The 1,153,433-nt window shown below is 35.1% G+C and overlaps 1 protein-coding gene and 1 pseudogene across 7 annotated transcripts; both read left to right on the top strand.

Moving 5' to 3' along the window:
• The first annotated feature begins 328,750 nt into the window (after positions 1 to 328,750).
• Positions 328,751 to 1,033,733, top strand: PCDH11X (protocadherin 11 X-linked). 7 transcript variants are annotated; one of them, XM_060137157.1, is made up of 7 exons: positions 328,751 to 329,327; positions 364,108 to 366,600; positions 637,045 to 637,125; positions 693,993 to 694,022; positions 824,302 to 824,500; positions 903,062 to 903,085; positions 1,033,051 to 1,033,733. In XM_060137157.1, exons 1-7 carry the CDS (start codon positions 328,788 to 328,790, stop codon positions 1,033,731 to 1,033,733), a joined length of 4,050 nt encoding a protein of 1,349 aa, XP_059993140.1. In that variant the 5' UTR covers positions 328,751 to 328,787. The 7 variants fall into 7 exon arrangements, with proteins under 7 accessions (XP_059993140.1, XP_059993135.1, XP_059993134.1 ...); XM_060137152.1 differs by lacking the exon at positions 693,993 to 694,022 and having other exon boundaries at positions 328,788 to 329,327; XM_060137151.1 differs by lacking the exon at positions 903,062 to 903,085 and having other exon boundaries at positions 328,788 to 329,327.
• Positions 346,102 to 349,148, top strand: LOC132513964 (retinoic acid receptor beta-like; annotated as a pseudogene).
• Positions 1,033,734 to 1,153,433: the final 119,700 nt, after the last annotated feature.

Below are 1,153,433 nucleotides of genomic sequence, written 5' to 3'. Positions count from 1 at the left end.
GTTCTGTTCTATGAGAATGTGGAAGAAAAATGCTTAGTTCATGGTAGAAGAGGTTATAGTTGTGTGCCTTACATACATTTAAAAAAATACAAACTTACTATTTCTTTTGCATATGACAATGCTGTTTTATATCTGAAGCTTAAAAAGAAAAGATATTATGTTAGATCAAACTTCAGCTATTTTCTGTACTCCTGGGTTTAACGGGGGAAAGCACTTTTTCTCCTCCTGTCATGCTTATTTTGTTGAATCCTACACATGCATGGAACCTGATTTTTAGCTTCTTTCTAAGAACGCTACATTGTGTGTGGAAACAGTTTGGAGGAAATTTCCATAGAGATTAAAAAAAATACTAACCATGCATTTTGTTCTCATAGAAATTGTGTGAGTAACCATATCTTACACTGGTGATATAATATTTGAGTTACTGCTATAACTAACAAGGTTTCAAAAATATTCCATTATGGAGAGGAATGTCATCTAAATTGTAAGATGCTGTATTTCGCTATAACAATAACATAACATGGCAATATCAATAATTTCCTACTGTTCAGAAATCAACTCACAAATATGTGATTCTGGGACTTAGAAAAAACAGAAGTGAGTTCATATTTCAGAAATTAATTAATTCACTGTTTTCCCAGATTACTCAAAGTAGAAAAAAAATTAGAAGGCAGATATTTATTTTTTGCTTTATTTTTCATATGTATTGGTAAAAAATAAGATAAATGAGAGTATTGTTAAATATATTAATTCAGTTATAAGTCACTATACTTTTCAAAGTTCTGTGTCCTAATCATCCTTAGATTATATAGAAAAGAACCTCTAACCTTTCATTAAAATAAAACATTAATAATGACACAAATCATAGTTGAAAGAAATCTTAGAGATAAATCACATGTATTCCCTAAAAAGCAGAAACAATTTTCTTTTATCAACTAAAGGGGGTCAAAGTTTACATTAAGATAGACATGGAATCTCCAAAAGTGTGTAATACCCCAAGTATTGTATGACTTCTTATTTAATACTTAACATTCTTCTTGTAAATAAAATTTTACATGTATGACATGATGGAAAATATGCATTGAATTGCATTTGTATTCAGGTTGTATATAAATGAAGACACAATATTTTAGGCTGTTGGTTAGTAATCTTTTACATCTCTGCTTTACCCAGCTGCCTCTCTTTCTCCTCTCTAACAGAATTATAGAACTGAAAGTTACAAGGGACCTAAGGGGTCAGCTAACCAACTTGTCTTGAGGAGTAGTAATCACTCCAACTACCCTTGACATGTGGTTTTCCAACCTTTTCTTGAATAAGTTCAGGAATGAGGTGGAAAGGGCTAATGGCCATAGAAACCAAGAATTTTTTTCACATGAATTATTTCATAAAACTAATTTATGTGGTGAAAACAATATAAAAATATTGTTCCTTGTAATTATAACTTTGCACATTTAGAAAGGTCAGAAAGCACATAATCTTCTAGATGAGTTTTATAAACATTCAAATATCTCATCAAAGATGGGCTAACTATACACTTCTAAACTAAAATCAAGGTAAATGATATGAAATTCAAAGAGTGTCATATTATGTTTAAGCAGCATATTACTTTATACTTTTAGCCTTGTGGTTACTATTCTATCTAGTTAACTGCAATACTTATCTCACAAGTAACCTAAATGTGCACTAATTTGAATATGTGTAAAGAAGCACTGTTTATAATTAAGGACAAAATAGTAGTTTCATATTTCAGTGAAAATTATCAAAATATGTTATTTGTCATGACATAAAGATGGCCTAGGAAGAGAGAATAATAGGTAGACTAAGAGACATGTAGAATTAAGGAACAAAAGAGGATGGAAGGAAGAGAAACTTTATAATGAGTATATGACACCATGTCACTGACACCTAGTCACATTATCAAAATTACCCGTATTTATAGTGACCATATGTCCCATTTTGCCTGGAACAGTCTTGGTTTATGCCTGTTATTCTGGAGGCATCCTCCTTTCACTCCTGAAAGTATCTTTGTTTAGATAATAAATTATATGGTCACCCTACCTAGATTAATTTAAGGAATTAATTCAGTTGTGTTAGAGGTAATTTATTTAAAACATTCATTCTCCTAAATGGGCATATTTAATAATGGTAATTTTTTTCATTTTAAAATAAACTTTATTGAGGAATAATGTATATACAACAAAAAACATCCATTTTAAGTGCACAGTTCAGTGGGTTTTGAAAAATATATACACCCTTGTAAACACAATTCCAAACCAGTTATGTAATATTTCTATCACACAAAAAGTTCTCTTGTGCCACTTGGTAGTTAATTTCCACCATCAGTCCCAGGAAAACAGTACTTTCTGTCATTATAGGTTAGATATGCCATATCTAGAGTTTCACATGAATGGAATCATACTCTATACTCTCCTTTGTATCTGGTTTCTTTTGTTCATCATAGTGTTTTAGAGATCCACGCATGTTGTAGTATGTATCAGTAGTTCTTTTCTTTTTCTTGCAAAGTAGCATTACATTATATGGATGTGTTACGATTTCTTTAACAATCCACACATTGAAGGAACCTGGGCTGTTTCCAGTTTTGGGCTATTATGAATAAAACTAGTATGAACATTCATGTACAACTCTTTGTGTGGACATATGCTTTCCTTTCTTTTGGATGAAAACCTAGGAGGAAAATAGCCAGATCATACAGTAAGTGTACCTTTAATTTTATAAGAAACTATCAAATTGTTTTCCAGAGTGGTTGTATGATTTCACAATGCTGCTAGCAATATATGAGAGTTTTAGTTGGTCCACATCCTTGCTAACACTTGGCATGGTCACTTTAATTTCAGCCATTCTAGTGAGTGTGTAGCGATGGTTTTCCTTTGCATTTCCCTGACTAATGGAGTTGAATATCTTCTAACATATATTATTTTTTGAAGTGTCTGTTCAAACCTTTTTAAAATTTGCTTAACAGTATTTCAACTATGATTGGAGAAGTGATTAGAAAACATAGCATGCATTAGGGTCCTTGATAGTCGTACTGTAACTTCAACACATCAAAAATAGGTTAAAATAAAGTAAGTATAAAATATGAGTTTATAAAAATATAAAAACAAGCTAGATTTTCTTTTCTTTTCTTTTTTCACTCAGCAGGTATTTATTGGGGCACTTCTGGGCCTTGATGGAGATACATTCTAGTTACAGTACCTTTTAGAACATAATTTTTACATCCTCCTTTCCTTTTCTGACAAGTTTAGGTACAAGTGAGCAGAGAAGCGCTTCAGAGCCAAGTGGGAGATGACCAGGAACCTGGAGTAAAATAAATAGAAGCCTAGGTCAGGGGAAAACTTGTTTGAATGGGACAATAAGAGAACAGGGAAACTTGCTTGAATGGGATGATAAGAGAACAAGGAAAACCCCAAAAGATGGCATGGGTGGCAGTAAGCTGGGGAGGAGCCTGGATTGCCTTCAACATACAAGCTAGATTTTCAAAAGCTATAAACTCATCTTTAACGATGGAAAGAATGACTATACACAAAGTGACTGAAGTGATCTCAGTATTACTCCAGCTTTTTCAGAACAGTTCCATAGACTGTGCTTAGCACAGTGCCTTGTACCCAGTAAGTGCTCAATAAATATCTGTGTGTTTGTGAAGGGTCTTGTATCATATTTAGATTACTGTATTTAATTTGGGGGAATGCATTAATTAAGAAAAATATGCGGTACTTCCTTGGAGGTGCAGTGGATAAGAATCCGCCTGCCAATGCAGGGGACATGGGTTCGATCCCTGGTCTGGGAAGATCTCACATATCACAGAGCAACTAAGCCCATGTGCCGCAACTACTGAGCCTGCACTCTAGAGTCCACGTGCCACAACTACTGAGCCCATGTGCTGCAACTACTGAAGCCCGTGTGCCTAGAGCCCACGCTCTGCAACAAGAAAAGCCATCACAAAGAGAAGCCTGTGCACCACAACGAAGAGCAGCCCCCCACTCGCTGCAACTAGAGAAAGCCTGCGTGCAGCAGTGAAGACCCAACGCAGCCAAAAATAAATAAAATTAAATCTTTAAAAAAAAAGGGGAAGAAAAATATGCTTTCTATTTTTTACACAATTTTTTTCCTCTTGAAAGCACACATTTCCACTACTGAAAATCTGCTTATTAAGTTAACTAAGTGTCCAGACACTTTTCCAATTTCATCTCATTTAAGTTGATTCACTTCTCACTTATAATACTTAGTTGGTTCAGCTCATATTTGAAATTTATAAACTCTGCTCTGTCAGATAACCTAGAAAAAAATTATCGTTGAGTGCAAAATATTCTTAGGATTAAAAATGAGCTTGTATATGCTGAATATCATGTTCTTTTTTATATTTCTACTCACTTTAGATTATATATATTCCAAATTTATTTCTATAAAATATTAGATTGTGGGGAATTACATGAATTTTAATCATACACCCAAATTATAAGGAATTAAATATAACATTTCTTATTATATTCACAGAGTCACAAGTAATATATCAGCACTACCAAAACTCAAGAAAACACTTTGTCCAATTCCATTCAATTAATAAAAGATGAATATGTAAAATTGGAAAACAAAGTTAAACCTTGTGAATTTAGACCATTTTCCATGCAATCTGTATCTGTATCTATTTCTACTGTATATATCTACAGTGAAAGCACAGTTGTGTGTTCTGCATATATACATATATGAAGTGAAACATACAGTTAGTATGTATGAATTGGAAAAATACTTGTTTTTTGTCACTTTATGAACACTATTCCCAGACCACTGCTTTCTTCCTATTCTCTTCCTAGGGCCCTCAATACAAAAAGGCATCCTTCACTACAAAATTCTATCTGATATAACAATAGCTAAAGTGTCCTACTGAATAGAGCAATTCTTATTCGTTTACTTTAAAACATCTAATTAAGATGAAATTATAAATACAATCTAATTACTACTGGAGCAGGATTATCCAATACACTCAGTATTTTGTAAAGGAGAAAGCTGTAATTAATATGCAGTAAATCGATGTCCTAAAAATGAGAACCAAGAATTGCTGAGGTTTTCATATTACACCTTCAGCTTTTCAAGGTTCCCTCTCTAGAACATCATTAAGGAAGTATATTCTTATTTTCCTTAATCCTAATTGATCTTATCTTTTCCTCTCCTGATTAGGTATAGAAATGATGTGGGCCTTGTTTGAATTAGCTAATCCACCATGGAGAGCAATAACAAAGAAGCCCCAAAAGTCCAGATACAGTGGTGTGTGGAAGAGTAGGCTGCATTTGGATTTGTTACCTAATGACAACTGATGTTCCATGCATAATTTCTACTATGGATCAGACATGTCCAATTATAGAGGATAGAAAGTTTTCCCATAGCTTCTATTTGGCACAAATATAGTTTATGAACTAAAGCAACTCTGTGCTTACACATTACCCATGTAATAGAATTCATTTTAACATTTTTAAAGTATCTATTATGTATAAGGTTTTCAGTTGGATCTAAGGGTAAGAAAAGATGAAGATGTAATGTTTGCCCTCAAAGTATTTTTAATCCAATAAAATCAATAAAATTGATATGTCACATACTACACATATATGTTTTCATATATATATATATTCATATGGCATAGAAGCACCAGTGAGGTAAGATTATTACCTGTGCCTGGAGAGCTCCAGAAAGGCAGAGCTATGCTGTGAAGAATGGGTCAAATTTTGAGTAATAGGCATTTCAAACAGAGAGAACAGTGTGAACAAAGGCATAGAAGTGGAAAGTAGAGATTCGAGTTTGTCTGAACCATGAACTAGGTTATAAAGCAACAGGAGTAGAATCAGGAATGTTAATTTTTAATTTTGTTGATGTCTTATTAATCATTTATTTATTTTATGTGTCATGCTTTCTGAGTCATATATAAATACAAGTTTACCTAACACAAGCCAAGGTAACAAATATATTCTCTTAGGTTTTATATTTTATGTTTTATAGATTAAAATTTTCCATTTTGGCCTATGATCCATTTTGTATATGGTTTGAGAAATTTATGAATTAAGGTTCTTTTTATCTTTCTTCTTCTCTCCTCCTCCTCCTTTTTCTCCTCCTCCTCTTCTTCTTCTTCCCTTCTTGACATATGTCTGTCCAATTCTTCCAGCACAGATTATTTATTTATTTATTTATTTGGCTGAGCTGGGTCTTAGTTGTGGCATGTGGCATCTTCATTCTTGCATGTGGGATCTTTGCTGCAGCATGCAAGACCTTTTTTTTTTAGTTGCAGCATGTGGGATCTTTAGTTGTGGCATGCAGGATCTTTAGTTGTGGCATGCAGGCTCTTTAGTTGTGGCATGTAGGACCTAGTTCCCTGACCAAGGATCGAACCTGGCCCCTGCATTGGGAGCATGGAGTCTTAGCCACTGGAGCACCAGGGAAGTCCCAACACCATTATTGAAAAGACTATTCTTTCTCTATTTTCTCCTTAGAATCCTCCTTACAGTTTTGTTAAAAATCAATTGACTATATATGTGTGAGGCTATTTCTGAAATCCCTTATGCATTCCATTGATCTACTTATCTTTTTTCCAATACCACATTGGCTTCCATATTGAAGCTTTATACTAAGTCTTGAAATTAAGTCATCTCAGTCCTCTATTTTTTTTCAAAATCATTTTGTTCACCCTTATTCTTAAACCTCAGTGATCATTCTCTCTTCTCAGCAAATATCTCATGATACAGTGTGTGGAGATCATGCTTTCTCAAGTTCTACAGCTCCTGACAGCTTTTCTTTTACTTGATGAGTCAAAAAAAAAACAACAGATTTTTTTAGGGTCCTGCAGGACATGTTGTAGACTCAGAAGAAAGTAACAAGAGGATTCAAGTCAATTAGAAAATATGTGCCATGATAAGATAAAAGTCCTCAATGATGCTTATTGCAGGAGGGAAAAGCTAATTCAATTAAAAGAAAATATTATCTTACACTTAATTTTTCTGGTTTTGTAAAAATAATACAAAAGTTCATTTATGTGAACTGTATGATTAAGGCCTAATTACCATGAAGCATGACAATAATATGTGCATTATTGAGTAAATGTTAGACTTACTTTGCTATGTTTTATTTCAGTATAACAGGAAATTGCAAAGATGTTTAGCAAGTCTTCATAGATTTCTGGATGACAGAGCACAATTGTTGCTAATGTGACAAATTGTATATGCAACTCCTTTTTTTTAATTGGGAATTTTTCTATGGGAGAAAAAAATTAAAAATAAAGTTTAAAAAAAACAGACTGAGAAAAATACTGCAACTCAAATCACAAGTGGCAAAGGCTAACTTCCTTAACATATAAAATGCTCTTTCAATTCAAAAAGAAAGAAAACTCATGATAAAAGTGCACAAATCAGATTAACAAATAGTACACAGAAAAAGAACTGCCAATGACACTTAAAAAAACAGAAAAAAATGCTAAATATCACTTATATGTGACATAAAATATAAACTACAATGAGCTATCAGATTTCAACTATAAAACTGTCAAATATCAACAACTTTGGTAACATATTGTGCTAGCAAGGATGACTCAGATACTCTATTTCATAGTCATACACATGTGCAAAATGATTCATATACAGAAAAAATATTCATTGTAAAGTCTTTTTTAACAGAAAAAAATGGAAACAAGTTTCTGTTGACTGAATATCAGTTAAATGCATTCTGATATGCATGCACATACATACACATGCATTTGTTTGTAAATGCATAGATTATGTCTGGAAGTGTGTACACACAAAAATCCGGTTAGAATGATTGCCTCCTGAGCATGGAACTTAGAGAAGGAAGATTTATTTTTCACTATATATTCTTTTGTATGTTTTTATGTACTACCACTTTTTAGATAAAGACGCAAACTTAACACATTCATTTTTCCCAAGTCAACTTCTAAGTTAAATTCTAGCTCTTATTCTTTCCTATTTTCCCCCCTTCCATCTCCTTTCCTTCCAGAAAAATCAGTCCTAAAGCTATTCAGTAAGCCAAAGCAAGGTAGGTAATCATGCTGGAGGATATGTAAGCAGCAGTGGCCCAAATTAGGGTGTCAGAGTTGGGTGAGAAGAACATCTCCATAAGAGTCCTGCATACAAAGTATGTTTAAAGTCATATCCAACTGAAATAAGAAAAGCATCTTAGTTTGGGCTGCTATAACAAAGTACCATATACCGGATGGCTTATGAATGGCAGAAATTTCTCTCTCACAGTTCTGGAGGCTGGAAGTCCAAGATCAGGGTGCCAGCATGGTCGAATTATGGTGAGGATCCTCTTCCTGGGTGCAGACTGCTGACTTCTTTTTGTAGCCTCACATGAGAGAGCAGAAAGGGGAAGCAACCTCCTTCATGACTCTTATAAGGGCACTAATCCTATTCATGAGGGTTCCATCTTCATAACTAAGGAGGGCATATGCAGGGAAGTGGTCTGGCACTGGGTGTCATAGCCCAGGCAGGGTGAGGGAGGCTTCCATGAGAGGAGAAGCCTGGTTTGAGTTTAGGGTCCAAGCAAGGTGAGAAGGACATCTACATAAGAGGGCTGCACAGGGGAGGGGAATGGGGACAAAGTCAAGAGATTAGTTATATACAGAAGGGGTTGATCAAATAAGTAAATATATTAAACATAACAGAAGCCAGGTTTTTCACTGTCAGAAAAAAGGAAATAAAATATGGAAAGGGATAAAACTAGGATAAAACCCGATAGTGTAGATTGAAATTGAAGATATTGATATGAGCTCATGGTTTAAAAAGTATAGAGATAGATATGCAAATAAATATATAACTAAAGTTTTGTTTGTGTTTGCATACACACACATATACATACCCTAGCCTTGGCTCAGCAACATCTCAATACCAATGAACACATGTAGTACTCAGATCCTGATTGCAAATACCATTTTGCACTAAAAGGGACCAGAGCTGCTTGAAGAAATGAGTGATTCTGGGGCTGGTCAAGGAGAATATAAGATTTTGATAGTTGTACTGTGGTTATGTTGAATAAAGTCCTCGTTTGTAGGAAATATACATTAAACTAGTATTAGGGGTTGATGGATATCATGTTGGTAATCTATTCTCAAGTAGTTCAGAAAAAAAAAAAAAGATTCCCTGAAGTGTACTTGTAACTTTTTCTATAAATTTGTGATTGTTTCAAAGGTTACATTTTTTTTAAACTTTAAAAAAGAAATTGTATAAAATCAAGTTTTATTTTATCACTGGTATATTGAACGTCTGTCACATTTCTTTCTATTTTATTATTTGCTTCCTTTCCTTAGTTTTGCATACTACATGTGCAGTTGAAGAAATACTCTGGAGGGTCTACTTTTTCAAACTTATTCTTTTTTTTTGAAAACATCACCAAAGAGATCTTTTATACATGGAATTCATCAATAAGTTGGAAATGCTCAATTCTGCTGGCATTTAATGGTGTTCCAACATATTAATGTTTTCAGTGATTTCTCTCTAGTTCAGGATTACAGAACAAAATTCCTGAAAGCACACATGTGCGTGTGCATAGGCATGCACGCACGCACACACACACACACACACGCACAGAATAATAAAAACAGTATAAAGAATATATTCATGGTTGTGGTAAGCCCAAGTTTGAAACTACCGTTAGCTCTGACCATAAATTTATTCTATCACATTAATTCAATAGGTTTATAATAAGTATCTCCATAATTTTCAAATCCTTTCATTTTTTTTCAGGTGACTTGGAACATAATGGAAATGTTTCTTATGTGGTAACATGGTGAAAATTAAAACATTAGCTGGTTTCTGAACATTATGAGATTTGTGAAAGAAACAAATTAAGTCTGGTTAATTTCAGTAGCTGGATACACTCCAAACCTAATCAACATTTTCTTCCCGCTATTAGAAAAAACACCTGTAAGCCTCCTGCATCTGGAAACATAGCACTGTCATTCTCATTCATGTTCATAACATGCAGGCTAGAGCCATTTTTAAAGATTAACTTACTATTATATTGTGGAGCATTTATACAGAATTTTGAGAACCTTTAATAGAAATATTTGAAGAGAAAATATTTAATATGTTTAAAGACAAAAACAAAAAATGCAGGAATCAGTGTGTAGAGGATACGGTCTGTGAATGTGTGAAACAAAGGTAAGGAAAAAAGAATCAACATGCTTTACTTTTTAAAAATTGGAAAAATTAAATTATCATTATAAACAAAAGTGTAGCCAATAACTACTATGGAAGATTGAAATTTGTTTTTATAAGAATCCTTCTCCCCTACATGAGCTAAATAGAAAACCTTTTCACTTTCAAGAGAGTACTTAGATTCAGAGTTCTGTTAAAAGTAGTATTCTTGGCTATTTTCAAATGACTTTACTACTTTTATTAGGATAATGCAAACTTAATACTATGATGATTGGAGAGTTAAAATTGAAAGAATATATCAACTGTTGCTGAAGATTCATTTATTTATTAACTATTCAATGCCCAGAATCTACTTTCCTTAGGGAAATAAATTTTGTGATTCCCTTTACTGTGTCAAGCCCTGTGATTGGAACTTTACATATAATATCTGCTTCAATCTTCACAATAACCCTATGAGAGAGGAATTGTTATTTCCATGTTGCATGCGTGAAGATTAGAGGCTAAGTAATTCACAGTCCAACAGGAAAGCTGAATTCTATGACTGGCTCATACCTAAGATTATACTCTTTTAATTAAGTTTCATGTACAAATATAATGCAGTTAAAATGAAAGGTATTTGGTTCGAATAAAAAACTCCTTATGGAAGAGTGATTTAGTATAACTCACCATTTGTAGCAGTTACAAAATTGTAAAATTTTGTCAAAGAACTACATAGTGAGGCTCTAAGTTAGAGTATTAAACAAAAACGAAACATCTGTTCTTCAAATTTTCTTCTTGAATGACAACTCCCAAGCTCCTAGCACTGAATCTGCTGCACGGAAAGCACTCAATACCTACTCTCTCCTTCTCTATCTTGTGTGTGTGTGTGTGTGTGTTTTAAAACAAATTAGACTATAAATTTAAATAATATCCTGTGTCCAGTAAGCCATAAAACTTCTCTCTGGGCAATAACAAATTCATTCTAATCCACTACTTTCCACAGATCTTAATTTTATAGTCTTACCCTATTCTCTTTGTTCTCAAGATTCTCAGATCTGACATGTGAAATGGATTATGAAGTAACCCAAGACTAGATAAATGATAAAGTGTAAAAGTGTAAGAAGACAAAAGGAAAACTATAATAACCTCATGGTTTCATATTTCAGAGAGGGAGGATTATTATGTATTTTTCAAGAGAGAAAATTCTACAAAACATCATTATTAAAAAGCTATACAAGTTTCAAAATCTTTAAATGATTACATAATCTGTGACTTAGTAAATAAATGTAGGTAACCTTTAATCAAGAGTGCCCTGAGCTTAAATTCCTCCAAGCTTCCTCACTGCTCAACTTTGTGCACTTAATATTGTAAAAGAGGATTGTCCTTTTTACACTTATCATATCAAATCAATCTTATTGTCATGTCAAATTCAAAACATTTCCATTTTTCAAAGTAACCATCAAATGAGAAAAATGTCATAGACATACTGTACCGGACATCTGCTGCTTTGTCTGCCCAGTATTCCTCTCCCTTTCCTTTGGAAGCTGCATCTTCGTTATTGCATACAGGCTAGATGGAACCACCAGTGTGCTTCATCCTACCTGGCCCAGGGATAGGCAAGCAACCTAACCAAGCCCATCATATTCTCTTTGTCTTTTTGAAATTGAATTCAAAGTGGAGGAATAAAAAATGAGGGAATAGGAGCTATTTATCTACAAACTGAATCCCTGGAAATGTTCTGATTCCAGGCTTTCTGCGAACAGTTACTTATTTCTTTATATCTGTGACCCATATCATTTCCTACCAGTTAAGTCTCTATTTGTTCAAGAAAATCAGAGTTCATGTCTGTTCATTAGACTCATAGATCCCTACAGCTGATACACATAATTAATTAAAACATCTACAAGGCATCTGACAATGATAATCATCAACTATTTATAGGCAAGACTGATAAACATGGGCTTCATTTATAAATAACAATAGCTAACATGTATTGGGAGCTCAACTGTTTGCCACTATATTTGCTATGCATGTATTTCATTGCTTCATTTAATTCTCACTTCTCTAAGAGACAGGTATTATACTTGGTGCAATTTTACAGATGAGGAAACTGAGGTATAAAAAGGACCAATTACTTGCACATGTTCATATAAGTGGTAAGTGATACATCCAGGACTTGACTTGAACCCTGAAAGTCTGACTTTAGCACCTATGTACATTACCATGACACAATAACTGCTTGACATTAGCTACTGCTGGTAAAATAACTCTACCCAAAGATGAATAGATCCACTCCAGACTAGAGGGATATTTCTAGAACTAGGTTATCAGTCTTATAGAATATGTGTATCATTAACTTGAATGAAGACATGCAACTCATTATTATTAAATCTGGGTATGACACAAAGCCTGGAGAAATAGCTAATGACATTGGGTGACATATTTTAAAAGGAATACTGCACCCACATAGGGCTCAATAAATGTTCACTTCTTTCTTCCCTTTCAGAGATGCTGTGAGGCATTCATTCAATGAAGAATTGTACCTCATGACCCTTAGGCCTTATGATCCTCTCCGACTTTATAGTTCTATTTTCTTTGCATAAAGTAGATTCCTGAATTTTGTATAATTTGAATCTTCTTTGGCATATTTTATTTTCATTTGTCTTGGGATACTTCCAAAATTCTCTTTTGATTTTCTCTTTGATCCAATGGTTTTGGTGGCTCAAGAGTGTGTTGTTTAGTTTATACATATTTGTAAATTTCCCCATTTCCTTACTGTTATTAATTTCTAGTTTTATTACATTGTGGTCGAAAAAGATACTTGTGATGATTTCAATATCCTTTAACTTGTTAAGACTTTTTTTTCCACATAACATACGATCTATCTTGGGGAATGTTTCTTGAGGACTTGAGAAGAATTTATATAATTCTGCTGTTGGGTGGAAAGTATTGTTATGTGCCTGTTAGGTCCATTTAGTCTATAGTATTGTACAGTTCTGTTGTTCCCTTATTGATTTGCTGTCTGGAGATCCTATCCATTATAGAGTGTGTGGGATATTGAAGTCTCTTGTTATTATTATATTGCTATTTCTTCCTTCAGATTTTTCAATGTTTAGGTACTTTGATGTTGAGTTTATATATATTTATAATTGTTAGATCTTCCTGTTGAACTGACCCTTTTGTCATTATTTAAGACCTTCTTTACCTCTTGTAAGTATAGTGACCCCTGTTCTCTTTTGATTACCATTTGCATGGATATCTTTTTCCATCCTTTCATTTTCATCTGATATTTGCCTTTAAATATAGAGAATCTTTTATATGCAGAATATTGGTGGATTTTTTTAATCTATTCAGCCATTCTATGTGGTTTTCTTGGTTGTTTGTTTGTTTTTTGTTTTGTTTGTTTTTTGCGGTACGCCAGCCTCTCACTGTTGCGGCCTCTCCCGTTGCGGAGCACAGGCTCCGGACGCGCAGGCTCAGCGGCCATGGCTCACGGGCCCAGCCGCTCCGCGGCATGTGGGATCCTCCCAGACTGGGGCACAAACCCGTGTCCCCTGCATTGGCAGGCGGACTCTCAACCACTGCGCCACCAGGGAAGCCCATTCTATGTGTTTTAATTGGGAGAATTAATTAATTTATGCTTAAAGTAATTATTGATAGGTAAGGACTTTCTTCTGTATTTTGTTAACTGTTTTCTAACTGTTCTGTCAATCTTTTGTTTCTAACTTCCTTTCTTGCTGTCATCCTTTGTGATTTAATGATTTTTTTTTGCAGTGGTATTATGTGATTTCTTTCTCTTTGCCTTTTGTATATCTGCTTGAGGTTTCTTTTTTTTTTTTCTTGCGGTTACCATGAGGCTTATATAAAAATCTTATAGTTATAACAGTGTATATTAAGATGATAACAATTTTACTTCTTCTCCTACATTTTATGCTATTGGCATTATAATTTAGATCTTTTTATGTTGTGTACATTAACAAATTATTGTATATGTAGTTATTATTAATACTTTGGACTTTTAACTTTTATACTTGACTTAAAGGTGATTTATGCACCACCATTACAGTATTAAAATATTCTGAATTTGACTGTATGCTTATGTTTACCAGTGAGTTTTATACTTTCATATGCTTTCATGTTACTAATTAGCATTCTTACATTTAACTTGAAAAAACTCTTGAGCAAGGGAGCTCTAGTGGTGATGAACTCCCTCAGGTTTTGTTTGTTTGGGAAAGTCTTTATTTCTCCTTCATTTCTGAAGAACAGCTTTGTTGGGTATAGTATTCTTGCCTGGCAGGATCTTTTCTTTCAGCACGTTGAATACATCATCCCACTCTCTCCTGGCCTTCAAGATTTTTGCTGAGAAATTCACTGAAAGCCTTATGGAGGTTCCCTTATATGTGATGAGTCACTTTTTGTCTTAACTGCTTTCAAACTTCTCCCTTTGTCTTTAACTTTTGATAATTTGATTATAATATGCCTCATAGTTTTCTTTGGGTTGATCCCGTTTGGGTACTTTTTACCTTCATGAATCTGGATATCTATATCCTTCCCAAGATTTGAGAAGTTTTCAGCCACTATTTCTTTAAAAAACTTTCTGACCCTTTCTCTCCTTCTTCTCCTTCTGAGAGTCCCATAATGTTTATATTGATTCTCTTGCTAGAATCCCATAAATCCTGTAGGCTTTCTTCACTCTTTGTCAAGTTTTCTTTTTTCTCCCCTGATTGGGTAAGTTCAAATGATCTCTCTTTGAGTTTGCAAATTCTTTCTTCTGCTTGATTAAATCTGCTGTTGAAATTTTCTATTTCATTTATTGTATTCTTCAGCTCCAGAATTTCTGTTTGGTTCTTTATTATTATGATTTCTATATCTTTTTTGATCTTCATATTTTGTTCATGCATTGTTTTCCTTATTTCATTTTTTTGTCTATCTGTGTTTTCTTGTAGCTGATTGAGCTACCTTAAAACAATTATTTTGAATTCTTTGTCAAGCAACTCATGGATCTCCAATTCTCTGGGATCCATTACTGGATTATTATTAGTTTCTTTTGATGGTGCTGTGTTTGCCTGATTTTTTGTGATCTGTGTCACCTCAGGTTGATGTCTATGCATATGAAATAGCAAATTCCTTTTCATATCTTTGACAGGTAAAGACTTTCTGCTGCTAAGTCTCTGGACACATGGAATTGCTTTCAGGATTGCCATAAAGTGTGGCTGCGGCCAGGTGACATGTCTGCTGTCAGCTCTGCAGTTGGATACATGACTTGCAGGTCTGTTACCTGGGCAGCAGGTGACTGTAGTGCCAGGTCCCAGTGGACAAGACTGTTTCTGGGATCACAGTCTAACAGTGCTGGAGCTCTATCATGGGACCATTTCTGGGTTCACAGTTGAGTCCACAGGTGATGGACCTGTTTCTAGGGGCCCAGATGTGTGTGGCTTCCACTAGTTCCCTGAATGGGCTCTCAGCAAGTCCCTGGGTGGGTCCCTGAATACGTAGGACTGATTTTGGAGCGCCATAGAGTGGGACTGGAACTGGGTCACAAGGCCTGTTATTGGAGGGCATGGTTGGATGTGTCCCTTGCCAGGTCTCTGGGCATGCAGGACTGACTCCTGATCATAGCACATCAGAGCTGGAGCTGGTTCACAGGGCTGCTTCAAAATCTGCAGTCAGGTCTGTGGTAGGTGGGCCTGTTACAGAGGGCACAGATGCATGTGGCTCCTCCAAGGTCCATTGGTGGACAGGATTGGTGGCACGACTGTAGCCAAGGAGGGCTGCAACCCAGTTTTTAGTGTGATGGAGTTGCTTTCAGTCTGCAGCTGAGACCACATTTGGCAAATCTTGCCACTGAAGTGTAGGACGGCCTTCTCAGAGTGGCTCTCCTCAGTCTTGGATTTTACCAGGAATGTGTAATCTCTTGCCTAGATCTGAAAACTCCCACAAAGGCACTTTTGTCCATGGATGGTTACCAGATCATTGCTTCCATGGGGGAATGCAAGCTAGGGACCTCCTATTCCAGCATTTTTTGGTATTACTATCTAGGTATAATTTTTTAAAAATAGGTAGGTCCTTCTGGTTTCAAGACTCAAAATTAGGTTTAAAATAAAACTTACCTGATTTTCAATATGTCTCCTGGATCATTGTCCTTTCTACTTTGACTTTAGACTTTCTGGTATCTAAATCAAGAATAGGCAAACTATGGCCCAGGGGCCAAAACTGGTCTGCCACTTGTTTTTGTAAATAAAAGATTATTGTAACACAGCACACTCTTCTGTTACCGTAGCACAGTTAAGTAGCTGTGACAGAGATTACATGGTTCACACAGCCTAAAATATTTACTATCTGGCTATTTACAGAAAAAACTTTGCTTACCCTTGGTATAATAATCAAAAAATGATTTCTAAAATGATCAGCCTTGGACAAATGGCTGAGGTAGATAAAATATAATATGATAATCTTATACTACCAGAAATTAAAGAATTGCTTAAAAAAAGAATGGGGCCTGTCAAAAGGACAAAAGGAACCAACTTGAGAGAGTTCCTAATGGCCAAAGCTGAAGAGTTTTGAGCAGCAAAATAAAGGTAGTGTTGGACGGTAAATCAAAGAATAAAGTAAATATACATGAGTCCATAATAACATAAATAAATAATTGAATAACTAAATAATTAGGGGAGAAAGGACAAAACTTCCTCTTCAAAGAATACCAGTTAATAAATGTGGAAGGAATGAAAAAAATAGAAAATAACAATTAACACACCAGAGTAATAATTGCTGCAGGTTAGATCCACAGAGGGATACTAAAATTAGTGGGTGAAAATTTAAGAAGAAATTGCTGCAGGTTAGATCCACAGAGGGATACTAAAAGGAATGAAAAAAATAGAAAATAACAATTAAAACACCAGAGGAGTAATAATTGCTGCAGGTTAGATCCACAGAGGGATACTAAAATTAGTGGGTGAAAATTTAAGAAGAAATTTGCATATTTGCATAGCCTTGAAAAATTTTCCCCTGAATTTTTAATAATTATTGTGGTAGATTTTAACATAAGCCCACACTCCTTTGATACTCTTTTTTCAAAATGGAGCTTAATTCCCCTCTTCTTGTGTATGGGCTGTACTTGGTGACTCATTCTAAAGAGTGAAGTATGGGATGAAAAAAAATAGTTACTTTAATAATATATCAGTAACTTGGAAGTTACCACCTTAACCAAGTGTTCAAAGTCAACATCAACAGTAATGTCTTGTTGATACCATGTAACATCTCCTATAATGCTATGAGAAAGGTGCTTTATCTCCGTCATATTCTTCCTGAAGATCTATAACTTTGGTCTCATATGAAAAAAACATCAGACTAACACAAACTGAGGAATGCTTTACAAATAACTAACCAGTGATCTTCAAATGTGTCAAGATCATGAAAAACAAGGTAAGATTGAGGAACTGTCAAAGATTAAAGGAGAACAAGGAGAAATAATGACTAAATGCAATGTAGTAACTTGGATTGGATCCTGGAAAGGAAAATAAAAATTAGCAGAAACACTGGTGAATATAAATAAATTCTGGAGTTTAGTGAATAATAATAATGTAACAAGGTCAATTTCTTAGTTTTGAAAAATGTATCATGGTAATTTAAGATATTAACGCTATAGGAAGCTGGATGAAGGGTATGTGGGAACTCCGTATTTTCTTTGTAATTCATCTATATATCTAAAATAATTTCAAAATAAAAAGTTTAGAATCCAAAACAAAAATGAACCCTCTTACACTGTTGGTGGGAATGTAAATTGGTGCAGCCACTATGGAAAACAGTAAGGAGGTTTCTCATAAAATTAACCAAATAAAGTTGCCATATGATCCAACAGTCCCACTGCTGGGCATATACCCAGACAAAAGAATAATTCAAAAAGATACATGCACCCCCATGTTCACTGCAGCACTATTTACAATAACCAAGACATGGAAACAACCCAAATGTCCATCGACAGATGAATGGATAAAGAAGATGTGGTATATATATATATATATATATATATATATATATATATATATATATATATATATAAAATGTAATATTACTCAGCTGTTAAAAAGGTTGAAATAGTGCCATTTGTAGCAACATAGATAGATCTAGAGATTACCATACTAAGTGAAGTAAGTCACAAAGGGAAAGACAAACACCATATAATATCACTTATAGGTAGAATCTGAAATATGCCACAAATGAACTTATCTATGAAACAGAAACAGACTCACAGACATAGAGAGCAGACTTGTGGTTGCCAAGGGGGAGGGGGTGTGAAGAAGGGAAGGACTGGGAGTTTGGGATTAGCAGATGCAAACTATTATATATAGGATGGATAAACAACAAGGTCTTACTGTGTAGCACAGGGAACTATATCCAGTATCCTGTGATAAACCATAATGGAAAAGAATATGAAAAGCAATATATATATATATATATATATATATATATAACTGAGTCACTTTGCTGTACAGCAGAAATTAATACATTTTAAATTAACTATACTTCAATAAAATTTTTAAAAAGTTATCTGCCATGAAGTTTTAATACACATCCATAAAAGCTGTAATGCCTCTTTCCTCTTACTCAATTTTCACACTAATGTACTGCAAGTGAGACAAAAGAGGATGACTTAGAAAAATAAAATTAGCATCATATGTCTTTTTACATACTTGACACTAGGCCATATTGGAGACTAATGTAATGATAACATTAACATGAAAGTCAAAATATACAAAAATCATTTTCTTAGTACCCTCTCTTTTACGTGATAGTAAAAAATACTTTATTAGGCCATGTGGTTAGCTCTCTTACATATTTTATTTTATAGCAAATTCATCATAACCTTACACTGTACCCAGTATTATCCAGGGTATTTTTCCAAAGTCTTGTTCATGTAAGTTTAGGGAATGCTCTATTAAAAATATTAAACTGGATTCTTTACCATAGGACTTTGTAGAAGTTTAATATATTAGTGTACTTTATGAATCTTATACAACATATACAGTATAAAGTGTCCCAAATGTCTTTGAACATAGGTCAGTTTTGCATTGAACATCTCATGGGATTTATGTAGGAAAAACCAACATAGCCTTTCCTTTAAATGTCACAGTTATAACCTTATTGCCTTATAGTAATATTAGCTCCCATTCTATTTTAACATGGTTTTAAGTTTTAGTATATGCCAGTGCCTATACTAAGTGTTTTGTTTGTTTGTTTTGTGGTACGCGGGCCTCTCACTGTTGTGGTCTCTCCCGTTGCAGAGCACAGGCTCCAGATGTGCAGGCTCAGTGGCCACGGCTCACGGGCCCAGCCGCTCTGCGGCATGTGGGATCCTCCCAGACCGGGGCACAAACCCGTGTCCCCTGCATCGGCAGGCGGACTCTCAACCACTGCGCCACCAGGGAAGCCCAATACTGTTTTATATACTTTATACAATTTAATCTTCAAAACAACCCTGTGAAATAATTGTTCAAATAAGAAAATGTATTTGCCCAAAGGTAGTCAAAATGCTATTAAGGGGCTATGATCTATGATGGAAATAAACCCTTGCCCATCTGACTACAAATCCAATGTCTTTAATCACTAAGCCACAGTGCCTCCATGAACTAATGTGGTGCTTTCCTGAATAAGACAGACTAATTATGTATTTGTTTAGGGAGTGTAATACTCTTTAGGAGTTTCCACGGAGCCACGTTCTATCACCTCCTAAATTACCCCTTGACAGAGCACCTCTAGAAATCTTTCTCTTAGATTTGTAGACTATTATCTAGAACACAAACAGTAACTAAATAAAGTGAAGCTGAGTATAGAAATAGTTCTTACACATTTGTTTATCTGAAGTCAACAGAGCAGTTGATGAACTAGAGAAGTCTGTTATAAATTCTCAAGCGAGTGTTATTGATGATTAATTTAGTATAAGTTTAAAACCCTCATATTTCTGTGAATCAAATACAAGTGTGCTTACAATTTTTCCAAGCATGAGAAATTCGGAACACTAGAAAACTGAAGCCTCTAATATATGAAATATACCCTAATTTATTGAAAGCTACACAAAGTCGACAAACATCAAAGTAGAGAAATAATCTAGTTTTTGGTCAATTTGTTCAATTTTTGTCAATTTGTAACACCAGCAGTTAGAATAGCACCTGGTAATATTAAGTACTTAAGATTGTTGAGTGAATGAATGAACGCATGATAGAAGTAATCTGAAAAATTCCTAATTAAAATATTTCATCTCAAATCCCTCAGGCCCAAACACATTCTAAATAAGTAATCTTTGTTGGTTGGTTTCTATTTTGTTTTTGTTGGGAGTGAAGGATGTAGATAAGAACATTCCTTCCCCTCACTCAGAATTATAGAACTGAAAACAATCTTGAAGATCATTTTTCTAAGCATCTCACCTTAAAAAAGTAAAGCCCAGATCTGTAAAGAGGTAAAGTGACATCCTGGAGATTATACAGGGAATCATCATTTCTCCTAATAATCTTTGATTTAACATTCTTCCCACCTTCAAATGTTAAACTAAATGCCTATTTGTCCTTTCAAACCACTGCATGCATATTTTTATCTCTGCACTATCTTTTACTAAATTTATTTAATTGAGTCCATTTACTTGATTATAATCACTTTGAAAGAAGAGATTTTTTTGATTCAAGTTTGCATTCACACACACACAAACACACACAAACACACCTTGTGCTTGGTAAATCTCAAAAAAAAGTGTTTATTACCTGAACAAAATTATTAAGTGAAAGAATAGGGCTAGACCTAGGCTTTATGAATATGTGTTGGGAAAAAGCAGTCTCATATGCACAGAATTCTGATCCCCACTTGGTTTCATAAGAATAGGCCTTGGCCTGGGAACACTTCCTTACTAAGAGATAAGTTATCACAGCTTGTGCTAGACTTGTCACCTTGTGTGAGAATATCTTTCCCTGTTTCATACTCAAGTATACTCCTTTGTTAGGCTTAAGTGTGTGCACTATATGTCACCTGGCCAATCCTACTGCTATATCTGTCCCATTTTGGGAGGGGACAGGGTCCTTCCGCTGCAGCACAAGATGGATGCACACAAGCCAATTGCCCTATGCCTACTGCTGAGAGGGACTCGCTGGTCATGAGAGACTATGTCCACTACTGAAGTTGATCTTCTTCTGCTTCTTCTCTATGTGAGTAAAGCATTTTTCCTCCCAATGCTTGGCTGTGTTGTTTTCCTTGGTGACTCTGATATCAAGACACAGTTGGAAGAAGTGCTCAGACTTCTACTCCTGATAATAGGCAATAGATGCTACTTGTTTGACAATATGGCTCTTTCCACAACATTATTTTGCCACTTCTCTAATTCCATTTTTACATCTATTTGAAAATAAAACTACATAACCTATGTGGAAATTGGTTTTTCTACTGAAATAGTTCTGTTTGCCTCAGCTTCTTCAAGATGCTGTAAGATATTCCAAAGTAAAATATAGAAACTAAGAGAAACCCTTTGAAGAAAAATGGGTTTTTAAAAATCCCAAGGTCAAGGTAAGGATATGAAATGTCCAAAATACTGAAATATAGAGACAGAAAGATGAGTGGTTGCTTAGGACTTGGGAGGGGAGGAGATGAGGAGTGACTACTAATGGGTTTCAGGTTTCTTTGGGGGATGAGGAAAATATCCTAAAATCAGTTTATGATGATGGTCACAAAACTCTAAAAACCACTGAATTGTACACTTTAAACAGGTCAGCTTCAATATAACTTAAAAAATACCTCCCCTCAATGAAAGGAAATTGTCCACAGGAAAACAGGTTGTTAGCAAAGCTGAAATCTCTTGAAGTCCCATGATTTAAAATTTACACTTAATATGCTTTATATCAGAAAGGTGCCATATTACCCATTCTGTACTTTTAAGCATGTATACAGAAGCAATGAAAAATAATCTCGTAGAGCATAATCAGATATGGGTCCAATTCCAGTTTTAACACTTAATTGCTGTGTGACTGAGTTGCATAACCACCTTGAGCCTCCATTCCTTCATGTGGGACTATTAACAGTGCCTAATCCACAAGGCTGTTATAAACATTAAATACGATATCACATTGGTCACTTTTATTTTACAGTATTTCCAATTCCAGACTCTAGTCTCTAATTCTACCCACATGATCATTTTTGTTCTTCATTTCTGCTTATGGAAAATTCACATATTCCAACTCTGGACTTTAACCTCTAGTCCCACAAGCATTCTCATTTTTGTTCATCTCTCCTTTATGTGGTAAAGTTACACACAAATACCTTCACTCTGCTACATCCTACATGCATTAGGAATGAAAGCTCTCAAGGTGAACTTATGTATTTGAATCCCATATCTAACACTATTAGCTGTGTGACTTTTGGTAGGTCTGTTGCCTCAGTTTCTTCATCTGTAAAGCAGAGATAAAATAATATTAACATCATAGGGTTATATATTTTTGTATATATAATGCTGAGGATAGTACCTGGTAAATAGCAAGTTCATAATAAATGTTGATATTAACAATATTTAAGAGTCTATTACTTTTTATAAAAATCTTCAACTCATGGATCCATAAACATTCTGGTGTAGCTTGTATTTTCCACTAAAGACTTATTCACCCTTTTCACTAGCCTACTTCATTCTACACTTTATCCTTATGTACACTATATAGCCCTTTGTGTACTATAGCACCCTTTCCTTCTCATACTTACTTCTTTATCCTGACTTAATCAGTTGGCCTTGACAAAGTCCCATCCTCATACTCTGTGTTCATTCAGTAACTGACTCATGGAAAATCAGGGGATTACCTCTGAGGTCACTGACATTATTTGTTCTAGAGTAATTCATAAATTATGCCTATTAAGTTTCTTGGACACAAAGGTACAGAGTAGGTGACGGGGATTCTCTAGAATATATCCAGAGTAAGTAATATGATCTCCATAATACCTAAGTATTCTTTATTTTTAACAGAAAATAATTCAGAAATACCTGTGTCATATTTGCAGTTAACCTCCCAAGGAACTAATAATTGAGAAACTTTAAAAAGTCTATTATTTTTCTTTGAAAAATAGAATGGGTATTTCTAAGTTTTCACAGATTGTTATAGAAAGTTCTGTGTTGCAGTAAAATTAAGGCAATATTTTGGTTAAGTATTATAGTAAATGATAGCTGTTCAGAGAAATTCAGTTCCTAATTTTTTGTTACTGGCAGTCATATTAGTGCCCTGGACAAGTTATGAAAGGCTTACTAACATTACTGGCTATAATAAGCCAGCACTTCCATCTTATTAATGTGGCTTTTTTCCCCCAACATGTAAAACTTTTGAAACAGAATTGGTGTATTATGTAGATTCTTTACTATTCATGACCTGATATATAGATTAAGTAGTAAAGTAGTGTTTGCCTTTGGAAAGTATGAATATTGTGTTAAGGTCCTATAGGTTTTTCTTTTCCTTATTCAGCCTCACTTGTTCCTGACTTTTAGTAGTCCAGTATGCATCATTGTCACTTTTACATTAGTGCTGCTACCATGAGCATTTATGCTAATTTAGTATATGTGCCAAAGTTATTACTGTTAGCTTCTGAACTGAGAATTAAACCTCATAAAGTCAGCTAACTGTATAGAATATTTCAGTATATCTCTGTCGATGAATTGTAAAGTCTATAGCCCCCTTAATGATTAACTCAAGAAATAGATCTTTTCATTTACATAATAGATGAACATGTGCCCCTACAGTCCTGTTGAGAACCTCAGTTGAAATGTACAATACTTTTCATAAGCAGTTGTTACCATGTCCTCTAGTTGTTGCTATCTGATAAAATCTTCTAGCATATGTTTGATATTTAGATATGTGTCAGTAGCTACACACCATGGAGATATCAAATGCTGCTTTCTTTTGTAAAAATCAGAGACAATAAAAGATTTGGAATGTGAGAGATACATATCTGTAGCTGTAGATACTTTTTTGCTATTTTTTCATTTCTTTGATGTGTGTTATGTGATTTTTGCAGTGGTTACATACATGCAATAAATAGTTATTTCCCTTGTTCTTAAAATGAAATTTAATATTAAATTTGATATCATATTTTGATAATACATTTGATAATGTATATTGATATTACCTCCATTTAAGCTATTTAATGCACGTCTTAAGGATTTACCTGTATCTTATTTGTACATATTTCCATTTTAAAAGAAACAACAACAAGCAAACAAACATGCTCCTAAGTAGCTTAAGCTTAAATTGTTTGGCAGTAAGGAATGACTGAGGAGTAATTATGTATTCTGAGGGTGAATTATTTCTACTTGTTGAGACAATTACATTGGACCTGTAATTTCAGCATGCATTGTTTTTCTTTAAACTTTTGCCAATAGAAATAATTTTGTGCTGTTTTTTTTTCAGTTGTACAACTTCAACTTTTAATACAATTCAAATAAAGATTAAGTGAATGAAGAAATGATTTCAAAGAAAAATCTCCAGAATACTTCACTAAGCAAGACAAGCCATTCTCTAGGGATAACAATATGCTTTAATGAAACATAATATTTTACACAGGTTAAAATTTTGTTTAACAATAAGTATACATATCTTTAAAACATCAAATATTCCTTTATATTCTTACCTAAATGTCCTCAGTGGATACCTTCCATGGTTTCTTTGATGGGCATCATTAGATTTCGAGATAGAAAAGTTTCCTCTGGCACTATTCTGCTACGATGGTAGACTCGCTAAACTTGTTTTTAAAAGGGCAAAAAGTTCTTTAAAAAAACCCTGCATCCCTCTTTTCTTCCCAGTGAATAGATTTTATACTGACCTTCATACTTTGCTTAAGAATTTCAATATGCCAGCTACATCCCTTTAAGGGATCACTTCCTATTCATAACACTCAGAGTAACTGCACCAACCTATTATTTGAGGAAAGCTGGGAAATCAATCCTTTTTTCCTGTGAAGGAAGACCCAAGGTTTATTATAAGCATGCTACTATCTTGAATTACACTGGATCCTAAACTGGGGTTTACAAAGGGAACGAGACAATGAAAAGTAAGCTAACAACAACTGCTGTTAATGTTTTTAGAAGTGCTGAATGTTTTAAAATAGCAATAGTCTGTTGACAACATCCTTATCTGCAGAGATTTCCATCAGTATGGCATGAATATAATTGCTATCATCATATGGAAAGCTGCACAGTCACTGGAATTTGTTAGAATGAAGATCTGTGCACTGTTCCCAAGTGTTCTTTGTCATCTGAATTTATTTCTACAACTGGGAATAGTGGAACTACCAAATAATGTCACACCTCTCCCGAATTTAGATGGCCCTCACAGTTATATCATATTTAAAAAGTCAAATATAAAAGAATTTGATCTCCAGATTATTTTTAAGTAGTAAATTTAACAATTTTCTTTCATTTTTCAAGAGTTCTAATTCAAGTGAATGTATTTTTTCCAGTTTTATTGAGATATAATTGACATACAGCACTGTATAATTTTAAGGTGTACGATGTAATGATTTAATTTACATATATTATGAAGTGATTGCCACAAAAAGTTTAGTTAACATCCACCATCTCACATAGATACAAAAAAGAAAAAAAAATGTTTTTTTCCTTGTGATGAGAACTCTTAGGATCTACTCTTTTAACAACTTTCAAATATACCATACAGCAGAGTTAACCATACTCATTACATTGTACATTATATCCCTAGTACTTGTGTACCAAAAAATTAATCAATAGTCAATCTGAGAGAGAAATGGAAAATTTTATTCAAGCCAACCTGAGGATTATAACCTGGGAGACAGTCTTTCAGAAAGCTCTAAGGACTGTTCCAAAGAGGTAACGTGGGAGGCCAGTATATATGTGATTTTAGAGAAGGGATACATGCAATTAAGCACACATCTTAGTAGAAGGTTACTGCTATTAGCAAGGAACGGATATCTTAGTTAATGGTCTTAGTGCTTTTCTAAGTATAGAAAGATGAAAGAAACTGAGTTCATAAAATTTACTCCTGAAAATATCTAACTATCTGAAGGCCTGTTCTGCCAGTTTTCCCAGAGCACAAAATGCCTCATCCTGATCTTCACCCTGAATTCCTTTTAGGGTGTATTGTAGGTCAGGAACTGGAGTGGCTAATGACTTGATTCTTGTAGAACTGGATGGTGGACAAAATTATTTGTTTTACAATCTCCTCCCTTTCAGTCTTAAATTTGACCAAGGTTTGAGAGGCATTTTTTGATCAGTATTTCCCATGGCCCTAAGAATGCTCATTCCCAGGCCAAACGAGGATTTTTGCTGATGGGCACTCAATATGCTTTTACTGGACTAGACCCTGTTAACAGTAGCCAAAAGCCTCTGGATCGCCTATTTTATTAGTCTGTCATGGTCCACAAAACTGTTCCCTCTTGTTCCTTCTTCTCATATCTAGAGTTACACTATTACAATCATTGGTCTTATAGAACTATATATTAGGTCAGTCGTTTCAAGTCAGCTAATCATCATTAATTTTATCTGAGTCTCAGTCACCACTTGGTAATGCAAGAAACAATAATCTTGTAAAATAGGCAGAACAAGTAACATAGCCAGTAACATTAACAAGGTCATAAGTAAGTATTTAAGCTAAGAACTTCCATTAGGTGTGGCCCAGTATCTCCCCAGGTCATCTGACTAGTCTGTTCTGCACCAATAGCTATCTGTAAGGGAAATGATCTACTGGCATTGTACATAAAGTTCACCAAAGATGTCTGCACATACAAGGTGAGTGGTGGGTCATCATGACCCCTTACAGGATTGAGAAAGGAATGTTATCTTGTAAGGAGTTACATGGCTGGTGTCAGAAGATGAAAAATTGATCTTTATGGTTGAGCAGGTATTTCTGCTACTGGGGAGGCCGCATTAACACATAATGCAGAGGCATAATGTGCACTTAGAGGGGAGGAAGGAGGCCCAAATGGGCAAAGAAAAAAATATGTTTAAATTTTTCTTGTCTTCCCTCAAAATATGAATTCTTCATTTCATCATAATTATTTATAACTGTAAGTTTGTATCTTTTGACTATCCTCATCGAACTCCCCCTCCCCCCACTTCTGGTAACCACAAATCTAATCTCTTTTACTATGAGGGTTTTTTTTAAAAAAAATTATTCCACATAAGTGAGATCATACAGTATTTGTCTTTCTCTGTCCAAATTATTTCTCTTAACAAAATGCCCTCAAGGTCCATCCATCCATGTTGTCACTAATGGCAGAATTTCCTTCTTTTGTGGTTGAATAATATTCCAGTGTATAAATGTACCACATCTTTTTAATTCATATATCCGTCAATGGCCGCTTAACTTTTCCCATATCTTGGCCTTTGTAAATAATGCTGCTATGAATATGGCAGTGCAGATATCTTTTCAACATACTGTTTTCATTTTCTTTGGATATATTTCCAGATGTAGAACTGCTGGATCATATGGCAGTTCTATTTTTAATTTTTTGAGGGCTCTCCATATTGTTTTCCATACTGGCTGCACTAATTTACATTCACACCAACATTATATAAGGGTTCCCCTTTCTCCACATCCTTGCCAGCATTTGTTATCTCTTATTTTTTGATGATAGCCATTCTAACACATGTGAGGTGCAATCTCATTGTGGTTTTGACTTGCATTTCCCTGGTGATTAGTGACGTTAAGCACATTTTCATGTACTTTTTGACCATTTGTATATTTTCTTTGGTAAAATGTCTATTCAGGTCCTTTGCCCATTTTGGAATGGATTATTTGGGCGGGGTTGGCATTGAGTTGTATGGTTTTATCCATTTTTGGATATTAATCCCTTACCAGATATATGGTTTGCAAATATTTTCCCATTCTATAGGTTGTCTTTTCATTTTGTTGATTGTTTCTTTTGTGCTGTCATGTTTTTAAACTCATCTCTAGAGAAACTGGCTCAGTAGTGGCAGAAAAATATGAAACATATTAAATCTGGTTGAAAATATTAACAGAATTCTGAGAATGAAGTAAGTTTTAAGTTGAAGACAAAAGGAAAATGAATGCTTATATCTATTCAAATAGAGAATATGGCACACTTTGGATGATACCATGTGCCAGATATAGTGCCATGGGTTTTATGGATATAATACCATTTAATATATATAAAGACATATAGTATCCCTATTTCAGAAGTGAGGAATCTCAACCTCTGATACTTAAAGTGATTTCTCCAAGTTTATGCTGTTAACAAATGGTAAAGTGTTTAAATGTAGTTTGATTCCTGATGCCTTCTCTTATCCACAATACTACACTGCCTCACAGATGTAGGAAGACTTTCATTTGTTTAATACTAAGAAAGGAAGTCAGGCAAATGAAGGAACAAACTGTGTTTAACAAGTATGCTGCCTCTAGACATGATGACCAACATGTCGGCTTGCATTCCCGTGAACAACTGCCCCAAAATAATGATTGTTTGCCAGGAACGCTTTTTCCACTAGGGCGTCAGTTATGTGAGAAGTTGAATTTTTTAAAAAAGAATTGAATTAATATAACCAATATTTACTTAATCAATTTAAAATACTTCCTTTTTTCTCGAAAATATACTTTCCACTTTCATTAGACTTGATTTAAAATACTGAAAAACTAAGTAGAAAAAAGCACTCCCTGAACAAAATTGGGGGAATTACTTCATGAAAAAAATTCAAGGACACGCTATTTTTCTCTGTGTACTAGGTGATGTGTTTATCCTTCGCGGCACTGCACAAACCCCAACATTTCTATAAATGGCTCCTCGAGCCTCCTAGAGAGTGTTTGTCAATCTTTCCTTTTATCTGAAAGCAATTTCTTCATGCTTTCCATAACAATTCACACACTGCCCTGAAATTATATTTTCATGTTTACCTTACTACTGTGTATTTTACAGTGCCGGAATTGGGTGTGTATTCATCTCCCTATCTCTACTACTAAATACAATTCCCAATGCATAGGAAGTGCTTAACTATGGCTTAATGAAAAGATGGAAAGTACTCTTGCTGAATTCAGAGGCAGCTCTTCACTATGGTATTTAAATCTGAAAATAATTAAGCTCGGCTAAAATACTATATTTGGACTCCAAGAAAATGGAGTTGCTTTCAAATAAATGGTTATAAATGCATTCACAATAATGCACATTTTTATAAAAATTAAGACATTATACATGGCCAAGATATTGCCAAGTAAAATATACGATTAATTTCTTCAATTCCCACACCCTCTGATGAATATATACACAGTAAGATTATCTAGGAAATTTTTGCATACCGCATTCACATTCAAATACATACCAAAATTTAGCTAGAGTTTGGTAAAAAGAAAATGTCAAAAGGGAGAGCATTTTGATATGGTTTACTTTTTAAAGTTCTGGATATGATACAACACAAGTTCTGTCTAGGTATCTGAGAAGTACCTTAAAACACTGACAATCTGTTTGTTTCATCATTGAATGGTTCTTCTAGACAAGTCCTGGGTTTCCCAAGGATTATGCACACAGTTGCCTTTGCTGTTATTATTTTACGGCAACTTGTCTTAAAGTATTTTGGTTTATAGCTATTTTGTGGTACACCACTAAAGTGCAACAATCTCCACATACACGGTCTAATGGCAATTTATTTTTTATCTAGTAGCAATTTTTGATAAAAATGCTAGGTAATGACAGTGCTAGCTTGACAATGAATGAATGAGAGAAACACTGCTCTACACTTGACTATTTTATCTGCATGTTTTTCTTATAGACTATGGAACAAACCAACTGTTAGCAACAACAAAGTTCCTAACCTATAGTTAGAATAAATTCCAGTTTTATTATTCATAAACATCTTAGCAACTCTTCCAAATGTATTGTTTCCATAATGTGGGGATGAATAAATTATTTATAATCATCTTTGGAAATAAAATCCGTATCTAGGTATTCTTTCAAAATGTCTCCTCAAAGCAAATTGCACTTTTAGGTATTTTTTCCTACCTATGTCCTTCCTATAAAAAGCTCCTAAGTCAATCTCTATAAAAAGCTCCTAAGTCAATCTCACAGTAATTAATTTGTAACACAGAACACCAGTGTTCCAATAGAGGGCACTATTCTAAATAGGAGATTATTGTATAAGCACAAAACTAATGATAGTTAAATTGCTGGAAATTAATTATTTCTTATGGGACACTATATTGATCAGTATTGAGATCTAATTATGTGAAAATTTTATTTTTTTTCCAAAAAGGAATTTATTAAAATAAAATTAGTGATCAGATACCAACTTGATGATTTTGCCAGACTGTTGACATGGGATTAGAATTCCAGGAAAGGATCCAGTGTTTGCTTATTTGCTTATTTTTGCTTATTGCTTATTTCACAATAAGAGTTTTAAATAATTTACATTTTGAGCTTTCTTATGATACTAATAATGCTAATAATTAAATGCCTTTCAAAACATAATTTCACTAATAGCTAATGAAACTCATAGGACTATCTTGTAAATATATATTAGAACAGCTTCAAAAACTGTCACCATATGGTTTTAGCATAAGACATAGCACAAATTTGACAGACTAATGCATTTCCTTTCTCAGCCTTCGAACTACCGTCTGGAATTATTCATGGGCATAACCACTTTAGAGCTCATTTTGGTTTCTTAAATATGACCTTTTATTCTGAAATGAGTTTAGTTCTATTAAAAAATGGATTAACGTAAAATGGAATACATATATATTCTTTAATAGCCATAAGGAGGGAAAAAAATTTTATTGCTTGAGACCTTTAAAGGAAGCAGAAAAAGAGGGGGTTGAAAACAAAGTGAATAGGAAATAAAGTCTTCATATCTAAGATTTACAAGGTAATCCTTTTCCAAAAATGTATCCATTTATGTTTTCAAAAAGATGTCATTACTTTAATATTCAGTAACTTTGCAATTAATATTGACTCTGTCATAATGACTATTGCATATATCTGCTTTTTCATAAGTATTCAACTTTGACAACCTGCTGTGTTTTTCTGGTCTTCTAATTAATGAGCTTTTCTCACCTTGTGATTATCTAATTTTCACTTAATTGCTTTATAGTAATAAAGTTCATCTTACATTCTTCTCCCATAAGGATTAGATTTTTTTAATGCAACAAATCATCTTCTAGAGCTGAAAATGATGCATTTTATTAGGATGGTTTCTCTTCCTCTGAGATTTAGAAGACTACAATTTCAACTGAAGGTTGGAGAGGTTATTATAAGTCTCCTATATTCAGTTATTCATCACTTATTGAATGTCATAAATAAACTTTCATTGGAAAATAATATTTTCCTGGAAAAAGAAAGCAATAGAAAACAATATTAAACCAAATCTATTTCCTTGTTATAAAACTATTGATGTGAGATCTCTTTCATGCTCAGTTTTTCACTCAACATATTCTACAATTTATTTTACTACTTCCACATCTCATTAACAAGTGCTCAAACACATTCTGGACTATTTATTACAAAGTACAATAACTAAACACATTTTTAAATGAATATTTTTCTTATTATGTCCAACTTTTGCTTTAATAAGAGTTTTTACATTAATGGCATATTTTCAATCAGGACAAAACTTCTTTTATTTGTGATACCAAATACATTACTAGAAGAATAATTTGGATATTAAGCATAAAGCTGTGGCAACCATGTAAATTAATACACATATTTTAATATGGTCACCATTTAGAATGAGAAAAATTATTTAGCCCTAATTTTTGTATCATGACTTTACTGTATCTAAAAACAAAAAAGTAGTGTGGCCTTTTAGGTAAGGACTCTACATATAAGGTTTTACCCTTAAGAGGTCTAGCTCAACTCTTGTTATCAGAATAAAGAAAGTTTGGTTCAGTCACATAAATGCTTCAAGAGAAACTGCTAATCTTTATTTTTCTTACAGATCACTTTAGAATATTGAAAATTCTCAATTTGTGATCTTTGTGTATTTAATATTAGTTCACCTGGTTTAAGATACAAATATGAGGATGATCAATAATCACTCAGCTATGTAATAACTGATACTTTCCTGTCAACACTTGAGGTGAAATGAAAACTTAAGTACTGTATAATCTGAGCCTCCAAATTTGTGGATTCTCTAATGTATACATCCACCTAAACTTTGAGTAAAATTTCCCTTCAAATATGATTCGCTAATTCTCATTAGTGCTTAATGCCTTTAAACAATACTTAGCACAGTTGTTTTTGATACTCAGTATTTAGTAGTTATTAATGAGAAAGACCAATGAGACGTCAAGATGGGTAGACTTTAGATTTTGTATAATAAATATTGCCATTTAGGTTTGAGAGGTTATTTTTTAAAATAAGAATAGCAACTCAATTATTTACTGTCTTTTGTGTAGTTACAAACTTAACTATAATCAGTAGCTATGAGATTTTAATATAAAATGACAGAACGTTTCATGTTTGTGTTGTAAAATCTCTACTTCTGATATAATCTCCATTAGCCCTGAACACAGTTGTTACTGCAGCTTCATTTGGCTAGAAAATTGCCAACAAGAGCCCCTCTAATGAATAATGCAGTTGCAAAACACCGTAAGCATCCTAGTCTGATTAGTTTCATGAAAGGGATGATGAGTTATCTCATGAATAGTGTATTATTATGAAAAACAGGGAGACATTGTTGCTATGGTGTTTTCTTGGTGCTAAAACAAGGTATAATGAATTAGAGGACTAGGCAAGTAATATTTGTTCTGACAGGACCAAATTATGGTCATGCAGTGACAATATGAAACCACCACCATCTCAGATGGTAAAAGAAGGTTCAAGGGACGAGGGGAAGATGGAAGAAGAGTAAGATGCAGAGATCACCTTCCTCCCAACAGATACACCAAAAATACATCTACATGTGGAACAACTCCTACAGAACACCTACTGAATGCTGGCAGAAGACCTCAGACCTCCCAAAAGGCAAGAAACTCCCCACGTACCTGAGTAGAGCAAAAGAAAAAAGAATAAACAGAGACAAAAGGATAGGGACAGGACCTGCACCAGTGGGAGGGAGCTGTGAAGGAAGAAATGTTTCCACACATTAGGAAGCCCCTTCGCGGGCAGAAACTGTGGGTGGCAGAGGGGGGGAACTTCGGTGCCACAGGGGACAGCGCAGCAACAGGGGTGCGGAGGGCAAAGCGGGGAGATTCCCACACAGAGGATAGGTGCCAGCCGGCACTCACCAGCCCGAGAGGCTTGTCTGCTCACCCGCTGGGGCGGGCAGGGCTGCAAGCTGAGGCTCAGGCTTTGGTCGGAGCGCAGGGAGAGTACTGGGGTTGGCGGCGTGAACAGAGCCTGAAGGGGTTAGTGCACCACGGCTAGCCGGGAGGGAGTCCCGGAAAAGGTCTGGAACTGCCAAAGACGCAAGAGACTTTTTCTTCCCTCTGTTTCCTGGTGCAGGAGGAGAAGGGATTAAGAGCGCTGCTTAAAGGAGCTCCAGAGACGGGCATGAGCCGCGGCTAAAAGCACAGCCCACAGAAACGGGCGGGAGACGCTAAGGCTGCTGCTGCCGCCACCAAAAAGCCTGTGTGCGAGCACAGGTCACTATCCACACCTCCTTTCCGGGGAGGCTGTGCAGCCCGACACTGCCAGGTTCCCGGAGTCCAGGGACAACTTCCCCAGGAGAATGCACCGCGAGCCTCAGGCTGGTGCAGCGTCACACGAGCTTATGCTGCCGCAGGCTTGCCCTGCACTCCGTGCCCCTTGCTCCCCGTGGCCTGAGTGAGCCAGAGCCCCCGAGTCAGCGGCTCCTTTAACCCCGTCCTGTCTGAGCGGAAAAACAGACACACTCCAGCGACCTACACGCAGAGGCGGGGCCAAATCCAAAGCTGAGCCCCTGGGAGTTGTGAGAACAAAGAAGAGAAAGGGAAATCTCTCCCAGCAGCCTCAGAAGCAGCAGATTAAAGCTCCACAATCAACTTGATGTACCCTACATCTGTGGAATACATGAATAGACAACGAATCATCCCAAACTGAGGAGGTGGACTTTGAGAGCAAGATTTAGGATTTTTTTCCCCTTTTCCTCTTTTTGTGAGTGTGTATGTGCATGCTTCTGTGTGAGCTTTTGTCTGTATAGCTTTGCTTCCACCATTTGTCCCAGGGTTTATCCGTCCGTTTTTTTGTTTTTTTTTTTTAGTTTTTTTATAATAATTATTTTTTATTTTAATAACTTTATTTTATTTTACTTTATCATCCTTTCTATCCTTCCTTCTATCCTTTAGACAACGAATCATCCCAAATTGAGGAGGTGGACTTTGAGAGCAAGATTTATGATTTTTTCCACTTTTCCTCCTTTTGTGTGTGTGTATGTATATGCTTCTGTATGAGATTTTGTCTTTATAGCTTTGCTTCCACCATTCGTCCTAAGGTTCTATCTTTCCGTTTTTTTAAATTATTTTTTCTTACTAATTATTTTTTTAATTTAATAAATTTATTATATTTTACTTTATTTGATTTTACTTTATCTTCTTTCTTTCTTTTTTCTTTCCTTCCCTCCCTCCTTCCTTCCTTCCTCCCTCCATCCCTGCCTCCCTCTGTCCCTCCCTTCTTTCATTCTTTCTTTCCTTCTTTCCTTCTTTTCTTCTTTCCTTCTTCCTTCCTTCCTTCCTTCCTTCCTTCCTTCCTTCCTTCCTTCCTTTCTTTCTTTCTTTCTTTCTTTCTTTCTTTCTTTCTTTCTTTCTTTCGTTATTGCTTTCTTTCTTTCTTCCAACTTCTACTAATTCTTTCTCTCTACTTTTTCTCCCTTTTAATCTGAGCTGAGTGGATGAAAGTCTCTTGGTGCTGCAGCCAGGAGTCAGTGCTGTGCCTCTGAGGTGGGAGAGCCAACTTCAGGACACTGGCCAACAAGAGACCTCCCAGCTCCACATAATATCAAACAGCAAAAATCTCCCAGAGATCTCCATCTCAACGCCAGCACCAAGCTTCACTCAATGACCAGCAAACTGAAGTGCTGGACACCCTATGCCAAACAACTAGCAAAACAGGAACACAACACCACCCATTAGCAGAAAGGCTGCCTAAAATCATAATAAGTCCACAGACACCCCAAAACACACCACCAGACGTGGATCTGCCCACCAGACAGACAAGATCCAGCCTCATAAACAAAAACACAGGCACTAGTCCCCTCCACCAGGAAGCATACACAAACCACTGAACCGAACTTACCACTGGGGACAGACACCAAAAACAACGGGAACTACAAACCTGCAGTCTGCAAAAAGGAGACCCCTAAAACAGTAAGATAAGCAAAATGAGAAGACAGAAAATCACACAACAGTTGAAGGAGCAAGATAAAAACCCAGCAGACTTAACAAATGAAGAGGAAATAGGCAGTCTACCTGAAAAAGAATTCAGAATAATGATAGTAAAGATATCCAAAATCTTGGAAATAGAATCGACAAAATGCAAGAAACATTTAACAAGGACCTAGAAGAAATAAAGATGGAACAAACAATGATGAACAACACAATAAATGAAATGAAAAATACTCTAGATGGGATCAATAGCAGAATAACTCAGGCAGAAGAACGGATATGTGACCTGGAAGATAAAATAATGGAAATAACTACTGCAGAGCAGAATAAAGAAAAAAGAATGAAAAGAACTGAGGACAGTCTCAGAGACCTCTGGGACAGCATTAAATGCACCAACATTCGAATTTTAGGAATTCCCAAAGAAGAAGAGAAAAAGAAAGGGAATGAGAAAATATTTGAAGAGATTATAGTTGAAAATTTTCCTAATATGGGAAAAACAATAGTTAATCAAGTCCAGTAAGCACAGAGAGTCCCATATAGGATAAATCCAGAGAGAAATACGACAAGACACATATTAATCAAACTGTCAAAGATTAAATACAAAGAAAGCATACTAAAAGCAGCAAGGGAAAAACAACAAATAACACACAAGGGAATCCCCATAAGGTTAACAGCTGATTTTTCTGTAGAAACTCTGTAAGCCATAAGGGAGTGGCAGGACATACTTAAAGTGATGAAGGAGAAAAACCTGCAACGAAGATTACTCTACCCAGCAAGGATCTCATTCAGATTTGTTGGAGAAATTAAAACTTTTACCGACAAGCAAAAGCTGAGAGAGTTCAGCACCACCAAACCAGCTTTACAACAAATGCTAAAGGAACTTCTCTAGGCAAGAAACAGAAGAGAAGGAAAAGACCTACAATAACAAACCCAAAACAATTAAGAAAATGGGAGTAGGAACATACACATCGACAATTACCTTAAATATAAACGGGCTAAATGCTCCCACCAAAGGACACAGATTGGCTGAATGGATACAAAAAGAAGACCCATATAAATGATGTCTACCAGAGACCCACTTCAGACGTAGAGACACATACAGATTGAAAGTAAGGGGATGGAAAAAGATATTCCATGCAAATGGAAACCAAAAGAAAGCTGGAGTAGCAATTCTCGTATCAGACAAAATACATTTTAAAATAAGGACTATTAGAAGAGACAAAGAAGGACACTACATAATGATCAAGGGATCGATCCAAGAAGAAGATATAACAATTGTAAATATTTATACACCCAAAATAGGGTCACCTCAATACATAAGGCAAAAACTAACAGCCATAAATGGGGAAATCGGCAGTAACACAATCACAGTAGGGGACTTTAACACCACACTTTCACAAATGGACAGATTATCTGAAATGAAAATAAATAAGGAAACACAAGCTTTAAATGATACATTAAACAAGATGGACTTAATTGATATTTATAGGACACTCCATTCAAAAATACACATTTTTCTCAAGTGCTCATGGAACATTCTCCAGGATAGATCATATCTTACATAACAAATCAAGCCATGGTAAATTTAAGAAAATTGAAATTGTATCAAGTGTCTTTTCCAACCACAACGCTATGAGACTAGATATCAATTACAGGAAAAGATCTGTAAAAAATACAAACATATGGAGGCTAAACAATACACTACTTAATAATGAAGTGATCAATGAAGAAATCAAAGAGGAAATCAAAAAATACCTAAAAATAAATGACAATGGAGACACGATGACCCAAAACCTATGGGATACAGCAAAAGCACTTCTAAAACGGAAGTTTAAAGCAATACAAGCCCACCTTAAGAAACAGAAAACACCTCGAATAAACAACCTAACCTTGCACCTAAAGCAATTAGAGAAAGAAGAACAAAAAACACCCAAAGTTAGCAGAAGGAAAGAAATCATAAAAATCAGATCAGAAATAAATGTAAAAGAAATGAAGCAAACGATAGCAAATATCAATAAAACTAAAAGCTGGTTCTTTGAGAATATAAACAAGACTGATAAACCATTAGCCAGACTCATCAAGAAAAAAGGGAGAAGACTCAAATCAATAGAATTAAATGAAAAAGGAGAAATAACAACTTACACTGCAGAAATACAAAAGATCATGAGAGATTACTACAAGCAATATTATGCCAATAAACTGGACAACCTGGAAGAAATGGAAAAATTCTTAGAAATGCACAATGTGCCAAGGCTGAATCAGGAAGAAATAGAAAATATGAACAGACCAATCAGAAGCACTGAAATTGAAACTATGATTAAAAATCTTCCAACAAACGAAAGCCCAGGACCAGATGGCCACACAGGAGAATTCTGTCAAACATTTATAGAATATCTAACACCTATCCTTCTCAAACTCTTCCAAAACATAGCAGAGTGAGGAACACTCCCAAATTCATCCTAGGAGGCCACCATCACCTTGATATGAAAACCAGACAAGGATGTCACAAAGAAAGAAAAGTACAAGCCAATATCACTGATGAACATAGATGCACAATTCTTCAACACAATACTAGCACACAGAATCCAACAGCACATTAAAAGGATCATACACCATGAACAGGTGGGGTTTATTCCAGGAATGTAAGCATTCTTCAATATACACAAATCAATCAATATGATAAACCATATTAACAAATTGAAGGAGAAAAAACATATGATCATCTCAATAAATGCAGAGAAAGCTTTTGACAAAATTCAACACCCATTTATGACAAAAATCTTGCAGAAAGTAGGCATAGAGGGAACTTTCCTCAACATAATAAAGGCCATATATGACAAATCCACAGCCAACATCATCTTCAATGGTGAAAAACTGAAAGCATTTCCACTAAGATCAGGAAAAAGACAAGGTTGTCCACTCTCACCACTCTTATTCAACATAGTTTTGGAAATATTATCCACAGCAATCAGAGAAGAAAAGGAAAAGGAATCCAAATAGGAAAGGAAGAAGTAAAGCTGTCACTGTTTGCAGATGACATGATACTATACAAAGAGAATCCTTAAGTTGCTACCAGAAAACTACTAGAGCTAATCAATGAATTTGGTAAAGTTGCAGGATACAAAGTTAATGCACAGAAATTTCTGGCATTCCTATACACTAATGATGAAAAACCTGAAAGTGAAATCAAGAAAACACTCCCACTTACCATTGCAACAAGAAGAATAAAATATCTAGGAATAAACCTACCTAAGGAGACAAAAAGACCTGTATGCACAAAATTATAAGACACTGATGAAAGAAATTAAAGATGATACAAATAGATGCAGAGATATACCATGTTCTTGGATTGGAAGAATCAACATTGTGAAAATGACTCTACTACCCAAAGCAATCTACAGATTCAATGCAATTCCTATCAAACTACCACTGGCATTTCTCACAGAACTAGAACAAAAAAAATCACAATTTGTATGGAAACACAAAATACCCCGAATAGCGAAAGCAGTCTTGAGAATGAAAAGCGGAGCTAGAGAATTCAGGCTCCCTGACTTCAGACTGTAGTACAAAGCTACAGTAATCAAGACAGTATGGTACTGGCACAAAAACAGAAATATAGACCAATGGAACAGTATAGAAATCCCAGAGATAAACCCATGCACATATGGATACCTTATCTTTGATAAAGGAGTCAGGAATGTACAGTGGAGAAAGGACAGCCTCTTCAATAAGTGGTGCTGGGAAAACTGGACAGGTACATGTTAAAGTATGAGATTAGATCACTCCCTAACACCATACACAAAAATAAGCTCAAAATGGATTAAAGACCTAAATGTAAGGCCAGAAACTATCAAACTCTTAGAGGAAAACATAGGCAGAACACTCTATGACATAAATCAAAGCAAGATCCTTTTTGACCTACCTCCTAGAGAAATGGAAATAAAAACAAATATAAACAAATGGGACCTAATGAAACTTCAAAGCTTTTGCACAGCAAAGGAAACCATAAACAAGACCAAAAGACAACCCTCAGAATGGGAGAAAATATTTGCTAATGAAGCAACTGACAAAGGATTAATTTCCAAAATTTACAAGCAGTTCACGCAGCTCAATAACAACAAAATAAACAACCCAATCCAAAAATGGGCAGAAGACCTAAGTAGACATTTCTCCAAAGAAGATATACAGACTGCCAACAAACACATGAAAGAATGCTCAACATCATTAATCATTAGAGAAATGCAAAGCAAAACTACAATGAGATATCATCTCACACCAGTCAGAATGGCCATCATCAAAAAATCTACAAACAATAAATGCTGGAGAGGGTGTGGAAAAAAGGGAACACTCTTGCACTGCTGGTGGGAATGTGAATTGGTACAGCCACTATGGAGAACAGTATGGAAGTTCCTTAAAAATCTACAAATAGAGCTACCATATGACCCAGCAATCCCACTACTGGGCATATGCCCTAAGAAAAGCATAATTCAAAAAGAGTCATGTACCAAAATCTTCATTGAAGCTCTGTTTACAATAGCCTGGAGATCGAAACAACCTACGTGTCCATCATCGGATGAATGGATAAAGAAGACGTGGCACATATATACAATGGAATATTACTCAGCCAGAAAAAGAAATGAAATTGATCTATTTGTAATGAAGTGGATAGACCTAGAGTCTGCCACACAGAATGAAGTAAGTCAGAAAAAGAAAGACAAATACCATTTGCTAACACATATATATGGAATTTAAGAAAAAAATGTCATAAAGAACCTTGTGGTAAGACAGGAATAAAGACACAGACCTAGTAGAGAACGGACTTGAGGATATGGGGAGGGAGAACGGTGAGCTGTGACAAAGTGATAGAGAGGCATGGACATATATACACTACCAAATGTAAGGTAGATAGCTAGTGGGAAGCAGCCACATAGCACAGGGAGATCAGCTCAGTGCTTTGTGACCATTTGGAGGGGTGGGATAGGGAGGGTGGTTGGGAGGGAGATGCAAGAGGGAAGAGATATGGGAACATATGTATACGTATAACTGATTCACTTTGTTATAAAGCAGAAACTAACACACCATTGTAAAGCAATTTTCCCCCAATAAAGATGTTAAAAAAAAAGAAGGTTCACAATGTGAAAGAAATTTGGCTAAATCATAAATTTCAGAAAATGTTTCACGTGTCAAACTATTTGAAAGAAAGTGGATTTTTAAAAGGCATTACATTTCTACTAGTTCAATAGCAACATATCTGTATAAGGAGAAATTACATTTTGTCACTGTTCAATAATGTTCAATGTCAGAGGTGTTTGAGTTTTTTCACCAAGATGAGAACTTGTCTTTTTCCTAAAAAATCTAAAATTGCTATTGGAGGTGGTTGTAGCAGTGTGAACTCTTCCCTGAAGACTAAAGTTCATGACTCAATAGTGAAGTCTCTGAGGAGAGAATTGAAGCAGAAAGACAGATAAAGAAGGACATTTATTGGAGAGAAAGTGACGTATACAAAGATATGAGGATGAGAAAAATTAAGATATTCATGATAAAGTAGTTAGGTATGGCAAGGGAAGTGTTCCGTGAGGAAATTGCTTTTATATGGGACTGGGATGGCAGCCAATGCCAGATCACACCAGGCCTCACATGCTAAGCTAAGGAGCTCATTGAATAATTTTTAGTAGTACTAACATTGCCTGATATATATTTTTTAAATCACTAAAGTAGCAGAGTGAAAAACTGATTGAAGGGAATCAATACTGGAGATAAAACATTGGTTAGGCATGTTTCACCATGATCTAGGTAAGAGTAGTTATACTAAGGCAATGTCAGTGAAGAAGGAAATCACAGGACAGATTGTGAAAATGTTTAAATGAAGAATTTATCAATTATGTTGAACAAATAATGAGAGAGATGAAAGAAAGAAAAGAGGCTAGGAAACTACCAGATATCTATCCTGAGTAGTAGTAACTGTAAAATCTGGAGGGACGATGGTAAATTTGATTTAGTAACCATTATATGGAAATGCAAGTGGGACATGCCAGTGGATATACTGCAAATAAAAGTGTGATCTCACGGGGCTTCCCTGGTGGTGCAGTGGTTGAGAGTCTGCCTGCCAATGCAGGGGACACGGGTTTGTGCCCCAGTCCGGGAGAATCTCACATGTCACGGAGCGGCTGGGACAGTGAGCCATGGCCCCTGAGCTTGTGCGTCCGTAGCCTGTGCTCCACAACGGGAAAGGCCACAACAGTGAGAGGCCCGCGTACCGCAAAAAAAAAAAAAAAAAAAAAGTCATCTCAGGAGAAACTTCAGGAGAGAAATCACCTTAAGAGTCATTTGCCTTTAGATTCTCGTTGAATTCATGGCTGCAGATGAGATTACATGGTGCTATGCTGGTGTCATAGCTGTTGTGAATGGAGAGAAAAAATAACCCTCTTTTTTAAAAAAGACAGTGACAGGAGTATCTGTTGCCATTTAGGAGGAAATTTGCTTATGTTTTGATTACTTCTTATACTTTTTGTTCTATATTATGCTATAATTTTTATTCTTTTGTAATACTGTATAATATAGTACATGTCTTCTTTCACTAAACAAACATTCAATATGAAATACTGATTTGATTTTGACTCTTGCCTAGTCTGATGATGGAATGTTGCTAGTCCATTTTCATAGAGGCATTTACATAATCTCTGACTAGTCCCTTTCCTCAAAACATAGAAAAATAATAGATTTTCACTTAGGAATAATTTTCTAAATTGTGAACGTTGTATAATGTGGAATTGGCTTTCAAATAATCCAGTGAGAAAGAAAGTGGCATGTAGTGTTATAGATGAAACTAGATTTGCGGTGAGTTGACAAGCTTTGAAACTGGATGATGAATACATTAGAGTTCGTTAGTCTCTTCTATTTTTATATATGTTTGAAGCTTTCCATAATAAAAAGTTTAAAATATTATAAGTAATCCTGCACATATAAAATGCACCGTAAACATTAACTAAAATGAAAATTGTGGAAAATTAATATTAACCATTGATCAGCAGTTACTAAATAAAAGAGGTTCCTAAGGGATGATGGTTAAAAGTAGTCTCCCATAACAGGAAAATACCCAGAAGAAACACACAGGGTGACGGCCATGAAGAGGAGCCCAAAGTCCCCACTCATGAGGGACTCAGGTCGATCCTACTGAGACATGAACTTTCATGGGAACCTCTCCACAGAGAGGCTTCACACGCACGTGAAGGTACCTGCATGAGTTTACTCTTTGCAGCTTTGCCAGCATCGGAGAAAGCGAAAACTCTACCTGAATGTGTGTTGATAACGTGGAGCCCCTTACAGAACTGGCTGCACCAGTACGGTCTGACATGGAAAGGCGAATAACACACAAGAGTAGGTTTTTAAATACACTTACGCGGTTTTAAAAGTATGTAAACACAACAAGAAAGTAACTTCTCTGTGTCTCCAAGGAGCCCATGTTTTGTTTTTGTTTTTCTAAGTATAGAATGGTGTTTAGAAACCACGTACTAATATATAATAAATGGATTTGTTAAAATGAGGGAAAAAAAGTAGTATCCCATAAGGAAAAAAAGAATACAGCATCTAAGTGCTCATGAATTTTATATAGGCTAATTTTACACACATTGTCATGATTCGAAGTCAGATCTTTGATACATTCAAATCAATTTGCCAGAACAATGCATAAAATGATTAAAACTGTAAGTTGAATCTGGATGGACTTGGTTTTCATATCGTGATTATTTTACCTATTTAGTTTCTGCTGTGATAACCATATCAAACCTAATAGTACCAAACCCCATGGTATGCTTTTAAAAAATAAATTAAAAAGCAAGGCTTATTTTACTATAAACTAGAAATATATTTCAACAACTTTATTCATTTTAACCTTAATTATATTTGTATCTTTAAAACTTTTGAGCTCATAACTATTGCATTTTTTATTTCTTTTTTAGTTGTAGAAAAGGTAAATTAACAATCTTCCATCCTGTGACTAAAATATTCAAGAATAAACTTTTCAAATGAAAGAGATAATTATTTATTAATTATTATGGATAGTTAGTTCATGAAATGTGTTCTTCTGATGGATGAAGGCACCCTCTGCCATCCCACATGCCTAATATCTATTTAGATAAAGTAAACTATAAAATAGCACAAGTGAAGCAAACTCTGCAATCATCACTTGACTCAGCTGGGAACATTATAAGTAATTAGAATTTTTAAATAATTAGCTATGACATTTGTTTTATAAACAGTAGTATATTATGATAAAATAAGGTATCTAAAGGATTCTATAGTTGTTTTCTCAAAGGGTCATCTAAGAACACTTTGCAATAGTATGTAGTGAGCTTGTTAAAAATGCTATTTCCGCCTCACTGCAGTAGACCTGCTGGAACAGAATTTCTGTAGTCAGTACTCAAGAATATGCATTTTAGTACAGTGCTCATAGTGATTTTTATGCTCACTAAATATTTAAAGTCACTGTGCTAGAGGCTAAGATGATGTAAAAGAAATTCTATTTAAAACAGCTATTCAGTGAAGGTTCTTTAAATTTCTACAGCAATCTCCACTCTATAATGGATAAAGCAAGGTTAGAGAATTCTATTCACTTTCTCAGGCCATACTAAATGTTTGACACAGGCAATTTGGAGCATGCCTAGAAAAAGAATAGTTGGCTCATAACTGGTGATCGATATGTATTTGTTGAAATAATGAATATAATGTAAACAGACATTTTTTTTTCAGTTTTGTCCTTTGATATCAGCACAAGATGTTATCTTCAGTAATGGAGAAATAGTCATTTACTAAACATCTACCATGTAGAGCACTATGTGGAGGGTTCTAGAAATATGACCAACTGAGCTACTCCCAAACTGAAATGCTAGAAAAAAATATTTTCTTGTGTAGTAGGTTGTTTCAGATTTCTGTAAATACATTTCACTTTAATGCATCTAGTCTATGATTTTTCCCTTAAAAACAGGTTGATAAAACTGCATAAACATTATCATTAATATATAATGTTAGATAAAAAATATTTTGTTGTAGTACTTAGCTGGAAAAATGGAGCAAATGGGAGAAAGGAAGGTAATAAAATGGATGCTTTTGAGTCATAAAAAAACAATTCTCCCAATGTGACAGATTCTAATGTAAGTTCACCAAACTCATTACTTTCTTCTTGGCACACATCTACATTTCTCAGCCTTCCTGGCTTAATTTAAGTGTGATCTTGTGTCTGATTTCTGGGTAATAGAATGGGGGTGGCAGTGTTGGTCACTACTTCCAAAGCTATCCAATAAAAACCTCCCACTGTGATCAGCCATGTTGTTTTCTGCAGTGACTTTAGAAGTTATGTGTTGAAGACAGAGGAGCCACAAGATGGAAGGAGTCCGAATCCTGAATCACCACTTAGATGAAAGCTGTCAGCTAATCTGAAACCTATGTTTTTCACTTTACATAGATGTTAAGCCACTTATATTTGGGGATTTGTCTGTTACCATAGCTACCAAATCTTATTTAACAGAAATTAGTTCTTTGAAATGGCAAGCTGCCACAACAGAACCTAAAATTTCATTACTTTAACAGTCAGACAGTGAGCAGTAAGGTAACTGATTTGGAGGTTGAAAAGATGAAGACCCATGATACACGGTGGCAAAACATCTTTTTAAAAAATTGTTGCTTGCTATAACTTGGAAGGCAAACCATATGCTCACTGAGCCTATAACTCTAAAGAGTAAGAGTTGGAGTCAGAATCATACTGTGCCTTGTTTTTATTTGCTGTTTTTAGAAAGTATTAAAAGAGATAAGCTTAGAAAGGAATTGGCCAGTTTGCAAGCAAAAATAACCTGTGCATTTCAAGATCTTCAAAAAGCAGTACTATGGAAGCTCTTTCCACACCATGAAGGTTTACTAGAAAACTGCCTATCAATCCAAGAAAGTCAAAAGGAAGTTAGTTTTAAACTAAATCATTGAAATTTAGAGACATGTATTATGACCAGTAGTGAATTCCAAAGAAATAGAAAATTTAGCCCTTTAACTTAGGAAAGTTAAAATCCAGTTGAAGAGAAAAAATAAAATAAAAGCAAGTTTTGAAAGTAATTACAAACAAATCTAACTCAATCTAGATAATTATACATTTCATTAGATGGGGGTCCTGTAAATGATGGTTAGTGATGAACAGATTATTAGATTCTGTGATCTCAACTGTAGTAAGAAACAAAACCCAACAAATCAATAAGCACAATACTAGTATAAGGTTGTTTTTTCTTTTCTTTTTTAACATCTTTATTGGAGTATAATTGCTTTACAATGGTGTGTTAGTTTCTGCTGTATAACAAAGTGAATCAGATATATATATATATATATATATATATCCCCATATCTCCCCCCTCTTGCATCTCCCTCCCACCCTCCTTATCCCATCCCTCTAGGTGGACACAAAGCACCAAGCTGATCTCCCTGTGCTATGTGGCTGCCTCCCACTAGCTATCCATTTTACATTTGGTAGTGTATATATGTCCATGCCACTCTCTCCCTTCGTCCCAGCTTACCCTGCCCCCTCCCTGCATCCTCAAGTCCATTCTCTATGTCTGTATAAGTTTGATACTACATACTGAGAGATGCAGAGTAAAGAGCATCTAAAAGAAGAGATAAATTTATCCTAGATTTGGATTTTAAGCCAAGTGTTTAAGAAGGTGATGTGAATGATTGGTAAAAAAGAAAGGTATTGGGACTTCAGTAGTGGTCCAGTGGCTAACACTGCACTCCCAATGCAGAGGGCGTGGGTTCGATCCCTGGTCAAGGAACCAGCTCCAACATGCTGCAGCTAAGAGTTCGCATGCCACAACTAAAGATACTGCATGCTGCAATGATGATCCCACGTGCCACAACTAAGACCCGACACAGACAAATAAATAAATAAATATTTTTAAATAAATATATATATATTTTAAAAAAGAAAGATATCAGAGGAATATTTCATCTTTATAATTGTATAAAAGTTTAAAATATGTGATATCTTAATGGAGTCAAGTAGGGACATGCAAACCCATTTGCCTAATATTAGTGCCTTGTCCTAGTGACAAGTAATGGAAAAATAGTTAATATCTGCAACCATACTAACATTCTAACATTGGTTTGCAGTGGGAGGGAGTTGTGAATTGGGAATGTAGATATGTACTTATAGCCTGAAACTCTAGAATTCCATTCAAAGATACTTTAAAATCATATTGGACCATACACTATTATGGAAAAGAAACGAAGATGGGTTAATTATATTGAAATAATATTCAATTCTGTCCTTTCCTCTTCCATCCCACTGCCTTTGCATTAGTGACACAGATCTAGTAGACAGTGTTGACAGCTTCCTAAACCAGTTTTACTGCCTGCCCACACAGCCCTCCAACCCTTACCTCCCACCCCACCCCATGCATCTACCCTGCTCATTGACATCAAGGAAATCTTTCTCAAATGCCTATTTGGGTTATCTGCTTTAAATTACTCACTTGTAGCACCCTATCACCTATAGGATAAATTATAAAACACTTAGAGTGGTATGCAAAGTCACTTAGAGAGACAGACAAGACCCTGACTAATTTTTCATCTCCTCTTACACCACTTTTCTCATGAATTCTGTACTGAACCATTAACTGCTGCCTGACACCATAATCTTTTTTATATCTCTGTGCCTTCATGTACACCATTCTCCCTTTCCAGAATGAACCATCCACCAACTGTCTTTTGTTTGGGGGCTTAAGCATTGTCTTCTATATGGAGGTTACCCAGGTACTGCCTTCACTCAAGCATATATACATATCCCATATTTTGGGATACAAAAAATACAAAAGGCTCTGAGCCCTTTGTAAATTGACTTTATCACACTGTATTTCAATTTTCTACATGTTTATCTCCTATTAGACTTTAAGAGTTTTGAAGGCAATGACCATATTTGACTCATCTTCATTGTAGAGTGTTCAACACAGAGTAGGTGCACATTAAATTATGGCAAAATACATTTCTGATTATTAATGTAACACAAATAAATAGGAAACAACATAAATGAACAAGGGCTCAAGGCCGAGTCTGTTTTCTCTCTTTCATACTAGTTATCTAGGAAAGGAGTAGAATTCAAATCTTGGGAACATGGCTGTGATTAGTTAACAAAAGCATGGAGGGAACAGTGTAGCCCATTATGACACAGAAATGTATGCCCTACAATTAAACCATTCATTATTTTGAAATTTGACCTTTAGTAGCTTCAAAATGTAAACCACTAGTTTACATTTTATCAAAAACTTAAAAGGTGAAGAAAAATAATTTGTAAAATAGATGAGTTAAATTAGACCAGGAATGACCCAGTTTCCTCCACTCTTTAAAAACATTCACTGTCTTTGCATATGTTTTTTATGGTTTTCCTCCATATTAATCAAATAGTAGGATATAGGGGATTTCCAGGGAACAGACTGCCTAAGCACTAAATACCATTCACATGCTACTCACCTTTTGATTCCAGAGAATAAAAGGTGTCCTGTTGAACAGTCTTGTGTGAATGAGAATAAGGTCTTGAATAAATTGCTCACAAAATCCATGCTAAACTAATCCCCCAGTGGCTCCCAGTGGTCACATATGTCTTTTACACAAATCCCTGCAATGTTTCACTGACCACGTGGGCCTCCCACACCTCAGAAAATGGGTCAGTGGAGTCATTTGCCTATTTTTTTTTAAGAAAATGAAAAACACTTTCTGAATTTAGGCTAAGTATCATGTAATCTCTGTCATGCACATAAATGTGGTAATTATTGCAGCTGGGCCTATAGGTCACTTCTTATTAGAAAAGCTTCATTAACTTACAAGATTTCTAAAAACTCAATACATTTAGTTTGTTCATGCTGCCACATTCTTATTAGTAATCATCCACTATTGAACCTCCCAAAAAGAAACACATCAAATGTTTTTTTTCAGTTATTTAAAATAATGATAATATTTGTACATTTTAAGACATTGAGATGCAACAATCTTACACATTCTAAGCCTTTAGTAGCACATTTCATAAGTGCAAGTAACAATCAAATATATTGGTAATTAGGAGAACAGTTGTTAGTCTGTTCAATCTCAGTTATTTTACTACTTTTCATTGTAAATAAATATGTACATATTAAAGTCAGAACAAGCTACTACTTCAGAAAATAAGAAGAAATAAAAGATTTCTTGAAATGCTATTTCAATTTTATCATTAAGGTGTTCTTGATGTTAATGTTTTAAATTATCATGCATTTCCTGATCTATTCACTTTCTATATATTTGCTACCTGAGCCAGAAATGACATTTAATATTACCTTTATTGTACTTAGTCTTTTTATTATCAATTTGCCTGATCTCCATTCAAGGAAGAACAAAAGAAGGGGAGGTTTAAATGGCAGAATAAGCATTTTAAAGTTGAGTCATACTTCCTAATAGTAAATAAAACAAAGAAGATAACATCAAAGAAATGGCTAGAAGTGGAAACATTAAGAGTTTTTGCTTCCACTTTGCTACTAACCAGTTCTGCGACCATAGGCGTACAATCAAATCTCTATTCCTCAGTAGTCTCATCAGTAAAAATGGCATGTTTGGCTTCTCATTTCCCTGAGTTGATGGCTAGTCTATGGGGTTAATACTTTGTATTAGGCCAAAGGAAAAAGGTTAAGGATGGATAAGGTAAGAATGTGTACCTCATAATTTTAAGTCATTATTTATATATTATATATTATTATTATTTTAAATCAAAACACATATAAAATGATCAGAGAAACGAGCATGAGAGAACAGAGGATGAAAGAGCAAAAAGTATACATGAATTAACCATCGAATTTTGCACAAAGATCAATGTTATCGATTTAATGTGCATATCTACTTTTTTGGGAAGCTCTCCTCCTTGGTCTCTACTGTTGCCTCAGGGTATTATAAGATAGTTGAGAATGTTTGTAAAGATGTAGTTAGTATTATAAGCAAGGACTGTGGATGGCTTAATACATAATCAAGAAAGGAACCTATAGGATTATAAAGACATGCACTGATCCTAAACATCTTGAATATATATATATATATATATATATATATATATAATTACGTTCCTCCAGTAACTAAGTGCTTCAGTTACCCACGGAGGTGGTGGTTCTTGACAGCAACACAAATGTGAGGAGAGTTAAAATATTTTGGAAAAGAATTACAAGAGCATCAACACATATGTAAAGTGATATGCAGTCTTTTACTGTCTTTAAAAGAAATTATATTATGGTTTTAATAAAATAATTTCTGGAAACAGAGGTAATTTTCAGTTCTAGGATTCTGTATTATTATCTTGGAGTTAAACAATGTCTTTCCCAAAAGGGATTAGGTTACTTGTCTCTACATTTCTAAAAGTCTTGAGAAAGCATTTTTTAAAAGACCCTCACAAACTTCAATGCCCACAGGGAGAAAAAATACACGGATTTGGGCCACTTTCTTATTCCTTGTTCTTCATAAATATGTGTTGTAGCTGAGCAAGAAACCCTATTATACCTGAGTCAGTTAGCAGTCACACAATTATTTGTCCAATTATTTTCAATTTTATATTTATGAACATTTGCTTCCTCAGTGGTCTCCACTTTGCTTTATCTAAAATTTAGAAAAAGAAGAAAAAAAGATGTTTTTATGCTTTTCTAATAATTAAAAAAAACTTTCCTAAATACATATTGTGGATGAGAAAGTAATCCAAGTTACTACTTCATCCAGTACTCTAACAAGATCCAAACATTTATAGGCAATTTGTTCTGTTAAAAGTAGAATAAAAAAGAATACTACAGGTTGCCATTGTAATCTAGATTATTCAAAAATACTTATATATAACTAAATCAGATATCAGGCCTCACTTTAGTAAATGAAATGTTTCCATCGTTAGACAACATCCTAGATGCAGGCTTTTAAACAATAGAGTGAAATTTCTGCAGTAATTGGTAGTTTATAAAGTTAGAAACACAATACTACAGTTACTAAAATGTTATCCAACATCCTTGTTGTGTTAAAATCTTTCTCTAATAGATTTCTGGGAAGCACACAAGATAAAAAAAGAAAATGTGGCAAAATAATATCTGGTTTGCATTTAAGTGAATTATAGTGGGTTTAATTTCATTATAGCACTCTAACGAGTCATATTTTACACGACTCAACATAAATTTTGTGGTTTTCAAAAGATGTTGGTTTACAAGGGTTCAAAGCAAAGACAGATAGCAATTTTTGTTCTGCAGAGGATACATTCACAAACTAGCTTAGTTGCAGCAAGTTTTAGTGTTTAAAATAAATAAAACAATTACATTTTTAACTCTGACAGTCACAGCGTATCTATGATCATGCCACTTTGTTTTCATAGCCAAATAAATAAAATTCAACCTACGGGTGTGGTAAGATATAATTATGAAATAACTGGCAATTTTATAATACTTGAAGGCACCTATGAACAAGAATAACATAAATGAGATAAGATATCCCAATTTTTTTAAACAGTTGATAATATTCCTATAGTAAAGAGTTTTCTACTCAATATCCCATTTTTCCAAAAGTTTTTAGCCACTGATAAAGTAAAGAGTAATTGTTTGGAGCTTATGTATACCAGAATTTTGTCCTGAAATATTTTTATGAGAAAATGGGATAAATAAAAGTATTCAACATACACCAAAATACTGTCTGATATATAATTTAGGATTCTCTATTACAAAATACATTGTTTATGTTAAAGTTCCCACATCAACAGAAAATATCATTTCAACCAACACAACCATGTTTACAGGGCAGAACAGAAAGAAACATAACCTTATGGAATTTAAATCAGCGGGCTATTCAGTACATTTAAGGTATACAAAAAGAATCATTTATTCTCATGCCATTAAGCTTTCGGTAGGGGAAGCATTTAACAAGAAATTAAATGAAGCGGATCACGAGGTCTGTACAGTCTGATAAGTCATTTATAAAGAGAAAATATATTATCACATGGGTGACAGCAATCAACACAGGAGCTGTGCAGAATTTAAACCGACACATGTGTGCCAGCACATCTGAAAAAGGAAAAACTTGCAACATCATAAAATTCTATGTGTTCAGAATGCAACTCAGACTTATGCCTGTTTCTGGTAAACTAAGCAAGCTTCCAACACAAGGGTTTACTGCCAATGCAAGGTTAACACAACACAAATTTTGCCACATATATATTCTTCATGATCTACACTGAGGACATAATAGAGTCTGAATTACTAGGGCAAGCAGTAAATTAAAATTGTGATAGAAACTGTGTGCTTGTTTTTCAACCTAAGATTATGCTCAAAATATAAAGTGATCATGCAGAGAGGAAACAACTTCTAAACAATAGATATTTTCATTCTATGCACTACTCCAAAGATCCATACCCTAATAGAAATCAAAACCAAAATTGTTACTCCAGACCCTCACTTTCCCCAAGTCTCCTACCATGAGTAATAAACCCCAAGATTTATTATCATCGTTATATTTAAGCCCAGGGTATTCTGTGTCCTTCCATACAGATTTGCTGTTTATAGCAAAATAACATTTTTATTCCTATAGTATATGGTAACAATGAAAGATTCTGTCTCCTCTATAGAAAGAACTTCTAGAATATTCTATTTCTGATTTTAAAGATGAAACAGTCCAGAGAAACTATAGATAATCTATTTGTTAATTTAGCATTCAATGAGACTAAACAAGAACATTACAGGAATAAATTATTCCAAGTATTCCTTCACAAGAAATCTGTCACCAAGTCTGGGCCCTTTTTACTATATACTAGAGATACCTTGAAAAATAGTGACAGTGTTAAAGTTTACCAGAGTCCTATGCTCCTGGAAAACAGATAAAAGTTCCCCCAAACTTTTGTGTTCTAGAAAATGGCTTATCACACAGTCCTACCCTTCCCTATTATGACTTAGATAAGACTGGCAGATAAATTCCTTGGTTATCTGTGACAAGGCCAGATACAGATACTTCAAATTACCATTCTTTCTTTCAAATGATTGACTGAATTGTTTGTCCCTACTGACAAATTTGTACAAAACATCCATTAATTTGACTTGACCAAACTTTAGCCAGGCTTCTCTCCTCCCTTAAAGCACCTGAACTTTGACCCACCCTCATCCAGAGCCAACCTCAAAGTGTGGAACAGCCATCTCCTCCTTGACAGTTCCTCCCAAAAATAAGCTAAACTTGGGAAAAACATTGCCTGAAGAGCTATATCAACAAGCCACCTGCTTATTCCTTTCCCTCATACCGAGTTTATTCTAGCCTTGTTTACTTCTCCCAATGAAAGAATAAACCGGACAGCTGCTGTGTGTTGCCCCCAAGGCTGGAACTACACTGTACTCCACCTCCTCTGGGGTCAGAGATGACTCCCACTCCCAAAACCATGCCCATGCCCCAGGCCCCAGCTCAACAGCCACTCAGTATGCACCCCCAACTCACAAACCAGTGCAACCACTGCAGTAAATGCACATGTTCCCCAGATCCCACCACTTCTGCCGCATATGTGCCTGTATATCTTTCAGCCACAAATTATTTTCACAGGGAAAAGGAGAGCAGGAAGATCACAGTAGGCTTCACCACTGAGGATACTGACAACACTTACCACCTACAGACTTGGCTGATGAGGACCCCTGCAATCTTTGACAACACAGACCTCAGTTGACAGAGCTTGAGGGAGACTATGCCACTGTGCTAGACCAGCAACTGTGTTCCCACTGAGCTGGAGCTGCCAGAACTAACCCAGATGACAGTCTCACACCCATCCCTAGGTGTAGGACTTTCCTCACTGAAGCCATTCCATAAAGTCTGGAACAGGTGACTGCTCCCTCAAATATAGAGACATCCAGGCAAAGACTACAAAAAACACACACACAAAAATAACAAGAAAACCATGACACCTTCAAAGGAACAAAATATTTTCTAGTAACTGATCCCAAGAAATGAAGATCTACAAATTGTCTGAAAAATAATTCAAAATAATTGTTTTAAAGAAGCTCCACAAGCTACAAGAGAACACGATAGACAACTCAACAAAATAAGGAAAATAATACATGAACAAAATGAGAAGTTCAACAAAGAGGTAGAAATCATAAAAATTAAAAAAAGAAGAAGAAGAACAAAAAAAATTCTGCAGTTTTAGAATACAACAAATGAAATGAAAAATGCAATAGAAAGCTTCAACATCTAAGTCAATCAAGCAGAGGAAAGAATTTATGAACTCAAAGACAAGATATTTGAACTTACCCAGTCAGAGGAGAAAAAACAATGGAAGAGTGAAGAAAGCCTATGGAATTTATGGTATATTATCAAAAGAATCAATATACACATTATGGGAGTCTCAGAAGGAGAAGTAGAGAAAGGGACAGAAAGCTTATTTAAAGAAATAGTGGCTGAAAACTTCCCAAATCTGGAGAGGAATATGGACATTCACATTCGTGAAGGTCAAAAGTCTCCAAACATGATCAACCCAAAGAAGACTACACCAGACACATTATAACCAAATGTCAAAAGTCAAGGACAGGGCTTCTCTGGTGGCGCAGTGGTTGAGAGTCCGCCTGCCAATGCAGGGGCTGCGGGTTCATGTCCCGGTCCGGGACGATCGCACGTCCGGAGCCTGTGCTCCGCAACGGAAGAGGCCGCAACAGTGAGAGGCCCGCATACGGCAAAAAAAAAAAAAAAAAAAAAAAGTCAAGGACAAAGAGAGAATTTTGAAAGCAGTAAGAGAAAAGTAACTCTCACAAACAAGGGAACAGCCCCCCACCATCACCACCATAAATTTATCAAAGGTATCTCAGCAGAAACCTTGCAGGCCAGGAGAGAGTGCGATGATATATTTAAAGTACTGAAAGAGAAAAACAAAACAAAACAAAACAAAAAACCTGCCAACCAAGAATACTACATCTGGCAAAATTATTCTCTAAAAAAAGGATTAAAGATTTAAACATAAGCCCTGAAACTGAAAAAAAATACTAGAAAACTAGGGTAAAAGCTTCTTGAAGTTGGTTTGTGAAATTATTTATTGGATATGACCCCAAAAGCACAGGAAAATAAAGTGAAAATAGACAAAGAGGATTGCTTCAAATTAAAAAGCTTTTGTACAGCAAAAGAAGTGATCTACAGAGTGAAAAGACAACACAGCATGGGAGAAAATATTTGCAAACCATATATCTGATAAGAGGTTAATATCCAAAATACATAAGGAACTCAAACAACTGAATTGAAAAAAATAAATAAGATGATTGAAAAATGGGCAAAGGACCTGAATAGAAATTTTCCAAAAGAAGACATCCAAATGGCCAACAGGTATATGAAAAAGTGCTCAACTTCACTAATTATCAGGGAAACGCAAATCAAAACCACAGTGAGGGCTTCCCTGGTGGCACAGTGGTTGAGAGTCCGCCTGCCGATGCAGGGGACATGGGTTCATGCCCCGGTCTGGGAAGGTCCCACATGCCGTGGAGCGGCTGGGCCCATGAGCCATGGCCGCTGAGCCTGCGCGTCCGGAGCCTGTGCTCCGCAATGGGAGAGGCCACAACAGTGAGAGGCCCGCGTACAGCAAAAACAAAACAAAACAAAACAAAACAAACAAACAAAAACACAGTGATATATCACATCACACCTCTTAGAATGGCTATTATCAGAAAGATGAAACATAACAAATGTTGGTAAGGATGTGAAGAAGAGGGGACCAGTGTACACTATTGCTGGGAATGGAAACTGGTTCAGCCATTATGGAAAACAGTATGAAGATTCCTCAAAAAATTAAAAATAGTACTACCTTATGATCCAGCAATCCCACTTCAGGGTATATATCTAAAGGAAATGAAATCGGTATATTGTAGAGATATCTGTACTCCTATGTTCATTTCAGCATTTAAAAAAAAACAGCCAAGATATGGAAATAGTCTAAATGTCTGTCAATCCGTGAACAGATAAATAAAATGTGTTATGTATACAGAATGGAATATTATTCAGCTTTAAAAAAATAAGGAAATCCTCTTTGCAACAACATGGATAAGCCTGGTGGGACATTATACTAAATGAAGACAGATGCAGAAATACAAGTACTGCAATATCTCACTTATATATGCAAACTAAAATAGTCAAGTGCAGAAAGACATGCACTGGATAGTTTCATTATATGTGCAATCTAAAATAAAGTCACAGAAACAGAGTACAATGGTGCTTACTAGGGACTGGAGGGAGAGTTACATGGTGATATGTTGGTCAAAGAGTACTAAGTTTCAGTTATTCAAGATGAATAAGTACTAGAGATCTAATGTACAATAATGTGACCATAGTAAATAATACTTTCTTGTATACTTGACATTTACTGAGAAGGTATATCTTAAGTGTTCTGACCACAAAAAATGTGGTGACTACCTGAAGAGATGGATATAGTAATTAGCTTGAATATGGTGATAATATCACAATGTATATGTATATCAAATCATCAATTGTATACCTTAAATATATATAATTCTTAATTGTCAAATACACCTCAATAAAATACTAACAACTAAATTTTAAAAGGGAACAACCTTTGTGCCTGACCATTGAGGGACTTGATGCTTGCAAACCCTTTTCACCCAATTGCAATAATCTCTCTCCCATTTATGAAATAGTCTTTTCAAATAAAATACCTCCTTACCTAAGCCTGGATTTGTTTTTTATTTGGCGATAGCCAGACATTCCTCTAAGCAACCCCCTTTCATTGATTGCCATTATAGGCATCTGCTGATGAGCAAAAACTTCAGTCAACCTTGCAATAATAGCCCATGTGTGTAATCACTTTGTCAAGCTATAATATTTCTCCTTAAACAGTCTATCTGGAAAAAAATTGGTTCTTCTGTCAGTTTGCTGTGAGGAGAAACAGCTTATAAATAAGGACTTGGATCAGCTCACATGTGTATGGCAAAAAGATGTCCAATAATAGTAAAATTTTCACGGCAGAAGGACTAGATGATACCAAACAAAAAGAAAAATTATGTTTTCCAGGTGAGAAAATTATACTTGACTGTATACTTTTTGTTTGTGGCTTGCTTTTTCTATCTGATAAAATTCTTACATTTCTGCTTTAATACTGTCTTTTTTTTTCCCAAAAGGAGGTCTTCAGTTTTTTTTAACATCTTTATTGGAGTATAATTGCTTTAAAATGGTGTGTTAGTTTCTGCTTTATATCAAAGTGAATCAGTTATACATATATCCGCATAACTCCTCCGTCTTCTGTCTCCCTTCCACCCTCCCTATCCAACACCACTAGGTGGTCACAAAGCACTGAACTGACATCCCTGTGCTATGTGGCTGCTTCACACTAGCTATCTTTTTTACATTTGGTAGTGTATACATGTCAATGCCACACTCTCACTTCGTCCCAGCTTACCCTTCCCATTCACTGTGTCCTCAAGCCCATTCTCTACCTCTGCATCTTTATTCCTGTCTTGTCCCTAGGTTCTGCAAGACCATATTTTTTACATGCCATATATATGTGTTAGCATGTGGTATTTGTTTTTCTCTTTCTGACTTATTTCACTCTGTATGACAGACTCTAGGTCCATCCACCTCACTACAAATAACTCAATTTCATTTCTTTTTATGGTTGAGTAATATTCCATTCTATATTTGTGCCATATCTTCTTTATCCATTCATCTGTTGATGGACACTTAGGTTGTTTCCATGTCCTCGCTATTGTAAAAAGAACTGCAATGAACATTTTGGTACACGACTCTTTTTGAGTTATGGTTTTCTCAGGGTATATGCCCAGTAGTGGGATTGCTGGTTGTATGGTAGCTCTATTTTTAGTTTTTGAAGGAACCTCCATACTGTTCTCCATAGTGGCTGTATCAATTTACATTCCCAACAACAGTGCAAGAGTGTTCCCTTTTCTCCACACCCTCTCCAGCCTTTATTGTTTCTAAATTTTTTGATAATGGCCATTCTGACCGGTGTGAGATGATATCTCATTGTAGTTTTGAATTGCTTTTTTCTAATGATTAGTGATGCTGAGCATCCTGTCATGTGTTTGTTAGCAATCTGTATATATTCTTTGCAGACATGTCTATTTAGGTCTTCTGACCATTTTTGGATTGCGTTATTTGTTTTTTTTTTATATTGTGCTGCATGTGCTGCTTGTATATTTTGGAGATTAGTCCTTTGTTAGTTACTTCATTTGCAAATATTTTCTCCCATTCTGAGGGTTGTCTTTTCTTCATATTTATGTGTTCCTTTGCTGTGCAAAAGCTTTTAAGTTTCATTAGGTCCCATTTGTTTATGTTTGTTTTTATTTCTATTTCTATAGGAGGTGGGTGAAAAAGGATCTTGCTGTGATTTATGTCATAGAGTGTTCTGCCTATGTTTTCCTCTAAGAGTTTTATAGTGTCTGGCCTTGCATTTGTGTCTTTAATCCATTTTGAGATTATTTTTGTGTATGGTGTTAGGGAGTGTTCTAATTTCATTGTTTTACATGTAGCTGTCCAGTTTTCCCAGCACCACTTATTGAAGAGGCTGTCTTTTCTCCATTGTATATTCTTGCCTCCTTTGTCAAACATAAGGTGACCGTATGTGTGTGGGTTTAATTCTGGGCTTTCTATTCTGTTCTATTGATCTATATTTCTGTTTTTGTGCCAGTACCATACTTTCTTGATTACTGTAGCCTTGTAGTATAGTCTGAAGTCCAGGAGCCTGATTTCTCCAGCTCCATTTTTCTTTCTCAAGATCGCTTTGGCTATTTGGGGTATTTTATGTTTCCATACACATTGCAAAATTTTTGTTCTGTGAAGAATGCCATTGGTAGCTTGATAGGGATTGTATTGAATCTGTAGATTGCTTCAGGTAGTACAGTCATTTTCACAATGTTGATTCTTCCAAGCTTAGAATATGGTATATTTCTCTATCTGTTTGTATCATCTTTAATTTCTTTCATCAGTGTCTTATAGTCTTCTGCATACAGGTCTTTTATCTCCCTCAATAAGTTTATTCCTAGGTATTTTATTCTTTGTTGCAATGGTAAATGGAAGTGTTTCCTTAATTTCTCTTTCATATTTTTCATTGTTAGTGTATAAGAATGCAAGAGATTTCTGTGCATTAATTTTGTATCCTGCTACTTTACCAAATTCATTGATTAGCTCTAGTAGTTTTCTGGTAACATTTTTAGGATTCTCTATGTATAGTGTAATCTCAACTGGAAACAGTGACGGTTTTACTTCTTCTTTTCTGATTTGCATTCTTTTTCTTTTTCTTCTCTGATTGCTGTGGCTAAAACTTCCCAACTTTGTTGAACAATAGTGGTGAGAGTGGACAACTTTGCCTTGTTCCGGATCTTAGAGGAAATGATTTCAGTTTTTCACCATTGAGAATGATGTTGGCTGTGGGTTTGTCATATATGGCCTTTATTATGTTGAGGTAAGTTCCCTCTATGCTTGCTTTCTGGAGGGTTTTTACCATAAATGGGTGTTGAATTTAGTTGAAAGCTTCTTCTGCGTCTATTGAGATGATCATATGGTTTTTTTCCTTCAACTTGTTAATATGGCTTATCACATTGATTGATTTGCATATATTGAAGAATCCTTGCATTCCTGGGATAAACCCCACTTGATCATGGTGTATGATCCTTTTAATGTGCTGTTGGATTCTGTTTCCTAGTATTTTGTTGAGGATTTTTGCCTCTATGTACATCAGTGATATTGGCTTCTAGTTTTCTTTGTGACAACTTTGTCTGGTTTTGGTATGAGGGTTATGGTAGCCTCATAGAATGAGTTTGGGAGTGTTCTTCCATCTGCTATATTATGGAAGATTTTGAGAAGGATAAGTGTTAGCTCTTCTCTAAATATTTGATAGAATTCACCTGTAAAGCCATCTGGTCCTGGGCTTTTGTTTGTTGGAAGATTTTTAGTCACAGTCACAGTTTCAGTGCTTGTGATTGGTCTGTTTATATTTTCTATTTCTTCCTGCTTCAGTCTCAGAAGGTTGTGTTTTTCTAAGAATTTGTCCATTTCTTCCAGTTTCTCCATTATATTGGCCTATAGCTTTTTGTAGTAATCTCTCATGATTCTTTTTATTTCTGCAGTGTCACTTGTTACTTCTCCTTTTTCATTTCTAATTCTATTGATTTGAGCCTTCTCCCGGTTTTTCTTGATTTGTTTGGCTAATGGTTTAACAATTTTGTTTATTTTCTCAAAGAACCAGCTTTTAGTTTTATTGATCTTTGCTATCATTTCCTTCATTTCCTTTTCATTGTTTTCTGATCTGATCTTTGATTTATTTCCTTCTGCTAAGTTTGGTGTATTTTTGTTCTTCTTTCTCTAATTGCTTTAGGTGTAAGGTTAGGTTGTTTATTTGAGATGTTTCTTGTTTCTTGAGGTAGGACTGTATTGCTATAAACTTCCCTCTTAGAACTGCTTTTGCTGCATTCCATAGGTTTTGTGTTGTCGTGTTTTCATTGTCATTTGTTTCTAGGTATTTTTTGATGTCCTATTTGATTTCTTCAGTGATCTCTTGGTTATTCAGCAGTGTATTGTTTAGCCTCCATGTGTTTATATTTTTTACAGATGTTTTCCTGTAATTGATATCTACTTTTATAGTGTTGTGGTTGGAACAGATACTTGATATAATTTGAATTTTCTTAAATTTACCAAGGCTTGATTTATGACCCAAGATATGATCTATCCTGGATAATGTTCCATGAGCTCTTGGGAAGAAAGTGTATTCTGTTGTTTTTGGATGGAATGTCTTATAAATATCAATTAAGTCCATCTTGTTTAATGTATCACTTAAAGCTTGTGTTTCCTTAATTATTTTCATTTTGGATGCTCTGTCAATTGGTGAAAGTGGGGTGTTAAAGTCCCCTACTATGATTGTGTTACTGTCAATTTCCCCTTTTATGGCTGTTAGCATTTGCCTTATATATTGGGGTGCTCCTATGTTGGGTTCATAAATATTTACAATTGTTATATCTTCTTCCTGAATTGATCCATTGATCATTATGTTGTGTCCTTCTTTCTCTCTTGTAATAGTCTTTATTTAAAAGTCTATTTTGTGTGATATGAGAAGTGCTACTCCAGCTTTCTTTTGATTTCCATTTGCATGGAATATCTTTTTCCCTCCCCTCACTTTCAGTCTGTATGTGTCCCTAAGTCTGAAGTGAGTCTCTTGTAGACAGCATATATACTGGTCTTGTTTTTGTATACATTCAGCCAGTCTATGCCTTTTGGTTGCAGCATTTAATCCATTTACATTTGAGGTAGTTATCGATATGTATGTTCCTGTTACCACTTTCTTAATTGTTTTGGGTTTGTAATTGTAGGTCTTTTCCTTCTCTTGTGATTCCTTCCTAGAGAAGTTCCTTTTGCATTTGTTGTAATGCTAGTTTTGTGGTGCTGAATTCTCTTAGCTTTTGCTTGTCTGTAAAGTTTTTAATTTCTCTGTCAAATCTGAATGAGATCCTTGCTGGACAGAGTAATCTTGATTGTAGGTTTTTCCCTTTCATCAGTCTGTATATGTCCTGTCACACCCTTCTTGTTTGCAAGGTTTCTGCTGAAATATCATCTGTTATCCTTATGGGGATTCCATCAGATGTTATTGTTGTTTTCCCTTGCTGCTTTTAATGTTTTTTTTCCTTGTAGTTAATTTTTATAGTTTGATTAATATGTGTCTTGGCATGTTTTTCCTTGAATTTATCCTGTATGGGACTCTGTGCTTCCTGTGCTTGATTGATTATTTCCTTTCCCGTATTAGGAAAGTTTCCAACTATAATCTCTTCAATTGTTTTCTCTGTCTCTTTCTTTTCCTCTTCTTTTTCTGGAACCCCTGTAATTCGAATGTCAGTGCATTTAATGTTCTCCCAGAGGTCTCTGAGACTGTCTTCAATTATTTTCATTCCTCTTTCTTTATACTGCTGTGTGGTAGTTATTTCCACTATTTTATTGTCCAGGTCACTTATCCATTCTTCTGCCTCAGTTATTCTGCTATTGATTCCTTCTAGAGAACTTTTAATTTCATTTATTATGCTGTTCATCATTGTTTGTTTGTTCTTTAGTTCTTCTAGTTCCTTGTTAAACATTTCTTGTATTTTCTCCATTCTATTTCCAAAATTCTGGATCATCTTTACTATCTTTATTCTGAACTGTTTTTCAGGTAGACTGCTTATTTCCTCTTCATTTGTTTCATCTGGTGGGTTTTTACCTTGCTCCTTCACCTGCTGTGTGCTTCTCTGTCTTCCCATTTTGCATAACTTACTGTGTTTGGGGTCTACTTTTTGCAGGCTGCCAGTTCCCATTGTTTTTGGTGTCTGCCCCCAGTGGCTAAGTTTGGTGCAGTGGCTTATGTGGGTTTCCTCGTGGAGGGGACTGGTGTCTGCGTTCCGGTTGATGAGGCTGGATCTTGTCTTTCTGGTGGGCAGGACCACATGTGGTGGTGTGTTTTAGGTTGACTGTGAACTTATTATGATTTTTGGCAGCCTCTCTGCAAATGGGTGGGGTTGTGTTCCTGTCTTGCTAGTTGTTTGGCATATGGTGTCCAGCACTGTAGCTTGCTGGTCATTGAGTAGAGCTGGGTCTTAGTGTTGAGATGGAGAACTCTGGGAGAGATTTGCCATTCGATATTACATGGAAACGGGAGGTCTCTGGTGGACCAACGTCCTGAACTCAGCTCTCCTGCTGCAGTTGCACAGGTCTGACACCCCGCCAAAGCACCAAGACCCTGTTAGCCACACGGCTCTGAAGAAAAGGGAGAAAAATGAAAGCAAGAAAGAATAAAATAAAATAAAGTTGTTAAAATAAAAAATAATATTAAAATTTAAAAAATTAAAAAGGAATAAAAACAAGGAAAAAGGAAGAAAGAAAGAAAGGAGCCACCAAACCAAAACACAAATCCTCCAATGATAACAAGCGCTAACAACTATACTAAAAACAACAACAACAAAAAATGCAGACAGACAGTACCCTAGGACAAATGGTAAAAGCAAAGCTATATAGACAGAATCATACAAAGAAGCATATACATAACTCTCACAAAAAGATAAAAAGGGAAAATATATATATATATATAAAGAAGAGAGCAACCAAATCAATAAACAAATCTACCAATGATAATAAACTCTAAATACTAAACTATGATAAACATAAAACAAGAAACAAATTAGATGCAGAAAGCAAACCCCAAGTCTACAGTTGCTCCCAACGTCCACTGCCTGAATTTTGGGATGATTCATTGTCTATTCAAGTATTCCAGAGATGCAGGGTACGTAAAGTTGATTGTGGAGATTTAATCCACTGCTCCTGTGTCTGCTGGGGGAAATTTCCTTTTCTCTCCTTTTTTTGCACAGCTCCTGGGGTTCAGGTTTGGATTTGGCCCCGCCTCTGCATGTAGGTCTCCTGAGAACATCTGTCCTTCTCTCAGATATGACAGGGTTAAAGTAGCAGCTGATTAGGGGACTCTGGAGCACTCTGGCTGGGGGCAAGGAGGGGTATGGAAATCAGGGTGAGCCTGAGGTGGCAGAGGCCGTTGTGATAGGCGTGCCGTGTGTTGTCCTGGGGAAGTTGTCCCTGGATCATGGGACCCTGGCAGTGACGGGCTAAACAGGCTCCTGGGCGGTGAAATGTGGATAGTGACCTGTTCTTGCCCAGAGGATTCTTGGTGGCTACAGCAGCAGCCTTAGCGTTTCATGTCTGTCTCTGGTGTCCGCACTGATAGCCGAGGCTTGTGCCCATCTCTGGAGCTTGTTTAGGTAGTTCTCTGAATCCCCTCTCCTTGCGTACCCTGAAACAATTGTCTCTTGCCTCTTAGGCAGTTCCAGACTTTTTCCAGGACTCCCTCTTGGCTAGCTGTGGTGCACTAGTCCCTTTCAGGCTGTGTTCACACAGCCAGCCCCAGTCCTCTGCCTGGGATTTGACCTCCAAAGCCTGAGCCTCAGCTCCCAGCCCCCAGCCACCCCGGTAGCTGAGCAGACAAGTCTCTCAGGCTGGTGAGTGCTGGTCAGCAGGAATCCTCTGTGCAGGAATCTCTCTGCTTTGCCCTCTGCACCCCTATTGTTGTGCTCTCCTCCATGGCTCTGAAGCTTCCCCACACCCACCCCCACCTCCACCAGTGAAGGGGCTTCCTAGTGTGTGGAGACTTTTCCTCCTTCACAGCTCCCTCTCCGAGGTGCAGGTTCCTTCCCTATTTTGTCTCTGTGTTTTCTTCTTTCTTTTGCCCTAACTAGGTACATGGGGAGAGTTTCTTGACTTTGGGGAGGTCTGAGGTCTTCTGCCAGCATTCATTTGGTGTTCTGTAGGAGTTGTTCCACGTGTAGATGTATTTCTGATGTATCTGTGTGGAGGGAGGTGATCTCCATGTCTTACTCCTCTGCCATCTTGAAGGTCTCTCCAATACTGTCTATCTTATGAAGGAATATTCCTATGAAAAAATTGACTCCTTGAACAAAAATACTGTGATCACTTTAATGATGTAATTCTTGCTAGTCTAGTAATTCATTCATTGGAAAATTATCAGTAGTTTAGAAGTATTGATTACTTTATTGTTACAGTGCTCATCAAGCTTATAAAATTGTTTCACTATTCCCAAAATACCTCTCAATGTTTTCTTCATCATCAGTGATTAAAATTACTAGGCTAGAATTGTGGAAATGAACCCTATAGAGGAAAATGATAGCTTGCAATTTTCATCTTCTGAGAATATTGCTGTAATTCACATAGAAAAATAAGCTGTGGCCTACAACCAATGATGAAAGAGAAACCATTGCAAAGGTTTTTTTGATAATTCTTTCAGTTGCCCCAGAGAAAACTACCTTACAAGTTCACTTGTTTTCACTTTGACAGGGCCAAAAAGAGAGAAATAATTTATTAGTGATCACTAAATGTTTAAGATTCCTTAGTAGAGTTAAGACAAACAGGTGGAGGATGTGGCAGTGCTGTCGTACATCAGAAGGGCCAATGAACAAATCAAATTTAAAGTGAACCTAGACTTCTGGCTTTGCCCTGACATATAAAGACCTAGGAAATCATCTCTTTTGTCTGTAAAGCAAGAAAAAGATAAACAAACAGAAAATCAACAACTTTTCTCAGACCAGTTAGCAAACTGAGGTTGCAGAGCAAACTGCCTTTCTGAAATATGGAGAAAAAAAGGTCAATGGGAAAGATAAAGTGTCCAAGCATTTGTTCATCTAGAACAGAAACTTCTAGAGGTCATATTTGGGAACCACTTACTTGCCTAGTAATTGTGATGAATTGTTGGAGGCTGATTGTTGGACTAGCAGAGAGTGAGAAATTCCTGGGGGATCCCAAACACAACAGGTACCCCATCCCCGACCCCAGCACTTTCCTAATCATTTCCCTTCAGAAACCTTACTAGGTTCTCACAGTATGGATCAGAGGAGGATTCCCCTCAGGGCCCTGGCAGGCTGTGAGTGAGAGTACCCATTATAGAACCTCACTAGGTCATTCTCCATAACAAAAGCCTACTCTCTAGAGAAAGATATTCATAGAGGACAGTACTAAAACATTTTCCCACATGGAGGAAGGAAATTCCTCACTATTCCAGTACTAACTCTCTACTGCAATGCAGAGAGAAAAAAAGAATGAAAAAAATATATGAGAAAAAGAAAAATCACAAAACAGAACATCTAAGAACTGTGGGCCAATATCAAAGGTATAACATGTGTCTTACATGCACCCCAATGTTCATCACAGCACTATTTACAATAACCAGGACATGGAAGCAACCTAAATATCCATCAACAGAGGAATGGATAAAGAAGATGTGACCCATATATACAATGGAATATTACTCAGCCATAGAAAGGAATGAAATTGGGTCATTTGTAGAGATGTGGATGGACCTAGAGACTGTCCTACAGAGTGAAGTAAGTCAGAAAGAGAAAAACAAATATCATATATTAACACATATATGTGGAATTTAGAAAAATATTATAGATGATCTTATTTGCAAAGCAGAAACAGAGACACTGACGTAGAGAACAAATGTATGAATACCAAGGGGGAAATGTGGGAGGTGGGGTGGGATGAATTGGGAGATTGGAATTGATGTATATACACTATTGATACTATGTATAAAATAGATAACTAATGAGAACCTGCTGTATAGCACAGGGAACTCTACTCAGTGCTCATTGGTGACCTAAATGGGAAGGAAATCCAAAAAGTAGGGGACATATGTATACGTACAGCTGATCCACTTTGCTGTACAGTAGAAACTAACACAACATTGTAAAGCAATTATACTCCAATAAAAGTTAATAAAAACAAACAAATAAACAACAACAACAACAAAACATGTGTGTAAACTGTACCAGAATAAGAAAGAGAGAACTGGGCAGAAGAAATATTTGGAGTCAAATAAATCTAATTGATTTTTGTAAAGGCCTAGCCATTTCTTCCATCCATTCATTCATTGTTTTATCAATTAATTTTTTAAAAACTTTTTATGGTAACTACTATGTGTAGACACTGGTGATATAAGAGTGAAGAAGACAGACACTGATTTTAGAAACAATGCTAAAACAAAATATTTTATAAAGTAGAGAAAAGAAGTTCAAGATGTGGATTATGTACCATGAAGGAAACAAACAAGGCAATAAAACAGAGAACAAGATTTGAGGAAAATATTTTATTTTGAGCAATTAGAAAAGGCCTCTCTGAAGATGTAACATTTAAGCTGAGACTTGAAGGATGAGATGGAGTGAGCTGGACGGAGCATGGAAGAATGAAATATGATAATTCTAAGTGTTCATTGGTCTAAATATGCTAGGGGTTATTTTTTTCACAAGGTACAATCCAAATCCTATATTAGAGTGTTTTCTGTATTTTTGAGTCACTTGTCTTTTTGAAAATATGATGGAATTTCTAGACACTCAAAAGAAAAATGCATATATAGAGATGCCTATAAGTTTGCTGATAATTTCTGGTACTAATCCAGATGCAGTATCCCAGGTCACCAGTTGTTATGGACTGAATAACTTTTTACCCACCAAATTCTTATGTTGAGACTCTAACCCCACAGTGTGATGGTATTTGGAGATGGGGCCTTTGGAAAGTAATCAGTGTTAGGTGATGGTGAGGCCTTAGTCCTCTGGGATTAGTACCCTTATGAGAAGAGACACCATAGAGCTCTGTGTCTCTGTGTGTGTACGTATGTGCACCACCTGAATTAACAACAAGAAGGCAGCCATAGACAAGCCAGGATGAAGGACCTCACTAGAAACTGAATTGGCCAGCACCTTGATCTTGGACTTCCCATCCTCTAGAACTGTGAGAAAACAAACTTTTGTTGTTTAAGCCACTCAATCTGTGGTATTTTTGTTATGGCAGCCCAAACTAACTACTAAAACACAAGTCAAGCTTTCTAGCACAAGAAATCTTAGGGAGAAAGATAGAATGCATTCTATGTACAACCTGTCATCTCAAAACTGAGGACTAGTACATAGACTTTCAAAAATTATCTGTATTTCTATGACTATTATTTTGATGTAGCTATTTAGGAACCATCTAAAATCACCCTTCCAGGTAAGAAATTTGGAGCATATGTTTTTAAAAGGCTCATTTCAGAATCTAAACTATTTTTTAAATGCATGTTTGTTTGCTTGTTTTTCTCATTCCACAAGTAGGCAATATATCATCTCTCTTACCCTCATTCTCACTGACTAAATTTTATTCTCATTAAATAAAGAGTATTTAAACCATAATAATGAATGCCTACTTATTTTGCCTTCCTTTCTATCTTGAATTTTCAGGATTTCCTGCCTTTTCCAATACTATTTATTCTGCCTAGACTGTACTTCCATCCATTCTCTACTTGAAGGATCCTACATACCGTTCAAGGTTCATCGAATGCCAACTTCTGTGTGAAATCTTCCCTAGATCTGCCTACTCAGAATTCAGCTAACTTTCTTTACGTTCTCACAATATTTTGCCTATTCCTCTGCTGTAGTACCTACATTAGGCTTCAGTTTATAGTAATTTGAGTTTCCTTCACTAAACTTTGAACATCTTGTCTTTATTTTTTTCAATCCCCAATGGATACAATAATGCATTGCAATGAAGTAAGTGATTAATAAATGTTTGATGAATGAACATACATATGGATTCATATGGATGAATGAAGGAATAAACTACATATAAACTAGTGAAAACAGTAAATGATCATGTTTTTCTATGTTTCAGTAATTCTTGTTAGAATTCCCTCAATTGTCAGGTTATTAGGTTTACAATCAATGAGACAATACTCTCAATTAACTAGTAACTCAAAATTAACTTCTTAGTTTTCATATGTTAGGTACAGCTGGATGTTTTAATGAGCCTGTTTCATATGATTTTATTTTGGACAAAAAGTAAAGAGTGCTGATTATCTTCAGGGTCATGTTCAAACATAATTTCTAGTAGCCTCCCTCCTGCTTAAAGACATTTTTTCTAAAAAATTCTCAAACATTTGCCTACTCTCACTGTCTTGGCCATAAATATTATAAATGGAACAAAATTGGATAATTAAAACTAATTAAAATCTGTAAAGCAGAAATGAAAGGTTATATCTTTAAGTGAATTTAGTGACTGAAAATGACACAATTAGCTAATGACATTTTCTAATTGCTCTGTTTGGTAGATATAGTAAGTCAGAAAAAAGTGTATTCTTTTTTTTACAGCCTTGATACTATTCTCAGAACACTATATATAGAACGGGTTAAATATCTCTCATTTAGTCTGTTTTAACCTCATAGCTTAAATATAAATCAGTCAAGGAGGATCTACCAGGTAATTCTGTGATGTAAACAAAGTTCTACTGGGCATTAGAGTGAGACTACCAGCTCATTTTACTTAGTCTCTGAATAATTAACAGCATGTAATGATTTGCTATGGATATGACTCTGGGCATCATTGAACACAAATATACTTAACAGATTATGTGCCATATGGTTTTGCCTTCTTCCACCATGAATAATTTCCACATGATTCATCAAAAGTCATAGAAGGAGTTCATATTTACTCAATGCTCATTAAATGAGTAATATGCAACCTTATAACTATAGCCAGCTTTCCAGCAGTCATCTTCAAAAAAACAACAGAAATGCATATCCATCATTTTGCATATATTTTATTAGCTATAATGTGTTTGGCGACATAACTATTTTTTAAGGAATATATTAGCTTGTAATAAATTATCTGTAAATGGTGGTAGTTACAGTGTAATTAGGCAGAGCCCTATCATTGTTCTGCCTAATAAAGTCTTAAGTACCATTTACCAATATTTATTAAAAGTTTAAATGAAATCTCCTTTTGAATGAAAGGCTGTTGAGTGGGCTGGAGCAATAATAAAAACAAAGCAAAAACTCCACTTGACAATCTGCATAGACTGAAAATCAAATAATAAAACCATCCACATATCAACTAAAATATGAAAATCATTTGAAAATTATTTCAACATAAAAACATGAAAATGATTTTCAAAAGATAACCTAGAAAGTGGAAAGTAGCCCTTTAAAATGGAAAGTTTTACACAAACAAAAAAACTTCTTGCTATGCTGTCTAATATAGACTCCCTTAAATTTTCTAAAGGAAATTCCATGAGAAACAGTGGTAATGCAGCATAGGTCTTGCCATTTTTTTTACAGAGACCAGATTAATTCTCATTCCTAAAAGAACTAAAAAATCAGAAAAAAATTACATGAAACAATGGCTCTCAAGACATTGGACATCAGGCAACAAAATACTTATTCCTTAGAGATAGTAAACAAATGAGTTAAGCCCAACTAATGCTGAGCAGATGCCTGGAGAGAGTTTCCAGGCCATGGTATAGGGAGAAGGAACCCAGGTGAAGCCTGGTGATCTCCCTGAGTCAGGGAGTTAGAACTGAGAATTTGAAGATATCAAGGCTATTGGAATTCACAGGACAGAGTATTCAAGAGGAGAGAGCTATACAGAAAGTGAACTCTGGAGATCTGCGGAGAGTTTCCCTCACGTGTTCATTTGGGCATCACATTGTTTTCTCTTTTTGATATATTTATATTGTTTTTGAGTGTGTATCTTTGTACACTTTTCATAGTGGTTGCTTTGGGTATTACAATATAAATATATAACAATCTACTGATATCAACATTTTACTACTTTGATTAAAGTATGGAAATCTCACTTCATTTAGGTTTCTTTACCTTCCCCACTTTTAAATATCATTGACTTGATTTAGAAAACTTATGAGAAAAGCAATAATCCATTTATATATCCATATTTCCACTCTTTCCTTTGTTCTTCCTTCCTGATGTTCCAAGATTTTTTTTAATATAATTTCCTTTCTGTTTGATAAATTTCATGTAGTCTTTAAGAATAGGTATCCTAAAGACAAATTCTTTTAGTTTTCCTTAATCTGATAATGTTTTTATTTCCCCTTCATTAGCAAAGTATAGTTTCACTGGATATAAGATTCAGGGTTGATAGTTCTTTTCTTTCAGCACCTCGAGGCTGTTGTGACACTACTTCTTGTCTCAATGATTTATTGATGAGAGATCCAGTATCATTAGGATTGGTATTCTCCTATCAGTAATGTATCAGTTTTTTCTGGATGCTTTCAAGATTATTAATTTTTTTTGTCTTTAGTTTTATTTCATTTTCAGAAGTCTAATTATTGTATGTGGATTTCTTTGAGTTTATCCTATTAAAGTTCACTCATCTTCTTGAATCTGTAAGTTACTGTTTTTCAGCATTAATGTTTTAATCCATTATTTCTATTTTTTTTTCAGCCCTTGCTTCTCCCCTCTTTGGGGACTCCAATGATGTAAATGTTGGATCTTTTGTTATTGCCCCATAGGACACTGATGCTCTGCTCTGTTTTGTCCTTTTTCTTTTCTTTTTTTTTTCAGTTTACTTTCTCTCTGCTGTTCAGAATAGTGGCCCTGCAAAAAAGATAGCACTTCCCTTGGCTGCTTATTGTTGGCAGGTCTCCCAATCAATCCCCTCCTTGCTGGTGGTGCCAGCCTCACCTTGTCTTGTGTTGCTGGATAGAAGAATGAGCCTATCTAGTCTGTCTTCTATTACTAGGTCTGGGGCTGAGAAATCCTGGGGTTCCAAACCAATACACCGTCATCTCACCACCTTTTCAGTTTTTTGATTGCCTCTTGTACATGCCCAGGGTTTATATTAGGACTTAGTGGAAGGGAAACAAGAAATAATGGGTCTACCTGTATGATCAGGCCACCCAAGATAGCTGTTTGTTTCTCTGCACATCCACTGCTCAAACAGTCCCTCCAGTCCCTGCTTCACCTACACCCCACTCACATGACTGACCTTTCCCATTAACTGTACAGCCTAATCAGTAAATACCTACATTCTGGCCATGCCCCCACCCCCACCCCAGCTAGTGATTGTTTTAATCTTTAGATCATAATGGCTCCCCTTTGATGGTTTAACAAAGAGAAGACCTCCACCCCATAAAGGCACTTAGCCTGTGGGGCCATGAGGGCCGAGCCTCTTTGCTGGTCTCCCTGGTAATCTATGGGCCTATCTGACATCAATTCCCCCTATAACCTGTCTCCTATTCCCCCATGGAATGAAGACTGCTGCTGAGTCCTCCCTACTCTTTGCCCTTCATGGTGGGGTGTTGCTCCAGGACCCTTGTGCTCCAGACATGTAAGATCTCCTATCTACTAAACTATTGATGTCTCTGTTCTTGACTTTGGGCGCTTTCTTTGGTGTTGAAGCTGGGAAAGTACAGGGATTGCAGGCCTGCGGGGTGCAGCCCAACACTACTTCATCTTTTCAGACTGGAAGTTGGTATCATATTATTTTGATTGGCATTTACTTTATTACAGTTAAGATTATACATTTGCTCATATTTTTTTTCTCATTTGTACCTCTTTCTCTGTGAATTGTTTGCTCACTATATGTTAGGTATCATTCATGTGAGCTTGTTTCCCTATCATAGCCACTTATCATACGGTTTTATAATTGGCAAATTATTTCTTTGAATTTAATACTAATGCTATTGCTGGCAGAAATCTTGTCTATTTTCATTTTGAGGTTAAACCTAGATCCTAGACTAGTTTTTGGCTATAATATGCACTCACTAAATATTTTGTCAATGAGTAAATGAAAGAATGGTAATTTGTTCTTGATTTAACCACTACAGTGTGAAAACATTCTTTACCACACTACTCGGCACACTGCAGTATGGTAGTAGGAATTATTTTACCACAAATTATGCCAACAAAATGGAAAGCAATTTTCCTACCAGAAATAAAAGCAAAGCTTGTATTTTGCCTCATTCTATGACCATTACAATAAAACATATGATAAAACATTGCCTATTTATGTAATATCCATGATGTTTAGGAGCAAGTTGAAGAGCAAGAAATCCCGTTCTGTGAAAGGCTAAGGTCATTAGCACCTAGATTGAGTCCCAGATTGACAGCATATGAAACAGCTGATCTACTCACCATTGAATCTGGTGGAAAATATTTTAAAAACACACACAACCATTTAAAGCTTCTGGAAATGGTCTTAAGGGCAAACAGAAAATGAACACATATCTATTCAAGAAAATCTAAGAAAAGTTGGGGAAAAGATGAGAGTCTGTGGAATTCATACAACTACTCCCTTCCTCCCCACTCCCAGCTAAGTGAGGCAGAGACTTCACATCAGACTGTTGCAGCCAAGAGCAAAAGGCTATCTCTCTTCGAGCTCTCAGCCCAGACCTTTCTTCCCAGGAGAAGAATGTCAGCTTTTCTCATCCTGACCCCAGCTGCTGGTTGCTGACACACAAGTAAGGTCAGTCAAAAGGTAGGGGGCTCCCTTCCTCTACTGGTGAAATGGAACCTTGGGCATGGCATGCTGAAAATTCCAGACCCCAGATAGCTCTCCCGTAACTGGTGAGGCAGTGGTTTCACACTAGTAGAGGCAAACCAAGAGCATCTCAGGCTACTACTCCTTTCTCCACTGAGTACTTAGCTCCAAGGGTGGGGGGGGTCACTCAGAGAAAAGGTTGATACTGTCCCCACTACCAACTCCAAAACCCTGGTTGAGAGATTTTTGCCTAGGGAGAGAAGCAGGCTATAAAACAGATAGTTCCTAATCTCTTCTCTAAGGAACTAACCTCATTTGTAACAGAGGTTGGAGAAGTTTAAAGTTAAAGGTGCTCTCAAGCACAGTAGAAGTTGTAATGAAAAGCAACTGGGAAGAGATTTATGGATCTAATGAATGTAAAGCCTAGACTGTAGGCCTGCAAGACATAACAGAGGAATAAGATGATTGAGAGGAACACTCCTGGGATGAGAACAAGTAGCAGACTTTGACCTCAGAAAATAACCATGCAGGGGGCCACTACATGATTAGATTAGTCTGTAGAGGACTTTATGCCTCAGGGCCTTATTGAAAAGAAAAGAGCAATTGACCAGCAATTAATGCAGTGTAACAGCTGTGTGTGGTTAGAGAAAGCTTAGAAGAGAGCCCTATTAGTATCACTGCCATCACAGGCTGACTGTGACTATGCCCAAAGCTGTATCTTCCTGAGAAGCAATTTCAAAGACAACACTGTGGGTGTGTAGGTGGCATGGAGGGGGTGAGCAAGAGACTTGGCTAAAATAATCCAAAAATAGTCCAGTTAGTCACTAAATAAATAAACAAGCAAATAACAATAGTAAGCTCAGGGGCAGAGAGGAACACCAATAACCAGAGAAAGATTTCAAAGTACCACTGTAAATATGTTCACAGAACTAAAGGAAAGCATTGTTAAAGAAATAAAAGAAGACATGATAACAATGTTGCATCAAATAGAGAACATCAATAAAAAAGTAGAAAATTATCAAAAATAACCAAGTGGAAATTCTGGAGTAGAAAAGTACAATAAATAATAACTCAGTGAATAGAAAATCAGCAAAGGAGAAATAGGGTAGCAAAAAAAAAAAATCATGGGACACATAGAAAACCAAAAGTAAAATGGCAGATGTAACTCCAATTTTATTAATAACAACATTAAATGTGAATAGATTAAACAATCCAATAAAAAAGGAGAGATTGTAAGACATAAAAAATTATGAACTAAATATACAGGAGACACTTTATATTCAGAGTTATAAATAGACTGAAAGTAAAAAGATAGTACAAGATATGCAAATAGCAAATGCAAGAAAGCTGGAGTAGATATATTAATAACAGACAAAAAAAGACTTTAAAACACCAAATTTTATTAGAGATATATGACATTTTATAATGATAAAAGAGTTAATGCATCAAAAGATATACAGTTATAAATATATATGTACTTGTGAAATAAAATTCATATTTTATGGCAAGACAAAAATTTAAACATAAAAATTTATCTCTGCCCTTTGGCCTCCTTTCTCCTTCCTACTGTGCATTGTGTATCTGCATTATTCATCAACCAGAACTCCCCCATCAGCAGAAATACTTGCTCAACCTTAAAGAGCAACATTCTCCTAACAGCAACAAGACAACTCCTTAAAAGATAAAATTCCTACTTGATCTTGTAAGGGGTCAAGAGGACACTTAGATCTGGGTTGTCTAAACTGTCAAAATACATCATTTTATGTCCAGCTCTCTGTCTCAAAAAACTTATATAACTGTGTCTTGACTTCTAATGAGTAGAACAGTACTCAGAGCTTTCTGAGATGCTGTTCCCAGGGTATAGTCCTCAAATTTGGCTCGGATAAAATTTTCCACTTCTTGCATAGATTGTTGATTAATTTTCATTGACATACCAAATAATAGAGTTCCAAAAAGTGTAAACAAATATGGATAAAAATGAAGGTGAAAATTATAATTTAATAATAAGAGTTGGAGACATCTATATTCTATTTCCAATAATAAATAGAACAACTAGACAGAAGATCAACAAGGAAATAGAGGACTTGAACAACATTATAAATCAACCAGACTTAACAGACATCTATAGAACACTCTACTCAACAAGAGAACAAACATTTATCTCTATGTTTTCTTCTAAGAGTTTTACATTTTTGCTCTTACATTTAGGGTTTGATTCATTTTGAGCTTTTTTTTTTAATGGTAGAAGGTAAGGGTCCAACTTCATATAACCACTATCTTGTAATAACTCAATGGAATATAAACTGTAAAAATACTGAATCACTATGCTGTACACTTGAAGCTAATATAATATCGTAAGTCAATTATACTTCAATTAAAATGAACAAACTTAATAGAACTAGATCAATATATTTTCAATATTAAGTATAATCCCACAACATCTTTGGAATGTTGTTACTATAAATAAATTTATTAGGACTAAATATATTAAAATGTTCTCTGATCTTTCCTTTTTGCTTACCCTTTTTCAGCAAAAAGTCATAATTGTTTTATGCTAATCAAAGAATTATAAAAATTATTATCCAGTCATCAAGCCCTCCTGATTCGTTTTTCAAAGTATCTTTCATTTTCATGTTTTGTTTCATTGTTATTCCACTAGTATTAATTTACATGAGACCTCCCATCATTACATTTTCTTAGCAGCTTCCCAACTATTCTTTCTGCATCCTAACTTCTTTCCACTCTACTTCTTATAATTTCTCCTATAGAACACCAGCATAAAATAAAATGTTATTATGCCACATGCACTAAAATCATGTAAACTCTCTACTCTCACATTCTAGGTCCTCCATAATTTTTCCCAACTTACCCTCTGCTTGAACCTTCCCCTTCTTCATATCTCAAAATGTCTTCATCATTCCCTTTCTCCAAATCAAATCATACCACACTTCAAGGGTATATATACTGTACATTTCTTAGATAAAACTTTGAAAATGGGACACACCCATTTGTCAGTGCAGTGGTACAAAGATGTTGGAGTTTATCAGAACTGAGCTGAAAAGAAAAAAGGGTGACATAAAAGGACATGGGTTTCAGAGTCAAGGAGACATGGACACTTACACTTACTTAGCTGTTTGACTTCAAGGTACCTTATCTAATCTCTCAAAGTCTGAGTTTCAGAAACTGTAAAATTGGGATCAAATACATCCACTATGGAGAACAGTATGGAGGTTCCTTAAAAAACTACAAATAGAACTACCATAAGACCCAGCAATCCCACTACTGGGCATACACCCTGAGAAAATCATAATTCAAAAAGAGTCATGTACCAAAATGTTCATTGCAGCTCTATTTACCAGGAGATGGAAACAACCTAAGTGTCCATCATTGGATAAATGGATAAAGAAGATGTGGCACATATATACAATGGAATATTACTCAGCCATAAAAAGAAGTGAAATTGAGTCATTTGTAGTGAGGTGGATGGACCTAGAGTCTGTCATACAGAGTGATGTAAGTCAGAAAGAGAAAAACAAATACCGTATGCTAACACATATATATGGAATTTAAGAAAAAAAAAAGGTCATGAAGAATCTAGGGGTAAGGCGGGAATAAAGACACAGACCTACTAGAGAATGGTCTTGAGGATATGGGGAGGGGAAAGGGTAAGCTGTGACAAAGTGAGAGAGTGGCATGGACATATGCACACTACCAAATATAAAATAGATAGCTAGTGGGAAGCAGCCGCATAGCACAGGGAGATCAGCTCGGTGCTTTGTGACCACCAAGAGGGGTGGAATAGGGAGGGTGGGAGGGAGGGAGATGCAAGACGGAAGAGATATGGGAACATATGTATATGTATAACTGATTCACTTTGTTATAAAGCAGAAACTAACACACCATTGTAAGGCAATTATCCTCCAATAAAGATGTTAAAAAAAATTGGGATCAAAACAATACCTATTTTGCCTGAAATTTGTGAGGATTGAATGAAATAATATGGGTAAATGCACCTTGCCGTATAATAGCCATCTAGTAAATGTCAGTTACTGCTGATATTATTGTTAGCATTAGGACTAATAAAAGGGGTTTAACAGGACTTCAGCTAAGAATAGATGGTGGAAATTTTATAACGTAGATGCTAGGACCAGAGCTCTTGACAATAGAGGAACCAGAGAAAGACTAGAAAGACTAGTGTCTTTCTAGGACAGGAAGGACAGAAACAAAACAAAATGGATGTGTGCATACATTCAGTGTGAATTTCGTACTTCTGAGGTATCTGCTTCAGGTCAGTCTGGTATGCTTTGAGGTTTAGGCTCAGAATCTAAAAACTAGGCTGCACATTATGCTTCTTCTTGTCTTACTTCAGGGAATTCTTCCTTTTTAGATGATTGTGATGAAAACCAAAAAGTATAACTGACTAGGTATTGACAGTCTTGTGAATTAGTAATGGTTTGCACTGTTATTTGACTTGCCATGCTCTACCAAGGCAACTAAATTCAAACTCCTTGAGCACATGAGCAATGTCCTCCTAGTACCTGCATGACTTACTATCTCATTTGATTGTGGCATTTGCTCCATAAACAACTTATCTAAAGTTATCCCTTGCCTCGTTTTCTTTTCTTGAAAGCATTTGTAACTAATATTATTGTGATTAAGTTTTTGTTTATAATAATTTATGTCCCCTCTCCCCAATAGTTCAGATTTCTTACTCTTTATGCTTGATGATACCTTTGAGAATGCTAAATGCATTTTATTTTAACATACTAATTTTGTTGTGATATAAACGCATAATAAAATATAGAGAAAACACATTTTTACATGAATCCTTCAATCCATCTAGTTTTCTCTCACAGTAATTATTTAAGCTCTGTAAAATACTATGCTTAATTTTAAATAAAAATTATTGATTTGGTAATTAATTGATTGAATAAATGATTTAGAGATGCAATTTCACATTCTCCTCTTTTCAAATTCCTCCATCTACCAGCCTGTATTAGAGAATATGAGGAAGCTGGTTCTTTACACTACTTTTGAATCACATTTCTTTTCATATATACATATTTCCCTTAATTTATTTTTCAGTAATAAAGACATAAAGCTTTACAATTGAGCGACTGCTACCTGAATGCATTTGAACTTTTTTTACTCCAAAAAGCCTGTATTAAAGCACTGTTATTCTTGGACTTCCTATTTTATAAAGATATTTTCAAAATAACATTTTTGAAAATGCATGGCACCTTATACTAGCTTTCACTGAGATTCTCAGGATGGTATCTTCAAGTAGCTTGGAGCAATCATTCCAGGTAGCAGTTTTAAAACCATGCACAAAAATTGTTTCTAATGCTAATTTTTCCCCCTTTGGAAAAACTAGATTTTCCTCCCTGACTCTGTCGGCCATGGTTTCGGAGAACATATACTATTATTTAAGTTCCGTAATGGAGAGGATTGGCAATGGCTGACAAACATAAAGGAATATGACCTTCAGACTTCGCATGATACTAATTTTCTATTACCACCAGTCAATTTTCAACTATAACTCTGTGTGGTAAACTCAGTGGTGTCACCCTTCCCTCCTCTCAGTTAACTATCATCATAGATTAAAGATAGGGAATGGCAACTGGGAGATCATATGGATGACAAACTGGATTGTAATCACCAACTTTGCCATTTTAATAAAGAATTTTTAAGACCTACTTTACGTGTAAGTCCCAGTCAACTGTAAACGCCGTGCGTATGTCTGTCTTGCACACTATTGTATCCTTGGCCCCTGAAATATTTCCCAGCATACAGTAGATTTTATGTATTCATCTGCTGAATGAAAGAATCCATATTAGCCAACCCTCAATTTTTTCATCCTTTGGCAAACCCTGAAAATACAAGCAAGGACTTGCTAAGATTCTTTAAGTAAAGAGTTAGTGGATTTGAAAACAGTTCGAAGAACAGTTCCATATCTGAGGAAAGAACTAGAAAAATAGGGAAAACAAAGCATGTTTAAAAACTTGCAATTATTCAGCCTGGAGATAAAAAAAGAGAGGTAGCATAATATTGATCATGATGACCAAATGAAAAATTATAACCAGAAGAAAATGGTAAGCTGTTCTTACTTCCAATGAAGATAGAAAAAGAGTTTAAGATTCCAGTTATAGCATGAAATCTAAACTGGTTAGCATTCTCTCTGAAATTTATACATCTCTAGTGTTTTTGAAAACAGATTAGTTTCTTTCAGTCATTTCGATTTCAAGTGTGGTCCTGAGGTGGGGGAAGACTAGATGTTTTCTTAATTAAAGTCACTCCTGTGTGAATGAGTATGTGTTTGTGTTTGTTTTTATAAATTAACGATTGCAAAGAGCCTGTTGAAATCACTATATTCCATATCATTTGGTCAGACCCCAAACTATATTATTTTGCAGAGTGGCTTTCACCCAACACTTCTTACTTTCTCACAAGAATAAGCTCCTGTGCCTGATTTAAGCAAATATAGTTTGCAATTTGTAGATAATTGGATAATTTTGAGACTGTCCAGCATATACAATTGAAGTTGATTGAAGTAGTAAAAAATAGGTTCTCTGATTATACTTCAAATCTGTTCAAGCCAGAGGAGTCAACCGTGTTATAAAGACTATTTTACTTAACAATTTGATGAATTACTTGCTTAATAATTGCCTAAATGAATAATTTTATTTAAATCAATGAAATATTTTCCTTTTGTAGCTCAGAAATATAACATTTGAAGTAGATCCAATGGTAGTGAAACTTGCTTCACTTAATAAGACAGTGTCAATAATCCTATTAATGGTTCTAGTGGTTTTCTAAACAGATTGAACTGTATGGTGACTTAGTTACTTTAAATATGTAAATGAATGTCTTTTGATACAAATCAAATACATCTCTTGTGAGGGTCTGTGTGAGAGATAGGTTACCTGAGCAGGAAACTGTCCTGAGAAGAGAAACACATAATTTCCATATTTGTTATTTGAGTAATCACTAGTATTCTTGTTTGTTTTAATTTATCTTCTCTTTCATGGAAATGCACAGAAAGACAAAAGACACTGTCAATTTTAGAGAAATGATTTGTTGGATATATCACATGCACATACATATATTTTTGTTTATTTATTTCTTTAAGTATGGTCAAGTTAAAAAAACCAAACCAAAAAAACCTAAGAATTTCAGAAAATCAAAGAATATATGTGAGACTAAGTATCTAAGTGACCTGACCATTCCCATCCCACTGACACTTTTAAAATAGGGGGTTGATCTAGCATTGACATACAAACATGTTTCCAGCAAATTCTTGTAACACTTTAACAATGGGTAATTTTTATAACTAATAAGTACTGTTTTAGATCTAGTCAATATCTTAGCTAGAAAAGCTACAGATGCTCAAGGGCTTTCTTCTATAATATGAAAAAGTTATATAATGTCATTAATTATGTTTAATTTAACTTCACAATTATAGAACTTTTATTGATGACTTTTTAAAAATGCATTTGTTAATTCATCTTTTCATCCTGAACACTATACTGATCACTGTTCATAAATCTCAGTTTACAGAATTACAATTATAATCAGAACTATAGTAAAAAGAATGTTACACACAGTATTATAACATAGCTTCCTGAGCAGGCAGGACAAGAAGGTGAATTATGAAATAGAGAAGTGAAGAAATAGCACTTTTTGGAATGAAAGTGTAATAAAAGCCAATTGACTGAGTGGCTAATGATAGAATTAAAGTTAAATATTCTGGCTCTGGGCATAGTTCCCATAATATGAACATTAGCACTCTACAAATGTTCATTTACAAGTTTTTAAGTCCAACCCACTCATAGCAATCATGATCGGGATCCATTTACTATTAAGTAACCTATTCTTGGCTCTGGTGACAGTGGAGCTTTCATTCTTAACATTCTCTGATGGTTATATTTGAGAAAGTAGCTTGTATTAGTACTGGGTATATTCTTATCATTTATTACATGTTATTCACACATAACATGTGTGATAGCACCAACATTCTATGCAGAAGCCCATGTATATTATGTGCTCTGAATTTCTAAAAAAATAATGACAAAAATGCAACTCTAAAATTCACAACTAGTACAAAAGAAGGCAGAGGAATTCGAACTCTTTCATACCTCTTTCCATTTCTATGCTGTCTAATGTTGTTAAAACAATGAACTATTTTCATTTTTTAGCTCAGAATATAAAAATTTAAGTAGTTCTATTGGTAGTGAAATTGGCCTCAGCTCAAGTTACTAGTGTCTAATAGAACTTTGGTGCAAACTAAAACAAGCTAGATGTTCATATGATTTCTTTTCACATAATTATTATTTGAGCCATGAGACATGTCAATTTTAGGATAATGGGTGCTGCATTGGGAAAGTTGTTTGTAGGCTGAATAATTTTCCTAATCTTAATTGTTGTCTCCCAACATCAACAAAGTGAACACTTCCTGACTTCTTTATATGCTTAGAAAAAGAAATGCCAAATCAATAAATAAATCCACCACTAGATCTGAAATCTTCTTTGCACCAATCCCAGAAAAACTGCATTTAAGTACAAAATTTATTTCAGCGTCTTTCACTCTGAAAAATGTTATTACTCAGGAGGAAGAAATAGTGTTAGCTCTATGAAGAGAATTGCTGTGCTATATTTGCATACTTCATAACAATGATAAGAAAGAAATGCCTATGTTATATACTTTTGACAGTTTGACAGTTTCACTGTTCAGACTTGACATTCGACATTTAAAAGGCAAGTAATTGAAACTGCTATTACCCTGCCAAAGAGAGTTCATGAGTTATGGATTTTCATAGATTTTAGAGAGATGACATTTTCATAAACTTCAATATCAGTCTGTTTAAAATGGTAAGACGAATAATGTACTTGCTATTCCTCCCAGTAAATGTGTTACAACCCTCCCTTAAAGTGCTTAGAGTATTCATATTAGTTTCCTACTTGTGACATATATGTCTTGATCAACTGTACAAAGACCTCACTAACATTTAACATGAGAATACATAAGTGCTTTATTTACACTGTGATGTAACTTTATCAACCTTCCTGTGAAATGTATAGAAAATATTTATACATAATTTTTAAAACATGAATTTACATGTATGAATTCAATATATGTGCATGCACTAAATGCATAAGCAAATTTTTATCTTTCATTTTGCTTAGTCAGTATGTCAGTATGTTAAAATTTCATATGATCAAAAACATGATTTGGTTATATTTTACCATAGTATTTTATTAACAAATAGCATATTCTTGGGAAGATGAATCCTACATTTTTGAAGCAGAAGCCCAAGGAATAAGTCAGGAGTAAATTTGGAGGACATGGCCTCAATACTACCCAAAATATTTGATCTTTTGTTCAGTAAAAAATATAAAATTCATTCTTGGAAAATGATCCTTAAATATCTTGAATCAATCTCAATTTGTATTGTATTCTCAATAGTTTTTCCTCTAGACTTGACCTACAACAGCGTAATGAGTAAGTGGCAATGCTGTAAGAAAAAATGGGACATATTATTATTTAGCTAACATTTTTTTTAATGGCATAGGGGTTTCTACGCCATCTATTATAAACAAAGAAACTTTGGATCTTCTACTTCCCTCCTTTACCAAGTTATCAAACAGAACTTCCAGTAAAATTTAGAAGACAATTTTCACTGTAATTTTCCCATTATAATTGTTGCTGAAAGTCTAGTTTGCTTTTATTACTGCTAACGCTGTTTATAACCAATCAGTATATTAAAATAACTTTACTTTAGTGATGTTTGTGCCTATTTGCATTGATTTACTATAAACTTAGTGTTTAAGCTATTTTTACGAAAAAATTTGTTACTTTTGCAGATTATGTTGAGAATATATGCATTTTTAACTACACATTTATTTTTAAAGAAAATAGTTTTCACAGATATGATATTTGTTATGAGATTAAAAACAATATTCTATAACTCATACTATCTGTGGCTAGTTGACTAGTGGATTGTTTCATGAAAAAGAAACATTTATTGATTTTATTTTTTGGAAAATGATTTTATGTGGCCAATAGAAGCAATTTGGTATGGCAAAATACAAGACAGGAAAACAACAAAGGACAGAAAGGAGAAAGTCAGAATGTTAGAGAAGAAAGAAGGGTAAAGAAGAGAGAAAAGGAGAAAACTGAAACGTGCTGGCTTAAGAACACTATTAGAAAAAATATCTTCTTAATCAGATTTAAAGATGTCAGCTTAAAACAACTTGAAACATTCATAAATACTATAACTATACATTGGCAATACACAGTATATTAAATACTCTTCTGCTGACAACCAATCAAGATGCTATTTTCTTATTTTATAAACTACTATATGGTACAACCACAAAAACTTTAAGATTATAATAATTTATTACAAGCAACAAAAGCTAAAATCAACAAGTGGGAGTACATTAAACTAAAAAGTATTTTCACAGAAAAAGAAACAATCAAAAAGGAGTGATGTCACTATCAATGTTGCATAAGACATTCCTCCTTGTTATCTCTCTTTCTAAACAATGAATTTGGGCTTCCCTGGTGGCACAGTGGTTGAGAGTCCACCTACTGATGCAGGGGACATGGGTTCGTGTCCCAGTCCGGGAAGATCCCACATGCCGCAGAGCAGCTAGGCCCATGAGCCATGGCCACTGAGCCTGCGCGTCCGGAGCCTGTGCTCCGCAACGGGAGAGGCCACAACAGTGACAGGCCTGCGTACCAGAAAAAAATAAATAAATAAATAAACAATGAATTTGAACAATGAATTGTTTCTAAACAATGAAGCCATCCACAGACAAAAACACCTTTGTAGGGTTATGCAATCTAGCACCATAAGTCAAGGAACCCAGGAGGAGTCTCTCCCACCTGTGCATCCAGTAACTAGGCAGACAGACATCACTATAGGTTGCAGAAACAGAAGAGCCAGCAAACCTCCCCAAACCCTTCTTGACATGATCAGGGAAAAACCTGGTGAGTACTGACATGGGCAGGTAATCATGCAGGAGAGAAAATTTACAGAAGGCCAGCCTCCCTTAAGGAAGAGTCCAGAATGCTATTGAAGTAAAAGTGATGAATAAATAAATGAGTTTGGTAGCAGCAGAGGTGATGGTAAGAGAAACTTTCCCAGTACCACCCCCTTTCCTAAGGAAACACTGCATGGTGTTGATCTATCCGGTAGCAGTGACTTCTCCCATGCAAGAAAAGGACAGCAGTGAGTGAGTGCCTGGCTACCCCAGCGGTGTGGGATATGACTGGAGAAACCCATTTCTCTTCAGTAGAACTCAGACTACTTTGGCAGGACCTGCATGAGTTGGAGGGGGAAGGAGATTGGGAAAGAGGCAAATAATTTTTTTTTCAAAGGGCATTAAAGGGATTGTGTGCAGCAGGAAGTCCACCCACAAGCTTCTGGGAGTACCACACCTGAGGAATCTCCCTACCAGGTCCAGAGGCACTTCCAATGCCCAGAGTGTTAAACCCACACCTCTTACTCTGCTGCCAGCTCGTTGTGCATATTTCCACGTGTTGTAGTGAGAGAGCTCCAGTAGACAGGGAGCATGCTCAGAAAACAGGCCAAGGTCTAGGGGCAAAGGAGAAACCACAAACTTGAGCTATACTGCCAACTTCTGGAAAGAAAAAGAAGTTTCCTGTAGCCAGCCTGGTGGGTTGTAAGAATGAGAAAAGAATGAGCTTAAGAATTCTGCCACAAGAGGGAGCAAGAAGAGTGGAGCAGGCGTACCCATACAAAGAGAAAACCCCAAATAATAACACCTTTGAACAAAATACCCCATCTGAGGTGATCTGCAGAGTCCAGTTCCTTGGGGTTGCTGGCCTGAGATACAAATTTTCTTGCTGGCTGTTGGCTGGCAGTAAATCTCAGCTCCTAAAGGCCACCTCGGGGCCAAGCCATCCTTCATGTCCTTATTTCCCTCACCTCCCATATCCAATGCTTCCCCTGTGGCTCCACCTTCAGAGTAGACCCAGAATCTGACACTCCTCACCCTCCGCCACCTTAACCCCAGTCAGCTCCTGCATATCCCACCAGGACTATTGCAGTAGCCTTCTTGCTGGCCTCCCTGCTCCCTGTCCTACAGCCCATTCTCCACTTGGAAATCTGGGAAGGGGGTTGTTAAAATACAAGCCCAATCCTGTCCCACCTCTGCTCAGAACCCTCCCATGAGTTCTCAAAGTAAAAGCCAATGTCCTCACCATGACCTACAGGGCCAGACACCATACAGCCCTGTTATGCACTGAACTCACCTCCTAAGCCTCTCCACCTCACTCACTCTGATCCCAACACATTGGCCTCCACGCTGTTCTTCAGACACATCACCCCCCAGTTCCCTCTACCTAGAATACTCTTCCCTGCAGACACCCACAAGGCTCCCCTCACTTCCTTCTGGCCTCTGCTGAAATGTCACCTGGTGAAGCCTGCCCTCAACACCCTATTTAAAAGCACAATTCTCATGTCTAATAAAGTTACACATACATTTCCTACTAGACCCAGCAATTACATTCCCAAGTATTTACCCAAGAGAAATGAAAATATATGTGCACACAAAGAGTTGTACATGAATATCCATAGCAGGTTTATTCGTAATAGCCCAAAAATGGAAACAACCCAGATGACCGTCAATAGGTTGGATGAATAAACAAAACATGGACAACCATACCATGGGATGCTCACTGATCAGAAGGAACTAACATGCAACTGCATGGATGAATGTGTTACGCTGAGTGAAAGAAGACAGATTTCACTTGTGTGAACACCAGAAAAGACAAATCCAATCCACAGTGAAGGAAGACTGACCGGCAGCTTTCTAGATGGGAAGTGGGGTGGGAGTTGGGGATTGACTGCAAAGGTGCATGTGGGAACTTTACAGGATGGATGGAAATGTCTATAACTTGTCTGGAGTGGTGGATGCTGAGCACAAAAGCACTAAATTTTGTGATCTAGCTGGCAAAAAAATTCAAAGTAGCTGTTTTGAAGAAACTCAACAAGCTACAAGAAAAGTAACAAAGAATTTAACAAAATTCCAAAAAATACACGATAAAAATAAGATTTTTAAAAAGAGATAGAAATTATAAAAAAGAATCAAACAGTATTTCTGGAGTTGAAGAATTCAATAAGTGAAATGAAAAATGCAGTAGAGAACATCTGCAGTAAAGGTGAGCAAATGGAAGATAGAATAAGTGAATCAGAGGATAGGAATTTTGAAATGACACTGTTAGAAGAGAACAAAGAAAAAAAATGAAAAGAGCAAAGAGAGTCGACATGATCTATGGGATTCCTTTCAAAGAACAAATATAAAAATAATCTGGATTTCAGATGTGGAATAGAGGGAGAAGGGAACAGAAAATTTAGTTGAAAAAATAATAGCAAAGAACTTTCCAAACCTGGAGAGAGAATTGGATATCCAATTTAACAAAGCTAGCAGATAACCTGATCATCTCAATGCAAAAACATCTTCTCCAAGATATAGATAACAAAACAGTCAAAAAATCAAGGATAAAGAAAGAATTCTTAAAACAGGGGGAAAATTGTAGTCTACAAAGGAATTCCCATTAGGCTAACAGCAGATTTCTCACTAGAGACTTTACAGGCCAGGAGAGAGTAGAATGACATATTCAAAGTATTGGGGGAAAAAATCCCAGCTAATAATACTCTCAACAAAGTTACCCTTCAGATGTGAAGGAGAAATACTTTCCTGGATAAACAAAATAAATACTTTCCTAGATAAACAAAAGCTGAAGAAATTCACCATAAGTAGACTTGCCTTGCAAGAAATGTTGAAAGAAGTTCTTCAAGCTGAAATAACAAGTTAATTAGTGACATAAAAAACACAAAAGTATGCAACAAACTAGTGAAGATAAATATATACTCAGACTTAGAAAAACTCTGCATATGTAATAGGAAGATGTGTTAACCACTTACCATAATATGAAGGTCAGAGGAAAAGAGTATTAAAAATAATTATAGCTATTATCATGTGGTAACAAATACACAATACGAAAACAGGTACTTGATGACATCAAAATATAAATGGGGAGAGTAAAAGGGTGAAATATTTGTTGATCATCAAAGTTAACTTGGTATCACTTTAAAATTAACTGTTTTATCTATTGGGTTGGCCAAAAAGTTTGTTCAGGTTTTTCTATAAGATGTAATGGATAAACCCTAATGAACTTTTTGGCTAACCCAAAACTTGATGTCTTATGTAAAGCTCATATTAACCACAAAGCAAAAACCTAGGGCAGATGCAGAAAAGATAAAGAAAGGGGAAATAGACCATACCACAAGGAAAAATCACCAATTTACAAAGGTAGGCAGAAACAGAAGAAGAAAGAAACAATTGAAATACAAAATAACCAGAAATCAGTTAATAAGGTGGCATTAATAAGTCCTCACATATCAATAGTAACTCTAAATGTAAATGGATTGAATTAACCAATCAAAAGATAAAGTAGCTGGATGGCTAAAGAAAAAAGAAGACACAACAACATACTACCTACAAAAGACTCATTTCAGCTTTAAAGACACACATAGGTTCAAAGTGAAGGGATGGAAAAAGTATCCCATGCAAGTGGAAACCAAAAGAAAGTGGGGGTAGTTATACTTATTTAAGCCAAAAATGGTAACAAGAGACAAAGAAGGTCACTATATAATGATAAAAGAGTCAAATCATGAAGAAGATATAACAACTATAAATATATATGCATCCAACTGAAATATTTTAAGCAAATATTAACAGATCTGAAGGGAGAAATAGACAACACATGATAAGAGTAGAGGACTTCAATACCCCACTTTCAGCAATGGGCAGATCATCCAGAGAGAAAATCAACAAGGAAATGATAGACTTGAACCACACATTAGACCAAATGGACCTAACAGATATTTATAGAATGTTCCATCCAACAGAAGCAGAATACACGTTCTTCTCAAGTGCACACACAATATTTTCCATATGATAAGGCACAAAATATATCTTAGCAAATTTAAGATTATAATTATATCAAGTATCTTTTCAGACCACAGTAGTATGTAACTAGAAATCAACAACAAGAGGACAGCTGGAAAATCTAAAAATATGTGGAAATTAAACAACACACTCCTGAACAACCAATGGATCAATGAAGAAATCAAATGCAAAATCAAGAAATATCTTGAAACAAATGAAAACTGGAAACACAACACATCAAGTTCTATTAGAGACTGCAAAAGCAGTTTTGAGAGCAAAGAATAAATGCCTATATTAAGAAAATAGAAAGATCTCAAATAAGCAGCCTAACTTTACACTTCAAGGAACTAGGAAGAAAATAAACTAAACCCAAAGTTAGCAGAAGGAAAGAACAAAGATTAGAGAAGAAATAAAAGAAATAGAGACCAGCAAAACAATTGAAAATATCAACAAAACTAAAACTTGGTTTTTAGGTAAGGTAAACAAAATTCACAAAACTTTAGCTATACTAACTAAAAAAAGAGAGAGAAGACACAAATAAATAAAATTAGAAATGAAAGAGAAGACTTTACAACTGATACCACAGAAATGCATAGAATCATAAGAGACCCCTCTAAAAAAATGTGCCAAGAAGTTAGAAAACCTAGAAGAGATGGATAAATTACTAGAAGCTTACAAGCCACCAAGACTGAATCAGGAAGAAAGAGATAACGTGAATGGACCAATAACAAGGAGATTGAATCAGTAGTCAAAATCCTCCTAACATAAAAAAGCCCAAGACCAGATGGCTTCACTGGTGAATTCTACCAAACATTTAAAGAAAAGTTAATACAAATTCTTCCCAAACTCTTCCAAAAAACTGAAGAGAAGGGCACTCCCAAACTCATTTTATAAGGCCAGCACTATCGTGATCACAAAGTCAGATAAGGACACTACAAAAAAAGAATATTATAGACCAATATCATTGATGAATATAGATGCAAAAATTCTCAACAAAATATTAGGAAACCAAATTCAACAATATATTGAAAGGATTATACATTGTGACCAATTTGGACTTATCTCTGGGATGCAAGTACGGTTCAACATACACAAACTAATAAATGTGACACAATATTAATATAAATGGAAGGTAACTGAATAGATGTGGAAAATATTTGATAAAATGCATTCTCCTTTCATGATTAAGAACCCTCAACAAATTGGGTATAGAAGGAACATAACTCAACATAAGAAAGGCCAAATGTGATGAACCCACAGCTAATAGTACACTCAACAGCAGAGAACTGAAAGCTATTCATACAAGATCAGGAACAAAACAGAGCTCCCCACTCTCACCACTCTTATTCAGCATAGTACTGGACATCCTAGCTAGAGCAATTAGGCAAGGTAAAGAAATAAAAGTCATCCAAATTAGAAAATAAAAAGTAAAATTGTAATTATTTTCAAATTTTATGATTTTATATAGAGAAAAATCCTAAATTCTCCACCAAAAACTGTTGGAAATAATCAACAAATTCAGTAAAGTTGCAGGATATAAAATCAATATACAGAAATCAATTGCATTTCCATGTACTAACAATGAAACATTTGAAAGAGAAATTAAAAAAAAAAACTATCCCATTCAAAATAACAACAAAAACAATAAAATACTTAGGAAAAAATTTGTCAAGGAAGTGAAAGATCTGTACAATGAAAACTGTAAGACCTTGAAGAAATAAATTGAATAAGACACAAACAAATGAAAAGTTATCCATATTCATGGATCAGAAGATTTAATATTGTTAAAACATCCATACTACCCAAAGCCATCTATAGATTCAATGCAATCCTTATCAAAATTCCAAAGACATTTTTCACAGAAATAGGAAAAAAAATATCCTAAACTTTGCCTGGAACCACAAAAGACCACAAATAGCCAAAGCAATCATGAGAAAGAACAAAGTCAGAGGCATCACATTCTTGATTGCAAACTATACTATAAAGCTATAGTAATTAAGACAGCATGGTACTGGCATAAAAAAAGACACATAGACCAATGGAACAGAATCCAGAGGCCAGAAATAAACCCATGTGTATGTGGTCAACTAATACTTGACAAGGAAGCCAGGAACACTCCATGGGGTAAGAGTAGTCTCTTCATAAAATGGTGTTGGGAAAACTGGACAACCACATGCAGAAAAATGAAATTGGGCCCCTATCTGATACAGCTCACAAAAATTAACTTGAAATGACTAAAAACATAAACATAAGTCCTGATACCATAAAACTCCTAGAAGGAAGCATAGGGAAGAAACTCCTTGACATTGGACTGGGCAATGATTTTTTTGGATATGACAAAAGCACAAGCAACAAAAGCAAAAATAAACAAGTGGAATATAAAATAGCTGAACTCATAGAAACAGTTAGTAGAATGATGTTTACCAAGGGCTGAGGGGTTGTGGAATTGGGGAGATGTCGGTCAAATGGTACAAACTTGCAGTTAGAAGATGAATAAATTCTGGAGATCTAATGCACAACATTGTGATTATAGTTAACAATGCCTTACTATACACTTGAAAGTTTCTTAAAGACTAGATCTTAAATGTTCTCACCACAAGAAGAAATGACAGTTATGTGATGTAATGGAGGTGTTGGTTAATGCTGCACCATATTGCCATATATAAGTACATCAAATCAACTCTTGTACACCTTAAATTTACACAATGTTATACATCAATTACATCTCAATTTTTAAAAGAATTTAATAATCTAAAACTGAAGAACTAGATCTGACAAGTATAGATTTAGAGTACATTACTTTTTTCATTCTTTCAGTATTTTGCTGAATTTATTATGTAAGCAGTTTCTGATATTTTGAAAGAGTAAATAAGTCCATGAAGGCTACAGACTGTGCCTGGGATTATATATAACTACAAAATTGAAAGCAAAATTCCCATTAGAATAAGGCAGTCTTGCCCTCTGACTATCAAATAGGGACCCCATGCCCCCGCCCGTCCCAATTTTACCAGCAAAATTTCATCTTAAATAAAATACTTTGGAAAAATTATCTAACAATTTCAGTGAGGCATTTTGTTTCTATATACTTCTTTCTTCTTTTAATAGAAAGCAAGTAGAATTTACTCATTGTGCACCTAGATCTAAATGTTTGTTAATTTCTATTTCAAATTTTACATAGATTTAGAACACTTGTTCCAGCAAGTGGGAAAAAAACTTTCTAGCTTTCATTTAAAGTATTTCTTTTCACTTATTGTATTTTGTGTGTGTCACAAACTATCAACTTAAAAGACAATATCATGAATTCTTTTTCAATCATTCTTGATTATACTTCCCTTTGCTTGTCTGTGCACTTTTTCAAATTAGTTTTTCTAATTCACTTTCTGAAATGTGCTCTTGTCACTTAACTTCAGCTCTTTATATATTTGCTTTATCAGTGGGAAAATTCTTTCTGGAAATCGACCAACCTATACATTGAAACTTGTTTTCTTAGACATATTACAAACAACTAGCATCAGCTACTATCCCTTATCAATCTTCCAAGTTAATATAACTACAGTTTAGAATGAAGTAAATCACAAGTTGTTAAAGTAAAATTTATTTTATCAAATCAAAATCGGATTCTTTCACAAAACTGACCATCATATATTCTCCTTCATTCAGTGCAGTACTATATTTAGCAAACTAGTTTTCTTTCTGCAGGTTAGTGATTCTGTTATGACAAGGTTTATATGGTTATTCATTTGTTTTCTTTCTGCCTGTGTATGTGTGTGTGCACTATGACTGTTATTTTCCACAAAATTTCAATTTCAGCACTAATTTAGAAATATTTAAATCTTTGGCTTAAATTTGGCTTAGTCTAAGTGCCCATACCAAAATATGAAAAGTACCAAGTGACATCATTATCGTGGGGAGAGGAGAGACAAACAGAGAGAAAGAGAGTTAGAGAGAGAGAGACAGAGACAGAGGGAGAGAGACAGAAGAGAGAAATAATGAGAGAGAAACAGAGAAAGAGAGCATGCAAGAGAGCACACAAGCCTTTTCCTTCTAAAGATATCCCTAATGTACTTTGAAACAGGGACAGAAGTTGAATGTGGCACTCAGTTGTTGCTTTTGCCACAATCATCAGTATGGTAAGAAATATTTATAGAATGGAATGTCAATTTTAAAAATAGCTATGTAATTATCACTGATGATAGAGCAAACATTGTGAAGACTTTAGTGATTAAGAAATTACAAATTCATAATGTTTTATTCACACCCTTTAGTTGTATAATCAGAAAATAATTAAAGAATATAATATTGTAAAGAAATTCTGGACCACTAGTTATAAAAATGTAATGCTTCATACTTTAAAATATAAAATTATTTTATTCTTCTATCTTAGAACTTCATTCAATGATGCAGATATCCAACATTGACCAAATACTGACTTTAGTACTTGGCCACTTGGAGTTCAGCCAAAATGTGTATTCAGTACACCCCTGTTAGGTACTGTAAAAACATTTTCAAGAGTGGTACACCTTATTTGATTATCAACTTCACCAAATTTTTAGTCTGTGCCATAGACTAAAGTGCCAAGTTTCCTCCTACAAAGTTTCGACTTAAAATTTTCCACTTAAAAAAATTTATGTGTGAGAACCTTGTTTCATAAGGCTAAAACCTGATTCCATCTGAGTCCCACCTTGCTTTCAGATGGCAACTACCATTATTGCCAAGTCCTGAAGAGCAAGATCAAAGGTTATTCTGACTTTGAAGATTGAAGGATGTGAATTAACACTGATCCCTATGAATCTCAGAAAAGGCAAATGTCAGTTCATCTCATTTTAATTCAGCCCCAGTTTTCTGCTTCTAGGTGTCTATGAGCATGGACTGTGCAGGTGAAAGAATGTGGGCTGGAATTTCAGCTCTGGGAGTAACAGTGGTGTGACCTTGGGCAAGTGATGATTAAATGACATAGGGCATATGTAAAGAGAGGGAAGCTCTCAGAAAATGGCAGGTATTATAATTTCCCCATAACTAAGTCATCTGCAGGTCAGGATCTGGAGCAGGCTGAGATCTCACTATTTTCAGAAGAACCTAAAAGCATCTTGATTCCTTTGACTATCATTTTGAGAGGTAATATAAACTACTCAGTCACTGATTTTTCCAATTTAAATATTACACAAATTATTTGACTTCCTCATTCTCTATCACTAAACCTCCTTTTAGTCTCTCTTTTTCTAAACATGATGAATAGATTCTAAAAAATCTTTGAGGGATAGAAATGCAATGTTTCCAATCAGAAGCATAGGGAAATTAAAGATGCTCTTGTGCATCCTAGGTTATAGATATTTACTGATGAATAAATACATAGTGAATGAATGGAGGTTCCAATTTGTTGTATCTATTATGCTATTTGTCCCTTTATCTTTCAATTGATAGCTTTATATTTAAAAAGTCACATATATTATTTTACTGATTCTCACAATGTCCAGTAAAAAGAGAGAACAAGTATTGCTATTTTCAATTTATTAAAACAGAAAGTGAGTCTCAGCAGTATTAAGTGGCTTACCCAAGATAAGATAAAGAACAGGGCTTGACCTCAGGTCTTTTAACACTTGAATCAGGATCCTCTCCACTATACTGCTAGGCTTCTCACATGGCCCTATGGTTAAAGGAGACTGAGAAACATCTTCCCAGGGAGTTTCTGTAGCCCCATATATTCCCCAAATATGTGCTTCTTCACTGTTAAAACAAACAACATTGGAGCACATCAGCTTCTATGCCAAAACAAAATCTGAGCTAGAATTTCAAGTTGTAGACTGTGGATTGGGGATGACTTTGTAAATTACTACTTCTCCACGTATCACAGGTAATGCACAGAAAGTTATCTATAACATCACACACCTGAACCATAGTGGGAATTAAAGCTCAACCTGCTCTAATGAAGGCATTACCCAGGACAAATTTTCACCTGGTAGAGATTTTCAAAACTGATATCAACTCTAACTAGACAAGGATATCCAGTTGCCTTACTACCAGAGTTCTTAACTGGGGTCTATCTCTGCCCTAGGAACCCACAGGCAAGTATTAAGAGGGCCCCCACAGACACTTGAAAGGATATGCAAAAATATATGTCTCTGTATCTCTAATTTTTCTAGAGATGCAGACCATAGCTTTCATCAGATTCTCAGAATGCTCCCCAAAGTTTACAGTCCCACAAGAGGACTTCAGAATAGTAGAAATTAGACATTGTTATTACTATTAATTTTAAAATGTTGTTTCTATTTATACTGCAAATTATTATACTGCATCACTTTTTTAAAAAAGCTAGACGATTTCACCAAATCTTACCAAATATATTTGGGATTCCTTTGGGACACTCTACAGCAGCTTTTATATGGGTATATATATATATATATATATATATATATATATATATATATATTTATTTATTTATTTCATATACATACATATATAATTTCCCATTTTTTTAACATCTTTATTGGGGTATAATTGCTTTACAATGGTGTGTTAGTTTCTGCTTTATAACAGTGAATCAGTCATACATAAACATATGTTCCCATATGTCTTCCCTGTTGCGTCTCCCTCCCTCCCACCCTCCCCATCCCACCCCTCCAGGCTGTCACAAAGCACCGAGCCAATATCCCTGTGCCATGCGGCTGCTTCCCACTAGCTATCTACTTTACTGCGTTTGTTAGTGTGTATATGCCCATGACTCTCTCTCGCTCTGTCACAGCTCACCCTTCCCCCTCCCCATAACCTCAAGTCCGTTCTCTAAGAGTTCTGTGTCTTTATTCCTGCTTTACCCCTAGGTTCTTCATGACATTTTTTTCTTAAATTCCATATATATGTGTTAGCATACGGTATTTGTCTTTTTCTTTCTGACTTACTTCACTCTGTATGACAGACTCTAGGTCTATCCACCTCATTACAAATAGCTCAATTTCGTTTCTTTTTATGGCTGAGTAATATTCCATTGTATATATGTGCCACATCTTCTTTATCCATTCATCCGATGACGGGCACTTAGGTTGTTTCCATCTCCAGGCTATTGTAAATAGAGCTGCAATGAACATTTTGGTACATGACTCTTTTTGAATTTTGGTTTTCTCAGGGTATATGTCCAGTAGTGGGATTGCTGGGTCATATGGTAGTTCTATTTGTAGTTTTTTAAGGAACGTCCATACTGTTCTCCATAGTGGCTGTACCAATTCACATTCCCACCAGCAGTGCAAGAGTGTTCCCTTTTCTCCACACCCTCTCCAGCATTTATTGTTTCTAGATTTTTTGATGATGGCCATTCTGACTGGTGTGAGATGATATCTTATTGTAGTTTTGATTTGCATTTCTCTAATGATTAATGATGTTGAGCATTCTTTCATGTGTTTGTTGGCAGTCTGTCTATCTTCTTTGGAGAAATGTCTATTTAGGTCTTCTGCCCATTTTTGGATTGGGTTGTTTGTTTTCTTGTTATTGAGCTGCATGAGCTGCTTGTAAATTTTGGAGATTAATCCTTTGTCGGTTGCTTCATTTGCAAATATTTTCTCCCATTCTGAGGGTTGTTTTTTGGTCTTGTTTATGGTTTCCTTTGCTGTGCAAAAGCTTTGAAGTTTCATTAGGTCCCATTTGTTTATTTTTGTTTTTATTCCCATTACTCTAGGAGGTGGGTCAGAAAGGATCTTGCTTTGATTTATGTCATAGAGTGTTCTGCCTATGTTTTCCTCTAAGAGTTTGATAGTTTCTGGCCTTACATTTAGGTCTTTAATCCATTTTGAGCTTATTTTTGTGTATGATGTTAGGGAGTGATCTAATCTCATACTTTTACATGTACCTGTCCAGTTTTCCCAGTACCACTTATTGAAGAGGCTGTCCTTTCTCCATTGTACATTACTGCCACCTTTATCAAAGATAAGGTGTCCATATGTGCATGGGTTTATCTCTGGGCTTTCTATCGTGTTCCATTGATCTATCTTTCTGTTTTTGTGCCAGTACCATACCGTCTTGATGACTGTAGCTTTGTAGTATAGTCTGAAGTCAGGGAGCCTGATTCCTCCAGTTCCTTCTTTCGTTCTCAAGATTGCTTTGGCTATTCGGAGTCTTTTGTGTTTCCATACAAATTGTGAAATTTTTTGTTCTAGTTCTGTGAAAAATGCCAGTGGTAGTTTGATAGGGATTGCATTGAATCTATAGATTGCTTTGGGTAGTAGAGTCATTTTCACAATGTTGATTCTTCCAATCCAAGAACATGGTATATCTCTCCATCTATTTATATCATCTTTAATTTCTTTCATCAGTGTCTTATAATTTTCTGCATACAGGTCTTTTGTCTCCTTAGGTAGGTTTATTCCTAGATATTTTATTCTTTTTGTTGCAATGGTAAATGGGAGTGTTTTCTTGATTTCACTTTCAGATTTTTCATCATTAGTATATAGGAATGCCAGAGATTTCTGTGCATTAATTTTGTATCCTGCCACTTTACCAAATTCATTGATTAGCTCTAGTAGTTTTCTGGTAGCCTCTTTAGGGTTCTCTATGTATAGGATCATGTCATCTGCAAACAGTGACAGCTTTACTTCTTCTTTTCCAATTTGGATTCCTTTTATTTCCTTTTCTTCTCTGATTGCTGTGGCTAAAACTTCCAAAACAATGTTGAATAATAGTGGTGAGAGTGGGCAACCTTGTCTTGTTCCTGATCTTAGTGGAAAGGCTTTCAGTTTTTCACCATTGAGGATGATGTTTGCTGTGGGCTTGTCATATATGGCCTTTATTATGTTGAGGAAAGTTCCCTCTATGCCTACTTTCTGCAGGGTTTTTATCTTAAATGGGTGTTGAATTTTGTCAAAAGCTTTCTCTGCATCTATTGAGATGATCATATGGTTTTTCTCCTTCAATTTGTTAATATGGTTTATCACATTGATAGATTTGAGTATATTGAAGAATCCTTGCATTCCTGGAATAAACCCCACTTGATCATGGTGTATGATCCTTTTAATGTGCTGTTGGATTCTGTTTGCTAGTATTTTGTTGAGGATTTTTGCATCTATGTTCATCAGTGATATTGGCCTGTAGTTTTCTTTCTTTGTGACATCCTTGTCTGGTTTTGGTATCAAGGTGATGGTGGCCTCGTAGAAGGAGTTAGGGAGTGGTCCTCCCTCTGCTATATTTTGGAAGAGTTTGAGAAGGATAGGTGTTAGCTCTTCTCTAAATGTTTGATAGAATTCGCCTGTGAAGCCATCTGGTCTGGGCTTTTCTTTGTTGGAAGATTTTTAATCACAGTTTCAATTTCAGTGCTTGTAATTGGTCTGTTCATATTTTCTATTTCTTCCTGATTCAGTCTTGGCAGGTTGTGCATTTCTAAGTATTTGTCCATTTCTTCCAGATTGTCCATTTTATTGGCATAGAGTTGCTTGTAGTAATCTCTCATGATCTCTTTTATCTCTGCAGTGTCAGTTGTTACCTCTCCTTTTTCATTTCTAATTCTATTGATTTGAGTCTTCTCCCTTTTTTTCTTGATGAGTCTGGCTAGTGGTTTATCTATTTTGTTTATCTTCTCAAAGAACCAGCTTTTAGTTTTATTGATCTTTGCTATTGTTTCCTTCATTTCTTTTTCATTTATTTCTGATCTGATTTTTATGATTTCTTTCCTTCTGCTAGCTTTGGGGTTTTTTTGTTCTTCTTTCTCTAATTGCTTGAGGTGCAAGGTTAGGTTGTTTATTCGAGATGTTTCCTGCTTCTTAAGGTGGGCTTGTATTGCTATAAATATAATTTCCCATTTTAAACTCAATATCATAAATATCAGTTTTATTTTATAAAACTATAAATGATTTTATTTTCATGTGTTTATTCCATTAGTGCTAAAAAATTAGGAAATTTGCCACATTTTTATTATAATTCCCTTACTGCCCATATTTATATTCTTATGGTTACAACTGAAAAGTGAAAATGAATGATTATTTCTTTCATTTATCTGAAAAATACATTTCCACTTAAACTGCTCTTCCCCAGTTGGCTTGTACAATCTGTGAAATCATCATTAAAAATAAGTCAGTATGTTCATGCATCACCTTCCTCAATGAAATATAAAATAATCAGCATTCAAGACTTCAGTCACTTCTCTTACTGTGTACCACTGTCTTCACAATTCATCATCATTCAAAAATATGTTACTGTGTCTAATGGAAGTAAAAGAAACCAATTCTTGCCTGGAGGAATCCACAACACAAGAGAAGACTTAATTATTTCAATATTTTACAATACTGTGCTCCAGCATTCAGAATCATTTCTTAGCTTGCTGACCTAGTAGCCTGGTTTCCTCTTGTTTTAAGACAAGACAATACTCACATGGAGGCCAAATGGTTTTGAGATTTATTCCAAGGCTCATTCTGACCAGGCTTCTTGGCCAGACATCTCACTCCACTATGTAATTTAGCGTGACCTAAGTTGATGGTCAAAACCCTGCTGCCACCAGGCACACAGACCACCTGAATTTGATTTAATAATATCCATGAGGACATGAGCTTTACATTTCTTACAGAAGCAATAAGTTCCCCAACCTGTTTTTCTCTGATCATTTGGAAATATGTCTTTTACCTTTGAACATAAGTTAAGAAATATTTCCAATACTGAAAACAGGAAGAAAAAAACACCTAATGCAGTTTTTTAATAGATTTTTTCCTCCAGCATGCAGACTTATGAATAAAAGGAGTAATTATCTTTCCAAACACTTCATTCCACCTTTAACTTACACAGCACCTAATTGCCATGGTCTCTAAGTTTCGTAGAGAAAGAAGTAAATATCATCATCAAAAAGGGCCCATGCCTATCACAGAACTGCCAATTGTATTGTACTCCAAGATAGGAAAATATGACTGTACCAAGCATATAGATAGCCTACAGACTGAACAAAAATATAAACTAGCCAGATAATTTGACATATATATTATCTATCAATATATCTATCAATATTTAACTTCAATAGATGCATTCCAGGAATTAAGGCATAGATACATTCCAGGTATTAGGGAATAGTGACTACTTTGAAGGATTCAAAGAGAAACTAGAATACCAAGAGCTGCCAAAAATATCAAGGAGGCTCTACAATGGTTTGTTAATTACAGTCTTTATATTCATAATATTTTTAACTTACATGACAGTTTCATAGGTACAATGACTGGACATGGGATCAGGGATCATGTCAGATTAAAATGATCATGTCAGATTAAAATGACTGGAAGGAACACACTTTGAGGAGAAAAAAAGAAGAGAAAAGATTGATTGTCAAGACTGTTGTAGAAAGAAATGTTTAAACATACGAAGAGATGACTTTAGCACTGATGCAGAATGCGATCATCTTTCCTAAGTAGAAAGACTGGATCAAGGATTCTTAATAGTTCAAAGGAAACTTGCAGAATCCCTACATTTATATCTGTTGTCCAAAGCTTCTTACTGCTTTGCTAAATTGAAAACTAAAAGCCCTCTTTGGTTTTGGCTTTTGAATCCTGAGGGGTCATCTCATATATTTTTTCTACTTTTAAAGATAAGAAAAATGAAGGTTAGTATGTTTAAATTACTTTCCCATTTCCACAAAGATGAATGAGAATGAGAAATGGGATTTAAACACAAGACTCCTTACTTCTGGCCCTGGGCTTGGGTCATGAATCAAGAAAACTCAATTCTGACATTAACTAGCCTTATTGCTCCTGGTTAAGTTACTTCCCTCCTTTGAAGGGAGGGAAGCATAAAATGGGGGTGAAGGCAGTTTAAAAGAGTCATTAATTCAGCCAACACATGTTAATTGCATGCCTATTATGTATAAGGCAATTTGGGAGCATTGGAGTTATAGCATTGAACAAGAGATACATTGTCTATAACTCCAGGAAGCTTAGATTCTAGTGGAGAGAAAAGGCAAACAGACAGAAAAATGAATAAATAAACAGACAGGTATACAAAATATATTGCTGAATAATAAGTACTATGCCAATAATTAAAATGTGTGCAAAGGGCTTGAATGGGTGGCTACTTTAGATTGGGTGGTCTGGGAAGGCCTCTCTGAGGAAGTGACATTTAAAAATGGCAACCATTTATATACAGCTTCTATGTGTCCTAATATTAACAATGTAATCTCCCAAACAATTGCATGTGGTATATACTATTGCAGAAATTTTATAGGAGAAGAAACTAAAATGCATAGAATTGAACTGACCCCTCCCCAAGGTCATAGAGCTAAGTGAGAATTACAACAGAGTTTTGAACCCAGGCTGCACAGCACCCAGTCAATGCTCTGTTGCTTTTTCTAAATTGAAATATAATTGACAGATAACATTGTGTAAGTTTAACGTGTACAACATGTTGATTTGATACACTTATATACTGCAAATGATTACTACCATAGCATTAGCTAATACCTCTACCATATAATTATATTTATTTTTTTGTGGTGGGAACAATTAGGATCTAGTCTCTTAGCAACTTTGATGTTTATAATACAGTATTGTTGACTATAATTTCGATCAAGTTGACATCTAATAGCAAGAAGCATCCAGCGACATAAAGATCAGAGGAAAGAACATACCAGGAAGAGGAAACAGCTTGTGCATAAGACCTGGGGCAGAAAAGAATTTAGTGGGTTTAAGGAGCAGAAGGAAAGCCAGTAGGAACGGAGAAAATTTAGTAAGGAAGAAAGTAATAAGATATGCTTGGAGAGATAAACAGAGTCCGAAATATGTTGAATTAAATACTTCACATTTGAATGGCTTTTTACTGTTTAGAAAGCATTCTCATATAGATTATCTCATGTATTAACCACATCATTCTTATGAGTGGTTAATGCTTGAACATTAGGAAATGTTTCTCTTCATGCATGCTTGAACATTAGGAAATGCATGCTTTGAGACGTGCAATGATTCATACTAGCTCCTAAAACCAACAGTGGAGGGTCTGGGACTCAAAGCCAATTCTACCTGACTTTGGGTGTAGTAATTGATTTATAAACAAAATACTGCTTCCGCAGTATTATATTTGACAGTGACAAAAGTTCTTTTCTAATTTAAAACTTTTTGGAAATCATTAAGGAAACAAAGAAGCTGGAGATAAAAGGAAAGGGTAGTTAGTTATTCTTAAACTTAGTTATTCTTGTGGCAAATTTAAGTCTGTTTCACCAAACGTCACTATGCAGAGATTACTCTGAAACATCTCTTTTAACCTATCACTTCTGTCTAATTTGCTTCCTTTTTTTTTTTTTTTTTACTATCCCCTCTCCCTTACAACTCAGTATTAAATACAGGGGAAATATGAACACTTTCATGATTACAGTTTATGACTGGAAAAAGGGAATGTTTCCAAGATGCTGAATGTCTAAGATTCTAGGCAAAAGCCAATGCAGGAAAAAAAATGGCAATTTTACCAGTAAATTAAGAACTTATTATGGGAAGACAGTACTAAAATGGGGATTTGAGCCAGGAAAAACCCTTTCCACTCTAAATTATTTTTTTATTTTTAATATCTTTATTAGAGTATAATTGCTTTACATAGGTGTGTTAGTTTCTGCTGTATAACAAAGTGAATCAGCTATACGTATACATATATCCCCATATCCCCTCCCTCTTGCGTCTCCCTCCGACCCTCCCTATCCCACCCCTCTAGGTGGTCGCAAAGCACCAACCTGACTTTCCTGTGCTATGCGGCTGCTTCCCACAGCTATCTATTTTATATTTGGAAGCGTATATATGTCCACGCCACTCTCTCACTCTGTCCCAGCATAGCCTTCCACCTCTCTGTGTATTCAAGTCCATTCTCTGTGTCTGCATATTTATTCCTGTCCTGGCCCTACATTCTTCAGAACATTTTGTTTTTTTAGGTTCCATATATATGTGTTAGCATATGGTATTGTTTTACTCTTTCTGAATTACTTCAGTCTGTATGACAGTCTCTAGGTCCATCCACCTCACTACAAATAACTCAATTTTGGTTTTTTAATGGCTGAGTATTATTCCATTACATATATGTGCCACATCTTCTTTATCCTTTCATCTGTCAATGGACACTTAGGTTGATTCCATGATCTGTCTATTGTAAATAGAGCTGAAATGAATATTGTGGTACATGACTCTTTTCGAATTCTGGTTTTCTCAGGGTATATGCCCAATAGTGGGAATGCTGGGTCGTATGGTAGTTCTATTTTTAGTTTTTTAAGGAAATTGTAAACTGTTCTCCATAGTGGCTGTATCAATTTACATTCCCACCAACAGTGCAAGAGGGTTCCCTTTCCTCCACACCCTCTATAGCATTTATTGTTTGTAAATATTTTGATGATGGCCATTCTGAATGGTGTGAGGTGATACCTCATTGTAGTTTTCATTTGCATTTCTCTAAAGATTGGTGATGTTGAACATCTTTTCATGTGCTAGTTGGAAATCTGTATATCTTCTTTGGGGAAATCTCTATTTAGATCTTCTGCCCATTTTTGGATTGGGTTGCTTGTTTTTTGATATTGAGTTGCATGAGCTGCTTGTATATTTTGAAGCTTAATCCTTTGTCGGTTGCTTCAGTTGCAAATGTTTTCTCCAGTTCTGAGGGTTCTCTTTTCGTCTTGATTATGGTTTCCTTTTCTGTGCAAAAGCTTTCAAGTTTCATTAGGTCCCATTTGTTTATTTTTGTTTTCATTTCCATTTATCTAGGAGGTGGGTCAAAAGAATCTTGCTGTGATTTATGTCATAGAGTGTTCTGCCTATATTTTCCTCTAAGAGTTTTATAGTGTCTGGCCTTACATTTAGGTCTTTAATCCGTTTTGAGTTCATTTTGTGTATGGTGTTAGGGAGTGTTCTAATTTCATTCTTTTACATGTAGCTGTCCAGTTTTCCGAGCCCCACTTATTGAAGAGGCTGCCTTTTCTCCATTGTACATTCTTGCCTCCTTTATCAAATATAAGGTGACCATATGTGCATGGGTTTATCTCTGGGCTTTCTATCGTGTTCCATTGATCTATATTTCTGTTTTTGTACCAGTACCATACTGTCTTGATTACTGTAGCCTTGTAGTATAGTCTGAAGTCAGGGAGCCTGATTCCTCCTGCCCAGTTTTCCTTTCTCAAGATTGCTTTGTCTCTTTTGGGTTTTTTATGTTTACATAAAAATTGTGAAAAATTTTTTTCTAGTTCTGTGAAGTATGCCATTGTAATTTGATAGGATTTGCATTGAATCTGTAGATTGCTTTGGGCAGTATAGTTATTTTCACAATGTTGATTCTTCCAATCCAAGAACATGGTATATCTCTCCATCTGTTTGTATCATCTTTAATTTCTTTCATCAGTGTCATATAGTTTTCTGCATACCGATCTTTTGTCTCCTTAGGTAGGTTTATTCCCAGGTATTTTATTCCTTTTGTTACAATGGTAAATGGAAGTGTTTCCTTAATTTCTCTTTCAGATTTTTCATCATTAGTGTATAGGAATGCAAGAGACTTCTGTGCATTAATTTTGTATCCTGCTACTTTCTCAAATTTATTGATTAACTCTAGTAGTTTTCTGGTAGCATCTTTAGGATCCACTATGTATAGGACCATGTCTACAGCAAACAGGGACAGCTTTACTTCTTCTTTTCCAAATTGGATTCCTTTTATTTCTTTTTCTTCTCTTATTGCTGTGGCTAAAACTTCCAAAACTATGTTGAATAATAGTGGTGAGACTGGGCAACATTTTCTTGTTCCTGATCTTACTGGAAATGTTTTCAGTTTTTCACCATTGAGAACGACATTGGCTGTGGGTTTGTCATATATGGCCTTTATTATGCTGAGGTAATTTCCCTCTATGCCTACTTTCTGCTGGGTTTTTATCATAAATGGTGTTGAATTTTGTTGAAAGCTTTTTCTGCAGCTATTGTGTTGATCATATGGTTTTTCTCCTTCTATTTGTTAATATGGTTTATGACATTGATTGATTTGCATATATTGAAGAAATTTTATATTCCTGGGATAAACCCCATTTGATCAAGTGTATGATCCTTTTAAAGTGCTGTTGGATTCTATTTGCTAATATTCTGTTGAGGATTTTTGCATCTATGTTCATCAGTGAAATTGGCCTGTAGTTTCCTTTCTTGTGAATTATTTGTCTGGTTTTGGTATCAGCATGATGGTGGCCTTGGAGAAAGAGTTTGGGAGTTTTTCTCCCTCTGATATATTTTGGAAGAGTTTGAGAAAGTCAGTGTTATCTCTTCTCTAAATGTTTGATAGAATTATGCTGTGAAGCCATCTGGTCCTGGGCTTTTGTTTGTGGGAAGATTTTAATCACAGTTTCAATTTATGTGCTTGTGATTGTTCTGTTTATATTTTCTGTTTATTCTTGGTTCAATCTCAGAAGATTGAACCAAGAATTTCTAAGAATTTGTCCATTTCTTCCAGGTTGTCCATTTTATTGGCATAGAGTTGCTTGTAGTAATCTCTCATGATCCTTTGTATTTCTGCAGTGTCAGTTGTTACTTCTCCTTTTTCATTTCCAATTCTATTGATTAGAGCCTTCTCCCTTTTTTTCTTGATGACTCTGGCTAATGGTTTATCAATTTTGTCTATCTTCTCACAGAACCAGCTTTTAGTTTATTGATCTTTGCTATTGTTTCCTTCATTTGTTTTTCATTTATTTCTGATCTGATTTTTATGATTTTTTTCCTTCTGCTAACTTTGGGTTTTTTTTGTTCTTCTTTCTCTAATTGCTTTAGGTGTACAGTTAGGTTGTTTATTTGAGATGTTTCTTGTTTCTTGAGGTAGGATTGTATTGCTATAAACTTCCCTCTTAGAACTACTTTTGCTGCATCCCATAGATTTTGGGCTGTCGTGTTTCCATTGTCATTTGTTTCTAGGTATTTTTTGATATCCTCTTTGATTTCTTCAGTGATCTCTTGGTTATTTAGTAGCATATTGTTTAGCCCCCATGTGTTTGTATTTTTAATAGTTTTTCCTTGTAATTGATATCTAGTCTCATAGCTTTGTAGTCAGAAAAAGATACTTGATATGATTCCAATTTTCTTAAATATGCCAAGGCTTGATTTGTGACCCAAATATGATCTATCCTGGAGAATATTTCATGAGCACTTTAGAAGAAATTGTATTCTGTTGTTTTTGGATGGAATGTCCTATAAATAACAATTTAATCCATCTTCTTTAATGTATTGTTTAAAGCTTGTTTTTCCTTATTTACTTTCATTTTGGATGTTGTGTCCATCGGTGAAAGTGGGGTGTTAAAGTCCCCTACTATGATTGTGTTACTGTTGATTTCCCCTTTTTTGGCTGTCAGCATTTGCCTTATATATTGTGGTGCTCCTATGCTGGGTGCATAAATATTTACAATTTGCATGTCTTCTTTTTGGATTGATCCCTTGATCATCGCGTAGTGTCATTTGTCTTTTGTGATAGTCTTTAAAGTCTATTTTTTTCTGATATGAGAATTGCTACTCCAGCTTTCTTTTGATTTCTATTTGCATGGAGCATCTTTTTCCATCCCCTCACTTTCAGTCTGTATATGTCCCTAGGTTTGAAATTGGTCTCTTGAAGACAGCATATAAATGGGTCTTGTTTTTCATATCCTTTCAGCCAGTCTATGTCTTTTAGTTGGAGTATTTAATTCATTTACATTTAAGGTAGCTATCAATATGTATGTTACTTTTACCAGTTTCTTAATTGTCTTGTGTTTGCTATTGTAGGTCTTTCCTTTTCTTGTGTTTCCTGCCCAGAGAAGTTCCTTTAGCATTTGTTGTAAAGCTGGTTTTGTGGTGTTGAATTCTCTTAGCTTTTGCTTGTCTGTAACAGTTTTATTTTCTCAGTCGAATCTGAATGAAGTCCTTGCTTGGTACGGTAATCTCAGTTGTAAGTTTTTCCCTTTCTTCACTTTGAATATGTCCTGCCACTCCTTTTTGGCTTGCAGAGTTTCTGCTGAAAGATCATCTGTTAACCTTATTGGGATTCCCTTATATGTTATTTGTTGCTTTTCCCTTGCTGCTTTTAATATTTTTTATTTGTATTTAATTTTTGATAGTTTAATTAATATGTGTCTTGGCATGTTTCTCCTTGTATTTTTCCTGTATGGGACTCTCTGTGCTTCCTGGACTTGATTGACTATTTCCTTTCCCATATTAGGGAAGTTTCATACTATAATGTCTTCAAATATTTTCTCAGTCCCTTTGTTTTTCTCTTCTTCTTCTGGAACCCTTATAATTCAAATGTTGGTGCATTTAATGTTGTCCCAGAGGTCTCTGAGACTGTCCTCAATTCTTTTCACTCTTTTTTCCTTTATTCTTCTCTGTGGTAGTTATTTCCACTATTTTATATTCTAGGTAACATATCCATTCTTCTCCCTCAGTTATTCTGCTTTTGATTCTTTGTAGAGAATTTTTAATTTCATTTATTGTGTTGTTCATCATTGTTTGTTTGCTTTTTAGTTCTTCTAGGTCCTTGTTAGACGTTTCTTGTATTTTCTCCATTCTATTTCCAGGATTTTGGTTCATTTTTACTATCATTACTCTGATTTATTTTTTAGGTAGACTGCCTAGTTCCTCTTCATTTGTTTGGTCTGGTGGATTTCTATCTTGCTCCTTCATCTGCTGTGTATTTCTCTGTCTTCTCATTTTGCTTAACTTACTGTGTTTGGGGTATCCTTTTCACAGACTCCATGTTCATAGTTCCCGTTGTTTTTGGTGTCTGTCTCCAGTGGGTAAGGTTGGTTCAGTGGGTTGTGTATGCTTACTGGTGGAGGGGACTGGTGCCTGTGTTCTGGCGGATAAGGCTGTCTCTTGTGTTTCTGGTGGACAGGACCATGTCCAGTGGTGTGTTTTGTGGTGTCTGGGAACTTATGATTTTATGCAGTCTCTCTGCTAATGGGTGGGGTTGTGTTTCTGTCTTGATAGTGTTTTGGCTTAGCGTGTCCAGCACTGGAGCTTGCTGGTTGTTGAGTGGAGCTGGGTCTTAGCGGTGAGATTGAGATCGCTGGGAGAGTTCTCACCAAATGATATTATGTGGCACCAGAAGTTTTCTGGTGAACCAATGTCCTGAACTCAAGTCTCCCACCTCAGGGGCTCAGGCCTGAGTCCCGGCCAGAGCACCAAGACCCTGACAGCCACACAATTCAGAAGAAAAGGGAGGGAAAAAAAAGGAAAGAAGAAGAGGAAAAAAATAGTTATTAAAATAAAAAATATAAATAAACATTATTAAAGTAAAAGAAATAAAAAGGTATTGAAAAAAGAGAGCAACCAAACCAATAAACAAAGCCAATAATGATAACAAGCATTAAAATCTATACTATAAACAAACAAACAAAAATGGACAGAACCCTAGGAGAAATGGTAAAACACACCTATACGACAAAATCACACAAAGAAGCATACATATACACACTCTGAAAAAGAGAAAAAGGGAAAAATATGTATGTGTATATATATATATATATATATATATATATATATATAAAATAAAGGAAGAGAGCAACCAAATCAGTAAACAAATCTACCAATGATAATAAGCTCTAAATATTAAGCTGAGATAAACATAACACCAGAAACAAATTAGATGCAGAAAGCAAACCCCAAGTTTACAGTTTTCCCAATGCCCACTGCCTCAATCTTCGGATGATTCATTGTGTGTTCGGTTATTCCAGAGATGCAGAGTACATCAAGTTGATTGTGGAGATTTAATCCGCTGCTCCTGGGGCTGCTAGGAGAAATTTCCCTTTCTTTTCTTTGTTCGCACAGCTCCTGGGGTTCAGCTTTGGATTTGGCTCCATCTCTGCATTTATGTCACCTGAGGGCATTTGTTCTTAACTCAGAAAGGACAGGGTTAAAGTAGCAGCTGATTAGGGGGCTCTGGCTTACTCAGGCCAGGGAGGAGGGAGCGGTACAGAATGTGGGGTGAGCCTCCGGTGGCAGATGCCAGCGTGACGTTACAACAGCCTGAGGGGTGCCATTTGTTCTCCTGGGGAAGTTGTCCCTGGAGCACGGGACCCTGGCAGTGGTGGGTTGCACAGGTTCCCAGGAGGGATGGTGTAGATAGTGACCTGTGCTTGCACACAGGCTTCTTGGTGGCGGCAGCAGCAGCCTTAGCATTTCATGCATGTCTCTGGTGTCCGCACTGATAACCGAGGCTCGCGCCCATCTCTGGAGCTAATTTAGGAGGTGCTCTGAATCCCCTCTCCTCGTGCACCCCAAAGTAATGGTCTCTTGCCTCTTAGTTCCAGACTTTTTCCCGGACTCCCTCCCGGCTAGCCGTGGTGCACTAACCCCTTCAGGCTGTGTTCACGCCACCAGTCCTCTCCCTGTGCTCCGACCGAAGCCCGAGCCTCAGCTCCTAGCCCCACCTGCCCCGGCGGGTTAGCAGACAAGCCTCTCGGGCTGGTGAGTGTTGGTCAGCACCGATCCTCTGTGCGGGAATCTCTCCGCTTTGCCCTCCGCACCCCTGTTGCTGCACTCTCCTCCGCCGCTCTGCAGCTCCCCCCCTCCGCCACCCACAGTCTCCGCCCGTGAAGGGGCTTCCTAGTGTGTGGAAAACTTTCCTCCTTCACAGCTCCCTCCCACTGGTGCAGGGAGTTTCTTGCCTTTTGGGAAGTGTGAGATCTTCTGCCAGTGTTCAGGAGGTTTTCTGTAGGAGTTGTTCCCCATGTAGATATATTTTTGATGTATTTGTGGGGAGGAAGGTGATCTCTATATCTTACTCCTCCGCCATCTTGAAGGTTCCCCCTCAATTCTTATTATTCTAATTCATATTAGTCTAATTGTTAGATGGCTAGGACCAAACAATGTAGAATAGAAGAAAGGTTGATTATATGCTTTGTAATATATAAATCTACATATCACAGCTAATTTTAGTTTATTCACAACTACGTCTTTTCATCTTCTTCATGATTGAATATTGAGGGAGAGAAAGTAAGTTGCCTCAAATCTCCTAAAGTCCAGCTCTTACAGAGTACTTTAGAGAGCTAACAAATGGCAATGAAATCCTTTCTGACATATCATTTATGAACAGAGAACTGAGAAAAACAGCATAGGTCAGCAGAAAGAGCACTATCTGAGGAATCAGATGTGAATGTTTTTCTGCAAAAGTACCAGGAGACCTTGGGCAAGTTAAACACAAAGAAGCAAAACAGAAATATGATCATGGACAACTGAGAAGGCAGGAAGCAGCAAGAAGGTTAGGGTTAAAACAAACCACCCATGTTTATTAGCATTGTCATTTATCCCTTGAGAAAACAATGAAGCTTATGCCATTTGTCACTATTTCCCCATATTTTTGTTTTAAGGCCTTTCTAGAATTTGGTGTGATACATCTAAAGGCACTTTATACAGATAACAATTTGGAGATTCCCCTAGGCTATTGAAAAGCAGGAGCTAGGATAGGCACCAATGCCGGCAGCAATTTTCATAAGATTCATGTAACTTTTCTATTGAACACAAATATGTTGACAAGAAGAAAAAAAAATCCTTCAACATTGTAAACTAAACCATATTTTACTTCTTTCAAATATTCCCAAAGCTTCCTTTATTACTAGTACTTAAGAAACTTGTACTGTGTTAACTCTTGTTTGCCAAAGAATGTATGAAAACATGAGGATACTTGTAACAAGCTTTCTCAAGATAGTGTAACTTGTAATAGAGCAATTGGTAACTGTGACTTGTTAATGCCAAAGGACTTTTTTTCAAACTGCAAAATCAAATCCAGTTTGGAAAAGACAGCAACACATTTCTGTTCTACAAATGAAGAGAATCGATTAATATATGAGACCAACGTTCTTTTTCTTCTTCACCAAAATCTTTGAGCTAATAAAATCTAATTTTAGTAAGGTGTTAATGTGTTAATATGTTATCTCTCCCTTCAGTAATTGCATTTGAAAATTTCTCCTTTGGTATAATGAGATTCTGTCATTCCCTAGAAGGAAAAGGGCATGTATTTCTCCAAAACCCCCCAAACAAGTATATCAATCATGCATGGATGAAAATCCTATATATTAGAAAATCATCATTTAAAAAAAAGTAAAAATACAACTCACAAGTGAGTCTACTAGAGTTTTTATATTTTCTGTGTACTTGGTATATTTTAACTGCCACATAGTAACAAGGCTAACCTTAGAGGCAGCCAGAAACAAGAAAATAATTACATGGTTTGATTTGAGCATTACCAAATATTTCACCACCCAAGCTTCACTCCTGACTAAAAAATTCTGACACCTTAAGGCTCTTGCTTTAGGCTGTCAGTTACCTGAGTCTATATATGAGATAAATTTAGAGAACTATAGAGCACTACTAGTGACACAGTAGAAAGTGTTAATTTAGCAAATTAACCCAAAAGTATACATTGCCAATTTAGGAGAAATGTAGCTGTAGGTTGGTAAATTTTGGAGAAATGGTGGGGAAGTACAGGAAAACCAAAACAATTAAGACACTGCCTAGACTGGATTTGGTGGAGAGTGAAATTTTGTGACTAATAAACTCTTTCATTAGTTTGCTTTTCATAAAGGGAATCATTATAAGTGGTGTGTTCATTGTAACAATTTCTAGCAATGCAGCAAGGTGTAAAAGAAAGAATATTCAACATCATTAATCATTAGAGAAATGCAAATCAAAACTACAATGAGATATCATCTCACACCAGTCAGAATGGCCATCATCAAGAAATCTAGAAATAACAAAGGCTGGAGAGGGTGTGGAGAAAAGAGAACACTCTTGCACTGCTGGTGGGAATGTGAATTGGTACAGCCACTATGGAGAACAGTATGGACGTTCCTTAAAAAACTACAAATAGAACTACCATATGACCCAGCAATCCCACTACTGGGCATATACCCTGAGGAAACCATAATTCTAAAAGAGTCATGTACCAAAATGTTCATTGCAGCTCTATTTACAATAGCCAAGAGATGGAAACAACCTAAGTGTCCATCATCAGATGAATGGATAAAGAAGATGTGGCACATATATACAATGGAATATTACTCAGCCATAAAAAGAAATAAAATTGAGCTATTTTTAATGAGATGGATAGACCTAGAGTCTGTCATACAGAGTGAAGTAAGTCAGAAAGAGAAAGACAAATACTGTATGCTAACCCATATATATGGAATTTAAGAAAAATAATGTCATGAAGAACCTAAGGGTAAGACAGGAATAAAGACACAGACCTACTAGAGAATGGACTTGAGGATATGGGGAGCAGGAAGGGTAAGCTGTGACAAAGCGAGAGAGAGGCATGGACATATATACACTACCAAATGTAAGGTAGATAGCTAGTGGGAAGCAGCCACATAGCACAGGGAGATCAGCTTGGTGCTTTGTGACCGCCTGGAGGGGTGGGTTAGGGAGGATGGGAGGGAGGGAGATGCAAGAGGGAAGAGATATGGGAATATATGTATATGTATAACTGATTCACTTTGTTATAAAGCAGAAACTAACACACCATTGTAAAGCAATTATACTGCAATAAAGATGTAAAAAAAAAAAAGAATGAAATCCTCAAGGCCATATTCCCTCTCCTAATTCTAACCCCAAGAGGTAACTGCCATTTTATATAGTTTGGATTTCGTATAGTATTTCAGCTGGTAGACTTTTGAATTTATCTACAAACACAGAATCTTGTTAAGAAAAGTCTCCTGCATTTACACAACTGCCTATTGACCATTCTACCTATAAAATTAGCACTGTGTGTTACCTTTATCCTTTAATCACAGGTAGGAAACCCTAAAACATGAAAGTCAGTAAAATGCTAAAATCTGGTATTCATCATATTCTTTTACATAGGCAGAGAATACAGAGCAATCTGCAGCTTCATTGAAGAACAAAGTATTCTGTGTCTAAAACGTGTTGGGTGCTCAATTAAACAGGGGCATAAACATGACTTGTGTGTATCTCTGTTATCTTCAATGTTGGTAATTAAACTACTTTAGAAATATCCTGATTATTAAACATTGACCTCCGATTTAATAAAACCATCCAGGCAAGTATTACAGTAAAATAACTAAGAGGATGACTATAGCAATAGCTTTTTAGGGCAGCTGGGAAGAGATCACATGAAAATGGAGCAAAAACTCTGTGAGTCAATGAGAGATACAGATATGGAAGATAAAACAATACTTCATTAGCAATGCATAATTATAATTTTGGTTGCCTGTAGAACCAGCTCTCAACATATTAAGCAATCATATGCAATTTAACTGAATTTTGTATTGCATGCCTCCTTTAATCTTTATTGGATAATTTACTGATTGCTTGTATTGCAGCACCCAAAGAAATGCCTGAGTTTTAAATTAAAATGTTGCAAAAGTTCACACTAGTTTCTAACAGGCTAGGAGTATATATAAAGAAACAATAGTCAGTTTAGAGAAAGTAGAATTAATTGTGCTATTTTGATTTTTAAGGTACAAGATAGTTTCATTTTATTAAACTTTACTGGAGACAGTGTCTCTTTTATTTTTGATACCTAATGAATTATGAACATAGTCTTAATTTTATATGTTGCATGAAATATTGAAAGACATAAAATAAAACATTTTTTAGCTTTCTGACAATATACATGTCATAAGACAAACTTCTCCATAGTCTTAATTATTTATAGTCCCAAAATAACCACAAAAAATTTGTGTTGGTGGGGGAAGTGATTACAGTGTCTCATGTGGCTATTAAATTCCTCTCTCTTGTTTTCCTGAGAGGCACCTAATGTAAAATGGCACACATTTCCCATCATTTCAAATGTAATGGAGACTCTTGGTCATGTTTAAGTAAAATAATCATCCCTAAACAATTTAAAAATGAACACTTGATACACCTATCCGGTGACTTAAAAATAAATGAAAATCTAATTACCACTAACATACAACAAATTCCCTCTGTATAAATCTGGACTCTTATTCCCTCTTATAAATCTGGACTCTTAATGGCAATTATTATTAGCATATATATGGCATGTCAATTTCACTTTAATTCAATGACTTCGCTGTTTCATCCCATTATGTACAAGTAAGGCTTCTGACCCTAAGGATGATAAAAGTAATTAAATAGAGAGCACACAGATACTGAAATGCATGTATGAGGTTCTAGCTGTCTTTTTATTCTCATCTACTACTCTAAGTTTCTTTTTGATATTTATTTTTAGTTCTGTATTAGAGTAATTCCACATGTTATCATTTCATCATATAAAAGGCTAAGACATTATGAAGTCCTATAATATCTGAAGGAAAGAGGAAAAATGGAACATTTGTAACTCAAAGTTTGAAGTCAAACAAAATTACTATTTTAGAAAAATAGAAATGTAATACAACACATTTACTGAAGCCTTTGAGGCAAACAACTTATTGAAAATGGAAATTTCATCTAGCAAGCCATACTTTATCAAGGATGTAAAGTATTGTTCTAAAGAATATATATATTATCTAGGATTTAGAAATGCCTCATATTTCTGTCTCCAAATTAATTATCTTTATAATTCAGAAAAATTGGCCACAATTCAGTGTTCCAGTAATTGCTTTAACTGATTATCTGGACATTAATAAGTAAGCTGATGTTAAGTAAATACTGTGATATATTTTCATGTATAGCTTAATCTTAATTGTCTCTGCTAGCCCAAGGGAGGAAGGTGAGGTTAGACATGATCTGAAGCCTCTGGCCGATCCACTACACAAGCTCTTCTATTACCTTCATAGGAAAAAAAAAAAACATATGAAATTGAAATATGTTTGACAACACTGAATTTTATCTGCTATCTCACAGAAGTGCTAATAAAATGACCAGAAGTAGAATATATTAAAATTAATATAATTAATTATATGAATCTGTAGACTAGATAAATCACCACTAGATTAATCTTAACTTATGGCATGATTCATTTCACACTTCTTATATATATTCCCATTTGTGTTTACCCTTGAGAAACAGTTCTCAGAAGATGTACTGCAAGAGGAGAATGGAAATCAAACTTGGAAATATTGTGTTTGAAAAAAAGACTAAGGTCATATTTTGCATGTCTATTTTAGTTGGGAAGAGTAGGAGGCAGTTGGGAAGTTCTCCAAAGGAATATATGTAAACTTTTTGGAATGAACATTCTGGCAGATAGATTACCAGTTAGTCAATACATTCATGTTATACGGAATGGCTTTTAGTGACATTACTGAGAAAGTCAGTGTCCTCCTCCACAAGGATGGTGTCTTTTATTCTTTAGTACAGAAAGTAACTACCAATTGAAATACTCAATAATTTGCTTTCTATTCTAAAATATTTAAAGAACAGTCAAACTATGTTTAGAGGTTAAGAAAGTTCATTTCCTCAAGTTATTTTTCCATGAGTGTATTCAAGTGGAAAATTTTATTTTAAAAATTGTAAATATGTTTTGGCTCAGGTTGCAGTGAAACAGTTTGCTTCTCTAGTAAAAATAAAGATACACACACATACATTACAAGTTCTTTATGAACATGTTTTAGGAGTAAACGATTTTGCTCTCACTTTGAATTAAAAAATAAGTATCCTTTCTTTTAGCATGTTAGAATCATGTTGGACAAATAGATCATTAAGAGGTTTTATACTAGAAAAATTTTTAAATTAATAATTTTAGTTATCTGTTTTAGAGGGCACTTGGCTTATCACATCACATAAATCTATATTTAGAATTGTACTTCTCATAATTTGTCTTTTAGCTTGTCATGTCCAGTGCTCAATTTTAAACCTTTCTATTTTTTTCAGAAGCATTTACCTCCATTTGATTTTAGCTGAAATAAAGAGGATTTCTATATATAGCATTACAGTATATTTAATAACCAGAAATACAAAATATTACAACTGAAAAATTATAGTTTATAAGAGCAAATACACTAATATTTTTAAGGGAGGTACTTACTGAATAACCAAAATCCAATGAGAAATTTGGTCCCCAAGTCTCCAAATGATATGACGGCATTACATTTTTTTAAAGAATTCCAAAGTACATTAAATATCAGAGCAAACAAGTTGTTTACTTAAATTCATACCTGCTCCAGAACTTTCCTGGTGGTGCAGTGGTTGAGAATCCACCTGCCAATGCAGGGGACACGAGTCCAATTCCTGGGCCGGGAAGATCCCACAATGCCATAGAGCAACTAAGCCCGTGTGCACAACTACTGAGCCCACGCACCTCAACTACTGAAGCCTGCACGCCTAGAGTCTGTGCTCCACAACAAGAGAAGCCACCACTGAGAAGCACGTGCACCTCAACAAAGAGTAGCCCTGGCTCTCCATAGCTAGAGAAAGCCTGTATGCAGCAATAAAGACTCAACCCAGCCAAAGAAAGAAAAATTATGCCTGCTCTGGTAGACATTTTTAATTTCAGATATAATAGATTTTGTTATTTTTCTCAAATATCTTTGCCTTATTCTAGAAACCTATCTTTTCACTGTACAAAAATAAATCCCTTCAGCTGGTGGAGAAAGCAAAGAATATTATAATCCTTCCTAAAGCAGCTTGCAAACTTCAGGTTTTAATTATTATATCATCATAGTCCAGTCATAGCTCTGAGGACAAGTTCAATGGATATTGGACAAGTTTAATAACTTAAAAAAAAAGCACAATGTGATAGTTGTGAGTTAAGTTTTATTTGGGGGCAAAATGAGGACTATAGCCCGGGAGACAGAATCTCAGATAGCTCTGAGAAACGGCTCCAAAGAGGTGGGGGTGGGGTCAGTATATATGTGATTTTGGTGAAGGGGGAATACATGCAATCAATCACATATTTTTTGGAGAAGGTTACTGCTAGTCTCGTGAAGGTTACTGCTAGTCACGAGGAGCAGACGTTACCATGAAGGATTTTAGTGCTTTTCTAGATATGAGAAGATAAAAGAATTGGGCTCATAAAATTGTCTCCTGAAAATATCTAACTATCTGAAGACCTGCTCTGCCAGTTTTTCCAGAGCACAGAGTGCCTCACTTCTTCTCTCCACCCTGAGCTCTTTTCAGGGGGTGTTGAAAGTCAACAGCTGCAGCAGTACATGATTTAATCCTCATAGAGGTAAATGGCAAGTGCCAATTTGTAGTTGACAGCTACTAAGCAGAGATGGGATTCCTAGCTTAGTTCTTAAACACAAATTGGAACAAAATCAGCAGATTCATTCTTGAACTCCAAAAATTATAAGGAAAAACCAGAATGTTGCAATTAAATTCAAATCTACAAATGCCGCCAGCTATAAGGCAACTCAAAGGAAAGCAAAATGAGTATCCCACAGAATTCATATATTTTGAATATTAACAATAAGTCTGCTTGTGTTTCCCATAGTAATCTTGATATATAAAGCTGGAGAGTTCCATTTAATTTGTTTAAAAGGATTTGTATCCATTGAAAATATATGCAAAAATGTCTTATCAACTGAGTTTTTATTATGTGGCTTTGAAGGGTCTATCTTCAAAATCATTTCCTATTTATCAAATAAGTTTCACAGAGTTATTCAAATATCACAGACTTTAGTTAATATTAATGAGCCAATGTTAATTTCTTAGTTTTGACAAATGTACCATGGTGATGTAAGAAGTTAACAATGAGGGAAACTAGTTAAGGGAGGTACAGGAAACTATTATTTTTGTACTTTTCTATGAGTCTAAAATTATTCCAAAATAAACTAGTTATATAAAACTTATTCTTACAGACCTAAATATAAAATGCAAAACTATAAAACTCCTAAAAGATAACATAGGAGAAAATCTTAACCACCTTGTGTCAGGCAATGACTTTTGAGATACAACACCAAAATAATGATCCACAAAAGAAATCATTGATAAGATAGACTTTATTAAAATTAAAAACCTCTTCTCTGCAAGAGAAAATAGAAAGAGAAGACAACTCACAGACTGGGAGATAATATTTGCAAAAGACGCATCTGATAAAGAGCTGTTATGTAAAATATATAAAGAACACTTAAAGCACAACAATAAGAAAACAAACAACTCAATTAAAAAATGATCCATAGACCTTAAAAGACACCTCACCAAAGAAGATATAAAAATGGCTAATGGGCTTCCCTGGTGGCACAGTGGTTGAGGATCTGCCTGCAGATACAGGGGACACAGGTTCGAGCCCTGGTCTGGGAGGATCCCACATGCCGCAGAGCAACTAGGCCCATGAGCCACAACTACTGAGCCTGTGAGTCTGGAGCCTGTGCTCCACAACAAGAGAGCCCGCAATAGTGAGAGGCCCATGCACCGCAATGAAGAGTGGCCCCCGCTTGCCACAACTAGAGAAAGCCCTTGCACAGAAACGAAGACCCAACACAGCAAAAATAAATAAATACAATTTTCTTTAAAATGGCTAATAAGCATATGAAAAGATGCTTCACATCACATGTCATCAGAGAAATGCAAATTAAAGCAATGTGATATAATTACACACTTCTTAGAATGGCCAAAATCTGGAGCACTGACAATACCAAATGTTGGCAAGGATGTAGAGCAACAGGAACTCATATTTATTGCTGGTGGGAATGCAAAATGGTACAGACACTTTGGAAGACAGTTTGGCAGTTTCTTATAAAACTAAACATACTCCTACCATAAGATCCAGCAATTATGCTCCCTGGTATTTACTCAGAGGAGTTGAAAACTTATTTCAACACAAAAACCTACACATGGATGTCTATGGCAGCTTTATTCCTAATTTCCAAACTTGCAAACAACCAAGATATACTTCAGTGGGTGAATGGAAAAATAAACTGTGGTACATCTAGACAATGGAATATTACTCAGCACTAACTAGAAACGAGCGATCAAGCTATGCAAAGACATGGAAAACCCTTAAATGTTTATTACTAAGTGAAAGAAGCCCATCTGAAAAGGCTACATACTGCATAATTCCAACTATATAGCATTCTGGAAAAGGCAAAACTATGGAAACAGTAAAAAGACCAGTGTTTACCAAGGATGGTAGGGAAGGTTGGATGATCATGTAGAGCACAGAAGATTTTTAGAACAGTGAAGATATTCTATATGATACTATAATGATGGATACATGTCATTATACCTTTGTCCAAACCTTTAGGATGTACAACAGCAAGAGTGAACACTAAGGTAAACTATGAACTTTTGATGACTATGTTGCATCAATGTGGGTGGGCTCATCAATTGTAATAAACATACCTCTCTGGTGAGGGATGTTAATAATGGGGGAGGCTATGCATGGGGCAAGAATATAGGGGAGATTTCTGTGCCTTCCTCTCAATTTTTCTGGGAACCTAAAACTGCTCTAAAAATATAAAGTTTCATATTAACTGAATGTTTGTATGCTCTCTAAATGCATATGTTGAAATCCCAACCCTGAAAGGTGATAGTATTAGTTGGTGGATCCTTTGGGAGGTGATTAGATCATGAGGGTGGAGTCTCCACAAATGGGACTAATACTCTTATGAAAGAGATCCCTCAGAACTCCCTAGCCTCTTCCACATGGGAGGACAAAGTCAGAGGGCATGAGCTATGAATCAGGAAGAGGGCCCTCATCAGATAACTTAACCATGCTGGTGCCTTGATCCTGGACTTTCCAGCCTCCAGAACTGTGAGAAATACATTTCTATTGTTTACAAACTATCCAATCTGTGGTATTTTGTTATAGTAGCTCAAACAGTCTAAAACAGCCTTATAACACAACAACCACGCTTATAAATGAAAAACCCCATTTCCCCAAATAATGGGAACCCTTCTGTGATAAGAAAGTCCCTAATAATGTATTAATGTGACATTCTTTGGAAAATCAACAGTATATGGAAATCATCTAAGCTGTCCATGTTGGGAAAAGAGAGGCAAAATAGGGAGGAATAGCCAAATGTACAAAGGAAACCCAAAATACAAGAAGCCCACACAGATAATAGGTATTTGTTCTCAGAGGTGCAGTCCAAAAACAAATAAACAATGAGTGTTTTGTTTTGTTTTGTTTTGTTTTGTTTTGTTTTTAAACCCGTGTCCCCTGCATCGGCAGGCGGACTCTCAACCACTGCGCCACCAGGGAAGCCCAGCAGTAGTATTTTTTTTTTATAAATTTATTTATTTATTTTTATTTTTGGCTGTGTTGGGTCTTCGTTTCTGTGCGAGGGCTTTCTCTAGTTGCGGCGAGCGGGGGCCACTCTTCATCGCGGTGCGCAGGCCTCTCACTGTCGCGGCCTTCTCTTGTTGCAGAGCACAGGCTCCAGTCGCGCAGGCTCAGTAGCTGTGGCGCACGGGCTTAGTTGCTCCGCGGCATGTGGGATCTTCCCAGACCAGGGCTCGAACCCGTGTCCCCTGCATCGGCAGGCGGATTCTCAACCACTGCGCCACCAGGGAAGCCCTGAGTGTTTAGCATAAATGCAAAAAGTAAAATCCTGCAAATAATATTGGCCTTGATAAAAACCGTGCTTCTTACTCTCATTAATCCATCTTGAGATTTATTTTAAACATTTTATTTTATACTGAAGTATAGCCAATTAACAAAGTTGTGATAGTTTCAGGTGCACAGCAAAGTGACTCAGCCATACATATGCATGTATCCATTCTCCCCCAAACTCCTCTCACATCCAGGCTGGCACATAACATTGAGCCGAGTTCCCTGTGCTATACAGTTGGTCCTTGTTGGTTATCCATTTTAAATATAACAGTGTGTACATGTCGATCCCAAATTCCCTAACTGTCCCCTCCACCTGGTAACCATAAGTTCGTTCTCTAAGTCTGTGAGTCTGTTTCTGTTTTTTTTTTTTTTTTTTTTTTTTTTGTGGTACGCGGGCCTCTCACTGTTGTGGCCTCTCCCGTTGCAGAGTACAGGCTCCGGACGCGCAGGCTCAGCGACCATGGCTCACGGGCCTAGCCGCTCTGCGGCATGTGGGATCTTCCCAGACCGGGGCCCGAACCCGTGTCCCCTGCATCGGCAGGCGGACTCAACCACTGCGCCACCAGGGAAGCCCTGTTTCTGTTTTTTAAATAAGTTCATTTGTATCATTTCTGTTTAGATTCCGCATATAAGGAATATCATACGCTGTTTCTCTTTCTCTGCCTGATTTACTTTACTCAGTATGACAATCTCTAGGTCCATCCATGTTGCTGAAAATGACATTATTTCACTCTTTTTAATGGCTAATATTCCATTGTATATATGTACCACATCTTCTTTATCCATTCCTCTGTCGATGGACATTTAGGTTGCTTCCATGTCTTGGCTATTGTAAACAGTGTTGCAATGAGCATTGGGGTGCATGAATCTTTTTGAATTATGTTTTTCTCTGGATATATGCCCAGAAGTGAAAATGCAGAGTCATATGGTAGCTCTATTTTTTAGTGCTTTAAGGAACCTCCATACCGTTCTCCATAGTGGATGTACCCATTTACATTCCCATCAACAGTGCAAGAGGGTTCCCTTTTCTCCACACCCTCTCCAGCATTTATTGTTTGTAGACTTTTTGATGGTGGCCATTTTGACTGGTGTGAGGTGATACCTCATTGTAGTTTTGATTTGCATTTCTCTAATAATTAGCGATGTTGAACATCTTTTCATGTGCCTCTTGGCCATCTGTATGTCTTCTTTGGAGAAATGTCTAATTAGGTCTTCTGTACATTTTTTGATTGGGTGATTTTTTTTTTCATCCTGGAGTAGAACTGTATTTTTGTGTTTAGATGTTGCCTCAATAGCTGACTAATTCATTTATAAAAGTAAATATCTTTGACATAATTCTAGCTAAGTTTACCTTAGTCACAATTTAGAAAAATGTACAGCATTTTTATCCTGCCAGGAATCTCAGTTTTCAATTAGTGATTCTACAGATATTTCAGAGTAAAAATCATTCTTAATAATTTTGATTAATTAGCCATAAAATCATTTATTCAAAAGATATTTATTGAATACCTACTATGTGTCAGACTCTGTTATAGGTGTTGGGGATCTAGCAGTCAGTAAAAGAGAATGAAACAAAAACACTGCCCTCAGTGGAGCTTACAATCTATTCACATGGTTCCTAAAAAGTAATGAGAAAATATACCAAGGAAATGGTTTCACTAAAATTGAATCAGGTTCATACCTTCAAGCTCTTTTACAGAAAAAACCTAATAAGTAATAGCCTGTTATTTTTCGATGTTAAGGGACAAATTATTGTAGCACTGCAGTAAAAGACACTTGGGAGTAGCTTGCCTATGCCATGCAATGACACTATCTGACGAGATAGTTATCACTGTAAAAGTCCCCCTTTCATCAACTGAGCTCTGATAAAGGAAGGCTCTAAAAAGTTCAGTCTTTGAGATCGCCCTATGTACTTATCAATAATGCATGGAGTTCTATTTGTTATTCATGCTTAACTTGAAATTGTTCTAATTAACCCTTGAGGGTAGATTATCAGATCCAGGAGTGTTTTGAATGTTGGGATAAATTAGTTCCCTTTCTTCAGTAGCTCATTCAACTGTGTATTTTGACATCCTTCTCTCTAATGTTATACTTAATATTAATTTGTCCACTTTCTTTTTCTTGCATATACATTTTTCAGTTCAATCGTACATGAGTGTATATGGTAAACCATAGTAATCACAGTGCATAGCATATTAATACTTTCAATTCAGTTTAAAACAACTAGAAAAGAAAGAGAAAAAAATCCCCAAATCCATTCAAAGCTCACATTCTCTACATCCTCCAAATGAGGAGACTTCAACCCCAAGCTTACTTTCATTTCCCAGAGAGTTATTTTAGGTACCATAAGACTTATTCTTTCTGTCTTTGACATTCCAGTACTGAAAGCATGAAAGATTTTGCTTTTCTTCTGGTTATTGTTCCCAATCACCACTCTAAACCACCCTCCTAAAAGAGTTATAAAATAAACAAATTTTTAAAAGCATACAGGTCCACATCTCGATATAGAGGAATAAGTTCAAGTCCTTCATCAAGCTTATTAGTTTTGGGATCTTGGGTTAGTCACTTAACTACCAGTTCTTTAACATCTTGGTGGGTCCAATTAATAAAAGCACAGAGAGAAGAAATATAGGTTATTGTAGATATTAATGCTTTCAATTGGCAAATTTTAAGAGAAATAACATTAAACAAAATGACTTATAGAGAAAATATGTGCTCTACTGTCATTCAGAAACAATAAACTGCACACTCACAAAACTACAGAAAGGTACTGCTAACATCCACAGACCACTCAGTTATAAATTCCTTTTACAATGACTTTTCTTTCTTTGATTTTGTACAAGTAAATAACAGAATATAGATTTTCCATCCATGAATGTTGCAAAGTAATGCTGGCTTTTCAAACACACAGCTTTAATTATAGAGAGTAATCAGTAACTGAGTTAATGCAGATTTTTAATACTACATGTATAATTATTTAAGATAGCATGCACATTTACATTAAAAGTGCAAAACAAAACCAAAAAAAAAGAGTGTAATTAGGAAAATAAACAGATCTTCACTAGAGAGGTTTCTCCTTTCTTGCACAACTTTGAATCCTCAAAACCCTAAGGCTGTTTGGTCAATATTTATACTAGTGAGTAGAATAATCATTTATCATTTAGTTCATTGAGCTACCCTTGGGCATTTTCACTCATGAAAAGGGAGTACTGTAGGGTTTTTTTTTTCATCTTGTTGCTATGAATTTTGGATGCTACTTTATAGTGCTATTTCTTAAGTATTAAATTGTTTTAAAAACTCAGCTGGGCTTTCGCAAACAACTTGTCAGTTCTTCAAAAAATTAAGCATAGAATTACAGTATGACCAAGCAATTTGACTCCTAAGTATATATCCACAAGAACTGAAGATATAAGTTAACATAAAAACTTGTACTTGGATATTCATAGCAGCATTATTCATAATAATAAAAATACTGGATAAAACTGAACATCCATCAACTGATGAATGGATAAAAATATATGGAATATCCATGTAATGGAATATCAATAATGTTAAAAAGTAATGAACTACTGATACATGCTATAACATGAATGAACCTTGAAAACATTATACTAAGTGAGAGAATCCAGGCACAAAAATGTCTCATATTGTTTGCTGTTGTTTATATGAAATGTCCAGAATAGGCAAAGCTACAGAGAAAGAAAGTAGATTTGTGGTTGCCAGGGGCTGAGGGGAGGAGGGAATGGAAAGTGATTGCTATGAAAATGTTCTGGAATTTGATAGTGGTGATGGATGCACAACTTTGTGAATATACTATAAAACTACTTAAAATTGTACACTTTAAAGAAGTGAACTTTGTATTATGTAAGTTATATATCAATATAAAAATATGATGTCATTAAAAAATGCAACGTAAAAAAACTTATTTGGTTCCCCTATTTACCGGTCGTGTGGATTTAGGCAAATTACTAAGCCTCTCTGAGCTTCGATTTTCGTCATCTGCATAAGAGGGATAAATAATATCAAATATGCAAGAGATGCAGTAAATACTTATAAGTGGTGCTATTATTATTATCATTGTCATTATTACTATCATTTTCAAATCAAGGATTAGAAAGGGGCTCAGAAATCTTCAACTCCCTCAGTTGACTAATGAAATGTCTCATCTTCCTGCCCTGTGTTCTTTCTTCTTATGCTGCATATGTGTGTGTGTGTGTGTGTGTGTGTGTGTGTGTGTGTGTGTGTGTGTGTGTATAAATTACTGCAAATCAATAAAAAACAGAGGTATATGTATACACACATGCATTATACACATACATATACTAATATACATATGTTAAATAATATCTAAATAATGCTTTGTATCATATTTGTAGTTTTATTTTCTCAATAAACTGGCTATCATTGCTATGGAGTATCTTCCAGCGACACTGTATTCATATTTGAAAGGCTATACTCCTTAAAATACAAACAAACAAGTCTAAGTATGCAGATTATGGGATTTCTTTGGGTGTTGATCAAGATGTAGTCCACTTTGGGCTACACTGATTTACCCTTAACTTACTGAAATAAGAACCAGTAGGTATAATTTTGTCTACATTTAAACATAGAGACAAACCATCTAACCATTTAAGTCAGGGAAGTGGTTTTATTTTTCTAGTCACTAAATTTCTAAAGATGTTACTATCTTAGGGTTTATATGACAACATATTAAAATTATATAGCCATTTATACTTAGGGCAAGATCGTTCTACCTATGTTTAGGTTTCCCTAACCACTTGAAAAATTCTATAATTTCTAGAACACTTGCTTGAAACTAAGCACATTTCATATATGATAATATATTTTGTATATAGCAATTATTATTATTATTTAGAGTCATTACATTCATTGAGTATAGTGCCCATGAACTTAATTGCATACAACTTTGCTAAGAACTTTAAATGAGATAATGTACATAAGGTACTTAGCAAAGATGCAAATACCATATTGTTCTTTTATGATACCTTATATTTGTATTTGTATACAATGCTTTACAGTTTTAAAAAGAGATTTCATATATATGATCTTAATTAGTGGTACAAAATCAGCATGAGAATAATGAATAGTGCTGCATATATATTCATTTCAAGCATTTGATATTCAAACACATTACTTTTGTCAAAAATAGCTAATGATATATATTCAGTACTTTTCTCTCCTTTTCACAGATGGAAAGATTGAGATATACAGAACTTAGATGACTCAAATATGGATGATCAGAGTAGAGTGAATTGGATATGAAGGTTTTCTCTAGAATTTTCTTGCTGAAAGGTATAGTTAACTGAAAGCAACATGAAATTAATTATTGGCCCTTCAAAAGGAAAAGACAAAAGGACATCGGACATTGAAAAAAGGACATGGTGCTGATATGTACGGAATACTCACAGGTAAAATACACTGTGACATTGTTCTTTATACTCAGCATTTCTCAGATTCACAGATAAGAAGTATATCAGTTTAATGATGGATAAAAGGCACTAATACCCAGAGATTCATCTCATTAGATTTCCAGCCCATATCCCTTTGAGAATCACTATGGTGTAGAGACAAGAATATTGTGTTCTGGAGAGGGGTGGATCTTGAGTAGTTGAGAACTCTAACCAAAGTATATGGTTTGTGGGGGGGGAGTGGCAAAGAAATCAATGATATAAATAGCTTGGACTAGACTAATAGGCTTAGTATGTTAAACTAATTAATTAGGTTTTATACTGAAGAGAGGGATGTGATATTCTATGGGATGTTTATAGGTGTTTCGATCAAAGAAAGAGGATTCTGTGGTCCAATATATTTGGAAAATGCTGGATTAAGTGATCCAACATTTCCCAGAGCCTTGATTATGCCTACATGTATTGTCAATTGCCATTCAACGTGTTCTAATACACAACTGGTGTTCTCAAACACAACACTAGTACACTCATTTGCACATGAGGGCAAAGACCAGCATTTTGCTCTGAGTGTCTGGCACATATTAAGTGCTCAATAAATATTTGTTACATGAATGAGTAAATGATTGAATAGTTGAATGATCAGTAAATATTACATAACAATTTGTTGAACTTAATTTTGAGAAAGAGGAACAGGCTTAAGAAACTGATTGGATATAAAGGGTGAGAGGGAGAGAGAAGTCAATAACAAGAAAGAGACTAATTCCCAGAATTTGAGGTATGAGAAGAGGGCAGCCCATCTATCAGTGTGCCTCATTGCATCTTGGTCTCCTGCTCCCCAAAATATCTGCTATAGCTCATCAACTTTACTCCCTCTATCCTCTCCTCAATCTTCTGTCTTCCATGTATATTTTCCAATTTTCCCTGTGAATTTTCCCAGCCTTGGAAGATAATTAACATGAGATTTTTCCTCTCAGTTGTCCCATAGTTATGGGCAAGCTCCATCAGTAGTGGTTTACTGGAGTTTCCTGATCTCTTCTGAATTGAAGAACATATTTCTGACCCAATGTTCCTCAATGACACAGGAAAGCTAGCGGAAACCCTCTGATATTTGTTCTTCTAGACAGTCCTACAGTTTTTGTACGTTTAGTTCCCTGTGTAAATCTCTTTCTGCTTGAAATACCTAGAACAATTTATTTTTTTCCTCACTTTTTTGGATGAAGAAACTGAGGCTCAGAGAATTTAATTAACTTGTCCAAAGTTATACAGACATAATAACAGCTACAGTAATAACAGTTTTAACCTGAATTTTAAAAGACATGCACCTGAAATCCAAATAGAAAAGTAATTGACCTTCCATCTTGGATTCCATGGACCACTATTATAATTACTCTCTTACCTACATCTTGAAATACCTTGACCTTCTATGCCTCTAACATACTCATATAGCTAAATCCAACTGTATTCCTTCTCTGTACCAAGCTTGATGAGCTAAATACAAAAGAGGAAAATATCCAATCATGCTGATCGCTTTTACTTTAAATTTATGAGCACAAAGCTCAAGCAGCTTCTTAGTGCAGTCTGGCAATCATACTCGATTCGCTTGTCAATTAACTTTCTCAACTCTCTGAGGTGACTGTATTTCACCTTCTTATTTCTCCTCAAACATCTAACACCTCTTCCCTCTTCTTATTCTTGGTTAAAGTCCTTGCTTCTTGTTCACTGCATAGTACTAACAGAAGTGATTTTCCTCATATTCCCTGTATTGACCATCCTATCTTCCCCTAGACCCATATATTCTGCCTTGTCCCTGTCATAAGTGAAGGTCTCTACTTGTTCACTGAATCTTACCCTCTCCTTCCCAAAAACTTCATGCCTACAATCATCCCCTTTCAACGAACAAACATAGTATAACATTTCCCATTAAAAAAAAAGCCCTCTGTTGGGAAAGACAATCATTTCAGCTTGTCAGCCTTTTCATGGTCACATAAGAGCAGCCTGGGGCCTAAAACATTTCCTTGCGAAGAGATAAAGAGCCCTCACAGACTGTGCTGGGCACATCTTATTGTTTGGGAATTTCTTTCTCTGTTCAGGGCTTGATGTATACTTATTTGTTCTGCTTAAGTATGCATCATGTGGCACTTGGCCAACCCCACTGCTATATCTGTTCCCAGTGCGGAGGGAACAGGGTCTTTCTATTGCAGCACAATGCAGGATGTACGTGGGTATACCGCCCATGTTGGCTGTGGAATGGTTCTGCTGGCCATGAGGGACCAATGCATTGCAAGGGGCTGGATCTTGTGCACTCTCTCCTCTTGCTCTAAGTTAATACGTACCACTTGAGACTGGTGTGCATGTTGTCTGTTCTCAGTGACCTCGATTCATGCATTGATCTCTTTCTTGGTTGGCACTATGTTATAGTCTAAATAACATAACCTTTTAACCTTGGCTGCACTCCTGTTAAACTCTATCTTGTGGCACAGCCTAATCACCCAATGAACAGTGAAACACCCTCCCATGGTTCTAGGATGCAGAGTCAAAATCTTTATTGCAAGTAATCTCTCCATAAAATTAACTGCTCTACACACATGTCTCTACTTCACTTGAGAAGTTGCTGTTTCAAAGAGACCTTAAGATCAGTTACTAGAGGAAATGACAAAATGAGCAAGAATGCAGTGACATACTCAATATAATTACAAAGTTTGAACATATTCAATAGTCTAATGAACACTAAAATCTAAAAGTTCAAATACTGAAGGCTTATTATATGACAGATAACAAACATTTGACATAAAATATTTTCATTAATCCTCATATTAATCTTATAAGTAAGGCTTTTTGATTGATCCAATTTTATAGATGATGAAAACAACGCACATCAAATACTACTTACATGCCCAAGATCCCACAGCTATTAAGTGGTGGACCTGGGATTTGAACCAAAGCAATGTGACTCCAGAGTTTTTGCTCTTTAACCATTACTCTATACTGTGAATGCATAAAAACTTTTCCTTACCACCACTCATTGTTCTTGCTGAGCTTGCAATTCAAGCAGATTGAGCTGAGCCAAATATAACTCACATCTGCTATCCAGTAAGTTCTTGATATCACAAGCTAAATTAGGAGCTTCTTCCACAATTAAGATCTAAGACAAACTTTATTAACTGACCAAGTAAGATGCCAATTAAGGACCACGCGATTGAAAGCCTAGAGAATACTCAGAAGTGCTGACAGCAGATGTGAGAGCAAGTAGGTACTTAAAAGTTAATAGCATTCTTTTTTGCTCTGTGTTCAAAATAAGAATTTAGTGACACAGGTTCAAGTGATAAGATTCTACGACTTTCTCACAAAATAGTCTTCAAAGTATTGTTTAAATAATTCAGATGCAAAGATATTAGAGCTGAGTTCTTAGATTCAAAATGGCTAATTTTTATCAATTAGGATACCTTTCAATCAGGATGGCCTGTCATCATTGGGACCTCACTAAGTTTTTTATGAATCAACTTTCTGTTTTCTTAGATAACTTTAGGGAAACAAACACCATCACAGATCATCAAGGAAATGAACCTAATTTGAGGTAAATATTCTACATAAAAGCAAATGTAAATTACTTGAAAATTATACTGGTGGTAGAGGTAGAGATTGTTGTTTTCGTAAATCAGCTGTACTTTAGAACATTTGGGTATGTAGGAGCTTTAGATATGCATTTGGTATGTAAATTTAAAAATTAATTATTGATTCAAAAATGAAACACATTTTAATTCACATGAATATTGTGAAGTAGCTTATAACTCGAAATGGCTATCAAAGGTGGCCTGTTAACAGAAACTGTTAACTTTTGAAGTACATGAAGTTTATTTATAAAAGCCCTCTTTGGGTGGTATGAAGTCAAAAGCACATCTTTTCTTTCCTCTCTATGTAATTTAAAATATACAGAGCAGTTTTTATATTATCACAAAGTATTCTATTATTTCTCTGCAATCAAAAAGGTCTTTCCAACAAAGTACTTTTTTTTGTGATTACCCTTTTATAGAAAGATTATTTTGCACTGCAGTACAAAACCTAGTTATGTACAATACATTGCTCTCATCCTGTTTGAACAATAGTTTGGAGACTTCTAACGACTCAGGTGTTGTATGCAAATGTACCAGTATTTAGCAGCAGCGCTCCATAATGTCAGCATGGTCTAGGTCTTCAATATACCTTACTTTATACAGAGTTTTCAGGAACACTGTTTGAGGATCAATTCTGTTTTTGTTCCTCTCGAGAGATTTCACACATAATGACGTCATGGTTTTATGCCTAGAACTAGATTCTTTTTCATTAAAATCATATTATCTAGATAATAGAGTATAATTACTAAATGAGTTTTAGACAAAATGGGTGTTTTTGAAAAGTTAGGAGAAATGATTTCACATCTACTTATTTATTTCATAGAGGAAAAAAATGGAGTGGTAGAAGTGTTTGCATTTGCACATTGTATTTGGTTCTATCCATAAAGAGGAATTTGAATATTCAACACAGGTCTTGAAATATATAATAAACACACCTTTCAAAGCTTTGCCATGATCAAATATTCTGAAACAGAACATAGAATTTGAGTTTCATAAGACGAACATCACACCATGGTGCACAGTAAGTTCAACAAAAGTGTCCTTCTGAGATCCCTAGAGATATTTTATTTTAAACTCCAAACTCTTAGTCACAGAGTATATAATTTATGCCATAATCACACATTTTTTGGATATATTAATGTAAATATATAAAGATATTTGGAAAAAAGAATACAGAAGAAGAAAATCACATTGTTGAATTAAAAAATATGTTCACATTTATAAGCTGCAAGTTTTATCTTCCATTGGCATAAAGGATTATCAATCCATTGCTTCAAAAGCAGCTCTAGGTATCAGAGTTATCAAAAAATTTTGATCAAAAATCGTCTGCAGGGACTTCCCTGGTGGCGCAGTGGTTAAGAATCTGCCTACTATTGCAGGGGACACAGGTTCGAACCCTGGTCCGGGAAGATCTCACATACCACAGAACAAATAAGCTGTGCACCACAACTACTGAGCCTGCACTCTAGAGCCTGTGAGCTACAACTACTGAAGCCCGCGCACCTAGAGCCCATGCTACACAACAAAGAGAAGCCACTGCAATGAGAAGCCCGTGCACCACAACGAAGAGTAGCCAGCATTCGCTGCAACTAGAGAAAGCCCACATGCAACAACGAAGACCCAACAGAGCCAAAAATAAATAAATAAATTTATTAAACAAAAATCCTGTGCAACTATGTATCCTTTGATGAACATCAGCAAAATGTCAGTTATTCAAGGTGAATATGTACTAATGTAAAGCTTGGAGAATATAGTTAACAAAACTGTATTGTATACTTGAAATTTGCTGAGAAGGTAGATCTTATATTAAGTCTTTTATTCATCCCACACACATACACATACACTAACACAAACGAAAACTGTAAACATGTAGAGTTTATGGATATATTAATTAGCTTGATTGTGGTGATCATTCACAATGTATACATAACAAAACACCAAGTTGTACATGTTAAATATATACATAGTTCATGTGTCAATTATACCTCAATAAAGCTGTTAAAAAATCTCATGAGAGAAAAGGAACATGCTGTCTGGACCCTCTATGATACCTAAGAGGTGAATGTACAACAGGATAGCAATAACTCTTTGGCGATTTATTACTTTTTCAATAGGGATATATTGCATCAACTAAGAGAACCAATGTCAAAAATTGTTAAGAGAACACGCAAAATGGGAGAAAATATTTGTAAACAAAGCAATTGACAAGGGATTAATCTCCAAAATATACAAACAGCTCATGCAGCTTAATATCAAAAGAACAACCCAATCAAACAATGGGGGAAAATCTAAATAGACATTTCTCCAAAGAAGACATACAGATGGTCAAAAAGTACATGAAAAGATGCTCAACATCATTAATTATCAGAGAAATGTAAATCAAAACTACAATGAGGTATTACCTCACACTGGCCAGAATGCCATCATCAAAAAATCCACAAATAAATGCTGGAGATGGTGTGGAGAAACGGGAACCCTCTTACACTGTTGGTGGGAATGTAAGTTGGTACAGCCACCATGGAGAACAGTATGGAGGTTCCTTAAAAACTAAAAATAGAGCTACCATATGATCCATCAATCCCACTCCTAGGCATATATCTGGAGAAAACTGTAATTCAAAAAGGTACATGAACCACAATGTTCACTGCAGCACTATTTACAGTAGCCAGGACATGGAAACAACTGAAATGTCCATCAACAGAGGAATGGAAAAAGAAGATTTGGTACATATATGCAATGGAATATTACTGATCCATAAAAAGAAACAAAATTGTGTCATTTGCAGAGATGTGGATGGATGTAGAGGTGGTCATACAGAGTGAAGTAAGTCAGAAAGAGAAAAACAAATATTGTATATTAACGCATACCTGTGGAATCTAGAAAAATGTTATAGATGATCTTATTTGCAAAGCAGAAATAGAGATACAGACAGAGAACAAACGTATGGATACCAAGGGGGAAAGGGGGCATAGGATGAATTGGGAAACTGGGATTGACATATATACACTACTATGTATAAAATGGAGAAAGACAAGTATTGTATAATAGCTCAAATGGTACAGATGCACTTATCTGTAAAGCATAAATAGAGTCACAGATGTAGAAAACAAACTTATGGTTACTAAGGGTGAAAAGGGGGAGGTGGGAAAAATTGGGAGATTGAGATTGACATATATATACTATTATGTGTAAAATAGATAACTAATGAGAACCTACTATATAACACAGGGAACTCAGTGTTCTGTGGTGACCTAAATGGGAAGGAAATCCAAAAAAGAAGGGATATAAATATATGTATGGCTGATTCATTTTGCTGTACAGCAGAAACTGACACAGCAGTGTAAAGAACTATACTTCCAATAAAAAACAAAACAAAAAAACAACTAAAAATAGAGCTACATGTAATCCTGGAATCCCACTCCTGGGCATATATCTAGAGAAAACCATGGTTCAAAAGGATACATGCACCCCAATGTTCATTGCAGCACTATTTATAATAGCCAAGACATGGAAGCAACAAAAGTGTCCATCATCAGAGGACTAGATGAAGAAGATGTGGCATATATATATGTGTGTGTGTGTGTGTGTGTGTGTGTGTGTGTGTGCATGTGTGTGTGTGTGTGTGTGTGTATATATATATATAATGGAATATTACTCAACCATAAAAAAGAATGAAATATTGCCACTTGTAGCGACATGGAATGACCTAGAGAATATCATACTGAGTGAAGTCATTCAGACAGAGAAAGACATATATTATATGAAATCACATATGTGAAATCTAAAAAATAATGCAAATGAATCTATCTACAAAACAGAAACAGACTCACATACATAGAAAACAAACTTATGATTACCAAAGGGTAGAGGTATGGGGATGCTAAATAAGGAGTATGGGATTAACAGATACAAACTACTACACACAAAATAGATAAGCAACAAGGATTCACTATATAACATAAGAACTATGGGTTGGCCCAAATTAACTTTTAGGCCAACCCAATGTATTCAATATCTTGTAATAACCTATAATGGGAAATAACCTGAAAAAAATATATTTAACTGAATCACTTTGCTGTACACCTGAAACTAACACAATATTGTAAATCAACTATACTTCAATTAAAAATATATTCTGGAGTTTTGTTTTATTCTTTGTTTTCTAGGTTGAAGGCATTTTTTTGCAAATAAGGATTAAATATACCTTAGTATTGAGAACTATATTGAATACAATTCTAGTCATTATAATTAAAGCTGTTAAATTAACTTTACCTGTTAATTAGAAAATGGTTAATATAGTTAAAACTTATATGAAACATGTTCAAATTATATTCTTTTGATGTTTAATTGTATTACTAGTATTAGTAATACTAGTATACTAATATGTATTACTAGTTTTCCTTGAATTTAATATTATCAAACAGGACCAGGATGTAATCTATGTTGGAAGCATCACTGCATGAACTTCCTCAATGTCTCTCTTCTTGATTTCAAAATTTATCTATATTTATACCAAACATACATTTTTCTTCCTGTTTCAGAGAAAACATTTGGTCTTTTTCTTTCTAAGGCCCTAGATTTCTTCTTCGTCTTCTTTTTAAAATTTTTACATTTACATTACATTCTTTTTCATCTCTCTCACCGCAGTCTTTTCCTTCATTTGTTTTCAATCTCCCACTTGACACCAAATCTCTTCCCTTCATTATAAAAACAAATTCAAGATGTTCCCACTCACAGAAAAAAAAAGTCCCTAAATCCTGATAGCTCTCAAGCTGCAATGTCTTTTTCAATTCCTTCATTTCAAAATTCTTAAAATAATAATCTATACTTCCATAACCTCATTACCCACATCATTCTGTAAATCCTTCACATGCCCTTCTAAAGTGTACTATGTCACTCAAAGTTCACCAGCTAAAAAACCCAATAGCTTTTCTTAGTTTTTAAGGAACCTCCATACTGTTCTCCATAGTGGGTGTATCAATTTACATTCCCACCAACAGTGCAAGAGGGTTCCCTTTCCTCCACACCTTCTCCAGCATTCATCATTTATAGATTTTTGAAGATGACCACTCTGACTGGTGTGAGGTGATAGCTCACTGTAGTTCTGATTTGCATTTCTCTAATGATTTTGAGCATTCTTTCATGTGTTTGTTGGCAATGTATATATCTTCTGTGGAGAAATGTCTATTCAGGTCTTCTGCTCATTGCGACCCAGGAATCCCAACACTGAGCATATATCCTGAAAAAACCATAATTCAAAAACAGTCATGTACCATAATGGTCGTTGAAGCTCTATTTACAATAGCCAGGATATGGAAGCAACCTAAGTGTCCATCAACACTTTCTATCCTGTTCCATTGATCTATATTTCTGTTTTTGTGCCAGTAAGTCAGCATAGAGGGAACTTACCTCAACATAATAAAGGCCATATATGACAAACCCACAGCCAACACTGTTCTCAGTGGTGAAAACCTGGAACCATTTCCACTAAGATCAGGAACAAAACAAGGTTGCCCAATCTCACCACTATTATTCAACATATTTTTGGAAGTTTTAGCCACAGCAATCAGAGAAGAAAAAGAAATAAAAGGAATCCAAATTAGAAAAGAAGAAGTAAAGCTGCCACTGTTTGCAGATGATATGATACTATACATAGAGAATCCTAAAGAAGCTACCAGAAAACTACTAGAACTAATCAACGAATTTGGTAAAGTAGCAGGATACAAAATTAATGCACAGAAATCTCTTTCATTCCTATACACTAATGATGAAAAATCTGAAAGAGAAATTAAGGAAAGACTCCCATTTACCATTGCAAAAAAAAGAATAAAATACCTAGGAATAAACCTACCTAAGGAGACAAAAGACCTGTATGCAGAAAACTATAAGACACCAAAGAAAGAAATTAAAAATGCTACAAACAGATGGAGAGATATACCATGTTCTTGGATTGGAAGAATCAATATTGTGAAAATGACTCTACTACCCAAAACAATCTACAAATTCAATGCAATCCCTATCAAACTACCACTGGCATTTTTCACAGAACTAGAACAAAAAAATTCACAATTTGCATGGAAACACAAAAAACCCCGAATAGCCAAAGCAATCTTGAGAAAGAAAAATGGAGCTGGAGGAATCAGGCTCCCTGACTTCAGACTATACTACAAAACAACAGTAATCAAGACAGTATGGTACTGGCACAAAAACAGAATGATAGATCAATGGAACAGGATAGAAAGCCCAGAGATAAACCCACACACATATGGTAACCTTATCTTTCATAAAGGAGGCAAGAATATACAATGGAGAAAAGAAAGCATCATCAATAAATGGTGCTGGGAAACTGGACAGCTACATGTAAAAGAATGAAATTAAAACACTCCCAACACCATATACAAAGAAAATCTCAAAATGCATTAAAGACCTAAATGTAAGTCCAGACACTATAAAACTCTTAGAGGAACGCGTAGGCAGAGCACTCTATGATATAAATCACAGCAAGATCCTTTTTGACCCACCTGCTAGAGGAATGGAAATAAAAGCAAAAATAAGCAAATGAGACCTAATGAAACTTAAAACATTTTGCACAGTAAAGGAACCCTTAAACAAGACAAAAAGACAACCATCAGAATGGGAGAAAATATTTGCAAATGAAGCAACTGACAAAGGATTAATCTCCAAAATTTACAAGCAGCTCATGCAACTCAATATCAAAAACACAAACTACCCAATCCAAAAATGGGCAAATGACCTAAATAGACATTTCTCCAAAAAAGATATACAGACTGCTAACTAGCACATGAAAGGATGTTCAGCATCACTAATCATTAGAGAAATGTAAATAAAAACTACAATGAGTTATCACCTCACACCGGTCAGAATGGCCATCATCAAAAACTTCTACAAATGATAAATGCTGGAGATGGTGTGGAGAAAAGGGTACCCTCTTGCACTGTTGGTGAGAATGTAAATTGATAGAGCCTCTATGGAGAACAGTATGGAGGTTCCTTAAAAAAACTAAAAATAGAATTACCATATGACCCAGCAATCCCATTACTTGGCATATACCCTGAGAAAACCATAATTCTAAAAGAGACATGTACCACAATGTTCATTGCAGCTCTATTTACAATAGCCAGGACATGGAAGCAACCTCAGTGTCCATCAAGAGATGAATGAATAAAGAAGATGTGGCACATATATACAATGGAATATTAGCCATAAAAAGAAAAGAAATTGAGTTATTTGTTGTGAGGTGGATAGACCTAGAGACTGTCATACAGAGTGAAGTAAATCAGAAAGAGAAAAACCAATACAGTAAGCTAACACATATATATGGAACCCAAAAAACAAACAAAAAAATGGTTCCAAAGAACCTAGGGGCAGGACAGGAATAAAGACTCAGATGTACTGATGTAGCAAATGGACTTGAGGACATGGGGAGGGGGAAGGGTAAGCTGGGACAAAGTGAGAGAGTGGCATGTACATATATTCACTACCAAATGTAAAATAGATAGCTAATGGGAAACAGTCACATAGCACAGGGAGATCAGCTCGGTGCTTTGTGTCTACCTAGAGGGGTGGGTTATTGAGGGTGGGAGGGAGACCCAAGAGGGAGGGGATATGGGCATATATATATACGTATAGCTGATTCACTTTGTTATACAGCAGAAACTAACACAGCATTGTAAAGAAATTATACTCCAATAAAGGTGTTTAAAAAAAAACAGTACCTTATTTGTAATACTTCATGATGTTGAGACAAGAGGAATAGACATATAAAATTTCATTTATAAAGATCTAAACCTAGAATCTTCCATTCTTATTCCTTGTGGTAAACAGAAAAATATTTACTTTATCTTTAAATGGAAAAAAAAGGACAAGACTGATAATATTAAGAATGAATGTTTCTTTGACTGGAGGCAGTATAAAAGGGAAGAATATTTACACATGGGAATTAAAGGACATTTGTTTCTGTTACACTTCTGTAGGATGATAAGCCAATATGTAATAAGTTTAATCATATATTTTGACATATTTGAGTGAGATATTTATATATGGGATATCAAAATAAAAATAATTTATACATACTCAATTTCTACAACTTACCCACAATTTATGCTGTATTAAATATTCTAAAGACAATATTTGCCTTATTATTTAGTTCTTACTGAGGCTTAAAATTCTTTTTTCATTCAATACACAGTTTTGAAGAACAACTATGTCCTAGGGACTCTGCTAGGCATTCAGGGTATACATAAAAATAAGACACCCTTTCCCAATTTAGAAATTTCACAATATAGTAGGAGAGATGTACGTAAACACTTTATCATAATCCTATTAGATAACTATTATATTAGAAATATTTGTCAAGTGCTATAGGAATTGACTGAAAATTCACCCATGTATTACAAAATTCAAAGACACTGAAGAGAAGCACTTCACATGAATGCACTTCAAATACATATCATAGCTCTGGTCATGACAATTACTCAATTTAATGTTACTCTCACATCTTAATCTTCCCTTCAAGGAAGGGAAGGAACACATGTGCAAATCAAAACAAAATGTAGTGCTCATTTAAAATATCAAATTGACTCTATTTCTGCCTTGCAAACTTGTTCACCTGTACCATGTAGAGAACAAGCGTATGGACACCATTGGGGAAAGCTGGGGTGTGGTGGTGTTGGTGGGATGAACTGGGAGATTGGGATTGACATATATACACTAACATGTATAAAATAGATAACTAATAAGAACCTGCTGTATAAAAAAATAAAATAAAAAATAAAATATCAAATTGAAATACATTTTGGCTATTTTCCACCAGTAGACTTATTTGATGCTCATGTTCTTTCAAGAAACAGCAGCCAAAATATAGTCAAACATATGAGAGATTTATTAGGGTAAATTCCTGGAGGGAGGGAAAGAACCTGGAGAGGTTGGGAATGCTGTCAGGCCATGATGTAGGTTTGACTCTCCTGAAGAAGAGTGGGAAGGATAGAAGATTGTATAAAAATTTTGTAGACTGAGGTGCACATTCTAAGAATGTTCATCATTGCCAATTCAGAGTACTCAAGCCAAAGTCAATCTGCAGAGCAGTTGCCCCTATGAGGAGTCTCAGTTCTCTGAGGTACCCGTCTACCTTAGTAAACCTGCTCATCGACTGACAGCAGTTCATGGGTAATGTGGCTTCAGAGCACAGTACTTGGGGCTTTGAGTCAATCATATCCTGCAGTTGGAAATCTGTGAGGTGTATTTTCTTATTTGTCACAATCCGTTTCATGCAACTAATTAAAATGTATACAGAAGCAAAGTAATAGTTACTTAAGGAAGAAACACCCTTACTTTCCCATTTTATACTATTAATACCCTTCTTTGATATAGAGGTTGTTTAGTGATATGTTGCATTTTTTGTCTGTTGTTTGTGTTATCAGAAACATCAGTGTCTTTCACTTTTGTATATTTTGTCCTGAATGCAAATAAGGATTACTAAACCATCTCTAACATTTTGTAGTTCCATTAATTCTTTTTTACTTTTAGGTGGCAAATTTTGAACATACACAAAAGTTATAGAGTAGATAAAATCAGAAATTAATTATTTAGAAAACAAAACTAAAACATATCATTATAAAACATTTATTTTAAACAATGAAAAAATTTTGTAGTAAAGACTAAGCAATTGTTTTTAGAATTGACATCAAAACAATGTTCCATAACAGGAAAAAAATTATAAATAAGACTTCATAAAAATGAAAATTTTTTGACCTGATAAATGTAAGTGACAAACTATGAGAAAATAATAGCAAACCACAAATTTGATAAAGGACTGCTTTCTATAATTTGTAAAGAACTCCTACAGTTCAACTAAAAAGATGTCCAATTACAAAATGAGCAAAAGACAAGAGGAGACATTTAGCCAGAGAAGATACAGAGATGGCAAATAAACATATGTAAAGATATTTAATGTTATTAGCCATCAATGAAAGGCAAATTAAGGTCACAATGGGATATCAATACACATCTATGATAATGGTAAAAATAAAATATAGTGTCAGTAACAAATTCTGGAAATGATATAGATAAATGGGATCACCTTACATGACTAATGGGAAGATCAAATGTCTCAGATGGCAGATAGAAACTGGCATACTCTACTCTAAATGCTTGAGCATCACAGAGAACAAAAGTATTGAGGGGCATATTGCTGTTTCAGAGAACCTATGGCACAGCAGAGAAAACCAGAAAGAGCAAGAGATTATGAGCTTCTGAAAAAAGGAACCATCAAATCTCTCTAACTAGGAGCTTACATGCACAAGTCCCAGAGAAGATAAATCTATAGAAAAGGTTTGAGAGGCCCCCAGAATCAAGAGCCAAGCTGATTGATGAAGGTCTTTCCCTATAGAAAGCCAATACATAAAGACTGGGAAAGTTTTGTTGTTTTGTTTTGGTTTGTTTTTTTAATGTGTGGATACCAACACAAAGTGACAAGGAAAATGAAGAAACAGGGGAAAATGGTCCAATCAAAGGAACAAAATAAATGTCCAGAAACCAACCCCCTCCCCCCAAAAAACCCAGAAGTATATGAATTACCAGGCAAAGAATTCAAAATAGCCATCAAAAAGATGCTCAATGAGCTCTGGAAAATGATGCATGTACAAAATGAGAATTTCAACAAAGAGATAGAAAATATTAAAAAGAAGCAAATAGCTAAATAGAAATGAGCTAGCAAGCCATGAAAAGACATGGAAGAACCTTAAAGGTATATTACTAAGAGAAAGAAGCCAATCTGAAATGGCTACATACTATATTATTCCAACTATATAATATTCTAGAAAAGGTAAATCTATGGAGACAGTAAAAATATCAGTGTTTACTAAGGAGTGTGTGTGTGGGAGAAGTGATGAACAGGCAGGGCACAGAGAATTTTTAGGGCTGTGAAAATACTATAAATGATATTATAATGACACATATATGTCAGTATACATTCGTCCAAACTACAGAATGTACAAAACCAAGAGTGAACCATAATGTAAACTATGGACTTTGGGTGATTATGATATGTCAATGTAGGTTAATCAACTTTAACAAATGTACTATTCTGCTGGGTGTGGATTATTTACAGGGGTTGTTATGCATGTGTGGGGGCTGGGGGGTGCTTATGCATGTGTGGGGGAAGAGGGCACATGGGAAATATTTGTACCTTCCTCTAAATTTTTCTGTGAATCCTAAATTGCTCTAAAAAATTCCAAAGCCTTAATTAAAAAAAAAAAAGAACTAAATAGAAATTTTGGAGTGGAAGAACACAACATCTGAACTGAAAAATTCACTAGAGGGGTTCAACAGCAAATTTCATCAAGCAAAAGAAAGAATCAGCAAACTCAAAGACAGATCATTTGAAATAATACACTCAGAAAAGCAAAAAGAAAAAAGATGGAAAAAGAGTTTAAAAAATCTAAGGGACTTAGGGAATGTCATTTAATGATGCATTATGGGATTCCCACCAGGAGAAAGAAACAGGAAAGGGATGGAAATATTATCTAAAGAAATAATGTCTGAAAACCTCCCTAATGTGAGGAAGGAGCTGAGCAACTAGATTCAATAAACTTAATGAGCCCCCAAAGTATGAAATCCACATGGAGAAAATTACAATCAAATTGTGAAGAGTCAAATATAAAAAGAATTTTGAAAGCAGCCAGAGAAAAGTGACTTGTCACACAGAAATAATCCTCCCATAAGACCATCAGTGGATTTTTCCACTAGAAACCTTGAAGTCTGGAATGGAGTGCTACATTCAAGCTGCTGAAAAAAAAGATACCCACAAAGAATAACATACCCAGTAATTGTTCTTTGAAAATGAAGGAGAGATAAAGACTTTCCCAAACAAAAGCTAAGGTCATCATCGTTGGATATGCCTTACAACAAATGTTAAGGGAATTCTTCAAGTTGAAAGAAAATGACACTAAAACTCAACTTGGAAGAATATAAAAGTGTAAAGCTCACTGGTAAAGGCAAATATACAGACAACTACAGAATACTCTAATAATATAACAATGGTGTGTAAATCACTTTTAATTCAGGTATAGAAGTTAAAAGACAAAAGTATAAAAAATCAATGGCTATAACAATATGTTAATGGATACACAATATAAAAAGTTGTAATTCAAGACATCAATGACAAAGTGAGGGAAGGGAGAAGGAAAAGTGTATAGTATTTGTATTATCAGCTTAAAAGTGATTGTTGTAAATAAAAGATATTTTATGTAAGCACATGGTAACCACAAAAAAGTACCCATAAAAGATAAACAAAGGAATCAAAGCAGATCATTTTTAAAAAATCAACAAAATGCAAACAAAGAGAGCAAGAGAGGAAAGAAGACCAAAAGACAAAAAGCTACAAGACAGAAAGAAAACACTAATAAAATTTCAATAGTACATCCTTCCCTACAGATAATTTACTTTAGGTGTAAATGAACTACATTCCCCAATCAAAAGACATAGAGTGGCTTAATGGATTATAAAACAATGACAACAGCAAAAACAACAAGGTCCTACTATATTTTGTCTACAGGGAACTCACGTTAGATTTAAGGATTCATGCAGGCTGAAAGTGAAAGGATAGAAAATGATATTCCTTGGAAATGGTAAGCAAAAGAAAACATGGGTGACCCTACTTACACTAGACAAAATAGTTTTTAAATCAGTAACTCTCACAAGAGACCAAGAATGACATTATACAATGATAAAAGTGTCAACTCATCAGGAAGATATAACAATTCTAAATATATATATATATGTAAGCAAATTCAAAGTACCTAATTATGTGAAGCAAGCATTGACAGAACTAAAGGGAGAATTAAACAGAAACAATGATACTTGGGTATTTCAATACCTCACTTTTAATAATGGATAAAACATTGAGACAGAAGATCAACAAGGAAACAGAGAACTTGAGCAACACTATAGACAAAATGGATCCAACAGACATATACAGAATATTCCACACAACTACAGCAAAATACACATTCTTTTTATACGTATATAGAAATTCTCCAGGATGGATCACATGTTAGATTACAAAACAGGTCTTAAAAAATTTACAAAGACTGAAATTGTACCAACTATTTTTCAGACCAGAAAGGAATGAAATTAATAATTAATAGCAGAAGGAAAACTGCAAAATTCACAAATATGTAGAAATTAAACAAAACACTCCTGAATAACCAGTGAATCAAATAAGAAATCAAAGGGGGAATTAGAATATATCTTGAGGGAAACTAAAATGAAAGCATAACATATCAAAACTTACAGGAAGCACAAAAGAAGTACTAAGAGAGAAATTTATCATGATAAATGTCTATATTAAAAAGAAAGAATTATTTCAGATAAAGAATCTAAATAATAACTCAAGGGACTAGAAAAAATAAAAATGAACTGAGCCCAAATATATCAGAAGGAAGGAAATAGTTAAGACTAGAGTAGAAATAAACAAAATAGAGAATAGAAAACAATAGAAAAAAATCAATGTAACTGAGTTGGATTTCTGACAATATCAGTAAAATTGACAAAAAATTAGATAGGCTAAGAAAACAGGGGAGAAGAACCAAATTTAAGAAATCAGAAATGAAAGAGGAGCCATTCCAAATGATGTCAGAAATAAAAATAATCATAAGAGATTATTGTGAACAACTAAACATCAAAAAATTGGATAATCTAAGAAGAATGAATAAATTCCTCAAAACATGCAGGCTATCAAGACTGAATAATGAAGAAAGAGAAAATCTGAACAGAACCATAACTAGTAAAGAGATTGAACCAGTAATCAAAAGCCTTTTAATGATGAAAAGCCCAGGACCAGATGATTTCGCTGGTGAATTCTATCAAATGTTTAAAGGATAATAAATAGCAATAATTTCAAAACTCTTCCAAAAATTGAAGAGAAGGTAATACATCCAAACTCATTTTGTGAGGCCAGCATTACCCTGATAACAAAATCAAAGACACTACAAGAAAAGAAACCTATACATCAATATTCCTGATGAACATAGACGCAAACATTCTCAACAAAATACAAGCAAACCAAATTCAACAGCATATTAAAAAGATCAATCATCAAGAATAACTGGGATAAGTTCTTGTAATGCAAGGATGTTTCAACACATGAAAATAAGTTGGTGAGATTTACCACATTAACAGAACAAAGTTTTAAAATCATGTGATTATGTCAACAGATACCAAAGAAAGTTGACAAAATTTAATAACCTTTCATGATAAAAAGACTCAACAAAATCACAGCAAGATCCTTTTTGACCCACCTCCTAGAGAAATGGAAATAAAATAAAAAATAAACAAATGGGACCTAATGAAACTTCAAAGCTTTTGCACATCAAACGAAATCATAAACAAGACCAAAAGACAACACTCAGAATGGGAGAAAATATTTGCAAATGAAGCAACTGATAAAGGATTAATCTCCAAAATTTATAAGCAGCTCATGCAGCTCAATAACAAAAACCAAACAACACAATCCAAAAATGGGCAGAATACCTAAGTAGACATTTCTCCAAAGAAGATATACAGATTGCCAACAAACACATGAAAGGATGCTCAACATCACTAATCATTAGAGAAATGCAAATCAAAACTACAATGAGGTATCACCTCACACCAGTCAGAATGGCCATCATCAAAAAATCTACAAACAATAAACGTTGGAGAGGGTGTGGAGAAAAGGGAACCCTCTTGCACTGTTGGTGGGAATGTAAATTGATATAGCCACTATGGAGAACAGTATGGAGGTTCCTTAAAAAACTAGAAAAAGAACTACCATACAACCCAGCAATCTCACTACTGGGCATATACCCTGAGAAAACCATAATTCAAAAAGAGTCATGTACCAAAATGTTCATTGCACCTCTATTTACAATAGCCAGGACATGGAAGCAACCTAAGTGTCCATCGACAGATGAATGGATAAAGAAGATGTGGCACATATATACAATGGAATATTACTCAGCCATAAAACGAAATGAAATTGAGTTATTTGTAGTGAGGTGGATGGACCTAGAGTCTGTCATACAGAGTGAGGTAAGTCAGAAAGAGAAAAACAAATGCCATATGCTAATACATATATATGGAATCTAAAAAGAAAAAATTGTCATAAAGAACCTAGGGGCAAGATGGGAATAAAGACACAGACCTACTAGAGAACGGACTTGAGGACACGGAGAGGGGGAAGGGTAAGCGGCGACAAAGTGAGAGAGTGGTAGTGTATATATGGACATATATACACTACCAAATGTAAAATGGATAGCTAGTGGGAAGCAGCTGCCTATCACAGGGGGATCAGCTTGGTGATTTGTGACCAGCTAGAAGGGTGGGATAGAGAGGGTGGGAGGGAGGGAGATGTAAGAGGGAAGAGATATGGGGATATGTGTATATGTATAACTAATTCACTTTGTTACCAAGTAGAAACTAACACACCATTGCAAAGCAATTATATTCCAATAAAAATGTTAAAAAAAATCATGTAGCTTCTGAAAAAAAAATCTACAAACAATAAATGCTGGAGAGGGTGTGGAGGAAAGAGTAACCTCTTGCACTGTGGTGGAAGTGTAACTTGATATAGCCACTATGGACAACAGTATGGAGGCTCCTTAAAAAACTAAAAATAGAACTACCACAGAACCCAGCAATCCCACTACTGGGCATATACCCTGAGAAAACCAGAATTCAAAAAGAGTCATGTACCCCAATATTCATTGCAGCTCTATTTACAATAGCCAGGACATGGAAGCAACCTAAGTGTCCATCGACAGATGAATGGATAAAAAAGATGTGGCACATATATACAATGGAATATTACTCAGCCATAAAAAGAAACAAAATTGAGTTATTTGTACTGAGGTGGATGGAACTAGAGTCTGTCATACAGAGTGAAGTAAGTCAGAAAGAGAAAAACAAATACCATATGCTAACACATATATATGGAATCTAAAAAAAAAAAGCTTCTAAAGAACCTAGGGGTAAGACAGGAATAAAGACACAGACCTACTAGAGAATGGACTTGAGGATATGCGGATGAGGAAGTGTAAGCTTTGACAAAGTGAGAGAGAGGCATGGACATATATACACTACCAAACGTAAGGTAGATAGCTAGTGGGAAGCAGCCACATAGCACAGGGAGATCAGCTCTGTGCTTTGTGACCATCTAGAGGGGTGGAATAGGGAAAGTGGGAGGAAGACACATGAGGGAGGGGATATGGGGATATATCTATACGTATAGCTGATTCACTTTGTTATACAGAATAAATTAACACAACATTGTAAAGCAGTTATACTCCAATAAAGTTGTTAAAAAAAAAAAGACTCAGCCAGTTAGGAACTGTAGGAAATTGCCTCAGCATCATAAAAGCCATATAGGAAAAAAACCATAGATAACCTTATACTCAACATGGAAAAAATGAAAGTTTTTCCTCTAAGAACAGGAAATAGGCACGGATGCCCACTCTCCCCATTTATTTTCAACATAGTATTGGAAGCCCTAACCACAGCAATTAGGCAAGGAAAAGGAATGAAATGTAACCAAATCTGAAAGAAAGAAGAAAAGTACCTCTGCTCACAGCTGATATGACCTATATGTGGCAAAAACTAAATACTCCACCAAAAAAATATTAGCACCAATAAACAAATTCAGGAAAGTTGCTAGATACAAAATCAACTTTAAAAAATCATTTGCATTTCTATACACTAATAACAAACAATCTAAGAGGAAATTAAGAGAACAAGCCAGTTTACAACAGCAACAAAAAGAATAAAATACTTTGGAATAAACTTAACCAAGGCAGACGAGGGGAAGATGACGGAAGAGTAAGACGCGGAGATCACCTTCCTCCCCACAGATACACCAGAAATATATCTACACGTGGAACAACTTCTAGAGAACACCTACTGAACGCTGGCAGAAGACCTCAGACCTCCCAAAAGGCAAGAAATTCCCCACGTACCTAGAGAGGGCAAAAGAAAAAAGAATAAACAGAGACAAAAGGATAGGGACGGGACCTGCACCAGTGGGAGGGAGCTGAGAAGGAGGAAAGGTTTCCACACACTAGGAAGACCCTTTGCAGGCGGAGACAGCGGGTGGCAGAGGGGGAAAGCTTCAGAGCCTTGGAGGAGAGCACAGCAACAGGGGTGCGGGGGGCAAAGTGGGGAGATTCCCGCACAGCGGATCGGTGCTGACCAGCACTCACCAGTCCGAGAGGTTTATCTACTCACCCGCCGGGGCAGGCAGGGTTGGGAGCCGAGGCTCGGGCTTTGCTCGGAGCACAGGGAGAGGACTGGGGTTGGTGGCGTGGGGTTAGTGCACCACGGCTAGCCGGGAGGGAGTCCGGGGAAAAGTCTGGACCTGCCAAAGAGGCAAGAGACTTTTTCTTCCCTCTTTGTTTCCTGGTGTGTGAGGAGAGGGGATTAAGAGTGCTGCTTAAAGCAGCTCCAGAGACAGGCGCGAGCCGTGGCTAAAAGCACGGACCCCAGAGATGGGCATGAGATGCTAAGGCTGCTGCTGCTGCCACCAAGAAGCCTGTGTGCGAGCACAGGTCACTATCCACACCCCCTTTCCAGGGAGGCTGTGCAGCTCGCCACTGCCAGGGTTCCGGGATCCAGGGACAACTTGCCTGGGAGAACGCACGGTGCGCCTCAGACTGGTGCAACGTCATGCCTGCCTCTGTCGCTGCAGACTCGCCCCGCACTCCGTGCCCCTCCCTCCCCACCAGCCTGAGTGAGCCAGATTTCCTGAAGCAGCTGAACCTTTAACCCCGTCCTCTCTGAGCGAAGAACAGATCCCCTCCAGCGACCTACACACAGAGTCGGGGCCAAATCCAGAGCTGAGCCCTGGGAGCTGTGAGAACAAAGAAGAGAAAGGGAAATCTCTCCCAGCAGCCTCAGAAGCAGCGGATTAAAGCTCCACAATCAACATTATGTACCCTGCAACTGTGGAATACATGAATAGACAACGAATCATCCCAAATTGAGGAGGTGGACTTTGAGAGCAAGATTTAGGATTTTTTCCCTTTTCCTCTTTTTGTGAGTGTGTATGCTTCTTTGTGAGATTTTGTCTGTATAGCTTTGCTTCCACCATTTGTCCTAATGTTCTATCCATCTTTTTCTTTTTTTAATTTCTTTTCCTAATATTTTTTTTATTTTACTAAATTTATTATATTTTATCTTACTTTATTTTATTTTACTTTATCTTCTATCTTTCTTTCTTTTTTCCTTCCTTCCCTCCTTCCTTCCTTCCTCCCTCCCTCCCTCCGTTCTTTCTTTCTTTCCTTCTTTCTTTCTTTCTTTCTTCCTTTATTTCATTCTTTCGTTCTTTCTTTCTTCTTCTACTAATTCTTTCTTTCTAATTTTTCTACCTTTTATTCTGAGACGTGTGGATGAAAGGCTCTTGGTGCTGCAGCCAGGAGTCAGTGCTGCGCCTCTGAGGTGGGAGAGCCAACTTCAGGACACTGGTCCAGAAGAAACCTCCCAACTCCACATAATCTCAAATGGCGAAAATCTCCCAGAGATATCCATCTCAACACCAGCACCCAGCTTCACTCACAGACCAGCAAGCTACAGTGCTGGACACCCTATGCCAAACAAGTAGCAAAACAGGAACACAACCCCACCCATTAGCAGACAGGCTGCCTAAAATCATAAAAAGTCCACAGACACCCCAAAACACAGCACCAGACATGGATCTGCCCACCAGAAAGACAAGATCCAGCCTCATCCACCAGAACACAGGCATTAGTCCCCTCCACCAGGAAGCCTACACAACCCACTGAACCAACCTTAGCCACTGAGGACAAACACCAAAACCAACGGGAACTACGAACCAGCAGCCTGCAAAAAGGAGACCCCAAACACAGTACGATAAGCAAAATGAGAAGACAGAAATACACACAGCAGATGAAGGATCAAGATAAAAACCCACCAGACCTAACAAATGAAGAGAAAATAGGCAAAAGAAAAAGAATTCAGAATAATTATAGTAAAGATGATCCAAAATCTTGGAAATAGAATAGACAAAATGCAAGAAACATTTAACAAGAACCTAGAAGAAATAAAGATGAAACAAACAACAATGAACAACACAATAAATGAAATTGAAAATCTTCTAGATCGGATCAATAGCAGAATAGCTGAGGCAGAACAATAGATAAGTGACCTGGAAGATAAAATAGTGGAAATAACTATTGCAGAGAAGAATAAAGAAAAAATAATGAAAAGAATTGAGGACAGTCTCAGAGACCTCTAGGACAACATTAAACACACTAACATTCGAATTATAGGGGTTCCAGAAGAAGAAGATAAAAAGAAAGGGACTGAGAAAATGTTTGAAGAGATTATAGTTGAAAACTTCCCTAATATGGGAAAGGAAATAGTTAATCAAGTCCAGGAAGCACAGAGAGTCCCATACAGGATAAATCCAAGGAGAAATATGCCAAGCCACATATTAATCAAACTGTCAAAAATTAAATACAAAGAAAGCATATTAAAAGCAGCAAGGGAAAGACAATATATAACACACAAGGGAATCCCCATAAGGTTAACAGCTGATCTTTCAGCAGTAACCCTGCAAGCCATAAGGGAGTGGCAGGACATACTTAAAGTGATGAAGGAGAAAAGCCTGCAACCAAGATTACTCTACCCAGCAAGGATCTCATTCAGATTTGGTGGAGAAATTAAAACATTTACAGACAAGCAAAAGCTGAGAGAGTTCAGCACCACCAAAGCAGCTTTACAACAAATGCTAAAGGAACTTCTCTAGGCAAGAAACAGAAGAGAAGGAAAAGACCTACAATAACAAACCCAAAACAATTAAGAAAATGGGAGTAGGAACATACACATCGATAATTACCTTAAATATAAATGGGCTAAATGCTCCCACCAAAGGACACAGATTGGCTGAATGGATACAAAAAGAAGACCCATATATATGCTGTCTACAAGCGACCCACTTCAGACCCAGAGAAACATAGACTGAAAGTAAGGGGATGGAAAAAGATATTCCATGAAAATGGAAACCAAAAGAAAGCTGGAGTAGAAATTCCCATATCAGACAAAATAGCCTTTAAAATATAGGCTATTAGAAGAAATAAAGAAGGACACTACATAATGCTCAAGTGATCAATACAAAAAGAAGATATAACAATTGTAAATATTTATGCACCCAACATAGGAGCACCTCAATACATAAGGCAAATACTAACAGCCATAAAAGGGGAAACTGACAGTAACACATTCATAGTAGGGGACTTTAACTCTCCACTTTCACCAATGGACAGATCATCCAAAATGAAAATAAATAAGGAAACACAAGCTTTAAATGATACATGAAACAAGATGGACTTAATTGATATTTATAGCTTATTCCACACAAAAACAACAGAATACACATTTTTCTTAAGTGTTCATGGAACATTCTCCAGGATAGATCATATCTTGGGTCACAAATCAAGCCTTGGTAAATTTAAGAACTTTGAAATTGTATCAAGTATCTTTTACGACCACAACGCTATGAAACTAGATATCAGTTACAGGAAAAGTTCTGTAAATAATACAAACACATGGAGGCTAAACAATAAACTACCTAATAACAAAGTGACCACTGAAGAAACCAAAGAGGAAATAAAAAAATACCAAGAAACAAATGACAAGGGAGACACGACGACCCAAACTTATGGGATGCAGCAAAAGCAGTTCTAAGTTTATAGCAATACAATCCTACCTTAAGAAACAGGAAACATCTCGAATAAACAATCTAACTTCGCACCTGAAGCAACTAGAGAGAGAAGAACAAAAAAACCCCCAAAGTTAGCAGAAGGAAAGAAAACATAAAGATAAGATCAGAAATGAAGGAAACAATAGCAAATATCAATAAAACTAAAAGTTGGTTCTTTGAGAAGATAAAAAAAATTGATAAACCATTAGCCAGACTCATCAAGAAAAAAAGGGAGAAGACTCAAATCAATAGAATTAGAAATGAAAAAGGAGAAGTAACAACTGACACTGCAGAAATACGAAAGATCATGAGATATTACTACAAGCAACACTATGCCAATAAAATGGACAACCTGGAAGAAATGGACAAATTCTTAGAAAGGCACAACCTAACAAGACTGAATCAGGAAGAAATAGAATATATGAACAGACCAATCACAAGCACTGAAATTGAAACTGTGATTAAAAATCTTCCAACAAAAAAAGCCCAGGACAAGATGGCTTCACAGGCGAATTCTATCAAACATTTAGAGAAGAGCTAACACCTATCCTTCTCAAACTCTTCCAAAATATAGCAGAGGGAGGAACACTCCCAAACTCATTCTACGAGGCCACAATCACCCTGACACCAAAACCAGACAAGGATGTCACAAAGAAAGAAAACTACAGGCCAATATCACTGATGAACATAGATGCAAAAATCCTCAAAACAATACTAGCACACAGAATCCAACAGCACATTAAAAGGATCATACCCCTTGATCAAGTGGGGTTTATTCCAGGAATGCAAGGATTCTTCAATATATACAAATCAATCAATGTGATATTAACAAATTGATGGAGAAAAACCATATGATCATCTCAATAGATGCAGGGAAAGCTTTCAACAAAATTCAACACCCATTTATGATAAAAACCCAGCAGAAAGTAGGCATAGAGGGAAATTTCCTCAACATAATAAAGGCCATATATGACAAACCCACAGCCAACATCATTCTCAATGGTGAAAAACTGAAAGCCTTTCCACTAAGATCAGGAACAAGACAAGGTTGCCTACTCTCACCACTCTTATTCAACATAGTTTTGGAAGTTTTAACCACAGCAATCAGAGAAGAAAAGGAAATAAATGGAATCCAAATCAGAAAAGAAGAAGCAAAGCTGTCACTGTTTGCAGATGACATGATACTATACATAGAGAATCGTAAAGATGCTACCAGAAAATTACTAGAGCTAATCAATGAATTTGTTCAAGTAACTGGATACAAAATTAATGCACGGAAATCTCTGGCATTCCTATACACTAATGATGAAAAATCTGAAAGTGAAATCAGGAAAACACTCGCATTTACCACTGCAACAAAAAGAATAAAATATCTAGGAATAAACCTACTTAAGGGGACAAAAGACCTGTATACAGAAAATTATAAGACACTAATGAAAGAAATTTAAGATGATACAAATAGATGGAGAGATATACCATCATCTTGGATTGGAAGAATCAATATTGTGAATATGACTCTACTATCCAAAGCAATCTATAGATTCAATGCAATCCCTATCAAACTACCACTGGCATTTTTCACAGAACAAGAACAAAAAATTTCGCAATTTGTGTGGAAACAGAAAAGACCCTGAATAGCCAAAGCAATCTTGAGAAAGAAAAATGGAGCTGGAGGAATCAGGCTCCCTGACTTCAGACTGTAGTACAAAGCTACAGTAATCAAGACAGTATGGTACTGGCACAAAAACAGAAAGATAGGTCAATGGAACAGGATAGAAAGCCCAGAGATAAACCCATGCACATATGGTCACCTTATCTTTGATAAAGGAGACAGGAATGTAGAGTGGAGAAAGGACAGCCTCTTCAATAAATGGTGCTGGGAAAACTGGACAGGTACATGTAAAAGTATGAGATTAGATCACTCCCTAACACCATACACAAAAATAAGCTCAAAATGGATTAAAGACGTAAATGTAAGGTCAGAAATGATCGAACTCTTGGAGGAAAATATAGGCAGAACACCCTATGACATAAATCACAGCAAGATCCTTTTTGACCCACGTGCTAGAGAAATGGAAATAAAAACAAAAATAAACAAATAGGATCTAATGAAACTTCAAAGCTTTTGCACAGCAAAGGAAACCATAAACAAGACCAAAAGACAACACTCAGAGTGAGAGAAAATATTTGCAAATGAAGCAACTGACAAAGGATTAATCTCCAAAATTTATATGCAGTTCATGCAGCTCAATAACAAAAAAAAAACAACCCAATCCAAAAATGGGCAGAATACCTAAATAGAAATTTCTCCAAAGAAGATATACCGACTGCCAAAAAACAATGAAAGAACGCTCAACATCATTAATCATTAGAGAAATGCAAATCAAAGCTACAATGAGGTATCATCTCACACCAGACAGAATGGCCATCATCAAAATATCTAGAAACAATAACTGCTGGAGACGGTGTGGAGAAAATGGAACATTCTTGCACTTCTGGTGGGAATGTGAATTGGTACTGCCTCTATGGAGAACAGTATGGACGTTCCTTAAAAAACTACAAATAGAACTACCATACGACCCAGCAATCCCACTACTGGGCATATACCCTGAGAAAACCATAATTCAAAAAGAGTCATGTACCAAAATGTTCATTGCAGCTCTATTTACAATAGCCCAGAGATGGAAACAACCTAAGTGTCCATCATCAGATGAATGGATAAAGAAGATGTGGCACATATAATCAATGGAATATTACTCAGCCATAAAACGAAATGATATTGAGTTATTTGTAGTGAGGTGGATAGACCTAGAGTCTGTAATACAGAGTGAAGTAAGTCAGAAAGAGAAAGGCAAATACTGTGTGCTAACACATATATATGGAATTTAAGAAAAAAAAATGTCATGAAGAACCTGGGGGTAAGACAGGAATAAAGACACAGACCTAGTAGAGAATGGACTTGAGGATATGGGGAGGGCAAAGGGTAAGCTGTGACAAAGAGAGAGAGAGGCATGGACATATATACACTACCAAACTTAAGGTAGATAGCTAGTGGGAAGCAGCCACATAGCACAGGGAGATCAGCTCGGTGCTTTGTGACCGCCTGGATGGGTGGGATAAGTTGTGTGGGAGGGAGGGAGACGCAAGAGGGAAGAGATATGGGAACATATGTATATGTATAACTGATTCACTTTGTTATAAAGCAGAAACTAACACACCATTGTAAAGCAATTATACTCCAATAAAGATGCTAAAGAAAAAAAAAAAAACTTAACCAAGGCAGGTAAAGATCTGTATATTGAAGGCTACAAAACATTAATGAAAGGAGTGAAATAAAACAGAAATAAATGGAAAAACATACCTTGTTCATGGATCAGCATATTTAATATTGTTAAAATGTCCATACTACCCAAGCAATCTACAGATTCAATGCAATCTGCACCAAAATTTCAATGTCATTTTTTTCAGAAATATAAAAAGCAATTCTGAAATTCATATAGAATCAGAAAAGACCCAAAATAGACAAAACCATCTTGAGAAAGAATAACAAAGCTGGAGGCATTGCACATTCCCATTTCAAAATATCTTATGAGGCAATAGTAATTAAAACACTATGATACTGGCATAATACCAGACACATAGATCAATGGAACAGAATCAAGAACCCAGAAATAAACTCACACAAATTCTTTCAACTACTTTTTGACAAAGATTCCAAGAACATTCAATAAAGAAAGGATAATCTCTCCAATAAATGATGTTGTGATAACTGGATGTCCATGTGTAAAAGAATGAAATTGAAAAAAAAAAGAATGAAATTGGATGCTTATCTTATAACAGACACAAAAATGAAGTCAAAGTGGAACAAGACTAAAATGTAAGGCTTGAAACCATAAAGTTCCCAGGAGAAAGCAGAGAGGAAAACCTTCTTTATATTGGTCTTGGCAGTGATTTCTTGGATGTGATGCCAAAAGCACAGGCAACAAAAGCCTACATAGGTAAGTGGGGTTACATCAAACAAAAAAGTTTATGCATGGCAAAAGACAGAATTAATAAAATGAAAAGGCAATTTGTACAATGGGGAAAATATTTGCAAACCATATATCTGATGAAGGGTTAAAATCCACAATATATAAGGGACTCTTAGAACTCAATGGCAAAAATCAAATAACATCATTAAAAAATGGGAAAAGTGTGTGAATAGACAATTCTCTAAAGAACACATTCAAATGGTCAACTCATACATGAAAAGGTGCTTAACATCACTATTCTTCAGGGAAATGCAAATCAAAACCACAATGAGACATCACCTCACACTTGTTAGGTTGGCTATTTTGTTTTAAAAGATTTTTTTGATGAGGATAATTTTTAAAGTCTTTATTGAATTTGTTACTATATAGCTTCTGTTTTAATTTTTGGTTTTTTGGCCACGAGGCATGTGGGATCTTGTCTCCCCAAAGAGAGATAGAACCCACACCCCCTGCATTGGAGGCAAAGCCTTAACAACTGGACCGCCAGGGAAGTCCCAGGTTGGCTATTATTTAAAAAACAAAATATATCAACTGTTGGAGGATGTTGAGAAAAGACAACCCTTGTATAATGTTGGTGGGAATGTAAATTAGTGCAGCCACTATGGAAAGCAATATGGAGAGTCCCGAAAAAATTAAAACTGCCATATGACCTAATAATCCTCCTTCTGGGTATATATCCAAAAGATCTTGAAGAGGCATCTGAACTCTCATTTTCACTGCATTATCCACACTAGGTAAAACATGGATGCAACCTAAATGTCCATCAATGAATGAACGGATATAGAAGACAATATATGTGTGTGTATACACACACATACCCAAAGGCATATTATTCAGCCTTCCTGCCGTTTGTAATAACATGGATGAACCTGGAGGATATTATCCTAAATGAAATAAGCCAGACACAGAACATGATATCGCTTATATGAGGAATCTAAAATAGTTAAACTCATAGAAGCAGATTGTAGAATAGGGGCTGGAGGAAAGGGGAAATGGGAAGTTGCTGTTCAATGTATATAAAATTTCAGTCATGCAAGATGAAAAAGTTTTAAAGGTATGTTGTATAACACTGTGCTTATAGTTTAAAATACTGTAATGGGTATGCAGTATCTAGCTATACTATTTCTTACAGTTGCTTGTGAATCTTCAATTATCTCAAAATAAAAATATTAAGTTAAAAAGTCATAAGCTATTAAATTAGTAGTTTAGTAAAGATCAGGTTGTAAATGGACCGAAAGAGAGAAAAAAAAAGATATAATGAGTGGAGTTGAGCAGGATATACTAAATGATAAGGAGATTATGGTCTGAAAGGGGTAAGTCTAAGTACAGGAAATAAAAGCTGAAAGAATATGATGCCATGTGATCTTGTTTGTTGGTGATTGTTGTGTTTTGGGGACAGGTGCTTTCCAAGATAGTATGTGTAAGAGTTGACCAGCTGAAGTAAAATAATTGTGAGGTTGAGGAGATGAATGAGCTATCAACATGGATGTTAAATTGTCTGAATATGATAACAAATGAGAGAATAGAGATGAAGGACACAATAAAATTCTGGTGCGATTTTTCACTCAACAGAAATGAATTTATGCATGTATTCTATTCTATTTAATGCAATACTATTTTTATTTTTTTAAGCGTATACATTATTTTAGTTTGTTTTTTGGTAGTCAAAACAAGCAACATGGCAAGACACAGCTGATTTTCAAAATCTACATTTATGACATTTGGTTTATAGTGCATTCCTTGGAGGTATATTCTTAGCAGTTTGCAAACTAATCAAAGGACTGCAGTAATACATGGCCTTTTTCAAAATTTGGATTCTAGTTAACTAAGAATATTTGAGAACATGGGTCAAACATAATTGTAGAAAAAAATATTTTTGATTTAGTGAAGCATTTATATATACATATATGTTTATATATACATATATATTTAAAATCACCCTTTACTCAGTATTCCTTAAACTAGAAAACACCCAACCAATTAGAAGAGGAGCAAATAATGATGAGGATTCTTTTCTTTTTCTTTTTCATTTTTTTTAACAATGTGGATTATAAGAGCTATCTATCTGTTTATTGATTTCTCGGCACATTTTAGTGGGTCATAATTTGAAAGACACTTCACTGCTCTTTACATTAGTCTCACCTTAGGGAAGTCATAGGCATCTGCTTGCATGTTACTGCTTTGAAGCAAAAAGGAAAAACAGAATTAGCCAATTGTAAGAAGTATCTTGGACAATTAAAATAGAAAACCAGAATGAATTATTTGTCAAGCTACTTAATGAGTAACAAAACACTTCCTTTAATTAACTTATGCATTCTTTCAACAAATGTTGTTGAATATTTACTATGCTATAGGTACAATAGTATACCAAACAGACAAAAAAATATTTTACTTTCATATAGCTTACACTCTAATACAGGAAAGTTCATTCATAAAGATTTTAAATAATGACACAGTATACCACTGAATTTATGTAGATATTTTAGGCAGTATGAAATATGGTAGTTAAAAAAAAGCGGTGTGTACTTTGAAGCAAACAGAGAAAACTCTGTGAAAGAAGTGAGATTTACCTGGGCCTTTAAAGGAATATTGAATCATTTTTTTCTGGGTATAGTTTTTAGTTAATATGCTGGAAATAAATTCATAAATGGTTTCACTGTGCTTTCCAAGATTATTAACAGATAGTGCACAATGAAATAATCTAATCTAAAAGTTCACTAAGGTGTGTGAAAAAATGCAATTTTTTGCTAATTGTCATTCTGGCTGTACTGTGACCTCTTCAAAAGTAAAGGTCTCCTCTAATTCATATATGCATTCCCCCCAGCCCCCACTGGCACATATTAGGCACTCAGATATTTGTTAAATTAAGTTTATTTTCTTCCTTGTTCAGAGAAATTTTTCCAATCTAAGGCTAAGACTTTTTGATAGAAAAAAACTGAATCATTTCCCATGTTCTTTCTTCTTTAAAGAATTGCCTAACTCAGAGTCCAGATCATTTATTTTCCTTATTTTAGTTAAATGTCAAATGTATAGATGAAATACTTGAATCATTTCATGACTCTGAATTTCTTGTTCAATAATCTTCACATTTCACTCTAAGATACTAACCAAACATCAGGAGAATAAAAAGACCCGGCACTATAGGTACTCATGGAGCAAGAACAGAACCATAACACTAGGTCCTCTTTGAGGAAGGCAGTAAACTCTCACTTGAGATTTATTCTTTTTCTAACTGTGCTGAATGCCCTCTAGCCACTATTTCACAACTCTCAATTTAATCAAACTTTAACTTCCATCATCTGGGAAATTTCAGAATGTGTTCTGCAATGGGTTTGGGGAGCTAAGAAGCACAGAAATTATCCTCATCACCATTACCAAAGAATTGTGAAATCATAGCAACAGAATGCACTGCAAGAAGTTATCTAGATCTCTAGACAACTCTGTGCCTCCTAGTTTTTCACTCCTTGCAGAATCAATCAACACCTACCCACGATTTTCATAACAGATGTCTAGGCGACCTGGGACTTGAGCTACTCAAAAGTCACTAACATTTTGTAAGGAGTTACTTACTAAAGCAAAGCTTGCTAATAGGAAGAGTTATCAAAATCCACAGTCAAGATAGGTCAAAATTGCAAGCTCTCTGTTGCCTGCAGATACTTCCCTGTAACATTGTTGTAAGAGAGATTGTTAGCGTTGTGCTAAATAAATTATATATGAGCGTCACAACATTTTTCTATAACACACACACAAACACACACCCCTCCCCTTGGTTTTTACCACTCTACTAGGAATAAATATATATTCTCTGTTATGGTGGGAGAAAATACCTTTCATGTAAGAATCCTTTACCTGCTAATTAAGAATCAAGTCATTCCTTGAATGTTTCCAAGTATAAAAATATACAGTTTTATCTGGCCATGTTAGCAGATTGATAAAGCAGAAGCAGAATCCTTTGCTGCAAAGTAACAGATTCATCTGATTTGTGCTAAAGGAGTAAGTTGAATTTCACCAGTATATGAAGAATAGTTTATACCTTACTCTGTGTAGAAACAATGAGAGCAAGTCTTGATGTCTAATTGAATCATATTTAATCTTAGCCAATTTTATCTGAGGGACTTGAGGTCTAATTACCTAGATCCTTGATCTGTATGTAAACTATAAATTATAAAACCTATCTATAATGGATACTGAGTGCACAGTTCATGGCACATAGGCATTGAATAAAAAAATTGCTATTCATTTTATGTTCATTATCATCACAGTAGGCAAAAAAATGTTATGACAAACTTTATTTTTATTTTTTTGTGTATGTGATAATTTTAAAAAGTGGCCGTTACTCCCTTTTCTAGCTCTTATCTCTTTCTCACACTCATTAGTTCTAACCCCAAAGCTAACAGAGTCATTTTGATTAATCATAAAAACATTGCTTTAAGAGTCCCTTACTATTAGTTGAAATAAAAATATCAAAGCATACAACTTTCCAATCTGAGAATTTGAGTTATAAAATCAAGTGATTTAAATTGATACAGACAAAAGAAAACTTCTTAAGCTGCTAAAACTGTGGAGGAGTTGAACCTTGGCCTTAGTTTTGGAAATCAAACAATTGGAAACTTTTCAGTAGGTTTGACTTTTGTATGATCAACTAGATGCTTTTAGAAGAAAAAAATATATTTTTCTATTTGCTTCATTTTATGATCCAAATACATGCTCATGAAGTAGATGTGTTCTACATAGTAATAGGTCATAGAGGCATTGATCAGAGTGCAGGAAATAGGAAAAAATAGAGCATCTAACTGCATATTTATATACCCAAGGTAAATGAGAACTTGATTATGAGAATGGGGGGAACATGATATCATTTTAGACTTTACAAATCTCTTTGATTTAATTTTGTATGAGTCACTGTATTTTATCCTTGACAGATAATAACCCAATCACATCTCTTTTATTATCCTGGGAGGCCTCAGGATTTGGGATATTAAAAATAGAGAAAGTATAAAAAACCTGGTAAGTAGATGCAAACCCCCTAATGGTTTAGCTTGTCATTTTTTTTCTCTTTCCTGTCTGAGACACAGAGATGCAACTATATGCATTATCAAAAAATTAAATCAAAAATTAAAACATCGGGGAGTCTGAATGTCTGCTTCCAGTGACACAACACTTAGTCAATATCGTTTGGTTTTGCTTAGGGAGCATGTGTTTCCCTGCACTTTGTAACCATCTCTGTGTCAAATTACATCTAAAATAGAAAGAGACCATATGAAAGGAATGTTTGGTAAAGTGAGCAATGCATCTTGGAACCTCCTTCTCAAGTTCCATTTAATCTGATCATCAATAAAATATACACTATGCATCTTTATTCTTAATCATCACTCATTCTCCTCCTCCACCTCTACATCCAATTGATCTTTTACTATACTTTTTAAAGGAAACACAGCTGTTATGATTGAGGAAGGTAAAAAGATTTTCAGTTACATTGAAAATAACAGGACTTCCCTGTTGGCACAGTGGTTAAGAATCCGCCTGCCAATGTAGGGGACACAGGCTCCATCCCTGGTCCGGAAAGATCTCACATGCCGTGGACAACTAAGTCCTTGTGCTCTAGAGCCCATGTGCCGCAAATACTGAGCTCACGTGCCGCAACTACTGAGCCCGAGTGCCACAACTACTGAAGCCCGCATGCCTAGAGCCCGTGCTCTGTGACAAGAGAAGCCACCTCAATGAGAAGTCTGCACACCACAATGAAGAGTAGCCCCCACTCTCCACAACTAGAGAAAACCTGCACACAGAAAGAAAGAACTCAGCCAAAAGTAAATAAATAAATTTATTTTTTAAAAAGAAAATAACATATAAATGCAGAAAGTTTAAATGATTCTTAAAACAGGATTTATGATTTCAATTGGGAAAGAAATAACAGTAACAATGTCAAGGTGACAACTGAGTAAAAATTTTTTAACCTAAGGGGTGCTTGAACAACATGAAAAGATATTCAAACAAAAAGTTCAATCTCCATCCGACTTGTGATTTTTAGTGGAGCAAACCACTAATCCCCAAGTAAAGTAGAGGCACTGCTGAGCATTTGGAAATGTATTGGCTGTCTCATTTATATATGTGCTTCCATTAGCATCATTCCACGATGTTTTCATAAAAAAGAGGAAGAGAAATATTGTCATGACCTTTGCACCCAAAATACATATTTCTGAGGATCAGTCTGACCAGAATAGTGAAATAGTGAATGACTTTCACTACCCTGTTTTAAAATGTATACAATACATATATGAACTGCACTTGAATTCCTGTTCAATCATTAAAATCTGACATCAAGAGGTAGAATCTTTCCCCTTAGTTCAGGAGTTCTTTCTGGATAACTGACCTGCCGTACAGATTTCCAGTGATTAACCAATGAAAGAGGAAAAGAGATGTCACAACTATTTATCTCTGTTATCAAAGAAGAAAGACAAATTCTCCTCTATTTTACTTCAGCTGAATAAATTTTATTTTGGTATTTTCCTCCCTCCTTCCACTCATATTTTCCTTGCTTCCTTCCTTCCTTCCTTGCTTCCTTCCTGCCTTCAGCACTTATTGAGTACCTCCTTGATATCAAGCATTGTGACAGGAGAAGGAAGAATAAGGAATGGGGAGCCAAAATGAGCACAGTGTTTCATGTAGCTGACCATCTTGTTAGGGGAAATGACATTAATAAAATTATCACACCAATAAATATAAAATTAGAGCTGTGAAAACTGGTATGAAGGAGAGCAAGGTAGTGTTGTGGGAACATATAATAGGAATTTAACCTAGTCAGAAAGCCCAGGGAAGGTTTCCTCAAGGAAATTTTACTGGAGTCCAGAAACAAAGGAGAAGTACAAGTTAAATAGGTAAAGAAGAGAAGGGATATTCAGAAGAGTGCAAACCCAGTGAAGGAGAGAACCTGACTTAGAGGGGTCAGGGTGAAGGAAGCCATGAAGTACAGTACTTAACTATAAAGAACAGCTGGTGGAATATATACAGAGTTAGGGGAAATATACTGAAGTGAAAACAGAGTCTAAAATAGATGTGAAACACAACACAGTGATTTAAAAATCAGTTTTATAAAATCAATCTTAGTAATTATTTGTGCAAATATTTTAACATTTGCATTTCATTGTTATTGAACCATTTCTGTGATTATGCATGATTATTCAATAAATACTGTCTAGACAGTATGAGCCATCTGTTTAAAATTAAAGGTTGGATAGATATTCCTAACTTATCAACTAAATGTTTCATTTTCATACATACACATTCACACAAATACACACACACCATACACATTCATATGTCGATTTAGGAGATGAGTAACAGGTTTTATAATTATTTCCATGGTATTACTTGTTAATTAATTATCTATCCAATATCCCTTGCTCTTGTGCTATTTCTATTCCAACTTTCCAATTAAAACAATGTTAAAGAATGTGTAAGTAAACAAATATTTATTGGCAGCTTAAACTTGTCCTAATTAGCATGAAGAAATACAGTTGTTATAGCTTTTGAATAAAATGGTAAATTAATTTGAGCTAAAAACATATGATAGATCCTTGGAGTGGTAGGCATGTAAAACGTAAAACCTTAAATGCAAATTTATAATTTGATTCCAGTCTCACTTTGCAACTTTCTTATTGAGTGCTTGGAAGAACAGCTTCTAGAAGCCTCTGAGGACTCTGTTCCCTCCAAGGGTTGATATAAGAGAGGACTGCAGAATGTGATGGTTTCCCTTACTGTGCTCTACATGGTTCTTTTCTTTGCATCCCTCTGGGCTTGAGAGTCACAGCTTAAATCTTTCATGTTATTAGACAGTGACTTGAACATGAAATAATCATCTGTCTAAGGGTTTATAATCATATTTAACAATGACTGAATTCAATCACAACTAACCACAAAATCTTTTTTATATTGGGATGTCTTAATGCTCAGCTTCATTTTTAGATTTGATTTATAAATACAGAAGTGTATTTTACCCCTTTCATTGATTTATTATTTTCTGATAGCCCCATGTTCATGTTGTAGATGGTTTCATGTAAAAGCGCCAGTGGATGGGTATTAATTCTTATTAGATTTTGGATTTACCACATTTCAAAGGAAATGATATGTTGATCAAAGCAGAAACAAAGTCGCCTTTTAATCCCTAGCATAATAACTAAAAGTATCCTTCACCTTGAAACACTAAGTTCTGAATCACATCCAAAGGAAAATAAATTATAGACTAAAAACTTCTACAAATAAGATTCAAAATATTTTCCCAGATAAATTATTAAATTGAAAGCTCGCTGGAATAGATGGCTGTCAGACATTTAAGAAGGAGAAAAGGAAATCTAACCATAGAAAGGAAATGTTTAACCAAGGTCTAATTTGCAAGACTAGAAGAGAAAGCCTTAATGCTACAGAAACAACAAGCCAAAAGGTTCTCAGTCAAAATCTATTCCAATTCACAAAATATGTTTTAATCAAGGCCGTTGGCTTGAAGTTTAAATATTACTCTAAATCTTCCAGGTTTTTATAGCCATAGATAGGCTATATTCTCCACTACATGAACTTGTCTTTTTATTTTAATATCAATCTTTTAGTTTATGGCTCCCAAGATAAAGAAAAATTTGGACTCTTGAAATGAGGGAAATAATGAGAAAATTATAGTTTGGATAATATTCTTTAAATACAGCTGATTATGAATTGGTGGGACTGGGTGATTATCTTGCCAGACACATTATTTTGATAGTGTAAACACTACATAGATCATATGTCTGTAAACAATTTAGTTTTTAAATTGTTATTATTCTTATTCTTTTAATGTAATTTAATGATATTATTTTGTTGGCTTACATACCAATATAATGCATTGTCTGTTTTACGTTTTTTGCTTAAAAGTACATAATGTATATATTTTGCTGCTGTCAAATGTTTTGATGTGCAAAGCTCCAACTCCAGAGGAGAGAGTGTATCTATAGAGAAACACAATTATTAAATTTGGAATGATTATTTTCATTTTCTCTTTTTTTTTTAGTAGGGAGAAATTCAGGCAGGCTATTTGCTGTCTACATATATATAGATGCTATTTTGAAGTGTTTGTATTGTATAACAGATTAGGAAACTGATGCTCCCATATCAAGAAATTAATATCCATGGTGAAAATTCCAAAAGTCATTTAAACTTGTGTGTAAATATGATATTCTTTTTTTTTGGTGTTTTTAATACTTCAAAGAACATGGAAATGTGATCTAAACACTCAAATCAGGGAGAACTAGAGAACTAAAGAGTAAATTCTCCAAGAAAGTAATACTTCTAGTTATCTCTCATTGTGTTGTACCAGAGTTAAACATTTATCTGTTTTCTATATTAAACCATAAGCTCCTTGAGGATAAGAGTCATATCATATTCACCTTTGAACCTAGAAACTCATGGTAGTAAATTAGTTAACATCAAAATTTAACTTCACAACCCATCCCAGTCTGCTCCTTAGTTTGACAGGAAACATTGACATAAGTCCAGCCAATCCTTCTTGTTTTCTTTTTGCTTATTCTCTCTCCATTAAAATTTCCCATAAACAGAGAAAGGGCAAGAATTAATTACATATTTTGGTTCAAATATCAGCTGAGCCAATATGAAAAAAATAACTGCAAATACTCCTTTTCAACTCCTGTTGAGGAGCAGTCTCAGGCAGAATAAGATATTTGACACAACTAACTACTCTTTTTTTTGTCTTAAGCTGTCTCTTGTGTTAGGCTTCCTTGATAACACATTGCCCTGGCTCTTTTCCTGTGTTTTACCATTTGAGGAGTGGCTTCTGTCCTTGACTGCTTGCCTTTTTTTTTTCCATTTAATGCAAGTGTTCTTTAGGGTTTTATCTTCAGTCCTTTTATCTTACTATCCCTGGATAAATTCATTCACTATTAGTGCTTCAATTACCATCAATATGCTAACAACTCAAAAATCTTAATCCTTCCTCCTCCCAGATCTTGCCGCTGAGATTAAGATGAACAAAACCAACTTCAATGGGACATTTTCACTTGGATGTCCTACAGGTTTCTCAAGGTTAAAATAACCAAAATTAATTTCATCATCATAAATTCCTTCCCCAGACCTGTGTTTTCCTGTATCTCATATCCTGATTAATGTCTCACTATGTCAAGTCAGAAACTTAGGAATCATTTCCAATATCTACTTCAACCTCCTCATACCCAACTGATTCAACATCCTTCACATTGTATATGTCTTTTCTTCTCCATCCTCAGCACCTGAGGTCAGGGCTTCATATTCTTTTGTGTAGATAAGTGAAATAATTTCCTAACTGGTTTTCCCAGATCCAATTTTGCACCTATCCAATGATTTTTATTTGTCCATCAAAGTAATCTATATATAATGTCCATCTGACAATGTCATTTTCCAGCTTAAAATTTTTCAAAAACTCCCTCCATGACACTTCTCCTGACCTAAGCTTGTGGTAGAAATAACCATTCTTGTCCTTGGAATATCCACTATCATTTTACTATTAAAAAAAAAAGAATTATTGTTGTTGGTACATCTCTCTCCTCCACTGGACTGTAATAACTTTATGTTTAGAGACCCTGCCTTGTTTTTCGATTTTGTATCTCCCAGAGAACAGTACTTGTCAAAGCAGTTACTCAATAAATGTTTGACAATAATGTAAATGAAAGAAACAAAAACATAGTGATACCAAAATATGCATTAAAAACAATGGATGCAGGCTTAAGCACACTATTTGCTCATATCTTAAAGATCTGCTAATATATGCAAAAATAAGCTGTATGCTATTTTGAAAAACAACTTAAAATGTACTATATGGTATAAAAGAGCACAGGCTACTATACACACTGGCCAGCTAGAAGGTGAACACCAGTAATGGCTATAGCTGATATGAAAACTGGTATTGTACTTTAATTTCTAATAGGCAGAAATTTTTGCTGACTCCATTTTATACCTTAACTTTTGTTTCCACTTGTTGACATGAGTTGGGGACGTTTCAATCAGAGAATTATTTTATATTCTCAGATTTCTCTAGATTGGAAACCAATGTAAATAGAAAATTCAAACATTTATGTGAGGAAATTAATTCAGTATAAACAAGCTAATATAAAACCAACAAGTAAGCCGGTTATTTTACGTAGAATAAATCATGCTAAATTGACTATTTTCTATTTTTCATCCCCCATAAATTCGATGCTGATTATGGGGAACCTGAGGACACATACTGTATTAGTAAGAAGTAGGAATAAGAAACTGAAGATTGTTTTAGAAAATGAAATCAGAACACACTAACCTGATCAGATCTTCACAATCAAACTGAGAGGATATTGCTCTTCCTCTAGGTGTAAATTCCACTTTCATTTCAGTTATGACCTAAGTTGAAACATGCATTTGGCTTAAAATGATAATACTACTCTCAACGTATTCCCCTTGCTTTGAGAAAATACTTGGGAGGAAGTCTAAGAAAATAATTATTAGTTATACTTGCTTATTAGCTTATGATAATTAGTGGTATTCTTAGAAATCTATTTTAAATGTAAACTTTAACATGCTCTCAGATTATCCCAAATGAAATATTAAATTGCTACTATAATTCCAAGGTTTTTCCTTATAGCTTTCTGAAGTGAACATGTATTTAGCCAATATGTTGTCACTTAAAGACTTTCATTAAACTAGGATGTTTTGAAGGTCATAAGACACTCTATTAGTTATAATTATATTTGTATGTTATCCATCCATGATTTATAATTATTAGAATGATGCCAGCATGTTCTAGAATGTTTTTAAAAGAGGTCACTTTTATTTCCTGTATTTCATATCCTAGCTTGCATTGTTTCTTACTTTTGGAGGCATGGCTGCATGTAATAAGAGCATGGAGGTTTTTTTTCTTAAGCCTAAACTTTAGTGGGCACCAGATAGTGCTTGGGGAGAGAAGAAAGATGGGATGCAGGAAGAAAAAACTGGAGGGAGGAAGTTTGTTTAATGATATGCCACTGGAATATTACAATGTAGTTGTGCAGTTGGAAGTAAGAATGTATATGATTTGGAATTCTGTAGTGAGTTCAGGTAGAAACTTTGGAGTTATAGGCATAGAAGTGAAGTGTAGACATGGGCATATCTGTGGTTATCCAGGAAGAGGCTAAGGAGTCAAAAGAGCAGGAGGTAAGGCTGGGTCTCTGAACATCATCAATATTTTAGGGATGTACGTGCAGAATTACTTGAAAAGACAGTAAGATTTTTTTAAAGCCAGAGAAGTAGAGGAAAACCAGGAGAAAAGGGTGTCAGAGAAGCTGAGGAAGGACAGTCTCAAGAAGGAGACAGTGGCCCAAAAGTCTCGAACATCAAAGAAATATGAAATAAGAAAAAGAAAGTGACTGATGCCTTTGAGAATACTGAGCCCTTTGGTAAATTAGGAAGACTTCTTTCAAAGGAATGGTAGGGTTTTTTGGGAATCCAGATGGTTGTATGTAGGGGACAATGGGCAGCAACTAAGTAGAGGCAGTAAATATAGACTGCTCTTGTGATGACTGTTAGTTATAATGAAACAGCTTGATGGTTAGAGAGATTTATGTTATTGACAACGGATATAAAGAAGGTATCTGATGGAACAAGTTCCTCAGAGAAGCAAAAGGGGAGAAATTAGCCATGTGGGGAAGAAAAGAACCCCTCTTCCATTTGAATTATGAGTAAGAAAGAAAAGAATACATGGATATGAAGAAACATAGGAGGCAGGAAGGTAGAAGGTTGTAGGAAGTTTTGCCTTGTGGCTTCAAATTCCTCAGCGCAGTGAGAGGCCGTCTTCTGTTGAGACTTAAAGGAGAAGGTGGAATGATAGATTTGAGGGAAAAAAACATAAGTCTGGAATAGACAATGGGGAGCACTGGAAAGGAGTCTGAGGGTTTATCTATCTTTTTGGTGGCAGAATTACTGAAAAGTGTTGTGTACCAATCTAAACTTGGAGACTATAAATTCATTGTAACTTCCACATAAATAGTTATATGTCACTCCTTCAAGATCCAAATCAAATTCCTCTGACTTAAGTAAGCAGAGTTTATCAGTCCTCTTACACTAAACCTAAAAATATATCTCTATAATTTCACATAGAACAATATATTATGAGTATAGGTTATTTGTGTTGCATGCTGCTCCCCAATCAGATAGTGAGGTCCTTGAAAGTATGGCTGTATTTTGGATTTCAGTATATTAAATATCAGTAAATGTTTGTTGAATGAGTAAATGAGTAATCATTAATCTTTCTGGGGCAGTGCATACGCAAATGTGTATTTACAGTATAATCATTAATAGTGCTCTCAAAATCCCCTCCCTGCAGTTGCTCCAGCCCAAGTACTCTGATTACATAGCTTGGCTCTGTCAAAATGTGCCCAGTGTAATCTGGAGAAGAATATAATTTTGTTAGACAGTATAGTAGATTAACTAATCTGAGATGTTTAAATTCCTGATTTAGAAACTCAGAAAAGAACCACGTATTATAAAACAAGAGATTACAGTACACAGGTAATTCTCTATATAATATTAAAATTATAATCTCTCCTTTTCATATTTTATCTTAAGGGGATTAATTTGCTATTGTACATCCTACTGGTCAATCTATTGAAGTTCATAACCAAAAACAATGAATGATTAATTTAAGTGGCTTGTACGCAGCAAGTGTGATGCACAGGACTGCAGCACAGTCCATGTGATTTCACTTATTAACTAGAATGCTAGCAGTCTGTTGGGAAAATAAGGCTTTTTTTTTTTTTTTTTTTTTTTTGGCGGTACGCGGGCCTCTCACTGCTGTGGCCTCTCCCGTTGCAGAGCACAGGCTCCGGACACGCAGGCCCAGCGGCCATGGCTCACGGACCCAGCCGCTCCGCGGCATGTGGGATCCTCCCAGACCGGGGCACGAACCCGTGTCCCCTGCATCGGCAGGCGGACTCTCAACCACTGTGCCACCAGGGAAGCCCAAAACATGTTTTAATAATGTGTTGTATAATAAAGTTTCACCATGAAAAACATTTTAACCCAAATTAGGTCATTTATTTCTTTTAATAGCAGCTTAAATCTACTCATTCACATTGTGCAGACAATAGTTACTCCTTTCTCACAATCATTTTGCAGTCTTTTTTAGCATATGTGACTGATAGAGGGTGAATCGATTTTCAAGGATGAATTAGCATGCTTTTTCTGTAAAGATCTGGGTGATAATAGAAGGGTTATTTTAAAAATCACAGTGACATTTCCCATGTTAGCAATGATACCTATTATTTTTTATGCTAAGGGATTCTTTAGCAGCCTCATGATTAAAAAGCTAGCTTTTTGTTCAAAGGGGTTGTAAATTAATAATTTACTGTACTTACCAGTCCTTTTCAGCTGATGATATACTGCTAAATAAATATTTCATATAAATTCTACACTGAAAGTTATAAGAATAAAAGGCATTGATCCTGTATCAGATCTCATGGGCTTCTGTTAATTTTAAGGACATCCCCCATCTTGTCTACTCACCCCCCAATATACACACACTTTCCTGGAAGTTCCATTTAGAATATGAATAATCCTCAATTTTCAAACTTACAAGAGAGCATATTCTTACTGCTGTATTATATGACAGGAAAGGAAGAACTTCTATACTTTGATATTTAGCTTCCTGTAATAGTGTACCCTATCAAAGAGCATTGAAATGTTATTTATGCTCTGGGTTTCAAATATATTTTCGCTTATGAGGTTATCTTCCCTTTGAAAAAATCCAGTTTGCTCTCCAATGGAAAATGAAAATCATGTTTGAAAATATACATCATGTTGGTTTTAGGAAGGTAAAAAGGAAGTTTCAGTTAGAAACAAAAGAGGGGGAGGTGGCTTATGCAAAACTTTTTGTAAGAATATCGCACATATTTAACTGTGAGCAAGCTTCAAGGTCCATACACTATAAGTGTAACAGAGAGTTGTTTTCCTTTATATGACTATCCACCGTTTATTCATTCATTTACAAGTATTTATGAGCACCTACTATGTGCATGACATTGTCATAAGCACTGGGGAAAGAGGAGTGAACAAATAGAAAAGAGCTCCCTCATGGAGCTCACATACTTGTGAGGGAGGACAGAATATAAACAAAATAAATAAGTAAATTATATATCATGTTAGAAGGGATAATTGTTAAGAGAAAAATGAAGCAGGAAAGAGGAATGGGTGGGATTTGTAATTTTATATAGGATGGTCAGAGAAAAGCTAACTGAGATGGCAATATCTGAGCAATGATCTAGAGACAATGGATTGAAACATATGGATATCTGGGAAAAGATAATTCCTACCAGAAGGAAAAGCAAATACAACAGTTCTGAGCTTGACTGTGGAGAAATAATGAGGGAGACAATATTGATGGAGTGGAAAGAGCAAAGGAGAAGGTGAAGTCAGAGAAGTAAGGGATTTGGATTGTGTAGAGCTTTGTAAGACATTGGCTTTAACCCTTACTGAGATAGGAAGACACTGGAGGATTTTAAGCAGAGGATGCTATGGTTTGGTTGTTTGTGTCTCCCTGAAACTCACATGTTTGGAATCCTTATGCCCAATGTGTGGGTACTAGAAGGTTGGGACTTTGTGAGGTGATTAAGTCATGAGAGTGGAGCCCTCATGAATGGAATTTGTGCCCTTAAAAAATGGATCTCAGAGTTCCCTAGCCCCTTCCACCATGTAAGGATACAATCTTGAAGAGCACCCTTACTTGACCATGCTGGCATCCTGATATCGAACTTTCAGCCTCCAGAACTGTAAAAAATTTCTGTTGTTTATAAGCTACACAGTCTGTGGAATTTTGTTACAGCAACCCAAACAGACTAAGACAGAGGGGTAACATGATTTGATATGCCCCAAATGATAAAAGCAAAAGCTGGAAAAACTTACTAGTTGAAGTATATTTCTTATGTTTCCCATCCTCAGTGTTATCTCTCTGTCTTTTCAGTAAAATTGAAATCTCTGTTCATATCCCTGTTGGGATGGTCATTATTTTTTTTTCTTCCCACTGCTTCTCTGTAATTGTATTTTATGTTGTATGTGAGCAGCATAGACAAATTAAATACAAATGCATAATAACACACTATTAAAATTATGAATTCAAATTTTATAATGATGAGCAAAAGGCTCATATTGCTATGATGCTCATTATTGTGTGGTCACAGGCTTTTGTAGAATTCAACCTTGTATAGAATGTAATTCAATTTCTCTTCAAACTTTATCATCAGCAGTGTGGATAAGTGATGCCATAAGGCATAAAGAACTTTTTTCTTATTGCCAGAAGTTTTAAAATTTTCCCATTTTAGAAGGTGAAGAAAAAGGAAAGATTTCTGCCAGTTCTGAGTTATTTTTAAATGTAAGTGTTTTAATGTAAGCTCTATGATTAACACCAAATTAAGGTAAATTGTGTGGGAAGTTTACCTTTGCTGATGTCACAAAGATTTTCTTCAGGATTTGGTTAATGGGATAGTACTGTGTTTGGGCTGCACTATGACAGCTACTTTTAAAGATTTTTTTTAAATAAACTGTTAAATTTTTCAAGAACCATCAGAAGAGTAAAAAAAAATACTGAAAGACTTGAAGATGTAACATGGGATTATCTTTCACTTTTGTTTTTCCTTATTATATCAATATTCAGAATAGTTACATTGTATAGAGCCTTATAGGACTTTGGCTTTTACGCATATTGAGATGGGAAGGCATTGAAGGATTTCAAGCAGTGGAGTAATGTGTATACATATTAAATGTGTATATCAGGGTTGAATTGAAAAAAAATTTAAAAAGAGAGAAAGATCCAGGCACTACTGTATGCTTATATGTCAGATAAATAGCTAAAACTACAACAGTAGATGGAAAGAAATTTCAATAAGGCATGTTTTGACAAGAATGGGGACTCTGATATGAGTAGAAAGACCTAAAAGAAAGAAGAAAAAGAAAGGAATCCACTTAAGGATGAATTAAGTCCTGAATACAAAATTTTAAGACTTATTTTCCTGAGGCAATACTTTTATTAATCTAGTCTCTGGTTTAAAAAGAAAATCCAGTGTGCCAAAACTGATACTCTTCTGTTAAAGCAGATGTCTACCACAAACTTATTACTTTAATTTAAATCCACAGAAAAGAAGGAATGCATGCTGCAAATTAAATGATGCTACAAATATAATCTCATGTTTCATTCTTACATTTGGCAATCAGAGTTGGGTAGACAGAGGTGGACAGGTAAACTGTTAAGTCAATTAAGTCACCAGCTCTTATCAACTTCCTTGTTCTATCTAGCCAGGTCATTTTCTTCATGGACTTTGCCAACTACTGTTCCCAGGTCTCACTGTGCATGGCTGACAACTCATTATCAAAACTCCTTCAATATACTACTAGGATTCTTGTTTTTTGAATTTTTAAGAAAGAGACTCAATACAACTCAGTATCAACAAAGCAATCTGATTTAAAAATGGAATTCACCTATTTTCATGGGCACATCAAAATTACAACTATTTACAGAATAACCATCAATGAAAAAGACTGGAACCTATCAGGAAATATCTTCTACGATTAAGATATAAAGAAGGAACCACAATGAGACAGGTAGGAGGGGCAGAGATGTGATATAGTCAAGTCCCATACCCATGAGTAGGTGGTCCACAAATGAGAGAATAATTACAATTGTAAAGGTTCTCCACAAGGAGTGGGGGTCTGAGCTCTACATCATGCTCCCCAGCCCAGTGGTCCTGAGCCAGGAAGATGAGCCCCTAAAATGTTTGGCTTTGAAGGCCAGCAGGGCTTACATTTGGGAGACTCAGAGGACTGTGGGAAATAGAGAATCCATTCTTAAAGGATGCACACAAAAGTTCACGGGCTCTGGGACCTTGGACAGAAACTAATTTGAAAGGAGCCTTGGTCAGACCTACCTGTTGAACTTAGAGAGTCTCCCAGAAATGCAGGAGGAAACTGGAGCTCACCCTAGGAACATAGATATTGGCAGCAACCATTTTGGGGAGCTTTTTCTACCATGTGGACACTGGTGTTGGTGAGCACCATTTTGGAATCCTCCCTCTACCTTATTAGCCCCAAGACCCATCCCTGCATCGGCATAACAGCTTTTAAGCACAAGTATTGGGATGCCTCAGGCCAAGCAAATAACTGGGCTGAGACACAGCCCCATCAACCAGCAGAGAGCCTGATTTAAGACCTTCATGAGCCCACAGCTGCCCCTGGATACAGCCATGCCCATCAGAGAGCCCAGGAGCTGGCCCCACACACCAGTGTATAGGCACTAGAGCTAAGACTCCCCAGGGCCCTGCAACCAGACCCCAGGACATGGCTCTGCCTACCAGTGGGCTGACATTAGCTCCAGGACCTGGCTTCAACCACAAGTGAGCCAGAACTGCCTTGAGGCCCTCCAGGGTTATGCAGCCAGTTGCCTCATGACCTGGCTCCACCAACCAACAGACAGCAGTCACTGCACAAGGCAGGGCCTAGCAATCAACTGGGCCAGGTGCCAAATAAGTCTACCAAACAACCCACAGTAGTAGCATAACAAAACACATGGATGCACACAGCCCACAGAGGTGTTAAGCCTAGAGCATATAGCTCTGGTGATGAGATGGGAGTCCACTACTGGGATGCATAGGAGGTCTCCAACTTCTCCAAGGTTGGGAAACGTAACTAACTTACCAGATACATAGAAATAAAAACAGCAAGTTAGGCAAAAAGAGGTGACAGAGGAACATGTTCCAAACAAATGAATAAGATAAAACCCTAGAAGAAGAATTAAGTGAAGTGGAGATAACCAATCTACCTGAGAAAGAGTTCAGGGTAATGAAAATAAAGATGATCAAAGAACTCAGGAGAATGGATGCACAGAGCAAGAAGTTAGAAGTATTTAACAAAGAGTTAGAAAATATTAAGAACAACCAAAGATGAAGAATACAATAACTGAAATGAAAAATACACTAGAAGGAATCAACAGTAAGCTAAATGATAAAGAGGAACAAATCAGTGAGCTGGAAGATAGAGTAGTGAAAATCACTGAAGCTGAACAGAAAAAAGGAAAAAGAATGAAAAGAAATAAGGACAGTTTAAGAGATCTCTGAGACAACATCAAACATGCTAAGATTCATATTATAGAGGACCCAGAAGGAGAAGCAAGAGAGAGGGGCAAAGAACATATTTGAAGACATAATAGCTGAAAACTTCCCTAATCTAGGAAAGGAAACAGAAATCCAAGTCTAGGAATCACAGAGAGTCCCAAAAAAGATCGAACCAAAGAGGAATACACCAAGACACACTGTAATTAAAATGGCAAAAATTAAAGATAAAGAGAGAATATTAAAAGCATCAAGGGAAAATCAACAGGTTACATACAAGGGAACTCCCATAAAGCTATCAGCTGATTTTTCAGTAGAAATTCTGCAGGCCAGAAGAGAGTAGCATAATATAGGTAAAGTGTTGAAAAGGAATAACCTACAACTAAGAATAATCTAACTGGCAAGGCTCTTATTCAAAATTGATAGAGAGATCAAAAGTATTACAGATAAGCAAAAGCAAAAAGAGCAAAACACCAACAAACCAGCTTGACAAGAAATGTGAAAGGTACTTACCTATGCTAAAAAGAAAAAGCCACAACTAGAAACATAAAAATTAGGAAAGGAAAAATCTCATCCAGTAGAGGCAAATATACAGTAAATGTAGAAAATCAACCACATACAAAGCTGGTAGGAAGGTTAAAAGACAAAAGTAGTAAAATCATCTAAATCCAGAATAAGCAGTTAAGGGATTCACAAAATAATTAGACGAAAATAGGATGTCAAAATGAGTAACTGTGAGGGGAGGAGAGTACAAATGCAAGGTTGTTAAAATGCACTTGAAATTAAGAGATCAACAACATAAAACAATCATATATATATATATATATATATATATATAGAGAGAGAGAGAGAGAGAGAGAGAGAGAGAGAGAAAGATTTCTATATATAAAACTCATGGTAACCACAAACCAAAAATCTATAATAGATACACACACAAAAATGAGAAAGGAATCCAAATGTAACACAAAAGATAATCAAATGACAAGAGAACAAACAAAGAGAAAAGGAACCAAAAAACTACAAAAATAACCTCCCCAAAACTAATAAAATGGCAATAAGAACATATATAACAATAATTACTTTAAATGAAAATGAACTAAATTCTCTAATCAAAGGACATAAACCAGCTGATGAGATACAAAAACAAGGCTCATGTATATGCTACCTACAAAGGACTCAATTCAGATTGATAGATATATTCCACACAAATGGAAATCAAAGGAAAGCTGGGATAGCAATACTTATATCAGACAATACCAATTTTAAGACAAAGACTGTTACAAGAGACAAAGAAGGACATTACATAATGATCAAGGGATAAATCCAAGGAGAAACCATAACAATTGTAAATATATATGCACCCAACATAGAAGCACCTAAATGCATAAAGCAGATATTAACAGACATAAAGGGAAAAATTGACAGCAACACAATAATAGTAGGGAACTTTAACACCCTGCTTACATCAATGGACAGATCATCTAAACAGAAAGTCAATAAGGAAATATTGGCCTTAAATGACACATTAGACCAGATGGACTCAATAGATATACAAAAAAGGGTCAAATCATCAGGAAGATATAACAATTCAAGTACACGTGGAAAATTTTCCAGAATAGATCACACTGTAGGCCATAAAACAAACCTTGGTAAATTTAAGAAAATTGAAATCATCTCAAGCAACTATTCTGACCACAATGCTATGAGACTAGAAATCAACTAGAAGGAAAAAAACAGCAAAAAATAGCCCCCACAAACACGTGGAGGCTAAAAATGTATGCTACTAAACAACCAGTGGATCACTGAAGAAATCAAAGAGGAAATTTAAAAATACCTGAGGAGAAATGAAAACTAAAACACAAAAATCCAAAATCTGTGTGATGCAGCAAAAGCAGTTTTAAGAGGGAAGTTTATAGGGATATCTCATGAAACAAGAAAAATCTCAAATAAACAACCTAACCTTATGCCTAAAGTAACTAGAAAAAGAAGAACAAACAAGACCCAGTGTTAGTATAAGGAAAGAAATCCTAGTGATCACAGCAGAAATAAATGAAGTAGAAAGTAAAGAAAAAAAATCAATGAAACTAAGAACTGGTTCTTTGGAAAGATAAAATCAATAAGCCTTTAGCCAGAGTCATCAAGAAAAAGAGATAGAGGACCCAAATCAATAAAACCAGAAATTAAAAAGGAGAAATTACAGACACAACAGAAATACAAAAGAGAATAAGAGATTACTACAAACAACTATATGCCAATAAAATGGACAACCTAGAAAAAATAGACAAATTCCTAGAATTGTAAAATCTCCCAAGACTGAACCAGGAAGAAATAGAAAATATGAACAGGTGAATTATCAGTAATAAAATTGAATCAGTAATTTAAAAAGAAAACTCCCAACAATCAAAAGTCCAGGACCCAATGCCTTCATAGTGAATTCTACCAAACAATGAGGAGTTAATACCTATCCTGAAACTATACCAAAAAATTATAGAGGAAAGATTACTTTGGAACACCTTCTATGAGACCAGGATCACCCTGACAACAAAATCAGAAAAAGATACCACAGAAAAAGAAAATTACTGGCCACTGTCACTGGTGACCATGGATGCAAAAACCTTCAAGAAAATATTAGCAACTGAATCCAACAATACATTAAAAAGGTCATACACCATGATCAAGTGGGATTTATCCCATTGATGCAAGGTTGGTTCAATATCCACAAATCAATGTGATGTATCACATTAACAAATTGAAGAATAAAAAACATATGATCATCTCAATGGATGCAGAAAAAGCTTTTAACAAAATTCAACATTGATTTATGACTAAAAAGAACTCTCCAGAATATGGGTATAGAGTGAACATACCTCAATGTAATAAAGGCCATATATGATAAACCCACAGGTAACATCATACTCTATGGTGAAAAGCTGAAAGCACCACCTTTAAGATAAGAAAAAAGACAAGGATGCCCATTCTCTTCACTTGCACTCAGCATAGTATTGGAACCTACAGATTCAATGCAATCCCTATCAAAATGCCAATGGCATTTTCCACAGAAATAGAACAAATAATTTTAAAATTTGTATGGAAACACAAAAGACCTGGATTAGCCAAAACAATCTTGAGAAAGAAGGACAGAACTGGAGGAATCATGCACCCTGCCTTCAAACTATACTACAAAGCTACAGTAATTGAAAAAGCATGGCACTGGCACAAAACAGACACATAGATCAATGGAACGGAATAGTGAGCTTGGAAGTAAACCCACACACCTATGGTCAATTAACCTATGACAAAAGAGGCAAGAATATACAATGGAGAAAAGACAGTTTCTTCAAAAAGTGGTGCTGGGAAAACTAGACAGCTACATGTAAAAGGATGAAAATAAAACATTTTCTCAAACCATATTCAAAAATAAACTCAAAATGGATTAAAGACCTAAATGTAAGATTGGAAACCATAAAACTAGTAAAGAACACAGACAGAACACTCCGTGACATAAACCTTAGCAATATTTTTTGGGATATGTTTCCTGAGGACACCTAATTAAACTTAACAGTTTTGCACAGCAAAGGAAACCACTGACAAAACGAAAAGACAACCTACTGAATGGGAGAAAATATTTGTAAATAATATGACTGACCAGGAGTTGATATCCAATATACATAAAAAATTCATACATGTCAATATCAAAAAACAAACAAACAACCCTTTGAAAGATGCACTGAAGACCTGAATAGACATTTTTCCAAATAAGACATACAGATAGCCAACAGGCATATGAAAAGATGCTCAACATTGCTAATCATCAGAGAAATGCAAATCAAAACCACAATGAGATAACACCTCACACCTGTCAGAGTGGAGATCATAAAAAAGACAACAAATAATTGGGTATATACCTGAAGAAAATGAAAACATCAGAAAGATACATCCACCCCAATGTTCATAGCAATATTATTTACAATAGCCAAATATGTAAGCAGCCGAAGTGTCCACCAACAGATGAATGGATAAAAAAGATGTGTTTTTGTGTGTGTGTGTGTGTGTGTATATATATATATATATATATATATATATATATATATATATGAATGCTACTCTGCCATAAAAATAGAATGAAATTTTGCCATTTGCCCCAAGATGAATGGACTTGGATGGTATTTTTGCTTAGTGAAATAATCAGATGAGAAAATGCAAGCACTGTATATAATCACTTATATGCTGTATCTAAAAAATAAAACATACTAGTGAATATATCAAAAGATAAAAAGACTCCCAGATATAGAAAACAAAGTAGTGGCTACCAGTGGGGAGAGGGAAGAGGCAGGGGCAAGATAGGGGTAAATGATTAAGTGGTACAAACTACTATGTATAAAATAAATAAGCTACAATGATTTATTGTACAGCACAGGGAATATAGGTAATAAAATAACTATAAATGTAGTATAATCTTTAAAAATTGTGAATTGTACACCTGAAATTTTTATAATATTGTAAATCAACTATACCTCAATTTTTTAAAAAATGTGCAGACGTCCTGAATAGGTAGTTTTCCAAAGAAGACATACAGATCACTAACAGGCATGTGAAATGATATTCAATATCACTAACCATGAGGGAAATGCAAAGAAAAAACACAGTGAAGTATCACCTCAAAACTGACAGAATGGCTATCAACAAAAAATAAGAAATAATAAATGTTGACGAGGATGTGGAGAAAATGGAGCCTTCATACACTGTTGATGGGGATGTAACTTGGTACAGTCCAAGAGGCTTGTCTGCTCACCCCCTGGGATGGGTGGGGGCTGGGAGCTGAGGCTCAGGCTTTGGAGGACAGATCCCAGAGGGAGGACTGGGGATGGATGTGTGAACACAGCCTGAAGGGGGCTAGTGTGTCACAGCTAGCAGGGAGGGAGTCTGGGAAAATGTCTGGAACTGCCTAAAAGGCAAGAGACCATTATTTTGGGGTGCCCAAGAAGAGGAGATTCAGAGCACTGCCTAAACGAGTTTCAGAGATGGGCGTGAACCACAGCTATCAGCGTGGACAACAGAAGTGAGCATGAAACACTAAGGCTGTTGCTGCAGCCACCAAGAAGCCGGTTTGTAAGCACAGGTCACTATCCACACCTCACCTCCATGAGCCTGTGCAGCCTGCCACTGCCAGGGTCCTGTGATACAGGGACAAATTCTCTGGAGAAAACATGGCGGGCCTCAGGCTGTTGCAAGTCACACCAGCCTCTGCCACCACAGGCTCATCCCTCATTCCATACCCCTCCCTCACCCCAGCCTAAGTGAGCCACAGCAACCTAATCAGCCACTACTTTACCCCCTCCTCTCCAGGTGGGGAACAGACACCTTCAGGCGACCTACACACAGAGGCAGGGCCAGATCCAAACCTGAATCCCAAGAGCCGTGCGAACAAAGAAGAGAAAGAGAAATTTCCCCCAGCAGCCTCAGGAGCAGCGGAATAAATCTCCACAATCAAAGTGATGTACCCTGCATCTGTGGAATATGTGAATACACAACAAATCGTCCCAAAATTGAAGCGGTGGACTTTGGGAGGAACTATAGACTTGGGGTTTGCTTTCTACAACTAATTTGTTTCTGGTTTTATGTTTATATTAGTTTAGTATTTAGAGCTTATAATCATTGGTAGATTTCTTTACTGATTTGGTCGCTCTCATCATTATATATATATATATATATATATATATTTCATTTTTCTCTTTGTTAGTATGTACATGCATGCTTCTTTCTATGATTTTGTCTGTAGAGCTTTGCTTTACCATTTGTCCTAGGGTTCCAGCTGTCCATTTTATTTTTAATTTTTATTGTTTTTAGTATAGTTTTTAGCACTTGTTATAATTGGTGGATTTGCTTTCTGGTTTGGTTGCTCTCTTCTTTCTTTCTCTTTCTTTCTTTTAATTACTTTTTTTTTTTTTTGCAGTACGCGGGCGTCTCACTGTTGTGGCTTCTCCCATTGTGGAGCACAGGCTCCGGATGCACAGGCTCAGCAGCCATGGCTCACGTGCCTAGCTGCTCCGTGGCATGTGGGATCTTCCCAGACTGGGACATGAACCCGTATCTCCTGCATCAGCAGGCAGACTCTCAACCACTGCACCATCAGGGAAGCCCTAATTACCTTTTTATTTTTAATAATTTTTATCTATGTTAATAACTTTATTATATTTATTTTTTCTTTCTGTCTATCTTATTTTTTCTCCCTTTTCTTCTGAGCCATGTGGTTGACAGTCTCTTGGTGCTCTGACCAGTGTCAGGCCTGAGCCTCTGAGGAGGGAGAGCCGTGTTCAGGACATTGGTCCAACAGAGACCTCCTGGCACCATGTAATATCAAATGACAAAAGCTCTCCCAGAGATCTCCATCTCATCATTAAGACCCAGCTCCACTCAATGACCAGCAAGCTAAAAGGCTGGACACCCGATGCCAAACAACTAGCAAGACAGGAACACAACCCCACCCATTAGAAGAGAGGCTGTGCAAAATCATAGTAAGTTCACAGACACCACAAAACACACCATTGGACATGGTAGTGCTGACAAGAAAGACAAGATCCAGCCTCATCCACCAGAACACAGGCACAAGTTCCCTCCACCAGTAAGCCTACACAACCCACTGAACCAACCTTACCCACTGGAGACAGACACCAAAAACAACGGGAACTACGAACTTGCAGCCTGTGAAAAGGATACCCCAAACACAGTAAGTTAAGCAAAATGAGAAGACAGAGAAATACACAGCAGATGAAGGAGTAAGATAAAAAGCCACCAGACCAAACAAATGAAGAGGAAATAGGCAGTCTACCTGAAAAGGAATTCAGAGTAATGATAGTAAATATGATCCAAAATCTTGGAAATAGAATGGAGAAAATACAAGAAATATTTAACAAGGACCTAGAAGAACTAAAGAGCAAACAAAAACTGATGAACAATACAATAAATGAAATTAAAAATTCTCTAGAAGGAATCAATAGCAGAATAACTGAAGCAGAATAACAGATAAGTGACCTAGAACATAAAGTAGTGGAAATAACTACCACAGAGCAGGATAAAGAAAAAACAATGAAAACCATTGGGGAGAGTCACAGAGAACACTGGGACAATAATAAATGCACCAAAATTCGACTTATGGGGGTCCCAGGAGAAGAAGAGAAAAAGTAAGGGATTGAGAAAATATTTGAAGAGAATATAGTTGAAAACTTCCCTAATATGAGAAAGGAAATATTCACCAATTCCAGGAAGCACAGAGAGTCCCATTCAGGATAAATCCAAAGAGAAACACGTCAAGACACATATTAAGCAAACTGTCAAAAATTAAATACAGAGAAAAAATATTGAGAGTAGCAAGGGAAAAACAACAAATAACATACAAGGGAATCCCTATAAGGTTAACAGCTGATCTTTCAGCAGAAATTCTGCAAGCCAGAAGGGAGTGGCAGGACATATTTAAAGTGAAGAAAGGGGAAAACCGACAACCAAGATTACTCTACACAGCAAGGATCTCATTCAGATTTGATGGAAAAATTAAAACCTTTAGAGACATGCAAAAGCTAAGAGAGTTCAGCACCACCAAACCAGCTCTATAACAAATGCTAAAGGAACTTCTCTAGGCAGGAAACACAAGAGAAGGAAAAGACCTACAAAAACAAACCCAAAACAATTCAGAAAATGGTAATAGGAACATATATATCGATAACTAACTTAAATGTAAATGGATTAAATGCTCCCACCAAAAGACATAGACTGGCTGAATGGATACAAAAACAAGACCCATATATATGCTGTCTACAAGAGACCCACTTCAGACCTAGGGACACATACAGACTGAAGGTGAGGGGATGGAAAAAGATATTCCATGCAAATGGAAATCAAAATCAAGTTAGAGTAGCAATTCTCATATCAGACAAAATAGATGTTAAAACAAAGACTATTACAGGAGAAAAAGAAGGACACTACTAAATCAACAAGGGATCAATCCAAGAAGAAGAAATATTTATGCTTCCAACATAGGAGCACCTCAATATCTAAGGCAAATGCTAACAGCCATAAACTGTTAAATCACAGTAACACAAAAAGAGTAGGGAATATTAACACCTCACTTTCACCAATGGACAGATAATCCAAATTGCAAATAAATAAGGAAACCCAAGCTTTAAATGATACATTAAACAGGAGGGACTTAATTGATATTTATAGGACATTCAGACAAAAACAACAGATTACACTTTCTCTCAAGTGCTCATGGAACATTCTCCAGGATAGATCATATTTTGGGTCACAAATCAAGCCTTGGTAAATTTAAGAAAATTGAAATTGCATCAAGTATCTTTTCTGACCACAATGTTATGAGACTAGATATCAATTACAAGAAACAGTCTGTGAAAACTACAAACAGATGGAGGCTAAACAATACATTACTAGATAACCATGATATCACTGAAGAAATCAAAGAGAGAGTCAAAAAATACCTAGAAACAAATGACAATGAAAACACAATGACCCAAAACCTGTGGGATGCAGCAAAAGCAGTTCAAAGAGGGAAGTTTATAGCAATACAATCTACCTCAAGAAACAAGAAACATCTCAAATAAACAATCTCAACTTACACCTAAAGCAATTAGAGAAAGAAGAACAAAAAAAGCCATAGTTAGCAGAAGGAAAGAAATCATAAAGATCAGATCAGAAATAAATGAAAAAGAAATGAAGGAAATGATAGTAAAGATCAATAAAACTAAAAGATGGTTATTTGAGAAGGTAAACAAAATTGATAAACCATTAGCCAGACTCACCAGGAAAAAAAGGGAGAGGACTCAAAACAATAGAATTAGAAATGAAAAAGAAGTAACAACTGACACTGCCGAAATACAAAGGATCATGAAAGCAACTATATGCCAATAAAATGGACAACCTGGAAGAAATGGACACATTCCTTTGAAAAGCACAACATTCTGAGACTGAACCAGGAAGAAAGAGAAAATATAAACAGACGAATAACTAGCACTGAAATTGAAACTGTGATTAAAAATCTTCCAACGTACAAAAACCAAGGACCGGATGCCTTCACAGGTGAATTTTATCAAACATTTAGAGAATAGCCAACACCTATGCTTCTCAAAGTCTTCCAAAATATAGTAGAGGGAGAAACACTACCAAACTCATTCTATGAGGCCACCAACACCCTGATACCAAAACCAAAGATGTCAGAAAGAAAGAAAACTACAGGCCAATATCACTGATGAACATAGATGCAAAAATCCTCAATAAAATACTAGCAAACAGAATCCAACAGCACATTAAAAGGGTCATACACCACGATCAAGTGGGGTATATCCCAGGAATGCAAGGATTCTTCAATATATGCAAATCTATCAATGTGATACACCATATTAACAAATTGAAGGAGAAAACCCATATGATCACCTCAATAGATGCAGAAAAAGCTTTTGACAAAATTCAACACCCATTTATGATAAAAACCCTGCAGAAAGTAGGCATAGAGGGAATTTACCTCAACATAATAAAGGCCATATATGACAAACCCACAGGCAACATCGTTCTCAGTGGTGAAAAATTGAAACCATTTCTGCTAAGATCAGGAACAAGACAAGGTTCCCCACTCTCAGCACTCTTATACAATATAGTTTGGAAGTTTTAGCCACAAAAAATCAGAGAAGAAAAAGACATACAAGGAATCCAAATCGGAAAAGAAGAAATAAAACTGTTACTGTGTACAGTTGACATGATATTATACATAGAGTGTCTTAAAGATGTTACCAGAAAAATACAAGAGCTAATCAATGCATTTAGTAGAGTAGCAGGATACAAAATTACTGCACAGAAATCTCTTGCAATCCTATACACTAATGATGAAAAATCTGAAAGAGAAATTAAAGAAACACTTCCATTTACCCTTGCAGCAAAAAGAATAAAATACCTAGGAATAAACCTACCTAAAGAGACAAAAGACCTGTATGCAGAAAACTATAAGACACTGATGAAAGAAATTAAAGACGATACAAACATATGGAGAGATATACCATGTTCTTGGATTGGAAGAATCAACATTGTGAAAATGACTATACTACCCAAAGCAATCTACAGATTCAATGCAATTCCTATCAAACTACCAATGGCATATATCATAGAACTAGAACAAAACATTTCACAATTTGTATGCAAGCAACAAAGACCATGAATAGCCAAAGCAATCTTAGGAAAGCAAAACTGAGCAGGAGGAATCAGGCTCCCTGTCTTCAGACTATACTACAAAGCTACAGTAATCAAGACAATATGGTACTGGCACAAAAACAGAAATACAGATCAATAGAACAGGATAGAAAGCCCAGAGATAAACCCATGCACATATGGTCACTTTGTCTTTGATAAAGGAGGCAAGAATATATGATGGTGAAAAGGCAACCTCTTCAATAAGTGGTGCTGGGAAAACTGGACAGCTACATGTAAAAGAATGAAATTAGAACAATCTCTAACACCATACACAAAAATAAACTCAAAATGGATTAAAGACCTAAATGTAAGGTCAGACACTATCAAACTCTTAGAGCAAAACATAGGCAGAACACTCTATGACATAAATCACAGCAAGATACTTTTTGACCCACCTCCTAGAGAAATGGAAATAAAAACAAATGGGACCTAATGAAACTTAAAAGCTTTTGCACAGCAAAGGAATCCATAAACAAGATGAAAAGACAACCCTCAGAATGGGAGAAAATATTTGCAAATGAAGCAACTGACAAAGGATTAATCTCCAAGATTTACAAGCAGCTCATGTAGCTCAATAACAAAAAAACAAACAACCCAATCCAAAAATGGGCAGACGACCTAAATAGACATTTCTCCAAAGAAGATATACAGATTGCCAACAAACACATGAAAGAATGCTCAACATCATTAATCATTAGAGAAATGCAAATCAAAACTACAATGAGATCTCATCTCACACCGGTCAGAATGGCCATCATCAAAAAATCTACAAACAATAAATGCTGGAGAGGGTGTGGAGAAAAGGGAACACTCTTGCACTGTTGGTGGGAATGTAAATTGATACAGTCACTATGGTGAACAGTATGGAGGTTCCTTAAAAAACTAAAATCAGAACTACCATACGACCCAGCAATCCCACTACTGGGCATATACCCTGAGAAAACCATAATTCAAAAAGAGTCATGTACCAAAATGTTCATTGCACCTCTATTTACAATAGCCAGGACGTGGAAACAACCTAAGTTTCCATCAACAGATGAATGGATAAATAAGATGTGGCACATATATACAATGGAATATTACTCAGCCATAAAAGGAAATGAAATTGAGTTATTTGTAGTGAGGTGGATGGACCTAGAGTCTGTCATACAGAGTGAAGTAAGTCAGAAAGAGAAAAACAAAACTGCTGACACATATATATGGAATCTAAGAAAAAAAAATAAGGTCATGGAGAACCTAGGGGTACGATGGAAATAAAAACACAGACCTACTAGAGAATGGACTTGAGGATATGGGGAGGGGGAAGGGTAAGCTGTGATGAAGTGAGAGAGTGACATGGACATATATACACTACCAAACGTAAAATAGATAGCTAGTGGGAAGCAGCCGCATAGCACAGGGAGATCAGCTCAGTGCTTTGTGACCACCTAGAGGGGTGGGATAGGGAGGGTGGGAGGGAGATGCGAGAGAGAAGAGATATGGGAACATATGCATATGTATAACTGATTCACTTTGTTATAAAGCAGAAACTAGCACACCATTGTAAAGCAATAAAGATGTTAAAAAAAAGAATTAAAAAAAGAAGATGTGACACATATGTACAATGGAATACTACTCAGCCACAAAAAGAAACAAAATTGAGTTATATGTAATGAGGTTGACGGACCTAGTGACTGTCATACAGAGTGAAGTAAGTCAGAAAGAGAAAAACAAATAACGTATGCTAACACATTTATATGGAATCTAAAAAAAAAAACAAGTTTCTTAAGAACCTAGGGACAGGACAGAAATAAAGATGCAGATGAAGAGAATGGACTTGAGGACATGGGAGGGGGAGGGGTAAGCTGGGATGAAGTGAGAGTGTGGCATGACATATATGTACTACCAAATGTAAAACAGGTAGCTGGTGAGAAGCAGCAACCCAGTACAGGGAGATTAGCTCAGTGCTTTGTGACCACCTAGAGGGGTGGGATAGAGAGGGTGGGAGGGAGTCACAAGAGGGAGGAGATATGGGCATATATTTATATGCATAGCTGATCCACTGTGTTATACAGCAGAAACTATCACACCACTGTAAAGCAATTATAAGCCAGTAAAGTTGTTAAAAAAATAAAATAAAAAGAAAGTTCCAATAAAAAAATAGCTCAATTAAAAAATGAAAGAGATCCCTAAAAATGAATCAATAATGGTAGAGTTTCAGAATATTTGAGAAGCTATGAGGTAGAATTTTTACGGCCAGAAGGTTGTTAACTGTGCATCCAAATTCACACAGAACCAGTTCAGTGTGATGTGTATGAACTTATGCTTTAGAGTCAAACAGATGTGTATTTGAATCCAGGCTCCATCAAGTACTTTATGACCTTCAATTTATTTAACCTCTGTTTTACTCAACAGTATAACTGGGATGGCAATAGGTTGTGTCTATAGGCTTTCAATTGGTATTAAAAGTAAATGTATATAAATCCCAGGCACATGTCGTATTAGTTGTTATTATTAACCTTATGATTAGTTTTTCACCAGAAATTTCAATTCTACCAGCTTCTATACTGTATATTTTCTACTACCCAGGACCTACTTATAAAGTGCTTTGTGATCTTGAAGTGTTTCAAACAGCACCTGGAACACTGCAAGTGTTAAGTACTATTTAAGTGTCTGCAAAATAAATAAATAAAATAAGCTGTCTTGTATAGGAAAGAGTTGAAGTTTAGGGGGTATCCCTGGACCAATTTTTCTCTTCTATTATTATAGTAGAATATTGAGCTTATTGCCAAAGGGCTTTGAAGAAGGTAAGGGATCAGATCTTTACTCTACTCTGATTTGTTTCCCTGCTTCAAACCTTTGTCCTGAACTACTTGATCTTATATTACTATTGAAAAATCTTTCAGGGGTGCAGTCATTTTAGGAAAAATGAGTATAGAGGGCTAGAACAAGTTAAGAGACTGAGCTATTTGAGAACAGCAACCATGTTGATTTCTCCTTTTATGCCTAGGGCTGAGGCTTCGCTTGATAAATGAATTATCACCACAATGAATGAACGAATAAATAAGTGAATGAATGAATGAAATAGGAAAAGGACTCAGTTTTGAACAGATAAGAATATTGTAGCAAGTTTATTGATAATGGAACTTTTCACAAATGAATTATTACATGCTCTATTGCTCAAAGCAGCTTCATTCTACTGGATCTTTTTTTTTTAAGTAAATAGAAACAGTATGAATATAACTGATTTCTAAACTACGAGGTATAAAATTAATGTTACAAAGATGTAATGTACAGCACAGGGAATATAGTCAATATTTTGTAACTTTATATGGAGTATAATCTATAAAAAGATCGAATTGCTATGTTGTACACCTGAAACTAATATATAAGTCAACTATACCTCAAAGAGATAATGGATTTTCCTATTTATAATGTCTTTAATTTAATTAATATGCTAATGATGATTGTAAGAAAGCTGCTGCATCATCTCTTTATATTGACACTACTCAAATCAAAAAGATAGTTTGTATTTGATCGATAATATTAGGATATGTCATAGAGTCTAAAGAACTTCCTGCTATACTGTATATCTTATTTTTATTTTTCCCCAATGCCTAACAGAGTCCCTAGCACATAGTTGTTTAAAAAAATGTTTATTGAATAAAAATATTAAATTATAATAAGACCTAAATATCAAAATAAAATAGCCTTAAGAATATCCAATAAATTATAGGCTATGGGTCAGTTATTTGTCTTTTGAAATACACTATGTAAATATCTCATTCAAAGGTGTTAAAAGGTATAATTAAACATATTAACATATTGGCTTATTATGCTACAGAATTGTAAGAGAAAACACATTCCTTTAATTACAGTGTTTAAATATTATTCTTTTTTTAACACTGCTCCCATTCAAGGCAACATTCATCATTAAAAATAATAATTTTTGTCAATTTTATTTTTCCTCTCTTTTAACATAAAAACAGGAAATATTTTGCTATTTCCTACCAGGAATAATAATAGAAGGATCTAGGTTTAAGTAATATTCTCCATCTCTCATTTATCTTTATAATTCACATTTCACAAGTGTACTTCTCTTGTATTAACACTTTGAAGGGCTTCAAAGAAGGTACCCCTTCCAACTAGAAATTAGTGGAGAACACTGTCCTATACTCTGATTCATGATATTATGAATTTCCTTGAAAAAAGTCACCATTTATATGTATATGTATAACTGATTCACTTTGCTGTACAGTAGAAACTAACACAACATTTTAAAGCAACTATACTCCAATAAAAAGTTTTAAAAAGTCACCATTTTTTGGTGGGCTAGCATTTCAAATGGTGTACTTTTCTTTTTTTTTTCCTTTTTTAATAGTAAGCATTTGTCTTTATACTACAAATTGTTCAAAACAGTGTCTTCTCTCATATTATAGTGCTTTCCCACTAGGTAGAACCAGAAGTTATAGTCCCACACCCTAAGGGTGGCTGACTTATTTCAAAAGCTCCACTAGAGCTTCCCTGGTGGCACAGTGGTTGAGAGTCCGCCTGCTGATTCAGGGGACATGGGTTCGTGCCCCGGTCCGGAAAGATCCCACATGCCACGGAGCAGCTGGCCCCATGAGCCATGGCCGCTGAGCCTGCGCGTCCGGAGCCTGTGCTCCGCAACGGGAGAGGCCACAACAGTGAGAGGCCCGTGTACCGAAAAAAACAAAACAAAACAAAACAAAACAAAACAAAACTCCACTAAAAGAAAGCTTTCAAATTTGTTTCATGCTGTCTGCTGGAAATGACAAGAAAGGGAATAGTTTGAGCCTAATGTTCAAATCAGTCACTCAGCTTTTCACATATCTCTTGTGGATGATGCTGTTCATTTTATTTGATAAATTATACAATGCCAAAAAGCAAGAGAACATCTCAAAGTACTTTTCTCTTACGGGAGACTAGCTGATAAAGTATGACATAACTTTAATATTGTGCCTTCTTCCAAGGTAAAGATTTCTACAGTAGTTTTCATATAAAGCATCCTTGAGCTGTCACGCTTAGTCAATTATGGGGCAACTTCTAATGGTGATAGAAACAAACTTCGTAGTAGTAATATAGTGGCAGCAGCAGCAAATAAATAGGGTATGAAGAAAGTAAAATGGAAAGAATGATATATGCTTCTTGAAGGAGTTTAAACTTATTGCCTATACTTGGACTCAGATATTTGTTGCTTGATTAACTGGGTAAATGGCTTGCTCTCATGGACTTTGTAAAAACATGATAAATGCTGACTTAAGTGTTTGAAATTGCATCATAAGCTACATTAAATTTTAAAATACTAAAGGATGGTAGTAGTATCAGAAATTACTGCCTTTCACCTTTTTAAAATTTGTATTTTATCTTATTTTTAAATTGTATTTATTTATTTTTGTTAAAGGTTGATCTTATAGCTAATTAGCTAATTTTGGCAAGGAAGATAGAGTGTTGGGTCCTGAATCTTAGCTCTGATTTTCCAGGTTAAGGCATGTAGTATTTCATATAAATACCAGTATAGAATAACTGCACTCCAGCTACTTATTAGGGAAGATCATCTTGAGCTCTATCGTTCAATATTATAAAACAACTTTAGGTGAGAAATATATACATTATTTAGGTAGTATTGTCTGAAGACTATGCTGTCCATTCATTCCTCAAGATGTGGTCAGTTCTGCCATAACATTTTTTTGAAGACATGAATTTGTTCCAACACAATTGGTATATTAAGGAACAATTTGAGCATTGAGAGAATTTCACATTTGATTATAGTCCAAAAGTCATTAGGTGAACACAGAAAACTGTGCTCAGTGTAAAAATACATAGGCACACGTCTCATAAATCGATCAGCTACTTTAGTTCACCACATATATCATCCTACAATATTTTGTTTTGGCACTCTTTTGAAATTGTGAGCATCTTTATATTTTAAAATATCAACTTCCACAGCATGGATAAGTGTCTTAGTTCAAAAACACCAAGCAGTGCATGAAAAGGAAAATTTTAAGTATTGAGGAGAAGTTTGAAATTATAAAGTGTTTAGAAAGAAAATAACTGAAAGAACACGTGATGTCTTCCAAGCAACAGTGAGAAAGGAATCCACTTTGTCACCCGTCAGTGACTAAGTGCAAAAACAAAAGAAATGTCTATGCTGTGTTGTATAATAGAAAATATATTTGGTGTCTGTCCAAGATTCCTGGCACAGGGCTCCTAAAACCCTTGGGATTTACTGAGTAATAGTAGTGTATTTTGTTATTCATAATGAGCTCTTCTTGATCACAGCTGAGTTTATGTTAGTGAAGTGACTTAGAATGAGGTCCTTAGATAGTCTCAAGATGGTTCAGGTCACCAGAAAGACCAAGTGATTTGAGAGTTGGAACTTTCAGCCCCAGTCCTTGACTTTGGGGTACAGGGAGGACTGGAGATCGTGCTCTATAAGAACTCTTGAACAATTAGATTCAAGAAGCTTCTAGGTTGATGAACAAATCAAAGTTTTAAAAGGGTAGTGCACTCAAAGAGGGCATGGAAGCTGCACTTCACACAGCCCCAAACCTTCCTAAGCATTTTTCCATTTAGCAGTTCCTGAGTTGTATCCTTTATAATAAACCAGTAAAGTGTGTTCCTGAGTTCTGGGAGCTATTCTAACAAATTGTCAAACCTGAGGATGAGGTCATGGGAACCCCTACTTATAGCAGGTCAGTCAGAAGTCTGGCTGGTCCCTACGACTTATCACTGGCACCAGAGGTGGAGAAAGTCTTGTGGGATCTGATTCTAACTCTAGGTAGTGTCAGAATTGAATTGAATTGTTGGACCCCCAGTTAGTGTTGGAGAATCAGAGAATTGGTTGTCGGTATGGAAAAAAAACTCATACAGGCTGGAAAAACTTCAAGTACTGCTATAGAGTCAGGAACAACAAGGCCTAAAGAAACTGAGAAAGTGAAAAATATTATCAAGTGTATAATAGACCAAAAAACACAACAACTGGGAATAAATTTTCTCACAAAGAGAACAGACTATCTATACACAACGGCCTTAAATAGAAATCATCAAATCCTGCAGATGTGACGTCTTTTAATCTTAGTGGTGGCAACCTTATGGTTTGAAGCATATCTACAATTCTCAAAGCCTTTAGCTGTCAGACAAAGCCATGAGTGCAGATGAGAAATCTACAAAATAATTTCCAGCAGTGATACATAAGTTAATCTATACAGTAGACCAAATTTTCAATTTTGGATAAATGAGTATTATAAACTCATGCCTTAAAGAGCTACAGGAAGGGTTTGAAGAACATTTAAATGCCGAGCAACATGGTCAGGATGTAAGACTGGAAAAGATTTTTAGCTGTGGTGTTTGGCAACAATTCCAAACTCAGTAAAATGAGTCATACCCATCAAAATCTGATGCTACAACTTTCCATGTGATTTCAGATAATCCCTCCATGCAACCTCACAATGACTCACAAGCTGCAACTCTTCTGAAACCCATTTCCACAAGAAAACTTCAGATCTTTTTCAAGGTAAGGTGCCATATTTATTGTAGCATTTATGTATTTTATATTTTAACCATTTAACCTATGTAAAACTGTGCTACCATATTTATTAAGTTCCTATTATTTGTTTGTTTTTTTAAATGTGTTATTAACAAAGTGTTTCAATGTTGTGCCCCCAACCCAATTTTTTGCCATGAGCCCTGTGATTTATACTGTGCAATTTTGAAAAATGTGAGTTTTAGGGTACAATAAGTCCTGTGATACCAGAACTGACTATACTTTAAAATCTATCCCTAGAGGAAGCCAGATAACCAGAGAGCTGTGTGATGGAGCCAAACCATTTTGATTTCTCAAATAATGGCTTTCTCAAAATGGCTCTTTGGCCATTGGTAATCAACTACATTATAAGAAACTATCCTCTGAAACTCATCGTTCTATTTACTGTGAGAATGTTGGTGGGTATGGTGTTCACTACATTACACAGTATTCTCTTTATGGTGACCCACAAAAGGAATTTCACTCTGGCCTCAGGCCCAGGAAGAATTATGCTTCTCTTGAAAAACTAGTTTGCTTTTATTTTTATGTATACTGAGACTTTCAAGGGAGTGTCTTAATAGAACTCAATGAATACTCTTAAATGAATGTGTGTCTTTTAAACTAACTGTGTTTCCTTCTCCACTTTGGCTGTTAAAATACAGAGAGTCAAATTTGTGAATGTTTTCTAGCAAGTGTACAGGACTTCATAGCACATATTTTGTTACTGCATTGTATCTTTTCTATCCTATTTTCCTTTAGTACAGATGTTATTACTCCACTATTTTTAAATTTTATTTTATCTTGTATCTACATTTAAGATAATCTAACTCTTTCTTAAACAAGCTGAAGTATACTAAAATGGAGTAGTAATAATAATAATAAGTACTAGCACTAAGGTATGACTCTGTTCTCTGAAAAACAAAGGACAATTTACATAAAGTTTCAAAACATAAAACAATACTAAAATGGATAGACATATGAAAAAGCATATAGAGTAGAATGTCAAGGGTAAAATCTAGAAAGTGTGTATGCAAGTATTGATTATATAATTCATTCAGATTTGCTGAATGTTTGAAATATTTCATAAAAATTTTGGAAAAAATATAAAATTATTTAGTAATGCATATATGTGTATTAAAAGGATAAATATTGTTTATTGATGTGAACTGTTAATTCAGCATAGGAGTTACTTCATGTTGGTAGGTAGAGAGGAAATATATTCAGTAAGAGGCTTACAGAGAGGGTGCTTCCAGTAGTTTTGTACATTTTTATTTTTTAAGCTGGGCAGTGGACTAGAGGAAAATCTTGATGGAAAAGGGGAACTGAATAGAAACAAAGTCATAATTTGGAATATATGGAAGGGAGTGCAAAGGGCATTCCCCAATAGGGATATTTACCCATGGAAACAGTATGAATTTTTTCCAAGACTACATGTCTTAGCTATAGTAAGGTACCACTATATGCATGTGTGGACATCATTTTGATGTGTTAAAGGCAATTCCTCTGGTCTCAGTCTTAGATGAAAGGACCTAGTAAGCCACAGAGGGAGTTAATAAAAGAATCTACCTCTTTCCTATTATGTTTTTCAAATGTTCAACTTATATTACAATGGGGTGATTTGCAGGAAGAAAAACATTGCTTTTGGCCCATCCTCAAAACCAAAATCATCATTAAAATATTCTGAGCTGAGCTCATAATAAAGGTTTCTCACTTGTATATTTCAACTATAACTAATCATTGGCTTAAACTTTACTTGAAAATTTGTGTAATTGCTGACAGTCTAAATAAGTAGCACTCTGACTAATGAACAAGTTACAAGTCTATTAAGAAATCCTATTTTCATAGATTCTGCAGATGCAGCAGCAGAAATCTGCTAGAGGAGACTAATGCTAACAATCCTTCTGAGGTATTTCTGAACTGACATTTTATTGGATTACAGTTGCACAAATTGTGTCAAGTTCACTAGGATTAAGCCACAGGAGAGAACAGTTTATTTATTTATTTTGTTCCTAAGTGATTCCTGAGAAGGAGAATAAAATCCTAAACCAGAGTAAATATAGGCTTTTCAGATCATGTATGTAACAACTGGAAATCATGAGTATTTTCTCTCCCTACTCTCCCACACACAGAAAATACATAGTTTCAAGTAACTATGCCCAGTAACTTGAAAAGGGGATAAATTTAAATATTTTTCATATAAATAATGTAGTCTAATGTGACTAAGAGTGCAAACATAAAAAAGAAAGAGTGATTGGTCTGAAACCTTTAATAATAGCCCCTATTTCAAAGTCCTTGGCCAGCAATTTAAATACACATGACAAGCATTCTAATCACTATGCTACCAATTTCTTTTTTTTTTTTTTTTTTTTCTTTTTTGCGGTACATGGGCCTCTCACTGATGTGGCCTCCTCTGCCGCAGAGCACAGGCTCTGGACACGCAGGCTCGGCGGCCATGGCTCACGGGCCCAGCCGCTCCGCGGCATGTGGGATCCTCCCAGACCGGGGCACGAACCCGCGTCCCCTGCATTGCCAATTTCTTTTAAAGTTAAAAATTCCTCACTGTACTTTATAGCATATTTTACTATGTGTACTTAGGAACTAGACAAGACTGGCTAAACTGATTTTTTCTCTGACCTTTACTACTGTAGAATCAAAACAATTTAGTCCATTTTTAACTCATTTGAGAACACTGTAAACATTATTCAAGAGGCTTAGTCCTGGTCTCAACCATGACCTTCGAAGCTGATAGGGAACAACCACAAAAAAAGCCAGTTTTAGCCATTTAAAAGAAAGAGAAAAACATGTCTCTCATCCTCTTGAAACAGAAAGGGATACTTCCATACATTTAAATTTTTTACTATTTTGAGGCAAAATTATTTTGCTCTGCTGAGATAACCCAATCTCAGACCAAGTTATTGAATAAAACAAAAGCCTAAGCTTCTGAAATACACTTTGGGTAATGTAATTGACATAAATTACTTAAAAATACGTATGGCAAAAAAGGGCTAAAGATTAATTAATAAATCATTAGAAATATTTGACCATATCTAATCTACAGATGAACAACACTAAATTATGGAACAGTGTTTCATTTTTAACTGGTATTATAATTGTTAAGGTCAATCAGTGTCTTAAAATGAATTTCCTATTACTTATAACTGGAAACTAGAAAATCACCCTGCACCATTATCAAAGTACAAGTATTTAAATTGAAGACATTCATATATTAAGCCATTAAACTTTTATCCCCTGAAAACACACAAGCTGTGGTAGGCAGAATAATGGCCTCCCTAGTATGTCCACATCCAAACAATGGAACCTGGGAATGTTTCCTTACATGGCAAAAGGGATTTTGCAATGTGATCTTAATAGGAGAACATTATCCTGAATTATCTGAGTGAGCTCAATATAATCACAAGGGTCTCTAAGGAGCCAGGACAGTCAGAAATAGAGACAGGGATGCTATTACGGAAGCAGAGGTCAGATTGATGTGGGACCACATGCGAGAAATGTAGGTGGCCTCCAGAAACTGGAAAAGTCAAGGAAATTGATTCTCCCCTATGTTCTCCAGAAGGAATACAGCCCTACCAACACCTTGGTTTCATCTTAGTGAAACTTTCTTTCTGTCTTATTATCTCTAGAACTGTAAGATAATAAATACATTTGTGTTGTTTAAGGCAGTAAGTTTGTGGTAATTTGTTACAGCAGAATAGAAAATTAATACATGAGCACAGATATTTACCACAAAATGTTTTTTACTTTGGAGTTATGATGTCACAGACAGTATTTATGTGGAAAAAATAAAACCTCAGTAGCAATAACTGACATGCCTCAAAACTGCATAATCAATGATAATGATTATGAAAATAATAATTAATAAAAATATTGGATAGTCATTTAATGGTTTTCTATATGCACACATAAACTCAATTCATTCACACCTAGTCATACATGGGACATATGTGATAAACAAAATCAACATCCCAATTTATGGATGATCCAAGAAACAGATCCCATGAATGTATCCTTGTCCCACCACACAACTCCCAATGCCCCCCCACCACAGTTAAATGTTTTCAATTTGAAACCATTAGTGCCTTTAGAAACCTTAAACAAACAAACAAAACAACAAAAATATGTATATATATGGGGGAGCACTCTGTTCTATATAAATTGAAATAAAAAGAATATTAACATCAAGATTAAGAGAGGGAAGCCCAACACATTTCTGGATTTATCCCATGATGACTATTTCAGTATTTTAGATAAAATACTAAATATCCATTTTCTAAAACTAAAGCAAACAAAGTAACAACTACAACAATAAGCAACAACAACATGTGCCCCGTGCTTTTATGGACAACATTGTTCTCTGAAGTATTGAATATAACATTCAGTATCTTGAAGTCTCTAAAAATCAAATTGATTACATTTGTAAAATAAAGATAAGATATAGTTATCAACATGAGTTAGCTAATAGAATTGAACTGGGTATCCCCCTAAATTCCCACTGAAAGTGTAATACATCTTTGATGCATTTGAATGAAATTATATTCAGTACAAGATCTACATTTTAAAATTCAATCCAAAGATTTGAATTGCTGAGATTAATACAAGAGTGAATAATTTAAATCAGGATTTTACCCCAATGTTTTAGAGTTAATCAATATCTACACAAATGTGACAAAGCGATACATCACAAGCATATAATGAAACCTGAGATTTTTTTCCATTAATGATAATGACTTAACATTTGTTGAATTTTTACTCAGTGTCAGGCACTGGAGTAAGCAATGTAATGCATTATTTTATTTAATGAAGATACAATTACTGTCCACACTTTACCAATGAGGAAACTAAGAAACAGTAAGGACAAGAGGCAGTATTCTAGCCTAGGTCTACCTTATGCCCAAGTTTTTGTTCTTAACCACCTTGATGTAATACATCCTGCACTATTTCTGGTAGGTTTGGGTGACCCATTTAAAATTTTATCTATTTTCACAGTTATCAGTAACATACTGTAGTAAGTTTCTTGACCATAGAGTTATATTCCAGAAATATAATACATCTAAAGGAAACTAAGGACAAGTTATTTGTCTGATAAGAGCTGGAACCAGAGCGTGAAACCTGGCCTTTCTCTTATGCTCTTAAGCATTCTGCTCTATTGTCTCAATTCAGTTTACCTAGTACTTACTATGGACAAACATTTGTGATCTTAGCTCTGGTGGTTCCAGGATACAGAAAAAAAGAATTGCATACTGCCCCTATTCTTAAGAAGGTTATGAGTTGATATATTCCTCATAATTTCCCTGGGAAAGGCCTATGAGCCTATATCATGTATTTCTTGTTTGTTTTTTTTTTTACACCATGATAAATTCAGTATTTGCTCTCCTTTACTTCCAGAAAGATATTTTACTTTTTTAAAAATTATGCTTCTAGGATGCTATTTGGCAGTTGCCAACATAACAAAATTTAGGTCACTTTATTTTTAAACATCTTTATTGGAGTATAATTGCTTTACAATGGTGTGTTAGTTTCTGCTTTATAACAAAGTGAATCAGCTATACATATATATCATATATCCCCATATCTCCTCCCTCTTGTGCCTCCCTCCCACCCTCCATATACCACACCTCTAGGTGGACACAAAGCACTGAGCTGCTCTCCCTATTCTATGTGGCTGCTTCCCACTGGTGATCTTTTTACATTTGGTAGTATATATATGTCCATGCCACTCTCTCACTCTGGCCCAGCTTACCCTTCCCCCTACCCATGTCCTCAAGTCCATTCTCTATGTCTGCCTCTTTATTCCTGTCCTGCCCTTAGGTTCTTCAGAACCATTTTTTTTCTTTAGATTCCATATGTATGTGTTAGCATATGGTATTTGTTTTTCTCTTTCTGACTTACTTCACTCTGTCTGACAGTCTCTAGGTCCATCCACCTCACTAAAAATAACTCAATTTCATTTCTTTTTCTGGCTGAGTAATATTCCAATGTATATTTGTGCCACATCTTCTTTATCCATTCATCTGTTGATGGACACTTAGGTTGCTTCCATGCCCTGACTATTGTAAATGAGCTACGATGAACATTGTGATACATGACTCTTTTTGAATTATGGTGTTCTTGGGATATATGCCCAGTAGTGGGATTGCTGGGTCGTATGGTAGCTCTATTTTTAGTTTTTTTAAGGACCATCCATACTGTTCTCCATAGTGGCTGTATCAATTTACATTCCCAACAACAGTGAAAGAGGGTTCCCTTTTCTCCACACCCTCTCCAACATTTAGTGTTTGTAGATTGTTTGATGATGGCCATTCTGACAGGTGTGTGGTGATACCTCATTGTACATTTGATTTACATTTCTCTAATGATTAGTGACGGTGAGCATACTTTCATGTGTTTGTTGGCAATCTGTATACCTTCTTTGGAGAAGTATCTATTTATGTCTTCTGGCAATTTTTGGATTGGGTTGTTTGGGTTTTTTTGATATTGAACTGCATGATCTGTTTGTAAATTTTGGAGATTAATCCTTTGTCAGTTGCTTCATTTGCAAGTATTTTCTCCCATTCTAAAGATTGTCTTTCGTCTGGCTTAAGGTTTCCTTTGCTGTGCAAAAGCTTTTAAGTTTCACTAGATCCCATTTATTTATTTTTGGTTTTATTTCCATTTCTATAGGAGATGGGACAAAAAGAATCTTTCTGTGATTTATGTCATAGAATGCTCTGCCTATATTTTCCTCTAAGAGTTTTATAGTGTCTGGCCTTACATTAGTTTTTTAATCGATTTTGAGTTTATTTTTGTGGATGGTGTTAGGGATTGTTCTAATTTCATTCTTTTATACGTAGCTGTAGAGTTTTCCCAGCACCACTTATTGAAGAGGGTGTCTTTTCTCCATTGTATATTATTGCCTCCTTTGTCAAACATAAGGTGACCACATGTGCGTGGGTTTATCTCTGGGCTTTTCATCCTGCTCCATTGATCTATATTTCTGTTTTTGTGCCAGTACCATACTGTCTTGATTACTGTAGCTTTGTAATACATTCTGAAGTCTTGGAGCATGATTCCTCCAGCTCCGTTTTTCTTTCTCAAGATTGCTTTGGCTATTCTGGGTCTTTGGTGTTTCCATACAAATTGTGAAATTTTCTCTTCAAGTTCTGTGATAAATGCCATCAGTAGTTTGATAGGGTTTGCATGGAAACTGTAGCTTGCTTTGGGTAGTATAGTAATTTTCACAATGTTACTTCTTCCAATCCAGGAACATGGTATGTCTCTCCATCTGTTTGTATCAACTTTAATTTCTTTCATTGGTGTCTTACAGTTTTGTGCCTACAGATCTTTTGTCTCCTTAGATAGGTTTATTCCTAGGTATTTTATTCTTTTTGTTGCAAGGGAAAATGGGAGTGTTTCTTTAATTTCTCTTTCAGTATTTTCATCATTAGTGTATAGGAGTGCAAGAGATGTCTGTGCATTAATTTTGTACCCTGCTACTCTACCAAATTCATTGATTTGCTCTAGTACTTTTCTGGTAGCATCTTTAGGAGTCTCTATGTATAGTATCATGTCATCTGCAAACAGTGACAGTTTTATTGCTTCATTTCTGATTTGGATTCCTTGTATTTCTTTTTCTTCTCTGATTGCTGTGGCTAAAACTTCCAAAACTATGTTGAATAATAGTGGTGAGAGTGGGAAACCTTGTCTTGTTCCTCATCTTAGTGGCAATGGTTTCAGTTTCACCATTGTGAATGATGTCGGCTATGGGTTTGTCATATATGGCTTTTATTATGTTGAGGTAAGTTCCCTCTATGCCTACTTTCTGGGTTTTTTTTTTATAATAATTGGGTGTTGAATTTTGTCAAAACTTTTTCTGCATCTATTGAGATGATCATATGGTTTTACTCCTTCAATTTGTTAATATGGTTTATCACAGTGATTGATTTGCATATATTAAAGAAACCTTTCATTCCTGGGATAAACCCCACTTGATCATGGTGTATTGTACTTTTAATGTGTTGTTGGATTCTGTGGGCTAGTATATTGTTGAGGATTTTTGCATCTATCTTCATCAGTGATATTGGCCTGTAGTTGTCTTTCTTTGTGACATCTTTGGTTTTGTTATCAGGTTGATGGTGGCCTCATAGAATGAGTTTGGGAGTGTTCCTCCCTCTGCTATATTTTGGAAGAGTTTGAGAAAGATAGTTGTTAGCTCTTCTCTTACTGTTAGAATCCGCCTGTGAAGCCATCTGGTCCTGGAGTTTTGTTTGTTGGAAGGTTTTTAATCACAGTCTCAATTTCAGTGCTTGTGATTGGTCTGTTTATAATTTCTGTTTCTTCCTGGTCCATTCTCAGAAGCTGTATTTTTCTAAGAATGTGTCCATTTCTTCCAGGTTGTCCATTTTATTGGCATATATTTGCTTGTAGTAATCTCTCGTGATCCTTTGTATTTCTGCAGTGTCAGTTGTTACTTCTCATTATTCATTTCTAATTCTGTTTGAGTCTTCTCCCTTTTTTTTCTTGATAAGTCTGGCTAATGGTTTATCAATTTTGTTTATCTTCTCAAAGAACCAGCTTTTAGTTTTACTGATCTTTGCTATTGTTTCCTTCATTTCTTTTTCATCTACTTCTGATCTGATCTTTATGATTTCTTTCCTTCTGATAACTATGGCTTTTTTTGTTCTTCTTTCTCTAATTGCTTTAGGTGTAAGGTGAGATTGTTTATTTGAGATGTTTCTTGTTTCTTGAGGTGGGGTTATATTGCTATAAACTTCCCTCTTAGAACTGCTTTTGCTGCATATGATAGGTTTTGGGTCATTGTGTTTTCATTGTCATTTGTTTCTAGGTATTTTTTTTGATTTCCTCTTTGATTTCTTCAGTGATCTCTTGGTTATTTAGTAGTGTATTGTTTAGCCTCTATGTGTTTGTATTTTTTACAGAATTTTTCCTGTAATTGATATCTAGTTTCATAGTGTTGTGGTCTGAAAAGTTACTTCATACGATTTCAATTTTCTTAAATTTACCAAGGCTTGATATGATCTATCCTGGAGAATGTTCCATGAGCACTTGAGAAGAAAGTGTATTCTCTTGTTTTTGGATGCAATGTCCTATAAATATTAATTAAGTCCATCTTGTTTAACATATCATATGAAGCTTGTGTTTCCTTATTTATTTTCATTTTGCATGATCTTCCATTGGTGAAAGTGGGGTGTTAAAGTCCTCTACTATGACTGTGTTACTGTTGATTTTCCCTTTTATGGCTGTTCACATTTGCCTTATGTATTAAGGTGCTCCTATGTTTGGTGCATTAATATTAACATTTGTTATGTCTTCTTCTTGGATTGATCCCTTGATGATTATGTAGTGTCCTTCTTTGTCTCTTGTAGTAGTCTTTATTTTAAAGTTTATTTTGTCTGATTTGAGAATTGCTACTCCAGCTTTCTTTTGGTTTCCATTTGCATGGAATATCTTTTTCCATCCTCTCACTTTCAGTCTGTATGTGTCCCTAGGTCTGAAGTGTGTCTCTTGTAGACAGCGTATGTATGGGTGTTGTTTTTGTATCCATTCAGCCAGTCTATTTCTTTTGATTGGAGCATTTAATCCATTTACATTTAAGGTGATTATTGATATGTATGTTCCTATTACCATTTTCTTAATTCTTTTGGGTTTGTTATTGTAGGTCTTTTTCTTTTTCTTGTGTTTCTGGTGTAGAGAAGTTCCTTTAGCATTTGTTGTAAAGCTGGTTTTGTGGTACTGAATTCTCTTAGCTTTTGCTTGTCTGTAAAGATTTAATATCTCTGTTTCATCTGAATGAGATCCTTGCTGGGTAGAGCAATCCTGGTTGTAGGTTTTTCCTTTAATCACTTTAAATATGTCCTACCACTCCCTTCTGGCTTGCAGAGTTTCTGCTGAAGTATCAGCTGTTAACCTTATGGGGATTCCTTTGTATGTTATTTGTCGCTTTTTTCTTGCTGTGTTTGATATTTTTTCTTTGTATTTAATTTTTGATAGTTTAATTAATATGTATCTTGGCATGTTTCTCCTTGGATTTATCCTGTGTGGGACTCTCTGTGTTTCCTGGACTTGATTGAGTATTTCCTTACCCACATTAGGGAATTTTTCAACTCTAATCTCTTCGAATATTTTCTCAATCTCTTTTTTCTCTCTCTTCTTCTTCTGAGACTCCTGTAATCAAATGTTTGTGCATTTAATGTTGTCCCAGAGGTTTCTGAGACTGTCCTCAATTCTTTTCATTTTTTTTTCTTTATTCTGCCCTGCAGTAGTTATTTCCACTATTTTATCTTCCAGGTCAATTATCCATTCTTCTGCCTCAGTTATTCTGCTATTGAATTCTTCTAGAGATTTTTTTCATTTCATTTATTGTGTTGTTCATCATTGTTTGTTTGCTCTTTAGTTCTTCTAGGTCCTTGTTAAACGTTTCTTGTATTTTCTCCATTCTATTTTAAAGATTTTGGATCATCTTTACTATCATTACTCTGAATTCCTTTTCAGGTAGACTGCCTACTTCCTCTTCATTTGTTTGGTCTGGTGGGTTGTTACCTTGCTCCTTCATCTGCTATGTATTTCTTTGTTTCATCATTTTGCTTAACTGTGTTTGGTGTCTCCTTTTCATAGACTGAAGGTTCGTATTTCCCATTGTTTTTGACGTCTGCCCCCAGTGGGTAAGGTTGGTTCAGTGTGTTTTGTAGGCTTCCTAGTGGAGGGACTGGTGTCTGTGTTCAGGTGGATGAGGCTGGATCTTGTCTTTTTGGTAGGCAGTACTGTGTCCAGTGATGTGTTTTGGCGTGTCTGTGACCTTGTTTTGATTTTAGGCAGCCTCTCTGCTAATGGGTGGGTTTGTGTTCCTCTCTTCTAGTTGCTTGGCATAGTGTGTCCAGCACTGTAGCTTGCTGGTCATTGACTGGAGCTGGGTCTTAGCATTGAGACTGAGATCTCTAGGAGAGCTTTTGCCATTTGATATTACATGGGCCTGGAAGGTCTCTGGTGGACCAATGTCCTGAACTCAGCTCTCCCACCTCAGAGGCTCAGGCTTGACACCAGCCAGAGCACTAAGACCCTGTCAACCACACAGCTCAGAAGAAAAGGGGGAAAAAATGAAAGAAAGTAAGAAAGAAAAAATAATAAAATAAAATAAATTTATTAAAATAGATAAATGTTATTAAAAATAAAAAAATAATTAAAATAAAGAAAGAGAGAAAGATAGAAGAGAGCAACCAAACCAAATAAAAAATCCACCAATGATAACAACCGGTAAGTACTAAACTAAATAAATACAAAAAAATGACAGTTCAAACTGCAGGCCAAATGGCAAAAACAAAGGTATACAGACAAAATCACACAAAGATGCATACACATACACACTCACAAAAAGAGAAAAAGGAAAAATATATATATTTATATATTAAAAAATGGAAGAGAGCAACCAAATCAATAAACAAATATTCCAATGATAATAAGCTCTAAATATTAAACTAAGATAAACATAAAACCAGAAACAAATTAGATGCAAAAACAAACTCCAATTCTACAGTTGCTCCCAAAGTCCACCACCTCAATTTTGGGATGATTCCTTTTCTATTCAGGTATTCCACGGATGCAGGGTACATCAAGTTGCTTGTGGAGATTTAATCTGCTGCTCCTGAGGCTGCTTTTGGGAAGTCTGAGGTCTTCTTCCAGCCTTCAGTAGGTGTTCTGTAGGAGTTGTTCCACGTGTAGATGTATTTCTGGTGTATTTGTGGGGAGGAAGGTGATCTCCACGTCTTACTCCTCCACCGTCTTGAAGCCGCCCCAGCAGGTGCATGTGGAACGGGCTTCTCCTCAGCCTGGCACAGTGGCTGGGCCAGGTGAATGGGCTCTGTGAGCCCTGCCCCTTAGTTACTTTTTAGTGCACATGTTGCATTGAAAACCTCATGTTTCCATAATTTAATATCTTGCCTTCCATTAATCCCCTTCTCCAGTAAGAGAAATTTTCTCACTTAACCTTCATTTCTTAGATCACTGCAGTCTTGTTTATGCTCTTGCCATTCCAATTAAACTGCTCTACAATTGTCAGTAGTAGCCTAATTGCCAAATATAGTGGACAATTTCATTTTCATTTCCCTTAACCTCATCGCAGAATGTAATGCTCTGACCATATTCTAATTCTTTAATATCTCTTATTTTAACTTTAGAGGCAGTTTTCTCTCTGTATTCTCTTCTTAAATCTAAATACATCTTTTAAAGTTGCTTTATCATGGTTTCCCAAAATGAGGTCCATGAATACCTAGGATTCATGGATCTAGTTTCCGGGGCCCATGAGGTTTCTTCCCTACTAAATCATAAAATATATTAGGATATCTGCTATGTATTCTTATTCTTTTAATTCCAATATCTAATACAAAGTCTGCAACAGAGTCTGGTGCTCAACAAATATTTATCAGTTGTATGAATGTCACATAAAGTGATATTATACATTGATAAAAATGAAAACTCCATTATATGTATGCAAATCCTCCAAAACCTTGTAGGTGGGTTTGGAGAATAGAATAAAATCTCAAAGATCCAAATTAAAAACTCAGTGAGCAGTTTTCATGGTAGAATATATAGATTGGACTATTTCATTTAGAAAATATCAAAAACTATTTTTAGAACTGTGGTAGACACCAAAAATACAAATATTCAAACATATACCCAAACAGTTTACAATGTAGCTATTGAGGATAGATTAAGTGGTGAAACAATAAGAAAAAAAATATGATAGGGCTTCCCTGGTGGCACAGTCATTGAGAGTTCACCTGCCGATGCAGGGGACATGAGTTCATGCCCCGGTCCAGGAAGATCCCATATGCCGCGGAGCAGCTGGGCCCGTGAGCCATGAGCCATGGCCGCTGAGCCTGTGCGTCCGGAGCCTGTGCTCTGCAGTGGGAGAGGTCACAACAGTGAGAGGCCCATGTACCACAAAAAAAAAAAAATATATATATATATATATATGAGATAATACAAACTGTATGGTGAACTATGTGGTGTAGTCTGAAAATATTGTAATAATACTTCAAATAAAAGGTAGATATTTAAAAATTGAAGCAGTTAAGGAAGACTCCCTGAACTTGCAATGGAAAGCAGTGCATAAAAAGTCAGAATTAGAAAGAGAATTACCAGGGATAGGAATAACATGAGCAAAGTTGCAGAGACAAGAATGGGCAGAGATATTCCTGGAAACAATAGGAACTGGTGTAGCTAGAATGAAGATTGTATATTGTGAATGGGAGAAGTGTTCATCATACCAGCTGATCTCCTGGCTCACCCAGTTTGACCCTTGTCTTCACTGTATTTTATGGCCCATTATGTCAGTCATCTCTTTATACAGACACGAATGTAATTACCTGAGTGTAATCATTCCTATCAGAAGTTGTCACAGTATTTTGCAACTTTCCAATTTTTTTTTTACTTAATTGCTATCATAAGAAATGAAATAAATAACCAAAACAATTCTTCTGTCTGCCAGTGTTAAATAAGAGGTGATATGCTGTTTAAGTATTGGAATGATCCCTGGTATATTTAATAAATTTTCTGTTATTCACAGAAATTCTAAAGCTTGTTTTCTGACTGCCAGTGAATACACTGCCAATTCTTTTAATGATATGTATTAAATGATTAAAGGCATAGTTATTGTTTTCTATAAAGCAGAGTTCATAACCTCTTACCCTGGGAAGAAAATCTGTACTTGACTTTGGTGTTAACAGGACAAGCAGCAAATATGTTTCACTCTTTAATGATGTTTTATGCTTGGATTGTAAAGCAAATATTAATTTGAAACATTGTAAAATTTTCACTTAGTAGATGGGAGGAATTTTATACTTAATTTCAAAGCACAAGGACATTAGAATCACAGAGGTCTGAGGCCAGATTAAATGAAGCCAGAGAATATTGTTCAGAAAATATTTTTAATAATTATTGTTTAACTGACTGAGGAATTTGGAATCAAAGGCATAATGTTGCATTTACTTATCATTTTGCATAGGGAATAATTTTGGAAGTAGAGAGGTCTTGGAGGCTCAGAGTAAATTTTCTAAAGTAACAAAAGATGTACACTTATCATTCTGTCCACTCCTTTATAATTCACAATTATTCACAATTTAGGAAAATATAAAGAAGATGAAATGACAGGAGGAAGAGGGAAAAAGCACTATCAAAGTAGAAAAAGGAAACTAAGCCTAAGACAATCTAATTTCAGTGTACCATATCTGAAATAAATTTGGCACATTAAAAGAGGAAACCAGTATTTAAACTTTAATGTATCCATATGGCTAAGAAAGCTTCAATAACGTTGTGTTGGGCAACCCAATTTTTAAAAGAAAAAAATCAGAAGGGAGTCAGAAATTTTACAGTATTTATAAACTCAATGGCTGTTACTTCTGAAAAGACACAGGGAGTTTAGTTATTTGGGTATTTGTTTGATGCCATTTAAAGGGTAGCCATTATTCAACAATACCTTGATTCAATTATAGTTAATGTTTTAGATTTCCTAAACCTCTGAATAGCAGTTTTACTTGAAATTGATTCCATAGTTATTTACTAAAAAGGGAAACTGTGGAGCAGACATAATTAAGGTGCCTCAAAATGGAATTTACATCAGCTATTGGCTGATACACTTAAAACTTTATAGTAATATTATAATTTTTTACTATTCAAGTTTATAAATGAGACAGAAAGAAACTTTTCTATTCTTTCAGATAGCAGGACCTCACAGGGGCTACTTTACTGATCAAATTAGTGAATTATTTATCCAAATGATAATTAGGACTGAGCATTTTGTAACTCTAAGGATATATGCTTATTACTTCAAGCAGAAGCAGTGATTAATTTGCTGATGGCACAGATAATTTTATATTTTAATTTTTCTCAATTTAATATATAAATTTATACTATTTTGTTTGATTTTAATAAAATAAAATATTAAACACATGATCAGTTTGAGGTGACCCTGGAGCAATGAATTACTATAATTTCACTTTATTTTTCCTTTCATTTTACTCCCTGTTGGAACTTTCAATAAAACCTTTACAAATAAATCGGTATTATACTTCATTAGCACTCTTGTAAAGTCTTGGTAGTAAATCAGGCTGGTTGAAACTACGAGCTACACAGGGGGTTTCTGTTACCTATGGATATGACTTATTCACAAAAAAAGTGTCACCAAGAGAATGACAAATGGAGGGATATTGAGGAAAAGAGGACTATAGTTGGAACCTCTTGCTGACTTCATGGGAATTCTCTATATCTGATACATTCTTGTTTTAAGGCTGTCAGATGAATAGTCAAATCAGTGGAAATTAAATAAGGGCATGGTGTGGGGTTTCCTAAGTACAGTAAAGCCAAAGAACACAGAAAAAGTTGTGGTAGAGTATATGAGAATTAAGTAAGGGAAACAAGGTAAATAGTCTTCATTTGACAGCCTTCTTTCAACAATGTGTGTAAACACGTGCGTGCACACCCACACGTGTTTCCCTTCTTATCTATAATCGTTCTTATATTCAATGTTATGACTGTATTAGAATCAACTTCAGTTATACGTTATCAACTGTTTATTTTATTATAAATCATTTCAAAATAGATTCACTTATCATAATCTAACATCTTGGAAATACATAGCAATATTATTTCCAATAATTATGAAAAACAATTTAAAAACTGGCTATTGCAATGGATGAAGTTGCAGAAAATAATACAACAGCTTGTTAAACTTTTGGACATATGACATATTGTACATACATCAGCCAATTATCTAGGTAACTTCAGTAAACTCTGGTCATTCAGATGAAATAATATTTAAGATTACATAAAAGTTTTAATTTCAATCCTATTTCTTATCATATTATGCTTACCAAGCCTCAGTTTCCTCATCTTTAAAGTAGAGCTACTAAAATTTCTATATTCCATAGGATAGTTATGAATATCTAATAAAACAGAATAATATGTGTTGGCGTATTTTTCAAAAAATAATATCTTACATGAATGTTAGTACTTCTATTAACCCAGTGGCTCTAATTAACCAGGGTTTCTGATTAATGCAGTGGCATATAAATCAGATGACCCTCAAAATGTTCAAGGACTGAGTTTAAGTGATCACATTTATGCTTTACTAGAACACAGTCATCTCAGGAAAGAGCATTATAACAATCCAAAGCTATCACTTAATATGCAAAAAGAAAAAAAATCTCTAGCAATCTAAATGTATCCACTGTATAGAAAAACATGACATGTATGATCTAGGCCTAGTGTTAAGGGCATAATAGAGAAGTAAGTACATGCGAAGAAGTAAAACAAATTTTTGATTTTTATTTTTGACTCTGTAATTACATTTGTGAGATTGAGTCTAAGTCAACCCAGCCACAGACCCTTTCCTTCTATCTCTTCTTTAACTCTCCTAGACATTTCTCCTTCTGTATCTTCAAGCCTGGAGAAGAGTTAGGGCTGTAATTTATGGAAAGAACAAGAATAAAGTAAAACCATTTCAGCTTCACTTTCCCACATCAATTGATTTCAGCATGTATTGCATTCCCATCAAATGCAAAAACATGAACTTCTTTTTGTAATCGATTTCCCTGGTTTAGAGGTAATCATGATTACTCAATTTTTTGAAAATTCTTTACTTAGCCTACAGAAATGCATTATTTTTTCAAATTATTTGTGCTGTATATAAAACAAAAATTACTAATGAAAATTGATCTTGATTGGCAGACCCCACAGTTAGATGTTTTAAAACAAAATGGAAATTGAGACACAAGAGAGAAAAGCTGAAATTAAAATCTAAGCAATGTCAGGAAATACATTGTTAATGAAGTAAAGTTCCCTAATGGTGTTTTTTCATCAAGAATAATTTTCCTGTTTTACATGAAACATAGGCTGTGTTTGCTAAAATCATGTCATGATAAATAAGTTAGTGGTAATAATTCTGAATATCTGCAAAAAGGAAAATAAAACTTCAATAACTACGGAGTATTCTACATATTAAATCAATGGCCCAAGTGTGAATTTTAAAATAAATACAGGGAATAATGTATTGCATTTTTAATTTATGTAATTATCATATATACATAAATTAAGGTGTTTATGTATTTCATACACATTTAGTGAAAATCATGGTTAAACATGTTTATAGCTGTAAATAATACATTGAGTTGTTTTATGTATTTTATGCAATAAAAAATTTTAAACTAAAAATTACAAATTACTGAATGCTTTAAAAACCGAGTGGATGGACTTCCCTGGTGGCACAGTGGTTAAGAATCCACCGGCCAATGCAGGGAACACGGGGTTGAGCCCTGGTCTGGGAAGATCCCACGTGCTGCAGAGCAACGAAGCCCATGCACCACAACTACTGAGCCTGAGCTCTAGAGCGCACAAGCCACAACTACTGGACTTTCATGCCACAACTACTGAAGCCCACGCACTTAGAGCCCATGTCCCGCAACAAAGAGAAGCCACAGCAATGAGGAGCCCGTGCACCACAACTAAAAATTAGCCCCCGCTTGCCACAGCTGGAGAAAGCCTACGTGCAGCAGTGAAGACACACTATAGCCAAAAATAAATAAATTAATTAATTAAATAAATGTAAAAATAAATAAATAACCGAGTGGATGACAGAGGACTTAAAATTGTGTTATTGGCTATCAATGTGTATATTCGACTTGAAATTATTAAAGTAAATCTATTTCTATCAGTTGAAAAAATAAACCTTTTCTTCTCTGATGATAAATACAATGCAAAATGGATTTACAAAGAAAATATTTTACGATTATGAATATATTCTTTGTGATTAAAATAAATTCTAAACACATGGGAAAGAAGAACTGGCTGTAATAGAAACAAGAAAACTGAAGAGAAACCATACTAGAGAATACTTATTCACCAAAAAGATGACGTTTTAAGAGCCAAAATCAGCCTCAGTATAATAAATGACAAATGCCACCAGTCCAAGAATCAGGCATAACTATTGTAAAGGATAGTGCCAAAACTAATCATACATAGGAAATTGAAGCTTACAATCTATTACAATCTTTTGACACAATCAGTTATGAGGTTCGAAATATCTGCTCCTCAGTATAAAGGTAAGTTGGATAGCCTCTCATCTAGCCTACAGTCTAAAATATAAATGGTCTTCTTATACACAAGTAAAAGATATAAGATTATTTAAAATAAGTAACGTGCTATTCAACTAAAGAGAATGACCACCTCTTTGAAAAAGTAACCTCTTGTCTCAATACCCATAGACATCTATAAATAATATCTTTAGGTAGTTTATATTATTTAAGAATTTTCTAAAGTAAGGAAAGTATAGGAGGAATCTAGTGTCTCTAGTTGTTAGAATGAATAAAGAAATCTGTCAAGTCCATAAGATATATGGAAATTCAGTCTTCAACACTGAAAATTCATTTCATATATGTTTTAAGTAGCCTTTCAAAAGCAAGCTGCAAGTCAAAAAATGGCATCCTGAAATAGCTACTTATACTACTGGCAGACACACAGATGCACATGCACACACACAATGTAAAGTGAGAGACTTTTTTAAAAGACACTCAAGTATGATAATTTTCTAAAATCAAACAGTAATGATAATAGATAATACTTATAGCACATTTAATATATGTCAAGTATATTTAATCATTTCACATGTACTAATTCACTTAATTCTCACAACAAAACTATGAAATTGGTACTATTATCATGCCCTATATTAACTGAGAAAAAGCATGCAAAAAAAGTGGGACAGGATTCAAACTGGCAATCTGTTTCTTCATGCCATTTTCTTAAAAGCTATAATACTTTAAGTAAAAAAAAATATTTGGGCAAAAATTCAATAACTGAAACATTTTTTCAATGTTTATAATAAATATCTATAGGAATCACCCTGGGTAAATTATTATAACTATACTCTAAGCATAACTAAAATAATGACTTAATAGATTCAGGTAAATCATTAATCAAGATAATTATTTTCTAAATTTCCAAATCAAGTTAATCTCTAAACTGGCCCCATTTTCTGAAAATAGCAAAAGCATAAAGATTCTCTTTTTCTTAATAGAAAGACGTTTAAATTAAAGGCAACAATGTGGTTCATATGTCACTGAAGACATTTGAAGCTATTTCTTTTTTTTTTTTTTTGAGAATTCAGAAGCATATTTCAATGTTGGCAGAAATACAAAAACCCCATAGTTTGATGCTAAATTTATTTCAAATAACAAATATGCCCCAGTCACACAAGCAAATAATTTATAAGATGACGCCATTTTAAAAGACACTAATTGTTTATTTTCCCCCTAGGTAGGGTCAGCCAAAATGCAATAGATTGAGGACACTGAATAATCATCTTAATATAGATCCAATCCAAGGCCAAAAAGGGTAAAAGAGTGTGAAGTGTATTCTACACTATACATAAGAATTCCCCAAATCTGTAATACTGGTTGAGCTTTAGTAATAATCGATCAGTTAAATGTTCAACCAGAAGTTAATACTGAATTAGTAATATTAATTACACTAGAATATATTCATCAAGCTCTTTTTTTAAAAAAAATTATTTATCTTTGGCTGCATTGGGTCTTCGTTGCTGCACACGGGCTTTCTGTAGGTGCAGTGATTGGGGGCTACTCTTCATTGTGGTGCACGGGCTTCTCATTGCGGTTGCTTCTCTTGTTGCAGAGCATGGGCTCTAGGCATGTGAGCTTTAGTAGTTGTGCCACACAGGCTCAGTAGTTGTGGCAGATGAGCTCTGGAGTGCAGGCTCAGTAGTTGTGGTGCACGGGCTTCACTGCACCACGGCATGTGGGATCTTCCCGGACCAGGGCTGAAACCCGTATCCCCTGCATTGGCAGGCGGATTCTTAAACACTGCACCACCAGGGAAGACCCTCAACAAGCTCTTTTTTTCCTTAACATCTTTCTTGGAGTATAATTGCTTTACAATGGTGTGTAAGTTTCTGCTTTACAACAAAAAGAATCAGTGATATATATATATATATATATATATATATATATATATACACACATATGTTCCCATATTTCTTTACTCTTGCATCTCCTTCCCTCCCACCCTCCCTATCCCACCCCTCCAGGCGGTCACAAACCACCGAGCTGATCTCCCTGTGCTATGCGGCTGCTTCCCACTAGCTATCTACCTTAAGTTTGGTAGTGTATATATGTCCATGCTTCTCTCTCGCTTTGTCACAGCTTACCCTTCCCCCTCTCCATATCCTCAAGTCCATTCTCTAGTAAGACTGTGTCTTTATTCCTGTCTTACCCCTAGGTTCTTCATGACATTTTTTTCTTAAATTCCATATATATGTGTTAGCATACGGTATTTGTCTTTCTCTTTCTGACTTACTTCACTCTGTATGACAAACTCTAGGTCTATCCACCTCATTACAAATAGCTCAATTTTGTTTCCTTTTATGACTGAGTAATATTCCATTGTATATATGTGCCACATCTTCTTTATCCATTCATCCAATGATGGACACTTAGGTTGTTTCCATCTCCTGGCTATTGTAAATAGAGCTGCAATGAACATTTTGGTACATGACTCTTTTTGAATCATGGTGTTCTCAGGGTATATGCCCAGTAGTGGGATTGCTGAGTCATATGGTAGTTCTATTTGTAGTTTTTTAAGGAACCTCCATACTGTTCTCCATAGTGGCTGCATCAATTTACATTCCCACCAACAGAGCAAGAGGGTTCCCTTTTCTCCACACCCACTCCAGCATTTATTGTTTGTAGATTTTTTGATGATTGTCATTCTGTCTGGTGTGAGATGATATCTCATTGCAGTTTTGATTTGCATTTCTCTAATGATTAGTGATGTTGAGCAATCTTTATTGTGTTTGTTGGCAGTCTGTACATCTTCTTTAGAGAAATGTCTATTTAGATCTTGTGCTCATTTTTGGATTGGGTTGTTTGTTTTTTAATTATTAAGCTGCATGAGCTGCTTATAAATTATGGAGATTAATCCTTTGACAGTTGCTTCATTTGCAAATATTTTCTCCTATTCTTAGGGTTGCTTTTTGGTCTTGTTTATGGTTTCCTTTGCTGTTCAAAAGCTTTGAAGTTACATTAGGTGCCATTTGTTTATTTTTTATTTTATTTCCATTTCTCTAGGAGGTGGATCACAAAGGATCTTGCTGTGATTTATGTCATAGAGTGTCCTGCCTATATTTTCCTCTAAGAGTGTGATAGTTTCTGGCCTTACATTAAGGTCTTTAATCCATTTTGAGCTTATTTTGTGTATGGTTTTACAGAGTGATCTAATCTCATAATTTTACATGCAGCTGTCCAGTTTTCCCAGCACCACTTATTGAAGAGGCTGTCCTTTCTCCACTCTACATTCCTGTCTCCTTTATCAAAGATAAGGTGACCATATGTGCATGGGTTTATCTCTGGGCTTTCTATCCTGTTCCATTGACCTATCTTTCTATTTTTGTGCCAGTACCATACTGTCTTGATTACTGTAGCTTTGTAGTATAGTCCAAAGTCAGGGAGCCTGATTCCTCCAGCTCCATTTTTCATTCTCAAGATTGCTTTGGCTATTCGGGGTCTTTATTGCTTGCATACAAATTGTGAAATTTTTTGTTCTAGTTCTGTGAAAAATGCCAGTGGTAGTTTCATAGGAATTGCATTGAATCTGTAGATTGCTTTGGGTAGTAGGGTCATTTTCACAATGTTGATTCTTCCAATCCAAGGACATGGTATATCTCTCCATCTATTTGTATCATCTTTAATTTCTTTCATCATTGTCTTATAATTTTCTGCATACAGGTCTTTTGTCTCCTTAGGTAGGTTTATTCCTAGATATTTTATTCTTTTTGCTGCAATGGTAAATGGGAGTATTTTCTTGATTTTAGTTTCAGATTTTTCATCGTTAGTGTACAGAAATGCCAGAGATTTCTGTGCATTAGTTTTGTATCCTGCTACTTTACCAAATTCATTGATTAGCTCTAGTAGTTTTCTGGTAGCTTCTTTAGGATCCTCTATGTATAGTATCATGTCATCTGCAAACAGTGACAGCTTTACTTCTTCTTTTCTGATTTGGATTCCTTTTATTTCCATTTTTTCTCTGATTGCTGTGGCTAAAACTTCCAAAATTATGTTGAATAAGAATGGTGAGAGTGGGCAACCTTGTCTTGTTCCTGATCTTAGTGGAAAGGCTTTCAGGTTTTCTACATTGAGGATGATTTTGGCTGTGGGATTGTCATATATGACCTTTATTATGTTGAGGAAAGTTCCCTCTATGCCTACTTTCTGCAGGGTTTTTATCATAAAACGGTGTTGGATTATGTCGAAAGCTTTCTCTGCATCTATTGAGATGATCATATGGTTTTTCTCCTTCAATTTGTTAATATGGTGTATTCCGTTAATTGATTTGCATGCATTGAACAATCCTTGCATTACTGGAATAAACCCCACTTGATCATGGTGTATGATCCGTTTAATCTGCTGTTGGATTCTGTTTGCTATAATTTTGTTGAGGATTTTTTCATCTATGTTCATCAGTGATATTGGTCTGCAGTTTTCTTTCTTTGTGACATCCTTGTCTGGTTTTGGTATCAGGGTGATGGTGGCCTTGTAGAATGAGTTTGGCAGTGTTCCTCCCTCTGCTATATTTTGGAAGAGTTTGAGAAGGAGAGGTGTTAGTTCTTCTCTTAATGATTGATAGAATTTGCCTGTGAAGCCATGTGGTCCTCGGCTTTTGCTTGTTGGAAGATTTTTAGTCACAGTTTCAATTTCAGTGCTTGTGTTTGGTCTGTTCATATTTTCTATTTCTTCCTGATTCAGTCTTGGCAGGTTGTGCATTTCTAAGAATTTGTCCATTTCTTCCAGGTTTTCCATTTTATTGGCATAGAGTTGCTTGTAGTAATCTCTCATGATCTTTTTTATTTCTGCAGTATCAGTTGTTCCTTCCCCTTTTTCATTTCTAATTCTATTAATTTGAGTCTTCTCCCATTTTTTCTTGATGAATCTGGCTAATGGTTTATCAACTTTGTTTATCTTCTCAAAGAACCAGCTTTTAGATTTATTGTTCTTTTCTATTGTTTCCTTCATTTCTTTTTCATTTATTTCTGATCTCATTTTTATGATTTCTTTCCTTCTGCTAACTTTGGGGTTTTTTTGTTCTTCTTTCTCTAATTGCTTTAGGTGCAAGGTTAGGTTGCTTATTCGAGATGTTTCCTGTTTCTTAAGGTAGGATTGTATTGCTATAGACCTCCCTCATAGAACTGTTTTTGCTGCATCCCATAGATTTTGGGGTCATCGTGTCTCCATTGTCATTTGTTATTAGGTATTGTTTGAGTTCCTCTTTGATTTCTTCAGTGATCACTTCATTATTAAGTAGTGTATTGTTTAGCCTCCATTTGTTTGTATTTTTTACAGATCTTTTTCTGTAATTGATATCTAGTCTCATGGCATTGTGGTTGGAAAAGATACTTGACACAATTTCAATTTTCTTAAATTTACCAAGGCTTGATTTGTGACCCAAGACATGATCTATCCTGGAGAATGTTCCATGAGCAGTTGAGAAAAATGTGTATTCTGTTGTTTTTGGATGGAGTGTCCTATAAATATCAATTAAGTCCATCTTGTTTAATGTATCATTTAAATCTTGTGTTTCCGTATTTATTTTCATTTTTGATGATCTGTCTATTGGTGAAAGTGGGGTGTTAAAAACCCATACTATGGATGTGTTACTGTCAATTTCCCCTTTATGGCTGTTAGTCTTTGCCTTATGTATTGAGGTGCTCCTATGTTGGGTGCATAAATACTTACAACTGTTATATCTTTTTTCTTGGATTGATCCCTTGATCATTATGTACTGTCCTTCTTTGTCTCTTCTTATAGTCTTTATTTTAAAGTCTATTTTGTCTGATATGAGAATCGCTACTCCAGCTTTCTTTTGGTTTCCATTTGCGTGAAATATGTTTTGCCATCCCCTTACTTTCAGTCTGTATGTGTCTGTAGGTCTAAAGTGGGTCTCTTGTAGACAGCAAATATATGAGTCTTGTTTGTGTATCCATTCAGCCAATCTGTGTCTTTTGGTGGGAGCATTTAGTCCATTTACATTTAAGGTAATTATCGATATGTATGTTCCTATTCCCATTTTCTAGATTGTTTTGGGTTGGTTTTTATAGGTCTTTTCCTTGTCTTGTGTTTCTTGCCTAGAGAAGTTCCTTTAGCAGTTGTTGTAGAACTGGTTTGATGATGCTGAACTCTCTCAGCTTTTGTTTGTCTGTAAATCTTTTAATTTCTCCATCAAATCTGAATGAGATCCTTGCTGGGTAGAGTAATCTTGGTTGCAGGATTTTCTTCTTCCTCACTTTAAATGTGTTCTGCCAGTCCCTTCTGGCTTGCAGAGTTTCTGCTGAAAGATCATCTGTTAACCTTATGGGGATTCCATTGTGTGTTATTTGTTGTTTTTCCCTTGCTGATTTTAATATGTTTTCTTTGTATTTAATTTTTGACAGTTTGATTAATATGTGTCTTGGTGTGTTTCTCCTTGGATTTATCCTGTATGGGACTTTCTGTGCTTCCTGGAGTTGATTAACTATTTCCTTTCCCATATTAGGGAAGTTTTCAACTATAATCTCTTCAAATATTTTCTCAGTCCCTTTCTTTTTCTCTTCTTCTTCTGAAAACCCTATAATTCGAATGTTGGTGCATTTAATGTTGTCCCAGAGGTCTGTGAGACTGTCCTCAGTTCTTTTCATTCTTTTTTCTTTATTCTGCACTGCAGTAGTTATTTCCACTATTTTATCTTCCAAGTCACTTATCCGTTCTTCTGCCTCAGTTACTCTGCTATTGATCCCATGTAGAGTATTTTTAATTTCATTTATTGTGTTGTTCATCATTGTTTGTTTCATCTTTAGTTCTTCTAGGTCCTTGTTAAATGTTTCTTGCATTTTGTCTATTCTATTTCCTAGATTTTGGATCATCTTTACTATCATTATTCTGAATTCTTTTTCAGGTAGACTGCCTATTTCCTCTTCATTTGTTAGGTCTGGTGGGTTTTTATCTTGATCCTTCATCTGCTGTCTGTTTCTCTGTCTTCTCATTTTGCTTATCGTGCTGTGTTTGGGGTCTCCTTTTTGCAGGCTGCTGGTTCATAGTTCCCGTTGGTTTTGGTGTCTGTCCCCAGTGGCTAAAGTTGTTTTAGTGGTTTGTGTGGGCTTCCTGGTGGAGGGGACTAGTGCCTGTGTTCTGGTGAATGAGGCTGGATCTTGTCCTTCTGGTGGGCAGGTCCATGTCTGGTGGTGTGTTTTGGGGTGTCTGTAGACTTATTATGATTTTAGGCAGCCTCTCTGCTAATGGGTGGGGTTGTGTTCCTGTCTTGCTAGTTGTTTGGCATAGGGTGTCCAGCACTGTAGCTTGCTCGTCATTGAGTGAAGCTGAGTGCTGGTGTTGAGATGGAGATCTCTGGGAGATTTTGGCTGTTTGATATTATGTGGAGCTTGGAGGTCTCTTGTTGAGCAGTGTCCTGAACTTGGCTCTTCCACCTCAGAGTCACCGCACTGACTCTTGGATGCAGCACTATGAGCCTTTCATCTACACGGCTCAGAATAAAAGAGAGATAAAGTAGAAAGAAAGAATGCAATAAAGAAGAAAGAAAGAAAGAAAGAATGAAAGAAAGAAGGAAGGATGGAAGGAAGGAAGGAAGGAAGGAAGAAAGGAAGGAGGAAAGGAAGGAAGGAAGGAAGGAAGAAAGGAATAAAGGAAGGATGAAAGGAGGAAGGAAGGAGGAAGGAAGAAGTAAGGAAAGAGAGAAAATAAAATAAAATAAAATAAAGTTATTAAAACAAAAATAATTATTAAGAAAAAAATTTCTTTAAAAAGAAAAAAATGGACAGGAAGAATGCTAGGACAAAAGTTAAAAGCAAAGCTATACAGACATAATCACACACAGAAGCATACACATACACACTCACAAAGACAAAAAGGGGAAAGAAATATATATATATATCGCTGCACCCAAAGTCCGCCTCCTCAATTTGGGATGATTCGTTGTCTATTCATGTATTCCACAGATGCAGGGTACATCAAGTTGATTGTGGAGATTTAATCCGCTGCTCCTGAGGCTGCTGGGAGAGACTTCCCTGTCTCTTCTTTGTTCGCACAGCTCCCGGGGCTCAGCTTTGGATTTGGCCCCGCCTCTGCGAGTAGGTCTCCGGAGGGCATCTGTTCTTCGCTCAGACAGGACGGGGTTAAAGGAGAAGCTGACTCTGGGGCTCTGGCTCACTCAGGCCAGGGGGAGGGAGGGGTGTGGATGCAGGGCGAGCCTGGGGCAGCAGAGGCCGGCAGGTCGTTGCACCAGCCTGAGGTGCCCTGTGCGTTCTCCTGGGGAAATTGTCCCTGGATCCCGGGACCCTGGCAGTGGCGGGCTGCACAGGCTCCCCGGAAGGGAGGTGTGGATAGTGACCTGTGCTCGCACACAGGCTTCTTGGTGGTGGTAGCAGCAGCCTTAACGTCTCCTGCCCGTCTCTGGGGTCCGCGCTGTTAGCCGTGGCTTGCGCCCAACTCTGGAGCTCCTTTAAGCAGTGCTCTTAATCCTCTCTCCTCGTGCACCAGGAAACAAAGAGGGAAGAAAAAGTCTCTTACCTCTTAGGCAGGTCCAGACTTTTTCCCAGACTCCCTCCCATTAGCCGTGGCGCACTAACCCCTTCAGGCTGTGTTCACGCCACCAGTCCTCTCGCTGCACTCCGACCAAAGCCTGAGCCTCAGCTCCCAGCCCCCGCCCGCCCCAGTGGGTGAGCAGACAAGCATCTCTGGGTGGTGAGTGCCAGTCGGCACGGATCCTCTGTGCGGGAATCTCTCCTCTTTGCCCTCTTCACCCCTGTTACTGTGCTCTCCTCCGCGGCTCTGAAGCTTCCCCCCTCCACTCCCTGCAGTCTCTGCCCACGAAGGGGCTTCCTAGTGTGTGGAAACCTTTCCTCCTTCACAGCTCCCTCCCACTGGTGCAGGTCCCATCCCTATTCCTTTGTCTCTGTTTATTCTTTTTTTCTTTTGCCCTACCCATGTACGTGGAGAGTTTCTTGCCCTTTGGAGGTCTGAGGTCTTCTGCCAGCATTCAGTAGGTGTTCTGTAGGAGTTGTTCCACATGTAGATGTATTTCTGGTGTATTTGTGGGGAGGAAGGTGATCTCCGTGTCTTACTCTTCCGCCATCTTCCCGATTCCCCCCAAGACATTGATTCTTGCTCTCATAGTGCTTCTAGCCTTAGCATAATGAAAACCTAAAATGGCTCCCCCTGTTTTTGAGTCAATTTCAAACTCCACAATTTTGTATTTAAGGTACTTTAAGATATGGCTCCAAACTATTTTTATATATATCTCTTTCAATACTATGTAACATAAACTGTCTAATATAGGCAGAGACATCTCCACATTCTCCTTCACATATGAAATTTCCATTCTCAAATATACACCATTTCTTAAGGCATTTTCTCCATGTGAATTTTCTTCATTGTCTTCTCCTTGATTGCAAAGCACTACTTATCACTCTTTCAATAATAGATCAAATCTCTGCCCTGCCACAAAAATTTCCCTAAGTCCTCCAGCTAATGTCTTTCTTCTCTGAACTGCTTGGAACTTAAAATTAACACCAGTGTTTCCAATTCTCAGCTGTAAGGGGCATGAAGGAACATCGAGAGTATATCGTAGCATACTTAAGACCAAATTATGACTATAGCCCTTCTATCTAAGTTAAAAGAGAAATTCTCAAAAGATTGCACCCCATAGAAATATATGCAAGCTATTGGAGATGTTCTAGTTCTTAGGTTGCAAGATGTGTTAATGGCTGTTCATTTAATCATGATTGTATATATAACATATAATAATGTATAAATATATATTACTTTTTTTTTTTTGCGGTACGTGGGCCTCTCACCACTGCGGCCTCTCCCTCTGCGGAACACAGGCTCTGGACGCACAGGCTCAGCAGCCATGGCTCACGGGCCCAGTGGCTCCGCGGCATGTGGGATCCTCCCGGACCGGGGCACAAACCCGCGTCCCCTGCATTGGCAGGCGGACTCTCAACCACTACGCCACCAGGGAAGCCCTATATTACTTTTATGTAGCAAATATTTCTTTTAAAGTGTAATAACATGGCATTATGAAAGAGAAAGAAGATAATAATGAATCTATTCCCTTTTTTCACTCCTTTTTTTTGTTTGTTTTGTTTTGTTTTTTGTTTTTTTGTGGTACACGGGCCTCTCACTGTTGTGGCCTCTCCCATTGCAAAGCACAGGCTCCGGAGGCGCAGGCTCAGCGGCCATGGCTCACGGGCCTAGCTGCTCCATGGCATGTGGGATCTTCCTGGACTGGGGCACGAACCTGTGTCCCCTTCATTGGCAGGCAGACTCTCAATCACTGCACCAACAGAGAAGCCCCACTCCTTTTTTAAAAACCAAATAATAACCTGAAATATCAGGTGCTATATTGGAGGAGCAGAATCCAAAGTGGACCCTGGGTCTTACTGCCCTCCATGTGCATAAAACCTGAGATTGTAAATGTAAGGATGTTCACTCTTGATGATCAGATTATTTGCCACAGTTGACTTTAAGATAGGGAGATTATCAAGGTAACCCTGACTTAATCACATGAGCCCTTTTTTTTTTAATTTAAATTAATTTTTAAAATTTAATTTAAATTTAATATATTTATTTTTTGGCTGTGCCACGTGGCTTACGGGATCTTAGCTCACCAACCACGGATTGAACCAGGGATCGAATCCAGGCCCTCAGTAGTGAAAGCAGAGTCTTAACCAATGTACTGCCAGGGAATTCCCACATGAGCCCTTTAAAAGCAGATAATTTTCTCTGGGTTTTTCTTCCCTAACAGAGGAAGAAGTCAGAAATTTGAAACATGAGGATTCAACATGCTGTTCCTGGAGGTGATGGACCTGAGAAGGAATATGAGTGGCTTATTTAGCTGAGAACTGCCCACAGTGGACAGCTGGGAAAGAAAATAGGGACCTCTGTCTATAACCAAAAGGAACTGCATTCTTCCAACAACCTGAATGAGCTTGAAAGCAGGTTTCTCTAGTGTTTCCAGGTGAGGACTGAGCCTGACCAACACCTTGATTTTAGCCTGAGCAGAGAACCCAGACCTGCTGTGCCAGATTTTATGGAAAACAGTATGGAGGTTCCTTATAAAACTAAAAATAGAACTACCATAGGACCAAGCAATCTCACTACTTGGCATATACCCTGAGAAAACCATAATTCAAAAAGAGACATGCACCATAATGTTCATTGCAGCTCTATTTACAATATCCAGGATATGGAAGCAACCTAAATGTCCATCGACAGATGAATGGATAAAGAAGTTGTGGCACATATATACAATGGAATATTACTCAGCCATGAAAAGAAAAGAAATTGAGTTTTTTGTAGTGAGTTGGATGGACCTAGAGTCTGTCATACAGAGTGAAGTAAGTCAGAAAGAGAAAAAACAAATACAACATGCTAATGTGTATATATGGAATCTAAAAATTTTTTAAAATTGTACTGATGAACCTAGTTGCAGGGCAGGAATAAAGAGGTAGACATAGAGAATGGACTTGATGACATGGGGTGGGAGGGCAAAGCTGGGGTGAAGTGAGAGTAGCATCAACATATATGCACTACCAAATGTAAAATAGTTGGCTGGTGGGAAGCAGCCTCATAGCACAGGGAGATCAGCTCGGTGCTTTGTGACCACCTAGAGGGGTGAGATAGGGAGGGTGGGAGGGAGGCTTAAGGAGGAGGGGATATGGGGACATGTGTATGCATATGGCTGATTCACTTTGTTGTGCAACAGAAACTAACAAGGTATCATGAAGCAGTTATACTCCAATAAAGATATATTTAAAAAATGAATGTTGTTTTAAGTTTGTTGTAATTTGTTATGCAGCAATAGAAAACTAATACACAATCTTTTGCAGGAGAAAAACAAATCTGGAAATATGGGTTAAAGTTTTCTAATGTTTGAAAAGCTAAGATCTGAAGAAAAACTTTTCTACTTAAATCATGTCTTGCTTTTAAAATATTGTCTTCTGCACTGACACATTGGTTTATATGATGTCTGAAATACTCTATTGTAACTTCCACTCCTAAAAACTCTTTTTTTCAAATATATCTTTTATAGACTATATCAAATATAGTCTTTTCAAATATATCTGACTTTTGAATACATGCTGAAAATTCTGATTATTCACTTATAAATGCTGCAGGATAGGAAAAATAAAGTAATGGACATTAGCAACACCATACATATGATGTAAGGATACCTCAAAGCACTGAAATATTGTTCATTCATTAGGGCTCATTCCACAGTTCATTCATTGTTATCAGTAAAATTGTATCTCACCAAAAGATATGTTGAAGCCCTAAACTCCAGTACCTCAAAATGTGAGCGAATTTGGAAATAGAGTTATTGCAGTGTAACTATCTAAGTTAAGATGAGTCATATTGGAGTAGGATGGACCCTTAGTCTAACGTGACTGGTGTCCTTGTGAGAAGAAAAGAGACAGATTCAGAAAGAAGATGCCACAGGAAGATGGAGGCAGAGATTAGTTTTATGTGGCCACAAGCCAAGGAACACTGGGGCCACCAGAATCTGGAATAGGCAAGGAAGGATCCTCCCCTAGAGGCTTCGGAGGAGCATGGCCCTGCCAAGACATTAGTTTTAGACTTCTAGCCTCCATAACTCTGTTATGTTGTTATGTGCTATGGCTTTAAACCACTCAGTTTGCAGTACTTTGTTACAGAAGCACTAGGAAACTAATACGGATTCTTTTACTGGTAAGTGGGATGCTGCTATGACAAACACCTAAAAATGTGGAGATGGCTTTGGAATTGGGTAATGAGTAGACACTAGAAGAATTCTGAAGCATTTGATAGCAAAACCTTCATTGCCTTTGAGAGATTGTTGACAGAAAAATGGACATTACAGACAATTCTGGTGAGGTCTCAGAAAGGAGAGCTGTAAAGAAATCTTTGATTGTCTTAGGGAATTATATAGTGTATATAAAAGTTATGTATATATAACTAAATATAGATAGTATATAATAATATATATAATTTAATATAGACATGTAATTTTATATAGATCATCTTGTTGCTGGAAATATGAATGTTAAAAGTGCTTCTGTTGAGGTCTTAGATAGAAATGAGGAACCTATTGTTGGACACTAGAGGAAAGGTAATCCTTGTTATAAAGGAGCAGAGAACTTGTCTGAATTATGTTCTACTACTGGGTCCAAAGTAGAACTTGTAAGCAATGAACTTTTGATATTTAGCCAAAAGAACTTCCAAGCAAAATATGGAAGCTGAAACCTGGTTTCTCCTTTGTACTTATAGTAAAATATGGGAGGAAAGAGATAAATTGAGGAAGGAATTGATAGCAAAAAGGAACCAGCTTTTGATGATTTGGAAAATTCTCAGCCCATCCAGATAGTGTGCTCTGGAAACAAGACCAAGATTGTGGCTGGATAAACATTTACAAAAGAGTTTAGGCAGTGAACTTATGTTACTTATAGAGCCAATCACCCATCTCAGCAACAGCCAGGAAAAGAAATAGAGTTTTCCAAAAGGATTTGTGGAGAACTTTGTGTCTAATGGGGTGGATCCCCATGATATCCACTGAAGACCAACACATTTTTGAGGATTTTATACTGGCAGAAAAACTGCCAGTCTGAACTGAAATGGACAGAGACAGGATGAATTGAAGGAAGAATGGCTCCAAGGTCAGAGCCATGGATTCAGAGCCTGGGGCTAATGGGACTTAATTAGCCCAAGAGTGTGGGACACCCCTGCCCCAAGCAGGCCCAGGTGACTGAGCATCAAGTCATTGACAATATTTCTCAGGAATTGAAATCTAATGAAATTTGTCCTGTTGGGCTTTGGACTTGCTTGGGACCCACAACCTCTTTTTTCTTTCAAGGTCTCCCTTGGGCAATAGGAATGTCTATCCTATGCCTGTCCTACCACTATATTTTGGAAGCAGATGACTTACTTTCTGGTTTTACAGGCCCGCAGATAGGAATTTTGCTCCAGAAAGAACCATATTCAGTCTCATTCATACCTTACTTAGACGATTTATAAGGTAAAATTTGGAACTTTTTAAGTTGATTATATTTAGATGAGATTTTGGACTTCGAGTTGTTGCTAGGATGGGTTACAATTTTGAGGGACTTGGGGATGGGGTAAATACATCTTGCACTTGGGAAGGATATGAATTTTAGGGGCACACAGCGTGAGCTGTTGTGGGTTGAATTGTGTCCCTCCCAAAAGATATATTGAAGTCTTCATCCGTAGTACCTCAGAATGTGAATTTATTTGAAAATTAGAGTCATTGAGAATTTTATTCGTTAAGGCAAAATGAGGTCATTCTTGAGTAGAATAGGTCCCTAATCCAGTATGACTGGATTATGGACCTACTGGTGTCCTTGTAAGAAGAGGAGAGACAGACACAAAAAGCCATGTGATGATAGAAACAGATTATATTTACACTTCCACAAGCCACAAAACACTCGGGGTTACCAGAAGCTGGAATAGGCAAGGAAAGATCTCCCCTGAGAGGCTTTGTTGGCCCTGCCAACACCTTGATTTTAGACTTCTACCCTCCAGAACCATAAGAAAATAAATTGATGTCATTTTAAGACATTAGTTTGTGGTACTCTGTTATGGCAGCACTAGGAAGCTAATACATCATTATGTAAATAATATGTAAATACAATATGCAAATTTTGATAAAGATTTGACAATTGTTGTCATGTATAGAATCCAAACCTTGTGAAATCTTTTACTTACATCTTTTACTTACCATCTTTTACTTACATCTTTTACTTACATCACCCTTTGAAATCTACAGCAGTTCGATGCTTAGATTATCTTGAAGGAAAAGAAAGCAACGTCATAATGTAATCTATTGCCATTTCACATGTAATAAAACAAGACGTGATGTTATTGAATTATTTCTTTCCATAGCTGAGTTCAATAAGGATTTTCAGATCTTTGTTATTTGAGGTAAGTAAAGTGAAAACATCTGCTGAGATGACATAGATTAGTTTATGATGCCTTTAACATTTCATTTCTTATTACTGTTGATCTATAGGATGAAATTTCTGGCTGTTACCGTATATTATAATCTTGCATCACATTTTTAAAATTCAGGATCCAATTTTAACCAAATACATACTGACTTCGAACAAAAATAAAGGTGTAATTTATTATCTTCTCATAGTCTTTCCAAAAAGGTATATAATGAAACATCTCAAAATCAAACTCCAAAATAATTAATGTTAGATGTTGACTGAAATATTGAAGTTAGGCTTTTATTAATTCATTTATTGGATAAGTTATATTTAGGAGTAGAAACTTTTAAAATCTGAGACCTTATCAAAGTTGTCCATTATTCTTGGTTGCCAAATAACTTTGCTCAATATAGATTATAAGTAGATGATAGATAGATAGATAGATAAGTGACAGAGAAAGACAGACTTCATTTAGAATGTTTTGCTAAATAATTTTATTTTCCTGTGGAAGTAAAAGGGAATACATTAAAGGTAATTACTCTATCATTAATACAACCAGGGATATAATAATCTGTATATCTGAAAAGCTAGTCACTTGTCTCCCCCATTGGTCAGCCATTATGCATCATAATACTAGGAAGATAACCAGAAACCTTAGTTCTTCAAGAGATTTGGGATGTTGGGGGAGGGAGGCAAAAAGTTGGAAGGAAAATACTATTTGAGATAATTCTTACTATAGGCCAAACTACATAAATGAATTAGCCATTATTATATATCTCCTTAAGTGATCTTGATAATAATAAATTATATGAGGTATGTGTTATTAATCATCATCTTTGGCTTAAAAAATAATTAACCTGCTCAAGATTATTCCATTATTATGTAGCAGAGTTAGCATTTAAAGCCTGGTCTGCATGCCACAAAAATCTATAACTTTTCAGCTATATTTGATATTCCCTGATAAGAGACAACTTAGTACCTATGTACTTTGACATAAGAAATAGCTTCTAGGCAAACTTCAGTCCCCAAATATAGCACTATATACTGTGACATACTGATACCTCCTAAGTGAACTTGAGTTCTAAATAAAGCTCTGAAACTGCTTAAAAGAGTCAATCAAACCAAATTTTAGGAAAACAATGACTTAATTCTTTGCAGTTTCAAAGGGCATAGAAATATCATGATCCAGGATCATGGGATCGAAAGTGACATAAAATAAAATAATGATTTATATGGGGCATCTCCCAGGGCTGAGCACAGTTTGTCCTGATCCAAATTATTATACTTAGTAAACTAGTCTCAGCTTCCACACGACTTGACTTTAATAAGCTTACAGATGTGAACTAGATGGTCCTGTCAAGTCTGATGCTGTTTGGTGTTCAAGTATCTTTCAAATTTAGGGATCATCAAATTCTTTTCCATATATTGTGTTCCTTCAGAAAACCTGATTTAGGCAATATTTATTATTTAAAACCTATTCAAATTAGAAAATTCTTAGTCTCTAGAACCTTGAGACTCATTTTATAACATTATATAACATGAGTTTCTGCTCTATGGCAATACCTTTAATAGCAATACATCTCCAGGTTACTTCATAGTTAAAAGAACTATGAATTTACTCTTACCTATAGAAGAAATAGTTGGCTTTCAAATATTTATTCCATTTTTACATTTGTGGAATTGTGTATGATTATATCTTTAATGTCTCTCTGCTACCCAGAAAGTACACATCACAGCTAAAGAAGTGCCAAAAACAAATACTTTCTGATTGCTGAAAACAATCTTTGTCATACTATTAATAAAAATAACCATTTTTAGATAAATATATTATAAAAACACCAAGAACATATTTGCTTACCAGAGGACAAAGAAAGCCTGAATCATATTTCACAAATAATATTTAAGTCTAATATTTAACAAATTTTAAAGAGTTTGCATTTATTGTAACATTGTTAAATAAAAATATAAAGGTCTAAAATTCCTTAAAAACCTTACGTTTTGCTTGCCTTATATATGTCCTTTTTTATGTCTATAGAATATGATATATCTACTTATTCTCATATTTTAATTTATTTTTTGTTTTAGATATTCAATTTATGTGGGCTTTTGTTTCATATCTTCCATTTATGACTAGCTGCAACAAAAGTGACCCTGTAAATGAGATAAAATATCACAGGTGTGTGCATCTTCGTAAGATATATTTAATAAATATGTAAATCAATCAATTTATCTCTCTCCTCAGGCAGAAAAGGTGTATGAATTCATAAGCATTACTTTAAATTCTACTGAGTGCACCAAAAGTATTTCCAGGAAGTACTGGAGAGAAAGTTGACATTTTATGTTTGTCATATGGACATGCAATATTGGCATCATTATATACAGTTACTCATTACAAATTCAGAAGCTGCAAGAAAGATCTGAAATCCAGCATTATTTACTATTTCCAGCCAAGTTTCATAAAGCAGAGGTTGAGGGAATGCAATGAAATTCAGAATTATAATATGCCATTCTATTCTAGTCTGACAATTGAGGTAAACATGCTACATGAACTCTCTTCATCTGATTTCTACAGGCAGAATGATATTTGTCTAACCTGATACAACTGGCAGCCTTTCACACTTTGCATCATGTAAAGTATGAAAACATGAGTAATTGTTTGTGAAATTTCCAAGGAAACAAAACTAAATAAGTAGAAAATATAGATGAAATTTTTTTGACTTTGTCTATAAGGTAAGAGTGAAGTGAAAACCTGAGAGAAATATATACAAATAAGTAAATATTTTTAACCAAATTCCATGAGTATTTCAAACAATGATATTGATATGGCACAGATTATCCAGGTATCCAGATGTTTTTCTCAAGTCTTTGTTTTTTTACTTTCTTGGGTAAACATAGTACACATTTTACACAAGAGTTTGTGTATTCTAAAAAGCCTCTCGATTATGTAACTTTGATTTTTGCATAAAGTTTCCAGTAATTTAAATAATATATAAGTACTTATAAAATTAAGCCAAGCAAGCAAACAAACAAACAAACAAAACTCTCATACTGGAAATTTGCTGAGAGGAGATTTCAGGCACTCTTAATACACAAAAAATGGTAAGTGTGTGAAAAGATAAATATGTTAATTAACTTTACTGCAGTAATCAATTCACTATGTAAATCAAAAAACCATGTTGTCCTTAAATATATGCAGTTGTTTATTTAAAAAATAAGATAAAATAAGACACATATATAGAAAAAGAAAGAGAGCAAAGACTTTAAAAAAAGGAAGCCTGGTGAAGAATATTCCAGGCAGAATAAACACCATCAATTAAGAGATGGAGCTATGAAAGGATGTCATAATGTTTGAAAAGTCAAATACCAATTTCAAAGTACGAGCTCTAAGTCAAAAAGCCGCAGGTCTAAGATCAGGCTGTGCCACTGCCAATAAGACTTGGAAAATTCATTTAGCCTAAGTTTTATAAGCATTTACCTCTCTTGTCTACAAAATGGAAATTACATTAGTAATTAACTTTTGTGAGTATTTGAACCCAGAGAGACTGTTTCAAAAGCCTGAGCTCTAACCTCCACACATATGGCCTCTCCCTAGATTATAGAGACTCTGAATTCAATTGTTTAATTAAATATCTCTGTTTACCTAATATTGTCAATTACTATCGTGCTTTGCTAAAGTCAAAGATAAAGCTCCTGCTATAACTGTTCTTCTAAGTTTGCTGTTAGAATAATGCATGTGATCATTTATCCTATTTATTCCATTGTCACTCATGTTTTAGCAAGGAAGAAGCAACCATCACCCCACATTTCCTCTTCTTGGAAGTAATACTTGAATTCCTCACACGTGCTTGTTCTCATGACTCTTCCTTATTATCTTGCAAATTCACAACAATCTCAGACTATAAGGTTCCATTAATTAATTTCAAATCTCTGCACCAGAAGAACACTAGTAGCTGTTGCTCAAAGTGCATTAGTGATTTTGTCAATGTACTTAAAAATAAGTATATGAACAAACAAAACAGATGAAATATCTTGAAATAGTGAAAGTCAGCTAATCTTACATACTGCTAGAAATCCATTTGTCAGTAGTTGCCTACAATTCAAAATATGTGAAGAAATAAAATTTTAAAACCTCTCTTGCTATAATTGTATAAATAAATATTTGTTAATGTGGAAAAATAAGGTATTCACCAGGAAACAAAATATCCAGAAAATATCTTATTATATAATGTGATCAAAGAGAAGCAGGGTGGGGGGGCAATAGAAATAATTACAGTCTTATAAAGACTGAAGAAATGTTCACTTGTTAAAGAACTTTGTGAAAACAGTAAGGGATATTGTCTTACTGGTTGATTTCATCTAGAAGAACCTGGAGATAAAGTAGAAATGATTGAAACCTTTTACAAAATCTGACCATGTTTAACCTAGTGTTTGGAACAGCTATGGAAGGGCATGATAAGGATTGATTGCGGGGTGTTAGAGAAATAGAGTGAAGAATGACTACAAGTTTTGGCATGAACAGCCGGAAACATGGAGTTGCCGCACAGGAGATGAAGAAAACTTGGGGAGAAGCAGGTTTGGGGAGGAAATTCAAGAGTTGAAATTGATGGCAAAATAAAAAAGGTTATCAAATGCATAATTTAAGAGAATGTGTCAAAGAAACTGGTGATCACAGGAGGCAAGAAATGGTTCTGAGAGTCAAGGAAAACAAATTAACTTTATTTTTAATTGAGTTATAAGATTAGTAGATCAGAACAATTTTCAAGATGATTTATTACCTTAACTAAAGCAAAAAATGAGACAACTGAAAAAAAAGTGACCTAGATAACAGGGTTAGGGAGATTTCTAACTTGGTAGACAACTGGTCTTAAAATCATATTATTTAATGGGTCGTTGACAAAATTGGAGGAAGCTTTCCAGTGGTCTGCCATAAGCTTTTGTACTTGGTTCAGTCTTGTTCAATATAAATAATATAATTTACAGATGACAAAACAGAGAGATATGGTAAATGTATAGATGGCAGAATTGAGATTTTTTTACATACTCAATAAAAAAATACTCAAACAAAATAGCAGACTATGAAGCCCCAAGCTCTCGTTCTCCCATTGATACATGAAAAAACAGCAAAGAACTGGCTAAAAGAACATGTAGAAGCTTTGGGAAACAAATGTGTCAGCAACCAAGCAAATGCCCAATCAAGAAAAACAGCATTCAAAGCAATAGGAAAATTCATAGCACTTTTGCTCTTCCTTACTCTATCCCCTCTCTGATGCAACCTGATCTTGGTTTGGCAAAAGTTCCAGCCCAGTTCTCAATTCCCTACCTTAAACTGGAGGGAGTAGATCAGACCTTATTTGCAATGGTCTAATCTGTCTGGGGGCTGCCTGAAAGACTGGCCTCTGTTTGGCCTAACTCAGAGTTCAGGTGGAAAGAAGTAACATAACTCAGATCTCAGGCTGGGAAGTAGCAGAAAACAGTGGACACCACTCATAAAAGCAGTAGGGAAGGGACTTCCCTGGTGGTCCAGTGGTTAAGACTCCATGCTTCCACTGCAGTGGGCATGGTTTGGGCAGAGGTTCAAACCCTGGTCGGGGAACTAAGATCTCACACGCTGTGTGATGTAGCAAAAAAAAAAAAAAAAAGCAAAGCAGTAGGGAAACTACAGGTCTGCAGATGCCTGGGCCAAGAGATTATAGAAAGAGTACAATAGACAATCAAAGGCCTTGAGGAGAAGTTGCGATGAACCTCTTCAGGAAATTAAGACGTTTAAAAGAACCTATGCATTCAGGGGAAATGAAAAAGCTACACAAAAGCCCAAAAAAGGAGCATGGTCAAAAAAGATCAGGATACACTTTACGCTTTCACCTTGGGCTAATACCAAGCCTTGTAACCAATGTCCAACTAATTAGTAAAGAACTTAACCAGCAAATAGCCAATCTGCAAAGACAGGGAGAAATGGCTGTTTTTTTCAAGAGCCCAATTATAAATAACAACAACAAAAATCTAAAGGCATAAAAAAAAACGGAACACATGGCCCATTGGAAAAAAAAAACAAAACCACAAAGTAGCAAAAAGCATCTCTGAAGAAACCCAGGCATCAGAATTACTAAACAAAGACTTTAAAACAAATGTTTTGAATATTCTCAAAGAGCTAAAGGAAAGCATGGAAAAAGAAGTAAAGAAAATCAGGAAAATGATATATGAACAAAATAAGATATCAGCAAAGAGATTGAAATTATAAGAACCAAACAAATTCTGGAGATGAGAAATATAAAAACTCAACTGAAAAATTCTCTAGAGTGTTTCAACAACAGACTTGAGCAGGCAGAAGAAATAATCAGCAAACTTGAATACAGGACATTTGAAATTTTACTCTGAATAGCAGAAAGAAAAAAAAAATGAAGTGAACAGGGCTCCCCTGGTGGTGCAGTGGTTGGGAGTCCGTCTGCCGATGCAGGGGATACAGGTTCGTGCCCTGGTCGGGGAAGATCCCACACACTGTGGAGCGGCTGGGCCTGTGAGCTATGGCCGCTGAGCCTGCGCATCTGGAGCCTGTGTCCCGCAATGGGAGAGGCCACGACAGTGAGAGGCCCGTATACCACAAAAAAAAAAAAAAAAAAAAAAAAAGAAGTGAACAAAGCCCAAGGGACTTACTGGAGACAAATGTATGCTTAGGGAGTCCTAGAAAGAAAAAAAAAAAAAGAAGTGAACAGAGCCCAAGGGACTTACTGGAGACAAATGTGTGCTTAGGGAGTCCTAGAAAGAAAAAAAAGAGAGAAAGGGACAGAGAGACTACCTGAAGAAATAATAGTCCAAAATCCCCCAAATCTGAGGAAAGCATAGTTAGAAATCACAAGGGAAATTAGAAAATAACTTGAGATAAATGAAAACAAAAACACAGTTCACCAAAACTTATGAGATACAGTAAAAGCAGTGCTACAAGGGGAATTTATATTTGTAAATGCTTAAATTTAAAAAGAAGAAAAATCAGAAATCAGCAACTGAAGTTTATATCTTAAGGAATAAGATTTTAAAAACAAACCATAGCCAAAGCTCACATAAGGAAGGAAATAGCAATCATAAGAGAAAAGATAATTAAAATAGAGAATACTAAACAATACAGAAAATCTATGAAACAAAAAGTTGGATTATTGAAAAGTTCACCAAAATTGGTAAACTTTTAGCTAGATTGCCTAAGAAAAAAAGAGAGATGAGAAATTACTAAAATCAGAAAGTTGAGACTATTTACAGTTTTACAGAAATAAAAATACATTATAACATATTACTTTGAACATTTGTACACCAACCAATTAGATAACCTAGATGATATGGACAAATTCTTAGAAACATACCAGCTACCAAGACTGAATCACAAAGAAATCGAAATTTTGAATAGACCTAAATTAGTAAGGAGATTGAATCAGTAATCAAAAAACATCCAACAAAGAAAAGCCTTGGATCAGATTGCTTCAAAGGTAAAATCTACCAAACATTTAAGGAAGAACTAACAACAATCTTTCTCAAACTCTTCCAACAAACTGAAGAGGAAAAAACACTTCCTAAGTCAGTCTATTGGGGCCAACATTACCTTCAATGAAAGCCAGACAAAGACAATGTTGAAAAGCCTAAAGATTCCACACACACACACACAAGAACACTGTTAGAACTAATAAACAAATTTGGCAAACTGATATGAAATCAACACACAAAAAATCAGTTGTGTGTATATGCACTAACAATGAATAATCCAAAGAGGAAATTTTAAAAGCAATTCCATTTACAATAGCGTCAAAAGTTAAGATGCTTATGAATGAACTTAACTAAGGAAGTAAAAGACTTGTACACTGGAAACTACAAAACACAGTTGAAAGAAATTAAAGAAGACACAAATAAATGGAAAGAAATCTCATGTTCACAGATTTGAAGACTTAACGATAAAATGTCAATTGTACTCAATGTGATGTATAGATTCAATGCAATCTCTATTAAAATACCAGTGATATTTTTTCAGATATATAGAAATCCATCATAAAGTTTATATGGAATCTCAAGGGACCCCAAATAGTCAAAACAAGCTTGAAAAATAAAATAAAAATGAAGGTTTTCACACGCCCTGATTTCAAAATATACTACAAAGCCATGGTTATCAAAACAGTGTGGTAGTGGCATAATGACAGATATATAGACAAATGGAATAGAATAGAAACCCAGAAATAAACCCTCACATAAATGGTCAAATGATTTTTGACAAAGTGTGCTGAGAACATGCAATGGGGAAAGGATAGTTTCTTTAACAAATGGTGTTGGAATATGTGATAAGACTGATCTCCAGAATTTATAAAGAACTCCTACAACTTGACAACAAAAAAATCCCAAAACAACCTGCTTAAAAAATAGGCAAATGACTTGAATAGACATTTCTCCAAAGGAGCTATCTAAATGGCCAATAAGCACATAAATACAAGATGCTCAACATCAATAGTCATCAGGGAAATGCAAATCCAAACCACAATGAGATACCATTTCATACATATTAAAATGTCTATTGAGGAGCCCAACTCCTGGTTAAAAACCAATGTGTGATTTTTCAGGCCTGACCATAGGCAATTACAATTACCTGACAGGTCTCCTGGTGGGGTGGGGGTGGGGAAGCTGGCCTCTCCACACCAGACTTGGGGCACAACCAGTGCATTGCAATCTCTGAAGAGTGTTACAGACAAGGTTTCAGTCTCCTCTAGGTAGTCATGTTCTTCACATATTTACATTCTTAGCCCTGGTGCCATCCCAGTTCTCTTCATCTGAGGACTTCCTCCGAGGTCCCCTTCAGGCACCTCTGCCAAGACCTCCTTATGGAGGAAGAGGGGGGAAAACTTGAAGTCACTTTTATCTACTCTGACTCAGTACTCAGTATTAGTCGACTGTTAGCCCTCCCCCTGACCTACCCCCAACCCCAGAGTCCATAAAACTGTTGGAGTCTTTTGTTTGGGGTTCTCTCAACAGTGAGAAGACCCCATGTCTGCAATGATACACCCGTGCACTGTTCTATGGGGGAACAAGGGAAGATGACACTTTTCCTGGTTTTAGTGCCTTGCTTATACTATCACGGTAAGTGATTAAAGGCTTTACTCTTTCATTTTTGGCTTGTTGCTTTAATGGGTTACTGTGACATCTAACAGCTCAGCACTCGCTCACTCTCTCTCTCTCTCTCCCAGCTCAGCATAGCTCCTGACACCTATCATAAAACAAGAAAGGAAGGAAGGGAGGAAAGAAGGAAGGAACAGAGGGAGGGAGGGAGAGAGAGAAAGAGAGAGAGAGAGAGAGAAAGAAACAAATAAAGATTATAAGTGTTGACAAGTATATAGAGAAACTGGAACCCTTTTGCACTGCAGGTGGAAATGTAAAATGGTGCAGGTACTATGGAAAATGGTATGAAAATTCCTAAACATATTAAACATAAAATTATATGACCCAATAATTCCACTTCTGGGTATATACCCCAAAAAAGTGAAAGCATAGTACAGTACTCATGTTTATATAGTATAGTATCATTATTCACAATAGCCAAAAAGTAGAAAAAACCCTGGTGTCCATCAACATTTAAATGGATATGCAAATATGGTATATACATACAATGAATTATTATTAAACCTTAAAAACAAATGAAATTTTGACATGTTACCACATGAATGAATCTTGAAGACATTATGCTAAGTGAAATAAGCCAGTCAGGAAAGACAGGTATTGTACCATTCGTGTTATATGAATTTCCCAGAATTGTCAAATTCATATAGACAAAAAGTAGAATAGTAGTAACAAGGGGGTGAGGGTGAGGGAAATAGAGAGCTATTATTTAATTGGCACAGAATTTCAGTTGTGGTGATAAAAGTGTTCTGGAGATAGTGGTGATGGTTGTACAACAGTGTGAATATAATTAATGCCACTAAACTGTACACTTAAAAATGGTTAAAATGGTAAACGTATGCCATGTATATTTATTTTGTCACAATAAAAAATAATATATGGGAAAAAAGAATACAATACTTAGGGATAAACTTAACCATGTGGATGAAAGAATTGTACACTGAAAACAACAAAATATCGCTGAAGGAAATTAAACAACATATAAATAAATGTAAAAGCATCCTGTGTTCATGTATGTTTTACCACAATAAAAAATACTCAATATAATGAAAGACTTAAATTAATAAGGTTAAACTGATCAGGATACAGTAATATATGGTATGGTAAAAAGACAACACCAAAATCTCACTGGCTTAAAAACAGTAGTTTGTTTTCCCCTCATATTACATACCCTACATGTCCACTGCATAGATTCGGGAGGGCTGCTCTGCTCCACAGGGTCCTCACACAGGGACACAGTTTGACTGAGTCTCCACTATCTGGATGGTTGCCATTTACTTTAACTGACACTGGGAGTTATGAGGGAGACCAAGACACACATTTTAAGATATCTGCTTGGAAGTAATACTTGTAAGTTCTGCTCACATTTTATTGCCTGCTCAAAGCAACTCTAATGGCTACACCTATTTTCAAAGGGGAAGGGAAGTCCAATCTTCAATTATACCTTGAAAGAGAGAAGAATGATAAATATTAGTGAGTAATTAATAATGTCTTCCACAAAAATAAAATGGAATTATCCTCACATTTGCTGTAGTTGTAATTATTGTTGTTATTACAGCATTTACTCTGTATAGTGCTTTAAGCATTTCATACAAATAATCTCCCTTGAACCTAAGAATAACTCATTACTCTCACTGTACTTACAAAAACACTGCAGGTAATAAAAGTTAAAATGTTTGTTCAAAGCTACAATAGGGGGTTTCCCTGGTGGTACAGTGGCTGAGAGTCTGCCTGCCAATGCAGGGGACACGGGTTCGTGCCCCGGTCTGGGAAGATCCCACATGCTGCGGAGCGGCTGGGCCTGTGAGCCATGGCCGCTGAGCCTGTGCCTCCGGAGCCTGTGCTCTGCAATGGGAGAGGCCACAACAGTGAGAGGCCCGCATACCGCAAAAAAAAACAAAAACAAAAACAAAACAAACAAAAAAAAAAACTACAATAGGAATGATAATAAAGGACCTTGTCAAGAATACTGGCAGGGAGAACAAGGGAGATATTAAGAAACTAAGGGGCATGTCAGAAGTTTTCACATCATGCCACATAAGTAGCCATTCATTCATAAAGATGGGCCATATGGTCCAAATCAAGAGAGAATACAATGGGCTGTTCATTTCTGGTGGGATGAGGTAGACTGATTCTGGAAGCATGGAAAATGTTCTGAAAGTGCAGCTAGGGAGAAAAGCACACTCTTTCTACTAATTATATACTACCTTCCACATGTTAATTTTGAGTAAATGCCACTAGTGACTGAAAATTGTTTTGAAAAGGCTTACGGAACCAAAAATTCAGTTAAGATGAGTATACAGTTAAGGTTGGTATATCTCAGGGCAACAAATTTATGGTTACCAAAGGAGAAAGGTGGGGAGGGATAAATTAGGAGTTTGGGATTAAAATATACACATTACTATATGTAAAATAGGTAACCATTAAGGACCTACTGTATAGCACAGGAAACTATACTTAATATCTTGTGAAAACCTATAATGGGAAAGAATCTAAAAAAGAATATATATATATATTGGGTTGGCCAAAAGTTCGTTTGATTAGTGAATACGTTGGTCAATAAAGTTCTTAGTGAAAATGAAAAATTTGTCTTTTTACTTAAAGCAGATGAACCCAGTATATACATATGTACACACACAGATATATATATATATATATATATATAAACTGAATCACTTTGCTGTACAAGTAACGTGAACACAACATTGTAAATCAACTATATTTCAATGGAAATTTAAAAAAACCTAGGTACAATAAAAGTATTATACTTAATGTTCATAATTCTACAAGTTTTTTTTTTAAATTAAAAGCCTTTATAAGACCTGATTTTAGTAACCGTATATAAACTTATTATTTGTATTTTATATAAAATATAAATTCATGGACAAGGGTCAGTAAGATAATGGTAATGAAATCAAATTGTTTTAAATATCCTAGATAAAATAATCTTTCATTTTTACTTCAGCATAGCTAACAAATCCAGACACAACTATTTTCAGTAGGCTTTTTTCCTGTATGATTTTTCTATACCTCCACTTCCTGCATAGCTTTTACATGGCTCCCACAGCAATGCTTTCCACACGGATATGAAGTGTTGAAATTATTTCTTCTTTTTACAAAACTCAAATATATCATTCTACTGCACAGCTTACCACAGACACTTCATTCCCTTAAAAGTCTATATTCCTGACTGTGTACTATAATCACATAACTCAGGTAAAGAAGAAATATTTTTGTATTTGGACACCTATATTTTTATATACCTACATTAACATCAAAATCTGTGTTATGATGTAGGACATGGGAAGTAAAGCATTAGAGGGATTTTAGCTTTGTTCAACGAATATATTGAGAATTTACAATGTGCAACTTACTATGAAACTCCCTCTTCCCACCTCTTCTCCCAATAAAAAAAAAGTTTAGTTGTCCCAAGCAGGAAATGAGATTGAGTAGGATAATGAAAGCATACTCACTGATCTTTGTGATCACAGCACTTATCTATGATGTTGCTTCCAAGGTAGGGGGTCAATCTTTGTGAAAGCTTTGGATCAGCATCACAGCTTTAGCCAAGGTTGAAATAAAGAAATAGTATATGGGATCTGGTCTTTTATCTCAATCCATGTAAATAATTATTTCAACTTTTTCTTTCTTAATAACTGAAAGGAATTTATTTCTGTATTCAAACTATGTATATGTTTTACTAATACAGAGATTAATAGAATCATAAGGCTGGATAACACATTCCAGAGGCTCTAATTTGGTAGAGTCATAATAAGAATTAAGTTAATTTAGGATAAGACAGAGGAAAAAAAACCTGAAACCTTAATTCTACAAATAAAATGAAAATCAATTTTTAAAATCTATGAATAGATAGCGTAGAATCATGTACTATATATTGTAATACATTTCCAGATATTTAATTGAGTACATGTCAAAAATTTTTGGTGCTTGGCAGTAAACACACACACAAACACACACACACACAAACACACACACACACACACAAACACACACACATTCATACACAGATATTATTACAAAAACTAGGTTCTTTCAAACAATGATTGAACCCAGACTAGCACAATTCATGCCAAAGAAATACAAATTGCAAAATTCATAAAACAGTTAAAATGTTCAAATACTTACACATATGCTTTAGAAGTTATAATTATTTTATCCTTTATTCCCTGAAATAATTCAACAGATAAATTCAAATCATGGTTAATTAAGGCAATGTTATATACTTGAAAGATATATTGATTTAAAAATTGTTCAGTGCTATTTTTCTTATTCATACCTTGACACCTCTTGTACATTACCCCAGAGGATAAATATGATCAGAGTGATTGTAAATTTCCTTGAAATTTTCACCTAGGGAAGAATGATCCAGAAAGCCAAATAGAAGGACTAAAGTAAAGCCAGACAGAGAAAAATTTTTTCCCCTTGATCCCTTATATTTGTTCAGAAATACATAACAACATGAACAGAATCCTAGTTATAGGTAAAAATGAAGGCATCTCTTGAAAAATGCTTGAGATGGCTGGGACTAGTTCCAATTTTATTCCCTTCCCCTTTCACAAAATAGATATTCTACTGACCATATATTTTTTCTTTTTTCTCCATCAGTGAGCAAATGGCATAGACACCTGATTTCACCAGAAAATTCATGCAATTGGTGGGGAAATAAAATATATTGTTCTCTCAATGCAAATCAGAACTACAATGAGATATCATTGCACACTGGTCAGAATGGCCATCATCAAAAATCTACAAACAATAAATGGCGGAGAGGGTATGGAGAAAAGGGAACCCTCTTGTACTGTTGGTGGGAATGTAAATTGATACAGCCTCTGTGGAGAACAGTATGAAGGTTCCTTAAAAAACTAAAAATAGAACTACCATAGGACCCAGCAATCCAACTACTGTGCATATACCCTGAGAAAACCATAATTCAAAAAGAGTCATGTACCACAATGTTCATTGCAGCTCTATTTACAATAGCCAGGAAGCTACCTAAGTGTCCATCCACAGATGAATGGGTAAAGAAGATGTGGCACATACATACAATGGAATATTAGCCATAAAAAGAAACGAAATGGAGTTATTTGTAGTGAGGTGGGTGGACCTAGAGTCTGTCATACAGAGTGACGCAAGTCAGAAAGAGAAAAACAAATACCGTATGCTAACACATATATATGGAATCTAAGAAAAAAAAAAGGTCATGAACAACCTAGGGGCAAGACGGGAATAAAGACACAGACCTACTAGAGAATGGACTTGAGGATATGGGGAGGGGGAAGGATAAGCTGTGACAAAGCGAGAGAGTGGCTACCAAACGTAAAATAGATAGCTAGTGGGAAGCAGCCGCATAGCACAGGGAGATCAGCTTGGTGCTCTGTGACCACCTAGAGGGGTGGGATAGGAAGGGTGGGAGGGAGGGAGACGCAAGAGGGAAGAGATATGGGAACATTTGTATATGTATAACTGATTCACTTTGTTATAAAGTAGAAACTAACACACCATCGTAAAGCAATTATACTCCAATAAAGATGTTAAAAAATAAATAAAATTTTAAAAATTAATAAAATATATTCTTCTCTCACACTGGAATAAAGAACACTTAGTAGAATTTAAAATAATGATAATGCTTATTGTACTTGACATTGGAATTAGGATTAATATCTGCAGAACATTTTACAATCACAAAGCACGTTAATATATATTATCTTATTTGGCTTCTCAGCAAAACTGTGAGGAAATAAATGTTATTCCCAATTTACAAATAAGTTTCAGAATTCCTGCCTCTTATGCCTGAACCTTTTTTTCAAACAGCAATTTGGTTTACTATATGATGGTTACCAAAAGAGAACAGTTGCAATGCTGCATATTCAACATTAAAATATATATTTCTACTGAATCTATTAAATATCTAAATGCTGCTGTTATTTTTGATAGCATCTTCCATCTAAAACAGTGACTAATTGGTAACTTCTAATAGGAACTGAGTTACCCTCTAGAGCAAGAACTTCAAATAAACAGCTCTTCATGTACACTATTTTCTCAAACCTTTCTTTAAAGTCAAAGTACCTTGCAAAGAATTTTCCACAAAAGCTCTACTATTTTAACAATTAAATGTCTTCTATGTGTCTGCAATAGAAAAACATTGGATACACCCGCTTTGGAGGAATAAGAGCTCCTTTCTCCAGGATGAAGGTGGTAACTGATGAAGGGACATTTGAGAACTCCAAAGCTTGTTCACCTCTTATTTTACATTCATCTCATAAAATTGTGGCAGCTTTCCTAGTGTTACTATCTAGTTTAGTAGTCAAGGACTATGTTTAACAATAAATCATTTTCAAGCCCTTTTTGATATCTCTTCCTTTGCCTGGGCTACAGAATCCTGAAAAAGCAAAAGTAGAATAAACCTCTCTGGGAAGGTGTCACATTGTACAGTTGCAGTATATCTAACATACAGACATGCAGGTTACAATAATTCGCCTCAGTGTAACAATTTTAAATGTGCCCTAGTTTAGTGCACTCATCATTTCCTTTACCAAAAAGCAGTTAGAGATAGAGAGATGGAATATGATATTTAAGGATATCCCATACTTTTAATTTTAAGTCTTTGTATAAAACCAAAAGCAATTTTAATATAAAATACTTCCTGTTTCATCATCCTCTAATTTTCACTACCAAAAAAAAAATGTGTCACGATCACTTTGAACATAGTCCCATCCTGGATGTGATGGGGTTTGCAAGAGCCTCTGTACAGACAGTTACGACCCACACAGAACTTCCAGTGACTGTACAAATGCACTCACATACTTTTACTAAGAGGAAAGAGAATAAAGGTGACTGTTATTAATAATATTTCTTATGAAGGTTACAAACAGAATGATCACTAATTGTTGGTCACGTACTTTATTCTCATTCTTTTATGGTCAAGTTAATTTTCTTTCAAGTAAGGAGTTAAAATTGTAAAGATTTGTGAAAGATACTTGAATTTAACTATTTTTATATTATTAGCATCTGACTGGTACTATATCCTCACATTTAAATAAAACTTTTTTTAACTGAAAAGCAGCTTCTCTAAGTAGTGAAGTTGTATGTATAATGAGAGGATCAGAGATAAAGATGACAAAAAGAATCTGCATTAATTTTAAGTGATCATTTCTCATTGATGAGTAATCCTCCATGTAAAAATGGCAGGAATCGGGCTTCCCTGGTGGCGCAGTGGTTGAGAGTCCGCCTGCCGATGCAGGGGACACGGGTTCGTGCCCCGGTCCGGGAGGATCCCACATGCCGCGGAGCAGCTGGGCCCGTGAGCCGTGGCCGCTGAGCCTGCGCGTCCGGAGCCTGTGCTCCGCAACGGGAGAGGCCACAACAGTGAGAGGCCCGCATACATTAAAAAAAAAAAAAAATGGCAGGAATCTCTCTACTGTAATAAAAGGTGCAATAGCCTAATAAAAGGTGCAAAATTCTCAATTTTTAAGCACTCTGGCCTTAATGTGACAAAAAGATATTATATTAAAATGAAAGTATTAATTACCCAATATTTTGCAACAGGCAGATCCTTGCCATGTAGAGTAACACTGTGAAACCATGGAATGGGTGTCAAAAACATTTTGAAATGGCTGATTATTAAACAAAGTTCTGGACTACCCTAGTGCTACTCAAAGTCCCCAGGGCCTCTTTGATTTATATAGTGACCTAGTATGTGTACCTCAAACCTGAGATGGAGTGGTTGCTAGAGCAAAGCCCCCTCTACAGCCTCATTCTGCTTATATCTATTGATACTTCCCCAGTACTGGAACAACAATGACTGCAAAACGAGCATTTCTGCTATAAGCAATATGTGCACTATTAAGTGAACTTCACCGTCTGCAAAAGCACTCACTGAAAAGAAAAGGTTCTGTGGGGAAAAATATGTTTGAGCAGTCCACTCAAACTCTATGTAAGTTGTGGGAAGCAAACAATGTTTTAAAAATCCTAATAAAATAATAGCACTGATTACAAAAAGATACATTAAACTAATAAATGAAGAGCTAAAACAGTAAATGTAAGATTTTATCTTAAAAGAAAAATGTAATGATAACTTGATGGAAAAGTTGTGAGGGGAGTTGGAGTTCTTGAAACAAGACTAAAATGCACAAAAAATGTGGAAAATGCATGCAATAAGCACTCCCAAGACAGGGCAGATGGACATACTGAGCTTAGAGGAAGATGATATCAAGAATGGACATTGGGTGAAGTACAATATGTTTCTGTGATTTACTGTGTTAGGCTGTGTTAGTCTGCTTTAGTTAAGCTGTTGTTACATGGTGGCACAGACCATTAACAACCTAGGAAAAATCATGAAACAGTGGAATGGGAGTCCATGCAAAAATAGCCATAAATGTGGCTATATGACATGCTTTGACAGATAAAATGTGTTGATGCTTTACTTTCTATCCTGCTCCTTCCCTGTTACAGTAATTGGAGAAACATATCTTGATGTAGAGTTGCCATAAGCAATCTGGAATGCCAAGTCAACACACAAATGCTTCATGGAGTTTCCTGAACCCACAGGGGAACAGGTGTGAGCAAAGCATAAACTTTTGTTTGTCTTAAGCTACTGAGATCAAGATTTGTTCTTTACCACAGCATTTCCTAATAATGCAAGGAATTAGAGGAAATTTTGAAAATGTTTCCTAAAAGAGGCAGTGATTAACATTTTCAAGAAAAGCCTTTTTCCTCACAATGAGAGTGTTCTATCTTAGATTTTCCACCTGTTTGTAACTTACTGCACCTAGATATGTTGGTTAGCCACAGAACTCAGAGTCCACGGTAATGTAGACTTTGTGGTATCACACGAAAAGAGACAATTTCTTCTCCTCTGGAATATTACCTCTGCAAGGTCTTCAAGGAAATGTCACATACACAAATATAGTGACTGGAATAACACCCTAACTCTTGTGTCTTCCATCATTTTCCCTTCCATAGGAGTAGTAGTGTCTTTCACAAATGACTGTACTTGCTCTCAGGACATCTCAACTAGTTCCTATTGCCTTCATTGCTCTCCTCAAGTCTGGGTGAAGCTCCTATATCAGCAGCTTTTTAAAATGTGCTCCATCTGAGGACCTGCCTGTAATTTGTGGTGTCAGACCTCAAAATTGTATGTTAACTAGAAGGGGTTTCAAACTACTGATGATATCAAAGATATTATTTATTTTGAATGTTCTAGTAAATGCCTAAGTTTTCTCTTTGCTATATAGTCACAGTTGGTAGACTAGTACAGTTTGTTTAATATTACTCAAAGGATGAAGGAGCTGACAGCAATCAACGCTATGTATTCAATAAGGGAAGGAAATTGGATTAGACAAATTTAGCAACATATTGCTTCATTTTACAAAAAGGCCTAATTTCCAAGTGCAATGGTTAACATCTGCTATGCCAACCCCCAACTAATTCAGTATGAAAATGGTTGCCTGAAACATTTTCCTCAAAGCAAAAGACCTCTCCAACTAATTCAAAAAGTTTAATTTTTGTTCTGAATTCACTGTAACAAAAATTTATCAAAAGGTTACTATGTGCTAAGCACTATGTTAGACCTCGTGAACACAAGTTAAATAAGACATTGTTCCTGGCTTTCAAGAAGTACAGTCTAATTGTCTTTTCTGAGTCCCTTAGAACCATTTTCCTTCAAAATAATCTCTCTAGCCACTATCTTACCTGAGTTTGCTCTCCTCCTCTTCTATCTGTGCATGTTTCTATATTGAAGATAAATCTTTCATGGTCAACAGGAGCCTTGAACTGATGTACCCAAGATTTGAAGTCACCGGCATTTCATTCACTGCAGGTTTGATGACTTGGAGCCCTTTATTCCCTCCAGGAAGATTCAGTGAGTGTTAAAAAGAGGAAGTATTCTGTCCTTTTATATCAAATCCTCTGAGAAAGATTAGGCTTATTATTATCCCAACTATAAAAAGAAGACAGGAAATGTGCGGTCATGGTCACAAAGGAAGCCAGTGGCAGAGATCAGGATTAATCTCCGTCATTTCTGCTCCCTAATTAACTAAGATCAGAATGATCTTATTATTCTGCCATGTGCATTCACACTTTTGAGTATTATTTGAAATTCATAACAGCAAGAAACTGATTTTTGCTTAATGTTAACAGAAAATTTGTCCTTTTAAAAATCTTCCATTCCTATAATAAGTTTACCCTGTCAAATAGTTATCTATTAAAATATTATACAAAGTTTATTCGTGATGTAAATGTAATGAATTAGTACCTAAGAATAGGGTCAAATTGATAATTTACAAATATATGCATCTTAAGATAAGTAAATAACATGAGGAATTGTTAACACTTTACTCTCAATAGTGTATATTTAGAAAGAAATAAGTATTTGCATGTCAGAATTGAAGCAGCAACATCTATTTCAGAATCATTCTCTTTTTTCCTGCTACCAGATGGATCCTACTGTTCATGTTTGAATCTGGGACATTTTAAAAGCCTATCTCCCCTTTCTATCTGACTGAGATCTTTCTGAGTGGGAAGACAAATCTATATCAAGAACAGTAAGGAATCTTATTTTCTGTCTTTCAAAACACTCTGGGGTAGGTGAAAAAAGCAGCAGTTAGGTAGAAATAAATTAGTTCAGGAGACTGAATATTTTTATTACGAATCCTTAAATACAAAAAGGAGAGTTCATGCTTCTTTTTATAATATATGGAACACATGGAAGTCTTTTTCCCATATATTTTCATCTGCCCTGTGCATGCCACTATACTTGTAGGTAAATGTTTACCAGTGAAGTGTCTCACTATATAAGGCTTTGCCCTCCTGAAGAAAAAAATAGCAAAGATAGATACTAATGGAAAAAATGGAATTTTTAAAAATTGGGGGTAGGAATGAAAATACCAGGTTAAATATATTATGCTTTCATTGATACTCAAGCAACTTTTAAGCTTACTAGAGTTTTAGAACTGCTGTTTCCCTAGTGACAATGAGTTGAAGAAGAAAAATCCCTTGTAAGACTCCGTGCTCCCAACGCAGGGGGCCTGGGTTCAATCCTTGGCCAGGGAACTAGATCCCGCATGCTGCAACTAAAGATCCAGCACACCACAGCAAGAATCCCGTGTGCCATAACTAAAGACCTGGTGCAGCCAAACAAATGTAAGAAAAAACACAAAGACTCAAAGACATAACCTTTAATCATGGCTGAATGATGTCCTAGTCATTTAGGTTTTGAAGGAACATCTTTTTCTAAGTGTAAAACATAATGTCCATCATTTCTCAAGTGAGTGTATTATTGTTGCTCAGAATACTTGACTTATTTTCTGCAGGGTACTGTAAGTCACTACTTTAAGTTCAACTCTCAAGATCCTTTCCCATTACATATTAATAATTGAACTTACAAGGAAAACAAAGAAAGGGTCATTTACTTTTAGTCTTTATCTTGATTCTGTTAGCATTACATTCTTGGTGAGAGGAAAAACTGATTCACTGGTTTGATTCACTTCTATGATATCTTAGACTGAGACAGAGAGAAAGAGAGATAGAGAGACAGATGGGGGGCAGCAGGGGAGGGGGAGAGAGAGAGAGGATAAGGACAAGATGAATGCACCATAAAATGCAGAATAATGAGAAGACAATTGTCCCTGTGCATCTGCTGTCCTAATACTATTTGGCAGTCTGCTTCATTTTAAATCCTAATTATATGAATGAAATGTGTTGTAAATTGTATGCATTTGTTGCCAAATGACTAGAAATTTGCTCATTAAGTGTCAGGTAGAAGAAAACACTTTCTCAGGTTCAGGAAGAAGCAATGCTGTGCAGTCAGTGGAAAGAAACATTCAAACAATTATGCACCCTACTGCTCCAAGTCATATTAAAACACTATGTAAACTAATGAAATACTAACACAATGCTTTATAAATGGCAAATGGGCTAAATGAACAACTAACCTTCCAAGTTAAAAAAAAATACCGTATCATCGAATTGTTCTGTGAGAGTTAAAATGTCACATCTGTTTTTATTCATAGTATGTATAATCAGAATTTTGTATATGAATAATATGCTCTGGATAAACAAATACATGATAAATGTCTCATTTTTATGGGGCATCTTTCACAAATAACTGAAAAAACTACAAGGGAAAGTTTGGAGCACTTGTAAAAACCTTTATACTTGAATTTTTGACACCAAGTATCTGTAATTTTCTTTTGGTTTGCAAACATGGCCATGAACCAGCATATAAAGTTTAAAGCTATAGACTTTATAATTTTACAGTTTTGGTTTCTAGTTTTTATTATAAATCTATCAACTAAATCCTCCTTGCTACTCAAAGTGTGTTCCACAAAACAGTAGCATAGGCATCACCTGTGAAGTTAATAGGAATGCAGAATTTCAGGTCCTATCCCAGATGTACAGAATAATAATCAATATTTTAACAAGGTCCCCTGATGATTATGTGCCCACAAAAGCTGAAAGAGCACAGGGCTAGAGCAGTAAGTTTGGTGTGATAGAAGAAACAATGAACCTGGTTTAAAGCCTAGCTCTGCTTCTTTCCCCTTTCTAAGCCTCAGTTTCCTCATCTACAAAAAGCAATGCTAATTCTGACATGACTACCTCAGAGTTAATATATGGATCAGATTAGCATTTATGTGAAAATATTATGAAATGCAAAGCATTAAAATAGATTGAAACAATATGGTTGTTGATCTCTTTAGGCAAGGGTAGAGGAGTAACACAGAGAGAAAACAGATGGAATGGTGAGTAATTAAATCAAATATATATGTACCAAAAAGCTAAGTGAGGAAGAAAAAAAGAAGAAAAGCAATTATGTCAAGGAATAAAGTGTGAACTAACATGATGTACACTTTCTAAACAAATGGTAGCTCTTTGTTAACTAAAAATGATAATGCTGCTGCTGGTGATAATAAGAGCGAGAACTAAACTTTTTCCTTTGTGTGTTGAAAAATTAACACTGGAGTTGCTTCCTTCTACCAGTCCAAAAATGCTGTAGACAGTCAATTGAGAGGGTTGAAAAAATTGAACAGAATGCTTAGTAACAGGTTAAAAAGAAAGACTAGTCAAAGAAACACAAGTAAACTAACCAACTTGTTCCAGTGTGTTAATTTCCTAGGACAGTCATAGCAAATTAACACAAACTTGGTGCTTTAAAACAGCAGATACGTATTTTTACTGTTATGGAGGCCAGAAGTCTGACATCAAGGTGTCATCGGGGCTGCACTTCCTCTAAGGGAGAGTCCATTCCTTGCTGTTTTCAGCCTCTGGGGGCTCCAGGCTTTTCTTTTCTTGTCACTGCATTACTCTTGGCTCTGCCTCCATAGTCACATTGCCTCTTCCTCTTCTGTCTGTCTAATGTCCCTCTGCCTCACTCTAAAAAGGACCCTTGTTATTGGATTTAGGACCCACTGGGATAATCCAGGATAAACTCCTCTCAAAATCCTTAACTTAATCACTTCTTTTGCCATATAAGGTAATATTCACTCTTACCACATCAAATAATATTCACAGGTTCCTGGAATCAAGGAATGGATCTATCTTTTTGAGGGTCACCATTTGGCCAACAAAACCCAGTTAGCACTGGTTTACAGACAGCAGATTCGTTTTCAGTAAAATGATGAAGCATTTTTTTACCTATATAGCAAAAAATTTATTGCCCTTACAGCAAACATTTATTGTGTTTTACTATGTGCCAGGCATCATCTTAAATTTATATCTACTCTGACTCATTTTATCTTCCCAGCAACTTTATGAAACCTGTATCACTATTATCCCCATTTAAAGATGTGAAAACTCAGCCATGAAGAGGTTAAATAACTTATCCAAAGGTCACACAGCTAGTTAGTAGTGGAGGCAGGATTCAAAGGTAGACAGTCTGGCTCCAGAGCCCACATTCTTGATCAGAGTACAATGTGACCTACCTTCATATAACATAGATTTGCATCCATGGGAGTTTCATTTGCTCACAAATGCTTTGTTACATATATATATCAAGGGCAAAAATAAAGATGATGATTTATAAGGTAAGAGGAGAAAGGGTACAACAACCCTAAACATTATTTAAAGACTGAAGTGTGTTTTCAACATACTGTTAAATGTACTTCATAGATTATGCGTGTTAGGCTGGGTGTGGAAAAATATAAGATTTTTGTAAAAAATGGCTAAACAATATATTCTTAGTAATATTGATACCTGCAGAACAATTAAGGAAGCAAAGTTTTATACACTCCTTGCTTGTTTTAACATGGACTTTCATCTAACGCAGAAAAACTTCAATAATATGGAGGAAAAACCTGTAAATTGAAGAAAACTACAGATGAGGAGGTTATAAAAAGGTAAATCCCAGAGTAGGGCATTGCATATTCAGACTGTCCTGATGTAATCAAAGATTAAAACTTACAGCAGTCATACTATCAAGATATACAAGAAAAAAATATTCCTGGAGGTTTAAATTCGCTCTCAAGGAATGTATCTTGAGCAAGAAAGAATAAGGCAGAGGAGACAGTAGAGAAGAAAAACACAGGAAAACGGCTAGATAAGACACACTGCTAACCTAGGAAGGGCTATACTATCGTATACTTCTCAGTCTTTAAATAGATACTATCATTCTTCATTCTGGTTAGCATTGTACTTTGGAAAGTTCAAAGCATTTTTTCGTGATTCTAGTCCATCTCCTCCTCTGCCCCTTCTCCAAACACCACTCAATGTATTTATGCTCCTTTTAACATGATAGACACTTTTCTATAAGCATTTATATATAATCAACTGTCTGCTGTCTTTTTAAATTTTTTTTTAATTTTAATTTTTTTATTAATATTTATTGGACTATAGTTGCTTTACAATGATGTGCTACTTTCTGCTGTACAGCAAAGTAAATCAGCTATACGTATACATATATACCCTCTTTTTTGAATTTCCTTCCCCTTTAGGTCACCATAGAGCACTGAATAGAGTTTCCTGTGCTATATGGTAGGTTCTCATTAGTTACCTATTTTATACATAGTATCAATAGTGTATATATGTCAATCCCAGTTTCCCAATTCATCCCACCCCCGCTTCCTCCTTGGTATCCATACGTTTGTTCTCTACGTCTGTCTGTTATCAAAAATAAAAAAAAACAAAAATCTTTCTTTTGAAACCATGTTTCCGTCTACATTTTGTCCTTTATATTGTCACCTTTCCAGAAAAATATTTTTGTTTGCCATCTGCCTTTCACCACCTATGAATCACTCTTTAACCTACTGAAATTTAGCTAACCACCATCACTACCACGAACAACAAACATACTACCATCACTGAAATCTCTTGTCAAGTCTAACATTGAGCTCTTTCCTGATAAATCTGAAGAACACTTCTCAGTTCTTACTTTACTTGAATTCTCTGTGGCATTCAACACCAGGAATCACTATCTTTTCTGGAAATACCCTCTTTCCTTGCTTTCCATTATAACATTACATTCTTGTTTTTCTCTGACTTCTCTAACACCTCGAGTTTGGCCTCCTTTTTGAGCTCCTCCTACTCTGCACATCCCGTTAAGTATCACTGTTTGTCAGGGCTCTAATTGCCTGTTAATCTGGAGTCCACAGACCTTGAAGAGCCCAAGGATAATATTCATATGATTTGGATGGGGGAGAATTACATCTTTATTTTCACTAATCTGTCAGAGTTGAAGTCAAAAAGGTTAGTATTATCTTTAAAAAATTAAAACACTATGAACAATACATATAACTTTGTCATCAATAGAAATCAGATAATTTTATGTTGCATCACAGTTATTAACAATATCCCAGAATATCATTTGATGTCCTCATTACTTTGAAATTAAGGTTATTATTAGGCCCACTATATCTTGTGATTTAATGTGTTAATAAAAATACATATTTTTGTTTCTAACAAATGTTTTAAAATATTTTGATAACTTTTTCAATAAGATTTTTCTGTAATTATATTATTGTATACTAAATTATATTATATATACTAAACATATGATTACATATTATGTGTATGTATATGCATATATATCATATACATTGGTATACACACACAAATATATAATTAAAAAACATTAAAAAGGGGTCCTTTAGGCTTCGCCAGACTGCTGAAGGGATTAATGGGACAAAAAAGGTTAAAAACCCTTTGCTGTGTCATAAAGTATTTTCCCTCCTAGGCTTACACAGTCTCTCAGGGCTATCTCATTTTTTCCCATTGGCTTCACTTGGCATCTCTGCACAAATGACTCCCAAATCTCCAGCCCTAATCTCTCCTTTGAACTCCAGATCCACATATCCAACTGCTCACCTCACATCTCCACTTAGATATTTCGAAGTATGTCTAAACCTAAAATGATGACACCCCATTCTCCCAAAACGTGTTCCTTTTTTTGCCTTCCTTATGTCAGTGGATGGTACCACCACCTGTCTAGTTGCCCAGACCAATAATTTGAGAGTCATATCTAACTCTTCCTAATCCCTATTAAATCTATTATCTAATTCTGTTGATTCGATCTCTTAAATATATCTGAAATCTGCTTCCATTTAATCTTATTTATTCTCCGCTTATATCGGCTATCATCATCTCTCACCTTCACTAATACAACTGGTTCTAAGTGGTCTCCCCATCTCCAGCCTTACCCAAGTTAATTCTATTTTCCACGTTGGAGTCAAGGAAATATTTTCAAAACACAAATTCTATCATTTCATTCCCCTTCTTAAAACAGTTAACTGACTCTCAAATCTCTGCCCTCAACATATTATCATGGCTTTGGGTTATTGCTGTCATCTAATCCCATCCCCATCTAGCTCTCCAGCCTCATTCATCTTCAATTTCCACCATATACTCTGTCCCAGCCATTCTGAAATTATTTAATTCCTTTTCATTTTACTGTGCTTTCTCTAGACCCTCTTTTCTCATGAATTTTCTCCTTCTTCCATTGCTCTCACCCCAACCCTCAGAATGGGAGAAAATGTTTGCAAATGAAGCAGCTGACGAAGGATTAATCTCCAAAATTTACAAGCAGCTCATGCAGCTCAATACCAAAAAACAAACAATCCAATCCAAAAATGGGCAGAAGACCTTAATAAACATTTCTCCAAAGAAGACATCCAGATTGCCAACAAACACATGAAAGGATGCTCAACATCATTAATCATTAGAGAAATGCAAGTCAAAACTACAATGATGTATCACCTCACACAGGTGAGAATGGCTATCATCAAAAAATCTACAAAACAATAAATGCTGGAGAGAGTGTGGAGAAAAGGGAATCCTCTTGCATTGTTGGTGGGAATCTAAATTGATACAGCCACTATGGAGAACAGTATGGAGGTTCCTTAAAAAACTAAAAACAGAACCACCATATGACCCAGCAATCCCACTACTGGGCATATACCCTGAGAAAACCATAATTCAAGAGTCATGTACCACAAAGTTCATTGCAGGTCTATTTACAATAGCCAGGACATGGAAGCGATCTAAGTGTCCATTGACAGATGAATGGATAAAGAAGATGTGGCACATATATACAGTGGAATATTACTCTGCCATAAAAAGAAATGAAACTGAGTTATTAGTAATGAGGTGCATGGACCTAGAGTCTGTCATACAGAGTGATGTAAGTCAGAAGGAGAAAAACAAATACGGTATGCTAACACATATATATGGAATCTAAAAAAAAAAAAGGTTCTGAAAAACCTAGAGGCAGGACAGGAATAAAGACACAGACCTAGTAGAGAATGGACTTGAGGACACGGGGAGGGGGAAGGGTAAGCTAGGACGAAGTGAGAGAGTGGCATGGACATATATACACTGCCAAACGTAAAATAGCTAGCTAGTGGGAAGCAGCCACATAGCACAGGGAGATCAGCTCTGTGCTTTGTGACCACCTAGAGGGGTGAGATAGGGAGGGTGGGAGGGAAACGCAAGAGGGAGGAGATATGGGGATATATGTATATGTATAGCTGATTCACTTTGTTATAAAGCAGAAACGAACACACCATTGTAAAGCAATTATACTTCAATAAAGATGTTATAAAAAAAGAAGTAAATGGTGGAACCAGATGTGCATCTATGTAGTCTCACTCTAGAGTCCAGGTTCTCAGCCATTATTGGCAAAACATATAGCTAATATTGACGTAGAATTTGTGACAAACCAACATTGTCCTAACTCATGTACATATATCAATCCATTTAATCTCAAAACAATTATCCAACAACTGAATGATATAGGCATAATTAGCACTAGTACTCCCTGCACTGTTACGATTTGGGGAAGGGCAAGAAAGAAGATCCCTTTCCCCCAGGGAACTATTCATTGTTTAACTAATAGAAGGCAATGCTATCAATTCACATTTGTGAAACAATTGTATTCAAAGCACTTGAATGAGTAAAGTGGCCTCATTTTGCTCTGTGGCCCAATAATTTAAAATAATAGCATTAGCAATATTATTTACTAGTTTTATTTTACATTATAAATCTGATGGTGTATGAAATTGCACACAATTTAAGCCCACCACAGGATACAAGGTAACAACTTCGAAGCAGCCTTTTAATCACCAGAATGAGTGTTTCAGTGTTTTGTTTGTTTGGTTGGTTGTTTTTTGCGGTACGCAAGCCTCTCACTGCTATGGCCTCTCCCGTTGCGGAGCACAGTCTCCGGACGCGCAGGCTCAGCGGCCATGGCTCATGGGCCCAGCCACTCCGCGGCATGTGGGATCTTCCCGGACCAGGGCACGAACCCGTGTCCCCTGCACCGGCAGGTGGACTCTCAACCACTGTACTACCAGGGAAGCCCTCAGTGTGTTTTTATATTGCAGGTGCACCAGGCATGATGACCCAGTGTAGCTCTGTAAGATGTGATGATGAAAACTTAGCTTCACGTCAAAAGATTCTTGATTGAAAGTCAAAAGTACTGGCTTCCATTCACAACCCAACACAAACTAGAAAATATAACTTACCTGGACCTCAGTCTTTGCATCTGTGAAATTAGCATGGTGGACAAGGGTACACATGAGCTCTTTATAATTCTGAACACCTGATTCTGTAAAGCCACTAACCACTCACAAAAGGCGGCATAACTATTTTATAATGCCTCTTCCATCCAGCTTGACAAAATTAACAAATGGTGGCTTTCTTTTTCCCTGTTGGTTTGACATACAAGAGTAAAACATGAGCACTTACTACTTGAGTAGTAAGGTGATACCTGCTTCTAAAAATCATAACATTGGATAGAAACTCATTTGAAAATATCTATACTATGTCGTGTGCGAGCAGGAAATTACCATAATGATACCAGTTGATAGAGTGGTCACAGAGTATTAATTATGAAGCAGTGCTAATTGAATAATATATGGCAGTTATTAAGAGGAGATTTTCAAAAACTGATATGCTATGACTCACCTGCCAGTCAGTAATGAGCTACTACACTACAGAGCCCAGGTACAAAGAATCACTGGTACCAGTGATAGGGATGTGTGAAGGCTATCTGGCACCAAAAATCATGGTCTATACAGGGTGTGAGCTAAGACTCATAAACCATCTACTGGCAGAAAGAGCTATCCAAACAGTTATAAGCCACACATTTGGTAAGCTGTTTTCATAGACCTTGGATGCAAAGCTGATGAGGACAGGATAAACCTCTTCAGGGGGTCATCCTATAAGATTTGTTTTTTCCCCTTCGAGCATTGTGTAAAATAATAGTAAATATCACATTTCAACAAAATTACTAAACAATAACAGCTTACCTACCTCCTGAGTGAAGGAGACAATAGAAAAAAATAAAGGGACAAAAGAATCTGTTTTTAGAGCTTCTTACAGGGAAATACGGTTTTAATGAATGTTGGTAAGTACAAAGAAGTCAGTCATGCCATAAACTCAGGAAGCATCAAATTTACTAAACATTTATTTAGCTCTAGCAAGACCTAAGTGAATGCACTAAAATATTACCATGGTAAAATATAAAACTAAAAAATATATCACAGTTACATGTTTTACTTTTAACAAGAAAAAAATTCCTTTAACATTGACTTATAGTATTCCCCTGAAATATAAAACATCTCTCTCTTCTTAGTTAAAGGTCTTTTAACCAGCAAGGACATAGCCTTATAAAAAAAAAATTCCTGATAATGCTATTAGGGAATTTACCTTCTAGCATGGGTTGGGGGTGGGAAACACAAAGAGGACTTCTGGGTTAACAGACCTAAGCAGTTCCAAAAATACATTCTGAAAAATCTTTTAATTAATATAATTTCTTTACTACACTTTTTATTTTCCATGCTCTCAGTAGTCACCAAAGGGATTCACAGAAAAAAAACATCAATTTAATAAGCTGCTTCCAGAAAGTACTCTTCTTGATGAAAGAAAATAAATTCAAATAAAAGTCAGACAGTACTAGATGTGGAATTGTAGTCTTTTTGCACTGAAAGGGACTTAAGATCTTCCAGTCATTCCTGGAAAATTTTCGAAAAGAACAATTTTGTTTCTCTGAGCAGTCTGCTCTCTAACATATTCCAGCTGTCCAGTTAGGTAAGCCAGTGCAATCAGGGAGAACATAGATGAACAAAATCAACAATAACAAGAAAATCACTGGAAAAAAATGTGTTCCTGTCAGGTAATTCAGACTTCATAATATGAAAATGTAAATGTGATAGGGCTGCCGATGAAATAGCCTGCAGCCATTTGGCCACAGCAGGAAGATGGCACTGATGTTTTTACATAAGCAGACAAACCATGCTTGTTACTCCAAGATTTTTATAGCCGTTATTTGGAAGGACATGGTCGCAGTAGTTCTGAACTACTGAATAGTAATACAATGCACAATTTTTTACAATGGATAAACCAAATAACAGAAGGGAGGAGATTTATGTCATGAAACCTCTCTCCTGTCAATGTATGATTTCCATGGGGAGAAAAGCGGAGCAAGAAATCCCACAAACTAGGCATAACTGACAATGTACTCTTGGCCCTTTGGGCAAGGCCTTTAATTTCTGTCCTTGCCCTTCACTCTTCTCTGTGATACTCACTTCCCTGTGCTACTGCCACCTTCTTTCTTTTAGCATTCTTTCTTGCCCCAACTGCTAAGGGAAAAATGATTACAGGAAAAATAAAACTATGAGAAATATATAATTTCTTTAATTCTTTACTGTCATAATGTACCCAAATACTTATGATTGTGTCTCTTTCCTCATTTCTCTCTCTCTCTCTCTCTCTCTCTCACATACACACAGAAAATTATTTCTAGGACTGAATGTCCTAGAAGGCAGATACATCTCTATGTGTGTTTTTCTTAGCTATATATGATATTTACTACAGAGTTATAACTGCCATATGAAAAAAAAACAAATAATAAATTAATAAGCAGAACTGTTCTAAAACCAAATAAAATTTAGCCTTTTGGGTGAGATAACAGAGATGATTATGAATTATAATAATTATAAAGATATTTTGGAAATTTTACATACAGAGTATACCTCTTGTGATCCAGAGCCACCCATCAGAGTTCAGATATGGAGACTAGAAAGAAAATTTAACCAGAACTTTCTTTTATCAACACACATATGACACCTGCTGATGTTTACAAGAGCTGTGAACACACATCTAAAAAAAGGATTTGGTTTACAGTAACTAAAGCTACAGGGAATGAAAAGGGCTTTGGTTTAGGATTACTAAATTACACAGATCACACCTGTACATGGATTACCTGCTTCCACAGTAAAAAAAAATCGTAACAAATAGTAAAACACATTTGAGAGTGTCTATCATCTTAAGCAAGTTAAGGCAAAAACTGCATGTCTTCTGTATTCTTAAGAATCAAAAGTAATTTTTTTTCTTTAGCACCTGAGAATCAGCTGCAACTGAGGCATGACAACATGCTCCAAAATAGCAAATGAGAACTGATAGGTAAAAGGCTTTGCATAAAACAAATTGAGTGTACATTGAGTGTGCAGTTAATTTCCTGTTATCCACACCAGTGAGTGGGGGCAATCACATAGAAAATTCACAATGGTGGGTATTGAAAAACACATCAATACATCAATATTTGATTTGACATGTCTGCAGCTAGATTTCAATAGGAGCGTATAATCTGACAGACTTGTGAATCTACTGTGAAGAACGTGACTGACCCTCCCTCTTCTGATAATCAAGTCTGGAAAGCTACCAGCTTCCAAATTCTACTTTCATCCTGTCCAAACCATGTGGGAAATTATTATTCAGATGGATAACAGGTAGCCTTGGAAAGCGAACTCTCCAAACTTGCTCTTTTGCCAACTTTCTTAAAGAGAAGGGCTAAATGTTTTATCCAAAATGCACTTTCTTCTAGGTTTTTCTCTGTCTGACTAGAGAGGGAAAAAAATTCTTTATTTATGTCATCATAGTACTTAAACAAGGAACAAAAGAAAATAATCAGTAAGGTTTTGAAAAGAGTACCTTCTTACCCCAAAACAAATAACATAAAAGATATTAACTCAAGATCAAGCAGAATAGGAATAAACCTACCTAAGGAGACAAAAGACCTGTATGCAGAAAACTATAAGACACTGATGAAAGAAATTAAAGATAATACAAAGAGATGGAGAGATTTACCATGTTCTTGGATTGGAAGAATCAACATTGTGAAAATGACTATACTACCCAAAGCAATCTACAGATTCAATGCAATCCCTATCAAACTATCACTGGCATTTTTCACAGAACTAGAACAAAACATTTCAAAATTTGTATGCAAGCAATAAAGACCCCAAATAGCCAAAGCAATCTTGAGAACGAAAAACGGAGCTAGAGGAATCAGGCTCCCTGACATCAGACTATACTACAAAGCTACAGTAATCAAGACAGTATGGCACAAGAAACAGAAATACAGAACAATGGAACAGCATAGAAAGCCCAGAGATAAACCCACGCACACATGGTCACATTTTTGATAAAGGAGGTAAGATTATACAATGGAGAAAAGACAGCCTCTTCAATAAGTGGTGCTGGGAAAACTGGACAGTTACATGTAAAACAATGAAATTAGAACACTCCCTAACACTGTACACGAAAATAAACTCAAAATGGATTAAAGACCTAAATGTAAGGCCAGACACTATAAAACTCTTAGAGGAAAACATAAGCAGAACACTCTCTGACATAAAGCACAGCAAGATCCTTTTTGACCCACCTCCTAGAGAAATGGAAATAAAAACAAAAATAAACAAATGGGACCTAATGAAACTTCAAAGCTTTTGCACAACAAAGGAAAACATAAACAAGATGAAAAGACAACCCTCAGAATGGGAGAAAATGTTTGCAAGTGAAGCAACTGAGAAAGGATTAATCTCCAAAATATACAAGCAGCTCATGCAGCTCAAGATCAAAAAAACAAACAATCCAACCCAAAAATTGGCAGAAAACCTAAATAGACATTTCTCCAAAGAAGATATACAGATTGCCAACAAACACATGAAAGGATGCTCAACATCACTAATCATTAGAGAAATGCAAATCAAACTACAATGAGGTATCATCTCACACTGGTCAGAATGGCCATCATCAAAAAATCTACAAACAATAAATGCTGGAGAGGGTGTGGAGAAAAGGGAAAACTCTTGCACTGCTGGTGGGAATGTGAATTGGTACAGCCACTATGGAGAACAGTATGGAGGTTCCTTAAAAAACTACAAATAGAACTACCGTATGACCCAGCAATCCCACTACTGGGCATATACCCTGAGAAAACCATAATTCAAAAAGAGTCATGTACCAAAATGTTCATTGCAGCTCTATTTACAATAGCCAGGACATGGAAGCAACCTAAGTGTCCATCGAAAGATTAATGGATAAAGAAGATGTGGCACAGATATACAGTGGAATATTACTCAGCCATAAAAAGAAACGAAATTGAGTTATTTGTAGTGAGGTGGATGGACCTAGAATCTGTCATACAGAGTGATGTAAGTCAGAAGGAGAAAAACAAATACTGTATGCTAACACATATATATGGAATCTAAAAAACAAAAAAGGGTTCTGAAGAACCTAGGGGCAGGACAGAAGTAAACATGCAGATGTAGAGAATGGACTTGAGGACATGGGGAAGGGCAAGGGGAAGCTGGGACTAAGTGAGAGAGTGGCATGGACTTATATATACTACCAAATGTAACATAGATAGCTAGCGGGAAGCAGCCGCATAGCACAGGGAGATCAGTTTGGTGCTCTGTGACCATCTAGAGTTGTGGGATAGGGTGGGTGGGAGGGAGATGAAAGAGGGAGGAGATATGGTGATATATGTATAGCTGATTCACTTTGTTATAAAGCAGAAACTTACACACTATTGTAAAGCAATTATACTCCAATAAAGATGTTAAAAAAGAAAGAATATATCAAGCAGAATAAAAAAAATATGGTTAAAAGAGACTATATATTTATGCAAGGCATACTCTTCATTTTATGGATGAAGAAGTTGCAGACCAGTGAATTTAAGTCCTTATTAATCCAAATGTGGTCTATGGACAAACAGCAGATGCATCACCAGGTACATTGTTAGAAATGCAGAATTTCAGGCTTTGCCCCAGACCCTCAGAATCACAGTCTGCATTTTTAGCATGATCCCCACCCCGAATGATTTGTATACACATTGAGGTTTGAGCAGCACTTGTTAAAAATGCTTCTCCATGATATATTAATCACTTGCCATATACATGTTACCTAATGGAAGTAGTCTTAAACAAACATGTCAGGAAGTTCCTAAATTCCGTCCTTCTTCCTTCCTTTTGGAGGAAGAGTGATTCACACATACTTTCTACTTTCACAGTGAATTAATGATCCCCATAAACCAAATTATCTTTGAACTCTGCATCACTCCTTCAGGCCTTTTATATTCAAATTAGTGAATTACTGTTTGAGTGCAAACTGGCATAGCCAGGAGAAATTTTTGGCATTGGAAGAATCTGGTTTATTCCATGATAAGTTCCAGAAACCTTTATTCCCATTCACACCCAGAAGCCATTTCTAGCTTCCTAGTTTCTTCTATTTATTCATCTGCTCGAAAGCCAGGGATAAATAAGCACAGCATATATTTATTCAATTACTGGAAGGCAAGCAAAGAATCTAGTTCTTCTAAATGTAAATAATGCCTTCAGTTTGTAATGTAGCTATTTTACCATAAAATAAACACCTTGAGGTCACAGTTTAGTTCCTGTTTATTTTAGATAATAGATGTGAAAGGGATCTGAAGGATAAAAATTAAGTAAATGCAAGCGTCATTGTTGATTTCTTGAAAATATGTCGAATTTGGAATCTTAAAATGCTATACTTCTTGAGCATTTAAAAATATCTTAACTGCCCCATTCCTGTCTACATTTTCCACCTATTTGTGTTTGTCAAAATTATATTAATATTTCAATACATTGGCTAAGGAATCTATACTAATTTATATCTGTATCTGTATCTAACTTTTTTTTAACCTGTCTCTGGCTTACTCACAATCCATGATACCTAATAGAATGACTGAGTTGATCATCACTATTGACTCATTTCTATTACTATTAACACTAATTAAACTAAATAGTTGGCCAATCTAAGAGAGGAAAGAGTTCAAACTAGAGATAATATTAAAACTTGACCACCTTGTGTTATCCAACAGGTTTTTGAAAAAAATCCAATCCTTCCTGGCCTTGCTTAGGCATTTCACATTACTTTCCAACTCTTTCTTGGCATCCTCCCAGCTTACATAATGCTACACTATCTTAGTATATCTCATACCTTTTGGATCAGTCCTTCATTAACTACTCTTCAGGCTCACCTTCTTCCTTCAACCTCTAAAGTTATATTAATAGGTGTCTTAGTTCATTTGGCCTGCTATAACAAATACCATAGACTGGGTAGCTCTCTGGGGTCTCTTAAAAAGGCACTAATTCCATTCACGAGGGCTCTGCCCTAGGGACTCAGTCACCTCCTAGAGGCTCGACCTCTTAATACCATCACATTGCAGGGTAGGATTTCAACATACAAATTCGGTGGGGATACAAACATCCAGTCTATAGCAATACATTTTCTCCAGTTCTGCTCTTCCTTCTTTTCAGGTTTCCCCTCGTGGATCTCATTTTGCTATGTGAACCTGAACAAATAACCTAACATCTCTGGGCCTCAGTTTCCTCATATGCAAAATAAAGACAATAACTTACTACCCGATAGGGTTATTAAGAGATTTTATTGATAATAAGTTAATACATAGATAGCACTTTGAACAGTACCTGGTACATAGAAAGCATATGAATAATTTCCAAATCTACATCTCCAGCTCTTCTGGTGATTATTCCAAGCTCCAAACTAACAGATACAGTTTTTTACTGGACACAATTTTATAAATGCCCTGCTTTTTCTCATAGCTAATTGAATACAGGTGTCAGCGTTTCCCTGAAGTCCAGCTCTCTATCCCAAGTTTTCCATTTCTATTAATGTCATCATCATTAACTAGATATCTGAACTAAAAGTCTCAGTTAACGTCTACACTTTATATCCTCCCTGATCCAAGTCCTATAAAATCTTTCATCAGTTACCTCCTTTTAATGCCCATTGCTACTACACTAGCTCAGATTCTTTTCTTCTCACCATTGGATTACTACACTAACCTTCTAACAAGACTTTTTCTTCTGCACCCTCTCCCACCCTACTCCTAATTCATTATACTAATCATTATCAAACTAATCTCCTGAGGAGTAGTTTCATAAAATCTTTCTTATACTCAACATTCTTCAATAAATCTTTGCCTTTTGGCTCCAAAATTGGCCCTCTACTTTTACAATCCTAATTCCTCTGAATTTATAACTTGTTTTGCCACTAATATTGTAATTAATCAATTGTTTTACCTTGTAAATCTCATATTAGTATTTAAAATTTATGGGATCATATCTTAACTGTCCTTATAAAATTATAAGCTTCTTGTGTACAATTATAAAATATTATACATTTTTTCTCCTATAGTAACTTGCCTTACAATGTGCCCAATAAATATTTAGCCTACTTTATTTTATATTATCACTTCTGCATTTGTAGACTGAAGTTGATTTACCATCTTTAATATCAAATTAATTGGTAACTATACCTTTACCCTTGACTTTGTAAAGAATAATATCTTACATAACAAACAAATGTATTGTGGTAAGCCATAATTAATCATTGTGGTCACTAATATTTGTGTTAATATTCAAGGGCAGATACTACACCATTTTAAAGTCCATTTTCAGTGGACTTTCATTTCTTTATGGTCAGAAACAGCCTCCTGCTCTCTACTTCAAATACTTCAGTCATATGGTCAGGCTTTTTTCTGCAGCATACTGAGCCCTTCCTATACTCTAGTCAAGTGATTCTCAACCTGGGGCAGTTTTGTCTCTCAGGGGACATTTTGCAACTTCTGGAGATATTTTTGGTTGTCACAACTCGGGGAGGGGAGTACTACTGGCATCTTGCTAGTTGTCTTCCTAAGAAAAAAGTCTTGCTCCCTAATATCCAACGGCTGGTCTCTGTATTAGCTATCAAACTTCCCTTACTATTGCCTGCTTTGGGATTTTTCCAATTTTATTCTCCACTTGTCTGTGGACTTACCTGCTTATCTCTGGGGTTGACACTGTCATTGTACCGAAAAAGCCATTCAAAGTAAGCATGCATCCTAAAGATCTTGTCATCTCTACACTTGGGAATAATTCTCTAACATAAATACTATGGTAACACAGAATGTTACAAATTCTCTTTAGACCAAATGTATAATAAATTTCATGAGATTAATTGTAATATCTTTATTAACATCTCAGCTTATTTCTCAAATGATGCAGAAGAAAGTAAATGCAGCACTTAGGAAATGTAGATTGGTTTCCATTCACTATCTGACATTTTCTGGATCAGCATTTCAGTTTTAAAAAATAATGACAATTACTTTGGTATTTCAATTTGGTTGTAACTGAAGGGGAATTTTAGAAAGAAGAAATGGTAAGAATAAGCAAAAAAATAAGGTAAAGGGTAATAAACAAACCAACTCCCTAAAAATCCATTAGCAAAAAGAGCTACAAAATTTTCAAGATCTCAGAAAAGTGATTATATGTAGATTTTCTTTTAATTCAAGCACATGCAGTTTTGTTTGAAAGTCACAAATAGCTTGTTTAAAGTAGTTTACTATTTTAACTGTTATGACTGCCCTGCAGTGGTACATCTAAACATTAAAGAATAACACTTCAGAATTTTTTATTTTCTGTTCATCATTTTCTTCACCATGTCATATTAATAATCAATATTTATAGGCCAAACCAAGCATAATCCAATATCACATTTCTCTAGAGAGCACTTATTACAGAGATAAAGTATCTTCTCTTAAATGTTGCTACATTTTCCAGTTCTAAACAGTAGTTTAGATGAAATGAAATGGAGACACACAGTAAGTAGGTAAATGAGACTGATTCAGAGAGCAAGCCAGTCACTGAATCCCAGAAATAAGGAATGGTATTTAAATAGGAATTCATGAGTGGTAAAAGTTTCAGGGCAAGCACTTAACATGTCCGAATATGTGAATGTGTTATTTTAGACCCCACCTGAGTCCGTCCAGCTTGAGTGCAATATTTTATGTAATGTCACCCCTATGTTAGGATGTATTATAATTTAGATATAATGACTAGTGATCACTACATAACGGAACTACTATTGCCTTTGCCATAATAACACTTTGTTTATAATAAAATTTGTTTTCATCTAGTCATAGTGCATATGAAACTTCCATTTTTATCCATTTCATTACAGATTATAGCCTTCGGTGACAAAATTATTATTTTTTCTTTAGAGTGCATTAAGTTATAAAAGTCAGCGGCCTACAACTATATCTGTACTCTATTCTACTCTAAAACAACAAACAAACTGTTCATAAGTTAAACATGTTTCTAGCCACAGGAGTTCACATTTCAGGAGCTCATATTGTAGTGTCATTTTTTCAGGAAATTTGAAATCTCTAAATTTGATAAAATATAAATACCATAAAGTACACTAGAAAAGCAAACAAATGCTGTTTATAAGATTTCATGTAATACTACTGTTTTTTTAATTTCATTTCGTTTGATTTTTAATTAATAGAGTTAAATGGAATTCTCCAGTTTTATTATTACATGTTAAACTATGTGTCCCTTTGGGAAAACAGAAATGTCTAGCCTATGAATGCACAAAAAGAAGATAAAATACAAAGTATAAGTTATTTTATAGTTAAGTCCATAGTAGGGTGACAAAGTTGCATTTTTATTATAATTGAAAATATTTCAACAGTATCCTCTCAGCCATGTTTCTACTGTCTGTTTCTTGAAGCATCTGTGTGATGAATCACAGGAGTTCTGCCCTCCCTTATTTCAGAGGAGTTATTTAGTTACAAGGATTGGATTTTCAGTTTACAAGGTTAGGTATCAAATCTTATACCCTCTGGTCACTCTAGGCACACTGCACTGCCCAACCAGAGCCCTAATGAATTATCACCTCTTTCCAATAAACAGGATGCTAGTTCTAAGAAGCACTTAATGACACTCACAGTTAAAAGTCTTACCTAAAAATCTGTTTATGGAAAAATTAGCCTCATTAACGGGTCTGCCACAAAGTCGCTCTTATGATGTCCTGTGGAAGAGATTAAAGGTGAAAAGGGAAGTGAAATTGAAGGGGAAAACAAGCATGAGAACAAACAACCCTCTATATTTGATTGAGTTTTTCAGGTCAGTAGTTGCACTGACAGTTGTCACAATTGCCCCTGAAAGCAATGGTACTTGGAATGAGAATCTAAAAGAAAAACATGTGATAGGCCACCCCTAAGACTTTCTTCCTGCTTTTCTGAAAAACTTGGGCATAAAACTATAGAGGGAGGGAGCTTCCATTAGCTCACAGAGCATCTTCATATTATTTTTTTGAAGGCATTTGTATTGGCTTTCTATTGTTAACATAGCAAATTGCCAGAAACTTAGAGACTTAAAACACCCATTTTTATCTCATAGTTCTATAGGTCAGAAATCCAGGTGGACCTGACTGGGTTCTCTGCTCAGGGTGTCACAAGGCTGAAATCAAGATGTTGGCAGATCTATATTCTTTTAGTGTAGGTTTTGGGGAAGGATCTGCTTCCAACCTCATTCAGATGGTTGGCAGAATCCAGTTCCTTATGGTTGTAGGACTGAGGTTTCTGCTCCCTTGTTGGCTGTTGGCTGGGGGTTGCTCTCAGCAAATAATGGTTATTTGCATTCCTTCTCACATGATCCCCTCCATATTCAAAGTCAGAAAGTCATGTTGAATCCCTCATGTTCTTTCGATCTGTCACTTTCCCTTCTGTTTCCAACAGGAGAAAACTCTGCTTTTAAAGGGGTCAGGCCTACCTAGATAATATCTGTATTTTACATTCTACTGACTTGGGACATTAATTGCATTTGCTAAATTGCTTCATGATAGAATCCAGATAAGTGTTTGATTGAATAGCCAGGGCATGAAAATCTTGAGCGGAATTCAGGAGTAGAGGGACTTTAAAATTCTGGTTGCCATAGTAATCCATCCTCTAAAAGAAAAAAACTTCTAGAATGCTCAGCTTTAAGCCCCCACTTGCCCTACTTGCAAATCCGTTGTGCTGTGAACAACTGCACAAACATACACAGCAGTTCTGACCTGTAGTTTCTAGGGGCCAAGGGTTATTGCCCTTACCCTTTGGCTTCTTTCTTTTCTTAGAACTTTTTCTACCCCGCTCAACCGTATTTACTGAAGAGATCTTATCTTCATAACCTGTCTCCTTCTTACTTTCTCCTAAACTCTAATCTTTGTTTTCTTATATTTGAAAAATTTAATCTAGTTTGGTAATAATTTGTACATAACTGTTGATCTGGAGTGCATCTCTATGCCTAGTTTATTTCTACCACTGGAGGCATGTTTTTCCCCAATGAACTGCATCATTCAAATGGATCTTCAATAGTTTCTTATTTTAATTTCAACTAAATGAAAAGCCATAAACCCATGAGAGTAGCTTATATTTTTCTTGTTCATTTTTTACTGGCAAAAAAGTAGTTGCTAAATTCCAATATAGACAATGGTCAGTTAAGGAGTATATAATTGCTGCTAAGATTATCAACTGAGATACACTAAATCACATTTCCTTTTGCAAGTGTATTTGTTAAAGAAGCTCTACCATTAATAAGGAATCTGAGGGGACATAATAGAAACAGAGTGCATACAGAAAATTAACCATGAAAAAATAATTTTAATAGATCTAGTAGAGATTTAGGAAAATCACTTGTTTAAATAAGCACAGTCCTTGAGTCTGAATTGTCTGGGAAATTCATTTACATTTCAAAAGAGTTAAACTTCTAGCGGATTGACATCTCATTTAGAAAACATGGAGACTGAATCTCTCTACTGGATAGACAAGTGGGTAGTAACTTACTCACCTGCAAGCTCTCATAGTAACTGACCAAGAAAACTACTATTTCTAGGCAAATATTAGATGATCATAACCCCTCCTCTCACATTAACATTCCTTTATTCCTTAGGGTCATCGCAAATCATAAAAGGGCTTATCACACCCATTTTATAGGGTTTATAAGTCTACTGCAGCAAGGTGCTTTGGCATTGTACAGCAGAGGAGCTAGATAATTGAAAACAAGGTTGTTGGAACTCTGGCAAGAATGAGTGTTTTCACTAGTTAGCATATGTTTATAAATTAAGGGGCAAAGCAGTTTGTTAGGAAAAAATGCTGACTTGAATTTAGGATGTGTGGATTTTAATTCAAGCTCTTTTATTTAGCCTGAGGTTCAGTTTCTTTATCAATAAAATGGGAAAGTGGGCCTAGATATTTTTAAGATCTCAGTGAGTTCTGAGAGTCTATAGTGACAGCATCATGGACTTCTGATAAGCATTTTGTAAGGGCATGTGCCACATCTGTGTAAATTGCCACTTCCTAGGCAAGCTGTGTTAGAACAAACTATGATCTAAGGTAAACCCCTGCGTGTCAAGAGAACTTAGTTTTCATCCTGTCTCTACCAAAAATGTGGTGTAACTCTGGTGGTTTTATCTCTTTCAACCTCATCTCCTCATCTCTAAAATTGAACTAAAGCTTTCTATAACTAGTTAATAGTGTTATTTTCTGAAGATCAAATCAAATAACAGACATGAGGCTGCTTTGAAAAGTTCAAAATCATATATAAATATAAGGAGTAATAAATATATCCGGGCAAGTTACTTTGATGAACAATTTATTCTGCCACTCAGTAAATGGGTATGCTCATAAATAAGTTATTTAAATCCACTGGGCCTCAGTTTTCTCAACTGTAAAATGAGGATGGTGGCCTAGATCAGTGATTTTTTTAAAAGTTACTTTTCATTTTTTAGCAGAACTCTGGCTTCATACAAAATATTAAGTGGAACCCCACATATACATCAGAAAAAAAAAACAGAGCAATTCTAACTAAGGATGACCCAGGGCCTTTCCCAACAAACTTGCTTCTCATTGCACCTCATACCTTAGGCTTCTAAGGCACCTCCCTGAAGGGCTAGGACTCTGAGGAATACAGTGTGAAAACATCTGAAGCAGATGATCATTAATATCTCTTCCAGTTTCAAATGCACGTTTAAAATTATGACAACTAAAAAGATCTATTCACTTTTTTATATAGAAAAAATTTGTATTATCTAAGAACAGAATAGGAAGTAAATCTAATACTTTTATAGCAAAGTTTTTTCATTTGTGTTATTTGCCCTTTGATTTTCATATTTTAAAAGACCACAATGTCCTCCCAGTTATGAAACGAAGTTTGCTGTCATAAAATGTATTTACTTTTTCTACTTCATTGGTTAGAGATAAAAGCAGATTAATTTTTCATTTAAAACATCATTAAAAAAAAACTACTTCTAGTGTTCTCATCACACAAAGTACTAGTTATTACCAGCTCCGAAAGTGACTGTGAAATTTGTATACCAGTACTGATGAATTTAATAAACACCAAGAAAAGTCAATACCCTACAGAGGTTATTAGATCTGTGAAAGACTCAGACCCTGTTATACTGATACATTTCAGAACACAACATTTATTTCTTTCCAAATGACAAAAACTAAGTTTGTGACCATGGAATTATATGGCTGGCATTATGGTGCTCTTCTAAAAAGGGTATCAAAAATAGTTGGTTATAAGTGAGCTAAAAATAGGTAGTGGCACTATTCCAATGAGACATGTAATTAATGAATATGCATCTCCTGTGCACCCAGCACATATGCCTCATGAATTCAGAATTCCACTTGAAAGAAGACTTGCATTTGTCTTAAACTTGTGATAAAGTTTACCGTAGGAGCAACCACTTAATGGCTGAGGGAATATTCTGCTATACAACTAGAAACATAATTTTAAAACTAATTGAAAGCCTATATGTATATCTGAGTCAGGTTAATTTTAGAAAAGAATATGTCTGATGTATTTAAACAAGCATACAAATAGAAATGACAAAGTTGGTACTATAAATTCGTTCATTATTTTTCAAAAACTACTTTGGTAATCAGAATGAACCTGCAAATGTCATCGAGCTATTAAATATATTATTTCCTGTGGAGCATTTAATAAAAATATTAAAAATAAGTGTTTGACTTTCAATATCTCCTATGTTGAACATTATTTTTAATCTTAACCAAAACGGTGATTTAAATATGTGGCTTTAATGTCCATGGTTGACTGTCAACAGCCAAAATTGATATGTCACACCATAATCTCCTAGCATGTCAACAATCCGTAAAGTAAAATTGGAATATGGGCAATCACTGAGTTGACCTGCTGAATTACATACACTAGAGTACATGTGAGTTCTCCTTCGTGTCTGTAAAAAAAAAAATCTTAAAACAAAGACAAAAGAAATTAACAAGGCAATTATGATAAAGTAAAATGAGATTCACTTATACTGTGACTATCATCTGAAGTCATTTTTCAAACCAATGTATCAGTCTTCTTAGGGGTGCTACTTAGCAACAAAATAACATAAGACAACATAACACAGAGGTTTGAGGCAAGAAGTGGAATAAAACTACATGAAACAGATTTTATAAGGGGAATTTTAATTAGGCAGGATGCAATTTAGCTGAAATTGTACTTTGACCATGTAACTGATATTGCTTCTCTTGCACTCATGAACGTTTTGACACATAATAAATACACTCTAGCCCAAATGCCTAGAATTTAAAGAATTGCTGCTTAAGTCTTTAATTTGATTTTAATCATTTTAAACATTATATTGCATAATTTTATACATTAAATAAATTAGTGATAATTTAAAAAGTAATTCCTAACACAGTTGGGACTCACTTTCTCCCTTGTGATATTTCTTCAATATACAAGTAATTTTCATCTATTTTTTATATATTTTCTCAGTAAGAACATAATTAGCTTATAAGTCACCATTTCTCAAAATGAGTTTAATGGAACAGTAGTAAAAAGAAAAGAAAAAAGACTCCACAGGCAATTAATTTGGGGGAATTCTGGGTTAGAAAGTGTTGAACCTATTTCTTTGCTGTAATACATCTCAGAGTCTTTAAAACTAATATTACTTACCAATCCAAGGAACATGCTTTAGAAAACACCAGCTAAGTAAATGTATCATTGAGCTAATAAGTATTTAGCAAGGGCTATATGGTTGTCTGAATGAATCTTTAAGGTAGCTTAATAAGCAAACTGCTGGATCAGTCTTCAGTCCTATTGCACTTAAAATCACTGAAATGATCAATGAGACAAAAATTTAATTGCCCACTTTACATTTGTTGATCCCCCCAATACTAGATTTGGTGGTGCATGACCTCTGATTCAGCACCAAATATTTTGGAATAGAAAACTTATTTCCTAGGTTTCCAATTTTGTTTGTGAACATACATACATAGTATTTTAGCAATATCCAGCATTTCTGATTTCTATCTTTATTTTTTGAGTTCCCACTATCATCCTTCATATTTATTAGTATTATCAACACTTGGACAGTAGATTACTGAATGCTAATTTATGGCATTCTTTGTGCATATGAACAAGTACCAGGAGGAAAAGAAAGACAATTCTTTCTCCTGTTGTCATTGTGATTTCAGGAAGTGTTAGCACATTTTTGGCACCCTTGCTTAATAGCCTGCATCTGTTTTAACAAGCCAAGTTAAAGAAGAACCTTATTCTTTCAAACTTAGGATTTGTCGTTATTTTGAGATTCATTAGTTTAATTAGAGCATTGTGCTAATGAGACCAAGGCCATGGATTTGAGTCACATGTAGGCCAGTTAATTTTGTACAGAAAAAATATTTTGTTTCCACCCACACTAGGTCCTTTGCCATTAACCAATCCTCTGATGAATGCCTATTTTTTTATCTTAAAGGAAATCCGTCACTGTGCTCTTTTTTTTTTAAAGGAGCAAGCAGGATCATATGCATAGGTGGGCAGCACACTTGTTCGTCATTATTAACTAATAGATCTTCAGCCATTACCTCTAAACACATACTTTACTTAAAGGAACTTTCCCAAGGGGGAAAACTCAAGATTTAATCATATTTTTAACAAATGCTCCATTTTAACTGACAAATTTCAAACTGCTCTTTCTCTTATACAAGTATCAACAATTTTTTACTTGAAAAATACTATGTGTAGTATTACAACAAACATAAAAGCAATTAAGAGATTCATGGGCTATTATTATCTGCTAAAATCTAATTACTCTATTTTCATAAAAGAATCCCATTCACTTTAATTCAGTCTGTAAATTATGATTCCATGTTTCTTCTCAGAGCAGATTGTAAATAATAGCACAGAATCTCAATTGGAGTGGATAAAATCATTGCACTGCTTCCTATCCTTTGTCATTTAAAAATAACAAAAATGACAACTGTTCTGAAGAAAAGTTTTGAAGTTTGACTAATGCTCCTTTTGTGTGAAATATAATATACTTAGCAGTTCAAAGTGGAAAAAATCTCATCCAATAGTGGATTGTCATCATAGAACTAGAAAGAAAGATTGATTTGATAGTTTTCTACTTTATGTTCAATACAAAATTCCATTTCATTTGATTTCTCAGGAATTCCATATATCCTTTAAATATGACAGATGATTATATCTGAGAAGAAAAGTGTCCTATGACGGAAAGTCCAAAACTTGAACAAATTTTATAATTTTCAAGATGATAAGTGCACCTCCTCATTCACAGAGGTCCATATTGTACAGATTGCATGTTTTTGGTCCTTTAATTAAAGGACTGAAATCTCTTCCATAAGTGTATGGAGGTTTTGTTTTTATTTTCCCTTTAGTTGCTGATGTGGCTAAGAATCATATTCCAGAAGGCTATAGAAATGATTGAAAACTTTTCAGAATCAAAAATTGAAGTCATTTTTGTACACTTAAATTAATACTCAGTAAAGACCCAAGCCTATAACTTAAATTCTATTTTTAATGATATTTTTTTAATTTCCTCTGGAAGAATAAAAGGAAAGTAATTTTACATGGATAAATAGGAGGTGAATACTGGTATTGTGGAGTCTGAAGCTTATACACAGGGGCTCTCTTTTTTTTTTTTTTTTTTTTTGCGGTACGCGTGCCTCTCACTGTTGTGGCCTCTCCCATTGCGGAGCACAGGCTCCGGACGCACAGGCTCAGCGGCCATGGCTCACGGGCCCAGCCGGTCAGTGGCATGTGGAATCTTCCTGGACCGGGGCACGAACCCGTGTCCCCTGCATCGGCAGGCGGACTCTCAACCATTGCGCCACAAGGGAAGCCCCACAGGGGCTCTCTTTAACAAAAGGATACAAAATTACTAATACAAAATTTGGTATGAATGAAATATTAATTTATAGACATAAAAGAATCACAACAAGGAATTCCCTGGTGGTCCAGTGGTTAAGACCTTCACTGCCAAGGGCACGGGTTCAATCCCTGGTCGGGGAGCTAAGATCCTGCAAGCAGCGCAGCTCAGCCAAAAATAAAAAACAAAAAAACCAAAAAAAAGAATCACAACAAATGACAAATTTATAAAAGCTGACATCACAAAAATCGCAATTGCATATGTGTATTAGTAAACTGCTTGATATATCTCTATGATACGTTTTTTTCGACATTTTCAGCTGCATATCATTTGATTCTCTCTTCCTATGATGATGATTTTCTAATACCAGGCCTCAGAAAAGGTCTATGCAAGTGCGGGGCCTTAAGCTAAAACTTCATTCACCTCATAATAAATCTGGCTCTGTTTATATCAGTCATTTGATCACTGTGTGGCTGCTCAAATAGTCTAAACTAGTGACAACCTGCTGTTTCAAAATATCTATCTATCTATCTACCTATCTATCTATCTAATCTATTTAACTAGTTATACATATTTATGTATACACACATACATACACACACAAACATTAATCCAAAGCATTAATTTTAATTTTGGAATGTACTTCAGGGCAAATGGCTCCCCAGGGAAGATGTAAGTTATATGGCAGGAGGTGGGGTAGAAGGGGGTATTAATTTTCTGCAAATAAATCGAGGTTACCAATGCTTTCTCCCTGCCTCCCTCAATTAATGGGGTTGTACTCAGCATTATATAACTCAACATCTAGATCTTTAAAATACATGTGGGATGGAAAGGCTATTTAAAGAATTAATTTACCTAAAAATGTGCCTTGAATACACAGTTCTTCATTAAATATTTCTGTATCAATGAATAAATGAACTAACAAATGAGTTGATGAATAATACAGCAATCCCCACCTCCCATTTTCTTTTACCTCAATGTTTGCTTTAGGTGTGTAATGAAGTCTAAATCTATTGGAGCATTCAACCACACTAAACTATCTGTGTCAGGTACTCCATTAGCTGTGTTTATGTTCATTATCTCATTTATTCCTCATAACAATTCTCAATAAACAATTACTGAAATGGGAATTTAGAGAGTTTAAGTGACTTATCAAATGTTCTGCAGCTAGAATGCCATAGAAGCACAAATTGAATCCAAGCTTTCTTGACTCTTAGGTAAAATACACCATAGTTTTTTCTGTTCCCATCATACCATGCTGTAAAATTATAGCCAAAAAAATTTTAAGAGAGAATGTTAAATTAAAATTGTGTTCTGGACAAGTTCCAGACAAAAATGTAATATATAATGGCAAAAGTTACAATAGAATCTCTCATTATTGTGCTATAATCAACAGATTTCTTCAATTTATTCCTTTTCATTTCCATATCCATAAATTGCTCCTCCTATCCCCAGTTTTGAAATGCGGTCTGGTCTGCTTTGGGCAGCAGCACATCAAGGGTGACATGAATGTTAATAGCATGATACCACTATATGCAGAAGGATTAGCCTCATCACGATGGGGCAAAGAGGTTTGAAGACCCCAAACAGGTGCTTCTAAAACTATCTAGCAGCATTTTTCATACTATTTCAAAAGGGTTCCCTGGCTGAATAAACTCTTCATAGGTCCCTGCTGGAGAGTCACCACACATATTTGCATACTAAACACACAGGATGTCTTACTCTAAATAAACCTGTTTCCTTTCTGGGCAGCACCCCAACTCCAACGTTCCCCAACTCCAAACATGTTCCTTTGCTGCCCTTTAAAGGTCCTCAGACACAGCACACACACCATCACCGCCCCTTTCCCTGCTGACTTGTATTTCTACTGCAAACTACATTGCTTGAACTCAGGCCTGGGGAGCTCAAAGCAAAGTGGTTAGGGGTTTGCGAACAGGGTTTGAACATCAATCTGTATCTCTCCACTATTATTAACTGATAATTCCCTCCGTTTCTTTCCAGGGTCTGCTGTATGAAAGTCACTGTGAAGAGAATGGTACTTCAATTCCCTTTTTGCTGTCACTTCCACTTCCCCCCACACCAGTCTCCATATGAGCATTTTACCCTGCTGGAGTACTTGAAAAGTTGAAAGAGAAGTTGCATAAAATAAGTTTTTAAAGTAATGATAGGGAAGTTGAAATTTTTAAAAATAATTTTAAAAGGAAAAGGGACCTGTACTGCCTTCCCTCCCTCAGGACCCTGAGGCTGCCTATTCTTCATAGCCCTTCTCCTCTTCCCACTTCTCCTCCTCCTCCTCACATACTTCGGAGACAAAAGACTATCTTCTAGTTTTTAAATGTCTTTTCATTTATTATTAGTTGAATAGAACTCTAAGCTAATTTTGTTGAGTTTATTGAACTATAATTTATAGCTTCTAATGTAACAATAAAGATATTGTTTATCTGACGTTTTTGCTAGTTAAGACGGCATCTCATGCTGTAGTTGTTCTGTAAAGTCTAAGAAGCAAGCACTACATTTCAGAGAAAATTTTGATTTGTTATTTTTATACATTGTTAACCCAGAAAAACCCTAGAAGAAGAAGAGATTAGAATGACACAGAGTTAAAAACAAAAATTAATTTAGTACAAGCTGTAGCAGTATTTAATTCTCCATGAGATATAAGTTTAGGACAACAGCTGACAAATACAGTTTAATACTTTCAATATAAGTATATAATTCTTAAGGTCCTTGACTACATTTGGAGATACACATTTCATTGTCTGTGTCACTAATTGATATATACTTCAAAGTTACCACACATGGTATCTTGCAAAATATTATTGCCTTTACAGAAATCCATTTGTGCTCCCCACCCCAAGTGATACTTGTAAAAAGGGGGAAATTTTAATAATTCATAGGACATTTGGAAACCTCTGTCATTTAGCAAGTTTATGACAAAATTAATTTCACTTTTTCTGATATTTTATTTGTAATTTTTCTATGATTGTTACATCTTACGATTATTTTTGGAGAATAATTTATAATTGCTGGGAGTGGAAGTGTGGGTGTTCAGTAATTCAGTTGCACTCTTCAAGAATAATAACCATCTTTGAATAACATATCATCACTTATTGTGATGAACTGCAAGAGGCTTACCAACAAACATAGCCTACCTACTTCAGCATCTTCCATAGAATAAATGGTCCAAGAATGCAAAACATAAAATGTGAAGCTAGAGTCATGTTATTTTCATATTTATAGGACTTTTCTAAGAAAGATGTCCTGTTGGGAACATGACCCTTAGCCAAGCAGGTAGTATTTCATTGATACTGAGCCTAGGGCACCAGGGAAATGGACCGGTGGAAACTAGGCAGGATGCCAGTGCTCGAACTGAGTATCAGAGCCTGAACACTGGTCCTAGCGGTGGGTACTCAAGTGCCACTCACATAAGTGAGGTAGATGGCTAATTGTACAAACTAGATCACCAGCACTGGACTTGTAGTAAAACTCAGATTTACTGGATTCACCACAAGAACTCTGAATAGTGGGTCTGAAAAGACATCAAATTTGAAAACCTATCAGTTGACAAGATGGAAATTTTTGAAGGATTCTTTGGTATGACATGATTATGTTCAGTCTGAAGGAGAAGCTCCTTTAGTGCTTTGAGCTCCATTAACAGATCTAGGGAAGATGGAGCCTAATAATAACAATATTCACAGTGGAAGGAATCCAGCAACAATATTTCATTTTCACTGTCAATTTTGTGTACACTATTTTTTCCTTAAAAGGAGACCCTTGGATGTTCCAAACACTTTTCCTTCACTATCTAGCCTGTCAGAAAAGATAACCACAATAGGATCAATAGTGTGCCGGACTACATCTGTGGTTTCACTTTATTTAGAAGTTAGTCAAGAAAGGAAAATTAATTGAAAGATTCAAGTGTTGTTTTTTTTTTTTTGCGTAAAAGTAAAATGAATCACGATTCTTCACTTTGTGTAACAGGAAATCCAAAAGGAATAGTTGAGACCAGCTGCGTTTTGGCAACTAAGAAGAATTCTTGTTTTTCATATTTTATCCAAAGAAACTGACATACAGCTAAGTTTCAGTAATGATGAGATAAAAACTGTTCAATCTGAAAAGAAAACAGAAACCCTATGTTGATTATCTAAACACATGTCTAATCACTTAAAATGGGATGTTTGCAGTACCCCAGTCAATGAAAAATGGCTCAAAATAGCCATCCATTAAACACTATGTTGACTAAACTACAGCCACGGTTGTTAATTAAAAAAAAACTTAAAGCAGTTCTCCTACATGTTTCAATGAAATGCACAGTGTTTTTGTTATCATACATCAGAAAATATAACTGATTTCACAAACCATACAAAAGTTAAATCTACTTACTTCATAGTCATATCTTATAATAGAAATAAAGAGGCTTAAAAAGTAAAGAAGGCTCAGAGTGGTGTGAGATTAATTCACGATTCTTTAAAAATGTATATTTTTATCAATCCCAATATATTTCTTTGGAAACATTATGTGATTATTTTCATAGGTGTGTGTATTTCCTAAGTTTAGGGCAGTCACTGATGCCTACTTCCTGAATACATGACCACATAGGAGTTTTGGTAGGATGGAAAAAATTCAATCTCAATGTTAAAAGAAAGAACAAAAAGGAATTCCGCTTTCCTCAGCAACCAAAATCTCTTTAACTCTTTCACCTCAGCAGGCAACATCTGGATAACTCAAGTTAAAGCCTGTCCTAAGGAAACAAGAAAGATAGAAACTGTTAATAGCATTCTGATCCTTCTATGCTTTAAAAGACACGATAATTTTCCCTCCTTGTGTGCTTCCATCACAATACAGGCAAATAACACACAGATGAAAAGCCTCATCCGGTACAGTTTGCAACTACTTATCTGTAAAAAAAAAAAAAAAAGAAAAAAGAAAAAGAGTACAGAAGGAGAAATGCATTCTTTAGTAGGAAACAGCAACCTTGAAGACAACACCACGTACCTTTTTATTCATTTTACTGCATTAATCAGAGCTCAGTGCTTCAGCAAAGTTCAGCTATACACATTAGGCTGTAATTCCCAGGCTCCAATGAAAGAAATTCCGCTGCAGTTTCTGTCCACTGCAAGTGGGTAGCTGGTCAAGCCTAGGGAGAAAGAAAAAAAATCTTATATGGCATGATTACCAAAAAATTGCCCCATCCCTACTTAATTACAGAGGTTGTTGGAGTCTTTCCTTCATTGAAAGCCCTTTCTTGTGTGTTTTCATTTCTTATACTCCCCTCCTTGGGCCTTGGTAGTGTTTTTCTCAGAGCAGGGAACCAACTGTTTCAAACTTTTCCAAATTATTTGCCCAAGTACTATGGCAAACTTCTAATATTTTATTATTTGGGGAATGTTGTAAAGGCCAGTCTCAGGACTACAAAAAACCTTGCAAGTCATGTCCAAGAAGGAATGGAGAAGTGTTAGTTTCATTTCACAGGTATGCCCTTTTCAAATTCTTATAATCTATAGCAGTGGAGAGGGGGATGGGTGTTGGAAGACTTTATTCATCCTTCTAAGCTCTCACTAATAGCACCCTCTAGTGTCTCCAGTTGAGCTATGCATTTCTGTCATCAGCTAGGCACAGTAAACTACCAGACTTTCTCCTGTTTCTGTATCTTCTGCAGAAATTAATTTGCCTTATGTGTACCGGCACCAGTTTCAGCCTTATTTTCATTTGTGACTTGAATGCCCCAACACTAGAAATATCTACGAATTAAATGTAAAAGTGTCTCACAAATTAGGATAGTAAAAATGCTTGGAATTGAGAAAGTACTTTTAACTCTTCAAAACACTTGCATGCACATTATTAGTTTTGTATGTAACAAATATTGTCCTCCCCACCACCACCACACATGTATGTTTGCCCCTGTTTTTAGAGAGAGAAGTAGAATGGTTTCACTTGAGATAAAGAAAACTAATTTGTAACTAAAGCATTCTCTTTGAGCAGTCCCCAATCCATTCAGGTTTATAGTTTTTGTTTTATATTTATACTTATCTTTATTTCCTAACTCTTGGAGAGTGACAACTTTTAAACTAAATGTCAGGCACTGTGCTAAGCATTTGAGGTGCATTATTTTATTTAAATATCACTACAACAACTTAAGCTAAATAAGATTATTATCCCCATTTTTAGATGAAGAAACTGAAGCTTTTTAGGATAGCTCTCTACAACAAAAGTATAATTCAAGCCACATATACAATTTTAAATTTTATAGAAGCCCATTAAAATATTGAAAATAAGCAAGTTAAATTATTTTAATATTTTATTTAACCTGTTAGTCAAAATATTATCATTTCATCATGCAATTTGTATAAAATATTAATTATATATTTCATATACGTGTGTGTATATGTACATGTGCTCACTTTTCGAAATAGGGTGTGTATTTTATACTCACAGTGCATCTCAATTTGGGTTACTCAAGTTTCAAGGGCTCAGTAGCACATGTGGCTAGTCACTATCTTATACAGTACAGGTCCAGAGATTAATTCACTCACAGCCACACAACTAGAAAATGCCAGAGCCAGAATTCCAAATTTGGTTTAAAACCAAAGTTCTTTTCTTAATCACTGGGCTTCACTGTCTCCTACTAATTCCAATCGTTGTCAATAGTTAATATTAAATATGAAAAATGTCATGGAGAATGTAATTTATCCATTCTTACAGTTTTGTGTCCATACACTCACCTACTTTCTCAGTAACAGTGACAATTTATCGATTATGACATTTACGTACAATATAGGTGCAAGCTGCTGTGGACAACACAAAGATGATGGAATTTGATGTAAAATAACGCGGCACATGATGCATAGTAGTCATTCTCATCCATCCGCAAGACCTGTGCATTCTCTCTCTAGACAGTGTACGTGGGAAGGCAGATCACAGTCAGATGGCAGGCTGCTTGATAAGGGGTGTTTCAATGCAAAGGCAACTGAAATCAGAGTATTTGATTAGCTTCATCAATCTCATATCAAGGGTGGTTTTTGCCAGTGAGACGAAAATGTACATGGATAAGAGTTACCAATGCTCATCTCTTTGGGACTTCTTTTACTAGGTCTGCGTAGCTGATCAAGCCTTTCTTCAGATTAATGCATTATTTCTCAGTTTTAGTCAATTCTCACTGGCCTGAGAAACATCCTAACTCGAAGTATTTTAATTATCTTGTATAAGCCATTCTATAATTATACAATGGCTTTATAGTTTAATCCTCAGATATTGCACATATTTCTATGTTTATAGGGTACACATTACCATATTTTTTTCTGATCTTAGTAGAACCCTGGTTCAAGTTCCAAATTGGAACACTGAACAAACAAATGCAATAAATATAACAGTTCCTTCATGGCATCTCCTCCAAAAAACAAATTCCTAAAGTTTCCTTTGGTTAATTATAAAATTTTTGACGTAATGTAAATTCTGAAAATGTGTAATCACACAATCTGAGGACCATATGCTAAGGGTCAGCATAGTGGACTAGAAATGACATGGGTTTGAATTTCCCAACTCTATACTTTATACCTATATAACCTTGGGCATTTTACCTAGTCTCTGTGAATCTCTGTTTCCTCATTTGTTAAAAAAAAATGAAGCTAATAATACCTATCTCATAGGATGGTTTTGAAGATTAATAGGACAATGTATATAATGCAAATGGTGCATAAAAGGCATTCAGTCAATGAGTCCTTCTCTCTGTAAGCAAGCAGAGTCCTCATCAGTCCTTTTAGAGTTAGAGCACCAAGCGGAGGGCTTTTGCCAGGTGTCCTGGCTTTTGGCTATTCCGTTGCTCATTGGTGCCACCATCAGACAGAAAAGGAGAAAAGAAAATGGGAACATTTTTTCCATTATTTTCAGATGTGGATTTCTGTCACTTTTATCAACAAACAATTTCTCAGATGATTTTCTGGGTTACTTAGTTCAACTAGTAGTCTCCTTAGTCTGTAAGTAATGTTGCTACTCTACAGAGATCATTTTCTATTGGACTAGACACATAAAACTAAATGTTGTGCTGTATATATAGAATAATCCAGATTCACTATAAAGCAACCATTTAGCTGCATTTTGGAGTTTCACACTCTGAATGAAAATCCAGAGTCTGCTACTTTTCAGCTCCATGGTCTTGTACAAATTACCTGTCTGTGATCTTCAGTTTCAGGAACTGTAAAATGTGGATAATAATATTAACCTCATGAGACTGTCATGATGATAACTTTAAATACTTCATAAGAGTCACTGAATAGTTCTCTCCCCCTGCCTTGGGTTTAGATGGAAATCTTAACACATCAATTAACTGATATCTAATGTGGATGTTATGAATGATTATTAGTGCTCTGAGAGTGCCTCCACAGCATGGCTTTGCCACACTTTCCTGGATCAATCACTGATTTTATTTTCATTGAGTTCCTGCCATCACCTATGACTGAGTCTCATCCAGCAGTGCAAACCCCAAGAGTCAGAGCTGTAAACTGTAACCATTTGACAGCTTCTAATTTCAACTCCAAGACATCTCCCAGCTCCCGAGAAGCGGACAATACATGTGCTGGATACTGTGAATAATGCAGGCAGAGTTACAGGAGGAGTAAAATGTAATAGTAAACACTTCCTGTGTCCTCTTTCATGCAGACTGCACTGAACTGTGGTGCTAATGTCCCTCCCAGTAGTGGCTGTAGGTGTAAAAAAAAAAAAGAAAGAAAGAAAGAAAGAAAAAGAAGAAAAAAGGCAAGAGGAACAAAATGGGGGGGATGTGAGGATTATCTGAACCAGGGTTTTAACCTTTAAAACTGTCAGGAATTGGAAAGACGGCAGTTACAAAGATGGAGAGGGACATACTAGGGAAAGAAGCCAGAAAGATTGGCCCTTCAATAAAAAAATAATAATAACTTTCCATGAAGAAGCTATTAGATAAAATCAACTCACGATAATTGGCAAAATTTTTCCTTCCTGATGTTCTATCCCTATGCAGATGCATTCCCCCTTCCATTCAGTAGACAAAAATAAAAATGAATACTGTGCTCTTGGTGCCTGAAAACATTATCTACTTTTCCTCCTTTTATTTCAGGAAAGAGAGCTTCCTCCTTCCAAAAACAAAGCAGAGCACTCGAAAGATAAGTTTTTCTATTGGTTAAGCATGGAAAATGGATGCTAAAACCTAAACCTAAAACCCTACACCTTTCTGGAGAGGAATTTAAAGAATTCACCTGGTTCATTCTCCAGCCTCTGGGTAAATTTAAGGACTTGCTCCTTGGAGCAAGAATCGGAGTAGAACAGCTGGGGAGGTTTTGGTTGTTGTTGCTATTTGCTTTTAATCCCATAACAGGGACGGAGGAATTAGCCCTGCTTCTAGATACCCACGACCCATCCGAGCCATAAACCAGCCAGATTGCCCCTGGTCGCTTTAGTGGTCTTGGAAGACCTGACACCCCGATGCCCGCCCGGGCGTCACCGACTAGGCAGCTGGAGCGCGCTGGCAAGCACCAGTCTTGCGGCTGGGTTCCTCCCTCTCCTGCATCCTTTCCTACCGCGGAAACGCGCTGTCCACGCCCGCGATGCTGCCCGGTCCCCGGCAGCGAAGCGGCTGGACCCCACTAAAGCAGCCCAAAGCCACCGACCTGCTTACGCTCACTCGTACTTGCAATCTGGGGTAGCCAAATGCTAGATCTCCCCCCTCACCCCCGTCTCCGCCACCCCCAATCAATCTGAAGGCAATCGAGGTACCAGACCCGGCTCACAGTTGAGTGTGATATATGAAGGCACAGTCTCTCGGCTCCAACTGCGGCTTTGCCGGGCTCCTGCCCCTACTTCCACTAGTCTGTCTTAAGTATCCTTTGTATAGAAAATGGTGCTGCTGGACGCTTGTTCTCTAGCCGGAGTCAGGGCGGTCAGCAGGATCGCTAGAAAAGCACACAGAACAAGAAAAATAAAACTTCCGTAAGATAATTCGAATGAGTTCAACTTAAAGGGAAGCCTAAGAGAGCAGCGAGCGGAGAACCGAGCGGAGCGGAATATGCCCTTGGTTTTGCTCCGCAAAGCGGGAAGCCCTAAAGCGGCGCGTTTTTCCCAGCAGCGGTTCCCGCACTCGAGGGTGCCGCCAGCGCGCTTCCTGCCGCCTTCTTGGGGCGGCGAACAGTAACTTCCTAAGCTTACCTCCATTTCTCCCCCGCCCTTCTTCCCCGGCTCCCCGTTAGCCTGGAGGGGCCGCCCCCGGAGCCGTGGGGTGCAGGGAGTGGGGACCAGAGGGGGGTACCCAGCAGTTGGTGCTGCGCCGCCCCCTCCCAGCAGGCGGTCAGGGCACTGGTTCACTTCTCTCCCCCCACCCGCCTTCCACTCGCTCACCCCCCTTCCTTCCCCCTTCTCCCCCTCTATCGGGTCCCTCCCACTCGCCATTGAAAAGGGCTGGCTCGGCACTGGCTCCTTGCAGTCGGCGAACTGTCAGGGCGGGAGGAGCCGTGAGCTCAAGCTGCACGCAGCGGCCCGCGCGGCAAAGCAAAAAGGCAGTTGAACAGAGTGCGCAGAGTGGCACTGGCAGCGGCGACACAGGCAGCCCAGGCAACCCGGGCGGCCCAAACAGCCTCAAAGGAAGCCTTCGCGACTCCAACTGCTCCGCGGACTGCGAGCTGTGGCGGCAGAGCCCCGCTACAGCAGTCGCAGTCTCCGTGGGGCTAGCGGAAGCCTTTTCTCTTTTTTACTTACCACCTCATTTCTACTCTAGTGGCTTGGACAACAAGGTAAGTATCCGGTCCGGGTGCCAGAACAGAGTGCGGCGTGTGAAGCGTGAGTCCCGCACTTACTGCGCGGAGGCTTCCGGCTGCCTGCTCTTGGGGTCTTTGACTAGGACCACAGAGTGATTTTAGAGACGCTTCCTGTGTCTTCCCTTCCCCCATCTCTTCCCTGGAGATAAGAGGAAGAGCAAACCCCGGAGGTGAGTGCGGCTAGAATATCTTTTTGGCACAGCCACCAGTCGGCTTGGCTTGGTTACTTTGCAAAAACTCTCACTTCTGTCAGAAAAGTGTCCGCGCATGAATTTCCTCAACATTGGCCGTGCAAAAAGGTCTTTCACTTTAACAGATACAGCCAGCTTCTGCGAAGCTGAGAGAAACTCTTAAGATTGCGGCAGGGGCTGGGAAAAGATCACACTCCGGATTCTCGGGTTAGCCAGGCGAAGCGGTCTGAGCAGAGGGGCAAAGGCCGGAGCCCAGAGCCCGGCTCGGACTTCCAGGGCGGTCCAGCCCCGCTGCGCTCCCATCTCTGGGGTCTCCGGATCTAGATCCGTGCCAGGCTGGCTCTAATCCTTGGGAGCCCGACCCTCGGCGCAGAGAGGAGAGTGCAGCGCGCCACGGAGCGCGCAGTGTCCCCCGTGCAGTTCCGCCTGACGCTCGCCTCCCCGCCCTTCCTTCCCGCCCTACTTCTGGGGCTGTGCTCAGCCAGCACCTGCTGGATGTGGAGATGGTAGGTGTGGAAAATTCTGCCTAGCTCTAAAAAAAGGAACGTCTTATAATTGTGTAGCATAAAAACGGCATCATTTTCTCATTAAAAAAAAAAAGACTTTCTAAGAGCGTAGCCGAACATAAAGCGGTTGCTCTTTCTGTAAAGAAATGACTTTTAATCCCTTAGCCAAAACCCGCCTACCTATCCCATAAATGAATGACGTGGACTACGATAGGACCGAAAAACAGATTATGTGTCCACAAAGGAATTAATTTTTTAAGCGCGTAGCCATAAAACAGCCCCTTTTCGCGATAATGAATGCCTCTTAAGAGAGTCATCGGAAAAGGTGACTTTTTAAAAGCTCATAGCGGCAAATGGGTCTTTTCTTTAGAGACTTGGAAGAGCGGAGCGGCAGTCTGCCCTCGGTTGGAGACACGACTTGCATGTGCGCGCTTAGCCGCAAATTGGCATCCTCCCCTTGAAAAAATAAAGGTGTGTGTGTGTGTGTGTGTGTGTGTGTGTGTGTGTGTGTGTGTGTCACTTTCCAAGAGCGTATAGCTCCAACCACTTCCTTTTCTCCCCCAAGGAAAGACTTATAGAGCTCAACAGCAAACGGCGTCTCCGCTTTCAGAATGAATTATTCTGTGCTTCACTGCTTTGGCCTCCTTTGCGGTTTGGGGTGTGGGGCGCTGGGGCGCGCATGTGGAGTGCGTGTGCGCGCGCGTCTGCGGGCGGGCGGTCGAGTCTCCAAGCGGTGTGCCCTTCCAAAATGTTGGCTAGGGGGCTGGGAATAGAAACTTGCGCCACTGCGGCACACACCCACAAAGCAAAGACTTGAGAGAAGAGGGAGGGGCGAAGACAAAAGAATAAATAAAATTAAGCAGGGAGAACCAAACAAAAGCGAGTCCTTGCGTGGAAACATCCCAAGCTTGGGTTTAAACCCCACATAGGAGCCGTTACTGTGCGAAGGAAAGTGTGTGGAAGAAATTGTTTAAACATCGCGATAGGCGGTGAAGGGGACAGGAAATATGGGGAGGGGGACAGGAAATATGGGGAGGGGGCGAGGGTGTTGACACCGCTTGCGTGCTCTTAGAGCTGCAACAAGGAAACAACCTGAGGAGCGTGCGAAGAATCCTCAACATTGAGCAAAACACCGGAGAAGGTAGCGGCGCTTTAGACTAAAGAGACTCCTCCCATCCCATGAAAGGTTAAAACAGGTGTGACTCAAGGAAAAAAAGGGTACTTGCGGGCACCTTCGGAACTTGGGGAAGACTAAATGGAATTCCACTCTCAATCTTGTTTGAAACAATCACGGCGGGAAATCTCAGCCTTAGGGCTATCCTTTCCCGGGCGAGTGGGGGGACATTTGAAAGCAAGTCGAAGTAATAGTATTTGTATGTGTTTCCCCCTTTCTTGCCTTTGTCTGGTTCGTCGGAGGAAGCGCGGACGGTGTGCGGGCGGTTCTGACGAATGAACCCAGAGATGGACGCGCTAAGGTCTAAAGATACCTTCCTCCCTCCGCTAAAATAAGAATTGCCGCGCGCAGCTCACGCGGGCTGAATCCGGCCAACTCCGCGCTGCGCCTGCCAAGCGGCGAGGGAACGCCTCCGCCAGCGAGGCCCGAGAACCTCGTTCTCCAGACGCCTTCGCACGGGCAGCCCCTCCTTCTGGCAATGATGTCAGCCCCGGAGCGCCTCGGCGGGCGGAGAGGAGGCCGAGCGGCTGGTCCCGGCCTGTGCGCAGCCGCCCTCGCTTCTCTCGGCCTCCTTCCCGCGCTCTCCCTCTCGGCCCATCCATCACGCTCGCTCGCTCCCCACAGGCGCGCCGAGGCGGCCGGGGCGGGGGAGGTTACTGCGGTCCCGGACGCGGCCGGTTTTGAACCCGGAATCTGATACAGATGTAGGGTCTTCCCGCACTCCTTCCCTCCTTGTCCCTGTCCCCCACGACCCTCCCCCCAGTCCTTCCTGTTTTCAGCTTGCACCTTCACTTTTCACTATGAATCTACTTATTTAGCGGCATTCTAGAGGGCTAGTTCTTCAGATGAAATAATAGTTACCAGTGTTAAATTTCCGCTGTTTTCTCTCCTCCCTGGATTATAAGGAAGGGGGATGTGAAGACCGGTATCCTTAAAATCCTGTGGCTGTCTCTTTGCTTTCAACAGAACAAGCTCCCTAGAAGGCGAAGAGGGTCGTCTTCCCAGTGAAATGGTGAGGTGTGGGAGGGGGACGATTGGAGGCGCTGGCACAGGGTGGAGAGTCCCCTTAAGTGAGAGAAGGGACTGAAAATTGGAAGTTACGAAAGGCTCTAGGAGCTGCTGCCGCAGGGGCAGGCCACCGTCCTCTTTATTATAAAGCTGCGCAGTCACTCCTAGAGACCGGCGCGCCAAATTGGGAAGATTCAGAAATGGGCTTTTAAAGACGGAAGCCCGCTGCGACTTCCTTTCTGAGTTTGCTCTTCTCCCTTTAAGGGAGCAACCCCCTGCTTCCCCGAATTAGAGGCTAATCCTTTTCCCCTGATTGCAGACAATTTTTTTCTTTAGCTCTGGGAGAAGGACCGCAGCGCGCAGTTGGAGAAGGTTGTACAGGGCAAGAGGGAGGGGATGAAGGCAGCGTGTGTGGAGGCGTCTGGGCCTCGGAACTGAGTTTCCTTCCCAAGGAAATTATCTTCAGAGAGGATCGCAACAAACTGCTTACCTACTGACTGTATTTTGGTTTGGAGGCGGGTAGGAGATTTGGGGGAAAGGGAGCAGGAGCAAAGAATTCTTCTGTTTTATAAATCTGGGGTTTTGTTTTCTTCCCTTGGGTGGAAGGCTTCCCTTACATGTTATATCAGCAAAGGCAGCAAACTTAGAGTTGCTATGCATTTGAAATACAGCAATGGGAAGGAAACTCAGACCAAGCATAAAAGCGCATTCAGTTTTTAGAGTTCAATCATTTGCTAAAGGTTTAAAGGAGACTTTTTTTTTTAATCACCTGAATGCGATTCTGATGGATGCCCAAGCAATGTTGGGTTTTGGCAGCTGGGAGGCCTGGCAGAAGGAATTGCAGTTTTCACATTATTTCTTCTCTTTGTATTCAAAACTTTATGTTCTTTGAAAGATAGAAATTCCTGATAGAGAACTTCCAGACTGCTGGTGGCAGGAAGAAATCTGGTAAGGGATTTAGAAAGCAGAAAATTCTCCTTTTCTCTGTGCAAGCAGTCCACAACAGCCTTTAGTCAGGATTTACAAGGTTCTTGGCAGAGAGGGGAGGCGTGCGGACAAGGAGACTTTATATAAACCACTGGTTTAAGCTAAATTGACAAAATATGTATGGCTGCCACATTTTCTATTAGTAGGAAGGGGAATTATTCAGGGGATGAAATTTTGAAATCTGATTTTCTCCAATAATCTTGCTTCATGTATTTTAAAGGAGGGTCATCTGTTTATTTATTCACCAAAGAATCTGCAAACATTAATTAGTCACCTACTGTGCCAGACAATGTGCTAGGCTACAGGAATGCAAAAGAGAATGGGAAAAGGTTGTTCGGGTTTCTGTGAGCCAGGAGACTTTGACAAATTTATGATACAATGTGATTAATGCTCTAATTGAACATAATGGAGGGAGGAATTAATTTTTGCTAAGAGGTTGAAAAAAAGATTCATAAAGAAGGTGTCTCTCTGGCTTTGAAAAATAGGCATTCATAGGCAGTGGCTAGCCAGGAGGTAGACCTGGAAGAACCTGATACAGACTTAAGTAAGGAGAGGGCGGGTGGGGGTGAGGCTTGATGTTCCACTGTGGAGTTAGGGGGTTTGTGTGTGTATTTTGTAGGCATAGTCCACTTTGAAGATTTTTAAAGCAGATATGTTAAAAACAACAACAACAAAACAGGGTGAGAAAATTAGGCAGTAGGTGGCACACAATAGAAACATTTTTGTTGTTGTCTTTAAATGTGTATTTGAATAAACTAATGCATTGGAATAGAGAGTTGAGGTAAATAAGGTAAGAAGATACTGTAACATCCAGAAAAGAGGACAAATGAATGAAGAGAGCCTAAGGTAAATCAATAAAACTAAGAATGTCATTTTGGAAAAGAGAATTTCTCTTTAGTCATAATCATCTCTATAGTTTTATCTTTAGGCTCATCTCAGCTTCCACACCCAACCTTCTAAATTCCCCATCTTCCACCATCAGAGTAAACTCCTTCAGTCACTTGCAAGCACACTTATGCCCACCGCACTTCATTTTCCACACACCTCCCTGCATCATCTCCGTGCACCATATCATCTCTCCCATCCTTACCCCCTTCAGCTCTTTCTCTACCAACCATCAGAGTCCCTTAATCTTGGCTTTTTCCTCCTCTTGAGGCCCTAGCAAACACCTCTATCTCTATTCTTTTTCCTTCTCCCGTCAGTCTTCCCTCGCTGCTTCTTCCCTGCATTACCTACCTAGGTAATTTCTCCACTAATCCCCATTTTACTTCTTTCTTCCCACTAGCTACCTTGGACTCTCTTCCCCTTCAGTGACCTCAAAGATGTTTTTTTTAAAAAAGGAACCACGGAACCTCTACTTTAAACTTACAGATTTTTCAAATTTTCCTCACAAGAATATTTCTTGCCGTCTATGTATGTCTTTTGCTGTTATATTTCAAACAAGATTTATAGTGGAATTCCTTGGATTTCTTATATTTTTTATCATGCCTGCAAATGTCTGTTTTCCTTTGGTTACAGCTAGGGATTTAAATATTGTACTTTGGGGAGTATTTTCAACTTTTCTGAATTTCTCACCACACACTCCTGAAACTGTTTCTCGGCATCCCATTCTTTCTGGTGTGTCCTCTTCCCATGGGTCATTACTTCTGTTTTCAGTGAAAGTTTCTGTCTCATTTTTATTCCCCCTCCTTTTTGCTTTGTGGAATTGTCACAGTGGCTCAAATTTAAATATTTTGAGAGGGTGTCCGCCTCAGACAGATCTCTCCTAACACACACACACACACACACACACACACACACACAAAGGACTTTAAGGCCTTTGTCAAAGCATGTTCATACGAACATACACAGTTACTATGTCAATCTTCAGAGGCAAAGGAACCCTTGCTTTGTACTGCATTTGTAGAAAGTTATTTTTGTGTGTGTGGGAAATGGGCAATTCTCAAATTGTCCGTATCTCCACATGCACTGAGGTTGGCTCAACATCACTGGGAATTGGGGAGGTAAGAAAGAGTATGCCATAAAAATAGATGATACATTCTTTCATCAATGACATAGGTAAATTTTACCTTTGTGAAAAATAAAATTTATAAGTATATTTAATTGGATTGACTTTATAACATTCCAAATTACATGTCATTGTCTGAGCAGAGTTCTATTATCTGAAGACTTTATTGATCATTCAGTATCCAGAATGAAGAAAACTAGGTAAGATGCCTTGATATTCCAGACTGGCTTGCATTGTTTAAATTAATCTAATCCTATTTGAAAAGGTGTCATTTTTCAATAGAAGTTCATCTAGAAGGCATCATCCCCAAAATGTGCTCATCTTTTGTTAAGAGAAAACATCAAATAACCTGTATGTAATGGTCCCTCAAGATTTATGCCCTGTGCAACATTAATTGTAAAACACAGGTTTATCACATGGAGAAAGCTATTTTAGGGTGAAAAGTGTCTTGAGATTTGGTTACATCTGTAGAAAGACTGCATTCTCATTATCAAACAGTAAAAATAAATTGGATAAAGAGTCTTTTTCAATTACGGTTTTTGAATTAGAAGAGTGGCTTGGCAGAAATCATAAATGCTTCTATTATCTTTTACACTCTAAACATCCTCAACTGATCAAGGATTTTAAGCTGCCCTTTTAATTGACTTTAATGTGTTAAGCATCAAATCAGTATAATAAATTTTGAATCTAAGGGTGACAATGGCTATAGTTGTCATTTCCAGCCCAGATCTGAAAGAATGATTTTTTTCACCTAATCTGCTCATCTTGAATATGTAGATTTGGGAAAACAAAAAGAGGAAAGGCAAAAGAAAGAAGAGAATAAATTCTAAGAGAGGATTTTTCTCTCTCAATAAAAACTATATTAATCTTACATATCCTTTAGCATGACAATAAAACTAATTTCCTGATGGATTTTAATTAAACTATATGAAAATTCCTTTCTTTTTAAATCTTCAAGTTATTAGAATGCAAATCAAGATTGTACTGATTTTTACAATTCATTTATTGTCATATGAAATGAAAACAGAACATTAAATTTTCTGCCACCCTCTTGTTTCAATTCATTCTCCTAGTTTAATTTATACAGTATCTGGGCTTCCCTGGTGGCGCAGTGGTTGAGAGTCCGCCTGCCGATGCAGGGGACATGGGTTCGTGTCCCAGTCCGGGAAGATCCCACATGCCGCGGAGCGGCTGGGCCCGTGAGCCATGGCCGCTGGGCCTGCGCGTCCGGAGCCTGTGCTCCGCAACGGGAGAGGCCACAGCAGTGAGAGGCCCGCATACTGAAAACAAATAAAAAATTATACAGTATCCTATATTTTATATAATTTTAAAAGTAAATATTTTAGTCTAATAAAAAACTTTGAGTAGAAAAAGAAAGCATGGTTGTACCTGTTTTTTCAATGAGGAAACTGAAGGTCAGACAGGTGAAATCCTATCTCTAAGGCTTTCCAGTTAGTAAGAGGGGAAGCCTATACAGGACTTTTAGCTTCCAAACGAGGGCTTTTCCCAACACCTGCCTTGCCTCGCATTTCTTTGAGTATATTTCCTCAAAGTTCTGAATATAAAAAAAAAAAAGAAAACAAAAAAGAATGCTTCTTGGATTAAAAAATAAAAATTTCAAAGACAAGTATATTCAAATATATCTAAATAAGTCTTTTAACTGTTTACTTGTGTCATATTCTCCTCCTCTTACTAACCCTGTAAATATTATATAATAAAATAATAAGACTATTGAAATTTAACAGTACATGCTCATATATGCTCATACACTTCCTCTGTTTTATTTATAAGAATAATTCAAATTATGACCCATCATAATGACACTCCATAAACTTTAATTTTACTTAATGTGGCACATATTTAGTGTTATTGCCTAATTCGTTTTTCTTTTAGGACATCTATATTTTATATAGGATTTGTTTTAGAGAATATTTGACAATGATTTGTAAATACTGATTTTCTTCTGATATGCCATCTTTGAAGCAAAATATCTTTGGGAATCAATTGTGTGTAGGTTTGTATCATATCAACCAAAGGACATTAAGCTCCCAATATGCAAATCATTTTCTGTTGTCTTCAGGATTATAAACTCCTTTTTCCTGTGGTTTTGGGTACAGGAAATGAGAGCAGAGGTTTATTTAAATTGTGTGAACACAAGGTATTTTATGATTTATATTTTATTAGTATCCAGAGAGTGATCTTGAGCAAATAACTTCATCTCCCTGGAATACAGTTTTCCCAAATGTAAAATGAAGAAGTTTTACATTATTTCAAGGCCCTTTCCAATGAAAAAAATTTATATGATGTTTTACAGAAAGCTCTACCATGTATTCTTTCCTTGTCCCTTGGCTCTGCAGGTATTTCCAGTTTCAACACATTGATTCATTAGCCCTCAATATCTAAAAACCTATTGCTGGTCCAGCATTACAATACTTTAAATGTGGTGGTTGGACTGGGTTGAGAAAGGGGGTCCTTAAAGAAATTTAAGGCAGTATCTCCTTTGAGAAGCTTATATTCTGATTGGGCAAAAACAATAAGCAACAACAACAAAAAAGTAATATATAGTCACATTAGATTAAATTTAACAAATATCGAGTGCCAGGTGGTACATTATAATATACCAAGAATGGTCCAAGTTTCATAAACTCTGGAAGTGGAAGGGACCAGAAAGATCATTTAGTCCAACCCCTTAATTTTACAGATAAGAAAACTAAGTCTCAGAGATGTGAAATGAGTGTTAACTGGAGCTCATGTAAGGTATTGGGTGATAACATTATTTAATTTACTCTACAACCTTACCTGTTCCCTCCTTTGCTCAAATGCAGGAATAGTTTTGTACCTTATCAGAAAGTTAAATATATCCAGGACTTGCTTGTTTATTTCTTTGGCTTTATTAAGCTGGACAATTTCCCAATCTGACTTAGGTATAGAAAATGCTATGTTTTCCACACTTTGTTTAGAACTTAGATTATTAAAAACACGTCTATTGTGCATATGATGTTATAAAACATGCAAAATGTATCTTGACGTGAAGGTAGAGTGAATAGACTAAAGCATCGATGCATTAAAGTATATAAATATTTTAACTCTTTAAAAAGGACTTGAAAAGCCCATTTACTTAAGATAGCAAGAAACGTACATACCCCAAAGGATGGTTTTGTTTTTATAAATACATATTTACCTAAGGACTTTAATGTACATTTTCCTGAAGGTTTAAATATAATTTGGGAAAGATTTTAAGTGAATTTTCTAAACTTCGGTCTGCTTGTTGCATGATCTTATTGCTCATGTCGAGGGTTGTATGTGTAAGGGAATATGGGTCAGGTAAATGTAGGCAAAATGTGCCAAAGCAAAGCTTACCTTTCTCCCCTGCATAACCTTAGACTGCTTTATTTTACTTTTGGCAGAGGGGAAAGAAGGGGACAAAAAATAAATCAAGTAGAGAAGAACACTGCCAGAGTGTTAGGTGATAGGGCCTGGTTTTCAGTTTAGTGTGAAATATGCAACCTTTTTGAAACTGCCTAGGCTGGCTTCTCTCTCACTTCTCATATTGTATATTTGGAATATCTCAACTGTTATTTGACACTTGTTTGCTAGTTTTACTAGGATCAAATATCTTCAAAAAAAACATGGGAATACATTAAATTTTTTAAAAAAGACGCTTAAGAATGGGTAATAAACATACACGAAAACACACAAACAATAAAACTTTTACATGGAGAATTTGCTCTACCGTCATCAGGAAGGATTTCATTGTTTTTTCTGCTTACACCAGGAAAAAAATTGCTCAGTTTAAGACTGTTATTTTAGCCTTCAGTCAGGCTCCACATTTCTTACAACATCCCTTGTCCTGCAACTTTTCTTAGCTCATGAACTCGGTTTTAACATCCATGAGATAAAACACTTATGATATATGCTGGCCATTTTGTAAAGTGAATGAGTGCAAAGAAGGAGTATTTGAAGAAGGGAGTTTGAATCCATTAAATATCATATGGCTTCTGAATGACTTCGAATTGCATACAAGAGTAAACAGTTATGGGAATATAAGGCCAATGCTAAAAAATTATATAGCAGTGTAGCTGTTAACAGAATCTAAACACTTGAGAAATAGAGCCAATACACAACTTCTAATTAATCACCATCACTGCTGATGACTTGTTATTTTAAACTCCAGTTTCTAGGAAGTTATATTCTATTCCTGTGCTTCTCAAACTTTAATGTGCATACCATTCATCTGGGGAACCCCGTTAAAATGCAGATCCTGATTCAGTAGATTCTATCTGGGGCCTGAAATTCTGCATTTCTAACAAGTTCCCTGGGGATGTAGATGCTGCTGCCTTTCAAACCACACTGAAAACAAAGGGTTAATTCTTAGTCTGGTAAACAAGCATGAAAAGGTGAAGTAAGCAAAAGGTAACAGATTTTTTTTTTTTTTTTTGCTGCATTGGATCTCCCTTGCTGCGCGCGGGCTTTCTCTAGTTGCAGCGAGTGGGGGCTACTCTTCGTTGCAGTGTGTGGGCTTCTCATTGTCGTGGCTTCTCTTATTGCAGAGCACGGGCTCTAAGCGTACGGGCTTCAGTAGTTGCAGCACGTTGCCTCAGTAGTTGTGGCTAGAGGGTGCGGGCTTCAGTAGTTGCTGTGCGTGGGCTCAGTAGTTGTGTCTCACGGGCCCTAGAGCGCAGGCTCAGTAGTTGTGGTGCAAGGACTTAGTTGCTCCAGGGCATGTGGGATCTTCCCGGACCAGGGATTGAACCTGTGTCCCCTGCATTAGCAGGCGGATTCTTAACCACTGCGCCACCAGGGAAGTCTGGTAACAGATTTTAAAAAAAAGATTCAATGTAGCTGTTTTGCAAGGGGTGGAATATTTAAAAATTAAAAATGATATACAATTATTGCATTTGGGTATTAAAATTGATTTTAACCTTTGATGTAACTATATCAGTTGAAACTGTAGCTCAGAATAAAAAAACAGTTGCTTGCTCATTTTATACTCAAATCTATTTTATAAGGACTATGTACATACATTTATACCATTTCAAAAAGAAAACCATTGACCACGTGGTGTCAATAGCTTACCAATATTTTAAAAACTTTTCCAACAAGATCCCAAAATTCTGAGTTTAATATGGTATAGATCTTTGAAGATATTCATTTGTGACATATTGGAAATGAACATATCAGTTAATTATTCAGATATCAGAGTAAAATGACCAATTAAATTTTCATTTACCTAGCTCGAAGACATTATTTTTATTTTCTTTTTAGTATCTGACGTTTTTTAGGGCAACAACAACAACAACAATGAAAGAGACTTGGTAGAGGTTATTTTATATTTGCTATCCCCTAAAACTCCCCTCAAAGCAGGAACAAATGGTAAATTAGACATTTAGTAAATTAGACATGGTGCCTAGCTACTTTCTTTACACTTAGATTTTTATCATAGACTACAGCAGAATAGCCATTTAATCTAAGTGAACTTTTCATCATAATCCGTTTAGGAAATCTTCGTAGTTCCATTTCTTTATGTGCAGTACATCTTGGTATGGAACCAGTGTCAAATTAAAACAAACAACATTGAAAGGAGCTATTGAAATAAGTCAAGTTGTAAGTGTTTAAACTGTGTTTGTTAGGAGGCACAGCTGTGGATCCGGCAGGGTTAGGGAAACAACTGAAAAAGTTGTCACTTCAAAGCTGGGATTCATGTCTTAATTATGGCATTGGGATTCAGCAGCTACCGCCTTTCCGGTGAAACTCTATTAGTCTTTTCTAAGCTCTGATACTTTAATAGCAACCAGTAGAGCTTGTTTGGTGGCAACTTGAGGATCCCAGTGAACTAAAGGGCCAACTGGATTGAAATGGTTTTTGTAAGTGCTAAATGAACTTGTGTGTCTGCCAAAATGCCTTGGATTTCATTACCCTTAACATTATTTAATAATGTTAAGCATTGACTGTTTCTATGTGCCTGAGGAAGCATGTATAGCAAGCAAAATACCATATATCTTTTTTTAAAGGGGGAAACTCCAGAATAGACAGAGGAGAAGAAATACAAAAAACAGAACAACAACAAAAAACCAGATGAAAAATAACAGAGCTCTTAGATTCCTATTTTCAAAGGCTAGAGATGGAAAATCACTCTATAGAAAGTAGAGATAGTACTTCTATGAAAATACACTGGTCAAGACTTGAGACAGAATGAGGAAAAATTGAGTTAATTTACAATGGCACTAAAACTCAAAAACTATATAGAATTGAATATGATGTAAAGCACCAGACAATTTCAGGATCATACAACTGTAAGAAAAAATAGGAGATAATTTCTTGCACTAACCTAACAAATATTAGAAATGCTAAAAATATTAAACAATGTTGTGAATTAGAGTAATCAAATCTGGCTGTATAACTCTAGGTCAGTTCTCCTTTTTCCTGTTTCAGAGGCAATATGGTTACATATTAATAGAATGTGATTTTTTAGTTTGAGGAAAATATTGTTTAACTGGACAGAATTTTAATTATAAGTCATATAATTTTAGTAAAGATTTAAAATAGGTGTCAGTGAAGATTGAACACAATCAGCCAGTAGATAATATCATATAATGTACATTAAATGTTGAAGTACTTATAATTACTAATAATATGTTAGGATTGCAAAAGTTAGTAATAGCATTACTAAGGAAATGGGTGGATTATATTCACTAGAAAAAACTAGAATTCCAAGTTAAGGTTAGGTTCCAGGATGGAGACTGACAACTCAAGGAAGCATCATCTTTCAAAGAAATGGAAGACATTCTGAGAACATAATGTTTAATATTTCCTTTGAAAATGTCCTTACACTTTATATCTTCTTTATATCATACACTAATGTTAGCAACTAAATCACTTAAGAACATGCTTTGCCAGTAACTGAAACAACTGAGTTTTGGGGGAAGAAAAAACCAAAAACAAAGTAGATTCATCATGAGTCTCTGCATTAAATCTAAAGTAATTACCTGAAATAGTACCTCTCAGTAAGTATGAAAGGCACTACTACCAGGTTTTTAACTATGTGAATGATTACATTATCATTTTAAAACTGTTTTTTTGCACTTCAGGATTTTACAGATTTTGTCTCCTCTGAAACTCACAACAGTCCTGTGAAACAGGTACTAGACCATTTTGACATATGAGGAAAGCCACATAGACAAGTTTTTTTTTTTCCTTAAGTTCACATATCTATTGAATGTCAAAGACAGCATGATCCCTGGGACAATATTCATTCCATCAGCTAGTGTGTGTGCTAAAATTTTAGGTTCAAATATGTTTAAGACTATACATCAAAGGAACAATTAACAATGTATTTATTATGTTTAATCTTTCAGGAGTTTTGGGTTTGTATTAGAAAGTTGTGGTGAGCACTCATTGAATTTTATTCAGCACAATTAGAATAATATCACTGGCCTTAGTAATTTCAAACATATAAATATGCAATGACACAATAGTCATAGTGGGCTGGGAAATAAAGATGTGATCATATTGAACAAGAGAAGAGTACTAGGATGAATAAATCTGATAAGGCTTTTTAGGAAAAATTGAGGATTTGGTTCCAATTTAAAATAGGTTCTGGCACAAGAGCCAAGTTCCTAATAGTTTTCTTTCTGTGTGAAGATAAAAATATTTGTGAGAATAGGTCTGGAGGGAGAGTTTTTGGAAGAAAAAAGGAAAATCTATTATTGCTATGGCTTGGCTTAGATATAGAATGTTAAATCACAATCTAAGGTGTATCGCTCTAAGTCCTGGCAATCCTTGCAACCTGGAACTTTGGGAGGTTTCAGGTTTCTCATTTATTTGAATTACATTCAAGCGTTTCTGTAAGATAGATTTTTGTAATAGTAGTTAACCACGTGGGGTGAATAGTTTTACCCACTGGGAGTTCACACTTCATTTTCCCTTGGAAGAACTAGATTAGTAGAAGGTATTATAAAAATATATTTTGTTGTCAGAGAAGCAAACCCTGTTTAGTTTCTTTAATGAATCTCATGAGATAATTAGTAGACTTAAAAGTGTAAACGATGACACATATTCTGCCATAGTGCTACTGAATATAAAAGACAAACACTATCCTTATTGTAATGTTTCCTTAAAAACTACAGTTCCTCTACATAAAATTGATATTTGTTGGTGAATTTCTCCTGACAAAAGACTTCACATATAATCATCTAACACTCCAAATAATCCTGTGAGTTAGGTGGTGCAGACATTTTTATCCTCCTTGTCTTTTTTCTTTTCAAATGAAGAATCAACCTAGTCCAGAATTAGCTAAATGGCTTGCCTAAGACCACCGAATTAGGAGTAGCTTCAAATTCCATGAGCTTTTCACTATGCTAAATAGATTGGGTCACTGGTTGTAGATAACGTATCCTGGGAATTATGCAATGATTTAAAATTTTTAATAAAGCAAGGAAGAGAAAGGAGATGTCTCTTAGACATTTACTCTGTGTTAGGGTTAACATTTCTCTGCAGACAACAATGCAAAGGTTATGAGATAAATACTCAAGCTTGACGGAACTAGCAGTATGCTGAGGTAACTCATAACTAGCAATGTTTTGATGAAAATATACTTAATTTGTTCGCTGTTAGGATTTTCCTTCTGTTCTCATTATTAGTGCCTCCAACTAAAGAAAGAGGGAAATTTTAGTGAAATACATGCTCGTAGACATGAAATATCCCTGAATCTCTAGTTTATTGTGTTTTTGTTTGTTTTTTGCTTAGGAAGGTCATCCTTTGGGATTTTTGGTCTTTGTGCATAACTTGCAATTTTTTCTAAAGTAACTTACTAAAACGCAAATACTGTTTAAATGTGATCAGTTACACCTACTTAAGATTTGTTGTTTTCCAGAAGGTTCCATTTCTTTTGAAGTGACTTGCCCAAGGTAACAAAAGCTAGTTAGTGACAGTCTGGAACAGAATTTATCTCTCTCTGGACAGTGTGCTTTTCACTACATCATACAGTATTACATCTTTTACCATGGTAAAAGAGCTTATGTAAATAATGCAAAATTAGATGTGTAATGATCATATAGCCTGAAATGTTCCAAAATGCTACAACTAATTTGGTTATAGATTTGAATAGTAAATATCAAACAAGAGTGTATTAAGTAGCAAAGGTGGTGATTCTTTTTGAACAAATTAAAGATGTTAACTCATTGACAGATTTTATGAAAAAACCCTACATTTTATAAGGCAATATTACATATTTCAAATAATTTACTAACTTGAATATTAGATATATCTTGTACATGCAATTTAAAATTTGACTGAAATTTCACTATAATACTCTGCTGTATCACAACATAGATCTGTCTTGAATCTAAGAATTTTGTTTTGAAAAATACTATAAAAACAGTTCTGTAGTCATCTTAATTTTAATAGCATGTCCCTGTTACCTAGGACCCCAAAATACATTAAAGTTTTAAAGTTCCATAAACACTATGAATGATCCAATTTATTAAACTTATGTTTTGCTTATTTACAGAAAATTAAATATTTTACCTGTTTATTTTAAAGGTGTTTGCTCTCCTGCTAAAAATGGCTAACACGTTAGGCTTTTAATAGATTAATGTAGTGGAGTTGTAAACTTTTGCTTAGCAAGCACACCTTCAAAGGTCATGTTGTTTTTCAAAATATAAATTAAAGACTTTTGGTTAACTGTAAGGAAATAGTTTAAAAGCCAAAAACCTCAGTCATATTTTGCTCGAGTTATACTTGTTTGAATGAAAATTTATTTTACATAACTAAGATTATATGGTTTTTTCTTTCAAAATTTAAGGAGTTTTCATTAGGAACAAACAACAGCATTTTATCTTCCAGTTATTGGTCTACAATTTTTTTTTCTTTTCTTTTTAGCAGAGCCATGTATTTTTTCTGCATAGCATAAATTCTTTTAAGAAATAATTTGAACTTCATTTGATTTCCAGAGAATATTTCTAGGTGTAGTTTTTTTTAATAGCATGATTGTTTTTAACTATTATACAGATAAATTTTAAAATATTAGCTATGTGGTGAAAAAGGCAGCATAGAAGAATCTTCTCCTTTCAGAAGCTACTAAAGACAAACAGGTAAAGTTGGAAACTGTTAAACGACTAAAAGGGGACAAAAATTTTCTTAGCTCTTCTAGAAAAGACTTACTTGATAAGCTGATTCTCAAAACTAACAAGTTTACAATAACTGAAAAATCCATAGTCATTTAACCGAAAATGATGGTTACAATATAAATGTACACCTATTCACAACTATTCTTTTTGCACACTTGATAATCACTACATATATTTTTGCACTATATATATATAGTTTGCACACTTGATAACCACTATATGTATATATATATATATATATAGATGTGTATATATGTATACACACTTAAATAAGAGAGGAGGCTTCTGATTATTTTGGCCCAACATAATCAGAAGCCTCCTCTGTTGTTTAGTAGTCTTTATCTTAAACATCTACATCTGTACCCCTGTGAGGTAGGAAGTATTCTTTCTCCATGTTATAAATATGGAAATTGAGACTTGCCCAAAGTTAAACAGATAGTAAACGACTAAGTCAGGAATCAACTTCAGATATGTTTTACTTCGCAGCCCAGACTTAACTACAATGACAAATAGAAGTTTATTTTTGTCTACATTTAAAATTTTTTTATTTTATATTGGAGTATAGTTGATTAACAATGTCATGTTAGTTTCAGGTGTACAGCAGAGTGATTCAGTTACAGATATACATGTATCTATTCTTTTTCAAATTATTTTCCCATTTTTGTTTTTACAGAATATTGATCAGTATTGTGTATTGTCTACATTTTTGAAATTCCATTTAACTACATTAATAATGACTATGTACATGGATATTTTATTTTTATTTCTCTTTAGACATGTTTCAAATTATATTCATTTCTCAGCTTTATTAACTGTATTAGAGCTGTAGAATAGCATGCCTTGAGGAAACAAAAACTACATCAGTTAAAGTAGATAGTAAGGTTTTTTTTTCCTTCTGGACATCTTAATTTTAGGAGAAATATTTAATCTATAAAATCACCTGTGATTAACAATTCAGTTACAGCCTGGAAGATGCAGACACACACTTTACTGATCTAATTTAAAACCTAGACTTTATCCTTTGATAATCACATTTTTTGTTGTAGATTATATAATCAATTTCAGCAAATTAAAATTATAGATGGCTTATGATCTTTCTCATCAAAGACTGTTGCATTTTAATTTCATTTGTATTAGAAATTTGACAGGTTTGATCTAGAGGCATGTAGCAATTTTTATTTTTAATGCATTTGCTTGGACAATCCCAAGTTTAAATAATAGCTTTCAGTTCTAGTCTCTGTTCAGAAATCCTTATACATAACTCTAGGATAAATACTAGAAGAATAAAATGTCTCACACCATTAAACAACTAAATCACTAACATTCTCTTGAACCACAAAGGGAGGATTGAACTTACAATTAATCTGCACAGTATCACATCTAGTTGAATCAATGAATTATTTTAACTGATTTTTTCAAATTAACTGTTAGTTTTATTTTTATGTAGACATTAGACTATTGTCCAAATAACTGAGTTTGTATTTCTACTTCAGACAAGCACAGTACAGCAATTCCTTATTCTTTAATCACATCCTTAGGGCTTATCAGCCAGGATGGAAAAACAGTGAGTCAAGGTTATTGATCAAAGATCAGTCAAAAGTTAAAATATCTTGTCTTTGATATTTTTAAAATAGTTAACATTATCGTCATGCAATAGTGATGCAAATGCAGTGCAAATATAGAACATAGATGAACACACATGCCTCTGCTTGATAAGTACAAACAAGAAGCTTAATATGGTGGAATTTTGACTAAGTAGATTCTCATTCTAGTAGGCACACATTATGCATTTTTAAATTATAGTGATATTTTGGGAATTCCCTGGCTGTCCAGTGGTTAGGATTCTGTGCTTTCACTGCCGAGGGCTGGGGTTCGATCCTTGGCTGGGGAACTAAGATCCCACAAGCCATGTGGCACAGCCCTAAGAAAAATAATATAGTGATATTTTTAAATCTTGAAGAAAATAGAATCACTTTTCTAAAATACAAGTACACATACATACACGCACACCCCTTTTAAAATTTGTGATACATGGTGGCCTTCAAATTAGATATAGACAAGTATACATTTATATTTAATAATGCTTAACAATTGTATTTCTCTGAGTAATATTCAGTGCCACTTTGTTACTTAAGAATTCTAGTGTTCACAGAAAATAACCTATTCTGTGGAACTTAGGTTGTCTTCCTGATATTAGGATATGTTACCACCAGATAGCAGTGTTGTTGAATAATTTAGTTCTTGTTTGGTAGGTGTTTCAATCAGACATGGACTTTTTCTTCTTGTAATATACAGAATATCTGAAATTGTACACAAATCACAATTACATACATATTCAAAACATTTTTAAAAATAAATATTTGGGCCCAACTCATTGTAGTTATCTTATCTTATATCAACAATTAATACTTATTCAAACCCTACTCTTATCCAGAGACTTTGATTAGCTTATTTCTGACTCCATATTTTGTAATATTTTCCTGAACTATTTTGTTTTGAAAAAATATCTTAGATACCTGGAAATTTAAGATAGAAATTTTAGAAGAATATTCTACAAAGTTAGAGATTTGAACTAAACCCATCATCTCTTAGATACAAATTATTGTACTGCTGATGGATTTTTAAAAGGAATACCTGCAACTGAAATTTCTATCATCTTTCAGTTAAATAATAAATCATAAACATATGTGGTTCTGTTAAGAAAGTGACTCCATTTCTATTGAGGCATTGTGCTAGGTTCTTTGTTATGAGGAGTCAAACACTTAATTTTTTTGATATAGTGTGATAAGTGATATAAATGAACTTAATAAGCTTTTTAAAGATTCACAAAAGAAGATAGATTTCTTCCGATTCACTTGATTTACTATGAATTTCTGTATAACTACCCAAATAGTTTCCTGGTTGTGAAATAAAATGAATGCCCATTGAACATTTTTTTTTGAGAGACTGTACAAATAAGTCATGAGACATGAAAAAAATTGAATCACTCAGAAGAACAGAACTGAAAGATAGGAAGGTTTAAATATTGTAAATGTTATACATTTGTATTCATAAGGGACCACAAACACTGAACACTGATATGTTCTAAATAAGTTTTTAAAATTAGGTGTTACACATAACCTTATAAAACCAGATGAGATGGTAGATAACTAAGTAATATTTTCTAAATATTATTACAAGTGCATTTATAGAATTTTGATACACATATTATTCATATATTAGACATTAGTATTTATGGAGAGACTTTTGTGGATAAAAATGCCCATATATTCTTGCTTAGACAAATGGTATATACTTATTAGACACTAGCAGCACTTTGACCCCTTAGTAACAGGCACAAACATATTCCACATCACAGAAAGTTGCCAAGTTCACACAGTAGAAAGACTGACCTGACACCTCATTAAGGATTTTGCCCAGCACTCATACTCTTCCACTTCCCACCCCCTTATCTTTTCCTTCTACTATGTTTCTCCTTTTTCCACTGAATTTTCACCCCCTTTCTTTATAAAGTGAATTGTTGAAAGATTAAATATTTTACTACAAGTCACACTACTATCTATTTCTATTCTTCTACATATGTGCATCTATGCCAAAAAGAAAGTTTGAAAATTCATTTTATTATTGTGTTTTTAAATTATCCCTTTTTCTAAAAATAAAAACAAAATTTATAATTAAGAATATGTTCTTGGGCTGTTTAAGGCAAATATTTGCCCTCTGCTCTGAATTTGGCACCTTGCTTGCTCTCAGTAGTCTGGAGATGTGCAATAAAGGAACATATGCCCAGGAGAATCAAGCTTTGATTTATATATCTAAATGTTGCCCTGATAAAAACAAACATATAAGGAAAAAATAGAAAATATGAACAGACCAATCACAAGCAGTGAAATTGAAACTGTGATTAAAAATCTTCCAACAAACAAAAGCCCAGGACCAGATGGCTTCACAGGCGACTTCTATCAAACATTTAGAGAAGAGCTAACACCTATACTTCTCAAACTCTTCCAAAATATAGCAGAGGGAGGAACACTCCCAAACTCATTCTACGAGGCCACCATCACCCTGATACCAAAACCAGGCAAAGATGTCACAAAGAAAGAAAACTACAGGCCAATATCACTGATAAACATAGATGCAAAAATCCTCAACAAAATACTAGCAAACAGAGTCCAACAGCACATTAAAAGGATCATACACCATGATCAAGTGGGCTTTATGCCAGGAATGCAAGGATTCTTCAATATACGCAAATCAATCAATGTGATAGACCATATTAACAATTTGAAGGAAAAAAAATACGATCATCTCAATAGATGCAGAGAAAGTTTTCAACAAAATTCAACACCCATTTATGATAAAAATCCTCCAGAAAGTAGGCATAGAGGGAACTTACCTCAACATAACAAAGGCCATATATGACAAACCCATAGCCAACATCGTTCTCAATGGTGAAAAACTGAAACCATTTCCACTAAAATCAGGAACAAGACAAGGTTGCCCACTCTCACCACTATTACTCAACATAGTTTTGGAAGTTTTAGCTACTGCAAACAGAGAAGAAAAGGAAATAAAAGGAATCCAAATCAGAAAAGAAGTAAAGCTGTCACTGTTTGCAGATGACATGGTACTATACATAGAGAATCCTAAAGATGCTACAAGAAAATTGCTAGAGCTCATCAATGAATTTGGTAAAGTAGCAGGATACAAAATTAATGCACAGAAATCTCTGGCATTCCTATACACTAATGATGAAAAATCTGAAAGTGAAATTAAGAAAACACTCCCATTTACCATTGCAACAAAAAGAATAAAATATCTAGGAATAAACTTACCTAAGGAGACAAAAGACCTGTATGCAGAAAATTATAAGACACTGATGAAAGAAATTAAAGATGATACAAATAGATGGAGAGATTTACCATGTTCTTGGATTGGAAGAATCAACATTGTGAAAATGACTCTATTACCCAAAGCAATCTACAGATTCAATGCAATCCCTATCAAACTACTACTGGCATTTTTCACAGAACTAGAATAAAATATTTCACAATTTGTATGGAAACACAAAAGACTCCGAATAGCCAAAGCAATCTTGAGAAAGAAAAACGGAGCTGGAGGAATCAGGCCTCTGGACTTCAGACTATACTACAAACATACACTAATCAAGACATTAGGGTACTGGCACAAAAACAGAAATATAGATCAATGGAACAGGATAGAAAGCCCAGAGATAAACCTACGCACATATGGTCACCTTATCTTCGATAAAGGAGGCAAGAATATACAGTGGAGAAAAGGCAGCCTCTTCAAATAGTGGTGCTGGGAAAACTGGACAGCTACATGTAAAAGAATGAAATTAGAACACTCCCTAACACCATACACAAAAATAAACTCAAAATGGATTAAAGACCTAAATGTAAGGCTAGACACTATCAGACTCTTAAAGGAAAACATCGGCAGAACACTCTATGACATAAATCACAGCAAGATCCTTTTTGACCCACCTCCTAGAGAAATGGAAATAAAACCAAAAATAAACAAATGGGACCTAATGAAACTTCAAAGCTTTTGCACAGCAAAGGAAACCATAAACAAGATCAGAAGACAACCCTCAGAATGGGAGAAAATATTTGTAAATGAAGCAACTGACAAAGGATTAATCTCCAAAATATACAAGCAGCTCATGCAGCTCAATATCGAAAAAACAAACAACCCAATCCAAAAATGGGCAGAAGACCTAAAAAGACATTTCTCCAAAGAAGTTACACAGATTGCCAACAAGCACATGAAAGAATGCTCAACATCACTAATCATTAGAGAAATGCAAATCAAAACTACAATGAGATATCATCTCACACTGGTCAGAATGGCCATCATCAAAAAATCTACAAACAATAAATGCTGGAGAGAGTGTGGAGAAAAGGGAACCCTCTTGCACTGTTGGTGGGAATGTAAATTGATATAGCCACTATGGAGAACAGTATGGAGGTTCCTGAAAAAAATAAAAATAGAACTACCATACAACCCAGCAATCCCACTACTGGGCATATACCCTGAGAAAACCATAATTCAAAAAGAGTCATGTACCAAAATGTTCATTGCAGCTCTATTTACAATAGCCAGGACATGGAAGCAACCTGAGTGTCCATCATCGGATGAATGGATAAAGAAGATGTGGCACATATATACAGTGGAATATTACTCAGCCATTAAAAGGAACAAAATTGAGTTGTTTTTAGTGAGGTGGATGGACCTAGAGTCTGTCATACAGAGTGAAATAAGTCAGAAAGAGAAAAACAAATACCGTATACTAACACATTTATATGGAATCTAAAAAACAAACAAACAAAAATGGTCATGAAGAACCTAGGGGCAAGACGGGAATAAAGACACAGACCTACTGGAGAATGGACTTGAGGATACTTGAAGGGGGAAGGGTAAGATGGGACAAAGTGAGAGAGTGGCATGGACATATCAACACTACCAAATGTACAATAGATAGCTAGTGGGAAGCAGCCGCATAGCACAGGGAGATCAGCTCGGTGCTTTGTGACCACCTAGAGGGGTGGGATAGGGAGGGTGGGAAGGAGGGAGATGCAAGAGGGAAGAGATATGGGGATATATGTATATGTATAACTGATTCACTTTGTTATAAAGCAGAAACTAACACACCATTGTAAAGCAGTTATACTCCAATAAAGATGTTGAAATAAACCAACAAACAAACATATAAATATATAGATATATTTTGTCTAGCATTTTGAACAAAGGTGATATGAGATGGATAACTTTGCTCTAATTAAAATGATTCTCTATGAGAAGCATTATATTAATGTACCTATTTGTTTTTCATCTAGGATATGATGCAGCAATAGCTTTCTTTTAAAAACTAAGACCCTTTCTGCTGCTATCCACTAACACTTGAAAAAGCAGCAAAACCAAAACCAAACTAATCCTATTATAATACTTTCAGTTCATCATTCAATTTAAGGCCTGTGATAGCTTATATTTAACTTTTAGGAATATTTAGTTTAAGTTTTAAAAGTTTTTCATTCTTTTTGTAAAAAAACATACAATTTTTTTAAGTTAATTATCCCATCTGGGCTTAAAATAAGGTAATTTTAATAGATAGAGTTGTTACTTATTCAGCTCAGAAGAATTTAAAACAAATAACAGGGTTTTAAAGAGAATCATTTATATCTTTTTATCACTACATAAAAGGCTCTTGAGCTTCAAGAGGAGGGCTACTTGGAGGGCTACTTCTTTATTTATTTATTTTTTTGTATCATTAACAGAAGCAGCTATTTTATTTTGTTTAATTTTTAACATCTTTATTGGGTATAATTGCTTTACAATGTTGTGTTAGTTTCTCAGGGCTACTTCATTTTAAAGTTATTAACAAAAGCTAAGATGGGCTGCATTTTGTGTCTGAATAACAACTTTCTTCAACATAAACTGATTGAAAAGCATTTGCATAGAAATAGTAGATTTACCCTTGATTATTTTCAAAGGGAAGGAAATAGTCAAGCATGATTTTCCAGAACGAAATAAAGAAACTTTTCTTTCATTAGTGAAAGTCACATTTTACTTTCACTTGGAGTGATATAAATATTGTAAAACTTTATCTACAAAGGCAATTCATATAGGAAAAATACATATTTTAAAAATAGAAATATTTTGTCATTAAATAAAACTAAAATTATATGTGTAGCAGGGTAATATATAACATTAAATATCAATTATTTGTTTTGCAAAAGACTTTGTAAATAGTGTAAATAGATTGGTCATAGACCCTTAAATAATAGGGTCCAGACTCTATTAAAAATGGCATTTGTTACTCACATGTAACATGTATGACTAAGAGTTATGTTTAGAAGAGAATATAAGTGAAAGATGCTTAGTAGATACAAGAATCTGGGAGGCCAAAATCTGTTAATGAACTTTATTTTAATTAAACAATAAAATGCTGACATTTGTAAAGACATTGGTACAGTAGCAATGTGCTTTCTTTTTTTTTTAAATTTTATTTATTTTTTGTCTGCACTGGGTCTCCGTTGCTGCATGTGGGCTTTCTCTAGTTGCAGTGAGCAAGGGCTACACTTCCTTGCGGTGCACAGGCTTCTCATTGTGGTGGCTTCTCTTGTTGTGGAGCACGGACTCGAGGGGCTCAGGATTCAGTAGTTGCATCATGTGGGCTCAGTAGTTGCTGCACGCGGGCCCAAGAAGGTGCAGGCTTCAGTAGTCGAGGCGCGCGGGCTCTAGGGCAGGCGCTCTCTAGAGCGCAGGCTCAGTAGTTGTGGCACATGGGCTTGGTTGCTCCACAGCATGTGGGATCTTCCTGGACCAGGGATCGAACTCGTGTCGCCTGCATTCCAGGTGGATTCTTAACCACTGCACCATCAGGGAAGTCCCCAACAATGTGCGTTCTTTAAGAAGTGGTTACTAGAGAAAATACTTGACTGAGGGAATTCAGAAAACTGGTCTTCCTGCAAGTGGGGAAGATATTCTTCCTGTCCTTTATAGTTTTGTGTATAAAGGACAATAATACACATGCAAATGTTATCCCTGCATGCATATATTGGAAGAGATAGAGTGCACAATATGTCTACTCAAGTTGTTATTGACAAACTGTCTTCCATCTTAGAGGAAATCTATCAAATTAAATATAGGTGATTTTCTTTATTTTCTCCCAGCTTGTCTTTGTATTGCCTTTGTTACCTTTTCATTACAGTTACTTGTGCTGATGCCATATATTGCACTTTGCTTGGATTCAAATAATTCTGTTGACTAAAACTCATCTTTTTGGATCCATTTTATTTCCTGCTTCTCACCACAACACCTTTTTTTTTTGTGGTACACGGGCCTCCCACCGCTGTGGCCTCCCCCACCGCAGAGCACAGGCTCCGGACGCGCAGGTCCAGTGGCCATGGCCCACGGGCCCAGCCGCTCCACGGCATGCGGGATCCTCCCGGACTGGGGCACGAACCCATGTCCCGCGCATCGGCAGGCGGACTCCCAACCACTACACCACCAGGGAAGCCCCACAACACCTTTTATATTGTCTGCCATGCCTCTATCAACTCAAATAAGCCATTTCTCTTTACTTATTTAAGCACCTGCTGCTCACTCCACATCAAAGTTACGTTGTTAAGAGGCCCACACATTCTGATAATTTCCACTTATTTATTAATGTCCACCTGCATAAAATAAGATTTTTCTGCACACCCAGCTTGCATATTCCCCAGATACTTGGATTTAATCTTTTCTTACTGACACAGTAATTTATACAGAGGACTGAATATTAGTGGAAAGTCTGGCTAAATACCTAGACAGAATATATGAAGTAGAACCATATGAAATAGCTATTTTTTAGGTTAAAATTGATTATCAGCACTTTCATATGGTTCAACCTAATAATCAAAGGCCACAGTCCAGAAGATTTACTGAAAGGGAGAAATCATAGCTTTATTGTTAACTCCAAAATTATGTTGTCAGTGGAGATATTTCCTGTATATAATCCTCAGATATGCAGATTTATCAAGATCATTGCATAAGGCTTAAGTAAAAATTACTGCTGGAGAAATCTTTATGAATAATGCATATTTTAGGAGAAAGTGAGATTTGTAAAGTTGGGACTTCTGATCTAATTTTCACATGAGTTCCCAAAAATGAAACATAGTTCCATTTAATGTCCTTAGTGCAAATTATCCAATTATTACAACATAAATTTCAATGAGATGTAGCATGAAGCAAATCTATTTTCCAATTCAATTACTTATTGAATGAGTAGACATTTTTCTAATGAGAAGATAGCATTTGGATCAAATGATAGTATTTAGTTCTTTTAACAGATTTATAGTGTTTTTACTTTAATAAAGATTATAGAAACACATGGAATGAGACCTCCATATATTTGTTTATCCTATTACCAGAAAGCTGAGAAAATTTGACTCCTAAGGAAAAGTTAAATGAACAAGTTAAATGAACATTTGCCATCAAGTACCTTTCCCATTTTTCCTAAAGTTATATTTTCATACAGATCAACTCTTTAATGGGTGAGCCCTTTGATAATCTTGATCTAGATTCTAATTCCAAGACATTGCTAGCTTTTGTTTGTTTGTTTTATCATAGGTGAACACATAAACATTTTGTCATGTATAAAGTCTGTTTAGTAGTTAAGTAGAGCCTGAGCTTTGGAGTCAGATAAATATGCTTTCAGACTGTAGCTACATACCTTAATAGCTCTGAGACCTTGGACAAGTTACTTAAGCTCTTACCTTTTGTCCTCATATGTAAATAGAAGTGACAATAACAGTACATATATTATAGGACTGTTGTATTAAATGTACTTAGCATAGTGCTTGGCCTGGAAGAAGTACTCAATAAAATGGTAACTACTATTATTTTAATAATTGATTATATACATTAGAAGTTATATTAAGATGAATGCATCAACTGTTGAATGTATCAAGATATTTGTCACCATAATAATTTTCAGAAACATGGATCTTTATTTCCTTTATATTTTAACAGGATTATGACTTGCAAGAATTTACCAGCATATAAATAATCCTGGAAAGAGGAGTTCAATAGCCTGAGTGGAGGACTATCCAATTTCCTAGATTTAAAAAAATCACGTATTGATAGTGTGATTACCAATAAATTTCGACTATTTGCTAAATAGTGGAAATTTTAGACTTCGTGAATTAGCCACAGTGCTGGTAATAGAAGTCAGTACAAATAAAGAATATTCTTTCTTTACAGCTTAAGCAATGTTAATGTGATACGATCTCCCTTTTTACCAAATGCAAGTCTTTTCATACTCTTAGTAAGATTAATCCCAATTCTTTTGGAAAATTCCTCAGAATTGTTTTAAAAGGTATTATATCATTAAAGTTGCCACTTTAATTTAGATTTTCGTGGTGATTCCAAATATTGTTTATCTAGAAGAATGCCACAAAACGTGAAATAGCAGTGTCATATTTAAAGTGGTTCTGGTCATTTTTAATTAACCAGGGAGAAAGAAAGAACAAATTTAAGACTGTTTAAAATGTCGTTAATTTATTAGAAAAAGTTTTAAATTTATTTAAAATTTATTGTCTACAAATCTTTAGTAATGTATTTATTGGTTTAACTGAGGAAATTCTATTTTAAAGTAAATATGTTAATTCATCCTTCTCAAATGACTACTCAGTTAACATGTATGTGGTAGTGGGTTTCCTTTATTTTATGCCTGAAATTATATTTTATTTCTAAACTGATCACATTGTCAGATCAAAGAGGTAATAAAGTGTAATTATTTATTTTTCAATTGAATATTCACAAATATTTTAATTTTGAACCAGATATTGAAATAAGCTAGCTAAGTATGCAAGTTTTAAAAAGATTCATATAATAATAATAATAATAATAATAATAATAATAATGGGTATACTATAAAATGCCATGATAAAAGACATTTGGTTAAAGATATTTCTTGGCCCTACTCATAAAGACTAATTTTCCTGAGAAACTTAACTCAGTCCTAGAAAGTGATCCAAGAATAATATTTTTCTTTCATTTTTTTAACATAATAGAGTTTTGAAACAATAAATATAACCTATATAAAAATAGCTAAGAAAAATACTCAATTTCCATTTATGAAAATGGAAGTGACAAAAATACTGATAGAATCACTTACTGTCATTACTCTTAGAAGTTGCAGTTTCCCTTTGTGATGTATTTAAAGATGATGAATATATCAAACTTTATTCTAAGGAAGACTTTTTTTTGTGAATATAAAAGGTAATAGTCAGATTTAACTTTCTTTCTCTATTGATTCTATTCCTACTCACTTGATCTGTTTTAAAAGTGCTTATGCAGCTGCTTCCCACTAGCTATCTAGGATGGCAGGGAGACGCAAGAGGGAGGAGATATGGGGATATATGTATATGTATAGCTGATTCACTTTGTTATAAAGCAGAAACTGACACACCATTGTAAAGCAATTATACTCCAATAAAGATATTAAAAAACATTTAAAAAAATAACAATGCTTATAGAATATTTAAATGTACTAGTTATTTGTAGAATTTTAGTCCCCCCTTCTTCCCAAATAAATATATACAGAGGATGAATTTTTGAGACCCTAAATTCTCTTTCTTTCCACAATTTAGTTTCATACAGTTTTCTGGCATTCTTTAAACTAGACACTTGCTTCTTTTAATTTTAGATACTGTATATTTCATATATACATATTAAACATATACACATGTACATACATACATACATGTGTGTATTTTTTAATCAGTATTTGTTGTAACATCTCAAAAAGGAATGTCAAATATTCTAAGGCTCTAATACTAGAATAGAACCATTATATTTACCACAATAATTTTCATTGGTTACATGTATTATATTTAGAGCATCTTCACACTAAAATAAGTGATCGTGACAAAAAGATATAGGGCAAAATAAACAGAAAGCTTACCCCCTTCAAATAAAAGGAAAAAAGGTTCAGTAATATATATGAAAATAACATTGAATAAGTGAAGTACATTTTTCTTGAATAATTTAGTACATTTTATGTGAATACTTTAAAGGACTATAAAGTGGGGAGATCAACAGGACTGTATAAGTGAAGGGGAGAAGAAAGGTTGCTATTCAAACTCAATTTAAATTGGTTGTCTTTGTAATCACATATGGTTGAATGTTTTGATCTCCTTATAAAAATGAATGTTCTAAAGGTTTACTAATTTTTGAAAATTGGGAAGAAATATTTACATTTTTCCCTTGTCTTGGGGTATGCCAAAAAAAAATTGCTGGAAGAATAGAAAGAATGAAAGTGAAGGAATGTTTTGTATTTGCTAAAGCACAGCCACTTAAAGGGTTTGATTTCCACTAGAAAAAGTTGTTTTGTTTTAAAAGGAGAGAATGTGCATTTGGTGTTTCTCAACTTTCGTGGTTGTGACAATTCTCTTAGATATCTTAAATTCTCTAACTGCAGATTTGTCATAATCTCCACAGTACACCTGTTTAAAAAATTGTAGCCCAGAGAAACCTGAAACCACAAAAGAAACTTTTCTCAAGATGATAAGTCACAAGGAGTGTAAATTTCAGTTACCTCACCTGTGGGAATTTCTTTTCTTATTACTTTTCAACTAATAAGGCACCTAGGTGATGGGAATTTTAATCTCACTGAAGAACTAAATCTCTCTATGCAAATTAAATTTGTACAAGCAAGTTAAAAATTGAGTTTAGCCTTAGGCTTAAACTGGTGGAAAGATAATAGGCAATGTGGAATTTGGTACTTGACCACACTTATTGAGTGCAGGAAAAATGCAACAACAAAAAATTCATAAACTTTCTTGATGTTGGCAGGGGCCAGTGTCTATATTCCTTGCTGTTTTTCCTTACCAACTGGATTCATGCAATAACATCTGAACATGTGCAGAAGAGCAGAGAGTAAACAATGTTTTACTCATACCTTCTGTGAAATCTGAAAGATGTAGGTTTTCTACTGTCAAAAACATCAAGGATGTGGTCTTATAGACCTATGCATCTAACAATCAGGGAGAGGCAATGAGTTAAATACTCCTAATTCAACAAAGTTCAAATAGTTTAACTTTTAACAGAAACCTCTTAGTAAAACTTACTGATGTAAAGGTGAACAGGGAGAATCAATACCTAAGGCAGACAGTGACTGGAATTGATAAATTAATTCATAAGGTCGAATCAACCTGTGAAGATGGTTGTCTAATGGAGACTATTGAAGAAGAGAACACAGTATGTTTCCTTTAGCTGGTAAGGTAGTTTCCTCTCTCCCCAGTCATCTTTATCTGATTTTCTTGTATATTAACAAAATCTTAGGTCAGACCTTTCAACTTCCGTTAGCTATGTGGTTGTTTGCTTGAATGTCTCTTAACCTTAAAAACATTAGAATAACTTTTTCTTACACCTAGAAATACTTATGAATGACAGTTCTTTTAAAGATTTGTTGTTTGTTTTATTCCAAGTTTTCTTTAGTAAGTTCTCAGAGCCTCATGGAAAAAAGTCATGGAATTTCATTATCAGAATGGGTGAAAACATGTTGGCCAACCAGAAGAAAGTATTTTATGAAAGTAGCATACTGCTTTCCATTAATCTTTCAAACATCCTGTAATATTACTGTAATCTCTATATTTTCTACACCTGAATATTTGCATAATTTCTTGCTATTCTGTACAATGCACACTACTGTTACTATTCTAGACTCAACACTTGGCAGATAGTTCATCTTAGTAATGCCATACCTGAAATTTGGTATTTTACCCTGTATCCGATTTTCCTACAATAAATGTACTTAAGGTTTACATAATTTTTGCTTCAGTTTGCAATTATACAAATTTACTAGTAAGTCATCAGCTAGCAGGATTAAAATGGAAGAACTCAAAGCATTAAGTATTGGCCATTCCCGTTTTATTGTAACAATTTATCAAGGAAGAAGCTATTCTCTGAGAGGCAGTCAACTGTAGTTAGCTATATTTTGGTTTCCATGGTATAGAGCAACCTCATCTTGAATTTCAGAGCAACTACATCTATACATAAAATATACATCTCTTAAATGTGCCATCAAGTCAATTACTAATTAAAGTTATTCTCATAGGCAGTTTTATCTTTAACATTTTGTTTGGAGTGAATTAGGCACATTGGCATGTTGCATTACCAAGAACTAAACTTAATTTGAAGAGATAAATATGATTCAGTCCTCAGATATTTGCCATTTACACTCTTAATTAATAATAAAAATGGTATGTGTGTAAATGTGAGAAAGTGTGTGAATTTATGTGTGTGTGTGTGTGAGAGAGAGAGAGAGAGATCAGAAAAAATAGTATTTTAATTCACCCAGCAACATACCATTGGGTAGACAAGCTAATAGAGATACTTTTTATTAGAGGGCGGAAATTCCAGGAGTTTAGAATCCATGTGTCAGCAAACTGTATATTCAAAACCTCTTGATCCTCATATATCACTCTAGTACGAAGAAAATTTCCTACATAGGCATAGCCCCTAAGTCATAAAGTGCACCTGAACAGTTCATAAAATATTAAATGTAAAGGTCTACAACTTCTCAACTTTCAAATTTCTTATTAATGGAAGAAATGAGCACTCATGTTAATCAAATTCCTGGAAATCATAATTTCCTCAAAATAAAGCACCCATATCTGTTACTTCTATAAATCCAGAGAGGAAAATTCAGCTATGAAAATAACTTTAGCCTGTTACAGGCCCAGTCTTTATTAAAGGCAAAGATAAAACCCTGATTATTTCCCACACTTCAAAGTACGTTCAAGTTAATTATTAACATTCACTACCTGAGTCTTTATTTAAAATCATATTTATTCAAACTATGGAAATCTTCAATTCTCTATTTGCACAGGAAACAAAAATTATTTTTTCTTTTAATTGAAAAGAAATTAAAAGAAACAGTGAACATTAATTCAGAGATGCAAAACAAAAATAACAGTGATCTCTGAAAATAAATGTTAACTTTTATTCAAATTTAATACATGTTTATATATTTACATTGAAAAGGAACATGATCTGGGCATCAATAAGTCCATCAGTTTGCTTCTATATTTGTGGCATTTGATTAGCTACCTACATTACATTATAAGGATGTCTACTTCCCCAAAGTGTTTTGATCTTTGCTTTTAGATTAATACAGAATGCAATACTTGCTGAGGAATTTAAGGTACTCTCCTTGGTCATGAAAAATAATTTAATATATCTTAGGTTATCTGGCACTGCCCAGTAGGAATTCGAATTCTATTCGAATTCTAATAGAATTCTATTCTATATAGGAATTAAGGGAAAAGTCACATATGTTTGTGTTTGACTCTTTTTACTGTAACTAGCCTAATTGTTAATCTTTAGAGGCCAAGATGAAAGTTTAGGTAGATGATTAATGACTTCACTTTACTAGTGGTCTCTTTAAGCATATTGATCATATGATAAATATGATCTATATTTATCATATTTATCATTAGTACAATTACAATTAATATATAAAGCTAGCTTGATGGCTAAAATTTTAACTCATTTTAAATTAACTTTTATAATAAATAACCTCTCTAAAAATCTTAGATTAAAATATATTCTCTTATTTAGCCTGAACATTTTCCTACAAAACATGTTCATTCTCCTGACTTTACCTTATCTGTTCTTGGCACTAACTATCAGTCACTTAAAAAACCTTGGAGTATTCCCTCTTTCTTATCCCCATATTCCAGTCTAAACTTCAGACTTTCTATCTTGCAATCTCCTTTCCTTAAAATTCTTCCTATGCCTTGCAACCACTTATCCAAAACATGTAAAGAACTCCATGAACCTCTTCCTAACTCCATTATGCAAAAGTGATCTTTGGTACTCCCATAGCATTATACTTTTTCCTTTGTCAGTTAGCCTATTCAATGTACCGTATTATTTATCTTGTACAAGTCTTGTCTTATCTCCCCCACCATAAAAAACCTAATGTAAAGTTCCTCTATTATATAAATTTAACATAGTGTTTTACATACTGAGGGTGCTTCAAAATTAAAGATCAACTAGACGGTTGGATGGATGGATAGATAGAAAAGCATGAGTATCCTAACAACACATTTTCCATAGGTAAATCATGCATACCTTAAATTAAATACAGAATACGAAGTACCTCTGTACTGTGCTGTTCAATATGGTAGTTACTAGCACATGTAGCTATTTAAATAAAAATTAAGTAAAATTAAGAACTCATTTTCTCAGTTACACTACTAGTTCTCACTAGCTACATTTCAAGTGTTTAACAGCCACCTTTGGCTACCATATTGGACCTTGCAGATATAGACTATTTCTATCATCACAAAAAGTTCTGTTGCATAGCACTGCTCTAGAAAGTTTTGATGGAGAAATGAATGTGAGAAACACGTGTCTCCGGAATTCTAGGAAAGTCATAATCATAAAGTAACAAGGCATAGGATTCCCACTTCCCCATATTAAAAAGTATAAATTACAGCCATTTACAATGTAAATAATTATTCCCTGAAAAACATTTATATCAGTATCATTCTAATCACATTTTCATTTAATCTATAAGTTTTTGCAACACCAATATAAAACTCAAAATATAATAGACGTAGATAGTAAGTTGCCATAATCTCTACACAAATATGCATTAAATGCTTTAACAGATCAGACTTAATTGGAATTAAGAATGCAGCAGTGTGGGCTGGCTTTTGAAAATGTTAAAAGCTTCTTCTAGTCTAAAGCCTAGAAACACCTTTCCAGCATATCCTACCTCCAAAAGTATTATGGACTTTTTGTTTTTTAATCCAAGAAATAGCCATAAGATCATATTGAAAACACAAATTTATATGCCTTACTTCCCCTTTTCCAAAATCTAAAATTGTGCAAAGACAATTAACCTTTTCTTAGTTTGTAGCCATTACAGCAAATTGGAGGATCCTGCCGTATAATGATGGACCTCTGCCATGCGTTGTCTGCTTTTTGACTTTAGATTTTTGGTTTCTTGAAATCCAACTCAAAGTGTTTGACCTACTACAGGAAAACCCTTTTGTGAGTAAGAAGGATTCCACAGATCACATGCCAGAGAGGTCTTGCCTCAGATGCTCTCAAGTTCATAGTCTTATGAAGAAGCTAACAAGCTTGGGTGAGACAAAAATTTGCTATCCTACTTACAGAATTGGAAATCCCTCTCTAAGATAATACGAATTGATATCAAGAAGCATTAGAGTTAAGAACAGCTTCATAACTGAAGAAAATTGAAATTAATATGTAGGTAATTATTAATTCTTAGTGACATAATATGTGATTAATATTCAAGAATTGACCACCTTCCTCAGCTTCAGGAAACAAATACTGTTAGTCAAAGGGATTAGGATCATACCTAGTGCACATATATAGTATTGTGAATCTATGCATTCTACTGTTTCATAATCCTACTGCAGATTCCCAATACTATGTGTTAGGTTTATAGAACTGTTATAAAAATCCAAGGTAGAAAGCCCAGTTAGTGGATACAGCATTTTTATCTGAGCTTCCCTTAGCAGGCAAATAAGGGTAGCAGAGTCTTTGCCTCATTTTGAATTCCTAGAATATTTTGTGCCTGCATTTCAGAGTCCTGAATGATTTTCTGCTAACAGCACTTTATCCATCAGGGAACACAGAGTCATTGCATCCCTGAAATTAAAGGGACCTTAGAGGTCCTGCTGTGGAACCTCCCACCTAGTGTAGTATAAGGTTATTGAAGCCCAATCTTTTAGTGCATCTATTTTAAGTTTCAAACGATTACATTGTACTGGAGGAAAAGATCTTTTTCTTCCCCTCCTCTTTTCATCCTCTACCCCACAGCTGATTGCAGAGCACTATGAGGACTGTAGGAAAGTGGGTTTTAATTCAGATATTTCAAGGTGAGTTTTATATATGTTAAACATCATATAAATCACACTTCTTTTGGGTCTTTTTGGGAGTACAGATTTTATCTGAACTCCCATTTTTAGTGTTTGAATCTTTCTTTTCCTTAAAAGATTTGTGTCAAGCTTAAATTGTTAACAGTGAGAATGGATGAGGGGAAAGGGAAGCTTATCTTCCAGTATACTGATTAATATCGTGTGGGGAGAGATGTAATACAAGAAAAATCCCCAAAATTACAGTAAGTGTTTCTATTGACTTGGATGACAACACATGTCATCAATGTATTGTAAATTTCTAAGGAATCAATTATGAGAAAAAAAATACACTATAGCCTGACTGATGGTTACCTATGAAGACTTAAAGGCTGCTTTGGATCATGCAGCGATATCATTAGGACCATTAGATATCCATGTACTGATAAATTACAGAAAAACCTATTTTTGGAACAAATACCTCTTTTGTGGTGGTAGAGGGACAGGCCCTAGGGAGAGGGACTGTTCTTCCTCATTTTTGCATTTCCAATGCCTGGTGCATAGAAGGTACTCAATAAATATATACTAAACTAGCAAAGAAGAGATTTTTCTAATAAATAAATATATAGAATTTCTTGTACTGATAGGATGATGATTTGATTAAATAAGCTAGTGGTCTATCCCTCCAATCTTCATTCAAGTGATTAAAAGTTTTTAAGATTCTGTTTAATCAAATGAAATTTGAAATAATGTTCAGAGTGTCATGGGAAGTTTTAATTTTTTCAAAAATCATTTAAGTTTATAGACTTAGTGGTTAATGTGTCCTCCAGTGCAGCCCCTCAACCTTCTCACAGTACTAAATAGTACTGTTATAAAGTAGTACAATATATTTGATATTTTAAAATAATGTGTTTAAGTTCTTTGTCACAAATCCCATTCTCAGTTTTTCTCTTCCATGTGGCAGAAGAAGAAAGTGAAATATGTGCCACCCCCCACCCACCCCCACCCCCGGCATTCCTGAAAGAAGAAATATCTTAAAAGTGCTAACCAATGTAAAATTTCCCCAGTAATTTAATCTTAAGGATGAAAAAATTTTAAACAACCTTATTTTACTTGTTATGTCATTAGTTTCATTGTTCCCTTCCATTATCTCTTTTATCCCTCTATCTCTATCCACCATCCCCTTCAGGTACTCAAATCCACTCTCAGTGGTACCTAAGACCTCCCAGATCCATCAAATCTCCCCACACCTTCCTTGTTCTTTCCAGTCCTTCAAGTCTCCCATTCATGGAAGTCATGCTCAGTTCATTACAGCTTCACCAAATTCCTCACTGTGCTTTTGAGTTTCTATAATTAACTTCTTACTCTCTACCCACTTTTTAGGTTCCCCAACTTCAGATTCCCCCAGTTAGTTTTCATCCATCTTTGCCCTGCTTAGATTCCATGAATACTTCTCATTCTCCTAGTCCATCCTGATGCTCAAAATCATTCCTTGCCTCTCTTTAGTACCCCCACTCTTTTCAAGTTTCCTCCACAGACTCTTCCATACCCTCTGCTACTCCTTGTTTCCCTAGTGCCTCACAGTTCTTCTCAAATTGTTCAAGGCCCTTACAGGTAGTTGGAACATAACTCATCACATTATTACTACATTTACAAACATCTTGAGGGTACAAACTGTCATGAGTAAGACCGTTTGTAGTTTAATCATTGGCAGGGTGATTCAATCTTATTCTTTATTGTCCCTTAACATGCACACATGTTTCAAAGACCTAATATTTGTACCAAGTTTGCTTTCAATAGGACTTGAGATAATAGAGCAGAATTATAAAAAAAAAAAATTAGGAAGTACAGTCCCCATTTTCTTAGTGATAGTTTACCATTAAGATAGCAAAGCCAAATTAAACTAAGATAAAAAATTCTTTAAACAAGACATTCAGTTCAAAACAATGTTCTGAAGGAGAAAGAATAGATGAGTAAGGGAATGTGCTATTCAAATGCACATGACACATAATAACTATTAATGAGATATTTTTTCCAAATTAAAGTTAGAAAAACAAAACTCCATGACTTTGTTGACTGCCTTCTCCATAGTTGCCATATTTTAACTACAAGTCCCTTAAGCACTTACATTTAACTTTATCCTTACTCTTATGCTTATTCAGATATTCCCCATATGATGTTAATCTGTGAAAGTTTCTTAGAGGAAATGAGTTGTGTGAAATACCCCAGAGCAGATGAGGACCTTGGATGACCAGAGATGTAGAAAATGCTGTGGTTAGAGTGGGTGTTGGCTTGACTGAAGAGGAGAGGTCATGGATTAGAAATTAATGAGAAAGACGTATATTGGAAGCAACTAATTAAGGACCTTTGAATGCTAGGCCTCAGAGTTTAGATTCTGTAGATTTTAATATATAACACATGTAGTTTTTTGGTTTTCAGTTTTTGTTGTTTTGTTTTGATTGTTGTATATAATGTTTTATGAAATAATTAATATTTATTTTCCAACATCAAAAAAAGTAAAAGTAGTCCATAAAAAAGTGCTAGTTGGATAGATAATATATTTGGAAGTGTTCTGTTTTAAAAAACTTTTCTTCTGAATAAAAAAAAGAGGTGGAGAAGCTGTCCTTATGTCAAATCTGACTCACTTTAACAGTTCCTCTTGAAAATTAGCAGCTGTAATTAGTGGAAAATTTTGAAGGTGCAATGTTGTGGTTGTAAGCTATAACAGGTTTTAATTATCTTTTTAATTTTAAAGTTATCAACTTTCAGAAGTTGAATTTTTATCATTTTCAATATGAAATCATGATGGCATATATTAGTTGGAAGTACTGTTTCAAAAAAATGACTTGATTTTGTGAGATGTGTTTGCTTCAGTATTTTCAACACAGTACTGTATTACAGGGATTCAAGATGTATTACAATTATCCAATGAAAATAAACCCCTGCTTTCTCTAACTTATATTTGTTCTTAAAAAAAGCAAATATCAATTAAAATCATACAATGAGTCAGTATATATTTTGTATTTCATCAAAGGGATGAACTGGTCAATTTGAAAACTTGACCAATTTGAAAACTAATCATAATAATATCTAAAGATAAATGTCATTAGAATATATCCTTTTTGAAAATGTTATCAAGAAACAGAAAATTTTGAGGGGAATTTTATTTCCATAAACCTTTGAAAGTGGAAAATAATCATTAAAATACTCTTTTAAAACAAGGTTTCCATTCTAAATTATTGGTTTGGTCAAAAAGTTCATTCGGGTTTTTCATAACGTTTTGGGAAAAACCCGAAGGAGCTATTTGGCCAACCCAATATATGAAAAATTATTTGTTGCCAAGCTAGAAACAACCATAAAATCACTACCTACTGAAAACAAGGCATACAGTCTTTAAACCTTGTAAACATGATTTTAAATCAAATAAAATTATATGAAATATGTAGTTGATGACAATAAGATATTTGGAATTGTGTTGTAAAAACTTTTAAAGCTGTAGCATTGCACATAACTGAGATCCATTATGCAAATGACTACAGATTTATGATGAAAGCTTATTTCAATCATAAAATGCTAGAACAAGATCTGAGAGATGAACTCCAATCCTACTCACCATAATGAAGAAAGGGAGGCACAGAATGATTAAATGACTTGTCCGAGGTCATAACTACTTAAAGGCAAAGTTAACACTAGAATTCAGGCCCAATTATTTTTCTCCCACTGGATTAGACTTATTTATTTGCCTTTGTGAGTGCAGGATATACAACCACATTTGTTTATTTTCTTTAGTTTAATAGTAACAACAACAACGATTGCAAACACATACAACACTTGTGAGTTTCAGGAACTATTCTAAGTGCTTTACATATGTTAATTCATTTAGTCTTCACAGTAACACTATGAGGTAGATGCTATTATTATATCTATTTTTTAATGAGACAGAGAATTTTTAAAAACTTGCATAAAGTTACACAGCTAATAAGTGATGGATCATGGATTCAAAACCAGGCGATCCATCTCCATAGCTCATGCTACAAAATCTTAAATAAAATGTCTTTTTTTTTTAATTTCATTGTTCCAAGGCAATCTATATTTGGATATAATAACATTCTATGACTTTGATTTTTAAGTAGGAAAATGAATGTTTGTCTCAATTTCTATGCCAAATATATTTAATAATAGTTTTAAATGAATGGTCTTGCTACAATGTATGTAAATCCCTGAATGAATGATTTGTCTGATATCATCAATATTGGTCATTAAGGCAGTAGCAAGAATGGATCTATGTGTAGGCTTTTGGTTGATTCTGCTTATAAATAAATTTTCATTTATTTTTGAAACAAGAAGATCAAACCAAAAGTATATTTTAACAATGCTTCTACAATATGGCTTCTTTTTGTGAGCATGGTAGAATTAGCTATCAATGAATTATTTTTTTGTACACTTGATAATGACTATGAAAAATTGATTTTATACTTTTTCATGAACATGGCACACAATGCAGAAATAAAAGTCCTACTTTTTTTTCCAGCTTTAGTCTGTAGACTCAATTGCTACTTCGAAAGTAATATTGGGTAAAATCATGCCCTTTTAAAGAGGGCATATTTTGACATTGACATGTTAATTTATTGACATATGGGAAGGAAATAAGTATAAGTAAGTGAAACAATTAAAGCAACGTTATATAGTGGATCTGGAAAATGTAAGAAACCAATACCTTATGCACAAAAAAATTCCTATGTTCATTTACTGTTTTATGTATAATGTAATAAATTCCGAAACTTATTATATATATATATATTTAAATGAAATTAGAATGCTAGATCTTCCTCCATACATTGCCTCTATTTGTCCAGTTTTTTCCAAATAAAAGTTAAACACAATAAAATTAAAAATAGGAATAGCTGACTCCTAAGAAATAAGAATTTTAGAGAAAAAACAGACTAAGAGCAAGACTGGATATTGCACAGAGAAACTGAAGGATTCCATTTCGATTTCAGGGGTTAATGGCTTTTACTAGTGGTTTAAATCACTTTCTCTAAGTTTTTAAAGTCTAAATCACTTTGTCTAAGTTTTTAAACTCTCAAAGTTTTTTATTTATTAAATTATATTTCTTTATTAATATGTATATATATATATACACACACATAAAAATTTTAAATGAGCAGCATTAAGACTGTATTCAGCACTGTGGAGAACTTGGAGGTCAAGGGTTAAGTTTGCACAGAAATAGAAATATAAGGAAACATAACAGCCAATAGGGGCTTACATTGCATGATTCTATTATAACTATAAATTAAATTAAAAATTCAGTCATTTATTTGCACTAGGCACACTTCAAGTGTTATAGGCAAATGTGGCTAAGGGCTACAGTATTGGACAGTGCAGGTTATCAAACATTTCTACCAGGCAAACAGTTCTGCTGGACAGTGGTAATCTACAGCGAGAGGAAAATAATCTTGAGCTATGCGTGCATCCAAGGAAAGTGAAATGATGGCTAGGGTATCCGATTCATAGGCAGGGGACAAAAAAATGATAAAATGAGATGATGCAGTAAAATTTATTATTGAATCATTTAGTGATGAATGCTATTTTATGACATTAAATCTTGAAACTATTAGGTAGTGGATATTTTTAAGAGATTGGTAACTTGTTAATTCAAGGAGAAACAATCAAATTTCCAGTTAAATTAGAAATCAAACTGCTTGAGATCCTCCAAGAGAAAAAATGTGCAGTTTTATAAACAAATAGTATCTTACAATTATTTTCATAAAACATTATATGATCCCCATAAAACCTATGAGAAATACTATATAAATAAATGTACTGTATCTGAGACACTAAAATGATGAAGAGGTAATATACCAATACAACTACCCACTTGATAGTTTTTAGTATAGTGTTTACAGTCAATAAAAGTGTGGGGTACTCACCATGTTCTCCTGATTTACCATCATCATAATCCTTATAGGGATAACATGAAGAATATAATGCATGATAGAAATCATTAATTCTTCAAGAACTTCAGACAGGAAACTGAAGGGAATAGTGCAAATATCCTAATAGACAACTATATAGGTTTATCTTGCTTTATAATATCAGAAATGCATGCATAATATAAATAAGTACCTATAATATATTGAATACATATGGCCAGGATGACTATACTGAAATGCACAGCTCCAGGTGCTTATGGTCTAAATATGACTATAGAGTGGAAAAGAGACTTTTTTTTTTCAGGGTATAATCACCTTTGCTTCTAAATTTTTATTCTTGTGCCATCTATAATATCAAGTCCTGATGCAAAGCAATTTTTTCGTGAATAGCACTGGCCTTAATTTTCCAGGATTGTTAGTTTATAGGAAGAATTAATACAGCATTTGATCACAATTTCATAGAGTGAGTGCCAGTTATAGCACTCACTCGTGATATAGTTCTGGTTGTGATAGCTCTTTCTATCATCTCCATTAAGGTGTTGAATACCTTTGCAAAGGAAAAAAATATTTTTCAGTATTTCAAATATTCTTGGAATAAGAAGAAAATGTGAGGACACTATTATACATTTATTATCTATACAGAAATTGTGATTAAAATAAGATACCTATTTCATACTCTGTTTCAAGTTGAAATCATCACAATGTAAGTTGTAATTCTAAAAAACAAGAATATTTTCGGGGGGGGGGTAAAGCAACACAAATAATTTGAGTCTCTGGTACCTAATAGGAAGAATGGTATCTTTATTTTCTTTCTTTGGCAAACTTTTTCAAAATCAATGTGAAATCTATTTTTCAGAAGACAAAATTTTTTTTGCAAACCTTCATAAATAAAGTTAGTTATGTTCTTCATAAGCAGGGAAAGAGCTAAATTTAAAAAGTGACGACTGCAAATGCCTAAATAAAAATATCTATTTGGTCTCCTTATGCATTAATGTGGGACATAGTGAAAGTACTGCATATCGAGACTGCCTTAATATGAGAGCAATTCTGACCGCTCCACTTCGATTTCAACTATTGTCTAATGTAATGGCATCTCAGTTGCCAATTTTCATTGAACACACATACACACAAGGACATATACCCACAGTGGAACATGAAGATGATTATTTTAAACATAAAAATGAAATATCTCATGAATATTCCACAATTAGGATTTGGCTGGCATTTTCTAGTCCAAAGAACAAAACTGTATCCAACTCTGTGGAAATGGAACTTGTACATTCTTGATTTCCCATTTGACAGTTACTTAAAGTCACTTTGAGGTTAATGTACTGCTTGAGTTATAAAAAGGTAGCATAAAATTTTTCTTCCAACATGCTAGCCTATTACTGTGTAGAAGGAAGACTCTTTACTTATGGTGGGAAAGTATGGAGTATAGTGAATGAAATCTAATGATGAAAAGAATCACTTTTAATTCTCTTATGAACCTAAGTGAGATTTGTGGTACTCCAAAGTAGGAAGTATGATAAAAAGCAATTTTAAATAACAGCAATCTACACATTGAAAAGGTATAGGATTTGTTAATTAATTTAAATATTTTATGTACTTCTAGTTGGGAAAACTGCTTGCTAAGAACAATTTAATTTGTAATGAAAATACCTGCAGGAGAAGATTGTGCTTAAAATATACTCTTAGAAAATAATGTAGGTTTTTAAAAATAAAACAGAATGCACGGTATAATGAATACTCCAAGTTGTTGTATATTATTCCTATTGTGTCTTAGAATCTTTGGCAGTCTTTGTAGTAATATGATCTTGAAAAAAAAAAGAGTTCAAAACAAAAAAATCAGAAACCCAAAGACCCAATAAATATTTCTTAACTTATGTTATAACTTAACACTTATATGTCTGGCACAGTGCCCATACACTGCTAAAGTAAATATAAAGGCCTACTAATAAATTTTGTTATATATTTGAAATGATTCACTTGCAATCAGAATAGAGGATGACACTATAAAATATTACAGATCTATACAATTATTTCAATTTAAAGAATATTTTTATGGGAGATGAATTTTATACCTAAATTTCTATTTTTGAAGAGCTAAAACTTCAGGTATTATGTAGGATTTTACACATAAAAGCATCCAGTTTATAATTGACCATTTTGTACACTTTCAAATATACTAATAATATTGAAACAGGACCCAACTGACCTTCTCTAAAATTAGGATTCCTCAAATTTAGCAAGGTGTTTTTGAATGCCCAAATTGAAGTTTGAATGATTAGTATTATATTTATATTTGGAATTAAAATGAGGTAAGACAAAGTTGAAATAATAACTCACTACAGGTTTGAGGGATATTGCTAAATCAACAGCACATTTCTTTATGTGTTAACTTAGAAGAAAGAGAAAGTAAAAATAGTAGAAATACTAACATTTATAATTTGTCTTTGTGTGAGCTATTTGTAAATACATTTGAATTGTATTTGTTATAGAAACAATTCCTTCATGAAAATGGGGCTGACCCCAGAATATGAATTTATTGTACAAATTAAGAACTGACCAGAAGTAGTGTTTAATTCATAAATGCTAATTCAGTTTTTAAAGCCAGAATTCTGTGTAATTATTGTTCTGCCCCAAATTAAATGTATCAAAATGTGGCCTGTGTATGTCCCATTTATGGTTCAAATGTTTTTCTACCCATTGATTCATTTATGTTGTCATTTTTTTTTTTTTTTTTTTTTGCGGTACGCGGGCCTCTCACTGTTGTGGCCTCTCCCGTTGCGGAGCACAGGCTCCGGACGCGCAGGCTCAGCGGCCATGGCTCACGGGCCCAGCCGCTCCACGGCATGTGGGATCCTCCCGGACCGGGGCACGAACCCGTGTCCCCTGCACTGGCAGGCGGACTCTCAACCACTGCGCCACCAGGGAAGCCCCTATGTTGTCATTTTTAACTTGTCATCCAGTTTGAGTTTTGTGGTGACAGAAAATGAAAATCACAGAAATGATATTAAAATATGTGTAAAAGAATAAGAATTAAAAGGAGAAGGGATTTTTGCTGAACCTTTAGGCTGAGGTACTTGCTATTAGGCAGTTGATTAACCAAGTAGCAAGACTGGTTTTTAAGAAGTTGCTGTGTCATTTTTGTTTGGTGATCTATGATGTGTAGCCATTGATTGAGGATTTATGTCACCCCGAAGTCATCTTACCCGGAAAAGCTTCTTTGTCTCCCTGGGTGAATGAATGCAGCTATTAAGGATGAAAGTCATCTCCTTGTTCCTTGGAACAATAGGTTGGTAGATACCATTCATTTTCCGATGATTAATATCTTACCTTGATTCATTTTTCAGACTATCAACTGGGATCTTGTTTTCAGCACCTTCCAAGATTCTGGTGGTATATCTCATTTTCTTTTAACTGTTGAATTTATTGCATCATGATTTTGATAAATTAGCATCTGACACAAATAAAAAATATACCAAGTCATCACTTTTTTTCTGATTAAACCTACACTGTTTTATTAATTCCTGAGAATAGGGATTAATTAATTCCTGAGAATAGGAATTAATAGAATTATTCACTTATCCTTGCATATCTAAAAATCAAAATGGACTATTCAATCAATTCTCAGTGAAGTCAGAAATCTACCCCATTTATTTACCTGCTTAAAACATGATCTTAAAACCTGGTCATCTAGGGCTTCCCTGGTGGCGCAGTGGTTGAGAGTCCGCCTGCCGATGCAGGGGGCGCGGGTTCGTATTCCGGTCCGGGAAGATCCCAGATGTCGCGGAGTGGCTGGGCCCGTGAGCCATGGCTGCTGGGCCTGCGCATCCGGAGCCTGTGCTCCACAACGGGAGAGGCCACAACAGTGAGAGGCCCGCGTGCCGAAAACAAACAAACAAACAAACACCTGGTCATCTAGAGGATCTACAGAGTGTGAAATTACCACCTATTTGATATAAACATTTAATATATGAATTAATGCCTACAATATTCATATAAACCATATAGTTGTTATAAAGATTAATTGAAATAACTGATTTGAAATTACTTAGAGGAATTAAAATGCTACGCCAAATGGAGATCATCCTTTTAACCTCAGCGAATCCAAGAACTATTTGTTATGATAATATGTTACTTATAGACCAAACATATTAATTAGTAGATATTGAAATAATCATGATTAAATTCACCCCAAGGTTATAAAAGGATATATGATGATGAATGACCATTATATTTTTGCCAAATGGAATATGTCTCTTACTTGATTAATCTGTAAAGCTATTTTAAAAATGCTCCCTAAATCATATCAAAAATCCAGAAAAATTAATATAGAAGAGCAACCTTCACAAATTGTCTTATAAGTGATATTCGAGCATTGATTATTAACAGATTTGAAGCCCCATTAGAGAGCACTGCACTTCTGTTGTGGAGTGTTAGAATGATTCAATAAAACATAAACATTTTAAAGAAGGAAGGAACATTGATGGAATCGACTTCTTGGAGAAGATTAGATCCAAATGTGAAAATTAGACCGGTACAAAAAGAAGTATGATAAATGAGTCTTTTGTGGAATAAAATTTAATAAAAATATCAGTTTAATAGAATCAAAGTACGCTACTAAATCTTTCATTTCGACATTTCAACTTTCAGAATACATAGGAAATAGTCATGTCAAACAGGACAGCCAGTGCACTTACCCCACTCTACTTGTGGTCAATCCCTTGGAAAAGATTGAGTTTATCAGTTGCTCCAGTTTGTCTTTCTCCAGGTGCAATGTTCTAGATTCCTTCCTGTCAACCTGAAGAACTACATTATTGTTTTCCCAGTCTTGAAAGAAGCTTTGACTGTGCATGAGAACAAGAATGTAGAAGTAACTATATAATACATTATGGTTGTTTAATTGTGTATTTTTGACTTCACAAGACATTACAGTAACTAGAATGATGAGAGCCAAGTGGATTTAGGATCGTGGGCAACATACAGGTATTTCTTATTTTCATATAATACCTAAATTTGCACTTTTTTTTTTTTTTTTTTTTTTTGCGGTACGCGGGCCTCTCACCGTTGTGGCTTCTCCCGCTGTGGAGCACAGGCTCCGGATGCGCAGGCTCAGCGGCCATGGCTCACGGGCCCAGCCACTCCGCGGCATGTGGGATCCTCCCAGACCGGGACACGAACCCGTATCCCCTGCATCGGCAGGCGGACTCTCAACCACTGCGCCACCAGGGAATCCCTAAATTTGTACTATTTTAACAATTTGTTACTGTAGCATGTAAGCCACTCATTCATGCAGAATTACCTTAAGTATATTACAAGTTGAACACAGCAGTACAATGAAGGAAAATGTAACAAGTATGTCAGGGAAATTATGCATTGGAATTCTTCTGAAAAACCATTTGAATATCACTTTTATGGTTTGAAATCTCTAGAACTGCATATAGTAGAGACTTAGTTCCCCTATCTACTTACCTTTTTAGAACTAAATTGCTCAGAGACTATAAAACGAACTTGCATTTTTGCTTTTCATGTCTTAAAATTTCAGAGTTGCTTATTTTGTTTCTGCTTTTGTTTCCTCTGACTGTCATGATTCTGTCCTTCTAACTATGACTGTTCCCTACCCAATCACTATATATTGCCTGTAAAAACATCACGTAAATAACGCTGGCACTACTGAAACTTGTAGAAAATTTTAATTCTCTGCATCTTCTTTCATTGTACCTTTCTTATCAATTTCCAAACTAACCGTAGACTATAGTAGCAGTGGGATGTGGGAGAATGGTAAAGAAATCTAAAGTTATCTTATAGTTTGTTCATGGGAGAGAGAAAATTAGAGCTAAGTAAGATATGTCCATAGGAATACTTTCGCTGCATATCTTGAGTTAAATTCATCATCCTTCCATAAGACTAAGCAGTGACTTTTTATATCCTAATTTCTGTATTGGTCATTCAAATAATTAAACTCAGCAGTTTAAAAGAAAACTTTTTTTTTTTTTTTTTTTTTGTGGTACGCGGGCCTCTCACTGTTGTGGCCTCTCCCGTTGCGGAGCACAGGTTCCGGATGCGCAGGCTCAGCGGCCATGGCTCACGGGCCCAGCCGCTCCGCGGCATGTGGGATCTTCCCAAACCGGGGCACGAACCCGTGTCCCCTGCATCGGCAAGCGGACTCTCAACCACTGCGCCACCAGGGAAGCCCTAAAAGAAAACTTTTTAAATTTTAAACATAACAATACATTTTCAAGTGGTAACTGCAAGGGTTGGAACCAGAATCTGGAGATTGAGGTTATTTTATCATGCATATTTACATCCTGATAGAGGCAGAGTTGACTTTGTTATACATTTGTTGAACACTGAATTAAAGATATTCTGGAATATTTTTGCTATCAATTATAAACTCTGTGAGGGCAGAGGTTTTTGCCTGTTTTGTTCACTGATTTATTCTCAGTGTCTACAACAGTGCCTGGCATACACAAATTGCTTAATAAATATTTGTTGAATACGTGACTGCCCTTTCATGAAACTAATTACTAACTAGACAGTAAATAGTCCTTCTAGGTTTGCAATATGTATATTTGCCTAAGTTTTAGAAATTGAATTGTCCTTTTTCCCATTTTTTTTCCTGTTTTTCAAAACCTCTGAAAGAATTTCAAGTGATGAAACATATTTTAAAATGTTTTATTTGATGTTATTATTAAAGTAGAGTAGAACACATTTAGAATGGATTGGCAGAGGGGGACTGCTTAGAATTAGGTCACTTTCTTAATCCCTCCTCTTGTTTAGGATATTGCAACATGCACACAATGTTTTAAAAAATGGTCTGTAGTATTCTTCTGCCAGTTGTAATAACGTGTAATACCTAAGGGTAAGATAAGAATAGAGTGGTAGTTTTAATTCTAATTGTAAGTGCCCCGTTTTTATTTTTGCTTATGTTTGCATGGTATTTATAAAATCACACACTTAGACACTCAGTTTTTTTTAGATGTTCTAAAGTCACAATAGGACACACATATATGTATGCATATTAACTCATAGTAAGTAAAAATGAAGTATTTTAATTCTCACATTCATAGAGGAGTATAAGGCCAATAATTCACAAGAGAATGAGTCTTGAAAAGGTTGCTATATTAGGTAATCCCAATGCTCACCATTGAGCAAATGATGCTAAAAATACCACAGGCAATAGTCTTTTTGTGTTGTTTACTAGGATAGAAAATGTCTTCAGCATCAGCATTACTCACTATTATACTTAATTTTTTTTTATAAATGACGCCAACTGCCCAACATAGGAAAGTGGTTGGACTCATAATATATAATTTTTAAATTCTGTGATAAGAATTTATAAAATGAGATGCTTCAAGTCTATTTAGCTTATTTCTTTGTTCTATTTGTGACCTAAGCTATCTCAATTGTTGCAACAAATGCTTTTGTTCTGTTACTGATTGCAAATAAGAAGGTTTCTTTTTCCCCACTCTTGTGTCTTCAGGCCTGTCAATATGCATATTTTCTAAAATTATTTAATGTAATACATTGTCTGGCATAATCAGATCATAATATCCATAGCAAGTTATTTATATCATTTCATGAGTCCTCCTGTTTGTAGAACTATGACTAAAATTTTTGTAAATTTTAATTTGTTATCAATTACCAATAAAAATTGAGAACTTCCTTAATTAGATACCTATGTGCATTAATAGTTTTCCATAATAGATTTTTAAATGACCATCTGTTAGCTAATTCTTTAAAACTTCAGAATGAATTGAGAGCTGCATTAATCCCTACTTAATTATAAAAATATAATATCTGATAGGATTTAAAGCAGTGTAACACAAATTTCACTTTGTGTTTATATAACCTACAAATAACATCCAGAAACATATTAAAATGTTTCATAATACTAGATATTAAAAGATATTTAATATACCAAATTGAGACTGTATCCACCAAATAAATTTGAGAATAGGAATTGAGAATTAATAAAGGAAACTGAAGACAAATTTGCAATTTATAAAGAAATAAAAATTCCTTGTTGAATTTTTTCAGAAGAACTAGAGAACTGAAATAAAGTGGCAGATTTCAGTGAATGAAAAATAATAAGCAAGGAGGGGGAAAGGAGCCAGAGATATTCTTTGTTTTTTGACTCTCTGTTTTAACTTGATAAAGTCTTTTAAAATGCCTTTCTTATTTTTAAACCCTAGTCAAGCTGTTTCATGTAGTTGGGTAATTATTATGTCAGTCTGTAGATGTGAAAACCCATTTTCACATGGACTACTTTATGCAATCTATAAACAAACTCTCAGAGTTGGGATGCCTTGCACTCCAGTTCTCTCATTGAATGTTTGAATATTGTCTAACAAATCATAAATATGTAGATCTAAACTAGTGATACAGCTTCTGTATCAGTACCTCCAAATATATGGAATTCAGTCTCTCCTGAAAACCATTTTTTTTCCAGAATGCTTTAATAGGCAGTTGTTTAAGTTGATCTGAAAGTTGCCTCCCTGTAATTTTATACCTATTCTTGTTCCTCTCATCCAAAGAAAGACAACCTTAATCCTCTTTCACATGATTGTTCTTCCCATGTTTAGGCATTTGCCATATTGAACCCTCTCCTCTATGAAAGGACTTTTCTTTTTAATACAAACTTCCTGACCTAGATCGATATTTACATTTTGAAGCCCAGAGCTGAACACACAGAATATTGTATAAAACATTCATGACACATAGAAGAATTACATTTGAAAACAACATTGTAACAAAGAGTAAATGATTATATTTTTGTTATTAGTAACACATATCCCTTTACTTTTCCTTAACTATTGAATTAAATGTTTTAAATTATTTTTATTACTTTTAACTGTCTTGTTATAATATTATCTTTTATATATCTTATCAATGGTGAACACCTTTATAAATATTCTGGGTCTCATAATTACTCAACGTATCTTGCTTAATTTACCTTTCATCTTGATGTAAAAATGCATAATATTAGATTCAAACAAATCTGTCATTAGTTTATTTAACAGTGTTTTTCGTGCTAGTATTTTCATTTAATGATTTTGGCAAATTTTTATTTTATTGAAGTATAGTTGATTTACAATGTGTTAATTTCTGCTGTACAGCAAAGTGGTTTGGTTATATATATGTATATATATATGTGTGTGTGTGTGTTTCTCTTTCATATTATTTTACATTATGATCTATTACAGGATATTGAATATAGTTCCCCGTGCTATACAGTAGGACCTTGCTGTTTATTTCATTTAGTAATTTTAATTTAAAACTGAGCATTTAGTTAACATACATTAATGCTTGGCTTTAATAATTGCTTCTTCTTCCTCTTCCTCTTTCTCTTCTCTTTCTTTTCTACTCTTCGTTTCTCTTTGGCAGTTCTCTGTGGACTGATACAAAAAAACTAGTGCAATCCTGCCTGGTATGGACTTGTTGTCCGGGACGTATATATTTGCGGTCCTGTTAGCATGCGTCGTGTTTCAGTCTGGCGCCCAGGAGAAGAACTACACCGTCCGGGAAGAAATGCCAGAAAACGTCCTGATAGGCGACTTGCTGAAAGACCTCAACTTGTCGCTAATTCCAGACAAGTCCTTAACAACGCCTATGCAGTTCAAGTTAGTGTACAAGACCGGAGATGTGCCACTGATTCGAATTGAAGAGGGTACTGGTGAGATCTTCACTACTGGAGCTCGCATTGATCGTGAGAAATTATGTGCTGGTGTCTTAGTGGACACCCGTTGCTTTTATGAGGTGGAGGTTGCCGTTCTGCCAGATGAAATATTTAGACTGGTTAAAATACGTTTTCTGATAGAAGACATAAATGATAATGCACCATTATTCCCTGCAACGGTTATCAACATATCAATTCCAGAGAACTCAGCTATAAACTCTCGATATGCTCTCCCAGCAGCCATTGATCCTGACATAGGAATAAACGGAGTTCAAAACTACCAACTAATTAAGGTGCGTTTTAAAAATGCTTCATTAAAGATAGCACATTTTTTAAAGGGAAGAAAAAAAAAGAATCTTAGTGTACTTCAAGTTTTGAGTAAGCCATCACCACAATTTTACAAAGTTTAAGTAAAGCATAGCAAAGAAAATTTATCAATGCAATTTTTGCAATTGCATGGAGTTTATGAATCTTCATTTTATGTATATTCATTTTCAAGCAGTTATTTGTGTTTCCACTAACAATCTATTATAGTGGTCAGACAAGGAGTTCAGCCTTGCTGCTTACAAATCAATAACCTACACAGTATCTTACTTTTAATCTGTCTAGTCATGACTTTGCCTCAAACTTGGCCTAAACAAGCAAATCTAAACGTCAAGAATGAATCCACAAACCTATCGGGTTTTCTATGTGATTATTTTAGACAGAAAGCTTTATCTTGTCCTTTGAAAAGAAGCCAAATACATTTATTTTGGGGGTGAGTAGAACATTTTTATTACTAGCATTTCTACACAGATATAGTAGTAAAAAATATTTTTCATGCTGATTTCAAGTCAAAGCAAGGTCTTTAAGCATCTCTTGAGTCACAAAATGAGATTAAATTTTAGATATGTCTTGTTAATGTTAAATATTTTCATTTTGTTCCAATTCTTTGAAAACACAGAGCATTCATTTGCAGTAAAGGGTAAGTCAATTTTTCAGTCAAAGAGTTTCAGTTAACCTAAAGAACCTATTTTGGCTTGATTTGGGTCTTGGGGTGGTAAATGCAGAGGGAAGAATAGATGGAATATTTGGTATTCTTTGAAGTATGTGCAGAGAGACTGCATTTATCAAGCGAATGGGAGAATATTTTTAATTGGCTATATGGTACATAGAGTAGTAGAAAACTCAGATTGGGGTATGTGATATAGTACAATGCACTTGAATGATCTTGGCAAATGTGTAAAAGAACAAATGTGCAGGTATAATATAGATATGGTCAAGCAATTTTCAAAGTTTTATAAACATTTTCTGACTATGCATTACCAGATTATGATTGTCATAATGACCAATGTTAAAATTATTCAAAGAACACATAAATAAGATATTTTGATGAATATCATCTGAAGGTTTTAGCATGGAGGTTGTGTAATATTGGAAAACTGCTCAGATGAAGCTGATATGTTGTGAAGATATATTTGTTTATAAATACATTCAGAAATCGAACTCTGGAGATCTTTTGAGTGATTTCAAGTGAAATGCAGATTTGTGTGTGAATATAAGAAGTAAAAACTGAAAACAGATGGATGATTTATAAATAAGCATTTCTAAGTAAGGTCCTTGCAATAGTGTCTCCTTATCTGATGAAATGCAAAAATATGCAGAAGTCAGAAAGATATAGATCACAATTTTGTGCTTACCACCGACTAGACAAGCCACCTCCAGCTTAATCTTTCTTACTTTTAGTTTCTCCAGTCATAATATGAGATTGATGATATAAATTTCACAGGGGCAGAATTGGGAAGAATAAGCACTAAGTAGAGGGTAGATACACCTGCATAGAAGGTTTTTCGAGATGCATTGAAACATTTGACTGTTTATAGAAATGTGAGGCTTATTACTTTAAACAGTAAGTTGCATAGCAGAGTGGATACTATATCTAAAGTTACACTGTCCAGTAGATGACTGGACAGTTACACTGTCCAGCAGTGATGACGGAAGTTCTATTATCTGTGGTATCCAATATGGTAGCTACTGGCCACATGTGGCTATTCATTACTTGAAATGTGGTTACTATTACCAAGGAACTGAATTTTTAATTTTAATTAATCTTAATTTTAATAGCCACCTGTGGTAAGTGGCTACTATTTTGGAGAGCACAGCCTAAACAAAGAAAAGCAATTTATTTGGAAAATAAAAATTGACAGATTCAAATCAAAATGGGACCTTACCAAATTTAAATCAGGAATTAGTAATAGGGTCTCTCCACCCAACAATCCTGACAAATGTGTTATTTTGAAATGCAGTGCTTTACTGAAAGAATAATTTTGTAATGTCTCCCTCAGGGCAGCTTAATGAACTTCTAAGAAATTTCTGATTTGTCTTGAAAGCTGCTTAACAAATTCAAATTAAAAAAAAAAACAAATAAACCCACTGGCTTAATTTAGGTTTGTTAAAATCTATTTTCATTTGAATTTCTTTGAAAGATTATCAGCAAGTGACATAAAGACAGGCTCACTAGAGGTTCTTAGATGAGTCTTAGAAATAGACATGCTCTACAATTTCATTCTGTTTTAGAATGTGTGATAAGCCAAAAGTGATGTACCTAAGTACTGGGGCATTTGTATGGCCCAATGGGCAAATACTGTCCTGACTGCTTGTTAAAAATAATAATTATGGAACACAAAGCATAGCCCTGGGCTTGCAGAGGGCCATCTCATGGGTTAACTGAGTGCACTTTGACTTGCAAAAAGGTCCTGTCATGAAAGTGGTATGTACACTGGGGGAGGGGGGATAGGGAGGTTAAATAAAAATAAAAAAAAGAAACATGTTATGATTCATCCATAAATTTTAAAAAGTGTTATAATTTGAAAGTAAGTAGGCCAACCATACTAATTTATTTTAAAAGATCTTTCCTGCAGAATAGGTTGAGAATTTAATTAATGTTAACTTGTTCTATTTTTGTTGAGTAGACAAGAATAACAAAATCACAGTTTATCTTAACTAAGGAAATATAAAATTTATATGAAAAGTTCAGATAACGAAGGGAGAGAAGGGGGAGATATAGGGAAAAATTCTAGGAAAAATTAGGTCAATTTACACATGAAAGTGTCTTGCTATTAACAAATCTATGTTAATTAACAAGATAATTAACTGAAAATAAAGGTATTTGATAAATGTATCAAAATGTATATAATAAAATGTAACAAGACTAAACATACAATATTGATCTTCAAAAAATTAATATATAAATATTTTAATTTCATTTATGCATTTCATGATATTAGGTGTGCTTTGGCATAAACAAGGAAAGCATTATGATTACACACTTTAAAAATTTGGATATTGCATTTCAGGGTAATAATTTGTTTTGTTTATGATCATATGACTAGTAAATTGGGAACCAGAATAAGGTCTTCTGACTCTTAGATTTGATTGACAGAAAGAGACAGATAGATAACCTTGAGGGTGAGGATCACAGCAAGTTTAACAGGAAGGAAGAAGAAGAAAATGAAAAAAGACAAAGTAAAAAGAAAGTGAGGAATGAATGAATAACATGATTACCAAGTGATTCTGCTTAGTACAAAGAAAATTATGGTAAAATAAAACTTATCCACATGATCTTGGCAAGGTTAATTTTCAAATTTTTGAGAGATTAGGTTACTCTAAAGAAAAAAAAAAGCTTCATCTATAAAAGTTTTTGATGTGAATTGCCACTTAAAATAATATCCAGAAGTGAAATCTTCCCTTTTCCCTGTCTCAAGTAAAGACATGGTATAATGAGAATTCCCCATGATATTCTGATATAATTTCCCTTAATTTGGACTAGCTATGCTAAAGATCTATAACTATATATATCTCTCTATACACACATATATATATATGTGTATATATATGCCATTTTTATATATTATATATATATTATAAACATATAATTTTTAAATGTTATTAAATAATATATTTTAAAATATATGTTATACATGGTATATAGTATATACTACGTGTACACTATACCTACATACATATTGTATACTATATATATAATTATCTGCATCTATGTGTCATCTATCTAATAAATACATACCACTGAGCCCTAGTAGTATTTGACAGAGCTGTTGTCCAGGAGTAGAAAGTTACAATGTCTTTCTAACTTCCACCTTATTATTCTGACAGCCTGTTACTTATAAAGCTTTTTTTCATATTCTAAGTCTGTTGTCAGGGAAGCTAGTACATTCACAAATAGAAATATACTTCAAGCACCCAATCTGACTCAGGATATGGATATAAACCACAGGGATCTACTTCTTTCCATGGTTGGAACTCAGGGGAAATTAGCTTGTGTAATGATGTTGCATATGTCTTCATTTTCTGCTTCAGATTTTCATCTTCCCTCACATATATCAGCAATAATATTTCTATACTAGCCCAGTGGCAGTGTGTTGATTGGTCCCCTTGAGGCAGGCATGACAATGTTTCAAAGGTTGACTGTGCTGACGGAGCGTGAAGGTCAAATTTTTCTCAGATTCGTGACCCGACTCAAAGCCCTCACACATTTTTGCCCATCTCATAAAGCATCCTCATCTTTTACATCCACCTCAAAAAAAATTAATCTTGGCCAGAGTCTTTTCACATAATCAAAGTTTGGGACCTTGTTTCTATTTTGTTTAAAATAAGATATATTTGGTTTTTACTTTAAAAACTAAATGAGAACTAAACATATTGCCTGTTGATCAAGAGTTTGGATTTATGAAACTTAGGTTAGACTTAGATTTGCTTTGAAATCTGGGATTAGAAAACCCAAATTGTGAAAATTCTATCTACCATTAGATTTAGTAACCTTGAATACACTTGCCAAGAATGAGACATCAAATAATATATCGTGGAGCTAAAGAGCAAGCAAACTTTATTATTCTAAAGGAATTAATATTTCTTTATCATATGTATCAATAGATCAAAGTAGTGTGTAGTATCAGGAGGAGTGAGTAAAATTCATTAATGCCATTGCAGGCATAATATGCTATAACAAACAATGTTATAATATGCTATAATATACATAATATGCTATAACAAACAATGTATTTAACTGCTTTAGAAAGCAAAGCTGCCTCTAAAGATATTCAGAAGAGTTTGAATATAATGATTTTCTCAGTTTTCAACTATAAAATGAAGTTTTATTTGGAAGTTCACCCTTTCAGCTTTAAGATAATTTGATTTTATATTCTCTGAATTCTATGATGTGCAGATTAACATTTTTGATCTGTGCTAAAAAGTAAAAAAGGTGACAGTCAAATGACTGTTAGGTCCCTGAAAGCTAGGGGTTATTATCAAAGTGTACCTCCAGTGGGGAAAAATGACAACATAAAACTCATTCTCTTCATAGATGGATCTTTATTAATGTTGTCAGGTCTTATTACAATGAGAGTGTGACAGTAATAGGATTAAGTAACTTTTGACTTCATTGCTATTATCAGAGGCCTGGTTAATATAGTCCACTAATGCCTTTCATTAAATACACGTGTTATTAATAGTCCCACATGCAACACATATATGTAGGACATTTTAGATAGCTCAATTCTAGAATTTATAAACTAAGATTCTGAAGAGCAAATGTATGTCCCCAACTTTGATTAATTTACTCACATTCTGCCCTTTGACCTGATAATAGCAACTAGCTATAAGAAATACTGCTAAATTTTACATGGATTATTATTAGGCACAGGTTTATTGATCTGTTATTCCATTGTTCACTGTATCTAAATAAGAAACAATTTTATGTTTAATTTTGTGCCTGCCAAAGGGAAAGACTTAAAATCTATTAAATATATATTTAATTATATGACAAAATTATAGAACTCTTTCATGAAAACATGAGGTTTGGTTATACAGATCTACTTGGCTCCCATAATTCTGATCGATGCTAATAATCTGAGATAATAAACATTCCAATGTGTGTAGTTAGTTCAGCATAAATTATTTTTTTGATCTATACAACATTATACTGACTGTATAACAACACTCTTAGTGAACTGAATTATGATCCTTCATTCAATCTTAGACCAAAAAAAATGACGGATTGGTAAAACTTTTGTACCAGAGGTGATAACATCTTGTTCAGAAGTGATGATAAAAGCAATAAGGTCATTTGGGGGGAAATTTCTGATTTTGACTTAATTCAATCAATAAAATAATTTAAATAGCTTTATGCTTTTACCAAGCTTTATGCTTTATGCTTTTATGTGAATTTGGACCAATTTTGAAGAAATTATTCTTTATCAAAAAATATAAAATGCATATGAAAAATAGTTCTCACTTCAAAATCAAATACAAAAGAAATTAGTATTCTCCCTTCACATTTATCAGTTTAGTCATCTTCATAAATCAGTAAAAAAGTGTGAATAATTCGATAGCATAATAGAGAAAATAAACTGCTTTGACCACAAATTAAATTTTAGTATATCTTTGTTGAAGTGTCTTAGTTTCTGAATGAACATAGAAGGTACCAGAGGAAGGAAAGTATTAAGTTCAATTTAATTTTAAAACACAGAGCTTAAATAACTATTTTTGAAGTGTTCTTTATACATTGGTCTTTTGCTTGCAGAAATTAATATATCTCCACCAATATTATTCCACAATTATGTGATAATGGTTGTTTTTCTTCGTAAAAAGTTAAATATTCATTACTAGAGAGCTCAGTGCATCAAAATATAATATCCACATGCAAGCACACAGAAATGTGTCTTTTAGCAACTAAAACAATAAAACTATAGCTGTCCATATATTTTTCATTTGCTGTGAAATGTAAGATGTAATTCTAGATAATCAGTCATAAGAAACCTATTGCTTTATTTTTAACACAGTGAAAGAGTGTTTATATTTTAATTGCTGCATGTAGATGTCTGTAAACTTGCAGGTAAACTAAGAAAAGTAATACAAGGTTATAGAATAGGAAATAGAAATAAAAAACCTTTTGAAAAAACTACTTTTAAACTTTGTTTTATTCAACAAAACAAGGAGTTTTAAAAGTTGAATGCGTAAAATGAGGTTTTAGGTTATCTCACCTAATTTACATTTGTCCTTGAGATCTCACTTAACCAGGAATTTTATTTTATGGAGGATGTTCTCATGAACATATCTTATCCTATTGCTTATTTTAAATATAGAACTCCATTATTTTAAGCTTCTCCAATAGAATGAAGTAAAGCTCTAAAGAATGGAAAGCTGTTCTACTATTTTCTTAGTTGTAACGGTAACTGACTACCAACTAACATCTTAGTCTAATTCCAGTCATCTAAATTTAACATATACTTAATGAGTGCCCAGCGTACAAAGTCTTGAGGGATAAAAATACGTTTGAAAAATAGTCACTGTCCCCAGGGAGCTTAATAACAAGGCATTATGGGGAATATATTTCTACACTAATGATAGTAAGGAAGAAAACATTTATTGTATTAAAAGAACATTTTATCTTGAATTGGTCATTCTGACATTAAGAACATGGAATTATATTTAAGTGTCCACAGTTTCAGACAAGTTAAAATTTCCCAATCTACTTTCAGTAGATTTTCACCCAGCACTCTCATTAATTCATGATATTTTATTTTTTACTAGGTCTGCAATTGTGGCAGTGATACTTTCTGCCAACATTTATCTGAAAAACAATTTCAAGACTGGAAATAAAATCTTTTTGATGAAAATGTTAATTCCTGTGGTAGTGGTGGTAATTACATAAGTCCTTCTATTATCTTAATTCTTAAACTTGTCGTCTATGCCTCCAATTCCTCTTCTATATAATGGTGAAAATAAAATTATCTTTATCTAACAGGCAGGGATATTATAAAAATTAATGAAATAAGAAAAATACATAAAATTTGCTGAGTGCCTTGAAGAAAAGTGTTTTATAAACAGTAGTTACGGGTTTTGCTCTCTGGTTTAAGATTGTAGTCTCCTCCAACTTTTCTAAAATTATGCTCTATACTCTTTAAAAACCTTATTTTACAACCTAAACTTTTCACACATATTTTATATATGTATACAGAGGAATATATGACAGCCTTTTTCTCTTTCTCAATCAGTGCCACTGGCTCCACATTTATTTCTTGACTTAGTTCAATTTAAAACAAACTTCCATTTACCTTCTTTAACTTGTCTCTTGAATCAAATGTTTCCTTCTCCTCATTTGTCTTTCCCTCCTCCTGGCCCTCCATATGACTATGATATTGCTAATGTGAATACTTTCTCATATACAGCTTCTACCATCTGGAATTGCTTTATTTACATCTCATTCATATGCCATTTTAAAAAATTAGATGTCCTATCTTGTCTTTTCTTTTTCACACTGAACTCTTTTCTATTTTCCTATTTCTTTTCTTGTAAGTTGGTCAAAATTGTCTTTCTGCAGTGGATTCTGTAGGAGAGATATATAATAACAAATTTGAATTTTTAAATTTTTAATCATTCTAAATTAAATAGGTTTTAAAAGTCATTTTTGCAGCAAGATATTTGCTAGAACTACACTTTCATGGATACTAGTATGTTTTCCTGGTTTAGGAGGGGGCCCTTATATTCACTGAGCACAAGAGTTTGCTTAGAAGCATCCATTTTAAAGTAGCTTAGTCAGGGACAAGAAGAGCTTTGCTGTCAGTAAGGAAAATAATGAAATAAATAGTTAACAGAAGAACAAAGTGATGCTCTAAACAATCCAGGGATGAAAAAATTAAAAAAAAAACAATTTAATGGATTATAAATAAAGAAGTGTAGAACTTTATAGATTAATTTTAGTTGAACACAGTGCATTATTGAAGTCACTGAATGATTGTATGGATGAATGTGAGAGTGCATATAGCTATCAAAAAGTAGGAAAATATAATCGTGTTTAGATTATACAAAGTAATGAATATTTGATTAACTTAGATATTCAACTCCCTTCCATAAGTAAATATGAAATGAAGGCTACTTAGATTGGTTGAATACACAAAAAAACTATAAAATTCTGATTTTGATTATTATATTCTTGACTTCATTTAGTGGTGTCACACTGCTTTTTCTCTGAGGACTTAAATATTTAACAGATTTTGTGAGTTTCAGGAGGCCTTCAAATCTTTTAATTTTACTCTGAGGAAAGTGATTCCTGAAGGACCAGCTACAGATAGCCATAGCATTTTCTTCAAAACCATATCACCCCTTCAAATACCTCATTATCCTAGATTCCAAAACCAGTTGAGAACTTTCTAAGTCGAAGAAGTAGCGATGACCATCCTATCATATTTAAGCCTTTGGAAGCCATTGTAGTGGTGTGGGAATGTATCTTTAACTAGAAGTACTCATGGGACTGGAAAAGTGAAAATTTCCTCATTGGGGATGGTATATATATGGCACTGAGTTGAAACATTGTTGGATGGCTTCTATATAGGCTGAACTAGCTTATCCATCTGGAGCTTTTAGGATTCTAGACATTTCTCTGAAATCTATTTTCTCCAGAAAACCCGTCTTGAGTTTTCAGGCATATTTAGCTGCCTCGAGTTTTGCTTTAGTCCTTCAAATGATGCTTTAGATCAAATACCTAATTGGTAAAACGAACGGGTTTTTATAAAGCTAGAGGTCTCACATAGAAAACCAGTTTACATGCAAAATAGCTAGATTAATAAAACTGACATTTTAATCCCTTTAACTCTTAGAAATCTGATTTTTTGTTATTTATCTAATAGACATGACTTCTTGAGCTGTATATTCTACACAAATATAATCATACTATGGCAAATTTAAGTAGTTTAAAGTAACTTAAAATTTTTCTCCACTTGTTTTATTTGGTATTTTGTAAATAGTAATCTCATTTTAACTATGTCTGGCCTTCTGTAATCTAGACTGTTAAAGGTTTGAGGCAAAAAATTGACTCCTGTCTGAGATAATCTTCTACATACCCTACAATCTAGTGGCTGGCCTTATTTGAGTATTGATTAGTGTAAAAATAGCATTTTACCAAATAGCTCCCTGATATTATGAGACAACTGTGGTATTTGGTTAAGCAATTATTTTTGTATTGTTTCCCCATTTTAAGGCATAGTGTATTAATTAGATTCAGCTATAAGTAAACAAACTATTGTTTTAGATAACCTCAAGAGTTATTTCAAAGTATCTTCATGGTTTGCTACACAGTTTACTGACAGTTGTTTCATCTGCCACAATTGTTAAGCTTTCTTAAACTTAATTGCTCCAATGGGTTAGTGATAGTTGATTCACCCATATTCGCAGTGCATTGTCACAATGAGTTATCCACAATTCTTTTTACTGACATCAGCTTTTGTATTTTGTGTTACTATGATATTGGAAGATTTTTTTTCCCCGCACATAACTGACTGCATAACTCTATGATTTCACACATTAGCAATTTCTGTTTCACAAATAACTGGATTTGCTGTCCTAGTTGCTTTAAAAGATAACTGCTTATTTTGATTATTGCTTAGGCAATATTTGTAGTTACTTTAAGTGTTGCTTTCTCAAATGATTTCCACAGACACAGTGGACAAACGGTTTGACCTGTAGAGTTCAGATTCAATTTGTAGATTAAAAAGAGAATTATCTTTGGGTGCCTTATACATATCTTTGTGTATATATATGTTTTAGCCTCTATTTTTTTTTTTTTTTTTTTTTTTTGCTGTACGCGGGCCTCTCACTGCTGTGGCCTCTCCCGTTGTGGAGCACAGGCTCCGGACGCGCAGGCTCAGCGGCCATGGCTCACGGGCCCAGCCGCTCCGCGGCATGTGGGATCTTCCCGGACCGGGGCACGAACCCGCGTCCCCTGCATCGGCAGGCAGACTCTCAACCACTGCGCCACCAGGGAAGCCCTAGCCTCTATTTTATCCTCACCTGGTTTTCTGTTATTTACTTTTGTTGTATAAAATGAGGCTAACCACATAATTTATCCTCCAAATAAGGACAAGTTTAAAAGTGAAAGGGCACCTCTTAATAATTAAACAGGGACCAAGAGTATATGGTCACAATACATAAAACCCAAAATGTCTAATTTCTTCTTTGCCATTTTATGTTTCCTATTCTTCCTAAAGGTCTGAACTACCTTGAGCCAGAAAGCTGCCACTTCCTGCATATTAATGAAGTAAACTATTACTTGCACTAACACAAACTGGACTCTCCATTTATTTTAGCTGAACAATTCTCAGGTGAACAATTCTGAGTTAGCTCAATTGGCAAAAGATTGGCTTGTGAAGAATTATCTGGCAGCAGACATGCTATCATCAAATTTATGTAGGGTGAATCCTTTTCTGAGCTGGCATTGTTCATCTCATGTAGTGTTCACTAAAGCTAAACAGGCAAGAGAATGGCATGGAAAGCAGATGTAATTTCATTAAAAATTCTTTTATTTTGGACATATGATTTCCTTAATCATTATTTAAATATATGAAGGCTATCTGTCCTTTGCTTCCAAGCTTTGACTCACAAAAATTAGGAGGGATTAGCCTCTGGCCAAGGTTCTAAACAATTAAGGTTTTAAGAAGTTAAATGTGTTACCCCATTTCTCCTTTTCTACACTGTTTTCCCTGAGTACCTATTTATCTAGAGGCCATTTGAGTATAGCCTAAACAGTTGATGAGTTAGAGAACCTCTTGCACATCTTTTCGAACTAAAAATTAGGTTGTAGATAAGAGCCTTGAGTGGTTTTTGTAAGAGAAGAATAGTGATTTTATCTGCATGGACATATTCTTCATAAATACTTTTAAAAGAACAGTTTATATTTTCCTCCATTATACTGATTTGAGAATAATAATGGATACTTGGATGCAGTATCAAATTGTACTCTGTTGTTGTCTCTCCATTCACCAACATTAAAAAACATGATGTCACCAATAATCATTTAATTATTTTTGCATCATATGTTTTGGTTTTCTTCATGGATTTGCCTGGACTTCATTCAGCGTTTTGAACTTTTTTTTACATACATACTAAATATAAATATATATTTTTAGATAGATAAATATGGGCACTTAGGTCACCATCAGGAGATATTTATTATATATTGTATATATATATATATCAGGTGTATTCTGATGGTGACTTAAGAGTGCCCATATCCTATTCTAGTTGAGCTAATCATTTTTCTAAAGATAAATTTAAATTTCACCCCCTAACTGTCCTATATGCCTTGACTCATAGAACCAGATATGATGCAGAATTCTATTTTAAAAGTCAATTGTGCATATCAGGATTACTGTTCTTTTATATGACATTATTCATGAAAAGCAAAGCGATTCAATGAATTAGTAAACACATTTCAAGTATGTTTATTTTGAAACTTGCCTTTAATTCTTAGAGATAGCTTGAATATTTTAGTATAGTCCCTAATAAAAAGAATTGAATTAGATTCAAGTATCTAGGTAATAGAGTTAATAGCAATCACTACAAACTTAATAATTCTGGTGGTAATAAAAATCAATTTAAATACAAAATGTGGTATAGAGTTCAGCTAGTTTAATAATCCAATGGTTTAATAGTATACATTTGATTTTAGAGTAATGATGTTTTAAAATGCAAATTGCTTATTATTAGATTCCTTAACTTTATATTAATTGTTTTTCTTCCACCTCTTGGCAGTTTACCAAATCACAAACGATTTTTTTTTAGTACCTGCTTTTATTTTATTTATTTATTTTTAACATCTTTATTGGAGTATAGTTGCTTTACAATATTGTGTTAGTTGCTGCTGTATAACAAAGTGAATCAGCTATATGTATACATATATCCCCATATCTCCTCCCACAAATGATTTTGATCAGAGAAGAATGTCTTTTTCAGAAGTTAAAACCAGTATTTATTAAATGTTTACCAGTCTACTATCATTGATAGGGTTTTGCTATACTTCAAAAATATATATCCCAAGGTTGTCAAATTTTTGAGAAATTGTGATTACATTAAATTATAGTTTGATAATCAAAACATAATTTGAGCATCACTTTAATATTCAGGCTTCTTGTCCTTGCTATTATGTGCATGAAAGTAATTGATCATAATTCTATATAAATTATTCATTCTAAACTGTAGTCAATACTTTGTTATTCTATGGTTAATAATCAGATTTAAGTGAATCATATCTTTTCCCATTACCTTTTTTCTCCAAAATACTTTAAAAATATTTCCTAGAAATTTTCTACTTCAGCAAATGTATGTCAAGACTCCCAGACTGTACAGCTAAAACTAATGCAGTATTGTAAATCAACCATACTTCAATTTAAAAAAAGTCTCCCAGAAAACTTCTTTAAATTCCAGAATTATTCATGGGATTGGATAAACTCACATCTCCATTAGATGTTTTTTCCTGTTATTAGTAAAATCCCCTCTAGTTCTGATCAGTGTTGTAGCAGCTTTGTCCTTGGTTTTTATTATATATAGGATATTTTACAAGAAGCAGCATCTTCCCCCTTCTAAGAAGATAGTCAAAGCAAATTGGTGTGTTTATTTAGAATAGTAGGGATTTTTAAAGGGAATTTCAAATTGGACTTTCTAGGTATCACAAACCTCAATCATTGATAAAGAGATTCCTCTTTTAACAATTTATTTTGATGTAGCTACATTCACTTTGCAGATTTTTTGGTAGTTGTACATGTTTCCTTAAACAATTTTTCTTCTAACTATTGGCTTACTGAGGTTGTGAAAACGTACAGAGGCTGTGGATACCAACAATTTTAAGTTCTGCTTTGATTTCCAGAGGGGAAATGTAATATTATACTGGCTTTGGCATATAAGACCTTTACATTAATTCTTAGTCAAGATAAAAAAATAATTTTCTTTTACCACATTGCCCAATTATCATCCTTTAATCAAAGTAACTTATTAATGCTACAGAATGTATTTGTGTACATTATAGTTTAGAACTTGATTTTGAGAACATTTTATTCTAAAAATCGTATCAAGACGTGACTTTCCAAATGCACAGTATTTTCCTATTATGGTTAAACTTGTACCTCTTTTTGTCCCCCTCATCTCACCCTTTTAAACTAAGACTTGTAGCTGCACGAGGACTGAAAATACCTTTGCTTATTTATGACCTTATTTGGTAAACTTTATTTAATGTAGGTATTAAAAAAGGAGGTAAAACCCCGAAAATGTCCCAATTCAAAAGAGAGCGAAACCAAAAACTCCTTTCTACTAACTTTATACTTTGAAGCATTTATTTTATAACCCTTAACTGTCAAGAATTGTCATATGTTTTGCCATCTATGACAGCTCTTTTAGTAGAATAAGGGAAAGACATTGTTATAATAAGTAAGGGATTTAAGTAGAGCAGCTTTCTGGTAGAGTGAAAATAGTGATAATTCTGCCGTCATGCTCTTGTTTTTTCCTGTACTGTCCACTGGGTTATCCATTATTTTTCAATATGATACAAATTAATTAAGATATGTAGTGAGCTGTGGAAAATTTCTTATATTTTGTCATAAACATATGTTTACTGACTGTACATCTATAAATCAGTAAGCAACGCATGAAACTCTAAGAATTATAGTATTATGAAAATATCTACAAAACCCTAGATGTTTAAACCACTGTGTTTTTTCATATGATATTGTCACCAATCAAATATATTCACCATTTTTATTTTAAAAATAATAAACAATTATTGTTTAACATAATTTAAAAATACCATGTTTAAATTAACAAATGTAAAATAAAGAGTTGGACATTTATTCATATCAGATAAATAGAATAATGTTTTCTATGTATATATAATATTTCCCATAATGTTCAGTTTTTCTTTGTCATCTATAGCTTTAGCTCTTATTGAATAAGAACGTGTCTTGGAACCTGAATCAAAACTTGATTTTAAAATTTTAGTTGGTAACCAAAGATCAAATTTCTCCAGTTCTGTATCAGATGATCTGATCATTAGACACTAGGTGGATTCACTTAATTTCAAGTATTACATTTTAAATGTGTGTTGATTTTACCACCTATAATTTCAAGCTACTGTGTAAACCTTGGAAATTTTAAATAGTACTTCCATTGGTCACAAATAGAAATTAGTTTGCTGCTATTCTGGCCTAGCATACAAATAAAGTCAAAAGCTTCTCCTCCTGGAAACATTTAAACCATTTATATTTTCATAAAATTAGGTATTACTTACTGGTGATCTCAGAGTTTTTAAAAATACAATTAACCACAAGATAAGATAGTCTATATGAAAATATGTTTATAGTCGGCTTACTGCCATAGAAAAGTGATGTTTGTACAAATGATTCTAATGCACAGATGTGATTCATTTCTTTCCATTTATATTTCTGAGGCTCTTCTGATTATTTATTTGCTGGATCCTACAAGTATAATTGTAGTTATACTGATTTCAGAGTAAAACTTCGCATTTGGATACAATTTAGTCTTTTCCTTTTAGGATCATAATTCTCAGTGTGTTGGCCCAGGGTTTCTTGACCTTGGCACTATAGACGTTTAGAGCTGGATAATTCCCTCTTGTGAGATGGGGTAGGACAGGATGGGGGCTGTCCTGTGCATTGTAGGAAGTTTATTAGTATACCTGGCCTCTACCCACTAAGTCCCCGTGGCACCCTCCTGCTTAGATGTGACAACCAAAAATATTTCCAGAGTTTGCTAAATATCCCCTGTGTGGGGGAGGGGGTTGGAATTTCCTTAGCAGAGAACTACTGCTTTAGCCCACCCTTGCACAGCCTAGTGTGGTAGGAGCAGATTTATCTTATTCTTAGTAACTCCAAGGACAAGTCAGGATGTTTTGAACACTTTCCCAAACCTTCAAACGATGACCATTTCCAGATGAGAGAATACTTCACAAATGTTTAAACAATAAATGCAATTTGAACAGTTTCTTAAACTTTAGGAGTCATAAGTGGAAAAGTATTAGCACATAAAGAAGTATTAGCACCAGGCTTCCCTGGTGGCGCAGTGGTTGAGAGTCTGCCTACTAATGCAGGGAACACGGGTTCGAGTCCTGGTCTGGGAGTATCCCACATGCCGCGGAGCAACTAGTCCGGTGAGCCACAACTACTGAGCCTGCGCGTCTGGAGCCTGTGCTCCGCAACAAGAGAGGCTGCGATAGTGAGAGGCCCGTGCACCGCGATGAAGTGTGGCCCCCGCTTGCCACAACTAGAGAAAGCCCTCACACAGAAACGAAGACCCAACACAGCAAAAATAAATTAATTAATTAATAAACTCCTACCCCCCAAAAAAAAGTATTAGCACCTTTGATAGATTTTATGAAGTAATAATTTTTTTTTATAATTTCCAAAATATTATAATTAATTTTCAGTGTAGAAGTTACTTTCTTATCTATGTAATTAGAAAGGGAACATTATGCTAAATATAGAGCAAAGTAACTTGAGAGATGGTTTTCTTCTAATTTCAGATGGGATAAACAATTCATTAATTGCACAAAAGTATTTCAATATTCTGTTTTATTATATATCAAGAAAATACACTTATTGTTAACACTAACAAAATCTTAACTTATGCAATGAATCCACTTTATAAATTGAATATTTATATGAAACAAATGTGTCCTTTGCCCAAATTAATTTCCAATCTTAGAATAAAAATTAGAAGGATAAAATTAATATGTATGAGTATTTTTGTTTGTAAAATGTTATAAATTGTGGGAACTCAGCTAGTAAAGAAAGGTTTATTCTTTTCAGTAGTAAAATCATTATTTTTTTTAATTTGATTTCATGGTTGTGTAAAAATTATTAGTTAAAATAGTTAAATGCTAATGTTAAAATAGTAAACTTTGAAAAAAAACTATTTGCTACTGTTAAGGATAAGAAATTATAAAAATTAACATCTTCTAGCATTAGACAAATTAAGAACTGTTTGAAGATACAGTATATGAATGTAACACAGTTTGCCTTGTATGATAGCACTAGTATGGCTATCTTGTTAAAAGAAGCATTTATTAAGCCAATGTCTTTACTAATGGGTTTATTTATGATCAATTGTTTTTAGCTCTTAAATTTTATAATTTTTTCTTTTAGTATTGTGAGGCATGAAAATATATTTTGACCGTATGGCTACAATAATCTTATCTAAACTGCTATATTCGTCACTGAAAATGTCTACGCTTTAATGTGTGAAACTGGGACCAATTTAGTTAAGTTTGTCATTGGCTGTGTCTGTAAAGAACTGATTAACTTAATACGACTGGAAGTTTCAGTTGTTTCATTGATTGACATAGTTGCTAGATGTCATGGCATAAAAATACTGGTTCTGCCTTTCAAGGCATAACCTTAATTAATTTTGGAGAACTTTTATAAACATTACTATTCTCTGGATGGAGTTTAGATATTATAGTATATTGATACCCTGATTAAAAAGTGTGATTCAGTGCACCTGAGGGGGAAAAAATTACTAGTAGTTTGAAAATATCATTGTTTCTCCTGATTCAAAATGATCCCAGACATAATTTAAATCACTCCTGGAATCAGTGTCATGGGGCGTAGTATTTGCTGATATTAAATATGTCTAGTAAATTTGAGTAGGCTAAGACTCCTTAAATATATAAATATAGCTATACTTATAGAACACTGATGGCTTTTTTCCTATGGAGGGGCTACTTTAAGAAGAAGACATGATTTTTTTATTGGAAAGTAGTGACAAAAATATTTTTTGTCATCTACTATGCTGATAATTCATTTAGATAGCAATAGCTTATGTATTTAATAGATATTAAAATTTATTTTGACTTTGTTGGTTCCTTGTGTTTCTGTAAAAGATACCTGTCTTGGCCTGTGGAACTGGTAGTGCCAGTTGTACAGAAGAGGTAGTACCGTAAGAGGAGGAAAATTACTACAACAATCATGGTAATGAATATGATGAGGATAATGGCAATGATGATGATACTGTTGATGATGAAAATCATGAATTTTCTAATGATAATCACTTATTTGATGATATTAAAAATGCTACTCATGAATTGTTTAACGTCAGCGAAATTTGAGCTTCATGTTTCCATCTTGCTAAAAACATGGTCAATAATGAAGAATCAGAAATGATCTCAGAGGACATGGTACTTCCTTCTAAAATAGAATCAGAAAAACATTTAAGCAAATGGGGATGAGTTCTTCCTCTCCTTAAATTAAAACAGGAAAGGATAGGTAAGAGGTAAGGCCCTCTTAATGTCTCAAGATATATCCCATACGGTCAGTACCAACTGGCTAAGCCTTGGATTATGAAAAGAACTTTGACTATAAATGGCCTCACCTGGAGCTTTCTCTGATTCAGTGGACAAGATACTTTTGTCTGGGCATTATCTAATATTGTCTGCCCTGATTTTTTTCTCTCTTTAATTATCTCTTAATCCAGAGGCATGTCAAAACTATCCCATGGCCTCCATTCCTTGCCCAGTCTTAACCCACAAAGAAGAATGTGCATTTGAGTTAAAGTCTGAACTGCAGAAAGCCATGTCTAATGTTGCCAATCCTTCGCTTCCATTAGGGAAAAAAAATATACTCTTTGGTCTGTCTGAAATGTGCACGGGAAAAAAAGACCCAGGTTTGCTGCCCTTCTCAGGCCATCCTCCAACAAACCCTGCCCCCACCTCCATGATGATCTGCTTCAACTGTTGGGCTACAACCTACCTCTCAAAAACCAGATCACTGAAAAATCTGGTACTTTCGTTAACAAATGTGAACAATGTTTTAGTGACTAACAATACAAACAAACAAAAAATATATATATCATCCACAAGATTTGTCTGTTCATCCATTGATAGCATTAGCATTAATGACTTCCAATTATTCAGCAAAGCCTCGATTAGAATGAACCATCTCTTATTAGTCACTGCCCATTTGAAACTCCATTCCCCACAGAGCAAAGGATTTGAGCTATTCTTGCAATGATTACCCATTTCCAAGAGAATGTAATCTTTGGACAACTTTGTCATTGACTTCTCTCAAGAAAATTTGCCACCATCTTTATCATGACATCTAGTTAATCAGTATTCAGACACCCTGACACAGAGAAGAAATGGCCTCCCCATATGATATAGAAACAAATCCTTTTTTGGAGTAAAGGAGATTTCTGGGCTTTGAGGATTAAGTAGGACATTAGTAGAATGAATCAGATTTTGTTTTCTGTTTCATTTATATATGTCTCATATTTAGTCATTTGTTTAAGATTTTCCCTTTTTTTCTGAAAGTCAAAACCTGGCTTTTCAAAACTAAGTGAAGAATAGACTGAAAAAAAATTGGAAACTGATGAATGGATTTGTTTCAATATCCATCTGTTCTCATGGATATAACCACCCTGATATCTTCAATTAAATCTCCTTTGGAGGAGGCACCCCGGGCGGGGGTTTTAGCAGCCGCTGAGTAGGGTGGGCGTTTCCTCCCACTCGGTCATGACGCACAGGTTGGGCACGTGCGAGGCTCAGGAACAGGAATTCCAGTGCTGACCATTGAGTCCGACTGGACCTGGGCCTCTGGGACAAATTCAGTGAACTGGCCACCAAGTGCATTATTGAGATCGTGGAGTTTGCTAAACATCTACCAGGCTTCACCGGCTTGACGATCGCAAACCAAATCACCCTGCTGAAGGCAGCCTGTTTGGACATCCTGATTCTGAGAATTTGCACCAGGTATACCCCAGAGCAAGACACCATGCCATTTTCAGACGGCCTGACCCTGAATCGAACCCAGATGCACAACGCCAGGATCAGACTCCTGACCGACCTCGTATTCACCTTCGCCAGCCAGCTCCTACATCTGGAGATGGACGACACGGAGACAGGCCTTCTCAGCGCCATCTGCTTGATCTGTGGAGACCGCCAGGACCTTGAGGAACCAACAAAATTAGATAAGCTACAAGAACCATTGCTGGAAGCACTAAAAATTTATATCAGAAAGAGACGACCCAGCAAGCCTCACATGTTTCCAAAGATCCTCATGAAAATCACAGATCACAGCATCAGTGCTAAAGGTGCAGAAAGTGTAATTACCTTGAAAATGGAAATTCCTGGCTCGATGCCCCCTCTCATTCAGGAAATGCTGGAGAATTCTGAAGGACATGAACCCTTGACCCCAAGCTCAAGTGGGAACACAGCATTGCACAGTCCGAGCACCTCACCCAGCTCCGTGGAGAACAGTGGTGTCGGTCAGTCACCACTGCTGCCATAAGACACTTTCTAGCTACTTCAGACATTCCCCAGTACCTTCACTCCTGGGATTTAAAATGCAAGGAAAATACATTTTTACTGCTGCTTAGTTTTTGGACTGAAAATATATTCAAACTCAAGAAGTTTTCATATGTATCAATATATGCCCCTCACTGTCTAACTTACCTAGAAGTACAAACATTTTAATTCTAAAAATCAGCTATTTCGTGCAACCCAAAACCAGTTAAAAGCTTCTATTCTCCTCTTTGAACACTCAAGATTGCATGGTAAAGACCCAGTCAAAATTATTTCCCCCTGGTTAAGCTTCTGAAGACTCTGCACATACAGAAGTATAGCTCTGTTCTTTCCCGTACGTTTGGTGCTTTCCTTTTGTCTTGCATACCCCAAATAACCAAGACACCAAGGTTATGGAACAGATTACTTACATATCCAGTTAAGAAAGGGTCAAAAAGATAACTCTCTTGCTTTCACAGACCAAGACATCAAGGTAAGGAAATGGGACTGTTGTACAGTGTGGCAAGATAAGGCTAAAGATGTTCTACTTTAGTAAGTATAGAAGCTTGTGCTTGCTCTCTGGATGCTCTCAGACCGCATCTTTTATTTCATGTTGCCCAGTGAAGTATACAACAAATTCACTGTACTAGCAGAAGATAATTCCGTTATAGTGTAACTGCCAGTTCAAGTATCAAATGTCATTTGTTCAATTGTTGATATCACTTTAAATTAAAAGTGGTTTATTACTTGTTTAATGACATAACTACACAATTTTTTTAAAGGTACATTTTTACAGTAATGATAGCCTCCAAGGCAGAAACACTTTTCCATGTTAATAAAAGTTTTTGTTTACCTATTCACAAGCCATTAGGGAGGTTTCATGGGATAATGACGGGCTAGTCTACCACCTGCACCATGTAACTCTGTATCCTTCCTGATTCCTGCTTGATACTGGGGGGGTTTCCATTGCCTCCCAAAGTCACAGGTAGAGAATCTGCGTCCTCTGGCCTGATTCAATCACTGTGAAGCAGAGTGGAGGCTGGGGTGGAGTGGTTAACAGATACAAGTGTCAGTTTCTTAGTTCTCATTTAAGCACTAGTGGAAATTTTTTTTTTTAATATTATGAAGCCTGTGATGTACTTTCTCTGGCTCTGTTTGTACATTGAAATTGTTTAACAATGCTTTCTATGTTCATATACTGTTTATTTTTTCCATGGAGTCTCCTGGCAAGGAATAAAATATATTTATTTTAAACGTGAAAAAAAATCTCCTTTGTTCCAGCCCATAACATTATGAATTTAAGTTAACACTTTAATTTTTTTTAATTAATTTATTTATTTTTGCTGTGTTGAGTCTTCGTTTCTGTGCGAGGGCTTTCTCTAGTTGTGGCAAGCGGGGGCCACTCTTCATTGCGGTGCGTGGGCCTCTCACTATCGTGGCCTCTCTTGTTGCAGAGCACAGGCTCCAGACGCTCAGGCTCAGTAGTTGTGGCTCACGGGCCCAGTTGCTCTGTGGCATGTGGGATCTTCCCAGACCGGGCTCGAACCCGTGTCCCCTGCATTAGCAGGCAGACTCTTAACTACTGCACCACCAGGGAAGCCCCTAAGTTAACACTTTTAAACATTTCAATCTGAATGCTTATTCCAAATAATATAATCAAGTAGTTTGATTATTCTCCTAGTTGGAGGACACAGAATAGTGACAATGACACACGTCCATAAAAAAGGAAATAGATAGATTTATCATACATCACCACAAAAAATCCTTTAAGACAGAAGTTAGTATCAAGACACTACCATTTTCAGTGACCTTCCCGAGTACGTACTCTTTTGTCAAAGAGGAAAAACAAACAAGCTGTTCCTAATGTTGAAATCTGATGAAACAAAGAAAAAAAAGTCAATGGAAAGAATTACTTTTCTTGGGACTAACATTTAAAAAAAGAACCATATGCTACAATATCATTGTTCTATTAAATAGTCTTTGCTAAATATCAAATAGGTAAAATAAACGTATGATATCTTAAACCTTGTGCATGGCTTTGCCAAGATTAACACCAGTGCTGTTAATATTTTAATGTAAATTCTTTTCTTCCGAAGAGAGTTGATACTTTCTTAAATACATGACTTTCCTTTCTGTAATATAACTTTAAAGTAGGTAGGGACTTGGTGACTTCAAGGTTATTGTCAAATATGTGACTAACGGCTCAGGTCATTTTACATGTAATCCATTTTTTATTGTATTTCCCTTGACAGTGCTACAAATGAATGCTGAAAGAAATGTTCTTGAAATAGTGCATAGAATCTAAATGACATCACAATGTTGAATATTTCAGAAAGAGTTGCTATCCTCTTCTGTAGTTCTAGGCAGCCTATAGCAAACCAATGAACTTTTAATAGAATTAAAGTAAATTTATTATAGTACCAATTATATTTGTATTAAGAATATTAAATTTATTTCCCTATTGTTTTCCAAAATAGCCATATCTCTGTGGTTTTATCCATTTGAAACTATGCAAATGGATAAACACTGGCATTTCTCTGGCCCAAAGATGTATCAGTAACAGTAAAAAAAAAGAATTTTTTTTTAAAAGTCAGGTTAGTTCTTGATAAATCAAGCAGTGGTAAAGCTCAGAAATAAATTTTTAGTCTTTCCCCCAGCATTCCTCAATCTACAGAATAAACAGCTTTTATGTAAGCAGTTTTAGAATCCAATCTCTTTGGAACTATTTTTAGTACTTACTGGCACTGTATGCATTTTCTGGGCAACTGTACTAGATTTATAGCTCTGGAACTGCTGTGTTATTTATTACCTTCCAATAGGCAATAAAGTGGTGTCTTGCACATGCATATGACAAAAATGCTAAAGTTTAGTACAATGGTTCAGCTAATTCTTTCACAGAAGGATAGGCAAAAAAATAGCTTTTAATTCGGCAAGGAATATTCCTTATTCACTTTTTTCAAAAGCAAAAATACTTCTCTTGGGAATTTCGTATCCAGCACCAACTTTCTCTTCCTTAATTTTACAAATCCCTACAAAGAATTAAAGTCTCATATGAGCTTAATAACATCTTGCTTATTTCAGCGGTTTTTGTCCTAGATTTGCAAACTCATCTTATTTTTGAATTTAGGAAGAAATGCCACTCACAAATGAAATTAAGTCTTTTGAATTACATGAGGTTATTAGAAAGTCCCAAATTTTTTCTTAACCTGAACTGGAATTGGCAATTTTGTGTACATGAGATCAAACTAGTTTAAGACACCAGGATCCAAAATCAACATATAATGTGTTGCATTCAATTCATATAGTATGTTGTTTTCTTCTCTGAGTTTTTGTTGTCTCTTTTTTTTGTTTGTACATATGGGTGTTTGACAGATGTAGGGTTTTGTATTTTGTCAGTACACAGGCCACTTACCAAACTAAGTACTTGTCATTATTTCTTCCAAAAATAAAGGTTTACAACTAGGCTATAAATTTTTACCAGAGATTGGCACTGTAGCTTATCATATCCCTAACAGAAAAAAATAGTTGTTTTATAAAATAATTCTGAAATTGTTTTTTGGACAATTTAATTAAAGCAAAAGAAAAAAAGCAACCTGAGTCAACAATTACAGTATATTCCTATTCAAGCACAGACTGAAAATTAAAAACAAGAACAACCAAACTTTGCTCTTTCTCTTTTTTTTCTTTTAAAATAGGAATTCTCTTTTTAATTTGTGCATTTATTCATCTAACAAACGCTTATTTAATGTGTTCGTATATGCTGGGTGCTATGTCCTTAGAGATCATACATATAAATGAAGCTTGAGGCCATTTTATCCTACACTCACATTAATTCATGTAATAGAGGCTTAAGTAAATTACCGAGAGAGAGACACAGATGAGTGATAGTTCTCTCACCAAAGGATGACCATTTGGGAGAGATAGCAAAGGATTTTCTCAAGATTTTTTCCCTATAAACAAGGGGGAAATAATTCTGAGTAAGTTTGGAATTCAGGATACTACAATTATCCCAAAGCTTTAACTATTTTTTTTTATATATAGGACATATCTACGGTAAAGGTAGCAAGGTGATAAATTAAGATACCATATATCTTTATTTCCTCTTTTCATCTATCCCATTGTTTTCATGTCATGGTCTAACATATGGCAAAGAGCTTCAGGTTTTTTCATGGTTCATATGGATTTGAATGTCAGTTGAGCTAACTGACATGGGGTAGAACTAATGTTGGATCCATGTGTTAGTCATTCTTTATTCCTGAAGGAGACAAGACAGAGGAACAACCTTGGAATAGTCATTCATTAAAGATAGTAAGCTCATGTTGGTACCACACTTTAGCATCAGACTTAGGTATCTGTCCAAAACTTTGTTGAAAAGTATTTATGTCTTATATGTAGGCAACTCCTTTTCAAATTACTGGGATAATATGAAATGTATTTATTTATTTATTTATTAAAAAATATTTTATTGGAGTATAATTGCTTTAAAATGATGTGTTAATTTCTGCCTTAGAACAAAGTGAATCAGTTATACATATACATATATCCCCATATCACTTCCCTCTTGTGTCTCCCTCCCTCCCACCATCCCTAACCCACCCTTCTAACTGCTCACAAAGCACCAAACTTATCTCCCTGTGCTATGCAACTGATTCCCACTAGCTATCTATTTTATATTTGGTAGTGTATATATGTCCATATATACACTACCACTCTCTCACTTTGTCCCAGCTTACCCTTCCCCATCCCTGTGCCCTCAAGTCCATTCTCTAGAACGTCTGCATCCTTATTCCCGTCTTGCCCATAGGTTTTCCATGACCTTTTTTTTTCTTTTAGATTCCGTATATATGTGTTAGCATACGGTATTTGTTTTTCTATTCTGACTTACTTCACTCTGTATGACAGACTCTAGGTCCATCCACCTCACTACAAATAACTCAATTTTGCTTCTTTATATGGCTGAGTAATATTCCATTGTATATATGTGCCGCATCTTCCTTATCCATTCATATGTTGATGGACACTTAGGTTGCTTCCATGTCCTGGCTATTGTAAATAGAGCTGCAATGAACATTGTGGTACATGACTCTTTTTGAATTATGGTTTTCTCAGGGTAAATGCCCAGTAGTGAGATTGCTGCGTCGTATGGTAGTTCTATTATTAGTTTTTTCAGGAACCTCCATATTGTTCTCCATAGTGGCTGTATCAATTTACATTCCCACAGACAGTCCAAGAGGGTTCCCTTTTCTCCACACCCTCTCCAGCATTTATTGTTTGTAGATGTTTTGATGATGGCCATTCTGACCAGTGTGAGATGATATCGCATTATACTTTTGATTTGCATTTCTCTAATGATTAATGATGTTGAGCATTCTTTCATGTGTTTGTTGGTAATCTGTATATCTGCTTTGGAGAAATGTCTGTGTAGGTCTTCTGCCCATTTTTGGATTGCGTTGTTTGTTTTTTTTTGATATTGAACTGCATGAGCTGAATATAAATTTTGGATATTAATCCTTTGCCAGTTGTTTCATTTGAAAATATTTTCTCCCTTTCTGAGGGTTCTCTTTTCATCTTGTTTATGGTTCCCTTTGCTGTGCAAAAGCTTTTAAGTTTCATTAGGTCACATTTATTTATTTTTGTTTTTATTTCCATTTCTCTAGGAGGTGGGTCAAAAGGCTCTTGCTGTGATTTATGTCATAGAGTGTCCTGCCTGTTTTCCTCTAAGAGTTTGATAGCGTCTGGACTTACATTTAGGTCTTTAATCCATTTTGAGTTTCTTTTTGTGTATGGTGTTAGGGAGTGTTCTAACTTCATTCTTTTACATGTAGCTGTCCAGTTTTCCCAGCACCACTAATTGAAGAGGCTGTCTTTTCTCCATTGTATATTCTTGCTTCCTTTATCAAAGATAAGGTGGCCATATGTGCATGGGTTTATCTCTGGGCTTTCTATCCTGTTCCATTGATCTATATTTCTGTTTTTGGGCCAGTACCATACTGTTTTGATTACTGCAGCTTTGTAGTATACTCTGAAGTCCAGGTACCCGATTCCTCCAGCTCCATTTTTCTTTCTCAAAATTACTTTCACTAATCGGGGTCTTTTGTGTTTCCATACAAATTGTGTAAGTTTTTGTTATAGTTCTGTGAAAAATGCCACTGGTAGTTTGATAGGGATTGAATTGAATCTGTAGATTGCTTTGGGTAGTAGAGACATTTTCACAATGTTGATTTTTCCAATCCAAGAACATGGTATATCTCTCCATCTATTTGTATCATCTTTAATTTCTTTCATCAGTGTCTTATAATTTTCTGCATACAGGTCTTTTGTCTCCTTAGGTATGTTTTTTCCTAGGTATTTTATTCTTTTTGTTGCAATGGTAAATGGGAGTGTTTACTTAATTTCACTTCCAGATTTTTCATCATTAGTGTATAGGAGTGCCAGAGATTTCTTTGCATTAATTTTATATCCTGCTACTTTACCAAATTCATTAATTAGCTCTAGTAGTTTTCTGGTAGCTTCTTTAGAATTCTCTATGTAAAGTATCATGTCATCTGCACACAGTGACAGATCTACTTCTTTTCCGATTTGGATTCCTTTTATTTCTTTTTCTCCTCTGATTGCTGTGGTTAAAACTTCCAAAACTTTGTTGAATAATAGTGGTGAGAGTGGACAACCTTGCCTTGTTCCTCATCTTAGTGGAAATGGTTTCAGTTTTTCACCATTGAGGACAATGTTGGCTGTGGGGTTGTCATATACGGCCTTTATTATTTTAGGTATGTTCCCTCTATGCCTACTTGCTGGAGGGTTGTTATCATAAATGAGTGTTGAATTTTGTCGAAAGCTTTCTCTGCATCCATTGAGATGATCATATTGTTTTTCTCCTTCAATTTGTTAATATGGTGTATCACACTGATTGATTTGCGTATATTGAAGTATACTTGCATTCCTGGCATAAAGCCCACTTGATCATGGTGTATGATCCTTTTAATGTGCTCTTGGTTTCTGTTTGCCAGTATTTTGTTGAGGATTTTTGCATCTATGTTCATCAGTGATATTGGCCTGTAGTTTTCTTTCTTTGTGACATCCTTGTCTGGTTTTGGTATCAGGGTGATGGTGGCCTCGTAGAATGAGTTTGGGAGTGTTCCTCCCTCTGCTATATTTTGGAAGACTTTGAGAAGGATAGGTGTTAGCTCTTCTCTAAATGTTTGCTAGAAATCGCCTGTGAAGCCATCTTGTCCTGGACTTTCGTTTGTTGGAAGATTTTTAATCACAGTTTCAATTTCAGTGCTTCTGATTGGTCTGTTCATATTTTCTATTTATTCCTGGTTCAGTCTTGGCAGGATGTGCATTTCTAAGAATTTGCCCATTTCTTCCAGGTTGTCCATTTTATTGGCATATAGTTGCTTGTAGTAATCGCTCATGAATCCTTTGTATGTCTGCAGTGTCAGTTGTTACTTCCCCATTTTCATTTCTAATTCTGTTGATTTGAGTCTTCTCCCTTTTTTTCTTGATGAGTTTTGCTAATGGTTTGTCAATTTTGTTCATCTTCTCAGAGAACCAGCTTTCAGTTTTATTGATCTTTGCTATCGTTTCCTTCATTTCTGATCTGATCTTTATGATTTCTTTCCTTCTGCTAACTTTGGGGTTTTTTTGGTTCTTCTTTGTCTAATTGCTTTAGGTGTAAGGTTAGGTTATTTATTCAAGATGTTTCTTGTTTCTTAAGGCAAGTTTGTATTGCTATAGGCTTCCCTCTTAGAATTGCTTTTGCTGAATCCCATTGGTTTTGGGTCATCGCGTTTTCATTGTCATTTTTTTCTAGGTATTTTTTGATTTCCTCTTTGATTTCTTCAGTGATCTCTTGGTTATTAAATAGTGTAATGTTTAGCCTCCATGTGTTTGTAATTTTTACAGACTTTTCCTGTAATTGATATCTAGTCTCATAGGGTTGTTGTCAGAAGAGATACTTGATACAATTTCAATTTTCTTAAATTTACCAAGGCTTGATTTGTGACCCAAGATATGATCTATCCTGGAGAATGTTCCATGAGCACTTGAGAAAAATGTGTATTCTGTTGTTTTTGGATGGAATGTCCTATAAATATCAATTAAGTCCATCTTGTTTAATGTATCATTTAAAATTTGTTTCCTTATTTATTTTCCTTTTGGATGGTCTGTCCATTCGTGAAAGTGATGTGTTAAAGTCCCCTACTATGATTGTGTTACTGTTGATTTTCCCTTTTATGGCTGTTAGTATTTGCCTTTTGTATTGAGGTGCTCCTATGTTGGGTCCACAAATATTTACAATTGTTACATCTTCTTCTTGGATTGATCCCTTGATCATTATGTAGTGTCCTTCTTTGTCTCTTGTAATAGTGCTTGTTTTAAAGTCTATTTTGTATGATACGAGAACTGCTTCTCCAGCTTTATTTGATTTCCAATTGCATGGAATATCTTTTTCATCCCCTCATTTTCAGTCTGTATGTGTCCCTAGGTCTGAAGTGGGTCTCTTGTAGACAGCATATGTATGGGTCTTGTTTTTGTATCCATTCAGCCAGTCTGTGTCTTTTGGTGGGAGCATTTAATCCATTCACATTTAAAGTAATTATCGATATGTATATTCCTATTACCATTTTCTTAATTGTTTTGGGTTTGTTATTGTAGGTCTTTTCCTTCTCTCGTGTTTCCTGCCTACAGAAGTTCCTTTAGCATTTGCTCTAAAGCTGGTTTGGTTGTGCTGATTTCTCTTAGCTTTTGCTTGTCTGTAAAGTTTTTAATTTCTCCATCAAATCTGAATGAGATCCTTGCTGGATAGAGTAATCTTGGTTGTAGTTTTTTTCCTTTCATCACTTTAAGCATGTCCTGCCACTCCCTTCCGACAGGGTTTCTCCTGAAGATCAGCTGTTAACGTTATGGGGATTCCCTTGCATGTTATTTGTTGTTTTTCCCTTGCTGCTTTTAATATTTTTTCTTTGTATTTAATTTTTGGTAGTTTGATTAATATGTGTCTTGGTGTGTTTCTCCTTGGATTTATCCTGTTTGGGACTCTCTTTGCTTCCTGGACTCGATTAACTATTTCCTTTCCCATATTAGGGAAATTTTCAACTCTAATCTCTTCAAATATTTTCTCAGTCCCTTTCTTTTTCTCTTCTTCTTCTGGGACCCCTATAATTTGAATGTTGGTGCATTTAATGTTGTCCAGGAGTCTCTTAGACCGTCCTCATTTCTTTTCATTCTTTTTTCTTTATTCTGCTTTGCACTGGTTATTTCCACTCTTTTATCTTCCAGGTCACTTATCCGTTCTTCTGCCTCAGTTATTCTGCTATTGATTCCTTCTAAAGAATTTTTAATTTCATTTATTGTGTTGTTCATCATTGTTTGCTCTTTAGTTCTTCTAGGTCCCTGTCAAACATTTCTTGTATTTTCTCCATTCTCTTTCCAAGATTTTGGATGGTTGTTACTATCATTATTCTGAATTCTTTTTCAGGTAGACTGCCTATTTCCTCTTCATTTGTTAGGTCTGGTGGATTTTTACCTTGCTCCTTCATCTGCTGTCTGTTTCTTTGTCTTCTCATTTTGCTGAACTTACTGTGTTTGGTGTCTCCTTTTGGCAGGCTGCATGTTCGTAGTTCCTGTTGTTTTTGGTTTCTGCCTCCAGTGGCTAAGGTTGGTTCAGTGGGTTTTGTAGGCTTCCTGGTGGAGGGGACTAGTGCCTGTGCTCTGGTGGAGGAGGCTGCATCTTTTCTTTCTGGTGGGCAGGTCCACGTCTGGTGGTGTGTTTTGGGGTGTCTGTGACCTTATTATGATTTTAGGCAGTCTCTCTGCTAATGGGTGGCATTGTGTTCCTGTCTTGCTAATTGTTTGATATAGGGTGTCCAGCACTGTACCTTGCTGGTCGTTGAGTGGAGCTGTGTCTTGGCATTGAGATGGAAATCTCTGGGAGATTTTCATCATTTGATATTATGTGGAGCTGGGAGGCCTCTGGTGGACCAATTTCCTGAACTTGGCTCTCCCACCTCAGAGGCACAGCCCTGACGCCTGGCTGGAGCACCAAGAGCCTGTCATCCACACGGCTCAGAAATAAATGGAGGAAAAAAAGAAAGACAGAAAGCAAAAGATAAAATAATATTAAATTAAATTAAAAGGTTCTTAAAATAAAAAACAAAAAATAATTATTAAAACAATTTTAAGTAATTAAAAAAAAAGAAAGAAAGAAGAGAAAAACCAAAGCAAAAAAAAACAAATCCACCAATGATAACAAGCACTGAAAACTACACTAAAAAAAAAAAAAAACAGACAGGCAGAACCCTAGGACAACTGGTAAAAGCAAAGGTATACAGACAAAATCACACAGAAGCATATGCATGCACACTCACAAAAAGAGAAAAAAGGGAAAAAAAATATATATGTATTGTTGTTCCCAAAGTCCACCTCCTCAATTTGGGATGATTCGTTCTCTATTCAGGTATTCCACAGATGCAGGGTACATCAAGTTGACTGTGGAGATTTATTCCACTGCTCCTGAGGCTGCTGGGAGAGATTTCCCTTTCTCTTCTTTGTTCGCACAGCTCCTGTGGTTCAGCTTTGGATTTGACCCCGCCTCTCCGTGTAGGTCGCCTGAGGGCATGTGTTCTTCACTCAGACAGGATGGGGTTAAAGGAGCAGCTGCTTCAGGGGCTCTGGCTCTTTCAGGCCAGGGGGACGGAGGGGGATGGAGTGCGGGGTGAGCCTGCGGTGGCAGAGGCTGGCATGACGTTGCACCAGCCTGAGGCATGTCGGATGTTCTCCCAAGGAAGTTGTCCCTGGACCATGGGACGGTGGCAGTGGCGGGCTGCACAGGCTCCCTGGAGGGGAGGTGTGGATAGTGACCTGTGGTTGCACACAGGCTTCTTGGTGGCTGCAGCAGCAGTCTTAGTGTCTCATGCCCGTCTCTGGGGTCCGAGCTGATAGCCACAGCTCACGCTTGTCCCTGGAGCTCCTTTAAGCAGCACTCTTAATCCCCTCTCCTTGTGCACCAGGAAATAAACAGGCAAGAAAAGTCTCTTGCCTCTTCGGCAGTTCCAGACCTTTTGCCAGACCACCTCCCATCTAGCCGTGGTGCACTAACCCCTTCAGGCTGTGTTCACGCCGCCAACCCCAGTCCTCTCCCTGGGATCCGACTGAAGCCCGAGCCTCAGCTCCCAACCCCCACCCATCCCGGCGGGTGAGCAGACAAGCCTCTCGGGCTGGTGAGTGTTGGTTGACGCTGATCCTCTGTGCAGGAATCTCTCCGCTTTGTCCTCTGCACCCCTGTTGCTGCGCTGTCCTCTGTGGCCCCGAAGCTTCCCCCATCCGCCACCCACAGTCTCCACCCGTGAAGGGGCTTCCTAGTGTGTGGAAACCTTTCCTCCTTCACAGCTCCCTCCTACTGGTGCAGGTCCCATCCCTATTCTTTTGTCTCAGTTTTTTCTTTTTTCTTTTGCCCTACCCAGGTACGTGGGGAGTTTCTTGCCTTTTGGGAGGTCTGAGGTCTTCTTCCAGAGTTCAGTAGGTTTTCTGTAGGAGTTGTTCCACATGTAGATGTATTTCTGATGTATTTGTGGGGAGGAAGGTGATCTCCATGTCTTACTCTTCCGCCATATTCATGCCCACTCTGAAATTTAAATATGTAAACTAGGAAGTCATTTGTAGAGCTCTAAATATCTGAGTGGGGGTGGTATGCACAAAATCCCCTGACCTGAACATAGATTTTTATTAAAGAAAAATGTAACATCTGAGAACAGTCCAGTGCAATAGAACTTTGTGTAATAATGGACAAGTTCTATATCTGTGCTGTCCAATGCCATAGCCACTACTCAGATGTAGCTGTAAGAACTGAAATGTGGTTAGTGAGACTAAGGTACTGATTTTTTTATTTTATCTAATTATAATTAATTAAAATTTAAATGTAAATACTTGTGACTAATCGCTGTCATATTGGACAGAGCAGTCATAGAAGACAGAAGAGCAGTATGGACATTGTCCATTATCTTGTATGTATATCTCATTATCATCTTGAAAATTTGAAAAATCTATCTTTTAACATTACTTTCACGTCACATATAATAGTTAAGGACAGCAAACTTGCTGTTCTTGGGTTTTTCAAGTGTCATAACCCTGCATTCATTTGCTTGGGAAAGCAAAGGTCAATGCAAAATTCAGGCAAACACATAAGACTAAGCTCTAAATATACAAACACAAAATACATAAACATAAATGAATAAAATTAAAAATTAAAACTAGCATATTCTTTTCCCCAGATGTATTATAGTCATAAATTAGATAATTGAGTCTGAAACTCAAGACCTTAAGTTATTCACTTGTTGTTTTTAGGCTATATTATATATGCTAGTTCCCCCTTATATAACCTCTAATAATTCTTTATAATCTACTTTTATAGCCCTTATTAAAAATGTAATTATTTTCAATTAACATAAATCTATTAGTATCAACATCAGTAGATACTTAGATTGCTATTGATTTTCCCTCATCTTAGCTAAAATTTAATTTCCATTACATTAGCAAAATATTTTTACTTACCACCATATTGCCAGTGCCTAGAAAAATGCTGTGACCATATTAGCCACTGAATATTGGCATGCCAAGAATTAACAAAATTGTATTAAATGCCATGGATTTCTGTGAAGTTCAATTCAGAAGCTATTTTTTCTACCCATAGGTGAGACATTCCAGATTTGAACCTTCCTAAAGGCCTTTTGAAATATCATTACAAAAGTAAAATTATCATTAATCACTAAGTTTACCTAAATCAAATTATAATAGTAAATACTGTATGTATATTTAATATTATTGTTGTAAAATTCTTTTTTTTCTTAAAATAGATTTGTTAATTTTCACACTTGTAGATAGGTATTACATGAAAAATATTTTCCTTGGCAAAGAAAAGGCAAATTGTTTATTGGTTTATATAAGTAAAATATTAATAGAATGCTCATTTTAGTTTATGAATTAAAACTAAGATTAATACACATTGGTTACCTTGTAGGAAATTTTTTTTAATTACATTGAAGCAAAATGATGATTTTAATTAATATTTTTGAAATGCCACCTTAAATTTCATAATAAACATTTAATTCTTCCATCAAGATATATTATGGTCTGGATTTGAATAAAAGAGTAAGTGAATCTAAACACACACAAAAAATCCAAAAAATGCAGAAATATCTTCAAGCAATTCATGAGGAAAAATGTAGTTGTACTTAAGTACTGTACTAGATTTTATGTAAGCAATTATAACACTTTGATAGGTTTTAAAAGATAATATGACCATACTAGATTTTATGTAAGCAATTATAACACTTTGATAGGTTTTAAAAGATAATATGACCATATAATCTCACCATATATTCTAGTGGTCCCTGAAAACCTGATATCCTTCATTGGTTTCTAACATTTAGGATCTTATTTTAGAAACTGGTATGACAGAACAATGAGAAAAAACCCTCAGATGCTCTCCTGTTCACATAGATGGTATCTCAATAACTGATCTTCAGCACATGTCAGCAACTTTTATGTTAAAAAATATATTGAAGAATTAAAATTGTAGTGTGTGGTTATGTGTGTGTGTGTGTGTGCACACATGTACGTGTGTACGTAAGGGTTCATAAATCACCTGTGTACTAGGAATCTTAAGATCTTCTGATCTTCACAGCCTCCAGTACCTTCTATCTTATTCATTTCTGTCAAAGTGTTACAGGTAACACTGGCTAGAACTGCACCTGAGAGCCAGTGAATGCTACTCCTCAATCAGCTATCAAGATCACTGTTTGTCTGTGTAGGGCTTATCTTATTGTAGTTCAGAGAAGGGACTTTAATTTTTTTTATTTCCTATTGATAAATTGGACTTTATCAAAATTATTTGACTATTTTAAAGACTTATACAAGAGTATGAGATCCTCTGTGTGCTGATAAACAATAGCACTTAAGAGAGCCCAAGCACTTTAAGAATTTTACAGTTTTATATTAATTGAACCACTTCCTTGAGGGTTTTGAGGGAAGCCAGAACCAGAGGAAACTGATTTTAAACATTCCCATAATCTGACTTTATAGGCATAAAGAAAATATAGGTACTGTTCCTATAGCTATATTTTCCAATTTGACATTTTGGCATGTTAGTTTCAGTCCATTGTGCGTGCTCATTAAAAAAAAAATTAGAAGTTAAATAACATTGTTCTGTTAATCTCCAAGAAAATGTCTTTCTTTTTTGGCCAGGCCTCATGGCTTGCAGGATCTTAGTTCTCCGACCAGGGATTGAATCTGGGCTCTGGCAGTGAAATCACCGAGTCCTAATCACTGGACCACCAGGGAATTCCCAGAAATTTCATTTTTAACACCTGTTTCTATAGGGGAAAAAAAGAAAGTCTGTGTATTTTACACAAGGTTTTATTCTTATCAGAGTTTGCATATTTTCTCCCTCTGCCAAAGTTATTAGCTGTATTTATTAGATGTGATATATGCACTTTTGTCTTGGATAAAGATTTTATACTTGATTGTTACTTCTGGTGGTGAAAAGGTGTCCTAGACAACTGAAATCTACAGTAAGATATTTTAATTCATTTGGAGTAACCATTTTTAATTCACTTATAAGTTCATTCACCATGTGAAACTTAGTGATAATTCTTTTTAAAATTCTACATACTTCTTCCTTTTGAAATCTTTAATAGCTCACATAAATGTTACATTTATCACCACAAAGTGCTACAACCTGAAAAGCGCTTAGAACATCTTCTAGCACAACTCTAATTTCACAAATGTGTAGAGATGTTAAGCATCTTGTTTGTGGTGACAATATTAGTTACTGACGAAGTTGGGACTTAGAACTGAAGTCTCTGGCACTTATTTCTGAGTTGAGCCTATGTCATATGACTTCAAGGAATTGAAAACTGGTCTCATTAAATAATAACATAAGCTAAAATGTTTCCTTCTATGTTTTCCAGGGTCAAAGTATTTTTGGGCTTGATGTTATTGAAACACCAGAAGGAGAGAAGATGCCGCAATTGATAGTTCAAAAGGAGTTAGATAGGGAAGAGAAAGATACATATGTAATGAAAGTAAAGGTTGAAGATGGTGGCTTTCCTCAAAGATCCAGTACTGCCATTTTGCAAGTCAGTGTTGCTGATACAAACGATAACCGCCCAGTCTTCAAGGAGAATGAGATTGAAGTCAGTATACCAGAAAATGCTCCTGTAGGTACTTCAGTGACACAACTTCATGCCACAGATGCCGACATAGGTGAAAATGCCAGGATTCACTTCTATTTCAGCAATCTAGTCTCCAACATGGCCAAGAGGCTATTTCACCTCAACTCCACCAGTGGACTTATCACAATCAAAGAACCACTGGATAGGGAGGAATCACCAAACCACAGGTTACTGGTTTTGGCAAGTGATGGTGGATTGATACCAGCAAGATCAATGGTACTAGTAAATGTTACAGATGTCAATGATAATGTCCCATCAATTGACATAAGATATATCATCAATCCAATCAATGGCACCGTGGTTCTTTCGGAAAATTCTCCACTCAACACAAAAATTGCGCTCATAACTGTGACAGATAAGGATGCTGACCTTAATGGTAGGGTGACGTGCTTTACAGATCATGAAGTCCCTTTCAGGTTGAGGCCAGTATTCAGTAATCAGTTCCTCCTAGAGACTGCTGCATATCTTGACTACGAGTCCACAAGAGAATATGCTATTAAATTACTGGCTGCAGATGCTGGCAAACCTCCTTTGAATCAATCATCCATGCTCCTCATCAAAGTAAAAGATGAAAATGACAATGCTCCAGTTTTCACTCAGCCTTTCATAAGTCTTTCTGTTCCTGAGAATAACTCTCCTGGCACCCAGTTGACAAAAATAAGTGCAACGGATGCAGACACAGGGCATAATGCTGAGATAAACTACCTGCTTGGCATTGATGCTCCATCTGAATTCAACCTGGATCGTCGTACAGGCATTCTGACTGCAGTGAAGAAACTGGATAGAGAAAAACAGGAAAAATATTCATTCACAGTTCTGGCAAAAGATAACGGGATGCCACCTTTAATAACCAATGCCACAGTCTTAGTGACTGTTCTTGATCAGAATGACAACAGTCCAATTTTCACTCACAATGAGTACAACTTCTATGTCCCAGAAAACCTTCCAAGACATGGCACAGTAGGACTAATCACTGTAACTGATCCTGATTATGGAGAAAATTCTGCAGTCACTCTCTCCATTTTAGACGCAAGTGATGACTTCACCATTGATCCACAGACTGGTGTCATCCGACCGAATATTTCCTTTGATAGAGAAAAACAAGAATCTTATACTTTCTATGTAAAGGCTGAGGATGGTGGTAGGGTATCACGATCTTCAACTGCCAAAGTCACCATAAATGTGGTTGATGTCAATGACAACAAACCAGTTTTTGTTGTCCCTTCTTCGAACTACTCCTATGAATTGGTTCTGCCATCCACTAATCCAGGCACAGTGGTCTTCACGGTAGTTGCTGTTGACAATGACACTGGCATGAATGCAGAGCTTCATTACAGCATTGTAGGAGGAAACACAAAAGGTCTGTTTATGATTGACCAAACAACAGGCAACATTACACTGAAGGAGAAATGTGTCCTTGCAGACCTTGGTTTACACAAACTGGTAGTCAAAGTCAAGGACTTAGGACAACCTGATTCTCTCTTCAGTGTTGTAAATGTTAATCTATTTGTGAATGAGTCAGTGACCAATGCTACACTGATATATGAATTGGTGCGAAAAAACATTGAAACACCAGTGACCCAAAGTATTGAGACAGCTGATACATCCTCACCATCCAGTGACTATGTCAAGATCGTGGTTGCCATTGTTGCAGGCACCATAACTGTCATCCTTGTTATTTTCATCACTGCTGTAGTAAGATGCCGCCAATCACCACACCTTAAGGCTGCTCAGAAAAACAAGCAGAATTCCGAATGGGTTACTCCAAACCCAGAAAACAGGCAGATGATAATGATGAAGAAAAAGAAGAAGAAGAAGAAGCATACCCCTAAGAACTTGCTGCTTAACTTTGTTACTATTGAAGAAACTAAGGCAGATGATGCTGACAATGATGGAAACAGCGTCACACTAGACCTTCCCATTGAACTGGAAGAGCAAACCATGGGCAAGTACAACTGGGGCACTACACCTACTACTTTCAAGCCTGAAAGTCCTGATTTGGCCCGGCACTACAAATCTGCCTCTCCACAGCCTGCCTTCCAGATCCAGCCGGAAACTCCCCTGAATTCAAAGCACCACATAATCCAGGAACTGCCTCTTGATAACACCTTTGTGGGCTGTGATTCCATCTCCAAGTGTTCCTCCAGCAGTTCTGATCCCTACAGCATTTCTGAGTGCAGCTATCCAGTGACAACTTTCAAGACCCCTGTGTCTGTACACACCAGACTGGTAGGTAATCCAAGTTTCTAAGTAACCTTTCTAATTTTATATTTTTTAATTATTTTCAGTTGAACTAGGACTTTACAGAATCTACTGACTCAACATGGGATCAAAATGTTCTGCAGAAGTATCTGAATAGATATATGGATTCATTTTAAGTTTGGTAGAAAATCAGAACAAAATGACTCCTGATTGGAGGAAAATTGGGTGAGGAATGATGATTATAATAGGGACAGTGTTGTCTGTAGATGGCAGTATGACACTTCTTGCTAGAGAATATACTGGAAAAACTCCAAAATAAAGGGTCATGGCACTGTCCTCAGTACAATTGTGTGCATGAGGATCAAAACAGTCATGGCTAGATACATCACAGTAAAGCCTCTTGGAATCTGATAAACAGGTCTTAATACTTAATGGTATTGAGAGTTCCAGCTTCACTTGGAAAAATCTGTGTCTACCCAAGATAATCAAATAGCATAAAGATATCCCCCCTACCCACCATTCCTCCAAACCCCCACAATGAAAAGAGAGTGTCATTTCCAGATTAGGAACTCACCATTATTCTGGTTCATAAATCTGTATTAACACAATGTAGCAAGAATGGGATTAGGAAAATGAAGTCATGCTACTCACTCTCACCTTCAAGCCAGAGAATGAAATATATATGAGATCTCTACTTTAGATATCCATTTGAGTATCTGCATATTCATGCAAGGTATTAAGAACCCTTCAGGAGACATTCTTAAGAGATAATGACTTTTTGAAAATGAAATATTATTGCTTTCTCTAATGGGCCTGAAGGAAACTATGCACATATTAAGACCCAAGATATCTGTATACAATAATTTAAAACCCATTAAATTTATGAAAACAAGAGTTTATACAGTCTTTTTTATCTGTATTCCATGGAGAAATGAATTAAAATGTATCTAGAAATTCATAACTAAAGTAAATGATTTAAGTATTTTCATTTCCTTAATAAAGTCAAGTGATAGAATTTATCTACATTTTTTCTCTGGAAGTTATACAGCATGTTGATTTTATCATTTCATCTGTGTTACTCTTAAGAAGGTCTTCATATCAGTTTCAGTGAATAAAACTTTTGAAAACCTATTTAGGCTTAATTAAATAGTAGTAATGTGAAAGTCAGAATAGGTTTCCTCTCACCAAATTTAGAGATATTAGAGAAGTCTATCAGGATTCAAAATAACAATGAAAATAATTTACCATAATTTAGGAAATGCTTTTAAGAATTGAGGTCACTCATGGATTTGCATAGTTAAATTATACAATAACGTTAACTTTTCTCTCTTAATCACACAGTGAAAGTAAGATACTAATTCAGTTGTGGGTGCATTTTTGTTACAATAGGTTCATAATTATGCTATCGCAAACGGTAAAATAGAACCCTACTCTCTTTGTGGCGAGTTTCTGTTATGCTTTGAATGAGTTTATAGGGCAGTGGTTATTTCTACAGTTTACATGAGCCTCATGGTTTCTGACCAAGGTGGATCTTAAATGGGTGGCAAACATAACAGATGTCGAATATCTCATCATGGTATGTTTTTGTTTTTATTTAACTATTAAAAAGGGTGCTCTCATTTTCTAATTCTCATTGCTATCATCCGGTTTTTTGGAAACATTTCTCAACAGAAAAGTATTCTTTATGAATAGCACTTTATGTGTGTTGTATATCCTAATAGCACTTTTCCCAGGGCTAAATTTGTGACTCACTTAAAAATCTATACAAAGGGTGGGGTTTGTGAATTACTTTTGCAGAGCATCATTTTTAATAGATTGGCTTGTGAAGTTAGTTAGAAGAGCAAATTCTGGTTTCAACTGTTTTTGAAAGCATGGAAGTGTTTTAAGAGCTAGACTTATTTTACATGAGGACATGAACATACAGTAAGTAAGGCATAGATGAAGGAAAATATTGAAGTGTTTTCCAAATATCTTCCTCTTTTATTGCTTTTTTTTTGATATTTTGTAATCCTGAGAAAGTCGATAAAATTAATAACTTTTTCATTCGGGTATTTTATTTTATTTAGCTAAGAAATTTTTTCCTAAACACAGAACAGTAACTTCATGAGATAGGCAAAATAAGGAAAGTAAATGCTAATAAGAATAAATTCTTGGTTATCATTCGGTTTTTATTAGCTAAAAGGAGTATCTTAGAATCAGTGGGTTCTCAGATGACTTATTCTATTTTTTCTCATCTTAAAAAAATAGGTAAATTGTATATTTTATGTCATTGGTTCACAGATGTTTCAGATTAATTACTAAATATCTTCTGGACATGAATTGGTGAACTTAGGCAGACTAATGTGACACTAAAAATAATTTGAATCCTTGTATTTTGTGCTACATTTGCAATGTTCTTCACCCTTTCTGTATACGCTTCAATTTCTGATTAACACCAGGAGAGGCATCTTATATTCAGTGATGTTGGAGAATGCGAAAAAGTTAAGTGAGCACTGAAAAAGAACTCGTGTATTTATAAAAATTCAAATACAGTAGGTGTCTTCTTTTTAAAGAAACATCATACAAAATGAGGAAAAGTGTCAGACAGTAAAATAAAAATCCATTGTTCCTTAAAGAAATTCTGACAGTGGAATAAAATATTACTGTTATCAGAAGGCAGAATTATATTCAATTGATTCTAAACAAAGTGAGAAATATATTTTCAAAAGGAGGGTTTAGGGTGATATTTCTGTTTAGTTCATTACTCATCTGAATAGAAATATGAAAGTGAAGAAATTAAATGGTTCTAGGAGGCAGTAAGATATAAGGGGATTTATAAAAACTTTCATGTTTTTAAAAAGGGAATCAAATACTTTCTATAGTTTTTTTTTTCTGACTCGTGTTCTGAAAAAATATGGAACATTCATTAGATAGAAACGTATCTATTGCACAAAACCATTTATACCTGGGGAATATGAGGATCCTCTTTGATATAAATTTTTACAAGTATTCTGGAAGGCATTTTTGTATGCATATATTATAGTAGAAATTAAAACATGAAATGTAAAAGATGATCTTACAGTGTCTTTATATTAACGTCTTTCAGAGCAAGCAGATAGTGTTTGGTGCGATTCTAGAAAAACAATAAGAATAATCATTTTAGAATCAATTTTGATAATTGTTGTATAAAAGAGATACAATGCCAAAACGAAATCTTGCTTAACACAGTTCTTCCATTAAAATATTGTGAAGACTATACATCTGAAAAATAGGGGAACAAAAATGAACTTATTATTTGGAAAGGGCCTTCTGTGTACAAGTCACTGTCTTAGTCATGTATTTGAGGTACTTCATTTCAAAAAGAAATAATTCATGGTTACATGAGTGTAGGTATTATACATGGATTCAAAATGGTAAGAGGAGTCTGAGTTAGCTTGGAATAGGCTTGGTATTTACTACTGTTACATTCCATAACCTTGATATTGTGCATCTGTATTTTAGCAATGTGAATTTTAGCCATGTAGCATGCTTGGCAACTAAGACTCCTAGAACACAACCATCTGATTTTGATAACATGTTATTTTTCTTGTCCTAGACTGATTCCAGGACATCAACTATTGAAATCTACAGTGAAATATAACTTTCTAGGAACAACATAATTCTATTCCCCTTCCAAAAAACTCCAATGATTTGTGATTTCAAAATTTGGCTAAGATCATTTAGCTTGTAATCTGGATTTCCCACTATAAAAGCAAGCAAAACAAAAACCACCTTAAAAAATATGTCTCACTGAACCCCATGCTTACTTTAGCTGTAATCTTGCAATCGAAATTTTAAATTTGTGGAAGAAACAGTGCAGTGTGATAAAAAAAAGTTTTATCATGCTGTTTCTCGATTTGCTTCCTCTGAATGCCAACAAGTGTGATGTAATATAATATGTCTTGATGTACAAACTGATGGTTAATGTATCAATCATGAAACATGGAATTACTTGCCCTGTCTGATTGCTGAAGAATTTAAACATCATCTGCGGGAGTTTGGAAGTGAAGCTGAACTATCCAAGCTACCCTCTGAAAGGTATCCAAGGGCAAGAGATTTTCTTTAATATCAAAAATACAAACAGCAACAACAACAAAAAACACTTTAGATCATTTTTTGGAAAATATTCACTACTATAGTGTTGTTGAGAAAATAATTATAATTATCCATCACTCTGCTGAAAAGTTAGATGATATAAAATAATTTTAATGGGTTTTTATGTTGATTGTAATCATGTTGTTTCACTACTTTAATCATTAAAAAATATTTTTGTTGTAATCATGTTTCTTTTTTTCTATAAATACTGTAAAAGAAAGAGGTTTTTTTTTTTCTATTTTTATCTATCAAAAGAAGAATGTAAAGTTCTTTATACTCCCTGATATTTTGGGGAAAAAAAGTACTGATGTTTCTTATATAGTGAAATATAATTCCATTCATATGTGAGTAGAGACAAGGATTTAAATAGTAGATTTTGAAAGATTTTATCTTAATTTTGAAACTACCTAAGAAAATATAAGCTACTAGAGTCAAACAGCTAAATAGATCTACATAATTTCTCTGGCATTAAATTACTGAATATATTTCATTGATTTGAGTAATTTGGCCTTTAACTCATTCTTCACAATATGTTGATTAATCAGTTTCTTACACAAATGACTAAATGCGTCAAATTTGGTGTACATTAAATGTATTAAGGAAAGAATGTTGTGTCCCAATTTTACATTGTATTCTTTAAGCTGCTTATGACTTACTAAAAGTACTAACAGAATTTTTTTAAAAGCACGATTTCTTGGGGCTAAGAGGGAGTATAAAGGACCTTTATAATCACAACATGAGATATGTTTCCTGGATTCTCTTTCAAATGCTTCATTGTGTATCATTTTACCTAGCAAAGTGTGGACAGGATTTGGTCTATTATGTATGTGCATTAAATTAGTGTATTATTTAAAGTGTTCCTTGCTGTAAAGGTATTTAGAAGAGGCTTATGCTCTATTTAGCATTTCAAATTAGTGTAATTCTTGGATATTTAATATATAGGCAATATTTTTAAAAGATTTCTGTTAAAATTTAGCATTCCCATTTACTCAGTACAGAATCTCTGGTACCTCCAATAATGTCAAGTTCCTTGAACATGCTTGCTATCTGGCTTTTTAAACATTACTTAGTTAATTATAATGACTGTAAGTGTAACTGTTTTACTGGTAATGAGAAATGTCATGTAAATTATAATATTGTATTACATACTTATAAACAACTATTGTAGAAAAATACTTAAAATTAAATTTTACCTTTGTGAAAGTTACTCATATAGAGTAACTTTATAATCTCTCCCCTATTTCTTCCTGATAAATTAAATATTTCAGTTTAATTCAAATCATTTCAAGGAATGTCAAAATTTAGCCAACTTATTATACCTCTAGAGTCAGTGCCCTGCAGGTACAAAGACGTACTAAGAGTAGGAGTTTCCAAAATCCATAGTCTCACTTAATTGTGAAAAAAATTATGATGCCCAAGAAAATGAATCAGTACTTCACATATCCCATGATAAACTAGTGTGGCTTCATGACCATTTGTATATGTAATTATTATATAAATGCATTTTAAATGCTTGTGTCATGACCACCCTGGTCTCTGCTTTTCCACACATTCTGTGAGCTAGAGGAGAATACTTCATTTTTCTTCTGCTTCAGTGACCCTTTCCTTTAGGCCTGTGATAAGGAAAACTCCTAATCACTCCTTTGTATATATGAAGATGAAAATGTCTTGAAACAGTTACCCAGAATCTCTTTAAAAAATTCCTCAGTATTTTTATGGGGGTCATCTTTGCAGAAGATGAAAATAGAAACTTTATTTTTAAAGCTGCAAGTGATTCTTCTCAGAATATAATTTCTGTGAGAAAGGAACTTCTGAATTGATTTCTTTCCTGCTCTTTGAGGCTAAAATATTTACCCATATAAACCAATGATGATTGAGGTTTAACTGTATCTAAACTTCAGCCATAGATGAAAATGGATTCTACTTTTGATTATTAACTACCCTTGGTCGGTCGTTTGCTTATGCTTGAGGAAATAATATTAACATTTGAGAACAGTATGGACGGCATTGAAACGAATTTTCCACAAAAGCCAGAGAGGACAAAATTATATATTTTCCTGTTGGTTCTTTCTTATCAGTTGATTTGATGATACTTTTAATTTAATTATTGGTGTTATTACATGTTTGGCTTACAAGATCTCAGATATCTTCCCATCTCTTGTATTGGTGTTAATGGACTCTTAGAATATTCTCAATGAAGTGTCCTTGATGGTCTTTCTTGTTCTTATTCTAGTCAGTGAATAGAGGAAAACAGAGGGAAAGGAAATCTTAAGACTAGTCAGCAAAGAAACTTTTAGGGATTACCTAATCGATTAACTACAATGTGCTGTATACTTTCATACCTGTAAACACTCGAAGGAGTATTATTTTCTTTTGATTAAAATCCAAAGTGCATAAATTGAAAAAAATTGCTGAAATACATTTCCTCATTTTACATTAAATATAAAAGTTTATTTTTGGAAATAGGGTATTCAAGCTATTACATTTCTTAAGTTATTTTTATTTTCAATGATTTAAATTGAAAATTTTATAGAACAGTTTTAATTCTATCCATTAATTAATCTTTTATGTATACTTCTGTTTTCTCTGCTGACCATCCTGTTCACATTATCAATGTGAACTCATATACTTTAGAATAACTTTTAAAAGCTGAATTTAGATTCAATCAGTCATTATTTCATGCAATATTTACTAATCTTTTCATTTCAAAACAATACTGACACATTTTACAATTTTTTCACCTGCACTCGTCACTGTTTAATTAGATTTTGTAATTGTCCGTCTAGCTAGGTGTGATTTGAAGCCTGATCTCAACAGAAGTGCTACAGGACAAGCAGAGCTTAAGTAATCTTATATGAACTTAATCTACACTGTGTAAATGCTTCCTATAGGTGCTCTTGTGTAATAGACTTTTTTCTTTAGGATTTGCTTAGTTTCTGTCTATTTTTATTGTTTAGATTTAGGTTTCTAGCATATTCAAAGGTGCTGTGATAATATAAAGCTGTATGTGTTGTATATAATTATTATTTTTAAAAAGAACTGAAGTTCAATTTGTTTTTTCATGCATTATGTGTGTTCATACATAACATCCGTGGTTTTATGTGGTATTTAGAATTAGGAGTAGACTTTTTAAAATTGTAGAGTAGTCATAGGCCTTTATTTTTATTGCACAATGCAATATACATTTGTTGTAGAAAATTTAGGAAATTGTAGATAGATTTTAACTGTATCTATGAAAATTTGATGAAGAATTTTAAAACTATTTGTTTTTCCTTCAGGCTATACCAGTAAGTTTTTCTTTATAATTTACTTAGTAATTCTGTTTAACCTTTGGAAGTGGTGCACTTTAAAATTACAGAAGTATTCTTCTCTTTTTATATTATAAACTATACATGCAGGATTTTTTACACATAGTGGTAATTGACTTAATTATTATGCATATTGTTTATTTTTATAGATGTATGATTAGACAAATTTATGAAATAGTTGAGTCTGATTAGTTTATAGTATACTGAAGGGAATACTATATATCTCCACCACGAGACTAATCTGCCCTCAGTGAAAATATCAAGTCTTGATGAAAAAGCTTTTCCGTTAAAAAGAATGCCATCTAAATATCTGCCAAAAGTTCCCCTAGAATGAACAACTAAGTTATCTATTATAATTATTTCTAAAAAGCCTCGTAACCAATTTTTACCTTTTGCATATTCTCAATTAAAATTGTATTAACTCTCCCGTTTCAACTGATTAATTATATTTAATTATCCACACATACACTGGTACTATCCAGTTAGGAGTAAATCTTTTTCTGTGAAGTGAAAAAAATCACATTCCATTAGGTTTCAGATAGTCAAATTGACATAATAATGGAAATGAAGTACTTCAATGGATATTCTAGAAATATATGCACTTTTCTCCCTTGTCCTGGAGCCTTATATTTATTAACTATTCACTGATTTACTTCATAAATGTTATTCTCTTAGAAATGCACTTTAAAAACATTTTCATTTTTTGTCTTAACACTTGGTAAAAACATTAGATAACAAAATAATACTTTCATTAGATACTTAGAGAAAATTTGAATAATACCACTTTTACTCTCTTTGGTGGTAGTAGAAGTAAACAAATGTGCAATACTGGTGAAAAATATTATTTTCAGAAATCCACAAAATAAACTTTAAAATGTATTTACTCATATTACTACATATCAGTTTTAACCTCAGATTCAAAATCAACACAGACCACTATTTCAATGATACTTTAAACAGAATTGCTCATAAACACTATCACCTTACACAAAAACATTTCCCGTAATTCAAGTATATAGCTCAAATAGTTGTTCAGTGTCACAACCTCGAAGTAATTAAACACACACACACACACACACACAAGGACAAATTTGATCAGCTCTTTTGGTATGTAAACACAGACCTAGTCTCATATTCAAGGTGGGAAAAAACACACAAAAATGGAATTGCATGGATGCTGGAAAACTAATCTATGAACTGCTAAATGAGAGATTATATTTCATTACTAATTTTATTTATTTGATCACTCATTCAGAGCTGTGTATTGGGTGCCTTTTTTGTAGATAATTATATACATTATTTATGAAGTTCAGATTGAATAAGTACATATTTTTCACACAAATATAGTTATTAAAGAGAAGGTGCTGAGTTCTCTTCCCGATAGGTATCATAGTTTTGTCTACGTGATACTAAAACATCTGGAGGCAAAATACAATTTTTCACTGAATATGGGGATATTTTGTCTACCTGAAAAAATTGACTCCATAAAGACGCAGACTTTATCTAGTACTACAAAATGATATTATAATAGTTTCATTTTAGATAGGAAAAAAGAATTTGACATGCTATATAAAGTTAACATTATCTGAACTAGAGCAATTGATAACGTTTAACAACAAAATTCTACATGGTGCTACAATTCAACTTTACGTATATAAATTTGATTTGTTTGTAAGACTATACACACATTTATTTCAAAATGCACACAAACTGTAGAAATGATGAGGTACATACAATTATGTCATTTTAGGTGTGAGACTTAAAAGACAACCATACCAAACTCTTAAAATTAAGAGACCTAATTGTGAGTCTAGAGGAAAATTCATTTTAATTTGATGTTTATGTAATTCTAAAACAGTGGGATTAAAATGGGCTAGGGTATGTATAAGCATACATATGTTTACGTATATGTGTGTATATTTATGTTTTTCAAATTTCTAGCAGAAAAAAGTAATATAAACTTTATACTAAAGACAACGTGTTCAAAGATCATACATCTATATTTACAATGTTATTCTCTGTTCTTTTAAACTTATGCCTCACTTCCAAACTTTAATCATCCTTTATCCCTTATATCACCCTACATAGCACCTTTTATTTAAAAAAAAACTCTTGTCACATTCACTGCATTCTGAATATGTGCTCATGTGTTTTTTACTTTCAAATTATTTTGCCTCTAATGTAACTGCAGTACTTCTCTTCATAAAATTTCCCTGTTTTCTGAAGGATCACAGATCCAGTAACACTAAATTATACATTAAAAATTAAACTATTTTTCCTATCTAATTACCAGTGTAGATTCTACTTCTTTTCCACACAAAAAAGCTAAGATAAATTTGCCTTCAGTAATAGTCAACTTCTGCTCAGTTGACATAACTAAAACATATATAAAAGAATCCATTAAAATAATTATTTTTATTTGCATTAATACCTTATTTAATTTTAATACCACTGAAACCAAAAAAAAGATAAGTAATTCTCTGTTAGTGCTCTGTACAATGTCAGATTTTCAGTTTCATAAGTCTGCAACTTTGTGGGTTTATGTTTCCATCAAAGGCTAAGATATGAATTTGCCATAATCATGTACATGCATACATACTTATCTATGTATGTGTATACACACATACACTTTTATAAACAGCTTGGTGTGAACTATGGATTGACATAAATCATGGAAATATTAGTGAGGATAGATTCAGTTTTTAGATTGGGTAATGTGTACAATTTATTATCATTTCTGGTTTTGAGTGGAGCTAGTACTACGAACTGCCATTGAAGGAAAGCTGTGTAAAGTAACATTAAAATTGTGAAGATTTAAAATACAAGAGCAGTCACAGTCACTCTTAAAATTTTGTTTTTGCTTTGTTATTTGTAGCTGTAATTTTAAAAAAGAATAAACAGGTTTTTGTGTGAATATGTTAGAGTGAATATTATAGGGCATCTTTCAACTGGAATACATGTAGTTACTAACATTGGTTGTATTTGATATATTTTCAGTACATAAAGTGTGTGTAATCTGTATTAAGTGAAAAACCTATAAATAAAGTTGTTTCTGCATTGCAATAACATATCTTCTGATATTTTTTGAAGCGCTTGTTGTCATCAGGGGCTACTGATTTCACTGACATCATCAAGGATCCTAAAATAATTTTTAGCACACTAACATCCTACAATTTCATGGTATAATTCATTATCTGTGTTGTGTTAACCAGAACTTTATATATTGGCATTCCTGACCACTAACATTGGGAGATAACTGGTCCAAAACAATGAAGTGGATTGAAGTGACTCATATTCAACTAAAGTTTTACTTTTGTGCATTTTATTGTACTCAAATTCTTTGAATATTGGTAATATGGTACCACTTATTAACTATTGTTTTTCATAGAACATGCTATAGATAATGGAGTTTACCATGAGTTCAAATGAGATGAATTAAATATTTCTCAAACTCCTGCTATGAACAAAGCAATGTAGAGAATGATGGTGGTTATGGTGAGGGATGGGGTATTAAGGGGTAGAGATGTGGGACAATCAAGGTTCTCTCCTGGTTTCTATTAGTATAAAAAGCCTTTTACCCAACAAGTTTAATTGAAAGTATGTTAAAAAAAAAACTTTCAGCTTTTCTAGTGCAGACAATCCCTGATTATATAAGGTTTAAAAAAAAACAAAAGAAAAAAAATTAAAAGTTTTATCATAATAATTAGGAGGGTGTGTGTGTGTATGTTTGTGTGTGCACATGTGTGTGTGAATATCGCTAGTAGAGTATCTTACATGTATTAGGTATTCATTCCAAAGTTCTTGAAATCTGAACTGAGCAAGCATATACTTAACCCATTTTAGGAAGCACCTTAAAGTCATCAACACTTTCCCGAATCACATCCAAATAACAGCCAAATTCTGTTGATCTTGCCTCTAACATACCTCAGACATTTCTCCCTTTACATTTACTTATTCAGGTCTTCGTCACAAGTTACTGGTTCCACTACTAACAGGTTGTCCTGCTTCCTAGTTTCATTTGTCCAATTTATTTTCTACCCTGTACCCAGAACACTTCCTAAAACACAGATCTGATCAAGTGAAGCCTATGAGAGAAAAGCTTCTGAGTCTTTCCCCATTGCATATAGGATAAAACCTTAATTACTCTATTTTTCAAGGATTTTACAATTTTAATCAGGTCTACTTGCTCATCCTTATCTCCTACTACTCCATGCACCCCACATTTTTGTCTTACCTACTACCTCTTGTTCCTTGACTATTTCATGCACTTTGATGCTTCCATAAATCTGAACAATTTACCAGAATTACATTAAGCACTTCCTTTCGTTAAGATTCTGTGAGGACAACAAAAATAACTAAGCCATGGTCAGTGAAGTAGAAGTGTAATTGTGGAGATAATGTAAGAAAATATACTTTTAATAGCAGAGAGAATATGATAAAAAAAATGAAAGTATGCTACCTGTGATTTTATTAAAAATGAAAGAAGCCTGGATGGTACCCTTTTCTTCAACATCTTTCCTGTTTCTTAACATTAACCTTACATAATTCTCGTGAAATGAAAAGCCTCAACAAATGACTAGGTCATATAGCTCTTCAAACAGTAGTTGCCGGAAACTATTTCCAGAAAATTAATGTTACATCATTTTTCTTCATTAATCTTAGAAAGATTTTTAAATATTTACCTCAGATACTTTGATTCTTGTTACATTTCCTGTCCATGAGTTGCACTTAAAAGAAAAACTATCAACAGAAAATTTTAACCCATTTGTTCATCTTAATATGAACATATACCGGAGAACCACATACTGCTTTTAGACATTTTGGCAAAAGGAGCATATCAATGTAACATTTCTTATAAATATGGCAAGAAAAATGTGTTCTTGTCCTCAATAGAGGAACTTTTTCCATGATGAATGGTAACAAATAGATATTGAGAACTCTGGTTAAAATGTGCTGTCTATACATAGAAACTGTCACTGAAGTACTGAGATGAAATGGTCATCCCAGATAGAAATCATTTTATCTCTTCCCCCCATACTGAAAGTCAAAATTATCAAATTTGTGAAAACAGGACAGATGAAGAAACCATGGGATATCAAATGTAGATAACATCCAAATTATAACATGGTAGAGCTACCCTGAAAATTCAGAAACCACATATCCCCTCTCCAAATTGAGAGTGTATTACACACATATGCACACACACACACACACACACATGTATCTTTAAGGAATGCACTTCTTGGCACACATACTGAAAGAAAATACACCACCTGCTTCCTCAAAATAGATGAAAATAAACCACATAGTCCTTAAATTAGCCCTTTTTTCTTTTGTTCTTATTATGACAGAAAAAAAACTTTCTAAATTGCATGCAGGAAACATCCTTGGAGATTGGGTGAACATCATCATAAGTAGGGAAATAATGTTTCTTTAGCTCAGTTATAATTATTGAGTTTTCCAACTATCCCAGATAAAATAAAAGCAATTATTAACATTCTTAAAGTCAGTGGCTATTTTCTTCAGTACATTACCCTTTGGGAATATAGGGCCAAAATAAAGGGGTAATGAAGTTGGAAGATTGGATAGAACGACAAGGCTAAGGACTCAATAACATGAAAACCTTGCAAGAGTAACACATTGCCACATTTCTAGTGAACAAACTTCCCTTTCATATTTGTATGGTTTTTAATATATTTTTGAAGTGCTTCTATCACAGCCATGGGAAAATTATTATTCATAAACTACACCCTCACTTATTCTTTTTTCATCTGATAGAGCCAAAAAGTATTTTTTACTCTGATTTATTTCTTGGGAACAATCCTATCTAAAATCAATCTAACTGAAAAATTACCATAGCTATATGCCAAATCTGTCTTAAGTATATTCCTACCACAACTGTCTTTGCGCTTGTGTGTGAAATATTAAATTTCATGGTACATTTTGCTTTTCACGGAGCAAAATTCCATATCCCTTCTCCTAACTCTGATAATAGAGTTGTCAACATTCCCTTTCTTCTTCAGGTTGGTCTGGCTTGTGAAATGTGTTAAAACCCCAGGTTGACTATCACATACGGGCATGGGAAGTATTGGACCTGCTGAGAGAGACTTGCCCTCTTAACACACAAAGGAAATATGCTGTAGGTCAGTCCTCTCTATTCTCTGGATGTGTCTTGTCTCTTTTTCTAACCTCTGTCAATCCAATAAGAGAAAAAGCCTCAGTTACGTAGATATGTTCTGGACTAGGTGGCCCTTTCTCCCCTGGAAAGTAAGTCTCTGACCATCCCGTCCTTATAATACATTTTTGTAACTCTTTCTTAGTAAAATCACTCTTTGATGTACTTCAGTCAAATCACCTGAACACTCTCATTCCCTGAGCAGTGATCACTGCACTCGTTACAATGAAAATATGCACTGTATGGAGAGTAAAGTTTACCCACCATAACCTGCTATTCTGAAATTACATTTTTCATGCTGAAAGAAGTATAGTTTGCATAGCTAAAGCAACAAGGTGTTTGAATCTTGTGAAAAAGAGACTGAGACACAGGGAGACAGTACTAGTGCTGAAAAAAACAAAAGCCTAACAGAAAAAGAGAAAGAGGTGGTAGGAGCCAAAGGGTTAAAACCATGGCTTTCTCCAGGTCATCCTCATTCACTCAACCATTAGATAGTGATTGAGTACATACTTTGGATAAGGCCTTACTACAAAGTTAGGTTATGCCTGAATTTGGCCTTAGGGGAAGTAGTCCAACAATAGAAGCTGTGTACGAAAATGATGGTTACCAGGTGGCCCACAAAACCAGTACTCTTATAGATGGGAATAAATTAAAATTTTAAAGGTACTTCTAATTTTTTCCAGGAAAATAACTGTTACATCAGAAAACTTCATGTTAACTGGTTAACTGGTGTTAATAGTGTTGACTGAGGTAGAGATATAGCTACTTCTCCAAGTAATTCTAACTGGTTAATTTAATCATGAGAAATTTCTTCAGCGTACACATTCACAAAGAAAGTACTTTTTCTGACTTTTTAAACTTTCTCTTTTTATCAATTTGTTATAGAATTTGAAATTTTAATATTTGGTTCATGTCAGTGTGAACTAAATATTGGGTCATATAGCTAACTGAGAATTTTTTTAACATCTTTATTGGCGTATAATTGCTTTACAATGGTGTGTTAGTTTCTGCTTCATAACAAAGTGAATCAGCTATACATAAACATATATCCCCATATCTCCTCCCTCTTGCGTCTCCCTCCCATCCTCCCTATACCACCCCTCTAGGTGGTCACAAGGCACCGAGCTGATCTCCCTGTGCTATGCAGCTGCTTCCCACTAGCTATCTATTTTACATTTGGTAGTGTATATATGTCCATGCCACTAACCCACTTCGTCCCAGCTTCCCCTTCCCCCTCCCCCTGTCCTCAAGTCCATTCTCTACGTCTGCATTTTTATTCCTGTCCTGACCCTAGGTTCTTCAGAACCTTTTTTTTTTTTTTAGATTCCATATATATGTGTTAGCATACGGTATTTGTTTTTCTCTTTCTGACTTACTTCACTCTGTATGACAGACTCTAGGTCCATCCACCTCACTACAAATAACTCAGTTTCGTTTCTTTTTATAGCTGAGTAATATTCCATCATATATATGTGCCACATCTTCTTTATCCATTCATCTGTCAATGGACACTTAGGTTGCTTCCATGCCCTGACTATTGTAAATAGAGCTTCAATGAACATTGTGGTACCTGACTCTTTTTGAATTATGGTTCCTCAGGGTATATGCCCAGGAGTGGGATTGCTGGGTTGTATGGTAGTTCTATTTTTAGTTTTTTAAAGAACCTCCATACTATTCTCCATAGTGGCTGTATCAATTTACATTCCCACCAACAGTGCAAGAGGGTTTCCTTTTCTCCACACCCTCTCCAGAATTTATTGTTTCTAGATTTTTTTGATGATGGCCATTCTGACTGGTGTGAGGTGATACCTCATTGTAGTTTTGATTTACATTTCTCTAATGATTAATGATGTTGAGCATTCTTTCATGTGTTTGTTGGCAATCTGTATATCTTCTCTGGAGAAATGTCTATTTAGGTTTTCTGCCCATTTTTGGATTGGGTTCTTTGGTTTTTATCTTATTGAGCTGCATGAGCTGCTTGTAAATTTTGGAGATTAATCCTTTGTCTATTTCTTATTTATGGGTTAGTGCCATTTAGTTTCTTGGTTTTTATTTTCCTCTTACATTCTCAAATGCTTTCTCAATTTGAATAAAGTAGACCATGGAAAGACAAAAAAAAAAAACATGGCTTTCTCTGTAACATTTCTTCAATTTCATCAACTTATGTCTTCATTAATTTGACTCTCCCTGGTAATGCTTACTATTGGCCCTTGTATTGTACAGATGATCATTCTTAAAGGTTCATATATTCATCCCCCAAGCTTTTACCCTTTCTCCCTTCCCTGGCAGACACATATATTTATATTCCCCCTGAGGTTTCCCTTTGCCTAAAGGAGTCTAATAATTCAGAAAGATCTCCATATAAGTTTCAATTTCCAGGGAGATCTAGATCTATAAATACTAATATGATATATATATATATATATATATAAAAATAGAGTTAATTGAACTTAAATTTAAATCCTAATTTAAAAAGGAAAACTAGGAAGACAAAGGTTTTCTTCTAATGATAACATTTTTGTTTTGAATTTGGATAAATATTTTACTTGAATTATTGAAAATGCTTTTTACTCTTCTTGTTGTATTATGCTGACCAATCTAATTCCCAGATCTGTAATATTTCCTGTAACCTTTATGAGCTGTATTATTACATCTGTGATCTGCTTCTATTTCAGAGATACAATGAACCTTAGAGACCATGTGGTATCCTAGTCTGCCTCTATTATTTGACAGATAGTGGAACCAAGGCCCAGAGAGAGAACAGACCTTTACTGAACACCTGTTTTATGTCAGGCAGTGTGCTAGTCACCTTACATATAATAGTTCTTTATCTCAGAGTAAGTGGCCAAGAGAGGATCTGTGGTTAGATCTAATTAACTCTCAAGTTCTCCTTCCTCTCTATTTCATCACAGGTCTGGCAGAGCTGTGGCTCCCACAGCTCTTGATTTGAAGTTCAGAGGTCCTTCACTTTTACCATCTTCTTATTAAATTTCTCCTCTGCTGTACAAATCAACACCCAGTAAACTGGTGTAGATTTTCCCAACTCTCTTTGCCCCTTCCTGGACTCATGCTCATGTATTTAAGCTCAGACAGATGATCTTTTAGATGATTCTTGTTATTAGATTTTCATAAGGTTGACAAGCACCATGTTCATTCTGAAAGCTATGGGGCATAATTCCCAATGAACAGGTCAGTTGGAAAAATGTAAATAGTGTAGACAAAGAAGGCTCTCTTCTTCCACCTACTTCCACTCTCAATATATGAACCCCTGAACAAACTTTTAAAATAGTGGCTATTCAAAAAGTGTTTAATCAAACTGAACTTTCTGCAGAAAGTTCCCTTTCCATTCTGCCTTTTCAATATTTAAAACATAATATGATTCTAAAGTTCTACAGTTTGGTAAGCCGCAAGTTGAGTTTGAAAGTACATGTGTGTCACCAAATATAAATTAATTTCTACATCAATTTACAATGAAAAGGAGCATTGTAACACATTCAGTATAGTTATGAATTTCTGATTAACCTGATGAGACATATAACAAGAAATATATATATATATATCAAATATGGACCACCAGCTATCTATAAAAAGTATTGAAAATTATTAATTGAAATACAATATGAATTCTTAGTCATTTAGAATTATTAACTTTGGATTACATAGGAGAAATTGAAAAAATATTTTGTTTCTGGGTTACATTTCCTAGTTTAACCAATTCATATATAGCTATAGGAACATTAATTATTAGTGGTGTCCAACATATGCTAAACAATATATTTTTTTTCAAATGGGAAAGGTCACTACTTACTTAGGAAGTTGCCTTAACTCCTTAAGACAATTTAGGGAACATATATATCAAATGTCCATGCTACATTAGGTTCTGAAAATAGGATTGGAAAGAAGAAGGAAAGGAGGAAAGGATAGTTCAAGGAAAATTTTGGGAGTGGCTGCTAGGCAACAGGAGTAGTGCTAGGCACACTGCACAGCAAGATGTATTGGGACGTGATTGGGCTTTAGAGTCAGATAGACTTGGTTTCCAAATCTGAATTTTTAGATATTAGCTGTATGAGTGTAACCTTTTTAACCTCAGAATCTTCTGTGATAATCAAGGTGTTCAATTAACAGGATTGTAATTGAGGATTCAATGAGATTGTGTATAAAAATTTGCATTGTACAGTGTCTCGCATAAAGCAGACAATAAATGTAAGTCCTGTTGCACATTGATGAACTCATCTAACCTGAACAATACAGTGAGCTAGATATTATTGATATCATACCCATTTTATAGATTAAAAACAAACCAACAACCTGGGTCTTGGGGGCTTCCAATATTTTCCCAAGTCCAATTTAACCAATTTAAGTACTCTTTACCCTACATCACAGCTATTTAAAATCAAGAACCTAGGCAACTGTATTTTTTATTAACTGCTTAACTAAAGCTCAGCCACAAAGCAGCCTTGCCTCTTGAACCCTATCAAGTGTGTTCTTTACAGGAGCCTGAGAAGAAGTATTGAGTATTGCTCTAGGAAATAATAACTTAAAAATCCTTTCAGTTGTAGGTGAATGAATTTTTAAATGTAGCTGGTGGAAATAAAGTTTGGCATTCTAAGGATTGTGAAAACTACTGACAAGCCTAACTTAGTGTTAGAATCATAAAATGTTCGATGAAGAAGACTCAGAATGTGAGAGTGATTTGCCCAAGGTCATATGGTTGGGATTTTAAAAGAATCAGGTGATGAGTGTTAATGTCCTGACTTCCAGTTCAGGATTCTTACCACTACATACACAACCTATTTACTCTGATAACTTTGTGCCCTGAATAACAATGGTACAAAGTGGCATTGAATAATATTAAAATTGTGAAAAAACGGGAAACTAACAAAAATAAAACTGTTGTAGGAATCAGATTGTGGTTGAGGTTTAAGGTTTCCTATGTAATAAATCTGCTGTCACCTTGAAAGATCACATGCTCTCTGAGACTCAGTTTCTTCATGTGCAAAATGAGGAGGATGGGTTTTTCAGAACCTCAAATAAGATGATTTTGGAAAAATAATTTTAAAAATGAGAGATCTACATAAATGATAATTATTATCAATACAATAGAACTAAGAAAGCCTTTAAAACTGCTCTGCAATCACGTTTCTTCCCTCACAGGACACTGAAAATGATGGGTTCTTGATTACAAGTATCTAATTAATATTTCATGCAAGTTCCCAAAATGGCCAGCTTATGATTATATGGGGAGACTGGGAGACTCCTGGGTTTCTGAAATGCACTTTCTAATCCTTGAACTAAATTATATCAAGTATTTCTTAGAATAGTTTGTAAGCACATGGAATCAAATTCCTTAAAACCATGGGTTTTGCCTGGCATTTAATTAAGGAAGCTGAGACAGCTTTCAGTGGCAAGTGAGAGCCATTTTAGAAATGATAGAGCTATAGTGAGTCTTCTCAAAAAGAAAAAAAAAGAGAGGGAGAAAACTGTTCCTGTGTACCTACCTTCTCTGTGATAGGCACACTGGGGCAGCAGGAAGGGATTAGCTTCCAAATCAGGCAGTGTGGGTTCTAACCCTGACTTTGTTATCTTTAGCTGTTGGGTCTTGCATAAAACTTGTTAATGTTTCTGAGTCTTGGGATCTTCATCCATAAAAATAGCTACAATAAGGTCAAACTCATAAGGTTGCTGTGAGAATTAAATGAGATACCCTATAAAATGTGACTGGCACATAACAGGCACTTAATTAGTGCTAACGCCCTTCATCAATTGTCTCAACTAATCCACCCAACAACCCAGTGAACAAGATATTATTAGTATCATCCTCACATTGCAAACTAAATTGAGAGACTGAGTCTCAAGAGTTTCAATGGTTTGCTCAAGCTCAAGCAACTGGTAGTTGGCCTGTCTGGAATTTTACCAAGATTGGCCTGACTCTGAGTTTCAAGTCCACTGTCCATTTACTGTCCAAGTTAATTTTCTGTCCACTGTCCTGCCCCTGGCATAAGACCCAAAATGCCTCTGTTCAGAGGTAGTTTACAAACTCAGAAAATTCAAGTTGTTATGCATGGCATTAACATATACTTAATTATCTTTTTCACATTCTTTTTCCTTAGGCATAGGGAGATAAGAGTAAGACTATTTTTCTGAACTGTGAATAAATAACTTTAGAGGGGAAAGTTTATAATATAATGATAAGAATCTGACTTAATATGTCATTTTAATGTTAGTTATTTTACTCTATTATCTTGTATACATGAATGACTATCTTACAAAGGATAGTTCTAATTAAAATAAGTATCGAGAGATAAAACATTAAGAAAAAAATTTTGATAGAGCCTAGGTTCAACATAATTAGAATTCACATGCTATGGAAAACAAATTGCATAAAAACATTGTTTGAAACTTTAAATTATATCATATATTGTCTAGAATCTGTTAAATATTTTTTAATTAAATGTTTTATTTCCATCACAACTGGAATGCTAGTTTGTTCATATTGGTTTAGCAAACCAAATTACACATCCATAAAATTTTAAATGAATAGTTTATAGATTTTCAGCTCAGGAGAACAATTATTTTATTTCTACTGTAGTTAATTTTTCTGATTATAAAATTTTATGATAGAAAATTTAGAAAATAATGAAAAATACAGTGAAGAAAATAGAAATCACTTTACATTCCTGCTATTCAAAATTAACTCCTTTTAGCATTTTGATAAATTTCTAATATTTTTTAAGCATAAGCTTATATATTTAAAACATATATTATTTAAAATGACAGAATTCTGACCATACTGTGACTATAAATGATTGTGTTAACTTCTTCATTTAACAAATGAGTAACTCAAAGACTGGTTTTAAAATTGAAAACACATGATCTAGACCCATAAATTGTACACCAATGAAGATAAATACCTAAAATACAAGGCAGTATAGGTATCATTTTCATTTTGAGTTTGAGGAGAAAAACCACTGTGAGCTAGAATAGAATGAGAAAGACTCATGGAGGAGAAAGAACATGATTTAGTTTTTAAAGTCGGATTTAAAATGGAGAGGAAGAAAAAGTCCCAGTTGGTAGCAATTAAATGAGCTAAAGCACATGTTGTATTTTTAGAACAGGGTCTTCAGCTACCTTTGAGATATATTTAGGAAAATGTGTTAGGGCCCTATTTTGGACAACTTTGAGGAGACAATAATACCAGACTAAAGGAGTTTTGGTATTTAGTTTTGGAGCACCGTTTCTCGTATATCCTTCCCAAATGGGAAAATTATATTTACTGTCTATATTTCCTCAATTCCTCTTCACTCCTCAAAACATTGTGATGTAGTCTCTTCCCACATCTGCTCACTACTCACACCTCTCATCTTGTTAGCAGTGGCCTCCTATTTGCTAAACTCAAAGGACATTTTTCATTTGAGTACCTTTCTCCTTCATTTGACACTTTTCCTCATTCATTCACTCCTTTTGGAGTTCTGTTTTCTTGGTTTCCATGACAATATTATTTTCTGATTTTTCTTCTGCCTTATGACAATTTTATTTTCTGTATGTGTGTGAGTACTTCATCATCTGTCCATGGCAGCAGTGTTCATTTTTCTTAGAATTATATCCTTCATCTATTGTTCTCATCACTTTATACTCTCCCTGTTTTTTTCATATGTGCCCTATATCCTTATGAGTTCTAATCCCTGTATTTAGCCCTGACCTCTCCCTGCAGTTTTGACAGATGTGTAAAACTCCCCTATGGACATCTTCCCATCAGTGGTCCATGGATCCTCAAACTCAACATTCTTCGAATGGGATCAGTTCCCTCTGACTTCCTTTTCCCAAATCTGGCTCATTACCTGTATCAACTAATGGAGTTGATACATTCACTCAAACCACTGAAGTTGAAAACTTAGGTAATATCTTATGCTTCCTTCTCTCCTGATCCCTCCCCATTCCAATAATTCAACCATCTTTTTTTCTGATTTTACATTTGAAATATTATTAAAATAATGAAAATAATAGCTGATAATATATTTTAAAAATTTACTACAGGCCAGGAATGTGCCAAAAACATCTCATTTAATCCTCATGTTAAAGGTACCATTTTTCCTTTTTCGCTTATGGGGAAAATGGGGCTTAGGGCAGTTGAATGCTTTGCCATATGTCACACAGTTAATAGTCAGTAGAGGTGGTATTTAAATCCAAATATTTTAATTTCAGATTCCACACTCTTACACACAATGGTAGCCTGTATCGCTTCCTGTCTCTACTACATTGTTCTATTTTAGGTCCTCTTCATCTTTCACTTGGATACATGCAGTAGCTGCTTGAATGGCATTCATCTTATATCTAGTCTTGTTCCACTCAAACCAGTCTCTACACAACCAATGGATGTTCTATTTCAATTGCAGATTTTATCATTCCACTCCTGTGTTTGAAGTCCTTCACTGGCTCCTCATAATTTTCAGGATAAATACCCTAGTTTTTTAGCATAACATACTAAGCTCTCATGATGTTATCTCTGATTACTTTTCAGCCTTAGGTTTCACCCATCCCTCCCTGGGTCATAGTTTATGCTGCAGGAAAATCAAATTTCTTTCAGTGTTCTATTATACAACATGCTGTTCTTAGTCTCTGCAAATTCATTCTTGTTTTTCCTAGTGGAGGTCTGCTCTTTGTCATTCTATTAACATGATTAACTTCCATGAATTCTTTATGACTCAGCTCAGGCTCCTCTACAAAGCCTTCCCTGACCAATTTCCTTCTTACCATGATCACATAAAATTTTTTTCTAACCACTAGACTTTGAGTTGTTTGAGAGAATATTTTTTGTATTCCCAGCATAAGCACATTCCTGGGATATAATATGTATACATATATATATATATATATGATGTAAATAATGAGTGGGAAAATATTATGTTGAAAATTATTTTTGAGACAACTAACTAAGGAATTAAAGATCATAATGGAAGACAGAAGTCAAGTTTAAAGTAGGGAAATCAGCTAAGAGAATGTTATGTTGAGATCAAAGTAAGAGATAAACACCAGGACTAGTGTGGTGGAGGTAGGAATTGAAAATCAGGCTTGACAAATGAAATGGGAGATCAAAGTGAATAACATTTCTAACATGATTCCAAAATTTAAGGCAGTCAGTTGGAGATTAGTAGTTGGAGTTTGAACCAAGGTAGCTAGGAATGCAACTTCTATAAAGAATTGGGAGATGACGAGGTGGAGAAAAAATGTGTATGTGTTTTCCATGTAAAGATGGGGACACTAATTCCTTTAATCTGTAGGGGGAAAAAGGGTGAGAAGATGAGTGCAGTGATTAAATATTTTGAGATGAACATGGCCTGTATGAAAGCTGTTATATCATAGATAAATAGATATTTAGCACAGTTTTACATATGACAAGAATAAGTTCCAGTTAAACACTACAACTATGTATTTATATTTCTTCACTATATGGTTTAGTGGAAACAATCCATCTATGATTGACTGATTAATGAGCAAGGAGTTCTTCAACTACCATCCATCTTGGATATTTTTTCCCCAAAATAACTTGTATTTGTAGGTAATTGACCCTTTTCTGACTATAAAATAGCATGCAATAATTATAGAAAGTTTGAAAAATACAGATGAATAGATAAATAAAGTAAAGAAAAACAAGTTACCTGCAAATCCACCAACTCAATGACAATAAAAATGTTGTTATGGGCTTCCCTGGTGGCACAGTGGTTGAGAGTCCGCCTGCCAATGCAGGGGATACAGATTCGTGCCCCGGTCTGGGAAGATCCCATATGCCGCGGAGCAGCTGGGCCTGTGAGCCATGGCCGCTGAGCCTGCACTTGCAAAGCCTGTGCTCTGCAATGGGAGAAGCCACAACAGTGAGAGGTCCGTGTACTGCAAAAAAAAAAAAAAATTGTTATTTTCGTGTGTACTTTCCAATGTTTTTTCTGTGTATATACTCCAGTGATTTATTTTTGTTTTTACAAAATTGGGATTATTTTACTATTTTATTAAATATTCTTCTAAAACAAAAAATTTGATGGCTATATAATATTACATTATATAGATATTCCATAATACATTAAGTTATCTAATATTTTGGATGTTTCAATTTTATGCTATTACAAACATATACCGAAACTTAGTGAACATAAATCTCTCTGTGCACTTACCCAACAGTCAACATTACAATTCACAGAGAAACACTTGAGAAGATTCCATTAAAATCAGTAATGAGTTTAGATCACTATTTGTTTAAAATTGTTTTGGACATTTCTTTCAAAACAATAATATGGGGAAAATAATAGATATTGAAAATGAAATGCAGTGCTTTAACTATATAGTGATTTTCTACTGAGAAACTCCAAAAGAAACTTGTGGTAGTATGTAAAGGGACAGCTTTTAGAAGGAAACTTTGGTAATGTGTACCAAAAGTCTGCAATTCTACTTCTAGAAATTTATTGTAAGCATAAATAAGAAAAAAAAATTTAAGTGACTGAATTTTAAAACATCTTTATATTTCATCCTATCAGTTATCAAGTACTCTAATAGATATCATTATTAAACACCTTTTTGTTTCTTATATAATATCTGCTATTTGTACATAAAGTAATTTTTATAGAGAAACTTAGTTTACAAAGTTTTATTTTATAGATTTTTTTCTGTAAAATTATATTTTCACTTCTGATTGGAAAATAATGTATAATCAACAAATAGTGGGTTTTTAGAGATTGAATGGTATTTCCATTTTCCTTTTTGTGATCTTTTCCCCTTTACATCCATTGTACACATTTTTACTTTAATGGCAGAAAATATAATATTTAGTATATTGTTTGTCTCATATAATAGTTGTCATTCTCTCTCTGACTTACTCCACTTAGTATGATATTCTCTAGGTTCATCCATGTTGCTGCAAATGGCATTATTTCATTCTTTTTTATGGCTGAGTAATATTCCATTGTATATATGTGCCACATCTTCTTTATCCATTCATCTGTCGATGGACATTTAAGTTGCTTCCATGTCTTGGCTACTGTACATAGTGCTGCTATGAACATCGGGGTGCATGTATCCTTTTGAATTAGAGTTTTCTCTAGAGTTATGCTCAGGAGTGGGATTCCAGGATCATATCATAGCTCTGTTTTTAGTTTTTAAAGGAACTTCCATACTGTTTTCCATAGTGGTTGCACCAATTTACACTCCTACCAGCAGTGTACAAGGATTCCCTTTTTCCACACCCTCTCCAGAATTTATTATTTGTAGATATTTTAGGATGGTCATTCTTAGTGTGAGGTGACACCTCATCATGGTTTTGATTTGCACTTCTCTAATAATTAGTGATGTTGAGCATTTTTCATGTGCCTGTTGGCCATCTGTATGTCTTCTTTGGAAAAAAATATCTATTTAGGTCTTCTGTCCATTTTTCGATTGGGTTGTTTGGGATTTTTTTTGATATTGAGTTACATGAGATACTTGTATATTTTTGAAATTAACCCCTTGTCAGTCACATCATTTGCACATACTTTCTCTTATTCCATAGGCTGTGTTTTGGTTTTGTTGATGGTCTCCTTTGCTGTGTAAAACTTTTTGAGTTTGATTAGTCTCATTTTTTTATTTTACTTTTATTTCATTTGCCTTGGGAGACTGACCTAGGAAAATACTGCCACGATTTATGTCAGAGAATGTTTTGCTTATGTTCTCTTTTAGGAGTTTTATGGTGTCATGTCATATTTAAGTTTTTAAGCCATTTTGAGTTTATTTTTGTATATGGTGTGAGGGAGTGTTCTAATTTCATTGATTTACATGAGGCTGTCAGCTTTCCCAGCACCACTTGCTGAAGAGACTGTCTTTTCTCCATTGTACATTCTTGCCTCTTTTGTCAAACATTAATTGACTGTAGGTATATGGGCTTATTTCTGGGCTCTCTGCTCTGTTCCATTGACCTATATGTCTGTTTTTGTGCCAATACCACACTGTGTTGATTACTGTAGCTTTGTAGTATTATCTGAATTCTGGGAGGGTTATGCCTCTAGCTTTATTCTTTTTCCTTAGGATTGCTTTGGAAATTCTGGGTCTTTTGTGGTTCCATATAAATTTTAGGAATATTTGTTCTAGTCCTGTGAAAAATGTCATGGGTAATTTGATAGGGATCACATTAACTCTGTAGATTGTTTTGGATAGTGTGGCCATTTTAACAATATTAATTTTTCCAAGCCAAGAGCATGTCAACCCATTAGTTCTTAATCTTTATACATGTAACCATTCACTTGTTATTTTTAAACCTCAAAACTAATGCTTCAGAGAATTCACTTAGAAAAATTGCAATTCAGGATGTGGTTTTTCAATATACATGTAATATCTTTAAATTGTTGTGCCATATTTAAAATAAAGACTAGCGTACTCAACACTAGAAAAAAGCATAATGCTATATATTTAATATTGTAATAAAGAAGACATTTTTGGCTTACAAATAGCTCTAGAAGTTGACATTAACTTATCACTATTATGTAGAGATAACTTTAAATCTTATTTTAATAAAATTCAGCATATTGAAGTTTTTGTTTTCTATGTTGGACATAGAGAGTTAAATTATCTAATAAACAATGATATATTGAAGATTATTTACCATTTTTCAAATTTGTTTTTACTTAGTGTTAAGTGGACTTCACCCTCCCCCGTTATTAGAATGGGACAAGCAAGCTGAATCATCGCTGACCCATTATATTAACAATTTTGATAAAAGTGACCTTTTATTTGATCACTGTCTAGACCAGAGATTCACAACACTGGCTGTGCATTAAAATTGCATTTAGAGGTCAGAACCTATCCCATGAGACTCTGACAGAGAAGGTCTGAATTGAAGCCTAGCTATCTTTATTTTTTAATAGCTTAACAAGTGATTTAGATGTGCAAACAGAGATGATAATCATTTAACACAAACATACCTCCATTAAATGAATCCTCGCCCACATATTTGAAACATTGGTCATTAATAAGCTTATTCACTAGACTGAGCTTTTCAATGGCAGGCACAATGTCTATATTAATTTTGTACCTCCAGTAACTAGATCAGTTTTAATCACATAAGCACTTAGGAAACATTTCTGCTTATTTGTTTGTTTGTTTGTTTAATATAGTAATAAGAACTTATTAAATCACTGAAGAATCATGACATTGGTTAGATTCATAGTAAGTGACAAAATGTGTATGAAATCAGTATTTAAAAATCAAACACAAAACTACTTTTGGAACAAATATTATCATTGCTCTTTTATTGTTCTTTTTTTCTAAGAAGGATAAATCTCCTTAAGGAAAATCAAGAATAATTTTGCTAAAAAAAGCATTTTCACCATTACAGCGCTAAATGGACACACTGTACATTGCCAAGAAATAAACTTTAGGAACTCTGCCAACTCAATGACACACAAACAATGTGCAGTGTGTAATTCTATCTTTAAAATAAAGCAAAATAGATAGTATGGCAAGTGGAAATTAAAATATGTGTATTACGGAACTATTTTCACTAGTACAATTTTTAAATGCGAGCAAATATTAAACTGATTTTAGTGATTTTGTAAATAATGGATCTGTAGGTATGGGTAAGGTGAATCGGGTTCTTGCTTTTTATTTGTTGAGTGACTTCTGAATTTCTCTATTTCTATTTTCCAAAGAGCAACCACTGGTACCCACATACACATACAGGTACACACCACCCTCAACACATACACACATTGACCTATATTTATTGTAGTAGAGAAATACAGATTTGCAAGCTACCATGGTCTTAACTAGTACAGATGCTTTTCAATTCATATTTTTAAAAATCAAATATGACATATTGCCAATGTAAAGGACAACTTTATTCACTTCAGTTATTTCTTCACCAGTTCTTCAAATATAATCACACATAGTTGTGTAATTCTAAAACTGTATAAAACATTCAAAATAAAGTAAAAAATAGTGAATTATAAAATCATTTTTTTTAGAAGAGACAGTTTTACACAGCTTATTCAAAACAAGCTATTCCAAATGATTTGCTCCAAGATTTGCAACCAAGTTAAAGCTGAGTGGAAACTTGATTGCTCACAATTAGCTAAAGTACATTTTTGGAAAAAATAAGCTTAAAATGACAAATTTAAAGAAAATGATAAAACTATTTTGAACAATTTGATGCTGCCATCGCAACTACTTTGTAAAAATATCTACCTGTCTTTCTGATCCTCTGCTTCTGTCACATTTGGTAGCTCATATGTTGTTAATATGTCCCACCTTCTAAACATTCCCATTCATGAGAAACTCAATGCATCTAAAGGAAAATGCATTAAAAATATATATGGCATCTTATAGGTTGAAAGAATTCCCTTAAAGTTCTTGCAGTGTTTTGCTGATTTAAAAAAGTTTCACTGATATAATGAAAGAAGGTGCAGACATTTTGGCTTGCTAACTTCAAAGGACAGTAATCCAAGCTAAAAAATCAAATTTAGCAATCTTTTTGATGCCTCACTAGATTCAGAATCTTACCTGGTATTACCTAATAAATTGTTGAAAACTTCTGTTCAAGAACGATCTTGGAAACTGGTATGTCACATCCATGTTTTAATTTGTCTGAAAAGATGGTACATTATACGATTAGATTTCCAGTTCTAAGGTAATTTCACTCTTTGGTAATGTCTGCTTTATAACGCTTCCTGTTTTTGGCTTGCAGAGTCATTGCCCAATAGTACCCAGCCATTTAAGCCAGTTTCATTAAGCTCTGATCCCTGGAATATACATTTTTTTTACAGCATCTGTCATTGAAACAAAATGTTCCAACTAATCTGAAAGGACTGCTGATGAGCATACTGGCCTTTCTATCTCTGGCTTGTTTATGAATATCACCATGATAAGGTTTCACTTTATGCGAAGCAACAAAAATAACAACACTTATGTTTCCTTTGCTGGGCCTTATTAGTTCCCAGTAAAGTCTACGTAAGGTGGGAAGAGATGAAATTAGAAGTTGGAAAAGGTTGACACTAATATTGAACTATGATATACATTTATTTTGTAGGCCTAGGCAAAACACCTTGCTCTTTGAACTTGGTAATTTGCATATACAATGAAATGTTACTATAGGAAAGCTCCAGTTGCCTTGTGCAGAAACATTCAGCCACAGATTTAAGCAAGATCTTAGTTCTTCATACAAATATTCATGAAGACAAACAAACAAAAAAGGCCATTTTCAATGAGCTTTTAGATAAACAACATTTGACTTCCTTAAATAAGTTACATCCTAATATTGGCATTTGCAAACCTCACAGAGGACATTACATGATGATCTGCAAGAATACAAAAACATCCAAGAAGGAAAGATTGGATGGATTTTTATATCAGATCACATTTATCAGTATCATTGTCTAGTTTACAAAGTTCAACAATGTCAAATGCACATTTTGTTTTCTATGAAAGTGTCTGACCTTTATTTAAAATGTCACTCTCACCTTATTCCCTAAATCATAATTATTTGGTTCAGTTAATGATGTATAAAGCAGTTTGGCTGGCTTTTTTTTAACACCATACATCATTATGAGATAAAATTCATAAAACCCTATCAAAATATTTTAATATGGACCTCTTGCAACTACCACTAATCTGCAACTTATTTTAGGAAATCTAAAAACAGAACAAAAACTAGCATATTTTGGAAGGTTTTGAAGCTATTACTTTGTTTCAGAAATTCTAATTTAATAAAAGTTCATTATCTGAATTTCAAACACGGGTTTTTATAAGTTTATAACATTTAAGGATATGTATTTGGAAGTAAAATAACAAAATGCCAAAGGTACCATGAAGTTAATTCAATGTGATAAGTGTTAGATTCTTTCTTTATTGTTACTACATATACATGACCATTTCAATAATTATATTAGGCCAAATCTACTTCTCATGTCCAGGGGTAAATCTATTACCCTGTTATTTATATCAAAAATAAATGTTCCTTCGTTTGAAACAAAGTATTTGGTGAGCATGTTCATTGGTACTTCAAGTACACTTTGTAAAAGATATTGCATTTTTGTCCTTTTTTCTCAAGTATTGAAAATGCATACATACATGACAATTTTATACACCTGCAATTGTTACTGAATATAGTGTCTGAACAGAAAAAGTGTTGTAAAATTAAATAATATAAAAATCAGTTAATGTACATTACACAGTCGGGACTAAGTTGAACTAAAGGCAGCACCTAGGGCACAAAATTTAGAGGCATTCACTCTCAAGGACCGGCAAGTGCCCCGATAGAGAAACTTCCTTGTCTCACTGTAATCCTGACCCTGGAACATTGACACTGACATATAGAGAATTAATTATTTTATTGCTTTATTTAAAAAATAATTTTAATCTTATTGGATCAAATACTCATACTTGACAACAAAATAAGTTTAATAGATCAATATCCTCAGTTAATATAATCAGTACACTTGGCACAAAGCATACCAGTATGTTCATGTTTACCAGGCACCAAAATACATATGCACATAAGAGTAGAAAGCATTTTCTTAAAAATAATGATTTATTTCCACATAAATCAAACCACTCTGTGTCATGGTCCATAAAAGTGAAAATTCAAGATCTTAAAAATGAACTGAGAGGGGCTTCCCTGGTGGTGGAGTGGTTGAGAGTCCGCCTGCCGATGCAGGGGACACGGGTTCGTGACCTGGTCTGGGAGGATCCCACATGCTGCAGAGTGGCTAGGCCCGTGAGCCATGGCCGCTGAGCCTGTGCGTCCGGAGCTTGTGCTCCGCAACGGGAGAGGCCACAACAGTGAGAGGCCTGTGTACCGCAAAAAAAAAAAAAAAAAAAAAAAAATGAACTGAGAGCCTGAACAATTTGAATGAAATAAAACAATTTGTGTTGAAGGAGTATAGAATCAAAGGGGAGATAGGTCAGACTCAAGTACCACTGACTAAAAATTCTAGGTGCATTCTTATAGTCTTAAGCATTATAATGCTGTGATCATTATATAAGTGTTATAATTATGGAGGAGGGATAGGACTTATAACTGAAACGAAAAAAATCTTATATATGAGCAAAGGCAGTTTAATTAGGCCCACCTGTAAAATGTATCCATAAAGTGGAAAGGGCATTACAGGGAACACAGACTGGGAAACAGGGTTCATGACAGACTAGTCAAATCTCCTGACTGCTACCTAGTTCAGTGATTTTTTTTATAAGACACTAACCTACCTTCTTTTTTTTTTCTTTTTAAATAAATTTATTTATTTGTTTATTTATTTTTGGCTGCATTGGGTCTTCGTTGCTGTGCATGGGCTTTCTCTAGTTATGCAGAGCTGACTAACCTACCTTCCTGATTCATATTACTTAATTTACCTTTATTTTACTAGTGATAATGCCAAGAAGCATATATAAAAATGCACATACAGACACACACAACCCCACACACACAGTACCAAATAAACTGATATTTGGACACATTCTGAAGGCTTACTTTAATTTTTCCCTTTTATTTGGCTATAGAAGTCTAATATAGCCATAGTTTGATATTTTTCTTATGCCTGACAAACTAGAACAAACACTTGCTAACTCAAGCAAGTGACAGATTTCAGTCACATCAGCAGTTTCTTTTCCTTAATAGGATTACTGAAACTCCATTAATTTGATATGATGTATTTTTAAAGCTCATTTAGGTCTATATAAAGATAGTTGATTTTATATTTATTTCTGAAATTTGCAAACACATAGGGACTTTTGCATGTTCATTCAATATGAAACAATGAAACTAGATAAGTCAGAGTAATTAAGCTTATCTCTAGAAGTTGCTTTTAAATAATTAATTTAATATATATGTAGAAAAACTATTATGGACACCCAAAGATTCTGGACCTATTAAAATAGAGAGTTTAATCAGTTTATTACTGCCGAGGCAAAAAAGAAAATGGTTTCAATTAATTAGAGTATGGAGATGTATAAAAATAATTCACACATTAATACATTCGATAACTCGATAATTCATGTATTATTTCCTTGTCAGCTTTATGAGTTTTATGGATATTTGACTATTTAAAAATAATTAGATATTTTGTTTTGTGAGATTCACAGACAGTTGCCAATAGAAAAACACAAAGCAAGTGTACTGAGTGGGATGTGCAGAATGAAGAGTAGGCACATCATTTTATACTTGTAGACCTCTTTGAGATTCAGTTTTCTTACCTATAAAAAATGAATGTTGCATTAGTCTTTGTGGTTGTGTAACAAATTATCACTACTTTAAGCAGCTTAAAACTACTCATTTATTATCTCACAACTGGGCAATTCAGAAGTTCAGGCAGGTTTGACTGGGTTCTTTGCATAGGGTCTCGCAAGACCAAATTCAAGGTGTTGACCAGGCTGGCTTTTATCTGGAGTCCCTGGGGAAGAATTTGTTTTCAAACTCTTTCAGGTGGTGGAAAAACTTAGTTCCTGAGCTGAGGTCCCATTTTCTTGCTGACTATCAGCTAGGAACCACTCTTAGTTTCTAGAGGCCACTCTTAGATCCTTAGTCCATGGTCCCTTCCATCTCCGCAAAGGAAATACTTCCCACGTGTTGAATCCCTTTCACATTTCAAATCTCTCTGATATCTTCTTCTGCTACCAGCTAAAGAAAATTATCTTCTTTTAAAAGGCTTATGTTATTAGATCAGGCCCACTCAGATAATCTCCTTTTTGATTAACTCTAAGACAATTGATCAATAACCTTAATTAAATCTGCAAAATTCCTTTTGCCATTTAACACTATCATAGACATCTCATCAAATTCCTAGTCCCAGAGACTATGATGTATATCTTGAGAGATGGTCATTTTAACATTCTGCCTGTCACAAAGGTGTTGAATGAAAATGATCTATTTAGTTCTAAATACACTTATTCTAGCCAAACCAGTCTCTGGAAGTAAAATGGACTCTGGATAATTTATTATATGTGCCATCAATATTTCAGGGGCTTTCCATTTTACTTCTATCTCAAGTGAAGAAAGAATAAACAAAATATACCACTGTATGTTCTCTGGCTTAATTAATGAGAGATTTAGTCCAACAGAGAACTCTGCAAGAGGTGGGAACAGTATGTATTGTCCTCCATTATTAATGAACAGCAATTTCAGCCCTACTGAAAAGATAAGGCTACCTATTCACAAGTAAACTATAGTCTGTAAAATAAATATTCAAGAAAGGAAAGAGGAAGCATCCCAGTTGCATTAAGCTTGGTGTCAGTTACACTATAGGGTCTCCTGATTTTGTCTTACATGTTTCTATAGCCTCAGTATATATCATCTAATAGGTTAAATGAGTAGAGCTTTCTCAGTAGAATGCTAAACTTCCTGACGACTGCAAGCATCTAGGTTTTTTTGGCATTATGGGAATATAAAAATATTTGCATTTGTTTTGTAGTATTATCTAGGCAGAGCATAGAACCATGTTTATTGCAATATTTGGGGGAATATTTGAGATACTTGATTACATGTAAATATGAGTTTTTCAGGTAACAATATTTGGTAAAAATTACATAAAACTGTATTAGATGAACAGATTTTATCACGAATTCTGTAATATTTATTTCAATTTATGAAAATGGAATGCAATACAGCAATTCTGTTAGAAAAATCTATTGTACTAGTGCATTTCTTTTCCAGTGAAATACTTATCTTTAATTTTTTTGCTAAATCTTCACATCATTTTCTTTTAATGTGTTATATTTAAGTATGAAGGAACAAGTAAAAGGAAATTACAGTACTCTCAGAAACTGATTTTACATACTTTAAACTCTATTTTTATAACACTTGTTAACCTACCAAGAAAACAGAAATTAAAACAATGAAATTAAATAATGAATTAAATAATGAAATTAAATGTTCTCAAGCAGTAATTTAATTTAATTTTATTTTGTTTTTGGTGGTTTCTCCAGGGTGGGGTCATATCCAAACTTTATTGAGTTTATAACCTCCATTGCACACTAATCTTACAAACTTAGAAAAACTTGTAAATTATCTGAAAGAAAGAACATAATAATTAAAACAGAAATAAAATGGTTGTAAAGAAAACAAATATAACAATACTTAATTTTGAAGATGTAATTTTCCCTTATATATTTAATTAATGTTTATGATCATGAACTGATCTATATTTTTCTGCTACACTTTTTTTTTAATTTTTGAATTTTATTTTATTTATTTATTTTTCACAGCAGGTTCTTATTAGTTATCCATTTTATACATATCAGTGTGTTAGAGTATATATGTCAATCCCAATCTCCCAATTCATCACAGTACCATCCCCCTCTGGCCACTTTCCCCCCTTGTTGTCCATATGTTGGCTCTCTACATCTGTGTTCCTAATTCTGCCCTGCAAACCAGTTCATCTGTACCATTTTTCTAGGTTCCACGTATATGCGTTAATATACAATATTTATTTTTCTCTTTCTGACTTAATTCACTCTGTATGACAGTCTCTAGATCCATCCACGTCTCTACAAATGACCCAATTTTGTTCCTTTTTATGGCTGAATAATATTCCATTGTATATGTGTAACATATCTTCTTTATCCATTCATCTGTCGGTGGGCATTTAGGTTGCTTCCATGACCTGGCTATTGTAAATAGTGCTGCACTGAACATTGGGGTTCATGTGTCTTTTTGAATTATGGTTTTCTCTGGGTATATGCCCAGTAGTGATTGCTGGGTCATATGGTAATTCTGGGTCATATGGTAATTCTACTTTTACTCTTTTAAGGAAGGTCCACACTGTTCTCCATAGTGGCTGTATCAATTTACATTGTCACCAACAGTGCAAGAGGGTTCCTGTTTCTCCACACCCTCTCCAGCATTTGCTGTTTGTAGATTTTCTGATGATGCCCATTCTAACTGGAGTGAGGTGATACCTCATTGTAGTTTTGATTTGCATTTCTCTAATAATTAGTGTTGTTGAGCAGCTTTTCATGTGCTTCTTGGTCATCTGTGTATCTTCTTTGGAGAAATGTCTATTTAGGTCTTCTGCCCATTTTTTGATTTTTTTTTAATATTGAGCTGCATGAGCTGTTTATATATTTTGGAGATTAATCCTTTGTCCGTTGATTCATTAGCAAATATTTTCTCCCATTCTTTTTGTCTTGTTTGTAGTTTCCCTTGCTTTGCAAAAGCTTTTAAGTATCATTAAGCCCCATTTGTTTATTTTTGTTTTTATTTCCATAACTCTAGGAGGTGGGTCAAAGAAGATCTTGCTGTGATTTATGTCAAAGAGTGTTCTTCCTATGTTTTCCTCTAAGAATTTTATGGTCTAACATTTAGGTCTCTAATCCATTTTGAGTTTATTTTTTTATGTTATGGTGTTAGGAAGTGTTCTAATTTCATTCTTTTACATGTAGCTGTCCAGTTTTCCCAGCACCACTTACTGAAGAGACTGTCTTTTCTCCATGTATATCCTTGCCTCCTTTGTCATAGATTAGTTGACCATATGTGCATGGGTTTATCTCTGGGGTTTCTATCCTGTTGCATTGATCTATATTCCTGATTTTGTGCCAGTACCATACTGTCTTGATTACTGTAGCTTTGTAGTATAGTCTGAAGTCAGGGAGTCTGATTCCTCCAGCTCCTCTTTTTTCCCTCAAGACTGCATTGGCTATTTGGGGTCTTTTGTGTCTCCATACAAATTTTAAGATTTTTTGTTCTAATTCTGTAAAATATGCCATTGGTAATTTGATAGGGATTGCATTGAATCTGTAGATTGCTTTGGGTAAAATAGTCATTTTCACAATATTGATTCTTCCAACCCAAGAATATGGTATATCTCTCCATCTGTCTGTATCATCTTTAATTTCTTTCATCAGTGTCTTATAGTTTTCTGCATACAGGTCTTTTGTCTCCCTAGGTAGGTTTATTCCTAGGTATTTTATTTTTTTTGTTGCAATGGTAAATGGGAGTGTTTCCTTAATTTCTCTTTCAGATTTTTTATTGTTAGTGTATAGGAATGCAAGAGATTTCTGTGCGTTAATTTTGTATCCTGCAACTTTACCAAATTCATTGATAAGCTCTAGTAGTTTTCTGGTGGCATCTGTAGGACTCTCTATGTATAGTATCATGTCATCTGCAATCAGTGACAGTTTTACTTATTCTTTTCCAATTTGGATAAGATTTATTTCTTTTTCTTCTCTAATTGCCATGGCTAGGACTTCCAAAACTATGTTGAATGATAGTGGTGAGAGTGGACATACTTGTCTTGTTCCTAATCTTAGAGGAAATGCTTTCAGTTTTTCACCATTGAGAATGATGTTTGCTGTGGGTTTGTCATATATGGCCTTTATTATGTTGAGGTAGGTTCCCTCTATGCCCACTTCTGGAGAGTTTTATCATAAATGGGCGTTGAATTTTGTCAAAAGCTTTTTCTGCACCTATTGAGATGATCATATGCTTTTTATTCTTCAATTTGTTAATATGGTGTATCACATTGATTGATTTGCATATATTGAAGAATCCGTGCATCCCTGGGATAAATCCCACTTGATCATTGTGTATGATCCTTTTAATGTATTGTTGGATTCTGTTTGCTAGTATTTCGTTGAGGATTTTTGCATCTTTATTCATCAGTGATATTGGTTTGTAATTTTCTTTTCTTGTAGTATCTTTGTCTGGTTTTGGTATCAGGGTGCTGGTGGCCTCATAGAATGTGTTTGGGAGTGTTCCTTCCTCTGCAATTTTTTGGAAGAGTTTGAGAAGACTGGGTGTTAGCTCTTCTCTAAATGTTTGATAGAATTCATTTGTGAAGCCATCTGGTCCTAGACTTTTGTTGGTTGGAATATTTTTAATCACAGTTTCAATTTTCTCTTGTGACTGGTCTGTTCATATTTTCTCTTTCTTCCTGGTTCAGTGTTGGAAGGTTATACCTTTCTAAGAATTTGTCCATTTATTCCAAGTTGTCCATTTTATTGGCATAGAGTTGCTTATAGTAGTTTCTTAGGATGCTTTGTATTTCTCCGGTGTCTGTCGTAACTTCTCCTTTTTCGTTTCTAGTTTTATTGAGTTCAGTCCCCTCTCTCTTTTTCTTGATGAGTCTGCTAATGGTTTATCAATTTTGTTTATCTTCTCAAAGAACCAGCTTTTAGTTTTATTGATCTTTGCTATTGTTTTCTTTGTTTCTATTGCATTTATTTCTGCTCTGATCTTTATAATTTCTTTCCTTCTACTAACTTTGGGTTTTGTCTCTTCTTCTTTCTCTAGTTCCTCTAGGTGTAAGGTTAAATTGTTTATGTGAGATTTTTCTTGTTTTTTGAGGTAGGCTTGTATTGCTATAAACTTCCTTCTTAGAACTGCTTTTGCTGCATCCCATAGATTTTGGATCATTGTGTTTTCATTGTCATTTGTCTCTAGGTATTTTTTTGGTTTCCTCTTTGACTTCTTCAGTGATCTCTTGGTTATTTAGTAACGTATTGTTTACCCTCCATGTGTTTGTGTTTTTTACATTTTTTTCCCTGTAATTGATTTCTAATTTCATAGTGTCATGGTCAGAAAAGATGCTTGATATGATTTCAATTTTCTTAAATTTAATGAGGCTTGATTTGTGACCCAGGATGTGATCTATCATGGAGAATGTTCCGTGTGCACTTGAGAAGAAAGTGGAATCTGCTGTTTTTGGATGGCACGTCCTATAAATATCAATTAATTTTATCTGGTCTATTGTGTCATTTAAAGCTTGTGTTTCCTTATTAATTTTCTGTTTGGATGATCTGTCCATTTGTGTAATTGAGGTGTTAAAGTCCACCACTATCATTGTGTTACTGTTGATTTCCTCTTTTCTAGCTGTTAGCAGTTGCCTTATGTATTGAGGTGCTCCTATGTTGGGTGCATATATATTTATAATTGTTATATCTTCTTCTTGGATTGATCCCTTGATCATTATGTAGTGTCCTTCCTTGTCTCTTGTTACATTCTTTATTTTAAAGTCTATTTTATCTGATATGAGTATTGCTACTCCAGCTTTCTTTTGACTTCCTTTTGCATAGAATATTGAATTCCATCCCCTCACTTTCAGTCTGTATGTATCCCTATGTCTGAAGTGGTCTCTTGTAGACAGCATACATATGGGTCTTGTTTTTGAATCCATTCAGCCAGTCTATGTCTTTTGGTTAGAGTATATATATATTTACTTTTAAGGTAATTATTGATATGTATATCCCTATTACCATTTTCTTAATTATTTGGGGTTTGTTCTTCTAGGTCTTTTCCTTTTCTTGTGTTTCCCACTTAGAGAAGTTCCTTTAGCATTTGTTGTAGAGCTGGTTTGGTGGTGCTGAATTCTCTTAGCTTTTGTTCAAGCAGTAATTTTAAAGAAGTGGCTCTACTTAACATAGAGTGACTTGCGAATCATGAATTTTTAGGCATCTGTTCCAGTTCTTTGAACCATCTCACACCATGACTAATTAATGTGCAAAATGATTTGGAAAATGTAATAAGTTTTTGGAATTATTTCACTTAGCATGTAACCAGCCTTTTAAATCTTCCAATCAAATGTTTTAGAAATTGTCATTGATTAAAGTCAACATTCTCAAAATAACCACAAGATATTTATGGCACTTTACAATTTCCATATCTCTATTGATTGTTTGGTAACTTTCTAGATATAAATCTACCCCACAGAGAGAACGGAGCAAATTTGCTCTCTGATGATATACATTTTGTTGGATTGAAAATTACCTTAATTATGTCAGTAAAAAACAACTAAGGTATGTATCGAGGAGCTGTTTTATACCAGGTGAAATGTTGGGTGTTTGGAATGCAAAGACTACATTGGGTTGGCCAAAAAGTTTGTCTGGCATTTTCCATTAGATGTTATGGAAAAATCTGAATCACCTTTTTGGCCAACCCAATATATATATTGTGGTCCCCCCAGATGAGCTAACAGTCCAATAAACAACCATAAGTTGAAAAATCCATTAATTTAGTGGCTTTTTCCTCTTATATATATAGCAAGTTTTAAAATATTTTGATAGCTATAAATTTGATTTTAGCTCTGACTACCACTACTAGCACAGTGAATTTTGTTAAGTCTTTCAGTCTCCTAGATTAAGTTTCCTTTCTTGGGAAGAAAAGTGTTTTTTAATATTTGCCATCATTTATTTTAATCTTGAGAGATCACATATAAAAGTATTTTACATTTACTGGGTGATAGCAGAAGCAGAATGAGACATATTATTAATTGAGATTCCATTTCAAATGCTTATGTTTGGCATAATTTGTCCAACACAAAAGGTATATGTTAATCTTCCAAGAGGAATATAAGTTTTCGTGATATCTAAACATTGAAGGATAAGGGGAGGGAGACATCAAAAATGATAGATAATCATGAGTTGGGTGTAGATCAAGATTTAATTGATCAAGAAGCATTCTTTTGGGTTTTTTGAATTTTTGAATTTTATTTTATTTACTTTTTTATACAGCAGGTTCCTATTAGTTATCCATTTTATACATATTTGTGTATATATGTCAATCTCAACCTCCCAATTCATCACACAAGAGGCATTCTACTGGGTATGAAATGTGTTCAGGGAATATTGCTGTGGGATTATTTAGTAGAAAAATGTTTTTTTGCAGTTTGTACTAATGGTGGATTTTCCACTTTTAATCAAGGAAAGCTCTCAATTACTTCAGGGAATTTTTGCTTTATTAAACCTCCTGGAAAGTCAACCTGAGTTTTATGGATTCAGGTATGAGATTTTTTTTTCTCTATTTACCATGGCCTCATGATAAATGATTTCCTCCAGCAACCACTGGTATTCTGGTTCTCTCTCTCTTTTCAAACATTAAGAAAAACTCCAATCCACAAAATAGAATTCAGGACAATACAGACTTAAGAGAAGGGCATGTACTAGCAATTCTTCCCCTGGGACAGTGTAGATAGGATATCACCCACAGGAGAGGATATAGACCCTTCAGGGAGACTGATAAAATGAAAGCCATAAAATTAGAGAATACAAAGGAACAGATTACTTTTCAATTCAGTGAGGGTCTATAATTCTACACTGCTCAGATGCAGATGAAAACTGCTCAGGTCAGAATCAAGTTGTTTCAGTAAGAGATAGCACAATAAATAATGAGGTGTTCTCTGGTGAGCCAATCACTACCAACCGCCTGTTTGAAATGTCAGAACCGTCAAGGTCAGTTGGCCTTCAGCTGATGGCAGCACTGACCTAGTGTCACTTACACGCAGTCTTTAAATTAAATTTGAAGTCTAAAAAAAGGATTACCTTTGTTTTTAGAGACAATATTTAAATCAACAATGTTTTGGGCACCACAGTGAAAGAATGATGTGGGTTGACTGAAGTTTACAAGCTGTAGACAATTGTCCATTAAAGCAATTACATTAACACTTCGGGCTGGTGAGAAATCAATATTGAGGCAGAGGCAGTGTATTTGCATATTTTTTCTCTGTCACTGTGTCCTCACCAAAGCTTTGGGAAATTGGTGTTTTCAATGCACTTTACATTCCACAACCAGGACTAAAGAGTGAGGTACTGAGAAAAAGAGAACCCAATCAGGAAGAAAAAGAAATACACATTAGAAATAATTAGAATGAAGTTTGGTAAAAAAAAAATAACTCTACTATAAATATTAAAGGAACAAAGTATACTTCCTCTGAAAGAACTTGATTAGACACTCCTTGTGACTTGTTTTAAATTAACTTTCAGGTACTTTTCAAGTAGATAACTAATGTGAACTCAGCTTGTTGAAAACTTGCTCAGTTACACATTCAACAAGCCTGATGGACTGTTTTGATTATTTTTGCCCTTTATGGAGTAAGTGTACAGTAACACTAATTAAAAGCTTTTCTACTGAATAATCCATGTGCATTACCTTCCAAAGTTTAGCTTAAGGGGTCTACATTGACAAAAACACATTTTATTGCCTTTGCTTAATTTCATTAGTGGGACTCCTCTTTGACTTTGTGGGAACATTTAGATTTTCCTCCAGAGCATGTTAGAGCACAGAACGATTAGCAGAGTATTTGAGGTAACCACAGCGCAGGGATAATGGGAATGAGCCCTATAGCACTGTGCAAGCACTGGGGCCATTTATAGATGTTCTGTGCAGTGGTGGATAAAATCGGGACACACTGTATTGTACCAGAGGTATTTTCTCTAGAGCCCTCAGTAAGTCTCTTCTATGCTAAATAATTCAAACGTGTATTTTGCATTCAGTAAACAATCGCAAAGAAAAGGCAATGAAGTTGTAAAAGGAGTTTTGCTCAGTCAGTAAACGTCTTTAAAAGGAAAGTGAATATGTAAAATGATACCGAATTGCCTACTGAATTGCTAGGAGTAAGAGTAACAGAGATATCTGGCACCCTAGAAAAAATTAAAGGTTTTTGGTCTTTATTGTGGTTGTTACAATTTGCTTTGTGACACTTTCTTAACAATTGAGACATTTTAGCCTGCATGTTTTTGTATGAACATAACAGAGTGATGAGAAAAATATATTTGTAGAAAAAATTCCTGAATTTATTTTGCCTTCATCTTATTTTTTTTCTCCCAGTAACTGTAATTTTACTGTTACTGTGTTCATAATTTGAAAAATTCTGTCTTAGGAAATCTTGGAATCATGTAGATACTCTTTTACCTGCTCATTAGCAGACCTATAATTTTATGTAAACCTCAATTGAGACCTAAATAGCCAGTAACACTAGTCTGTAATTTCATAATCCAAGTGTTTGCAGAGAGCACAAACTTGAAAAATTCTAGATCTACAAATGCTTTTGGCTCTATGGATTTCCATACAGACTCAAAATATCACCCAAAAGGCTACTAATAAAATTTACCACAGAGCCTCCAGTGATGACTGGTCTGTGGATGAATTTCTCATTTACAAACTTGCCCTCAGAGCATCTCTATCCTTAGAAACATTTGATTCTCTTTCATTTTGAAGATGGTAGCAGATAATATCTCAGCCATTTTATGATTCAGTGTTTTCTATCATATAGGAGTGGCCTTTACTTTAGTCCATATTTTGTATTACACATGCACATATAAAATTTCCATTTTTAAATTAGCCTTTGTTCTATAATATAGTTCGTTGTAAGATCAATTATTATATTCATAATGCATTTTATTAAATTAGAAATTTTAAATAGATAATTTCAACATTTATTATAACTTGGTAATAATAGCATATATATAGCATTTAACTGATTGCCAGGTTCTGTTCTATTAACACATATTATCTTATTTAGGTAATATTTTGAATTCCATTTTACAGATTAGGAAACTGAGGCATAGCATTGTTAGGTGAAGATGACAGGATTAGTAAGTGGTAAAGCTCAGATTTAAATGCAGTCAGTTTAGCTCTAGAATACATGCTGTTAATTTTGAGACTATAGTAGCAATTTTTAAGATACTTTAGATGACAGAATCTTAGATCTCTATTGTAAATATCTTTCAGAACTTAAAAACACTTTTGCAGCATATAACCTTTAGCAAAAGCAAGCAATGCTTATCTCCTACTAACCCTTAAACCAGATTCAGAGGATCTGTAATTTCACATAGACTTTAAAAAGGAACACTTTCTGGAAATTCTAAATTAAAAGAAACACATTCTTGAATTAATGAAAATGAAAAACTAATTAATATTTTGTGGGTTTCGATGTAAAAAAATACATGCTGTGCTATGATGAATAATATACTCCCAAAGATGTTCATGTTTTAATCCCTGGAACCTGTGAATATGATACTTTAGGTAGCAAAAGCTAATTAAATTTACGGATGGAATTAAGGTTGCTAACCAGCTGATCTTAAGATAGGTATAGGAGCCTGAATTATACAGATGAGTTCAATGTAATCAGAAGTGGAATTAAATGTTGAGAGGGGCAGACCAGGAAGTCATGGTGATGGGAAGTTAGTTGCACTGACTGCTATAGGCTTTGAAGATGGAGGAAAAGGGCTATAATCCAAGGGAATGTGAGTGGCCTCAGGAAGCTAGAAAGGGATTCTTCCCTAGAACCTCCAGAAAGGAACAGAGCTCTATTGACACCTTGCCTTTAAAGCCCAGCAAGACCCATTTTGGACTTCTGACCTCCAGAACTATAATATAGCTTTTGATTGTGTTAAACCACTAGTCCATGGCAATTTGTTACAGCAGTGATAGGAAATTGATAAGAAATTAATACACACAAACACGTCACATATTTGTTCTGAATATCTGAATGTTCTTCAATGCAAAACAGTATTTTTGGAAATTGCTCAGAAAAATAGTGATATTATAGGCCATGATTCCAGGTTGTTGTCATTAGCAGGTAGATCGCATAACAAATTCACCATCTATCTAAGTGTCAAAGACTTTTCTAAATGCTTTAATATGCTAATTCATTTAATTCTCACAGTAACTGTATGACATAGATTCCATTATCCTTCCCATTTCGTAGATAAGTAAACTGAGGAACAGAGAGTTTAGATAGTTGGTTGAAGGTCTCAGAACTAGTAAGTGCTAAGGAAAGGATCCAGGCTTTTTGGCTGTAGAGGCCATGTTCTTAACTATCAAGCATACTGCCTTTCAAAAAAGATTAAAAAAGAAATCTTGTTATGTGACTGATGTTGTAAGCAAGGTAAATGGCTTTCTTGTCATATTCCTTCACTTTATTGATGAGGAATCTCAGGAAACCAGAGAAGTTAAAGGATTTGGCTAAGCTCATGCAGCATATCTTTGATATCTGTCATAAACTTTCTGAGAATTTCCCCCATTACAAATGGCTGATGGTGGATAGGGAAGATGGGAAAAAAAAAACATACTGAGAATACTGAGAGAGGCAGTGTGACACTTACAGAATCTGTTTCCAGGTTCTGATCTGCTACTTAATTAGGTATTGGCTTAGACTTGAGTAGGCTTCATAATTCACAAGGATGTGAAGGAGGAAGGATTGTATTAAGGCCCCATAGTTACTGGGAGAGTATTAATAATTTGGCCACTGTCAAAATGTAGACTTAGTCTAATTTATAGTCCAAATAAATGGCCAGATAAAAGTACATATATTTCTCTGCACCTATTTTTCAGTTAAAAATAAAGAAGTTGATACAAATAGACACTTAGACTGGAAATTAAGTTTCAAGGTTTATTTTAGTGATTCCCCTTATCTGTACTCACTACTGACAGCAGGCTGTGAATATGTTCTTGACTGTTGCACTGAGTAACACTTCCCTCACTATGCATATAATAAAGACTAAAATTTATCTTGGGGTTTTGTAAAATGAACAACCTAATGAAACTTGGCTCTTGTGGTTTGTATTCTTTGCAGGCACCTATAGTAAAAACATAGCCTTATATCATGCAAAAGAGCATCATTTATTCATATATATTATATAAGGAGTGGCCGCTTTAAATAGAGAAGATGCTAAAAGGGCTATGATTAATTTCATCAGACATGATGAGATATACAAATAATTACTGTAAATCAAGAAAAAAATTGTAGCCTAAATCGAATGCAAATATTAGTCTGAGAGGAAGGAAATAAGGATTTTACTACATTTACTGAGTTTTAAATTTAACAGGAGTTTGCCCAGAGAGTACACTTTCAGACACCCTCAAATTGCAATTCAACAATTAGTGGTTTGATGTGTGAGTAAATGTCTTTACAATGGGAAATGAATGACTAGTATATCCTAGCTGAGAATGTAAATGTCATGTGTAAGAGTTCATAATGAATGATGATACATGCTCTGAAAATGATCCAAAAGAATGTTGATTTCTTTTCCAGTATTGTGATCTGATAAAGTATCCTTGAAATAGACATTAAATAGTCTTTTTTAACTTATGGAATTCTCTACTCCAGGATGTCACAGAATTAACGAAATGCCATGAGTAGATTAGGGGAACAAATGAATTGTATAAGCATGTTAATGAAAGTTAAATAGGAGCAAATGAAGCAAGTATTTAGGTATAGTGTATATACATAAAATTTTTTGTCTGTGTATCCCTTATATATAGATGCCTTAGGGCATTTAAAAGATGTTTTTTATGTGTTAGAAACCTTAAAAACCATAAACTGAATCTGATTAAATTGTGCCTAGCTTAGATGGTAATGAATAGTATATTTTCTATACAGTTTAGTAAATTTCAATTATAAGATGAAGCAATAAATTCAAATTCTGACAAAATCAATTAATTCTGTTTAGCTGTTTCTCTGAAAATTGAAATGACCTGTTTTTCATAAAATCATTTAAATCATTTTGATAGTTGGTGTGAATTATTTGGTTTATATCTAGTTTTAGCTAACATATTACATTTATAGTCCATCTGATCATCATGTACATAGAGAGTTAAAAAGAGGAATAACAAAGTTCATTGAGTTCTTACTATGTACCAAGTACTAATGTAAGCACTTGAATGTGTGTAACACAAGAGCCCTATGAAATACATTTCTTTATATCCTATTTTCTAGGTTATAAATAAATAAATAAATAAAGCCCAGAAACACTAAGTAAATTGCCCAAGGTCACCAATCTAGGAAGAAATGGAGCTAAGATTCAAGCCTAAGCAGTCTGGCTGGAGAAATCCAGTTTTAACTATCTTTACTGATTACCATGGCTATATTGGTCAGCAAAGCAAATAGCATTCTTACCAGTACACTTATAAAAGATTCAGACATGCTATTTAAAATAGAAATCTGGGGCAATTAATGAAATTAAACTTCATAGTAGAGAAAGTGAAAAGGAATTGAAATAAGAAATAGCACATTTAATAACTTCAGTCATTCAAACAGACTCCAAGAGTCTATATGGAAAGATATGTGGTAAAGATTTAGTTGATTCTAGAGATTTTGTTTCCAAGAAAGTTGGTTAGTTTTTAGTACTGCTTTACTTCCATCAGCATTATGCAAATTCATGATATGTTGGTGATTATGTGTTCTTCAGATAGTTGGCAGGATCACAAATTATCTCCACTGAGGAGAAGAGTGGAGTGATCTATTTAAAAAGAGGATGTTAGAAATGACAGAAAGCAAGTTGAAATCCATAAAAGTTGTAGGAAAATGGATTAATATTAGTACATATAAATAATCTCTAAGAATAAATCGAGGAATTAGAAAGACAATAGAAGAAAATAGACCCAAATAAGAGAAGTTTCTTCAGCCAAAACACTGTTTTAATGGTGTTAGATCAGCCCAAATGTCTATAGATAGCTCTGAGATATAGAATATTTAGTGCATTAATGTGATAGAAAAAAAAATTGGTAGAAATGTGTAGAAATTCATTTTAAATATTAAAAAATGACCAAATTTAGAAGCTTATCTGATAGTAGGGTAATTGCTCTGTGTGTATGTGTGTGTGTGTGTGTGTGTGTGTGTGTGTGTGTGTGTGAGTGTGAGAGAGAGAGAGAGAGAGAGAGAGAGAGAGGACATTAGTAAGAGAATAAAAAAAAGAAAGAAAAGAAAAGAATTTCCCCTAAGGAACTATGGTAAGATATGCAGTCATATAATTCTGTAAAATAACAGGTTAGACAATGCAGAAGGGAAAGATATTTGGGGAAAAAAAGTAGGGACAAAAAAGGAGATCCTCTTCAAAGAAACACTTCTTTTTGTCTCTTGATCAGAAGAGAAGGAAACTTCTCAAGTTGGGGTCCAACTTGTGGTTGCTGAAGCGGGGTCAGTAGCCCTTAGCTACCAGATGCAACAGAGCTGGTGCCCCTGTCACAAGCTCCAGTCCATTTAGGTTTTAGTTTTTCATAAAATTCCCAACAGAGTGAGAACTATTCGTTGAGTTGGAACTTGGTTTAATGCCTTAATTTGGCCCTTGATGCTGGCACCACAGGGCATGGTGGGTAAGCTCTGAAGCTGGCCTAATGTCTTCCTAGAGTTGGTCATTATAGTGTAAATTTCATTGTGGTTACAGTGTTCAGACGTGAAATCTAAGCATAAAATTTATATGCAGATGGGGGAATTCTGTGTGGCCATTCTATGGTTAGTCATTAAGTAGACTTCACTCTCTAAATATATAACATTTGAAAGCCCAAGAAATTCTAAAAGAAATATTCAGAAACAGTGTTCAGGAAAGGGAACTTCGGTGAACTTTTAGTGTTTGGGGTTCATTATAGGTAGCATTTTCACTTCTCTTTCTTTTATTCCCACAGAGTTGTGTGTGTACAATCGTTAATCTTAAATTAACTGTCAACATATATTGGCATGAAAGAAAAACTTTTGGAAACTTTTTCAGTTTGTCCCAATTAACTTTTATATAATAAGATGCAGTAAAAGTATGTGCATGTTGGGCTGCCAGAAAAAAATTATGAAAGGCAGAATTAATTATGTTGAAAATGGTCTGCTAATATACTAGGAGTAATTAGTAGTAACCTAGGAGTGGAGTTTACACAGACAGATTTTATTTCATTAGAAGGCAGGATTTTCTAATAAAATGGAATGAGCTATCTAATGAGGTAGTGAGATTCTCAATACTGGAATTTAAAAAGCAAAGGATAGATGGGCACTTATGGAGGATTATGTTGAAGAAGTTCATAGTAGGTTGTACTGTATTAATTCCAAGGCTACTCCTACCTGTGTTTTTAAAATTTTATGATTTATTTAGTAATTTCTATCTGCAAAAGAAACAAGTCTTTCATCAAGGGTTGGGTTCAGCAAGACATCTAAAAGAGTATTTTTCCATGTTTGAGAAATGCAGATGAATACCACAGAAAAGTCATATTTTAGGGAGTTAATTCTCCACTCAATAGAAATACACCATATTATTGTTTTAGGGTCTGTTCCTGACCAATGCTGAGCCAAACAAAAATTGTGGATGTGGAACACTGTACATGATTATGTGTGGGTTTAAAAGAAAGAAAAGAAATAAAAAAAATGGCATAGAGTTTTGTGATTTTGAGGGAGAAAGAAAAGGAATACTAAGGGGGAGGTGGTAGGAAGGGAGACAGAGAGAGAGAGGTTAGAGAGAGAAAAGGAGTGAAAAATAGGGAGTAAGTATAGTAAAGTATAGTAAAGATGAAGGGGAGAAACTTGGGAAGAGGGCGCAAAGGGGAGGTAGAGAAGTAAAGTTAAAAAGAAAGAGTGACAATAAACAACAAGGTCCTACTGTATAGCACATGGATCTGTATTAAATATCCTGTGATAAACCATAATGGAAAAGAACAGGAAAAAATATATATATGTATAACTGAATCACTTTGCTGTATACCAGAAATTAACACAATATTGTAAATCAACTATATTTCAATAAAAATAATAAAATAATAAAATTAAAAAAAAAGGTTGACAGGTGGAGAAGAAAATCTGGGATCGATGGAGAGAGGCAGAGATAATCTACAGCAAGAGAGAAAAGAGGAAAAAGGGAAGGAGAATGTGAGGGTGGAAAAGAGAGAAACACAGGTATGGAGAAGTGTGTGGAGGAGAGAGAGAGAAATGAGAGACAAAGAGATCATTTCTAGAGTTACTCTGTACTGAGGCATACTGATCATTAAATAGTATCTACTTAATAATGTAAACATCTTATAATCATCCTATTAAATTAATGATTTAATTACAAGTAGCATTTCAAATAGGAGGTATAGACTGCTTGTACTCCCTTTCTCCCTACAAGTCTTACAGGAGTGTCGGGCTCCTGGAATTACATACCTGTTGTTAACCATGATTCCTTCACCTTTGGGTGGAAAGTCCTCCTTTAGTGACCAATACTGAAATGATGCATTCTTTGCAGATGTCATGAAAAATTTTATCATGAAAAACATTATTTCACTTCTTGACTTCCTAAACATCACTGTTTTGATTATAACATTATTTTGGGATTATCAAGTGGGGTCTTGATTCACCTATTTTGAAAATCCCCTCTAACTGGTAAAAGCAGACCTATGCCTTGCAAAGCAGTTGCTACTTATTAATCTCTGATTAGAGCCAAGGGAAAGACTGAAGTAATAAACAAACCAAGCTGTATTCAGAAAGTTCAGACACATCAGAGAAAATTATTTCCTTGGGAGAGAGAATGGGCTACTCATTGACTAGGTCTTCTTAAAGAAAGAGTGAACCACCCTATGTTAAAATATCAGAGGGTGTTTATACTATTATTTAATGTTAGTGGATTCTTATTACAATATAGGCAGTTCAAATACCTACAATACATTATTTCAACCTTCAAACACGATTTAGCGCAGTTCTCTATGCAAATATTTGAAGATATTCCGCCCTTGATGTATTTTAAAGCAAATTTCTCTAGGAATAAGGAATCCAGCTTATATATAGGAAAGACAACATTAACGTGAGCTGTAATCTTGATATATTTAGATGCATTTTTATTAAAATATACTCTAGTTTGTTGATAAAATCAATGCATATTTATGAACTGCTTAGGTAGTAAGCAATTATTTCTAAACTTGTCAGTGAATAAGAATTGCAGAATGGGATAGTTGCTGTGAATAAGTGAATATTTTAGGTGTCAGACATGCCTAAGCCAATTGCTTGAAACCAGTGATAAATTCTCCCCTTCAAAAAGTTACTAGAGAGAAAGTAATAACAACCATAACACGTGAGCAATAAACAAATCACACACAAAAATATCAGGTTTCTGAGTAGAAACATTCTTTTTTATAAAATATCTTTATTGGAGTATAATTGCTTTGCAATGGTGTGTTAGTTTCTGCCTTATAACAAAGTGAATCGGTTATACATATACATATGTTCCCATATATCTTCCCTCTTGCATCTCCCTCCCTCCCACCCTCCCTATCCCACCCCTCTAGGCGGTCACAGAGCACTGAGCTGATCTCCCTGTGCTATGCGGCTGCTTCCCACTAGCTATCTATTTTACGTTTGGTAGGGTATATATGTCCATGCCACTCTCTCACTTTGTCCCAGCTTACCCTTCCCCCTCCCCATATCCTCAAGTCCATTCTCTAGTAGGTCTGCGTCTTTATTCACATCTTGCCCCTAGGTTCTTCATGGCCATTTTTTCCCCTTAGATTCCACATATATGTGTTAGCATATGGTATTTTTTTCTCTTTCTGACTTGCTTCGCTCTGTATGACAGACTCTAGGTCCATCAACCTCACTACAAATAACTCAATTTCATTTCTTTTTATGGCTGAGTAATATTCCATTGTATATATGTGCCACATCTTCTTTATCCATTCATCTGTTGATGGACACTTAGATTGCTTCCATGTCCTGGCTATTGTAACTAGAGCTGCAATGAACATTGTGGTACATGACTCTTTTGGAATTATGGTTTTCTCAGGGTATACTAGCCCTTTTGTTAAGTGTGCTTTCGAGAAAGGGTGATAGCAAAGTTGTGGTTAAGGGTATGTCTCCATCCAAAGAAAACATTCTAAGTCTGTTAATTAGGACAATAGACCTAACATCCCAGACACATTATTCTTTTCTTAAAAGATAGCTAAATATTTCACCTCAGTTATTTAACTCTCTGTTTCCTTTTAAGATGGGCTTTTTCTTCATCTTACTCTTTGCTGTTCCCTTTGTTAATTGTCCCTAACCATGGGAATGTTATTGTAGAAGAATAGCACAGCCCAAGTGATAAGAATCATTGATTAGTGGCATTCAAATTTTGCCAGCACCAAGGGAAGACTTCCTTCCTCCAAGATTGAGTTAGAATAGTACCCACAATTAAAGATGTCTGTCAACTGCTGTTATGCCTCTAGTTCTAACTTTTAAGAAAGATAATCTGCTTTTTTTGAGAGTGTGGCTTATTTCCCCAGAGATTTAGAGCTCAATCTTTGTTTTTTGCTAAAATTGGAAATTCTTGACATAGCACTCCTCTGTTAGCTAGATAGTTGCTGACTGGTGTAAGGTTTATAGACATTAGTTATAGGACATTGTCTATGTGTCTCTCTGGGCTATGCTAAAACAGGCTAGGGAGACCCTATCCAGTCCTTCAGAACTATATGGTAACAGTTTAAGTTAGAATTAAAGTCAATATATGATTTTAAAATCTCACTTTGGAGTACACTAGTTCAATTAATCTTTTACACAAAATCCTAGTAACTTTGTTCTATCCATCAAATTGTTGACGTTCATATGACTGATATGTCACAAATCCAACTGTGGCCATCTTCATTGGTTTTTCCTCAGTGAAGGACCTTTGTTGTAGTTGTTCTTTACTGAATTAAAGGAAATTTGAGTTTTGCCTTTTCCCACCTGAGAGTCCTGGACAAATGAAAGAAGTTAGACGGGAATCCCACTGTAGATCTGTTAGTAAATTTAAACTGAAATAACACTGTGTCTAAAACAAATTATCTTAAAGCTGGAAAATGAACAGAGAGAGTTATTGGGCTGTTAGGAGAACAGTTAATTTTATAAGATGCTACTCAAAAAATAACAAAGCAATGAAATTCAACAGACACAGCTCAATGAAGACCAGAAATTTGAAAGGGAAACAAGTATTTTTCAATGCATGCTAATTCAGGTAAAAAATATCTCAGCAAGATGTGTTATCACAATTATTTATCAAGCCTAGTAAGTTCAAGTTTTAAAAAAGCCACTGTATAAAAAGATAACCTATGCAAGTGAGAAAGAATATTGGAACATATTTTCAATTTATCATGGCTATAGATATAAGAAATGTCCGTTACTAGAGAAGATCTAGTTTAAGAGGTTTAAGAGTTATTAGGTGAAGGAATGGTTCTAAAGGGATAAGTGAAAAGGACCTCATGAAATAAGGGAGAGATAAAAGAAAATATTTCAGTTTTCACAGATAGCTAAAGTATTTTCTTATAATTTCAGTGTACTATTCTTTTTTTTGTTTTTGTTTTGTTTTGTTTTTTTGCGGTACGCGGGCCTCTCACTGTTGTGGCCTCTCCCGTTGTGGAGCACAGGCTCCGGACGTGCAGGCTCAGCGGCCATGGCTCACGGGCCCAGCCACTCCGCGGCACGTGGGATCCTCCTGGACCGGGGCACGAACCCGTGTCCCCTGCACCGGCAGGTGGACTCTCAACCACTGTGCCACCAGGGAAGCCCAGTGTACTATTCTTTACATTGAAATTTTCCCCACTATACTGTCACTTATTCTAAAGATAAATCATTTTCCTTAAGTAACATTTGTTCCTAAATTTATACACTATTTTATATTATCAGTGAGTTTCACTTAACTTAACTTAATGATATGGAATTAAACCTCCATAGTGACCTAGCACTAAAATATCTACCAAACCCTGTCACTTTTTTTCTTTCTTTTTTTTTTTTTTTGTTACTGGTCCCTTTGAGGGGAAACATCAGTTTCTTTGTTCTATCCAAGAGGTGCTTTATGTTTTTCAGTCAAGTTATATAAGATCCAGGAGCAGGGTTTCAGTAGATTGGGATCTACCAGGGTAATATTTCTCCTCAGTACTCTGCAGTCAACAGTGGCTAAAAAATTGGAAAGGATTGAAGTTAAACAGTAATTGGTAGTCTTCCGAGATGAAAAGTAGACTTTCCTGAGTAATGTTAGCCTTCTTCACATTTATCTGGTTCACGCCCAGATAGGAACATATTTGACCTCTTATAATTATCTCAAACTCCTACAAATTACAATTGAATTTTCATTCCTGACTTGTTTATCATTTGAAACATATAGCTCCTCTTTGAAATATATAGCCTGCCCCTTAGAAAGTATAATTTGAATAACGTTGGAAATGGTTCCTTGCTTATGATTTTTGCCATTTGCCATTAACTTGAAGATAACACTTTAAGTTATTTGCTTGGATTTGGTCTTTGAGAATCCTGAAAGGAATGATCTGTGATTGATTTATGATTTAAGTTCAGATGTAGGCTAGGTTTCTGTATTATTATAGCATCAAGCCTTGAATGAGTAAAAGTTCATAGCTTATCTGTATCAAAGTATTATTAAGAAAATGATAATTGGATGGGCTTAATATTTTATCTTTTTTTGGATATTCAATGAGGATGCTTACCACTTTCTTACTGTTAGTATTAACTAGTTTTTCAATAAGCTTAAATATGTCACATGTTATTTTAATTATTTAGATAATGACTTAAGTACTTTAATTCAAAGTCACAACTGGCAAAAGAATAATTTTTGTAAAATTAAAATAGCTTTAAGAGTCTAGATTGCAATGCTATATAACTGATTATATAATTGCCACCTAATATTAATCCATCTTTCTAAGGCTATATACAGATTTTATACATGAGGATGGTTTAAACTCACTGACTTTTTTCATTCAACCCTCAATATACATAATAAGAAGGAAAACAAAAGAATGAGCATCTTCCATATGTCTATAACTCAGTTTACATGACTATTTTTCCTTTTAAACAGTAATATACACCAACACTGAGCTGTTATATTTTCAGAAGCATAGTGGAATTAAAAAAAAAATTCTTACCTAGTACATGAAATTCTTCACTTTCCTCTTAAGTACTATCTGTCCAATTATCTTATGCAATTTGTAAAACAAACATGCCTGGTGATTTAAGTCAGAATAATGTTTCAGTGCATCATATATAGTAAGAAATATTAAAAGTACAAAATTTATGCATCATGTAGAAAGTGAAACAGCATTTACTTCAAATGAATGCAACAGCATTTAAGAGGTCTGGATATTGGATGCTTGTGATATTACTGTTATCAGTTTTACTAATTTATTTTATCCACATTTTTATGAATCTAAAAATATATGAGAAAACATATTTGATAATCCTGTGTTAATTTCAATAATCCTCTGATTTCTAATTGTGATTCTGATATGCATAGCTTTCACTATATGTGTAGAGTAGTGATTACATTTATTAGTTGGTCTCAGTTTAAAGTATTACAGTGTCACTCTTTGCCTTTAGTGCCTGTACATATCTTTCCTCCAGCATATGGCAGAATTTCAGCCATTTTTCTTCATCAACTTAAAAAATTAAGCTCAATTTCCTCATGCAAATAAGACCTTTATATCTCATGCAATTGAATTAAATTCATTATGTATGTCTATTTGTCTAGTTGGGCCAATAAAGACACCATTAATTTTAAGTTGGCCATTTAATGTTATGTAATTCTTCCCATACTGAGAAAACTAGCACTAGGACATGAAATAATGAAACTGTGCCAATCCCTTCAGAAAATGCATAAGCTTCTATCATGTACACATATTCACATCAAATTTTCAAAAGAGTGATAATATGCATGAATAAGTACTGCCTTGAATCAAAGTTACTACAAGTTCCCTTTAATAGCCAAAGGTTGGAGAAGTCAACGTTGCCTGAAATTTCTGAATTGGAACCTGTATGTTTTCACAAGGTACATCCTCAGAAGCACACCTGTGGTTTATAAAACTACTTAAAAACTTCTGCCTTGGGCTTCCCTGGTGGTGCAGTAGTTGAGAGTCCGCCTGCCGATGCAGGTTCGTGCCCCAGTCCGGGAAGATCCCACATGCCACGGAGTGGCTGGGCCCGTGAGCCATGGCCACTGAGCCTGCACGTCCAGAGCCTGTGCTCCACAATGGGAGAGGCCACAACAGCGAGAGGCCCACATACCGCAAAAAGAAAAAAACAAAACAAAACAAAAAAAACTTCTACCTCAGCCCAAGGTGGAGTAAAAGGGGCCAGCTTTATCATACCATCTGAAACAACCCAAAGAGAGAGAGAGAGAATGTATAAAACGACATTTCTAAAGCTGTGAACCTCAGGCAATGAAGGACAGTGATCCCTTAGAGACAGGAAACAAATGAGGTAAACTCTAAGATTACCACAGTTTACAATCTTGAGGGAGTTTCCAGGGCACAGCACAGGGAGAGGTAATCCAGATGGAGCCTGGAAACTCCCTGAGTTGAGGAGACAGAGATGGGAATCCAAAGAGACCAAGGTGGCTAGAGTTTCCAGGACACAGTGATGAAGTGAAGAGAGCTACACAGAAAGGAAACTCTGGGGATCACTAGAAGGTCTCCCTTGGGTATTCCTCAGTTTACACATCAGTGTCTGTGTGAGGAAACCATCTGAGGCCAGTGAAAAACCATCTGGTTGTATTATAGAATGGTGTCAGTTGCTTGCATAAAGCTGGAACAGTACTTGTTCCCACTAGCCAGACTGGAAATATTCATATTTCTGGGGTATTGAGTAGAATACTCAGGAAGGTCCTGCTTAGCAGTGGGGACTATTTAGCCCTAGATGGAGTATTACTTTGGAATTATCCAACAAATAACAAAAGGAAGACTTGATCAAACTATTTCCAAATAAATGAAATGCATCCCAGATAAAAGCTCAATAATATTTATGAGAATAGAAAAATATCCAACAGCCAAAAAAGTGAATGCAAAATGAATGGCATCCAAAGAAAGATTACCAGGCATACACAAAATCAGGGCAACATAACCTATAATGAGGAAAATAATCAATCAATAGAAACTGACCCAGAACTGACACAGGTATGAGAATTAGCATAAAGTGACATTTAAAAATTTATTATAATTGTATTCTATGTGTTCAAAACATTAGGTTTAGATATGAAAGACATTAAAGAGACAAATCAAACTTCTATAGATGAAAGCTACAATCTATGAGATGGAATTAGTACAGGATGGGATTAACATCTGATTAGACATGGAAGAAGAAAAGATTGGTTAATATGAAGAAATCACGATACAAATTATCCAACATGAAATACAGAAAAATGAATTTAAAATGATAAAAAGAGTAACTGAGCTGTGGGACAACTTTAAGCAGCTTTATATATGAGGAACTGGATTCCAAGAAGGAGAGATGTGAGATAGGCAGAAAAAATATTTGAATTAATAATGGCAAAATTTTCCAAACTTCATGACAATTATTAACTCACAGGGTCAAGAAGTTTAGTGAACCTCAAGCACAAGAAACATTAAAAAAGCCTACACCAAACTCATAATAATAAAATTTCTCAAAAGCAGCCAGACAAATGGGACACATTACATAGATAGTAGCAAAGATGATGGTAGACTTATTGTCTGAAACAATTCAAGTGAGAAGATGGTAGAGGAACATCATTAAAGTGTTAAAAGAAAAAAAAATAGCCAGGGAAGATATCTTTTAAAACTGAAAGCAAAATAAAGATATTCTTGACATACAGAAGCTGAAAGGATTTCTTACCAGCAGACATGCATTACAAGAAATGTTAAAGGAAGTTCTTCAAGAAAAAAGAAAAAACATAAGATAAAAATGTGGGTGTATATAAAGGAATGTAGAGCACTAGAAATAATGATTACAGGGCAAATATATAAGATATTTTCTCATTATTTAACTCTCCTTTAAGGTAACTTTACTAAACAAAATGAAAGACAATATATTGTGGATTTTATAGCACACACAAGTAAAAAGTAAAGTGTATTTCAATAATGGCTAACAGCTGGGAGAGGAAAAATGGAAGTACATTATTGTAAATTTTTATATTATATATGAATTAGTATAATCAATTGTATCAATTGAATTATATCAATTGAAGATATCTGTGATAAGTTAAAGATATAGAAAATTAATTCTAAAGTAACCACTAAAATAATAATTTAAAAGATATCTAAAATGAGAACAAGGAGGATAAAATTGAATCACAAAAATGTTCTATCTAAAAGAAGGCAGTAAAAGGAAAATGAGAACAAAGGACAAATAGAAAACAAATAGCAAAATTATTAACTTAATCATAAACATATCAATAATCAAATTAAGTGTAATGGGTCTAAACACCTTAATTAAAATGAAGAGACTGTCAGATTCTATTTAAAAAAAACTAGACTACTATAATGCTGCCTACAAAAAATACCTTTTATTTTATTTATGTTTTCTCTGTTTTCCAGTTTTATTGAAGTATAATTGGCATATATCACTGTGTGATTTTTAGGTGTACAACATAAAGGTTTGACTTACATATATAGTGAAATGATTACCGCAGTAAGTTTAGCTAACATCCATCAACTCATATAGGTACAATAAAAACAAATGGAAAAAAAGAGAAAACGAATTTTCTCCTTGTAATGAGAACTCAGGATTACTCTCTTAACAACTTTCATATGTATCATACAACAATGGTAACTATAATCACCATGTTGTACATTACATCTCTAGCATCTTATAATCAGATGTTTGTACCTTTGGTGAAGGTCAATGGGATAAAATTATATATCAGTAAGAGAAAGACATCTGGAAAATGTGTCCAAATAATTGAAAACTAAATAACACACTTCTAAATAAGAAGTGTGGCTCCAATAAGAAAATGTTTTGAACTGAATGAAAATGAAAACATCGATTTATCAGAATTTGTGGGATGCTACTAAACCAGGAAATAGGAGGACATTTATAATGCTTTTATTAGAAAAGAAGTAAAGTATAAAATCAGTGACCTCAGGCTCCATTTTTTTTTTTTTTTTTTTTTTGTGATACGCGGGCCTCTCACTGTTGTGGCCTCTCCCGTTGCAGAGAAACAGGCTCCGGGCACGCAGGCTCAGCGGCCATGGCTCATGGGTGCAGCCGCTCCACGGCATGTGGGATCTTCCCGGACCGGGGCACGAACCCGTGTCCCCTGCATCAGCAGGCGGACTCTCAAACACTGCACAGCCAGGGAAGCCCATCAGGCTCCATTTTAAGTAACCAGAAAAAGAAGAACAAATTAAACTCAAAATACTCATAAAAAAGGAAATAGTAAAGATAGATAAATAATAAATACCAAAGCCAAAACCAATGAAATTGGAAACAGAAAAAAAAAACACAGAAAAACAATCAAACCAAAATTTGATTTTTTGAGAAAAATTAATAAAATTAAAGTTGATAAATCCTTAGCCAGACTGATCCTAAAAAAAGAAGAGAGAGAATACAACTTACTAGTATCCGCAGTTAGGGAGGTATGACATCACTACAGATTCTAAAACTATTTTAAAGATAAAAAGGGGATATTATGAAAAACTTTACACCTATAAATTTGACAATTTTGATGAAATATTAAAATTACTTGAAAAACACAAACTACTAAAGCTTACTAAAGGATAAATAGATAAGCTGAAGAGTCTCGTATCTATTAAAGATAAAAAAATTATGGTTTAAAGCCTTCACGCACAGGAAACAAGACCAGGTGGCTTCACTTGTGAATTCTACCAAGTGTTTTAGGAACACAAAACACTAATTCCACAAAAAAAATTCCAGAAAATTGAAGTGGAGAGAGTATCTCCCACTTCATTGTATCAGTCCAGGACAATCCTCATACCAAATCAAACATCAACAACAAAAGAAGACTAAAGACCAGTCTCCTTGATGAATATAGATGCACAATTCTAAACAAAATTATATCAAATTATATCAGACTCATCATCATATACATCATGATCAAGTGGGGTTTATACTAGAATGGAGGAAAGGTTTAACCTTCAAAAATTAATCAATACATTTTACCATATTAAAAAGAAACTAAAGAAGAAAGAAAACACATGATCAGCATAAAGGTTGCTGAAAAGACATTTAACAAAATCTATCATCTGATCCTTATAAAAATTCTCAGCAAGGTAGGAATAGAAAGGAACTTCTACAACCTGATTTGGGGCATCTATGAAAAACTTAGAGCTAACATCACAATAGTGGTGAAAAGCTGAAGGCTTTTCCCTGAATATCAAAAACGAGACAAGGATATCCATTCTCAGCACTGATTTAAACATGATTCTAGAGGTTCTAGCCAGTGTATTTAGGCAACAAAAAGAAATAAAAGACATTCATATTGGAAATGAAGGAATAAGACTGTCCACAGACAGCATGATTCTCTATGTAGAAAATTCAATGGAATCTACATAAGAGCTATTTGAATGAGTGAATCTAGCATATTTGCAGAATACAAGATCAATTTACAAAAAACAATTGTATTTCTTTACACTTGCAAGGGATAATGAGAAATTGGAATTTAAAATAAAACAATACAAGGGGGAGGGATAAATTAGGAGTTTGGGATTAGCAGGTATAAAAACTACTGCATATAAAATAGATAAACAGCAAGGTCTTACTGTATAGCACAGGGAACTATACTCAGTATCTTATAATAACCTATAATGGAAAAGAATATATATATATATATATATATATATATATGTAGAACTGATCACTCTGCTGTACACCAGAAACTAACACATTGTAAATCAACTATACTTCAATAAAAATAATAAGTAAATAAATATTTTAAAAATAAAACAGTACCATTTACTATAGCATAAAAATCCTAAATAGGGATAAAATTTACAGAAACATGCAAGACATTACTGACAGAAGTCAAAGAAAGTCTATTAAATAGAAATATACTTTGCTTATGGGTCAAAAGTCTTGTTATTGTTAAGATATTAATTCTCCCACAAGTTTATCTGTAAATTAACACTACCCCTTTCAAAATCACAGAGTTTTTTGAAACTGGCAAGCTGATTCTAAAACTGTTGTGGAAATGAACAAGATCTAGAATAGCCTAAACAACTGTGAAAAGGAGGAACAAATTTAGACAGCTAACAATTCGAATTTCAAGACTTATTGTAAAGTTACAGTAAAGAAATGCACGTAGTATTGATAGAAGGGTAGACACATAGATCAGTGGGATAGAAAAGAGACTCCAGAAATAAACCTACATGTTTATGGACAGCCAAATTGTGACAAAGGTGCAAAGGTAATTTAAAGAAGGATAGTATTTTCAATAAATTGTACTGAAGAAATTGGATATCGAGGTGCAAAAAATAAATATTGATCCATAACTTGCAACATATACAGAAATTAACTCAAAATAGATCATAGACTTAAATGTAAAACCTAATACTATGAAAATTTTAGAAAAAACAGGAGAAAAGATTTATGACTTTGGATCAGGCAGTATCATTAAATATGACATCAAAAATCATGATCTGTAAAAGAACAAATTGGTAAATTTAACTTCAAAATTTTAAATCTCTTCAAAAAACACTTAAGAGAATGAAAAGGCAAGCCGCTGATTAAGAAATAAATTTGCAAAGCATATATCTGATAGAGGATGTGGATTCAGAATTTATAGAACTCTCAAAACTCAAAAATAAGAATGTAATTAAAATATAGACAAAAGATTTGAACAGATAGTTCACCAAAGATGGTATACAGATGGCAAAGAAAGACATGAGAAGATGCTTAGTATCATTAGTCGTTAGAGAAATGCAAATTAAAATTGTAGTTACACACCAGTTAGAATGGCTAAAATGTTAAAAACTGACCATACTGACCAATCATTAGCTAAGGGTTGGTGAGGGTGTGGAGGAAGTGGAAAACTGCTAGTCTAAATGCAAATGGTACAACCACTTTGGTAAACAGTTTGGAAGTTTATGAAGATGATAAATACACACCTGCCATATGATCTAGCCATTCCACTCATGACTACTTACCCCAAATAAATGAAACTTTATGTCTCTATAAAAATTTGTATAGGAATGTTTCTAAAAGCTTTATTTGTACTAATCAAAAACGGTAAACAACTCAAAAATGTCCATCAATAAGTGAATGGAAAAACACACATTGATATATCGATACAACAGAATACTACGTACTACTTGGCAATAAAAAAGAAACGAATTAATGATACTTGTACAATTCAGATGAATCTCAATTATACTGAATGAAAGAATCTAGATTAAAAAAGACTACATGCTGTTTGGTTCCATTTACATAAAATTGTAGAAAATGCAAACTAACCTATAATGACGTAAAGCATAAAACAGTAGTTACTTACGGAGTCGGGAGTAGCAGGGATCTTTGGAGTGATGAATATGTTCACGAATTTGTGCTCTTGGTGTCAAGGATGTACACATATTTCAAAGCTTATCAAATTGTGCACTTTGTGTATGATTTATTGTATAACAATTATACCTCAGTAAAGTTGTAACAATTACATATTTTAAAACTTAGTAAACTTAAATTGGCTCATTAAACTCACATTATTAAATCATACTTGAGTTAGACAACAAAAAACTTAACTTTTAAAAAGATGTGCTGTTGGGCTTCCCTGGTGGCGCAGTGGTTGAGAGTCCGCCTGCCGATGCAGGGGACGCGGGTTCGTGCCCCGGTCCGGGAAGATCCCACATGCCACGGAGCGGCTGGGCCCGTGAGCCATGGCCATTGAGCCTGCGCGTCCGGAACCTGTGCTCCGCAACGGGAGAGGCCACAACAGTGAGAGGCCCACATACTGCAAAAAAACAAAAAAACAAAAAAAAACATATGCTGTTTATTTATTGGTAAGAAGTACTCACAAAAACAGTTTAGTTGGAAATTCTAATAGGAAAGCATAGCTACATTGAAACAGTTGTGAAAGGTAGTGCTCTCCAGCACCTCAAAAATTGTTAAAAATGCTTGTATTTGAGTTCAGACAATAGGGATATTCACCCCCAAAATCTATACATTATTTTTTAATATTAAGAAACATAAAATATACAAAGGAAGTAATTTTTATTAGATGCCTTTAATATGTTTTTCTGTATTATGACATTTCCCTGTTTATATTTTTTTGCATGACTTGAAACTATTGTTAAAACAAAGGTTTAGATTTGTATACTTTGGAGTCAAAATTATATTTGATGCATACATAAATCATAAATAGTTGCTTAAAAGTATTTCTGCAACTAGTGTACTAAGAAGCTAACAATGTAATGGTTATTCTGTCAGTACTTCACATCTGAAATTTGAAAACAGAAAAACATTATTGACATACTTAAAAGAGAGCACATAAACTATGTTAACCATGATGCTCTATATTTCTTTTCTAAAAAATAAACAACAACAAGCCTAGAGGTTTATTTCCAGTTTTTGATATAACCATTAAAATATTTAACATATATGGTGAGAACCATCTGTGATTTCACCTTAGCTTGCTTAACTGTTTTTCTCCTTTTAGAACTGCATGGTCCAAAATGATACATCTTCCTGGATTTTTGTTGTTGCTGTTGCTCTTGTTCGATGCTAGTAACAGACCTACAACAGCTTTGTACTTTTAATACACAATTAGAACTTCCTTGATCACATCATGATAAAATTAGGGTTAACTATTCCACGGACAAAAGAGGAACTTGATACAAATGTGTGAAATGAGTAAAATGACTGAATTTAATTGGTAAGAAGTACTCACAAAAACAGTTTAGCTTGAAATTCTAATCGGAAAACACAGCTAAGTTGAAACTGTTGTGGTGAAAGGTAGGGGTCTGCAGCATCTCAAAAATTGTTAAAAGTTCTTGTATTTCAGATCAGTCAATAGCAATATTCACCCCAAAAGTCTATACATTAATAAATTTTTTAATGTTAAGAAACATAAAATATATGAAGGAAGTAATTTTTTGTATGAATCGTGTAGTGTATCATTATGTAACATCAAATAATCCTTTGACACTTCCTCATTTTTCCCTTGGATATTTATACACTGGCTCTATCTGTGGAAAATAGTTTGGAAGGGAAATATTCTCACAGGATGCAAATTGAAATAGTTTATTTTAGTTGATCCCTCAAAATCCCTTAGTAATAGTGAAAGAATTATGTATGGGTTTACTTTTGAAATGGACTTACACATTTAATCAATCCATGTAATATGAAACTAGAGTGTTTATTATTTAGCATAATGTTATCATTAGTTGACAGAAAATAATCTTTTTGTAGAACTTTTAAAAATACATTTAATACTATTAAAATGAATAGTTTGCAAAACGCAAGTCAAATGCAGCATGGATCCATTAAGTAATCTCATCAATAATTAGGTCAAAACCACCACCTGACCCACAGTAAATTCATGCTTAAAATCCCTATTCTCTGAAAGGCTTTATATTAAATGCAGCTGTCTCTAATTTTTCTCTGTCTTCATAGAACTTATGTATATCTTAAAATGTCAGGATGATGTCAGTGTTTTCATATACATTGGAAATGGTCATATTTTTAAAAATACACTGTTCCTATGGAAAATTAATCTCAGAAGTTTAGATTAAAGAAAAATACTATTCAGGTGATAAAATGAAATACACTGTATGAAGTGACTAATTTTATAATCTTTCAGGAGTAAATCTTTAAACCCCACCCCTAAAACATGCAAGTAAGTCTTGTGACAATACTAGAGTGCCATGTCAATTCATTTTGCTGTCACGTGCTAGCAGTCGAAACTGAAAGACTAAGATTTTATGGTGGTGAGAAGGAAATATAAATAACATTGGCCTTTACGATTAAAGTCAAACATAACCCTAAATGAAATTCCTAATTTTCCAGGGCCTCTTTATTTATTTATTTATTCATTTTTATTTATTTTTGGCTGTGTCAGGTCTTAGTTATGGCATGTGGGATCTTTTGCTGTGGTGCATGGGCTTCTCTCTAGCTGTGGCGTGCAGGCTTCTCTCTAGTTGCGGGCTTCTCTCTAGTAGTGGCGTGGGTTTTCTCTTCTCTAGTTGTCGTGCACAGATTCCAGAGCGTGTGGGCTCTGTAGTTTGTGGCACGCCGGCTCTAGTTGAGGCATGCGAGCTCAGTAGTAATGGCACATTGGCTTAGTTGCCCTGCAGCATGTGGGATCATAGTTCTCTGACCAGGGATCAAACCCACGTCCCCTGCATTGTAAGGTGGATTCTTTACCACTGGACCAAGAGGGAAGTCCCCCAGGGCCTCTTTAATCCCTGAAATAACAAACACCAGTTTTGTTGTTCATGATGAACTAGATGCACAATGTCCTTGTACTAACCTTGAAAGAATGTAATACTCTATTATTTTAATTGTCTTTTAAAATCAGAAGACAAGTACACTATAATAAATCTCTGAAATTTTTAAGGGTGAAAAATGTATTTTCTGATGTTCTGAAAACACAGCATGTTCACATCATATTTGATAAATATTGTAAGTTCAAAATAGTTGCAATTTTACACTTTTGTTACAGAGAAGGAATTATATTAACCTTTTCAAAAAACTAAAATTTGTCTCCCAAGTTTAGGTAATTGTATGATGAAACTGAATCTTTAGCCATTTTGAAATTGCTCCATGTTTCCAAACCCACCTTGGATTTTCTATACCTCGCAACTCTGTTCCTAGTTGTGTCACCAGATTTCAGTTTAGACATTTGGCATGAACTACTTTTTGTATGAATCAATTATTCTAGTAGTAGCTAAACAATTTTTAGTATGTAGGTACTGTACCTATGTAATATTTTTAAATGAGGCACACAACAAATACAATGCACGAGGAAGATTATGCACATGCACACACACACACACACACACACGAAAAAAAAATCTCCCTGTTGAAGTTGAAGACTCTGAGCTGTTTTATTTAGTACACTAAGCTGTTTTATATTGATTGCAGTCCTCACAATCCCCACAATACCCCTTTGGCTATAGTTATTATTGTTATCCCCATTTGACAAAAAAGGAAGCACACATAGATTCCATCACAGGCCCAGAATCACATATCTAGGAGGCATTTTTGAAGTGCCCATCCACATTATTTTGCTTCAACTAGATGTTAAATTTTGTTTTTTATTCATACTCCTATTGTTGGGGATATTATAATTTATACTGTAATCATTATACAAATAATGTATAGGTGCTGAAGAAGCTTTCTCAGTAACATGATCTTGTTCTTAATACATTTTTGAATTGAAAAATGTTGGACTCTCACACAAGTTTAAAAAAAAAGCTGTATTGTATTTGACTGCAAGTACTGTGAATGACCATAAAAATTATAGGGGAACTGTGTTTCTGTCACCCATGCTTGATGTCTGGAGACTGGATTTGGATTCAAATCTGCTTCCTTGTTCTATTTTTTGGTATTTAAAATATTCAATAAAGAAAAGCTTGAGGCTTCCCTGGTGGCGCAGTGGTTGAGAGTCCGCCTGCTGATGCAGGGGACACGGGTTCGTGCCCCGGTCCAGGAGGATCCCACATGCCGCGGAGTGAGCCATGGCCGCTGAGCCTGCGTGTCCGGAGCCTGTGCTCCACAATGGGAGAGGCCACAACAGTGAGAGGCCCACATACCGCAAAAAAAAAAAAAAGAAAAAGAAAAGAAAAAAAAGCAATAATTTACATGTCATTAATTCTGAATTTTGCTCTCTTACCCTCTCTCTCTCTCTCTGACCAATTCCTATTTTTTCTTCTTTCGTGTTTATCTGCTATGGTTATTCAAATTTCATACATATTTACAGAGATAGTACAAGAAGGTATACTTCTAGTATACCTAATAAAGCACGCCAGGTTAAAATCTTTGAAGTTGGACGTTAATGTAATCTTCATTTTATTTACTCTGCACATATGTTTTCCTACCTGAATGCATGCTTCAATTATTGGGGTGGAGAGCATGTAATTTAATTCTGAAACACCTAATGCAACTGTATCTAGGATGAGGATAAACCCCAGGTGCCTATATGCACAAAGCAGATTTTGGGTAGTGGTAAACCAGAGGGTGCCATTATAAAAACCATGTTGCTATCAAATTATTCCCCAAGAAGAATTTTTACTCATGCTCATGCTGGGACCCACTACAAAAAATTTGACACTAAAAGTTTAATGGCTGTGTGTGCACTTGTGCTTGCAAACTAAGGGAAGGTGTGTGTGTGTGTGTGTGTGTGTGTGTGTGTGTGTGTGTGTGTGTGTGTGTGTGTGTGTGTGGTGGGGGAAGAGATGTAGCAGTCTAAAACAACTTGATACTGGGGTCCCAGAAATAGTTGTTTTGACTTCACCCAGATGAAAATCTTGATGTAAATAAGATAAAAGAAGCTGTAGGTGTTACCAAACACAAGTTCCTGTGCCCCATGCACAGTGAGGCCAAACAAAACAAAATGTTGGAGTGTGGAGCAGAGAAAGGTTTATTGCAGGGCTGAATGAAGAGAATGGGTGGCTCATGCTCAAAAACCCCAAACTCCCTGATGGTTTGGGGGAGAAGTTTTTACAGGCAAAATTTGGGGTGAGGGCTGCAGGGGGTATGACTTTCTTCTGATTGGTTGGTGGTGAGTTGACAGGGCAGTGTTCCAGGAATCTTGTGCTCAGCCTGAAGTTACCATCCTCCACCTGGGTGGGGGCCTTAGTTCCTGCAGAAGAACTCAAAGGTATTTTGTTATGTATATTCCTTGAGAAGGAACCAGGATCCTACCTCAAGGCTGCACTATGGTTTCTTGACTGCTCCTCCTCAGTTTCTGTATTCCTTCCCTTCCCTGACTAGCAACTGTTTGAATCTGCCCTTTGGAACGCAAGGAAGGTCGAGGAGGCTTAATGAAGTCTATTTCCTATAAACAGGAAACTGGGAACATGGAAAGGATTTGTACCTGGGAGGAACCCATAGCGTGCTGCTCTGTTTTGTAGGTAAGAAGCAATCTAAGAATAGGGAGACCAGAAGTCATCCATTTATCTCTATTCATACTCTAGGAACCTATGTGCACTTGCATGATATGTTTTGCATAAATATCCTCTACAAAAAATTCCACTATTATTATTATGTGTATATATATATATATATATATATATATATATATATATATATATATATACTTTTTTTTTTTTTTTGCGGTACACGGGCCTCTCACTGTTGTGGCCTCTCCCGTTGTGGAGCACAGGCTCCGGACGCGCAGGCTCAGCGGCCATGGCTCATGGGCCTAGCCGCTCCGCGGCATGTGGGATCTTCCCGGACTGGGGCACGAACCCGTGTCCCCTGCATCAGCAGGCGGACTCTCAACCACTGCACCACCAGGGAAGCCCCTCCATTATTTTTTGATACACTTAGTAGTTGGAGGGAGATTTATGTTTGAAACTCCTATATTTGATATGGTTATTTTAGATGCAACTGAAAATTTTGCAACTAGAAATCAAACTAATTTTTCAGTTAAAGGTTTAAAATATAATTTTGTTAGAGATTTAAGTATAATTTTGCAGTTAGAGGTTTAAAAGAAAAGAAATCTTAGGGAGGAAGAAATGCCTATAATGATTTTTCTCAAAAGAACTCTAGGGCAGGACTCTGTGTTAGCAATTCCTCTACCACTTTTCTGGTAACATGTAGAGTGATTTTGCCTCAGGCCTTGGCATGGGAACTGTACCCAAATTAGTGAATCTAGTAATTTCCAATTCTCTGATTGGTATGTGGAATATGGCTACCTTAAACCATAGTCTCTCTAGGTACACCCGTCTAGTAACTTGGGTAACCGGCTGGCATCCACCCAATTACCCAAATTTCTGGAAATCAAAGGGCAATTCTGTTTCTATTTCTAAAATCAGACCCAACCACTAGGATAGAAATACCTTCAAGGCATTCTGCTGAGTCATTCCACTCAATCCATGTCACCTTCCTAATCTAGGTTCCTGAGGCCCCTGAAATGTTTTGAATTTGCAATATGGCAATCTTCATTTTAGGATTTCCTAGAAGCAAAGCTAAGGTGCTTGCTCAGTTTATATATTTCACTCACATGTAAACAATCTTACTCTTCTTGGATTCTTAGCTTCCAGTTCTGTGCTTTAACTGCCAGATTTTAATTGTTATTAGAATAAAGTTATTTTTAAGTGAAATCTTTAATTTTCCTATGAAGGGAAGCTTAAACCCCAAAATTATCTCTTAAAAGAAAGAAATACTAGTAAAAATAGACACAATAAAATCAGCAAGCAAAGCAAATGAAAAGGAAAAAGCTGTGTTTAAATAATAGTTGAAGATGTTGTCCACTATGTAGGCAACGTGGAGTCGGCAATAATGTGGTGGGTCTGTCACTTGAAAGTTAAAGTGCGTGGAGGGGGCAGTAAAAAGGTATATATGACATTTGGGGATTGATTACCTCAAGGAAGAGTCTTACAAAGATGAGTTTAAACAATAGAAGCTGAACATGCACAGGAAATGACTAAAATCATCAATTTTTAGTTAATCAGATAAAAATTTCCAAGGATTTTTCAGAGAGGCAGACGTAGGAGGAAAAATCTACAATAGAGAGTACTGTGCTTTCTAAATAAATGAGCTAACCTGAGAGATATTATCATGGGCTAAAGCATTTGGAATTGGATTGCATTTTATTATTATAAAATATAGATTAGTGACCAGGAAAAAAATTCAAAATAAACGTGTATAAGCAGGTTTGGTGGAGTGGAAAAATACTTTACTGGGAATCAAGTGCTGAGGCTTCAGACCCAGTTCTGCATTTGTAACCTGGGTGACTGTGAGTAAATTACTCGGCCTCTAGGACCCAGTTTTCTCTGCTGTAAAAAGAGATTAGATTTGAAGATCTTTAAAATCCATTCCAGATATTGTGTAATGATTTAATCTTTGAGAATTTAATCAGAAAAGGACAATAATTATTTAATTAATTGGTACTATAAAAGTTCAGAGGAGGAAGAAATAATCAAAAGCTGAAGTGATTGGGAGGAATGAGGTATAATTTAAACTACATACATCACAGTTGCTTAAAAAGCTGGGTAGGATTTTCATAGGCAGAGAGAAAAAGAAGGACAAAAAGGTCAGTACTAGTAAGTGAATGATGAGGAGAAGTATGGGTGTATTTGACAGGAAGGGGAGTGGTTTGTAAGAGAGCAGCCTCACAGGAGTTAAGGGTTGAAAATGACACATCAGACAGAATTGCATGACTTGGTTATTTATACTAGCATATTAAGTTCTCACAGAACATATTACAAGACCAGAATATATTTCAACATTTCAAAATATATTTCAATACACAAAGTATTTTAAAATACACAATCATGAGGTGGAATATTTTGCTCTCTCCTTTAGGGTGTAAGCTCCATGTGATTTTTGTCTATTTTGTTCCTTCTTTATTCATTCACAGCATTTAGAATAGTGCCTGGCATAGGAATACATTTTACCCAGGTTAGTCTGTTTTTAAAAAATCAGAATTGTTTTTCACATCTTGAAAAATGGGATATTGTACCTTAAAGGAGCTTTGTGAAATCACTCCCATGTAGAGAGAGATATAAGGAAGTTACAATTGCTATGAGCAACCTTATTATTTTTTCAAAAGGAGATCTAGACATTTTTGTAGCTTTTCAGCTGAAGGCATTTATGACTACATCTTAAGTATCAATAAATAATGGATCTTCATTTTTCAGGTAGAAATGGTAACTAGCCAACCATGGTTTATTATTTTACTCTCGGGGCACTATGTTAAAAGTGAGTGTACTTAGACTATAAAACACCTCTGCCACTGGAGTGAAAGCCATTTGAAAGTCAGTACAACTGCAACTGCTGTTTGCTATGGAACAGGGTGTGGGAATAGTATTCGAAACAATTTAAAGCAGCAGGACAGCAGCTGTACTCATAGTAACAGCATTTGTGTGGACTTATTTTTCTGCAAGCTTGGAGAATAGTCTTTTTATTCTTCTATGGGATTTTTAAAGTCATAACCCTAATATTTAAACATAACAGATCTAGAAATTATTTGCATTATTATCAATATTAAGGACAGGGCAGATATTTTTTTGGACACAAATTAGAATCATCAAGGGTTACTAAATTTTGACATTCTGTGTATTGAATTTCCATTGAAAATAAATGTTATTGGTGTTGAATGTTTTCCTCCTTGGTGCATCAAATATCCGAATTGCCTGAGATTCATTTTTAACAAGACAAAATTTTCAGTGAAATTAATGTGACTTCTGACATCTTCATATTTGTTTTTCATAGTTGTCCCAGTCCAACAATCACATAATAAGCAGTAAATCAATATGCATGATTTTCTCTCTCATTGAATTAATAAAGCCATGGAGAAAATTTTACTTTCTGATGATTCTCGACTAAGGGTTTGGGAATTTCTTACGTTTTCATTATTATAGATGAGGGATTATCCCTCAGCACCAGTGGGAAGGAAAGCTTCCCGTTGCTCTTTGAGGAGCCCTTGCCTGTTGAAATTGCAGTGGTAGTGGTAGCAGTAAAGCCTAGACCTATTCATTGGTATGGCGGCTATTATGTCAGTATCATGAGTGTTGTAACTCTGGATACCTTGCTCTTCCATACCTCTTACAAGTTCTATTAGCCATCAGAGCTGGAAGCCAAAAACAAAACTACCTTAAGTACCCCAACAACATTCTCTATCTCTCTGCCACCCCTTTCTATTGGAAAATAGGCAATACCAAAAACTATACGCACTGAAAATACTTTAGAATGGCAATTACTTTCACTTTTAAGAATACCTATAACAGATGAATTAGATAAACTTTTTGCAAATTAGAGTTGATTTGACAATGGATAAGTTATTAATCAGTAATATCTGTTTTAATGTAAAAGTATTAACACTTGAGTTCTGTTTTGGCATGTAAAGTTTGAAGTAGGTTGAACGAAAGCACTTTATGACGTTTTCTTGACTATTTAAATTCAGCAACAAGTAATGTTTTTCTATTTATACTTTTTCTTTGGTCAGTTTAATTTTTCATTTTTGCTGAAAAGAAGTTACCATTTTTAAACTTTGAAAAACCATAAAACTGCCAATAAACAGATAAATAAATAAATAAAGCTAGGATACAACAGCTCTTTTGATGCATTGTTTGTATAACTATATTGGAAGGAAAAAAAACGTTTACTTTGGGGCATATCAACCAGCTGAGAGTCTAATCACAATCTAAACCAAGGAGATGCAGAGGGACCTTCAAGAGGTATCAGATTGGCTGTTGTAACTAAACTGAAATGAATTGGCATACCTGGTAACTAAATAATTACCAGGGTACCTGTGTTAGTTACACTTCTGCCCTTGTAATTTCAGAGCAGTTGGCACTGGAGGAAAAAAAATCAGAAATTCAGTATCCACCATTAATTTCTCATTAGAGGGCTAGCCACAAATACAAAATACCTTCTCTCCTTCAAATTTGGATCTTGTTCCTCCATGCATTTTAGTGTCTTACCAATAGGTTTTATTTTTCTACAAGCCCTAAGATCAATGTACCTAGATCTTGGTATATTTCTTAATAGTCTATAATTAGACTGAGAACCAGATAAGATAGATTTGCTACATCAATGTTATTTGGGAGTAGGGTCTGGAAGTTAGGTTGTTTCTTATGAAGTTCTACCATATAGCTTTGATAACATGAGTCATGTTGACATCTACAAGAATATAAGATTAATGTTTATTTTATGCATGAAGGGCGGCATTATAGAAAAGTTGACATATCTCTCAGTCTTGAGATATGAGTTGATATTAATAATGAAAAATATTAGATAGAAATGTTAATATGGTGGACCTCAGGACAAAGTGGCACTGTTCCAACTAGACAGATAATACATTTTTATTAGCATTTTATTGATAGCATCCATGGCAATAATAACAAATTCATAAGGCTTGCTTCTTTTCTCCCTGAAATGATTCAGAGAAGCTCAACTTGTTTTGTTAAAAATGTAAAATTTTCACAATATTTACTTTTCATTAGTTGGTTGACTATAAAGTCATCGAGTCTTGCCTAAGACTCATATTGCAGGGCTTCATCAAGATTTTTAGCTAAAGAAAAATACATGTCCAATGTTAATATGATTAGACTGTGTTATATTAATGAACAATAGCATTTTTATCTGCAAACTTAGTTACTGTGGCTGCATGAAGGCTACTTAAAAGAGAATCGTGGTGGTTATACTATAGTGCTCTATACTCATTGAATTTAAATAATGCTTTTACTTCCTCTTCTCTATTTGAAAACGCTCTTGCTAAAATGTGGTTTTCTCTTCTAGACTTTCCTCCATCAGCAGTACTTACATGTGCTTTGTTTAGAGGACTGACAGATTGTACTAGATCATATGCCATCTCATATCTGTGCCTCTGTGGCCCAGCAACATGCAATGTGAGATGACCTGTAATGAATAGGGTACAAGCTTAGACCCTTAGGATCTTCAGCAACCGTAGATAGCTCTTGAAAAAAGGAGAAGGAGATAAGGCCTGAGCTGAAGGAAACTGCTTACATTTAGTTTAAATGATGCCAGGTCTAGCTATAATTTGTGGGTCACTGACTTTCTTTCTTACAGATGATTTTACATAATGATGACAGATACTGAATTTGAAGTAGTCAACATTTTAAAGATGCATGAAAATGGGAAACATTCTATTCACTTTTGTTTTCAGTAGTTTAAAGTGCATTGCACTCTTTTAAAAAAGAAGGGATACACTTAAAGTTATCACGAATAGAGGGAATGAATAGGATGCAAAGTTATGATATTCTTCTATTTTAATGAGTTATGGGAGTGGAAGATAATATAAAATGAAAGATAGTGAATGGGAAAGAAGAATATGGAATGATAGGTAAAATTATAGTGACTAGGAATATTGTTCTTTATTCTATTTGTAAAAGTGAGTAAGATATCAATACATTTGAGGGCACACAAGAGTAAATTTGGAGGTCATTCACACAAACACAACTTATCATTCTTATATGTTAAGCATGGTGATGGCCCTCGCAGACTGAGTTTTTGATATCCTTCCTTCCCCCTGCATTCATGGCCAAAGTAAGAATTAGAGGCCATGCATGTCAAATGTGCAATTCCCAGCTTTGGCTTTGTTGACAGCAGGCATTAAGTGACACCTTAACTCGCAAGTTTAACTCACAAGTGTGACTCACCTAGACACACTTGTGAGTTAAACTTAATTTATAGTTGAGTTGGAAAGGGACCAAACAGTTAAGGAACTTGACAGAGAACACAGAGTCAGTTCCACAATTCATGCAACTGGATTTCCTTATTTCAGTTTAGAAAGAACTGATTTTCCACTTTCTGTTTCTTTATAGCTATCTCTTAATAAAAGTCCTGCTTCAATTAAGAGAGTTCTTTAAGCAACTGTTAGTTACACTTTCTGAAGTCAAACACATTGACTTATAAGGGGATGGAAGTCTAGAGAATGATACTTTTGGTTCTTTAAGGTTTAGAAGGCCACATTCTGTGAGTTGAATACATGAATATTTGATGCTTTTGGAGGTAAATTAACTTATTCAGAACATTATTTCCTAGAGTACAGAGAAGATATGCTTCTTACCTGAAGATTTTATCCTATATATTTTTCCTATTGCTTTGACAGTTTGTTGGGTAAAGGGAAATTTAATTTAAGGCAGAGAGATGGAGGGAACTGTTTTTGTGTCAGTTTCTTTCCTTGTCCTTCCTTTGTTTTCTCAGTTACCTGTGTATACTTATTGAAAGGGTGTGAACAGGCTGTATGGGTGAGAATGCTGTGGGAAAAGGAGATAAGCAGAAATGTTTCCTTATTTCATAGTCAGCTTTCAACATTCCCAGAGAGATGACAAAGTAGAACAGAGGCAGAACCCCTTAACAATATGACATGAGTAGGCATCTTGAATTTGGGAGTACTTTATTCCATTGTCCCTATCTAGACAGAACAATATTCAACCTTTCTAAAAACTATGTTCATAATGACAACTTAATATTTCACTTGTAGTTTAAAAAACGTGTTCTTATTTCATTAACGACTCTGAGAGGACATATTATTATTCTGATTTTAGTGATAAGAAACATATACTCAGAGTTTCCACTTTTTACCCAGCAACACAGCTGATAAGGTACAGTGCCAGAACTTGAACAAGGTCTTCTGACTACAATCTATTTGCTTCCCCCACCTCCCACCACATCTGAACTACAAAGTAAATCAGAATTCAGAGTTGTATAGTGGGTTGGAAAAGCAAGTTTTCAAATATGAGCTGATTTAAAAACTGAGCTCTTCACTCCAATAGAAAGCCTTAGCATTTATTTTTTTAATCTGATAAGAGAAGAAATTGCTAACAGTGGTGATTTCTGGAGAATGGATTTCAGATAGGAGGTTCACTTTTCTTTATAGTCCCTTCTGAGCCATACTAATATTTTTCCAATAGGTTCATGCCGTTAAATGTTTATAGTCAATTTATCTGCAGTATAAACAATAAAATAACAATAGAAATACCTTAGAATTGTATGCAGTGTTTCCCCTCTCAAAATACTACCAATACACCTGTTTTTTGTCCTTTCCTTTGTTATCTCATTTCACATTTAAAGCAACCTAGTCCCGAGCAAGTAAAGAATGTTTCACAAGACCTCACAGCTAGTTTGTGTTCAACACCAATCTCATGTTCTTGATTCTAGACCGGAACTCTTTTGACAGCAAAAGTATTTTTAATTTCTCTTGTATGTCTCCTCTTATTCAGTCTTAGCTTAATTGTCCTGAGGCTAATAGGACTTTAACATATGTTTCAGCCACGCTTCACCCTTTACCATTCCATGTTATTATCAAATACACTGATGACTTAAAATATCATTTAAGAAGTGTTCTTTTCAACTCCAGAAGAACTTATCAATTTGGAAGGATCTAGTTCACCATGCCAGATTGAAATATTGCAATAAAACATTGTGATTTATGATACCATATTTTTATAAATCTTAAAATGGGTGACCTAGTTCAGTTGTACTTTGTGGGTTCATATACAACATATACATATATAAATATATAACATGAAATTATTAAACTTTAATAAATGTTGGTAGAATTTGGTGTAGCTTAGAACTAAAAAACAGCATGTCTGAACTTTTTATATCTGTTAGAAAATGTGAAATCTTCAGTTTCAGCAATGAACTTTCACAAAATCTAATTAAAATATAAACAGAAAAGATGTGAATTTTCTTTCCCTGTTCTCTTACATTTGCATAATGATTGTAGGTTCTGGCAGACACAGAATGTTTAAGTATTCAGTGATACATCTTTTAATTAAAATACTATACAGATAATTGCATAATACCAGCTATCCCATTATTACCCAAAGGAATGTAGTTGATATAAAAAAAAATAGTTGGTTAAAAAGTGGTCACCTCAGAAAGGGTAGTTTAATTATATTTACATTTTGTTGATCCCAGAGAAGAATACTTTGCAAGTCCAGAGGCAACATTTACAAATACATCCACATGTCAAAGCAGCTTTCCCTGTACCAATTTGCACTATAAAATTAGTATCCAAACAAGACTTTGCTCATTTTATGTGCAAGTTCTTAGAAAATAATGTCTTGTTACATATAAAATAGTTGTGATTGCTTTAAAACAGTGTCCCATTAGAAAGTTCAAGGCACATTGCTTAGAATTCACTGAGCATCCAGGTAGTAAGGATGATCAAAGAAGGGTCATCCTGTTTGGCCGTATGGTCTGTGGAAAGACAGTGGCCTGGAATCCTGATTCTGCCAGTTCTTGCTATGTGATGTGGGATAATTTATTTAACCTCACTGAGCCTCAGTTTTCTTATTCATAAAATAAGAATAATAATACCTATCTTGAATGGTTCTAGTGAAAATCAGCAATAAGGTAAATTTCATAGTGCATACCTAGCAGACACTCAATAAAGGCAATTCTGATTATTATGCTGCTTTTTAAAGTAGTAAATGCCATAAAACATGATGCAAAAAAACCCACTACGATACTTTGGATCATAGGTCAACAAAATGGGAGACGGTGCCTAATTTATAAGTGCAATTGAGAATACCTTTTAACAGTAGCATAGACCTATGAGGGTATGAATTCCACTTCTCTGCCTTATTAGTTGTGTGTTCCTATGTGATTTACTTGATTTTATGTGACTCAGTTTCTGCATCTAAAAATTGAGATATAACGATACCTATTTCATTGAGAGTAAAGTGATGTGATATGGTGAATGCACCTTATACAGTGTTTGACCCCATAAACTTCCAATGACTGTTAGTTTCAAATTTTGAATGGACTGTGAAGTCCAAATGCAAGTGAAGGTGCAAGGCATTGTAGACTATAGTGTCATGCGAATGCTACTTAGTATTATCATAATTTTAAAGTTCACTGAAATGTTCATAAATTTGTTTCCTTAGAAGAATGGGTAAGGGAAAAAACAGCATAGCTACCTGTTCTGTTCTAATTTTCACTATTTAAGAGAACATTAAAGCAACAGTAAGACAAGATGTATAGTTCAAGTAAGCAAAGAAATCTTTCTTTTTGATTTTGCACTTGGGGAATTTTTCTTGATCTTTTTCTTCAAAAGGAGAATCAATTTCATTTATTAGAGCCTGAGGTCACAATTATTACAAAGAAAATAAAAAGAAATCGAATAACTTTGCATACTTTGGTAAAATAAAACAATTCAATTAAGCTTACTCAGTGTGTCTTGGTGTTTTAGCAAGGTTGGAAAGGACACTGACTTCTGTTGTTGAGTGGGCCTTTAGAGTCATTTATATCTGTACAAACATGCTACTCAATTTTTAGCATGTGAATAAACTCTAAACCAGGGAGTTTTGTCAGTTATATAGACAATGAATCCAGTCTGGAAGACAAATTGTACACTGAAGTTAAGGTGGCTGAATTTCTGATATAATTGGCTGTATGATCATGAGAACTTTACTTCTAATGATAACACAGCTGTTTCTTCTTGAAAACAGTTACTTCAACCTTAGTGAACAATTTGTCTTGTAGACTTAATGTATTAGCCTCTTAAGTGACACATTTTTTTGCCTGTTCTGAAAACTAGTTGACAGAATTCTGACAGTGAACAGAAGCTATCGGACAAGCCTTTGATATTTCTTCAAGTAGCTGATTTGTTCAATTTTAAGCATTTAAAGCTTAAATGAAACTGGAAGAAAACTCACTTTACTGCTTCTAGTATAATTTTTCATATATTATTCTATATCAGTCTAGGCATACTGTTAGCTACATGTAAGCTATACTTTAAAAATAAAATTAACAGGTATTTTGTAAAGCTTCTATGTTAGGGGTATTTCCCACTTGTATCAATTCCCTATTCTCAATTTTATAGTGGTAGAAGAGTTTCTACAAATCTGGAAAAAAAATTTTTTCTATAATATGAGCAAACCTTCAAAAGAAATGTTAAAATGCAAACGAATGACCTTAATTAATTGTACATCAATCACATGGCCAGTTATTCTTACCTTTCTATGGTTTACTTCATATTTGTATATTAATTATCTTAAAGAATATATGTCATACGAGTTCTTTTTGAGCATTGTAGATTTTGTGTTAAGTGACCATAGGTGCAAAGCTTGACAATGCAACTTACAAGTTATATGACTATGGCTTTGTTATTGGAAAACAGGACGCATTATACCATTCTGACTTGGTTGTCATGAGGATAAATGAGACAATATATGTAAATATCGTAGCACAGTGACACATAGTAGGCACTTAACACATTCTTTGTTTTACTTCCCTTTTTATTGATAATTGTTGTAAAAATAATACCAAGACTCTAAAAATTGAATTTAAACTCTCTGATAAATTGTCTTTTCTGAAAGTTAATAAACTGCAACAAATATTTACTGAGTGTGGTCTAGACATTCTTCTAGGTGCTTGAGATGAACAATAAAAGATATCTGTTCTCATAGCACTTTGAATCTAGCAAGGGGAGAGAAAATATTAAATGCTAATCAAATTAATAAACTGTAGAGTATTAGAATGTGATAGACTTTTTGGAGTAGTGTCAATGGGATTAGAAGTGCCAGGGCTTGGGGTGGTAGCAGTTTTGTAGGTGGGGTCTGGGTCTGACTCATTGGGAAGGTGATAGTTGAGCAAATATCAAATGTGGTGAGGGAATTTGCTAAGTAAATATCTAAGGAAGAATTTTCCACCCAGAGGGAATAATTAAGTCCTTATATGAAAACATGATGAGGATGTTCAAAGAACTATAAGGAAGTGAGTGTAACTAAAGCAGCCTAAACTGAGGGGGAATGTTAGGAGAGGACATAGGGGGAGGCGATGTTGATGGTGGCAGCAGGGAAATTTTGAAGGGCCTTGTAAGAAGCCACTGAGAGGACAATGGCTTAACTCAGAGTAAAACAGAGAGCTGTGGCGGGCTTTTGTCCAAAGGAGTGAAATAATTTTACTTCGATTTCAGAAGTATCACTTTGGCTGCTGTGTTGAGAATAGTGTCTATGGGGTAATGGTGCCAGTAGAGACTTATTGCAGTAATCCCCAGGAGAGAGAGAATAGTGCCTTGGAACAGCATGGAAACAGTGAAGGTGCTGAAAAGTAGTCAGATTCTATATTTATTTGAAAGTAAAATTAAGATGATGCCCTGACAGACTAAGATGTAAGGTGTGAGAAAAATAGAGATATTGGGCTTCCCTGGTGGCACAGTGGTTGAGCGTTCGCCTGCCGATGCAGGGGATACGGGTTCATGCCCTGATCCGGGAGGATCCCACATGCCACGGAGCAGCTAGACCCGTGAGCCATGGACACTGAGCCTGCATGTCCAAAATAGAGATGTCAAGATAACACCAAAATTTTTGGCTTCAGTAACTGAAATAATAGAGTTGCTATTAATTGAAATTGGAAGGAATGCAAGTGAGGCATATTTGTGGAAGAGAACACGATTTCAGTTTGAGACATCTTAAGTTTGAAATGTCAGACAACCACGTCTAGATGTTCAATGGTCAGTTGGATATAAGAATCTGGAGTTTGGGAGAAATGCCTGGGCTGGAAATATAAATTTGGTGGTTTACAGCATATTGTTATTTAAAGATGAGAGATTGGATATTACCAAAGGATTGAATGTGTAGAGAAAAAGGGAAGAAACCTTAGAGTTGTCCAACATTTGGAGATCTTGGAGAAGAGGAAGAACTAGTCAAGGAGACTGAGGAGTGGCTCAGAGGAAAACCTGAGTATGCGGTGTCTGGTGAGCCAGGTAAGTAAAGCTATTAAGGAGGAGGGAGTGATCTAATGGGTTAAATGCTGTTCATAGCATCAGATAAAATGAGGAAGAAACTGGCCGTTGATAAGATAGTTTACTGACTTGTGAAAAGCAATATGACTTCCCAAGTGAAAAAAGACACTTTAAGACCATTAATAATAAGTGACAGGGTTCAGAGGTCACAATCTTATGGCACACTGTCCAGATCTGGTCAAAGATGGGCTTTGGCAGGCAATTTTTAGAAATAAAAAGAAAAGAATTGAATGTGAGAGGTATTGGAAGATATGTATTCTCCTATTGGCCATAGACTCCATCATCTCATATTATATTGAATTTAGGAGGCTTCACATATTTATGATTTTTTCTTGGCTCTTGGAAATTTTTGAATTTGTGACCCCTGGATATTAAGTGCACTTTTGCTTTGACATTGAGAAAATAATCAGATGTAATTCTGAAGGCACAGTTATTTCCATTCTTTTTTTTTTTTTTTTTTGGCTACATTGGGTCTTTGTTGCTGTGCACAGCTTTCTCTAATTGTGGTGAGTGGGGGCTACTCTTCATTGCAGTGCATGGGCTTCTCATTGCAGTGGCTTCTCTTGTAGCGCAGCACAGGCTCTAGGTACGCAGGCTTCAGTAGTTGTGGCACGTGGGCTCTGTAGTTGTGGCGCACAGGCTCTAGAGCGCAGGCTCAGTAGTTGTGGCTCGCGGACTTAGTTGCTCCGTGGCATGTGGGATTTTCCCAAATCAGGGCCCGAACCCGTGTCCCCTGCACTGACAGGCAGATTCTTAACCAGTGCACCACCAGGGAAGTCTATTTCCATTCTCATAGATATAAAAGATCTTGATTTTTAGCTTGGGGTAGTTAAATTTTTCATCCAAATTTATTTCAAGGCTAGACATTCTTTCTCTCTTTTTACAAGGGCATTGAATGATAGAATGTTTGTTAAAAGGAACTCTTCATTTTGTTATAAAGCAGAAACTAACACACCATTGTAAAGCAATTATACTCCAATAAAGATGTTAAAAAAAAAAGGGACTCTTGGTTTGTAATTTGGCCTTCCTTTATCCCTCTTCACAAAAGAGGAATTTCAACACAGAGATTGTCTTGTTTAAGGTTGCACAGCAAATGGCCAGCTGTGATATCATCAAGACTCTAAATTCTCACTCAGCTCTTGAATTTTTTTAAGTATATCATATCAGTCTTCTGACATGAAGTTTGCCATTCTATCATGCTATCTAACCACTGTTCACTTAACCTATTCATTAATCATCTGACATATGTGAGACATACTATGTTTATGCAAGTGATACATGTAAAGCGCAGTCATTTGTGAAAGCAGGAAACACATTTAAATTGTGTGCTTAAATGTATCAGAATTGCATATGGTGCTTTTAAAAATCACATATAGTAGTTTTTAAGATAATATTTATCCATATTACCTCAATAATAATTTATGATCAGGTTAGCTTAAGTGGGGAAAATCATTTTAACATTCCACTTTGGTTTTGAGATAACCACCTGTATTCAATCTATTATTCTTATCCATTAGAATTCCCCTTTTGTCCAGAAATTATTGAACCCTTAGAATTAAGTCTCTGTATTTCCTCATTTATGTTTCCCTCATTCCAAGTCTAAGTAGATTCCATGTCTGCGATCTTTCCTGCCACACCATGGTTGTAGATAATATGTCTATTTAGATATAGATTGAAGGAGCAAAACAATTAATTGTAAAAAGTTATAGCAGAACTGCAATTGGAAATAACTTTTAATGGTATAGTCATTCTGGCCTCTCTTACTGCTCTAGCATAGTTTTTATTTGTTTATTTTGGGTTTTGCCCAGGTGCTTAATGCAGCTACTGTCCACCTTAGAAAAATAATAATGTAAAAACTAAAACACCTTCTGACTAAGGCTAGGCAATTTTCTGTATTGCTAGGACCAAGCTATGGTTTCAATATGTTTTTTAAAAAATGGTATTGACTTATACTTTTCAGTATCTATGTACAATTTTTTTGCCACTGGCAGTGCATGAGGGGCAGGATTTTCTCCCTTACTTTCTCCTTAGCCATTATTGGATGGAGTCAGTCAGCACACATTATAGAATTTTTAGTGTATATTCTGATTTCTTAGTGATTCAGAAATAGCTGGAACAGTTCTATTCACCACTCAAATAGATCTGGATTTCATCATCTCTTTTTCATTCCTCATGTTTTCATTACATAATTCATAATGTTATCCTCCTTTCTCCTACATATGATTTTAAGAAACCTGGCATCCCTAAAGAAAATTTTATCCTAAATGATGCTTGGCCAGGATAGTTTATTTATTTATTTACTTGAATTTAATGCCTGGGGTACGGGGGACGCAGACCACTTTCACATTTGCATTACTTTCCAGGCCTTTAAAAGCATTTGGATTTTTAATCTTTGTCTATGCTATTTTAACCCAGTCTCCTAATTAGTATTTCCCCCCTCATTCCTTCAGTCCTCCCTATCAAGTTACCCCTCCACACTTTCCCCAGATATACCATTCTAAAAACACTTCTTCATAAATCCTGTTGACTTCCCTGTTGGATGCAGGGTAAGATCCAGACTCTCTAACGTGGCAGAGGAGATGTTTCATCATCTGGTTCCAATCTAGTTTTCTAGTCACTTCACTTCTACTTTTTCTTAACCTCCTCCAAGAGCTCTAGGTGAGCATGCTAAAACCTAGTCCCTTTAGCCTGAGTGCTTTGTCACGTCCCCTTCTTTTACCTGTGCTTTTCTCTGCCTATACTCCCTTTGACTCCCTCCTCCAACTGGAAAATTCCTATTTTTCTACTAAGCACCATGAAACAATTCCCTTGTGGAGAGTTTCCCAAGTCTCTTTGGCAGATGATTCTTTTTCTGGGCTACCAATCACATTTTGCACATAGCTTTATTGTAGCACTTATCACTGTTAAATGTGGTTTAATATTTATGTGTCTCTGTTTCACTTGCTATACAGTGAGCTCTCTGATAAGCAAGGTTGTGTCTAATTCATTTTTAGCACCCAGCAGAGTCTGGCACATAATAGGTGCACAAGGGATGATTCTTGAATAGGTGAAATTGTGATCTCCTTATTTATCCCTACTTATATTCTGTAAGCAGCTGCTATCCAGTACTTGCCTGCCTGATTCTCAATCTCTTCCTCTCATCACGGCTCAGACTTCCTCATGACATTGTGCTTATTCATCTTACACTAATGGCCTCTGGTTTTGGAGATGGTGATAAAGGCAGGGCCCAGGGCACTGTGATTGATTATGTGTGGACATTGCAGTTTGGTTTGGCTCCAGCATCAGTGACAGCAGCTGCCATCATTTTTCTCAATTTTCAGGATTTCTTCCAATATCTTAAGGCATAGTATAATTCTAGAGATATCTCTGATGATTTAAGGCTTATGGTATGTGTAATTTAGCACTTCATGTCTGAATTTATTATACAATATAAGCCTTCTATAAAGGGCAGTTTTGTCAGTTTAAAATTTAACAACAAATCAAAGATATTGAATTTTCTATATATTGGAATGTATTACCGTGAAACTGTTTTAACAGCATTCAGACAAAATTTAGATCGAAAACATAGTGTACTAATGATATCTTTTTTATATGTCTGTAACAAACATGAGTAGAGTATCAGTTTTGAATAAATAACCATTGTAAAAATCAGTAGATTTATTCTTGAGAGTGAGATTACAAATTCTAAAACAACAAATCTGCTATTTGGCAAGTTATAGAATATGAAAGGCACAAAGTTAATCTTCTAGGTTTGAAATCAATGTGTAATAATTTGTGTTACTTAAAACTATTAAAGACCCCTTAATACTTTTGCTAAAGTGTCGGTGCAAGAAAAGAAAGAATAATGATAGGCTATTACTTTTTATATTGTCTTCTTTAATGCATTTCTGTTTCTCCTTCCTATCAACAACATTCATATTACATTATTTTTACCATGAAAATAGAGCATGTAATTTTATAGATAAGGAAACAGAAACTCAGAGAATCTAAATGGCTTGCTCAAAGACATACAACTAGTTAATAACAGTGCTGGGACTAAAATCTAAGTCCCTTTACTCCCACACTGGGGATCTTTACCCTATTCTATGCTGTTCCCCTTCATTTGACATTGTTTCTTTTCCAGAGTGTGTGCAGTTTTATTTACTACACAGGAAAGATACTTGTATATCTCTGTAAAGTGATTATGAATTGTGTGGAACTATAGTCATCATACTTGTTCCTATGAATAATTGAAATACAAAATTTTGAAAAAGCCTTATCTTCACAGCCAATGGAAGTATAACAAAATGGTAATTACTGAATAGTAAAAGAGTCACATAACAGCCAATCTAATTGTCAAATATTCTATCTGAAGGCAAACATTTTTTAAAATCAATGAATTCAGGTGAATACAATTTTCCAAATTCTGACTCATCAAATAAGAACTGAAGTTCTCAATAGTCGATGGTTAGAATGGTACATCAGAAACTGAGGGGACACTGAGGAGTTTACCGAATGGTGTATCTTATCCTGAATTGCCATGGTTTAAAATTAGCAAGAATATGCTTGGTCTTTAATTTCTAAGAATTAAGGACAGCTGTGGTTGTTTACCCTAAGTTTAGGACAAAATTGAAGTGAATGAAAGCAAGATGTGGAGTAGAAATTTTAACACTTAAAAAGCTGATGACTCTACCCTGAACCAGAAGTACTTATCTTCTAAAAACAGATCTGGGAAGCTGGGTTAAGCCATTCTTTCTTTCTGAACTGCCCTCCACACACATCTCCACCAATGACATGCAATATTTCTTTCAAAGCAAAGAGTCAAGCTGACCTAAATGGCAGAGATGTTTCCTTGACCAATCACAGCCCATTTGAACAATTCCTCAATAATATTCAAGGTTTCTTCTAGGTCTTTAATTATATCTTTTGATGGATATCTTAGGAAAGCAATTTTTAAAAATAAATTTATTTATTTATTTTTGGCTGTGTTGGGTTTTTGTTGCTGCATGCGGGATTTCTCTAGTTGCGGCAAGCAGGGGCTACGCTTCGTTGCGGTGCGTGGGCTTCTCACTGCGGTGGCTTCTCTTGCTGTGGAGCACGGGCTCTAGGGCGTGTGGGCTTCAGTAGTTGTGGCTCTAGAGCACAGGCTCGGTAATTGTGGCACACGGGCTAGTTGCTCCGCAGAATGTGGGATCTTCCCAGACCAGGGCTCGAACCCGTGTCCCCTGCATTGTGGGGCGGATTCATAGCCACTGCTTCACCAGGGAAGTCCCCAGGAAAGCAATTTTAACAAGTGATAATTACAAAAAGCGAGGGATTTTATAAAGTATTTTGTGTTGCCTTGATGAAGGGAATGTGTAAAAATGATAAAAATTTTTTCTAATATAAAAATTTTTTATGTTAGAGAGGAAGGAAATAAGGAAGAAGAGTTGAAATCAGTTAATTTATTAATTCTGTAGATATCATTGAGTGCCTACTATTTTTGAAATTTTCTGCTAGGCTCTGGATATAAATAGTAGGCAAGATTTGTTCCATGTCTCCAAGAAGCTCATAGTATAGCAAAAATCTTACAATTAATAAATGTTTAATAGTGGACTGTACAGTGCTATAACCAACAGTCGTCTTTTTTTTTTAAATTATACTTCCTTCAATGGCTGTATCAATTTACATTCCCACCAACAGTGTAGGAGGGTTCCCTTTTCTCCACACCCTCTCCAGCCTTTATTGTTTGTAGATTTTTTGATGATGGTCATTGTGACCGGTGTGAGGCAATACCTCATTGTAATTTTGATTTGCATTTCTCTAATAATTAGTGATGTTGAGCATCATTCCATGTGTTTGTTGGCCACCTGTATGTCTTCTTTGGAGAAATGTCTATTTAGGTGTTCTGCCCATTTTTTGATTGGGTTTTTTTTTTTTTGATATTGAGCTGCATGAACTGCTTGTATGTTTTGCAGATTAATCCTTTGTCAGTTGCTTCCTTTGCAAATATTTTCTTCCATTCTGAGGGTTGTCTTTTCATCTTGTTTATGGTTTCCTTTGCTGTGCAAAAGCTTTTAAGTTTAAAAATGGAGGTTCCAGGGACTTCCCTGGTAGCACAGTAGATAAAACTCTGCACTCCCAATGCAGGGGGCCTGGGTTCGATCCCTGGTCAGGGAACTAGATCCCACATGCATGCTGCAACTGAGAGTTCACATGCCACAACTAAGGAGACTGCAAGCTGCAACTAAGGAGCCCGCCTGCCACAGCTAAGACCCAGTGCAACCAAATATATAAATAAATATATTTTTAAAAATGGAGGTTCCTTAAAAAACTGAAAATAGAATTACCCTATGACCCAGCAATCCCACTACTGAGCATATACCCAGAGAAAACTATAATTCAAAAAGACACATGCACCCGGTAAAGAAAGTGTGGTACATATATATAAGGGACTATTATTCAGCCTTAAAAAGGAATGAAATTGGGTCATTAGTAGAGACATGAATGGACCTAGAGAGTGTCATACAGAGTGAAGTAAGTCAGAAAGAGAAAAACAAATATCGTATATTAATGCATATATGTGGAATCTAGAAAAATGGTAAAGGTGATCTTATTTGCAAAGCAGAAATAGAGACACAGATGTAGAGAACAAATGTATGGATACCAAGGGGGAAGGGGGGTGGTGGGAAGAATTGGGAGATTGGGATTGACATATATACAATATTGATACTATGTATAAAATAGACAACTAATGAGAATATACTGTACAGCACAGGGAACTCTACTTAATGCACTGTGGTGACCTAAATAGGACGGAAATCCAAAAAAGAGGGGATATATGTATATGTATAGCTGATTCATTTTGCTGTACAGTAGAAACTAGCACAACATTGTAAAGCAACTATACTCCAATAAAAATTAATGTAAAAAAATTATACCTCCCTCGCCATTTAATCACTAAGTGAGGAACTGAATAAGGGAAAAATGAAGGAGAACTGAGTTCCATCATACTGATCACTCTCAGATAAACCTTTTTTTTTTAATTCAACAGAAACTTGACTTGTCCTTGTAAAAATCAAATATTCAACAGGGATTTATAGTTGTGGTTTCTTAAGTCATCTGGCAGTTTACAATGACCCAAGATCTGATAAAAAACGTGAGTGGCTACCTGATAAATCCTCCACTGCCTGCTGTTTTTACGCAAAAGAGGATTTAATTAGAAAAAAATTCAAGTCGGAATTATAGGTATTAATTCTTGATCTACCACTTAACCATTTATACTACCAATGAAGCCAATTTAATAAAATAAAGAATACATATTCATGTGAAAGATACATACTGTATGTTATAAACTGTAGACAAAAATGTATCATAAAAATTGCTCCTAGGGCTTCCCTGGTGGCGCAGTGGTTGAGAGTCCACCTGCTGATGCAGGGGACACGGGTTCTTGCCCCGGTCCGGGAAGATCCCACATGCCGTGGAGCGGCTGGGCCCGTGAGCCATGGCTGCTGAGCCTGTGCGTCCGGAGCCTGTGCTCCACAAGGGGAGAGGCCACAACAGAGAGAGGCCTGCCTACCGCAAAAAACAAACAAACAAACAAACAAAAAATTGCTCCTAACATATTTATGGAAAATACTTATCATATAAGTATGCATTATTAACAGTTAGAGTTTCATGTGAAGTCTTTAATTTGAGTTGAATATTGAAAATCATCCCAGTTAATTACTGTATGCCTCATAAGGAAAACTGCTTTTCTTTCTTTTTTTTTTTGGAACTACGAATATACATCTAGACTTCTATATATCAGTGATGCTCTTTAACCTTGGAATTGTTATAGTGTTCTTTTAAAATCAGGGGAAAATCTAAAATAAGGTGAATTCCATGTGGCATGACTGTCCTAATTTTTACTATATTACCTTATTAAAAAATGTTTTAATAGTTTTTTACTCATTAGAATCATATCACTCTGGAGATTTCACTTTTTGAATAAATATTCTGCTAGATTTTAATTTTAATAGCTATATATTTATTTCTTTTTGCTAGTTTAATTTCTTTTAATATTTGTGTATTTTGTGACAATGTTTTATTCTTTGCTTATGTTTTAAAAATTCTTCTGTTATTTCTTTAATTGGTTTAAAGATACTTCTCTTCATCTATCTAATGATTCTCAAAAGTTCCTTGGGGTAGTAACAGGGCTATTTGTGTGGCTATTGACTCTTTTCTATGGTAAATTTTGAACTTGGAGATAATCTTTAAAGATGATTTATCTGTAGGAATTCTATTCTGCCTGAATTGAACATGCATCCTTCTAGACAAGTTTTGAGTTTACTACTGCCAGGCAACCCAGCAGTATTATGTATTTGGGACCACTGTGCAACTTGTTACTTTGGGCATTCCTAGACCATATGAATAGTATAAATTTAGACCACAACCTGTTAAAATACAGGTCTGTATTTGTAACTTCTCAGGAGAGAATTTTTTCCACCCAGAGTCCAAAACAAGAAAAGTTCAGATTCTTGGAATCTCACTGCTCTGATGGGTAATTAAATTAAAAAAAAATCCAACCTATGTATAGTTCTTTAAAGGTCTTGGCTTTATTCAGGGATTTCCTTTACAATTTTCGCCTCATATGAACCTAGGAGGAGGTTTTGCAATGGAATCACAAACGCCTTGGTTTGAGGACCTGTCAATCCCTCCTCCTCCAACACGCTCACCAGGGCAGCCCCAGTGTCAATTCCTTCTTTTTACTTTATTATTATTATTTTTTGTCCTCTGAGGATTGCTTTCCTTTTCTTGCATTCTCAGTATTACATTTAAAGAGATGTTGTTATATTTTATCCTACATTCTATGAGTTCTGTAACAGGCTAGTTTTCAGATTATTTATTCTACCATGTCACCAGAAATGGAAGTCTACTAGGTTTACATACTCAAAAGTTTCATTTGTGATATACAGGGAAAAAATACTCAATATCTATATTTTCCCTGTAGGAAATCTATATTTTCTTCAAAGAATACTGCCATGTTCCAAGACACTTGCAGATTTCTCTATGAATTTTGTTTGCTTTCCTTATATCTGGGCTTAACTTTTAAATACATTCTTCCTGTCTTCTTTCTTGTTTTCTAAGTTCACATAGCTATCATTTCAGAAGGAAAGGGTTCTTTTTGTAAAACTAGAAAAAAGCCACATCTAACTTGAAATCTATTTTATAGGAACATTTAAATTAATTCAGAATAAAAATAAGCTAAATGCTAAGTGAAATGCTAGTATGGAAAATTGTCTTTTTTAAATGTATCTTTTTTAAGAGCTTGAAATGTCTGGTGGAGAAGCATGATTCTTTCATGAAACAGTTTCATGAAGCACAGATGTTTTTCAGCCTCCCACAGGGATATATCCCACCACAGTGAGGACAGCAGATGCCTCTTCTCCCACTTTCGTATCTGGCTCTATTCCTCAGGAATCTATTTGTTTCAGTGATTAGCTTAAATAAGTTATTTCAGCACAGTGAACCTCAGCCTTTTCTTTCTCTTTTTTTTTTTTTTTTTTTTTTTTTTTTTTGCTGTACGCGGGCCTTTCACTGTCGTGGCCTCTCCCGTCGTGGAGCACAGGCTCCGGAGGCGCAGGCTCAGCGGCCATGGCTCATGGGCCCAGCCGCTCTGCAGCATGTGGTATCTTCCCATACTGGGGCACGAGCCCGTGTTCCCTGCGTTGGCAGGTGGACTCTCAAACACTGTGCCCCCAGGGAAGCCCTCAGCCTTTTCTTGAAAGTAGATTTTATGAGATGAGGTAAGGAAGAAGTAGACCAGCTCATCTAAAAATGCTTGCAGCTCCAACTGCTAATTTTTTGGAGGTACCATTTTAAATTATGCTCACCGGAAAAGAAAACAAAAACAAAAACCTAAGGATTCAAATTCCTTTAGGAAAATAAAGTTAATATGGATTTAAATTTGTCAACTTTAAATTAAATTATGTATGAATCAACCATTTTATAACACATTATGTATGTCATTGATACTATGTCAACGTCAATAGGCAGGAACTGAATAATATGTGTATGTGTTAGTTTTTTATTGTTGCCATAACAAAGTATCACAAATTTAGTGGATTAAAACAATACAAATATATTACCTTACATTTCTGAAGATTAGAAGCCCACCACAGATCTCAATGGGCTACAAGCCTGGCAATCAGGCTATGTTCCTTTCTGGAGTCTCTAGGAGAGAATCTGTTTCCTTGCTTTTACTGGTTTTCGGAGGCCACTCACATTCCTTGACTCATGGCCCCTTCCTCTGTCTTCAAAGCAGAAACTTTGCATCTGTCTCATTCTTTTTCTCCTGATATCTCCCTTTGACTGCATCCAGGAAAACCGAGAAAGGTTTTCATCTTTTAAGAACTCATGTGATTAGATTGGGCCCACTTTCATAATCCAGAATAATCTTCCCATCTCAAGGAATTTAATCACATCTGCAAAGTTCTTTTGCCATGTGAGGTAACATATTCCTAGGTTCTGTGATTGGGGCATGAACATCTTCGGGTGCCATCATTCTCTCTTACTACGGTGTATGTATTTAAAGCTTTGCTCTCAGCTATCTAAAAGTTTACCTAAGCAAATGAAATGGCAATGTAATCAATCCAGTTCAGTAATATCATCATGATACAAATTTAACTGAAATATATAGAGCCAGACTTAAAATGAAAATCATGTCAAATAAAAAGAATGAGTTGAATATTCAAGTATTTGTTGAGCACCTATAATGTGCCAAACATATTGGTTCTTAATCAAATAACATTAAATTGGGTTAGACATTATTAGACTTGGTGAGTGTCTAATGTTTACTGTACATCTAGGTTACAATGACTAAATCTAGTAATTATGTAAAAGTCTATATTTTAAAGCTTTTATTTATAAAACATATATTATAAATTTTCATACTATTCATTATAAATATTTTACAATATATGATGAAAAAGAAAAAAACTCTATTTGTAACTTCCTTTTTCTAAATATTAAGAATATTATAGTGAACACTGTTTTTATTTTAAGAAATAAAATACTGGGTTTCCCTGGTTGCACAGTGGTTAAGAATCTGCCTGCCAATCCAGGGAACACGGGTTCGAGCCCTGGTCTGGGAAGATCCTACATGCCACGGAGCAACTAAGCCCGTGTGCCACAACTACTGAGCCTGTGCTCTAGAGCACATGAGACACAACTACTGAGCCCACGTGCCACAACTACAGTTTACTTCTCTCTCTCTCATACAAATAACTATATCCTAATTATAGTAATCAATTTACATGCAGTAATCATTTTAGCTGTGATAATTATAATATATATCACCTGGATCTGTATTTGTTTTAAAAGGAAGAATCAATAATTCTCAAGTAGACAAAAGTGTGAAGCTGATTATGTGTTCAAGTGATCAGAGATTAGGCAGCGTTTGATTAAATGAACTGCTTGGAGATTTTGCAATTACATTTAATCTGCAATATAGAAGGTGCTTATAACAAATCTAAATTTAAACATCATATTCATTTTATCTTTGCAGCTCTGTTGTCATTTTCTGAGGGAATTCACCTGATATAGAGCCTTCATGTACCTCCTAATATCTCTATGTCAAATATTAGAGAATAAAAATGTGAAAGATACTCATTTTAGTAAAATGGTCAGTATAACTTACTTTTTCACTAATTTCTTTTAAAAATTAAGCAATTTGCCATTGTCTTTTAAACCACTTTAATTTAGTGGATAAGTGCTGAAGACATAAAAGGATTTCATTAGGAAACAATTTGTCAGCATCTTGGGGTATAGAAACATTGATACGTTCTCTTTTGAAGCAGTAGAATGAAGCATTAAAATTCCACACAATTAAAAGAAGTAAATAATATTTTGAGCAGATTTTAATTTTAACTGTAACATATAGCAACATAGTCAAGAATGAGTAAGGGAGGAGGTAAACTTGATGGATTAATCAGATTCAACAGTAATAAACTATGGTTGCTTCTCAAAGCTTGGTTTTAATAGGATGATTAGAGCCCTTGACAGAGGAATACTGTTTCAGAGAGAGATAAATAGGACCTCTAGGTAGTTTGGGGCTCATTGAGACTTATTTTTAAAATTATAGTCACTTTCGGAATTTATCTTTACCGAGATCCCTAAATAGTATCTTTGGTGGGAAGAAAGTGTCTTTTATATTCACTTATGAGGTAAAATATACCAGAGAAAGGACATTATCTCATTTCACAATGCTATATTTCTTTTAGAACACAAACATATAACATAAAGGTTTGTGTGGATCTCTCAGGGGTCCTTTCCACAATCTCACATGCAAACACTTTCTATAGTTAGCCCCATAGGCAAAGAAAAGCACTGTCTTTTTAATGTTTCCAAAGTAATTTGTCCGTACCTTTTATTGTACTTATCATACTGTCCTGTAATTCATGTTTGTATTTTTATCTGTCTTAGTATATTTTGAACTCCTTGGGGGCAGTGATTATGACATTAACTCCTATAATCTCTGCCTGTCCATCAATAAATGCCTGTGAAATATATGAATAATAACAGCATTTCTCACATATTGCGCTTTGCCTGAGCCATACATAGCAGGCTGTCAATTAATATTTATTGAATAACTGAAGCTGTATTTGATCTTCAAAATGACTTGAAAGAGTAGTAAATATTCCTGAGTATAAGCAGTGTACTGTCCCTACAAATACCATGTGGAAATAAGGTCACTTAACTTTATATTTTCTATTGAGGCTCTCCCCCTGTCCCCACCTCAACTTGACCAGTAATACTCTGGTGCCTTATGAAGTACAAATGTGGATCTGTTTGAATTCCAAATCTGAGAAGTGATATTTGATCAGTCCACTATGGCCACTGCTGCTGGCTGCTGTCTAATGCAGTTGCACACTCATCCTACACGGTCTGGAAGAGGACACAGACCAGTGCTAAGATTGTGTAGTGTAGGTCCAGATCTCAACACAAGCTCTTAGTGTTCTTCCAAAAATAAGCATACTACTTAGTGCTAATGAGCTCAGCTTTCCAAGCCTATATATTCTTGGGCTTCCAAGGAATCACTTATTGATTCAAATATATATCCTTTTGCCAGGGGACCAGCTGGTTCAAGAAACTCTCAATCAAGTTTAGTTTTTGCATCTATTACCTCATGGACCCAGATTTATTATCACCTTCACTATCCAGAAATCTACTACTAACAGTTGGCTTTTCAAAACACAGAGGACCTGATTAGACCTTTTTCATTAGACAATGATGTTTCTCACACATCCTTCAGAGGGAAGCTGCCTTCCGTGATTCTAGGAGGCCCCAAGAAAGTCCATCCTTTTTGATTCCAATGTTGCTTACACTTCTCAAATAAAAAAAGCTACTGTCATTGATTTCCCAATATTTCTTGTTAAAGAAAAAGAAAAGGAAACAATGCAGACTGTAAATTAATCCCAGGTGGGAGCGAGTGGCGTGACTCCTAACTATAGTCATGAAAAAAATGGTTGAGTATCTAATCCATTTGTGAAATTATGATTTCATAATGCACATTAGTATATACAAGGTTCTAAGAAGTCCTGAAGAAAATAGATTTAAATGTTTTACTCAGCTTCCTGAACCCATAAAATTATTTCTTGCTAAATTTGGAAATTTTTACATTATTATTTCTCCAAATATCTTTTCAGGCCTGCCCTCTTCTCTCCATGCAGAACTCTGATGATATCAACGTTAGATATTTTATTATAATCATACAAGCCTCTGAGGCTCTGTTCATTTTTTTTTTCAGTTATTTTCTCTTTGTTGTTCAAATTGGGTAATTTTGATTTATCTGTTACCAAGTTCTCTGACTCTTTCCTCTCTCCCCTATGTTCTGGTGTTGAACCCATCCGTTGAGGGTTTTTTTCTGGTTATTTTTTCAGTTCCAGAGTTTCTGTTGGCTCTTTTTTTTTTTTTTTTGTTGGCTCTTTTTTATATCCTCTTTTTTTTTTGGCTCTTTTTTATATTCTCTTTTTTTTTCAGAGACTTTCTAGTTTTTCAGTGTTCTAAGTGTGTTTGTTACTTCTTGTTGAAGGATTTTCATGATGGTTGCTTGGAAATTCTTTTCAGGTAATTCTAACAGCTCTGTCATTCTGATGTTGGTGTCTGTTGATTGTCTTTTCTCATTCAGGTGGAGATTTTTCTGCTCCTTGGTATGACGAATGATTTTCAGTTGAAATCTGGACACTTTGCACATTATGTTATGACACTCTGGATTTTATTTACAATTTCTGTTTTAGCAAGCCTCATCTGACACCACTCGAGTGGGGAACGGAACACTGCCTTATTACTGCCAGGTGGTGTGAAAGTCCCAGTTTCCCACTCAGCCTCCACTGACACCCTGTGGGTGCAGGGGTTTATTACTGGGTGGGGTTAGGAGTCCCTTTTCTCCACTAGGCCTCTGCTGATACCACCCTAGTTGAGAGAGGCAGAGTTGCCTTACTACTACTCAATAAGTGGCCTTCACTAACACTGAGGGAGGCTGTCTTCCTTAGAGTTGTGCAGTGCTGAGAGACCTGACTTTTCACTATGTCTTCTCTGACACCATCTACCCCAGTGGGGAGGGAGAGGGGCATCTTGTTACTGCCTGGTGTGGAGGGAATAAGTCTAGGTTTCCCACTCTGCCTCTGCTGACACCTGAGCAGTGGCGTGGAAGGGGTGATTCCTTGTTACTTCTAGGATGAGGTGGTAGTTCTGGCCTCTCCACTAATCTTCCACTGAGAGGGGTAGGAGTGACTCATTACTGCCCCCACACCATCTTCTCTGAAATCACTGTGGGAGGATAAAGAAGAAGGCAGAGGGGGATAGTGGCAGGGAAAGCAGTTAAAGCACCTGACAAAGGTGGAAAACCAGGGCCTCCACTAGGCTAGTGTATGTAGGGATGGAGCCACATTTTTTTCTGTGGTGTACGGCTGAGTCAAAATGTTGCTGCCTAACAGTTTCTTTGTTGCTAGGCTGTCCCTTTCCAGGACCTTCGGTTACTGAGAGCAGGCGTTTGATGGGAATTTTTTGGTCTGTGTCTGTTGGTGTTTCCAGGTTACTGACTTCTCAAGTATACAGTCTGGATACATGAGGCAAAATGAAGACCCAGGGCCTCACAACCATGTCTTTCTTTAAGCTCTGAGGTCACTGATCTGCCCTCTCTCCAACTTTCGGACATTCCTTATGTTTGTTTGATATATGATGTTCAGTGCTTTGAGCTGTAGTTAGCAGAAAGAACAGGGAAAAGAACATCTACTTTATCTTTTGATTGTATCTTCTTTGCGATATAAGAAATGTTCAGTTCCAAAATCCATTAATACACTGTGGTTGCAACATGATGATATTATAATTATATTATTGCCTTTAATTCATTTCCTACAACACTTTTATAAAAGAAATGCTACCCCTTATCTATTATTTGGTTGCCTAGTGGTACAATTCATATAAGAAGAGCAAGATAAAGGCATGATTCTTTAGCTCTGCTTACCAGTTTCTAAGATAGTGAGTTGATTCTGTCATCCTCAAAGAGAGACCAAGTAGATTATCTTCATATCATTATGAATTTATAGATTTAAATATATTTGATGTGTTTCATTTCATTATAATTCTTATCCTTATTGAAGTTCACATTATCCAATTTTGAGCCCCTCTTCAAGTTGGCTCCTGAGTTCTTTTGGCAAGATCTTAATAATCTTGACAGCTATTTGCTATTTGGTAAGATAAAATGTTCCAGGGTCACCTTGTATATTTCCTGTTTTAGATCTTGAAACTGCCAGTATTCCAAGAGAGCCTCTTTTCTTTTAGTGGGTAATATTTTGAAACCATAATCTAGGTGCTAGGGATCTTCATTGCTACTGGTTGGGTCATTCTTATAGGTTTTTTCAGTGGACAGAGATACGAAACGTGTGTATGTGTATACACTGACACATATATATTTAAAGATAAAACACTTCATAGATTTACACTGATACTTCAAATTCAGGACTATGAGTTTTTTTATATAATGTCTTCTGTATTTTATCTGTACCTTCTTTCTTTCAGATCTATTATCCTGGTTCTAAAGGACATAAGGTACGAAAAAAGTCAGAATAGTCTCTGATTATCATTTGCTTCTTCCCATATTACACCTTCAATCATTTCAGAATAATAATACATATACTACCATGACAAATATAATCATTGAAAAGAGTTAAAACTAGTTTTGGCTATGCTCCCTCGTTGTGCACTCTTTCAAAAATAGTTGTATTATATCTACATTGATATAGTACATAAATATACTTGCTACAGTCTCTTTGTTTTAGTCCTAATTTAGTCTTCATTCTATAATAATTATATGTTTAATGCTTTGTACTAGTGTCTATTTTTTGTCTCTCCAGTCATTTTGGTTGTCTGAAGCTTATTTGCCAATGGAATCTTGGATCACTCATGGAAACAATATTCCTAAGTTCTTTCATATTGATAACTACAGTTTATGTTTTTTATAGTTGTAAGTCAGTTTTACTGGATATAAAGTCACCATATACTCCATTTCCTTATGGCATAATTACTACTGAAAAGTCTTATGATAATACATTACATTCCCTAATAATTCACTCTCTTAGATGTTTTAAGATTTTTTTCTCTTTTTTGGTTAATTCTAGTGCTGTTTAAAGAAAATATAATGGTGTTGGTCATTCGGGGTTGACAATTTTCAGGCATGTGGTGTTGTGGTGTGTTCTTTCAATATGTAGTTTCAATATTTTTGTTCAGTTTGTATTTGTTCTGTTCTTCCGTTTGATTTTCTTCCTCAGTGAGTCCTATTATTTGTGTACTGGATCTTCTTTACTTGTTTTCAATAATTGACACTTTCTATTAAATCATTATCATCTCTTTTTTAAATTTCTTTTTTGTTTCTAAAGTTTTTCCTCCATTTGACCTTTATCTTTTTTCTTAAAATTTTTATTGGAGTATAGTTGATTTACAATGTTGTGTTACTTTCAGGTGTACAGCAAAGTTAATCAGTTATGCATATACATATATCCACTCTTTTTTAGATTCTTTTCCCATATAGGCCATTACAGAGTATTGAGTAGAGTTTCCCTGTGCTATACGGTAGGTCCTTATTAGTTACCTATTTTATAGAGAGTAGAGTGTATATGTCAATCCCAGTCTCCCGATTTATCCCTCCCCCCTCCCCCTTGCCCCCTGGTAACCATAAGTTTGTTTTCTACATCTGTAACTATTTCCGTTTTGTAGATAAGTTCATGTGTACCTCTTTTTTTTTTTTTTAGATTCCATGTATAAGCAATATCATATTGTCTTTCTCTGACTTACTTCTATATTTTTCTGTTCTTTAAATTTAGAAGGAATGTTTTTTAAATGAATTCTTTTATTTCTATTTTTTCCTGAATTCTGTCACCTTATCTTTTTTTACAGTTTATAAGTCTGCTTTATATTGCTCTTTCATGTTTTGTACAATTTTCTTAATGTCTTTTAGTTCATTTTAAAATAGTAAGTTATATAGTGTTAGTCCATTTTTATGAACTGTAGGAATGCTATTCTGCTCCTTATTTTCTTTTGTCTTATAATAACTTTCTTTTTTTTTTTTTTTCTTGCGGTACGCGGGCTTCTCACTGTTGTGGCCTCTCCCGTTGCGGAGCACAGGCCCCGGACACGCAGGCTCAGCCGCCATGGCTCACGGGCCCAGCCACTCTGCGGCATGTGGGATCTTCCCGGACCGGGGCACGAACCCGTGTCCCCCGCATCGGCAGGCGGACTCTCAACCACTGCGCCACCAGGGAAGCCCTATAATAACTTTCTGTGAGGTTTACCTCAATAATATTTGATTGTTCATTCTTATGTAGAATTATTAGATTTCTTGAACTTTTAGATGGGGGCAGTATACAGGGTAGCTCATGGGAGCTACCTTCACAAGTAGCTCTAACTTCACAAAGCTCCCTTTTCTGTTGTTGCATTCAAAAAATGATGGCTTCCTTTCTGAGATATCATAGTGTTCTTTCTATTCCCCACTTTATCTGGACCTTCTTTTGCCTTCGTCACTATTGTCCCTATCCCACTCAATTTTGATTCCACTCCCAGAAGTTTTGTCTCAGTTTAGAGCCTTGTCTTGGAAGGGACCCCTGATTGGTCATTTTCAAAAGTTTGTCAGGCTACATTGCTGCAGTCCCTTCAATCACAAATGCTGGCCTCTCACACTCACTTGTAGAGTGGACTAAACCCTTATCAACTTCAGCTGCTCTCTCAACTTTTTGTTTACTGTGCTTTCCAGTGAATACTACTTGGCTATTTTGGGGTTCCCCTGTTCTCAGATCCATCAACCACCCTATTGCTTCTTCTGCTTCTTCCTACACAGACCTTGATAACATGATGGTCTTATAATTGTTGGTGATTTTTCCTGAACCACTTTTATTCTGAGAATCATGGGAATACCTTGTCACCTGATTCAGTTGTAAATGTTGTCCCTGTTTTTTTGGTTTTGCAATCTAGGTGCTCTGTCTGTTTTTCTATGGGGATTCTGGAAAATCAAATTCAAAAACTGCTACCACCACCATCTTTCCAGCATCGACGTCTGTTATACTTACTCTGGGCTCACAGGTGGAGAAATATTATCTTGTTTTGGCTTCACAATAACCTTATGGGGCAAGTATTATTGTTATCTCTATATTTTAGATGAAGTAACTGAGGTTGAGTGATTTAAACAACACAGCAAATAAATGGTGGAGCAAGGACTCAACTTAGGTCTGGTCAACATGAAATCCCATGCTTTTGATTTTAAAGAGACAGCTTCTCTACCACTGTAAATAGAGATCTAGTTTGGGGTAGAACTTGGGAGAAATAACTTATGTTTCTCATTAATTAATTTACGCATACATCAAACATGTAATGAACACATCATATGCTAGATATTAGGCTTGGCCCTGGAAATGTAAAAGTGAGGAATAGTGGTGGAGCCCCTGTTAACAAGAAGCAATAGAAATCATTAAATCAGAGATGACATTGGCCACATAAAAGTTGTACCAATGTTCATTTGCAGGAATAACTAAATATTTTGCACACCAGCTTAGATCTGTTTGCAAAGATGAACATACTGCGTACACCAAGGTGAAATTTGTTGAAGTTTAGAGTCTTTTCAGATTATCAAGTTTGCCAAGACTGTGTTCTTGTTAATTAGTTTCACAATGTGATATGTTAACAGAATGGTTTGTATTTTATGAAAAGTAATTTTGAACAAATATTACCTAGTGCTTTTAGCAGCCAAACAGTAATTGGAACAGTGTATCTTCTGTTAACTTTCTCCTTACCTATGTGGATTGTGATTTATTTCAAAGATTAAAGAAAAGTTGCTATGACTACCACTGTTTTGAATTATCCTTTTACAAATGGAAAGCTGCAGGTTAAATCAATAATATACATATTTTAAAAAAAAAACTTTATGCTATAAATTCTGCTAAAATTCAGATTATAATCTTGGCTTTTCTCGCCCCTTCTTTGAGAAAAAGAGGTGGGGGTGGGGAATGCCAGTGCATTAAAGTTGTGTTCCTGTGAAGTGATAACTGTAAAGCTGATGGAATTAGAAAAACCTCATTCTCCTCAGGACCTGAAAATCTGCAGGAAGGCTGACAAAACTGCTTTAACAAGACTGCTTTCAGGGAAATATAAAGAAATAAGCCTGTTAGGGTCATCTTCCCTTCTCCTTGGCTGTAGGTGTAATGTACCTTTCTGGTGATTAGTCTGACTTCATTTATACTCATATTTATTATTAATGCCAAGAATAAAATTTTCTGTTACTGTTCTTATTCAGTGTATACTGATCCTCTGCAACATTTGGCCAATTATTGTACTGTGCTTTTTACTTTAGTTTTTATTAGTGAAGCTAGCAGTAGTATTCTATGTCTATAACTACCTCCTCTTTATTTAAGGATTTTTGATTTAGGATATACGTTTAAATTTAACTATTCTTTAACTACTGGAGACTCACCTCAAAGATATTAACCCTTATTAAACAGAGAAAAAATATGAACTAAAGCTGTTGAAAGTCCCAGAATATATTGTAAGTTTATATGAGGTAAAGTAAAATTACAAACAGATAAGCTTTTGAAATGCTGTAATTTTAACAAATGTCCACGAGGGGAAAAATGTAGGAGAAAAAGCTTTTGTATAATGGACTATGAGATCTATATTTATACCATAGGTATATTTTGATGTAGTAGATGGTATCTTGTCTAACTTTAATGCTTATATTGTGAGCAAAAACACTGCATTAATATGCCTTCAGACTGTCCATTTAAACCCAGGTCTTACTGTTCCCAGAACATTCCATATGAAACAGCTAGCTTTCTTCATTACCTTTTTATCAGGGTAACCTAAACAAAAGACTAACAATCAATATAAGCAGAAAAAATAGAATGCTAGTGTGTACATATATGTGTATGTTTGTGTGTATGATTATTGTGTTTATAATATACATCCAATACATTGATTAATATATCATATATGCTATTAACAATAGCCCAAAGTTGGAAACAACCCAAAGGTCCATCAGCTGATGAATGGATAAGCAAAATGTGGTTTATCCATACAATGGAATTTTATTCGGTCAAGAAAGAAATGAAGTACTTTTGCATGCTACAATATGGATGAACCTTCAAAATATTATACCAAGTGAAAGAAACCAGTGACAAGAGTCTATATACCATTTAGATGAAGCATCCAGTATAGTCAAATCCATAGCGAAGAAAAGCAGATTAGTGGCTGCCAGTGGCTTGGGAGATGAAAGAATGTGGAGTGACTGCTTAATAGATATGGAGTTTCCATTTGGGGTAAGGAAAAAGTTCTGGAATTAGGTAGTGGTAATGGCTGCACAACATTGCAAATGTATTGAATGTCACTGAATTGTGCACTTTATAATGGTAATTTTATGTCATCTGTATTTCCAGAAAATAAAAATATATAATATGCATATTGTAGACTTACTGTGTATACTGTCCTGCTTTAGAATGGAAGCTCATCAGAAGCACAGGCCATTGACCTACTGCATTCCAATCTTTCTTCAATTAAAGAATAATGTATGATTTAAATGATTTTGTAATTACTTTGCTTTATCATCTCTATTATTGTTTCTGTATTGCTATCATGGTATTTGTTTACATTAAAAAGTCTCACACAATTCTACTATATCTTAGCTCTGTAGTTTTAGTCCATTCAGACTAATCATTTCTTTAAGTTACCTATCATAACATTTTGAGTGTGTGTGTGTGAGTGCGTGTGCATATTTGTGTATTTATATTTGTGTATCCTTTGACATAGTTATTTTCTCTCCAACCAAATTATAAGCTTCTTGAAGGTTAGGATTCATAGGTTTGTTTTTTCTGTTTTTTCTCCGTGCCTAATACAGTACTGAGCATTTACTAGGTATCAGTAAATCTGTTGCCTGATTGATAGCACATTACTGTAAAAGAATCATATAATAACACTTCACTTAACTGGCATGTTGGTGGCTATTTTATTTTGATAAATTAATTTTTCATTTAATGGTTTTCATCATTTTATGCAATAGAATTTTTTAAGATGGGATATACCCCAAATAGAATACTGGGCTCAACCACCAAAGCACTCAGATCTGTGTATTGTTATTTGCTTGCACTATTAATTATTTTTTTTAATTTTTTTGGAAGACAACTATGTTTCTCATGAAACTTCAATCAGACCAATATGCTTAGAAATTGACCATGTAAAAATACTCAACTTTATACTATATATAGCAGTGCTGTATTCACTTCAAAATGTAGAATGGATTTCCCAGTCTACTTATATCAGTTCATATACTTGGACTTCTTTTAACTTAAAACCTGTAGGAAAGCAATTGAAATCATTTTTTTGTAAATAGAAAAAACGCTCAACTTTGTTATTAATAACGTTACATGAAAAAGCGTAAAATTAGAAGAAAAATTAAAATATTTCCTCCAAAATTCACATGGTTTAGAAGAGCAGAGAGAATGGAGCTTCATAAAAAATAACAGCTTCAAACTTTTTACTTGAAGAATATAAAGTTAGCACTAGTTTTGCTTGAAGGTGGAGAGATTAGGAGGTATTCATGGAATCAGGTGGGTAGACTATACCAAGATATTAGTATATTTAAAATATTGAAATACGTAGGAATTTCTTGTAATTACATCATAATTTCATTTTATTTCATAAAAGATCAATGGGAAGAGTTTCTGATAATCTTGTGTAACATAATTCCATCACAAAATACAGTAACTTCCATTTTAAATATATATTGAAAAACTTAGTCTGAATACTATTAAATATTATTAAAATTTTAATAATATTTACGATAATTGTGATTTCATCGCTGGTGTTGATTCAAATAATCTAGCAGGGCATGTCTTTCTCTCTTATTATTTCTTTCTTTTTTTTTTAATCCCTACCAAAGCTGCATGTCCTTGGATTAAGGTTATAGGAGTAGCAGGTTTGCTCCCACTAGTTCAGAGTAAGCAGGTTGAAAGTGACAACATTGAAATAGAAATCTAAAATGTTTTTAAAAGTCTAGTATTGGCTCTAGTTCTCTTTGCTAGAGAACAAATCTTAGACTTATGACTGAAAAACGTGAAACAATTGACAGGCAAACAGGTTCTACCCTTCCTAGGTAAGAAAGTAATGATTATGTATGACAAGGACTAGATCATACATAGGCTACTCTGAAGTTATACTCCTTAATTAAGTTATACTCCTCAGTTAACTAGAACCCAGTCCACTGGCATCTTAGCAAATCTGTACGTGAAAAATGGGTTCTAGGTAACTGACGTATTACTGCATACAATGAAGTAAAATGGTATTTTATATGTTCAGTTTCTATGATATTTAAAGTTATATTTAATTAGCATCTTTTTTCCTAATTAATATTGATTTTCCTTTTTGTACATTTCTCAGTAGACTAAATATACATTGTAACATGAATGACACAGACTGTTGTACTAATCAAAAGTAAAGTATATTTTCAAATCAATCAACACCAATTTGTCCTCTTTAGATAACAGGTGAACGTGAGCAAAACTCTGACTAGTCAATGTTATGGGTATACCTCTGATGCTCAGGCACTGATAAAGAAAACAGAACAAGCAAACCCAAAACAAAACAAGCAGGCTAATTCCACCAATAATTAATTTTACACAAATAATAATTTTAGCCAAATGTGAATACAGTAAATATAACTGTGTTTATGGATAAGGAGTAAACTATCTCCTTTTTACTAACTATATTAAAAATTCTAAGTTTATTCCCATTATTAAGATTGGACATGGTTATGACTGGATTTACCTTCAAAAGAATTATTCTAGAGCTCTTCTCCTAGCTTCCAGGTAAGAATAATGGAAATATTAAAATACAGTTGTTATTTGGAAAAATTTTGCAGGATGTTTTGTGGTCCAGTTCTAAAAGTATTAAGAGCATAATTTTATGTCTTTGAACTTAAATTTTTTAACAAGGTATTCTATCCTAAAGCTTAAATATACTAATAAGCAACAAAATGGCATAGAATAAAACCACTGTTAAGGAAGTTTTGAAATAATGAATATTATGTGGCTTCTTACATATAATGTACTGAGGCAATGCCATCATCATGCTAAGAATAAAATGGAAGATTTTTTATTATTGATTTATTTTTGCCTCAGTATGTTCTATTTAGTTTGCTTCTGCCTTCATACGAATAGTTCTTATGTAGTTAACTTTAATCATTTACTGCAAACTTAAAGTTTACCACAAAAGCTAGATTATATTCTGCATATAATGAATTATATATTTTAGATTTAGAAATTCCTTATTGAAAAAAATTATTTTCTCTTACGAGTAATATTATGGAACATTCTTATAGAAAAATAATTTTTGAAAGCTATAACTTTACCCAAAAATTTATAAATATTTAATAGTATTCAGACTACTTTTCTTCAGCATATACTTAAAATGGAACTTACTGTATTTTGTGATGGAATTATGTTACCCAAAATTATCAGAAATTTTTCCCATTGATCTTTTATGAAATAAAATGAAATTATGATGTAATTACATGAAATTCCTACATATTTCAATATTTTAAATATACTAATATCTTGGAATTTCTCACAAAAATATTGATAGGAATGTGTGTTTTTAAAGTGATGAAAAATAATGTTTTCTTTCATCAAAATAAAGTTTATAAGGAACTGTGCAGAACAAAATTACTTTTGCAAATTATCAACTTTCACTTAAAATAGAAAATATATAAGTTGCATTATTCACCAAATGTGAATTGGCCTTCAGAATTGCGCACTGAAACCAAGTTACAGAGATTTGTCAAAAAATATGCCCTCTTTGGTGATCATTAAATTATCCTAAGTGATTATATCTCCTATTTCTCTTTTTACTTATTCTGTGCCTACAGACATATCCAATAACATGACATTTCCCCTCCACCCCCCAGATATGTTATAAATTCATTACAATGATTAGTATATAAGTACCGTCTTACTATACCAAAGAGTTCTTTCATTACCTTATGAATTCATGATCCACACATTTTTCCATGTGTACTGAATGGTTTGGTTTTATGTGTTCAAATATTTGATAAAATAATCCTACAAGATTGATATGTACAGGTCTTATCTCTTTTTTAGATGAGTACTGAGGAAGTCACAAGTTAGTGAAAAAGCAGCAGTTACTATTTTTATCCAGGGCCCTGGTTTCACAGTATATCACTTAGTATAAAGTGGCTTCAGTCTGGAGAAGGCAAATTTTTCTAAGAACAAATGGGTTTTAACTTAACTTGCTTGACCAACCTCCTTATTTCATAGAGGTGAATCTAATACATGAAGTGTACAATAGTATATAGAAAAGAAAGTTTATGGCTTTGAAGAATTTTACGATCTCTAGAAAGTGTAAACTCTACACACCAAAAAAAATTTTCTGAGAAAAGATTTAGATGGTAGCATTTCCTATTTTCATACCCCCTAGGGTAACTGTTTAATGTATAAGGTAAATTAGAAAGATAGATGATAGATAGGTATCAATAGATAGAGAAAAAATTTGATAGATAGATGATAGATAGACAGAGAAAAAGTTATCAATAGAAACAGGAAAAACAATGGTAGCTTTTAGAATCAGCACTAGAAGGGACTGTGAAGATTATTTAGTGAAAACCATAGTCTTACAGATGAAGCCACTAAAACCCAGAGAAGAGTGACTTGCTGGAAGTCCAAATCTTGTTAGTGGTAGAGCCAACCTTAGAATCTAGGCCTTCCAACTCTTGGTCAAATATTTTCCCTATACAGTAGTTCTGATGCATTTTAAAGTCACCCTAGTGAATCATCTAAAATCTAAAAGGTAATTATTTTTTTATTAATGTTAGCTTAAAAAAAGGTAACCTTGACATATGTGGCCATTTCAACCTAATAGGTACATCTAGCACAGATCCTTTTTACTCTAAAAACTTCAAACACAACTTGATTCTTTGCTTTATATGAAAATAATGAATTGGTGGTGAATGCATCGAACAGCTGTGTGTTCATAAAGACCATGTTTTATTTTTGTTTAACGTTGTAATGTTTTGATGTGCTGCTGAGTGGTTTGTCTTTGGGAGACAGTAAAATGGCAGATGGTTTTACCCTAAAAGACCTCTTACTAAAGAAATTCCAGCTGTGAATATATGATACTTCCTTAAATGGTCAAAGAGAATTTATCCCATGTGTAAAATTGTTCTGCACATCTGTACTGCTTTAGGAATAATATTCTCTTGGCTTCTATAAGAAGTTGTTTTTCTCTTGAAAATAAAATGTAGAAAACTGAATTCATACAAAATGTTTTAAAATAATTTGAATGAAGGTTTTAATAACAACTTTGGCAAATGTGATCTTCTTGAAAGTATAAATGTATACCAGTATTTGAGCTATGTATAATCAGTATTATGACGAATAGTTAAATTAACGTATGCTTTACTTTGTAAAATCTCTGCTTAAAATCAGTTGTGGGCTTAAAAAGCTAAGCCTGGTACCAGTCCATAGTCCCATCGGGAAAAATCCTCTAGATTTAAAGGAAATGTTACATTGCATACTTTTAATAGTAAATAGATATTTATATTTTATACAAAATAGTAGATATTTACACTTTACCAAGTTATGAAATGTATAGATACCAACAACCATAAAAAGAAGCTAAATGGTTAGGCTGACACAACTACATAGATGCTTTAGTAACTATTTGGCATCTGTTTGTCTCATTCTTACTATTTGCTGCCAGAGCTCATGGGGAGTGTTAAAGGGGCTTACCACAGAAATGACTGGAGAAAGATTATCTGCAACCATTATGCATTAGTTTAGTCTCAACCTCAAATTATATTTAAGTTTGTTTTCCAAGTATTTATTAAATTAATGTGTCAATAAAATTGTGTAGATCTATTTTGTTTTTAAAAATATTAGTAACAATTTCAGAAGTTAGTTAAAAGAATGAACAAATCAATGTTCATACTTTGATGGAATTATAAATGGAATTATAATTAATGTTGTGCATCACCAAGTAAGACATTATTATAAAGGTAATGTTAACAGTGTTAAAACAAATATATCAGAGGTACAGAGTCCAAAATGCCATTGCCTTCATAGCAGTTACCTTGAAATACAATTTCAAATTAAACATTACAAAAAAGGTGTGAGCAATAGAAGGCTCCTTGTGAGTAATGAATACAGCCTCTCAAGATAACTACTTGGAAATGGCTTTTATTCAACTATGTACATTCTGGTAAGTTTGTTAACAACCAGTTGTGTTAACATATAGCCATACCTCGTTTAGTATCTAAGTGTGCTGTGTGTGCAGAAGCATGCACACACACACACATGCACACTCACACACACAGGAAATAGTATTTGCCATCCTGTTGGAAATACCTCATTGCTTGTCTTCCAGTTCCACTCTGCTTTTCGTCAGAATCTTATATGTGCTAGAGAGGACCTCAGACTGTAAATCTGGGGTCGGCAAACTATGACTCCTGAGCTACACCCAGTCTGCCTGTGAGCTAAGAATTGTTTCTTCGTTTTAAGAAAGTTGAAAAAATCAAAAGAAGAATAATGTTTCGTGATGGAATTCAAATTTCAGTGTCCATAAGTAAAGTTTTATTGGAACACAGCCATATTCGTTTATATGTCATCTATGGCTGCTTTCACAATACAATGGCAGAGCTGAGTAATTGCAACAGAAATCATGGTCCACAAAGCCTAAATTATTTATTATCTATCCCTTTACAGAAAAAATTTGCTGACTACTTAGCAAATTTTTAAATCATCCACTTAGGTAAAAAAACGTGAGTGTAACAAGGGATACATTTCCCCCCAGACTTAAGGAACACTCATTATCCAGTCTTGAGATAAAATTGTATGGACTTAACGAGTGATATGAATGAAGCAAAATAGTATCTTCATGGGTTTCCCTTGGGAATTAGGGGAAGAATACTTTTCCAATTTTAAACCACAACCAGCGTGTTTCTGATTACCGCGGTTCTTATATCAAATAGGGTAGGGCGTGGATAGAAAGAAGAAAAGACAGCTTGTGATTTTATCCTATTGCCTGATTTCTTCTTCATCCTTCATGAGAGAGTAGAAGCTGTATCTGCTTCAAGATGAGTGTGGTTATTACCTGGTGCTCCTGTTGCTTGACTAGAATGCAGGTGCTGGGAGGCAAATGGCTAGTCTGAACCCACAAAGGAACACTCCTAGGCTCAAAGGGGAGCATTGTGTCCACTTGGAATTTAGCTTGTTTGATCAACCTCTGCCCTTTATTTCATGGAAATGTGATTGTAATGAGTATTTATTTCTCACAATCATCAGGGTTATTTACTGCCATTTTTGTGACTATGTCTACTCTTTTGTTGAGGAATATGCTTTTAATTTCTTTCTTGTGCTAAATCAGTGTGTGTAAGTATAGCCACATTATAAACACATATATACACATGTATATCTACACACACCCCTAGTACACACACGTGTGTGCATATATATAATGTGGATTATTTGCATATTGCTTTTATGCGTGTATGTGTCCCAGTGATAGTGTCATTGCCATAGCAACATGGTGATTATTGGTGATTATCTAAGAAAATTTAGTTTTCTTATTTCACTGGAATACAATAGCCAAGGGGCTTGTTGATCTGTATAAGAAAACTCCTAATTGGTATCTAAATGCCCTCACAGTAGCTAAATTTCCATCTACTAGCTGTACAGAAGCCAAATAATATAGAGCATAGGGGACCAAAGCAATTTTCACTGATTGCTTCTTAGTTGAAGGATAGGAAATATGCAGAACAAGTTAAATAGCCCTAGGGACTGTGTGCATTATCACCAAGAAAGACAGAAATGTGAGTTGTAAATAGGTTTATTAGATCTTGTGTATGGTATAGCAAGAGAAGCATGAAAGCGATACCATATCACTCCTCTTTTCATTCATCCATGAATATTAGATTTATCAATTATGCTTAGTGGTTAGTCCATGCATGAAAGAGGCATTATAAAATCCATATAATCCTATAATATAGCTGCAAAAATATAGTTAGGTATCTGACACTCACTTATATAAACCAAACTATAATATTCCAGAGGGAATGGACTTAACATTCAATGTTTCCTCCAGGATATGGGATCTAAGTTATTGTTATAAATGTGTATGTGACCATTTCAATGACATCGAATTGCAAGAAAATCTACTATATAATTGTCTTACCATCCGACTTATGCATTTTTAATATTTAATGCTTTTGCTAAAAATTATAGGCCTTTACCGTTTAATTTCATTTTCTCTTTTACAGTTTGTCGTAGATGAGTCCTGACTGTGCTCTTTCTCATTAAATTCCTTAATAGTTCTTCTACCAGCTTTTCTATCATCTAGCCTTCCCCCTCCAGTCTAAATACAGTTTTCTAAATATTATTATTTAATTATCTCTCCATGTCTAGTGTAAAGCTCCCTGCACAGTCAGTGCCATCAAAAAAGCTTATTAACTAATTAAGAGAAACAAAAGTAAATGTTAAAATTTATTTAAAGATCACAGTGAGGGAAGTCTCTGAAAATTGACTGTAACTTCTCCAAAGCCTCTCTGTGGGTTCCATTACATATCTCATATTCTGTAAGATAGTGACAACAAGGATTAGGGCCAACTTGAAAATCTGATCTTTATTTTTAAGCTTCCTACTTGTGACTTTGTCAGACCTAGAATTTATTAAACAACCAATTTCTCACCACCTTCACTATTAGTGCCCTGGTCTGAGACACAATTATCTCATCTGAATTATTTCAATAGTTTCTGTAATCGTTTCCTTATTTTCCCACTTGTTTTCCCACACTCTGTTCTCCAAAGAGCCTCCAGAAGGAGACTCTTAAAAAGAAAGTCAGCTAATTCTTCTGTTCAGATCTCCAATACCTCTCCTTCTCATTTAGAGTAAAACCTAAGATCCTTACAATAGTCTAGAATAGCCCTACAAAGTCTTCCTTTAGGTTACCAATATGAGTCATTTCTATTTAACTTCACCTCTTTCTACTTTTTCCCTCATTTAAACGAGGCTCTATGCTCTTCTCTATGAATTATCATGTATGAGTTCTTTTTCCCATTTCCTTTTTTTTGAATCCCATGAAGCTGAAACACTCACAAATTACTTTCTACTTTGTGGCCCTTTGAAGAGTTTCCCTAGGACTCAACAGGTGTAAACATTGGTACAAAGGCGGCCCCAAACACGGCCAGAGCAACAACACGTTGCCTGTTCTCTCCTTTTGAGATTTTTTGCTTAAACTACAAATTATGCCAGGATGGAATGGAAACTCAATGAGCCATTTTGAGCAACCTACACACACTGTTGGTTTTGACATTTTCTTGTCTTTTTGGTGGGCCAGAGGGTACCATTGAAAATTACTGCTTCAGTGCCTGAAAGAGTTAATGTATCTTCCAGAAATGATTAGTACACCCCCCAGGAGTAGCTTATACATTAGGAGAATCTGGCTTAGTTTGTTGGTAAAATGCACATCTGCTACAAGACAACTACTGATTAAAGGGGACTTCAGTGACTCTGCTCTTTAAGAGAGCACTATCAGAGCAAGTTTACTGATTACAAAGTGCTTAAAGATTATATTCAAAGTCCAATATGACTTTTGTCACCCCCTCCCACAGGTAATTAAATGAACATAATCAGCAATACTTTATATGTTCAAATCCTCCCTCCCATTCCTTTTAGCTGCCTTTCCATCTCAGTTCACTGTATTACTACTTATCTCCACCTCATTTTGGGCAGTCAAGTGAGGCTGAAATTTCTCCCTCTATGTAGTTAAAATCTAAAATATGAGATATCGTCAGAAATTGGAGGAGATCAGCATTTATAATGGACATGAAATTGTGGGGCTGCCAATATCATTCAGATCTTTTTGTCATAATTTTCCCAGACCCACCATTTTTGAGGGATTACCATATCTATTTCCTTTATGTTACCAATTCAGTCTGACATTAGGTAAGTTATCCTTTGGACTTATTGTAGCATATGCTATTTCAGGAATCTTCTTTGCAAAGAAATCGGGAAGAAGGAGTACATTTCGAAACTGTTATTGCCTTTAGGTAGCATTAAGTGTTTCTGAAAATCAAGAGAAAACTTTTGATTTTCAAAAATTTCCTTAACAAATATTATAATTTTTCATGGTAAAGCCTTATTTTATCACCTATTACAGAAAGAGAAATCTTACCTGATTTGTTATTCATTTCACACTGGGGTCCTGATTAATATTGAAAAATCATGCCAAAAAAACATAAAACGGTACAATAAGTAGATTTTAACCTTTTAGTATTTCTAAATAGTATGTTTAGAACTCTTCTGAATCTTAGAGATTTATTATCTTCTAAATAGAGATGTTTTACATTTTTACATTTTCTGGTGGGGCAAAGATTTCACCAAAGATTAATGCATTTTGAAAATGACAAAACAATTCCTTTTTCAATAGTTTCAGAATTTTGCCATTAAGGCAAAGCTATGGTTCACTATTTTGGATGTTTTAGGAGCTACTGCTTATATTATTGGTCATTTAAAAAAATGACACTTTTAAAAGTAGACCTGTTCATATAGTAGACCATAAATATAAAACCTAAGTAATTTTCTTATACAATCACCTTATCGGTACTGTATCACGATAAGAGCACTTTCCTGTTTTGGTCTTGATATTTTATCTCATAATAATCTAATGCAAACCATTTCATAATTGGGTTATATAAACATTCAGGGTTTTGAAATCACAGTCCAGGATATCTGCTTCTTCTTGTTTTCTCATTTAAAAAAGGCAGAGTAAGGTGATGTGTCTTTGTAGTTAGGTCAGTAAAGGAGTAAATAATTCAGGGTTCTATTCCTTGAACTTCAATTGATTTTAATACACCATTTATACATTTTGTAAAAGGGTGAATAGGTACCGTATAAATAACCAGTATTACAGTTTAAAAAAACACTCTTCACTAATTTTGATCCCACAGTGATTATTAACATAGCAATGTTAATAAATGTGATTTAATTCTAAAATAAATGTTACCTAAAATATAATTTATTTTAATTAAAATATTATGTGATAAGAACAAGTCTGAATATTTCCCATGTAATCCATTAAAGTTTAATGTTCAAAATTAAGAAACACTGTATTTAAATAGCCTATATCTTAAAATATTCAAGTACTAAATTAGAATATACTGTGGAATATGGTGCTGTTAAGTTCTTTATTGAATGATCAGAATTTTGTCATGAATAAATTATAAACTAAACATATTTACTTTTTAAAAATACATGTATAAGTGTTAGTGGAAAATTGATCTGTATGAAATGTATCTTTCTAAAGAGTTCTGTATATAAAATATCATATGACTCAGATGAAAACACATACTTTATAAAATTTATCATTTCTTAGTACAAAAGCTTTTGACAAATACTATAATTTATTATTTTCTTCTAATGAACACCTACCATGGGCTTTTTTTTTGATCAGAGAAAATTTTTAATTTTAGTTTTCGGTTTTTTTAACATCTTTATTGGAGTATAATTGCTTTCCAAAGGTGTGTTAGTTTCTGCTTTATAACAAAGTGGATCAGCTATAAGTATACATATATCCCCATATCTCCTCCCTCTTGCATCTCCCTCCCACCCTCCCGATCCCAACCCTCTAGGTGGACACAAAGCAAAGAGCTGATTTCCCTGTGCTATGCGGCTGCTTCCAACTAGCTATCTATTTTACATTTGGTAGTATATGTAAGTTCATGCCACTCTCTCACTTCGTCCCACCTTACCCTTCCCCCTCCCCGTATCCTCAAGTCCATCTTCTACGTCTGCGTCTTTATTCCTGTCCTGCTCCTAGGTTCTTTTTTTTTTTTAAAAAACCCTCCATATATATGTGTAAGCATACGGTATTTGTTTTTCTCTTTCTGACTTACTTCACTCTGTATTACAGACTCTAGGTCCATCCACCTCACTACAAATAATTCAATTTTGTTTCTTTTTATGGCTGAGTAATATTCCATTGTATATATGTGCCACATCTTCTTTATCCATTCATCTGTCCATGGACACTTAGGTTGCTTCCATATCCTGGCTATTGTAAATAGAGCTGCAATGAACATTGTGGTACATGACTCTTTTTGAATTACGGTTTTCTCAGAGTATATGCCCAGTAGTGGGATTTCTGGGTCATATGGTACTTCGAATTTTAGTTTTTTAAGGAACCTCCACACTATTCTCCATAATGGCTGGGTGAATTAACATTCCCACAAACAATGCAAGAGGGTTCCATTTTCTCTACACCCTCTCCAGCATTTATTGTTTCTAGATTTTTTGACGATAGTCATTTTGATTGGTGTGAGGTGATAACTCGTAGTTTTGACTTGTATTTCCCTAATGATTAGTGATGTTGAGCATCCCTTCACGTGTTTGTTGGCAATCTGCATATCTTATTTGGATAAATGTCTATTTAGGTCTTCTGACCATTTTTAGATTGGGTTGTTTGTTTTTTGATATTGAGCTGCATGAGCTGCTTGTAAATTCTGGATATTAATCCTTTGTCAGTTTCTTTGTTTGCAAATATTTTCTCCCATTCTGAGGGTTGTCTTTTCATTGTGTTTATGGTTTCCGTTGCTGTGCAAAAGCTTTGAAGTTTCATTAGGTCCCATTTGTTTATTTTTGTTTTTATTTCCATTTCTCTAGGAGGTGGCTCACAAAGGATCTTGCTGTGATTTATATCATAGAGTGTTCTGCCTATGTTTTCCTCTAAGAGTTTTATGGTCTTACATTTAGGTCTTTAATCATTTTGAGTTTATTTTTATGTATGATGTTAGGGAGTGCTCGAATTTCATTCTTTTACATGTAGCTGTCCAGTTTTCCCAGCACCATTTATTGAAGAGGCTATCTTTTCTCCATTGTATACCCTTGCCTCCTTTTTCATAGATTAGTTGACCATAGGTGTATGGGTTTATCTCTGGGCTTTCTATTCTGTTGCATTGATCTATATTTCTGTTTTTGTGCCAGTACCATACGGTCTTGATTATTGTAGCTATGTAGTATAGTCTGAAGTCAGGGAGTCTGATTCCTCCAGCTGCATTTTTCTTTCTCAAGATTGCTTTGGCTATTTGGGGTCTTTATTGCTTGCATACAAATTGTGAAATGTTTTGTTCTAGTTCTGTGAAAAATGCCACTGGTAGTTTGATAGGGATTGCATTGAATCTGTAGATTGCTTTGGGTAGTAGTTATATTCACAATGTTTATTCTTCCAATCCAAGAACATGGTATGTCTCTCCATCTGTTTTTATCATCTTTAGTTTCTTTCATCAGTGTCTTATAGTTTTCTGCATACAGGTCTTTTGTCTCCTTAGGTAGGTTTATTACTAGGTATTTTATTATTTTTGTTTCAGTGGTAAATGGGAGTGTTTCTTTAATGTCTCTTTCAGATCTTTCATCATTAGTGTATAGGAAAGCATGAGATTTCTGCTCATTAATTTTATCTCCTGCTGCTTGCTGCTTTACCAAATTAATTGATTACCTCTAGTAGCTTTCTGGTAGTATGTTTAGGATTCTCTATGCATACTCTCATGTCATCTGCAAGCAGTGACAGCTTTACTTCTGTTCCAACTTGGATTCCTTTTATTTCCTTTTCTTCTCTGATTGCTGTGGCTAAAACTTCCAAAACTATGTTGAAAAATAGTGGTGATAGTGGGCAACCTTGTCTTGTTCCTCATCTTAGTGGAAATGGTTTCAATTTTTCACCATTGAGAACGATGTTGGCTGTGGGTTTGTCATATATGGCCTTTAATATAATGAGATAAGTTCCCCCTATGCCTAACTTCTGGAGGGTTTTTATCCTAAATGAGTGTTGAATTTTGTTGAAAGCTTTCCTGCATCTATTGAGATGATCATATGGTTTTTATCCTTCAATTTGTTAATATGGTGTATCACATTGACTGATTTGCATATATTGAAGAATCCTTGCATTCCTGGAATAAACCCCACTTGATCATGGTGTATGATCCTTTTAATGTGCTGTTGGATTCTGTTTGCTAGTATTTTCTTGAGGAGTTTTGCATCTGTGTTCATCAGTGATATTGGCCTGTAGTTTTCTTTCTTTGTGACATCTTTGTCTGGTTTTGGTATCAGGGTGATGGTGGCCTCGTAGAATGAGTTTGGGAGTGTTCCTCTGCTATGTTTGGGAGAGTTTGGGAAGGATAGGTGTTAGCTCTTCTCTAAATGTTTGATTGAATTCGCCTGTGAAGCCATCTGGTCCTGGGCTTTTGTTTGTTTAAGATTTTTAATCACAGTTTCAATTTCAGTGCTTGTGATTGGTCTGTTTATATTTTCTATTTCTTCCTGGTTCAGTCATGGCAGGTTGTGCTTTTCTGAGAATTTGTCCATTTCTTCCAGGTTGTCCATTTTATTGGCATATAGTTGCTTGTAGTAATCTCTCATGATCATCTGGATTTCTGCAGTGTCAGTTGTTACTTCTCCTTTTTCATTTCTAATTCTATTGATTTGAGTCTTCTCCCTTTTTTTCTTGATGAGTCTGGCTAATGGTTTATCAATTTTGTTTATCTTCTCAAAGTACCAGCTTTTAGTTTTAATGATCTGTGCTATTGTTTCTATCATTTCTTTTTCATTTATTTCTGATCTGATCTTTATGATTTCTTTCCTTCTGCTATCTTTGGGTTTTATTTTTTGTTCTTCTTTCTCTAATTGCTTTAGGTGTAAGGTTAGGTTTTTTATTTGAGCTGTTTCTTGTTTCCTGAGGTAGGATTGTATTGCTATTAACTTCCCTCTTAGAACTGCTTTTGCTGCATCCCATAGGATTTGGCTCATTATGTTTCCATTTCTTTGTATGTATTTTATGATTTCCTCCTTGATTTCTTCAGTGATCTCTTGGTTATTAAGTAGTGTATTGTTTAGCCTCCATGTGTTTGTAATTTTTACAGACTTTTTTCCTGTAATTGATATCTAGTATCACAGTACTGTGGTCGGAAAAGATACTTGGTACAATTTCAGTTTTCTTAAATTTACCAAGGCTTGATTTGTGACCCAAGATATGGTCTATCCTGGAGAATGTTCCATGAGTACTTGAGAAGAAAGTGTATTCTGTTTTTTTTTGCATAGAATGTCCTATAAATATCAATTAAGTCCATCTCTTTAAATCTATCATTTGAAGCTTGTGTTTCCTTATTTATTTTCATTTTGTATGATCTTTCCATTGGTGAAATTGGGGTGTTAAAGTCCCCTACTATGATTGTGTTACTGTCAATTTCCCCTTTTATGGCTGTTAGCATTTGCCTTATGTATTGAGGTGCTCCTATGGTGGGTGCATATATATTTACAATTGTTATATCTTCTGCTTGGATTGATCCCTTGATCATTTTGTAGTGTCCTTCTTTGTCTCTTGTAATAGTCTTTATTTTAAAGTCTATTTTTTTCTGATATTAGAATTGCTACTACAGCTTTCTTTTGATTTCCATTTGCATGGAATATGTTTTTCCAACCCCTCACTTTCAATCTGTATGTATCTCTAAGTCTCAAGTGGGTCCCTTGTAGACAGCATATATACGGATCTTGTTTTTGCATCCATTCAGCCAGTCTATGTCTTTTGGTTAGAGTGTTTAATCTATTTACATTTAAGGTAACTATCGATATGTATATTCCTATTACCATTTTCTTAATTGCTTTGGGTTTGTTCTTCTAGGTCTTATCCTTCTTTTGTGATTCCTGCCTAGAGAAGTTCCTTTAGCATTTTTTGTGAAGCTGGTTTGGTGGTGCTGAATTCTCTTAGCTTTTGCTTGTCTGTAAAGGTTTTAATTTCTCACTCAAATCTTAATGAGATCCTTGGTGAGTAGAGTAATCTTAGTTGTAGGTTTTTCCCTTCGTTACTTTAAATATGTTCCGCCACTCTCTTCTGGCTTGCAGCGTTTCTGCTGAAAGATCAGCTCTTAACCTTATGAGGATTCCCTTGAATGTTATTTGTTGTTTTTCCCTTGCTGCTTTTAATATTTTTTCTTTTGATTTTAATTATTGATAGTTTGATTAATATGTGTCTTGGCATGTTTCTCCTTAGATTTTCCTGTATGGCACTCTATGCACTTCCTGGACTTGATCAACTATTTCCTTTCCCATATTAGGGAAATTTTCAACTATAATCTCTTCAAATATTTTCTCAGTCCCTATCTTTTTATCTTCTTCTTCTGGGACCTCTATGATTCAAATGTTGGTGCATTTAACGTTGTCTCAGAGGTCTCTGATACTGTCCTCAATTCTTTTCATTCTTTTTTCTTTATTTTGCTCTGCAGTAGTTATTTCTACTATTTTATCTTCCAGGTCACTTATCTGTTCTTCTGCCTCAGTTATTCTGCTATTGATTCCTTCTAGAAAAAATTTAATTTCATTTATTGTGTTGTTCATCATTGTTTGTTTGCTCTTTAGTTCTTCTAGGTCATTGTTTAATGTTTCTTGTATTTTCTTCATTCTCTTTCCAAGATATTAGATCATCTTTGCTATTATTACTCTGAATTCTTTTTCAGGTAGACTGCCTATTTCCTCTTCATTTGTTTGATCTGGTGGGTTTTTACCTTGCTCCTTCATCTGCTGTGTGCCTCTCTGTCTTCTAATTTTGCTTAACTTACTGTGTTTGGGGTCTCTTTTTCCCAGGCTGCAGTTTTGTATTTCCCATTGTTTTTGGTGTCTGACCCCAGTGGGTGAGGTTGGTTCAGTGGGTTGTGTAGACTTCCTTGTGGAGGGGATTGGTGCCTGTGTTCTGGTGAGTGGGGTGGATCTTGTCTTTCTAGTGGCAGAGCCGCATCTGGTCATGTGTTTTGGGGTGTCTGTGACCTTATTATGATTTTAGGCGCCTCTCTGCTAATGTGTGGGGTTGTGTTCCTGTCTTGCTAGTTGTTTGGCACAGGGTGTCCAGCACAGTAACTTGCTGGTCATTGAATGGAGCTGGGTCTTAGCACTGAGTTAGAGGTCCCTGGGAGAGCTTTCACCTTTTGATATTAAATGGAGCTGGGAGGTCTCTTGTAGACCAATGTCCTGAACTCGGCTCTCCTACCTCAGAGGCACAGGCCTAACATCTGGCTAGAGCACCAAGACACTGTCAGCCACAAGGCTCAGAAGAAAAGGGAGAAAAAAATAAAGAAAGAAAAAAAGAAAGAAAGAAAGAAGCATAAAATAAAATAAAATCTTTATTAAAATAAAAAATAATTCTTAAAAATAAAAAAAAATTGGAAAGTAATAAAAAAAGAAACCTAATGAAAGAAAGAAAGAGAGAGCAACCAAACCAAAAACAAATCCACCAATGATCTAATGATAACAAGTGCTAAAAACTATACTAAAAAAGAAAAAGAAAAAAAAAACTGGAAAGACAGAACCCTAGGACAAATGGTAAAAGCAAAGGTATACAGACAAAATCACACAAAGAAGCATACACATACACACTCACAAAAAGAGAAACAAGAAAAATATATATATATATCATTGCTCCCAAAGTCCACCGCCACAATTTTGGGATGATTTGTTCTCTATTCAGGTATTCCACAGATGCAGGGTACATCGAGTTGTTTGTGGAGATTTAATCCACTGCTCCTGAGGCTGCTGGGAGAGATTTCCCTTTCTCTTCTTTGTTTGCACAGCTCCTGGGGTTCAGCTTTGGATTTGGCCCCGCCTCTGCATATAGGTCACCTGAGGACGTCTGTTCTTTACTCAGACAGGACGGGGTTAAAGGAGCAGCTGATTAGGGGACTCTGGCTCACTCAGGCCAGGGTGGAGGGAAGGGTATGGAATGCAGGGCGAGCCTGCGGCGGCTGAGGCCAGAGTGACTTTGCAGCAGCCTGAGGCGTGGCGTTTGTTCTCCTGGGGAAGTTGTCCCTGGATCACGGGACCCTGGCAGTGGCAGGCTGCACAGTCTCCCGGGAGGGAAGGTGTGGATAGTGACCTGTGCTTGCACACAGGCTTCTTAATGGCTGCAGCAGCCACCTTAGCATTTCATGCCTGTCCCTGGGGTCTGCGCTGTTAGCCGTGGCTCGCACCCGTCTCTGGAGCTCGTTTAGGCAGTGCTCTGAATCCCTTCTCCTTGTGCACACCAAAACAATTGTCTCTTGTCTCTTAGGCAGGTCCAGACTTTTTCCCAGACTCACCCCCGGCTAGCTGTGGGGCATTAGCCCCCTTCAGACTGTGTTCACGCAGCCAACCCCAGTCCTCTCCCTGGGATCCGAACTCCGAAGCCCGAGCCTCAGCTCCCAGCCCCAACTCATCCTGGCGGGTGAGAAGACAAGCCTCTCGGGCTGGTGAGTGCTGGTCAGCACCTATCCTTTGTGGGGGAATCTCTCTGCTTTGCCCTCTGCAGCTCTGTTGCTGTGCTCTCCTCCATGGCTCCGAAGCTTTTCCCCTGCCACCCCCATCTAGGCCAGTGAAGGGGCTTCCTAGTGTGTGCAAACTTTTCCTCCTTCACAGCTCCCTCCCAGTGGTGCAGGTCTCATCCCTATTATTTTGTCTCTTTTTTTCTTTTGTACGTGGGGAGTTTCTTGCCTTTTGGGAGGTCTGAGATCTTCTGTCAGCACTCATTTGGTGTTCTGTAGGAGTTGTTCCACGTGTAGATGTATTTCTGATGTATCTGTGGGGAGGAAGGTGATCTCCAAGTCTTACTCTTCCACCATCTTGAAGGTCTCTGCCATGGGCTTTTATAGTAACATACATATACTGATTTTCTTTCAGTGAACCACATTTTGCTAGTGAGTAGCTATTTCCAAATGCAAATAACTCTGAAGAAAGACTGTGGTTTGGGAAGCTGTACAGTTATTGCTAATTTTTTTAATAGCACATTTCCGTGATTTTCAGTTTATTATACCATTGTAGGTGACTTACATATAATTATGCATTTTTTCATAGAGTAGATATTTTTATGTTGTTATTGAAGAAAGATGCCCTAGCTTTCTTCTTGAAAGGGATGACACTTGCATATTAATACATATATAGTTAAAAGTGAGGGAGTATATTATTTTTTTAGAAATTAAATATCATCTCTTGTATATTAGCATGTTAAGAACAACAGTGCTTAAATATACAAATAATTTCTTTAACACGTTTTACTTCTATTGGCTTTTTGTTTTCAGTGAAGTTTCATTGTAATTTCTGCAGTTAGTGGTTATTGCTCTATTTGTTTCCTTGTCAGTGCAAGTATGTAATGGTTGCATAAAATGTAGAGGACTGAGGTGTAAATCATTGAATCTATGCACAGCAGAGGGCCTAAAAAATCTCCAGCAGATTGTCATGGTTGTTATCGCATACGGCCCATAATTCCAAAAATATTTCAAAGCCTGTGTTTAGGAATGAATATTTTTCCAAAATAGATATACTGATATTCTCTTAGTCCTTCATCAGAGCACTAAATGATCTTTCCCTCTCAAGCTTTCATGGGCCATTGGTCCATAGTGATAGACCTAAAACCTGGAGCTAGGAAAAGAAAATTAATATATTCAGAATGAAAATCCCTTGGTTGCTATAATTTATAAGCAAATATTCTCTGTATGAAAAAATAAACTTCACAGAAATAGCAAGTTGTCAGTTTATCAGTCAAAATGATGTATAATCCCCACAGAAGTTCAATCATATACAAATCCTAATATAAAATTTTAATTTGTCTTTAAATGGTTTGAGCTTTACTGACAAACATACTATCATAGGCATAACTTTCTTGAGGTCTAAATAGCAGCATCAATGTATTAGGTATGTATAATCTTGTATTTATAGATGATTGATAGAGTTAACGGGAAAAATCCCACTTATTTAAAATCTTACAAGGCTGAAATACTCAGTAAAGTATTTGTTCAGCTTGTCAATTTAATATAAGTATGTTGTTGAAATTCTTAAGGATAGAGCCTAGTTGTCTGGCAATGGATTGTAGTGAAATTCATTTAAAGTTCATTGAACATGGGAGGTATGTAATTTATTCAAATCCCCCACTTATTAAATCAGAATTTGACTTTTTAAAATATTTTTTTCCAACTAATGAAATGGACTTGAAAAGAATTAGCAAAATCTCTGTAGAATTGTGACAGAGTAATTCTGTTGACTATGTTGTCTATTAAAGTTTTCACTGACAGGAGCTGAAGGCTAAATTGAGATGAATATATTTATTGTTGTTTAGAGGATTCGTTTTTATTTTGATTTACTTAGAAAGAAATTTAGTTGTAAATGCTTTATAATCTTGCCAACTCCTCCTTTTCTAGATAAATAATGAGATCATATGTCTGCATATTTAATGGAAATATATTGTAAAAAAATGTTTATAATGGGATTCCTGGATTTCTTAATATATAACTAATGATATAGGTAATAGAAGGCAGAAACTTTCCATGGCTTTATTATATTGGTAAATAAACAGACTTTTAAAGTATTAATATATGTCAATTAAAAGTATGTAAAATTTTAGCATCTGACTTTGAGTTTGTTTCTACCCTGCTTATACTTTTGATTACACAGGTTTTTGTTGTATTTGTTGTTGTTATTCTCTGCATGTAGGTTATCTACCTGCTCACAGCCATGTTTGCATCTATTCTCTTGAGGTTTCAAATCTTAAACCTTAGGTGTGTTTCTTATCAATCTATGGTCAAGACCAAATGGGTGAATTCTTGTTTTTGAAAGAAATGGTTTTTGACTTAGAGTTACCACTACAACGTTTTCTGATTAATGTAAGTACAATGCTGCTAAAAGTCAAAGCATTAGGTAGGAAAATGAGTTATTTGGGGATTGTTTATTTGTATCAAATAATGTGTATGGTATGTAACCACATCTATATGGTCATGTGTTCTCAGACCTCTCGTATCCATTGTATCTTTCACTGAATTACAGAAGGGATTCCTAGGGAGAAAGCTGCATGGTGCATAAGTTCATATTTAGCAATAACCAAGGAAGATAAGCTATAAATTAAATCTTGAAAAGATTGATAATGCTCTTTTGAAAATGACAACACTCTTTTCTTCACCGTTATGCTTTAACAGATGAATTAGGCTCAAGTACGTATTTGAATGAGTTCACAGTGCCTGAAGGTCTGAGAAATATAAATGTGAATTATACCTGGTGCCTGCCCTTAGGAAGTTTATAGTCAAATTAGGGAAGATAAGAAATATAGGCCAAGAATTATAAATCGAGGGAGAAACTGATTGATTCCAGAAAGGAGATTGAGAGTCTAAGCCATGGGAGACCAGAGGAAGGGATAGATCTATTTGGGCAAGAGAAGGATTCCTAGTGCAGGTGACTCTTGAGCAGGTTGTGGAAAGATCAAGTTTAGACATGTTGGTCATGAGGAAAAAGGTGTTTAACAAGTAATAACAGGGCTTCCCTGGTAGCACAGTGGTTGAGAGTCCGCCTGCCAATGCAGGGGACACGGGTTCGTGCCCCGGTCGGGGAAGATCCCACATGCCGCGGAGCGGCTGGGCCCGTGAGCCATGGCCGCTGGGCCTGTGCATCCGGAGCCTGTGCTCCGCAAAGGGAGAGGCCACAGCAGTGAGAGGCCCGCATATCGGAAAAAAAAAAAAAGAAAGAAGTAATAACAGAACTATTAAAGGCACAAAAGCAGATTTCTGTGGTGCACTGTTATACATCGAATAGTTCAGTTTTGTTGTGTTATACATGAAATAGAGTTGTTGGAAGAAAACTTGAAATGTTAGATTTAGGTCTTGGATGCTAGGTGAAGGAGCTCTGTTGGCATTCATAAGTTGGGGGCTGGAGGGTCAGAACTTTACTTCAGGAGGTTTATTTTGGCAGAGGTACAAAGAAAATATCTGTCCCTAATATGTTTCATTCTATTTGTAACCACTGCTACTAAAGATATACTGACAGTGTGTGGCTGGAGCCAACTAATACCTGCTTGTAAGAGTAATGAGATATCTTTGTAATGATCTTACATTTTAATGTTTTTGAAATGTTATCTCCTTTGCATGATATATCCTCTGTTATAATATGTAGTATAAGGCTATAGAAAATATACTAAAGTGATTATAGTAATAATAATACTGTACAATTTATATTTGGAAATAATTTCCTTTGTGTTTCAGTTTTCTCCTGTTTTCTTATATTCCTTGAAACGTAAACATTTTTGGTTTCTGTACTCCATGTGTGCAACCTGGAAAACTGGGATTCCACCACAGCCATTCTCTTTTTGTCTTGACTGATCTTGCTGTGTATACATAGACTGAGTCACTACTGGGCCTCTGGATTAATACAGCTTCCAGCTTTTTAAAATAATCAATACATTTAAGATGATTTTGTTTTTTTATGTACTTTAACTTTGGCCCTTTGCTTAGTTATATTTTCACTTGGTCTAGGATATGATGTGATCATGCCATATATTAAAAGCTGATATGTGGCATAGTGTAACCTAAACAGAGTATATTTATGGCTTACACGTCCAGGCAATATATAGGAAGGTGAATAATATTTTCTCTTTTGTTGTTGTTTCTAAGAAGTCAGAGTAAATAGTTTCCCCCATCTTCTCATCTTTCAGACAGAAATTTGAAACCCCACTGTGATAGGAAGAATACAGACAGATTTTTGGAAGTCAAATTTAGAAACATTCACACAATGTATTTTCAAGCAAACTAGAAAAGAAGGTTTTAACAGCCCCGAAAAAAGCAAGCATTATCCAGCTCAATGAATTGTCAAAATTAAAGTAGATATATGCACAAGAACCACTTTGGGCTACACAGTCCTTTCGTGGATGAACCTTAAGTGCAAGATGGATGGATTCACTGCATTCGGATGTATGGGAGGAAAAAGAATATTTGTTGACTACTCTTTTCAGGTCAGGTTAAAGTAATATCATTCGTCTCAATATCAGATGTTGATTCTTATCTAGTTATATACCATACTTGTGAATGTCTTCATATGCAGGACTTTCATAGTTCAGGAGAAATGACTGATAGTCTAACTTACTGAGCTTTGGAAGAGTCATATGATCATCTGAGAACACATCCTTTCAAAACACAAATAATTATTGCTTGCAAAGTGATGTGAAACTTCTATTTTCAAGAAAAAAAAAGATTTTTCTCTCCTCCTCAACAGCTACTTTCTCACATAGGCCGTGTTCAAAGTGTTCTTTCTCTCAAATACTCATTCCTTAAAATTTTGAGACTACAGGACCTCCAGTTTATGTGATACAACTCAAAATAAATGAAATAAAAAAGCTTTTTCTTGGAGAACAAGCCATCCAGTTTCAATGAGTAAATTCAAGGCACTTAACATGTATGAGCCAAATATTCATTACCAAACAATTCAAAGTTTAGTTATAGTAAGTACTAAAAAAGAATATATATTCTTTTTGCATAGTTTCTTACCTAGAGAAGCTAAATGTGGCATAAGGTCTGAATTTTTTGGTTAAAAATAACACTTTTTTTGTTAAAGGTACCATGCAAAAATATCTATTAGAAAATAAATTCATTTTATGGCATTAGCTGTTATGATTTCACACTGCATGCAGTTTTAGGGACCTCCTATGGAATTTAAGGGATTCACATAATTCAGATTTCTATTATAGCAATACTGAATTGAGCCTTTAAAGGATTTAAATTGCATTCATAGATGGAAAAGACCAATATCTGTAGGAAAATATGCATTTTTAATTAAAAGTAAATATATCATCAACATTTTACATTTACTAAAATGATTGTTCCTTTCCATATTTATTGTAGTATTTTCCATAATTTATTATACAAAATTACCAATGTTAGTGCAAATGAAAAATATTTTATTCTTCATGCTAAGCTTATCCTAATGATTGTTGGTGTGATTTAATTTCCAAATTTAACAAAAACTTGGCATCAAGAGCTTCCCTGGTGGCACAGTAGATGTGAGTCTCCCTGCCAATGCAGGGGACACGGGTACGTGCCCCGGTCCGGAAAGATCCCACATGCCACGGAGCGGCTGGGCCCGTGAGCCACGGCCGCTGAGCCTGCGCGTCCAGAGCCTGTGCTCCGCAGCGGGACAGGCCAAAACAGTGAGAGGCCCGTGTAACGAAAAAAAAAAATAAAAACAAAAAAAACCTTGGCATCAAAATAGAGCTCTTATTGATACATACATGCCAAATTTTTGATGACCCAGGAACACACATTGATTCATTTGCTCTTTTTCAGTTACAACTTTAAGTGTTATAGCTATAAGAAATAAAATTATCTTTACTTCCTAGGAAAGCTGGAATTCATACTTCAAGAAATATACTGTATTTTCATAGCATACAGCAAGATACTGATATAAATTGAAGTTTTGTCTTTTCTTGTATTGCTTATCATTTTATTGGCATAAATCTGAAAGATGGTAGAATGATTTCCCAGCATAAAATTCATAGTCTACTGGAATTATGTTCTTATGCTTTGTTCACTTATTAAGTATTCACTGTATAAAACACTATATATAGCTCATTTTGTAAAACTATGGACTCTGGAGCTAGATTGTTTGGATTTGAATTCTTGCTCCTTGAGGCTTTCTAGCTGTCAACGGATAGTTCTGTGCCTCAGTTTCCTCATTTTTTGAAATGGAGTTTTTAATAATAGTACTTTGTTTACCGTAAAAGGGTACTTAACCTAAGTACCAGGAAAGTAGGCTGTAAACCCGGCAAGAGTAAGGCTTATGACATAATTATCTTTATATACCTAGTACCTAGGAGAGTACCTACTAGGTATCATAAGCAAATAATAAATATTTTGAATGAAAATAAATGTTCCTTTGCATGTTGGAAGTTAATTATAATTTCCTTGTAATTTCTGGCTCAACTTACACTGGAATCCAATGTGACACCATGTTGGACCAAGTTTGCTGGTTCACATTCTAATGCAAAAAATATTTGTTGAAAGAACTTCAAAACATGATGTCCCCTTTTTCTCTGTTTGTATCAATACCATTGGATGATATTCTTTTTCTGATACAATAAATGTTCAAGAGTTTATTCATACAAATTTCTATAGCATGAAAATTAGCATTCCACAGTTCAATAGGTTAAAGGATGAATGAATGGAGGGATAAATAGGTAGATGGAAGGATATACAACCAGATGCAAAATATAGAATTACCAGCCATTCAATTCCAAACACTAAACCAGTAAGATACTTTTTCCATTTCTTCCCCTTTCCTTTATCAGCATATGGCAAATATTTCTGTCCTATTGTCTCTCTCTTTTCTACATCCTCAGTGTTGTTTTACAGTTGTCATTGCCCCTCTTCACTACTAAAAATTGGATAATTAAAATTGTTGTTGAACATTTAATGTTAAAAGGCATTGGTGCTTCAAAAGAGAAAATGTTTCTTTATGATTTTGTTATAAGTGACCCAGAAATGATTTCCAACACAGTATGTTCTAAATTCCAAGCTGATGGAAATTCACCTATATGTTAATTAGGTATTTATTATTTATGGTTAGGAACAAAATATCAATTGTTGAGACACATGTATACATGTAGATGACATTCTTATTTTTACTGTCCCAGTAACAATACAATGAAAAATATGCAAATCTACATTCCTTTTTCTAGCTGTATGGGAAGTGAGGATGTATGGGATTTCATTCTTAAGACTGTACAATGTTGGTCTCAACAAATCACCAAAGCATCAGATGGATGTTAGGGTAGGAGTTTCTAAAGCTAAAGGACATTAAAATTTGATAAGAAGTTAGAGAGAGCCTGGTTAAATAACTCTAAGCATCCAGGTGAATAACTAAAAGAGCATGTTTGATAGTGCTGATAATTGCACAAAATTGAATATACAAAAAACTGAATAAATTATACAGTTAAAAAAGTGAATTTTATGGCCTTTTATTATATCTCAATAAATCTGTTAAGATACTCATGCAAACACTTTAAAAATGTAAACTCTATTCTGAACACTTTCAATTAAACTGTGATACAAAGCATTCTACTTTAGTCTCTCCATCCAGCTCCAGTGAAAGCCAAAACCTACACACTGAGGAGTAACAAAGTAGTAAAATCCTGTTTTCATTTGTCTTCCCAATTTGCTCCTCACATCATTCTTATCTCCTTAAGTAGCACAGAGGAGTTGGAATGAATGCCCCATTCCCCATTTCTCCTGCCTTAATAAACTCACTTGTTTAGATAATAAGAATTAACTCAGGTTTTGGAATTTAGGTTCCATATGATTAAAGAAACTGGTAGGCAAAATATTTTTGAAAACTGTTGATTATTGTAGGAAAAATGAAAAGTATTACAAGGGACCACTTATTAAATTATATTTATATGTGAGTTTTGTTGGAATGAGTGATACTAGTCATGAAAATGATTTGTTTCAGAAAGGATATATAAATGTGTTCTGATTTTTAAGCCTTCATTGATTAATTTGCCCTCTTTAATATATTATAAACCACAGAGAAATAAAAATCATGGTGAAGATATCATTAAATTCTGAGGAAAAAATACTATTAAAAATGGTACCGTATGTATAGCCCAGTTATAAATTATTCTCTCTCTCTCACTCTCATTCTCTCTCTCAGTTTAGTTCTGGATTTATACTAAGGTTACTTAAATAGAGTAGAAATGAAATTCCCAGACACACACATTCCTCAAAATTCCGATCAAACTGATAGGTGTAAATTTATCTATATTGTACTTAATTTATTTTTTTCTTTCTAAACCATAACAAATATTATACGTTAACATAATCAATTTGCAGATTATATTCTATTCTACTTGTGATATATTTGAACTTCATTATATTTATAATTGTGATTCTCTAAAAATTTTATTTCCCAAGGAATTCCTAGCTTTCTCCTCTCTATTTAGGCTCCCTAGTGTACACACTATCAAAGCTTTATGAAGTAAGAAAATTTTATTACTTACTATGGAATTTTTGTTTGAATTAAAGTAAAAAAATAAAAAATAAATTCATTCTATTTTTACTGCTGAATTAGATGCAGAAATATTTTCCACTGTGAAAAGAAAGATCTGTGAATATTTAGTTTATGAATATATGTTCATTGAGTGGTAAATGCATTTTTATTCACAGAAGTTCTTTCTTTTTTTTTAACATCTTTATTGGGGTATAATTGCTTTACAATGGTGTGTTAGTTTCTGCTTTATAACAAAGTGAATCAGTTATACATATACAAATGTTCCCATATCTCTTCCCTCTTGTGTCTCCCTCCCTCCCACCCTCCCTATCCCACCCCTCCAGGCGGTCACAAAGCACCGAGCCGACATCCCTGTGCCATGCGGCTGCTTCCCACTAGCTATCTACCTTACGTTTGTTAGTGTGTATATGTCCATGACTCTCTCTCGCCATGTCACACCTCACCCTTCCCCCTCCCCATATCCTCAAGTCCATTCTCCAGTAGGTCTGTGTCTTTATTCCTGTCTTACCCTTAGTTTCTTCATGACATTTTTTTTTCTTCTTAAATTCCATATATATGTGTTAGCATATGGCATTTGTCTTTTTCTTTCTGACTTATTTCACTCTGTATCACAGACTCTAGGTCTATCCACCTCATTACAAATAGATCAATTTCCTTTCTTTTTATGGCTGAGTAATATTCCATTGTATATATGTGCCACATCTTCTTTATCCATTCATCTGTCGATGGACACTTAGGTTGCTTCCATCTCCCGGCTATTGTAAATAGAGCTGCAATGAACATTTTGGTACATGACTCTTTTTGAATTTTGGCTTTCTCAGGGTATATGCCCAGTAGTGGTATTGCTGGGTCATATGGTAGTTCTATTTGCAGTTTTTTAAGGAACCTCCATACTGTTCTCCATAGCGGCTGAACCAATTCACATTCCCACCAGCAGTGCAAGAGTTTTCCCTTTTCTCCACATGCTCTCCAGCATTTATTGTTTCTAGATTTTTTGATGATGGCCATTCTGACTGGTGTGAGGTGATACCTCATTGTAGTCTTGATTTGCATTTCTCTAATGATTAATGATGTTGAGCATTCTTTCATGTGTTTGTTGGCAGTCTGTATATCTTCTTTGGAGGAATATCTATTTAGGCCTTCTGCCCATTTTTGGATTGGGTTGTTGGTTTTCTTGTTATTGAGCTGCATGAGCTGCTTGTAAATTTTGGAGATTAATCCTTTGTCAGTTGCTTCATTTGCAAATATTTTCTCCCATTCTGAGGGTTGTCTTTTGCTCTTGTTTATGGTTTCCTTTGCTGTGCAAAAGCTTTGAAGTTTCATTAGGTCCCATTTGTTTATTTTTGTTTTTATTTCTATTACTCTAGGAGGTGGGTCAAAAAGGATCTTGCTGTGATTTATGTCATAGAGTGTTCTGCCTATGTTTTCCTCTAAGAGTTTGATACTTTCTGGCCTTACATTTAGGTCTTTAATCAATTTTGAGCTTATTTTTGTGTAAGGTGTTACGGAGTGATCTAATCTCATACTTTTACATGTATCTGTCCAGTTTTCCCAGCACCACTTATTGAAGAGGCTGTCCTTTCTCCACTGTACACTCCTGACACCTTTATCAAAGATAAGGTGACCATATGTGTGTGGGTTTATCTCTGGGCTTTCTATCCTGTTCCATTGATCTATCTTTCTGTTTTTGTGCCAGTACCATACTGTCTTCATTACTGTAGCTTTGTAGTATAGTCTGAAGTCAGGGAGCCTGATTCCTCCAACTCCTTTTTTCGTTCTCAAGATTGCTTTGGCTATTCGGGGTCTTTTGTTTTTCCATACAAATTGCAAAATTTTTTCTTCTAGTTCTGTGAAAAATGCCACTGGTAGTTTGATAGGGATTGCATTGAATCTATAGATTGCTTTGGGTAGTAGAGTCATTTTCACAATGTTGATTCTTCCAATCCAAGAACATGGTATATCTCTCCATCTATTTGTATCATCTTTAATTTCTTTCATCAGGTTCTTATAATTTTCTGCATACAGCTCTTTTGTCTCCTTAGGTAGGTTTATTCCTAGATATTTTATTCTTTGTGCTGCAATCGTAAATGGGAGTGTTTTCTTGATTTCAATTTCAGATTTTTCATCATTAGTATATAGGAATGCAAGAGATTTCTGTGCATTAATTTTGTATCCTGCTACTTTACCAAATTCATTGATTAGCTGTAGTAGATTTCTGGTAGCATCTTTAGGATTCTCTATGTATAGTATCATGTCATCTGCAAACAGTGACAGCTTTACTTCTTCTTTTCCGATTTGGATTCCTTTTATTTCCTTTTCTTCTCTGATTGCTGTGGCTAAAACTTCCAAAACTATGTTGAATAACAGTGGTGAGAGTGGGCAACCTTGTCTTGCTCCTGATCTTAGTGGAAATGCTTTCAGTTTTTCACCGTTGAGGATGATGTTGGCTGTGGGCTTGTCATATATGGCCTTTATTATGTTTAGGAAAGTTCCCTCTATGCTTACTTTCTGCAGGGTTTTTATCATAAATGGGTTTTGAATTTTGTCAAAAGCTTTCTCTGCATCTATTGAGATGATCATATGGTTTTTATCCTTCAATTTTTTAATATGGTTTATCACATTGATAGATTTGCGTATATTGAAGAATCCTTGCTTTCCTGGAATAAACCCCACTTGATCATGGTGTATGATACTTTTAAAGTGCTGTTGAACACTGCAAAATAGTATTTTGTTGAGGATTTTTGCATCTATGTTCATCAGTGACATTGGCCTGTAGTTTTCTTTCTTTGTGACATCCTTGTCTGGTATTGGTATCAAGGTGATGGTGGCCTCATAGAAGGAATTTGGGAGTGTTCCTCCCTCTGCTATATTTTGGAAAAGTTTTAGAAGGATAGGTGTTAGCTCTTCTCTAAATGTTAGATAGAATTTGCCTGTGAAGCCACCTTGTCCTGGGTTTTTGTTTGTTGGAAGATTTTTAATCACAGTTTCAATTTCAGTGCTTGTGATTGGTCTGTTCATATTTTCTATTTCTTCCTGATTCAGTCTTGGCAGGTTGTGCATTTCTAAGAATTTGTCCATTTCTTCCAGATTGTCCATTTTATTGGCATAGAGTTGCTTTTAATAATCTCTCATGATCTTTTTTATTTCTGCAGTGTCAGTTGTTCCTTCTCCTTTTTCATTTCTAATTCTATTGATTTGAGTCTTCTCCCTTTTTTTTTTTTTTGATGAGTCTGGCTAGTGGTTTATCTATTTTGTTTACCTTCTCAAAGAACCAGCTTTTAGATTTATTGTTCTTTGCTATTGCTTCCTTCATTTCTTTTTCATTTATTTCTGATCTGATTTTTATGATTTCTTTCCTTCTGCTAGCTTTGGGGTTTTTTTGTTCTTCTTTCTCTAATTGCTTTGGGTGCAAGGTTAGGTTGCTTATTCGAGATGTTTCCTGCTTCTTAAGGTGGGTTTGTATTGCTATAAACTTCCCCCTTAGAACTGCTTTTGCTGCATCCCGTAGGTTTTGGGTCGTTGTGTCTCCATTGTCATTTCTTTCTAGGTATTTTTTTATTTCCTCTTTGATTTCTTCAGTGATCACTTCATTATTAAGTAGTGTATTGTTTAGCCTCCATGTGTTTTTATTTTTTACTTATCTTTTCCTGTAATTGATATCTAGTCTCATAGTGTTGTGGTCGGAAAAGATACTTGGTACAATTTAGATTTTCTTAAATTTACCAAGGCTTGATTTGTGACCCAAGATATGATCTATCCTGGAGAATGTTCCATGAGCACTTGAGAAAAATGTGTATTCTGTTGTTTTTGGATGGAGTGTCCTATAAATATCAATTAAGTCCATCTTGTTTAATGTATCATTTAAATCTTGTGTTTCCTCATTTGTTTTCATTTTGGATGATCTGTCCATGGGTGAAAGTGGGGTGTTAAAGTCCCCTACTATGAAAGTGTTACTGTCGATTTCCCCTTTTATGGTTGTTAGTATTTGCCTTATGTATTGAGGTGCTCCTATGTTGGGTGCATAAATATTTACAATTGTTATATCTTCTTCTTGGATCGATCCCTGGATCATTATCTAGTGTACTTCTTTGTCTCTTGTAATAGACTTTATTTTAAAGTCTATTTTGTCTGATATGAGAATTGCTACTCCAGCTTTCTTTTGGTTTCCATTTGCATGGAATATCTTTTTCCATCCCCTTACTTTCAGTCTGTATGTGTCTCTAGGTCTGAAGTGGGTCTCTTGTAGACAGCATATATAAGGGTCTTTTTTTTTTAATCCATTCAGCCAATCTGTGTCTTTTGGTGAGAGCATTTAGTCCATTTACATTTAACGTAATTATCGGTATGTATGCACCTAGTCCCACTTTCTAAATTGTTTTGGGTTCGTTATTATAGGTCTTTTCCTTCTCTTGTGTTTCTTGTCTAGAGAAGTTCCTTTAGCATTTGTTGCAAAGCTGGTTTGGTGGTGCTGAACTCTCTCAGCTTTTGCTTGTCTGTAAAGGTTTTAATTTCTCCATCAAATCTGAATGAGATCCTTGCTTGGTAGAGTAGTCTTGGTTGCAGGTTTTTCTCCTTCATCACTTTCAGTATGTCCTGCCACTCCCTTCTGGCTTGTAGGGTTTCTGCTGAGAGATCAGCTGTTAAGCTTATGGGGATTCCCTTGTGTGTTATTTGTTGTTTTTCCCTTGCTGCTTTTAATATGCTTTCTTTGTATTTAATTTTTGACAGTTTGATTAATATGTGTCTTGGCGTATTTCTCCTTGGATTTATCCTGTATGGGACTCTCTGTGCTTCCTGGGTTTGTTAACTATTTCCTTTCCCATATTAGGGAAGTTTTCAACTATAATCTCTTCAAATATTTTCTCAGTCCCTTTCTTTTTCTCTTCTTCTTCTGGAACCCCTATAATTCGAATGTTGGTGCATTTAATGTTGTCCCAGAGGTCTCTGAGACTGTCCTCAGTTCTTTTCATTCTTTTTTCTTTATTCTGCTCTGCAGTAGTTATTTCCACTATTTTATCTTCCAGGTCACTTATCCGTTCTTCTGCTCAGTTATTCTGCTATTGGTCCCATCTAGAGTACTTTTAATTTCATTTACTGTGTTGTTCTTTGTTGCTTGTTTCATCTTTATTTCTTCTAGGTCCTTGTTAACTGTTTCTTGCATTTTGTCCATTCTATTTCCAAGATTTCGGATCATCCTTCCTATCATTATTCTGAATTCTTTTTCAGGTTGACTGCCTATTTCCTCTTCATTTGTTAGGTCTGGTGCATTTTTATCTTGCTCCTTTATCTGCTGTGTGTTTTTCTGTCTTCTCATTTTGCTTATCTTACTGTGTTTGGGGTCTCCTTTTTGCAGGCTGCAGGTTCGTAGTTCCCGCTGTTTTTGATGTCTGTCTCCAGTGGCTAAGGTTGGTTCAGTGGGTTGTGTAGGCTTCCTGGTGGAGGGAACTAGTGCCTGTGTTGTGGTGGATGAGGCTGGATCTTGTCTCTCTAGTGGTCAGGTTCATGTCTGGTAGTGTGTTTTGGGGTGTCTGAGGCCTTATTATGATTTTAGACAGTCTCTCTGCTAATGGGTGGGGTTGTGTTCCTGTTTTGCTAGTTGTTTGGCATAGGTTGTCCAGCACTGTAGCTTGCTGGTCGTTGAGTGAAGCTGGGTGCTGGTGTTAAGATGGAGGTCTCTGGGAGATTTTCGCCATTTGATACTATGTGGAGCTGGGAGGTCTCTTGTTGACCAGTGTCCTGAAGTTGGCTCTCCTACCTCAGAGACAGAGCCCTGACTCCTGGCTGGAGCACCAAGAGCCTTTCATCCACACGGCTCAGAATAAAAGGGAGAAAAAGTAGAGAGAATTAGTAGAAGTATGAAGAAAGAAAGAATGAAAGGAGGGAAGGAAGGAAGAAAGAAAGAAAGAAAGAAGGAAAGAAGGCAAGAAGGAAACGAAGGAGGGAGGGAGGGAGGGAGGAAGGAAGGAAGGAGGGAAAGAAGGAAAAAAGAAGATACAGTAAAATAAAATAAAGTATAATAAAGTTATTGAATTAAAAAATACTTATTTAGAAAAAAGAAAGGGACGGATAGAACCTTAGGACAAATGTTGGAAGCAAAGCTATACAGACAAAATCTTACACAGAAGCATACACATACACCCTCACAAAAAGAGGTAAAGGGGAAAAAATCATAAATCTTGCTCTCAGAGACCACCTCCTCAATTTGGGATGATTCGTTGTCTAAAGGAGGGAAGGAAGGAAGGCAGGAAGGCAAGAAAGAAGAAAGAAAGAAAGAAAGAAAGAAAGAAAGAAAGAAAGAAAGAAAGAAAGAAAGAAAGAAAGAAAGAGAGAGAGAGAAAGAAAGAAAGAAGGTAAAGCATAATAAAGTTATTAAAATTAAAATTAATTATTAAGAAAAAAATAAAAAGAAACCATGGACGGATAGAACCCTAGGACAAATGGTGGAAGCAAAACTATACAGACAAGATCTCACACTGAAGCATACACATACAAATTCACAGAAAGAGGAAAAGGGGAAAAAATCATAGATCTTGCTCTCGAAGCCCACCTCCTCAATTTGGGATGACTCGTTGTCTATTCATGTATTCCACAGATGCAGGGTACATCCAGTTGACTGTGGAGCTTTAATCCGCTGTTTCTGAGGCTGCTGGGAGAGATTTCCCTTTCTCTTCTTTGTTCTCACAGCTCACAGGGGCTCAGCTTTGGATTTGGCCCTGCCTCTGTGTGTAGGTCACTGGAGGGCGTCTGTTTTTTGCTCAGACAGGACGGGGTTAAAGGAGCTGCTGATTCGGGGGCTCTGGCGCACTCAGGCCGGGGGGGAGGGAGGGGCACTGCGTGCGGGGCGGGCCTGCGGCTGCAGAGGCTGGCGTAACGTTGCACCAGCCTGAGGCCCGGCGTGCGTTCTCCCGGGGAAGTTGTCCCTGGATCCCGGGAACCTGGCAGTGGCAGGCTGCACAGGCTCCGCGGAAGAGGGGTGTGGATAGTGACCTGTGCTCGCACACAGGCCCCTTGGTGGCGGCAGCAGCAGCCTTAGCGTCCCCCGCCCGTCCCTGGGTTCCATGCTTTTAGCCACGACTCGCGTCCGTCTCTGGGGTCCGCGCTTTTAGCCGTGGCTCAAGCCCGTCTCTGGGGTTCCCGCTTTATCCGCGGCTCGCGCCCGTCTCTGGAGTTCCTTTAAGCAGCGCTCTGAAACCCCTCTCCTCGCGCACCAGGAAACAAAGAGGGAAGAAATAGTCTCTTGCCTCTTCGGCAGGTGCAGACTCTTCCCCGGACTCCCTCCCGGCTAGCCGTGGTGCACTAACCCCTTCAGGCTATGTTCAAGCCGCCAACCCCAGTCCTCTCCCTGCGCTCCGACCGAACCACAGAGGTTCTTATTTCATGTGTGCTAATGTTTATTACAATGCCAATCATGTATTTACATATGTGAATTGTAATCTGAATTTACGAAGTTATTAGAAACAACTTTATTGCATTTCAGGTGTTTCTCAAATCTCCTGAGTGTGCTGTTAACAGAAGACAATTTATGTTTTATTGGCATATTGAATATATGTTTTAAGTGCATGATGAGGCACAGGGCCACAAACTAACTCAATAGGCAACAGTACGATAAGAAACACCAGGAGTCACCTATTATTTTTAAAAATAGCTATAAACTTGACTTTATGTCAGTTTTATAAGATTTTGTATTCTTCACAGTGGTAATTCATAATTAGTGACCTACACTTCTGTAATTATTAAAAATTTCATAATATGGTATGATCAGGGATGTTCTGAAAATCATAAAACCATAAGGGTTTGGCTAACTAGTGTTTCTGTGGCAATTTTTCAGATAAGAGGCAGAAGGCGGAACTAACATTGAAATGAGAGTCCAATATCCTTTAAGTTTCATGCTAAGCTTTTTCATCTGTGCTTACTACGTCATTTAAATTTTCAGAATAGTTAGTTGAGGTTGATGCTGTTATTCCCATTTTCCAAATGAGAAAATGAAAGCTCAGAAATAATAAGAAAATTGGCCAAGGTCACAGAACTCATACTTGGTAGAACCTAGACCCATGCTACTGATTCCACTTCACAGACAACCATTTAATTAAAAATGTCTAACCTTTCAACGCTTAACATTGCTATGAGGATAATTTGAAGTGTGTCAAGAGCTTATATAAATGCCTTGCTAGTTCCTAAATCATTTACAAGTTGTAAATTCGGCTTCACTTTGTCTCTTTATGTCTATTTTGGACCAAGAAGTAAAGCAGTGCAATTTACAAGGAATTGGCAAGATCAGTGTTCTTGTCATATCCTGATTGTGTAACCTTTTTAAAGTCAATTCATCTATTAAAGTGGCCCATGGGGATGACATATGCACAACTCAAAGGATTTTGTGGGAATCCGGTGAGATATTTCATATGAAAACTTTTACTTCATCATTCAAAGCCTCATCAGTAAGAAATGTCTGCATTTAAGGTAGTCATTGTTACTCCTCCAGTTAAGGGAGAGGTACTTGGGATTAAAAAGTAAGCTCAGGGTGATTTTTGATTTGCCTTTGAAAGTGAAAACAAAACAATGTCTTTAAAGGAAACGAGTTACTCAAGAGAAATTCAAAATGTATAAAGTATACTTTAGAGAAAGGGAATTTGCCTTTCAAAAAATATGAAATTCCCATTGTGTATCAAGAGCACTTAACTGGTATCCCAAAAGCCGTGAACTTCCTATTCCAGAAAAGGTAAAGTGGAATTTTTAAAGTAATCATCACTTTAAATTTTCCTAGAGGAAAGTGGCTATAAAGAGCAAATAGATCTACAGAGATATGTTGGCATGCAATGTCCTGATAAATATGCCTGAATAAAATTTGAACTAGGTTCCTTTATTTTACTTTGATTTACACTGCCACTTGGTACATATTAGTATACACGTGGCAGACCATTTTGTTACTATGTGTCTGTTAAAAAAAAGACCAATTTAAGAAGCATCCATTGACAACCAACTTAGAATTTTATTTTTAAACAGAAAGTCAATATTGAAATGAAACCAGACATAGTCTCTTCCATTCCAGCTTGGAATGGAAGAGACTATGAATCTTCTGTGGATTATTTGAAATGTTAGCAAATGTCATTATGTTATTTTTGCTGAATATATTTCTATCACATGTGTTTTGGGCTTTACATAAGAACCATGGTAGCAATTATTTAAATTAATGTTCATGTATTTAGAGTGAACTTGAAAAAAATTGTATTCCTATTCTAAAAATTAAACTGCTTGAAGTTTTTTTGATTTTTACTTACAAAGAAATAACATACACAGGAGTTGATTACTCTTCGTTTATATGGTAAAGGATTTTTTAATGTTTAGAGCTATAATACAATTCATTTTTACTTTCATATGCATTTATATTGTTATACATTTATGACCTTATGCTTCATTCTGGGCAAAGATATCTAGTTATGTCTTTAGGTGTAAATTACACTTGAGTGCAATAAGGTAGGTTTTCCAAACAACAAAATGGACACTGAAGTGAGAAGGGAAGCATGATATTTTATTATGCAAAAATGATTTTATTTAAGAAATTAGCCAACATTAAAGGAAAATATGAATAACTTTTCCTTTATATGGGGGATTAAATGGGGCATATTGACATCCATAATGGTCTACAAATTATCTGTTTTGAATCAGATTGGAAGGTCAGTCTCTGCTCTTTATAAGGGCTTCTTTTTCTCCCAGCCAAGTGTGAGCTATAGTTTATAGTTGGTCTATATGGCCACTAAGTGGCACAGAATCCTGCCATAGTAGTTTTCTATGTAATGTGGTTAAGGATACCATGTAATATATCTAAAACACCATAGTGAATTTGACAGCCTTTAGCATTGGCCAGCTGATATTGAAATTAATTTTACTTTGACAACTGGAAATTGTGTTATCTTTCAGGTATTGCATAATGTTTTTCAATTTATACCAAGCTTTCATTTTATTATTGAACTGGGACTAAAAACTCCAAAAACACAAATGAAATAAATGAGGAACATTAGTGGTGCTTAGCTCACTTATCAAAGTACCAACACAGTGCAATCTTTGAAAATTGATTTTTCAGTTCTGAATTTACATTCTGTTTGCCATGTGTTCAACTTGAACTTACACAGCATAGCTCATTTTTATAAAGGTATAACATTAACATATATTGAGGATATGATTTATAGCTTATCTTCATAGATAAATGACTAAATGATACTGGCACTGTTTAGACAATAGACATTTTGCTCATTATATTGTGGATTCAATTCTGAAGCCAGCTATTTTGCCGTTGCAATTGAAATTATATCTTTTAATCATGATGATAGTAGATGATTTCGCAGCCACATGTAACAAAATTGCAGAGTCTACTTAATCTGCTTTAACTCCTTCTATGTCTCTGTTGCTCTTCTCATTTCAATGTTGTCTTGGATACTCAAGTCTTGGGACATAACTTCCCAGTTATTTCGGTCCACTTCTCTCAGGCCTACTCATTGTAACTCAGTCCTCTAGAGTCGTGTGGCTAATGGAGATAGTTACGTGGCTGGATGTTTTCAAATTAGATACCTGCTTTTCTGTTTTTATCTGTGACTACTGATGCATAAAAGGGAAAGTGTTGGTGGTGAGAGGTATATTTTGTAAACCTATGGAGATGGGCCATTAGAAGTTGCAAATGCTATGAGTAAAATCAGTTACATATATATCAACATATATGTGTATGCATTTAATTTTCAAATAGTGTGCTTAATTAGCCTATAAACATGTACAGGTCACAGTGCTTATACAATGACCACAGCCAAATTTTCTTGTTCTTGTAAGACATACCTTTACAAAACATTTTAGACCAAGTAAGAGACACTATACTTAGTCATTGATATTGTTATTACATTTCCAATTTAAGTGTACTAATACATATGTGTTTATTCTTATAAATTCTGACCAGGATTCAGATTTACAGTAAAAAGAAAAAGAACAGCTTACCTTTCCCCCTCCCTGTGTCCTCAAGTCCATTCTCTATGTCTGCGTCTTTATTCCTGTCCTGCCCCTAGGTTTTTCAGAGCCATTTTTTTTTTTTAGATCCCATATATATGTGTTAGCTTTGTTATAAAGCAGAAACTAACATAGCATTGTAAAGCAATTATACTCCAATAAAGATGTTTTTTAAAAAAAGAACAAACTAATAAATACTCAGGTTCAAAATATTAATCTTTATTTTAATGCTGTATTTTTTCTGTGATTTATAATCTCCAGAAATTATGGTGGATAATTGAATTTGATATCACAGTTCAAGGTGCATATATTCCTCTCTTGTCTGAATGGTTTCAATCATTGTTAACAGTGGCCGGCTCTTGGAGGAGTAAAGAAAATCTATGCTCCTAAGTGTTCTAAAATATAAAAATCCAAAGTGTTGAATTAGGTTTTGGGTCTAAGTTAAACTGAAGCATGTAATATGGTGCTGCTATAGAGTTGTTAAAAGCTATTAAAATGCTGATTCCCTGTATCTAATAAACATTTGGCTGTATGACATGAGTGCATTAGTTTTGTACTTAAAAGCAAAATGGCTAAAATTCTAAATCATATATAAAGAGTAGAAATCTGATACATACTTCTTGACAACAAATATTGTGTGGCAGAAAACTTAAGCATAATAATGATATTAACTTCATGTTTATACAGGACTTTCCCATATATTACATTATTGGATCCTCAAAACCCTTGTGAATTAGCTAAAACAGGGATTATTAATCTCCACTGAAAAATGAGAATACTGAAATTCAAGAAGGTATTTTACTTTTTGTAGAGTGCTAATTTAGGTCCAGTGGTATTTTTATTACACCACATTGCCTCTGAATATTCCGAATCTCATTTTCACCTAATCAAGGGAAAGGAACAATCATAAAATTAGAATGGTTTTAGGTCTATATATCTTTATAATATGTGTGTAGATATGAAGGTTCAATAGTAAGAAGTAGGCTAGTATACATCAAATGAATTTTAAACCAAAGGAATTCTAGCAATATGTGTTCTATGTTGATTCCTTATCTAGTTTCAATATTTAAAAATTATGTAAATGTCACATTTGAGGAAAAAATATATCTGTATCATACCTGCACATGAAACATTGATTCTTATGATGGGGAACAAAGCTTGACTTCTGATCCTAGAATTACAGTCCCATAATTTAGACCTCTTCAATATGATAATTTTATGGTAACTCTGCAAGCTACTACTTAAACTTTCTGCTTAGCTATTTCACAGATATTTAATGTCAATTTACTCATCATTTGAAAAACATTATATATATTCTAGCCACAGCTAAATGCATCTGCTCTGCTTGCATATGCAATGTGGTATGTACAACTAATTGAATATCTAAGCACTTTCCTTGATCCAATTAGGCTTTTCTGTTTTATTCATAGGTACAGATTGTTGCAAGCACTAAAATTGCTTCCATGAGAAAATGTTTGCCTCTAAAAACCTGGATTAGCTAATTACTTGGCACTTAGAGACAATTTCATCCATACCCTGGTTAACTCTCAATTTAAAAATACTGAAACAATGATTTAAAATAAAAAAAATATGGCTTTACTCTGTTCTATGTGTCATAAGATAAAATAAAAGAATTCCATATGGAGTGGGATAGTTTCTCTAAATTTCGAATTACCATATAATTGTATGGTCATTTTAGTTATAAACCTTTTGAAGAGTCTATTGCCTTATGCTCCATATTTTTGTCCTTTGAAAAATGTAGATGCCATAAAATGCACCGATTTTGATTGTACAGTTCAATGTATTCTGACAACTCTGCACATTCATGTACCCACCACCACAATTGAGTTATAGAATATTTTCCATCAAACAAAGTGTGTAGTTCCCTTACACCTCTTTGTAGTAGCTCTTCCCTATTCCTGTCCCAGGCAACTACTGATCTGCTTTCTCTCACTATAGATTAGTTTTGTCTATTCTAGAGTTTTATATAAATGGAATCATGCAGTAATTATAGATTTGTGATTGCGTGATAGTTAAAGAACTTATTAGCATCAAATTGAACTCTGCAGTAATGTTTACAAAGCGAAATTACTCTTGAGGTTTAGTAATAATGTGAAATCCTAATAGCTGAGGATGTTTGACATTTTAAATTTCATTTTTTAAGCAGTGTGTGGAATTCTAGTACCCCTACTCTATAACAAAGACTGAGGATTTCATGTAAAGTACACGTCTATCCAAATTTCCAAACTGTGTGACCCTTCAAGGCCCTGCTTTGTTTCGAAGCTCTGTAGAATTAACACATCCACAATAAATAGCCCAGTAGCACTTCAAGGTACTAAAGGAAAAAAATTATTTTTATAGATCTTATGCCTGTTGTTACACTTAAGTATTAAATTTGAAAAGTTATGAATATAGTATGTATTCCAAGAAAAATGTTGATATGCTATGACTTTCCAAGGACTATCCCACAAATTAATTTAAATTTTAATATAAGAAAAATTATTATTAAATATAGATTCTATCATGGAATATGCAAGGGAGAATTATTGAGTATGAAATTTCTCAAAGGATTAATTGTGACCTGAAGAAGAAAGAATAAATCTTAGACATTGTTGAGGTCTGTGGAATAGACTCTCTCTATCTCTTTTTTTTTCTTTTCCAGTAAATGCATTAAGGATATCATGACTGGTAATAGATATGCTATGCATATTTATTTGTTCTTATAAAATAGAGTCTCTCTTCAAAAGCACCTATTTTTTTCTTGAATCAACGAAAGTATTAGAATATATTGGCAACCTTTAAAATCAAAATATCTTGAAGCACTTAAATCATCTTCTGTAGTTAGAAGCACATTATTATTCTAAGTAAAAAGGCAATTATTCAACCCAACTAATTCAACTTTGCTTTCCTAGAGCAAATAGCTTTAAGATCTTAATTCTAACTTACTGAGGAATTTGTTTAATATTTCTCAATCCTTGCTGCACATTAGAATCACTGGGGTAGCTTTTAGAAAATACTGGTACCCAGGCCCCACAGCCAGATATTCTGATTTATGGCTCTGGGTTGGACCTAGGCATTGATTATTTTTAAAAAGCTCCTTAGGTGATTCAAATGTGTAGCCAAAGTTGAGAGTCAATGGCCTAGATGATCTTTAGCTCCCCTAAAGTTTTGTGATCCCAAGTTTGTTCTTCTGTGAGTTAGGAAAAATATTTTAATATCTTATATATTAAAAAAACTTGGAGGAGGCAGAGGCAAGAGCGAGTACACTTGGAACTTGCCTTCATAACACTGCCTTTGTGCCTACAGCAGTGACCCTCAACTTTGGCTGCACATTGGAGTTTCTTGGGTGCCTTAAAAGATACTGCTAGTCCCTTGGTCATGCTGATATGTAGCCACAGTTGAGAAATCACTGATCTAGTCAGTAGAACCAACCCCAATGGTCTTTCTTTTGTCACTCTTGTGGATTTAGAACAAAACTTAGATGAAGTAATTCATACCTCTCCATTCCTCAGATCTCTATTTTTATAATATTATAGGAAGTCAGAAGACTTGGACCCACCTGAGCTTTGACAATTATTTAACCTTTCTGAGACTTAGTTTCTTCATTTTTTTTTACATCAGAAAGAAGAAATAATCTTGATGTGGTAGAAAATGCAAAACATTTCCTAAAATGCTGCTGAAATATTTAGTATTAATTATCAGATGATATTTTAGACTAATTTAGAAAATAATTAGAAGAAAAAACAATTTAAGAGGCATTATGTTGTCTGGAAGTACTAAGTATGTACTGATGCCTCTCAAGGGCCATGGTTCCAGCTCTGGCTCCATCATTTGCCTTAGCCATGAACCATTCACTTAACCTCTCTGGACTTCTGCTTTAAGGGTTAAAGTAATAACCTATTCTGACTCCTGCAGAAGTTCATTCTTAACATTAAATTCACTTATATATGAGAAAGTGTATCTGCGTATCTATGTTAATATTATTACTATCAAACAAAACTTGAACATTCTAAAAACTGTTGTTCTCTGCGTCTTCCTATCCAAAGGTACCTATCTGAATATTTACTTAAAAAGAGAAGACTTCTTGATTGTCTTAAAATTGCTGTTGCTGAATTCCATTCCACAATGGACACATTTAATTTAGTATACACCTGCTCAGAAAAAGTATAATCAGTAAAAAATAATTTAAGCTTACTGCTCTTAAAAAAGTATACTGGACTCTTTCATCTAATATCATCCCTGTGATTATCTATATTAATCATTCTCCCATGGAAGAAGAGCTGTTTTTTTGATGTCAATTTGTTCAATTGCTACTACAAATCTGCCACTGCTGTGAATTAAACTTATTTTCTTTACTAAGCATTACAAAAGTCATGATTACTTTAGCCATCATTTATCTGTTCAGTCATGGAACCCCTAAAGGCACATTAAAATGATAGATGTTTAAATCTCCATACTTCCTTTAAGATCAATTTTTTATGCATATAGTTTAAAAAATAAGTTTATAATGTCTAAGAAGACTGAATCTAGAGATGTTTGTTAGAGTGTCATGAAGAATTGTCATATAATAAGTCAGACATGCCTAAGGATAATGGTTTACAAATTTGCAAAGTCCAGTTATTATAAATTTTCAGGGCACCAATATGCTTTGATTTTTCAAAATATGGCCATTGATATAAGATAAATTATCAGAAATCTTTCCGAAGTAAAATATAAGCGACATAAGAGGGATAAAATAGGACCAGATAGACTCTGCCCACTGAGAACAGGGAAAGTGGCAATGAACTTTTTTTTTCCACATACTTAATTTTACTTTTTTATAGAGCAGGTACTTATTATTTATCTATTTTATAAATATTAGTGTATATATCAATCCCAGTCTCCCAGTTCATCCCACCACCAGCACTCCCCGGCTTTCCCCACTTGGTTTCCACACGTTTGTTCTCTACATCTGTGTCTCTATTTCTGCCTTGTAAACAGGTTCATCTATACCATTTTTTTAGATTCCACATATATGTGTTAATATACGATATTTGTTTTTCTCTTTCTGACTTACTTCACTATGTATAACAGTTTCTAGGTCCATCCACATCTCTAAAAATGACCCAATTTCGTTCCTTTTCATGGTTGAGTAATATTCCATTATGTGTATGTACCACATCTTCTTTATCCATTCGTTTGTTGATGGGCATTTAGGTTGATTGCCTGACCTGGCTATTGTAAATAGTGCTGCAATGAACATTGGGGTGCATGTGTCTTTTTGAATTATGGTTTTCTCAGGGTATATGCCCAATAGTGGGATTGCTGGGTCTTAGGGTAATTCTATTTTTAGTTTTTTAAGGAACCTCCATACTGTTCTCCATAGTGACTGTATCAATTTACATTCCCACCAACAGTGCAAGAGGGCTCCCTTTTCTCCACACCCTCTCTAGCATTTGTTCTTTCTAGATTTTCTGATGATGTCCATTCTAACCGGTGTGAGGAGATACCTCATTGTAGTTTTGATTTGCATTTCTCTAATAACTAGTGATGTTGAACAGCTTTTCATGTGCCTCTTGGCCACCTGTATGTCTTATCTGGAGAGATGTTTATTTAGGTCTTCTGCCCAGTTTTTGATTGGGCTGTTTGTTTATTTTGATATTGAGCTGCATGAGCTGTTTATATATTTTGGAGATTAATCCTTCGTCCGTTGATTTGTTTGCAAATATTTTCTCCCATTCTGAGGGTTGTCTTTCTGTCTTGTTGGTAGTTTCCTATGCTATGCACAAGCTTTTAAGTTTCATTAGGTCCCTTTTGTTTATTTTTGTTTTTATTTCCATTTCTCTAGGAGGGGAGTCAAAAAAGATCTTGCTGTGATTTATGTCAGAGTGTTCTCCCTATGTTTTCCTCTAAGAGTTTTATGGTCTTACATTTAGGTCTTTAATCCATTTTGAGTTTATTTTTGTGTATGATGTTAGGGAGTGTTCTAATTTTATTCTTTTACATGTAGCTGTCCAGTTTTCCCAGCAACGCTTATTGAAAAGACTGTCTTTTCTCCATTGTATATCCTTGTCTCCTTTGTCATAGATTAGTTGACCATAAGTGTGTGGGTTTATCTATGGGCTTCCTATCTTGTTCCATTGATCTATATTTCTGTTTTTGTGCAAGTACCATATTGTCTTGATTACTGTAGCTTTGTAGTATAGTACGAAGTCAGGGAGTCTGATTCCTCCAGCTCCATTTTCTTCCCTCAAGATTGCTTTGGCTATTCAGGATCTTTTGTGTTTCCATACAAATTTTAAGATTTTTTTGTTCTAGTTCTGTAAAAAATGCCATTAGTAATTTGATAGGGATTGCATTGAATCTGTAGATTGCTTTGGGTAGTATAGTCATTTTCACAGTATTGATTCTTCCAATCCATGGTATATCTCTCCATCTGTTTGTGTCATCTTTGATTTTTTCATCAGTGTCTTATAGTTTTCTGGTACAGGTCTTTTACCTCCTTAGGTAGGTTTATTCCTAGGTATTTTATTCTTTTTGTTGCATTGGTGAATGCAATTGTTTCCTTAATTTCTCTTTCTGATCTTTCATTGTTAGTGTATAGGAATGCAAGTGATTTCTGTGCATTAATTTTGTATCCTGCAAATTTACCAAATTCATTGATTAGCTCTATTAGTTTTCTGGTGGCATCCTTAGGATTTTCTATGTACAGTGTCATGTCATCTTCAAACAGTGATAGTTTTACTTCTTATTTTCCAGTTTGTATTCCTTTTATTTCTTTTTCTTCTCTGATTGCCATGGCTAGGACTTCCAAAACTATGTTGAATAATATTGGTGACAGCAGACATCCTTGTCTTTTTCCTGATCTCAGAGGAAATGCTTTCAGTTTTTCACTATTGAGAATGTTTGCCGTGGGTTTGTTGTATATGGACTTTATTATTTTGAGGTGGTTCCCTCTATGCCCATTTTCTGGAGAGTTTTTATCATTAATGGGTGTTGAATTTTGTCAAAAGCTTTTTCTGCATCTGTTGAGATGATTATATGCTTTTCATTGTTCAATTTGTTAATATGGTGTATCACATTGATTGATTTGCATATATTGAAGAATCCTTGAATCCTTGAGATAAATCCCACTTGATCATGGTGTATGATCCTTTTGCTGTGTTTTTGGATTCTGGTTGCTAGTATTTTGTTAAGGATTTTTACATCTATTTTCATCAGTGATATTGGTCTGTAATATTCTTTGTTTGTAGTATCTTTGTCTGGTTTTGGTATCAGGGTGATTTTTGTCTCATAGAATGATTTGGGGAGTGTTCCTTCCTCCGCAGTTTTTTGGAAGAGTTTGAGAAGGATGGCTGTTAGCTCTTCTCTAAATATTTGATAAAATTCACCTGTGAAGCCATCTGATTCTGAACGTTTGTTTGTTGGAAGATTTTTAATCACAGTTTCAATTTCATTAGTTGTGAGTGGTCTGTTCATATTTTCTATTTTTTCCTGGTTTGGTCTTGGAAGGTTATACCTTTCTAAGAATTTGTCCATTTCTTCCAGGTTGTCCATTTTACTGGCATAGCATTGCTTGTAGTAGTCTCTTATAATGCTTTGTATTTCTGCGGTGTCTGTCATAACCTCTCCTTTTTCATTTCTAATTTTATTCATTTGAGTCTTCTCCCTCTTTTTCTTGATGAGTTTGGATAAAAGTTTATCAATTTTGTTTATCTTCTCAAAGAACTGGCTTTTAGTTTTATTGATCTTTGGTATTGTTTTCTTTGTTTTTACTTCATTTATTTCTGCACTGATCTTTATGATTTCTTTCTTTCTACTAATTTTGGGTTTTGTTTGTTTTTCTTTCTCTAGTTGTTTTAAGTGTAAGGTTAGATTGTTTGAGTTTTTTCTTGAGGTAGGCTTGTATAGCTATAAACTTCCCTCTTAGAACTGCTTTTGTTGCATACCATAGGTTTTGGATCATTGTGTTTTCATTGTCATTTGTCTCTAGGTATTTTTTGATTACCTTTGATTTCTTCAGTGATCTCTTGGTTATTTAGTAACGTATTGTTTAGCCTCCATGTGTTTGTGTTTTTTACTCTTTTTTCCCTGTAATTGATTTCTAATCTCATAGTGTTGTGGTCGGAAAAGATGCTTGATATGATTGCAATTTTCTTAAATTTACCGAGGCTTGATTTGTGACCCAAGATGTAATTTACCCTGGAGAATGTTCTGTGTGCACTTGAGAAGAAAGTGGAATCTGCTGTTTTTGGATGGCATTCCCTATAAAAATCAATTAAATCTATCTGGTCTATTTTGTCATTTAAAGCATGTGTTTCCTTAGTAATTTCCTGTCTGGATGATCTGTCCATTGGTGTAAGTGAGGTTTTAGAGTCCTGCCATTTTCATTGTGTTACTGTTGATTTCCTCTTTTAGAGCTGTTAGCATTTGCCTTATGTAGTGAGGTGCTCCTATGTTGGCTGCATTTATAGTTATAATTGTTATAACTTCTTCTTGGATTGATCCCTTGAGCATTATGTAGTGTCCTTCCTTGTCTCTTGTAACATTCTTTATTTTAAAGTCTACTTTATTTGATATGAGTATTGCTACTCCAGCTTTCTTTTGACTTCCATTTTCATGGAATATCCTTTTCCATCCCCTCACTTTCAGTCTGTATGTCTCCCTAGGTTTGAAGTGGGTGTCTTGTAGACAGCATATATATGGGTCTTGTTTTTGTATCCATTCAGCAAGCCTGTGTCTTTTGGTTGGAGCATTTAATCCAATCACATTTAAGTTAATTATAGATATGTATGTTCCTAGTACCATTTTCTTAATTGTTTTGGGTTTGTTTTTGTAGGTCTTTTTTTCTCGTGTGTTTCCCACTTAGAGAAGTTCCTTTAGCATTTGTTGTAGAGCTGGTTTGTTGGTGCTGAATTCTCTTAGCTTTTGCTTGTCTGTAAGGCTTTTAATTACTCCGTTGAATCTGAATGAGATCCTTGCCGGGTACAGTAATCTTGGTTGTAGGTTCTTCTGTTTCATCACTTTAAATATGTCATGCCATTCCCTTCTGGCTTGTAGAGTTTCTGCTGAGAAATCAGCTGTTAACCTTATGGGAGTTCCCTTGTATATTATTTGTTATTTTCCCTTGTTGTTTTTAATAGTTTTTCTTTGTTTTTAACTTTTGTCAATGTGATTACTATGTGTCTTGGTGTGTTTCACCTTGGGTTTATCCTGCCTGGAACTCTCTGTGCTTCCTGGACTTGGGTGGCTATTTCTTTCCCATGTTAGGGAAGTTTTCGTCTATAGTCTCTTCAAATATTTTCTTGGGTCCTTTCTCTCTCTTTTCTCCTTCTGGGACCCCTATAATGTGAAAGTTGGTGTGTTTAATGTTGTCCCAAAGGTCTCTTAGGCTGTCTTCATTTCTTTTCATTCTTTTTTCTTTATTCTGTTTCATGGCAGTGAATTCCACCATTCTGTCTTCTGGGTCACTTATCCGTTCTTCTACTTCAGTTATTCTGGCATTGATTCCTTCTGGTGTATTTTTCATTTCAATTATTGTATTGTTCATCTCTGTTTATTTGTTCTTTAATTCTTCTAGGTGTTTGTTCTTTAATTCTTCTAGGTCTTTGTTAAACATTTCTTGCATCTTCTCGATCTTTGCCTCCATTCTTTTTCCGAGATGCTGGATCATCTTCACTACCATTATTCTGAATTCTTTTTCTGGAAAGTTGCCTACCTCCACTTCATTTAGGTGTTTTTCTGGGGTTTTATCTTGTTCCTTCATCTGGTACATAGTCCTCTGCCTTTTCACTTTGTCTATCTTTCTGTGAATATGGTTTTTGTTCTACAGCCTGCAGGATTGTAGTTCTTCTGGCAATGCCCTTCTTAAACAGTATTGTGTAACTTGCTTCTTTTATTTTAAAGCAATGCTGAATATGAGGCAGATATTAATCATTCCATATCTAATACAATGTGTGGAACATAGAAAGCCAGCTGATAAAAGGAGTGATAATAAAGTAGGTTATATTACCGTGTTTCATGCACTTTAGACACTTTTTATTTTCTAAGTGTCTGCAGAACAATCATAGAGGAACCTGGAGGTGATGGAGGGGAATAGACTTGTCTATGTGAACTAATGCAAGACAAATTGTAAGATTAATAGTCATCTGATGGTTATTTTCTGGAGGGTCAGTTTGTTAGATACAGAGGGAGTCTAGATGAGGTTGGTAGACTCATTAATGATGGGACTGTTAATCAAGATGTTTCAGGAAAGGTGAGCATGTTTCATTTTGTATAAGAAAGCAGCTGAATGACAAAAGTACAGAGGCCATACCCATTTTGGAATTGTAGCCAGTGGAAATAATGTAGACCAATCCAGCTGAGGCAAAAGATATAAACAAGTATGTTAATGTGCTATTTCCAAGTTCTCCATGTATGTATAATAGTATACAATTTGATGCTCACTAGGTTCATTTATTTTCTTATGATGTCATTTTCATCCACTCATTGAAAGCTGCTTTATTTCCATTAGATATATTTCTCAAAGTATGATCTATAAAAATATGAATAAGAGTTATCTGGGGGGAACATGATCAAAGTATAATTTTGATTCAGGTGGTTGCTGGATCCACAACAAGAAATGTCTATCTCTTTGATTCCTCTTTGCCATGATGCCACTTCATAATAAACTTTTTCTCTTGCTAGCAATTGATAGTGGGAAAGATCATTTATAAGCAAACTGTGACATTGGACATAGGAAAAGAACATAAATCATGGCAATTATCCTGTATTCCAATAAAATAAAGTTAAAATGAGGCCAAATTAAAAGACATAATTTAGCTTCAGATATAAAGTTTGTGCTAGGAAAGTTTTGCTATTTTTAGGAAATGAACTTATTTATGTCTGAAACTGAAGAAGAAAAACAAACATCTGTGTTTCCTACTGTACACACTGATCTAGTTTTAAAAACTTTAAGTACATTGGTGTGTCTTATAACAGAATTATCTTTCTCGGTGTGTTTCAGTCCTCATTCTCCACTACCTGTATGTCTTTATGTTATTTGTATGAAAATTTTCTATTTATTCACCTATTGGCTGCTCAATTTAGTTTATTGGAAAACACCTCTGTGTGAAACTGCAGGTATAGAGACATAAATCAGGGATGGAAAGAATTCAATAGATTATCCATTCCATTTCTAAATAATCAATAATGTTTCCATATAATGCACTTCTGAGAATTTTTCCTACCCAATATTTAATTTCATAAGTAATGATCTATTAATTTGTAATTCCAGCTAAAATCATGTTTTATTTTCTGTATTGAGAAAAATTGCTTTTCTTTCCTCCTTTCTTAGTTTTCTTTCCTAACAGCATTGCAATGCCCTTAATTCTATTTACCCTGGAGTTACAAGCAATTGTGTGGTCTGACATCACAGCCACTGAACTTACCCATGTTAGCAGCTTTTCCCAATTCTGTCTCTGTATCTATTTACTCAAGGGACATAGGTCTCACAGGTAAAAATCAATATCAGAAATGAAGCAAAACAAAGTTGCACAATATATGCATGGGGATACTTGCACTCATGGTAGTGACTACAAGGTGGGGCTACTTTCTCCCTCATGCAATGCTGGACTACAGATTCAAAGATCCTTGAAATACTTTTTCTAGTTTTTACCTAAATCTCACAGAGCCCTAAATAAGAATGATATAATTACTAGTCATTTTATTTACTTAGGTCAGTGGGTCTCAAAGTTTTAGAGTTCAAAAAAATCACCTGAGAGTCTTGGTAACCTGTAGATTTGATAGGTCAGAGGTAATGTGCAGGAAGCTGCATTGTAAACAGGTACCTCAGAATCTTTGATGATGGATGCCTCTTGGACTCAGCTCTGAGAAGCACTGATTTAGGTTATGCCTATCCTGAGCAAATACTTTGTATGGGATTTCTATTTGAATGAACAAATCATATTCCCTTCTGTGGTACCTCAGTGCCACAGTGTAAAAAAACTGCCTTGAAGCAAAGCAACCGTTAAACTTTCAGAAAGTGACTCAGACTATATATTACTTTAGAGATTTTGTTTTTATTCTTTGAGAAAACTTTATTTTCTTCAAGTTTATTTTAGTTTTCTTGGACTTAAAGTATCTGTTCCAAGGTAATTCTGCTTCTTCAAAAAAATTCATCCGGAACCATGAAATGAACTTGTAAGAACTGAACAAATTTCAACCAAATTTTAAGAATCTGATTTATTCCTCACAAAAAGTCATGAGAGTAACTATTAAGTTTTTCATTTCACAAATGGGTAAATGGAACTTCAGTATTACCAATTTCCCCAAGCTATACATTTAGTAAAGACAAATCCATGCTTCAGGTATATCCACTGTAGGCCATGACTCTTTTTCCACTGCATTATGAACTTGTGTACAAAGGCATGGTGGATAGCATATTTATAATCAGAGGCTGTAAGAAGGTGTGAATGACTTCTTGTTGGTATCCCATTTTTTTATTCTGGAAATGAAGGAATAATAAGACTTCAGTGAAATCAACCCAGTTGGAAGACATGTGGCACCATCCTTGTAACTACAACTATTTCTCTGAATTGGCAAAGGAGGTGTTAGAGAGACTTATGGTAAAAGATGAAGAGAAAGGAAGTCTGTGTAAGTGAATATGTTAACATCTAGCTCAAACATGGTTCCAATGACAGCATATTTATGGTCTCTAAAAAGTTATGCATCATTTTACACAAGTTCTTTTTCTAACATTTTGCCTGTCTCTGAGAGAAAACCAATGAAAGACCACAGCAACTGTTTGTTATTGTCATCATCAAATGAAGATGAGCCAAACTTAGAAATCATTCCTAGTGCAATGTAATGAGAAGCCAATATTTATCACCCAGAAAGGGAAGCAAAGGACCCAGCTATAGTTTGTTTGGGAATGTTTCCAGTAAGGTCTGTGATCAATTAAGTGGTTCCTCTTTTGGATTTTACTGAGATCAGACTTTGATGCTCACAACGTGGAACAGATGTATTAAAAGGGTTGGAAAAGGATCAGCATCATAAAGGCAGAATTACACCAAAAGGGAAATATAATTGGAGCCCCATAGCCTTTGTGGGACTGAGGGTTTCCTCATCAAATATGTAAAATCTTCAAATTACATTATTTCAGTAAAACCCTATTTGAGTCATTTATTTTTACTGGCATTTAGCTTTTTTTGTTTCCTGCCAGCTAACACCATATTCTGAGCTGAATACATAAATACAATAAAATTGACATCTGCCCAGCTGGGTTTACTCAAAATTTCTAAATCCTCAGTTTTTATTTTCTGGCACTAAAAGTACACAAAAATCTACCTCTGTGCATTCAAATGATCTCCTGGATAAGTTAGATCTAGTGTGTTAGAAATATGGGCTGAAAATCTTTTGGGAGGAATAGACTTATTTGATAAAGAAGCTCTTTTCACTTGAAATATTAGAAATAATTTCATAAACTCCCTCTATGGTCTAAAACAGTGATGTTCAATGAAATAGGCTCATTGTCTTTAATTTTTCTTGTTGGTATAGCTTTTCACACATATCATTCAAACAACAAAACTCTTCAGCACCTACAATGGGCAAAGAATTGTGCTAGGTACAAAGGAATAATGGTGAACAAGGCAGAATTGTTCCTGGTCCTCATAACGTTTATACACTGTCCTAGACAGCTTTTCAGAACTCTCCACAGCCATTAACTGCTCTCATCCTTTTATTGATGGTACATATTATGACAAGAGTCTTTTTCTGACATATATAGCTACTTACATATAACTGATATTATGGCCAGAAAAAAATAACCCTAGCATGCAACTTTCTTTGATGAGTTCATACATAACTTAAGTCATAAGCAGTTGTTCCACATGCCTAAAATTAAATTGTAATTACTATCATTTTAAATCTTAATCTGGAAACCTTGAGTACAAAGAGGTGAACCAGCCCCATGATCATAGTAAACTTTGTAGACGATTCATGCAATTTTTCCATAGCCTTTTCATGATTCTTGGCCCATAGTAAGCAGTCAGTGCACCCCTATTGCATGAATAGAAGACAGCATAATGCAATTGAAGGGACACCTGAGCAGAAGTAAGGAAATAGTTATTCTAGCTTTAATTCTATTGTTGTATCACCACGTGACGTTTGTGAAATTGTTTCCACTTCATGCACTTCAACTTCCTTAACTGTAAAACCAGGACAGTGAACTTCATGAAATTTATTTCCTTCTAGCTCCACCAATATAGAACTATATAATACTGGGAATGTCATTTGGAAGAAGGTATTTCTCATTGCTTCCATAGCAGTCCGTATTCCTGTTGGCTGCTTATAACAAATGTTTCAAAAACAAAAAGAGAGAGAGAAGGAAGGAAGGAAGGAAGGGGAGAGGAAAAGAGACGTTAAGTGAAAATAAACTGGTCAAATAAATCCTACCTTAGCATATAGTTCATAAACTCCAAAAAAGTAAGAAATACATAGGGGTATATCTGTGCTAGTTTCTTGAAGGAATTTAAACTAAAGCTTAGAGCTAAATACTTCCAATTTGGCAAAACCAGGAATACTTTTATTTTCGTTAAGACTTTGGACCTCCAAAAACCTAATCAAACATTTTCACAATTTTTCATTATAGTAATAAAAAGGTTAAATTTTTATTTATGGTCATATTTGAACTGTCATATTTTGAGTCCCTCAGTAAGGAAAATGAGTGCCTTATAAATATTATTATTACTGTTCTCAAGCACTATGCTTGTTCCTGGAAACAAAGTAGAGTAATTTTTCCCTGTGGACTCAATAGATTATTAAAACTATTTTGGCTCTTTCCTGCATGCTTTAGAAAAATTCATATTCTCATCTGATGTTTGAGCAGAAATATATGTATTCCTAAGCCTTCACCTTTATTTTAATTTTGTAATAATCATATTCAGTTATGAATAAATATGGCTCTTTACTGAAAATTGAACTTCTTTTTTTTTCTTTTAAAATGGAGATGCTGGAAGATTTGGCACCCTTACAATATTTCAGTTTAAGCATTGCAAAGATCTGCTCACATTGCAAAATATTTATAAAATGTTTTATCTAATGTAGCTGAATCCCAATAGTACAGAAAGCTTAAATCCTTTCTTTCTCTTCTTCCTTTTTTACTTGTATAGATAGTATACTCATTTTGGGCACCATTTGCTTTACTTTTTGAAATTCAACATTAGATATGTGTTTACAAGTGTTGTTGATTTAGATAAGTTTTCTTGAGACCTGTTTGTAATATTTGCAGGGGGTACCAGCTTCAAGTTGTTTTAAGGCTGCTAATGAGTGATTCTTAGGATTTTTGGCAGAATGAGAACAGTTATAAAAAGGAACAGCAAGGCTGTCTGTATAGCACAGTACCACTCTCCCAATTAACAGTACTTCACATTAAAACTTTTGCTCAGCTGAGCAGCTGACTATGCTAATTCTTCAGAGTTGTGTTAAGCCTTACTCATTTTTTTTTTCCCCTAAGCCTACTTGCCGGGAATAGAAAGAGAAAATTAAATTGTTCAAGGTTAGGGAAAATGAGATTACATGGCTGTTTCATTGGCATTGTCATTCAGTGTATTCTTGCATATTTTCATTTCTGAAGGTCTTGGTCCAGCTCTTTCATGATCTTGTACACACACACATATACCCATATAGAACTTCCATGCATATCTCTATCAATCTATCTATCTATCCACCTACGTTCTTATTCTCTGACTTATCTCCCTGCGTTTTAAGAACAAGGAATCTGTCTCTTTCTAGAACCTGGAATAGAGCTTGCTGCACAGTAGGTGCTTAGAAAATAGAGCTGATCCTCATTATTAACAGAGTCTGTATTTGCAAATACACTTCACTAAAATTTATTTGTACCCCCCAAATCAATACTTGTGGCATTTTCACAGTCATTTGTGGACATGCAGGGAGTGGTGAAATTTTGAGTTGCTGGTGTGCACGTTCCCAGCTGAGATCCACCAGACACTTTTCTGCCTTCTCTCAGCTCTAAGAAATGGCCATAAATGGGGATAGTGGGGGCAGTGCAGTGTAGTATGAGCTCTGACTCGGGCCAGTTGAATGGGATTTAAATCTCAACTCTGGTACCTGTTAATGGTTGTCCTCAGGCAAGTCAGTTAACATGTATGAATGTCCTTTTCTCTTTTGTAAAATAAATAGAATCTGCTAGGAAGAATTGTATTTAGGCCTAAGAAAGAAAGAAAGATAGATAGATAGATGGATAGATAGATGTGTGTGTGTACAAGATCATGAAAGAGCTGGACAAAGATCTCCAGAAATGTGTATATATATATATATATATATATATATATATACACACACACACACACACACACATATATACACACACACTCACACACATGCTTCCCCTAGGAATAAGGATTCAGTATTTGCTAATTTGGTGTTCACAGCAACTTTATAGAACTACTGTTAATAGAGATAATTGTAATTGTTGCATGAAGGAATGAATCACTGACCCAGAAACTGTAATTCATATTATTTATTTAATGACAAATTTACATGAATGGGTTCTAATTATTGCTCAATGATTTCCCAGAGAACATAGGCAGAATAATGTCTACCCACCAAGGATGTCCACATTCTAATCTCTGGTAAATGTGTATATGTTAGGATACACGGCAAAAGAGGATTATGGTTGCAGACGTAGTTTAACTTACTCTTTAGCTGACTTTAAAATAAGAAGGTTAGGGACTTCGCTGGAGGTCCGGTAGGTATGACTCCGTGCTTCCACTGCAGGAGGCGCAGTTTCGATCCGTAGTCAGGAAACTAAGATCCTGCATGCCAGCCATAAAAAAAAAAAAAAAAAAAAAAAAAAAAGAATAGGAAGTTTATTATGGATTATCCTGGTGCACCCAATGTAATCACAAGGATCCTTAAAAGTAGAAGAGGGTGGCAGAAGAGGGAGAACCAGAGATGGCAGTATGACAAAGACTCGGCCCAGCCCTTCTGACTATGAAATTGCTAGAAGACCATGATTCAAGGAATGTGGGTGGCCTCTAGAAGCTGAGAGAGGCAAGGAAACAGATTCTCCCTTAGAGTTTCCAGGAAGGAATGCAATCCTACTGACATTTTGATTTTATGCCCATGAGATCTATTTCAGATTTCAGACCTCCAAAACTGTAAGATAATAAATTTGTGTTGTTTTAAACTAAGTAAATTTTTTACAGTAGTGATAGGAAACAAATACAGATGTCTTCAAATAATAAGTTGATATTTTTTGCTGTTGTTGATGTCATTTTTGTCAAAATGATAAAATTAACTAACACTAAAAAAGAGTCAAATGAGAACAACATTTTAGCTGAAAAAAAATTCCCCTTCAATATCATTTGTTATCAAGGAGTAGAAGAGTTTGGAGATGACAACACAAGTTGGGAACTTTACCAGGAGCAACTATTGAATGCAGACAATGATTTACCTTGATACCAATGAAAGCACAACACTCATTTAAGTCCTAGAGGGGGTTGCTCTCCTTTCAATGTGTCACATGGATCATACGTTTTTATAAAATTTCAAAAATAATATTATTAAAATAATAATATTAAGACACTAAAAAAGTGTCTCTCACATAATTTTCAGGGCCCAGAAAACCTAGATGCAACCGTGCTTGAATACCTTATTGGGAAATTTAGAGAGAGAGGGTGAGAGAGAGAGGGAGAGAGAGGGATTGACTCTGACCAAAAATATGTCAGGAAAATGAAACACCTGTGTCTCATGTACACCTGTGCATGTTTTCCTCTCAAAATTCATTTTCTATTGTGAGGGACGCATATGACAATGATATATGAGGAGTGAGATAGATATGGGGAACTTGTACCAAATACATAATTCATCTAATGTTGATCAATTAAGTACTTACTATGTGGCTAATCATTGTGACTACAAGAGAGATCTATGACTCACTCCAATTCACTAATAACTTACAGTCTAATTGGTAAGATAAAATGTACACAGACACATCATCATTAGTATGATCTAATATATAATTAAGCGCTAATATGTAAGGCACTGGAAATTAGAGAATAACATAATGCTTCAGCTTTAGCTGAACCAATAAGATGCACAAACACACACACACACACACACACACACACACACACACACACACAGAATTGGATACTGGCTACATAGAAGAGGTAAGATCCAGACTTCGTCTTAAGCGATGACTATTATATGATGTCTATTTAATTTACAGCAACTGCTCAAATAATGGCACAATAGATGAAAAACAAGTTGTCTTATGAATACTATAAGGAATAGCTTGATTAGAAAAAGCAAAAATATCTGACAGGCTGAGTGCCTTACATCATTTATTTAATTTTATCTTTGTTACAACCCTCTGGGGTAGGTACTATTTACTACCCTTGTTTCCCTGATGGAGAAACTGAGACTTAGAATCATTTAACAGTTTTCCCAGGGTTGAAGATCTAGTATGTGACAAAGCTAGGACTGAAACTCAGGTCTGTCTGATACAATTCTGCTCTCACACGCTTGAGGAGTTGGGATATAGAGAGGAAATAAGATTGGGTATGTTTCAAACACTTAACGAAGACTTCATTCAGTTTGTAGGTAAGCGTACTTCCATATGAGTCATATCTTTGCATATATACACACCTAATCTTTGAGAAATTATTATTTCTTCAATAAATTAAACTAGCAATCTCCAGGAGGCTTCTGTATTTCTTTGACATAACTATGTAAATTGCTGATGTGCATGTTAACATCTAAAATCATTTGTCTGAATGTCATGGAAATGAAGTTAATGGTGTGATAAGCTTTGCTCTTGTTGTCACAAGGATAATATGGAGTACTTCAAAATATGTGATATGATAGGATAGTTATAATAACTGAAGTACTTTATAAGTCATCCTAAAAAGACGAATGTGCTTAGGGGTATTGCTTTTGAAAGAGGTAAAGAAATGTCAATCAGTGATAGTTAAAGCAAGTGGGCAGATGATTTGAATTGGAGTAATTTCACTGCATGTGAAACATAGTACATGACTAAGAGCCTATAAAAATATGAATTATTATTTAAGATTAATTCAGAAGAGTATACAAATTTTTATTAAGTTTGTTAATAATTGCAGAGATATTAACAGGTGATGGAATGGGCTATTAATCTCAGGTTGAAAATAAGTGGAAGAAAAATGTATTTTAACAACTAGAAGCTTTTCTAGGCTTTCCAATTTTTTCTTCACTATACTAAAAAAACTAATAATTACCTTCACAAATATGCAAATATCAATAGCATAATTATTGCAGAATTTAAAGAAGATGCAGTGGGATTTTGTAATGTATTTGAAATATATAACTATGAATATGTGAAGTTTGATATGTGAAGCATTAGAGCTCATCAAATAAGTAAAAGAATGAAGTATATTAGATATGAGAGCTTGCATTCATCTTTGGGAGCACTAGTGTTATATATAAATGAAATAAGAAACTTGCTGTCAAGTTTCTGTATGTATGACCATGCAATAGGAAGCCATTTTGGAAAAACAAGTCCTGATAGTTGTTTAAGTCAATATATTTACCACCAAAATTAAACATGTACAAGTACTATGTTTAAGTAAGGTAACTGATGTGAACCATGAAGATTTGCTAATTTCAGAATATCTAAACAACAGTATTGTGTCTTGATTTTAGTACTGGAACACTTGTTGCCTAGTATAGCCACAGCTTCTACCTAGTGTGACCTTGTAAAATGGACTTCTCCATTCTACTAACCTCATTTCCTCATCTTTCAAGTGAGGTGGTTGATCAGATTTTTATCCAATGTATTTCTCACACTAAAATGCTAAGGTCCTTTGAATTGTTGACATTGCTGATACTAAGGCATTCCACATTCTCAAGAAAATGATAAAATGCAGTGGTCTATATATGAAAAGTAAACTTGGACACATTTCTTCTGTGTTGGTAAAAGATGATACTTTCTCAGATGTTTAATATTAATAGAAATTATAAATTAATAATTGCAAGAAAGAATGAGGGAAAATAATAAACATTGTTAAGCAGTTCAAAATATTTGGTCTTGAGCTGCTATTATATGATAACACTTTATATAACTAAATAATTTTAGAGGAACACAGATTTTAAATGGTTCAGGATCACAGCAGTGCTTAGATGACAGGACCATAGTTATGGTTGCCGGCCTGGATCATATTAACACTATGAATGACCACAGTTAACACTAATATTGTAATATTAGAAATGGGTATCTTGTCAGGTATGGTACATTTATTTAGGAAATATATGGGTGTATGGAATTGTGTCAGAAGTGGCAGGAGCCACCAGAAATTTACATGAAGTATGCAGTTCTTTAGTTTACTATCTATTACTTATTTTTAAATTTTACTAAGTGCTGACATTGTGTCTCATGAAAACCTTACTGTAATGGTATCTTGGCTCACACTATTGGTTAAGAGAAGTGTATTCCAACCTTGAAAGCTGCACCTAACTTAAGCTGTGTGCTCATTTAGGAACAACGTAGAATAAACCCAAGAAATAAATTGAAGCAAACTTACAAAATTGCAACTTCAAGGAAAATTCGACTTTGAAAACTAATCTAAATAGCACTTTTTCTGCATTGCTTTAAACTCCAGAAAAAAATATAACACTTTGTCTCTTTTAAATATGAGAGGAATTTTAAATAAATAGTCATGCAAACTACAAACTAGGAAATTTACAAATTTTAAGTATAAATTTCCCTTATACAGCACTGTTTCTTATATCTGCATTAACAAAGGTCAAAAGAACTCTAAAAGTTTGTCTAACCATTATTTTGTGTTGTATTAGACTTTACATTCCTTTTAAATTCATAAGGCCTCCTTCTCAACACCAAATTAAATTTTGTTTTACTTGATTTGAAAATGTAAATATGTGATAACCACTACTTTACAAAAGGCATCTTACTGAGGAAAGACGCTTTTGGTAAAACCATATGAGTAGCTTACTTTATTTACGTAATTTACTGGAACATTCTTGTGGTCACCCCCTTTTTAATCAAAACGGTCTAGTTTTTTGGAGAATTTGGAAGTGTTCAGTTAATATGATTGAATTAACTTCTGAACATCTTGCTTCATTGAAATAGTCTAATATTAACAAGAGATCAAAGGTTTTGACTTTAATAATTTATACCTATAAAATTAAAAGAGATTTGACCATAGTAATAAGAAAATTGGCGGGTGTGTGTAGCTAGCGTGCAGTAATTGCACCTCTAGAGGATCACAGGTACCTGGTTTTACTACCAGAGTTGGAACTCATCATGACTTAAGAGGGTTTTTAAGAGTCATTACACAATGGTGCGTTGGTCGATATAGTTATATGATTGCTTGAAGCTGTAGTTGAAGCTGTAGTTCTGATTATAAATGAACTTGCTTTCTTTAACACCATCTGAGTCAATTACTCATTTGGCCATAGATTTCTTTATTAATATAAGATAAATATTATTTGTTACATGTAGCTTTAATTGTTTGGAGTTAAAATTAACCTTTCACTAGGTTATGCAGACTGAAGTTAAAACTACCTCCCCCACCACCTCCAATCTTACTCCTCTTGTGATAGAAATTCATTCTCTAAATTTTCTTCTTAACTTGGTTGCAAAAAACATAAAATAAAATAAATGCCACCCACATGCCATGGCTGCCTGTGATCTTTTACCCTGGAATTCTGCCATTACTTAACAGGATGTGCTCAGCTATGTTAAATCTTTTACAACCCCCCACCTTCATATTGTAGAAGCAAAAAAAAATAGTCCAAAGAAATTCTAACATCTGGCATATTGAGACTTTGAAAACTAAAGAAGGAATGTTAAGTTATGGTCAGAACAGTTTTTTTTTTCTTTTCAAATAGCACCTATGCAAGAAAGAAAGAAAAAAATAACACAGAGCTGGGACTCCACAGGCTTCATTCACTTATAGTTATCAAAACTAAAATACCACTGCAGAGGATATTTTCCACCTGTACTGGCTAGTATGGTAGCTAGTAGTCATGTGTGGCTATTGAGCACTTGAAATACAGCTAGTCTGAATTAAGGTGTGCTATAAGTATAAAATATTTACCAGATTTTGATCACTTGGTATGGATAAAACAATGTAAAATATCTCATGGATAATTTTTTAAAAATTTATATTGAAGTATAATTCATGTACAATGTTATCTAAGTTACAGGTGTAGAGTATAGTGATTCACAATTTTAAAGGTTATACTCCATTAATTGTTATTATAAAGTATTTGCTATATCCCCCATGTTGTACAATATATCCATGTAGCTTATTTTATACTTAATAGTTTGTACCTCTTAATCCCCTTGACATTGAAATGAGAATATTTTCAATATATAGGGTTAAATATATTAAATTAGTTTCACCTGTTTCTTCTTGCTTTTTTAGCTATTAGATATTACATATGTCTTACATTTTTGTTGAACTCTCTTTTATACTAAAAGTAGTAAGGAAAATTTTGTTTGAAGATTACTTGATACTAATTATATTATGGCTGATTAAAAAAATATCAAAGACAAAGGCATGTACTATTTATGGATTTTAATATCAAATAATAATATGGAATTACTATTATTAATCATATGCATATTAACATTAAATATGCTTTTAAGGATCCAGAAACTTAAAAGTTAATTAGGGACTCGACTTCTTCTTACAGTATCTTCTAAAGGGGATTATTCTTTAGGCCACAGAAATGGTGATAACTGCCTAATTGGAAATGATGTTTATGAAAATTTATCTATTGATGTTAAGAAACTACCTGAACCTCAAAATAATAAACTGTAAAACATAGTTTTTTTAGAGGACATACTCATTTTGCCCCCTTGTACTTCTTATTTTCCTGCTCTCAAAAGTACAAGTTTTTCTTTTTTAGGTATTTCTGAATTATGAGAAAGATAACCTCACACATTTCTTTGTTTTAATATATTACGTATATTTTGTGACAGATGAATTTTCACGGTTCATATCTAATCAAATCATGATAATTACTTCCATATTTTTGTTCAACTTCTTCATCATTTAATGTTAGAATTATGACTAAGCTAGCTGAAAAAGCTACTCATCTTATAGCATGTCTACTGTTGTTTTGCCCTCCAAATATGCACTTGCAATGGCAAATAATGATTAATGGAATTTAAAGAATGCTGATTTTAATTAGTTTGAAATTTCTTACTTGCTTAATAAGCAACTTAACTGCATAAAGAAGGTCTTGATCACTTAGGTTTTCTTAAAGCCCCAATAATTTTGAGTGTGAGATTTCTAGTTTTGACTACATTTCATGGAAATTTAAAGTTATGTCAGCCATATTCAGTAGAAGTAAATGTGGAAATATATATATATCATTATAAAAACTACATTTAAAGTAAGAGATTAAATGGATTTAATAAATTTGCATGGTTATAGAATCATTCGGCCATATAATTCTGAGCAACACATTTTCTCCTTTGAATATTATTTTCAATTGTCTTAGTAGTTGCAGCAGTTTATCCCTTTTTTGTTATTATTTTTTTAAAAAACAATGGTAACATTTATGTCATTATTTTAGATTAAGTATTAGATATTCCCCCTTCTAAGGAATTCTCTTTTTTTCAATACTTTGACCTTGTCTTAGGAAATCATTGGGAACTCATATGCACGTCTGCTCGTTTAGTTAGTCCGTGAATTATCTGACAATTCTCATTTTAAATAAGTATGAAACGGGCTATAAGAAGAGAAATTACTTTTGCTTATTACGCTTCCTCAAAATCATGCTCTAAAGCTCAAAGACACTTTCAATTTATTAGTCAGTGTGTGATTGGAGGAGCCATTTTACATCTGGGAAATATCGTATAGATTCACATCAGAATGCCAAAGTAGAGAGATAGTAACTGACTGGATTTCCCTAGTGCAAAGTGTGTTTCTTTCTGTGAATTGAGTGGAAAATACTCCAATAACTTTTTATATTATTTCCCCAATTCTATCAGACTTGGGATTTCTTTCCCTCTACTTCCCTAGGACTATTTATTTTTCTTTGGCAGATCCATTAAATTTGGAGATCTTTGTAGTGTCCCACAAAATACCACCATCTTAAAGTAACACATTCATATATTAGTGTCCTAATAGTATTTTCGCATTGTTATGGTCAGATACCAGAAAAGAAGAAATTGCCAAAACAAAACAAAACAAAACTTAGGACAGGTTGTTTCACTAAAGAGAAGAATGAAGAATGAAATAACCCTTGGGATGAGAAAACATCTGAAGACAATTTCTTATTACTAGGCAGTATGCAATAATCCTTTCAGATATGTGCAAATATGTCCTAAGTATTGTTCATGAGAAGCATAAACGTGTTGGTATTCCAATTCTACACCTTGAATATAAACCATTTGCAAGGCAATTATAAGCTCTGATATAACTATACACATAATATAGGAGACAATAATGTGATTTAATACAGAGAGAATTATGGTATCCACTCATTAAACTGAAGAACAGGTAATCTTCCTAAATAATTAACAATATAAGTATTGTATACTCATTTGATTTCTGAACAATATGGGTAGATGCTAAATCATTTTTGCATCATATGGTTATATATAATTATGGTATTAGTGTCATTACGTTTTTTAATGTTTCATGGTCTCTTGAACTTAGCTTACTGGGACAACTAAAATAAAATAAAAGCTCATATTCTACATTCCTTTGGGGGTAGTGGGGCCATGCCTACCTTAAATAAGTTGTTTTCTTCAGCCTTTTCTTGCTTGTTTAGAAGGGGATGTAGCATAAACATGTGACAGCAGGTGATTTAAGGTTTGATTAAGTGAATTGACAGACTGCTCAGACACTGATTCAGCATTTTATTGTTATTGCAATAAATCTTTTGCAATTTGCTCCCATTTTTCTTCAAGATCAGTATCTCCTTATAATGTTGGTGGAGTCACATAGCTACTTCATTCATTTTTTTCTACAGTCTCTATTTTGAACCACATTTGGAAAGAATAGACTCTGATTGTATGGCATTGCTAAGAGTGGTAGATGTTAGAAATGTCAAGATTTACCATTGAGTGTATAAAGAGCTATACAGAGAATTGAATACTTTCAAATACAGTTTAGATACACTGCCACCATTTTATTGAGGACATGATAAGCTAACGACAATGCAATTTTTCAAAGAGTTATGAATAATGGCAATGTTTCCAATAATAAGGGCTGCATGAGAGGAACTCCTTGCAAAAATGGGTTCCAGATAGTCTTAAGAGTTAATGGGTTATTTAAGTTTCTAACCTCATTAGTTGACAGCTTTTACAAACACCCAGAAAAATGCCAGTTTTGATATTGATATTCCAACTTTAGCTTCAAAGGTAATTGTCCTGGATTTTAAAATGGTAGGGTAAAGGGCTACTGACATGAATACACATAAAAATGAAAAGTGGGGAAATAGTTATGTGAGTGAGCCAGACATAAGAAAGTGGAGGTTAGGCCTTCAGGTTTTTCAAAAGTAAACATTACTGAGAAATGGAGACAGACTTGAGGTAGACTAGAGACCCCTGAAGTAGGGAATACATAACAAGTTGTTTTAATTGCTAATGCATTTGTATTAACAGGGCAATCTATGACAATTGTGCTATCAATAATTACTGAGACATGGTTAAGGAACAGACAAAGCAACAAGAGATGATACTGCCAGACGAGTGGAGGTCTGGTAATTGTGCAGTATCAAACTCTCATGTATAATGATTTCTGAAGGTTGAGGTTTATGAGAGCAGTTCATTATGTATTTCAAACAAAGCTCTATTTTGATATTGTTCTTCCATCGACTAGAATAGTAAGCATTGCATCTGAAATTGTGCCCGAGGGAACCCATGTCTACCAGTTGGTTAACCTTGTAACATTCCACTAAAAAGCACCAGGTTTTCTTGAAATACATAATTCATGAACCTCTCTGATTGTTTAGCATTGATCAACACTTGAATAAATTGAGTTGCTATCATATTAACATAAGTAGTAATGCTTTAGTGAGGTTTTTGCTTTTTCTTTCTTTTCTTTTCTACAGTCGATCAAGTGGTTCAGGGATTTCTAGTTTTTAAAACAGGAAGTCAATTTAGAAGACTGCAGAGTTATGAATCCAACAACGATAGCAGAAGGCTGTGAAGTACATCCTTACAACTCTTTGCATATTCCATTTAAACTCCCAGATTAGGCTGCCAGTATAGATTTGTTCTCAGACTTCTTGTCTTCTCTGTTGTCAGATATGTCTATCTTTGCATTTTTCAGCTCTATACATAATTATTCTCAAATCTAGGTAGGTTGATGTGGTTATATAATTGCCCAATATGTCAGCAGGCAAGGAAATGTAATTTATATCCTTCAGGACCTGACAAGTTAACGCACTGAAGACATTGGTCTTTCTCTAAGGAGTACAAATGGAGATAGTAGTGATCTCTATGCATATGGAGAATTGTGACTATTCCAAGCCAAGGGGCTAGGTTTTCACCTTCACATGATGAAGAGTGAGAACAAGAATCTATTTGAAAATGTGCTTTAATGAATAGGTATCATTTCACTGTTTTTCTCTTTCAGCATAATTTGCACATTTTAAACCAGGTAACCATCTTAGCAAGAAGAAAACATTTTAATTATGAGATAATGTTGTGTACAGTTTGAACTAGAGAAGAAAGTTATTACTATGTCAATGTAAGTTGGGCCATATTTGAATAGATCATTTAAGATACGGACAAATGGGTTCCGCAGTAGTAGTAAGAATTTCCTCAGTGAAACTACCCTTATTCTTGGGACAAAGAACCCCTGGCGCCGTGAGAAGTAGATAGGCGCAAATGTCTCATATGATTTCATACCTAATCACTGTTCCTTCTAGAGACTCATTCACGTGTACATAGACCTTCAACTGTAAATTCTTTAGGAATATATCTGTGTGAAAAGTGGTAGTCTTGGAGAATTAGTTGCAGATTGACACCAAGAATGCTAAGTGTCCAGTGAAGCAAAAAGGAGACATAGGACATCTTCAGATTTATGAGAGAAAGTGACTCAATTTTCCAGTGTATCAGCATTTGTAGGACAAATATATGGTGATATGAAAGAGATTAACTCTCTAAAAATTTTAAAACTCATTTTGGTGCAGTATATTAAAATGTCCACATTCCTCATTTAGTGAGGTTATTACTTGGTACAAATAATTTAATACACATTTTCTTAAACTCATGACTTTATTTTTTCCTAAATCTGCCTGTTTTTATTAAACATAAATTATGTGTGAATTTTTTATTCATAAAGCTTTATTCCTTTCCACTTATTTATTTTTGCTTTTGAAAAATATTCACCATAGTTGTTTGGTTAACATCCCACACATACTGTCTCAAATAACTGAAAAAACGGACAGTAATATTTTATCAAACCTTTCCTTTGAAAAATATTTGAAATATATATATAAAATAGAGATAAGTTTAACAGTCATTATTGAATCTATTTCTAATAGATATTTAAATAAAAACGAGATTTGGAACCATCATTCCTTGTTTTAAAAACCTTTGATGCCCTCTGACATACATGTGTTAATCAGATTTAACACATATCTAACTTTGAGGATATCTAGCTACATGTGAGCAGTAGTCCGCTTTTCTCTTTCTTCCTAAAGGAATATACAAAGCATCAGGGTGTGGAAATATGTCTTATTTCCCCCTCCTTTTATATCCTAGGACAATTTGAGACTCCTGTTTTAACTTCCAACTGCTCCATCATCTCCTTTACTAGGCTGTCGGCCAATTGGATGATCATACTTTCCAATTCTCCTAGTAATTCAGCCTTTAGAACAGTTTGATTTTGCCAACAGGATTCACCAGGACAATATGCTCTGCTGTCATGAGTACTTCCTAGCTTTAGAAAGAAAAATTTGAATGTTTTAAAATATATGCTTGCAGAGTGTTTTGAAATGAGTATCATAGTAATTTCTAAAATCTAGAGATTAAAAATATTAAAATGCTGCTTTGATTTGATTGCTTACAATGGCACACACACACAAACACACATACATTATTATCAGTACTTAAATACATTAACGGTACTTTTTCTACGAGCAAATCCTTTTCATTACAGTACATATGGTAACATTTTCAGTATCACCCACTGAACATAGAAATAACTACTGAATTCTGTGGGGGATTACATTCTAATAAAAATGCAAGGTCAAATCCTAAATCTTTGTACTTGAAAGTCACTCAGTTGATATCTTTTCAATCTCCATCCCCTGCCATGGCATTTTTCACCACAGAAATACCTAGGTTGCCATTAGTGTTTTGATAAGCTAATGCATTTGCTCCCTTGTTGCCAACTACTTTTCAGGCTTTTTTCTGTATTTTATATCTTTGCTTCTTTGCCTGTTTTTTTGTTTTCTTGTTACTTTTATGAAAGGTTGTACTATGTCTTCAGAATTCAGTTCCCAATACAAAATATGTTTTTATTTTCAAGTAACAATTTATTTACTTTAGAATATTCTAGGTTGTTGTCTAGAAGTATATACCCCTAAAAAAGTTATGCCTTTTAATGTGTATTTGATAAAATAAAAGTATTTCATTCTGGCATTAGTGTGGCACATCCCAAGTGATGAAATTTGCATTTTCACCCTCACGCTGTAATTTTTATGGGGTTTCTTATCTATTGAAGTAACCTCTTTTTCATGTAGCAATCTCTATAGTCCTAAAATAAGTCTAATTCAAAGTTAAAACGATGAGAAATCCTAATAGAGTGATTACTTGGCAGTTCCTCATATCTGAGTTTGAAAATTAAATGATCCATAATATTAAAAGATGTGCTGTTTAAAACTTGTGCCCTACATTTCAACTGTAGTGACTTTGTGCTTTTTAATAATTAAATTTGTACACATTGTGAAATTGTCAATGGATATTGACAAGCCAGAGATCTTTACATTGGGAAATCTTCCCCTTTCCTGGAAAACCTTTGAAATGTTCTTCAAATGACAATAGTGTTGACTCAGAAGTGTTTTTTACTATTCAATTTCCTGGACAAAGAGGATCATTGAGCACTTTCAGGCCAACCATTATGCATATTTTTGTGAGAAAAAAGCAAAGATGTTTCACGTTTTTGGAAAATTCTTGAAAGCAATACAACAATAAAAAAATTATAAAATTGCAAATAACAGAATTAGTCACCAACGGAAGTTATCACAGTAGGCATTAAGAAAAAGAAAGTTTTCAAAAAAAAAAAAAAAAGAAAAAGAAAAAGAAAGTTTTCCTTATGTACATATTAAAAGAACAATAAGATAAAATTGAAATGTTTAATATATTCTATAATATAAGTCACTTGCTAGATCAATCTTTATTCAAATTTAAAATAAGCAGGGAACATCACCTGATTCCTGGATGGAAGTAGTGGAGATCCATTCTTAAAGATATATATATATATATAGATAGATATATGAAAGTCCCTTTCACTGTTCTAAGCTAAGATAACAAGGCACTTTGAAGACATTACATCTACTTGCTCTCACAGAGACTATGTGAGAAGACTGAATGAGCAGCTAAGCTTACACATAGGTTAGAGGGCCTAGAGTAGGGTGTGTGTGTGTGTGCCTGTGTGTGTGTCTGTGTGTATATGTGGTTTGGATGAAAACTTGAGAGAAGTTGGAATTAACATGGGAACTGAAGTTAATCTGCCAAACACAAGTCAATAACAATTAGAGATGTTCACCTTTTGATAACACTTTAATTAATAAGAAGGTGTAAAATATTGATAATGTTGCTTCAATCTGTCTTTAATTTTATTTATTTTCTCCTCTCAGATTAGAAAGCAAAATTTTAAAAGTCCTCAGGGAAGAAGCAAGGAAATACATTTCACTGCATAGTTCCCCCAGCACCAACAAATTTTCTTTTTTCTTTTTACTTCCTCTAGAAGCCTTTGCATCTCTAATGATAGTGTATATTCATGTGAAAAATATATTATTTAGCAGAATTGACACTCTATTAATATGCAAGCTACAGATTATGATTATATAGCTAAAAATGAGTTAAGCAGAACTGCACAGAATTTCTACACATGAACCTTTATTTTATTTGTTTGTGCTATCTCTCTATATATAGATATAATTATTATATTTATATATGAATACATATTTATTCATATGCATTTTATATAATATATTTATATATAAATATATTTTATTTATATTCAATTAAATCAATCCTAAAGCACAAGTGTTTAAGAAAAAAGTAATGTAACAGATGTTTCATTGATCCTAAGGATTTACTTTTTTTCCCTCTTGCACCAGCATTTTCTGACTTACACTAATGAAAGTAGTGAAAAACTACATTTTATGTTGTGAAGTTATGTGATCAGAACTTGAGCACAGGAACAAATTTAGGCAGATTTAGATTCAATTCTAATGATAATTAAGTCCTTAGTAAATGTGTTTCTAAGGTAGGACACATAGGACTAATAAGATAAATCATTGCGATATCATGCATCTTCCTTTTGATTTTGTTTTTAGTAAATATTATAAATGCTTACTTAAATAAACATGTAGTTGGCCATTTAAACCAAAAGGCTGAACTGAAAGATTGTGTTTTAACTTGCTCATCATATTTTTCTTCCCTTGGGCCACTAGCTACAATCTTATCCATGGTTAAAGCACAGGCACAGTTCTGGAAATATTCTTAGGATTGCCAAAATCAACTGAGCAGGCAGTGCTTGTCCAATGAAGCTCCAAATGCCCTCTTGTACTTAATCATTGCATATACATATGTATCTGTGTGTTCCTGAAAGTGTAATGCCAAACCATATTGGCCACATCAAGGAAATTACTACCTTGTAATTCATGTCTATTTTACAGAAACATCTCTAAAAACTGCTTTCATACCTTAATCATTTTTCTGTTCTTGGATTTCTTTGTCATTTCCCTGTTTGAATTGTTCATTCACAACTTGGCTCAATAAGTGCTTTGTGTTGTTATTAATTCCATGTGTACAGCTGTTTAGAAACTTTTACAGAAAGTCTGTATTTGTCTGGAAATGAATCTAATTAAGAAATATAAATGACATTTCTTTCCAGCTTGGCAGAAACTGTGAGAGAGAAATTATTGCCAAAAGTTTATTGCTGTGTCTTCTTTTCAGTATGGTCCCTTCAAACTTCATGGCAGTAAATGCCAAAGAACCTCATGTATCAAACTTATAGCAAGCTCTGAGCCAGGTGTCTTCAATTACAGGTCATATGCTGAGCTACATTAATCATTTTACTCTTTTGAATAAAATTCCCCCAAATTGAGTAACCTTAACCTCAGGGAAACTGTGGTTGCTAAGTTTTTTATTCTCTCACTTCTGAATTCTGCTACATCTTCTGCCTGCAATAACTATAGGAAAAGAAAAAGGCAGTTTTTCCCCATAGAAGGCAAGCAGTAAGTATTTTGAGTAAATTTACACTGTTAGCACCTTGAGAACAGGGGCCAGTGCCACACTTTTATACAAAACTCAATCATTTAGTCCATTGTTATGCCTCCTGCTGTCACTCAGTGAATATCTGTTTATATGTACATGCTAAAATATTGTTCAGGGTTTTGTACTACTTTTGAGAGTTATCAAAACCAATTGCATTGTGCACTATGGTATGATGTTCAGGTGAAAAGAAGCGATCTTCTCTATAATTTCTCTGAAAACCAGCTCCAACTTACAAGTAGCCAAAGATAAATGATGGCTGAACTCAACAGATTAATTCAAATTATCATTAAATCAAATATGTTTTTGAAACACTTCTACCATATTGGCAGGACTACCATTTACAGCATTTAGTAGAATGTATATTCAGTACTCTTTCCATTTTTTTCAGGTGTTTGGTCTTTTTTCTTTTAATTTAGGTTTTTGGGGTTTAAATAGGTAATGTATTTGAATGGTTCAAAAATCAAAACTATGTAAGAAGGTACATACCTACAAACCTTACTTCCATGCCAGTCCCTGTCTATCCCACTTATCTTTGCCTCAATAAGCTATCACTTTCAGTTTTCTTATGTATGCTTCCAGAGTTTCTTTATGTAGATATAAGCAAATATTCATAAGATGTATCCTATTTGTTATAAACGGTCCCCTGTAGATGGATACCAGGATTTAACTACACTCTTAAAATGGTAAACAGTGCTGTAATAAATGACATTGCACAGATATCATTCATACATATTCCTAGAAGTGTGATTGTTGGGTCAAATGAACTTTAAAAATTAATTTATCTAGTTCTAGAAAAATGTTACTATTGTTTTGGGGATTACACCAAATTTAATATTAGTGTAAGGAGAAGCATCAGCTTTATGATGTTGAGCCTTCCTATCCAAGATTACAACATGTCTTTTCCTTTGTTCCACTTTAAGGTTGTGTCCGAAAGTATTTTAAATATTTTTCTTATGACCATTGCACAATTCCAGTTATATTTATTCCTGGGTACTTTATCTTTTTCATTGTTGCTATTGTAAATGCCCTTGCAGTCTTAGCAAAGTAATATCTGCAAATGTAAGAAATATGAGGATATTGAGCAAAATTGGTAGTAGCACACAGTATATTTTTATCAAATATATGCTAATCCAAATACTTTATTTTCATTAATATTTATTGAATAATTATTTCTCTTGCTAAGTTTACGTTACCATAGTAAAGGACTGGGAATTCCTCAAATACTTGCTGATTAATATATTATCATAAAATTTTTAAAATTGGAGAAAATAAAAAGAGCTTTATTATTGTTTAGTGATTTATCTCTTTAAACAAATTCAAATACTGAATTGACTCTATAGTTAACAAGACATCACTTACATTTTCCAAGCTGTTTGCTAGGATTTAGCTGTGTGACACCCTTTGATGTTAATGGGATCCAGTGCCTAAATCTCCATGAGCTGCTTGGAAATGTAACATGTCTGTGTGGCAGTAATGTCACAGCTGCTATATTTTTTATAGATTTCTTTATTCACTTCATTTCATACATATGCATATATATATATATATAATAGTAATATTAAGCACTTTTCACCTTTAGAGTACTGTTAACTCATGAAATCTAACACCTTTAAAAAGAGAGTAAATAATTTTACCTTCATTTTAACAGAAGGACAGTAAGTTACTGAGGTCATGTGATTCAAAATATTACAAAAAGAGGTGGCTATTAGAACTGAACTGCTGTTGGATGTAGGCATAGACCAACTCAAAAGTAAAAATTTGAAGCAGAAATTTAGTGCATGAACCTTGCAGTGAGTAGCAATACTTGCTCTCAGCTACCTCTCCCTCAAGCTAGCCTGGCTATCCTTGTATCTGCTGAGCTTAACTTGTCACTTTCTTTTATTTCCTTCCCAGCTCTTGCTGTAGAATAACTCAAACCCTCTCCAGTTACTTAAGTGGGCACTGCAAAATTTAAAAGCATTTTTAAAAAGTATGTCATGTCGTGTCATAAACTACAATTTTAACTTTTATTTGTTCATAACAAATCCTTTCCCATGAAAAACTGGAAGCAGGGTATAGCATTTTTAGGAGAAGGGAGAGGAATTGTAGCCAAATGAAGAGATATAAAGGCAAAGCTCGAGTAAGGTATGGAATAACTGAAGTATAATATTTAGATAGAATATTGTATTACCAGATTTTAAAAGTTTAACTTCCTTCAGATAGTAACCTTTACAATATGCATGGAAAATCACCAAATTAATTTATCAACATTATTTGATAGTTTGCAAAGAGTCTTTGTATGTAAGCAATATGAACTGATAAAGACAGAATATAAATCTGATTATTAGGAAGCAGAGTTCTTTAACAAGCCCAGTAAGTAAAAATTACTTAATAATAGAGTCCTTGATGCCACTTAACTTTGTCAGCATCATACAGTCCAAGATCTGTCCCTGAAAAGACACCAGGTTCAAAACACAGTTTTTCTTGGGAAGTCCCCTGGTTCCCTAGTGGTTAGAATTCAGCGCTTTCACTACAGAGGCCCAGGTTCAATCTCTGGTTGGGGAACCATCCCACATGCTGCCAAAATACAAACAAACAAAAAAATACGTGATTTTTTCACAATGTCTACATCAGTATCAAAGGAAATATATGACAATTTAATTCTCTAGTGTATTCCCTTTTTTTTTTTTTTTTTTTGCGGTACACGGGCCTCTCACTGTCGTGGCCTCTCCCATTGCGGAGCACAGGCTCCGGACGTGCAGGCTCAGCGGCCATGGCTCATGGGCCCAGCCGCTCCGTGGCATGTGGGATCTTCCCGGACCGCGGCACGAACCCGCGTCCCCCGCATCGGCAGGTGGACTCTCAACCACTGCGCCACCAGGGAAGCCCTCCCTTTTTTTAAGAATGTGCTGCAATGGCAATAGACTGGCAAGTGTATTCAGCCAAGTTGGACTTGAGATTCAGGAGAATTTAACATTGTGATAAGAAAATAAATGAAGGGAATTTAGTATTTCCAAGTCTGACTGCCTTGGGAAGAAACTGTATTTTAAATCACCATGCATCAATTTTGAATATTAGAAGGGAACTGAAACAAGTGTTTAGCAGAGGCTTAATAATAATAAAACACAATAAAAATAAAATAAAATAAAAAATATAAAACACCATCATCCTGAGGTTAGTTTTCTGCTGCATTGAGTCTTACCTTCCACACTTCAATATGATAAAAAACGTTCCCTCAATCTATCAATATAGATTAATGTTTCACCATTACGGTATGAATATAATGCAGAGTGTTCTGTTTCCCATTCTGACCTTTACCATAAAACTGATTTTTTATAGCAGACTATGAGAGGAAATAATTTTTAAATAGAATTCCAATAATGCATTTGTAAACATAACTTCTATCCTTTGTACTACTAAGCGTTAACCTTGCTATAAAAAAAAAACACGTTATTCCTGTAGGTTTTGAATAAGCTATAAGAAGTAAGGACATAGAATTAAAATGCAAAGGTGATTATGGTCAGAATCGTCTAAGATTAGTCTAAAATGTGTATTTCTAAGCATTGAATAATGCTATATAAAATGCTTTATTATCATTACAAGTTTTCTCACTGTTGTGGCCTCTCCCGTTGCGGAGCACAGGCTCTGGACGCATAGGCTCAGCAGCCATGGCTCATGGGCCCAGCTGCTCCGCGGCATGTGAGATCTTCCCGGACCAGGGCATGAACCCATGTCCTCTGCATCGGCAGGCGGACTGTCAACCACTGCGCCACCAGGGAAGCACCATTACAAATTTTATAATAGGATGAAGTTATTCTTTGATGGTCCATATTTTGAAGAAAACACTATATATTTCAGCTATTGACCAATTGAGCTGCAATACTTCTTAGCAGTTAATCTTTTCTCAAAATTACTTCGTAATTCAAATAGCCATTTTTAACTGATTGATTAGTCCCTAAATATAAATCAATCATATGTAAAAGGGTTTTAGTTTTAAACTTATACTTTTAAATAAAACTAATTAGGAATTCCAGATTATTGAAAATGAGAATTTTTCATGTAGTTTAAGTAATTCAATTGGAATAAGAAGTCTTAGGATCTTTCAAAGAAAGAGAAAAATAAAGTTGTAGATTAAGAATTCACAGTACAAACACCAGTATAGACTACACATCTAAAAAAATCAAAGAGAAAATTTTGAATTTCAGAAGACATCATATTTTTTTTTTCTTTTTTGCGGTATGCGGGCCTCTCCCTGTTGTGGCCTCTCCCGTTGCAGAGCACAGGCTCCGGACGTGCAGGCTCAGCGGCCATGGCTCACGGGCCCAGCCGCTCCGTGGCATGTGGGATCTTCCCGGACCGCGGCACGAACCCGTGTCCCCTGCATCGGCAGGCGGACTCTCAATCACTGCGCCACCAGAAAAGCCCAATGCATCATATTTTTGACAGCTCTAAATATCCCTGTCAGGTTCTGCTTTGTTTTCTTAGTGGAACCAGAGCAAACAGAAAACTTTTCTTAGGGCAGGTTATTCTATAAATTCAATCAGCATCTGGGGTTTTCTGGGACTTTGGTAGCTCCACAAACAAAATATTTTCACCTAAAAGAGTGTCTATACCCTTAGACTTCTTGGTAAAAGAAAGATTATTATGAGTCTGATTTAGTTTAATCTACATCAGTGGTATTTTATTATTAGTATTATCTCTGTAGGCTTGGAGGATATGGAAGTTAGCTCTGTATTAGCCGTAAACATTCTGAGCTGGATTTGAATCACTTAAGACTAAATTTTTAAAAATTCCTCCCTTTTTCAACTACTTAGAAAGTTAGCATGTCTTTCCCCAAGACATCTGAGTACTCAGAGTAAAAATAATGATAAAAAAAGCATCTACCTGAAAATTTCATATATTACCTTAATGCTCCTAGCTATTGATAAGAAAGGAGTTTTTCATGAAAATGTAGTTGCCCCTCTATTAGAAACTCAGTTCAAATAGGCTCTATCCACTAGTCTCAAACAAAAATGTAATGTCACTTGATGAAAGTAAATTTCCTCAAATAACAGTCAATTTTCCATACATTTCTTTAATTATAAGATAGCATTCAAGGAGCAAAATGCATAAGAAAGAAAACAATCATCAGATATTTATTCAGTTTTCTTTAATCATAGAATCACTAAGTTGAAAGAGCCCTAGAATATGTAGTCCAATGCCATCATTTTATAAAAGGGAAAATTGAAATCCTGAAAGATAAAATAGTTTTTCCAAATCACATCCTTAGTGACAGAACTGGGGCCAACATCCATCTTGCAACCCTCACTCTAATGCTCATTTTCCTAAACAGCACTGATTATCACTCAACCAATCATTGTGGGTAATGCAAGAAAACAAAAAGATATAAGCTATGATTTTTGCTCTTATGGATTTTATAATTTAGTAGCAGATATATATACAAGACAAAAACTTCACATGATCAGGACAGGCATGATGTGTTCTATTTGTCCAGAAGCCAGATACATCATGGTGGGCTTGTAGGGTTGCAGGAGGCTTGACAAACAAGTAGTATCTGTGTGTAGGATGAGATTGTGGTGAGAAATATTACTTTAGAGTTATTATAGTGTTATACTGTTTTAAAATTTTTAAATAAATAATCTCCCCCAAAGTTTAAGAAATATTTGGTATTTTGTTTTCTCTCCCAATACAAAATAATTAAAATATTAATGATTTTGATCATATAATTGCTACTTACTGCCATTTGTGTGGATAATTTGCATAGGCATGTTCATTTTTTAGTTAAAGAGATTCATTATAATGTTTTCATATGTCATTGCTATATCATCATGTTGTTTGCTTATATTATTCTAAAAAGTATTTACTTCTCTTTTTTATTCTAGCAGGATACTCCATTTGGGGATTTAATCCACTATTATTAAGCTTCTAATCATGAGTTAAGAAAATCTTTGCTATTAATTTGTTCAGCCATTTTTCTTTTTTTCTAAAATTAATTTTTATTGGAGTATAGTTGCTTTACAATGTTGTGTTAGTTTCTACTGTACACCAAAGTGAATCAGCTATATGTATACATATATATCCCCTCTTGTTTTGGATTTCCTTCCCATTTAGGTCACCACAGAACATTGAGTAGAGTTCCCTGAGCTATACAGTAGGTTCTCATGAGTTACCTACTTTATACACATAGTATCAATAGTGTCTATACATTTGTTCTCTATGTCTGTGTCTCTAGTTCTGCTTTGCAAATAAGATCATCTATACCATTTTTCTAGATTCCACATACATGCATCAATGTACAATATTTGTTTTTCTCTTTCTGGCTTACTTCACTCTGTATGACAGTCTCTAGGTCCATCTGCATCTCTACAAATGACCCAATTTCGTTCCTTTTATTTATTTATTTATTTTTAACTTTATATTTTATATTGGAGTATAGCCGATTAAAACTGTTGTGATGGTTTCAGGTGCACAGCAAAGCAACTCAGCCATACATAGACATGTATCCTTTCTCCCCCCAATTCCCCTCATATCCAGGCTGCCACACAACATTGAGCAGAGTTCCCTGTACTATACAGGTCCTTGTTGGTTATCCACTTTAAATATGTCAGTGTGTACATGTCTATCCCTAACTCCCTAATTATCCCTTCCCCCCACCCTTCCCCCCCTGCTAACCGTAAGTTTGTTCTCTAAGTCTGTGAGTCTGTTTCTATTTTGTAAATAAGTTCATTTGTAGCATTTCCTTTTAGATTCTGCATATAAGGGATATCATACCATATTTATATTTCTCTGACTTACTTCACTCAGTATGACAATCTCTAGGTCCACCTATGTTACTGCAAATGGCATTATTTCATTCTTTTTAATGGCTGAGTAATATTCCAGTGTGTGTGTGTGTGTGTGTGTGTGTGTGTGTATACACTACATCTTTTTTTTTTTTTTTTTTTGCGGTACGTGAGCCTCTCACTGTTGTGGCCTCTCCCGTTGCAGAGCACAGGCTCCGGACGTGCAGTCTCAGCGACCATGGCTCATGGGCCTAGCTACTCCGCAGCATGTGGGATCTTCCCAGACTGGGGCATGAACCCGTGTCCCCTGCATCGGCAGGCGGAGTCACAACCACTGCGCCACCAGGGAAGCCCCACTACATCTTCTTTATCCATTCTTCTGTTGATGGACATTTAGGTTGCTTCCATGTCTTGACTATCATAAACAGTGCTGCAATGAACATTGGGGTGCATGTATCCTTGTGGACCATGTTTTTCTCTGGATATATGCCCAGGAGTGGGATTGCAGGGTCAGATGGTAGCACTATTTTTAGTTTTTTTTGTTGTTGTTGTTGTTTTTTGTGGTACACGGGCCTCTCACCATTGTGGCCTCTCCCGTTGCGGAGCAGCAGGCTCTGGACACACAGGCTCAGCGTCCATGGCCCACAGGCCCAGCCGCTCCGCGGCATGTGGGATCCGCCCAGACCGGGGCACGAACCTGTATCCCCTGCATCGGCAGGAGGACCCTCAACCACTGTGCCACCAGGGAAGCCCTATTTTTAGTTTTTTAATGTACCTCCATACTGTTCTCCATAGTGGATGTACCAATTTACATTCCTACCAACAGTGCAGGAGGGTTCCCTTCTCTGCATTTTCAACCTTTGTTTTTTTTGGTCAGGACATCTGAGTTCTAATAATATTTGAAGTTGATCATTTGAAGATTCCTTGAAGAATTACTCAAGTTGTTTCAGTGTCAATTATTTAATTTCAAAGAGGACAGTGATTTATATTTTGTATTTTTGGTGCAAGGGAGTAATACCGGCGGTAGATTAATTTTTATCTAAAACACTTATTTTATTGCTCAGTTTTTCTTCACAAGAACCTATAATGACACTCTTTAGCTTAAACAGACATTTTAAAACTATTTTCACATCCTAAATGTTTGAGGAAGGTCAGTGAGTGTATGTGGGTTATGTAGAGGGGAGAGGGTACTACTCCTACATCAACCACAATAGCTACACCTTTATCTATTTTCTGTATTGTGGCTTTGATCCTGCTCAATTTCCATTAAAAAGGTGGGGAGACCCTTTTTTCTTTCTTTCTTTATTTTTTCTTTTTTTGTGGCACACGGTCTTAGTTGCTCTGCAGAATGTGGTTTCTTCCTTGAGCAGGGCTCGAACCTGTGTCCCCAGCATTGGCAGGTGGATTCTTAACCACTGCATCACAGGGAAGCTCATGCCTTTTTTTTTTTATGGAGCAGGTTCTTATTAATCATCCATTTTATACACAACAGTGTATACGTGTCAATCCCAATCAACCAATTCATCACACCCCCCCACCCCCCCACCACTATCCCCCCTTGGAGTCCATACGTTTGTTCTCTACATCTGTGTCTCAATTTCTGCCCAACAAACCAGTTCATCTATAACATTTTTCTAGGTTCCACATATCTGCGTTAATATATGATATTTGTTTTTCTCTTTCTGACTTACTTAATTCTGTATGACAGTCTCTAGATCCACCCACGTCTTAACAAATGACCCAATTTAGTTCCTTTTTATGGCTGAATAATATTCCATTGTATATATGTAACATATCTTCTTTATCCATTCATCTGTCAGTGGGCATTTAGGTTGCTTCCATGACTCAGCTATTGTAAATAGTGCTGCAATGAACATTGGGGTGCATGTGTCTTTTTGATTTATGGTTTTCTCTGGGTACATGCCCAGTAGTGGGATTGCTGGGTCATATGGTAATTCTATTTTTAGTTTTTTAAGGAACCTCCATACTGTTCTCCATAATGGCTGTATCAATCCACATTCCCACCAACAGTGCAAGAGGGTTCCTTTTTCTCCACACACTATCCAGCATTTGTTGTTTGTAAATTTTCTGATGATGCCCATTCTAACTGGTGTGAGGAGATACCTCATTGTAGTTTTGATTTGCATTTCTCTAATGATTAATGATATTCAGCATTCTTTCATGTGTTTGTTGGCAGTCTGTATAACTTCTTTGGAGAAGTGTCTATTTAAGTCTTCTGCCCATTTTTGGATTGGGTTGTTTGTTTTTTTAATATTGAGCTGCAAGAGCTGTTTATATATTTTGGAGATTAATCCTTTGTCCATTGATTCATTTGCAAATATTTTCTCCCATTCTGAGGGTTGTCTTTTCTTCTTGTTTATGGTTTCCTTTGCTGTGCAAAAGCTTTGAAGTTTCATTAGGTCCCATTTGTTTATTTTTATTTATATTTCCATTACTCTAGGAGGTGGATCAAAAAAGATCTTGCTGTGATTTATGTCAAAGAGTGTTCTTCCTATGTTTTCCTCTAAGAGTTTTATAGTGTTCGGTCTTCATTTAGGTCCAAAAACCATTTGGAGTTTATTTTTGTGTATGGTGTTAGGGAGTGTTCTCATTTCATTCTTTTACATGTAGCTGTCCAGTTTTCCCAGTACCACTTATTGAAAAGACTGTCTTTTCTCCATTGTATATCCCTGCCTCCTTTGTCATAGATTAGTTGACCATAGGTGCATTGGTTTATCTCTGGGATTTCTATCTTGTTCCATTGATCTATGTTTCTGTTTTTGTGCCAGTACCATATTGTCTTGATTACTGTAGCTTTATAGTATAGTCTGAAGTCAGGGAGTCTGATTCCTTCTCTCCGTTTTTTTTCCCCTAAAGACTGCTTTGGCTATTCGGGGTCTTTTGTGTCTCCATACAAATTTTAAGATCGTTTTTTCTAGTTCTGTAAAAAAAAGACAATTGGTAACTTGTTAGGGATTGCATTGAATCTGTAGATTGCTTTGTGTAGTATAGTCATTTTCACACTATTGATTCTTCCAAACCAAGAACATGGTATATCTCTCCATCTGTTTGTAGCATCTTTAATTTCCTTCATCAGTGTCTTATAGTTTTCTGCATACAGGTCTTTTGTCTCCCTAGGTAGGTTTATTCCTAGGTATTTTATTCTTTTTGTTGCAGTGGTAAATGGGAGTGTTTCCTTAATTTCTCTTTCAGATTTTTAGTCATTAGTGTATAGGAATGCCAGAGATTTCTGTGCATTAATTTTGTATCCTGCTACTTTACCAAATTCATTAATTAGCTCTAGTAGTTTTCTGGTGGTATCTGTAGGATTCTCTATGTATAGTATCATGTCATCTGCAATCAGTGACAGTTTTAATTCTTCTTTTCCAATTTGTATTCCCTTTTTTTTTTTTCTTCTCTGATTGCTATGGCTAGGACTTCCAAAACTATGTTGGATAATAGTGGTGAGACTGGACATCCTTGACTTGCTCCTGATCTTACAGGAAATGTTTTCAGTTTTTCACCATTGAGAATGATGTTTGCTGTGGGTTTGTCATATATTGCCTTTATTATATGACGTAGGTTCCCTCAATGTCCACTTTCTGGAGGGTATTTTCATAAATGGGTGTTGAATTTTGTCAAAAGCTTTTTCTGCATCTATTGAGATGATCATATGGTTTTATTCTTCAATTTGTTGATATGGTGTATCACATTGATTGATTTGCATATATTGAAGAATCCTTGCATCCCTGGAATAAATCCCACTTGGTCATGTTGGATGATCCTTTTAATGTGTTGTTGGATTCTGTTTGCTAGTATTTTGTTGAGGATTATTGTATCTATATTCTTCAGTGATATTGGTCTGTAATTTTCTTTTTTTTGTAGTATCTTTGTCTGGTTTTGGTATCAGGGTGATGGTGGCATCATAGAATGATTTTGGGAGTGTTTCTTCCTCCGCAGTTTTTTGGAAGAGTTTGAGAAGGATGGCTGTTAGCTCTTCTCTAAATGTTTGATAGAATTCACCTCTGAAGCCCTCTGGTCCTGGACTTCTGTTTGTTGGAAGATTTTTAATCACAGTTTTAATTTCATTGCTTGTGATTGGGCTGTTCATATTTTCTGTTTCTTTTGATTCAGTCTTGGAAGGTTATACCTTCCTAAGAATTTGTCCATTTCTTCCAGGTTGTCCATTTTATTGGTCTACAGTTGCTTGTATTAGTCTCTTAGGATGCGTTGTATTTCTGTGGTGTCTGTTGTAACTTCTCCTGTTTCATTTCTAAATTTATTGATTTGATTCCTCTCCCTCTTTCTCTTGATGACTCTGGCTAATGGTTTATCAATTTTGTTTATCGTCTCAAAACCAGCTTTTACGTTTATTGATCTTTGCTATTGTTTTCTTTGTTTCGATTTCATTTCTTTCTGCTCTGATCTTTATGATTTCTTTCCTTCTGCTAACTTTGTTTTTTATTATTTTTTAACAACTTTATTGGGGTATAATTGCTTTACAATGGTCTGTTAGTTTCTGCTTTATAACAAAGTGAATCAGTTATACATATACAAATGTTCCCATTTCTCTTCCCTCCTGCGTCTCCCTCCCTCCCACCCTCCCTATCCCACCCCTCCAGGCGGTCACAAAGCGCCGAGCTGATCTCCCTGTGTTATGCAGCTGCTTCCCACTAGCTATCTACCTTAAGTTTGGTAGTGTATATATGTCCATGCCTCTCTCTCGCTTTGTCACAGCTCACCCTTCCCCCTCCCTATATCTTCAACTCCGTTCTCTAGTAGGTCTGAGTCTTTATTAAAGTCTTATCCTTAGGTTCTTCATGACATTTTTTTTCTTAAATTCCATATATATGTGTTAGCATATGGTTTTTGTCTTTCTCTTTCTGACTTACTTCACTATGTATGACAGACTCTAGGTCTATCCACCTCATTACAAATAGCTCAATTTTGTTTCCTTTTATGGCTGAGTAATATTCCATTGTATATATGTGCCACATTTTCTTTATCCATTCATCCGAAGATGGGCACTTAGGTTGCTTCCATCTCCGGGCTATTGTAAATAGAGCTGCAATGAATATTTTGGTACATACCTCTTTTTGAATTATGGTTTTCTTAGGGTATATGCCCAGTAGTGGGATTGCTGGGTCATATGGTAGTTCTATTTGCAGTTTTTTTAGGAACCTCCATTCTGTTCTCCATAGTGGCTGTACCAATTCACATTCCCACCAGCAGTGCAAGAGTGTTCCCTTCTCTCCACACCCTCTCCAGCATTTATTGTTTCTAGGTTTTTGATGATGGCCATTTTGACTGGTGTGAGATGATACCTAATTGCAGTTTTGATTTGCATTTCTCTAATGATTAATGATATTCAGCATTCTTTCATGTGTTTGTTGGCAGTCTGTATAACTTCTTTGGAGAAGTGTCTATTTAAGTCTTCTGACCATTTTTGGATTGGATTGTTTGTTTTTTTGTTATTGAGCTGCATGAGCTGCTTGTAAATTTTGGAAATTAATCCTTTGTCTGTTGCTTCACTTGCAAATATTTTCTCCCATTCTGAGGGTTGTCTTTTGGTCTTGTTTATGGTTTCCTTTGCTGTGCAAAAGCTTTGAAGTTTCATTAGGTCCCATTTGTTTATTTTTGTTTTTATTTCCATTTCTCTAGGAAGTGGGTCAAAAAGGATCTTGTTCTGATTTTTGTCATAGAGTGTTCTGCCTATGTTTTCTTCTAAGATTTTGATAGTTTCTGGCCTTACATTTAGGTCTTTAATCCGTTTTGAGCTTATTTTTGTGTATGGTGTTAGGGAGGGATCTAATCTCATAATTTTACATGCACCTGTCCAGTTTTCCCAGCACCACTTATTGAAGAGGCTGTCCTTTCTCCACTGTATATTCCTGCCTCCTTTATCAAAGATAAGGTGACCATATGTGCGTGGGTTTATCTCTGGCCTTCCTATCCTGTTCCATTGATCTATCTTTCTGTTTTTGTGCCAGTACCATACTGTCTTGATTACTGTAGCTTTGTAGTATAGTCTGAAGTCAGGGAGTCTGATTCCTCCAGCTCCGTTTTTCATTCTCAAGATTACTTTTGTTATTCGAGGTCTTTTGTTTTTCCATACAAATTGTGAAATTTTTTGTTCTAGTTCTGTGAAAAATGCCAGTGGTAGTTTGATAGGGATTGCATTCAATCTGTAGATTGCTTTGGGTAGTAGAGTCATTTTCACAATGTTGATTCTTCCAATCCAAGAACATGGTATATCTCTCCATCTATTTGTATCATCTTTAATTTCTTTCATCAATGTCTCATAATTTTCTGCATACAGGTCTTTTGTCTCCTTAGGTAAGTTTATTCCTAGATATTTTATTCTTTTTGTTGCAATGGTAAATGGGAGTGTTTTCTTGATTTCACTTTCAGATTTTTCATCATTAGTGTATAGGAATGCCAGCGATTTCTGTGCATTAATTTTGTATCTTGCAACTTTAGCAAATTCATTGATTAGCTCTAGTAGTTTTCTGGTAGCATTTTTAGGATTCTCTATGTATAGTATCATGTCATCTGCAAACAGTGACAGCTTTACTTCTTCTTTTTTGATTTGGATTCCTTTTATTTCCTTTACTTCTCTGATTGCTGTGGCTAAAACTCCCAAAACTATGTTGAATGAGAGCAGTGAGAGTGGGCAACCTTGTCTTGCTCCTGATCTTAGTGGAAATGCTTTCAGTTTTTCACCATTGAGGATGATGTTGGCTTGTAATATATGGCCTTTATTATGTTGAGGAAAGTTCCCTCTATGCCTACTTTCAGCAGGGTTTTTATCATAAATCGGTGTTGTTTTGTCAAAAGCTTTCTCTGCATCTATTGAGATGATCATATGGTTTTTATCCTTCAATTTTTTAATATGGTGTATCACATTGATTGATTTGCATATATTGAGGAATGCTTGCATTCCTGGGATAAACCCCACTTGATCTTGGTGTATGATCCTTTTAATGTGCTGTTGGATTCTGTTTGCTAGTATTCTGTTGAGGATTTTTGCATCTGTATTCATCAGTGATATTGGCCTGTAGTTTTCTTTCTTTGTGACATCTTTGTCTGGTTTTGGTATCAAGGTGATGGTGGCCTCATAGAATGAATTTGGGAGTGTTCCTCCCTCTGCTATATTTTGGAAGAGTTTTAAAAGGATAAGTGTTAGCTTTTCTCTAAATGTTTGATAGGATTTGCCTGTGAAGTCATCTGGTCCTGGGCTTTTGTTTGTTGGAAGATTTTTAATCACAGTTTCAATTTCTGTGCTTGTGATTGGTTTGTTCATATTTTCTATTTCTTCCTGCTTCAGTCTTGGCAGGTTGTGCATTCCTAAGAATTTTTCCATTTCTTCCAATTTGTCCATTTTACTGGCATAGAGTTGCTTGTTGTAATCTCTCATGATTTTTTGTACTTCTGCAGTGTCAGTTGTTACTTCTCCTTTTTCATTTCTAATTCTATTGATTTGAGATTTCTCCCGTTTTTTTTTTTTTGATGAGTCTGGCTAATGGTTTATCTATTTTGTTTACCTTCTCAAAGAACCATCTTTTAGTTTTATTGATCTTTGCTATCATTTCCTTCATTTCTTTTTCATTTATTTGTGATCGATATTTATGATTTCTTTCCTTCTGCTAACTTTAGGGTTTTTTGTTCTTTTTCTCTAATTGCTTTAGGTGCAAGGTTAGGTTGTTTATTCGAGATATTTCCTGTTTCTTAAGGTGGGCTTGTATTGCTATAAACTTCCCTCTTAGAACTTCTTTTGCTGTATCCCATAGGATTTGGGTCGTCGTGTCTCCATTGTCATTTGTTTCTATGTATTTTTTTATTTCCTCTTGATTTCTTCAGTGATCACTTCATTATTAAGTCGTGTATTGTTTAACCTCCATGTGTTTGTATTTTTTACAGACTTTTTCCTGTAATTGATACCTAGTCTCATAGCGTTGTGGTCAGAAAAGATACTTGATACAATTTCAATTTTCTTAAATTTACCAAGGCTTGATTTGTGTCCCAAGATATGATCTATCCTGGAGAATGTTCCATGAGTACTTGAGCAAAGTGTGTATTCTGTTGTTTTTGGATGGAGTGTCCTATAAATATCAGTTAAGTCCATCTTTTTTAATGTATCATTTAAAGCTTGTGTTTCCATATTTATTTTCATTTTGGATGATCTGTCCATTGGTGAAAGTTGGGTGTTAAAATCTCCTACTATGAATGTGTTACTGTCGATTTCCCCTTTTATGGCTGTTAGTATTTGCCTTATGTATTGAGGTGCTCCTATGTTGGGTGCATAAATATTTACAATTGTTATATCTTCTTCTTGGATCGATCCCTGGATCATTATCTAGTGTCCTTCTTTGTCTCTTGTAATAGACTTTATTTTAAAGTCTATTTTGTCTGATATGAGAATTGCTACTTCAGCTTTCTTTTGGTTTCCATTTGCATGGAATGTCTTTTTCCATCCCCTTACTTTTAGTCTGCATGTGTCTCTAGGTCTGAAGTGGGTCTCTTGTAGACAGCGTATATATGGGTCTTGTTTTTGTATCCATTCAGCCAATCTGTGTCTTTTGGTGAGAGCATTTAGTCCATTTACATTTAAGGTAATTATCGATACGTATATTCCTATTCCCATTTTCTAAATTGTTTTGGGTTCGTTATTGTAGGTCTCTTCCTTCTCTTGTGTTTCTTGCCTAGAGAAGTTCCTTTAGCATTTGTTGTAAGCTGGTTTAGTGGTGCTGAACTCTCTCAGCTTTTGCTTGTCTGTAAAGGTTTTAATTTCTCCATCAAATCTGAATGATATCCTTGCTGGGTAGAGTAATCTTGGTTGTAGGTTTCTCTCCTTCATCACTTTAAATATGTCCTGCCAGTCCCTTCTGGCTTGCAGAGTTTCTGCTGAAAGATCGGCTGTTAACCTTATGGGGATTCCTTGTGTGTTATTTGTTGTTTTTCCCTTGCTGCTTTTAATATGCTTTCTTTGTATTTAATTTTTGACAGTTTGATTAATATGTGTCGTGGCATGTTTCTCCTTGGATTTATCCTGTATGGGACTCTGTGCTTCCTGGACTTGATTAACTATTTCCTTTCCCATATTAGCGAAGTTTTCAACTATAATCTCTTCAATTATTTTCTCAGTCCCTTTCATTTTCTCTTCTTCTTCTGGAACCCCTATAATTCGAATGTTGGTGCGTTTCATGTTGTCCCAGAGGTCTCTGAGACTGTTCTCCGTTCTTTTCATTCTTTTTTCTTTATTCTGCTCTGCAGTTGTTATTTCCACTATTTTATTTTATAAGAACGGTCACTTATCCGTTCTTCTGTCTCAGTTATTCTGCTATTGATCCCATCTAGGGTATTTTACATTTCATTTATTGTGTTGTTCATCACTGCTTGTTTCATCTTTAGTTCTTCTAGGTCCTTGTTAAATGTTTCTTTCATTTTGTCTCTTCTATTTCCAAGATTTTGGATCATCTTTACTATCATTATTCTGAATTCTTTTTCTGGTAGACTGCCTATTTCCTCTCATTTGTTAGGTCTGGTGGGTTTTTATCTTGCTCCTTCATCAGCTGTGTGTTTTTCTGTCTTCTCATTTTGCTTATCTTACCGTGTTTGGGGTCTCCTTTTTGCAGGCTGCAGGTTTGTAGTTCCCATTGTTTTTGGTGTCTGTCCCCAGTGGCTAATGTTGGTTCAGTGGGTTGTGTAGGCTTCCTTGTGGAGCGGACTAGTGCCTGTGTTCTGGTGGATGAGGCTGGATCTTGTCTCTCTGGTGGGCAAATCCACGTCTGTTGGTGTGTTTTGGGGTGTCTGTGGACTTATTATGATTTTAGGCAGCCTCTCTGCTAATGGGTGGGGTTGTGTTCCTGTTTTGCTACTTGTTTGGCATAGGGTGTCCAGCACTGTAGCTTGCTGGTCATTGAGTGAAGTTGGGTGCTGGCGTTGAGATGGAGATCTCTGGGAGATTTTCGCCGTTTGATATTATGTGGAGCTGGGAGGTCTCTTGTGGACCAGTGTCCTGAAGTTGGCTCTCCCACCTCAGAGGCACAGCACTGACTTGTTGCTGCAGCACCAAGAGCCTTTTCTCCACACAGCTCCTCAATTTGGGATGATTTGTTGTCTATTCATGTATTCCACAGATGCAGGGTACATCGAGTTGATTGTGGAGCTTTAATCCACTGCCTCTGAGGCTGCTGGGAGATTTCCCTTTCTCTTCTTTGTTCTCACAGTTCCCAGGGGCTCAGCTTTGAGTTTGGCCTCGCCTCTGCGTGTAGGTCGCTGGAGGGCGTCTTTTTTTCGCTCAGACAGGACGGGGTTAAAGGAGCCACTGATTCGGGGGCTCTGGCTCACTCAAGCCGGGGGAGGGAGGGGCACAGAGTGCGGGGCGAGCCTGCGGCGGCAGAGGCCGGCGAGACGTTGTACCAGCCTGAGGCTCGCTGTGCATTCTTCCGGGGGAGCTGTCCCTGGATCCCAGGAACCCGGCAGTGGCGGGCTGCACAGGCTCCCCGGAAGGGAGGTGTGGAGAGTGACCTTTGCTCATACACAGGCTTCTTGGCTGTGGCAACAGCAGCCTTAGCGTCTCCTGCCCATCTCTGGGGTCCACGCCTTTAGCCGCGGCTCGTGCCCGTCTCTGGAGCTTCTTTAAGCAGTGCTCTTTGTCCCCTCTCCTCGCGCACCAGGAAACAAAGAGGGAAGAAAATGTCTCTTGCCTCTTCGGCAGCTCCAGACCTTTTCCCGGACTCCCTCCCGGCTAGCCGTGGTGCACTAACCCCTTCAGGCTGTGTTCACGCCACCAACCCCAGTCCTCTCCCTGTGCTCTGACCAAAGCCCGGGCCTCAGCTCGCAGCCCCGCCTGCCCCAGCGGGTGAGCAGACAAGCCTCTCGGGCTGGTGAGTGCTGGTCGGCACCGATCCTCTGTGCGGGAATCTCCTCGCTTTGCCCTCCGCACCCCTGTTGCTGCGCTCTCCTCCGTAGCTCCTAAGCTCCCCCACTCCGCCACCCGCAGTCTCCACCCGCGAAGGGGCTTCCTAGTGTGTGGAAACATTTCCTCCTTCACAGCTTCCTCCCAGTGGTGCAGGTCCCGTCCCTATTCTTTGTCTCTGTTTTTTCTTTTTTTCTTTTGCCCTACCCAGGTACGTGGGGAGTTTCTTGCCTTTTGGGAGTTCTGAGGTCTTCTGCCAGCGTTCAGTAGGTGTTCTGTAGGAGTTGTTTCTCGTGTAGATGTATTTCTGGTGTATCTGTGGGGAGGAAGGTGATCTCTGCGTCTTACTCTTCCACCATCTTCCCCTCGTCACTGGGTTTTGTTTGTTCTTCTTTCTCTAGTTCCTTTAGGTTTAAGGTTAGATTGTTTATTTGAGATTTTTCTTGTTTCTTGAGGTAGACTTGCATAGCTATAAACTTTCCTCTTAGAACTGCTTTTGCTCCATCCCATAGGTTTTGGATCATCATATTTTCATTGTCACTTGTCTCTAGGTATTTTTTGATTTCCTCTTTCATTTCTTCAGTGATCTCTTGGTTATTTAGTAACGTATTGTTTAGCCTCCATGTGTTTGTGTTTTTTACGTTTTTTCCCCTGTAAATGATTTCTAATCTCATAGTGTTGTGGTCAGAAAAGTTGCTTGATATGATTTCAATTTTCTTAAATTTACTGAGGCTTGATTTGTGACCCAAGATGTGATATATCCTGGAGAATGTTCCGTGCAGACTTGAGAAGAAAGTGTAATCTGCTGTTTTTGGATGGAATGTCCTATAAATATCAATTAAATCTATCTGGTCTATTGTGTCATTTAAAGTTTGTGTTTCCTTATTTATTTTCATTTTGGATGAGCTGTCCATTGGGGTAAGTGAGGTGTTAAAGTCCCCTACTATGATTGTGTTACTGTCGATTTCCTCTTTTATAGGTGTTTGCATTTGCCTTATGTATTGAGGTGTTCCTATGTTGGGTGTATATAAATTTATAATTGTTATATCTTCTTCTTGGATTGATCCCCTGCTCATTATGTAGTGTCCTCCCTGTCTCTTGTAACATTCTTTATTTTAAAGTCTATTTGATCTGATATGAGTATTGCTATTCCAGCTTTCTTTTGATTTCCATTTGCATGGAATATCTTTTTCCATCCCCTTACTTTTAGTCTGTATGTGTCTCTAGGTCTGAAGTGGGTCTCTTTTAGACAGCATATATATGGGTCTTGTTTTTGTGTCCATTCAGCAAGCCTGTGTCTTTTGGTTGGAGCATTTATTCCATTCACTTTTAGGGTAATTATTGATATATATGTTCCTATTACCATTTTCTTAATTGTTTTGGGTTTGTTTTCGTAGGTCCTTTTCTTCTCTTGTGTTTCCCACTTACAGAAGTTCCTTTAGCATTTTTTGTAGAGCTGGTTTGGTGGTGCTACCTTCTCTTAGCTTTTGCTTGTCTGTAAAGCTTTTGATTTCTCCATCAAATCTGAATGAGATCCTTGCTGGGTAGAATAATCTTGGTTGTAGATTCTTCCCTTTCATCACTTTAAGTATATCATGCCACTCCCTTATGGCTTGTAGAGTTTCTGCTGAGAAATCAGCTGTTAACCTTATGGGAGTTCTCTTGTATGTTATTTGTTGTTTTTCCCTTGCTGCTTTTAATAATTTTTCTTTGTCTTTAATTTTGGCCAATTTGATTACTATGTGTCTCGGCATGTTTTTCCTTGCGTTTATCCTGTATGAGCCTCTCTGCACTTCCTGGACTTGGATGACCATTTCCTTTCCCATGTTAGGGAAGTTTTTGACTATAATCTCTTCAAGTATTTTCTCTGGTCCTTTCTGTCTCTCTTCTCCTTCTGGGACCCCTATAATGCAAATGTTGTTGCGTTAATGTTGTTCCAGAGGTCTCTTAGTTTGTCTTCATTTCTTTTCATTCTTTTTTCTTTATTCTGTTCTGCAGCAGTGAATTCCACCATTCTGTCTTCCAGGTCACTTATCCATTCTTCTGCCTCAGTTATTCTGCTATTGATTCCTTCTAGTGTAGTTTTCATTTCAGTTATTGTATTGTTCATCTCTGATTGTTTGTTCTTTAATTCTTCTAGGTCTTTGTTAAACATTTCTTTCATCTTCTCAATCTTTGCCTCCATTCTTTTCCCAAGGTCCTGGATCATCTTCACTATCAATATTCTGAATTGTTTTTCTGGAAGGTTCCCTATCTCCACTTCATTTAGTTGTTTTTCTGGGGTTTTATCTTGTTCCTTCATCTGGTACATAGCCCTCTGCCTTTTTATCTTTTCTGTCTTTCTGTGAATGTGGTTTTTGTTCCACAGGCTGCAGGATTGTAGTTCTTCTTGTTTCTGCTGTCTACCCTCTTGAGATCTTTTACAAAGTTTAAACTTTTCAAATTTTTGAAAACCCCTTGCTTAAAGGATGAAGATCAACATTATTCAATGTCCTCTACATTCTCATTATATTTTCTACTTATTCCTCTATGCAAACAGTTTGTCTCATGCAAGCTTGTTTCCTAGATATTGTCTAGACGTACCTCGTGGTTTTCTTGCTCTCTGCCTTTGCAGATATTTGCAAAGCTCCAACTTGAAAGCTTCATTTACTACTCTCCACCCCCTACACTCCTATACAAATGTCATCTGCCCTTCCAAGGTTTTATTTAAGTTAAACTTCTCCCATGAAGTCTTCTAAATTATAATAGCTGGAAGTCACCTCTGTATTCATTGAATTCCAGTACCATTTATCACTCATTCTTATCACTACTTAATGTTAGAGCTACCTATGTAGACTAGAATAAAATTTCCTTACTTTGACAATTAATATATGTTTGATGAAAGAAAAATAAGTGGATCACAAGTGTCTCAAGAGTAATAAAGTTTAACTTTTATTGTTCTTTAAGGTTCAAGCAGTACAAAAATGATGAAAAATGTTTGAAAGAGAGGTTTCTACAAAATTGCTATCATATGGTGTTATCACTCTAGGAGTCTATAATGGTCCTATAGTCTCAGATTCAGAGAACTTTTCTGAGTGATAGCTGCTTATAATGTAAATTTTAAAATGTATTATTCTGCAGCGGTATGTTTTATAAGAATTGTAGATGTGTGTTTTAATTAGCCCTTCAACACTTTAATTTTAACACTTAGAATATTATATGTGAAATATATTTTTAATTTCCTTTGAGAATTTGCCTAAAACTGATATTAACCCATTAAGACATAGGCCTTGTATTCATTTATTAACTTGACAGTATGTTTTTCTTGTAGCCTGCAACATTTGGTTTAATTCAAAAAGTTTTTAATTTTCAAATTGACTCATAATGACATCAAGATTAAGTTACTGACCTGAAGAGAGAATCAAGAAGCAGCCTTTTCTATGCTCTTTTTGGGTTATCCGATCAACACATTTCAACTTTAATAGCAATGGAGGCCAAAACCAATATTAATGCATTAGTATTAATGCCGTTGTAGACAGAAGTAGAAAGCTACGGGATAAGTAAATTCTTAGAAAGTCATTCTGGCAGTTTTCTTTCAGCAAATGTATTTTATAAGTAATAATATCAATGTTAGAGGGGCAGTGTTAAAAAGCACATGTAATACTATTCTGAATATTAGGAATCCTGGGTAGGAATTACCTGTGTAACTTTGGGAAATTCTCTTTCCCTATATTCACCTGAACTTGTCTCCTCTATAAAATGAAGGTTTGGAACTTGTTGATTTCTGAGATTCCTCTAGTTCAATCCTTTTATGTCTTTAGACTTTAAAAAGGTAGGGAAAATCATCAAAAAGTAATATCATACTTACACAAATATTCTCCAGAAGAACAAATATAAAAAGATATGTATATACTAGTGGAAGTTGTTTTTCAAAATTCAGTATCTTATTTTTCATGTAATGCATGGGAAAGGTGATAAATTAAGCTTTTGTTAAATAAAAAAAAATAAAAGTAATTTTTAACAGAGGAGTTGATTTCTGTGGCAGTAGAAGTTCTTCTATGCATTAAATAGAGGAAGGAAAAATGCCTCAGAAGTGCATTTTAACACAGCATTCAATTTCACAGGAAAGATTCAACATCTCTAGCAACCCCTGGGTCGCTTCAATGTAGTGCTCTAATTTATATATCAAAGTGAGAACAAGCATACTGAAACATAAGGCCTGAAGAAACAACTCACTGTTTCTATAAAAATGTAGTTCAGCAGTTACACAGTCCATGAAATGCTCATTAACAAGCTGAGGCAATATCCACTGAGTATTCAGGTTCACCTTTGCATATTAATGAGCAATGTGTAATAACATTTATTGCTCTTGCTGTTCCACATGCAGGGAACATTGAGATTAGAGCTGGGCTATATAAATGTCAAATGGATTTATGGTCATGCATGCTGCTGTTTTAAAACAGTAGCCTCTTAACAGCTACAAAAGTCCAATTTATATGCAGGTACTTGGCACCTACTTTATTTCTTGAGCCACAGATTACTGTTGCTATAGATTTCCAACCTACAACACAGATCTACCACCAGCAGCTTTATGAAGCCACATGCCCTTTAGTAATAATGCAGTTTGGGTTTTCCTGCCATAATAATGTACATTATCCTAATGTTTCATAAAAGTCTCTCATTTAAAGGGGACAAAACAAGATGTCAGAAAAATAAATCCAGCTAACATGTTAACTAAACAAGGCTGTAAATGCTGGAATTCAAATATGGTTTTCTGCTTTACTAGCAGCATGAGATCTCTATAGTCTAGAAACTCCAAGCCCACAAGATGGGAAAAGGGTGGAATATACACATATATTCATTCATTTCTAAGCATTCTTAAAAGACCTCAAAACCAGAAAACAATAATATCAACCTCTTAGCTGTTATCTCAATTTCAGGGAAGTCTTTCCTGACCAGCTTCCAGCCTCACAGCTCTCCTCCACGTGTGCTTTACAATATGAATTAAACATATATCTTTAAAAATTAATAGTTCTATAAACATTTTCTTTCAAATTTGTCACATTCCGAAATTTATTGAATTTTGTTTGCAAACTAGGCATGCACAGTTTTTAGTTTGGTTTTAATGCAGTATTGAGAAAAGCTGATAAATTATTTAAAACGTCAAGTGACATGGTAGAGCCAGAACTTAACCAGCAGCAAATTACCTATGTGGTATAACTTTTTGGAGTATAGTATTGGGTATAGATATTCCATATTAACCAAAAGTACTTTATTAGAACAGATAGGAAATAAGAAAAATAGAGGTGGAACTGTGGAAGGCTCAAAGCAGTTAAATAACCTCCTAATACAGAGTTTACTCATTAGTTGTAGAGCCCTTTTTTTTATTATTATTTCTATTATTTCCAAATAAACATTTTTTACAGAATACATACATTCAAGCCAGGTTGAGTGGGTAGCACGTAGCTTGGCAAATTGTGTGTGCTCTTAAATGTATGTCAAATACCTAAAATATATTTATGCAATTTTAATATTTTATACATTTCTTCGTTTACCTGTGAGGGAAGACAGATTTTTACTTTTTTGCAAAATTGAACTAGAGGCTTTTACACAATAACAGTATTTTTGTCTTCTTGTACTTTTTGAGGGAAGTACTTTTGTGGTCTTGATTGTCAAGGGTATCAATATGATATATCATAAAACTGCTTCAAAACACACTGTCAGAATGGAGTAAGATGAAAAGGGGCAGAAAGAGTATGCTACCATCTTTTTCTAATAATTCAAAGTTATCCCTATGCCACCCACGATATGTACTATGAAGTAAAGATAATCACTTGTAGAATGGCAACATTTTCTAACTTTCCTTAGATGTTTGGGTAAAAAAAAAATAAGTAGAGTTAAAATGGAGATTAAGAATAGGTAGAGGGGGGCTTCCCTGGTGGCGCAGTGGTTGAGGGTCCGCCTGCCAATGCAGGGGACACAGGTTCGTGCCCCGGTCTGGGAGGATCCCACGTGCCGCGGAGCGGCTGGGCCCGTGAGCCATGGCCACTGAGCCTGCGCGTCTGGAGCCTGAAAAAAAGAATAGGTAAAGGCGTTTCCCTGGTTGCGCAGTGGTTGAGAATCTGCCTGCCAATGCAGGGGACACGGGTTCGAGCCCTGGTCTGGGAGGATTCCACATGCCACGGAGCAACTAGGCCCGTGAGCCACAACTACTGAGCCTGTGCGTCTGGAGCTTATGCTCTGCAACAGGAGAGGCCGCGACAGTGAGAGGCCCGCGCACGGCAATGAAGAGTGGCCCCCGCTTGCCGCACAGAAACGAAGACCCAACACAGCCAAAAATAACTAACTAACTAAATAAAGAAGCTTTCATTAAAAAAAAAGAAAAAGAATAGGTAGAATTTCATTTCTGATGAAGTAATTTTAGGTGTCAATTGCCAAATTCATATTTTACACTTTTTGACCTTAAGCCTTATGTTTGGTGATATTGTAGTGGAAGAGTGATGCCTTTAAGACCCATAAATGGAGACAGACCATATGAATTTGGAAGCTAATGTCTTGTTACAGAAATGGGCTTGTCTTTCACTAAGTGACAATTATAACATGACTAGGATAGGTGAAAATAAAATTTATTTGAACATAATTTTGTCCTCTCAGGCATAAATGTTTTTAGCTGAAAAAAATTAATAACATAGGGCTCTCTATAAGCATTCATTATTTGTAGTGTGTGCACACTGGATTATGATACCTTTTAATCATGCAGCCTTTCTTTATTAAAAAAAAAGTATTTCAGAGGTCTAGTACATGTTCACGTATTTTTTTGTTCAGTCAATTATTAAATTCTCTGACTATACTTCATTGTCTTGATAATATGAACATGTAGCATTGGCCAATAAGCAAGCTTACTTAACATTTCTATGATAATTAGCTGTTATGTGTTATAATTTTAATAACATGATATTTATTTTCAGACATACCTGCTAAATTTATTTTTAATTAACTCTGACACTTAACTAAGTAACTTAGGTCTTTATAAACATTATGTCAAGTCACTAAGGTGTCTGTACTCTCAATACACGTTTTTCCTAATCTGTGTGTCATCTTTCACACAATGCCTCTCTTACCTCCTGGAGTTCTTTAGGAACAATTAATAGTTGGGGCAAAATATAATTCTTTTATTCAAACAAGGATAACATCATTTTTTTTCTTTCTTAAGTGGTTTTACTTTCTCTCTCATATTTGTCTTTAAATGTTTAGATATTTTAAAAAGTTGAACATTAACTTTTGGGTGGGAGCTATATGATTAGAAGGAAATATTTTTTCTCAGTTTAATTAGTATAGATATACTTTTAATTTTTAAATATAAAGGATAAAACCATAGTAGAATATACTTTTATAATCCACCACCTCTCCCCCCTACAAGAAAACAAAATTTTAAAAAATTTAAAAAAAAATGCCAGTTGGGGCTTCCCTGGTGGTGCAGTGGGTGAGAATCCGCCTGCCAGTGCAGGGGACACAGGTTCGAGCCCTGGGCCGGGAAGATCCCACATGCCACGGAACAACTAAGCCCATGCACCACAACTACTGAGCCTACGCTCTAGAGCCTACGAGCCACAGCAACTGAGCCCACATGCCACAACTACTGAAGCCTGCGTGCCTAGAGTCCGGGCTCCACAACAAGAGAAGCCACCGCAATGAGAAGCCCACACACCGCAATGAAGAGCAGCCCCCTCTCGCCGCAGCTAGAGAAAGCCTGCACGCAGCAACGAAGACCCAACACAGCCAAAAATAAATAAATAAATAAATAAATAAATAAAACTTTTAAAATGCCAGTTGATAGACAAATGAATAATTTGAAATGGAGGTAGAAAGGCAATCTATGACATCAATCTTCAAAGGGCAAATGAATGTAAAAGAAACAGTCATCTCTTGAAAAACAAAATGCAATTAGAATTTTAATCACATTATAATTCCTTTGCCTGAAACAAACATAATGGGACAATTTCGGAAATAATTTTTGAATTTACTGAATTTTGAACTGGTTGTGTTCTTGGTCTACTTGTAACTAATTTCAAGATGGTTTCTATGATAAGAAATCTCTAGTTCATAATCCTTGTTGTTTCTTTTGTACTTACCATGTGTATTGTATTTGTGAACCTGGCTAGAAATACCTCTAGAAAGAAAAAAAATAAATGGAATCAACGAATGTCACATTAAATGGTGGTATAATGAGAATGAAGGCCAAGTGATACTCTTGAGTACTTAATGTTTACATTTAAGAAAATTATAACCTCAAAGTATCACCCTTCATTCACCCTATGCTTTAACCCATTGGGCGACCTGTGGTTCCTGCAACATGAACAACTTTGTCCTGCATCCTTTTGGAGAAAATTTATTCTCACCTGATATCCCTCTCTTTGTCCCTAAGTGTCACCTCTGCATGACCTGCATGACTTTTTTCTTTAATGCCACATCAACTTTCTCTACCAAGCAGTCTCCTTTGACTTTCCCCACTTAGATGAATATTCCTTCCCTTCTCTCTTATCTACCACAGTATATTGTTGCTGTTACTCCATTTATCATAATCCAGTGATTTTGTATATATATATATATATATATGTGTGTGTGTGTGTGTATGTGTGTGTGAAGCCCTATATATATATATAATTAGACTGTATATATATATATACAGTCTTATATATATATATATATAATCTTATATATATTATATATATAATTAGTCTGTAAGCTCTTTCCTGCTCTGTAATTAGAGCAGGAACCATACAATGTGTCATTGTCACAGCATCTACTCAACTGGTAAATATGGTAGTTCCTCAGATCTCAGTGTTAGGTCACTATCTACTTTTCCTCTATGATCTCTCTTCGTGTTACTTCCTAGGGCGTTAAATACCATCTATATGCTGATAACTCTCCTTCATCTCTCAACATGTGTATCTAACTGCCTACTTAAGATCCACACTGGCATAAGTCATAGGTACCTTAAATTTTAACTCTCTTGCTGTGGTGCCAACCATAGTTCCTCCTTCATCATCTCTTTCTCAATAAAGAGTGTGAACATCAGCTCAGTTTATCTATTTCCCCTACTCAGCTTCCATTCAGTCTGTCACCAAATCCTATTGATTCTGCCTCAAAACTCTGTCTTACTCATCAATTTCTAATCATCTGCACTGCTTCCACATTAAACCAAGCCATTGTCAACCCACCATACACTCTGTACTACAGTCTCTGCAACTAAAATTCTCACATCTCTTCACAGTTTTCAGAATAGCTAGAGTGATGTTGAAAAATATAAATCAGATTAGGATGACTTTCCAATGCATTTAGAATAAGTAACAAATCTTTACCATGGTTTACAACACCCTACATGATTTGACTGACTTCTCTACGTCATTAACTTCATTTCATTCCCCTTTCCTCCTTGCTCAATATATATTCCAGACACATTGGTTTCCCTTCTTTATTTTTATGAAATAAGGCAGGCTCTGTCCTGCCTCAGTGTCTTTGCCCTTGCTATGCTTTCTTCCTAGGACACTGCTGCACCCTCTATTCTCAAACTTCAGGTTTCCGCATCCTCAGAGAAACTTTCCAGAGCCTACCTCTTACATAGATTCATAGATTCATCTTAATACCTCATTCTCTTCCTTCCTCTATTGTCTGTGTCACAATTGTAATTAAGATATACTTCAGGGATTACAAATTCCAGTGCCACAGAAGCCAGTCAGGTAAAATAAATGGGTAAAATGGGTCTGCTTATAAAGCTGTATGAGGTATGGCAAGGACTCTGGCCAGCTGGATATGACATTCTGGGTCTAAATTGGGCAATAACTGTTTGGTACCAGGCCATTTGTAAATAAGACTGCGATGTTGGAAATATTCTAAGGTCTTCAAAAAAAAATGGACTCTAAATGTTTATGTAAATGTTCCATATTTTTTTAATGTGGTAAAACAATATTTTTGGAACAATGTATAGAACAAACAAAGCATGCCTGCAACCCATATCAGGCCCTGGGCCTTCAGTTTGTGACCTTTGATTCATTCACCCATTTGTTTTCCTGTTTGTTGCCTGTCTTACCTGCTAGATTGTGCACTCAGAGTGGGTCAGGGAATGTGTCTGCCTTGTTCATAACTGTATCTCCAGTGCCTAACACGTATCTGGCACATAATATGAACTCAGTAAATATTTATTGCATGAATGGATGAACATATTTGAATTTTATGCACATACTGTTTAATCATGCACTCTGAATGAATGAGTGAAACTGAAATTTTATATTGAATTATTTGAAAAGAACAATACAGTAGAGGCAGGCAACATTTAGTTTCATGAGCCACTATGGATGGTTCTAATTATATATAAAGATATATTAACAAGATAATGCTTATAAATATATCTTCAACATAAGTAATATTGTGCCCTTTCAGTCAAAACAGTAGAGTTACTAAAATTACAATGTTATATGCATCAAAGAAAGTTATTCATATTTGTTGTATGTGTTTTACATTCCTATAAAAGTCTCGAAAAGTGACATTGCCACAGGCATACTGTTCTGTATTCAAACACAAAGGAAAGTTCTATTTGGCATTGTTACACAGGTGTAACTACAAGTAACAGCACTGATTTTGATGACTTAGTTATTGAATTCCATCTCCTTGCTTTATAGACACAGCCTATAGCAGTAGGAAACAGTGGTTATTGCAAACATCTTAAATGAAGTTTTTTTTTAATGAACAAAACTATTAGTAACCTAATGATAAATGCCTGCTCTTTACAAAGGATGTTACAATAAACTAATAGTTATAGGAAATTTGCTCATTTTTTTCAAATGTAAGCTTAGTTATAATCTGACTTTTCTGAATCAGTTCAAGAAGGCCCCAAACTAACTCTTAACAATTAAAGAGGAATAGTATATATGTCAATCATACCTCCATTAAAATGAGTTAAAAATATAAGTATTCCCTCTTTTGATTTGGAATAGAATTTTCACCAGAATGAAGATCTGTGTGTGTATGTCTATATGTATTAGGTTAGATTTTAAGGGAAAAAAGTTTAAAGTGTGACAGAATGTAATTTAAAGAATAATATCTTAAAAAGTATGTTTTAGGAAGAACATATGTGTTTTTGGTTTTGTTTGAACTATGTAAACAAAGTTTCACTGCTAATGATGTCACTATTTCAAACAGGGAAGCTGAATTTTGTGGCCAAGTAGCAAGATTTTGATTAAATATATCATTTGATTCCTTTCTAATCCAAGATAAGTCTTTCCTTTTTCATTTTAACCTTTCTTAATGGGCATATCTGTTACAGAAATGCTTATAATTGTTTGAAAACTGATTCCATGTTGATGAATGAAAACTTTTTCAGCCTGAAGTGATAAAATGAAATATGTGGGCCTAATTAATTACTGCTTCTGGGAAGCATATATATTTTATCTGATGCATTCATTGCCAAGCCACAGAGTATATATATTACTAAAATGTATAATTATTAAATGGCTATAAATATTAATAAGTATCTATAATATTCCATGTAATTTTTTCATATAATTTATTAGTGTTCTCATTTTCCTTCAATATAGAAGTTGATACTGAATAACTTACCTAAATTGCAAAAATTTTGAATCTCCCTATTCCTGGATTCATTTGTTTTATTTCCTCCACTGTTGAATTAGACTGATTACCTTCATTGTATTTGGTTATAATTATGCTGTAATTTTATTTTGATAATTAAAATATTAGTCTTAAATCCTTTATGGAATAAGGCAGGGTTTAAATAAGTGATTTAAATGTTGCATAAGAAGCAGCCACATATCCACCCTTCCCTCTTTCTTTTTCCCGCTTAGTTGTATACTTCAATCCAAATGTAAAATATTGTCAATGCAAAGCTATTAGTTTTATGTTACTGTTATTGTGATTACTGAATCAGATTACACTCAGGTAGAAGTGGGAATCTGGTTATTAGAAAATAATAAATAGCCAAAAGTGTTATTTGGTCTCAGTAGAGAATATTTTGATTCGAATTAGGCTCATTCTCTATGTGGTGTGTGAAGATTTGTAAGTAGCTTCTTAAAATCTATAGTCTTGAAACTCAGGCACCAATGCATCTCCAAGTGAGGTGTTGCAGTTAATTATAATGAATGTGGAAGCAACTTGAGAAAACATTAAATGCTATACAAATGTAAAACATTCTGGTGGGAGTCTGAGCTCGGTAGTATTTACAGAAAAAGGAAAGCAATCATTGTTCTGACATCTCTGAATTCATTCTCCTGGGGTTTGAGTCAGTCAGCAACATGCTTGGGTGAAGAAATAATGTTCTAGGAATTATGTGTGCCTTGGACAGGAAAGGAAGACCCAGATAACTAAAAACAGTGTTTTTATCTGAAATCTCTCAGTATTAGCTCTTTAAGATGATTCCTGGGTCATCAGAAAATATTTTTCACAAATTAGATAGATAATTGAACAGAGGACAGATTATTTGTCAAAATTCATTTCATATTTTCTAACACAATGATTTGCTATGAAAAGAACATATCTTTACAGGTGATATCATCAGTATTAGAAGAGTATAATGTTCCAAACATACATACTTAAGAGCCCAAATACAGTACATTATAGCTACTATAGTTGTCATTGTTGGAATTGGTGTTGCCCTATATACCCAGAAAATAAGTAAATTAATAAAAATAATGAATTCATCTTATTTTTATCCAGTTATTATATAGAAATCAATACAATAAATAGTGTATGTTTCTGTATTAATTCCTTAACATTGTTCTTTAAGATAGTTTTGTACTAGTAGAATGTAACTATTTTATGAGTAATAGAGCTCATATATATCTATAAACATTTTCAAATTTAAGATCTGGTTTCTTAATATTATCTATGTCTTACTAGAAGAATATATATTATATGTAATATACACATTTATATAATACTAGGAAAAGGAAAACAAAATTTTGCAGATAGGTAATTTATCAAATAAAAGTGTTGCACATATTGGCAAGATTCTTCTTTGTATTTTTGTTTGCAAACTATTTCACATATTTATATTGTGTTCCTATTTCTTAAAAAAACTCCCTTAAATAACCATCTAGTCTGAGCCACATTTTAATGTATTCCTACTAGATCATTAGACAAATTGTCATTAGTTTATATCCTTTAAGAAACTACTATTGTTAACTCAGTTTTAATATTATTATAGAAAAAATTAGGCATTTAAATTTTCCTTGGGATACTTAGCTTTTATATTGTATAACATTAATTATGATTAGTATTTCTAGTTCTTTGTGATCAGAATATATATTTTTATGTTGATGAAACTTTTATTACATCATCACTGCTTGATATAATCAATATTCACTTTTTTTGTAAATCAGCTATAAATTTTTTTGATTTTTATTTTATTTAATTTTTTATACACCACTTTCTTATAAGTAATCGATTTTATACATATTATTGTATATATGTCAATACCAATCTCCCAATTCATCCCACCACCACCCTCCTGCACACTTTCCCCCCTTGGTGTCCATACATTTGTTCTCTACATCTGTGTCTCTATTTCTGCCTCGCAAATCAGTCCCTCTGTACCATTTTTCTAGATTGCACAAATATGCATTAATATACGATAATTGTTTTTCTATTTCTGATTTACTTTACTATGTATGACAGTCTCTAAGTCCATCCACCTCTCTAAAAATGACCCAATTTCGTTCCTTTATAAGGCTGAGTAATATTCCATTGTACATATGTACCACATCTTCTTTATCCATTTGTCTGTCAATGGCATTTAGGTTGCTTCCATGACCTGGCTATCGTAAATAGTGCTACAATGAACATTGGGGTGCATGTGTCTTTCTGAATTATGGTTTTCTCTGGGTATATGCACAGTAGAGGGATTGCTGGGTCATATGGTAATTCTATTTTTAGTTTTTTAAGGAACTTCCATAGTGTTCTCCATAGTGGATGTATCACTTTACATTCCCACCAACAGTGCAAGAGAGTTCCCTTTTCTCCACACCTTCTCCAGCATTTGTTGTTTGTAGATTTTCTGATGATACCAATTCTAACCGGTGTGAGGTGATACCTCATTGTAGCTTTGATTTGCTTCTCTAATAACTAGTGATGTTGAGCACCTACTCATGTGCCTCTTGGCCATCTGTATGTCTTCTTTGGAGAGATGTCTATATAGGTCTTCTACTGATTTTTGGATTGAGTTATTTTTTTTTATATTGAGCTGTTTATATATTTTGGAGATTAATGCTTTGTCCGTTGATTCATTTGCAAATACTTTCTCCCATTCCGAGGGTTATCTTTCCGTCTTTTTTATGGTTGCCTTTGCTGTGCAAAAGCTTCTAAGTTTCATTACGTCCCATTTGTTTATTTCGTTTTTTTTTTTCCATTTCTCTAGGAGGTGAGTCAAAAAAGATTTTGTTGTGATTTATGTCAAAGAGTGTTCTTCCTAAGTTTTACTCTAAGAGTTTTATATTGTCCATTCTTACCTTTAGGTCTTTAATCCATTTTGAGCTTATTTTTGTGTGTGCTGTCAGGGAGTGTTCTAATTTCATCCTTTTTCATGTAGCTGTCCAGTTTTCCCAGCACGACTTATTGAAAAGACTGTCTTTTCTCCAGTGCATATCCTTGCCTCCTTTGTCATAGATTAGTTGACCATAGATGCGTAGGTTTATCTCTGGGCTTTCTATCCTTTTCCATTGATCTATATTTTAGTTTTTCTGCCAGAACCATATTGTCTTGATTACTGTAGATTTTGTAGTATAGTCTGAAGTCAGGCAGTCTGATGCCTCCAGCTCTGCTTTTTTCCTTCAGAATTGCTTTGGCTATTCGGGGTCTGTTTTGTCTCCATACAAATTTTAAGATTTTTGTGTTCTAGTTCTGTAAAAAAGTCATTGGTAATTTGATAGGGATTGCATTGAATCTGTAGATTGCTTTGGGTAGTATAGTCATTTTCACAATATTGATTCTTCCAATCCAAGAACATGGTATATCTCTCCATCTGTTTGTATCATCTTTAATTTCATTCATCAGTGTCTTATAGTTTTCTGCATACAGGTCTTTTGTCTCCCTAGGTAGGTTTATTCCTAAGTATTTTATTTTTTTTGTTGCAATGGTAAATGGGAGTGTTTCCTTAATTTCTCTTTCAGATTTTTCATCATTAGTGTATAGGAATTGAAGAGATTTGTGTGCATTAATTTTGTATCCTGCAACTTTACCAAATTCATTGATTAGCTCTAGTAGTTTTCTGGTGGCAACTTTAGGATTATCTATGTATACTATCACGTCACCTGCAAAAAGTGACAGTTTTACTTCTTGTTTTCCAATTTGTATTCTTTTATTTCTTTTTCTTCTCTGATTGCCATGGCTAGGACTTCCAAAACTATGTTGAATAATAGTGGTGAGAATGGACATCTTTGTCTTGTTCCTAATCTTAGAGGAAATGCTTTCAGTTTTTCACCATTGAGAATGATGTTTGCTGTGGGTTTGTCATATATGGCCTTTATTATGTTGAGGTAGTTCCTTCTATGCCCACTTTCTTGAGAGTTTTTTATTATAAATGGGTGTTGAATTTTGTCAAAAGCTTTTTCTGCATCTATTGAGATGATCATATGCTTTTTATTCTTCAATTTGCTAATATGGTGTATCACATTGATTGATTTGCATATATTGAAGAATCCTTGCATTCCTGGGATAAATCCCACTTGATCATAGTGTATGATCCTTTTTTTTTTTTTTTTTTTCCGGAACGCATGCCTCCCACTGCTGTGGCCTCTCCCATTGCAGAGCACAGGCTCCGGATGTGCAGGCTCAGTGGCCATGGCTCATGGGCCTAACCGCTCCACGGCACGTGGGATCTTCCCAGACCAGGGCACGAACCTGTGTACCCTGCATCGGAAGGCGGACTCTCAACTACTGGGCCACCAGGGTAGCCCCTGTGTATGATCCTTTTAATGTGTTTTTGGATTCTGTTTGCTAGTATTTTGTTAAGGATTTTTGCTTCAATATTCATCAGTGATATTGGTCTGTAATTTTCTTTTTTTTTAGTATCTTTGCTTTTGGTGTCAGGGTGATGGTGGCCTCGTAGAATGAGCTTGGGAGTGTTCCTTCTTCTTCAATGTTTTTGAAGATTTTGAGAAGATTGGGTGTTAGCTCTTCTCTAAATGTTTGATAAAATTCAACTGTGAAGCCATCTGGTCCTACACTTTTGTTTGTTGGAAGATTTTTAATCACAGTTTCAATTTCATTACTAGTGATTGGTTTGTTCATATTTTCTATTTCTTCCTGGCTTGGTCTTGGAAGGTTATACTAAGAATTTGTCCATTTTTCTAAGAATTTGTCCATATTTCTAAGAATTTTTTCATTTCTTCCAGGTTGTCCGTTTTACTGGCATAGCATTGCTTGTAGTAGTCTCTTATGATGCTTTGTATTTCTGTGGTGTCTGCTGTAACCTCTCCTTTTTCATTTCTAATTTTATTCATTTGAGTCCTCTTCCTCTTTTTCTTGATAAGTCTGGATAAAGATTTATCAACTTTGTTTATCTTCTCAAAGAACTGGCTTTTAGTTTTATTGATCTTTGGTATTGTTTTCTTTGTTTTTATTTCATTTATTTCTGCTCTCATCTTTATGATTTCTTTCCTTCTACTAACTTTGGGCTTTGTTTGTTCTTCTTTCTCTAGTTCCTTTAGGTGTAAGGTTAGATTGTTTGAGATTTTTTTTGTTTCTTGAGGTAGGATTGTATTGTTATAAACATCCCTCTTAGAACTGATTTTGCTGCATCCCATAGGTTTTGGATCATCGTGTTTTCATTGTCATTTGTCTCTAGGTATTTTTTGATTTCTTCTTTGATTTCTTCAGTGATCTCTTGGCTATTTAGTAATGCATTGTTTAGCCTCCATGTGTTTTTTACTTCTTTTTCCCTGTAATTGATTTCTAATCCCATAGTATTGTGGTCGGAAAAGATGCTTGATATGTTTTCAATTTTCTTAAATTTACCGAGGCTTGATTTGTGACCCAAGTTGTTATCTATCCTGGATAATGTACTTGAGAAGAAAATGGAATCTGCCTTTTTTGAATGGAATGTCCTATAAATTTCAATTAAATCTATATGACCTATTGTGTCATTTAAAGCATGTGTTTCCTTATTAATTTTCACTCTGGATGTTGTGTACATTGGTGTGAGGTGTTAAAGTTCCCCCACTATTATACTGTTACTATCAATTTCCTCTTTTATAGGTGTTTACATTTGCCTTATGTATTGAGGTGTTCCTATGTTGGGTGCATATATATTTATAATTGTTATATCTTCTTCTTGGATTGATCCCTTGATCATTATGTAGTGTCCTTCTTTGTCTCTTGTAATAGTCTTTATTTTAAAGTCGATTTTGTCTGATACAAGAATTGCTACTCCAGCTTTCTTTTGATTTCCATTTGCATGGAATATCTTTCTCCATCCCCTCACTTTCTGTCTGTATATGTCCTTGTTCTGATGTGGGTCTCTTGTAGACAGCATATATATGGGTCTTGTTTTTTATCCATTCAGCGATCCTGTGTCTTTTGGGTGGAGCATTTAATCCATTCACATTTAAGATCATAATCGGTATATATTTTCCTATGACCATTTTCTTAATTGTTATGGGTTTGTTTGTAGGTCCTTTTCTTCTCTTGTGTTTACTACTTAGTGAAGTTCCTTTAGCATTTGTTGTAAAACTGGTTTGGGGATGCTGCATTTTCTTAGCTTTTGCTTGTCTGTAAAGGTTTTAATTTCTCCATCAAATCTGAATGAGATCCTTGCCAGGTAGAGTAATCTTGGTTGTAGTTTCTTCCCTTTCATCATTTAAAATATATCGTGCCACTCCCTTCTGGCTTGTAGAGTTTCTGCTGAGAAATCAGCTGTTACCCTTAAGGGAGTTCCCTCATGTGTTATTTGTCATTTTTCCCTGTTACTTTTAATAATTTTTCTTTGCCTTTAATTTTTGTCAATTTGATTACTATGTGTCTTGGCATGTTTCACCTTGGTTCTATCTTGCTTGGGGCTCTCTGCACTTCCCAGACTTGGGTGGCTGTTTCCTTTCCCATGTTAGGGAAGGTTTTGACTATAATCTCTTCAAATATTTTCTCGGGTCCTTTCTGTCTCTCTTCTCCTTCTGGGACCGTATAATGTGAATGTTGGTGTGTTTAATGTTGTCCCAGAGGTCTCTTAAGGCTGTCTTCAATTGTTTTCATTCTTTTTTCTTTATTCTGTTTTGCAGCAGTGAATTCCACCATTCTGTCTTCCAGGTCACTTATCTGTTCTTCTGCCTCAGTTATTCTGCTATTGATTCTTTCTAGTGTAGTTTTCATTTCAGTTATTGTATTGTTCATCTCTGTTTGTTTGTTCTTTAATTCTTTTAGGTCTTTGTTAAACATTTCTTGCATCTTCTCAATCTTTGCCTCCATTCTTTTTCTGAGGTCCTGGATCATCTTCACTATCATTATTCTGAATTCTTTTTCTGGAAGGTTGCCTATCTCCACTTCATTTAGTTGTTTTTCTGGGGTTTTATCTTGTTCCTTCATCTGGTACATAGTCCTCTGTCTTTTCATTTTGTCTGTCTTTCTGTGAATGTGCTTTTTGTTCCACAGGCTGCAGAATTGTAGTTTTTCTTGCTTTTGCTCTCTGCCCTCTGGTGGATGAGGCTATCTTAGAGGCTTGTGCAAGCTTCCTGATGGGAAGGACTGGTGGTGGGTAAAGCTGGGTGTTGCTCTGTTGGGCAGAGCTCAGTAAAACTTTAATCTGCTTTTCTGCTGATGGGTGGGGCTGGGCTCCTTCCCTGTTGCTTGTTTGGTTTGAGATGACCCAGCACTGGACCCCGCCTGGCTCTTTGGTAAGACTAATGATGGACTCTGGGAGAGCTCACATCAAGGAGTACTTCCCAGAACTTCTGCTGCCAGTGTCCTTGTCTTTGCAGTGAGTCACAGCCACCTCCCTCTTCTGCAGGTGACCCTCCAACACTAGCAGGTAGGTCTTGGGGTCCCTGTTTCTTCCTCTGGGTCCTCATGCACATGCTACTTTGTGTGTGCCCTCCAGGGTGGAGTCTCTGTTTCCCTCAGTCCTGTTGATGTCCTGCACTCAAATTCCACTAGCCTTCAAAGTCTGATTCTCTGGGAATTCCTCCGCCCATTGCCAGACACCCAGGTTGGGAAGCCTGACGTGGGGCTCAGAGCCTTCACTCCCATGGGTGGACTTCTGTGGTATAATTGTTCTCTAGTTTGTGAGTCACCCACCCAACGGTTATGGGATTTGATTTTATTGTGATTGTGCCCTTCTGATCATCTCTTTTTTGGTGTGTTCCAGTGTCTTCCTGTCGATGATTGTTCAGCAGTTAGTTGTAGTCAATATTCTCTTTGTGGTACAGTAGCTAGAATGACCTAGAAAAATGACGTTAACTCATTTAGTGCACAGATGCCATGTTACAGCTTCTAGAATATAATTATCTGTGGAAACATATAGAAGAAATACAGACAGCTGCTTATTTGGACGGAATGTTGGAATGATTTCTCCTACCCTAATGTGAATAAATAGAGTTCCTTGCTTTAAAAAAAAGTTCATTAAGACTATAACAATTTCTACTTGATTTACCTGTAAATATCTAGGAACAAAGAGAATTCCTGGTATGTGATAGGTATTATAAAGATTTGTTGAACAAATGAATGAATGTATTGTTTCCATGGAGATCTGGGGAAATAAATTATTGCCTCAGAAGTATCATATGTTTCATATATCAACCTAAAAGTAGTTTTCAAGCTGGAGAAATTGAAGTCATTTTCCGATTTTTAGAGATAAAACAATCATAATATAGTGTTCATGTACCAAATATTTTCTATGCTTTTATGAACTTCCCAGTGAAAATTTCAGTTATGAGCGCAAAATACATTACCACTTAGCAGAATGTCCTCGTACTATTGAAAACAATACACGTATGAATCACAGTATATACTTGAATTGATCTTACTGGATCATTGTCAGGACAAGATCATTTTCTAATGTGTTATATCACATTATTTGAAAAGTGAATCGTTTTATTTTATTATGTTACGTTGTGATTAATATTTATTGAGTTTAAAAATATGTACAGTGTTCAGTTCCCCTTTCAAAGTCTTAAGGTCAGACTAAATATTTTATGAATTTGAATATTAAATCAAGAGACAGGAAAAATAAATAAAGGTTAAGGAGGATTTACTTACATGAGACACAGCAAGAGTTAGAAACTTCCTCTACAGTCTGATGAGAAAATAACATACTGTGACATGGAATATTTTTTATTTCTTTAATTTCCAACTTTATTCAAAGTTTGCTCTAGTCTAAAGCATTAATAGGAAAAATAAACTACTTTTGGATTAAGAAGAATTCATATCTTTTTCAATTAGTAATTTAAAAATTGACATTTCTTAACACTTAAAAATTTCATCAAGTAAGTGCATATTTAGAAGCAAAACAACACAAATTCAATACTCCTGATTTTGGCTTTTTGAGGTTTTCTTGAAAAGCCCTTTGCTTTATTTCAATGTCTTGTAAAATAATTCCCCAATTAATGACATTGTACACTGATTTACATATGAAGAAAATATAATCATATCAAGTAGATATTTTCCTTTAAAAATCATGGTAATTAGCTTACAACATTGTCTAATGTCATTATGCGGACTAGTTATAACTTTCTCTACAAATTGTGAATGATTGTTTATATATATTTTGCTACTATCAAGTCCAAAAGCTTTCTTCACATTAATCTTAATAAAATTCAAATGCTTTTAGAGACTTATTTTGAAACTTTTCACAGATACCTGGTATTGTAGGAAGCTGTGAAGTTTCTTGCTACTTATTTTGATAAATGTATTTTTATTAAAAGCCACACACCTTAGGATATAAGGACAATATATATGGTCTGTACTTACAGATGGACAGACTGCTTCAGAGGGGAACAGAATACACATTCTGGAAATGGATCACACTTTCTTCATAATAGAACTGATTGCTATGATAGTATGTTTCAGAAAAATAGCCCTCAAAAAAAGAAACAAATGTTCTCTCAGAAGAAGGGATGTTTTAGATATTACAAAGTAACAAATATTTGGAAATAAAAATAAGATCCCTGAGAGTGTTTCCATACTATTAAAAGATGGTAGCCTGCTTGGATTTTGGTTCCACATTTTACTATGAACTAATAAGACAGTATAGTTAATGTATTTTCTAATGTAATTTTGCTATTGGTCTTCTCTGAGACCAGAATTTATTATTATCCTGTATCTGTCCCTAGCTTCAATGTAGCTTAACTAAAAGAGAGATTAGCATCATTCATAGTCTCATCACATCCAGTTTGTCACAATGATAGCTTAATTAAGTGCATTATTTCCATTCAATGAATATCTTATCCAAGAATGAATAATTTCTTCAAATATAATAACAGTGCTTTTTACTATATGGGCCATGATGGTTTTGTGTAGTAAACAGTCCTGTGTGAAAGACTTATTTTTTTTTTTGCAAGTAAGTCACTACATTTTATTAATATTCTGCTTTATTATTCCAATAAGAGTGCTAGAATGTGTCCCTCAAGTGTTTGTGCAAGAGTAGTGTTTATGTATCAGTGTAAATATTATTTTGAACACTGACAAAGGAAATTATCATATGTCTCTTGGAGAGAACAGTAAACAAGTTGTACCTACCCCATAACTCAGACTTTAGTTCCGTGATTATAATGTATATATGTGTGAGTGTGTGTATGTGTATGTGTGTGTCTGTGTGTGTAGTGGAATACATGAAGTCAATTGGCGGACTTGTCTTTTGAGTACAGTAATTGGAATGAAAATTATAATCTTGGTGAAGAAAGTCTGAACTTGTAATCTTTAGTAATGAGAAAGAAATAATGGAGCCAAGAACACACATACTGTAATTTGAAGATGACATAAGTAAAAAATGTCATTAGCTCTAAACAAAAATATTTGGGAGTGGTGATAGGCTGCTCACTTGTAATTATTCAGTCAATAATTGGTTTTCATTTACAAATTACAAGCACATGGCAAAGAAGTCTTCTTATATGTTCAAATTAAGACACTGGAATGCTAATTAGTCCCACATTAGCTCTTAAAGCACTGTTCATTAGCAAAGCAAAGAAATAAAAGTCAAACATCTTGTTGTGGATATTGTAGGTGACAAGTGAGCAAAGATTTGAAAGAATGAGGGAGTAAACCATGTGACTGTCTGGGGTAAGCTGATTCCCTGCAGAAGGAACAAAATTACAAAGGCACCCACTGTATGCCTGATGTAGCCGGCAAGATGATCAGCATCTCTGGAGTCGACGTAGCTAGAGGAAGAGGAGTAGGAGTCGGGCAGGAGACACAGCACAAGTCAGTAAATTATGCCTGTTTTTGGACAGCCCGAGAGCTAAGAATGGTTTTTACATTTTCAAATGGTGAGAAAAATATCCCAAGAAAAATAATATTACTTCCCACATAAAAATCTTAGGAAATTCAAATTTCAGTTTCATAAATAAAGTTTTATTGGCACATAGTCATGCTCATTGTTTTATGTGCTGCCTGTGGCTGCTTTCGTCCCACAGGAGTGGAAGTGAGCAGTGGCAAAACGTACCTTAGCCCCTGCCAAGCCTGAAATATTTACTATCTGTCCCTTTACAGAAACTGTTTGCTACCGAAACCCCTGTTGTAGAGCCTTGCAGGCCATTTTAAAGACCTTAACTTTTAATCAGAGTGGTTTTTGAGCAGAGGAATGATATCAGCTTATTTCCTTTTAAAAACAGGATCCCTTTGTCTGCTACGTGCTGTATTAATAAATTGGTGGGGAGACTGGGGTGAGTGGCTTCTATTTTCTTTCTTCTTAAAAATGTTTATCTTCGGGGCTTCCCTAGTGGCGCAGTGGTTGAGAGTCCGCCTGCCAATGCGGGGGACACGGGTTCGTGCCCTGGTCCGGGAAGATCCCACATGCCACAGAGCAGCTGGGCCCGTGAGCCATGGCCACTGAGCCTGCGCGTCCAGAGCCTGTGCTCCGCAACGGGAGAGGCCACAGCAGTGAGAGGCCCACGTACCGCAAAAAAAAAAAAAAAAAAAAATGTTTATCTTCATAACAGGAAAACAAATCTTCTAATATGTCTGCCTTTTCCCTCTGCTCGTTATTTTTCTTATACCATAAGCAAATATATACATAGACACCTATGTATACACACATATGTGTACCCATATTGGTATATGTTTATGTATATGAAGTGTAATTATAAAATAAAGAGTTGATTTTTGTTAAACTGTAAAATGAAGGGAACATATTCTTTTTTTGTCCCTTAAAAAAGTCACCTTGGAGAGCTTGAAATTCAAGTTGAAGAATGTCTGCAGTAGCAAAGATCAACTTCAAGTTACTTTAATGGCTGTAAATATGTGGTCCTTAGTTCCAGCAGGCAATGAAGCATACAAGCATCTCATACCATGTTTCCCTATATGCTTGGGTATATGAAGTCCTTTTTCTGGTAACAGATGTATTGAGATATAAATCACATACCATACAATTTACAGATTTAGTGTACAGCTCAATGATTTTATTATATTCACAGAGTTGTGCAATCATCGTCACAATTAACTTTAGAATATGTTCTTCACTCTAAAAAGAAGCACAATACCTGTTAGCAATCACCCCTGCCTGCCCCCCTCACCCAGCTGCAGACCACCACTAATCTATAGATTTTCCTGTTCTGAACATTTCATATAAATGGAATCATACAATAGATGGTCTTTTTTCTCTAGCTTATTTCACTTAGAGTAATGTTTTGTGAAAGCTTTTAAGTGGCATGCCCAGTTATAAAAACTGGCATACCCTCCCTCAGTTTTACTCTAGCAACAGAATTTATTTTCAGGACTTCCCTGGTGGTGCAGTGGTTAAGAATCCGTCTGCCAATGCAGGGGACACGGGTTCGAGCCCTGGTCCGGGAAGATCCCACATGCCGCGGAGCAACTAAGCCTGTGCGCCAGAACTACTGAGCCTGCGCTCTAGAACCTGCGAGACACAACTACTGAGCCCATGTACCGCAACTACTGAGCCCGCGTGCCACAACTACTAAAGCCCACGTGCCTAGATCCTGTATTCTGCAACAAGAGAAGCCACCACAATGAGAAGCCCGCACACTGCATTGAAGAGTAGCCTCCGCTCGCTGCAACTAGAGAAAGCCCACGTGCAACAGCGAAGACCCAATGCAGCCAAAAATAAATAAATAAATTTATTAAAAAGAGAAAAATAATTATTTCCATAAATTATTGCAGCATAGGCACTTGGGAGGAAATATCCTTTAATATGTGCATTGGAAATACAATAGCAAATGTGGTATATAGCATACTCTCTGAATATTGAAATAGCTTAGCATGTCAAAGCACATTGTAATTGTTAGTTCTTATCATAGTCTTGGCTTAAAGAAGTGTCTAATGTATTAGAACCCTGAAATTAAAGGAACAGAATGTAATTATAATATGTAATGGGTGATCATTTGTAGTATTATACTCAGATCCAAATATTTAATGTTAATCTATCTAATTAGTTTCTCTAATCATATGCATAATGTACTGAACAGCATTTATATACAAAAATAATTATGCCAGATTCCAATTTTCTAACACATTGAGGATCGTGTGCAATAAGAAATCTTAAGGTGAGGACTATCATCAACTTTATTTTTTTCATCAACAATCTCCCTAAGCTTTTCACACATGCACAGCACATTTGAATTTTATTGGACAAAGGAGAACGTTCAATCTGCATGCAAATTTTTTGACTAATTGTTAATAACAGTAGCAGGGTATATGTCCTTGAAAATGCATTTACATAGAGACTATTTTCACCTCTCCTCTTCAGTAATGTAGATGCAGCGAGTGAACATTTTGTTTTTTCATGAAAATTCAGCTCAATATTTTTTCCATTTTTAAGTTCCTGATATTAAGATTATCTACAGATAGTATCTGGTACTTTCTGAAAAAAAAAAGTCAATTTTACTTAAAAAGTTTTAATCACAATGACAGCTGTAGGCACATGTACCATACTCAAATAAAACCTGTAGTTGTTCTCTATTAACTATTTATCCATAAGACAAGAATAAGAAACCTTTATCAGAAAGCCAGTTAATCTATGCACTGTGGCTGTAAAAGCCATTTCACAAACTTATTGATAATGTTAATAGTTAATAATTAAACACAATGTACACACTAGCGTTTATGTGGCATAATTCATCAGGGAATGTGATATATGCCTTCATCATTAAAATGCTATTTAGGGTCTACGATCTATCAACAGAGGGGACAATTTATCTATATAATTCCCAGTTATTCATACTGTTTTTCACCTACTGCATTTATAGAATCACTTTTAAGAGAGGATTAAAATTATCTACTATCAATGCCCCTTTACTCCTTTCATGTTTTCTTTGACCTCAGAGAGAAAATGGGAAAGGAAGTAATAATCAGGATTAATACATATTGAAAAAAGAATAACTTTTAAAGTACAGATGTAAATACATACTATTTTCAGCATTTTAAAATGTCTTCAAAAACAGAATTTTGAAATGGACAATATAAATATATGTATATATGGAAATAACTATATATGTGTGCACATTTATGTGTGTATATATATGTATATATTTATCATACATATGAATATAATAAACAGGAAGAGATTTATGAGGTCAATGATTATTCCAAAAGATGTTTTATCATATTAGTTGTCAATATCTAAATAGATTTTCATTTTGATCTCTGTTCAAACACAACTTTAACTTTTTTCACTTTTTTTTGCTATACTGTATCATATGGTTAGAGTATGGTTACCTTTAAGTGAAGTTATTTCTAAGAGACTTTACCAGCCGTAGATTTTATTAAAGAGGGACCCACTAAATGAGATACGTTTTCAGAGCTCTTGTATAATTAACCCAAGAACAGTAAATGAAATAAAACAGTACATAAAAATAAAAATAATGACAGTGCTTTTACATCACTTTTTCTTAATCTTGAAGTGCAGGTCCTTTTATAATTTTTTTCTTGTGTAAAAACCACCCACTCATGAAAAATCAAAAGTCTTGAGAAATAAAAAACTTACATTAAATTTATAGACCAAATGGCCCTTCTTTCCCCAAATTATTTTTCCTGTGAATTTATACTCCCCTCAACTTCCCTATGAGCAAGGTTTATAAAAACCATCAGCTCTGTGCTGTAATGTCTGGTTGTCCCAAAAATGTTTATCTAGTATTAGTACATACTTAGCTTGTAATTCATCTCTCTCAGCATTCAATCTAAGAGGTACCTGAAATGAAGTACATAAAATGAAGTTATGCTAGTAAATACGTATTTTTCTTTTATAATTATAGAGAAAGATGGATGAGTATGTAAATAAAGCTATAAGAATGGCCTATGTAGCTAATGTACATTTATATTAATTATTACTCTATCATTCATTTTACTTGGGAATGGGGCATCATCATTCTGTTTCATTTGTGTCTGGAAACAATGCCACCATCTACAGATTATTCTTATAGTTATTACTAAAGGAGGGGAAACAGGTGGAGAGTAGAAAACTACGCTGGCTTGATTTAGTTTAGTCCGTTTTTCTTAACATTCTTCTCACATTAGTGAATTAAATTGAAATTTGATATGAATGGCATGCAGGATTTTATTGGTAATCAGTAATATTGAATGTTACATAGATTTTTAAATTTGAAATTCTATTTTTCATTGTTTATGCCATTTACCAAATTGCTAACATTACAAATTAGTATGCCATGTTAGTATGGGGCCACACTTGACAGATTGCTGGATCAGCAAGTATAAAGTGGAACATGATAAATTACTTAGTTTATTAAAAAACATAAAAGCAAAACAAGGGAATGCTGTTAAGAGAGTATCACATCTTAATTTAAGCCAGGCAAAGACAGTGCTTTAACTTTAAAGAGTAAGGTTATAGGCTATATTAAAGATGAAATTTTTCCTTTCCCATTTTAAATTCCGTATTGTTTGTAAGATGCTTGATGCAACAAAAAGACCGTTTAAACCCAATGTTAGCTTTCAAATACCATTTTTCTCTCACATCAATTGTATTATCATTTTAACATTTAAGAAATCCATGTGCTTTAAACAAATTAGCATTTTTAAAAAAATAGTTTTGCCTACAATATTTCTACAATACATTCATTATGTATATAGTAGTCTGAGATGTCAAATTACAGCAGAGATAGGTATTTGAACGAAACCCAACAAAATTAACTTCAAAGAATAGCTCTATATTTAAGAATATGTTTCTAGTTGCCTGTAATTTGAATATTTCATGTGTCTGAATACTGTATGTAAATTTTAAGGTGTGACTCTTCACTCCATAAAGTTCTACATCATTGCTAAATATTGTTCTGTATGTGGCCTTGTTTGGGTACATCTTATAAGACAAGATAGAAGTACATAATTTATAAAACTTTACATTAAAAACAAGTTGTATAAGTTTAGCTGAATACATTTTAGAGATTGTCTCAAATTCATCAGATAACTGTAAAACACCCCTGTCCTACTATGGCCATGTATGCAAGGAGCTTCCTGTAATCAAGTGGCTCAGTTCTTTGTAGGTCAAGTGAGAGACAGGGATTAAATGAATCTATTCTAATGACTGAAATAACCAAAGCATAATTTGGCAACCAAAGTATTTCACAGTTTTAGCACTTAACTGAAGTACCCGGGCATAAGCTCTTATGACTTTCACACCCACACACACATACACAAGGCATGCCCACACAATACACCTTCAAAATACTTAATCCATTTGACAAATACAAATAACTTCTTCCATTTTTTTTTACAGTGAATTTACTGAATCATCTGACATCCTTGTTTATTGTCCTTTAATTTTTTTAATCTTGACAGTCTTATATGGGATGGTTTCAATCTTTATTTCAAAAGTTTACCCTAAATTTTTCATAGACACACACACACACACACACACACACACACACATACATGCATTTAAAATTTTATGCAACTTACTTTTTCCACCATACTTCTCCTAATTTCCATTTTCTTGTTTCTTCCTTCCTTTCACATGTTCCAAAAGTTTGATAAAATATGACATATTATTGTTATAAATTATCAAATATCATGCATTATATATTAACTTTATGGTTTATATTAAGATCATCATTAATTATTTTGTATAATGTATAGGAATTACATTGATATATGTTTTTCTCTGCTTTTTTCACATGTGCAAAATCCTTTATATTTTTAAAACACTCATCCAAAAAATGCCTTCAAATATTATGAGTTGTCTAAAAAAAATTATTATTCTGATCAAAGGAGAAAATTCTGTCATTGTTACTGTAGAAATTTTAAAATCAAGAAAGGGGATTGTTGTGTGAGGGGATTGCACACTGATATCAAGAAGCAAATTACATAATGACAATAAAAATAAGTGGATGCCCTGAATATTCTTATTAAGTTAGTAAGTTTCTGTTCTGACTCCAGTGTTTTAACAGTGATATCAGTAGTTTCACAGAGCAAACTCCAGAAAGGCCTTTTCAACTGCCAAGTTTTTCTTTTCTATAGTAGGAAATGGAAACCAATTGCCTAGAATTTTCATTTTCTCTCAGAAGCCAATAGAATTTGAATCTACTTCGGAAACATTTTTTTTTTAAGAACATAATCTGACCATCATTTGATGTGATAACACAGAACTCGTATGTTAGTGTTCTGCTTTTTACCATCCAGGACACTGAGGTCCACAAAAGATGTGGTTATTTCAACCAGTCATGGATAGAGTAACGTGGAGTAAGTCAAAATGCTCAAATAAGTCCAATTAATCAAAGGGAAGGAAGAAAAGAAAAAAGGGATGGAATATGCACCTCACAAAGTGCATTTCAAGAATTGCTGTTGCTCTATTAGTTCTATACATAAATAAATATGTGGGGTTTTAAAATACCATTACAGATTCAGTTATCCTTGGCTGCTGTCTTTTGGTTATTCGGCAGTTTTGCACTTTGACATTTTCAGACAGTATCACCCAACACTTTCCTTCAGTTTTGCTCTCCTATTCTACAGTGCTGTGTAGCCAACCACCCTAATGTCAGTACTACTAGGATTTCACAGGACTTAGTTCTTTAGCTCTGAATTTTTCTTTATTCTTCATGAAATCAGTGGAGAGGGATGACACAATAACACTGACGTGTGTTAGAAATTTAAGCATTGATAATTTTCTATGGCCAATTGATTTAAACTTCTAACTTTTGAACTGGAGCTACAGAATTGCTTGTTGCATATAGAAAATCTAAATGACACGGTGTCATTGGATTATATATAAACATGTTTGGGGAACTGTCAAACAGTGCTACCATTCTATCCCACATTTATTCTGCTAGGCATTATCGATCCATCTATTTTGATTGCTTTATCTATTTAAAACCATTGCATAATCACCATAGTGTCAGTTTGGGCAATAAGCTTGGCTTTCAAATGAACATAACCTGCTGACAGTGAGATGATTGTGCAAAGTAAATAACTGATTGTATTTAATTCAAGTGCATACACAATGATTCCAATTTTATATTCATTAAATATAAACAAAGGGAATCAGAAAAATGTGAGGACAGCACTTGAACAGTTTAAAAAGAATTGGAACTTTTGGAGAAGTGTTGCTGTAGTCACTTGATGAATATTTATCAACTCCAATATCTACAGCTGTTATTTGTCTTATTTTTTATTATTTATTTTGCTTTTTATGGTGAGCAGAAAACTATAGAACAGAATTTAGGCTTCATGGAAAACATCTGACGTTGCAAGTAAAAGCAACATTTCCCAGAGACTTAAAAATGTATTAGCAAAAGGCTTTTGTATCAAATAAGATATCTTTTCTTTATAAATAGCATATGTAGAAAATAAGGAAATTATTTTATTTTAAAAATATATAATTGTGGATAGATTTTTTGAAGTGTGAATTTTAATTAGAGGTGGCAGATTGAAACTTCTATTCAATTTGTCAGTTGTAACAGAACCAAAACACAGAACCAAGAGTCTACCAGTGCCTGACACAGGCAGGTACTTGAAATTTGTAAATAAATAAATGAATGAAATGGTCTTATTCACTTAAACTATCATTATAAAAATTTATTAATTTCCTTGGGAAATAAAGACTTGAAAGTCAGATTTAATTTTGTATAGCTCCAGAATTCCCCCACCCCAATGGATTTTTGAATACATTTCATGATAACTTAATAATGTTTTTTCAGCAGTTTTATAATCTCTTGAAAGATGGTTCAGTTCCACATGCTTAGAAACTATTTTTCAAATAAAAATGTCAAGCTGTTCCAAAGTTTTTGTTTTTTTTAAATGTATAATATATCCATTTGGAGACTGCAGAAGCATTGAATTGTTGCATTGCCTCTGGTCTAGTGCCTTGCAAATGTGCTTGGCACGTAACAGGCAACCCTAAATACATTTTTTCATCATCAAAATCATAAGACCTAGGAAACATTCTATAGAACTGCCATGGGTAATATTTATTCATAGACATCACATTTAGTGGGTGTTTTAGTATACTCCCCTTTTCTTCCTGGTTATGATGAAGAATAAGCCAATAAAAACTGAACTATTATTTTGAAATTTAATTTTGACAACTGAGAATCCCTAAAGACATTCCAGGCAGGTACAACAATCTTTTCTTTCACCCTGGGAGTCTATTAAGCTGGAGAATGCTGCTCCGTACAACCGCTTGCCTTTTGGAGATGGCAGGGGCAATGTAGAGCGCTGATATATGTGCAACTTGTGCTATAGCTAAAAGTCAAAATGTCTCAGAAAAAGGAAAAATAGAGGATACTCTTTTTTCCCCATTAACTGAAGTCTTTATTTTCTCAAAATACTTTTTTCTTTTCATTAAGCATTTTGAGGTGGACTTTTGTGGTATCAATAAGCAAGCCCACATTGCAGAATTCCCCTGGTAATTCTTAGCCTAAGTACACTCTTAAATTTGTAGAAGACCTGTTAATATACCATAAATGACACATAGAATTTGAAGTGTGGATAATTTGGAGGTTAAACTATAACTATAGTAATATATACTCATAGAATGTTGCTAATAGATGATATGGGGGTACATTTTTATTTATCTTAAATGGGAAAGAGATAGTTATTATTTGAGTGTCTATTATTATAATTATTATTTTATTATTATTTGGCTGCTTTGGGTCTTCATCGCTGTGCTCGGGCTTTCTGTAGTTGCAGCGACCGGGGCTACTCTTCCTTGCAGTGTGCAGGCTTCTCATTGCGGTGGCTTCTCTTGTCATGGAGCATGGGCTCTGGGCATGCAGGCTTCAGTAGTTGTGGCACACAGGCTCAGTAGTTGTGGCTCACAGGCTGTAGAGTGCAGGCTCAGTAGTTGTGGAGCATGGGCTTAGTTGCTCCACGGCATGTGGGATCTTCCTGGACCAAGGATTGAACCCGTGTCCACTGCATTAGCAGGGGGATTCTTAACCACTGCATCACCAGGGAAGTCCCCCTATAATTATTATTTTAATTTGAGAAGGAATAAATTGGAGTTTGGGATGTTAAATTGTTTAAACCGTCAGCAGAAATAAAATTGTGAGTGGGACTACTGAACTACTTTAGGTCTAAAATAAGTATCTATCTTTTTAAATGACAATACAACCTGATCAATTTAATCCTCTTATTTGAACATCATCTCTAATTGCAACATTTTCTGGGTAACTTTACGTCTAGATTTTTTGGAAACCTTTTCAAATTTCATTTCCAGGGGACTTCTTTTCAGATTCTACTTTAATGTATATTTGAAAAGAAGACTGTTGCTGTTGATTGGGCTTTGGGCCAGGAAAGCTTGATGGTACAATGACAAATAATTGAAGGGGAGGGGGTAAAAAAAGGAGGGACTGTTCTTGTAAATCCTGCTATTGTTTAATCTATTTGCAAGGAGTTCACAGATCTTTCCAATATCCGACATAGAACTTGATGGCAGTTTAACTTCTTTCAATAGGAAATCATTGATTAATTTGCTACACACCTATGTATTAAGAGGGAAATTACCAAGACTGCCAAAGGCAAGTTGACAACTTTGGAGCAGAACACTAGAGAAGTATCAGAGCTGTGATGAAAGACAATGACTCATTTTCTTCTCTTAGTTTCAGGCAAAATAAATGAAACTTTTAATTTTTGCAGTATTCAATGCATCATAGATATTAGATACAAGCAAGTACAAGTTTTTATAAGTTAATGGTAGAATAATATAGTTGTGCAATCTTTTCTATTAAATTCTAGACTCTATGTCTGGTTTTCTTGTAACACCTAACATTATGACTTGTACATAGTAAGTGCTCTAATATATTTCAGGGTCTTTAGGCCAGGAAGAGTTCCTAACACCTTTGAAACCTGGGCAGTACTGAAGCCTCTAGCCACATGTAGCTATTGAGCATTTGAAATGACAGTGGTCTGAATTGAGATGTGCTATGAGTGTAAAATATATACCAGATATTAAAGACTTAGTTCAAAAACCATAAAATATCTCATTAGTAATTTTCATATTGATTACATTTTGAAATAATTTTTGTGTATATTAGGTTCAATAAACTATATTATTAAAATTAATTTCACCCGGTTCTTTTCACTTTTTATAACGTGACTAATAGAAAATTTTAAATTATATACATGGCTTTTATTTGAGGTTTATGTTATATTTCTATTGAATAGTGCTAGTCAAAAGATAGAAACAAAGTGACTTTTCTAAGATAGTAAAACTTCTAATGACGGGAAAGGCAGTAGGACAATCTTGGATATCAGGGAAGCTTTTTTTGTACTTGTTATTTAGAGACATAGTAGGCACAGGCAAGGCCTAAGTGACATGAAGAAAACAAAAATGGGCAAGCAAAAATGGAGGCAGGTAGTAACTGGTAGCTTGTGAGATTGTGGCAATCCTTACTTACAGAGTGAAACACTCATCCCTAAAAGGCTACTTAGGTAAGAGACAATTTTAGAAATATAAATCTAAGAAATTCTATTAACCTTAGAATTATTCAATCTTAAATCTAAACAGCTGCTACAACAAGGTCATCTAAGTGCCCAAGTTGTAATAAAATTTACAGTATTATATAATTTGAATTTGACATTTTAAACTGTACCTTTACCCTATTTTTATACCATTATTTATTAAATAAGCAAGGTTTTATGTTCCTATTTTCTCTTTAGCTGCAGAAGAGAGCAACTTGTTTGGGAGCTTTACCTTTTTAATTCTCTTGAAAATAGGCCAATTAGTTTTCATTAGTACAGAAGAGACTATGAAATGTTACTGTGTTAAAAAATACTTATAAAATTTCTCATAATTTGTTTTAAAAATGGTATGTTGCCCTAGCATAAACCTCAAGGCTTTCTTTTTCTCCTACTATGTAGTTATAATCCTCACTTACTGAAATTCTTCATAATATTTAGGAATAGCATTTATGATAGACTACATTAGAACCACTTACTTAGCACATCTAGTGTAGGCACATCTAGATTTACATAAAATATACATTAGGGAATTATTATTTCATTTAACATACGTGTTCTTCAGCCACTTAAGAAACATTTTTTTTCTTTATAAGGTCATCTGCAAGCATAATTTCAGGAACTCACCTTGCATAAATTGACATATATATGAATATTAATATTAATATGAATGGATGTTGAATTTTCTTAAATGCTTTTTCTGCATTTATTGAAATAATGTTCTTTCCTTTATTTTGTCATGCGGTGTATTATATTTTTTTTATATATTTTGGTTTTGAAACTGAAGTGATGTATCTATAATCCATCTTACTTCTGTTGTTCTGTTTTGGAGATAAAAAGTGAACAATAAAACTTCATTTTAGTATCTATTAGGAGTTATTACTGTTACATTTAGTTTATTTCATATTTGTAGACATGACTAGAGAAAAAGGTTTTTCACCTTTACAAGCAAATCTTAGAGTTCATTTATGTATTAATAGGTATTTTATCAATCCAATAAATTTTTATAGAACTATTTCTCTGAAAATTCGAGACAGCTTACATATGGCTATGTGCTTTTAACATTCTAGATCTAAAATTTCAGGAGGTAAATCCCATAACAGTAAAAGATAAGATACTACAAAGGCATTACAAGAAGAAGTAAGAAAATCATATAGGTGATAAAAAGCAGAATATATTTTGGTAGATGTGGTTTAAAACCTCACCTATGTTTGTTTTGCACCTGTATCTTTTGACTCTGGCATTACAGCTTTTGGATGGGCATCGTGTCATGCTAACAGCTGTGTTGATTGTGTAGACCTGCCAATGAAGCAAAATGTACTTAAAACAGGAAAGAATTTGTGCTGATGATTAAGAGGACTTCACTGTAGTATGGAAATGCCTTTACAAACATCAATGAACACATTTTTATATTTGAATAGTTCCATCCAACACTGAAGTTAGAAAACAAAATCATATTATGCCAGAAACTGATTAAAATATCACATTTTTTGGTTTGTTTTTAGTGTTAGACAAATAATCTAGTAAAAATACTCTAAGTACTTTATGTACTTTTCAGTTGTAATTCAACGTAGGAAACTCTTTCCCAAAAGTTTATATACTGGAGCAGATTGATGTTTGCTTGTTTAGCTTCAGTTACACTTCACGAACACTTCATGGATACTTGGAACACTAAAATGTTTTGAATGGTAGAAAGAAAGTCAAAGACAATGTGCTTTAGAATTGCACTTTAAACTTTTATTTAAAGAGACTTTGCTTATTTAAAATAGATGAATGTTTTTATATGTTTATATATATACACAGCCACAAAATGCTGATAGGATAATCTTATGAAGCCCACTTCAGAACAGCAAAGCTTTCTTCAAGTTTCACGAACAAAAGTCTGAAAAAATGTGAAGATTCATTGCATCCCTTTTGATAATAGTAATATTACTATTACTACTGCTACTAATGAGATACAGTGAAATTCTTTTGAGAATATAGTTTTCTCCCAGAAGATGTACTTGTGGGACACATTAAAATCTATATCACAAAGTCTGATATTTGACACACAAGAGGATGCATCTGTATAGTTCCTTTATGTGGAATCTTTGCTTTCATTTTCATGAACCAAGTCCAGTTGCAATAAAATGTCATTCCTATCTTAGACTGTGATGCCATCTTATATGACACATACACAAGGAATATAATCCTATAATACAGAACCTCATTGGACTTTGTATGCAGCTTGAAAGTAATCACTGTTTTTCAGTGATTTGTTGTGGTTTATTTTTATCAAATTGACAATTTAGATAATGTAAGAACAAATTTAAGAACAGTTAGGGCTGTATTGAAATCCCAGACACTTCTTTTGTAGACAATTATTCTGTCTATAGAAAGGGGTAATTTTTTCATGCTGTCTATATGCTTATTTATATTTAAAATTTTGTATTATTTAAAGGATTTTCCCCATTTACTACAAGTGGTATGCTCACAAAAGACAGACATGTATTGGGGTGGTGAGCATGGCAGGGACTATAAGAATTCTATCACTAAACAAATCTAGGGTTTTCATAAGAACTATATAGTTTTAATACCAACACTAATTTTACAAGAATCAACAGACATAGCAGAAGTAATGATAAGAACAAAGTGTTCTTGTCTATAAACAAAGCTGTTTTATTACAGATTTCTTTATTCTTTTTGATGAAAGCAATAACAAAGGAGGATAAAATCACCATAGCAACAAACAACATAAAAGGTAGTTATATGGTGAGGAAAACACCAAAAATTAATGGCTGTAGAAATTTTGAAAATGTAGGGCATAAACGAGCAGCCTAACCATAAATAAAGCATCAAAATATTTAGGTTAAAAATAACTATGTAAGAGCTGTACCATAGGTCTTTTATTCAACTTTGATTAATGAAATCTTTTATTCAACTTTGATTAATGAAATCTACTGTGACTAAACATGTATTTACAAATGGAAACTCACCTACCTATCTATTGATTGGGAAGTAGGAAACCTGACCACCAGTTTTCTCAAGTTTCATTCCATTATTGATCAACTCTGTTATTTAATGATATTAAAATAGTTTAAGTGATTTAAGATACTTCCGGAGATACTTCAGGAAAAGATATTTAAGGCATTCCTATATAAAATCTCTTCTATGTCATGAAGAAAAATTCCATTTGGTAATGACAAATTAAATTAAATTCCAAGTAGTTAATCTTTGCTTTAATCTAATTTTGTTAGTTTTTCTGGGACAGTGCTGTTTACGCCTGTTGTTATGGTATAATATATTTACACTGCCTTTCACTCTCAGGAGTATACTGGTTGAATGATCAATCATATGTTCTCTTTATCTGTTACTTTCTCATAAGAAAATACTAGAGGGGAGGACCAAAGGTCTACCATGTCAAGAAGGCTTAACTCTAGGCTAAACTGAGGAGAAATATTTCTAAAACTGATCCAAGTCAGCATTTTACAATCAAACCTGGTCTTTCAGTCAATGTCAACACTGTCTTTCCAGTTGCTCAAGCCAAAAGCCTTGAAGTTACTCTGTTTCTTTGTGTATATGTGAACTTGACTGTTTCAAAATTATACACAAAGAATAAGTTCACACTCCAGAAATAAATGTCCTAACATTCTTGTTGCATAAGAAATCAAAAGACAGCAATGGTACTTGAATTTAACTTCTCCTTGAATGGGTTTAAAATGACATCCATAAGAGATATTTGAATACACTTTAAGTTAAATAAGACAAGTGCTTTATTTAACTAATGCATTACTACTTCTAAAAATCTGTCTCTGAAATACAAAATCAAATGGTTGTAGTATGTCCTGTATCAAAACACAAGTCTAATTATTTAGAAGACCATTAGAACACATTTTCCATACCTAAAACTCAGCAAGGGTCATCTATCCAATTTCCCTAACCTTTGAGAACCATAAAATAAAGCATCTTTCTGATATGTAGGACAGTAGTTTTTAGGAATGTCTGAGTTAAACCAGTTTCCTATTATTGAGATAAAGGCCCTATTCTCCCTCACCTTAAACTTATCAAATGGTTTGTCTTCTATTGTACTATTCCTCTGCTGATCATAGTAGGTCCTGGTTTAATTGCACTGTTGACAACTTACAAGACTTACACTTTTTTCCCTATTGAGGATTAATATCATTTGCCATTACTTATCAGGCGAGAGCAAAAGTGGAGGATGTAGGACCATTTAATGGCAAAAGCTAGAACCATTGGTCTATTAACCAAAAAAAAAAAGACAGAGTGTAAAAGAAAGTTGTTACATACATGGTCAATTGTTGTAATAAAACAATTTTAAAGCATGTCAGGGTACCATTTAAAATGAAGTAGTTTGTGGAAATATGCTTATTTCTGTTCAAAATGATATTTATATTAAAAGGAATAAATAATTGATAGACTCAAATATTCACTTTCTTTTTGCTGTTGGTCTCATAAATGGCATCTGTTCAGAAACTCAGTTAGAACTTAAACATATTTTACTCTTACTAGGTTTTTATTTTCATCCTACCAACTTTCTTTTAGAATTTTTGTTGTGTTCATTTTTATATTATAAATAAATATTTGAACAATATCAATGATAGTACTAGTTACTTATAACAGGGAAAGGAATGACTTATATGTTGAAAACCAGTTCAATAATACCTTTCTGTTTTAAGTTAGGAAATATCAAGAATACTTTTTAATAGTTTATGTTTTAAATCTCAACACATTTGCACTTCACAGGAAATGTATTTTATAGATAGTTGGCTCTGTTCAACTTATTTATCTTTGTGATCATTAACTTGGATTTTAAGACTGACCGAATAGTAGTGCACTTTAGAATCTTCTCTAGAATAGAATTTTTTTTATACTTAGTGAACTACACTCACTTTATTTGCCTTCATTTTATGCACAAAATGCCTCTGAGATTTTGTGGACAAATACAAGTACATATTATAAAAACAAATTAATATCTCATGGATTTTGTAGCCTCTATCAAATTAACATGCTAATAACCAAATTTCTTGCTTTTCTAATATAAATATTTAAAAGTACAGAAACTTTAGAAGGGATTTAGGCTAAATACAGGAATATATGACGTAACAATGAATGAATACAGTTTGGGAAACAGCTGTGGATCAATACATAGGCAGAATCTCTCATTCTGCTGTTATTTTCAGATGTGGATATGGGAGGGTGGGTTTTCTCACGTGACCCACTGCAAAAGGTTTAACAGGTCTTTGATGCAGAATGACATCTTTCATAGTGAGGAAGAATTACATGTATGAATTCCTGGTTTGTATACAGTAAACACATCACATTATTATTTTTAAAAGTTTTCATAGTTTATTGGGTAACAGTTTGTATAGTTTAGTGTTATAAAACTCCTTAGAAAGGGCTTTATTGCTCAGAAGAATAAAAAAACAAAAGTGTGTGTATGTTCTCAGTATAAAAAAGAATTATCCAGAGAAAATACAAAGGGATTTGGTGGAGTGCTCCATCTTGGGAACAAAAAGATGGCAATTTAGAAGACTGGTTTTAATATTATATGTCAAAATAATCAAAAGTTTAGTCATTTCACAATTTAAAAAAGTTAAATTATCATCTAAACACACTGTACTTTCTAAATATAAGTGAATCATCTTGATCCAAAAACTTTAATAACTGAATTATATTGCTATCTTTACAATCCTCTGAAATTTAACTTAGTAATAAGTCATGTTTTCCAAATTTAATCAATTTTATGGGGAAAATAGTTTTTAATTAGCATTATTACGTAGTTTTCAAGTACCCTGCACCTTGCAGAAAGTTAGAAATAATATTTATGGCACTGTCTTCCAGTTACTGACATATACTAATAAAGAACATTTCTGGGGATTTTTCATTTAATTTTTATTTTATAATAGAGTATATGTGATTTACAATGTTGTTTTAGTTTCAGGTGTACAGAAAAGTGATTCAGTTATACATAAACATATATCCATTTTATTATTTTTTTTAATAGTTGTTTGTTTTGTTTTATTTTGGTTTACTAAATAGAAGGACTTTATTATTGAGGCAGAATGTTGCAAAAGTACAGTTTAGCCCATATAAAGAGGACAAAGTAGAAAATTGGTTAGGGAGGAATATACCACCATCTAAAAAAGTGATGTTCTAAAAGCTCTAAAATAACTATTTTTCTTCATTTCTCTTACTAATTATAAGTAATTATATTTTGCTGTGTGTTGTTTCATTAGAAATAGTCTGAGATATGCTAGGAATGAATGACGTACTTATGAATGTTCTTGAATGCAAGCTTTGGAGGGAAGTGTGAACATACATTAAAAAGCAATAAAAATGTTAATAAGGTTAAAGACAAAGCCAATTGCTTAAAATAAACACTAATACATCTCACCACAGAGAATTCCTGAGTCAAATAAAAATGTGACATTCTTTTTTTTTTTTTTTTTTGCGGTACGCGGGCCTCTCACTGTTGTGGTCTCTCCCGTTGCGGAGCACAGGCTCCGGGCGTGCAGGCTCAGCGGCCATGGCTCACAGGCCCAGCCGCTCCGCAGCATGTGGGATCTTCCCGGACCGGGGCATGAACCCATGTCCCCTGCATTGACAGGCAGACTCTTAACCACTACGCCACCAGGGAAGCCCAAAAATGTGACATTGTTGATGCAAGAACTCCATGTATAGTATGATGTATGATAAATATCCTTATGTTGGTATTTTAAGATTGAGTCATTGACTTGATAAAAATAAAGTAATAATTTTAAAATATCATAAATAGATATAACAAAGAGTTCCTGATATATAAGAACACAAAGAGAGTCTCATTTCAGACCCCATGTAAAATCTCTGTAATTTAAAGATGCTCTGATAAGCAGCAACCTCTATGCATATTTTGAAAAATGAAAACGGGTTGAGATCACAATCTGATTTTCTATTTGATTGATATTGTTGACAGTGAACATGGACTCCCTCAAATAAAGCAGCCTCTGCAATACCCTTAATGTATTTTCAAGTCATCTTGCCTATAGGATTTTGATCTCTACAGGGCATTTGTCATTATAAAATCTATCTTTTTTTTTTCTTGCTATATTACATATGTAATGCCCCACTTAAACAGAATTAGGCAGCACAAGTGAAAGAGATTCAGTCCAAGAGGCTATTGGCTATGTTGTAAAGTGTCATGGATGTACCATAATTATATACAACTCTACATTGCTTCTGATGTTCCGTAATTATGCCCAGTGATACATATTATTGATTTTAAAGCAATTTAGAACTGGTCCATGCTCAGATTTGAGTGGTTATGTGCCCTGTAATTGCTTTGGTAATGTGTCTGCGTTATATTTAAATGCTTAAGGATGGCTTTACAGCTAATGAAAAATCATTGTTTGCACTTTTGCATTTCTAGTACTTCCTGTTATAAATACGTCTTCCATAGCAGGAAATAATTTTCATGAAATTCCTAAAAGGATTATGTGATTGTTACTAGACACACAGGATTTGCAAGGGGAATTTAGCCAAAAAAGACAAATTGATAAAGTTACATCATTTGCATTACAAAAAGGCTTGAAAGGTCAACATTGGCCTAAGGACATTTACATGATTCTTTTAGTTACTGTGATGATAGGATTTGTGAATGACATTACTTCTATAGTGTAAACTTATGAAAATCTGTCTTAAATAATGTATAGCTAAATATAATATACAGTAATATTAATATTTAAATATAAATTGTTTCCAATTATTTCTTTGTATACCATCTATTTCTCTTATTAAAGTTCTGAAGCTAACCACTGTATTGTTTTATTTCGTCATACAATAATGAAATGTATTTTCAATACTTTTAAAAGAAAAAAGCTATCATTAGTATATATTAGTACTTATGAGATTAAGTGTTCAGAGAATACACACACTTTATTCTGTTAATGTAATTATTATTTCAATCTTATTTTTATAAAATGATATTTTATGTACAGTTTGGTGTTATTTCTGACGCCTAATGATTTTGAGTAGATACAGTTATGACTCTGCCTTTGAATATCAGAAAATAATTTCTAATTTTGTAAACTCTTTGTTTAAAATGTGGGTTTCCACAGACTTCACAATCCTATATGTTGCATAATATTTCACTTGGAATTCTTGCTAATAAATCCCACCTCAATCATCTGAACACTATCCATATATCAAAAAGAAAAATTATCTAAGCATAAGTTTTTAAATATCAGAACTTTTTTGCCCAAATAGAATTTCCTGTAACATTTCTGTTATAAGAAATTATTCTGACAAAAGAGGTAATTAGTTTGCTGAATGACAACAGGAAATGTCACCAATGGCTGCAAATTGATGATTCTATTCATTATCATGTTGGCAACTCTCCTTATTATGAGCATTAAAAGGATCACTTTCCTGTCATTTAAATCTGCACCTGCATTTCTTTTTGCTGAAACATCTTAACCTCAATTGTATACTGTAGTTTTACCTGCTAATTTTTGTTTCCTTTTCCTCACTCAATATGAAGTGTCAAATTAAATCTTAAAGTATTTATTAGAAGGATTCTCTAAAAGCTATAAAACTGGAAGTTATATGGCTGAAAGGGAATCAGCCATATAACTGAAGAACTTTTAAAATAGACATTGAATGACACTGCAGATGAACAGTTTTAATCTAGATCAGAAAACAAGCAATCTAGAGACTCTCAAGCCATAGAATCATGAAGAGAAATATTCATGTTTCAATTGCAAGTAGCAATATAATAGTAATTTATTTCAGCAAAATTTTTTTGGTGTCTCATTTATAGGAAAATATCTAATAATATTTAATTTCAGGGAATTGTGTGGTTCTTGGAAGAATCAAAATTAAAATTCTTGTTCCAAATTTTGCATTTTGTTCATGTTCTTTGTCTTCGTAACTACTAATTTCCTATGTTGTCTTAGGATGAAAACAAAAGCCAGTCATAGAAAATGATTATAGGTATTTCTTTGCTTTTCGATAGTAGATGACTTTGGCCATCTAGTTCAATTCCTGGAAAAATCTTGCTACATGTTTTGTTATTTTGTGGTTTCTTATCATAACCGCTGGTCATCTATTTTCTTCCTCTCCTAAAATTGGGGCAATTGGCAAAATTTAGAGAGTCACTACAATATACTGTATAAGTGTATGTTTAAATGAAATTATTCATTGTATAATAGAAAATGGGTAAGTACATATCTGATGAGTTCTGATTGGGATTATTGAAGAAAGAAAACAAGTTAGAGCTTGCTAGGATGAGGACTAGTTCAACCTGTGATGCAAAGGTTAACACTGTTGCTTTATTTGCAACAAATTTAGAGTACACAATAATCCCTTAAACTATATAAATGCCAAATTTTGGGCAGAAAATAAATAAACTTGCGAGTGTGCCCGTTCTTTGTAGTTTTGAGGACAAAGGACCAGTTTTCCATTTTTTACCATAAAATCATTGAGTTGTACTGTTGAAAGTTATTTTAGATATCTTTGGTCCAATAATCTCATTTAAAAGGTGAGAAAACTTAGGTTCAGAGAGATGAAGTGAATTTTCTAAGTTCACATGCTTGGGCAAAGCCAAACTAGAAGTTGAATCACAGTTCTATGGGTTCAGTATAGTTTCTGGTTAATAGGTCAGCTTTGGATCTAGCTTGGTGTGACAATTTTCCCTTAAATTTTCAAAGCTGGGTAATAGTGCCTTTCCTAAAACATGTTCTATGTGTGTTTTACAAGATTATTACTAGATCATGTGGCACACCATTGAAGGAGTGTCTTGTTAATGGAAGATTAGAAAACCATATTCTTGATTCTTTTCTTCAGGTTAAAGACAGTATAGTCATAAATACTTTCTCAAACTGAATGGAGGGAAAAGGACTTCTTAGTCTTCATTTCTGGGAAATAAATTGTTTGTAGGGGCAAAAACTGAGTATGTTTAAATCCACTTGGAGGAATGTAAGGCAGCTTGAGTATACAGTAGCAGAATTAGGGAAGTATCATTGTATTCTCTCTTCCCTACTTTATTCTTGCCCCTGTCTCTGTTCATTCAGTTAAGGGAAGTCAGTTATATTCATTTCCAATGGAGGTCTAAACTTGGTTTAATGCCTTGAAGCGTTGTGAGAATTATAGATTTCAAGTGAGATTTATAACCTTCAAGGGAGAAAGGAAAATATAGTCCCATGCTTTCAGAGATAGCAAAAATATGGTAATTTTTCTAAATTTATATGACAAAATAAGAGTAGAGCTAAGATTGAATTTCAGAAGCATCCTTACTGTTCTGAATGTTTTCATCCACAGCCCTGCTCACAACAGATGGAGATTGAAACACAGAATTTTAATTTCATAGGAAAAGACCTAGTGATCATCTTAGATTTAGGTTTTAATTCAAATGGCAAATGGCAACTATTATTATATGAATTGCACCACACCCATATATTTCTGGACCGATAACTTTACAGACTGCATATCCATTCTTTATAATTAATCTAGCCAATTTCTTGAATAATTGACTAGATGGTTACTTAGTATAACCCCTTTTCGCTATTTTATGTTATTGATACACTGGAATATATTGCATTTATTCCCTCTTCAAGATCCGTAAACACCTTTTCAGGGCTCACTATAAGCTAGGGAATGTGTTAAACATTACGTTCATTGAATTCCCACCATCTAGCACTGTATCTGGTTGAAAATAAATACACAGAAAATTTTTTTGAATTGGCTAACAAGACTAACAAGAACTGGCTAATGACTAACAAGATATAATTCCTGCCTTCAAGGATCTCACAATCTAGTGGGGGAGATAAACATATCTACATATAAAAATGTTAATTGTAATAACCACTTTTTATAGCATGGGGTTTGAACAGAGGGGAGTATAGACCCAGAGGTAGTAGCAATTAACTTAGGCTGGAGAAATTCATACAAAGTACTTTCCAGTCTAATTATTCTATGGTTAACATCACATTATTTAAGATAAAGATATATTTTGCATGAAAATATGGACATAGAAATAAAATAACAATACTTCTCTATATATTTCATATCACCCTCAATTCCTAACAAAGTTATGCTTATAATTGTCTCAAAATATTCCAGACTAAGATGTGTAGATGATTACACTATCTTCTCCTACCTAATATTAAAGATAAATTTAAGAGAAAGTATTAATTTTAAGAATATTTATCATTTATGCTTTTCTAGCCAAACAACATTATATATTTAAAGTACATGTATATGAATTATGCATCTACAGAAGTTTGTTGTTAAAGAATAGAAAATCTAAGGTTACTAAAGGACAGTTCAAATAAAATGGAAATGTAAGAAAATATAGTAGTCCCTGTAATAGAATCAATTGTCAAACTTTGTTCCAGGTGTGAAGAAATGAAAATGTTTACACATACAAGAAAGAATTTAACAGTGATTTTATTAATTTAACAGTAGACGTCAATATATGCAACACCTAGATTCTACCACTAACATTTCCCTTTAAAACCTGATTATTTTCGGTTATTTTTTATGGTCAAAAAGTCCTTTCTCATACAGATAGTCACTTCTAATACTAAGGATCAATATTATTATGCTGACTTTACAAATAAAGGAACTGAGGTTCCGAGTCACCTTTTAGTTCAGTGCCCAAAAGTGTTATTTACATTCACAGTGTGGTTCCTGACCTTGGCTGTACATACTGATAACCTTTGTTCTACTCCTAGTGATTTTGACAGAATTGGTCTGGGAGACTGTCAGCTGTTGGGATTTTTAAATACACTCTAGGTGATTCTAATGTGCACTCAAGGTTGAGAAACTCAAAGCAGATGTTCAAAAAATGGTCATTGAATGAATGTGGAGTAAATTTTATTAAATTACTTTTTATAACAGCTTTTTTGAGATACAAATCACATACTGTAAAATCCACCTATTTAAAGTGTACAACTCAATGTTTTTTAGTATATTCACAAAGTTTGCTATCATCATCACAAAGGATTTTAGAGCATTTTTATCACTCCAAAAAGGAAACCCGGTATCAATCAGAGGTCAATCACCAAATCCCTGTATGCCTAAGCAACCACTAATGTACTTTCTGTCTCTATAAGATGTGCTTATTCTGGACATTTTATATAAGTGTAACCAAATAATAATGGTCTTTTGTGTCTAACTTCTTTCACTCAGCATAATGTTTTCAAGGTTCATCCACATTTTGGCATGTATACTGTACTTCATCTTTTTATGGCTGAATAATATCTCATTTTATGTACATACCACATTTTTTATCCATTCATTAGTTGATGGTCACTTGGATTATTTCCACTTTATGTGTATTGTGAATAGTGCTCTGTGAGCATTCATTTGTGTACAAGTTTTTGTATGGACATATGTTTTCAATTCTCTAGATGTGGAATTGATAGGTCAGGGATAAGGTAACACTATGTTTAACATTTTGAGCAAAACAATTTTCTAAAGCACCTGCACCATTTTATGTTCCCATCAGCAATGTTTGAGAGTTCCAATTTCTCTACATCTTCAAAAACATGTTATTATTTGTCTTTTTGGTTTTAGCCATCCTACAGTAGGTGTAAAATGGTATCTCATAGTAATTTTAATTTGCATTTCCCTGATGGCTAATGACATTCCTCATCTTTCCATGCACTTTTTGTTCATTTGTGTATCATCTCTGAAAAAGTTTCTATTCTTATTTATCCTTTTGTACTAACTTATAAAAGATCTTTATGTATTCTGGACACAAGTCCATCATCAGATATACAATTTGCAAATTTTTCCCTGATTCTGTGGATTGTCTTTTCACTTTATTTGTGGTATAATTTAAAGCACAAAAGTTTTAAATTTTGATTAATTCCAATTTTATTTAATTTTCTTTTGATACTTGTGCTGTTAGTGTAATATCTAAGAAGGCTTTGCCTAACCCAAAGTCATTAAAACTTCCTCCTATTTTTTTATGAGTTTGAAGTTTTAGCTCTTAAATTTAGGTTTGTGATATATTTTGAGTTACTATTTTCATATGGTGTGAGAAAGGAGTCCAATGCCATTTTTTTTTCTTTTGTATGTGGATGTCCAGTTTTTCAAGCAACATCTGTTGAGAAGACTGTTTTTTCCCCATTGAGTTGTGTTGGTACCCTGTCCAAAAGAAATTGACTGAAAATGTGAAGGTTTACTTATGGACTCTTAATTATGCTCCATTGATCTATACATCTATCTCTTATTTTTACTACTGCACTTTCTTGATATTCTTGCTTTGTAGTAAGTTTTGAAACTGAGAAGTGTGAGTCCCCCAATGCTGTTGCTTTTCTTTTTCAAGATTGTTTTGATGAAGTTCTATGCATTTCTCTATAAATTTTAAGATCATCTTGTCTAGTTCTTCAAAGTAATGCAGTTGGAATTATGATAGGTATTATGTTGAATTTGTAGATTAATTTGAATTGTTTTGCCATCTTAACAATATTAAGTGTTCTGATCCATAAACGTGATATCTTTCTATTTATTTAAGATTTCTTTGATTTATTTCAACAGTGTTTTGAATTTTCACTGTAAAAACTTTGCACTTTCTTTTTGCTAAATTTATTAAGTATTTTATCTTTTAGATAGTATTGCAAGTGTAATTATTTTCTTAATTTCATTTTTGGATAGGAATGCTACAGTAAAGAAATTCAGTTAGGATTTTCTATATACAAGACCCTGTCATCTTCAAATAGAAGTAGGTGTTCTTCTTCCTTTCCAATCTGGATGTCACTTATTACTTTTTCTTGCCTAATTGTTCCAGCTAGAATCTCCGGTACAATGTTGAATTGAAGTGGGAGGCCAGATATTCTGGATCTTAGTAAGAAAGCATTTAGTCTTCCACCATTCAGTATGATGCTAGCTGTGGTTATCTTATAGTTGTCTTTTGTCAAGTTAAGGGAGTTTCCTTACAGTTCTTGTTTATATTTTTATCACCAAGGTGTGCTGGCTTCATTGAGATTTTAGTTAAAATTTTTAATTGACTTTAGATTACCAATAAAATTATATGTTCCATTGCTCAAAATTCAGTAGAAGAGAAGCAAAACAAAGCAAAACAGAAAACCTTGTGAGCAAAATGTTTAATCCATATACATCTCAGCACATAGTTACTGCTGGTTAAGTGTAGAACACCGATCTGGGCAGTGGATGGACTCCAAAGAATATTAGTTGCTTAGAAAACACCTGAGATTATTCTTAAAGGAATACAGATTTATTTCTGTGCTTAAAATGAATGAATCTTCTCTTTACATGTTTGGAAATACTGCAGTCACTAGGCATGTTTATTCCAAATGTATTTAAGGCAATTGTCCATGTAATTATGGTCACCGACTTCTTTCTCAAGATTTCTTTTCCATAAAATATCCAAATGATTGACAGATTTATGTTTGAATTACCAAGGAAGTTGCCTCAGTACCTTAAAATGGAAATTGTTCATAGTTTTAAAAAAGATATCTTTATAAGAAATTATTCTATTGTCTTAATCTTCTATGACCAGATAGAATATCTCAAATCATATTTCTTAACTTTAGGTTCTAATTGAACGACTATTTTACCTAAATAATGCCAGGAAAGGCAGTAACCTTTCTTTCTGGGGGTCCTAAAATATTAACCAATGCAGGGTATTGACTTTGAGATTAGTTGCTTTTATAGTCTAGGACATAATGCAGGTGGGTCTGTACTGACCTCAGCGCTAAAGTCTTGCTCAACCATGAAATAGCCCCTACTGTGTAATTTTTCAGAATAAAGAAGATGAAAAAAAGCCATTAATTTTGTTTGTTTGTTTGAGGCAATCGTTTCTTTAAGTTTCTTCTTATTACTTCTGAATTTGTTAGAAGCATTAGTGACACAATCTGACAAGTCAAATAATAATATTTAGTTCCTTCTTGAAAATAAGCAGCCAGAATTGATTAGGTCAGACATTAGTGATTACTTCAACATACACCAGGAAAGTAGACATGTAGAAAAAGGAATACACAGAGACCCTACTTTTCTACTTAATTGGCACAAATAATTTTTCCTGTAAAGTCTGATTTTCAAATCTGTGACTTCCAAATATATCTGTAATTCTGTAGTGTATACAGAAGTAGAAATATAATGTTGTACATGTGAAACTTATATAATGTCATGAACCAATATTCCCTCAATTAAAAAATAATTTAAAACATGTAATGAGAAATAGAAACCAGGAAACCAACTGCTCACCTAAACAAGAAGCTTTGGTAAAATGAGAATAAATATCAGAGATTACCTATTAAGGAAAGGAACAAATGCAATATTCCACAGAATCTTGGAAGAAAATTGGGACAAAGGAGAAGCTACTTTTATTTTTAGTTTCAAAGGTGATCCTAAAAACAAGAGACTATAGACAAGAGCGATTAAAATTAATAATACAAAGAGATAATAAACTTATAAAACCCAGCTTTAAATAAGCAAAGAGGGATAACAGAGCAAAAGATAAAGGTGTTATTGATTGGCTTGGAGGAAAACGTGATGCTTTTACTAGAGTCTTGAATTTGAGTTCACATTTTTGGAATGGAGGCTACCAAAGACATTTCCACTGCTTGAAAATGATACTGACCATGACGTTTATGGGAAAACAAAATGGCTGAACATTGATGAGTTCAGTTTTTGTTAAGTTGCAGGTATCATGTCACATGCATGTGAGAATCAGAAAATGTAGAGAATCAATTAGTGGACAAAAAGCTAAATCAGAGTTGGAAATGTAGATTTGAGACAATTTCATGCTGAAACAAAGAAAGTGTTTGATTTTAAAAAGAAAGATCTAATTGTCTAAGAATGACAGCTTTTGTTACATCTCCCAAATCTATGATAAAATGTATGTTTGCATACCATCCATCTTTCACCTATATCTCTGAGGCCTCTTGGTTGCATATAGTTAAGTCCTTAAACTATCCAAAATAAATGTTATTTCTTGATGTTAAGATCTAGAGCCTTTACCATTTTTTGTTTTACAAAGATTATAACTTCATAGCTCCTTGTACTTCAGTAATGAAAAATGATAGTTTCCCAGCAGCTATTAAATGTGGTTAACCACACAAAATAATCCTAAGAAACTTAGTTTCAGCATAAAACCATCTAAAATATACAGAACTTTTAAAGTGTCATTTAATCATTCAAGGAGAAGAAAAGTAGACATTGTGCATCTGCAGCTTCCCTGCAAAACTGCCACAGCCTAGCATACAGTTCAATATACAGGGGAAAAAAATTCTGATTTTACAAGAAATCCATGAAGAATAAGCCATACTTTTGGATGATTAATTAAATGGACTTAGTGGATCTATAATATTCAAATGTTAGATAGATAACCAACAAGGTCCTACTGTATAGCACAGGGAACTATATTCAATATCTTGTAATAACCTATAATGGAAGAGAATCTGAAAAAGAATATATATTTGAATCACTTTGCTGTGTACCTGAAACTAGCACAACATTGTAAGTCAACTATACTTCAGTTAAAAAAATAAAGACAAAAAAATTCAAATGTTAGGCACCTTTAGTTAAAAATTTCTAACTTTTTGAAGCAGGTAAGAATGATACATAGAAATTACTGCTAACTGAAGAAGATATTCTCCCTTGAAAAGGACACACATATGTACAAAAATATGCATGTATTCACACACCTCTGTGATAACCTAAAATCCCTAAAATAAGAACTTCCCAATCTATAATTACATGAAGTCAAATTATTCAGATTGGTTTCCTCTTTTAGTAAAACATTGTAATTTTTCCATTTAACAGTCAAAGTAACTATCTTAAAACCACAGAAAAAGAGGTGGCAAAATAAAACTGGTTCTAAACTCCTGATTTTTTATGTACTCCTTTTCACTATGACACACTGCCACACTACGAGTTTACTGGAAGAAGCAAAATGAACAAGAGTGCTGACATATGGTTCATCATTGGAATGTCACCTTGGTTTCCAAAAATTTAGGATGTACCTAGGAGCTGACTTCTCAGATTGGGTCTGGACAAAAATGAGTAGATTTAGAGATACTTTTGACTTGATTCTTATTATTCATTGTAATGGATTTCACTAGAGCTTTAAAATCCTCACTGAAGATGCCACAGGAATTTAATGGATTAGTTAAATCACAGGCTTGTAGATATTTTCAGGCAATGTGCTGAGTTGCTTGAAAAGTAAAGCTTCCTTAATCTTCCAAGTTTAAGTTCCTTCAATTCCTACAACACCACATACAGTCATTCAATGTGCAATATAGTGGGGAATATTGTTTCAAGAACGAGATCCAGATTCAATATGCAGAACATTTGTCAATTTTGAAAGTTAACCTTTATATCCTTGCTCATAAAACCATATGCGGTTCTGTAATTCAAGCGGTCTGCTACTTTTACATGGGAGTGGAAGAAGAGAAAAAGTATATACATGGAGATATTACATTATCCCTGCCTGGGTTAATAACTTCTGCCATGTTCTCTAATGTCCTCTAGGGCATACACCACAGACCCTTAGAATAGTTTTCCATACTTTTTTGGGGGGTGGGGAAATGGGGGGGTCACAACCCTCACTGTAACTAGCAGTTGTTTTAAACTGTAAACAAAGTGATTCTTAATCCAGACTTAGTTTGGGACACTGTGCCCTGTGCTTGCGTTTCTTTGGAGAAGTTCTGGTACCAATAATGCACCTAGCTATTAGAGTACGGAGGTGAAAAACTCAGCATATAGACAGTAGCACATTCTGACTTCATTACCAAAGCTTCTTTGGGGCTAGATTCCAGAACTGAGATGATATAAAACCCTCAAACCCCGGAGGTGGCCTAATAGACAGTAAAACTTACAAGTCAGTTGAATAATGGGGCCATTTAAGTTTGTCATCATGTAGCCAAATAAATGTTTATCTTTCGGGGCTTGCCCATATAAGTTTTGGAAACATTTTGATGTGTTTAAAGCAAAAATGTAATAGTCATTTTTTGAGTTGAATTCCTGAATTTCAGTGCAACATTCACACAAAACCTAGAATGATTTAGTTGAGCCAGTTTTTTGTAAATGTTTTTAGATGGTGTGTCAGGGTTGTATGTAACCCCAATCACTTGAAGACATTTTATTTATGGGTGATATATATGTATACTTTTTAAAATGTTTTATATTTGGTAGTACTACTGAATATTTGTTTTGTTTTGGCTTTCTCTAACACCTCTCTCCAGCTACCACCACCACTCACTTTTTATCCATAAATGTCTTTCCATTGAGTCTTATTTGTTTCAAAGAAAGACAATAAGGCATGGCTAAATGAATTGTGAGGACAATTCAGATTGATTTCTTTTCTCATTATTTTAAATATAAAATTTCACAAGTACAGAACAAAAGACATTTTTTACAGAAATAATTTGAACGCTATGTTGGGAATAGTAGGAATCCCAAGTAGAATGAAAGCACTTAAATTCTTGCTACAATCCTGAAGGCCCCAGTGACTCTCAAAATAATGAAAACTGAAGAACAATGTCTGGAATTTGCAGCTTATTGTTAACATACAGCAGAGTGTGCTTCAATAACACACAGCGAATAACCAGTGAATATTATTTAGTAAACTAAGATGGCTATAGATGTTCAATTGATGTTCGTTATTTGCATCCACTCTTTCCTGCTTCAGACATTCTATAACCATAGAATCACATCTAGCTGCAGACATATCTCAAGAATTAAAACCTGAATTTATTTGGCAGTCATATTCTTGTGATATTATTCTGTATTACTGAAAACAGTGGTCTAATGATATGTCTACATACTTTAAAATTTTTGAAAGTGGCAATATATTATGGTAAATTCATGCAATTTGGAAATGTATATTTGAAAATACATCATCTTTAAGTTGATTTTTTACCTTACTTAAAATTCGTCAGATAACTGTGCAGTTTTCACTTATGTCCTATATTCCATGGTTTCCAGGTTCTAAGGCTTATTCAATAAATCACATATATTAAGCTTCATGTTGATTTACCAAGGGCGAGGATGAATATTCCTTAGTGTAGACAGATACTTCCCAAGTTTGAAAAGTCTTCATCTAATGATTTAAATAATGGATTTTACCATGTATTACAAGTCAAACAAAATTCACAATCATAAAGAATGAAAGTTATAATGAAAGGAATCTTTTGTTCCAAATCAAAGTCAGAGACTATTTCAGAATTAAATGAAACATTTTATGAAAAGTGGGCAAGGACATTTTTCACTGCCATTATTAATACTACTTAAAACACATGGATTCATATGAAATGTTTTCAGATAATAACTCTTCTTTTTTCCAGCAACTTTCCCTGCTGGTATGCTAAGTTTCTCAATCAAGAATAACTCTCATGTTTCCTCACATATACAAGAAGGTAGAAGAATGAAACAATTTAACAAACTCAAGCCAAAAGATCACATTCCCTGAAATTTATAACTAACAGAAGTGAAATCTGGATTTTTTTTCCTTCTTTTAAACTGCTTTATCAACTTCACAGTGTATAATGAACACCTCTCCATGTAATAGGTAAAACTCTTTTGCTGACAGAAGCTTACAGATTGGGTCAAAAACACAGCATTCAATTAGAAGCTAGTAAAGCTGGATTTTTTTTTATCTTAAAGTATTTGAATTATTTCTTTAATTTTCCATTTCACACTTTGTATATGAACACAACATGGACAGTTTAAAGCAAGTGAATATTAATAATTATAGTATGCCATTTTAATGAAGAATATAAAGACAAAATCATCAGGTTTAATTTTCTAAAAGGCAGAATACTTCAAGTAACCCTCTTTTAAGCATTTTTGCTTTCCCTTTATTGTATATATCCATCACTAATGGTGACACAAACATTTGAAAATTTTAATCCATCTGAATTTCAAAAAATGAATATAAAAACCATATTACCACTGACCGTAAAAACATGTGTATAAAAAAAGACAAGTGTTTAAACTGCTCAGCCATATAATTAGAATGATATGGAGAAAGAAATGTAGTGAAAAAAATGTTGTTTCATTGAAAAAGTTTTGGTATTAAAAAAGTCACAGTTTCTTGTCAGGAAAGTGCTTATTACTTTACGTATACCTTATTTAATGGAATAGGCAGCGTTAAAAATGAATTCCATGCTTCTATCACGGTATCTTTTTGAGCTTATTCAGAAAACAATTAGAGATAGTAAGGTTGTAGAAATCTGAAACATGTTTGGAGAGCCTGACAGACATCTTACCCCCCTCCAATCAGGAGTTTCCCCTACCACTCCGCTGAAGTAGCTATAGCAAGATCAATACTTATTTCTATGTGGCTATATATAGGGATTAGTTCAAAATACTTATCTTACTTGATTTGCCTGCAGCATTTGTTTCAGTTGGTCACTTACTCCTATTTGAATAACTTTCTTCCATTGGCTTCCTGGACCTTACTCTCTCTCTCTCTTTTTTTTTTTTTTACTTATTTATTTATTTAGTTATTTAACATCTTTATTGGAGTATAATTGCTTTGCAATGGTGTGTTAGTTTCTGCTTTACAACAAAGTGAATCAGTTATACATATACATATGTTCCCATATCTCTTCCCTCTTTTGTCTCCCTCCCTCCCACCCTCCCTATCCCACCCCTCTAGGTAGTCACAAAGCACCGAGCTGATCTCCCTGTGCTATGCAGCTGCTTCCCACCAGCTATCTATTTTACATTTGGTAGTGTATATATGTCCATGGCACTCTCTCACTTTGTCCCATCTTACCCTTCCCCTTTCCTGTATCCTCGAGTCCCTTCTCCAGTAGGTCTGCATCTTTATTCCCGTCTTGCCCCTAGGTTCTTCATGACCGTTTATGTTTGCTTGTTTTTTAGATTCCATATAAATGTGTTAGCATACAGTATTTGTTTTTCTCTTTCCAACTTACTTCACTCTGTATGACAGACTCTAAGTCCATCCACCTCACTACAAATAACTCAATTTCATTTCTTTTTATGGCTGAGTAATATTCCATTGTATATATGTGCCACATCTTCTTTAACCATTCATCTGTTGATGGACACTTATGTTGCTTCCATGTCCTGGCTGTTGTAAATAGAGCTCCAAAGAACATTTTGGTACATGACTCTTTTTTTTTTTAACATCTTTATTGGAGTATAATTGCTTTGCAATGGTGTGTTAGTTTCTGCTTTATAACAAAGTGAATCAGCTATACATACACATATATCCCCATATCTCCTCCCTCTTGCGTCTCCGTCCCACCCTCCCTATCTTGCCCCTCTAGGTGGTCACCAAGCACCGAGCTGATCTCCCTGTGCTATGTGGCTGCTTACCACTAGCTATCTCTTTTACGTTTGGTAGTGTATATATGTCCATGCCACTCTCTCACTTTGTCCCAGCTTACCCTTCCACCTCCTGCTCTTTACTCTCTCTTGTCACTCTAACCTCAAAGACACTAATTCTCAGTGTCCGTTGCTGAATCCACATCTTTTCAGCCACTCTACATTGTAGTGGCCAGGGCTTGGTCTTCAAACCATTTCTCCTTCCTATCGAATCTCACTCTCTTGGTGAGCTTATACTGTCTCGTGGCTTAAATAACATCTATATACTGATGACTTCCAAATGTATATCCTCCAGTCATTCTCCCCTAAACTCGAGAGTCTCTACCTGGATGTTTTATAGGCATTTCTAACTTAATATGCCCAAGACAATTCCTGATTCCCTTCCTCCAAATCTGTTCTTCCTGAGACTTTGCCATCTCAGTTGGTCCTGCAAAACCTTTGGGATCAGTCTTGACTCCTCTGTTTCTGTCATGCCACATATTCAATCCTTTAACAACTCCTGTTGGCTCTACTGTTAAGATATATAGAATCCAACCATTTTTGACTACATCATTGCTACCCTCCTTGTCCAAGCCATCATCATGTCTCTCTTGGATTACCAAAATGGCTTTCTAACAGGTGTCCCTACCTTTCCTATTGTCCTCCAATCTATTTATCAATACATGGCATCTAGTGAAATCCTTTAAGAACTCAAGTCAGACCATGTCTCTCCTGTGTTCAAAATTGTCCAATTTCTTACCACTCACTCAGAATAAATTTCAATGTACTCAGTGGTCTGAAAGACCCTATATGACTTGATAGGCCTTGTGTCTCTAATCTCATATGTTTCTATCCTCCTTGATCATTATACTCTAACTACACTGGCCTCTTTGCTGTTCATTAGACACATCTAGCATACCAAACACTGTTTTGTGTCAGGAGCATTGTTCTTGCTGCTTTATTTGCTTGGGATTCCTTTTCCCCAGATATCCCTATGGCTTGCTTGTTTTTATTGCCTTTAGGTCTCTACACAAAGTTAGCTCCTCAGTAAGAATTTCTTTGATCACTCTATGTAAAATAGCAACCATACTCTCCAGAAATTTCTATCCCTCTGATTTGTATTAAATTTTGTCTCACAGCACTGATCACCATATAAAAGACTATACATTTTTTATTTTGTTTATTTTCTGTCACACCTCCTATAGAATATAATGGCCATGGTGGTAGAGATTTTGATGACCTTATTCACAGCCGCATCCACCATATGTGGAGCAGTATATAGTACTTTGTAGGTGTTCGTTAAATATTTATTGAATTATTGAGTGAATGAATGTTCATCGCAAGTATCCTTGTCTTTAGTTTCCTGCACAGTTCATTAGTGATCTATTCTCATGAGATTTTGTATATCATGTAGGTACTGCAAAAGCCATTGAATTTTCTTAGGTCCTGACATGTCAACACTAGCCAGTATTTTCATGGCTGTGATTGCCATTTAAAATGTTTTGTGGACTTCCCTGGTGGCACAGTTGTTAAGAATCTGCCTGCCAACGCAGCGGACACGGGTTCGATCCCTGGTCTGGGGAGAGCTCAAATGCCGCAGAGCAACTAAGCCCTTGTGCCACAGCTACTGAAGCCCGCATGCCTAGAGCCCATGCTCCACAACAAGAGAAGCCACCACAATGAGAAAACCTGTGCACTGCAACAAAGAGTAACCCTCACTCTCCACAACTAGAGAAAGCCCGTGTGCAGCAACGAAGACCCAAAACAGCAAAAAAATGAAAAAAGTTTTGTGTCTAACCCATATATTTATATATTTCAGAATATCCATGGTTTGAACTCAACATTTATTAGGTATATTGGTTTCCTATTGTTACTGTAACATATAACACAAAACTAGTGGCTTAAAACAACAAAAACTTATTATTTTACAGTTATGGACATCAAAAGTCCAAAATGATTCTTATGAGGCTGAAATCAAGGTGTCAGCAGGCCTATATTCCTTCCAGATGCTCTTGGGGTGAATCTGTTTTCTTGGCTTTTCCAGCTTTTAAAGGCTGCCTGCATTCCTTGGCTCAGGGCCACATCAGTTTGACTTCTACTTCCCTCTTCACATCTCTCCCTCTGACTCTCCTTCTTCATTTTTTTCTTCATAAGGACCCTTGTGATTACATTGCACCCATCTGGATAATCCAGGATAATCTTTCCACTTCAAGACCCCTAATTTAATCAAATCTGCAAGTTAACATATTTACAAATTCAGTGTTTAGGATGTGGACATACTTGAGGGGTCATTATTCTACTTACCACAAAAGGCTGAATTTTTAATGGAAATAATTTAAAATGGTGATAGGAAACACTGCCAACATCTAAGCAAATAATGAAATCATTCCCAAGGTAATATATGGATCTTAATATTTAAAAAATTAGGTATAAAAGTAGAAGTTTTGTGCTCTTTATAATTCTGCCAGTACTTTTGAAAGAATAGATGCTGCAAACTAGTCTGCAAGTTTAGGTTTTTGTTTCACCAAAGAAGAAAATGCAGGTACTTATTTGATTTAAAATGTTACCAGATCTTTATTAAATAGCATGACTGGTTTGTTTCCAAGGTTCAAGTGAATTTTATTTGCTCTAAACAATGGCTAATCTTTTTTTTTTTTTTTTTTTTGCCTTACCACAGAGCATGCGGGATCTTAGTTCCCCGACCAGAGATCCAACCCGTGCCCCCTGCAGTGGAAGCACGGATTCTTAACCACTAGACCGCCATGGCTAATCTTGAATATAAACATAAGGGTATTTGTTCTTCTCTGCATTATCATAGACTTGAAAATCTTCTGTATTGATCTTTATAGTCAGTGAAAATAGGAATCGAAAGGTGAGGACTTAGATGAAGTGCCCAGGGAGAGTGAAACTTATATATGAGAACTGATTACATAAAGTTCTGGAAAAGTCTGGGAGGCTGAACATCTGATTGAGACAATTGTCACCTCATTCCACAGGTGGGTTTTATATTCATATTTACCCATTGGAGACAGTTATGGATTCCGATAATCTCTGTGGCAGAGATTGAGAAAGCTGCGACTAGATACCATGAATGGAGTGATTGGGAAAATGATGAGACAGGACTGGGAGGACCTATCCCCCCAGTTTCCCTGCCTGTCTCTTTCTTCTTTCTACGTTCTTCCCTCAATGGCCTTTCCCAGCCTCCACATTTCTCATTATTACAGTCATTCAGTTGGATTAAGACATTAGGTCTCCACAAGCACAAATTCAGCCAGGGAGGAATTAGCATAATAAGAAATGAACACTTTAGGATATATTAATCAGATTGGCTTGTGATTCACTATGGAAGGTCCTGAGCAAACAAAGCCGTAAAATCTATTTGATGGAATAATAGAGAAAGGAAATTTATGTTGGGGACCTGCTGAGGGAGAATAAGTCTAAATGGGGTTTATAATGAAGGGAATCCTGGGGCAGCCATTCAGTTTTTGTCATGACTAGAAAAAAACTGGCATCACTGAGAGTAGGTAGAGAATATTGCTTGGGAGGAAGACATCACCTATTAATTTTTTCCCATTTTTTCATTCATATTTTTTATATTTGGCCATGAGAGAGGATGGATGAGATGAGATAGAAAGGTATTCTGGAGACGCTTAAAGGTATTAAGAAAGTAAAATGAACATCTTTGCAAGTCTCTGCTTTTTGGACAACTTACAAAGATATCCACATTTAACAAATTTATATACAAAAGTGATCTCAAAGATGTGATGCCAAAGGCTTTGATTTTATGACATTTACAAGGGAAGAACTTGAAAAATGGAAAATCTTTCTTTGCAGTAATAAGTGTCTTCAATATAATTTCATATTTGTATGATTTTTACCATGATTCTATATCCTTGGAATAGAATTTTGCATGGTAAAGTTTGGTTGGTGGAAAGCCATAAATATAAGCGATTTTAATCTAGCTACATGACTAAGATTCTAAAACCTGAGGGCAGTCTTAAAAGTAGTGTTTATATATTAAATTATTTCAGCACTTTGCATAAATATATAATCTATCTTAAGGTTCTACAGAAATGGTATTGGGAAGCAAGGACACATAGTTTAAATTTAACAGTACAATTGCAATTATTTTTTGTGCAAATATTATACAGATACTGAGCTAACAATGGTTAAATTTTTGACAGCCTATTACATCATGTACATTCACATTACAGAAATTATTTTTAAAAGTCTGTATATTGGCACTGTAGTGAACTCCTCTGTAGATGATCCTCTTGGTCTAGAAAATATGTCTTAGCAGATGCAACTTTATTATTTATATCAAGCATATTTTACAGTATATATTACTAAACATATTATTTTGCTTTTTTTAGTATATCATTTGATAATTTCTTTTAACATTTTATGTGATATTTTTATATATGTCATGCTTTTTAGTGTAATCATATCCATTTTAGTGTAATCAGGCTAACACATTTATTTTCAGCTCCTTTTCTTGAAACTCAAGTGTTTTGGCTGTGTCTGTAAAATACTTAATATCTTAATGAAAATGGAGGGCAAACATTAGTCAGTTTCTCAGATGTTTCTGAGTCTTTGAGACAACAACATTAAATGGGAACACATCATCATACAGTAGAGATGACCAAATCTCAGACAGCCATGTTCTTTGACTCTACATCCTACAACTCTATCTGGCATATAGTAGCTTCTCAGTTAATGTTAATTGAGTAATTAAAGGAAACGATCCTATTTGTCCTTACCCACCCAGCCTTAACATCAGCTTGTTCATCTCTAACAAATAACCTATCAATACCAGTCACTACTCCAGGGAATGAAGTGACCATAATTTTCTTTTTTCTTTTCTTTTCTCTTCTTTTTTTTCTTTCACATGTAAAGTCAGTACTTTTGACTTCAGGGGCTCTACTCTATTCTGTATTTCTTCACACAGTCTGACCCCTTTTTCCAATTCTCCTTCCCTGTTTTTTTCTACTTTTGGCTTCAGTTATCTTGATAACCCCTATGTCTCATCCACATTTTCTTCTTCTGTTTATTCAGCATGTATTTATTAAGCTCCTGTTGTGTGCCAGAAATTGGTCAAGGCACAAATGTAAACGAAAAGTTTTTAACCTTTGTCATGGACAACATTCTAGTGGATGGACACTGAGAATGAATAAATAGATAAATAAATAAATAGATAAATAAATAAATAAGTAAATTTATACTAAATTAACCTAGTGGGTTAATATGTGTCTTTCCAAAATATATGTCCAAGTCTTAATTGCCAGTACCTATAAATGTGACCTTATTTGGAAAAAGAGTGTTTGCAGGTATAATTGAGTTAAGAATCTTGAGATGAGATCATCATGGATTGCGGGGGTAGGGCACAGATTTTAAATCCAGTGACAGTGTCATTATAAGAAAAGGGGAAGACACAGAGACACAGAAAGAAGGCCATGTGAAGGAGGCACAGATTGGAGTTATGCAGTCCCAAGCCAAGGAATGCCAAAGGTTACCAGTAGCCATCGGAGGCCAGGAGAGAGGAGGCATGCTGCAGATTTCCTCTCAGAGCCTCCAGAGGGGACCAATTCTGCTGACACCTTGATTTTGGATTTATGACCTCCTAAACTGAAATAATTTTCTGTTGTTTCAAGCGGTCAAAATTGTGGTAATTTGTTACGGCAGCCTTAGAAAACTAAGACAGTCAAGATGCTGAGACGTGCTATTGAATAAAATAGAGAAGGAAGTTAGAGATTGTGAGAAATTGCACATTTAGATATGTGAGTATATAATATTTGGTCAAAGATCTGAAAACAGTAAGGGACTGAGCAAAGAACAAGGGGCCAGAACATGGCTGTATATTAAAAAGGAAACAAGGAAGCCAGTGTGGATGGGCCAGTCTGAGCAAGGGCAAGGCAGAGGGAAATAAGATTAGTAATGTAGCATGAGGCTGCTTCATAAGATGTCTTGTAGGTGGTATTACACACAATGAGATGTAAATTGTTAAAAAGTCATACTCAAATAAGAGGTATGCTATGTTATAATTCAAGTACTGTGTTAGACTATGATTTTCTTCCTTCTTGGAATCTATAGGAAGCTAAAGTAGACCCTCTTATGCCCAAAAGTTGATTGTCGATTAAGGTGATTATATTTGCTTTGAACTAACATGAAATAAATGGCAGCATGTATCGAATACTAATGATATATGCCAGGTGCTATTCTAATTGCTGTGCACAAAGATCTGTTTAATCTTCACACCAATCCCACGAGAGAGGTGTTTTCATTCTCCTTTTTAAGGATGAGGAAACAGAGATTCAGGTAAGTTAACTAACTTGTACAAGATTTTAGAACAAATTAGCATGCACAAATGGCATTTGGTTCAGGTCTGTGTGATTCTAAAGCCTATGTTTGTAAATTCTTTGCTGTTTTTACTAATCTACTCGAACTATTTGTATACAAAAAACATATTACGAATAAAAAGCCAAATTTATTAGATATTTAAAACAAAATGTAATATGTAGGTCTTGAGCTAGAAGAATCTTTATGTGCTTATCTTCTTTGAAGCCCCTATTTGACATATTATTTAATCATGTTAGGCTTGGGATGAAGTAGGCAGCTTAAGAAATAATAGCTTAAAACCTTGGTTATTAATTTAGTTTATTTCTGCAATCACTGTACCCACTCAACATTGGCGAGCAATTGCATTTTCCCTTGACTTCAAAAGGATTTCAACATTCCTGTCTTTCTCATCAGTCTCAATATTCTGCCCATGTCTATATATAATGAGTGTGCATTTCTTTTAAAATAAAATTCCAATGAGTCTAGTAAATAAATATTTCCTCAATACCTTTGATAGGAAAGTAATAATATAGTGATCATAAAGTTCTTGATATATAAAAATGTTGCTTTCTCAGAAATATAGATTATTCATTTTTACTTTTTCCCCCTTTTTAACTAGTCCTTAAAGACCACTTACTGTAAAATCTACTATGAAATAAACTTGAGATATTAATCTAGCTTAGGTTTAGAAAATCTACTATAAAGAGATATAATTGTGATGTTGTTTTTTAATTTTTATTATAATGTTATAATATGCAAAATTTTCCTAATGCTCTAATACAAAAATAACCAGTACTAAACTTTCTACCCTTTGTAACTTAACTCCAATTTTAAAATTCCATTTTCATATTTGCTTGTTATTCCTCTTGTTTTGGTCAAGGTAAATTTGCTCTACTTGAGCTAATATGGACTCTCATTACTGTACTCTTAAATTCAATAGGTAATTGCCTAGGATAGGGGCACAGTTATATAGGTCACATCTCTATTTTGCCCACATTATTTTCCATCATATTTCAGACAGCTAACTTCTTTCTTTCCTCACTAATTATATTTACTATTTTTCCACTCTTACTTACTTGCATTACTCTCCGTTCCTCCGTTTACTATTTGCTTCAGATTTTTAGCTGATTGATGTAGGTTGTAGACTAATTCAGGTCAAAATATTTTCTAGCATATCACTCAAGATTCCTAGAAGGATCTCTTGAGGAATTAGAAATGTCATTATTATATGAAGGGCTTTAATATAGTCATAATGCATATTCTTCAGGTTCTTACAAAAGGAAGTTAGATTTACCAATACCTTAGTCTAGCACATTTTTTAACTATAGAAAACATCTTATTTCTTTACTAGTTTATTGATAACAACCTAGGAATTGGATATACATATGCTTAGCAAGCAATACTGATGAATGTTTTTTTTGTTGTTGTTAAATTTATTTATTTTATGTTTGGCTGTGTTGGGTCTTTGTTGCTGTATGCGGGCTTTTCTCTAGTTGCGGTGAGCGGGGGCTACTCTTTGTTGCGGTGCGCAGGCTTCTCATTGCAGTGGCTTCTCTTGTTGCGGAGCACGGGCTCTAGGTGTGAGGGCTTCAGTAGTTGTGGCACGTGGGCTCAGTAGTTGTGGCTCGCAGGCCCTAGAGTGCAGGCTCAGTAGTTGTGGCGCACGGGCTTAGCTGCTCTGCGGCATGTGGGATCTTCCTGGACCAGGGCTTGAATCCGTGTCCCCTGCATTGGCAGGCGGATTCTTAACCACCCTGCCACCAGGGAAGCCCATGATGAATGTTTTTAAAATAATTAATTAGTAAGATTTTTGGTGCTGAAAACCAATTTTAATTAATAGCATAAATAATGTATCTACATGGATTGTTTTTAATTCTTTAATATTGAATTTATGCTCACAAAGCCAAGTTTTCATAGCAGCAATGAGGGCCCCTATTTGGCCATGTTTATGTTGCCAAAAATATTCAACATAAGCAGCATCTTTGAAAAACTCAGAAGACTTTCATGACAGCAACCTCATGAGACAGTTTTCTTTTGTACAAGAAATCTAGTAAGACTTTGTTTGTACCTAGCATGTGAATCTTGGTTGGAGTTGAAAACAGATTTCCTAAATTTTTAACATGCCTCACTAAATTCTCAAGTTTAGGAAGAAGTCCCTTTTTGTGCCTTATGATATAAATCCTGAGGGAAATCATGATTTCCATAATGAAATAGGACTATTCTCTGTCTCTGTCCCACACTTGAACCTAATGTCCTGATATTAGGACAAAAAGTATATAATTCTTAATTTTTGACTTGTAATTTGATTTTGGGAGAAGAAAGCTAATTCATAATTGCTGTGGCCACCAGCTCTCAGACATCCTTTTTTCCATAGATTTTGTGTTCACAGGTGAAACGATAGAAGAAAAAACTAGAAGTCCACAATTCCATTCGCTATTTAAATAATTGGTGTCATCATTTTCATGTCTGAATGATGGCAAGTTAGAGTAGACACAGATGATGCAATTATAATTCATTTATAGTTAAGGGCAGACATGTTTAACATTTAGGAATTACCAATCCAGATTTTAATGTGTAACTGAAAGAGATTTTTCATTTGACATAATCATTAGGAAGACTTACTGCAGGCAAGATTACAGACTGGAAGTAGTGATAAAGTTATTATTTTATGTGTGTGTTCTAGACAAAGGTTAATTTATCTTTACCAGAGATTGCAAAGGGGTGTGGATATTAGTACTACTGATATACAACAGATCCTCTTCATGATGCTGTCTAGTTTATATACAGTAGAGTCCCTTTCGTAGAGACAAGAATGATGATGCCAATAACCTAAACAATTTTCATTGTGCCTTATTTTTCATTGCAGGGAATAGTTAAGTCTGTAGGAGTTTAGCTTCATCTGTACTGTATTTATTTCTATGAATAATAGGAATACTATAATTTTTGCTTAATTGCAATCACATTTAGTATTTTGAGCATAAATTTGGCCAAACTTGCTGTATTTTTCTTTCCAATTGCAAAATAATACTTTTATATTTCAAATTAAACATTGCTACAACATATAATAAATTATCATATATTTCCCCATTCAAGAGATTTATGCATGGAAAAATGTTTCCAAGTGAAAGACACATGTTTTAAAATGTACAAAAAATGCATGAATTACTTCTACTCTAGTGTCTTAGAAATAATATAAAAATTAATGTTTATGTAAAAAATCACCCCACATTAAAGGGGTAAATAGTCAGTTAATCTCACTCTTTTGAGTTCTTTCAATTCCTATTGGAAAAAGTTTTTTTTTTTTCTTTTTTGCGGTACGCGGGCCTCTCACTGTTGTGGCCTCTCCCGTTGTGGAGCACAGGCTCCGGACGCGCAGGCTCAGCGGCCATGGCTCATGGGCCCAGCCGCTCCGTGGCATGTGGGGTCTTCCCGGACCAGGGCATGAACCCGTGTCCCCTGCATCGGCAGGCGGACTCTCAACCACTGCACCAGCAGAAAAGCCCATGGAAAAAGTATTTTAAAACAAAGATTTACCACCACCCCTACGCTTTCTCTAACAATTTATAAAATCTTTGAAAATGTATAATTGTTGTCTCTGAATTATAAGTTTAGAATAGTTTTTAACGCTTTCATAGCCAGCTTTAAAGAATTTGAAACCATTTAAGAGATTAGCCCAGATGCTACTTACATAGTGTATTCTTGAGAATTTATGGTAACTTCAATGACAATAATTACTTTGAAAATGAGGACTAAATGAGGACTAAATGAAATTTATAGAAGTGTGTGTGTATGCATGTGCATGTGTGTGCATGTGCATACTTGTGTCTTTATTTGGGTCTAGTTCTTGAAAAATAATCGGCAGCCATTTGTTTGAAATATCCGTGTCTACTATGAGGAGTAATTTCCAGCCATTCTCAGAGAGTTGAAAGCAAGAAATAATCTAGTGAATAAGCAAACATGAATTATTCTTTAAAGGTGTTAAACATAATTTACTGATATTTTCTGATAAGCGTTGATATTTAAAAGATGAAAGTTCAAATGATCTGGTGTTAAATAATCTGATGACAGCATAATCCTTCTACTGAATATTTGAGGCTCATTATTATGGAACATACCTTAATTGGCTTTCAGTAGGAACATTGAAATATGAAAACACATACAGAGTTATAGTTCTGTGTATTACTTTTCTGGTCTTTTGTGTGCTAATAAGAATATGTATTTTTAATGTGTAGTAAACTTAAATTATGTAAAATTGAGAAAAATGTCTTCTCCTTCAAATAAAATTGATCAGCTTGGACTAAATATAAATTACCTGAGAAAAAAATACTTTATTTTTTTCCAGTAATGTCTGTGACAGGTACAATCTCTCCCAAGTGCCCTGGGGCAGGCCACCTCCTATAGATATGATCACTGGGTCTTTTTATCTAGATCTGGATGCTTGTCAGGATCAGAGCTCTTCAAAGAAACATTAAGAAAAAGCTTTTGCAATGTGAACATTTCAACATGTATGGATAATCTGTGTGAAAAGCATTGTTCTTCTATGGATGACCTCTTTGCACAGAGTGATAGCTTTATCCTTTTTCACATCATGTTTGCTGGGGGAAAATCCTGCTGTGCTACATCATAATAACATGTAATCTTCTTGCTCAGTTTAGCTGAGATTTAAGGAGACTCTTTTCATAGAAGCTGTTCTTTAAAGCCTGATCTATAATTTTGCAGAATCACCACAGCAGAAGAGCAAGAGGCTTCATAAGAGAGATACAACCATTAAAACTCTTAAATGAAGATTAGTTTCAAGTTTTACAATCCGGTACCAAACCATCTGGCAAATCTCATGTCAGATTTTGTTAAACCTCTGAGCTTTCTAAGTGTTAATTCATCCCCCTTCTAAAACATTCCCCCTTCCCTAAACACATAAGCATACACTTGACTTGTTGATGATTAAGATAAAAGATCTAATTAAGTGCTCCAAGCTTGTTGATTTTTCCACCTGGTGATTTGTTACCCTTGAAGACAATTTCAAAATAGCTGTTTGCTTTTGGCAGAACCCTTGGAATCCTTATGGATAAATTAATATATTCCTCACAAATTACTCCCCTCTTTTTGTCACATTTTGCTTAGGGCTAACTACAACCAGAAAGAGGGTCGGCATATTCTTGTGCTGCCAAACTCGTTCTGAGGGACTCAGACAAGTCTGGAAAATAGTGGATATGCTTATGGAATAATCCAACACTGTTTTCCTTAGGCCCTCATCATTTTAGCTTTGATGATAGTGGTTATCCTAGAAAAAATAATCTTAAAATAACTTTTAGTTTATATTAACCTGTGTTAAATCTTTTCTACACCATTCCATCCACCACTATCAAATGTGTTCTTTACTTTTAGAAACCCATATCTCTTAACACCAGTTTGCAAGTAAAAAGCAAAATAAACAAAGCAAAAAAAGATCCAAACAATAAAGACATAAGGTCATAGGACATAAGGTGTTCCAAATCCACAATGTACTATCTATACCAGAATGCTGATGATCATAGGTTTTCATACCATTTAAATTCTGACAAATGTGTCCCATTGGTCATGTGGAAAGGAAACATAGTAAATTGTGTATTCCTGGCCTAGCCTCATCTTCCAAAAATATGCTATAAATTTAGTCTGTGAGTTTATATGGGAACACTTTACTCTGTATAACTTATTAGGAAATTTTAAATTTGTCATATTTCTTCAAGCATGTAATGTATACAGTACTTTTAGGAGACAATATTTTAAGAAGACTTGAAAATTTTAAATGAAAACCAAATAACAAACTCCATCTTTAAATTTACTCAATCCAAACCCTCTCCTTCTTGCCACAATCCAAAAAAATTTCACTGAATTCTAAGCAAATTTACACACATTGTATAACATGTTAATAAGTCAATTCATTTAAAAGTTTTCAATAGTCAGTTTGGCTTTGTCTATCTTTAGGTATTCATAAATATGATTAATACTCGTTCTCAGATTTTGAAGATTTCGGGAAATCTCCAGTTCTGTAAACCAACGTGGTTTTTGGAATGCCAAGTAAATTCACAGATAATTTATTTTTATGTGACTAAAAGGAATTTATCTATAATCAAAAGCGGTTTCTCCCAATTAGGAGTTATGCAATAATTGGAAAAATAAGGAATAATTAAGTTCTACCTCTTCCCTGTTCCCTCAACCCTCAATCAACACATTCCTGTGCTATTTATTGTAGCACTTGGTAATTTTAATTTTTCAAATATACAAAAACCTTTTCTAAGTAATTGGAATTACTAATTTCAAACATGTTGAGATGAAAAGAGAGAGGGAGAGGGAGGGAGAAAGAGAGAGAGAGAGAGAGAGAGAGAGAGAGAGAGAGAGAACCACATGGGGGATGGCTGTAGAAGGTTTCCACTTCATGTGATTAGGGTAGATATATCCATAACAGTTCAAGTGAACAGGATACTTATAAGGTGCCAGGCACTTTAGTAACTCAGTAAAATACAGTGATCCTAAGAGGCTCATATTATACTAATTTCCCAGATGATAAAACTGAGAGTCATCTTTAATTTGACAGAATTCGTAAACCTAGTAGATGTAGAGCCACATGCAGATTTCAAAGGCCCTGCCTTTTCCACTATTGCACTATAATGATGAGCAGGTGTTAATTTTTTTTTTTTTTTCCGGTACTCGGGCCTCTCACCGCTGCGGCCTCTCCCGTTGCGGAGAACAGGCTCCGGACGCGCAGACACAGCGGCCATAGCCCACGGGCCCAGCCGCTCCACAGCATGTAGGATCTTCCCGGACCGGGAGCACGAACCCATGTCCCCTGCATTGGCAGGTGGACTCCCAACCACTGCGCCACCAGGGAAGCCTGATGTTACTTTCTTTTAAACACTTATCTTTACCTCCTCAGATATTGCCTACCACTTTGCTAATTGTAAGACAGAAAAACACACAGAAGGACCTTAGGAAACATTAAGGAGTGTAGGAATTAACTAAGGGATTTTATTCCTATTTCAGGAACTTTCTGGAGTGTATTCACTGCCAATGAAAATTGTTCCACGTTACTTACTATAAAAATTAAAAGTTGACATATTGTCAACACTTTATTTTTTAACATCTTTATTGGAGTATGATTGCTTTACAAGGATGTGTTAGTTTCCGCTTTATAACAAAGTGAATCAGCTATACAAATACATATATCCCCACATCTCCTCCCTCTTGCATCTCCCTCCCAACATCCCTGTGCCACCCCTCTAGCTGGGAGACTTTATATATATATATATATATATATATATATATATATATATATATATAACATCTTTACTGGAGTATAATTGATTTACAACGGTATCCTACTTTCCGCTTTATAACAAAGTGAATCAGCTATACATATACATATATCCCTATATCTCCTCCCTCTTGCATCTCCCTCCCTCACACCCTCCCTATCCCACCCCTCTAGGTGGTCACAAAGCACCAAGCTGATCTCCCTGTGCTATGCGGCTGCTTCCCACTAGCTATCTACCTTAAGTTTGGTAGTGTATATATGTCCATGCCACTCTCTCACTTTGTCACAGCTTACCCTTCCTCCTCCCTGTGTCCTCAACTCCATTCTCTAGTAGGTCTGCATCTTTATTCCCGTCTTGGCCCTAGGTTCTTCATGACCAATTTTTTTTTAGATTCCATATATGTGTGTGTGTGTGTGTGTGTGTGTGTGTGTGTGTGTGTTAGCATATGGTATTTGTTTTTCAATTTCTGACTTACTTCACTCTGTATGACAGACTCTAGGTCCATCCACCTCATGACAAATAATTCAATTTTGTTTCTTTTTATGACTGAGTAATATTCCATTGTATATATGTGCCATATCTTCTTTGTCCATTCATCTGTCGATGGACACTCAGGTTGTTTCCATGTCCTGGCTACTGTAAATAGAGCTGCAATGAACTTTGAAGTACATGACTCTTTAAGAATTACGGTTTTCTCACGGTATATGTCCAGTAGTGGGATTGCTGGGTCGTATGGTAGTTCTATTTTTAGTTTCTTAGGGAACCTCAATACTGTTCTCCATAGTGGCTGTATCAATTTATATTCCCACCAACAGTGCAAGAGTGTTCCCATTTCTCCACACACTCTCCAGCATTTAGTGTTTGTAGATATTTGGGTGATGGCCATTCTAACCGGTGTGAGATGATATCTCATTGTAGTTTTGATTTGCATTTCTCTAATGATTAGTGACGTTCAGCATTCTTTCATGTGTTTGTTGGCAATCTGTATATCTTCTCTGGAGAAATGTCTATCTAGGTCTTCTGCCCATTTTTGGATCGGGTTTCTTGTTTTTTTTGATATTGAGCTACATGAGCTGCTTGTATATTTTGGAGATTAATCCTTTGTCAGTTGCTTCATTTGCAAATATTTTCTCCCATTCTGAGAGTTGTCTTTTGTCTTGATATGGTATCCTTTGCTGTGCAAAGGCTTTTAAGTTTCATTAGGTCCCATTTGTTTATTTATGTTTTTATTTCCATTTCTCTAGGAAGTGGGTCAAAAAGGATCTTGCTGCGATTTATGTCATAGAGTGTTCTGCCTATGTTTTCCTCTAAGAGTTTGATAATTTCTGGCCTTACATTTAGGTCTTTAATCCATTTTGAGCTTATTTTTGTGTATGGTGTTAGGGAGTGATCTAGTCTCATACTTTTACTTGTACCTGTCCAGTTTTCCCAGCACCACTTATTGAAGAGGCTGTCCTTTCTCCACTGTACATTCCTGCCTCCTTTATCAAAGATAAGGTGACCATATGTGCATGGGTATATCTCTGGTCTTTCTATCCTGTTCCATTGATCTATCTTTCTGTTTTTGTGCCAGTACCATACTGTCTTTTTTTTTTTTTAACATCTTTATTGGGGTATAATTGCTTTTCAATGGTGTGTTAGTTTCTGCTTTATAACAAAGTGAATCAGTTATACATATACATATGTTCCCATATCTCTTCCCTCTTGCATCACCCTCCCTCCCACCCTCGCTATCCCACCCCTCCAGGCAGTCACAAAGCACTGAGTTGATCTCCCTGTGCTCTGTGGCTGCTTCCCACTAGCTATCTACCTTACATTTGGTAGTGTATATATGTCCATGCCTCTCTCTCACTTTGTCACAGCTCACCCTTCCCCCTCCCCATATCCTCAAGTCCGTTCTCCAGTAGGTCTGTGTCTTTATTCCTGTCTTAACCCTAGGTTCTTCATGACATTTTTTTTTCCTTAAATTCTATATATATGTGTTAGCATACGGTATTTGTCTTTTACTTTCTGACTTACTTCACTCTGTATGACAGACTCTAGGTCTATCCACCTCATTACAAATAGCTCAATTTCGTTTCATTTTATGGCTGAGTAATATTCCATTGAATATATGTGCCACATCTTCTTTATCCATTCATCCGATGATGGACACTTAGGATGTTTCCATCTCTGGGCTATTGTAAATAGAGCTGCAATGAACATTTTGGTACATGACTCTTTGAATTATGGTTTTCTCAGGGTATATGCCCAGTAGTGGGATTTCTGGGTCATATGGTAGTTCTTTTTGTAGATTTTTTTTTTTTTGAAAATGGGCTATTTTTTTTTTCTTTGCAGTACACGGGCCTCTCACTGTTGTGGCTTCTCCCGTTGTGGAGCAATAGGCTCTAGATGTGCAGGCTCAACGGACTTGGCTCACGGGCCCAGCTGCTCTGCGGCACGTGGGGTCTTCCCAAACCAGGGCACGAACCCATGTCCCCTGCATTGGCAGGTGGACTCTCAACCACTGTGCCACCAGGGAAGACTGCTATTTGTAGTTTTTAAAAGAACCTCCATACTGTTCTCCATAGTGGCTGTACCAATTCACTTTCCCACCAGCAGTACAAGAGTGTTGCCTTTTCTCCACACCCTATCCAGCATTTGTTGTTTCTAGATTTTTTGATGATGGCCATTCTGACTGGTGTGAGATGGTATCTCATTGTAGTTTTGATTTGCATTTTTCTAATGATTAATGATGTTGAGCATTTTTCATGTGTTTGTTGGCAGTCTGTATATCTTCTTTGGAGAAATGTTTATTTAGGTCTTCTGCCCATTTTTGGATTGGATTGTTTGTTTTCTTGTTACTGAGCTGCATGAGCTGCTTGTAAATTTTGGAAATTAATCCTTTGTCAGTTGCTTCATTTGCAAATGTTTTCTCCCATTCTGAGGGTTGTCTTCTGATCTTGTTTATGGTTTCCTTTGCTGTGCAAAAGCTTTGAAGTTTCATTAGGTCCCATTTGTTTATTTTTGTTTTTATTTCCATTCCTCTAGGAAGTGGGTCAAAATGGATCTTGCTGTGATTTATGTCATAGAGTGTTCTGCCTATGTTTTCCTCTACGAGTTTGATAGTTTCTGGCGTTACATTTAGGTCTTTAATCCATTTTGAGCTTATTTTTGCGTATGGTGTTAGGGAGTGATCTAATCTCATACTTTTACATGTACCTGTCCAGTTTTCCCACCACCATTTATTGAAGAGGTTGTTCTTTCCCCACTGTACATTCCTGCCTCCTTTATCAAAGATAAGGTGACCATATGTGCGTGGGTTTATCTCTGGGCTTTCTATCCTGTTCCATTGATCTATCTTTCTGTTTTTGTGCCAGTACAATACTGTCTTGATTACTGTAGCTTTGTAGTATAGTCTGAAGTCAGGGAGCCTGATTCCTCCAGCTCTGTTTTTCTTTCTCAAGATTGCTTTGGCTATTCGGGGTCTTTTGTGTTTCCATACAAATTGTTATATTTTTTGGTCTAGTTCTGTGAAAAATGCCAGTGGTAGTTTGATAGGGATTGCAATGAATCTGTAGATTGCTTTGGGGAGTAGAGCCATTTTCACAATGCTGATTCTTCCAACCCCAAAACATGGTATATCTCTCCATGTATTTGTATCATCTTTAATTTCTATCATCAGTGTTTTTATAGTTTTCTGCATACAGGTCTTTTGTCTCCTTAGGTAGGTTTTTTCCTAGATATTTTATTCTTTTTGTTGCAATGGTAAATGGGAGTGTTTTCTTGATTTCACTTTCAGATTTTTCATCATTAGTGTATAGGAATGCCAGAGAATTCTGTGCATTAATTTTATATCCTGCTACTTTACCAAATTCATTGATTAGCTCTAGTAGTTTTCTGATAGCATCTTTAGGATTCTCTATGTATAGAATCATGTTAGCTGCAAACAGTGACAGCTTTACTTCTTCTTTTCCGATTTGGATTTCTTTTATTTCCTTTTCTTCTCTGATTGCTGTGGCTAAAACTTCCAGAACTATGTTGAGTAAGAATGGTGAGACTGGGCAACCTTGTCTTGTTCCTGATCTTATTGGAAATGCTTTCAGTTTTTCACCCTTGAGGATGATGTTGGCTGTGGGTTTGTCATATATGGCCTTTTTTCTTTTGTGGAAAGTTCCCTCTATGCCTACTTTTTGCAGTGTTTTTATCATAAATGGGTGTTGAATTTTTTCAGAAGCTTTCTCTGCATCTATTGAGGTGATCATATGTTTTTTCTCCTTCAATTTTTTAATATGGTGTATCAAGTTGATTGATTTGCGTATATTGAAAAATCCTTGCCTTCCTGGGATAAACCCCACTTGATCATGGTGTATGATCCTTTTAATGTGCTATTGGATTCTGTCTGCTAGTATTTTGTTAAGGATTTTTGCATCTATGCTTATCAGTGATATTAGCCTGTAGTTTCCTTTCTTTGTGACATCCTTGTCTGGCTTTGGTACCAGGGTGATGGTGGCCTCGTAGAAGAGTTTGGGAGTGTTCCTCCATCTGCTATATTTTGGAAGAGTTTGAGAAGGATAGGTGTTAGCTCTTCTCTGAATGTTTGATAGAATTCGCCTGTGAAGTCATCTGGTCCTGGGCTTTTGTTTGTTGGAAGATTTTTAATCAGTTTCAATTTCTGTGCTTGTGAATGGTCTGTTCATATTTTCTATTTCTTCCTGATTCAGTCTTGGCAGGTTGTGCATTTGTAAGAATTTTTCCATTTCTTCCAGGTTGTCCATTTTATTGGCATAGAGTTGCTTGTAGTAATCTCTCATGATCTTTTGTATTTCTGCAGTGTCAGTTGTTACTTCTCCTTTTTCATTTCTATTTCTATTGATGTGAGTCTTCTCCTTTTTTTCTTGATGAGTGTGGCTAATGGTTTAACAATTTTATCTTCTCAAAAACCAGCTTTTAGTTTTTTTGATCTTTGCTATCATTACCTTCATTTCTTTTTCATTTATTTCTGATCTGATATTTATGATATTTTTCCTTCTGCTAACTTTGGGGGTTTTTTTTGTTCTTCTTTCTCTAATTGCTTTAGGTGCAAGGTTAGGTTGTTTATTCGAGATGTTTCCTGTTTCTTAAGGTGGGTTTGTATTGCTATAAACTTCCCTCTTAGAACTGCTTTTGCTACATCCCATAGGTTTTGGGTCGTCGTGTCTCCATGGTCATTTGTTTCTATGTATTTTTTGATTTCCTCTTTGATTTCTTCAGTGACCACTTCGTTATTTAGTAGTGTATTGTTTAGCCACCATGTGTTTGTATTTTTTACAGATCTTTTCCTGTAATTGCTATCTAGTCTCACAGCATTGTGGTTGGAAAAGATACTTGATACAATTTCAATTTTCTTAATCTTACCAAGGCTTGATTTATGACCCAAGATATGATCTATCCTGGAGAATGTTCCATGAGCACTTGAGCAAAATGTGTATTCTGTTGTTTTTGGATGGAATTTCCTATAAATATCAATTAAGTCCTCTTGTTTAATGTATCATTTAAAGCTTGTGTTTCTTTATTTATTTTCATTTTGGATGATCTGTCCATTGGTGAAAGTGAAATGTTAAAGTCCCCTGCTATGAATGTGTTACTTTCAATTTCCCCTTTTATGGCAGTTAGTATTTGCCTTATGTATTGAGGTGTTCCTATGTTGAGTGCATAAATATTTACAATTGTTATATCTTCTTCTTGGATTGATCCCTTGATCATTATGTAGTGTCCTTCTTTGTCTCTTGCAGTAGTCTCTGTTTTAAAGTCTGTTTTGTCTGATATCAGAATTGCTACTCCAGCTTTCTTTTGATTTCCATTTGTGTGGAATATCTTTTTCCATCCCCTCACTTTCAGTCTGTATGTGTCCCTAGGCCTGAATTGGATCTCTTGTAGACAGCATATATACGGGTCTTGTTTTTGTATCCATTCAGCCAGTCTATGTCTTTTGGTTGGAGCATTTAATCCATTTACATTTAAGGTAATTATCGATATGTATGTTCCTATTGCCATTTTCTTAATTGTTTTGGGTTTGTTCTTGTAGGTCTTTTCCTTCTCTTGTGTTTCCTGCCTATAGAAGTTCCTTTAGCATTTGTTGTAAAGCTTGTTTGGTGGTGCTGAGTTCTCTTAGCTTTTGCTTGTCTCCAAAAGTTTTAATTTCTCCATCAAACCTGAATGAGATACTTGCTGGATAGAGTAATCATTGTTGTAGGTTTTTCCTTTTCAACACTTTAAATATGTCCTGCCAGTCCCTTCCGGCTTGCAGAGTTTCCACTGAAATATCAGCTGTTAACGTTATGGGGATTCCCGCGTATGTTATTTGTTGTTTTTCCCTTGCTGCTTATATTTTTTCCTTTTTTTAAAATTTTTGATACTTTGATTAATATGTGTCTTAGAGTGTTTCTCCTTGGATTTATCCTGTAGGGCATTCTCTGTGCTTCCAGGACTTGATTAACTATTTCCTATTTCCTTTCTCATATTAGGGAAGTTTTCAACTATAATCTCTTCAATTATTTTCTCAGTCCCTTTCTTTTTCTCTTCTTCCTCTGGGACCCCTATAATTTGAATGTTGGTGCATTTAATATTGTCCCAGAGGTCACTGAGACTCCTCACTTCTTTTCATTCTGTTTTCTTTATTCTGCTCTGCAGTAGTTATTTCCACTCTTGTATCTTCAAGGTCACTTATCCGTTCTTCTGCCTCAGTTATTCTGCTATTGATTCCTTCTAGAGAATTTTTAATTTCATTTATTGTGTTGTTCATCATTGTTTGTTTGCTCTTTAGTTCTTCTAGTTCCTTGTTAAACATTTCTTGTATTTTCTCCATTCTATTTCCAAGATTTTGGATCATCTTTACTATCATTATTCTGAATTCTCTTTCAGGTAGACTGCCTACTTCCTCTTCATTTGTTTGGTTTGGTTGGTTTTTACCTTGCTCCTTCATCTGCTGTGCATTTCTCTTTCTTCTCATTTTGCTTAACTTACTGTGTTTGGAGTCTCCTTTTCAAAGGTTGCAAGTTCTTAGTTCCCGTTGTTTTTGGTGTCTGCCCCCAGTGGCTAAGGTTGGTTTAGTGGGTTGGGTAGGCCTCCTGGTGGAGGGGATAGTGCCTGTGTTCTGGTGGATGAGGCTGGATCTTGTCTTTCTGGTGGGTAGGTCCATGTCTGGTGGTGTGTTTTGGGGTGTCTGTGACCTTATTATGATTTTAGGCAGCCTCTCTGCTAATGGGTGGGGTTGTGTTCCTGTCTTGCTAGTTTTGTGGCATAGGGTGTCCAGCACTGTTGCTTGCTGGTCGTTAGGTTTAGCTGGGTCTTAGCGTTGAGATGGAGATATCTGGGAGATTTTTGCCATTTGATGTTACGTGGAGCTGGAAGGTCTCTTGTGGACCAATGTCCTGAACTTGGCTCTCCCACCTCAGAGGTACAGCCCTGATGCCTGGCCAGAGCGCCAAGGGCCTGTTATCCACATGGCTCATAATAAAAAGGAGAAAAAAGCAAAGAAAGATCGAAAAAGGTAAAATAAAATAAAGTTATTGAAATAAAATATAATTATTAAAAAATTAAAAATTAATTTAAAATAAGGAAAGAAGAGAGCAACCAAATCAAAAAAAAAAAAACAAATCCAACAATAACAAGTGCTAAAAACTATACTAAAAAAAAGAAAAAAGAAAAAGAAAAGACAGAACGCTAAGACAAATGGTTAAAGCAAAGCTATACAGACAAAATCACACACAGAAGCATATGCATACACACTCACAAAAAGAGAAAAAGGGAAAAAGTATATATATGGTTGCTCCCAAAGTCCATCTCCTCAATTTGGGATGATTTGTTGTCTATTCAGGTATTCCACAGATGCAGCGTACATTAAATTGATTGTGGAAATTTAATCTGCTGCTCCTGAGGCTGCGGGGATATATTTCCCTTTCTCTTTTTTGTTTGCTCAGCTCCAGGTGTTCAGCTTTGGATTTGGCCCCTCCTCTTCGTGTAGGTCGCCTGAGGGCGTCTGTTCTTTGCTCAGACAGGACGGGGTTAAAGGAGCACCTGATTCGGGGGCTCTGGCTCATTCAGGCCGGGGGTGAGGGTGGGGTACGGATGCGGGGCAAGCCTGCGGCGGCAGAGGACAGCATGGCATGACGTTGCACCAGCCTGAGGCACGCTGTGTGTTCTCCCGGGGAAGTTGTCCCTGGATCACGGGACCCTGGCAGTGGCGGGCTGCACAGGTTCCTGGGAGGGGACGTGTGGATAGTGACCTGTGGTTGCTCACAGGCTTCTTGTTGGCTGCAGTGGCAGCCTTAGCATCTCATGCCCATCTCTGGGGTCCACACTGTTAGCCGCGGCTCACGCCAGTCTCTGGAGCTCCTTTAAGCAGCCCTCTTAATCCCCTCTCCTCGCGCACCAGGAAACAAAGAGGGAAGAAAAATCTCTTGCCTCTTTGGCAGTTCCAAAGCTTTTCCCGGACTCCCTCCCAGCTAGCTGTGGTGCACTAGCCACCTTCAGGCTGTGTTCATGCAGCCAACCCCAGTCCTCTCCCTGGGATCCACCGAAGCTGGAGCCTCAGCTCCCAGCCCTACCCGCCCTGGAGGGTGAGCAGACAAGTCTCTCGCGCTGGTGAGTACTGGTTGGCACCGAACCTCTGTGCGGGAATCTCTCTGCCTTGTCTTCTGCACCCCTGTTGCTGCACTCTCCTCCGTGGCTCTAAAGCTCCCCCCTCCACCACCCGCATCCGCCCATGAAGACGCTTCCTAGTGTGTGGAAACCTTTCCTCCTTCACAGCTCCCTCCCACTGGTGCAGGTCCCATCCCTATTCTTTTGTCTCTGTTTTTTCTTTTTACTTTTGCACTACCCAGGTACGTGTGGAGTTTCTTGCCTTTTGGGAGGTCTGAGGTCTTCTGCCAACGTTCAGTAGGTGTTCTCTAGGAGTTGTTCCATGTGTAGATGTATTTCTGTTGTATTTGTGGGGAGGAAGGTGATCTCCACGTCTTACTCTTCTGCCATCTTGAAGCTCCCCTCTGCCAACACTTTTAACACAAAATCCTTCAAGTAAATATATCGTGGGCAAAAATAAGGATAAAATTTCACTTTGTATTTGTAAATGTTTGCCATAGTTTTGATGGATATTATTCCCATAGTAAGGATTTGGATTTCTTTTAAGGAATTAAATGAGAATGAGGGAAAAGTTTTATAAATATTATCACTAGAAGCATCACCCGCATACTTACCTGTCTTTAGGCATATATCATTGTGGTAGATATTACATAAGACTCTCCAAAAATGTCTTATATGCTAGTTTGAGAAGACTTTTTCCCTAACCTGTCAATGTGTCTAATATATGGCAATAAAATAACAAAAATCTATCAGTTAAATTCACTTGTAGTCTTTGGTAGCTAAAATAAAAAGATGATTGTGACAACTTAGAATGTCACATTTCTGCAAAATCTGAGATTCTTGGGTTTCTTACCATTACCAAGAAAATGGAAGCATACTTACCTTCCTAGTGGGAAACCTGCAACCTTTGAGAAAGAAATGTAATTGCTGAATCACTGAAGCTCCTCTGGATTCTCATTTTGCTAGATTTTGAAACAATAATGTAATGTTGAGACTAGTCAGAAATATCATGATCTTATTCTAACTATGATTTTCTTACCATTAGATTTAAGTGGCAATAAATATTCCCAAAAGGGAGAATAAAGGATGCATTCTGCATTTCACCCTAAAAGAATCACAGAATCAGTCTGGGTTTGCCTGACCCAGTAGTTTGGGGATTAGTCAGGTTAAGGTATGCAGTTAATATGTTAAGTCCCTGAATCTCAAATTCTGTGCGACACTGTCAGGAAAACATTTGGGAAGAACATTAAGAAGGCCTTGCCATATTTAGAAGTTTCAATCTAATTATCTTGCTTCATAAGCCTTTTTTGTGAGGCAGTCACAGTTGGAGAAGTGAATTTTATTCTTGTAGGTCACCTATTATTTTTTTAAAAAACTAAACCCTTTGGCCACTGAAAATATTTTCCAATTTATCACAAAAACTATATCACTGTGTATATTTTGGGCTATAATTCACATTTCTGTGAATGGAAATTTGGTTGAAAATTTCCTTACTTCTTGCCTGAGACAAAAAATTAGGGGAGATTTAATGCAGTTTTGGACATTTACTCTGAATTAGTGCTCCTTATTAGCCAGACTCTTCCCACATTCATAGATAAAGTCATTCAAACAGACTATAGACAACTTTTTAAGGCATAAAATTTCTGGATTCTGAAAGGTGAAACAAGATAAATGAATGTTTTATTTTTCTTTCATGTATGACTATTTCATTAGATCAACAGGGCATCACTGGTGAAATATTAGTGTCTAATGGATTTAATACATTTTTAAATAAAGCTGAATTCCCTTCCAATGTCTAAACTATGAACTAGTAATATCTGATAGATAAGAAGAGCCAATATCTATCCATCCTCTTGGAAGTATTATTATTTAATTTTTAGCAATAATAACAGTGACACTTCTCACAACTCTTTACGATCAACAGTAAGATGTACTTCTCACTTTTCACTATTGAGCACTGTCTTAATATGAACTGGATTAAAATGAGGTTTAAATCTGTAAAGACGGTGATTATTATAAAGCACTTTACTCTTTACTTGACAGCTTGACATCTGATTCCATAAAAGGGAAGATACATTTTGGTTCAGTATGTGGTGCATGTAAAGATACAGAAACATAGATCTGCATCTTATCTTTCAGAAGTCAATGATGAACCATATTTTGTTTTATTAAAAAGGTCAAGCATAGATTTTTTGAGCACTAATATTTCCTAGAACTGCCATTTCTCTCATTTGTATTATAGTTAATCCTCAGCAGTTCTGTATATTGGAGCTATTTTATTAGACCATTTCTTACTTATTAGTATTAAAACTATGGGGTTTGGTGGAAGGGAGAAGAGTAATGGAAAGAACATTGTTAGGGGTGGGAGTATTATTTCACCTTTAAATTGTTATTTTTGTGTGCAATATAATTCAATAAACTTTTCCTAATATTTGAATATTGAAGCATATTATACAATAGAGATATTTAATTGTCAAAGTTAAATGGACAAGATACATCTACATAACTTTAAGCATTTAACCACCTAATATGCTATCCCTAATTAATTTAATGGACATTTGAATGTTGTCAGGCAGGAAAAATTTTACTCTGTCCTTCTAAGTTCTTCTGGCTGTTCTAAGAGTTAAAATGACTTGAGACAGATTAACAGGAGAAAATCAAAACAAAAATTTAATAACATATATACATGGGAGACGTCCCAGAAAACTGGATAACTCACCAAAATGGCTGAAACTCTCATCTGTGGTACGCGGGCCTCTCACTGCTGTGGCCTCTCCCATTGCAGAGCACAGGCTCCGGATGCGCAGGCTCAGCGGCCATGGCTCAGGGGCCCAGCCACTCCGCGGCATGTGGGATCTTCCCGGACCGGGGCACGAACCCATGTTCCCTGCATTGGTAGGCAGACCCTCAACCACTGCGCCACCAGGGAAGCCTTGAAATGCTCATCTTAAATACCATCTTCAACTATAGACAAAGAAGGATGTTGGGGGTAGTGGTTTGGGTCTTTGATGCTGAGGAAGGCAATTGACATGGAGATGGAAAAGCAAATGTTTGGTAAACAAATTTTGCTGGGGCAAGCAGGGAGGATGGGACACAGAGTGGACTCTGATCTCTAGGCCCTGCTGAGTTTCCTCCACCTCACCAAGCTTATATTCTTTGAAAATATCTCTGGTGATAGCTCTATTCTGGGAATAGGCCCTTCATCTAAATGCTTTTAGGCAGTTAAGGGCGAAGGAACAAGAAAAATTTCCTGATCTTTCTGTTTCTTAGAAATAACCAGCCCAAATTAATCCTCATGTCAAAAAGATAAGTTTTGGGGTGGCAAATTTTGCTACCCTACAATGTGGCATGATACGTTTGACAGACTGACACACAGACAGACATAAAACTGCTCACAATTGACAGAAAATTTTAAAATCAGATTCTTAAACTGTGCATAGGAAATGCAACTCTAGTAGACTTGGTCTAAAAAATAAGGTTAAATCTGAGACCTGAGCACAAATCTGCTTAGAAACTATTGTAGCACAGGACACTTTACTCAAATACATTTGAGAATTTCATCTTTGCTTAGTGTATAACTATAAAATCACCAGCTGACTTTGCAAGTCCATCAGGAGTATGTGCTTAATTCACTTTCTCATACATCTGTCCCATCTTTCAGTTACATCTTCAGTCATATAGACCACAACCTGGATTTCCCTACCTTAGACCATATTGCTCTCTCTGCCAAAAAAAGTCTTCTCTTCACCCTCTGCATCTAGAGTCTACCAGACTTTACTTATTTCATAGACTTGGTCATTAATTACAGTTATTAGTTTGTCTTTTCTTTTCCTCTAGATCAGAAGTCAGCAAACTTTTTCTGTAAAGGGCCAGAGTAGTGTTGCTGAAACCTGACCTCTGTCACACCAAACTGAATCTTGGAGACAGAGTTTGGGGTGAAGTAGCAAATAATAGCTTTATTGCTTTGCCAGGTGAAGCAGGCCACAGTAAGCTAATGCCCTGAAAACTATGTGTCCCAACCCATGGGGGCTTGTGAGGAGTTTTATAGTAATGGTTCAAGGGAGGCAGGGTTGCTGATAAGGATCAGGGTGCATGCAGGGCTTGCATTCCTTCAATCCAGGGATCATCTGGTATCACCGTGGTCTTGTGATGGGCTTCTGTGGTTCTTGAAGTTATCAAACTGTGACCTTTTCTCTGGAATGAAGAATGCTTCATCAAGTAGTTAACATCTTCCATTTGGTGAGGGTTTTAGTTCTGCAGAAGAGCTCAAAGATATTGTTATGTACATCCCTTGAGGAGGTAACAGGACCCTGCCCCAAAGCTGCACTATCATTTCTTGACTGCTCCTCCCTTGTCTCCCAATCCTCTCCCTTCCCTGGTTAACAAGTGTTTGAACCTGCCCTTTGGAACTAGGGATGGTCATGGAACCTGAATGAAGCTTATTTCCTACAAACAAGAAACAGGGGAGGCAGAAAGGCTTTTGTGCCCAGGAGCCCCACAGGGTCCTGCTCAGTTTCAGTAGGTTTTATATATAACAAAAGAGAAACCAAATTCCCCAAAAATTTCAATTGATGATATTCAAACCATCAAATGTAATAATAATGAGTACAATGTTTTATGTAATAGAGGACTACTAATGAAATGAATGGTCTTGTATATCTGATCTCAGAAAATGTCTTTTCACACAGATAGGTACTGCCCAATACTGATATCAATCCACAAGCATATAGATTTAACTCAACATATCTATCCTTGGAAGGCATGTGAAGAGCTCTATTAGATTCTTTTCTTCATATCTGCCATTTAGCATGCCATTACATTGAAGATTAATCATTTCTAATTGACAGATAAAAGCTCCTCAATTCCATATTTATTGCAACCTATTGAAAATTTGAGTTTGTGCACAAATGGAAATTCTGCTTCTTGTTTTAACTTCTACAGGGCTGGAGTGTATAAAGTAACTTACCATTACTTGTGACTCAAACAATTTTAGTTGTCATCAGAGTGACTTTACTGCAGTATAAATTTTGCATATAAGCACTCTTTTACCTTACAATTTTAGGTTGATTTATCAAACGTTATCAAGTTTTCAACAAAAACTAATTGCCAGAGTGATTCAGCATTCAATAATAGTGGTCAAGGGTACTTCTCATTCAGCAAAATTTCCGTCTTGGCTCTGAGCTCAAAAATAAACCTTTGCCACTTATAAGCCATCCAACTGCTTGTATGGTAAGGCAAGTCAGGATATTCAACTTGCAATTTTGACAAAAGTGCACAGAATGACAATGGTTCCATTAGCAATAGCGAATGAAGTTCACTATTGACACTCCTAGTTCAATAACACATGATAGACTCAAATATTTTGCACAAAGTACCTGCTGATGTATAATACAATAAACAGCCATAGGTTTTGAACACCTTATGTTTTCCAAAGCATTGTATATTTGTCCAGCTAAACTTTTTTTCTGTGCAACATATATTTCACTCACCATTAGTTGTAACACACCTTAACAGATCCCACATCAGGTTTTACTGAATTAGTGTTTTGTCAAATTCTTTGAAAATATTCTTACCTGTTCTGTTCCACACAGACAATTCATTCATAGAGGCTAATTTTTCAGTCTCTTCAAACTTGGTATTGCTTCCTCAAGCAAGTAACAGCAATTAAGCATTGTTGGTAACATCTGTTAACTCACAAAGGAAAAACACTCCATACCATTTTCCCTTTTTTTTTAAAAAATTACCGTTGCCGTTGCTCTCAATGTCCTCAACTTTTTGAGTAACTGTACTTGGTGAAACGCTAATAGTCTTAAGTTTGTTTTCTCTAGATGTATTTCTTTGCTTGCTGTAAGCAAACCCTGTTTAATAACTCACCATCAGTGAGTAGTTCTCTCTGCTTGGCTAACAAATTAGCTTTTCAGAAACTTACTTTTGTCACTCATTTTCATTTATTTTTGTGATGAAATTCTGCTATGATGAGACCTTTCATTTTAATTTTCGAATTCTTCTAACTGTTGCTTTCCTGTGAGTTGGAATATTGTGATGAGTGCTTAGTCTGTAATATTAACGTGTATTGCATTCTTTTTGTCACAGGTATAGTGTCATTGCAGAATAAACACAATTTGCCATTTAAATGATAACAAAATAATTCTTGCTCAACTGGGCCTTAAAAATGTGATGTTCCACATCTGACTGTCTCTCTTTTTTTTTTAATTTTATTTTATTATTTTATTTTTTGCTGCATTGGGTCTACGCTGCTGTGCGAGGACTTTCTCTAGTTGCGGCAAGCATGGGCTACTCTTTGTTGCAGTGCATGGGCTTCTCACTGCGGTAACTTCTCCTGCTGCAGGGCACGGGCTCTAGGCGCGCGGGCTTCAGTAGTTGTGGCATGCGGGCTCCAGAGCGCAGGCTCAGCAGCTGTGGCACATGGATCCAGGTGCTCTGCGGCACGTGGGATCCTCCCGGACCAGGGATTGAACCCGTGTCCCCTGCATTGGCAGGTGGATTCTTAACCACTGCTCCACCAGGGAAGCCCTAACTGTCTCTTCTTTTTTTTTTTTTTTTTTTTTTTTGCGGTACGCGGGCCTCTCACTGCTGTGGCCTCTCCCGTTGCGGAGCACAGGCTCCGGGCGTGCAGGCTCAGCAGCCATGGCTCACGGGCCCAGCCGCTCCGCGGCATGTGGGATCTTCCCAGACCGGGGCACGAACCCGTGTCCCCTGCATCGGCAGGCGGACTCTCACCCACTGTGCCACCAGGGAAGCCCCTCTTCTTTTCTTGATTTGACATAATGGGCATGCAGGAATAATAAAAATATAAAAAATAAACTGTCATGGTAAGGCAATAGGAATGGGGCACTTAAAATTGTGTGGGAGGAAAAATAATTTTTCCTCCACCCTTTCAGATTCTTGGCTGAGACCCTCCCCCCAACCTCATAATAAAAGACAGATTAACAGGAGAAAAACAAACAAGTTTAATACCATGTATCCCTCCTGTATATGTGAGAGATACCCAGGAAATCTGAGTAACTATCTGAAATTGCCCAAGCCATCACCTTAAATACCATCTTCAGATAAAGGCAAAAGAAGATGTTGGGGGCAGGGGAGCCAGTTATGGGAGGCTATGAGGAAAAGCACAATAATCAAGGGTAAGATTGTTGTGCAGATTTAAGTCTGTTGCCTACTTCACTGAAAAATGTTTTAGAGATTTAGTCATCCTTCACTTCCTGGTACAGAGAGGGAGACACACTTACAAATGGAGATTTCCCTTATAAATGTAAATATCCTTTACAAAAGGGTAACTTTTCTTGGTTTTCAGAACTTTTCTTATGTCTGCTGTTTCATAAAAATAATCAGCCTAAAATAATCCTTATGCCAGAAATATTTTGGGGTGGCAAATATGCTCTCCTTCAAAACCCTGTCAAGTAATAATTACATAACTCTAATTGGTAGTACACCAAACATCAGTATGAAGTCTTGAGAGTGTGACATAAGGTCTCTGTCACTGTTATTCTGTTCTGCTATTATAGCCCATGAGATTCCAACAGTCACTCAACTTGGTTTTCTTAGCTTCCTTGAAAAATTTCTCCCTTGGCTAGATAAAAGGATAACTTTTTAACCAAACCCTTTCCCCCATATACTAAAATCACATACATAGAAATGTGTAGAGTATACATTCAATATTTTTTAAAACAGAGAATATACTCTCTGTCCTGAAGAAAATAAAATGGATATAGACATCATCTTTTCAAAATCTTGATAATTATTCTGGGTTGGTATGCTAGTATCTCTATATTGGTTCATAAGCTTTTTGGCATTTATAACAACTGTTAAATATCTTTATATGATAGATAGCAAATTTGTGATGTGGTGGCATGCACAGGATAGATTTTAATTTCAGACACTGTAAATTTGCAAATACAAGCTGTTGAAGCCATTGAGTTGTAAAAGTATTGGACTGAAAGTCTCTCCAACTTAAATTTCAGCCATTTAAATGTTTTAAACTGCCCTCCACAATTGCACTCAAATGTTTAATGGAACTCTTAAATGTAACACTGGGTTATAAGCTCCATCGGAAAAGGAATTTCTTTTTTTTTTTTTTGTCTCTTGTTTATTCCCAGTACCTAGAGGTGTGCCTATCACATTGTAAGTCCTCAATAACTACAATGTCTAGAAAGAGATATTTACCCAGGCACTATTTTACTTACCTGTGTTTGATGCATGTGTGCATTGTACTATGTTTCCCACATTTAACAAACAAAAATACTTCTATTTTGTTCCCCTTGTAAAGCCAATGAAGGAGGTTATACGATCTCGCACACCCATGAAAGAGACAACTACTGTGGAGATCTGGACTCATCCCCAACCACAGGTATGAAAGGAAACACTTGATATTTCCCTTTACTTGATTTTTATGAATGTATAAAAACCATTCTTTTTTAAATTTTTAATTTTTTTTATTTTTTAACATTTTTATTGGAATATAATTGCCTTACAATGGTGTGTTAGTTTCTGCTTTATAACAAAGTGAATCAGTTATACATATACATATGCTCCCACACCTCTTCCCTCTTGCATCTCCCTCCCTCCCACCCTCCATATCCCACCTCTCTAGGTGGTCCCAAACCACCGAGCTCATCTCCCTGTGCTATGTGGCTGCTTCCCACTAGCTATCTATTTTACGTTTGGTAGTGTATATATGTCCATGCTACTCTCTCACTTTGTCCCAGCTTACTCTTCCCCCTCCCCATATGCTCAAGTCCATTCTCTAGTAGGTCTGTGTCTTTATTCCCGTGTTACCCCTAGGTTCTTCATGACCTTTTTTTCTTTTCCTTAGATTCCATATATATGTGTTAGCATACGGTATTTGTTTTTCTCTTTCTGAATTACATCACTCAGTATGACAGACTCTAGGTCAATCTACCTCACTACAAATATCTCAATTTCATTTCTTTTTATGGCTGAGTAATATTCCATTGTATATATGTGCCACGTCTTCTTTATCCATTCATCCAATGAAGGGCACTAAGGTTGCTTCCATGTCCTGGCTATTGTAAATAGAGCTGCAATGAACATTTTGGTACATGACTCTTTTTGAATTATGGTTTTCTCAGGGTATATGCCCAGTAGTGGGATTGCTGGGTCGTATGGTAGTTCTATTTTTAGTTTTTTTAAGGAATGTCCATACTCTTCTCCATAGTGGCTATATCAATTTACATTCCCACCAACAGTGCAAGAGTGTTCCCTTTTCTTCACACCCTCTCCAGCATTTATTGTTTCTAGATTTTTTGATGATGGCCAATCTGACCAGTGTGAGATGATACCTCATTATAGTTTTGATTTGCATTTCTCTAATGATTAATGATGTTGAGCATTCTTTCATGTGTTTGTTGGTAGTCTGTATATCTTCTTTGGAGAAATGGCTATTTAGGTCTTCTGCCCATTTTTGGATTGGGTTGTTTGTTTTTTTGCTATTGAACTGCATGAGCTGCTTGTAAATCTTGGAGATTAATCATTTTTTGCTTCAAATGCAAAATATTTTCTCCCATTCTGAGGGTTGTCTTTTGGTCTTGTTTATGGTTTCCTTTGCTGTGCAAAAGTTTTGAAGTTTCATTAGGTCCCATTTGTTTATTTTTGTTTTTATTTCCATTTCTCTAGGAGGTGGGTCAAAAAGGATCTTGCTGTAATTTATGTCATAGAGTGTTCTGCCTATGTTTTCCTCTAAGAGTTTGATAGTTTCTGGCCTTACATTTAGGTCTTTAATCCATTCTGAGTTTATTTTTGTGTATGGTGTTAGGGAGTGTTCTAAGTTCATACTTTTACATGTACCTGTCCAGTTTTCCCAGCACCACTTATCGAAGAGGCTGTCTTTTCTCCACTGTATATTCTTGCCTCCTTTATCAAAGATAAGGTGACCTGATATATGTGCATGGATATCTCTCTGGGCTTTCTATCCTGTTCCATTGATCTATCTTTCTGTTTTTGTGCCAGTACAATACTGTCTTGATTACTGTAGCTTTGTAGTATAGTCTGAAGTCAGGGAGCCTGCTTCCTCCAGCTCCACTTTTCGTTCTCAAGATTGCTTTGGCTATTCGGGGTCTTTTGTGTTTCCATACAAATTGTGAATTTTTTTGTTCTAGTTCTGTGAAAAATACCAGTGCTAGTTTGATAGAGATTGCATTGAATCTGTAGATTGCTTTGGGTAGTACAGTCATTTTCACAATGTTGATTCTTCCAATCCAAGAACATGGTATATCTCTCCATCTATTTGTATCATCTTTAATTTCTTTCATCAGTGTCTTATAATTTTCTGCATACAGGTCTTTTGTCTCCTTACGTAGGTTTATTCCTAGATATTTTATTCTTTTTGTTGCAATGGTAAATGGGAGTGTTTCCTTAATTTCACTTTCAGATTTTTCATCATTAGTGTATAGGAATGCAAGAGATTTCTGTGCATTAATTTTGTATCCTGCTACTTTATCAAATTCATTCATTAGCTCTAGTAGTTTTCTGGTAGCATCTTTATGATTCTCTATGTATAGTATCATGTCATCTGCAAACAGTGACAGCTTTACTTTTTCTTTTCTGATTTGGATTTGTTTTATTTCTTTTTCTTCTCTGATTGCTGTAGTTAAAACTTCCAAAACTATGTTGAATAATAGTGGTGAGAGTAGGCAACCTTGTCTCATTCCTGATCTTAGTGGAAATGGTTTCAGTTTTTCACCATTGAGGACGAAGTTGGCTGTGGGTTTGTCATATATGGCCTTTATTATGTTGAGGAAAGTTTTTCTATGCCTACTTTCTTCAGGGTTTTATCGTAAATGGGTGCTGAATTTTGTCGAAAGCTTTCTCCTCCTCTATTGAGATGATCATATGGTTTTTCTCTTTCAATTTGTTAATATGGTGTATCATGTTGATTGATTTGCGTATATTGAAGAATCCTTGCATTCCTGGGATAAACCCCACTTGATCATGGTGTATGATCCTTTTAATGTGCTGTTGGATTATGTTTGCTAGTATTTTGTTGAGGATTTTTGCATCTATGTTCATCAGTGATATTGGCCTGTAGTTTTCTTTCTTTGTGACATCTTAGTCTGGTTTAGGTATCAGGTGATGGTGGCCTCATAGAATGAGTTTGGGAGTGTTCCTCCCTCTGCTATATTTTGGAAGAGTTAAAAAACATTCTTAAGATGTATTTCTCAATATGTATTCCATGAAGTTTCTTTAGGTGATTTTATGCTTGACTCTAGTGTGAAAATATGACAGTAAATACGTATTTCTTCCTAGTGTAGTTTGATAATAATATTGGAGGTAGTTTATTTTTTGCATAAGGTAAAAGTATTCTTCAAAATGCCTCTTCTAAATGGTTATCTATTCCACTGATGTTTGTCTAATCATGAGGTCGTGGAGTGAAAAAAAATTGAGAACTGCTGTTTTACAATATGACTTAAATTTAAGGTTTAGCATAATATAGGACAATTTGATTTTACGCTAATCAGGCAAATTTTAGTAAGACCTCCCTGAAAGAAACCAGTTTGAATTTTAAAGGAAATTATGTTATAAAGTATTCTTAAAGAATCCACTTTTTCTCATTTCAATCAGGACAGCTCAAAATGTGACTAACAAATCCAACCTAATTTGTTTTCTTCAGAGGCCATAAGGGGAATTTAAAAATGAAGTGAGGAGACCAATCTAAACATTTGTTGGCCATTTATTATTCTGTGGCTGGTTTACTTACTGTTTTCCATAACATAGAGGTCCTGAATTTGACCCCTTGGGTGCCACGTTAATAACCAGAAATTATCGGCTATCCAGTTATTTTCAAATGTCATTTATTTGTTACAAAGGATATAAATTTTAAAAATGTAGATACATAAATGCATGTCTAGAGTATTAGAAAAACAACCCAAATGGAGTGAGAAGAGAATCACATTGCTTATCCTTTGTTATTTGACGAGTGCTTCTGAAATTCATGGAAATCATGTGTTCTATAATAATAACATCCTACAATATTTTACAGTGTTAATTTATGCTCTTTAGGAAGAGTTACATAATTAATACATGCCCTGTGGAAAGAAATGGTTAATTAAAGAAAGGTTCATTGCAACCCAGGAGCTGTCCAAATTGTGACTAGCTTTAAATTACTCAAGTCCGAATTCACGAAGTTTTGCCAAATTTCAAACTGACTTTCCGGTCTTGCACCTCTGATTCAGTCTCAAGAAAATTGGTGAGGATGTAGAATACACGATGATAGAATCCACATCTATATCCTTGATTAAGAGGCTATACAGTCTTCAGAATAGCTGTTTTGAGGAAAAGTACACAATTTTAAAATGTGTACTTTAAGGTCCAAAGATTTGAACTACTAATGTGACAAGAGATAGGACTAGGATAAATAGTTAGATGACAGATGAAATTAGACATTGTTATAGCACTGTTCCTCTATGAATAAGACATTGCTCTATGAGCAATATTTTTTACCTAGCCAGTTACTCCTGGTTGTATTCTACTAAAAGGAGTGCAATATAAGTAATTCTACTAATTTCTTGCTGATTACTGATTCTCTTGTTTGTTTACGAACTTAAAATCTTGTTGGAGACACAATTATTTCTTTTTTAAAAACATTTTTATTGGAGTATAATTGCTTTACAATGTTGTGTTAGTTTCTGCTGTATAACAAAGTGGATCAGCTATATGCATACATATATCCCCATATCCCCTCCCTCTTGCGTCTCCCTCCCACCCTCCCTGCCCCACCCCTCTAGGTGGTCACAAAGCACTGAACTGGTTTCCCTGTAGTGGGTTCATTTTGCTTGAGGTTCTTTTATTAGGTAAATCTTTTAGATATCTGAGAGCCTTGATTGTCCTTACTGCCTGAGACTTCAATTGAAATTTAAGATGTGTCATAGAGTGGTGGATTGCACTGCATAGAATTATCATGAATATGATACAGATAGGGACTTTCCAACCTTGTTTTTGGTAAACATTGTGTTTGCCTCTGAAAAATTTAAAGAAAATATGTGTTTTATGAATAAGCTTTTATGGTTCCTTATATTTAGCAAGATATTCAATACTCATTTGTTGGATTTCGAAAGCAACAATCTAAAAATAGAAACTACTGAAACTAGAGTGTAACCTGACAATTAAATTATTTCTATTCCTCCATTGAAATCTTTAAACTCTTTGATTATCCCTCCCTCTACCATTCAGATGACAATTAAAGTCATGATACAGATGGTGACTTGGAGGGTTTATTTCTTTTAAATGAGCAAATACTACAATGGTGTCCCATAAAGCAGAATGGTTCTTAGCTGTAAAAGCCAACTGTTCAGCTAATTAAAGTAACTTGTGAACCATGAAATAGGTCAACTTATTCTTTGACCAAAGAAAATCAAAATGAAAGTGTCCATTTCCTTACAAGAAATACCCTTGTAAGTCCATTTCCTTTAGCGGTTTTCTTAGAATCTTTAGAAAATATGTGTACAACTGGGGTGCATGTCTTGAAGTTCCAAGTTAGATTTTTTTAAATTAACGTGATTTTTAAATAACATTGGAAAAGGAATCAAATCATGCATAGCAGCTTTTCAATGTGAGGTGGACAGCAATGGGGTCATAAACATTCACTGTAGCTAACCTCCTAGCATTTGTGTAGTATTAGGGGAAATAGAGAGCTACTCGGAAATGGCTGTTGACCAGCTTTTCACATGCTGTTTACATATGCCAGTTCATGTGAAATTCTTATTTTTTGGTAATGCAGCATTCTATAATAACTCGATCTTTTCCCCTTGCATAATAAATTCTCCGCCCCCAATCACCTTCCCTGCCTTTGATTCTTAGTAATTACAATGCTCTGTATGCTAGCAAGTCTAAAACTGAATAACATTCTGTCAAAAACTTGAAACAAAATAAAACTAGTATATCTGGGGGGAGTCTTTCTGTGACTTTCTATGACTTTCAATTACAATGGCCTTGTTTGTGAAACAATTCTGAAGACAGTCTGATTATGAATACAGACATTAACTTGGCTGCCACTGTACTTCATTAAATCCAGATGTATTGTGATCATGACTTATATTCATTGAGAAATAAATAGCTTAGAACAGTAGTATCAGGCAACTGCTATAGAATATATGAGTGGAGAATGGACCCACTGCTTGACATTAACTCCCCAAACCTTAACACCCACAGCTAGTGACTTATGTCTCCTACAAAGAACACAGTTCACCTCTGGCACAGAAAGTAAATGAAATAGTGCAAACACTATGAAGGGATACAAGAGAAATAAGAAATGTAGAGCAAATTTTTACTTTGGAAAGATGACAGAAGTCATATGTGGCAATGGAATTTATTTCTTTTATTTAACAAAACCTGTATAAACTTACTACATATCAGGTGGTCTTTTAAGCAATTAAAACATTAACTCATTGAATTCTTATTACAAACTTATAACTATTATTAAACCTATTATTGTTATCATTAACCCTATTTTGTAGATGAGGAAGTTGGGGCACCAAGAGATGATGGCAAGTACCAAAGACAGGATGCAGACTCCCTGGGTCTGGCTCTAAAGCTCATCTTTGTAACAACTGCTTAATAATTTCTCACCACGAATGAACAGCAATAATGGAAGGTGGTCCCTGGGACAAGAAATATTTTAAAAGGAGTCTCTTTCTAGTGTTAAACTAACATAATTTTCTATTCAGCTAGAACACCTGCTTGTATTTGCGTATGATAAAGGAAGATGACCTTGTTATGATGCTGGAATGAAAATAAAAGAACAATAAGACGTGTGGATCATAAAGAATATGAGGTTTAAAAGTAATCAGAAAAATGCAATTTGTAGACATATTAAATACAATGATAATCCTTAATGAAAATCTTTCTGCAGGATGAGAAATGCTAATTAACAGTAATAGAATGTGTGAGAATTCCCGTGGTTTTAAAGAATTACCTTGTAATCTTGGAATAGTGGCTAACAGGATCACTAATTCGATATGTTAACAGTAAAGTCATTTGATGAAGGAATTGCTACACTAATCTTACATTTTACCACAGCATGGTTAGGAAATCCACAGGGCTTTCTTTGGCAAATCAGTTTTCGTAAAGTAAAACCAGCTCTTACAGTTCCTTCCTATTCTAAATGGCCTACAACTACTGATAGAATAAGCTGCACAGTATTATTGTTTTTTTGTTTTGAAATAGAACTCCAAAGGAAAGTTTAGATGTTCACGATAAGGGTCAACACTAGTGTCTTTGCTTCTCTTGCAAGGAAAAAAAAAAAGATAATTCAAGAAAACTGCCTTCCTAGACTGTGAATAATTAAATCATGAAATGTTAGACTACACTTAGGCAGCATTTTGTTTTGATTTCAATATGTGTCTACTCAGTGGGGCCACTTGTAATGTTTCTTCATTAGCAGCAAAAGTATCTTGAAAAAAATTCATTGGGGTCATGAAACCACAAAACATTTTCCAAGGTGCACATACCATTAACTTCCGTTAGTTGCCAGCCTCGGTTTCATATCAGATGATATTTTTGATAATGCTTTTAAGATATACACTTATTTAAAAAATTTTTTTTGAACTACACACTTCATAATTCATGTTTTCCTCAAAGATCAAAGCACTTATCTTTTGGCTGGAAATTCAAGATGTGTTTTTTTTCTTGTTATGATTTCTTCATGTTGTAGAGAAAAGTATATGTTCTGTGAGAATGTAAGCTAATGATCATGCAAGAATCTGAGATCAGAATTTTTCCAAAGCTTAATCTGGGAATTTTTAAGAGTTATTTTCATCTTCTAGGATTATTTTGTGGAAGGCCTTAAAATGCTAAGCCAACTTTAGAGGTAAGTCTTGACACAATAGGAAGCCTCATTTAAAAAGAAATCAACATGCCTTGATGTGACATTATATATAACGTTTATTTTCAGACATATGGAAACTACTCAACATTGTTCTCCGACCAGACTCCTAAGATTTAGCCTTTGTCCTTGACCTTTAGTGGTGTGAGTACTTTACTTTTAGTCATTAATGACTTTTATTTTTAAGTGACTACTAAAAGCATCATGCTAGGTGCTCCACAGTAATTATTTCCTTTTCTTCAGTCTCTACAGCAGTTTTGTTGAGGTGTAGCTATAATATCTGCTTTTCTTAGTTGAGGAAACTGGGGCTCAGAGAGGTGGAATAATGCGCCTAATTTTGCGCAGCTAGCGAGTGTTAGGGGGATTCAAACTTTAATGTTCTGATTCTAAAGTCCATGATTCTTCCCCAACTGCACACTGCCTCCCGTTCTTATTATATTCACAGAGAATGTCTCTTCAGTGAACATGCATCCTACATGTGACCTGACATCCCTCTGATTCCATGGCTTATGTGTGAATCTCAGCAGCATAGCAGATTTGTGCCATGTTCACAGATAAAAGGCTTGTGAGCACCCACAGCAGATGAATACACACTGCAACAGATGGGGACCATTCTTCTGGAGCTCTTAGACTACAAAATATTGGCAACCAGTTTTGAAATGAAATTGCTAACTATGATGTTAATATCCACTTGTTATTAAGCTTTAAAGTAGAAAATAAATATAGACCTTAAATATCATTAGGTACAATAGTAATTCATAGGAATAAAAATAGGTCTCAATTTTCAAAACATAAGGAAGAAATCAAGGATGAACCTACTTTTACTATATTAATCATTTCTTTACATGGAATCTGGATTATGAGTTGTCAGCCTGCACATGAGTCCTCTAGCAATGCCTAGCACACAAGCAAAATAAATTGTATTTGTAATCACAGATGAAACCTTTTTGATGACACTGAAATCAAAGTGCTAAAAGCTCATCACTTGGTTTATCTATCATGTGGGCTCACGAATAAAGCATGTTGGGAATTAAAAGTAGGCCACATGAGGGAGGAATAAACATCAAATTAGGTAGGGCTAGAGTTGGGGGCACCGTTCAGGGTAAGGGTACAATCCTCACAGGAAAACTGTCAGCAAGCAAATTAGAATTCCCAAGGGGAAATATGATAAATTTGGACTAACTTTCAGAAACCAAAGGTCCTGAACTAGTGGGAGGGGTTCTGTAGAAAAGATATTTAAACAGTGCTGATAATCATGGTCAGGCAACCATATTATTGGGTTCTCTTTGTAGTAAGACTCCAGCCAATGGCTCTCCCATTAACTATGTGTGAAGCCTGGGGCCAGTGACAAAGTATTTGAATTTGTTTCCACATCTGTAATATGAGGATATTTATATCATTCTTATAGAATTGCTATGAGAGTTAACACAATATATTCTAAGGCAAGCACCCAATAGATGTTCAATATGCAGATATCCAATTCTTTTTTATTTTTTTCCAATCCCATCTAAAAATTAGAAAGTAAAACAAGAAGCTGGGGAAAATTCCAGGCATATGAGCTGGGCGAGTGAAACTGCCATTAACAAACATGGACATTCAGGTTTCCATGGCCTACCCTAGCACACCACACTCTGCACTTAGGTAGTGAAATGACTGGGCATCTTAAAATACTCCCAGATATGGTGCAGATCATTTCAAGCCCAAGGTAGAGTTGGCATTCACCTCCTACAGTTAAGTGGGCTGACAATCTTCAGAAGTATATATAAAGGAAAAGTAGATAATTGCCAGAGACATCATATGTCCCTGTCTCTTCATTTTGATAGGAGATACCTTAAAGGAAAAAAATTCCAGTTGATTTAATTTTATATATCAGTTTCTCAGATCAGCATGAAATTATATGCTTAAAATACTTCCTTTTGGCTAATCTAAAACTAATATAAGCAAATTAAAGTAAAGAAATTCTCTTGGAGGAAACACTGCTGAGTTTGCTCGGATTCATAGTAACAAGTGCATAAGGTCCCTAAGTTACTTTGATACCTGCTGATATAATCTAGAGCTAAGTTAAAAATTAGTAAAAACAAAAGTAAACTTTATCAAAATCTCATCCATAGGTCTATTCTATGACCTAATCATTAGACCAATTGTTGATTTCCAGCATAAATGTGATGTAAACCAATACCCTCATTACACATATATATATATATATATATATATATATATATATATGTATATTTTAAAGGAATATATAATGGCAGGGAGTTCCTTAATGTGATGTGGAAGTATTTCACCTCACGATTTTGGCAGATAACAATATGAATAGTAAATCTGTCATCCCAGGCCTTGTTTGTGTAGAATTCATTCTGTCTCACATGCAACAATGTCAAATTGCTCCATTTAACGTTAGTGCCTGAATGAATGTCAGGGAAACAATGCTAGAGCAATTTAGCAGTTTGCATGCCTCTGACACTAAAGATTTTCCTTTTTGTTTTGTTTGTTTTCTGTTTTCTTTGACTTTGCAGTAGGTAGTCCTTCTCCCCTGCTGTTATTTCCTGCTCCTAATTCCTATTAACATACATTGTAGAACATCCTGACCCCTCTGCAGTTGTCAGCCATTCTCTATGATATAAAGCTCTTTTTTGTTAACTAAAGTTATTGAAAAATGAGTAGGGCAATAGAAGACTTTGTGCTCATATTGAAACTCTCACCAGGTTTCTACCAAAAATCTTTGATTAGATTTGAGTTACCTTAGAAAGAATTCATCAGTGAGTTTCCAAATATATTTCATCTACATATTCTTTATGATAAGGCTGCAAAAACACATCACCTGAACTACTGCTGTAAAACTCCATCTCCTCTCCCTTCTCCTAGATTTCTCCTATCTGTCTATTCTCGAAGACCTACCATATTTTTCATCCTAAATTCCAATACTGATTGGAAGGTCCATATGGAGGGTCCTACTTTAAAAATCTTCAGATGTCTCCCATTACTTATAGAAAGAAGTTTAGTTACAGTCACAGGTTTCCATGTTTTGGCCCATACTCTCTGGTCTTTCTACACTTTTCTTTCTGGCTCATTGCTCAATGCCTACCTTAAGTTCCAATCAAACTATATTCTTTACTCTTCCTTCAGTTTTCTTATTCTTCCCTACCTATTTATTTGTATCTATTTCTCCCCTTCCAAACAATGCTTCTCCCTTATCTCCTCCTGTGCTTAACCATTCGCATAGTACTCATCTTTTAAGGTGCCACGTGAAATACTTTTCCATCCACCCAACTGGCTATTAGCTCTTCATTCTCTGAGCTCCCATAGCACTGTGTATGTACCTCTCAAGGCTTCTTATCACACACAGAATTACATTTCAAATATTTGTGCCCATGTCTTATTCTCCCATTTAAATGTTAGTTCTTTGAGAGCAGGGATGGTTTTCAACTCATGACTCCATACCTAGTATAGTATCTTGAATTCAGTAATAGTTTTCCGGTGTGAGGCAAAACATTCTTCTCTCCCCTAAGCACTGGTATTCACCTACACTTTTTTTGAAGAGGCAATATATCATGTTGGATAAGAATTTGCACTTTGGAATCAAGTCTGGGTTTAAATACCAGCATTGCCACTGACTGGTTATGTAATCTTTGCCAAACTATTTAATAGCTCAGAGTTTTATTTTCATCATTTGTCATGACAACACTAATACATCCCTTTTATCAGGAATTGATCTAGTTTATATACATAACCTGTATAAAGTACTTAGTACAATACCTGGCACACAGTAAATATTCAATCAATGTTAATTAAATTATATATTAATATATATTTAATCTTTATATATGTATGTATGTATATATGTGCTTCACCTATTGAACAACAGGCCACAAATCAGTGTTTTATAATGTAATGCAGCTTTGTTTATTTCTTTATCCATTTATTCTCAAAAAGTCCATGCTGCTCTCTCTTTCAACCTGTGTCATCTCACAGCGAGGTTTCCATTTTTGTTTTAAAGTCTCTAAAGAGGAAAATTACTTAGCCTCTAAAATCACTAATTCATTAAACTCTGCCCTTCTTTAGCAAGGGGTCAAATGGTAGGACTTAATAGAACAAGAGACCCAAGAAGCAAAGCTGACTGTTTCACTTTCTATCCATCATCACTGCTGCTCTTCAGAATTCCATCAGTGTTCTTGGTACGTGAGGCTAAATCTGAAACATGATCAAATGAACTCTGCCGCTAGGAGACCTCAATAATTGACATCCTAATTAAAGCTACATTTGAAAAATCAACTATAAGTAATTTGCTCAATACTATCAACTGTTCTCTTAAAATAGTCCATAAAATAATTTTGAGGGTGGATTATTTCTAAAGCATCTGTTCATACGTAAGCTACTTTTACGTTCTGTGTATTTACAATAATGGGAAGCTGCTTGCTAGGCATAAGTACTGAAGGTACACAAAGAGAGGATTTAGTGATCTGCCTTGCCTCATTAATGCACATGTTATTTGGACCATGAGAGATAACCGTGAGGACCGCTTGGGCCATTGTTTTTCAGTTTTATTGAGATATAACCGACATGTAATTTTGTGTAAGTTTAAGGTGTCCTTCATGTGTAGAAAAAATTGGTTGTAAGGGAGCGTCTCAAGTGTTCTGATGCAAGGAATAAGAATGGCAACACCTCTGCATCCCAGCCCCTAACCTCCCTCCCCTATTGACCATAGGACAATGTGAAGAAGTATCTAATCGAGGTATGTTTAGAGTTAAGGCAAGATGAATATTCAGTCACATGTCTGTGCTGACTCTTCTTTGAGGCAGTCGTGCTTATTTCAGCTTATGATACTTGAAGGCAACACTGAGGTTACTTGACCAGCATAGCATGCCTTCTCACTGATGCCCTAAGGAGATGGTAGTAGAGAATGTTTATGGGAAAAGGAGGATAAAAAGTATTGCAGACTTTCTGATCCTTGGAAGTGTTTAATACATGTATTTATACAAGAAAATAATTAAATGAACAACAACTCCAGCAACCCCTTAAAAGTGGTACTTAATCACAGAACACACTCCCTAGGCATCATTTACCTTTGCTCTGTCTAAAATGGTTATGTCTTGGCTACTCAAGTGTGCTCTGAGAATTCTGTGGGTGTTCTCCACCAACACAATTGCCCTTCCTCTTCTCCGTTGCATCACCTCTGAGAGTTTGGCATTGTTGTCAATACGTAGCATAGAAACATATTGGGCTTCTGTTGATATTTTTTCTATTACAACAACTTTTAAAGCTCTGTTGTTAGTTTGAAAGGGAGTTTTACAACATGTCAAGTGCAAAGTTTTTCTTTTAATATTCTAATAAAAACGTCTTTGAGAGTTAGCTCTTCTGAGGCAATATAATTTACACCTGTACAAAATGCATTTTGCTCTAAATGAAGGTAAATAAATTATTTGTGCCATATGTCCCATTCTCTCTGCTTGGTCTAATATTTTCCAAAGTAAGCCATTCGTACTATTTCTTTCTTGCTTTATTGTCACTTAACACAATAATTCAAAAAAACATTTATTGAGTATTTAGTTTGTGCTAAGTCCTGAGGCAAACACTGGAAATAAAACCATGAAAAAGAAAAAAGAAAAATAATACAGGCCCTGTCTTCCAATAGCCTACAGCCTAGTAAGAAAAACTGTGCTAACCACTAATTATAAAATAAAATAGAAATAAATAGGTGATAAATACTTGAATAAGTAACAATACTATGATCATGGAAAAATGATTGCATTCGACTGGGAGTTGAAATCAGGAATGATTTCTGGTTGGAACTGGAATTCAAAGAGTAGGATAATAAGAGTAGAATTAGGATCAATAACACATTTGTTAATTTTTTTTAAAGCACAGTGATTTGTATTCAGCAGACCCTTATCAGCAGTAATAGTTATTATATCACAACCTCACATAGGTAGTAAGTGGTAGAGTTGGAAACCAGATCTCCTGTTTTACATAATAGTTTCTTTCTACAATATTTTTCTCTTCCTGAAGATAGCATGCCCTGATTAACAGAGTTGCCTCAATATCAACAGAAAAAATTTTAATTTGAATTGGATCAATTTTAGGTTCAACTGGATTACCTTGAGAACTTCCGTTTGGGGGAAAGAGTACATGAGGGAAACAGATTAAAGATCAAAAGTCATTTTTGATTGTCAGGAACTGAAAGGTTAGTTGAAACCCAAATGCAGAAGAACTCCAAATAACATTTTGGGAATATTAAGCACACATACACCCTTGTGTCATTTATAATTTTTTTTTCTTTTTGCAGTACGCGGGCCTCTCATTGCTGTGGTCTCTCCCGCTGCGGAGCACAGGCTCCGGACGCACAGGCTCAGCGGCCATGGCCCACGGGCCTAGCCGCTCCGCGGCATGTGGGATCTTCCCGAACCGGGGCACGAACCCGTATCCCCTGCATTGGCAGGTGGACTCTCTACCACTGCGCCACCAGGGAAGCCCTATAATATTTTGATTCTGAGCTTTTATCATGGAAGCACATAAAAACTTAAAGAGATAAAGATGCCAAAACAGGTGAACTCTCAAGTGGCCTGTATTTAAAAATTTTAATCCTTAGAAGAAATTTTTGAAGCAGACAGGAAATGCCCCCAGTTAATCTATACTGTAAGTATAATTTAAGAGCACATTCAGTTTTAATAGTGAATAAAGTATACATTCTGAGCATCAGCAAGTTTGCAAGTGACTGTATATATTATTGTCTTTTCTCTCATACACACTGACCCACATATAACATCAACTTCCCTCCAAGGAGTGCACTTAGAACTTCTGCATTTGAATTTTACTCCTTGGCTTTTCCCCAGCTTTCCTCTGTTTCTTTTATTTAATTGCCAAATGTAACACCTGATCCCTGCATTGGTCCTATGAAATATGCTAGTTTTAGCTCTTCTTTCTATTTTTTTCCCCCCCTGGCATTACTTAGTATGTCAAGATCTATAAACTTGATGCAAATTTCAATAAATTACAGTCATTTGTATTCACTCAAGTTTATTTTCTGTTCAGAAATATATTCTCTAAGATAATGTGACAATGCTCCTGGTTATGCCTAATAATCCTAATGCTGCTGGGCTTCCTGGCATATATTATTTTATTTTTTAATTTTTAATAAATGAACCTGTGTCTTTTGTTCATTGAAATAAAATCCCCTTGTGATTGTTTAGTCTGTTTTATATCCTTCTGAACATGACTTGAAGGTTGCACACTGTATTTTTAAGATGAAATGCCACCAAAACTTAAATAATATTACCGTGGACCTTTAAAAATCAAATCTATAATTCAAATCGTTGTATTTCTGAGTTTCTGTACTCCTTGGGGAGAGAAACTAATGTGTTAGTGGGGGGCGGGGCGTTAATGATTCAGATCATGACAGCTTCACATTTACTTTTCTACTTTCGTAGACGCTGTAGTGTAGACACTATTAAGATACAGTAACAGCCTATAGAAAGATTCTGCTAATCATTACAATTCAGACAATGAAACAAGCATATTCCTATAACAATGAACATGGAGAGCATTGCTCTATCAAAGAATTAAAAATAGATGTATATACTTTATAAAAAGATTGTGTCCTTGAAAGTGAATCATGTAAGTAAGCAGTTATAACAAGACAGTAAAAATTATTCCATAATAAAATAAAATAGAAATTGACTGAAAAGAGACATGAAAAGCTATGTTATACCTGCTACTGAAAAATTATCAATTTATTTACCTTCCCATTTTGATGTTCTCAGTGTTTAAGAGAATGTAGCCTTACCAACCTACAGCCAAAACATGGTGATCTAGATTTTTATTTTCTGGTGTCTGCTAGCTAGTTGGACATTGAAGCTTGTGTTAAAAAATCTAACATATTGTTTTCCATTACCCTGTAAACTCAAGCAATAAATGTGTATTGATTAACTGAATGATCTACTGACCTCAAGGAAGTGAAAGATGTTTTTCATGTTCCCTAACAGATACTTAGAAAATACTAAAAATCCTGGCAAGACAGAGAAAATGGGTGTTTAAATTTTGGGGTTCAGGCAATATATAAGAAAATGAAATACTCATTATTTATTTGATGTACTGTTACTATCTATTGGTACTAGTCTTATAATGATATAGGGGCATATAATAGGCAGCAAACATGTTTTGTCACCTCTGGTACTCCTTTTACATATTGTTAAATTCCTGTGATTCATGCTATAGAAGGGGGAAAAGAAGTTTGTTAAGTGAATATGTATTGGATTTAAAGAAATTTACTGTAGAGATACTACAATTTGATTTGTGCAAAGAGCATTTAAATAATCTGTACTTAATCTAAAAATCTTGAGGTTGAACTGTTTTTTAAAGGAGAGGCTACCAGATATGTACTAACTGGGCTCAGTGATAGACTAAATAATGATACATTCAGAAGACAACAGTAACTGAAGAAGTAATTTATGTTGTCCCAATGGGAGGGACTAAGAATAGACTTTTCTTTTAGTGGATCTCTCCTTCCTTTATTTTTTATTGAGATCAAGCTATTTAATAGATAAAAAAAGTAAACTTGAACTTTTCTGCTAGAGGCACAGAACTTCAAGTAACAATATAAAAGTAATAGCAGTAGACATAGAATCTAAGAAATCTACATGAATTCAAACATTTTATATCTAGACCATGTTTGGACACTCCCATAACTGGCACTGCTATTCAATCATTTGACATCTTAAACAATGACTAAGAAATTTGAGGACCTGATTTTTTCTTTGGGACTTCAGTTCATCAGCCTTGGTACATACAGTCAGCTAATTTGTGCATACTAAGTCTTAGATCAAGTAACTTTGAAGCTTAAGTATGAAACAAGGATTTAGCAGAAAGGACTTCCATTGGTTTCTCTTTCCTCCTTTACTAAACATGTCAAAATGAGAAGGTAATGGTTTAAGTCACACTCAAATGGGGGATTCAGAGGCTGCTTTGAAACTGCCGAAAGAAAATGATCCAGGCAGGGAGACTGCAGGGTATCTCTAAGGTCTGCCCCTGTGAATCTATTTATATTCAAATTTGAAAGCAGAAATTCTGCATTTACTCCCTCTCCACTGAATTCAGTTTCACTTTGGGGAGACCATAAAGCATACTTCATGCTTAAAAAACATGGGCTTTGTAAACAGGCACACTGAAGTTTGAATCTTGTCTTTGCTAGTTACACAGCAATGGACAAACTAGTTAATTTCTCTAAGTCTCGGTTTTCTCATCCGTAAAATGGAGATGATAATAGCATACCTGCTGCATAGGGCTAGAAGGATCAAATTCAACAATGCATATAAAACAATTGGGCCAGTGATAGTCAAAGCTCTAAAACAGCAGCTGTTGGGACTTCCCTGGTGGCGCAGTGGTTAAGTATCCACCTGCCAATACAGGGGACACAGGTTCGAGCCCGGGTCCGGGAAGATCCCACATGCCGCGGAGCAACAAAGCCCATGTGCCACAGCTACCGAGTCTGAGGTCTAGAGCCCAAGAGCTACCACTACTGAGCCCGTGTGCCACAACTACAGAAACCCGTGCGCCTAGAGCCCATGCTCCACAACAAGAGAAGCCACCACAATGAGAACCCCACGCAACAAAATGAAGAGTAGCCCCCACTCGCTGCAACTAGAGAAAGCCCGCATGCAGCAACAGACCCAATGCAGCCAAAAATATAAATACATAAATAAATAAAACAGCAGCTGTTACTATTTCTTGAATCTATTTTCTTTTAATTTTTTAACATCTAAAAAGGAATATTATCTGGGCTGCTTGCTCTATTTATCTTCAAGGACTAGTAATAGCCCTTTTTTTCCCCACTGAAAAGTGGTGATTAACACCTTCACTACTTGAGACTTTATCAATCATTACAGAGATCTTGCCCAAAGTGATTCATCAGATTTTCAGGTGTGCATTGTACAGGGTAAAGGATATGCAGATATTCAAAGACCACTTCTTTCTTCCAAACCTATGCCTTGGATGGGGATGTTACCGAGCAAGTTTGCCCATTGCACAGTGAGGCCAAACAAACTGAAATGCCAGAGTTTGGAGCAGAGAAAGGTTTATTGCAGGGCCATGCAAGGAGAATGGGTGACTTGTGCTCAAAAAACCGAAACTCCCCCAAGGGTTTCAACAAAACATTTATTTATTTTTTTTTTTGGTGCAAGATCTTTATTCATTTGGGGCAAGTGACTGTGAAGGGAATGAAATGGGGTGAGATGATGAAGGAAATGAGATGATGAATTTATTGCCCCAGCCACCCCCCTGCCCCCAGGTAGCCGAATTCAATAGGGCTGGCTGGTGTTAATGCCTTGTGTAGAGGCTCACGAGTAACGTCATGTGTGTGGTTTGAGAAACTCGTGGGGCACATACAGATAGCATGGCCAAATATTCATTTCACAGAGTGGATGGAGGGAGAAGAAAAGAGAAAGAGAGTGCAGGGAGCTCAGCTCAGTGTTCTGTGATGACCTAGATGGGTGGGATGTGGGGGGTGTGGGAGGGAGGTCCAAGAGGGAAGGGATATATGTATGCATATAGCTGATTCACTTCATTGTACAGCAGAAACTAACACAACATAGTAAAGCAATTTTAGTCCAATTAAAAAAAAAAGGAAAAAAAAATCACAAATCTGCTTTAAGTGCTAAAATTGTGCACTGCAGAATTTCGATTCTGTAGGAGCTACAGACTAGTGGGACTGATATATGCTGTACTACCCAGTAAAGCTTCTTAGAAAAGATGAGATTGGAGCTGGCCTTCAGAGATGAGTATGATTTGGATAGAAGAAAAAGAAAAAGTAGAATATTCTAGTGAGCTGTAAAGTGGGGAAATTACCAACAGTGTGAGTAAAGTCATAGTAGGGGAAACAAAAATGCCATCTGTGGGGGAAGGAATCAGATCATAAGGACAACATGCAGTAGCCATCAGGCCTCCCCTCGTTTTGCCAAGGCCTCATTTTTCTTCTCAGACAATTCCCAAAGATAACCAAGTGATAGTAATGCTTGGCACAGAAGAGTTTAAATTTATTTTCTTCCCTGCTAAGTGATTCTGAAATATAAATGCTAACACCTAGAGAGTTGCGCTTTCAGCTTACTGTGTAATTCCATAAGGGAGCCATTAATAATGTCAGGATGCATTAACAGCCGAGAGAGGAGAAAAACTCTAGACTTGAAACTTTCATGACAGCACCTGAAATAAATTGTTAGCTTATATCAGAGGAGTGGCTGGGTTGACATAAGTTTTTTCTGGGTATAATTATATCATAGTTTTTCCAATTTTATAATTAAGTCATTAGCCATTCAGGCCACTGACAAGTATAAAATCAGATTTTAATATTTATTCTGGATAAATTGAAATAAAAAAAGAAGGAAGTTGTAAGTTAGCTTACTTATTTCTCAGAGCACGACCTCAGTTGCTATGAGGCCTAGGCTCTGATACAGTCAGTGAATGAAATTATGTGATTTTGTTTTACAATCTCGCTTTATTGAAAAATAGTTTATGGTCACCCTAAGAAATGACTTCTAAAAAAACACAAATGCCTAGTTAGGCACAGTTTATAATACCTTATAAAAGTGTATTAAAACCATTTTCAAGTTGAAAACCCCAGAAATGTTGATGACTTTATTGCTTTGAACTAATGTTGTGTGGATCACACTGGGTAATTAAAGTCAATGGATGGCAATCACAGAAAATTTGGATAATCTGAAAGTGAGAATATCCCATTTTTGTAAGACAAAAATCTTGGTCATATTCTGAAATATGCTTATGCTAAAAATAGTTGAAAACTATTTTAAGTGTAAGGAAAATTGTTTTAGAGCAATATCCGTGTATAAAAAATATAAGCTCTGGGCTTCCCTGGTGGCGCAGTGGTTGAGAGTCCACCTGCCATTGCAGGGGACACGGGTTCATGCCCCGGTCCGGGAAGATCCCACAGGCCGCCGAGCGGCTAGGCCCATGAGCCACGGCCGCTGAGCCTGCGCATCTGGAGCCTGTGCTCCGCAACGGGAGAGGCCACAACAGTGAGAGGCCCGCGTACCACACACACACACACACACACACACACACACACACACACAAATATATATATATATATATATATAAAAGCTCTTTTATTTCTTGTAATTTGGACACCAGAGAAGGTAAAAACATAACCTTAAGACAGCCTGAACAGGTACTCTCACAGTGTCCCCTGGAACTCAAGTTGTTCTCCCATTGTCTTATTTTTGTTTTTAATATCTCAATTTTGTCCTAAAACGTCTCTGTCTATGCATAAGGCTTTTATATACCTCTCATGTTGGAAGGCAGGCACACTTCTCTGTCCAGAAGTCATTTTAGTTTGGTGAATATGGATGTTGCTAGAGCAACCAACCAAGTTAGTGTCCAGGGAACTTGTTCCTTTACTTTTCAGTGACAAAGAGACAACAGGAAGATGTTGCTCTATAACTTCCCAGAGCTAGTGACAAATGTTCTGCCACTGTCAGCAAATATTCCAGAGAAGCCATACAGTGCAGGGACATTCCAATTTGATTCTCCATTGCTAGTCTTACCAAAAGAGAATATGGCTGTGCAGAAAGGCCATGAAGTTCATTAGTCACTGTTTCAGGGACTTCTTATTTTCAATCTGCCACAACTATAGAATATAGTTTGGAGGTACAGAAGGTGGCAACAGGGAATAAGCGGTAGAATCACTGCAGTTCTCCACTAAGATCTGTGATTATGGAGAAGAAAGACAGCAGCTTTAGGCAGTTTTCAATAAACACTTCACTTCTAGTAGAGAATTTGTCTATGTATAATAGGTAACTTCGACCATAGTAGAAATGGAAAGAGGGCTCAGAATCCTCTTTCTGTCAGAGCCCTCTTAATTCTGTCTTAGTAGAGAAGAGCATTTTATTTTTCCGTTTGTTTTCCCAAATGTGCCCATTTTGAGGTACCAGAAGAGAATTAGAAATAAGCTTTTTCATTGTTTACTAACTGAAAAAGTAAGTTAGTGGGGAAAAATTCCACTCATTTAAAATAATTTGTAACTCTTCTGTGTAATGTTTGATATTCTATAGCTGAAGATCTAAGAAAAACAACTCCAGATCATCTGGAAGAAAGAACATCCCTGAAAATTTCATCCCTTTTTTTCCCCCATTATTTCAAACAATTCTAATAACAGCAATAAAAATGTCAGTGGGAGGCTAGGTGGGTGAACTGGGGAAATTCCATTCTGGTTCAGGGAAACCAAGTGCTAGGAAGCTTATTGTTTGTATTAGGCCACAGGGCCTTTAATATGTTTGTATTTGCCCTTTGCAGTTGTGTAGAGATATAATGATTTACTGCTACAGTTAAATATGTGGTTTCTGTTCTTTAGTCATTAATAATTAGTTGAATGAGAACCTTACAAGTACAAAAAGGATCATCTGGTGTGTGAAAATGTATGTAAAATAAGAAATAACTAGACATATGTCAATTTTAAGTTCTATGGACATAGGCTAGTAAGATACACTTCTCCCCAAGGATTCCACTTGGCCATGGGAAGTCACAATCCATAATGCTGTATTATTGTGCAAAAGCTCACGGGGCCATCATGAATCTATTGAGTACACCTTTGGGCTGGATTAAACAAAGAAGACTCATTTCAGTCAAATGTGACTATGCAGACCAACTTCCAACGTAGGCCACACACTTGATGATTTGAGAAACTATGAGGAGGGCAAAGGTCCATATAGTGCTCCAAATGTAATATCAGTTTTGTGAGGAAAGATGGATGATTGCATTTGGGATTCACCCATTCTTTGACCATGATATATATCACAGCCATTATTGTTGCATGAATCAGGTGTCTGATGCAAAGTTTCTGTAGTTTAAGATGAGCAATGATAGAACAGATTTATGGCAGTGGATATTATAAAAGCTATGCTGATTGTGTTCATTTCTCTTCAAAATAATGGAATAGAATGGTTAGTGGCAACTGAAGCAAAGAGAAGGGATAACACAACTATAAAACAGAATTGCAAAACAAGAACCCTGTGCAGTCTAACACTAGAGGATATTGTCATGTACTACACTGAACCACTAGATGGTGCACTCTGCAACTTTGTTGATTACATCTTCTCCCAAATTTTGAAAGATACCCCAAATGCCCTGTGTATATGAAATATTTAAATGTTCCTTTTGAAATTCTTAGAAATATGGAATATCTGTCTTACTTTTAGCTCTCTAAAGGTAGTGCATACAACTCTACTTGCCAATTAATATGCTTTTGTTGCCCCTGGGGGAAAAACACATGTAACGAGTAACATCATGTGTGTGGCATCCATATATTCACTCATTTTTTTTCCAGGCCATATATATATATATATATATATATATATATATATATATATATATATATATATATATATATATATATACAACGAGCCCAAGGTTGACAGTGTAATTTAGAGACTCACAACTAGGAGGAAGATTGCTCATCCTGACATTCAGGCATGGCCTAAATATAGTTCAGCAGTAAAATTTGACTCCATCTCAACTCCTCACCTATTCCTACCCATTGCTTCTTCTGATTTCCTGCACCCTAAACCTCACTTAGTGCCTCAACTTTCTTAAGAAATAACTCATACTGTGGATTGCTTCCTTATATTTGGTAATATTATACTATGGTAATAAACTATGACCTCATTGATTGCTTATTTATTTCTCTTATTGTCATACTTAGTACCTAGTAGCACACTGTCTTTTCTCATTTGTTTAATAATATAGAAAGTATTATGTAACATTCTGTATAATATTAATTTAATATGCAATTCATACATTCCTGGAACAACATGCCATACGCCTGGTAGTAACTTAGATGTTTCTTTGTGTTTTACTTGTCATGCAAGGTCAGAGCAAATTTTATTGCTTAACTATAAAATTCAAACACCTATGAGTTACAGTAATATGTATTTCTCAGCTCCTGATATATTTTTTTTTTTTACATCTTTATTGGAGTATAATTGCTTTACAATGGTGTGTTAGTTTCTGCTTTATAACAAAGTGAATCAGTCATACATAAACATATGTTCCCATATGTCTTCCCTGTTGCGTCTCCCTCCCTCCCACCCTCCCCATCCCACCCCTCCAGGCTGTCACAAAGCACCGAGCCAATATCCCTGTGCCATGCAGCTGCTTCCCACTAGCTATCTACCTTACTGCGTTTGTTAGTGTGTATATGCCCATGACTCTCTCTCGCCCTGTCACAGCTCACCCTTCCCCCTCCCCATAACCTCAAGTCCGTTCTCTAAGAGGTCTGCGTCTTTATTCCTGCTTTACCCCTAGGTTTTTCATGACATTTTTTTTCTTAAATTCCATATATATGTGTTAGCATACGGTATTTGTCTCTCTCTTTCTGACTTACTTCACTCTGTATGACAGACTCTAGGTCTATCCACCTCATTACAAATAGCTCAATTTCGTCTCTTTTTATGGCTGAGTAATATTCCATTGTATATATGTGCCACATCTTCTTTATCCATTCATCCGATGATGGGCATTTAGGTTGTTTCCATCTCCGGGCTATTGTAAATAGAGCTGCAATGAACATTTTGGTACATGTCTCTTTTTGAATTATGGTTTTCTCAGGGTATATGCCCAGTAGTGGGATTGCTGGGTCATATGGTAGTTCTATTTGTAGCTTTTTAAGGAACCTCCATACTGTTCTCCACAGTGGCTGTATCAATTTACATTCCCACCAACAGTGTAAGAGGGTTCCCTTTTCTCCACACCCTCTCCAGCATTTATTGTTTCTAGATTTTTTGATGATGGCCATTCTGACTGGTGTGAGATGATATCTCATTGTAGTTTTGATTTGCATTTCTCTAATGATTAGTGATGTTGAGCATTCTTTCATGTGTTTGTTGGCACTCTGTATATCTTCTTTGGAGAAATGTCTATTTAGGTCTTCTGCCCATTTTTGGATTGGGTTGTTTGTTTTCTTGTTATTGAGCTGCATGAGCTGCTTGTAAATTTTGGAGATTAATCCTTTGTTGGTTGCTTCATTTGCAAATATTTTCTCCCATTCTGAGGGTTGTCTTTTGGTCTTGTTTATGGTTTCCTTTGCTGTGCAAAAGCTTTGAAGTTTCATTAGGTCCCATTTGTTTATTTTTGTTTTTATTCCCATTACTCTAGGAGGTGGGTCAGAAAGGATCTTGCTTTGATTTATGTCATAGAGTGTTCTGCCTATGTTTTCCTCTAAGAGTTTGATAGTTTCTGGCCTTACATTTAGGTCTTTAATCCATTTTGAGCTTATTTTTGTGTATGGTGTTAGGGAGTGATCTAATCTCATACTTTTACATGTACCTGTCCAGTTTTCCCAGCACCACTTATTGAAGAGGCTGTCCTTTCTCCATTGTACATTACTGCCACCTTTATCAAAGATAAGGTGTCCATATGTGCATGGGTTTATCTCTGGGCTTTCTATCCTGTTCCATTGATCTATCTTTCTGTTTTTGTGCCAGTACCATACCGTCTTGATGACTGTAGCTTTGTAGTATAGTCTGAAGTCAGGGAGCCTGATTCCTCCAGTTCCTTCTTTCGTTCTCAAGATTGCTTTGGCTATTCGGGGTCTTTTGTGTTTCCATACAAATTGTGAAATTTTTTGTTCTAGTTCTGTGAAAAATGCCAGTGGTAGTTTGGTAGGGATTGCATTGAATCTATAGATTGCTTTGGGTAGTAGAGTCATTTTCACAATGTTGATTCTTCCAATCCAAGAACATGGTATATCTCTCCATCTATTTATATCATCTTTAATTTCTTTCATCAGTGTCTTATAATTTTCTGCATACAGGTCTTTTGTCTCCTTAGGTAGGTTTATTCCTAGATATTTTATTCTTTTTGTTGCAATGGTAAATGGGAGTGTTTTCTTGATTTCACTTTCAGATTTTTCATCATTAGTATATAGGAATGCCAGAGATTTCTGTGCATTAATTTTGTATCCTGCCACTTTACCAAATTCATTGATTAGCTCTAGTAGTTTTCTGGTAGCATCTTTAGGGTTCTCTATGTATAGGATCATGTCATCTGCAAACAGTGACAGCTTTACTTCTTCTTTTCCAATTTGGATTCCTTTTATTTCCTTTTCTTCTCTGATTGCTGTGGCTAAAACTTCCAAAACTATGTTGAATAAGAGTGGTGAGAGTGGGCAACCTTGTCTTGTTCCTGATCTTAGTGGAAATGCTTTCAGTTTTTCACCATTGAGGATGATGTTTGCTGTGGGCTTGTCATATATGGCCTTTATTATGTTGAGGAAAGTTCCCTCTATGCCTACTTTCTGCAGGGTTTTTATCATAAATGGGTGTTGAATTTTGTCAAAAGCTTTCTCTGCATCTATTGAGATGATCATATGGTTTTTCTCCTTCAGTTTGTTAATATGGTTTATCACATTGATAGATTTGCGTATATTGAAGAATCCTTGCATTCCTGGAATAAACCCCACTTGATCATGGTGTATGATCCTTTTAATGTGCTGTTGGATTCTGTTTGCTAGTATTTTGTTGAGGATTTTTGCATCTATGTTCATCAGTGATATTGGCCTGTAGTTTTCTTTCTTTGTGACATCCTTGTCTGGTTTTGGTATCAAGGTGATGGTGGCCTCGTAGAAGGAGTTAGGGAGTGGTCCTCCCTCTGCTATATTTTGGAAGAGTTTGAGAAGGATAGGTGTTAGCTCTTCTCTAAATGTTTGATAGAATTCGCCTGTGAGGCCACCTTGTCCTGGGCTTTTGTTTGTTGCAAGATTTTTAATCACAGTTTCAATTTCAGTGCTTGTGATTGGTCTGTTCATATTTTCTATTTCTTCCTGATTCAGTCTTGGCAGGTTGTGCATTTCTAAGAATTTGTCCATTTCTTCCAGATTGTCCATTTTATTGGCATAGAGTTGCTTGTAGTAATCTCTCATGATCTCTTTTATCTCTGCAGTGTCAGTTGTTACCTCTCCTTTTTCATTTCTAATTCTATTGATTTGAGTCTTCTCCCTTTTTTTCTTGATGAGTCTGGCTAGTGGTTTATCTATTTTGTTTATCTTCTCAAAGAACCAGCTTTTAGTTTTATTGATCTTTGCTATTGTTTCCTTCATTTCTTTTTCATTTATTTCTGATCTGATTTTTATGATTTCTTTCCTTCTGCTAGCTTTGGGGTTTTTTTGTTCTTCTTTCTCTAATTGCTTGAGGTGCAAGGTTAGGTTGTTTATTCGAGATGTTTCCTGCTTCTTAAGGTGGGCTTGTATTGCTATAAACTTCCCCCTTAGAACTGCTTTTGCTGCATTCCACAGGTTTTGGGTCGTTGTATCTCCATTGTCATTTGTTTCTAGGTATTTTTTGATTTCCTCTTTGATTTCTTCAGTGATCTCTTCATTATTAAGTAGTGTATTGTTTAGCCTCCATGTGTTTGTATTTTTTACAGATCTTTTCCTGTAATTGATATCTAGTCTCATGGCGTTGTGGTCAGAAAAGATACTTGATACAATTTCAATTTTCTTAAATTTACCAAGGCTTGATTTGTGACCTAAGATATGATCTATCCTGGAGAATGTTCCATGAGCACTTGAGAAAAATGTGTATTCTGTTGTTTTTGGATGGAGTGTCCTATAAATATCAATTAAGTCCATCTTGTTTAATGTATCATTTAAAGCTTGTGTTTCCTTATTTATTTTCATTTTGGATGATCTGTCCATGGGTGAAAGTGGGGTGTTTAAGTCCCCTACTATGAATGTGTTACTGTCGATTTCCCCTTTTATGGCTGTTAGTATTTGCCTAATGTATTGAGGTGCTCCTATGTTGGGTGCATAAATATTTACAATTGTTATATCTTCTTCTTGGATCGATCCCTTGATCATTATGTAGTGTCCTTCTTTGTCTCTTTTAATAGTCCTTATTTTAAAGTCTATTTTGTCTGATATGAGAATTGCTACTCCAGCTTTCTTTTGGCTTCCATTTGCATGGAATATCTTTTTCCATCCCCTTACTTTCAGTCTGTATGTGTCTCTAGGTCTGAAGTGGGTCTCTTGTAGACAGCATATATAAGGGTCTTGTTTTTGTATCCATTCAGCTAATCTGTGTCTTTTGGTGGGAGCATTTAGTCCATTTACATTTAAGGTAATTATCGATATGTATGTTCCTATTCCCATTTTCTAAATTGTTTTGGGTTCGTTATTATAGGTCTTTTCCTTCTCTTGTGTTTCTTGCCTAGAGAAGATCCTTTAGCATTTGTTGTAAAGCTGGTTTGGTGGTGCTGAACTCTCTCAGCTTTTGCTTGTCTGTAAAGGTTTTAATTTCTCCATCAAATCTGAATGAGATCCTTGCTGGGTAGAGTAGTCTTGGCTGCATGTTTTTCTCCTTCATCACTTTCAGTATGTCCTGCCACTCCCTTCTGGCTTGTAGGGTTTCTGCTGAGAGATCAGCTGTTAACCTTATGGGGATTCCCTTATGTGTTATTTGTTGTTTTTCCCTTGCTGCTTTTAATATGCTTTCTTTGTATTTAATTTTTGACAGTTTGATTAATATGTGTCTTGGCGTATTTCTCCTTGTATTTATCTTGTATGGGACTCTCTGTGCTTCCTGGACTTGATTAACTATTTCCTTTCCCATATTAGGGAAGTTTTCAACTATAATCTCTTCAAATATTTTCTCAGTCCCTTTCTTTTTCTCTTCTTCTTCTGGAACCCCTATAATATAATTCGAATGTTGGTGCGTTTAATGTTGTCCCAGAGGTCTCTGAGACTGTCCTCAGTTCTTTTCATTCTTTTTTCTTTATTCTGCTCTGCAGTAGTTATTTCCACTATTTTATCTTCCAGGTCACTTATCCGTTCTTCTGCCTCAGTTATTCTGCTATTGATCCCATCTAGAGTACTTTTAATTTCATTTATTGTGTTGTTCATCATTGCTTGTTTCATCTTTAGTTCTTCTAGGTCCTTGTTAACTGATTCTTGCATTTTGTCCAATCTATTGTCCATTTTATCTCCAAGATTTCGGATCAACCTTACTATCATTATTCTGAATTCTCTTTCAGGTAGACTGCCTATTTCCTCTTCATTTGTTAGGTCTGGTGCATTTTTATCTTGCTCCTTTATCTGCTGTGTGTTTTTCTGTCTTCTCATTTTGCTTATCTTACTGTGTTTGGGGTCTCCTTTTTGCAGGCTGCAGGTTTGTAGTTCCTCCTGTTTTTGATGTCTGTCTCCAGTGGCTAAGGTTGGTTCAGTGGGTTGTGTAGGCTTCCTGGTGGAGGGGGCTAGTGCCCGTGTTGTGGTGGATGAGGCTGGATCTTGTCTCTCTAGTGGGCAGGTTCACGTCTGGTGGTGTGTTTGGGGGCGTCTGTGGCCTTATTATGATTTTAGGCAGCCTCTCTGCTAATGGGTGGGGTTGTGTTCCTGTTTTGCTAGTTGTTTGGCATAGGTTTTCCAGCACTGTGGCTTGCTGGTCGTTGAGTGAAGCTGGGTGCTGGTGTTAAGATGAAGGTCTCTGGGAGATTTTCGCCGTTTGATATTATGTGGAGCTGGGAGGTCTCTTGTTGATCAGTGTCCTGAAGTTGGCTGTCCTACCTCAGAGGCAGAGCCCTGCCTCCTGGCTGGAGCACCAAAAGCTTTTCATCCACAGGCTCAGGATAAAAGGGAGAAAAAGTAGAGGGAATTAGTAGAAGTATGAGGAAAGAAAGAAGGAAAGGAGGGTAGGAAGGAAGGAAGAAAGAAAGAAAGAAGCAAAGAAGGCAAGAAGGCAAGAAGGAAAGAAAGGAGGGAGGGAGGAAGGGAGGAAGGAAGGAAGGAGGGAAAGAAGGAAAAAAGACAGAAAGAAAGAAGATACAGTAAAAATAAAATAAAGTATAATAAAGTTATTGAATTAAAAACTTCTTATTTAGAAAAAAAAAAAAGGGACGGAAAGAACCTTAGGACAAATGTTGGAAGCAAAGCTATACAGACAAAATCTTACACAGAAGCATACACATACACCCTCACTAAAAGAGGTAAATGGGGAAAAATCCTAAATCTTGCTGTCAGAGACCACCTCCTCAATTTGGGATGATTCGTTGTCTAAAGGAGGGAAGGAAGGACGGAAAGAAAGAAAGAAAGAACGAAGGTAAAGTATAATAAGATTATTAAAATTAATTATTAACAAAAAAAATTTAAAAAAAAACATGGACGGATAGAACCCTAGGACAAATGGTGGAAGCAAGACTATACAGACAAGATCTCACACAGAAGCATACACATTCACATTCACAAAAAGAGGAAAGGGGAAAAAATCATAGATCTTGCTCCTAAAGTCCACTTCCTTAATTTGGGATGATTGGTTGTCTATTCAGGTATTCCACAGATGCAGGGTACATCAAGTTGATTGTGGAGCTTTAATCCACTGCCTCTGAGGCTGCTGGGAGAGATTTCCCTTTCTCTTCTTTGTTCTCACAGCTCCCAGGGCTAAGCTTTGGATTTGGCCCTGCCACTGCGTGTAGATCGCTGGAGGGCGTCTGTTTTTTGCTCAGACAGGATGGGGTTAAAAGAGCCGCTGATTGGGGGCTCTGGCGCACTCAGGCCGGCGGGGACGGAGGGGCACAGAGTGCGGGGCGGGCCTGCGGTGGCAAAGGCCGGCGTGACTTTGCACCAGCCTGAGGCGCGCTGTGCGCTCTCCCGGGGAAGTTGTCCCTGGATCCCGGGAACCCGGCAGTGGCGGGCTGCACAGGCTCCGCGGAAGAGGGGTGTGGAGAGTGACCTGTGCTCGCATACAGGCCCCTCGGTGGCGGCAGCAGCAGCCTTAACGTCTCCCGCCCGCCTCTGGGGTCCGCGCTTTTAGCCGCGGCTTGCGCCCGTCTCTGGGGTCCGCGCTTTCAGCCGCGGCTCGCGCCCGTCTCTGGATTCCGCGCTTTCAGCCGCGGCTCGCGCCCGTCTCTGGATTCCGCGCTTTCAGCCGCGGCTCGCGCCTTTCTCTGGGGTTCGCGCTTTTAGCCGCGACTCGCGCCCGTCTCTGGAGTTCCTTTAGGCAGCGTTCTTAAACCCCTCTCCTCACGCCCCAGGAAACAAAGAGGGAAGGAAAAGTCTCCTGCCTCTTCTGCAGGTGCAGGCTTTTCCCCGGACTCCCTCCCGGCTAGCTGTGGTGCACTAACCCCTTCAGGCTATGTTCAAGCCGCCAACCCCAGTCCTCTCCCTGCGCTCCGGCCTCAGCTCGCAGCCCCGCCCGCCCCGGCGGGTGAGCAGACAAGCCTCTCGGGCTGGTGAGTGCCGGTCGGCACCGATCCTCTGTGCGGGAATATCCCCGCTTTGCCCTCCGCACCCCTGTGGCTGTACTCTCCTCCGCAGCTTCGAAGCTCCCCCCTCCGCCTCCCGCAGTCTCCGCCCGCGAAGGGGCTTCCTAGAGTGTGGAAACTTTTCCTCCTTCACCGCTCCCTCCCACTGGTGCAGGTGCCGTCCCTATTCTTTTGTCTCTGTTTTTTCTTTTGCCCTACCCAGGTACGTGGGGAGTTTCTTGCCTTTTGGGAGGTCTGAGGTCTTCTGCCAGCCTTCAGTAGGTGTTCTGTAGGAGTTGTTCCACGTGTAGATGTATTTCTGGTGTATCTGTGGGGAGGAAGGTGATCTCCGCGTCTTACTCTTCCGCCATCTTCCGCCTTCCCCCCCCCTGATATTTTTATTTTTCCACTTTTACTTAAGTTTTCTCTATTTTATCCTGTGCTTTATCATGTAAGACTAATTCAAATCATTGTTGGAACTAATCGATGTGTGTGTATGTGCGTGTGGGTGTTTTAGCTCAAAGAGAAAATTATTTTCATTTTCGAATTTCTCTCTATATATATTTATTTACTTGAAACCAATGTAATGAAGAATATACTTCAAAGCTATGGGTATTTTTGAATCCAGAGAGTAATTCTGCTATCCACAGATATTTCAGATGTGTTTGAATCTTAAGTAGTAAAGGCTATTGTCGGTCACTGATGCAAGAGTAGTGGTGTTTCACTTATACCTTTATTACATTTTTTACAACATACTTCATTCTTTTTGCAGTATTCATTGATTTTTAAAAAGCCGTTCTCCCAAATGTAAAGGAACTCCAAATTTATGACTATGTGAAGACATAGTGGTTTCAGTTTTCTATGGCAGTACTCACTTGGTTTTAACAGCTTGACTTTCATAGAATAATGCAATATCTCTAGACCTCATGTTCAAGGATGCCATCAAAGAGCCAAGACAATCCAGATAATTCAATAATATTGTTACAGTTAGTGTCTAAAATGGGAGAAGCACTTGCTCTTTTTCTAGGAAAAAGATGTTCTTTTTAAATACATCATTTGCTTTTAATTGGCATAAACTCTACAGCAGGGGTCCCCAACCCCTAACAGGCTGGTACCGATCCAGGGCCTGTTAGGAACCAGGCCGCACAGCAGGAGGTGAGCGGTGGGCTAGCTGCTCCCCATTGCTCGCATTACCGCCTGAACCATCCTCCTTGCCACCCCAACCACCTTGTCCGTGGAAAAATTGTCTTCCACGAAACCGGTCCCTGGTGCCAAAAGGGCTGGGAACCGCTGCTCTACAGCATTGAATAGCACAATTTTTATCTCTGCCTGCCTATAGCATGTCAATTGTTGTACTGAATTAAAAGTTACCTACAAAAAGAAGACCGGCTAGTCAGAGCATGCACAGAAAGTGATAACTACAGAGATAGGTTTGACAGGCTGATCTGGGACAGCAGCTGCCAGCGTGGAGAAAGAAGGGGCTCTCACAGCCATACCAGAGGAGATTCAGGGGGCAATATCCTCTGCAGAGTTATGCATTATTATTATTTTTTTGTGTGTGTGTGGTACACGGGCCTCTCACTGCTGTGGCCTCTCCCGTTGCGGAGCACAGGTTCCGGACGCGCAGGCTCAGGGGCCATGGCTCACGGGCCCAGCTGCTCCGCGGCACGTGGGATCTTCCCGGACCGGGGCATGAACCCATGTCCCCTGCATCGGCAGGCGGACTCTCAACCACTGCGCCACCAGGGAAGCCCAGAGTTATGCATTATTAAGGCATGACTGCATGTACTCAATGCAGTAGTTAAAACCAGACAATATCAAATCTAACATATAAGGTAGTTTTTATCACTCATCTTCATATTGGCATTCAACAAACTCATCATGCTTTTTCGTTTTTAGGCTCTCTTTTCCAAGGGACTTGTACATATATATAATGAATGTACACTGTAGCACTTTATGACAAAGCTCATGGAACACATAGAATATCACATTGTTTGCTCTAAATGAAACGATGAACAATATAAAGGATTATTGTACTTATTCTAGCTCCAAAAGCACTTTTCTTTTTCTTTTTCTTTTTTCTATTGTTAGCATTTACATTTGGAGCAAACTATCACTTTAGTAAGTGGACCATGAAGGAGCCAAGGTGTTTTACTCAAATTCTCAGAAGGAAGAATTTTTATCCTTGGATAAACCATGGCTCTCTTAAGAATTGGTACATTAAAAGATAATAAAATAATTCCTTCTCCCGTGTGTTGTTTTAATTGTAAAGGATAATATTTTTTAATAAATTATATATCTTCAAACTATATTTTAATATATTAAGAAAGAAACTTCAGAAGCATGATTTTTTTTAATTGAAAGTCCTCATTGATACAATAAGAAAGAAAAAGAAATACAAGCACAAAATGTGTTCCTTTCTTTTTTATAGCTATATTACAGTCCAGGAATCCAGTAGCTTGCTTATATAGATGATTCTTGGTTGTATTCTTGGATTTTCAAAAGTAACCCTGAGACTCCCTGAGGCTTTGCATGGTTGGGTTGCACTGAATTCTAGCTGTCAGGTTTGGGTTATGATTTCAGTAACAATGTTAATTCTTAACCAATTATGTAAGAGTTTTGACAAATAAGGCTCCTTAATCCTCATACAGATAAAGATGGTATAGTGTAAATGATAATATGAAACAGAATATAAATAAAACCAACTCAGAAATATTTTCTCCCTTGTAACACAGGAGTTCTAATTTTGCTTTTGTAGCTGGTGTGACCTCTCAAAGTCTTTTGCAGATGGACTTGGTTATTTCATTATCATGACTGTAGAAAATGGCAATGTTGGTTTGCAGCTCTAGAGCTTTGATAAAGCCAGCAGAGCAACCCTCCACCGTTCAAAGCTGTCTTTATATGCCTTCTCACATAAGGGAGGGAAAAAGGAATAAGGGGTGAACTTTTTAAAGAACCAACTTGCAAGCCCATGTAGTGGGATCATGTTGAGAGGGATCCAGCTTTTTGTACTTGCTTGAACTGCATCTCAAAATCAAATGATTGTTGATCAAACAATAGCTTGCACTGCACCTCAGAATTGGCTGCCATCTCTCATGTACAGCTTTGTGCAGGATTTTTGTTATTTTCCTGGAAAAACTAGTCAACTCAAGATTGAATTGATGTTTTCTTAAGAAAAACAGATAATATTGGCTTAGATGACCTAACCAACTTCTACATCATTACCTTATCCTGATATTTCCGTATGCTAAGGTAACTATAATAAAACGTTCTTTACCTTTTAGATACTAAGAAGCTAACATCTTCTATTAAATATATTCTATTTCTCAGAATTTTAACAGAAATCTGAGATTTATGCTCTGTTAAGTAGATTTAAGTACTGTTTACTTTAAACATCTGAAGATCAAAGAATTCATGTACCATGAGGATTAATTAAGTTAAGGCCTGGTCAGCTGAGATCTGAGAAACAAATCCAGAGCCCCTACTTTAGTCTTGACTGAATAGTATTATTAATGAATGGGATTTGAAACTCAGAGATGGGAAAATGTTTTTTTTTTTTTAAATGAAATAATCTATATTTATTTGCATTTTGAGAGAATGAATAGATAATAAAAAGTGAAATCAATTATTTTATATTTTTTTCTTAATAATGATTTAAAAATTTATAAAAGTAGCCCTTGTGCTACGTTCCTAAACAGTTCCTCTCCTGACTCATTGACTTATTTCTGAGTTTCTAGAATTTCACCTGACTGCCATGATATCCCACAAGAATGATCAAAGAATGGGTTAGTGACTGGGAAAACGTATGCAAGGTAAAGAAGACGTAAAATTTTTAAAAAGGCTAAAAAACATTTCTCAAAACTGCTAATAAGAATCAAGCTAGCAAAAAGAGAAATCTGACAGGTATTGGCTTGTGATACTGGCCATTTTTACTGTGTTGCTGTACAAGAAAGTCTAGAAAAAAATGTTTAGTGTATTACAGAAATATCATAGCTAAGATAAATTCTTTTATCTGGTTAATATGTTCATACTGCTTAATAGGTCCACAAAGAGAAAATAAATTTCTATTAAGTAGTCTTATTAGGAACTGTCCACAATATCCAAGTGAAATACTGATTTAGGCAGCTTGATACTCACTGACATTACCAGTAAAGGGATCTATTCATTTGTTTTTTTCTTCTCTAATAATGACAATTTGAGCTGATAAAATCTTTTGCCAAATAAATGACAGTTTTAAATCCAACTTAGGAACTGTAGGTTTCAATTCCTTAAAAGTTGTCAAAGAACAAAAATAAAAAGACACCTGCCATGATATACCTGCTAGCTTGGGATCTGTGTGAAAGGAGACTCTAATTTCATTTTTAACTCATTTCAAAAATCTGAATTTTATATTTAGATATCAGCTAGTATTCCACTGTTCCTTTTCACTTCTATCAGTCATGAAATGGCAACTTTAACAAAAAGCATAATGTTCTATTTTGACATTGGGAATAAATTCACTCAAAATGACTGTTGTGAATTTAAAGTAGAACTCTTTTACAGGCAGTCGTATGTTTTAGTAGATTTTTAATGAAATTATAATTTATACAAGTGTTATTTATTTTTAAATTAACCATAATATATATATATATATATTTTTGCGATACGCGGGCCTCTCACTGTTGTGGCCTCTCCCGTTGCGGAGCACAGGCTCCGGACGCACAGGCTCAGCGGCCATGGCTCACGGGCCCAGCCACTCCGCGGCATGTGGGATCTTCCCGGACCGGGGCACGAACCCGTGTCCCCTGCATCGGCAGGCGGACTCTCAACCACTGCGCCACCAGGGAAGCCCCATAATATTTTAAATCTATGTAATAATGAGGTATTCTGTGAGGATTTCATTGTTCTTAAAAATTGTAATAGTTCATTTCCTATTTTTCTTTTTTCCAGATTAAATAAATGTATGTTATTTAATATTTTCTTCTATATTTTGTTTTATCTTGATTTATTTTTGTTTTATACTAATTTCAAAAGTGGCATTCCTTTTCATTGTTCTAATACAGAGGTAAACATGGTCTTCTATAAGAAAAGGTAATTGGCTTTCAAAAAGTGTATCTATAAAATTGGTTAAATAGTAAAATAGTCTTTATTATTTACCTGAAATTTATAATTAGATTTAGATTAAGGAAAATGAAATCCATAAGGATCAATAACTTTGCCAATTACTTTAATGTCAATATATCAAACTTTGGAATCAGATAGGTTCGGGTTGGATCCTTTCTCTGCTCATTTTAGCTCTGTCATCATGAGCAAGTTGTTTACCCTCTTTACTTCATTTAACCACTTAAATTCTGTATGTTTCAGTTAATTCATCTGTAAAATGGGATAGTGACAGTTCCTAATGCAGAAGTGTATTTGGAGAATTTAATAAGAATGCATGTACAAATAAAGCATAATGCCTGATACAATATAAATCCTCAATAAAAGTAGCTATTATTATTTAAAATTAAGTTTCTATCATTGCTGTAATCCAATTGTCAGTACCAGGATACAAATTCAAAGGAATATATAAATTCCTTTTAGTAGATTATCAATACCCAGTAAGTAGCTGTAATGAGTACCTCCTTAGTCTTGCCTTATTTTGCAAAGCAGTGACTCTCTTCAATCTTCAGTTCCATATTTGTTGTTGTTTCCTTAGGTTTCTGGGCCCATATTTAATTACAGATGATGAAACAAGTCCATCATCTATGAAATCATTTACCCCGAGGCATGGTTAAAACAAATCAGCAATTTAGTACAGAATCACACAATGGCTAACAGTTTGCAGCTTCAGAACCATAATGAGTTTACTTATTGAGGGCATTAAATTAATTTGTGCTTGTGTACTCTACCTATATGTCTCCATGTTCCTGTCTATCATTATGAAAGTAAGTTTATTCCAGCATTTTATCCATAGAAAGCTCATAGACTTTTTAAGGTGTGCCTTTTCTACAAGATAAACTTCCACATCTTTGGATGAAAACAAGCCTCAGCCCAATTTTTTTATTTCTGAGCATCATGGGATGCTCTCACAATTTTCAGAATTTTTTTTTTTTTTTTTTTTGCGGTACTTGGGCTTCTCACTGCTGTGGCCTCTCCCATTGCGGAGCACAGGCTCCGGACGCTCAGGCTCAGCGGCCATGGCCCACGGGCCCAGCTGCTCCGCGGCATGTGGTATCATCCCAGACCGGGGCACGAACCCGCACCCCCTGCATCGGCAGGCGGACCCTCAACCACTGCGCCACCGGGGAAGCTCCCTTCAGAAATTTTTTAAAACTAAAAAATTTTTAAAAAGACACCTTGTTATCTTGAAAAGTTTGACTTTTTATCTTGCTTGGATATTATAATATCAAAATAAAGACCAATACTTTTTATGTGCGTACTGTGAATATTTTACATAGACATCTAATTGTCTATGATCATATTATATAAAATTGTTATTTGTAGGCAACATCATATTCACTAGGCAGGCTGGCATTGTGCATGATGATAAACAGAATTCAGGCAGGTATACATTGAAGTCATATTTCTGTCATTTACAAGGTGACTAATTTGGGGTGAGTTATCTAACATCTCTGAGCTACACTTTCTTCATCTATATAGTGGAAGTAAAAAAAAAAAAAAAGACTATCTCTTTGGGTTATTACACAGGTTAAATGAGATAATACAGATAATAATAACACAAGGGCTTGTAATAATGTCTGACCCTCAGTAAGTGCTCATAAATTCTAGCCTTTACTGTTGTTTATAATTGTTCTTGCTGTTGTCCACCTATACAATTAAGTAGGCTAGATTGGGAAAACAGTCATACCTAACTCTTACCATTACATTAATAATGCATATAAAATACATGTAAAGTACAGTGCTTAGTAAATAGAAGGTGCTTAACAAACTGTACTTTAAAAATTATCAATACTGCACATTCCTTACATACCCATAGTCTTCAGCAACTATTGATAGAGACTTACATGTCCATCTGTGGCTGGTGACTCATAAGTGCTCATCACAAAACATTCCAGTCATTATTTTAGAAAAATAAAAGTTGGTTTGCTTTTTATATTTCCTTTCTATCCATAGATACATATCTGTTACCTTTCTGCAAGTCTTTGAAATAGGTGCTTTATTTATCTTGCTTGTAGTCATTTCACTTCATCTCACCAGATATCATCTGCCTTTATTTCCAGCCATCATTCATTCCTCATTCATTTATTTTCCAATGGTCTCATATATTGGAATTTGGAATAAGAGTTTATGAAATGAATGGGTCACTCCTTAAATATTGATTCAAGAGGCAAAGATATGAAATCGGCATTTTGCATTTAATATGCAATGTGTTATCCAAAAGCATTCTGTGAGGCACTGATATTTGGCCATCTCTTTTTCTTGTTTAGTTAATTCACATATAGATTGTGGTTTTGGAGTCCACCAGGCATAGATTTAGCAGTAACATAGATGGTTAGTGCTATGCAGGTGCCAAATTTAAAACACATTATGCAGAGAAATAAAATGGTTTCAAATGGGAAGCATATATGCTTTGCAATATCCATGGTAAATTTCACTTTCAATCAATTTTAATATACCTAATCATGAAAATTAACTTAAAAGTACTGATATGGAGGAACTGCAATTGAAATGACATTTTTTTTGTCTATGAGACTTTTTTTTTTTTAATTTATTTTTTTTGAGACTTTTTAAATGATCTTCACTGAATCATGCAGTTCCATATCACTGACAATACACATTGCTCTCTTTCCGGACAACTAGGGAGATGGATGTGCCAACCTTTAGTTCATACATTAACTGACCCAACTGTCTGATTGAACATTGTTATGTAACTCAGAGCACTTTATTTCTCCTTCACTATGTACCACACACTGTAGTTATTTATTATCTTCCATTAGCCATATCTGCACCCTCTGGCACATACTCAGATGAATTATGCTTGAGATTAGTAAGTAGCACTCTTTATTTCTCCACTGAAACCAAAGCTTATTGGTCTGAAGATTAACAAGCCACTTCTCCAATATTGCTCACCCTTTTAGATTTTTCTTCTTATCTCAACATTTAATTAAAAGAATGTTCAAATATACAACAAAGTTGATATAATGTTCCAGTGAATACTTGTATAACCATTTATTAACTCTCTCCTGCTAGCTAAAACATACTTAATAGCTTAAAAGACACGCACAAATTTATTACCTGAATATAGGTTGGAAGCCCAGGCACAGTATGACTGGATTCTCTACTCAGGAACTCACTGGGCTGAAATTAAGGCATGGACTGGGGCTGTGATTCTCATCTGGGGCTCAAAGTCTTCTTACAAGCATACTGGTTATTGCCAAAATTCATTTGCGGTTGTAGGACTGTAGCCTTTATTTACTGGCTAGCTGTTGGCTGGGTTCAACTCTAGAATCAACCGACAGTTCCTTAACATGTGACCTTCAACATAGGCAGTTCTCAACAGGAATGCTTGTTTTCTTCCAGAACACCTGCTCTGCATCTCTCTGACTTCCTTTTCTTTGACCAGCTTGAGAAAACTCTCTGCTTTTAAAGGGCTCAGGAGACCCAACCAGGACAATCTTCCTTTTGTCATATAATATAAAATAATCTAACATAATCATGAATGTGACATCTCATAGGTTCTACCCACAATCAAAGTACAGGGGCTTAGACAAGGGTGGGGATCATTGAAGGTTAGCTACGAATTCTGCCCTGCACAAACCACCACCTATATTGTCATTAATATTTTTACAGTTTCATTAAAGTATAATTAGATATATAGTAAAATTCACCCTTACCTCTTAAACTTTAAAGCCCACATTTTAAATTAATTTTTTGTATTTTTAATATTCATTTGATCAATTTTCCCAATTATAATATTGGTATAATGGTCAAATATGTGGCTTTGCTAATGGAAAGTTATACAAGTCTGTTTGTAGAAGTTGCTGTAGAATTACTATTTTTTTAAACAGTTACTTTTCTCAGTCACTTGAAGTTTGCCCTCTGACTAGACTAGAACCAGGCTAAAAATGTCTCCATGTCAGACAACCACAGTTTAATGCTGGCCTAGGGGGTTTTGTTTTTTATTAATCTCAGCGAAAACCTTGAAATTATGAATAAGAGGATAGTTTGTGTATACATTTTTAATGCAGGTTACTCTGCCCATGAAAAGTGTTGCCTAGTATATATTCATGTGATGACATACAGGAGCTGATATTGAAATAGTAATGATAAAGTTGCACTGATTTTAATGGTGTGCATTTAAATATAAATGAGAATAGTGGTCCAAATAAATTCCATCATATTTTGAACAGAGTTATTATAAATTAGGGTCACCTTGCAAAAAGTAATAAAGAAGACCCATTGGCTGTGATGTTACTGAGGACTAACACAAATGAATATAGCTCTAAAAAAAAAAGTGGAGACACATATCATATTATTTTTTTCTTTAACAAACTGCTAAATAAAATTAGAAAGAATAGAATGAATGCATCAACAAAGAAATGGTGTGCAGTGACTTATAAAAAACAATATATTCTTCTCAATATATCTAATCTTATCACTTACAGCACACATGAAAGTTGTGCTCTAATGGTGTCCAAATCCAATATTCTCCATGATGAGATCTTTCCAGCTTCATAGATAGATCTTATTTCATTTTCCACTTTTTATTTTCCCTTGTCGTTTCTTTAAAACAACTGAGCATTAAAAACTCCAGTTACAAAGAACTAAGAATTTGTTATAACTATAAAAATTGGACATACCTGTAAGTAGAAGTCTGCAGCACCAGAGAAAATGTTTATAGCAAATATATTTTGTGCCAGACGTGGCAGATTATTGGCTTCTAAAAATTTTGCTTTTCCTTGGTTAGTCTCTTTTAAACTTAAGTAAGCTTTGCTTTTTAAATTGTAATTTTTATTGAGATAATTCTAGGTTTAAATGAAGTTGTAAGCAATAATACAGAGAGTTCCCCTGTATCCTTTACCTGTTTTCTCCAAAAGGTAACATCTTGCAACACTCTAACATAATATCAAAACCAAGATATGGACATTGGTACAATCCACCAAACTCATTTAGATTTTATTAGATTTACATACACTCATTTGCGTTTATGTGTGTGTGTGTGTGGTTCTACACAACCATATCACGTGTATGTTCATGTATCCACCACCACAGTCAAGAAACTGAACAATTCTATCACTAAAACCTTCCCTCTTGTTGCCTTTTTATTAGCATACTCATCTCCCTCAAACCATTCCTCCCCATGCTTAATCTCTGGCAACCACTAATCTATTCTCAATTTTTATAATTTTGTGATTTTAAGAATGTGTATAAATCAAATCATACAGTTTGTAACCTTTGGGTAGCGTTTTTTTCACTCAGCATAATTCCCTGGAGGTTCACTCATGTTGTTTCATGTATCAATTGTTAATTCCTTTTTATTGCTGAGTAACATCTCATGGTATGGATATATCATAGTTTGTCTAACCATTCACTTGTTGACAGGCATCTGAGTTGTTTCTAATTTTTTAGCTGTTTCTAATTTTTTCTTGAATTAAGTATGAATTAAACTGCAATGAACATTAGTGTTCAAGTTGTGGTGTGGATGTGATGTAAGTTTTAATTTCTCTGAGATAAATGTCCAAAAGTGTAATTGCTGGGTCACATGTTTAGTTTTATAAGAAACTGTCAAATTGCTTTCCACAGTGTCTATACCATTTTTATTCCCATCAGCAATGAATGAGTGATTCATTTCTTTGCAATCTCTCCAGTATTTGGTGTTGTTACTATTTTTTTTTAACTTTAGCCATTCTGATAGATGTGTAGTGTTATCTCATTGTGATTTAAGTTTGTATTTCCCTGATGGCTAATTGCTATGGTATGGATGTTTGTGCCCCACCCCCCATGCATATGCTGGAATTCTAACCCTCAGGGTGATGGTATTAGGAGGTGAGGCCTTTGGCATGTGATTAAGTCATGAAGTCAGAGTCCTCAGGAGTGGAATTAGTGTCCTTATAAAAGAAGCCTGAGAAAGCTCCAGTGCCCTTTCACCATGTGAGAACACAGCAAGAAGTCACCTTCTACGGACCAGGAACTAGCCCCACACCAAACATCGAATCAGCCAAGTCTTGGACTTCCAAACCTCCAGAAATGTGAGAAATAGATATTTGTTGTGTATAAGTTATCCAGTTTATGCTATTTATTTATTGCAGCTCAAACAGACCAAGATGGTAATGATGTTGAACATCCTTTCATTTGCCATCTGTATATCCTCTTTAAGGAAATGGCTGTTCATATCTTTTGTTCGTGTTCTAAATGAATTGCTTGAGAATTTTTTACTGTTGCATTTTGAAAGCTCTTTATATGCTGTAGATACTACTCCTTTGTCAGATGTATGAATTGCAAATATATTTTCCCAAACCATAGGTTGTGTTTTCATCCTCTTCACAGGGAAAACATTTTAAATTTTGATGAAATCTAATTAATCAATTTTACTTTTAAGGAATGTGCTTTTGGAAGTTCAAGTTTTAATTTTTTGAGGAATCTCTATACTTTTTTCCATAGTGGCTGCACTAATTTACATTCCCACCAACAGTACGTGAGGATTCCCTTTTCTCCACATCCTTGCCAACACTTGTTATTTGTTGTCTTTTTGATAATAGCCATTTTGATGACAAAACTCAGCCTCTGTACACTGGTGCCAAGTTGAATCTTGGAGACAGAGTTTTGGGTGAAGTAGAAAAGAATAGCTTTATTGCTTTGCCAGGCAAAGGGGGAAACTGTGGGCTCAAGCCCTCAAAACTGTGTGTCCCAACCTGAGGGGATTTGGTGAAGAGTTTTATAGCAATGGTTCAGGGACAGTGTTGCTGATAAGGAAGAGGGTATGTGCAGGAACTACATTCCTTTAATCTGTCCTCAGGTGGTCTCCTGATGAGCTTCTGTGGTTCTCTGATGTTATCCAAACTGTGACCTTCTCTCTGGAATGAGGAATGCTCATTAAGTAGTTAACATCTTCCATTTGTTGGGGATTTTAGTTCTGCAGAAGAGCTCAAAGAAATTGTTATGTATATCCCTTGAGACAGAACCAGGACCCTGTCCCAAGGCTGCACTATTGTTTCTTTTTTTAAAAAAAATACTTTTCAACATACACTATTTTATTTAGTATTTTTATAAGAATGTATGGTATAGTATTCACGCTTTTTACAGATACATAAACTGAGGGTCAATGAAATTATATAACATGCTTAATATTAGTAGTAAAAAGTAGTGGGAACAAGACTAAATTCCAGCTGACTTTAAAGTAAACACTTAATCTGCCTCACCTCATTACTTTGATCTCACTGATATGATAGTGGTTTAAAGGTAATTTAAATAGTAAAGCTGAACAGATATGGCCTGTGGCCCAGCAATCCCACTTCTAAGTTATATACAACACAGAAATGTGTACATACATTCACCCAACACATGCACATATATACGTAACAGCATAATTTACAGTATGGAAAAGCTAGAAATAACCTAGATTGTCCAACAATACAATCAATAAATTGCCATATATTCATCCAGTGGAATATAATACAGTGCAAAAATTAAATTATTGGCACAATTTTCCCAAGCACATGAGAAAATTGGACAAACCAAATGATGTTGAAAGAAGCCATTCAAAAATAAAGAGTACAGTATGATCCCATTCTTATAAAGCACCAAAATAGACTAAACTAAACTATGAGGAAGTGAGTGGGCTACAGCAGGATGTTGGGTTCTGGATGCTACTTCTGTGCAATTTTTTGACCCAGGTTATGGTTATGGAACACCCAGGGTGTGTTCACTTTGTGAAAATTCATCAATTTATAATGTTGCACTATTGTTTCTTGACTGCTCCTCCCTTGTCTCTGCATCCCCTCCCTTCCCTGATCAGCAACTGTTTGAACCTGCCCTTTGGAACTCAGGGAAGGTCATGGAGGCTGAAGCCTACTCCCTACAAACAAGAAACAGGGGACTCAGAAAAGTTTCCATGCCTGGGAGACCCACATGGTCCTGTTCGGTTTCAAAATGCTTTTTCTGCATCAGTTGATAGGACCATATGATTTTCCTCCTTAGCCTGTTTATATACTGGATTACATTGTTTCTCCAATGTTGAACAAGTCCTGCACACCTGGAATGTTCTTGGTCATGGTGTATAATTATTTTTATACACTGTTGAATTTGATTTGCTAATATCTGTTTAGGATTTTCGCTTCTACAATCATAAGAGATATTGATTAGTAGTTTATTTTTTTATATTTTTTTTGTCTAGCATTGGTATCAGGGCAATAATAGCCTTATAAATGAATTGGGAAGCATGCTTCCTCTTATTTTTCTTGGAATATACTTGGAATCAACTATTCTTTAAAATTTTGGCAGAATTCCCTAGAATTCTAATTGTACCACTGTATTTTTTTCAGCTAACAGAACATTCTCCCTTCACTTGACTCTTGTTTTGATATATTCTCATTCCAAGGAAATGCACGTACATTAAATTCTGCTTATTTTAGCTATGACCTTATTTAGAGAAACAATGAGACAGTCCTGATCTTTTAATGTTGATATGCTACAACCTGGAAACATGTCTTTGTGATGAACAAAAAAGTCAGAGTGATAACTCATCTACAAAGAGCATACAATTAAGATAAAACTTTTGGAGATTATCAGGCAGGGCTGACTGAAATTCACTTTCTACCCTTTCTTGGGGTAAAAGAAAATAACTAAGGTTGCCATAACTGTGAAAGAAAAACACATTTTTGATGACCCCAAGGGTAAATTTGACCTTCACTGAAATTAAAACAGATTTTGTTAGAGCATTTCTAATGATTTAACGTTTGTTTTGGCTTATGGTATCAAGCATTGTTCCTGTAGCCCATTTTAAAGTTTTGCTATCTATCTGTATAGTACTAGTTATGAAATATTTTGCTTTCTGCTGTTCTTTGCTTGCAATGATTAATTCCTAGTCAGGTGATGAATGTGAATAAAGGGTGGCAATTACAATTGCTTTAATCACTTAATAATGTGGGTCCAGGGCTCAATTGAGATTTTAGACATATATCTAAACGAATTATACTGAATTTTCTATTAATCACTGCATCCTTAGTGCTGACAAGGTCTCTTTCTAACAATAGATCTAATCATTTCAAGATGAGCCACAATTAGAATGAATATGATAAAGATCTCATCATCTGGGCCAAGATTCTGATCCCATGAGCCCAAGATAGAAACCTCTGTTTCACTACTTAATTTAACATTAAGGGCCATGCATTAAGTCTTGTGGCTCTGGAGATTTATAAATGTTTAAAGCCCTTAATAAACTTAGCTTTTTACTTTTGGACCATAGTCACTAGCTGAATAAAATGTTTGATTTTTTTTGAAACTGGGACTTTATTTTATATGCTTCAGGCAAACTAGATCAGTATTTTACAGTTTTCTATAATTCATTTTCATAAGGTGATTTACTTGCGACCTCAAAGCAAAATTTTTCCCTCTCACAGTCTTTTACTACCATTCAAGGCACTTTTGTATATATCAGAAATTAATTCATTGATCATCTCTAAGTATTTTTTAGTAGCTGACTTGGACAGTAGATTGTAAGATTCTTCCTTGTTATAGTGTACTCAAGGTTTCACAGTGCATGGTTAAAATAAAGGATGATGATGTTCATATTAACAATAACAGACAGAGTTTGTTGAAAGCTTACTATATGATGGTGTTAAGTGCTCTACTGTATTAACGCACTTAGCCCTCACAAACACTTTATCATAGTGCTACTATTTTTATTCTTGGTGTTTTACAGATAGACAAGCTCAAGCACCAAATAGAGTATTCAAGCAGCTGGCCCGTGGTCACACAGTTAATAAATGGTAGAGCTGAGCTTTGAGCCAGGCAGTCTACTTCCAGAGCCCATGATCCTAAGTACCATGCCTGTCACATAGTAGATGCTCAATAAATATTTGTTGACTGATAAAATTCTATAGTTAAAGCTCCCAAGAATTACAACTCTCTCATTTTTCTAAAAATACTAACGATAAATAACCAATCATAAAAATAAAAATGTCCTGAATACAGAGCTCTGCTGAGAATAAATGCAGCCAGAGAGATAAATGGAGCCATCCACTGTTTTATGTTGAATTGGAAGCTGAAAATAACAATGTCAATGTGGTAACTTGGAAAAAAAATGAAAATTGACACGACAGATTCACAAAGCAGTAAAAAATGTACAAGCTTAAAATATTTTAGATACTTTAAGAGCTAAATTCTGGGAAGACGCCTGAGGCGGATGAGCCTCTAGGGGAATGAAATACCTTTTTAAATGAAGCTCAGACCCTATCTTATGCAGTTTTAATGTAAGTCTTTGATAATTCAAGACTTTATGGATCACTCAGGAGGAGTGCTTTTATTTCTGTATTATAGAAATCTGGCAGCATCATAGATATTGGAGTTTAGCTATGGTAAATATTCATTTGTGTGTTTAATTAATATTCACTTTATATTTCTGCTAAAGCTATAACTAAATGTTTAGAAATTATTCTCTGGGAAATAAAATTATACAAGGATACCTCTCTATTATTGAGGGAAAAGCTGCCAAATTATTTTGAGATCACAAGTATTGTAATTATCTATATTCTTGTCTCTGTTCCCTTATGAAGACTATAATCTCTGTAAGGGCAAAGATGATTATTTCTATCTTGGCAATCACTGTATCCTAGTAACTAGCCTGGTGAATGAGTGAATGAAGAAGTTAGAGGTGATGGAGGAAACAAAAATTCATTCTAGGTTGTATTTTCCGAGCACTGTCACACTGGGTAGTCCTTCTTACCTTGAAGGGCAACTAGATTGTGAATTCTTGGTCTTTTCTCCACAAATAAGATGCTCTCTTTACATATGATGCATCTGACTTAACCAGATGGAAACTGAACAAAGAATTAAAATGGTTGAATTGGAAAATTGGTCAATTATACAAGTTAGTAGTTTGCCTAGATTATAGAAAATGAACTAATACTAGAGGCTCCAGATTATGCAGCTGGCCATGTTACTTGCATATGTAAAAACATTGAATATTCTAACTGTTAATATTATTATTATTATTATATATATTTTTTTGCGGTATGCGGGCCTCTCACTGTTGTGGCCTCTCCCGTTGCGGAGCACAGGCTCCGGATGCGCAGGCTCAGCAGCCATGGCTCACGGGCCCAGCCGCTCCGCGTCATGTGGGATCTTCCTGGACCAGGGCATGAACCCGTGTCCCCTGCATCGGCAGGCGGACTCTAAACCACTGCGCCACCAGGGAAGCCCTGTAACAGTAATTTTTGAGGGAAAATTAACTTAGAGAAATCCAGTAGGTAAATACAAATGTAACTGCCTAACGTTAAAATCAATGCAAATGACTACTTTATAGAAGCACATCTGAATGTACTTTCTCTAGCATAGAAAATCATTAGTTAGGAAATAAAGTACTATAGGGGATATATAATATTTATTTGGAATTATTCATACATATTTGAAACATTATTCATCATCTAATTTATTTATTGCTAGATATTGTGGCACATCGAACATTAACTTCTAGTAGTATAATATTTATTTTTGATGCATTTCTACCTAAGACATACGACAGGCTTGAGTGAAAAGAATATTTCCTTCCTGATTCATGCAATTTTGGCACATAGTATAAATTTCTGTACCTCAGTTTCCACACATGTAACATTAGCATAATTGTATTTATATGATGAACTATTCTAAGGATTAATTCAGATAATGTATATTAAATAGCTAAGAGAAAGTCTGATTCATAGGACTCTTAAAAACAGTAGATGTCCGGGCTTCCCTGGGGGCGCAGTGGTTGAGAGTCCGCTTGACGATGCAGGGGGGACGCGGGTTCGTGCCCGGTCCTGGAGGTTCCCACATGCCGCGGAGCGGCTGGGACCGTGAGCCATGGCCGCTGAGCCTGCACGTCCGTGAACCTAAAAAAAAAAAAAAAAAAAAAAAAAAAGTAGTAGATGTCCAAAATAGTTGGGAGAAGGTAGGAGAGCTATGAATTGTTATTGTTATCTCCATTTTACATATCAATAAACAGATTCAGAGAGCTCAAAGGACTTGCTCAGGGTCACACAGCTCTTTGCTCCCTTGTGGTATGATAGTATTTTATTCATCTGCTCATTAAAACACTTAAAATATAATACTGTAATTATCTATTTCTACCTCTGGCTTCCCTATTAAACTGTGAGATCCTTTTGGGCAAGGGCCTTATCCCATTCATTTTTCTATAATTTAGAAAATTTGTACATAGTACCAAATAGGCTTCTGCTAAATGTTTCACAAATGAGTGAGTGATCTGGAGCTGGAACGTATGTCACATTATTCAAAACTGGATATTCTATTTCTCTTGTACCATATGCTTACTTATAATCATCCCAGTCCTCCAAAAACTTACATATTAGATGAAATATAGTGATTTGCATTCAGTAATCTTTCAATGCATTTTCGGTTTGATAATCATAAAACAGAACAACCTATTTTCTATCCTAGTGTATTGTTTTCCTGAAATGGGAGTATATCCCCTTCGCTCATTGTATTTTTAACTAGGACTGCCATAACAAATTACCAAAATATTTGGTTAAAACAACAGAAATTTATTCTCCCACAATTCTGCAGGCTAAAATTCTGAAATCAAGGTGTCCTCTGAAAGCCCTAGGGAAGAATCCTTCCTTGTTTCTTCCAGCCTCTGTGGGCACCTGGCAATCTTTGGCATTCATTAGCTTGTAGCTGCATCCCTCTAGTCTCTGCCCCACCATCACTTGGCCGCTTTCTTTCTGTCTGTGTGTCCTCTTCTTACAAGGGCACCAGTCTTTGGATTTAGGACATCCTGAAATCCAGGATGATTTCATCTCAAGATCCTTAACTAACTAACATCTACAAAAGCCCTTTTTACAAATAAGATCAAATTTTGAGTTTGGAATGGACATGAATTGTTGGAGGACACTATTCTATCCACTAAAGCTATTATGCTTCATTTGAGTTGATAGTATTAAGACAAGCTTAATGAAATCTCACAAACCTAAAAGCAATGAATTCAACTGGGGAAAAAAATGAAGGGCTTTGAGTTTCAGTTTTTTCAGATGATTTGAAATAAAATTGAAAATTCTACAGAAAATGCACTAAAAGTGGAAATTCAGTATGGAATTGCTAGAGGAGTTTGAAATAGGGGAGAATATATCCATAATCAGCTAAGAGCTCAAGAAAACTATGGTGATCCCAGAAGAGAATGTTTTTCCCACCTAGGAAATAAGCAAGAAATGATAATGGGTATCAGACAATTATAATAACTTAGTCTGCTGTAAGCTAGGTAATATTAGATTAAAACTAAAGCTGAAGGATACATTAAAATGAATGCAACTATATCTTAGGTTCAAGTCACAATCAGGAAGTCATATGCTTAACTAGTACCTATGTGAGACCACTATATGAGAATTTAACGTTCACTTGAATCGATGCTAATGAACTAATGACACTGTTTTAAAATACCCTTTTGTTATCTCAGGGTTTGATATAAAGGCAGGCACATAGGTCACTTTTAAATTTTTATTTCTTATCATAGATCTAGTTAGTCATGCTTTCATCTAATATAAAAACCAGGCATTCACAGAATTAAGCAGTCTGGTAGCTACTGCACATTAAAACAATGATTTCCTTTTAACTAATGAGAAAGATCATTTGTATTCTGATGTTTATTCTTATAATCACTTTATTACTTTGATGTTCATTTTGTAAACATCTACAAGCTTTAATAGATGCAATGCAACAATCTCAGTTTTACATTTCACGAGAATGACATGTTAAGATGATCTGTAATTTAAAGTGATATCAGAGACAATTGCATAGATCTTTAGCAGCAAACAGAGGTATCTTTATGCAAAATTCAAACAATTAAAAATGAAACACTGTTCTGACTGACATGCAATATTTTAAGAAAGCAGACCTGTCTGTCACATTGATTTTGTTATTGTCACAGTATAAGAATGTTTCAGGGCAAGAGTAGGGTTTTGAATAAACCAGAAAGATTATGTGAGAACAAGTGTAATAGTATTCTAACTTAATCCTGCCTTCTCATAAGAAACTGTGATTTTCGTATCATCCATAATATTCCTCTTCTATGTCACTTTGAGAACATTTTACTCTTGTTTAGCTTTGTTAGATCAATTCTAGTATCAATCTTGAATAAAGCATTGGTTTCTTTCCCCCCTTAGTTTGACTCTCATTCTGGTACTCTATATAATCTCTGCATGTTCCAAATCCAAGATTCAGCACCCATGAAAAAATTATTTCAACTGGATTTAATCAGTACTGTCAATCCCTTTCCCCCATATTCAGCAAATGCAATGTCATTGTCCCATGATATCCTATGTGTTCTTCCAACTGTTTTATCAGACTTTTAACAGTGATATACTATAAGGTAGGTGGATTTGAATAAATAATTTGACAAACATTTTTAAAAGTTTCATTCACTTTAGCAGAGGGAATTTCCTTAATATATTTCAAATTATATGTAAATTAATATCAAGAAATAGATAACTTTTCAACCCTTTCAACGGATGGGTTTGGCAATCTGTTCAATGGTATCTTAGTAACAGGGAATAGTACATTAAGCTCACATAGTAGAATAGTTTATGCTACAGTTTTATTGATCTAATTAAAATAATTTTGGATGCCAGTGTATAGTTTAAAAAATATTTAGATAGGAATTTAATTCTAAGTATTCTAATATTTAATTCTAATATTTAGACAGTCTTTAATTCTAAAGTTAAAAATAAATTACCTTGAGAGCAAGAATGTGAAGAAATTGGAACCCTTGTACACTACTGATGGGAGTGTAAAATTGTGCAGCTGCATTGGCAAACAACCTGGCATTTCCTCAAAAGATTTAACATAATGTTACCCTATGACCCAGCCATTCCACTCATAGGTATATACCCAAGAGAAAAGAAAACACATGTCCGTGCAAAAACTTCTGTATGATGTTTATATTAGCATTATTCATAATACCCAAAAAGTGTAAATAACCCAAATTCCCATCAATTGATGAATGTTTAAACAAAATGTGGTATATCTACACAATGAAATATTATTTGGACATAAAAAAGGAATGACTTACTGAAACATGATGCAACATGGTTGAAACTTGAAGACATTATTATAAGTGAAAGAAGCCAGCCACAAAAGACCACATATTATATGATTTTATTCATAAGTCCAGAACAGAGAAATATACAATAAAAAAACAGAAAGTAGGTTAGTGGTTGTCTAAAACTTGGGAGAAGTGAGAGGTTAGGGGGTGATAGTTAAAGAGTATGGGGTTTCTTTTGTTTTGTTTTGTTTTATGTGTTTTTTTTTAAATATTGGGGTATAGTTGATTTACAATGTTGTGCTTTAGGGTTTCTTTTCAAGGTGATGAAAATGTTATAAAATTGAATATGGTGATGATTACAGATACCTGTGAATATACAAAAAAAACATTGAATTTATACTTTAAATGGATTAATTCTATGGTATATAAGGTATATTAATAAAGATGTTAAAATAAAACACCAGTAATAAGAGCTAACATATATACACTATTCAAAGTGCCAACTACTGTTTGATGCCCCTAGTTTACTGATTTAACCCTTGTAACAAATACTCTGGAGTAGGAACTCATATTTCTCTATTCTACAGATGATGAAACTAAGGCAAAATGACAAGAAGAAACATGTCTGGAGTCACATAGGTAATAAGTGTTAGAGACAAGAGTTGAATCCAGTCAATATAGCTCCAAAATTTGTGCTTTTCAGTAAGATTCATAATCAATTATTACAATCTAGCTCTAATTATCTATGTAATTAAATAATAGAGGAATATCTTGTTATTTGATTCAGTCTATAAATATTTATTGTAGGTCTCCTTAGTACCAGGCACTTTTTTAGGCATTGAGAATATAGCAGAATTCCAAACTCCAAAATGACAAAATGCCTGCTGCCACGGAGCTTACATTCTAGAACTTTAGAATCCAGAAGATCTGGATTGAAACCTCAGCTCTATACCTTACAAGTAGAGTGATTAAGTAAATTTCTTCATCTCTTTGATCCACATTTTCCTCTTTGTAAAATGGAAATGATAATTTTCTCACATCAAAGTGTCACTATAACAATTAAGTTAGATGATATTTGTCACTATAACAATTAAGTGAGATAATATTTGTAAAGCATTTACTAAAATGCTTCATACTCAATAAATGAAAGGTGATGATAGCAGTGGCAGTGATAGTTGTAGTAATAGTATTCCTGTCATTGTCACAATCATCACCTTCATCATCATTAAATGTAGCTAATGCCTTGGATTCAGTGTTGGAGGAAGACATAGCCTTCTAAAGTTTTGCTTGAATAAGTTCACATAGCTACTTGTGAACCCAGGACTGAAACCTGAATCTTCTGATTTCAAATTTCATATTCTCTTTACTGATGTATTGAAACTATGTATACAATTTTTATACCAGTCTCAAATTTAGAAAAAAGAGAATAAGACAATAAAAATCCATAGATACATTCCCTTAAATGTGTTCTTTTCAAATGGTGATTTACATTTTAGAGAGGAAATAGATAGTAAACAAACATGTTGAGAAGGACATTTAGGCTTACTACTATTATTAGATTCACCAGTATCTTTCCTTTAAAGCCAACAATACTCTAAGTTGCTAACTGAATAAAGTTCTGAAATACAATGTCACATGTACCAGCCTACTAAAAAAATAAACTAGGCTGTGATAATTATATGGAGATTTAAGCCAAGTGAAAAATACACTTCAAGTTCTGATATTTTTAAAGCGTAGATTAGGGGGAGGGGTTGGATATTCCACATGGTATAGTATTAGAAACCTGACTCCATAGGCTTCTAATTTTTTATAAACACACATGCACACACTGCGATAAAAAACCTTCTTCCCCAGTTTTTTCCATCTGTTAGACAAATATTTATTTAGTTGTGTACACAGTCATAACTATTTTCATTTGACCATGCCATTCAGAAAAGTTACCACCACAACCCTGCTGGTGTCATTGAAAGTGTGTTTTGTTAAATCTTGACCACTACTGGACATCTCAAGTTGCTATTACACCTGATCCAGCTGACAAAAATTTAGTGATGGTTGAATGAACCTAGAGATTATCATACTAAGTAAAGTAAGCCAGACAGAGAAAGACAAATATCATATGATATTGCTTATATGTAGAATATAAAAAATAAATGATACAAACTTACAAACTTACATACAAAGCTTACATACAAACTTACATACAAAACAGAAATAGACCCACAGACATAGAAAACAAACATGGTTACCAAAGGAGAAAGGTGGGGGGGGGACAAATTAGGAGTTTGGGATTAACATATACACATTGCTATATATAAAATAGAAAACCTACAAGGACCTACTGTATAGCACAGGGAATTATACTCAATATTTTATAATAACCTGTAAGGCAAAAGAATCTGAAAAAAAATAGATATATATGTATGTATGACTGAATCACTTTGCTGTTTTCCAGAAACTAACATTGTAAATCAACTATACTTCAATTAAAAAAAAGAAATTTAGTGATGGTTGATGCTTTATTGAGTGATAATCATAATCAGCTTTTAAAATAAAGCTGTGCTTATCAAGTGCATTTTCTCCTGTACACATTCTGTTCTATTTCTTTCCTAATCAGCAGGCAGAGTAGTGAGTTAGGATAAGCTCTGGTGTCTTTGTCCTCTAATAAGTTTCTTCCTCTTTCTGTTACCTGTGTTTAGAGATGTGGCTGCCTTGACTTCTGACCCTAGTCTTGTTCCCTCTACTCTGTCATTAGGCTTAATGATCAGAAATTCCTAATAGTTGTGTTCAAGAGGACAGCTGCTCTATAAGCAGCAGCAATACATGAAGGCAGAATGAAGGTAACAGCTGTACTGTACACGAGTCAGAAAAGGAAAAGAGAAGTAGTAAACTTGGAGATGGGTAAAAGAAGGAGTTAGGATTTTTCAGAGACTGCACAGAGGCAATATTCTTTTGGGTTAGAAATCTCTTCTTGTGTTGACCCCACCCTTTGTCCTTGTTGTGTTCATTCTGAATGCACAGATCAAAAACAGACAAAGCTGAAACACAAAAGCACATAGATATTGAGAAATACCAAAATCATTTGATCTTATTTCTTCCAATTATACCAATACAGCTACAGCCTCAGTGTCTACTTGAATAACTCTTCACTGTGGTGACTTATCTGCCACCATACTCTACTGTGCTAATGCTGTATGATACAGAAGAGAGCTGACTAAAATTTGAGGATGCTCTCCTAGTTGGATCATCCCCTTGGTATTAACAGACTTTACTTCTCTTGTATGCTATGTCTTGGCCCTCTTTTTCATTAGAGTCAATCAGCTCTATCACTCTAGAAAATTAGATATAATAGGATAAATATTCATTTATTGGCAGTTGGAGTTAGAATTTATTCACTCCTAGAGGTTAATAAGAACGTATGAAAACTACATGACTAATGTATACTATAGAAAATTCTGAGCCCATAACATTCAGACTGGTGAACATTTCTCCCTACCTTACTATATATAATTTAGTTTGAAGAGTGATTTTGTTGATATAATTTTGGCCTCTTGGGAGTCATTTTTAAAATAAGGGGATAAAAATCCATGTCTCCGTTAAAATAGAAATTGCTTTTCAGCATGATTTTTCCCCTTCCAGAATTGATTTTTTTTAAATGTTTCTATCATCAAATCTGGCATCAATTTGCCAACCTACTCACATGCCTGCCAATATATTTCTGTGCTTTCTTTTAATTCTAATGCTTGTCTAGTTGTCATGAGATAGGGCCCACTTATGGTGACAGATTGTGTTCTGTCTGTGTGGTGTAGAAAATGCAAAGACTATCATTTTAATATTTCCCACTTGATCTATTTTAAACTTTCTCAATAGAAATTCTCAAACAAGGACAAAAGGAGCACAGCATAGGCAATGCTCTTAATTAAAATATATAATTTAGGGAAATAAACACATTCTGGAGTTGTCTTTTTTCACTGCAATGGTAAAGAGGTGCTCTCAATACGTTGACTAGCCTTAAATATTTTCATTACTTTTTCAATAATTCACTAATTTACCAAGATAGATATAATTAATATTTTCACATCTTCACTTGTCTTGCTGAGGATTTTGCATTGCTCAGTAATAAGTGGTAAAACATCTAACTAAAATCTACTGTTTTCTTGACAGTAAATTCTAATGGAGGGAATATAAAAAGATCTATCGTGGTTCTATAAAATAAAGAATGGTAATTTTTAATATTATATTCTTAAATATGGGTAAAGTTTTGAGGGTTTTTTGTCCATGATATTATTTCTGTTGGAAAGTTAAAATTTTTAACCTGTTATTTAAGAATTATCATTCATGATAGAGAGAGATGTAAATACCAATTGTTTAAAGATATTAAAATCCAAGGACACTTTCTTGAAAGAGATTATTCAAGGCATTATCCTCAGGCTATGCCTTCACAGACAAATAGAATTCTATCACTGAGCCACTGATGGCTGAATTTGATCAACACATAAGGACAATAAGAATATCTTAGGCTAAAAATAACTACCCAAAGTGGAAAGAAAAAAACACACTTTGATTTCCTTAGATAATAGATTTGTGACCATGTCTGGATACCTTCCTCAAAAGTCAATTTTGGAAACTCACGTTATATTAAAATGACAGGAAAAAAACTATACCCTTTTTGGTCTGAGAATAAGTCATTGAATAACAAAATACAGAGCCTTTGTTTTGTTTCAAGGCAAATTATGCTCAGACTGAGATTATCTTTGCCAATATTTTATTTAACACAGGTCTACTGTGGGAATTATAATTTCACAAGCCAATAACATACAAGATAATGTCCTTTAATAAGCCAATAAAGAAATAACATACTCCAAACCAATGATTGATTAATTACACTATTGTTCCAGGCAAAGGGCACGATGAAAGGAATAAAGTCCAAATTTAGTTGTGGTGTACCTTTCTGTTGCAGGAAGGGGGACCCTTTCCAGGGCCTAGAGTGGGCTTTTGTCTAACACTCGCAAATGAATTGTCCAAGGAGACACATGTACTGACAAAGCAAAAGGCTGTATTGGAAATGGGCACCCAGGCAGAGAGCAACAGGGTAAAGGAACCCAGAAGAACTGCCCTGCTACATGGCCTGTGGTCTCAGGTTTTATGGTAATGGGATTAGTTTCCGGGTTATCTCTGGACAATCATCTTGCATGGCCCATTTTTGATCTAACTAAGTGTCTTCCCTGGTGGCATTCACCTCTCTCAGCCAAGATGGATTCCAGCATGAGGGCTTCTGGGAGGTGGACAGGACATGTCGTCTCCTCCCTCCTTCTTTTAGCCCCTCCCAAATTCTTCCAGGTTAGTTTTACAAGACATACTATGGGTTGGCATGTCCTCCTTCCTTTGGCCCCTCCCAAATATTCCTGGTTAGTTTTTGGTGGCAGCACCACATTCTTCATTGAGACCTCCTGTTGCAAGACAACTCAGGCAAGAGGTTATCATCATGCCTGGTCAAGGTTTCAGTCAATGACTCCCTAACATTTTTATGAGCTGGTTCTCGAGAGAGAGAGCTTAGTCAACTGAGAGCTAATGTCCAGCTGCCAGCGCCAAGATGAAAGTCTCTTGTTGTAGAGCACATGGCTAGGAAATGAAGGCATTGAGGCTGGCAAGCATGATAATCTCCTTCCCTGGGGCTGCTTCATGGTTTTCACCACTGCTGAGCAGAGATTCACCTTCCTAGGCAGGAGCCAATACCCCAAAGTCTTCAGAGAGCTATTTAGATCAGCAAAGAGTCATCTTGCCCAGACCAAACACTCAGATGGTCCTCACACACTCTGGGTATTTATACTCTAATGTCCCCTTGCCATAGCTGCTTCTTCATATGTTCTTATTGATAAGATCCTGGTGGTGCCCCTCAGCAGTTGAGCTACTACTGAGTGCTTGTCAGCAACCGCAGATGTTGATGATGACATCCTGACACAACAACTTCAATACTTTTATTGAAACAACTTTACTTATAAAAACAACTGTATTCTTAGATCAAAACAATTTTTGTCATGAACAAATAGATCTGAAATCATATCAAACCACTAAACAACAGCATTCATCCTCTTACTACATTTATTGTATCTCTCTTTGTATATACCCTTATTTCAAATTCACCTCTATCTCCTCCCCAATTTTCTCTGATGCTCAGAGAAACTTTTGCATAACTGTAGCAATGACATGGAACTGAGGTAAATTTTGAGGAGAAAGGACTTGGGAGCATCGTTAACTAGAAATGTTAGACATGTGATCCTTTTATCATGTGATGTATTCATCCTCTACAAAGGAGAATGAATCCAAGCGACAAATGGCCTAAATGCTTCTGGAGTTTTCAAAATCAATTTACCCCATTTCCTGAGGTTGAATGGGGGAAAAAAGAAGTCTTAAATAAAAATGAACAAAATGATTTTACCAGGATGGCTGCAAAAATTATTTAGTTGAACAGAACTGAATTAGGTGCTCCTAAGACCCACAAAAATTAATATTTAGAGAGAGTATCCAAAGCTGTATAGATATTTATGTTTACTCCTAATTCATGAATCTCCAACTAAACTAGTTTTTTTTTTTTAAGAAATGTGTTCATGCTTGAGATAAAGACTCATCCATTTAAAAATGGATGGAAAATAAATAAGGGAATATCTAATTGGAAATATGTCTTTTCTTGGCCAATGCCTATGTGAGCTAAGGATTTAATGACTTTTTGATGACCATTGAAGATTTTTATATGGCTCTACATATTGCTGTATGAGATTTACAATGTTATATCCCTTTCCTGAAACCACTGAAGAATGCAACAGATGAAAATAGTTTCATTAGAAAAACAAAATTGTGTATTATTGCACTTGGAATTTTGGCATGTTTTTTAAAAAATATATTTGCAATAACAAATTGGAGCTGATTTTTGTTTTGTTTTGTTTTCCTTTGCTTCCTTTGCCTCCACTTTATCCTAAATCAGCAGAAATCCGAGGGAAAAAAGGCAGGAAAGGTAAGATTGTAAATTTCAAAGAAAATTGATTTCAAAATACGTTGTGATTTTTTTCTTGCATTTCTGAAGCCACAGTAGCTACTAAGTGGAGTTAAAACTGTAAGTATTTAAGATGACATATGTTGTAGTTCTGCCTCAAAAGAGCTTCAAGCTGAGCTGTCTCTACATTTTGTATCACTTACACAGTCCTGGAAGCAATTTTCAAGTCTTATTTTATTTTATTTTTCATCAACACTTTCTTTTCCCACTGTGCCAAAACAACATACTGCTGACAGCATCACTTCGTGAATATTCTGGTAATACAGTTATTTTATGATAAATTTTAGCAATAAAAGGGACCATTTTGGTGTCAATTTACAATTTAACAGTGACAGCAAAAGTTAGTGAATATGAAGCATGATGATGTCTGATAAGGTCACAGAGAAAAATAGCATAAACTAAACATGGTTAATCAGTAAATTGATGTTCTCTGAGAAACTGGGCTTTAGAATGTCATCTTTCAATGCAAAAATTTTTTTCTAATTGAAATATAGTTGATGTACAATATTATGTTACTTTCAGGTGTATTACATAGTGATTTGACATTTGCATACATTATGAAATGATTACCACCATGATAAGTCTAGTAACCATCTGTAACCATATAAAGTTATCACAATATTATCGACCATATCCTTTATGCTGTATATTACATCAGCATGACTTATTTATTTTAAAACTGGAGCTTTCTACCTCTTAATCCCCTTCACCTTTTTCAACCACTTTCCTCCCCTCTGCCAACTGCCTTGCCTTTTTGTTCTCTGAAGTCTGTTTTTGATTTTTAGATTACACATGAGATCATACAGTTGTTGTCTTTCTCTGTCTGATTTATTTAACTTAGCAAAATATCCTCTTGATTCATCCATGTTGTCACAAATGGCATGACCTTTTTTTAATGGCTGAGTAATATTCCATTATTATTTCATAATATTTGATGGACTCTTATTTGGCTTCCATATCTTGGCTATTGTAAATAATGCTGCAATGAGCATTGGGATGTATATATCTTTATGAAATAGTGTTTTAGTGTTTTTGTGCTGGATCATATGGCAGTTCTATTTTTAATTTTGTGAGGAAACTCCATACTGTTTTCCACAGTGGCTGTACCAATTACATTCCCACCAACAGTGCACAAGGGTTCCCTTTTCTGTACATCCTCACCAACACTCATTATTTGTTGTCTCTTAATGATAGCCATTCTGACAGGTGTGATGTGGTATCTCATTGTGGTTTTGATTTGAAGTTCCCTGATGATTAGTGATGTTGAGCATCTTTTCATGTGTCTTTTGACCATCTGTATGTCTTCTATGAAAAAATGTCTATTCTGTTCCTCTGTCCATTTTTTAATCAGGTTGTTTTCTTGACAGCTGTATGAGTTCTTTTGGATATTAACCCCTTATCAGTTATATCATTTACAAATATATTCTCCCATTCTGTAGGTTGCCTTTTTTATTTTGTTGATGGTTTCCTTTGTTATGCAAAAACTTTTGAGTTTGATGTAGTCCCATTTGTTTATTTTTGCTTTTGTTTCCCTTGCCTGAGGAAATAGACCCCCCAAAATATTGCTAAGACCTATGTCAAAGACCATGCTGCCAATGTTTTCTTCTAGGACTTTTATTGTTTCAGGTCTTACATTTAAGCCTTTAATCCATTTTGAGTTTATTTTTGTATATGGTGTGAAAAAGTATCCCAGTTTGATTCTTTTACATGTAGCTGTCCAGTTTTCCCAACACCATTTATTGAAGATAATTTTTCACATTGTATATTTTGGCCTCCTTCAATGTGAAAGTTTTAAGTTCTGCTCACATATATATGAACAGTCTAGCTGTCTAGAAAAATTCGGTTTTCTACCATTAAAAAAATAAACTATGTCACACATATTGTTAAATTTTAATTACCTCATTGGTTAAACTGCACCACCACTAAAAATAAACAGTTATTTAGCTGTTCACTGACATTTGTTTTCTAGAATTTATGCCTTGGTTTCTTCACCATGTTTTGAGGTTTGGAACCAAAATGTTGTCAAAACTATATGCTAGGTTAAATATGAGTGTTTTTCTAGTTTGAGAGACCAAATTTTTTCTTTGAAAAAGAACTTGCCAAAGGGTGGTCTAGACTATGCCAGAAGTACTCTGTTAGCCCTGGATGGCTTTATCAAGTGTGAGAATTACCTGAAAATGGAGCCTGACTAGAATGTCAAAATGAATTTTCATTAGTGTTTGAGAGATAAACTAATATAACAGCATTAGAGAATTTTCACTCAGTATACCTTTCTGAGAGTTTTCAAATGCCCGTCTGAACCATCTTATCACTGTGACCTTGGAGTGATGACTTTTTGAGAATTAACTCCTCCGAGAAGGCAAAAGTTTATAGAAGATTTCTCCAATTAAAAGGAGGGAAGCAAAGGGAATGAAATGTCACTAGCTATGTAAAGTGAAAGAGAGAGGGAGAGAGAGAGAGAGAAGCTCTACAGATTTTAGGTGTTCTAACATTCTCAACCATTCTGGTAAATTTAGGAAAGGACCTGTTGCTCAGTTATTTAAATGTTGGAATTTTGAAGAACATAAATATTGGCAGATTTTATCTAGTATAGTTATTCTATAAATAGAAAAGTGTTTTTGTTTTAAAAAATTAAGACTGTACACAGCACTCTGGGATGAACTCAGAAAACACCTGGGTCATGAAACTTTAACATAAACCACTTCAATTGTGAATATTAAAACAGTAATATAATCACAATATAAGGAGCAATGGAAAGTGTGGTTTTTAGTGATGGATACTTTTCTTTTTTGTCAAATAAAACCAAATCTGGACTTAGAGATTTTATTCAGAATAGAGAAAAGGCTCTGACCTCAGAAATCTGCAAGGTCTTAAAATCTAACAGAAAAAAGGTGCTTCTTTTTTTAAGGTAAAAAGGGGTAAGCAGAGATAAGCAGAATCTTTTAAGAAGAAACCGGACAGGCCAGATAAGTGGCCAGTGGGGTCCACCAGGAAAAGTGTCTTGCTGTGGTCAGCTGATTCCCAAGAGACCCTGATAAAGGGGATGCATTCCACATTTTTAGTGCTTGCTCATTACGTGGTGGCAAGCAGAGCTCAGGAGCCTGTAGGAAGGAGAGATTCCTGACTAAAGTTTGGTCAAGACAAAGTGTTGTAAGAAAAGGAGGGAGCCAAAGAATGATCATATCCCAGGTTTCAGGCAAGGCCCTGGGATGGGTTCCCAAACGAAGGTCTTTGGCTTCATGCAGGAAAGAATTCAAGAGCAAGTCAAAGTAGAGTGAAGGACGATTTATTCAGGGAGATACACACTCCATAGATAGAATTTGGGCCATCTCAGAAGGCAAGAGGGCCCTGGGGTATGGGTTGTTAGTTATTATGGGCTGGGTAATTTCATAGGCTAACAAGTGGGAGGATTATTCCAACTATTTGTGGGAAGGGGCAGAGATTTCCAGGAGTTGGGGCACCACCAACTTTTGGTCTTTTATTGTCAGCCTCTGAACTGTCATGCCTGTGGGTGTGTCATTTAGATGTTAATGTATTACAATGAGTGTATAATGAGTCTCAAGGTCTACTGGAAGTTGAATCTTCCACCGTCTTGGACCTAGTAGGTTCTAACCAGTTTTTGTAGTATCCTGTTTTTCTCAACGGCTGTGTCATTCTTTTAATTCTTGTGCCCTGCCCACTTCTCTCCGGTCTCAAAAGCAGAGTATAAGAAAGGGACAGCTGTGAGCACTTGGTCATTTTTTCCCAATACCGTTCTATACCAAAGTAAACACAGTAAAATTAACTTACTAATATTGTGCTTACTCTGTTCCAAGCACTGTGTGTGTGTGTATACATATAAGTGCATATGTGTATACTTCTATATCTATATCTACATCTATATCTATATGTCTATACCTACTACATATTTAGTCCTATAAACTCATAGTTTAATCCTATGAACTCTTTTACAGATGAGGAAACCATGGTGCAGAGAGCTTAAGTGCTTGCCTAAGATTATAGAGCTCACCAGTAGAAAAGCCATGAGTTGAACCCAGGCAATCTATCCAGAATAATTAAAAAAAAATAAAAGAGAAAAACTTGAATCATAAAACAAATACTTCTTTTATATCAAAATAATAGTTTTATTGTATTTTAGTAATTACCCTGAATATATTTAATGTTTTAAGATGCTTCTGGAAGAATAATATTTTTTAAAAAATTTACTTCTGTCAACTCTGATGATGCTACAGACCTATTATGAAGCCCTTTTCACTAGTCTATATGCATTCTATACCTAGCCTGATATAATATGGTTAACATATACCATGGATATTAGGTCTGTCCTCTGACACCCTTTATTTTTGGTTCATTGCGTTTATGTATTTGAAGGGTATTTTGAATATTAAATTCAAGAAGCTATAAACCTTAAATATATTAAGTGTCAGAATATTCATTAACTTTGGATTTACTGCAAATATCTCCATAAAAAGTTGAATTAATCTCTTGAACCTCACCTATTTAGGTATTTTTAATATAAATTATAAAATATTACTTTTACGTTCAGTTTAATTGAGTAAGTGAAAAATATAAGCTTCCTGCATTTGTAAAAAAATAGGGCCACATATTAACTTAGCTAAGAATGAAGTATCTAAATGAATGCTTTATTGTCCTAAAGTCTCAAACATCAAAGGACCTAGAGTCTCAAACTTCAAAGGACCTATAATTTCTCAAAGACTTCCTCAGCTATTTGCATTTAAATGACTTCAGAGACCTCACCAAACAAGACTAGTTTTAGATTCCAAATCAGAGTTTTAAGGTACAGAGATAGATAGACATGTTTTTCTACCTCTCTTTTAAAAGATTACATTTCACAGGGAAGCTAGTGGCATTCAAAGAGCAGAATAAAAGCAAATGTCATACTCCATACTTCATTCATTCTTTAGTATGGAATGGCTAAGAGTTAATTAAGGGGAAAATACATTTCAACACATAGCCACCTGTGACTTAATAGATTGGTGATAGCAATGTTTGTTTTCAACTAAAAGAGAGAAGTACAATTTTTGAACCTGGTTAATATAAAACAAACATTTCTTGCTTAAACACAAACTGATTCCCTAAGTTAGTACTAACCTAAAAATTTCCACGTAGATTTTTTTTTAAATCCCTCCCCTTTGGCTAAGCCTGAGTTTAAATTGCCCTCAGGGTTTGCACAAATGGCCATGCTTGTTAAAGAGTATGTTCACTAAAGTGCTAAACTGAAGTTGGCAGAAACAGAGCTGACTGAGATTCTCAAAAGAGTATATTTCTTATTTCTTTATATTTGCCTGAGGTGAATTTACAAAGTGTTTTCTTTCAGACTAGGCTAGTTGGTAGCAGAAAGAATAGCTATAGGAAAAAAGCAAATAAAAGTCATTGCCTGTTATTGGCCTCTCTTCTTCCAGACTCCTGTCATTTGTGTAACCATTTGCTCCAAGGCTACATGAAGAAGAGGGAGGCAATGAGAATGTTCAAAGGAACATATATTAAAGTAACATTTTACTGGTGTCTCCAAGCTACTTCTTCTTCCCTTATCCTATTCAACAATCCAGAAACTTTGGGAAGTTTCTTCATCATAAATTGTCCTAACTGTATAATTTAGAAGTTTGAATATGGCACAGCATGTTGAGACATTTTTTAAAGGTTTTCTCTAAATGAAACTAATTCTAAGGTTACGTTTCTGAAGAGATGTATCCACAAGCCTTGGCTCTAATGAAGGATTATTTTCATACATACTTTTTGCAACATGATAATCTAACAAATGCATGAAGCTAAATTTATAGCAATTGTGAATGCTATTTCTTCTATACTAACCAGTTTTCCTTATCAGGCATTCAGTTGAATGTTAGTAATGCTATGAGAAAGTTAAATCACATAAGAGTTCTAATTTAGCATTACCAACTACAAGCAAACCTATTTACCTTTTTCCTACATATGTTCCATAGATGTGATCTTCCAGGGACATTGTACTGCAGGTATACTGAGTCCTTTGGTAGTGTCTTAACAGCTTCTTATTTTGCTTTGGAATAGATTATTTAACTCAATGGGTAGTGACTGAAAATTTAGTTAGTGGCAAAAAAAGTGACAGATTTTAAAGGACATCTTTGGTTTGATCTTTGGATTCTCCTTCTATGCTTATTCAAGACTTCTGCTTGCACTATTCAATGTTAAAACTGTTAATGTAGCTATCACCACAAATCGATATCTGTTTTGTCTTACATGTTTGTTTTTGTTGATCTGTTTTGGATTTTGTTGATTTTTGTTGCTCGGTTTGTTGATTCTATTGCCCTTATATGTACATATGTGCATTCCCTGGATGTTATTTTCACGTGATTACAAGGACTCCATGATTTTGAACATTGTTCTCTCTTTTTATGACCATAACTTTATTATCCGCCTTGTGTTATCCTCTTGTGAACTTGAACTTTCCCTTCATTAGGTCCTCTAATTGCTCATCCCACTTTATGAAATTCCTTCCTGGTTACATTCCTCTCCCCATCTCATCATTACTATCCTTGACTTTTCATTCTTGGCTTCTCACTCTGTTTATGGTGCCAATTTCCAACTGTAGTCCCCTCACAGATTGTATTCTCCACAGGTCACTGAACACTCTTTGGCAAAAAAAAAAAAAAATGAAATTACAAAATTGTACTCAAAATCTAGCTTACTACACATTCATAGTATTAAACTTCTGCTGTGGCTCTAAGTATTGTTCAGAAGTCTTTTTATGCTCCTTTCCATTAACTTTCTATCCTGGGCCTTGAATGACTATCCCAAACCTTTTCAACCATCTTCAAATTCCTTTTACAATTTCCAACCCTGAATTACCAGCAGATAACTTTAGGTCCTACTCTCCTAAGATAGAGACCACCTTTGTAACCCCAATATATTTCTGAGTTCCTTTCTAGTATCTCATTTGTTCCCTTTCAGTTATTGAAATATCTAGCTTTTTAGTCTCTTTATACATGCCACTTCCATTTTTCCTTTAAATATACATAAATGTCATTTGTCAAGGAAAATAAATATGAAATAACCACCCCCCAAGTAGAATATATCCTCTTCAGCCATTGCTGTAATTCACTACTAAATTGAGAGAATCATCTCTCTATTAACTGTATTTTCTCACTACATATTCCCTGCTATAATTTGTTATTTTTACTTCCAATTAAAATATAATCCTTTCATCATTTGTCCAAGATTTTCTGCTCACTGGCTCCAGAATTTCTGTTACATTTGACATTTTAAACACTGCTCCTCTCCCAGTATTTCTGGAAACCTTTTTCTATAAAGCCTTCTGTGATCTGTCCATCCATTGCTACCCATAAATATAATGTTCACAACTGGATTGTGAGTTCATGTTAATCAAGTACATATTTCTTCTGTATTCTTTCGATTCCTAGTGTAGGAGAGGAAAACTTTTCCCTTTCTCTCTTCTAGGTTCTTTGGCTGGTCTAATAATTAAATTGACATAAGATAGATTAACAGGAGAAAAACAAATTTAAGTTTGTACATATGGGAGCTCATAAAAATATGATGCTCAAAGAAGTAACCAAAGCCGGCAGCTTTTATATCTTTTAGATAAAGAAACAATAAATTTGTAAAGAATTGACAAGACAAAGGGATTTGGGTTTAGGGTAGTAAAATTAGTAAAGAAGTAACAAAGTTTTTGTATACAACTTTCTCGGCCCTGAATTCGCTTTCTCTGGTGATGAGGATCTCTATCTTTCTCCTTGTACAGGGAAGATACCTTTCACATTGGAGATTTATTTCCTGTTTTTAGGGGGACAAAGGAGGGTCAGAGTGTTCTTCTTGCACTTGCTATTTCTTAAGTTACTTTAATTCCAAATAATCAATACACTGAAGTAGTGTATCTTGGGGTGACCTGCCCTGAACCTCATCACTAGGACCTATCATATTTCACTTTTTATAGACATTTAGTGTATTTGTCTTGTTTTAAATTTCCATTTTTTTTTTCTTTTGCGGTACGTGGGCCCCTAACTGCCATGGCCTCTCCCGCCGCGGAGTACAGGCTCCGGACGCGCAGGCCCAGCGGCCATGGCTCACAGGCCCAGCCGCTCCGCGGCATGTGGGATCCTCCCAGACCGGGGCACGAACCCCTGTCCCCTGGATGGGCAGGCAGACTCTCAACCACTGCGCCACCAGGGAAGCCCTAAATTTCCATATTTTGATAAGAGCTTAACAGAACTGACTTAATCCAAAGGAAACTGATTTCAAATTTTCCAGAATAAAATGTGAAGTATTCTACTAATGTAATAGCAAATGCTCGATTATACAGGGATTTAAAACTCTTCTTTTTAGGGTCCTCTGACTTCATGTAAAACAGAAAGAAATATGTGGCACAAATGGTAAACTACTCCTTAGCCTAATTCAGGCAGTTGTAATCCTGTTCTTTAGTGTGCATAGAAGTATCCTGGGAAAATCAATGCTGAGAGGTGTCTTCTTTGTAAAACTCTGATGCTCTGAATATTTTTTATATATATATTTTTTTCTGTAAGGTCCCAGGTGACTGAACTGTCCAATTTGGACTCTTTATTTCTATAAAAATGTTATTTTTCTTTGCTCCTATACCAAAAAAGTGGAGGGGGTGTGGCTATATGATCACATTGCGTCCTTTTCTCATCCCTTACTGAAAGACTCTAAACCTCCCTTGAAAATGTTCTAAGCCTTCCTACCTACCATTGTCTCACCTTGCAGCATCAAAATTCACCCATTATATCTCTGAGAAGCAGGTGTTTTCACTCTGTGTGTGGCATAGTATTGAGGATGGTCTGAAATAAAATCATATATATTCATTTCAGCTCTATGCCCTTTTCTGAATGTATGGGAAATAATAGACAGTGATATATTAAGTAAAATAAGTCAAGGTTTTAAAAGGTTTCAAAATATATTTTATTCAAAGCAGTAGAAAAGAAGAAAGTAATTTCAAGGTTTATTTGAATAGCACTCTTATGTGTATTAAATACACTATTCTCAGGTCATTAGCTTTACAATAGTGTTAGATGTAGTTACAGATTCAGCCTTTCGCATATATACTCTTTCCATTTTCACAGATTGGGCAGTTTTCCATTCATTTTTTCTAGCAACTGTTGAAAGTCCTTGCTTCTGTTCATTCAATGCCATTTGAGTCAGTACATAATTTAGAAGCCTTGTCTTCTACTGTCTATGACTAACTCAACAACTGATACATTGAAATCGATACTCCAAACTATAGAGCTCAGATTAGGATTTATACTTCTGATCTCAACCAAACAATTGAAACAATTATAATTCTATTCTAAACTTAGATTTTCATATCAGAAACAGTGACATAGCTGTCCTCACTGCTGAATTCATGACACCTTTGAAATGTAAAATTCCCCTATTTTAGGATAAAAAGATTAAATTTTCTTTCACTTTCTTTTTGTTTAACAGCTTTATTGGAGATACAATTCACGCAATTAAAGTTTAGTTTTGTGGGTTTTTTTTTTACTTTACTTTCCTATTTATATATTTATTCTTTTAATCAAAGTATACAATATTGTGTTTGTTTCAGGTGTATCACCTTCTTAATTCATATCTTTTGATTTCTGAAAGTAACTCGGAGAGGAAACTTTCTTAGGCAATTTATTGGATAATGTTTTCTAATAACGTTTGCCAATATCATTGCTATAGAGATAACGTTGACCACTCTCTTTTGGACTACTAGACAAATCATGTTTATTTCATTAAATCATATGTTTTTCTCTGTGGCTGAGCTGAGGTTTAGTTATTCTATGATCTATTGCTTTCTTGCCACCAGCAGGGGACAGATTCTTTTGCAGTTTCTACTGAATATATGTCATCTTCACATGTGTTATACCATGTTCTTTTGCAATGATGCCAGTTTTTCATAGTTTTCTAATATTCATAATTTTGTAAGCTTTATAGTAGTAAGATATGTAGATTTTCATTGAGTCTTTCAATCATCAAAAGCTCCTTTATTATCTTTTCTTAAATATTTATTGTATGTGTTATGTCCCTTAGGCAGTATGGTTTGAGGACTAGAACAAGCACACACTAATGATAAATGGTATAAGTAGATTAGACCCATGGAGGTGAACGAAGTTTGGCAATGCATGAGAGTACTGATTCAAATATTTTGTCTGTTTCTATGACAAAATATCTGGATTTAAGAGTGCAGTATAAGTCCTCGGTAATAGTGACTTAGAGCCATCTCTTTTCTACCAAGAAACATTTATATTGGAAGGTTAAGAAGTTTTCTTCTGAGCACACATTTCTTCAGTAGAGTTAGCAACGGTTGCTGAATCAGATATTGAGACATTTATAAATAAGAATTGAGATTTCAAAGTCTCATATCTTGTGATGATTACGTTAGAAACATTATCTTTGGCATACTTCCTCGTATTCCTTTACTTCTCACATATTTGCCCCTCATGCATTTAATTTTTAAAGTAGGCAAGTATCCTACTTAACTCCGAGGGGACTCACAGGGAAGCCTCTAAGAATTAATCATCATTTGTTATTTTACCAAAAACTTATGAATATGTTAGTCAATTTCCTAGACCATTTATTGAGGATCCCTGTGAAACTAGTCTTCTTCATTTAGTTGAATTATTTCTTAATTGCTTAAAAGAAGTTTATAGGATTAACTTTTATGCTTTAGAGACACTAAAGCATAAATTTTACAGTCTAATGTTGAGATATAAAGAATTAATAATTCAAGATGTCTTATAAGTTCCTTTAGTCTATGCCTAACACACTACTTGAAACCTAGTAAATATTTAATGAAAATTTGTCCTTTGTTTAACAAACATATATGGAATGCCTTCTATGTATCAAACTCTGTACTTGGTAATGAAAATATCTAAAGGAATGAGATAGTTTCTTTGACTTCAAAGACCCCCTTGTATAGTAAGGAAAATAAATATGTAAACCAAAAATTCAACCTTATATAACAAGCTTAGTTTACTATAATAACCTATTTAGAATATTTTTCTTGAATAAAAATAAATTCCACTCACTTGTACTTAGGTTTTCTGTCAGGCTTACTTATTTAGAGGTAAGAGCTTCCATAAATTCACTAACCTTTCTTTAAAATATAATGGCTTCTTGTTTATGTTTTTGAGCACCTATATTTTGGTCTCTTTTAGCTTATATCAGACACATATGCCAGTGTATTTTTATTCTGTTTAAATTTCATACCCCTTCCCATTATATTTGCCTCCTCTTGGCCTACAGTATTTATCAGATACCCTTTAACAGCTTGTATTATTATTTATGAATGAGAGCTAATGTTATCCAAATATACTTTAAACATTGATTTAAGAGTTGTGTTTTCTCTTGAAGTGCATAATACTTCAAAGAGTGTATCTCTTTACTAACATGACAGATTATCCTCCTTATTTTCTTGAAAGCAAGATGTGTAGTGGAGCAAATCTCAAATACTGACCTTCAGTCTTTTCCATAGTAAGCAATTGCGAATGCAGTGCTGTAAATCTCTAGCATTAAAGAGCTGTCTCTGAGATCTGTTTCATATTCTGTAATAAAGGTGATTGCTGGGAATTGTTTGTTGTGTAACTCCGGAACAGGCTGTGTATCATTTTTATTGATGAGAAGATACCATCTCTGTAATGCCTATGTAAAGTTGTCTGGGTGTTAAATTGATTTAAAACATTATGCTTTGAATTAGCCATAAAAATTGCAGTGAGTATTGCAAAACAGGAAATCCCATTACAAGACTGAGCAAAGAAGCCACCTGCAGCAGGAAAAAAAAAAAAAACACACTTCATGGCAGAAACCAATGCATTTAAACTTAGTAAACAAAAGTTGCTAGTGGGTAAGCTTTTTGGCTTTTGTTGGGCTTTGTGAAACAAGTAGATAGCAAATGCTCAATTAGTCCATTTGCTTCTCCCAATGTCCTTATGATCATCAGTCAGCTAATGTGGCTCACTGCACAGTGATTCTTGAGTAGGGAGGGAGTTTTTCTAGTACTTCTCAACTCTGGCTGCGTGTTAGAATCACCTAGGGACTTTTGAAAACTGGCAATGTCCATTTTGCATTCCAAGCAATTACATCAACATCTCTGGGGTGGGACCCAGGCATTGGTAGTTTTTTAAGCTCCCTACATGTTTCAAATACAGAGCCAACTTTGAGAACTACTTTATTCAATTCTTACTGCCTTTAATTTAGATTTAGCAAATTTTATTTGTTTCTGTGGCAAATCCTTTATATAAAATCCTAAGTTTCGTTGAGGAAAAAAATTGGATTGATCGGTCTTTTCATGAATGTTATTAAAATAGTGCCCTAATTTTATTGATGTAAAATATAGTTTGCATGCCAATATAGGACCAGTACCCACAGAAAAGGCAAGCAATGACCAGTAACATATTTGCCAATGAGGTTAATCAACCCTACTCTATATATGCATGTGTGATTGTAACGATATAAAACCTTCCAAAAAGGCAGCTCGTGCTTTCAATAGGTTTATTCAATCCCTGGTTAATAGAACCCAGTTAGAGTGTTTTCCCAATCTTACAATTTAATAATGTTTAAAAGATGCTATGATGATTATAGCATACTAGATTTCAAGTCTACGTATTGAGTAAGGATAGTAATGTACCCATTTATTTATGTTGATCCAAATAACAACCACAATATGTATAATTTCCCATATTTTGTTGTTATTGAATGAAGTATTGAAATAGTATTGCTTCTTGACACTCTCCCAAGCCAAGGTAACAGTATATTAAATATACTCATTTGAAATCTATAAACATGTAATAACTGAATAGACTTTCCATTCTTTCTGTGATTATATTGTAGCGCTGCTGGATAAACAAAAGCTTTGTCAAACCGGAAAGATTGCAGGAAAATGATCAGGGTAGTTGGTATCCCACTAAAAGTGGAGCTCAAATGAATTCTGAGGGTAAATTAAAGACAATGGTAACAAATAAAGTACATAAGAACTGGATGGCAAGAGAACACAGGGCACACATGAAATAAAGTTCTGTAAACTGATGATATATGTGAGTACTCTTTGACCTATTTACAAAATGTGCAAAAAAACAAGTTTATATTGCTCTTACTAAAGAGTGTGAATTGTGAAGCCTTGATCTTTCACTCTGCACTCATTATTCAAGTGGCTGTTATCAAGAAATCTATTTAAATGTGAATGGCACCCACAAATCCTTGATGTATTCTTGGCAGTGTATTAGAGGATTAGAGAATTTTCTTAGATATAGAACCTTGTAAAATAAGTGTCATTATCTGCCTAGCATATACTATTCAATGTATAAAACTTGTTTATGTGACACATAACAATATTTCTGAGAGATGTATTCACTGTGCATTGAGTTGTTACAACACTCTATTATTAATACTTTTTCTAGCAGAGAGTATTACTGCTATTTCAGGATCTCTGTTGGTATTTTAATATAAAACATCAGAAATTCAGCCTCACTGGGACACTTTATATCAAGCACTAACCATATTTAAGTTAATATTTAGTGAAAGTCTTCCTCATCAGCACTATCAAGAGAAAGCAAACAATGTAATTTTCTTTTATATTCTATGTGCTTTTGGTTAAGTTTATTTTATCATATGCTTTCACTATAGATAAGAATATTCTCAATAGATGGAATCTATGGTGTCATAGGCATAACATCCTATCACTGCTTTCTAATTCCATGCTGTTACCATCACTATTTGGAATTACCTCACCTTGTTTTGTTTAAAATACATGACAACTTTTGTTAAGAAAATATATGCTCTTACACTAAGCATTCATTGAAATTTGAGGAGTTGTGGCTTAAGACATTAGAAGTTTGGAAAGAAAGAATATTATTCAGATCTGAATATTATTCAACTCCAACTTTAACTCTCTCCTTTGGAGGTGTGTAACTTGACAAGGACTATGCAACTTTTCAAGTGGGGGTCTTAACTATATTGAGAAAGTGCTCAAGAATAGATTCAGCATTTTCTCACATCAAAAACACAATTCAGACATTGGCTGTTGAAAAACTGTCACAACTTAGTTCATTGAACACCTTTTAGGACACAAGTTAACCCATATTTCCTCAAGTCAAAAGGAAGGAAACTCATGTGTATTAGTTGGGAATTATTAACCCATTGGGAATGCTCCATCCTAAGGTATTATAGATCTGTCTTAAGTCATGTTTTACTCTATTAAAGCAAGTGTGGTTCTCTTCCTAAGAAGTCTTTTTTCCTAAGTAGAAAAAATGAGCTTATGATAATACACAAAATTTCTGGTTAGAATTCAATGTATTGGATTTCTACCTAGCTTTTTACATTAGGATATATTTTTTTATATATGTTATTTCATGTCAAACGAAGTGGCAATAAAAGACATTGAGGGCTTCCCTGGTGGCGCAGTGGTTGAGAGTCTGCCTGCCGATGCAGGGGACGCAGATTCGTGCCCCGGTTCGGGAGGATCCCACATGCCGCGGAGTGGCTGGGCCCGTGAGCCATGGCCGCTGGGCCTGCGCGTCCGGAGCCTGTGCTCCTCAGCGGGAGAGGCCATAACAGTGAGAGGCCCACGTACCGCAAAAAAAAAAAAAAAAAAAAAAAAGACATTGAAATGATTTATAGTAATTGAACAGAAATAAAATAATTTCTAAAAGCATACCGAATTCCCAAATTTAGATGACTTACCATGGTCAACTGTGACTTTAGATACTATAGCTATAGATGTATATATACATACTGGTTTTGAGACTAATAATAGCCTAGATTTTCACATTTGTCTGTTAGAAAGTATCTAAACTAAAAGCAGACATGATTTGAATGTAATTGTGACATTTTGAAATGACAATTTAATAGTGACTGAAAAAGATAAGTTTGTAATTATTGAAAGTAATATCCATTTACATATTACAGTGAAAACATTTTCAATGCAAGTTTAAATACACAATTCATCTCAGTCTTTGGTCTATGGCCATATCTATACTCATAGGTAGTTTTACCATTTTTATTATTGGAGTGGCATATATTGTGAATATCCTGGGTTGGAAATCAGAAAATCCAACATCTGTTAATTACATGACTTCCTATTTAACCATATCTTAAACTGAATTAGTTGAAGGAATTTTTCAGTTATTCAGTAACTTTAATTTTCTCTTTTTGCTTCTGATAATTCTCCTCATTAGACTAACTTTTTTTTTTTTTTTTTTGCGTTATGCGGGCCTCTCACTGTTGTGGCCTCTCCCGCTGCGGAGCACAGGCTCCGGACGCGCAGGCTCAGCGGCCATGGCTCATGGGCCCAGCCACTCCGCGGCATGTGGGATCTTCCTGGACCGGGGCACGAACCCGTGTCCCCTGCATCGGCAGGCGGACTCTCAACCACTGCGCCACCAGGGAAGCCCTAGACTAACTTTTCATAATGGCACTTTATCTTTTCATTCTTTTTCCTTAAGTCTTATGCTTATATCATATCAAAATAGTTTTTCTAAAAAGTGGAAAAATTGTCTAGTAATTGTGATGTTAATTTTGGAAATATGTCGATAACCAAGCTATATGGAAAAAAATTGTTCATTAGTTGATCAGGTCACTTTTTACCCACACATTTCATATCATGTAAATACAAGTCATTTTTACTTATTCCTTCTTAATTAGAAGTCTCTTGAGTTAATTAATGGATAATCTTTTCATAATTCTATATATACCATGTTTTGACTAAATTGAAAGTACAATTATATTAAAGAATTTGAAGTCACTTTTCAACAAATTAAAGAAAAATATGAAACTTGAATATAAACTTCCAATTGTCTTGATTTCTAGTAGAATACTAACATTTAATAATTGGAAGCATCTTTAGATAGAATAAAACCCAATAATTTTATTTCACACATGGGTAAACTAAGGCCCAAAGGATTAAGTAACCTTCTCAAAATCATATGTCTTAGTAGAAGGGTCAGGAATAAAGCCTAAGCCTTCAGAATTCCAGCCCAGTGTTTATTTACTATGACTTGCTGAACAAAGATAAGTTAAACGTACAGTAAAGATATAATAACTAGTTTATTATCCCTTTCTTCAACTCTGAAGGGCAGGTGAGTAATAACAAAGATAGTTAACTTATCCTTTCATTCTCAAAGTTGATGTGCGCCATGATAAATATAGCGTAGCAAAGTAATTTTTACTTGGCAATACATTACTTGGTATATGTATTAGTTGGCATATATTGGCAATATATGAATGGCTATTGCCTGGCTTATTTTTCACATTTTTAATTATTCAAAATATTGAAATTTCAACTTAATTCACTGCAGATCTGATAGATTTAAGATACTAAATAAAAAGCCATTGTTATATTTCACTCAAGAATTTTTTCTTATACTTTATTGTCCAGTTCTGTATCTTTCACATATTTAATGAAACTCTAAGAAAATTTTGCTCCAAATTAAGTGATTACAAATATGCAGTGATATAGAACTAAATAAAGACTAGGTAGAAAATGGGAAAACAAATGGGTTACTTTGAACAAACAATCCTTTGAGATATAAATCTATTTAGTCTAATAGATATTTAAGAATTCTGACATTATAGTGAAAAGTAGCTCTTCATTTATTGGGTCTAGTATCAAATGTGGAAAAAACTTGAGATCTCATCTAATATTACTGCTAAAAATAAATCTATGAGATAGGAAGAATAAAAATTGTTTTCAGCAAATGAACCAAGGAGCTGACAAAAATATATGTTAAAGTTCAGAATGAGTTCCCTCTGTAGTATTGTAGGCATGAGCATCTGTTTTTTAACAAACTGAATTTTAAGTATCAATGGTGGTGACGGATGAGGGCCATTTGTGTCCTGAGCTCATTCGACTAAACTGACTAGAAGATGATGCACCAACAAAGCTTGCTTCTCAATGTCTTACTGGATTTTTCTATTGGCCATACCACTGCTTATCTCCATAACAACGGAACCTCCTTTCCATTTCTGAATCAAGGATTGTTTACATACGGTCAAGTATCTGTATTTCAATCTACCCAACTTTAATTTGTGCGTGTTTCCATATACACATTGTGGAAAAATAATTGGTGGTTAAAAAACAAAAGCAGGGCTTCCCTGGTGGCGCAGTGGTTGAGAGTCCGCTTGCCGGTTCGTGCCCCGATCCGGGAGGATTCCACATGCCGCGGAGTGGCTGGGCCCGTGAGCCGTGACCGCTGAGCCTGCGCGTCCGGAGCCTGTGCTCCGCAGCAGGAAAGGCCACAACAGTGAGAGGCCCGCGTACCGCAAAAAAAATAAAAATAAACAAAAATAAAAAAATAATAATAAAAGCAAACTTAAGCAGTGACAGTAAAAGTTGCAAAGCTGGATCTGGCAAGATGATTACAAAAGGTAAATAGTCAATTTGAAACAAAATATATATCAATATGATTGAGTGATATACAATTTATAGGGAAAATTAACATCAATTAATCTTAAATGTCTGAAATTATGAGGCATAGAATTATAATCTCTGTTGATTGGGTTTTCTGACTCCATTGTCACATGGCTTTTCCTTCAAACAGCAAGAGTCCAAATTAAGAACATGTGAATTATGGATATTGACCTATCCCATATTTTTAACTCATCTGGACCCTGTATCATGGCCTTATATTCTTCTTAGACTAAACTGGTAGCTGGTAAGAACGAGCCTGCTAAATGATATGTCTAAAATACATATTATCATGTATGCTAAGGGGACTCAAATTCATTCATTTATTTAACAAACATTTATGGAAGTCCCACTGTATGGCAGGAACTGAACTAGTTGTTAGGTTGTGACATTTACATTCAGATATATAGACATTAGTCAAGCTATTTAAAATTTTTGGACCTGAATTTCTCTGAGAAGAAAGAAGAAGAAAGGGAAGAGTTAGAGGAGGACAACGAGAAAGAAGAGGGAACAGCAGGGGAGGGAAGAGAAAAAGGAAAACAAAGAGAAGAAGGAGGGTAAAGGGAAATGGGAGAATACCAGCAGTTCTACAATCATGTTTATGGAGTTGTCATTCCATTCCATGGGAGCTTTCCAGCAAATGATTGCCTGAAAAATATCTAATGGATTATTAAATTTAAATTATATTTTAGCTCTTGAAGTTGAAATTTGATAGTGCTCATATTCAAAAATGAATAAAAATTATAAAATTCAGAGGCTGTTAAGCTTCACATATTTAATGTCCTACAAAAATAATATCCCAGTTCAATTTTTGGAAAAGGTATAGAATTTTAATGTCATGGAATTTAGTAATAATAAGGACTGAAAGAGGACATGGCTCAGTAGTACAGCTGACCTTTGAACACACAATTCTCATTGCAGATGAGTTGAAAATATGGTATAGTTATCAGGTCAATATCCATAATTCACTTGTTCTTAATTGAACTTAACTGAACTGTGTGGGCCCAATTACATGGAGATTTTTTTCAATACACACATACTACAGTACTACATGATCTGTGGTTGGTTGAATCCGAGGATTCGGAACCTCGGATACAGAGGCCTGAGTGTAAAATTATACATGGATTTTTATATTAGTTCCACTATTTATAATGGGAAGGCATGGGTAGACTGTTAAGAGATTTTTCATTATTGGAAAATTATGAGTACTATTTTCTGTAATGCTGAAACTGTTAATCTATTGTGCAACATTGAAAAAGACACATAAAATCAATCAGTCTCTTGATATTAGGAAAAGAAGACCAAAATTTATAAAAATATTTATCTATCTATAGGTCTACCATTGCCCAAATTTGTGGAGCACATACCATATGCCAGGATGTGTGTGAAGCTGGGATTTGAAGACTCAGTATGACAGTAGAGCCAGATCCCTTGAGCTAAAAATTAAACTAAATAAGACAATCTATATCCCCAGCTCACTACATGATAATTCCAATTGGGATTAATTGTTTTAGCAACACTTATGGCAATTCTTACCTCCATATAAAAGCAGGTATTTAAAACTGAATAGATTAACCAAGTTATGCTGCATTCAGGGGTATGGGAGACAATTATTAATTTTCTTGCCCCTGTTCTCCCTAATGACAAGAAAAACTATGTAAACAAGGATTTCTTTACAATTTCTATTGAAATTGTCTACCTTTATTATTGTTACTTTCATCCCCTAACCATGAGTGGACAGTGCTGCAGCATGATTAAAGCAGAATGCACTGAACTTCAGATTCATACCTTTTCCCAGTCAGAATTGAAGATTTTCTTTTAGTCCAGTTTTCATGTCATGGCCAACATTGATGAGGCAGTGATTTAATATGATTTTATTTCATTTTATTTTTGCTGTTTACAACTATGTTTAGGTTTCTGATGCCTGATTTTCTTCCCACATGATTCCATTCTTAGTTCCACAAATCACCTTTTCTAATACAAAGATGTTGGCCCTTTTCATGGTCTGATGAACAGTTTTGCACATATGACCATATAAAATGCTATACCATCATGTAATATAACCTGTGGTTCTAAGCATATTTATTTCATTAATTAACCTCTCATTAGTTTTACAGCTTCATATAAATTATTTTATTTGAGGTATATATTTTGGACTCTTTAGATTAAAATTTTCCTTTTACATGAAGTGGAGTATGGAATGATGGAAGATATATTTCTTTTATTTTAGTGTATTTTCTTTTTTAAAAATAAATATTATACAGTGTTCATCAACTGATTTAAAATTTCTCATTTTAGGCAAGTTACCTTTTTTATTAGTTGACTAAATTACCCATGTTTCTTTTAGTGGATTCAAATTTTCAGACTCTCTCTCCAAGCACAAACTGACTGAAATTACCATTTTAAACTGATTCTTGTAGTTAACTTTTTCCTAATAAAATTCAAATTAAGACATGTGAATTCTATTTAGAGTTCTATCGATAGTCAACTTAGTGAATTATTAGTAACATAAATCAATCTATTTATGTAAATTTAGTGACCAATATAAAATTTTCTTGTTATCTTTTACTATACTTGGGAGAAAGTTAGATTAGTACTAATCATTATAATGGCTCATATTTATTCCTGTTGGCTCTAAGGTTGTGCTTCTTTTTTTAAATTTATTTATTTATTTTAAATTTTTGGTTGCATTGGGTCTTTGTTGCTCTGCACAGGCTTTCTCTAGCTGTGGCAAGTGGGGGCTCCTCTTCATTGCGGCGCGTGGGTTTCTCATTGCGGTGGCTTCTCTTGTTGTGGAGCACGGGCTCTAGGTGCACGGGCTTCAGTAGTTGTGGCATATGGGCTCAGTAGTTGTGGCACACGGGCTTAGTTGCTCCGCGGCATGTGGGATCTTCCCGGACCAGGGCTCGAACCCGTGTCCCCTGCACTGGCAGGTGGGTTCTTAACCACTGTGCCACCAGGGAAACCCCAAGGTTGTGCTTCTTGATTGTATTTTTAGAAAGAAAAAAATGTCAAAGCTGCATGTATGGAATAGAATATGTGTAAGACTGAATCAAACTATTACACATTGTAAATTACTATGTGCTTTTAAAGCAATTATAATTTAACACAAAAAGAAAAAGTTATGCTGATATCTGCTGTAAAGTGTATTCTCTTACACCTCCCCAGAATAAAAAACATTGAACAACAGTATTTTCATCCACCATGAATGTCCATGATTTAGGATAATTCTAAGAATGGGAGAAAGTGATATTACTTAGCCTTTTCTTGATAGGTACACTTAATAACTGCTAGCAAACACAGGATAAGAACAATTTTTGCTGAGAAGTAGGGCCACTTTTTTCGGAAGCTCTGAAGGAAGCTAAAATTGTTTGTGCATAAGAATATTTCTGCTGCCTAAAAAATAGTTTATTTTTATGTTTAAGCAGGATCTATTCTAATGCAATGTAGAGATTTTATTTGGGGGATAATCTGGTGTCAACTCTCAATGGCTTTTTGCATAAATTTGTGTAAAAACAAGCTGGAACTCTGGGGTTTAGTGCACAAAATACTGTCTTTTCACATCTGGGACTGCATTTCAAATTTAATCTGAAGGACTTGATGAGATATGCCAAACTGCCTGAAAACAATTTGGGTAGCTAGTGAACTGTGGTATGTGAAGGCCCATAGACACTGAAGGCACTTTTCTTTGCTTTTTTGCTTTTCTGCTTTCTCACTCCAAATAACTGCATATTGCATACAAGCAACCTATACTGATATTGCAAGGAAGACACAAGCACAGATATTTTTACTATGATGAAAGATGACATTTATTCAGTGCCTAGTTGTTTTATTATTATTATTATTATTAGGATATCAGTATGTAACGAGATGCAGATATGCTAGTAAGGTCTATGGTACTGGTCCCACGTTATTATAGAGTATGGATTTTCTGATAGCAGCATATTTTAAGAAAAGCAGTAAGTTAATCTATGTATGTAATAATGTATCTTTATGCTTTAAGTTTGAGTTTTGTTAGAGAACTAAAATTGAAAACAAGGAAACATATTGACCTAAATTGTATATTTTTCTATTCATATATATGGAATATTTATTAGAAAAGTTTTTTTTTCAAAACTGCTTTATCATTCCTCAGTGGTTTCTGCTTTGCTTTCATTAACGAGCTTAGAAAAAAAAATCTTTATTGTTGGTGCACAAAAATATTCCAGCATTCTCAGAAGATTCAGAATTAGCCCTTAATTGAGGGGTACTGATGGTTAGCCAAAAGTCCACTTGACATTTTGAAAAGTAGAGTGGAATGTTAGGCATTGTTTTTCTTAATGCTTGAAATGCAATTCAAAAAGTAAAAGAATATATAAGTAAATAATAAAGGAAAAGCAAATGGATGTAGTGACAATGGACTCCTTAAAAGAGGACAGTTATCTCATTCTAAATTAAATGGGCTTCTGTACTTTCAAATTGATGCTTACACAAAGGTATGTTCTCCTAAATGATCTTACTAGTTTCCAATTCTGTAGATTCTCTATTAGAGAATTTAGTTCCCTTCTTAGTGCTATTTAAAGATTTCAAAAAGAAAAAGTAGCAACTACTGAAAATCTGAAAATATAACAAGAAGGGGGTTATAATCTACAGATATTGGTCCCCTTCGAAAGATCCCACATCTACAAACATGAAATCATATTAATTGATCAAATAAGGTCATTTTCAAGGTAGTAAAATGAAGATAATAATCATACTTCATTGAGTTGTTGTAAGGATTTACTAAGTGTATATTAAATAACTTTATGTATCTAAAATTAATCTTAACCATGCCTGGTATATAGAAGCACTATGCAAAGTTTAGCCATTATCATTATTATTAGTGGTAATGTTAGCATGATTCAATGCACTGTATTTACATGACTTCAAAACAATGGATACCAAACTAGTAGCTTGTTTTTGTAATTGAGTATCAGTAAAAAATAAAGTGTGAAAATACTGATTCTGTTTTACCTGTCCCAATATATATCCCTTTCAGTTTCCACCATCTGCATTCTGTGTCTCTCCAATGTCCTCATTCAATCATCCAGCAGCACAGATAATTGTGTTGTATGTCCCAAATGATCTAACACTATTTGGACAATATCCTGGATTGTAAAATTGTTCTCCCTGCCACCCCCCTTTCTTTAAATTTTCCTACCTCAACATGTTCTTACCCAATATCTTGTTTCTTCAGGGTTTATTTTCTACACAGTAAACAGACAGCTAGCTAATTCTACTAAAATAAGTCTGTGCTATTGGATCTAAAGTATTACTACTCTTAGAATTGCACTTTCCTTTTTGACAGGGCGATTGCAAAGTCAAAAATTAATGGCTACTTTTGGGAATTTTAGCTCTGTTATGAGAGGTCTGGGATAGTAGTCAGTTGGCTCTTATCCTACCTTATGAAAGGATCTGCTTAGTCACTGGGAGATAGTGAGGTCGCTAGAAATTTTGAGTTAGTTATTTTTCTAAAGCTGTATAGATAAATCCAAGCCTTAAAAAGTATTTATTTTTACCAGTAATCAAGGAAGGCTGTCATTTCTTTGCACATGCTATGGTATTTACACTGGCTAAATTTTATTGTCAGGGCAGAAAAATAAAAATCATAGGAAATACATTAAACAGCTCTTTGGTTTATTTTTTTAAGTTGATCCTTTTTAAATCTTAATGTGATTCTTTCAAAAGCATATACCAGGTTTCATATTATCCCAGGAAACAATTCCAGTCTGCATTTCAAAATGTTTTTAAGAGAGTATCATGAATATGAACATATTTTCTTAATTTGATAAACTATCAGTTGATCAATATTTCTATAATGTAAAAGAGAAATTAATGGATGCTATATTGAAAGGTAACCACTCTGCATTTGATCCCACTATAATTTCTATTTTTTTAAGAACTTTGAATCATCAACTAAGACACTGAAAATATTTCTCTTAATTTAAACTGTATGTAATTTGTCTTTTAGGGAATTTAGTACTAAAACTATCAAATAGAGTTACTACTTAATCTTAACTTGGTTCAATTTTTATAGGTGCTCCTTATCTGCTGCATAACTCAGACCTAGTTACTGAAATTCTTTCAAAGTGTATTACTGTGTTTTGGGTTTTTTTCTGTTTTTTGTTTGTTTGTTTGTTTGTTTTCCCTTCTACTCGGCAACAGACCCGGGTCCTCCCTCACCATCAACCACTGCCGCTGGTTTTTTATTTACATAATTAAATTTTATATTAAAATACAAATTGTTACTATTACATCATCTATATTATTAATGATTACAGTGAAGTTTTTATCTGTATTTCAGTCTATATACTTAAAATCTCATATGGAATCATATATTTTCTATCTTTTCAATGAACGTAGTATGTGACACCAAAGTGAAATGTCTATTAAAGTTGTTTAAAAGTGTTTATTAAAGTTTTTGGAAATCAGGCTCTGTTTTTCCAAGTTGGTATAACAAGGGCTGAAACATAGCTTCTGAAGCATTAGGAAGTTAAAAAACTGCATTTTCATGTTTTAAATTACAGCCCGATTTATTTCAGCTTTCACTTATATACTTAAAATGGAAGATGTAAATCTTATTTTAATAGATTTTAGCGAATTAAGAGCTGAGTACTATTGAATGAGAACAAAAAGGAAAAGAAATTTGTGAGGATGATAACATAAATACCATATAGTTATGACGAGGTCAGATATTTAAATTCAGCTAAAAAGTACACCTATGTTTTACACTCTGTAGACTCGGTAATTGGACGGATAATCTAGTGAAAGATCATAATTTAATACACAGAAGCCAATATACTTTTTAAAATTTTTCTTTTAACTAATTAATAGATATCATAATTCTTTATATGAAAAGTTTCATAGAACTATCATCTCATCTAATAAATATTTCCTAGGGAAGTTTATCATTTATTTAAGCTTTCTTAAATCATAGCTTGTTTTAACATATTTTTAAAGGAATTGAGTCATAGTCAAGAATATGAAACACATTAGTCTAAAACACTTCTTTGATATAAGGGTAGTAGCAGCAATGACAGACGACATTTAAAATTGTCATTAAATAAAACTGCAGTTTTGATTATTTTTCTTTAACAGTTATAGTTTGATTATGATCAATGCAAGGTTCTCATTTGTTTGATATCTAATAAAATCATTAATGAATCAAATTAGTGAGTGTTAATTACACCTTCATAGTTTATTTACTTTCAATTTGCAATACATATGTTAGAGATGATACAGTATAAAATATGCTAAATTTTACAAGCTATTGCAATCCAGTGGTTATTTCTTCCACTGTAGTTGGAAAGAGGTTAGAATTAGTATACCACTTCCACAGATTCACTTGATGGTTAAAATGCATTGTGAAAGCTATTCAAGGAAATAACCAAGGAAGAATAGTTGACTTCTAACATCTGGCTCCACAAGCAGACGCTTTAACCTTAATTCAGATTCCACTACTTAAATAACACATCAGATCATTTTAGTCATAATAAAGATACTTTCAGTGATTTTATGGAAAGCATATCAGTGTGTTGACTTGTGGAGAAATTGAATTTATTCTCTGTAAAAGCAAAAAATCAAGTGTTTTGAGGAAATTGCCCTTCTATGTTGTCATGTTTGTCTGAAATAAGTTTAATATTTTGCAATGACTAACCAGTGGCATAACTAAGTGTGCAAATACTTTCAAAAGAAATAAATCTGATCGAAGTCATTGGGCCCATTTTATCAGTCATATTATTTCAGTATGCAAAGTTATTGTATAGTGGTTACATTTGCATAGTGGTAAGAACAACGTACCACCACGTATTTATTAATTATATGATTTATACTTTTAGAGTCTCAAAGTAATTTACATAGAGGATGTAATTAGTGGATGAAAGATGAACTGAGAAAGAAATTTTTGTTTGTTTAAAGATACTGGTATAACATTGTCTTTCTAAGCATTTTTGCTTATGGAATCACTAATAAGTCCGTGTGTGTGTTTAGGGTGGAGAGATATATATCCTGTGTCCTAGATACATGTTTGGTAGCTTTAAATAATTAACAATAATTTCAGAAAAAATTGGAATGCTCCTTTTTGTTGAAATCACAGAAGATTCAACCTCTTACAATATTGAGAGAACTCACAGATGGATACACCACATTTGTAACTTTTAAGGTTCAATAAAATATAACACACATCTGCTCTAACCCAATTCCAACCTTTTAAAGCCTACGCATCCAACAAATACAGGATAAAAGTGGCTATGCAATCTTAAGCTAGCAAAACGAACTATCTAATGACTCCATGTTGCTTAAAATATAGGAAAGATAATTAGTTTTTAGTTTTGTTGTGAGTTTCCTCCTTTTGAAAAAATTCCATAAACTATTATTAAAATTATATGCTTCACTTTTATTTTTCATCTTTGAAATGAATCAAATAGTAGTTTTTGTACCTGAATGTGCAGAGGTGGAAAAATCCTACCTTGAACAAAAGCATCAGAGACATGATTTATGATTTTGTAAATACGTCTAAATCATAACTTTGTCTACTGTGTGGCATTATGAAAATGTAAATTCCTGAAAATAGTATATATGAGACTTTACAGAATATTAATAACACTTCTTTTCAGGCAGCAAAAGATAGCTTTCTAAGTAAAAAGCAGTGTGGAACTCAGATGAATTTAGCCTTCTTTCCTGAATCCATATTCAACTCTTTGAAAGTACAGTTACACTGCACCATTTATTTCTGTGAATAGGACAGAGTTTGAAAAATAGAAAGACCTGAAGTCATGCATTCAACTGAGCTATCCCCTGGCTGTTGAAAGATACAGCTGTGGTTGTCTGCTCTTTGCCCCTGCTGTTTTAGACTGACTCCTTACATCAGGGAGTGAGGATTTTGTACAGTAAAGTTGCTGTTTTTTAATCAGAGTGAGGGAGAAAGTTCAGGTTGGTTAAACTTAATAGTTATCAAATATTATATATCATCATTTGATGATCATTTTTTAAAGCATTACAATACAATATAGAGTAGTTGACACTAAAAACATAGCAAATATCATTTAAAACTTTTCCTAATAATCTAGAAGGTCCATATGAATTTCACCAGTTGAGAGGAATCATGAATGCCAATCATCCCTCTACTTGGTAAAATGGATAAATTGTGGTTAGTAGAGATTTGCAGCAGACAGAATTGTAGGCAAGCATAGTTTACTACAAATTTCATCCAGAAGTGTTGGAAAATGTCTCCTCCCTAGACCTATTTTTCAGTTCTAAGAGAAAAGAACATAGCAGCAACGCTTCATCATGGAAAATGATTGTAGTATTTTAGAGTCATACAAAGCCCAAAGGTGGAAAGTATCTTTTTTTTTTTTTCTCACTTTCCCGACTTGAAATCCAGGGAAGGGATTAGAAAAGGGGGATGGCAGGGACAGGGTTGTTGAATGGATGAATGGAAATGGTAAGTGAAAGAAGAAATCTTTTTTCATGAAGAAATGATCTTTTCCATTATGTAAATGCAATCCCTTCCTTGGATCTCAGGTTAGAATTGTAAGGAAAAAAGGATAGTTTCTACCTCTGTCCTTTATATGACTCTTAAGTTACCATGATGAAGTTTTGCTGCTGGCTTTTCCTTTAGAACTGAAAAAAGGAACATGGGAAGAGACATTGCCAACACTTCTTGGTAAAAATTTATAATATCAATAAATGCTACTTGCCTATAACTCTGCCTACTGCAAATCTATTTTAACCACAATTTCTTTGGTAGAGCTACTGTGATTTTTGATTTTGGATTGTAGATGGGATAAAAGGTAGTGAGCTGATTGGCCAGAATAAACTTGAAGTTTTTTAAAAGCATTGTGAGATAAGTGGCAAGAGTGGAATAGGCCTGTGACAATCTGACACCCTGTCTTCCCTTTCATTCTCTTCTTTCCCTGATTTGCTTTCATTTTCCTTCTTTTTCCAGTTTCCCTTCAAAAGCATCAATACCTTTCTTTAATTTCCCCTTCTTTCTTCTCTTCCTTCCTCAAGAAGAGAAAATAAATATCCACATTACTAACTTATTTTTTCCTAAATTTCTCTTGTAGTTACTGGATTGCTTGTGAAGAAGAGTAACAGTTATTTATAGAGAGCTAGATGCAAAGGAATATGGAAGAGAACAGAAAAGGAAGTGTATTATAGGAAGAGCGGGAAAAACATGGAAACCATTTCCTATCCAAGAATCAGTAGTAATTTTACAAGTACAGGAAAAACTTAGAACAATTTGAAACTTTAAAATAAGTTGCCAGACGTCTACCTGAAATTTCATACATACTACTTATATACGATAAACTGTCATACTGCACACAAAAATAAGTTGGAACTGTGAATAAAATAAACTTACAATAACATTTTGTTGGTACCGTCAATAGGGTTATGGCCCAATCCAGGAAAAATTCCCCAAAGTAAGCTTTTTGTCTCTAGTAAATCCTCCCTTCAATCTGCCTGGTGCTTTCATGCAACCCATGCCAACTGGGTTAGAATCATCCCTGCTTAGGCCAGGCATGACCCATGGCATGTCTCTTTGTGCTCCCAACTTCTTATCTGCATTGTCCTGTCTGTACTCCATCCTCTGTTCTCTACCCTGAAAAACTGATAACTGTGATAAAATGGTAAGAAAAATGGAGGCTTCTTAGCTCAGTCTTTAGCGGTAGCATATTGACCTCTTGGCAATGTTTATGATACTGCTTGGAGATATCCATATTAAATGTGACTGACACTTTAGGAATTAGAGCCAAGCAGGAGAGACAATAGCCTACCACAAGCAAGCTTTACAATACCTATTTACTGTGTGAATCTCCTTAAATCGGACTTATGGTCAAATTGTTTCCTCACAAATAGATAAAAGCCTTTCAAAAATCTCAGAAAATGTGTGTCTTTGCTACACGAATTACTGATACTTGGTAATTTCCTAAATTGTCAATAGTTTGATACACTCCTCTCTCTTTCTACAAATTGAATTTGATCTCATTTTTATCTCCGTTGTGACTCTTAGCTCTAAACTGAAATTTTGATGTTGGTAGACATACAGTACATTTCCCTGACTGCTTCTGGAGACAGATGACCAATTTTCAGTAAGTTAGACATGAGAAAGTGATTGCTGTAATTCTAATTGGCTTCCTGTTATGCAGAAATAATCAAGAGTAGCCTGCTGGTTGCAGTCAAAGCTGTAGGAGATCAGATTACCTTTCAATAAACTTTCAAGCCCTGTCATAAATATTTTGAAATGGATTATTTCTGATTGACTATCTATGTGTATTTCTCATTAGGAAAAACAGAAAATTCCCACTTATTTTGAATAACTTTATTTACCTAACCCTAAGCTGAGCTTTTCAATGCTTTTTAAAAATGGTTCCTAATACTTAGTTTATGATTTTTTTAAAAAATTTATTGAAATATAGTTGATTTACAATGTTATGTTAGTTTAAGGTGTACAGCAAAGTGATTCAGTTATACATATACATATATTCTTTTTTTACATTCTCTTCCATTATGGGTTATTACATTATAGGTTATTGAGTATAGTTCCATGTGCTATACAGTAGGTCCTTGTTGGTTAAATTTATGATTTTTGATAAGAAAAAATATGTAATGTTCTCAGCCCCCAATGCAGGACTTATTACATATTCACAAGCTGAGCATTTTTCTTCAAAGTCAACACCTTAGTTCTACATCCCTTTACTCTACCGTGTTTACCAGGATAATTAAGATTGAAAGCACAAAGGGGGAGAGCGTAAGTAATATCTGAATGAGAAATTAAAAATAGCTTTCAATTTTTCTTTCCTCACAAAGGAAAAGGAAAAAAAACCTTTTGTTGGAGTATTTCATGAAGCACTTGTTATAGAAAAGGACAATATGTTATTGTAGACAATTGCACATCTGATGTGATTCATCTCCCTGCTGTGTTGAACATCAGCAGAGGCAGAGCTGTAGTTACAAAAGCAGATTATAAACTGTGACAAAGCCTATTCACTTTGAGGAGTGTTCATCTCCCATGAAGCATATTTAGACCAATTATGTAATACAGAGGTTTTTTGAGGTGTCTCTTCTGACATTTCCTCTCAGGAAGATGACACAAAATTTGAAATAGACCAGGTTTGTCTTAGTTCTGCTCTACCTCCTTCATTTATAGTTGCCTTTATCTCACTCATATGCTTTGCGTCTCATGGGATTCTAGCTGTTTAGCGTTCTTCTTCATGATCCCCTGTCTCGTATCTTGGTTTATCTTTTCCCGCTTCAGGTGAAATTGCATTTTCTTCAAGAATTGCACTAAATGCACTGGCTGAAGAAAAACAATGAACCCCTAATAACTGTAGTTAGTCATTGCCATGGGACACTGTGGGTATGAAAGGGTCAAGATGGAAATGGTGGTTATTTGACAAGTTGGCTTTTTCCCCTGCATTCCTCCAGTATATGACTTACATAACCACTGCCTTCTGTATGTAAAACTAGTTCTGAATATTGAATGCAGGAGGTTGCCATTTGCAATTTTGATCAGAACTTTTATTCCATTATGCTCAAAGAGGTGACTAAGACTGCCTGACAGCAGGCATCAAGTAACATAGAGAGTGACTTTGACCTTATCATTTGAACTCCTAGGATGATATTTCTAAGGGAAATTACTGAAGGGTTCTGAAAAAAATTTGAATAGAAGGAGGAAATCAGGAAAGTAGAGGGTATCCTTCTGTCGTGTCCATTAGTGATTGGAACTAGACAGAAAGTATTGTTCATCTGATTTACTAACAGCAGAGCTAGGCCACAAATGAAGGTCTGAAAGCATCATTCCCTCTTCTCCAATTTATCTGTGGTTACAAGGAAGCAATAAATGCTACTGGTATTTATTTTATCAAGTGCTCAGAAATATGAAGATGATGTTGTTCTAGAGAAAAAATGTCAAATAAAATCAAATAAAATTGCATATCTGGAGAGTTTTTTAGGTGAAAATGTGATATAAACTTCTAGGACTACATTGTTTCATGCCTAAGAAATAGAAAGTTCCCTTATTTTTGCTCTTGAATATTTCTGATTGTCAGATATGTATTTACATTGGAGATGCATAGGAAAATATAGTGTTGTATGTACTATAAAATAGATTTGAAAATCGTCATGTGAGTCTGTTTTGCAATTTTGTGTAAAATACTCATCCTTGAGAGTGAGTTCACTTGAAAATGCAGTTACCGATTTAGATTCATAAAAGACAGTGTGACAGTGTATTGTTGATTATATTAGGGGTTATAAGGCTAATTTGTTTTTAGAACTGCCAATCAAGTTCACTTTAACCAGGTATTCATGTAATCAAGTTCTTTGATGTGCAAGTTCATGAGAAAGGGAAAGACGGCGGCATTGCTTCTCCTTTTCACAAACGAACAAAAAAATGATGCAGGCTTTGTATTCTTGTTCTTCTAGAAAGCATGAGTGCCAGTGAAAGCAAGAATAATTCATTTTCTTTAATTATCCACCCTCGAGACTTTCTGGAAAATCAGCTCTGAATAGATAGAATGTAGAATCAACTATATCTCTTTGGTTAAGTATTAGTAGATGGTCATACGCATTCCAAGAAAAGATGGGCCATTATATATAATACTGGGCTTTACATTTAATAGTTATAACATATTAGACATAGAAAACATAGAGTTTAATCTTATCTCTCTGGATTATGGGTGCAAAGAGTCATTTGCATCTAAGAACTAATAAAGTGGCTGATCTTGCTTGATTAATGGGTGAACAATTCTCAGGTTCTGCTGCAGGAGAAAAAACAAATTTTCACTTTAGAAAAAATATTTAAGTGCCATAACGGTCAACAGGTAAGGTTTTACTGAAAACAATGGGGAATTTATAAATTGGAAAGATCCTTAATGGATTTGCATGTTGCTGGAGCACTTTACTTGCACACTGTCCTTTAAATGCTCTCACTCTCATTTTATTTCTACTTATACTATCTTTTCATGGAAGTCATTTCTATGCACTGCTTGCTAGGTCAGATTACCTCTTGTTCTATTTTAGTTGAAAACAATTCAGGAGATCTCTTAGAGTTTGGCACATAGGGGATGATTTTTTAAAAAAAATACATCTGTAGATATTCAAATAAGACTGTCACATAATGGAGCTACAATCCTGAGAAGCAAAACAAGAAAAGTCAAGAAGAAAATGTTCAAGAAAGTTGTCTTCCTAATTCTTGTTATGAAATCTTTACAGTTGATGCACTGTACCACAAAACCACATCCCCCCCGAAAACACATAACTACGCACAGTCACTATTGAGAACAATAGGCAAGGAAGAAAACCAGTTTAGTATTTATTGGTATTCAAAGAACTGCAAAGTCAAGGAGAGAGAGCTACAGTAAGAGTACGACATGAATTATTTATTTAATTCCTTCAATTTGTTGACCTTAATGAAAAGCAAAGTGATTTGAACTAAGAGTAATTAACAAGAAAGAGCCTGCCTGATAAAACCAAGAAAGAATCATATTTGTTTTAGGAATCAATGACAGCCAGAGATAGAAGACCATAATGGAACCATTCAGCAAAACAAAGAGGCTTTTGCCAAGGCAGTTGTCATGCTGTACATGTGTGCATCTGTGCAGAGATTTTTAACTGTATCCCTTGAAAGAAAGAAAAGAGAAAATGCTTGGTAAATGTTGAAGAATGTGATACTTTATTTGTTAAACTGTCCAATACTATAATTACAGCCAGTGCATTCCTCTGCTATGTCTGCAATAACCACTACCAAACAATCTTAGAGAGCTAATCAAATTAAAATGTTCTTTTCCTTTAAGGATTTGTGGACTATTGTATGGTTTCCTGTATCGTGGTTATCATATCTCATGGCTAAAAATTCTCAGTAAGGAACAACGTTATATGTCTATTTGCCTAGGAAAAGTTGAGCTGACAGGAAAAAAAATTAAATATGTACTATATGTTATATTCCATAAATTTCTTGAAACATTTTTTGGATTTCTCAGTGTTCTTAAGTGGGTTAAGAATGACCCAAGCTGTAATTGACCATGAGCTTGCACCAGCTAAGATTTCATTACATTAAAGTTTCTTCTATAGAAAATAAAGTGAGGGGAATAGTGAAGTAGTAGGCAGATCTCAGCGACACCAAAATGTCATTTTTGATGCCAAGTTTAAGAAAAGCTGTGTGTGGTGAATGGCATACAACACGATTTTTCATTTAAATAAAATGTCCCAGTGTGACTAAATGTAAAACTTAATGCAACATTGAATAAAATTTAATTAGTCACTTTGGAATTATAATGGATACAATCACTTGTTTTTGTAAACTTGATTTACAAGTTTACAAACTTGATTCCATTTCTATTCTAGTTATAGTAAAGACTTAAATATTTTGTTTTATTTTAAGTGTGTATGTATGTATTTTGTTTTATTTTAAGTGTGTATGTATGTATTTTGTTTTATTTTAAGTGTGTATGTATGTATTATGTATATACTTTGCTCTAAGGATTTCAGAGCCCTCTAACTGGCCCTTTCTTGCTCCTCTCACTAGATGTGATGCTTATTTTGGAAATGGGGAAATCAAGATACAGTAATTAACTTATTTTCTTCCATCTTTAGAATTCCATATCATCAATTAGTTGATAAACTGCTTGGTCACACTTGCCCTAAAATATTTACATTGTGAATTAATTATTGAGTAAAAAGGAATAAACCCTAATGCCCCTCCTACCACTTTATATAGAATAAAGCTAAACCAGTAAAACTAGAGCATTAAATTTAGGAACAAAAGTTTTTACATAAAATAAATATAAATAAACATATATTACATTTGCTGATGCATTAGGATAGTCATTTATGCATTAACAGAAAATTATTATAACTACAAATGTTTTAGAATAGTATTGGTTTCAGAGTTAATATGGCCAAATGAAACAGGGTACACGGTGGTAGATTAGGTATGCAAAGTATAGGCTATTGAGATGAATCCCCTATGATTAAAGAACATAACCTGAAAGTTATTTGGGGAATAAATCCATGCTTTAAGTTTATTTTCATTGTGATTTGTGTATTTCACTTAAAATGTCAAGAGTATAAAAACAAGTTCTAGGAAGCTGGGAATTTTGGTCAGCATTTTGTACTTTCTTATATAGTTCTAATTATATTTCTAGCCATAAGATATCTTTATGCCAAGATAACTTTTCAATCATGTTGTAAAAGGGACAAATAAAAAGCAGATAAAGAGGAAATAAATGCAACCTTCTAATGAGAAGATACTTGGTATGGCAGTCTAATACAAATCAAATACAATTAAAACATAAAAGGCCCAGGTTTTTAACTTCTTTAGAAACTTGTGTCTAATCTGTTAATGTTGACATATCTAGGCCTAGAATTGAAAGTTGAAGTTCTATATCACTTATCTGGTTTCCTTTGAACTTAGAACTAAAACTGTAAACACATTCTCAAAGGCTACGTTGGCATGTAGAAGCACATCTTTGTGTCTTCTGCTATGAAATCTGAATTTTAAAACATTAAGTTTTCCCTAAATTGAAGGGCGTACTACAAAATACCTAACCAGTAATCCTCAAAATTATCAAGGTCATCAAAAACAAAGTCTGACAAACTGTTATAGCCAGGAGGAATCTAAGGAGACATGGTGACCAAATGCAATGTGGAATCCTGGATGAGATCCTGGGACAGAAAAAGGCATTAGGTAAAAACTAAGGAAATTCAAATAAAGCATAAATTAATTAATAAAGCATAAATTAATTAATAATAGTGTATAGTATATTGGTTCATTAATAGTTGCAAAATTTATCATAGCAATGTAACAGAAAAATGTGTGTGGAGTAGGGGAACTATCTGTACTACCTTTGCAACTTCTCTGAAAATCTAAAACGACTCTAAAATAAAAAAAAATAATTTTAATTATATACTAAAAATATTAGAGAGTTTTGTCCCAGTAGCAATTCTAGCAGTATCAATGGCTTTTACTCCAGTCTGCTTAATAATTTCCCCTTCTTAGGGAATATGTCCATTAGTTAAGTACCCAGCTTCTCCAGTCATCCCAACACTCCACAGTAATGGATATTCCATTTTTGTTCATACATTTCAGGAGCTGTGGTCTTGGGGAAAAACAAGTGGATCCACAGTGATTGCAAAGAGAATTTTTTATAAACTATTGTTCTGCAAGTGCTATATACTAGTTCTCATCAAGAATACCTTAGTGTTTTCTGTTGTAAAACAAGGGCATCCTGTCAGAGAACTACTGTGTGGAAATACATAAAAATAGTAATTATTAGATTCAAGGTCCTAGAGAAACATATTCCTGCCATTTTCAGTGAACACAATGCTATTATGGTCTTGAGTTTTGTACGATGAAACATCTCACATTGTAAAAGCTTATGGAGTCATGGAAGTTCTGAAATTTTCTATTTCTCACTCAGCTGTTTAAAACTATTCTCTGGAAGCCAAAATGGTAACTACCTAAAAGGAGGTCAGCTATTGTGTTTGTTAATTAATTGGAATAAATATATAATTGTAGTTTCATGAATGATTAAGAAAATTTGCAATGATACCAAAAATATAGAGAAAATCAGCATGAATAATAACTTAAATTTTTCAAAGGACAAATGCAAAATATGATTTATGAGTAAAATTGTAAAATAAACACTGAACTGCAAGCAATTATAGAACTGAGAGAGCATTACAAAAATGAAAACCAGGGCTTCCCTGGTGGCGCAGTGGTTGAGAGTCCGCCTGCCGATGCAGGGTACGCGGGTTCATGCCCCAGTCCGGGAAGATCCCACATGCCGCGGAGCGGCTGGGCCCATGAGCCATGGCCGCTGAGCCTGCGCGTCCAGAGCCTGTGCTCTTCAACGGGACAGGCCACAACAGTGAGAGGCCCGCGTACCACACAAAAAAAAAACACAAAAAAACAAAAAATGAAAACCAGTCCAAAAGTTAAATATATGGTGTTGCTTACATTTGTTATATCTAAAAACAAAAAAATGAAAGAATTGGTAAATACAACTGATTTTTATATATTGATCTTGTATCCTGCAACCTTGTTGAACTTTATTGGTTCTAATTATTTTTTAGTGGATTAGTTAAGATTTTCTATATACAAGATCAGGTCATCTGCAAATAGAGGTAGTTTTATTTCTTCCTTTCCAATCTGGATGTATTTCATTTATTTATTTTATTTTATTTTTTGCATAATTGTTCTAGTAAGACTCTAGAACAATGTTGAATAGAAGTGGCAAGAGTGGACGTCATTGTTGTGTGCCTTGTCTTAGTGAGAAAGCATCCAATTGTTTGCGTCAGTTACAATGTTATCTGTGGGTTTTTCATGAATGCCCTTTATTAGATTGAGGAAGTTCCCTTCTACTCCTAGTTTGTTGAGTATTTTTTCATAAAAAGGTATTGGATTTTATTAAAAGTTTTTTCTACATCTATTAAAATGATAATGTGTATTTTTGTCTTTTACTGATGTGATATACGATTGATTTTTGTATGTTGAACTACTGTTGCTTTCCTGGGATAAATTCCACTTGGTCATGTATAATTATTTTTATATGTTGCTGTTTTGGTTTTCTAGTATTTTTTCAGAATTTTTGTGTCTATAGTCATAAGAAATACAGGTCTGTAATTTTCTTGTGATATTTTTGTCTGGTTTTAGTATCAGGTATCAGGGTAATATTGTCCTCATACAATGAGTTAGGAAGTGTTCACTTGTTCTTCCATTTTGGAGGAAGTGTTTATGAAGGATTGGTGCTAATTCTCTTTAAATATTTGGTAGAATTCAACAGTGAAGTCATCTGGTCCTGGTTGGTGTACTTCTGTCTCAGTGATACTCTTGGTTTAGGAGCTGAGGGCTTGGTGAAGGAAGGGATGGGCAGTCACAATAGTTTCAAATCTTAGCTTTACTCTCTGGGCATGGAACCACTCACTGCCTTACAAGCCAGGGCAGGCTAGATTGGGACCTTAATATTCTCAGGGTTCTGGTCCAAAGTAAAGCCTCCAACCCATGAGTGAGGGCTTGGTGGAAGCAGAGAGCCCCTACCTCTCAGCTGCTTTCACTTCAAAGAGAGAGCAATGGAAGACATGGGTCTTCATTCAGATACTATAGACTCTTGTTGTTTTTGACCGAATTTTAGTATTCTTTTTTTTAATGAATCATAAATTTAATTTCAAAATGTAAACGTCACTAAACATGCATACATGTTAAAACAATAAAATTTACAATTTAGTTATTTTTTTTTCTTTTTGCATAGGACATCATTACAATATAGAATCTATGCCTTACAAAATACATACAAAGTTTTATCCGAGCAAGCCAAGGCCAGATTGGGAATTGTACAACTGTAATACTTCACTGTAGTGATCCAGGAAAGACGAAACATGGCCTTCGGAAGCATGGTGTGGTGCTGGTTAAAAAAACAACAAAAAATGTTCCTATGGAAAAGGAAAACGTGTGCTCAATGGAAATGGTCTTGGACCCTTGGATTCTACCTTGGGATTTTGGCAAACAATTCCAAAGAAGCTCCATCGATGGCTTTGGGAGGAGGAGGGGCCCCTTGTGCAGAGTCCCGGGGCGGCAGAGACCCGGCGTGCACCCAACCCACCCACACAGCAATTCCCGGCCCCGTGGGAGCCACAGCGGCCCGCGCCCGACAACCCACAGCTGCTCGGGAGAGCGACACCTCCAGCCCTCAGGGTCCTCTGCACTTGGCACAAGGGACTCTCCAAGGTGAGGCGAGGGAGCAAAGCCTCCCACCCATACCCAGACAGGCACCCTGACCCAGGAATGGACACCTCCCCGCGGTTGTCTGAGCCACACTGGGAAGCAGGGAAGTGGCCCCCTGCTCCATGGAAGGCAGGCTGGGGAGAGAGGCATCTGGCCTCGGACAAGACAGGCGGCCCTGGGCTGAGTTGGAGAGACGGCCTTCACCCAGACCTGTGGTTGCCGGGCAGGCATTCAGCTTGGTTTCCAAATGAGCATGTGCAGCAGCTTGTCGCCGTGTCACTAGGAAGACGTCCCGAGCCCTGAAAGCTGCTTACGCGGCCCCGCCGGCCCCCATGCATCCTGTGTCCCCCACAGGGAATGCATGATGTGCAGGGCAGGGGAAGCCACTTTCTTCCATCCTGTTCATTAGTAGATATTCTTGAATAAGTATTTCTTCATTAGTTGGATGCCTTAGGCCCATTTCCAGAGACTTTAAATGGCTGTTCTTCTACAATTTTTACCAGTTTCACTGGGGAGCAAGTCTGTGGAGTTCCTCAGGTGTCCTGCTAGAAGTAACTTTTCACCCCATAATTTTAAGATAAAGGAATATAAAATCAGAGTTTATTAGAAGGAGAACTTTTTGTTTTGTTTTAAATAGGCTAGAGCTTAAGGTATGAGGTTACCATAGATTATGAAGGGCCTTGTATGTCATACTAAGAAAATTGAAAATTACCATTTTGGCAATGTAACACCCTGGTATCCTCTAAGATCCTGAGTGATATGACTAGATTTGGGTTTAACAAAACAATTCTAGCAGCTGTGTGGAACAAGTATTGGAGTAAGCTAAGCACAGATGCACATATTAAATTTCTTAAGAGCCTACACTGTGACTCCAATAGTAAGAACAAATAGAGAATAAATTCAAAAGATATATGAGGTAGAAAGTTGAAAAATTATTGATTGAATATGGAAATTGAATATGAGACAAGTAAAAATTTGATAATGGGACAATAGTTTCTGGCTAAGTTCTGATTTCAACACAAGTAGGATATATAGGGAGAGGACAAAACTTGAGGCAGAAGGTTATGGATATGGTTTTGGAGACATTACGTTGCTGGAACTGTAGGTTATCATGATGAAGATGTTCTGGAGGCAACTAAAATACAGGTCTTGAGTTCTGAGAGAATTTGACCTTGGAGATAAAGATGTGGGAGTCATGACAGGGCATATAGTATTTGAAGTCACTGGAATAGATGACATTACCCAAGAACACATAGAAGAAGAAGATAACATTTACAAATGTTAGCAGAATACAATTTCAATGACATGATTGGAAGAAAAAGAGCCAAAAAATTTCACTCTTATGGAGGAAGATAATAGGATGGAAGAGAGGAAGGTAACAGCATTGCAAAGCAAATGCTTGACAGAGTTTCAGGCAGGGAAGTGTGGTCAGCATTTCTATACAGAATTCTAAAATTCAGTGGATTTTTATATCTCTTCCTCCAAGATGATCATTTATATAGTATCCTAGAGAACCCCTAAGTGAGATAAATCTGAACAAAAAGAACAATCTTGACAGTATGTCATTTAAAGAAATGCTATCTGGCAATTGCTGTGGTTTTGACTGTATGTCTTGTGTAGCGGTCCCATTTTGTGTCTCCAACTATGAATATATTTGCATTTGTTTGGCACCTGTAAACAAATGTTTCTCAGGCCCCCAGATGTTTAAGAAGTGATATCTGTTAAACCTTTTAAAGAGTAAAATTTCATTCTCATTTTTTAAAGATCACTTTTACATAGTAATTTCATACTGAGAAGCTGATTTTCCCTCCCATGAATACAACTAACACTAATGATTGCAGTTACAACCCAAGACAGTCCCTTGTACTGCCATTAATATTAGTGTTTTAGAATCATGCCTTACAAGATAAACAGTGCTTAAATGCATTCAGATATTTATTACAATGCAACATGAGTTTTAAATAAGATGAGATATTTTATGTTAGGAGCATAAGAACCCTTAATTTCCAATGGAATGAGAAACTTTATCAGCAATGATGTTTAGGGAAAACAAATAGGGAGAGTATTTAAAGGTAAATCACAAAAACAGTATTTTACACCTGTGTCATATTTAGGTTATATCTACCCAGGGTCATCCTGGTTGGCTAGTTAAATTGATAATATTAATAAGATACCTGCAAAATTCTTTCTTTATGTTTCCCAATTTAGCTCTGGACTCAATGTTGATGAAAATAATTAAGTAAAACTTGTTTTTACTGAAGGCTTTCACTGTATTCATTTAGAGAATGTGATCTATAAAAATGATGATCTTGCTATCATTGAAAGCCTTTAAGTCCAAAGTATTAAGCAGAAACAGAAACTGACTCAAATTCACTGGAATTTATTAAGTTGACAAAATGCTGATTAGATATATTAATTTTGTTTTTAATTGATATGTATTTATGATATTGGAAAAGAACTATCTAATATAGAAACATGTTAATTATGATGTCCCTATCTATGTCAGATGTGTTTGTTTTTGACTGTTGTAATTCACTTCAAACAAAATAAAGAGAGTGTATTATGTAAGAAGAACATTAATCTTCAGATAATATATTGTCAGAACTGGGGGAATCCTTAGGGATTATCTAGCTTACCCCCCCCATTTTTCAGATGATGAATGTGAGGTTTAGGAATATTAAGTGATATTCCCTGGCTCACAAAACATCTTACTGTCAGGGACAGGACAACCATCCTTATGTTTTGAGTTCTGTCTGCCCTATCTTCTTCCACTTTACTAGAATACCCCTTATGTTAAAAGTCATAATAATCTTTGATCAAAGAAGAATAAAATAAAACTGCTACACTAACCAATTCTTCTAGTGAATTTGAGATGAAAATAAGATGATGTCGAATTGAGATAAACCTAGAAAAATGACAGTTTCTCAGCCCTCTTAAGTTAGCCATGATTGCAACGAATATAATCCTGCAGCAATTTTTTTTTTATGTTTCCCAAGAGATGATACTGAAAACTGTTATACTCACATCTGCCTACCTTCAGCCAATTGAATCAAAATTTTTTGTTGATTTGGTATATTTTAATAAGGCTGCACTTAGCAACAGATTACATAAATACTCAGCAAAAATTCCTCAATAAATCCCAAAATTATTGATAATGGTGCCACACATAGACAGCTGAAAGCCTGCTGCTAGGGATGCTATAACAAAATATCACAGACTAGATGGCTTAAACAATAGGAATTTATTTTCTCAACGTTCTGGAAGATAGAAGTCCAAGATCGAGGTACTTCTCAGGGTTGGTTTCTAGTAAGAACTCTTTTCCTGGCTTATAGATGACAACCTTCTTTTTTTTCCTGATTATTATGTTTTAATTTTTAAAAATAAATTTTATTGGAGTATAGCTGATTTACAATGTTGTGTTAGTTTCAGGTGTACAGCAAAGTTAATCAGTTATACATATACATATATCCACTCATTTTTAGATTCTTTTCCATATAGGCCATTAGTAAGTATTGAGTAGAGTTCTCTGTGCTATACAGTAGGCCCTTATTAGTTATCTGTTTTATATATAGTAGTGTGTATATGTCAATCCCAATCTCCCATTTTATCCCCCTTGGTAACCATAAGATTGTTTTCTGCATCTGTAACTCTATTCCTGTTCTGTAAATAAGTTCATTTGTACTATATTTTTACACTCCACATATAAACGATATCATATGATATTTGTAGATGGCAGCCTTTTTGCTGTGTCCTCAGATGATCTCTTTTCTGTGCATTCATGGAGAGAAAGCTCTCTGGTGTTTCTTCCTCTTCTTATAAGGACACAAGTCCTATTGAATTAAGACCTTACCCTTATTATCTCATTTAACCTTATAATTCCCTAAAGGCATATCTCCAAATACAGTCATATTAGGGGTTACAGCTTCAATATATAAACTTTGAGGGTATACAGTCCAGTCCATAACATCTCTTAAACATATCAATTTTCTTTTACCTTATTACCACACCTTTGCTACTCAAAAACTTTTAAAGTGTAATCTACCTAGAGGAAGAGCTGGCACATACTTGTATGTTACTAATACAGTGAAATGTGATTGAATGACACAGTATTTTCAAACTAGTCACTTGCTTTTTAGGTGCACTTATCCAGAACATTCAACCAACATAAAGGAGTAAGGAATTTTTTTCCAGAAGAACTTTGAACCAAAATAAAATAAATGATAATGGTAGTAGTCAGTTTTTAAATTATTTGTAAGATTTTTATAAATAAGTTTCGCTTTCTAGTCAGTATTTCATAAGCTTCATATGTAGTGATCATTTGGAGCCCAGTAGAATGAAAGGTGCTTCCAGCTGGGTAGAGACATAATTCTACACCCTTATAACAAAACCCTCTTTGAAACAACAGTAAAATGTTGTCTTTGCATGCCACTTTTATTTAAATGTGAAGCAATAAGCACACTTGTTATTCAGAAAGCTTGCATTCCAGTTCCTAAGATAGTAAGCATTGAGTTGTCTGAGTGATGCAGAAGCAGAGCTTTATGGCTATTTGGAAGGAAGCTCTTGAGAGAAAGAGAGAGAGAGAATATAGAAACCAAGTGTGGCATTGTGTCAATGTACACTAGTACTCGTTAGGTTGAATACATTAATAAAGAGAAAACTCTTTAAATGTAGAACACTAACAGTAGAGGATAATTCAAAACTGCACAACTAAGAATGGAAAAATTGATCATTTTCAAGGTGAGAATACTTTGTTAATAATGCCTTGTATTCCTGGGTTAAGATATATAACCTTACCAAACTAGCTAATAAGAGCAAAAATTTAAAAACTAAAACCTGAAATAACCAGACCGATATAGAAACAGAGAACTTGAACAACACTATAGAAAAATTGAACCTTAACAGACATGTACAGAACACTCCACCCAACAACAGCAAAATATACATTTTTCTCAAGAACATATAGACCATTCCCCAGGAAAGATGGTATGTTAAGCCATAAAACAAGTCTTTAAATTTTTTTAAAGATTGAAATTATGCAAAGCATCTTTTTCAATCACAATGGAATGAAACTAGAATCGACAGCAGAAGGGAAATTCTCAATATAGAGAAATTTCATAAACAACCAATGGGTCAATGAAGAAATCACAAGGGAAATTAGAACATATCTTGAGACAAATGGAAATGAAAATACAATGTACCAAAACTTATGGGATGCAAGTCTAAGAGGTAAATTTATACCTGTAAATGCTTACATTAAAAAGGGAAAGAATCTCAAATTAACAACCTACCTTTCACCTTCAGGAAGAAGAAAAAGAAGAACAAACTAAACCAAAGCAAAGTAAATAATAAAGATCAGAGGAGAGATAAATAAAATAGAGAATAGAAATACAATAGAGAATATCCATGAAACCATAAGTTGTTTTTTCAAAAATATCAACAAATTGACAAAACTTTGGCAAGATTGACTAAGAAAAAAAGAAAGAAGACTAATAATTAAAATCAGAAATGAAAGAGAGAACATGACTACTTATTAAAAAAAAGAATTATAAGAGAATACCATTACCAGTTGTACACCAGTATATTGGCTAACTTAAATAAAATGGACAAATACCTAGAAACACACAGCCTCCCAAACTGCATCATGAATAAATAGAAAATCTTAATAGTCCTATAACTAATAAGGAAGTTGAATCAGTAATCATAAACTTTTCAACAGAGAAAATCCCAGGACCAGAAAAATTAAAACAGAATTGCTATATGACCTAGGAATTCCAATTCTGGGTATATATCCAAAACAATTGACAGCAGGGACTTGAACAGATATTTGTACACCCATGTTTATATTTACAGCAGTATTTTTATAACAGCACAAAGGGGGGAAGAAACTCAACTGTCTATCAATGGATGAAAGGAAAAACAAAATGTGGTATATACATATAATGGAATATTATTCAGCCTTAAAAAGGAAGGAACTTCTGACACATGCTGCATGCAGGGACTTTGAAGACATTACACTAAGTGAAGTAAGCCATTCACAAAAGAACAAATACTGTATGAATTCACTTACATGAGGTACATAGAGTAGTCAAATTCATAGAGATGGAAAATGTAATGGTGTTTGCCAAGCACTGGGGGCAGGGGAGGGAGAAGAATGAGGAGTTATTGTTTAATTGGTATGGAGTTTTTGTTTGGGAAGATGAAAAATTTCTGGATATGGATGGTTGTGGTGTTTTCACAACAATGTAAATGTACTTAATGCCACCAAATTGTACACTTAAAATGGTTAAAATTGTAAATTTTATGTTATGTGTATTTTACCACAGTAAAAGAAACAAATTTAAAACAAAACAGAACAAAATGCAAACCTGTAACTTGTACCATGTCTGAAATAAAATGGTACTTTCTCTCCACAGAGGAAACAAAGGAAAGCACTTGCTAACAGGGCACCTCTCGTTGCCAGGGAAATTTCGCCAAGCTAGTGATGTAGGGACAAAATGCAGACAAAATAGCAGAAATTTTCTATTTAATACTGACCTAGATTTGCTTTCTGTTGCTTTCTAAATACCTGTTAATTGTGCAGGTTAAAATTTTTAAAAATTGTATTATTAAATTTTTTTTAAGGAACAGAAAGGTCTGGCTCAATTTCCAGTTACTCTGGCTTCTACCCCTCAGTCAAGCCATCATTCCTGTTTTCTTACATGGACTTCCTGCCCTGTTTTTCTCCATGCAGGTCACTACAGTGACTTATTTTTGTTGTACCCGTCATTTCTTGTAAACTACTCTATTCAACTTCCCTTTATGACCTGACTGCATACTTTTCTCCTTTATTTCCAGTATTCTCTTATGTTTTGATCTTCTGTTCAGGTTGAAATATGGCAAAATAAGAAGGTTGCATGAGGGAAGTTACATTTAATTAAATTTGGAAATAGGGACTTTTCAATTTTATAAACATCATCACATTTGAAATCTCTTTTTCCTTCTGAAACCCAAATGATTTTGTCTATAGTGACTTTTACCTCAACCAAACTTCCAGATTACCTAATTTCTATTTGAAGAAAAGTAGATGGAAAATAAACTTTGATATGTGAAATGTTGAAGAAAACTAGAAATGTAAAATGGGGATGATACCAATCTCTCAAAGTTTTCTAAAATAAGAAGTAAGATAATGCATAAAACCTACAAGAAACATAGTAGATATTCAATTACAGTAGGCTCTTTTCTGCTTTCAAATTAGTTTTATTTTTCACCTTGAATCCATTTCAAGGTAGAGTCAAGTCAACCTTCTAAAAACGGTGGTGTTCTACATTAGCTAATTGTTAGTTTTCTAAGTAGAGGCTAATGTTTACATTTATTACTTCTTGTCTTTCTTTTTCTTATTATCTTGTAATCTTACTTGATGTACCATCAGCAGAAGGAATTGTCGTTTAAATACATAGTTCTTAAATTAGAAAAAAAAAAGCCCTCATACTTAAATATTGACATTGTTCAGTTAAAATAAAGGAGCCACCACACTTAGCAGTTGGAAAGAAATTCTCTAGAAAAGCAATGAAATCAAATTTTTTTCAGAGTAGCTCACAGGACTTATCTCCCAACACTACTAGTGTTGGCTTCATGCATTCCAGAAAGGAAGGAATTACAGTGTCCATGATACATTTTTGTTCCTAACATTCAGCTGTACAATTTTAATATGGGAATTCAGGTCTTATAACTAGTATTTTTTAAATGGAAAGAAAAGATATAGTCCTTTCTTTTTTCCTCATTGTGTATGACATATAGATAAGATGTATGAAATATATGATTAAGAGGCAACAGGATGCTATTAAATTTTTCCATAGAACAGGATTGTTTTCTTTGTAGCATAGAAAAGAAATAATAGTTACTATCATTGAGAAAATAGGGCAACAAAAAGTCATCTTTTGAGAATTAAGTATCTGCACTGAGTAGATTAGATAATCTAAGCATTGTCAAGTAAACTTGGTTTTAAATTATTTCACATAGCTAAATTTGGCATCTTTGCAGTGCAAAAGCATGCCTCAGTGTCCTTTGAGATAAAAGGGTCAGATCTGTCTATGCACTGACTCTTTTCTGCTAGTGGGTATGAAACTGTTTACATGATAAACTATTTTTTCTATTTTATTCACCTCCCACAAAACATAGCTGTTTACCTTCTATTTTATGATAGAGCAGAATGTTTGCCATGAAGCAGTTGTGCCCTTTAGAGAACTTACAGAGAAAAATAGGAAAATGGAGATATCTAATATTGCTGTCAAGTTCAAAGAGGAGTTTGTATATAGCATGAAAGAAATTTAATTAGCATAGATGTTTTATACTTAGTAAATAATTTTACTCCACCGAAAGTTTCCTTTAACTTAAAGTTGTGGAAATTGAATCCTATTTTTATATTAACTTACATGTTAAAGTTAGAGATTAGGTCCCCTGGGAAAAGTATTTTGACTAATCTACTACCCAAATTAATAGCATAACAGACATAAACATTATATTATTTTCAAATAAATTACTACACAAGAACACTAAGAAAAAAAAAGAGACAGGTGACTGCCACTAAGGAAAAAAAAAGAGACAGGTGCCTGCCTCAGTTTTCCATCTGCAGGAATGACAAGCTGTTACTAAAACCTTAGAAATTAGAATGAATTTTCCACCAGCCACAAATCATCTTAACCATTTAAAATTTATATTCAAGTGGATTTTTTGCATTTGAAAACATTTTCCACTGTTAGAACTTACTCCTTTATTTTAGATAATTTTCCTACTGACACAAGTTCTTTTTTTTTTATAATATGTATCCTTGAATGAGAGGAATTAACGAGGATACTGCTAAGGCCTGAAATCCTAATCCTTGTTCAGCAGTAGAGGTTTCCCCCAGTGTGTTTTCGTGATGTGGACTTATTTCATCAAATATCTAAAGCTGTCAATGATGATTGCTTGATTTTCCTCATGCTACTATTCCCTACATGATGGTTTCTTCATTAATGCCTGGGTTGTTGTATATTGATCATTGCCCATGTTTTCCCAGTGACAGGAGTTTTTCATTAGTCCTCACTTAGGGGAACCAAGGCAATTCAGTGACAGTAGCAAAGCAAAGGCAGCACTTTTGTGGTCTGTAATTCCATAAAATGTAGGTTTGTGGGGTTTTTTGTCTATTTGTTTTTGTTTCTTTGGTAAGAAGGACAGGAACTAACATTTATTGAGTACTTACTATGTGACAGGGACATTACAAAATACTTTACCTAAAGGTAGGTACTTTTAGCTCTCTTCGCAGTTGAAGAAACAGCCTTAGAGAGGTGGAGGAACTCAGCCAAGGTCACATAGTGACTGATGTTATGAGAAAGCAAACCTACATCTATCTGGGCAAAAGCTATGCTCTTTCCATCATTACACACTGCCTTCATACTAAGGAAAAGATATGACTAATTTATCGTGGTCCTTACATTAGAATATCTGCTAACTAATGTTTTCTTGAACAAATTATACTTGTATAATTTAATTTAAACAACACTAATACTAGCTCCAAACTGTTCTTTGCACAATCTTATTAAATACATCAACACAGAGCACTGGATTGTTTTTTTACAATACCTAAAATATTAAGGTTCTCAATTATATAAATAGGGCACAAGATTAAAAAATAAGGGGCATAAGACTTTATCAGTCTATGAAGAATGAAAAGTGCAATATTTGGAGACCACAGTAAATCAGTATTTCCATGAAAACCTCCACAAGTGCAGATTTCAATATGTTTAAATTTGAATGCCTTATAATATGCCACGACTTGAGTTTCTATTTAATTTCTTTTCCTTTCAAGTACCAGCATGAATTTAGCGAATCTCCATCCATGCCCCTGGGAAGTGAATGCTGCAGGAAGAGTGCAATCAATATGTATACCTCCCAGAGAGCCCTGAGCAAGTTGAATTGCTACACACCTTTCAAATCTTTGAATTTTTATAGATGCACATGGATGCACAGTGATATTAGCTGTACACTCAATGCTGTACTAAAATATTCTGTAACATGTACCATTTACTCATGCCAGAACTATATACCATGAAGTGCAGAGCAAGATTGGCATCGGTGTGATAAATTTTAATCAACAGAGAGCCAGTTTAGATATTTCAAACTCCCTTTTTTTTTTTTTTTTTTTTTTTTTTGCGGTACGCGGGCCTCTCACCGCTGCGGCCTCTCCCGTTGCGGAGCACAGGCTCCAGACGCGCAGGCTCAGCGGCCATGGCCCATGGGCCCAGCCGCTCCGCGGCACGCGGGATCCTCCCGGACCAGGGCACGAACCCGCGTCCCCTGCATCGGCAGGCGGACTCTCAACCACTGCGCCACCAGGGAAGCCCTGAACTCCCTTTTCTTAACAGCTGATTTTTGTTTTGTTTTGTTTGCTAGCTAGATTGCTTACTTAATTATTGACTGGAATCACCTGAATAATTTCACTTACACAGAACTGGCCTCAGAGAAGTGACCTTGAACCATAACATGGTCCTTTAATTTGGGGGCATTGTTTTTCACTTATTGTTGCTATAATTTTTTAACACAAACTAAGTGGACAGTTGAGAAAACAACTCAGGTAGTTAATGAAAATATAACAACCAAAACAAGATGGTACTTGACTTCTATTTTTTTTTTAACCTGGATAGATTTGGGAAATGAATGCAACGCAAATGTTGCCTCCATTGATAGAACAAATTATTGGTGCCGTATTAATATCAAAGGAATTATTGAACCCCATATGATTTAATCATCACATTTTCTGTGGAACTTTAGTGCCTGGAACTGTGCTAGAATCTGAAGATTAAAAACAAGCAGGTCATAGTGCTTGCTTTAGACAAACTCATAGTAGTATGAGAAGATACAGAAACCATAAATTGTAAAACAGTATATTTAATGTTTTCTCTAAAAATTACCAAATGCTAGGCAAAGAATACTGTGAGAATGACTACTTGAGAAAGTCATATAAGGATGCATATTTGAGTTGAATTTGAAGAATGATTAGGCTTTTTCAAGGAAGAGAAGCAGAAGGGATAGCGTTATAGGAAAAAGTAATAGCAAAATGTAAATAACTGTGCACAGCTTACTCTGGAGTTGAATAGAATTTTGTTTTAGCATCAGTTGAGGTCATATACACATGTACATGGGGGATTATGAGGGAGGTGAGGAACAGAGTAATATTCTTTCTTTGTGACACCACTAGGATGAAACCAGGTACATAAAAGTAGAGATATTTTAGATAGAAGAAAGAAAAATAAGGGTAGAGTATACAATGACCTTTAATTTTACTACAATGGAGTAAGCTATCAATTGATAGAGAGTGGGAAGGGTGGGGGTTATGAATAGTTACTCTAAAAGCTCTTTAGAGCCTTGTATTTGCCGAATAGGCATTAAATAAAAGTGTTTGGTTTGACTTGCTCATTTGGTAGGTATATACTTAGAGAGTAGGGAGAGTTGATGGAGACAAAATCTCTATCTCTCTGTCACTCACTGTGTGTGTCTCTCTCTCCACACACACAAACACACATACACACACATGCCATATATATATATATATATATGTATATACATATATACATGTGTGTGTGTGTATATATATATATATATATATGTATATATGGCTTGGGGAAGTGATTTCTCAGGCCTATAAACACCCTTGGTTAAGGAATGATCATTTGAATTACTCTTGAATAATTACACTACTTCTCAGCTTCCTTTGTAGAAATTGAAATTTGAACATTGTGCACCTAGGTCATATCTTTAAAGAATTTTACTCACTTCCGTCAGTGTCCTCTGATTTTATTTTAAAGGAACATCATATAAACCAAACACATGGTATGTTTATTATATATCATCCTTTTTCTCTGCTGACACATTGAATGAAACTGGTTTCCATAATCCCATCAGAAAATTGCTTAAGATGCAGAGACATCTATAGATCTCTCTAAATAGAACAGTAAATGCTGAATTTGATTAGTTAATCAGTTAGCCAAAACTTAATTTTCAAAAGGAGATCCGAAATTAGCTCTTGTTTATATCCAAGGCAAGTTAAAATATGATGTAATGCTTTTCTTTTCTTAAAATGTGAAACTTCTTTTCATAAAACAACATTATCTGTGATTATGCACCCAATAATTCATTCAGTTTAGAAATTTAATTAAACATTATTAGGGATTTTTAGTGTCATTGTGAAAGATACCATTGTGAAATTATGACAACAGTGATGTCAGATTTGTTTGTTTTTCTGTTATTGATGTAATATTATTAGTTTCTTTAATTTGGAACTCTTTACAAATAATTTACTAGGGACAAAACTGTCCTGAGGCTGATATCAGAAAGAATTTTAAGAAAAGTAAAGTTACTTTGTATTTTAAGTTTTAAGGGATTTAGAATTGGTAGATTTTGGAAACTCTTCTCCTAGTTCTGCTAAACCAAGGAACTGCCTTTCTGAAATTTTAATCTCATAAAGTCCTTGTACTCACTTAAAGAACCAGTCTCTGATAGACATTTATTCACTGTGCTCTTCTACACTGAAAAGCTCAATTCAGGTCTTCAGTGCCAAAAATGGAATTAAAATGTTCATGTCTGAAAGACAGGCAAAGACATACTATCCGAAACAATTTCAGTCAAGGACAGAAAAGGAAAGTCATCTGTAAAACTTGTTAGGTTTAAAACGTTGGAATTAGAGAGTGGAAATATGATAGGAACAAGAGTGAAGAAATGTTAATTGGAAAGAATATGTTGTTATCACTTGTTTTGAAATTGCCCCTGGACAGGCTGCCCCAGGAATAACATTTAATTGAAGACATACTGATAGACAAAAATAATTTGATATGTCTTCAAAAGTTCCTTATTTATCCTCTTTTTTTAACATCTTTATTGGAGTAAAATTGCTTTACAGTGGTGTGTATTTATCCTCTTTTAATCTATAAAGTATGTTTCCACATTCTTGTCTCATATTTCTTCACCACTCTACCAATTTGTTTAAAGAGCCCCAAACTCTAGGTTGTACAAATATGAACACTTCTGTTTGTTAAAAGAGTAGTTCTTTTAAAAAATCTCTCTCTCTCTCTCTCTCTCTCTCTCTCTCTCTCTCTCTCTCTCTCTCTCTCTCTAATACTGCTCCTCAGTTCACAATATATCAAGCATGGTTATAAACTGACAATAACTATTGAGAATATTTTTCAGTGGTCTGTAAAATATCTTAATTATTTCTCAGTTGTAATGATTGTCTGGGTACAAAAGCATTAAGTAAACATCTATAGAGTATTTTGAACCAAGATTTAAAATCCATAGCAAATCTAAGCAGTTTCTTCAGATATTTTCTTCTTCTCATACTTCAGTGCAAAAGATAGTTTGGTATAGGAGAAAGGCTTACACACTTGGCATTGGAAATACCTGAGGTTAGATCCTGGATACCCCATTTGCTAGCTATTTGAAATTTAGCAATTTACATAGCTTCTTTAAAACTCAATTTTCCTAACTGGTAATGGTAACTATCTCTTCTGGCTACTATTAGCATCAAATGTATCAATAGACATAAAAGATCTCAACACACAATACTTCTTATTAAATGTTAGTTATTTTTATTAGTAGTAGTTGTAGTAGAAGTAGTGACAGTAGTAGTAGTAACAACAGAAGTACAATTTCTCTGAAAATGTAAGATTATCATTAACTTATTTTTTTACCTTTTGTAGCTTATTTCATGCTTAAATCCATAGTGTAAAATCACTTTTCTAATGCCATATTTATTTCGTCCTAAGAAAAATATAGGGCAATCAATTTTGTATCACAATTCCCACTGATAAAATCTACTTTGAATAAAATTGTTCTATCAGAGTATACCATCTGGAAGAAAATGTCTTCCTCATGTTTTTATTGCGTATCTGCGTTTCAAAACTGATTTGTTTATCCCTTGACTTGGAATTTGCCACATTCCTGAGAATTCCATATATTGTAGTTAAACTTGATTTCGCCATGCTTTATGATAGTTGTCAACCAGAAAAGTCTTGCCTGTGAAATCCAGCAATCAAAAACCACATGCAAACGCAAAGACAAAAATAGGAATAGTCAGTAGGAAGCAGTTTTGCTGAGAAATTTCTTCTGTCTATGATTGCATATCCAGACTCAAAGTTGTCTTTTGAAATACAGAGATTGGGTATTTGAGGTTTATTTGCATAAATCCTTTTGCTTCTCCCTTGGGATACTTTTTACTCTTTCACTGATGTGAGTTTAGGGTTTAATATCCTCTTCATGGGTATAGGTCAGCACCTTTATTATTTCAAAGCTCCTTGGCATAGAAAGGGCTGATTTAACGTCTGATAACCTAAAATCTCAGTAACTCTTCCATTATCTCTCTAATTAGGGGAAAATGGACTCCTCTAGAACAAAATGAAAAGAATACCACCCAAGGTAAAGGCAAAAAATTCTTTAATTGTTAAACTTTTTCATCAGTTTTACTGATCAGTGAGAGGTTAAGGAAACGTGTTAACATCCTTGAAGACTGAGAAATCCATGGTCATTTAAAGACTTCACAGGCTCTATACCATTAAAAGTCTTAATCAATGAAACTATCATTATCTTTATAAAACAACTTTTCCTTACAGAATAAAGTAGGCATTGTCTACTTTATTAAAAGAATGTAAATTCTCTCTAAAGATGCCTAATTGTACACACATTTTAAAAGCAGCCTCATAGCTCTGTAGACAGAGCTGTAAGCTAAACCAAAAGATTCTATTAAACATCAAAACGTTTTGTGGAAACATTTATATAACTTTGATAACGACTTGAATTTTCCATTATTACCTCCATGTTTGGTACTATACAGCTTTACATGGGGTTCCTGATTATCTTGAGAGTGCATGGTAAGTCCACCTTCCTCTATCAGTTGGTCATTTATCATATATGCATGTCTACAATATGTATCCTAAAACCATCCTGCAAAATTGTCAACTTAAATTTTGATTGTTTAGGATAAACAAATATCAATGCATGAGGACTTTGAACATCAGGTTTTAAAAATTTGGTGAGGTAACAAAGTATAGAATTAAATAATTTGGATTGAATTTTAAGGTCCAGGTTTTCTACTTATTAAGAATGTGACCATGGGCACAGAATTAAGATTTACTTAGCTCAGTTATTTTCTATGTTAATGCAGATAATCATGTCTACCTCAGATAGGATTATCAAGAAAATGAAATGAGATTTTACATGTAAAGTGCTTAACACAAGGCCTCTCATATCATAAACACTGTATAGATGAGAGCTGCTATTATTATCAATGAGAGATTAAAATTTGCAAATGCAAAATAATACTGATTAGAAGAACAAGGCTTTTTTGATTTGTGTGCTAGTGAATATAGAATACATTTTGAAATGCTGCTATTTATTTGTAACCTTCCTGTGCTTTCTTGAAATATTACACATTTTTTTTTCATTTTGCTAAGTGAGCATCATGGTACAATTCAAATCAATATTCATGTATGTTCAGTAATTTAATTGAAGTTACCATGCACTACCAGAATTGTTACTACAGTTAATGGGTTTGGGTTGGTACCAAAACACTATGTGATATGACATTCTACATGTACTTAAACAAGGCAAAAATATCTCATTTTACCTGTTCTCATACTGTTCAGTTTTATGAATGGTACACAAATGCTGTATGTATTTATGGCAATTGACTAGTGAGAAAAATAAATTATTATGAGCAATCATTGTAGTAGACAAAAGTTCTGGCTCATATTCCTCTGAGTTTTGTACCTGCTTATATAATACCTCTGAAATTTACTTTCCTTGTCCCCTGCTCCTGTTATAGAACTGACAATGTAGAGAGGAAGTGGGCAGACTTAACAAATAGTCAAAGACCTCTCTATCTCTCTCTCTCTCTCTCTCACACACACACACACACACACATACACACACACACACACACACACACACATACATGTTTTGTGGAGAATATATGATGGACAATATATGATATGGAGAATATATGAAGAATATGGAGAATATATGATGAATAAATCACTAGGCTTGCTCATATCACTAGCAAGTAAAGGGTGTTTCAGGTTTTTAAACTTATTATGATTCATTGTACATGCTTAATTCAAACAATATATGAAGATATTAGGATGAAAGGAAAAATTTACTTTCAATCTTTTTATACCCATTACTCAAACATTGAGGTTTTTTTTTTGTTCAAGTTTTTGAGTATATTCACATGTAGCTTTCACAGAATTGCACACATAGCATACAAAATATTTTCTATTTTTAAGCTTTTGTAGCAGAAACATATATGTTGTTGATATGTAGCCTTTTAATTATAATTATTGTCTGTATAACTTTCTATTGATATTCTCTGATGGCTAATTTAATCAGTTATATACTAAGGAATTTGATCTTACATACTTAACACATGTACACATACAAGTATTTACCAGAAAGAGACAAAGTGTACTAAATATTCAGTATTACCTTAAATATAACTAACTTTACCCTCGGTAATTACTACCAACATTTTCCAGAATTATATGCAATATTCTCAAATGTATAAGTGGCTGAATCAAATATGTATGGGGAAAAACACTAACAATAGTAACAACAAAAATAAACATTTACTCAGTATTTACTATGTACTTTCTGTTCATTATTTCATATAACTGAAAATAAGCAAAGAAAAAAGTTATTTTTATCAATATTTTACAGATGGCAAAACTGAGGCTGAGAGGGGTTAAGTACAATGCAAAGAATATATGAAAAAGGTGGGCTTAATCATGAAGACATGAGTATAGTCTTAGAGCTTTATGAAGTCTTTATGTCTTACTTTAATTTTATCATATTTCTACTCACCTAAGTACAAATATATACAGTAGTCTCTCAGTATCCATGGGGGACTGGTTCCAGGACCGCCACATATATCTAATTCCAAAAATGCTCAAATGCCTTATATAAAATGGCTTAGTATTTGCATATAACCTACACACATCATGGTATACTTTAAATCATCTCTAGATTACTTATAATACCTAGTACAATGTAAATGCTATGTAAATAGTTGTAAATACAATGTAAATGCCATGTAAATAGTTGTAAATACAATGTAAATGCTATGTAAATACTTGCTGCCTGAGGCAAATTTAAGTTTGCTTTTTGGAACTTTCTGGAATTTTTTTTTTTTAATATTTTCTTTTCACGGTTGGTTGAATTCCCGAATGCAGAACCCACAGGTACGGAGGGCCAACTGTATGACACATCATATAAACAGGTAACACTAAAAATAGTTCTTGACAAAAAATTTTTTAGTTACAAGAGTCATTTCCTAACAATACTAATTCAATTGCTACCACAACACTATTAATAACATTATATTAACAACACTAATAAAACCTATTGCAAGGGGAATATTGTCATCTTAAGGACAAAAGAATGACAGAGACAGGAAAAAAAAGCTTGAAATCAAAGAGCTATAGTAAAACTGAAATGGTGAAGAGCATGCCTATTAATACCATTTTATTTCAGTTCTCTTTTAGTGGTGTTATGTCCTTTAGATCTGTCACCTAGTTTGTGTTTCCTCTCTTGGTTCCATACTGTCTTTTCACTGGAACCACTGGGAAAGACTACTAACTTGAAATTGATGATACATTTACAGCTAACTTTGTTTAGTTGCTGAGTAATGACACTATCCTTTTTAGGTTATTTGCTTGCTTAAGCAAGAAACTAACCAATTAAAAAGCAAGTGCATTATAATAAACAAATACTTCATAAAGGCTTCATAGGGGAAAAAGCCTATTTCTTTCTATTTAATGCAATCACTATGCTTATGTGAACAGAAAATATTAAAGCTTTTGTTTTAAAGGGGAAATAAGGCTTGTCTTATAGAGATTCAATTAAAACTATGATACGTTATAAGAACTAATCGAAAAAGCTATCAGGCTGTGATTTATTTCCCCCTGTTGTTATACTATTTAGATAGCCTGGTATTCCAATTGTTGCAGGACCAGAAAGAGGAGTAACTGTAGGATTTTTCATTTACCTCCCACTATTAGATGAATAAGGAAGCAATACATCCACAGATTCATTCTTGAAACCTGGAGTCCATACATGTCTCTTCACTGGTGGTCTGGTGAGGCCCTGTATAGGAGAATGTTCTGTGTTTATATTAGAATAGCCCATTCCCCTCAACTTTTAGATACTGATATTTTACTAGGAACACAGATGTGAGCCTCTGGAGAAGGGAGCTTCGTTATCACACCCTAAGACCACCTTATCAGATTCACCTTGCTTCTAAAAGTGTCAAATCTATTTCTTTTAAATATCTGGATTTCTCTTCATTTTAATGGTAGAAATGAAATGGTATTATTTTATACCTTTTTCAATTTTTCCAGGCTTTAATAAAACATTTAAGGCCAATCCAAGAAAATTAATTATGTTAAAAATAAAATTCAATCAATATTCCAGATAGTAGTTTTAGATAATGATCTAATCCTAGCTCATATATTCTGTATTTCTTTACTAAAATTATCTTTTTTAAATTGAAGTATAGTTAATTTACAGTGTTGTGTTTGTTTCAAGTGTACAGCAAAGTGATTCAGTTATACATATATATTATATATATATATATATTCTTTTTCAGATTCTTTTCCATTATAGGTTATTACAAGATATTGAGTATAGTTCCCTGTGCTATACAGTAGGCCTTTTTTTTTTTACCTATTTTATATACAGTAGTGTGTATATGTGAATCCCAAACTCCTAATTTAACTCCAGCCCCCATCCCCTTTGGTAATCATGAGTTTGTTTTCTACGACTGTGAGTCTATTTCTGTTTTGTAAATAAGTTCATTTGTATCAACTTTTTAGATTCCACATATAAGTAATATCATATGATATTTGTCTCTATCTGACTTACTTAAAATTATCTTGATAACAGTGATTAGTGTGTTTCTGCTTTAAGCTGGTAGTTTAGGGTGGGACTAGCATAGAGAGGGAAAATCCTGGCTTATAAAAGGTAGAACTGTAAAAGAAACCCTCATATACTTTTTTTGATGAGCAGGAGTATGACATTTCTTGTACAGTTAAGGGTTTTAACAAGATGTGCTAAAGTCACTGACACCTGCTCTACCCTGTCAGTTAGAGTGCTCAGGTCACACATGAGGCCACCCCAGTGCATAAGGTCTTCTGTGTAAACTTGACAACCTGTTGCTGGAAGGCAGTGAGTTAACTTGGTGGTGTCCCCAGTACTTATAAATCAACTTGGCAATCCCTTTCTGCAGTGTCAATAGAGTGAACAATCTGACTTCATAGGTCAGATGAATCTACCTTCATTTATAGCATGAGACCTTCACAGCACTCTGTAGCATTATTGAAATAACTTGGTGACATTTTATTTTTCTTTCAATGCCTTCAGGAAACAGAAAGACTATCCTGAATAATGTTTATATACAATTTATTGCTGAGTTAATCTCTTAATATAAAAAAGATAACAATCTAGTATATAATAATATTATTTATCACCATCATCTTGAATGTCATTATTAACATACTGCAATTCTTTGGGACAAAAGGATATCTGGTTGGGAAAGATAGAAACTGAGCAACCAAAGTCTTTGGGGATGGTCTTGTATACTCCCAAACTTAGCAACATTGTAAGTCTAAGCATTCAAGGAGTAATGACTCACTCTAGTTCAGACCACAATTTCTCTGATCTTAAATAAAATAAATGAAAACAGAAAGGAAATGATAGTAGCCAGCAACTCTTGCTTTTCTCACAAAATTATGTAAAAATTTCCAAAAAGCAGTAACTATGAGTGCAATCAAATTACATTAAGGTAGTCTCTGCACAAATAATCCTAACATCAAGAAAACAATACTTTAATAGATAAATTTTAGAAAACCCATCATTCCAATTTAAAGAGAAAAATTAATTTTAAATGATATTTTCATTTAAATGAGAGGAAAAATCACAAATTATCTTATATTGTTCTAATTTCTCCATGTGCTGTAGAGGAGGCAAATCATAACTCTGTCCTGGGTAACCTTACAGCTGTGGCAAGTGCCACAGTCAGTATGACCCTTACTTATACTTTAATAACACCTTGATTCAGCAGACAAAGCTTATTTCTGCCTCCAATACATCTCTTAATCTAGCACCTGTCCTCACATTATACCCTGGTTGCCTAAAGCCATATAAGTTTCATCAATTGCTCTAGAATTTTCCTGAGCTCCACATTCCTATTAAAGCTAGCCTTCCCCCATTGCCTCCCTTTATAGTCAACTGCTGCTCAGAGAAATTAATACCACAGTGTTAATAATTGATGACAGCAAAACATGTCAATGTTGTAAAATAAACCAAAAGAATGAGTATTTTGATTATCTGTTCCTACATAACAAATCATTCCAAAACTCAGTGGCTTAAAACAACATCAATTAATTTTTTATGTCTCACAGTATCTATAGGTTGGGAATTCAGGAAGGGTTGGACTGGGTGGTTCTGGCTTGTGATCTCTCATGTGGTTGCAGTCAGAAGTTGGCTAGAAATGGAACAGATGACTGAAAGAGCTGGAGACTGGCAGGGCAGCTCTTTCCTCAGGTACATTCTGGGCTTCTCCATGTCGAGTAGTTTGGACTCCCTTGCAGTATAGCAGCCTCAGGGAAATCAGATTGCTTATGCGTCGAGGTTCATGGATCCAACAGCTAAACAGGTGAAAGTACACAATATTTTATGACCTAGCATCATTTCTGCTGTACTGTGTAAGTAGAGGAAGTCACAAAGGCCCACTCAGATTCAAGAAGAGGCTATACAGACTCCACCACTTGATGGTGGAGTGGCAAGGTTCTAGAGGAAATTGTAAGATAGGAGATATTTTTGTAGCTATCTTTGGAAAATAACAATCTGCCAAAATGAGTAATGTGGGCATTTTGTGGCCTTCAGGCTTTCATTATGTTTACTCTATAACATGTTATATTTATTTTTGATAAATGTTTATCGATATATAATGGAAAAGAAAATGATAGGATAATTGATTGAATGCCACTTAGGACTTATTTTCTTTTTGCATTTTTCCCTTAGGAAGACTACCCCAAAACATGTAAACTCTTACTTAACTTTTCCATGTTTAATGAAGGTATTGTTACCTATATCAGTATTTGAAAAGTCAGATTCTCCTTGAAAAATACAAAAAAAAATTTGTGGAAATTATTAGAAATACCAAACCTTCACCTCATGATTTGCAAATGTAAAACAGTGAAGAATTGTAAAACATTCCAATCTGAAGTCCCTCATCAGTCTTCTTAGTTATCTGTTTTAATGGTCGGGAAAACTAGAGTATGCATATCCCATATATCTTCAGCCCATAATTACATGCATTCAAAGGCCATATCTGAAGGAAATCATTACAGTGTAGAAATAGAAAGATTAGCATTTGAACTAATAATCTTACATTAGAGGGTCAAAGAATGAACTTGGAAGCCCTTGAACATTTTGAATTATATTGTTTCAAAAACAACCGTAATTAAAAAACCTTATGTCAATCCATTGTGTGGTTTTGCAGTGCTCAATTGTCCTCAAAATTTCTCATTTGTCACTTGCACTTGGGCAGTCTAGATGACTGCATACTGAGCTATATTCTGAAGCTTTAAAGAGGTTTCTTAGAAGAACACATAAAAGGCTTCCTTTAGACTACCTGCAAGGTGTCCATGTGCTTTTTGCTACTTGAGAAAATAACTATCATAGTATAAGAATTAATCATTTTCAGTCAGAAAAGAAATAATTAATTTCACCATTTTACTTTTGGTCCTAGCAGCTGTTGATTGTGTTTTGCAGAATTTAATTACTGAAGACATTTCAAATTTTCAGTATATTATGCACCTGACATTAGTACACATGTTGACATTTCTATTCAACTAGGATATATCATCAAAATATATTTTAATCCTCCTTGAGGAACATTTCTCCAACAGAAAGACTTTGTTGGAGCAAATAAGAAATTGGTAATTAAGATGTAAATAAGATCAAGCCTGTAAATATTTCTTCCTCAGAAATATAATATAACATTTCTGAGACATAACTCAAATGATTCTGAATCATGTAATGTGTTCTTAAGAGTGCCCTAGTTTGGGGCTTTCCTGATGGTGCAGTGGTTGAGAATCTTCCTGCCAATGCAGGGGACACAGGTTCGAACCTGGTCTGGGAAGATCCCACATGCCGTGGACCAACTAGGCCTGTGAGCCACAACTACTGAGCCTGCACGTCTGGAGCCTGTGCTCCGCAACAAGAAAGGCCACGACAGTGAGAAGCCCATGCACCGTGATGAAGAGTGGCCCCCACTCACCGCAACTAGAAAAGCCCTCACAGAGAAATGAAAACCCAACACAACCAAAAATAAATAAATAAATAAATTTATTTTTTAAAAAAAAGAGTGCCCTATTTTTAATTTTTTTCAGAAACCCAGACTCTTGAGGTAATAATTATATTTAAATAAAAACAACAAAATTCAAGGCTTCTGTCTCTGACCAAGACTGAGTAACAGGGAGAGTGTTAATCCTCCATGAAATAAATGTATGAAACAATGGTTCTAAAGATATTATATGTAGAGTTACAAGAATAGTGATACTAAGGGACAGAAAACAAATAAGGTGATTTCTGCTATTGCTTTAGCTTACTGCCTGGATAACACTTCTATGCTGTAGTACAGCGAGAGGGAACACAGGCAGAACACTTTGGAGTCTTGAAGTTGACTGTTTTGGAATTTTGAGTCGAGGGAGGCCAAGTTGACTAGAGTCCCAGAGTGGTGTTAAAGGAAAATTTATAGTATAAAATTCTTATATCAGAAAAGAAATGTGGTCTTAAATTAACTATCTAAGCTTCCACACTAAGAAATTAGTAAATGAAAAGCAGAATAAAAGCAAGTTAAGCAGAAGAAAAGAGATAATAAAAATTAGCAAATCAATGAAATAAAAAACAGAAAAATAGGCTTTCTCAAAGCTTGATAGCAGGGATGGAAGGAAGCCACAGCAGAAACTCCAAGACAGTTGCCACTGCCCTGTCCCACTGTCTCATCTCTCCCCCTTTTGGTTGGAGACAAGATGGTGGAGTAGAAGGATTTGATTTCAACTCTCATGGAAACACCAAAATCACAACTAAAAACTGAACAACCATTGACATAAAAGAATGGAACCTACCAAAAAAAGATATCCTACATCCAAAGACAAAGAAGCCACAACGAGACTGTAAGAGGGGCACATTTGCAATATAATCAAATCCTATACAAGCTGGGTGGAAGACCCACAAACTGGAAAATAATTATATCACAGAGTTTCTCCCACAAGAGTGAGAGCTCTGAGCCCCACACAAGTCTCCCCTGCCTGCGGGTCTGGTGTCAGGAGGAAGAGCCCCCAGAGCATTCAGCTTTGAAGGCCAGCAGGTCTTGATTGCAGGAACTCCACAGAACAGGGGGAAACAGAAATGTCACTCTTGGAGGGCACACAGAAAGTCTCATGTGCACCGGGTCCCAGGGAAAAAGCAACGACTTCATAGGAGCCTAGGACAAACCTACCTGCTGGTCTTGGAGGGTCTCCTGGGGAGGCAGGGTTGGCTGTGATTCACTATGGGGACAAGAACACTGGTGGCAGAGGTACTGGGGAGTACTCATTGGTGTGATCTCTCCTGGAGGCCACCTTTTTGTCACCAAGATCCAGTCCCACTCAAGAGCCTGTAGAGTCCAGTGCTGGGATGCCTCTGGACAAACAACCAACAGGGAGGAACACAACCCCACACATCAGCAGAAAGGCTGCCTAAAGTCTTCCTGAGCCCACAGCCACCTCTAAAAACAACCCTTGATGTGGACCTCCCCACCAGAGGGACAAGACCCAGCTCCACCCACCAGTAGGCAGGCACCAGTCTCTCCCACCAGGAAGCCTGTACAAATCTCTTAGACCAACATCATCCACCAGGAGGCAGACAATAGAAGCAAGAGGAACTACAACTTTGCAGCCTACTGAATGGAAACCACAGTCACAAAAATTTAGGCAAAATGAGATGGCAAAGGAATAAGTTCCAGGAGAAGGAACAAGATAAAACCCCAGAAGAACAACTAAGTGAAGTGGAAATAGGCAATCTACCTGAAAAAGAATTCAAGGTAATGATAGTAAAGATGATCCACTATCCCAGAAAAAGAGTGGAGGCACAGACTGAGAAGATGCAAGGAATGTTTAACAAAGAGCTAGAAGATAGAACAAACAAAGAGAGATGGACAATACAATAAATGAAATGAAAAATACACTTGAAGGAATCAATAGCAGAATAAATGAGGCAGAAGAACAGATAAGTGAGCTGGAAAACAGAATGGTGGAAATCACTGCTGCAGAACAGAATAAAGAAAAAAGAATGAAAAGAAATGAGGACAGTTTAAGAGACTTCTGGGACAACATTAAATGAACCAGCATTCACATTATAGGGGTCCCAGAAGGAGAAGAGAGAGAGAAAGGGCCTGAAAAATACTTGAAGAGATAACAGATGAAAACTTCCCTAACATGGGAAAGGAAACAGTCACCCAAGTTTAGGAAGCACAGAGAGTCCATACAGGATAAACCCAAGGAGGAAAACGCCAAGACACATATTGATCAGACAGCCAAACAAGACAAGACAAAGAGAAAATATTAAAAGCAACAAATAACATACAAGGGAATACTCATATGGTTATCAGCTGAAACTCAGCAGGCCAGAAGGGAATGGCATGATATATTTTAAATGATGAAAAGGAAAAATCTACAAAAAGAATACAATACATCCGAAAGGCTCTTGTTCAGGTTCAACAGAGAAATCAAAACTTTACAGACAAACAAAAGTTAAGAGAATTCAGTACAACAAAACCAGCTTTACAACAAATGCTAAAGGAATTTCTCTAGGTGGAAAGGAAAATACCACAACTAGAAACAAGAAAATTATGAATGGGAAAGCTCACTGGTAAAGGCAAACATACAGTAAAGGTAGAAAATCATCCACACACAAATATGATATCAAAACCAGCAATTGTGAGAAGAGAAGAGTACAAATGCAAGATATTGGAAATGAATTTTAAATTAAAAGAAAAACAACTTAAAACAATCTTGTATATATATAAACTGCTATATCAAAACCTCATGGTAACTGCAAACTGAAAATCTACAATAGATATACACATAAAACAGAAACAGCAATCCAAACACAACACTAATATTAGTCATCAAACCACAAGAGAACAAAAGAGGAAGGGAAGGAAAAAGACCTACAAAAACAAATCCAAAACAATTAACAAAATGGCAATAAGAACAAACATATCAATAATTACCTTAATGTAAATGGATTAAATGCTCCAACCAAAAGACTGGGTGAATGGATAAAAAAAAATACATGTATATGCTGTCTATAAGAGACCCACTTCTGATTATGGGAAACATGCAGACTGAAAGCAAAAGGATAGAAAAAAGTCTTCCATGCAAATGGAAATCAAAAGAAAGCTGGAAGAGCAATATTCATATCAGACAAAATGGACTTTAAAATAAAGGCTGTTACAAGAAATAAAGAAGGACACTACATAATGATCAAGGGATCATCATATCCAAGAAGAAGATATAACAATTGTAAATATATATGCACCCAACATAGGAGCACCTCAATATATAAGGCAAATACTAACAGCTATAAAAGGAGAAATCAACAGTAACACAATAATAGTGGGGGACTTTAACACCTCACTTTCATCAATGGACAGCTCATCCAGACAGAAGATCAATATGGAAACACAGACCTTAAATGACTCATTAGACCAGATAGACTTAATTTATATTTATAAAGCATTCTATACAAAAGCAGCAGAATGCAAATTTTTCTCAAGTGCACATGGAACATTCTCTAAGATAGATCACATGCTGGGCCACAAAGCAAGTCTTGTAAATTTAAGAAAATTGAAATCATATCAAGCATATTTTCTAACCACAATGTTATGAGATTAGAAATCAACTGCAAGGAAAAAAATGCAAAAAAACACAAACACTTGAAGGCTAAACAATATGCTACTAAACAACCAATGGATCACTGAAGAAATAAAAAAAATACCTACAGACAAATGAAAACGAAAACACAATGATCCAAAACCTATGGGATTCAGCAAAAGCAGTTCTAAGAGGGAAGTTTATAACAATACAATCGTACCTCAGGAAACAAGAAAAATCTCAAATAAACAGCCTAAACTTACACCTAAAGCGACTAGAGAAAGAAGAACAACAACAACAACAACAAAAACTTAGTAGAAGGAAAGAAATCAAAAAGATCAGAGCAGAAACAAATGGCTTAGACATGAAGAAAACAATAGAAAAGATCAAGGAAACTAAAAGTTGGTTCTTTGAAAAGATAAACAAAATTGATGAACCATTAGCTAGACTTATCAAGAAAAAAAGGGAGAGGGATTAAATCAATAAAATTAGAAATGAGAAAGGAGAAATTACAACAGACACCCCAGAAGTACAAAGGATCATAAGGGACAACTACAAGAAACTATATGCCAATAAAATGGACAACCTAGAAGAAATAAACAAATTCTTAGAAAGGTACAATCCACCAAGACTGAATCAGGAAGAAATAGAAAATATGAACAGGCCAATCACAAATACTGAAATTGAAACTGTGATTTAAAAACTCCCAGCAAACAAAAGTCAAGAACCTAATGGCTTCACAGGCAAATTCTATCAAGCATTTAGAGAAGAGTAAACACCTAACCTTCTGAAACTATTTCAAAAAAAATGGAGAAGAAGGAACACTCCAAAACTCATTCTATGAGGCCACCATCACCCTGATACCAAAACAGAAAAAGATACTACAAAAAAAGAAAATTACAGGCCTATATCACTGATGAATATAGATGCAAAAATCCTCAACAAAATACTAACAAACCAAATCCAACAATACATTAAAAGGATCATACATCATGATCAAGTTAGATTTACCCCAAGGATGCAAGGGTTTTTCAATATCTGCAAATCAATCAGTGTGATACACAGTTAAAAAATTGAAGAATAAAAACCATATAATCATCTCAATAGATGCAGAAAAAGCTTCTGACAAGATTCAACACCCATTTCTGATAAAAACTCTCCAGAAAGTGGGCAGAGAGGGAACATACCTCAATATAATAAAGGCCATATATGGCAAACCCACAGGAAACACCATACTCAATGGTGAAAAGTTGAATGCATTTCCTCTATGATCAGGAACAAGACAAAGATGTCCACTCTTGCCACTTTTATTCAACATAGTTTTGGAAGTCCTAGCCATGGCAATCAGAGAAGAAAAAGAAGTAAAAGGAATCCAAATTGGAAGAGAAGAAGTAAAACTGTCACTGTCTGCAGATGAAATGATACTATACATAGAAAAGTTTAAAGATGCTACCAGAAAATTACAAGAGCTCATCAATGAATTCAGTGAAATTGCAGGATACAAAATTAATACACAGAAATCTGTTGCATTTCTATATACCAACAATGAAAGATCAGAAAGAGAAATTAAGGAAACAATCCCATTTATCACCTCGTCAAAAGAATAAAATACCTAGGAATAAACCTACCTAAAGGGGCAAAAACCTATACTCTGAAAACTATGAGACTCTGATGAAAGAAATCAAAGGTGACACAAACTGATGGAAAGATGTACCGTGTCCCTTGATTGGAAGAATCAACATTGTGAAAATGACTATACTACCCAAAGCAATCTACACATTCAGTGCAATCCCTATCAAGCTACCCATGGCATTTCTCACAGAACTAGAACAAAAAAAAAATTTAATTTGTATGGAAACACAAAAGACCCTGAAGAGCCAAAGCAATCTTGAGAAAAAAAAATGGAGCTTGAGGAGTCAGGCTCCCTGATTTCAGACTATACTACACAGCTACAGTCATCAAAACAGTATGGAACTGGCACAAAAACAGGAATATAGATCAATGGAAAAAGATAGAAAGCCAAGAAATAAACCCACGCACCTATGGTAAATTAATCTACTACAAAGGAGGCAAGAATATACAAGGGAGAAAAGACATCCTCTTCAATAAGTGGTGCTTGGAAAACTGGACAGCTACATGTAAAAGAATGAAATCAGAACATTCTCTAACACCAAACACAAAAATAAACTCAAAATGGATTAAAGACCTAGATGTAAAACTGGATACTCTGAAACTCTTAGAGGAAAACATAGGCAGAACACTCTTTGACAAAAATCGCAGTAATATCTTTTTAGATCCACCTCCTAGAGTAATGAAAATAAAAACAAATGTAAACAAATGGGACCTAATTAAATTTAAAAGCTTTTGCACAGCAAAGGAAACCATGAACGATATGAAAAGACGACCTATAGAATGGGAGAAAATATTTGAAAAAGAAGCAACCAACAAGGGATTAATATCCAAAATATACAAACAGCTCATTCATACCAATATCAAAAGAAAAAAAAACAACCCAATCAAAAATGGGCAGAGGATCTAAATAGACATTTCTCCAAAGAAGACATACAGGTGGCCAAAAAGCACATGAAAAAATGCTCAACATTCATAATTATTAGAGAAATGCAAATCAAAACTACAATGAGGTATCACCTCATACTGCTCAGAATGGCCATCATCAAAAAGTCTACAAACAATAAATGCTAGGGAGGGTATGGAGAAAGGGAACACTTCTACACTGTTGGTGGGATTGTAAATTGGTGCAGCCACTATGGAGAACAGTATGGAGGTTTCTTAAAAAACTAAAAATATAGCTAACATATGATCCCGCAGTCCCACTCCTGGACATATATCTGGAGAAAACCATAATTCGAAAATATACATGCACCCCAATGTTAATTGCAGTAGTATTTACAATAGCCATGACATGGAAGCAGCCTACATATCCATTGACAGATGAATGGATAAAGAAGATGTGGTACATATATAAAATGGAATATTACTCAGCTATAAAAAAGAATGAAATAATGCCATTTGCAGCAACATGGATGGACCTAGAGATTATCATACTAAGTGAAGTTAGTCAGACAGAGAAAGACAAATATCATATGATATCACTTATATGTGGAATCTAAAAAATGATACAAATGAACTTATTTACAAAACAGAAACAGCCTCACAGACTTAGAAAACTAATTTATGGTTACCAAAGGGGAAAGCTGTGGGGGAGGGATAAATTAGGAGTTTGAGATTAACATATACTCACTACTACATATAAAATACATAATCAACAGGGAAGTACTGTATAGTACAGGGAACTCTACTCAGTATTCCATAATAACCTAAATGGGAAAATAATCTGAAAAAGAATAGATGTATGTAAATGTATAAGTGAATCACTTTGCTGTACACCTGGAACTAACACAACATTGTAAATCAACTATACTGCAATATAAAATAAAAATAAATAAAAGAAAAATAATGGAGAAAATCAATGAGAGCAAAATCTTGTTCTTTGAGAAAATTAATAGCCAGACTGATCAGAAAAGAACAGAGAAGACAAAACTTCCTAATATCAGGATTCTGAAAGCTGACATCACTAGAGATTCTACAGATACTTCAAGTATAAAGGAGGAGTATTAACATTTATACCTGTACATTTGGCAACTTTGATGAAATATAAAAATCATTTGGAAGAAAATACAAAAGCCTACTCAGGAAGAAATAGAAAGCCTGAATAGCTCTATATCAATTAAAGAAATTGAGTTTGAAATTATAAACATTCTTTTGAGAAAGGATATTCCAAGCTTGGATGGCTTCACTAGGGAATTCTACTCAACATTTTTAAACAAGACAATATTAATTCTGTACAAACACTGAGATAATAGAAGAGGACAGAATATATCCCAAATCATTCTTTGAGGCTGAAATTACTCTGATATCAACAGCAGAAACAGACATTAGACAACAAGAAAACTTTCACACCAATATCATCTTTCATGAACATAGATGCAAAAATTCTTAACAAAGGTTTAGTGAATCAAATCCAACAATGTAGTAAAAGGATACTATGTCATGAACAAGTGGGTCTTACCCCTGGTATGCAAGATTGGTTTAAACACTCAAAATCAATGAGTGTAATTCATAATACTAACAGATTGAAAAAGGAAAACCATGTGAGCATCTCAATCAATACAAAAAAAGAATGCAACAAAATCCAGCACTGAGTTTTTATAAAAATTCTCAATAGACTAGGACTAGAAGAGAAGTTTTGCAGCTTGATAAAGGATATCTGTGAAAACCTATGGTTAACATTATACAGAATGATGAAATACTGAATGATTTCTCCCTAGGGTCAGGAACAAGGCAAGAATGTCCCTTGTTACCACTTCTATTTAACTTGTAGTGAAGGTATTAGCCAATGCTTAAGGTAAGAAAAAGAAATAATGTTGGAAATGAAGAAGTAAAACTTTCTTCAAAGATGTCAAAAAATCTTACACAAAAACTGCTAGAAGTAAATCTTTCTTCAAAGATGTCAAAAAATCTTATACAAAAACTGCTAGAACTAACAGTGACTTCATCAAGGCTGTAGGATACAAGATCAACATACAAATGTTAATGGCATTTCTATATACTAGCAAAGAATAACCAAAATATCAATCATGGATTGAAATTCTCAATATTGTTGAGATGTCAATTTTCCCTAAATGATTTATAGTTTATCTCAAATCTCAATCAAAATTCTGTAGGCTTCCATTTTTTTTGTAGAAATTGACAAGCTGATTCTAAAATTCATATGGGAATGTTAAAAAACCAGAGCAGCATGAGAAACTTTGAAAGAGAAGAACAATGTTTAAAGACTTACATTGCCTGACTTGAAGACTTGTTAATGGTGCAGTAATCAATACAGTGTGGTTTTGTGGGGGAAAAAAGTACAAATAGAGCAGAGTAATGGAATGGAGAGTCCAGTAATGGACTCACACATATATAAACAACTGATTTTTACCAAAGGTATAAAAAAAAATTCAGTGGAGAAATTATCTTCTTGCCAATACGTGGTGCTACAATATTTGGATATCCACATGTGAAAGAATGGATGTCAATTCATATTTCACATCATATATCAATCAATAAAAATTAACTCAAAATGGATCATCAACCTAAATGTAAACTCTAAAGCCATAAACCTTCTAGAATAAAACATGTGAGATCTTTCCGACCTTGGGTTATACAATAATTTACAATAATTCCTTATATGGAACACCAAAAAAAAGATTAATTGTACCTCATCAAAATTAAGCATTTCAACTTTTTAGAGACATTCCTTTTTGTGTGCGTGTGTGTGTAAATGTGTGTGTGTGTGTATGTGTGCCAGGCCCTTTAAATTTTTATTTGCATTTTTTCATTTGTAGAGACATTCTTAAGACAATGGAAAGACAAGCCACAGAAAGAGAATTTATTTGCAGATCTCATATTTGATAAAGGATTTATATCCAGAAATTTATTTTTAGAAATTCTCACAACTAAGTAGTGAGATAACAAACAGCCTAATTAAAAATGGTCAAAACAATGTGAACAGATACTTCAACAAAGAATATGTATGGGTGGCAAACATTTCATTAAAATACGCACATTCCATGTCATTAGGGAAATGCAAAATAAGACATTTGAATACTTGAAATTAAAAACTCTTAGTGAGAATATGAGGCATCTGGAACTCTCATATATTGCTGGTGGGAATGTAAATTGAAGAAATATGCTGGAAAACAGTTTGACAGTTTCTAAAAAGTTAAACATACTCCCATTAGATGACCTAGTCATTCTACCCTTAGTCATTTGCTTGAGAGAAATGAATCTCTCTCTCTCTCCTTCTCTCTCTCCCTCTCCCTCTCCCTCTCTCTCTCTCTCTCTCTCTCTCTCTCTCTCTCTCTCTCTCTCTCTATATATATATATATATATATATATATATATATATACACACACACACATATGCTTGGGGAAATTTTAAAGAGGAAGTTGGGTTACCACATATTTTATTCAAATGGTCCTTTTCCTTCTTAACCAGTCTATGCCTTTCTTTACAAACTGGTTTTAAAACCACCTCCTCTGTAAAGCCTTCCCTGATTAATTTCTTCTCACTCGTTCACAGGTTTTAATACACATCCTCTCAAGCTTGTTGAACTCAGTTTTTCTAACTTAGTCTGCTTGTTTACAACATTACATCTTTAACTTAACTCAATTGTAATCAGGGAATCTTATTTTCCATTTCTTTTGTATGCCTTCATGTTAAATTCAGTGTTCCATGAATAATAGGCATTCAGATAAGTAGCAAAGTAGCACTATCTGGCACACATTAATCATAACATGTGTCATAACTAGGGTTTTGTTATTTCCAATTTGAAGTTTACAGTTATAGACTGTTTTTTAAAAATGCCTTGTTAATAAAGTTACAGTGAAATCACTACCTTTCGCTAATTATCTGTTAAATATTTAAGAGTTGGGTCACCTAAATTTCTTGGAAAAGTGACAATATTCAGCATAATGAGATGTATAAACAAGAGAAATTAAGAAAGCAAGTAAATACTTTTTTAATGAGTATTTCATTTCTTTTGACAAATGCATTTATTTACTGGTATCACAGGGCAGCTTCACTCTTAAAAAGAACATTCAGGTTGTACTTTGTCTTTTTTCCTAAATCTTTTGTTTGTGTGTGTGTGGGGGGGGGGGTCTCAGGTATGTAAAGGTTACAAAGGTTATAATAAGAGCATAAGATGTAGGATCTCTGGTAATTTGGGCTCCTATGTATTTCTTGAAATATGACCTCTCACTTCCAGTACACATTGTCTGTGTGTCAGTGAAGAAAAATAAATTAGTAAAGAAAATTATTGGCTTCAGTTTACAAATATGTCCTGACAAGTTCTGGAGCTAAATGTTATAATTGACCCCTTATCACATACTTTCACAAAATATTGTGTTTGTTAATAAGCAATGGATTGGGTTAATAGACCATTGTTTCTCAAACTGTAGTTCCTAGACCAACAGCAGCATTTGGGAACTGAATCTTAATGCACGTTCTCAGGCCCCACACCAGGCCAATTGAATCAAAAAACCCAGGGGTGGGCCCCAAAGATGGATGTTTTAATAAGCCTACGAGTTATTCTGATGCATGTTAAGGTTAACTATTGGGTTAAACCAAGTGAAACTTACCAACTTGGGTTTATGCCTAGGCGTTCAGGGGTGCTTAGCCAATAAGAAATGCTATCATGCTAAATGCCAGGGTAAGCAAGAAACAGTGAAGGTAGAAAATCTATGCAACATGTACATAGGAGGCAGCACAGAGTATTAGTTTAGTGCCCTTTATTTTGTTTGAAACTGCTAAAATTTCATGCCCAGCTTCACCATGAATTAGTGATAAAAACTCAAGTTATTTAAAACTTCTGTGATTGAATTTCAAATGTGTAAAATGAGGATGATGATACTAGTACCTGATGAATAGCATCTTGTGAGGGTAAAATAATACATATGAAGGATTCGAATTGCAAGAGATTTAAATCCTAAGATTTTGCATGCAAAGACTCTGTGTACTTTTTTGTGGCTTATGTTGTACAGCTGACAATCAATGGGTGTATGTGAGCTACAGAGTCATTAAATCATTTCTACCTGATGGAGGATGCCTTTTGCACTGAAGAGCTAAGGTTTTATCAAGCATTCAATTTCTGGAAGATTGCTTTGGAAATAATTTTTCACTATTCAGAAATTCACTTGAAATGAATATGCAGCCACGTGAGTAAAGATATTGAAAGAACTCACTTTGAGAACTTTCCTGAGGGAAAGTGGGCATTGAACAGACTTCATGTTCTGAATAGAGGTTGTAATAGGACAGATCATGTGCCTAGTTGAACTTGGCAATTTGCCCAATTTGATATAAATAAATATTTACTGATCCATTCAATCTTTTGATATCAATTTAGCACTTAGAAATTATCTTTGATATTCCTAGAAAGTAAACTTCAATTAAGCAAGATATATTTATTAGCACCTTTAGTGACAGAAAAACCTTACAGTCCTTTACCATTACAAATAACCTGCAAATTATCATCAGTGTTGAAAATTGGACCTGGAATCTATTTTAAATTTGTGCTTTTGCAATTCAACTGCACTGGAAAGCTTCTGTTTGCATTTCAGACTCTGAATATAGCACTTGCTTTTGGACTATTTTGTTCAGTCTCTCAGAGTTAGGGGTTAGGGTCAATCAGTTCCGTTATGGAGAAAACAAATTAATTGTTTATTCATGATATGCTATAACTCCCTCCTATTTTTTTAGGTTGAAGATAATAAAATTATTTTTCCAACATTGGAAGCAGTAGCCACCTAGATTGTGTGTAAAATCATTTTTTTTCAGATCCTAAAGCATAAAAATAACTACTATCAATTCAAGATGAACACCAAAGTCCATAGCTCTATTTATTTATTTAAAAAATCTTTATTGGAGTAAAACAGTTGTTTTTAAAACATCTTTATTGGATTATAATTGATTTATAATGGTCTGTTAACAGTTTCTGTTTTATAACAAAGTGAATCACTTATACATATACATACATCCCCGTACCTCCTCCCTCTTACGTCTCCCTCCCATCCTCCCTATCCCACCTCTCTAGGTGGTCACCAAGCACCGAGCTGATCTCCCTGTGCTATGCGGTTGCTTCGCACTAGCTTTCTGTTTTACATTTGGTAGTATATATATGTCTTGCCACTCTCTCACTTCGTACCAGCTTACCCTTCCCCCTCACTGTGTCCTCAAGTCCATTCTGTACGTCTGAGTCTTTATTCCTCTCCTGCCTCTAGGTTCTACAGAACCATTTTTTTTCTTTTTCAGATCCCATGTGTATCTGTTAGCATACGGTATTTGTTTTTCTCTTTCTGACTTACCTCACGCTGTATGACAGACTCTAAGTCCAACCACCACACTACCAATAACTCAATTTCCTTTCTTTAGATGGCTGAGTAATATTACATTGTGTATATGTGCCACATCTTCTTTATCCATTCATTTGTGATGGACACTTAGGTTGCTTCCATATCCTGGCTATTGTAAATACAGCTGCAATGAACATTGTGGTACATGACTCTGTTAGAATTATGGTTTTCTCAGGGTATAGACCCAGCAGAGGGATTGCTAGGTTGTATGGTAGTTCTATTTTTAGTTTTGTAAGGAACCTCCATACTCTTCTCCATAGTGGCTGTATCAATTTACATTCCCACCAACAGTGCGAGAGGGCTCCCTTTTCTCCACACCCTCTCCAGCATTTACTGTTTGTAGATTTATTGATGATGGCCATTCTGAGTGGTTTGAGGTGATACCTCATAGTAGTTTTGTTTTGCATTGCTCTAATGATTAGTGATGTTGAGCATCCTTTCATGCGTTTGTTGGCAATCTGTATGTCTTCTTTGGAGAAATGTCTATTTAGGTCTTTTACCCATTTTTGGATTGGGATTTCTGTTATTTTGATATTGAGCTGCATGAGCTGCTTGGAAATTTTGGAGAGTAATCCTTTGTCTGTTGCTTCATTTGCAAATATTTACTCCCATTCTGAAGGTTGTCTTTTTGTCTTGTTATGGTTTCCTTTGCTGTGCAAAAGCTTTGAAGTTTCATTAGGTCCCATTTGTTTATTTTTGTTTTTATTTCCATTTCTCTAGGAGGTGGGTCAAAAAGGATCTTGTTGTGACTTATGTCATAGCTTGTTCTGCCTATGTTTCCTCTAAGAGTTTTACAGTGTCTGGCCTTACATTTAGGTCTTTAATCCACTTCGAGTTTATTTTTGTGTATGGTGTTAGGGAGTGTTCTAATTTCATTCTTATACACGTAGCTGTCGAGTTTACCAAGCACCACTTATTGAAGAGGCTGTCTTTTCTCCATTGTATATCTTTCACTCCTTTGTCATAGATTAGTTGACCATAGGTGTGTGGGTTTATCTCTGGGCTTCCTATCCTGTTCCATTGATATATATTTCTGTTTTTGTGTCAGTACCATATTGTCTTGATTACTGTAGCTATGTAGTATAGTCTGAAGTCAGGGAGCATGATGCCTCCAGCTCCGTTTTTCTTTCTCAAGATTGCTTCGGCTATTTGGGGTCTTTTGTGTTTCCATACAAATTGTGAAATTTTTTGTTCTTGTTCTGTGAAAAATGCCATTGGTAGCTTGATAGGGATTGCACTGAATGTGTAGATTGCTTTGGGTAGTATAGTCATTTTCACAAGGTTAACTCTTCCAATCCAAGAACATGGTATATCTCTCCATCTCTTTGTATCATCTTTAATTTCTTTCATTAGTGTCTTATAGTTTTCTGCATACAGGTCTTTTGTCTCCTTAGGTAGATTTATTCCTAGGTATTTTATTCTTTTGTTGCAATGGTAAATGGGAGGGTTTCCTTAATTTCTCTATCAGATTTTTCATCATTAGTGTATAAGCATGTAAGAAATTTCTGTGCATTAATTTTGTACCCTGCTAATTTACCAGATTCATTGATTAGCTCTAGTAGTTTTCTGGTAGGATGTTTACGATTCTCTATGTATAGTATCATGTCATCTGCAAACAGTGACATGTTTACTTCTTCTTTACTGATTTGCATTCCTTTCATTTCTTTTTCCTCTCTGATTGCTGTGGCTAAAACTTCCAAAACTTTGTTGAATAATAGTGGTGAGAGTGTGAAACCTTGTCTTGTTCCTGATAGAGGAAATGGTTTCAGTTTTTCACCATTGAAAATGATGTTGGCTGTGGGTTTGTCAAATATGGCCTTTATTATGTTGAGGTAAGTTCTCTCTATGCCTACTTTCTGGAGGGTTTTTATCATAAATGGGTGTTGAATTTTGTCAAAAGCTTTTCCTGCATTTATTGAGATGATCATATGGTTTTTCTCCTTCAATTTGTTAATATCATTTATCACATTGATTGATTAGCATATATTGAAGAATCCTTGCATTCCTGGGATAAACCTCACTTGATCATGGTGTATGATCCTTTTAATGTACTGTTGGATTCTGTTTGCTAGTATTTTGTTGAGGAGTTTTGCATCATGTTCACTAGTGATATTGGCCTGTAGTTTTCTTTCTTTGTGACATCTTTGTCTGGTTTTGGTATCAGGGTAATGGTGGCCTTGGAGAATGAGTTTGGGAGTATTCCCCCCTTTGCTATATTTTGGAGGAATTTGAGAAAGATAGGTGTTAGCTCTTCTCTAAATGTTTGATATAATTCGCCTGTGAAGCCATCTGGTCCTAGGCTTTTGTTTGTTGGATGATTTTAAATCACAATCTCAATTTCAATGCTTGTGATTAGTCGGTTTATAGTTTCTATTTCTTCCTGGTTCAGTCTCAGAAGGTTGTGCTTTTCCAAGAGTTTGTCCATTTCTTCCAGGTTGTCCATTTTATTGGCATATAGTTCCTTGTAGTAATCTCTTATGATCCTTTGTATTTCTGCAGTGTCAGTTGTTACTTCTCCTTTTTCATTTCTAACTCTACTGATTTGAGTCTTCTCCCTTTTTATCTTGATGAGTGTGGCTAATGGATTATCAATTTTGTTTATCTTCTCAAAGAACCAGCTTTTAGTTTTATTGATCTGTGTTATCATTTCCTTCGTTTGTTTTTCATTTATTTCTAATCTGATTTTTATGATTTATTTCCTTCTACTAACTTTAGGGTTTTTTTGTTCTTCTTTCTCCAATTGTTTTAGGTGTAAGGTTAAGTTTTTTATTTGAGATGTTTCTTGTTTCTTGAGTTAGGTTTGTATTGTTATAAACTTCCCTCATAGAACTGCTTTTGCTTCATCCCATAGGTTTTGGATCATCCTGTTTTCATTGTCATTTGTTTCTAGGTATTTTTTGGTTTCCTCTTTGATTTCTTCAGTGATCTCTTTGTTATTAAGTAGTGTTTGTTTAGCCTCTATGTGTTTTTTACAGATTTTTTCCTGTAATTGATATCTAGCCTCAAAGCATTGTGGTCAGAAAAGATATTTGATATGATTTTGATATTCTTGAATTTACCAAGGCTTGATTTGTGATCCAAGATATGATCTATCCTGGAGAATGTTCCATGAGCACTTGAGAAGAAAGAGTATTCTGTTGTTTTTGGATGGAATGTCCTATAAATATCAATTAAGTCCATCTTGTTTAATGTATCATTTAAAACTTGTGTTTTCTTATTAATTTGCATTTTGGAAGATCTGTCCATTGGTGAAAGTGGGGTGTTAAAGTCCCCAACTATGAATGTGTTACTGTCGATTTCCCCTTTTATGGCTGTTAGTATTTGCCTTATGCATTGAGGTGCTCCTATGTTGGGTGCATAAATATTTACAATTGTTATACCTTCTTGGATCAATCCCTTGATCATTATGTAGAGTCCTTCTTTGTCTTTTCTAATAGTCTTTATTTTAAAGTCTGTTTTTTTTGAAATGAGAATTGCTACTCCAGCTTTCTTTTGATTTCCATTTTCATGGAATAACTTTTTCCATCCCCTCACTTTCGGTCTGTATGTGTCCCTCAGTCTGAAGTGGGTCTCCTGTAGACAGCATATATATGGTCATGTTTTTGTATCCATTCAGCCAGTCTATGACTTTTTTTGGAGCATTTAATCCATTTATATTTAAGGTAATTTTCACTATATATGTTCCTATTACCATTTTCTTAATTGTTTTCGGTTTGTTATCGTAGGTCTTTTCCTTCTCCTGTGTTTCCTGCCTAGAGAAGTTCCTTTAGCATTTGTTGTAGAGGTGGGTTTGTGGTGCTGAATTGTCTTAGCTTTTGCTTGTCTGTAAAGCTTTTAGTTTCTCCAGTAAATGTGAATGAGATCCTTGCCGTGTAGAGTAATCTTGGTTGTAGCTTTTTCCTTTTCATCACTTTAATTATGTCCTGCTACTCCCTTCTGGTTTGCAGAGTTTCTGCTGAAAGATCAGGTTTTAAACTTATGAGGGTTCCCTTGTATGTTATTTGTTGTTTTTCCACTGCTGCTGTTAATATTTTTTTGTGTGTTTAATTTTTGATAGTTTGATTAATATATGTCTTGACATGTGTCTCCTTGAGTTTATCCTGTATGGGAGTATCTGTGCTTCCTGGAATTGGCTGACTATCTCCTTTCCCATATTAGGGAAGTTTTCAACTATAATTTCTTCAAATATTTTCTCAGTCCCTTTCTTTTTCTCTTGTTCTTCTGGACCCTTATAATTCGAATGTTGGTGCGTTTTATGTTATCCCAGAGGTCTCTGAGACTGTCCTCAATTCTTTTCATTCTTTTTTCTTTATTCTGCTCTGTGGTAGTTATTTTCACTATTTTATCTTCCAGGTCACTTATCCGTTCTTCTTCCTCAGTTATTCTGGTCTTGATTCCTTCTAGAGAACTTTTAATTTCATTTATTGTGTTGTTCATCATTGTTTGTTTGCTCTTTACTTCTTCTAGGTCCTTGTTAATCGTTTCTTGTATTTTCTCCATTCTATTTCCAAGATTTTGAATCATTGTTACTATCATTATTCTGAATTCTTTTTCAGGTAGACAGTCTATTTCCCTTTCATTTGTTTTGTCTGGTGGGTTTTTACCTTGCTCCTTCATCTGCTGTGTGTTTCTCTGTCTTCTCATTTTGCTTAACTTACTGTGTTTGTGGTCTCCTTTTCACAGGCTGCAGCTTCATAGTTTCTGTTGTGTTTGGTGTCTGCCCCCAGTGACTAGGGTTGGTTCAGTGGGTTGTGTAAGCTTCCTGGTGGTGGGGACTGGTGCCTGTGTTATGGTGGATGAGGCTGGATCTTGTCTTTCTGGTGGGCAAGACCATGTCGAGTGGTGTGTTTTGGGGTGTCTGTGATATTATTATGATTTTATCAGCCTTTCTGCTAATGGTAGGTCTGTGTTCCTGTCTTGCTAGTTGTTTGACATAGGGTGTGCAGCACTGTAGCTTGGTGGTCGTTGAGTGGAGCTGGGTTTTAGCATTCAGCTGGAGACTCTGGCAGAGCTTTCACCACTTGTTATTATGTTGAGCTGGGAGGTCTCTGGTGGATCGATGTCCTGAACTTGGCTCTCCCACCTCAGAAGCACAGGCCTGCCACCCGGCCAGAGGGAGCACCAAGACCCTGTCAGCCACATTGCTCAGAAGAAAAGTGAGAAATATAGAAAGAAAGGAAGAAAGAAAGAAGGAAAGAAAGAAAGAAAGAAAGAAAGAATGAAAGAAAGAAAGAAAGAAAGAAAGAAAGAAAGAAAGAAAGAAAGAAAGAAAGAAGAAAAACTAAAATAAAGTTATTAAAATAAAAACTTTAAAAATTGTTAAAAGTAAAAAAAAAGTGATAAGAAAAAAGAAAAGAAAAGAAAAAGAAATAAAGAAAGAAGACAGCAACCAAACGAAAAAACAAATCAACCAATGATAGCAAACACCAAAACCTATACATAATAAAACAAAGAGCAAAAAAAAAACAAAAAGGACAGACAGAACCCTAGAACAAATGGTAAAAGTAAAGCTGTACAGACAAAATCACACAAAGAAGCATACACATACACACTCAGAAAAAGAGAAAAAGGAAAGAAATATATATATCCCAAGTCTACAATTGCTCCCAAAGTCCACAGCCTCATTTTGGGGTGATATTTTGTGTATTCAGGTGTTCCACAGATGCAGGGTACATCAAGTTGATTGTGGAGATTTAATCCACTGCTCCTGAGGCTGCTGGGAGAGATTTCCCTTTCTCTTCTTTGTTCGTACCGCTCCTGGGGTTCAGCTTTGGATTTGGCCCCGCCTCTGCATGTAGGTCGCCTGAGGACGTCTGTTCTTTGCTCAGACAGGACGGGGTTAAAGGAGTAGCTGATTAGGGGGCTCTGGCTCACTCAGACCAGGGTGGAAGGAAGGGTATGGAATGCGGGGTGAGCCTGTGGCTGCAGAGGCCGGAGTGACTTTGCAGCAGCCTGAGGCGTGCTGTGTGTTCTCCTGGGGAGAACACACGTGTGTTCTCCTGGGGATTTCCCTGGATCACGGGATTGTCCCTGGTAATGGCAGCTGCACTGGCTTCCTTGAGGGGAGGTGTGCATAGTGACCTTTGTTTGCACACAGTCTTCTTGGTGGCTGCAACAGCAGCCTTAGTGTTTCATGCCCATCTGTGGTGTGCGCATTGATAGCGGCAGCTTGTGCCCGTCTCTTAAGCTTGTTTAGGCTGTGCTCTGAATCCTCTCTCCTCGCACACCCAAAACAATGGTCTCTTGCCTCTTAGGCAGTTCCAGACTTCTTCCCGGACTCCCTCCCATCTAACTTTGGCACACTAGCCCTGTTCCGGCTGTGTTCACACAGCCAACTGCAGTCCTCTCCCTGGGATCTGAACTCCGAAGCCAGAGCCTCAGCCCCCAGCCCCCACCCACCCCAGTGGATGAGCAGACAAGCCTGTCAAGCCAGTGAGTGCCGGTTGGCACAGATCCTCTGTGTGGGAATCTCTCCCCTTTGCACTCTGCACACTTACAGCTGTGCTCTCCTCCATGGCTCTGAAGATTCCCCCCTGACAACCCCGTCTCCACCAGTGAAGGGACTTCCTAGTGTGTGGAAACTCTTCCTCTTTCACAGCTCCCTCCCAGAGGTGCAGATCCCTTCCCTATTCTTTTGTCTCTGTTTTTTCTTTTCCCCTACCCTGGTACATGGGGAGTTTCTTGCATTTTGGGAAGTCTGAGGTCTTCTGCCACCGTTCAGTAGATGTTCTGTAGGAGTTGTTCCACATGTAGATGTATTTCTGATGTATTTGTGGGGAGGACAGTGATCTCCGTGTCTTACTCCTCTGCCATCTTCAAGGTCTCCCCAAAGTCCATAGTTTTAGACCTCAAGTGAATCTTGATCCAACAAGAGAGATTAATTTTCTATTTGGTTCACTTATAAGTAGCTTATGTATAAATCACACTTGCATCTATCATCAGGAATCTAAAAGAAATGTGCTCCAGGCTTTGATTCCTGAAACTTGTCTGAGAATAAGTGAAAATCAAGGCATTTGTAGGAAATTGAAATGTATTCATCTTGAACAAGCTTTGCATGCATAGGCATATTTTTCAATCCATTGTTGGACTAGAAGCAACCAAATGATAACAAATCTTAATGGTGAAAATGAGCTCCTCTCTAATCTGCAAGTATCGGATCAATAACACTCCATCTGTTAATGGAGAAGGCCAACACTCTTGAGGTTTCCAAACTGTGTGAAAATCACACTTAAAATGAGTAACAGAAAGTATTTACTAGGAACATTGTGCAGAAAAGTTGCTTTAAATATACTTTGCTGGTTAGCCTGAAACTTCACTATAAGGAGATCATTTATTTCTAGCCAGTATCTTATAAATGTTTGTATATGTATGTGAGTAGATAGACACTGGTAGAAGGAGTGTGTTTTTAAAACATTCACAATAGTGATTATTATTTGACAGTTAATATCTAATCTCTTTTTTATTTAATATCATTATATTTTGTTTTTACTGACCTACGTTTGCACAGTAGGTGGTATAAAAATAAGCCTAGAACCTTCATTACGCCAGTATTAGTCAGTTGGCAAAGCTGTGTTATGATTTGGAAGTTAACTAGTGGGTTACATTTTATTTATTTTTTAAATTAGTTAAATAATTTTTAACATCTTTATTGGAGTATAATTGCTTTACAATGCTGTGCTAGCTTCTGCTATATAAAAAAATGAATCAGCAATATGTATACATATATCCCCATATCCCCTCCCTCTTGTGATTCTCTCCCACCATCCCTATCCCACCCCTCTGGGTGGTCACAAAGTACCAAGTTGATCTCTCTGTACTATGCAGCTGCTTCCCACTAGCTATCTGTTTTACATTTGGTAGTGTATGTATGTCCATGCCACTCTCCCACTTCATCCCAGCTTACACTTTGCCTTCCCTGTGTCTTCAAATCCATTCTCTATGTCTGCGTCTTTATTCCTCTCCTGCCACTATGCTCATCAGAAACTTTTTTTTTTTAGCTTCCATATATATGTGTTAGGATACAGTATTTGCTTTTCTCTTTATGACTTACTTCACTCTGTATGACATACTCTAAGTCCATCAACTTCACTACAGAAAACTCAATTTTGTTTCTTTTTATGGCTGAGTAATATTTCACTGTATATATGTGCCACATCTTCTTTCTCCATTCATCTGTCTATGGACATTTAGGTTGCTTCCATGTCCTAGATATTGAAAATAGTGCTGCAATGAGCATTGTGGTACATGTCTCTTTTTGAATTATGGTTTTCTCAGGGTACATGCCCAGTAGTGGGATTGCTGGGTCATATGGTAGTTCTATTTTTAGCTTTTAAAGGGACCTCCATACTCTTCTCCATAATGGTTGTATCAACTTACATTCTCAACAACAGTGCAAGAGACTTCCTTATTCTACACACCCTCTCCAGCATTTACTGTTTGCAGATTTTTTGATGATGGCCATTCTGACCAGTGTGAGGTGATACCTCATTGTGTTTTTGACTTGCATGTCTCTAATGATTAGTGATGTTGAGCATCCTTTCATGTGTTTGTTGGCAATCTATATGTCTTCTTTAGACAAATGTCTATTTATGTCTTCCACCCATTTTTGGACTGGGCTGTTTGTTTTGCTGAAATTCAGCTCTATGTGCTGCTTGTATATTTTGGAGATTAGTGCTTTGTCAGTTTCTTCGTTTGCAAATATTTTCTCCCATTCTGCGGGTTGTCTTTTCATCTTGTTTATTGTTTCCTTTGCTGTGCAAAAGCTTTTAAATTTCATTAGGTCACATTTGTTTATTTTTGTTTTTATTTCCATTTCTCTAGGAGGTGGGTCAAAAAGGATCTTGCTGTGATTTATGTCATAGAGTGCTCTGCCTATGTTATCCTCTAAGAATTATATAGTGTCTGACCTTATATTTAGGTCTTTAATCCATTTTGAGATTATTTTTGTGTATGGTTTTAGGAAGTGTTCTAATTTCATTCTTTTACATGTAGCTGTCCAATTTTCCCAGCACCACTTATTAAAGAGGCTGTCTTTTCTCCACTGTATATTCTGGCCTCCTTTATCAAAGATAAGGTGACCATATGTGCGTGGGTTTTCCTCTGGGCTTTCTATCCTTTACCATTGATCTATATTTCTGTTTTTGTGCCAGTACCATACTGTCTTGATTACTGCAGCTTTGTAGTATAGTCTGAAGTCAGGGAGCATGATGCCTCCAGCTCTGCTTTTCGTTCTCAAGATTGTTTTGGCTATTCGGGGTCTTTTGTGTTTCCATACAAATTGTGAATTTTTTTGTTCTAGTTCTGTGAAAAATGCCAGTGGTAGTTTGATAGGGATTGCATTGAATCTGTAGACTGCTTTGGGTAGTATAGTCATTTTCACAATGTTGATTCTTCCAATCCAAGAACATGGTATATCTCTCCATCTGTTTGTATGATCTTTAAATTCTTTCACCAGTGTCATAGTTTCCTGCATGCAGGTCTTTTGTCTCCTTTGGTAGGTTTATTTCTAGGTATTTTATTCTTTTTGTTGCAGTGGTAAATGTGAGTGTTTCCTTAATTTCTCTTTCAGATTTTTCATTGTTAGTGTAAGTATGCAAGAGATTTCTGTACATTAGTTTTGTATCCTGCTACTTTCCCAAATTCAAGGATTAGCTCTAGTAATTTTCTGGTGGCATCTATTGGATTCTCTATGTATAGTTTCATGTCATCTGAAAACAGTGACAGTTTTACTTCTTTTCCAATTTTTATTCCTTTTATTTCTTTTTCTTCTCTGATTGCCATACCTGAAACTTCCAAGACTATGTTGAATAATAGCAGTAGAGTGGGCACCCTTGTCTTTTTCCTGCTCTTAGAGGAAATGGTTTCAGTTTTTCCCCACTGAGAATGATGTTGGTTGTGGGTATGTCATATATGGCCTTTATTATGTTGAGGTAAGTTCCCTCTGTGGCTACATCCTGGAGAGTTATTATGATAAATCATTGTTGAATTTTGTCAAAAGCTTTTTTGGCATCTATTGAGATTATTATATGGTTTTTATCCTTCTATTTGTTAACATGGTGTATCTCATTGATTGATTTGTGTATACTGAAGAATCCTTGCATTCCTGGGATAAACCCCACTTGATCATGGTGTATGATCCTTTTAATGTGCTGTTGGATTCTGTTTGCTAGTATTTTGTTGAGGAGTTTTGCATCTATGTTCTTCAGTGATATTGGCCTATAGTTTTCTTTTATTGTGACATCTTTTTCTGATTTTGGTATCAGGATGAAGGTGGCCTCGTAGAATGAGTTTGGGAGTGTTCCTCCCTCTGCTATATTTTGTAAGAGTTTGAGAAGGATATGTGTTAGCTCTTATTTATATGTTTCATAGACTTCACCTTCATCTGGTCCTGGGCTTTTGTTTGTTGGAAGGTTTTTAATCACAGTTTCAATTTCAGGGCTTGTGATTTGTCTGTTCATATTTTCTATTTCTTCCTCGTTCACTCTCAAAAGCTTGTGCTTTTCTAAGAATTTGTCCATTTCTTCCAAGTTGTGCATTTTTTTGGCATACAGTTGCTTGTAGTAATGTCTCATGATCCTTTGTATTTCTGTGGTGTCATTTGTTACTTCTCCTTTTTCATTTCTATTTCTGTTGATTTAAGTCTTTTCCCTATTTTTCCTGATGAGTCTGACTAATGGTTCATCAATTTTGTTTATCTTCTCAAAGAACCAACTTTTAATTTTATTGATCTTTGCTATTGTTTCTATCATTTCTTTTTCATTTATTTCTGATATGGTGTTTATGACTTCTTTCCTTCTGCTAACTTTGGGGGATTTTTTTGTTCCTCTTTCTCTAATTGCTTTAGGTATAATGTTAAGTTTCTTATTTGAGATTTTCCTTCTTTCTTGAGTAGGATTGTATTGCTATATACTTCCCTCTTAGGACTGCTTTTGTTGCATCCCATAGGTTTTTGGTCATTGTGTTTTAATTGTCATTTATTTCTAGGTATTTTTTAATTTCCTCTTTGATTTCTTCAGTGATCTCTTGGTTATTTAGTAGCATACTGTTTAACCTCCATATGTTTGTATGTTTTACAGTTTTTTTCCTGTAATCGATATCTAGTCTCATAGCATTGTGTTTGGAAAAGTTACTTGATATGATTTCAATATTCTTAAATTTACCAAGGCTTGATTTGTGACCCAAGATATGATCTATCCTGTTGGAATGTTCCATGATTGCTTGAGAAAAATGTGCATTCTGTTGTTTTTGGATGGAATGTCTTATAAATATCAATTAAGTCCATTTTGTGTAATGTGTCATTTAACGCTTGTGTTTCCTTATTTATTTTCATTTTGGATGATCTGTCCATTGGTGAAAGTGGGGTGTTAAAGTCCCCTACTATTACTGTGTTACTGTTGATTTCCCCTTTTATGGTTGTTAGCATTTGCCTTATGTACTGAGGTACTCCTATGTTGGGTGCATAAATATTTACAATTGATATATCTTCTTCTTGATTTGATCCCTTGATCATTATGTAGTGTCCTTCTTTGTGTCTTGTAATATTCTTTATTTTAAAGTCTATTTTTTTCTAATAAGAGTATTGCTATTCCAGCTTTCTTTTGATTTTCATTTGCATGGAATATCTTTTTCCATTCCCTCACTTTCATTCTGTATGTATCCTTAGGTCCTACGTGAGTCACTTGTAGACAGCATATATAGTGGTCTTGTGTTTGTATCCATACAGCCCATCTGTGTCTTTTGGATGGAGCATTTAATCCAGGTAAGTTTAAGGTAATTATTGGTATATGTGTTCCTATTACCATTTTCTTAACTGTTTTGGGTTTGTTATTGTATGTCCTTTTCTTCTCTTATGTTTCCCACTTAGAGAACTTCCTTTAGCATTTGTTGTAGAGCTGATTTGGTGGTTAAAGGTTTTAATTTCTCCATCAAATCTGTATGAGATCCTTTCTGGGTAGAGTAATCTTGGTTGTAGGTTTTTCCCTTTCATCACTTTAAATATGTCTTGCCACTGCCTTCTGGCTTGCAGAGCTTCTGCTGAATGATCAGCTGTTATCATTATGGCAATTCCCTTGTATGTTATTGCTTTTCCCTTGCTGCTTTTAATATTTTTTCTTTGTATTTAATTTTTTGATAGTTTGATTAATATGTGTCTTGGCGTGTTTCTCCTTGGATTTATCCTGTATGGGATTCTCTGTGTTTCCTGTACTTGATTGACTATTTCCTTTCCCATGTTAGGGAAATTTTGAACTATAATCTCTTCAAATATTTTCTCAGACCCTTTCTTTTTCTCTTCTTGTTTTGTCATCCTTATAATTTGAATTTTGGTGCATTTAATGTTGTCCCAGAGATCTTTCAGACTGTCCTCAATTCTTTTCATTCTTTTTTCTTTATTCTGTTCTGCCCCAGTTATTTCCACTATTTTATCTTCCAGGTCACTTTTCCGTTCTTCTGCCTCAGTTATTCTGCTATTGATTCCTTCTAGAGAATATTTAATTTCATTTCTTGTGTTGTTCACCATTGTTGTTATTTAGTTCTTCTAGGTCCTTGTTAAACGTTTCTTGTATTTCCTCCATTCTATTTCCAAGATTTTGGATCATCTTTACTGTCATTACTCTGAATTCTTTTTCAGGTAGACTGCCTATTTCCTCTTCATTTGTTTGGTCTAGTGGGTTTTTACCTTGCTCCTTCATCTGCTGCAGATTTGTCTGTCTTCTCATTTTGTTTAACTTACTGTGTTTGTCATCTCCTTTTCACAGGCTACTTCTTTGTAGTTCCTGTTGATTTTGGTGTCTGCCCCCGGTTCAGTGGCCTGTGTAGGCTTCCTGGTGGAGGGGACTGGTGGCTGTGTTCTGCTGGGTAGAGCTGGATCTTGTCTTTCTGGTGGGCAGGGCTGTGTCTGGTGGTGTTTTTTGGTTGTCTCTTAATATGGCTTTAGGCAGCCTTTCTGCTAATGGGTGGGGTTGTGTTCCTGCCTTGCTAGTTGTTTTGCATGGGGTGTCCAGCACTGGAGCTTGCTGGTCATTGGATACAGCTGGGTCTTAGTGTTTAGAGGCAGATCTCTGGGAGAGCTCTCACTCATTGATATTACGTGGGTCTGGGAGGTCTCTGCTGGTCCAGTATCCTGGACTTGGCTCTCCTACCTCAAAGGCTCAGGCCTCACACCCAGCTGGAACACCAGGACCCTGCCAGCCACATGGCTCAGAAGATAAGGAAGAAAAACAAGGAAAAAAAGAACAGATAGAACCCCAAGCCAAATGGTAAAAGCAAAACTAAACAGACAAATCAAATAAAGAAATATACATACACACTCATAAAAAGAAAAGAAACAAACAAACAACCACAAAAACAAAAAATGAACAGTCAGAACCCTAGGACTAATGCTAAAAGCAAACCTAAACAGACAAAATCACACAAAGAAACATACACATACACACTCACAAAAAGAGAAAATAAAGGAAAAATATTTTTTAAAAAGTTAGAAAATAATTTAAAAAAAAAGAAAGAAAGATGAGAGCAAAAAAACCAATAAACAAATCCACCAATGATAACAAGGACTAAAAACTAAACTAAGATACACTTAAAAACCTGAACCAAATCAGACACCAAAAGCAAACCCCAAGTCTATAGTTGCTCCCAAAGTCCACCAACTCAATTTTGGGGACATTCGTTCTCTATTCAGGTATTCCACAGATGCAGGGTTCATCAAGTTGAATGTGGGGATTTAATCTGCTGCTCCTGAGGCTGCACAGAGAAATTTCCCTTTCTCTTCTTTGTTGACAGAGCTTCTGGGTTTCAGCTTTGGTTTTGGCCCCACCTCTGCATGTAGGCCGCCTTTAGGCATCTGTTCCCTGCCCAGACAGGAGGGGGTTAAAACAGCAGCTGATTAGGGCTCTCTTTCTCACTCAGGCAGGGGCAAGGGAGGGGTATGGTAATCATAATTGGAATGTGTGGCGAGCTTACAGTGACAAAGGCCAGTGTGACATTGTAACAGTCTGAAGCGCGTGGTGTGTTCTCCCAGGCAAGTTGTCCCTGGATCTCCAGACCCTGGCAGTGGGGCTGCACAGGCTCCTGGGGGGGTGTGGGTAGTCACCTGTGCTTGAACACAGGCTTCTTGGTGGCTGTAGTAGCAGTCTTAGTGTTTCATGCCCGTCTCTGTGGTTCAAGCTAATAACCACAGCTCATGCCCATATCTGGAGCTTGCTTCAGTGGTGCTCTGCCTTCTGTGGGCGCATGGAGCAGGAATCCCCTCTCCTCACTCACCCCAAAATGATGGTCTCTGGTTTCTTCAGCTGCTCCAGACATTTTCCCTGACTCTATCCCAGCTTCTGTGGCACACTAGCCCCCTTCAGGCCGTGTTCATGCAGCCAACCCCAGTCCTCTCCCAGTGTCTGAACTCTGAAGCCTGAGCCTCAGTTCCCAGCCCCCACCTGCCCCAGTGGGTTTGCAGACAAGCCTCTCAGGCTGGTGAGTGCTGGTCGTCACCAATCTTCTGTGAGGGAATCTGTCTGCTTTGACCTCTGCCCCCCTGTTGCTGCACTGTCCTCTGTGGATCCAAAGCTTTCCCCCCAACCCCCCATTTCCACCAGTGAAGGGGCTCCCTAGTGTGTGGCAACTTTTTCTCCTTCACAGCTCCCTCCCAGAGGTGCAGATCCTGTCCCTATTCTTTTGTCTCTGTTTTTTCTTTTTCCCTACCCTGGTACATGGGGATTTTCTTGCCTTTTGGGAAGTCTGAAGTCTTCTCCCAGCGTTCAGTAGGTGTTCTATAGAAGTTGTTCCACATGTAGATGTATTTTTGATGTATTAATGGGGAGGAAGGTGATCTCCACATCTCACTCCTCCACCATCTTGAAGGTCTCTGTGGGCTATGTTTTAAATGCTTATAGGTGACATATACCACAAGACAACAACTACATAAATAACCTTAGTGATTTTGTTTGTGCTCATTACATTATAGTTATAGGGAAACTGTCATCTAAATATGTCACAATTATATATAATGACAGTGATCATTAAAAGTCATATAATTTATTCTTATATTATTTCTCACAAGCAGGAAAGGTTTATTTTCCAAAGAAATCTGTTAAGAGCATGCACACACAAAATTATTTCAAAAAAAAGGTGACTTCATGGTCATAATTAGATTGAATCTTGAGATACTTGCAAGACTCAGTTGTAATGCTGAAGTAGTTAAGATTTTCTAGCTAAAACCCTAGGTACTGCATAACTCTGAAAAGAAATATATAGAAACACTTATTTTACATACATGAAAAATGTACCCAAAATCTTTAATTAATTAATTACTGATTGTTCACATTATCTTGAACCTGAAAATGTCAAAACCTCATTTCTGACGACATATGAAAACTTTTTCATTTGAGTTCCTGGTATATTTCCAAAATATTTTTTGTTCGGATTTTTTTTTTTCAGTTACACTGAATTCATTGACTTTCACCATGTGTGCTGTAGTGAAAACTGTATTCTGCACAATTGCTATACTTCAAATTCACTCAAAGTTTTCAAAATTTATAAACATTTATGAAATGTACAATGCATGGACAACTTCATTAGCATACTTATCTCTTTGCAGCTGTGTCTCTTCTAGTAAGATTTTGAGCCAATCTGTTCAACAAAGTTGTTTTAAGAAAAGAGTCAGAGAGGCTGAGATCTCATTAACTCAACTCTACCAAACAATTCATAGAACACACTTTTGGATTCAGTTCCTTACAATGATCTCTTAGCTTTATATTTACATAAGAAGGGGTTGACTCAAAATATTTGACATTTTATTCTATGTGACAGAGGGCTTCTCCAAAAATAAATGGAGATGTGAAGGTATTCTTAAGCTTTTGCACAAATAATAAGTTTGATCCTATTTAAGCTATACATGTTTGGCAGTTCATAGTAGAAATATCTGATCTTTATTATAAGGCTGAAAAATAACTGGAAATAGCTGGAACACTGAATTTGCATCTGTGAGCAGCGTGGTGCATTTTCTGTGCTTTATCTTTTAAGGTAGGAAATTTGAATTTGTTAACTGAGAAGCTCTCACCTTGCTCTCCAAGATACCTTACACTACTTCTGTCATATTGTTGAATTCCACAAATTCTCTATGGAGAACCTAGCCCTGTGCCTTGCTCATGGTAGATAATAAGTAAATGTGAGTTCTCATTCTCTTTAGAAAGTTTACAGACTTCTTATGGTTTCAGTCATTAGTTTTTCAGAGAAAGAAAATACATTGTCCCCAGTAACATTGCTGGAAAAAAAGATTAACACTTATAGGTCATTCATTCACAAAAAATATCCTCAATCCACTTATTGTTCTCAGCCCTGGAGATATAGAGCTGAATAAGACAAGCTTCTAGCTGCAGTCAAGTTTATAATCATTCAAGAGACATGGAAATTTAAAGATGTAATACAATGTGAATAAATTTTTAAATGAAAATATTAATTGATATGAGGGCCTATCAATCATTGATATTAATGAGAGTAGGAAGTAAGTAAATCTGTCTGAGTAATTACAGTAGATTCTCAGAGATTACTTGCTATAACCAGTCTTGATTCCAGAGAGCTCATCTTAAGGTTTTTTTTAAGGTTGTTAAATATGGGTAAATATATAAAAGTTGGTGATTTACCATGGGAAAAATGAATAACTATATCGGTATTGACCATTTATAGTGTTTAGAGTATTCTAGGAACCACAATAAGGAATGTAAATGTAATTAAAAGCTTACAAACAAAAACAATCCCTTTGGTAATCTCTAAAATATACAAACAGCTCATGCTGCTCAATATCAAAAAAACAAACAACCCAATCCAAAAATGGGCAGAAGGCCTAAATAGACATTTCTCCAAAGAAGACATACAGATTACCAACAAATATGTGAAAAGATGCTCAATATCACTCATTATTAGAGAAATGCAAATCACAACTACAATGAGGTATCATCTCACACTGGTCAGAATGGCCATCATCAAAAATTCTACAAACAATAAATGCTGGAGAGGATGTGGAGAAAAAGGGACCCTCCTACACTGTTGGTGGGATTGTAAATTGGTACAGCCATTATGGAGAACAGCATGGAGGTTCCTTAAAAAACTAAAAATAGAACTACCATATGACCCAGCAATTCCACTCCTAGGCATATACCCAGAGAAAACCATAATTCAAAAACATACATGCACTCCAATATTCATTGCAGGTCTATTTACAATAGCCAGGACAAGGAAGCAACCTAAATGTCCATCAACAGAAGAATAGATAAAGAAGATGTGGCACATATATACAATGGAATATTACTCAGCCATAAAAAGGGGAAAAGTGTGTCATTTGCAGAGAGGTGGATGGACCTAGAGACTGTCATACAGAGTGAAGTAAGTCAGAAAGAGAAAAAAATATCATATAATATTGCTTATATGTGGAATCTAGAAAAATGGTACAGATGAACTTACTTGCAAAGCAGAAAAAGAGACACAGATGTAGAGAACAGACTTATGGATACTAAGGGGGAAGCAGGAGTGGGATGAATTGGGAGATTGGGATTGACATTTATACACTATTGATACTATGTATAAAATAGATAACTATTGAGAACCTACTGTATAGCACAGGGAACTCTATTCAGTGCTCTGTGGTGACCTAAATGGGAAGGAAATCCAAAAAAGAGGGGATTTATGTATACATATAACTGATTCACTTTGCTGTACAGCAGAAACTAACACAATGTTATAAAGCAAGTACACTCCAATAAAAATTAATTTAAAAACCCATAAATACAGAAAAAATCACCAGAAAAAAAATCCCTTTGGGATACAAATATGTAATTTTATATATATATATATATATATATGTATACCCAAAGAGATGAGGAATGTAAGCTTAAAGAGTAAAAGAGTAAAACACTTGCCTCAGGTCACACAGCTAATAAGTAAGTATTTCAGCCTCCAACTCAGTTCTTTGATTAGACTCCAGAAACATATTCTTAACTTCTACATTTTACTGCCCCCCATTTAGGTCTATAGTTCCATATCTAACAAGTAGAATTATTTTTGCTTGAGCAGTTTGCTTTAAAAATATTCTTGAATTAAAAGCTTATATTCACACAAAGAGGGCATGCTTCAGTTTTCTCAGACCCACATTACTTTTTCAAATAAAACAATAAACAGGTTGACAATCTTTTCGAATAGAAGCTTCTTATTCAAATAGCTACCATCATTAACCTATTATATGAATTTCTTGCTTCTCAGTTAGGTAAAGTTAATTAATTATCTTCTACTGTTTTAGAGAATTTAGGCTGCATTCTGTATTCTTAAATCACATTGAGAAAGGAAAGTGCAGAATTTGCATTTGTGGAGTATTGTCACAATATTCCTTTTTTTAAATTGAGTAATTTGTACATGGATACATAAAGAAGTGTATATAAAAGCAACTACAAGCACATTTATGTATAAAACCTGTAGTTAATTTTCTCACCTATAATCAAATTCATAAGATTACACATATATAAATTAAATTCTTTACCAAATATTGGAAGCACTCCAACATATAATACTGTTTTCCTGCCTTGGATAATTGTTAGATTTAGACCCCATTATAGTGGTCTTCAAGTGGTTTAGAAATATAGAAAACACAGCATGTTAAATGCCTATAAATAACCCAGTCAATTACATTAAATTGTTAATTTGTATAGCTACCAATTCCTGTGCAATAAGTGGCTGGGCCCTGTTGGTTGATACCCTGAAGCTCAGGTATTAACACTGAATTTGAAGTGCTTGGTTTACTTTTTCTCCATTCATAATCACTAGTGGTTGAACAAAGCTAAAAATTTGAATATATTTACCTTGTTTAGAAATTCAAAATGAACAATAAAAATATTTGAAGTTAATTATATTCTTCTGTTTATCATTTCTGATTATTGGATTATGTCTATTTCATGCTGTTTAGTAGCTAATCTGAAACATTTTCCAAACTAAACAACTGGCTAAATGTAAGAATATGTCTAATGGAATTGAGTGTTTTATTTGATCAGAATCATGATTTGCTAAAGTTGGCTTGGTGCTAAACACATTTATTTGAAACTCAAATAGCTGTCTTATTGTAAATGTGTAGCAGACAGAGTTCAGGCAAAATCCATTTTCAGGATGGTGTGCCTCAAAGCCATTTGGAAGACCAAAGTTTAATATTGGATTCATTTTGGAAATTCTATCTGCCTTCTTGAGTGTTAGGTAGAATAGAATTCATCAGAAACCAGTTGAGCACTAATGATATAGACCTATATGGTTCTATCACTTTATAAATCAACCAAAAGCACTTAAACATTCAGACTCATTTTCAGAATAGGTTTTCTCCTCACCTTTTAGTAGAATAGGTTAGATTAAAATGAAGGGTGGGGAAAGGAAACAATAAATCTTAAACCTGTAATGACACTTTAAATTTTATTTCAGAACCACTTATATTGAATATGAAAATAAGGGAACATACACAAAATGTTTTATCTAAGGCTCCATCTCTAGGTATAATTCTTCATGTAAAAAGACTTTTTGTCTTTAGGGGAAAAGATCACATTAGATAAGATTTTTAACATTATCAAACTAGCTTTGAATTATCTGATGGATCTTGTCTGTAGTTTTAAAAATCCACTGTTTGTGCATTTTTAAACATGATTTTTTTGGGAAAAAAATGGTTTTACTCAAGAAAATTGGGAAAATAATGCTACCAAATTTAATCCCTAACTCAATAACATTCAATATTATTTTTCGATGGACACTTAGGTTGCTTGCATGTCCTGGCTATTGTAAACAGAGCTGCAATGATCATCAGGGTTCATGTGCTTTTTGAATTATGGTTTTCTCTGGGTAGATGCCCAGTAATGGGATTGCTGGATAAAGAAGATGTGGTACATATATACAATGGAATATTACTCAGCCATAAAAAGGAATGAAATTGGGTCATTTGTAGAGATGTGGATGGGCCTAGAGACTGTCATACAGAGTGAAGTAAGTCAGAAAGAGAAAAACAATTATCGTATATTAATGTATATATGTGGAATCTAGAAAAATGGTACAGATGATCTTATTTGCAAAGCAGAAGTAGAGACACAGATGTAGATAACAAATGTATGGATACCAAGGGGGAAAGGGGGGGTGGGGGGAATTGGGAGATTGAGATTGACATATAAACGTTATTGATAGTACATATAAAATAGATAACTAATGAGAACCTACACTATAGCACACAGAGCTCTACTTGATGCTCTGTGGTGGTGGTGACCTAAATGGGGAGAAAATCCAAAAGAGAGGGGATGTATGTATATGTACAGCTGATTCACTTTGCTATACAGTACTATACTCCAATAAAAATTATTTTAAAAATACTATTTTTGGGACATTCAATTATACATTATATGTAAACTAAATTGACTCTTACGTTGAGTTTGAACAATGTGAATACAATTGAGTATTTAAGAATTTAGAGTATTTAAGAATTTAGCTACATGAGAAACCTTTACTTTGGGTATTCTACCTCTACATCAGATTAAAAATTCCTTGAAGGTGGATTACATGGGGTTTTTTGCTCCTGAACAACAAGTTATTTGGCTCCTCAAGTTTTAGCACAATATTCTACACTTAATAGAGAATCAAGAAATAATTTCTGATATACAGAATATGAAGCTAATGAATGATGATATCTGGGGATTATGTCCATCTGACCCTTTCCTCATGCCTTTAGAGGAAAATTAAAGGTATTATTAATGATGAGGCAGCAAGAAGCAAGAAAGTACTGTTAATTCTATTTTGTAAACTGATTAACAATATGGCTATTACATTATTTTATCAAAGTCGTATAGCAAGTCAAGGCAGAGAGAGAAGCATAATCTACACGTTCTTAGTCTCAATTCTCACTTATAATAGACTGCCATTCTCTTCCACTTTCTGGGAAAGGGGTGATTAATATGTCAAAAGAAATTTATATGTAGTGCTAAACACTTGTAAAAATATTTTTTCTTTACATTTTCCACAATTGTACTATAGAATTGTATTGTAGAAATGCTATTGATGACAATACCTTCCATGGATTTTATAAATATCTCACCAAGGCAAAGAAAACTAATGACATTTGATAAGGAAATAAAACAGATTTATTCGTCAAGAACATTTTGTTTGTAAGCTACTCCTACATTCTCTCTCAACATCCAAGTTTATATAATAAGCTCAATTTTGAATAAGGAATGAAGAAAAGGGCCAATGGCAAAAGTAATAACAACAAAGAATATTGAAATTAATAATGTTAAATGGAAATACAAAAATAAAATAATGGGTGTAAATCTGGGAAGATAATCCAGGAATCTAGCAGAGTGCTGTCTACTGTCTCTTCAGGAAGCAGAAGTAGGACAAATTCCTCCCACAAGTTCTTCCTAATTTTGTACAATCAAAAGGTAGAAATGCTTGCCCTTCACCCCCCCTTTTTTTTGTTATTCCTTCTCCACTTTACTTCCTTTGACTTTCCCATATGTCTCTGTATGTTCACTTGGTTCAGTTTTTGAGCTCTTTGAATGACAGGGAGTTTATAAATTTTATTAACCAAACAATAGGGAATATGAAGAAACAATAACATAGCTATACTGAGAAGAGAGCAAAAACAGAAGGAAATAAGCAGATCTGTTTAATTGGGTGTGGGATTTACCTGTTGTAGTTACTTGCTTTTTAGTAACATGACTGAATTCAACAATGACTACTATCCCTTACAAATAGACAAATCATCAAAAGTCACTTTGGGTTCAATGCAGTAAACTGGATGTGTAGTACTATCACATAGAACTTCTTACTAGCTTGGAAAGAATAAATTTGGGGGGATTACAAGGAGAAAACCATAGAGAAACTCAGGATATGAAGCTTTATACCCTTTCTCCCACTACCCTCAACTATACAATAGAAACATTCCCAACACACACTATCAGAATATTAGAAGAAGCCTTAAAAAATCCTTAAAGAAGTGTATTAACAAATGCCTTAAAGAAATTTTATTAAATCCAGAATGCTTTTAATTTATGACTTTTTCACTTATATTAATTTCAAGAACTGTAGTAATCTCAGAAGAAGAAATCTCAAACAAAATTCAATTGCTTTATAAAATAAGCTCATAGTCTTAATAGTTATTTAGCGTCTTTCTCACTTGTTGAAATTCAACAAGTTATTTCTGACATCTGCATCTGTCCTTTGGAGTTACTCCACAGTTCATCAAGATAAACTCATTCATTATCTTGAGAATAAGTGAACACAATAGATGAGGTACTGATAACTGATTAGTCACTCCTGTGTATATATCAGAATAGTATCAAGGGTTAGTATCTGTATTTTTTTCTTATAAAATGACTAGCTTCTTACGTGTGAAAAATATTTCAAAAGAATCCTAAAATAAGAAGGAGAAAATACATAGAACTCCATCTTTAAAAAAAATGTTTTTTTGAATTTCCAATTTTAAGTTATTGGTCTTTTTCCTTGTTGAAAGAGCAAATATTTGCTTATTGAAACAAATATTAATGATCTTAGATGTACATTAAAAACTACGAATGCTATATTAGCAATTAGTCTATCAACTCATATGACAGATTCAAGATTAAGTTTTTATACCTTCCATGACATTTTGAAGTAGATCATTTTTGTAGTGTGGGAAAGAGAAGAAAAGGAAAGGTCATAGAATTCTTATCAGTCAGTCATATTGTCCTGTAAAATAGAAATGTCTGTTTAATGTCAGTGAATAACTCAGATTGGGCTTCATGGATTATTTGTTAGAACAAAGCATCTTTACCTCATTTTACACCTCAAGGCTTATAATCCTTTAAACTTTGCAATAATAGAATACTCAGTCACTAGGTGGATCCTCTGTGCAAGAGAAGTTATTTCCACTTTCCAAACCTCCTCCTCTCATAATATCAATAAAATCTGCACAGATCCAAGAACCAATAGATTTATCAGACTGTCTTCTGAGAAAGTAAGACTTTGTATTGAAAAATTTACCTGTGATGCATAGAATTATATGTTTAAGTGAAAACATAGGCATACATAGTAGACTACAATAAATATTTAACAAATGCTTGTGTATCCTGACTTCTTACAGAACAATTATATATTCCTCTCAAATTCTATTAGATTTGTTTTCTTGATGTTCAATAATTCATTCTAGTCAAGGAGACTATCTTAGTCCATCCTTATGGTGGCAGCCATAGACAGTTATTATATGACTAGATTATGCTTTAATTCACTGTTATATCACAGATTTGTTTGTTTGTTTGTTTGTTTGCTGTTCACGGGCCTCTCACTGTTGTGGCCTCTTCCGTTGTGGAGCACAGGCTCTGGACGCGCAGGCTCAGCGGCCATGGCTCACGGGCCCAGCCGCTCCGCGGCATGTGGGATCTTCCCGGATGGGGCACGAACCCGCGTCCCCTGCATCGGGCAGGCAGAATCTCAACCACTGCGCCACCAGGGAAGCCCTATCACAGTTTTTAACAGGCATCTTTCTACAGGTATTCAAACCTTAAAGAAAATGACCTAGGGTATATTTTTCCTATAGAAAATGTTTTGTGTGGCACCCATTAAGACATAATTCTTTTTAATTGATTTTGTACTAACTTTATGTTAATTGGGGGTAAAAAGAACTGGGTTTTATTAAATCACTTTCAAATTATTCATTTGAAGTATCTACTTATATGTCTTTTGTGCTAAAATAATCTCTTCTATCTTTAGATACACTTAAAATTCTCTTTTACATCCTTAAGTATATGTTGAATTACTCCTGTACCTTGCTTTATAAAATAGATTTTTTAGTTATTTGCATATGTGGCCATATTTGTGTTTGTGTTTGGCCAAGCTCAGCCATAAACCATGTTACTGCTGGTGATAAATGTCATATTAATCAACAATCATATAAATAACTTATTCATAGACAAGTAACACATTAAGTAATTTAAGAAATTGTAGAAAATTAGATGTCATTATACATTCACATAGTTTGATGCAATGAAATGTTTGATGTTAACCATGACACTAATAGTTAATAAAGAGTTTTGTTTTGTTTTGTTTTGTTTTTTCCCTTCAGATGCCTTTACAGTCTTCTAATGCAACAAAAAATCTGGCAGTTAGAAAGAAAAGAATAAAATATTCTGGAAAAAATAAAGGGCACCTGAAATCATAGTCTAAAATCTGAGAGGATTCTGGGTAGAAATGGATTTCCTAAGTATATCTGTGTGCAAAAGAAAGCAGCTAACCCTCAGGAACACCATTTATACCAGGGTTTTATACCAGGCTTATGACACCAGGTTTGTGTCACAAGGTATTTTCCATTGTTTGCAGTTGAGGATCCTGGACTACTAGATGGCAGGGGGTCAAATCTACATTCTATTTTATGACCTCATGGATTCTACTTTTTTAAAATAATCTGCCTTTGGGCAAAATGTATATTTTTATATAAGAAAAACTCTTTATAATTTATGCACATTATCTGTATTGTAGTATAAGCATGCTAGATTCCACAAAAATATCAATATTTGAGTCTTTAATTGATTTTCAAATCAAAGATTATTTATAGTTTTCTTATTTTCTTCAAGTGGCATCATTTTGGGGCTTAAATCTATCCTTGAAGACAAACATTGTATTAGGTTAAGACCATAGAGATTACATGAAACAGGAAGACATACATTTGAGCCAGAGAGAAATTTAAAAACAGAACAATGGTTGATGTCAGTCAGAGCCCCATTTTCACTTCAGAGCATGAGCTTTCTTTTTAGGGTAATTTATAATATCCACTCTCCCCAGCCAGACTCTAACATTTATCTGTTCTTTTGTACAACACTCTCACCTGAATTCCTCAAGCTCAAGCAGAGAGGTTGTTTAAGTAATTGAAGGAGGCTTGTCATTTCATGTCTGACAACCTCTGATGGTGAACCTGTGAGCTACCAGCAACCAATGATTCAGCCCCTGACTTGTTCACAAAATCAAAAGGAAAAACAAAATACAAAAATAAATATTAAATATTTTAAGCCAAGGGCTCTGCTAAGCTAGCAAATAGCAGTATAGGATTCTAATTCTGGTTTATTTGACTCTACAAGCCCAGGAACTCCACCAATATGCTGTACTACTTTCTCTTCAGTAACCTTCAAAAATCAGAGTTAAGAGATTAAGACCGTTCATCTATCATATGTTTCAACTCATGGAAATCAAACCCAACAAATGATAATGGAAAAATAAAGTATGGGACACTGATCATAGTCAGCACCATTGGCTTCTTGACAGTAGTGAAATTTTTCTGCACAGTTGCTCTCCTAAAGAGAAGCATTCATTCTAAAAAGAACTCTAAACATCTTAAATATATGGGGATTAGTACATAATTGCAGCTCAGTGCATGTGGCTGTAGCTGGTAGAGTTCATAGGATCTCAAACATGGTAACTTTCTGCTTAGATCTTTGTGAAATATACCTTAACACACATATTTAGATGGTTAAAGGCATTGTATACTTATATATCTAAGAATTAGATTTTTTTTACAATTTAAAACATTTAAGTATACAAACAAAAATTGTCATTATCTAGGCTATATAATGATCTAAATATTCATTATTTGGATGCCCACATTAGAATATTAGTTCTATCAAACAATGAATTCTTGCTTTGTTTCGTTTTTAACTGATGTGTCTTCATGGCATACAACAGTTTTTAACACACAACAGATGATGAATAAATATTTGTTGAATGAATAAAAATAATTTTTATGGATTTTAGTTGATGATTAAATTTAAGTTAACTATATAAAGAAATTTGAAAATTAATTCAAAAGTAGATTGTATGATAATTGGAACCATGCCCTATCCTTCCTGGCAAATATAATTTCTGTCTATGTAAATATTTTATTAATGTCTAAAAACATTTGCTATCTCTTTCCTAACTTTGGAAAAAAATTGTAGTTCATATAAGTTCCTATAGACCTGCATTTATAACTTGAATACAAATGAAGCAGGAAAGCTTATCAGTAAGTGTGTAAAAATTGTAGACCTGTGACCATTTATCTTGTTACATTTATTTTTATGCTACTGTACTTCAAAACATGTCCATTCTACCCATATCATACATTATTCTCTTCTTTTGTCATGAAATATTTGTGCACTGATAGACAATGAAAATTGGCATGTTTCTCTAGGTTTTGCATTTCACTGCTGGCAGCTTTTGAACTTATATAGACTACTTTGCAATTCAAAGGGAAAGAAAGAACATGTGAGTTGATTTCAAACTTCTGAGTAACCATTGTTTGGCAAGATGTTTACTTACTGTGATCACAGTTCCATTGTTCTTCAGTCCTAAGAGACAATAATCCCTAATCAGGTACATCTGTTTCAAGAACTAAAATTACCTCTACTTTACAAGACTCACTTTCTTTGAACCATCCTTTCAATTGAATTCTACCCCAGTGAAACTCTTTTGTGTTGGTTCACAAATAAATAATTTCAAATTTCCTTACCTTCAGAATAAACTGCCCAAGAATGACTCAGACTGGGTTCAACTAAAGGATGACCTAATTTAACTTCATGTAAACTAATAATATTTAATTTTTTTGAAAATTATTTTGTTTCACCTAAATCTGTAATGTGCATTTAATAGTAAGTTTTTTTTCCATTTCTTTAGCTATCTTTAAAATTCAAGTTGATTAGTTTTCTAAGATCTGTAACTATGTAATTTCACCTTAAGAGTTATCAATGTTATTTATAGTGTAATACTAATTACATTACTTTTACATTTGAATAGTGTACACTGGGCTTGGGCCAAATTTTGTAACTCAGTGATCAGACACTGCATGCTCATTTACTGCAAGTATCATATGAATCACAGTTATCTGAGGTGAAATGCATTTTTCTTCAATTGCCTTCATAATTCTCCACTGTGATTTCTCCCTTCATCTGGACAAATCTGATTGATGTGGAACTTCCATGGTGTTGGCTACAGGAGAGGTTCATATACCCTGAATTACTGGCACATCAACTATTGATTTACTGATGTTTTGGTTCCTTAAGATCATCATTCCACACCAAAATGTTGCCTACAAAGCATTACATAGATTATGGAGAAGAGCTGTGAAGTGTTTATATATATAGAAATCTCTATTTTCAGACAGTGGGAAATTGGGGAGAGTAACTCAATCCAACTAGATGATCACACCATCAATTGGGGAGAAAGCTATTTCCAGTTGCCTTAAATTGGACAGAGTAATTTTCTTTATTATCATCAAGATTTTCTACTTTATACAATAAAAAGATACTGACTTTAAAGATGTGGTATGTTATTTTCATACTCCATCTGTTGACCTTACATTTTAAATTAATTGGGACTCATGCCTAGAGTTAACCCTTTCTAAAAAAGCCATAAAATTTTAGAGAGGAAAGGGATATTAAAAATTAGAGACTTACCTAACTCTGTCATTTGACAAATGAGAAAACTGATGTCAAGTGTGTTTTGATTACCCAGATTTTCATGAACTAGAACTGGAACTGAAATGTGGGTCTCTCAATTCACAGTCTAGGGCACTTTCTACTCTATTAAACTCTCCTTATTATTAACTATGTCTTGCACATTTTATTAGAAATAAAGTATTTAGTGTAGGATTTTGTTTTCATCACTAAGACAAGTGTTGGTGTTGACATATATAGTCAAAGAGGAAAGAAAATGGTTGAAATTAGGTGAATTTATAATAAAGGCACCAAGGAAAATCATCAAACATTAGTAGATACTCAGTGAAAAAAAGGAGTTCAGTGTGGTAGAGTTTTAAAAGACTTGATAATGTGAGGTCAATCAGTAAAATAATGACAATGATCTTCTTATGTGGCTTATAACCTAGCACTGCAGATCAACCTGAAAGAGAAACAGCAAGATGTTGTGAACAATAGCAGCATCACTGAAATAAATTGTCCCTATTTATCTAGTCGGTAATTAGAGTTCTAATTAATTAGTAATTTTTATTGATTTCACTTTCTAAAAGGAACTGCTAGTCTTGTAATCTTTATCTCCCTTGACATCCAATAAAATCTACGCTGATTACTTTGCAGGAAAAAAAAAGAGTTGTTGAAGTAGAATCTCCTATATTAAAAATAATGCAAAGACAAAAGAAATAAACAAACAAAAAATCTCTTTACTATCTGAAGGCACAAGTAAAAGATACAGTTTTGAGCTTTATTACCATAATATATTATTAAAACATGACATCCTGAATGGTTTTGTCATTTATTAACTGCAGTTTAAACTGTCTTTGTAAATTTCTGAGAATCCTTGCATTTTCTGCAAATACCATATGATCTAATAAAGATACTCTGTGTTCTATATCTGTCTCATAGACATCTAGTTTGGTCCTGACCGAGCATTAGCAGCCTAAGGATCCATTTAGAAGGATACAGGAGAGAATATAGATTTATATTGCAGTATTTTTTGAACATTTGTAACTGATCACTGCCATCAGAGAAATGTGCCACCCAATCTTGGGACTGTGCAAATATACAATTTCACAAATCTCCATATAATCCTTGTGAATTCAAAAAGACACTTTAAATGTTGCCTTAAATACACCAAGTGTTGCTATTTCTGTAGCCTCATATATCAGCTGGCTGGCAGAGAAATTCATATATAGAATGAAAGAATAGCTCCTGTTGTCTCTTTTGATTACACCACCAGGAGCTCCTTCTATGTCAGTACTCCTGGTAAAAGCTTCAACTTTTATTCCCTAGAGGAAACACTAGGAGATAATTTGGAGAGCAAAGCAGAAGTTGTAACATTTTTCTCTGCTTCTTTCATGCACTAGGAATTCATTTACTTTATTCACAGACTGGCCTTGCTTTGCCAGCAAAGAAACTAGAATTTATATTGCTTTATAAAAAGGATCCATTAACAACACTAAAAAGTTCCATGTCTCTAAAAATGTGGTGTGTAATTACCTAATACTGAATTATTTAAAGAAGAAAAAACTACCAAATTTAGCTCTAATATACCTGGCTATATGTCATATAAATTCCATTAAGTTAACTATTTATCCTAAGCTTACAATTATTAAGTGATTCACCCTTCAAAATATTTCCCCTATAGTTACAACATAGTTTAGAGTAGAATCATCTTGTCATAATAAAATTTCAAATCAATGTACTCACCTCTTGATACAGGAAACAACAAATGCAACAAGAATATAATAGCGTAAGTGAAAGTAGAAAACAAGTTTGATCTGGGTGGTGCCTTTTTTTACAGGAGGTAATGACATTTGTTTGTTGTATTACCATTTTGGTATTGTTTCCATAATCACTGAGCAAGAAAATTAAATAGCTTAAACTATGTATCTTTCAACCCTAATAGAATAAATACAGCCAAACTATTAACAAATGTGCCACAGGGTATTTTACTGGGGAATTTCTGTGATCTTCAGAGTAAGGTCTTTGGCCATGTCAGTTCCCCTAGTTATCTACTTAAAGTGAATGTCATTCATACAGCAATTACTATTGTACAAAGATGGTACATAAAGATGCCCACTCTGGATGATTCGGAGACCATAATGCAGATGGTTATTGTTAAAGACAGCAGGAAATGCTTCTCTTTGCAGGGAATGTGGCTCCTATGGAACAGTGAAACTAAAGTAAGTACTGAGTGCCTAATGTAGGCGACTCAGAATGGAGCCAAGTTTGAAAAACTCACTTTGATTCTCAGCGGAGAGTAGTCAGTTTTTTGCTGAATGAATCACCCAAAGCATTATTGGTTAGATTTATCTAAAAACAGAAAATGTAGGCCATTAATTAGAAGTCATGGTGATTGTTTTGCTTTATTCTAAAAACGCAGTCGAATGTGATTACCAAAATTGAAGATCTGGAGGAATCTTTTAAAAGCAAGAATGTTCATGTCCTAATATTGTCTTTGCCATTAACTCTTATAATTGAGGATATAAATTACCTCAGTTACCCAATTTGGAGAAAAATTAATCCAGCGTTTCTGTTACCCTGTTTTATCTGCATTAATCTCATTAATTATAGATATGCTTTTCTTTATTTTATTTTGTAGTTTTTCAGTCTTCTGCCTGTTTTTTAATACTTAAGAGAATTGAAGATGTTGAAAGCTAATTTTCAGGGATGTATGTTACTTTTATTTATTTTATTTTATTATTTTACTTGCAGATAGAGTTTTAGTCACAGGCAGTGACTGTAGGAATAAAATGAGAGGTTTGGAGGGTAGGGGAAGGGAGATATTTGGGGCATGTAGGCAGTGTAGAATGACAAGAATTTGTGATGTCTTATTAAGGGGCAAAGGTTAAGGAACCACAAAAGACAGAAAACATGAAGTACAAGGATAAGGCTGGGACAAAGGCAATATGGATTATGTTTCTGATATGTTGATTTTGAAATGTTTATGAGCAGTCAGTTGGACATCTTCTGTATGTAGTTGGAAAACAATATTTGTTTAAATCTCAAAAGTGACATCTAACTAGGCTGAAGATAAATGTTTGAAAGCCATTTGTTAGGGGCAATAATTGAAGTTGCGGAGTAGAGAAAGATTCTAGAGCCTCTTAATATACATATTCATTCATGTATTCAACAAAGAATTTTGACTGCCAATTATGTGCCACACACAAAATGATAAGATATCACATTCATGTTATTGAAATCACAAAGATGTTGAAAGTATGCATTCATTTAAAGTAGAATCTGTATTTTTGGCCATGGCCAGATCCTTTTAGGTACTGGATTTATACTTTTCAGTCTTTTATGAAAAACAATCTTATAATACTTCAGGTAAGGTATATATATATATATTTATATTTATATAACAGAAATATATATATATTTCTGTTATACACTTACGGTTGTTTGCTTCACTGAACTTTGTTCTAACACAGGAATTTGATTATTTGGATATTTCTCTGTCTGTCCATAATCACCCATGGTTTATATTGTGACTTAAAGAAACTCAGTATTCCTCCTAGCTCTGAAGTTACCAGCAACACAATCGGGGACTCAAACAGACATGAGAAAATACTCTATTGTGCTCACAGATAGAGACAAAAGTGTGATATTGGGCAAACAGAATAACATTTTATCCCACGTCCATTAGCTCCTCTTATTTTCTTTTAGCATCTAGAATCTGATATCTATAAGTTCTTCTATTCGTTTATTACAAATTCTGCTCATAAGGGATGTGCTATTAGTCTTACAAGAAGTTTATATTTCAGGCTGTAGAGTCTTAAAGCAAGGACATTTATGGTTTCATCAATTCTCACTAACCTGTAGTCCTGCAGCCTTATAATCTGATTCCCATGAAAAGCTGTCATCAGAAGGCAGTAGGTAAAGTGTACATTTTCCCTGGAAATTGATTGTCACACATTGTTTAGTGGTGGTGCCTCATGCCTGGGGCAGGAATGGCTATTCTTCATTGCATCTCATTTGTGTTCTTTGATACTAACTGACCTTTGTTAGAAAAAGTATATATTTATGTGATAAGTTTGGGAATGAAAGAAGATAAACATACATTTTGTGTGAGCAGATTATCTCTACCTTTTGGGTTGTTCAGAAGGGACTGATTATTTATAATCATCACTAATAAAGTCAAATTTGGGATCTCATTATTTAAAGTTACTGATCACTAGGAAAGAAAATGCAAGTGAGAATGAATTGTACTTAAAAGTCTATAGGCAAATACATTAGTTTAAAACATCCAAATAGATTTTGCACAACAATTAAGGATAAATGTATCCCTTGGTACATATACTCAGTGAACAGCTTGGATTGCTGTATTCAATTTCTTACACAATACAATAAAAGCAAACTAATTGAAGTTAAACATTAGTCTAAGTCAAAGTTCATGACTCGATGATAAAATTCAGTGGATCAAAAACCAGTGTTTCCAGCTGACTTAACATCTGATTCATTTCATGACACAATAGATTTGATTGGCTCTGCCGTTTAAGATTTACAGAGCCAGCAAATGAGCTAAAATATGTATACAATCTGCAAGTATAAGAAGTCTGTCTCTCCATCACTGCATTTTGGGCTATGTGCATGGTAACTAGATCTTATTGGAACAAGCAAACAAAAGTGTTTCTTAAAACACAATATTGCTCCATTAAAAAAAAAAAACAGTCGTTCTGCTCCTCCTCAGTGACTTGCACCCAGCACATACTTTTTAAATGAGTTGTCTGTAAGAGCAAACAAACCTATTTTTCTAAGCATAAAAAAAAAATCTTTCAATCAAATTTCATTGCTAGGATCCTTATTTTCTCACTCCTTAGGGAATCATTTTTACAAATTATCTACATTTGAAAGATCTGAAGTCTACGTTTTATGAAGCTTAAAATATACCTCATTTTGAAACTACGTAGATTTTTTTAATAGTTTAAAAGTATGTATAGTTTATTTTTAAATTTTTTATTAGAGTATAGTTGATTTACAATGTTGTGTTAGTTTCTGCTGTATGGCGAAGTGTATCAGTTATACATATACATATATCCATTCTTTTTTAGATTCTTTTCCTATATAGATCATTACAGAGTATTGAGAAGAGTTCACTGTGCTATACAATAGGTCCTTATTAGTTATTTTATATATAGTAGTGTGTATGTGTCAATCCCAATCTCCCAATTTATCCCTCCTCCACCTCCCCCACCCACTCCCCCCCCCGCCCCCGGTAACCATAAATTTGTTTCCTACATCTGTGACTCTATTTTCTGTTTTGTAAATAAGTTCAATGGTACAAATAAAACTATATAGATTCTAATTGTTTCCTTTTTTGAAGTGCTTGTACAGTACTTTTATCATTTTGTGAAAGTGAAATATAGCTTTATCTCTTGCTTTTCTTATGCTACTTTTCTGTAGCATAAAATTATTTTAGGGCAATAGATTCATTTCATTTCTATTTCTACAACATTTGAAAGACTGGAATATTTTAATACTCAAAATATTTTGAATTTGTCCAATATATTACATGTAAGATGAATGAATAGAATTGTCTTTTCTAGGAATTGAGCTTACCTAAACTGGATGTCCATAAATCAGGTAAGCAATTCTAAAATGAGGGGATTATTTAAAAATATAGCTGAGAAAAAAATTGGACATCAGCTCAAAATGCTGTTTCAGTATTTCTGGTCTAAACTAAAGCTTAAATTTCTCCCCTTCATCTTGTAGTTTAAAAAAAAATACCAGCAAAACTGCCTTCGTGTAGCTTTTTCTTTCTTTTCTTTTTTTCTCTAACTTCTACTACATCATACATATTTAAAAAGACATTGCATCATTAGTCGGCCAACAAAATCTCTTTACTGTCTATATGCCCTGGGCACCATTCTGGGCACTGTAGGTCTTCATTAGGTCACTAAAGTGTCATTCATATTAAAACTAATGGGTTGAATCATGCAAAAGTAAGCATTTTGCTCTTCTGTTCACACATTTCCAAGAACTGCTGGAAAATATATTTTTTAAATGGCCTGTCTGGGACCATGGCAAACTCATGCTGTCAGGGTTCTTGGTGCCTCTGGGCAGTATTTTTATTAGTCCTCTTATTATTTCTTATCACATTATCCTCAAAAGCTGATTCAAACTTTTTCAGTCTTTTCAAACTCCGGGTCCTACCCTATGCCACTTAACGATTTGCCAGATGTTATCTCAACTGCTATCTTCTTTAGAAGATTAAGATAATTTAACTTGGGTTTTCTCCTCTACACTTCAGAATATTATTGAATCTTTCCTTTCACTGTCTTTTCTTGTTTTTATCTTTGAAGAAAATATATATCTCTCCTTTGAATTCCCCCATTTTGCATCTTTAAGTCATTATTCTATTTGGTCTTCCTATATCTTTATGCACAATCAATCAGGTCCTCATTAGTTTAAAAAACAAACAATTCTAAATGTCTTAAGCCCTGCTTTTCCTTCAGACTTATGCCCAAACTCTTCACTTTCTTTTGTCTTCAAATTATTTAAAAGATCATTCATTCCATAACTGCTACCAGAAGACATCAACTCATAAACTTTGTGAAACCTGGAATTATTTTTCACAATTTTATCATTTTATTTTCTTAAAGGGAACCAGTGGTTACCAATATCAGCTGATTTTTCTCAGTTCATAGCTTCTTGAAAATCACTGTTTTTTTAGTTTTTGTTGTTGTTGTCGTCTTGTTTATCTTTTTTTTCTGTCCCGTTTTATATGACTCCCTCCTCTACTGTAACATTTTTAAAGATTGTGCTAAAACACAAATAACATAAAATTTACCTTCTTAATCATTTTTAATTATACAGTTCATGAGCTGTTTTCTCACTCAACTGATTGTGTCCTTTGATGCACAAAAGATTTACATTTTAATGTAGTCCAATTTATGTATTTATTCTTTTGTTGACTGTACTTTTGCTGCCTTATCCAAGAAAGAGTTGCCAAATCCAAAGTCATGAAGATTTTCCTCTATGTTTTCTTCTAAGTATTTAATAGTTTTACCTCTTATGTTTAGGTCTTTGATCCATTATGAGTTAATTTTGGTATAGGATGTAAGGTAAGGGCCTACCTTCATTATTTTGCATATGGATATCAATATTTTCCAACATCATTTGTTGAAAAGACTGTCCATTCCCCATTAACTGGCCTTGGCACACTTGCATTTGACTGTATATGTGAAGGTTTATTTCTGGACTTATTTATTCTATAGGTTTACTCTATTCCATTGGTCTTCATATCTATCTTTATGCCAGTAATACACTGTTTTGATTACCGTAGCTTTGTAATAAGTTTTGAAATCAAGAAGTGTGAGACTTCCAACTTTGTTCTTTTCTAAGATTGTTCTGACTCTGTGGAGTTTCTTGAGATTCCATATGAATTTTAGGATGGATTTCTTTATATAGGCAAAAAAATATAGGATTTTAATAGGGATTTCATTGATTCTATAGATCACTTTAGGTATTATTGACACCTAAATAATATTAAGTCTTCCAATCCATAAACATAAAATGTCTTTTCATTTCTTTGTGTCTTCTTTAATTTCTTTCAGTAAAATTATGTAGTTTTTGGTGCATAAGTCTTTCACCTCCTTGGTTAAGTTTACACAAAAGAATAGTTTTTTATACTATTGGGAATGAAATTGTTTTCTTAATTTCCTTTTTAGATTGCTCATTGTTACTGTATAGAAACTAAACTGATTGTTGAGTGCTAGTTCTGCATCCTACAACTTTGCTGAATTTGTTTATTAATTTTAACATTTTGTGCGATGTGGGATCTTTATGGTTCTTTTTTTTTGTGTGTGTGGTACGTGGGCCTCTCACTGTTGTGACCTCTACTGTTGTGGAGCACAGGCTCCGGATGCGCAGGCTCAGTGGCCATGGCTCACGGGCCCAACCACTCCGCGGCATGTGGGATCTTCCCGGACCGGGGCATGAACCCATGTCCCCTGCATCAGCAGGCAGACTCTCAACCACTGTGCCACCAGGGAAGCCCTATGGTTCTTTAATGTAGGTTCATGTAGACTTACAAACAGAGATAATCTTTTCTTTTCCTTTCCAATTGATTGCCTTTTACTTCTTCTTTTTGGCCTGATTGCTCTAGTTAGGACTTCCAGTACTATATTGAATAGAAGTGGTAGAAACAAGCTTCCTTGTCTTGTTCCTGATCTTAAAGGGAAAGCTTATAGACATTCACCATTGAGTGTGATGTTAGCTGTTGGATTTTCATATGTGGTCTTTATAATGTTGAAATTATTGCCTTCTATTTCTAGTTTATTGAGCAATTTTATCATGCAAGGGTGTAGAATTTTGTCAATGCTTTTTCTGAAGCAAATGAGATTTGTTTTCCCTTCATTTTGTTAATTTGGCATATTATATTGATTGATTTTCATATGTTGAGCCATCTTTGCATTCCAGGAATAATTCCTGCTCAGTCTTGGTGTGTAATCCACTTAGTGTGCTATTGAATTCTGTTTTCTAGCATTTTGTTAAGGATTTCTTCATTAATGTTTATCAGGGATATTGCTCTATAATTTTCTTTTCTTGTGATGTCTTCTGTCTAGCTTTTGCATCAGGGTGATAGCTTCCTCATAGAATGAGTTGACAAGAATTACCTCCTTTTCAAATTTTTGGAATATATTCAGGAGAATTGGTATAATATTTTTTTTGGTATCATTCCTTTTAAAATATTTTTAAAAACTCACCAGTGAGGCCATCTGGTCCTGGGCTTTTCTTTGTTGGGAGATTTTAGACTACTGATTCAATCTTCTTACTCATTATAGGTCTGTACATATTTTCTATTTCTTTATGACTTAACCTTGGTATGTTGAATGTTTCTGAAAATTTGTCCATTTCATCTAGGTTACTGAAATTTTTAACATACATTTGTTCATAGTACACTCCTACAATCCTTATTTCTGTAAAGTTGGTTTCAATATCCTTTTTTCATTGCTGATTTTAGTTATTTGAGTACTGTCTCTTTTTTTCTTAGTAAATCTAGCTAAAAGTTTGCCAATTTTTTGGTGATTTTGAAGAACATGGTTACAAGTACTGCTTTTAGTGGCCTCTAACTTGATAGCCAAACTATTACATCATTCCCATCAATACTCTGAGTCAGGAAAGACAGAATCACATATTTTGGGTAGCCCCTCCTCCTCAAAAGCCAGAATGTTGAAAATAATTTTGACACTTTTCCTTCATTCCTGAGTGAGCAACTGGGAGTAGGACTGCTTCCTCTTTACTGTACACCACTGGAGAAGGAATGGGGCAAAAATAAGCAAAAATGTCACGAATTCCCTACTGTTTTGAGTGTGGATTTTTCTTGGTTGGGCATTCACTTGTTAGATGCATATTCTTAACTGTTTTCTAGAGCTCCAACAAAGCTACTTTCTTAAGTATGTTGTCGTTTACTTTGGTATTTCACTGGGGAAATGAGAACCTGAAACATCCTAGTCAATCGTCTTATCATCTAGCTGATATCTGAAATCATCAGCCTACATCCTTCATTCTTAGATTTTGTTTCTTTTACTCCTCTGACCATTCCTTCTCTATCCTTGATTCTCCTATCTCCCATTCTATACCATTTTCAAAACTCTTAGTAAAAAATACTCCCTGAAATTAGTACTCAGTAAGTACTAGATTTTTTAAAAATCACCTTCTTCTACACTTCTTCAATTGGAACTGACTCCTTAAAGTGTAGGTGACTTCTCTTTTGAGGTACAAAACAGAATTTCCAGTTGCTTGTTTGGCATCTCAACTTGAATGTTCATTACTGAACTGACTTAAATAGGAAAAGAGGATGATACTTTTTTTTTTTTTTTTAGTACGCGTGCCTCTCACTGTTGTGGCCTCTCCCATTGCGGAGCACAGGCTCCGGACGCGCAGGCTCAGCAGCCATGGCCCACGGACCCAGCTGCTCCGCGGCATGTGGGATCTTCCCGGACCAGGGCACGAACCTGTGTCCCCTGCATTGGCAGGCGGACTCTCAACCACTGCACCACCAGGGAAGCCCGAGGATGCTACTTTTGACATTTGTTTTCAATATCTTAGGTACAGGCTGGAAGATCCAGTTCATAAAACATTACATTTCTCAACATGTAACTTAAGTCTAAGTATTATAGTCTTTTACAAATATCAGTCCTTAAATTCATTACTTTAATTCAACAAAATTTATTGACTTTTACCTACTAAGTTCTGGACATTGTTCCAGGCACTGAGCATATTAGAGTGAATAAGACAGACAAAAGCCTCTGTCTTCATGGAGGTGATAGGCAGTAAAGATAATATAAAAATATATAGTATGTTAGAAGCTATTTATGTGCTGTGGAATACCTAGAGAAGTGGAAATAGTATTAGTAACACCACTTGGGGGGTGGGCAAGTCACAGTTTAAGTAGCATGCTTAAGGTAGGCCTCATTTATAAGGTGATAGTAGAGGAAAGACTTGAAGGAGATGAGAGAGTCTTTCAGGTAACTCGAAGAAGAGCATTTCCAGTTATAAGGAACAGACTGTGTAAAGTCTATGAGGCAGGAGCATGACTTGATGTGTATGAGGATTACCAGGATGCCATTATGTCTGAGCGATTTGAGGAAGGGGAAAATGATAGTATGATGGGTCAGAGATATAATGAAGGGCTAGATTATGTAGAGATTAGAAGGTTACTATAGGATTGTGACTTTTACTCTCAGTGAAATAGAAAGACACTGGAGTATTGTAAGAAGATAATTGACATAATTTGACTTTGGTTTCAACAAATTCACTCTGTCTAATATGTTGATAATGGAAAGAGAGATAGACTGAAGTTAACAAGACCAATTAGGTAGCTAATGCAATATTCTTAGCAAACTATGTTAGTGGCATGGATAGTGTGCTCACAGTGGAAGCACTGGGAGTGTTTAGATCTTGTATATAAAACTGTTCCTTGATATCAACAGGGGGTTGGTTCCAGGACCTCCTATAGATACCAGAATCTTTGGATGCTCCAGTCTTCTACATAAAATAGTGTAGTATTTGCATATAATCAAAGCACAAACTCCCATATACTTTCAATCATCTCTAGATTACTTATAATGCCAATACAACATAAATGGTATGGAAATAGTTGTAAATACAATGTGAATGCTATGGAAATATGTTCTGGCACACAGCAAACTCAAGTTTTGCTTTTTGGAGCTTTCCAGATTTTTTTTCAAGTAGTTTTGATCCACGGTTGGTTGGTTCAGATTTGGCACCCACAGATATGGAGGATTACCTGTATATCCGATAATAATTACTGACTTCTATACATCAGAAGGTAATTGCCATGTTAAAATAAGAAAACATATGATGAAAATGTGAGTACATTTATATATCCATAAATGTATAACTAAGCTAATAATTATTAACATATATAATAAAGTATAATAATAGGTGTTTTTTGAAAGAGTGTTTCTCAGTATAGTGAATCAGTAACAGAAAACAGAATTTCCTTTTTTATAGCATGTAAATGCTTATGGGTAAAGTAAATATATTTGTAATATTACTAATATTATATGTTGTAAAAATCAATGAAGGAAAAATTCCTTAGCAATTTTTTATAAGCATCAGGGTTTTTTTTAACTCGCAAGCCTTAAAAGCATGGTGGAAAATATTTTCCTTCTGTGGCTGGCTCTTAAGTATAAAGCTTTAGATACTTTTGGGTACATAAGGAAGACAATCAGCTGGATTTGGGTCATAATGCAAACAAAGGCCCTATGCGTGAGGTGATTACAATTATATTATGAGACACTGATGAAATTTATTTATCTTTATAATGCAAGAAATGATATTATGTATCTATTCCATTTAAAAGCACATTGATTCAGTATGATTCTTAGAAACTGATAACTAGCTGAGTAAATAAATCTCTCTCTTAAGCTCAAATGCAATCAATATATGCTAATGAATAAAGAAATTAAGGCCAGAACCCATGTAGGACAATGAGGAATTAATGATTATCCATATCACAATTTCCTTTCAAAAGGCTATCACAAAAATATGCTGATAGACAGCATGGAGAAAAATAAAAGATTCTTGGAAGAGGCATGGTCCTATTTTTCATGATAAGCAATTCTTGTTTATTTCTTTTGATAGAGGACAATAATCCAACCCTCAATTTTAAACTGTTTTGAAAAATATGTTTTAAAATGAACTAAACTATTACAATATAATAAGTGAATTCAGAGAGAGGATGTCATCAAGATGGTGACATAAGTTGTTCGTGATGTCAATTCCCTTCACAAGATTAACAGCTCTTCAAGAAGAGGGCATCATTGAGAGGATGCTAAAACACAGGGGTGAAGCTGAAACACCTCCATGTACAACAGAGACCAAGACAGACTGCATTTGAAGGATAAGAGAAGCAGCTACATGTTGACTGCATTGTCCCTCACACAAGCCAGTACAGCTCCATGCAGAGAAGTCTCCCTTGAGCCTATTTTTCTTCCAGTGGGAAAAGAGAACCAGGGGACAACCAAGTACTTTCAGCATCATGGGTCACTCTTCAGAAGCCCCTACTTAGATCTCACATCATGGGATTGCAGGGAAATCTGGAAGCCTCAACCACTGTGAATATGACTATGATGGTAGACTGGAGGCAGGAGTGGGGTGGAGGGTGTGGTTGCAACAACCAGCACAAGGGTCTTGGCAGATAGAGTTCATATCTGCAGTACTTAAGTAGTAATTCCAACCAGCAGCTTTGCTCAAATGCAGAAACAAGTGAGGGTACATTCTGACCAGGGAACTCAGCAGGCTGCAGATCTGCCTGATTCACATCGTCAAATGAGGAGTTTTGCTGGCCCTAGAGCCCAGTTTTCCGATGCCCAGGCGAGGAGCTGGATCACAGACCCACTCACTGTGGAGAGTGTTTTCCAGCCCCATCTGACCAGAAGGGCTGGCAATAGCTCCTGGAAGCAGTGTGGCCCAGTGGCACTAAAGCTGAGAAGGAGGCAAGCAGAGCTGATCACCCCCAGAGCAAAGTCAGTACCAGGTGTGAAGCATTCCCAGGCTATGCACGGGTAGGGGGATGAATTCACAGACAGTGCTGGGGAGGATGTGGAGAAAGGGAAACCTTTGTGCACTGTTGGTGAGATTGTAAATTGGTACAAGCAATATGGAAAACTATAAAGCATCCTCAAAAAATTAAAAATAGAACTATCATATGATCCAGCAATTCCACTTCAGGGAATATATCCAAAGGAAAAGAAAACACTAACTAGAAAAGATAGTTGCACCCTCGTGTTCATAGCAACATTATTTCCAATAGCAAAGACCTGGAAACAACTAACTTGCCCATCAACAGCTGAATGGATAAAGAGGTTGTTGTACACAATAGAATATCATTCAGCCATAAAAAAAGAAGAAATCCTACCATTTGTGACAAAAGGCATTATGCTCAGTGAAATAATTCGGACAGAGAAAGACAAATACTGTAAGATCTCACTTATATGTAGAATCTAATAAAAATAATTTTAAATCCCCACCAAACTCATAGAAAAAGAGGTAAGATTTGTGGTTACCAGAGTCAGGGGTTAGGGGGAGGGAATTGGAGGAAGGTGGTCAAAAGTTACAAACTTCTAGTTATAAGATAAATAAGTACTGCGGATGTAATGTACAACATGATAACTATAGTTAATACCACTCTGTGCTATATAGGAAAGTTTTTAAGAGAGTGAGTAGATCCCGAGAGTTCTCATCACAAGGAGGATTTTTGTTTGTTTGTTTCTTCTTTCTTTTCTTTTTATCGTATCTATAAGAGAAGATGGATGTTAGCTGGACCTCTTGTGGTAATCATTTCACAATATATGAAAATCAAACCATCATGCTGCAAGCTTAAACATATATGGTGATATATGTTAATTATTTCTCAATAAAGCTGGGGGAAAAAAAAGTGAATTCACTGATAGACTCTCCCCTTCTAGGCTAGGTATTGCTTGATTTAGTAACTATTAGTAAACTATTAAGCAAGTGATAAAATGGACTTAGATGTAATTACTTCTTATTTATAGCAGAAACAAAATAGCTTGAAATCGCTGTAATTTCTTTTTTTCTTTTTTTACTAACTCAGATCTTAAAAGATTTCCTTTGGTTTTTAATTTTAGTTGGACGTTTTTCTCATGCAGCTCCTTCTTCATGAATTGCTCCAACACTCTTAATGGATTCTGTCTCAGTTGTTAGATAAAAGAGTAAAAGATACTTCCATTTAAAACATTGTATCAACTGATTAAGGTGTTAACAACATTTATCCGGACCAATTATCATTTACTTTTCAATTGCTAGATTAAGAGACACTGTTTCTGGTAGAATTGAAATAAATTAAACAGTTGGGAAACAATAGGTCTACTGTGTGTGTCTGTTCTTGAAAGTACTTACAGTTGAAATGAGTTGTAAGAGAGCTACAGCTTATAATGTATAGATTCCAGTGCACGATGTTTAGTGAGTTTTAGAAATAAACGAACATCACTGCCTTCACAGTGGAAAAGAAAACAGTCTAAGAAACACTAAATTTTTACCATCCTTTTTGTGACCACTAATTAAACAATGCCTTGCCTGTATCTAATACTAACTAACACTGATTATGCTGATAATATTCAATCATCCAGGAAGAATATGTTTATATTCCCGATGGTGTTCTTAATTTTTGTGATGGATGTATGTGTTAACTATCACCAGGTGTTGAATTTCACCAATTTCACAGTCTCACACTGGGCCTCTTCATCCCTTGAATCTGTCAACTCAGTGGCAGTTATAATGTTTCATTTTGCAAAAAGATATTGCAGAATAAGTGATAGCCCAAGCTGAATAGTACCCTGCACGGAGCTTAAGAGTAACTGAAAATTAAGAGTAAGGTACCCAGAGTGAAAAACATCTGTCTCAAAGTGTGCTGTGGGGCTTCCCTGGTGGCGCGGTGGTTGAGAATCTGCCTGCCAATGCAGGGAACACGGGTTCGTGCCCCGGTCCGGGAAGATCCCACGTGCCACGGAGCGGCTGGGCCCGTGAGCCATGGCTGCTGAGCCTGCGCGTCCGGAGCCTGTGCTCTGCAACGGGAGAGGCCGCAACAGTGAGAGGCAAGTGTGCTGTGACTAATGGAGACACTGAGCTACCTCTTTTTACTTATAATGCCATATATGTGCATTCATTGGTAGTATTGGTATGTTGGAATTACTCATAATACTTAACATTGATAGGACAGTATGTATCATGTAATTTTTTAAATTTATTTTTTATTGAAGTATAGTTGAATTATAATGTGTTAATTACTGCTGTACAGCAAAGTGACTCAGTTTGAATGAAGATGGAGAATGACAAAACAAGTCAGGAAAATCTTGATCTTAATCATGTATAGAACTGAGAACAGAGCCTGGTTTTTCTTATGGATATTGTTATAGGAAATGGCTTGTAAATGCAGTGAGACTCAGGAGATTTCTATTCCATTTAGTTAAATCATGGAAGCAATTTTAAATTAAAATTGCTTCCTTGATTGTTGCAAACTTACTTCAATTTATATTTAAAATCTTCTGTATTTTCTCACTCAACTCTTTCATGTTCCTGTAGTACATATTTCATTATTGTCCTTATTCCCTCTCTCGCTCTCTATCAGAATTTTTAGAAAAGCTCTCTAAAATCAGATTGATTTCCTATTTTCAGTCAATATCATATGATAATGAGAGAGCAGTGGTAATTTAGAACAACAAGATGGTATTATTAAAAATAGCATATGAGATTATTTTAAGCTGATATATTGTGGTTAAAGAGGAAATAAGGATTAGGTTGATTATATGACCATTTTATAATTTATTATACTATCACATTTGCAGAAATTTTTTCAAATATGTATTTACTAGTCAAAATCAACTTATCACTAATAACTGAGGCCATGGATAATTGAGAACCTTCAAAAAAATGTATGGACCCAAAATATTTCTTAAGTTCAGTTCTGGTGTTCTAATATCCTAGGAATGTTGTGCATATTTGTTAAAGAGATTTAAGGGAATTTTAATTCTAAACATAATAATCTTTTTAAAGAAACCATATTTCCATAGTATTAATCAGAGTTAACTGGTAATGTATTTTCACTAGTTTCTATTATGTTGCAAGATAACCTAGAAAATCTACATAAGACATATAAACCTTTTGCCTAGTATAGTCTTCTTAGAGCTCTATAGAGTTCATTTATTGATATTTATTTCCATTTATTTGTATATGAATGCTTTCACGGTTAGTATGTATGACTGCATATATATATATATATATATATATATATATATACACATAAAGGTAAAATACATTTACATTTAACTTTAAATAAATAGCATACATTTCTATGTATACTAGTTGACTAAGTAATTTCAGAGATAAATATCTAACTCTTCTGGAATTTCTAATGTAACTTTGACTTATCTATTGTCATTTCATTTTCAAAGGTTAATAATGAGGTGTTTTGATTCATTTGATTTTTTATTCTAGATTTTAAATCCTAAGGATGTGTGTGTTTGTGTGTGTGTGTGTGTGAGTGTGTTTTGAAATAAAACTTTTTTTTCTTTTTGGTGAAGCAGTTGCCACTTGCATTTATTTACAAGAAATAAATTCTACCTGCTATCAGCTCTATTGAGGTAATATTTATCCCATTAATCTGTCAACACAAATAATCAATAAATAATCTATAAGAATAGAAGAGAGATTTTAAGAAACTACTCTTGAAATTGTATAGAACATCACTGGTATCATGCTTTCCATTTCTTGTTAATGTAACAGAAGTACATTAGGTGTATATTTGTTCTTCAGTTCCCCTAATGTGCACCTTGTGTCTATGTCATGAAATCATAACTTTCAGTGGGCACAACTACTTTAGAAGAGAGATACACTATGAGAGATTTGAATTAATCTTAAATGAGTGGATTATTGGGAGAATTAGATACAGCTATATGAACATCTGATTCTTCTGGTTTGTATTGACCATATTAGGTTTCTTGATTTATATTATGCATTTTCAATGTGGTAGAAACAATATCTAAGTATTCAATAACTATTTTGATCAATCTAGTTAATAAATATTGTTATGGTGTAAATTAAAAAAAAAATTACAATCACATCTAAGTGCTTGGAATTTTCTCCCTTCTATTTTTCTTCAATTAGCTGAAAATGAATGTTCAATTAATAATATAGTTTTTAATAATTTATCCATAGTCAGTGCTTAAAATTAGCGGCACTCAAAATTTAGTGAACATAAGAATCATGAAGGGTGCAGGTAAAAATGCCGATTTCTAGACCATGACACCTGAGATTCTGATTCAATAGGTCTGTGATGGGACCAACTAATTTGAATATTTAATTTGACCTTGTCACTCACCACCACCACCCCCACTATTCCTAGACCAAGTACTGAGAAATACTGGTTTAAATGATGCAAACTTCATGCTGCTATGGGGGAGAAAAAATAATTTGAATTTATTCAAATAATCATTTTTAAATGCATTATTTTCTTTAATGGTTAAAGCAGATGTGCACTGTATGTTTGATAGGCCACAAACAGGCAGTTTTATTCAGCATAAAGTTTAAGTTAAATTATGTATAAGCCAGAATGACTTCCCTATACCTCAATATGTGAACATTTCTTCCATCTGTTGGATTTTCAAAGCCTCATTTTTATATTTGTAATTTTTTTTCTTCTGAAATGAATCACAGAACTGTACATATTCCTATTTTTATTTTATATAAATTTAAAAAATCAAATAAATTCAATTGTTTTAAAATACATGTACCAAATTCTAAATTTCTGAAGATTATTATCAATTGATTTATAAAGTCACATTTTGTCCATTCCCCCCCACTACCAGCCCTGAGATTACGGCCTTAGATTTCCATAGCACAAGTCACTTATCTTAATCTTTCTGTTTTATCCAAAGATGGTTTATCCCTTGTCTCCCAGAGAGCACTCACTGTCTCCAGATATTGAATTCTAAGATTGTAACAATCAGAAAGACTTTTATTAATACTTTAGAGTATCAATTAGAAGTCCTTTTTTTTTCCACCTTAAGAAATGTCTATTAGGTATGTAAACTTCATAATATACTACCTTTCTAGTTTGATAATTGATTTAACTTGTTTGACTAAAGAATGATTCTCTGGGAAAATGAACTTTTGTTGGCTCATTTGAGAGTAACAGAAAGTTCAGTGGCTTATCTGGATATGAGTTGTTTTCAAGTATAATAAGTTTATCTGAGCAAACTCACCATGAAGTGTGAACTTCTACGATGCTTTGATAATCAGGAACTATATTTTATTCATGTTTCTGTCCCTTGCACTTAGCACAGTATCTAGTACATTGTTGACATTTAACAAATGCTTTTGGAATTTAATTGGATAGGATGTTTAAAATGATAATTCATATCACTATGTGTGTGCAGTGATTCAGATCATATTTATCCATATTTAAAGTGTGTATGAAAATAAACTATTTTCCAAAAGGGCTATCAAATTGAATTATCAGTAATCATCTTGAAATTATAAGTATTCTAGTAATTTTTGTTAATGTTAATATTAATCCATGGGAGAGAAAACTTGGATGTGATTTCTTCATAAAATAATGGCAGCACAAAATTTTTAAAAAGAGAGATTAAAAAATAAAAGCTCCTAAATATTTGGGATTATTAAATATCAAATTAAGCATGCACATTTTTTTTAACATCTTTATTGGGGTATAATTGCTTTACAATGGTGTGTTAGTTTCTGCTTTATAACAAAGTGAATCAGTCATACATAAACATATGTTCCCATATGTCTTCCCTGTTGCGTCTCCCTCCCTCCCACCCTCCCCATCCCACCCCTCCAGGCTGTCACAAAGCACCGAGCCAATATCCCTGTGCCATGCGGCTGCTTCCCACTAGCTATCTACCTTACTGCGTTTGTTAGTGTGTATATGCCCATGACTCTCTCTCGCCCTGTCACAGCTCACCCTTCCCCCTCCCCATAACCTCAAGTCCGTTCTCTAAGAGGTCTGCGTCTTTATTCCTGCTTTACCCCTAGGTTCTTCATGACATTTTTTTCTTAAATTCCATATATATGTGTTAGCATACGGTATTTGTCTTTCTCTTTCTGACTTACTTCACTCTGTATGACAGACTCTAGGTCTATCCACCTCATTACAAATAGCTCAATTTCGTTTCTTTTTATGGCTGAGTAATATTCCATTGTATATATGTGCCACATCTTCTTTATCCATTCATCCGATGACGGGCACTTAGGTTGTTTCCATCTCCGGGCTATTGTAAATAGAGCTGCAATGAACATTTTGGTACATGACTCTTTTTGAATTTTGGTTTTCTCAGGGTATATGCCCAGTAGTGGGATTGCTGGGTCATATGGTAGTTCTATTTGTAGTTTTTTAAGGAACCTCCATACTGTTCTCCATAGTGGCTGAACCAATTCACATTCCCACCAGCAGTGCAAGAGTGTTCCCTTTTCTCCACACCCTCTCCAGCATTTATTGTTTCTAGATTTTTTGATGATGGCCATTCTGACTGGTGTGAGATGATATCTCATTGTAGTTTTGATCTGCATTTCTCTAATGATTAATGATGTTGAGCATTCTTTCATGTGTTTGTTGGCAGTCTGTATATCTTCTTTGGAGAAATGTCTATTTAGGTCTTCTGCCCATTTTTGGATTGGGTTGTTTGTTTTCTTGTTATTGAGCTGCATGAGCTGCTTGTAAATTTTGGAGATTAATCCTTTGTCGGTTGCTTCATTTGCAAATATTTTCTCCCATTCTGAGGGTTGTCTTTTGGTCTTGTTTATGGTTTCCTTTGCTGTGCAAAAGCTTTGAAGTTTCATTAGGTCCCATTTGTTTATTTTTGTTTTTATTTCCATTACTCTAGGAGGTGGGTCAGAAAGGATCTTGCTGTGATTTATGTCATAGAGTGTTCTGCCTATGTTTTCCTCTAAGAGTTTGATAGTTTCTGGCCTTACATTTAGGTCTTTAATCCATTTTGAGCTTATTTTTGTGTATGGTGTTAGGGAGTGATCTAATCTCATACTTTTACATGTATCTGTCCAGTTTTCCCAGCACCACTTATTGAAGAGGCTGTCCTTTCTCCATTGTACATTACTGCCACCTTTATCAAAGATAAGGTGTCCATATGAAGCATGCACATTTTATAGAGTTTACTTTCTTGTGTATCATTCTGTGTACGTTTCTGAGAATTAGCTTAAATTTACATTTATTTTAAATTATTATTACTTTAAACAATATAGCAAATAGTATCTAGCTAAAATAATCTGTTTGAAGTTTTTGCTTATCAATATTTGTTTAAATGACTTTTAATATGTCATATTTGTTAAAATTAATTTTTAAAATAACTCCAGGGACTTCCTTGGCAGTCCAGTGGTTAAGACTCCATGCTTCCACTGCAGGGGGCATGGATTCAATCCCTGGTCTCAGGACTAAGATCCCACATGCTGTGTGGCAAGGCCAAAAATAAATAAAATAAATAAATAAATAAATAAATAAAATAACTCCAGAAGGAAAATAAGACATATTGATGCACTTGGATTTGTGAAAAGCATGTTGTATGTATGTGTGTGTGTGTGTGTGTGTGTGTGTGTATCTTGTGTAACTTCAAGATTATCTCTGTTTTGTCTTCCCCTTGCCTATTATGTCTGAGGTCATATTTTTAAATTTAAACATCACAACATATTTTTTTGGGTTATCATTTAGATCAGAGTAAAATCTTCTGTATAATGCACCACAGATAGACTTTTCCAACTTGTTTTTAAAACCAGTTGTGAGTGAACAATTCTCCTTAATTTGAATTTATCCCATTTCTTGTGACCAACTTCTAAACTTAGAGTTAAACATTTTACCATCAAGTTACTTGTCTTATTTTCTCAAAGTGGTGTAATTATTTTGTTTTATTACTACAACAAAATTTGAATAGGGGGCCTCCCTGGTGGCACAGTGGTTGAGAGTCCGCCTGCCGATGCAGGGGATACGGGTCTGTGCCCCGGTCCAGGAAGGTCCCACATGCCACGGAGCGGCTGGGCCCGTGAGCCATGGCCAATGAGCCTGCGCGTCCGGAGCCTGTGCTCTGCAACTGGAGAGGCCACAACAGTGAGAGGCCCACGTACCGCAAAAAAAAAAAAAAAAAAAAAAAAAAAAAAATTGAATAGGTTCATAGATATGCTATTTTAGAGGAACATGAAAACTAACCTAACTTAACCTAAACACACTGAACAGATTTGAAGATTTGCCGCTCCATGAAACTATTGAACCGAAAATATCCAGCAGCAGTAATATACGGCAAATTCATCTTTCAACAATAGAGTTACATTAATTCTTTTGTGCCATATTTCCATCAGGGAGCTGTGAAGGATGTTAAGTTGCCTGGTTGCCCGTGGTTGCTAAGTGAAGGTGATGTCTTGATTAGCAAAATATTTTCCAGGGGCTGATGTCAAATGGAAGTAAATCTTAGGGGTTTGCTACATTGTTTCCCTGTCAGTAAAAGAAATAGTATTTGGTCTGCCTAACTCTTTTCAGTATTACTTTTTGGAAAAAAAATAAAAAGAGATCTCTTTACTTATTTATGGCAATAACTTAATGCTCCAATATTTTTAACTTTAGCATTCTGTCTGAATTTAAACATTATTACCTAATGGTATTTCCTAAAGTGTTACCAGTTCTTACTCCTGACCTTTATGTCATTTACTTATGGGTCACTTACCTTTTACTCAAAGATTTAAAAATATGTTCAAAATCATTCTTTTCAAAACAGATCATTTATCAGTAATGTTGGGAATCAGTAATATTAGAAAAAACTTTCAGACATCCAAGGAAATAGTCTATATAATTTCTAAGTACAACTATAATTATTGTATGTGTTGATTGCTTACTGAAGAATTGTCAGGGCATGCATGGAAAGCACTAAAAGACATTATTTCAAAATCTCATAGGAACTTCAGAGATCTAGAGATAACACTCCTCATTGAACATTGTAAAATATGACCTACTGTATTTTGTAGGATCTAATCTTTTCAATTTGTGTACCTTAAACCAAATTGTAGAATGCACTTCAAGAATAAGTAATTTTGGAAGATTTATTGAATTTAAACATTAATTAAATTCAGTATTGGGCCTGGAGTTCTTATATTTAGTTCAGAGTATTATAAATGAAGTTGTCTCAACACCAGAGAGCTTAAAGAGCTTCTAAGTACAAATATATTTCAGCAACATTTTTTCCTCCATGGCATCAAATTCATATATTTAATTTTAACAGTTTTATCATTGAAGTTGTCTTCTGTGTCAATAAAAGCAGAATTTTGTATTATAAAGACTGCACCAAATAATAATTAATGCTTATTAAATCAAATTGTATTATTATTCTATCATTCATATATACATATAAACTGAAAATACATTTTAATACTTATAATACCATTGGAATTATCTTTGTTTTTGTTCAGAACAATACTGCATGTTAGCATGATCAAGTTATAGAGAGATAATTTTATATCTGTGAAGTTTCTCACACATATATACACACACACACAGTCATCATTTTATTCCATGGTCACCTCTATGTTAATAATGTCATAGGTATATCATATGTATCATTCACCAAAAATGAGCAAGAACATTTCCTGAATGCAAAAGGAAATGTCTCATATAAAAATTATGAATTAATGACTAATTAGACTATAGTCTGACATTAGAATCCCATTATTCTAATGACTCAATTTATTTTAAAATGTCAAATTGTCTATTCAAAAATATTTAGAAAATTTAAGCAGGACTCCTTGTTTTCTTTTTTTTCTTTTCCCCTTGAAATTGTAGTCAAAGGATTCTGTAATGCAACATCTGAGTCCTACCTTAGACCCACTGAATCAGAATATTTGAGGGTTGGATCCTAGGAATCTGCATTACTAACACATCAACTAGGTGATTTGTATGCATCTAGTGTTTTCTAAACCATGGAATAGCTGGTTACATTAGCTGGCTAGCAATTTTACCAAAATTGAATGCCGTTTTCTCCCTAATTCCCAAATACAATGAAAAGCAACAAAAGTAATATTACAATAGGTCCAAATAATGTATTTAAGGTAAACACATAAGATTGATTTGAGGGTTTGGGGTTAGGAAACAAAATATTTCACTAGTTTCTATTTCATCCTCAGTTTAGATATATTCTAGAAATATGTGTATATAACTTTTTTAAAGCAATGAAAAGGGTAGTGCCATATCAGTTTTCTCTTGGTACAGTAGCATAATAATTTTTTCACCTTTTTAACTTGTAGATCACTTTGAGGTTATTTTTAATACCATTTGTGTGTGTGTGTGTGTGTGTGTGTGTGTGTGTGTGATAAATGGAATATAGGGGTGTTCTTGTTTGTATGTAAAATAAATAGAGGGAGGTCTGTTTTTAGAAAAATATATCTGTATAAAGAGTTGCACAATAAAAGAGTACAGTAATACTACAGATACTAATACTTTGCAATTCTTCTTCCTTCCACCCTCAACTATATTCAACCCTACATTGCTTACTGCTACCTTCCATCACTGACAGTTGTTGCTGGAAGATGCAGCTATTTTAATTTACTCTTTGATTACCAATGGGAATTATAGAACTCCAAATATTTTTTAAAGAGTGACAAGAGTTCAAAGGGAATATTGGTCTTCTAATCTCATATATTTCCAGGATGTTACCCATTTTACCTTAGTAGCAGTTGTTTTTGATGTGCTCTGATGAACACCAGGTAAAGAAGATGAAGTTAAACATGCTTTATGTACACTTGAAAGGGTCTAAAACAAACAGGTTACCAATGTTTGGTACAATGCAATAAATAAATTACCACCATGCCAGCTGATGTGCACTCTTCAGTTTTATTAGGAAAATTTTCTAGGTCATTTTTATTTTTAAACTGGTATTTGATCACCATCACATAGTTTCTTGTTGTGATTTCTACTAACATTAAACAAGAGAATATTTTGTTCCAAGTGTTTATGCAATTAATGACAATGCCAGGTTTTTCATCTTTCACTGTATACTGCATAGTGATTCCAACCTATATAATTCAAGTCAGAAACCATCTGTTGCTTGAATGACATTTGGTTTGTTTAAAATGCATCAATTAAGCAGACATGTTGTGTAACTACAGCAATGGAAGAATTATTTTGCAAATATAAAAGGTCACACCAGAGACAAAGCACTGCTCAAAGCAAAATTTGTGGCTTCTGTCTTGGAAACACATTTTCAAACAATTTAACAACTTGAAAATATTAAATATTGACTAATATTATGAAAAATAAAATGGTTATTTGTATCATATGTGATCTATAAAGCCATCATCTCCTAAGCCCACATTATCACCAACAATAAAGTGGTAAATATTTAAGGTCTGACTTTGTTAATTACATAAATAAATTACATGGGTAAAAAGGAAAAGAGTAAAATGTAAATGATCTGAAAATACTGTGTCAGGGAGGAAAAATTTTCATTTACCCCTCTTGGTTCTTCTAGCTGGTCTAAGAATAAAATTGACATGAGGTAGACTAACAGTAGAAAAATCATACAAAAGTTTACTAACATGTATACATGGGAGAGACTCAGAAGAACTGAGTAACTTGCCAAAATGGCCGCAGCCCTTACCTTAAATACCATCTCCAGCTAAAGACAAAAGAGGATGTTGGATGGGAGAGGCAGTAATGGGAGATGACCAAGCACAGCACAGTAAACAAGAGTAAGGTTGTTATGCAAATTTAAGCCATTGAATTCTCCATTAATAAGAGTTTCTAAATCTTCAGGTACAGGGAGGGACACACCCTTACAAATGGAGATTTCCCTTACAAATGTAAATGTTTCTTATAAAAGGGTAACTCCTACTTGGTTTTCAGTTTTTCCCGTGTCTACTGCTTTGAAAAGAACCAGCTTAAAAAAATTAATATGCCAAAGAGACATATTTCAGGGTGGCAAATTCTGCTCCTCTACAGATGCCAAATTAAGTTGGAGATTTTAGCTTGGAATAGGAATATTAGTAGATGAGGCTTAACTATCTTCAAACACTGGAAGCCTTGTCATGTACAAGAATCACACTTATTCTATATAGCTACAGAAGACAGATATAGTAATAATTGGTGGAAATTTCTCCTTCTGTCAATGTTTTTATTTCCAGCAGCTACCAAGAGTTCTATTACATTTTGAGCTGGAGAACCAAATAATCAAAGATGTTAAACTCAAATAAAAAAGCAGAGTAAGGCAGACATGATTCTTAGCATGAACTTACCTGTTAAATATTTTAGCAATTCACATGCCTTTTTTTTTTTTTATCTTTCTTACTTCCTTGAATGACTGTTTTTTGAATAGTTTGAGGTTACCAGATAACTGCTTTTGGACAATGAAGGTCCTATGATGATTTATATATTTAAATGTAAGTCACTAAATCTACATGTGGTTAGCACCAAAAACAATGTAGAAATGTTTCATCTATTTTTTAAAATTGATACTTGGGTTTTGTCTTAGAGACCATTGCAATGGCCTGGTTTCAATTTTAATATCTGGTTTTAATTTTTGTACACATGCCAGTTTCAAAGCATGTTAGGTTTTCAGTTTTGTTCTATTTTCATTGTTAGTCACACAATTGTAGTTTCTGTAGATTCAAATTCACAAAACTCAATTGCCAATTTAACAATTCATCATAGTACCTATCTACAAATAGATTATTTCCATTTTGATTAAGCTGAAATGATTCATGACTCAAGGAAAGATGCCCTCAAGAAATGCCATGTAGTCTTCTATCAAATGAATATGTCTGACAATTGCCAAAAATTAAATAAATAAAATAAAATTTTAAAAATGACCAAGTGCCATGAAAAATAATCATGGCAAAATAGAGCTAAGAGAAGATCTGATTCTGGAGAAGATCATGAAGAACTTCCTGCATATGCTAGTAATAAGTTATGGTATTAAAAAAATAAAAGCCTTGAAGGGTAAACATTTCAGGAACATAATGTGAAAGGGAAAATGAGAAATTATACAGACCTTTCAAATTTTATGAAATGGAACCCTGAAAAAACAATCAGGTGAACTGATATATCCTGCAAGATGACTTGAGTTGGAAACGCAGGAGGCTTTATAACTATAAGTATAGGGTCAAATAATAAAGGACTACTATAAAATATGTCATCTGGGAGTTTTTACACTGGGAATTATGAGCTGCAAGTGAGATATATGTGCTGACCATGTAATGCTGGTGAAAATTTCAAGTTGAATTTCTAACTATTTTCACATTTAACTTTATAATATATTGAGTAATTATAAATTCTTTTGCAAAGAGACAGGACCCATGGGAAAATGCAGATTACCTCTGACATTCAGAATGAAGCTGTTGATTATTATAGAATAGGGGAGCTCAGAAGCTTAAAATGTGTTAGTTTGATATCAAAAATGTTTTATATATGAATCAAAAACACTCTTGCATATGGTAATCTTTAAAAAATAATAACCCTATCTATGATTACCCTTTCTAATCAGAGTTCCTGGTGTTGGCAGTGAATCTAAGGTAGACTGGGTCAAGGTATATTAGAATTGGAGTCAGGGGGAATGCAAGGATGTATGATTAGTTTGAAAACTTTGACAGGTAATTCTAATGAGCCCTCTAAAACATGATACTCAAGCATTCAATAATGAGATTCATAGGCTGGCCTATCTGTATGCAGCCTCTTTGCTTCCCGATTAACCTTTCTAAAATGCCACTTACATCATGTTATGGAAATGTAACAATATTCACCTGATATTTAGTATGGAATTATGCCTTCATGAGGTATAATGGACACAAGAATGTTGGGAATTTGATAGTTTGCCTGTAAATGATTCATCTAGGTAACACCGATATTATTTCTGAGCATTCATACATTTTGGAATTTTGATTAATTTGAGGTAAAAAGAAGGCATGTAGATTATAGGGAGAGGCTGTCTGTCGACTTTTCTCTTACTGGCAGAAAAATAACTAGACTTTCAGTACAGACATTTATTCATGAATAATCCAGGATTTGTTTCCATCCCGTAAAGGCACCATTGCAATCAATAGATTGCTTTAATTTGAATGCCACAGCTTCCTAGAAGAGTAGCAGACAGACAAATTATGACATGGTCATTAACGTAATAGCTCTTTTATATTGCACAGTAATCATCGTCAACACTTGAAAAAAGGGAATTATTTAGTCTTCTCTTTGAGAGACCTAAGGAATGATTTTCATGAAATAGTTAATATTTCTAAATATACTGGATAAGAAAAATACCTCTGTATCTTGAATACGTCCATATTATGAATCTGAGCAGAAAAGTGCCATCAGAGATTAGGGATTCATCCATTAAAAAGTAAAGGGTAAATGAGTTAAACCAGATTGCCAAAATTTACTACAAAGGATTCATAAATTGTTAAGTTCATATAATTATTTTATGTTCAGTTCTATCTAGAAGTGTCACAAATTGCAAAATGCAAGTTTAAGTAGGAATTATTAAAGTAACCCTAGGAAAAAATAGTTAGCTGTTCTTTTCCCATTAAAAATTAAATTTTCAGAAGCCTTTTGAAACAATTCCTTAAAAATTAAATTCTAACAATTTCATCTAAGGAACTATTTCATGGAGATTTTGTAAAATGATGGACAACCTAGTTAATCACCCATGTGCCAATAAACAGCCTCTTGTGAATTCACTGAATAAAGAAATAGAATATTACATTTAATCAATGATATTTGAATGCCTTCTATAGATTATAGAAATAGGTAAAAAAAATGCTTTAGACTGTAAACTTTGAAACTGTGAATTGAGAAAGAAATCAAATCCTCAGTATGCAGTTGAACTTCAGACTATTTTAAAATGATATAGAGCCATTAATGACCAAACAACATACCTTGGTTTCCACTTGAAGCATTCTGATATTTGTTAAAGTTAATATAGACAAGAGAGTTTATTAATATGACTGAAATCTCAAAGGTGTATACGTAATAATGTCACATATAAGAACTGCATTTCAGGAACAGGATGCTGGTGCTTGTGGTGTTTTACGGGCATTCAGGAAAGGACAAAAAACAGTTGTGTTCACTAAAGGGAGTCCTTACCAACCCATTTATTCCCTCTTATGTACCCTTAAGGGGATTCAATTTATGAGTATCAGAAGAGTTGGGGGTCAATACGTGACCTGGCTAATTACAGATTCACTCTAGGGCATTCCTTTGCAAGGGATTTTAGTTGTTACTAGTTACAGGTGTCATAGGATGGGATATCTTTTTGACTTAAATTGCCTTCGTCTTTTCTGTGTAGATAAGCAATTGAACACAAAACTCCATTTCTCTTACATCTGGAAGTAATATATATATAGGCCCTACTTTTATCATTTGATAGACCTTTACCTTTTATTCACTGGCAATTTTAATTCTGTTAGGGTATATGATTCCATGCTTAACTAGCACATGTTAAATTCTAGATTCATTTATTTTTGTCAGCAGTAATTATTTTCCTATATATAGATTCTATTATCTAGGTCTAATACTTTAAAAAAAGCTAAATGATAAAAATACTTGAAATATCTGACTTATGTCTTAATAGAAAATTAAAATACCTCTTAACAGTTATGCATTGTAGTGGAACAACTGTAAATTAGTCTCATGCTTAACTGGCTTATTTTATATACAATGACTTTTAAATTTATGTGTTAAGTATTATTTTGACTTTAAGTTACATATAATAACTGACTGTTGATAAATGTCTACAATACAATGTTTCAGGCATTTTTAAATACTGTTTTTCCAGTTCTTGAATTTTTAAAAGTTTTGTGAGCATAAATGCTTATATCTTACTTGAAGTGGCTGAAAATATATTCACAACTATAAGTAATTTTTGGAATTAAATGGGGTTTAACCTATAACTAAATGAGCTTATGGCTTCTTAGAGAGAGAACAGTCAAATGCAGCTTTGCTGGACAGACAAAATTAGCTCACTGTGTCCTCACATGGCAGAAGGGGAGAGGGAGGTCTCTTGGGCTGCTTTTATAAGGACACTAATCTCATTAATGAGGGCTCCATCCTCATAACCTAATCACTTCCCAAAGACCCCACCTCCAAATGCTATTATGTTGAGGATTAGGTTTCAACATATGAATTCTGAGAGGACACAAACATACAGTCTACAGCAATACCAACATCTGAAGAAATGGCTGACTGTCAAGCCTGAACCTGTGAAAGTATATGCACTCCGTCATGGAAATTTCTAGTGCCTAATTACATGTACCCTTTGATATGTATAAATTCCTTAAATAATTATCTCTAAATTGCATCTTTCATGCTACTAGTAGTTAAATGTTTTGGTTGATCTATTGTTACATAGCAAACTATCCTTAATCTTTGGAGCATAAAACAAAAATCAATTGTACTTAACATTTTTTAAGTCAGGAATTTAGGTAGTGCACAGCAGAGATTGCTATCTCTGCTCTACAGTGATTGGTATCTCAAATGGAACGGCTCAAATATCTGGAGATGGCTGGGATGGATGGCTCAAAGGAGACCATAAGCTATAATGTCCAGAATGGATTCTTTACATACATATTTAGCACTAATCTCGAGTGGTTGGAGCAGCTGGGCCTCTCTGGGTATTGTATTATACTTTCTTTTTATGGAGTTTTTCCACATGGGAAGCTTGAACTTCCTCACTGTATGGCAGTCTCCAAGTAGTCAGACTACTTTCAACTTAGCTGATTTTCCTGAATGAGTATTCTAAGGGAGCAAGGCAAAAACTGTGAGATTTGGTTACACAGGGCCTCTCCATATTCATTGTGGTAGAAGACTACATAAGGGTCTGAATACCAAGATGTGAGGTCCATTGTCAGGGCTATCTTCAGAGACTAGCTACTACATGTAGCAATACCTCAAACAAAATTACTGCTACATCTGGTGGAGTTACCACACTATTGGATGTCATGAACCAAATCCTTCATCTTTATATATTGGCATGTATAAGTTTTTTATATTCTGCTATAATTACTATGAGATGATCCCTGTAGTTTACTTTTATAATTATCAACTGTTATCCATACCAAGTAATTATTTTTATTGTTTAGAGTGTAGAATTGATTTAAATGAATTCCAATTCAAAATCTTGCCCTTAAGATTCTTTGAAAAGATGATTTGTAATTTTAATTTGTAAGCCTACATGATTGAATAAATTTGTATTATTATTTACTGTTTCTGCCCACCAGAATCTTACAGATATAACAGTAAAATTTCATTATATTTATTCAAGTTTATTATTCAAAAAATGAAATCTTGTCAAATTATAGTTAAATAAATCCATGTTCAAATGATGATCAGAATATCCAATGTGCTCAAATGTCAATATGGGTGACAGCCTCTTGCTTTAGAACAAGTTAACTTTTATTCTGCAACTGGATATGCCCTGTTAAAAAAAATATAATAAAAGCAATTCTGCTGCCAGGTAAAGCAGGTTTGAACACAGAGCTGACTGTTCACAAAAGCCTGAAATCGTTCACAACTCAAGATAATATTAATGTGACTTCACTAGATAGCTGAAATAATACATTTTCTAAATTGGATGTATTAAGCAATTATTCAGATCATAGCTGAAACCCTGTAATTTTCTGTCTTTTTCAGTCCCAGCGGCGTGTCACATTTCACCTACCAGAAGGCTCTCAGGAAAGCAGCAGTGATGATGGACTAGGAGACCATGATACAGGCAGCCTTCCCAGCACATCCCATGCCCTGCCCCTTGGCTATCCTCAGGAGGAGTACTTTGATCATGCTGCACCCAACAACCGCACTGAAGGGGATGGCAACTCTGATCCTGAATCCAGTAAGTGATACCTCTCTAGTCCTGCAGTATAAATGGGCTTACTGTGTTTGAAAATCAAACAACTGCAGCCATAATAACATTGGCCATTTAATTATGTTAGTAACACATTTTCAAAAAGTAAAAACACAGAATTAGGTGGAAGGCATATATGCAGCAGTTTATCATTTTTGAAATATGTGATCACATCTACTTTGAAATTTACTATGAAATTTGAATAGTCATTTTGTTTAGACATAGAGTTTTCCATTTACCTATACATACATATGTATTTATATGTATATAATCAGCCAGATTATTTTATTCATTTATTTCTGTACAGATAAAATATTTTTTATAATTCATATAAAGTATTTTCTAGATTTTATTTTTAATCTTTAATAGAGATAAGAATCATAAACAATTAATTCTTTTTTGAGGAAATAAGAGATCCTGACTCCAAGGTAGAAGAATTGGTCTGAGGTTTTCAATAATGTATTGAAACCACATGCCTTAAGCCATGTTACTATTTAGAAAAACATTTAGATTTGGTCTCCAGACTGAAGGTATTAAAGGATATATTTTGCACAATCCAAAGATGTTGAACTCTTGAAAAGGATCATGAAGTTGATACTAAATAGAGTTCATTAAATTTATTATCTTGAACATGTATCTTGAACATCACTACTTCCTCATAATTTTGGGAAATACAAAATTTGGTAAGATTATACATATCTCAGAAGATTCTTATATTTGAAGAATTATAAGTTGCCTCAGGTATGTTTTATGTACATAAATCTGTGTAGGTCCAAAAGAGCATATATGTGATAGAGAAGAGTCATAGGTATAAAACAAGAAGAAAAAAGGGACCACATAACATATAAAATAAATATAAAATAGAAATTTTGTAAGGTATTTTGAGCATTATGGATTGTATGGATATATAATTTAAATAAACCTCCAGTTTTGAGAACAAAATGGCTTCCCCATCATTGTATTTTATTTATTTATTTATCCCAACATTGTATTTTAATCTCTATTTTCTAAACTCAAAAAACTAAGGGAAATGCATTGGTTAAAGATCAGAATGTAATCTGAGACTAAGCATACAGAACCAATGACAGCATAACAAAATTTTTCTCTCTACAAAAGTAGACACTGGATATTAAAAGTGTTTTCAATATAAACATTTTAGAGACTATTTAGACACCAAATTCAGAAAGTCCTAAACATCTGTCTCTTTATTTAATTTTATACTTAAAACAATTTATCAGCATTCATTCTGAGGATGAAAAATTCTTCCATAATATGCAATACTAATCTACCTTTCATTTACTTATGTATAACATGATATAGTGACTTCTGGTAGAAATACATGACTGTGACTATATCTTCTGCTATAATGAACTCAGAGACAATTTCTAATAAGAATACGGTCATAAGTTACAAATATGCATTAAGCAAAGGTATCTTTGTTCTTTTTTACTTCATAAGTTATTATTGTAATTGTAGGCCTATCTCTGCCTTGTTAACGGATAGAAATATATAGATGAAATAAGCATCATTTTTATAAACTAGAGAGAATTGATTCCTTTGCGTATGATGTGTTATTAAACCCTTTTCTTAGAGGATTGTATAGCAACAATTAAAGAATAAACTCAAAGTAAGCATCCACAGTGTGGATCTAACCCTGAAATAAATTTTCAAGCCGAATGAGACTAAGATGGTACATTATTGATAGTAATAGGGGCAGAATTGGTATGGGCTAGAAACTATTATAAAACATTTAAGGAGCTTCCCTGGTGGCGCAATGGTTGAGAGTCTGCCTGTCGATGCAGGGGTCACGTGTTCATGCCCCGGTCTGGGAAGGTCCCACATGCCGCAGAGCTCCTGGGCCCGTGGGCCATGGCCACTGAGCCTGAGCATCCAGAGCCTGTGCTCCGCAACGGGAGCGGCCACAACAGTGAGAGGCCCGCGTATCGAAAAAAAAAAAAAATTCAAATGCAGAGTTCTTTACAGGACCACATTTTATTAGTAGTTAAGAGTGCAAGTATATACCTGAAACTAACATAATACTATAAATCAACTGTATTTCAATAAAAAAACTGCAAGTGTTAGTAACAATATAAGAGCTTTATTTATTTTTTTTATTTTTTAATTTTTTTTTGCGGTACAGGAAACATTTTTTCAGGCAAATTTGATATACTAGTATTGTGTTAATTATTCATCCGAAAAATTCAATGAGAAAATACCATTCAGTTTGTTAGAAAGAATAATAATAATGGTATATATATTTAAGGGGCCAGTAGCCGTTACTTTTCCAAAAGATGTCACAGAAAATCATCTAAATCTATAATTCAGCAAATGTTACCCATATAAATGTTAATTAGGTACTTTTGTTTGTTGCCAAGTTTGACTTCTTAAATCCTCCGATATTTTTTTAAATGCATTTTTGAGCAAAGCTACACATCAATTCCCATACCACAACAGAAAGAAAAGTGAATGGCTGGGCTTCCCTGGTGGCGCAGTGGTTGAGAGTCCGCCTGCAGATGCAGGGGACACGGGTTCGTTCCCCAGTCCGAGAAGATCTCACATGCCACGGAGCGGCTGTGCCTGTGAGTCATGGCCACTGAGTCTGCGCGTCCCGAGCCTGTGCTCCGCAACGGGAGAGGCCACAACAGGGAGAAGCCAGTGTACCGCAAAAAAAAAAAAAAAAAAAAAAAAAAAAGTGAATGGCATCATTTTGTTAATATTGTTATGTGAAACAAACAGGAAATGCATTCAAACTGAGAAAGAAAAGTTATGCTGCTTTTAAAGGTTAATTATCCACCCAGGCCAATTCTGTCTCAGCTGGCTATGTATTTGAAAGATAGTTTCCTAAACTGTGTTCATTCTTAGCCTGTATAGTAGTGTCAGTCCAGGGAGGGAAAAGTAAAATAAATAAATAATTTAAATCAGCTCAACAAACCTGAAGTCACAGATTTCGAAAGATAAACCAATCAGTATTTCTAAGGAGTGACATTATCAACTATCAATTGTATTTGTTCTGTCCCACCTGGAAGAAGGGACTGAGCTCAGTGCTCCTGGATTCTGAAGGTATAAAACAAATGTCTGCTAATTTTCATTGCCTTGACAATAGACAACAACATTCAGCTTTATCCATCTATTGAAATAAAAAAAAAATCCTTCACATAGAGTAATATTTTTTAAGCTAACAATAATATCAAATAAGTCACTTTTATTGATTCTCACAGGGAAATCATTGCAGTCATGAATACTGTCTGTGCCTACCAGCTTATTTTAGTCCCTGGTGTGTTATATAAATAATAGTGTATATAAATAGATTAGAAAGAATGGTTCCACCCAAGAGTTCAGCTGTCTGCCATTGCTTGGGAATGAATAAGGCACACTGATAGTAGTTGTATACTAAATGAGCTTAGGCAGATATAAATAGTGATCTAGTGGCAGATGCTCTGTAATTTGTATTAATTTTATCACTTAAATTGACATGCTTTCAAAAACTCAATTTTTTTCTTTTCATACTTACGAAAGTTAAAATATATATCTTAATAAGAAAATGGGTGAAACAAATCCTACTGCACCATCCTATCATATCTAACTTTCCTATACAGGAAATGCAATCACCATACAAAGCAATCAAAAAGTGACATCTCATTTGGCGTATCTAGGCTTTGTGAAGTCAATGAAGGATTTATACTAGAGATAATCTAAAAAAAAAAAAAGAGTCACAAAAGTCATGGATCAAGATGAAAAGTATACCTCTGAAGTTGGAAACTTGAAGACATTTACAGGATTCCATTTGGGTGACAGCCTTTAAGATGAGTGTATCTTTAGTATCTTAAATCTAATATGGATTAGATAGAGTTTTATCAGTCAAAAGCAGGCCACTCTAAGTAAAGCAATCTCTGATCTTGTCTTTTCTGTTTGAAAATGACAAGCACTAGAAGCTTGGCACAAGCTGCCAATTGAAAGCCAATGCCATAAGGTCTAGAATGTCAGTAAGCTTAAAAAACCACCTTCAGTGGCAGAGAATATGTGGCCTTCTCTTCACAATAAGCCTTCCTTTGTGTCTAAATTTTTATTAGGCTACCTATACCACATAATAAAGTTCATTTGACATTTATATTTCTGTTATTTATGAGCCATGAGGCAGTTCTTTTTATGACCTTCTGTCTTTCTTCTGCTTTTTTTTATCTTACTCTTACTTCTCACTTTGCCTATAAGACAAGAATGTTTGCCATGTGTTCTTTTTTGTAGTTCTTTGAAAGATAATACAATCAGTCATGCAAGATGCAACTTTGGGGTGACTTGGACTATTTAGTAGTATTAGCCATATACCAATTTCTTGTCTTAAAATAATTTATAAATTTTAATGAATGAGAAGCACTATAGCAATATATTTTGTCCCCATGACACTTTTAAATTGTACAGTAACTTGCAAGTCTCATAACTGCTTGCATCAACAGAACACTCGACAACTAGTAAGTATATCAAGGAAATCATTAAATAATGAATAATTATAGATGATCTATCTTACCATGATTTCTGCAATTTGTTAATTTACATCTTTATCAAATGTTGAAGATTCCCAGTAGAGAATAGAAGTGACAGTGTTTGCTGAACCAATTTTTCCCCATTTTAATCAATAATCTTAGTAATTTTTGTCCCAGTTCCACTAAAATAAAAATAAAGTACACGATCATCTGGCACTTTATCAATCTTATATTGGAAAAAATGTGTAGGTTACATAAAAAAGTTCTTCTAAGTAGTATATATGAAATTAACCTTTAAAAGTATATTTTTTGTCAGAAATTTCTTCTGTAATATGTATAGTTCTCAAAAGCAATGAGAAAACAGATGATTTTAAATATTACTTTGAGGTATCTATGTAAATCATACTTTTAAAAAATTTGGATGTTGACTAATAGTTTTATTGTAATACTTCATTTTGTAATCACTATCCATGAAATATTTTTACCACAGACCACAGTACATCAACTCATTTAGGCCATTATTTTGCATATTATAGGGTTCTAATTCAGGCACTGCAATTAATTAGCTATGTGGCCTTGGACAGGCATTTTAACCTACTGAATCTTCTTTTCCTTAGCTAAAAAATAAGGGGATTATACTGATCTCTAATGTCCCTTCTAGTGTCATAATTTTGTAACTATTAAAATCGCAAAATGTACATGTTCAGATGTTGCCATTTATATAGTCTTTGAATTTCAGAGCTCTAAGGGACCTTAATGCCATTTAGTCCAACTCCCTCATTATGCAAATGAGACAACTGAGATTTAAGCCTTTTAAGCAATAGCTTAATGTCCTAAACCAAGATTTAATGTTTATCATGTTCTAAACTAGAAGAGTCACTAATGTTGGTAAGCAGCTACTTTTTGTAATTTAAATGAAGCAACTTGTTGAGAATAGACAAGTATAAAATTTAAATATTTACCATCCCTCAAGGGGAATGTTATAATATATCCATATGGAAATATTTTTAATATATGTGATGAGGCCTTGTATTAAAATTTTAAAATGGTTCCCATTTAGCATCTTATAGAACTGAAAGGCAATTGAGCAATATGGACTGATCATTTCTAAAATTACTATTAGTGCTAACCAATGAAAGTTTTATAGGGAAAATTGAAAACATGCTGAATCTTAATGATTGCTATGTCAGGAAACTAGCTAATCTTTACTATGATTATCTAACATACATAAATTTTGATTGTGTGTGTGTGTGCATGCATGTGTGTGTGCATACTACTTACAGAGCAAATTGGGATTAAAAATTAATTGTACAAAGTTAATTTCCTCTGAATAGGGTGAAAAGTACATAAAAAGGATCTCAGGGGGGTGAAACAGAATGAATATGTGAACATATCCCTCATCCTTTCTGCTGAAAACTCAACTCTTCCTCCATTCTGAAATTCCTGTCATTCTATCCTACTTCAATTTCCTAGCAGAATGTTGAAGTTATAATTAACAGGGAAGTGATTTTGATAGACTCAAGTCTACTGAGTTAATAGTGTGCCGTATAGTAAAAATATTTGGAGAAAACATTATAATAGTCTTTTATGGACACTGATCAGAACTGTAGATAAAGGCATGATAACTTTTAGAGCTATAAAGCAGCTGTACTCTGCTCAAACTTTTAAATTATGTGAAGAAGTTTGTCTTACCTAGAAAGTATGTTTGCTTTTATTTATACTAAATTGATGACATGGAAGTTAATCCTCTGGATTGAGAAAATCACATTGAAATTAAAAAAAAATATTTTGAGAAAAATACTTTTTGGTCTTACAAATAGCATTATTTTTACAGCTCAAAATTATCTAAGCATGTAAAATATGATGATTTTCATTTGACTTTTTGATATTCTACTCCTATTCTTTGGCTCATCAGCAGTGTAGCACAAGGCTCACTGGCACATTATCATTTTTGTTTTAATGGCCTAGTTTTCCAGGGTTGGGGTCAGATCAGATTTACTTACATGTAGATCTATGCATGGAAATTAATCCAAAACTGAATTGCACAATTCCTTCTTAATTGATGGTTCTATTCAACTACACCCTGCTTATCTCTTTTCGAAACATGTGTTCTCATAATGTATAAATACTTCTTGGCTTTGATTTGAAGGAGAAGCCAATTTTGCAGAGGCACGTACATGTTGTCTAAGTCATTTTAAAGAATGTAGCAAATTAATCTTTAGCAAATTATATGACTAAGTTAAATATTAACAAGAAATTCAGGGATTCTTTGCTTAATTCAAACTCCAGTTACAAGGATGCAGTACTCATCTGAGATGTTTTTGAAATATGAATGCACCAAAGGCCTTTTCAATTGTTGGATTATCATGCTTTTTATTGAGCTGTTTCTGTTTGTTTTTTCCTAGAGATCATTTTCTATCAAATGTAGTTTTACAAGTTTAGAACTATTACAAACATTGCAATACTAATGTTTTGTCCTCTTCTCCAGTGCTGATTCTGAGTTGAATTGGACAGGAGAACAGGATATATCAAAAACTTCACACAGGTATCTGTTTTTATTCAAGTAGAAAATTGGAATTTGGGGATTCAACCAGAAGTAAATCCAAATATTGAAATTCCAATGAAAAATCCCATCATATTGAACTATTAAGACTTCCCTTCTGAAAGAACTAGCCATTACCTTTTTGCAGAACAACTTAGCTTCCAAAATATAATACCTGAAATCCAAATATCATGAGGAAAGATCTTAAACACATTGAACCCAATTCAATACCCATGTAACTCTTTGAAATATCCCCTCAGGGTTTCAAAGGATATGAACTGTGGCTAAGTAAAAAAACCTTTCATCTAGAAAGATCCCATAATACCCAATAGTCTGAAATGAATCTGTCTATACATTATCACTCAATATAGGAAAAAAGCAGATTGCTTTTAGGACAGAGAGTGAAAGACCACGGCATAGGTAAAATTAATCACACATTTTAAACTGAGTTTTCTGAGCTGTTTCAGCAATACTATTTTTGCAAAAAGAAAGAAATATTGGAGCAAATTCAAGCTAAGACCTTAAGAGACTTTGATTTTTAAAGACATTGATTTTCTTTGTTTGCCCACTCCCAGATAGGTTTTTTTTTCCTGAAATTGAAGAATTTTAACTCTCAGAAGATTAAAAAAATACATTAAGATGAAGTGCAGATATGTTTGTCTTCTCCCATTTCTGTTTTAGTCTCACGTCTACAAGTGAGCCTAGCTGCTGTTGTAATATGTATGATTAAATAATTAGTTATGAAAAGAAGCATTCTAATGGGATGGGGCCAGACTACTTGATTAGACTCAGTCCTGCAACTCACTAGCAATATGACATTTGACAAGAAATTTAAGTTCCCTGTGACTCAGTTTTCCTCATTTTTAAAATGGCAATGATAACAGCTGTCTCACAGTATTGTTGTATTAAAGGAGTGTGTGCACATGTATCTGAGTATATACATATACTTAAAGCATTTTACAGGATTTTTTCTTGGGATAATGCATATTCTCACACAGTACTTTCCAAAGTTTCATGCACACACACCACTTGGAGATCTTGTTAAAATGTAGACACAGTAGTCTGGTGTGGGAAACTGAGGTTCTGCATTTCTAACAAGGCCCCAGACAATGTCGATCCTGCTAGTCTGGGAACCTCACTTTGATTAGCAAAGTTCTAACAAATGTGTTGAGTAGCTGACCAAAATAGAGATGAGGGAGAGCAGTGCAACAATTAGCCATGATGAGTTAAGGCATTAAAATAACTCATGATGATCTGTGATAAAGCCTCAGTGGAGGTTCTGTTATATTTTAAGAAATATCAAAATTTACTGTATTGGAGTTTATATTGTATACACTTTGGGATAAATCTTGTACCGAAGTGTAGAAAAGCCTTCTAGATAGTTTTGAAGTGTTAGTATGTACTCACTTGGTTCTTCAACCAAAAGATTGTCTTTCCTTACTGTCTCTTCATACACACATAGGTACACACACACACATGCACATACAAGTGCACACATCTTATTTTTTTGACAATTCCAATTTGAAAAACAATATTCTATTTATATGTCACCATGTCATCTAGGTGAGGATAAATGCTCTTTTTATTCTAGGTGTGCAGCTATATACAGGCTCTCTATTTCTGGGAAACTTATCAGAACAACAGGGCAGAAAGGGCATTAGCAAAGTAGAGCACTAGCTGCACAGTCAACTAATCGACTCAGCAAACATCTTATATGCACGTGAAGTCATTAAGCTTCCCATTACACACAAGCTGATTAAGAATCCTTCTGGATCATTGCTCGTGTTGATGGTCTGATTTCTGTGAACTATTATCAGAATGGGGAAGATGAATAAAGAAGTCGAGAAAGTGGCAAAAAGTAAATGCAAAGAGACAGATAAGTTTCCTATTGAATGTGGAGTGCTGTACTGTTTTATTTGACTACTTTTGCATGTATCCAGAAGAGTCTGTGTTTTGTGTATGCCTATTGAATCATAAAAAGGAAATGTCCTGTTGTTAAAGTCCTAATAGTTTTGAGAAGGCATATTTGCTTAGCAATTCAATGTGGATATATTCTCTGATAGGAACTTTGAGTAACTGCTCATTATGTGTGAGTTTTATTTCTTTCTTTATCTCATTGCTCACTAATATATCCTAGTTTAGTTCGAAAGAGTGAAGAATTATTGACTGATCATTTGTTCTTGCATCATGTTTTATTATTATCAATCATTTTCTTTGCAATCTTTCTCCGTACTCTCCCCCTCCTAGTTTGTTTTAGGAGGCTCTATGCCTCGAGTCTAATGGACATAAAATGAAGGGAAGTCTGTGATTTTAGTATGCATGATGCTTTCTGAATATAGATGCTGAGGGAAATTGTAGGCAGATGTGTTTTCATCTCTTATGGTATATGGCTTTTTCTATTCCACAGTAGGAATCAAAGACAGCCAAATTCTATTCAACATTGTGACTTATTTGAATTAAACCTTCACAGAGTTTAAAATATATTAATGATTTTATTTCAAATTGTTTTAGAATTTTCAAATTAACTATTAGAACTTTTCCCAGAAATGAATAGTTTAGGATCCTATCAACAATAGCAGCAGCAGCAGCAATAATAATCATACAGTCAAAAGTAAAATGTTCATGTTGAAATTTACAGAGTGTATACTCTTCTTTGTAAGTGGGTGGATTGATATGTTAGAAGGGGTAAATGGAGAATATGTTACTGCTGATTTGTAGATCAGGCTTACCCTCACACTCCTTAGGCATAAGTGCAAATAAGTATTCCTCCCCAGGGTGAGGACTGAACATACTGAAGATAAAGCAAACTAACTTACTCTGAGCATGAAGAAATAAAAAGAATACTTGCCATTTTTATAACTTCCCACCGTTTTCAGAGACATAAACCATCTTTAATATTATGTTTTTTTTAACTTTTTTTTTTTTTTTTTTTTTTTTGCGATACGCGGGCCTCTTACTGTTGGGGCCTCTCCCGTTGCAGTCGGAGCACAGGCTCCGGACGCGCAGGCTCAGCGGCCATGGCTCACGGGCCCAGCTGCTCCGCGGCATGTGGGACCTTCCCAGACCGGGGCATGAACCCGTATCCCCGGCATCGGCAGGCGGACTCTCAACCACTGCGCCACCAGGGAAGCCCAATATTATGTTTTTATTGCATGAATATGGCAGCCCCATGTTTTTGCTCCATTACAAAAGCATTTCATTGTAAATCATGTTTCTTAAATGCTCTGTGCAATGCCTGTATTATATGAGACCAAGCCATTTTATTGGAATATTTTAAGGTGATTTATTGCAAGTAAACCCTTGGCAAAATGTTATTTCTTAAAAAAAAAAGTCATAGGTGAGCACAAAAATATGTTTTTAATCAATGAAATTTCTTTTAAAGTATTTTATCTTGATATAAGTAAAGAAACTTCTGTATATCTGGAACACTGAATGCCCTATCAAGACTTCAGTTTGTGCTGATTTATAACAAGTAATTATCTAATGAAGACAGTGTTAGGCATGTGTGAAAGTTATTGAAGCAATGATTTGCCGTTTTGACAAATTACTGTAGATCAAATGATAATGCCTCATTTATATTCTTTCTCTTCTTTCTTGAATCTACGTCCTTAAGCAAATATAGAAATGGCTTTTAAGGGAAATACTCATTTGCATGGAAAAGTAAATGGCCCTTAGATGGATACATGAATTAATCCTTAGTGTCCTCTTTCAGTTACTCCTTCCCGTTTTTGAAGGAAAGAATAATTTTCTTATCAAATTAATAGATACATGTCTACTTGTATAGACATGGAAAGAACAAGGTTAAGGATAAGGGGGACAGAGATATAGAATCTGTCAATAACTCTTTGTGCCCTTAAAGAGGTCAGTTATTCTCTTTAGGCCCGTGTCACATATTTGTAAAATAACAGGCTTGGAATGACTCTATAATTTTGTTGTGCAATTTTCCCATACACAATATTATATTCTGCTTAGGTAGCAATTTAAAAATTCTCTACTTTTTTCTGTTACATTACCTTAATTTGTTAATGTTGGATAATAACTATCACTAATACCTGTTATTCATCCCAAAGGATTGAATTTTAATTTTCTTTTTTAGCTAACAAAATAGTGTGCGGTGTTAAAAATATAATAACTTCAACATGAGGGTGAAATCTTTAAATACCTCAAAAATTCACCAGCTAAATACCTAGGAGAATATCTTACCCAGGTTAAGCCTTAAGGGAAATTCTAGTAGACCAGTAGGTATGGTATAACTTTAGAAAATATTAGAGAAAATAAAGAAAATATTTTCAGTGATCACAGGCAGCAACAAAACATTTTTATTAAAATATCATTAAAGTATTCTACTATACATGTCGGTTTATTATCGATGATTCATAGGTACTGAATCAATCATGTATAAATTTAGGGAGATAGAAAATTTCATAGGGAATTCTGATAAAACGTAAGGTGCTTGCAGTAGAAAGTATTACCTAAGGAGAATCATTAGAATTTGAGAAATATTTATTTTTCCATTTTAACATTTTACAGCATAACTCAATCCGAAGAAACTATTATTTTTCATGAACTATTTAATTTATTTACAAATACAGGTGACACTCTGTTTTGTGCTGCTTTAAAAATAGAGGGAGTAGTTGTTGGTGAAATGTTAAATAAATAGTCTACATCTATTATCTGCCCTATAGAATTGGCTCCTGAAGCACACCATTCCACTGCTGCCCACTATCTTATCAGAAATACCTAAGGCTTTTATGGCTTTTTCTGTGGATGTTTTGACCACACAGCTTTCCTTAGATCTTAACACCAAATTTCACAATTGCTTCATAGGCAAATACAAGATGAACAATTAACATTGTTTTTTCAACTGATTTTACTGCATTTCTTTTATATGTGTTTACAATTTCAGACATTTGCCAAAGCAGACACATATATATCATCTTTCAGTATTTTCTTTCATTGGTTGGAGAAAGTATCATCTAATCAAATGTTGGGATAAAAAATACTTTTTCTCCCTGTAAACCTGCTGAGGGCTTATACTTTTTATGGGTTAATGATAAACCTTACCTCTCACCTGCGGGTTGGTGAAAAGAGATTATTATTTCATTAGATTTCATTCGGATGGGAAGGGAGGATGTATGTAGTTAAAGACAAAGTTAATTACACATTTTTTTTTTATATACTATGAAAATATTTTTCTTTTTTAATATACTTTTTTAATATACTTTCTTTTTTAATATACTATGAAAAGACTTGCTTCATTCAGCACAGGCCTACTAATAATGTTTAAGATTATGTTTTTGTTGGAAGATATAGTACAGGTAAGAGAAAGTAAAGAATACCCTTATGTGAACATAGGCTCTCACTGGGAACAATTAAGTACTCTATTTATACAACACAAATACACACACACATATATATATTTTAAATTATGCTATGTATTTTGTGTTATTTCTGCATTGATTCACAAAGTTCTTAAGGGCCCATGGAAATAATATATTAAAGACTTATTTTACATATCTGACATAACCCTGAAGCCAAATCACTTTAAAATATCTTAAAATACATTAAAATATTTTTTCTAAGAAAAGTAACACAATATGCTCCAAAGAACTTGTATTTTGTTCTCAGGCCATTAATATGATGAAGGTATGGTGAATTCTTGATAGAGTTTTCAGCACAATTTCTCATACTCTTAATACTTACCATCCAAAGACTAATACAGAGGTTGCACCCATTGTCATGACTTTGGTTTAATGGATTATTTGTAAGTTATGTACTTAAAAGTCTTGGGACTTTAATCCAGGTTATGCTATCCATCATGTTTAAAACCCAGAGCACTATGAAATTTTCAGTAGAAATGATGGTAGGTTCTTTAAGTTTGTAAAGAAATTTTAGTTTGATATAATATCTTCCATTTTTAAATTTGCATTACAGAATGATAGCTAGACTATCATTACTTCTGATAACTCAATATCAAACAACAAAGTCACTTTTTCTCTGAGATTATGGCTTACTTCTGATGTCAGCATTACTTGTAAGGATGATCACTGAATGTATTTCATATGATTTTCAAAAAATACTAAATGTCATTATCTGTAAGGTTTGTTTCTCTTCTGCTTATGTTTTAACTCCATTGAAAATTAGTGGCAAGTTTTACATTAAAACCTACCTGACAAATATCACTCATACATAATGTAAGAAATAAATACCTTGGGTAGGAAGCTCATTTTTAAAAGGGAGGAAAATAAAGGAAATAAAAATCATAGCTAAAATATACCTTAAGAAGATCAAGCTATGGTGCTCACTTCTATTTTTTGAACATTGTATAGAAACTAAATTTCCTTTTGAACTTCTAGATTCCTTTTTCTAATCTAAGCATTTATCAAAGGGAGAGATATAATGATGATGAATGATTTTAGTAACTTATTTTATACATATAACAACAAAACAAAACAGCAGGTTGAAAACTAAATGTACTAGATTTTTATAGATTATAATTAAAGGTGAATAGTGCATTTAAATCCAGGAAATCTTACTGCAATGCCTTTGAGTTACTGATAATAGCTTCCAGAACAAAGTAATACACTGAAGAAATGATAAACCATAAATTACTAATAAAATATAACAAGTCCATTTTTATGCAATTTAAGGTAAATATGACTTAGATATTTAGGCAAAGGATTACTGTCTGTCTTGAGATAATGAAGCTTCCTCCTATCTTAGAAATTTCCCTGGGTTTCATATGAACTCAAATCAGTCTGAATTATTAATTTACATCTAGATCTTCAAATTTAAAATCTACAAACTTCCTATTTATTTTGGTTCAAAACATCATGAATTGTTGTTTGTATTTGAGTACCTATGTGAGTATCTGTTTACATGTGTGTTCAGAGATATGGGTGGGATATATACTTGCTATTTATTTTGTAGAATGTGAATTTGTAAGTCACTTCATGCATTCCTCCCATGAGTTTAAAAATAAATCTCTTCTGCTTGCTAAATCAGGTTGTAAATACCTCATTTAGTCTGCTACTACAGTAACTCATAAGAAGAGAGTGGTTGCTTTTCCATATTTTACCTCTGGCCTCATCTTATGCCAGTGACTGCTGATTATAAGTACTATTAGTGAAACTGAAATCAGCATGGAGCACTCAAGTTGCTTTTCAAATAAAGTTCTTGTTTCAGCATTTATTTTCCCAAAAGCCTTTTAATCAATATTATGGGAAAGTCCATAAACTTTCTGCTGAATATTTAACAAGCTGGAGGTCATTACAAACATTTCTTATCAAGGGCAAGTGAAATGAGATTGCAATCAGGAAAACAGAAGACTCAATGATAAGCTAAGCTTTGTCTCTTAGATAAAATCTAACCAAAAAATCAAAGTGACTCACATTTTCACCTTTCTTTTGTAGGATTTACTTTTCCTGGTTTGAGCCATAATTTTCAAAAATGATAAATAGGACTAATTCATTTGATTTGAATCACTATCTTATGTTTAAGATGATGATTGTAATTAATTCTGCACAATGGAAATACTGGCAGAATTTAAATAAGAAGGCTTCACTAAAGTTTCACAGTTTAATATTAAAAGCATAATTCCTTTTGCTAAAAATAAATTTTAAATGCCATGTGATATTGTACATTTTCTAATTGACCTTACTTTTACTAATACTTAAATCAAAAATCTAACAAAACTATGTTTCTATCTTAAGAGCAATCAAAAGATATGAAAGAAAATAGAACCAGATTTTAAAACTCTTACGCATTTCACCATCCTCAGAAATAAATGAATGAATGAATGGGCTTTCAATCTACCCTCATTTACGTTCAAATTACCTATGTAAAGAAGTTGTCTTAGCTGTGACAGGGCGAGAGAGAGTCATGGACATATATACAGTAACAAACGTAAGGTAGATAGCTAGTGGGAAGCAGCCCATGGCACAGGGATATCAGCTCGGTGCTTTGTGACTGCCTGGAGGGGTGGGATAGGGAAGGTGGGAGGGAGGGAGACACAAGAGGGAAGAGATATGGGAACATTTGTATATGTATAACTGATTCACTTTGTTATAAAGCAGAAACTAACACACCAATGTAAAGCAATTATACCCCAATAAAGATGTTAAAAAAAAAAAAGAAGTTGTCTTTAGCTGGATCACATGGAGATGTAGAATGAAAATTTCAATTGTATATACTCTCCTAGCTAATTAACAAAAAAATATATATGAGATTTAGCCTTACTATACCTTCAAGTTTTAATCTATAGTAAAAATATAATACCATTTGTTATTTATCTTAAAGTTGTATGTATAGGAATAGGAACCTTATTTTTCTTCTAAAGAGAAAGATTTTATTTAAGGGAAAAAATAAATAACAGAGCTGCAAATGGATTACAACTTCCAGTCTTCCTGCTTACATATCTTTGGAACTCTTTCTCTAGCAGAGTTTAAGTAGAACGGTGAGTGACTAGGCCATAGGTTGGTCTTTAAAATTAATCACTAAATTCTACCACTCCATCCAGTGGATTTGTGAGGTAGGTAGATATTGAAGAATGGACTTAACTACATATAATATAGCCAGCTCTGGCCTCTGCCATTTTGTTTAAGCAAACACAAAACTGAAGAATTTTAAAGGACACAAATGATTTGTTGTGTTAGGGGAACTTTCAATGCATGCAAATAATATTCTGTTATTGCCCCAACACTTCCTATGAAGAATAAAGATGTGCATTATAAGATGATGTTTGGTTGTGACTTTGAGGAAGTTGCATACTCAAGCTCTATCATTTCCTCCTTTGTATAAATGTGTATAATGTTAATACCCACCCCACTGGATTGTCTTCAGGATCAAATGACATAAGCAGTGGAAAACATTTACAATACCCCAAAGTGTGTATGTGTTTGCTCTTTCCCTACACTCTTGCAGACACTGGATATTATTAGTATGTTTTAATTTTGCCAAAATGATATATGAAAAATGTGTTTCTTTGATGTCCAGATGTAATTTTCCATATTTATGAGTGAGACAGTACATCTTAGCATGTTTTAACATGTGTTCACCAGAATATTAATTTCAGCTATAAAAAATTTCCCTTTATCTTTATTACTTTTCAACATATTGGACTTTTACCGATTTCTGCAGTTTTTAAAAAGTAGATTCTCAGATTTGTCAGTTACATAAAGCTGTATGCATAGAAATTAATTTGCATTATTTAACTCATACAGAAGGCAGAAGAAACACCCAAAATGTTAGTGTTTGCTGTAGTTTACTAGAATGCATTTAATGATGAGAAATGCCTTTTTTTAAATTTAATTTTACTTACTTTTTTATACAGCAGGTTCTTATTAGTTATCCATTTAATACATATTAGTGTATATATGTCAATCCCAATCTCCCAGTTCATCACACCGAGAAATGCCTTTTTTATCACTATTCTTAACAGGATTATATTTTATATAAATCTATATAGATTTTATCTATAGAAAAGCATGTTTAGCGTTAAAATATTTTTAAAAAGATACCTGGCTAATTATACTTAGAGTGATACAATTTAAGCTGGGAAATGTCAACATTACACTGATATGTTGTGTATTATATATTTCCTGAGGACTAAGGGTGAAAGACATCATTTGCTACTTTGAAATGAGTTTTAAAGTACTTTGGGAGAATTTATTTTGCTAGCATGACTTTCTTTGACTGTGGCTATACTTATTTTAATCATGCAGGACCAATTTGAGAGATGCTATTTATAATACCAAATGCATTTTTAGAATTAAATTATGTATCATCCAATAATATGCCTGATGTCATCATAGTTCAGCAGAGGACAATTTTAAATAGTAGTTATCTCATATAGACACAAGCATACCACATAATACTTAAGCTAGAACTTGGTTTGACATTCTGTTTAAAGACCACATCAAAATGGTAAACTTCCCCTGCTCTTGATCACTTTGAGATCAAGAGGTATACAAATTATAAAACACTGTTTGTCTTGTTGCTATAACTATTTTGTTATTTGAATAAATTCCATGTTGGTGAATAAGTCATCCACATTATGTATATTAATGGAAATATAGTGTAGATTTGGCAAGTAGATAGTAATGAGAGAATGCCATTTGGTTGAAATAATAGAGCTATGCAGTGTTTTTCTCCCTTATTTCTGAAATACAAAAAATTTCAAACTCTGTGGTCCACAAAATTGTGTTACATTGAACGTATTATATTGAAATTATGCTTTGTTAAAAATTGGGTTAAAAAGTAACAATGGCTAAACTCAAGTGAAGATTTGGTCCTTAAGTCTATTTGATTCACAGTACTTTTAGTTAATTGCTTTACTCTACCTCATTTTGCTTGTGCTTATTCTATTTCAATTAGTGGACTCTTAACATTTGTATTTACTGAAAATCAATGCCAAGAAATTGCTTATTCAAGACTTACACTTTGAAGTGTGAAATATTTATCTTTCCCCAGCACTTTAAAAGCGTATCTTTTAACATTTTAAAATAAACATATATTTACACATTGGACTGGCGAAAGCAGAATTTAAACTAGAAATGTGACTGTAGTAATAGCTTTAATTACTTTGAGAGGAATTTAAAAGGATGTATCCATGCGAGAATAAAGGCTTCCCTCCCTCCAGTGGCATCCGTATAATTTATTTTTAAAGAAACCATCCTTTATGCATTTCAGGGTTCCCCCCCCCCCCCGCTCCCGCACCTCCCCACCCGTCCCATCATTGTTACTGGGAAAATTGGTAGAAAGGAATGTAATTAAGGGAGGAAAATCACACTTAGGAATTACCAAGCATAATTATCTCTTCTCCTCCCATTGCTTGCTGATAGGAATCCTTCCAGGTGTTTAGCTAGAGATGGAGTGAGTCACTTTCTTGGTACATATAGTGAGTGACTTGCTTGGCAACTTACTGTCTATACTGAGAATTAGTTGCACAGCAACAAAAGATATATTCTTATATTTTCAAGGTGAAATTGGTACCTGAGTGAAACTCTTCATGCAGAATTGCCCCTGCAGTACCAAGTAAGAGAATTTTAATGCTACACCTGCATGAAAAGGAGAATAAGAAAGGGGGTGATGAAAAGATAGCTTTGAAGAGAGATAGGTGATTCCTTCAAGATATAAAGGAAAATATAATTTGTGATTATCATTAATGTTTGCCAATTTGGCTTAAAGTCCTTAATAATCTGTATACCCAGAAGCCCTGGCATAATATTCATTATTATAAAACTTAGTAGGGCATGTTAGGATTTTAGAAGTGATATTTTGAATCAACAATGCCAAAAAGTTACAAGGGACAATGGGAAGATAAGGGAATCTGCATAAGTAGTAAGGACTGCTTTCTTGAGGGATCTCAGAAGGGTCAGCTGGTATTTGATGACATCAAAGGATAAAGAAAATCTGTGCCTTTGGGGTAAGAAAGTGGTATCTGCAAACTCTCTAGGAAGCAATGTAGATCTATGTGGTATCAGTCTGTAAGAAAAAGACAAATCAAGAAAAAACCTTTTGCATTCCATTATTAGCTGTGGAAGTGGATAAAATCAGCAGATTACAGTTTAAATAACCTCAATGTTTTCTTTATTCCTGGCTGTTTTGTATCACTAATTTTTAAAACTAACAAAAATATGAGGCAGAAAGATTTAAAAATACAATATATTGCAAGAAATTTTTGCCAGAGAATGTTTGGGTAGTTCAATGCTATGAAGACACACTAAACATATATTTCCCTTCAGGTTGAATAAATTGGCAAAGTTATGTGGTCGCACTTATTTTTCAAGGCAGTTAAGAGTTAACAGGAAATGCAAATCAAACATGCTGTTTCAGAGAGGATTAATCAGATAAACTGAGGGTAACAGAGGTAAAATACTATTGTCATCATATCATATGAAGATTACACATTATATACATGACTTATCACTGAGGATCCTTTCCAGAAATGAGGGTCTTCAGGAGATTTTTTTTTTAACATCTTTATTGGGGTATAATTGCTTTACAATGGTGTGTTAATTTCTGCTTTATAACAAAGTGAATCAGTCATACATAAACATATGTTCCCATATCTCTTCCCTCTTGCGTCTCTTCAGGAGATTTTTACTCTCAGGATAGTTCACAGCCTCCAGCATTTCATCAAAATTACCATTTAAGTGTTTTTACCGTCTTATGACTCTAGAGGCTTCTGCTCCAGGTATGCAAAGGTCACCTGTGACTCTGGTTTTGCCTATCTTTCCAGATTTTGGGCTGACAATTTGTCCTGCAACCTTAGTTCTCTGATAGATCCAAGAAAAGTAATTGATTTTCATCTTGTTCAGATTTTTCTTGTAAGGGAGCTAGCTCTTTGCATACCAAAGTGGAAACTGGAAGTTGCCTCATAACATTATAATTAGTTCAATGAAAATATATTTTAATAAATTCTGTATTCAATCACATTAGATATTATTACTTTTCAGTGTCCTACTTGTTTCCATCTTCTTCTTGGATAACCTTTTTATATTCCTGAAAAGTAATGTAATACTTGAAACAACTAAACAACGACAATTTAAAACTTTTTTTTTTTTTTTTTTTTGCGGTACGTGGACCTCTCACTGTTGTGGCCTCTCCCGTTGTGGAGCACAGGCTCTGGACGCGCAGGCTCGGCGGCCATGGCTCACGGGACTAGCTGCTCCGTGACATGTGGGATCTTCCCAGACCAGGGCACGAACCGGTGTCCCCTGCATCGGCAGGCGGACTCTCAATCACTGCGCCACCAGGGAAGCCCCCAAAGACCAACTTTTTAAAATGAATTTTTTATTAAGCTATCACTATGCATTCAATATAATTACTTTTTCTTATTTAATGAATCATTGTTTTTTGTTTGGAATAGACATGATATGATAAAACTTAAAACAGATTTAGGGATACTGATCAGAAAACTCTACCTAAATTTCAATGTTTTAAAAATTAACCTTTGTGCCTACAAAAGTTTAACCAGCCAACATCACTTTCATTAGTTCTTTTTATTTATAGATGACCTAGTTAAGAGGTGTTCAATATAAATTGCCAATTGTGGGTAATCATATATTTGGTTTGAACATTCTTTTTACCCCTGGCTTGGTTCTTTGTTGTTGTTGAAATCTAGTTTTATTTTTCCTAATTCAGGTCTCCATGTTAATTTATTATTGTTTCACAGAGAAATTCACAAAAGTTATAATAAATAATCTTTGATTATTTCCTACAGTACAAACAACCCAGAATTTATTAAGAAGAACTTGGCAACGTTTGGATCTATATATATTTATCATTTTCTCAAGAACACAACAAATTCTATTGCTATCTATCTCTCTTTGAGGGAAATCAAACATTGATGCACATACTTTTCTAAGGTCTTGCTGCAAAGTAGGTCTGGTGGGCTTAGTTATTTATGGTCTCTCAATTCATATTCTCTTAATATACCACGATAGAATGAATCAAGAGGTAATCACAGTGGAAAATTTAGAAATATGGCAAACTAAATGTTTTAATATTGCTAATTACTAATTAATAATGAGATCAATGCCTTTTATCAGGTGTTTACTGTGTTCAAGGCACTAAGATTTTATTCTCAAAATCAAACATATGGAACAGAATTTAATATCTAAAATTTATAGGTTGTTAAACGAAGGCTTACAGAAGTTAAATAGGTTGCCAAGTTATACCATTAGAATATGATGGAACCAGTGGTACATCTGATTCCAATATCTTTGTTATTAACTATTAAATGAACCTGACACAAATGCTTGTTTACAGATTTATGACATTTGCACATGCACATTGATTATGAGTTGAGCAAGAAGTAAAGATATCACCAACTGTTTCACAGAATCATTATTATTATTTTTAATTTTAAAAGGTTACAGCTTTCCAAGACAATCAACCACTATAAACCAAGAGTCACATGGCTGTACCAATGTCACCTCAAGTCTTGAGTCCTAGGATGAAATTCTTACCCAAAGAATGACATAAACAATCACACTGGAATTTTTATTCTCAGCCAAATCCAATGATCTCCAAATTGAAAAATTGATTTCCAGAAGGCAATTATATTATAGTTCTCAGCATTTATCTTTGGGTACAGTGTATACTTTGTTGTCATTTATTTTAATATCAAATCTCAGTTCTGATCAATAGCGCTAGATTAAAGAGGAAAAAATGTGTTTTCATAAGCAAGGGCTTTGGAATGAAATGTAGTACTCTTCAGAACTTTACACTATTTAAGCTTTTGTTTTTTTTCTGAAGCATATGGTATTGAGTGAAGGTTCTATAACTCACTAATAATTACCCATTAACAGTGCATCTTCATCAGAGGAGAGTGTTCTACTCTGAGTTGCACTACTGCTTTCAGGAGGACCACTTAACTTCCTACAAGAGATGATTTACCTCATATGGGTGAACATATGTATGCTTATCATTTTATCTTTTAAAATAATTTCCAAGAGATCATGGACTTTACTTCATTACATTAATGTACCTTTCTGTCACTGACTAACAAAGCCTAATTTCTACTTCTTAATATGAATTAGACTACTAGTCCCTAAATGAAAATACAAGTGTATCAATTGTCTTATCTGAATATTAAATTTATTTTATAAAAAAAGAAATAGTATTTTATTGACTCAAAAAGTATGAAATGAAATATTCTAAAATACAAGTCAGCATTTATTTGCATTAAAATAATCAAGAAGATACAGTATAGACAACTTGAAAACATTTCCAATAGAAACAATTTTAGTGACTTTAAAGCAAAATTGTATGGAATTTTAGAAAAGAAAAATAATGTGTTATGTTTATAACTACAATGAGAGGTGTGTTTGGTCTATTTAGATACTTAGCTGAATAGCAATCATGAAAGTGTGAATTACAAGACACAATTTATGCTGAATGTGTGCTTTAACTAATAGGTGAAATGGCACAAATTCCAAATTTTGCAATTAAACTATTGACATTCTACAATTCACTTACTAGGAAAAATTATTTCTAAAGCTTTATATTATTAGGGAAGACTAAATATCCATAGTTATTTTACACTTTTTATGATTGGAAAAATGGCTTTAATATGTGCTAATAGGAAAGTAAACATTGTTTTTATTTCTTACTGTGCTGTATTGAATATACATATAATGAAGCTTCCCAAGTGAATTGAATTCAAAATATTTCTCATGTTTTCTAACCAATTAAAAGCCACAGGTAGGCTGTTGATTGTGTGTGTGTGTGTGTTTTCTTAAGTAAACTTATCAATATTTAGTGTATAAAACTCCAGTATATTCAATTAAGCAGAGAGGAAAAAGCAGGCATATGTTTAAAAGACGATCTGGGCTTAATTGAGAATGGAAATAATTAGAAAGTTGATTCCTCTGTTTTTTTTAGTGCATATTTCTCTTTGAGAACATTAAACCTGGTGCTTCTATTTATTCTAGTAACTAAATATTTGTTAACTATAAATTAAAGTTGTACATAATTTATTGTGTTTTCAGGATCCAAGCCACTTTAGTGGCTTTTTTTTTAACATCATCTCATAATTATAGCTTTAGTATACTGGACAATTACTTCATTACACATAAATGCATCTCATTGATTTTAGCAATGACAGAGGTGGGCGGCTGAGAGTCAGAGGTATTGTTTTTAGCTGTTGTAGTCCTTTTCAGAGTGATGGTGTAGTGTGCATTATGCATGGGATAAACGCCATCTGTAGACAAATTAATGATTTGTTGAGAGAAAGGTAACAATAAATAAACTCCTAGTAGAATATAACGAATAGTGTTAGTTGAATTGTGAAAAGCAAGTAAATATTAGTGTTTGCATTTTGTATGAGTTGGTATTTCCAAAGTATTAATAATTATTATTTGTGTTTTTTTCTATTATAGTGCTAATGTCATACCAGGCACATAGCTGCCAAATTGATATTATTCTTTTAGATTTCTAGAAATTTATTCAGCATTAGAACAAAAGATATGCACCCTGCATTGGTTGCAGTCGGCTGGCTCCCAAATGTGTCAGCACTTGAATTATGGATCTTTTATACTAGCTTTCAAACAGATTTTTTTTTATTACTTACAATATTGAAATAGAATGTTATTCTAACTTTCTTTCAGGACAGACACATAGGGAATACTCAATATGAATTAGAAAAATATATTTCAATGTTTAGGGAGTTCTAATCTATACATGTAATTTTTGTTAAACTTTGTTTCTGCTCCTTGCTCACGCTAAATTTAAAGGCAATAATGACTGGTTAAGGAGACTATGAAACTGTTATTGGCAGTGAATACTGCAGAGGTTTAGCTCATTGCCTAATGTGTTTAATTAATATTGAACAGCCATCAAGTCACTTTGGCTTACAGCCCTGGTCATACACTTTTGCTTTCTTTTTTTCTTCTGTTCTTTGTTTCTGTCTCTTTCTTCTCTTATGCAAAAGCTTGTTCTTATTTCATATACTAGAAAGCTAAGCTTTGACTAACCCACTCCTGACAGACTGGTTTACTACATGAGGTGTGTTCTGTTTACTCGATTTTAATATAATTGTCTTTTGACCTAGTTGAATAAGGATTTTCATGTTTTTAATATGATATTGAATAAAATTCATCTAACCTTCCGCTGAGGTACATTTGCCACCACTTCCAACATGCTTCTATTGCCCAATGCCAGATCTCTTCCCTACCTACTAGTTTTTCTTTTTTTTCTTTTTTTAGTTTTTCTGATTTAACACATTTGATAGTACTAGTAGTTTCAACTAGTTTAAGAGTATAGAATAACTACTACTAAGTTTTGCTGCCTGCTAAGACAAAAGTATCAAAATAGAGTAAATTCCTGATTATCCATAACCGCAGATAATCATAAAGTAAAAATGGCCAGATAATCACAAAAGTGTATCTGTGAAGGCAGATATAATTTCCTGATTTTTTAAAAATAATATTTTATTTAGAGGTTTGTCATGATATTTAAATGATAAGTAATCCATATCTTGGAGCTTTGATAAACTTTCAGTGTCTCCTATCCTTTGATAATGATAAATTATTCATTTAGAAAAATATGTTAGTAAAATAAGGCAACTTTTAGGAATTTGCCAAGTACTTTCTGCACATTTAGGACAATTTCAGAACATAATAAAACCAGTGTGTTGTTAGAAAAGGAAATAATTCTTCTGGCATACAACTGCATTCAAGTGATAAAATGTTTACCAGATCTGGCTTTTGTTGATTTTTTAATAACAGTTTGTGAAATAATGATAGATGTTGTTATTTTTTGTAGTAGTCACTAAGACCCAGTGGTTCTTTAGAAAATCAGGCCAATAAACCTGGAAGGACGGGAGAAAGGAAATCTTAACCTTGAATAAGACAAGATTAGTCCCCATGAGATTTGTCATAAATTATTCATATTATCCACCTAGAATGGCATCAAATTACCTTGTGCTGTGTGCATAAGGGACTTCAACGGAAATGATAGCTATGTAAATTTCATGTTTTAGTGCAATGTGACATATTTTGATTAGTGAGAAAATGACACCAGAGAACAAAATTTTATGACTTTATGTTTAGAAAGGGGTTCATAGCTTTTCACTTGCTTTCCCAATGTTGTTTCTCTACATTCACTTACTGTCATAATTCATTTAATAATTTATTTACTGGGGGGAAAATTGACAGACAGATGCCATTTCATGGACGTAGATTCCTGGGGCAACAAGCCAGATTCTAATCAGTACAAACATCCAACTTTCTACAAAGCCTGATAACTTTAATAGGGACTCTGCTATTGCAGTGTGAGTATTCGCAGATATATCCAGAGTAAATTTCATTTTTAGACGAAAGTTTATATTGAAAAGGTTTCCAATGCAATGGTGAGAGGAACAAAACAAACAAAATATTCTAAGTAAATATGTTTATAGTTTTATTTAAAAATTTTTCCCTGATGAAGTATGTATGGCGTTTTCTTTTCCCCATTACCTTTTGAGACTTTTTATGTAAAGACTCTATTATGGTTACAGAGAGGCAGTTTGATCATCATTTTAGTCACCAAAGCATGTGTGACCAAGGCTTTCACAGCTATCTTCTCATTTTTTATTAAATCTCAAATCATATTTATTTACAATGACTTTCCAGATATTTTCAAAAGTTTCAGATCTATTATTCATTTGTGAATATTATATACATAACATCTTATTATTTAGAAAAAATGAAGACCACAAATGTCATCTGTTTGGAATACATGTAGACTTGTAGATTGTGGAGATTTATGTTTAACACAATCTGAATTTTTCAAGGGGCTCAAATTGGGCCTCTGACAGCTCCAACTCCATATTAGGAAAGCACTACTAATACGTATTTTCCCAACCAAATATGCTTTAAGATATTTTTTTAATGTTATAGAATGAGATCCTTTAGTTTTCAAATTTTGTTTCTAATTCTCTGCTACACAGTACTAGACCATAAAGTTTGATAACCAATAGTTTCCATGATCATGCCTCATCCATCACTTGGCTTGTATAATTATAGTGATTTTCATCAATTCTACAGAAATAGAATGAACTAAGATCAAATTGTCCATGTGAAAATAGAAGATAGCTCAAACTCTGATTATCTTGCCCATAGACTTACTTTGTCAGAAGCAAAAGTATCTTTACAAGATAATGTATTATTTACTATATCCTGTGCTTTTTAAAATTTTCACCCACTTTCAAATAACCTTTCAAATAACCAGCTTTTAGTTTCATTGTTTTTTTCTATTATTTTTGTTTTCAATTTTGTTGATTTCTATTTTCTTTGTTATTTCCTTCTTTTTGCTTGATTTAGGTGTAATTTGCTTTTCCCATTTCTTAAGGTGGAAATTTATAACATGGAATTGAGGACTGTCTTATTTTCTAATTTGTGATATTTAATGTAATCTTCTCTTAACCACTGCTTTAGCTACATCTTACAAATTGTGGCATGTTGTGATTTTATTTTCATTCAACAAAAATTTTTCCAATTCCCCTTGAAACTTCCTTTTTGGCCCATGTATTAATTAGAAGTGCCTTCTTCATTTCTCTCTCCATTTCTATTCCTTTTTGTTTCATGTATTTCAAAGCTCTGTTACATAAAACACATACTTGTAAAATTGTCTTCTTTATGAATTGATCTTTTTATCATTATATAATTTCTCTCTTTACCCATGGTTTTATTCTTTATTCTGAAGTCTACCTTTTCTGATGGTAATGCGGTCATTCCAATTTCCCTTTAATTATTGTTCGCATAGCATATCTTTTTTCATCCTTCAACTTTTAACTTATCTATATCCTTATGGTTAAAGTAGGTTTCTTGTTGACAGAATATAGTTGAGTCTTTTTTTTTAATCCAACCTGACAATATCTTAATAAATGTGATGTACCTATTTATTTTGATGTATTTATTGATATAATTGTATTTAATTCTACCATTATATTACCTATTTTCTGTTTGTCTCTTCTCTTTTGTGCTCCTCTTTCCCACTTTCCTTTCCTTCTTTGTATTCTTTGAGAATTGTTTTCATATTCCAGTTTAAATTACCTATTGACTTTTGGCTATATCTTTTGTATTATTTCTTAGTGCTTGCTCTAGGCTTTATAATATACATACCTAACCTTTCACATTCTACTCAGTTATATTTTACTACTTCAGTAAAACTGTAGAAGCTTTACAACCATATAGATTTCTTTTACTCTCCCCCATTAGACTTCTCATTACAGTTGTCATATGGATTAAATCTATACAAATTGATTTCAGTGAGCATACATATTTTAAAGAATTTAAAAGAAAATAAGATTTTACATTTACTGATATATTCACTATTTTTCTTGCTCTTCCTTCATTCCTGAATATACTCTCTACTGGCCTTCAGAAAAACCTCTTATTACTTATAATAATGAAATATAATCTTTAACAATGTATTCTTCTGAGAAAGAGATTTAATAAATTCAAGTTTATATCATTGCCTTTTAGCTGAAAATTTTCTTTTAGCGTTTTTTAGAGCAGGTCTACCAGCAATGACTTCTCTGAGTTTCCCTTTATCTGATGATGTCTTTGTTTATCCTTCATCCTGAAAGAGATTTTCCATATACATAAAATTTTAGATTAGTGGTTATTTTCTTTCATCCCTTTAAGATGCAGCCCCATTGTCTTCTGGCTTCCATGATTTTTAATCAAAAATCAGTGGTAATTTGAATCATTGTTCCCCTGATTGTAATGCATTGTTTTTCTCTAGCTGTTTTCAAAAGTATTTATTCTAGTCTGTTTTTAGTAGTTTGATTATGATGTGCCTGGACATTGTTTTCTTTGAGTTTACTGTGATTGAGGGTCTGCTGAGCTTTTTGAATCTGTAATTTTATGTCTTTCATCAAATGTGGAGGTTTTTGGCCCTTACATCTTCAAATATTTTTTCTGCATTGATCTTTTTCTCTTCTTCTTCTGAGACTCCAATGGCATATATTTTAAAACTTTTGAAATTGTCCCATTGTTCCCTGAGGCTTTATTCATTCTTTTTATAACATTTTTTTCTCTCTGTTCTTCAGATTGGATAATTTCCATTGATTTAACTTCAAGTCTATTGACTCTTCTATCATCTCCATTCTGTCATTGATCACATTAAGTGAATTGTTTATTTTTTATTTTAGATATTGCATTTTCAGTCATATAATTTTAATTTGGATATTTTGTATTGTTTCTACTTCTGTGAAAGAAATAGAACTTCTACCTTTTCATTTATGTCATGGAGCAAATATATAGTTGTATTAGCTGCTTTAAAATCTTTGATAATTCCAATACCTAAATCATCTCAGTATTGGCATCTGCTCATTTTCTTAAGTATTTAGAATTGGTCATATTTTCCTACATCTTTTTAATTTCAAATTTTATGTGGTAGAAATCTTGGGTCCTATTTGAATTATCTTAATAATGCTGATTTTTCCATTTGTTTGTTTAGCAGACAGTTGTTCTAATCTTATTTTTTTTTTAATCTCATTTTTAAAAGAGTTTGCTGTGATGTTTTGGTTAATCCAGTACATGCATGCTTCAAGAGTTAGTTGAGGCTTAGGCTGTAGTTTACAGAGGTACTTCTTTTTATTGTTCTTTACTTTATTGTGCTTCATGGATATTGCAATTTTTACAAATTGAAGGTTTGTGGTAACTCCATCAAGCAAGTCCATCGACACCATTTTTCCAACATCTCTGTGTCACATTTTGGTAATTCTTGCAATATTTTAAGCTTTTTCATTATTATTATATTTATTATGGTGATCTGTGATTAGTGATCTCTGATGTTATTATTGCAAAAATTCTGGCTCACTGAAGGCTCAGATTATGGTTAACATTTTTTAGCAATAAACTACATTTTAATTAAGATATATACTTTTTTTTAGACAATGCTATTATCACACACTTAATAGACTAGACTATTGTGTGAAGATAACTTTTCTAAAATTGTTTTATTTTATTTTTATTTATTTATTTTTGGTTGCATTGGGTATCTGTTGCTGCACACAGGCTTTCTCTAGCTGCATCGAGTGGGGGCTACTTTTTGTTGTGGTGTGTGGGCTTCTCAGTTTGGTGGCTTCTCTTGTTGCAGAGCATGGGCTCTAGGTGCACAGGCTTCAGTAGTTGTGGCACATGGTCTCAGTAGTTGTGGCACACAGGTTTAGTTGCTCTGCGGCATGTGGGATCTTCCCAGACCAGGGATTGAACCTGTGTCCCCTGCATTGGCAGGTGGATTCTTAACCATTGAGCCACCAGGGAATTCCCATGGTCTTAACTTTTATGTGCACTGGGAAACCAGAAAATTCATGTGACTTGCTTTATTGCAGTGGTCTGACACCAAACTCACAATATCTAAGCAGTATGCCTGGATATCATAGTTCAGTTCTCAAGGCCCTTTACTAATCTGCTTTGAGCCTGTCTCCAGCTTGTGTAGCTCAGGGGTGAGCCTGGGACTTGTGTGGATTCATACACAGAGTTAGGGAGTCTATTTATTTAAATTTATGTTTCTAGGACTTCCCTCACATTCTCTGACACTTTTCTTGTTCCTCTGGCCAGAAAGACACAGTTTCTACTGGAGATTTAGCTGCCAGTTCCAAACCTTTGCTCAGCTTTGCAACTGGGACCCTATGGGCAAATCCATGAGACAAAAAGGACAAAATGTAGGGGGATTCTCATCCCAGAATAGGTTGCTTCTTCATTTTTTTTAAAATTTTTACTTATTTATTTATTTATTTATTATTTTTGGCTACATCAGGTCTTAGTTGCAGCACATGGGATCTTTCATTGAGGCACATGGGCTTCTTTCTAGTTGTGGCACATGGGGCTCACAAGTTGTGGAGTGTGTGGACTCCAGAGCACACGGGCTCAGTAGTTGTGGCATGTGGGCTTAGTTGCCCTGTGGCATGTGGGATCTTAGTTACCCGACCGGGGATTGAACCCACATCCCCTGCATTGGAAGGTGAATTCTTAGCCACTGGACCACCAGGGAAGACCCCTGCTTCTCCATGTTTTTACTCCTTTCCACCATCTACCCTCTTTTTTGGTTATATTTCAGGTAGTTGATTTTTAAATATTTTCCAGAGATTTTAGTCCTAATCAGTGATAAACATAGGCTAGACTGGGTTTACTACATTTTGGACAGAATTAGAACCCTCTAAGAAGGAGGTGCATTTCAGTTGGTCCTTACATCTATGAGCACAGAGGAGGGTTCTCTGGGCTTGAGACTCTGGCCTTTGAGAAGGGGATGCTGGCTAACTGTCACAGGGGTCTCTGAGGAGGTGGTGTGATTTTATTGCTCCTTTAAGTGTTGACACAACTGCAAGCTGGTTTCAGCAGTGGCTCCTGGGACAAACTATCTTTATCAGCACGAATATGTGAGGCTAGGATAACTCCTAAAGGAGGGTCTTGAGCCAATAAATGGCATGATCTAATGTTTATTTCAAGATGATCACTCTGATTACTCTTTGGAGAACAGACTGAATGGTACTAGAGCAAAAACAAGAAGACTAGTTAGAAAGTATAGCAATAATTCAGATGAATTATGGTTTATACCAGGATAGTAGCAGTATATGTGGAGGATAGTCATCAGATTGTAGGTATGTTTTGAAAATAAAGCCAGAAATTTTCCTAATATATCAGACATGCAATTTTAAGAATGATGGAAGAATCAATGGTAGTCCAATTTTTTGACCTAAGGAAATAGAAGTATTTTTTAAAAATTGAAATGGTAAAGACTGTGGAAGAACCAAGTGTGGGGTTAAAAGAAATTTCCAGGGGAGAGGGACATATTGGATTTGTGATGCCACTTTCACATGCAAAATATATGTTAACTAGGCACTTAGATATACCAGGCTGGATTTTAGGCAAGTTGCTTTGGCTTGGAGTTGAGTATATAGATGGAATTTAAAGCCGTGAAGATGGATATCACCTAGGGAATAAGTATAGACAGAGAAGGGAAAAGTTCTGAGAACTTATTCCAAAGACATTCCAACCTTTAGAGGTGGTAGAGGTGAGAAGAAATCAACAAAGAAGATTGAGAAAGAGCAGTATGATGTAAGAGAAAAATTGAGTCAGTGGGATACTGGAAGCCACAGGAACAATATCAAACATAACGTCAAGAAAATGAGGGGAGATCTTCAAGATGGCAGAGGAGTAAGACGTGGAGATCACCTTCCTCCCCACAAATACATCAGAAATACATCTACCTGTGGAACAACTCATATAGAACACCTACTGAATGCTGGCAGAAGACCTCAGACTTCTTAAAAGGCAAGAAAATCCCCACATACCTGCATAGGGCAAAAGAAAAAAGAAAAAACAGAGACAAAAGAATAGGGATTGGACCTGCACCTAGGGGAGGGAACTGTGAAGGAGGAAAAGTTTTCACACACTAGGAAACCCCTTCACTGGCAGAGACATGAGGTGGTGGTGGGGGAGAGGGAAGCTTTGGAGCCATGAAGGAGAGTGCAACAACAGGGGTGCAGAGGGCAAAGCAGAGAGATTCCCGCACAGAGGATTGGTGCTGATGAGCACACACCAGCCTGAGAGGCTTGTCTGCTCACCCACTGGGATTTGTGGGGGCTGGGAGCTGAGGGTCCGGCTTTGGAGGTGAGACCCCAGGAAGAGGACTGGGGTTGGCTCTGTGAACACAGCCTGAAGATGGCTAGTGCACCACAGCTAGCTGGGACGGAGTCTGGGAAAAAGTCTGGAACTGCCTAGGAGGCCAAGAGACCATTGTTTCTGGGTGCGTGAGGAGAGGGGATTCACAGCACAGCCTAAACAAGCTCCAGAGACAGGCATGAGATGAGGCTATCAGCATGGACAACAGAGATGGGCATGAAATGCTGAGGTTGCTGCTGCAGCCACCAAGAAGCCTGTGTGCGAGCACAGGTCACTATCCACACCACCCCTGCCGAGAGCCTGTGTAGCCCGCCACTGCCAGGGTCCCATGATCCAGGAACAACTTCCCTGAGAGAACACAGGGCTCAAATCAGGCTGTTGTAACATCACGCTGGCCTCTGCCACCGCAAGCATGCCCTGCATTCCATACCCCACCCTCCACCTCCACCCCACTGCCTGAGTGAGCCAGAGCCCCTGAAATAGCTGCTCCTTTAACTTCATCCTGTCTGGGCAGGAACAGACGCCCTCAGGTGACCTACACGTAGAAAAGGGGCCAAAACAAAGCTGACCCCCAGGAGCTGTGCAAACAAAGAAGAGAAAGGGAAATTTCTCCTAGGAGCCACAGGAGCAGCAGATTAAATCTCCACAATCAACTTGATGTACACTGCGTCTGTGGAACACCTGAATAGACAACAAATCATCTCAAAATTGAGGCGGTGGACTATGGGAGCAACTGGAGACTTGGGGTTTGCTGTATGTGACTGACTGGTTACTGGTTTTATGTTTATCTTAGATTAGTATTTAGAGTATATTATCATTAGTAGATTTGTTTATTGATTTGGTTGCTCTCTTTTATTTGTTAATATATGGATATATATATATATTTTCTTTTTCTCTTTGTGTGAGTGTGTATGTGTATGTTTCTTTGTGTGATTTTGTCTGTATAGCTTTGTTTTACCATTTGTCTTAGGGTTCTGACTGTCCTTTTTTTTTTAATTTTGGTTTTTAGAGCTTGTTATCATTGGTGGATTTGTTTTTTTGATTTAGTGCCTCTCTCTTTTCTTTCTATTTTTTTTTCTTTTTTCAAATTAGTTTATAATTTTTTTAATAATTTTAAATTTGTTTTCAATAACTATTTATTTTATTTTATTTTTTCCTTCCTTCTTTCTTTTTTTCTCCCTTTTCTTCTGAGCTGTGTGCCTGACAGGGTTTTGGTACTCCAGCCAGTGTCAGGCCTGTGCCTCTCAGGTGGGAGAGCCAACTTCAGGACTTTGGTCGATCAGAGACCTCCCAGCTCTACATAATATCAAATGGTGAAAGCTCTCCCAGAGATCTCCATCTTAATGCTAAGACCAAGTTCCACTCAACGACCACCAAGCTACATGCTGGACACCCTATGTCAAAAAACTAGCAAGACAGGAACACAGCCCCACCCATTAGCAGAGAGGCTGCCTAAAATCATGATAAGTCCACAGACACCCCAAAACACACCAACAGACGTGGACTTGTCCACCAGAAAGACAAGATCCAGCCTCATCCACCAGAACACAAGCAGCACTCCCCTCCACCAGAAAGCCTACACAACCCACTGAATCAAGCTTACCCACTGGGAGCAGACACCAAAAACAAGGGGAACTAAGAACCTGCAGCCAGCAAAAAGAAAACCCAAAACACAGTAAGTTAAGCAAAATGAGAAGACAGAGAAACACACAGCAGATAAAGGAGCAAGGAAAAAGCCCACCAGACCATACAAATGAAGAAGAAATAGGCAGTCTACCTGAAAAAGAATTCAGAGAAATGATAGTAAAGATGATCCAAAATGTTGGAAATAGGATGGAAAAAATAAAAGAAATGTTTAACAAGGACCTAGAACAACTAAAGAGCAAACAAACAATGATGAACAACACAATAAATGAAAATAAAAATTTTCTAGAAGGGATCAATAGCAGAAAAACTGAGGCAGAAAAACGGATATGTGACCTGCAAGATAAAACAGTGGAAATAACTACTGCACAGCAGAATACAGAGAACAGAATACAACAATTGAGGACAGTCTTAGAGACTCCTGGGACAACATTAAATGCACCAAAATTAGAATTATAGGGGTCCTAGAAGAAGAAGAGAAAAAGAAAAGGACTGAGAAAACATTTGAAGAGATTATAGTTGAAAACTTCTCTAATATGGGAAAGGAAATAGTCAGTCAAGTCCAGGAAGCACAGAGAGTCCCATACAGGATAAATCCAAGGAGAAACACACCAAGACACATATTAATCAAACTATCAAAATTAAATACAAAGAAAAAATATTAAAAGCAGCAAGGGAAGAACAACAAATAACATACAAGGGAATCCTCATAAGGTTAACAGCTGATCTTTCAGCAGAAACTCTGCAAGCCAGAAGGGAGTGGCAGGACATATTTAAAGTGATGAAAAGGAAAAACCTACAACCAAGATTACTCTACACGGCAAGGATCTCATTCAGATTTGACGGAGAAATTAAAAGCTTTACAGACAAGCAAAAGCTAAGAGAATTCAGCAACAAAAAAACACCTTCAAAACAAATGCTAAAGGAACTTCTCTAGGCAGGAAACACAGGAGAAGGAAAAGACATATGATAACAAACCCAAAACAATTAAGAAAATGGGAAAAGGAACATACATATTGATAATAACTTTAAATGCAAATGGATTAAATGCTCCAACCAAAACCCATAGATTGGCTGAATGGGTACGAAAACAAGACCAATATATATGCTATCTACAAGAGACCCACTTCAGACTGAGGGACACATACAGACTGAAAGTGAGGGGATGGAAAAAGATATTCCATGCAAGTGGAAATCAAAAGACAGATGGAGTAGCAATTCTCATATCAGACAAAATAGACTTTTTTTTTACATCTTTATTGGAGTATAATTGCTTTACAATTGCTTTACAATTGCTTTACAATTATAAGTGAATCAGTTATACATATACATATATTCCCATATCTCTTCCCTCTTGACAGACAAAATAGATTTTAAAACAAAGACTATTACAAGAGACAAAGAAGGACACTATATAATGATAAAGGGATCAATTCAAGAAGAAGATAAAGCAATTTGTAAAGATTTATGCACCCAACATAGGAGCACCTCAATACATAAGGCAAATCCTAACAGCCATAAAAGGGGAAATCTACAGTAACACAGTCATAGCAGGGGACTTTAACACCCCACTTTCACCAATGGACAGATCATACAAAATGAAAATAAATAAGAAAACAAAAGCTTTAAATGTTACATTAAACAATATGGACTTCATTGATATTTATAGGACATTCCATCCAAAAACAACAGAATACACTTTCTTCTCAAGTGCTCATGGAACATTCTCCAGGAGAGATCATATCTTGGGTCACAAATCGAGCCTTGGTAAATTTAAGAAAATTGAAATCATAACAAGTATCTCTTCTGACCACAATGTTACGAGACTAGATATGAATTACATGAAAAAATCTGTAAAATATATAAACACATGGTGGCTAACCAAACACTTCTTAATAGCCAAGTGATCACTCGAGAAAACAAAGAGGAAATCAAAAAATACCTAGAAACAAATGACATTGAAAACACAGTGACTGAAAACCTATGGGATGCACCAAAAGCAGTTCTAAGAGGGAAGTTTATAGCAATAGAATCCTACCTCAAGAAACAAGAAGATCTCAAATAAACAACCTAACCTCACACCTAAAGCAATTAGAGAAAGAAAAACAACAACAACAACAAAAAAACAAAGTTAGCAGAAGGAATGAAATCATAAAGATCAGATCAGAAATAAATGAAAAAGAAATGAAGGAAATGATAGCAAAGATTAATAAAACTAAAAGATGGTTCTTTGAGAAGATAAACAAAATTGATAAGCCATTAACCAGACTCATCAAGAAAAAAAAGCAGAAGACTCAAATCAATAGAATTATAAATGAAAAAGGAGAAGTAACAACTGACACTGCAGAAATACAAAGGATAAGGAGGGATTACTACAAGCAGCTATATGCCAATAAAATGGACAACCTGGAAGAAGTGGACAAATTCTTAGAAAACCACAACCTTCTGAGACTGAACCAGGAAGAAATAGAAAATATGAACAGACCAATCACAAGCACTGAAATTGAAACTGTGATTAAAAATCTTCCAACAAACAAAAGCCCAGGACCAGATAGTTTCACAGACGCATTCTATCGAACATTTAGAGAAGAGCTAACACCTATCCTTCTCAAACTCTTCCAAAATATAGCAGAAGGAGGAACACTCCCAAACTCATTCTACAAGGCCACCATCACCCTGATACCAATACCAGATAAAGATGTCAGAAAGAAAGAAAACTACAGGTCAATGTCACTGACGAACATAGATGCAAAAATCCTCAACAAAATACTAGCAAACAGAATCTAATAGCACATTTAAAGGATTATACAGCATGATCAAGTGGGGTTTATCCCAGGAAACAAGGATTCTTCAATATACACAAATCAGTCAATGTGATAAACTGTATTAACAAATTGAAGGAGAAAAACCATATGATCATCTCAATAGATGCAGAAAAAGCTGTCGACGAAATTCAACACTGATTTATGATAAAAGCCCTCCAGAAAGTATGCATAGAGGGAAATTACCTCAACATAACATAGGCCTTATATGACAAACCCACAGTCAACATCGTTCTCAATGGTGAAAAACTGAAAACATTTCCTCTAAGATCAGGAACAAGACAAGGTTGTCCACTCTCATCACTATTATTCAAAAAAGTTTTGGAAGTTTTAGCCAAGGCAATCAGAGAAGAAAAAGAAATAAAGTAATCCAAATTGGAAAACAAGAAGTAAAGCTGTCACTCTTTGCAGATGGCATGATACTCTATATAGAGAATCCTAAAGATGCTATCAGAAAACTACTACAGCTAATCAATGAATTTGGTAAATTAGTAGGACACAAAATTAATGCACAGAAATCTCTTGCATTCCTATACATTAATGATGAAAAATCTGAAATGCAAATCCAAACTACAGTGAGGTATCACCTCACAATGGTCAGAATGGCCATCATCAAAAAATTAACAGAGAAATTAAGGAAACACCCCCATTTATCATTGCAACAAAGAGAATAAAATACCTAGGAATAAATCTACCTAAGGAGACAAAAGACCTGTATGTAGAAAACTATAATACACTGATGCAAAAAATTAAAGATGATACAAGCTGATGGAGAGATATACCATGTTCTTGGATTGGAAGAATCAACATTGTGAAAATGACTGTACTGCCCAAAGTAATCTACAGATTCAATGCAATCCCTTTCAAAGTAGCAATGGCATTTTCGCAGAACTAGAACAAAAAAATTCACAATTTGTATGGAAACACAAAAGACCACAAATAGCCAAAGCAATCTTGAGAACGAAAAACAAAGCTGGAGGAATCAGGCTCCTGGGCTTCAGAGTATACTACAAAGCTACAGCAATCAAGATAGTATGGTACTGGCACAAAAACAGAAATATTGATCAATGGAACAGGATAGAAAGCCCAGAGATAAACCCACATACATATGGTCACCTTACCTTTGATAATGGTGGCAAGAATATACAATGGAGAAAAGACCACCTCTTCAATAAGCAGTGTTGGGAAAACTGGACAGCTACATGTAAACGAATGGAATTAGAATACTCGCTAACACCATACAGAAACATAATCTCAAAATGGATTAAAGACTTAAATGTAAGGCCAGACAGTATAAAACTCTTAGAGGAAAACATAGACAGAACACTCTATGACATAAATTACAGCAAGATCCTTTTTGACCCACCTCCTAGAGAAATGGAAATAAAAACAAAAATAAACAAATGAGACCTAATAAAACTTAATAGCTTTTGCATAGCGAAGGAAACCATAAACAAGAGCAAAAGACAACCCTCAGAATGGGAGAAAATATTTGCAAATGAAGCAACTGAGAAAGGATTAATCTCCAAAATTTACAAGCAGCTCATGCAGCTCAGTATGAAGAAAACAAACAACCCAATCCAAATATCAGCAGATGACCTAAATATACATTTCTCCAAAGAGTATATACAGATTGTCAACAAACACATGAAAGAATGCTCAACATCACTAATCATTAGAGAAATCAAAACTACAAAGAGGTATCACCTCTCTCCACTCAGAATGGCCATCATCAAAAAATCTACAAACAATAAATGCTGGGGAGGGTGTGGAGAAAAGGGAACCCTCTTGCATTGTTGTTGGGAATGTAAATTTATACAGCCACTGTGGAGAACAGTATGGAGATTCCTTAAAAAACTAAAAATCGAACTACCATATGACCCAGCAATCCCACTACTGGGCATATACCCAGAGAAAACCCTAATTCAAAAAGAATCATGTACCATAATGTTCATTGTAGCTCCGTTTACAATAGCCAGGACAGGGAAGCAACCTGTGTCCATCAACAGATGAATGGATAAAGAAGATGTGGCAGGGCTTCCCTGGTGGTGCAGTGGTTGAGAGTCTGCCTGCCGATGCAGGGGACACGGGTTCGTGCCCCGGTCCGGGAAGATCTCACATGCCGTGGAGCGGCTGGGCCCATGAGCCATGTCTGTGGAGCCTGCATGTCCGGAGCCTGTGCTCTGCAATGGGAGAGGCCACAACAGTGAGAGGCCCACATACTGCAAAAAAAAAAAAAAAAAAAAAAAAAAAAGAAGATGTGGCACATATATACAGTGGAATATTACTCAGCCATAAAACAAAACGAATTTGAGTTTTTTATAGTGATGTGGATTGACCTAGTGACTGTCATACAGAGTGAAGTAAGTTAGAAAGAGAAAAATAAATACCTTATGCCAACACATATATCTGGAATCTAAAGAAAACAAAAAGATTCTGAAGTACCTAGGGGCAGGACAGGAATAAACACGCAGATGTAGAGAATGGACTTGAGGACACGGGGATGGGGAAGGGTTAGCCTGGACGAAGTGAGAGAGTGGCATGGACTTATATATACTACCAAATGTAAAATAGATAGCTAGTGGGAAGCAGTCGCATAGCACAGGGAGATCAGCTCGGTGCTTTGTGACCAAATAAACGGGTGTGATAGGGAGGGTGGGAGGGAGACGTAAGAGGGAGGGGATATGGGCATATATGTATACATATAGCTGATTCACTTTGTTATACAGTAGAAACTAACACAGCATTGTAAAGAAATTATACTCCAATAAAGAGGTTAAAAAAAGAAAGAAAATGAGATTTTTCAAGTAAAATTTGATCTGAGAATTAACTATTTGATTTTAGCACCATGGAAGTTGCTTATACCTTGAGAATAATCAGAGTAGTATTGAAAGTGAAAGTCTGGATCAAGTGGGTTCAAGACAGATGAGAGGAGAGAAATTGGATACAAATGGCATAGACAATTATTTTGAAGAGTTTGCTAAAAGGGAAGCAGAGAAATTGTGTGAGTTCGAGGAAAAGATTTTCAAAGAACAGAAATCTAGAATGTAGTTTGACAAAATATTATGATTTTATTAATATGTTGCTTCTTTCAGCTTTTGCATTCATTTTTCTATTGTTATGATTAAGCTATTAAATAGTCAATAGATAACTATTAACCTCAAAGTATACTGGAATTGACCAAAATGTTCTACTCCTAGTAAATAAGCATAAATAATATTTATAGAGCTAGAAGGACATTTCAATAGTTCTAGACTTCAGGCATTGCTGAAAGCAATTTGAAACATTACTGTCCTGTCTTAAAAGGGCAATGCAAGGTAGAGAAAGAGAGCAACCTAAAATGACTAAGAAATGTGTTGTCATCAATTTTATGAATATTGTAATAACAAGTTGGCATACATTATTTTGGGATTACATATTTAGGACAGACATATATATTTCAAAATAATGAAAACTTTGCATTAAACTATACTTTCATGGAGATGCTGAAAACTATTATAAGGAGCAATATAAAGGCTCAATTTTAACAATATCATACCTAATATCAATGCTTACATATTAATACATAAAATAATACTATTTTAGGAAATTATTAAACATCATACTTGTTTATATTCATGTAGATGAAAATATGTTGAAATGTTGAAAACAAGATATTGCTTATCTTTAATATACTCTTTTTTTTTTATTTTTTTTATTTTTTTATTTTTTTTATTTTTTTACATCTTTATTGGGGTATAATTGCTTTACAATGGTGTGTTAGTTTCTGTTTTATAACAAAGTGAATCAGTCATACATAAACATATGTTCCCATATGTCTTCCCTGTTGCGTCTCCCTCCCTCCCACCCTCCCCATCCCACCCCTCCAGGCTGTCACAAAGCACCGAGCCAATATCCCTGTGCCATGCAGCTGCTTCCCACTAGCTATCTACCTTACTGCGTTTGTTAGTGTGTATATGCCCATGACTCTCTCTCGCCCTGTCACAGCTCACCCTTCCCCCTCCCCATAACCTCAAGTCCGTTCTCTAAGAGGTCTGCGTATTTATTCCTGCTTTACCCCTAGGTTTTTCATGACATTTTTTTCTTATATTCCATATATATGTGTTAGCATACGGTATTTGTCTCTCTCTTTCTGACTTACTTCACTCTGTATGACAGACTCTAGGTCTATCCACCTCATTACAAATAGCTCAATTTCGTTTCTTTTTATGGCTGAGTAATATTCCATTGTATATATGTGCCACATCTTCTTTATCCATTCATCAGATGACGGGCATTTAGGTTGTTTCCATCTCTGGGCTATTGTAAATAGAGCTGCAATGAACATTTTGGTACATGTCTCTTTTTGAATTATGGTTTTCTCAGGGTATATGCCCAGTAGTGGGATTGCTGGGTCATATGGTAGTTCTATTTGTAGCTTTTTAAGGAACCTCCATACTGTTCTCCACAGTGGCTGTATCAATTTACATTCCCACCAACAGTGTAAGAGGGTTCCCTTTTCTCCACACCCTCTCCAGCATTTATTGTTTCTAGATTTTTTGATGATGGCCATTCTGACTGGTGTGAGATGATATCTCATTGTAGTTTTGATTTGCATTTCTCTAATGATTAGTGATGTTGAGCATTCTTTCATGTGTTTGTTGGCAGTCTGTATATCTTCTTTGGAGAAATGTCTATTTAGGTCTTCTGCCCATTTCTGGATTGGGTTGTTTGTTTTCTTGTTATTGAGCTGCATGAGCTGCTTGTAAATTTTGGAAATTAATCCTTTGTCGGTTGCTTCATTTGCAAATATTTTCTCCCATTCTGAGGGTTGTCTTTTTGTCTTGTTTATGGTTTCCTTTGCTGTGCAAAAGCTTTGAAGTTTCATTAGGTCCCATTTGTTTATTTTTGTTTTTATTCCCATTACTCTAGGAGGTGGGTCAGAAAGGATCTTGCTTTGATTTATGTCATAGAGTGTTCTGCCTATGTTTTCCTCTAAGAGTTTGATAGTTTCTGGCCTTACATTTAGGTCTTTAATCCATTTTGAGCTTATTTTTGTGTATGGTGTTAGGGAGTGATCTAATCTCATACTTTTACATGTACCTGTCCAGTTTTCCCAGCACCACTTATTGAAGAGGCTGTCCTTTCTCCATTGTACATTACTGCCACCTTTATCAAAGATAAGGTGTCCATATGTGCATGGGTTTATCTCTGGGCTTTCTATCCTGTTCCATTGATCTATCTTTCTGTTTTTGTGCCAGTACCATACCGTCTTGATGACTGTAGCTTTGTAGTATAGTCTGAAGTCAGGGAGCCTGATTCCTCCAGTTCCTTCTTTCGTTCTCAAAATTGCTTTGGCTATTCGGGGTCTTTTGTGTTTCCATACAAATTGCAAAATTTTTTGTTCTAGTTCTGTGAAAAATGCCAGTGGTAGTTTGATAGGGATTGCATTGAATCTATAGATTGCTTTGGGTAGTAGAGTCATTTTCACAATGTTGATTCTTCCAATCCAAGAACATGGTATATCTCTCCATCTATTTATATCATCTTTAATTTCTTTCATCAGTGTCTTATAATTTTCTGCATACAGGTCTTTTGTCTCCTTAGGTAGGTTTATTCCTAGATATTTTATTCTTTTTGTTGCAATGGTAAATGGGAGTGTTTTCTTGATTTCACTTTCAGATTTTTCATCATTAGTATATAGGAATGCCAGAGATTTCTGTGCATTAATTTTGTATCCTGCCACTTTACCAAATTCATTGATTAGCTCTAGTAGTTTTCGGATAGCATCTTTAGGGTTCTCTATGTATAGGATCATGTCATCTGCAAACAGTGACAGCTTTACTTCTTCTTTTCCAATTTGGATTCCTTTTATTTCCTTTTCTTCTCTGATTGCTGTGGCTAAAACTTCCAAAACAATGTTGAATAATAGTGGTGAGAGTGGGCAACCTTGTCTTGTTCCTGATCTTAGTGGAAATGCTTTCAGTTTTTCACCATTGAGGATGTTTGCTGTGGGCTTGTCATATATGGCCTTTATTATGTTGAGGAAAGTTCCCTCTATGCCTACTTTCTGCAGGGTTTTTATCATAAATGGGTGTTGAATTTTGTCAAAAGCTTTCTCTGCATCTATTGAGATGATCATATGGTTTTTCTCCTTCAATTTGTTAATATGGTTTATCACATTGATAGATTTGCGTATATTGAAGAATCCTTGCATTCCTGGAATAAACCCCACTTGATCATGGTGTATGATCCTTTTAATGTGCTGTTGGATTCTGTTTGCTAGTATTTTGTTGAGGATTTTTGCATCTATGTTCATCAGTGATATTGGCCTATAGTTTTCTTTCTTTGTGACATCCTTGTCTGGTTTTGGTATCAAGGTGATGGTGGCCTCGTAGAAGGAGTTAGGGAGTGGTCCTCCCTCTGCTATATTTTGGAAGAGTTTGAGAAGGATAGGTGTTAGCTCTTCTCTATATGTTTGATAGAATTCGCCTGTGAAGCCATCTGGTCCTGGGCTTTTCTTTGTTGGAAGATTTTTAATCACAGTTTCAATTTCAGTGCTTGTGATTGGTCTGTTCATATTTTCTATTTCTTCCTGATTCAGTCTTGGCAGCTTGTGCATTTCTAAGAATTTGTCCATTTCTTCCAGATTGTCCATTTTATTGGCATAGAGTTGCTTGTAGTAATCTCTCATGATCTCTTTTATCTCTGCAGTGTCAGTTGTTACCTCTCCTTTTTCATTTCTAATTCTATTGATTTGAGTCTTCTCCCTTTTTTTCTTGATGAGTCTGGCTAGTGGTTTATCTATTTTGTTTATCTTCTCAAAGAACCAGCTTTTAGTTTTATTGATCTTTGCTATTGTTTCCTTCATTTCTTTTTCATTTATTTCTGATCTGATTTTTATGATTTCTTTCCTTCTGCTAGCTTTGGGGTTTTTTTGTTCTTCTTTCTCTAATTGCTTGAGGTGCAAGGTTAGGTTGTTTATTCGAGATGATTCCTGCTTCTTAAGGTGGGCTTGTATTGCTATAAACTTCCCCCTTAGAACTGCTTTTGCTGCATCCCACAGGTTTTGGGTCGTTGTATCTCCATTGTCATTTGTTTCTAGGTATTTTTTGATTTCCTCTTTGATTTCTTCAGTGATCTCTTCATTATTAAGTAGTGTATTGTTTAGCCTCCATGTGTTTGTATTTTTTACAGATCTTTTCCTGTAATTGATATCTAGTCTCATGGCGTTGTGGTCAGAAAAGATACTTGATACAATTTCAATTTTCTTAAATTTACCAAGGCTTGATTTGTGACCTAAGATATGATCTATCCTGGAGAATGTTCCATGAGCACTTGAGAAAAATGTGTATTCTGTTGTTTTTGGATGGAGTGTCCTATAAATATCAATTAAGTCCATCTTGTTTAATGTATCATTTAAAGCTTGTGTTTCCTTATTTATTTTCATTTTGGATGATCTGTCCATGGGTGAAAGTGGGGTGTTTAAGTCCCCTACTATGAATGTGTTACTGTCGATTTCCCCTTTTATGGCTGTTAGTATTTGCCTAATGTATTGAGGTGCTCCTATGTTGGGTGCATAAATATTTACAATTGTTATATCTTCTTCTTGGATCGATCCCTTGATCATTATGTAGTGTCCTTCTTTGTCTCTTTTAATAGTCCTTATTTTAAAGTCTATTTTGTCTGATATGAGAATTGCTACTCCAGCTTTCTTTTGGCTTCCATTTGCATGGAATATCTTTTTCCATCCCCTTACTTTCAGTCTGTATGTGTCTCTAGGTCTGAAGTGGGTCTCTTGTAGACAGCATATATAAGGGTCTTGTTTTTGTATCCATTCAGCTAATCTGTGTCTTTTGGTGGGAGCATTTAGTCCATTTACATTTAAGGTAATTATCGATATGTATGTTCCTATTCCCATTTTCTAAATTGTTTTGGGTTCGTTATTATAGGTCTTTTCCTTCTCTTGTGTTTCTTGCCTAGAGAAGATCCTTTAGCATTTGTTGTAAAGCTGGTTTGGTGGTGCTGAACTCTCTCAGCTTTTGCTTGTCTGTAAAGGTTTTAATTTCTCCATCAAATCTGAATGAGATCCTTGCTGGGTAGAGTAGTCTTGGCTGCAGGTTTTTCTCCTTCATCACTTTCAGTATGTCCTGCCACTCCCTTCTGGCTTGTAGGGTTTCTGCTGAGAGATCAGCTGTTAACCTTATGGGGATTCCCTTATGTGTTATTTGTTGTTTTTCCCTTGCTGCTTTTAATATGCTTTCTTTGTATTTAATTTTTGACAGTTTGATTAATATGTGTCTTGGCGTATTTCTCCTTGTATTTATCTTGTATGGGACTCTCTGTGCTTCCTGGACTTGATTAACTATTTCCTTTCCCATATTAGGGAAGTTTTCAACTATAATCTCTTCAAATATTTTCTCAGTCCCTTTCTTTTTCTCTTCTTCTTCTGGAACCCCTATAATTCGAATGTTGGTGCGTTTAATGTTGTCCCAGAGGTCTCTGAGACTGTCCTCAGTTCTTTTCATTCTTTTTTCTTTATTCTGCTCTGCAGTAGTTATTTCCACTATTTTATCTTCCAGGTCACTTATCCGTTCTTCTGCCTCAGTTATTCTGCTATTGATCCCATCTAGAGTACTTTTAATTTCATTTATTGTGTTGTTCATCGTTGCTTGTTTCATCTTTAGTTCTTCTAGGTCCTTGGTAACTGATTCTTGCATTTTGTCCAATCTATTGTCCATTCTATCTCCAAGATTTCGGATCAACCTTACTATCATTATTCTGAATTCTCTTTCAGGTAGACTGCCTATTTCCTCTTCATTTGTTAGGTCTGGTGCATTTTTATCTTGCTCCTTTATCTGCTGTGTGTTTTTCTGTCTTCTCATTTTGCTTATCTTACTGTGTTTGGGGTCTCCTTTTTGCAGGCTGCAGGTTCGTAGTTCCCGTTGTTTTTGGTGACTGTCTCCAGTGGCTAAGGTTGGTTCAGTGGGTTTTGTAGGCTTCCTGGTGGAGGGGGCTAGTGCCTGTGTTGTGGTGGATGAGGCTGGATCTTGTCTCTCTAGTGGGCAGGTTCACGTCTGGTGGTGTGTTTGGGGGCGTCTGTGGCCTTATTATGATTTTAGGCAGCCTCTCTGCTAATGGGTGGGGTTGTGTTCCTGTTTTGCTAGTTGTTTGGCATAGGTTTTCCAGCACTGTGGCTTGCTGGTCGTTGAGTGAAGCTGGGTGCTGTTGTTAAGATGAAGGTCTCTGGGAGATTTTCGCCGTTTGATATTATGTGGAGCTGGGAGGTCTCTTGTTGATCAGTGTCCTGAAGTTGGCTGTCCTACCTCAGAGGCAGAGCCCTGCCTCCTGGCTGGAGCACCAAAAGCTTTTCATCCACAGGCTCAGGATAAAAGGGAGAAAAAGTAGAGGGAATTAGTAGAAGTATGAGGAAAGAAAGAAGGAAAGGAGGGTAGGAAGGAAGGAAGAAAGAAAGAAAGAAGCAAAGAAGGCAAGAAGGCAAGAAGGAAAGAAAGGAGGGAGGGAGGGAGGGAGGAAGGAAGGAAGGAGGGAAAGAAGGAAAAAAGACAGAAAGAAAGAAGATACAGTAAAAATAAAATAAAGTATAATAAAGTTATTGAATTAAAAACTTATTTAGAAAAAAAAAAAGGGACGGAAAGAACCTTAGGACAAATGTTGGAAGCAAAGCTATACAGACAAAATCTTACACAGAAGCATACACATACACCCTCACTAAAAGAGGTAAATGGGGAAAAATCCTAAATCTTGCTGTCAGAGACCACCTCCTCAATTTGGGATGATTCGTTGTCTAAAGGAGGGAAGGAAGGACGGAAAGAAAGAAAGAAAGAACGAAGGTAAAGTATAATAAGGTTATTAAAATTAATTATTAAGAAAAAAAATTAAAAAAAAAACATGGACGGATAGAACCCTAGGACAAATGGTGGAAGCAAGACTATAGAGACAAGATCTCACACAGAAGCATACACATACACATTCACAAAAAGAGGAAAGGGGAAAAAATCATAGATCTTGCTCCTAAAGTCCACTTCCTTAATTTGGGATGATTGATTGTCTATTCAGGTATTCCACAGATGCAGGGTACATCAAGTTGATTGTGGAGCTTTAATCCGCTGCTTCTGAGGCTGCTGGGAGAGATTTCCCTTTCTCTTCTTTGTTCTCACAGCTCCCAGGGCTAAGCTTTGGATTTGGCCCTGCCACTGCGTGTAGATCGCTGGAGGGCGTCTGTTTTTTGCTCAGACAGGATGGGGTTAAAAGAGCCGCTGATTGGGGGCTCTGGCGCACTCAGGCCGGCGGGGACGGAGGGGCACAGAGTGCGGGGCGGGCCTGCGGTGGCAAAGGCCGGCGTGACTTTGCACCAGCCTGAGGCGCGCTGTGCGCCCTCCCGGGGAAGTTGTCCCTGGATCCCAGGAACCCGGCAGTGGCGGGCTGCACAGGCTCCGCCGAAGAGGGGTGTGGAGAGTGACCTGTGCTCGCACACAGGCCCCTCGGTGGCGGCAGCAGCAGCCTTAACGTCTCCCGCCCGCCTCTGGGGTCCGCGCTTTTAGCCGCGGCTTGCGCCCGTCTCTGAATTCCGCGCTTTCAGCCGCGGCTCGCGCCCGTCTCTGGATTCCGCGCTTTCAGCCGCGGCTCGCGCCCGTCTCTGGATTCCGCGCTTTCAGCCGCGGCTCGCGCCCGTCTCTGGGGTCCGCGCTTTCAGCCGCGGCTCGCGCCCGTCTCTGGGGTTCGCGCTTTTAGCCGCGGCTCGCGCCCGTCTCTGGAGTTCCTTTAAGCAGCGTTCTTAAACCCCTCTCCTCACGCCCCAGGAAACAAAGAGGGAAGGAAAAGTCTCCTGCCTCTTCTGCAGGTGCAGGCTTTTCCCCGGACTCCCTCCCGGCTAGCTGTGGTGCACTAACCCCTTCAGGCTATGTTCAAGCCGCCAACCCCAGTCCTCTCCCTGCGCTCCGGCCTCAGCTCACAGCCCCGCCCGCCCCGGCGGGTGAGCAGACAAGCCTCTCGGGCTGGTGAGTGCCGGTCGGCACCGATCCTCTGTGCGGGAATATCCTCGCTTTGCCCTCCGCACCCCAGTGGCTGTGCTCTCCTCCGCAGCTTCGAAGCTCCCCCCTCCGCCTCCCGCAGTCTCCGCCCGCGAAGGGGCTTCCTAGAGTGTGGAAACTTTTCCTCCTTCACCGCTCCCTCCCACTGGTGCAGGTGCCGTCCCTATTCTTTTGTCTCTGTTTTTTCTTTTGCCCTACCCAGGTACGTGGGGAGTTTCTTGCCTTTTGGGAGGTCTGAGGTCTTCTGCCAGCCTTCAGTAGGTGTTCTGTAGGAGTTGTTCCACGTGTAGATGTATTTCTGGTGTATCTGTGGGGAGGAAGGTGATCTCCGCGTCTTACTCTTCCGCCATCTTCCGCCTTCCTGGATCTGAGTTTTTTAAAAGAAAAGTTGCAATTGGACATTTGTTAAAAAGAGCAAGAAAAAAAAAAAACAGCAAGGAAGAATTTAGTTAAGACTAATGCAATAGGGGAGAGAGGTAGTGATCAACTCAGCTAAAACAATACGGGGGTTTTTTAAATGTTGGGGTGAGCTAGGGGGGATCTTTAATATACTCTTTTAAAATAGTATTTTATCTTAGAACTTAAGGTGAAAATATTAGAGAAAATAATATAATTTTATTTAGAAGGGACACTTTAGATGATATAGTCCAAGTTTATGTATTTACAAATGTAGAAATTTAAATACAGTGTATATAATGACTCACCCAAAGTAACACAGCTAATTTTGACAAAGTTTGGTATCAGGTGGTTTTCAGTACTCTTGCTGCTGTATTTTTCAGAATCATATTAGAGAAGAAAATTAAACATATTAGGAAAATGTCTTTTTTCTTTCCTTTCTCTTCCCCTTCACTACCTGCCTTTCTCCTTTTCTTCTTTTCCTTCTTTTCTCCGTACTCCCTATCAGCTTTTTGCTTATTCTTCTCCTTTAAGAAAGGAAGATTTAGGCCTTTTGCCTTCCAAGATGGCCCATACTCTGTCTATGGAGCATGTATCTCCCTGAATAAACCTTCTTTCACTTTACTACGTCTTGCTCTTGAATTCTTGCCTGCACGAAGCCAAGAACACACACTGGGCGGCCATCCCAGGGACTCGGACATGACTTGGGGTGTGACCATCCTCTTACGCCCCCTCTCTCTTTCCTGCAATATCTTTTCTGGCACCCAATGCGGGGCCTCAAAGGCCATAATCTCGATCCGCCTATTGGGCTATGGCTCCCCTCTGAAGGGTGGCTGGGACTTATCCTGAGCCATGGAGATTCAAGTAGCCCGTTAGGTGGCAGCTGACGTCGCCTGCAGGATCTGGCAGAGACCAGTTCTCTGGCCGTGAAGAAGCGCACTGAGGCCAAGGCTTTTCCCCCTCAGTCTTTCTCATTCTCCTATTGCTCTACCTCTTTGGACTTGAAAAGTTCCACCCAGACGACCACCGAACATCCAAATTAAGACTGCGCGGCAAGTAATTGACAACTTGGTTGGGTCTAAAGAACTCCTGCCAGGGGGCTTATCTGGTGACGCAGTGGTTGAGAATCTGCCTGCCAATGCAGGGGACAAGGGTTCGAGCCCTGGTCTGGGAGGATCCCACATGCCGCGGAGCAACTAGGTCCGTGCGCCACAACTACTGAGCCTGCGCGTCTGGAGCCTGTGCTCCGCGACAGGAGAGGCCGCGATAGTGAGAGGCCCGCGCACTGCGATGAAGAGTGGCCCCCGCTTGCCGCAACTAGAGAAAGCCCTCGCAGAGAAACGAAGACCCAGCACAGCCAAAAATAAAAAAATAAAATAAATTAAAAAAAAAAGAAAGGAAGATTTAAATGTTAATGAAATGGGAGAAGGTTGAAAGAGAAGAATCATTCTAGTACTATCCCCCATAATTCTTTACTTCACACACACACACACACACACACACACACACACACACACACACACACACACCACTGAAGTTATTTGGAAGAAGAACTCTAATGTTCTAAATTCTTTGTAGTTTAAAAAAATAACCTCTACTATTTCAGAGAACAAAATAGCCCATATATCCTTGGACAGAAAGAAATAACAGTAACCCTACAGATTTATTTCATGAACTTCAGATCAATCATGTTCTGAGATTTCTCTTTTCTCTGGGGTGTTGACCAATATACCTAAAAGTTACTGGTTTAAGAGTGCAGACAACCATGGTTTTGAATTCCACTTTTTATAGTTATCAATCATTTGAAATTTGCAAATATTTAATACCTCAGATCTTCAGTTTGTTAATCTAGAAAATAAGGATAATTATGCTTAATTTATTATGACATTGCTAGCTTTAAACGTTACACCTGACACAGTATAAGTACTCATGTGTTATTTTTTATTATCAATATTATTATCAGAAACAACTCTCTTTAAATGGGAAATACCTTTATGAAAATTCATGAACATATTCATAGTCACTGTTTCAAAGAATAGCCATAGTAGGACCTGTGAACTATTATGGAACTGGTCTACTTAAAATTCAGTTAGTGACATCATAAGTAAGTGGAGGCATAAAAGGGATACATAATCTAAAGTAGTATTATCTTTGCTTTAAGACTTTTGGCATATCTTCATATTCCGTGTTAAGAAATCCAGTTCTTTTAATAATTGTAATCAAATTGAGCTTGTTATTAGAGTGTTTAACTGTACTATTGAATGGGTTTGAGATGAAAAGTGATATGGACAATTTTATTTATGAGCCTCAAATGAGCATTTACTGATGCCATTGTAATTTCTCATACAAGTATACAAATGATACAGCAACATTTCTTGCAGTGCTACCTTCAGAGTCAAAATAAAACTCTTGCAGAACATGTGTGTGCACCATAAAGAAAAGGCAATGAGTTTTCTTTGGGAACTGATGGCCCTTATTAGCATGAATTGAATTGTGCATCTGTGTTTGTAACAGGATGAGTGATGTGGCAGTGGATTGCTTTGTACACATTCCTGTGCTTTCCCTTCTGTTTGGCCCGCTGTTTATTTTCTCATCCAGCCCACCCAGGTGAGTGACATTTTCCCTTCCCGACTTTACTCTCTGGAGATAATGGAGGAAGGCAAGAGTATGTGTAAGCAAACGTACCAGTTGTCATAGTCTCCACTTTCTGGTGTCCCTTTTGATTTCCTTCTGTGCCTTTGACATTCTAGGACAAAATCTTTTATAAACATCACGATACACCCCCTCCCACCCATCCAGATAGAATAAGTGGTTGAATGCCTCACACACCATGGCCTTTATTCATCTACGTTTATAAAAATGCCTCTTCTTTTTTTTAGCATTGCCAACTCTCATACGTTTACTTATTTATTTTGGTTCAGTAAGCATGCTGCCACTGTTGTGTCATCTGAAAATTTAGCCTTTTAGCTTCTTTGATGACATAATTAACATGAACTGAATAAATTCAGCTTGTGCCACAGCTGTCAAGGCACCTGGGTATTTATAGTTTCACCCTCTCTTCTGAGGCAGGAGAGCTTTCATAACACATATGGTAGGGTGAATCTGGAGCAGATGGACTCATATACTCTGGCTTTCAATAAGGCAAGAGGGATAACACTGCATAAAGCCCAGTCACAATTCTGTCGAGGGTACTGAATTGATTATGTCCTGCACCAGACAATGCTTGGGTCCAACCAAATGCATTCTAGATGCCTCAGTGCTGGGTTTTGGGGTCCTGAATTTTAAAATAAAAATAAAATACTTAGCTTATATAGAAAATAGCAAATAATTTTCTTCTCAGTGGCCAATGACGGGAACTAGCATAAATAACCTTTTGGATTTATTCAGGAGAAGATAATTCAGAATGCTAAGTGACTTTTCCCTTTCACCTATATGACAAAACTTACCTTGACCAATGAAAAATCCAACAGTATCTGAAAAGAAACTCCAGGGTCATAGGAAGTAAAATAAGTCTTGAAAGTGACAATTGGTGTATAAAAATGAAGAGTTGAGAAGTCTGTCAACCCTTGGAGGGCACAGACACCCTCCTACAGAATCATCCTGCCCTGAAAGCACAGGTGGTATCTAGCAGCCTGATAAATGTCATAGGTAACTCTATTGTCCATTAATAGTATCTGCCATACACACACTTTAGGAATTAAACAGGCCATTGAAAGCCAATGTCAGGGAGTTAGTGAAATTTTAAAAGAATAATCCACACCTGGCTAATGAAAAGCTGAGATAGATGGAGTTTTAGATGCTTTTATACACAAGTCCTTGTTTGAAGTATTCTGTGCCTTATGGTGGAGGAGAGATCCGTGATTTTCAGAGAGTATGAGTGGGCGGTAATGCACCTCTAGGGGATGCAGATCGTGATAACTGATGGGCTCTTTCAAATTACACCTCCTCACTACCCAGATTCTCTGAACCTCCCAGAGGTGCGTAGCCCTGTGAGAATCACTGCCTGGTGAGCTTCATTGACAGATAATATCACACTCAGGTTTGTCGATGTGGAAGAAAAGTTAAGTAACTGATGACTTTTCTTCCTCCATAATAAGTTTTCTTAAAACTTCCAGTGTATTGTTAAACAAGAGAAATGTTCTTTCAGGTTTAGCAACTTCTGTCTGTAACAGAAGCATGAAGTATGCTTTGTATGAGAATATGAAACTTACCATCTGCCTTAATGTCTTCAGAGAACAGTTATCAATGATTTCTTTCCAGGGTTAAAATTAATAGACTTGAACTTATTGTACTGTGAGCATCTTTAGGATTTTGTCCATTGTGAAAATATCCTCTAAATGGCATCCTGCCAAATATTAGGCCTTCTTGTGGAAGTTCACAATTTGTGACAGTTCATCCTAATATGCATAATATTTCTGTTCTAATTCCATTTTTGAACTTTTGTGTTCTATTTTTATCTGAGGATGGAGATAAGGCTAAATAAGATTCAGAAGAAAATATATTAAATGTGAAAAATAGCAGTTAAGAATTAATTTCCCATGGCAATTGATTACATGTTTATTCAGTAGTTTGGCACAGTTATTTGACTAGACTTTTCATTTCCAGTGTCAATTGAGCAGTTTATCCATTTTACTTTAGAGTGTTCATTTTTTGTGATAATAATTTCAATGTTTTTGCATTTATTATGTCCGAGGAAGAGGAAACTTGCTGATAGAACAGTTTAATTTCAAGGAGTGTGGTCTTCTTAGGGGCTGTAAATATCTTGGCTATGTGGTTGAACTTTCAACATTTCTCCTCTAAAAATAATTTGCAACCTCCACTGCCATCAATTTTAAATCTGTATTCATTAATGATGTGTTAAAAAATATATTTAAAAGTCACAGAGGAACAAAGTTGTGTTATTTCTGTTGTGGAAGACTGGTTTAAAATATTTGTTAGAAATAGTCTGAAAGTACAACGTACTGTAATTGTAGTTTGTCATATGTGGTTCATTGTCATTAGTCAGAGGCAGCACTATATATAGTACATATAACAGCATAAGTCAGGTTTACAACTCTGCATCCATCTGTAATGCATGATAGCATATGTTTTATAGGGCTGATTATTAAGATAATATATCTTTGTATTCTCAAAACCTCAACTTTGAAATTTCTTTGCTGATAAGAAATTAATGCCTAAGAATTAAAAGCTAAAGTGAATTCCACTGTACTTAGTCTTCTACTGCTTTACAAAATGAAGATTTACCTGCAGGAGACATTCTTTCTTTCTTTCTTTCTTTTTTTAAGATAAAGATGTAAAAAAAGCTAACCTCACCTTATATTATATAATAATATTGTTTTGGGGAAATAAAATGAAAAGTACAGGATTCCTAACACTCTCCCTCAAAATGTAACTGAAGACTGACTTTTTTCTACACTGTCTTTAATACTTACAGTTCTAAGTCTCCATACTTGTGAAGAAAATGTTCTGTTGATGTTTTGCATGATAGAAGTAATGCATTTATAAAATTTGTACACAGGCACTTTCCACTAAAGATAAATATACTTTAAAGAGGTATTTTGTCCCTAGATGATAGTACTGTCCATGAATTAGCACTATGATAAAAGGGAAACATTTAGGATTTAGCAGAATGTCATCAAATTTAAGACAAGAGAACTGAATCTCCATTTTTGTTAGGCTTACTGACACCTATAAGAAGGTAAGGGGGAAAACGTAGTTACAAGTAATCAAAGCATTTGTAAACACACATATATATTTTGCGGGTGGTGAGGGATAGGTAGGGGGCATCATTATCAAGCTATTATTGTCTATCAATCATGTGTGATATGTTTATTAATTCAACCCTCAGCCATCTTAAATACATTATCTTCAAGTGGCATGAGAACATACTCTGTCTGCCTATATCCTTTTCTGCCTGAAAATCACCAACTTACAATATAGTCAAGCCAGTCATTTGGGAAGTTGGATATTGCTTAGGAACTGAATTATCTCACTGTGTATCACCTTTATGGAAATTAATTAGCTTATGTCTAGGAGTCCACCTGTTTTCACTCCTCTGAAAATTAGATAAGGTTAGAATCCTAAATAATTTTTAAAGTCTTTCCTTTAAAGAAACACTATAAAGGAAATATTATCTCTAACTCTTCAATTAAATTTGTATTAACCTAGTAATTAATTAGATTTATTTTACATATTTTAATATAAATTAGAAAATGGTTTGGAAATATTTTATTAACATTTGATTGGCCCAGAAATGCACCACCCAACAAATATGAACAAAAGCATGTTTCAAATAATAATAATGAATTGATCATTTTATCATAGTTAATGATCCCTTTGAATTTTTATACCAGGATTGTTGGTATTGTTGTTTCTATTTTTTCATCTTTCTTAGCATTTGTTTCAAAGTCATTTAAAAATTTCATTGTCAATTTTTGAATTTTTAGTTGATTACAAATCATGTGGCACCATACTTCTGAAGCTTTTATGACCAGTTTTTCCTATAACCAGCTGTATATTTATATCAGTGGCTTTCAACAGAAATATTATTTAGACTGGTTCAAAGATTTCATAGATTAGATTTTGCACAGCAAGCTCTACTTTAAACCGTCTTCCATTTTAAAGTTTTATTCTCCAGTATGTAATGTTCCTAGATATGAGTGACATCAAAATCACCTTTTCAAGAATTGAAAAATTCCATCACATGGGTTCATAAATGCAGTATAGCCCCAAATACTTCCTTTTCTTTTCTGCATATCCTTTGGTAGTTAGTTCAGTGCTTGATATCTAGTAGGAGATGAATAAATAGTTGTAGAATATGCATGAAAAACAGTTGCTAAAGAAATCCTGCCAGAATATGACTGTAATTTCTGTGAGCACTCCTTGTTAAAATGGGGGTTTGGTCTTTATTTATTTAGAAATATGACAGCTAAATAAAGTTAAAATTTCATTATTTAACAAAAATAACTACTCATTATATTGACAGCATCATTATGGTTGTTTTATTACTCTTGGCTATGATGTTTTATAATTAGAGCTCTGAATCTTTAGGGAAATCCACAAGAAAACCTGGTGAGCAAATTTTCAAAGTGTATTTATTTCATTTTCATTCTTTAAGTTAATTAAGACTTAATTTTAAATTAAATTATCTTCAACACAATTTTGGTTGAGATACACTAAAGAATATTGTATTACTTCAAAGCCTGCTGTAAATCTGTCAACATGGGTTTGGGCACAGCAAAGTGTAGCTTGGTTCAACAAGGAATAGACAATAAATGAATGATTTTAATTTCTGCAGTAGGAAATGATAGGGAAGACTTTTTTTGGTGGTGTTTTTTGTGGCTTGTATGTTTGGGGTTTTGTTTGGTTGTTGTTTTAGAAACTGTCATTGTAATTGCTACTAGGGAATATAAGCCAACAATAAACTTATCCCAAAAAAGGCTTATAAATCATTTAGTATTTTAAAGTTTCAATATCCCCTTCCTTCATTTGGCCTTACCAAGCAACCAAAAGTAGCAAGGAAATAAGTGTATAAATAAGACATTATTTACAGTAGTAATAATAATAATAAATAAATAATATTCAACCTTCTTTCCTGTAGGTCCAGAAAGGTGACCTACATTTTGCAAGCATTCTGTAGAGGCCTACTTTCACACTGTGGAATATTCACTTTTTATCATGATTCACATAAAGCCTTGTGAACATATGAAGGACATGTAAGACAGCTCAAAGATGTCCCATGAGCCTTATTCCTTTTTCTTAGATTTTATGTTCTGAGAACATCTATGGTAGGAGTCTGTGGTGTGTTGCCAAAATGTCAGTGTTATGGAATTTTATAATTTATTCCACAAATGATCCTCAGTTAGAATTGTGAAGGGAACGTGTGTTTTGGAATCAGTCCTGAAAGTGAATACTGACTTTGCTGTAAAATGAATATGATAATGCCTACCTCAGTGGGTAGATGTGCAGATCAAATGACACATGTACATAAAGCACATAGTATAGTGCTTGAAACCTATTACCTGCACAGTTATGATACATTATTGTTTTTGTCACTGTTTTCGTTGATATAGGGAGATTTAGGAATACAGGTGCAACTTGACACATACATGTCTTTTCATGATCAAATAACATCCATGATGCGAGTAGTGGTAAAACAGTGAGAAAAGGTTCTGAACACACAGCAGGCTCATGGAAGCAAGAGAACACCAAAAGCAAACTAACTTTGCCTAAAGTTAGCTTCAGATTGTGAATACAATGAGAATCTGTTTCATTATTTTCTCCTCTTTTAAAATCATACAGCATAAACATAGGGTTCTTATAGATGTATTTTAAACTAAAATTTATCTATCATTTATCATCTGTGTATTTTTATAATTATACATTCATGCCATGATGTACAAATAGACTTTTGCCATTTACCAGTATGGTGCTTAACGTTTGCTTCAACAAAAAGAAGCTGAATGAAAGGAACATGAGTGAACCACCTTTTATAACTACCACAAATATATCTTTCAAAAATCATAGCAAGATTTTATAATGAGATGACACTACTTTTTTCATTGGCATAGCTTAAGGGGAAAAAAAGGACAAAATGTGTCAGTCTTTGGCAGAGTGTATTAAATATCTTTACTCATAATGAATAAAATATAAATGGCAAAAAGTAGACTGAATTTTAAAAAACATATTCAATAAATGGATACCTTAAGTAATGGTGTATGGCCATACTCAAAATTAAAACTTCCTTATTTTTTGACAGGTTGTCTAGTACCAATTTAGGAAAAAAATACCATCAGTTAAGACTCACATTAAAACCCCTAATTCATAGTGAAAATAATTTGGAGACTAACAAAATTAAAGGATCTTCAACAATTTAAAAAAAATAACATTTTTTTGTCCAAAGAAGTAAAACTGTTTGAAATTTTTAATTTTAAATAGTGCAAATAAAAAATCTCCCATCTTGATTTGGATAAAATCTGCATGGAGAAAACTGAATGACATAAAAGAATAAATTCTAAATAGATGAACAAAATAATAATAGAAACTATCATAGAGAAATAGCTGACATATATAATCATTAAAGTAATAAATATAGTAGAAAAAAGTCCCTTATAAAACATGAATTTAATATGTTTTAAGAAGAATTAGGCAAAAAATTAATAACTCCAGAAACCAGAAATATGCATAATATCCTGAATTCTCCTGATTTAATATCTGGTATTTCTACATGGTTGTATTTTACAACCAATCCCCTAGCTTCCATAGACTTGTGGAAATACTATTCAAGGAATTAAAATAAGTACTAATCTGCTATTTCATTGTTTTCTGTAATTATAACATCAACAATGTATCACTGTTAACTAACTTAGAAGCCAGCAGGGATAATGTTTTTGTCCACTGTAGTGCTTAATAGGTATATCTCATCACAGGGTAACTCACGCATAGCATGTGTATATACACAGGGATTTTTTTTCAATTGCATTGTTCAGGTTTATTGTTGTCTGTCTGTGAGTATGAACTAGCTGTGTGTAGGAATATTTAATAAAGAAAACCTGAATACTGTGAACTTTGATATAAGCCTCAACTGTCACCTATAAAAAATAATATTATAAGTCATTTAATCTGGTTATAATGTCTGCTATTTGAGACTTTGTCTTCTCTTTTTAATTCTAAAATAATTTGTGTCTGAACTTTTCCCCTGATGTTTTCTCATCAAGGAGCAGGTAGTCATCAAATTTGAGTGTGTGTTGCAGAAAAAGTTTTATTCGGGTTGTTAATATATTGCTGTTTAGTATCTGTAATTGTATTTAACTTGCACAGAGTGCCTGAATATAAGATTGGGCACAAAGCCAGTTCAAACCCCCAAATATAAGTGTTGAGTAAAAGTAAGCATTTGACCTTGTTACCAATAAACATGGGGAACAATATGGTTGAAACAACATGGGATGAAAACATGGGAGTTTTAGATGAGAATTTTCAAAGACGGACTTTGAAAAATTCATAGTGCTGTTATTAATGAGGCACTAAGTAACCTTAAATATATAAATCACATTTAAAAAATAAAGAGACAAATACAGTGTATGTATATATGTTTTATATAATGGCTCAAGATCGACATCAACAATAGGAATGGGTGGTTAGCAAAATAGTAAGTCACAATTCTCTTGACAATTCTACTTAAAGATAATCACATAATCATTTTGGTAAAATTTCATATATTTTCTACAAGTGTCAGTAAAATTTTGTAGTGAATCTCTTGGGTGAATCCCTACTCAGAAAATCAATATATTTGAAAAGTAAATGTAAGTTTGGAAAGTCAAATACTGATAATGAAGGATAAATCACCTTACTTAAAATAAATACATAATTGACCTTAATAATAGAGGCATAAATATGACTATAATTAATTTGCTAATTGTCCATGTGTGCCCTCCCTTCTCTCTTTAAACTTAACATCTGCTTATTAATTAATTTCACTGGCTTTGTTAATTGTATCATTTGCTCTGGCAATGTGCTATTATTGCCTTTGAGGCTTTTAGAGAAGCAGAAGAGATTTCTCACATGGAATGGTCCACAGATTTAAATGGAAACAGAAATCCTGCAACAGTGTAGAAATTTTCTTAGGTGGTGTGTAATACATATGATTCTTGTACACATATAGTGGTCATTTAAGAAAACAATTGTAACTTAGAATTAGTCTGAAAGAACTGGAAGATGGGAAAGGATGCTGTTATAAGCCTCGATTAAAGTACAGCTTGTAGAAAGATGGATGAGAAAGGTAACACAATTACAGGTACAGGTAACAGGTAGGATGGAAGTATGATTTAGGTGTCCTGGAAACAATGAGGGAATGACTGATGAGTAATGGAAGATAAGATTGAATAGAAAGTTGGGTTCTGCCTAAAAGGCAGTCTGCATGGTTTGAACATAATCTGTTGGGTAGTCAGACAGACATAAGCAAAAGGCAATATTTTAGAGTTTATAAAAATTCAGTCTTGTAAGGAAATTTAGAGGTCATATATTACTCCTCATTATTCAGTCAAAGAACTTAATCCACATATTGTCCTTTCCATAATCCTACTCTAATGACAAGTCAAATCATAACCTGAAAGATTCTTTACATTGTGTTAAAAATTATATGAGCGCATACTTTAGAAAACATGACACACACTGTAACAACAACAAAAAAAGGTACCTGTGTGCTGTTGCTTTTACTCAATGCAGTATTAGTTAAGGGAACTGATGATTTTGTTGTATTTAACTTTAAAAAGTGAATTATGCACCAAGCATTCATTAAGGGAAATCTGATGCACTTGAGCATATATGTCATGACATGGCACATAGACATACATGGGATTTTTTTTTTTTGGTATTTTTCTGTTAAAGAAACACACAGGAGAAACCTGGCCTTTCAATGAATGTGAGACTGTGCATAAATATATAACTCAGACTTCATTTGTGCTTCTTAGGTGCCATTGTGGATTAATGGCATTTACATAATTAAAATGAGGTTATAAACTGTCATAAAAATGAAGAAGGAAAGAGGAGTGTCTCTAGGATTACATCTCTGAAGGTAATAACACTAAGTGGGCAGCAATAATAAAAATAATTTAGCTCTGTGCTGTCCTAGCGATCACCTTGGATTGTGACCATTTATATTATATTGAAATAAGAGACCAGAGCTTAAAAGGACAACAGTGTGTAACCTCAATCTGGAAGAGTATAGACAGACTACATACTGAATCAGAGCCATGGGGTCTTCCTCCATATGATGATTTTTTTAAAAAGTGCAGCTTTTCTGAGTAGCTGTTGATCAAATCACCTAGTACTAAAACCATTACAGTTTAAAAGCATATATTTGTAAGAGTATGAAAAAAAACACCTGAGTTTAAGATTAAAAAGCATGCTAAAAGTCTTCTTATCTACATTTAAAGACACATGCTATTTAAGTAATCATTCCTCGAAGCATTTTAAACAGACATTTTGTGAATTTCTTGAGAGTTCAGGTTTAGGTGTGTAAAAATATGTCAACATAGAAATTTCAACTCTCTTTTCCTCCTTCCCTGTCTTCCTCCTGCCTCCTCCTTCTTTTCTTTGCATCTGCTTATGCATTAGAGATATTTAAAGCAAAATGATTTGAAGAGAACACTATAGTCACAAACTTTGGAAGATTAAAGACTTTTTGAAAACAGTAAACCAAAAAGTATTATAAATTATAGGATATAATATAAGAGTATGGAGTATAAAATATTACTTTTAAAGTCATTTCTACTTGATAATCATGCTTAATTACAATGCTGTGATAGCTAGTTTTTTCATTTAATTTTTTTGCTTTTATTATGACGGGCTAATATGTTTTTCCCTTTAGATTCTCAAGTACATACAAGTCTTGATTCTAACATTGTTAAATAATGTTAAATGTTAACTTTTTAAACCATTCTTCCAATGATCTCTTAAATTTGTGAGATTTCATATTTTTAAATACCACAAATTGCTTTAAAATGATTCAAAATACAAATTAATGCCAACATAGATTTCAATAGTTCATGCCAAGTATGATTGAGATTTAGCTTTATGGCATATCAATGAAAGAATTGTTTGGAAGCCACTTTATAAAGTTGGATAACATGCATCCTAAAGAAATCAATGTTTTAGTAGTAAATTTATTAACTAACATGTTAGAGAATTCAAAGATGAAAGGTGTAATATTCAGATCTTGGATACAGTCACTCGAAGTGCTTATCATTAAGGGCAACCTTAATTTAAAGACTATTCAGAAAAACTTAGATAACTGAAGAAAAAATTGAAGTTAGAGCTGATAGAATTAAGGGGGATTTTTATTTGTTTAGTTTTTTGTAAGCATAGCATAAGGGACAGCAGCCAATGTAATTTACTGATCCACCAGTCATGAGTAATAAATCTATTTTCTATTTCATTATGTGATAAAATGAACAATTTTTTTGGTAAAAAGATTTAAATATCACCAAATTACAGCACAGATTTTAATGAGGCCCAAAGTTAAATTTGCAACAAAGAAGTAGGATCACACACTTTGGATCAATTTAGAAAAGTATAAATCTTATAAGTAACAGTCTACATGGAACAGAAGAACTTTGATATCATTCCTTTACCACTGTTAGGGTTTGGGGCACCATGAGTTATGAGGATTGTTTAAAACAACAACAACAATAACAATGAAAGTATTCAGAGTAGAACAAAACAACCAATCAAGGGAAGAAAACATAACCCATGAGAAAAGTATAAAGGAATTGGGAGAAGGAAAGGTTGAAAAGTGATTTTAAAATTGTTTTCAAGTATTTAAATATTTAGTGAAAACAGAGTATTTGAAGATCAACAGTTCTTTATTTTCACTAAATATAGAAAAAGCCTTTGAATTAAATTTAGATATTGTACTAGCTCTAAAGAACTGCTTCTTTTAGAGTAAGATGGGCCATTGGATAAAGTCTCTGGGAAATTGTGGAGTCATCTCTCTTGAGAATAATTAAGAGTAACACACATAACTAAAATTCAGCCTTGCAATGAGGTAGCAGACTGGATTAAGAGAATTATTATTTTGTCCCTACACTTTGATTCCATGATAATTCTGAATGAATTAAACATGTCATCAAATGCCTCCAACTTCAGTGAAGTTCTTAATTTAACCTCATATTATTTTTTTTCATGGCTTAACATTTCACCAAAGCCAAGTCAAATTTTAAATTCTGTATAATTACTTAATAACACCTAGAGTTTTAATCTTAGAAAGTCATTTTCAAGGGATTATGAGGCAGAATTAACAAAAGAAAGAACAAGAATACTTATTACTTCCTGAATATCAGCCAGTATTTGACTCTAGATCAGTTTTAGCCTCTCCTCTTTCCTATGTAGTGTGCAAATAATGTGGCTTTTTTTTCCAGATTAAATAGACCCAGGAGTGAGCACATACAAACTAGAATATTAAATAAAATTGTCCTGAATTGATTATATGTAATTTCTGTTATTTTTTAAAATGAGAACTAAAGAGAATGAACACACAGACAAAAAAAGTTGGGAAATAGAGAGCAGGATTTAACCATTCCCAATTTGAGAATTTTGAAAGGTAAAATTCTTATAATATATGTAAGTATTGTTACATTGTATTTAATACATGTAAATACATGTAAGTATTGGCTTAGGTAATTCATTTTCACTAATGTCTTATAGCCTGAATTTTATTGTTCATTAGCTGGCAAAAGCATTATACTTTAAAATATATAGTAACAGATATTCAGATCATTTTAGAATGACTCACATAAGTAAATCTGCTCATTTGCAGATGGCTTTGACATTCTTCAGATAGGTACCACTTGAATGTGATGTAGAATATAGGACTTTTCTAAGATCCTCTTCAAATGAAACATAAGTCTTTACTTCTATTTGCCAAGTTTAACAAATAAATGTTTGACATTCATCTCCTAACTAAATTGGTACAGAACAGGAAGATCAACATAGCCATACTTTGAATTTGTTGCTCATTCATGATGGACTATAATCATTACCCTACAAGTAGCATGTAGAATGTTACTTTTAGAGAAAAATCTTAGCAAATAGCACAGGTATCATACTTAGACATTTCATGTATAGACAGTATGAACAGGCAATTATAGTCAACTAAATAAAACCAGGGCAAATCAGATATTTGAAAAGCACAAACACTCCCTGATTAACTTCTAATATAATAAATAACTTCAATCTTCTCTACCACAAATTTTAATTGACTATTAAATTGAATTTTTTTGTTTGACTTCATAGCATTATCAGGGGGATATTCTCATGTGAGTGAGAAGAACAAGAAGAGATACCAACCAAGAGAATAAGGAGAAAATGAGTCTCTGGTCAACCTGCTAATTCAAAAATTAGTCCCTAATATAAGAGTATAAGAAATCTTTCAATTCTAAAGTGAATATTTAAAATAATATACACAAACATTCTACCACACAGATCTGGAATTGAGGCAGAAGGATAGGTTATTTGCACAAAGTTACACAAAAGTGTAATGATAACACTTGGGTTAAAAACCAGTCTCAAAATTGTTTTTGAATCTTACATGAGAACTTGCCTTGTGTTCTGCCCATTCTGTCAGGGAACATTCTGAAGAAATATTTTCATGCAGTGATTAAGCCCACAAAGGTCTCAAAAGTCAGAAACCCCTTTATTTCAATCTCAGATCTGCCCCTTATCTTCTTATCTGAAACTCAGTTTCCTCATCCATTAAGTAGGAATTAAATAGTAATATTTACAAACTTAGACAGTTGTTGAAGGAATAAAATAAATGCAAAAAGAGTTCTTGACACATAGTATGTGTAACAAACAAAAGTATATTATAGGTTTTTTTAAAATTGAAAATGTATAATTGTGTAATTTAAAAAATTATTTCATCTCACATTGAATAAATGACTTATTTATTATAGAGTTCCTGAAATGGCAAAGATAAAAGTTTATTGAATTGTGTCCATCACAGATCACTGGGAAAATTTTCTTACCATACACATACATTCATGCACACCCACCAAGAATTAAACCACAAAGACCAGAAATTAAAGTTAAATTTTATTGATAAGATTAACAAACTTTTGATTAGAAGACTCTTATTTATAAGAACATAACCCTATTCAATTCTAATAGGAAACCTATTAACAGATACAATTAGAACCAGTTGTAGGATGCTTTACCAAAGAAATCAGATGAAGGGATAAATTATTTTAAAATGCATACGTACCTTAAATATATGTGATTCATAAATAGTTGAAACAAGTGCACATTTATCTTCTATTATTTGATGTCTTTGTCTTTTCTTTAGCTGTATGTTCACTGGTTAGAGTCATGCACCATATTATTACAAAAACCACACCCATAATACATAGTCTGTAATTGCCAGTTTTGGGTCCCATAAAATAGTGTGTATTTAAACATTCTTGAAAAGCTTTCTGAATATGGAATGCCTCTGGAATTTTATGGTACTTTTCCTGAATCTTCTGCTGTTATCCTGCTCAGACGTAATTCTATGACAAGCCTTGGTGCAACTTGCCATTAACAAGTCTTTCTGAAAAGCTCAGTTTAATCTTCTTTGAAACAATTATTTTGTATTCATATTTTACTAGTTAACATAAGATTTTAATTAAATGAAATAAATTTAATAGCAAATGCAGCTGATATTAACATGTCTATGAACACATATCTAACTTTTCCTAAGCATAAAACACATTTTGGCAGCAAAAAAGTAAATGGACATACTATACTATAAAGTAGCATCCTAATTGGGGACATACAGCTTACTGAGGTCAACAAGTCAGTATGTTTTATTCATGGAAAGAAAAATGAATTTGTTTGACCAATGAAGTGATTAAGTAGAGGCCTGTCAAAACAGTTTTTAATTTATTAATGTTAAAATATTTGCCATATCAAAGTGGGACATCTAATTATGGTAGACCTCACTACAATTTAGCACTGTATTTACGTAGCCAAACTGAAATTTTGATGAAAAGTCAACACAATACATTTAATCTTCTAATATCTAAAAAGTTTGTTTGCAGTTTGTGTATATCCTTCACAGCTACTTGACTGCTACCTGACAGCAGCATCAGCCTTTAATCAGAGATACAAAGTTTTAAAGTACATATGAATGATTTTTAGAGTAGCTAAAATGAATGCATCTCAAATTTTCATGCCCAGATGCATCACCTGTGGATCTTGTTAATGGAAATTCTTTTTTAGTACATTTTTATGTTATATATACTTTACCATGGTTAAAAAAAGGCAAAACATATTGATGCCATGTCCCACTCCAGGCCAATATTATCATTTACTCTGGGAATAGAACCTGGAAATGGTAGTTTTGCAAAGTTATCCAGTTGATTAAATGTGCAGACAAATTAGAGAACCAGTATTTGAATGGAAAAACTTAAAATACCTTCCAATCATTTACCATTTGAGTTCTGGTGAGAATGAAGGTAAAGTTTTATCTTAGATTCCATCAGTTCTTTGTGTCACAATGGAAGAAAATATGTTTACTAAGAAAGCACATTCTCAAAACTTTGTTAGGCTAAATATAACATAGAAAAGCCTTCATGATAAGGAAAGCAAAGAAACTTGATTAATTGCAATTAATTTAATGAAGAGCCACAAATTTCTGGCATTCTACTTTGTTTATGGTCAACTATTTAATAGTATTAGTTTGAGGATCACAAAATACTAGAGAGATGAAAAGCAAAATTTTCCTTTTAATCATGTCAAATTCTTCTTGGGCTAAATTCAATGATTTTAAAATTCTCAAAATAAAGGAAACAGGAAGGTGATCAGTAATCATTCAAATGGGTATTAAAGTTTCATCTGCTAATTATATCATAATATTTTTATGAATCTGAGAGTACTCACAGAACTGATATGAAAACTGAAGAACTGTTAAAAATGATATTTTAGTACACATGAATGTGTGAATTGTATTGTATGTTAATATTATCTATTTATGGATATGTATAGATAGATTAGATAGCATGATATATAAATATACATATATTACATCCAGGATGAATGTTTTCTGAGCATATTGATTCATGTATAGACTTTTATCAAAACAAAACATTTATCAAAAGAAAGAATATAAGCATCAGGATCAGATTGTCTGAGTCCAAATATTACCAACTTTGTAAACTTAGGCAGCTTTAATCACTCATTTTCTGAGTTCTTTAACATCTACAATAAAGACTTCCTGTAAGAACAAAGACAAATCCACCCTGACAAAGAGTATAGCAATGGTCTTCAAGCACTACAGTGCAAAACTGAGATGATCTAAAAACAAAGCAAAATTTCATATATATACATATATAATATTATAAGATATATAATGGCATACTAAACAATACAATATTTGTGGCATTTATATGTCTTCCTTCTTTTATTTCTGTACCTTTGTTTTTGTTATTGTCTTCTGTCCCTCTATTACAAGTTCCCTGACATACTTAGAGAATGACCCATATAGAATTATAATTATGTTGAATATTTATAGAGGTGTCAACATTTATAATAGTATTTGAGATATACAATTTCCTCTCTTAAATCTGTCTTATAAATGTGACCGGTAATGATACATCTTATGCAGTATTAAATATTAATTTGGGATTATACATTAATGATAAAGACCAAGTGACTTCCTTGATTGCTATGTCAATGGAAACTAGAGAAATGACTTAGTTTTCTTGCTGTGTAATAAACATTTCATTTGTACTCCTGCATGCCACAGAAATGCAGCATATAGAAGTGATAGCAAGTATTATAGTCATGAGTATCCATTCTGAATTTGGTCCTAATTAACACTAGTTTATGAAAATATAAGATGGTGAACTCTTATCTTAATTGTTTGAACTATAAACATATATCGACCTGGCAAAGTACTTTAAGTCAGCAGAGGTTACATACCAAGTAAGGAGTGTAGTCATAGGTATTTGAAAACTGGGTCAGTGTTCTTTCTACTCAATAGTCAAATTTAGATTCTTTAAAAATGCTATCAAATTCAAAAGTCATAAAATGGAATCCACCCCAACCATTTGGTCAACAGAATGAAATTTATTTTTCTATTTTATTGTAGTACCTACAGCATCTTTTAGACATTTCTCTATTGCCTTATAAACTATTTTTGAATAATTGTTTCTGAGACAGTCTATGATTTAAATGTCCTTTGAAAACCAAAGAAGGCATTCTTCCATTTGAAATAGTACTTAAAATATTTACATTCTTAAAGTTAAGGCTTGTAAAGTGATTGCAAGTACCTGCAAATCAAGTGAAATTTGAATGTACTCTTCTATTGACCTGATGTTCTATGATCTGTACCTGTACTTATATACAGATAATTTGGATCAATGACCTGTAGGAAAATGACACCTAATTTTCCCATTTTAAAGTGACTCACTGAGGTTAAGCCATTTAGACAACATACCAAAGACAGGACAAAACTGCTGAAAAATGCTAAACAGAAACCTGTACATTAGCATGTCTTCCTATATATATATATATATATATATATATATATATATATATATTATATATTTAATAGAATAAAAGTGCCAGGTGATCTGAGACCATGTTCTTTTTTTTTCACCAAAGTATTCTCAATATATAGCAAGTCCTACAACATAATAAATGATAAATATTTTTTGGTCTAATGAATGTCAGAGATGCTTTTTGGTATTTTAGATTTGGAAATTCTGCCTAAACAAAACAGAGTAGGCAAAAAGTATTCTTTCTTCTTTTAAGATTAAAAATCATGAAAAATGTAGGGTTCCAGAAGTTCTTATTGGTGGAGAACTCATGACCTGGCAAACCAAGGCAGTGATGCAGAAGGATGTTCTTTATAACAGAAATAGGTTATACAAAAGTCTGACAAAAAGACCATTTAGAAAATTTGCCCCAAGAGGGTGAGAAATGGTTTTGATACAGGCATACAATATAGACTTTTTTCTTTCATCCTTAGATTTGGTTTCGTTATTTTTCACTGAGCTGGAATTAGTGTTACAGGGTGACTGTGACATATTGACACTCAATTATTCAACATGTTTTCATTCACTCAATATTTGCCAAATGCTTAATGATGTCAGACACTATTCTAGGTTATTTTTGTGCAATCTTTTGCTAAATATACCATAGCACATTAGCCTGAAAAAAATTTTTTGACCAAAAATATTGTGAGAGAATTTATTACTAAATTACTATATGCCCCTAAGTGTATTGCATTGTTTTACCACAGGATATGTTCGGATTTGTATTATACATGGCCTGAAAATAGTTTCACCTGTGTAAAGATTTGTTCTTTGAGACATTTTTTTGTCAAGAAGTCACACATACATATTAATATTTTTAGGTTTAGTGGCAATATGTTTATTAGTAGTAGTACTACATTCTATTATATATTTATGACTCCTAAAATCCTTGATTTAGATTATATAATTAATTTTGAATTACATCTTCTTTCTTTCTTTTTTTTGTTAGATTGTTTATTTGAGATTTTTCTTGTTTCTTAAGGTAGGCTTGTATAGCTATAAACTTCCCTCTTAGAACTGCTTTTGCTGCATACTATAGGTTTTTGATCATCGTGTTTTCATTGTCATTTGTCGCTAGGAATTTTTTGATTTCTTCAGTGATCTCTTGGTTATTTAGTAACGTATTGTTGATACTCCATGTGTTTGTGTTTTTTATGTTTTTTTCCCTGTAATTCATTTCTAATCTCATAGTGTTGTGGTTGGAAAAGATGCTTGATATGATCTCAATTTTCTTAAATTTACTGAGGCTTGATTTGTGACCCAAGATGTCCCATGCACACTTGAGAAGAAAGTGTAATCTGCTGTTTTTGGATGGAATGTTCTATAAATATCAATTAAATCTATCTGGTCTATTGTGCCATATAAATCTTCTGTTTCCCTATTTATTTTCATTTTGGATGATCTGTCCATGGGTGTAAGTGAGGTGTTAAAGGCCCCCACTATTATTGTGTTACTGTCGATTTCCTCTTTTAAAACTGTTAGCAGTTGCCTTATGTATTGAGGTGCTCCTATGTTGGGTGCATATACATTTATAATTGTTATATCTTCTTCTTGGATTGATCTCTTGATCATTATGTAGTGTCCTTCCTTGTCTCTTGTTACATTCTTTATTTTAAAGTCTATTTTATCTGATATGAGTATAGTTACTCCAGCTTTCTTTTGATTTCCATTTGCATGGAATATCTTTTTCCATCCCCTCACTTTCAGTCTGTATGTGTCTCTAGGTCTGAAGTGGGTCTCTCATAGACAGCACATATATGGATCTTGCTTTTGTATCCATTCAGCAAGCCTGTGTCTTTTGGTTGGAGCATTTAATCCATTCATGTTTAAGGTAATTATCAATACGTATGTTCCTATGACCATTTTCTTAATTGTTTTGGGTTTGTTTTTGTAGGTCCTTTTCTTCTCTTGTGTTTCCCACTTAGAGAAGTTCCTTTAGCATTTGTTGTAGAGCTGGTTTGGTGGTGCTGAATTCTCCTAGCTCTTGCTGGTTTGTAAAGCTTTTGATTTCTCCATTGAATCTGAATGAGATCCTTGCCAGGTAGAGTAATCTTGGTTGTAGGTTCTTCCCTTTCATCACTTTAAGTATATCATGCCACTCCTTTCTGGCTTGTAGAGTTTCTGCTGAGAAATCAGCTGTTAACCTTATGGGAGTTCCCTTGTATGTTATTTGTCATTTTTCCCTTTCTGCTTTCAATAATTTTTCTTTGTTTTTAATTTCTGCCAATCTGATTACTATGTGTCTCGGCATGTTTCTCCTTGGATTTATCCTGTATGAGACTCTGTGCTTCCTGGACTTGGGTGGCTATTTCCTTTCCCATGTTAGGGAAGTTTTCGACTATAATCTCTTCAAGTATTTTCTCGGGTCCTTTCTCTCTCTCTTCTCCTTCTGGGACTTCTATAATGTGAATGTTGCTGCATTTTATTGTTGTCCCAGAGGTCTCTTAGGCTGTCTTCATTTCTTTTCATTCTTTTTTCTTTATTCTTTTCTGCAGTAGTGAATTCCAGCATTCTGTCTTCCAGGTCACTTATCCGTTCTTCTTCCTCAGTTATTCTGCTATTGTTTTCTTCTAGTGTAGTTTTCATTTCAGTTATTTTATTGTTCATCTCTGTTTGTTTGTTCTTTAATTCTTCTAGGTGTTTGCTAAATATTTCTTGTATCTTCTTGATCTTTGCCTCCATTCTTTTTCCGAGGTCCTGGATCATCTTCCCTATCATTATTCTGAATTATTTTTCTGGAAGGTTGCCTATCTCCACTTCATTTAGTTGTTTTTCTTGGGTTTTATCTTGTTCCTTCATCTGGTACATAGCCCTCTGCCTTTTCATCTTGTCTATCTTTCTGTGAATGTGTTTTTTGTTCCACAGGCTGCAGGATTGTAGTTCTTCTTGCTTCTGCTGTCTGCCCTCTGGTGGATGAGGCTATCCTATATCTTCCTTCTAATGTATCTCATTTAAATTATTTGAACTAAAGAGCCAATTGATAGCTGGGAATGTTTTGTGTCCATTCCTGAAAGTGCCTATTTTTCAAAATGAGAGTTTTGTGATAGTATTCAGAGTTTATTGATAACCATATATGGTTTTATGCTGAAAATATGTAATGATGCACTAGGTTTGGTTCTTTTTGATGTTATTCAGTTAACTATGTATAGGAAGTAAAGTTTAAAAACATAGGATTAGAAATTCATGCATATTTATTTCAAAACCATATATCAAATTCTTCTTTTATCTTCATTAACCTAAAGGATAATATATATTCTAAAAAATAAAAATCCAAAAATTTCTTCTAGTAAGAAAAAACAATATTCTTAGGTCTTATTTAAATCAAGTAGTATTTATTATTTTAAAAATGAGTATTTTTGTCTTTCTCTTGATACTTGAAATCCAGGTGTAATGTTTCAAATTACAGGGAAAAGATCAGATTATTTTGTTTTTGGAAACATACATTGTGGTTTGTTTATTTAATTTAATTACACAATTTTCCCTTCAATTTTTACAAACAAAACTACATGTAGTCCTTAAATTTAATTTAAAGAAATAAAATTGAATTTAATTCTATTTAAAAAAAACATGTAGAATCACTTTTAGAATTTTTTCAGTGAGTTGTAACTATGCAAACTGAGTGAACACTGGTTTCTTCCCTGCCTGATCCAGTACAAATGTAGAAACAGAATAAGAAAGTATTGCTACTTAGGGATCAGGGGATTCAAGGACCTGCCTAGAACATTTTAATTGTCCCTTCTTACAAATCCTTGTGTCATAATGTTTCATCTGAGTGCAGTGAGCATTGGAGGACCAGATAGGAGTGACATACATTTTAAATAAACGTCTTGGTTGGTCATGCTTTAGATTCTCTTAGGCCAAATTTCAGATTCTTAGCAATACTAATCGGCATATTTGACACAATTTGTGTATCATTTCCCCAGCTTGGCTAGCAGAAATATTATCATTCTATGTCTGAAGCAACTTAGCTACGTAAAGGGAGAGATTAATACTTAAGAACTCAAGCAAGTACAGTATCAAATTTATACTATGTGAAAGATTTATATTTTCTTTCTTATTATGTAAAAAGTAGATCTTAGGCAATATTTTATCTCTAACTGATATGCTTTTCTTTTGCAAATACCAAAATATAATATTTATATTTTGTGTATTCAAAGAGCTATTACCTTGAATCTGTGTCTTCTAATCATGAAGTGAAGATGATTTCTAAGGCAGATAGCATTTGGTTTATTCAAAAAAACCTTTTAACATGTCCTATGCAGTCAGTTCATCTGTCAGACTGGTAGCATAAGTCGTTCATACTCCTCCTTCTCTTCCTGTGCATATAAACTTTTATTTAATTCAGTTTGAAATAGCTTACTTCTACTTTTCATTTCTTCTTCATGTTTGTGGCACTGTCTTTTACTCTTTATTCTTTTATTTGTAAAATACTTATCAACATATCACCAAAGGAGATTGTTTCTCCACAGTAGCTACCCAATGTTACACCACATGGAAAATGTCTCTTCTTGTTTATTCCTAAAATCTATAGCCAGATGTCCATATGTCAGGTTTATCCATTGACATTTGAAATATAAAACTAAATAATTTTATGGATAATAATTATATATGGATAGTGCCATTAAACACTAGATTTTAAAATAATTTAAATCTAAAATAAAGAAAAATGATCATACTTCTTTTGATATCAAGCAAACATAAATGTGGATATTATTTCATTCTTTTAACTGTCCTAATGGAAAAATAGGTCTTCCAATACATTTACTTTTCATTTTTTCTTCAATATAATGTCCCAAATAGTTGAAAAAATAAAACTAGCTTGAGACTATTTTTTAGAAATGGCCTATTGTTTCAAGGTCAACTCCTTTCCCCAAATGTTAAAATACAACACATGAATAGCCAGTTAGTTCCAAGAATGAAAATTTCTGCCAAAGCTTGTGTTCTGTACTCTGGCACAAAGTCCCAGCAAAATATACATTAGAGAGAAAGACTATAAAATAGAAAATAAACGAAAAGTCTCCAATTATTTAAAAATACCAACTTGGTACTGTGATTTAAACTGGTATTAATTCACTGTGATTACAAGAAATCACAACTTCCTAGGCACTAACGTAGCATATGAGAAAATGAAAACATATTCATAAAGAGAATCATCAAGTCAGATTGCCCTTCTAACACCGTACTTTTTCTTTCAGTCATTTTATCTACTTAAATATGTGCTATGTAAATATTAAGAGATACATCATAGAATGACCAATTTACTTGGAATTTTCTAAGTAGTACATCCAGATACATCTCTCTAAATTGATGCATTGGGAGAACAAATGCTATCAATAAATAGTGTTCACTATCTTTCTCATTTTTCAGAGAATTTTAAAGTGAAATTAATAGAACATTGTTTTGGAGAGCCATATAATATTTACTGATAGTGAAAGATAGAATGTTATTGAAGTTAGTTCTCATGGATTTTTAAAAATTATGCTCCTGTGTACAAAAATGTATCAACCTCTGCTCAAAATAGAATTAAATCAGGTATTTTTCAAATGGTTATTATTTGAACTATTTCCTTTCCTGGTTTCCTATTTCATATACTACACATATATTATACATAAGTAATATACAGAATATGTTTATAATATAAATATAGATGTGCATATATTATAAATATAAATGTTTCTCCAATGAAACATCTTTGTCTCTAAATTGTACTTTAAATGGTATGCAGAGCCTAATATTTTTAAAAATGCATATATTCATGTGGAAGGACAAAATACTCTGGAATTCACAAAGTTGATTTCCACTAATGAAATAATAATCTGAAGTGTTTTAGTAAAAGCCATTCCCTGATATCATGTCCACTTATGCCATACAGAGACTTTAATTACCTACTGTTTTCTTCCTACTACAGCAGATTTTTTAATTTGTTTGTTATAGAGCAAACAGTTTGGTGAAAATGTGAGGGAATATATTCAAAAGTTTTTTAATCTAAAAAGTAACTTATTTTTAAAAGAAAGTTTCATTATATTAATAAACCTAGTACATTTAGCACATATCTCTAGATTTACTTAAGGTTTATCTGTGTTATTTTTCTGTGTGCACAACTCATGGTCATTGACAAGCCAGTCAAAGCTTCTAAAATTGAATAAACTGATTAAAAGAAAATCATATTAAATTTCACAAAGAAGAGATTAAAAACTTAAATCCGTTAGTAGTGGGAAAATTGTACACTATTACCTTGGAGATATGTACTTTACATTAAATCAGGCAAAGGAAAATGCTTCAAAAATCAATTTCTCTATGGACCCAAAGACCAGATACACCATCAAGTCCTATTTTAAAATGGTCATAATTTAGAATTCATTCACTCAATAACAGATTGAGTATTAAAAGGTGTGAAATATTTGAGAGCTACAATTGTTTCAAACATTTTGGATAGCTTAGAGGCAGATTTCATAAATATTGATTTTTTAGTATTTTCTTTGCCAAATGAAAAGACAATGGATCCAGCCCTCAGGCTTTTGTTTTTGGAATTTCTCAAGATCATTTAAATTTGTGTTATTTTCAGAACAGCTTCATACACCTCTCAGAATAATGTAACTAGGGCCTTGGTAGGTCCTTTCAATGAACTGTAAAAACATTTATATTCCAACTTTTGCTTTCTTGAAAAGTTCAGAATCCTTCATGTTTCAGTTTCTTTGAGGTTTGTTTGTTTGTTTGTTTGTTTTGTTTGTTTGTTTTGAAGTTGGGGGAGTGAGCTCAACTCATTTTATTTTATAGTTTTTTTTTATTTTTGTGTGTTTTTCTGTTTGTTTGGTTGGGTTTTTTTTTGTTTGTTTGCTTGTTTTTTTGTTTTTTTTTTTGGCAGCACTGCACAGCTTGCAGGATCTTAGTTCCTGACCAGGGATGGAACCGAGGCCCTCATCAGCGAAGGCCTGGAGTCCTAACCACTGGACTGCCAGGGAATTCGCAGCACAATTCTTAAAAGAAGGATCTTCTCCCTTAAATAACCAAACTAAACCAGAAGTATTTGGAATTAGCATTTGTGCTGCTTAGAACAGTTTTACAAAGTGATTAAGTGAAGCCAAAATATCTGTGTTCACAGGAGTCCTATTCTCTAAGGTATCTGGCCCTGTACATCTCAGAATTTTTCTTCTCTTAATTGTAACTGTCAAAAGGAGCTATTATGATTGGCTAGATTCACTCCGTATGCTTCTGAACCATTTAAAACATTAAGGTCAGATTTTGAGATGGAACTTTTTGACTTAAATCTTTAAGGAAAGGAGGAATAACACTCCAGGACCAAGCTAAATTACAAATTACAATTTTTATTAGGAATTATCTTTTTTTTGATTTGCCAAATCAAGATTTTGATTCGTAACGTATGCTCTTCTCTTGTTTGCCCTTGTCAATTGGTGTGTACAGTAAAATGTAAATTACATTTAATATTCATCTAAGTTGGCATTTCCCCAAAATATATTCTAAAAGCACTGATTTTTTGATACTCTCTGCAGTAAATGTTTATCTTGGGCAAATAGGTTCGGATATACATATTGTTTCCATCTCTTGGAAATGATCAATAAACCATCAATAAAACATTTCATAGTGTGTGAGTTCTTTGGTAGAGAAAATGTGAATTCTAATTCTACTTCTTCCTTTCATTTGTTGTGTGGATCATAGATAAGTAATTTCATTTCCTCTTATTTTTTAAATTTATTTTTATTTTTTATTGAGATATAATTGACGTATAACATTGTGTAAGTTTAAAGTGTGAAACATGTTGATTTGATACATTTATATATTGCAATGTGATTACCATTGTAGCTTTAGCTAACAGCTCTATCATGTCACATAATTATTATTTCTTTTTGAGGTGAGAAGATTTATGAGCTAGTCTCAGCAATTTTGAAGTATGTCATATAGTATTTTTGACTGTAACCAGTATGCTATGCCTTGGATCTCCAGAACTTGTTCATCTTCTAGTTGCAAGTTTGTACTTTTTAAGTCATTTCATTTCTTTTGACCTCATTTCTTCATATGTATACTAAGAATATTGAATCAAATGACTTTCTAAGGGCTCTGGTCTTTGGCCTGTGAATTTATTTTATTCTAGAAAAAATTTAAGTTGTACCTCTGTGCTCTTTGAAGTACAAACACTGTCAACATAAAAAAGAAAATGACATTTGAAAGTACTATCTGTTACACTGGTCCCAAACATATCCCCTAAATAAAAGGTCAGAAAACCAATAGATTATGGATTAGAAAGATTTTGTAATGAATAGAAAAAATGAGTTAATTTCAGGAATTTTAAAAGACATACAGCTCTAAGCTGTGGTCCCAAAGATATCCCCTAAATAAAAAGGCAGAAAATACAGCCAATAGTTTATGGATTAGAAATATTTTGTAATAAATAGGAAAAATGTGTTAACTTCAGAAACTTAAAAATATGTACAACTCTAGGCTAAAAAGGAAAATAAGCCATTTGGTATGGCTCAGCATGAGTTTGGTTAACCAAAATCCTATTAATGTAGAGAATGGTAATTGCATATTAGTGAAAATGTTTCCTTTTAATTTCTAGGTTTTAGTCTCTCCAATAAAGCCAACACTATGACTTTGGTTGTCAATTTTGAAATGAATATTTCTTTTTTTTTTTTGGCTGCACTGCGCAGCTTGCAGGATCTTAGTTCCCCCACCAGAGATTGAACCCAGGCCATGGCAGTAAAACTGCCAAGTTCTAACCACTGGAGTGCCAGGGAATTCCCTGAATATTTCTTTAATCCAGCAGTAAACTAACTTTTATAGAAACTCAGGACCGATATAAATAGAAATTTTAATATACAGAGATGAGAAATTTATTTTATACTTGCAACATTGCTTTTATTGTAAATAAGGTACTCATTATACTAATCGCCTTGCATCTTTTGCATTTGTAGCCTTAACCTTTCACACAATTTGAACAGAAAATTTGATTTGAGCTTCACTATTTTTGTGGTTCAGACTCACGTACAATAATGCTGTAGCTTATTAGTTTTGCAATAAACAGGAGATGCACTGGGGTGATTTGGATTATACATCAAGAATTGGATCTTCTTGGCACATCTTCTGGAACGCTTTAAAATTAGCATTATTCAAAGAAAACTAGGTATTGGCCAATTAATTTGACATTACATCTTCAAGTACATTGTTGTTGTTGTTTTTCATATTGATTCAGCTATATTCTGTGACCTTCAGTACAAACTCTTGTGTGGCTTGGCATAAGAAAATGAATGAGGAACTTGTTCTCAAAAATTAGTCCATAACTTAGAATATGTTAGGCTTTAGATGAATTGAATCTTGATTTATCAGATTTTTCTCTATATTAAGAAGCATAGTAAACACTGTAATGTACTGAGACATGGTGATGCATTAAATAAATAAATATTTAAATATTTATTTAATACTTATAGAAAACATTATCCTTCAATTGACTATAGTGGCAAAGATATCTGCTTATCTCCAAATGAATGTCTTTAAAAATGTTTTCAAATCTTACTTACCCCCAAGGTAATGACCTTTTAAAATTTCATTAAAGTAGCTTTATTATGTGACTTTAAAAATTATACATGATAAAACAACTGCAATTGTTACTATTTTTTTGAAGTAAATGGCAGTAATAGATTGGTGCATGATATTTGATCAACAAACATTAAGGCAACACAATCAATTTTGTGGTGAGCTCTGTTGACCTTTAAGCTATTCAAGCAGTATCTATTTATCAATATTTTTTTTCACATTTAGCCAGATGTTCCTAGTGCATGTTGAGTATTTAAACATTTATGTTAGGATTATGAAGGAAATGTTAAAATATGTTTGTATAGAGTAATAAAACATGTTCTGTTATTGTTCTTGTGATAAATTTTTGTAATTTTTATGTGACTTAAGTAGAAGCTGCATTTTTTACTGTAAAATGTGATTCCTTAGTTTAAACTTTGTAGTACAAGAATCCCAGTAATTCATGTTGTTTACTAATTAATTACTTATGTTCCTTTACTAATTAAGATATTTGAGTAATAAATTTAGAAAATAATGTTAAAACCTCAAGTATATTTCAAAGTAAGCATGTACACAAACTTAAATTTTTATGTGATTATTGCATTTGTGTAAGTAAAACTAATGATACCTGAACTATTAATGGCTTAAATTTATTAATTAATACATTTATTATTAAATACATTGCAGAATATTTAATAACCTGAAAACAATTTTCTTGGTGAAAGCAAGTTTAACTTGTTAGATATATTTATTTTATTTATTAGTAAAATTTCAAGTTACACATAAATGATAACTCATCCATAATATAACTGTAGTTGGATTTATTAGTAAAATAATTCATTTCAGTCATAGTGATTCACGTAGATTCTAGTATCTCAAATGACAAGGATTATCCTTATTTTGATCTTGCAAAAATCTTGAGCAGTGTGGATGCTTCAAAAATATCAATGATAAACCTTTAAACATTAGGAAGCAATTGAAATTTAGGAATGCATTTGGAAATGAACTTTATGTAAAAATTCTTCCTAATATAATGAATGTATCTATTAATTTCTGTGTCAGCATATGAGTACTTAATATTGCTTTAGAGGGGGAAAATTGTTCCCTTTTTGACTATTTTTCATGTGATGAATTTGTGTCTCTTCAGAACTGTCCTGAAAATTTTATGCAGAATCTGCTTATTGTCCTGAATTTTAAAGAAAATTGATCAATATTTGACTTTACTAGTTTATAAACCAATTTTCATTTTTCAGCTTGGGAGCTAAATGTCTCCTGGGATAGATTTTTAAAATGTGTTTGTTTTCTTTTTCATTGTTGTCATGTCACTTGTTTTGCTTTTTTTATTTGTACCTCCTTACCCTTAGAAATAAGTCTAGGCCTATCACATTTTTTTTTCTGACCTTTTCAGTTACCAAATTGGAAAGGATTTTAATAACTAGGTCTAGAACACACTGAAATTACATACTTAAAAATGAAAGCAAGCACTTTATTACTTCTCTGCTTAAAACAGCCTTTCTTTTTCACTCCAGTATATTGAAAACTCTACATTTAAATATTACAGGAATTTTTAAAAAAAGTATTACAGGAATTAATTATTAATTCAAATAATAAATTAAAATACTGTGTGTGTGAGAGATAGAGAGTGAGAGACTTATCATTGAAGTAGAACCATTATTTGAGTGGTGCAGGGTTGATGAATATTATTTAGAAGATCAATTCTACCTAAAGTGCCTTGTGAAAGCACTACTTTTTTTTTTCTTTATACTTTGGTTTGTATTACCATTAAATTACGTTGCTTATGGACAAAACACCTTATGATGAAAAATAAATGTGCCATGTATATGTCAATGACACTTAAAATGTTGTGCAATGCTCTCTAATTAATCCATATTATTGTATGGAAACATTACTTTCACCTCCATTTTTCTGTCTTTGACCTATTCCTTCTCTCTAAGCATTGCATACATCTTTAGTTTCATAATATTCAAATTTAATCCAAAGTTGATTTTTAACAAGTTCAAAATGTTTATCTTTAACGTTTTTATCTTTAGATGTGTGTTATTAAATATATCAGAAAATCATTTTTACTGTTGGTTTTAAAATTTTACAAAGAATAAATCTGTGATTCATTTGTCCGGATCAACACATATCAAAGTATTTATAAATATATAATTACTTTGTTTTGTTTGAAAATAGACTTTGCTATTTGTCTTAGATCAAGCATGATCTCACAGTGTTTTGAAGGAAGTCACTTGATAATGCAGTGCCATAATTTATTTATCTGGATAATAAATATAATGATCTCGAATCCCCCATTTTTAATTGTGAAAAATAAATGAAATTTTAGTTATGAAAATAGCTGTATTATAGAAAAAGTGTCTTAACCAAGATAAGAATACTTCTATTGTGCCATCTAATATTAGTATCCATTGATGTTTTGTTTTTTCCCATGATTTTTTCAAATCGGATTTGGAGGAAAAACAACCTGTTAAGTCAAAAACAATGTTTTCCTTATGCTACACTTCCTGTAGGAGGTTCCAGGAGAAAAAGTGAAATTTTAATAGAGGACTACACTTTGTTATCATCAGCAATGAAGCTAGAAAATCTACTGAGTTCTTGCAAAATGTTGAGTTCAACAATACATTGCCTTCAGGGGAAGGACCAATCATGACTTCCCAAGAGGTCAGAATATAGCATAGGCTTGGTCTGAGTTTAGAAAAACATACTATAGGAGATAGATTGTTATGGGTTATCAGTATTCTACCTTATCTATCTCAGTCATCACGTTCTCTAAAAAATGATGTTGAACATATATTGCAATATATTACAATTTACATTTATTTAGTTAATGTAACATATTGGGAATAAAAGAAAATATTTATTTGTACTTAACTTTGTTAAACTGTCTTTTTAGCTTTCATTCCTGGACTAAAGAAAGGTACAGTAGAAATCAACACAAATCATAACCATGGTGCATTTATCATTTTAAAATGAATTTGTGTTTGTTTTAAGAATTTTGGCCTCTTCATTTCTCATAAAACATTGCAATTTCAACTGTTTGCTTCAAACACATTTTTAATATGTTTAAAATGAACTGATATCTAGGAAAGGTATCAGTCATTTGGTTATCTTATATAACTGGATGGTTTTTCCAAGTTATGTGTAATTAATCTTTAGATGTTAATGTGAGCCTGTTGTCATTTATTTGACTTACAGTAGTTACTTTCAAATTACCTATGAATTTAATTATTCATTTTTCTCCTCTGACAGTATAAGCATATTTAGGCATCTGTCTGAGGATGCATTAAATATATAATTCTACTTTTCTATATTTTCATTTGAAGTTGATCTGTAAACTGTGAATGCTGTATACATGCCTAACAAAATAATCCAAGTTAACATTCTTTGTGAACTTGTAAATAATATGCATTTTCTTTGCCAAAAAATATATATGGATTACATGTGAATCTATACTAAGTCATGGTCAACAGAAAACAAATATCTTTAAATATGGAGTTTAAGCAATCAGTTAAAACGTATCTAATTTTACTGTGCTGATAAAGTTTTAAAATGATGCAGGGTATTTTGAATGTTCCAAATATATTTGCATTCTCTGTGTATATGCACCAATTTCTTTATTGTGTATTTCATAGTTCAGGATGGATCTATCATATTGTTTCATTGCTATTTAAGACAATAATTCGTTTCACTTCACACACTTTTAAAATATGTTACAGTCCATCAATATTTTGACTGGGTGGAAATAGCACTCAAAGAATAATTTTTTCTGAAATCAGTCATAAAAATCTAAATCGTTATGTAAAGAACTTCCCCTTTAGTTTTTAATTTTGACATATCATCAATACTAACAGCATGTGTTATTATTTTTGGTATTTTAAATGTTTTTTTCAATGTTGCTTTGGTCTTTTTACATTGCATTGGCATATTTCTCTTGTGATCTTATGTAATTTGTTTTAATGTCCATGATAAATTTTTAACTATCATCTAACTAGCAGAATTTCAAGCTAAATATTTTACTCCCCATGAAAGTCTTGAGTATTCAACATTTACATGGGTTATTCATGTGAAAGTGGATGCATTACATGTACTTTTCATTTTTTCTCTCCCCTTCTCATTAGTTTCTACGTATCCCATGATAGATACTGTTCAGAAACTAGAGCTATATAAAGTCATGGTGATATTTTTGTGGTTGTGATGCAAAGTCAAGGTGTTTTGAGCATAACTATTCAGAGGCATAGTGGAAAGAGCATTTGAATGTGAGCCATGACATCTAGAGTTCTAATGACAGTTCTGCACCTGACTAGATGCATACTGGCCAAGTCATTTAAACTCAGAGTCTTCATTTTCTTCTTTCCCTCATTAAAAAAATCTAGTAATCATAATTATGCTTAAGCCTCAGGAGAAATGCTGCTAAAACATGACAACATAATAATAATCACAAATTAAAAAAAAAAACAAGTGTGTACAGTTCTATACGCTGTCCCTATAACCTACAAATGTTTTTATCTTAATACACCCCTGCTATGTGTAAATTCTATCATTTTATCCATTTTTGCAAAAATAGAAACTGAGGCAAAGAAAGGCTAAATAATATAGAAATTCATTTGATAAAATGAGTTAAAGCACTTTCCCTGTATAAAACACTACTATTACTTAGATTTTTAAACCTTTATCAATACACCAATGAGTAATGATCATTGCAATTAAACTCATATTTTAAACCTTGCTGTAATTGATATTTATTTAGTATATTCATAATGCAACTGGGCTCTGCCTCCAACTGCACTGAAACACCATAGTACCTTTTGTAGTTATATTCTATGATAATTTTCATACCATATTTTATATATCCATTTTTCATCAACTCATTTGAGTAGACTTGCTATTATTTAACTCACATAGCACAATTTCTTAGGCATATTTTATGTAGTTAAATGTTAGTTTATAAGAGGAAAAAGCCCTCTGCGAGTCTAATCATAAATTTATAAAACTAAGATCATTTTGTTTATTTAACTCTTCTATTGAAGGATAACTGATAACCAGGGATGACATTGAGTTTTTTCTTAAATACAAAAATATGTAGGCTTTTTCCCTCACAGTAAATAAGATATATACATGCAAATTCTTAGTAATAAGATAATTACTTTTAATTCTGTTATGCTTTACTTGTCCCCAAGTAAGAAATTGCAAATATATACTTGTCAGTTCATTCAGAGCAAATTCTTTTGTACCACCTTCTGAGGAAAACATACATTAATAAACATTTATAAATTAATACCTTTCATTGAATTTGCTTGCAAGTGTACTTTCCTTTTTTGTGGACAAATTTTAATGTAAGGTGAGAGTTTTAGCTATAATATATCAATTACATTTTCTGTTTTCATTGAGGTCTAGGGTTTAAGCAATAGAATGTCAACTGGTTTGTCTACCTGCAGTCGTTCATTGTCCATAGTAATGTTCAGTTGTCCAAGCTGAGTGTTGGCATATCATTACAGTGTTTTATTACCCTTCTGGCCTTCAGATAGCTCTCATGGATCTGTTCTTGAGAGAGGTTTCCATATTTATTGTTAGTACTCAAGGGCCAACTGTAATTTAGGAGTTCATTACTTTAGACTTGAAATGTTGAATTTGAGTCAGGAGAAGCTGTTTAGAGATTAGAATGTAGGGGGGGGAAAGTAGGTTGAAATGGAAGGTTCTAGGAAAAACTGGGGAAATGAGTTATCTCTCAGCCAAATGAATCACCTCACCTATCTTCATCCAACTACTTAGTTAATAATAGTTTGTGAACATAAAATATAATTCATCCTTATGCATGATAGATATGGAACTTTTCATATGTCAATTAGTAAGAAAAGTAATGTCTTTTCATAAGGTATCTTTTTTTTTTCATGGCCAGGAGTTAATGAAAATGTATGTGTAAGTTTCAAAATGAAAAACTTATAGCACAGGCCATAATATTAATCACTTTATGTTAATTTATATAGTATCTCCCTAAATTCTCAGACCAAAGGATTAAATCAATATGCAGTTTTGTTAGTTTTGTTTTCGATTACTAATAGTAGACTCTAGAATGTCATAGAGCAATATTTGTGAAAGAAATTAAGTCTAATGAAGGATTTGCATATTTTACTGTCTAAAATTGCCTTCTTTAGATCATGTATAACAAGTTCATTCCACCATATTATGTATTATACAGTGACACATAGAATTAGAAAAAACATGTCTTATGATAAAATTGTATTGTTTTTTAATGTTTTTTTTACAATGAAGAAAAAAGAAACAAATGTGATATTATTTATCACATAAAAGTTGACTGATTAGTAGAAAATTTAGTATCTTTTTGAGGCTATGCAGTGTATTAAAGTTAGAAAATGGGTGCAGTACTTTAGTGTTATCATTCTGATAAAAACTCTTGGCATAGCTTTGAAACAGTATATAATTTGTGAATAAAAATGCATAATTTAAACTTTATGTTCTGAGTATATACTAATGTCTTTTAAAAAATCTTTGTAGGGAAATAAATAGTATTGCTAGGTGACATATTGGTCAGCTGCTTGTTAGCAAATCATGGCTTGAACATTTAAATGACCCATAAACATTACTTCTGCTACAGCTAATAAGAATAGTAACCCTGATTTCATAAAGCATAATTTTATTTTACATCACTCTTATATTGCCTTGAAATTGATACTATTTGACTGACACAGTAAAATGATAAAATATTACTTTACTTTCATTTGCAGATGCCATATCAAAAGCTGGATCTACTATGAGGCAGAATTTTTCTATCGAAATATACTTTACAAACAGGTGATTTTTTTCTAGGACACACATAACAATTGATTGTTGAAAAGGCAACTTTCTCATTAGGTAAATTGTCTATCTGAGAATATAGCCCAGGATTCTTGAAGTTCAAGTAATTTATTATCATTGATTTTGATCAGCACTGTCACTGGAAATATAATGAGGGACACATATATAATTTTAAATTGTCTAGGGGCCACATTTAAAAAACAAACAAAAAAACCAATAATAGGTGAAATTCATTTTACCAATATATTTTATTTAACCCAACATAAACAAAATATCATTATTCCAACAGGTAATCAATATAAAAATTTTCTATAAGATAGTTTACATTTCTTTTCATAGTAAGTCTGGAAATCTGGCATGCATTTTACACATACAGCACACCTCAGTTCCAACTAGCCACATTTTAAGTATTCAATAGCTATGTGTGACTAGTGGCTGCTACATCAAAAAAGCTTTAGATACCTCTCGAAGACTAGGGATTTGGGATTGGGCTGCAGAGAAAAAAAGGGCTTTGGTATACATTGACTTGATATTATACCTTGAAGAAAAACAAACAAACAAAGAACGCTTGAAAACCTTGAATTTATCCTTGCTCATCTGAGGACATTTTCCCCCTGGCTGGTCAAAGTTCAAAGAAAAACAGAAAACATTTGGTAAATGTACTCTTGTTGATTTTCGCTGTCATGGGGGATGAAACAATGTGCAATGTGAAACAGCAAAGGGCTGTATAGATCAAAGTCAACACTTTCAATTGCAAACTTTTTGTCATATGTTTGAGGCTCTTAAGAAACACAATTCATTGCAATTTGCTCTCCTTGAAATTCTTGAGTAGTTTTCAAGAGGAGCCTTCAGTAGAGAACACTGATTGGTGCTTGTTAATCTCGAGGCATGGATGATTTTAAAACGTGTATTGTATAGCGTTTTATAATAATCAATATGTATCACTACCAGAACTTGAGCCAGAAGGCTGAAAATTTTCTATCTTCCAGTTCATATAAAATGTGATACTTCAATTTTAAAAGATTAGCAATATGATTTACCATGTTAATGTGAATGTAAGAATGTGAATTTCTAAGAATATGAAATAAGAGCATGTAATTTCTTAAACAAATCTAAAATACTTATATAATAGATGTCTGCATGTGGTATTCATGGTGCTCATGCTCACAGGGTGTATTTCCTAGGTTCATCCGCTATAAAAATGATTCTAAATAGTGCTGTGTGTCAGAGACAATTTAAAGCATTGATTTCTTCACTTGATAATCACTTATTACTGGTCCAAAATATCACCAAGCTAAAAACAGAAAACACCTTACAAAGTAATGAACTGCAATGCTCATTTAATAAGACAACATTCAAGTAAATCGAAAAATGCTTCATGTTCTTAACTACAATCATATCTAATTATATTGTTGCTTATAGGTAAAGACATGGAATATACTATTTATCTATTATTCAGAATCCAAGTGAAATTTATAAAATTTTAACAGCTTGCATTTTGAAGAAACTGACTGTTGAAGGCTTTACACAATTTGAATTTATATCAGATTAACAAAAATTGTATTTTATTTGCTGTCTATATTTGTTGCTGTTCTCCAAATATAACAATACCCTAGAAGATAAGAGGGAAGAAATAGGGAACTTTAGAAAACTCATATTAAATACTTTCCAAATATATTGACTCTGGCCTTCTTAAGCTTTTTCTAATGTGTTTAAAATGCATAGAATAAGAATATTTAGAGAAGTAACAAAAAGAGGGGAAAGATTTTTGTCAGCAAATGTCAGAATATATAAAGCTTTAACAAAAACAAGATGGTAGGCATGTAGAAATTGATAGATCAATGTGGTAAAATAGTAAATAAGCTGACCATAATGCATACCTGAAGTTAATATATGATTAAAAAATAATCAAAACCAGAGGTAAACAAATATGCATGAATTATTAAACAAATTGTGCTGTGAAATTTGGCAAAGTATTTGGAAAAAGATCATCACTCCAAAATACAGATCCAAAAAAATTATAGTAGGTCAAAGATGTAACTATAAACCTGGGGACATACAGTAGAAGAAAATATGTGAATATTAATTAATCAAAGAAATGGACTTCATTTAAAATTTTACTCCTGAATATCTGTATAATTTGTGACAAAACTAGTTCTAAACATTTCTGATAAATATATTTCATTGAATTGAAATACTGAAATTAGTTCTCATGCTACACTATGGAAATTACTGTTACTCCAAAAATTTAAATTCTAGAGTGATTCTATTATCATTAATTTAGACATAGCTCTTGAAAGAAAGGATGATTGCAGAAGGCAGACTGTATGGCACTAAGTAATAGCTATTCTCTTTTTTTAAATATGGATTTTGATGATAGTGGTAATAATAATCACCAACTTTTAATGAGTAGGTATAAAACATTACTCATTGTTCACGTTTCAAAGCAGCGACAGATGAAGTCTGTCACTTTCAAACAATGGGTTATTTTTAAATGATTGTATGATTTCTTCTAACAATATTTCATCAAACTGGCTTATATTTGTAGATGTAGCCCTATCGCTCCTTTCATGCTAATGTACATTGAGAGTAAAGAGTTTCCTAAAAGTCTTGCACAAACCTGCCTTTTCCTCCCAACCTTCCCTTTCACAGGCCTCTTGACAGCTCTCGACAGCTCTCTTTCCCTTTGCTTCCTTTTATTCAACAATCTTTTTTGAGTATCTGGTACATGCCAGGCACTATACTAATTCCCTTCCTTCATCTTTTAATCTCTCTCCAATAGGCAAGAGATGACATGGGAGAAAATTAGTAGTATAGCTATAGTTAGAGATGGAAGTTAGATAGAGGCAGAGGTAGAGTTATTTATTCATAAATATATGAAATTACAATTTTAATATTAATGTTCCATGGTGTACTTTGTAAGAAGATTTAACATATTGTGACCTTGCATTAGGATAACATAGAGATAAATTTCAAATGGGATTGCTAGAAAAAAAACTATATACAATTTTCAACATTTTCTCAAAATATTCAGAGGCAGAAGTATAAGCCAAAGAGTCTGCCTGGATGGATCACTTTGAGAATGTACTCTTTCATGCCTGCTATATGATTGCATTTCAGTTTAATACCAAAATGGTCCATGCATAGCTTCATCATGAAAAATGATATTGGAATTTTGTTTAAAACTGTATAAACAAAACTACTTTTTAATCATATATACTTCTGAATATTCCTCCACATTTTTCAAGCTGCTAAAGCAATCAGGATTGATTGAAAGTCAGATAACAGAACTACTTAACTTGATAATCTAATTTTAGGCTCAAGTATAAAAGCATCCACTTTCCTTAGTTATCAGTAACTGCACTGCCTAATTTATTTTTGAGGTTAGTTCTATGACTCCCCTAAACTTAATATTTTATTGTAATTAGTTGATGTTCAAAAAAACAGCATTGTTATGAAGGGAAAATACTACCAAGGTTTTATTAATTCCATATGTTCTTTTAGGTTTTCTGGCAAGAACTCTGAATTTCCATTTTATCTATGATAATATTATAATAATAATTCTTATTTACAGTTTAATGGAAACTCAAAATTAGGGTTATACCATACACATTTGCTTACTTTTAGAATTTACTTAAGAAATATCACCCAATCAATTGATACTTTCTTGAAAAGACTCTCTACTGGAAATTGTAAATTTTTTTTAACTAATTAATTAACACATCCTAATTTAAAAGGATTTGTTGCATTGTTATGGTATTTAGTTGTACTGTGTGTTGCCGTTTCTTCAACTTTTAAATTTTCCCTTGAATACAACTATTGTAAGCATTTTCTCTTTGAAAGCTTATATAGCAGAACTAATATATGTTGATTTAGTGCTTTTATTGAGATATAATTCACATAATATACAATTCACCCTTTTAGAATGTACAATTCAGTTGTTTTTAATATATTCATAAATGTGTGCAACCTTCACCACTATTGAATTCCAGAACATTTTCATCACCCACAAAGACCCACATAACCATTAGCAGTCACACCCTAATCCCCCATATCCGCATTCTGGCAACCAATACTCTCACTTCTGTCTCTAGATTTGCCTATATAGGAAATTTCATAAAATAGAATCATGCGCTATGTAGTCTATTATGTCTGACTTCTTTTACATAGCATAATGTTTTCAAGATTTATCCACATTATAGTATATATCAGTACTTCATTCCTTTGTAAGGCTGAGTAATATATCATTGTATTGTGTGGTACACACATTTTGTTTATCCATTCATCAGTTGATAGAAATGTGAGTGTTTCCATCTTTTGGCTGTTATGAATAATGCTGCTACAAACATTTGTGTACACTTTTTTGTGTGAACATGTTTTCAGTTCTCTTCAGTGATTATTTAAAAGAGTAGAGTTGCTGGGCCATGTGTTAACATTATGTTTAATATTTTAAGGAACTGCCAAACTGTTTTCCAAAGTGACTGTACCATGTAACATTCCCATCAGCACTGTATGGTGGTTTTGATTTCTCCAAATCCTTACCAACGTCTGTCAATATCTGTCTTTTTAATTGTAACCACAGTAATGGGTGTGAATTATTATCTCACTTTGGCATTGATTTACATTTTGCTAATGATTAATGATGCTCAGAAGATTTACATGTGCTTATTGGCCATTTGTATATCTTCTTTGGAGAAAAGTTTATTTGAATACCTTTCATTTTTCTTTTGGAGTATTTTTTTTAAATTATTGAGTTGTAAGAGTTCTTTATAAATTCTGGATGCTAGTTACATAAAAGATATACAATCTGCAAATAATTCTTTTCATTCTGTAGATTGTCTTTTTATTTTCTTGATAGTGTCTTTTGAAGTACAAAAGTTATTTTCATGAAGTCTTATTTGTCTATTTTTTATTTGTTTGTTGATGCTTTAGGTTTCTACATCAAGAAATCAATGTCTAATACAAGGTCTTCAAGATTTGCACCAATGTTTTCTTCTAAAAAATGTATAGTTTTAGTTCTTACGTTTAGGTGTTTGATTCATTTTGAGTTAATGTTTGTATATGGGGTGAGGTAAGAATCCAACTTCATTTTTTTTGAATGTGGAAATCAAATTGTTCCAGAAGCATTTGTTGAAAAGACTATTCCTTACCCATTGAACTCTCTTGGCATTCATGTCAAAAATTGAGCAAAATGAATATGTTTATTTCTGGAATATAAATTGTGGTCTGTTAATCTACATGTCTATCTTCATGATTGTACCAGAAAGACTTGATTATTGTAATTGTGTGTTAAGTTTTCCTATCAGAAAGCATTTCTCCAAATTTGTTCCTCCTTTTCAAGATTGTTTTTGCTAATATGGATATCTTGAATTTCTGAAACAACTTTAGGATCAGCAAGTCAATTTCTTTAAAAAAATCAGCTCAGATTTTAATAAAAATTGTATTGGATATATAGAACAATTTAGGAAGTATTGCCATTTTAATAATATAAAGTCATCTAATCCATGAACACATATCTTTCAATTTATTTAAATTTTATTTAATTTCTTGATGTTTTGTAGTTTTTAATACACAAGTTTTGAACTTCTTTTGTTAAATAGGTTCCTAAATAGTTTATTCTTTTAATGTGCATAGAATTGTTTTTAAATTTCAGTTTCAAATTGTTCATGGCTAGTGCATAAACATTGACTTTTCTATGTAGATCTTGTATCCTGCAACCTTACTAAATTGTTTATTAACTAAGAGTATTTATGTGTATTTCTTTGGATTTTTTGTATACATTATTTCACCTGTCAATAGAGATAGTTTTACTTCTTCCCTTCCAATATGAATTTCTTTTATCTCCCTTTCTTACCTAATATCCTTCTTTGTCTCTAGTAACATTTTTGGTCTTAATGTGTTTTTTGTCTCATGTTAATACAATTTCTCCACTCCTCTTTTGATTACTGTTTGCATGGTATCTATTTTTCCATCATTTTATTTTCAACCGATTTGTATTTTTGAATATAAAGTGTTTCTCTTGTGGTCAGCATATAGTTGGATCATTTTTCAATTTGTTCTGTCAATCTATAGCTTTTGATTGAAATGTTTAATCTGTTTACATTTAAAGTAATTACCAAGTTAGGACTTGCATTTTTTTTAATCAATTTTATACACATCAGTGTATACATGTCAATCCCAATCGACCAATTCAGCACACCACCAGCCTCACCCCACCACAGTTTTCCCCCCTTGATGTCCATATGTTTGTTCTCTACATCTGTGTCTCAACTTCTGCCCTGCAAACCAGTTCATCTGTACCATTTTTCTAGGTTCCATATACATGCGTTAATATACGATATTTGTTTTTCTCTTTCTGACTTACTTCACTCTGTATGACAGTCTCTAGATCCAACCAGGTCTCAACAAATGACCCAGTTTCATTCCTTTTTATGACTGAGTAATATTCCATTGTATGTATGTACCACAACTTCTTTATCCATTCCTCTGTCAATGGGCATTTAGGTTGCTTCCATGACCTGGCTATTGTAAATAGTGCTGCAACGAACATTGGGGTACATGTGTCTTTTTTTTTTTTTACATCTTTATTGGGGTATAATTGCTTTACAATGGTGTGTTAGTTTCTGCTTTATAACAAAGTGAATCAGTTATACATATACATATGTTCCCATATCTCTTCCCTCTTACGTCTCCCTCCCTCCCACCCTCCCTATCTCACCCTTCCAGGCAGTCACAAAGCACCGAGCCGATATCCCTGTGCCATGCGGCTGCTTCCCATTAGCTATCTACCATACGTTTGTTAGTGTATATATGTCCATGCCTCACTCTCGCCCTGTCACAACTCACCCTTCCCCCTCCCCGTATCCTCAAGTCCATTCTCCAGTAGGTCTGTGTCTTTATTCCTGTCTTACCCATAGGTTCTTCATGACATTTTTTTTCCTTAAATTCCATATATATGTGTTAGCATACGGTATTTGTCTTTTTCTTTCTGACTTACTTCACTCTGTATGACAGACTCTAGGTCTATCCACCTCATTACGAATAGCTCAATTTCGTTTCTTTTTATGGCTGAGTAACATTCCATTGTATATATGTGCCGCATCTTCTTTATCCATTCATCCGATGATGGGCATTTAGGTTGTTTCCATCTCCAGGCTATTGTAAATAGAGCTGCAATGAACATTTTGGTACATGACTCTTTTTGATTTTTGGTTTCCCCAGGGTATATGCCCAGTAGTGGGATTGCTGGGTCATATGGTAGTTCTATTTGTAGTTTTTTAAGGAACCTCCATACTGTTCTCTATAGTGGCTAAACCAATTCACATTCTCACCAGCAGTGCAAGAGTGTTCCCTTTACTCCACACCCACTCCAGCATTTATTGTTTCTAGATTTTTTGATGATGGCCATTCTGACTGGTGTGAGATGATATCTCATTGTAGTTTTGATTTGCATTTCTCTAATGATTAATGATGTTGAGCATTCTTTCATGTGTTTGTTGGCAGTCTGTATATCTTCTTTGGAGAAATGTCTATTTAGGTCTTCTGCCCATTTTTGGATTGGGTTGTTTGTTTTTTTTTGTTATTGAGCTGCATGAGCTGCTTGTAAGTTTTGGAGATTAATCCTTTGTCAGTTGCTTCATTTGCAAATATTTTCTCCCATTCTGAGGGTTATCTTTTGGTCTTGTTTATGGTTTCCTTTGCTGTGCAAAAGCTGTGAAGTTTCATTAGGTTCCATTTGTTTATTTTTGTTTTTTATTTCCATTTCTCTAGGAGGTGGATCAAAAAATATCTTCTGTGATTTATGTCAAAGAGTGTTCTTCCTATGTTTTCCTCTAAGAGTTTTAGAGTGTCCAATCTTACGTTTAGGTCTAAAATCCATTTTGAGTTTATTGTTGTGTATGGTGTTAGGGAGTGTTCTAATTTCATTCTTTTACATGTAGCTGTCCAGTTTTCTCAGCACCACTTATTGAAGAGACTGTCTTTTCTCCATTGCATATCCTTGCTTCCATCTATATTTCTGTTTTTGTGCCAGTACCATACTGTCTTGATTACTGTAGCTTTGTAGTATAGTCTGAAGTCAGGGAGTCTGATTCCTCCAGCTCCGTTTTTGTCTCTAAAAACTGCTTTGGCTACTCAGAGTCTTTTTTGTCTCCATACAAATTTTAAGAGTTTTTATTCTAGTTGCATAAAAAAATGCCATTGGTAATTTGGTAGGGATTGCACTGAATCTGTAGGTTGTTTTAGGTAGTATAGTCATTTTCACAGTATTGATTCTTCCAATCCAAGAACATGGTATATCTCTCCATCAACAGATATCATCTTTAATTGCTTTCATCAGTGTCTTATAGTTTTCTGCATACAGGTCTTTTGTCTCTCCTGGTAGGTTTATTCCTAGGTATTTTACTCTTTTTGTTACAATAGTAAATGGGAGTGTTTCCTTAATTTCTCTTTCAGATTTTTCATCGTTAGTGTATAGGAATGCAACAGATTTCTGTGCATTAATTTGTATCCTGCGAAGTTACCAAATTCATTGATTAGCTCCAGTAGTTTTCTGGTGGCATCTTTAGGATTCTCTATGTATAGTATCATGTCATCTGCAAACAGTGAGAGATTTACTTTTTCCTTTCCAATTTGAATTCCTTTTATTTCTTTTTCTTCTCTGATTGCTGTGGCTAGGACTTCCAAAACTATGTTGAATAATAGTGATAAGAGTGGACATCCTTGTCTTGTTCCTGATCTTAGAGGAAATGCTTTCAATTTTTCACCATTGAGAATGAAATTTGCTGTGGGTTTGTTGTATATGGCCTTTGTTATGCTGAGGTAGGTTCCCTCTATGCCCACTTTCTGGAGAGTTTTTATCAGAAATGGGTGTTGAATTTTGTCAGAAGTTTTTTCTGCATCTATTGAGATGATCATATGGTTTTTATCCTTCAATTTCTTAATACGGTGTATCACATTGATTGATTTGCGTATATTGAAGAATCCTTGCATCACTTGGATAAATCCCAGTTGGTCATGGTTTATGATCTTTTTAATGTGTTGTTGGATTCTGTTTGCTAGTATTTTGCTGAGGATTTTTACATCTATATTCATCAGTGATATTGGTCTGTAATTTTCTTTTTTTGTAATATCTTTGTCTGGTTTTGGTATCAGGGTGATGGTGGCCTCATAGAATGAGTTTGGGAGTGTTCCTTCCTCTGCAATTTTTTGGAAGAGTTTGAGAAGGATGGGTGTTAGCTCTTCTCTAAATGTTTGATAGAATCCACCTGTGAAGCCATCTGGTCCTGGACTTTTGTTTGTTGGAAGATTTTTAATCACATTTTCAATTTCATTACTTGTGATTGCTCTGTTCATATTTTCTATGTCTTCTTGGTTCAGTCATGGAAGGGTATACATTTGTAAAAATTTGTCCACTTCTTCCAGGTTGTCCATTTTTTTGACATAGGGTTGCTTGTAGTAGTCTCTTAGGATTATTTGTATTTCTGCAATGTCTGTTGTAACTTCTCCTTTCTCATTTCTAAGTTTATTGATTTGAGTCCTCTCCCTCTTTTTTCTTGATGAGTCTGGCTAATGGTTTAACAATTTTGTTTATATTGTCAAAGAACCAGCTTTGAGTTTTATTGATCTTTGTTATTGTTTTCTTTGTTTCTATTTCATTTATTTCTGTTCTGATCTTTATGATTTCTCTCCTGCTAACTTTGGGTTTTGTTTGTTCTTCTTTCTCTAGTTCCTTTAGGTGTAACTTTAGATTGTTTATTTGAGATTTTTCTTGTTTCTTGAGGTAGGCTTGTATAGCTATAAACTTTCCTCTTAGAACTGCTTTTGCTGCATACCATAGGTTTTGGATCATCCTGTTTTCATTGTCATTTGTCTCTAGGTATTTTTTGATTTCCTCTTTGATTTCTTCAGTGAACTCTTGGTTATTTAGTAACATAGTGTTTAGCCTCCATGTGTTTGTGTTTTTTACGTTTTTTCCCCTGTAATTCATTTCTAATCTCATAGCGTTGTGGTCAGAAAAGATGCTTGATATGATTTCAATTTTCTTAATTTTACTGAGGCTTGATTTGTGACCCAAAATGTCCCATGCACACTTGAGAAGAAAGTGTAATCTGCTATGTTTGGATGGAATGTCCTATAAATATCAATTAAATCTATCTGGTCTATTGTGTCATTTAAAGCTTGTGTTTCCTTATTTATTTTCATTTTGGATGATCTGTCCATGGGTGTAAGTTAGGTGTTAAAGGCCCCCACTATTATTGTGTTACTGTCAATTTCCTCTCTTACAGCTGTTAACAGTTACCTTATGTATTGTGGTGCTCCTATGTTGGGTGCATATATATTTATAATTGCTATATCTTCTTCTTGGATTGATCCCTTTATCATTATGTAGTGTCCTTCTTTGTCCCTTGTAACATTCTTTATTTTAAAGTCTATTTTATCTGATATGAGTATTGCTACTCCAGCTTTTTTTGATTTCCATTTGCATGGAATATCTTTTTCCATCCCCTCACTTTCAGTCTGTATGTGTCTCTAGGTCTGAAGTGGGTCTCTTGTAGACAGCATATATATGGGTCTTGTTTTTGTATCCATTCAGCAAGCTTGTGTCTTTTGGTTGGAACATTTAATCCATTCATGTTTAAGGTAATTATTGATATGTATGTTCCTATGACCATTTTCTTAATTATTTTGGGTTTGTTTTTGTAGGTCCTTTTCTTCTCTTGTGTTTCTCACTTAGAGAAGTTCCTTTTGCATTTGTTATAGAGCTGATTTGGTGGTGCTAACTCCTCTTAGCTTTTGCTTCTCTTAGCTTTTGCTTCTCCACCAAATCTGAATGAGATCCTTGCCGGGTAGAGTAATATTGGTGGTAGGTTCTTCCCTTTCATCACTCTAAGTATATCATGCCACTCCCTTCCTTTTGATTCAAGTGTTTAATCTGTTTACATTTAAGGTAATTACCAAGTTAGGACTTGAATTTTTAATTTTACTATTTGTTTTCAATATGTCTTATGCATTTTTTGTTCCTTTGTTCCTCCATTGTTTTCCTCTTTTTTGTTAAATGACTATTTAACAAATTTCATTACTTTTATTATATTTTTGAGTTATTTTCTTAGTGGTTACCTTGGGGATTATAATGAACAATGCAGTTTATAACAATCTAGTTATGATGAACACTAACCTAATTTTAATAATATATAAAAACTGCTCCTCTATAGTTCCATTCTCTCTCCCCTCCATCATGCTGTTATTGTCATATGAATTATGTCTTTCTATATTGTATGTCAATCAAAAGATTTATAGTTATTGTTTTATACAGTTCTCTTTTAAATCAAATGAGATAAAAAGTTACAAATAGAAAATAAATTATATTATCTTTTATATTTACCTATGCATTTATTTCACCAGCATTTGAGATACTCTCCAGTGTCCTTTTCTTTCAGTCTGAAGGCCTTCCTTTATTATTTCCTGTAAGGCAGGTTTTCTAGTAATGGAATCTCTCTTTTAAAAATAAATCTGGGAATGTCTTAATTTGTTTTTCATTGTTGAAAGATAGTTTTACAAGGTAAAGAATTCTTGGTTGAAGTACTTTTCTTTCAACAGTTTGAACACTTCTGGCCTTTACAGTTTCTGATGGGAAGTCCACTGTCAATCTTATTAAAGATTCTTTGTACAGGATGAGTCATATCTATCTTGCTACTTTCAAGATTGTCTCTTGGTCTTTGTCTTTCAAGTGTTTGATTATGTTGTGCCTAGGTGTTTATTGGAGTTCATTCAGCTTCTCAGATGTGTATATTAATGTATTTTACCAAATTTGGGGCTGGTTTTGGTGATTATTTCTTCAGAGATTATTTCTTTTTTATTCTCTGCTTCTCGGATTCCCATTATGAATATATTGGTCCATCTGATGGTGTCTCACAGGTCTCTTCATTTTTCTTCATTCTTTTTTAGTTCTTTTCCACCTATAGACAATTTTATTTGACCTATCTTTAACTTTGTTGGTTCTTCTGCATGTGCCAATCTGCTGATGATAGTCTTCAGTGAATTTTTCATTTCAGTTATCATACTTTTCAATACCAGATTATCTACTTGTTTCTTTTTACATTTTCTACCTCTTTATTGATATCCTTTATTAAGTGAGACATTATTCCCATGCTTTAAAAAAATTATTTAGACATAATTTCCTTTCATTCTTTGAACATATTTAAAATATATGCTTAAAGTCTGTATCTAATAAGTCCAATGTCTGCACTTTCTCAGGGACAGCTTCTATTTATAGCTTTTATTCCTATGAATAAGTCATAATTTATGTTTTATATTTTTTTGAAAACTGGCAGTTTAAAATAGTACAATGTGACAACTCTAGAAATCAGATTCTCCCCCATCCCCAGGATATTTTTTTGTTGTTGCTGACACTTGTATTTGTTTATTTAATTACTTTTCTTAACTAATTCTCTAAACTGTGTATTCTTTGTTATGCATGTTCACTGAAGTATTTACCTGAATAGCTAACTGGTAAGCTAATGATTGGGCAGCACTTTCTTTAAATGCCTGGAACTATAAATCTCCTAGTCTTTGCTGAGAAGATTTTTGTGTCTATTGAGCCATGCCTTCAACACTCAGCCAGGCTCTTTACACCTCTACCCTTAGCCTTTACTTCTGCTCATATAGAGCCTCAATATCAGCCAAAGGCAAAAGTTGAGGGCTTTCTCAGGTCCTTCCTGAGAATGTAATCAGGCCTACCCTTATGTGTTTGTAGTTATCCAAGAATATATTGTGGCTTATCAGAGGCCCTGTTGAAATTCATTCCCCACCTTTTCTTTTAAGCTTTTTGGTACGTCTATTATGTACTCCCTGTTATCCATCACTTCAGGAAGCTGAAATGTCAAAACACTTGCCTGTAATTGTTTTCAACATCAGCTCTCTGGGAGAAGGTTTTTAGCACTGGGTGAGCTCTGTATCAGCTTAAGAGTAGGTCTTACAGGGGACCACAAAACAGGTAATATAATGACAACCCTTTGGGAATGAGGCTTTTCAAATAGCTTCAATTCAGTTCTACTCTCTTCAGGGGTTACCAAGCTGCCCCAGGAATATGGGTTGTTATTTTTCAAAGCTACTACTGAGCTGAAGGGTTGAGAATGAGTCTAGTGTAAGCTAAAGCATGACAAATCTTGCTGTTCTTTTAGAGGTAAAGTTGTTTTTCTTGAATAAACCTTCTCTGGATTGCTTAAAACCTTTGGTTAGCTTTAAGAGTCCTGAAAAAACTTAGTTCTGATATTTTGGCCAGTGTTTTCATTGTTTTCATGGAAGACAGGATTTTGAGAATTTCTTACTCTACAATGTTAGCTGGCACCAATCCTGGAATCAGTTTTAGGTGTGATTACATTTATTGAATACATTTCATCTGATTATAGTATTAAAAATGCAATACAGTCTATTTTCCTACTAGTTAAGCTATACAATTAGAAATAAGAAGTTAAAATAATAACAACCTTTAATGGAGGGCATAATTCTGAATTCTTTATCTCTTTTAATCCTCACATGGTAAATGTTATCTTCAGTTTACAGATGAAGAAACAAAGGTCAAAATACTATATATTGACCATTTCACAGATAGTCGAAGCAAGATTTTGAACCTAATTCTGTATACTTTCAATTCCCACTGTTTCAACCATCAAAATTTAATTATAAATCTCCGCACTTAAAAATCTTATATATTATGAAGTATAGTGACAATATAAAATTTAGCTTTAAACAAAATATCTGTCAGTATGTTGGGTGCTCAATACTCTGTGAACTGTTTTAAACTGTGAAATGGGGAAATAAAACAACTGGACTATGTTTATGTTATGCTAATAAATTCTATTATTTTACTAGCTAAAAGTACTCTTATGATCATGTTCACTGATATATATCTAATGCCTAGGTTAGTATAATGAATTAATATTGATTACTCAATCATGGATTAATGCCATCGTATAGAGTATTTAATTATTAATAAATAATTATTTACTGAATTTATTTTCATTATTTGTAGGTTGAATATGTTACAACAGTACAGTATATTAGCGAAAATTTTTTCATAATGAGCTGAGATCTATGGTTCAAGAAATATTCATGTTTTATGGTACAAAGTAATATGGATTCCTTACAACACCATAGAATAAAAAGCACAGATTTATCAAAATGTGAGAATGTGGGGCTTCCTTGGTAGCGTAGTGGTTGAGAGTCTGCCTGCCAATGCAGGGGACACGGGTTCGTGCCCCAGTCTGGGAAGATTCCACATGCTGTGGAGCGGCTGGGCCCGTGAGCCATGGCCGCTGAACCTGTGCATCCGGAGCCTGTGCTCCACAACGGGAGAGGCCACAATAGTGAGAGGCCTGCGTACCACACACACACAAAAAAAGGTGAAAATGTGTGTAAAAATAACATCAGAGAGAAAGTTGGTGTAAAAATACACTTACTGAGGTTATAGGATATATAAATTTTTTTCAGAAGGTAAAACAGAATATAGGTTAAGTATCATTAACAGAAATGGTGAAGTTAAATCAATAACAGCTGCTTTTTTTCCTAATATTCCTTGGAATTGTATATATTTTGAGGTTATTTACACACAAAAAATAAATTTTAAATAATTTTGACATTACTTATATTTAAGAAAAAAATATTCACATTTAAAGTCAATTTTATAGATTGAAGTCAGTTTATTGAAAGGTTTTTTTTTCTCATATTCATAGCTGATCTGTCATGATCATTGAAAATGACATTTTTTTTCTAAATAAATGGTCAATTCAAGGATAGATTCATACATCTCATTATGATAAATTCCTCACAAATAAAATAAAATAATGATAGGGTAAGGATTATGAGAAATCTTGATGTCATTCTTATACAGTATATCTTGGTCTTAAAATTATGTATAAAACAAGCAGAATCAAGAGAACTAGAACAAAAATAGATTGTTACAAAGTAAACCTTATATTGATTTTTTATTACTAGAAATGTATCCTTAATTTTTACTTAAACTAACAATACTTTAATATCTGGAAAGAAATCCCTAATTTTTCTTATAAAATTTAATTTGCACATTTTAGACATATAGAATACCTAATACATGTAGGGAATTTTGTTACATTTGGAAAGCTAATCTCATTCTTTATCTCTGCTGTTTCAGTAACATAAGAAAAGTCTCCTGTCCACCAGGGAAAATTTTATAAGGCTACTTTTCTTTGTAAATACAGATCTTCTACTGTATCAGGCTTCTACTGATAATCAAACAAGCTTTAAGGATTATGGAAATTATAGGCCTTTAATATAGTTTGAGATACTTTTAGAAATTTTCCACATGAAACAATTTATTGTTATCACTATAATTAAATTTAGATTTTAGAATAATAAAAATCTTGAGATACAATTAGGAAAGACATATTTTAAGTATTTTTAAATTGATTCAATTTGACTGGTTTATTAAGAATTTAGCCATCTAACTGGTTCATAATTTTTATACGACTAAAGTTTCCAAGAATGATATCCATTCAGGTGGTAACAAGAAATTAGGTTACATTTTCTAATTCAATCTTTAAGTTTCTTTTTTAACTTAAATTTTATAGTCACATAAATAATCCAGGTGATTCATACCAAATAACATTTTTCCTTCAGGTATTTGAAAGAAAAGAGAATGTCAAACTTATTAGTGTTTGCTTTAAGTAAGCAGGCAGTTAGAAAACTGGTAGAAATGCTTTTAGAATTATGCCTTAATAACTGCAAATTAACTCCTGAATATTAATTTGGCTATTAGATTTGCATATATAGTTGGATATATAGATATAGATGATACAGATATATAGATATAGATACAGATATAGATAGATGGATGCAAATTTTATCAATCTTTCTGAGAGTTGCATACCTCCTCTGTTTTCAAAGTCAATTTATTAACAGGTTTCTAGTGAATATTTGTGACCAACATTTTGAATAGCACCTAAGATTACTAGAACAATAATCAAGCAGATTATAGCAACATTCTGTTTGTATTAGTTTCTTATTGATGCTGTAACAAATTACCACAATCTTAGTGTCATAAAACAGAATAAGTTTATTATTTTACATTGCCAGAGAGCAGAAGTCCAAAATGCACTTGGATAAAATCAAGGCATTGATGGGACTGTGTAGCATTCTGGAGCCTCTAAAGGAGAATCCATTTTCTTGCCTTTTTGCAGTTTCTAAAGGCTACCAGCATTCCTTGGCTCATGACTTCTTACCATTTTCAAAACCAGCAAAGCCTGGTTCAGTTTTTCTCACAATGTCATCGCTCTGGTTTTGACTCTTCTTCCTCCCTTTCCTCCATTTAAGGACCTTGTGACAACGTTGGCTCCACTGGGATAATCCAGGATAATTCCTTTAAGATCATCTGATTAACAAACTTAATTCCACCTATAACCTTACGTCTCCCTTGCCATGTATTATATAACATAATAAAGATTCCAAGGATTAGGATTTAGACATCTTGGGGATAGGAGAATTTATTCTGCCTGCCACACCACACTTTACTGTTTGAAAAGCAACTTTTAATGCTGTAACCATGTTTAAAAGATGTCTAAACATATTTTTAACAAAGTAGTTTCAATAACTTTGACCTTTGAGATATATCCAAGAAAGCTGAGAACTATTTTGGAAATTGGGGTTGTTTCTGACATTCCGGGTTCATTCAGGTTTTTAGGATATTAAATCCTGGTTGATTTTAAATGACCCATTCCACAATTTTCAACCTGACTTGGTGTAAAGATATTTCCTTGCATCAGCATTTCAAATTATAAACATATCTTTCTTCTTAGCAAAGACTCATTTAGCCTCTTAAAGGCACAGTTTCCTCATTTGTAAAATATAAATACCATTATGCAACTACTTCATAGTGTGTGGTGAGGATTTAATGAATTAATGCATACAAAGAACTTAGCCCTGTCCTTTGGACATTGAAGATGTTCAGTATTATGCTAATATAATAACAGCTTTGTTATTTTCCCATTTTTATTATTTATCTGGATGCAAATTATACTGTTTTCCTGCTTAGCCTTTAGGCAAAACTCATTTTATTTTATTTTTATTCCAAATATAAATTAATAAAAGAGGTGCTGGGCTTCCCTGGTGGCACAGTGGTTGAGAGTCCGCCTGCCGATGCAGGGGACACGGGTTCGTGCCTCGGTCCGGGAAGATCCCACATGCCACGGAGTGGCTAGGTCCGTGAGCCATGGCCGCTGAGCCTGCGCGTCCGGAGCCCGTGCTCCGCAGTGGGAGAGGCCACAACAGTGAGAGGCCCACGTACCGCAAAAAAAAAAAAAAAAAAAAAAGAGGTGCTGCTTGTTTTCATCAATCCATGAAATATTTTTTCTATGAATTTAAAAAATAAAGCTTCATGTGTAATTATATTCTTTTATCATTGTCAGTATTTTCAGGCATATATGTCAAGTTAAAAAGCAAGAGAGATACTTCTTAATGAGTTTATCAAAGAAGCTTATAACTGTTGAATATGTTTTGAACCCTCTATTCTTATACTTAAATACAATTAACCTTTACCTTTAACTAAGCTAACTTCTCTGTTAATTAGTGTCTAACTCTAAAGGTGATAAGGAGGTAGCAAGGTTAATTTGCATATTTTAAAATCTAAACAAATCTTGATAGAAATTAATAGATGTATGCGTATAAATCTAAGGTTGTAGTAACTCTTTCGTACCCACATATGTTTTATTAAAATTGTAGGGACATTCTTCTTTTACTTGTTTTTCTTAGTCTTCAAACTTGTGTGTAGACTCCTTATAAATAGTCTCAACTTGATTGTTAGTTATAAATAGGAATATCTTTTTAAGAATTAGGCAGTAACATTTGTATTTTAACATCCATGGGAATGCTATATTGTGTCTGAATTAATAATCTGACACTAAACATTAAACAGTATTTTTTTTCTTATCTCATCCTTTGATACTTCTTAGCATATGAGGTGTTTTGAGGAAAGATGTGGAACATGTAAATTAATTGTCTTTTTTTACCCTTCAATGATAATTAGTGTATTTATTAAATTCCCTGAAGTCATATGACACACATCTAAACTCAAACTAAATTCTCTGCCTCTTGTAGGCTTTATGTATGACATTATGATAATCCAGATTCTATTTTTTTAAATGACAAAATGAATTTATAAATCAACAGAGACACATGGATTACCATAATTTTATAAAGAAAGAGAAAATTGTTATAGTTGTGGCGCATGGCTTGTTTGACATTCCTTGCAGCTAAACAATTTATCGCCTTTTACACAGACTGTTGTCAGAAGTAGTGAAGGATTGCTGGGAAAACGGCATTTTCTCAATGCTTTGGAGTTTAAACTATTCCCCAAAGACACAGTTCCTTCAGTGAAGCATGTGGCTTTGTTGTCACTTGACCAATAGACTGCACCTTGCATGGGAAAAATTTGTCTCATTCTTTTCACATGTGATGAAAATACTGATTTTTAAATATTTTTAAAATTTTTAAATCACAAATGATTAGTAATAGCTTAGACAAAAACACATATGCTGTTGAATTATTTCTAATCTTTTATTCTTCACCATATATAAGTTGTACTAAGAGAGTTGCGATATATTTACAAAGGCACTTATTTATTTTTTTTGACTTTATCATTTTTTAGAATTTTTATTGAAGTTTATTTGATTTACAATGTTGCATTAGTTTCAGGTGTACAGCAAAGTGAATCAATTATACATATATGTATATCCACTCTTTTCTAGCTTCTTTTCCCATATAGGCCATTAAAGAGTATTGAGTAGATTTTCCTGTGCTATACAGTATGTCCTTATTAGTTATCTTTTTTAATATAGTAGTGTGTGTATGTCAATCCCACTCTCCTAATTTATCCCTCCCCCCTTCCCCCCTGGTAACCATAAGTTTGTTTTCTACATCTATGACTCTATTTCTGTTTTGTAAATAAGTTCATTGGTACCTTTTTTTTTTTTTGGTTCCATACATAAGTAATATCATATATTTTTCTCTGTCTGACTTACTTCACTCAGTATGACAATCTCTAGGTCCATCCAAGTTGCTGCAAATGGCATTATTTTGTTCTTTTTTATGGCTGAGTAATATTCCATTGTATATATGTATCACATCTTCTTTATCCACTCCTCTGTCGATGGACATTTAGGTTGCTTCCATGTCTTGGCTATTGTAAATAGTGCTGCAGTGAACATTGGGATGCATGTATATTTTTGAATTATGGTTTTCTCTGGAAATATTTCTTATTATTTTCACATGTGATGCAAATATTGATTTTAATGATCATGATGCATATGAACAGTTTTGCATTGAAGTAGGAATGAGAGTACATAAATAGAAAAGTAGTTCTTCAAGATCATATAGTTAGTTTATGAAGGCCCAAAACTCAGAGGAGTCAATAACACATGCTCAGGAAGTCCTATGTTCTTTCAGTTATATAGACTTTCCCCTTAATTTACATAAATTATATATTTCAGTGTTGTATATTGTACAATTTATTTTATTCATAGAATTATATGCAATATATTGCTAAAATTCATCACCCCCAAATCTGACACAGTGATAATGTCTTTATTTAGATTCTGCACTTTGATGATACCCTGATTTAACATGAATATGTTGCATCATGGGAGGGGGAGCACATAAGAAAACATTTTTATCATATATACATTTTATTTTAATATCAAAAGTCATATTCTACTATCTATAATTTTGCCACTGAAATAATCATTTTGTATTTGTTTTTGTTTAATTAAATGATTTGTAAATTAGAGGTGTAATAGTTACATATAGTATATATCTAATATTTTGTCGTGAATTTTTTTTCTTATTCTGGAATCATTTATTTAAAGAACATCTGTAAAGATAATGCAGAGAATTCCCTTAGAGCTGTCACACAGGTTACCCTATTGTTAATAACTTATATAACTATGGTACATTTATCAAAACTAAGAAATCAACACTGCTAAAACGGAACTAATCTATAGACTTTATTCAGATTAAACCAGTGTTTCCAAAAATGTTCTTTCTTGGTTTCCAGGATCTAATCCAGGATAACACATTGCATTTAATTGTCATGTTTTTTGCAACCTATGACGATTTCCTATGAACTTGACAATATTGAAGAGTAATGGTCTTCTAGAATGTCCCTCAATTTGGATCTGTCTGATGTCTGTCTCATGATTAGATTATGGATTATGGATTTGAGGGAGAATAACAGAGGGGTTATGGATTTGAGGGAGAATAAAAGAAGGGTGAAATGGCTTTCTTGTCTCATTATATTGGGAGTATATAATATCCTTATGACATCAATGGTAATATTTTCTTTGACCACGTGCTTAAGGTGATATTATGCCAGGTTTCTCCACTGTAAATTTGTTCTTTTTCCCTTTCCATACTCTATTCTTCAGAAGTGAGTATCAAAGTCTGAAAGAAAAATAAATAGATAGATGATAGATAAATTTTAGCAGCTCCATTGGGATATAATTTACATACCATAAAATGTACCCACATAAAATATACAATTTAATGGGTTTTATATCTTCACAGAGTTGTGCAACCATCATCACAATCTAACTTTAGAACATTTTTGTCACCCCAGAAAAAAAACATATACCCATTAGCAGTCACCCCCAATTGTTCTACTCCATGCCCCTTGTTATAAACAACCATTAATCTACCTTCTGTCCCTATTGATTTGCCTAATCTGAATATTTAATATAAATGAAATTATTTATTTGGGGTCTGTCTTCTTTCACTTAGAATAGTACTTTCAAGGTTTATCCCTCTGGAGTATGTATATCAGTACCTCAATTCCTGGCTATTTAATATTATAGTATAAAAACATGACATAAAATACACCATCTTAAGCATTTTAAAATGTACAGTTCCATAGTGTTTTATTGAATAATATCTCATAGTATTGATAACCACAAATTATTTACCCAGTTATCACTTGATGGATATTTGTTTTCTTCCCTACTTTTTGGCTATTATGAATAATGCTGCTATCACCAATTGTGTATAAATTATTTTAACATCTTTATTGGAGTATAATTGCTTTAAAATGGTGTGTTAGTTTCTGCTTTATAAGAAAAAGAACCGGCTAAACAAATACATATATTCCCATATCTCCTCCCTCTTGCATCTCCCTCCTATCCTCCCTATCCCACCCCTCTAGGTGGTCACAACGTACCAAGCTGATTTCCCTGTACTATGTAGCTGCTGCCCACTAGCTATCCATTTTACATTTGACAGTGTATATATGTCCATATCACTCTCTCACGTCGTCCCAGCGTACCCTTCCCACTCTCCGTGTCCTCAAGTCCATTCTCTACATCTGTGTCTTTTTTCCTGTCCTGCCCCTAGGTTCTTCAGAACAATTTTTTTTTGAGATTCCATATACATGTGTTAGCATATGGTATTTGTGTTTCTCTTTCTGACTTACTTCACTCTGTATGAGAGATTCTAGGTCCATCCACCTCACTACAAATAACTCAATTTTGTTTCTTTTTATGGTTCAGTAATATTCTATTATATATATGTGCCACATCTTCTTTAACCATTCATCTGTCGATGGACACTTAGGTTGCTCCCATGTCCTGGCTATTGTAAATAGAACTGCAATGAACATTGTGGAACATGACTCTTTTTGAAATGTAGATTTCTCAGGGTATATGCCCAGTAGTGGGATTGCTAGGTCATATTATAGTTCTATTTTTAGTTTTTTAGGGAACTTCCATACTGTTCTCCATAGTGGCTGTATCAATTTACCTTCCCACCAACAGAGCAAGAGGGTTTCCTTTTCTCCACACCCACTCCAGCATTTATTGTTTGGTAGATTTTTTGATGATGGCCATTCTGACCAGTGTGAGATGATACCTCATTGTAGTTTTGATTTACATTTCTCTAAAGATTAGTGATGCTGAACATCCTTTCATGTGTTTGTTGGCAGTCTGTATATCTTCTTTGTAGAAATGTCTATTTAGGTCTTCTGCCCATTTGTGGATTAGATTGTTTGTTTTTTTTCATATTCAGCTGCATGAGCTGCTTGTAAATTTTGGAGATTAATCCTTTTTCAGTTGCTTCATTTCCAAATATATTCTCCCATTCTGAGGGTTCTCTTTTTGTCTTTTTTATGGTTTCCTTTGCTGTGCAAAAGTTTTAAGTTTCATTAGGTCCCATTTGTTTATTTTTGTTTTTATTTCCATTTCTCTAGGAGGTGGGCCAAAAAGGATAATGCTGTGCTTTATGCCATAGAGTGTTGTGCCTATGTTTTCTTCTAAGAGTATTATAGTGTCTGACTTTACATTTAGGTCTTTAATCCATTTTGAGCTTATTTTAGTGTATGGCATTAGGGAGTGTTCTAATTTCATTCTTTTACATGAAGCTGTCCTGTTTTCCCAGCAGCCCTTATTGAACAGGTGGTCTTTTCTCCATTGTATATTTTTCCCTCCTTTATCAAACATAAGGTGACCATATGTGTATGGGTTTATCTCTGGGTTTTCTCTCCTGTTGCATTGATCTATATTTCTGTTTTTCTGCCAGTACCATACTGTTTTGATTACTATAGCTTTGTAGTATAGTCTGAACTCAGGGAGCCTAATTCCTCCAGCTCCATTTTTCTTTCTCAAGATTGCTTTGGCTATTTGGGGTCTTTTGTTCTTCCATACAAATTGTGAAATTTTTGGTTCTAGTTCTGTGAAAAATGCCATTGGTAGTTTGATGGGGATTGCATTGAATCTGTAGATTGCTTTGGGTGGTATAGTCATTTTCAAAATGTTGATTTTTCTAATCCAAGAACATGGTGTATCTCTCCATCTGTTGGTATCATCTTTAATTTCTTTCATCAGTGTCTTATAGTTTTCTGCATGCAGGTCTTTTGTCGCCTTAGGTAGGTTTATTCCTAGATAATTGTTTCTTTTTGTAGCAGTGGTAAATGGGAGTGTTTCCTTAATTTCTCTTTCAGATTTTTCATCATTCGTGTATAGGAATGCAAAAGATTTCTGTGCATTAATTTTGTATCCTGCAACTTTACCAAATTCATTGATTAGCTCTAGTAGTTTTCTGGTAGCATATCTAGGATTCTCTATGTATAGTATCATGTCATCTGCAAACAGTGAGAGATTTACTTCTTCTCTTCTGATCTGGATTCCATTTATTTCTTTTTCTTCTTTGATTGCTGTGGCTAAAACTTCCAAAACTATGTTGAATAATAGTGGTGAGAGTGGACAATCTGCCTTGTTCCTAATCTTAGAGGAAACAGTTTCAGTTTTTCACCACTGAGAGTGATGTGGGCTGTGAGTTTGTCATATATAGCCTTTATTATGTTGAGGTAAGTTCTCTCCATGTCTACTTCTGGAGGTTTTTATCATAAATACGTGATGAATTTTGTCAAAAGTTTTTCTGCATCTATTGAGATGATCATATGGATTTTCTCCTTCAATTTGTTAATATGGTGTATCACATTGATAGATTTGCATATATTGAAGAATCCTTGGATTCCTGGGATAAACCCCACTTGATCATGTTGTATAATCCCTTTAATGTGCCGTTGGATTCTGATTGCTGGTATTTTGTTGAGGATTTTTGCATCTAGGTTCATCGGTGATATTGGCCTGTAGTTTCCTTTCTTTGTGACATATGTGGTGTGGGTATCAGGGTGATGCTGGTCTTGTAGAATGAGTTTGGGAGTGTTCCTCCCTCTGCTATATTTTGGAAGAATTTGAGAAGGATAGGTGTTAGTTCTTCTCTAAATGTTTGATAGAATTCGCTTGTGAAGCCATCTGGTCCTGGGTTTTTTTTTTGTTGGAAGATTTTTAATCTCAGTCTCAATTTCAGTGCTTGTGATTGGTCTGTTTATATTTTCTGTTTCTTCCTTGTTCAGTCTCAGAACGTTGTGGTTTTCTAAGAATTTGTCCACTTCTTCCAGGTTGTCCATTTTACTGGCATGTAGTTGCTTGTAGTAATCTCTCATGATCCTTTGTATTTCTGCATTGTCAGTTGTTACTTCTCCTTTTTCATTTCTAATTCTATTGACTTGAGTCTTCTCCCATTTTTTCTTGATAAGTATGGCTAATGGTTTATCAATTTTGTGTATCGTCTCAAAGAACAAGCTTTTAGTTATATTGATCTTTGCTATCATTTCCTTCATTTGTTTTTCATTAATTTCTGATCTGATCTTTATGATTTCTTTCCTTCTTCTAAGTTTGGGTTTTTTTTGGTTCTTTTTTCTCTAATTGCTTTAGGTGTAAGGTTAGGTTGCTTATCGAAATGTTTCTTGTTTCTTGAAGTAAGATTGTATTGCTATTTACTTCCCTCCTAGAACTGCTTTTGCTGCATCCCAAACGTTTTGGGTCATTGTGTTTTCATTGTCATTTGTTTTTCGGTATTTTTTGATTTCCTCTTTGATTTCTTCAGTGGTCTCTTGGTTATTTCAGAGTGTATTGTTTGAGTCCGTGTGTTTTTATTCTTTACAGTTTTTTTCCTGTGATTGATATCGAGTCTCATAGCATTGTAGTCAGAAAAGATACTTGATACAATTTCAATTTTCTTAAATTTACCAAAGCTTGATTTGTGACCAAATATATGATCTATCCTGGAGAATGTTCCATGAGCACTTGAGAAGAAAGTGTATTCTGTTGTTTTTGGATGGAATGTCCTATAAATATCAATGAAGACCATCTTGTTTAATGTATCATTTAAAGCTTGTGTTTCCTTATATATTTTCATTTTGGATGAAATATCCATTGGTGAATGTGGGGTGTTAAAGTCCCCTACTATTCTGTTACTGTTGATTTCCTCTTTTATGGCTGTTAGCATTTGCCTTATGTATTGAGGTACTACTATGTTGGATGCATAAATATTTACAATTGTTATACCTTCTTCTTGGATTTATCCCTTGATCATTATGTAGTGTCCTTCTTTGCCTCTTGTAATAGTTTTATTTTAAAGTCTTTTTTGACTGATATGAGAATTGCTACTCCAGCTTTCTTCTGATTTCCTTTTGATTGGAATATCATTTTTCATCCCCTCACTTTCAGTCTGTATGTGTCCTTAGGTCTGAAGTGGCTCTCTGGTAGACAGCATATATATGGGTCTTGTTTTTGTATCCATCCAGCCTGTCTATGTCTTTCAGTTGGAGCATTAATCCACTTACATTTAAGGTATTTATCATTATGTATGCTCCTATTACCATTTTCTTAATTGTTTTGGGTTTGTTATTGTAGGTCTTTTCCTTCTCTTGTGTTTCCTGCCTAGAGAAGTTCCTTTAGCATTTGTTGTAAAGCTGGCTTGGTGGTCCTGAATTCCCTTACCTGTTACTTGTCTGTAAAGGTTTTAATTTCTCTGTCGAATCTGAATGAGATCCTTGTTGGTTTGAGTAACCTTAGTTGTAGATTTTTAACTTTCATCACTTTAAATATATTCTGCCACTCCCTTCTGGCTTGCCTAGTTTCTGCTGAAAGATTAGCTGTTATCCTTATGGGGATTCCCTTGTATATTTTGTTGTTTTTCCCTTGCTGCTTTTAATATTTTTTCTTTGCCTTTAATTTTTGATAGTTTGTTTAATATGTGTCTCAGTGTGTTTCTCCCTGGATTTATCCTGTATGGGACTCTCTGCACTTCCTGTACTTGACTGACTATTTCCTTTTCCATGTTACCATATTTTTCAACTATAATCTCTTCAAATATTTTCTCAGTTCCTTTCTTTTCCTTTTCATCTTCCAGAACCCCTATAATTCGAGTATTGTTGCATTTACTATTGTCCCAGAGGTCTCTGAGACTGTCCTCAATTCTTTTCATTCTTTTTTCTTTAGTCTGCTCTGTGGTAGTTATTTCCACTAGTTTATCTTCCAGGTCACTTATCCGTTTTTTCTGCCTCAGTTATTCTGCTATTCTTTCTAGATAATTTTTAATTTCATTTACTGTGTTGTTCATCATTGTTTGTTTGCTCTTTAGTTCTTCTAGGTCCTTGTTAAGGGTTTTTGTATTTTCTCCATTCTATATCCATGATTTTGTATCATCTTTGCTATCATTACTCTGAATGCTTTTTCAGGTAGACTGCCTATTTCCTCTTAATTTGTTTGGTCTGGTGGGCTTTTACCTTGCTCCTTCATCTGCTGTGTGTTTCTCTATGTTCTCATTTTGCTTAACTTACTGGGTTTGGGGTCTTATTTTCGCCAGCTGCACGTTTGTAGTTCCCATTGTTTATGGCATCTGCCCCCAGTAGCTAAGGTTGGTTCAGTGGGTTGTGTAGGCGTTCTGGTGGAGGGTACTGGTGTTTGTGTTCTGGTTGCTGAGGCTGGATATTGTCTTTCTGGTGGTCAGGACCATGTCCAGTGGTGTGTTTTGGGATGTCTGTGACCTTTTTATGATTTTAGGCAGTCTCTCTTCTAATGGGTGTGGTTGTGTTCCTGTCTTGTTAGCTGTTTGACATATGGTGTCCAGCACTGTAGCTTGGTTGTCTTTGAATGGAGCTGTGTCTTACCATTGAGATGGGGATCTCTGAGAGGACTTTTGCCATTTGATATTACATAGGGATGTGAGGTCTCTGGAGGATGAATGTCCTGAACTTGGCTTTTCCACCTCAGAGGCATAGGCCTGAAACCCAGCCAGAGCATCAAGACCCTGTCAGCCACACGGCTCAGAAGAAAAGAGAGAAATAAAGAAAGGAAGAAAGAAAAAACATAAAGTTATTAAAATAAAAAAGAAAAATAGGAAGAAAAGAAAGAAAGAAAAAAGAAGAGAGCAACCCAACCAAAACAAATCCACCAACGATAACAAGCACTAAAAACTATACTTAAAAAAAAAAAAGACAGACAGAACCCTAGGACAAGTGGCAAAAGCAAAGCTCTACAGACAAAATCACACAAAGAAGCCTACACATACACACTCACAGAAAGAGAAAAAGGAAAAAAAATCTATATATCTATATATAAAAGAGAGCAACCAAATCAATAAACATATCCACCAATGATAATATACTCTAAATAAGATAAACATAAAACCAGAAACGAATTAGATGTAAAAAGCAAACCTCAAATCTACAGTTGCTCCCATAGTCCACTGCCTCAATTTTCAGATAATTTGTTGGCTATTCAGGTATTCCAGAGATGCAGGGTACATCCAGTTGATTGGTGAGATTGAATCCACTGCTCCTGAGGCTGCTGTGAGAGATTTCCCTTTCTCTTCTTTGTTCACACAGCTCCTGGGATTCAGCTTTGGATTTGGCCCCACCTCTACATGTAGGTCACCAGAGGACATCTGTTCTTCGCTCAGACACGACTGAGTTAAAGGAGCAGCTGATTAGGGGGCTCTGGCTCACTCAGGCCTGGGGAGAGCAGGGTACGGAATGCAGGGTGAGCCTGTGGAGGCAGAGGCCTGTGTTATGTTGCAACCACCTGAGGCGTGCTGTGTGTTCTCCCAGGGAAGTTTTCCCTGGATCACAGGACCTGGCTTGGTGGGCTGCACAGGTCCCCAGTGTGTGTGTGTGTGTGTGTGTGTGTGTGTGGATAGTGACCTGTGCTTGTACATAGGCTTTTGGTGGCTGCAGCAGCAGCCTTAGCATTTCATGCCCATCTCTGGGGTCCATTCTGATAGCCACAGCTTGTGCCCCTCTCTGGAGCTCATTTAGGTGGTACTCTGAATCCCCTCTCCTCACACACCCTGAAACAATGGTCTCTTGCCTTTAGGCAGTTCCGGACTTTTTCCTGGACTCCCTCCTGGCTAGCTGTGGCACACTAGCCCCCTTCAGGCTGTGTTCACACAGCCAACCCCAGTCCTCTCCCTGGGATCTGACCTCTGAAACCTGAGCCTCAGCTCCCAGACCCCACCCCTCCTGGCAGGTGAGCAGACAAGCCTCTCAGGCTGGTGAGTACTGGTCAGCACCGATCCTCTGTGCAGGAATCTCCCTGCTTTGCCCTCTGCACCCCTGTTGCTGTGCTCTCCTTCTTGGCGCTGAAGTTTCCCCCACCCTCACCAGCCCCGTCTCCTCCAGTGAAGGGGCTTTCTAGTGTGTGGAAACTTTTCCTCCTTCACAGCTCCCTCCCCAAGGTGCAGGTCCTGTCCCTATTCTTTTGTCTTTTCTTTTTTATTTTGCCTTATCCATGTACGTGGGGAGTTTCTTGCCTTTTGGAAGGTCTGAGGTCTTCTACCAGCATTCAGTAGGTGTTCTGTAGGAGTTGTTCCACAGGTACATGTATTTCTGATGTACTTGTAGGGAGGAAGGTGATCTCCACGTCTTACTCCTCTGCCATCTTGAAGGTTTCCCTGCTGTATATACATTTTTGTGTAGACATATATTTTTAATTTTCTTTGGTATATACCTAGGGTTGGAATTACTGGGTTATATGATAATTTTATTTTTAACTTTTTGAGGAATGGCCAAACTGTTTTCCAAAGCATTATTTTATATTCCCATCAGCACTGCATGAAGTTCTCAGTTGCTCCACATCTTCCCCAAGACTTGTTATTATCTTTTTTATTATAGCCATTATAATGGGTATAAAGTGATATTTCCTGATTTTGATTTGTATTTTCCTAAGACTAATAATACTGAACATCTTTAACGTGCTTATTGACCACTTGTATATTTTCTTGGCAAAATGTCTACTCAAAAACTTTGCCCATTTTTAATTGGGCTGTTTGTCTTTTTATTGTTGAGCTGTAAGTTACCTATATGTTCTGAATACATTCCTTTATCAAATATGTGATTTGCAAATATTTTCTCCCAGTATTTAGCTTAATTTTTCATCCTTTTGACAGTTTTTCTCAAAGACAAAGTTTTTTTATTTTGATGAAATCCAATTTTGTCTCTGTTGTTTGTACTTTTGATGGCATATCTAAGCAACCATTGCCAAATCCAAGATTGCATTTGCTGCAATGTTTTCTTTTAAGAGATATATAGGTTTAGATCCTATACAATATTTAAGTCTATAATATACTTAGAGTTAATTTTGTACATGGTTTGAGTTAGGGGTCCTTTTGCATCCTTTTCCATGTGATTACAGAGCAGAATTTGTTAAAAAGACTATTCGTTCTCCTATTAAATTGTATTGATGTAACATTATACTTTAAAATGTATTAATAGATTAAATCCCTCTAAAATTTCCTGAATTCTATCACAATTTTGTTATTGGTCTGTTGTACTATTTTGAAGATTACAATATTGGACTTGAATGGCAAATGAGTTGGAAAAAGATGTGAAAATATAGACATGAATAAGAGGGGGCCTTGGTCTAAAAATAATCAGGACTGAACAATTATCTTACCTGGTACCGTGTGTAGCTATAAAGGATAGGACACTTATTTTCAGTGAGATATCCATCTGGTAATCTGCAGTGACATTAAGAGAAATGGAATGCAACCCATCACCTAGACATCCTCAAAATCAGGAATTATATTCATTTCCTTTCACTCTGTTCTTTACTTTCTAACTAGAACTTGGTAACATATTCCAACTTTCTATACAGTACTACAATACCTAACATTTTTTAACTCCTTCTGTGTTCTGGTACTTTGCTATATGATTTGCATAATTCCATGTTCTAAATCCATGAATATTTTTATTTTTATTTATTTATTTTTTTTTATTTTATTTTTTTTTTAGTTTCATAACTTCATTTTTATTTATGAAAAATTCAATATGCATAGAAAATGTTAATCTGCATTTTAAAATCCCCCTAAAATCTTCCAAAACTAGCTGCAATCATTTCTTCTTTTTTCTTTAATTTATTTATTTTTGGTTGTGTTGGGCCTTCGTTGCTGTGCGCAGGCTTTTCTCTAGTTGGGGTGAGTGGGGGCTACTCTTTGTTGTGGTGTGTGGGTTTCTTATTGTGGTGGCTTCTCTTGTTGCAGAGCACAGGCTCTAGGCACGTGGGCTTCAGTAGTTGTGGCTCACAGGCTCTAGAGCGCAAGCTCAGTAGTTGTGTCACACGGGCTCACTAGTTGTGGCATGTATGCTCTAGAACACAGTCTCAGTAGTTGTGGCACACGGGCTTGGTTGCTCCACAGCATATGAGATCTTCCCGGACCAAGGCTCAAACCTGCATTGGGAGGTGGATTCTTAAGCACTGCGCCTCCAGGGAAGCCCAATAATTTCTCATTCTACACATCCTTCTTAGAATGTGACTTAGAAATTCTCTCCATTCAGAGGTGAGGTCAATATTTCCTCTCCTTAAATCTGGACAGGGAGTTCTAGAGGCTGGAAGTCTGGGGTGAAGGTGCCAGCGGGGTTGGGCTCTGGTGAGAGCTCTCTTCTTGGCTTGCAGATGGTTGCTTTCTTGTTGTGTCCTCACATAGCAGAGGAAGAGAAAGAGGAAGAGAAAGAGGAAGAGAAAGAGGGAGAAAGAGGGAGAGAGAGAGAAAAAGAGAGAAAGAGAGAAAAAGAGAGAAAAAGAGAGAAAAAGAGAGAGAGAGAGAGAGAGAGAGAGAGAGAGAGAGAGAGAGGGAGAGAGAGAGAGAGAGAGAGAGCTCCATGAATATTTTTAAAGGGTGAGGTAGTAGATACAGAGCAGTTAACAGAGAACTATATAATATTATCTATTAATTTCCACTGTATCAATCCTATATTAATAATAAAAATACTACAAATCTTACTTTTTGTCATTTGAACAAGTCGCTTAATTTCTCTGTGCATCCAGACTTTAAGTAGCAGTCTCACAGTTTAAACCCAGTCAACGTTATTATGAATCCCCTTCGCATTCTATTATACCCTCTCCAAAAGGCACAATAAATGATACAGAGAATGTAAATAATGTAATAATTTGCAATGCCATTTTCTAAAACAAAACAAAATGGGTGAATGGTTTTAAAATTATTTCACATAATTTTAATCATTTTTAAATGAAGACCTGCTGGGTTCCATTTCATATCACACAGGATAAGAGGTACCTTTGAATAAATAGTTATGTATATGCAATGTTACAAATATGTTTCATACTGGCATTTTATGATTGTCTATAGCTTAAGAAACAACAGACTGTGCTATTTTTACTATTTCTATTTTATGGTTTTCTCTAAATCATGTGCAAAGTATCTATGGAAATTCCGAGTCAGAGTTGGAAGGGTGGATTAGATGACTGTACACTACATGAAGCCATATCACAAGAGGGTGTTAACTTGGAATATGTTTCGAGCTTAAAGTAGCACCACAGTTCTTTGGCCATATAATGAGATTATCTGAAAGAAGTATCTTCCAGGAACTGCAATTGGTATCTATAGGTGGGTGGATAGAGGTAAGGGAAGGTGTGAAGACATATGGTAGGGAACCTGGTACAGTTAGAAGTACTTCCTTTTTTGTCATCAGAAGTTATCCCTAACATTAAAATTTACATTTAGTGGTTTTAGAAATGAATGTGTTAGTGATTGCATGAGAACCTCACCTACAGATAGATGATTTAGAAGATGATTCGGAATTGTTTACAAGTTAAATGCTACTCACATTTTATAGCAGCATATTTTCCACAAGAATTTATCACAAAATATTTAGATACTTCCATTCTATTTTATCAGACTGTGATTCGATACATATTTATGCACATATGTTTATTAATTTCATTCTGTTTTCCCTCAGTAACAAGAACTTTAAACACTATCCTTTGAAAATCTTAATATTTATTTTGAAATTTGCCTTAGGTGGAGAAATAGAGCTTTTAGCTTAAGAGATTTTCATTCCACATAATGTTAATTTCATTTAGTGTTTAGAAGAAAATGAAGTTTTCTCCATAACTTTATTGTTGTTTATTTTATTTTTTCAGAGTGAAACGAAGTCTCAGAATGTCACTTAGAGTGCCTGAATGAGCCTAACAAGCAATAGCTTCTCTTTGCTTATTGGGAAAATAATCTCTTGTTTACTGAGTATGCAGTCCTTGATAATGTCTCTTTTCAGTTACAGTCAAGTATATGTCATGATCCATTTAAAAATCATTCCATTTTTATGTAAGGTCTGTTAGGAAAATTGACACTTAGATATTTTCATGAAATTGGTCTGCATTGCTTTGTCTAGCTCACTATTCTTGTAAAAAGTCAATAGATATGATTACAAAGAAACTTGTAATTGATTGGAAATTCAAACTCCTCCTTGTAACATTCTTTGCCCTGTGTGCATATAAGCACCAGTTAAGTTTAAATTCCTAACCTCAGAAAGAACAAGCTTATCTTTTATTTTATTCTTTCATAATCCACTCCATAAGAGAAATGGCTTCTTTATAGATAGTTGATTTAAACACTTAAGCAATATTTTGCATTTGATGTATTGCCTAGAAATCGAAGTCTCTATTCCAGTGTGAGGTTATTTCTGATTTTATATCATTTCTGCCAGAGAATGTGAACTACTGAGAAAGCAGTGACATAGCAGTGTAATATGTAATGTTTCCCTCCTGAGCATTACTACTTAACTTCGGGAAGGAGCAATGTTCAGTAGAAAGAAGACTAAAGTAGACTTCAGAGATCATAGCTATGTGCAAAATTAAGAAAACACTTGAATTAACATTCAAGTGATGAATGATAAACTGGTTTTTATACTTCTAAAAAGCAATGTGAAGCCACAAAGCACCATTAAGATATAAGGGTTTAGGGATGATTGCTTATATTGAAAAAGATAATGACATAAACATATATCAGTGCACTTACCCCAGAAAAATTAGTGATTAATGATAATGACATAGGAAAAGATCAGGAAGACTTCACTTATGTCAAACATGCTCATATTTTTTCACATCTCATAAGAAACACATTTACAATGAAGAACAATTATGCATTTAATAATAAGAAAAGAGTTAATAAAGTAACACAATGACACATTTAGTATATTTAAATATAAATTTTCTCTCCAAAGGTAATAAAATATGAAGTTATTTTAAGCCCTGAAGGAATGAGTTAATTTATTATTATTAATAATCCATAAAGTTTCAATTACTTGTGATAATAAAGTTAATATTATATTCCCCTAAAATGTAAACTTGCATAATAGTGGAAAGATTGATGAAATGGTAAGTAATGTTAAAGTTAGAAGAAACATTTATTTATTTATTTATTAATATCTTTACTGGAGTATAATTGCTTTACAGTGTTGTGTTACTTTCTGCTGTATAACAAAGTGAATCAGCTATATGTATACATATATCCCATATCCCCTCACTCTTGCTTCTCCCTCCTTCCTGTCCTGCCCCTAGGTTAGAAGTAACATTTATTATGAGAGAAGAAAGTCTTGTTAGAGTTCTCAAAACTCATTTTTTTTCTGTCAACAGAACAAAAATTGAAAATACATAAAAATCTTTATCCCATTAAATGTAGAGCTGAAAGCATTTTCAGGCTGCCTATTGAATTAGCAAGCAAAACATTGAGTATTTGAGTGATACAATCCTGCCAAAGAGTCAGCCAAGAGGATTTGGGTAGCTTTATTAAAACTGGGTTGGATGGAGAGGCTGAGTGCTAATTCTTTTTTTTTTTATTTATTTATTTTTTTAAACATCTTTATTGGGGTATAATTGCTTTACAATTGTCTGTTAGTTTCCGCTTTATAACAAAGTGAATCAGTTATACATATACATATGTTCCCATACCTCTTCCTTCTTGCATCTCCCTCTCTCGCACCCTCCCTATCCTACCCCTCTAGGTGGTCACAAAGCACCGAGCTGACCTCCCTGTGCTATGCGGCTGCTTCCCACTAGCTATCTATTTTATGTTTGGTAGTGTATATATCTCCATGCTACTCTCGCGCTTTGTCACAGCTTACCCTTCCCCATCCCCATATCCTCAAGTCCGTTCTCTAGTAGGTCTGTGTCTTTATTCCTGTCTTACCCCTGGGTTCTTCATGATATTTTTTTTTCATAAATTACATATATATGTGTTAGCATATGGTATTTGTCTTTCTCTTTCTGACGTACTTCACTCTGTATGACACACTCTAGGTCTATCCACCTCATTACAAATAGCTCAATTTCGTTTCTTTTTATGGCTGAGTAATATTCCATTATATATATGTGCCACATCTTCTTTATATATTCATCCGATGATGGGCACTTAGGTTGTTTCCATCTCCGGGCTATTGTAAATAGAGCTGCAATGAACATTTTGGTACATGACTCTTTTTGAATTATGGTTTTCCCAGGGTATACACCCAGGACTGGTATTGCTGGGTCATATGGTAGTTCTATTTGTAGTTTTTTAAGGAAACTCCATACTGTTCTCCATAGTGGCTGTACCAATTCACATTCCCACCAGCAGTGCAAGAGTGTTCCCTTTTCTCCACACCCTCTCCAGCATTTATTGTTTCTAGATTTTTTGATGATGGTCATTCTGACTGGTGTGAGATGATTTGCATTTCTCTAATGATTAATGATGTTGAGCATTCTTTCATGTGTTTGTTGGCAGTCTCTATATCTTCTTTGGAGAAATGTCTATTTAGGTCTTCTGACCATTTTTGGATTCGGTTGTTTGTTTTTTTGTTATTGAGCTGCATGAGCTGCTTGTATATTTTGGAGACTAATACTTTGTCAGTTGCTTCATTTGCAAATATTTTCTCCCATTCTGAGGGTTGTCTTTTGGTCTTGTTTATGGTTTCCTTTGCTGTGCAAAAGCTGTGAAGTTTCATTAGGTCCCATTTGTTTATTTTTGTTTTTATTTCCATTTCTCTAGGAGGTGGGTCAAAAAGGATCTTGCTGCGATTTATGTCATAGAGTGTTCTGCCTATGTTTTCCTCTAAGAGTTTGATAGTTTCTGGCCTTATATTTAGGTCTTTAATCCATTTTGAGCTTATTTTTGTGTATGGTGTTAGGGAGTGATCTAATCTCATACTTTTACATGTAGCTGTCCAGTTTTCCCAGCACCACTTATTGAAGAGGCTGTCCTTTCTCCACTGTAGAGTCCTGCCTCCTTTATCAAAGATAAGGTGACCATATGTGCATGGGTTTATCTCTGGGCTTTCTATCTTGTTCCATTGATCTATCTTTCTGTTTTTGTGCCAGTACCATACTGTCTTGATTATTGTAGCTTTGTAGTATAGTCTGAAGTCAGGGAGTCTGATTCCTCCAGCTCCTTTTTTCGTTCTCAAGATTGCTTTAGCTATTCGGGGTCTTTCGTGTTTCCATACAAATTGTGAATATTTTACTTCTAGTTCTGTGAAAAATGCCAGATGTAGTTTGACAAGGATTGCATCAAATCTGTAGATTGCTTTGGGTAGTAGAGTCATTTTCACAATGTTGATTCTTCCAATCCAAGAACATGGTATATCTCTCCATCTATTTGTATCATCTTTAATTTCTTTCATCAGTGACTTATAATTTTCTGCATACAGGTCTTTTGTCTCCTTAGGTAGGTTTATTCCTAGATATTTTATTCTTTGGCTTGCAATGGTAAATGGGAGTGTTTTCTTAATTTCACTTTCAGATGTTTCATCATTAGTGTATAGGAACACCAGAGATTTCTGTGCATTAATTTTGTATCCTGCTACTTTACCAAATTCATTGATTAGCTCTGGTAGTTTTCTGGTAGCATATTTAGGATTCTCTATGTATAGCATCCTGTCATCTGCAAACAGTGACAGCTTTACTTCTTCTTTTCCAATTTGGATTCCTTTTATTTCCTTTCCTTCTCTGATTGCTGTGGCTAAAACTTCCAAAACTATGTTGAATAAGAGTGGTGAGAGTGGGCAACCTTGTCTTGTTCCTGATCTTAGTGGAAATGCTTTCAGTTTTTCACCATTGAGGATGATGTTGGCTGTGGGTTTGTCATATATGGCCTTTATTATGTTGAGGAAAGTTCCCTCTATGCCTACTTTCTGGAGGGTTTTTATCATAAATGGGTGTTGAATTTTGCCAAAAGCTTTTACTGCATCTATTGAGATGATCATATGTTTTTTCTCCTTCAATTTGTTAATATGGTTTATCACATTGATTGATCTGTGTATATTGAAGAATCCTTGCACTCCTGGAATAAACCCCACTTGATCATGGTGTATGATCATTTTAATGTGCTGTTGGATTCTGTTTGCTAGTATTTTGTTGAGGATTTTTGCATCTATGTTCATCAGTGATATTGGCCTGTAGTTTTCTTTCTTGGTGACATCCTTGTCTGGTTTTGGTATCAGGGTGATGGTGGCCTTGTAGAATGAATTTGGGAGTGTTACTCCCTCTACTATATTTTGGAAGAGTTAGAGAAGGATAGGTGTTAACTCTTCTCTAAATGTTTGATAGAATTCGCCTGTGAAGCCATCTGGTCCTGGGTTTTTGTTTGTTGGAAGATTTTTAATCACAGTTTCAATTTCAGTGCTTGTGATTGGTCTGTTCATATTTTCTATTTTTTCCTGATTCAGTCTTGGCAGCTGTGCATTTCTAAGAATTTGTCGATTTCTTCCAGGTTGTCCATTTTATTGGCATAGAGTTGCTTGTCGTAATCTCTCATGATCTTTTGTATTTCCGCAGTGTCAGTTGTTACTTCTCTTTTTTCATTTCTAATTCTATTGATTTGAGCCTTCTCCCTTTTTTTCTTTATGAGTCTGGCTAATGGTTCATCAATTTTGTTTATCTTCTCAAAGAGCCAACTTTGAGTGTTATTGATCTTTTCTATTTTTTCCTTCATTTCTTTTTCATTTATTTCTGATCTGATTTTTATGATTTCTTTCCTTCTGCTAACTTTGGGGTTTTTTGTTCTTCTTTCTCTAATTTCTTTAGGTGCAAGGTTAGATTGTTTATTTGGGATGTTTCCTGTTTCTTAAGGTGGGCTTGTATTGCTATAAACTTCCCTCTTAAAACTCCTTTTGCTGCATCCCATTGATTTTGGGTCGTCGTGTCTCCATTGTCATTTGTTTCTAGGTAATTTTTTATTTCCGCTTTGATTTCTTCAGTGATCACTTCGTTATTAAGTAGTGTATTTTTTAGCCTCCATATGTTTGTATTTTTTACAGATCTCTTCCTGTAATTGATATGTAGTCTCATAATGTTGTGGTCGAAAAAGATACTTGATACAATTTAAATTTTCTTAAGTTTACCAAGGCTTGATTTGTAACCCAAGATATGATCTATCCTGGAGAATGCTCCATGAACACTTGAGAAAAATGTATATTCTGTTGTTTGTGGATGAAGTGTCCTATAAATATCTATTAAGTCCATCTTGTTTAATGTATCATTTAAAGCTTGTGTTTCCTTAATTATTTTCATTTTGGATGGTCTGTCCATGGGTGAAAGTGGGGTGTTTAAGTCCCCTACTATGAATGTGTTACTGTCGATTTCCCCTTTTATGGCTGTTAGTGTTTGCCTTATGTATTGAGGTGCTCCTATGTTGGGTGCATAAATATTTACAATTGTTATATTTTTTCATGGATCAATCCCTTGATCATTATGTAGTGTCCTTCTTTGTCTCTTCTTTTTTTTTTTTTTTTTGCGGTACGCGGGCCTCTCACTGTTGTGGCCTCTCCCGTTGCGGAGCACAGGCTCCGGACGCGCAGGCTCAGCGGCCATGGCCCACGGGCCCAGCCGCTCCGCGGCACATGGGATCCTCCCGGCCCGGGGCACGAACCCGCGTCCCCTGCATCAGCAGGCGGACTCTCAACCACTGCGCCACCAGGGAAGCCCTGTCTCTTCTTATAGTCTTTATTTTAAAGTCTATTTGGTCTGATATAAGAATTGCTGCTCCAGATTTCTTTTGGTTTCCATTTGTATAGAATAACTTTTTCCATCCCCTTTCAGTTTGTATGTGTCTCTAGGTCTGAAGTGGGTCTCTTGTAGACAGCATATATATGGGTCTTGTTTTTACATTCATTCTGCCAATCTGTGTCCTTTGGTGGGAGCATTTAGTCCATTTACATTTAAGGTAATTATCGATATGTATATTCCTATTCCCGTTTTCTTAATTGTTTTAGGTTTGTTTATGTAGGTATTTTCCTCCTCTTGTGTTTCTTGCCTAGAGAAGTTCCTTTAGCATTTGTTGTAAAGCTGGTTTGGTGGTCCTGAACTCTCTCTGCTTTTGCTTGTCTGTAAAGGTTTTAATTTCTCCATCATATGTGAATGAGATCCTTGTTGGGTACAGTAATCTTGGTTGCAGGTTTTTCTCCTTTATCACTTTAAATATGCCCTGCCAGTCCCTTCTGGCTTGCAGAGTTTCTGCTGAAAGATCAGCTGTTAACCTTATGGGGATTCCCTTGTGTGTTATCCGTTGTTTTTCCCTTGCTGATTTTAATATGCTTTCTGTGTATTTAATTTTTGACTGTTTGACTAATATGTCTCTTGGCGTATTTCTTCTTGGATTTATCCTATATGGGACTCTCTGTGCTTACTGGACTTGATTAACATTTCCTTTGCCATATTAGGGAAGTTTTCAACTATAATCTCTTCAAATATTTTCTCAGTCCCTTTCTTTTTCTCTTCTTCTTCTGGAACCCCTATAATTCGAATGTTGCTGTGTTTAATGTTGTCCCAGGTCTCTCTGAGACTCTCCTAAGTTCTTTTCATTTTTTTTTCTTTATTCTGCTCTGCAATAGTCATTTCCACTATTTTATCTTCCAGGTCACTTATCCATTCTTCTGCCTCACTTGTTCTGCTATTGATCCAATCTAGAGTATTTTTCATTTCATTTATTGTGTTGTTCATCATTGTTTGTTTCATCTTTAGTTCTTCTAGGTCCTTGTTAAATGTTTCTTGCATTTTCTCCATTCTATTTCCAAGATTTTGTATCATCTTTACTATCATTATTCTGAATTCTTTTTCAGGTAGACTGCCTATCTCCTCTTCATTTGTTAGGTCTGGTGGGTTTTTATCTTGCTCCTTCATCTGCTGTCTGTTTTTCTGTCTTTTCATTTTTCTTATCTTACTGTGTTTGTGGTCTCCTTTTTGCAGGCTGCAGGTTCGTAGTTCCCGTTGTTTTTGGTGTCTGTCCCAAGTGGCTAGGGTTGGTTCAGTGGGTTGTGTAGGCTTCCTGGTGGAATGGACTAATGCTTGTGTACTGGTGGATGAGTCTGGATCTTGTCTCTCTGCTGGGTAGGTCCACGTCTGGTGGTGTGTTTTGGTGTGTCTGTGAACTTATTATGATATTAGGCAGACTCTCTGCTAATGGGTGGGATTGTATTCTTGTTTTGCTAGTTGTTTGGCATACGGTGTCCAGCACTGTATCTTGCTGGTCGTTGAGTGAAGCTGGGTGCTGGTGTTGAGATGGAGATCTCTGGGACTTTTTCACCATTTGATATTATGTGGAGCTGGGAGGTCTCTTGTTGACCCGTGTCCTGAAGTTGGCTCTCCCACCTCAGAGGCACAGCACTGACTCCTCGCTGCGCACTAAGAGCCTTTATCCACACGGCTCAGAATAAAAGGGAGAAAAATAGAGAGAACTAATTAGTAGAATTGGGAAGAAAGAAAGAAAGAAAGAACAAAAGAAGGAAAGAAGGAATGAAGGAAAGAAAGAAAGAAAGGAGGGAGGGAAGGATGGTGTGAGGAAGGAAGGACGGTAGGAGGGAAGGAAGGAAAAAAGAAAGAAAGAAAGAAGATAAAATAAACTAAAGTAAAATATAATAAAATTATCAAATTAAAAAATAATTATTAAGAAAGAAAATTTTTAAACAAACAAACAAAAAAATGGACGGATAGAACCTTAGGACAAATGGTGGACGCAAAGCTATACAGACAAGATCTGACACAGAAGCATACACATACGCACTCACAAAAAGAAGAAAAGGGGAAGAAAATCACAAATCTTGCTCTCAAAGTCCCCCTCCTCAATTTGGGATGATTCGTTGTCTAAAGGAGGGAAGGAAGGAAAGAAAGGAAGGAAGGAAGGAAGGAAGGAAGGAAGGAAGAAAGAAAGAAAGAAAGAAAGAAAGAAAGAAAGAAAGAAAGAAAGAAAGAAAGAAAGAAAGAAAGAAAGAAGGAAGAAGGAAGGAAGGAAGGAAGGAAGAAAGGAAGGAAGAAAGGGAGGAAGGAAGGGAGGAAGGAAAGAAAGAAAGAAAGAAGATAAAGTAAATTAAAAAAAAACGGATGGATAGAACCCTAGGACAAATGGTGGAAGCAAAGCTATACAGACAAAATCTCACACAGAGGCATACACATACACACTCACAAAAAGAGGAAAAGGGGAAAAAATAATAAATCTTGCTCTCAAAGTCCACCTCCTCAATTTGGGATGATTTGTTTTCTATTCATGTATTCCACAGATGCAGGGTACATCAAGTTGATTGTGGATCTTTAATCCTCTGCTTCTGATGCTGCTGGGAGAGATTTCCCTTTCTCTTCTTTGTTCTCACAGCTCCCAGGGGCTCAGCGATGGATTTGGCCCTGCCTCTGCATGTAGGTCGCCGGAGGGCGTCTGTTTTTCACTCAGACAGGACGGGGTTAAAGGAGCCGCTGATTCGGGGGCTGTGGCTCACTCAGGCCGGGGGGTGGCATGGAGTGCGGGGCGAGCCTGCGGCAGCAGAGGCCCACATGACGTTGCACCAGCCTGAGGCTCGCAGTGCATTCTCCCGGGGAAGCTGTCCCTGGATCCCGGCACCCTGGCAGTGGCGGTCTGCACAGGCTCCCCAGAAGGGAGTTGTGGATAATGACCCGTGCTCGCACACAGGTTCTTGGTGGCAGCAGCAGCAGCCTTAGCGTCTCATGCCCGTCTCTGGGGTCTGCAATTTTAGCTGCATCTCCCGCCGGTCTCTGGAGCTCCTTTAAGCAGCACTCTTAATCCCATCTCCTCGTGCACCAGGAAACAAAGAGGGAAGAACATGTCTCTTGCCTCTTCGGCAGCTCCAGACCTTTTCCTGGGCTCCCTCCCGGCTAGCCGTGGTGAACTCACCCCCTGCAGGCTGTGTTCACGCCGCCAACCCCAGTCCTCTCCCTGCGCTCTGACCGAAGCCCGAGCCTCAGCTCCCAGCTCCGCCTGCCCCGGCGGTTGAGCAGACAAGCCTCTTGGGCTGTTGAGTGCTGGTCGGCACCAATCCTCTGTGCGAGAATCTCCCCGTTTTGCCCTCTGCACCCCTGTTGCTGCGCTCTCCTCTGTGGCGCCGAAGCTACCCCCCTCTGCCACCCACAGTCTCCGCCCGAGAAGGGGCTTCCTAGTGTGTGGAAACCTTTCCTCCTTCACAGCTCCCTCCCACTGGTGCAAGTCCCATCCCTATTCTTTTGTCTCAGTTTTTTCTTTTTCTCTTTTGCCCTACCCAGGTACATGGGGAGTTTCTTGCCTTTTGGGAGGTCTGAGGTCTTCTGCCAGTGTTCAGTAGGTGTTCTGTAGGAGTTGTTCCACGTGTAGAGGTATTTCGGGTGTATCTGTGGGGAGGAAGGTGTTCTCCACGTCTTACTCTTCCGCCATCTTCCCCTCCCTCCTAATTCTTTATGTAGTAGAACATAAGGTCAAAGCTTGCCTTTTGGGTTTGCCTGGTGGTGCAGTGGTTGAGAGTCCACCTGCCAATGCAGGGGACACGGGTTCGTGCTCTGGTCCAGGAAGATCCCACATGCCGCAGAGTGGCTGGGCCCATGAGCCATGGCCGCTGAGCCAGCGCGTCCAGAGCCTGTGCTCTGCAACGGGAGAGTCCACAACAGTGAGAGGCCTGTGTACCGAAAAAAAAAAAAATCTTGCCTTCTGGGAATTTTTCCTTGTACTAGATTACCAGGTTGAAAAGTGCTGTCAGAATGCAGAACAGAGTTTAGAGAGCAAGTGTTAACTATCTAGATGCAAGAAAAATGAAGTATTTTAATTGCTATTATCATTAAGTAAAGTGATATTAATGCCCCCCAAATCTCAGAGTATAAGAGAATATAAATTGTCTGTTTTACCTGTTAGCTGGGATGTACAGGTGGGCAAGATTCACAGAGTAAATGATACAGAAGGCATTATATTTAACATGGCAAGCATTGTAAATTTATTAAATCTTATTTATAAATCTCTCCACTCTTCAAGGATTTCATGAAAATGATCCTGTATACATGTATTAAATAATAAGCAGGAAATTTATTACTATCTCCTTAATCTTTATAACTTGAAACTCGAATACCTTTGATTTCTTCATCAGAAAATGTGGGACAGTACTATGTTGAAACCAATATTTGCAAAACACCTGTCGTATTGTAAATGCTCAGTATGTATCAGCTGCTCCTTGCAATATGTGTATACAGAATCATAAAAGCTAAAGATCATGGACATACAATGCAAAGCTATAAAAAAGTAAAGTGACTCTCACATATCCCAAGTTGATTCAAATATCTGTATACTCCTATATTCAAATTCTTCTTTAGAAGAAAATATACTAATTTTAACCGGTATGCTCCAAACCATCATAACTCATAAATCATTTATTTTCTCTGCCTTACCTACTTAATTTTTCTTGGGAAATTATTTTGCTTGTGCAAATATATTGATATGAGCAATAAACTTAACAAATATTTCTGATTTTTTATCACCACTCACACAATTAAGTGAACAAATTGAAAAAACATTTTTAGCATGTGTCTTTAAGCAGTAGTAATATCATTATGCTGTCAAAACGGATTTTAGTATATCCTCTCAGAGATACTGTATTGCATTTTTCCAACTGTCATGTAATCCTGTGTTGTTTTCAATTGAAGTATTACATTGTGAAGCTTCAGAACTTCATATGATTGTGGATGAAGTGCTTTCCTTAGCAAAGCTTCAGTGACATAACAAATATATAGTTTTTCAATTCCAAGAAAAAAACTCTATTTTTGTTTCACTTGAACTTAAAGATACAGCTTCACAATTTGGTTAGTCTATTAAAGGAAGGATATAAGAAAGAAAAGATTGCAGAGACAGTACTTAATGTTGTTAATTTTTCTGCCCTTACAGACATTACTCAGTTCCTATTTGTTTAGTTAATATCTCTGGCTACCATTACCGGAGAATACCTTGAAACACATAGTTGTAAATATATGAAAACACGCATCTCAACTTTCTTCAGATGTAAAACAAAAGTTCCAGATTATTTTATTATACTTATTTATCTAATAATGCCCGAAGATGAAAAGAAAAAATGGCTATGTTTATAGGTATAAACCTTATCACAAGAGTCACATAAATGGGGTAAGAGGGAACCAGTAAAACTTGTTAATAGTGATAATGCTGTGATTTCTGATTTTTTTTTCCTTTCTCTTTCTTCAAACCTCCATGGGCAAATTTAAGAGTCAGGTTTTAATATCTAGGTCTGTACTGACCAATATATTAACCACTTGCAACACGTGTCTAGGAATCCTTGCAATGTGGCTAGCTCAAACTGATATGTTCCCTAAGTGTAAACTAAATATGAGATTTTAAGACAGTATTAAAAAATAATGTAAAATATCTGAGTAGTTTTTTGTTTTGATTACATGTTGAAATGATAATATTTTGGATATATTATGTTAAATAAAGTATAATATTAAAATGAATTTCACCTGTTTCTTTTTACTTTTTTTAATGGGGCTACATGACAATTTTAAATTACATATGTGTCTTGTACCTGGGCCTCTCATATTTTTGTTGGACAATGCTGCCGTAGAGAGGAGTGGGTTATTGAGGACTTACTGATCAGAAGCAGGTGGCACAACAAAAACTGAGTCCCAGAAACTACGTGACCTCCCCAAGATGTCCCGGAGTTAGTGCTACACTTAGAAGAGAAAGATGATCATTGATCTTTTATCTCAGAGTTCTATCTACTGGAATATACTGACTTCTCCCCCTCCCCCCACCACCATTTTGCAATAAATATGCAAACCAGCTGCCTTTGGAAATCATCAATAAACATTTAAAATAGCTGTAACAAATAAAATAATTAAAGGTTTTACCATATCTTACCAGTTTTCCACTCATGATGTTCACTGAAATGTTTATTTACTCTTGTCACCTAAATATTGACAAGCTATGTTAGAATTTTATCTATACTTCCTATAATTTTAGCCCATATTTATCTAATGCAGGGTTTCTCACCTTTGGCCCTATTAACATTTGGAGCTAGGTAATTCCTTGTTGTGTGGGACTGTCCTGTACATTGTAGGTTGCCAAGCAGCATCTCTGGCTTCTATTCTCTGTCAAGTGATAAAAGTGGTAACCCTTCCCCCGCCCCAGAGTTGTGACAACAAAACTCTAGACATTACTACGTGTCCCCTTGGGGGTAAAGTTACCTTCCATTAAGATCACTGATCAAATGTCTTTTTCATCTTTTATTTGAGCTAATACAAGATGGTAATGCAGTTTTCTAATATTCTATTATAAAATACTAAGTATTTTAGTACTTAATTATGCCAAGTTATTTCTGTATACAGAAAAATGGCATAAAAAGGTAAAATTTTCAAATGGTTGCTATTTATAAATGGTATTTAAATCTTCATTTTAAAAAAGAGTAAGATTGTTTATTGTTCAATAATAGCTCAGTTAGCAATTCTGAGCCCTTATGCTGTGTCAGGCATTGCGGTAGGACCCTAGGGCTCAGAAATAAGTATACTGCAATCTCTGTTTCTAAGAGAGATTTAGGTTCAAAAATAGGTAATTCCCATATAGTATAGTAAGATATAGTTATGAAAGGTATAGTTATGATATAGTTGATATATCATATGAACTATATGAAGATATAGTTATGAAAATAGTTTTCTGCTCTGGAGAAATAAGAAGGCCCTTTCTGACTCCTATGAGCTAATAGGTTTCTGTTAGGACTCAATATTTGCCAACTAATGATGTGTATGCACCACTGACAAGAATAATTCATCCTTCAATGAACACCCTGTAATGATGTGATTGAATTACCTCCCAATTAATTTCAAATCCTGAATATCAGTAAGGGGTGAATCTGGTTAATGTTTTATTAGAACCGTATCACATAATCATCTCCTCAGTTAACCTCTTACCATCAGTAACTTCTTCTTAGGGTGCAGGTTGTAAGAAATGACAAGAAGCCTCTATTCTGGGGAAAGTTTTGCTTAGTGTCTTGAGTGTTAGGAGAGGGATTTCTTTCTAGTCACTTGAATGTAAGTTCACTAGGAAGTAAGCTCTGTGATGGCCAAGTTCTGGTCTGTTTTATTCACTGATGTTTCCCATGTGCCTATAACAGTACCTGGCATATATAAGCTTTCCAATAAATACTTGTTCCGTGAATTTTTGCCCAATTTTATCAATCATTTGTCTATTTCTTTAGTAGAGTACAATTATTCTAGTTGTCTTACAAATATATACAGGGCTCATGAACAATGACTAAGGGTGAATTTACATTTTTGAGCTAGTTAACTACTAGAAAGCTCAAAATCTTTAATTGTTAGACTCAGTCAGGCTTGAAGAAGCGTGTTTATAAGCTAGGTTTGTATTCAAAATAGTTTCAATGTGGACTGCAAAGAAAGACCTAATCAGTCTAAATCTAGATATAGTAAAACACTATTTGCTGCAGAACAGGTATATACCATACAAACTCTGATCTGAAGAAATGACACTTGTTTCAGAAACCGTGATATGCAGATTCCCCTAGAGTCTGTCTTTATATGGACAGAAAGTGAAGAAAGAACAATTAGGGATGATATGGCCAATTTTCAAGACAGTTATTTGGAACAACTTATTACAGCTCAACTTTCCAGAAAGTGACACGTGCAGCTCTGTGGGGATTATTTCACACACAAGCTAATTTGTAGCTTTTCCAAATGGCCAGATGCACCCAGACTCTGGATGTGGGCACACACCCACATCAAGTGAACATTTTAAAATATGCTGTGTATAACATAGTTTTATATCCAAACTAATGATTTAACTTTGATGACTTCGACTTCTAACTAATAAATAGCAGAGCTGGATTAATTTATTTTTTAACATCACAGTAGATTGGCATTTATTGTGATTATAGTTATGGTGGTATTATACCACCAGAAATATTAATGTGAATGAACTTTTTCACTCACTTTTGGACCTTGCTGGATTACTCCTATGTCTGAAAAAATAAAAGCATGAGGAAAAGACGTTTCTGGTATTATATCCTGGTGAAAGACACCCACCACCTGCTCTGAACAAAAATGGCTGTCATAGCCAAAATGGTCACCACAGGCAATGCCCATGTTAGGCTTGGGGAAAACAATGGCTTCTCAGAGACCTTCACCCAGAAACCCAGATATGTTTACACTTGAATGTTCATTTAGTACAAAATATATTTGTCCCTTACCCCTTCTCTCACAATGTTTATTTTTCTTTTTGGACAGAGTCAAACTTTGTGAGTTTACTTAATTATTTCCACCCTCCTTTTTTAAGTTTTTCTTTCAGATCCTCATAGAGCTAAACTGAGGATGAAATAATATACCCTTTTCTGTCAGACTCTGTTCTGTTCTTACTATCAAAATTATTTTTCAACAATCTGCATCTCCACCCTTTTAATCTTTCTAATTCTGGCCCATTTCATTTATTGAAATAATAGGAGTCATGCCACAGAACTTTTATGTGTATCTTTCAAATCACTAATATTCTCACACAAGCTGTTGTATGAAACAATGTGATCTTATTTGAACCCAATAAGTATTAATTCTGGCGTATTATTTTTAACACCTATAATTCTGTAATAATGATTAAAGTACTAATAATAATAACAGCAAAAACAAAAATATAATAGCTTTCTCAAATAAAATTGAACTTCAAGGCAGATAGATAAAAAACAACTGTGAACATGACAAAGCGATGCCAGTCCTTGGACTGCACAAAAGTAGAAAAAGGTTTTGCTGACATGTAAACCTAATAAGTTCTTTAGAACTGACACTAATAGATGAAATGGTAGTCAATACATTCTCAGTACTTCTGTTTCTAAGAACTTGTACAAAAGAGACAGGAGAGCTCCTTGTTTTCAAAGAGTAACAAGAGCATCAGAGACAAATTAGTAGAGAAATAAGGACATGGATTATCTTTAGAATAGATATTTTAATCATGGGCTTTACAGCAATAAAACGTCAAATATAATTTATATCACCTAAACCTCTATAGTTTTTTTTTCCTCCACATATCTTTATGTCATATACTCTGGAGTATTTTTCTTCCTTGTATTGACAGTGATGATGCAGTTAGGTTTATGTCAGAAATACATATATACAATTAACAAAACCTACGTGTGAAGATGCATGTGGGTTGAAGTTATATACTTCTGGGAAGTAAAATGCTACTTTTCATAACAATGATCATGAAAAATCTGTCTATGTAGTTATAATGAACTTGTCACCAATAGAAGTTAAGCCAAATGTCAGAAAGAGGGACCCCAGAGACCATGATTATCTATTAAATACACAGTACAGAAGTGGCATGTGCAGTGGCACTGAATTTATTTGCCCTGTCTCACTACCATGCTTGCCCTGCACAACTTGTTTTAAGAGAGAGACAGAAATTCAGTCTTCATTGAGCCATTCAGTTTTTGGCACAATTACTGAAATGATAACTAGGAGAGAAATTAATGACAGCTGTGATTTTTGACACAGAGTCTGAGGGAATTCTAATCTGGGAATTTTGATAGTTGAATGATTGTTATTAGTTACAAGCATATCAACTAAAAAACAAGGCACAGACCTCAGGAGGATCTTGTGAAGCTTGTCTTGTGATCTATTTTGTGATCTATTTTAATAGGAAGTGAAACAGGTCTTCTAAAAGGAAGAGAGAGTTGAGTAAATTATGAGTGAGTATATTTTTTCTACTCAAATTTATTTTAAATCATGGCATATAAGTTATTGCCAGAATCCCAATTCAAATTTCACTAAAATAGTTCAAAAGAGAAACAGGAGGAAAAAGAAGGCAAAAAAATGTAAGGTACATAATAAATTGTACTCAGAAAATTCCAGATTCCCTCCGTGTAATATAAAAAAAAATGAAATAAAGAAAATATTGGGTATTCCTCCACGTGTTGCATTTCTAGGACTGTGTTATATAGTCCAAGTGGCTTAACACAAGAGACTTAGTTTACCATTGTCTTACATTAAGTCTCTGTTAATAGCTTGATTTGTATGGCATGTATTGGCAATATCTGTATCTGAATGTCATGAAACTCATCAGCTTTGAATTTGGTATAGTAAAATATGCATTAATTGGAAAAATTTCAGTCTTTAATGGTGACAAGCCATGTTCATTTTAAGTTTAGGTTTTATCCTCAAACCTATTTTATTTTAGCTGTTTGTAAAAATTAAAGTGAACTGTGTTGAATTAGCTTTTTAATTTTTTATGTATTTATTATTTTTTTTTGCTAATTGGTTCTGAGCCTCTGGGTACAACTTGAAGGATTAGATACTACTTATACTTCTGCAATAAAACAATAAGCCACTTAAACTTTAAGGTAATCTACATCATTAGAAAATAGTATTTTTACAATAGCAGTTTACACAAATAAGTTGCTTTAATTCAATTAGTTTGAATTCACTTTTGCAAGCATAGCAACCTTTATTGTGATATTATCTTCACTACAGAATAGCTAGGTACCAAATATTCAAATAACTTTCTACATATATTTCTTCACTTCAGTTAATCACTTTAGTATTTTGCTCTCTCTCACGGTTTTTTAGAGTGAAATATGTTTGTTTTGGAGAAAGCTGCTTTTTCTGTGTATTGGTGAGCTGAATCCAAACTTTTATTGTGTCATTGATTAGAAATTCAGGTAGCAAAAATTTTCCCCAAATCAGTATACAATGGGGGGAAAAGGATGTTTCAGATCTAAATCTGCCCATAAAAAAAGTATTTTGTTCAGATCGTGCATGCAAACTATACAAGCTAACACTATTATGGAGATGTCACACCTTCTTTTATATCTTTCCCATAGAAAACATATAAGACCGGATTAATTAATCAGGGTTTCAATTTAACTGTGAGCTTCGTTCTTGCTTAACATACATTTTGGAGTTTGGGCAAAAGTAAACAGATATGTTTTGATGACTGAAAACATGTTATATATTTTAAGCTGATTTCTTCTTTTAGCCTTAATAACAGGTCACTACATCAGCTTTTCAGGAACTTCAAAGTGCCTGGGGCTGGGAAACTAGAGATTTGCATTCTAGTCCTAGGTCTTTTTTCTGTCATTTATTTTGAGAAAAATCATACCTATTGTATATAGTTCAGCTGTTCCAGTGTCAGATGGGAAGGATCAGCAACCCCCTGCTTCACTGCCTGGGTTAGCATGAGATTCAGATGGGAGATAGGAGACTCATTACCAAAGTTGAAAACACTGAGAACATACTAGGCTGTATTTCTCAGTGACTCAGATGTGAAATTAGTCAGGTTGCTTCTAACTCTTCAGGTTTTTCGATTTTCAGTTCATTTTTACACACTGGCACACCATAGGGGTAGTAGAGATGGTTTGTTGATATGAAAATGACTACTATGCTTTAACTTTCTTAGAATATAGCTATGCCCTCTGAAAATCATCCGCATACATCAGCCTTGAGGCCCTTTACAAGTACTAATAGTGTTGCTGGAGTTGCTTCCCACAAAGCCAGCATGTCTTGGTGAGCTAGGCAGAATATTTAAATATTTAAATCCCAGTCACTAGAATATGCCTGTGTGTCCTTCTGTGAGGTCCTTAACCTTACTGAGATTCATCTGGAACATGAGCCTGAAGAATGTCATTAGTTAAGGCACTGACAGTAACATGCTCTAGGATATATGAGTCATAGAAGATGCGTTTACCAATATGTATGTTGCTTGTTAAACTGTATATGTAAAAATTCTGAAAGTATAGATGCTCGGTGGTAAGCAGAACTTTTGAGGCAAGTATTATGGGGACTAATTTTCCAGAGAGGATCAGAACAAATTTTCTCTTTTTTCATTTCCCCAAAAGACTACTAGTACATTTCTTTAACTTATCTACTATGTTACCAAGTGATCCTTTAGAGCTGAGAAAAAGCTCTAGAATTTGCAAACATCTTTATAAAACACCCTTGAGAGCCCAACATTTGATATTAAATAGGGTGTGATTTCTCTAAATGTTAGCTAATAATTAATTTATAATATTTTCTTCTTTTAAAATAAGAATCATGTGAAATAAATATACATTTCCAAAATATCTATATAAAATATATTTGTGATGTGCATATATGGATGTATCTTGCACATACTAAAATGTCATAAGTACAGATCTCATTGTGAGAGAATATAATATAGTTCAGTGAGAGATATTTTATATTTGATTGCAAGGTTAATATTTTTTTAAAAAAACCTCTAAAGTCTTATTTCAGTAAGAACATCAAAACTGTCATAAATAAATGATAATATTGGAATTTCAATATAATAAATAGGGCAGTTCACACCTCTGTCGGTTTTGGTCTCATTAGAAGTCAATAAGGCAGTAGTGTGTTCATTTTTGTTACAAAATCCATCTTTACGACCAAAAAATATGGGAAACTTTTATTTAATACTTGGATTCTGCATAACACAGAAACTAGTGAACTAAAGCAATAAAAACTACATGTCCGTCCCCTTGATTTTTTTTTTTTTTTGCTGTACGCAGGCCTCTCACTGTTGTGGCCTCTCCCGTTGCGGGGCACAGGCTCCGGACGCGCAGGCTCAGTGGCCATGGCTCACGGGCCCAGCCACTCCGCGGCATGTGGGATCTTCCTGGACCAGGGCACGAACCCGTGTCCCCTGCATCGGCAGGTGGACTTTCAACCACTGCGCCACCAGGGAAGCCCTGTCCCCTTGATTTTTATAACCCTATTTGACAACATTTTACAAAAAGGTTATTTTCTTTCCCTTCACAAAGCTAAGTATTATAATGCAAAAAAAAAAAAAATGAGAAGCATATGTTGAACGGTCAAACACACAACCCTACCAAAATATCCATTTTGCTATTTTACCCATCCATCTAGTTTAAAGGGAGTTGGAAAGCCACACCTCAAACCCACACAATTCAACAATTCCCTTAAAGAAAATGAGGGTCAAAGTATCGTACAAGAAATAGTAAAGAGGTATAAATTGTTCAAAACCTGTTATTATAAAATAACCCAAAGATCATGCAAATATAGTCCTTCTAAGTCCTTTTCATGTCATTTGTGATTCAAGAGATGTATTTTGTCCTGGCCTTTCAATAGGATATCAATGCACTTTTGTCTTCTCCTCATGAACTGCTAAGCAGTTTCACAGATCAGAACATCTATCCCCTGTTAAGAGTATTAAATATCACTGTCTGTTTATCCTATGAAAAATGAAGTATATGTTAGTGGAGCTGTCATGCCATATGTATAAACAGTTCACCTTTCACTTCGTTTCAGTAGAGAGAGGCTGACGTTTGATGTTTTTTTAACTCTCCTTGTTTTCTCCAGTGAATATTATAGGCCAGCACTACTGTAATCCATCCTTTCTCACTGACAATACTGAATTTACATAATGCATTCAAGAAAATGCATTGATCTACAGTGATGCCCTCTTTCTGGAATAATGATCAGACCCTGAAGAGTGGTAGGAGTTTTTTCTCTAACCTGAGGTATCAGTAAATGCATCAGACTTGGGAACGGTTCACATGTATTGTAACTAAAACTGAACATAATCATTTGCCTTGCTGGGCTCGCATTTTACAGTTATATATATAGACTACAAGGTGCTGTTCTACAGTTGATGACTCTGCCAGATACAATAATACCATTGCATTGGTGTTATGTCCACAATATCTAAGCAATTTAAGTTGTTCATATGTAAACTGAGATTCAAAAATGTTAAGTAACTCCCCTGTAGTATATAGTTATTAAATAGAAGGGCTGATATTTAAAGGCTGATTTGTCACACTCTATCCTAGTCCTTTTCTCATCACATCACACTGCATTTTAACAGTGAGTTTCCTGTAATATTTGTATAAACATCTTATATATTGATGCAGCCCTTTTTTTCTGGTTGCCATTCTTTTTTATCAACTAATGCAAATTGCTTAGCTTAGCAAGTCTTCCATGATCTGCATCTCATCTATCTCTCCATGCTCATTTCTCCACTTGCCCCTCAATCTCAATGCTTTAAACAATCCAAATAATTTAAAGTTCACTTAATGAGTCACTCAGCTTCCTTGTTGGTTTATATACTACTTTGTTTGCAATGTCCACTTTAAAGCACTTCTTATTTTTCAACCCACAGCTCAAGAGTCAATTCCTTTTACAATGCTTCCACGACCCTCCCCCAGGTAGAATTGAACACTATATCCTATATGGACCCCTGTCATAGCAGCTAAAATAAACTCAGAGATTCTTTCCTCAGCTGTGTCCAGCCTGCTATCAAGCCCATCAAAGGCATCCTTCATTTCTGTTTCAGTGTTTTGTTTTGTTTTTGCTGTACGTGGGCCTCTCACTGTTGTGGCCTCTCCCGTTGTGGAGCACAGGCTCTGGACGTGCAGGCTCAGTGGCCATGGCTCACGGGTCCAGCTGCTCCGTGGCATGTGGGATCCTCCTGGACTGGGGCACGAACCCGCGACCCCTGCATTGGCAGGCAGACTCTCAACCACTGCGCCACCAGGGAAGCCCTGTTTCAGCGTTTTTTGATCTCTAATATTTCTTACTCATCCTTTCCATCTATTTGCTTACATTGACCATCGGTTCTTGCATGCTGTTTCTGATTTATTCATTAGAGTCCTTAGTTTATTAACCATAGTTGTTTTAAATTACTAGTCAGACGATTCCAACATTCCTGCCATGTCTGGCTCTGATGCTTGCTCTGTTGCTTCGCACTGTGCTTTTTGCCTTTTAGTATGCCTTGTCACTTTTTTCTTGATAACAGGACATGATATATTGGGTAAGAGGAACTGCTGTAACTAGATCTTCATTAACATGGTGATAAGGTATAAGGGAAAGGAGAAGTGTTCTGTAGTCCTATGACTAGGTCTCAATTTTTTAGTGAGCCCATGCCTCTGGACTGTGAACTTCACAAATGTTTCTCAACTTCCCCACCCTTTTTGGGAGTGACAAGATGGCTAAAGGGGTTGGCTTTGGACATTTCCCTTGCTCCATTTAGAAGTCCATAGCAGCAAAGTTGGGTATTTCCCTTCCCCCAGGTTAGTTAGGCTCTGATAAAACCTCAGCAGGTTAAGCTGTGGTTAAACAGTTTCTCTTGAATTCAGGTCTTATTAAGAAGAACGGAGGGCTCTGGCATCTTTCAAAATGGTTCTTTTCTCCCTCTCCCTGCCAAAAGACCTTGGGGATTTTTCTCACTGTGAGAACTTGGTAGAGTTCCAGGGTGTAAAACTCAAAAACTATTGGGGCACCTCAATGACTGGGTCCCACTGGAGTTTTTATCTCTCAGAATTGTTTGCATTGAGCATCCAGCAATTTCTCAATTACAGTTTAGGTTTTCCTACCCTGGCACTGGTTTTCATGGGGGTTTTTCTTGTGGATTTCTGCTGTGATAAGTTGTTATTTGAATTGAAATTAACTTTTTAAGTACAGAGCATAAGGTAACTTTAAACTACTATTTTTTAAAATATAGCAGTAGTGTCAGGTATTCATTAGGATTTAGACACTAGGATTCTACAGTTAAAAGGTGAATCTTTCAAAGTACAAACTTTTGATTGAAATGTTTATATATATTTCATAATTATAAAAATAAGAATTATTTCATTTAATTGACTATTTGATCAATCATGAGAAATTTTAATATTGCTTTGTTTCAAATCATTAATTATCATAATAGAGAATGGGGCTTCCCTGGTGGCGCAGTGGTTGAGAGTCCGCCTGCCGATGCAGGGGACACGGGTTCGTGCCCCCGTCCGGGAAGATCCCACGTGCCGCGGAGCGGTTGGGCCCGTGAGCCATGGCCGCTGAGCCTGCGCGTCCGGAGCCTGTGCTCCGCAACGGGAGAGGCCACAGCAGTGAGAGGTCCGCGTACCGCAAAAAATAAAACAAACAAACATAATAGAGAATGATCTTGTTTGAATTGGAACTAGACAGATATATATTTATAGATATAGATATATATGCATAGGACTAGGCAAATGTCCGTTATTTGCCAAGTATATCAGTATTCCAAGTTATCAAAATTTTATTTGATATGCTTTTGTAAAATTGCTATGCCCTTAGATGTTCCGTGCAAATATTGATCACTTAAGGATAATACATGATTAGAAAAAGTCTGATTAATTTGCTTTGTGGGAGAAAAGTCAAACATCCAGTTAATTTGTTTTTTTAAATTTTTTAATTCATTGTTTTGTTAGTGTATAAAGACACACTTCTTGGGCTTCCCTGGTGGTGCAGTGGTTGAGAGTCCGCCTGCCGATGCAGGGGACACGGGTTCGTGCCCCGGTCCGGGAGGATCCCACATGCCGCGGAGCGACTAGGCCCGTGAGCCGTGGCCACTGAGCCTGCGCGTCCGGAGCCTGTGCTCCGCAACGGGAGAGGCCACAACAGTGAGAGGCCCATGTACCGCAAAGAAAACAAAAAACAAAGACACATTTCTTGTTGGTTTAAACTGCAAAATATAATAAACATTTGCATAGAGTATAATGGTACTTCCGTAAATTGGACCATTATCTCAGATGTCCACAATTAAGCATGCCCTGAGAGTTTTCCTTTTCTCTCTTTTAAAGTTATTTTTATGAAAGTATGCTCTTTAAAAGAGGTAGTTTAGTTTGTCTTGAGTAAAATTAGTCCACCTACAAAAGTAACAAAGCATAACGCTAAATTGTAAAGTTTCTATAGCAAATATGTTATCCTATTGGGACAGCATGTCATCACATATGGTATACCAAATTACCCACTCTTTAGAGACACCTGTGGTTCACTAACAGAATGTGGTGGATTATCACTAAACATACAGACATTTGATAGTTTAAAACAAATCTGCTACATTACTGCAGTAGAGGTTTTTTTTCCTCAAAAATTCTGCTGCCCAGTTTGTTAAAAATAAATACCATGACACAAGAATGAAACTTCAAGTCCGTTTATTAGTTATATAGTTAGCCTTATAATGTACTAAGTCAATCAAACAATATAGTGATTATGAAACCATTGCAAATTTTAAGTTTATTATATACTTATGTGATACATAACACTTTAATCCTAAAATGCTTAAAAATAAAGATCACACTTATACACATAAAATGCAACCTTCAAATATGAAATGAATAATATAAACCTGAAGCAGTGATTAAAATACCCAGTGGAAGATAAATTCCTTAACTTGAAAAGAAGCAGCTTCTTTGCAAAACTGAGTAGTTCTTTCATGTATATTGCACATCAGCAATAGATTAGATATTATAGCATAATTCAAAATATCTTGACTATATTCTAGAGATAACTTGGGGAATGGAAAATATAGCATATTTTTTTTCTGGGTAATTCTTTATAATCTTCCTGAAAAGAAGTCCACAGACACTTAGATTGTTTTAGTGCCTCCCAAATTCTCCCTAAATGTACTAAATATCTCCTAATTGTTTCATTCTGGTTTCTTTTATACCTTATCTCCTTTCATTAAATCTAAATCATTTCAATACAATATATATTTTTTTAATTCAGAATTTAGAGGGTCTGTGAAATTTGTCTCGATATTTATTACTATTTACTTAGGGGCATTATCAATATGATGCTAATTAATTAAGATTTATTTCTCTTCAGTGTAAACAAATAAATATAAAACAATCAAATATTTGATTCTATATTTATACAATTTTGATAGTAATTTTTGCCCAGACATGAGCTCTGGATTTAAAAAAAAAGAATAAAATAAATGAAAGTACCTCTCCCTTTGGAGTTTCTGAAAACCAGTGGATAGTTATTGCCATCACTATGAATAATGCATTTTAGAAATACCATTGAAGAAGGGCAATAAGTAATTCCAATCTTTCTCTGGCCTTTATAATGCTAGTTCTTGTCACCATAACGTGTATAATTTTCTTCAACTGTGAATCCAGCTCCTCACTGTATTTGCTTTGTAACACATTTCTAATGCAGCTAAAATGAATCTTTATAGAGGCAATTTATTTATGAAAATTTCTGTGGCTTAAAACACTTTTCTTGTAATTGATACCCAGAATGAAAATTACACTGAACATGTAATCAAGTTGTAAAATGTTTTAAAGTAGTTGCACTCCACTTTTTTATATGCTTATCCAAACAATTTATCTTTCAAATGATTTCAATTCCAGGAATCAGGATCCTTTTATACATCTCTCTAATTAATAGTGTTTAATTTTGAAAAAAATTACCTTAATCTGTGAAAAGCATGTGATTTGTTTCACCTTTTATTTTCCTTTTTACAACATCAATTCCTATCCTCATCTTCAAAGGTCGAAAATGTAATGTAGAGGGTGAATATATTTCTACTTGTTTTCCATTGAGGAAAAGTGGCAAAAGCCTTTATTTCCCATCAGGACTGAGCTAAAGAGAGATCCTACAAACTGTCAGAAATAGTGCCAGAAACATGTAACAATATAGAGGCCTGAGAGATATAGGGAGGATTTAGGCAGAAAATCGAGAACATAAACATGAGGTGGGAGGGGGGACAGTTCTGAAAGTGCAAATCAGAGCAGCTTTCCAGCCATTTCAGAATTGGACTTTTATAATGTCTTTGAATCACTTTGAATTGAGCGCTCCACATCAGAAAACACTCAATTGCAAAAAATGCCATGTCAAAAATGCATTCCAAAACCAAATATAAATACCTTATGGATTATCCTTGCTACTGTCCTCTGCTGGGTCAGATTGGTGAGAGCTGACTCTAGTTCAGTTTCTTACAATGAGAAATACAGATCTTTAAGTGAGAAAAATGTTTTTAGACACTGACATTTTATTCATTTGAAATCAAAATGACTGGTGCAAACTTCTGCTGAATCATCTGGGTTTCCATGTGGATATTAAATATTTGATTTGCACCTAAAGAAAAACTTTCATGTTGTAAACTGATGTTTAACTGGTGTTGGAGTAGCAGTGAAGAGGCCGGGCTGCAACAACAAGAAACAAGAATTTTAACATTGAACCTCCAACACATATCAACCCTCTCATTTTAGAATGCATAACATTTTATGGATATTTTACAAATGATGTAAAGCTAAGACTAACATAAAACTCATTAAAATAAATCAACATAAGATTAAAATAACTAAAATAATAGCAAAATTAGAACAGCATTTGGGACAGAAATTTAGCTGGGATTTTAATAGGTGCCTGAAAATAACTTTGTATATACAAATAAGTTGAAAGAGAACATATTTTTAAATTTCCTGAAGAACATCTAATTTTACTAAATATTAAGATCAAAACAATGAATTTTTAAAACTTTTTTCTTCTGCCTCAATAGATTATATATCACTGAAAAAGTAAAGAGTTTTGCCAAGATGAGACAGTGCCCATGTTTTCATACTGGCTAGGAAAAAAAAAATGGTGTTAGCCACTGCTCTGATTCTGAGACTATGTTAGACAAAAGTTGATGTATATACTGGGGAAAAAAAAACTTCACAGCTACCTATTTTTATTCACTTTCATAGAAATTTCCTAGGGAAACAAGACATATCAAAATTAAAACAGCAGCAAGGAAATCGTTTACTAAGGTGAAGCTGAGGAAAGCAAAAGTGACAGCAGTTGTAGAAAGCGGCAGTAGCTCTTGAAGTTAAGCTGCTCTGTCACATACCATCAATTGGACCATTATCTGGTGCAGGAGGGCTGTAATAAATTGTCAGATTTACTTCTTAGCTGAAATGATGGGATGGAAATTGCACTGTGTATATGAGGGTTGGGTGGGGGTGGGGAGAATGAGTATATCAGATTTGCCTACATGTAAGACCTACAGTGATTGACAGTCTGGCACTAGACTTAGAGTTTCTTCAAATAAATTATAACTTGGGAATCTGGATATTGTGATTCTTTAAGGCCAAAAGTTCAGATAAAAAGAAAGTGCTATTAATAGTGACAAGAAATACTGTATTTACTTTTCCTTTTTTGAGACATATTCTGATTAGAATTCTGCAAAATGGTTTCTGCTTCAGATTCTCCTTTTCTTTTAGATAAGTATTATTTGAGAGCAGTCTACATACTTATTGATTACAGCTTCCTAGTCAGTTGTGATAAGAGCTAATATTGCCTCAGTAATATTTTTTTTGTTTATTTCTTCTGCATTTCAAGAAATGCAACAATGGTATATGGGGAAAAACATGGGGCTGGGCTGGGACTTAGGTGACCTGGTTTCTATTCTAGGTCTTAGTATATAGGAGATGCTTAATAGTTGTTAGTTTCCATCCTCACCCCTGGGTAAAGAATTGTTTGGCTAGACAAAGGTCAAATTCGTAATAGCTTCTCTGTGCAACATAAGGAAACACTGGTAGGAAAAATATTAATTATTGATCTTTGAGATAAACCTGCAAATTTTCTTATTAAGTCATATTCTCATTTGAGCCTTACAATATCTCTCCCTTTTTTTTGAGACTCATAATGAAATATGCCACGATTTAAAATAGAGATTTAGCTAGAATCTCACTTCAAAAATTATAGGATATTTAATAATGAAACAATATGTTTTCAGACGTTTTAATTTGTAATGTAATTGTTGTTCTTGTGTGAAAGTAAACATGAAGTATTGAACTTGAAGGTGGGTGAAATTAAATAATTTCTTGCTTCAAAACAAACCTAAATCTTGATATAATTGGAATTTATAACTTACTGAGGACAACCTTGAAATATTTAATTAGTAGGAACCACCGCCAGGCTATAACATCTTGTCTACAGAGTTGTTCTCAGTTGATTACTTTATTTCATTCCTTTAGTGATAGTGAATGAAACCTGCTTTCCCCTGTTCCTGAATAACAACATGGCAATAAGATAAACACTTGAGCAGTATCAGCATGGTTGAAAGAATTAAATAACAGGGCAAAAATCTTGCAAATGCCAGTTTCTGAATCTTTTAAATTAGCTCTCAGTACAAATTTAGGGAAAGGGTTTTGTCTGAATTATTCTGATATAATAATTGCCTGTCTCTACTTTGCTTAACCATGAAAATGCAACTTGAGGGCATTTAGCATATTACTGACAATTTTCAAGGCACTAAATTGTCCTGAAGAGGCCTTGAAAAGCTAACTATGCTGTAGAGCAACCTAACTTATCACCATGGAGTGATTCAGGTATGGGGGTGTATCTGACTAAATATTCTTAACAATGCCTCCCTGGATTAACAGACTGTATCTTGCGCAGTTCTGGAAGGTGCAAGTTCTCTTAATAGAACACTTCTGCTTGTGCCTTTTATAAGATTGTTAAGAAATTCAGTTCATATTATCCTAACTCATCTCTTGATTTTTAAGTACAGCTTCCCCAGAAACATCAGATTCACTCTGCTTTTCAATTACTGTGCATGAAAGGTATTCTTAAATTATGGAAATCTATTCTCAGGCTTTCAATTGTCTTAAGTGTTTATCTCTAAGAAGTGCAGATTTAGCAATACCTTTTTTTTTTTAACATCGTTATTGGAGTGTAATTGCTTTACAATGGTGTGTTAGTTTCTGCTGTATAACAAAGTGAATCAGCTATACATATACATACATCCCCATATCTCCTCCCTCTTGCATCTCCCTCCCACCCTCCATATCCCACCCCTCTAAGTGGACACAAAGTACCGAGCTGATCCTGTGCTATGTTGCTGCTTCCCACTAGCTATTTTACATTTGGTAGTGTATATATGTCCATGCCACTCTCTCACTTCATCCCAGCTTACCCTTCCCCCTACCTGTGTCCTCAAGTCCATTCACTATGTCTGTGTCTTTATTCCTGTCCTAGCCCTAGGTTCATTCAGAACCACATTTTTTTTATTTTTTATTTTTTTTAGATTCCATATATATATATGTCAGCATATGGTATTTGTTTTTCTCTTTCTGACTTACTTCACTCTGTATGACAGACTCTAGGTCCATTCACCTCATTACAAATAGCTCAATTTTGTTTCTTTTTATGGCTGAGTAATAGTCCATTGTATATATGTGCCACATCTTCTTTACCCATTCATCTGTCAAAGAACACTTAGGTTGCTTCCATGTTCTGGCTATTGTAAATAGAGCTGCAATGAACATTGTGGTACATGACTCTTTTAGAATTATGGTTTTCTCAGGGTATATGTCCATTAGTGGGATTGCTGGGCTGTACAGTAGTTCTATTTTTAGTTTTTTGAGGAACCTCCATACTGTTCTCCACAGTGGCTGTATCACTTTACATTCCCACCAACAGTGCAAGAGGGTTCCCTTTTCTCCACACCCTCTCCAGCATTTATTAATTTATTTATTTATTTTACTTTTTACATCTTTATTGGAGTATAATTGCTTTACAATGGTGTGTTAGTTTCTGCTTTATAACAAAGTGAATCAGTTATACATATACATATGTTCCCATATCTCTTCCCTCTTGTGTCTCTCTCCCTCCCACCCTCCCTATCCTACCCCTCTAGGTGGTCACAAACCACCGAGCTGATCTCCCTGTGCTATGCGGCTGCTTCCCACTAGCTATCTATTTTACGTTTGGTAGTGTATACCTGTCCATGCTACTCTCTCACTTTGTCACAGCTTACCCTTCCCCCTCCCCATATCCTCAAGTCCATTCTCTAGTAGACCTGTGTCTTTATTCCTGTCTTACCCCTAGGTTCTTCATGACATTTTTTTTCTTAAATTCCATATATATGTGTTAGCATACAGTATTTGTCTTTCTCTTTCTGACTTACTTCACTCTGTATGACAGACTCCAGGTCCATCCACCTCATTACAAATAGCTCAATTTCATTTATTTTTATGGCTGAGTAATATTCCATTGTATATATGTGCCACATCTTCTTTATACATTCATCCGATGATGGACACTTAGGTTGTTTCCATCTCTGGGCTATTGTAAATAGAGCTGCAATGAACATTTTGGTACATGACTCATTTTGAATTATGGTTTTCCCAGGGTATATGCCCAGTAGTGGGATTGCTGGGTCATATGGTAGCTCTATTTGCAGTTTTTAAGGAACCTCCATACTGTTCTCCATAGTGGCTGTACCAATTCACATTCCCACCAGCAGTGCAAGAGTGTTCCCTTTACTCCACACCCTCTCCAGCATTTATTGTTTCTAGAATTTTTGATGATGGCCATTCGGACTGGTGTGAGATGATATCTCATTGTAGTTTTGATTTTCATTTCTCTAATGATTAATGATGTTGAGCATTCTTTCATGTGTTTGTTGGCAGTCTGTATATCTTCTTTGGAGAAATGTCTATTTAGGTCTTCTGACCATTTTTGGATTGGGTTGTTTGTTTTGTTTTGTTATTGAGCTGCATGAGCTGCTTGTAAATTTTGGAGATTAATCCTTTGTCAGTTGCTTCATTTGCAAATATTTTCTCCCATTCTGAGGGTTGTCTTTTGGTCTTGTTTATGGTTTCCTTTGCTGTGCAAAAGCTTTGAAGTTTCATTAGGTCCCATTTGTTTATTTTTGTTTTTATTTCCATTTCTCTAGGAGGTGGGTCAAAAGGATCTTGCTGTGATTTATGTCATAGAGTGTTCTGCCTATGTTTTCCTCTAAGAGTTTGATAGTTTCTGGCCTTACATTTAGGTCTTTAATCCATTTTGAGCTTATTTTTGTGTATGGTGTTAGGGAGTGATCTAATCTCATATTTTTAAATGTACCTGTCCAGTTTTCCCAGCACCACTTATTGAAGAGGCTGTCCTTTCTCCACTGTACATTCCTGCCTCCTTTATCAAAGATAAGGTGACCATATGTGCATGGGTTTATCTTTGGGCTTTCTATCCTGTTCCATTGATCTATATTTCTGTTTTTGTGTCAGTCCCATACTGTCTTGGTTACTGTAGCTTTGTAGTATAGTCTGAAGTCAGGGAGTCTGAATCCTCCAGCTCTGTTTTACATTCTCAAGATTGCTTTGGCTATTTTTAGCAATACCTTTTAAAGCTGTTGAATGTTCAGACTGCAGACAGCAAGGCTGAATGTGCTGGGAGGTTCTGCAGGCCAGTTTTCCCAGATGCAATTTAGGAGTATAAAAGTAAAGCCTGTAGTGATTCCAGTTTGTCACTGGACGCTGTGTCTTTGCATGTGTCCAATACACATTCCTGTGCTATCTCTTCCGGAGAGATGAGCATACCTGAAAATTGCTACTGTCTGTGAGCCAGGTCTGAAAGGCATTCCTATGGCAACTGTGTGATTCTAGGAATTCTAGTAACTCTACTGACCCCAGGCAGAGACAGTTGCAGAGCATCGTTAGAACATATTGCTGGCAGTAATTTAGATCAAATGGGACAACAGAGAATGTTAAAGTTCAAAATCCCATTATTTGGTAGTGAGGAGGCAAATAGGCAACATTAAAATAGGCAACATTAAGCTGGAAAGGGGAGTGCAGCTTCGGAAGAGGGAGTCTGGGTTTGAATATTGTATTCATTAGTTATTAACCTAATATGTTTCAGCTATAAAATGGATGTGATTATATCCACCTTAATGCAATATAACGTGTTTTTTAACAAACATTAAGCACGGTGCATGTAACAGAGTGTCTTCCAAATTTATTGTATCTATCGTTGTTATTGTTGCTTTTAGCATTATTGGTCCATGGAGAGACAAAACGAGGCACAGAGAAGTTAACTGAACTAGATGAGTCTGAAACCCAGTCTTAATTCAGTGCATTTCTGCCTTGAAGCATCTTAGTGACAGAGAACAGAGGCAGGATAAGATTTTCCTGTATTTTCTAAGAAATAATTTGAAGCAGCATAAAAAATCCCCTGAAACTCCATATCGTGTTCTTTGCTTCTTGAGTGTGTACATAGTGGAATCAAAAGCTTTCAAGGAACCTCCCCACTCCTAGAAGATGAGGGGGTGCATAAGATTATGACAGGTCCAGCTTCTTGATGGCAAACTTAGCTGAAATCCAATAAGGCCTTTATCTATGGCATCACATAGTAATGTCTATTGCTTGTCTGTGCTTGTCTTTAAGGGTATTCCTTCAAATATGGATCATTATAAAATGTTGCTGTGGGGAAACTCTTCCCTGAGTATGTATTACTTCGTGTTAAAGCAATGGATTACAAATCAAAACCTTTAGAAGCCTCATCATCCATGAAACTGATTTCACATACCATCCGCTAGGTGAAGGACATCCTAATATAATGGTCTATTTCTTTGAAGCATCAACACATTCATGCAGATACCTGTCCATTTACCAGTGCTTTGGAAAGCAAAAGAATATTATCTTTTCATTGTGGCTCATTGAGTTGAATCAGTGCTTTCTCTTTTGAAGGAAAGAGAGACACATCACTGGAAAATGCAACAGCCTTTGATGACTACAACACTTCCAAGATTAGTAGATGGTAGTTAGCATATTAATACTGGGAACTATTTTGGGGTTAAATATAATTATATTGAACTCATCAGAATACTCTTCCTCTTGTTACAACATTTTTAGAGAACCAACTAAAGTGTCTTGAGGAGACTGGGTTTTTGAAGTATGGAATTAAGATGAGTTTCTCCTGAGAACTAAATTATTTAACTAGGATGAAATTACTGGAGGAATGTTTAAAGGATGATACACGAAAGAAAGGAAAATGTTTAATTAAAGCCATAGTTAGTATCTTTGTAACTACAGGTCATAAAACTGAGCCATCATTTCACAGTGGGTGTACAGAGTGCTGAAGCACAATGGGAAAGTGATTTTTATAGTACATTTATTAAATCAAATGATTTTGGATTATTTTGAAATATTAGCTTGAAAATTTAACACAAAGTGGGAAGCAGCACTGAGCAGTGGTTAAGATCTTGGCTCTGCAGTCAGACTACTGAATTTTATTCTTAGCTCTACAATTGCTAGCTGTGTGGTCTTGGGCAAGTTACTTAACTGTGCCTCAGGCTTCTCATCTGTCAAATGGAGATAATATTAATACCTACTTCATGGAAATGCTTTGCAGATTAAATGAAAGATGATGTGTATAACGTGTATAGAAAAATGCCTGACATATATTAAGTCCTCAATATGTTTCAGCCCTAAGAATTAATTAATAGAGATAGAATGACTTAAAGCAGTTAGGATGGTGCTTATTCAGTATGTTATCTCTTTTATATTATGAAATATAGTGTATTCTCATGCTTACTATTGTTAAAATACAAAGTGGAGACAAAGGTGAATGCATTTTTTAATCACACATGTGTACACATACCCTGTGCAATTTGAGTAACTTCAAGTTTTGCCCCTTCTTTCTAAAAAAACAAGGGCAAATTGCTTCTTTACTGAGAATGGAAAGAAGATTTTCTTATTAAGAAAGTAGCGGCCTTTATATTGTGAAAGTATGAAAAATGTTACTATCAAAAATAATGAAACTTTGGAAATAAAGGGAGAAATGAAGTTATGGAATTGATAAAAAAAATCATAGTGAGGAATTCCTTTATATTTTGCACTACACAAAAATAAGAATATTAGAAATATGGCCACCACATAATGTGACATTTCATAAGGATTTCGTGACCATAAAAATTTTCAATATGTGATTATTTTATCTGTTGAAGATCTTAAACACTCAGACTTGAAATGAAGGTTACACCTCTGAAGATTCACTAATTTTGACATTTTTATTCCCATCATTTCAACTTTTCAATTCGAAAAGTACTTTTTTCCTTTTATATTCTTATTTTCATAAGGTTCCGCATGTTGATTTTTTTTAATGTTTAATCTTTGCCTTTACAGATTCTTTGAAATAATATTTACATGCCATAAAATTCACGCATTTTAAGTGTACAAGTCAATGACTTTTAGCAAATTTACAGAGTTGTGCAATCATCACCACAATGCAATTGTAGAACATTTTCATCACCCCGTAAAAGATTCTTTGTGTCCATCCTTAACTCCAGGCAATCACTAATCTACTTTCTGTCTCTATTGTCCTATTTTTTAATATAAATGGCTTTTTTTTTTTTTTTTTTTGCGGTACGCGGGCCTCTCACTGTTGTGGCTTCTCCCGTTGCGGAGCACAGGCTCCGGACGCGCAGGCTCCGGACGAGCAGGCTCAGTGGTCATGGCTCACGGGCCTAGCCGCTCCGCGGCATGTGGGATCCTCCCGGACCGGAGCACAAACCCCTGTCCCCTGCATCGGCAGGAGGACTCTCAACCACTGCGCCACCAGAGAAGCCCACTTCTTTGATTTTTAAAAAGATGTTACAGTGCAATGACAGTATTTCCATTCACTGGGGATCTCACCTCCATGGTCTATTGGTGAAAATTGTTTGAACTAAGATGATAGATTAATCCCATGTTTTCTTGTTTTCTTTCTTTCTTTTATACTATAAGTTATTTTAAACAAATTAATATGTGAAAGCTGTCATATAGTTTCAATATTTTTCAAAAACAAAGTTGACTTTCCTATCTGCCTTAAACCTGTTTCATTTAACTAATTTGTTTTAATTTAACTGGATTTTTATCTTAAAGAATATTTGTAAACTCATCCAAATTGAGAAGTTAAATGCTGTATATATCATTTTTTTGAAATGTCTTTCTTTTCATGTTTGTTTACATTCTCTTTACCTATCATGTGGATATTTTTATTATACTTTCCTTAGCAGCAACTATATCTTCATGTATAAGCATAAATATTGATATTATAAAATACTTTTGTAAAACACAATCACAACACTGTGTGTGTGTGTGTGTGCATAGTATACATATGCACTTTGTAGACTCAGTCCAGTGATTGCTAGGGAATATGGTCTGGAACAATTCAATTGAGCCAATTATATTCTTGGGAGGATATCACCATATACCTTTCATCACTATGAAAAGGAGATGATGTTTTGCATTCTCCACTTGGTCTAGGCACCTTTTTGACTTGCTTATATAAGGCCTATTTCCTCAATTTTGCAAAAGCTAGAATGATCAGGCCCTTCAGCATTACATCCTAACGTAGTCTGTTGAAGACCTTCTGGGAGCATGTTAGCAAAAAAGGAATTTGCTAGATACAAAACAAATCTTTCAGGGAGCATTCAGTATGACTTACTGATAAAAAGATCTTTCAAGTCCTGCTACTACTGCTTACTAACAGTGCGACCTTGGACAAGCTCTTAGACACTCTGAACCCCATTTCCTCATTTGTAAAATGAGGATCATAATGTTAACTACTTCATTTTTGTAAGAATACATAAAATAATGCATGTCAAGTGCCTCATACATTGCACTGGCAGATGAACTATGTATAGAGAACCTGGGTAACTCATTCAAGCTCATATGAAACTGGGTGTTAACTCATTCATAATTAAAGCCAAACTTGTGTTTATCCTTCTATTATACTAGGACATAGATTTATCCTCTCTATCAAAACATGACCTTCTCCTTCTCCCTAATGCCAGGTTATATGTTCTTTGCCTTTACTTTACTTTATGATTAAGCTAGTACCACTCTCTGTCTTGCAGAGTGCTTAAGTATAATTATTACTTTCTTTGTTAGAGATAAAAAATATAATTAATGACTGTAGACTCATTTATCAAAAGGCATATTAACCTATCAGTTGTAATTAGTTCAAATTACAGTTGGCAGCAGAAATTTACCATAATGACATCATATTCTTTTTTTTAAATTTATGACAGGAAAATAAATCAAAATTATATCTTTATCATTAGTTAATTAATCGTCCCAGTATATTCAAATAATATGTTTCATTTTTCAGCATGTCATTTTTACAATATTATACTTTCCCTTTATCCCTTTCACCCTCTCTTTGCCTTCATATGCCCACTTCAAGTACATATTAATAGGAAATGCTTGTTTTTTTACAGATTTTTTTGGCTTTTTGAGGATTTGTGACTAGAGATGACAATAATGTCAATAGATATATCTTTGTAGATTTGAATTTGTACTATGACAGTTGAGAAATGATACTGACAAGTATTAAGTGTTTTCTTTGCCTTGTGGGGTAGGATGGAAGGAGCAGTTGGTTGGCTTCTAATTATATGAATGAGAGAGGAAAAAGAATAATTGGACACTATTTGTAAAAATGACTCATTGTATAGAAAAATTGCTGATAAATAAAAATATCTTGGGGGTGCAAGAAATAGAAAGGAATCAACATGAACATTTATTGTATTTATAGTAAATGTTATTTTGTTTATTTTCTAGATCCTCTGATAAGAAATTTACATACATTATGTCCAATTTTCAAAACAGTCTTTCTGAAGAATAGGAATTGCAAACTCACTCTGGACCTTAAGAAAAAGGGGATAAGGGACACAGAGGGAGCTAATTAATTTTCCCAAGATCAAAAACTCTTAAGTGCCAAAACAGCCCAAGTCTATCTGACCCTTAATACTTATACTTTTCCCACAACTTGATGCCACTTGAATAAGCTATATTCAAGAGTTGTTCTTTGCAGTTAAGATTTTGACCATTCAGAAAGTAAGGCTCTCTGACAAATCTGCCATAGATGCATCAGTCAGAGAGTAAGCTAAATATAGGACAGGAAATGATGGGTCAAGCCTTCTGCACTATTTTAATGATCATTAATTAAGTGTCATGTTTGGGGGCAAAACTGCTGAAGGTAGCAAAGTAGAACTTCTCAGGCTGTTTTAGAAAACTATAAAATTTGGTTGCACATGATTTGGTCTGAAGTATTGTTCAGCTCATGCAGACATTGTATAAATATGCATATCCCTTAAAAGATGTCACATTTTAAAGTCTTTCCCCCAGAATAACATCACAGCAACAGGCAATCCATTTTGTCATTACCATCCAATGTCATATCAACTTTTCTCAGTGATGCACTGCTTTTCGACCAAAATGATGATATTTATTGGTTTGGATGAATCACGTCTTTTGCTTACTACTCTGCCCACAGGCTCTTTTGAATCCCTTTCTACATACACAGGGAATTATAGTTGGTCTATTTCTAAAATTTCATGTTATTAAATTGGTCCACAAATATTTTATCCACTCATCTCCTCATTATTTTTCCCTCATAATGTGTTAGATAGCTGTGAGCTACATTTTTTTCTATAAATAGTAAGAGTAATGTTATACATTTCTCACATCTCATAAAAACAAGACATATTGAATCAAGATTGAAATTTGACATTAACTGGTGCTATCATAATCTTGACTTTGTGCCCACCAGAGTTCACCCTGGAACTCAGTGGCAGGGATTTTCTCCAACTGCCTCCATCTCTGCTTTGGTCACCCTGCCCACAAAGTTTACGTGGCCTCCCTAAGGGCGTGAGCATATGCCCTAATGCACACATGCTCTTTTAAAAACTTCCAGGGAAAGAGATTTTGCAGCAGTGAATCAATTAGCCTTTCTGGTACTTAATAGCTCACCTCATCATAAAGTTCTTTCTTTTGCTCACTGATCATTACTTTTCTTACATCCTGAATCTAACACATGCTCTTTTTTGTTTATTTTCAGAAATGTCCTTGACCTCTCAATTCATCATAATTTGTTTTTAATGTTTAGTTTTTAGCACCTTTCCCAAATGAAATATGACTGTTTCTTCATCCTTTTTCTATGACTTCATTTTGAATTAAGGTGAGCTACTTTCAGATACCAAACTAGATATGTTTCAGTATGCTCTAAAAGGGAGGCTAGAAGCCGTGTAGTAAACAGTTACCATGGAAGAAAAAAATGGTTTGGTATTCTAGAGCTTCTGGCTATTTTCGTTTATCATGTATTATCCAGAGTTAAATTTTAAACACCTTGACACCTCAGTACCCAGCTACTACCTTTATCCCTATTGATTTTAAACAACTTATCCTCTTGGAAGATCTCTTTCCCTTTTCTCTTTAAATTGCTCTGGAGTTGTGAAAAAGAGTTTATAATATGAAGCAAATATATCATGCCATATATCAGGTAGAGTTAATATAGGAAGACACAAATGATTAACTACCTAGACGGTGTAAATCTATCGGATGTCCAACTTTTTCTCTATGTCTCTTATCCAAAATCTGAATTCTTTACCTATTCATTTCTCAGAAGGAGCTCTTGTTAATGCATACTGTGGTGAAACTAAGGCAATAACATTTATCTGGCTTATCCTCTGATTTCTGACAATATGGGTATCCACTCCCACCTATCAGTTATTTCATCCCTATTTTTATACCCCTACAAAAGATTTGTGTTTTCATTGGAGATTTGTGTTTTCAGTGTTAGTTTTCAAGGTCAGTTTGTCCTTTTCTTTACTACAACTAAATACAGGTGAAATTTATCCTCTGGAAATCATGTTCTGTCCCTGTAACAGACACTTGTTTCAATCTATTGCCATTTTGTGCCTTGCCATTCCCTTGAGATCTGATAATTGACCAAAAGTTAACTTAATAGGAGGATAGATAGCTAAGAGAATGTCATCTTTAGAATGTGTATTGGCAATGCCTAAAGTCCAGTACACGGTTTGTGCTCATGTCTTTGACCAGGACCTTGTTTTTCTGCTATGAGGAACTCCGTGATTTTTGATAATTGATCTGCAACCTACCCAAAAAAGTAAATCTGACAATGAGAAACAAACTTGTAAAGTTTTTCCTTACTTAGTAATAAGTAACTGTGCCAGAAAAGAGTCCTTAAATAGAAACTGTGTAGAATCTTCATAAAATATTATGTCTTTAACCCATTAAAAACAAACTTAGTTTCCATGTGGTGTTATGATTCATACTATCATATCCTTTTTAACCATTTTGAATTTTCTTTTTGATATCTGCCAAATTTCCTTCCTGAGTTGTGTCTTCTTTTTAAACTTGATAAGAAGCTGCCTACTTTTTTCTTTTATAGATACAGTCATGATGTCAAGAAAAATATAAAAAATAATTAAAGCTATTCACAAAAATGATACTGCATAAAATTGCCAAAAATAAGATTTTTTTTAACATGGAATCTTTATTTTATCAGGTTTTGGCCAATCAGGTACACAATGGCTTATTGAAAAGTTCTCTATCAACCTTGCCTTATAAAACATCCTAACCATAACCATTTTTGAAGCCAGTGTGTTAAATTTTAATTGATAACCATTTAAAAGAAAAATATTGCAATGATAATGCAACTTTAGCTAGACAAGCTAGACAATAGAATTCATTCACTGGATCATTTTCAAATTTCTTGTTCTAATTTTTCAAATTAGAAGATAAAACACAGAGTGCTAGGAAATGACCTAAGAATTAATTGGGATACAAAATTAAGAAATGGAACTCAGTACTTGGGCTGCAGATTCCCTGCTGTTCCCTGTAGCTAAATATTTCTCAGGTGTCAGAATACAATAGGGCAGCATCTGAACTTTTAAAAGAGTACCTGTCCTTGAAATAAAAGTTATTCTTAATTCATCACAGGAGGTTTATATCCTTGTAGACTGACTTTAGCATTTCCTTCCTTTCTTATTCTACCACCTGCAACATTTGATACATGGTTTCACCTTTATGATCATTAGCAGCTTTTGGAGTACTGAAGGTGGTGGAAGCCAAGTAAGGAAAAGAAGAAATCCGTAATTTTTCCATGAATTGAGCTTTCTATGAACTCTGCTTTACTTGTTTGCTATTTAATAGCTCATGTTTACATGGGGGAAGTTGTTGTTTTGGTCTATTTTTCTTTGTTTTATTTTGTAAAAACATATTATCACATTTTAAAACAAAACTCCTCATTTCCTGAAAATTAGAGCTTTTATGCTATAGACTTGGTTAGAGAGAAAGACATTTTTACTGGAAAATCCTGAAGTCATATGGTAAAAATATACATTGGGTAGATTTTATTCAGAGAGATGGCTAATGCCCATGTATATTTACATTCAGAGTAAAAATAATGTGTTTTATTCTACTGGTAAAAATTGAACTTTTTGATTTTCAGTTGTGGCTAAGTTGACATGCAAATTTTAAAATATTTACATTATTACTGAAATCTTCATATGTTTAACTAAATAAGCAGTGTGATATCTGATGTAATGTCTTTGATGAGTGTGAAGCTTGAAAGGGAGTTTTATATAGTGTCTTCTTAGACAGAATACAAGATTGAAGTATTTTTGTCATAAATCCTAAAAATGCCAACAGATCACATGCATAAATGAAGATTTTTTTTAAATTAATGTAATATATAAAAATGAAATCAATGTCTTCATTTAAAAGCATTATAATAGTACAATTTCCCGTGAAGGATATTTGAAATCACTGGACACATTTCTTTTTCTTTTTTAATTACACATGGTATGATTCTGATACCTTTAGAATGCTTATAACCAATTTTAAAATGCTGGAAATTTTGACAAACAGAATATAGTTATTTAATATAGGTTGAGAAATTAGCCCTAAAGTTAATTTATTTAAAAAAAATTATCAGACCCTGCACTTAAAAGAAAACACTTTTAAAAAGATAAATATCCAAAATTGTATTCATCTATTCAACAATCCCGCCCAAGAGAAGTTATCTAATATAATTGACCATTTCTTCCAAAGGGCATTCATTCACTCCTTCAAGACCCAAGTAAAATTTTAACCCAAATATCTGATTTCTACTTCACTTATAAAATTAGATTCTCTTCTTTCCATCAGTAATGTCAAGCATATTTAAAAAGCAATCATAGATTTATTATGAATGAATGTAAGAATGCATGAGTGAATGAAATGGACCATAATCTGACAGACTTCCAGATAGCTCCTTGAGTGTGAAAAACATTCCCCATTCTCAGATGAATAGATGAAAATGAGAGGAGAGTGTGAGAACTACCTCTAAATTCTCTCCTAGCCCTAGATACTAATCAAAAGAGGAATGAGACTGGTAACTGTGGAACTAGTTGTAAAAGCAGGTCTCTTTGGTTAGTTAAAGAGTTTGATTATTCTTCCAAGAACAAGAGGTCACATAATGCAGCTAACAAAATTACAGAGAAGTTTCCTTTTAAGACAAATAAAATTACACACACACAGACACAGACATATACATGCACAATGCACATGCATTTAATGAGTCCTAGGTTGTGGCAGGAATTCTTAGTGAAATTCCAGTTCAACCCTTTTTCATATATCTCTGAAAACACTATATTTCTCCATGTTTTAATAAGAATTTGAATTATTACTTTAATATCTCTGAGAAAAGAAGAGGTAATGTTTGTACAAAAGTTTGGATGGTCAAAAGAAGAACAGTGGTCTTTATCTTTAAACCCACTACCTACAAATGTATATGTAACTCAGGTGATAAAATAAGAGCATCAGTATAGAGATTTAGGAAATTATGTCCAATTTAAGCCCTAAAATTTGTTACATTATTAACTGAGGAAAGATTAGTACAGAATTGATAAAGGTAACAGAGGGAATCACTGAATGATATAATAATCAGATCCACACACCTTAAAAAAATAAACAGCCCAGGTTAGATTTAGATTGCTGTCTGGATTAAAGGGTAGAGCTTTTTAATGCACCACTTTTTTCCTGAAGCATTATACTTAACACTGTGGAAAGCTCCTCCTTTTATGTGTTTATAGAATGAATGATTTTTTTAAAGGAAATCAGAAGAAAAGAACACAGTTGGATTCATGTTTACAGAATAGGCAGTGATTAGTGTGCAATCTGTGTTGTTGTAACCAGCAAACCACCATTGCTTGTTTTTGGGATGGGTTATTCATACTAAATGCATTAGTCAGGGTTTCTAGCATTAATATAGATATATTCCATGGCTGCAAGTGTTGTTCTAACAGCAGAACAGAGCTGTGATACCTTTCAGACAAATGCTAATCACAGTCCACTGAATCTATATGTATTATTTAGTGCCATTACCACTCTTAGAGCTTTCCAGATTTTTATTTCTCTGTTATTTATTTGTGTTCATGGATCTTGGTAATGCAGTAGAGCCCTTATACTGTAATAAGAAAGAGCAACTACAAGAGCAATAGTCGGTCTAAGCTCTTGCCCAGAGTAGCACTGGGGTAGCAGTGAATATGAAGAGGATTAATGGATGTAAAATCGTGAATAATTACATATAAGTAGCCAAAACAGATGGCACATCTTTTCTCTGGGTTTCATTGGTTGAATATAAAGAAAATAGAATAGCTGACTCAAATGCATGTAAGTAGAGACTAGCATTTACTAAAGTATGTTCTATGGGATGCTAATAAAGAAAGAGATATTTTCAAAAAGTAAAAGTAAATAAATATAGGTTCTGTGATCTGTTTGTGAATGAGAAAGGAAAATTGGAGGTACATATAACTTGAGCCAATAATGGTGTCCATCATTGTTGATAACCGTGATGATAACCATCATTGTTGATAATCTTCTAGATTTGGTAGAAATAACAATTGAAAATTATATAAGGATTTATTGGGAATATACAAAGGACTTCTCTGTAAGATACCGTGCTTTAGCAAGGACTGACCTTTTTTTTTTGTGAAACAGGGTTTTGTAAATAAACTATGTGTAATAGAATTAGGGATATTAAAATAAGTGATTTGAAATACTTTGCCACCATGCTTTCCTCTTTAAAAAAAAAAAAAGGAAAAGAAAAGAAAAGAAACCTTAGAACCTGAAAATTAACTTTCAATTCAGGCGGTCCTCAAAGCGAAAAAAAAAATTTTTTAAAAGATTAAAAATTTTGTTTTCTTTATTATTCTTTGAACCCCAAGTTCAAGGTACATATTAGACCTCCTAATTAGTCTTCATCTATGGGGGGAGTAGAAGTTCTTCCAATAAGATTCAAAATCATTTGAATATTGATTATTTTGAAAAATTAGCTTGACTCCCCCTTTTACATATAATGTGTACAAATGCAAACTTTCTTGAGAAGGCTGGGGGAGAACATCCACCACCACCAAAACAGGCCCCACATTGTTGTCAATGTACCAACTACAAAGAACATTAAGCCTTACCCCAGTAATAGATACAAACTATAGCTGTCAGGCAGGAGAAATTCAGAGATGGGTGCTAATAATGCCACTTTCCTAATACTTTGTCATGCATATCCCTTTCAAAGACCCTGTGGTCTCTTAGTACAAAAGTTACAGTAATGCTTCAAAATGGTTCTGTGCTTAAAAAATAAGATTGCAGAACTTTAAAAAGGTATAAACAAAATGCCCCAGACTCACAGAACCCAAAGACAGAATATGATATCACTTAGGTGATGAATCTCTGAATCAACTATTTTTAGCTCGTTTTTCCTTTCTTTCTTTCTTTCCTCCCTTCTTTATTTTACTTACTTACTTACTTTCTTTCTTTCTTTCTTTCTTTCTTTCTCTCCCTTGACAACTGATTACAAAGAAACAATTGTATTAGTCATGGAGTCATCTGATGTAGTCATCATGTTGGTCACACAATTCTAAGTAAAGCCTTTTAAATTATCCTTTCATGGATGGATAGATGGTGCCAATTTCAACTGGTCTAAAAGTATATTGGTAGCAAACGTAGATGTAGAACGTATTTTTTTAAATTCTCAAGTTAATGCATTATCTCCAAAACTATTTCTCTTATGTTAGAAGAAACACATCTGTGGCACTCCCACATGTGAGAAAAACACTAGAAATGGAAAGGTTTCCTTGAGCCAAAAAAAATATATATATAGATAGATAGATAGATAGATCAATTCAGTAGGAGTAAAGTGCCAATTTTAAACTGTGTAGACAGAATCTTAATTTAACTCCTCTGAGGTTTCTTTGAAGGATTTAGAACAAAACTTAATGTCTTAAAATTAACTTTGTAAATAAAACTCTATCCTCAGTGTATCTAAAACAAAGGGTAAGACATCATAGGTATTATCAAAAAATGCCAAAGCTACGTCTTTTAGCAGAATGTCAGTGTTCTCATGTTTTTAACTTTAGATGTCAAAGTTATCTCCCCCATAAGTGAAATCCAGAGATGGGTTTATAATTTATATTTATAATTTTCTATAATATAAATCATTGACAGAAATATGCTGTTTTCTGAAGATCTGAACTCTGTGTGCATACTCTTAATGAATTTACTTATTTAATTCATAAATGTGTTCCTACACATTATTTGCTTAAACCAGCTTATTTGCTATTAACATATTATATATCATGCTCTGAAAATTTGCTCAACCAGATTTTATCAAAAATTGAAGGTTTTTATGAATATCTTAAATAAGCAAATAAATATTTACACTAACACTGAAAAAAATCTTATTTTGACAATATTTGACATATCAGAGAACTTGACTTGAAAAGTATTAATATTAAACCACTGACCCACCTATGTGATCTTTCTTAGCCTTAAGCTTTTCTGAGTTTAGTGAGAGTCTTATATTGTCAAAAAATATTCAATTATCTTTTTCACAGAGAAAATCATGAAAAATCATGGCTTAACAGTGTGCCTGAGGGACTGGAAATGAAAAGATCTTTAAGTTCATTAATTTCACTAATGTGGATAATTTAATTCCTATTTTTCATTGGTATTCTAAGGATAAATGGGATTTTCTGTCATGCAGCAGTAATGTATTACTAATGATACCACAGAGGCACCTCAGTAATCATGCTAACCTAGTACAGGGACAAAGTAGACACTGGTGAAAGCGAGGTCTAGTATAGGGAATTTCATGAAAGAAAGATACACCAATAGAAATATGTTTTAATTGTTGTAGACCCTACAGTACCTTGAGAGTATCTGGTCTGTCCTTTATACTTCAAGTTTCCATTATTTAGCTGCTGTCCATAAAGATTGGCTATTGATAAATATAGTGTTCATTCTCCCAAAGTGATCAATAAAAGGGGAGTGAGGACATCAATAAGAAACTCTTCAGATAGAGTTTAAATTAACCTAAATTCAGTTACATTTGTTTTCTCCTTAAGAAATTAGATTTAATGTTACCTTTACTATTCAAATATAAGGAGTAGCTCTAATGTTAAATATTTTTTTTAAAGAAGAAAATTCTTTACTAAATACAGTATACTAACAAATACCATACTATCTTCATCATCAACTAAATCTTTGTTGTACTTAAGCATATATGAGAGTAGACAGTAGAGACACGAAGTGTTTAGTCAAAATGAGGGGAATAAATTAGGAAATAGTAGAAATGGGAGAAAAGATACAGATTAGGTTTAATAAGATACAACATAGAAAGTGAAAAGCTGTTCACATTAGGATGCAGTGAGGTTTAAGAATATATTAAAAGGGACTCAGGATAAGTTAAGGAGTAATGTATCTAGCAAGGAAATGTTTGTTTTCTAAAAAAAATTTGTAAACATTAAAAACTGATTAGAACAGAATGTGCAGTTTGTTTGGAGGCCTTGAGAAGGAGATCATAGACAAGATAGAATACTAATAAAGTATCTTTGAGAGAGAAAAATAAAGATGAATAATACTAAAATATAGCCCTAATTCTTGTGATGTTATGGCATAATTTTATATGTATAATAAAAATTCCTTTAGTGAATATTTATTAGATCCTCTATACCAGACCCAGTTCTAGGTAGCTTGGTTTTATCAGAGGACAAAACAGAAAAAAAATTCCCTGCCCTCTATGAACTTATATTTTAGTGGTAAAAGAGAGACAATAAGCAATCAACTTAAGAAATAATTTTGTGATATATTAGAAGGTGACAAGTGCTATGGAAAAATTTAGTGCAGAGGTAGGAAATTTGCAAGTTGATTTTTAGGTGCAGGCCAGATTTTATTTTAAATAGGCCTGCCCAGGTAGAAATCTTGAAAAGGTGATGATTTTGTAAGACCTGAAGCAGGTGACCATATTTACTAATTACATTACATAAATTTAACATGTGTCTAGTCTATGTAACCTGAAGCTTACTATCTAGTGTGAATACGTTTATAATCTATAGTAGAGAAAAAGAAAAATTATACTTGCATGTATCTATAAGACTTTTGAAATTATATTAAATTACCAGATTCTGGCTTTAGAACTTTTATAACCAATTTTTAAACAAAGATATTCATACTATATTCTTAAGCTTTCCTGAACTTAGAAACTCTTTAAGACATGTAGCGCAATAGTCTCCATAATATAATGATTAAACTTGTACAAGCTTCTTAGAAGGTGTTTTGTGGGACAGTAATATTTCAAGAGTAAAATTTTAGCTAGGACAACTAGATATTTCCTTATGTGAAATTTATTATTAATTACTACTGTGTATCTTTAGTCAAAAGACTACAAGACAGATAAAAACATTAATCTTTTCCTTACTAAACTGTATAGCAAAGTCAAATGATTACAAATATTGAAATTTTTAGTGAATAATCCCAATGTGACTCTGTTATTTTGTGAAGACAAAGATTTATATTAAAATAGTTGCCATGGTTTCAACATATGTACCAGATAGATTGTGGGAGGAGTGTGATTTGTTAATATTAACATCAAATCATATTAGGAATCTTCATAAATAGTGTTATGTGAATATTTTTATTCAGATAATTTCAGAAAAAAAATAAGCACTCTTATTGAGGTGAAATAGCAGTTTCTTTGTTGAAACTACTAAGCTACTATATTCTATTTTTAAAAAAAATGTGCGACACTTACCTTAACTTCATTACCAGTAAGATTCATACAGGTGAAACTTTTCTGGGGAGATTGAAATGTTAACATAAAAAAAAGATTATGGGGAACACAAACTCACTAGAGAAACAGCATTATCAAACCCTGTAACACAAAACACTTTATAAGGATTGAATATCAAGATTAAAGGATGAACCTCTAAGACGTTTCTTATTCACCCAGCCAGTATGATACCTTTGAGAAGGCAAAAGTTTTTGTCGATTCTATGCAAAACAGTGCTAAAATAAGAAAGACTTGAGGAGATAGTCTTGTTAACCTAAGATCATTCTACATAATGTCGTGTTTTCAAATATGTATCCTTACTGGTACTATACTGTATCACAGGATCTTATTCCTACCTTTGCTTCAATTTCTAATTGGCTAGTATTTGATTATATGATCTAATCTAACTTAGATCTTTATATTTTTACTTCTAAATTATTTTATGGACCCGATAAGTCTGTTGAAAATAAATAATGCAATGTTGTTTGATAGCATTTTACCTATGATAGAACTTATTTCAAAGTTGGAGTCAATCCTGTCCCCACTTCATCAACTATGTTTATGTAGTATTCAAAATCCTTTGTCATTTCAAAAATCTTCACACCCTCTTCACCAGGAGTAGATTCCATCTCCAGAAACCACTTTCTTTGATCAACCATAAGAAGATCTCCTCATCCATTAAAGTTTTATCATGAGATTGCAGTAATTCAGTCACATCTTCAGGTGCCATTTTTAATTCTGGTTCTCTAGTTTCCACCACATCTACAGTTACTTCCTCCACTGAAGTCTTAAGCCCCTCTAAGTCATCTATGAGAGTTGGAATCAACTTCCAAACTCATGTGAATGTTGATATTTTGACCTCTCCTCATGAATTATGAATGTTCTTAATGGCATCTAGAATGGCAAATCTTTTCCAGAAAATTTTCAATCTACTTTGCCCAGATCCATCAGAGGAATCACTATCCATGGAAGCTATAGCCTTATGAAATGTATTTCTTAGATAATCACTTTAAAGTTGAAATTACTCCTTGATCTATGGGCTGCAGAATGGATGCTGTGCTAGCAGACATGAAAAGAATATTAATCTCATTGCTCATCTCCATTAGAGCTCTTTGGTGACCAGGTGCATTGTCAATTAGCAGTAATATTTTGAAAGGACTTTTTTTCTTTTTCTGAGCAGCAGATCTCAACAGTGGGCTTAAAATATTCAGTTAACCATGTTGTAAACAGGTGTGCTGTCATCCATGCTTTGTTGTTCCATTATACTGCACAGGCAGAGTAGACTTAGCATAATTCTTAAAGGCCTTAGTATTTTCAGAATGGTAAATGAGCATTGGCTTCAACTTAGTCACCAGGTGTGTCAGCCTCTAAGAAGAGAGTTAGCCTGTCCTTTGAAACTTTGAAGTCAGGCATTGACTTCTCCTCTTTAGTTATGATGGCATCTTCTTCCAATAGAGGCTATTTTGTCTACATTGAAAATCTAGTGTTTAGTGTAGCCACCTTCATTAATTAGCTAGATATTCTGTATAACTTGCTGCAGCTTCCACATCAGGAGTTGCTGCTTCACCTTGTGCTTTCATGTTATGTAGATGACTTCTTTCCTTAAACCCCATGAGCCAACCTCTGCTAGCTTCAAACTTTTCTTCTGCAGTTTCCTCACATCACTCAGCCTTCATAGAATTTGCAGGAATTAGGACTTTGCCCTAGATAAGGCTTTGGCTTAAGGGGGATGTTGTGAGTAATTTGATCTATCCAGACCACTAAAACTTTCTCAATATCATCAATAAGGCTGTTTCACTTTCTTATCATTAGTGTCTTCACCAGAGTAGCACCTTTAATTTTCTTTAAAAACTTTTCCTTTGCATTTCCTTTGCATTGGCTAACTTTTTGCACAAGAGGCCTAGCTTTTGGCCTATGTAAGCTTTCACATGCCTTCCTTACTAAGCTTAATCATTTCTAGGTTTTGATTTAAAAAGAGAGACCTGTAACTCTTCCTTTCACTTGAGCACTTAGAAGCCTATGTAGAGTTATTAATTTGCTTACTTTCAATATTTTTGTGTCTCAGGAGACAGGGAGGTTCAAGGAGAGGGAGACAGATGGGGGAACAGCTGGTCCATGCAGTAGTCAGAACACAAGCAACATTTATCCAACATTTATCAGTTAAGTTTGTCATATTATATGGGCATGATTCATGGCACCCCAAAATAATTACAATAGTAACATCAAAGATCACTGATCACAAATCACCATAACAAATATAACAATAATGAAAAAGTTTGAAATATTGGGAGAATTACCAAAACGTGACACAGAGACATGAAGTGAACAAATGCTGTTGAAAAAATGGTGCCCATGGACTTTGTCTTCCTCACTACAGGGTTGCCACAAACATGAAATTTGTAAAAAAAACTCAGTAAAGTGCAGTAAAGTGAGATATGCCTGTACTCTACATTTTATTGTTTGATTAAAAGTACTATTAGCATGTTTCAAAGTGTCTATGAATTTTAATAAAGTTATAATAAAAACATTTTCCTAATTTTTTCTTAAGAGCTCATAATAGGAGCCCAAATTTTGTGGCTCAACATATGCTTCTTAAAAATAATCTGTAAGAAAATCATTTGAAGCCAATTTATATGTGAGATACATAACATTCTCCTTTTAGATGAAAGAATAAAAACATGTTCTGTGAAAGTATGCAAAATAACATTAACAAATGGAATCCTTTCACCATTAAAAATTGTTATTTATTTTCTGATGACTAGTATTCTCTATGAAAAACCAAAAGCCTCTCAAGTGGCAGAAATTTACGAAGTTCAATGCAGTTCTAATAAAAAGAATACATGATCTTCTTTAAAAATGCAATAAAGAAAATATCATTTTACTCTCCAGAGAGCCATCTTTCTAGATACTCCATGGTACAGAAGAAAAATGAAGTGTTTCAACCAATTGTGTTATTAATGATCCTGAACAGGATCATTCATCATAAGAGATCAAAATTCTTCAGCATTTTATTTCATCTTTCAAAAAAGTGTTAAGTCTGGATTATAGAACACTCACTTCCATTTTTTTATCTAGAATATGAGGAACTAGTGAGAGTATCTGATTTCTACAAATATTTGAAGGGGTCATGTTTATTTTTTAAAAATATCTGAAGTCACTAGTCAGTTTAATGTCTGAATGTCAGAACACTGCAGTTCTTGATCATACAATAATAATTATAGAGCTTTTTAAAAGTTGGCCCTTAATAACTTTTGAACCTTTATTTTTAAACATTGCCATGATTTCCTATAGACACATGTAAATTCTCAAAATTCTGCTTGAAGGTAAATATTACATAAAATTGACTTTTATACTATAAAGATGACCTACAGTTATCAACACAGCATTAAATTGTTATTCAAATCAACATTGTTGGCCAATCAATTCCAAAAGTATAAACATGTCAAGAATATACATGGTGGGCTTCCCTGGTGGCGAGTGGTTGAGAGTCCACCTGCTGATGCAGGGGACACAGGTTCGTGCCCCGGTCCAGGAGGATCCCACATGCTGCGAAGTGGCTGGGCCTGTGAGCCATGGCCACTGGGCCTGCGTGTCCAGAGCCTGTGCTCCACAACGGGAGAGGCCACAACAGTGAGAGAAACGTGTACTGCAAAAAAAAAAAAAAAAGAATATACATGGTAATAGACTGTTTTCAATCCTTAATTTCCCAATAATCCCTACTAATCAGAAAGTAGAATGAAATCTCTAGCTAATTCATTTTTTCAAATGTTCTAAATAGGCTAGAAGTTGTCATATGAATTCACAAGATCAGTATCAGGGTCATTATTTGGAAAAAAAAAAGTTTGCACATAGTACATACTCTAGAACAGAAGGATATGCTGTACTCAAGTCATCTAAGGAAGTCATCAAAAGACAATCTTATTTTCCAAATATGTGAAAGGTAAATAAGAACATAGATATCTAAGATAAAACAAGAAAAAACAACAACTGTGTAAGTAGCATAGATTCAATTGTCGATAGACCATTAAAGGAAGGAAAGAAAGAAGGAAAGGAGGGAAGGGAAGAAGAAAGTTTAAGAAAAATCAGCCTCTGACAATTTCATTTCCCTCTTAAATGAAACTGGTAGGTTTTGGCGGGGAGGGTCAGCATAGGGCAGTTTTTAAACACCTTCCTCACTGTGGCATCCATATGTATTGGAATAAAACCCTGAGTTTCAGGCAGGTACAATTTCATCACTAAATTTTCCTTTTGGGGAATGATTCTGCATATTTCACATTTTCCCATAAACTAGTTAAGTAGGATAGCAAAATGCCTTAAGAGAATGTATCATTTTGCTTTTTTCCTAGGTACATAAGTTACCCTTGGAGAAAATATAGCTATGTTCTCCTCCAAAATAGGTTTTATGAAGAACAGAGCCCTTGAAGAATAGAAGAGAAAATTACTGGCTATGTTTAACAAAGAGTACAGCAAAACAGTTTGCCCTTGATTTATTTTTTTAAATAATGAGATTAGAAGAGCTGTTGTTAGACTTAGACTTAGTTAGCCAAGGAAGTACACTGAGAATTCAGCACAAGGCAATTTTGCTTTCTTTTTTTTGCTTTTGTTTTATTTTATTTTGTCTTACCCTCTTTGTTCCTATCTTATGTGAACAGTTACCACTGGAGACAGACATCTCAACATTTAACCCCATTATATGATTTTTATTTTAGTTCAGAAGGTTGGACACATTATCTAAAATAATTGGATTTTCTTAGACTCACTGTAATTAAAGACCTGATTTAATCAAAGCTCTCCTGAACATCAAATTCTAGAAATGCTTTTAATGAAGAAAATATATTGGTGTGAATTAACAATAGAAGCAATTTTTTAAAGTAAGGAAAACTTGTATAAATGAAATTTTTAGAATCAGTTTAGGTGGTGTATTTTTACTGATAGCCTAGAATCCTGCAATTTATATATCCAGACTCATACACCTCAAGACACAGGCAGAGTAGACTGGCACCTATCTCTTCCTATTACCTGCACCCATGTTCCATGACTCCTAGAAGTGGACGGAAATGTTAGTGCATAGTATAGGGGTTTTAATAGAATAATTGGAGAGATCCTATTGTCTAAAAGCATGCTCCCATAAGGTGGACTGAAAAGGCCGTTATAGCTTTTGATATACTCCGTGGGAGAGAGTGGAGAGAAAAGTCATAATGATAAGCATGTGAGTTTTATAACCACCAAGGGAGCATGTGAGGATATACTTTAGCATATATTCAATTTTTACCAGAGCAATTTATAATTTAGAGTTTATTTGTTCCAAAGATGAATAATATCTTACCACATAGGAGATATTTATTCTATCAGATAAGGAGATATGTAAAATTGTAATTTTTTGAATCACTGACTTTAAGAGTTAAATTCTTGACATAATTAATCCACTGATATGCGGTCATGTGCATAAATTTAAATAAGGCTCTTGCGCATAATGTGATAGAAAAATCAGTAGTATGAATTTAGAAACCGCTTCTCAGACATTTTAGGTTAAGAATATAAAATTATTGTCACACCTGATACCTTTGGTTTAAAGGTAGCATTTTCTCTGTTATCTCTTTCTCCAAAATTGTATGGTGGGGAATAGAGGAAGTATTATCACTAGCCCTCAGGCACTGTTGATAAGGATCTGCTCCTTTTATTGTGGGTTGGCCAAAAAGTTCGTTTGTTTTAAGTAAGATGTTATGGAAAAACCCAAACGAACTTTTTGGCCAACCCAATATTTTAAAAGTATGCACCCGACAATGAACTGCTGAATATCCAGTCAGATATTATGTGGTGGGCTGAACCTTACACAACTGGGGGCCTTTTTTCCTCTTTGAAAAAAATGACAAAGAAAAGGAAAGGAATTTTTTATCTGAAAGAACCTTGATGATCAGGGAGTTCACACTGTTTATTTTATAGATGAGAAAACTAAGCCCTAGTGAGGATGTGACTAACCTAAGGTCACACATTTATTTAGTTGTGGAAATTAGGAATAAAACCTAAAAGAAAAATTATTGACTTGCTACCAGAATCTGGCTGGAATAACGCTAAAATGAGAAACTATACAGTATTAGAGAAGACAGCATCACTTTAAAGGCCAAATATTGTTATCTTCCATCAACATATGTGGAGACATCTTAGAAAATTCTCATCTCCGTGTATTTATGAGAACTTTTTTTTCAATAAGTATTCTAGATGAATCATTACTAGTTTATTTTCCTTGTTATTAACTCTTATTTTGAGGATAGATAGCAAACAATTAGGAAACAATTGTTAGAGTATGTTACTCAAGGAAAAAGTTAGGTAATGCCAATTCCCCACATTCCTCTCTTCCAAATTACAGATGTTATGACAGCCTAAATAAAGTTACTATACAGTAATAATCTATAGTTAAGTGGAGAAAAAGAGCCAAGTTTGAGAACTATGTAAAATGTGCAGGTGTCTGATGAAATTTTGTATTTCCTTACAGTATTTCAAGCCACACAATTATTTTATCACTACCCTCCATTTACACAAGTATATTGCTTTTCTCGTAAAAAAAATAATGTCTGCAAGTGGCCTTTAGCTTAATTTTCCTTAATATTGGATCTACAGCTTCAGGAGCACATAGACTCCATAAATTTAATCAACATTTAATTATTATATTACAAGGACCTGTTGCCTGAATTGCAAAAATTGATCTGCTGCTCTCTTCCCTGTCTCCTCACAGTACGCCCCAGCACAGTATCTTATTGTCCTCCTTGGAGCACTAACAGCACTCACTACTGCGGGGCTGGGGGGGAACAATTTTCCTCCTCACAGTGGACATATTTATTGCACCCTTAGGAGAACCCAGCAAAAAAGAACTAGCTTCTAGATAGTTCCATTGAAAGCACTATTGTCACCATAAATTCAACATAAATCCCCATCAAGAATTATTAACACTTTCTTTCTGTGAATTAGAGTAGCATCATGGTGATTTGGCCAGATTTCTCTATTCCTTCATAGCTGTCAAGATTCCTTGATAAACTACTTAGAAAATGACATAAAAGGTGAGAGAATAGTGATAAAGGGAATTGGTTATAAAATAAAATATGGTGAAATAACAACTGATTTTTTTAAAATGTTGCTTAAGGTAATACTCATTTTTTGGAAAAATGCTATTTAAATGCATATTCTACTTCCCATTTAGGGTTTCTAAATGAAGATTAAGTTGTAATCTCAAGAAGAAATGTGAACACAAACCTCTCTCTCTCTCTTTCTCTCTCTCTCCTTTTCTCTCTTTCTCTCCCTCCTTTCCTTCATTCCTTCCCCCCTCCCCACCTTAAAATTTAGAATGTTGCTAGTTATTTACCTTATATTATCATGAAGATTTACCTTTAGTGTGCTTTTTCACTATCAAGGCTTTTAGAAGATACACACTTACCTTGAGAAAAATGATAACTGGTCTTTTTTATTCTAAAGAGCTTTTTCTTGGTATTAAACTGATACTCTTATTGCTGTATAGTTTTATCAGTTCCATCTGTATATAAGAAAAAATACACTGGATTTTGCAAAAATATTCTATTTCACCACCGTTGTATAGATAGTGAACTATTTGTAAGATTTTTAGCATCCTTTAAAATGTTATTTTGGTAGTACAGAAATTATATTAAAACTCTAAATTCTATTTGTATCAGGTGCCAATAGCTTCAATATATGTAAAAGTTGATTAAAACCGAAAGCCCTTGTTAAAAAAAGATGATCTGGATTCCTCCTCCCAACACAATTCAAGTTTAAATTCTGCATCACTATCTATAAAATACCCATAAAGGGAAGAGCTCATTTCCTTCCTGTACTTTCATTTATTTTTTATTCTTTTATCTAGCTTCTGACATCTTATCATCAGTGTTCACAATGACACTTGCTGATCCTGTCAAACCTGTGATAATATGATGAGCATCCCTAAATTAATTTCTCTTAAAATTAGTGCCTTCTGGAATGTGAACAAAAACTATACTGCAATGTCAAAGTTTTGCTTTCAGCCATCTTTCCCTTCTCTCTCAGAATGCTATCAGAAGTAGTCCTCTTAATAGATGACAGAGCTAACACCAAGTGACATAAATACTATTTGAAATGTTTGTTCATAACAACACAGAAAAAAAGTAAACTTTTTGAAGTGACATGTTTCACCTGTTATTAGAGAATACTGCAAGCATTACCACAGTTATTAAAATTATATTAAATGAAGCAACAGTCAAAATATAAACCAAAAGATCAGAATGTCTTAAGAAATGTCTAATCCATATACTTAATGTGTGGAGAGTATAATTGTCATTTATTAAAATCAGGTTTAAAGTGTACCACTCAATATTTGATTGATTGATTGATTGAAATATAGTTGACCTACAACATTATATTAGTTTCAGGTGTATTACAGAGTGATTTGACATTTGCATACATTATGAAATGATCAACACCGTAAGTCTAGTAACCATCTGTCCTCATAAAAAGTTATTACAATATTATTGACCATATTCTTTATTCTGTATCCTTATTCTGTATATTCCCATGGCTTATTTATTTTGTAACTGGAGGTTTGTACCTCTTAATCCCCTTCACTTATTTCAACACCTCACCCCCCTACACTGTGGTAACCACACATTTACTCTCTGTATCTATGAGCCTGTTTTTGCTTTGTTTTCTTTCTTTTTATTTTTAGATTCCTCATATAAGTAAGATCATATTTTTCTTTCTCTGTCTGACTTATTTCACTTAGCATGATGCCCTCTAGATAGATCCATGTTGTCTCTGTTGGCAAGTTTGATTTCATTATATATATATATATATATATATATATATATATATATATATATATATACACACACACACACACACACACAAATAACATCTTCGTTATCCATTCATCTAAGGATGGACACTTGTTTGCTTTCATATGTTGGCAATTATAATAAATGCTGCAATGAACATTGGTGTACATATTTCTTTCTGAATTAGTGTTTTTGTTTCCTTTGGGTCAATACCCAGAAGTAAAATTGTTGGATCATATGGTAGTTCTATTTTTAATTTTTTGAGGAACCTCCATACTGTTTTCTGGAGTGGCTGTATCAATTTACATTCCCACCAACAGTACAGGAGGGTTCCGTTTTCTCCACATCCTGGCCAAGATGTGTTATTTGTTGTCTTTTTGATAATAGCCATTCTGATAGGTGTGAGTTGGTATCTCATTGTGATTTTAATTTGCATTTCCCTGATGATTAGTGATGTTGAGCATACTTTCATTTGTCTGTTGGCCATCTGTATGTCTTCTTTGGAAACAAATGTCTGTTCAAGCCCTCTGCCGATTTTTTAATTGAGTTTTTTTTTTATATTGAATTGTATGGGTTATTTGTATATTTTGGATATTAACCCCTTAGCAGATATATCATTTGTAAATGCCTTCTCCCATTAAGGAGGCTGCCTTTTTGTTTGCCATTTAATAATTTAAAACAGGCACCAGATACATCTGACCAAAACAGAACAAGGTACAATAAAAAAAAATAAAAACTCATATAATCTCACAAAATACAGTGATATAGAGGTCCAAAATCCTGCTTTTAGTACATTATGAGGAATACTAAGTTGTAATTGCCAAATCTCACACTAATGTTCAAGTTAGAAATTACGTATTTAAATTTGACTTTGCTTTCCTAATTTAAAATTTAATTTGATATGTTACATTACTTTATTTTCGAGCAGTCATTAATAGTTGATAAAGACTTTCATATACATTACTTATTTCATTTTGAACATGAAGTGGATTTTCATTTTATTTCATTGGCTACTTACTTAGACAGTATTGTGATTTGGGGTCAATGTAAGGAAATACTGTTTAATCTGAAATTAACTGTCTCTCTCCAGTGCATATTTTGATCTTCAACCAAGTTTTTCTTTTTAACATCTTTATTTGAGTATAATTGCTTTACAGTGTTTTGTTAGTTTCTGCTGTATAACAAAGGGAATCAGATATATGCATATGTATATTCCCATATCTCCTCCCTCTTGCATCTCCCTCCCTCCCTCCTTATCCCACCCCTCTAGGGGGTCCCAAAGCACTGAGCTGATCTCCCTGTGCCATGCAGCTGCTTCCCACTAGCTATCTATCTTACATTTGGTAGTGTATATACATCAATGCTGCTCTCTTACTTCATCCCAGCTTACACTTCCCCCTCCCTGTGTCCTCAAGTCCATTTTCTATGTCTGTGTCTTTATTCCTGTCCTACCCCTAGGTTCATCAGAAACTTTTTTTTTTAGATTCCATATATATGTATTAGCATACAGTGTTTGCTTTTCTCTATCTGACTTACTTCACTCTGTATGACAGACTCTAGATCCATCCACCTCACTACAAATGACCCAATTTCGTTCCTTTTTATGGCTGAGTAATATTCCACTGTATATATGTACCACATCTTTGTTATCCATTCATCTGTTAGTGGACACTTAGGTTGCTTCCATGTCCTGGCTATTCTAAATAGTGCTGCAATGAAGATTGTGGTACATGACTCTTTTTGAATTATGGTTTTCTCTGGGTATATGCCCAGTAGAGGGATTGCTGGGTCATACGGTAGCTCTATTTTTAGATTTTTAAGGAACATCCATATTGTTCTACGTAGTGGCTGCATCAATTTACATGTGCACCAGTACTGCACGAGGGTTCCCTTTTTTCCACACCCTCTCCAGCATTTATTGTTTCTAGATTTTTTGATAATGGCCATTCTGACCAGCGTGAGGTGATACCTCAATGTAGTTTTGATTTGCATTTCTCTAATGGTTAGTGATTTTGAGCATCTTTTCATGTGTTTGTTGGAAATCTGTATATCTTCTTTGGAGAAATGTCTATTTAGGTCTTCTGCCCATTTTTGGACTCTGTTGCTCTTTTCATTGATATTAAGCTGCATGAGCTGCTTGTATATTTTGGAGATTAATCCTTTGCCAGTTGCTTCATTTGCACATATTTTCTCCCATTCTGAGGGTTGTCTTTTTTTCCTTTTTTATGGTTTCCTTGCCTGTGCAAAAGATTTTAAGTTTCATTAGGTTCCATTTGTTTATGTTTGTTTTTATTTCCATTTTGCTAGGAGGTGGGTCAAAAAGGATCTTGCTGTGATTTATGTCATAGAGTGTTCTGCCTATGTTTTCTTGTAAGAGTTTTATAGTGTCTGGCCTTACATTTAGGTCTTTAAGACATTTTGAGTTTATTTTTGTGTATGGTGTTAAGAAGTGTTCTAATTTCATTCTTTTACATGTAGCTGTCCAGTTTTCCCAGCACCAATTATTGAAGAGGCTGTCTTTCTCCATTGTATACTCTAGCCTCCTTTATCAAAGATAAGGTGACCATATGTGCATGGGTTTATCTCTGGGCTTTCTATCATGTTCCATTGATATATATTTCTGTGTTTGTGCTAGTACCATACAGTCTCGATTACTGCAGCTTTGTGTATAGTCTGAAAGGCTAGGAGCCTGATTCCTCCAGCTCCGTTTTTCTTTCTCAAGATTGTTTTGGCTATTTGGGGTATTTTGTGTTTCCATAAAAATTGTGAAAATTTTTGTTCTAATTCTGTGAAAAATGCCAGTGGTAGTTTGATAGGGATTGCATTGAATCTGTAGATTGCTTTGGGTAGCATAGTCATTTTCAAAATGTTGATACTTCCAATCTAAGAACATGGTATATCTCTCCATCTCTTTGTATCATCTTTAATTTCTCTCATCAGTGTCTTATAGTTTTCTGCATACAGGTCTTTTGTCTCCTTAGGTAGGTTTATTCCTAGGTATTTTATTATTTTTTTTGCAATGGTAAATGGGATTGTTTCCTTAATTTCTCTTTCTGATCTTTCATTCTTAGTGTATAAGAAAGCAAGAGATTTCTGTGCATTAATTTTATAACCTGCAATTTTATGGAATTCATTGATTAGCTCTAGTAGTTTTCTGGTAGCATCTTTAGGATTCTCTATGTATACTATCATGTCAACTGCAAACAGTGACAGTTTTATTTCTTCTTTTCCAATTGGGATTCATTTTATTTCTTTTTCTTCTCTGATTGCCATGGCTAAGACTTCAAATACTACGTTGAATAATAGTGGTGAGAATGGACATCCTTGTCTTGTTCCTGATCTTAGAGAAAATGCTTTCACTTTATCACCATTGAGAATGATGTTTGTTGTGGGTTTGTCATATATGGACTTCATTATGTTGAGGTAGGTTCCCTCAGTGCCCCCTTTCTGGAGAGTTTTTATCATAAATGGGTGTTGAATTTTGTCAAAAGATTTTTCTTCATCCATTGAGATGATCATATGGTTTTTCTTTCTTAATTTGTTAATATGGTGTATCACATTGATTGATTTGCATATATTGAAGAAGACTTGCATCCCTGGGATAAATCCCACTTGATCATGGTGTTTGATCCTTTTAATGCATTGTTGGATTTGGTTTGCTAGTATTTTGTTGAGGATTTTTGCATCTATATTCATCAGTGATATTGGTCTGTAATTTTCTTTGTGTATAGTATCTTTGTCTGGTTTTGGTATCAGGGTGATGATGACCTCATAGAATGAGTTTGGGAGTGTTCCTTCCTCTGCAATTTTTTGGAAGAGTTTGAGAAGGATGGGTGTTAGCTCTTCTTTGAATGTTTGATAGAATTCACCCGTGAAGCCATGTGGTTCTGGGGTTTTCTTTGTTCGAAGATTTTTTTTTTTTTTTGTGGTACGTGGGCCTCTCACTGCTGTGGCCTCTCCCGCCGCGGAGCACAGGCTCCGGACGCGCAGGCCCAGCGGCCATGGCTCACGGGCCCAGCCGCTCCGCGGCACGTGGGATCTGCCCGGACCGGGGCACGAACCCGCGTCCCCTGCATCGGCAGGCGGACTCTCAACCACTGCGCCACCAGGGAAGCCCCTGTTCGAAGATTTTTAATCACAGTTTCAATTTCCTTACTTGTGATTGGTCTGTTCATATTTTCTATTTCTTCCTAGTTCCATCTCAGAAGGTTGTGCTTTTCTAAGAATTTGTCCATTTTATTGGCATATAGTTGCTTGTAATAGTCTCTTACAGTGCTTTGCACTTCTATGGTGTCCGTAGTAATTTCTCATTTTCCATTTCTAATTTTATTGATTTGATTCCTTTCCCTCTTTCTCTTGATGAGTCTGGCTAAAGGTTTATCTTTTTTCTTTAATCTTCTCAAAGAACCAGCTTTTCGTTTTGTTGATCTTTGCTATTGTTTTCTTTCTTTTATTTCATTTGTTTCTGCTCTGATCATTATGATTTCTTTCCTTCTACTAACTTTGTGTTATTTTTGTTCTTCTTTCTCTAGTTCCTTTAGGTGTAAGGTTAGATTGTTTGTTTGACATTTTCCTTGTTTCTTGAGGTAGGATTGTATTGCTATAATCTTGCCTCTTAGAACTGCTTTTGCTGCATCCTATAGGTTTTTGGTTGTAGTGTTTTCATTGTCATTTGTCTCTAGGTATTTTTTGATTTCCTCTTTGATATCTTCAGTTATCTCTTGGTTATTTAGTATTATATTTTTTAGCCTCCATGTGTTGTATTTTTTCCAGTTTTTTTTCCTGTAATTTATTTCTAGCCTCATAGAATTGTGGTCAGAAAAGATGTTTGATATGATTTAAATTTTCTTAAATTTACTGATGCTTGATTTGTGACCCAAGATGTGATCTATCCTGGAGAATGTTCCATGTGCAGTTGAGGAGAAAGTGTAATCTGCTGTTTTCAGCTAGAATGTCTTATAAATATCAATTAAATAAATCTGGTCTATTGTGTCATTTAAAGCTTGTGTTTTCTTATTAATTATCTGTCTGGAAGATCTGTCCATTGGTGTAAGTGAAATGTTAAAGTCCCCAACTATTATTGTGTTACTTTCAACTTCCCCTTTTAGAGCTGTCATCATTTGCCTTATGTACTGAGGTGCTCCTATGTTGGGTGCATATGTATTTATAATTGTTATATTTTCTTCTTGGATTGATCCCTTGATCATTTTGTAGTGTCCTTCCTTGTCTCTTGTAACATTATTTATTTTAAAGTCTATTTGTTCTGATACGAGTATTGCTACTCCAACTTTCTTTTGATTTCCATTTGCATGGAATATCTTTTTCTATCCCATCACTTTCAGACTGTATGTGTCCCTAGGTCTGAATTGGGTCTCTTGTAGACAGCACATATATTGATCTTGTTTTTGTATCCATTCACCCAGTCTGCGTCTTTTAGTTGGAGCATTTAATCCATTCACATTTAAGCTAATTATTGATATGTATGATTCTACTACCATTTTCTTAATTTTGGGGGGTTTGTTTTTGAAGGTCCTTTTCTTCTCTTGTGTTTCTTTCTTAGAGAATTTCCTGTAGCATTTGTTGTAGAGCTGGTTTTGTGGTGCTGTATTCTCTTAGCTTTTGCTTCTCTATAAAGCTTTTGATTTCTCCATCGATTCTGAATGAGATCCTTGCTGGGTAGAGTATTCTTGGTTTTAGATTCTTCCCTCTCATCACTTTAAATATATCATACCACTCCCTTTTGGCTTACAGTATTTCTGCTGAGACATCAGCTGTTAACCTTATGGGAGTTCACTTGTATGTTATTTGTCTTTTTTCCCTTGTTGCTTTTGATAATTTTTCTTTGGCTTTAACTTTTGTCAATTTCATTACTATGTATCTTGGCGTGTTTCTCTTTGGGTTCTCCTGTCTGGGACTCTATGCACTTCCTGCACTTGGGTGGCTATTTCCTTTATCATGTTAGGGAAATTTTCTATTATAATCTCTTCAAATATTTTCCCGGGTCTTTTCTCTTTCTCTCTTCTCCTTCTGGGACTGCTATAATGCTAATGTTGGTGCATTTAATGTTATCCCAGAGGTCTCTTAAGCTGTCTTCATTTCTTTTCATTCTTTATTCTGTTCCACGGCAGAGATATCCACTATTCTGTCTTCCTGGTCACTTATCCGTTCTTCTGCCTCAGTTATTCTGCTATTGATTCTTTTAGTGTATTTTTCATTTCAGTTATTGTATTGCTCATCTCTATTTGTTTGTTATTTAATTCTTGTAGGTCTTTGTAAAACATTTCTTGCATCTTCTGGATCCTGCCTTCATTCTTTTTCTGAGGTCCTGGATCATCTTCAGTATCATTATTCTGAATTCTTTTTTCTGGAAGGTTACCTATCTCCATTTCATTTAGTTGTTTTTCTAGGGTTTCATCTTGTTCCTTCCTCTCGGACATAGTCTTCTGCGTTTACATTTTGTCTATCTTTCTGTGATTGTGGTTTTCTTTCCACAGACTGCAGGATTGTAGTTCTTCTTGGTTTATCTGTCTGCCTTCTCGTGGATGAGGTTATCTAAGAGGCTTGTGCAAGCTTCCTGATGGGAGGGACTGGTGGTGGGTAGAGCTGGGTGTTGCTCTAGTGGACAGAGCTCAGTAAAACTTTAATCCTCTTGTCTGCTGATGGGCGGGGCTGTGTTCCCTCCCTGTTGGTTGTTTGGCCTTAGGGGACCCAGCCCTGGAGCCTACAGTCTCTTTGGTTGGGCTAATGGTGGGCTCCAGGAGGGCTCAAGCTAATGAGTACTTCCTGGAACTTCTGCTGCCAGTGTCCTTGTCCCCACAGTGAGCCACAGCTGCCCCCCACCTCTGCAGGAGACCCTCCAACACTAGCAGGTAGGTATGGTTCAGTCTCCTATGGTGTCACTGCTCCTTCCACCTGGGTCCTGGTGCATGCACTATTTTGTGTGTGCCCTCCAAGCATGGAGTCTCTGTTTCCCCCAGTCCTGTTGAAGTCCTGCAATCAAATCCTGCTGGTCTTCAAAGTCCAATTCTCTGGGGATTCCTCCTCCCATTGCCAGACTGCCAGGTTGGGAAGCCTGACGTGGGGCTCAGAACCTTCACTACAGTGGGTAGACTTCTGTGGTATAATTGTTCTCCAGTTTATGAGTTGCCCACACACCGGTTATGGGATTTGATTTTATCGTGACTGCACCCTGCGTACCATCTCACTGTAGCTTCTCCTTTGTCTTTGGATGTGGGTTATCTGTTTTGGTAAGTTCCAGTGTCTTTCTGTCAATGATTATTCACCAATTAGTTGTGATTCTTGTGCTTTAGCAAGTGGGAATGAGCGTACATCCTTCTACTCTGCCATCTTGAGCCAATCTATCACCAATTTTCTTTTTTTTTTTAATTAACATCTTTATTGGGGTATAATTGCTTTACAATGGTGTGTTAGTTTCTGCTTTAAAACAAAGTGAATCAGTTATACATATACATATGTTCCCACATGTCTCCCCTCTTGCGTCTCCCTCCCTCCGACCCTCCCTATCCCACCCCTAGAGGCTGTCACAAAGCACCAAGCCAATGTCCCTGTGCCATGCGGCTGCTTCCCACTAGCTATCTACCTTATTACGTTTGTTAGTGTGTATATGTCAATGACTCTCTCTTGCCCTGTCACAGCTCACCCTTCCCCCTCCCCATATCCTCAAGTCCGTTATCCAGTAGGTCTGCATCTTTATTCCTGTCTTATCCCTAGGTTCTTCATGACATTTTTTTTCTTAAATTCCATATATATGTGTTAGCATACGGTATTTTTCTTTTTCTTTCTGACTTACTTCACTCTGCATGACAGACTCTAGGTCTATGCACCTCATTACAAATAGCTCAATTTCATTTCTTTTTATGGTTGAGTAATATTCCATTGTATATATGTGCCACATCTTCTTTATCCATTCATCCGATGACGGGCACTTAGGTTGTTTCCATCTCCGGGCTATTGTAAATAGAGCTGCAATGAACATTTTCGTACATGACTCTTTTTGAATTTTGGTTTTCTCAGGGTATATGCCCAGTAGTGGGATTGCTGGGTCATATGGTAGTTCTATTTGTAGTTTTTTAAGAAACCTCCATAATGTTCTCCATAGTGGCTGAACCAATTCACATTCCCACCAGCAGTGCAAGAGTGTTCCCTTTACTCCACACCCTCTCCAGCATTTATTGTTTCTAGATTTTTCGATGATGGCCATTCGGACTGGTATGAGATGATATCTCATTGTAGATTTGATTTGCATTTCTCTAATGATTAATAATGTTGAGCATTCTTTCATGTGTTTGTTGGCAGTCTGTATATCTTCTTTGGAGAAATGTCTATTTAGGTCTTCTGACCATTTTTGGATTGGGTTTTTTGTTTTTTTGTTATTGAGCTGCATGAGCTGCTTGTAAATTTTGGAGATTAATCCTTTGTCAGTTGCTTCATTTGCAAATGTTTCCTCCCATTCTGAGGGTTGTCTTTTGGTCTTGTTTATGGTTTCCTTTGTTGTGCAAAAGCTTTGAAGTTTCATTAGGTCCCATTTGTTTATTTTTATTTCCATTACTCTAGGAGGTGGGTCAAAAAGGATCTTGCTGTGATTTATGTCATAGAGTGTTCTGCCTATGTTTTCCTGTAAGAGTTTGATAGTTTCTGGCCTTACATTTAGGTCTTTAATCCATTTTGAGCTTATTTTTGTGTATGGTGTTAGGGAGTGATCTAATCTCATACTTTTACATGTAGCTGTCCAGTTTTCCCAGCACCACTTATTGAAGAGGCTGTCCTTTCTCCACTGTACATTCCTGCCACCTTTATCAAAGATAAGGTGTCCATATGTGCATGGGTTTATCTCTGGGCTTTCTATCCCGTTCCATTGATCTATCTTTCTGTTTTTGTGCCAGTACCATACTGTCTTGATTATTGTAGCTTTGTAGTATAGTCTGAAGTCAGGGAGCCTGATTCCTCCAGCTCCTTTTTTCGTTCTCAAGATTGCTTTGGCTATTCGGGGTCTTTTGTGTTTCCATACAAATTGTGAAATTTTTTCTTCTCGTTCTGTGAAATATGCCAGTGGTAGTTTGATAGGGATTGCATTGAATCTATACATTGCTTTGGGTAGTAGAGTCATTTTCACATTGTTGATTCTTCCAATCCAAGAACATGGTATATCTCTCCATCTATTTGTATCATCTTTAATTTCTTTCATCAGTGTCTTATAATTTTCTGCATACAGGTCTTTTGTCTCCTTACGTAGGTTTATTCCTAGATATTTTATTCTTTGTGTGGCAATGGTAAATGGGAGTGTTTTCTTGATTTCACTTTCAGATTTTTCATCATTAGTATATAGGAATGCCAGAGATTTCTGTGCATTAATTTTGTATCCTGCTACTTTACCAAATTCATTGATTAGCTCTAGTAGTTTTCTGGTAGCAACTTTAGGATTCTCTATGTATAGTATCATGTCATCTGCAAACAGTGACAGCTTTACTTCTTCTTTTCCAATTTGGATTCCTTTTATTTCCTTTCCTTCTCTGATTGCTGTGGCTAAAACTTCCAAAACTATGTTGAGTAAGAATGGTGAGAGTGGGCAACCTTGTCTTGTTCCTGATCTTAGTGGAAATGCTTTCAGTTTTTCACCATTGAGGATGATGTTTGCTGTGGGTTTGTCATATATGGCCTTTATTATGTTGAGGAAAATTCCCTCTATGCCTACTTTCTGCAGGGTTTTTATCATAAATAGGTGTTGAATTTTGTCAAAAGCTTTCTCTGCATCTATTGAGATGATCATATGGTTTTTCTCCTTCAATTTGTTAATATGGTTTATCACATTGATAGATTTGCGTATATTGAAGAATCCTTGCATTCCTGGAATAAACCCCACTTGATCATGGTGTATGATCCTTTTAATGTGCTGTTGGATTCTGTTTGCTAGTATTTTGTTGAGGAATTTTGCGTCTATGTTCATCAGTGATATTGGCCTGTAGTTTTCTTTCTTTGTGACATCCTTGTCTAGTTTTGGTATCAAGGTGATGGTGGCCTCGTAGAATGAGTTTGGGAGAGTTCCTCCCTCTGCTGTATTTTGGAAGAGTTTGAGAAGGATAGGTGTTAACTCTTCTCTAAATGTTTGATAGAATTCTCCTGTCGAGCCCTCTGGTCCTGGGCTTTTGTTTGTTGGAAGATTTTTAATCACAGTTTCAATTTCAGTGCTTGTGATTGGTCTGTTCATATTTTCTATTTCTTCCTGATTCAGTCTTGGCAGGTTGTGCATTTCTGAGAATTTGTCCATTTCTTCCAGATTGTCCATTTTATTGGCATAGAGTTGCTTGTAGTAATCTCTCATGATCATTTTTATTTCTGCAATATCAGTAGTTACTTCTCCTTTTTCATTTCTGATTTTATTGATTTGAGCCTTCTCCCTTTTTTTTCTTGATGAGTCTGCCTAGTGGTTTATCTATTTTGTTTATCTTCTCAAAGACCCAGCTTTTAGTTTTATTGATCTTTGCTATTGTTTCCTTCATTTCTTTTTCATTTATTTCGAATCTGATTTTTATGATTTCTATCTTTCTGCTACCTTTGGCGTTTTTTTTTTGTTCTTTCTCTATGCTTGAGGTGCAAGGTTAGGTTGTTTATTCGAGATGTTTCCTGCTTCTTAAGGTGGGCTTGTATTGCTATAAACTTCCCCCTTAGAACTGCTTTTGCTACATCCCATAGGTTTTGGGTCGTTGTGTCTCCATTGTCATTTGTTTCTAGGTATATTTTTATTTCCTCTTTGATTTATTCAGTGACCACTTCATTATTAAGTAATGTATTGTTTAGCCTCCATGTGTTTGTATTTTTTACAGATCTCTTCCTGTAATTGATATCTAGTCTTATGGTGTTGTGGTCAGAAAAGATACTTGATACAATTTCAATTTTCTTAAATTTACCAAGGCTTGATTTGTGACCCAAGATATGATCTATCCTGGAGAATGTTCCATGAGCACTTGAGAAAAATGTGTATTCTGTTGTTCTTGGATGGAGTGTCCTATAAATATCAAGTAAGTCCATCTTGTTTAATGTATCATTTAAAGCTTGTGTTTCCTTATTTATTTTCATTTTGGATGATCTGTTCATTGGTGAAAGTGGGGTGTTAAAGTCCCCTACTATGAATGTGTTACTGTCGATTTCCCCTTTTATGGCTGTCAGTATTTGCCTTATGTATTGAGGTGCTCCTATGTTGGGTGCATAATTACTTACAATTGTTATATCTTCTTCTTGGATCGATCCCTTGATCATTATGTAGTGTCCTTCTTTGTCTCTTTTAATAGTCCTTATTTTAAAGTCTATTCTGTCTGATATGAGAATTGCTACTCCAGCTTTCTTTTGGTTTCCATTTGCATGGATTATCTTTTTCCATCCCCTTACTTTCAGTCTGTATGTGTCTCTAGGTCTGAAGTGGGTCTCTTGTAGACAGCATATATAAGGGTCTTGTTTTTGTATCCATTCAGCCAATCTGTGTCTTTTGCTGGGAGCATTTAGTCCATTTACATTTAAGGTAATTATCGATATGTATGTTCCTATTCCCATTTTCTAAATCGTTTTGGGTTCGTTATTATAGGTCTTTTCCTTCTCTTGGGTTTCTTGTCTAGAGAAGTTCCTTTAACATTTGTTGTAAAGCTGGTTTGGTGGTCCTGAACTCTCTCTGCTTTTGCTTGTCTGTAAAGGTTTTAATTTCTCCATCAAATCTGAATGAGATCCTTGCTGGGTAGAGTAGTCTTGGTTGCAGGTTTTTCTCCTTCATCACTTTCAGTATGCCCTGCCACTCCCTTCTGGCTTGTAGGGTTTCTGCTGAGAGATCAGCTGTTAACCTTATGGGGATTCCCTTGTGTGTTGTTTGTTGTTTTTCCCTTGCTGCTTTTAATATGCTTTCTTTGTATTTAATTTTTGACAGTTTGATTACTATGTGTTCTGGCATATTTCTCCTTGGATTTATCCTGTATGGGACTCTCTGTGCTTCCTGGACTTGATTAACTATTTCCTTTCCCATATTAGGGAAGTTTTCAACTATAATCTCTTCAAATATTTTCTCAGTCCCTTTCTTTTTCTCTTCTTCTTCTGGAGCCCCTATAATTCGAATGTTGGTGAATTTAATGTTGTCCCAGAGGGCTCTGAGACTGTCCTCAGTTCTTTTCATTCTTTTTTCTTTATTCTGCTCTGCAGTTGTTATTTCCACTATTTTATCTTCCAGGTCAATTATCCGTTCTTCTGCCTCAGTTATTCTGCTATTTATCCCATGTAGAGTACTTTTAATTTCAATTATTCTGTTGTTCATCGTTGCTTGTTTCATCTTTAGTTCTTCTAGGTCCTTGTTAACTGTTTCTTGCATTTTGTCCATTCTATTTCCAAGATTTCGGATCATCCTTACTATCATTATTCTGAATTCTTTTTCAGGTAGACTGCCTATTTCCTCCTCATTTGTTAGGTCTGGTACATTTTTATCTTGCTCCTTTAACTGCTGTGTGTTTTTCTGTCTTCTCATTTTGCTTATCTTACTGTGTTTGGGGTCTCCTTTTTGCAGGCTGCAGGTTTGTAGTTCCCACTGTTTTTGATGTCTGTCTCCAGTGGCTAAGGTTGGTTCAGTGGGTTGTGTAGGCTTCCTGGTGGAGGGGACTAGTGCCTGTGTTGTGGTGGATGAGGCTGGATCTTGTCTCTCTAGTGGGCAGGTTCACGTCTGGTGGTGTGTTTTGGGGTGTCTGTGGCCTTATTATGATTTTAGGCAGCCTCTCTGCTAATGGGTGGGGTTGTGTTCCTGTTTTGCTAGTTGTTTGGCATAGGTTGTCCAGCACTGTGGCTTGCTGGTCATTGAGTGAAGCTGGGTGCTGGTGTTAAGATGGAGGTCTCTGGGAGTTTTTCATCATTTGATATTATGTGGAGCTGGGAGGTCTCTTGTTGACCAGTGTCCTGAAGTTGTCTCTCCTACCTCAGAGGCAGAGCCCTGACTCCTGGCTGGAGCACCAAGAGCCTTTCATCCACACGGCTCAGAATAAAAGGGAGAAAAAGTAGAGAGAATTAGTAGAAGTATGAGGAAAGAAAGAAGCAAAGGAGGGAAGGAAGGAAGAAAGAAAGAAAGAAAGAAAGAAAGAAAGAAAGAAAGAAAGAAAGAAAGAAAGAAAGAAAGAAAGAAAGAAAGAAAGAAAGAAGGAAAGAAGGAAAGAAAGGAGGGAGGGAAGGAGGGAGGAAGGAGGGAAAGAAGGAAAAAAGACAGAAAGAAAGAAGATATAGTAAAAATAAAATAAAGTATAATAAAGTTATTGAATTAAAAAATACTTATTTAAAAAAAAAAGGGATGGATAGAACCTTAGGACAAATGTTGGAAGCAAAGCTATACAGACAAAATCTTACACAGAAGCATACACATACACCCTCACTAAAAGAGGTAAAGGGGGAAAAATCATAAATCTTGCTCTCAGAGACCACCTCCTCAAATTGGGGTGATTCGTTGTCTAAAGGAGGGAAGGAAGGAAGGAAAGAAAGAACGAAGGTATAGTATAATAAAGTTATTAAAATTAATTATTAAGAAAAAAAAATTTAAAAAACCATGGACGGATAGAACCCTAGGACAAATGGTGGAAGCAAGACTATACAGACAAGATCTCACACAGAAGCATACACATACACATTCATAAAAAGAAGAAAAGGGAAAAAAATCATAGATCTTGCTCCTAAATCCACCTCCTCAATTTGGGATCATTCCTTGTCTATTCAGGTATTCCACAGATGCAGGGTATATCAAGTTGATTGTGGAGCTTTAATCCGCTGCTTCTGAGGCTGCTGGGAGAGATTTCACTTTCTCTTCTTTGTTCTCACAGCTCACAGGGGCTCAGCTTTGGATTTGGCCCTGCCTCTGCGTGTAGGTCGCTGGAGGGCATCTGTTTTTTGCTCAGACAGGATGGGGTTAAAGGAGCCGCTGATTCGGGGGCTCTGGCGCAGTCAGGCCGGGGGGGGGGGGGGGAGGGAGGGGCACTGCGTGCGGGGCGGGCCTGCGGCGGCAGAGGCCGGCGTGACGTTGCACCAGCCTGAGGCCCGCCGTGCGTTCTCCCAGGGAAGTTGTCCCTGGATCCCGGGAACCTGGCAGTGGCAGGCTGCACAGGCTCCGCGGAAGAGGGGTGTGGAGGGTGACCTGTTCTCGCACACAGGCCCCTTGGTGGCAGCAGCAGCAGCCTTAGCGTCTCCCCCCCATCTCTGGGGTCCGCGCTTTTAGCCGCGGCTCGCGCCCGTCTCTGGGGTCTGTGCTTTTAGCCGCGGCTCACGCCCGTCTCTGGGGTTCGCACTTTTAGCCGTGACTCGCGCCCGTCTCTGGCGTTCCTTTAAGCAGCACTCTTAAACCCCTCTCCTCGCGCACCAGGAAACAAAGAGGGAAGAAAAAGCCTCTTGCCTCTTCGGCAGGTTCAGACTTTTCCCCGGACTCCCTCCTGGCTAGCCGTGGTGCACTAACCCCTTCAGGCTATGTTCAAGCTGCCAACCCCAGTCCTCTCCCTGCGCTCAGTCCGAAACTGAAACCCGGGCCTCAGTTCGCAGCCCCGCCCGCCCCGGCGGGTGAGCAGACAAGCCTCTCGGGCTGGTGAGTGCCGGTCGGCACCAATCCTCTGTGCAGGAATCTCCCCGCTTTGCCCTCCGCACCCCTTGCTGTGCACTCCTCCGCGGTTCCGAAGCCCCCTCTCCGCCTCCCTCAGTCTCCGCCCATGAAGGGGCTTCCTAGTGTGTGGAAACTTTTCCTCCTTCACAGCTCCCTCCCACTGGTGCAGGTGCCGTCCCTATTCTTTTGTCTCTGTTTTTTCTTTTTTTCTTTTGCCCTACCCAGGTACGTGGGGAGTTTCTTGCCTTTTGGGAGGTCTGAGGTCTTCTGCCAGCCTTCAGTAGGTGTTCTGTAGGAGTTGTTCCACATGTAGATGTATTTCTGGTGTATCTGTGGGGAGGAAGGTGATCTCCGCGTCTTACTCTTCCGCCATCTTCAAGGTCCCCCTCACCACTTTTCTAATACAAAAGCTTTCAACAGTTTTTCAGAAGTGCCAGAAGATATACATTACTCAGAAGCACACTTTTACACTGTTAGATTTGATAGGGGCACAGTGAAATCTGGATTATACTATTTAAAATTATTACACATTTGAAATAATTTTCTTTATCACATAGGATTAAAAAGACTGTAATTCAAAACATTTTTTTCCTTAGATTGATGTGAAAATTGTAGCACTCATATTATTTCTATTTGTCAGTTTGACTATGCATTTTCCCTTCATTTAAAATACTAAATTGTTGCTTCATGAAATGTTTCATTTTATGTTTATACTTTCTGGTGCAACTAACCAATAATCAAAATATGTCATTGCTTTTTACCCTTTTTATTGTGTAAGTTGTTACCATATATTTTAAAACATTCATATCTACCTACACTGATTTATACTCACACTCTTGTATAAATAAATGTAATCTATCACTCTGTTGATTTGCATTTAATTTATAGAAAGTGATCTAAATTTTCTTTGAGAAACAATGTGTATTTTTTTAATGAAAGGAATTATTATATTTGATAATATATGCAGTTACCATCCAAAATTTATATAAAACAAACTTTAAAAAGCCCATAACAATAAGATATTAACTACAAAATACAAATTAATTGTGGGCAAACATATGCATGTATGCAGTGCATATGCATGGCATCTATTCTATCATTATTTTGAAAGGTGTGAATGTTAGGCACAGGTGTTATAAATGCTAATATATATGTTTCATATTTGTTGTGTTTGTAGCCTTTGGAGCATGACTAATGGAATCTAATAAAATTTTCTAAATTATATGATATACATAATGTACTCAGTTAAGTGATATAAAGTAGATTTCAATTACATTTTACTATCTCTATGATATTATAAATAATTGGCAAGACTAGCTGGGAAGAAACACATTAGTTGAATATTGAAAACTTCCTGCATTGTATTGTTCCTAGAGGTGTAATATTGTCAGAGCAATTTAGGTTTTGAAAATATATATATTTTTTTACCTGAGTAAATAGGATGAATCACCACAGAGCTATAGTAAACTTTTTAAATATGTAATCATTAAGGTATAAAGCTTATTTTAAAAAAAGAGTACTATAATAGTATATTGACTATGTCTTAAATTGATTTTATAAAATATTCTAAGTAGTTTTAATAGTGAGTTTCATTTTACAACTTATGTAACCACACAATATCATAAAATGTCTAATTCAAAGATCTGCATATTTGCATATTTCAATTATATAATGATTGCTCTGTGAAATTGACAGATGATTCAAACCTTGGGGAAAATGTATTTTGGGTTGGAATTGCAACACTTTAGGAAAAAATGCAAAAATATAGACATACTTCATACTTATTGACTTGTTTAGATGCAATTTTACTTTTAATAGCTTTTGTAAAAGTAAATAATATAGGTACATATTATCCCTTGTGTTTAAAACACATTTTTATTGTACAGTAGCTCAAAAATCTTCCTGCAATTCATGTAATAAAAATTTAATATTTGGTTTGTCTTTCTTACAAATGTGGATCCTTGGTCACAGGCAGGGCCAAGCAAGAAAGTGACTATCTCAGTATAAATCCATGACTGCCTTCAGCAAGGCTCTGACATCTTCTCTCCTGCTAACTTTGAATTAGCACAGTAATATTCATAAATGAATAATAATTTATTAGTTAATATTAAGATGACCAGAATAAGAGAATGTGCCTCCTTAAACACCTTTTTTTAGACATAAACTAAAATAGATTGCACCACAAAATGAAAAGCAACAGATTTATCAAAATTTTTGTATATGGTCTAGCCTCCATCAGTATCAGAAATATTAGAACCAAATAAATATTAATTGCTCAACAGGTCTTTGCTAAAATAATATCATGTATTCCTTAAAAAACGAAAGGAATTTTTCTGAGAGTAGGGAGCAGAGCTGGTCTAATATGTTAAAAAAGAGACTGTTTTTCAAGACCTGGGATTTAAATTGAAGAATTTAATATTGAGAAATTAGTTCCTCTCTTTCTCCACAAGGTATATGGTTTATAATGTTAGGATGTATATAAGAAATATATGATAAGTTTCTTCTTTAAAATAGTTACCTACTATGCATATACAAGGGTTACTTAAGTTATCTTTTTAGCATCTGATTGAAAGCAAATAAATTCTCATTGATGTTTTTTGTGGTTATTGTGCAGTTACAGAAAATTCGTGGATACATTAGAGCATCATATCAAGAATAGGACTGCCAGATAAAATACAGGATGTCCAGATAAATTTGGATTTCAGATAAACAACATTTTTTTAGCATAAGTAGATCTAAATATTGCATCAAGCATACTTACACTAATAGTTAGTTGGAGTTTATATAAAATTCAAATTTTACTGGGCAACTTGTACTTTTATTTGTCAAATCTGGCAACCCTAGTCAAGAAGCACTGTTAAAATCCTTTGGGTTGAATATAAGAACATGGTCTTGGAATATTCTCTGTTAACTGTTATATTTGTATTAACTACAATAACATTATAATGTCTTTCTTGTAATGTGCCTGCAGGATTTAATATCATGATTATTATTGAGTTATTGCTCAATCTGCCCAGAAAAGTGATAAAGAGAAAACATAGACACTTTAAATAATTGAATTAAATTATAAATATAATTAATATTTTCAGATTTTCCTTATCCAATTATCAGAACTGTTTTTATCAAATACTTTTCTTCCTCCCCAATATTAACTTTCTTTTAATAAGGAAATAATATGCTTTATGTCTCTTCCAGAAGAAATCTGTAGAAGAATGACAAAGTGGGTAGTTAAAAACATCGTTATGTGGAAAAGTTTACAAATTCTTGCTTACTATATTTTGGTATTGTTCTCCAAATAATATGTCATAGTAAACACAGTAAATTACTACATTTTATGTTCAGTGGTACTGACAAAGACTCTCTCCTTCACCAAACTTTAGACAGGTTCCTCTGAGCCCTCTTTTTGACTAGATCTCATTTTTGGGCCCTCTCTTTGGCCTGTCAAGCCCTGAAAATTCAGTTTAGAGAGAATCCCACACCCTCGATATTTGATTACTCAGGCATGACTTCAGCAAGAATTCTGTTGAATTGGTTTATCAAGAATCTCCCTACCCTTGATGTCTCCTCTTAGTAATTTTCCATCTCCCTATCCATCTCCCCCTCTCTCTTCTCCTTTACTATAAGTACTCAGCTGTCTTTACTGTATTCAGAGAAGAGCTCAATCTCTCTCTTCTACTGAAAATGTCTTCACACCACACCTATGACAGTGTCTTGAGTAAAGTCTTCCTTATAGTTTTAACAAGTGTCAGAATAATTTTTTAACAATACATTCATTTTAAGTAGATTGTAAAAATTTAAGAATATGTATTCTAATTCCTAGAGCAATCACTAAAAAAATGTAAAGACATATAGCTAAAAAGCCAATAAATAAATTAAAGTGGATATCTAAAAAATTCAAATAATCCAATAAAAGGCAGAAAAATAGGAACAGATATTAAGAAAAATAGAGGACAAGCAGAAAATTAACAATAAAATGGGAAACCAAATTAAACTATATCAATAGTTACATTAAATGTTAACAAAGTAAACACTCTAAATAAAGGCAGAAAGCAAAATCCAACTTTATGCTGTCTAGAAGAGATGCATTTTAAATACAAAGATATAGATAGTTTGAATATAAATGGATAGGAAAAGATATATAAATTGAACAGTAAATATAAAGAGCCAGAGTAGCCATGTTAATATTAGAAAAATAGACTTCAAGACAAAAAGTGTTACCAAAAATAAAGACTATTTCATAATTTAAAAAGTGTTAATTCGTTAGGAAAATATATTAATCTTATATGGGTATGCACTTAATTTCTTCAAAATATGTGAAGCAAAAATGATGAAATTAAAACAAGGAATACATAATCCCATAAATAGTAGGAGATTTTAAACATCATTCTCTTTGCAACTGACAAGTAGATTAAAAAAAATAATCAGTAAGAAATAGAGGATCCAAACAACACAATCAACCACATTCACCTACTTGATAATTACATACAGAATACTACAACATAAAACTGCAGGATATGAATTGTTTTCCAAATGCATATAGTGCATTCACCAAGGTAGACCATTTGCTGGATCATAAAACAAATTTTAATAAATTTCAAAGGATTGAAAGCACACAATATATTTATTGAACTTAATGGAATTAAACTATAAATAACAATTAGATACCTAGGAAAAAATCACAATATTTGGAATTTAAACAACATACTTCAATGAGAAAAAGAGGAAATCAAGAAGTTTAAGCTATTCCAAACTGTATTGTAATAAAAATACAATATATCAAAATTAATGAGATGCAAATAACTAAAGCTATTCTCAGAGGAAACATAAGCTTTAAATGCTTATATTAGAAAAAATAAGAGGTCTAAAATTAATGTCCCAAGATACTAACTTAAGCTAGAAAATAAATACAAAATAAACCCAAAGTAAGTAGAAGGAAGTAATAAAGAAAAAAGCATAACCCAACAAAATAGAAAACAGACATTAATGAAAATGAACAAGTCAAAACTAGTCCTTTGAAAACTTTAATAAAACTGATATATCCCTTGCTAAAGCAATGAAGAAAAAAGATAGGGATCAAAAATCAATCAATCAATATCAGGGAAAAAAGGGGAGCCATCGCCAAAGATCCTACAGATAGTAAAAAATAAGAGAATAGTTAAGCACAACTTTTTTCCAACAATTTGGACAACTTAGAAGAAATAAACAAATTCCTTGAAAGACACAAGTTATCAAAACTCCCTCAAGAAGAAAATATATAATCTGAACAGTTCTATATCTATAGAAGGAATTTACTTTTTTTGCTGAAAATCTTCCCACAAAGAAAACATCAAGCCCAGGGAGTCTCAAAGGTGAATTTTCAAAAATGTTTAAGGATGAAAGAATAATAATTCTCCACAGACTTTTTCAAAAAATACAAGAAGGAATGTTTTACAACTCATTTAAGGGACCAGCATTATTCTGACACTAAAATCCAGGAAAAGACAGTGTGAAATGAAAAGAATAAAAAAGCTACAAACAATATTCCTCATGAATATAGGCACAATGTCCATTTAAAATATTAGCAAAACAAATCTAACAATATATAAAATGTGAGATACATATTAGGGAATGAAGTATTTCCTGGGAATTCATGGTTTCTTTAACATTTAGAAATATGTCTTTGTAATTCACCCCAGTAACATAGTAAGTTTTGTTGCTATAGTGAATAAATGCAGGCCCATCTTTAGAGCCTAAGTGCAACTGAATCACTAGAAAACATAATGAGTTAAAAATAGAATAAGAATATGAGGTTAATCCTTTCTTCCTTTCTTAGTAAAAGAAAGTTCATGTGTATGTATTGAATTGCACTTAAGTTGTGTATGTATGTACAATAAAATCCATATGTGGGGAGGATACATGTTAATAGTGAGGAAAAGCAATTTTAGGAAAAATGTATTGAAATAAGTATGCTGTTTAATTCAGGGAATGTTGCTTTATATTCTATCTTAATATGCCAGCCTACATACCGTGAACAATGTTTCATCTATTTCCATGTCCATTTATCAGGGATCATTTTTGGTTCATTTCCCTCAATTGAGAAAGAGTACTGCCTCCGGGGCCTTCCTCTTCACTTAAGGTTCCAATTAACTGTCCAAAGGACTGTTCACACTAGTTCCCTGCAAATCTCCCTGTACCTAAATCTCTCCTTTTCTTCACTCATTTCTATCGTCCCCAGACCTCTATGGATATTGTGCTCTCTCTTCCATAGCCACCACAATCACATCCTCCTTATTTTACACACACACACACACACACACACACACACACACAACCTATGCCTTATTTATCATCTTCCTCTTAAATGGAGTAGTTAAATTGGCTGTCATTCACAAATTACATACATATATTTGGATTAAGTACATTTTAAGAAATCTTATTTTTTTTGGTCCATATCTTCAGCCACTTTGTAAGAAATGTATGATTAGTCTATTACATTATAACAGTTTATTTATCTATACTGTTAATTAAACTTTAGTTTGCTGTGAAGAAACGTTGTTGTTTAAATGAACACTATCTCTATGATTCTCTATATGTTTTTATAGCACATACACTTACCTTTGAAATCTTGTACAGATTAATTGAAATACAGGTTGTCTGCAGTGCAAACGTCAAAGTTATAGTTCATTAGACTAAATTTGATTAATGCTTGTCCACCTTATATCTGTACAAACATTCTAATGCTCCTCATTATAAAACCTCACAAAACTCCTCATTCTAATGCTCCTCATTAAAAAACTCCTCATTACAAAATATATCTGTACAAACATTCTAATGCTCCTCATTACAAAACAGATATAAATTTGTACAGATCAAAAATATTGAATCTATAGTATGCCTAATACAACTGGAGCACCAGTTGCCATTTTTAAAAAAACAATTTGAAAGAAAATCTTCATATGTCATTTACAGTACAGTTATGATATCTGCATTAATAAAAGCAAGCAATTAGCTTTATCTATTGACCAATTAAATGTACTTGCATTATTAGTGTAAAATTATATAAAGCATTGTTTTTTCAATGACCTACCTCTAAAGAATATGCAAATCAATACAAGCACAAATAGAAAAGCAAGTACCAGGCATTCTCTGTTTCAAAAAAGAAAAGCAACACTTTTTTCTTCTCTTGCTCAAAGACAATCAGCATATTGACACCAGGAACATATTGAGTTTGACTAAAATACAAAATACTGAATAAATGCTCACATGCATAATGTTTGGCTGCAGTAAGTTAGAATTTATTGAAAATTTCATTCAAGTAATATGTAATACTGAATCCCAAATGGTTAATTCATACCCACCTATATTATGGGTAATAGTTCATAAACATTGTAACAGGAGTAAGAATATTTCCACTAGAGAAAGTTTGTATGACTTCTCTCACATTTGAATCAATTTATTCAAAGTTACCATAGAATAAATGTTTCCACATTTGTTTCATTATATACTTTGACATTTCCAAATCCTACCTTAGAATAACCTAGAGGTGATCCCAGCAGTGGGAATATCTGGTGCCACTACTGTTTATCCTTGCTCTTATTAGTGCCCTATTCAAAGAGCATCATTAGGGGAAGAAATCCTTTCTCTTCTTCAGATTGTAATTAGATAGCAATGATGATAGTAATAGCTCACACTTTCTCTGTTGTATATGTTTTCAGTATAAAAATCAATTTTATAGAAACAAAATTATTTAAATGGAATATCCAAAGTAATTTAGATATCTGAGTTTTCTTTCTATGTATATCTTTTAACAGCATTACATAGTATTATATATGACAGACTTTGTTTTTTAATAAGCATGAAATGGTACTTTTTCAGTACCTTTGAATATATTTTTTCTTGTACTTCCTATTCTTTATGTCAAAGACACCAATACTGTAGATTGTGTTGAAAGGCATATTTAAATGGCATATTTTAAAAGCTATCAATTACATTTTAAAATATAAATTAATTGATTACATATCTCTTTAATCACTAAAATTAACTCTTCACTTGATCTTAGCCAAAAGGCCTAGAAGCAATAACATTAACTATTGCTTTTGCAAAATATAGTTCTTGAATAGTTACTAACTAATAGTAAATTTATGAACAAATATTTCCCCAAATAATCCCAAAATATCATGACTGATTTTGTGTTTATAGTCACCTATGAGTCTCTGTAATAACGTATATTAACATGTTTAACTGTAATAGCCTTTGTTAACAAATACACTGGACAGCATTTATTATTAATGATTCAGTATTCTAAAAAGACTCATTATTAGAAGGACCTAGCATGCTTGTAAGAAACTCCCAGAATTTATAATAGGAGAAGTTTATAATCTTAGCATTATTAATTTTTAAATGGAGAGAACAATTTCTATTTCTTGTAAGATATATTCAAAAAAATGGGTTAAAACTGAAGTGTGAAGATTTTGCCAAGTGAGTTCTTAAACAAGGCAGGTGTGTCCCAGTTTTCCCAGTCTAAATAAACACAGGCTTCCTGCTTTATAGAATAGCAATAGGTATTACCAAGCCCACTTCATTAGCACAAATAGGCCAAGATTATTGGATGAAAGGCATTGGCTACATTTATTGGTCATTAATAATTCTGTATGTTTTTCATAGTGTCTGTGGCCATAGATCAAAAGTCCCTTTTTCCATCTTCCAAAAGGAGAATCTGTAAGTCTGATAGATTCTTCATTAAACTAAAAAAAAATTAAAAGTCACACTAAGGTAATGGCATTGTTCTGCTTTGGACTTGTAGATATTAAGTTCACGCTATAAATCAAAGTTCTAAAGAATAATAAAATATTCTCTGCTAATCCCCCAGAAAAAATGAAAATGTTTTACTTTCCAATTTCAAAAGCCAAATACAATTAGTGCTTTGTGAAGTATACTTTGCATCACAACACTCCTAGCGTGATAATGTTTTGCATCAAAGTGTCATTGCCTCTTCATCAAGTATGTGTGCACTATTTCAATATGATAAAATATAAAAGAATAAAGTAATTAAAAATTTGGCATTTACCTGCATTCTGTCTTAGTTTTGCATAGATTTGGGTGTTTAAAATATTTTACAGTCACATGATGCAGAATATGTCACAGAATTTTGAAATGAAAGATATCACAGCTCATTTTATTAAAGTATATCAATTAATATTAACAAATAAGTTTTAAGTCTTTCAAAGTATTGCAGATAGACATGAAACAAAATTTATTCAGTGATATTATCCATGAGATTATTTTTGGCTGCTGTGGTAGTTCCGAAGATTTTCTTCTTTTACCAGGTTTGAATTGTTATTTTCATCAAATACTACTTTTAAAGGGGAAAGGAAGACTCTTCTTAGTGACTATTGTTAACTGAACCAGTGTAAGGTTGTCACCATTGTTTCGCTGAGGTCCCAATAACCTGATAATATAAAAACTGCTACACTTGTTGATTAATCAGAAATGCTATAGCAAATGAGTCATTTCTCATTGTTTGATGGTTGTTGATATTGTGAACTATGTTTTCATGTATTTGCAGTGTTTTGAAATATGAAAAGTATCTGTGTAATTATAGACAGTTTCATTGTGTGAGAATTTTGCTTCTTTCATCATTTTACTCTAAATGCAATGCTATATTGTTAATATTAAGAATTTGCTTAATTTAAAACCTGCTCTTGGGCTTCCCTGGTGGCGCAGTGGTTGAAAGTCCGCCTGCCGATGCGGGGGACGTGGGTTTGTGCCCCGGTCCGGGAGGATCCCACGTGCCGCGGAGCGGCTGGGCCCGTGGGCCATGGCCGCTGGGCCTGCGCGTCCGGAACCTGTGTTCCTTAACGGGAGAGGCCACAACAGTGAGAGGCCCGCGTACCGCAAAACAAAACAAAGCAAAACAAAAACCTGCTCTTTGTTAAGCTAGTTAACTAACTTAGACTTTAAGTTATATAGGAATAAAACTCTGGGAATTCTAAATTCAGAACTAATATATGATTATGGAACCATGGATTGATTAAAGGTCTGGTGTAGAATAAACAATTTATTAGCATAAAAAAGTATAGATATATTTGTAGCTATAAGGTAGCCAACTCTAACGATATTTTCATAGTAAGCTTTCCAACCCCACCTATTTCCAGATGTTTGCTTACTCATATGGGCCCAAATTATTATTTTGGTGATGGGAACTTTACTCAATTTGTTCCCAACAAGTCTCAGTGGATATTGGAGAGATGTCAGGTGAAAATAGCATCATTCATCTTATTATATTTGTTTCTAGTGTGTCCTTTTGCTACTCTGACTAGTTAACTTACATGAATAGATTGAAGGTATCAAGTTGCAACAGATTATCTTCAACAATATTAGGGGAACTTTAAATCTCACAAAACTTTAAATAAAAAGTGAAAATCTGAGTTGAATGTCCCAAATACCTTTACTAGACATTTGGACCACATTAAACCAAACTCTGAACTGTCAACCCATTAGGCAAGTCATAAATTTTCCAGTTATTCACTTGGGAAGACCAAATGATGAACAACTGAGGGCAGTAAAAATTATTTGCTGAAATAAATGTATCAGTTACAACGCAGTATTCCCCTAAAACATGACACTGAAAATCTTCAGTGGTATAATTGGAAAGCTACTGAAAGAGCAAGAGAAAGAAAGACCAAAGCAAATTTATAACAATATCACATTCTTTTTCATGAGAGGTCAGCTTTGAAAACTAATCAAATGATCTGTATAAGAACTCTATCATATGTAATTTGCTATCAGAGATTAACAGATATATTAAATGGAACAGTTTGGAGATTTCTGTATAATGAACATTCTATTAAGTTTTGGAATAGCACTAAGGAAAATGTCTATAAAATATGCATTTGTCTTCAAATTGATAAAGGTTAGAGAATGATAGGGAGCATCACCAGAGCACATTTAATCATATCTATGAACTTGTTATCTGAATTCTGAAAGACTGGAATTTTTCCTCTATTTCTTGATATATATATATATATATATATATATATATATATATATATATATATATATCAGCCAACTAAATAAATGTGAGTTAACAGATAGTTCTCAAAAGCAATTTAATGGTCAAATAAGTGTAAGCATTTAGAACAAAGGAAAAGAATATCCAAATGAATTTATTTAACCTCATAAGAGCACATTTTCTTTCTGACAAAAAACAGATGAATTACACTCTAACAGTGATCTTAATTTCATTGTGCTAAAAATATAGTTCAATATTCTGTCATTTTTCCTCACTCCTTCTCAACAACTGCAGATGGTAACAGTTCTCTTGTAAGTGATTTCCAAAGAGAGATATTGGGTCTGTCTCTGCAATATATTCCTTATAGATAGGTATTTTTATCACCCTGTTATATATTCCATTTTCCCAGTATACTCGATTGAGGTGCATATTGGCAGAATTTTGGTCATCACTTGACTCATAACTTTAGTTCAAGTTGCCTTTTCGACATGATAAAATGATCAAAAATATGACTACATCACATTTTCCCTATAGAAAATTACTGTGATATCCAAAGGGTATTTTTGTGCTTTACGAGGATAATATATTTCCCTAGGAAGAATATTTATTTCTTCAAAGTTAAATGTTATTAATAAGTTACAGAAGCCCTCAGAGAATGTTGTTTTAAGTGTAATTAATTTGAACTCCACTAATTCACAACGAATGTTATTCTGAACTTTCACTGAGTTAGTCTGTGCTTGACTTGTACTCTCTCTTTGGGAAATAGTTCATTAATTAAATGGTATCGATAGTATTAAGGGAGACTGTATAGCCCACTAAAAAAATATGCTTAAAAGAATATTTTAGTAGCATTCATTCAAATAGAAACTCTTAGAATATTAATTACACTTCTGTTTTTGTGCTTTTATTTATATTGTTTCTCTAGTAGTTGGTGGATTTTTATGCACTTAGAGATACAACAATGAAGTTTATTACAAAACTTGTTTTAATTAAAACTAGGATTTTCACCAAGGTATTCTGAATTCTGAGATTAAAAACATTTAGCTAAAAATGTGACTTTTTATAAATTTTACACACACGCACACACACACATACACACACACACACACATTGTGAACAATCTCCTGTTTATCTAATTGGGTATAATTACATTTAGTAGGTTTGGATATATGTTTTCTGTTTGTTGTAGCTTGTGAATAGGCTTTTTTCAAGTCATGAATGTTACTAACTATAGCAATACCCATTACTTAAAGGACAAGACAGAGTTTTTTTAAGAACAAATAATATCAATGTTTCTGGTTATTTATTAAAACTCTACTACCAAATTGACAGAGTCTCTATTCAATTAGTATTTATGTGGTTTATCTACTATAAGCCAATTAGAGTTAAGTGAGAAAATAAAAAAGATGTTTTGGATTAGTGTCAAGGTGAATTATTGAGAAAAGTTCTAGAGATGTACTTAATTACCTATATTTTATAGTAAATATCATTTGAACAATAATATTACATTGTTCCATCACATATTTTGGAAGCACTTTATGTGAAGTATCGTCTGTCCATCTAAAATATTATGTGTCAGCTAGTTTCCAAATTCTTCAGAAAATCTGTCAAATTGTGAAAAACACTACAATATTTTATATGCATAATGAATTTTTTAAAAGCCCTTACCTTTTGGCTTTTTAATTTTTCTTCAATTCTGTATGTATTTGTTACTTAATTTCCCAAGTTTTCAAGAACTCTCTAATTTTGTTAGTCAAAATGTTAGTATTGAATTTAATTCTTAGCATGCTTTGTTTTATTCTCTATGGATGAAAGCTATCTAGTTGGAAATTATTGATTTCACTTGATAAAGTTAATGCTTAACTAGAGACAGAGTGACAGCAAGTGAATTCAGAAGGTGGATGGTTCCTAATAAATTAGACTTCTAAAACTTGAAAGATGCTTGTTTAAATATATAGAAATAGATCTTTTGAGAAGAAGGGGCAATATGAATGGCTGTCATTTAGCAACTAGAAGACAACAAATAGTGCTGGGAAAACTGGATATCCACTTGTAAAAGAATGAAGTTGCATCCTCACCATATACCGTATACAAAATTTAACTCAAAATGGATCAAAGGCTTAAATGTAAGAACTAAAACTATAAAAATCTTACAAGAAAAAATATGGGGAAAAAACTTTATGACATTGGATTTGGCAAGATTTCTTGGGTATGACACCAAAAACACAAGCAATAAAAAAAAATAGATAAGTTGGGCTGTATCAAAATTAAAACCCTTTGTACAACAAAGGATCTGGTCAACAGAATGAAAAGGAAACACACAGAATGGGAGAAAATATTTGCAAATCATATATCTGATATGGGACTTATATCCAGAATATAAAGAGAATTCTAACAACACCAAAACAAACACTCAACCAACCCAGTTTAAAAATGAGCAAAAAACTTGAAGACATTTCTCCAAATGCAGTATACAGATAGCCAATAAACACACGAAAAGATGCTGCTCATCACTAGTCATTAGGGAAGAGCTAATCAAAACCACAGTGAGATGCTACTTCACACATATTAGAATGGCAGTTATTAAAAACACAAACACACACACACAGAAAATAACAAGCTTCAAGGGGAATGTGGAGATATTGGAATGCTTGTGTATTGCTGGTGAGAATATAAAATGGTGCAGCTGCTATAGAAGATGTATGGTGATCCCACACAAAATTAAACATAGAATTACCATATAACCTAGTAATTTCATCCCTGGATATATACCCCAAACAACTGAAACGGGCTCAAATATATTTGTACATATGCATTGATAACAGCATTATTAAAATTATATATATATATATATAATTTATACATATATATATATATACACACACACATATATATATGACAATAACAGTATAAAAGGGGTGGGTAGGAGCAAAACTGAATTGGAGTAACAAAACAACATCTTATGGTAACTCAAAATACACAGAAACAAGCAAACAAATGAAGAGAACCAGAAATGGCAAATAAGAATGTTAGTAAAAAATAATTGATAATTATTTATAAAACTTGTACTCCCATCCTTGTTTCAGCTTCATTAAAACAAATAATACATAAAGTAATAATTATAACAATATATTGAATTTTTACATACATATGTGTTATATATATGTATATATATATATATGGCACAATAAAGAGGAGAGAAAATATAGATATATAGGAGTAATATTTCTATTTCTCACTGGAATTAATGTATAATAAATCTGAAGTAATTGTAATAAGCCCACACAATCTAAAGACCAGTAAGAGAATGACATACACACACACGTGTGCACATATGCGTGCATAAATAAGTATACATATTTACATGTAACATTATATACACTATATATTATATATACATATGTAGTCAAAAATCATTAAAAGAATTACATTAAACTAGAAAGTATTCACCTAATGCAGAAGAAGCTGTAAAGGAGGAATAGAGGAACAGAAAAAGACATGAAATACATAGAAAACAAAAAGTAAAATGGTAGATATAAATGTACTATATCAATAATACCATTGAAAATGAATTGATTAGAAACCCCAAACAAGGAAGAATTGTAACACTGAATTAAAAAAATCAAATCCAAATGTATGCCTACAGGATGCAGGCCTTAGTTTCAAAGATACAGATAGATTAATTATGAAATGATGGAAAAGTTATATCATGCACACAGAAATCATGATAGAGTGACTACACTAATATCAGACTTATTTAAATTAGAAAAACTTTAAAAATGTTACTAGAGATAAAGAGGGATATTTTTTCATGATAGAATGGTCAAATAATCAGGAAGATATAACAATTATAAACATATATGCATCTAACAACAGTGCTCTAAAAATCATGAAGCAAAAACTGACATAATTGAAGGGAGAAATAGACAATTCAATAATAACAGTTGGAGATTTCAATATTCCACTTTCTATAATAGAAAGAATAACCATGTAAAAGACCACAGAGGAAATAGAAGAAGTGATCAGTACTCTAAGTAAATTAGACCTAACAGACATCTGCAGAACACTCCAGCCAATAAGAGCAGAATACATAGTCTCCTCAAGTGCACATGCAGCATTGTACAGGATAGACTATATGCTATGCTATAAAACGATTCTCAATAAATTGAAAGAAATGCATTCACACAAAATATATTCTCTGGACACAATGGAACGAAATTAGAAATAAAAGAAAGAAATTTGGAAAGTTAATATGTATGGGAAAATTAAACCACACACTCCTAGATAATCAATTGGTCAAAGAAGGAATCACAAGAGAAATTAGAAATTAATGGTGAAATACTCTGTTTTCCCCTAGTATCAGGAATAAGACATAGGATGTCCACTTTCTTCACTGCTATTAAACATTATACTGGAGGTTTGAGCCAGAACAATTAGACTATATATATATATATATATATATATATATATATATATATGGCATTCATACTGCAAAGAATGAAGCAAAACTATCTCTATATGCAGATGATATGATCTTGTATAGAGAAAATCCTACAAAATCCAATAAAAACCTATTAAAACATCAAGCTCAGCAGTGTTACAGGCTTTAAGAGCAATATATAAAAATCAAGTGTATTTCTATACTCTAGCAATAAATATTTCAAAAAAGAAATTAGGAAAACAATTCGATTTGCAATGGAATAAAATACTTAAGAGCAAATTCAACAAAAGAAGTGCAAAGTTTTTACTCTGAAAAATTTGAAATAACTATTGAAAGAAATTAAAGATATAAATAACTGAAAAGACATCCCATGTTCAAAGACAGGAAGATTTAATACTGTTAAAGTTCAATACTTCACAAAATGATCTTCAGATTCAAAACAATACTTAACAAAATTCAAACTGAATTTTTGCAGAAAGTTAGAAGAGGAATTGGAACTTTCATGTATTTCTGATGGCAATGTAAAATTGTGCAGCCAATTTGGAAAACAGTTTGGCACTTCTTCAAATTAAACATAGAGTTGCCATATGACTCAGCAACTCCATACACAGGTACACTCCCAAGAGAAATGAATAACTGTGTCTACACAAAAACTTTTTTTGTTTGTTTGTTTTTCATTTTTTACATCTTTATTGGAGTATAATTGCTTTACAATGGTGTGTCAGTTTCTGCTTTATAACAAAGTGAATCAGTTATACATACACATATGTTCCCATATCTCTTCCCTCTTGCATCTCCCTCCCTCACACCCTCCCTATCCCACCCCTCTAGGTGGTCACAAAGCACCGAGCTGATCTCCCTGTGCTATGCAGCTGCTTCCCACTAGGTATCTATTTTATGTTTGGTAGTGTATATATCTCCATGCTACTCTCGTGCTTTGTCACAGCTTACCCTTAGCCCTCCCCATATCCTCAAGTCCGTTGTCTAGTAGGTCTGTGTCTTTATTCCTGTCTTACCCCTAGGTTCTTCATGACATTATTTTTTCTTAAATTCCATATATATGTGTAAGAATACGGTATTTGTCTTTCTCTTTCTGACATACTTCACTCTGTATGACAGACTCTAGGTCCATCAAGCTCATTACAAATAGCTCAATTTCGTTTCTTTTTATGTCTTAGTAATATTCCATTGTATATATGTGCCACATCTTTATACATTCATCCAATGATGGACACTTAGGTGGTTTCCATCTCTGGGCTATTGTAAATACAGCTGCAATGAACATTTTGGTACATGACTCTTTTTGAATTATGGATTTCTCAGGGTATATGCCCAGGAGTGGGATAGCTGGGTCATATGGTAGTTCTATTTGTAGTTTTTAAGGAACCTCCATACTGTTCTCCATAGTGGCTGTACCAATTCACATTCCCACCAGCAGTGCAAGAGTGTTCCCTTTTCTCCACACCCTCTCCAGCATTTATGGTTTTTGATTTTCTGATGATGGCCATTCTGACTGGTGGGAGATGATATCTCACTGTAGTTTTGATTTGCATTTCTCTAATGATTAATGAGGTTCAGCATTCTTACATGTGTTTGTTGGCAGTCTGTATATCTTCTTTGGAGAAATGTCTATTTAGGTCTTCTGCCTATTTTTGGATTGGGATGTTTGGTTTTTTGTTCTTCATTTGCATGAGCTGCTTGTAAATTTTGAAGATTAATCCTTTGTCAGTTGCTTCATTTGCAAATATTTTCTCCCATTCTGAGGATTGTCTTTTGGTCTTGTTTATGGTTTCCTTTGCTCTGTAAAAGCTTTGAAGTTTCATTAGGTCCCATTTGTTTATTTTTGTTTTTATTTCCATTTCTCTAGGAGGTGGGTCAAAAAGGACCTTGGCTGTGATTTATGTCATAGAGTGTTCTGCCTATGTTTTCCTCTAAGAGTTTGATAGTTTCTGGCCTTACATTTAGGTATTTAATCCATTTTGAGCTTATTTTTGTGTATGGTGTTAGGGAGTGATCTAATCTCATACTATTACATGCACCTGTCCAGTTTTCCCAGCACCACTTATTGAAGAGGCTGTCCTTTCTTCACTGTACATTCCTGCCTCCTTTTTCAAAGATAAGGTGACCATGTGCACACGGGTTAATCTCTGGGCTTTCTTTCCTGTTCCATTGATCTATCTTTCTGCTTTTATGCCAGTACCATACTGTCTTGATTACTGTAGCTTTGTAGCGTAGTCTGAAGTCACAGAGCCTGATTCCTCCAGCTCCGTTTTTTGATCTCAAGATTGCTTTGGCTCTTTGGGGTCTTTTGTGTTTCTATACAAATTGTGAATTTTTTTGTTCTAGTTCTGTGAAAAATGCTAGTGGTAGTTTCATAGGGATTGCATTGAATCTGTAGATAGCTTTGGGTAGTAGAGTCATTTTCACAATGTTGATTTTTCCAATCCAAGGACATGGTATATCTCTCCATCTATTTGTATCATCTTTAATTTCTTTCATCAGTGTCTTATAATTTTCTGCATACAGGTCTTTTGTCTCCTTACGTAGGTTTATTCCTAGATATTTTATTCTTTGTGTTGCAATGGTAAATGGGAGTGTTTTCTTGATTTCACTTTCAGATTTTTCATCATTAGTGTATAGGAATACCAGAGATTTCTGTGCATTAATTTTGTATCCTGCTACTTTACCAAATTCATGATTAGCTCTAGTAGTTTTCTGGTAGCATCTTTAGGATTCTCTATGTATAGTACCATGTCAGCTGCAAAGAGTGACAGCTTTACTTCTTCTTTTCTGATTTGGATTCCTTTTATTTCCTTTTCTTCTCTGAATGCTGTGGGTAAAACTTCCAAAACTATGTTGAAAAAGAGAGGTGAGAGTGGGCAACCTTGTCTTTTCCTGATCTTAGTGGAAATGATCTCAGTTTTTTACCATTGAGGACAATGTTGGCTGTGGGTTTGTCATATATGGCCTTTATTATGTTGAGGAAAGTTCCCTCTATGCCTATTTTCTGGAGGGTTTTTATCATAAATGGGTGTTGAATTTTGTAAAAAGCTTTCTCTGCATCTATTGAGATGGTCCTATGGTTTTTCTCCTTCAATTTCTTAATATGGTATATCACCCTGATTGATTTGCATCTATTGAAGAATCCTTGCATTCCAGGAATAAACCTCACTTGATCATGGTGTATTATCTTTTTAATGTGCTGTTGGATTCTGTTTGCTAGTATTTTGTTGAGGAAATTTGCATCTGTGTTCATCAGTGATATTGGCCTGTAGTTTTCTTTCTTTGTGACATCCTTGTCTGGTTTTGGTATCAGGGTGATGGTGGCCTCGTAGAATGGGTTTGGGAGTGTTCTTCCCTCTGCTATATTTTGGAAGAGTTTGAGAAGGACAGGTGTAGCTCTTCTCTAAATGTTTGATAGAATTCTCCTGTCGAGCCCTCTGGTCCTGGGCTTTTGTTTGTTGGAAGATTTTTAACCAGAGTTACAATTTCAGTGCTTGTGATTGGTCTGTTCATATTTTCTATTTCTTCCTGATTCAGTCTTGGCAGGTTGTGCTCTTCTAAGAATTTGTCCATTTCTTCCAGGTTTTCCATTTTATTGGCAGAGTTGCTTGTAGTAATCTCTCATGATCTTTTGTATTTCCGCAGTGTCAGTTGTTACTTCTCCTTTTTCATTTCTAATTCAATTGATTTGAGCCTTCTCTTTTTTTTCTTGCTGAGTCTGGCTAATGGTTCATCAATTTTGTTTATTTTCTCAAAAAACCAGCTTTTAGTTTTATTGATCTTTGCTGTTGTTTCCTTCATTTCTTTTTCATTAATTTCTGATCTGATTTTAATGATTTCTTTCCCTCTGCTAACTTTGGGAGTTTTTTGTTCTTCTTTCTCTAATTGCTTTAGGTGCAAGGTTAGGTTGTTTATTTGAGATATTTCCTTTTTCTTAAGGTAGGATTGTATTGCTATAAACTTCCCTCTTAGAACTGATTTTTCTGCATCCCATAGGTTTTGGGTCATCGTGTCTCCATTGTCATTTGTTTCTAGTTTTTTTTTTTATTTCCTCTTTGATTTCTTCAGTGATCACTTCGTTATTAAGTAGTGTATTGTTGAGCCTCCATGTGTTTGTATTTTTTACAGATCTCTTCCTGTAATTGATATCTAGTCTCTAGCATTGTGGTCAGAAAAGATACTTGATACAATTTCTATTTTCTTAAATTTACCAATGCTTGATTTGTAACCCAAGTTATGATCTATCCTGGAGAATGTTTCATGGGCACTTGGGAAAAATGTGTATTCTGTTGTTTTTGAACAGAATGTCCTATAAATATCAATTAAGTCCATCTTGTTTAATGTATCATTTAAAGTTTGTGTTTCCTTATTTATTTTCATTTTGGATGATCTGTCCATGGGTGATAGTGGGGTGTTACAGTCCCCTACAATGAATGTGTTACTGTCGATTTCCCCTTTTATGGCTGTCAGTATTTGCCTTATGCATTGAGGTGCACCTATGTTGGGTGCATAAATATTTAAAATTGTTATATCATATTCTTGGATTGATCCCTTCATCATTATGTAGTGTCCTTCTTTGCCTCTTCTAATAGTCTTTATTTTAAAGTCTACTTTGTCTGATATGAGAATTGCTACTCCAACTTTCTTTTGGTTTCCATTTTCATGGAATATCTTTTTCCATCCCCTTACTTTCAGTCTGTATGTGTCTCTAGGTCTGAAGTTCGTTTCTTGTAGACAGCATATATATGGGTCTTGCTTTTGTATCCATTGTGAGAATCTGTGTCTTTTGGTGGGAGCATTTAGTCCATTTACATTTAAGGTAATTATTGATATATATGTTCCTATTCCCATTTTGTTAATTGTTTTGGGTTCATTATTGTAGGTCTTTTCCTTCTCTTGTGTTTCTTGCCTAAAGAAGTTCCTTTGGCATTTGTTGTAAAGCTGGTTTGGTGGTGCAGAACTCTCTCTGCTTTTGCTTGTCTGTAAAGGTTTTAATTTTTCCATCAAATCTGAATGAGATCCTTGCTGGGTAGAGTAATCTTGGATGCAGGTTTTTCTCCTTCATCACTTTAAATATGTCTTCCCAGTCCCTTCTGGCTTGTAGAGTTTCTGCTGATGGATCAACTGTTAACCTTATGGGGATTCCCTTCTGTATTATTTGTTGTTTTTCCCTTGCTGCTTTTAATATGTTTTCTTTGTATTTAATTTTTGACTGTTTGATTAATATGTGTCTTGGCATATTTCTCCTTGCATTTATCCTGTATGGGACTCTCTGTGCTTCCTGGACTGGATTAACTATTTCCTTTCCCAAATTAGGGAATTTTTCAACTATAATCTCTTCAACTATTTTCTCAGTCCCTTTCTTTTTCTCTTCTTCTTCTGGAATCCCTATAATTCGAATGTTGGTGCGATTAATGTTGTCCCAGAGGTCTCTGAGACTGTTCTCAGTTCTTTTCATTCTTTTTTCTTTATTCTGCTCTGCAGTCGTTATTTCCACTATTTTATCTTCCAGGTCACTTATCCGTTCTTCTGCCTCAGTTATTCTGTTATTGATCCCATCTAGAGTATTTTTCATTTCATGTATTGTGTTGTTCATTGTTGTTTGTTTCATCTTTAGTTCTTCTAGGTCCTTGTTAAATGTTTCTTGCATTTTGTCTATTCTATTTCCAAGATTTTGGATCATCTTTACTATCATTATTCTGAATTGTTTTTCAGGTAGACTGCCTATTTCATCTTCATTTGTTAGGTCTTTTGGGTTTTTATCTTGCTCCTTCATCTGCTGTGTGTTTTTCTGTCTTCTCATTTTGCTTATCTTACTGTGTTTGGGGTCTCGTTTTTGCAGGCTGCAGGTTCATAGTACCCATGGTGTTTGGTGTCTGTCCCCAGTGGCTAAGGTTGGTTCAGTGGGTTATGTAGGCTTCCTGGTGGAGGAGACTAGTGCCTGTGTTCTGGTGGATGAGGTGGATCTTGTCTTTCTGGTGGGCAGGTCCACGTCTGGTGGTGTGTTTTGGTGTGTTTCTGGACTTATTATTTTAGGCAGCCTCTCTGCTAATGGGTGGGGTTTTGTTCCTTTCTTGCTAGTTGTTTGGCATATGGTGTCCAGCACTGTAGCTTGCTGGTCATTGAGTGAAGCTGGGTGCTTGTGTTGAGATGGAGATCTCTGGGAGATTTTCTCTGTTTGATATTATGTGGAGCTGGGCAGTCTCTTGTGGACCAGTGTCCTGAAGTTGGCTCTCCCACCTCAGAGGCACAGCACTCACTCCTCGCTTTAGCACCAAGAGCCTTTCATCCACACAGCTCAGAATAAAAGGGAGACAAAGTAGAAAGGAAAGAAGGAAAGAAAGAAAGAAAGAAAGAAAGAAAGAAAGAAAGAAAGAAAGAAAGAAAGAAAGAAAGAAAGAAAGAAAGAAAGAAAGAAAGAGAGAAAGAAAGAAGGAAAGGAAGAAAGGAAGAAAGAAGGAAAGGAAGAAAGAAAGAAAGGAAGGAAGAGAGAAGGGAGGGAGGTAGGGAGGAAGGAAGAAAGGAAGGATGGAAGCAGGGAAGGAAGGAAAGAAAGAAAGGAAGAAAGAAAGAAGATAAAATAAAATAAAGTAAGATAAAATAAAATAAAGTTATTAAAATAAAAGATAATTATTAAGAAAAAAAAAATTTTTAAAGAAAGAAAGAAAAAAAACCTGACAGATAGAACCCTAGGACAAATGGTGGGAGCAAAGCTATACAGAAAGAATCTCACACAGAAGCATACACATACACACTCACAAAAAGAGGAAAACGGAAAAAATAATAAATCTTGCTCTCAAAGTCCACCTCCTCAATTTGGGATGATTTGTTGTCTATTCATGTCTTCCACAGATGCAGGGTACATCAAGTTGATTGTGGAGTTTTAATCCGCTGCTTCTGAGGCTGCTGGGAGAGATTTCTCTTTCTCTTCTTTGTTCTCACAGCTCCCAGGGCTCAGCTTTGGATTTGGCCCTGCCTCTTCGCGTCGGTTGCTGGAGGGTGTCTGTTCTTCGCTCAGACAGGACGGGATTAAAGGAGCAGCTGCTTCGGGGACTCAGGCAGGGTGGGAGGGAGGGCTACGGAGTGCAGGGCAAGCCTGCAGTAGCAGAGGACAGCATGACGTTGCACCAGCCTGAGATGCACCGTGCATTCTCCTGGGAGACTTGTTCCTGGATCTCGGGACCCTGGCAGTGGCGATCTGCACAGGCTCCTCAGAAAGGGGCTGTGGTTAGTGACCTGTGATCACACACAGGCTTCTTGGTGGAGGCCTCAGCAGCCTTATCGTCTCATGCCCGTCTCTGTGGTCCGTGCTTTTAGCCGCAGCTCGCGCCCGTCTCTGGAGCTCCTTTAAGCAGCGCTCTTAATCCCCTCTCCTCACGCACCAGGAAACAAAGAGGGAAGAAAAAGTCTCTTGCCTCTTCGGCAGGTCCAGACTTTTCCCTGGACTCCCTCCCGGCTCGCCATGGTGCACTAACCCCCTGCAGGCTGTGTTCACGCTGCCAACCGCAGTCCTCTCCCTGAGCTCCGACCGAAGCCCGAGCCTCAGCTCCCAGCTCTGCCCACCCTGGTGGGTGAGTAGACAAGCCTCTCGGGATTGTGAGTGCCGGTCGGCACTGATCCTCTGTGCAGGAATCTCTCTGCTTTGACCCCGGCACTCCTGTTGCTGCACTGTCCTCCACGGAGAAGAGCTTTCCCCCTCCGCCACCCACAGTCTCCACCCGTTAAGGGGCTTCTAGTGTGTGGAAACATTTTCTCCTTCACGGCTCCCTCCCACTGGTGCAGGTCCCATCCCTATCCTTTTGTATCTGTTTATTCTTCTGCCCTACCCAGGTACCTGGGAAATTTCTTGCCTTTTGGGAGGTATCAAGTCTTCTGCCAGTGTTCAGTAGGTGTTCTGTAGGAGTTGTTCCACGTGTAGATGTATTTCTGGTGTATCTGTGGGGAGGAAGGTGATCTCCACGTCTTACTCTTCTGCCATCTTCCCCTCCCTCAAAACTTTTATACAATGTTGATAAAGCATTACTCATGATAACCAAAAAGTAAAAACAACCCAAATGTCCATCAACTGATGAATGAATAAATAAAATGTGATATAATCATACAAAGTGTAATCTTGAGCAATAAAAAATATAACTGAAGCGCTGATACATGCTACAACGTGGGTGAACATTAAAAACATTATGCTAAATGAAACAGGCCAGTCACAAAAGACTTCATTTAAAGGATTCCACTCATATTACATGCCTAGAATAGGCAAATCTATCGAAGAAAAAGGTACATTAATGGTCACTTAGGGCTGTGGATTTTGGGGGGAAGTGGCCAGTGACTGCTAATGGATACCAGGTTTCTTTTGGGACTGATAAGGATGTCCCAAAATTGATTGTGGTGATAGTTGCACAACTATGTGAATATACTAAAAACCATTGAATTATTCACTTTAAATGAGTGAACTTTATGGCATGTGAATTATATCTCAATAAAGCTGTTAAAAAAGGAATTTCTATAAATCATATATTTCAGTGAAAATGACTTGGTATGTTTCCTCATCATAAAGAGGCAAATAACTCAATGTTGAAATTATGATATAGTCTTGTGTTGTAAAATTTAAAGCTGCCAGATCAGTTGCTTTTCTGATGGTGAGGAAATTAAATTTTGTTTTAAAGTATAGTTGTATGTATGTTCATATATTTCCATGCATGCTTTTATGATTTAATGTCACCCGAAATATATAACACTCTACCTTTCCAAATACTTCCCAAATATAATTGTGCAAAAATATAGAATATTTTAAATGTTAAGCTCATAGGGACATTTTTAAAGTGCCTTCTAAATGAAGAAAAGTAAATGGTTATCTAATGGAGAAAATTAGCCTTATTAATGAGAATCACTTCTGATATATACTATTCTTTGGCTTTAAGTGTGATAGTATAATGCCAGTACCTGGACTCTATATCCTGTTGAGGACTTATAGGAACGTGAATTCTATTTTTAACTTTTAGGATTGTTATGTCTTCTTAGAGAAATGACCTTTTTTTAAAAAAAAGTCATGATGTAATATCCTTCACTATCGCTAGTAGCATTCTTTGCTTTAAAGTCAACTTTTACATTGATATAGCTACTCTATCTTTACTTGGCTAGTCTTTGTATGGTATACTTATTGATATTTCATACCTATGGAAATTTGAAAATGTTACAGAAATCTTATAAAGGAGTTTTAAAAAGTATTGTAGTTTAGAGCTAAGTATTTTGGATCTGTAATTAATTATGTTGCTAAACTGATTTGCCATGATTTCAGAAAATGAGGAATACAGAAATCAATTGTCTCTAAGATAATTACAGCTATATTTCATTCTGGAAACTAAAAGACATATCTTAGAGTTCAATAAGCTATGTTTCCAAATTAACCTAATTGATTCTTAGATTTATTCTCAGATTAATTAATTAGATTCTTAACCAAACCGTTAGCTATAATTGGTTAGTTAATTACATGTTTCTGTGACTGGTTTTTCCATTTACCATTCTGTGACTGGTTTCACTCATGTCGTCTCTTTGTGTTAGGACCATATTTCAACTGACTTGTGTGTAGAGATCAATGACCACAGCTTCCATTCCCAGTCACAAACATAATTTAAAATATCTACATTTGGGAGACTAAACCAAAGTATCCTAATTATAGAAATGAAATGCCATCCTCCCACTCCTGGCTATTTATGTTACTGTAAGAATTATTTCTTGACAAATCAAGTACCAATCGTGAAAATATTAGAAGTCTCTGATGCATTTATATACAGATTATTAAATGTTCCTGTAACAATATGATTTATTTTAAGTAGCTATTAAACATATGCCTTTGAAACATAAATTTTATTATTTGTTTCCCACCCTAACAGCTGCAGAAATAACTGTTCAACCAACCTTGGAAGAGGCCTCTGACAACTGCACTCAAGAATGTCTCATCTTGGGCCACTCTGATGCCTGCTGGATGCCAGCTTCTCTGACCCATTCCAGCCCTTTACAGGCACAGACCTCTGCTCTGTGCCACAGCCCACCCCTGACGCAGACCACTCTTCGCCGGCGCAACCCTCCAGTGACACAGACCGTTGTGCTCTGCCACAGTCCGCCGGTGACCCAGACTATTGCACTGTGCCACAGCCCTCCACCAGCACAGACCTCCACTCTGCACCACAGCCCACCTCTAGCACAGGCTACTGCTCTTCACCACAGCCCTTCACCAGCACAGGCCTCTGCCCTCCGCTACAGCCCTCCCCTGGCACAGGCTGCCACAATCCACTACAGCCCTCCTCTGCCACAGGCTGCTGCCCTCCATTGTAGCCCCGCACAACCACCAATGGGTCTGCAGCAAGGTTGGGGGCAAAGTGCTGGCCCTGATGGACTACTTTCTCTTGATCAGGGAGCACAAGGTAGTACAAGATCTCAGTTTTACGCCATGTCTGAAAGACTTCATCCTAGTGATGATTCAATTAAAGTCATTCCCTTGAAAACCTTCACTCCAGGGCAGCAGGCCAGACCCTCTAGGGGTGATTCTCCCACTATGGAAGAACATCCTTTATAAAACTAAAACAGCTACTTCACATTTTCCAACAGGATGTATATAATCAAAGTTTAAGATCCAATTTCAATGAATACTTCAAATTGTTAGATTTGTAAATAGCTATGTAAATAGAAACCAATACCAGAATCAAGTCTAGAGCTAGACCCTTAGTCAAAAGTTAAAAATAAATTTACAATTTGATTAATTCAGAATGTGTATTTAAAAATAAAAGAAATTGAAAAAAAAGTCGCACCCTTTTGTACAGAAAGGCTTATCATGGCATATATTAATATATAGTATATATTATTTCTGGTGCACTGTATTTTTTCATTTATTTTTACCAACATGTGCAATATTACTGATTTTTTTCCATTCTGTTTTTTGTGGACCCAGTACATAGCTAATGGAAAACTAACAAATATCTGATTTTCCAAGAGTACGTTTATTCTATCTAAACTTTTGTTTAGACTGTTAGAAGGTTTAAGTACGGTGGCATTTTTGTTTGTCTTTTTGTTTGATATTTGTTGTTGTCTCCACTTTTTTGTTATTAGTTTTTCTGCAAAAATGACCAATAGGGGGTGGAGATATCTCTTATATTTTTTGTTTCTGTCTGTTTTTTATGTTTTCTACCTTTATTTTAAGAATATATTGTTGATATAATTTGTATATACATTTTCAGTAAAGAACTTATAAAAACTGTACAGATTTACGTCTATAACCTATTTCTCTACTCTTTAGTAGAGTTCGAGACACTGAAGTGCAATAACTGTGCCCAAATTAGGCAATTATTTGCTAAAAAGGGCCTCTTTCTTTTTGTGTTAAATTTATCTTTGTAGTTTAGTGTAAAGTGCATCAGAAATCATGTTGTATCTGTCATTTTAAGCCTATATTCCATTATTAATTGGGTCTTTATCTTCTGAAATTTGTATATAACAGCTTAGAAAATCATAAAGAAGGTGGATGTATTCAACTCCTAATTAAAATAAACATAACTGTAGATAAAACCACATACTAAACCTATAAGACTAAGGGATTTTTGTCATTCTAGCTCAACCTACTGAAGAAAACCACTGATAACAAGATGAAAGTCAGGAAGGAACTTTTCAAGAGACATAATTATAAATCTACATCAAATGTGTTACAGTATAGAATTTTAAGGAGATGTGCAGAGGGAGAAATGGGGTTCATGACTGCCTCTTGGGGTTGAAAAGAAATACCCCAATAACACACACACAAAAAAAAATAAACCAACAAAATCTCATATATGAAACAATATATGTCATTCTAAGCAAAGAATACATGAGTATTCCTAGGGAACATTAGTTTCCTTCTGTTGTCTGTTATTTATTTTATTTTTTGTCCTCTTAACTGTCCGTGGTCTTCTATGTGCACATTTGATCAATTTACTGAAACACCATCAACTTAATTTTCATCCATAGCAAAACTGAAAATATTTATTTCAGTATTACGCTAAACCAAGAGACAATTGATGTTTTAGTTGTGGTGTGTGGGGGGGGAGTGAATATTTCTTCTTGCTTAAATTAGATGTAGACTTTGTAATGTGTAACTTGAAGATATGTAATTTATGATTAAACTGTGTGTAAATGTTGTATTATAAACTGTGGTAAATGTATAGTTTCATTGGTGAAAGTTTCCATTGAATGTTGAGAAAGCTTCTCTTCATGTGCCCAGCAGGTTACGTAGCATTTTGAGAATATATTGTTCCCATTATGAAGCTCTTTAAATCATATCTGATTTGGTGTGTAGAACTTCTTAACTTTTAACTACTAGAGTTTAATTACTGAAATTTCAAATTAGTTAGTATTACTGATTTTTTTCCCTCATTTGTGTTTGTTATATTCAAAGGGATTTGGAGCATCCTGGTATTCCAGATGCATGTGAGTCCTGAAGGACTGATGATGTTTGAAAGTGAAGATATTGAAATATGATGACGTATATGTGTTGGTATTCTTGTTGCTATGGTTAATGAAGATTTTATACCTGGGGAAGATAAAGAAACCTAGAATGACAAAATCGGTGCTTCCAGTAGATTTTAGAATGCTTTTTCCTCTAAAGCTTGCAAAGATAATGTGCTATTTTTTCTTTTTTTAGTTATTTCTACATTTTCTTCTCCACATTATTAGTTAAGATCTACACACACAAAAAGAAATAAATGAAAAAGAGATAAAAAGGAGAAACTGAAAGACAAATAATGTCAGTAGTATGAATAGTTACTATCTATGTTAATGAAAATCAGAATAGAAATCAATGTTAGATATTTGGGATTTTTTTTCTGATAGTGTGATTTATTGAGTTATATGGGTGGCTCTTAAATCCTCATGTAAAATTTGTGAAGTTTTGATACCTTTCCTAGAGATATAGGAATGAACAAATATGCTTTTATTGTCCTTTCTAACTCTGATTATACAGTCAGACTTAGATTGTGTTTAGAATATTAAATGACTGGGCACCCTCTTCTGTGTTTGTACCAGAGAGGCTTTGAATGGAAGCAGGCTCAAAGTAGCCAAAGAGGCAAGGGGTGTGAGCCCAGTTATGCTCCCCTATGCATTCTCTTCCTAAGCTTCCACTGGGTCTGGACTTGGCAACCTGTAACGTCCAAGGTTTCAGATCTGATGAGATCTTTCTCATCACATTGCAAATTCTTTCTTTGAGTGGATGGACAGAGCTGTAGGTTGACAAAACTCACAGATGGCTTTTTTAATGTGCAAAAATTTAGTCCTGGAACTCCAATAAGTCTTATTTTACCATCAACCAAAAATATTTCCCTTGAAAAAAGTAAGATTTGATTTAGTTGGAAATAAGAACTTATAACTGAATGACAAGGATGGTAATAATATGTTTAGTCAGACTGGTTGTTCTATTTTGTGGCCATGTTCAGTTACATGTGATCATTAATTTACTAGTTATAATGTTAATATACCACATTTGTAAGTATGTATTCAAACACTGTGTATCTTATATGCTAAGTGCATACATATTTTTTCCTTGAACTTTATCTTCAAGTTTTAGCTAATACTGTGTCAGTGTACTAAAAACAAACTTACATATGGTACAAACAATGTAATACATTTAGAAGGTACATTTTGTGTAGTCTCATCTAATTATTTAACATTTTATTTTTGGTAATGTAAATTTGGTTAGAAAAAAAAAGGTTGCTAAATGATTAGTGCTATTGTGTACTGGTGACAGTTATGAAGAGCCTCTGCCTTCTCAAACCAATATTTGTCACACACTTTCATTAAAGTCACGGGAAAATTAAGTTTTACTCACATGTATATTTCAACATTAGTTTTTTGTTGTTTGTATTAAGTCTGAATGTGCATATATCTCCTAATCCACATTTGTGAACACCTATTTGTTTAATCTTTTCTCTTTTTATATTCTTCTGATGTATATTTTCCACTATAGTTATCATTTCCTGTCTTTCCTCTTTCATATTTTTTCCAAACCAAATTTATGGTTATATATAGATGAACTTTTTCTCACAATCATTAGACTATTTTGCCTATTTCCAACTGGCACAATTGCCCTGGAAAACATGGGAGAAAGAGAAGCTGAACTATATTTGGACAGGAAACTTTTTACATTAACATGCCAATTATCACACCAGAGCAATTTTATGCAGAGGCCTTAAAATATTCATTCATAGTAGCTTTCTTACACTAACCATCCATATGCTTTCAGTAAATATGATTTTTAAAAGCAGTACAAGTTGACATCAGTAAAAGTAGTAAAATGAAAAGGCCACTCAGAAAAATGTGTGTGCACAAATGAAAACAAAAATAATGAAGGCAATTGTTTAGTGATTGTCTGTGATACTTTTACAAATAAAATGTGTGAAATTTATGCTATCCCTGCTTAAAATACTTGGAATTTTATGAAATATGTATTTATGTTTGTATTTCGAGAAGATTCCTCCTCTGTGACATCATACAGCATCTGAAAGTGAACAGTATCCCAAAGCAGCTCTAGCCATACTTTGGAAGTGAGACAGTTGGATATTGTATGGCCCAGGATGGCAGTATGTAGTCCAGTGGCAAATGTGTATTAATTGTTCGATATCAGATTCTGTATTGCATGCTTTCTTATTCATTAATATAGGTATTAATAAAGCTCTGAGAAATGAAGATACATATTCATTGTGTGTGTTTATTAATTCAAAAGTCAAAGGTTTTATTTTATTTTAAATAGTTTTCTAAATCTATCTAGAGTAAAATACACCTTTTGGTGGAACATTTTGATGAGTTAGCTTACTTTTTTGTTTGCTCAGTCCCTTCAATATAGTTCTTTGAAATGCACATCTTTTCACCCACTTTTCAAAGTTGGTAAGCAATATTGTAGTCTTTTAGAACACTTATTTTGAATAAGTGTTGGTAAGCAATATTGTAGTCTTTTAGAACACTTATTTTGAATAAGTGTTCAAGACAAACTTGAGATATTTATTTATTTCAGAATAGGCCTATTGTCTCATTTAATGTAAAAGCCACCTAAGGATTTCCCTACACAACCCTTGAGGATCCAAGTGAAATAAGATTCTGGAGAATGTTGATAATATTTGTGGAACAAAATAACTTCACTCCTGGCTTCACTTTGGCTAAATGGAGAGAATTCCAGTACTTTGAAACCTCTCAGGCTACACAGGATCAGTAAATACTCCATTGCACTTGGTATTTTTATCAGTCCTGAAGTTTGATTAAGAGTTATAGAGCAATAATCTAGAGCTTTTTGTCTTCTTTCTTTTCTCACCCATTTTTCTGTAATTGTGATATTAATGTACTCATTCTTACCAAAGGTTGGCTGATGAAGGAATTAAAAACAAAAAATTAAATCAAGCAAATATTTAATTTCTGGCAAAAGGAGATTGGAGATTTAGAAGAAGTATAACATATATGTAGGTTAATTTGTGTTATTTCTCAGCTTGACTCCAGCCATTTGGGAAAAAACACAAGCTGTAGTGAGTAATATGTAGATTAGGAATTACCAGATTAGAGATAGACATTATCATAATAACCTTGGCAAGAACTCTAAAAACCTGAAAAAGTGAATATGGTGAATACACACTGTGTGAATGGGGGAAAAGTGCCCTACTGGAAAAGAATGTTGAAAATTTATATTTCAACAAGTGGAAAAATTAGTGAGCTAATATTTAGTTTGATTAAAACCATTATTGGGGCTTCCTTGGTGGCACAATGGTTGAGATTCCGCCTGCCGATGCAGGGGAAACAGGTTCGTGCCCCAGTCCAGGAAGATCCCACATGCTGCGGAGCGGCTGGGACCGTGTGCCATGGCCGCTGAGCCTGCGCATCCAGAGCCTGTGCTCTGCAATGGGAGAGGCCACAACAGTGAGAGGCCTGTGTACCGCAAAAAAAAAAAAAAAAGGCATTATTGAACTTGCTGCTTTCATTGCTAGAACTGGTCACAGTGATTGATAAAATAAATTGTTAATGGTGTAATGGAAATGGCTTCAAACAAAGCAAAACAAAACAAAACACAACTGTGAAGCAGGCAAGTAGGTACAGTATTTAATTTCTGTAAGTTGGGTTACAAACTCAATAGCCATTTCAAGTATCTGAGAATCTACAGCTGCATAAAAACAATAGAAATTTAACTTGTACACAGGCTTAATTCCTTTATTGTCTATCAAAGTGTTCTAAAGTTAATTGGGGAAAACAAAAGTAAAAGACAAAAATAAAGAAAACCATAAATGGAAGCTTAATCCTGTCAACAATTTAAGTATATCAGGGATCTATTCATTGTACATTTTCTTCATAAACAGTTTTGAAGAGTTTTAGATTTACAGAAAAATTGCAAAGATGATACAGCTCCCAAATACTCATCTCCCAGTTTCTCATGTTATTAACATAGCTAACATGGCATATTTGTTACAATTAATGTGCCAATATTGGTACATTATTATCAACTAAAGTCCATAGTTTATTCAGTTTTCCTAAATTTTCTGCTACTGTCCTTTTTCCATTCCAGGATCCCATCCAGAATTATACATTGCATTAAGTAGTCATGTCTCTTTAAGCTCCTCTAGACTGTGACAATTTCCCTGACTTTCCTTGTTAATGATGACCTTGACAGTTTTGAATACTGGTGTGGTATTCTGTAGAATGTCCCTCAGTTGGAATTTATCTGGTGTTTTTTTCTTGATTAGACTGGGGTTATATGTTTTTGAGTGGAAGACCATAGAGGCAAAGTGCCTGTTTCATCACATTTTATGAATTGTACATGATAGTACATTATTTAACTTATACAGTTAGTGTTTTGCATCATCTCACTTTCTGCTTAGGTTTCACTCTTCACCATTGAATCAGAGACCCACAATTTTTCAAGTGTTTGGTGCACGGAGGCTCAGGATATCCCGACAACATTCCTTCCATGCTCTTGAAGTCCATGGGATAATTTAAGATATGCTCTTTCCCAAATTACCACTTTTCACAAAGATTACTATCGTAACATTTCATTTTAATTTTTCAGTGTCTAATGGGGCAATTTTAACTAAAGTATTAATAGAAAATAATAAGTAACTGTGTTCCCCTTCCCACAGTTACTAAATAGTAAATGAGTGCTGTGGTGATATTCCACTAATGATGAAAATTTCAGGAATCATGTCTATGATATTGTGATTTGTAATAAGAAATACATATATATTCGTATCTGTCCCTGGTTCCTGCCACAGAGATCCTAAAACCCTTGTGAATTCTTAAGTGATAAGAGCAGTAAGAACATCTTTTGTTTCAGTATTTGGCCTCTGACCCTGGTTCCTGACACAGAGCTCCTGAAACCCTTGTAATTTCCTGAGTGGTAAGATTGTCTTTTGTTCTAATGAGGCAACTCTGAGTGGGCTCCTGGATGAGAGCTGGTCATCTAAAAGACCAAGGCATGATTAGAAGCTTGAAATTTTCAGCCTCGCCCTTGCCCCCATTCTCTTGAGAAGAGAAAAGGGTTGTAAATGGAGTTAATAATCAACCATGGCTATGTGATGAAGCCTCCATAGAAACTCAAACATGACCAGGTTGGTGAACATGTGGAGGTGCTGGGAGAGTGGTGTGCCTGGAAAGGGCATGGAAGCTCTGCACTCCTTCCCACATATCTTGCCCTATGCATCTCTTCCAAAGGGATGTTCAGTGTATCCTTTATCATACCCTTTAATAAACTGGTAAAGGTAAGTAAACATGTCACTGAGTTCTGTGAGCTGCTCTAGCAAATTAATGGAACCTAAGGGAGGAATCTCCAATCTGTAACTGGTCAGTGGGAAGCACAGGTAACACTCTGTGCTTACTACTGGTGTCTAAAGTTGGGGGTGGGGACAGTCTTGTAGGACTGAAAATTTAACTTATAGAATCCTATGCTATCTGGATATCTAGTGTCAGACTTGAGTTGAATTGTAGCACACCCAGCTGGTGTTGCATGCAGAGAAATGCTTGGTGTGGAAAAAAACCTCCACACATTTTGTGACTAGAAGTATCTGAAGTGAACTATTCTGTGTGAGTAGTAAAGGAGATACATAAGAAAGAGAAACACAGAAGGAGGTGGAAAACTGAGATTTTACCTTTTTTAATGACAAGTAGAAGACATTGAGCACCTAGACACACATAGAACAAATACAATACAATAGGTAAATATCCCTTATTTCTGGGGTTGGGGACAAAAATTGCTGGATTCTAACTTGTTTTACTTGTCTTGGAGTTGTGAAGAAGTGTAGATAAATTGATTATTATTTAATAGATTGGTGCTTTGAAGCTCAAGTTTATCTACTAGGGGATATTCACTAGACATTGTCAAGGGAGAAATGTTATTGAAGATTTATCTAATGAGAGAAAACTGTTGGCCCTTTTCTTAAGTCTTTTTAAACTTTACACCTAAACCAATTGGCTCTTTGATGCCATATATCCGGTAGTTACAAAAATTTATTACCAAACAATATACTCAATGTGTGAGAGGGAATTGATTTTTCATAAACTAAAGGAAAAAAAAAGTTGTGGCTTTCAATTTAGAATGCTTCTATAAGAACAGTTCAAATTTATAAAGCAAATTACCCTGCGATAGCCCAAGGTAAATTTTTTCCACTGCATTCTTTATTCATAGGAAGAGAAAAAAATCAATTACTAGATGACACATGTGAGTGCCTTTTAGGCACAAAGATGATAATGCTTGTCACTGTATATTTTTCTATGAAAGCATTCACGTGGTCAAACACAATGAAACTAAGAGCCTAAGTCATACACTGCCCATTTCCAGTACTTAAAGTCATTGTCTTACATATTACAATACAGTTATATGCCTAGAAGGGAGCATTTGTTTAAAGGGTCAGCCAACGACTCCCCAAATAGCTTTAGTTTTACCTAGCTGTGTTCGGTAAGGTGTCAAGAAAGACTGTCTTACACACAAGTCTGTTTCTCAACCAGGAATGACACTGAAAGAAGCTGAACTTTAAACATGAATTGTAAGGATACAAAGTACTTGTCTTGCCAGCCATCCAATTGGAGGAATTATCCAATCATCCTATTATTCTTGTCTGCAATGTGCTGCTGAGAAAGTGGAAAAATCCAGGAAATGTATTACTTAGAAAATCTTATTGTCTATGTCTCTGGTTAAAATAGTTCACACTAGATTTTCCAACAAAATTGATTCTAGCAATTAGATTTGATAGGTAACCAAGGCAGAGTACTGAGATTCTTTGTTGGTTAATTTTATGTGCCAAGTTGGGTAGGTCATAGTACCAGAGATTTGGTCAAACACTGGTCTAGATGTTGTTGTCAAGGTCTTTTTTACATGAGATTAACTTTTAAATAAGAAAACTTTGTTAAAACAGATTATCCTCCACAATGTGTGGTGGGTCTCATACAAACAGTTGAAGGCCTTAAGAAACAACTCCTATCCTCCCTCTGAGGAAGAGGGAATTCTGTCAGCAGACCACGTTCAGATTTGAACTATAACATCATTGCTTCCCTGGGTCTCCAGCTTGCCAGCATACCTTCAGATTTTGGACTTGCCAGCTTCCACAACTGTGTGAGCTAATTCCTTAAAATCAACCTCTCTGTCTCTGTCTCTGCCAGGCTCTGTCTGTCTGTCTCTGTCTCTCTTTCTGTCTCTGTCTCTCTCTCTCTATCTATCTATCTATCTACCTATCTATCTATCTATATGTACTTTTTTTTTTTCTGGAGAACCCTGATTAATACAGGTTTTAATTTTAAGCATATCTTAACTAAGATCTGTCATACAAGATCAGGCCTGATGAAGTGCTGTTTCATTCAGTATTCGGGTTCTGAGAGAAGTATATTCTTTTGACATGCAGGTGGTCTTAGTTAGAATTCTATCTGCCTCCAGTAATTGTTTAGTAGTTAAGTTCTAAAATCATACAAATCTAGGCCCAAATCCCAGTTTTTCCACTTGAAAGCTAGATTACCATGGGGCAATATTTAAGCCTCATTTTTCTTTCTTGTAAACTGGGGTTAATACAGGTATATTATAAGCAATCATGGCAATAAGTGACTTATGAACTTTGGCTGGAGAAGGGAACAACTAAAAGGACAAATAAAAAAGTGAAAAATATTTCCTCTGGAGTGACACCTATATATAATTCACCTTACTAGATTTTTAACTCTTTCCATTCAATGGGGAAGTGAAATAAAGAAAAATGAACTAGTCAAACCTCCTCTGTCCTTAGAGAAGGTGCCTCAGCCCTGAGACACTTGAAATCTAACCACCTGATGAAGTGAAGTTGTTAGTCACCTGAAGAACACAAGGGCCTCTCATCCCATTGGCACTGAGGCAATGCTTATGGGCATTTTCAAACACCTAACCTGATCATGGCCATCATATTATTACTAAAGTTTTATGCTTAGAACTTTATTGTGAGGAAGATAGCAGTAAAGGAAAGAACTTAAAGAAACAAATATTTAGAGAGTGAGATAATGAGGCAGGGAAGGAAATAAGAAAGACAGGCTTGAAAGAGAGAATTGATAATTCGGTGGGTATTTAATGAGTGCCTATGAAGTGGAAAGCACTGTTCTAGTCACTGAAGATACAATCATGAGAAGAAAAATGGTTTCTGCTCTTCTGGTGCTAGTGATCTAATGATATGTAGGGGACAGGCAATAAACAAGAATACACATACATTTATTAGAAAATGTCTGATAGTGATCAGTGAGGAAAATCCAACAAAGTAATATGATAGAGGCTGACTCTTTAGTATGTGTATTAAGATGTTTTTAGCTCCATATAATAGAAAACCCTGACTCAAATAAGTTCAAAATGAGAAATTTCATTATTTGACTTAACACCATATCTATCCTAAGGTGAGGATGTTTCAGATGTGGTACATCCAGGCTCTAACTTTGCTTCTCTGTTAATTCCCTTGGTTTTACCTACTATTGTTTATTGGCTTCATCCTCAGGCTGCTAGTAAGAAGACGGCTGCAATTTCATTGTCACATCTAAATACAGCAACATCCAGAGAAAGAAGAAGAGATGCCATATTTCAAGAAACAGAAAAATCTTCCTCGGGGAACTCCCAGCTGACTATTTTATTGGCCAAAATGAGGTCACATGTCCTTAATGAAACAATCATTGGTAAAGTGCATGAAGTTGCCATGAATAAATTAAACTAGAAGAAATAGATTTGGTTTAGTCAAATACAGAGCCAGTTTTGTTGTGATTTTTGTGAAATTAACATTTGTTACGTAAAGCCCTGGGGTACCAGTCGGTGAACCACCTGTTCAAAGAAGACTACAAGGGAAAATGAAATACAGAAGGTTATTACTATTCTAGAGATGTAGAGAGCACATCCTGAGGGTCCAAATGGGAAGGGCAGGGCAGAGTACAGGCAGAAAGCAAGAAACAAGACCTGGGGCATTTGCCTTTGTTAGGGTCCATGGGTTGAATGCTTTTGGGGTTCCTGGACTAAGGCTAGATTGGTCAATTCAAATCAAAAAAGTGGGGTTTTGGTAAGTTCCACAGCGGTCTTACCTAAAGGGGACACAAGAGGAAGGAGTTGGGAGGCAGGAGTGACTGTTTTATCACCAGAGGTGTTGAGGAAGTCATATCAGGAACTTGCACTTACTTGTGACTCTGAAGGCCATTATTTAGGGCATGCACTAGTGAGTAAGACTAGTGTCAGTTCAAGGCCCCTGTAGGCTATTAGCGATGCAAAATGGGTGCTGAGGTAGTAATATCATGGAGTGGCTTAGCTAAATTCTCAGCAACTTTAGAAGGCCTCTTTGAGAAGACATTTGAGGTGAGATGAGATATGGATGATAAAAGAGGCAACAAAGGATGAATTGAGACTGGGAGGTAGAGATAATAAATATGGAGAAAACAACAAGAGTAGTTTTGTAGAAGTCAAAGAAGGAAAGAATATCAACAAAATGTGAATGTTTGACTCTGTTAATTGTCAGAACTTTGTTACTGTTCTTTCACTTCAAGTGGACCTTAATGCTGCCCAACAACCATACCATATTAGTGTATTTTTTCTTCTACTCTTCTAGATGATTCACTCATCCTTGGTTGATAATATTGTTGCTTATTTTAATGAGAACATTGGAGCAACTCAAACAGAATTTTCACAAGCTCCTACCACAAATTCCTATTTCCAACTGCCTGCATCTGTGACCATATAGTCTTCCTTCTCTCTTGTTATAACCCTGGAGGTGCCTTCTTCGTTGTCTCTTTCCCTGGTTGTCTCTCGTAAAGTTCTAGCTGGTCTATGGTTTGGTGAATTTTCTCATGGAGGCAACAGAATTGCTTACCATTAAAATCTGCATTACTTTCAACAAATTTCCTAGGCTTAAACATCCCCACAGTCTGTTCTAAATTTAGCCTGATAACTTGGGGTGAGCTTCAGAGTTTTCTGTTCTTACAACTTGTCTCTATCATTGTGCAAAATCTTTCTGCCATTGCTCCAGACCTTGTGACCATGACAGTGGCTCAATACTCTCAGGCTCCTCTACACCATTCACACCCAAAGTGGATGGTAGCTTCTGGTTTTCTCAGTTTGCCTCCTTAGAATGGCTCCATCTTATGAGTAATCTGAAGTAAAGGTAACTAGGCCCTAGTATCCTCAGCCTGCCATACCAGGAGAAGAGCTAGTACCCCATGAGTTAGGGCTGAGTAGAGAAAGAGATTCCCAGAATCAGTCTTGCCTGGAATGGAGTTTCTGCAACACAGATCTGGGAGGGGTAAGATATACTGGTAGCCCTCCCATCCATGGAAGACACTGAAACAATAGATTGGAAGTCGGTGGTGGGGAGGGAACCCTGTGTTCTTAGCTGATTCCAGCATGAGTGGACCTCCCATGATTCTAGAGAAAGGGAGTGGGCTGTGGCTCAAACGCCATATAGACATTCTGTTCTTACCAGATTTTCTTGGGAAAAAAAAAGTGTATTATATGCCCTTGGAACAATTTCCAGAGACTTTAAATGGTTATTTATTTTTGTTTTTCAATAACTTTTACCACTTATGGTTGTTTTATTGGAGCAAGCTCCTCACACTACTATTCTAGAATCAATTTCCCTAAACTTTAATCTTAAAAATTGAAGAAATATCAAATGAAACCAAAAGTTAATTCTTAAAAATACAAATAAAATAGGTAACTTTCTGTCTAAACTTAGTAAGCATAATAAAGAAAGTAAAATTATGTCATATAAGAAAAAAATATAATCATGGATATGGAACTTATTTTAAAAAATTAATGTGGAATACTACTCAAATAATTTTAAAATCTGAAGGAAAAAAAAATATTTCATTGCAAATATAAATTACCAAAGTTGACCAAAGAAATGATAAACTACCTAGACATAAAAGTAATCTTAGAAGACAGAAGAGAGGCAATTAAACACCAACCTATTTAAAAAGAAGTCCAGACTTAGATGTTTTCCTGTTCAACTATATAACTTTTAAGACACTTAAAACTCCTATAGTTTTCAAACTCATTCCATTTTGGGGGAAGAAGAAATTTTTCTCTACCTTTCTACGTTCTTGTGGCTGGTCTAAGAGTTAAATTGACATGAGACAGATTAACAGGAGAAAATCAAACAAAAACTTAATAACATTGATACATGAGAGAGACTCAGGAAAACTGAGTAACTCACCAAAATGGCTGAAACCCTCACCTTAAATACCATCTTCAACTAAAGACAAAAGAGGATGTTGGCGGTAGTGGTTTGGAACTTCAAAGGGGAGGAAGGCAATTCACATGGAGATGAAAACGCAAATGTTTCCTGGGCCAAGCAGAGAAGGTGGGACACAGAGAAGAATTTTAACAAACAGACTTTGTAGGTTCCTCTATTTCTATATACCTAATTATACTATAGTTATCTATGGTGATAGCTGCCTGCCTGGAACAGGTCCTCTATCTACATTCTTTTAGGCAGTTAGGGGGAAGGTCAAAGGTTCTTCCTGGGTCTTTTGCACCTTAAAATTAATGAGCTTAAATGAATCCTCATACCAAAGAGATACATTTTGGGGTGGCAAATTTTGCTCCCCTACACCATTCATTAAAAAAAACAATTAAAATTTCCATAATTTATTTTATGAAACCAACAAAACTTTACTGCTTAAATATTAAACCTCAAAAGTAGCACAAAAGAAGAAAATGTTAAACAACGTTAAATTATGCATAAATGAAAAAATCTAAAAAATAGTCATCCAAATTAAGTAATACATGAAGAGAACAATACACCAATATACCATGATGACAGAGTATGTTCTACTCCACATATGCAAAATTGGGTTCTTTTTAGAAACTCTATCAATAGAATTCACTCTAACAATAAATTAGAAGGGAAAATATATGATTGTATCAATAGAAGCTGAAATTAAACATCCAACTCAAATAAAAATGTAGGTAAATAAAAATTAAAGGGAACTACAAAATATGGTAAATACATTTTGCAATAAAACTAACAGACATAAATAGTAATGAAATACTAATTTCCATTATTGTCAGAAAAAGACATATACATGCTCTCTTCACTAATATATGACATTCTTTTTGGAGATTTTATATAGTAGAATAAGATAATAAAATGAAACTTTCAGTATAAATCTTAAAAACTTAAAGTTGTTTCCAATAAATATTGAAAAAATGTTATTTCCAAAAATGTTCTGGAATTCCACAGACTCTTCTATGAACTAGTAAAAATATTAAGATAATTTGAAGGCATATTTGGAATCAAATTAAAAGGAAAAAAAATTAAAGGTCAATAGCTTTTCTGCAGACCACTCAGATAAAGGTAGGGGGCTTCCCTGGTGGTGCAGTGGTTGCGAGTCTGCCTGCCAATGCAGGGGACACGGGTACATGCCCCAGTCCGGGAAGATTCCACATGGCATGGAGTGGCTAGGCCCGTGAGCCATGGCCGCTGAACCTGAGCATCAGGAGCCTGTGCTCTGCAACGGGAGAGGCCACAACAGTGAGAGACCCGCGTACCACAAAAAAAAAAAAAATCTTCCAAAAAACAAAAGCCCAGGGTGAGATGGCTTCACAGGTGAATCCTATCAAACATTTAGAGAAGAGCTAAGATCTATCCTTCTCAAACTCTTCCAAAATACGGCAGAAGAAGGAACACTCCCAAACTCATTCTACGAGGCCACCATCACCCTGCAACCCAAACCAGGAAATGATGTCACAAAAAAAGAAAAATACAGACCAATATCAATGATGAACACAGATGCAAAAAACCTCAACAAAATACTAGCAAACAGAATCCAACAGCACATTAAAAGGATCATACAGCATGATCAAATGGGGTTTATCACAGGAATGCAAGGATTCTTTAATATACACAAATCAATCAATGTGATACACCATATTAACAAATTGAGGGAGAGAAACCATATGATCCTCTCAACAGATGCAGAAAAATCTTCTGACAAAATTCAACACCCATTTATGATAAAAACCCTGCAGAAAGTAGTTATAGAGAGAACTTACCTCAACATAATAAAGGCCATATATGACAAACCCACAGCCAACATTGTTCTCAATGGTGAAAAAATGAAACCATTTCCAGTAAGATCAGGAGCAAGACAAGGTTGCCCACTCTCATCACTATTATCCAACATAGTTTTGGAAATTTTAGCCACAGCAATCAGAGGAGAAAAAGAAATAAAAGGAATCCAAATTGAGAAAGAAGAAGTAAAGCTGTCACTGTTTGCAGGTGACATGATACTATACATAGAGAATCCTAAAGACTCTACCAGAAAATTACTAGAGCTAATGAATGAATTTGGAAAGTAGCAGGATACAAAATTAATACACAGAAATCTCTGGCATTCCAATACATTAATAATGAAAAATCTGAAAGAGAAATTAAGGAAACACTCCCATTTACCACTGCAAAAAAAAGAATAAAATATCTAGGAATAAACCTACCTAAGGAGACAAAAGACCTGTATGCAGAAAACTATAAGACACTGATGAAAAAAATTAAAGCTGATACAACAGATGGAGAGATATACCATGTTCTTGAATTGGAAGAATCAACATTGTGAAAATGGCTACACCACCCAAAGCAATCTACAGATTCAATGCAATCCCTATCAAACTAGCAATGGCATTTTTCACAGAACTAGAACAAAAAATTTCTCCATTTGTATGGAAACACAAAAGACCCCAAATAGCAAAAGCAATGTTGAGAAAGAAAAATGGAGCTGGAGTTATCAGTCTCTCTGACTTCAGACTATACTACAAAGCTACAGTAATCAAGACAATATGGTACTGGTGCAAAATAGAAATATAGATCAATGGAACAGGATAGAAAGCCCAGAGATAAACCCATACACATATGGTCACCTTATGTTTGATAAAAGAGGCAAGAATATACAATGCAGAAAAGACCGCCTCTTCAATAGATGGTGCTGGGAAAACTGGACAGCTACATGTAAAATAAGGGAATTAGAACACTCCCTAACACCATACATGAAAATAAACTCAAAGTGGACCTCCTAGAGAAATGGAAATAAAAACAAAAATAAACAAGTGGGACCTAATGAAATTTAAAAGCTTTGCACAGCAAGGGAAACTGAAAACAAGACAAAAAGACAACCCTCAGAATGGGAGAAAATATTTACAAATGAAGCAACTGACAAAGTATTAGTCTCCAAAATATACAAGCAGCTCATGCAGCTCAATATCAAGAAAACAAACAACCTAATCAAAAAATGGTCAGAAGACCTAAATAGACATTTCTCCAAAGAAGATATATAGATTGCCAACCAACACTTGAAAAGTGCTCAACATCACTAAACATTAGAGAAATGCAAATTAACACTACCATGAGGTATCACCTCACAGAGGTCAGAGTGGCCATCATCAAAAAATCTACAGGGCTTCCCTGGTGGCGCAGTGGTTGAGAGTCCACCTGCCGATGCAGGGGACGCGGGTTCGTGCCCCGGTCAGGGAGGATCCCACATGCTGCGGAGCGGCTGGGCCCATGAGCCATGGCCGCTGAGCCTGTGCATCCAGAGCCTGTGCTCCACAATGGGAGAAGCCACAACTGTGAGATGCCCGCATACTGCAAAAAATAAAATCTACAAGCAATAAATGCTGGAGAGGGTGTGGAGAAAAGGAAACCCTCTTGCACTGTCGGTGGGAATATAAATTGATACAGCAACTATGGAGAACAGTATGGAAGTTGCTTAAAAAACTAAAAACTACCATATGACTCAGCAATCCCACTACTGGGCCTATACCCTGAGAAAATCATAATTCAAAAAGAATCATGTACCAAAATATTCATTGCAGCTGTATTTACAATAACCAGGACATGGAGCAACCTAAGTGTCCATTGCCAAATGAATTGATAAAGATGTGGTACATATATACAATGGAATATTACTCAGCCATAAAAAGAAACGAAATTGAGTTATTTGTTGTGAGGTGGATGGACCTAGAGACTGTCATACAGAGTGAAGTAAGTCAGAAAGAGAAAAACAAATGCCATATGCTAACACATAAATATGTAATCTTAAAAAAAGAAAAAAAGTTTCTGAAGAACCTCGGGGCAGGACAGGAGTAAAGACGCAGATGCAGAGAATGGGCTTCAGGTCATGAGGAGGGGGAAGCCTAAGCTGGGACGATGTGAGAGAGTGGCATGGACATATACACACTACCAAATGTAAAATAGAGAGCTACTGGGTAGCAGTCACATAGCACAGGGCGAGAAGCTCTGTTCTTTATGTCCATCTAGAGGGGTGGCATAGGGAGCATGGGAGGGAGATGCAAGAGGGAGGAGATATGGGGATATATGTATATGTATAGCCGATAACATGTTATAAAGCAGAAACTAACACACCATTTTAAAGTAATTATACTCCAATAATGATGTTAAAAAAAAACTAAACTAAAAGCATATAGAACAAACTGTGAATTTTCCTTGAGACGTTTTAAGGGTTTTGACTTTTTAATGGCTGTTATTGGAGAAATAAATAAAATGCAAGTCATGTTCTGTTGGTTTCCCATTCATTTATGTGTTTGTATTGGAAGGTAAATACTCTAGGAAATGCCTAAATAATAAATCAATTTTTGTTTTAGTGTCATGTGAATAGATGCAGAAAAAGAAAACCTTGTAAAGTTATGAATCTGTCAAATAAAGAATGAAAAATTAGATTTAAAAAATTATGTAATGAAACAAAAATAAATTTCTCCTCATCCTTTTACAATCAATTATTTTTACAAAGAAATATACGGCTCTGAAATGGAGTAATCATTAAGTAGATTCACTAAATATTGAAGTCCATGATGTGGGGTGTGACAATGGTAGCAAAAATACCTCATGCGAAGAAATTTGAAAGCATACTAACCTGTTCAGAAACTAATGTTGTAATGTGCATAAGTTTAGAATTCTAACATTCTGTAATTTCCCAATTTTAGATATATGTGCTTGAAGTGCATTCTACTGAAGTCAACAGTCTTGCCTCTCAGCTTTGGCAGGAAACAAGGGGGCTCAAAATTATTGAATATAAGTAGCTAGAATAACAGTTGAGGATTGAGTCTAGCTTGGACAGAGTAGAACCAGTTCAAAATATTTTGGCTCTTCGTTTGCCCTCAATACTGCTTGCATTTTCATTACAGACCACTGTCACGGGAAGTCTAGGATTTATATTCTGATATATGTGGGAATTGGATGGAGGATAATGTTAGTGAATTATAGAACAAATTGAAATCTACTTTCTTCAGCAAGTATTATTCAAAAGGCTCTTGATTTAGGTATAGACACTGTTGTACCTTTATCATAAGAAAACAAAAAAACACTGTAGAAATAGCACTTTTATTTTTCTCCCAGTTCTCTCTTTCTTAAGCACTGCACTATCAGAGAAATGTTGCTTCTTTTGCTTTATTGTTTTTTTCCCCCCACTGTGACAAATACTTCATGCAGGTCATTTAAACTTCCTGTGTACAGGAGCAAAAGTAAGAGAAAAAGAAAAAACATTATAATTTTTTGTACTAAATGCAAACCTTAAATTAAGCTCAAGAGAGTTCTAACTTTTGAATTTAAAAAAGCCTTTAAAATGTCTCACAACATGTGTAAGACTATGAGGAAAATTTAGCGGATAACACTTAGTGGATATTTCATGATATTAAGGAATTATTCATTTTAAGTTTGATGATTCCATTGTGGTTATATTTTTAAAAGTCTTAACTTGCAGAGGCATATACTTAAGTATGAAATAATTATGTAATTTTCTTCAAAATAATCTCAGTTATGGGTGGGGCAGGGGACTTGTTGTATGTAGTGATTCAGCAAGTTAGGACATGAATTGTTGATGAATAATTTGAACAGTTGAATAGTTTTTAAGTTTAGTGGTGAGATCATGTGGCTTCATTAGAAAATCCTCTACTTTGCATAGGTTTGAAACTTCTCATAATGAAAAAAAGTATAATCATACAAAATTAATTGATTCATTTATTACTGGCTTTTAAAGGAAATATTTTTGTTGTAAATTTTGAATGGATTAGTATAATTTGAAGCAAAGCTCTAATACATTAAAATATCCTGCTCCTTTGACATCCAGGGCCTTCTCCAGCTATTCAAACCTTGGATTTCCAATATCTTCTTTGAACACTAGGTAGAATTTTTTTAGAGACTCTTGAATCTCCTAGCAGTATTTCCTCAGGAGAGAAGAAAACAAACATATGTGTTCCGTTTTCATCAGGAACTTCACAATACATTTAAAATGTTAGAAGTTTGGGTGACAGAATTGTAGAAATTAAAAGTATCACAACAATCACAAATCAACAGTAGTTATAAAATAATCATTACTACAGTATAATATTGACTCAGAAGGTACACAATATCATCAGCATTGATCACTCTATTGACTTTTGTGTTCACTTTAGTTAAATCATTACAGCTTTTTACTGACTTGACCTTACCCTTTTATACACTCAAGAGGCAAATTTCACTAGTGTTTCATGGAGTAAAAGATTTTCATCTGACAACAGCTTGGTATTTGCTATACTTCTTCCTTCTTATGTTGTATCTTACAACTGCTCAGCTCAATATTTCTTCTGACAGATTTTGCCATGAAATACATATTCTCAGTTGTAACAAAAATAAAATTTACACTTTGGAAAATATTTGGCAACACATTGGGAAGGGGTTACGGCACATGTGACTTGTTGAGAATCCATATCTTGATGGAATTCAATATAATCTGTTCATTATAGAGGTCCTGTAGTTGTTTTCTAAGGTACCTAAGAGCACCAAATTGGCTATTTTTCATTTAGTGTGACTGATCAGTCATAGAAGTAGAACTTCGTGAAAAATATTAGGAAGGCATAGTAACATTGAATTGTGTCTGAGAGTGCTATGAGGATAAACCATAATCTCGAAGACATTTTACCCATATATATGTACCTAGATAAAATCCAGGGAAAAGATTTCATTCTAAAATCATAGAAAAGGTGTATTTTTATATGGCTGTGCTTGTCAGAACACTAAATTCTCTTATCAGATCCATCCAGATTGCTCTTCATATCATGCTGTGGCTACCTGGCATTAGTACATCTGTGATTTTGAGTATTACTTTCCCTGAAAATTTCCTACTGCTTTCCCGAAAGAAAGATTTGTGAGTGAAGTAATAAATTATTAATGCTACATGTCATAAAGTAAAATATATTCTTTTTCAGATTTTGATTCACTAATCAAGAATAAATGAATGCATCTGAATTATTCAAAGAAACTAAAATTATACAAATTATACTCAAATTGAATATTTTGAATATTCTATTCAAAATGTAACAAAAGGGATCACTCTTCACATTAACCTATACTTTTACAAGGTACCAGTCAGGTTCTTACATGAAACATTTAACAGTGCATTCTTTATGAATTAAAATGAAAAGAATGTCTTATAAATTGGAAATCTTGCATCAAATGCAGAGTAGAAAGTCAGTTATCTTGACATTAAAAGGTTACTGTGCTAGGTTGAACCTCAAGAGGTCAGATTCCAAAGCATCCCATTCCATACCTTTAGTCACACTTCAATCAATATTGCCATGACAATGTAATAACTCTCTGTATTAAGTGATATTTATTACTTCTTGGTGGTTTACAATGACTACTTAAAAACTGGCCTTCTGAAAATGTTACATATTAACAACAATGCTTTGATTCAGTCTGTCACACTTATGAAAGACCAGAGCTACATTAATTTATAGGAATCTAGGATTAGAGGTAACTTACTTTTATGATGTGTAGTCTTTTTTGTTTTTGCCCCAGGCCCTCAGTCTATGGAATGGATATGTTAAGTGTATTTTAATGGAGCTTATGTTGTTATTAGTTAATTGCTTAATCTGTTTTAGTTACAAAATTATTCCACTGTATTGAAGACAAAAATAACATCAGAATTATAGGCTTTTTGTGTTATAGTAAAATAGAGGGTTACTGTGGAGATTAAATTATTTGAATAATGCAAATCATATTGCTTGACAACAAATAATAGTAGCTAGTGCTGTTATAATTATAATTCACTCATCTACATTTACACAAAACAGTTCTGCCATCCTTTAAAAGGTCTATTATCTGCAGCTTACAGGACAGGCTTATACTATTTCTTCCATGATAAGAATCCCATTTCTGTAAAGATTCTGTCTCTATTTTCATTATTTCTTTCAAATTTGTAAACAACACTTTCTTTCACAGCAAATTCTGCAAACCTACACAAATTTTACAAAGTTATTCAAAATTAGAAAATATCTTGGAGTGCCTAGGCTCACATCTATAATCGAAGAAGTTATTGAAATACCTGTGGGCATAATCTTCTATTTCTCTTTCAGGTAGACAAGTTCCACACCATCATGTGTGCTCTTTCTATGTACTCAACCTTTCTGGAGTTCTTCAGTGCCTACTGTTACCTTTTCTACTAGATAAAAGCGTTTTAGAAAAAAAATATGTGACTGAAAATGTGAAATTGATTGAAAGACTGAACACTGACAAGTAAATTTCCCACTTGCTCTCCCTCTCCTAAAAAAGAATTGTTACCTCCCAAAGTCTGTCTTCCAGATACAATCAGTTTTTCTAATCAAAATAAATTGAACTATCCCAGAGTGAAATTTTCCAAGTTCTAACATGTGGGCATCCACAAACATAATGACCAAATCTCAGTCCAACAAAAGAAAGCTCTCACTAAGCTCATCAGTAAGCAAGTCCCATCAACCTATACATAGCTTCAAAATAGTTTCAGTTCCTGATTCTTACCTTTGGAATAGATTCTGACTTTTGAGGAAAACTGGACTATAAGTCATCAATTAAAATAACAAGGGAATGATGTCAGCAAGATGGCAAAGTAGGAAGGCCTAGTCCTCGTTCCCCAACAGAAACACCAATTTAACAATAACATATGGACCAAAATACCTTTATGAGAGGTCTAAAATTCGGTTAGGAAGTTGCAGTACTCCAGATGAGCACAAAACAAAGAACAGCCACATTGAAATGAGAAAGAAGAGTAGTTTTATTTAACTTGAGCCAGCCCTTTCCTCAAGTTGCACATAGAGACAACCTTGGCCTGCAACTTCTCCAATCAGGGAAAAGATAGAATGGAACATGCCTCAAATGTCTTGGTGCTTACATGCATTGCTGGAGAAGTTGGTTTCTGTCTTGCCTCATATGTAGTCCTGGTAAAACTGGCATAGTTCAGATGCCAGGGGGAAGTTAAGAAAAAAAGAAATGGGGCAGACAGCCTGCTGTGGCTGGCACTGCTCTGTGAGATTGCAATCAAGTAAAGAACCTGAAACTTCTCCCCTTAGAGGGAGGAGAGGAGTAGAGAATGCGTCCAACATTCTGGTCTTTCACTAAGCTGCCCAAGAGGCTCATTTCTGTCACCCCTCACAAAGGACCCTGGTGGAACCAACTTAGGTTTATGGAGGCAATTAATAAGAAGGAAGAGTGAAGGGTGGCTTGCTGTTCCCAGCACCGCTCTGCAAAATTGGGAAAAGGGGCCGATCTTAAGACTCCTCCACAAGGAAGGAGAGAGGGAAGTAGAGCATGCCTCTAATGTCCTAGCCTACAGTACAGCAGTCAGACACCAGAAGGACAGAGGAGCAGGAGATTATAGAGTCTTGAAAAAGAAAGAAAGAAAGAAAGAAAGAAACCAGTAAATCACTCTAATTCACAATCTACATGCACAAGTTCAAGGAAGATACAGTCATAGAAAAGGTTTGAGTGGCTCCCAGAATGCCTAGCCAGGCTGATTGGTGAAGGTCTTTCCTTGTCAAAGCCAGTCTGTAAAGACTGGAAGAGGCAGCAGTTTCTTCAAATGTACAGACATCAAAGCAGAGCTACAAGGAACACAAAGAATCAGGGAAACATGATACAATAAAGGAACAACAACAGCAAAAATGTTTAGTAATGGACCCTAAAGAAATGGAAATCTATGAATCATCTGACAAAGAATTCAAAATAATCATCTTTTTTTTTTAATTTATTTTTTTTATTTTTGGCTGTGCTGGGTCTTCGCTTCTCTGCGAGGGCTTTCTCTAGTTGCGGCAAGCGGGGGCCACTCTTCATCGCAGTGCGCGGGTCTCTCACTATCGTGGCCTCTCACTGTTGCGGAGCACAGGCTCCAGACGTGCAGGCTCAGTAGTTGTGGTGCACAGACCTAGTTGCTCCGCAGCATGTGGGATCCTCCCAGACCAGGGCTCGAACCCCTGTCCCCTGCATTGGCAGGCAGATTCTCAACCACTGCGCCACCAGATAAGCCCCCTGGCAGGAGTTCTTTAGACCCAACCAAGTTGTCAATTACTTGCCGCGCAGTCTTAATTTGGATGTTCGGTGGTCGTCTGGGTGGATCTTTTCAAGTCCAAAGAGATAGAGCAATAGGAGAATGAGAAAGACTGAGGGGGAAAAGCCTTGGCCTCAGTGCGCTTCTTCGCGGCCAGAGAACTGGTCTCTGCCAGATCCTGCAGGCGACGTCAGCTGCCACCTAACGGGCTACTTGAATCTCCATGGCTCAGAATAAGTCCCAGCCACCCTTCAGAGGGGAGCCATAGCCCAATAGGCGGATCGAGATTATGGCCTTTGAGGCCCCGCATTGGGTGCCAGAAAAGATGTTGCAGGAAAGAGAGTGGGGTGTGAGAGGATGGTCACATCCCAAGTCATGTCTGAGTCCCTGGGATGGCCACCAAGTGTGTGTTCTTGGCTTTGTGTAGGCAAGAATTCAAGAGCAAGACATAGTAAAGTGAAGGAAGTTTTATTCGGGGAGATACACACTCCATAGACAGAGTGTGGGCCATCTTGGAAGGCAAGAGGCCCAAAATAATCATCTTAAAGAAGTTCAGTGAGTTATAAGAGAACACAGATACACAACTAAACAAAATTAAAAAAGCAATACATGAATAAAATAAGAATATCAGCAAAGAGAAACTACTAAAAAGAACTGAACAAAAATTCTGGAACTGAAATATATAATAACTGAACTGCAAAACTCACTAGAGGGTTTCAACAACACACTTGATCAAGCAGAAAAAAGAATCAGTGAACTTGAATATAATCCCACTTCTGCGTATATATCCAAAATAATTAAAATCAGGATCTGAAAGACATATCTGCACTCCCATGTTCATTGAAGCATTATTCACAATATCCAAGATATGGAAATAATCTAAATGTCTGTCAACAGATGAATGGATGAGGAAAATGTGACATATACATACAATAGAATATTATTCAGCTTTCTGAAACTCCTGGATCCAAGACAAGGGTAGTTCATTACCCACAGCAATAGCAGTAGCAAAAGTATCATATTTTGCACTGGTTTTCTGAGCCTCAGTTCCCACAGGGTGATACAAAAAAAGCCATCTGAAACCTGCATACACAATGAGATGTATTATAGATGATAAACTTTGAGTTTACGGAGCTCAAATCTTTTATTGGGTTTTAAGTATGCCTGCTCTTTTCTCTGGAGGGAGACACTACCAAGGCTCTTCTCTCTGCAAACATCCTTGATAAGCTAGTTCAGAACAAGAGACAGTTAGTACTTCCCTCACAAGAGATGTAGAAATTCAAGAGGCCCATTGAAAATCTCCCAACAGTGACTATTTTAAATTTAATAAAATTCTAAAATTCTGTTCATAAATTGCACTAGTCACTTTTAAAGAATTCCATAGACATATGTGGCTAAAGGCTACCATACTGAACAATGAAAATACAGAACATTTCTATTAATAAAGAAAATGTTATTGGATAGAGTGGCTCCATTTCATACAATAGCAATAATAATGAATAATAATAATAGTAGTAGTAGGTAATATTTGTTAAGCATCCACAATGTGCCAAGCACTTTAAATGCATTATCCCATTTAATGCTCACATTAGCCCTAAAAATTAGAAGTTGTTATCCCCACTTTGTAGATGAGGAAACCATGCCTTAGAAACGTAGAACAATTTACCTACCTAAGCTCATACTTGTGGTTATTGTCAGAGACTGAACCATACTTAACTACTCTCTTATGTTACTTTCCTTAGATTCCTATAGCAGATAGTATTTTCCAACAACTGCAACAATATTTACAGTCCCACATGCTCTTCCAGATTTTCACAAACAACTCTATCAAGAGATAGAAACTATATTCCCTCCTCTTGAACTTGAGTGGGTCTTTCTTACTGGCCTGATGGAAGTGATATTACATATAGTGTAAGTAATGTTACTGTATATGAGGTTCATGAATAGGTTATATTCTTGATAAGAGTTCATATCATTGACAACACAATAGAGCTTCTACCTGTTTTCCTCATGGGACAGTAACTACCAGAAGTCAGCTGCCAGGCTATAAGGAAGCCCAAGCCACATTGAGAATCCTTGTCAAGATACATCAGCTGACAGCCATCACTGAGGTCCCAGGCAGCAGCCAACATCAACTGCCACACATGTGAGTGAGGAAGCCTTCTAAATGACTCCAGCCCCTGTCATCAACTGATTGTAACCTGGGAGGCCCACAAAAGAATTGTCTACATGATCCAAATCAACCCTCAGAACCATAAGTGATGATAATAATAGAATTGTCTACCTGATCCAAATCAACCCTCTGAACCATAAGTGATGATAATAATAACAAAAATTAATAATATATTAATGCTCTTTTGTATCATTAAGCTGTTATTAGCAATAGATAGTTGAAACAATGCACCTTCAAACTGATTATGTAAAGAGCTTTATTTTAGTCAATTAGTTAATATTTATATGCTTTATTTGTGCATTGATGCATTAGTAGAAATAAATGAACATATAAGTGGGTTATTCCTTCTACATTCTGCCCGACCTTTTGTAGAACTAGATTTGAAAAGGAAAATTAAAATAAAATTTTTGCTTATATGAAAAAATAAAACTATTGACAAAGATGAATTTTGTCCAAAGCAAAATTGTTTCTTAAGTAGCTCTTCACATTTTGTTAGATATTGCCATATTTGAATTTCATACCCTAGACTTCTTTCATTTATTTATTCTGGTTGCTACATAAGTTGCCTTACTTGATTTTTTTCCAAAAATATGAAAAAAATTAATTAAAGCAAATATATTTAATCCTTTTCTCTGAAAAAATACAAACTATTATACTAATGATAACATTCAAAAGATCATGAAAAATAGTCAACGAAGACATACGACTTTATTTATCATATCTTTATAATCTAGATTCAATCTTTGCATTGCCATATACTCATCATACATCTAGGAAAGATCATATGAATTTTTGTAGAATTTACAATTTTGTAGATTTATATTTATTTTTGTTGTTGCAGTAATAACACAATATAAGATCTACTGTCTTAACAAAAATTTAAGTGCACAATAACATATTGTTAACTATAGACACTATGTTGTACAGCAGATCTCTAGAACTCATTCATCTTGTATAACTGTAACTTTAAACCCATTGAGCAACAAAATTCCCCATTTCCCCTTACCCCAGTTCTCACAGATTTATTTTAAGTAAGCCTAAGATTTTCCAGAGATTATTTTTATTTAGAGGTAAAAATTGCTTACAATCAAACTTTGAAAATGGATATTCCCTTCTTTCCAGCTTGATCAATTCTTGAGGAACTGGCAATACTCTCATAATAAAACAGGTTAGAAACTTTATATGCTATTGCTTTAAAATCATCTCAAGGAGTTACAATGTCCGTTCTCGGCAGCATCATTTGTCCTAAAGCATAGAGGAAGGACAAGGAATCAGGAGCTAACAGGCTGGAGGACACTGGAGTTACATTTAGAGATTCTTGCTTGTTTTTTTTGGTGTAGTTTATTCACTATGGCTTAAGGCGCAAGCAAGCATTCACCACTCACTACTCTCATTATTTTCAAGGCTGTTTAGTAGACAATAACAAATACTAAGCAAATAAAATTTTTGAACCATTTAAACCTAGTTCTGAAGTTTTAGGTAACAAAAGCTTACAGAGTTGACCCTAGGTGTTTATTTCTATATCTACATATATTTTTCCATCTGTCTTTATTTACATATAAAACTGGGAGAACACCCGCCATACCTGAGGTATTCTCTGAACAGGGAAAAGAAAAGCAAAAGTATTTGGCATGAGAAGGCAGTCCCATCTAAGAATTTGAATTGGGTATATTTAAAATAACTGTAATCTCAAATCTGCTGCAGTTTTGCATGGTTTAAGGTTAATACCTCAAGAGACAAAATTTTGTTTTGCAGAATGTCCTAATACACTTAGTTTCTTAACTGTAGGCCTCAGAGTTTACTCTGCATTGTGAACAGCAGCTATAAAATGTTCTACTCCTGTAGAAGACAGCAAAGCATGTGGAAATATTTCTGTACACCTATATTTATCCTGGGAATTAATCAGAATAGTTATATGAAGTCACTTAGAGAGACGGGTCCCTTAGAAAGCGTCCCATCTCTTAGACTCCTAGTAGCAGCCCTTCTAAATAAGAAAGCTACAGAAACTGCATGATGAGACTTCTCAAAATTGTCTCATTTGGGGAACTTTATTCCCAGTCACATAGCAAGAGGAGGCCTGTATACTCCTGATCTTTACTCCTCCTGGAATAGACATACAGCAGTTCACATCAAACCACACACATACACTTGCCGGAAAATGACTCAACCTGCCCTCTTGTTTAGTTAGCCATCTACAGACATTTATAACTATTTGTGGAAAAGCCTCCAGGCTTGCAAGGAATAATGTGCAGTCCCATCACTACCTGAGCGAAGCAAATACCCTTAAAGCTTCCACCTGCCCTAGTCGGCCCATTCTATTCATTCCCAAGTGTATAAGGGAAGAGATTTCATCTACTGTTCATCTGTTTCAGGGAAGAATGTGAAAAATAAATTTATATACATTTGGAAGGACTCACACCCATTAACAACACCGATTCACTTAGACCAGAAGTAGCAAACTCATCAGAAAACAATCGGGAAATGTAACTATGTGAAGCCCTTTGGGTGGAAAATATTAAGTGATTATGGGGACTCCGGTGAACATGAAAGTAAATCCACTGTACCAAACTATAGGCCCCCAGTTTATGGCTTATTGATCTGGAATAGAATACAAAATTAAAATCACTGGATATATCAGTATATTAGCTTAAAAGAGAAAATTCAAATTGTCAATTCAGGTCAAATGGATCAACATGTTAAGAGGCTTCAACCTGTTAAGAGGCTTCATAGAAAAAAAAAAAGGAGAGAACTTTGAAAAAAATCTTTTGAAATATACTTTAAAAAAGAGTGCAGACTTCCACATAAAAGGAATAATTTCTCAGTGTTCTAGGATGTTTAAATTGCCAAAAATTATATGAAGAGATGCATTCAGTTGCAGAATAGATACTGGCAAAAGCATATCTAGCTCTAGATCTATATATCTATCTGGTATTTTTTAAACAGAAAATGTGCATTGTCTTCAAATGTTTATGGCACATTTCAAATAGTGATCATCTATATAAGTCACAAAGAAAATTACTTTTTTCCAAACATTTGCTAAGTGCTTTTCACATATTTAATCCTCAAAAGGACCCTGTAAGCTTAATACTATCATTCTCTGTATTTTAGAGATAAGGAAGAAATACTTTCCCAAGAACACAGAGTTAATAAATAGTGGAGCTGGTTATGAACTCTGCCAATCAGCTAAATTTGTGAAAAATTGTCAAAGACCTACTCCCCAAACCGGAATTGTGGGACTAGATTAAAGTGAATATAAATTCTACCAAACTTTCAGGTAATAAATAATTCATGTTATTTAAACCAGCTCATAGCATAGAGACAGAAGGAAACCACCAGAATTCATTTATGAATCTAGAGTAATGCTGATAATAAAACATGATAAATTTAGAAAAAAAATAACAATAACCTTGTCTCACTTATGAATAAAAGTTCCTTCTTTATTTGATATATATTTGACTGTCTATGATGTGCAAGGCTCTATGCTAGGAACCAAATGAAAATTAACTAATGTAATATTAACCAGATAATGATATAGAAATTTCCACATCTAGCTTGTTCACTACTTTAATACCAAATGTGGTGCCTGACACATGTTAGAAATTCAAATATTTATTGAATTAATAGCTTAATGAAAGTGTAGGAATAGTTAAGCAATTTATGGAAAAAAATTAGGACTTTCACTAAAATATAGCAAAACTTATTTTAAATCTCAAAGGTTCAAGAGTTTTGAACTTAAGTAGAAAAATTGATAAATGCAACAGAGTCCAGAAGCAAAATAAAACATAAATAAGAATTTATATAGAAAAGGTAATATTTCAGGTAATTGGAGAGAAAGGATGAATTACTCAATAAATTATGTTAGAATAATTAACCATTTGGAAAAAGAATACAGTGAAATATTTAGCTTATATCACCATTTCCAGAAATAGATTCCAGATGGTGGAAAGACCTAAATGTAAACCAAAAGAATAATTTTAAAAATTGTTAAAGTTTTAAAAGAAAATATTAGAGGATATGTACATAAACATGATTCAAAGATTAAAAATTTTAAAAAGAAATTCAGGCAAGTTTGAATGCAGAATTATTTTTTAATCTATGTGAAAGAAGACACTATAAACAAATTTAGAGAATAAGTAGCAAATTGGGAAATTTACAAATATATGTGACAAACAAGAGACGTGTCTATAATATATGAGAATCTATAAACCAGTAAAACATGAATACCTCATTTAAAATAAGTAAACACAAGAATTAACAAAAGAATTGTAAATTGCTCACAAACATAAGAAAAGAAACATCAAATTTACTAATCAAACAGATGCAAATCAAAACAAGTTCTCTTCACTTTTTCAAAGATTTAAAATATAAAAAAAAAATTAGTGCTAGCAAAAGCATATTTATACAATGTTGGTACAAGCATAAATTTTTGGAGCATATTCAGAACCATAGAAATATTAATTAAAATGTAAATTCCACAAAACCATTGAATTATAAAATCCATTTGTCCATTTTTTTTCTGAGCAAGCATTTGTACAAATGCAAATAATATTCAGAGACAATATTTTAATAAAATATTGGAAGCAATAAAAATGCCTATCTATTTCGATGTCTGAATTATGTAATTCTACATAATGGACCACTCTGCAACTATAAAGCAGAATATCATTATAAGATATCCAGTTTAAATTTGTAAGTACAAAATCAAGTTACAGAAAATAATAGTATAGAATGATAAGTTTTTATAAACATAAATTATTTAGAATATTTACATTGTTTTCACTATTGTTTTTTAACTTATGAAGTATTTCCAAAATATAGTAGAAAAAACAGAGAATGAGATAATACTCCAATTACCTACCACCTATATTTAATATGTTTACTTCTAAAATACTTTTTAGTAAACAAAATGTTATAGTTACAGTTGAAACTCACTTATGCCTTGCCATTGACCACCCCCACTCACCACCTTTCCCTTCTCTTATTTTAAGAAGTATTATCCAAAAGTTGTCATTATTCCTATTCATGTTTTTTTTACGTGTCCATAAAATGTAATGTACTGTGCTTTTAAATTTTACATAAATGATATTATATTAGTTATCTTAGCTGTATGTCAAATTACCCTACAACTTAGTGACTTAAAAGAACAAACATTTATTATCTCACAGTTTCTGTGGATAAGGAATCTAGGCGTGGCTTGACTGGGTGCCTCTGTCTCAAGGTCTCGCATAAGCCTGCAATCAAGATATTGGTCATAGGGGATTTCCTGGTGGCGCAGTGGTTCAGAGTCCACCTGCCGATGCAGGGGACATGGGTTCGTGCCCCAGTCTGGGAAGATCCCACATGCCGCAGAGCGGCTGGGCCCGTGAGCCATGGCCGCTGAGCCTGCGTGTCCGGAGCCTGTGCTCTGCAATGGGAGAGGCCACAGCAGTGAGAGGCCCGCATACCGCAAAAAAAAAAAAAAAAAAAAAAAGATATTGGTCATAGCTGCAGTGTCACCTAACAGCTCAACAGAGGGAAAATCTGCCTTCAAGTTCATTCACATGGTTGTTAGTAGAATCCTGTTCCTTTTGAGTTGTTGAACTGAGGGTCGCAGTTCCTCACTGGTCATTGACCAGAAGTCTCCTGTATTAGTCAAGGTTTTTCAGAGAAACAGAAACTATAGGATAGATAGATAGAGATAGATAGAAATATGAGGACATTTATTATAGAAATTGGCTCACATGATTATGGACCACAAAGTCCCATGATCTGCTCTCTGCAAGCTGGAGAACAGGAGAGTGAGTGCTGTAATTCAGTCCACGTATGAAGGCATGGGAACCAGGGAAGCCAATATTGTAAGTCCCAGGCTGAGTTCAAATGCTTGAGAACCAAGAGTGCATATGTCTGAGGGCAGGAGAAGATGAATGTCTTAGCTCAAGCAAGGAAAACAAATTGTCCCTTCTTCCACTTTTTTGTTTTATTCAAGCCCTCAGTGGATTAGGTGATACCCACTCACATTGGTGAGGGCACTCTTCTTTACTCAGTTTGCTGATTCAAATGCTAATCTCTTCCAGAAACACAATCACAGATACACTCAGAAATAATATTTTACCAGCTATCTGGGCTTCTCTTAGTCCCCTCATGTTAGCACATAAAATTAACCATCATACCCTCCCTATGTTTCTTGACCCATGGACTTCCAAATAGGGCAGCTCACAACATGGAAGCTGACTTCCATTGGAGCTCCCAAGTAAGAGAGCAAGAGAGTGCAGCCAAGACCAAAGCCAGAGTCTTTCCTATTCATTAGAAGCAAGTTATTAATTTCAGCCCACACTCATGTGGAAAGGATTACACAAGGACATAAATATCAGGAGGTGGGAATCATTAGAGGTGATCCCAGTGGCTGCCTACCACCTTTGCTATCATACAAAGCATTCTTTTCTGCAACATTTTTTGGTTATCATGCTTTGTAGATTTATCCATGTCAATCCATCATTTAATCATTTTCAGTATTATATAGTACAATTTATGTAATGATTTTCATCATGTTAAGAGGCTAACATAGTTTTAACATTTTACACTCTTATCAGAATTGTATGAGAATATATATTTCCTTCAACTTTGACTTTCTACATTTCTGTATTATTTTCACTTAGTAGAATGAGCAGGTATGACTTCCATACTTTAAAAATATTTTAAAAATAGCATAAATTAAAATATGCATAATCCAAATCTGTGTGAGTCGTTGTGGTCAACCCTATCATGTGATGTGATGTAGATGGAAACCCAAAGTCAATGACCACAAAGTCCTGGAAAACAATTTAAATCATCATTGAATAATTTCAGAGGAATGCATGTGCATGACACACATCTAAATGTACTAAAATTATTCATCTCTCATCTCAGTGTCTAACTCTTCACAATTCTATTTTACAAACTCCTCTATATCCACTACTACCTCAACTTTACCAAGAATTGCTATAAATTTAAAAATTTTAATCTACTCCTCTTCCTGTCAATTGTACCTCAATATATTATTTTACAGGCCATTATAGTACTTCTGGACTTCACTCATGTGTTTTCTTCACCCATTATCCTATTTTCACAAAGTGTCCCAAATATTAACATTATAGGCAAACACAGGGATTTTCCTGGGTGAGGGATGGGTTTGGTATGAATAAGGGAGATTGAAAGGGAAAATCTGTAAATGCATTAATAAGTCTTTAATTGTCACACAAAAACAAAGTCTACCTTGAGAAAAAAAAATATATATAAAGAATCAACCTAGTTTAGTACATTAAACTGGTAGTTTCTGGTAGTGTCAAAATTTAAATCAGTTGCTATGACAAAAATAATTCTACCCAATGTATGTTAATGGCACAATATCAGGAAAACTGTAAATTTCAAATTCCTTTTGAATTCTCTGATACATCTGTACTTGTGTTTCTTGTTTTTTTCAAATTAACATTATGTTAGTATGTTTATCTTAGTAGATATACTAAACTTGTTACATTTTAGTCAAAGACAATTTATCTACTCAATTAAAACAAATGTATGCATATGAATCATTCCTGCCCTAAGCGATATTATATATTATGTTGACTAACCATTCTAGTTGGCATTACAGTTATTTAGAAGTATTAAGGGGAGAAGTAAACAGTCATTCCTAACTCATATAAATAGGATCTTCAAAACCAGCATGCATGCCAGTTAGGTCTCAAGGAATCTGGCATACTAGCAGGATATGAGTCTTAAAATTGTGAGTGTTTTTAGGCTACCTACCCTCTCTCCCTCCATTCCTTCTGCTAGAAGTAGGGCCTGCTTCTATTTGATGCATAACTCGCAATGCTGTTATATGAGAATCAAGGGCCACGTTTTAACTGGATTACTTAAATTTAAATTGCCCTAATTAGAAGTAGATGCCCAATTGTTAGCGATTCAACTCTTTTATATTGCTTAATGAGATAAAGTTTAGTAATAGTAACTAAAATATTCTTTAGGCCATATAAACAATGACTAGTATATGGTGTTTGTTTTGCTTTGTTATGATACTTGCAGGTCATTAAAAAAAAAAAAAACAACTTGATTTTGTTCTCCTTTACACATTCCCCAAAGTGAAATAATCACAAGCAGAATTTTAAGGTATTTCTTATTTTAACTTTAATTTTCATCACAATATTCCCATTAATTATTTTGGTGTCTGCACATTCATCTCAATTATTTTTTTCAGATTTTCCTAATATTCAATAGTTTTTTAAGAAATAATTTCTCTCTTCACATCTAGACACTTTATTCATAGACATCAGAGTCTTGATTTGAAGGAGCTGAAAAAAGGGAAGGAGCACAATTAATGAAAACAAATATAGAATAGAAATATATGGAAAGAAAATCAGTTAAAAATTATAATATATTTGTAAAAATAATTCGTGCATTCTTTAAAGATAGATCAGATTTTTCTTGGCAATGTAAATAATGACTGGTACAAATAATTCTTGAAATAAAGTTTATATATATATTTGGATATGAAAATTATATTTGCACTACAATAAAATATTTTTTAAATACCCATAAATATAATAATAATTTACAATTTGTGAGAAGGGTGTAAAGTTCATTTGCATTTAATTTGTTTGGAAATTATTTTTCTTCTAGGGAATATTTAATATGGCAGATAGATATCTACAGCACTTCCGTAAAATCTTATTTAACTTCTAAGGTCCCTTAAGTATTGTTCTAAACAGATTGTAGCACAAAACATTATATTATGTTTAACAAAGTTTCTATGGAAAAAAATGTTCAGAGTTTCAAATTAGACTTTCAGGAATAATCCTTCCCTTACTGAGGTAGGGTCATTGTGTATAGTAGATAACATTTATTGAGTACTCACTCTGTGTTGCAAGAGGACACAATGCTAATTGCTTTACATACATAAAGGAGGATGACTTTTTCAATATTTCCCTAGATGGTTTTTCTTCCGTATAATTCTTTTTTTTTAACCTTCCACCATTAACACTAAAACTAGAAATTGAGATTTATTTTCTTCAAAGAAGAAGAAAAATAAATTTTTATTGAGATAATTATAGATTCACATGCAGTTATAATATACAACAGAGAAATCCACTGTGTTATCTTTGACCTGGTTTTCCCAGTAGTAACATTTGCAAAATTATACAACAATATCACAACCAGGATATTGACATTAATAAAACCCAGTGATCTTATTCAGATTTCACCAGGTTTACTTGTACTCATTTGTGAGGTGTGCATGTGTTTGTGTGTATATTTGTATTTAGTTCTACAACATTTTATCACACCTGGAAGTTTCTGAATCCACCACCACAGTTAAGATACTGAACATTTCAGTCAAAAAGAATCCCTGATATTGCCCTTGTATAACTGCACCCACCTCTTCTCCCCTCCCTCCTGTCCCTAGCCCCTAGAAACCTCCATTGGTCCTGCATTTCTAAAATTTGTTATTAAAAAATGTATATAAATGAAGCAATATGGTATGTAACCTTTTGGGATTGATTTTTTCACTCCACATAACTCCATGGCAATTCAACAAGGTTGAATTAGTATGTTTACTTTTTTAAATTGCTGGGTAGTTATTTGTATGTATCATTTAATTGCTGAGGTAGTATTCCATGTTATGCATGCACCACATCTTGTTTAACCATTCACCAGTTGAATGAGTTCTGAAAAATTTGGCTCTTACAAATAAAGCTGTTATGAACATTTATATACAGGCTTTTGTGTGATCATGAGTTGTCATTTCTTTAGATAAATGCTCAAGAGTGAATTTCTGGATCATATGGTAAGTGCATGTTTAGTTATATTAGAAACTGCCAATTTTTTCCTAGATGGGTCTATCATTTCATATTAACAATGTATGTATGCTCCAGTTTCTCTGGATATGGATGTGTCAGAATTTGGTGTTGTCACTATTTTTTATTTTAGCTATTCTAATAAATGTGTAGTGATATTTTATTGTAGTCTTTGATTTGCATTTCCCTGATGGTTAATGTTGTGGAACATATTTTAATGTGCTTATTTTACATCTACATATGCTTTTTAGTGAAATGTCTGTTCATGTATTTCACTTATTTTTAATACAGTTCTTATAAATGTTTAGTATTAAGAATTCTTTATGTACTCTAGGCACAAGTCCTTTGTAGGATATATAGATTGCAAATGTTTTCCCCTAACTTGTGACTTGTCTTTTTATCCTCTTCACATCGTCTTTCACAAAGGAAAAATATTTTTAATAAAATAAGTTTAAATATAGGTTTAAAAAAAATTTTGAAGTCCAATTAACCAACTTATCTTTTTATGGATCATGCTTTTGGGATCAAGTCTAAAACCTTTTTGCCTAGCTCTGAATCATGAAGATTTTCTCCCATAATCTTTTAAAAATTTTATACTTTTCCTTTCTCCACCTAAGTCTGTAATCCATTTTGAATTTTTTAATTACTCCATGACCATTTGTAGAAAAGGTTATTTTTCCTCATTGAATCATTTTTGCATTCTTTCATTCTTGTCAAATGTCATTTTTTTTTTACATCTGTTTTGGAGTATAATTGCTTTACAATGGTGTGTTAGTTTCTGCATTATAAAAAAGTGAATCAGTTATGCATATACATATGTTCCCATATCTCTTCCCTCTTGCATCTCCCTCCCTCCCACAATCCCTATCCCACCGCTCGAGGTGGTCACAAAGCACTGAACTGATCTCCCTGTGCTATGCGTCTGCTTCCCACTAGCTATCTACCTTACGTTTGGTAGTGTATATATGTCCATGCCTCTCTCTGGCTTTGTCACAGCTTACCCTTCCACCTCACCATATCCTCAAGTCCATTCTCTAGTAGGTCTGTGTCTTTATTCCTGTCTTACCCCTAGGTTCTTCATGACATTTTTTTTCTTAAATTCCATATATATGTGTTACCATACGGTATTTGTCTTTCTCTTTCTGACTTCACTCTGTATGACAGACTCTAGGTCTATTCACCTCATTACAAATAGCTCAATTTCGTTTATTTTTATGGTTGAGTAATATTCCATTGTATACATGTGACACATCTTCTTTATCCATTCATCTGATGATGGACACTTAGTTTGTTTCCATCTCCGGGCTATTGTAAATAGAGCTGCAATGAACATTTTGGTACATGACTCTTTTTGAATTATGGTTTTCTCAGGTATGCTCAGTAGTAGGATTGTAGTAGGAATCCTAGTAGCAATCCTAGTAGTAGGATTGCTGGGTCATATGGTAGTTCTATTTGTAGTTTTTTAAGGAACCTCCATACTGTTCTCCATAGTGGCTGTAACAATTCACATTCCTACCAGAAGTGCAAGAGTGTTCCCTTTTCTCCACACCCTCTCCAGCATTTATTGTTTCTGGATTTTTTTATGATGGCCATTCTGACGGGTGTGAGATGATATCTCATTGTAGTTTTAATTTGCATTCTCTAATGTGTTGTAGTTTATCTTATGACAGGGCCGAAAGTAAGCTCATCACATGAGATGAATTGTGTCGAAGCACAGCAGTAGAGGGCTGCCGCTCGCTCAGGCAAAACAGCACCATCTGTCCTGTTGTGGTAGCTTTTATTAAAGCATTATCTATGTTTACATTTTAAGACTTGTTTTTTAATATTTTAGAAATGCCAAAGCAGTAACATATGCTTCTATTGATTATACAAGCAATAATGGGCTTTCTTGAAAACACGTCGTGCTTCACCTTGAGCACAAAAGCAGCATAAAGTTCCCACCATTATTTTGATTATACTGAAGTAGCACAAGGACATTTCCTTGCGTTCTCACCATTCTGATTATACTGAGGACATCTCATGGATCAGTGTCCAAAGCACTCAATGCTTATTCGCAGGCCCCTGGTTTGCCGGGGGGGGCGCTCAAAACATTTAGGACTGTTTACAGTTCTGGCTTATTCACATACCCCCGGTTTGTTGGGGGGGCTCAAAGCAATCAGGACTGTTTGCAGTTCTGGCTTATTCGCCAGCCCCCAGTTTGCTGGGGAGGGGGGGCTCATGGGTCACGTCTCCTTTCCATGTCCTCAGTTATTCTACTACATTTCCCCCTTTTTGTTTTGTAGCTTGTGTAACATCAAGGAGAACACAGCAGCTTGTTGCAATGTTGTATGGTGGGTAGCTTTTACTTGTCGTTGGACTACAATTAAACATATGATTATTATTATAATGAGCATTAGCAATCCTGCAGTAGAACCAAATAAAGCATGTAATTCAGACATGGGATTTAGATTATTAAGTCCTTGAATAATTCTATTTCATACTTCTTGTGAATTAAGTTGTTGCAATCTCTTCTGAAAAGTTTGTTGAATTTTCTCTTATAAATTTACAATTCCTTTTGTCAAATTTTTGTGATGTAATAAATGCTTTTTAGTTTTTGTCCAGGGGAATGTAGACTGATTATATGGAACTGAAGTGACACAAAAGGCACTTTGATTCCAGTCACAACGTAGCTTCATTTGTCTTTGTAAATTCACAAGTTGGTCCCCCAACATAACCACAGCTTATTGTAAATCTGTTATTTCTGAATGTATTTCCAAATCAATTTGTTGTTGAGAGGACCAAAGCATTTCAGAATTTTTATGCCAATCAGTTATATAATCAACGGTCTGAATAGATTGTTCTAAAGCAACTCCAGCTACTGCAGCAGTAGCTGTTATGGCTATAATACCCATGACAGCTGTAATCAACATTCCTACAAATCTTTTACCTTTTTTTAATGCATCAACTAAATATTGCAAAACAGTCTTAGGAAGAGATTTTTGCCATTTCCTTCAAAGATTGACAGGAAGCCAAAGACCTGTCTGAGCTTGTAAGATATACAAACTTTTAGTAGATATGTTAAAAGATATACTAAAGTTAATGCAGGTATACAGAGAGCAATTTTTACACATTATAATACCTTGAGTCTCATTCCATACAGCTGGTCCCTTTAACAATATATAACGTAATTTCACATAACTACGAGTATACCGAGTAACATTTTTATGAAAAGTCAAACTATGATTTCCAGATTTGTTAACCATATGTCCTACCCAAGCATTAATCTTTTTCAAAGCTGTCATAAGCTTCCACAAATCCTTTTGGATAGGATATCCATTTAAATGAGGACCAGGAGGAGAAAACCCTCCTGCATGTCATACTATGGTATCATTAATAGTATTGTTATAAATAGTGTTATCCTCTCTATACCAGTGTAAATTTTTTAGACCCCTTTATCCTCGGGTGGAGCCAAAAGGGCTCCAATCAATGACACTTCCCCAAGAAGTATTAACAAGAATCCGAGCCATTTCTCCTCGGCATTGAGTCCAATGGACCCAATCCAATAATCGATCCACAAGAGGCACCTGGCATGGAGGCAAGTAAGGTGCGGAAACATTCTCATTAAGAGTGGAATTAGAACTTTTAAAGCTATAAGCACTCAAAAGATATAACCCATGATATCTGTTTTCATTTTTGACAACACTTAACCATGCCTGATAATTCATTTTAAGGCAATGATCTCCCTTTCCCATACAAATAGGAGGTCCATTAACACCCACTGTGTAATTTTTTATTATCCTTCCTTCTTTTTTCAGCTTCAAAGGGCCTCTATCATCAAAAGGACCAGGCAACCATCCAGACTCATTTACATATACAAGAATTGGGGCATCCCACCAGGTAACCCCCATATTAAGAGGAGGGTTAGGAATATAAGTCCAATAAGTATGGTTAGTACAATTTATCTCATTGGCTGATATGCTTATTACCTGTGTAGACAACACTGCCATCATGGCCACAAAAAGATTGGTGCTAGTGAGGGGTTTACCCTGTGAAATGACAAGATTTTTAGCAGTGCCTGTAAACTTTTTCATTTGCCCCCAGGTCAATGGAGGTGTCTTCTTTTTTCCACCAAGTCAAGAACAGTCTTGGCAAGTGCCTCCCAATCTTGAGGAATTAATATGTTTTCGGAAGCATACCTAGACAAAAGACCTTGAATATAATTAGAATGCATCCCATATGCATTAATGGCTTCTTTTAGCATTTTTAAAATTTTACATAATGATGGTTATACTCAACATTTACATATCCAGTCGGAAATTGATCATTAGCAGACATAGCTTGTCTAACAATAGGGAAAGCAAAAAATGATTCAGAATATTGCTTTTCCTCCTTATTTATCTCTTCTTCCAACAATAGTCTATTAGATTCAGGTTTTAGAGGAAAGCGAAACTGACAAGAGGCTCCAACAGGATAAGCTGCTAATTCTAAAGGAGGAGCAGAAGGAATAGTAGGACATGGCTCCTGATATAAAAGAGTGGTAGCATTGTTTTTATTTTCTTCCAATTTAACCATCAAATTTTTTAACTTTGAAAGTATATCAGAAATCTCATTCTGTTGAGAAAGTGGCATCTCATTTTGTTTGCTAGCCTGCTCCCGATCTTTATCATCATCAGAAAAAGCCCCTTCATCACTGGAACCTGAAAAATCCTCTCCTGTCTCAGACACAAGGGGAGGAGGAGGCGGAGGAAGGTCCTCTATAGGAGACTCACGAAACAGAGTACGAAAAGCAGCAGAATGATCGGGAGCAGAATTCGGACGCTGAGGGTGCGCCCCATTTTCACTTTCAGTCTCAGATTGTAATGGTTCCAGGGCAAGGGAAATTAATTTACAAAGAGACCAAACACGGACAGATATAGGGTCTCCATGCTGATGAGCTCTTCTTAAGGCTCACATAACCTGTTTCCAAACTTTTAAATTCAACTGGTTATGACCAGTAGGTTGAAACCAGTAACAATGTTTATATTCCAGCGCAAACAATTCATCAAAAGATTCTGGCTTTACTTTCACTCCTGAACTCTGTAATAACTGTTTCAGGAGTCTAATGTATTGAAATTCTATTGAATGGGAATTCCCCATTACAGTTACTCTACTGCTCCCAAAGGTTTCGCTTACTCTTGAGCGGACCAATTTCCCCTTCGGTCCCGCAATCACGTGATTACTTACCTTCAGGTCCCTGTTCGGGTGCCAAATGTTGTAGTTTATCTTATGACAGGGCCAAAAGTAAGCTCATCACATGACATGAATTGTGTCGAAGCACAGCAGTAGAGGGCTGCCACTCACTCGGGCGAAACAGCACCGTCTGTCCTGTTGTGGTAGCTTTTATTAAAGCATTATCTATGTTTACATTTTAAGACTTGTTTTCTTAACATTTTAGAAATGCCAAAGCAGTAACATATGCTTCTATTGATTATACAAGCAATAATGGGCTTTCTTGAAAACATGTCGTGCTTCGTCCTTGAGCGCAAAAACAGCATAAAGTTCCCACCATTATTTTGATTATAATGAAGTAGCACAAGGACATTTCCTTGCGTTCTCACCATTCTGATTATACTGAGGACATCTCATGGATCAGTGTCCAAAGCACTCAATGCTTATTCGCAGGCCCCCGGTTTGCCGGGGGGGGCCCTCAAAGCATTTAGGACTGTTTGCAGTTCTGGCTTATTCGCATGCCCCTGGTTTGTTGCGGGGGCTCAAAGCAGTCAGGACTGTTTGCAGTTCTGGCTTATTCACCAGCCCCCAGTTTGCTGGGGGGGAGGGCTCATGGGTCACACCTCCTTTCCATGTCCTCAGTTATTCCACTACACTAATGATTAATGATGTTGAGCATTCTTTCATGTGTTTGTTGGCAGTCTGTATATCTTCTTTGGAGAAACGTCTATTTAGGTCTTCTGTCCATTTTTGGATTGGGTGGTTTGTTTTTTTGTTATTGAGCTGCATGAGCTGCTTGTAAATTTTGGAGATTAATCCTTTGTCAGTTGCTTCATTTGCAAATATTTTCTCCCATTCTGAGGGTTATCTTTTGGTCTTGTTTATGGATTCCTTTGCTGTGCAAAAGCTGTGAAGTTTCATTAGGCCTCACTTGTTTATTTTTGTTTTTATTTCCTTTTCTCTAGGAGGTGGGTCAAAAAGGATCTTGCTGTGATGTATGTCATAGAGTGTTCTGCCTATGTTTTCCTCTAAGAGTTTGATAGTTTCTGGCCTTACATTTAGGTTGTTAATCCATTTTGAGCTTATTTTTGTGTATGGTGTTAGGGAGTGATCTAATCTCATACTTTTACATGTACCTGTCCAGTTTCCCCAGCACCATTTACTGAAGAGGCTGTCCTTTCTCCATTGTGCATTCCTGCCTCCTTTATCAAAGATAAGGTGACCATATGTGCGTGGGTTTATCTCTGGGCTTTCTATCCTGTTCCGTTGCTCTATCTTTCTGTTTCTGTGCCAGTACCATACTGTTTTGATTACTGTAGCTTTGTAGTATAGTCTGAAGTCAGGGAGCCTGATTCCTCCAGCTCCGCTTTTCGTTTTCAAGATTGCTTTGGCTATTCGGGATCTTTTGTGTTTTTTCATACAAATTGTGATTTTTTTACTTCTAGTTCTGTGAAAAATGCCAGTGGTAATTTGATAGGGAATGCATTGAATCTGTAGATTGCTTTAGGTAGTAGAGTCATTTTCAAAATGTTGATTCTTCCAATCCAAGAACATGGTATATCTCTCCATTTATTTGAATCATCTTTAATTTCTTTCATCAGTGTCTTATAATTTTCTGCATACAGGTCTTTTTTCTCCTTAGGTAGGTTTATTCCTAGATATTTTATTCTTTGTGTTGCAATGGTAAATGTGAGGGTTTTCATGATTTCACTTTCAATTTTCTCATCATTAATGTATAGGAATGCAAGAGATTTCTGTGCATTAACTTTGTATCTTACTACTTTACCAAATTCATTCATTAGCTCTACTAGTTTTCTGGTAGCACCTTTAGGATCCTCTGTGTATAGTATCATGCCATGTGCAAACAGTGACAGCTTTACTTCTTCTTTTCCAACATGGATTCCTTGTGTTTCCTTTTCTTCTCTGATTGCTGTGGCTAAAACTTCAAAAACTATGTTGAATAAGAGTGGTGAGAGTGGGCAACCTAGTCATGTTCCTGATCTTACTGGAAATGCTTTCAGTTTTCCACCATAGAGGACGATGTTCACTGCGGGTTTGTCATATATGGCCTTTATTATGTTGAGGAAAGTTCCCTCTATGCCTACTTTCTGCAGGGTTTTTATGATAAATGGGTGTTGAATTTTGTCAAAATCTTTCTCTTCATCTACTGAGATGATCATATGGTTTTTATCTTTCAATTTGTTAATATGCTTTATCACGTTGATTGATTTGCATATATTGAAGAATCCTTGCATTCCTGGAATAAACCCCACTTGATCATGGGGTATGATCCATTTAATGTACTCTTGGATTCTGTTTGCTAGTATTTTGTTGAGGAGTTTTGCATCTATGTTCATCAGTGATATTGGCCTGTAGTTTTCTTTCTTTGTGACATCCTTGTATGGTTTTGGTATCAAGGAGATGGTGGCATCGTAGAAGGAATTCGGGAGTGTTCCTCCCTCTGCTGTAGTTTGGAAGAGTTTGAGACCAATAGGTGTTAGCTCTTCACTAAATGTTTGATAGAATTCGCCTGTGAAGCCATCTGGTCCTGGGCTTTTGTTTGTTGGAAGATTTTTTTTTTTTTTTGTAAAATTTATTTTATTGAAGTATAGTTGATTTACAATGTTGTGTTAATTTCTGCTGTGCAAATTCGTTTTAAAATAAAATTTCAATGCCATTTTCAAAATATGTGACCCAGAGACTGACATGTTGGAAGATTTTTAATCACAGTTTCAATTTCAGTGCTTGTGATTGCTCTGTTCATATTTTGTATTTCTTCCTGATTCAGTCTTGGCAGGTTGTGTATTTCTAAGAATTTGTCCATTTCTTCCAGGTTGTCCATTTTATTGGCATAAAGTTGCTTGTAGTAAATTCTCATGATCCTTTGTATTTCTGCAATATCAGTAGTTACTTCTCCTTTTTCATTTCTAATTATGTTGATTTGAGTCTTCTCACTTTTTTTCTTGATGAACCTGGCTAATGGCTTAATAATTTTGTTTATCTTCTCAAAGAACCAGCTTTTAGTTTTTTTGATCTTTGCTATCATTTCCTTCATTTCTTTTTCATTTTTTCTGATCTGATTTTTATGATTTCTTTCCTTCTGCTAACTTTCTTTTTTCTTTCTCTAATTGCTTTAGGTGCAAAGTTAGGTTGTTTATTCGAGATGTTTCCTGTTTCTTAAGGTAGGATTGTATTGCTATAAATTTCCCTCTTAGAACTGCTTTTGCTGTATCCCATAGGTTTTGGGTCATTGTGTCTCCATTGTCATTTGTTTCTAGGTATTTTTTTATTTCCTCTTTGATTTCTTCAGTGATCACTTTGTTATTAAGTAGTGTATTGTTGAGCCTCCATGTGTTTGTATATTTTACAGATCTTTTCCTGTAATCGATATTTAGTCTCATAGTGTTGTGGTTCGAAAAGATCCTTGATACAATTTCAATTTTCTTAAATTTACAAAGGCTTGATTTGTGGCCCAAGACATGATCTATCCTGGAGAATGTTCCATGAGCACTTGAGAAAAATGTGTATTCTGTTGTTTTTGGATGGAATATCCTATAAATATCAAATAAGTCCATCTTGTTTAATGTATCATTTAAAGCTTTTGTTTCCTTACTTATTTTCATTTTGGATGATCTGTCCATTGGTGAAAGTGGTGTGTTAAAATCCCCTACTATGAATGTGTTACTGTCGATTTCCCCTTTTATGGCTGTTAGTATTTGCCTTATGTATTGAGGTGCTTCTATGTTGGGTGCATAAATATTTTAAAATGTTATATCTTCTTGGATAGATCCTTTGATCATTATGTAGTGTCCTTCTTTGTCTCTTCTAATAGTCTTTATTTTAAAGTCTATTTTCTCTGATATGAGAATTGCTACTACAGCTTTCTTTTAGTTTCCATTTGCATGGAATATCTTTTTCCATCCCCTTACTTTCAGTCTCTATGTGTCTCTAGGTCTGAAGTGGGTCTCTTGTAGACAGCATATACATGGATCTTGTTTTTGTATCCATTCAGCAAATCTGTGTCTTTTGCTGGCAGCATTTATTCCATTTACATTTAAGGTAATTATCGATATGTATGTTCCTATTCTCATTGTCTTAATTGTTTTGGGTTCATTATTGTAGGTTTTTTTCCTTCTCTTGTGTTTCCTCCCTAGAAAATTTCCTTTAGCATTTGTTGTAAAGCTGGTTTGGTGGTGCTGGACTCTCTCAGCTTTTTTTTTTTTGCGGTACGCGGGCCTCTCACTGCTGTGGCCTCTCCTGCCGCGGAGCACAGGCTCCGGACGCGCAGGCCCAGCGGCCATGGCTCACGGGCCCAGCCGCTCCGTGGCATGTGGGATCTTCCCAGACCGGGGCACGAACCCGCGTCCCCTGCATCGGCAGGCGGACTCTCAACCACTGCGCCACCAGGGAAGCCCAGTTGGACTCTCTCAGCTTTTGCTTATCTGTAAAGGTTTTAATTTCTCCATCAAATCTGAATGAGATCCTTGCTGGGTAGAGTAGTCTTGGTTGCAGGTTTTTCTCCTTCATCACTTTAAATATGTCCTGCCAGTCCCTTCTGGCTTGCAGAGTTTCTGTTGAAGGATCAGCTGTTAACCTTATGGGAATTCCTTTCTGTGTTATTTGTTGTTTTTCTCTTGCTGCTTTCAATATGTTTTCTTTGTATTTAATTTTTGACAGTTTGATTAATATGTGTCTTGGCATATTTCTCTTTGGATTTATCCTGTATGGGACTCTCTGTGCTTACTGGACTTGATTAACTATTTCCTTTCCCATATTAGGGAAGTTTTCAACTATAATCTCTTCAAATATTTTCTCAGTCCCTTTCTTTTTCTCTTCTTCTTCTGCAACCCCTATAATTCGAATGTTAGTGCATTAAATGTTGTCCAAGTGGTCTCTGAGATTGTCCTCACTTCTTTTCTTTCTTTTTTCTTTATTCTGCTCTGCAGCAGTTATTTCCATTATTTTATCTTCCAGGTCACTTATCCATTCTTCTGCCTCAGTTATTCTGCTATTGATCCCATGTAAAGTATTTTCCATTTCATTTACTGTGTTGTTCATCTTTGTTTGTTTCATCTTTAGTTCTTCTAGGTCCTTGTTAAATGTTTCTTGCATTTTGTCTATCCTTTTTCCAAGATTTTGGATCATCTTTACTATCATTATTCTGAATTCTTTTTCAGGTAGACAGCCTATTTCCTCTTCATTTGTTAGGTCTGTTGGGTTTTTATCTTGCTGCTTCAACTGCTGTGTGTATTTCTGTCTTCTCAATTTGCTTATCTTACTGTGTTTGGGGTCTCCTTTTGTAGGCTGCAGGCTCGATGTTCCCGTTGTTTTTGCTGTCTGTCCCCAGTGTCTAAGGTTGGTTCAGTGGGTTGTGTAGGCTTCCTGGTGGAGGGGACTAATGTCTGTGTTCTGGTGGATGAGGCTGGAAATTGTCTTTCTGGTGGGCAGGTCCACATCTGGTGGTGAGTTTTGGGGTGTCTGTGGACTTATTATGATTTTCGGCAGGCTTTCTGCTAATGGGTTGTGTTGTGTTCCTTTCTTGCTAGGTGTTTTGCTTAGGGTGTCCAGCACTGTAGCTTGCTGGTTGTTGAGTGAAGCTGGGTGCTGGTCTTGAGATGTAGATCTCTGGGAGATTTTCTCATTTGATATTACTTGGAGCTGGGAAGTCTCTTGTGGACCAGTGTCCTGATGTTGGCTCTCCCACCTCAGAGGCAGAGCACTGACTCCTGGCTGTAGCACCAAGAGCCTTTCATCCACACAGCTCAGAATAAAAGGGAGAAAAAGTAGAAACAAAGAAGTAGTAGAAGTAGAAGGAAAAAAAGAAAGAAAGAAAATTAACAAAAGAGAGAAAGGAGGGAGGGAGGGAGGGAGGAAGGAAGGAAGGAAGGCTGCAAGGAAGGAAAAAAGAAAGAAAGAAGGTAAAGTATAATAAAATAAAGTAAGGTAAAATATAATAAAGTTGTTAAAATAATAAAGAAAAATTAGAAAAAAAAGAAAAAAAAAAGATAGACACAACCCTAGGACAAATGGTGGAAGCAAAGCTATACAGACAAAATCTCACACAGAAACATACACACTCACAAAAAGAGGAAAAGGGAAAAAAATCATAAATCTTGCTCTCAAAGTCCACCTCCTGAATTTTGGATGATTTGTTGTCTATTCATGTATTCCACAGATGCAGGGTACATCATGTTGATTGTGGAGCTTTAATCCACTGTTTCTGAGGCTGCTGGGAGAGATTTCCCTTTCTCTTCTTTGTTCTCACAGCTCCCAGGGTCTCAGCTTCAGATTTGGCCCTGCCTCTGTGTGTAGGTCACAGGAGGGCATCTGTTATTTGCTCAGAGAGGACGGGGTTAAAGGAGCAGCTGCTTCAAGGGACTCTGGATCACTCAGGCCGGGGGGAAGGAGGGGCATGTAGTGCAGGGTGAGCCTGTGACAGCAGAGGCAGGTGTGACGTTGCACCAGCCTGAGGCGTGCTGTGCTTTCTCCCGGGGAAGTTGTCCCTGGATCCCGGGACCCTGGCAGTGGAGGGCTGCACAGTCTCCACAGAACGGGGGTGTGGATAGTGACCTGTGCTCGCCCACAGGCTTCTTGGTGGTGGCAGCAGAATCCTTAGCGTTTCATGCCCATCTCTGGGGTCCACACTTTTAGCCACGGCTTGCACCCTTCTCTGGAGCTCCTTTAAGCAGCACTCTTAATCTCCTCTCCTCACACACCAGGAAACAAAGAGGGAAGAAAATGTCTCTTACCTCTTCAGCAAGTCCAGAATTTTACCCAGACTCCCTCCTGGCTAACTGTGGTGAACTCACCCCCTGTAGGCTGTGTTCATGCCACCAGATCCAGTCTTCTCCCTGTGCTCCGACTGAAGCCTGAGCCTCAGCTCCCAGCCCCACCCGCCCCAGTGGGTGAGCAGAAAAGCCACTTGGGCTGGTGAGTGCCAGTCAGCACTGATCCTCTGTGCCGGAATCTCTCCGCTTTTCCCTCTGCACCCCTGTGCTGTGCTCTCATCCATGGCCCCAAAGCTTTCCCCCTTCGCCACCCGCAGTCTCTGCCCATGAAGGGGCTTCCTAGTGTGTGGAAACCTTTCCTCCTTCACAGTTCCCTCCCACTGGTGCAGGTCCCATCCCTATTCTTTTGTCTCTGTTTATTCTTTTTTCTTTTGCCCTACCCAGGTACGTGGGGAGTTTCTTGCCTTTTGGGAGGTCTGAGGTCTTCTGCCAGTGTTCAGTAGGTGTTCTGTAGGAGTTGTTCCACATGTAGATGTATTTCTGGTGTATCTGTGGGGAGGAAGGTGATCTCCGCGTCTTCCTCTTCTGCCATATTCCCGTCATCCTGGGCATATTTGAATGGGTCTATTTCTGAGTTACTTTTCTGTTCCATTAATCTTTTGTCTATCCCTCCATACCAATCTTACACTTGATCACTGTAACTACATAATAGGCCTTAATATAGAGTGGATAATACCTCCCCATTCTTTTTTCTTTTCAAAATTATTTTAGCTTTTCTAGGTCCTGTGCCTTTCTATATATATTTTAGATTAAGCTTGTTTACATCTTCAAAAATCTGTGCTCTGATCTTGATAAGAATTGCATTAAACCTGCAGACTCATTTTGGGACAATTGACTTTGTGACCATGTTGAGTTTTCCAATTTATGGATATGGTATGTCTTTCCATTTATTTAATCCTTCTTTGACTTATTTCATTAAAGTGATTTCTCTTAATTTCAAAACCTGTGTATTTTTTTTGCAGTATATACTTAAGCATCGAATTTTCTTTGGAAAGATTAAAGGTAATATTTTGACTTTAATGTTAGTTTCCAAATGTTCATTGTTAGTATACAGAAATGCAATTTATTTTAAATTTCATATCTTGCAACCTTGCTAAACTGATGAATAAGTTTTAGGTGGTTTTAGTAGATTGCTTGGGATTTTCTGTGTATACTATCATGTCATCAGGAAATACTGACAGTTTTGTTTCTTTCCTTCCAAACTGTACAATTTTTATTTCATTTCCTTGCCAACTGCACCTGCTGGAACATTCAGTACTATGTTGAGTAAGAGTGGTGAGGGTGGACATCCTTTCCTTGTTCCTGATTTTAAGGGGAAAGCATATAGTATTTAACCATGAAGTATAAAGTTAGTTGTATGTTCTTTGTAAGAGTCCTTTATCAAGATCCCTCTATTACTATTTTTCTGAAAGCCGTTATCATGAACAGGTGCTGGATTTTTCAATTATATTTTTTTAATGATATTAGTTGTAGGATTTTTGTAGCTGCTGTTTATCATATAGAGGCAGTTTTCCAGCTATTCCAACTTCTTGAAAGTTTTTTATCGAGTGGGATTTAGATTTTTGTCAATTATTTCTTTTGCATCAATTGATAGGATTATGTACTTTTCTCCTAAGTTATTAGCATGGTAGATGACATTGATTGATTTTCAAATACTGAACCAGCCTTTATCCCTGGAATATTCCTTTTGTTCATATTTTATAATTATTTTTATATATTGTTGAATTCAATTTGTTATTATTTTATTAACAATTTTTGCTTTATATTCATGAGAGATAGAGGTAGAAAATACTCAGTAGAGTTTATATTAATTCTTCATTAAATGTTTGGTAGAATTCACCAGAGAAGTCATTTGGGCCTGCAGATTTCTTTTTGGGAGACTGTTTAATTATGAATTAAATTACTTTAATAGTTATAGGATATCTATTTCATACTAGATGAGTAGTGGTAGTTTGTGCCTTCTGAGGAATTGGTACATTTAATCTAAGTTGTCAAACTTTTGTGTGTATCATTCTTTATACTATTTCTTTGTTAGTCTTAAGAAGTTTGCAGAGTCTGTAGTGATACTCTTTGTTTCATTTGTGATATTAATAATTTTGATCTTCTCTCTTTTTTTCTTTGTCAGCCTCACTAGAAGTTTGCTAATTTTATTGATCTTTTCAAATTATACATTACAATCTTTTTAAATTGTTTTTCTGTTTTCAACTTCATGGACATCCACACATATTTATTTTATGTACTATTTTATTATGTATATTATGCATATAATTTTGTGCATTCTTCTTGCTCTGAGTTCATTTTATTCATTATTTCCCTGGATTATGGTAGTTAATTTTTTTTTGAGTTTATTTTTGTGTATGGTGTTAGGGAGTATTCTAATTTCATTCTTTTACATGTAGCTGTCAAGTTTTCCCAGCACCACTTATTGAAGAGACTGTCTTTTCTCCATTGTATATCCTTTCCTCCTTTGTCATAGATTAGTTGACCATGGGTGCATGGGTTTATCTCTGGGCTTTCTATCCTGTTCCATTGATCTATATTTCTGTTTTTGTGACAGTACCATATTGCCTTGATTACTGTAGCTTTGTAGTATAGTCTGAAGTCAGGGAGTCTGATTCCTCCAGCTCCGTTTTTTCCTTCATATGGTAGTTCTGCTAATGACAAATTCTTTTAGTGCTCTTTTATCTAAAAATGTTTTAATACCCCCTTCTTTCCTAACAGAAAATTTGACCAGCTATAGAATTCATGAATGACAGTTCTTTCCTTACAGCACTTGAAAAATATTGTGCCACTTCCTTCTGGTCTCCATTGCTTAAGATAAATAATATGCTTTCATTTGATTTATTGTTCCCCTATATGTTATTCTCTGGCTACATTAGGGATTTATCCTGTCTTCTGTTTTCAAACAATCAATGGTGATGTGTCCTGGCATGGATTTCTGTGGGGTCATCCTGTTTGGGGTGCATTTGACTTTTGGGGGTAGTAGGTTTTTGCCAAACTTCAGAAGTTTTCAGCCATTATTCCTTCAAATACTTGTTCACCTTCACTCTGTCTCTCCCTTCCTAGAATTCTACTGAGAAGTTTTTATCTTTTGTTTTTTTTTTCTCACAGATTCCTGAGGATCTGTCCATTTTTTCAATGTATTTTTTCCCTCTGTTGTGTAGATTGGATGAATTTTATTGTTCTGTAATCACAAGTGTTCCAATTTCTCCATATCCATTCCAGCACTTGTTATTTTCTATTTTTTGATTACTAGTCTTCCTCATGAGTGTGAAGTGGTAGCTCTTAGAAGTTTTGATTTGCATTTTCCTAATGATTAAAGATGTTGAGAATATTTTCATGTGCTTATTAGTCTTTTGCATATCTTCATATCTTCTTTGGATAAATATCTATTCAAGCCATTTTCCCATATTTTAATCAGATTGTGTGTGTGTGTGTGTGTGTGTGTGTGTGTGTGTGTGTGTGTTTGATATCGAGTTGCAGGAGTTCTTTATATATTCTGGATATCTGAGCCAGGGAAAACTTTACCCCACAGGGTTAATTTGGCAGTGTCTGCAGACATTTTTCATTGTTAAATAAGTGGGGGTGCTACTGATATCTACTAGGATGATGCCAAACACCCTAAAATGAAAAGAATAGTCTCCCATACTAAAGAATTATCTTACACAAAACTTCAACAGCACTGCTGTTGAGAAACTCTGCTTCAAAATTTTTATCAAATTTGGGAAAATTTTCATGATTATTTCTCCAAAGATGTTTTCTCTTCTTCCCTGCTGAAATTCAAATTACACAATTTTTTTTTCTCTCTGTGTTCATTTTAGATAGCTCTATTGATGTGCCTTTGCTACAGCAGGCAGGTAGCTAGATATGAGCAAAGAAATGGGGGCAGGGAGCAGGTAGAAGAAATTCATGCATCTTGTAAACAATGGAGGTCCATGGGCAGACAAAGAAAATCAGGAACCTCCAGACTGACAGGAAATGACACATTTTGGGTGATAAGCGTCCTGGAGGCAGACAAAAGAAGGTGGGGGAAAGGCGGGAATCTCCTGCGTCCAAATGTAACCTGTTGCTCATTATGCTCTCATTACAATAAAATGAGCCTTGCAGCTAAGAAGTACCCATGGTTCACCGACACCATGACACTTCTGATCTAAGCTAAATAAAGGCAAAAATCCCTCCTCCCCTTGGGAAGATGGAGCTATGATGAAAATCAGGGAATACAACAAACTCCTCCTTCCCCAGTGAATATTCCACCCCTTCATTTGTATGCCCCCCATAACTGGCTTGCCAAAGAAACCCAAGGCGGCAGCTACTCACCTGTCCCCCTGCTCTGCCTCTGAGAGCGTATTCTTGCTTAAATGAATTCTCACTTTACTTTCTTAACCTCCTTGTCTCGTCTCCAAGTTCTTTCCGCGTTGAGGCAAGAACCTTAAATTCACCTGGAACATCTTGGCGAGCCAGCCAGGAGCTCTTGGACCATTCTACATTTCCCCATTTGGTTTGAAGACAGGTAGGATTGGAGTATTATAGGAAGATTGGCATGGCACCAAAAGCCCATATTTAATTAATTTTGAGTTTAGGGGTTGGAGGCCTCATCGAGCCTCTGGTTTTATGGGGTATTGGCTCCTGAAAGGGAAGTTATTAGTTTCCTTTAAGGTTATTTTTACAGGAGTGACAAACATTGCCTTCCCTGAGATTCCCTGGTCCCAGACCTGTGGATGTAAAAGTTTTTCAATTTCTGGGGGGATATTTTGGGTTGGATTGTCTGTGTCTTGTATAACACATAGTCCAGCCGAAAACATTCCTTGGCTTTGGTTTTCAGGAAGAGTAAGAGTTGCCCCCAAGGCTGAGAGAAAATCTCTTCCCAATAACGGGCTGGGGCATTCAGACATGACAAGAAACTTGTGAGTTATGAGTCTTTCCCCAGGTGCAAGCTAGAGGGGTGGTGAAATGTTTTAGTTTTGGTTTTCCTTTGACCCCAACAACAGAGCAGGTTTCAGTGGCAAGTGGCCCAGCATGAGAAGTCAGGACAGAGTAAATAGCTCCCATGTCCACTAGAAACTGGACAAGCTTACCTGCCATGTCAGTGGTCACCCACAGTTCCTCCCGTGTGATGATGACTGTCTTGGGAACCTTGGGAGATCATGGGTCCAGTCAATCAAACACTGCCGTGACAGGTGTGGGGGAATTTCCTTGCTCCCTTTGAAGCTGGGGGCATTCTCTCTTCCAGTAACCCATCTTCTTGCAGAGTGGGCATGGCATTTTGGGTGTAGGCTGGCACCTGTTTCCTGGCATTCCTTGCTCATGTTCGGGACCCCCACAGCTAAAACAGGCTCCCTTCCCTGGTGGAGGTCTTCTGGGAATAATTTTGGCGTGACCAGGAGGTGGATTAGGTCTTGTCATGACAGCTGCCAAAAGCCTGGCTTGCCATCATTCCTTCCTTAAGTCACGCTGTTCTTTCCTTTCCTTCTCAATCTAGTCTCTATTGTTAAAGACATGGAAGGCTGTGTCAATAGAAGGTTGAGAGGGGTTTGGGGCCCCATGGCAAGCTTTTGGAGCTTTTGAAGGATATCAGGGGCTGAATGACTAATGAATTGGGTTGCAAATACAAAAGTAGTTGGGTCTACATTTGTATACTTTCTGAGGGCATTTTCCAATCAGGTCTGAAATAGGGCTGGATTTTCATCTTGGCCTTGGGTGATCTCTTTAACCTTATCATAGTTAACAGGTTTAATTATACATTATTTCATCCCATCAATGAGGCAAAAGACCATGTGATCACTTCTAGTGATTCCAGGCTGGCCTGGTTGATAGTCTCAATTGGGATCCATTAGAGACACTGCCATTAGGCTCACAGGGTATTGATGTGGTTGGACAATGTGTAATCCATCAGCATATGTTTAAGCTTGTGCCCAAATATGGGCCTTTTCCTCGGTGCAGCAGTGGGAAAGGATAATATTTACGTCCTTCCATGTAAGGTCAAAAGAGGGGGTCAGTGCCTCGAATTCTTCGATGAACTGGCTAGGTCCTCCAAGAATCTGCCTAAGAGGGTGCAGCACTGGTTAAGGTCAGACAAAGAAAAAGGGATGTGGACTCAGGTAATTCTTTGAGGCCTACTTACTACTCTCTGAAGGGGGCAAAGAGGTTCTGGCTGCATTTCTGGTACTGAAGGGTAAAGAGCCTTATAGGGTGGGGGAGAAGCTGAAGATGGTGAAAGAGTGTTAGGACTTGAATCTTCTGTCTGGGGCTCCTGTTGCTCCAGGGGTGCCACTAGAGAGGGCTTCTGTGTAGCCTTAATGGGTCCCAGCCGGCAAGGTTTCCTAACATAGGACTTCCATAGCTCTTAGGTTCTCTCTTAAGGCCATAGAAGCCTGAACATAAGGAACTTCTGTCCATTTCCCTTGCCTTTTGCAAAAGATGTCTAACTGTAGGATGGTATTATAGTTGAGGCTCCCATTTTCTGACCAGGCCTCATTGTCCTCAAGTTTATATTGGGGCCAGACTTCATTACAAAACAAATGAGGTTTTTTTCATTTTAAAGAATCTAGAGAAAACTTGTCCCAGTGAATCAAAATACACCTGAGGTGTGAGTCCTTGGGGATGGAGGAGGTGTTCCCCATCGTTCCTTCAGGGAGAGGATGCTCCTGTAACAGAGAGGATCATTAGCATTAGGAGGTCCCTTGGCGGCTGTCTAAGACAGAGCTGGTTCTAGGTGTCCCTGTCCACCTAGTCCTGCTGACCTTATCCATAATAGGAGTTAGCTACTCCCCCATGTGGCAGTCCTGATGGCTCTAGCATCCTGGGACCTGTGTCCTATCCTGGCATCTGCAGTACCCAGGATGAGTGACCTTCCTGTAGGCTTCTCTATAGATTCTATAGATTAATCCCTGTGTTCTGGGATATGTTCCCCTGCAATGGACATCCTCATGGTTCCAGGACCTATTTAGGTCCCAGCCTTTTTTTTTCTCTAAAAAGGTGGTAAGTTTTGGAACATAGGCATGGCCATTAAGGGAGATGGTTTGTGAAAAAACCCTCTTTCTTCCTTTCCTTTTTGTGGGTGGCACCCCCCAGGTCCTTGGTGCCATCCTCCCCCTCACCCCTTCCTACATGTGCTCCAGGCAGTGGGAAGTGGGGATGGGTGCAGGGGCAGATATGGAGCCTGAGGCGGAGGCACCACATCTGCATTTGGGAGACAGAGGGCCCTGTGACTCTGGAAGGACACTCCCAATCCCATGACCCTGGAGGAAGCAAGCACAGCAAATGCAAGTCATTGCCTAGGCATGTATCCCCAGCGCACAGCCGTGTGCACAACCCACCCAGCATGAGTGGCCTGTCCCACCCCAACAGGGTGGGGTGGGGATGGGGTCAGGGTGGACCCTGGAGGGGGCCAGCCAAACACCAGGAGATGGGCATTGAACAATGGCAGCCCAGACTTTGTCCTACCACCATGAGTTCCAACCACATGGTGTGGAATATTCACTAGGGAAGGAGGAGTTTGGGGGTCATATTCCCTGATTTTCATCCCAGCTCCATCTTCCCGAGGGAAGGACTTTTGTCCTTATTTACCTTATATCAGAAGTGTCATGGTGTCGGTAGATGATGGGTACTTCTTAGCTTCAAGGATCATTTTGTTGTAATGAGAGCATAATGAGCAACAGGTTACATTTGGATGAAGGAGATTCCCACCTTCTTTTGTCTGCCTCCAGGACACATCACCCAAAATGTGTCATTCCCTGTCAGTCTGAAGGTTCCTGATTTTCTTTGTCTGCCCATGGACCCCCCAGTGTTTACAAGATGCATGATTTCCTGCCACCTGGTCCCTGTCCCCATTTCTCTGCTGATATCTAGCAACCTGCCTGCTGTAACACTTTCAAATTCACTAATCTCTTCTTTTGCATTGTCTACTCTCCTTTTTTTTCTTTTTTTTGGCTTTTTCCAAATTTTTATTGGATTAAATTATCTAGGATACTTCCTAAAGTTTACATTCTATATTCTATGCTATTTATAATTGCCAAAAATTATAGCACAGAGAAATAAGAATAGTAAAATCCTCATAAAAACCTAATAATGACCTAATTTATTAGTGAAATGTAAAGTCCTAAAATTGATTTAGTTAACAATTATTCATTAGTTATCTTCAATTCAATTTTCATAGGAAAATAAGTCCCCTAGAAGAGACATTTCTTTCAAGAATAGTAAACATAGTTTATATGCGTTTTTTTTCTACAAAAAAATCATAACAAATTTCTTAACATTATATCTGTGAAGAGCTCACATTGCCTAATTTTATTATTTTTCTGCTCCACATTTTATTTTTTACTGTAAATAGTAATTTACATTATTTTCTTATGCTTTCTTATTATGATTGCTTTCCTTTTTAAAAATTTTTATTGGAGTATAGTTGATTTACAATGTTGTGTTAATTTCAGGTGTACAGCAAAGTGAATCAGTTATGCATATACATATAGCTACTCTTTTTTTTTTTTAAGATTCTTTTCCATATAGGCCATTACAGAGATTGAGTAGAGTTTCTCATGCTATACAGTAGGTTTTTATTTGTTATCTATTTTATAAATAGTAGTGTGTATATGTCAATTCCAATCTCCCAATTTATCCCTCTCCCCCTTATCCCCTGGTAACCATAAGTTTGTTTTCTACATCCATGACTCTACTTCTGTTTTGTAAATAAGTTCATTTGTACCATTTTTTTTTAGATTCCACATATAAGCGGTATCATATATTTGTCTTTGTGTCTGACCTACTTCATTCAGTATGACTATCTCTAGGTCCACCCATGTTGCTGCAAATGGCATTGTTTTGTTCTTATTTATGGCTGAGTAATATTCCATTGTACATATGTACCACATCTTCTTTATCCATTCCTCTGTTGATGGACATTTTTAGATTATTCCATGCCTTGGCTATTGTAAATAGTGCTGCAATGAACATTGGGGTGCATATATCTTTTTGAATTATGGTTTTCTTCAAGTGTATGCCCAGGAATGGGATTGCTGGGTCATATGGCAGTTGTTCTCCATAGTGGCTGTACCAATTTACTTTCCCACCAACAGTATAGAAAGGTTCCTTTTTCTCCAAACCCTCTCCAGAATTTATTATTTGTAATCTGCCTTTCATTTCAACCAGTGTATTTTTCATCTCCAACAGTTTAATTTTTTTTTTATTTCCAGAAGTTCATTCTGTGTTTTTCTACATCTTCCATGTGTCTTTTATGTGCTTATTCTTTCCTTGAACTTCCTAAGCATATAAAATATGTCAATAATACTTATTACATGTTCTCCAGTATTAATTTTATCATCTGTTTTTAAGTCTATTTCTATTATTGATGTTTCTCAAAGTTACTAGTCAAATTTTCCTGCTTTTTCCATGCCTGAGAATTTTGTTTTCTGATGCCAAACATTGTGAATTTTTCATTGCTGAGTGCTTATGCTCTTTTTTAAAATTCATTTCAATAATTTTGGGATTTGTTCTGATATGAAGTTAAGTTACTTGAAAATAGTCTAATCATTTTGGGACTCTCTTGTAAGCATTGTTATGCAAAGCCAGAACAGTCTTTAGTACTAGTTTGACATCATTGCTGATGCAATATTCTACAGATATCTCTATCTGATGTGTGTATTAAGAGGTTTCTCCTTTCTTTGAGGAGCAGGAACTATTCCCAAACCTGTGTGTGCTTTAGGAGTTGTTTTCCCTGCTAATTTATTGTAGTTCTCTCTCTGTTCTCTAGTAATTTAGAAACCTGTTTTGCACTAATAAGTGATAAACTGCACACTCAAGGGAATCTTCTGCAACCCTTTTCTGTGCAGTTCCCTTGGTAATCTTCATTGCCATTTCTACCTGGTGTGCTGTCCTTGATTGCTCAACTATGTCTATTCAACTCAGGAAGACCAGTGTGCTGTCTATGGGACTGCTCTCAATGTGCTTCAGCCTGGAAACTGGGTCAATGATAAGGCTAATCTCATTTGTTTGTCTTCTCCCAGTGATCACTGTCCTGCACTGCTTATTGCCCAATGTCTGTACAGCATTGTTTAATTTATTTACTGCATATTTTTATTGCATAAATTGGAAAGATAAACGCTTTTTTTTTCTCAATTGTCCCTGGAAACAGAACTCCTAAGTTCTAACACTGATTACTGATGAAAACCTTTAATAAAAAAATCAGTGCATACTTTTTTTTAATGTGGTAATATAAATATATATTTTCTTTCTCAAACAAGTGTCTTAGTTAATGGAAAACAACAGAGTCATTTCCACTGTTAGATATAAACAAGGTAAAAAATCTCATTATTTCCAATACTATTTATCATTGTGTTTGAGGCATAAGGAAATGCAATTCAATAACAGGAAACAACCGGAAGCTTAAGAATTAGAAAGGAATAATTTAAACTATCTCTATATGTAGTGATTTTATATTATGTATGGAAAACACAAGAGAATCAATGTTTTTTTTCAAAACTCCCTCAAAATATAAAGAATTTGAATGAGATAGGAGGATAAACCATTAACATACAAAAGCAATGAACAACAGATGTCTGAGTAGCTGAAGATGCTGCTGAGATCTGCGTCTCCCCATAGGTCTCCCAGAACCAATATGAAAATAAAAGAAGCTTTCATGATCTTGGCATAGGCAATGATTTCCTAGATGGGACACAAAAAGTAAAAAATTAATTAAAAGTAAAAATTTATAAACTGTACTTCGTATAAAATAACAAGTTTTGTTCTTCATTAGACACTGTTAAAATGAAAATAAAAGCAATAGATTGGAAGAAAATACTCACAATATGTATATCTGTCAAATAAATTAGACTATATGAAGAACTGTTACAATGAAAGACATACCACCCAATAAAAAACTGGTGAAGTATTTAAATGCATCATAGAAGAAGATGTACAAATGGCCAATAAACACATGAAAATGTAATCAAATCATTAAACATCAGAAAAATTCAAATTAAAATATCAATTACATACTCACTAGACTGATTAAAATAGTAACACTAATTTTATCAAGTGTTTGTTAGATTGTGGAGTTACTGGAATTCTCATATGTTGTAGTAATAAAAATTGTACAGTCATCTTGGAAAATAGTTTGACAGTTTCTTATAAAGCTAAGACTATACTAGCTGTACCATCCAGCATTTCCACTCCTAGGTATTTACACAAGAGAAATGGGGAAACACATCCACCAAAAGAGTTGTAGAAAAATGTTCGTAGCAGCTGTATTTATAGTAGCCAACAACAAAAAAATCAATCAACAGGAGAATAAATCAACAAATTGCCATATATCCGTTCAATTGAATGCACTTGAAAATTAAAAGGAACACTCATACATTCAATAACATGGATGAATCTCAAAAACTGTACACAGACAAAAACAGGAACCAGACAAAAAACAGTGCAAGCTGTATGTATGATTCCATTTATATGAAATTTTAAAATGGGCAAAACTTAATCTATATTGAAAGAAAATAGATCAGTTGTTGCTAGGACCAAGAGTTGAGAGGATTGACTGCAAAAGAGCACTGCTGAATGTTTTAAGTTAGATAGAAATAGTCTGTAGCCTGTTTCAGGTAGTGAGTACACAGGTTTATACACAATTGACAAAATGAATTGAACTCTTGATATCTGTGTTTTTTCTTGTAAAGTAAATTATACCTCATTAATGTTGATTTAAACTTTAAAATAATAATGCCAATTATGGGGTCTCAGCACTGGCCATCATCTTCTATTTGTTTACTGAATTCTTTACTTGGGAAATTATGATTGTAGCTCCTCAAGAGTCCTTTATTATTTTTCTATTTCAGTCTTCATCTATCTCTGTCAGCAAGTTTTCTTTCTTATGAATGTATTATATATTCTCACTGATGTCTCTATTTCTGGCAGTTTGGGTGCTTTAAATGAATTATTTAACTCGTTAGCTCATTGTAGTTTAGGTATGGTTGTTGGAGTATTCTAACCAGTTTTTTGTACAAAGGGGGAAGGAAGAAGCACTTTAAATGTATCCCCTTGGGTTGGCTGTTTAGAAGCAGGCAGGCTGCTAGTCCTCTGCTGCAGCCCCTTTGATTTCCACATACTCTTACAGCATTAAGAACAATGAAGACTCAACAAAATATAAAATGACAAAGCTAAAACAAGTTAGTAACAAGCTTGATGTCCTTTATTCTAGGGAAAAATTTCATAGACTGGGGGAGTGTGGTGCCTCACAAGCAGTGGTGCACTCTTCCTGAGGGATTTTGGGCAAGAGTTTTCTAACAGCGTTAGAAGTGGCAACATGAAAAAAGGGCATGATTGGCTGGGGCTTTGTATTTGACTTATTTAGAAAGATGAAGGAACAAGAAAATATGTATGAGCCCAGAGCTGGCTTGGCATTTTGTGATTGGCTGATTGGACATACAGTTGACCCTTGAACAGAGGAGGGGTTAGGGGCGCAATCCAAATATAACTTTACTGTCCATATCCACAGTTTCACATCGGAAAATTCAACCAACCTGGGATCATGTAGTACTGTAGTACATGTTTATTGAAAAACAATCCACATATAAGTGGACCCACACAGTTTAAAACCACATTGTTCAAGGGTCAACTGCACCACATTTCTGATCAACTGCTTTTCCGGTCAAGTGTAGTGTTTATAGGAGTACAAAAGTTTGGTTGGCTGACATTGCATTCCAGGCAGGAGTGGCTCCATCTTGGGTCTAGAAATTTATTTCAACACAATATATTCAATGATTTTTGCCATTTGGTGGCCTTATTGACTATGGAAACACATATTAACTGATGGTTACCTGCTCCCTGATAATCAACAGATCACTGTGCCGCCAGCCCTTTCCAGGATCGTTAATGTGCCTTAAGGTTATTTAATATGATTAATCCTGGGGAAAAAAAAAGAGGAAAGTATAAATTAAAGGAGAAAAACATAAGAGAGATAAAATAAAATTTAAAAGTATAACTATTATTTTGATTCTTATATGAATAATCTATAGAATATGAATTGGTGGGGGAATTTGAACTGACAGGATAGTAATTTTTATTATTTGTTTTTATATGTGATACTGTTATTATGATTATAATTTAAAAGTTCTTATTTTTATACATTTAAAAATAACCTGGTCAGAAACCTTAGATAATTAATTAATTAAGAATTTTCCCAAGAAAAATATATATTTTAGGTTGTAATCCAGGAGAATGGAAACTTTGTAAAATTGTCCTTTGTTCCACATAGATACTAAATGTTAAGTAGTGTGGCAGATACTGCAGAATGTCTACTCAAAGTCATTTAAAACTCACTTTTACCTTACTTTAATGACACCTAGAAACCTAAAATATTCACCTTTTCAGATTCCTTCTTTTTCAGATAATAAAATGTAAGAGTAAGAAGTTTAGGAATGTCTTTTGGAATTCTTTTGAAAGGGACAAGATCAATGGCTATGTGGAAATAAACAAAGACCACCCAAATGAGAACAAGCAAAGGCTATTTACTCAGAGCTTGCTATAGCAAGTCTGGCAACATCACTTGTATTTAGCAGAGACTCAAAGATAAGCACAGGAGTGGGAAAGCTTTATAGTGGTAAAAAGGGAAGACTTCAGGTATGCTCTGATAGGAGGCTGTTGGCATGGGGGAAGCAGTAGGCAGGCTAACTAGAAGTGGGGCATCCTATGTGATTGGTTAAGGGTACATATTTAACTTCCTCCAGTTAGAAAAGAGAACAAAAATTAGAGTAGTTGTCAGCCATTAACCAAGTCCTGACCACTTGGGTCGGATTGTTTCAGGGCTCATTGTTTGGCTTCTAAATTGGTTGCTAGAGACAGTAGACTGACTTCCTAGAATGGTTACTGTAGATAATGAGTTGGCTTTCCAGGCTGGTTGCTGAAGATTTGGGGTCAGAGTCCTATTTTTATATATGGTCTGCCATTCTCCACTTGTGTATTCAGTCTCTCAGCTGTTTCATTGACATTTTGCCTTTTGTCCTTCACCTTTCTTCCTCTTTGTAGGTGCATTAATTACATTGAAAACACAAGGACAAAAAACACATGTTGAGGATGGTAAAACATGAAATAGAGAGACTGGGCCCTTGATGACATTCTTTCTGAATTGCAAAGGTCCTGGACTGCCTAACTACAGACTTCTTGTTATATAAGAAAGCCTCTTCTTGCTTGAATCACAATTAGTGTAGCTCTCTGTTGTTTGTAGCTAAATGAATTCTTAACTGGTAAAGGTAGGTCACTGATATGAGTGAGGAGACAGTCTAAGTGGATGGAGCGAACAGCAACCTAATGGAATCCTAAACACTCTTCCTGTAATACGGGATAAATAATCAAGATTTTCTGGGTCCCTCTAAAAGTACTATAGAAGCAGTTGAGAGCAGATTGGCAGTTAAATTATGTTTATACAGAGTGTGTTGAGTTTATTGCCAAACTTATTTATACTACCCATATTTGTTACTGAAGTTATATACATAAATAATATCATGCAAAGTTGGGAAATATGAGTGCAAAAAAAAAAGAAGTGTTTCTATAGAAACTAAATTGAATGTTTTGGTAAGACTTAATGCCAGAGAAATACTAAAAATAACTGCTATATAATTAAGTGCACTTAAGACAACCTTTAAAGACTGGAGAACAAATCATAACAATTCAAAGAGTTTTCATATTCAGACTAATTCACAAGGATATATAAATTATTGCTCCAGTTTTAAAAAAATGAGACAGGAAGTTGTAGAAGTTGTACCATGGATAAGATTTAGATAAGAGAGGTGATGTGAGGGGGACCTCAATTACTTCTCCATACTTAAAATTATAACAATAAAATAACCATTGGCAGTATATCAAAAGAATGGTGAATGAATGTGTATTGCATTAACCAACCAACCTCTGTTTTTAATTTTCTTATTTACACATATGTTTTGTTGATATATTATGATTTCTTTCCTGAGGTTATTATAATTAAAAGGGTACGTTGAAAAGCCTAAATATTTAAATAATTTGATTACATTTTATTTGTTTATAGTTTTCAATCTAAAAAGGTTATGTGTAAAGTTCTTATTTAAAAAATCTAATGACAGCCTCTAATGACAGCTTATTGCATCATTTCAATAAAATATATAGGTATATTTTACAGGAAATATGTTATTTTTCTGTTTAGTAAACAACACAAATCTGTGTTACCTATTTATTAATTGTCCTCTTTATCTTAGTATATTTTTTAGCTCATTAGTTCTATATAAATATATCTCATTGAAATTTTGCTTCCTTTTTTTTTTTTTTGCGGTATGCGGGCCTCTCGTTGTGGCCTCTCCCCTTGCAGAGCACAGGCTCCAGATGTGCAGGCTCAGCGGCCATGGCTCATGGGCCCAGCCGCTCCATGGCATGTGGGATCTTCCCGGACTGGAGCACGCACCCATGTCCCCTGCATCGGCAGGCGGACTCTCAACCACTGTGCCACCAGGGAAGCCCACTTCCATTGTTTTTTCCATGCATTTTTATCCATTTTTCCGTGTATATATGTTCTTGCTGTTTTATTTCAGAAATATATACTCATTTTTTTAAAAAAAATATTTACTATAGCTTTTACCTTTGTGCCACTAAATTAGTCCTCTTGAATGGGGTTTCTTTATTTACACCCCCCTTTAGGCATTATAATTTTTACTTATGTTTTTCTTGCTATTTAAAAATATATCAAAAACCCATATTTTATTCTACTTAATATTTTTCTAAAAGTGGCTCTTCCAGGTGTCACTATATTGCTAGATTTGTGATTTATCCCAATCTTCTTTTGATACAGGAAGTGAATATTCTGAATGTCATTATTGTTATATTTGGACTATTTTCCATTCTCTTATTTATTATTATTATTTTTTCTATTATGCCTGTTTAAATTATGAACTGTATACTGTTTGAGATATAGCTGAAATCTGCTGAGACAATGGAGTAAATTTGACGTTATTGGGAGGCATATAACTATTGCTCTAGATTCCAAAGGAAAGTGCTATGAATAACATATACTTCATGAAGGTAAATGTGGAAATTATAGGTTTCTAGGTGTGTTGGAGACTATAGGCTTTAAAACTAATTTCCTGTCAAAAGTTATACATTCTGTGAAAAAAATCATTGAGAAAGGATCAAGTATTATAATCTAGGAAATGTAGATTTCCTTGAAAGAGAAAAAAAAACACCTCTAAATGAAGTTATTTCCTTCAATATCTTTTCTATGAGTTTCAGTCAAAAAGAATTTAAGGCAACTGATGGTACCTCTTTATGACTGTGTAACATCTAAGTGTGTGAATAAAATTTATTTACCACATTTCATTGTCGCAACAACTCTTCAAAGTAGATTCTGTTATTCACAGTGAAGGAACTAAAGCTCAAAAAGCTTAAATAACATTCCCAAAATTGTTTGGGAATTTTTAAATAACATTCCCAATGACTTAGAAAGTGGTGAAGCAGGGATTTAAACATAGTTCACTCTAACTCAACAACTCTCTCTCAAAAAAAAAAAACAAAAAATACCCACACCCAAAAATATATGTTCACCATTCTGAATCGTGTATTAACAACAAAACCTGGGATAAGAAAAGATATGTTCCTTAGAATACAGACTTGTGGTTGCTAAGGGGGAGGGGGTAGGGGAGATATGGAGTGGGAGTTTGGGGTTAGCAGATGCAAATGATTGTATATAGATAAGTTAAGGTCCTACTGTATAGCACAAGGAACTATATTCAATATCCTATGATAAGCCATAATGGAAAATATTATGAAAAATAATATGTATATATATGTATAAATGAATCACTTTACTGTACAGCAGAAATTAACACAACATGGTAATTCAACTATACTTCAGTTAAAAAAAAAAAGAAGATTGAGGAAAGCGTTATCTTCCAAAAGAAAGGCAAGGTGCCTTTACCAAATGAAAGGGAAATAATTTAAACAAAGAAAAGAAAAGAAAGGAAATGTTCTTAAAGTACATCAGAATTTTATTGTAGCAAGCTGTAAAGAAATTCAGACTCTGATACAATCTAAATGTGATTTTCATTCCTATGTTTTCCTCATCTCAGTTGTAATGGATATCTATAGCTGAGCCATTTTCATCTTTCTTTTGGTCAAAATCTTATTGGGTATATGTATTCATAGATGTTTATTTTCATGTGTAATGACAAAGATGATCCTGGCAATTTCATTGTTGCACAGGCACATCTTATAGAAAAAATTTTTCCTACAGGTTTTTTGTTTTTTAAATTCCGATAATCTCCTAGCCTGTGATAAATCACAAAATGCTGCCTTTTGTAGCTTATTTTACTCTTTGCAAAAAGGAAAGGCAGTGGCTATTGTATTTCTAGATACAAGGAAATCAAAGGTCACTTTATAGTGCTGATTGGTATTTACATAATAACATTAGAAAGATTAATGACAAAGGAAAATTTAAAAAGAAGTCAATTTTTTATATACACCTTACTTTTTCTTTCTCCATTGACCTGTAACTGATACAATCATTATTTAAAACAAAACCAAAATAATTTTTTTAAACCTGCTGTTTTATATTTCTTTCATTTATCTAAAGACCATTGTGATACAATTTTGATATATCACAGAAAGTCCCAAGAGGAAAATATTCTGATTCTTCATATTTGATCTTGCATACAAATTGCCTCTTGAGTAATTCTACATAAATCAAAATTATAATTTGCAACTCAGAATAAAAAGTATTAAATATACTTACTTATTGTTTTCCTGAAAGAAATGCTGCCTAAATAGAAACATCATTGAAGAAAAAAGTAATCTTTCCTGGTTTTGCCATGTTTAAATTTAGATACACTGTATTTGTGACTTCTGTAGAAGAAATACATTTGATTTGTTTATGTCTTTTCTCTGCATTATTTGAAAAGTAAATTTTAGAGGTGCCAAGTTTATTAAAAGATATGGCATTACTCAATGTAGTTGGAAGGGCTAAGTTTAAACCGCACTGAAAACTATAAATGGTCTAAGGCAGAAATCCTGTTTTGTCTCTAGTTTAGCAAGTTCTACTGATTTGCTCTTTGATATGTTTGGTGGTCACCCTCCATTTTTTTAAAGAATATATTTTTTAGAACAGTTTTAGGTTCACAGCAAGATTGACAGGAAGGTACTGAAATTTCCCATATACCTCTACCCCCACACAGGTATACCTTCCTCCATTATCAACATCCCCAATTAGAGTGGTACACTTGTTACAATCGATGAACAAGTAACACATCATTATCAAACAAGGTCCATTGTTTACATTAAGGTTCACCCTTGCTGTACATTCTATGGGTTAGGACAAATTCATAATGACATGTATCCCCCATTATAGTATAATACAGAATAACTTCACTGCTCTAAAAATCATCTGTGCTCTGCCTCTTCATTCCTGCCTCCCCACTAATTCCTGGCAACCACTGATGTTTTTACTATCTCCATAGCTTTTCTTTGCCAGAATGTCATATAACTGGAATCACAGAATATATGGCCTTTTAAGAATGACTTCTTCCTTATTCATTTAAGTGTCCTCCGTGTCTTTTTGGGTTGATAGCTCATTTCTTTTTAGAGCTGAATAATCCACAGTGTGGATTAAAAGCACACAGTTACCACAGTGTGTTTATCTATTCACCTACTGAAGGACATATTGGTTGCTTCCAAGTTTTGACAATCATGAATAAAGCGACTATAAACATCTGTGCAAACTTCCCCGTGGACATGATTTTTCAACCCCTTTGGGTAAATATCAAGGAGCATGATCATTGGATCATATGGTAAGAGTATGTTTAGTTTTGTAAGAAGCAGTCAAACTGTTTTCCAGTGTGGCTGTAGCATTTTGAATTCCCATCAGCAATGAATGAGAGTACCTGTTGCTTCACATTCTCTCCAGTATTTGAATTTATCAGTGTTGCAGATTTCGGCCTACTAATAGTTGTGTAGCAATTTTAATTTGCATTTCCCTGAAGACAAATGATGTGAAGTGCTGTTTAATATGTTTATTTATCATCTATATATCTTCTTTGGTGAGGTGTCTGTTAAGGTCTTGGGTCATTGGTTAATCCAGTTGTTCATTTTGTTAAATCATTTTAACAGTTCTTTGAATAGTTTGGATAACAATAATTTATGTGATATATCTTTTCCAAATATTTTCTCCCAGTATGTGGCTTGTCTTTTCATTCTTTTGACAGTGCCTTTTGCAGAGAACAAATTTTTATTTTTAAAGAAGTCCAGCTTACCATTGCTTTCTTTCATAGATTGTACCTTTGATGTTATATCTAAAAAGTCATCACTAAACCCAAGGTCATGTAGATTTTCTCCTATGTTATTTTCTAGGATTTATTTTCTAGTTACAGTTTTGAGTTTTACATTTATATCTGTGATACATCTTTAGTTAATTTTTGTGAAAATTGTGAAGTCTGTGTCTAGATTCATTTCTTTGCATGAGGATGTCCAATTGTTCCAGCATGATTTGTTGAAAAATTTATCTTTTCTCCCTTGTAATACTTTTACTCCTTTGTTGAAGATCAGTTAACTATATTTATTTGGGTCCATTTCTTGGCTTTCTATTCTCTTCCATTGATCTGTTTGTCTGTTCTTAGGCTAATATTACACACTCTTGATTATTATGCCTTTAGAGTAAGTCTTGAAGTCGAGTAGTGTCAGTCCTCCAATTTCATTCTTCTCCTTTTTGTGTTGGCTATTCTGTGTGTTTTGTCTCTTACTAAAAATTTTAGTATCAGTTTGTTGATATCCACAAAATAGCTTGGTGCATTTTTGAGTGGGGTTTTATGGAATCTACAGATAAAGTTTTGAATAAATGACTTCTTGACTATATTGGGTCTTCCTATTCATGAATATGGAATATCTCAGTATTTACTGTTCTTTGATTTCTTTCTTCAGAGTTTTGTAGTTCTCCTAATATAAATCTTGCACATATTTTGTTAGATTTACACTTAAGTGTCTTAGTTGGGGCTGCTAAAACAAAATACCCTATATTGAGTGGCCTAAAGAACAAATGTCATTTCTCAAAGTTCTGAAAACAGGGAGGTCCAAGACAAAGGTACTGGCAGATTCAGTGTCTGGTGAGAGTGCTCTTCCATGCTTGCAAATGGCAGTCTTCTTTTCTGTGCCCTTGGATTGTGAATAGACAGAGATCAAACTCTCTGGTCTATTCTTATAAGGGCACTATATTTCCATCATGAGGACTCCACCCTCATGACCTCATCAAAACCTAATTACCTCTCAAAGCTCTACCTCTTAAAGCCATCACATTGGTGCTTGGAGCCTCAATATATGAATCTCAGCAGGACATATTTAGTCTATAGCATTCTTCTGTTGGTCCCTCAAAATTTATTTCCTTCTCATATACAAAATGCATACATTCCATCCTAATAGTCTCAAAAGCCTAAATTCATTCCAGCATCAACTGTAAAGTTCAAAGTCTCATCTAAATGACATGTAAATAAGATATGGTTGAGACTCGAGATGAGATTCATCCTCAGGCAAATTCCTCCCCAGCAGTGAACCCCTGAAAGAAAACAAGTTATATGCTTCTTGAATACAATGGTGGAACAGGCATAAGATTTACAAGTCAAAACCCAGCAGGAAAAATCCCATTAGATCTTAAGGAGCAAGTAATCCTCTTTGGTTTTATGTTCTACCTTCCAGTTCCACTGTGGTGTCAATGCCACTCCCACTTGTGTGGGGTGCACCCTCTCCACTGTATGGCAGATCTGTGGCATGGGAAGGGCTCCCAAAGAGAGCCAAGGCAGACTCTGCAGAGTGGGGTTTCCACCTACAGGGCTCTGCTGGGTGGAAGTCTCACTCCCAGGGTTCTGAGTGGCCCAGACCCCATGGATTCAGATGGATGCTGTATTGCCTTTTGAAATTGTGGCAAAGGTCCTGGTGATCTCTGATTTGCCTTTGGGGCCACCCTTCCCTTTTTTTGGAGAATAGCACAAGTTCACAGCCAAATAGCTTTATCATCCTGTCCTGTGGGATCTAAGAAGTTCTACAGCCTTCCTTCATTCTGTCCCATTTACACCCCCTTTAGTTTAAACTGGACAGTGTTCCTGCTTGAGTGACTGTTTAGCTCCATGATTCACACCCATATTAATCTCCTTATCAAAGGTTCAGCACCACCCTTGCTATTCCCTTCTGAACAAACACACTGTCTAATTATTTTCAATATAAATAGGATAACAATTTTCCAAATCTTTAAGTTCAGCTCATTTTTGTTTAACAATTATTTCTTCAATTCATTTCTCTCTTCTCATAGTTTACTATAAGCAGTCAGGAGGAACCAAGATGCTTAGAACACAGCACATTGCTTAGAAATCTTGTCAGCTAAATATCCAATTTTAATCACTCTCAAGTTCTACTTTCCACAAAACACAAGAACAAACAATTCAGCCAGATTATTTGCTAGTTTATAACAAGAATTGCTTTTTCTCCATTGTTCAATCACATTTCTAATTTCTATCTGGGACCTCATTAGAATGACCTTAATTGTCCATATTTCTACTAGCATTGTCTGCATAATTATTTATGTATTTTCTAAAAAGATGGATGTTTTATTGACAGCTTTTCCCTTTTCTTTCTAAGTCCTCATCATAATCACCTTTAACAATTCTTTCACAGCAATATCAGTCCTCACAGATTTGGTGTATGGCTAGGATCTTCTTCCTAGCTTGCAGATAGCTGTCTTCTTTCTGTGTCCATCACATCATTGAGAGAGAGAGAAAGTTCTATGGTGTCTTCTTAAGAGTACTAATCCCGTCATGAGGACCACACTCTCGTGACCTCATCTAACCTTAATTACCTCCAGATACCATTGGGGGTTAAAGGCTTCAAGATATGAATTTTGGAGAGACATAAATTCAGTTCATAACATTAAGTGTTCCTCTCTTTTTGGATGCTAATGTAAATGGGAATGTGTTTTTTATTTTAAATTCCAGTAATTCATTGCTTGTTTATAGGAAAGCAATTGACTTTTGTGTATTAACCTTATTTCTTGAAAACCTGCTATAATTAAATACTATTAGTTCTAGGAGTTCTTTTGTCAATTCTCTTAGATTTTCTGCATAGACAATCATGTCATCTGCAAATAAATACAATTTTTCTTCCTTCCTTATCAGTATATCTTTTATTTCATTTTCTTGACTTATTACATTAGCTAGAACTCCCAGTATGATATTGAAAAGCAGTGGTAAGAGGGGATATCCTTGCCTTATTTCTATTCTTAGCAGATAATTGTCAATTTTCTCACCATTAAGTGTGATGTTATCTGTAGGTTTTTGTAAATATTCTATATCAAGTTGAGGAATTCCCCTCTATTCCTAGTGAACTGACAGTTTTTATCATGAATGGGTATTGGATTGTGTCAAATGCTTTTTCTGCATATATTGATATGATCATGTAATTTTTCTTTTCTAGCTTCTTGATGTGATGGATTACATTAATTTATTTCCAAATGTTAAAATGTATATAATATAGATACTCCTGCTTTAATTGTTGTTAGCATGGTATAGCTTTTTCAATCCATTTACCTTAAATTTATATATGTCTTTATATTTAAAGGGGGTTTCTTGTAGACAACATATAGTTGGTGTTATAGACTGAATGCTTAAGTCTCCCCAAATTTCATATGGTGAAATCCTATGCCCCAATATAATGGCATTACTGGAAATGGACCTTTTGGAAGATAATTAAGATTAGATGAGTTTATGAGGGTGGAGCTCTCATAAATGTGTTATAAAGGATGAGACCTGAGAGAGTTTTCTTCCTCTCTTATCTCTCAGTCATGTGAGGATACAATGAAAAGATGGTCCTCTGAAAATCAGGAGGCAGGTCCTCAGCAAAAACCAGATCTGCCAGCATCTTGATATTGAACTTTCCAGCCTCCAGAACTGTGAGAAATAGATGCTTGTTGTTTGAGTCACCCAGTCTATGGTATTTCTGTTTTAACAGCCCAAACTGACTAAGACAGTTGGGTCTTATTTTTTTTAATCACTCTGACAATCTCTGTCTTTTAATTGGTACATTTAACTCATTGACATTCAAAATAATTATTGATATAATTGGATTAATATCTACCTTATCTGTTACTGTTTTCTAATTGTTGCCCTTTTTCTTTGTTCCTATTTTTGTCTTCCACTTTTTTCTGTCTTTTGTGGTTTTATTAGAGCATTTTATGTAATTCCATCTCTTTCTTCTCTTAGCATATAAATTATACTCCTTCTTTTACTTTTCTTTTCATAGTGGTTGTCCTAAAGTTTGTGATGCATGTTTACAACTAATCCAAGTCCACTTTCAAATAACACTATATCACTTCATGTGTAATGCAGGTACCATATAATAACAAAATTATCCTAATTCTTCGTTCACATCCCTTTAATCACAATTTTCATTCATTTCACTAATACATAAGCATATACATACACATACATATATATGAATACATAATTGAATATATTGTACTGTTGATGTTATTATTTTATAAAAATTATTACCTGTTTTATCCATTAAACATTTTTTACAAGTTTCTATTTTACCGTCATTTATTCTTCTGCAATGTTTTTCCTTTCCTTATGTAGGTCTGAGATTTTAATATAAATCATTTTCCTTCTCTCTAAACAACTTCTTTAAACATTTCTTGCAAGGTAGGTCTACTAGCAACAAATTCCCTCAATGTTTCTTTGCCTGAGAAAATCTTTATTCTCCTTCACTTTTGGAGGATAATTTTGCAGGGTACAGGATTTTAGGTGGGTGAGTTTTTTCTCTCAACATTTTAAGTATTTTATTCCATTTCTTCTTGCTTACGTGATTTCTGATGATATAACTCTTATCCTTACTCCTCTACAGGTATACCGTTTTTACTCTCTGGCTTTTCTTTGGACTTTTTTTTTTTACCTTTGACTTTCTGCAATTTGAATATGACATGCCTCAGTATAGAATTTTTTTTTTTTTTTGGCATTTATCTGGTTTGGTGTTCTCTGATTTTCTTAGATCTGTGACTTGGTGTCTGACATTAATTTGTGGAAATTTTCAGTCATTATTGTTCTTCAAATATTTTTTTCTGTTCCTTTCTCTTTCTTCCCTTTGGTTTTCCTATTATGTGTTTGTTTGTTACATCTTTTGTAGTTGTTCCACAGTCCTTGGATATTCTGCTCTGTTTTTTTCAGTCTTTTTCTCTGTGCTTTATGATTTTGGAAGTTTTGATTGAGGCATACTCAAGCTCAGAGATGTTTTTCCCTCAGCTGTGTCCAGTCTACTAATAAACCATTCAAAAACATTCTGAATTTCTGTTACAGTGTTTTTGAACTTTAGCATTTATTTTTGATTCTTTCTTAGAATTTTCATCTCTCTGCTTATATTGCATATCTGCTCTTTTTTAAAATAAATTTATTTATTTATTTATTTTTGGCTGTGTTGGGTCTTTGTTGTTGTGTGCAGGCTTTCTCTAGTTGCAGTGAATGGGGGCTACTCTTTGTTGTGGTTCATGGGCTTCTCATTGTGGTGACTTCTCTTGTTGCAGAGCAAGGGCTATAGGCACATGGGCTTCAGCAGTTGTGGCTTGTGGGCTCTAGAGCTCAAGCTCAGTAGTTGTGGCACACAGGCTTAGTTGCTTCACGGCATGTGTGATATTCTCAGACCAGAGATCGAACCCGTGTCCCTTGCATTGGCAGGTGAAGTTTTAACCACTGTGTCACCAGGGAAGTCCACTCATCTGTTCTTGCATACTATCTACTTTATTTATTAGAGCTCTTAGCTTACTAACTGTAGTTGTTTTAAATTGGTAGTCTGATGATTCCAACATTTCTGTCATAATTGAGTCTGGATCTGATGCTAGTTCTATCTCTTCAAACAGTGGTTTTTGCCTTTTATTGTGCCTTGTAATTTTCTCTTGGTATCCAGACATGATGGACTGGATAAAAGAAACTACCATTAATAGGTCTTTAATAATGGTAAGATGTGTGGGGAGAGGAAACGTTCTATAGTCCTATGATTAGATCTCTGTCTTTTAGTGAACCTGTGCCTCTGGACAGTGAATTTCACAAGTACTTTTCAGAGACCCCTCCCTTAGGTGGAACAGAATGGTTAGAGTGGGCTGGAATTAAATAATTGCCTTCCCCTGCATGGAAGGATAGAGAGGCCTGGAGTTGGTTATTTCCCTTCCCTTGGGTCAGTTAGACTCTGATAAATCCCCAATAAGTTAGGCCCTGGTTAAATAGTTTTTCCTGACTGCAGGCTTTGTTAAGAAGAACAGATTGCTCTGGTGTATTTCAAAATGGCTACCTTTTCCCTCCTTCTGCCTGAAGTGTTTTTTTTCCTTTTAAGTATTCACTGTGAAAACCTGTGAGCTCCTAGAGGTAAACCTCACACTCCTGTAACTGGGTCTCCCTGGAGTTTTTGACTCTCAGACCTGTCCACACGGAGCCTCCAGCAATTCATCAATTACAGTTCAGGTTTTCCTACCCCAGCACAGGTTCCCATGGAGGTTTCTATTCATGGGTTTCTGGTCTGGTAAGTTGTGATTCTCTGTATTTACCTGTCTGTCTCTCCAATTTTGGGGACAGTGGTTTGCCCTGTGACCTCACTTCTCTTATGGATCTAAGTAGAGTTGTCGATTTTTCAGTTTGTTCAGCTATTTCCTTGTTATTAGGACTGTTAATTTCCAAGCTCCTTACATGATGCTCTAGAAACTAGCATGTCTGTTCTCTTTCTCCACTTTCTACATTTGGTAGAATGAAAATTTTCAAATATGCACAATTATGCATTTGTAATAGATATTAGCACAATTTTATATTTAAGTAGAGAGTTTATTTGAATAGGGATCAACAAGCATATCAGTAAATTTTAAAGTTCTCATAGTCAGTGTGTTCAAAGTTACCTTATGGCTTCCTTCTTTACTCTCACTCTACTCAGAGTTCCATACCCCAATTTAACCTCTCACTAAGCTAAGAACAACTTTTAAACAGATTGACAAAGGAAACCACCTCCTTCATGGTATTCTTTCACTTCCATTACTCAATTATTTTCCTTTATATATTCATTCTATAAATATGTGAGGTATATTATGCATCAATAGTCCACCAGTCATGGAGGATACAGTGGTGAAGAAAATAAAGATATTTGTTGACCTCAGGGACTTCACAAACTGTTCTAGATTTTTTGATTGTTCATTATTTCACAACTGGTGACTTACGTGTAATGAGGATATCTGATGAATTTTGGGCGACACTCTGAAAATTATTAGTGGGCAACCTTTGGTGTAGCTGTATTTGTTGTCACCCTTGCCCTACTCAAGAAATTAGCAGCTTTCCTTCTCTTTCCGTGAGCATGGACATATATATATATATATATATATATATATATATATATATATATATATATATATAACATCTTTATTGGAGTATACTTGCTTTACAATGGTGTGTTAGTTTCTGCTTTATAACAAAGTGAATCAGCTATACGTATACATATATCCCTATATCTGTTCCCTCTTGAGTCTCCCTCCCACTCTCTCTATCCCACCCCTCTAGGTGGTCACAAAACAATGAGCTGATCTCCCTGTGCTGTGCGACTGCTTCCCACTATCTATCTATTTTACATTTGGTAGTGTATATATGTCCATGCCACTCTCTCACTTTGACCCAGCTTTCCCTTCTCAATTTCCGTGTCAAGTCCATTCTGTACATCTGCATCTTTATTCCTGTCCTGCCCCTAGGTTCTTCAGAACCTTTTTTTTTAGATTCCGTATATATATATGTGTGTGTTACCATATGGTATTTGTGTTTCTCTTTCTTACTTACTTCACTCTGTATGACAGACTCTAGGTCCATCCACCTCAGTATGGAGGTTCCTTAAAAAACTAGAACTACCATACAACCCAGCAATCCTACTACCAGCCATATACCCTGAGAAAACCATAATTCAAAAAGAGTCATGTACCACAATATTCATTGCAGCTCTATTTACAATGGCCAGGACATGGATGCAACCTAAGTGTCCATTGACAGGTGAATGGATAAAGAAGATGTTGCACGTATATACAATGGAATATTACTCAGCCATAAAAAGAAATGAAACTGACAAATGTTTTATATCTCCACCACATGCATTAGGAATTCTGACTTATTTGAAATTTTAATTTGACTGAATGATTTTTACAGAGTACTTTCTATGTGTAAGCAATCTGTTAATCACTACAAGGGAAAAGAATATAAAAAATTATTTTCCATTCTCTTGAATTGCTTAGACACAAACTGGGATGAAGTTGGGAGTGGGATTGTAAGGTGGAAATAGAAGGGAGATAAGTGAAAAATAACTAAAATAATCAGGATGTAAAAAGTACACTAAAATAGGTAAAAATGGTGTGGGGAGAAATGAATGAAAGACCACATCTAATTAGAGGGATCAAAAGAGGTTTCATTAAAGAAGTGGTGAGATAGAGTTGCAGAATTTTAAAATATGTACTCCAGGGTGGGTATAGGAGACATTCCAAAAAGATGGATTAAAATAAGCATGGAAGAAGCAAAGCATGAGTCAATAAGCATCCCCATATGTCTGTGGAGTGATCTTTTGTACATGATCTAGCAAGTTAGACAAATAAAAGCCTGAGAAGGTAATTTGAAATAAAATGATGAGAGTTTTGGATGCAAAGTGATGTAGTTTCAAGTTAATTTCATAGTTAACTGAGGAGGAGTAATGAATATTCTAAAGTAAGAAAATAAAATATATAAAGCTTTACTGAAAGAATATTTTTCTGATAGGAGGATAGGATAATTTGGAAGTGAGGAGGCGGAAAAGATGAAGACCAGCTAAGAAGGCCTTATAAAAGTTCAATATTAAGTCAATCAAGCCTGAATTTGTGCAGTGGTAGAGGAAACAGAGAGAAAGAATGGATAAAAGGTATCCCACGGAAACTAAAATTAATAAAATTCAGCCATGGATTGGCCATAGAAAATAGAAGAGAGGAAGGGTAAAAAATGATATAGAGATTTCAAGCTTGAGTAGAACTGTTGGAATAAATTAAATGTCAGGAAAATAAATTGTCTTGAGAAAGAAAATGAAGAGTTTAATTCTTAAAATGTTGAATTTGTGGTGCCAGTGAGGTGGAAATATCAGTTAGCTCAGCAGGTCTCCTGGTCTAGAGAGATATTAGGACTGAAGATATGGATGTAAGGGTTGTTTACATAGAAGTGATAGTTGAATCTATGGATGTAGATAAATTTTCTGAGGAATGGATGCTAAAGAACAGATGACCAGAAGGTCATGAATGGAATCTTAAGCAATACACAAAAGTAGCAAGATCCAATTTAAGAATTAAAGTGATTAAGGGGGATTCCCTGGTGGCGCAGTGGTTGAGAGTCTGCCTGCCGATACAGGGGACATGGGTTCGTGGCCCGGTCTGGGAAGATCCCACATGCTGCAGAGCGGCTGGGCCCGTGAGCCATGGCCACTGAGCCTGCGCGTCTGGAGCCTGTGCTCCACAACCGGAGAGGCCACAACACTGAGAGGTCTGTGTACCGTGAAAAAAAAAATTGATTAAGGAAGATCTGCAAATAGCTGTATAACTCATGTGATGGGCTCACAAGGTAAATTGTGTGAAGATTTTTTTTTTATATTTTAAATAATTCAGGCACAGGTAGGCATGTCCAGCAAACTGTTGCACCCTTCCAAGAAAAGTTTCCTGGCAGGAAGGTTTAAAATCCTGCACTTGATGTAGAATGAAGTTTAGTTAATTTAGGAAAGAACAATCTAAGAAAAACATTGTGTCCACAGCACAGATTTGAAAGAAGGTAGAATCTAGAGGTTAAGAATAGAGTCTCTAGAGCCAGAGTGTGTGGGTTTGAGTTCCTGCCCTTCCACTTACTAGCTTTGTGGCCTTGGGCAAGTATCTTAACTTCTCTGTGCCTCAGTACCTTCAAATTCATAATTGAGAAAATAATACTACTGCATAAGTCTGTTGTAGTGGTAAAAGAAGTTAAATACTGTCTGTATATAGAACAGTTCTTGAGACTTAGTAAGTGCTCAACAAATGTTAATTATTATTATGTTTAGTCTCCTGGCTCAGCTCCAGTTGGATTGTCTGAGACCTATGGAGAGATATGTCACTAAATATTCTTTAAGATATGGATGCACAAGAACACTTCTTTGGGATTCTTTTAACAAATTGGAAAATAAAGGGGAGGGAGTTACACTCCATCACACTGTCATGCAAACCCTGTTACCTTTGGCAACAGGAAGAGATAAATGTTGTGCCAAGCAGATCAAGTAGAAAACACCAGTATCCACAAATGTAGGAACAGATTAGTGGCAACAGACTGACCTACAACATTTCATCAATGCCTGTTGTACTAGACAGAGCAGTGGCCATCAAAATTAGAAAACTGTACCTAGCTGGAAAACAGGGATGACCATAGCAGCCAATGGCACAATGCTGGTACATTGAATGTGGAGCCCTTAAAGGTATTCCCCCAAGGGGACAAATGATAAGGCCAGGCATTGTAGAGGGATCAAAGTAAAATTTGTCAGCAATTGGGATAATAAGATAGTAAAATTTGGGTTGTATGTATTTAGCAGACTGAAAGAATAAGAGAAACTGACAAAAGATACAGAAGTCAAGTAGAAATGAGGAGGGTACAGTTTTACAGAAGCCAAAGGAGGAGGAATTCTTAGAAGTATGGAGTTGTCAACACCATCAAATACTGCAGAAATGTCAAGAAAAATGAATATTGATGTAGGTGAATGAATTTGGAAACCAGAAGGTAATTTTTAATATCTAGTAAAGCAGTTTCAGTAAAATGGTTCAGACGAATCAGTTAAGAGAATGATTTTAAGAAGTAAAACTGTGAATGGGTGGTAAAGAAGTGAAGACAATTTTGAAATCTTTTCTGAAGGAAATGTGAAAGTAAGAAAAATAGACAAGACAGTACGTTGAAGAGGTGACAGGAAGTAGTAAATGAATTTTTGATTCAGGGAGAGCTGCGCCATGTTTGAAGACACAAGAGGAAAACCCAACACTGGGAGATATTAAGAATTCAAGCAATAGAGAGACTAACAAATGGAGCATCGTACAAAGAACAGACAGATAAGAGCTTCCTTATTTTATGTCTGTCTTTTCTAGTTGCAAGGAACACGATCGTTCTTGGAAGAGTTCAAGTTATGGGCATTAATATGAGGAGAAATATGAGAAAACTTGTGATAGGGCTTCCATGGTAATTCCAAAAGATGAGCAGAGCAGCAGTCATATAACTGCTGAACTATAACATAGTTATAGTTATAGTTATAGTTATAGCTGAACTATAACATAGTTTTGAGACTATGTTATGGACTGTCAAGACTTCCAGGAACCCCTGTAACAGTTGTTCATGGATTTTCACTTTAGTGTCCTACCATTAATGTGACACAGCTACTCTTTTGGTTTTTAATGTTTTCTTTGTCTCTTCTTATTTCTCCTCCTTCTCTGCATTGACTATTTTAACCTCTATTCAGTATATTTTCTGTCTTCCCTGATGTTAACCAGATTTACTATGCATAACTTACCATATTAAAATATTCTAAATTTATTTTATAATAAATTTTTAAAATGTGTGTGTAACATTGACATCCGATAAAACAATCTCCAACTTACACAAATTTTCTGCTTACTTATAATATTGACCAACCCATGATCTTCAGTTGAATCTTTTTTTTATGGTCCTTCATGCCTTTTCATCCTTCTGTACATGCTTTTAGCCTCAGCTGTCCTTATTAACTACATCATTCTCTTGAGATCACCCCTTTATATTTCTTAAAAAGGGAATATTATTGGTTCAGTTTATCCTTATTTTTCCAGAATTGTTCAATTTTTTCACCTCATAGGCTTCTGATAAGTTTAGAGAATTACTTGTTATAATCAAGTGACCATTCACAGTCTAATACCCTGTAGGTAAGGGTTGGTTGTGGAGAAGTATAAAGTGGGACATCACATGAGCATAACATAATCAAGAAACAACCAGAGGTCACTTCCCCTAGCAGGGGAGTAGCTTTGACATAGTAGGTACTGTGATTGACCAATTGAAGACACCTGTAAATTAAATAAATTTACATGGATAAATCTATTTCTGAAATGATTCTCAGTTTTTCTTTTCCTTTTCATTCTGGTCAACTGTGTCTTAGTTTACATATTTTTATCATCTCTTATCTGGACCTTTGCTTACTTGTCTAACTCTCTGGTCTCTTCTCCATTCTAAATTATCTTCTACATTTATTTGGGAGTTTTCTTTCTAAAACACATGTTAAATCAGATAAATATCCTGTACATTTAATGGCAATAAAAACTAGCATCTTAAAGTGCTCTTTATATGCTATTCACTTAACATGTAGTCTTTTAAAATCCTTTTAAAATAATATATTACCATTATTATCCTCATCTACATATAAAGATATTGATGCTAAGAAACTTCAAGTAATTTGCACAAGAAAATAAAGTTCATTAATGGTGAAACCAGGATATAAACCAGTATTTTTTAATCTCAATATCATTTCAATATTTATGATTTAAACTCCATCTTATATAAATTCTCATCACCTGCAGAAATAAGTTTAAAATCCTCATACATTCATACATGATTCTTCACAATTTTCCCAAACCCACGTTGAAAGGCTCATTTTTTGCCTCTTTCATCATGCACCTATGCTACAATTTAACCATACTGAACTTCTTGCAGTTTCCTATACATGCTACTTTTAAAAAACCTCCTATTTATTAGCTATATCCTTGGTTGGATGTGTTTAAATGACACAGTTCTAAGTTCCTTCTAGCGTGATTTTTAATACTAGCTAAAAAAAAATATCCAGAAATCTCTTGTGACTGGAGTTATGGAGGCTGTGATAGATAAGAGTCTAACTCAGCCCTTCAACCCTAATATTCCCATATTCTGGTTATTCAATTAAATATTAATCTAAGTATGTCTTTGAAGGATTGTTACAGATGTAACTGAAGTCCCAAGTCAGTTGATGTTAATAAACAGAGGTTATCTGGGTGGACCTGACTCAATTGAGTCCTTTAAAAGCAGAAAATTTTCTCCAGCTGATGGCAGAAGGAGATGTCACAGAGTTTTCAAGCAGAATAAGGATTTAATGGGCCTGTTGTTGCTTGCTTAGAAGATGAAGGGAATCATGTGCAAGAACCTGAGAGTGGTTTTCAGAAACAAAGAGTGACCCCTGGTTAACAGCATTTAAGGAAATGTGGACCTCAGTTCTACAACTCCACGGAGTTAAATTTTGCCAACAACTTGAATGAGCTAGAAGCAGATATTTTCCCAGACCATCTAGACCATAATTCAGCATGGCTGACACTTTGATTCCAGCCTTGTAATATACAGAGCAGAGAACCCAATGGTGCCATGTCAGACTCCTGGACTAGACAACTGTGAGATAAAAAAATGGAAATTGTTTTAAACTGCTAAGTTTGTGGTAACTTGTTATGCAGCAATAGAAAACAACTACATAGTGAAATTAAGTTTTGCTAATGAGTTGTACACACATAAGATTTAGAAGGCAGAAGTCAGGCATAGGCCCTCTAAAATAGCGTTTCAGTTTTCTGGCTGGCAAAAATTGACGGTAGAGATGTCGTTACTCAATTTCCAGTTTCATGAAAGTGGCAATTACAGCAATAATAGTGGCCAGACTCAACAGTTCAGAATCCAGTCATTAGCGTTATGGGTACTGAGAAAAAAAGTGGCTATCATGGACTCTAGAGTCCATATTTCAGTGTCCAGACACATGCAGTGTTTGTAGTAGTAGTCATGACTTCCTGAACAGTCTTGTTAATTCCTGGATCATGGCTACTATAATGCTATATTAAAGTTCATAACTTATGGGGTCACCTCCTGATTCCCCACCTTCCTGATTATGATGAAAAATATTAACACTTCTAAAATATCTGTTCTGAAGGGTACTAGGTACCATTAGTGGAGGTCCAGTAAAGTCTTGAGCTTCATCCTCTAACTCTTGCAATAACCTCATAAACACTGAATTTACTATAAGTCCCTTTTTAATTAAACTATTTGGAATAGTTTCTTTTATCTAAACCAAGCCTTGAGAAAGTGTTTGATACTAGAAGTAATTTCAGGCAATAAAACTTCAAGATTGAGAATGTGGGATTGGTTATCTGACCTGATTGTGTATAAATGTAGTGAAAATCTTGTTATTATTGGAGAATGCACAACTGTTAGTTCATAGAAGACAGTGGCTTAAGTTTTAGTTAAGTGGCTTAAGTTTAGTTACTTAAGTGGCTTAAGTTTAGTTACTTAAGTTTTCACTGGTGACTGTAATGAAGAGTTATTATGATACACTGTTGGAATGAGGAACACAAGGTTTGTGGGTTTGATGTCTATTTCCAACTGCACTTGAGAGCTTAAGGAAATAAAATGGTATACTCAGACTTATAAATTCTTAGTTTGGGATTTCTACTTTCAGCTAAAAACTCTATAGGGGACTGAGATATCATAGGATAAAGGATTCCCACTGGCTACTGGCAGAAACATACATAAATTCTATTTACAGAAATGTTTCCCAAAGTTATAACCACAGGATAAATCCAGATTAACAGTAAGTATGTGTATACAAGAAATCCACTTTAAATATAAAGAAACACACAAATTAAAAGTAAATGGATGGGGGAATCGGGAAGATGGCAGAAGAGTAAGACACGGAGATCACCTTCCTCCCCACAGATAAATCAGAAATACATCTACACGTGGAACAACTCCTATAGAACACCTACTGAACGCTGGCAGAAGACCTCAGACCTCTCAAAAGGAAAGAAATTTCCCCACATACCTGGGTAGGGCAAAAGAAAAAAGAAAAAATAGAGACAAAAAATAGGGACAGGACCTGCACCAGTGGAAGGGAGCGGTGGAGGAGGAAAGGTTTCCACACACTAGGAAGCCCCTTCACGGGCAGAGACTGTGGGTGGCGGAGGGGGGAAGCTTCGGAGCCGGAGCCGTGGAGGAGAGTGCAGCAACAGGGGTGTGGAGGGCAAAGTGGAGAGATTCCTGCACAGAGGATCGGTGCCGACTGGCACTCACCAGCCCCAGAGGCTTGTCTGCTCACCCCCCGGGGCGGGCGGGGATGGGAGCTGAGGCTAGGGCTTCAGTCAGAGCGCAGGGAGAGGACTGCAGTTGGCGGCGTGAACACAGCCTGCAGGGGGTTAGTGCACCACGGCTAGCCGGGGGTGGGGGGGAGCCTGGGGAAAAGTCTGGACCTACCGAAGAGGCAAGAGACTTTTTCTTCCCACATTGTTTCCTGGTGCGCAAGGAGAGGGGATTAAGAGCGCTGCTTAAAGGAGCTCCAGAGACGGGCATGAGCTGCGGCTAAAACCGTGGACCACAGAGACGGGCATGAGATGCTAAGGCTGCTGCTGCCGCCACCAAGAAACCTGTGCGTGAGCATGGGTCACTCTCCACACCTCCCTTCTGGGGAGCCTGTGCAGCCCACCACTGCCAGGGTCCCGGGATCCAGGAACAAGTTCCCCGGGAGAACGCACGGCACGCCTCAGGCTGGTGCAACGTCATGCCAGCCTCTGCCGCTGCAGGCTCGCCCCACATTGTGCCCCTCCCTCTCCCCAGCCTGAGTGAGCCAGAGTCCCCGAAGCAGCTGTTCCTTTAACCCTGTCCTGTTTGAGCCAAGAACAAACGCCCTCCGGTGACCTACGCGTAGAGTCAGGGGCAAATCCAAAGCTGAGCACCGGGAGCTGTGCGAATAAAGAAGAGAGGGAAATCTCTCCCAGCAGCCTCAGAAGCAGTGGATTAACCTGCACAATCAACTTGATATACACTGCATCTGTTGAATACATGAATAGACAACGAATCATCCCAAATTGAGGAGGTAGACTTTGAGAGCAAGAGTTATTATTTTTTCCCCTTTTCCTCTTTTTGTGAGTGTGTATGTGTATGCTTCTGTGTCAGATTTTGTCTGTATAGGTTTGCTGTCACCATTTGTCCTAGGGTTCTATCTGTCATTTCTTTTTTTTAATTTTTTTTAATAATTATTTTTTATTTTAATAACTATTTTATTTTATCTTACTTTATTTTATTTTACCCTCTTTCCACTTTTTTCTTTCTTTACTTCCTTCCTTCCTTCTTTCTTTCTTTCATTCCTTCTTTCTCTCCTTCTTTCTGTATTTCTTCCTTTCTTCCTTCCTTCCTTCCTTCCTTCCTTCCTTCCTTTCTTTCTTTCTTTCTTTCTTTCTTTCTTTCTTTCTTTCTTTCCTTCTTTCTTTCTTTCCTTCTTTCTTTCTTTCTTTCTTTCTTTCTTTCTTTCTTTCTTTCTTTCTTTCTTTCTTTCTTTCTACTTTTCTCCCTTTTATTCTGAGCTGTGTGGGTTAAAGGCTCTTGGTGCTGCAGCCAGGAGTCAATGCTGTGCCTCTGAGGTGGGAGAGCCAACTTCAGGACACTGGTCCACAAGAGACCTCCCAGTTCCACATAATATCAAATGGAGAAAATCTCCCAGACATCTCCATCTCAACACCAGCACCCAGCTTCACTCAATGACAAGCAAGCTACAGTGCTGGACACCCTATGCCAAACAACTAGCAAGAAAGGAACACAACATAACCCATTAGCAGAAAGCCTGCTGAAAATCATAATAAGTCCACAGACACTCAAAAACACACCACAAGACTTGGACCTGCCCACCAGAAAGACAAGATCCACCTCATCCACCAGAACACAGGCACTAGTCCCCTCCACCAGGAAGCCTACACAACCCACTGAACCAACCTTAGCCACTGGGGAGAGACAGCAAAAACAACGGGAACTACAAACCTGCAGCCTGCAAAAAGGACACCCCAAACACAGTAAGATAAGCAAATTGAGAAGACAGAAATACACACAGCAGTTGAAGCAGCAAGATAAAAACCCAACAGACCTAACAAATGAAGAGGAAATAGGCAGCCTACCTGAAAAAAAATTCAGAATAATGATAGTAAAGATGATCCAAAATCTTGGAAATAGAATGGAGAAAATGCAAAAAACATTTAACAAGGACCTAGAAAAACTGAAGATGAAACAAGCAATGATGAACAGCACAATAAATGAAATTAAAAATACTCTAGATGGGATCAATAGCAGAATAACTGAGGGAGAAGAACAGATAAGTGACCTGGAATATAAAATAGTGGAAATAACGACTGCAGAACAGAATAAAGAGAAAAGAATGAAAAGAACTGAGGACAGTCTCAGAGACTTCTGGGACAACATTAAATGCACCAACATTCAAATTATAGGGGTTCCAGAAGAAGAAGAGAGGAAGAAAGGGACTTAGAAAATATTTGAAGAGATTATAGTTGAAAACTTCCCTAATATGGGAAAAGAAATAGTTAATCCAGTCCAGGAAGCAAAGAGAGTCTCATACAGGATAAATCCAAGGAGAAACATGCCAAGCCACATACTAATCAGATTGTCAAAAATTAAATACAAAAAAAAAAAAAACGTATTAAAAGCAGCAAGGGAAAAACAACAAATAACATACAAGGGAATCCCAATAAGCTTAACAGCTGACCTATCAGCAGAAACGCTGCAAGCCAGAAGGGACTGTCAGGACATATTTAAATTGATGAAGGAGGAAAACCTACAACCAACATTACTCTACCCAGCAAGGATCTCATTCAGATTTGATAGGGAAATTACAACCTTTACAGATAAGCAGAAGCTGAGAGAGTTCTGCGACATTAAAGCAGCTTTACAACAAATGCTAAAGGAACTGCTTTAGGCAAGAAACACAAGAGAAGGAAAAGACCTACAATAATGAACTCAAAACAATTAAGAAAATGGGAATAGGAACATACATATCGATAATTACCTTAAATGTAAATGGATTAAATGTTCCCACCAAAAGACACAGACTGGCTGAATGGATGCAAAAACAAAACCCATATATATGCTGTCTACAAGAGACCCACTTCAGACCTAGAGACAAATACAGGCTGAAAGTGAGGGAATTGAAAAAGATATTCCATGCAAATGGAAACCAAAAGAAAGCTGGACTAGCAATTCTCATATCAGAAAAAATAGACTTTAAAATAGAGACTAATAGAAGAGACAAAGAAGGACACTACATAATGATCAAGGGATCGATTAAGAAGATATAACAATTTTAAATATTTATGCACCTAACAAAGGAGCACCTTAATACATAAGGTAAATACTAACAGCCATAAAAGGGGAAATCGACAGTAACACATTTGTAGTCAGGGACTTTAACACCCCACTTTCACCAATGGACAGATCATCCAAAATGAAAATAAATAAGGAAACACAAGCTTTAAAATATACATTAAACAAGATGGACATAATTGATATTTATAGGACATTCCATCCAAAAACAACGGAATACATATTTTGCTCAAGTGCTCATGGAAAATTCTCCAGGACAGATCATATCTTGGGTCACAAATGAAGACCTGGTTAATTTAAGGAAATTGAAATTGTATCAAGTATAATTTCCAACCACAATGCTATGAGACTACATATCAATTACAGGAAAAGACCTGTAGAAAATAAAAACACATGGAGGCTAAACAATACAATAATTATTAATGAAGTGATCATTGAAGAAATCAAAGAGGAAATAAAAAAAATACCTAGAAACAAATGACAATGGAGAGATGACAACCCAAAACCTACGGGATGCAACAAAAAACATTTCTAAGAGGGAACTTTATAGCAATACAATCCTACCTTAAGAAACAGGAAACATCTAGAATAAACAACATAAACTTGTACCTACAGCAATTAGAGAAAGAAGAACAAAAAAACCCCAAAGGTGGCAGAAGGAAAGAAATCATAAAAATAAGATCAGAAATAAATGCAAAAGAAATGAAGGGAACAATAGCAAAGATCAATAAAACTAAAAGCTGGTTCTTTGAGAAGTTAAACAAAATTGATAAACCATTAGCCAGACTCATCAAGAAAAAAAGAAAGAAGACTCAAATCAATAGAATTAGAAAAAGGAGGAGTAACAACTGACACTGCAGAAATACAAAAGATCGTGAGAGATCACTACAAGCAACTCTATGCCAATAAAATGGAAAACCTGGAAGAAATGGACAAATTCTTAGAAGAGCACAACCTGCCAAGACTGAATCAGGAAGGAATAGAAAATATGAACAGACCAATCACAAGCATTGAAATTGAAACTGTGATTTAAATTCTTCCAACAAACAAAAGCCCAGGACCAGATGGCTTCACAGGCAAATTCTATCAAACATTTAGAGAAGAGCTAACACCTATCCTTCTCAAACTCTTCCAAAATATAGCAGAGGGAGGAATACTCCCAAATTCATTCTATGAGGCCACCATCACCCTGACACCAAAACCAGACAAGGATGTCACAAAGAAAGAAAACTACAGGCCAATATCACTGATGAACATAGATGCAAAAATCCTCAATAAAATACCAGCAAACAGAATCCAACAGCACATTAAAAGGATCATAGACCATGATCAAGTGGGATTTATTCCAGGAATGCAAGGATTCTTCAATATATGCAAATCAATCAATGTGATACACCAAATTAACAAATTGAAGGAGAAAAACCATAGGACCATCTCAATAGATGCAAAGAAAGCTTTTGACAAAATCCAACACCCATTTATGATAAAAACCTTCCAGACAGTAGGAATAGAGGGAACTTTCCTCAACATAATAAAGGCCATATATGACAAACCCACAGCCAACATCATCCTCAATGGTGAAAAACTGAAAGCATTTCCACTAAGATGAGGAACAAGACAAGGTTGCCCACTCTCACCACTGTTATTCAACATAGTTTTGGAAGTTTTAGCCACAGCAATCAGAGAAGAAAAGGAAATAAAAGGAATCCAAATCGGAAAAGAAGAAGTAAAGCTGTCACTATTTACAGATGACATGATACTATACATAGAGATCCTAAAGATGCTACCAGAAAACTACTAGAGCTAGTCAATGAATTTGGAAAAATAGCAGGATACAAAATTAATGCACAGAAATCACTGGCATTCCTATACACTAATGATGAAAAATCTGAAAGTGAAATCAAGAAAACACTCCCATTTACCATTGCAACAAAAACGATAAAATATCTCAGAATATACCTACCAAAGAAGACAAAAGACCTGTATGCAGAAAATTATAAGACACTGATGAAAGAAATTAAAGATGATACAAATAGATGGAGAGATATACCATGTTCTTGGATTGGAAGAATCAATATTGTGAAAATGACTCTACTACACAAAGCAATCTACAGATTCAATGCAATCCCTATCAAACTACCAGTGGCATTTTTCAAAGAACTAGAAGAAAAAAATTCACAATTTGTATGGAAACACAAAAGACCCTGAATAGCCAAAGCAATCTTGAGAACGAAAAACGGAGCTGAAGGAATCAGGCTTCCTGACTTCAGACTATACTTCAAAGCTACAGTGATCAAGACAGTATGAAACTGGCACAAAAGCAGAAAGATAGATCAATGGAACAGGATAGAAATCCCAGAGATAAACCCATGCACCTATGGTCACCTTATCTTTGATAAGGGAGGCAAGAATGTACAGTGGAGAAAGGACAGCCTATTCAATAAGTGGTGCTGGGAAAACAGGACAGGTACACATAAAAGTATGAGATTTTATCACTCCCTAACACCATACACAAAAATAAACTCAAAATGGATTAAAGACCTAAATGTAAGGCCAGACACTATCAAACTCTTAGAAGAAAACATAGGCAGAACACTCTATGACATAAATCACAGCACGATCCTTTTTGACCCACCTCCTAGAGAAATGGAAATAAAAACAAAAATAAACAAATGGAACCTAATGAAACTTCAAAGCTTTTGCACAGCAAAGGAATCCATAAACAAGACCAAAAGACAACCATCAGAATGAGAGAAAATATTTGCAAATGAAGCAACTGACAAAGGATTAATCTCCAAAATTTATAAGCAGCACATGCAGCTCAATAAAAAAAAAACAAACAACCAATTCCAAAACTGGGCAGAAGACATAAATAGACATTTCTCCAAAGAAGATATACAGACGGCCAACAAACACATGAAAGAATGCTCAACATCATTAATCATTAGAGAAATGCAAATCAAAACTACAATGAGATATCATCTCACACCAGTCCGAATGGCCATCATCAAAAATTCTAGAAACAATAAATGCTTGCGAGGGTGTGGAGAAATGGGAACACTCTTGCATTGCAAGAGAGTGCATTGCACACTCCCACCAGGAACATTCTGCTGGTGGGAATGTGAATTGGTACAGCCACTATGGAGAATAGTATGGAGGTTCCTTAAAAAACTACAAATAGAACTACCATATGACCCAGCAATCCCACTACTGGACATAAACCCTGAGAAAGCCATAATTCAAAAAGTGTCATGTACGAAAATGTTCATTGCAGCTCTATTTACAATAGCCCAGAGATGGAAACAACCTAAGTGTCCATCATCGGATGAATGGATAAAGAAGACGTGGCACATATATACAATGGAATGTTACTCAGACATAAAAAGAAACGAAATTGAGCTATTTGTAATGAGGTGGATGGACCTGGAGTCTGTCATACAGAGTGACGTAAGTCCGAAAGAGAAAGACAAATACCGTATGCTAACACATGTATATGGTTTTAAGAAAAAAAATGTCATGAAGAACCTAGGCCTAAGACAAGAATAAAGACACAGGTCTACTAGAGAATGGACTTGAGGATATGGGGAGGGGGAATGGTAAGCTGTGACAAAGCGAGAGAGAGGCATGGACCTATATACACTACCAAACGTAAGGTAGATGGCTAGTGGGAAGCAGCCGCATAGCTCAGGTAGATCAGCTCAGTGCTTTGTGACCACCTAGAGAGGTGGGATAGGGAGGGTGGGAGGCAGGAAGATGCAAGAGGGAAGAGATATGGGAATATATGTGTATGTATAACTGATTCCCTTTGTTATAAAGCAGAAAAAAGACACACCATTGTAAAACAATTATACTCCAATAAAGATGTAAGGAAAAAAACAGATGACGATGTGGTATTTTTCGTATCAATATACCAGTGAAACAGAATAAACAATCTAGAGCCCAGAAACATACCAACATAAAGTCATCTGATTTATCTTAAATATAACACATCAGAATAGTGGGATAAGAAATGTCCTTTCAGTTAATGGTGTTGAGCCAATTGGGTAGTCAAAAAAAAAATGACAGCCTGTTGTTAATCACTCTGGGAGGGTAGACATGATGAAGTCAGCTGTGGTTAAAAGGAAACGGTTTTTTCAAAGATCATACAATAGCTGTAACATGCCATAAAAATCACCTCTTTGAGAGAGTGCTACTTTCTTACTATTGATACCCCCAGGTTAGATTTTCTACTATTTCTTACTAGAGAAACCCAAATGCTGAACTTCTCTCACCTCTTGCCAGTAACCAAACCCTTAATAATCTGTGTTGCTTCTAATCTAATATCAGAAATAACAACCACTCTAGAACTGATCCATTCTTCCTTTAGACTGTCCTCAGAATACTTCAGCAGTAATCCAAACCATACAAAAACATTTCCTTCCTCTGTCTTGCCAAATGACATTCCACAGGCCTTCTAAAATGCCCCTCCTTTGTGGTGGGTCAATAATCAGATTTTATTAGGCTATTGGTTTGTCCCTGGTGACCCCTAACAGGAGCCTCTAACCTCTAAATGTGAAATGTAAAACTAAAAAGCATTTGGAATATAATATCAAAAAATATCTTCATGACATTGTGATAGGAAAATATTTATAAAATGGAAAAATAGCAGTAGCCATAAAGGAAGTGATTGATAAATTGGACTACACTAAAATGAAAAACTTCTTTTAATCAAAACATACCATTAAGAGAACGAAAATGCGGGCTTCCCTGGTGACGCAGTTGTTGAGAATCTGCCTGCCAATGCAGCGGACAAGGGTTCAAGCCCTGGTCTGGGAGGATCCCACATGCCGCAGAGCAGCTGGGCCCATGAGCCACAATTACTGAGCTTGCGCGTCTGGAGCCTGTGCTTCGCAACGAAAGAGGCCGCGATAGTGAGAGGCCCACACACTGCGATGAAGACTGGCCCCCGCTTGCCACAACTAGAGAAAGCCCTCACACAGAAATGAAGACCCAACACAACCATAAATAAATAAATAAATAAATTTAAAAAAAAAGAGAGAACGAAAATGCAAGCCAGAGTATTACTATAACATTTGAAATAGATTTAACTGATAATATATATTATGGACAAAGGTGCCTGTGTCCATAATATATAGAAAATTCCTAGAAATTAGTAAGAGATAGACAACCTAATAGGAAAATGGGAAAAAAGTTTATCAAGGCTCTTTGTAAAAAGGATATCCACATTGGTAAAATTACATTGTAAAACTGTTCATGAGCCTCTATTAAAAATGAACATATACATAAATTTTGAACCAAAGTTCCACTCATGAGAATATGACCAACAGAAATGGGTACATACATGCACCAGAATGCAAATGTAAAAATGTCCATAGAACAATTATTCATAATTCAGAAACTAGAAATGACCCTAATGGCCATTAAGAGTGAAATGAACCAACGAGTAAGTTTACTTGCAGGAGATTCACATAATGGAATACTATGAAGAATTAAAAAGAGGACAAAGTGTCCCCATATGCAACAACGTGGAAAAATTTCACATATATAGTGTTGAACCAAAAAAGTCAGTAACAAGGCCTTCCCTGGTGGCGCAGTGGTTGAGAGTCCGCCTGCCGATGCAGGGGACACAGGTTCATGCCCCTGTCCGGGAACATCCCACATGCCATGGAGTGGCTAGGCCCATGGGCCATGGCCTCTGAGCCTGTGCGTCCGGAGCCTGTGCTCCACAACGGGAGAGGCCACAACAGTGAGAGGCCAGCATACCGCAAAAAAAAAAAAAAGAAAAAAGAAAAGTCAGTAACAAGAATGCACATACTTTATGATTCAATTGATAAAAATTACAAAAACAGGGAAAACTAACCTACAGTGTTAGAATGGAGAGTGGGAATAGTGATAGTGATATGAGACACAGAGGACTTAGATACTGGAATTAATTCAATGTATATTGACTTAAATGGTCAGTTCATCCACCTGAACACTTGTGATTTGGTAACGTCACTGTCTGTATGTTCTTTTTTAAAGATACTCATTTTTAAAAAGAGGAAGCCCAATTAGGCACAGAGAAGAGGCAATTCACATTTTCCTAAGGAAATTAGTCAAAAGAAATGGCTAAGACATAAGTGAGTCAGTAAAATTGAGAGAGATCCTCAGTTCCCAAAAATGCACTTCACATTTTCTTTCATTATCAATCATGGAAAGCAAGACTTTAAATGAGAGGGTTTATCTGGGAAGTGACAGGGGAATTGAGTTTTTTCTGGGAGATTTCTGTCTTTACTGGGTTACTAGGACATTTGGGATGAATTGACCCAGTATGCAAAGAAGAAATTGCACAGAATCTCTAAGGTTTGCACCCAATCTGGTATGTTTCAGTTGGGGTTTCTGCAAGGTTGTCATCTGGGCAAACCACCCCAAAAGAGCAGTTGACATCAAGTATCTGATTGATTCAGAGATGTGAATCCCTATCCCATAGCATATAAATTTGCAGACAATAATCGGGTCAGAAAAGGAACAGGGGCCTGGGTCAAATGTGAAAAAATATATAGAAACTAGGTACCTGTATTCGTTTGCTAGGGCAGCCAAAACACAATATTACAAACTGGGTAGTTTAGACAACAGAAATTCATTTTCTAACAAAAGTCTGAGTTTGAGGTGTTGGCGGGGTTGTTTACTTATTAACCCATTCTTCTTTGCTTGTAGATGGCTTTCTTCTCCCTGTGTCTTCACACAATATTCCTTCTGTATGTGTCTGTGTCCCAACCTCCTTTTCTTAAAAATACACCAGTTCTGTTGGATTAAAGCCTATCCCAATGACATCTTTTAACTCAAATACCTTTTTAAAGGTGCTATCTCCAAACAGTCACATTCTGAAATATTCAGTGTTAGGACTTCAATATATAAATTTAGGGGGAAGGAAAAAAATTTAGTCCATAACAGAATCTATAGTTGTGCATTAAATGATTATGTAAAAATAACTCATAATTATTTTAAAAATTAATTTTAACATTATGCAAGGGTAGTTATGCACATGAACATGTCAAACATCATTCCAGAACAAAGGAACTGACACAAAACTAAGGGAATACATACAATTGAGAGCTCTTTACTTACTGCTATGGATTGAATTGTGTCACCCCCAAAATCATATGTTCAAACCCTAGCCCACAATGTGACTGTATTTGGATACAGGGCCTTTAAAATGGCAATTAAAAGAAGATCAATCAAGATGGCAGAGTAAGAGAGTGTGGACCTTACTTCCCCCCATGAACACATGAAAAATATATCTACACATGGAACAATTCTCACTGGAAACAAACTGGAAACTGGCAGAAGTATTCCTGTACAACCAAGGCTGTAAGAAAGACACACACATAATTGGGTCGGAAGGGAAGAAAAGTGATTGGGTTAAGACCTGCACCCCTGGGAGGGGACTCATAGGAAGAGGGAGAGTACACCAGTGGACACCAACCCTTGGGAGTGAGCAGTTTAAGCCACAGAATGAGCATGCCAGTCCTGAGTCCTATGTTTGGGAAACAAGATCCCTTGACTGATTGGAGCACCACTGGGACTAAGGGAAGAATGGAGGGAAGCCTGGACTCCACACATGAGGAGCATGCACTGCAGGCTTTCCCCTGAGGAAGGGCACAGAGACGTCTGCTTTAGCAACTGCTGGGTTTCCTGCCACCATCCCATCATGTGTGCCAGCCCAAGCTGAGTCAACACTCCAGCCCCACTCACTCCATGCCACTGTATAGCACTGCATTTGGGGGAGTCATGACTGGGAAAAACACCCAACCATGAGGCACAGAGACAACCTGGACCCAAGACAGTGTCTGGATGTGGCAGCAGCCACTGTTGGTGCTTACTCAAGCAGGGCCTCAGAAGTTCAGATCTCCGATGGTGGCCACTCCATCACAGCCTACTCTCCAATACATGCTGAGAGTCCATGTGGCCCGTCCTACCCTGTGGAGTGGTTTCACAATAGGGTGGGGGAAGAGGAGTTCGGGGGAAGTGATTGACTGTGAGGGACAAAGGGTACTTGCACCTGAGGTTGTGTTTGAGCAGAGTGAGGGATAAAAGTACAGACACCTGCACAGGCAGTGCACCAGAAGTAGCTTGTACCTCTGTCTGTACACAACATGAGCTGAGAGCCCACATAGACCCTCCTTCCTTCAGCACTCCCCAACTCTGGGGCAAGTGTCTCAGGGTGAAGAAGGGGGAAAACACATACTTAAAGGGAACAGAGCCAGCACAGGGCCTAATCCTCAGAGCTTCTGCTCCAGGAACGTGGGATCAGACCCCACACCCAATAAAGTGGTGATGGCCACGGAGCAGCAGGGAAGTCCTGCCTCACACCCAGAGCTAGCTCTAGGCTCTCTAGCTCCAGCTCCACCCCCTATCAAGGTAATAGCTGCCAGCACACCCTGAGGAAATATGTGAATTGCATTCATGTCAAATCCAGCTATCCCACCAAAGGCATTGGGCACACACAGTCTGTATACAAATGCTCCCACAGAAGAAAACCCCTTCAAGAATGCAATAGGTAACTCTTTCACCTAAATTCATAGAGGCAGAGAAAGTAAGCAAAATGAAAATTCACAGGAACTGCTCTCAATTGAAAGAGCAAGAGAAAACCCCTGAAAAACATAATGAAACCAAAATAAGCAATTTATCATATAAATAATTCAAAACATTGGTAATAAAAATGTTAACTTAATCAGGGAAAAGAATTAATGTAAACAATGAACATTACAGCAAGGAACTAGAAAATATAAAAAAGGCCCAATCAGAAATGAAGAATTCAATAGCTGGAATAAAAAATACACTAGAAAGAATTAATGGCAGAATAAGTGATACAGAAGAATGTATAAGTGACTGAAAGATAGAATAATAGAAATCAACCAATCAGCACAGAAAAACGGAAAAAAAAATTTAAGTGCAAGCAATTTAAGAAATCTCTGGAATAACATTAAGCATACCAACATTCACATTATAGGGGTCCCAGAAGGAGAAGAGAGAGAGAAGGGGATTGAAAAATGTATTTGAGTAAGCAAATGGGACCTAAGTAAACTTACAAGCTTCTGTACAGCAAATGAAACCATAAACAAAACAAAAACATAACTTGCAGACTGAGAAAAGATATTTGCAAATGATGCAACTGACAAGGGCTTAATTTCCAAAATGTACAAATAGCTTGTACAACTAAAAAAAAGAGAAACAAGCCAAACAAAAAATGCACAGAAGATATAAATAGACACTTCTCCAAAGAAGACATACAAATGGCTAACATGTACATGAAAGAATGCTCAACATTGCTAATTACTAGATAGATGCAAATCAAAACTACAATGAGGTACCACCTCATACCAGTCAGAATGGTGATCATTAAAAAAATCTACAAATAACAAATTCTGGAGAGGGTGTGGAGGAAAGGGAACCCTCCTACACTGCTGGTGGGAATGTAAGTTGGTGAAGCCACTATGGGAAAACAGTATGGAGGTTCCTCAAAATACTAAAAATAGAGTTGCCGTATGATCCAGCAATACAATCCTGGGCATATATCTGGATAAAGCTATAATTCAAAAAGATAAATGCACCCCTATGCTCATATCAGCACTATTCACAATAGACAAGACATGGAAACAACCTAAATGTCCATTGACAAATGAATGGATAAAGAAGATGTGGTACATATATACAATAGAATACTACTCAAACATAAAAAAGAATGAAATAATGCCATTTGCAGCAACATGGATAGACATACAGATTATCATGCTAAGTGAAATAAGTCAAAAAGAGAAAGACAAATACTATATGGTATCACTTATATGTGGAATTTACAATATGATACAAATGAACTGATTATAAAACAGAAACAAACTCACAGACATGGAGAACAGACTTGTGGCTGCCAAGGGTGGGTAGGGGAGGGATTGATTAGGAGTTTGGGGTTAGTGGATGGAAACTATTTTATATACAATGAATAAACAACAAGGTCCTACTGTATAGCACAGAGAACTATATTCAATATCCTGTGATAAACCATAATGGAAAAGAATATTAAGAAGAATGCATACTTATGTGTAATTGAATCACTTTGCTGTACAGCAGAAACTAACACAGCATTGTAAATCAACTATACTTCCAAAAAAATAGGTTTTATTTGTTTGTGTATTTATCTTTATGGAAGAACATAACAAAAAAAAGAAAAATGTATTTGAGGAAATTATGGCTGAAAACCTCCCAAACATGAGGAAGGAAACATATATCCAGGTACAGAGGGTCCCAAACAAGATGAACCCAAACAGACCCACACCAAGACATATCATAATGAAAATGGCAAAGTTTAAAGATAAAGAGAATTCTAAAGGTAGCAAGGCAAAAACAAAGAGTCAGTTACAAGGGAATTCCCATAAGGAACTCACCTGATTTCTCTGCAGAAACTTTTCAGGCCAAAGTGGAGTGGCATGATATATTCAAAGTGCTGAAAAGGAGGAACCTATAGCACAGGATACTCTACCCAGAAAGATTAAACCTACCCTAAAAGAAAGGTTGAAGGGTCTTCTCTAAGTGGAAAAGAAGTAAGAATCTAGAGGAAAGGGACAATCCCACTAGGAAGGGCTATTATATAGTAAGGACAGGATCAACTACTTAAATAAGCCAGTAAAAATATTAAAAGACAAAAATGTTGTAAAGGCAACTATAGCTACAGTAAAGAGTTAAAGGATAAATATGAAGATGTCAAATGTGGGGGAAGGGAATAAAAAATGTAGAACTTTTAGAACGTGCTTGAACTTAAATAATTATCAGTTTGAAACAAGTAGATATAGTTATAGCTCAACATATTTGTACCCCATGGTAACCACAAATCAAAACTTTACAATAGATACACAAAAACCAAAAAAAAAAGGAACATAAGCATACTACTAAAAAAAAGTATCAACCCAAAAGGGAAGAAACAAAAAGAAGAAGAAATGAACATAGAACTATGGAAATAACTGGAAATCAAGTAATAAAATAGCAATAAATACATACTTATCAATAATTACTTTAGATAGTGATGGACTAAATTCTCTAATCAAAAGACATAGGGTAGCTGATTGGATAAAATGACCAGACTCTTCTATATACTGCTTAGAAGAGACTGACTTTAGAGCTAAACACAGAGAGAGACTTAAAGTGAAGGGAGGGGTTGGAAACAGATACTTCTTGCAAACAGAAATTACAAGAAAATGGGGGTTGCAATACTCATATTAGATAAAACAGACTTTAAAACAAAGACTATAACAAAACACAAAGAAGGGCATTATATAATGGTAAAGGAATCAATACAAGAAGAGGATATTACATTTGTTAACATGTATGTACCTAATATAGGAGAACCTACATATATAAAGCACATACTAATAGACATAAAGGGAGAAATAGATAATAATACAATAATAGTAGGGGACTTCAACACTACATTTACATCAATGGACAGATCATCCAGACAGAAAAACAATAATGCAACCACCAGTGCTCTTAAATGACACAGTAGACTAGTTAAACTTAATAGATGTCTACAGGACATTATATTCAAGAACAGCAGAATACACATTCTGCTGTACATGGAATGCTCTCCAGGATAGATCACATACTAGGCCACAAAACAAATCTTAACAAATTTAAGAGGATAGACATGATATCAAGAATTTTTTTCTGAGCATAACTATATGAAAATAGAAATCAATTACATAAAGAACAATGGGAAAATAATAAACACATGGAGACTAAACAACATGCTACTGAAAATCCAATGGGTCAATAAAGAAACAAAGAGGAAATCAGAAAATGCCTTAAGACAAATGACAATGGGGAAAAAAAACCTCCAAAATCTACAAAATGGAGCAAAAGCAGTGCTAAGAAGGAAGTATAGAGCAATACAAGCCTTCCTCAAGAAACAAGAAAAATCTCAAGTAAACAACCTAGGGTACTACCTACAGGACTTAGACAAAGGAGTATAGAGAAAGAAAGCCCAAAATAAACAGAAAGAAGGAAACAATGAAGATCAGAGAGGAAATGAATAAAGTAGAGATAAAAGACAATAGAAAATATTAGTAAAACCAAGAGCTAATTCTTTGAAAAGATAAACTAAATTGATAAATATTTAGCCAGACTCAGCAAGAAGAAAGAGAACCCAAATAAACCAAATAAGAAATGAAAGAACTTTGATACCACAGAGATACAAAAAATCATGAGAATATTACAAACATTTAAATGCCAACAAATTGGACAAACTAGAAGAAATGGACACATTTCCTGAAAAATACAATATTCCAAGATTGAATCAAGAAGAAATAGACAATTTGAAGAGATCAATCACTAGTAGTGAAATTGAAATTGTACTTTAAAAACTCCCAGCAAACAAAAGTCCAGGACCAGACGGCTTCACAGGGGAATTCTACCAAACATATAAAGAAGAACTAGTACATATCCCTTTCAAATTACTTCAAAAAATTGAAGAGGAGGAACACCAAAACTCATTCTACAAGGCCACTATTACCCTGATACCCAAACTAGACAAAGATATGACAAAAAAAAGAAACTTACAGGACAATATCGTTGATGAATATAGATGCAAAAATTCTCAACAAAATATTAGCAAACCAAATCCAACAATACATAAAAAGGGTCTTACATCATGATCAAGTTGGATTTATTCCGAGGATGCAAGGATGTTTCAATATTCTCAGATAATTCAATGTGAAGCATCACATTAACAAAAAGGAAGGATAAAATCACATGATCATCCCAGTAGATGCAGAAAAAGCATTTAACAAAATTCAACATCCATTCATGATAAAAACTCTCATCAAAGTGGGTATAGAGGAAATATATCTCAACATATTAAACGCCATTCATGACAAGCCCACAGCCAAGATCATAATCAATGGTGAAAAGCTCAAAACATTTCCTCTAATTTCAGGAACAAGACAAGGATGCCCACTCTCTCCACTTCTATTTAACATAATATTGGAAATTCTAGCTACAGAAATCAGACAAGACAAAGAAATAAAAGCCATCCTCATTGGAAGGGAAGAAAAGAAGTAAAACTGTCATATTTGCAGATGACATGATACTTTATATAGAAAACTCTAAATTCTCCAGACAAAGCTATTAGAACTGATAAATGAATTCAGCAAATTTGCAGGATACAAGATTAATATACAGAAATCTGTTGCTTTTCTATACACTAATAATTAACTGCCAGAAAGGGATAACAAAAGATCTTGTTTAAAATCACATAAAAAAATAAAATACATAGTAATAAACTTAACAAATGTGGTGAAAGATTCTATACATTTAAAAGTACAAAACATTGATGAAGGAAGTTGAAGATGATGCAAAGAAATGGAAAAATATTGAGTGCTCTTGGATTGGAAGAATTAGTATTGTTAAAATGACCATACTACACAATACAATCTATAGACTTAATGCAATCCCTATCAAAATATTCATAAAATTTTCAAAGAACTGGAGAAAATAATTCTAAAATATGGAACTACAAAAGATCTGAATAGCCAAAGCAATCTTGAGAAAGAAGAACATAGCTGGAGACATCACCCTCCCAATATTCAGACTATGCTACAAAGCTACAGTAACCAAAACAGCATGGTGCTGGCACAAAACTAGACATATAGATCAATGAAACAGAATAGATATCCCAGAAATAAACCCATACAATTAATCTATGACAAAGGAGGCAAGAGTATACAATGGAGAAAAGACAGTCTCTTCAACAAATGGGTGTGGGAAAACTGGACAGCTACATGTAAAACATCAAATTAGAGCATTTCCTCACACTATATAGAAAAATAAACTCAAAATGGATTAGAAACCTAGATGCAAGATGTGAAACCATAAAACTCCTAGAAGAGAACATAGGCAGAACACTGACATAAATCTTAGCAGTATTTTTTTGGATTTGTCTCCTAATGCAAAAGAAATAAAAGCTAAAACAAACAAATGGGACCTAATTAAACTTAAAAGCTTTTACACAACAAGGGAAACCATGGACAAAATGAAAAGACAACCTACTGAATGGGAGAAAATATTTGCAAGTGATATGACTGACAAGTGTTTAATAACCAAAATATATAAACAGCTTATACAACTCGATATCAAAAAAGCAAACAACCCAATCAAAAAATGGGCAGAAGAGATGAATAGACATTTTTCCAAAGAAGACATACAGATGGCCAACAGGCACATGAGAAGATGCTCAACATTGCTAATGATTAGAGAAATGAAAATCAAAATACCAATGAGATATCATCTCACACCTGACAGAATGGCTATCACAAAAAGTCTACAAATAAGTGTTGGTGAGGATATGGAGAAAAGAGAACACTCATGCACTATTGGTGGGAATGTAAATCAGTGCAGCTACTATGAAAAGCAATATGGAGGTTCCTAACAAAACTAAAAATAGGGCTACCATATTATCCAGCAATTCTACTCCTGGGTATATATTCAGAAAAAAACTAAAACCCTAATTCTAAAAGATACATGCACCCCAATGTTCATAGCAGTAAGATATAGAAACAAACCAAGTATATGTCCATCAACAGATGAATGGATAAAGAAGATGTGGTATACACACACACACACACACACACACACACACACACACACACACACACACCATGGAACATTACACAGCCCTAAAAAAGAGTTAAATTGTAGTATGTGGTTGGGCCTGGAGAATATTATGCTTTAGTGAAATAAGTCAGACAGAAAAAGAGTAATACTGTATGATATCACTCATATATGGAACATAAAAAATAAAACAAACAAATGTGTTTAACAAAACAAAAACAAACTCACAGTTATAGAAAACAAACTACTGGACACCAGTGGGGAGAGGAAATGAGGGAGGGGCAAGATAGGGGTATAGGGCTAAGAGATACAAACTACTATATATAAAATAGATAAGTAACCAGGATATATTGTATAGCACAGGGAATTATAGCCATTATCTTGTTATAACTTTTAATGGAGTACAATCTGTAAAAATACTGAATCACTTATTCTGTACACCTAAAGCTAACATAATGTTTTAAGTCAACTATAAGTCAATTGAAAAAGATTCAATTAAGGTTAAATGTGATCATAAGGATGGGGTCTTAACTCAATAGGACTGATGTCCTTGTAGACACAGGAATGCACACACACAAAGAAAAGGACATGTGAGGACACAGTAAGAAGATGGTTATCAAAAAGCCAAGGAAAGAAGCTGCAGGAAAAACTGACTCTGCCAACACCTTGATCTTGGACTTCTCGTCTCTAGAATTGTGAAAAAAAATTTCTGTTTAATTCATGCAGTGTTTTGTTATGGCAGTCCTAGTGGACTATTGCAGTTACTCAAATATATTCACTTTGCAATTCACAGGGAATCATGTAAAGCAAATACTTAAATAAGAGAGAGGACTGGAAAGTGAAAGGGGAATTTGAGCTTTGCAGCTCATAATTGGATAGGGTTGCCTTGAGGTTTTCCATCAGAATGGATATACTTGGGTTGAAGCACCTGTAAATTCTCTATCTGGGCAAACCCACAACAAATCAGTTAAATCCAGTCCCCTAATTGGTTCAAAGCAGTAAATCTCAACCTCATGAATGATGAGTTGTTGCACTTTATATCTCTTCCAGTAAGAAACATACACAATCTTTGTTGGATTTTTTTTTATTTTGTAGACAATATATTGTGCATTTTCATTTACTTCAATCTATTTATGAAGTGACCAGTAATGCTGCCTTCTTTGGAGGAATCCCAGAAAGAAAAGGCTCTCTGGAATGATTTAAGTTGTAAAGTGAGCAACTTCTGCCACTTGGGCTTTAGCATCCACTCAACAGATCCAGTTTCTCTTTAAACATCATAGTGCTTCCTGAGATGCTTCCTATAACCTGTTTACTAAAAAAAATAATTGAGCTGTTTAGCAGATAGTCCTACATGATATGTTAGCACCAGCTGTGTAGCACTGGAGAAGATAATGGAAGGAACCACCACACCTCACCCCACCCCTACCTCACCCCCAACCCAGAGGGTAGAATTTGAGTAGTACTTTAGGTATTATATTGTACATAAGAGAAAAGATGGACAAAGGCATGGATCTACACTGATTCATAAACAGTAGTTAATGGTTTTACTGTATTAGTGATTTGACAGAGAAGGTCTCATTTAACCTATGATGTTTGAGCAGAAAACTGAAAGCAGCAAGGGTGTCAGTCAAGTAATTATCTAATGAAAAAGAACATACCCGACAAAATCAATGTGTACAATTCGTAGGATATTTCCATAAGAAGGGCTCCCTTCCAATGAGGAAAGGGTGGACTAAAATCTACCCTGTACTTTGCTCACTAAACAATCATCTGGTAAAAAGCTGCATAAAGCTGAAGGAAGCATGACTTTTCTAATTTGTCTTCTCATAAGGGGTGTTTTTTTGTAATTTTTCACCCAGAAGGGGAACTGCTTTGAATTAGGTTTCCAAAGAAACAGACAATGAGAAAAGGATTTGAGTGCAAATAGTTTATTTGGAAGGTGATCTCAGTAAACAGTGTCAGGGAAGTGGAAAAATATGATGGAAGAAAAGTAAACTGAGAAATTTAACATTATCAAACCAGTCATCAGTGTGGCAGTTGTAGTTTAATCCCACTGAGGATCTCTGAGAGACAGTGAGGAAACACATCTCTTAGTTACACCAACTGAGGAGTGAGAAACCTGGGATATTTATCCGCCAACTTCCCATACTGAGGACTGCTTCCAAGTGAATAACTTACCTGCATAGACATGTAACATGAGCAAAAAATAAATATTTTCCATTTTAAGAATTTAAAATGTGCATATGATTATAGTTAATTCATCATCATTGATATATAGTATTTTAATGTGTAATTAAAGCACAAATTATTTGTGCACACTACTATTGACAGATATTTATATACTTTCCAGATTTGAGTCATTATGAACAGTTCTGTCAATTGCAGTTAGATTTTGAGATTTTGCCTTAGTCCATGATAATTTGCAGTCTAATTTCATTCAATATTTGGTATTATTTTTCAAGCTTATGACTCAAGTCTTCAATTCTAAAAAACTTGACTATGATGCCTGTATGTCATTTCCTCCATTCTCTATATTAGGAACTCTTTTCAGTCATGAAATTAATCTCAAACTATTCTCTATGTTTCTTCATTTATTTTTTTTATTTTATTGGATTATAGTTGATTTACAATGTTGTGTTAGTTTCAGTTGTACAGAAAAGTGATTCAGTTATGCATATACATATATTCATTCTTTTTCAGATTCTTTTCTCATATAGGTTATCACAGAATATTGAGTAGAGTTCCCTGTGTACAGTAGGTCCTTTCTGGTTTATTTTTCATAGTTTAAATAACTTTCTTGCTCTGTAATGCATTCTTTGCTAATTCTTAAGTACTATCAGTTCCTAATTATTCATCTGAGTTCTAAATATATCAGCTCTTATTGTATTTTATATTTTTTTAACTGAAAGGTTTATTATCTTAGATATCTGTTTTTGATTCATAGCCTTTTTCTTTTGTTTAATGATTTATTGCTCTTTTCTGGATATCAACCCTTTCATTTTCTATGGTAGATAATAAACATTCATTTTAAAGTCATGTTCAGATTGTTTTATTATTTCTGTTTCCTCAGAAGCAAGTTTTTCTGATTATTGAGTTTGTTGGCTATTATTCACACTTTTGGTTTTGCTTTTGTCTATTGATATTTTAAAGAGTTCATCTTGAGTGGAAATTTCCTTTGTCCCATAGGTTTATAATTGATTGCATCTGGTCTATGTAGGTACAGTATAAGAATAAGATATATATTGGTAAAGTCAAGGTTTTTTCCTGACAAATAACATAAATGCCAAGCCTAGGACAACAGGCACATTGTCCTGATCCCAGGTTCTCTGCTACCTCCTACATCCTTAGAAGAGAAGCTTTATATTATCTGAAGATACGGAGAGTGACAGCAGATTTTATTAATTTATTCATGAGTCGAATTATTCTGCTTAGCCCAAAGTCTCATACAATGAGCTTAATATGTGGGACATGACTTTGGTCTTAATTAACACATGGGGATTTTTTTTTCAGATTTTTCTATTTGCTTCTATTTTTCTGTCCAGTTGGCCTACAGCATCAGCCACTGTTATCCACTCTGTGTTTGTGTGTATGTGTGTGTGGTTGGGGGGGAATTTTTATTATTTCTCTTCCATGGGCATCTTAAATTAATATTGAATATTGCTAAGTTTTTTAATATGTTAAAAATCCATTCTCTAGTATGTTTCTGGAGTGCAAGTATAAGGATTTGAAGGAGAACTAGTATCATCTAGACTTAAAAGCTTTGCCCTATGTTTAATCTTTAGTTCTCCTCAAGGTTTGAATTACAGGAATTCATCTAAACAATCTCTACTTACTATACAGCATATGCAGCTAGTTTTACAAAGCAACTCTTCAAAAAATATTGTATAGCATTTTCTCCTGAATCTTGCAATCTTGCATTGATAGCCACTTCTGTAGCACGTTTTTACCAAAAGGGACTAAATGAATATCAATGTGTGTGTATGTGCATTCATGCACATATAAAAAATGAACTGGTTGGATTTATCTTTTGCAGATTTCAAAGAAAGGTCCTTCCCCTCCTCTCTAAACACACACACACACACACACACTCCTACTTTTCATGTGGCTATAACTGTAACCATCAGCATAGGTGCTCCCTAAACTTTGAGGGAACCAATATATTTTTGGAAGATCATAATTATTTTATGCTTACTTCCTCTGCTTACCATCATAGTGTTTGTACAGAATGTTTCATAAAAATAGAATTTATATCCCCTGATTCACATCAACAGGAGTTAGTTATTTTTCTTTTTAAAATTGGAAACACTTTTTGTTAAATGTTTCTAGTTTTCTGAGTACCATGCAAAAAAAAAAAAAAGAGTATAGCAGAGCAAGATTCTGTATCAGAACAAGATAAATATCATTATTGTGTATAACAAAATCTTCTTAGTAGCCAGATGTTGTCTTTGTGGTCAGCATGTGGCATTAACAATAAGAAAAGGTAACTAAAGTATACAGTTATTTAATGAAGCATGATATGAAAACTATGTGGCTGCATGAAAAGTTTGCTTAAGAATTTAAGGGACAGAAACCCTATACTATGCCATTTTTGTCCCTGAGTTATAAAGAACAGAAAAATGATGAAAATATTAATCTGTGTAACTATGATAACTATGCTATTAGTTGCTTCTCTTGAAATAGTAGGAGATCTGACAATCTTGGCCTTATGTCTTTGAATGGGAATAATTGGCTGTAATAGCAGTTGTATGGTCAGCGTGAAACATGTGCTCTCTAGTTTACCATAATCTTTGCCATTCCTTGTATTTCTGACACTTAGGGTAAGATTTTAAATTACCTTTTGTCATATTGCCTTGAATAAAATAGGGTAAAAATATGCTACTGATGAGTTAAGTAATCATTTTGGGGATGAAACAATTATCAGGAAAATAATCAATTTGAAGTTTACATAAGCATGAAATAATGTACAATAAGTAGTAGCTAACTTTCAAGGTAATAATATAATACTTTTTAAAACAATATAAAAAAATTAAATTGTCTTTCCATTCATAATTTATGATTAATAATCATGCTATCCATTTATGAATCTTCAGAGGTCAATGACAATTTCAAATAGTGTTTCTAGACTATAGAAACATCAAGCATGCAGTGTATACATAAAGAATTTTCATCCCTCCATTGGAAAAAAATTATAGAAATGTTTAGCTATTTTTCCTTTGAGTGGGCTGGCCAGCCCTGTTAGGGTTCCTCTCTGTCCCTCAAGCAAAGACTTTTCAATTATTTATACCTCTTTTGCTCTCTACATAAGTCGTGTTTCTCAATTAAGAGGCATGATAAATCCTACATTATACAGGAAATCAATTCAGGTTTTGGAATATTCTGAGTTGTTAGTAACTCACCCTTGTTCCTTAACATTGACTACCACTTTTAATGATACTGGGGAGGAGAGCAGTGAAATAAAAATTGGCTACTTACTAATAGCTTAGATGGTTGAAACTCATGGTTAAAATGATTATCTGTGGAGCTTAATTGCATGCTCTATCAGCACCCCATTACCTTAGGTAATCAAAAGTCTGCTGTGTGATTTCCTTAGCATAAGTACTATATACAGTTTTTTAATCATGTTGTCAACTTCAATTTCTTTCTTGCTCTTAGAAAGGAAGCTTGTAGAAAAGCTTTGCTATAATGTAATACCCCACTTCAGTTGTCTCAATATATTTTTCAGATGTAAATTATTTCAGATGATTTCTGAAGCTAGGTAACTCAAAAGTAGATTTTTATAATACCTTGTCAAAATTACTGAATGTCTACTTTAGATCAGAATATACTGAATCTTGTTTGTAGAAAATAAATTTTTAAAATAAGTGCTCTGTGCATCTAAAAAGATAGTTTGAGCAAGTGTGTTGTATTTTTTTTAACTTTAAAAGTATATGTAAGAACTTCAAAAAAAGCCACCTCGCCCCCAAAGTGTGAACACTCTTTGTCTATGTAGTCCTTTACAAGTTATAAGTCCAGGTGTCCTTGGATCAGCAAGATTTAATGGCAGCTTCCTTGTACTACACTCACTTTAAGGAATAGAATCTCCCCAAAGTATCTTCCCTTAAATATAGCTATCAATAGATGAACTGAGATGTCACTCTCATTCCATCAGCACTTTATCAAGCTCAAATTGTACTTATTTCTGTTCAAAACATCCTAAAAGGAGACACTTAGTTGTCAGTTAAGTAAACATACCACTGGATTGGAAGTACAATGGTCTATATGGGCACAGTTAATCTATTTTCTAATTATTGTTGAGCTTTACTTTATTTCTAGACTAATCTCAGGAAAATAAGTGATGAGTTTTATTACTAGACAACTGTAAAAATCTACCCTTCATGTATCGATATATTTTTTTTAAACAAAACAGCACTAAAATACCTAGACATGACTAAGAGATTGGTAGAAAAGGAATAGAATTCCTGAAGGATGAGTAAAACACAGAAATAAAGGAAAATAATTTCCTTAGATGGATATTTCCTTTAGATACATATTTTCTGACATGTTCAGAAAATTGGAAGTTAGTGAAAACTAATAATCATAAAACTTTGGAAATTTAATTATATTTACAGTGCAAAAATATATGAGGTCATGAGATACTACTGCTAGAATTTCTGAGATGATAGCTTCCATTCTTTTAATACATATTTGCTAAGTGTATATATAATGTGCCAGGGAACCAGAGATACAGAAAAGAAAATGTACAATCCCTATTTTCCAGGGAACCAGGAATACAGAAAAGAAAATGTACAATCCCTATGTATCAAATACATATCTACATCTCATGGTAACAAACAATCCCACTTAAGTGCAAGAGGTGGAAAAGTTAATCCCCTGTGTTCTCATAAACAGAGGAAAATTGAATACAGGCATACCTGTTTTACTGTGTCTCATTTTATTGCACTTCACCAATATTGCATTTCTTATAAATTGAAAGTTTGTGGCAACCCTGCATTGAGCAAGTCTATCAGTGCCATTTTTCCAACAGCACTTGCTCTCTTTGTGTCTCTGTGTTACATTTTGGTAGTTCTCATAATACTTCATTATTTTTTCATTATTATTATATTTGTTATGGTTTTCTGTGATAAGTGTTCTTTGATGTTTCTATCGCAAAAAGATTACAACTTGCTGAAGACTCATCTGAGATGATGGTTAATATTTTTTAGTAATAAACTATTTTTAGTAAGGTATGCATATTACTTTTTGACATAATGTTATTGCACACTATTTCACACTTTAATAGCAGTAAGTATTTCCATGGAGAAAAAATGAAAAATAGTGAAATACATACAACAGACATTGATACATAGAAATTCTGAAATGGGATAGAGGTAACTTGGGGTTGGAAAATGCTCCTTGGTTAAGCTCATCTTTTGCTCTTTTGTCCATCATTCTCCACAGTGCTGGCCCTAACCTCTGGAATATTCCCCATGTGCAATTTCTTTCTGATTCTATGTGAAGTGAGTGCTGGGGAAAACTGTTCTTTCCAGCCTTCTTCATAATATAGATAGTCCAAGGTACATTTTAAATTTAAAAAAATAGACATATTTAGTGTTAATTTCTGATATTTTTAGCAGTATAACTCTTTTAAAAAATTAGTAGGGTCCTCTGGTCTTAAATAGGAAGAATCAACATCATAAAAGTTAATTTTCCCCAAGTTATTTACATTAAAGTAGCCCAATAAAAATGTCATTAGATATTTTTCTGAAGCTAGAGTTTAGAGTTCTTTTGGTAAAACCAACAAGTTAGAATAATTAGAAGAACTGAAAAAAATAGAAATGTTGGCAGGAGGGTAAATTTTACCAAATATAAAATTATCATGTTTCTTTCATTAAATCAATGGAAGAAAATTTTTGAAAAATAAAAATGTAAATGTTGTGCTGACCTAAAACAAATCGATTGGCAGGTATTTCTCCAGTAAAGATTGGTTTATTAGCATTCAGCAGAGAATTGCAATTCAGAGTCTGCAACCATGGCAAGCCATGTGCAAGATCCTGCACAGCAAGGGAAGGAGAAAGTTTTTATAGAGAGGAAAAATGAAGTGGGGAGGGCTATAGTAAACAAAGAGTCCATAGCTTTTCATTCACTGGCTGAAAATAATCAATATTGCTCATTGTATAAAGCATTCCAATTTCAGGTTTTTCATTACTTGTAGCTAAAATTATCTTAGCTGATATAGAAGCCTTGATTCTGGGTAAAACAACTGAAGTTTCAACCCTGACTTATTTCAATGGGTTAGTTATAATAAATTAAATCTTAGAAAAAATTGGAAATAATGATAGTATATCTATGTTGTAAGGTGCTTTAACATTTTTTTTTGGTAAAATGGGTAGGCCTCTTTTATTTTATAGTTTTATTTATTTATTTATTTTTGGCCTCTTTTATTTTAAAGGTGAGACAACTGAGGTTCAGAGAGGTTAGGTCACTTGTCCCTACTTACACAATTATTAGGTAAAAGAATGGGATTGGGAGCTAGATTTCTGGCAATTAGTCCATGGCCTGTTCCATTTTACTGTACTTAATTCACTCAACTAGTCATTAACACATGCTTATTAAATACCTATTTTATGTTAGCACAGGCCTAAATGCTGAGGAAACAACAATAAGCAAGAGAGGATTTCTGTCCTCAAGGAGACCAGAGTCTAGGGTGGAAGACAACTAGTAGAAAATTGAAATGCATTTTCACACATGCTATCATGGTGTTAAAAACAATATTATAAAGAAAACAGAGGAGGAGTATATAACCATGACTTGATTGGGATGGGGATGTGAGTGTGAAGAAATCAGGAAATTCTTCCTCAAGAACATGACACTTCAACTGAGTATTGAGCAACAAATAGAAATAATATGAGAGTGGGAAAAGAGAATAACAGACAAAGGATATATCATTGGCAAAGACATACAGGCAAGAAAGAATATGATATACATAACAAAATGCCAATTGTTATGGGTAGGTAGCCAGAGACGAGAGTGGTGAAGCAAACAGGAACTACCCCAGTGTACATTTTATACTCTGTTGAACCATTATCCTGAGGAGTAAGATTAGCTATTGGATGGTATAAAGTAAAGGATGAAAACAGTAATTTGTGATTTTCTAAAGAGAGTAATTTAATAGCAGGCCAGGGATAGGACTGGAAGCAGAATTATCAGAAAGTAATCAATTCATGAAAAAAAGTGATGAACATTGATTTAATGCAGTGGCAATTAAGATGGCAAAAATGAGGTCTGAGGAATTTTTAGGAATTAGATTTCACAGGATTTCATGACAGAATGGATGCAGGTGATGAGGAAAATGGAAATGTCTAGGATGAATCACAGGGTTCCAATTTGGGAAACATGAGTAGATTGTGTCACTATTGATATGGGAGGAAATAGAAGATCTAAGGTGATAAAATGCCAAGTTCACTTTTTAATTTAACAGCTTGAAAATTATTCTTTTTTCAAAAATAGACTTTATTTCTTAGGGCAGTTTTAGATTCACAGCAAAATTGAACATGAAGTACAAAGATTTTACATAAGCCCCCTGCTCCCACACATGCATAGCATCTACCATTATCAACATCTCCCACCAGAGTGGTACACTTATTACAATCGATGAACCTATAGTTTACAATAGGGTTCATTCTTGATATTGTAACTTTTATGGGTTTGGACAAATGTATAATGACAAATACCACCATTATGGTATCATAGAGAGTAGTTTCACGGCCCTAAAAATCCTCTGTGCTTTATCTGTTCTTCCCTCCTTTCCTCCAAACCTCTGGCAACCACTTTTTTATTATTATTATCACCACAGTTTTGCTTTTTTCAAAAAAAAAGCTTATGGAATTCAATAGTACATAGTCCTTGCAAATTGGCTTCTTTTACTTAGTAATATGCATTTACGTTTCCTCCATGTCTTTTCATGACTTGATAGCCCATTTCTTTTTAGAGTTGAATAATATTCCATTGTCTAGATGTACCACAACTTATTTATCCATTAACCTACTGAAGTACATATTGTTTGCTTCCAAGTTTTGGCAATGATGAATAAAACTACTGTAAACATCTGTGTGCATGGTTTTGTATGGACATGTTTTCATATTCTTTGGTAAATACCAAAGAAGTGTGATGATGGATGGTAAGAGTATGTATATTTTTGTAAGAAACTGTCAAACTGTCTTCACAAGTTGCTGAATCATTTTGCATTTCCACCAGTCATCATCATTTGGTGGTGTCAGCGGTCTGGATTTTGACCATTCTAATAAGTGTGTAGTGTTATCTCGTTTTTATTTGCATTTCTTTGATGACATATGCATTTTTTAATGTTTATTCGCCACCTGAATATCCTCTTTTGTGAGGTGTCTGTTAAGACCTTTGACTTATTTCTTAATGAGGTTGTTTGTTTTCTTATTGTTGACTTCTGAGGGTTCTTTGGATATCTTGTATAGAAGTCCTTTTCACATATGTATTTTGCAAATATTTTCTCCATCTACAACTTATCTTTTTATCTTCCTGACAGTGTCATTTGCAGAGCAAAAAAATTGTATTTTTAATAAAGTCCTTATTATTAATTATTTCTTTCAAGGACCATGCCTTTGGTGTTTCTTCTAAAAAGTCATTGCCAAACTCAAGGTCATTGAGATATTTTTCTCTTCCAATGGCTTTAAAAGTGATCTGACATAGGACAGGATATAGTATCAGAAATGTGACATCTTTTCTATCATCAGAAGAAAGAGACAAGATAGTGCCATCTGGGGTCTTGAGAAGATTAAACAGTAAATATGTTAAGAATGTGAATTAGCAAATGCATTTTCACGAAACATTAAAGTGTGTCTTCTCTTAAGCAATGAATTTCAAACAAATAAAATTCTAAGCACAAAATGGTTCTGTTTTATCTCTTAGCAAGGTAGAGATTAAGGTGAATGTATTTTGGAAAGTTATTAAAATTATACTTTGAAGCTAATCAAATTCATTGTCTTTAAAACAGGTTTTCTAATATCATCCTGAGGCATATTATTATTATGAAATAATTCTAAAATGGCATTCACTTACTCATTTTAGTCAATTATTGTAAAGCAATACAGCAAGAGCTAACAGGAGGCTGTTTAACGGATATTTTGTTAATTGCAATTATTCATTTTATTCATGCTATATTTATTTCTAAGTGAAAACATCATTTTAAAAGAGAAAGTACATTTTACATGTTTTTGAAGCAAAACATTTCTATGAGCTTCTGTACTGCTTGTATCCAGGCACTGAAAATATTTCCTTTATATAGAATTTTTTCTTAGTAAATTTGTACTGTAATCCTTATATTCAGAAGGTTAATCTGCAACTTATGATAAGGCATGGTATTTCAGTTGCTTTTTCTTTAAAATAGAGAAGCAAGATTTAAAAAAAAAAACAGGTTTGATAAATTTCACTAAGTTTGTGACCACACATTTCCTTTTAAGAAATATTTGTGGTAGATTTTATTTTACAAGAATAACCACATGAGTATTTTCTGTCTTGCATTATTTTCCAGAATTTTGCCAGTCCCCACAAAGTGGTGGATTTATTCTCCTACCTACTGTGAACCTAGAGAGCTTGTGACTGCTCCAACCAGTAGAATATGGCAGAAGTGACGCTATTTGACTTCTGAGACTAGGTCATTGAAAAGTTACAGTTTTCACTTCACTTCATTTATATCTTTTTCTTTCTCCCAGCACACTTGTTTTTGGAACCTGGTCAACACATGGAGACGTCATATGAAGTAATTCTGTACAATGACCTCAGCTAAGGTTTCAGCTGTGAGACAGCATGAACTTCCAGACATGTGAGTGAATGAACCATCAGATTATTCCAATCCCCAGCCTTCCAGCTGTTTCATTTATCTATGGTTGGGTAATACATTACCCCATGGCCTAGTGACTTAAAGCAACATTTTATTATATGTCATGATTTTATGAGTTAACCAGGCTCAGCTGGGTGTTCCTCTATTCTCTCAGATATCAAATGGGGTTGCAGATATTTGGGGGCTTTGCTGTGCTTGAAAATCAAAGCTTGTTCACTTGTATGATTGGGAGTTGGGGCTAGATGCTGACTATGATCTGAGTTGTGGCTGATGACCAGCTTTGTTCTACTTGGTGTGGTCTCTCCATTAAGCTTGGACTTCTCATAGCATGGTGTTTGGATTCTAAGAGGGAATCCAACACAAGACTTGCCTAAGGAAGGAAATGGGAACTGCCAATCCTATTTAAGTCTAGGCTCAGTTGTTTCAGCATATCCTTTCTGCTGTTTTCTATTGGTTAAAGCAATCACAGGACCAGCCAAGATTCAAAGGAAGTGAAAACAAACCACTTCTCACTCAGGTAGTAGCCTATGCATACAGAGATGATTGCCATCCTTGTAATTTGTTGCAGACTCTATGGAAAAAGAGTATGGAGTATCCTCAAAAAATTAAAAATAGAACTACCATGTGATCCAGCAATTTCACTTCTGGGTTTTTACCTGAAGAAAATGAAAACCCTAACTGTAAATTTATATGCACCCCCATATTGATTGCAACATTATTTACAATAGCCAAGATATTTATCCAAGAAAGTAAACATACGTTTACTTCACCTTCCCATTTTAATAGTAATTTTAAAGGAATTTTGTGATTAAATTTACATTGTTTTAATTTTCTGAAACTTTAAAATTTTATGCACTGTCTTCTTGCATACAGTGATGCGCATTAGAGGTCTTATGTCTACCTGGCTTTAGTTCATTTGTAAGAGTTGTTCTTTTGTCTTTTTTTTCCTCCAGAAATTTCTCATGATGCATCCTGGGTAAATTTTCCAACCTCATCTAGCTCACTAATTTCTCTTCTGTCTGAATCTATTCTGCTCATCAACTCATTGACTGAGTTCTTTTTTTTTAACTATTAGGCTTTCATATCCAGTTTTTCTGCTTGGTTCTTCTTTACTGAGGCTTAGTTGAGCTTAAAGTTGCCATTATCATCCTTTGTTACATTACGGATATTTACATGGCTATTTTATTTTATTTTGTTTTATTTTATTCATTTATTTATTTATTTATTTATTTACATTTTAACATCTTTATTGGATTATAATTGCTTTACAATGGTGTGTTAGTTTCTGCTTTATAACAAAGTAAATAAGTTACACATATACATATGTCCCAATATCTCTTCCCTGTTGCATCTCCCTCCCTCCCAGCCTCCCTATCCCACCCCTCTAGGTGGTCACAAACCACCAAGCTGATCTCCCTGTGCTATGCAACTGCTTCCCACTAGCTATCTATTTTACTTTTGGTAGTGTATATATGTCCATACCACTCTCTCACTTTGTCCCAGCTAAACCTTCCAAGCCCATTCTCTAGTAGGTCTGTGTCTTTATTATTGTCCGCCCTAGGTTCTTCATGCCTTTTTTTTCTTTTTCTTAGATTCCATATATATGTGTTAACATACAGTATTTGTTTTTCTCTTTCTGACTTCACTCTGTGTGACAGATTCTAGGTCCATCCACCTCACTACAAATATCTCAATTTCATTTTTTTATGGCTGAGTAATATTCCGTTGTATAAATATGCCACATCCTCTTTATCCATTCATCCGATGAGGGACACAGGTTGATTCCATGACCTGGCTATCATAAATAGAGCTGCAATGAACATTTTGGTACATGACTCCTTTTGAATTATGGTTTTCTCAGGGTATATACCCAGTAGTGGGATTACTGGGTCATATGGAAGTTCTATTTGTAGTTTTTTAAGGAACCTCCATACTGTTCTCCATAGTGGCTGTATCAATTCATATTGCCACCAACAGTGCAAAAGGGTTCCCTTTTCTCTTCACACTCTCCAGCATTTATTGTTTGTAGATTTTCTGGTGATGGCCATTCTGACAAGTGTGAGATGATATCTCATTGTAGTTTTGATTTGCATTTCCCTAAGGATTAATGATGTTGAGCATTCTTTCATGTGTTTGTTGGCAATCTGTACGTCTTCTTTGGAGAAATGTCTATTTAGGTTTTCTGCCCATTTTTGGATTTTTTTTTGATGTTGAGCAGCATGAGCTGCTTGTAAATATTGGAGATTAATCCTTTATCAGTTGCATCATTTGCAAATATTTTCTCCCTTCTGAGGGTTGTCTTTTGGTCTTGTTTATGGTTTCCTTTGCTGTGTGAAAGCTTTTAAGTTTCATTAGGTCCCATTTGTTTATTTTTGTTTTAATTTCCATTTCTCTACGAGGTGGGTGAAAAAGGATCTTGCTGTGATATATGTCATAGAGTGTTCTGCCTATATTTTCCTCTAAGAGTTTTATAGTGTCTGGCCTTATATTTAGGTCTTTAATCCATTTTGAGATTATCATTGTGTATGGTGTTAGGGAGTGTTCTAATTTCATACTTTTCCATGTACCTTTCCAGTTTTACCAGCACCACTTATTGAAGATGCTGTCTTTTCTTCACTGTATATTCTTGCCTCCTTTATCAAAGATAAAGTGACCATATATGTGTGGGTTTATCTTGGGTTTCCATCCTGTTCCATTAATCTATATGTCTGTTTTTGTGCCAGTACCATACTGTCTTTTTTACTGTAGCTTTGTAGTATAGTCTGAAGTCAGGGAGCCTGATTCCTCCACCTCCATTTTGTGCTCCCAAGATTGCTTTGGCTATTCAGGGTCAGGTCATTTGTGGTTCCATACAAATTGTGAAATTTTTTGTTCTAGTTCTGTGAAAAATGTCAGTGATAGTTTGATACGGATTGCATTGAATCTGTAGATTCCTTTCAGTAGTAGAGTCATTTTCACAATGTTGATTCTTCCAATCCAAGAACTTGGTATCTCTCTCCATCTATTGTATCATCTTTAATTTCTTTCATCAGTGTCTTATAATTTTCTGCATACAGGTTTTTTGTCTCCTTAGGTAGGTTTATTCTGAGATATTTTATTCTTTGTGTTGCAGTGGTATGTGGGAGTGTTTTCTTAATTTCACTTTCAGATTTTTCATCATTAGTGTATAGGAATGCCAGAGATTTCTGTGCATTAATTTTGTATCCTGCTACTTTACCAAATTAATTGATGAGCTCTAGTAGTTTTCTGGTTGCATCTTTAGGATTTTCTATGTATAGTATCATGTCATCTGCAAACGGAGACAGCTTTACTTCTTCTTTTCCGATTTGGATTCCTTTTTTTTTCCATTTCTTCTCTGATTGCTGTGGCTAAAACTTCCAAAACTATTTTGTATAATAGTGGTGAGAGTGGGCAACTTTGTCTTGTTCCTGATCTGCGTGGAAATGGTTTCAGTTTTTCACCATTGAGGAAAATGTTGTCTGTGGGTTTGTCATATATGGCCTTTATTATGTTGAGGAAAGTTCCCTCTATGCCTACTTTCTGTAGAGTTTTTTTTATCATAAATGGGTGTTACATTTTGTCAAAAGCTTGCCCAGCATCTGTTGAGATGATCATATGGATTTTCTCCTTCAATTTGTTATCATGGTGTATCACATTTATTGATTTGCATATATTGAAGAATTCTTGCATTCCTGGAATAAACCCCACTTGATCATGGTGCATGATCCTTTTATTGTGCTGTTGGATTCTGTTTGCTAGTATTTTGTTGAGGACTTTTACATCTACGTTCATCAGTAATATTGACCTGTAATTTTCTTTCTTTGTGACATCTTTGTCTGGTTTGGTATCAGGGTGATGGTGGCCTCATAGAATGAGTTTGGGAGTGTTCCTCCCTCTGCTATGTTTTGGAAGAGTTTGAGAAGGATAGGTGCAAGCCTTTTCTAAATGTTTGCTAAAATTCAACTGTGAAGCCATCTGGTCCTGGGCTTTTGTTTAATGGAAAAATTTAAATCACAGTTTCAATTTCAGTGCTTGTGATTGGTCTGTTCATATTTTCTATTTCTTCCTGTACAGTCTCGGTAGGTTGTGATTTCTAAGAATTTGTCCATTTCTTACAGGTTGTCCATTATATTGGCATAGTGTTGCTTGTAGTATTCTCTCATGATCTTTTGTATTTCCACAGTGTCAGTTGTTACTTCTCCTTTTTCATTTCTAATTCTATTGATTTGAGTCTTCTCCCTTTTTTCTTGATGAGTCTGGCTAATGGTTTATCAATTTTGTTTATTTTCTCAAAGAACCAGCTTTTAGTTTTATTGATCTTTGCTATAATTTCCTTCATTTCTTTCTGATCTGATTTTTATGCTTTCTTTCCTTCTCCTAACTTTGAGGTTTTTTTGTTCTTCTTTCCCTAATTGCTTTAGGTGCAAGGTTAGTTTGTTTATTTGAGATGTTTCCTGTTTCTTAAGGTAGAATTGTATTGCTATAAACTTCCCTCTTAGAACTGCTTTTGCTCCATCCCAAAGGTTTTGGGTTGTCCTGTCTCCATTGTCATTTGTTTCTAGGTATTTTTTTGATTTGCTCTTTGATTTCTTCAGTGATCACTTCGTTATTAAGTAGTGTATTGTTTAGCCTCCATGTGTTTTTATTTTTTACAGATCTCTTCCTGTAATCGATATCTAGTCTCATAGCATTGTGATCAGAAAAGATACTTGAAACGATTTCAATTTTCTTAAATTTACGAATGCTTGGTTTGTGACCCAAGATACGATCTATCTTGGAGAATGTTCCATGAGCACTTGAGAAAAATGTGTATTCTGTTGTTTTTGGATGGAATGTCCTATAAATATCAATTAAGTCCATCTTGTTTAATGTATCATTTAAAGCTTGTGTTTCCTTATTTATTTTCATTTTGGATGATTTGTCCATTGGTGAAAGTGGGGTGTTAAAGTCCCCTACTATGAATGTGTTACTGTCAATTTCCCCTTTTATTGCTGTTAGCATTTGCCTTATGTATTGAGTTACTCCTATGTTAGGTGCATAAATTTTTACAATTGTTAAATCTTCTTCTTGGTTCGATACATTGATCATTAGGTAGTGTCCTTCTTTGTCTCCTCTAATAATCTTTATTTTAAAGTCTATTTTGTGTGATATGAGAATTGATACTACTCGTTTCTTTTCATTTCCATTTGCATGGAATATCTTTTTCCATCCCCTCACTTTCAGTCTGTATGTGTTCCTAGGTCTGAAGTGGGTCTCTTGTAGACAGCATATATACGGGTCTTGTTTTTGTATTCATTCATCCAGTCTATGTCTTTTGGTGGGAGCATTTAATCCATTTACATTTAAGGTAATTATCGATCTTTATGTTCCTATTCTCATTTTCTTAATTGTTTTGGGCTTGTTATTTTACGTCTTTTTCTTCTCTTGTGTTTCCTGCCTAGAGAAGTTCCTTCAGCATTTGTTGTAAAGCTGGTTTGGTGGTGCTGAACTCTCTCTGTTTCTGCTTGTCTGTATAGGTTTTAATTTCTTCATCAAATCTGAATGAGATCCTTGCTTGATAGAGTAATCTTGGTTGTAGGTTTTTCTCCTTCATCAATTTAAATATGTCCTGCCACTCCCTTATGGCTTGCAGAGTTTCTGCTGAAAGATCAGCTGTTAACCTTATGGGGATTCCCTTGTGTGTTATTTGTTGTTTTCCCCTTGCTGCTTTTAATATGTTTTCTTTGTGTTTAATTTTTGACAGTTTGATTTATATGTGTCTTGGCGTATTTCTCCTTAGATTTATCCTGTATGAGACTCTCTGTGCTTCCTGGACTGGATTAACTATTTCCTTTCCCATATTAGGGAAGTTTTCAACTCTAATCTCTTCAAATATTTTTCTCAGTCCCTTTCTTTTTCTCTTCTTCTTCTGGGACCTCTATAATTCGAATGTTGGTGTGTTTAATGTTGTCCCAGAGGTCTCTGAGACTGTTCTCAGTTCTTTTCATTCTTTTTTCTTTATTCTTCTCTGCAGTAGTTATTTCCACTATTTTACCTTCCTGGTCACTTATGCATTCTTCTGCCTCAGTTATTCTGCTATTGATCCCTTCTAGAGTATTTTTAATTTCATTTATTGTGTTATTCATCATTGCTTGTTTCCTCTTTAGTTCTTCTAGGTCCTTGTTAAATGTGTCTTGCATTTTCTCCATTTTATTTCCAAAATTTTGGATCATCTTTACTGTCATTATTCTGAATTCTTTTTCTGGTAGACTGCCTATTTCCTCTTCATTTGTTTTTTCTGGTGCATTTTTATCTTGCTCCTTCGTCTGCTGTGTGTTTTTCTGTCTTCTCATTTTGCTTATCTTACTGTATTTGTGGTCTCCTTATTGCAGGCTGCAGATCGTAGTTCCCGTTGTTTTTGGTGTCTCTCCCCAGTGGCTAAGGTTGGTTCTGTGGGTTGTTTAGGCTTCCTGGTGGAGGGGCCTTGTTCCTGTGTTCTGGTAGATGAGGCTGGGTCTTGTCTTTCTGGTGGGCAGGTCCTTGTCTGGTGGTGTGTCTTGGGGTGTCTGTGGCCTTATTATGATTTTAGGCAGCCTCTCTGCTAATGAATAGTGTTGTATTCCTGTCTTGTTAGTTGTTTGGCCTAGGGTGTCCAGCACTGTAACTTGCTGGTCGTTGAGTGAAGCTGGGTCTTGATGTTGAGATGCAGATCTCTGGGTGATTTTTGCCATTTGATATTACATTGAGCTGGGAGGTCTCTTGTGGATCAGTGTCCTGAAGTTGGCTCTCCCACCTCAGAGGCACAGCACTGAGTCCAGGCTGGAGCACCAAGAGGCTTTTATCCACACGGTTCAGAATAAATGGGAGAAAAAATAGAAAGAAAGAAATAGGGTAAAATAAAATAGCGTAAGATAAAATGAAATAAAATCATTAAAATAAAAAGTAAAAAATAATTATTAAAAAGAAAAATTTTTAAAGTAAAAAAACCAAAACAAAACAAAACAGACAGTAGAACCCTAGGACAAATGGTGAAAGCAAAGCTCTACAGACAAAATCACACAGAAGCATACACATACATACTCACAAAAAGAGGAAAAAGGGAAAAAATAATATATCTTGCTTCCAAAGTCCACCTCCTCAATTTGAGATGATTCGTTGTCTCTTCAGGTATTCCACAGATGCAGGGTACATCAAATTGATTGTGGAGATTTAACCCACTGCTCCTGAGGCTGTTGGGAGAGATTTCCCTTTCTCTTCTTTGTTCTCACAGCTCCCAGTGTTCAACTTTGGATTTGGCCCCACCTCTGCTTGTAGGTCGCCTGAGGGCATCTGTTCTTTGATCAGACCAGACAGGGTTAAAGGAGCAGCTGATTCGGTGTCTCTGGCTCCCTCAGGCCAGGGGTAGGGAGGGGTACAGATGTGGGGTGAGCCTGCAGTGGCAGAGGCCAGGGTGACGTTGCACCAGCCTGATGCATGTGTGCATTCTCCTGTGGAAGTTGTCCCTGGATCACGGGACCCTGACATTGGCAGGCTGCACAGGCTCCCAGGAGGGGAGGTGTGGGTAGTGACCTGTGCTTGCACACAGGCTTCTTGGTGGCTGCAACAGCAGTCTTAGCATCTCATGCCTGACTCTGGGGTCCACGGTGATAGCCGTGGCCCACGCCTGTCTCTGGAGCTCCATTAAGCAACTCTCTTAATCCCCTCTCCCATCGCACCAGGGAGCAAAGAGGGAAGAAAATGTCTGTTGCCTCTTCGGCAGCATGAGACTTTTTCCCGGACTCTCTCCCAGCTAGCTGTGGTGCACTAGCCCCCTTCAGGCTTTGTTCACACTGCCAACCCCCAGACCATTTGCATTTAATGTGATTATTTATATAATTGGATTAATATCAACAATATTTATAAATCTTTTCCATTCATTGCCCTTGTTCTTTCTTTTTATGTTCCACTATATTTTGGTCTTGTCTATATTTTACTGATAATTTTCTGTGATCTTTTTTCTCTCTTTACTTAGCATATCAATTATACTTCTTTTTTAAAAATTTAATTTATTTATTTCTATATACAGCAGGCTCTTATTAGTCATCAATTTTAAACATATCAGTGTATACATGTCGATCCCAATCGCCCAATTCATCACACCACTGTCCCCACTCCACCGCGGGTTTCCTGCCTTGGTGTCCATACATTTGTTCTCTAGATCTGTGTCTCAGCTTCTGCCCTGCAAACTGGTTCATCTGCACCATTTTTCTAAGTTCCACATACATGCATTAATATATGATATTTGTTTTTCTCTTTCTGACTTACTTCACTCTGTATGACAGTCTCTAGATCCATCCAGGTCTCAACAACTGACCCAATTTCGTTCCTTTTTATGGAAGAGTAATATTCCATTGTATATATGTACCACATCTTCTTTATCCATTCCTCTGTCGATAGGCATTTAGGTTGATTCCGTGACCTGGATACTGTAAATAGTGCTGCAATGAACATTGTGGTGCATGTGTCTTTTTGAATTATGGTTTTCTCTGGGTATATGCCCAGTAGTGGGATTTCTGGATCATATGGTAATTCTATTTTTAATTTTTTAAGGAACCTCCACACTGTTCTCCATAGTGGCTGTATCAGTTAACTTTCAAACCAATAGTGCAAGATGGTTCCCTTTTCTTCACACCCTCTCCAGCATTTGTTGTTTGTAGATTTTCTGATGATGCCCATTCTAACTGGTGTGAGGTGATATATCATTGTAGTTTTGTTTTTCATTTCTCTAGTAATTAGTGATGCTGAGCAGCTTTTCATATGCTTCTTGGCCATCTGTATGTCTTCTTTGGAGAGATGTCTACTTAGGTCTTCTGCCCATTTTTGGATTTGGCTGT

This window comes from Lagenorhynchus albirostris, chromosome X, assembly GCF_949774975.1.
Source record: "Lagenorhynchus albirostris chromosome X, mLagAlb1.1, whole genome shotgun sequence".
NCBI lineage: Eukaryota > Metazoa > Chordata > Mammalia > Artiodactyla > Delphinidae > Lagenorhynchus > Lagenorhynchus albirostris.
Note: the sequence above shows the minus strand (reverse complement) of the source record. Positions and strands in the feature narration are given on the sequence as shown.

What these genes read in the sequence shown, in the direction of transcription:
- PCDH11X (XM_060137157.1), top strand. Translation starts at nt 328,788, where the DNA reads ATGGACTTGTTGTCCGGGACGTATATATTTGCGGTCCTGTTAGCATGC. An exon ending in AAAACTACCAACTAATTAAG is followed by an intron (nt 329,328 to 364,107) that starts GTGCGTTTTAAA and finishes TATGTTTTCCAG; the next exon opens with GGTCAAAGTATTTTTGGGCT. An exon ending in CAACTCTGATCCTGAATCCA is followed by an intron (nt 824,501 to 903,061) that starts GTAAGTGATACC and finishes CTGTCTTTTTAG; the next exon opens with CTTTCATTCCTGGACTAAAG.